This window comes from Calonectris borealis, chromosome 12 (assembly GCF_964195595.1).
Source record: "Calonectris borealis chromosome 12, bCalBor7.hap1.2, whole genome shotgun sequence".
Lineage (NCBI taxonomy): Eukaryota > Metazoa > Chordata > Aves > Procellariiformes > Procellariidae > Calonectris > Calonectris borealis.
Window position 1 is genome coordinate 21,603,467 of NC_134323.1, and position 1,096,805 is coordinate 22,700,271.

Below are 1,096,805 nucleotides of genomic sequence, written 5' to 3' on the forward strand. Positions count from 1 at the left end.
ATCCAAAAACTGCAGCCCTCTGCTCCTATACATCGATGGCAGGACGGGGAGGCTGCAGCTTTGCCAGCAGCGCGGGGTTTCCATTGAGTTATAAGTGGAAGCAAATGGTTTAAAAGGAAATTAAATTTACAGCTCTATAAAAAAATGCATTTTATTGCTTTGCCTGTCGTTCGGTAGAGGCAGGAGATAAAGGAATGCTTTGCATTTGTCTCTTGCCTCGGAGGCCGGAGGCAAAGAGGAGCAAACCCACCGATCACGCAATGACCGGGCGGCCGGATCCGGCCCCGGCTCCGTGCAAGACAATGGCAAAATCCCGGGAGAGGGGTGCTCGGAGGTGGTGCTGGCGGGGGGCTGGGAGGCAGGATGCTTCGTGCTCTTACACGTTGGCGGGATGAGGCCCCGAGTTTGGCTTGGAGGGCACGTTCTGCCCTAAGAGATTGAACCGGATTCCTCCCGGAATCCCAGCTCATCGCGGCCCTTTGCGAACACGCGCACAGCAACACCTAAGGGTTTCTTTACGGGGAAAGATACAGCTCCTCTCTGCGGTTTGTTAATTAATCTCTTCCGCATGTCGTTAGAGTGCTGATGGGGAGCTTAGAATAAATGGCAATAAAATCGCTGCACTGGACATCTGTAAAAGCCAGCGGAGTAAATTCTTCAACAGAAATGGAAGGGAGAGGAGGGTTGGGGCCCTCGTGTTAAAAGCGGAGTGGCACAGGGCTGGCCGAGGAGCCGGGCTCGGCCGCGGGGTCCGTCTGTGCCGAAGTCGTGCCACGTCCAACCGAGCCGGGAAGATGCGGTGGGGCAGGGGAAGGTGCAGGCCAGCGGCTCGTGCATGCGGGGAGCTCGACACCGCACGGTCCCTGGTGCAAATCCCCTGGGATTATAGGAGCATCCCTGGCTTGGATGGGATGGGTGCGGCAGGAGTGATCGGCGGCTCGGCTGCGCTCGGTTTGCACGGCACGGCGCCGGCAGCCGCAGCTTTGGGGTTGCACATCACCGTCAGCCCAGGAACGATCCTTCCCGGAGCTCCCGGCTCTGAGGGGACCCCGGGGAGCAGCTGGGGTGACATCTTTCCCCATTGCCACCTCGCTCGCTCGGGGCCCCGGCACGGGCCGAGGGATGCTCTGGCTGCGCCCAGCAAGCCCATGTGAGGTGGGCGAAGGAGCTCTGCCTCTTCCAGCACCGCCTGAGCTACAAAGCGAGTGTGCGGAGGCTCTTGGCCCTCCGGAGCAGGAACCTCCCCCGGCTCCAGCCCTCCCAGCTGTGTCAATAGAGGAGGAAGAAACAAAAGTGCTCTTTCTTCGCCTGTTGTTTTTACAGAGGGGGACAAGCCGATGGCAGTTGCGCTGTGACACTGGCTGCTGGGGACAGGCGTGTGTTGGGCTCGGCCGAGCTCTCCGCAGCCTTCTGGGAAGCGTTCAACAGCAGGGTGCGATGAAGGGAAACCCAGAGGCTCTGCTTTTATATAGATATAGGTATATGTCCTTTTGCCCGTGACTTTCTTGAGAGCAGCTCATTCAAGGAAGGAAGGGAAGGGCCTCTCTGGCCTTCCTCTGGAGCCAGGTGTTCCCCCCAAGCAGCGTCCTTGCTGCCACCAGCCCCGGGGTGGTTGCACCTCCCTGGGCTTTGCTGGGACATCTCGCCCTTCGGGGCTGTCCACCCAGCTCTCGCCGTGTCCACGCTGCCGGCTGCACCCAGGCTCCCCGCCGCGCGCTCCCCATCCCCACCTCCCAGTAACCTCCCTCGCGGGCTGTGTGTGCCAGGGGAGGAGGGCTGAGGACATCACGGGGACGAGACCAGGGTCTGGCCGGTCCTCTACACTCAGCGCCTTCCAGCGAGCGATCCTGCAGGCAGCTTCTGAAGTGCTTTGCAAGACACGGGTGGCTCTCCGTGTTGATATCTGGCTAGAGCATCACCCAGCGATGCTGCCGTTCCTCCCGAGCGCGCAGAGCTCGGCAGGGCTTCGGAGCAGCAGCTCATCCCTGGAAAGCCGCCTCTGCGCCCCGCTGTGCCGCAGATCCAGGAGCCTCCCGGTCGGCGCGGGTCCGAGACAAGCCCAGGTGCGGGCAGCGGCGGCCACAGCTGCCGGCCGACCCTCTGCCGCGTTTCCTCCCCGGCGGAGCTCCGCGGCAGCCTCTCCAGACCTGACATCAGCTGTGAAAACAAGAGGAGCCGCCTTCCTGCGTGGTGCAGGAGATGTGTCCGGCTCCTCCGGCAAAGCCGCCGGAGGGATGGGGAGCAGAGGACTCTCAGCGGTGGGTGCACTGGGCATCTCAGCCTTTGCAACGGGAGGTGCCCGGCCCCGTCTGCCAGCTGCTGAACATTATATATGCTTCTAGGATTGAAGTGATGAAATGTGAGAGTTCGGTCACCGTGCCTGTTCGTTTTAAAGGGCCTTGCCCGAGAACGGCTGGGGAGAGGCTTGGAGAAGACCCCAGCCGTGGTGGGAACACAAAGCTCCCCCATCTTTCTCCCCAGATCTGCTCCCACTTTCAGAATGCTTTAAACCCGATATTTGAGTATTATCATCCTTCCTTTCGGCAGTGCCGTCAACCTAGAGCCGTCCTGCAGAAGATGCCGGGTCCTGCTCATGTTTTCCACCTCTGTTGGGGTCGCGTAGCCCCGGCCGGGCTGCTGACACCGGGGATGTGCTCCGGGTCTCCCCACGCATCCCTCCTCCTGGTGCCGCGGCTGGATAAATCCATGGAAGCACCTTGCAGCCTCGGGGCTCGTGAGCATCTTGGGAGGCTTTGCTCCAGCTTAAACCCCAGGGTTGCAGCAACGTCTGCGGGCAAGAGCAGGGGACCCAAGCTCTGCCCAAACCAGCGTGTGCCTGCCTGTGTCATGGTGGGAACAACTGGGTTTTTTCTCGTGGACCCTCATTTTCTTCATATACAACGATGGAGTTGGTGGCGGCACCGTTCCTGCTGGGTGCTGTGAAATCCCTGATGCAAAGCCAGTCTGCTGGCCGTGTACATCCATCACTTTTCCATAGGAAGCTCAACCCGATGCTCCGAGGATGAGTCACGCAGCGAGGAGATAGAGCGAAGTCGAGCGGAGCTATTCTGATTCACGCTTTGCTTTGAAAAGCAGCAGATTTATGCGCAGCGTTTGCAGGGGCAACGCGATATAAATCAGCTGCTCTCCCATGTCGTCTCCATTGCTGCTGCTGGTTCCCACGCATATATCCATTTTAATCTCCGGGCTGACAGAGAGAAATCATTCCTGGCTGCTCCTGAGGCCAGCCAGCGTGCCTTGGGCAGAAGGGGAGTCCCAGAGAGAGGAGAACAATGTCTGTTGCTCGAAGAAAGCATCCTTCATCAAGCTGATACATATTTTGGTGGCTTCTTCCCTTGTTGGATGCTGTGGCCAGGTCTGCCCGCTGCTCTTGACCCAACGGGGCTGTACGTCTGCGATGGGTCACCGTTGGGGTGCCAAGCCTGTTGTCCCCGGCCACGTGCGTGACCGCGGCAGCGATGCTGGGAGGATGGACGAGCGGGGAGCGCCGGGGAGGCGGCGTGCCTGGGTTTGCAATGTGGCTCCGATGCTCGGCTGGTTGTTGGCAACTGGAATCAGGGAGAGGAAAACAATACGCAATTGCACTGCAATTAAACAGCCTCCTAATTGTAGCGCTACATACGGCTCTTCCGCTGCTTTCTAAGTTTGGTGGCATAATTACAGCAGCAGGGTAAAGGCAGCATCTGTGTTCCCACCGCGCCAAGCCCTGCCTTCCAGGGATTTTGGATTTGACCGTATAAATCCTGGGCTGAAACCTGGCATCCGATGAAAGGGAAAAGTAACCCCCAAGCTCTGCCTGGGCTTGGCCCTGGTGAGGCACGACGGGCAAAGTCCTCGCATCCCCTGCAGCCCCCGCCGTGCTTGCTGGCCCTGTCCCGGGGCAGAGGCAGGCAGCACACTTCCCTCTTTATAACGTGTTTTTGCAAACCAGGTTTAAAAAAAAAAAACAAAAACAAAGTCTTGCTCTGGTCGATCATTGTAACTCTCAGTTTAGAAACACGCGGCGAGGAAGATTAAAGGCTTGGGGGAAGGCAGGCTGGGTGTCAGGGTGCTGGGGCGTACCGGGAGCGGACGCGGGCGCGAGGGAGTTGTCCTCTCGCCGTGCTTCCATCTCCCCATCTCGGCTCTTTTTTCGGGAGGACCCGGGATGGGGAACCCGTTTCCCTCTTGCTGATCCCGTCACCGCCTTGTTATTGTAGGGTTGCTTGCACGGGGTGGTTTGTTTTGGGAGCATCCCCACGCAGATGAGGGGCACCGACCACCCCGGAGTTGCAGGCAGCGCTGCCTGCCCTGAGGCGATGGCAACATGGGCACAGCCATGGCAGCGTGGGCATGGTGATGGCAGCGTGGGCACAATGGCAACATGGGCACAGCCATGGCAGCGTGGGCATGGCGATGGCAGCGTGGGCACAGCCACGGCAGCGTGGGCACGGCGACGGCAGCGTAGGCATGGCGATAGCAGTGTGGGCACGACAATGGCAATGTGGGCACGGCGATGGCAGCATGGGCACAGCCGTGGCAGCGTGGGCACTGTGACGGCAGCGTGGGCACAGCCACGGCAGCGTGAGCACGACAATGGCAATGTGGGCACAGCGATGGCAGCATGGGCACAGCCACGGCAGCGTGGGCACTGTGACGGCAGCGTGGGCACAGCCACGGCAGCGTGGGCATGGCGATGGCAGCGTGGGCACGACAATGGCAATGTGGGCACAGCGATGGCAGCATGGGCACGGCGATGGCCGGCAGGGCACAGGCAGTCTCCCAAACCTGTATTTAATTTTTTTTATATATATTTTTTTTTTATAGTGCAGGTTTGAGGAATCCCGAGATAAATGCCACTTTCTGTGTTAAAAGGAGGACGTCTTGGAAGGCAGGGGAGGGAAGCTGAATCGCAGCCTGTGTTTTCGGTTGGAAACGTGTCCCGGGTCCCGAATGTTTTCCATCACACAGGCGGGTTTGTGTGGGTTCACCTGGGCAGGAAGCGGCGGGGTAAAGCGATACCCCGCGGGGCGCGGGCGGCCCTTCTCCAACACCCCCTTTCCCTAAACCCGATAGCAGCCGGCGGCTGTTAATGAAATAAGCAGCCACTTTACGCCAGCTCTTGCGCCATGTGCGAAAATTATTAGTTGCAACATTTTGCTGGAAAACGGAGGAAAAGGAGTGGGGCAGATGAGAGATGCACGAAGTTATTTGCTCCGCAGCCCCATCCCCACGCCGGCACGAATATCCCGCCCGGCTTCCCCCTGCAAATATCTCCTGCCCGCTCCCGGCAGCACTAAATCTCCAGGTGAAGGCAAAAAAACCCTCTTGGTCTGTGAATTCACTGTGAAAGTATGCGGGATTTAGTAATACTGCATTAGCACTGGTCCGGTCGTTGCTAAATAGCTGAGGAAAATAAATAGTTTCCGGCGTCCGTCGCATTAGGTATTGTCTGGGCTGCTTTCTGCGGGGAGGGAAAATAATCCCGGGATGAGCATGGCTCGTCAGACAGGGAGTGATACCCCGACCCCTGCCCTCTCCTCCCCGCATCTGCCCACCACTGGGGTCTGGAGAGAAACGGCTACCGAGTGGGTTTCACCCGTTTTTCAGAAGCAAGATTTTTTTTTCTTTTAAATTGTCACTGTTTGGAAGAATTCAGTTTTCCAGCCAGGATATAAAAATACACATTTTTTTTCCAGACTCCCAGAGGGTCGGGGGGGATTTGTTCTTTTTCATTCCTGCTTCCGTGGCCGAAGATGAGGAAAGGGATGAGACGCACGGGAAAGCATGGAGCCTGGTCCCTGGTGATGCTGCACGCCCCGGGCCGGGGGCAATGGCCAGATCCCCACCCCATTTCTGTGCTTTCCGGCCACTTTTTGCTTGCAGCATCGCCTCACCGCTGGGATTCAGCCCTGGGAGCGGCTGCATCTGTGTTTTCCCTGCGGGAAGGGCAGCAGCATCCTTTCCTCAGACCTGGTGTCCCTGAGACAACGTCTTAAAACCTCCTTGCTCTGCCTGAAAACCATACCCTGAGGCAGAAAGGAAATTTCCAGTCCTCGCTTTGCATCTTGCAAGCCCGCGCTAAGGAGGGATGTTGTCCCGGACCGGTACCCGCAGCAGCCCAGCAGGGATGGGCTTGCACCCCGAGTGCTTTTCCACCTCACACAGAACCAGCAAAAGGAAAATATTTGCAGGATGCTGTTCTTCAGCCCTCTGAAATACCCTCTGCTAATTTTTTCGACTGATGAAAGAAAAATACCCCAGTGGAGGAAGGGGATTTTGTCGCTCGGTGTGTCTCTGGAGCAAACATGCCTCCCGAGCAAACAGAGCCTGGGCTTGTCCCAGCGATGAATATTGGCATTATTCGACCGCGCTCGCTCACGGATGGTGCCTGGTGAAAAAGAAAAGAGGAAAAGGCAGAAGAAAGAGCACGGAGCCTCTCGGTGGATTTTCTCCACCTTGGTATCGCCTGGCTCGTGCCCTCTCCTGCCGTGGCTGGGGCACAGGGATGTGTCCCCACATCTGCCACCCAGCAGCTGGACCAGTGGTAAGGGCTGCGTGTGCCTGGAAACCCATCGGCAAAATGCTTTTCATTACTGGTCCTTTGAAGTTTTAGGCATGTGCCGGACTCGTGTTCAGCACCTGCAAACAAACCTGAGCCGAGCGGCCGCCCAGCTTTGATGTTTCGTGGTGCGGGAGGGTCTCCACGGCCACGGGCTGCCGTCACCCTCCTGGAGAGGGGCCGGAGGGGACCGGGCACCCGCGAGGGACAACGGAAAGCATGGCTGGATTTTGGTCCAGCTCCTCCTCATCCCGCAAACCATGGATGCACTGGCAGGGCGTGCAAATCTGTCCCACCTTTATATCACTGATGCTTTGACATGTCCGCATCACGCGGACAGAGGAGGACCGAGCTGCTTCAGCCATCCTGGGTGCTGCCTGCTGCTGGGGCTGCCAGGCCACGTAACCCGCCCGACTGCGACCAGCATCTTTACGAAGCGGCCGATTGAAGTTCACCATGAATGTCCCTCTGTTCGCCAGCCTTTTTATAGCTCCGCACGTTTTTCTTGGCCCCGAGCGTTTCTGCTCCCGTTGAGAACAGAGAGCATCTCTCAGTGCCGGCGTCCGCAGCCAGCTGGGGTGGGAGGGGGCTGCACCAGGGCTGCTCGTTTTTTGGGGTCCCGCTGCCCGAAATGCAACATTCCCAGCGTGCCTGTGCCCCGGCGTGGGCTAAAAGCTTGGCACCGGAGTGGCCGATGCGTTTTGCAGCTCAGACACGACAGAACCCGGGGACCGTCCTGGCGAGGAGCTGCGGTGATGCTGGAGTCTGAGCATCGAGCTCTTTCCTAAACCCCTGGCCCTGCGCTGCGGTTTCCCACGTGGCACATCCCTCCTGCCTCCGCAGGGCCGTGAATCCCGGGGAAACGCCGTGCAAGGCACTGGAGGCGATGGCAAGCTTGGCGTCAGGCAGCGGCCCCATCCAGAGGAAGGCAAACCGGGTCGTTCTCCATCAAAATCACCGTGGCCCCGCTCCCACCTCCCATGGGTGCAGCTCCCCGTGGTGATGCGGTACCCACGGGTGCATCCCAACCCCACGGATGGGAGAGGGAGCCTAAAGGGGGGGACACCCTAAAATTCCCAAGCTGCCCTCCTTGCTCTCTGGGATGCGATCCCCTCCTCGCAGGCGCTCCCCCGCACGAGCCATCTGCTTCCCCCTCGGCGTGGGGAGGATGGCACGGCGCTGATGCACGGCGCTGATGCACAGCGCTGGCCGAGCAACGGGGACATGCGCCGGAGCCGACCTAAACCAAGGGCTGGGCAGCAAGGACCTGCTCCCGGCTGGGTTTTCTGTGGCCGAGCAGAGGACATCAGTTAGAGAAAGGAGTAAATAGGCAGTAAATTAAGGAGATGGTATTAAAATCCTCTCTTGCTACAGGGTCCCTGCTCTCCGGCAGTGACGGGGAGGGATGCGGCTGTGTGGGTTCTGCAGCAGCGTCTGCGCCACAGCTGCAGGTCGCGGGCAGCTGAAGATGGCTGCATGAAGCCAGCTGCAAGCGCCGGGGTCCCGAGGGAGGGGATGGAGCCGGCATCGCTCCAGAGAGTGGCAGGGATTTCGCAGGGATGTCGCCAGTGTGTGTGTGAGCGTGTGTGAGCTCACGGAGGATGCAAGCCGGTGGTGCCAGCGTGGCTGTGCCGGTGTGCCAGCTCCTGGGGGGCTGGATGAGGGGGGATACCCATGGCATTGCAGTCAGAGGGCCCGAGGCTCGGGGCCGGCGTGTTTGGGTAGGCAGAGGGAAGGTGCTCTGCGAGATGGGCAATGCACACCACGCTTGCAGAGGCCGGGCTGCACGCCCCTGTGATTCCACTCAGTCTGTGATGTGCCCCTCACCCGGGTGTCTGGGCATGGGTACGTGATCCCAGCTTGCTACTCGAAGCCCTCCAAGGCAGCAACACAAGCGCCTTGGCTCCTCAGGGCAGCTGGCTCCCCAAACACGTCCACAGAGCCCGGAGCATCCCATCACCGCTGGAGGTCTGTGTGCCGGGGGACAGGGACGGGACAGCACCCACGGGTCACCCCAGCCACGACTCCACCAGGGACCAGCCAAATCTGCCTGTCCCGGTCAGAGACGTGCCGGTACGGGGCATCTCCCAGCCAGCCTTTGCATTTAGCTCAACATCTTGTTTGCTTTCTACCAGCCAAGCCAAGCAGCGGGGCTTTTGCGGGGACAGTCTGGGGTTAAAGCAAACCTTGCAGTGGACGTGGTCTCGGGTTCTTGTGCAGTCTGCAGGGTGTTTTCCAGCAAAGCCGTGCATGGGGCTGCTCCCCCCTGTGCCCTGGGTGTAATCGGATCCATCCCCCACCAAGCAAGCATTTGTATTCGGAGCATTTTCTGAATGTTTTGCATTTGGGAGACACACGAGGAATGTCTGCTGGGGAGGGCAAACGGCGTGCGAACCGGCGAGGCGCCGGTGCCGGGCCCGGGCTGCCTTTCAGGGACCTGAGCCCCTTCTCCAGGGCTGTCCCTGCTCGGGTCCCGCTTCAAGCCCCGCAGCTTTCCTGGTGCAAAAAGGCATTTTTTCGGTGAAAAGAGGAAACCACCGTTTCTACTAACACCTTCCCACTGCACCAGGATGGGTCTCCCACGGAGCATCTCCTGGCCTCCACCTCGAGCCCTGAAATTGCAGCCAAACATTGTTTGGGAGAAGGTGCCTGCAGGAGCCGCACCGCTGGGTCTCGCCGTCCCCAGCCTTCTCCTCCCCGAACCCCCTGTCCAAAGTCGGCACCGCGCCGGGCGGCTGCTTGCAGACGCCTTTGCTTCCCTCTGCAGGAAATCTCCATAAATTGCAAGTCGGCCCCTGTGCATGGCGATGTCCCGAGAGCTGGACCCCACCGGGGCGGGGGGCCGCCAAGTTCGTGTCGGCACGGCCTGGCCTGCCAGAGCCACTGGCTACTTTTATCTCCATCGCTTGACTATTATACTTAATCAGGAAGGGGGGATATTACAATATTTTTTTTTAAATCTACTTTTCTTTTATACAGAGCAAATTATAATCACTTTTAATTGAAAAAAAAAAGCTGATAATATTCTGAACCAAATTTCTGGAAGAGAATAATTAACAGTGCAATAAATCCCCAAAGGAAATGCTCATTAATCTTGTCTTTCAGAAGCAGATTTCAGAAGAGAGCTTATTTAAAACATTGCTAATAATTATAGGAAAGTTGACAGCCTAAAAGCACCCAAATCTAGCAGGGGTCTCCTCCTATAAGTTCTGCGGTAACTAGCTCAGGCTGGACAGGAGCAGCTCTGCTCTCCAGGCTGGGGTGGCCGCCGCGGCCGTCGGGTACCACCAGGGATGGGTGGGACTCCCCGGGGTGGTGCCGGGGGTGTGGGGTCTGTGTCACCAGGGATGGGCTTGAGAGGGCTCCTGCCGCAGGTCATCCCTCCTGCCCAAGCTCGGGGAGAAGCCCGGGGGGGTGATAAGATCATCTGAACCAGCTTGGTGGGTGCGCTCAGAGCATCCGTGCTGGGGGTGCTGGCCAGTGCCGTGATGCTCCTCGTGCCGCCCGTGGTCCTTGTGCCGCCCGTGGTCCTTGTGCCGCCCGTGGTCTGTCTAAGCCCCGGCATGAAATGCCGCTCTCTCCGTCTGCCGAAACCCGGCTGTGCGCGGATCTCTGGGGCCATTGCACCTTTTGAGCAAGAGCAGCTTGGGGAGGAATAATGGGATTTTGCTGCTCTCACAGAGACCAGCCTCCGCCGGGGAGGTGAGGGTCCGTCCGTCTGTCTGCTGGGGCACGACTGGTGTCACTGGGGATCGCTGTCATCAGCAGGATGAGACCTGCAGGAAAGTGGCCTTCCCCGGTCTCTCGCCCATGGGTGGGGGGCTCACAGCCCCCCGATGGGTAAGGGCTGGGTTCGTGCGCTCGCTGACGTGCATCCAGCCTACCCCAACTGCAGTCCGTGACTGTGTTAATTGCAATGAGCCAATTAATTTCACTCGGTGCTACGTGTGCGCGTGCGTGTGTCTGCCCAAAGGCAGAACGGGCCAAATGAACGTGGGGCAGATTCTGATCTGCCGTGGCCCCCCCCATGCCCGAGCAGCCGCTCCGGCAGCCGTGCCGCCGAGCGAAGGGGAGGAGAAGGATGCCAAAAGGACAACGAGCTAAATGAGGCTTGGGTGAAAATAGCGGTGATGTGCTCGCTGCTCTCGGGTTTCCTGTCCCCGTTTGACCAGGGCTGGGAGCGGGAGCGGAGGGGAAGGCAGCTTGGAGCAGACCCAGGCTCCGCCGGGAGGAAGGAAACGTGATATTGGCCCGGGAATGGTGTCGTTGCCTTTGCTTTTTTGCTTCTTTTCTTTTTTTGGGGGGTCATGGAAGGCTAAGAGAGAAATGAGGAGCAGGGCCCTACCTCGGAAACGCGGGGCAAGGGGGATGCGGGGATGTGGGACACCAGCGTGCCGTGCCGTGGCGATGCCCAAGGGGGTCAGCCGGGGCTGGGGGCAGTCAAGGTGTTGGCGCTGGGCTCCCCTTCCCCAAAATCCATCCTTTATCCCCATCTCCGGCAGCGCACAGAATCGTTTCTCCCCTTCTTCCACCAGCTCCCCTTCAGCATCCCATGCACAGGGGTGTCAGTGGACAAAATTTTGTTCAATTTAAAACAAAAGTGAGCAAGAGAGAGGAAAAGCCTCCCTTTTGGCTTATGCAAATTCACTCGGCTTTGATAACGAATCTGCCAGGTCACGCAGACCTGGGGAGATGGCAAGATTTCATCGCAGCAGTATTTAATACCTCTCCAAGGCCCCAGTGAAAGAGAGCACTTAATCCCACGCTTAATTTCATTTCTGTGCCTTAAAATACTGAGCGATGTGCTCATCTCGAAGCAAGGGCCTGGGCCCACTCAGGCACGCCGTGGTTCTCCAAAGAAGCAGGACAGCAGCCAAATTTTGGCAAAAACACTGAGTACACGCTGCGGTCCATCCCGCTCTGTCCGTTCGCGCCCCGGCAGGGTGCGGGCCGGTTGCGGGGGCACCCGTGGGGTGATGCGGGATGCACTGGTCCTCCCCCAGCACCTGGTGGGACACCGACCTGCTTTTATCCTCCCAATCTTCTGCTTTAATCACTCAAAGTTGGGGTAGGCTGGATGCGCATCAGTGTCTAAGGAGTTAATATTGATTTTTTTGATTTTTTTTGCCGTGCTCCTCTGCCTGTGTACCGCCCTGCCCCGGGCAGGTCCTGCCGCGTCGGGGACCCCAGGGGTTCCTGCGGTCCCCTCCCGCCTGCTCTTTGTCATCCGGAGCCATCGTTTTCCTGAGGCAGCTGCTCTGTACCTCGCTGCCCCGCGCGCCTTTTATCTGCGTTCTGTTAAATGATCTCAAATATGTGATATGATAAAGACAAACAAACACCCGTTCAATTTAGTTCACCCTAATGCCAGACTCTACTTTTACTGAAGTAATTAAGATTAATGCAGTTGATAATTTAGGAAGTATTCTTAAATGTACCCTTCTGGCAGCATCCAACATGTAATTTTACCTTAGAAGATTTATCGGAGCACTTAGGTAACAGATAGTTCCTTAGCAAACAGCAGCATTTAGAAGGAAAATGAAAGATTAATATTTCTTAAATAAATGTCAAAATAAGTCATTCTTTATTACAGCCCTACAAAGACGTTGCTGTCAGGCCCAGCCCCTCTGCTGATTCCCGGGGGGAGATTAAACCCGCTGCAGTCTCGGGGCTGGGCGGGCAGGAGGGGAGGAGGTCTCAGATGTCCGACGCCTCTGGTTTTTAGGGAAGCAGACGCTTTGAAGGGCTCTGCTCGCCCGTGCCAAAACACACCAGAACCGGGCCAGCCCCTTGCTTTGGGGGGGCAGGTTGGGAGCTGACCCTGCCCTTGCTCCAACCCGGCCCCGTTGGCCCCGGCCCTGCTCGGAACGTCCCGGCTGCCTTTCCCGCTCCGTGATGGAGAAGCTGAGCTAAACCTCGGGAGAGCCTCGCCGCTCCCTATCACCAGCCATCTTATTTCCTTTGGAAAAGGCTCCGAGGCTGTTGGCCGTGGCTGGGGATGGGACCAGAGCGAGTGTCCGTAGCTGATTGACACCCAGCTCCCGCGACCCCCCAGCCAGGGAATGACGGGATTTGCTTTGCCAGGTCACCCTGATCCATCCGTCCCTTTTCACACAGACATCAGATTGGGGTGACCTCCAGCCGGGGCTGAGCCATATCTCATGTCTTCTCCTCTCCCCACCACCCCAGCCACCTCCTCTGCGCCGTGTCCCGTGGGATCCCCCCCGCCGTCTCCTCTCGCAGCACCTCCGCGTCGGGCAGCACGAAGATTCGGGAGGGACCCCGGGCACGGCACTGAGACGCCAGCTTGCAACACCCCCACATCTCGCGGGGTGCCCGGGGACCTGCCCTCCTCCACTATTTTGCGTTAGAAGCCGAGGAAGGATTAGGGCTTGTTTGTAACATCTGGATCCCGAGCGAAAGTTGGATTCTCACTTGCTTGGAAACTCAAAGCTGTTCGGATCCAGAAAATCAATTTTGGATCATTGTGAGCAAGAAACAAACTTTCTGAATAACCTTCCAACTTCTCCTCCGGCCAGAAAAATCTGCTGGAAGCAACCTCTTGCCCTGACACAGCCAGACCAGACCATCCAGCAGCGTGTGTGAGCGCGCGTACACACCTCCAGCATCTTCCAAGGTCCTTTTCAAGCTGTCGGCACAGGGCTCAGCTCCTTCCCACTGCAGTTTCTGCCCAAGGGATGCTCCAGCCTCCCCCCAACTTTTCTCTTGTCCATCCCCAGACTTGCCCCTTCTGTCCCCGGCAGTGCCCGGGCATGGGGCCAGCGCCGGTCCCCGGTCCCAGCCTCCCTCCCTGGGGACGAGCAAGCTTTGGGGGCTCCCAGGACCAGGACTGGCAAGGGAGGTGTCACATCCCTCCTGGTGAGATGCTCCCACCCGCTGCTTCGTGCCCGGGCAGGAACCAGACCCCTCATCCTGCTTTTCTCTTTATTTGATCGGGAAATGGGTTAATGTCGGAGCAGGGTTCGGTGTTTCTGGGTGTGACCCACGCACTCTTGGGGAGCAGCGGGCGTGGGTTAACGCCAGGCTGGACCTGGGGCTGGCAGGGAGGTAACAGTGATCCCTTAAAATCCCCCCCTTTTCCCAAACTTGGGAAAAAGCACCCTTCTCCCAACTCACTCCCAAGGTGTAATGTAGGCGAGTGCTGTTTTCGGGAGCGTGGTCTGATCCGGTGCGGTACGGGATGAAGACGGGCGGGAGGTGGGGGGCACGGAGGGTCGGGGACGGCGGGGGGGACCTGGGCACATCGCTGGGTGCAGGGTGCAGGATCAGGCCTGGCTGGCCGCAGCTTGGCAGCTGCCCCGCGGCTGCTCTCGGCACCTGCCGGAGGCTGGCCGGTGCCCTGAGCGCGCCCGGGGCTGTGGTTTGGGCTTTGGCAGTCCTCAGTCTCGCCTTCCTCCTCCTCCTCCTCCTCACACCGGCAAGGCCATTTCCTGCTGCTCGGGGCCGTATCCTGACCACGGTTGCAAGGCTTCGGGTCTGCAGGACCCCAACGGGCAGAGGCGGTGGCCGGGATGCAGGGAATGGAGCTGGGGCGCGGAAGAGGGGGAGGTGGGACCCCATCTCCATCCGTGCCTCAGTTTCCTCACTCCCACAGCACCCTATGACCACACACCCAGCCAAAGCCACGCGCCTGCAGGGACCCAGCTGGGGGTGGCCGTGACGGGGCATTTTGGGGTGGAAACCCCTCCTTTTGGCTGCCGAGCGCTCCCCGCACGCCGCGGTGCCGGCAGCCAAGCCAAACACAGATTCCTGACATATTTTTCTCTTCCCTTTGCAGCCAAGAAATTCATATTTCATGGGAGGTGAAAGTGAGTCCCGGCAGTAGCTGAGCGGCGGAGGGTGCCAAGGTACGGGCCAGCTGACAGCGCAGGGTCAGATGCTATTTTTGGGAGCCAGACGCTCTCCTCCTCATCCCCGACAGGCTCAGGGGATGCCCCCGGCCCCCCCGAGCCCCGGCTGCGGGGATGCTCGGGGACCTCCCCGGCTGCTTTTCTGGCCCCGCAGCAGCCCGGCTGCGAAAGGCAGAAAGTTTAAAGAGTCGCCGGGCTTTGAGAAGCGGCCGGTTCACAAGGAGAAGGGATTTTTCACAGCCCCCGCCAAAGCCGTGCCTGGATAGGATCGACCCGCCTGGGTAGGATTTAAATCCTTTAGGCAGTGGTTAAATGCCTCTTTTTGGGGACAAAAACCCAAAGCATGTTCAGAGTCACCCCTGCATCTCGTGGAGCCGAGAGGGGTTTCATTGCGGGACCCCCATGTGCCCCCTGCCCATCTCCCTCCCGCCAGCCGCAGCGAAGGGCATTTGCCTGGGTGAAGCCACCCAGCTGGCATCTCGAGTTTTATTCCTTCCACCCGAGCCTCCGTTGCCGAAACCGCAGTGCCTCCGGCCGCGATACCCACCCCGATAACAGCAGCCCCGTCCCGGGACGGTTGTTTATTCGCCTTGCAGGAGCAGCCTGCGAGCTCTCCCTGCCAAACCCCGACCGGAGCCGCAACCCCGGGACCCCCACCCCGACCGCAAGCCCCTTGCACCCAGCCCCGCACCCCTCCCAGCCCCATCGGGGCTTCGCTGGACCGGGCACTGGCCGTACGAATAGCAAGAACCGTCCCTGCCTTGCTAATCTCAACAGACGACACAACGAGCAGATAGGCGAGGGGAAGCTTTATCGGGCCTGATTTACAGATGGAGGGCTGAGTCACCGTGATTAACTGACTCACCCAAGGTCATGCAAGGGAGAGGCCGAGCCGAGCGCTGAGCCCGGCTCTCCCAGTGCCCCAGCGAGGCCATCCCTCCGCTCCCCGCCACGGCGAAGGAGTTTTTCCTTCCGCCCGGAGCGATGCTCGGCTGAGCCCGGGCAGGGGCTGGGCAGCGGGGCTGAAGCGGCCTCTCCGCAGGCAGCGCCGCCGTTTCAGCCCTTTCGTCGTGCTTTGCTTCAGCAGCTGGTGGGGTTTTCTTGTCGGGTGGTTTTTTTGCTGTTTGTTCCCTCGCCGCTGTTTCCTCCAGAGCGGGGTTGAGACCCGGGGAGATGCTTCACCTGCTGCTGCCCTGCCCGCGGTGGGGACGTGGTGGTCCCCTCCGTCTTCCTGGTGTGGTCCCCATGTGGTGGCCCGGCTGAGATGCAAAGCTTCAGCATCCAGCTGGTGGGATTCACAGCTCTTCTCTCTTGGGAAGGAGATGCTATCATCAGTCCCCCAGGACGTGCGTGCTGGGATAGCCCTGCAGGAAGAAGTGCTGACGGGACGGGGAAGTGCTAAGGTGCTCGGGGAGCTGGGGCAGCCCCAGGGCACCCTCGGCTCTGCCCCTCGGGCACAACCAGCTCTCGGGGTGCGAGGAGCTGAGCCGCTTGGCTCCGGGTGCCGGAGAGCCGGGGCGGTGAATCACAACCCGTCTGGCATGTCAGGGCTCCCGGCAGGATGGGACCTGCCCCGCAGAGCGGCAGGCTGGGCTCCTGCCATCTCTGCTGGGCTTGTCCCTGTGTCCCCGAGCCGCAGCGGGGCTGCAGGAGGCTGTAGGTGGCCCCATGGTGGCCCCAGCATGGGAGGATGCTCCAGGGACGGACAAAAGGGCTGAGGACCTGGCCCGGCACACGATTGCAGGGGGGGATCACTCTCCCTGCGGCCAGGCAGCCTGGTAATAAATATCACATGCTTTTTTTAAAGCATAACCTTCCTTTGCCTCCATCCCGACCTTTCCCACTTCCTCTTCCGGAAGCTGAAACATAAAAACCCAAGAAGTGATGCCAGCTTCATCCTCACCCAAAGAGGAGCCTGGTCCCAGGGACAGGCTAAGGAGCGGGCTGAGAGCCCAGAAGAAAAAAAGATGAAATGGTCCCTAGTTTCATTTTATTCTGGATTTCCCATCCTGCAAGGGGCAAGCTATGTTTGGATCCATAAACCCTCGAGTGGTGGATGCAGGCAGCTGCCTGGGGAATATGGCTTTGAATCAGCACCCCCAGCCCTCCTTATCGAACGCCCCATCGGGAGCCGCGCCGGCTGAGCCTCACCGAGAGGCCCCGGATTTCTGCGCCGTGCCATCGCACCCCGCCGCTGGGTTTGCAGGCGTTGATGCACCGTGGCCGCAGCCAGCGGGAGGGACCCCCACACAGGGATGGGGGACCCCCAAGCCCCGGCGCAGGAACAAGCATCAGGGTTTTGGGGAACGAAACCCTAATTTACACCTTGCTCTTATCCCCATGCACTGTCTATCATTTGCATGAGATAAATTCGTGCCCGTCTCCTGCCCAGGCTCTGCCACCACCGCCGGGCATCCCAGCACGGCACGTGGATCCCCTTCACCAGCGGGACAGTCCCGTGTGCCACCAGCTCTGCTTTCCCCATCTCCATCACTCTGCCAGCGCAGGGAGCACGGCGTTTGTTTCTCCTGGCGCTCAGCACTAACGCACCAGCAAACCCCAGCCCTTGCCATGCAAATCCTGTAGCTTTACAGAAACACAAACGAGCCTTTCCTTCAAAAAAAAAAAAAAAAAGGCTCCTTTATGTGGCTGAAAGAGCACAACTGTGATAATGTAGCGAGCGCTGGCCTTGGGTATTTTATCTTGGCCAGGAGCCTTTGCAAATTTAAACAGCAGCAAACAGGCTTTGCAGTTGTGGCTGGAAGCGGCATAAGTGGCGCATTGTTTTGCAAGCAAAACCCTTGCGTGCCAAAGGGCCGCGTGTGAGCTTTGGCCGGCGCGCGGGGGGCGAGCGCGTAGGGTCTGGCGGAATCAGCCTGAGATTCATTTCACTTCGTGGGGTGTGAAATTGTGGAGGAGTTCGAGCCCGGCAGCTTGAATCAGAGGGGGGACCCCAGGGACCCCCCCGGGCTCTCCCCAGTGCATTGCCTTCCCCTCCCCGCGAGGGCTCGCAGCATCTTTGCAGGAGGAGCGGCGGGGATGCAGCCGTGCCTCTGTTATCTCTATATATGCACAATAATGTTATTAATGCATATATGCTGTAGCAGCATCGCGGAGCGCTGGGTGCTCACCCCGGCTGCTGTGCGCATGCAAAGCATCAAATGTGAGCTGAGAGAGGACCCCTGCATGCTGCAGAGACCCCAGATAGATGCAGGTCGCTCCCCTTTTCTTGCAGAAATTCTCATTTGCTGCTCAGATTGCAGGCGAGGGACGGCGAGGTTGTGCAGCACGGGGTGGACCCCGAATGGGGCTGGGGAGCTGTAAGAATTACACCCAGGAGAAGACTAAGGAGCTGAATTTCACGCTGCTTTGCAGCCAGGTTGCCCCCTCCCCAGCTCCCAGCAGTATCATGCCTTTGCCCCCTGCGGCAGGCAGTAAAGAGGCGTTTCTAGTGAGGGAGGAGAAAGAAACCCTTCCTGTTTCCAATAGACTTTATAACAGGGGTTTACTCTTCTCCTTAATATAACCTGTCGAGGCCAAAGGGATGCGCTGGGGGGGGGAATTGTGGTGGAGCAAAAGCCTTTTGCTGCACAGCCTGAGCTCATCGTCCCTCCGGCCCTGGGAGCTGGGACATGGGGACGTGGGGACACAGGGACAGAGAGCCCTGCCCAGGACGCCTCTCCCAGCCCGGCCCGACAGCCCTTCCCGCTAATCCGTAGGTGGAGCTCTTCTGTCATCTTTTTCTGCTTATGTTGCTAAGTAGTACCCAGAAATAGCTTCCCCGGGAGGAAAAAAGTGCCTCGCTCAGCAGCTTTTGCCAAAGGTGAAATGCTCCGAGCATCCTTTGAAGAGCCAAAGCTGGAGGGCTTCGTCCCGGGGCTGCTCGAGGGGGTTGCGCTGTCCCTTCCTCCATCCCCCTCCCCACCGTAGCGCCAAGAAAAGGGGCCAAAATATCTCCTCTCCCTCCCCAGCTGATGGCCGCTCTTTCTCTCTTTTCTCCTCCCCAGGTCTGAAACGATGCGGCAGAGCCCCGCCGGCGCTCGGGACCCCGCGCCGCCCCGGCCCCGGGGAGCCGCTGCCCCTCTCGCCGCCCCGGTGCCCATCAGTGGAGGACCATGCCCGTGACGGAGGGACGGCAGCTCGCAGCGGGACGGGAAAACGGGGCTTTCTAGCCTTTCCCCCCCGCTCGGTATCATGACTGGAGAGACCCAGCATGTTTACACCATCGGCGATACTGAGGCCGGCCCCAAAGACCCCGACAAGGACTTTGGCTTTGAAGGCTGCGGGGAGAAGGATGGGAGGGCGCTGGGCGGGGAGGGCACGTCCCCCTTCCCCGGCCCCAAGGACAAGGAGCCCCACAGCCAGCGGGAAGCCGTGATCCGGCCGCAGCAAGCGGGAAAGATCGACTTCAAATCCCTCCACCGTAAACCCAAGTTTGGCAACGACGGGGCCTGGGGAGAGGTCAAGGGCAGCCCCCAGTCCCCCCCGGGGAAGGGTCGAGCCCGCGAGCGCAGCCGGCGCTCGGGGAAGGGCGAGCGGGGCCACCATCAGCTTTACCGGCTCAGCATCGCCGGCACCCGGCCGAACCCCACCATCGGCATCGCCTACCCCCAGCAGAAGGTGACCCCCCCGAAGAAGCCGGAGGCAAATCACGGCCCCGTGGCCGGCAGCTACCGCTTCCACGTGCCCAGCATCCCGCAGCGCGAGGCCGAGCTCCGGCAAGAAGACCTCGGCTTCGGCCGCTGCTTCCCCGATGCCGCCACCGGCCGTACCTCCGCCAACTATACCTCACAGCCCGCTCCCCGCCACGGCCCCAAAGGGCAGCCCCCCGCCGCCGGCATCCCCCTCAAGAGCCCCGGCACCAATGGGCAGCTACATTATTTAGAGTTTCAGGCGAACGGGGCCGACTCCTGGCCTTCCCCGGAGAAGAGCTTTGCCGGTGCTAGCTACGGGGTCTCGGTGCAGAAGCCCAGCTCTTTCCCCGAGGGCGGCAAAGCCGGCACCCACGGTCTGGGGGCTTTGCCGTGCCAGTACCCCTTCCAGCTGCTGCACGACTCGGGGAAGGAGCCGTACCGCAGCGATGCGGGGAGCCAGGAGTACCTGGACGTGGGGCTCGCCGCCGGCCAGCTGGCTCACGGCGCCTTCGCCTTCCACTCGTCCTCCAGAGAGTGGCAAGAGGAGGCCCTGAGCGGCGGCTCCTACGACAGCATGTCCCCCGAGGGCAGGCTGTACGGCTTGCCCGCCCCGCCGCCGCCGCCGCTGCCACCCTTCCTGCACCCGCCGCCGCCGCCGCCGGCCCCGCACCACGGCCCGCTGCCATGCTGCAAGGGCAGGGGCGAGCATCCCGCCGACCCCAATGGTGCTCTCTCGTCGTCTGGTGCTATCGACCAAAACCCAAGCACTTTCCAAGAAAACCAAGCTGTTTTTCCGTCTAGTTTACACTCGCCTAGTATGCCAAAGCCAGTCGGTAAGAGGCAAGCCTCAGCGAAAGACAGTGTCCCCAGCCCGCGGCTGCTGGTCCAGAGCAGCCCTCTGAGAAGGAACATGCCACCAAACTCTCTCTCCCAAGTGCACTTTCAGAGCAAAGCCTATTACAGTTCCCCCGCGGGCAGCGCCAGCGCAGGATCCGTGCCTTTCGAGACAAGCATTCCCACTACGGCACCCACCCACCCCAGGCTTGTGCAGGCTTGGGAAGGTGCCACTAAGGCGTTTTCTCCCATGGATCAGAATTCAGCACCTTATTCAAACCCTGTTGGAAACCAGTTCTCATTCGAGTGCCAGTCTGGCCCCGAGCAGAGGCAGCACAGGCAGAAAAATGCCAGGATGCCTTGGCAGCAAATACACCTCACTTCTGCAATGCCCGGTCAAAACAGGCTAGAGCTGTCGAGACAAATCACCAGCCAGAAGCTCCCCTTCCCCCTGGGCACGTCGGAGTGGCAGGGGAGCGGGAAAGCCCAGAAAGGGCCCCCTGTAAGTAACTCTCCGGGGTATCACGGCAAAAAGCTCTTGTCGGGAGAGAGCCTCGGGGTCCAGAGGGGGGACCCCAACTCGACGGGTGCTTTCTCTTTCGAGAGTGGGAAGGAGCCGGGGTCTCCCGCCTGCGATTCGAGAAGCAAAACCCTCTTCTACAGCATAGGTCAAGCAGGTCCTCCTCCCTCCAGGAGCTCGTCGGGCTCAGCGCTGGTCCTGCCGCCGTCAGCCTTGGTGGCTGCCTCACCTTGCGAGTCCCCGCTGCCGTCCCCTGTCCCCAACCCCACCTGTGGCAGCACTTGCTCGTCGCTCTCCCCCATGTCCAGCAGCCCGCTCAACCCCGGCTTCGAAGACAGCCAGATGTCCGGAGCGCTGACCCCCTCTCCCTTCTTCCAGCACCCGTGCCATCCCAAGGACGGCAACAAAACCTTCCACCCCTCCGACGTCCTGAGCCCGGGCTCGCTTCATTACCACCCCCCGGACTCCATCAAAGCCTTCCACTTCCCTCCTGATGCCCTGAAAGACGACAACCTCCTGAAATGCGCCCCGGCAAGCCCGTTCCACAAACCCGGCGTGGAGGTGGCCAAAGGATGCTCTGATGGGCTGGACGGGGAGCAGCCTCCGCCGCCGTACTCCTCCCATCACTTGCTGGCCAGCTCGCTCAGCAGTGCCAGCCTGGACCAGCTGGACGTGCTCCTGACCTGCAAGCAGTGCGACCAGAACTACAGCAACCTCTCCTCCTTCCTGCAGCACCGCCAGTTCTGCGCCTCCCATCCCGCTCCCCAGGGAGAGGGCAAGGATGCTCCCCGGGCAGCCGAGGGGCGGAAAGCGCTCCCCCCGGAGCCCCCCAAGCCCCCCAGTGCTGGGCTCTCTCCGGACCCCCAGGCGCATTTGTTGGCGTTAAACAAGAGCGATGACTTCTTGCTGGATGGGGAAAGCAAAAGCGAGGGCAAGGAAGATGCTCTGAAGGGCGGCCTCTTCAACGGCCTGGCCGCCGGCTCCCTGCCGCTCACCGCCTCGGACCTGGACATCGACGACGCCAAGCTGGACAGCCTGATCACCGAAGCCCTCAACGGCCTGGGGTACCAGTCAGATAACCCAGAGATCGACAGCAGCTTCATAGACGTATTTGCCGATGAGGAGCTGACGGGCATGAAGGCGGCCAGCGGCGGGATGTCCCACAAGGCGAAGGAAGCCCTGGCCTCGGAGAGCAAATCAAAGCAGGCAGCAGCGGAGGAGAAGGCAGTGGGCCAGCCCAAGGCCGGCTGTTTTTACGAGGATGGCCACCCAGGCGGGGAGCAGGTGAAGAGAGGGGCAGGAAAGCAGCACCTTCACAAGGGGAGGGCGGCACGGAGGTTGGCAGCCCAGGAGCCGGATCCCGGGGCAGCGGGAGTGGAGAGGACGGCCAGGCTGCGGGCGGGCAGGAAGAACAACGTCCCACCAGCCACCACCTCCTCCAAGTCCACCTCCAGCCAAAAGCATCCCAGGAAGCTCAGCCAGGAGCCTCCGACCAAGAGCGAGGTGGGGCTGGGTGTTGCCACCAAGAGCTCCAAGCCACCCCGGTTCTCCATGAAGGACATGAAGAAGCGGAAGCCCCGAAGCGGGACGTGGAGCAAGGAGCTCATTCACAAGATCGTGCAGCAGAAGAACAAGCTCCACAAACTGCAGGTGAAGAGCAGCAAGCAGGCACAGTTCCCCCAGGTCACCGAGAGGCTGGTGCCAGCCACCAAGGAGGGCAGGTTTCGGGAGTACGACTACGTCTCCGACTCAGATGATGATGGGGCAGAGTGCAGCAAGCTCCGGGGGAGGAAGAAGCATGGTACAGGATTCATCGGGAGGACCAAGTACAGCTTTAGCAAGAAACGCCCGGGAAGAAGCGAGAGAGCCAAAGAGAAAGACCCAGCCTGGAGCTACAGCCAGAAAAGGGACAGTCAGAAAAGGGAGACACAGGAGCACAGGGGGGTCCCAAGCCAGGAGGATGCCAAGAAAGAGGATTGTGCTGCCAGAGTCCGAAGACGGAGCAGCCAGTCGTCTACTGGCAGCAACCACAGTGGTAGCGTGCCCGGCGAGACAGGCACCAGCCCACCCCGCGCTGATGGGGCCGGCTCGGGCGGCGAGAAGGGAGGCACGCAGAGGAGGAGGCGCTCGGGCAGCCCGGCACACGCGCCAAGGACTCCTCTCAGCCCTCCCGAGGGCAGGAGCCCAAAAAAGAGCCAGAAGAGCAAAGAGGACTTTTCCAGGGGGAGCAAGCGGTGTGGCTCAGCCAAACCTTTGCCAGCAGGCTCCAGGACACGTCCGAGTACTGAACCAGATGTTGCTGTGACGGACTGTGCACAGGAGGAGCCGTTACCGCAGCCCCAGGGAAGGCAGCTGCCCAGCACGGCCGCCGCGGGCAGGAGCCCCGTCGGGCTCTCCTGTAAAGAAGGGGCAGAAGAGCCCAAAGCAGCAGCAAAGCACACGGCTGAGGCAGCCGAACCCAGCCTGGAGGCTCAGGGCTCACCCGAGCTGACCGTGGTCAACCAGAGGCATCAGTTTGCCCCTTTCACGAGCGATGGGCTGAAGTACCATGCGGAAGAGCTGATCGCTCCCTCCCACAGCGGTAGCGAAGCTAGTCCTGGCAATGTGAGTGCCGCCTACTCGGAAGCGGGCATCAAGTACTTGAAGGCCCACGGGCTCTGTGACGGTCGGAAGGACTATCCCGCGCCGGTTGCCCCGTATGGGGGGGATGCAGTGGGGATGATGCTCACTGCCAAGGCACCCGATCCATACGTCAGCAGCAACAACGCGTTTTTCGATCCCAAAGGCCTTCCCGGTCACTACGATGACAACCTCTTCTCAAAGCCCCCAGGCTTGGGCTCCTCGCACATGGATGACATGTACTTGTGCCGGGATGACATCAACGCCAGCTCCTTCGAGCAGAAGCATGCCAGCATCTCCCCCTACGCTGCAGAAACGCCGCAGGGCAAGGTCTCCTCCCCTCTCAGCTTCGATTCCTCATCGATATTTGGCGAGCTTCCCGTCACCGAGTTTGATCCGCCGCTGTACGAGAGCGTTTCTGCGAGCAAGGAGAGTTATGTGACAACATTTGCCTGCCCCGGCAATCCCCCCAGCAAGCCGCTGCCGTTTGAGCAACCGTATCCACCATTCATGCCGGAGAAAGACTGGTCCCTGATGGAGGAGGTGGCTCCGATGCTGCCAGAAGACATGACTCAGTTCCACAGCCTTTCAGTGGAGAAGCCACTAGCCAAGAAATTCCCCGAGGAAGGACCTGTCCCCACCAGCCAGCTCTCCTTGCCGCTGCCGGACAGGATAACGGATTATAACGTGACTTTTATGAACAACATATCAGATGATGAGTTGGAGATCAAGCGATTAGTCACAGAATTGGAGAGTCAACTGCAAACCAGCAAGCTGGATAGCGAGGCATCCGTCGCCCTTCGGAAACCCGAGCAACACGTCGCTGCCCATCTGCGAGGACAGGCGGCTGAGCAGTTCCCACCGCTGCCGGTCGAGCAAGAGATGGCCCAGGAGAAAGGACTGTTTTTGGCAGACGAGCTGGGCAGTTCAAGCCTCTGCGTCGGGGAGAGGCTGGAGGGCGAGAAGCCGGCCGTCGCGAGCACCCGCGGGGACTACAGGAGACCCAGGGAGCCCTGGCCCTGCCCGGTGGAGCTGGGCTCGCTGGAGGCAGGGATGTGCACACCAGCCCCGCTCGCCGCGGACCGTTTCTGCTCCAAAGACAGCAGCGAGCAGCTCCAGGGAGCTGTGGCTGCCAAGGAAAGTGACCCTGGAAAGATGGAAAATGGGTCTTCCTCCAAAAGTCTACCTGGCTCACTCACGCCAGACCAAACAGAGGCTCCAGTCTACACAGACCCTGTGACAAAAAGCCCTCCTGTTGTCACCGACTCCGTGTTCCCCAAGACCCTGGAGGCAGCTGAAGCGACCAAAGATCCCCTGCCATCCCTGCCATGCCAGCGTGGTGCCGAGAGCTTCCCCGTGCCGCAGAAAGCAGATGAAAGCTTTGCTGATGCTGCAGAGCTGGAGAAGTTTGATGCGCATCTTCCAAACCGTAAACCTGAATTTGGCTTTCAGCAAGGTCCCACCCCAGCCTTGGATCTCGCCTTTTCGCCTCACATCAAAGAGGTCCCAGATACAGAAGAAAGACCCTTAAGCAAGCCCGAGTCACCCAGAATGGTGAAAAGCACCATGGACTTCAAAGGGGATGGTGGTGGGTCTGCGTTGGTGGAAGAAACGGAGGAGAGGAAGAGCCCCACCACCTATCCAGCCCCCGCACCCGGTGACAAAGCCAGCAAGCAAAAAGTGCTGCTGTTCGATATGCTGAGTCTGCCCAAGGAGAGCAACTGCAGCTCCCAGAAGATGCTGGCGTCCCAGGAGACGGGTGCCAACCCTCTGCAGCAGCTCCAGCTCTTTGTTGCCCGAACGGTGAAGAGCAACGAAGAGGAGCTGTTGATGCCGTGCTTCCCCATGCTGCTTGCTCCCAGCCACCCCTCTGCCACCGCCCGCGTCCAGCCAGAGCAGAAAGAGGAGAGCGGTGGTGCCTTGGAAGGGGAAAATGGGACATACTGCCCTGCCCAAGGGGAGGGCAACGTCCCCATTGGAGGCAATGCAGAAAATATTGCTGCCCCAGCGAAAGAGGCTGTGCTTTTCTCCGGTGCATGCGAGCAGCTGGAGTCATTCAGTGCAATGGGCTCTTACCGTGCAAAACAATCAACATTTGCGAAGCCAGAGTTGCAAAATAATGTAACGGAGCTGCAGCACTTAGCAAATGAACATGCGGAGCTGAATGACATTAATATCTGTGCAGATGGTGTTCCCCGAGAACGTAATGACCTCTCGACACTCAAAAACACCGCGGTGACCCCACTGCCAGGGCAAGGAAAGAAAGCTGATCAGCTCATGGAAGAGCAGGAGCAAGATAAAAACAAAGCGACCTTGGCATTTAAAAAACATGAGCAATCCCATTTAAGCCGTAGTTTGCTCGAGAAAGAAACGCTGGGCAGTGCAGCAGCAGAGAGGCTGGAAAGGAATCAGGTGGGGCAGGGCGCACAGCCCCAGCGCAGTGCTTCCACGAGTCCCACCAGCCCCCCCAGTCCCTCCAAGGAGGATCTCCACCAGGATCACCGCTTGGTGCCGGAGATGAAAGCCGGCTCAATCAGTGCAAAGGTTCCCAGAGAAGGAAATGGCAAGAAGAGGTCCCTCAATGGCTGTCACTACACAGGCGAATCTCCGGCCAGCCTGCCCTTGCCAACCAATTTTTCTCACCCCAAATGCTTGCAAAGCGGTGGGGCCGAGGGAGGAGAGGTCCCCAGCCTTGGCACTCAGCTCTCGGATGAGAAGAAATACAGCGCATCCCTGCTAAACGCATCGAGTTCATTCATCACGAAGAGGTATCCTCCTGAGGCCAACAGCCATCATGTCCATCACCCCACCGTGGGCCCGGTAGAGCAAGGGACTTGGAAGAGAGCACCCGCCTTTCCTCCCTCGCTGCATCACTGCGGGGCTGTGCCGATGGAGGAGGTTGAGGACGGTCACTGTCACCTCCCCAACGGCGTTTTGGGTAACTACGGGCCACCTGAAAGAGAAGGGGTGGCGAGACCCTGCGCTCTGCTGCACACTGATGGTCTGGTGGGCTCTGGCTTGGAGATGGATGGTCCCCAGAAACCGCATGGGAAGGACTGCTCTCTTCCTTGCTCGCCGCCTTTCAACCAAGAGGGTGTTGGGAAAGAGGTACCTGACAGTGCTGGTGCTGTGCTGTCAAGCTCTCATCTTCAAGAAAACCAAGCATGCACCGTCACAGATATGGTCGTTAACTCCATTCCTCCAGAAACCCAAGATTACCCAACCCAGCCCACAACAGATCTTCTGCCAATCAGAGAAAGAGAGGTAAACCTGAATCAAGAGGACAAACTTGAAAGCTGCTCTGATGATGGGAATAAGCATCGAAGTGAACCAGAGGCTTTGTCCAATGGTTTTGTTGTTCAGCAGGTGCCAGCTGCTGTAAGCAGAGGTCTTACACGGATTGGAGATCTTGGTCCTGCTGAATTAAACGGCCATGAGTTTTCAGAGGCAGCAGCGGTGAGACTTGGTCTTTCCAAAACCACAGAGAGCGGAGGAAAGATTTTAACAGGGGAGAAACCCAAAAGCTGTGGGGCTGGAGAAGCTGAGAGTTGTCTGTTAAACAGCATGGGCCAAGGAGAAGGCAACACGGCTAACAGTACTCCAAACCCTTCCCAAAATGAACTTCACAAAGAAAAGAAGCCAAATGGGCTCCCAGTGACCTGCGACATTTGTTCAGCCACTTTCCGGTCCAAGCCTGGCCTGACCAGGCACAAAGCTGTCAAGCACCAGGTAAAGAACACTGGCGTACCACAGCCCAGCAAGACTCCCAGGTCCACTTTGGTTCCTGCAGACAAGACACCGAAAGCAGCCCAAAAGGTGCCCAGGAGGAGCCTGAAGACTTCGGCCAAAGATAAAACCTGCAGCTCACAGATGCCGACCACCAATGTTGAACACATCCCCAAGAAAATATGCTCAGACCTGGAGAAAGAGCCCAGCGTGCAGATGCAAGAAGTGGTCAGCAGAGTGCTCAGCGACCTCAGCGTGATCTCCTTCGAGATGTCCCAGGAGCTGCACCACATACGTGTTCTGCAGAAGGAGATGAAGGCGAAGGGACTGCGCTCGGAGACGAGGGGAGCAGGCGAAGCGGCGGCTGGGAAGCTGGACCCAGGACAGCAAGCCAGGAAGGGAGAAAAGGGCAGAAGGAGCCAAAGCAAAGATCCTGGAGAGGTGAACAGCAATTCTGAAAAGAAGCTAAACAGGAAAGTGAGACGAAGGAAAGCAAAGGTATTTCCCAGCAGAAATGAGCCCAATGGTCCACGTGAGCTGGAGAAGAACGCAGGTCCTCCCCCTGCTGTCCTCAGCTCCAGTCTGCCCAGGATCATGGAGGGCTTGCATGAGCCAGGTGGTTGCATCTCCACAGAGGAGCAAAATAGGTCCAACTCAACCCAGCACTCTCAAAAAGCTAAACAGTCCCCTTGTGCAGCTGAGCTTGCAGAGGACCTGGGTGACAGGATGGTGTCTTCAAAGGAGATGGTCAGCAAGGAGTCAGTAACGGACACGGTCGCCTGTCCTGGGGAGGTGGAAGATCCAAATGGAGTGGAAGACACGCAGGCTTGCAAAAAATGGGTTAGCAGGTTTGTGAAGCAAGTGGAGAAGGGATTGGGCAAGGTAGGCAAAGAGCAGCATCGTGGTGCTGATAGTGTGGAGATGGATGCTGAGACAGGAGACGGTCCTGCAGCAGGCAGCAGCCCTGAGAACCAGAGTGGTGCCGCGCAGGGTGCCACGGCTCCTGCTGAAGAGGGTCTGCTGCTGGAGACAAGTGATTCAGAAACCACCCGAGAGGCTCCTGGGCAAGGCGCTCTGCAGACCGCGCCGGGGACCAGCCCTCCTCCTGCGGAGCCAAAGCGGTGGGCGAAGGCAGACATGCCACCGGGCAGAGAGCACTGCGTGGAGAGCGCGGCCGTCTCGGACCTCCAGAGCTTGTTTGATGATGACTCCACGTTCTCCCAGCTGTTCCCCCGGGATGACCAGTTCATCCGGAGAAAGTGCACACGGGTGTATGGGAAGCGCAGCAAGAAACCCAAGCCCGTCACCGAGGTAGAGCTCCGGCCAGCGGGTGCCATCGACCTCTTCACGATCCGATTAGCTTCTGACCTCAGCGAAACCAGCTCTTTCTGTGTCACCAGAGAGGACCCTTGCGAATATGAAACCATCTCTGTTGACGATGCCTTAATGCTAAACATGTGTCACGGCAGCAAGGCGAAGAGCGGAGATGCTGCTCCCAGCGGATCTAAAAGCATTGCGCCGAGGTCAGACTGCGAGAAGACTGACCAGGGGAAGGAGGACATTGACTTGGAAGACAACATGCTAACCTTCTTGTGCCAAAACAGCCAAGTGGACAACGTCCCCAGCTTGAACATCTGGGGGAGTCTGGAGAAGGAGGGAGAAAGCCTCTCTGCCGAGGACATGTTTGAGCCTCTGATGGACCTTGAGGATGAGCACTCGCTCAGAGAAGCGAGCTCCGAGCCCCCCAACCTGGCGGAGGAACCCTACGATGGCAAGGCCAACGACGATTCAGACTCTCCCGAATTTCATACCATCGACATCGAGATGCTGAACGCAAAGCTGAAAATGAGAGACATGTGCTTCTTCGGCCCTTGCGAAGATCTTCCTGGCCATGGGGAGGACAACGCCGTGAGTTTCAAGCCGAAGCCGGGCCAGCACAGCAAGCACAGAAGTAAGCTAGAAGATGGGAAGCTGGGGAAAAATCGCAGTGAGATAACCATCAAGGCCAAAGACAAGCAGTACAAATGCAAAGTCTGCTTCCAGTGGTTCCTGACGTTAGGGGAGCTGGACTTCCACAAGCTCTCCCATAACCCTTCCCCTCCGCCTACCTGCTACATGTGTGTCCAGCGCAAATTCAGCTCCCGGGAGCAGCTGAGGGACCATCTGAAGGAGAAGCACGCCAAAAACAAAGCCGGGCTGTGGGCTTGCGGGATGTGCCTGAAGGAGATCTCCGACGTCTGGATGTACAACGAACATCTCCGGGAGCACGCCACCCAGTTCGCTCGCAAGGGGCAAGCGCAGAAGTCCGTGATGGGCCTGCCAGCCTGCTTTGGTGAGGACAATGCCGCTGTCACCCACTTCCTCAACACCATCATGTATCGGAAGCCCGGCAGGTCCTCCCGGCACACCGACCCCAGCAGCAAGCATGCAGTTAGCAGAGAGAGCAAGAGCCCCAGGGAGCTGCCCCTCGAGCAGGAGGCCAAGGTGATGAAAGACCCCTTGGAAAGCAACATCAAGGTGAAGCCACCTGCACCCAGCTCCTCTAAAGCATCCGCCAGTCCGTCTCCAGAGCACGTGGCAAAAAGCGAAGGCGCCCCAAAATCTGTCCCCATGCACCCAGACTGCAAGGATCCTTCCAGGGACTGTCACCACTGTGGCAAACAGTTTCCCAAACCCTTCAAGCTCCAGCGGCACTTAGTCGTGCACAGTTTACAGAAGATTTACTTGTGCCACAAGTGTCCGATGTTCTACCAGGAAACCAAAGAGCTTCGAAACCACCTCAGCCAGGAGCACGGGATAGTGGAGGAGCAGGAGATCAAGCACACCACCCTGTATGCCTGCGAGCTCTGCGCAGACGTCATGCACGTTATCAAGAAGTCTTTCATCTGCAGCATGTGCAACTACACCTTCTCCAAGAAAGAGCAGTACGACCGGCATATGGAGAAGCACCTGGTGGGAAGCAACAAGACTTTCAAATTCAGAGGGGTCACGAGGCCTGGCGTTGCCTCCAGAGAAGGCAGGGAGAAGGCGAAGGAGGACAGCTCTCTCCGGGAGGGCATGCCGCCGAGCAAGAAGAGGAAGGTTGCTCACCATGGCAGCTCACTCCCACGCAGCTCACCGCTCCACCTGGACCACACCAGTGACCTTCAGCTGGTAGAGGCTGCAAGCCCCAGCCTGCAGGCTCCCACTGACTCCTTCCCTACAGCACCCAGTGACCCAGGAGCACCTCTGCCCCAACCCTCCGTGAAAACAGAAGACCTGGTGGGTAACTTCTCCGACCTCCTGGCAGAGATGGAAAAATCCCAGTTTGACACACTGCCTCCACCACCCTGCCTCTCCCCATCTTTGCCACAGGCTGCGGCGAGCAGTCCGGAGCTCGGCCATATCGCTGCCCTGTCTATCGAGGAGCTGGAGAAAGGAGCGTTTGATGGGAAACCACTTCCTTTCCTGGACTCGCCCGAGTTTACCATTGACCTTGCTGGGTTGGCTTGTAACCAGGCCACAGACCAAAAGCTCGCTCCTCCACACCTGACCGAGAAACGTGGCTACGCCGATGCCCATAAAAGAACAAGCGTAGGCAACAAAGACGAATATATAGCAGGTGTCCTGGAAAATCCCAGTGCAGCCACCGACGCCATGGATGGGATCCCATTTCTCCAGCTTGCCAAGAAAGTCTCGGAGCTTCCTTCCCCGCAGGCAGAGGCTTCACTGGCCAAGGAGACCCACAGGTGGGGCAACCCCGGTGCCAGCGACACCTCTTCTTGGGAAAATGCGTCTAAGACCACATCTCCAGAGGCTGCCCACCACCCCCTGCCCCTGAAGACGGCATCGCCCACGCTGAACAGGGCTGCCAAAGATTCAACCCTGCAGAAGAAGACCACAGGTAGCCAGCCCGGCAGCGAGGCGGCTCCCGGTGCGGGCAGCCCCGGCGGCAGCACCGAGGAGGGTCAGCAATCCATCTCGGGGAAGGAGAAGGCCGTGCCCGAGGCCAGGGACAGCAGCGCTAACGCCAAGGACCAAGGTGGCAACCCAGGCAGATCCACCGGCCACCAGCCCAGAGGCGAGGCAGCCAGCAACGCCGTGAGACACGGCCACGTGGAGCCGAGCAAAGCCGCCGGCAAGCTTCACCCCAAGAGGCGGAAAGAGCACAAGTCCTTGAGCCACCGGAGCAGCTCCGGTTCCCGGGAGAACATGGAGGGAGATGGGAAAAAGAAAAAGGCCCGGACCCCGTGCCCAGGGAGGAGCGAGGGTGCTGGCGAGCTCAAACGCGCCGGCTGGAGCAACGCCGAAGCTTCTGCCCTCTCCCCCGGGAGGAGGGAGACGCACTGCAACAAACTGGTACCCAAGCCCAAAACGGGCACCCAAGTGAAGAAGATGGTCCTGGACACTTTCAACCAGAAGAAGGGGGAGCTCCGTCACGCCAACGGGGACGTGAAACGCAGGAAGGCCATTCTGGGGAAGAGCCTCCACCAAGTGTTGGCCAAGGGGCCGGCGCCGTCCCCGCGCGGCTCCTTGCACGGCCCGCGCGCCGCCCGGGGTGCCAAGCCGGCCGGCTCGGCCAGCTACCGCACCGCCGAGTCCCAGAACAACCTGCTAAGCCAACTCTTTGGGCAAAAATTAACTAGCTTTAAAATTCCTTTAAGAAGAGATACTTCAGAGTAATTTATGGAAGTGACTTATGGTGATCCTCAGCTGCTTTCATGGGGTTTGCAAGGGAAAAATTATCAAAGCATTAAATTCGTTTGTGTAGCATGATTTCTCTGTCTAGCTTAAATGAACTTGCACTGCAGCCTCTGTGAAATAGTTTGCTTTGTGTCTACTAATCTACTTTAATTCACCTGATTTATCATGCAAATGCTAGAACTTTGATGTTGCTGATGATTTTCATGAACTGAAATTGTAATCGCTTTGGGCAGACTGAATCGTCGAGAGCAATTGCTTTATTGCAGAAGTGCTGAGGTTATAAGGATACTTGCAAATCTCAGACCCTTTTGAGACTGTGTCTGTGTTATCTTTGTACAAAGTACTTGAAGAGATGAACTTCATTCCGTAGACGTCTTATTCATAAGGTGCAGTACACTGTAGAAAGCAAATTTTTTTTTTGAAGATTTTGCACAAATAATCCCGTACAATTCATTTAATTGGGAGCCGGCCTAAGAGTTGATACAATTAAAAAAAAAAAAAAATTAAATTAAGAATGGAGCGTCCTATATTTTGACAGCCATCCCTATGAATTTGTTTCTACATCGTCAAGAGAATACCGAACCGGCTCTGGGGCCGCCGGGGCTGTCGGAGCCCTTCAGAGGATGCTGCCACTCTTTGACCACTGTAGACGATGTAACCGGAGGAGAGCCGCCACCGCGAGCAAACTGCACCTTGACACTTGTGACAAACTCTGAGTTTTTAGGGTTTTTTTTGTGTGTGTCTGTTTTCTTTTTGTTTGGGGGGGAGGGGGGTTTGCGCAACGACAAAACTGTGCCAATTTACCGCACCGAACCGGTACTGTCCGAGTGCCCTCAACGGTATCACTTCTAAACTATCTTACTGTATTGAGTTAGTGGCTCTATAGGTATCCGCTTTTTACTATGCAGTTACTGGTGCTATTCTTCTTTTGTAATGTGAATACAGACTTCCTTGATTGAAAAATAAAAGGGAACCGTTAGGAAGTAGCCGTTACCTGTAAAAGAAAACGAAGCAGGAAAAACAAAAAAAATCCAACTTTAGGGGAAAAAATCCTGTATGCTGGTACTCCATAGTGTCGAAAAGGTTACGTCACGTTAAACGAGCACGTTATACAACCGAACTTTTGAATCCGGAAAGAAATCTCAGGTGCAAACGAGGACATGGAAGATAATTAAAAATACTATTGAAATACTCCCAAGTCAAGGAGGTGAAGTAATGCACTGATGTGATATGAACAGTCAGAGTACTTTGCGTCTGTCCTGCAATTATTTTTTGTTTTGTTTTAGATTTAAAAGGAAAAAAAAGAGGCTTTATTCTGTTAATATGTATCTTTACAATTCTTTGTATTGTATAAAAATATTGTAGGTAATTTACCTTGGGTGCAATGTGTTCTGTCAAAAGTTTTTATTTTGATATTTTGTCAGAGAAGCAGAGAGAGAGCAGGAAACGCCGTTTTATGATGTTGTATGTGTGCTTTTAAAGTGCCTCTTTAATATTGTTAAATAAAGTATGAGATGAAAATATGGGGTGGTACTGTAAAATCATACATGATTAATCTTTTCAAATATATTCCAATATTTTCACAGAAATTTCCTGTCTGCGTGATGTTTGTGGGATGCTGTCCCTGGCTGTGTCCGTACCCCGCGGTCCCCTCCTCCCGCGCACATCTCTAACCAACGATGGTATTTCTAATCGACAGTGGGATGCTCTGAACGTCTTCGTGGTGTCCTCTGCAAAGTGGCTGCAGGAGGACGTTGGTGCCACTGCCATCACCTTGCAATCATTTGCAAAGCGGTGGAGCTTCTCAATGGTGAAGATGCTCATGCGTCTCCTCTTCCCAACTGCATCTTGCCTGAGTCCTACTCACGACACGGGTGTCCTGTCCCAGCGGGGGAGAAAAAAGCCCAACATGATGGTGATGGTGATGGCCCAGTTTGGTCATCATTAATTGGTGGTGGTATGGCCCAGTTTGGTTATCACCAATTGGTGATGGTGATGGCCCAGTTTGGTCATCATTAATTGGTGATGGTGGTGGCCCAGTTTGGTCATCATTAATTGGTGATGGTGATGGCCCAGTTTGGTCATCATTAATTGGTGATGGCAATGGCCCAGTTTGGTCATCACCAACTCGTGATGGTGATGGCGATGGCGATGGCCCAGTTTGGTCATCACCAACTAGTGATGGTGATGGTGATGGTGATGGCCCAGTTTGGTCGTCATTAATTGGTGATGGTGACGGCCCAGTTTGGTCATCACCAACTGGTGATGGTGGTGGCCCAGTTTGGTCATCACCAAATTGTCCTCAAGCTGACCTCTGCCGGCACGGCGCTGAGGTCTGACGGCAGGAGGCTGACACAAAGCCAGGCATATTATATTCTTTAATTACTGTTGCAATCATAACATTTAAACGCTGTCAATGAGAGATAGCTCCTAACTGCAGGCTGGAATCCTTGCCACTTGGGGCTTGTAACTAAAACTGCAGGATTAATTTGATTAATTGATAGAATTATTTTCCAAACTACTCTTTTGTTTATGGAGGCTTAAAATGCTTGCTGCCTGCACCCTCCTGGTGTGTTGCAGAGTGGAGATAAAGTGACTGAAAATAATTAGTATGGCTTAATTTAGGGAAAAAAATAACCTCAAAAGAATTTTGCAGAAAATTTAAGGCAGCACATTTCACTTTGTTTTGGCAGGAAATATTATGGAGCTGGAAATGGGACTTTTATGTTTTCCCTCTACTATATTTCACCAGGGCAGCAAACCTACGGGGCGGAGGAGTATTTCACGCCTGGCTGTTACCGTAGCTCTCCCGCACCTCCGGATGCGTAACCCGGGCACCTGGGAATGAAATCCCCTGGGAGCCACAGGTTTGCTGCAGGGGATGGGGCCCCTCCCCGGTGCCCTGGGCAGGGTGCGGGGACGCCGTCCTAAAGCAGCACCCACCTTATTGCAGCACAGGCCACGAGCGATGCTCGCCCCGGGTCCCGCCGCTCCCCCGGGAGACGCTGGTATCATCCCCGCAGCTCTTAAAGCTTTTAAGGCTGAAATATTTAATTCTTCCCTTTTCCCTCTAAGTGAGAGTGGGGTTTTTTTTTCCCCCTCCCGCGGTCTCAGTGCCTGCTGAGCGGGCGACCCCCCCCCCCGGCTCCCTAAAGCCCCCGGGTTTGCCGAGTCCCACATTATCCGGCAGCGCTTGTCACTTGGAAGATTGCAGGCCCCCGTCAACGTAATTCCAGTGAGGAAGGCAAAGCCGGGCGGCTTCTCCCGGCTGCAGATTAATTCACTGCTCGGCGGGTGCCAGCAGCACGGGGGGGCACCCACGGGACCCAGCACGTCCGGGGGTCCCAGGGCTGCACCCCACCGGGATGCACGGCTGGGCTGCACCATCCTCGGCCCCAGTCCAGACCCTCTGCGGATGGGGACGACCCCACAGCCGGCCCCGGGGGGGTTGCAGGTGGCTGGGTTTGAACGGAGGGTGCCTGGCGTTGCAGAGAGTCCCTTAGGGGATTTCTCGGCTTCTTGCCACCACCCTAAATTTTCCTCAAGCTGCTGTTTGCTTTTCAAGCCCCCCCAAATCCAGCTGGCCTTTCTTCTCAGCCGCACACCCAAGTTTCTGAGCTGGAGGTGCTTTAAGCCTCTCCGTAAAGCCCAGAGGATAACGGGATCCACCATGGTTGTCACACCGCTCGCAGGGGCTAAAGATTTGTATTTTTTTCTCCTTGCTCTTGAGTCAAATCCGGCTGTTCCTTGCACAGCAGGAATTTAAACCCCGGCTCCCACGTCCCCCTGGCCGATCGTGCGTGATGGGGACCTGCATCCCTGATGCTGAATCGCCTTCAGGCGGGGGAACCCCGAGCCCGGGCGGCTGCGGGGTGTGGGGACGGGAGCGCTGGGGAGCCGGGGAGATAACACAGGAGCGATGCACCCGCCCGGGGGTTGCCGTCCTGCCAGCAGCGATGCCCCTCGAGCTGCAGCCCGGCTTCGCTGCCCGACCCCCAGGGACGGGGGGATCAGTCCTTTTGTGAGTTAGAGCATCATCCCTATAGCGGGAGATCAATGGGGGGGAAAATAAGCACTGATAAATCCCAATCTTGAATTTGGGGCACGGGGGCCGCTCATCCGCACATTCCCACCAGACTTCAGTAGCATCCAGCATCATTTTGCATCATTTGTTTTAACCCAAAAACCTTCGTGCTGCCACCGCAGCTCCTGGGACCCCCGAATCCCACAGCAGCATCTCTGCACAGGACATGCCCAAGCCATGCCCAGGCTGTGCCCAAGCAGCAGAGGGACATGCCCAAGCCGTGCCCAAGCCAAGCCCAAGCCGTGCCCAAGCCGTACCCAAGCCGTGCCCGAGCCGTGCCCAAGCCAAGCCCAAGCTGTACCCAAGCCGTGCCCAAGCCGTGCCCAAGCCATGCCAGAGCCGTGCCCAAGCCGTGCCCAAGCTGTGCCCAAGCTGTGCCCAAGCCGTGCCCAAGCCATGCCCGAGCCGTGCCCAAGCCAAGCCCAAGCCGCAGAGGACCCCGGACTGCCGGCAGCTGCCTGGGGCTGAGCCACAGGCAGGTGACAAGTGGCACCCGGGGCCAGGTTCTCCTGCCGGTAGGTGGCAGGGCCCCTCCGCAGCACACCCAGCACCCAGCACCCAGCCTCGCGGGTCCTGGCCTGCCTGTGGGCAGGGGCACTGAGACGCCATTCCTCCCTCTTGGGACAAAAGAAGAAAAAACCCCTAGAACGTGACTTTTTGCAGCTGGAAATAGCTGTTTGTGCAGCCTTGGCAGAGCTGTGCCAGCAGACGGTGCCACCGGTTGGGGCAGCCCGTGGTCCCGCGAGCACCCAGACCCTGGGGTGCTCAGCACAGCACCCAGCGCCACCACCGCCCGCCCCTCGCCTGTGAAATATGGCCGAGGCAGCGCCTTAGCTTTTCCCATTTACATTCCTCCGCCGACACCTCCTCTCCCTGCGTCTCTAATAATATCACCCCAGATTAATTGGCACTAATACAAATGTACACAGCTCCATAAAAAGATGTCACCTCGCTCACAATGGGGGAAACGGCTGCTCGCGCATTATCTCTGCTCTGCAGGCGTGTAATTCACTCCTCGGGAAAACACGCTATTTATTCTGTTACCCTATAACAATCTCTCTGCAAACACAACGGGATCGGAGGGGGGTCGGGAAAAAAACAACCGGCCGTGTCGCTGTCACCGGCACCGTGCTGGTTGTCCCCATGCAGGGGCACCCATGGGTCCCCCGCACGGCGGGGTGGGATGCGTGGGGTGATGGGGCAGGGAGATGCGGAGCTCAGGGACGTCCCCACGCCAGGGATCCGGCCCTTGGCCCGGTGTTGTTTGATGCGACGGCAAATTCTCAGGCCTGGGGGGGGATCTCAGAGGGTTTGGGATGGTGCCAAAAAGCTAATGAAAAGGACACTGGCAAGGAATGTGCGAGGGGAAGGACTGCAACCTGTTTCCCCCCCGAGCTGCGCTCCCCTCCCCGGGGCAGGGCTGCACGCCGGTGTTCGGCACGCACCGGCTCGGTCGAGGCTTTTTTGGCTTCTTGCAGGGGTGAGATGCAGCGCCCCGAGGGTGTGACAGCGAGCGGGGTCTGGCCCCTCGGCCCCTCGAGGGATGCTGTCGCTGCTTCTTCTCGCACAAAGAGCCGGGAATAGCCAACACCCCCCTGCTCCGTTCTGGGGAGAGGAAATTTGGGCACCCTGTTTGCGTCTGCTCACCCGCAGCCCCCCAGGTCCACGCAATTAATGGTGTTGCATTTAATTATATGGTTTGTCTAATTGTCTCGGTGTAAGCAAGGACGCCGGGTAAATAACGCTGGTGCTGTGAGCGGCGCTGGCGGGTGATGCCATGGATGTGCCCGGAGGAGCCGGCTGGGTCTGTAGCCCTGCCCTGGCCCCCAACCCCAAAACGCCGGTGGCCGTGCCGGGCTTGGACGGAGACCCCCCGAAAGCAGCAGAGCGGAGCCTCGGCTCCCCAGCACCCAGGCCCTGAGGGAGCCAGCGCCCATCACGGCTGATGCAAAGCAGAGGCCACCCAGGTCTCCTCGGGCCGGACCCTGCAAAGCGGTGACGGGCGGGCGCTTGATTTCATTACACACGTGTGTCGCGGCGGGGAGGGGAAAGGCTCTGGAAGCAGAGCTGCCTGCCCCGGGGTGTGACGGTCTCCAGGAAGGCTGCGATGCGGGGCCAAACGAGGTGAAAAACGCCATCAGGATCATTTTGGGGGGCGGCCGGCCAAGCGGGGGGAGAGCAAAGCCTTGTCCTCGGCAGCATCTCCCTCCCTCGATGGGTTGGGTTTTTTTTTTTTCTCCCCTGGAACTCTTCTTAATTCCTAACTTAATTTCTTTTGACATCCTCATTGCCGGCTTGACCTCTTTACTGGAATCATGTGCTGCTTAAAACTCATTATCCCACTATTGGAACAGGAAGTTAATTAAAAACCCTTTAAAAAAAGAAAAAGAGAAGGAAAAAAAAAAATCTGTCCAGGGATAGATGGAGAAGGGCCACGGCCAAGCCACTGTGCTGTGCCGGGCCGGGCTGTGCCGCGCCGTGCCGTGTCCCCGCAGCCCACCAGCCCTCTGCTCCCCCACCGATCCAAAAATTGCATCACTAATTGGGGAGCACTGGCTGTCGCTGCCGGCAAACCCCCCCCCCCCGAACCGAGATCGGCCACGGCTGAGGGCCGGGTTTGGCAGAAATGGTTGTTTTTCGCAGAAGAATATTCCCATCACGGACCCAAAATATAAGTGGTTCCTGTTTACCCCACAATTAGCCCCAAAATTGCCGCCTGGCTGGAGGCTCGTGGCGAGGACTGGCTCGCGTGGCTGGGATGATGCCGAGGGGAACCCCAGCACCCCTACTCCATCCCCAGTGCACCCTGGGGTGTCCCCCCACCCGGAGCCAGGGTCATGGTGACCCCTGAAGTCGCAAGTGGGACTTTTTGGACTGTTCATCTACAAATGAGCGGGATTTTAAGATGGGTTTGGGATCCCAAGAGAGGGCCTGGGGACCCCATGGAAGGGTTTGGGGGCTCCACAGGAGGCTTTGAGGACCTCCAAAGGGTGGGTTGGGACCCCAATGGGGGGGACTGAGGTCCCAGAATGGGAGATTGGTGGCCCCACCCCCCAAGGAGGGATTGGTGGGAGTTTAGGACCTTCCGGAGGTGGTGTGAAGATGCAGAGGGAGACTGGGACCCCAAAAGGGGGGTTGGGGACCCCAAAGGAGGGGCTCAGGGACCCCAAAGGAGGGTTGGGGTCCCAAAAGAGGGGGTTGAGGACCCCAAAGAGGGGGTTGAAGTCCCAAAGGAGGGGCTTGAGGACCCCAAGGGGGGTGTTGGATCCCAAAGGATGGGCTTGGAGACCCCAAAGAGGGGGTTGAGGTCCCAAAGGAGGGTCTTGGGGACCCCAAGGGCGGGGGTGGGTACCCAAAGGAGGGGGTTGGAGACCCCAAAGGGGGTGTTGGGGTCCCAAGGGAGAGGCCTGGGGACCCGAAGGAGGGGTTGGGATCCCAAATGAGGGGCTCGGGAACCCAAAAGGGGGTGTCAGGGACATGCAGGAGGGTTTGGGGATCCCAAAGGGGGTCCCAAGGCAGGGGGCTGGGAGCCTCACGGGGGGCGTGGGCACCCCAAAGAGCGACTGGGGACACGCGGGAGGCTTTGGGGACTTCGGGGCGGGGGGTACGGCCACCGAGCCCCCGCACGGATCGGGCCCCCCGGGGGGGGCACCGCCCCCTCCCCCGCCCCGGCTCCCCCCCCCCGCGCCGCCACCGCGCCCCGCCCCGCCCCGCCCCGCCCCGCGCCGCGGCGGCGGCAGCCGGCTACGCCATCCGGTAGGCGGGGCCGTCGGGGAGGGCGGTGGCCTATGGGCGGCCGCGGCGGCGCGCGGCGGGGGCAGGCCCCGCCCCCGTGGAACGTTCCGCGGGTTTGATCGGCCGCGGCGCCCCATTGAGAAAATCCCGCGGCGGCGGCGGCGGCTCCGCTCCGCCGCGCACGGCCCGGCCCGGCCCGGCCCGGCCCCGGCCTCGGCCCCGGCCCCGGCCCCGGCCCGGCAGCGCGGGCGGGCGGGCGGGCATGCGAGCAGCCGGGGGCCCGCCCGCCGCCACCCACCTGCCGCCCGCCCAGCCGCCAGCCGGGGCGCCGGGCTCGCCCCCCGCCGAGCGATGTCCAGGAGGAAACAGAGCAACCCCCGGCAGATCAAACGTGAGTCCTCGGTACCGGCACCCCCCCGCTGCCACCAGCTCCCCCCTTCTGTACCGCTCCCCCCCCATTATTTTGCACCACCCCTTCGGCGGCAGTACCCCCGCCCCCGGCGGAGCGCGGGTGTCTCCCCCCACCCCCCTCCCACCCCTCCGGTACTCCCTCACCCCCCGGCACCCACCCGGGACGGCCGCGGTGGGTGCCCGCTCCCGCTACCGGCCGCCCGCTTTGGGCTCCGTCCCCGTCGCCTCCCCCTCCCGGCCGCCTCCCCCCCGCCAGCGCGGTGGCTCCGGTACCGGCTCCCGATGGGGGCCCTGATAAGGCTTTAAAATATTCCGTTCTGCAAGTCCCGTCCTGATAACATCGCTCTGTCGGGACGGCCTGAAATTGTGATCTTATCTCCCCCGCCTGCCTCCCATCCAGCGCCGTGAGCCGGGGCGAGGGGCTCCCTGGCCCCCCCCGGGGCTCCCGGACCCCTCCACGGGGCACCCCAACTCCCCCCCGGGCACCCCAGCCCTGCCAGCAGCTCCTCACCCCAGGTTCGGCACCCTCACCCTGCCAGGAGCTCCCCTTTCCGCACGGGGACCCCCCACTCACCATCAGTGCCCCCGGACACGGCGTACCATCGTCCCCGCTGACCGCCATCGTCCCCGCTGACCGCCATCGTCCCCGCTCACCGCGCCGGCCTCAACCTTTCGCCCTGCCCGGTGGCCCCCCCAGCTCCCGCTTTGCTCCCCAGCCCGGGCGGGGACGGGGTGATAACACCCCGGGCTGACAGCAGGAGGGACCACCGTGGGGGTCCCACAGTGGACTTCGGCCACCGTCCGTGTCTCCCCGTCTCCGGAGGGTCGTGCTCCCCACAGTCTGACCCATCAGCCGGGATCCGGTTTCGGTCCGGCGGGGATGCGCTGGCTGCGCTGAGAAATTCTGCAAAGTGCTGGAAGTTTTTCAGTGACGGGCTTAGCTCGGCTTTTCTCCCTTCCTCTCTGGTGTGTGTGTGTGTGTTTTTTCTTTCCCCCTCGAGTCGATGGAAGCTGGCGATAAGAGGGAGATGGGAGGATAGGGAAGGCTGGCCACCATGTGATAATCTAGCTTTATCTTTCTCTTGAAATAATTGCAAGGCTGAGTTGCACCTACCTGTTTCCCTGCCTGGGGTGATTGCTCTGGTGATAAAGCTCAGCTAGACTTTTACCCGGGTAGAGTTAAAAATAGTCCCAGCTGCCTCCTATTTTTTTTTTTTTTTTTGGTGATAGTTTTCTTCTTTAGCTTTATCCAACTTCCGCGGCTTTATTTCGGCAAAAAGCCCAGCTGCCCGGCGATCCCTCCACGGGTAACTCCAGCTCATTAAACCGGGAGCCTTCAGACCGAAGCGAGCGGTAGCGTCGCAGCCGTTGAAATAACAACGCCGATGTGGGCGATAGCTGCGTGCGTGGGGGACGCGCCGACGGCAGGACGCCCGTCCGGTCCTGGCACCCACCGGCGTGGACCTTGGTGGGGGGAAAATATGGGGCAGGATGAGGCCGTGGCAGCTTGGCCGGGCGAAGGCGGCTCGCATCGCCTTCCTCTGCTGCTTTTCTGCAGAGATGTGAAGAAATGATAAAGTGGGAGGCTGATCTCAGGCCGCCGGCGATGGCCAAAACTGATTAAAAGCTGAAAGCTTGGAACCCTTCCTGTATGTGTCAACATGAAAACAGTCATTAGAGCCGGCGAGCGCGGCGAGAGCGCCTTGCCGCTGCCTCCGACAGCTCTCCCCGCCGAGTATGCATGAATCAGGGCTCCGGTAACCAGACTCCTCTCATGTACAGACCGGACCTGTTTCCACAAAGTCTATCCTTTTTATCATCTCGGCTGGAGCATTAAAAACCTCCTCCAGATTGGTATCTGCTGATTTTATTTTCCTGGGTGACGCTATGTTCTCGCTCTGGCTTCATCTCTGCTGGGTTTTGGGTTTTGTTGGTTTTTTTTTTTTAAAGCTTGATGCGATGCGCAGATAGGCTCGCAGGGGAGATCGCCGGGAGAGCGGGCGATCGCCAAGAGCGATAAGACAAAGATCAGGCACTGGACTATTTTTAACCGGCTGCATTAACCTTCTTCTTTGCTTTTTGGGCTGGAGCGATGCAGCGATGGAGGGGGATGGGGGTACCAGCAACGTGGGGTCCCTCCGAGCCCCCCGGGAGCACCCGCTCTGCCCGCTGGCAGGCGGTGGTGAGGCTTTGAAAGCCGATTGCATCTAGATGGTGGCTTCCGATCGCGGAGAAAACACCCGGAGCATTTCTTTATTTCATTTTGCGGGGTACCTGCCCGGGGGGGGCATTTGCTTTTCCCCCCCCGCTCTGTCCGTGGCTGTAAAACCAGCAACCTCCCTGCAGCTGCTGCTGCTCTATAGGGTTGGGGTTTTTTTCCCCCTCTTTATTTATTTTATTTTTTTTCTGTCTTTTGTTCTGCTGGTAGATAGATGTGAGGGGCTGATAGAGAGCAGGAGCTGATCTCCAACCCAGATAGCCTGTTATATTTATTAACTTCAAACATGGGAGCGCGGGCACAGAGCTGATGAGCGAGGCTGCTGGCAGCTGCCTGTGCGTGCACTCGCAGCGCCGGGTCTTCCGATGGGGGAAGCTGATAAGTGGGAGATTGATCTCGTCTTGCTGATGTGCCTCTCCCTCTGTTGTTGTTCTAATATATATATTTTCTTTTTTTTTTTTTCCTTCTGAAATTAACTGGAAGCGAATGTTTTTGTAGTAGTTGCAGGGGCCTGTTTGTGTTTTTTTTTCTTTTCTTTTTTTTTATTTTCCTTTTCCCTTTCTATTCTGCTTTCAGCTACAGTAGATCTGAGCTCCTGATAAGCGCCGAGGCCCGATCTCCATCCTGATAGAGATTGCCAGGGGAGATAAGGACCACTTATCTCTCCCCACCAGACCAGAGCAGGATTTGCTAGAAAAACAAACACAGCAAAGAGGGGCAAAAGGGCTCCAACAATTTGTTCCATTGCAAATGTGATTAACGCAGGTGCTTTAATTATCTGATGGGGGGGCAGCTGCATATGGGATTTTGTTTCTCAAGGTGTTTTTTTTTTTACCCCCCCCAGCCGTGTGCGCTGCGAAACAAGCTGGGTTGAGAAGCCGAGCTCTCCCCAGCGCCTGTTATCAGCCGCAGATGTTGCATTAGTTTGATGAGAGCTTTGACTTTCTTTTTCGATCGCTATCTCCCATTCTGCTCCGCGGAGCAAACGCATGGGCTGGGGCGGGGGGAGGCGAAAGCACCGTCATATTTTTGCGTGTGGATTTTCTTTTATTGCTATTAGATGGTGTTAGATAGCGAGGGCGGTCTGCGCTGTTCAACCCTGCCACCTCTTGATGGGGTGGTTTTTGGTTTGGTTTTTTTTTTTCCTTTCCTCTTTTGTAAGCTCAGCTGCTCCCCGGTCCCGCGTGGGCTCTCTGGTGATGCCGGGCAGGGCGTCGTGGTGCCAGGTGGGGGGTCACAGTGCCAGGACGACGGGAGCCATCCTTCCCAGCAGCTCGGAAAACCACATTTCTTGTAAAGATGACAGTGGCCAACCCGGTGCCTATTTTTAGCGGCGGCGTGGTGAGCCGGTGGCGTGGGATGCTCCCGGCACGCCTCCTGCCCGCTCCTCTCCCGCTCCCTTTGCTCGCTGAGTCGCTCCTTTCCTTTCGGTCCGTGCAGGTGACTAACTGCCTCCGCTTGCCTTCCCCCCCCCCCGCCACCTCCCGCCGCTCTGATGCTGCTGCACTTTTCCATCACTGCCAGCCTCCGTGCCTCAGTTTCCCCATCCACGCCTGCTGGGGAGGGATGCTGCAGGCCGGGGTGGGCGGCGGGGTGTCTGGGGAGGCTGTTACCCCGGGCTGCTCCGCGGGGTGGGGAGGATTTGCTGCCTGGTCCCCGGGGATGAGCTGGGTGCCTCCGCTCCCAAAACCAGTATTTTCTGTGCCTCCCCGGGGGGCTGCCTCGGCGTTGCAGCTCCCCGTGCCCCGCTTCCGGCATCCTGGGGGTGGCATCATCCCCGCGTCCCACATGTCTGCTCCTCCTACGGGCGCTGCCTGCCTGCCAACCCCTCCCCTCTTGTGCAAACCCCCCCCCGAGGCATTTGCCAGCCCTGACTCACTGGCATCCCGAAGTGACGGCTCCTGGGTGCTGGCAGGGGTGCAGGCAGCAAAGCCCCATGGCACATCTGCCCCCGCAACCGGCTCTGCCCCTCCCAGCTGCCGCCGGCCTCTTGGGATGCGCCGTGGGTGACATCGGGGGCTCCCGGAGGCGAGGACCCATCGTGGTCCCCGCAGGGTGGGACGGGGCAGGGGGGTGGCCCTGGCTGGGCTGGCGATGCTGCGGTGCTGGTGGGATGCATTGGGCAGAGCCCGCAGCCTGCCGTGGTGAGCTCTCCCGGCCATCGCTGGCCGTTTTCCGCCGGTAATTCGGCAATGCCGTGGGGAAGCCGCGCTCCTGCTCGCTGCGGGGTCTGGACCAGCGGGAAGAAGTTCTGCTCCTCTTCCGTGGCCAGTGGTCCCAGTGTGAGCGTCCCTGCGGGCCCCGCGTCTGGGAGAGGGGTGGGCATCGTGCTCGGCGGCTGGTGGCCGAGGGGACAGCTCGCCTCGGCCTCTCTCCGGAGCAATATATCCATTTACGGGGCTCTGGGCTGCCCTGTGCCACCGGCCCCGTCCTCTGCCGACCATGGGACGTGTCATGGCTGTCCCATGTGGGTGCTTCCCTCGGTACCGGGGCACCCTGCGAGCCCATTTTGGGAGCCTGCTCTGGGTGTATCCCCAGGATGGCCCTTCCCGGCCATCCCCATCTCTGCATCGGGCAGGGAGGATGCGTGCAGGATGCTCGGAGGGCGAGCACCGGAGCCAGGCTGGCCACGGCCACGCTTGGGGCACCCGGCAGCGCGGCAAAACCTGTTCTGCCGAGAGCCCCGGCGCACGGCCCTGCCGGCGGCCGCGGGGCGGGAAGGCGGCGCTGGCAGCCGCACCGGCGAGGGAGGCTGCGGCGGCTTTGGCAGGCGGCCGCTTCCAGGGCCCGTGGGCGCTGGGGTTGGGTTGGTTTGTGTCTGCTGCTGCTGCTCTTCCGCCTCCCGCGCCCCCGGGGGACACCCCCGCGCTGTCCCCTCCCCGGGCACCCCGAGCAGGCGCGGAGCCGCGGCGATGCCCACGCCGCGGGGATCGTCCCTGACATCCCACACCGGAGCAGGAAAGCCACCTCCGGCTTGGATTTACGGCTCTGGCTCCAAACTTGTGCGGTTGGGCAAGGTCTTATTTTCCGTCGTGAATCACGAGGCCACCTAGCAAGCAGCAGGTTCCCCTTTCGCCAAGTTGCGAGCCGGCCAGCTCGGCAATCGGGGCTTGGGAAGAAAGTAATCCTTTCCCCACGGGTGTTGCAGCAGATTGCGCAAGGAGATAGTGCCCCGGCGCAGGGATCGGCGGTTCCTGGAGAGGGGCAGCCCCGTCCCTCCCTGGGGACCCAGCGGAGCCACCCGGCCATGGCAGCATCCCAAAGGCAACGTGGCATCAAGTCGCTTGGGGAGCCAAGTCCTCCGGTGTCACCGTGTCCACGTCCACCGTCCGCAGCATCCCTGGGGCACCCCGTGATGCTCCCGGCCCCGTGCCGGCCGTGGGGTCGATGCCACCCGCATCCCTGGGAAAGGAAGGGACAACGCTGCCCAAACCGGGAGCAGCAGGGCTGGCACAGCCTGGGGACAGAGCTGCCCTGCTTGGCGTTGGTGGATTTGGGGTCAAATACACCCATTCTGGGGAAGGGAAGAGGATGTTTTCCATGCATGCTGTCCATCCTACTGCAAAAAAACCATGATTTACCTTGGAAAACGCTGGCTGGGGTGATGCTGCGGAGAGAAAACCAGCCCAGACCTGGCACAGCTGGGCGCTGGGACCCGAGGCTGCCCGGCGAGGGGGATGTGAGCGGCCCCGAGCACTGGTCGGCGCAACTGGGGGGGACGTCAGGAAGGAGAAACCTTGTGCTTTTAAGATTTCTTTAGTTAAGAAGAAAAAGTGGAAAACGCCTCTCTGCCAGCCCCGCATGGAGCTCCAGCTGTGCGAGTCCTACGGCTGCGCCGAGGGCACGGATTTTCCTTCCTGCGGGGAGAAGAAGTCAGCTCCCCCTTGTTGGAGAAGAGCAGGAATGGGAGCAGGAGGCCAATATCTCTTTTTTTGCTGTGACGCGTCCCATGACTGTTTTTGCTGCCTGACTCAGGGCTTTTGGACGCTCCGGCTTGGCCAGGCTGCTGTCCCGCTGCTTATTTTATCAGGAAAGTTCAAGTGTTTCGGGGGTAATACCGTTCCCTCTTCCGATGGCTGCCCGGCAAAGGCTCCGCATTGTTCCTGCAGCAACATGTTTTTTTGGAAGGGATGAAATGCCGAAAGGAATGTAACTGCTGACCTTGGGCTGCAGTGGGGTTAAGGAGTGTGTGCCTATGAGTCACTCCAGATAAGAGCCTTCCACGGCTTTTTTCCTCCAAAATAATTCTTTATCTCCTCTTTCTCACATCAACATATTTTCTTGACATCTCCCATTCGATAGCGCGTGGAGGAAATGTGCTCCTCTAATTTGTTCATCTGATGAAATATAGATGCATTGTTTTCTCTTGTCCTTGGTGGGCCGGGGGTCATGGCCCCGGGCTCTGGGGGTGCGCGGCGGGGTCGGCACCCCGGGCTCTGGGGGTGCGCGGCGGGGTCGGCACCCCGCGCTCTGGGGGTGCGCGGCGGGGTCGGCACCCCGCGCTTTGGGGACATGCGGCGGGGTCGGTACCCAGGATGCGCAGGAGGATGCCCAAGCGCATCGCCAGCTCAGGGGACCGCGGGGAGGAAAAGCTGCTTTTAGCTTCCCCCCCCCCAGCTCCACCGGGAAGTTTGGCCGCTCGCTCGCTTCTCCATCTCCCAGCCGAGGCCTCTCATGCTACTTCCAGCTCCTATGATAATGCGGAAAGTTGAACTGGCCCCATTACTGCGCTGCGATGGTTGCCTTGATAACGCCCCGATAATGGCAGCGATAGCGGCAGCTCGGTAGCCAATGGCTCTGCCGCTCCTCCCATTAACATTCCCCACCACGGACCAGCTCGGAGCTGCCTATCTGCTCTCCATTTCCACTCCTCCGCTAGATAAGAATGGAAATACTGACTTCATAGCTCACTGATTAAAGTGTCTGGATTTCTTGATAATACACAGATAAATTATGTTTTTCAAAAAGAAGGTAGGGAAGGGAGTGTGAGGGGAGGGAAAAACCTCCAGTCCATTTTTTTTTTTTTTTTTCTTCCCCTCCCTTCCCTCTTTGTGGCCGTGCCCTGTGGGTTGGGGTTTTTCTGCTCCAAATTGCCCTCCCCAGCCTGTGCCCGGGATTGGCAGTGGGAGGGCAGAGCCCCGTGCGGTGCCCTCGGGGCGGGGGGGGGGTCGCGGTGGGCAAAGAATTTTTGGGAGCCACGTGGACAGGGTGTATTGCACGTGCGGTCACGTTCCCCTCACTGGGATGGAGATGCTGTCCTCGGATGCCAGGGACCCGCTCGCATCGCGGGGATGTTTGGCTTTGCCAGCTGCAGCGATGCCACGTGGCTGCGGCACGTGGCCGGGATCCCAGTGCCGGCTGCGGCATCTCGGGTGGGCTCCGACTGTCCCCGGGGACTGGCAGCCGGCTGGCGGGGCCCGCGGGTGCTCGGGAAGCGTCTGCCTTTCTGTGCCCATCTCCAGCCTGAGCCTCGCTGTTCTGCTGCGGGATGCTGCCCGGTCCAGCGGGATGCTGCCCGGTCCAGCGGGATGCTTTGGGACCGGCCTCATCCCACTGGCCCCTCCGGGCTTAAAGATGCTCGAGCCATCGCGCCCCGTGGCCTCAAACAAGGCTGGATGATGGGAGCAGGCACCGGTCCCTTAGCATCCGCTTTTCTAAATTACACTTGAGTTTCCTCACTCGTCCCCGCTGGAGCAAACGGGACTTCCAGACTTTTTGGTTCCTTGCACTGGGAAAGGTATCGACCGCGAGAATCTAAGTTTGTTTCATCTAAATATAAAACTAAAGAGCAAACAGTATAAAGTTCATTTTTTAATGTGCTGCCCCATTCCAGTTGGGCTGCTCTCTTTATTTTTTTTAGAGGAACTGTGATAAAAAGCAGTGATAAAGCCAGGACTGTTTTGTGTAGGAGTTGGTATCTGCGTTATCTATCTCCCTTTTTCACTCTCCGAGCAGCTCTGTTGTTTTTTACTCTTATCTCGCTCCACCAAAATGCCAAGAACAGGAAAAAAAAAAAATTGAAAAAAAAAAAAAAAAGAGGCAGCACAGGCACGCGCGTTTGCACGGAGGCAAACTCGGCATCCGCGGAGCCGGGCATGAATGGCCAAGCCGCTTGGAGTTGGAGGAAGAGGAGGGTTGGGGGTGCTGAGTGAAGGTGCTGGCGATGGAGGGGCTGTACCAGGGGAGGCTGTAGCAGTCGGGTTTTTGGGGACAGCGCTGTCCCAGCGGCCCCTGGTGACCTTCATCTGCCAGACTTGGTGCCAGCAGCCCACCCTGCTTCTTGCAGATGGGCCACCCAACTGTCTTGTAACCCTCTTAGGGTCCTTTTCCACTCCTGGAGCCCCCGCTCATTGCTGCAGCGTTGGCTGGAGACCCCAGAGTGGTCCAGGATGGCACTGGGAGCTGGTACTGGGCACACTGGGGAGCTGGGAGCAGCAGGGACACCCCAGCCAGAGCTGCTTCGGTGATGGGTCTGGTGGCCTTCTGGGCCATGTCCACCATCACCCTTGTCCCCACTCCTCCATCCTTGTCCTCGCCTGGTGCTATCGTGGACTGAGAGTCTCGGGGTGGAGGCTGAAATCGGTCCCCGTTCCCTCCCCAGCAGCTTTTGGCTGGGATGGACCCGGCAGGACCTGAAACCGCTTCCCACGGGGAGGGGGACGGCTCCGGCGCGGCATCTCTGGGCTAATTTGTCGCTAGATTAGCAAAGAGCTTGACCTCTGGCCTCGCCGTCACCTGGTATTGATGGGCTGCGCGGGGCTGCGCCGCCGGGTGAGCACCCCCCAGCCATTCCCGACTGGAACGGCTTTATTCCAGGTGGGAGAAAAAGTACCAGAACTGAGGCTTTTTTCACCCTTTGGCCAGCAGCAGTGAAGGCACCTGGTGCAGGAGCAGCGGTGGCAAGGTGGCCTCGCACGCCGGTGCCGCCTCGCACGCCGGTGCCGCCTCGCCCGTGCTCATTGGAGCCTGGATGGAGTTTCCTTCCCTGTTGTCGGGGTATCCAGCTGCTCCCCAGCCGCGGGCTCGCCCAAATCCTGCCCGCATCAGCATGGGGGTAATCACCTCAAAGTGCTCTTGGATGGGGATTGGGATGGAGGACACCCCCGGGTGCCCCCGCTAAGGACCGGTCCCTCTCCGCCGGCTGCTCCACCAGCTGCCTCAGTTTCCCTCCTGTGCTTCGAACATCTCCTCCTCGCCCGGCCCCGCCGCCAGCCGGGAAGGCAGGACCGCGCTCAGCATCGCATCCCCTTCTCGCGGAGCGATCTGCTCCCATCCGTCTGATGTGCCGGGGCCGGGGCCGGCTCTATTAGACTCTCTCCTCCCTTAAAATCTACCAGGGCGTTATCAACCCCATCTGGAACGTAAAGTCACTTCATTGTCATTGTCCCTGTATTTTCTTTCTCATTATTTTCCCGTCCCCCCCCTTCCCCGGCTGCTGTTTGATATGATGCGGGCTCTCTCGCTATTAGTATTAGTAATCGTGGCCCCTGAAGTGAAACAATCTCCTGTAATCTATCAGCGGTTTATCGGCCCTATCTGAGCGCCGGGAATGGCTGGGCTCGGCGATGGCGCCATGCTCGGCCGCTGATAAAGTTACAGAGTTCAGGCGGTGATGAATGTTAAGTAACTGCACCCCGCGCAGATAGGATATGGACTTGGCAGGGGGAGCAGCTCCGGCTGAAACCAATCTCTCCCCTATCAGCAGGGCTGCTTTTTCTCAGGCTCTGCTTCTTCCCGGCTCTTTTCTTCCCTCCAACGGCTGCGGCCGGGGGCTCCCCCGGGGCAGCGCTGCCCCGGGTCGGGGAGGGATGCCCGGGGTGCTGCGCCCCGGGGGTGGATCGATGGGGTGTTTTGCAGGGCCGGGATGGGGATGCCCACCCGGGTGCTTTTTTGCGGTGGTTGGGATGCCGCGGGGTGCGGACGTGAGCATCCCCCCCCATCAGTAATTGCAGCATCTTTCCGTGAGCGCTCGCAGCATCCTCCCCGCCATGAGAAGTCACAGCACCCCCCACCACCTCCATTCCCTCGCTATCCTTCGTTCCCCTCCGAGATAAATCAGGCCTCAATACATACGAATTTAATAATAAATTATTATAAATACCCCCATAAGCATTTGCAGTACGTACATCCCCCCATCAGCAATCGCAGCACCCCCCACCACCTCCATTCCCCCACTATCCTTCGTTCCCCTCCTGGAAAAATTAGGCCTAAATACTTTATAAATTTAATAATAAGTTATTATAATACCCCCCATGAGCATTCACAGCACCCCCCACCACCTCCATTCCCCCACTATCCTTTATTCCCCTCCTGGGTAAACTAGGCCTAAATACTTTAGAAATTTAATAATAAATTATTATCATTTCCTCCCCCCCTCCCACCAGCAATCGTAGCATCCCCCACCACCTTCATTCCCCCCCATCCTTCACTCCCCTCCTGGATAAATTAGGCATAATTTAATAATAAATTATTGTAATATTTTTTTTCTTGCCCTTTTAACACAGGGCACTGCGGGAAGCGTCGGGGCGAGTTTTATCTAGGGGTGATGGAGAAGGGCCCCTAATTAGAGATAGGTACCGCTGGGGCTGGCCCAAATCGCTATCGGCTCCATGCATGGGGCTGATATTTAATGTGCCGATATCCGCGGGGGGAGCCCGGCCCTGGGATGCTGCAGCCGGGCTGATAGGGGAGAGGGTTGATTTGTGCTCAAAAAGGTCCGTTTTCCTCCAAAACGGGGGTCCCGGGGTAGGGGGTCTCGCCCGCCGCCGCCATCTGGGACCCCCTACCCTGGGACCCCCGTTTTGGAGAGTATTGCAATTTAATGCTGGATCCCAGCAGCATCAACCAAGGGGAGGGAAAAAATAACCCGCTGAATAACGTGACCTTTTGAGGACCGGCGTCATTTCCCAGCCACCGAAACCTCATTTGCCCTCAGCCGCGGCGCTTGGCATCCCCGATCCCCGGGGAACGGGCTTGGGGGCACCCGAGGTCGTCAGTAAAAGCGAACATTAATACGTACTGGGGAAAAATTGGGTGAGAAGAGGCGGGCTGGTGTCCCATCAGATACCGGTGGTTTTTGGATTTGCACCCAGGTTGCTCTCTGGGCGTTGCTTGCTGCGGGGCGGCCACGGCACAACCCTCCTATGAGACCCTGGGGAATCCCCGGGCTGTGCCGGACCCCACCGAATCACCGACGATGGTTTTGCAGCCGGGGCAAGGAAGGATCAGGCTGCGAGCCTCTCCGACTGCGGCTTTCCCAGGGGAATACCAGCCCCTGTGCCCGCTCCTGCAGCCCTTTGCTCATGGCTGCAAAATTTAGGGGAAAACAAGGAGGTTTAGGGGCAGCAGCACTGCCCCGAGGAGGCGAAGCCTGAGCTGGATTCCCGGCATGGTGATGGATGAGCATCGGGGCAGTGCTTCACGCTGCTGCTTCACCCGGCTGCTTTGGGGTTTATTGGTTTATTATTATTATTTTGGTTTATTTTTAATTGGAAGATGGATTCAGGGCCAGCGCGGGGGTAAGGAGGAGCTGGAAGGATGAAGAAGAGACCCTCCATTGTGCTGCCCGTGTAGTCCTGCCGAGCCCGGGGGAGCTGGGGACGTCCCCTGGGTCCCCCCGGTGCTGGGGGGGTGACACCCTGGAGCCGAGCACCCTGGGGACTCGCTGCACCCCGAGCCTTGGGGTCACACCCTGGAGCCGAGCACCCTGGGGACTCATGGCACCCCCAGCTTTGGGGTGACACCCCGGAGCCAAGCACCCCGGGGACTCGTTGCACCCCCAGCTTTGGGGTGCCTGTAGGTGAGGTTTGGGCGTGAGGCTGCCGCATCCGGGCTCTCGCCCTCGCTCCCCGGCTCCCGGAGCCCTCCCTTGGGGTCACCGCCTGCCCAGCCCTTTTATTTTTAAAAATAATAAGTTTTTGGAGTTGGATGCGAGCCGATGGATGCCAGACAGCAAAGGCAGGTTGCCCCCAGCCTGCATGTGGTTTTGGTCCAGGACCTGCTTTCCGCCACGGGGACTCCTCCTCCTCCTCCTCCTCCTTCTCCTCCTCTGCCTCCTCCTCCTCCTCCTCCTCCTCCTCCTCCTCCTCCTCCTCCTCCTCCTCTTCCCCGCTCCAGAGCCGGTGGGAAAGTCTGGGGCTGTTGCTATTTTCTATCTGTTATCGAGGCCTCTTATCATTTTGCTCTTGTCTATGTGCCGGCTTTCGGAGCGTCCAGGGTCTCGCTCTTGGCAGCCTGGAGAAGTCCCCCCTCCTTTTTTATTTTCTGTATTATTTTTCCTTTTATTTAATTTACCAAGCGCAAAGAATCAAGAAAAGATTTATTGTTTCTGTGCTGGGAGAACCTTAATTTGAGTGAAATGATGAAATCATTACCTGGGTAACGCTGGGTTTTCCTACCGCTGGAAAAGCCCCAGGAATGCCGACCCTCGCGCCCGGCCGGACCCGCATCCCCAGCCTGCGCACGGGTGATGGGCACATCGCCTCCGCCTCCTGCAAGTTTTTAACAATCGCTGTAATTTTTTTAAAAAAAGAAGAGGGGTGGGGAAAAAAAAAAAATCCTTCCTTGTTATCAAAAAAAAAAAAAGGAGGGAGAAGGAGGGAGGGAGAAGAGTTAATCGTCGAAGCGGAGTATCTTGGAAGGGAGCATTTTTTGGCTCTTCCCCTCTCTGTAAAGCCAGCCTCAGTAATTCAGTTTTAAAGCATGAAAAAAGGGAGTTGATGAAATTCCACTATCAGCACTGAACCAATATGCAAAATATCTCGCCGAAAATCAAATAGCTATTATGTTTTCATTTCCATTTCAGCGTATTTGCTTAATGAAGAATAGACAGATCAGGCAAGCCGAGGGAGGCTGTGTGCGGTGATAACTGTGCAGGGCTTCCAGCAATCCCGGAGAAGTGACGCTCCGCTCCCTGCTCCGCGCTCCCTCTCCCTCGCTTGCTTTTTTTTTTTTTTTGAATTTTTTTTTTCCTTTTTTTTTGAATTTTTTTTTTAAGCTATCCAGTGGTTGGTTTAACCCATGCAGCCGGGAGCGCCGGGGCCAGAGCATCCCCTGGGGACGGGCGGGTGCGCTGGGAGCGGGATGCTGCAGTGGGACAGGCTGGGTGTGGGGATGCATCCAGGGACTGCGGTGACATGCGGGATGCTGCGGGCCACCCGTCATCCCCGTAGGCGCTCGGTGACGCTGCAGTACCCAAACCCCAGGTTTTATACAATTGCATTTATACGGCGCATCCCCGTCTCCCTCCTGGCCAGGGCTTGGTGTTTCAGGGTAGGATGCGGGTGGTCTGGGCACCCTTGGGTGGGTGCTGCGTGTGGTCCCGGCCCCGTCCGTCCCTCCCCGGCCCCGTCCGTCCCTCCCCGGCCAGGCTGGAGGTGCCAAGCCATGGAGCAGGCGAGAGTCGGGTTAACTTTATCAGAAGCCCAAGAGCCGTGAAGGCGTGAAAGAAGAAATTAGCCTAACAATGTTTCATTTACAGCGAGAGAAACGATTTGTTAGCTGGCGATTGTTTCTGAATATTATCAGAGCCTTTTTAATTGTGCTGGAACTGAAATTAGCAGAATTAGAATAAATTGCCTTCCCTTCTCCGGCAGCCTCTTTATTCACGCTCATTGTTGTCTGCTTTGTATAGATTATGGGCTCTTTGTTCTCCCGCTGTAAATATACATGCCTGGAGTCACAGAGAGCAGCTGAGGTCTGCAGACGGTTTGTCCCCGCGCCGGTCCCCCTGCCCGTGTGCCGGGCTCGGCGGGGCGGTGCTGGATGGGGCACCGGGCAGCCCCCGGCGCGGCTTCGTGCGGCACGAAGCCGCGTGCGCCGCTCTTTCTTTCTTGGTTTCGGCGCGGATGGGGATGCTGCGTTGCCGTGGAAACGGCAGAGTGGGCCGGCTGGGCTGTTTGGGGGGGGCTCCTGGGGTGTCCCCTACGTGCACCCCATTTGCACCCTCTGTGCATCCTGCTTGCACCCCGTTTGCACCCCGTGTCCCCACTGCAGCATCTGCCTTTATCCAGGGCTGTGGGCACGGCGGGGGGCTGCATCGTGGGTCCCCATGAGACAAGGGGTGCTGGGGACTGTGGGGGACGGTCTCTGGGGTCCCTCACCCCGTTTGGGGCAGGTGCTGGGGGGGTTTCGGGTGGGAAGTGCGGGTGAGCGGTGCAGCGGGCCGGGCACCTCGCCGTGCGGCACGTAGGGACCCCCTCACGTCCCAGGCAGATGCGGGGCTCATTTCCCACAATGTCTGCGGGGGAACCGGGCATCCCCCGGGGGACACCCCGGCGCAAGGCGATGGCTCTATAAACCCCCCTCTGCAAGGGGACAGGGGACCCCGGTGCGATGTGGACCGCAGGGCTGGCCGGGGAGGGGGTTTCCCTTCCCGTGGCGTGCAGAGCTGCGGGGCATCGTCTCCCGGCCCCACGCCCACGGTGGTCGGGGAAAGGCCCTTTGCCAGGCCCTGAGGCATCGGCTGCTTCGCTTTCCAACTGGGAGAACCCACCGGGGTTTTTATTCCTCCCGTTCTCCCCCCCTAACCGCCCCCTCTGTGTTTCCGCAGGTTCCCTGGCAGCGATGGAGGAAGGCGAGGACGGCCCGGCGGGGGAGAAGAGCCCCTCGGAGAGGGAGGGGGCCGCCTCGGACCACGAGGGCTCTGCCGAGCGCGATGCCTCCAGCCCCCCCGGCAGCGAAGGTGAGCCTTGCCGCGATGGCGGGGGGCTGCCCGCCGTGTCCCCCCGCCATGGGGAGGGGCTCTGCCACCGGAGCAACCTGCCGGGCACGCCAGCATCCTGGGCATCATCTCTGCTGTTGGTGCATGGTGTTAATTAGCAAACGAAGCAGCCCGCCCGCCCGTTGAGAGGTGGGCTCTTGGTTAAGTGAGACCCCCAGTCTCTCCGGGGTGCTCCATCCCCCCGGGCACCCTCCGGCCGGCGGCAGGACCTGCTGGCGGCAGCCTGGCCCCGGGGTGATGGCGAGCAGCCGGTCGGAAGCGAGGATGCTCCCCGGCACGGAGGGGCTCCCCGCGGCCGGCGCAGGCAGGAGCTCCCCTCGGCTCGGCCGGGGGCAGCGGCGTGCTGGGGGGGCCACAAGCTGCTGGAAACCGGAGGCGGGTCGCTCAGCACCATGGCTGCCAATGGGCACCGTCACCCTGAATCTGTTTCAGCACCTTTCACCCGCCCCGGCGCTGAGCCGCCGGCAGTGGTGGAGGGACATGGGGGCTCAAAGTGACCCCCTGGGGTGCAAAGTGACCCCCTGGGGTGCAAAGTGACTCCCCAGGGTGCAAAGCAGCCACCGAGGCCGCAGGTGCTGGCACCGGCAGCGTCACGGATGGGGATGGGGGGACAGGGCCGTTGCTGCCTGCTTCCTGCCCGCGCTGCCGCCTGCCTGCCGCCGCGCCGCGCCGCACCCCAGAGGTGGCTGCGTTTCAGGGCCGGGCTGAAACAGTCCCCAGATATCCTTTAAGTTCCTTCCTGTGGAGGTGGGGGCAAATCCTAATCAGTTAATGTTTGCAGTGCCCTTCGAGATAACCGCGGCGGGGCAAGGCTGCGCCGGCAAATGGAGCCGGCCGGTCCCCGGCAAGCGCCCGCTGCCTTCATCCACCGGCAACCGGGGAGCAAAGCGACCCCCAAAACCACGGGAGCCAACCTGCAGTGCACTGGGAAAGGGGGTGATCCACGCTGGCACCTCGATAGCCGGAGCAGGGAGGGCTCGCCGGCAAACTTTGCTCGGCAGCAGGAGAAGCGAGCGGCTCTTATCTGATGGGGGAGCCGGGCTGGGGGCGAGGGAGCCGGGAGCCCGGGCGCGGAGCTGCACCTGGCACTAGCCTGCCTCGATAAAAAGGTGATAGCAGAGATAACGCCGAGCAGCAATAACGGCCACTAAAGCTTTCAGCGCGATGGATAAAAATCGATATGCCAGGCACTTTGATTTATAGCCAAAAATAATAGGACTTTTATACCCGGTGATTGATTTATTTGATGTTAATCATTCCGCTTATCACCTGTATTAATAATCTCCAATGCCGGTGACGTCACCCCTGGGTGTTCGCTCTGGCGCCGATCGATTGGGCTCCGCGCTGGTTATCCGCCCGGGACGCCAAGGCAAACATGTACTTTGGGCGCTAATCTTCCACACTGTCATATGCAGATAGGCTTTATCAGCTGCATCTCCAGCAGCAGTTAATGGAGAAAATAATTGTTATCAAGTTGCTGTGAATACGCCACAAATAGAGCCGTGACGGGAGCGGGGCTGAGCCGGGTGACGTGGGGCCCGCGGTGGGATGGGAGAGATGCGGGGGGTTTTGGGGCTGGGAGGTGGGTGCTGGAGAAATCCCCAGGGAGGATGCGCGGGTGGGCTTGGCTGTCCTTATGGGTCATCCCGAGGGGCACAAGGGACCTGGGCAATGGGAGGTTTTGGACACAGGGATTTCGAGGGGACACCCCCCCCCCCCCCCCCCACGCACGTGCACATCCTTGAGGGTGAACCCACACGCATCCTGGCCCCGGGGTGCCACCGCTCCGGTGGTCCTGACCCCCGCGGGATGCTGCCTCTGAAATTCCTCGTGCGTGACCTGCTGCCTTCCCTCTCCTGCTGCAGAGTCCCGAGACGCCCCGGAGAGTCCCAAGGAGCCGGAGAAGCCGGATCCCGGAGAAGACCCGCAGGAGCCGGACACCTGGAATGGGCCAGGTGAGTCCCCGGCATGCGGCCGGTCATCCTGCTCCGTTCCGGCTGGACCGCGGGCTGGAGCAGCCCCCGAGCATTCGCCTCCTCTTGCAAAAACCACTATGAGGAAAACTGGGAGTACTGGGGACTGGGCAGGCTGCAAATACCAGCACTTCTGCTGGGAGAGGAGGTACGAGATGACGGTTGTGCTCCCCCACGTCCCCAGGCTGCTGTTGGGACCATAAAAAATGATGCGGGAGCGGCGGGGATGCCCACCCCATGGCTGGCATCGTGCTCCCCGGTGCAGGGAGGGTTTGGACCCCGTCCTGCATCGCCCTGCGCTCGCGAGGGCACTTTGCAAACATCCTGGCAACCACAAGAGCGACGCTCGAGCGGTTTCACGATGGTTATCAAAACCCCAAGGAGCGAATACAGCCATCTATCTCCCTCTCAGCATCTCTGCGCCGGGGCCGCCGGTGCCCTGGCAGCCCAGCGAGGCCGGGCGTGCCGTGTGGGTACCCCGCGCCCTATCGCCCCGCTATCTGCAAACCGACCTGCTGATGGGGTTACGCTCGGGGCTCCTCCGCGCAGATTGGGTTTGCGGGCACGTGTCCGCTGGGGACGGCTCCCGGCGGGCAGACGGGGACGGGACCGGGGGGAGCCGAGACCCCCAAGGGTGGATGTGCCACGTTCCGGGCCCCATTCGTGCTGCAGCCCCATGGAGCAGCGCGTGATGGGAAGGGGTGGCCCCGGGGCCGGATCGCCCTTCGGTGATGGATACAACGGGGGGGTCCCAGTGTGTCCCCAAGGCCACCAGCTTCCCGCGTGAGCTGGGCGATGGAGAAGCCCTGGGAAATGCCGGCTGCCAGCGCATGTGCTCCTGCAGCTGCCGAAATCCCCATGGCCCGGCGCGGAGCTGTGGCCCCGCTCCCCCTTCCCGCCCCATCCGAGGGGAAGCGCTCGCCGGTCCCGCTGATATCCCGGCCCTTCCTGCGTGCCGGGCAGGAAGGAGCCGCGAGGCCACCCCCGGCTCCTCCTTATCTGCTCCCCGGCCCTTTGCCCCCGGCACCGCCGGGCTCCCTGCTCCTGTGCTGGCATCCCAGTGCAGCGCGGGAGGGGGCTGCGGTGCCAAACCCACGGGTGTCCCCATATCCCGGGGGTCACGGCACCGCGCAGCCTCGTATCCCGACAGAGCCGACGGCTACGGACCACGAAGCCTCGGCTCTGGCCGTGCCTCCCCTTCCCCCCTTCCCTCGCCGGAGCGGGTTATTTGCATTCTTTATGTAAAAGAGATTTTATTATCGCCTTCTCCCAGCCCATCTCTATTCTGGTAATTGGAGTGGTATTAATTTCTGTGTGGCTGGGAGTTGATGGCGGTCCGGCGATGCTGCAGCGATAGGGTGTTCCTTTCGCACCAACCGCCGCGATAGCCCGTCTATCAGGCGCTCTGCAGGCTCTGCACTTATCAGGGATGGAGCTGGCGAAAAGGGAAACTCTGAGCAGCCTGAATTTTCTTTTTTATCTGGCAGGATCCGCCGTATGTCAGCAATGGCAGCCGCGAAGATGCGGCGCGGTGAGGGGGGGGGCAAGCGGGCTGCTCTGGGCGCCTTTGTTCGCGCCTTGCGGGGTCTCGCCTTCCCCTGGCCCTTTTTGGGGGGCTGTAGGGTCCCCCCCACTATGGCCTTGCCCTCTGGTCTCCAAAACTGCTGCCCGCTGGGTGCAGCGCTGTGCCGGAGGCTCGGCAGCGCGGGGACGCGCTGTGCCGGGACTTCGCCGTGGGGCTCCTTGGCCCCGCGCGCTGGCGAGGGAGAAAGAGTATTTTGTTTTATCTTTGAAATGACCTTGTTCGCCGGAGGGGGCTGCCGCTCGCCCGGCTGATATGCAAATCCCTGGGAGCTGGAGGCTGTAATCCTCGACTTGGGAGCCTTTACAGATGTGCCGCCGCTGCGGCCGGGGCGCTGGGTCACCCCGACTCCGTTCTGCTTCCCGAGGTGATCCCGGGGCGGAGCGTGGCCGTGCTTTGTGCCCACTCGTGCCAGCCACTTCATCCTCTGGTGGGTCCGGAGAGGGGATGCGCATCCTCCCCAAATTCCCCCAAACTACCCCAGATTCCCCCAAACCCCCCCAAATTCCCCCAAACCCTTCCCCGTGGCCCCGCCAGCAGCTCTCTGCCATGCCCCAGGTTTCCATCTTTCCTACTCGTTTTTGTTTGCTCTGGAGTGGGGCCGGTAGTGGAGACTTTCGGGAGCACCGCAGGCTCCAGCTCCCCTCCCGCCCCATCGCTGCCCAGCCAACCTCACCAAGTCCGGCCAATTTTCCCAGAGGGATAAGGTGAAAAGCTCCAACAAATTTCACGAACGTGGTGTTGGGAGAGGGGAATGGAGGAGAGCAGAGCCCCGCAGAGGGACGGGCTGCTCAACCGCGTTACGAGACACTGGAGAATCCCCGCCGGGAGCTGCCGGGAGGCTGCAGCCCCTGGGAAGCCCGGCCGGCTCTTGCCTTTCTGCAAGGTGGGATGAAGCTTTTTGCTTTTGTCCCTGCGGGGACACTGTCGGGCCGCCGATGGGGAAGGGATGGAGCAGACGGGGCCAAACCCGCGGTGGCTTTTGCCTTGTCCCGCCCAGCCGTGTCCCACCACCCTCCCAGGGGGGCCCTCACCCCCCTTTCCCACATCAGCTTCGCTATTTGGGTCCCCACCAAGATCTCCACCTCGCTGAGCCCCCAACCCCCTGCTGCCAGGGTTTAATTGCTCCTGGATGGTAACGATGGCTCTGGGTTAATTACAGAGCATGGCACAGGTCCACCTCTCCCGGGCCCGGCCATGAACCCCAAATCCATCCTCGCCACCGGTCCTGCCTGCGGGGCATCGGGATGGGACAGAGCAACTTCTTTTTTTTTTTTTTATTTTTTGACACATCTAATTAAAACTGCAAACTTCCCGCCCCCCCCCCCACCTCCCCCTTCCCCTTCGCCTCCCGCTCGCCTTCGGTTGTGTTTATCTGCGCCGCGACTCCTGCCTGAATAATCTCCGGCTGCCCGGGGTTTGTCTGCAAACCTCAAGGTTTATTATCGGGGCGAGCAGGGCACGGCGAGGAGGGATGGCTCGTCCGGATGGCCGGCACCGCGCCGCATCTGCCCCATCGCTCCCCCTTCCCCTCCGCCCTGGTATGTGTGGGTGGGAAAAATTATTCCAGCTATTTCTTTTTATCGCTGGGAGCCGGGGCTGAGCGGCAGATAGTTGTGTTTGTGTTAGATTGCTGGGGGATGGGGAGAAGTTGGGGTTTGGGGGAGTAGCCCCCCGAGTCGGGGCATTCCCGGGGTCCTGAACCGCCCCCTGCCTGGCTTCTGTCCGGCAAAGCCACGTGCCGGCGCTGGAGGCAGCGGGATGTTTGGCACCGGGCTGGGGGTGGTCCCAGCAGGGGCGGTGGCACCTGTCCTGGATTGGGGACGTCGAAGGGGACCCTGTCCCTGCTGGGGTCTGTGCCTGCAGGTCCCTGCCCTCAGTTCAGCCTCTGTCTGGGGACACCGCGGGGTGGAGGGATGCTCAGGACAATTTGGGGACACCGATGGGGTGAAGGGATGCTCGGACTGGTTTGGGAACACTGCTGGGGTGAAGGGATGCTCAGACCAGTTTGGGGACATTGCTGAGGAGTGAAGGGATGCTCAGACCAGTTTGAGAACACTGCTGGGGTGGAGGGATGCTCAGACCAGTTTGGGAGCACTGCTGGGGTGGAGGGATGCTCAGACCAGTTTGGGAGCACTGCTGGGGTGGAGGGATGCTCAGACCAGTTTGAGGACACTGCCAGTGTGGAGGGAGGCTCGGGCCAGTTTGGGGACACTGCTGGAGTGGAGGGACACCCCTGCACCGGGCAGCGCTGGGGGCTCTTGAGACATGCAGGCAGCGTCCCCCTCTCTGTCCCCATCCTCCCCTCCATTTTCCCTTGGGAAGGAGAAAAATGTCTTGTGTACTCGGGGTGAGAGCCCCGAGGGCGATGCTGCCTGGCTCACGATGACTGACAGCTGTCAATCACTGCCGCCTTGCCGCTCTGCCCTGGGCTGGATCTGAGGACCGGTGGGTTTTGGGCTTGGTGCAAAGCCGAGCTCCCACCCCCCTCCTCTGTCTGGGTGCTGCCCCCCCCGGGGGTCCTCCCTCCCCCCCGCAGGCCCTCCCCGCCGGGGCGGCAGTGACCCCCCCATGCGGTCCCCTCCCCTTTCCGGAGGGGATATCTGCCCTCTGCATCGGCTCCGGGGGCCCCTTCGCTCCCCTTCCTCCTCCCCCCCCCAGCTTCCTGCCCCCCCCAGAGCACCCCTACCCGCTGCCTGGCACCGGCCTGGGCAGAGCCGGGGGGTCCCGGCAGCCCCACGCGCGGGGACAGAGCAGGGACAGGGGGTCCCTGGCACAGGGGTCCGGCCGCCCCTGGCAGCCCCATCCTCCCTGGGCACTTTCTGATGTTATTCCCAGTGTTTATTCCTGTCCCCTCCCCGCGGGCACAGCTCCCATTTATTTCCCGGGATGGGGACCCCCTTGGGATGAGGACCCCCTGGGGACAGGGACCCCCTCAGGGCCACATCCCAGCAGGACACAGTGACACCCCGAATGCAAACGTCCCATGGAGGCTTATCGGGACGCATCCTGCTGGGGCAGGGCACCCCGGCTTGCGTGGGGCGTAAGGGAAGGGCGATCCCCAGGCGACGCGTGGCACGGCCGGTGCCCGCCCCGCTGCCGGTGCCTGCCAGCTGTGCAGCACAGCTGGCGAGCGGGGTGCCAGGCCCTTTTTGGGGTGCAGCACCTCCTGGGTGCCCTCGCCCCCTCCCCGGCCCCCCGGGCGCCAGGAGGTGCCCGCTCTGCTCTCGGGGTAGGTCACAGCTCCTCCATTAAGCGGGGGCAGGGTTCAGCCCGATAAAGATTTGCTTTTGTACTCTGTTAAAAAAAAAAAAAAATCAATAAATTGCAAGCGATGAGCGGGAGCGATAAAGGCAGAAATCTCCCCTCGGCTCCCACCCCCGCGGGGCAATGGGGTGCCCCCTGCACCCTAAAGCTGGGGCGGGGGGGGCAAAGCTGGCAGCAGCCCAGCTCTCCCACAACCGTCCCCCCTCAGTCCGCAGCAGCTTGGCCAGAGCAACCCCAGGCTGAGCCCAAGCAGGCGCAGCCCAGCAAGGCTCGAATTTAAACCCTCCTGCTCGCTCCTTTGTCATCCCCAAGGCTGCCCTGATTACTCGAGCACCTGGGACGGCAAAGCCGGGATAATCTCCTTAGCCCCTTTGGAGAGATTTCCCTTTGTGAGCGGAGGTGAAGAGTGGAGATGCTGCGTGTTCGCAGCTTAAGACTCTTCCCAATCGGCTCCCTCCATCTTATCGGAGCGGTGCCATCACATCATTTCGCTAGTTGAGTTGTCAGGATTTATTCCTTCCGCCGTGCGCTCGCCGCTTCTAAAAACAGCAGCCGGGGCACGCGGCGGGGCCGGGCCGGGGGAGCCGGGGCTTCTCCAGCTCGGCTTTCCCCGGGCGGGAGCGGGAGAGCCACAGGAGTTGGGTACCGATGGATGGATGGATGGGTGGGTGGATCCATCCTCCCTCCCCCTCGGGGGTTCCCATGCCATGGGGACATCCCGCACGTACTGGGGTGGGAGCAGGGACCACCAGTTCATCCCCATTCCCCCAGGCTCTGCATCACCGGGGGCCGTACCCGGCGCTGTGGCCCCCCAGGGCTGGCAGCCCCCGGGGCCGGGCACAAAGCGCTGTATTAATAGGAGCGGCGCGGCGCAGCTGGTGCTGGGACACGGTCCCGTGACGCCCCGATAGCTGTATTTATCCAGATAGTATCCAGGCAGCTGCAAACACTCCAGGGACCTCCAAGCCCCCATCCCTGCCGAGGGGCAGAGCCGGTTCATTCGGATTCGATTATAGTCGTGCGGATACAGTGGGGGCGAGGGGATGCAGGAGCCGCTTGCGATGGGAGGGGTGGGTTTGCCCGGGGCCGGCCGGGCACCCTCTGCCCTTCCCTCATGCTGACTCCCGCAGAGAAAGCAAATGTGGGTGCATGGATACGGCTGCACCTCCGGAGCATCCAGGAGCAAACGCGGGTGGCCGCAGGAGCTGGCCCAGCTCGGTGCTGCTCCCGGCGGTGCATCCTTGCCCGGCGGAGCTATTTATTTCCCCGGCCCTAAGGATGCTGCGGGTCACCTTCCAGAGGGGCTCTTGCAGAAGTTCATCTTCATCACGCCCCGGTCCTGCGTTCACCCCATGCTGGAGGAGGATGCAGCCGTGTTGTGCGGTGATGCCTCACCGGCACCGTGCAACCCCACAGGCTTCATCCCTCCCCGTGTGCCCACCCGGGACCCCCCGGTCCCTGGGGACTCGGGTGCCAGCCGTGCCTTCTCAGCCATTGATCGCCTGACGCGTGGCCATGGTGTGATGACAGGATTAATCTTTGCTCTCCGGCACAGCTCAGCCTATTTCTTTGAAATCTCTCGATGGGGAGATAAGCCGAGGCACAGCGTCGGGCGAGCAGGCGCTGTCGGCCCCGGGGGGCAGGGAGCAGCCCGGGCGCCCCGTGTTTCGGCAGCCGGCAGAGCACCGGGGTCTGTGCCGCGGGGTCCGTGCCGCGCCGAGCAGGTGCACCCAGCTCGCCGGCGGCTTTTTCCCCTCCTTCCTTCCTTTCTGCCGCTTCTCTTTGCGACCCAAAGCAAACAACCAGGTCCCTGCCCAATTTGGTTAATGATCTGGGAGATAAACCCTCCCGCGATAACGGCGGGGCACCGCCTGGCCGGGGACCGATGGCCAGCTGAGATACCCGGGGTGGTGTCACCTGCCGGGGGGATCCCGCGGGGAGGGCAGCACCGGAGCGGGGCCCGCGCCTGCGGACTTTGCTCCTCGCCGCTCGCCGGGGAGGCTGCTGGGGGGTCACCCAGGGCACCCCACGGCTGGCACCGGCTCTCCCCAACCTCCCCAGGTTGCAGGCAGGGCGATGCGGCCAAATCCGGCGCCATCAGAGCAGGGGGATGTCCTGGCGTGGCGTCCCCGCGGGGGGACACGGCTTGCTCGCTCGCTTTGGGCTTTGTTCCCAAAGTGCGGACAACGTGAACACGCAGCATCTCCCAGTTTGCCCCATCCCGGCTCGGCATCGTTTCCCCCGTGCCAGGGAAGAAGCGCAGCGATGCCGCGTGTTTAATTTGGAAATCATCTTTTTCCTCCTCTTTTTGCCGGCTGTATCAATGTGGGTGCAGCCGGGTACCGCAGGGGCCCTGGCAGCATCCGCGGCCGGGCACGGGGACACCCATCCGGATGGAGAACCGCTCAGCACAGCTGGTCGGGGTTCCCCTCCGCCCCGTTTTTGGGGTGACACTGGTGGATTGAGCCACCGGCCGGTGCCGTGGCCGTGGGGCGCTGGCGGGGAGCGGGGCCGGCTCCAGCAACACTATTTTTGTCCCCCTGTCTGGAACGGTTTTCTCTTTATCAGCGCCTGCGTGTTTTCTCTGCTGGGGATTGATACACAGAAGATGAAGTGCTCTGACATGGGAAGTGTCAGGCGAACGCTCTTATCTCGGAGACATGGTCTCCTGACCCAAACGCCGCTGATTACCAGTGAGACGGGGGGAAGGGGGGGCAAAAAGGGGGGGCACGGATGGGGGGGAGGTGGCAGTTGGGTTCCGTTCCCCGAAAGCAGCCAGGCTATACGGGGTGGCAAAGCCAGAGGGGAGCCACCACCGTTGGGGCTCTCCTGGGGATTTGGGGGTTCGCTGTCCCCTCCCTGGAGCCGGCGGGGGGGGTGAGGACCGGTGACCTGGGGATGCTGGGGCCAAGATGGAGGGGCTGGAGGGAGCGCAGCGTCCTGGCAGCACGTTGGGAGTCAGCTGGGAGCCGGCAGTTGGAAACGCGGAGCAACGTGCACCGTGCAAGGGTCCAACTGCCCCGCTCAGCCCCGAGGCCCCGCTGATGGCCGCATCCTGGCCAGCAGCTCTGCTCCCTGCCTGCCCCCGGGTCTTTCACAGGAGGGACCAGCGGGGCAAGGGGCTGCTGCTGCCCCTCCTCGGCGTCACGTCCTGCCAGGGAATAAATCCCATCGGCTCCTCAGAGGCCCCAGCCCTCTGCCCTCCTCCTCCTTCTCCTCCCTACCCCGAGATGGAGCCGGTGGGGGCACGGGTAGGGGGATGCCGGGGACGCGGGGCGGGGGGTGCCGGGGACGCGGGGCAGGCAGAGCCAGCGCCATGCTCACTCCCAAAACCACTTTGCTGGGTATGAAATCCCAGCTAGAAACGGAGCCGGGATCCCCGTGGCCGGGGCGGCTTTCTGAGCGTGCCGGCTCCATGCCAGCGCCGAGGGCTCCCAGGGAAAGGCAGCGAGGCGCTGCGGGCAGGGGAAGGCAGGCAGCCCTGCCCGCACCCTGGCAGGGCAGAGGAGCTGCGGGCAGAGCGCACCTCTCCAGTCGCCAGCACATGCTGGAGGCGGCGGCACAGGGATGGAGGGTGGCACGTGCCTAAGCACGGGGACCCCCAGAGACCCCAGGGACCTTCCACACCTTCGCAGACCTTTTCTCCAGCCCGTCGCGGTGGGCGGCGGGTTTTGCCGAGGGGCGCCGGCTGCTCCCCTGGGATGCGCTCGGAGCCGCGTCCCCGGCGGCACAGGGCTTCCTCGGCGGACGGAGGGGACCCGCGGGTGACAGTGGGACCAGGGTGACTGTGGGCACTGCCAACCCATGCTCACCACCCAGCGCTTCCAGTCGCTCACCTTAACTCACCTCAGCGCCGAGAGGATCCAGATGTCAGCCCAGCTAATAAACACATCAGATTTCAATCTCCGCAGCCATGGGATCGCTTTATCCTCCCCGCGCTTCCAGCTCTGAAAGCAATTTTGCCTTCAAACGAGTGCAGCCTCCTCCCCTCCCACGGGACCGGGCACCGGCTGCCTCTGCCACGATGCCCTCGAAGGACGGGGCTCTGTGCACATGGCTTTAGGGGGGCTCTTTTTGATGCCAGGGTCCCCAGGAGGGGACCCCACCACTGCCCTGGAGCACCCCAGGGTGCTGGGAGCCCTCCCGGACACAGCCGGGTGCCCTGGGCACCCTGCCCTGCCAGTGGCCTGGTGGGTTGCTTGCCGTCTTCGAGGAGCCTCTTGGTTTTTGGGGTGCAGCGTCCAGCCCCTTCCCGCCACGCAGCCGAGGGGCAGCCAGCGCACATCCATCTGCGTATTGGTTACCTGCCATCTTATCTGCGCTCCGAAAGACAAAGGCACAGTTAAAACATTTTAGAGCAGCCTTCATAGCGTATTAACATGTTATCTAACCCATTAAACCAGAGGCTTATCAGATAATCAAAGCCATTAAGCCCTGAAGCTGCTGCGACTTTGGGTGCAGGGATGGGAAATGCTCCTTCCGCTCCGCCGCCGTGCCATGCCCGGACCCCCCGTGCCGTGCCCGGACCCCCCGGCGAGCGGCGGGATCCCACCCACCCACTGCAGACACGCAGCCCCGGGGCACCCACCAGCAGCTCTCGGCTCCAAGTGGGTGCCCACGTCCCTGGGGACCCGGGGCTGCCGCGCGCCGGGGGTCCGGCCGGGGGGCATCGCGCTGACGCTGTGCCTGTCTCCCCGCAGATGAGCTGGACCTGGCCGCGCAGGAGGGGGAGAGGCGGGTGCGAACCCGCAGGAGCCTCCCCGAGGGCTTCTCCTGGGGACCCTTCCAGGGCAGCATCCACAGCGAGCCGGCATCGCCGGGGCACGGCGAGACGGTAAGGGGCAATGCTGCCGCGGGCTGCCGGGGAGAGTGGCGGGGAAAGTCCCAAGGAAATGAGATGTTTGGGGAGAGGAGTCGGTTTGGGAGGGATTTTCCCTGCCTGAGCTCCCGACCCCCTGGGAATCGCCCGGTTTGGGTGACCGGGAGCTTTCCCTGCCATGCGCTGCCCCGGGATCAGAGCATCGCAGGGGGACGGGACGCTGGCCGTCCCCTCCTGTCCCCTCCTGCACATGGAGCGGGCTGCTCGGTGGCACGTGTGTCCTCGTAGAGGAGGTGGGATCTGGGTTCCCCACCCCAAATTTGCTCCCAGGAGACTCCGGTTGTGCCGGAAGGCGCCAGGGCTCTGCAGCCCGCGGTGAAGGGGCGGGAGAGGAGGCCCCGGGGGTCGGGTGGCTGTCGGTGGCAGGAGCACGCCATCGGCCGCACGCTGCACCGGGGTGTGTGTGCATGGGCGTGCATGGGTGTGCACGTGGGCGTGCTGCAGGCGCTGGGGCCTCGCATCCCGTCGGGGCTGCAGGCACGGCCGCATCCTTCCCGCAGCATCCCCCCGGAGCCGTACGCAGGGGCTTCGAGGCTGGAGAATCTTGCTCAGGCTCCATCCCCACCTCCTCCTGCTCCTCTCTCCCTCGATCTTTTTTCTTTTTTTTTTTTTCTTTTCTTTTTTAGCTCAGGCCCGTTTATCTTTGCCGAATTAAATCCTTGATTAACCCTTATCTGCCCAGTTTGGCTCCCTATCTCCCGGTTGGCGCCATGTGTCCAGACACCCGGTACAGGATGATTGATTTCTTAAAGATATGCGCAGCTTTTTTCTGATACTTCATTTATTGTCTAAATATTTTTGCTCCCATTTCAGCAGCTCCCTTATCGAGCCCGGCTGATGATTCCCAGCCCTGCTCTCCTCCGCCGCTCGCCTCCCTCCCTATCTCTGCTCAGGGAAGCGAGGAAGGAATCGCAGCCCCATCCCTGATACGGGCTGTCGCCCTCGGGTCCCTTCGTCTTTGTTGCTGGCGGCGGCGGGGGGCGTGCAGGGGGTCTCCCCCAAATCCTGCCCGGCTCTGCTCTGCATCTCCATGTGGGAGATTATCCCATCCTGGGGTTTTGGTGGGAACTGGGACCACTGGGTGGCTTTAATGCCTCTGTGGTGTGGAGCATTGCGCGTGCCCGTTGCTGCACTGATGGAGAAGAAGGAGGAGGAGGAGGAGGAGGAGGAAGATGCCTGTCTGCCCCTTCAGCTGGTCCCACGGGGCTCCCCCAAACCCAGCCTTGCTCAGGAGCGGGTGCAAACCTGCCGGCAGCGCCAGCCTGGGTGCCAAGGGACAGTGGAGCCCCAAGTGCCGGCTCACCCCTGGCTGTCCCCCCACTCCATCCCTGCCCCGTGTCCCCCCAGCCACCCAGCCTCGGGACGATGCCCACGGAGGGGACAGCAAGGGTGCAGGGCCGTCCCCGATAACGCCGTCCCGGCGGATGCGGAGCAGATAGGGTTTCCGATGGTTATCGGGCCGGTGCAGAGCGGAGACACTGACCTCTTTGTTCCAGGGAGAACAAGGAAGGGCTCGACGCAGGGCCTGGGGCCGCCGAGGGGAGCTGGGGCGCGCGCCCTGGGGTGCTGGGAGCGCCCTTGGGGTGCTGGGAGCACCCTGGGGTGCTGCAGGGCTCCTGGGCACCGCAGGGACCTTCCTCCATCAGGGGGTACCCACAGGTCCCCCCATGCACAGAGCAAATCTGCAAAAGCTCCGCAGAGACCCTCCTCTCCCTCCCAGCCCCGGCACGGGACACGGAGGGGCCACCGCGGTCCCCGCGGGAGCTCAGCCCACGTGCACCAGCAGCACCCGTCCCCGCGTCCTATGCAGGGGTGTCCCTAAGCCCCCAGCCCCATTTCCCTCCCGCTCTCCGCAGGGACCGGCGGGTTGCAGCAGCAGCAGCAGCAGCAGCAGCGTGCGGGCGCAGCGTGTGCACCCGCGGGGCGTGCACACGCGTGTGCGAGCGCCTGCCCGCGCGTGGGGTTTATCGCGCTGCCGGCACTCGGCTCCCGGCGGTGATAAGGCCTCAACCGGCTGCGACTGTCAGGCTGAGTTGGAGGGTTTAGAAATATTGGGACGAATAATTAGATTTCATATCGTTACCGCGGCAGCCATCGGAGGATCAGGCAGATTAATTTCCCCCCCCCGCTCATTAATATTCATTAGAGATGCAGGAAGGCAGAGCCGGGCACGGGCTGAGCGGGGAGCACCGCAGCCCCCGCTGCCAGCCCCCCCCCGACCCCAGCCCGTTTCGGGGAGCGGTGCTCACCCCCCTCTCCCTGCCCTCGGCAGAGCCCGCCCGTGACGCTGGTGCTGGGGGACGAGAGCTGCTGGCTGTCCCGGCTGCCCCTCGTGCCCGGAGAACCCGACGCCAACGCCGTGATCTACCGGAAGGGTTGGTACCGGTGCCGCGCGTCCCCGTGCAGGGGGGGGTCCTCAGGGGGCCGGGCATGGCTGCCCTGGCACTTGGGTGAGGGAAGGGGTGCTGCCGCGGAGGGATGGGTCCCTGTCCCCAGCACCGTGCCCCCAGCCCGCTGCCGGTGCCTGCCCACCCCAGCGGGGCCCGCGGGCCCCCCACGCCGCCCCGGGCAGCGTCTGCTCCTCCGTGCCCACCGCTGGGGGCCCTGGGGCGCGTCCCCCGTCCCAGCCCTCCCCGGCTGTCTGGCTGCCGGGGGATAGGAGGAGGGTCCCAGCATGCAGTGGCTGGTGCAAGTATTGCTGCAATCATTAGCGCAAGCATTGCTGCATGCAGCTGGGGCAAGACTCAGTGTAAGCATTGGGGCAAGACTCAATGCAAGCATTACTGCGCATACTGGTGCAAGACTCAGCACAAGCGTTGGTGCAAGCGTTACTGCACGGAATGGTGTGAGACCGAGCGAGCAGTACTGCAAGTATTGGTGCAAGTGTCAGTGCAAAACTCAGCCCAAGCATTGCTGCAAGACAGTGCAAGCATTACTGCATGCATTGGTGCAAGTGTCGGTGCAAGCATTGGTGCACGGCTCAGCACAAGCATCGGTGCAAGCATTACTGCACGCATTGGTGTAAGACTCAGTGCAAGCATTAGTGCAAGACTCGGTGCAAGACTCCCTGCAAGCATTGGTGCAAGACTCCGTGCAAGCATGGGTGCATGCATGGGTGCAAGGCGGAGCGGGAGCCTCCTGGCAGGCAGGGCCGTGGCAGGCAGCGCTGCGGCGCGGGCAGACACCGCCATCTCCAGGCAGGCCGGGGCTCAGCCGTGGCCGGGAGGAAGCACCGGGCGCTGCCGGGGCAGCGGGGACAGGGGGTGCCCAGAGCCGTGCAGGCAGCAGCACAGCAGCAGCACGGGGGTCCGGGGGGGTCCGCTGACCGCTGTCCCCCCAGACGAAGCCCTGTGGTGCCGGACGACGCGCGCCCTGCGGGAGGACGAGGCCGTGTGCGCCTTCGTGGTGGCGGAGCCGCCGGCCATCCCCAACCATCACGCGGTGAAAGCGGAGCCCGGCGACTCGCCGTACCCGGCCGCGCTGCACTCGGACATCCAGCTGCTGCCGCAGCAAGCCGGCATGGCCGCCATCCTGGCCACCGCCGTGGTTAACAGTGAGTCCCCGGGGACGGAGAGCGTGGCGGGGGGGGACACGGTGCAGCCGGCGGGGCCGGGACCATGGCAGGGGTCCCCAGCCCGTCATGCAAGTGATGCACCTCCCTTCCTTGTGCCGCAGAGGACGTCTTCCCGTGCAAGGACTGCGGGATCTGGTACCGGAGCGAGCGTAACCTGCAAGCCCACCTGATGTACTACTGTGCCAGCCGGCAGAGCGCCGGCTCGCCCGCCCTGGAGGAGAAGCCCAAGGAGACCTACCCCAACGAGCGCGTCTGCCCCTTCCCCCAGTGCAAGAAGAGCTGCCCCAGTGCGAGCTCCCTGGAGATCCACATGCGGAGCCACAGCGGTACGGCACGGCACGGCACGGCACGGCACGCTGCTGCAGCCTGGGGACACCGAGCCACGTGCAAGGACCCCCAGGAGCCGGCGGGGTGGAGGGGCAGGGAGGCTGCGGGGCTGCAGCACAATGACCAGTTAGATGAGGTTCTACCCCAGCTGGGTAACTGGTTTGGGGCCACTCGCTTGTAGGTCTTGCACCATCTCAGCCCTGTAAAGTTGTAGGGGGCATCCTGCTTCCCGCAGCCGGCACCCTCCTGGGTGGGGTGGCACAGCTGGCCCCGTGGGGTGTTCCCACGGTCCCCGTCCCCCTTCCCATGGCGCTGAGGCGTCCGCCTGTCTGTCCTGCAGGAGAGCGGCCGTTCGTCTGCCTGATCTGCCTGTCCGCCTTCACCACGAAAGCCAACTGCGAGCGTCACCTGAAGGTGCACACGGACACCCTGAACGGTGAGTGAGCGCTGCCCAGCGTCCCCGCAGGGACAGCCCTGTCCCCTCCAGCACAGCCTGGGGACGGGCACCCGCTCCCCACGGGTCTCCCCCTGCCCCGTCGGGTGCCATCCTGCCCGCTCAGCCCCTGCGTTCCCCGCAGGCGTCTGCCACAGCTGCGGCTTCATCTCCACCACGAGGGACATCCTCTACAGCCACTTGGTCACCAACCATATGATCTGCCAGCCGGGCTCCAAGGGAGAGGTGTACTCGCCGGGGCCAGCCCTGCCCGCTGCCAAACCCCTCGCCCCCGGTGGGTACTGCGGGCTGCGGCCACGGGGGGACGCGTGCCAGCACCCTGCACAGAGCCTGGCATTGCCACGGAGGGCTGCGGCCCCAAGCGATTCCGGCCGCGCGGAGGGAGGTGGGGGACGGGGCGAGCATCCCTGCGCCGGGGATGTCGGCTAACGCCGGTGCGTCTCTCCCCCCGGCAGGGCTGAGCCAGACGAACAACGCTCCCCTGCGGAAGTGCAGCCTGCCGGCGTTCCTGCCCGAGGGGCTGCCGGCACTGCCGCAGCACGTGGTGCTGCACGGCCCCCTGCCCGCCCCACCGCCCGGCCCCGACACCGCGCCCCCCCCGGCACCGCCCGCCTCACCCCCCGACGCCAGGGCCGGCAAGCTCTCGCCACCAGCCCAGCCGCAGAATGGGGAAGGTCCATCCTCCTCCTCCTCCTCCTCGTCCGGGGAGGCCATCCGCATCAAGGAGGAGCCCACCGGCAGCCCGGCGAGCGAGGTGGAGACACCGAAAAGCGGCGGCCCCGGGGAGGGGGGCGGCAGCCCTGACGCCTGCTCCCGGACCTCGTCCCCCCGCAGCCTGCCCTCGGCAAAGGTCAAGTCGGAGCTCGCCAGCCCCACGCCGGGCTCCAGCCCGGTGCCCAGCGAGCCGGGGACGGGCACGGCCGGCGGCACCGTCTTCCTACCCCAGTACGTGTTCGGCCACGAAGCCGCGGTAGTGCCGCAGGCATCGGAGATCCTGGCGAAGATGTCGGAGCTGGTGCACAGCCGGTTGAAGCAGGGCCACGGCGGCGCGGTGCCGCCCGCCATCTACGCCGGCACGCCAGTGCCCAAGGGTGCCACGTGCTTCGAGTGCGAGATCACCTTCAACAACATCAACAACTACTACGTGCACAAACGCCTCTACTGCTCCAGCCGGCACCTCGCCGAGGACAGCCCCCCCGGGGCGCGCAAGCTCAAAGCCCCCCCCGGGGCACCCAAGGGCCCCCCCGCCCCAGGGACGCTGCTGTCCCCCCTGGCGGGCGACGGGCAGGGGACGCCGGCAGGGGACGGGGACGCCGGCCGGGATGCCACACCACCGGCCGCCCCGCCGGAGGTGAAAGCGGAGGAGGGAGGTGGCAAAGCGGGGTCCCCCGAGGCGGAGGGGGGGTCGGGGCGGTGCAGCGAGGACAGCCAGAGCCCTGGCAGCTCGGTGGGGGACGAGGGGGACGAGGACCCCAGCAAGACGCTGTGCGAGGCGTGCAACATCCGCTTCAGCCGCCACGAGACCTACGTGGTGCACAAGCGTTTCTACTGCGCCTCCCGCCACGACCCCCCCCTCCGCCGCCCCAGTGCCCCCAAAGTCCCCTTCCTGCCCCAGCCCCTCCGCACCCGCAAACGCCGCAAGCTCTACGAGATTCACGGGGCCGCTCACCGCCCCGCCGAACCCCCGCCGGCCCCCGACCCGCCACCGGCCCCCGACCCTCCGGGGGCTGCCCCCTCGCCCCGCTCCAGCCCGGATGCTGAGGGTCCCATCGACCTGAGCAAGAAGCCGCGGCGGCAGGGCGAACCGACGCCGGCACCGCTGCTGCCCTTGGCCGACTACCACGAATGCACCGCCTGCCGCATCAGCTTCAACAGCCTCGACAGCTACCTGGCCCACAAGAAGTACCAGTGCCCGGTCACCCCCCTGCAGCCCCGCACCCTCGAGCACCTCCAGAAGATGAAGGGGGCCATGCCCACCCCCCTCAAGGGTCGGCGCAGCCCCGGCAGCCCCGGCGAGGGGGACCCCGAAGGCGTGCGGGTGAGGGTGGCTCCGGCGGGGAGCCCCGGCATCCCCTACCCCGGTGCGTCCGGGGCGGACTCGCTGCAACGTCACCCCAAGGGTCCCCTGCCACCCCCGGGGGCGAAGGGACCCCTCTCCGCCTGTCCCTACTGTCCCCTCAACGGGGCTGTCAAGGGCGACCTCCTCGAGCACTTCCGTAACGCCCACGGGCTCTTCGTGGCCAAGCCGGCAGCGGCCGGGCAGGGGCTCCCCGACGCCCCGGTGCCCGGTGCCGGCAGGACGCCCGAGCCCCCGCTGCCCGCGGCATCGCCCCCCCGCCCGCCTGCCCCCCGCCTCCGCCGGGACAGCTTCAACGGCAAGGAGGGTCGGGACAGCAGCAGCAGCCCCCGACCCCCCGCCTCGCCCCGGCCCCCCGCTTCGCCCGGAGCCCCCGAGGGACTGCGGGAAGCCCCCCGCAAGCCCCCCACGCCCCCCACCTACACGGACAGGGGGGTGCAGACCCCCCCAGCCAAGGCTGTGCCCGGCCCCGTGCCCAACGGGAACCACAGGTACTGTCGCCTCTGCAACATCAAGTTCAGCAGCCTCTCCACCTTCATCGCCCACAAGAAGTATTACTGCTCCTCCCACGCCGCTGAGCACGTCAAGTAAAGCCCCCCCCACTGCCCCCCACCACCGCTCGGGGGGCTGCAGGGGCTGGGGGACTGGGAAGCGATGCCCGGCACCTCCCCTTGCAGGGGTCAGGGTGATGGAGGACCCCCCAGAAGGCTCCGCTGGGGCGGCTTCAGCATCCGGAGGTCTCTCCAGTATCCCCAAACCTCGCCCCGGGTTGGGAGTCCCACGCGTCCTGGGCCGAGGACCCTGCCGGGGGGAACATGGTGCTGGCGGAGGGGCCGGCCCCCCCAGCCCGCGGTGCATGTGGCACCTCTACCTCTGCCAGGGCCGATGCTGCAGGGAAACTGAGGCAGGGGGAAGGCTGCGGGGGGGCTCTGCCCCCAGGTAGACACTACAGGGATGGGGAGGGGGCACGGCGCGGCTGGGCTTGGCCCCAGGCACCCTAGGAAGCGTGTGCGTGCCCCCCGCCGCGGACCGGACCCTGCAGGGAGACAGCACTGAAGCCGAGGATGAAGCAACCCTGGGAACCGTGTGTATAAGTGTGTACAGAAATAAATATGTCTAATAAAGCCGCCTGCGTGCGGGTGGGGGACGCTGCGGGCGCTGGCACGGCCACTGTCGCCCCGTGGGGTCAGGGGCATCAGGCGCGTACAGCCACGGGGTGGCAGGGACAGCCTGCAATTGTGGGGCAGAGCACGGTGTCCCCGAGCCGTCCCTGGCACCCCTGGGTGTCACACATCTGGGCCACGGGGCGATGCAGCCGCCGGCCCCCAGGCTGGGCTGCAGGCTGATAGCTCATTAATTAGCGGGCTAATGAAGGCCCCACAGCCACAGGTGGGCTGTGCTGCCCCGAGCCCAGCTCCCGACGCTGCCACGTTGGCTGTTCCCACGCTGGAGCCCCAGACCCCCACGGTGGGGTCCCCAGGTGAGCGTGGCTCAGGTCCCGTGTCCCCTGCAGTGCATCACAGGGGGGGATGCCCCTAAGCACGGCTTCTCTCACCTCCCCGCAGCTCATCCCAGTGCTTCCCAGTATCGCACAGGTGGGCAGGGGGTCGTTCTCCTCCCTCCCAGCTTGCCCAGCCTGGCTGGCAGAGCTTGCACGTCAGGGACCCCGTCTGGGCTCTCGGTCTCCCACTCTTCCCAGTGGGCGATGCACTGATATAACCCAGCGTCACCCCCAGGCTCTGTTTTGTTTCCCAGTCTGGTATCCCTGGAGCTGCGGGGCAGTTGCAGTCCCCGTGGGGCATGGCTGGGGCCGTGGTGGCTCCTCCTGCGTGGGGCTGCCAAGGGGGCCAGGGACTAAAACACCCAGCCCAGGGCAAGGGGGGTGCACCCTCTGCACCCTCCCCTCCTCACGGCTCGCCTGCAGTGCCAGGAGCAGGGGGGGTCTCGGCTCCGTGCCGGGGCTGGGGGCCAGGCCCTGCGTCCCAGCCAGGGTGCTGAGGTAGCAGGGAGGAGGACGAAGGCTGCAGCTCCCTTGGGGAGCGCTTGCGACAGGTCCCCTCCTTGCACGCTCTTGCACCACCGCCCAGCACAGCCCCCGCGTGCCAAGTGGGGCAAGGGGCTGAGCACCCCCAACCCCTCACCCAGCAAAAGTGAGATGAGGTGCAGCTGGAGGCAGAAGAGCTTTACTGAAATAAATATATTTACAGAGTAGCAGGTACTGCAGAGCAGAGCTGGCCACCTTCAGCCAGCACAACGCTGGGCATCACGGCAGCCTCCCCCCCGGGCATTGACCTAGCGGGGTGCTGGGACCCCCAAGGGATGGGGGGGTGACAGAGGAGGGGGGACAGGGCACCCGACCCTCACTGCAGCGTCTTCCTGCGGGGCAGGGGTGGGAGGCTGCAGGGCAGGAGGCTCTGCAGCGCCGGGCTGCTTTCTGCCTCCTTCGGCTCCTCGGTGGCATCCAGGAGCTGCTGCATGTAGCAGGAGGTGCCGAGCAGGACGTGGCCGGTGGCCTGCATGGTGAAGAGCGTCCAGCGCAGGGCTTCCCTGGGCAGGGAAGAAAGGGGTGAGCATCTCTCCTTGCACCCCACAGAGGGTATGGGCAGCGGGGCTGGTCCCCCACTGCAGCATCCCCACTCCCGGAGCCATCTCCGGCCCCCCCCAGCACTCACTTCATCAGCCGCTTGGCCCCGTAGCAGCGCAGGTCGTAGGACATGCTGTAGGTGCCGTAGAGCGTGGCTTTGACATTGAGGCAGCCCAGGTCCCGCGGGTTGGTCTTGTAGAGGTCGAAGGTGACGCAGGCGACGTCGATCCTCCGAGGGGGCTTGCGGGACAGGCTCAGCTGGTAGCCGGGCGTCTAGAGGAGAGTGGCACCGGGGTTACCCACCTCACCCAGCATCCCGGGTACCTCCCAGCCCAGCATCATCTCCCCGCTGACCCCAGTGTGGGACAAACCAGGCTCCCGCCCCCCAGGGGTGCCCTCACCTTGGAGGCAGCCCAGGTCTGCCCCTTGCTCAGGGCCATCAGCACCGTGCCCTCCTCCAGCGTCCGGAAGAAAGCCTCCGTCTCCACCGCGGTGCCGTCCTCATCCAGCACCAGCGAGACGGGACCCGGGGTGAGCAGGACGCTCTGAGCCTGCAAGGGTGCTGGGGGTGAGTGGGGCTGGGGGCGGCCAGCCCACCACCCACCTGGGCAGATGGACAGCCCCCCGGCAGGCAGACAGACAGCCCTCAGCTCACCTGGCGCAGCAGCTCGGCGAGGCTCTGTGCCATGACGCCCTTGCGCAGGCTGCGGTCCCAGTTGCAGATGCGGTAGGGTCGGGGCCGCGGGGCTGGGCTCGACAGCAGCTGCTGGGTCATGGAGGCACTTGCCGACACACATCTGGGGTGGGATGGAAGGATTGGGGTGTCCTGAGACCCACTGCCAGCCCCGGGCAGCGCCAGCCCCCCAACACTCAGTGGGGAACAGCACATCCACGCGGGGAGCCGAGAGGTGCCGAAGCAGGGAGGGCTCCGATGTCCCCCCCCAGGACAGTGGCTCCCCAGCACTTACTTGGAGACAGGGGCAGCCAGGCGCAGGCTCAGGGACTTGGCGTAGTCCATCCTCGCCAGGAGCACGGTCCAGCCTGCCGGGGAGGAAGGATTCAGCCCTGGGCAGGGGTGGTCTCTCCACTCCAGGAGACCCTTTCCCACCAGCACCTCCTGGGCTCCGGCACAGCGGTGAGCCAGCGCCCCAGCACGGCTGCCTTTACGCAGGGGCTGTGCCTGCCCTTTGGCCGGGACCAGGCTGGCGGTGGCCGCCCGGGCAGAGTCTGCCTGCCAGCACGGCTCTTGCGCAAAGCGGCGCATGGGGCTCTGAGTCAGCGCTGGAGCAAAGGTGAGACGCAGGCGCGGGGCTGCACCCTCGCCCCAGTCCCTCGGGGGGCAACAACGGCATTGGGGAGTCAGGGGCACCTATGGTGGCAACCCCAACCCTGTTGCTCCAGAGATATCTCCAGCCAGGAGCCTACTGGGGGGTCCTGTAGAGCATCCGCATGACCATGACCATGACCATGACCATGACCATGACCATGACCATGACCATGACCATGACCATGACCATGACCACTCACCTCCAGCAGACACCAACACCTCTGCAGTGGATCTTTCCCACCCACCCCACCTCACCTTATATACTTGTCACAGACTCCGCCCACCCAGCCCCACCCCTCCTGCCTGAGCCAATCCCCTCCTGGCCTGCTGGCACAAGGGGTGGGGCCAGTGCAGGGGAGGGGCCAGCCCGGCGCTGCTGCCTGGACTGGGGTGATGAAGGAGCATCCCCGGGGCTGCCTGGAGGGAGCATCCTCCAGCCCAGACCCACCAGCATCCCACAGGCTGCCCGAGCACTGCTCCTCCGGGCTGCCCCCAGCGAGCCCCCTCCCAGTGCTCCCAGCAAGCCCCCTCCCAGTGCCCCCAGTGAGCACCCTCCCAGTGCCCTCAGTAAGCAGCCTCCCAGTGCTCCCAGTGAGCACCCTCCCAGTGCCCCAGCGAGCCTCCTCTCAGTGACCCCAGTGAGGCCCCCCTCCCAGTGACCCCAGCAAGCAGTCTCCTAATGCCCACAGTAAGCCCCTCACAGTGCCTCCAGTAAGCCCCCTCCCAGTGCCCCCAGTGAGCACCCTCCCAGTGCCCTCAGTAAGCAGCCTCCCAGTGCTCCCAGTGAGCACCCTCCCAGTGCCCCAGCGAGCCTCCTCTCAGTGACCCCAGTGAGGCCCCCCTCCCAGTGACCCCAGCAAGCAGTCTCCTAACGCCCACAGTAAGCCCCTCACAGTGCCCCCAGTGAGCCCACTCCCAGTGCCCCCAGTAAGCCCCCTCCCAGTGCCCTCAGCGAGCTCCCCTCCCAGTGACCCCAGCAAGCAGCCTCCCAGTGCCCCCAGTAAGCTCCCTCCCAGTGTCCCCAGTAAGCCTCCTCCCAGTGGCCCCAGTAAGCCCCCTCCTGGGCATTTTGCACCTCTGGGACCTCTCCCCTGCACCACCCGGGGCTGAATTTGGCCCCAGACTGGCGGGCTGGGAAGGGCGAGGGGCCGGTGGGGTTGTTGCGACAGCCGGGGCGAGGGGCGCGGCGCGTGGTGCCTGGGGGTTGCCAAAGCGGGGCTGGAGCCGGCCGGAGGGGAAGGAGCGGCCGCGGCTGCCAGGCGAGCGGCAGCAGAGCCGGCTGCCGTGGGGCGTCCCGGGGGGCTGGTGGCCCGGGTCAGCCGGGCCACAAAGGTGCTGAGCAGCCCCGGGGTGTGGGCAAGGACAAGCCACCCACGGGCTTCGGGATCCTGCAAAAGCGGCAGCCCCGGGGCAGAGCGGGTGGAGGACCAGCAGAGCGGGCACGGCTGAAGCCCCGCGGGCACGCACCCAGCGTGGCCAGCAGCCCCCGGGAGGGAGAAGCCCAGGCAGCCGGGAGCACTGACGCGGGGAGCTCATTAACGCTGCGGTTAACGAGGGGGGACGGGGCGCTGAGCTGGCGCTGGCCGCCATTGGCGCGGGGGCGAGCCGGAGCAGCGCCCGCAGTGCCGGGGTGTGGAAGCGGGGTGCGGGGCTGCCCGGGAGGTCTGCACCCCGCGGCCATGGGCCGCACCTCCGGCGTGTTTGTGCGCGTGTGCGCGGCGTGCTGCTGTGTGCACCTATATATTCCTCCACGCGTGCAGGCGTGTCTCCACACGTGTGTGTGTGTCGATCTCCATGCATGTCCATATCCAGACGCGCATTTGCATGTACCTGTACCTCTGCGTGTGTCTGTGTACATACATTTATGTGGACATCCATCTGTATGCATGTGTGCTCATATATTTCTGGACGTGTGTACGCATGGAGGTATGTGTTAACGTGAGCGTGTGCACATCTCCCTGGGTCTGCATGCAGGCTAGCTGCATCTTCACATGTGCAGCTCCACGAGCACACCTGCATGTAGGTGTAGCACCACATGTGGGTATGCGTGTCTGTACCCACAGTCACATGTACGTGCGTGTACCCCTCTGCGTGCACACATGCATGTATGCATACTTCCACATGCGTGCATTCGTGTTTGTGCACCTCCCTGTGCATGCCTATCCCCATGTACATGCATGTTCTACCCATGTGTGCAGCAGCTGCACACCCTCCAGGTGTGCACATGCATGCACACCTCCACATGCACGCATGCATTCATGTACATAAAGCTCACCACGCTTGCATGCCTATCCCTATGTTCACACGTTATGGCATACGCATGTACATGCATGCGTGTCTAGCTGCATGTGTCCACCTGCATGCACGTGCACCGCCATATGTGCATGTACACGCCCATCCCCATGTGCACATGTATGCCTCCACGCACGTGCATACATGTACCTCCACGTGTGCACATACGTGTACCTCCACGTGTGCACATACATGTACCTCCACGCGTGGGCATACATGTACCACCACACATGTGCATGCCTGCTTGTGCCCCTCCTCATGTGTGCGCCCCTCCGTGTGTGCACATGCGTGTGTACCCACGCACGTCTGTGCACGCATGTGTGTGCAACCCTGCGGGTGCATACGCGTGCGTGCACCCCTCCTCGCGTGTGCACGCACATGTGCACCCCTCCTCGCGTGTGAGTGCCTGTGTGCACCCCTCCACGTGCGCGCACGCGTGGACACTCCCCGCCGTGCACCCCCCCCCCCCCCCCCTCCGAGCGCGTCCCCTTTAAGGCGCGGCCGGGGCGGTGGCGCGCTCGCGCGCGCGCGGGAAGGGGAGTGGAGAAGGGAGCCCGCCCGCCCCGCCCCTCCCCCCGGCGCGAGGGCCGTCGCGCCTGGATGACGTCACGCCATGGCCTCCCTGCGCCGCCGCGAGTAGAGGCCCCGTCCCGTCCCGTCCCGCGCCGCAGCCACCGCTTCGCCGCCCCCCCGCGCCCCACCCCGCGCTTCCCCCCGGCCCGGCCCCCCCCCGCCGCCCCGGCCCGGCCCGGCCCGTCCGCTCAGGTGAGCCGCTGCCCGCACGGCCGCGCTCGGCCGGCGCCGGTTGCGGCCTAGCGCCGGGGAGGGGGGGCGGGCCCGGGCGCCGCCGGAACCGGGGGGAGCGGCCGCGGGGGGGGTTGTGGGGGGACGGCCTCAGGTAGGCGGCAGGGATGCTGGGGAGCGGGGGCACCCCCGGGGCGGTGGGGGTGCTGGGAAGGGAGGGGCAGCTCTTGCTGGGAAGGGGAGGGCGGGCCTAGCGCGGGGGGGGGCCGGTTTGGGAAGGGGGATGTGGGGAGGGAAGCGCCAGTTGGAGGCGATGGGAGGGCGGCAGCCCCAGTTTGGGCGGGGAGGGCAGCCCCGGGGGTGTTGGGATGGGGACGGGGGGCATTTGGGGTGGGGAGCCCTTAGTTTGCGGGGGGACTTGGGGAGGGGCGCCTCATTTGGCGGGGGTGCAGCTTTACTTTGGGGGGGATGTTGAGCGGGGGAGCTCTAGCTGTTTGGGGGGATGCTGGGGATGGGAAGGGGGCAGCACCAGCTTGGGTGGGGGGGCTGAGTTTTGGGTGGGTGTTACGGAAGGGGATAGTCTCAACTAGGGGTGCCGTGGGGGGGCAGCACGGGGGGTGGCCGGACCCCAGGGGTGCAGGCAGCCCTGACCGTCTTCCCTCGTCAGGCAGGTGGGAACAGGGAGAGCTCCAGCAGCCTTGGCCCGGGGGGCACAGCAGAAGGAGCTCAGCCTCAGCCTGGCAGGAGGCCCTGTGAGGTAAGAGGGGAGCTGGGGGCCGGGGAGAAGGGCCGCGAACCCACAGCAGCACCAGCTGCACGTGGGGGTCCATCCTGGAACGGGTGGGTGGGTGCATCACCCACATAACACTGGTTTGTGTGGTCGCTGTGAGGCGCTCCTCCCTGCCGTTGATCTTTGCAAGTGCTATAACCCGTTGTCTTTGCAAGTGCTGTAACACGTAGTGGCTGCAGGTAGTTTAAATTCCCTCCATGAGTCGTCTCAGCAGGGTTGTCTCTTCTCAGAACTGTCCTTTCGGCATCCACGCTAATAATATTTTCTTTTACTGCCATCGGTAGCTCGGCTCTTCTGAAACAACTGTTAACTTGTGGTGCTTTGGCTGTAGTGAGAGCAGCACCTCCAAGGTGTGAATTCTTTGTCCTGGTCTTCCTAAGGTTTGTCTAGATTAAAGAAAAGGGTCCCAGTCTAATCAAGACAACTCTTTGCAAGACTGCTGATCCAATGTTCTGAGTAAAGTTAGCCTCCTGAGTGTGGTTATCCACGAATCCTACAGAATCAGGTATAATCGTACTTGTTTTCTGTCATGGAACCGAGGCACTGGTAATTCAAAATTAGTATGTGCCAGCGGAGGGCTGCAGGAAGAGCCGTGTGTGCTCCAGCAATAGGGAAATCAGTTACGCTGTGAAAACAAACTCCAGCAGCTTACGGCGCCGTTTCTCTTCAGGTGTTGGTCCCAAAGTCTGCCTGACAGAAAGCAGTGGTTAACATTCCGGATAGGAGCTTTCTGAGCTCTTCTTTAAAAATCAGCTTGCTGAAAATGGCTGTCACCAAGCAGTTCTCTTAAATTAATACCGAAAGGCAGCTCAGTTTTCTGCATTAAAAGCTTTCCTGACAGGAAAGCTGAAGTTTGCTATGCATCTTCAAAGTCAGTGCTTCTCTAAGGATGGCCGATAAGTGTGTATTTTGGTTAATTAACCTTGTTAACGACCATAGTTTCATTCAAAGCAAAGGACTGGGTGCTTTGCTTTTGTTCTACACGTCTTTTCAGTTTTATGTGGTGCTCCTTTCCTAGATCACGAGGCATTTTATCTCATTCTCTTCCTGCTGTCGCTACTCTTCCATATTTTTTCCCCATTGTGGTTCCTGCCCATTGCTTCTGTTTTGCTTCTGTTTTCCAATTCTTTGTTCCCAAAATCTTTTGGTGGTCTGTTTCTCTTCTCGCCTGTCCTGTCAGCACTGTTTCCCATTCATTCTTCTCAACTCACTCATCGTTCTTCACCTATCCTCTGGTTTGACTTAAACCATGTTCCAGAACTTTTCTGTTCTGCAATTAACCCCTGGTTTTCATGTGTCTGATTAATGGAAACGTTTTGATTTTGCATCAAGCTGTTTGGCTGTTAGAAAATGTTTTTTCTCCTTTCTATCCCAAAGATTTCTGCCTGAAGCAAAGAGGTTCCTCGCTTCTTTCCTTCACATCTGCCCCTTGACCACCCGGGGAGCTGTGAGGTCTCTGCTGGGGGGTGCAGAAGTTGGGTATGCGTTTGGTTCTTGCCATCTGACTGACAATTTGTAGGATTTCAAGACTGAAGCTGATGGCTCTGTCAAGCTTCAGTTTTCTATAGGGTACTCAGTGCCTTCCTGCTACCGGAGGTGGTGGAACAGTCTGAATCATTGGTTCCCATGCTATATCCAAGGTGTATTCCTTGTTCACCTGGAAAAAGCTTTTTGTGGCACCATATAAAGGCTCAGCCTTGGAGGGAGGAATTTAATTAATGGAAATAATGCTTGCCAGGACTATTTTTTCCTTGGTGGCTGTTTCACATCCCGTCTTAACTCACAGTTTTGCAGTGGGTTAGAGTAAGCTGCCATCCTGAGGTGGTCCTTTCCATACTAGTTCCAGTTCATCTGCTGCCAAGACACTACCTGCAGCAGCAAGTCAGTTGTACACAAAGCTTAACTTTGTTGGCTTAATTGAAGATGCTGTTCAAACTTTTCATGAGTTCTAATTGAAAACAGCACAGCATAGAGCAATAAGAAACAGAATTTGAGCCTCCTGCCAGCAACAGGCACTGTCGAGAGCCACAGATCCAGAATGTGCGTCCATGAAATGCTGCACTGCCTCAGAGCAGCGTACGAGGTACATGTGTGACCACAGACGAAAACCTGGTTGGCATTTCTTCCTTCCAGTTTTGTACCTTTTGATGCTGGTTCATTTAACAGAGTAGAAGTTGGGTTTGATCTTGAAAACAGACCTGCTGCTAAGAATTCCAGTGCTCTGACTCGTCTACCTCTTGCCTTGGGCAAATCACCTAACAAAAGTGTAAGGATGAGGCACGCACAAGTGATTCTAGAGGCAGTAAAAGGCAATTTTGGCTGCAAGTGCACCCCGCTTTGGAGCATTTGCTCCAAAGCCTCTCGATGGAAAGGCTGTACCAACTTGTTTAGCCTGGCAAAGTGAGGGTTTTGTAAAGCTTGTCTGAAAGGCTTAGTGACCTGTTCTGAACTAGTCTGCTTCGGACACGCAGAAAATGAAAATTTGACACACTTTGAGCAAATGAAGTCAGTTTTGTGATAGAAGGGGTTGTGCAGCTTTGACCAAAGTTGGTTTTGCCTGAACTGCCTGTAATTTTAAAGATACCTCTGAAGGTAAAACACTGCTAAATGAGAAGTATTATGATATACCTGGTTCTTGCCCCATCGTCCTAAGCTAAAAGTCAAACAATCTTATCTGTAGGTTAGAAGTTAATTTTTTGCTTTTATAACTGGTTTTGAAGACAGTAGGAAACTGGCTTGGTTTTAAGGCACAAAAATTCCAAGCTTATAATGAGGGATGAAACCTGTGGATTTCTGCTCTACCACTTATGTCAGTATTGCTTGATTTGAAATACTTCCATGTAGTAATTTTTCTTGGATCTTTCTGGTATTTGCCTGTATGTGTAACTAAAGCAGAGGGGAAAGCAAAAAAAAACCCAAATAAACAAAAAAACCAAACAACCCACCCCAAAAAACACCTCAAAAAACCCTTGCAGGATTCCAGAGATTTGGGATAAACTGTGATTTGCAGATTATTCTGAGACAGCACTTGGGACGTGCACTTTAAACTGGAGTTAAACTTGCTACCATGCAAAGAATAAATCCATTGGAGCTTGAAAGGAAGTTTGAGTGACTATAACAACTACTGTAGCACTTCACAAAATTCTTACTTTGGTACTCTTGCCTTTCGTAACATTCAATTATTTCTTTTTTCTACAAACGAGTGACTACAACTAACACCGACTAGCTCAATGATAAGGCGTTCTCCCATCTCAAACCGTGCTTCTGCGACGTTGCTGTTGCCCGAAAGCTTGTTATTGGGATGCGACGCCTTCTTCCCTCGCTCTCCTCCTGGGCTCAGGACCCTGGGGCTGCACAGGGCTGAGGAACGGCCAGAGGACGTGTTATCGTCTCGATCTCCCCCGTTGCAGGAGGAGTTGCTGTGGCAGTGAGTGAGTGAGAGGCTAGCCTAACTTTTGGATGGCTGCTAGAGCAGTAACTTGCCATCATGCATCAAAAATGCTATCTAGTCCTCTTCCGTCATTAGTCTGACAGTTTTCTTTTGATTTCCATCTCCCTATTTTTTTCCTGCTTCTGATTTTACCTTTGCATATCATGAGTTCGCTTTGGGACATTTCCACGCTGTTGCACATAAGATTGAAGCAAAAATCTGGTACGTTGGTTTTGGGATATCTTTTCTTGCCTGCGGGTGAACTTGGAGCAACAGCCCTTGGACAATGGCTGAACTGTGACTCTCACCAAAATAATTCGGTGTAAGAGGTGGCGGAGGAACTAGAAGTGCCTTCTGTGCATTGCATCACTGCCTGTGCAGATAGAGGCACCAGGGAGCACGTAAGGCCTGTTGCCGAAGGGAAACTTGCTGTTACCTGAATCCAGGGAAATACGCACCAAAAACCGACTGGCTGGATTTTGTGAACCCTTTTTAACTGGGCTGTCATTTACTGTGTTTCTTATCATTTCTGCTGATGGAAATTAATAGGAAATGATTGTAACTGACGGCTGCACTGCATTTTTATAATAGCTTTAATAGCTGCCTGTGGAGGTGAATGTTTTATACTTATCACCTTAGCTGGTGGTGAGAATGCGTTCATATTTGTTTTCCCCTATCCCTCTGAAGGTCTCGATGTCGAATGCAGAAAGGCATCTAGTTCACTTAAACGCTTTTTCTTTGGTGCTGCTTGTTTGCAAGAAATCAGAAAACAAATTTCCTGAACACATCTGCACTTGACAGCTTTTATATTTCTACTGGCCTCTTACGACTGACCTTTCAGATGTAATACGCTCAGTTGTTCTACGTGCACGCAAAGTGTAACTTCTCAGGCACTTAGGCAATTAAAATTGCTGCTATAAACTTGCTGTTAAAGCCAGTGACAATTTGTGCAAGCATTTATGAACTCAGCATCGACCTTTATATACTTAGTAAGAATATAATTTGTTTCAGATTACATCCTATTTAACTGCCCAGAGCCGCTATCACTAGGAGGCAATTGCGGTCTTTAATTTGATTTTTAACTTTTCAGTAAAAATCACAACTTTGGTTGTGAGCAAGAGCCAGCTTCTTCAAATGTGCAGAGAAAAGCCAGTGGCTGGTAGGAAGCTCGAAATGTGACTCTGCTGCTGCTCGGGGCCCTGTCGAATGTTTAGATCATCCTCGCATGTATCAATTAGCTAATGTTTGTGCAGGGCTTTGAAGACATGAAGTAGAGCAAACTTGCTGGGTACTAACGTACAGACTTGTGCTGCTTCTGGGAGTGCTTTTTCTTTTTTATTTTTGAGAAATGTTCTTGACTCCTTCTCTGCAGACCTCCCATAGTATAACGAGCCGCGTTTTCTTGAGTGTGACTTTCATATTGAGAGTTTGCTGCAAATACCAGCTAATAACGTCTTCACTACAGTGAAGGCAAGAGATGCTATCTCAGTGATGACAGTACATCTGGCAGCATACAAGACATAAATACAACAGCCCTGGTCTTGGGAAGTTAATGAAGAAGCAGATGAGTAGCATGGGTAACAAAGTTATCATGCCTTCCTGATTTCCAGGCATGGGCTCTTAACACGCAGAAGAGATGCTGCGTGCTCCCCACGCTTACCCTCCTGCCGTATTTCAGCACCGAGATCCCCAATTCTGTCATTACCAAAATGTTTTGGGTTTCCTTAGATGCTGAGAAGGCTTGGATTTGCTTTGGTCTTGTTTATAGCGAGTGGCAGTCTGTTTGGATGCTGTGGTTTGGTGTGCCTTCTGCCTGTCTGTTCTTGCTCTTTGATGGTAAATAATAACCTTTAGTAAATAATGACCTTTACTATGCAGAACCAGTCGGAAGAGCCTAGCAGAGAAAAGTGATGGGGTAGGTCAGGAAAAAGGCTAAGTAGTGCAGAGCTGCCTAGTGGTAGTAACTTTTATTTCAGGAAGGATTGCTGGATATGTTTAAAGGAGCTACCAGAGTCTTGATTTGTAGCATTTTTGCTCCAAAGATCTTAAAAATAGCAAGTAAAAGTCTGGTAATTTATGCCATGTTTTAGTTGCACCAGCAGTAAATGTGCTTGTGGGGAAGTTGTAGCTAGGAGCAGCTGAAGTAAAACGTGATACATATTAAGGTGAAGAAATCCTGTTGATTTGTAACCCCATGGCTTTTCTTTAGCCTTAAATATGCTTCTGTAAACCTTGGGTTTGTCTTTAGCTTTTCATTTCTGTCTGATGGCCACCCAAGCTTGTTCCCGTACAAACCTTTGGGTCTGGAGGAGGAGGTGGCATATGCTGAAACGGTGAATTTAGTCCTCTGGAAAGGTGCCACCTTGAGAGGAGCCAATGCCTCTGTTGAACTGTTCCACTGGTACAACCAGAGAACTACAGTGGGTGCTTTTATCCCTCTGAGCATTGGCTGCCTCGGTGCTGGAAAACCTGCCAAGACACCTTTCTCAGCCTGGGCTCTTCTGAGGCAGCTGAAGCACGGTTGGTTATTGCTGAGGAAGGAGTTGCCATCGTTGTTTATAAGGCTAAGGACATGCTGCAGCAAGAGACCACAGCTGAAGGGTAAGAGTTTTTAATAAACAAGAGCTTTTGTCTAGATGCAAAACAGTAATCTTCCTAGTAAGAGACAGCTCAACCAGTTCCTTGGGTCAGACATTCTGCTATAATTCATGGTTTTTTTGTTTTCTGGAGTAAAATAAATAGATGTATGGGTTGGGTTTTTTCCCTGCTTTACATCTTGTCCCTTTCTGTTGTATTTGTTATGCTTATTCTAAGCAGACATCTAATTTTTGGCTTATTCGTACCAAGCACATGTTCATACTGAGCTTCTAGCAAAAGTACATGATACAGAAAGTTATGAAGTTAATCTGCTTCTTTGAAGGAATTTTGAATCTTTACTGTATAAAGCGGGTGGAGATTAGATGGCAATACATGCACTGTCTAAAGTAAACCTGATTGAAAATCCAAGACTTTTCATGAATGCATACTGTCCTTGCTTTCATATCTATTCTAGATGCAGTGTAACAAGCACTGTAAATATATATAGAGGCTGTTTTTCCAGAATCACTGTAATTTGTGCTCTTGTGCCTCTTCAGGAGTCCGTGCAATTTGTGGTGCCATGTGCTTATAGATACAAAATACACCTGAAAACCTGGCCCTATGTGCTGAAGCTCACTCGCTTCTTCACAGAAGAAATGCCACTGCTGATTGTGCCTGGGGTGAGGATGCTACCTTGGGATTTCTAACGGTGATTTGGTGGGAGTGCTTGTGCAGCCTCACCTATTAGAGCCTGTAGATGAAATTCCAGCCTGGAGCTCCATTGTTGTATGTGAAGGGTAGCACACTCTTCTCTAGTCTGGGACAATATTGGAATCAGTTCTTTATGCAGTTTAAACTCTGTGTTTTCTTCTTGAAGGTACTATGATAAACCACGTTCATGAATTCAAGCAACCTTTTCTTCTTTAGGAGGTAAAATACAAGGGTACAAACTCTGCAAGGTGAGCCCTTCTTGATTTCCCAGCTTGTTTCCCCCTAACAAGTGTTGTTTTCTACCCCCTGCAGACTATTGGGTACTGATGGACGTTTCCGACAGCCCTGAGCGAAACCCCTGCTCTCCTGATGAAGAGGACCAGCAGCTTTCCGATGACGAAGTCCTGAAGGAGAGCGGTTCAGACCGGGAACTTGATGGAGAGGGTGGGCAAGGCAGCGTCCTGGGAGAGGAGGAGGAGGATGCAGGCAGGGGACTGAGTCATGGTGAAGAGGAGAACCACTCAGATGAAGAGGACCGCTTGAGCGAAACCAAGTCTCAGGAGTCTGACAACAATGAGCAAAGTGGGGAGCTGAAGAGCCCCCCGCCTCGCAAAGGAGAGGAGGAAGACCGGACAAATGACCTTGGTGATGAAGCGTCCTCTGTCACCCGTGAACTAGATGAGCACGAGTTGGACTATGATGAGGAAGTTCCTGAGGAACCAAGTGCTGCTGCTGCAGAGGAGGATGGTGAGAAAGCTGCTGGTGAGGATGATGAGGAAGAGGAGAAAGGAGATGATGCCCATGAAGATGAGAAAAAATCCAGCAGCAAAAGTGATGATGAAAAGGACAGCCAGGATCCCCTCAAGGAGAAGAAGAAGGAAGAGGATGATGGAGAAATTGATGATGGAGAAATTGATGTAAGTAGGAGGTGGTTTGAGGTGGGCAAAGTCCTGCAGGGAGAGACCTATCCTTGTGTTTCAGAACTGTTTGGCTGTTAGACTGCCATGCCTTCTTTCTTCTTTGTCGTGAATATCTGTGTTAGCTGTGTCCCCAGTGTGCAAGTAACACACTTTTTCTTTGGAGGTAAGAGCATACTATGGACCCAGTCCTAAACTCAGTGGCTAGGATGTCTAGTGCCACGTACTGTAGAAAAACTTTGTGCCTAATGTTGTCAGAGCCATCACAAATAAGCTTTATTCCCGTTGAATATGGAAGGGCTCCAGTGCTTTAAGAAACTATTCTGCCTCAGGTCTCAGAGGACTTTTGAGTGATGCTGACAGCAAATTACTTAGCCATGGATTGGGCGTTCATAAGCTGTCTCATCGGTTTAGGTTGAGAGGCTGGTGCTGTAGAGTGGCTGCCGTGTGCTTGAGGCATCAGGCGTGTGTGGGAAGCCCGTGGCCCTGAGCTGTGCGTTGGGCCCTGGCAGCATCTGGGCGCGTGGAAGAGGAACGGAGGGTGCTGAGCTTTCTGGAAAGTGCCTGACCAGGCGGTCCCTGCGCATGGTTTCGGTGATGTGTTCAAGGATGTGCAGTCCCAGTAGCTACTGTTTCATAGCTGAGAACAAACGCGACTATTTAGAAAAATCGAAAACTGGTTGTAATTGCATTGGTGATTAGGGCAAATAGCACTCTTTATCCATGTTTGTCGTTAGGTAGGGAGCACTGCAGTACAGCAGTTGTATTTAATGCAGCTTAATACCAGTTTCCCTCTTGCAGGCAGAGGAAAACAGGACAAACCGATTCTAGCAGTAGAGTAGAAACCCTCCTGTGGGTTCCTGGTCTGGTGAACACCTTACTTGAATCCGAGTAGTGGGAGTGCAGAGTACTGCAAAGAGAAGTCCAGAGCGCCTGGCTGGCTCTGCTCCTCGCTGTCCGTGCCAAAAGCGCTCCTGCGCAGCTAGGCTAGGTTGGGGCAGAATATCCTGGTGACCAGGCAAGGAAGCAATGGGCTGTGGATGGGGTCACTGGTGGGGCTTCTCAGCCAAGGAGGGGAGGGCTCAGGCTTGGGAGATGGTGTTGCCTTCCCGTCCCCACGGCTGTGTAGCTGACCTGGCCACGTGCTCGGGAAGCTGGCAGAGCCTTGCTGGAGAGACCTTCCTCCCTTTTTATTGAAGAGTGGTATATTGTGTATTTTTTACTCTAATGTGTTTTTTTACTCTAATGATGCTTTGACAAGTTCTGTTGCTTAAAAAAAGGTGGTGTTCTTTTTCTTCTTCATGCCCATTCTGGCAGGTGATTTTGTTACACACTTATGTATTTTCCAAAAGTTTTGTGTATTTCTGATTCAGTTAGAAGGAATTGCAGTGTGTTGTGGGAGAGTCCAGGCAGGGAAAAAAAATTCCTGGAGTCCTGACTCCGTGGCTGCTTCTTGATTAAAATATGAATGCTTTCCTTTAGAGTCTAAGGCATTCTTGGGAGCGCTCTCCTTACAAAGCACAAGATGAATCTGTACTCTGGTTTTCATACATTAACTCATAACAAGGTTCCCAGCTGCCTGATTCCAAGGAGACCTCAGAGAAATAAATACTTTCCCTTTTGTTCAAGTACAGCATTTGCAAAGACTTCACACAGTTCTTTTGAAAGAAGCAGAGCTGGTTATACCATTCACGCGTTGAATGCCGTCCTTGGCTTTGGGGGAAACTCTTAAATCTCTGCATTTTATTCTGTTGTCAGAGTTCTGTCTTGGGGGGGGCAATATTAATGCAAATTTTAATTCGAATATATGTGTAGTCTTTAAAATCCGCTCTTGTTCGGGAGAGCTCTCCTTGTGTTGCCCTCAGAGGAATGCAGCAGAAGAGGCTGTTAACCCATCTCTCTGTACAGCCTTTGTTTATCTACAGCCGAGTGATGGTTTTTCCTCCTTTCCAGCTGCTAAATTGATCAAAGTACATAACTTCCTTAATCTTTTCCATGTAGACAACTGCTGTCACTGCCACAGGGTTGCTGCGATTGCCACGCAAAGGGACGACCTCCACCAGATGCTCCCTCTTCAGATGTGTTTCATATGCTGAAAACTTCTGTGGCGGTGAAATGGAGGCAGGCCGAGGGAAGGCCAGGGTGCCTTTTAGGACAAATAACTGATTTCCTTGCCAGATACCTCTGACACGCTCTCTGGTCATGTATGCCTTTGCCTTTTGCATCGCCACATCTTTTTAGCTCTTTTTGACTTTTCAGATGCAGCCTAATGAAGCCAGGGAAGGCTTTTTTTTTTTCCCTGGAGAACAAAGGCAAAGGATGGTACTTTAAAGTTTCAACAGCATTCTTCTGGGGGTCTTTCATGACTGTTGTTTCACGCTCGTCCCCTGTGGTTCTTAATCTTTGAAGCCACCTCTGTCTCCAGAATTTCTTCCTGGGGCTGCTGTGCCTGGGGATAATATATAGTTTTGTTAGAGCTGATTCACAACTCCTGTGTGGAGCTGAGGAGTAGAAGGGAAGGTGTCAAGTTGTTCCCAGAGAGGACTGGAAGAAATACATGTGACTTTTTTCCTGAAACTTGTGTGTGAGGTTGTCGCTCAGCGTTGTGGGGAAACATTTTATAATTAGTTATTGTAATAGCAATCATCCTTCAGAACTTGATGTATAGGTGCGTGATATCTGTATTGCATTAATGCAGGAATACCACTATGTATTTTAAATCAATGAACAGAAGGAATTGGCTTGAGCTAAATAGGGATGACATGAGTGCTGAGCAAGGGACAGTCCAGTTTAAAGGCTCTGAAGGGCAGTGGTATTACCCACGCCAGCAGAGCCGCGGTAGCTGTCAGTGTGCGTGCTGCGGGAAGAAAAGGTAACGTGATTTAGCTCATTTGCTTCGAAAGAGCGTGAAGCTGCTTCTAACTGCCTTGCACGTGCTGCCAGCTAAAAGTGCACAGCCAGCCTCGTTCAGCTGAGGTGCAAGAGCTTAATCCACTGTACTGTTGATTTTGAGCCTTTAAGCATATATTGGGTAAAATGATGCGGCTTGAAACCTTGGTCTGTGGTGTGGCACCAAGATGTCCATAAGGCCTGAAGGGTTTTGTAGTCACCTTTGAAACGCTGAAGTTGATGCATCTTCCGATTTGTAGCAGTACATTGCGAAGATGCTCAGGGATATTTATTGTAACTTTATATTGCTTTTCTCTTGTGTTTTGCTCCAGGGTGTGTTTTCAGTGACTGATATTTGACCGTATTGTGAAATGTCAAGTCGCTGCAGAAAATGCACCACGTGAAATGTCAGCTTGTCTGTCTGTTCCAGGATGATGACTTGGAAGAAGGAGAAGTTAAAGACCCCAGCGACAGAAAAGTGAGGCCACGTCCCACCTGCCGATTCTTCATGAAAGGTAATGACATGCTGTAATGGTGGAAGCAAACCAAAGGTGCTGTAATTTTTCTTGTTTGGTTTTGTACCCGTTAAGCTGCCGTCTACATGATAAACCTCAGTGTCACCTTTCTGTTCCTTGGTGGCCAGATGCTGAATTTACATAGAGCCAATATGCAAAAATTGCTTTGCCCTGAGTATGGTAGGCCCAGTAAAAACAGATAAAGGAGAACTTGCTAGTGTTTTTAAAACAGCATGGAATAAAACTGCTTGGGCTGATTTAACAATCAACTATTGCTTAGAGGTTATTCCATGGAAAACAAAAATGGCAAATACTCGTTACTTCTTATCAAGCTTATGCCTTGCCAAAACATAATTGTTTCTTGCAATCCCACATCCATCTCACTTCCCTAGTTGTTAAAAGACATTTGATGAAATTTTAAAATCGAAAATAGGGCTAGAAATACTGTTTCCTGGTAAGAAATGTTGATGTGACATCATGCTGACATCCGCCGAGCTGCTGCAGCCCCTGCAGATGCATCTGTTGACCAGGTTCCTGCGTTGCCTGCGTAGTGGTGTGAGGTGTTGGCAGCTCACCTATAGTTGTTTTCACAAGCAACCCAGAAACCCCAGTGAGACAGCGTGCTCGAGGGGTGACGTTGGACCTGACAGGGTGAGACGTGCCGGTGGCCAGTACTTCCACTGGGCTGAGGAAATGGTCAGCTGGAAAAAAAAAATCCTCATGTAAATAGAAGTTTTTTCCTCAAGCCGGAAGATTGCTTCACACTGTATCAAATACCACATATCTGAAATGTGGTTGGGATTGTCAGTCTCAGTTGGAAGGAATGGGGGTAGGAAGTCATAAAACGTATTTCTTACTGGGAATGAGACCTAAGACTTGAAACTTTTAAATCTAACCAATTGTATTTCTTTTTTTATTTTATTTTTCTTAATAGGACATTCCCCAAAGTTTGTGCAACTGCACAACAGCTATCTTAGACTATCCTGCAATTTTTTTCAGCGTAGAGAGTAGGTTTTATAAAACTTTTCTTATTTAAACTGATTATAGCTCTCTTCCACTTCCTTCAGCTTCATCTCACTTAATGTTTGCTCATTTACTTGGTTTTATTTACAATGACCCTTGAAACAATTTATGAAAATCTGAAATTAAAAGAAGGGTGGAGGACAGGGTGGAGTCTCTTATTCCTTGCGTCAGTGGTATATGCAACGTAGGGAACTGCTTAGGGGGTTTCCGGAGACGTGACCATCAGATATCAAGTACTTGGCTTCCTGAATGTCTTCTGGTATTGAATTTTCTGCCTGTGCTGAGACACGAATGTGTTGGTGATGATGGTGGAACAGGGAAGTCCCTCGGCAAGGAGAGCTGTTTGTTCCTGAATCCTTAGCGTGACATACGCCTCCGTGCAGCGTGGAAATATTTGCCTGAGTCAAAGTTCAGACTGCAGGATCTCCTGCCGCAGTTGTTTTTCTTTGATTTGGCGTGGGTTCAGATAACGTTGACATCCACTCTTGCTCGCCCCTTAAAGGCTTTATTGCCACCAGGGAGATCAGGCGCTGCTCATGTGGGACCTTGAAGACATTCAGGTTTTTGTCCTTGCCGTGTCTGAGGAGCACTCACGTGGCTGTGGCTGTCCAGTGGCATGACTGACTAGCTTGCAAAGCCTTCCCGTGAAATAGCTTGATGTGTAGCCACCTTGACACATGTAGCAGGGCCCCTTACTTGTCGGGGTAATCATTCCCCTTGACACTTCATAGGAATAGTGTTTGCATAGGTGTCTGGCAGCCCCTACTCCTGGTGCTCAGGCTTTGAGAAAGGATGCGTCGCTGCTCCGTGAGCTGCTGTGCGAAGGAATTTGTGCTCTCGTGATGTTTGACAGTACGAAAGCATCCAGCGTTACCCCTGACAGAGAACACCAGCTCGTGGTTAACCTGGGACTGATGAGGAGCGTTTCAGGGACCCAGGTGCAGTGTGAATTTCTGACATGTTGCCCTGCCAGCCGAGATCAGGGGTTCCTCCGTGGGCCATAGCAGTGTTAACTGCTCCATTGCCTCTAAAGTCAACGTGCTAGTGCCCGAGCTAGCGCGGATTTAATGATGACTTTGTGATGTAGGTGTCAACTGGGAAATCTGCAAAATGTCTGTTGCCTGATGTTGAGTGGATTGCCGGGAAAAAAAATGGGTTTTGTTTCTAACGCAAGCCAAAATACAGTTGAGAATTAGCTTTGTGTCCTGTTAGAGACCCCTGAGTGTTACCATCTCTTTGGGGGTGGTACCTGAAGCTAATGAGCAGCTTCAGATTCGTCTGCCACCCTCCGTAGTGATGTCTCCTTTCCTGCTTTGTGCTGGCAAGCTTGCGGAGTTGGCTGGAGAGAAACGCTTTGATGTACATCGTGCCTCACCAGAGAGCTGTTTGTTTTGAATGCACTGTGATGCTTTCCTTGCTGTCAGGTTATATTCATTGTTTTCTGTAGAAGGTAAAGCTCCTAACTTGAAGTGTTTGTCATTAATAAGACTTGAAGAGCTCATAGGTTTATTACTGCATTTGCTTAATGGTGTGTATGCATCCATCCCTCCCTTCTCCCTGCCGTAACACGCTTCTTGTACGTTCGCCCATCTGTGACTGGATCTGTTTGCCCTCTCTGGGAAGGTGAGGGGTGGCAAGTGTCTTTCCGTGTGTGTGAAAACAGGTAAATCTCAACGAAGTTGGAGAGAAGAAAAGTCTTATGTCTGAAACAGCATTATTCCTTGATGGCTTTTAAATGGTTGTGGGGCTGAACAAACTTCCTGTAGGCATACAGGGTTCTAACAGAAGTGTGTTTCCACAGGTCACTGTACTTGGGGCATGAACTGTCGATTTATTCACCCCGGCGTGAATGACAAAGGAAACTACTCCTTGATCTCCAAGCCCGAGCCCTTCTCCCCGAATGGCGCTCCTCCTATCGGCCCTCACCCACTGATGCCAGCCAACCCTTGGGTATGGACGTCTTTTCTGTGAATTTATGGCTTCTGCACGTAGCGTTTATGTCCTGCTCTAGAAGAAGTGAAGATTTTATTTGAGCTAGTACTTCAGCAAAATTCAGTACGTCTGTTGGATACGTGATTTTTAAAAGAGGGTCTTGACATTGCTAGTAGAGGGGAATGGTTTTCCATGTGTGTCCCAGCTTATGTCCTGCTGATACATCTCTGGAGTATCTGGAGGTACTGTTTACAAAGCATGAGTTTGCGACTTAAAACTAAGTCAAGTGTCTGTCTCCTTCCTCTTCTCGCCTTTCTAACAGGGAGGGCCAGTTGTTGATGAAATCTTACCTCCACCCCCTCCAGACCCTCCAACAGAAAGTGCCTGGGAGAGAGGACTCCGCCATGCTAAAGAGGTAAATGGCATCCTCAGGCAGTATGCTGAGTGTCTCCAGAATCCACTGGCCTGTTTCACCGAGAGCGGGATGCTAAAGAGCTCTTTTTGGAGCATGTGGTGTCTTGCTCTTTTTAAGGAGCCTTCCTTTTGCCTTTCCACCTATTAACTGCATCTTGTTGTATATCACAGTTGTTATATGGTCAAGAGGAGCTGGCATCCAGGTTTGGTTTTTTTATATTAACATGAGCTAGGGAAAGTTTGTGGCCCTGGAGTCAAGTCCACCACAAAGCAAAACTTCTGAAGCTGATCCAATTTCCCTTACTTCAGTACCTGTTTCTCCAGTACCTATAGGATCCATGGGTCTGATCATTTCAGAAAATGGGGTCAGCATGCGTGAAACTTTTATTGCCTGTCTGCTGCTGTTCTGACCTGATGGAATAGTGAATTACACTTTCTGTGTCAAGAAAAGTCCAGTGTCCTGCACGTGCATAAGACTTGGGCAGAAGAAGGATGCATTAGTTGAAGAGCAGGCTTTTCCCAAGTGAAGGATTTTTTAATGCTGCAGTTTCTCTGTGCCTCAGAAATGTTATCTCTTTAAATGTTTTTATGTTATGACAGGTATTAAAAAAGGCAACGATGAGAAAAGAACAGGAGCCTGACTTTGAGGAGAAGAGGTTCACTGTGACTATTGGAGAAGACGAGCGTGAATTTGACAAAGAAAATGAGTTTTTCCGCGACTGGAATTACCGTATCACCAGAGACGTCAGAGATTCAGCGTAAGATGCAGTCTTGTTTTTGCTATGTGGAATAGATGGGTGGGAAATGTAGTGCAGTGTGGCAGTCTTCAGTTAACTTGTTCCTCCAAATTGGAGGAATGCTCACCTTGGGAAATGGGAACAACTTCCATTAAGCAGCATGTACACTGGTTAAAAACTTGAGCTGCCTCCGCTCACTCCAGTTCAACACTACCTTTCTTCACAGTCGTCTTTAAACCTTTCTACCTTCAATGTCATTGGCATACTGGTCCCTCAAGACACTACCTAGCTGTGCGTTGCCTACCTCACGCCAGTGCATTCTTTCGACTTGTTTTCCTCTTGTTTTTCTTATTCCAACCCATGAGAGCTTTAAAACGCTAAAGCTGGGGCTGCAAAGTTGGAGTACGCTCAACCTCCAAGAGCTTCAGGGCAGCAGTTGTACTGTCTCGACCAGCTGGGTGTTTATTTGCAAGGGCATTGGCACAGCAGCTGGTCTTAACAAACATCTTGACCAGTCCCAGATAAACTATTTAGTAAGACACTGGTCAGAAAGCAAACCTGTTAGCTGTCAGGGCACGGCCCGGGCCGAAACAAGCACCCTAAACTTAAGTGTTTAGGTGATTGGTTTTTTAAGGAGGTAAAACGTAAAATCTTGGAGACCTCAGGCATGCTCCTGTCATGACTGAGAGCAGGCAGAAGAAGGTGCAAGGATGAATAAGTCAGCTGTGAGAGACTTGCTTAGTAGTTCTTGAGCCAAGAAATGGAATGGAAAAACAATTATTGAGAGAGAGGCTTGTATTCTGCAGGAATACAGGTGAATCTCTGTTTCTCTCTTGCTTACACATCCTCTGTTCTTCCAACGTGTACAGATTATGGATTATTTCTACTCACTCACAGAGAAAGTGTTTGCAAGGCTTGGTTCTGTCTATTTTAGAGTGAATGAACTGCAAAAAAAAGTCTGAAAAGGAGCAGGTTAAGCTTTTGTTCAGTAGTCTTTGATTTGCTCTGGAGTGCAATTCCTTTTCCCGTCTTAAAAAGAAGCTATCTACTCAGTTCTGCAGACTGTAAGAAAACAGTTGCCCCGTATTAATATTTTCCTGTGTAGAAATCGGTCTGTATCTTGGTCTTCTCTTCCTCTGAGAAGGCTTTCAGTTGCACCTGGGACATATTATCACCAGTGCTCTGTGGGTTGACCATATAGTATCTTTATTTTATGAATGTATATGAAAACTAGCATCAGTGTTCTAGTTGTTTATGCCACTGCCTCACTGATGTAAGAATTGTTGTGTTAGGTACAGGACTTTATGTTTTTTCCTATAGTCAAGAAAAAAACGTATAAATGTATTGCATGTAGCCAGTGTTAAACAGAAGTAATCAAACAAATGGAATTCCTGAAAATTCAAGCACCTTTGTGTATAACCAGACTCTGGCATTAAAATATCTTCGTTATGTGTAAAGGCAAAAGTTATGAAGTTGCTGCTGCTGTAAACTCTAGAAAACGGTGATTGTTCTCACACTCGCACACACTTATTGCACAGATTGACACCTTGCAGCAGACTAACCACTGGTGGTGCAGCTGGGATGTTAATAAATGCTTTCAGGACTGTCTTGTGACATATGAAGATGTCTAAATAGTTCATAAATCCCTTTTTCTTTTTTGAAAAACTATAGGGAGGTGGACATCAAAGAAAACATTAACTATGGGTAAGCAGGTCTTTGATTCCGGTACTGTTGCAACTGTAAGAAAATATTCCCTTTCCTTTCTCCGTTGTACTTCTTAAAACTTCCTAGGCCACAGACCGCTGTCCCATCAGGTGTGGTGGGCGGTTTATTAACTGAATGGATGTATTTGATTTTTTGGGTGATACCAATTATTTGCCTAAGGATTTAAGCACTGAATTACCTAAATGCACAGCAGTGATGCTTGTTTAAATGAATAGGAAGTCCACAAATGTTATAGGAAGGGAATGGGGAGATTTGGATTTGAGGCTGGGTTGAAAAGTGAAGAGTTTCCTTTTTGGTGTAGCTAGAGATTTTGTGTGTCTCTTTGAACACCTGCTGTCACCAAATCCAGACTGTTGTCTGGTTGGCATCAGGAGTTTGTTCCTGAACTAAGCATCAGTATTCAAGATTCCCTGGTACTCTTTCTCTGGGCTTATCGTTTCAAGACAAAAATAGAAATCTTAAACCATTTAAAAGCACTGAAAGAAATATAGGTAGCCGCTTGACTTGCAGGACAGCACTTACATCTTAGCTTGTTTTAGATTATTTGGCACTTTTAAAAAAGCAAAAGTGGGCCCTTTATTCCTCTTACTTACAAGTCAGAGTCTCGTTACGGATAATCTGGAATTTGGGAACACTTGCTTTATAAACTTAATTCTGCCACTGACTCCTCTGTGGCCCTGGAAGTTTCTTGTTTCCTGTACCCACCTCCCCATCTTTGCAATGGATCTGATATTTTCACTCCAGGTGGCTGGCAGGGATTGGATAATGTTGAGTATGTGAATTAAAAACATCAAATAATGTTAATAGAAATCATCAAATGGAGGAAACATTACAGATTTAAGGAGGGTGGGTTTTAAATCCCTTTCCTCCCCAAAAGTAATTACAGTTTTGCAATTGAGCAGGGTGTGCTTGCCAGTTCATTTGTGTGCTGGAGGGCCAGCGCCTGTTTTTCACTGGAGAATATCGGCTGCACCTTCATTGCATGGAGTAATTCCAGGCGTAGGGGCAGAGCGTTGCTGGCCTGCCCCCGAAGCTTAGCTTCTCCCAGTGGAAAGCTCAGCAACAGCTCACGTTCTGTGCTGGCGGCACTGGGATGCACCCATCGCCTCTGATGGCAGGGAGTAGGAGATCACGATCCGTTCCACTTCTGGTGTGAGGGTGCTTGAGATTAGCTATGTGTGCATGGACAGAAAACGCAGCTCTAAATCAATGAGGCAAAACATGTTCTGTTACATTTGCATACATTTGAAGTGGCTATAAAAAGCAATTGGTGTTCTGCATTTTTACCACATTGATTTGAAGGCTGAATTTGGTTCGTAGTGTTTCTCTTTTTGCGTTTATCAAGAAAGGTTTGTGCTTTTCTCTGATAAGCTTCACTTAAAAAAGGCTGTTTCTGTCTGTTTGGGATATGTAGAAAATAAACCACTTTGTACGGTCGTACTCCGTTGAACGTGTTTTTTCTTGTCAGTGCACAGTGACTAAGACCTGACCTAGCATATGTAGGGTTTCTATATGGTGACAAGGTGATATTTCCCTTTCTAACCTTCCCTGTTTTTCATTGTAGGCTTGATCCCTATACAGATCCCTATTATGACTATGAAATAGAACGGTTCTGGCGTGGTGGGCAGTATGAGAATTTCAGGGTTCAGTATACAGACCCAGATCCATACCGTAACTACAGAGTAAGTAAGGTAATACCCCTTTCTGCGCTTTTCCTTTCAACTTTCTTTCAGGTGCTTCTGGTGCGTGTCATGTTTCCAGTGCAGTGGTTGAAATGGGACTTTTCATGTATGTTCAAGATGCTTAATCTTAAAATAGTTAAATCTTGACTTAATTACTGCACAGGACACACTCTAGGTGCAGGAACGGGAGGATATTCTGTTTCAGCCTGATGAAGGCAAAAGCATGTCTGAGATGGGGAGATGGTTCCTCTTCATGTGCGCTGGCTGCTCCTCTGCGTACCAGGCAGTTGTGCAGTGCTTACGGCCGCATCTGCAGCTGTTCTTGGAAATGTTGGAGAGGGAGGGAGTTTCCAGGAAATAACCTGACTGAGGAACGGTTTGCTTGTTAGTTATTGGGACAGACGGAAAGGATTAGATTTGGACAGGTGTGCTTTGTGTACAGACGGAGGCTCCGGCGTGACTGTCCACCGCTGGTGGAGTTGCACATGAGTTGCTTTGAGTCAGACGAGGAAAGCACCCAGACAGTTGCTAAAATCCCAGATGCAGTCGGTTGGTGTTGCACTGCTGTAAGGTGTAGAGCTCAATGAAAACAAGGCTATGAACCCTTTCCCTCCGCTTCCTTTAGTCCTCATGCAAACTGCCTCGAGAGTAGTGGCAAAAATAATAAATCCTGCTCAGTGGGGAGCTTTTCACTGGTATTCGTCATATCCTTTAAAAAGTGGCTTTCCTTTTGCTGTAAGACCTTGCTGTTCTACAAAAGCAGTGCATAAACAGGAGCCTGTCCTCACTATTGTTGCACATGATGCACCATCAATTATTTTCATGGTGCTTGCTTGTAAAGTTAATTAGCTTGTTATAAGCACGATTAGCAATGAGAGTAAATACTTGTAAACATCAATACATTTATTTAATAAGCAAAATAAGCCAAATGAATCTTTGACTGTGCCTTTGAAAATTACAACTGTGATGAATATGATGCAGTGTTTTGTTCCTCTCCACTTTCTGCTTAGCAAACAGTGATGGCCAGCGAGCTCCAGATTATTTATCTCAATAATTTGCTCTAACATGGGAGGGCGTATGTAATTGCTTGTGGTCCAAGACTTTGAAACCTTGCTCCCCACTTTGTTAGGAGATGTTATCACAGCGTCACGATGATTTCTCTTTTCTTTTTAAAGGAAAGAGAGCGAGAGCGGGAAAGGGAAAGAGAGAACAGACAACGAGAAAGGGAACGCGAGAGGGAGCGAGAACGGGAGCGAGAGCGGCGCCAGCGGGAGCGAGAACGAGAAAGGGAACGGGAACGTGACAAGGAGCGCCAGCGGCGGAAAGAAGAGTGGGAACGCGAGAGAGAACGAGTGAAGAGAGATGAAAAAGACAGGCAGCATAGGGACCGGGACAGGGACCGAGACCGGGACAGGGACAGGGAACGTGAGAAGGAGAAAGAAAAACCAAAGCCCCGGTCCCCACTGCTACCAAGGTAAGCGTTTGCTGGAATTCAGACTTGATGTTTTAGTTGTCGTTGGTTTAGCTGCGGATCACAAACGAGGCTGCTGCTGATCACAGTGGAGAAGATCCCTGTTGTCCCCAACTCTTGCGTAAAGCGGTAGTTTCAAGAGGAAGGCAACGCTTTAAATGAGCCTTGCTGGCCACTAAGTGGAGCTAAAACATCAGCAAGAACCGAGTGTGCATAACCTGACTCTGAAAGGAGGAGAGCATCTGTCCTGTAGGTGTGGAGATGTTCGGCTTGTCCCTGTTCCCTTGAGGCTAGAGTACGTCTTGGGAGGCTGGCTGAGTCCCCAGAGCTGAGAGAGTCCTGCAGATGGTGGCAACTCCCTTTGAGGCCTTGACAAGAACCAGGGCTGGTTTGGGAGTTTGTGGATAGCAAAAGGATCTGGAGATTTATTCGGTAAAACACCTAAAAGAGGCTAGAAAAGGTAGAGGCATTGTATGACTTGAAATGAGTCTCTGCTAGGCGTTACGGTGGAATTGCAGTGTGGAGTCAGGTTTTTTGCCTCTCCTGTTTTTTTCTGAAAATCCTGGTTCTGACCTGTGTGAAAGAGAAAATTGAACCAGGCAGACTAAAAGTCTAGGAATTTCAAAAGTGAATCCTATTTTGTTTCTCTGTCAATTATTTAAGTACCGTGGCTTACGAGTGTACTGTGTATTAGGCATATTTGTAAAGCACTGTATAAATATCACAGCTGAATATAGAACTTGTCTTACGGGAATTTCTAATGTCACAATGTCTTTCGGTTCGGAATCGAAGTATCAGATTTCCTGCTGAAGGACATCTCCAGGAAAGCTGATTACCAGTGTCAGTGTCTTGGAAACTAGAGGCAGATGGAGTCTTCCGACAGCGTCTTGAGGAACATGTGGACGCACAAGCGTGTGTATGTGTGTTGGAACAAAGAGGGGTGCAGGGAAGCTGTTTCCCAAGACGTACTGGAGCTTCTCCTTCTGCCTGATGTCTGTGTTGTTTTTCGAGCGCTAGGGGAAGGTGTGAAACATCATGAATGTGAGGAACAGTGTGTGTTAACGAAGATCAGGGCTAAGAAGGCCTGGAATGAAGCGCCACGTGGAATTGTGTGGTTTCAGGTGGGAGCAGGGTTTAGTCTGGAATCTGACCCGGAGTTTTTATTTGCATTACTAGAAGGAAAGCTGATTTTTGATGATGACCCTTTTTTCCAAGAGGATGTCACAGTTTCAGAACAGTTTGAAGGTGTCTTGTGAGCGCTTTGGTGCAGTAGCAGTGTCAGAATGGTTATAGGAATACATTTAATTATATGCTACATTTAATTACAATCTTCACTTACAACCATAATTTGTGCGCCTTAATTACCACATTTGCTGTTGGTTTGTGCGCTCGTTGGGTTAGTGATGGAAGAGATCTCGCTGTCCAGAACCATGTGATGATGATGACGATGATGAAAGTGACATCAGCTGATTGGCAGCTCAGGTTGTTAGTCATTAACAGTCACCGTGATCAGGATCACTGCGCGCAAGGCTGAGGCTGCTGGTTGCTCCTTCCCTTGACACTCGTGTTGGGTCACGGGGCAGGGCTTCGTGGGAGAGCTTTCGCTATTAGTGCTGCCCGAGGTTTGCTGGGTAGGAGCCATGGCCGTGTTCGCCAATCTTGGATCCATCTCGCCCCGTGTAACCATCTGTGTGAGCCAAGAGATGGGATTTACGGTGTTCGTGACGTTATATGCTTTGTGGATACGGGTGTCCTGCTTCCCTCCCGTGCCCACTCTGACAGAAGCACCACTTAAGGGAGCTGTGGATGCCTCTTGGATCTCTAAAACAGGCTGCTTAAGACGAATTTTGGTAAATTAACAATAGTCCTTGATACACCTCTTTGTTTTAAGTCTGCTGTTCTTTCTAGAAGCGGATTGTAGAGAATCTACTGTTGGAAGTGTCCTCGGCCTTGTCCTGTAACGCAAGTGCTGATGGGGCAGGCAGAGAGCTGGCAGGGAGGGGCAGCAAGCAGGGCTTGCTTTTGGCTTCATTTGTGCGGGGCTTTAAAAGCTGGTGGTAGGAAGGGTTTGTAATTTTTGTGTTGAATAGGGAGCTAATACTGAGTGGAAAGCTTTAAAACCTCCAAAAAAAAAATCTTAGGACAGCACCTACACACAGTATCTCCTCTTAGAGGAGAGTGGAACTAATGGGAGTACTTACCAGCGATCCCAAAAGCCCTACGTTGTTGAAGGCAGCTCTCCAAGTACTCTTAATGTGACTTCAGTTCCTGCTGTTGAAACCCGCGTCAACATGAACGCTCTTACTACAGCATTTACAGGTGTATGGATGTTTGCAGAGAAAATAAAACTGCAGAAATAAGTTTTGAAAAAGCTTTTTAACAAAGTGAAAGCATAATTCAACTTCTTTTCCCTTGGAGAAGCCATCCCTCATCCAGCAGTTTGTGTTTCTCTACTCTGCATTCCCCAGAAGTCTCTGTCACGCTTATGGTGTGACTTGGCTCTGGGCAGTGCCGTTTTGTTCCACGTAACCTTTTTGACAGGCTCCAAACTTCCTCATGGCAGTGCCGCGGTTCGAGCCGTCTCCAAATACCGTCATGCTGTGCTGCAGAGGGTCAGGTTTGGCGCCTTGGGATTAAACAGCTCACGAGTTTGTTTAACGTGTAAAATGCTTGCGATTGCTTCGTGCTTCCTGGGCAGCAGGATGCACGATAGTAGCGTAGCACTCACCTGCGGGTCTATTTATAGACTCTGGGCTTTCCCTAATCACTAGATCCCAGCTTTTGGCAAGTCCGGCTTTTCCAGGCGTCATGCGGCGATGGGGGCTGGCGCGCGCCGGGCTGCAGGCAGCTGCCCGTTAACATTCCTGCACCAAAGGCAGCGCCGCTTCCAGCCGGAGCCCACGCGGCCCTGCTCTTCCCTTACTAATGAGCTGGGGAGGGTGGAAAACTGCTCCACAGGGGTTGTGCAACCGGTGAGGAGCTTTGCCAAAGGCAGAGCCGAGGATGTCTGTAATTACAGGTAGATGCCGGTCTGTCCATCAGCGTAAGGGCTCCCTCAGGTAGAGGCTGGAGGAAGGAACAAACTGACATACAGAACGCAGAGTCGAAAGGGATGAAAGAAAACTCGAAAAACTAATAGCCAGGAACATGAAAACAAATTCCCTTGCCATTCTATGGAAAGCAGGGAGGTTTAATCTGATCTCTAAACAACAGCGGAGCAGTTAAGGCTAATAACACAGAGAAGCCAGAGGACTTCCTGACATCACTGCTTGCTACAGATGAGGAGGATTAGAATTTAACAACAAACAAAGATTGTAAACCCTAACGGACTCGGTGGCAAGTGTTTCTCCTTGAACCTTTTAAAAGAAGAGACTGCAATGTTTGGGCTTCAAGGAGGATTGTAACATGTGGATTGGGCTTTTTTTGAAGGAGTATGCAATTGCTGCTTTATGCTTTGGGTTTGTTTTTTTTTTTTCCCCCTAAGCTTAAAATAAGCACTCCAAGAAGTTTATAATCTGAGATTGCAATGCTAGTAAAATTGTTCCTCCCCCTCCTCCTCCTCCCTCCTCAGGCATCGAACACTTAAACAAGCCGGGACACTTTATGATCAATTAGAGGGATAACTTGGCTGTCTGTCCTTGTGCTCCCCATCTCCAGAACGAGTTCTGATGCCCCAGGCTGTGACTGATTTTGCTGAGTGCAAAATTTCTGCTTTGTATGTCTGTCTTGCCAGTGTAGCTCACTGTTGTGCAAATCATTTCAGGGATAAAAAAGTGACATGAAGTATTTTATTTGAAGAGACTTAGAGCAGTACAAGATGTTCTTACCTGGACTGCTGGTCTTTAGCTGTGAGCAAAGGCCCTGCACAGAGAAATAGTAATTTGCTTTAATCCTTCTATTGTTGCATAGAGCTTTATCCCGCCATCATCCGAGTGAATCTGATTGTTTCAGGAGAGCATTAAGCAATGCAGTTAGTGTTGTGGGACCTGTTAGCGGTTGTATTTCCAAAGCACGGCGGGATACTGAAGGACATTGGGGCATCAGACCCACTGGCGAGGGCAGCAGCCTCCATATCGCTGCCTCGTTGGCTGGGGTAGCACTAGGTGGTTGTCAGCCAAGCGAGGAGGACGAAGAAGCAGCGATCCCATGCTGCAGGTCCGTGAGATGGGCATTGGTTTCTTTCCTACCTGGGTTTCCTCTGCGGGGGATGCTGTGGGCCCTGGTGAGAAGCAACATGGCAAAATGAACCTTTGGGTGAGAAATTTGTCATCTCCAGTTCTCAAGGAAGTTTGTCCTGAAGTCTGACTTAAAAGCTATTTCCGTGCAAACACGTTTGGTCACGGACCATGATACAGACCCCAAATTCTGTGGAACGCCAGTGCCAAGTAGGGCGAGGAGGAGGAGGAGGCTGTTGTCCTCGGAGATGTTCCAGAGTCCGGACAGGAGGTGACAGCAGCTCCGAAGCAACCAGGAAGGTCCCAGTGAACCATCCTGTGATTATTGCACACACAACAGCTTTTTGGAAGGAAGTTTTCTTCAGCTGGGCTGGAGATTATTGATGGAGTGCACTTATGCAGCCATTAAAAAATAAAAATAACAAGTAGGGACACTGTAAAATTTAAAGCAATGTCAGAAGGGGCAGCTATTCTGTAGCAAATCATAAATCCTTCGTAAAACCCTCCCAGCAAGGAGCGTTGTGCTTCTTTCCAGCTTCTGTTGGCAGTAGCCCTCAACTGTGAGATGCCATATAGTGCTGCAGACCCTCGGACAAAAGCTTACATGTTCTCTTGGCAGAGCTTACCCTTGCATTATTTTTTTCAAGCTAGTTCAAGTTGTCTTTGTAATAGGTCGTTGTTAATCTCAGGGCTGAGCACATTAATGAACAGGATAACCTGGAGTCTAAAAATCAATGAATGCAGGTTACCCAGGGCTTGCAAGTTAGAAAGTGTTGGAATGAGGTTGATTAGATAAAGGAGTGGCAAAAGTAAGGGAATGCAAATGCAGTGATTCATGGTTGTGTGTGTGTATGTGTGTGATCACAAACCGACTGAACTCGTTTTCCGGAAGAATCTGTAATTCTAAGTGTCCCTGGTTGTCATCTTTCCCGACAGCTTCTGCTGGTCTCCCCATGCCGCCAGCTGGATCTGCTCCCTATTTTTTGAGTATAGGGGCTCTGTACGAAAGCGGCTGTTGCTCAAATAGAGCTAGGTGTTTTGGTGGGCTTAAATAGCAACTCATCCTGTTGTATAAAGATGGTGCGGTAGGCTGGTGGATTTTGTCTTCCCTGTGGAAACGTCAGCTGTTTCTTATAAGAAATCCTTCACTTGTTCCTGTTTGTCCTGCCGCAGGAGAAAGAACAGGCAGGATGGACAGCTGCGTGCTCTCCCTGGTTTCGAGTCAGGCATCGGTAAGACCCTGGAGCGCTCTGAATTGGTCTTAACACCCATGAAAAGTTACTGAGGGGGGAAAAGCAGCCTCTGGCAGGAGGCATAGATTTTGCTCTCCAAGTGTCTGCACCTTCCCTGGGCGGCTTCTTGGAGTGCAGCGAGTTAAGAGAAGCAAATGGCCCCAAGCTGTTGGGTTTCCAGGGCTGAAGCGAGGCTTGAGCCGGACCTCTGTTCCTCCTGCACCCAGCGGGTCTGCCACGCTGCCTTCAGCGCTACGCAGTGCAGCGTTGCCCAGAAGAGGATTTCCCTTCTCCCCACCTACAGAACATGCCCCGTGCTGCTATGCAGTTCTTCGGACTCACAGTCGAGTGCCCTGTATGGTAACACCACGGTGATAAACATTACAATAACTTGTTTACATCCCCATTTTTTGTGGTGCAGCTTCCAGCCGGAGCAATGGAACCTGGTTAGACGGCTTCATTTTCATGTATGCTCCCAGTTCATTTGGGAAGTTAGTGATAATAAAATCTCTCTGCGAACCAAATCAACAAAACTTTTCAAAGTTCTCCGCAAAGCATTTCTGTTGACTGGAGTTTTTGTTAGTCTTCATGGTTCTTGAGGTTCTGCCTCCACTTCCACAGTAAAAGGAGAAGGGTTTCGTAACCGTAAATCAAGATGAAGAAGGGCATCGAGTGACTCAGATGTGGATCTCAAGGAATGTGTTTTTCTTTGGCTTTTCAGAGTCGGCATTACTGGAGAGATCTCCCACACTGGATTTATTAAAACAGTGCAAAGACCAGGGCAGAATCGCTGCACACGGGTCCCTCTCATTTAGAGGAGGCTCTCAAGGCATCAAATGCTCAGCCCTTAGGGTAGATCACATCTGATATGTTTATCTACCTGCTGTGATGATTTCATACTGTAGGTTCAGATTGTATCTCCACTATTTAATTTCAAAGCCTCTCCCCATCAGGCTTTGAAGAAATCTTTTTTTTTTTTTTTAAGCGACTGATAACTCTGCTTCAGATCGAAACGTCTTGAGAAAAGCATATCCTTTGCTAATATTTCACCAAGATCAATTAGCAACGGCTCCAAGGTTCAGCATTTCCCGTCGTAGGTGCACGTAGGTGGCTTTTGGGAGCTGTTGTCCCTCTCCAGCCACACGAGTGACTTTATTGTGCCGAGATGGGAAAAATCTTCCAGTGTGCATGCATGCTGCTGGAGTTTATTTTGCAGCAACTGCAGGTCCCTTCGCAACTGCCCTGGCACATGGCTCCAGTCGTTCCTCGAGTCCGCTTCCTCTGGAAAATTCCACTGACACTGAAGGAAAACTCGCGCCGGTGCTGCTGACGCAATGCTTGCTTTCCTGCAAGAAACGAAAAGGCTTTTAAATCATCAGTGGACTTTCCTCTTTCAGAAGATTGAGCTGTAACTGCCGGCCAAAACAGTAGCCCTGGAGCCAGGCTGACGTCACTGGTGACCGTGGGTGATAAGGTTTGCGTTACCTGTGGGAGCAGTGTCCCACGGGGAGGGGGAAGGAAGGAAGCACTTTCCCCGGGAAGCTTATTTTCCCTCAAAGATTAGAAATACTTCAGCGTCATTTACATAATACATGAGGAGGAAAACTTCAGCCGTGCGGCTCCGCTTTTCCCCCTCCAAATTCTTGTCGAATTCAGTGACGTGCTTCAAACGGGGTTTGTTTGGGAGCCGGAGCGCGTGCGGTTGGGAGCTGGCTGACCTACGCTGTGGTTTGCATTGCCAGCTGGAGCTGCCTTTGTTCCTCCTCTCATTGCCAAAGCCACGTTCAGCTTCAGTTCTCCGCTTGATTGCTGTAATTAAATTCCAGCCAAATATGCATTAACGTGTTCGTTCTGGAAAATAAAGCATTTAGTTATTTTAAGGTTAAAATGGGCTTCGGAAATAGCTAAGCTCTGCAGACCTTGCTCGTGCCCTGGTGACGCAGGATGCTGCTCTTCGGGGCTCTGGAAGGAAATTAAGCTGCTCTTGATCAGTCCGTCTTGTCAGTCTCTTTTACTCCATCTGTAATTTCTTTTCGTCAAACCTTGTGGCATAGGCTTACCTAATAAGGAGTTAATTCTCAAAGATTTGAAATGTTTCCTAAAAATCGGAATTTGGTGAAAAAGGAGAGCGGGATTCACACGTGTGCTTTGGTAGCGTATGACTTTTCTGCCGGCCACTCTCCGTGCCGAAGTGCGTTCGGTTTGCCTGCAGCGTGGACGGCAGCAGCCTGGGTAGCTGTGCTGGGCTGAGGATGAACGCGTAAAGTGCCGTGAGCTGATCTCATGGCTCACCTCCCCGAAGCAGCCAGGCTTCTTCTCTCCTTCCCTCCTCTGTTCACTGTGGGTCCGCTCTCACAGTTGTTCAAACCCTGCCACGGGCTGGTTGGACTTGCTGACCCGGGAGCAAACTACTTTTATTTTTTTCCTCTCCATATTGAATGAAGGAGTTGAGCTGGCACATGGAGAGCTCCGACAAGTGCCAGATCCAGCACAAGATGGGAAGTGAAAATTACCCAGTTGTAAGAGAAAGGCTCCCCCTTCTCAGGGTCAAATACATCACTCAGCCCACCCAGCCGTGCAGCACCAGGAGCAGCTATCATATCTGGCGTAGCTCTGGGCAGCCTTCCTGCCTGATCTGGGCTGGGAGCCACAGGCCGGCTGCCTGCTGCCTCTTCTATTCCTCTGCGAGCCTTACGGCTTCCTCCGCTTTCATCCCAGCAACTGCACGGTATCAGTATGCGGGAGTAAATTTGATTGAAACGCCGACTGTTTCGTGGGCTACTAGCCTCTAATAGTCTCTTTGGTGAAACTCGTACAGGCTGTAATTGAGATGTTAGTCTAAGGCGGATGGTGAGGATCTTGGCAGTTGCTCCGGCTTACTTTCAATTCTGACTCCTGAATTCCACTGGAGGAGACGAGCCAAGTGGCATCAGATACCAGTCCCTCGTATTAAGTTGAACAAGTTTATTTGGTGATGCTACATGTTGAGCACGCAGGTAGCTCTTGAGGAAAGACTTTGAAAATGTCCTGACACGAGCATCATCTTTCTTTCTTGGCTATAGTATGATAGCATATTTACTGCTGAGTCAAAAAGCCAAAGCATATCCAGAAATGAGGCTTTCTGTTGTGGTTTTCCTGGGGAAAAAACCTTTCCTCCAGAAAGTGACTTCATCGAGAGAGAATTGCATCAAACCAGGTAATAGGTGCAAGTAATGAGATTTGCTTTCATAGTCATCTTTGCTCCAAGCTTGCGCCAAAGTTGTGGAGTTCAGCGTAAGTTGTTCCCACGTGGGATCGGAGCTGAGGTCCAGCTCCCGGGATGTGCTGCTGTTGGATGTGAATGTGGGCAAGTTGTTTTTTTGAGAGAGAGACAGAGAGTAAATTCGGTAGGAGACTTTTCTTTCTGAAAACTATTGCAAGAGAGAGTTGAGCCTGGGCAAGGTCGTTCATTCGTTGTTGGCTTTCACGTTTGTCACCTTGGACACTGCAATGAAAAGCTGCTCAGCAGGCTTTATCCAGGTCTTGAGACGGATACTGCCTCTCTGCCCGCCTGTGCCAGCACAATATTCCCCCTGCATCTCCCAAAGCATACAGGCTGCAGTCCCCCAGGAAGGGACATCAGAGCGGGTTCCCGAGCATCCTCGCATGGTGTTCCCCTCCTTTCTGCTGCTGTTTAGCCTGCTGCTCGATGCAAGGTGTGAAGGCTGTTCCCAACCTTCTTTTTCTTCCTGCTTTTCACTCAGTTGCTTTGAAGATACTCCAGAGGTCAAGATGGCTTCAAAATGAGTTTGTACGACATCTGCTGGAACGAGAGCTTGACCCCGACTATGACTATTTAGTGTTACCAGAGTGTAAATAATAGGTCCAGTCTATCTCAACCCCATATTCAGAGTCATGGTCTTCCTCCATGATTAGATACTCAGATATAGTTGTGGCTATAATATGGAAAACTAGACCAACCCATTGCAAATGACATGTGCTGTGTTAAATAGCGTATGTTAGAGCAGCACTGGAAGGGGTGATGATGCTCAATGAAGATGCTGGTGAATAATGCTGAGCCATAATCCTGCTTGGGACTCTCTTACTAGGCAGTCAGCAATTTTGTGTGCTAGTACGTAAGCGTCCTCTTCTGAAGCTGAAATGAGATTTGTGGGAGAGGTGAACGTGAAGGAAGAGTTTCTCCTCCCATAAAATTCTGTATATACCAAGATAGATGTGGGACAAATTGTAAAATTGCTGTAGTTATATCAGCACAGATAGGGAAAGAGTAGGATACTGCACTGGACTTTAAAGTCAGCGTATACAAGTTCTGGAGCCGGGGAAGAGGTGAGAGGCCATAGGAGTTTTAACTGTGTTGAGACTGTGCTTTCATACTGCCAAGCAAGGAGGAGATGAGACTTCTTAGTGACTAGTGAAGCCTTCAAAGGGCAGAACAAGGCTGCGAACGAAGAGCTTTAATTATCCTGTTGTCTGTTGAAAAGGTGTTGTGGCAAGAAACGCAGTCCATAAAATTATTAGAAAACTTGGAGGTTACTTTTTTTATCTCAAAAGGTAGAGGAAGTTGCGTGGGGAGTGGTTGCTTCAGTCGTGTGACTAATGGGGTGGTACTGGCTGAACCCAGCGATGGAAGGTGTCTTTCCTCCCCCAAATTTTCAGAGTGAGAGGGTTCATTATTTTGAGAAAAGGGATAAACGCATCATTGTACTGGGAATTTGATGAGTGCAACAGACTTCATAAACCTTTAAGCAAGTACAAACTTTGCCTAAAACCCGAGGGAGAAGGTTATAAGCAGGTAATTAAACAGTCGTGTGCAGGGTAGAGTAAGGGCGAGGAAAAATCCCAAGTTAAATCATCCATAGATAAGAGAGGTAATAAAGTCTAGGTCTGAAGAAATTAATCCTGGAGTACTTAAGGAACTATCTGGTGCAGATGCTGAAAAGTTAGCCCTGAATTATTTTCAGAGGGTTGTAGAGGAGAAGGGAAGCCCAGAGAACCGAAGAAAAAGGGGAAACGCAAGTAGAGCCCTTAAAAAGGAAGGGAGGAGATGGAGGGTATCTAGCCTGACTCGTCACATCTTCATGGTTATCAACAACAGGAGAGCACATGTTCGATGGTGTTTATAAGCACCTAGAGGATAATGCGGTGATAAAACAGCCATTATGAACTGCTTTATGCTCAGCTGATGAGGTACCCGTCCCCTTTGTAAGGGTAAAAACGGATCAATGTGTCTTGGCTGTGGTAAGGCTTGTGACACAGTCCCACGTGATGTTCTGATAAGGAAACTGCGGGAGAGTAACTCAGGCTGAATCTCTTCTCTTAGTGTCTGCTGGTTGTTTCCAGCCGTTTGCTGTATCGAGGCGGCGTTTCAGATGCACACTCAAAGTCTGTCCTTAGTCTAGCTCCGTTTAGTGTTTTCATTGCACTGGGGGCTGCCTACCAGGTTTGGGTTGCTCCAGCTCTAGCTACTTGGCATAGGCTTGGGAAGAACCAGGTTTCCCATTCCCTTCCCTCTCACATGTGCTTGTGTCCGCTCCTTGGAGGCCAAAAGCCGAAGTTAAATCAGCTGGCAGGTTACCACTTGGTCAGTGCGACAAAGTAGTTCACAAAACTTGCAGATACTGCTGTTTTGACGGGCTTGCAGTCACTAATTTACAAAATCATAGCTGTTCTAACACTTCATCATCCCAAAATAATGCTGAATATCCCGCAGTTGAGGTTAAGAGCTAGTACTGGTATGAAGGATGAATTTCTGAGATCTTTTCCTGGCCCTGTGTTTCTATTAGTCTTACTATATAAAAAAGTCCCAGCTACTTAACTCCTCTGTTTTCCAGCCGTCAGCCTGAGCCACCAAAGAAGGAGAAGGAGGCAACCACAATTACCACCACTCAGTCAAAGAGAGCAGATGAATGGAAGGACCCCTGGCGCCGATCCAAGTCCCCCAAAAAGAAACTCGGTGTCTCTGTCTCTCCCAGCCGTGCACGTAGGCGCCGAAAAACCTCTGCTTCTTCAGCATCTGCTTCTGGCTCTTCAAGGTGAGTGAAGCGTGTCACATCCGAGCCTTGTTAGTTTGCCAGGGAATGCGGCACGACTCTTTCTTGTCGGTGGAAGACGTTGAGATGTTTGGGAAAGCAGTTCAGGGCTTGCAGCTCAGTGACCGCTATGGACACTGGCGTATATTTAGTGAGGTGGAATCTAAAGGGGACACATAACTGTGGGTGCTGTGATGTGATCTGTTGAAGGCAAAGACAGGTCCTTGGAAAAGTCACTCTTCAGGGAAATTAGACTTGGAAGCAGTCCAGGTGATTAGTAGCTCGCCTAGATGAAAACTGATCTTAATAGGAGCAGGAGGAGCTGGAAGCTGTAAGAATTGGAGCCTCTTCACTCCAGGAGTGCTGGAGGGATGAGGTGAGCCCACTCCAGGAAGAGCATGCTGATGCTACTGGGGAAAAACTGGGGTTGTGGAGGCTCGACAGAGCCCTAGAGGGCTGCAGTGGAGCTCGGAAACCAATGGGTGCGAGGTAAGAAACACTTCTCAGAAAGAAGCGCCCTGAATCTAGGGGAGTTGAGGCATAAGCTGGATCCATTTTCTTTTAATGCTTGAACTTGAAGCTCCTGGAAAGAGTGGGAAAAAGTATCAGAGAGGAATGAGGAACATGCTGAATTGAAGATATGGATCTAAAAACCAAAGACCTCCCGAAGTAGATAGCTTTTCTTGCTGGGATCACTGCACCTCAGATTTTTCTGTTTTCTCATACCTGTGTGGCCCAACTTATCAGGGGATTGTCTGGTGAAAAGGCGTAAAATTGTGTGGAAGGAGTTCTCAAACAGGGATGGAAAGTCATTAGCTAAAGGAGGGGAGGCCTATTCAAGGGCGCAAAGGGGGTGGCAACATGATCCTCTCTAAAAGAAAAGGGGGGACCGAGGAGAGGCTGTAGTCCTGACAGACCACCGAGGAGAAGGCAGGTAATTTTTAGAGCAGCGTTAGAGAACTTGGGAAAAGTGTACTGGAAACAAGACCTTGGTCTCAGAAGACTTCTCGAGAGGCGCTGAATTTTAATACTTTTCTTTCAGGTCCTCTTCTCGTTCATCCACCTATTCTGGTTCCGGTTCCTCGCGATCTCGTTCCAGATCATCGTCTTACAGCTCTTACTCTAGTCGCTCTTCAAGACACAGCTCTTTCTCAGGCAGCAGGTCCAGGTAATGGCTCCTTGGATTTGAGAGTAATGGTGTACTGTTTTCCAAACACTTGCTAACAGCTACTTTTGCTGCTACTTAAAAGCAAATAGCCAACTCTTGAAATAAAACATTCAAAGCACTTTCCTGAGTGAGGGAAATACGATAGGCTGCAAGGCAGCCTGCTGGTTTGGTTGTTGAATGAAGCAGATATGTCAGCCCCTCCTCTCCCCAGTACTCCCACCCACGAGTACCGTGCTGTTGTGGCTGGGCTGTTTCCCATGCCTGTGGTAGCTGAGCGGTTGTACGAGCCTGGCTGAGATTAATGTTTCTGTCATTTGCATTTTATGATTGGAAGAAGTTGCTGGCATCTCTTTTCTATTGCACTGGAATTTCTATTTAAAGAGGCAAATCGCATTTCTTTATTAAAGCAGTTGTGTCTTGTGATAGTCCTGACACTTCAAAGTAGCAATTCAGTGTCCCATGCTGATTAAACAGAGGCATGTTTATTACTCTGCCACTTCCTTGCCCCTGCAGACAGTTTCCCAAGTCTGGAATATGCATAGTAGGAGAACTGGCTCCCTAGATAGGCACCTCTTCAGAGCTGAAATCACACAGATACCCAGAGTGGATCACGCAGTTGATGGGAGTGCACAGTGTCGCTTTTGGAGACGTGGTTTCTCCTAGGAAAGGCTCAGGGTGGGCGTTATCTCAACGCAAGCACGTGTGTGTTTCTGGGGAGCAGGCTGACCTTCCCCCGCCCACCCCGTTTCAGGCTCTGTTCCGTGCAGGACAATGCCAGGCAGAGGTGACACACTTCGAGTGGCGTGCCTCTCTCTGAAGGTAGGAGGGTGAGGAACACCCGAGTGCCTAACTGTTCTTCAGAAAGCAAGTCACCGAGGTGTCTGGCTTTCTGAAATACTAGGCTGCAACAAGGGTACTTCCAGTCTTGGCAGGGCGGTGACTCACTTGAACGCCAGCATCTGGTGTGCTGTGTAAGTGGCTTGCCTCTTTGGTCAGTCCTGATCTTAGGAAACAGCTCTTGCCCTTTGATCTGTTGCCTTTGATATACTCTGCTTGATTTTTCTCCTTGTGTTCCAGAAATTACAGATCTCCAGTTAGATGTATTTTTTCTGTCTTTCTCCCAAGATTTTTTTTTTTGCTGCTGTTTAAAGGATTGCAGACTGCACTAGGAGTTACATAAAGCAGCTTGAAACAAACCATGCAGAACTTGCAAGTCAAAATCCTACTTACTTTCCCGTAGACGTACTCCCCCTAAGGAGAGAATACAGAGAGTATGGAGAAAGCCACGGGTGTTGGTGTGGAATACCTGAGCGTGCCTCTCTTGCAGCCAACCCTACTTTTTCCCTATGTTTTCTATGTCTGCCACTGGTCTGGTCACAGAAGTTGGTTTTGTTGAGCAGAGTCCAAACACAAAACTAGGATAACCTCAGACCCACGGGGATTAGTTCCTGCGATGCGGTCACTAGCCGAAGGAGGGAGTGGTGGCTAAATGCACTGAAAGCCTTCTGCAGTCCCAGAGGCTGAGCTGAGTGATGTGTCCTTCCTTTCTAGATCACGGTCCTTCTCATCTTCACCGTCTCCTTCTCCAACACCGTCTCCACACAAGCCACTTGCAAAGGCTAAAGGAGAGTTATTACCACCTGCTGGTAAAGGGTAAGGCTTCATCTCTGTTTTGATAACGCAGCGCAGAAGAGGCTCCAAACAGTAGCCTAATTCCTGAGTCAGACCCTTCTGACCTGGTTGACAGTTTAAGGAAGAAGTGGAAGATGCAAAATATGACCTGCATAGAAGAGTGCTTAGCTTTGCATATTTAATTAAATGATGACACTTTCATTTATTAAATCCAAGTTAAACTGTACAGGTATCCTTAAGTATTATATAGAATCATAGGATCATTTAGGTTGGAAAAGATCCTTAAGATCAAGTCCAAGCATTAACCTAACACTACCATGTCCCTAAGCGCCACATCGAGGCCCCCATCATGTATACATGAGTGTTTAAACACATGCATGATTTACTATTTAAACATTCTGTATGTGCAGATATGTTTATGCAGGAGCTATAAGAAAGTTTCATTCATTCCTCTACTCTGTTTTTAGTTAATGCATGGCCTTAGAATAAAGAAATGCTTCAGCCTCATCTACTTTTAACATTGGAGACAAATTAAACAGTATTATAGCTATGAAACTGTCTTTGGCAGATTATGCTAGTGTTCCTGCTCTTCTAAATGCTTAAGTTGCTATTTCACAAACTTCTGTAGTACGTAGTAAATGATGGATACATTGGAGGGTGACGCAACACCGTAGTGATGTCACCTCTTTTAAGGTGACCTGCAAATAAATTACACCATGGGAATCCCCCTGAATTCTCCATAACATGGGACAATCCCCTTTGCCACACTTCTTGTACCTTATTGACCTGCTTGGTTGTTTTTTTTCTTTTCCCCCCCTTCTTCTCAACTCAGAGGGTTCAGCCCTTTAAGGACACGCTCTCCGCCTGCAGCGATGTCTTTACGCCCTTCTGGTGCACATTGCAGTGCTGGTTTGGTAACGCACGACACCGGCCAGCACTTAGCACTAGCATGTTTTCGCTGCGTAACATTGCATGCAGTTAATCCTGTGTTCTGCAGGGGATGAATACAGATATTCTTAAGCACAAGAGGAGGAATTAACAGTCTCTATTTCTGTATGCAGACAGCCACCTCCTCCCCAGTTAATAGTAGGCGTGACGTCAGTGCTGGGGATGTTGAGCAGTAACCAGCTATTAGAGCAGAGGTTGGAGGGCTCTGAGCCCAGAAGTGAGCAGCGCTGAAGAGCCAAAGCGATTCCCGTCTCGCGTAGTGGGTGCTCAATAAAGTCACAAAAACGTTGCGTAGCGGTGCTGCGCGATGGTGTTACCCGTCACGTGTTCTGCGGGGTAACGCGAGCCAAGGGACGGGTCCAAGGGACATTTGCACACATGGGCTCTTTTGCACCCTGCTAATCCGTGTGATGGAGTGAAAAAGAGCATTTTTGTGTAAACTGTGTGCATTTGATTCGGAAGCCTGACTGGCAGATTTTAAGTAGGTGTATGTGTTGTGGATAAAAGTGCACAGAATCAAATGGATAAGAAACAGCGATTCCACACAGTCTACTTCATTAGTTAATTTACAAGTCAAATGTCTCCAAAATTGCCTGTTGTATAGTAACTTGTCTCTGAAAAGGTGACTTGATTTAGAACATGGGAAACGAATCCCTTTAGGGGAATCTGTATTGTTTGAGAGTGTTTTGGTGAAATAACCATGTGTCCGTCGCTACAGTAATCGTATCTATGTAATATTTAGTCAACAACAAACATGAATGCATTTCATCGCTTTTGAGAATGTTTGTGTTCTGTATCTACTGAGTTTGATCAAGCACATGAAAATTTTCATTTTTGTAGTGAAAAATCTGTGAAGAAACTAGCTGCCCTTCCAGTCCCTCAGCCACTCACTAAAATTACCACAGCTGCACCGGAGCCAGCCAAACCAGGGGATAATCGAGAGGCGAGAAGGAAGGAACGTCAGACAAGGACTCCACCCAGGAGGTAGGAAAACTGTGGGGTGGAGTGAGGCTTGATCTCCTGGAAGATAGAGCAAATCCTGGGTTTTTCTCAGCAGTACCGACTACAAGAGCTCTCCAGTATTAAAGGAGAAATCTGTTTCCTGGGGCAGGAAGGAAACGGGAAGAGAGGGACGGAATTGGGGGTGAATGCTAGTGACTTGCCACAGCGAGTGGCTCCTGCCTCTGAAGGCTGGTGGGGGATGAAGTAGGTGGAATACGTGAAGCGTGTCAAAAGGCAGGGTCTGCAGTGCAAAAAAAAAGCATGTTTGAGAGCCACTGGTTGCGGAAACCGCGCAGCAAGGAAGCAGAGGTGCGTTTGGTCCAGAGAGCAGCTCTGACGTGCTGGAGGGTCGAGGTTTGTGGTGAGGGGTTTGGACCCTGTTTACTCTAAACATGTGCCAGTATGCAGGGAGCCTTTCTCTGCGGTCCCAGGAGCTGGTTTGTCAGCATCCAGCAGTACTGCTGAAGAAGAGGAGGAAAAATGCCGCTACTTTGGCTGTCCCCAGTACACAACTTGCTGGCTCCCCGGCTCTGCTTTCTCTTCCTGGCTTCATCCTGTGTGACTAGTTTGAATGTTTCAAGTGGCTTGTTCTGTCTGTCCTCTAACTGCTTTTGTTGCCTTTTTCTCCTCCCTTTGCATTTGAAATGAGAGAGGCTTCTGATGGTTTTCAAACAAGGAGCACTTGTCTGTATTTAAATATGTTTACCAGGCTTAATCCATTGTACTGTGTTTAAAAATACTACAGGATAAATGCAGGTAGCATCTCCACTGTTCTTGGAGAGACACGGAGTCAGCTAAGCACAGCTGAAACTCATCATGCATCCTTCTTACGTTAGAAGTTTTGAAATAGCAGTACGGTACCTATGTGTCTAGTCTACGGAAGCAGTAGTTTAGTGGCTAAGAAGTGTATTTACTAGAAATGTCTGGTTTATGAGCACACAAGGAGACTGAGAATGTTTTATGGCTACAGTAAGGCATATATGGTTTTCTTGGATCATTGCATGATGCTTTTTGTCAGTGTGTTTTGAAGATGGCTGTCAGTCTGTTTTCCGTTCAGGTTTTCAGAAGCATCCTGAGTCAATTCTTAATTTTGCATGGCATTACATCTCTTGTTTCTTCCCAGTAGCTGGGAAGAAAAGACCTGGGCTGAGCAGTTATGTCTCCATAGGTGAAAACTGATCATGACAGTTTTTTTCCCTAGAAACTCTGTCAGTTCTAGTTTCCGTTTCACTTACTTTAACTCGTTACTAATAATCTTGGATGTCTTTAGCCACCTTCCCTTACTCTTTATTCCAATCTTGGGGTTTGCTTTTTTCCCCCATGCTTATACCCACACAAACCCCACTGCCCTACACTCTCCCTTCTGTGCAAATGACAAAACAGCTCTATTGATGTTAGTACTGGTGTCTTAGTCACAAAAAATGTGTATGATTATTTGTATAGCCTGAAATACAAAGTAGTCCCACTGTGTTATGCAGTTAGTAATTTTTCTTTGTAGGAAGCATTTGGTCCTGGTATCAGTACAGGATTAAGGTGCTTTAGCTCCTTCTTTGCCTGGCTTTCATTAGCATTATTCAGTCATGCATAAAACATCTACTGTTCAGAAAACAGATGCTTCCTCAGGACTGGGAACACAAGGTTGAGAAGAACATCTGAAACAATTACATTTGCAAAGCACCAATCTTGCATACAGTACAGGACAACAGCGTCATGCTCAAACTGTCCCTAAACAGTTTCTTCTAACCCCGTTTCACGGCAGAGCGCAGCGAGGTGAGGATGTCGTTTGCTGTCTTGCAGGCGGACTATCAGCGGCAGCATCAGTGGCAGTGCCAGCAGCTACAGTGGTTCCAGTTCCCGATCTAGGTCCTTGTCTCGGTCTCTCTCCAGATCTCATTCCAGATCATCCTCTGCCTCTGTCTCCCACTCCCCGTCTGGGTCCAGGAAATCCAGGTATGGCCTTGCCCCTTAACCTTTGTTGAAGTAGGAGGAGATTATAACTATTCTTAACTGTTGTGGTTTCTTGCAGCTAAAACTCTCTGTAGCTTCAAGTATCAGAAGCTGTAGGTAACTAGGAGGTGAAACAAGGTTGTTTCTTTGCGTGGTGTTACAAATCCCGAGTCCTGAATCATGACAGTAGTATAACGCTGGTAGCGTGCTTGTGGCTTATTCAAGGAAATAATCTGTCATGGGTGCCAAACTGCCCATTTTTACCTAAATTATGACCAAAGCATCTCCTTATGGCCAGGGTGATCCCACATCCTGATTTATTTACAAGGTAACAGTTTCAGGCTATGGAGCTTTGCTCTTCTAAACCTCTACTAGCTCTGGTTACGGAATGTCCTTAGGGAAGATGCTTGGCCTGTCAGGAGAGGTAAGTCAGAAAATACCTAAAAGACCCAGCTGGTGATATTTTTACTTTGCTGGTAAAGTTGCATGGCCAGTTCCCTTTGTGTTTAGCCCCAAGTGAATAGTTATATGGCTGTTAGTCTGCGGGATTTGTAAACAGCTAACTCCCTCCAGTAAAGACTCATGAAATAAACCTCTTTCAAGTTCCTTCGTTCTGTTTTTCTGCATCTGTTCGCACACAGGAATCCATGAAACCTCACAAGCAGCCTTGAAACACAACACTTCCCTGTGATACAGATTTAAAAGTAGACCAATAGTGTAGAACTAGTGGATTAAGTAGGACTTGGCTCTGACCAGCGGTAATTCACATATCTGAACTCTGTGAAACTCCAAGGTTCAACATCCGCATTATTTTACGGAAATACAAACTTGTTTACTACGTGCTTGTCGCATTCATCAGATCAGGCAGGGGTGATGCAAGAGGTTCAGAGAGCACTGGGGCACGCTGGCTCTGCACGGCTGTGCAGGTACGGGGCTTGAGAGGAGAAGACGGGAAAAACTTAATGCAGGTGTTGCTTGTGTGGCACCGGGGCCGTGCTTGCTGCCTTTACAGGTGTGCGGAAAAGGAGGAAATATAGGAAATACAGTTTGTGCCCAAACCAGATTTGCTGTCACAACCTTGTAGCCTGGAGCTTTCCTGGAGAAGGAGTTTCTGGCTCATCCAGTCGCTGTTGCAGCAGTCAATGAGGCCTCTCAGAACTCGTCTCTGTCAGGATACCAGCGGGTAGCAACTTTGCAGCTTGTTCCAGGGCTTGTCGGCGCTGCAGCTGCCGGAGCCCGTTCAGTCGCTCGCAAGCCAGCTTCCAGCAAGTGAGCTGGGACGTTGCTGGCAGAGCAGTCGCTGGAGCGCAAAAGTTGGTGTGGCCTGCAGAACCTGCTGGAGAGGCTGCCTAAATATTCATGTAGTTAGCGTACGCTTGGTCCCGCATGGCAGTGGCTGCGATGCCAGGCGGCTCCCGGGTAGCTGGGATTTTTGGAGCTGTTTCAGTATAGCGAAGCTGCGGTGGTGGTGTGCCCCTGAAGGGAAGTCTGATGCATAGCCCTGTATTTTTGTCTGATACATTTCTAAGTAGAAAGTCTTCCCTAATATAATGATTGTCTGATATTTTTAATGTTGTGAATCCATTAGACGATAGCCATCTTATAGGCACTATTAGAAGATAGCCATCTTATAGGCATCTTCCCTGTCATTATCAGTCGTGACAGTTATGGGCATCCTCAAAACAGGCGGCTGGGCTCTCCTGTACCCTGGGGAGCTGGGCAGGAGCTGTGGGCTCTAGGACTCCAGGGCTTTTAAAGCCTCCGTGAATAAATGTGTGCCAAACAACAAAAACATTGCCAGGGAACCCTTGACCTGAGCCCTAACACTGACCTGATAGTGCGCACCCTGCTTTCACTTTTTGTTTACCTGGGGAAACAGTGACCTGTTTACACGTTGCCTTAATCCTGTTTATAAATAAACAGTACTTTCTAGACTTGCATCTAACATGTTTGCGATTTTTCATACCGTCTGCACTCCAGAAGACACGGCCTTTGTCTCTTCCTGGTTATTGCCTGCCTTAGCAGCTTTCTGACATCCCAGCCATGCAGGGGAATGGAAACGAAGGTGTCTGTCTCATCGCTGCCTGGTTCTTGTTGCATTCGTGACTGTAACGGGCTGTTGGCTCTTTCCAGGTCCCTGAGCGTGAGCAGCGTTTCTTCTGTCTCTAGTGCCTCCTCTAGCAGCAGCTCTGTACGCAGCGCCGACTCCGAAGACATGTACGCGGACTTGGCCAGTCCTGTTTCCTCAGCCAGCTCACGATCACCAACCCCAGCGCAGCAGAAGAAAGGTAGAGGTACCTGGTTTGGTATTTTCTTCTCCCCGGGGTCCTGGGAAAAGAAGGGGGGAGCAGAGATCTGCATACAGCTTGCTTGGTGATATTATGGGCTCCAGGAAAATTGTTGAGCAGAGGCAGACACTTGCGGCTGGCGTAGACTAGGGGAGCTCAGAGGCTTTGCCTGAGGAGGGTGAGACCATGGAGAAGGGAGACTGTGGAGCAAATACACATTCGCATCCTTCCATCCGTGTGTCTCTGGCTGTAAAGATGCCTTTTCCAGCCTGGGAGTTCTGCCTGATGCCTCCTCTCTTACCTTGGTTCTTTCACCCTTGCAAGGTGATGCTAAATCTTCTGGACATCTCCAGTATCATGTTGCTCTTCCTCTGTTCTTTTAGACCGTAACGGAGTTGGCAGCAAGAGCCTTTTGTTCTTTCTCTTTTATGTTAAGCGTCCTCTCTGCGGAAATTCTGGTTTCCTGAATCTTTTAACCTTGGGGCCACGTGCTATGCTAACTGGTGTGGGCTTTTTTAGTCCCTGGAGCAGCATTCTCTTGCCGAAAGGAATCGGTCGCAGGTCACTACATCTGCTCTCTGGTTTCAACAGGAAAGTCAAAAAAAGAAGATAGCGCTAAAGAGGAGAAGCGGAAACGGGATGTGCCCGCTCAGCTCCTGAAATCAGCCAAGCCCACCCAGGGGAGCAAATCGCAGCAGCTCCTCCAGACCCAGCAGCCCTCAGCCCCCCAGTCTCAGCAAGGGGGCTTCAGCGCTCACAAAGAGATCAAACTGACGCTCTTGAATAAGGTGAGAGGTGGGGTGGGTGCGATTCCCTCCGCACGGGGGGTCCGAGGAGCGGATGGGATGGGTACTGGGGCTCGGGGCAGGCGAAGGGGAGCTCCGGGCTCCGTGCTGTCGGGATGAGCTCAGCCGGGTAGGTCTGCAGCTGGGATTGAAGGGTGGCAGACAGAACCAGTCTGGCAGCACACACCCTGTGGTGGCTTGAGTTTGGGACTGTGTTGGCGGCTCCCCTGGGGCACATTCCTGCTGCAGCTTCAAGAGCTCTTCCCCGCTTTCTCGAAGGCTGCAGCCGGAGCACCGAGGTGAAGGCGTGCATGGCGCAGTCCCACATGCGCTGGGGCCTTGCCCACTAAAAGCATGCTCCCCGCACGCTTCCGAGCGAGCTCTCCTCCCACTGCCCGCTCTGGAGCGAACTGCTGACGAGTCGTTAACTGAGTCAGGAGGTAAAAGTGGCGATTGCCTCGCCTCTCTGGGGTGCCTGCCGCCAGCCGTGCTTTCCGTGGGGAGCCTGGCTCTTTCCACTTTACGACGGAGCCCGATGCCCCGATTTGGTGCCTTCGGCTGCGATTGCAATCCAGATCATGTGGGAGAGTTCGGCCTCGGGGGGTTTTGTGCCAGAGCAGGGTGTTGGCCCCAGTCACGTGGGTAGGTTCCTGTTTTTGAAGCGTTAATGTTTTTTTCTGACAGTCCAAATTCCCCAATGCAGTCTGAGGCCGCAGTTTTCTCTACTTCCCTGTGCTATGACGTGAGGCGCCTTTATCAAGTCTGTGAAGCATGCTCTGTGGGGAGGAGTACGCAATTACACATAACTACCGGCTGGCATGGTCGGATCCTGGAAGAAGGCACGGCTCCGCATGCCTCCTTGACGTTTGCTATCCTTGGTGCTGCCGAAAAAAACTCTACAAAATGCTGCCGTTTTCCTGTTTCTGGCAATTATGAAAATAGCCGGTGAAACACAGCGCAGCGTTAGCCCCAGTGCCAGAGGATGTTGCTGTTTGCTTATGGTGGTAGGGGAATTACGCGGTGCCAGTGATGGTCGGGACTGGTATGCACAAAGCGTTTAATAGGAGACGCGCTCGCGTGAGCGAGCCAGCGCATCACGGGCACCCGTCACCGGAAATATCTCTGCCTGCTTCCCTCCCCGGAGGGAGGTGGCTGCTTAGCTCCGTTGTCTGTTTTAATTCCATTTTAGGCAGCTGACAAAGGAAGTAGGAAGAGATACGAGCCAGCAGACAAAGACAGGCCGACCTCTCCTCCGGCCAAACGGGCGAACCTGTCACCTGACAGAGGTGAGACATCAGCCGTCCCAGGGACTCCTGGCCTGGCCGGGTTCCTGCTCTGCCGCTCGAGGCGGTGCTCCAGCGACAAACGTCCCGTGAAAGTCTCTGCTACAAAAGTCCACTCGCTGGAGAGGTTAATTGCAGGCATGCGTCCTTCCAAAACCTCAGAGTGTGCGATTGCCACCAGATAACGCGGGCGTATTAGCCGTCCTGCTGCAAAAACACGGTGGAGGTGAGACGCTCCGGTTTGTGAAGTAAGCGAGGTGAGGTCAGCCCTGGGCAGGCCAAACCCGGCCTTCCCTAGCTGTCTTGTGGTGCACGTTGTGAGTACCTTGGCTCCACTATGTCTGTGTCAGTCCACTGCAAAAAAAAAAAAAAACAAAACACACAAGGAAAAAAAAAAAAAACCCTCGCTTTGAAGACACAGCGTGCTCATCCCCGCTGTAGGTACGCATCCATCCCATAACGGCCTCCTGTTCTCTAGTAATGTCGTTGGATGTGGCTGTGGAAGTCATAGGGTTTTCCCTTACTGTATCCTGGGGTCTTCTCTGCCTTGTATTTCAGCGCATCACGATGGATCTTGGTTCTCCTGATAGAAATGCTTGTGGCAGTGCTTAGAAAGGGCACACGGGCTGCCAAGGCTCCGGGATGGATGCAATAATTGGCTAGATCACCCGTCCTGCGAAATGAGACGATTTCCCCACTTGTGTGTGGCACAATCTGATCTGCCCCGTATGTTTAGAAAGGCACGGGCTTTCCAAGTGTTCTCCTGTGTCTGAATCCTCAGCAGCGGTATGAGCACCTCAGAAAACCGAGCTAGCACGCTGCGTCGAGAGGGACCTAAATGCCACACTCCAGCCGCTGCTGTCGGTGCTGAAAAACAAAGAGGGGGAGTCGTCAGCCAGAGGTGCTTGGTTTTGACGTACAAGCCAGCATTGACACGTGATGTTGTTTTCCCTGTTGTCTCAGCTGTAGGTGTATCTTGTTGACTCTGGGTGCCAGCCAGAAGAAATTTCTGTGCTAATAGCCTGGTTGCATTCGACTCCTGCAAAGGCAGCATGGAAGGGACTGGGTGAGGTTGAAGTTCACTAGGATCTAGTTCACAGCTACTGCTGAGCTGCAGACAAATGAATGGGCCGACCTAGCAAACTGTGCTGATTTTATAGATACATAGATGTAGATGTAATTATATACTTTATTTGTTGTCTGTACATTATAAAGCATTTTTAAGCAGTGGCAAATGGGACACAAGCCCTGAAGGCAACGGAGCCTAACTCCCAGTGGCAAGCGTACCCTTGATTGAATTGGGACTGAGCAAGAGGCACCCTCCGGCGTGCAGCTTGTGCTCCAGTGTCACAGCACAAAGCTGGTCGGTGTTTGTGCCCCGAGTCTCGCTTCCCTGTTCTGTAGCCTTGCTGCGATCGGATCTGCAGTGTCTGCAGCCTTGCCTTTCTCGTGGTGTGTCCTCAGGAGCAGAGGGCTGCCCTAACACACGCAGGCGACTGGTGCTCCAAGGAGCTGAGTGCCTTTACTCTCTGGAGTGCTACTGAAAGTGAGATCAGCAGCCACCAGCATTACTGTCCCGGTGCAGTGCTACTCGGCTCGTCCCCGGGGCTCACAGGCAGCCCTGCGGGCACACAGGCTGCCTTCCAGCTAGAGTTGTCTCTCTATGCACTAACAGGGATAGTGGTTGGGAAACCCACGGCAGCAAAGCTGGATAATGCTGTTGCGGGACCCCAGCGGGCTTCCCACCACCGGCGAGTCCCCGTGACAGCTTTGTTCAGGCAGGGCACGATGGTTCAGTCTGTGCTGAATAAACATGGGGGTGATACTGCCTGTGGATTGGCCCCAGCTGGCTCCGAAAGCGGCAGAGCTGCACTCGCCCAGCACTCTTTAAGCCAATACACCCTGTTATCTGGCCAGCGCGGAGCCAGCTCGGGTGCCACCGTGCCCGTTGCGCACAAACCGGATGATCTGCCGGGTATAATGGAGCACTGACTCGGTCCGCGAGGGCCAGCCCTGCCCCGCAGGTTTGCAAGCAAAGCATGGCCTAAAAGTGCAGTGGAGGAGTCTTGTTCCAGCAGCCGGAGGGTGAGGAGAGGGCCAGTGCAGCTCCCCGCAGGTGATGTTTTGTACAGCTGACCATGGGGCACAGCGTTGACTAGCTTTTCTGCTCCCCCTGAAGACAGGGTGCACAACAGTAGGTTCCTTTTCTGGCTGCTGCTGGACTTGGCTTTTTGCTGGGAAGATCTGGTCGGTCTGAAGAGAGCACCCTTACACTGCAGAGACGGTACAGTAGGCAGGGTAGCGACCCGTACCTTGGCGATGAGCGAGAACGTCTCACCTTTTCTTCTCCCGATAGGCTCTCGCGACAGGAAGGCGACCGGGAGACTCTCTTCACCCAAGCAAGAGCGACAGAGGGGCCAGAACCCAAAACCTTCTCCTGCGCAGACAGACAGGTCAGTACCGCTTGTTCTCATGGGTCTCTTGTGGGCCAGGCTGGGGCTCACACTTCTCCAGTGGTTCAGTCCCTCCTCTCGGGGCCGCTCTGAGGCTCTCTGGCCATAGTTTCCAGTTGTCATGGAGGCACAGCGAGAGGAAGGACGCGAAGCTCGCTGGGCAGAAGCCAGGGGTGCTCAGGGGTTCACACGGAAGCCACCTGCTAAGCCACTCCAGCTCAGAAATGAGCAGGAGCCTGGGGGTTCTCTTGAGCTCAGTCCCAGCAAGAGGAGCCAACTGGGTTAGGTGCAAGCTCAGTCATGCCAGTGCCTCTGCCTCTCGCTAGCGCTGCGTAGTGCTAATGAGAAAGAAAGTACGACCCCGTCACCCCGCTGCCGAGCTCCTCAGGTGCCCAATTCCCTTTCTTCATAGCCTGGCATACCCTCAGCTCCTCACTTTGCTGCTGTGAGATGTTAAAACGTGGCCCCTGCATGAGACTGAATGGTGACTAGCCCTGGCTTTGCGCTTTTCCATCCCCTCTGGTGACAGGTGACCAGCTCACGTCCGATTTCTTGGCAATCTGCACCCGCTGCTGCGCTGGGAATATCCCATTGCAGAACTGGATGTGTGGCTCCAGGGGCCTTGGGCTGTGCTCTGCTCAGAGCCCTTTGGTTAAAGGGTTGTGGAGCACCTTCTGCGGCACACCTAAAGCTTCCTTGGTCCTCCTTGCCTGTAGCCAGCCAGCGCTGCTTTGCATTTCTCTAGTGTCATCTCTCCGAGGATCTCTGTAAGCAAACGGACGCAGCCCGGTCCCGCACCCCTGCGTTCCTTGGCCGGCAGGACTCGTGTCATCCCCCCTCCCCAGCCTGGGGCACGAGTGAGCCTCAATTTCTGTGTCACAGTCTTCCCAAACCAAAACCTAGCCCTGGCTGCCACAGCCCTGTCCCTCTTCAGGCCCTGAGGTCCTATTTTCTAGCAGTGAAGAGGAACCTCAGCCTTTCCGGACTGGTGGTGTTGACCACATCCTTGGTTCTTGACCCTCTTCTGCCTACTGCTCTTTGGTTTGGCAGTGTTGCGTGGTGGGTTCGACGTGCCCTGTGCCCAGGCGCTGGGGTGGTTACGGACACGCTGGGTTTCTCTAGGGCAGCCGAACGGTAGGTCTGTGTCCTGTTTTGAACTCCTTGGGGTTGTTTGGGTCCCCGCTTCTCTTCAGTGTAGTACGAAAGGGTGCACGCGGCATTAACGGAGGGGACGGTGGCTCCCACCGCTGACCTCTCCCAGCAGGCTGGCAGCAGCCGTGGCGCGGGCTTTCCCGAATGGTCCGAGTCGTTAGGAGGAGCTGACCGAGGCTCAGACTGCGCCCTCGGTGCGTTACCGAGCTAGCAGCACTGCAGAACCCTGGCAGGCTCGTGATGCTGCTCCGCTTCCCGGTCCGGTCCTCACCTGTAAGGGGAAGTGGTGGCCTGCGGTGGGAAGGGCCGCGGGTCACTTGCCTCCAGCCCTAGTCACAGCTTGATCCAGGAAAAGCCACTGCTGCCGGTGACAGGGACCGGTGGCTCCTGTCCTCCCTGTGCGAGGCCAGCCAGGGTCCCTGCGTGCAGGGAAGGGAGCGTTCCCCCGGCTTTGCTTTGCTCCTGCAGCAACAGCTTCGGACTGCAGCAAAGCAGCGTCGGAGCAGAACTGGAGTGCAGCGCTGGGTGTTTGTGAGCTCCCCGCAACTGCCAGATCGGCACCACAAGACCCAGCGGCATCGCAGGGCGGGGGCTGTCAGGATTTGAGACCAAGGGGGTTCTCCAGGGCTGCCCTGCGCTTACCCGTGATGCTCTCCCCTCTTCGTATGACCGTGAGCTCCCTTGCACACGTGCATCCCCCAGCAAGCTGCTCACAACAGCCGCCACGGCCCTTGGGGGCTGCCGTCGTGGTGGCCGTGGTGCCGAGTTTAAATTTCGGGATCCCCTGGAGCAGCTGATCTTTTACTGTTTCAGACGGTTTTCCAACCCCAGGCCTTGCGTCTTGAAACTCTTTTCTTCCACCGGCGCGTAGAGCGATGCTTCGTGCCGGAGCAGATGCCGAGGGGGTTTGTTTCCAGCGCGGCGCGCTGCCGGCAAGCACCCTCTCACCACCCTCTCCTCTCTCTCCCTGCCAGGAAACGCCAGCTCTCACCTCAGTCCAAGAGCTCCAGCAAAGTCACGAGCATACCGGGCAAAGCATCCGAGCCGGGCCCCACGGGCGCCAAGGCGGGCAAGTCCAGCACCCTGTCACGACGGGAGGAGCTCCTGAAGCAGCTCAAGGCGGTGGAAGATGCCATCGCTCGCAAGCGGGCCAAAATCCCGGGGAAAGTATAGTGGGCCGAGCGCGGAGCGCCGCTCTGGCCCTTAGTGACTGTTCATGTTTTTATAAATAGTGTAAAAGCGGCCACTTTGGGATTTTGCAGTTCTGTCTTATTTTGGCTGCGATTCTTTTTAAAAAAAAAAACCACACAAAAAAAAATACTGAAGTTTTGTCAGCTGAGACGCCCGCCATGACTCGCTCCGGCTCCCGAAGGGCGAGCGGGGCCAGCCCCTGGCTCTGCCGCCGCCGGTTCCATGTAAATTATGCACAGAGGACTCCAGCCCCGTCGGATGCTCTCACTATTCCTCTCTTTCTCTCTGCCCTCTCCTCTTTGCTAGCCTTGAGTTGTATTCTCCTAGTTAGCCCTGCTGTGTGTTGAGTGTCTTCAGCAATGCAGTTCTATATACTGTGTAACGAGAGAGCCGAAAACTGCTGTGAACTACTGGCAACATCACCTTCTCCCCCTGCCCTCCCACCCCAGGAACAAAAATATATATATATTCTTGACTAAAGTCTGATTGGGAAAATGACCTGTCTTTTATTTTAAGCATCGGATTGTTTTAGTTGATTTGAAAGGAGCCCTGAAGGTGTTGTGGGGATGATGTCTGTCTAACAAGGAGCGTCCTTTTTCCTTTTTTTTTCTTTCTTTTTTTTTTTTTTTTTTTTTGAGGGATCTCCCTGAAATAAAGTATTTTGATAACCAGTTTTTTCTTTCTCTGCTCTTCTCTGCCTGCCGCTCTCCTCCCTCTCCCTTGCCTTGGGGGGGCCTCTCCCCCCCACCTTTGGGTGGTGTAGTTTATTTTTCCTGCTCTCCTGATGACCCTGTGAAGAGCTGCTGCATCTCTTTGGAGAGCACCCCTGGTGCTGTGGAACCTCCAAGCCTACAGCCCTCACCTTGCTCCCTGCACCCAGTGTTAAACCAGTATCCCACTGGTATTAAATGTTAGTGGGGCAGAGTCCCTGCCAGGGAGGGGAGCAGAGGGTTCTGCAGCCTGGGCTGTTGCTGGTTTCACCCGGCACAATCTGGGGGTGCCTCTGGGCTCATCCAGACCTTCAGGGGGTGATGGTTGGGGTCCCTGCTCCCCTCGTGTGCTGCTGTGGGAGGCTCTGTGTGCCTTGGGGTGTGTGGCACCCCATAAAGTCACTGCCGAAACGGGTGCAAATCCCATCTCTCCGGTAAAAAGCCAAAGCGTGACCGTGCCTGGTCCTGCAGCCTTGCAACTGTCCCATGTGCTTATCCCGTGATACTGGGAGCACTGGGCTGCTACGGGGACAGAGCCCGAATCCTTTCCTTGCCCTGCACACCAAAGGTGCTGAGCCTGTGGGTGCCGTGGTCCAAGTGAGCCCAAGCCCGGCTCTGCAATGAGATGGGGTGCAAGGGGGCTCGTTGAAGGATGCGGGGCTCCGTATCCGTGTGCGGGATATGGAGCAGAGGAGGGAAAGGGGAAAAAAAAATCATCTCCTCATCCCTGAACCAGCTCCTCTGGTCCCACCACATCCTCCCCTCTCTGCTCAGCACCATCATCCTGGCTTTAAGCCTCCACACCATCGGGACATCCCTCGGGACCAGGGAGCATCGTGGGGGGCGGGGGGTAGACGCAGCGCTTTCCAGGGTTGCCCAATTCGGGATTTCTGCTCCGGCAGCCCCGGGAACGTGATGGTGATATCACCGTCGGGCTTACGCAACGGGGCCAGGGCTGGGGCACGGGGATCCTGTCCCCAGAGGGCTGGGGTGCTGGTGGACGGGTACCCAGGGCATCCCAGGGATGCCCGTGCGGGATGCCCTGGGTACCCGTCCACCAGCACCCCAGCCCTCCGGCGACCTGGACCACGCAGTCGCACGATGCTCCATGCCCATCACCAGGGCAGCCAAACTGGCGAACACCCCCTTCCCTATGAGCCTGTGCATATCCATCCCCATCAGCTCCCCCTCACCTCCCCTCAATTTTGGGGTGTCAGAAGTTAATTTCCGGGCTGGAAAACCTTTGGGTTGAGAAGGAAGTACGACGGCCCGCGGGGAGGAGGAAGGGAGCCGGAGCTGGAGTTTCCAGGTGTGTGTACATCACCTGCCCGAGCCCTATATAAAGGCGGCGGCGGCGGCGGTGCTGCCACTCGGCCGCCCGCATCCCCGGGGCAGCAGTTCGTAAGGGCCCCCCCCGCCTCGCCGCGCTCCCACGCCCTCGACGCCCGCCTGATGGTAACGCTGGGCCTGGGGGGGGGGCTGCGGGGGTGTGGGATGGGGCCAGAGCAGGGGGGTGTGCACGTATGTGCATGGCGGGGAGGCTGCATGCCATGTGCGTGGCGGGGGGGTGCACACACGTGTGTGTACACACGGGCTCCCCCGCTGGAGGGGTGGAAACGTGAAGGCGGGTGGGTGCTGCGCCGTGTGTGTAGATGCACATGTGCTGGTGCTGCTGTGCCTGTACACGTCAGGCTGGCGGGGCGTGTGGACATGTGCATGCTGCTGGGTCCTTTTTGCACGTGTGTGTGTGCTGGTATGTGGGGGTGTATAGCGCTCTATATATGTGGAAGGGCTGGCCAGTATTGTATGTGCACGTGCCTGGCGCTATGCGTGTGTGTCTGTCTGTCTGTCTCTGGCTGCGGTGTGTGTCCGTGTGCACACGGGAGGGGAGTTTGGGTGTATGCAGGTGTGCTGGGGGGGGGGGGCACACACATATTCATATGTGCATGTATGCACATGTGCTGTTACCTGTGTGTGGGTGTGTAGATGCACATGGGATGATCCCCCTGTGTGTGTGTGCACACATATATATCTGTGTGTATGTGCATGGAAGGGTGGTGTGGGGCGTGTGTGTGTGTATGTACACACATATATATCTGTGTGTATGTGCATGGAAGGGTGGTGTGGGGCATGTATGTGTGTGTGTGTGTGTATGTACACACATATATATCTGTGTGTATGTGCATGGAAGGGTGGTGTGGGGGGGGTGTGTGTGTGTATGTATGTACACACATATATATCTGTGTGTATGTGCATGGAAGGGTGGTGTGTGTGTGTGTGTATGTATGTACACACATATATATCTGTGTGTATGTGCATGGAAGGGTGGTGTGGGGGGTGTGTGTGTGTGTGTGTGTGTGTATGCACACACATATATATCTGTGTGTATGTGCATGGAAGGGTGGTGTGGGGCATGTGTGTGTGTATGCACACACATATATATCTGTGTGTATGTGCATGGAAGGGTGGTGTGGGGCATGTGTGTGTGTGTATGCACACACATATATATCTGTGTGTATGTGCATGGAAGAGTGGTGTGGGGTGTGTGTGTGTATGCACACACATATATATCTGTGTGTATGTGCATGGAAGGGTGGTGTGGGGTGTGTGTGTGCATGCACACATATATATCTGTGTGTATGTGCATGGAAGGGTGGTGTGGGGCGTGTGTGTGTGTGTGTGTGTGTGTGTGTGTCCCTGCACATTGGTGCTGGGGTGTGTGTGTGTTATGCGCCTGTGCTTGTATTCTTTACACGTGCATGCACAGGTGCTGGTGCTCCGGGTGTCTGTGTGTGCGCTGATACCCTGCGTGTGGTTGTGCATCGCTACATGTGCACTGGCCCGCTGTGTGTCTGTACATACAGGTATCCTCTGCGGATGCACAGCTGTGTACGTGTGTGCGTGCACACATGCATGTAACAGCTTTGGGGGTGGGGGTGTGTGTGTGTGTGCACGTGTGTTAGTGCTCTGTGTGTGTGCACACACATGTGCTGGTGCTCTGAGTGCTGCTGCATGTGTGGGTGCGTGCTCATGCTTTTGGGGTGAGGGTGCAGGCACACTTGTGCTGGTGCTCTGCATGTCAAAGCCCTCCAGGGCTGGGGGGGCTGCACGCTCACCCCTAAGGGACCCCTGGGGGGCTGTGGGTCCCTGTGCCGGGCTGCGTCCCCGGGAGGGCAGGGGCTGGGGTGCCAGGAGAGGGTACAGGGAGCCGTGCGGGGCACGGGTCTCCCCCCCTGACCCGGGCTCTTGTGCAGGGCTGGCTCGGTGCCCTGGTGCTGCTGGGTGCCCTGGCGCTGTGCCACGGCCTGCGCCGCCCCGGCAGCCCCCCGCAGCACCCCCACGTCCACTGCTACAGCGCGGGCGAGCTGCGGGACGGCGAGGCCCCCGCGCACCTCCTGGGCCGCAGCCTGCGCTGGGACCACTACGTGCCAGTGCAGCTGGTGCCGCAGCTGGAGCGTTTGCAGGAGGCCACCGGCCACCGCCGCCACCGCCGCCACCGCGAGCGCGTCTGCCCCTCGCTGCAGCTCCGCGCCGGCCTCCACAGCGAGCCCAACGAGCGCTCCATCTCCCCATGGCGCTACCGGTGAGTGCCCCTGCCTGGGACCCCCAGCACTGTGCTGGCTGCTGCACTGTGCCTCAGTTTCCCCAAGCATCCCTCACCTGCCCCTTATCGCACCCCCGTTGCCTGCCCGGAGGGGTTGATCCCAGCGCTGGGTGACTTGGGGGGCACAGGGGAAGGGGCTCATTGACCGTGCCCCCACCCTCAGCATCGATGAGGATGAGAACCGCTACCCACGCAAGCTGGCCTTCGCCGAGTGCCTCTGCAGCGGCTGCGTGGACGTCAAGACGGGTCGGGAGACGACGTCGCTCAACTCGGTGGCCATCCACCAGACCATGATGGTCCTGCGACGTAAGCCCTGCCCGCGTCCCACCGGCCCCGGCCTCGTCACCTTCGAGGTGGACTACATCAGGGTGCCGGTGGGCTGCACCTGCGTCCTGCCCCGCACCGGGCGCTGAGCCCCCCCGCTCCCGTGGAGCCCCGTAGCGTGACCGTGTCACCGCACCCACCTCCACCCGTGCTTGTTTTAGAGCACCCACTCGGCCCCCCCCCCACCCCGCAGCCGGGTGTCCCCCCCAAACCCTCACCTTGTTATTTATGAGTTATTTATGAGCCTTGCTGCTGGGGACTTTTTTTAACCCGTATTTATTGTTGACCCCCCCCACGAAGGCTGCGACTCTGGGTCCAGCATCACCCCAGGGTGCCCAAGGCCCCACGGCTGGACCCTGCGAGCATTGCCCGGGGGCGCGCTGTTATTTATTCCCCCGCAGAGCTATTTATTGTCTCCTCTATATGTGCTATTTAATGCTGGCAGCGTGCAGCCTGCAAATAAAGGCCGACCCCCGCCCCCCCCCGCATGATCCTTTCTCTGTTCCTGGCCAGGGTGGTGGGGAGGTCGGCACGGGGGGCGAAGGGGTGCAGAGGGGGATGGATGCACGTCCATGGGTGTCCCGTGAGGCGATGCTCAGCTGCATGGTGGGCAAAGCACCAGTGCACCCAGTATGGCAGGACAGGAGGAACTGGGAGGCAATGCAGGGGGTGGCAGAGCAGGGGGGGGTGCCCCACAGCCCCAGCCCCGGGGAAGAGGGGGGAACCAGCCCCAGCACCCGCAGCACCCCGCCACCCACACCTTTCCCACGGCTCTGCCCCCGGGCACCCACGTCCCACAGGCCCAGCGCCACCTGCTGGGGCCGCCCCACGTGCCCTGCCAGCACCCGTGGGTGCCCTGGGGCGGCTGCACCCCCTCGCTGGACCAGGGCTCACGCGGGGGGCAGAGGGGCTCCCAGAGCAGCTGCTGATGCCCAAGGTGGGGGGTGAAGGATTTGTCACCACCACGCAGCACATGGACATGGGTGTCCCTTGTCCCCCCCTCCATGTCACATCCAGATGCCCCCCAGCACCCACAAGTGGGAAGGGAAATGTGCCCCCCCCGTTCCCTGCCAGGGTGACACGAGCCTTTGGGGGCTCGCCTGGGACACGCCGTGCAGCTCCACCCCTGGGGACCACGTGCCACCACGCATGTCCCCCCAGCTTCACCCCACCTTTGGGTCCAGGGAAGATTTCAGGAGGGCACAGCAGCGTGGGGGCCCCCCCCCCACATGCCCCCCCACGGCAGGAGGGACACGGCCCTGCAGCAGCCGCACTCGGCATGCCCCCACCCCAGCTTCAGCTGCACCGCGGGGTTTGCCCATAATCGAGCTGTTTGTCCTTAAAACTCCCCCCAAACCCAGCCCCGGCAGCCGCAGCCCCCCCGGGGGAGGCAGAGGCAGGGGGAGCCGGCGCCTTTCCCACCTTTTATTGCAACAGCAACCGCAGAAGTGACAAAAAAACAGCGAGAGCCGGTGCAGGGAGCAGAGCTGCCCAATCCCCCCCTGTCCCCGTGGGGCTGCGGGGCCTGGGGACCCCTCGGGGAGCTGGGGATTCCCTGGAGAGCTGGGGTTCCCCAGGGATTTGGGGATCTCCCAGGGAACTGGGGACTGCTTGGAGAGCTGGGGACCCCCCAGGGAGCTGATCACCCCCAGGGATCTGGGGATCCCCAGGAGCTGGGGATCGCGCAGGTTGCTGGGAACCTCTCGGGGAGCTGAGCATCCTCAGGGATTTGGGGATCCCCAGGAGCTTGGGAACCCATGGGAGCTGGGAAGTGCTCAGGGATTTGGGGATCCCCAGGAGCTGGGGAGTCTCTGGGAGCTGGAGACCCCACAGGGAGCTGAGCACCCCCAGGGATTTGGGGATCCCTCGGGGACCTGGGGAGCCCAGGGGGAACTGGTGATCCCAAGGGATCTGGGCATCCCCAGGAGCTGGGGACCCACCAAGGAGCTGAGCATCCCTGGGGACCTGGGGATCCCCAGGAGCCGAGCACCCCGGTTTCCCCCGAGGGGCCAGGGTGCAGCTGGACAGCGGGGGCACGAGCGGCGCGGCAGCGGCAAGAGGGCCCCCCCCGTTACTCAGCCTCGATGGGGATGGGGTTCACCTGCCCCCCCACCTCCGCCGGCTGCTTCTTGCGGGCGTCAGCGGGGGGCCGGGGCGGGGGGTTGCTGGGCGGCTGCTTGATGGTGTCCCCCACATGCGGCCGCTCCCGGGGCTTCTGCTCGATGGGTCTCCACTCCTCCCCGCGCACTGCCGCCTGCAAAGCCATGGGGGCTGTCAGGGGGGGCCCCCTCCTCCAGCCGGGCCCCCAGCCCCCCAAACCCCCCCCAAAGCCACTCTGCACTCACCAGCAGGTAGATGCCGCTCGCGATGCCCAGGCAGACGGTGCCCAGGATGGTGGAGAGGAGGAAACCAGCGGGGACAGCCAGGCTGTGCGAGAGATTGGGGGTTCAGGGGGGGCCGGGGGGGCTGCACCCCAGCCCTGACCCCGCACCCCACTTACGCGGCGTGCAGGACGGCTCGGATGTAGTAATTCCTCGTGAGGGGCCCGAACACCTTCACCACCGCCGTCATGTACTTCTGGCCGCTGCAGAGCAACGTTGGGGGGGTCAGAGGGGGTGCCCACCCCTGAAGGGCCCCGAGGGACCCCCATCCCCACGCTGTCCCTGCATGGGGCATCCCAGGGAACCCACCTGTGGGATCCAGCCCTGCTCCCAACCCCAGTGCCATGTCCCTGTATCTGGGGGGCAGTACCAGGACCCCCAATCCTGGGGGCGAGGGGGGGACACACCACTTACCACCTCTCCATGGTGGAGCCCTTCTTCCGCTTGCTCCTGGGGTACTCGAGCAGGCAGACCAAGACGCCTGCCACACTGCGGGGGGGTCAAGGAAAGGGGTGCTCGGGGCCAGGATTAGTCCCCCCACCCAAAAAAAGGGCTGTTTGGGGCAGGGAAAGAGTGATTTGGGCCCAGATTGGGGGGAGGATGATGTCTCCCCCCCGTCCATGCCTCCCACCCGAATCGCGGCAGGGTTTTCCCTGCAGATCAGCCCCGGGCATCCTCTCCGCAAAGGATACATGGCGTACGCCGCGAAGTACCAGCCCTTGAACTGCCCCGCCACGGCCACGATCCCGCCCGTCAGCATGACTGCGGGGACAGAGCGGGGCTGGTGGGGGCATATGGCCCCCCAACCCGGGATACAGCCCCCCAACCCGGGATACAGCCCCCCTAACCCGGGATTATGGCCCCGGAGACCCCGACATGCGGGGTGCCGGGGGGATGCTGTGTGAGGGACCCCCTGGATTCAGGGAAGGGAACTGGGGGGCTTCAGGCTGGGGGGTCTGGGGGGAGGGTTTTGGCCCCGTGGCCACATGGCACCTACACCTACGAGCTTTGCTCCCCTCTGGCTGTCCTGCGTGGGCAGGAAACCTGGGGAGAGGGGGACGAGGGGGGAGAGGGGGACGAGGAGGAAGAGGAGGAAGAGGAGGAAGAGGAGGAAGAGGAGGAAGAGGAGGAAGAGGAGGAAGAGGAGGAAGAGGAGGCTCTAGCCCTGCGCATCCCCAGCGGGGCCGGGACTTCCCGGCCGTCCCCGGCGCCTCCCGCTTGCGCAACCCCCGGTCGGCGGGGTCGCCCCCCCCCCCTCCCCTGAGAGGGGCCGTGCCTCTGCGGGCCCCCCCCGGGGCTCAGCCCCCACCGAACCCCCCCGGAGCCGGGCCAGGGAGCTGCCACTTCCTCCAGTCGCGGGGGACACGGGCTGCACCGTCCCCATCACCCCCCCCACCTCTGCACTCCCCAGCCCCCGACTCCTGCACCCACACCCCTCTGCACCCCCAGACCCTGCACCCCCCGCCCCTGCAGCCCCCTCTCCGGGCCCCCCCTCCCGCACTCACTGAGCCCGGCCGCCAGCGCCTGCTCGTTAGCCCACATGGCCCACTCGATCTGCCCCATGGCTCGGCCCGGCTCCGCTCGGCTCGGCCCGACTCCCTCGGCTCGGTTCGGCTCGGTTCGGCCCGACCCGGAAGGCGGATGCGGCGCGACAATGTAACCATGCACCCGCCCCGCCCCCTTCGCCTGAGGGAACGCCCCTTCCCCGTAAACCACGCCCTGATTCCACAGGCCACGCCCCCGTGGGAGACCCTCTCCAGCCCCCCCAAGGGGACACAGCACCGGCCCCGGGGCACAGGGGCCGTGCGGGGACGGGGCCAGCCCCGCAAGGGACACGGGGGGACAGGGGACATGTCGGGGTGACAAGGGTGGTCCGGGGGGACAGGATCAGCCCCACAAGGGACACAGGGGGACAGGGGCCGTGTGGGGGGACAGGATCAGCCCCACAAGGGGGACAGGGGCCGTGTGGGGGGACAGGATCAGCTTAGGGGGACAGGGGCCATGCGGGGGGACAGGATCAGCCCCACAAGGGGGACAGGGGCCGTGTGGGGGGACAGGATCAGCTTAGGGGGACAGGGGCCATGCGGGGGGACAGGATCAGCCCCACAAGGGACACAGGGGCCATGTGGGGGGACAGGATCAGTCCCAGCAGGGACAACTGGAGGGACAGGACCAGCCCCTCAAGGGACATGGGGGGGACAGGGGCCATGTGGGGTGACAGGGGCTGTGCAGGGGGACAGGATCAGTCCAGCAGGGCCAGGCACAGCCGTTAGGAGGAACCCCACTTCCTGCCCCCCACCTTTTGGCTGGCGATGCCCCCCAGCACCGCCCACGGAGCCCGTACACCCCAGACCAGCGCTGCAGCCAGAAATCCTCTATTTCCTTACAAAAGAGTAAAAACCAGCCCCGGGGGTCACATCCCAGCCCGGGGCTGGGGACGGCTTTGCACCAGGACAGACTCAGCACCCCGAGCCCCCCGGGTGGCACCCGTAAAGCCCCCCCCGGCACGTCACGGCTGTCACTGGCGGTGTCACCGGGGCTCAGGCGCAGCGGCGGGGCAGCCCGTCCGCTCCCAGGAGGTGCTGGCTGGGGTCTTCCACGGGCTGGGGGCCGGGGCCGGGCTGCGGGGCAGGAGACGGGTTAGGGGCAGCGGGGGCCGGATCCTGGCACCAGGGAGCCTCGCCCCCTGCAGGGACCCCCCCTGGGGGCTGTGGGGCAGCTCTGGGCCCCATGGACCATAAAAAGTCACCCCCTTGGTCACACCAGTGGGAACGTGTCTAGGGATGGGGTCCTGCACACCCCTGGGGACAGGGATGGGGTCGGGGTCCTGTGCACCCCTTGGGACAGGGACACCTCCCATGCACACCTCTGGGGATGGGGATGGGGACAGGGATGGGGTCCTGTGCACCCCTAGGGACAGGGATGGGGTCCCACACACATCCTCTGGGGATGGGGATGGGGCTGGAGTCCTGTGCACACCCCTGGGGAGGGGGATGGGGTCCCGTGCACACCCCTGGGGAGGGGGATGGGGTCCCGTGCACACCCCTGGGGAGGGGGACAGGGATGGGGTCCTGTGCGCCCCTGGGGACGGGGACGGGGTCCTGTGCACACCCCTGGGGATGGGTCCTGTGCACACCCCTGGGGACAGGGATGGGGTCCCACACACACCCCTGGGGACGGGGATGGGGTCCCACACACACCCCTGGGGACGGGGACGGGGATGGGGTCCTGTGCACACCCCTGGGGACGGGGATGGGGTCCCACACACACCCCTAGAGATGGGGATGGGGTCCTGTACTCCCCTGGGGATGGGGACGGGGATGGGGCCAGAGCCTCGCCGCCGAGGCCGGGCAGAGGGGTGCCCCTGCCCCACGCTCCCCCCCCCCAGCCCTGTACCTTGGTGTGCAGGATGTACCGGACGGCCCCCGGCACCGGCTCTGTCACCACGGCCGCGAGCAGCTCCTCCGGCAGCGAGGCCGCGCCGACGGGCAGCCCCCGCACGAACCTGCGGCATGGCCGAGCGCTCAGTCCCCGCGCCCCTGCCTGCAGCCCCCGCCATCCCGCTCCCTCCCAGTAAGAGATGGGCTTGCCCTTACTGGTCCCCGTTGGTGGCGGGGGGGAAGCTGCGTCTCACCACCTCCACGAACTCGGCCACGGTGTCGGCCAGCGTGAAGATGACGGCGTTGGGGCCGGCGTCGAAGGTGTAGGCTACCTGCGGCGGGATGGGGGGGGGACACGGGGACCTGGTGAGGGACCACGGCACCGCAGCAAACCGGGAGCCTGGCGGGGCCGGCGCAGCCAGGCGGTACCTTGGTGCGCCCGTGGTGGGCGTTGAAGCGGTGTGCCAGGGCGATGATGTGCCGCGAGAGGTCGTTGAGGTAGAAGATGGGGGGGAAGGTGTCGAGGCAGGTGGCGTGGAACTGGTTGCTGTCCCGCATGGCGAGCTGCCCGAAGCCCTCGAAGTCCCGCTCACGGATGTGCCGCATCATCAGCGCCAGGCGTTCCGGCACCACCGCCTCTGCCCGGTGCTGCCGCGGCAGGTGGGTCGCCGTCACCCCAATTCGGTGACACCCACGGCACCGCCACCCTTTGGGCTTTGCTTGGGTGGCATCGCGAGCGCAGCCCCCCTGCCCTCCCTCCATGCTCCCCAGCATGCAGAAATGTCCCCCCCCAAGGGAAACAGGACCCCAAACCCCGCCTGCAGGCAGGAGGCAGGCAGCTGCCCTGGGCAGGATCAGGCCCGTTGCCCCCTACCTTCAGCAAGGGGCTGGTGTCCACGCTGGTCTGCATCCCCGCCGTGCTGCCCACCTGCTTCTTCTCCCCACTGACCTGGGGGGGCACAGACGGTGGGACGTGACCCCCCCCGAGCTCCCAGACTCAGGGGGATCCCCTGAGCCCCCGGGGTCTGCACCCACACGGCGTTGGGGTGCTCCCAGCACCCTCCCCCCAAATCCCACCCCGGTGGCGGGTACAGCCGTGCCCCTTCCCCAGCCCCTCACCACCAGGACGAGGACCCTGAGCTCCGGCCAGTGCGTCTCGGGGGCCACTTGGTGGGCGAGGCTGTCCCTGCCGTCCGGCCGCTCGCCCCGCTGCCACTGCACGAAGCCCCCCAACATGCTGCGGCAGGCGCTGCCCGAGCCGCGCCGCGCCACCTCCGACAGCTCGCCCTCCACGCCGTACAGCCGCGCCAGCGCCGACACTGCGGGGAAGGGACGGGGTCAGCGCGGGGGGGGACACCCCTGCCACCCCCCTCCCGCTGCCCCCCACGTCCCCGCTCACCCACCCAGGCAGGCGTAGCCGGCGGCGGAGGACGCCAAGCCGGCGGCGGTGGGGAAGTTGTTCTCGGTGGCGATGTGGATTTTGTAGGAGAGGCTGAGCGGGGCCGCGTCCTCGGCGCTGCCGCCCCGGCGCTTACGGGCCAGGCGCCGCACTGCGAGGGGGACGGGAGCCAGGCGGGGGGGTTGGTACGGGGGGACACCCCGCCCGGCCCCCGGGGGTGCCCGGGGTGGGGGGACACTCACCCTCCCGCAGGCAGGCCTGCAGCCGGGGGTGCCCCACGTCGGCCTCCTCCCCGTTCAGCCACAGCCGGTCCTCCGTGAAGTCCCGGCTGGCGGCGGCCGTGGTGGTGGTCTTCAGCTGCCGGGGAGAGGGGGGTGAGCGCAGCGGGTGGGGGGCTCAGCACCTCCTGTGCACGGACCGGGGGGTAGAGGGGCCTGATCCTGACCCTGACCCCGACCCCACACCAACCTGGTCCTGGTGCAGCGTCACGCTCAGGGAGGAGTTGATGGGCAGGATCAGGTCATTGTCCCGCTTGCCCCCTGCAAGAGACGGCACGGCATGGCACGGCTTGGCACGGCACAGCACCGCATGGCACGGCATGGCTCAGCACCGCACGGCACGGCATGGCTCAGCACAGCTTGTTGTAGGTTGGCTTGGCACAGCACAGCAAGGCACGGATCTGCATGGCACTGCTGGGCACGGCACAGCTCGGCATGGCACGGCACGGCACCGCTGGGCATGGCACAGCATGGCACAACACAGCACGGCATGGCTTGGCACAGCTTGGCATGGCACAGCTTGGCATGGCTGGGCACGGTACGGCACAGTATCACTTGGCATGGCACGGCACAGCTCGGCACGGCACAGGGTGGCTCAGCACAGCATGGCAAAGCACAGCATGTCACAGCTTGTCATAGGTTGCCTTGGCAGGCTACAGCATGGCACGGCAGGCACGGCACGGCACGGCATCTTTGCTCACTCCCACCCGCAGGCAGGTGCCAAACCCGTCCCCGCCACCGGCCCGCCCCGCACCCGGGGGTCTCGCTCCGCCCCGCCCCGCCTGGCCCCCCGCTGCGCCCGGGGGACGCGCCCCGGGGACTGCCCGGGACCGGGGGGGGGTCCCGGCCCCAGGGACAGCCGCCACCCGCCCGCGGGGCGCCGGTACTCACAGTACTTGATGACGGCGATGTTGACGGGGGCCGTGCAGGTGACCATGGCGAGCGCCCGCTCCTCCGCCATGGCGCTGCCGCCGCCGCTCCCGGGGCGCTCCCGGCAAAGTGCGGGCGGCCTCAAGCCCCGCCCCCGCACCATCCACGTGGCCGTCACCTGTGGCGCGTCCCCGCCTCGCCATTGGCCAGCGCCGCGGCGCCCGGCACTCGACGCCCAATGGCAGCGATCGGACCACGGAGCGGCCCCGCCCCTCCCCGCCCCCTGCAGGCGCTGGGACGGGCGTGCGGGGGCGCCATCTTCGAGTCGGGAACGAGCTGCGCATGCGCCGCTGCGGAGCGGCGGGGGCGGGGCCCAGCCGGTGGTCCCGGGGTTCCCAGTACGGCACCAGTGCTCCCAATGCCCCCAACACCCCTGTTCCCCAACAGCCCAGTGCTCCAGTCTTACCCCAGTGCTCCCCGTGCCCTCAGTGCCCCAGTACCCCCAATACACCAGTGCTCCCAGTTACCCCAGCAGTGCCCTAGTGTCCCCAGAACCCCTCCAGCGCTCCCCACGACCCCTGTACCCTTCACACCCCAGTGCTCCCAATATCCCCAGTGCTCCCCCAGTGCTCCCAGAGCCCCCAGTGCTCCCAGTATCCCAGTGCCTCCAGTGCCTTCGCAACCCCCAGTGCTCCCAGTACCCCAATATTCCACTGCCCCTCCAGTGCTCCCAGTACCCTTGGTGTCTCTCCAGCGCTCCCAGTCCCCCCACAGTTCTCACAGTGATTCCAGAGTCTCCAGTGCTCCCAGTGTCCCCACCCAGTGCTCCCAGTGTCCCCAGGGTGGTCCCAGCCCCCCGGGTGGCCCCATCCCGTCCCCACGGGCACCCCCAGCGTGTGTCCCCCCCCGGTGTATTTTTATCCTCTGGTCGCTCACTTGCAGTGGAAAATATCCCACAAATCCGGGGGCCCGGGGGCGGCGGGGGGCACACGCCAGGCACGTGGGTGACACGGCGGGGCCGGTGGGCAAAGCCCCACTCCCATGGCGTCACCGCCGGCGGGGGGTCACAGGTCCCATCCCACCCCGAATAAACACCCGGGGGGTGAGGGGAGCAGCATCCCCCCATCCCATCCCACACCTCTCCATAGCGGGGAGCTTTGGGGACCCCCTTGGTGCGGGGTGGGGGCACCCCAGCCGTGCCCCCCTGGGTATTTATAAGCATTTTCCATGGGCGGGAGGGGAGGGCCCGGCACGCGGCTATTTTGGGGTGTGGGATTCTTTCCCCCCGCTGCCGGCACAGGTGCGGGGCCCGATTTAGCCGGGCAGAGCTGCAAATAGCACGGGGGGCACGCGGCGGCTTCCTCCGGCACCCGCCCAAACCCTGCCCCCCTCCCCGTGCCCCAGCGCCTGGGGTGACACCAGCGGGGACGGGGCTGTCCCCGCCACCGCGGGGCCATGGGGAGGGCGCTGGGACTCCCGCGGCGGGGATGGTGCCACCGCTATCACCCCGAGACTCCCCGCGCCGCAGGGATGCTCAGGGCCACTTGCGGGGTGTCCTTGTCCCCACCGTCTCTGCCATCCCAGCACGGCACCGGGGCCATGCAGCCCTGAGCCCAAAAGGCCACCGGGTCCCTTTTCTGGGACACGAGGCCAGCCAGGGGCCCTGCTCCGTCCCCCAGCAGCGCTGTCCCCGTTCTCCGGGCAGGGAGCTGCGGGGGTGCAGGGGAGGAGGAGGATGCTCTGCCCAGCACACAGGGCTGGCAGCCGGACTCCGGCCGGACCCTGCCCCGGGGCTGGCAGGACACGATGCCGGCCGAGCAGGGACAGCCCCGGCAGCAATAAGGGACACTCTCCGCTCATGCCCGCGGTGCTCGGCTCCGCTTTTAATGTCTCCTGCGATGTGAGGGGTAAGAATCCTCCCCGGTGCCCGAGAGCGGTGGGGGAACGGGCCAGGCACCGCGTCCCCGACCCCAGAGCCACCGGGGAGCAGCCCCGGGGCTTTGGCAACCTGCTGCGAAAGTCCAGGTAGTCCTGTCCAACACTCCCGTGTCCCTTCTCGGGGTGTTGCACCGACTTGGCACGGCATGGCACGGCATGGCACGGTGCAGCATGGCACAGCACAGCACGATGCAGCACAGCACAGCATGGCACAGCACAGCATGGTGCAGCATGGCACGGTGCAACATGACATGACATGGCATGGCATGGCACAGCACAGCACGGTGCAGCACAGCATGGCATGGCACAGTATGATACAGCACAGCATGGTGCAGCATGACATGGCATGGCACGGCTTGGCACAGCACGGTGCAGCACGGCACGGCACAGTATGATACGGCATGGCATGGCACAGTATGATACAGCACAGCATGGTGCAGCGTGGCACGGTGCAGCATGACATGGCATGGCATGGTGCAGCACAGCATGGCACGGCACAGTATGGTACAGCACAGCACGGTGCAGCATGGCACGGCACGGCACAGTGCGGCACGGCACAGCGCGGGGTTTGCTGCTCTCTCCGGGGCGGCCGCGCGTGGCGGGGGGCTCAGGACGCCCCGCAGCAGCCCCCCTCCTCGTGCCGGGCCAGCAGCGACATGCGGGAGAAGGTCCTGGCGCAGGCGCGGCACCGGTACTTCTTGACGTCCGAGTGGGTCTGGAGGTGGGCGCGGAGGTTGGAGCGGTCGGCGAAGGCCCGGCTGCAGTGGGGGCAGGCGTAGGGCTTCTCCCCTACGGGACGCACGGTCAGGGCACCCCCGTACCCAAGGTGCCCCCAAACCTCCATGCCCCGTCCCCTCCTGTGCTGCCCTCATCACCTTTCCCCGTGTCTCCCCCAGACCCCAGCGCTTCCCAGGAGTCCCCGAAACCCATCGGTGCCTTCCCGGTGGGCGATATTACAGTGGGACCTGCCGTGGGGTCTCCCACAGGACTCGCGGTGCGTGCCAGCACCCCAGCCAGCCCCAGCACCCGGCTGTGCCCACCCCGGCCAGGTCCCTCCTGGAGAGCAAGCGATACCGAAGCTGGGCAGATGGCTGTTTTGCACCCATCGTCCCCAAAAAAGCAGAGGTGCCGGCAGGGCCAGCAGCAGCAGCCGGGGGTCCCATCCTTACCCGTGTGGGTGCGGATGTGGCCCTGGAGCAGCCAGGGCCGGGAGAAGGCTTTGCCGCAGAGGCGGCAGAGGCAGGGCAGGGTGTGGGTGCGGATGTGCATCTTCAGGGCGCCCAGGCTGGCGTACGCCCGGGCGCAGTGCCGGCAGCTGAAGCTCCACCGGCGCGGGGGCAGGTTGAGGGTCTGGGTGTCCTTCAGGGGGGTGCCCGGGCTGCGGGGGCCCGTCGGGACGGGGGGAGCCTTGGCGTCGGGGGGCAGTGGGAGGGAGAAGCAGGTGAGGAGGCGGCTGTGGTCCTGCAGGCGAGGGGGAGCAGGGGGCTGGTGGCAGGCGGGGGGGAGCAGCCCCCCACAGTCACACGAGTCGTCAGGCTCTGCAGGAGCGGGGAGGGGGGGTTAAGGGATGAGGGATGGCAGCCGGGCTGCCCACCCGGTCCCCGGACCCCCCCGGGGGTCACGCTCTCGGTGGGGGCTCATCTGCACCCTCTGCTCCCACTCCTGTGCACGGCAGAACTGATGCACCCGCTGCAAAACAGAGCAAAACCGGTCCTTCCCCCCAAAAAGGGGAATCACAGGCACCCCCAGCACCTGCTGGAGCCCAGCTTGTGCCCGGGTGCCAGCCCGCCTGGGGCTGGACACACCCCAAAATCTGGGCATCCCCTGGGGCAGCATGGCCGGGGGGGCAGGCACCATGCCGGCAAACACCCACTGACCAGCTCCCACCCCCCAGCAGCACAAGGACCCCCATATGGGTGGGGAGGATGGGGGTATGCTGGAGGGGAGGGTCCCGCATGCCTAGCCCTGGGAAGCCCCCGGGTGACCCCAATTCTTGCCCCCCCCCGGCACTATCACCAGCATCTCTGCCCGGCTGGCCGAGCCACCCGGGATGGGGCTGACGGGGGGGGCATGGAGCCAGGGAGTCCCCCAGCATCATGGCACAGGGCATCACCCCAAGCCCAGCCGGGGAGCCCCTGGGTGGCAGCAGGAGCTGAGGGTCCCGGGGGTCCCGGGGTCCCCGGTGCAGGTGGAGGGGTGCAGCCTTACCGCGAGCGCGGGTGTCGAGCTGGCCGTAGTTGGGGGTGCGGGTGCTGGAGGGCTTCTTCACCAGGAAGGAGCGGGGCATGGCCGGACAGGCAGGGTGACAGGCAGGCCAGGCAGGGCTGTGTCCCCACGCCGTGTCCCCACGCCGTGTCCCCGTGCCGCGTCCCCGCGGGCGCCAGCAGGTGCCATAAGGCCCCGGGGCTCATTAGCATGGGCAGCCCCCGGGGAGCCCCGGGGCCAACCGCCGCCCGAGGGCTGGCCTTGGCCGCCAGCACACCCTGCTGCAGGTGCAAGGGACGGCGTTGGGGACAGCCCTGTCCCCCGGCACTGCCACCCACACGCCCCGCAGACAGGCATCCCCCTGACCGGCTGGGCTGGCTCGCAGCCGGCGTGACCCCCGCTGAGGTGGGCTGGAGCAGGCACCTCGGCTCGCGGGGAGCCCCCGACACCCCTTCTCCCCACAGGGACAGGCAGCCACCGGTGGGGCTGCATGGCCACACGCCTGTCCCCTCCGCCATGGTGCCCCCCCGGCCCCGGAAAGCCCCGCAGGGGCTGTTTGGGGAGGGCCGGGCAGCAGATAAGGCAGTTCCTCAATGCGATCAGCCCTGGCCATGGTATCCCCAAGACTTTTACTGTCCCCAGGACAGGACCACGCTCTGGCCAGCACCAGGACAAGGGTAAACCCCCATACCCCTCTGAGGGGACACCAGCGGCTGCTCCCAGGATCGGTCCCCCAGGGAGGGGGACATGGGTGCAGCCCGTGCCCGGGCCGGAGGGAATGGCTGTGCGGAGCCAGCCCGTGTCCCTGAGGAACCCCGACAGCCCCACGGGGGCTCGGAGCCAGGACACCTCCCAGGGACACCCGGAGAAGAAACACCCACCGCGCTCCCCTGGCCAGCGCCCAGCGGGGCTTCGGGGGCGGCACGTGGTGCCAAGCGTCCTCCCGCCGAGCACCACGGCTGCTGGCAGCAGCACACGCAGCCAGGGGGGTGTCAGGAGGGGTGCAGGGGGATCCCCCCAGCAGCACACCAGCCCCCAGCAGGTTTGGCAACACCCGGCACTGGGACAGCGGGTTGTGAAGTGCTTGATCTGGGGGAGATAAGGGCTGGGGGAGCCCAAGGCAGGGAGCAGGGCCGGGGTGATGAAATGGCATTGGCAAACCCCGCGGCGGCACTGCTGCCTTTAACGGGAGGAGGTGACAAGTCGGGGACAAAGCTGTAAAGACGAGCCCTGCGTTTGGGGAAGGAACAGCCCAGATAAGCCAGGGTGGGGGGCACCCACCCGCAGCTGTGTCCTGCACCCCGAAGCCGCGGCAGAGACCGCACAGGGAGGTCAGCCGTGGATGAAACTGCCTTTATTGAGAAAAATGGTTTGCTACAAATACGTCATTGATTTTATTCTTCTTCAAAAAACAGTATGTCTCGTTAAAAGTTGTAGTTATGCAAAAAGTCGCGGGTAACACACTGAGGAGCACGGCCGGCGGCACGGTGGGATCCCCGGCGCAGCCCGTGCGAAGCGGGGGGAGGCAGGAGCTGCCCGCGCAGCGCAGCGCCTGCCCGCGCCCTCGCAGCCTGGGCCTTAAAGTGCTTTACAAAAGCAGCTGTCGCTGCCCCTGCTCTGGCATTGTGGGGCAAAAAGGAAGAGGAAGGAAGGAGACAGAGAGGTTAACAGTGCTGGCTCAGAGGCAGGGAGCTCCCTGCAAGTGAGAGCTCTGATCGAGACTGCTCTGGGACCCGAGGGTCCCAGCTGAGGACGGGACAGGGAAACCCTCCTGGTCCCTTTTGGGAGATGCCAGTGCTCTCCGACCCACCAGGGACATCCCCCAGCCTGGGAAGGTGCCAGCAATGCCGTGCTGGTAAGGGAAGACCCCATCCCTCCTCGCTAGCCCGGCTCGAGGGAGGGGAGCGGAGCAGCTCCAGCCCTTTCCCTGCCCTCTGCCAGGGGAAGGATGGACTCTGCACACTCCTCGTAGGGCTGCCAGCTCCCAGGGGAGCCCCAAACCACCCAGTACTATTTAAATCAAAAGTAAAAAACAAGACGGTATTGCTAGAGCAGAGCTGGAGCCAGGTCTTGGATAAACCACGAAAGGACACTTCTCCCAGCAGGGACACGCAGAGGGATTGCCCTCCCGCACCTCTTCTCTGCAAACCCTTGCTGGCAGGCGGCAGGGCAGGTCTGCAGGTATCGTGAACCACCACCTCCCGCAGTCCCCTTCACCGTGAGCCTTGGGCTGATCCCTCTCGCTGGTGTGACCCCAAAGGGTGGCAGGGTCCCAGCACAACGCTCCTCTCCCCCCCAGCACCAGCAACGACCCTTCAGGTGGGACGTGACTTCTGCTGCACGGGGGGGCCACGCTCAGGCTGGCAGCAGCCCGCCTAAGGCCTGGCGGAGGAGATCTCCCTTCCACCTCTCCCAGCCCAGCAGAGCAAACTCCACCAGCAGCAGGCAGGCAGAGAGGAAGGGGACCAGGGGGGAGAGGTCACCGGGATGCTATGGAGCACCTCTCGGACGAACATCTGCCCAGCTGTGCCCTATTCCCAGGGAGAGACCTGGGAAAGGGAGGTGCAATCCCCTATTTCAGGGGGACAAGATGCTCAGCATGGGGGATGGGATCCTGCACGGGCAGACGTCCCTCCCGCCCACCCATCGCCTAGACACAACCCAGCGGCTCTGCAGCGAGTGCCAGCATGCCACAACTAACCCGCCCGCTCCCCCGCTGCACGCTCGCAGACAGAAAACCACCACTCCGGATCACGCCCTGCCCGCGGCCACATCCAGCGCTGCCACGGAGCTCTGCCTGCAAGGGTTAAGCCATCCCGAGCCCAACCACGCGTCCTGGAGCGGGTTAGCAGCTCAGAGAGCACGGCCGGCCAAGCAGCTGTTGGAAAACGCAAGCGGTGCTGCTGCTCCTCAAAAAGGCAGCCCGGCGAGGCGCTCAGCACCCGCTCCTCCAGTCGCCGAGGTGCTGCTCCAACCCGGCCTCTCCTGCATCACCACCCGCCTGCGGAGAAACACGCCAAAAAGGGAAAGGAACGGCCCAGACACAACGGAAGAGGGCACCTGCGTGCACCCCACGGCCCCCGCAGAGTCCTACCCGCCAGCCTGGGGTCCGGCTCCTGCCTCCCGCCTGATTTCAAATCCACAGCATGTTCCTTATGTTTGGGGTTTTTTTTAAAAAATATACTTTCTTAATAATGTTCCATAAAAATACTCTTGTCCCCAGTGACGGATATTGCAGTGTGAAGAGTAACAGCTTCTGTTCCCGCTCTATAAAAGGTGGAAAAGGCATCACGCCAATTAATGTAGAAAAATGCAAGAACTCAGTATCACAAGAGCTGGTACAAAACGAGGAAGGCGAGAGTTTCACTGGACGCCGGATGCCATCCCCACGGACTCCTCCGAACCCACTGCCATCACGTGGCACACGAGGGCAACCGTCTCGCCCCGGGATTCAGCCTGGCCTGCGCAGTAGCAGGCAAAGGAGGCAGCTCCTGCCTGCAGCGCGGGGGACGGGACAGACCGACGTCTCTGGAAATAGCCTTGTAGGGTTTAAAAAAAGATGCTCCGTGCCATTTTCTTCCTTTTCAAAAAGGACGTGGATGATTGCAGTTTCAATCTAGGGCATTTCTGCATAAAATGCATCATAGTTTTACGTACCTATTCAATTGCAACAGAGAGCATGAAGACAGATGGTGCCAAAAAGCATCTAATAATAAATAGATCTGGATACAGGTATATACTCCGTATATGGATATGAAATGCCTAACTGAGGAACGATCCCAGCCCTTCGGCGCTGACTCCTCTCTCCTCCCAGCAGCGGACATCTCTGCTCACTCACCGGTCCAGCGCAACGCTAAAGAGACTCCACCTTCTTAAACAAGGTGGGATTTGCCCCGAGAGGAGAGGGAAGAGAGGCAGCAGCAGGTCTCCAGGGGTGCCGGGGGGGTTGACAGGCTCCGTGCCTCCCCGGTAGGAAGGCCGAGTGTGCAAAAGGAGACGGGGTGTGATGGGGGTCCGAACCGATGCTCTGCAGTCACCCTCAGTTCTCGGAGAGCGACAGTGCCAAGGCAGCCTGCAACGCTGCCTCCTCGTCGATGTTATAGTCCTAAAAAAAGAGAGGGGCAGTCAGGAGAGTTGGCACGGCCAGGCCACGCAGCCTCCACCAAGCAGGAGGGGTGGCCACGGCAAGGAGCCCTTCCTGCTCCTTATCATCCCCCCAGGGCTGCGAGCCTCCATCTGCTCTGGCAAACAGGTCCCAGGAATGCCATGCTTTTTGGGGTGTCCTTTGTGCCCACAGTCCCTCTCCTGCCTGGAATCTGCCAGTGTCAGCCCTGCTCTGAGACCCGGCAGCGGGCAGGGATCAAATATGCCCATGCAAGAAGCTGTGGCCAAAGGGGAAAGATTTCTAGCAAGGCCGCGGGCTTCTCCAGCGCTCCGGTTTGGGTTTATGCAACACAGCGATCGCTCCCTAAGTGGGGATATTTCTCTGCAAATAGTTGGAGGCTCCTTTCCCTGAAATCTAGCATCCCTGCAATAAAAGCAGGACGCTAATAAAACCTCCCCTCGGCCCCTGCCGCCAAGGCTGGGTGATCACACCCTTACCCCCACACAGGAGGGGTCAGCAACCCCCTGAGACAGGGGTCATGGACACCCCCCACGTGCAGCAGCCAGACCCCCCAAGCCCCGCGGCTGGGCTGCTCCCCTCCCACTACTTGTGAAGCCTCAAAGAAAAGAGCTTTTGTGTTACAGTTCCTCAGGGGAAGAGTTTAATGGAGCACGCGGAGGGAACAACTCATCTTCACGGAGAGCGGTAACATTTCCCTCTCCTTCAGAGATGTTTTCCTGGCGTGCCTGATGACAACCAGCTCGAGCTCAACCCCCGGGGGGGTCTCCCGAGGGGGGTACACATGCCTCCCGCAAAGCCCAAAGGAGGATCCGTCCCCCTCCCCTCCCGAGGGGCTGCACAGCGGGACGGGCTGGTGCTGGCACGGGAAGGGAAGGGCTGGTTCCATCCCCCAGCCGCTCGGCGCGGGACATGGGGAAGACGACCCCGTTTCGGCTCAGGGCCGTACTCACCACGAAGGTGTCGTAGGAGAATTTGTGCCTGTGGAGGAGGTGCTGGAGGAAGTTGGCACTCTTGTAGCTGGGGTCCCCCCAGGGCATGGCTGAGCAGACCGGGCACACCTGCAGCGGCCGGGGACAAAGGGGAACCGTGACTCGTGGGCTCAGACCCCCCTGCCTCTATCTCCCCCGGGGGGGGTGGTGCAGCCACAGCACGAGGGAGAGGTGAGTAGTGGTCCCCCCTCTCTCGCAGAGGGTGTCCTGCAGAAGATATGCTAAACAGGGGGGGCTCCCGCTCTGCCAAGCGGATCCCTCAGTGCACAGAGCCTCTGGCACGTGGCCCAGGCTGCTTTTAGCCCGCTGACAAGTTACTCGCTCATGCACAAGCGCCTCTGAGATGGTGCCAAAGCTGCAAGTTCCCCACCTCGGTCGACCCAGCGGGGATGGGGAGAGGAAGTCCTGCACCACCCGGCTCGCAGGCACAGGGGGGTGTAGGCAGCTCATTCCAGAGAGCCTCTAGCAAAGCAAACAGAGGCAGGTCCCCACCTCCTGTCAAAGGGATTTAAAACAAACTAAATGAGCTGGAAATACAGCTGTACATTACGGGCAGCAGCAGCTCTGTGTGCCGGTGGCCTCGGATGCAGCATCAGCTACGGTCTATTTGGATTTCCAGGAGTTAACCCGCACAGAACCACCCCGTCCCAGCGCCCCGGCGTCGCTCACCACTTTGTTGGGGTCGTTGCGGTGGTTCTCCATGCAGTGCTTCACCAGCTCTTGCTGGTCCAGGTTCCGGGCCCCGCAGTACGGGCACACGAACGTCGAGCGATTGGGAATATTGCTAAAGAGTACAAGGACGAGCTCAGATGCCCCGGGAAGGGACTGGATTGACTCCTTCCAAACTAACCCAGCCACCCCCTGCTCAGCTTTGTGATACCCACCCACAGCAGAAACCAGACCAGCCCGTTCCCACCCCAGCCGCAGGCTGAACCACCCTGGGTTGGTCGGTCCTTCCTCCCACACCACGCTCTGAAACACAGGGCAGTGCAGCAGCTGCAGATGCCAGGAGGGAAAAGGTGCTGATGTTTCTCCCTGTGATGGCCCAGGGGAAAGTAAAACACGTGCTTGGATTTTAGGGTTTGTAAGGGAGGGGAGTGCCGGTGCAGTCTGCAAGGAGGGACACGTTTCCCCACCCAACGCGCAGCAGTACCTGGGAATAGGCTGGGACGTGGGGACAACTGGAACGAACTTGGGGCAGTTGGCCATCTGCTCCTGCACCTTCGCGCAGGACGAGACGTGAGAGCGCATTTTCGCGAGGGTCACCTGGAGACCAACGAGAGAAGAAACGGTCCCGGAGGCTGCAGGAACAACTTCCAGACGCAGCGCTGGAGCCTCTGCTACAGCTCGGGAGAGCAGTTTTGGTCAACCGACATCAGGGCGAACACTGGTCTGCGCAGGATGACCCACAGCAGCATGGAAATGCTGCACCAGCCCGTCCTTCCTCGCAGGACGGAGATTTGGGGCTGCGTGCTTGCTGCACGTGTCCCCAGAGGTCACCCAGGCTGCTTTATTGTAGCACTAGCTCCATTTTCCTTTGTGAAAGAGGAACTGCTGACAGGCGGAAACCCCAAACTGCTCTGACACCGTATGGGATTGTTCCTGGGCCGCGGTCAGGGAGTTACAAGAAGATCCCCGAAGTTAACGGAAGCCAGAAAACGCATCAACGGAAATGCACCATGAATCACAGCTTTACAGCCAGTCCCTGAAGCATCCCAGACCAGATTGCCCCAGGCTGGGCCAGGCCACACTCCCAGTTCAGCTTCCCCGTGGCCGTCGGGATCACGGCACCTTAAGCAAGGCCTAAATCCTTACCCTCGTTAGGAGCAGCAGCAGAGCTGGTTTGTCTCAGCCTCTCCCATGTTGCAGGAAAACCTCAGCCTGCTTTTGAAGGTCCCCGTTGTCTAATAATAGCTCCAGTCTGCTGACAAAGGCAGCTAGGAGAGAGTGCCTTCACCTCCGCACAGCCCCGCTCGCCTGGCTCGCGGCAGCAGCCGTGACGCGCAGGGGACACTACACCTCGCAGGCGCAGCTTGGGGACCCTGCGAACCCAGCTGTGGAAAGCAAGCAACCTCCCTCCCCCAGCGCCACGGCTGCGGGATCGGCAGCCGAACGAAGCCAGGCCCGCGCGGGACGGGGACAGGCAGCTTTCCCCCGCGAGCTTTACCTTCTTGCTGCAGCCTCTGCAGGGAGCTTTGTAGGACGAAAGCTGTTTCTCCACACTGGAAGCCTTCTCCACCTTCTTGGGGTCGAAGGGCATGCGGCAGAGCGGGCAGAGCGGGGACGGCACTTGGAGGCAGGGCTGCAGGCACTCCCCGCAAAACCTGGGGGCACAGAGAGCAGCGTCGAGTGGCCTGGCGGCAGCCCAGCCCAGGAGGAGGAGGAGGGGGTGGAAGCAGGACCCCTGCCCTGGGGCACACCCGCTCTTGGGGACTTCTGTGGACCCCAGGCTGCAGGGCAGCCCCAAAAGCCAGGGATCAGCATCCCCACTGGGAGGAACTGGACAGAACTGGGAGCTGGGGAGAGGGTGTGGGAGGCCAGGCACAGCCCAAGCCCCCGAGGAACTCCCTCCACGCACAGCCGGGGCTCAGACAAAGCCGCTGCTCCGAGACCCACGGCCGGGAGCGGATTTGAATGGAGCCAAACAAAAACCGGTGCCGAGCATCCAGGCCACGCAGGAATAAAGCGGGCGAGGGCATTAGAGCCCGGCTCGCCTCCTTTCAAGGTCCTTACGCCTGCGGGAGCGTGGATGAGAAATCAAAGCAGCGGAGAAGTAGCGCAGGAAGGTGCCCCCGGGCACGGGACAAACCGGCTGGGTCCCCACAAAGTCGATTGTCACAGCATCCCCGCCTGCCTACCCAGCTCATGTCACTCAGAACAGGGGCACAAAACGCTGCTAAGCCTCTGCCGCTGTGCTGGGAGCGGGCACAGGGGGATAAAGTCATGGTGCCCCTTGCCCCAGCTCCCTGGCATCACCCCCATGAAGTGCCCCCAGCCCCAAATGAGCTGGGGGGGGGAGCAGGGAAGAGCAAGACTGCGCTGGGGCACCCAGCAAAGCCACGGCCTCAATGGGAGACCAAGATGGCCCAGAAACCGGCCATGAAAGGGGGACAAGGAGATGTCACCAAAACACCGGGGTGACAAGCGGACCCCAGCTCCCCGCAGCAACACCCTGGGTGGCTTCTCTCCTAGGGCACAGCACCCATGGGTGGCCATGATGAGGGGGGTCAGGGCAGGAGTTCCACCCAGGCGAGACCCCAGCCGGCACTGCCGGGGTGCTGGGAGCAGGGTCTGGGGGAAGGAACCAGGTCTGGGCGTAGAGGGAGAAGGGGGCTGGGGTCAGGGTGGTCATTGGGGAAGGACCCTTGGGTGCACCCCACGCTGGGTCCAGGCTGGGTGACACGGGGGGGGGCACCCAGCTCTGCAGGAGGGGAAGGGGTTCGGGTGGGGGCAAGGCGTCCGGTACTGGGGGTGGGAAGGGGGCCCTGGGGCCGAGCAGCAGGGAGGGAGGCCAAGCATCCTCCGGGGGGTGGGCTGGGGGCCCCGGTACCGGGCTGGGAGTCCCGGTACCGGGCTGGGGAATGGGAGTGCCGGTACCCGGCTGGGGGATGAGATGGAGGGTCCTGGTACCTGACTGAAGGGAGGGGGAAGAACGGGGGTCCCGGCAAGAGGCCAGAAGGGGGACCCAGGTGTGAGCTGAGGAGTGGGATGGGGGTCCCCCGTACCGGGCTGGGGGGTGGGACAGGGGTCCCGGTGCCGGGCTGGGGATGCCGGTACCGGGCTGGGGATACCGGTACCGGGCTGCGGGGGTGGGACGAGGGTCTCCGTACCGGGCTGGGGGTCCCCGTCACGGGCGGGAGGGGGTGGGACGGGGGTCCCGGTGCCGGGCTGGGGGGGATGGGACGGGGGTCCCGGTGCCGGGGTGAAGTCCCAGGGCAGAGGGGTCCCGGTGCAAGGGGGGGGCGCCCAGCGAGCGCGGCGGGTCAGGCCCCGGGCGTCGCTGGGACAGGCCGGGGGTCCCCGCCGCCCCGGGCCCCGGCTCACGTGTGTCCGCAGCCCGCGATGCCGACGGCGCGGTGGAAGACCTCCAGGCAGATGGGGCAGCTGAACTGCGCCTCCAGCGCCTCGGCGGCGGGGCCGGCGGGGGGCGGCGGCCGGGGGGGCCCGCCCGGGGCCTGGGGCCGCTGCGCCGCCGCCACCAGCAGGCTCCGGAACATGGCGGCGGCGGCGGCGGCGGCGAGGGGGCGGCGCCCTGACGTCATCGCGCGCTGTCGCGTCATCGCCGCGCGCCGGGAGCGGAGCGGAGCGGAGCGGGACGGGCCGGCATGTGCGAGGCGGCGGGGGACGACGGAGGGTGCGGGGCGGACACGGCACCGGCACGGCGCCGCCGCGCCCCGGCACACAGGTGGGAGCCCGATCCGGACCGGGCTGGCCCCCCGGGCCGCTCCCGGTACTGTCCCCGGTACCGTCCCCGGTACGCCCTAGGCATCCCCCCTGTGCTGCCTCCGGTACTTCCCCAGTACTCCCCCCAGTCCTCCCCGGTGCTACGCTCGGTAACCCCCTCTGTACCGCCGTGGTACCCGCCCCGGTACTGTCCCCTGTATCCCTCCGGTACCCCCCGGAGCTGCCTCTGGTGCTGCCACCGGTACAGCCCCCCGGTGCTGCCCCCGGTACCCCCCCGGTGCTGTTCCTCGTTATCCTGCCGGCACCCTCCTGTGCTGCCTCTGGTGTTGCCCCCGGTATTGCCCCCCGTTGCTGCCTCCAATCCCCCTCCGGTGCTACCCCCGGCATCCCCCCCGGTACTCCTCCGGTACCTCCCCGGTGTCTCCCGGTGTTGCCGTCGGTACCCCCCCGTACTGTCCCCGGTACTCCCTGGTGCTGCCCCGGGATCGCCGCTCCCCCCGCCCGGTGCCGCCCCTGGGGTGCATCGGGGACCGGTTCCCCCGGTTCAGCCCGGTGACCGCCCGTGTCCCCGCAGCCACCCGCGGCCCTGCGTGAAGTGCGGGCAGGGCTCTGCCGCCCTCGTCATCCGCCTCGGGGACGCCTTCTGCCGGTGAGGGACCGGGGACGGGGGCTGCCACGCGTGGGGACATCATCGGGGCTTGGGGACATCATCGGGGTTTGGGGACATCATCGAGGCTTGGGGACATCATCGGGGCTTGGGGACATCATCGAGGCTTGGGGACATTATCAGGGCTTGGGGACATTAGGTCTCTGGGACATCAAGGCTTGGGGGCATTGGGGCTTGGGGACATTGGGTCTCTGGGTCATCACAGCTTGGGGACATCAGGGCTTGGGGACATCGGGGCTTGGGGACATTGGGTCTCTGGGATATCAAGGCTTGGGGACATTGGGTCTCCGTGACATTGCATCTCTGGGACATTGGGTCTCCAGGACATCAGGTCTTGGGGACATTGGGCCTCTGGGGTATCAAGGCTTGGGGACATTGGGTCTCCGAGACATTCCGTCTCTGGGACATTGAGTCTCCAGAACTTCAGGTCTTGGGGACATTGGGCCTCAGGGACATCAGGGCTTGGGGACAGGGGGCTTGAGGACAGCAGGGTACAGGAATATTGCGGCTTGGCGACATTAGGTCTCAGGGACATCGAGGCTTGGAGGCGCAGGGTCAGGGGCATTGGGGCTCGGGGACATGGGGGCTGGGGGCTGGGGGCCACGCTGTGGCTCAGGGCCGTGCCCCCGCATCCCCGCAGCGGCTGCTTCCGCGAGTACTTCGTGCACAAGTTCCGCGCAATGCTGGGCAAGAACCGCGTCATCTTCCCGGGAGAGAAGGTACCGGGGGGGGCGGACATGGACATGGGGGGGACCCGGGGGGCACTGCTGGGGCCGGTGACCGTCCCTCCTGTCCCCGTAGGTGCTGCTGGCACTCTCGGGGGGGCCAGCCTCCAGCGCCATGCTCCGGCAGGTCCAGGAGGTGAGAGTGGGGGTGATGGGGGGGTCTGGGGGGGGCACAGCTCACCCACCCCCCTCACCCTGCGCCTCTGCCAGGGGCTCAGCCGGGAGACAGCCAAGAGGCTCCGCTTTGTCCCTGGCCTCATCTACGTTGACGGTAAGGATTAGCCCCGCTGCCCGTTCCCTGCGCCCTGCCAGCGCTGGGGGCTGCCACCAAGCCCAGCGAGGCTGTGGCACCCCGGGGTGTCCCCCTCGCCTGGGGGTGGGAGGTAGGTGCCCCCTCCTCACCGTGGCGGGGGCCCCGGCGCTGCCCGCCTGCCTTGCAGAGGGAGCGGTGCGCGGGCAGAGCGCGGCGCAGCGGGAGCAGAGCCTGGCCCGCATGGAGACCCTGCTGCAGGCGACCGGCTTCCCCTACCACCTGGCCCACCTGGAGCAGGTATGGGGGCGATGGGGGGACACGCCGGGGTGGGGGGACACGCCTGGACACCCCCGGCCTCCCCCTGGTACCTATCTCTGCCCCGCAGGCACTGGAGCTGCCCGCATCCATCCTGCGGCCGGGGCCGGGGGGGTCCGGTGAGCCCGGCCCCTCCTACAAGGAGGCTGTGGAGGGTTTCATCCAGCAGCAGCGGCAGGAGCGGGACAGGGACAGCGGCACCTCGCTGCCTGGCCAGGACATGCCCCCGGCCGCCCCCCGCCTGCCCGCGGCTGCCCGCACCCAGGAGCTGCTGCGGCTCTTCGAGGCCGTGGAGACGTCGACGGCGAGAGAGGAGCTGCTGCAGATGCTGCGGTGAGGGGCCGATCCTGCCCGGCGCTGGCACCGGCCATGGCGCAATGGCTCTGAGCCGGTGTCACCTTGTCCCCCAGGACCCACCTCATCCTGCAGACGGCCCGGACCAGGGGCTACGCCAAGGTGATGACAGGCGAGAGCTGCACCCGCGTGGCCATCAAGCTCCTCACCAACCTGGCGCTGGGTCGCGGCGCCTTCCTCGCCGTCGACACGGTGAGCAGCCCGCTGGCACCCTGTCCCCGAGCTGGGGATGGCTGTCCTCGCCCGGAGGGGTGACACGATGCCAGGGGGGTGTCTGCGGCGTGGTGGCGGCGCGGTCCCTCGGCAGCCTGCGCTCCCGCAGGGCTTCGTGGACAACCGCCACGGCGACGTGATGGTGGTGCGTCCCATGCGGGAGTACATGGCCAAGGAGATTGCCTTCTACAACCACTTCTTCGACATCCCCACCGTCATCGCGCCGCCCCTCCCCACCAAGGTAGGGGTGTCCCCTGTCCCCCGTGGGGGGGATCCCGAGCTCCGTGTCCCCACGGCGGGGACGTGACTCCCCCATCCCACCCCTGCCCTCTCCGCTCGCTCCCCCCAGCGCCGCGAGAAGCCCAGCATCCACCGCCTGATGGAGCGCTTCCTCCTGGGGCTGCAGGAGGATTTCCCCTCCACCATCAGCACCGTCTACCGGTACGGCATCCCCTGCGTGGGGGCACCCCGGGGTGTCGGGGGCGAGCGGGGTGCACCCACTCACCCCCCACCGCGTTGGCTGCAGGACGGGTGAGAAGCTGAGCCCGGCTCCGGCCAAGGCGAGCAGCGAGTCCCAGCGCTGCCTGCTCTGCCTCTGCGCCCTGGACATTGCCGGGGGTGAGTGGGGCGGGCGCTGGGGGGCACGGGGGGCTGGGGAGGCGGCTCTGCACCCCCTAGTCACACCCCTGCCCTCTGGCTCTTGCAGAGGAGGAGTTGGCCCTGGAGCCCACGCTGATCATGGAGGAGCCAGAGCCGGCGGGGGACGGGTGCTGCCAGGACGCCCCGGCAGCTGGGTGAGCGTGCCGGCAGGGGGGATGCCGTGCCGGCACCGGGGTCGCTGTGCCGGCACCGCTGAGGGTCCCTGTCCCCGCAGGGCTGAGAGCAGGGCTGCCTTCATCCCGCTGCTGTGCTACAGCTGCCGCCTCACCTTCAAGGAACTGGTAAGGCTTCTGGGGCACAGCGGGGCGGCTCTCCAGGGACGGGGGTCCCCATCCCCACGGCCCCTCTCTTGCAGGGCCCCCTCGCCACGCTGCCGCCCTACGTACGCGCCGAGGCCCAGCGCAGGATCCGCAGGTAGGGGGGGATGAGGGTCCCCGCCCCACCGGCTCGGCTCCCGATGCCACGTCCGTCCATCCACGCCGTGTCCGTCCCTTGCAGAGCAGAGATGAACCAGCAGAGCCAGGAGGTCCCGCTGGAGGACGAGGAGCCTGGCAAGAGCTGAAGGGGCTGGGGACAGTGGGGGACACAGACCCCCAGCCCTCTGGGGCACCGGTGGGGCAGGGTGGCCCCCCCCGTATGGTGGGGGACCAGAGCCCTTGGGGACCCCTGACCCCTTACACCCCATTTTGATTACAGCCGGGGGGCAGGGAGAGCCCCCAGCCCCCATTTGGGGGAGTCCAGGGGTGCTGGTACCCCCCGGGGCAGCGGGTCCCCGGTCCCATCCCACACCCCCTCTCCCCACCCCAGCCGCGCATCAGCCGGGGAGGCCTCAGCTTTGTTTTATTAGATATCTGTATAAATAAACCATTTGAATTAATAAAAAACAAAACAAAACCAAAGTCACAACAAGTATCTAGAGTCCGGCTGGGGCTGCCAGCCCCCCCCTCCCCCCAGCTGGGGGGGGCCGCAACCCAGGGCCCCCCATCCTGGGGCTGGGGGGCTATTGCTTTTGAGTTCAACCTGGTTCTGGAGCAGGGCTGGGGAGAACAGGGAAGGGGCACGGGCCAGCTCCTGACCCCCCCACCCAGCAGCCAGGGGTGCCCAGCGGGTGGGGGGGCCAGCTCCTGTCCCCCTCCCCCGGGAAGGCACAATGTGGTCTCTGCAGGTCGGACGGCTTCAAAGCAACGTAAGAAAAACATCGTCCCTAAAAGCGAGTGCCGAGCACCCTGCGTCCCACTGCCTCCCCCGGCAGGATACGGCCCCAGCTCGGAGGGGGGGCTGGTTAAGGCATTGGCGGTGATGTCCCCAGGAGAGGGGGGCCCGGAGCCCCTTCCCCTTACTCCTTCTCCCGCGTCCACTTGATCATGGTCTCGGGAGAGCGGTAGAGGAAGATGAGCTTGGCGTAGAGCTCCTCCTCCAGCTCCAGCTCGCCCGTCTCCCGCACCAGGAAGATGTCCTGGCACAGCTTCAGGATGCGGTCCACGCAGGGCAGCTCCTCGAACATGATGGAGTGCGAGATCTCGCTGAAGAAACCCCGCACGAACTTCCCGATCACCAGCACGATGGAGACGTACAGCCCCATGATCCTGCAAGGGGGGGGGCACATCCTGTATCCCACCCCCCCCTTCTGCTTTGCACCCCTTTTGGGGTGCAGCCGGGTGGTTGGTGCCCCCCACCGCCCCACGCACCCCCCTCCACATACCCGTAGCCAGCCAAGAAGCCCAGGCTGGGGGGGCTGACTTTATCGTTGAAGATGACCATGGGGAGGATGTTGCCGTCGTGGGGGGGGGCCTCCTTCAGCCGCACCACCCACCACTCCAAGAAGCTGTCGCCCCCTCGGCCGGCGCCCGCGCGCTCCCGTTTCAGCTGCACCTCCACGTCCAGGTAGCTGTCCTCCCCGTCTGCCGGGGGGGCGGCACCGTCAGGGCACAGCACGGCCACCGCTGTGCCCCCAACACCCATTGGGTTTTTTTGGGGGCGGAGGGGGGCGCGGGGACATGGTGGGACCCACCTGGCAGCAGCTGCTTGACGGGGTTGGCTTCGGGGCCGTTGGGCGCCCGGATGTATTTGGGGAAGAGTTTGGGCACTTGCCTGCAAGAGAGCGGGGTGAGCGGGGGGGGGCACCGTCCCGACGAGCATGGGGGGGGGTCCAGCCCCCCGTCCCCTCCCCGGGGACACTCACACGGGGGTGTCGCGGGTGCCCTGCAGCAGCTGGGCCAGCTCCATGCGCTGGGGCGCGCCGGGCTGCAGGTCGGTGGTGTGCTTGTCGAAGGTGTGCTCCACCGTCCCCCCCTTGCCCAGGTCCCTGCGGGCAGAGCGGGCAGCAGAGGCTGAGTGTGCGCGTGGGAGGGGGTGCCGGCAGGGCTGCCCCCCCCGCACCGTGCCGGCGGTACCTCTGGAAGGTCCAGGTGAGGCGGAGGGTGATGTCGGAGGAGCCGTTCTGCAGCTCCCGCCGCATCTGCTCCCGGCTGGGGGGGCTGATGCTCCAGAGCGAGCCCGAGCTGCCCTCGATGCGAGCCGTCACGATGTCCTCGTAGCCGTAGAGCGTGATGAACTGCATGGCCACCTGGTGCCGGGGGGGCACAGCTCAGCCCCCACCCCAGGACACCCCCACCCTGGGGCACCCCCGGCTCTGCCAGCCCCCCACCCCGGGCACCCAGCGGGATGGAGCAGGGGGGTGGGTTTGGGGAGGGGGGGGGTGGATTTACCGGCTGCCTCTCAAACTCGTTGGTGAGGGCTTCGTAGTCCTGGGGGGTGAAGGGCTGGATGGATTGCTGCTGGGCGCTCATGGTGAACAGCGGCTGCGGGGGGACGGGGTGCCATCAGCCAGGCAGGGGACCCCGGGGTCCGGACTGGGCACCCCAGCACTGACACCCCCCCTCCACATCCTCACCTCGTACCCCCCCAGCTTGAGGGTGACGGTGACGTCGATGGGGTGGTTCACAACGCCCACCACGGAGCGCACCAGCGACATGAAAAGCAGCGGGAACCAGATGATGGCCACGAGGAAGAGGATGATGAGGCCCCCCATGCCGTACTTCACTATCTTCTTCTTCTTCTGCCCCTTGGGCTGGGGGTATTTCTGGGAGGGGGGAGACAGTACACGGTGCCAGGCGGGCTTGGGGCGACCCCAACCAACGAGGGGCTTATTGGGGGGTCCTTCCCAGCACAGCGGGGCCGTACCTTCTCTGTCTCGCGGCTGCACTTGATGATGAAGATGTTGGCGTAGATGTCCTCCACGCACATCCAGTTGGAGAGGGACAGCGTGGTGTCCGTCCAGACCCAGTCCATGACGGCCCGCAGCTCCACCAGGAAGGGCACGAGGCGAAACCTGGGGGGTACATGGGAAGAGGGGGCTGGTACAGCACCCTCTGGGTACCCGGGGGTCCGCGTGGCCCCGTGCCGTACCCCTGGAAGAGGAAGAGGTTGAGGTGGTTGTATTTCTTGGTGAGGAAGTTGCCCAGGATGCGGGTGGGGTAGCCGCAGCGGATCTGGTAGGCCGACAGCGAGAAGTAGATGCACTTCACGAAGTACCACAGCTGGGCCACCGTGTTGAGGCTGAACAACCTGCGGGAGCGAGGTGTCACCCCTCCTGGCCAGGCTGGGCTTGGGGACACAAAGATGCCACCCTAGGACCACGCCGTGCCCTTGGGGACATCCTCGGGGGATGCTCGGTACCTTTCGGTGACGGCCGGCAGGATGAAGAACATCCAGAGGTGGATGCTGAAGACCAGGATGACCTGGAAGATGAGCTTGCCCAGCACGGTCTTGCGGAGGTAGAGCGCGCGGTCGATGACCATGGTGGTGAACTGGATGAGCAGCATGACCAGGAAGGCCTCCGGCACTTGGTCATCCGACAGCGAGGAGGTGATGTCAGCGGCCGCCGAGTGTTTCTGGGGATGCAGGAGAGGTCAGGATACGGCCCAGCCTGACCCCGCGGTGGGAGCCGGCCGGTCAGTGCCCGGCGGGACCCCCCCTGCTCACCCCGAAGGCCCAGAAGCCGAAGATGATGATGATGAAGTCGACCACGTCAGCCAGGAACATGAAGGCGTAGACGTCGGTGGCCGCCCGGTGCTGGGTGTGCAGGATGTCCCGGAAGAACCCGCGCACCGGCCGGTACATGTTCTGCGCCCTGGAGGGGACAGGGGACGGAGGGGACACGGGGGACAGGTGACGGGGGGGCCGCACCCCACAGCCCCCACCCCAACCGGCACCGCGGGGCACTCACATGGTGAGGAAGAAGAGCTTGACCCGGAGCCCAAACGCCTTCAGCTTCTTCTGAGCATGGCTCTGTTTTGCCTCTTCCTCCTCCTCCTCTTCCTCCTCGTCCTCCCCATCCCCTGCGAGTGAGGCACAGCATGGGTGGCAGCCCGGGGTCCTGCGGGGCCGCGTCCTGCCCGGCCCCAGCACCCCTCTGCCCCAGGGGACGCCAGCCTTGCCCCTCGCCGGGGCGCGCGGGCCAGGAACCGGCACTCACCTTCCTCCGGAGCCGCCTCCGGCTGCTTCTTCCCCCGCCGCCTCTTCCTCCTGAAGCGGAGCTGCGTGGCCCCGGCCCCCTCTTCCTGCCCCCCGGCATCGCCCTCCAGCCCCACGGCTGCGCCCGGTGCCCCCGGCTCTGCCAGCGCCTCCGTCCCTTCCTCACCCACCACCAGCGGCGGTGGGGACGCTGCTTCCTCCCGCCTCTCCTCTTCCTCATCCTCCACCTGCTCCGCTTCCGCCTTCTTCTTGGGGAAGGGGTCCTCCTCGTGGTCCCACAGCCCGTAGGACTGGGGAGGAGCGCGGTCAGGGGGATGGGGTTCATGATGCCCCCCGCCCCATGCACCTCACCCCCCATCCCGCAGCATCAGCTCTTGTTGCACCCCAGGGACCCAACCAGCAACGGGTGCCTTGGGTAGAAACCAAGGCCGAGCCACCAAGCACCCACTGGGTGCTCCCCAGAGCCCCCATCACCCCTAGGAGCACCTCCAGCTGCCGGGGACGCCCACCCAGGCCATGCCCGCGGTGGTGCCCGTGCCCCGGGGCTCACCAGCAGCAGGGAGCGATGGAAGAAGAGTGCCAGGAGCTGGATGAGGTCGTACTTGACGTAGCGGTCGGTCTTCTCCAAGCCCAGGATGCGGGGTGGGAAGAAGGGCTTGCCCTCGTTGCGCACCAGCATGGCGTAGCCGTTCCAGGGGAAGAACCCAAACTGGAAGAGGTATTTCACCACCACCATCACCTGCGGGGATGTTGGGGTCAGTGGGTGGCAGCCGGGGGCTGGGTGGCATCGTCCCCTCCCCGGCCACCCCCTGCCCACCTCGGTGAAGATGATGGCCGTCATCCAGAAGCGCTTGCTGGGCCGGGGGATGGAGAGCATGGCCCAGAGGAAGACGAGGATGGGCAGGAAGAGGGAGATGACGGAGGCGGTCACCATGTTGTTGAGGATGATGATGAAGTAGCAGAGCAGCTCGGAGTGGGCGGCCACGCAGCGGTACCCGGCCAGCAGTAGCTTCAGGAACCGGTTGTGGGACCGATAAAACTGCTCCGACTCTTCCAGCTCGGGGAAGTACAGCCGCCTGCGGGGTGCGGGGGGGTGAGCCGGCCCCGCCGCCCCCCAGCCCTGGCCCCGCCGCCCCCACGTCCCCGTACCTGCTCAGGAGGAGCTCGCTGGCCGTCCGGCTCCGGTTCTCGGGCAGGGCCAGAAGCTCCCGAGACCCGGCCACGTCCTCCTGGGACCCTGAGGTCGTCACCTGCTCCTGGCTGCCGGTGGGCAGCGGGCATCCCACCGGGGCGGGGGTGGCTCCTCGGTGCCCGCTGGGGACGGCACGGGGACGGGGGTGAGCCCCCTGCCCGCCGGCCCCCGCCCGCGGCGCTGCCGGCTGCCCCCTCGGGGGGTATCTATGCACCTGCCTGGAAGCGACGCCGTTTTGGGGGTCCGCAGCCCCGGCCCCCTGCGGGCTCGGCTCCTCGGGGGGCTCCTCCGGCGGCGGCAGGTAGAGCTCGTCCAGGACCCCGCGGTGCACGTCCTCCCCCTGCAGCGGGCAGGGGGTCAGTGCCACCGCGGGGCTGCCACCCCGCCCCGTGCCCCGGCGTCCCCCCGGGGCTCACCGTGGCCAGCCGGCGCGTGAGGACGTATCTCTCCAGGCACAGGACGGTGGACATGTCGGCGTGCTCCCGGGTGCAGGCGTCCAGCCACTGGGTCAGCCCGTCCACCATGGCCCGGCACAGCACCCACAGGAACCGCAGGGTGTTCAGCACCCGCTGCACCACGTTTCCCTGCTCTGCCGGGGTGAGGAGGTGTAGGGGGGGTCATTTTGCACCCGCTCAGACCCCCCCCAGTAGCCCCCCTGCACTGCGGTCCTGCCGCCCACCTACCGGAGCCTTCCTCCTCCTCTTCCTCCTGGCCTTCAGCCTCTTCAGGCGCCTCCAACTCTTCCTCCCTCGCTCCACTGTCCCCTGCAAGGGTCAGACCCCCCCAGGAAGGGGTAGCACCGGCTCAGCGGGGGATGGACGTCGTTTCTGACCCCCACTGGGGCTCTCCCGCTCATCGCCCCCTCCCCCCCATCCTGCTTAAAAACCAGCACAGGCGCCCCAGGAGAGCTGCACGGCTTGCGCCCAACCCCACTGTAGCCATCAGAGAGTCCACACACACACCGGGAACCCCACTGAGGCGATGCCCCGTTATGGGATGCCGACTGCTGCCAGGGCAAACAGCGGGCGTGGGGCAGGGCTGCGTCCCCTCCCGGCCCCCCCAGCCCCATTTTGGGGTGAGCCAGACCCACCTGCAGTGACCTCGGCACCGGGTGCCTCCGGCTGCTCCTGCTCCTGCTGCTGCAGCGCCGTCCTGGTGTTGGTCACCCAGGCCTGGTAGGCAAGCTGGCAGGGGGAGAGAGGCCGTCAGCCCCCCGTGGGCACCGCCAGCCCCCCCCCGGCCCCCCAGCCACGCTCACCTGGAAGGCGCTCTGCTTGCCCGGCCGCGGCTCCTCCGGCAGCGGCACCGCCGCCTCCTCCTCCTCCTCGCTGTCCGACTCGAAGAGGAAGTATTCCCCTGAATGCAGCACTGCCAGGGTGGCACGGGGTGTCACGGCATGGCCGGTGCCATGGCACGGGGTGTCATGGCACGGCTGGTGCCTGGTGGCACGGCACGGGGTGGCACGGCACGGCCGGTGTCCAGGCTGGCCCCGCTGCCATCTCCCCAGGGCTCCCTGCCTGGCACGGCGCTGCCGGCACAGTGCCAAGGACACGCATGGGAATCCCCATTGGGGACATCAGGGTCAACGACTCAACTTCCACGTCCCCAAGGCGGGGATCCCTCCGGCGCCAGCGTTCGGAGGCGATCGATGCCGGTAACCCCAAACCCAGCCCAGCACCCCCAGTCCAACACCCCGTTAGTGCTGGGGAGCGGAGAAGCCCTGGTTAGTGCCCTGCGGCCGAGCACGGGGACAGGGGGACATGCAGGGCGTCACCTTGCCGAAAGCACCGTCACCACCGTTCCCCGCCGGTGTTAGCGGTCCCCAGCGGAGGGACCTTGCCGAGGGGCTGTGCCCCGTTATGGCCCCGTGCCGGGGCAGTACCTGCGGCGTGGTCTAACCATGGCCGCCACCACCGCTCCCTCTGCTGGGAAGGGTCCGCCGGGCTGCCGGGCGCTGTGGAACAGCAGACGGGGGGGCTGAGCACGCCCCGCTCGGTGCACCCACCCCTGGTGTGGGCGCGAGCCGAGGGGGCAGGGAGTGGGGTTCACCGCGATGCTCTGTGGGGCTCCACCAGGTCAGGCGTCGGCGATGGGTCGCGGTCACCCTGCTGTGCCCGGAGAGGGGTGGGGGGGGCGGGAGGGACCCCCCAGCTCTCACCTGCCCTGGCCTCATCCTGCCCCTCACCGGTGCTGCGGGGCAGCCGCTCCTGGTGGTACTTCTCCTGCTTGGCTCGGATCCGCTCCATCCTGCCAGGCAGAGGCTGCTGCGGAGCCCGCTCCCCCAAACCCCCCGGGGGCACCCCCATCCACCTCACCCACACAAGGGTGCCCCAAGGTGCTGATGGCTGCAGGGGGGGGTGTCCCAGGTGCCCCCCAAAACCCACTCACTGCCGCTTCAGCTGGGCCAGCGACTTCTTCTCGGCTTGCCGGTGGAAGCGCATGCTCTTCAGGGTGCTGGCCTTGAACAGCGCGACGCCCCTGCAGGGACGGGGAGGGCGGGAGGGTGAGGGGGTCACCAGCACCCCGGTGCCCGCGGGGACCCTCCGGCACCCCAGCCCCACCTGGAGGCCTGCAGGGCAGAGGCCTGGAGGTCCAGCATGACGTGCAAGAAGTAATAGCTGAGGAAGACGCGACGCTGGAGCAGGAGGAAGAAGAAGCAGATGCTGTCCCAGATGATGCCCGCCTCCTCCACGGGCAGCAAGCAGTCCTGGTCCTTGCCCATCTCCTTGGCTGGCAGGCAGAGAGGCAGGCAGGTCAGGCAGCAGCCCAAACGTGCACCCCCAAGCCCACCAGCTCCGGCGGGGCAGCCCCCAGACCCCCCCAGGCACTCACGGTTGTAGTAGCCCTTGACGGTGCAGACCAGGCTGAAGAGCTGGATCACCCAGCAGAAGTTGCTCTGCATCTGCTGCACGAAGACGCAGGAGAGGAGCTGGGGGGAGAGAGGGCAGAGCGCGGGGTTTGCCCAGGGACGGCGAGAGGGGGACAGTGGTGCCACCCATCCCCTCCCCAGGGGATGCCCGGGGGGGGGTGGCCCTGAGGAGCAGCCCGGGGGCTGCTCTGCGTTGCACGGCCGGGGTCGGGGCCCGGCAGCCCTCACCGACAGCATGTTTTTAGAGATGATGACGGTGATGTTGTAGAGGATGAGGCAGTCCCAGAGCACGAGGCGCGCCCGCGCCGGCTTGCGCAGCATGGCGGTGCCAAAGAGGAGGAGGTAGAAGCAGGCTAGCAGGTAGCCGAGGCCGAAGAGGCTGATGCGGGTGGCCCCGGTGATGAAGACCACCACCAGGACGAACCAGAAGAGGTAGCGGAAGACCACCACCTTCGCCATGTCCAGGTACGACCTGCGGGATGGGGCACTCAGAGCAGGGTCCCCATCCCCTCCCAGCACCCACGCTTGGCACCACCTGGGTTTGGGGTGCAGTGAGGTGCTACTCCACACCCCAGCCAAACCACCATGGACCCAGTCCCCGCAGCAGCCCTATCTTGGGGGACAAAAAGTGCCTTGTCCCAATCTATGGGGTCCCAGTGCCCATGGGGGTCCTGCACCATCACCAGGGGTGTCCTGGACCATCGTATCTCCCCCAGCACAACCTCAGGGTCCTCCTGTCCCAGACGTGGGAGCACCATCCTAGTGGCAGGGGATCCTGTTCCAGCCATGATGGGGGGTCCTGTCCCAGCCCAGCATGGGGGCGAAGGCTTCCCTGGCCCAAAGGGGTCCCAGTGCCACTGGGGTCCCATCCCCATCCTAGGGAATCCCAGCCCAGCAGGTCCCACTGCCTGGGGGTCCCATCCTGTCCATACCCCAAGGGGTCCCATCCTGGGGGGGTCCCATCCTGGGGCAGGGGGGGTCCCATTCCCATCCTAGGGAATCCCAGCCCAGCAGGTCCTACTGTCTGGGGGTCCCATCCTGTCCATACCCCAAGGGATCCCATCCCAGCGGGTGTCCCATCCCAGTGGGGGTCCCATCCCCATGGCCCCAGGTGCCCCAGCCCATCCCAGCCCCGTGGTGCTGTGCCGCGCGGCGGTGGGTGCCCACCGGCAGTGGATGAAGTTGGGCGTGGGGTTGCGGGGGTCCCGCGCCAGGTCGAGCCGGTCGGCGTTCTCGCCGGCCGCCCGCAGCCACTCCTCGGTGCGCTCGGCCTCGAACACCCGCCACTGCTGGGCCGCGCACAGCAGCAGCGCGAAGTCGTCTGCGGGTACATGGCTCAGCCCGGGGGGCGGGGCGCTGGCAGGCCACGCCCCTCCCCAAAAGAGGGCGTGGCATCCACAAGCCCTACCCCAAGGGGGTGGAGCACCCCAGGCCACTCCTCCCCTGGGATGTGGGTTTCATTAAGCTCTCCCCCAAGGGGTGTGGTTCTCCCCAGACTCCTCCTCTGGGAGGTGTGGCTTTCCTCAAGCTCCTCCCAGGGGCGTGGCTCTCCCCAGGCCCCTCCTTCTCCCAAAAGGGGGTGGGACTTCAACAAGCCCCTCCCAAAGGGGGGAAGGGCTCTTCCCCAGCTCCTCCTCTCAAAAGGGGGTGGGCACATGCCAAGCTCCACCCCCGAGGGGGTGTGGCTCTTTTAGCTCCTCCCACTCCTCCTGGCTGCCCTCCCACCTCCCCTCTGCTCACCCTCCTGGGGGGCAGGATGGGACCCCCATGGCTGGGGCTGGGGCACCCCGTGGGCAGGGGGGGTGTCAGGGGCTGGGGTGGGGGGACAGGGCACCCTGTGGGCAGGGGGCTGCCAGGGGCTGGGGTGGGGGGGACAGGGCACCCCATGGGCAGGGGGCTGCCAGGAGCTGGGGTCGGGGGGACAGGGCACCCCATGGGCAGGGGGCTGCTAGGGGCTGGGGCATCCCGTGGGCAGAGGGGGTGTCAGGGGCTGGAGTGGGGGGACAGGGCACCCCATGGGCAGGGGGCTGCCAGGGGCTGGGGCACCTCATGGAGAGGGGTGTGCCAGGGGCTGGAGTGGGGGGACAGGGCACCCCGTGGGCAGGGGGCTGCTAGGGGCTGGAGTGGGGGGACAGGGCACCCCATGGGCAGGGGGCTTCCAGGGGCTGGGGCACCCTGTGGGCAGGGGGCTGCCAGGGTTGGGGGGTACTCACTGATGAGGTTGGTGGATTTGGGGGCCGCAAAGAAGTCGGGCAGGTAGAGCCACTTGATGAGCGCCGAGTTGATGGGGCGGGCCTGGCTCCAGCGCCACGGATAGTCTGGGGGGCGGTGGGCACGCTCGATGCCGGCCCCCCAGCCCCTTACCGACGCACAGACCTCCACCTCCCTGACCCCTGCAAAGGAGGGGTGTCCCCCACGCCCCCCAGCCCCTTACCCACGCAGAGGGCGGGCGGCATGCCCATGCACAGCAGGTACTGGTAGAGGAGGAAGATGACGAGGAAGAGGCAGTACTTGGGCCAGAGGCGGGCGATGGCCGCTCGCCGGCGCCGCGTCAGGATGACGACCAGCCAGCAGCCGTGCAGGATCACCATGAAGTTCATCCGCTGCCCGATCACGTTCACCGTCATCAGGAAGCAGATCTGGGGTGGGAGGGGGGGGCGATGCAGAGGCTCAGCCCTGGGGTGCTGTGAGCGGCGGGACCCCCCCCGCGCCGTGGCACCCGCTCCCCACCTCCAAGCCAAACTTGTAGTAGAAGTAGTTGAGGAAGTATTTGGCGCAGCTGCCGAGGCCGTGGTCGAGGTGCTCGCGGGAGACGTCCTCGAAGATGGTCTCGGTGGCGGGGACCACCAGTTGGTGCTGCTTGCGGTAATACTCCTGGCGCCGGTACACCACCGCCTCGAACACCAGCAGCAGCAGCACCAGGAGGTGGTTCTGGGGGGAGGGCGAGGGGGTGCTCAGGACCACGGCACGTCGCTGAGCATCCCCCCACGTGGTCCCCACGGTCCCCGTGCCCACCTGGATGTAGCCCAGGTTGGGGTAGCCCTTGCGGATGCCGAACCAGTTGGCGGGGTCCACGGGGCCGCGGTACAGCGTGGAGTTGCCCAGCTCCTCCGGGCTCAGGTTGGTGCTGTTGAGCTGGGGCTGCAAAGGGGAGCACCACTGGGCGTCAGCACCCCTCACCCCTGCCACCAGACCCCACCTCCAGGGACCCCCCCCATGCCACCACAAGCACCCCAAGAACCGGGCATCCCCCCGGCACGGCCGCCCGGGCACCTGGGTGCAGTTGCTGGAGTACTCGCGGGGGTCGACGATCTTGAGCTGGTAGAGCATCTTGCAGACGATGATGATGCAGGTCCAGACGGTGGAGAGGCAGGAGGCCATGTGGCGGAAGCGGCAGTAGGGCATGGCGAAGGCCCACAGCAGCACCAGCAAGAAGTTCATCAGCGATACCTGGGGCAGCAACCGCGTCAGCACCCCATGGTGCCCGGCCGAGCCCCCCCACCCCGGGGTCCTGACTCTGGTACCTCCTGCAGAGCCACCCAGACGGTGTAGAGAGCCACCAGCTTGAGGACGTGGAGCTCCAGCAGGCGCCCCATGAAGACCTGCCCGCGGGTCAGCATGTCCGAGAAGGTCCAGCCCAGCACGATCAGGCGCTCCAGCACCAGTCCCCACTTGGTGGGCACTGCGGGGACACGGACCGGTCACGACACCCCCGCAGCCACTCTGGCTTGGAGGACACCTAAATCCATCCCTGTACCCTCCCGTGCTTGGAGGGCGCCCCGATCCACTCCTCCAGCCCCTTCCTGGCTTGGGGGATGCCCTAGCCCATTCCCATACCCTCCCACACCCCAGTCCATCTCCGTAGCCTCCCAGCCCCTCCCAGGCTCAGAGGACCCCCCAATCCATCCCCATACCCTCCCAGGCTCAGAGGACACCCCAATCCATCCCCATACCCTCCCAGGCTCAGAGGACACCCCAATCCATCCCCAGCCCCTCCCAGGCTCAGAGGACCCCCCAATCCATCCCCAGCCCCTCCCAGGCTCAGAGGACCCCCCAATCCATCCCCAGCCCCTCCCAGGCTCAGAGGACTCCCCAGTCCATCCCCAGCCCCTCCCAGGCTCAGAGGACCCCCCAATCCATCCCCAGCCCCTCCCAGGCTCAGAGGACCCCCCAATCCATCCCCATACCCTCCCAGGCTCAGAGGACCCCCCAATCCATCCCCAGTCCCTCCCAGGCTCAGAGGACCCCCCAATCCATCCCCAGTCCCTCCCAGGCTCAGAGGACACCCCAATCCGTCCCCATACCCTCCCAGGCTCAGAGGACACCCCAATCCATCCCCAGCCCCTCCCAGGCTCAGAGGACACCCCAATCCATCCCCATACCCTCCCAGGCTCAGAGGACCCCCCAATCCACCCCCATACCCTCCCAGGCTCAGAGGACCCCCCAATCCATCCCCATACCCTCCCAGGCTCAGAGGACCCCCCAATCCATCCCCATACCCTCCCAGGCTCAGAGGACCCCCCAATCCATCCCCATACCCTCCCAGGCTCAGAGGACCCCCCAATCCATCCCCATACCCTCCCAGGCTCAGAGGACCCCCCAATCCATCCCCATACCCTCCCAGGCTCAGAGGACACCCCAATCCATCCCTCTACCCTCCGGGCTCCTTCCTGGCTTGGAGGATGCCCCAATCCATCCCTGCATCCCCCTAACCGCATCCTGGCTTGAAGGACACCCCAATGCATCCCAGTCCCCTCCCAGCCCCTTCCCAGCATCCCGTCCCCACCGTCCCTGCCTGGTACCCTGTGATGCGGTGTCGGAGTCGCCCATCCCGGCGCTCTCGGCAGCGGCCGCATCCCGCAGCAGCCGGCTCCCGTGCAGCTCCTCAGACCTGCGGGGAGGAGGGCTCAGCGCGGGGATGGGGGGCTCGGGGTGCCGGGGGGTCATCCCGGCGCGGGGCCCTACCTGGGGATGTGGCAGGGTGGCGGGGTGGCAGCAGGGATGTGCTCCAGGTCAGTGATGTGCATGAACGGACGGTGGAAGTAATGGAGCTGGAGGATGCAGGCCAGGAGGAAGAAGCCCGGGATGAGGGTGCTGGAGAAGAGCTCGGAGACGCTGAACTGCTCCAGGCCCAGGTCGCCCAGCCTGGGCAGGGAGGGGAGGGTCAGTGCGGGGCCGCATCCAGCCCACCCTGCATGGGCTTCAAGCCAGCAGAGCGGGGTTCAACCGCAACTCCCCCCGTGCCTCAGTTTCCCCATGTGCAATGCATCCCTTGGCCATGCCCTGGGGCCACCACAGGGCTGGCGGCGGCAGGGACCCGGTGGTGGGTCGGGGACACTCACTGCTCATCAGTGAGGCCCGTCAGGTTCCTCCAGTACATGGGGAAGTCCTCGAACTGGAAGGTGTAGACGGCGATGAGCACCAGCATGGTGTACGCCACCACCAGCCACCAGAAGCCCTTCAGCACCTTGCGCCACAGGCTGTAGTACACCTGGGGGGACGGGGACGTCAGCGGGGCCACGCCGGGGACGGAGGTGGGGACAGGGAGGGGGCCCCGGCCCCCCTACCTGGAAGAGGGTGAGGCAGAGGAGGAAGAGGAACATGTAGACGATCTTGTAGACGACGAGGCGCCCGGCGAAGCTCACCACGATGAACATGCCGGCGCAGACGCAGATCCAGTATTTGGCGTAGAAATCCCGCACCAGAACCCCCAGCGCCTTCAGCACGTCCCGCTGCCGGCTGGGCTCTGCGAGGCAGGCAGGGGGCTGCAGGCAGCCGGGCGGGGGGCACGCCTGTCCCCCCCTCCCCGGCAGCTGCCTGCTGCCGGGCACTTGCACCCCGGGGGTGCTCAGCCCAGCGCAGGGTCCCTCTGGGTGGGTGACGCCGGGAGCCCTCACCCGAGTCTGAGACGGTCACCTCCAGCAGCGGGGTGGCCGGGCACCTCCTCGTTAGCAGCTTCTCCTTAACGAACTGCCGCAGCAGCAGCCAGAAGGTGAGGGTGAGCAGGAGCTGCGGGGACAGGCGGTGAGCGGGGACAGCTGGGTGCCAGCGGGGACAGGGACGGGGACACCGGGCTTACCTTGGCCCCCAGGTCCAAGCAGGGATATTTGGGGTGCACCAGCCCCAGCTGCTCGAGGCTCATGAAGCCGACGCGGGTGGGCAGCTCGGGGGCCAGATCCATGCCCCAGACGTACTGCAGGCTGCAGAGGGCGATGCCGTAGAGGAGGAGGAAGGGCGAGCAGAGCATGGCGAAGTGATGCCGGCTCCGTACCGTCCAGATGAGGCAGGCCCAGAGCAGCAGCACGAAGGTCAGCCAGCTGTGGTAGGTGATGCTCCACACCTGCGGGCAGGCAGGATGCGGCCGCTCGCCCGGGCTCAGCCCAGGAGGTGCCCCCCATGTCCGTGCCCCCCCCCCAGCCCCTTACCATCATGGCGATGAGGGCGCAGACGTAGCTCTGCTTCATCACGACGTGGCCCAGGGCGTGCAGGGGCAGTCGCTCCGCCGGACGCCTCCTGCCTGGCCACGGGGAGGGGGACTGTGAGCCGCCCCCCCGGGCCACCGGCAGGGCTTGGGGAGGGGGAGGCAGCGGGGACGGGCTTACCCGGCTGCGGCGAGTTGCCCATGACGTGGACGGTGCAGTTCTCGGCGCCGCTGCCTGGCTTCCCGGTGCTGGGGGACAGCATGGGCTGGGGGGGCAGAGAGGGCTCAGAGCCCACCCTGGCACCCCACAGCACCCCGCACCTATTCCCCCCCAGCTCAGGCATCACTTGGGGGGCACAGCCTCCCCAAACCTACCTTGGTGTCCTCAGCCACACCATCAGTGTCCTTGGGCCAGCTCTCCAGCTCCACCAGCTCCCTCTCCGGGCACCTCGCCGGCGGCTGTGCCGGCGCCGCGGTTCTCTGCGAGGGGCAGGAGCCAGCTCAGGGCACCCCACTGCAGCCGCCGGGGGAGCAGGATCATGCCCCGTCCCCATGCCGAGGCACCCCCCGCCACTGTCCCCCACCTCCCCTCCACCGGGCACCGCGGGTGCCAGGGCTGGGGCGGTCAGAGCAGCAGAGCGCGCCGGGCATCGGCACGGGGTCCGGCTCGGCCCTGCAGCCCCTCACCCTGGCGTCCAGCCGGCGCAGCTTCACCAGGGTGGCCACGGTGTAGTAGAGCAGGAGCAGGATGCCGGGGTTGGCGTAGACGGGCCAGGGGTGGTCGGTGTTGAGCACCAGGGCGTTGGGCTGGGAGCAGTTGCGGTACAGGACGATGTCCTTGAAGCCGAACACCCTGTGGGGACGGAGTGGGTGGCGTTATCACCCACCCGAGCCCGGACCCCCACTGCCAGCCAAGGTCCCGTCCCGGCGCTGGCTCGGCACACGGCTTCACCAGGCAGCCTGGGCTGCTCTCCCCGGACCCACCGCAGCTGGCAGTGGGACGGGGGCCAAGCGGGGTGCCGGGCTGGCCCCTCAGCTGGGGTGGCACGGGGACCCACGGCACAGCTCCCTCCCTGGGGACTCACCGTGCCCAGATGGTGGGGGGTGGGAAGACCCCCTGGACGAAGGGCGCCTGGTAGGCATAGAGGCAGAGGAGGTGGCCACCAGCGTAGACGCCGACGAGGACGCAGAGGATGTCGAAGGCCAGGCGGCTGGCGGGGAGGTGGCAGGCCCACCACGTGCACAGCCCCACGAAGAGCAGGTAGTAGACGCTGGAGGAGGCGGAGGGCAGGGTGATCCCTGGGGAGTAGCGCCCCGTGGGCGGTCAGTGCGCGGCCGAGCATCCTCCGGCCATGCAGCCCCCGGCCGAGCATCCCACTGGGCCGAGCATCCCCCCCCGGACCGAGCATCCTCCCCCTGGACCGAGCATCCCTCCCCTGGGACCGAGCATCCCCCCCCTGGGACCGAGCATCCCTCCCCTGGGACCGAGCATCCCCCCCCGGGACCGAGCATCCCTCCCCTGGGACCGAGCATCCCCCCCCTGGGACCGAGCACCCCCCCCAGCAGCATGGCCACCGAGACCCCCCCAGCTCACCGCCGGCCCCCCGTGTCCCGCACCCACCAGCCAAGGCCAGCAGCAGGATGGCCAGGCCCTTCCCGGCCGCCCAGAGCAGCCAGTGAGCCGTCACCCGCAGCCTGGTGCTCAGCGGCGTGTCCGCGTCGGCCGTGCCGCCGTGCCGCTCCACGTCCTGCTCTTCCCCCTGCCAGGCGAGGAGAGCGCGGTGTGAGCCCCGCGGCCCAACCCTGGGCAGCCCACCAGCTCCAGGCCGCTCCTGGCCGTGCCTCAGTTTCCCCACTTGAGGGAGAGCACGGGTGGAGGGCCGGGGCGCCCTGCCCGGCGCTGTGCGGGCGCGCAGCCCGGCACCTGGCCGTGTTTATCTCATTAGCCGCTTGGAAAGCGCCTCCGAAAGGCGGCTGTTTTTCTTGGCGCTGGCACCCAGGTTCGCAGCACTGAGCTTTTTTCCAGGCTGCCTCCCGCGCTGGCCCGGCGCTCACGGCAAAGGCATTCGCATCGGCCGGCACTCCGGTTACAGCCCGGCCACGGCCGGAGCCGGGCAGGCAAGCAAGCGCCCGCCACGACAACCTAGTGAGGAGCACCCCAAAACGGGGCTGAGCCCCGAGGGGTGTTTGCTGAGCTGGGGGGTGCCATCGGCTTGGGGTTGTGTCTGCCTGGGTGACGCCGGTGCCACAAGCACAGTGTCCCGGTGCCCCGCTGGCACTGCCAGGCAGGGCTGGCATGGCACGGCACGGCACCCAGCCCTGCACCCTGCACCCAGCTCAAGCTGGGTGCCCACATGCCGACTGCCCGCCCCACTGCCCTTCCTGAGCCCAGGGGTTTTGGTGTGGGGGTGCGGGCACCGCGCTCCCCCGCCGGTGGGCAGCCCCGCGTCAAGCCGTGCCGTGGGGCCGGGCTGTTTGCCGGGATCCCTATGGCAACGCGGGAGCAAACACGGGCGCTCCTCCGCGGCTGAGTCACCCCGACCCGGACGAGGTGCCGTGACGATGACCCAGCCCGCCACCGCTGCCCGCTCAGCCGGCCGGCCGAAACTGCCCCAGCCCGGGTCCCCGGCCACCAGGGATGTCCCCATGCCAAGCCCCCGTGCCCCAGGCTGCCCTCCCTGGGGAGGGGACGGGACCGGCCGCCGTGCCCCGGGGAGGCTGGCAGGGGCTTGGCGGGACGTGGCGGGCGGGATGCTGCCGGCGGCGCCGGGGTGGGCTCTCACCCGCTCAGGGGGCTCCAGGGACTCCAGTCTCCGGCCACGGGCGGCAGCGCCGGCCCTGGGGACGAGGCGGCGGCACAGGCACAGGCAGAGGGACGAGACCAGCAGGATGCCGACGTCGGGCGCCACGAGACGCACCGAGTTGGGGATGTCGCTCAAGTCCAGCCTGGGGGGGGAAAGCGGGGCAGGGGAGGGCTCGGGGGTGCCCCCCTGCCACTGCCAGCCCCCAGCCCCACACCGCCGGGGTACCCTTACCTGGTCACCCCGATGTGCCGGGCAAGGACCTCCCAGGTGCTGCCTGCAGGGAAGCAGGGAGGCGCTGAGTTTGGCAGACCCCGCGCGGGCAGGCTCCGAGCCCACCCAGCGCAGGCGGTTTCCCCATGGGGAGGACACCCCACATCCATGGGGGCCCAGGACGGGGTCTGTGCCCAGTGCAGCGGCCACCGAGCGGGCACCCTGGCATGGCACAGCATGCCCCCGGTGCTGGGACCCCGCAGAACCTCAGCAGCCCCCCAGCACCCAGAAGGATGGGATCCCGGCACCCGCATGTCACCATCTTGGGGGTCCAGCCCTGGGGCACCGCGGGGAGGGGGTGAAGCCTGGGAAAGCAGAGGTGCAGGAGGGCGAGGGCAGGTGTGGGCACACCCATGGCAGGCTGCCCTGGCACCCCGTACTCACAGCTGGGCCCCAGCAGCTGGTCCAGGACGGGCAGCGTGTACAGGCATATTTGGAAAATGAAGTGGGCGAGGAGGAAGAGGATGCTGGTCCCCAGCAGAGCTTTGAGGAGGCGGCCGGTGTGACCTGTGAGACACGGGCACCCCATTACCCATCACCTAAGGTGACCCCGGGATGTGCCAGCATCCCCAGCAGGGACCCAGCACCCTCGGGAAGAGCTGGGAAGGGGTGCACTGCGGCTGTGCCCAGCGATGCCAGGGGTCTGCAGGGACATGGTCCCACCAGGACCTTGCACGTCTCACCGTGCACCCAGCACAGCCTAAGAGCATCCTCTCTGCTGCATTACTGGAGAAACTGAGGCACGGAGCAATGCAGGGAGCCAGGGCCCCGGGACCACCCTCCCACCTCGCTGGCACCGGGCGCTTCCCGGCCCTGCTGCACCGGGACCAGCATCGGGATGCAGCTCACCATCCCCATCCTGATCCCTGGTGGAACGCCCTGGGCGGGGGGGCTGCGGGTGGGCGCCGGGGGGTCCCCCGCACCACGAGCCCCGTCAGACCTTCCACCAGCTGCAGCCGAGCCCCCACCCCACCCGGCTCCCCGGGCCGCACGCCCGTTTTCCTGGCCACGGGACAGGCAGTGAGCCCACCGCAGCTGCGCGCTGGCCGGGGGGCGGCCTGGGGCCAAAACCTCTCCGTCCGCTTGTTTTTTCCTGTAAATCCGCGCGAAGGCTCTCGGCAGTGCCCGGGCTCCGGGGCTGTGCGAGTCCATGAAATATTCAGAGGGCAGAGCTTTTAGCTGCGGCCGTGCCAGGCGCTGCCGGCTTGCGTTACAGCATGGCTCAGCCTGGCACAGAGGGCAGGGAGACAGCAGGGCCACGAGCACCCCTGCACCTCCCATGCATGTCCACCATGGGGGACGTGTCCCATGCACCCGCCATGGGTGATGCACCCCCTGCACCTCCCATGCACGTCCACCATGGGGGACGTGTCCCATGCACCCGCCATGGGTGACGCATCCCCTGCACCCCCCATGCATGCCCACCGTGGGGGACGTGTCCCATGCACCCGCCATGGGTGATGCACCCCCTGCACCCCCATGCACACCCACTGTGGGGGACGTGTCCCATGCACCCGCCATGGGTGATGCACCCCCTGCACCCCCATGCACACCCACTGTGGGGGACGTGTCCCATGCACCCGCCATGGGTGACGCATCCCCTGCACCCCCATGCACACCCACCGTGGGGGACGTGTCCCATGCACCCGCCATGGGTGACGCATCTCCTGCATCCCCCATGCATGCCCACCATGGGGGACGTAGCCCACGTGCCCGGGCAGGGTGGAGGGGCTGCTCGTGGTACATCCCTGCCCACCCGGCGGGCACAGCCCGGCCCTGAGGTTTCTGGTTAATAAGGCTGGGGCTCAAAACTGGCCATTTTGTAGCTGGAGGCCTATTAATAGCCGCGCTGGGCTATAATTAACAGAGCGAGGCTGCCACGCGGAGCCACACTGCCCGGCTGGGGGGAAACCGCAGGGGGAGGAGGGCAGGTAGCTGCCGGAGAGTGGCTGGCAGCCCCCGCGTGCTGCCCACCCTGCTGCCCGCCATGCCCTGCCCGCTCCCCGCGCCCCAGCGAAGCCCCTTACCTCCAGCGGAGCGCGGGGCGGGCCCCGGGAACCAGGGCAGGAGCAGCAGGAAGAGCAGGTACACCAGGGAGAGGACGTTGAAGCGGAAGAGGCAGGCTGGGGGCAGAGGTACGGGCAGGGTTAGCACCGGGGATGCCGCACGGGGAGGGTGCTGCACCCCACCAGGCTCCCAGCTGCACCCCCCCGCCCCAGGGATGCCCGAGGATGGCACCCTGACCTGCACAGCGAGGGACGCCCAAGCAGGAGGCGAGGGACACCCCAAAATGAGAGGCACCCCAAAATGAGGGGCAGTCCCGGGCAGGGGCTCAAGCCCCCCAGAGGTGCCGGTGGGAAGAGAGGGACACGGGCAGGAGCCGGGGCTGGGTCAGTCCCGGTGACCCCCACGGGTGGCACGGCAAGGGGGACACACCAGAGGTCCCAGACGTGTGGGGTGACAGGGGGATGAGAGCAATGAGCAAAATCTGCCGCATTTCCACATCGTTCCTGCAGGACCGTGCCAAGGTTTGCAGGGATCCTGCGACTGGGCTGGGACCCCCGTGGCCAAGCTGGGACCCCCACCCGCTGCCGCCCCGGGGCTGGCGCAGCCCCTCACCTGCACCCAGCCCTGCTCCGGGCGCGCCACCAGCTCACCACCTCCCCCCTCGCTTATTTTTAGACCTAAATTACAGCTTGTTTGCAGGCGTGAAGCGGTCGGAGGAGCTGGGCAGGGAGCGGGGCTGAGCCAGCACCCCACGGAGCTGCCGCCGGCGGGGACCGCACAGCGGGGACATCCCAGGGCAGCTGCCACCATGGCTGGGGACGCAGCGTTCCCATCAGCTGCATGCACACGCCAGGCGAGCGGTGACAGACACCGGCACATGCACCGGCGCGCGCTGGGACCAGCCGCAGGGCAGCCCTGCGGCTGCCCAGCCATGAGGCCACGGTGATGGGCACGGCCGCTGCGAGACACCCACCAAATCAGTGCCCAGTCGGAGAGGAAGGGAGTCACGGGGGGCTGTGCAGCGCGGCGGCTTCGCTTTTTAACTGTGCCCCTGCTAGAGTCAGTCCCAGGGCACCCCTCTGTCCCCTCCCCTGCAAACCAGAGGGACGTGTCCCTGCGCTCCCCCCAGCAGGCTGGGGGGACCCCACTCTGGGTAGGGGGGACCCCTCTGGGGCAGCCCGGTCAGGGGACAGCCACAGGGAACCAGTGTTGGGGACCCCGGCTCCGCATGGCCAGGGCAGGGACCCGCTCCCTTGGCACCCCACTTGGGAAGGGGGCGAGGCAGTGGGGGTCGAGAGGGCAGCCCCTGGCACCATGGGGCTGGGGGGGCTGGGGGGGCAGGCCGGGTGCCAGGGGACGTGCTCAGCACCGCCAGCCCGGCACGGCCCTTCCTGTGTTTACGAGGTTTCAATGGGACGGTGCATCCTGGGGCGAGGGACAGCGCGGCCGGGGGGTCCCGGTGCAGCCCCCCGTGAGCAGCCCGGCACCCCAGGGGATCCTCGGAGGGTGTGGGGGTGGTGGGAGGGGAGGCACCCAGGACCGCACCCGGCAGCCCAGGGCACGTCCCACGCAGCACCCGTCGGGGCTAAAGCCGGTCCCTGACCCCGCAGCAGGGTCCCCAGCTGCCTCCCTCCCCCGGGGAGCACAGGCAGCCCCCCAGCATGGGTGGGGGGGGCACGGGGAGCCCAGGGTGGGGGGACCGGGACCACCGTCCCGCCAGCCACCTCTCTGCGGTGACCCCAGGACGCGTCACCTCCCCGCACGCCGACGAGGGTTGCTGGCTACGTTTCGGCAAGCCATGATCTCATGGAGCAAATATTCCCCTTCCCGCGCCAGCGGCGACGGGGCCGAGAGGAGCCTTCCTGGCGCGGGGGCGAGCGCTGCTCCGGCTTACGTGGGAGCCAGCCAGCCCCCCCTCAGCCACCAGCACCCCCCATCCCAGCACCAACCCTGCTGCCCGCCCCACCGCTGCGCCAGGGCAGTGTTCCTTTGGGTGAACCAGCCCCAGTGTGACCCCCCGTCCCAACCGCGGTCACCCTGTGGGTGCTGGTGGCACGGAGGGGACCGGCTGCGCCGGAGCCCCCGCTGGCATCGCCTGGGCTGGGGTCTGCCCAAGAGCTGTGGGGAGGACGGGGATTGTGGGCACCGTGGGGAGACCCACGGGCATTGCTGGGTAGCGGGGGGCACACACATGCTGCAGGGACCACCCGTGCCCAGAGCAACAACGTGACCCACGTATTTTATGCCACCAAGCACCAGCCCCCCAGGGACTGGGGCCATTACTCCTGGGCAGGGGCCAGAACAGAGCAGGCATCCCGGTGGCAGTGGCTCGGGGTCACCTGTGGCACCGAGAAGGGTTGGCAGCCGCTGCCTGCAAATGCAGAGCACCCCACTGCACCCCAGGGCCCAGCCAGCGCCCATGGGACCCTCTGGCCAAAGGCTCCCGCTCCGCCCCGGCTCAAGGCATCACCGGGAAAGCTCCCAGCAGGGTGGTCAGCGCTTGCCAGCTTCACGCAGCTTTTAAGGGCTCGAGGATAAAAAAGGGGAAAAAAAAAAAAGACGCTGTCGGTGTGCTGGGCAGGGAGCAGCCCCCCGCACGGCGCAGCCTCTTTTGGGAGCACCCGCGGTGCCCGGCTTTGCACCCACACCTCCTCGGCAGGGCCGGGGCATGCTGTGCCCGCGGTGTGTGGGTGCTCCGTCCTGCACAGTCGGAGGAAACCGGTTCCCCGCCGTGCTGACAGCGGGGAAAGCGCCGGCATGGGGAGAAAAACCAGTTTGACGTGTGGGGAGAGTGGCGGTGGGGAGAGCAGCCCCGCGGCGAAACCCGCCCTCCTGCACCCCATCGTCCCCACCAGGAGCCAGGTGGGGGGGGGGTGGGGTGGGTGGGTGCAGCGCCGTGGCACCCACCGTCCCCCTCCCCGTGCAAGCAGCACCCATCACCCACGATGCCCCCGCGGTCTCTGCACACACGGGGCAGGATCTGGCCCACACTGAGCATCTCCCCCATGCTCCCAGCAAGGTTATCCTGGATCTGCACCCCAAGCCCCCCCTTCCCAGCCCCACGACCCCGGGAGCAGCCGGTCCAGCTCCCACGCTGCCGGGGAGTTCACCGCCACCGCGGCCGGCACTGGCAGCCAGCAGCACTTGAAATATTAACGACGTTAATGTGCCGGAGGAAGATGAATCGCAGCGCCGGGGAGCTGGGCGAGATGTGCCGGGTTTCCTTCACGCCGGCCCTTAATCTCCCCTTGAGATCTCCCCGTGGGAGGGGAAGGGGGTCATCGGGGACCCCAGGGGAAGGCAGGGACCCGGCGGTGAGGGTGGCCGGGGATAGCCGGCACCGAGGTCTCTCCCACTGCAATCGGCCAGGGAAGCATGGGAAGGGCGGCTGCGGGAGGGGGTTGGGGTCTGGTGCAGCCCCCTCCCTGCCAACCGGGCACCATCCCGTGCCCAGCCGGCTCCCAGGGACGGATCCATACCCAACTGCATGGGGAAAGGGGAGCCCCACGCACCGGCCCCGCAGCACCCCCCGCCCTGTGCCCGTGCACACCCCGTACACCGACAGCACCGGCGCAGCCGCTGGCTCTGCGGGGACCTGCGGCCGCTCAGGATTAATTAGCAGAGCTCTTTAATTCCCTGCCTGCCCTGCTATTTTCACACAGGCCCGTTACCTGCTGCCGGAGCTGGGCAGCTCTACCAAGCCGCTTGCCCGCAGCCAGGTCCTGCCTCCTGGCTAACAGCTCCCAACTGGGGTCCCCGGGGCCGGGGGGACCCAGACAGCGTCCCCAGGGTGTCACTTTGCACCCAGGACCCTGTGCTCTGCACCCACTGGCTGCAAAACCAGAGGCAGGCTAACGAACCCCGGCCGCAGAGGCTCTCCCCATCCCAAAATCCCGTCAGCCCCGAAGCAGCGAGCCCCGGGGATGGCACAGCGACCCGCCGGCATGTTCCCAGCCCCAGCCCCGGCTCCTCTTTCCGGAAAGAGGGAGCAGCCCCGCCGGTTCACCCGCCGTATCCTGTTTTTGTGGAAAGTTAATCCCGCTCCTGCCAGCGCCGAGGCAGCGGCCGGCCCCGCTCCCCGGGGATGCTGCGGGAGCTGCCCCGGGAGGGCACGGGGCCGGGTGCCAGCGGGTGCCACGGCCACCAGCCTGGGAAACCCCAACAGCTCGTGCAACGGGACAGGGAAGGCAGTGGATTTGGGGACGGGTGCTCGCTGCCACCCCAGTGCCTGGGGACACCCCTTTCCCCGGCACCCACAGCCCCGGGGCTGCAGTCCCTACACCAGGACGGGGACAGCCCGTGCCAAGGGGCGTCCCGGAGTCCCCAGAGCCACGGGCTCAGCACCGGGATGCCCGTGCACGCCTCCTGCTTGCACACCCGCCTGCGCACGAGGACCCACGTTCCCATCGCACGGGGACATTCCCGGATCCGCCATAATATTTCCCACGACCGGGGTGCAGAGGAGGCAAAGGGTTAAACCCGGCCCTGCCCGGGCTTTGCCAACGGAAGCCATAAAGCCCCTGCAAGCCCAGCCTGCAGCAACCCCGAGGGGCAGCGCGGGGACCCGCTGCACCCCCAGGGAGCCCCCCCAGTGTCACCCACCCCAATGGGACCGTGCGGGGGCTTTGCAAAAGGCTCAGTCCCGGGGAGGCGGGCACCCCGGCCTGGGCAGTGTCCGGGCAGGCTGCAGGCAGCTGGCCCTGCGCCTCCCATCCCCCTGTGCGCCTGGGGAGGAAACGGGAGTTATTGCTCTTGGAGACAGCGGTGGCTTTTTTTTTTTTTTAATTTTTTTCTTTTTTTTCCTCCTCTTTTTTATTTCCCTTCATTTTATAAAAAGCACCTGACCGCAGGAGGCAGCTGGCTGCAGCCCACATGCCCGCCAGCACCCAGCTGGGCACCGGTCCCCTGCGGCACCCAGGGCCGGCCAGGACCTCCCCAGCACCCCATCGCCTCCTGGGACCCCCTAGGGACCCCCTAGCAGCCCATCGCCTCCTGGCCAGGCAGGGGGGCTCAGCCAGGAGGGGCCATGTCCTCACCTCACCCCGGGTCAGGCCTCCCCCCCAGTTTGGGGGGCACCGCAGCCCCAGGGAGGGGGGCTGCTGCCCTCACCCATTGCTTCTGCCCAAGGACCATGGAGCCGCGCTGGAGCTGGGAGCCGGCACAGCCAGAACCATCACCCAGCCCGGGGATCCCAGCACAGAGCTGCCCGGTCCCCCCACGCATGGGACGTGCACTGGTGGGAAGGCACGCCAGCCCCCCATGCCGGCTCCGTGCACCCCAGCATCCCCGCCAGGCAGGGTAGAGCCGAGGCATCTCCCTGCGCCGGCTGGGGATTCGGCCCACGGCACGGCTGGGAGCCGCACTGTAGGGGTCCGTGCCCGTGCCAGCCCGTGGGAAGCGGGGGGCTGCCCCAAGCCGTGCCATGGGGCCCAGCTCCCGCACCGCCACCCGCCCCGAGCTGGCCGGGAGCCGCGAGCAAACATCCTCCGGACGTTTGGGAAGAGCCTAATTGCTGGGGAAGGAAGGGCTGCAGGCGGGTCGTGCTCTGGGGCTCTTCCTCCCCGCCCCCCCCAGGTGCAGCAGGATGAGCCACATCCCCCCGTGCCTCAGTTTCCCCCTCGGTGCAGGTGTGAGGCCCCGGGGTCCCCCGGACCCCCCTGAGTCACCCCCACGGTTATTTTGACAAGCAGCTGGAGCAGGACGGAGCTGCTCTCCCAGGACAGCCCCCACCCAAGCAGGGCCCCGAATTTAAACAAGACACCCATGAGCCCGCCGGGGGGGAATGCCAATGCCACCGGCACCACCGGCCGCGGGAGACGGCAGGTCCCCGGCACAACATCCCATGCTGGAGCGGAGCAAGCGCGCAAGCAAGCCTGGCACGATTTGGGGCCAAATTGGCAATAATTGGGGCATGAGGGCCCCATGCATGAGGCCGCGCCCAGAGGCCACGTGTCGCCCCGTGCACCCATGGGACGCGCCCGGCAGCTCCCGCGGCCCGGAGCGGCGGCTGCCACCCCACCGGCCGGGGAGGCCTTGTGCAAGCGGCGCCCGGCCACCTTCCCTTCCCAGCCCCGTTCGTAGGCAGGGTTATAATTAACCTCCTCACATCCTGCGCGATGCACTGAGTCACTCCTCGAGCAAACCAGAGCAAATAAAGAGAAGCTTTTTCAACAGTCACCGACTTCCTCTGCCAGCGAGGCTCGCCCCGCGCCGGCGGCATGGCCAGCACCACGCACCCCAGCCCAGCTCCCCAAAATGCAGCCGGGACAGGGGCTGGATACAGCTCCGGTCAGGCGCACGTCCCCCTCTCCAGGTGATGCTACCCCAAAAGTCATGCCACCACTTCCCCGGGCTGCAGACCCCCCGGCATGGGCGGCACGAGCCCACTGGCGGCGGTGGCCGGACCCTGCCTGTGCCCGGGCACAAGAAGCCCGTTGAACAATCCTGTTTACGGAGAGGTTTTTCCTTTGCGTCTGTGTAAAGGTAAACGGAGAGTCCCCGAACAGGCTCCCCGAGCAGCCGGGGTTCAAAGAGCCGATTCTTATTCTGCGCGTCCCAGGACACGGGTATTTTCCAGGCCGGTAGCCAGCCGGTTGCCTCGGTGGGTGGTGCATCTGCCTTCAGAGGCCAGCGCTGCTTAAAGCGGGCTGGGAGCAGCTTGGGAGCTACGGCTTTGCAGAGGCTGCTGCAGCCGAGGTGGGTGCCCCGCTCCCCGCCGCGGCACCGGGACAGTACCCAGACATGGAGCCGGGATGGGTGCCAGCTGCCCCCCGAGCACTGCCCATCCCAACTGCCCCCCGAGCATCACCGGGAGCTGGGCTGTCCCGGCACCCCCTTTGCCCCCCACCTTGCAAGAGGCAGAGGAGTGAGTGGGGTGACACGGCGGTGTCCGAATCGGGACGGTTTCAGCCCCAACCAGTCCCTGGGTGCCCGGTGCCAGGGGTGCGGGTGCTGTGCCCGGGGAGGGGGGAACAACACGCACACCCGGAGCGCTGCCCCCACACCCGGCCCAGAGAAGTTGCAGCGTTTCCCCAGAGTAGGCTAAGTCCCGCATGGAGCTGGGGAACCCGTGCAGGGTGGTCCCCCGTGGGGCTTTGGGGGGAGGCCCACCACCCCCCCGCCTCCCCCGGGGACCGGCGGCGGCTCCTCCCAGGGTGGGGAGCCCCGCGACCCAGCTCACGCGTGGGGGACACAGCGCACCCCAACACCCCCCAAAGAACCCCCCCGCCCCCGGAGCGGCCGCACTCACCGGCGAGCAGGGCGAGCGGCAGCAGCAGCCAGTACAGCCCCGCGCACAGCGCCCGCCGCTCCATCCCTTCAGGCGGCGGCGGCGGGCCGGCCCATGCCCCGCCGAGCCCAGCCGTTCCGCCCCGCCGGGGCTGGGCAGGCCCCGCTGGCCGGTCCCGGAGCGCAGCGAACGGACACGCTTTCCCTCGCCCCGCTCCCGCCGCCTTTATAAGCGGCGCCGCCCGCCCCCCTCGGCGGGCTGGCCCGGCACGGCTCGGCCCGGCACGGCTCCGGTCTGCCCGGCTCCGCACGGCCCGGCCCGGCCCGGCCCGGCCCGCCCCGCCTAGCGCCGCCCGCCGGCACTGCAGCCCTGCCACCGCTGCTACGAGTTGGCCGGTCTCAGCCCCGACGGCAGCGGGGGCGGCTCCCGGCGGCCGGGGAGGGGAGGGGGCGAGCCCGGACCCTGCAGCCCACCCCCCTCCGGTTCCCCGCCGCTGGCAGCAAGGGCATTTGCGGCAGGGGGGGCGAAATACATCTATATAAAAAATTTAAAAAAAAAGCTGATGTGTTTCCTGTTTGCTTCCTAAAAAAAAAAAAAAAAAAAAGAGGCCGGAGGTAAGCGCGGCGCAGTGCTCCGCGCGGCCCGGGGCTCGGGAATGCCGGCGCCGAGCCCTGCAGCCGCGGCAGCAACGCGCTGCACAGGAGCAGGGAGCTCGGGCATGCTCCCCCGGGAGCAGCCGTGCACCCCTGGGAGCGGGGACCCGTGTCCCGGGAGCTGGGTGCACGGTCCCATGTCCCGGGAGCTGGGTGCACGGTCCCATGTCCCGGGAGCTGGGTGCACGGTCCCATATCCCTGGAGCTGGGTGCACGGTCCCATGTCCCTGGAGCTGGGTGCACGGTCCCATGTCCCGGGAGCTGGGTGCACAATCCCATGTCCCGGGAGCTGGGTGCACAATCCCATATCCCGGGAGCTGGGTGCACGGTCCCATGTCCCGGGAGCTGGGTGCACGGTCCCATATCCCGGGAGCTGGGTGCACGGTCCCATGTCCCCGGAGCTGGGTGCACACTGCACACCCTGGGGAGCCGGATGCACGGCCACGCACCCATGGAGTTGGGTGACCCGGTGAGGGGAGCTGGCTGCCACGCTCAGCGCCGCAGCCCGAGCTGAGCCCTGGCTGGGGAGGTGCTGGGCACAGCCGGCGGCGAGGTGCAGTGGGCAGCACCCCGGCGGTGCTGGTAACCGCCGGCCCCTAACAGGAAGCATCGACCCATGAAATTCTCCGCATTCTTTGGCTTCCCCGCATTTGTTTTCCGAACACTCTTAAAACTGGCATCCAGCTGGCACGCTGCCGACCCGCTCCCCACCTCGGCGGGCTCCGCTCTCTTCCCTGGGCTCCCTCCAGCACTCTCGGGGCTTTCCCCCCGTCCAGGCCTGGACCCCAGATGTGCCACAGAAGCCGCAGCCATCTGGACACCGCTTTCCACACCATAGCCCCTGAGCCACGGGCAGGATGGGCCCGAGGGCCCCCAGACATGCGTGTCCAGATGAGTTTTGCCAGGCACAGCCCCCCCCCCCCAGACATGCGTGTCCAGATGAGTTTTGCCGGGCACAGCCCCTCGAGGGAGCCGGGATGGGCCGTGGGCGCCCAAACTGCCCCCGAGCATCCTCAGAGCAGGGACTCAGCCCCTCTGCCCCGCTGCATTGATCCTCATGGCTGGGACCCAGAGGGATTCACTCGCATAAATAAAACGCTTGCCGACGGTGAGCCACGAGGCTCTGCATTAACACCATGTCTGTGAGACCCGGGCACAGAAATTACCGCTGCAAAAGCCCTGGGCCGCATCCCCCCACCCAGAATGGATCCAGGAAAGGGTGGTGCACAGCACCCACGCCGGCATCTCGCTCCCAGCCCGGCCCCGAGCACCCGCTGCACCGCAGCCGGCAGCTGGGCTGGGAATAGAGGCTGTGGAAGTAAATGGGCACAGGGAACGGCACCCCAGAGCCCTGCCTCACGCAGCCGAATCCGGCCCTGAGTGGCCCCGCTCCACTTTGCCGGCCTCGCTCAGGCTTTAAGAGAGATGCTGGAGAACCCCATAATGTGCTGCGGGCACGGCCTGAGTGCCCGGCGAGGCGTTTTATGGGCGAGCGAGCTTCTCCCACGTCCGGGCAGCGCCATTAGCACGCGGCCGCGGCGCGGGGCAGGGGGATGCTGGGGCAGGGGGTGCTGCGGGTGCCTCTGGAGCCCCTTGTTCCCATGGCTGTTCCCAGCCGGAGCACCGGCCCCTGCCCGGAACTACGGATGTCGGGGAAGGCAGCAGTGGCAGCGTCCCTCGAGGGACCCCACGGCCACCGCAGAGCTCTCGCTGGGAGCTGGGCAGGGCTGGACACAAGCAGCTCCGCGGCCCCAAGCGCGCTGGGGAGAGCAGATAAGAAGGGCGACCACCAGCCCAGGGTGCTGCTGGTTTCAGATGCTGCTCCTGCCCCACTCCCCCCCCGCCCAGGGTCCCCCAGCTTGCAGCCCCCTGCACCCTGCACCAGCCCAGGGCCAGGCAGCCGCCCCCCCGCCCTGCAGGGGCACCAGCCGGGCCCCTGAACCCGGCGCTGCGGCACCGGCAAGGTCGGAGGTTCCCCCCCGGAACGGGTCTGACGCCCCGTAGCCGGGCAGCGCCCCTCCGGCCCCCACGTGCAGCACCGCTCTAGGGAGGCACGGCGCCTTTAAGAGCCCCGTGGCGCCAATTCCCCCCACGTGACCCTCCCGCTCCCCCCCACCCCCCGCGGTGGGCGGTGCTGCGGCCGCGCGGGTTTCCCGCCAAGAGCGGAGGCTTTGGCGCGCGCGGGAGCGGGTGCACGTGTTGGCGCACCGGGACCGCCACCGGCACCGGCTCCGGGACCGGGACCGCCATGGCCCAGCTCCGCCTCACCGACTTCTTCGGCCGCACGAAAGCGGCCACCGGAGCCCCGGCCAAGCGCGGCGGCGGCCGCCGGCTGAAGGCCGCCCTTGCCGGGCCGCCGGTGCACCGGGAGGCGGAGGAGGATGGGGCCCCGGCGGGGCTCAGCGCCCACCCGCCGCCGCTGCCCGGCTCGCCGCGCACCCCGGCCCGCGGCGGCTCCCCGGCGGTGCGGGGGCTGGTGGGCAGGAAGCGGAGCCGCCGTGAGATGGAACCGGAGCCGCCGGCCGGGGTCCGGCCCGGGGAGCCGAGCGGGAAGTCGGCGCGGAAGAGGCTGGAGCTGCACCGGGATCCGGAGCCGGGGCCGCCGGCCGCGGTAGGGAGCTGCCGGGGTCGGGGATGTGCCGCTCCTCCCGGGCTGCGGGCCTGAAATGGGGATGGGGGGGATGGGGGCACCGTAAAACCGGGGCACCGTGTCCGGAGCAGCCTCCCCCAAGGGCTTGACCCCTGCCCCTAGTGCAGATCCCCACCCAGGGCTTGCCCCCCCCTCCTTCTGATGCAGACACCCCCCACCCCCCCCCCCCCCAGGGCTTGTCCTCCCTTCTCCTGATGCAGACACCCCCCCCAGGGCTTGCCCCCCCTCCTCCTGATGCAGACACCCCCCCCAGGGCTTGCCCCCTCTCCTCCTGCTGCAGACCCCCTCCCCCCCAGGGCTTGCCCCCCCTTCTCCTGATGCAAACACCCCCCCAGGGCTTGCCCCCCCTTCTCCTGATGCAAACACCCCCCCAGGGCTTGCCCCCCCTCCTCCTGATGCAGACACCCCCCCAGGGCTTGCTCCCCCTTCTCCTGATGCAGACATCCCCCCAGAGCTTGCCCCCCCTTCTCCTGATGCAGACACCCCCCCCAGGGCTTGCCCCCCCTCCTCCTGATGCAGACACCCCCCCAGGGCTTGCCCCCCCTCCTCCTGATGCAGACACCCCCCCAGGGCTTGCCCCCCCTTCTCCTGATGCAGACACCCCCCCCAGGGCTTGCCCCCCCTCCTCCTGATGCAGACACCCCCCCCCAGGGCTTGCCCCCCCTTCTCCTGATGCAGACACCCCCCCAGGGCTTGCCCCCCCTCCTCCTGATGCAGACACCCCCCCAGGGCTTGCCCCCCCTCCTCCTGATGCAGACACCCCCCCCAGGGCTTGCCCCCTGCCCCTAGTGCAGACTCCCCTATGGTTCCCCCCCCGTCCCCAGTGCAAGGCCAGGACACCCACACATGCCGGGGAGGGGGTCCCGGCGGGTGGGTTCCCTGGGCAGCCTCTAACGTCCTCTGCTCTCTCACAGGCTGCCAGCCCCTCGCCTCCAGCCGCTGCTCGGCCCCTGCTGCCACCCTCGCTGGACCTGGCAGCGGACCCCCCGGCCAGCACCACCCGCTCCCCCAGCCAGGGGCAGGATGGGGGGACACAGCCCGGCACAGCCCCCCCCGGGACAACCAGGCGCCTGCAGCGGGTACGGGACGAGCATGGCTTTCTGCTCCTATTTTTTTGTGTTTCTTGCGGGTGTGCGAGCCCTGCTCTGACCGTGTGCCCCCTCCCCACCCAGGAGGACCTGGCCGGGCTGCGGTGCCGCCTGCGGAGGGTGAAGGCGCTGGCCCAGCTGGCTCAGCTGCCACCCATCTCCGCTGGGACCAGCCCTGACCTGCGGAGCCGCCTGGAGCGAGTGCGGCAACTGGAGCTGCGGATCCGTGAGAAGAAAGCGGGAAGCGGAGCCACATCGGGAGCGCGGCCGTCCGGGGACACTGGGGTGGCAGCTCCTGCGGCAGAGGCTGGGTGAGGAGCAGCTTTGGGGATGCAGCCCCAGATTGCAGGGAAGACAGGGTGTCCCGGAGACTGCTGCGGTTTGCAGGAGTCTTCCCACCCCCGTGAGGGGTCTCCCCTAACCGGGGTGGGCACACAGCTCCTAGGCTCTGAGGTCGGCAGTGGGAGCCCTGTCCTGGCCGGTCTCGATCCCCAGGTGCACCCTCAGGGCCGCCCCAGCACCGCGTTCACCGTGCCCGGTGGCTGTTGTGTGCTGGGGGACCCTGACCCCTCTCCTCTCCCGGCAGCGAGAAGCCCCCCGCGTTCCAGCGGTTCCACACCCTCGCGCAGGACCTGCCCCCGGGGCTGACGCTGCCCTACAAGTTCAAGGTGCTGGCGGAGATGTTCCGCAGCGTGGACACCATCGCCGGGATGCTCTTCAACCGTGCCGAGACCATCACCTTCGCGAAGGTCAAGCAGGGGGTGCAGGACATGATGCGCAAGTAAGTTGGCAGCAGCGGGCGGCCCGTTTCGGGACCCCAGCTGGAGGTGTCGGGGCCGATGCCCCCGTGTCAGCCCTTGGGGTTCCCGACCTCTCTGGGTGCTGTTGCAGGCAGTTTGAGGAGCGGCACGTGGGGCAGATCAAGGCGGTGTACCCCACCTCGTACAGGCTGCGCCAGGAGAAGAACATCCCCACCTTCGGCAACGGCGTGAAGAAGTCTGACTACCAGCTCACGCTGGAGCCGGTGCTGGGGGAAGGTACGAACGGCTTGAAGGGGGCCCCGAGAGCTGGGATCCCTGAATCCCCAGGGATGCTCTCTGCTTGGTCCATTAGATAATCATCTGACACATAAGGGCCTGGAAATGGAAAACCACTTTTGGGGCGAGTGGGAGGATGGTAGGGCAGCGATTCTGGCAGCGACTCAGCCCCATGGCGGGGCTCCGATCCTGTCCTTCCCGAGGCTCTCGAGGTTTGGGTCCTGTCGCAGCGTTGCTGCGCTTTGCCGAGATGCCACGGGTGACGCTCGTGTCTCCCCTTGCAGAGGAGAAAGTGGACGGCCGCCCGCACTTGTCGGCGTCGCGCTTGCTGGAGCGCAGGAAGGAGTTCAACCGCAACCTGGTGAACATCGTCAAGCAGCACCACAAGGTGAGCCCCCCCCCAGCACCCTCTGCTTTTGGGGTCTGGGGTTGCTCTGGTCACTATCTAGAGAAGCTGGTGGAAGGAGCGGGCTGGCATCCAGGCTGAAGGACGTCGCTGGTTCCTGCGGGATGCTCTTGGCAGGCGTGGGTGGGGAGGATGGCAGCTGGGATCTCTCCTGGCTCTGAATTCCCTCCAAGCCAGCTGCCGTGCCCAGCCGTGCTGGGAGCGCGGGGCAATGGCCAGCTCCCCTGTACCTGGCCCGCAGGTGCCGTGACGCTGCTCTCGCCCCTCTCCAGGCGTTCCTGGCCGCCCTCAGCCCTCCCATGGTGGTGCCGGAGGAGAAGCTGACCCGCTGGCATCCTCGCTTCAACGTTGACGAGGTGCCGGACATCAGCCCGGCGGAGCTGCCGCGGCCGCCCCAGGAGGACAGGCTCACCACGGCCCAGGAGGTGCTGAGCACGGCTCGGGGGATGCTGACCCCCAAGGTGAGCGAGGACGGGGGTCTGGCTCCGTCTGTGGCTGGCAGACCTCAAACCAGCCGTCTCCCGGGGAAGATGTAAGCGGATGGGGGTCGGGAAGAATCGTTTCAGAGCCCCGGGACTCGGAGCACTGTAAGATGTGGGCAGGTGGGAGCGCGCGCCTGGCTGTGGCTGCTGCAGGTTGTGGCGTAGGACTGGTTTCAAGCTAGAGGAGCCGTCAGTACTGACTTTGGGGCTGGGAGAGGGGCTGAAGCACCCCGAGCTGTCCTCCGTGCAGGCAGGGGTGGGTCAGACGCGCTGGGCTGCAGGGTGGCGGCGGGGGCGGTGGAGGGGAAACTTCTCCTTCCTCCAGCGCGAGCGGCTCCCAGCTGTAACCCAACTCCTCCTCCCTCTTCCACATGAGCAGATGGAAAAAGCTCTTGCCAACCTGGCCTTAAGAACCGCTGAAGCCGGTGCGGGGGAACCGGTGGTTTCCAAAGCACCGTCCCCTGCCAGCACCTCCAGTGCTCTGAGAGGGGTGTCCCAGGCGCTGCTCGAGAGGGTGAGTAATTCGGTCCTGGCCGTAACGCCGGTGCCGGGGGGACCTGCCTGTGTCTCACCCCATCTCCTCTGCTCCCCAAGATCCGGGCGAAGGAGGCGCAGAAGCTGCAGGCGCTGATGACGCGGGAGCCGCAGCAGGAGGAGCGGCTTGCCATGCTGGGGCGGCTGCCGGCCATGGCCCGCATCCTGCGCAGCATCTTTGTGGCCGAGAAGAAGCAGGCGCTGACGCTGGAGGTGGCTTGTGCCCGCATGGCCGACAGCTACGACACGCAGATGCCTCCCGGTAGGAAAGCGGCGGGGGGGTCTTTGCAGGAGGAAGGGGCTGGGGAGCCGAGCTCTGACCCGGCGGCTGCCGCTTCTTTTCACAGGCGAGATGGAGAAACACTTGCGCCTCTTCGCAGAGCTGCTGCCCGACTGGGTGGGGATCCACGCCGTCAGGACGGACACCTACATCAAACTGGACAAAGGGAAGGACCTCGGCCTCGTCACAGAGAGGCTCACCAAGGCGGCGAAGGAGGCAGAAGCCCTCTGAGCCCCCCGAGGGTCGAGGCTTCCCCCGTGCAATCTCCTCTAAATGTAGCAAATCCCGACTGCGATCGGGATCTGAGTGGGCTGACGCGAGTCTCATCCTCAGGGATGTCTGAGGAAGAGCAAAACGCCTTAATTTAACTAATTGCTCTGCCAGGGTCCATGAGGACCATAGCTCCCCTAACCCTCCAGCTGAAGGCAGGCAGCCCTGGGGTAACGATGCAAGCGGTGAAGAGGAGCTAGTGACCTCTTCTTGGCTTTGCTGCGTTCTCCTGCAGGTTTGACGCAGGAGGTTTCTCCTGCAGGTTTGACGTGGGAGGTTTCTGCCATTAACTGGGCCCTGGTGGGGTGGAGGCAGGACTGGGCAGGGTGAGAGGGTGACGGGCAGGAAGGAGTGAGAGAAGAAGTCACAAGTTGATGGTTTTGGAGCTCTGGGCCTTGTTCTGTTTTTAAGGGAGGGAAAACGTATCTCCAGCGCTCGCTGGAAACAACTACAGGACTTGTCAAAACATATTTGTATTAAATGTTTTAAATATAGCTGACTTGTGTTAACCCAGCGCTCTTCCTCCGTGAGCTGCCTGTCTGCGCCGCGTTAGCACCGCGGTTCTCCATGGCAATTGGCGCCGGCCGGCACACGCAGGGAAGGGCTGGGTCGTCATCCAGCTCCTGGAGGAAAGACTTACTGGAAAAAGTGAGCGTGGGTTTGCAGGGAACTGAATGCAGCTTTTGTAAATAGGGAGTGCGGAGCAGCTCCCGCGGGAACAGGAGCAGGCAGGGCCGGGGGTGGGCGCAGGGGGGCTTTTTCCCAGGGGAAAGCCCGGGTCACTTGGCTGAAGTGGCTTGGGAAGGGGGACAAAGAGGGTGCTGATTGCTGCAGAGGTGCTGGCCTGGCCCGGCACCCAGCTCAGGTCAGCGCCTGCTGCAGCGTGGGTGCAGCGGAGGAGGTGGGAGCTGCCCCTGCCCAGCGCCGCGTCGGGCACGCCTCGCACCGCTTCGAGCCGAGCTGGGCTGGTTTTGGCGTGGGGCATCGAGGACTGGCACGGAAAATGACTGTCCTTCATCCCTCTGGGTGGGGGACCACGCTGGTCCAGGGAAGCTTCCCCACCTGAAGTGCTGGTTTCGGAGGCTGGCAGCATCAGAGATTCCCGAGGGAGCAGGCAGGCCCTCCTCCTCTTCCTCCTCCAGGACCCTGCTTGCCATGGTGCAGGCCAGTTGGCTAGCACTGCTGGCAGGAGGTAGCCCTGTTTCCAGGGAGGAGGGTTTAAACCCGGCCCAGAGGCTGGAAGGAGGCACAGGGCTGGGGTGCAAGGCTGGGCTGTCGGCCGTGCCGAACAGACCTCGCCCCACGGAGAGGAGCGGGTTGCGGCAGCCTGGCAGGCACACGCGTGCCCCAGGGGAGCTCACAGCGAGCTCCCGTTCTGCTGCTTGGGACAAAAACCTTCCTTCTGCCTGGAAGCCACCCCTGCACAGCCTTGTCTCTACGAGCAAATTACATCAAGGGTTGCTCACAGCCTGGCCAACGTGAAGGCACCGTCCCCGGGTTCCCTGATGTCACCCCTTGGCCTCACACACAGCCAGCTCTGGCACTGGCAGGGCTTACGCTCGCTTCCACAGCACGCAGCTGCTTTCCACAGCTCTTCGGGGTGGAACTCATTTTTCCCTTCTCTACCTCGCAGCAGGGACCCTCTCCGTGTGCCAAGTATGCGTGCGAGGCGCTGCCTCCCTTGGCTCCGTGCAGGGGCTGGCTGTGAAAACGAGTGCCCTGGGGTAGGCTTCTCCCGGGGGAATGGTGTTTCTCAGCGCAAACGGAGCAGCACTGAAGTGGCTTTTCAGGAAACAGTGATAAAAATAGCCGTAATAGCCCTTACAAGTGTAAGAGCAGGGTGTGCGGCATCCCCACACGCTGGGTGGGGAAGGTGAGCTGAGCTGCAGGGGCTTGGTCTATGCTCCCCACCGACACTGGGTGCTTCCACTGCCACCCAGCAGGACCAGCCTGGGTACCCCCCTTCCAGCTAGAGGTTGGTGCCAGGCACGGAGAAAAGATACCTGAACTGCTCAGTCCTGGCAAGCGATTCCTTCCAAGCATTTGGGGTGGCAAGGGGGAGCTCACGCCACGGCTTTGCTCTCCACTGACAGCCTGGGTTTGGAGGACGACACTCACAAGGTAATTAACAGCTTCAGATACTGCAAGAACAGCTCCGAGACAGTTTAGAAAAAATCAAAATAAGTCAACATTTATTTTACCAGTGAGTTCAGCCCCTGCTAGGACAGGGACACAGTCCCTAATGTTTGCAGGCATGTGAAAGTTTTGGCACGCTGGGTTTTAGCTACCCCTGTGACCAAACCGAACCACGCTATAGGGAGCACCTCCAAACGCCACTTCATCCATCACACAACCCGAGTGAGACCACCGGAGCTCAGCTGCAAGCATAACACCTTTTCTTTCTTTCCTGTGGCCTTATCTGACACCAAACATACCGACAAGAATGGGCTCCAAACTGGCATCATCCTTTTCAACGTCATGATGCCCCAAGAACACAGCAGAGGGGAGTCAGCAGCATAGAGTCAGATACAGAGCAGTAGGTTGGAATTTGTGCTAAACAAAAGTTGCCAGCCCTGGCTGGAGCTGCAGGTTTTGGTAGGTGCCAGTGCTGCTAGAGAGAAGGCAGGCGAACAGCCCTGAGCAGACGCACGGCCCCCTTCCTCACCGCCCGTCGCCCAGCTGTGAGGTACTTCTCATGATGTAGATTGCTCCTAGTTTTGCAAAATCCACTGCTAAGAACCACCCTGGACCAAGGGAAGGCAAGACAGCTTCCTACAACAAGGACCTTCAGCGTCCTGCGGTCTCAAGGGAAGGAGATCACAAGCCAAGCTGCAAGCTGACATGGTGGTTAAGCTCATCTACGCCAGCAACCTCCGTTGCGTTGGCAGTGGCTGCCTCCTAATTTCAAGACACAGGGCTGGGCAGACAATTTTCTTCAACAAGCACTACCTTAACGTAAGAGCAACCTATTCTGGTGTGAGCGACAGCAGAGAGCAACCAACCAGACCATCCTCTGAGGTCAGATACAGAGGGATTTATCCCTTAGACAAATAATCACTTTTTGCCCATCTTCTGTGTTTCTTTGGCAGACTTTTAGCAGGTTCCTGGGAGGCTGACCAGGCACGGCTCAACCGAAAGGGAATGCTGGGCCCCTAAGCTATCAGACCTCTCCCGCCTCACAGCAGTATTTTCACTTTGGTCTCCTTAAAAAAAAAAAAAAGAATCAGTGAAGCTGCATCTTGGTCTCCATCCCCCAAAATGATCAGGTTGTTCCTTCTTCCCAAAGGATGAAAAAAGGATCCTTACACTCAACACACCTTAATCTGTGGCTTGGAAAATAAATAGGACTTACAATTATATAGCATCTGGCCAGGATCAAAATTGTAGGTTCCCCCCCTGCCCGCCCCCTCGTGACATCAAGAAAGAGTCATTGAATAAAGCCCAAACTTGTGCACAGCTCAGGGCACATTCCCTTCTCCTGGCTCTTCCTCAGTCATACTGCAGCAGAGAGTAGAAAGGGATGGACTTGAGCTTTTCCGACCCTTTCAGGAGTTTTAACTCTATGATCACCAGGCACTCCAGGACTTCAGCTTTCAGCCTCTTCATCAGCTCGCAGGCTGCACACATGGTACCTGCACGACACAGAGGTGGAGCAGAAACATCGTCACTCGAGGAGCAGTGCTGAGGTAAGCTTCAAACCCCACGGCTGCTCCTGCTGCCACCAATGCACGCGTACGTGGGTTACAGGTGCTCTAACACCGTCTGCTTCTCTCACCTCCAGTTGCAAGCAAGTCATCTACAATAACTACTTTTTGTCCCGGTTCCACGGCGTCACTCTGGATTTCAAGTTCAGCCTGCAGGGTGGAAAGAGTAGCTTCATTTTAGTCTTGCCTTACAGAGAAACACTTCACAAACTGCTAACACATGGTGGAATGCAGACAAGTCTTCAGCGAGATCAACCTTAACACTCAGCACCTAAAACCCCAAAAACACATACTGCAGCCACAGGGGAGTGCCATGGAAATATATAGCGGGTTAGGTGATTGCCGGGCCAACCCTCTGGCACGTCAAGATCCTGAACATTCATCAAGTGAGTTATGGTCCCATCGTGAAACCTTATCCCAAAGCAGTTCTCCAGTTGGGAAAATCTCCTGTAATGCACTGGGCTGGAGCGCTCTGCCTTGACAGCACCACCAAGCCTGATCCAAACCGTCACAGGCACGTCCTGTGTCAGATGAACTTGTCCCATGCAGGGGTTGGCCTAAACAATCCTCATAAATAATGCCTAGGTTTGGTGTTTCTGCTGCCGGTCCCTGGCTGCTGTTAGTTACCAGCGGTAGCGTGTTATTAGGCTTACACCTCTGCTCTTTAATCAGAGAGGCTGCGGTGTTATGAGGCGAGCACTCTGTTCTGAAGCCATGCAATAAAGGCATTTACTTATAGCACTTACTGGAAGAGTGGGAAACACACTCCGTGTTCATGCCCCTGAATTGAAGCCAAACAAAGCAATTTAGCACCAAGTCTTATCGCCTCCCACAAAAATCACAGTGCAGCTCACCGACACAAGCCACGTGTCCGTGGTTCGGGGAGGGAGCCGCTGTGCCGGGGCACGGTGAAGCTCAGCAGCACTCCTGGAGCTTGTGCCATGCCAGGCTGCCCGCGGCATCAGCACTGGCTGCGAAACCCAGCTTGGGGACCACCCCGCTGGTTTTATCACGCTGTCCCCTCGCTGACACCCCCCGGCCCTCCATCAACCAGCCTGGAAACCCTCTTCTCCCCAGGCATTACCTTGCCATACTCAAGGGCGTAGGAGACCGACTCAGTCGGACCGGGAAGCTTCCCCTTTTTCCGTATCAGCACGAAGCCGATCCCCAGTCTCTGAGCCAAGGGGGGGCCTATGAGGAAGCCACGGGAGTCCAGGCCTGGGGGGAGCAGAGCAGCAAGCATACTCAGAACAGAGCCATTCGACTGGGGCACCATACCCCAGGTTTATCCTCCTGTGTTCAGGGGGGTCTCTAGAAGCCATTTGTTCTTACAGTCATTTCTATGGGTTGAAAACACACACCACACTCCTGCACGGCCTGTGTTCGTCAAGATGTGCTGCTGACGGGCTTCGGGGCACCACATCGATCCCCCCATCGGCCCACTTTGCCTCCCCTCTAGCTCTTTTTCTTAGAGATAAACTCAGCTAAGCCCCGGAATCAGTTCGACCACACAGCCAGGGACTTTGCACCAGCGGGGGACAGCCTTCAGTTATCACGAGGCGCTTGGACCGGGTTTGGTTAGACTCCTTGAACTCTGGGCTACCGCCCAGCCCAAGCACTGCCTTCCTAAGCACTTCCATTCTCAGCCTCTTTCACAGGTGTGTTGCAACACGTTATCACCACAAAGGCTGTTTCTGTTGGCTTGAAAAGGCCCCCTGAGAAGGACAACGTGCTGGAACAGGGTCTGCCTGCCGTGGGGACTGTGAGAGACCTTACAGGCATGCCTGTAAGACTTTATGTCAGACTTTCATACTCCCTGACTTTTTTTCATGATGAAAGCAATGAATTATGAAATTGGCACTGAAGCATCATCAGATGGCGTCTGCCACATCCAAAAACCAGTATTTCAGGAAACTACAGAGATAACTTAAGGGTATAACCTGTCCCAGTGTTGCCGTACGATAGAGGCCAACATTTGGGTGATCATAATGTCCAAGGGCTACAGTATTTCCTGCGCCATCAGCAGAGGAGCCTCCCCACGCCTCCTGCCTGGGAGCCTGAGGACACGGTGCTCTCCACTGACGTCAGAGATGTTTCCAACCAACACTCACCTGCAATAAAGTCGATTTTGGGGAAAGATGCCCTCAAATGATCTTCCAGAAGATCAATCAAAGTCCTGAAAGCTGCAGGATCCTTCAGCAAGGGGCTGATATCGCTGCAAAAAGAGGGAGAGCCGTTAGATACCTCTGGGGGGCTGGGCCGGCTCTCGACCGAGCTCCTAAGCCCAGGGGAAGCGGGTCCTGCCTTGTGCTGCCAGGAGCAGGCAAGGGGAGGGATGGGCAGCGAGGAGAGGAGCTGGAAGCGAGCCCCCGGCCCCATCCCCGCCCGCACCGGAAAAGCACGCCGGGCACCGGGAAGTCGGGGAAGGGCCGCACCCGGTCCCGCACCCTCCCCAGCCGCTCCTCGCTCATGGCGGCCCCGCTCTGCGCAGCCGCCGCGCAGCCCCGCACCGCGCAGCGCCGGGCGGGCGGGGCTCTCCGCGGGGGGCGGCCCTGCACCGCCTCCCGGTACAGCTTGCACGGAGCGCCGGCACCTGGCTGCATGGTGCCCTGCTGCCCTGGCACCCCCGTGCACGGAGCTCTGCTACCTCGGGGTACGGAGCCCCGACCCCCCGGTGCACGGAGCTCTGCTTCCCCGGGGTACGGAGCCCCAACTCCCCCGGTGCACGGAGCTCTGGCACCCCTGTACACAGAGCCCCGACCCCCTGGTTCATGGAGGTCTAGTACATCGGGGCATGGAGCACCGGTCCCCCCAGTGCATGGAGCTCTGGTACCCCGGAGCCCTGACCCCCCCAGTGCGTGGAGGTCTGGGACCCCGGGGCACAGAGCCCTGACTCCCTGGTGTGTGGAGGTCTGGTACCCCTATGCACAGAGCACCGATCCCCCCAGTGCATGGAGCCCCAATCGCCCTGTGCATGGAGCTCTGGCACCCCGGGGCACAGAACCCCAGTCCCCAGGTACATGGAGCTCTGGCACCTTGGGGCATGGAGCCCCAATCGCCCTGTGCATGGAGCTCTGGCACCCTGGGGCACAGAACCCCAGTCCCCAGGTACATGGAGCTCTGGCACCTTGGGGCATGGAGCCCCAATCGCCCCGTGCATGGAGCTCTGGCACCCTGGGGCACAGAACCCCAGTCCCCAGGTACATGGAGCTCTGGCACCTTGGGGCATGGAGCCCCAATCGCCCCGTGCATGGAGCTCTGGCACCCTGGGGCACAGAACCCCAGTCCCCAGGTACATGGAGCTCTGGCACCCTGGGGCATGGAGCCCCAACACCCCCCCTCCCCCCCAGTGCACAGAGCTCTGCTACCCCAACGCACAGAGCCCCGATCTCCCCAGTGCCTGGTGCCCTGCTACCCTGGAACATGGAGCTCTCGTATCCATGTGCATGGAGCCCAGGTATCCCCAGTGCACAGTGCCCCAGTACCTCAAAGCAGGGAGCCCCGGTACCTCAATGCATGCTGCCCCGACACCTGCAGTGCACAGTGCTCTGTACCCCGGTGCACAGCGGCTGGGTACCCCCGCTGCATGGAGCCCTGGTACCCCAGTGTATGGAGCCCCAGTTTCCGCTCTGAAGAGTGCTCTGGTACCTGCAGCGTGTGGAGCTGTATTTCCTGAGTGCACGGAGCCCTGGGACCTCAGAGCTGCCTTGCCCCAGCCAGCTTTGGAAAGGAGTCCCATGCCCAGGGGTTACACTTCCAACCCCCTTCACCCCTGCCCAGCACCTTGCGTAGATAGCAGGCTTGTTAGGACTAAACTATTTTCTCCTTTTCTGTCCCTCGTTACCTCTTGTGAACTCCTGGAATCGCATTTTGTTTTTGCTAAAACCGTTGGTTTGGATTACACCCCTGGGGGATGATAACACAGCCGGTCTGAGGGCCCTCGGTCCTGGACTAACAGTTCAGCAGCTATTGGTGTCACTCGTTCGTACGGCAGGTCAGGGCACTCTCACACAGCTCCTATCTCCCATCGCCTGATGGGTGAATTACCGTTTGTCCGTGCAAAATCCATTGTGGGCAGCAGAGGTACTGCTGAATGAGTACAGATCTCCTCTTACATTAGCAAATACGACTTGGATCTGGTCCAAATGCATCTGGGTACAACCCACTGCAGTTCTAGCACGCAACACCCCTGGCCGAGCTCCGTGTTTGCTGCTGATAGCTGCGACGAGGACAGCTGAGCTCCCCACCCTCCGGACAGCCGTTAGGGCCTGTCTGTGAGGCGTGTGACAGCGTGCCAGCAGCTATCCAGGTATTTTGCAGTGATTTGGTGCGGACCCCGTGGGCTGGGTGCTCAGGGCTGCAGCAGCCTGGTAATGAACGCAGAGCTGCTTTCTCCTACTCTTGCTGGACCAGTCGCTCCCAACAGCCCCCTGGGTGCTTCCAGCTACGAGAAGTGGCTCTCACACAGGAGGAGCAGCTGACAGGAGGGGAAGCTGGTCTCCTCTCCACCTTAGCATGACGGGCTCATATGCACAGCACGGCTCGCGAGACACCCGATTCTGCCCGCATCCCAGCATCCGACACGTCCTGTGTCGTTGCATAGTTCCCAGTGCTTGGTGCAAACCCTCGGGAATCATTTGCCGCACACTGAATCCTCCACTGCTCTATTTTCTTCCTAATTCATCTACAGACAGCAAAAGGCACCTGTTTAATGGATGCCTGCCTGAGGTGCAAACGAGATGAGCTGGAGGCCAGTGCAAAGGTTGCTCCCTTTCTTGTTAAGCTCTCTATTGCCAGAGACAGCCCGCGCAGGAGGTCAGTGTGCCTCTTTTCACAACCGTTCCCTTACAGACTAAGATTTTCCCTGAGGTCAGATTATCTCTTTGGCACCAGAAAAATTCTCTCTAACAGCTGTTCCAGTGAAGCAAACACGGACGAAGCACATAGCCTTCCACTGGAACAGCGGCTTTGCGACACCCCTCGCTCCCTCGGATGAGCTGGAAGGGTTTCTCTTGTAACCTTACCAGCCACAATACCGGGCAATGAGCTATTCCAGCAACTCCTCTTCTTCCTGGCGGATGGAAGTAATGGAATTTATCTGCCTACCCACGGAAATAAGCAGGAGCTGGGAAAGGGCTCTTTTGCAGCCTGCCTGCAGTGCCTCTCACTAATGGAGGAGCTGTAAGCTGGGGTCTTCACCACATTTTTCTTGTTTGTGACCCTCCTACACAATCACCACCATTATTAACAGAAGTCACCACCACACCTTTCTTGAGGCTAAGCGAGGTTCCCAGGCCCCTCATGCAAACCGACCCCAGGCAAACCGGCAGCTCTCACCAGGACGAGCTGCCGGGGTTCCCACCGGTCCCTTCGCATCCACCAGCCGGGTGAAGCAGCAGCTGGGGAGATCTCTCCTCCTCTGATGCAGGATCAGGCCTCTCAGACACCATCAGTTCTGCCAGGAAGAGCATAAAGGTTACACCAAATCGAACTTCCAGTGATTCAGCTGCCAGAAATTATGCCACATGCCAGCTCAGGTTTAAAAAATAACATTTCTCAGACCTCTGTCAGAACTTCACCTCATTAATCCTCCATTTCAAAGGATATGAATTGCACCTACCAGTACAGACTGGTTTTTAACATGCAAAATAAATTAGTTTTCCCTGTAATTGTTCAACCTTTCGAACAACAGTGCTGACTCCTGCTGCAATTTCCATCGGAAAAGAACTTTCCTAGGACCAATTTCCAAATGTGATGTCAAAGGACTTCGGCTCTGGAATATCACTGGGGAGGTGTCTCGACATCCGCTTGTGCCTCGGAGAGGTTTAGGGCTGTTCTGGCGGAAGAACCACTGCCTCAGATCTGGGCCCCCCAGAGGGTACTGTAGCAGGGGGACACTGGCTTTGCCTCTCTTTTGGACACAGAGGTAATCAGTGATTTAAAAGCGCTTTGAGATCCTGACACGAGAGATGTTATTAACCTGTGAACATAAAAACTGGGGGTATAAAATCTTGCGAGCTAGCTCTAATCAGCTTAACCAGGCAATTAGAAGAGCTGTGCTGACTATGGAAGTTTCTGTTCCGTTAAGGATTTTAAAACTTCAGTGTGAAGTGGAAAAAAATGCTCAAAATTTCAACATACCCCACAAGGGGAAATGAGGACTAAAATTTCCTTTCAAATCTGCTGGAACGTTTCGTTTCAATTTCAGCTTTAGAAACGCATGCACTTTAAACCCATTTTTTTTAAAAACAAATTTGAAATCTCTTATTTCAACAGCAGAAGAATGCAGTTCCCCAGCCAGCTCCCTGGACTCGGGACCGAAGCGTCCGTACTGAATAACGAGCTAGCTTTGTCCCCCCCTAAAAGAGGCGAAAGCATGGCGAACCGGCTCTGCCCTTCCACAGCATCCTTGTTTGCACGGAGCCCAGCACCTCCTGCCCGCTGCAGCAGGTTGGATCAGGCCCTTGGAGAAGACACAAACCCCCTCTCTCTCCTCTGGCCAGCCTGGCCGAGCCGAGAGGGGATTTGGAGCCCGATCCAGAACTAATGGATTTGGCACGCATTCCTCGCTGCTGGCGAACAGGCCGACAGGCTTTCAGCCCCGATCCCTTTCAGATGGGAATCGTGCTACCAACATACATATCACCCAGAAGGGTATTAAGGGACTCTAGGAGGGAAAAAGGCATAGAGAATCACATGCCAGCTGCCAGATTGGCTCTCTCGAGAAGTTGGATGGCAGAGGTTTTTTTACACTCCTGAGAGACCCCAGGCTTTTGGCTAGGGATCCACCTTTATTTAGGATTTATATAATCCGAACTAAACTTTGATCAACAACAAAACTATAAACGGTGGAAGAGGATATAAAGAAAACAGGCAAATGGAGTCTTTTCTCAGTGTTTAAAATAGCCAGTTTCCAAAGGAAAAGAAGAACTTAAAATGAGATTTCCGTTCTCCCCTTACAACTGTTCTTAAAAATTAACAGTTTAATTCAAGAAGCACTGCCATGTCGCTCGCTGATAACACATGAAAAACTCACATCAAATACTATCAGAAAACAAAAGCAAAAGTCTATTTCCAAGTATTATAACTGTTAAGAGAAACTGAAAACAAGCCACTCTAACCGCAAAACAGTTATTCAGATACTGAACAAGCAGAGTAACTCTTAAGGGAGTAAAAGTATATGTAGTTTGTAAAGTTTCCCAGTGCTGAGGACAACAGCAAGATCCCTGGGGATCTGTTTCTTGTCTAGCTGTGCTGAAGAGGCTGCTGGCAACTCTGCAGAAAATAAACTGCCTCCCAGCACTGCCTTCCCCTCCAAAGCCCCGATTCAAACCACTCTCACCTTCAAAAGGTCTTTCTTCAGCTGCTGAAATTATTTCGCATGGTGACTGCAAAGATGTCCTCACGGGAATAGAGTATTCTCCAACCTTCGGGAGATCCTCATCTCATCCGCTTCGCTTTATGCGAAACCAGGAGGCTTTTGGAAGCTGTCCACCATGTTCGGGAAAGGCTCAACTCGGCAGGTACCGAGAACTGCCAGCTTCCACGCGGCCGTGAGTGTCCCAAGTTTAACAGCCTTCTTCTCGGCGATATTCGTTCCAGTTTCTTTAGTAAAAGCCCACTGTCATCCTCAGCACTTGCCTGAAAACTCAGTCCCCAGACACAGCATAACGTTTTATTAGCAAATACGTGGGTACCATTTGCTCTCGTTCCAAACTTGCCCATTTTCACTTTTAATGCTCGGCTTCCCATTTAAAATGCAGAGGCATGTTATCTTTCATCACTGCACTCAATACAGTTTGCAGGGCATTAACCTTGGCTCTAAGTGTTCGGAATTGATCTTCTGGTTTCCAATTCCAGTGTTCAGATCCCCGAATTGTTGGTCCACAGAGACTAATTTGCCACCGAAATAATCCATTTGTCGCTGCAGGATTTTAAATCAAGGCTCCATTTTTGCAGCCATAGACTGTAAATGCAGTAGGACTTTTTCCACGATTATTAGTTACATCAATTTCAGAAGCTTCTCTGCATGGAGGGTTGGATGATAACACAGCCTCAGGGGCAGTGCAGGGAGACTCGAGAGGCCAGCTAATTGGAAACTAAAGGCACGAAGAAATTCCCTGGACTCTTAGCCCAAGCAGATATTAAGCTTTTAGCGTTCAGCAGACGTATTTAAATATAAAGAAAGGAACATCACATAGAAGCAGTCTTAGACAGACATCATCTTTCCTTTAGCTCTTATGTCTTGCAGCTTAAGAAAGGAAGTCACCAACAAACGAGCTTCACTGCTGCAGGTCCCCGACCGGCCAGTAAAGCCCAGCAGACCCACTCCTCATCGACCGCTATCGCACACACAACCCCAGGCAGGTCCCGCAGGCAGCTCCTGCAAAGCCAACACCTGCCCCAGTACGGGCAGTTCGCAAAACTGGGCAACCATCACATGGACCCGCTTCAGATCAGAGGCTCAGGGTAATTATTAAGGGCAGATGTGGTAGTACATGCTGGCCGCTTTGTGATCCAAGGCGTGTATCCACGGTTTTGAGCTGCCCCACACTAACGCTGCAGGCTGGCAGTGCTCATCCCTGCGGCTGTGCTGGTGGACGCAGCCTCAGGCCACGTACGCCCCTGGTCCCCACACCAGCCTCTGAATTGTACTTGGGCAGTTGTGTGGGCTGGGAAATTGATCCACGTTAAAAATAATACAGGGAAAACAAAACAAGCTATTTTTAACCCAAGTCAGTCCCATGATCTGGAAGGCGTATCTGTGAGACTGTCCCAAAGCAAGGTGTTATTCAGTTGTTTTACAGGTGCGCACAGACAAATCATATAATGCATTTCTGATAAATTAGTTTATTTTTCTTCATTAGTTCTTCATCTCACAACTTTAAAATCTGTACATCTTTGGGAAAGGCATTGATTTAAAATCCTTGCTAGCTGTCCAGCTGTAAAACTACTATTCTTATTTAAATTTAAAGCAGTAGCTTCTTCACATTAAGCTTTGATCTTTTATAATAAATGGACATGAAGCAGATAATACAGAAACCTCAAGTCAATTCACTTATAGCAGCCAGCTTTCTAGTGCAAAGTTTACATCCAGTATCTATGCACTGAGAGATTATTTCAATGAGGAATGAGGACTTCATGTGCTGGGTAACCAGACAAACACCATGTGTGCTGAGAACAGGATGGCTTGTCCAAGCAAGTTACACAAACAGGGGAAAAGCAGTATCTTCAAAACTGCAAGCTGTGAAAGAGTAAAGAATGAAGTGGCAGCCAGGCAGGCAGGGGACACGGGGTAGCAGGTATCCAGTATGCTCACAATGTGCATACTGCAAATGCTAAGAACTGAGAAACATGTCTGAGCTAGTGCTCAGACGATGAGCTGCAATCCTGTGATCTCTTAATAAGCAGCGCGTAGAAAGACAAAGCGCTGTTACAATTTGCAGCAGACATGTTCCTAACTATTTGAGGGCTGACAGCGATTTTCAGGGAGTTGCAGTGACGGACTCCCTCCTCTGGTGGTATCTTTATCTGCTGATAATAGTGAACTGCAGGGCTCTGGACACTTCTGGGTGACAGAAGCACTAAAGCAGAGGTGGACAGCACCCAGAAAATGGGAAGTTACTGGTTTTGTCCAGTCTCCTGTGCTGACAGACGCACATGACGGCTGCGAGTCCTCCTACCAGTCCTTCTCATACAGCATCGCTGAAGAACAAGCTGATCAGAATCTCTCAAGACTTGAGCTATCCAAACTATGTCAAAACAAGGAGAAATGTTATAGATGTACTGGAAATGCCTTGATATACTGGAAGGACAATTAGGAACATCATAAGGCATCTAAGACATTTGGACTATAAACAAATGCCATTTGCATACGCGCAAACAGTGAGTTTCAGAGGCTCTGCCAGCCGATGAAATGCTGGCTGTGATTTCTGATAGGTGGAACAGTAAGAGCCAACTCAAGTGCTGTTCTCATTACAATCTTATAGGATTATCCAGCTTCATGAGATACTAGGAATTCCTGTGGGATTACAGGTAGCATAAACCATGGGAACAGAGAGAATGAGAGCATTTGGGATTAGAGGGAGGGTAAGAACAAGCAGTTGAGAAGCCCGTAGCAAGCAGTAGCACAGCAGTTACCAGAGCAGCAGAGCTCTCAACCCGTCTCAAGCCAGCCCCAAGCTTTGCTTGGGAAGGAAGTAGGGCCTGTAGAGCACCGCGATTTTTCCCAAGGCAGCACAATGCCATGCGGAGAGGGCATGTGTACTGTATAAAACACTGGAGTGGTGGAAGTGGAGCTGTCGGCGGTGCAAACGGCACGTTCAGGGTTGCTTCTGGCTACTCCCCCGAAGCCCCAGAGTAACTTTGCTCGGTTTTGTTCGAGACACGTTTATTAGCAACAGCCAAGGGTGTGAAACAGGCTTAAAAGCAGATGAGAAATTTGCAGTGTGAAATCGTGCGAAGGATTGGCATTTACCATGAACTCTGTTTAAAGAAGTGCTACACCCAGGCTGTGGAAAGTTTGCACAAGGAGAATTCCTCAGAGAGCGTACACTGGAAACAGGGTCAAGAGTCAGCATCTGATGTAAACGGGCATTTCTGAGCCTTTCTGAGCCTGCAGTTGGCTGGGCCCAGATCATGAGACTAGAAGCGTGACTTAAACCATATTTGGACCCAGATTTTTGGGAATGAAGAAAACCCCCGAAATGAACAACTGACCCCCAGCTCCCCAAGAACATCCTGCCCACCACCAATAAGGCAATACTTACATGAACACTATCTTCAAATTTCTTTATACCATTACCTAGGGAATGTTTGCAGCTACAGATGGAAAGAAGGCAGGGCATTCTCCCTGGAGCCAACCCCTTACGCGGGGACAGGAGGGAGCACTTGTTTGCACCCAGCAATGCACAGCAGTGGTCTGGGCCGTACAGCTGCGCCCAATACTCGCAAGTTTAGGAAGAAAGGAAAAACAAGTTGGTGTCCAGAGTTCACAATGGAAATCAAATGTTAAAACAACACGTTACAGGCAAACAAAACAAGGGCAGCTTGGGCAGGGTTTTCTGGCGGCTGTAAGTTTCCTGAACAGTGCCCCATGGCTGCTGTTAGGGCATCCAAATGAGCAATGATTTGGGAGGGCAGGTTGGGTGGAAGGAGCAAGAGGAATGGTGCATCCATGGCATTTCTGAGGTGATGGCAGAGTTGTGGTTGTCCAGAGAGCTTTTACAGTTGAAACAGTCTTCACTGAAAAGTTACCATTTACGGAAACAACTAAAACAACAGAAGAGTACAGGCTAAACCCTGAGCACTAGCAATATAAACACTGGCCCTTTTGGAAGAGCAAATGATGATATCATACATATATCACACCCTTCCTGTGTAAACAGGAGTGCCAACATGAGAAGACATGCTTTGTAAACTGTATGTCCGGTTGGTTATAGCTTTTCTGTGTATCTCTTGAGGCCTGCAGAGAACATCAGTGAGGCCAAAAGCACTTCTTAGGATCAGACTTGGGTGGTTTCAGGCACTTCCCTAGCTTCTCACAGCCTGGAGGAGACCAATTCTGTTAAAAACAAACAAAAAATATACAGAAAGATGATACATACCAAGTATCTGCTAAGCCCTAACCCTAACCTACCCTTTTTGATTCTCACAAAGACGCTCTTATGTCCTGATTGAAAAATGAAACTCCTCTCGCAGCTAACGCTCCTGGGCTCATCACCTTCCCAACTCCAAACGCTTCAACAAAAGCTTTAGGAAAGACTACAAATCCTTCTGCAGCAGATGATTCCCTCTTCTGAGATACAGTAGTCTCTCCTGTACAAATGCAGTCTGCTAGAATTCTGGTGACCTGCCTCTCTTTCCTGTAGTAGCATGAGGCAACCAGACCATGAGGTTTTGGTGAAATCCCCAATTTTCCTGGGATCCAGAAAAAAGTTATCGTGCTTAGCACTAAGATATCCATGCACTTTCTTGAGGAAACAAGTAAAAAAGCAACAGAAGGCCACGGGTGTGAGAGAGATAAGAATGCCTGTATTTTAATGAGCATTTTGATGGATGAATTCATGAACAGATGGAGCAGGAGGCATTTATGAGACAACTACTCCAGTGCATGCAGACCACAACTATTTGCCTCCCTTGTTTCCATGTTTCTTGAACTACCTTTCTCCAGTATGTATACAACGGAGAAATGACGTCAGCGAGGCAGCCCACTGCAAACCTCGGTTTCCAAAGGGATTAATGACAGAAGGAATTTGGATAAAAACTTTTTCAATTTCACTGGGGTTTTGCCATTTAAAATTTGGGACTGCGGTAATGTGAATGGCAGGTTACAATCCCCATTCTGCCTTCAGAAATCTTTTGCGTTCATTCTCCGTCTCTCCCTCTCTCAAGGTCTATCCATCCATGGGAGATTCCTGCTGTCGCCTATTAAGGGTCAGTTCAGCTCTGACCTATTGCCTTTCATTTTATTTATTTTTATCCTTCAAGTCATTCACATTTTCTTGGAATTAAATTCCTACAGAGTACAAGAAAAGCTTAACCCCAGAAAAAATGCCGGAGCACGTTTCTATTCCATACAGCTGACAACAGATGGCAGTGAGACACCAGCTATCTCTGCAGAAGGAGCAGGCCACAGAGGGGAGCTTTGGCGGAAGGCACCTCACTGTAGGAAGGGCTCCAGACGGTTTAGGAACAACTAATGCTCTTTTCTAAATTCCTTTCTCAATTTTAAAATGCACAACCACCACTGGAAATTTCAGATGCCTGACCACTCTGTAAAAGCAACAGAGATCCAAAGAAACAAATGAAATATTCGTTCTTTTGAAAAAAACAAATCGTATCTGCTTCAGTCTCGCAGTCCAAGTCGGCTTTCCTGGATCTGTAAGTGCTGAGAGCCCCGAGGACACCATGTGTGCTGCAAGTCAAACACGCAGGCAAGCCAGCATGGCTCCACTGCTTGAAGCAATTTCTCCTACACTTCCACAGGAGGAAAACATAGCAGAACTGGCTCCGGGAGCTTCATCTACACTGCTGGTGGGATACACCACAGATGGGCCAGCAAATACCTCCCTGCTCAGGAGGGCTGATGCTGCTGCGCTTACATCAATCCCAATACTGCAGTAGCTACAAAACCATCCATCTGCTTTGCTCATGGATAAGTAAAGAAAATTCTTCTCCTCTGTCCCGGAAAGGATATTAAATGCCCATATCAAATAAATGGGTGACAGAATTTAGAAGACAGTGTTGGGCATAGTATTAGTAGGTGATATTTATCTCCCAGCATCTTCCAAAGACAGATTTAGGGCCCAATCAACCCCAGCAATACTATCAATCCAAAAAGATTCAGTTATCTTCATCTCTGGTCTAAAAGGCAATAATTTGGTGCCTGTTTATTTTAGCTTTGTGACTGTAATTAGCCTGTTAGGAGTTTACATAGAATAGAAAACTCATCACGTAAAAAAGTTTCCTGCTGGGATTTGAACATTTCTCCTGGGATTAGAATACCCGCCAGCCCACGGGGGAGGGCTGCCTGCCTCAGACAGCCTGAATGATCTGGTTTGAGCTTGGCCAAGCGTTGGAGCAATCATCAGCTGCCTCTGCTTATAGGCTAGGCAGGCATAACTGGACCTGGCCAAGCCCTGGACGTTGCCATAGCGAAAGCAGAAGTGGTAGCCCATGGTCTGCAAAACTTCTACCCAACTGAGACAGACCAAGGGATGCTCAGGGAGAAGACTGACTCTCAATAGCCCCAAGGGGAGGGCTGGGGTACGGGACCAAGTATGGGACCTCCAGTCCAGCACTTTTTCCATTATGCAACCCAAAGACACCCGGTGTTGACAAACAGGGATACCAGATGTTTCACAGGACCTAAACACACTGCACCAGGGTAGCTGCAAAACAGCGGAGTATGCCTACAATTTATGAACCAGTTTTGGAGTTGGAATTAGCACAGAAGAAATGCCTTTCCAGTGAAGGTCTCTGGCAGCAGCCAGGCACTGGGGAGAGTGCCTGAACCCAAAAGGTCCCAGAGGAGCACAGAACAGTGTTTATTAAGGGAAAAGTTGAATAATGAAAGAAAACAACACAGAAACAATGGTCCTTCAAATCTTTTTCCTACTTAACATCCAAAAATAAAAAGATGTGACAAAGCTAAAAGAGATCTTTGCCTTCTTACTAAGGAGACACAGCTCCACATTTTGTACTTTTCTGTCTGGCTGGAGGTAGACCCTAAGCAGCAGGTACTGACTGTTTGTTTCAGACAATTATTTCAGCGTCAGAAAGATTTTGCCTGTTACTATTTTGTGTCAGTCTACAGGCACATCCCTTTAGACTACACACACTCTTGTCATCTGACAACTTTACCTCCTACAAACCATCCAGTTTCTTTCCCAGGTTCTCAACAAACCAAGCAGCATTTGACAGGAAAGCCAAACTGTAACTTTCCAACATGCAATTTGAAACAGAAAACAGAATTGAAAATGTTTGTCATGTTTCAAGCCATAAAGACTTTGGAAAAGTCAGGCATGGGTGGAATTGGAGGAGACCGAGCAAGACCAAAGATACTCTCACACATCACTGAAAAAGAACCACTGTCCCAGTCCCACCACTCAAAACACAGAGGACTTTTGAGATTGCAGAAGGGGATTAGAAAGGAGAAGGAAGATCTACAGCTGTAGGTACTGCCATATCTCTAAGGAAGGAAGCCACAGAGTTTATCACAGCATGTTGGTAGACCTAACCCCACTCACTTTGTACGAGCCTTCCTGTGCCGCTGCGTTCCACAGGTAACAAACAGCCCTCTCCTCTGTGGAACAGCCAGACAGCCCTCCAAAAGGGCGAGCGTGCATCTCTTCTCCATCCCTTCCCACCATTAGGTGACATTTTTAAGCCTTTACAAAATGTTTTTTAAGCTAAGGATTCTCAAATGTATTTATGCTTTAACCACTCACCATGACGGCCTTGTCGCACACGTTAAGCTGTGGCTCCCCTGGCACCATGGTCACTTTGTGCTGCTGGACAACGACAGATATTCGCTCCATAGCCCTTTGGTATTCATCGCTGGCAAAACTAGAACGTGAAAAAAACACAGACATTACTAGTGGGGCTTCATACACGGCATCATTACAGTGTCCACATCACTAAGCTAGGTCAGAAGACTTTTCCCGGGCCATAGCAAAGGAGAAGAGCACATAAACATGCAGTTGGCACTAACTGCCCACAGGTCCCTAGGGGAATGAAACATCTGGGCTGACAAAGTCCAGCCTGGCTGGGCCTGCAGGCTGCAGGGCCGAGATGCTCTGCTCAGGGCAGCAAGGATGGCAGATGGCTTGCCCTCCCCAGCAAAGCAGCACATGGCTCCTGGCAGATCAACTCAGCATGGGGCCTCAGCTTTCAAAACTGCTAGTCCCAGTGGCCCCAGATGTGTCGCTTCAGTCGGGCAGATACGCTGCAAGCTCGTGTTGATTCCCGAGGGGGATCTTGTTGGCAAAGGTGGCATGTACAAAGAACGGTGCTTCTGGGGTTGTCCTCGAGCTGTGCCTTAAATGATTATCAAGGGAGACTTCATAGACACAGGACAAACACCTTGCCAGACACATTAGTACATAAACAGGTTTGCCAAGGCGATCCTTCTAGCGTATCACCCAAGAGGTCACCCAGCTCTCTACGCATTCATCCTCCGCTCTTTCAAGTGCTTTTCCGAACACATGCATCACACAGAGGCATTTATTGTAGGGAAACAAAGGTAATGTCACTACTTTGTTTTTCAAGAGTGTTCTCAAGCTAAGGGTTTCACATACAACCGTTGGCTAATAAAACTTCACAATCACCAAGTAAGATGAACTAATATTATGCAAACAGGAAGATGGAGAAGAAGAATAGAAGTGACTTGTCCAAGACAAGAATACCTCCTCCATTTCGCAACATCCACCCTGGGGTTCTGCCCCATCTACATTCTTCCATTACAGCTTTATTATTCCAAGCTGGGACCCATCTGTCATGCTCCAAGCCCTCATACGGGGTTATAAATTACCAGATTTTTATCCACCCGATTACTCCAGTAGGTACTTGTTTAAGTGGTTCAGGGTGTACTTCACTAATACTTCAAGTATTTCTAAAATGGAGGACTACTACCCCATGATCTCATTTTGTCCATCACGTTAAGAGTCACTTAAAAAACAGAGAGCGGCAAATTGCTTCTGAAGATAAAAGAAACAATGCAGCTTGGTCCTGACCTCAGGCTCCCTTTGCTTACAGTCCAAGCTGGCCACCAGCCCCACACTCCAGCTAATTTCCTTCTTTGAAAAACAATCACATTTCGAAGCCCAGTAATGTGCCAACAGTTTCCAGTAAACCCTATAAATATCACATCTCGGCAACCATCCAGAGAGAAGCTGATTGTGGGGATGGGCCTGAGCTTTGCTGATAGAGAACCGGAAGGGAATTTGAAATGACAAGCTCGAGCAAACTAATCTGTTGCTCTCACACCCAGCTAGCTGCATCCTGGTGGAGAGGCTATCACCGGGACCGGCTGTGTGATCTGTACGGACCACCCTGAAATTCAGACTATTCTTGCAAAGCTCCCGAATTTGCTTGCTCCTCTCCCCACGCATCCCACCTTAGCTCTCACAGCAGCCAGCTGCTTACTCCTGCATTGCCCCAAAGACTCTGCTGAAAACGGCGAGACAGGCAGAAGTTTGGGAGCTGCCAAAGACCATCTCTGACTCACACCCTGATGAGCGCACTCAAGGCAGCAATCGCTTGGCTCTGAGCGTTGCATCCTGGTGGCACAATGGCCTTTCAGTTTGGCGAGATTTTATCTGGAAGCCTTCTGGTCGCATTTCAAGTGCACAGGATTGCCAGCCCGGCAGCATGCTTGAAAAAAATCAAAACAGATTTTTAAAAGAGGCAGAGGGGGTTTAAAGCTAACCTGTGTTGACAGGCAGAGGACCACGAACACGGGAGAGCCTGCACATGGAGAGAAAACGCTGCAGAGACAAACACACTGAGGGAGTCTGCCTAAAACCGCAGGCGAGTACCAGGGATGCACAAGCATGTTGGATATCTGAGCTGGAGACTGGATGAAAAGGGGGAGGCAGAAACATTTTAAAGCCTACATACTCTAGTGATGGAAACGGAGGTGAAACACAGTTTAGGGAGACACGTGTATTTCAGTGTTTTAGACTTCTAATGCAGCTATTGTGCCAGGATTTGAAAGCTCTTCCAAACCCGAGCTAATCACACTTCATTAAGATCCTCGTATGAAGGATTAATATGAATTAATACATATTTTAATCAATTGTTAGTCTAACAGATAGTCTAGATATCAAATCATTTAACGCCTCCTACTGCTGCTCTTGTAACTATCTAATGTGTTTATTTTTGTCACATACTTGTGTCATCTCTCCAGCATTTAAGATCTTCTTTCGGAAGTGGACCCATAAGATAAAATGTTGCTGCTAACTAATTAAGCTCCACAGCATCTTTGCAAATATTTAAGTGCTAAAGAGATAGCCCAATTTCATCCGTCGAAATGGCTTTTCATACATAGGATTCCAAATTAGCTATAATCTGGACAGACCAGTGGAAAACACAGCTGTGGTCTGGATGAAAGATAAACAGTATGTTGTCATGACTGCTGCTTTTTGCTCCAAATATGCCAGTCCTGTTGCAATGAAAAAAAATCTTTTTGCTATAATCTTAACTACTGCATTTATCCATGGCATTGTTGCTCATTAGCAACCTAAGACATGTGAATGCCGCAGTTAACAAAGTAGGCTCGAGTCATTTAAATCATCATCTTGCTTTAATTCCCGTGTTCAGGACACTCCTGGCTTTTTCAGCTAGCTCAGGAGTGACAGGAAATCTTGGCCTAACCTCAGCTCCTGGTGTTTTTGAACTGCTCTCCTCTTCAGCTTCTATACTTTTAGATTATTTCAGCATTTAGCATAGGGTGAATGACTTCCCCAAAGCACGACAGAAATGGCTTGGCACATATAAAAGACTCGCGCTTCTCACATAAGTACAAAGCTGGCTAAAGCTAAAGAACATGTATAGATTATGCTTCAAGTCATACCACTAACCTATAAACCTTGTCTCAGTAGGGCTTAACATGCTCTTAAGCTGGCTAAACCTGTTGACAGTAGCTTAAAACATATCCGATTGCAGCCGTCTTCCTTGTGTTGAAGTACACGACAGTGATGCAACCCAAGTGCTGTAAGGTGTCATTCAATACTGGAAGACCATCACAGATCGTCTTCAGATGCCTCAGTGGGACACATGAACTACCTTCCTCATCCAGACGGGTATCAAGTCTCCATCCATAGCAGGGGACCGCAATGCCTGCAGGATGGCACCAGCCCCGGGACTGGTATTCACGTGAAACTGGAGTCACCCACTGAGACAAAGCGGTGCTGGCGGTGGGGGTTGGTTTTCCTGTCTCGGCCCCATGGAGATCCCCATTCCTCACTCTGATGAGCTCAGGTTTTGCTCAGACAGACCTGTTTAGCTCCACAAAGCGCACCAAGATCCAATATCCATGCAGCAATTTGTAATTTACTGACTGCATATGGGGGGTTAAAACTGTCTCCAGCCCTACGCAAGAAGTGCATTTTGAGACAAAGTCTACAAGAGAAGAGTGCCTTTAATCTGTGTGTAAGATGGGGACAATTACTTCATGGTAATCAGTCTGAGTTACTAACGGAGCTGGGAACCTCTCTGACTCTTACATGGAGTCCCATCATTTCCCTGAATGCGTACGCAGGACTGGGCTGCGAGGGCAGGGTTTGCTACATTCTCTGTTCCAAAAAAAATGATATTATCTATACAGGTGTTTGGGCATTATTGTCTGCATGAAGATCCAGACCTTGCTGCCTCCGGGGCATGCTGCATTTTGTATTCTAGTTCAACAATCCTGCAGAAGGAGAGCTGGGAATAGCACTAGAAGAATGAGAGGGTGAGCAGGTGGTGTTGTGAGGAGTTTGCTAAAAGAGATCCCCCAGCGTACATGAAATTATTCCACGCTCAGAATGAGGGAACGGAGTGGACAAAGTCCAGGGTCATTACACTAATTGACACTTTACCTCCGGGAAGTCTCTGGAGATCCAATCAGGGCTGGATTGCGAGCGCCAGGTCCCAGGCACAGGTGTGGCCTGTGCTTCCTTCATTTAGTGTAATTGTGCCTTGGCAATCTGTTCCCATCTCCTCCCTCACCAAAGGACTCCGGTGTAACCTGCTCTGCTATTAACCCCACCATGCCCTACACTGAAATTCAGGTTTGGAAGAAGGAGGGTTTGTCTCACGATGCTTTCGGTGTTAGAGCTCCGGTTTAATCTTGCAGTCGTCAGAGTCTTTCACCTTCAGGTCCGCTAGCATCCTGAGCTGCAAGGAGAGGGAGAGGGCGATTCTCTACCATCATAAATACACCCTCAAATAGATCAGAACCGGGGCAAATTAAAGAGCATTTTCAGCATTTTTAAAAATCTAGATCTTGATGTTTTATATCTCTTCCTGATGATTCATATATGGGCACAGCGCAGTATGTCTATCCTGGGAGCAGCAGGACCGTGTTATTATTGAGAGGAATGTAACAAAATGGGTATTATATAGTGCGCTTCACAGAAACCTGACAGTGGGCTCTTAATAGCAGCTTTCAGATTTATAGCATGTTTTACCAGATGCACATGAAGTTATGGGAAGAGCATAAAACTTGGCTAATATTTTGTATATTTTACTTCCTTCTCCACTGGAATTATTTTAATTAAAAACATTATTTTTAATTGTAAAATACACCCAGATTCAGGTAATTTGATTTTATCTGTTATCAGTGCTGTGAGACTCCTCAGCACTGTAGTATCCAAGTCCTGATCTTGTCTTATTATTTAGTCTTCCTCAGTTCCTCTCTTCTATTATCAAGTTTATTTGCAATTTAAAGTCCGCACAATACATGAGGCAGACAACAGGTTTTGGGCTCTGCTGCTGAAACATGGCAACTTGCAATTACTGGAGAGACTCACAGGGCCAAAGGAAAACAAGGAATTGAAGACAAGACTGAAGGGTGGCCCATACCCTAATACCCATCTGCGGGCCCCAGATGCAAATACCCCCCGGAGGCATGTGGGGCATGTGGCCAGTTAGCCACATGAATACTTGGAGTATTGATGATGCCTCTCACCTGTGTGGATTCCCTAACAGTGTCCACAGCGTTCCTTGCAGCAAGGAGATGTGATCCTGCTGATCCTCTATCTGATCACCTATTTTCATGGAAGTTGTAACTCCCCGGCTTCGAGAATCCTGCCTTTCCACCAGGTTGCGAGTGACCACAGCATTCAAATTGTAGAGGGGATAAAGGCAGAGCGACTACGTAAAGCCTTAGTCTCTGCGTGAACAGGCGACAGAAAATAATGACTATCCATCTGATCCTCCTGCTAGCTGCTTCAGTGGTATTTCTGAATCATAATTTAAGCAATGTGCTCTTCAGGCTACTCTCTGAGGCTGTAGCGCTGCCTGGACCTGTCTCTGAAGATGTCCATTTCAAACAGCATTTTGCATTTTTGAAACTGGTTCATATGGCTTTTTACTTCAATATTCCTTTTTATACAGCATCATTCCAGTCTAGACAGTTACTCATCAAAATACCTGCAGGCTGTTGGTCTGCCACGATTAAGCAGAAGTTACAGGTTGATCAGACGGCCACAATGCAGAGCGCTGATCCCGGGCTAGGCAAAGAGCAGCTATTGATCGAGATGAGTTTGCCTCCGATCTTAGGCTGGTGACTCTCCCCCACATACGTATTTTTCTTCAGCCCTCTTCCCTCCAGAGCTGGCTGCGTACCGGCTGTCACGCCTGGCTCGCATACTTCTGACAGCCTTTCTGTGTCCAGCCGCTGCATGGTTGATGCTGGATGTTTTTTACTGGCATCGCTGAGGCTCTTTATCCACAGCTCTCCACAGTTTCCATAGCTTTAGTTTTCCTCAATGCCATTTCTCCTGTGGCAGCAGCTAATTCGTCCCTGCAATGCAGCTAGTGCCATTTCCTCTTTTTCAAGAAGACGAGGAGTCAACATCTCCCCTGGGCAAGATTCTGGCTCTTTGTTATACACATTTTTTTCCCCATTTTGCACCTTCTCTCTTTTCCCCACAGATAGGTTTCTGCCCTGATCAGTGAGGTGAGACTGGCAACTTTTCTATCAGATCCTTTCCCCTTTAGCTTCCCTTCAGAAGCTTCTTCTCTTCTTTTCTGGCTCCATAACCAGTGCAATTACCTCTCTGATGATTTCCTGGATTTTCCATCTGCTCGAAATAGGTACTTGTGAGCTCTCTTGTTAATTAATGTGTTCTAAAATCATTATGTTCATCAACCAAGCCTTATCGCTTCCATTTTTTCCATAATAGTAAAAGCTATTGCCCTAAGTAAAACACAGGTATTTTGACGTTCAAATTTTAGTAAACTCAGTTTTGAACAGAGGCTAATTGCTCAAAGCAGAATCGCTACTAACCTGGAGTATCAACAACGCATGAGCACGCTGTACTTACTTGTTATTAAGGCTTTGCACCTCTGGCTCAAACTGACAGAATTTCAGAGATTTCTGTTATAAATTCTTTTTGCAACTTTGGCATCTGACTCAAAACACTCTACTTCAGTCTGCATTGAATATTTTGTTAATTGTATTGTAAGCTGTATTTTACAGCTTTTGCTATATATTATTACTTGTGTTCTTCCTGACTGGCAATGAAGTATTTTAGTAAAGGCGTGTATAAACAGTAATCTGTGACTTGGGTAATAAAACTGACAACTGGTTGTGAAGATGTTACCGACAGATAATTTTACTGCATTTGTCACATACGGTTTGAATGGAGAAAAAAGTTCCCTATGTGGTACTTAGCGGACACACAATACTCCAAACATAACAGAATTTCGTACAGAAGACGACTTATCTGATCTTGTAGTTCTGCATTCTGATAAATTTGGTGACAAAGGCACCCCACAGTTTGAGCATTTTTATATGAAACAAAAAACCCTAGTAATTGCATCTAGGGAGGAAAGAAAATACTGCTTAGACTTAGAGAAATGCTTCTGCTTTGTGTGCTGCCTAACACACAATCTTATTTATATTTTAAAGTTGGAGCTATAAAAAGGAGGTATCTTCTATCCCACAGCCTACACAGATCTAATCAATCTCTTGGATGACAAAAGACACAAACCGTTCACTTCTCACTACAGAAGGACCAGATAACAAGGTAACTCTTACTTATATAAGTGCAGTTACATTACCATTTTTGGCAACCAAAAGAAAGATTATTTACCAGTAACTACACTTCTTTGAAATATACTGCCCGTATATACCCTGGTATTGCAGGTGTTCTTATTACAAGCACCTCTCCAGATGCCAATTTTGCCTCATCAGTACCTCATCAGTTCATGCCCTACCTCATCCTGCAGCCATATAAATATCGAGCTTGTCCTATGGTGCCAAGCTTCTCTCAACGCTAGGACCCCGAAGTCCTGCAGTTCTCAGGAGAGTCCTCCTCTTTCCAGGAGAGAGGGGAACAAGAGGTTGGCAGTGAATGTATCTGATGTTAGCACTGAGCATGTCAGTCCTGAAGGTCAACTACACGACAGGGATCTTGCTCCATCCAGCCCATCGATGTGATGATGTAAATATGCCATCACCTGGGCAAGCTCAGGCAGTGTGAGAACTCATAACACGCATTTGGCACCGCTATGAATCCCAGCTAACAAAATGCAAAGTCTGTGAGGCTCTTGGATTGCCGGGGTGAAGTTCCAGCCCAGACTGAGAAACACCAGTAATTATCTTTCAAGACGAAGGAGGCAAACACAACTGTGTCTCTTGGCAGATGCTGGGGTGCAGGAGGCAGTCTGGCCAAAAACAGAGGGGCAATAGCAGGAAGGAACAGTCACAACCCTGTTGGGAGGGTCTGTTCCTAGAGTCAGACATGTGGAGGGATGCATGCACAGCCTTACGTGAAGGGGAACGTAAGTGCAGGGTGCCATATGGCTCAGCACTGCCAGACCTGTCCTCAACATGATGACAGGACCTGCCTGTAATGGCCCGACCAGTTTTTCCACTGCATGAGAAGTGCTCCTGTGGGAGATAAGCTTTTGCTGATATTGCTTCCAGGCAGGCTCCAGGAAATCCAGTGAACTGTGTCAGGATTCACCACAAAACCCAGGCAACTGAGAACTTTACATACTGTCCCTAGATCTTGAAGAACTTGCCCCTTCAGTGATCCCTTCAGCAGCCAGCTCTCCAACAAAGACTGAAAAGGCTAATGCCCATGTTCTGAGATGAACTGAAATCATAGTCTGAAAAAGTCTCTTAGTGTCATGCAGTACCTTGTGTGCACGATGTCATGACCCAAAGACATTTCAGATGAGACTGCCTAAACATAAGCACCCTGCAAGTCGAGTGTTGCTGCAGGTGACTGAGCTGACCAATTTCTAGGATGGCCTGGCTCTGAGATCCTGTAGGATCCTAGAGGGAGCCCAGATACATAAGCAATAAATCTCTCTGCAGTGCATGCGATGCCTGGCCTTCATGCACAGCAATGAAACCTCTTACTGGTGGTTTTGCATGTCACCCTGCTCCAAAGTAATGCAAATCAAGAGATATGACAGGTAATGGAAATAATTTTAGGGAGAAGAAAAGGCTGCAGTAAAATAAGGAATAAATGAAATAAAAAATGAACAAAACCAGGCAAAGAGAACAGGCCATCGGTGTGCCATGCTGCTCCTTCACAGCCTCCTTCACAGCAGCAGCAAAACTAATAAAATCCAGTACAGATTTAACAAAGTGAAGTGGTAAAAGTAAATTACATAAAAGAGGGAAAGGTACCAATAAAACAGGGGTGCAACGCAAATTTTTCTAAATGCTTTGGCAACATAACGACGCACCAGAAGAGCCCAGCTGGTGAAAGAGCTGTATGATACACCCTGTTCCTCCAGGGCTGCAGGAGGATGAACAGAGGAGCGTGGCCAACATGGACTGCGAACACACACAAACCTCAGGCTGGAGCACAAGCAATACGAGCACACCCAGCATGTACAGACAGACAGATGCACGCTTGGAGGAGAATGCTGGATTCCCTTCTGAGAAACATTAGTGTCGGGACTCCCAACAGGCTGTCTGCCAAGGGGGATAATTAAGCTAAATAAAAATACACAACAGTAACAGCTCCACAAATGAGGATAATTTAATTACCACATTCGATATAGGAGACCCACTTCCCATGAGTTTTCCATTGTGACCAGAGAGGAGACAATAGCAACAGAACGTGCTGCAGAAAGGAAGATTCATTTACTAAAAAGAGGCTTTCTATTAGGGTCTGCATATTAAACAACATCACAGCTTTCCATAATCATGTCATAATCTTGCCATAAAATTCAAGCAAAGCAACAGCTTGTGAGTGTCCAAAAATCAATGGAACCGTATGAGAAATGATTGCAGATGTAGCAATTTATTTCAATGCTCAATCCATGGTGGTGGTAAGGAACATCTAAATAACAGGGAAGCAGGTGTCCTGCAAACACCTCCTAGGGAAGAGCTCCTCTCCCTCAAATTCAGAGGAAACACAAACCATAGGCACACTACAGTTCACTTAATACTATCCATTTGCTTGATTTTTGGAAAAAGAGGTTATTTCTATCCACTCATCTTCCTAAAATAAAATAGTTGTTAAACCAAACAGGGCATAGTCTTATCTGGAATCCCAACCCAGTAGCGTAGTTTCACTGAGCTGAATTTAAAATACAAGAGCTGCAGATTTGCTTTATTCGTTAATGCTGAAATGCAATAGAAAGCGAGAGCTGATGTGCTGGGCTTCTGAAGAGCTTTATACACTGTGTAATGCACCTCTAGGGTGCTCGTCTGTTAAGTGAGAAAGAAGTGGAAATATTTTTCCTCCCCTTCTCTCTCCAGCGAAAACACTTAGTGGACAGCACAGGCTCAGTTCCTTTGAAAGTAATGGAGCGAGTGTATCCACTCAATTATTTAAAACAGTTGAGTAATTGCGGTCCTGTCAGCTCAGAAAACATCTCTCTGTTAAAGCTGCTGCACAAAACCATTTCTGTGCAGGCGGTCACAGTAGCACTAGTTTTCTCTTTATTTATTTCCACATTCTCCGAGTCGGAGCCACTGGCAAGGGATGAGGCTGCATGCCCCTGTTTGCAGCTAGTTTTGCTGCAGGATAAAACTCAGTCAGTAGAAGGAAGGAGGGAGGGAGGTGGGGACACCCTGGGAGCTTTTTTGGAGGTGGCAGGTTTATATGTAGGCTGTGCTGGCTGATGACTACATAAATCCTTACAGAAATCTCTCAGGGCATGGTGTGTGCCGGAGATAAATATTACAATAGCAGGCTTATAGGAAAATGGATTCAGACAGCCAGGAAAGTCCAGGGAGGGAATAGGATTGAGCAGAAAGTCCTCTTGCTCTGAAAAAGCTCCTTCAGCAGGGGCTAGGAGATTGGAAGGTTACCACGTTTGCCTTCCACGGATTCCAATGCACAGAGGAAAAACACCGCAGAGTATGCAAAGATCACTACACATTTCTTCCCTAGCCCCAAAACACACAGAGAATCACAGCTCCAATGCACACGCTCACCAGCACCACTGCTTTATTCCACAACTGCCCGGCACTCAGTCCTGTCCTGTCCAAAAGTGTGCGTTTTGCCTCCTCCGTCAGGGATTGTAGGACACAGAACAAGAACCACCAGACTGACGAGTCGAGCCATGGACATGTGCACATCCATCTAGCTTGACCATTTGAAAACCAAGGTTTGTTCCTTTCTCTTTACTACTCTCACCAGTAATGGCTTTCTGGGACAGTTTTCAAGCAGATTGCAAGAAGCAGCTACCAAGGCAAATGAATTATATAAAGCACACACTGACAGTGCTAAGTTTTGACATCGTCGTTAACTGGCTTACCTTAATGGGTACTTCTCTCCAGGGTCCCTCCCCAGGTGGAAGAGCAGTGGCAGGGTAGTGTGCTCCTCCTGTGTATGTGTTGTCACTCCAGAGACATTCTGCCCAGGACAGAAATCAATGCCCTGCAGTGGACAGGAGAGAGGTCATCAAGGGTGAAGCACGGGAGGGAGCAAAATTTTAGCTGATGCCACTTTCTTCAGCACCTTGTTCCAATATACCCACAAAACCAAGAATTATTTTAAACTGAGAGTCCACTTCAGTCTGCAAAATGGATTCTGATCTGATGGGGTAAAATAAGGTGACAATGTTGGCATTGCGCTGACATAAAAGCTGGAGCAGGCCTTACATTTTTGCCTTATAAAAAAATAATCTCTATAAAATATTCATTAAAATGAAATGGCAAAACAAAAGACAGGGGTGAAACCATTTAATCATAAGAATTCTGCATGTGGAAAGTATCTTCTCTCTTTGATTTCTACGGCTCTGAAATACACAGAGAGGATCGGATCACTTGGCATATTTGATCGAAAAGCAACAGTCCCAGGGGAAACATCCAGCCAAACCAAGGGGCATCACCCTGAGAGGCAATGGGCACCTGCTAGCCTCCCTGAAAACTCAGCTTGCCAGCACCTGCCATCAGACTTGAAGGATCTGTTTCACTGAAGAACGAAGCAAATCTGGTTAATTTTAAAGAAATGGGTGCATTTGTGGATCTGATTTATAGTGTCTCACCTGGGAATGAGAGTGGGGCTGGAAGAACTGTATTAAGTCTGGAGACATTCCTACCGCTAACGTTCAAGTCTAGGGGGCCAGAAGTCGGGATTTCCCCAGCAGCAGCGGTGGGAATGGAGGGCACAAGTACTAGGACTCTCCCTTTGCTAGCAGCAACGGGTTAAAGCGCTCCCTGGCCACCGAGGGACAGAGCGAGCTGCCTGCTCGCATGTCCCGAGCAGCGAGCTCTCTGCATCTGCCCTTGCACGCCTCGCCAGGCTGCCTCTCCCAGCCAGTTATTAGCCAGGTGTCGAGCTCCCTAATCACCTAGAGCCTGGCCTGCAGTCTTGAGGGCTAACAGAAGCCATTTAAGCCCTGGGAATAGCAAAAAATGCAAAGCACTAATTTCACTGAACAGCAAATAAAGCAGGGGGCCCCATAGACCAGCAAGGACTAGCACCAAATGGACTTGTTAAAGCTCGGTTTTACAATTCCAGCTAACACGCTGCGCGCCTTACAATACCTCAAAATGCCCCGAGACACGGACAGAGACATGGAGAGAAGGTAAATGGGAATATTTCAATGGAGGTGGGAAAGCAGCTGTGGCATTTGCTTATAAAACAAACAAACTGAAAAGGCTCTCTACAGATGTTGGTCAGATTTGATTGGCAAACAATTTTCTAAAAATATCCTGTGTTTTTAATGGACAGCTGGTCAGTGGAGCAGTTAATATTCTGCTTTTCAATAAAGCAAGAAGTTTAGAAGCCCATGAAATCCCATTTATCTGCACAGAGCTATAGATTCCTGAATCACTGACTGGAAAATATAAGAGAGTTGCTTGATAGGTTGTAGTGGCCTACCAATAATGGACTTTAAATGGATACAAAAATGATTGACCTTTCCACCTTGTGACGCCACAGGCCTCTGAAACACACAGTGAAAAATAGATTATTTTTTTTTTTCCCCTCAAAAGGAACAGTTAATGAAAAGGTATCAAAGCCTACATAACATCCAAATTATAATTTGGATGCAAATCAAACAAGCAATTTAATTAAGAGCCTGCTAATTGGTACAATGCTCTTCGGCTGCAAATGCTTTAGTTTGAGAGAAGATTTTAGTCTCTTGGGTATTTGTTTATACATTGCTCTGTTTACATTTTATCTTTTGTTTCTTATAAAATCCTTGTAGCTGAGACTCCAGAACACAGCCCAGGCTAGGTCCCAAAGACTTCTACAAAAGAAAGTGCTGTGACAACTTGCCTGATGCCACTAGCCAAAAACTATTTGTCTTTCTAATCAAAGCACTCAATGCCCTCTTCAAAAGTAGTCTATTGGGGAAAAAATAAAATGAGCAAAAAAAAAAAAAAAAATCTAGCATACTGTTTTACAACATTGATAAATAACTCTCTTAAAATATGGCCGAAACCACCCTTTAAATTTCTGGGCCCTTCAACTTTATCTCCACAAATAAAATTGACTATTATTATTTTTATGTACTGTGTGACTGCCAATATTCAACCTACAGAAAGAGTTCAAAATATTTTCTACCTGCTCATCAACAAATGAGCAAAAAAATAAGAGGTAAAATCATATCCTCACACCCCTGACCAAGGCATTGTCCAGCATCACAGTAAGTAATACACTACAGATAGAGGTAGAGGAGCCTAGTCTTCTGTCCCTTAACTTATCATCCACAACTCTATGTCATTTTTTTTTTGTAAGTCAAAGCATTTTCAGTTGTCAGGATGGAAAGGAAAGATCAGCTATACCAGTGAACTGAAAGTCTGGGATCCCCAAGTCTGGATTGCTTTCCTTTTCTGGAGCAAACCCAGTATAAATCAAATCTGCTTGAGATTTGAGAAGTATTTAAAGATGAGACAACCCATGCTCTGGAGCATCTGGACAATGCCTCTGATTGCTTGGAGAGTGTGCAAATTTGGTCACGTGTGGTGCCGGGAGCTGGGGCAGAGGGACGTGCCAAAACTCCTTGTGTATGTCTTTGGTGCGAGAAGGAGCTGCTCTCCAGCTCCGCTACCCCAAGTGGGCTGCAGGACAACAGCCTTGGTGAGGAAGGGGGGCTCTCTTCCAGATGATAATTTTAAATCATGTCACCATTTTGGATCATTTCTTGCTCTTCATTAAACAAAACCTTTTTTTTCTTGTAAAAGCCTGAGCTGACAACATGCCCCATGGACCCCAAGAACACTGCAGGCTTTAACAATAAACGCGAATGTGCCAGATTCTCAGCTGGAGCAAAAGCCACATCATTCCAGGGCTGCAGAGGAGCTCTTCCCATTTATGCTGACAAAGGACCAGCTTCAGCTCTTTGGCATTGCCAAGAGGATGGCAACTTCACCCAACGATAAAGCTGTGTTATGTCGGAGAAGAGCAGAGAGGTAGCTATGCCTGCCCTACCCACCAGGATAACAAACCCCAAATCAACTACCACTTCATCTGCTGTTATTTCCTTTAAGCTATTTATTTAATAACAATATGCAGGGGATCAATAGCCAGTTAAAGCATGGGCCTAATATTTTACTCTGCACACTATCCAAGGTGATTTGCATGTTTACAGGTAATACTGATCAAACAGAGTAGAAAGGTCACTCCCTGTGTTTAAGCAAATTCTTGGATCTTTTCTCCTCAATTATAAAAGCATGAAAGCCAAACCAGAAGATCCTATGTAGAGCACGTCTGTGCCTTCTAAGGGAGCCCATAAAAGAGCATCAGATGGCAACCAGAAATAGCTCAGCTCCTGCACCCAGTCTCTTGCACAGGCACGGTGTTTTGCACCACTGCAAACAAACTGCAGACCTGTTTGCTGTAGGAGAAATTCCAGCAATCCTTTTTTTTTTTAAAAAAAAAAAAAAAATTCCTGCACATCAGGTAAACCTTTCAGTGAGCATGTCTTTTTGCCCTTCTCCCCAGCAATTGTGTAACCTGGATTGTTTTTCTGTTCATAAGATCTAGTGGCTATTGGTTGCACAGCTTATGCTTTAATTTCCAGAGCAAATGGACCACAGATGCTATGTCAATATAGACATGAGACAAATACAGCCGGTTGCCAGTTTGGGCTCTCTGCCAAGTGATGGAATCACCACTTGTGTTAACGTAAGCCCTCTGGCAATTCGTCATCCTGGCTCTATCCCAGATCCCTCCAACTTGACAAGCGGCTGCAGATTTTGATAGTGGCGCAGCAAATCTGGGGTCCGTCTCCTGGTCATGTCTCCTCATTCTGCCACACAAAACCCAGAGCAGCAAAACTGTATTAATATTGGAAGGAGAAAAGAACAGCAGTTAATTAAAGCCAGGAATGTTGTTTCTTGCTGTTTGCCACAGCTCGGATAAGTGGCCATTCTCACTCTCCTGGCAATTCCCAGTAAAAGTCTCCCAAACTGGAGCTCTGAATGGCCAGACACCTGAAAGTGTGGCCGCCAAGCTTCAACCCTGTTGAACAAAAATTGCTTCTAATGTGTTAACTGTCTGGAAGAGACCCCAGAAAATGGGCAGATCAGCAAGCCTCCAGCGGCTCTCAAGCAGAAGCGATCAATGGCTAGCTCATATGCTCAGAGGACCACAATCAAATGTCATTATTTGTGAGGTTCTACTTGACTTCACATCCCCCTTGCAGAAAAGGCTTTATCGATCCCTTCACGTTGAGGAGAAGGGCAATCAGACAGACTGCGGCAGGAATAACCCCTTTGGCATTTTACACTAAAACAATAGGGTCTTCTGGCAGGCACCTACACCAATCATTTAAAGACACAGGAGCTCTCATGAAAAACCACTGAAGACTACTAACAAGATACTAAGCTGACAGCAGAAAGGTTGATGTTATCAGCCACTCTCCAATGAACCAAAGGGCGTTTTCCACATTTTTTCTTAATTATTTTTTCCCCTTCTTGCATCACTGCTCTTGGAGGGCATAAGAACTATTCTCTGCTGGATAGTCTCTGTGGCAGGCTCATACTCCTGCCTCCTCTACATAACATTAAATTAGGCAATTCCTGAAGGACCTGCTGGCTACTCAGATAGATCCATAGAGAATACCCATTTTTTCCCCTTTCAGGCCTCTCCTTCCAAACAAGGAAGATGAAATGTACCTCTCCCTTCAGTCCAGGGGACAAAATAACTCACAACAATGCAGACTCTGAGCGTTCGTATTTTAGGAATGGGAAGCTTTGCACCCAGCATCATGGCTGTGGGCACCAGTAGCAATAAAACAGAAACACCAAGTTCGCATGCATTATTTCTCATGCACTTTGCAATCCAGTTCAAATTTGGTAATGAGCAAGCATGACTTACAGGCTAAAAGGATAGATGGTGAGAGCAACAAGAACAGCATTTTACAGGAGACTTGCAGTAAAAGTCCTGTGTGTCTTATGCCACACAAGAGAGGGAGCTCCCCAGGTTTATCCTTAGTTCTTACTTCTGCTCCAACACACAACACATGCGGCTGGTTTTTATCACTGCTGATTTTTGCTACAAGAAGAAAGGTGGTCAATGATGGTGGAAGAGCTTATGCTCTGACATCCACCAGTCCTCGAGCAATACGGACTCAGGTCTTGTGCAGGGTGAACATTTCTCTCCCTCTGCCAAACTATTTAAAAATCTTTACTATTTAAAAATATAAATATATTTTTCAGGTAAAGTTTCCTTTCATCTACCTCTGTCCCATTTATCACCTCTTGAATGTCAGATATGTCAAACTATCTAAACATGAGCCACCTATATGAAAGGAGATGGAAGCTAGGTAAACGGACCCAAATAAGCATCCTATGCAATCTACAGGAAAAATGTCCCACAGAGTGCTTACTCTCACCTACTTCTGTTGAGTGAGCCTTCCCTTTATGCTTTCAAGAGACTAACCATTCAAGAATGCAAGTTACCTAAGTAATCAAGTTAAGCCAGCAGAAAAGACAGCATCAAGGTATCCTCCAGCACTGAGAAAGACTACAAGAGTTTATGAGAGGAGTCAGACTAGAAAAAAATTGCTTGGGGGTTAAAAAACAAATAAACAAACAAAAAATAGGAAGAACAGAACAGTGCACTTCATCTTTGTGAAAGATGACAAATTTTAATCCCAGGCCATAAGGCAGAGGATGCAGACCAGTAAGGGCATGTTAATGTCATGGGAGTCTAAGACGACTGTAAACCTGTGTATTGCTTGCATGGGATCTTTCCAGTGTAAATATTCCTAGTGCCATATGGAGAGAAGCATTCATGTCCCTGTTATGCTTTCCTAGGCTTTGCTTTCTGTAAGCTGCTTCTCTCTGGTACATTTTTATTTGTATATACATACTTTATTACTTAACTAACTTATGCCACATTCAAACACGTAGCTTTCCAGGTTAGAGGCCAAAATTGCACACATTCTTTCTAGATAATCCTGAAAGGTATGGTAGTCCTAAACAGACCCAGGACGTGCACCAATTTCACGTTTTCCAATATCAACATGAAAATGTGGTTCTGGCTGCTTTAATGGTATAATCTCATCTAAAAGTCAAACAAAAATGCACAAGGTGTGGATTAAAAACAGTGCAAGTTTTCTGTATCAATGATTTCCCACACTGTCAATTAACAAGGGAATTTTGAAAGTGAAAAGAGGTTTGGCTAAAACGTGCCATGTATCTGTCAAAATAACGAGATACTCAACTACCCATAAAACAAACCTCTTAAAAATTTGCAGACAGCTGTTTTGACACACCTGGCCAACTTCAGATCTCTTTCAAATGGATGATGTGCCAACCAGATACATTTGTTTATTCCAGGTCTGAGTTTGGACCTTCAGACATAGAAAGTTTCATATTTGAAAGTTTAATAACTCATCACAGTGGATTCACAATAAGGTAAGGACCCGTGCTAAAGATCATACAATTAACAAGGCCTCATTAGCTGATGTTGGCATGGCAAATCAAACTTATTGAACAGCAAACCTGCCAGCAGTCAGAATTTCTAACACCACACATGTGCCTGTATTTAAATACGTTTTTCAAATGAAATTAGCAAACAAATTGGCCTTTTTGATTCTGGCAGCACAATTGTAGTCCAATATCAATACAGCTGAGAACACTAGTCACTGAAAAGAGGCAACTGTATTGTAAGGTGAGATTACAAACTCCTAAAACAGGACTCAGAATCAGCATTCTGATTTATTTCTATTTTTAAACTTGCAGGGCTTGTAATTAATGGCTCGAGGACATGAGGAGAATTGGAACAAATTTCAGCCTCAGCTTCCTCTGCATGTTGTTAATGGCTAGTCTGTCCACTAATGTGCTCCAATTTTACCCACATCAACCACATGTGATACAAGCTGCAGGAAAGCAAGTGAATTTTTAATCATCTCTCTTATGTACAGTATAATTGCTGACTTTTATCAGACAGTAGTTAAACAAAGACTTAGAAAGAAATAAATATTCCTTAATTGCACAACTGCCATTGCTCACAGTAGGAGAGCCTTTGAAATGAGTAACTGGTCCCCATTATCATGGCTACACACATACTCAGACATGTACAAATAAGTTTAGATCAACGTAGATGTTTGTTTATTTCCCAGCTAGGTATGTAAGTGTGGGTATGTGCTGCTTATATTACAATGGAGAGCAATTACTCACGTGTGACATTATCTTCCATGCACATGGGAAAAGCATGCCTCTAAGCCCATTCATATACCCATACACACGTACATACAAGCTCCCAGTGTCTCTCACACAGGGAAAATTCTTCACGCTGTGCCACATGTGATATATGAGTTTTACTCGCATATTAACCTAGACAAATACATTATCTCATTTTAGCTGTGTAGAATTAGCTTTGAGACAGAGCGTGCAGTGCATTTCTGGGCCAACTTTCCTTTCCTTCTTACGCCGTGTAAAACAGAAACTTTGACTGCTGGAGCATTACAGCCTTAAAAAGACAAACGCACATATTTGCAGCCCTGAATGTAAATGACTCCCTTGGAGCTGACGTTTCCTTCTACCCCCAGGACATCCCAATGAAAGAAACCATGCACTTTTATATCCACAAATGTCATCAGCACTTATTTCTGCACCTGTGATGCCTTGAGGACCCACCATAAGTTTAAAAAAAAAAAAAAAGACATAAAAAAATAAATCATACAAACAATCCCTCCCTAATACCAGCCTGCTGTTAAAATTGCTGAGAGCTGTGCCACAATGCATTTAGTTCATGTCTAAAGGTATAATCAGCAAGGCACATGTGTGAACCTGCCATTCAAGAAATGCCCCAGAGTTTAGTACCCAAGTCTGAGGCAAGAAAGATACAGAAGAAGAAAAATAATAGTGCTTAACATCCAATTGTGAGAAGATCAGCCAGGAAAAAAAGCTGTGCCTATTTGGCAAATAAAATGTAAAACATCTTATAGTGTGATACGGGCTCGCAAAAGTGCTGATAATAGATTAAACACATGTACTCTACTGTTTTCAACAACTGCTGTTCTTTCCATGGTGCAGTTCCTATGGCTTTCCTTTTCCCTTTCAAAAAAAAAAAAAACAAACCAACAAACCCATCCCTGTTCCATTTAAATAGTTCAGGGCAGCAGGTCTTTTGTACTAGAAATTGTGAGATAGATGATCAATTCAGCATCAGACTTCAAACTTTGTAAGGGTACACATGAAAGCTCAGAATTCAGCAGGGAAAGAAGCTTAATATTAAGGGGCATTAAGTTCTGATTAAAGGGAGCACTTCTCAGAACAACTCAGACTTTGCTCATTTTCCTCTGCTTGTCTCCACTTCAGCAGAGCGGTGCCGTGACACCAGTCCCCTTAGATTTTGCAGCAGATCTGGTAACTCTTAAGAGGCTGTGAATAAAAGGCTGGCTTGCAAGTGCACAGCAACATTCCCCAATTTAACACTCTGCTTTAAAGGATTATTTCCCCCCAGGAAAATTCTCTCATCCCAGGAGGATGAATGAGGGTGCAGGTCGGTGTCCTGTTACCTTGCTGTACTCCTCCCAGGAGTTGCTCCAGGTCCAGTAGTGAGCCTTGTAAAGCCCGACTCTCACTGCCATCATCTCGTTGCCACGATAATAGAATATGGGCCTGAGAAAGAGAGCAAAGCTGCATGAGAAACGCCAACGCGACAGGCCCGGGCAGCCACCGCCGCAGCAGCCTCGCTGATAAGGGAGACAAACACTTTAATGGCGTCTGACTTCCGATTCGGCTATCAGTCAGAAACAGGCTGCCTCCTAATAGTCTCCACTGCAAGGTTTTCAATTAACATTTTTTAAAGTGTTCATCAAGTTGAGAGCTCACAGGGCGCAAGAATGAAACATTATACAGCTTGGCTGCCAGTGATTGTTAATCCTTGAACTATCAGACCCTGTTATTTCCTATAGAGCGTGCCGATTTAAACACCAAGTGTCTCAGAAGTGGCATGTGTGTCTGTGTGTGCAAGAGAGAAATGGGGATTCACGGGGGTTCACAGAATATGTGATGCTTATAGCCTCCTCTTTACGGCAGCACCAAGCTATGTGCCGTTAGTGTCACATGGACAGGGTGGCCAGGGAGGACACCAGATGCTGGCCTGTTCTGGATGACATCTCAAAAAAACTCCATATGGAAAAACCTGGCAGCCAGACATGTTTTATTTTTAACTCCTGTTCATTTTCTTTCCCAAAATCTCCCTTTGCATCATCTAAACATACCACTGAAAACTGCAATTTTTTCCCAGAGGTTTTTCCTAATTAAAAATAGATTTGAGAAACGCACCTCTCTCGGAGCATTTGGTCTGCACCCATGTACATGCACTACCTTTTCCCTGGGCATCGCAGCAATGTTCCTGTCGGTTTCCCCAATAACATGCTCTTGTTTTTTGAGGGAACAGTACAAAATTTTACTGACATGGACTATCTGCAGGAGAGAGGTTTGATTTGTTGGTGCAGCTCATTACACAAGGACATCAGACTTAGTTAGCTCTTCTCTCCAGTTGTTTCAGGCTGCTGACAGGACGAGATCATGAAGCTGCTTATCACTGTCGGTAGGGTACATACATCTTTGTCTTTTGTTCAGAGATGCCACTCGGCAAAAACTACTCACTCCAGTGATGCCACCTTGAAAAAATAGTTCCTAAATGCAAGGTAAGATTAAAATACCCATGTCCGAATGACAGGATTGGCCTTAGAGCTCTTCTATTTTAATATTGTGCACTCCCCTGCAGTTTCCTTGCACAAACAATGAGCCTTTCTCCTTTGTCACCAGGAACTGCCCGTGAACAAAGGGGAAACGCTGCTGCCATCAGAGCCCACTCCTGCATCCCTAATGCACCTGCAACGCTGGTGAAATAAAGGCAGCTTGAGAGATCTGCCAAAGTGCAGAACCTGATCTAAATCAGTCCCATTAACAAAAGCCCAAACAAATATGCCACAAAGTACACCAGTCTCCTTTTTCCTTGCCATAAACACTCACTATTTGACAAGCTACTATGTGCCTCTTTGATTGAAGGTGTGGGGGTTAGGTTTTTGCTTTTTAAAAAAAAAATATTTTCCATCTTTGAAAGAGGATTACAGCTTGTACTGAAAATTCTGCTATCCCCGATTTCTTTTTTCCCCATTCACTTTTTCCTTTTTAAGCTTGAAAGAACACAACAACTGCATCTCCCGGAAAGTTTTCGGGGGCTGTGGAAACTGTGACCTGGTCAGATCTGGGGGAAAAAAAAAAAGAAGGGAAAAAAAAAAAGAAGGAAAAAAGCCATGATGCACATTGAGTGACTGCTATTGTAACACAAACAGCACCAGTTCCAAGGGGTTGGTGGCTGCAATGAAATTCTCTTTTAAAACAACAAAGAAGCTTTACAAACTTTCAGAAGTAAAGATGGGATAGGCTATGTTTGAGGAATATGCAATGCCTCATGTCAGCCACTGGCTGAGCTCTTTGGTAATACCGTATGCACGCTTCTTGTGTTAATGGGCACAAAAGCATTTTTACGGAAAAAAGCCTTATGTCCAACACAGAAAAGAAGTCAAATATATTTTCCATGTGTATGTTTCCTCACTGTCTCACAGAGGAAGAATATGTTTGTATTCAGATTTCCCGGGCTGCCAAATTCCTCATCAAAATCACAACTACAAGACCTCTCTTGTCCTCCAATCCTTCCAGTAAGAGCGCCAAGGATATTTGCTGTCAGATCGTACTGCCTGTACCCAATAGCTGACAGCACTCCTCCATGCCCATAAAGATCCCAGGTCTTTAATCCAAATCTATTCTTGCAAAAGCATCCACAGAAACAGGACCTTGGGACGAGGAGGGCTTCCAGTTCATCTGCAGCAGCCCAGCCTTTACCCCCAACCTCTCTCAAGCTGGGGCTATAAAGACCCAGCATATTCTTGGACGCTTTTCCAGTAATAAATAATGTATTCTCCCCTACCCAAGCTACAGTTCTCAGGCTTTTATCTCCCCTATTGCCATATGTTGTTCCAGGGATCCCTGCTAGCCCCCTGACATTTTCATCTGTCCCCAGACTCCACTGTATGGCAACATGCCACATGTCAGGAAATCCCACCTCTGCCTGCACCACCAGAGAATTAGCACATAGCGAAAAGCTCTGATGCTACCCCACTTCACTGAGCAGGAGCAAAGATGCATCAACTCAGTTTATAAAATATCTCTGTAAACTTGATTTAAAAAATAAACCAAAATTTGGCATCACTTCAGTTTGGAAGCAAGGGTCGGAGCTCTGGGCTCATAACTAACCTGTCAATTAGCTTGCCCTGCAAGATGGCAGGTAAAAGGTCGATGCCGTCAATCTGTCTGTCACTGGGAGGCTGCAGTCCCGCCAGGGAGAGGCTGGTGGTGAAGAGATCCATCACATTGCCCAGCTGATGACTGACCTGAAAAATCAACAGAAACGCATTTGCAAACAGACCTTCGGTAAAAGTGAAAAAAAACAGGCTGGTTTCCACCAAAGCAGAAGTATTGCTTCCTGAACCTCCTTCTCTGCTAAGCATCTTTTGAGAATACCTCCCTTTATGGTGCTGCGGTCACCAGTAAACCTCCTGTTAAAACAATAAAGGACATGATCCATAATTCTCCACTTCCAGGGAGAATTTGCATTTTGGTTCATTTTTTCATTTTCCTCTCTTTCTTCTCACTTCTCTCTATGCATCTACTTTACAGGAGCAAGTTTTCACAGAGTTCAACTTAATTTAGCAAATTCCAAGTCATTTGTGGATTGAAAAATCAGCATTTAAACCAAGGGAAAAAAAAAAAAAAAAGAGTCCTTGATTTGTTCCCTCTCCAGGTCATCTCTGGAGTCCAGAATACCCTGAGAGAGTTCCCAGAAAGCACAGGGATAGATGGATAATAACAAAAAGAGCCCGATGACTTCATCTGCAAACCATTTCCAACAATTCAAGAACTGTAAAGTTGTGGTATTTTTAGTATATATTTTAATAAGGGAGAAAAACATCTGGGTTTGGCTCCAATAGAGATGTGCAAGCTTTCCCCCCCCCCTTGTTTTTTTTTCTTCTTCCTTAATTGGAAGCCATACTTATCTCTGTGGTCTTAATTATTTATATTTTAAAAATCTAAAAAGTCTGTTCTGACTGATTCTTTCTGAATCTTTGCTCCCATCCTCCTTGTGGTATGCTACAGTTATCTGCTGTAGGAGTTTAATTAGCCAGCAACACACTAAATTGAAGCAGGTACATTCAAATCAAGAGCAAGACTGTTTTGCACAAGGATGCACCAGCACAAGATGCGACATGAAAAGAGCCTTTTCAGCTGTACCACTTGTTTGGAGACAAGAAGCCATCTGTAAGTACAGAAGCACTTTCTGACTGAAATCCAAGCCCTAGCAGCAGCCTTGCAAATGTCAGCGTGAACATTACGATGCTGGGACTATCGAAGACTTTTTATCTCTGAATCCTCTCTCTATGCACAAACAGACTCCCAGCCTGTAAGCTGACACTAATTATTTAAATACAACAACAAATAATAACATGATAAATGAATTTTTCTGAGATGCTGGCTCTAGAAAAAAAAACTGAAGGGAAAACGCCATTTGTGCTAGGACACTAAGCTTTTTATTAAGAGATTGGGCTGAAAAAAGTGAACAGTTAAAGGAAGAATTAACAAGTTTAAAAAAAAAAAAAAGAAACTGGAGAAAGCAACATGCAGGGGACTGATTACAAGTTTAACATTACAATAACACATTACTTGATTACAGTAATTTCAAATTTTAATGGCTTTCATTCATCAAAAGGTGTTGGCAGGAACACATAGTATTAAAGCTGCATGCAAGAATACTTCCACAACTCTTAAGAAGAAATCAAAGTGCAAAGCTCTAAGCACAAGAGGAAGCTTGACCATGGAAGCCCTTGCCCAGGAAAACAGTTAGATCAGTTGACCAAGATTAACAGATCTTGCAGAAGGTCTCTGGCAGTGGAGGTTAAGCCTTATTCATGGACATTGCTGCAGCAGGCAGCCTGAAAGAGGTCGTGCTCAGCCTGTCCTTGTAGGCAGTGCTAACTAGAGATGAGCCCACAAATCCCTCACGAAAAACAGATGTATACATGAAGTTGCCTTTCTGCATGGAGAAAAGGATGGGGATCTTCTGATACACAGCTGTGGAGAAGGAAACAGAACCGAGCCCTCCGATGGGGTAACCCTGCTTCTTGCTCTCCCTAGGGCCACTTGGCAAACGTGGACCGCTGGGGAGAACCAAAGCTGGCTGTGTTGTCCACGAGATTAACTGTGGCTCCTTGGACCATCCCCTTGCACAGGCTCTTCTCTGGTCTCAGATGTGCACTCAAAAAGGACGGATATTAAAAATAAACAGTACACATGCATTCAAAAAAAAAAAAAACCCCAAACCAAACCATCGGCTCACACGTTACAGAGCTGGACAGCCTCACGAGCCACTGGTGTTGGGAACGCTGCACTCCCTCTGAAGTCAAAGGGGATTACAAGTGCTCAGCATCTCGACAAAGATGCTCAGTCCCTCGCAGGCTCATCTGCCAACTAATTTACCCCGAGCGTGCCTTCAGAGAGCTGCGGGGTCAGCAGAACACCATATGCAGAGCTTGGAGTCTAATAAAGAGGAGATCTGGCACACGCCTGCTCCCTGACAACTGCTACGTCAGGAGCAGGCAGGCAAATTGGTGTCTGAGACTTTTTGTAATTAGGTCTCTCACAATTTATAAGGCAAATCCAACAGTCACTTTTCTTGTTGTCGCTCCATTCCCTCGCCTCAATCTTTTGATAACAGGCAGCAAGAGGCGATCGCTGACCTGAGACTCGTGCCTCTAATATCACCTAATTTACACATCGCCTTGTGACAATCCTGTGGGGCCACCATGGTCTTCTTGTACTGGCCCTTATTAACCATAACCAGATGTAGATGACTCTCTTTAATCATCCAATTACGCTTCTGGTCTCAGACAACATATTTCCATGAAGCAGAGAAAACTTCTTAAGGAAATTAAATGCCCATGCCACAGCCACTTGGATTTATCTGTGCTCTGCAGCACCACATTGAAGAAGAGGGGAAAAAAAAAAGGTTAATATTTATATAAAACTTTGAAGTATTTTCAGAGAAAAATACAAAAATTACCATTTTCTCCTGTCAACAGTGCTCTTTCATTCTAGTTGCCTTTCCTTTTTTTTTTTTTTTTTATGAAAAGAAAAAGAAAAATCCAGAGAGGGCAACAGCCCAGAGAAAATAAATAATATATTAAAAAAGAGTGAGATCAGATATTGCTCATATCAGTGAGAAACAGCCGGTATTACGCACGTAAGAACGGATTTTTCCCCCCTCCTTCCCCCCCTTCTTTTTAATAAACTCTCAGTATACACATAACGTCTTTAAGAAAATGAAATCCTTTTGCTGTGGGCCACATCGCTAGAAGAAATAGTCACCACTGCTGTTATCAGTGCTTTCAAGCTTTAACTCTGAATCAAAGGCGACAATTAATAAAGTCGCCCCCGCCAGGAATGGAAAGGAGGAAAGCTAAATATTTGAAACTGGGTGAACAAATGTCAGGGTGTTTTTAAATAAAATCCTTTTACAGTTATCACAGCGAGCAGACCTGATATCCCTGTCTAATTCAATTTCAATTTGCGCCCCATGGGAGATAGTGAAGAAAAGGTTGCAACGCTGTCTTTGGGTTGATATGTTCTTTTCTCCTTCAGGAAGCAGGCACGAGAGAGGAAGGGGAGGAGGGTGAGGGAAGAGAGAAGGAGGATTCAAATACCAACAGAATATGATTTTTTTTTTTTTTTTTTTCCAGCTGGATCCTTCCAGAAGGCAGATGTGATGTGGGGAATGTTGAAATGCTGATTTGTTGTGAATTCACCTGGAAAATGTAGCTGAGAAGGAAACTGCAGAAAGGCTGTTTGTGCGTGAATAAATATGCCTGATGGGGGCCCAGAATTAACTGAATGTTGATGCCAAAAGTAACACGCACTCCCGAGGTATCCCTCTCCCCCCAAAAACCGCAAATCAGCCAACTGCACCAATTATCCTAACTTCTATCCATGTTTTGTCAAGCGTTCACAATCCTGTCACCTAACTTCTTTTGTTTAAATAAAAAGGTACCCCTTTATTTAAGCAAACAAATGTACCCTTTAATAGAAAAAAAAAAAAACAACAATCCTATATATCAATAAGATATTAATAAACTGCCAGATCCCATCAGTGGGATGAGCCTTCCACCCAACAACTGGATTTCACTGGCCAGAGACACAAGCCCTCTTTTTCTGGCTGAAGTTGTGCCAGCTGAAATGGTCGCTGTCCCTCCGCCTGCTCCTCAAAACATCCACGGCTGGAAAGGAACAATCATTGCACTGGGAGCAGCACCAGTGCAGGAAGGAGGAGTTGACCCTTCAGTTTTGTGCTTGGCTGAGAGGCTCTTTGCTTCCACCCTGGTTCAGGGCTCCCAAGCCTTTGTTTCCTTCAGCTCTTTTGAAAAGAAAGAGCAATGAGAGACTTTGAAGCAGTTTTCCCACATTTTACAGCTACTTGGACTACACAGGACTTAGGCTGACTAGTTTAAAATCACAGTCAAGAAGATATTGGAGCTGAAGACTCCATAAGATACAGAAAAGAAGCCAAAAATGTACTAGCAAACACATGTCTCTTCACTCACTATGCCAGTGAAAGAGGCGATTATGAAGCAGTAGCTATAGGTGCCCTGCAGGCCAACGTAGCGTGAGCTGTATTACACAGAAGCAATGCCAAACTTCTCACCTGCGGTCAGTGCTGCTGTGGGTACCAGTGCTGGAGCCTCGATGGCAAGAATACAAGCAGAAAAGACATATAAGTAGCTATCACATATTTACTTATCAGTAGCATCGTATGGGGGTCTAACTCAGAGCAAAGCAGCACATCCTGGGGACAGAGTTCAGAACAGGCTTCTCAAGGTACCCGAGTGGAGTCCAAGAGGACATCTGGGAGCGTGACACCTGCACGTGCAGACATTCGGCAGGCAGCGTCGTGAATTGGAACCCAGGATAGGGAGAATTTAAAGTGAAGCACATGCTTAAGTGCCAAGGATGATATCAGCAGTGGTGGAAGAAGGGATTTTTGGGCGCACACCTGCCCAATAAGCCTTAAGGACACTCTCCAGCTCGCTGAGCATGCATGGGCTCATGATAGCACAGCGTCGGTCAGTCCACCCACCTATGCAAACACGTTAACTCGGCACAGAAATGACTGTCCACAGGAATTCAAACACCAGCGTCAACTGTGGCCTCAAGCAGGAAGCCATGCATCACACCAGGCTACTGAGAACATTTTGCACCACATAAAGCTTCACTGCTGCACTACGTGCAAAAGACTACCTGTGAGAGGGGTACCAGCCAGTTACAGTCAGAAAATAAGCAGGCACAGTGATTTCTCTACTCATGTTCTTAATTATCCTCAGAGTTACTACAATGGAAAGAATTTTTAAATTTCATATTTACTTGTCCCCATTTATAATGCATGTTTACTTTTAGCACATTATTCAGTTTGGACGTGGAAAACAAAACAGTCAGCTTCAGTTTCATGTTCTCATATGCTAGCCCAAGGCTGTTGTACTTGGCTTCTAAAGGCTTTATAGAAATGTTTAAATTTAAACAAAAAGACTGTTTTCATTTCAAATCAAAAAAATAATAAAACATCCCTACTAGGTTTTGTGAACTCTTTAAAAATGATGAAACCAAACTACCCTTCTGCCCTCAGCTGCAGATCTAAGCTATCTGTTGGCTTCCTCCTAAACATAAACGATAAATTATCATTATCCTGACGTAATTAAACCACCGAAAAGGAATGCAACTTAGAAAAATGTTTTATTTATGAATAGTTTGTAGTCTTAAGCACAGCACCCAGTTAATGAAGTATCACTTTCTTCAGGGATGAGAGATGCTCACAAAGGGGAGGGAATCTGTATTATTTACTGTGAACCCTGCCTGCAGAAGAATTGATTGCATCTTTCTTTAATGAGAACTGGGACAAGAGAGGCTGGTAGTGCCACTGGAGGATTATTTTGAAGTGATCATATCTGAATTTGTGTACAGGCAGGAAAGAGCAATAGTTTGGTATCTAGACCTCCCCGAGCGGAACTTTTATCAAATACCAAAGCGAGAGCCCTGAGGGTCAAATCACTTGATACTTCAGGGCACAGAGTGTGTGGGCAACACGCTCCTGCCCTAGACTGGGACACACATTAGCAACGTGTCTTTATACTCCAATTCGTTCAAACGCGTAACCTGCTAAAAATACTGTGGTCCAAAAGACTAAAGGGATTAAATAGAGCAGGAAGACAAAAAGACCAGACTGCTTGGTGCTCACAGAAGTGTTAATCATAGACACTCTAGACGCAAATTTGCAATAATGAACAGGAATGGCATCGTTCTCTAGGGGCAGCATTCAGCTCCTTATTTAGACAAGCGTCTGGACTGACACGTTGGGCATGTTGAAAGTCTGAACCAAAGCCCACTGAACACAGCAAGAACCACTCCATTCACTTCAGTCCACTTAAGACCGATCAGAATTGTTAACAGCAGATACTCACCGCTCCTGCAGGTATATGTCCGGGCCACCAAGCAATAGCTGGTTCTCTCATGCCACCTTCAAAGGTGGTTTGTTTACCACAAAGAAAACGACCATTGCTTCCTCCTAGAGAGAGAAAAGAAGCCATAAAAACCACGATATGCCAATATCATATTTCAAAGAGACACTGGCAACTAGGAAATTTTTAGGCTAGTTTTAAATGAATTTTCATTTCTGCATGAATGCTTCTTCAAATAACATGTCCAGAGTTGTTTTGGGGTTTTTTGTTGTTGTTTTGTTTGTTGTGTTGGGTTTTTTTAAAATATCCCTTTATGATGAAATTTTAGGAGTCTCTTTTCAGGTCAGGGAGAAAGTGACAGTTAAACACAACTTGCTATCAACCAAACAAAGAAAACAAACAAACAAACAAACAAGCAGAAAATACTTTGTTAACATTTTCCTTCCCTTTAAGGATGTTAACTGCTGCTTGTAACCAAAGGAAATCTGACATTTTCAGGCAGAAATAGTATTTTTTTTCCATAATCCTTTTAAAGTAGCAGAGCACATATGAGAATGAGAAAAATAATCATGCATTCCCTGAATGGTCACTCTCAGAGATAGCAAGCGCTTTGCAGGAATGTCTGGGTTTTTAACCCAGTCTTGTAGCTAAGCTTGCTGAGGAACACACAGGGAGGTCTCGCGACTGATTCCAGGTCACCCAAAGTCAAACACAGTGGTTCAGCTGAAATCAGAACTCAGGATACTCCCTGCTCTGTGGTCCAATAACCACAAGACAGCCTGCCTCCAAATAGAAAAGAATGGGTTATAAAATCAATCTGCAATGACTCTGAGAGAAACAAGCATTTAAACAAAAGAAAACTCATGAAGTAACAAAAATACTTTTTCTTGTTGATATTTTTCATGAGAGCTAAAGAAAGAGGGACTCTTGAACTGTCTGTAATTACTCAGAAAGCTCAAATATGCATTTGGCAGATGGAGAGTAAACATCCTGCTAAGTTATTGTGCCTGGTCCTAAATAAATTAAAAAATATTCACCCCCTGACAGCGGAGCACAAAGTGGAAATGCACACAGGTGAACCACCACACTGGATTAGACCAAAAGTCCGTTTAGCCAAGGATACCTCCTCCAAAAGGGACCAGAAGTAATGAACGTAAGGTAACTCTAAACGTAAGTGCTCCACATTTTGAGGCTTCTCCTAACTGCATAAAGGAAAACCCCATGTATAGGTCTCTTACCCCGCTAGACATGGAGATTTAAGCTTTGATTTCACAACCCCAGTCCAGTTCATTCATCTGAGACTCACCTTGTTTAGGAGCTGAAATGAGAGCGGCCCCATTATCAGAGGTGAAAAACACAAAAGTATTCTCACTGATACCCAGCTTCTGAAGGTGTTGTAGGATTTTTCCAATGCTATCATCAATTTCTCGCACAGCATCCCCGTATCTGAGGCAAAAGTAATGCAAAACATTAAAGGCAGCAAAAGAGGAAAAGCAAAAAAGAGTCACACAGCATAACGCATCGCAATCAGCCACAATGCTTTTAGCGGACGTAATTTATACCTGTGCTGCAGAGAGAAATACTACTTCTGTGCATCAGGTACTGTAATAAAGTTTTCCATTGTCACTGCAAAACCTGTGCCTCCTACCTGCAGAGAGCAACCGCTCTTGGGTATTAAGAGTCAGAATTTGTTCAGATGTGAGCCACTCTTGGACGGAGACCAGCAACTGATATAAATTTAGCTATAAAGTTCTCAAATATAGGCAAAGCCACTTTGCCATAGACTGAAGCTAATAACATAGTTTTGCTTATGGATGCTGGTTTGAAACTACACTCTCAGAAGCAAGGCTCACAATATCTACAGAGCTTTTTGCCTCCTGTAAATTGCGTTTTTCATGCATGTTTTTCTACTTGCTGGTCTGATTTACAGGCTTTTAAAACAGGCACTAATCATACAAAAGCCTTCCAAAAAATCATCTGTGCCACATACAGCACTTCATTACTCACACAACTGGCAAAGGAGCTTAGGCTCCCCCTTCTCCCCCATTTTAGTCACATGATCTTCATTTCAGATTATAGCAAAATTATTAAAGAACAATCCAAGCAAAATCCTCACTAACTAACATATTTCAGCATACACATACACTTTTGACAAATGATCTATATACTTGGGTCTAATAAACATTGCTTAGGTTTTCTGTTTCCGCAGCATGAGGTCTTAATTAAAAAATGCCCAACAAAACCAACACCCAGAAAAACAAGACTTACAGTCCTCTCTGACTAGTGCCCAGGAAATGTTTGGAGGCATAAACAGGAGCGTGGGTAGCATCAATTGCCCAGTATAAAAAGAATGGCTGCTGGCTGGTCTGCTGCCTGCTAATAAAATCGAGAGCTTCCTGTAAACAACAATAAAAATGAATTTAACGGAATCATCCTCTGCCATCTAAATCTCTCCAAAAAAAGAAGCATAAAGTCACTGCAGCTTAGAAAGCAGTATTAAAATAGACAGTACCTGCAGGTAGATCTGAGTCAAGTTGGCTTCACCTGTCTTCAGATCAATTTTGAAATCTTCATAATATCTTCAGATAAAATGAATTGGAGAGAAAAAAATCAATCCTAAGGAATATACAACATAAAAAGGCATTTTTCCCCCTTTTACTTACTGTGTAACTAGGTGACAAACAGGTCACAGCTGTTACTCAGCAAACTCTCTTCAGATATTAAAAAGAATGTCACCATATTTTTTCTTATGGAAGAAAGCAGTGAAATAGCTAGATCCAAATTAATGACCACTGCAAGTTTTGGACAAACCTGAGCCACTGACCTTTCACTGTTAAGCTATTAGAATAGGGGTAGTATGCTTAAAGATCTCATGCTGCTACTCCTTCAATAGAGAGCTGTTTGATATGTGAGTAAAATTTTCAGAAGTACACAACAACTTCCAGTGAGATAGAGCAATCCTGGAATCAGAACTTGGGCTGCTTTTAAAACGTTATGTCTGAAGTATATTTAGACACCAATTAAGCAAAGAAGGGTGAGAGGCAGTCCTCAGGAGAATAACAGCAAGTGAAATAAGATGATACCAGACTCAAAAGTGGATGGACAAGAATGGCACAGACTGCAGACTTGGAGCATAGAACGGTGTTACGCAAACAGAAAAAAAGATTATTACAAACAGGAAGAGAAGGAATAAAGAGGTCTTTCAGTACAGAATGGAATCAGCTTCCAAGAGAAGTAGTGGAGTGAAATCATCACAGGAAGCCTTTAGGGTGCAACAGGATAAGCAAACATCTCTGGGAGGGAGGCACTGTAGAGCAGTCATGTCCCTAGATGGTCCACACGCAACTTGCAGGTCGGCTTTGCTACTCAGACCTTTATTAATCCTCAGAATCAAACATCTAGCTTCATATTTAACAAGCTTCAACTTTAAATTTAGATGGTAAGGTAGAGATGAGGAAGACAGGATTCCTACAAAAAGTGGTTTAGGAGTTTAGAATAAAGTTCAGTAGTCAACTACCACGCCAAGTCCCTCAGGGGACCAATACCATAGAAACAGGTCTGTATTGTCTCAGCTTCAACTGGAGAAGTCAGAGTGCCACAATCACAACTGAGAAGCAGCAGGCACTGCCCAAGCAACAGTGCTTGAGTACCCTTTGCTGCCAGATTTGCCTTCAAAACCTCTTCTTCCCCCACTAAGGACTATCCTCGCTTCCTCTCCTAGACGTGAAATTCACATACCTCTTGATGGTTAATCTATGCCTTCCTGTTTCTCTCTGCCTTATGCGTTTTCCCACAAGGCTTTCCCTTAAATCTGTCTTTGCTCCAATGCAAACCACCACCAGGCCTTGTAAGGCTGGATATTGGCCATCCCCAGACTAGAGGGAAAGTCCTATTCAAAAGTGTGAGGGCAAAGCAAGAGATGAGATCCTGGCACAGGATGTTGTAGAGTTCAGAAATACGAATAGGTTTAGAAAAGAGACAAGACTAGTTTATGGAAGTTAAGACAGTGGCTATTAAAGATCTGGACACAACCTTCAGTTTAGGAAGGTGGACAACCATACAAGAGAACGACCATTCCACGTATCTGTTTTCTTATACCCTTTCTATAAGCATTCACTACCAGTGGTCATTGCAGATGGATTAAGTGGGCCTTGGGCCTGATCCAGAAGGGCTGTTCATGTGTTTCATTAACTTTTACAAGCATCTTTCCTGCACTGGCTTACTGCTGAACGGCAGGACAGTCAGGGCAACCCATAGTAACCATCTCAGATCATATACGAGGCAGGATATTCCCAATGCTTGACACGCTATAAAGTCCTCTGCACAGGGTGAAGTACCTGTAGATCGCTGCCCATCCAACAGAGCCTGTAAATCCGATTCTGAAGCAGCTGCTGTTTTGCCAACCCCTTTTCACTGAAATGGGTTTGCCACGCTAGCACTTATCTTGCAGCACTGTAATATCAGCAGGGAAAGCAAAGCAAATAACATTACCAGGCAAGTAGCTGAATTACCTGCCAATCATTTCCCAGTCTCTATACACAGGGATGTTGGGGAGCGCTCTGTTATCAAAAGGTCCAAAATGGCAGTTCGGGGATCCAAACCATTCATCAAACCCATGCTTCAGGGGGTGGAACTGGGGCCTGTGACCCAGATGCCTAGGAACAAAAGAAACAGATGGGTTAAAATTCTACTGCAAAGCAGCAAATAATAATCTCATCAGAATGGCATGCAAGAAAACAATCTTTGCCTAAGAAGAACAACTTCAAGCATTTTAATCAAATAAATGACTGCAGAGCATTGTCTTGATCTTTCTCATACTTGTTGCAAGCACATCCACGCACACTCACTCCAGTGCTTACATATTAGTCTACTGTCCAACCTTTGTCTTCCGTAATTTCCTTCTGTTGGTATCTTCCCTCACGCTGTCTTGATGATCTGTACTGATGGACTACACTGCCCAAAGCCATTGCAAAGACGCACATAATGTTTTACTTAAGGATTCTGATCTATGACAAGATCTAAGCTAAGATCCACTTACCACTAAGCTATAAAAACACAAGGTAAAGCTCATGAAATGTACCATTATATCTGCATTCCCTTTATGGAGTATTCATGCTGTCAAAATGGTACAGAGAGACCTGAATGTAAATGAGAATGAGTTCTTTACGTTCAGATGTGAACACAAAACACATTTAGCTACTCCTGATGACAGCTCCATTCTACTATGTAGTTTGAAAATTCTCCATCCTTAACTTCAAGATGAAGCTCCTCTCCAATCTCCAATTTCTGTACTGCAAATTCTCCTTCATTTGTACTATGTTGAATATACAGAATGCCCATCCTCTCCCAGTCTCTAAAGGAGATCTTTGTAGCTTAATGTTTATTTAATCATTCCAGCTTCCACTCACAAGCCTGCATCTGCAACCTGCCCATTTTGTGCCATCACCCTCTGCACACTTTCTGAACATAAGGGGCATAAAATGCCTGAAGTAAAATGATCCATGGTGTTATTCTGAGCTCATTCCAAAATGAGTTATAACAGAAAACAGTGATCATTCCAGCTATGATCATATCTTGATGATGTAACTAAAACTGTAAGTCTGACCTGCAGGATTCTACCCCTTCCTCATTTATGTACACGATAACACAAAGCTATTCCTAGCTGTTTCTACCACAGGGGATATGAAAAAGTATTTTATTCTAAGAAAGCCCTAAGAGAACTTACAGAGGAAGAGACTTGAAAAAGGTATCAAATGATTACTGAGATGCTGATTATTCTCTCCCTTTTGCATCACAAAAAATAGAGATGTTTAATGAAATGCAACAAATTCTAAACCGGTCATGGAAAACACTTGACTTGCAACATATAATTAAACTGTGGAACTTACTGTTAGAAGACACCCTGAAAAGTTTTTAGAAGGGATGTTGAAAGGATATAAAAATCTTCTACTGGAAAACTTAAAAAATCTTTAAAAGCCCTAAAATTCTATGTGTGGCTAGGATGAGACTCCAATTTAACTACTGTACTTTGCATTTCTTTACACCTTTCTAGGAAGCAGGTGGTATGCACAACTGATAGAGACTGCTGCTGTACAGTATCACTCCCTAGTCTAGTCCAGGGTAACAGTTCTTGGGTGCACAACAATAGTGCACTGCACATTCATATTTAGTCTGCTTCTTGCTAACAGCTGCAGGTCCTTCCAGATCTGCTGTTTTCCAAATAACTGCCTGGAACCAATCTGTATTTGCGTTGTTTATTTCTTTTCCCTGGGTGTATGAATTTACATTTATTAGCACTGAACTGCATCTTATTGCATTCAGCCCACTGATCCGATTCTTCACGGCCACTCTGCAGTTTGGATTTGTGGTAATAAATAATTCACTGTCTTAGGTTAGTTTGCTTTCTCTCCAATTTCAGCAGCACCGGTGAATCTGACCACAATTCAAACTCACTCTTCTCTAACTTGTTAACGAAACTGTTAAATAAATTGTATCGCATTACTTTCCTAAGCAGTATCCCCCTGATACTACTCCTGTCCGAAGTCTCTTCATTAACAATTACTCTGTTAACCAAGCGGTACTTCTCTGGTGTCTATGTAGTTTTGAAGTTGCTAATTATGCATTTATTTATTACAGCACTGTTCCAAACTGTGAATCAACTGTTCAGAGATCCCCAGACTCCATGGGATTCCATTACAGCCCACAAGCACATTTGAAATTCGAATGTTACAAATGCACCAGTTTCAACTACTACACGGTTAATTCCACCGTGCCTGTTTGATCTGAATATCTTTGAGGCTTCTCCCTTCCAATTCTTCGCAGACATCACAAAACATTGTTTTTCAGAAGTTCTTGTATATCCTCTACAAAGATTATACTGTACTTCCATGAAAGTCCATAAAGTCAAAGGACAATATTCACAGAGCATTGGATCAGCCCTCTGGGTCTTTTAAAACACTTAGCATCAACTATCCCGATCAAGCCTGTTCCTATCCACCCTGACCTTCTACACTTGATGAACAATCTTCAATGTAGCCCTGGAGATGTCTGCATCTCTATTTCTATACCACACACTTCTACCCCCCCAAAAAGAAGCTTTCACAATTCAGTCTACTCTATTAACAAAAAAAACCAACATATAGCAGGGGCCAAAGATGAAAAGCACGTAGGTGCTCAAGGCAAGTTCCAACAGAACATCTTGGTGTTTTTTGATTAAATTAAGTAGTGCAATACATGGATGAAAGCACAAAGAGTTGAAGGGTTTATAAATACATATATATACCTAAAAACCCCTGCAACTCTTTGTATGAAGATACATGTATGTACTTGTAATGGTAACACTCACTTCAGAAATTGATCACAGCAGGGGGGAAGATCCACCACAGATTTCAAAAGCTGGAACATCTGAGCTTCAGAACAGTTTTCTTCCTGCAGTTCTGGTTGTTCTGCTGCTCCTTCACAATACATACACACACATACTGAAATCTCAAAGCAAGAGATCTTAAAATAAGTTTACCATTTGCCAATGATCTTATTGATGTAGCCAGCTTTCTTCAGCAACTCTGGAAGCAGTAATTCAGAATCTGGGATTCCTCCTACTATATCCTGTGGCGTGTATGCTGCGTAAAACAAACAAAAAAATCTTTCTGACTCTTACAAATATTAAACAGCTCATGGCTACCCATTGTTAGAAGCACTGTTACTGGGTCAGAAATAGCAATTCGTTTGAAATCCCAGCAATATCACACCTTGGAAGTCCTCTCAGGCCACGAGATGAAGAGAAGAAATTGATTCAGAGAGATCAAAGGGAGATCTCCAACCACTCGGACACCACAGCCAATAACAAAGGGGGCTGCCATCACAGAATGAAGGCGAGACCCTTGAAAGGGGGGGTCATAAAGAAAGCAAGTGCTTTAGGTGTGCACTGGAGTTGCCTTTACTCTTGCAAATTTGCTTTATATTTTCTAAAATGGAGGCATTTTTTTCCTAAATCAAATAATTTATAAACTTGCTCAGGCTGCAAGAGCTGAAAGAAATTATATGTCTCTCACAGTCCACGGCTGTCTGGCCCTTGAGAATCTAAGGTGTGACTTTGGTGAGGTCAGAGATAGCCAAGCACGCTTGCTGATACACAGTGTGAATCAGTACGTAGCTGCTGATTCTTGCCCAAGCATGCATGGTCTTACGTGGTGTCTGTCACGCTGGAACCAAAATCAACCCAGAAATGTTATGAACTGTTAATCTTCCCCGGAAGCACCATGGGCACGACAGCACTATAAAACTGCCAAGGCTGAAATGGTTAGAAAACTGGCTGCTGAATAAAACTGTAAGCAGTTTGTTCTTTACTCTGGGTGTTAACATACACCCCACGTGACTTTCTTTCACCAGACACCAATTAGGCTGCCCAGAGGAAACACTTCTCAGCCAGCAGAAGCAAATGGATCAACCAGCCTTGTTTACGTCTCTTAATTTGAGGAGGTTTTCTGCTTGATGAGGAGGAAGCAATAAATTTCACGCTTATTACCAGCAGTTAACACGGTAATCTTTTTGTGCCACTCTGGAAGATCCATAGGGGAAGATCACCGAGCCAAGCCTTTATTCAAAGCAAAACTTCCTACAAAGCGCAGAGGGAAATCAAGAGAGGAAGGCAAATCAGGAATGAAGCCCATACCGTTTCTGGCGTGTGCATTCGTGGTGTAAAAACCATTCCTCACTGGGAGACGGCCTGTCAACAGTGCTGCCCTTGCTGCAAATAACAACAAAAAACATTTCATTTTACATGCATTCTCTGCTTAATATTAATGTTAACATATTAAGGCTGAGGACAGTGCACTGACTGAACCATGTCAGTGTCCTTCTGCCACAGCCAGCTACTAAGATCACTCACATTAGAACAAGCAGCAACTCCCCTCTCCAGTGAGCCATGGAGATATCCAGGCTCTGACACGACACCATTTGAGTTATTCCAGGACAAACCCAACTGAAATTTGGCCCCTCTATTAAATTGTCCACTGCTGAAGAGTAATTACTTTCAATAATCAGTGTAGCAGCCCTCCTATCTCAGTAATTCTAAAAGGAATACCTGACATATATATGTAAGAGGAAATCATAACAAAAACTGATAACATGCTTAAGGCTAAGTTTTCAAGCTTGCCTGAATAGAAGTCACGTAATAGTGAAGAAAGAGCTGTCCAGCTTTGACAATAAAAGTCAGGTCCTGACTGCAGGAAACATTTAAACAGACGTTTAACTTTATGCATATTCAGTACCACCACTGGACTTAGCAGGACTTCAGCATATTTTAAATGCCTTTTCTGAGCAAGGACGTCATCAGCACACTGACAAATTATATCTGAAACGAAAGCCCAAATAAAAAGCCCCTGTTCCTCATTTTTGTTTCAGTTCTTGGCTGCCAATTAGGTTGGAGGAAAAAAGAAAGAAAAAAAACCCCACCCCACAGAAAAACCAATAAGGATAAAAATATCTGCATCTCCCAGACCCAAATGTTTCTTTTATCTCTTGTCCCTTCCCCAAGAATCTTGCAAGCCACCAGGGTCAAAAGCAAGACACAACCTGCTGCCATTCCTTGCATGAAAGTCTCACCAAAGCCAATGGAATCAGACAAACTATGTACAAACTATGTTCAGCAACAATTAGATACCACTTTGTCTGTTTATCCCAAAAAAAGAAAGATGAAAAAAATGCAATGACTGAGGCTAGAATACTAAACCAGAATGTTTTAAAAAATCCTTTAGCTGGACTGATTTGATCACTAAAGCACTGCTTTGTATGAACCAAAGATTGTAGGTTTTCCAATCAAAACGTAAATAAAAAGGGAGCAAAATGCAAGATCAAATCTCCAAATCCAAATTCTGCCCTGAGGGTAATCACTAGTTTGGTTTGCTAGTTCATGTCAGATGCTGGCAAACATCCCAATCTTCTCAGAAGGTGGCATGCTTATATGCTAGTTTAAAACTCAAATTTACTTACACGGAGAACAGAGGGGGTTGGCAGTATAAAAATCCAGGAAAAGCATCCCTTCTGAAGCCATCTGGTCTAAGTTAGGAGTTTCCTTAGAAGGCTCTCCAAAAGCTCCCAAATCACCCCAACCCATCTGTAAAAAGAACACACCGAATGATGTAAAAGTGCTTTTACTCTCCCACAACGACAATGCTTCTGGGCCCACGTAACACTTTTATTGTATCCCTTCATTTCTAAATCTTTATAGCGCTCATCTCCTTATTTAGGGAGTACTTCACAAACATGATAAAATGATCTTCCCCAACCCTGTGAAGCAGGGAACTATTACGGTTTTCATTGGCAAGTGGGAAACCGAGGCACGCGTGAGATTAAATGACATGCTAACAGGCATTAAAACACTTGTAGCAGAACTGGGTAAGAATCCTAATGCCTTCACTCCTGCTCAAGTGCTGAAGACTGGCAAGCGCACACGTAGCAGGGAGGAAAAGGAAGTTACACATGAAATGCTCAGTGTTGTACAGCTGCAAAGTCTGACCCTTCACTCCCTGGCTACGTGTCTTTGTATTGGACCACTGACCGCAGGACTCCATCTCAGCCAGCTGCGTCTATCTATCTATCCATCCATCTGCGTATACCTAACTAGAAATGCAAGGAAAAGGTCTAAACTCAAAAGCAATGCTGCAGGAAAAGAGAGAAAGTGTTTATTTTAAAAGCAAGCTCTGGAGAGAAACCTGCCAGAGGCGTCATATGTCAGTCTGCTTATTTGCAAGACAGTGGTTTCACCCTGTGTCTTCTTCCTAATTCAGAGAGGTCACACACCAGGAGAACCGTAAAATTACCATCACAATGTCTACATTCATTGCTGAAAACTATTACTGGTAAGAATACAAATAAAAGTGACTTAAAACAGAAGGTTCTAGAAGGGAACAATTTAATGAGCAATTAGGCACCATGGTTGCTGGAGATTATATTATGCTTTAAAAAAGGCAATAGCTTTCTTTAATACAGATGCGTATCAGGTGAGCAACTGATACGGAGGGCGTAATGTATCGAGATCTTTAGAAAACCATCTGTCTGGTCCCATTTGAGAGTCTAACATTTACACTGCAGTGGTGCAGTTTGGAAAAGAAAATTGTTGGAGAGCTGCAGAGCCGGCTGTTGAGGGCTGAGTGAGGAACAATTAAACGGTACCAGCTAACACTAGGCTGTGGAATTAAAATGGATTCAACAGGATCACCTGCGAGTTCTTGATTCTTCAGTATCTTTATCATCAAGGAAGAAAGAAAAAAAGAACATCAAGTTGCTCTAATTCACACACAGTGACAGAGTCACAGAAGTTACCGAAGGATCAAAGGAAAAAAGACCACGGAGATGTATTTTTAATGAACAGCATATTAAATAAATAAATAGTTCACAGAAGCTCCAGTCAGAATCTGTGCCTCATCATGTCTCATGCCGTACCAACACTTCTAGAGAGGGATAATCACTGTCCCAAGGAGCTTTCATCTTCAAAATTACAAATGCCAGCTTGGGGGGAAATATTCCTGAATGGAAAATTGAGATGGACTGCCGGAGGCTCAACTAGCCAGAAAAACTAGGCTTACAAGGTAATTATCTTGTACAGGAATGTAGAAACACTATGAAAACAACAGTCATGTTGAATTGGCAGAACTGAGCCAAGCAGGCGATAAGAGCTTGCCCACCCTTGAGTCACATACCCACCCTCATTAGCTTTTTGAGTAGCTTAAAATGGCACAAAACGCATTTCTACTACAAACACACCTGAAAGATGACATGAAAAGATTAGAAAAGAATCAGAAGAAGAAGATGGCAGCAACTTGAACGTGTTGGAAATGAATATATTTCCTTACCCATGTGGCTAAGACCACTACGGGGTGCAAAAGTGAAAAGACTTTCAGTTGGAAAAAAATCTGTGATTATTTCCGCTCTTTAATGATTTATTGCCTTTCCCTGCCCCCCCAGTTCAGAGAGCAAAAATTAGCGGAATTAGTTTTCTTCTTGTTTAGTTTTTCAGGAGGCAGGTTTGGGTTTCTAAAACATCTCCTGAAATGTATTGGAGTTCCTTTATCTACACTTGTAGATGCACCTTATTCAGCACCACTACAACTACATCCATCGCTCGTATTAGAAGATATTGCAACAATTATTTTTGTACGCTACAAACCCAAGCTTTAACTTCAGAAGCTTTAACTTCAACGTTTGAAAATCACCAAGACACCCTGTTTTTCAACATTTACCAGCCGGTGGAATCCTTTGCCAAGGACTGTGGAGTTAATTGCTCCGTCATTATGAATGGACTGATAGATAAGATGATTAGACTTCTAGATAAGATATGTAGGTGTGTAAGCACCAATTCCAAAAGACTTGCATACGGGCTTGACTTTATAGATCTGAGAAGTCTCATTTGTTTTCAGCAGGACATCCACACACAAGGAATAACGAGAGGTTTGTGTGCAGTGTCTCTAGTGCAGGTGACCTAGGGCAGCTCTGCCCTGAAGGAGGGGCAGGGCAGGAATATGCGGGCCTGGGCCTTCCTTACATTTCTTCACCACTTTTTACACAAAATCTGGAAAGGACTCGAGAAAGAAAGCAACCGAGGATGAGGGCTTTCAGAGTAAGTACTAACTTATTCAAATATTCCTGTTTATTTCAATCAAACTTTTCCAGATCACCACATCAACCCGTGAGCTGCGCCTGAATCACTGTGCTGAAGACTGACCATGAATCACGGTACAGACCCTGTTCACGTGCTGTCGCGCAGGCGCTGGCCTGCCGACAAAGGGAATAGATGTAGCACACGGCTGAACACGGAGGCCACGCCACCTGGAAGGGATGATGTGTGAACCTGGAAACTGCGACCTAGGGAGGATCATGCACATCAGGGAGAGCTCTGCTCCATAGGAGTCAGTGAGACAGAGCTCGAGGGAGCACAAAGTAGCAAATAAATGCTCAAGACACGCTCTCAAAACACACGTCTTGCCAGGCCCAAAAATGGCCCTTGATGTGCACTTAGGAGGATGTCCAGAAAGAGTAATTTGCAGGATAAGGCTCACGGGGAGCCAGCTTGATGAAACTTCTATTTAAAGACCTCTGCCTCGGCACCAGTACAGCTTTGGACCCAGCCATGCTTCATGCACCATGAAGCTCCCGCGAGCTCAGGGACAACCACCACAGCATCTCTGACGTGCCGTACACGCACCCCAAACAAATTTCCCAGACATTGGCAGAACGGTTCTGACAGCAGCCCTGCCCACAAGGCGCTGGTGCTCAAACCATGCCCTGCTGAGCACCCATCGCCAGGGCCTGGGAGAGGGTGGGCCACCACGGGACCCCCTCCGCCAGCCTCACCACAAGTGCCTTGCTCCCACCCCGATGACAAGCACGCTATGGAGGCCCCAATTTCCCTCATCCACACCGACCCCTTCCCAGGAACCCAAGCCCTGCCCTGGGGACAGGCACCCAGCCCCCTTCTTGGTCACAAACAAGCCCCCCTCCCCGGTGACCAACGTCCCCTCCCTCCACCCTAACGGCCCCCTCAGTGTCACACCCCCCCCCCCCCCCAAAGTGACACGGGCCCCTGGCCCCTCTCCCAGTGACAAGTGTCCCGTCCCCGGGGACCCCCCCCAGCCCCACTCACGTCGTCCATGAGGAGGAGGAGGAGGTTGGGCGGCGCGGAGGCCGCGGCGGGGCCCAGGGCCCAGCACAGGCAGAGGGGCACCAGCACCGCCCTCGCCATGGCAACCGCCGCCCCGCGCGCCCGCCGCGCGTCACGTGAGCGCCCCCCGCCTCACGTGACGCGCGGGAGGGGCGGGGCGGGGCGGGGGACGGCGGAGGCGGAGACAAGATGGCGGTGTGCATCGCCGTGATCGCCAAGGAGGTGGGGCGGGGGTGAGGGGAGCGGGGCTGGGCCTCGGGTTGTGGGGCCTGAGTGGGGCCAGGTGGGGTCATGGGGCTTGAGTGGGGCCGTGGGGCCAGGTGGGGTCATGGGGCCTGAGTGGGGCCGTGGGGCCTGGTGGGGCAGTGGCGCCAGGTGGGGTCGTGGGGCCTGAGTGGGGCCGTGGGGAATGAGTGGAGTCAGGTGGGGTCATGGGATCTGAGTGGGGCCTGAGCAGGAGTGAGGAGGGGAGCAGGACTGGGGCTGTGGGGCCGGGTGGGGTTGTGGGGTGGTGGTGAGGGACAGGGTCTCAGGTTGTGGGGCCTGAGCGGGGGTGCGGGGAGTGGGGCAGAGCCTTGGCAGATATGGGGGGAACAGGACAGAGACTGGAAGTTGAAGTGGGCTGGGCAGGAGCAGGCTGGGACCAGGGCAGGGGCGGTGCGAGGGTGTCCTGCTGACCTGCTGCCAGGAGAGGGGTTTTTTGATGAGCTGAGGGGGGCAGGTGGAGCGGTGGTGGGGCCTCAGCCTTGTGCAGTGCCTGCGCAAATTATTCTCTTGCCACTGGTGTATGGAGACTGATCTGTTCCACAAGCGCTGCAAGGTGTAAAGGGGGGGCTGTGCTGCGATGGCTGCAAACGTAAAATGGTTAAAATAGCTTACTTCTGACAGCAGCAATGCTTAGCGTAAAAGCACCATCGGGGCATCAGCTGTCACTTACACAGAGAAGTGGCCAGTCCTAGTTAGTGTTATTTGTTCTCCTCCTCAGAACTATCCCCTCTACATCCGGAGCGTTCCAACCGAAAACGAGCTGAAGTTCCACTACACTGTGCACACTTCCCTCGATGTCGTGGATGAAAAGATCTCTGCGATGGGCAAGGCTCTTGTAGATCAGAGGGAACTGTACCTAGGGCTCCTCTACCCCACTGAAGACTACAAGGTGTATCTTTCTGATGCCTTTTGCCATGCCGGCATGTATTTATGGGATCTTTCTTGTGAGGGGTTCTCTGTGGGAAACCTCTCTTCCTACCTGGTGCCACGTTAAAGACATCAGCAGACAATGTACAGACTTGTTCACTGACCAGTTTGTCACGCAGAGGTTCAGGTTTGGTGCCTTGGTCAGTTCAGCAGCTGCTTCGTTGCCCAACCAGGTGGTGGAAAAATTTACCTTTAGCCTACATGAGGGAGTGCAACGTGTGACTAGTGCCTGGTGCAGCTAGACTTCACCTTTCATAAACTGGGTGCTTTACTCCTTGCTTAGCTAAAACAGTTCACTGTGACTAGAACAAAGCTTAGACTCTTTACTAACACCAGTGAAAGTAGCAGGAGTATGAAGGTGTCTCTGGTCAAGTACCTAAATCCCAGGCATGTGGTCTGATTTCTCTAAAATCTGTACTCCACAGCCACAGCTGCGCCAGTGCTTTTAAGTCACAAAGTTGATCTTTCGAACTTTCTTTGGATTTTTCTCTGAATCCCGCAGAGGGAAGTTATCAGCAGACATGATTTCTGGGTTTTCATAAACTGGTGGTTAATTTTTGAAGTCTCAGGTCAGTCACACTGCCTGATACTAGCAGATCTCCAGGTTTCTGATTGTGGTCTCCCAAACAAGAATAAATAAAGTGGCTGTGTCATTGAAATGGTTCTTAAGAAGAGAGAAACCCTCACCAAAATAGCTAGCGGGAGGCTGCTTCTGAAATTGCAAGGCATGCCTTACCGGCCAGTGTAGGAGCAAGCTTGACCTGGAGTTATCAAAGATGGGAGAAGTCAGGTAGAAAGGGGATACAGTTCCTGCAATCTACTGTCTTGCTTACCTCATCTAGTCCCAGTTATGTGCTGGGTGCAGCAAGAACATGATGTTTCTTCTCAACTTGTTTCTTTGAGTGCATTCCAGCCTGTTTTAGTTGCTTTGCCAGGCTCTGGTGTGTCAGAAGCACATGCCTTAACAGCTGCACAGATACGGCTACGTGACAAATTCGAAGGTGAAGTTTGTTATGGTGGTGGATTCTTCAAACACAGCACTTCGAGACAATGAGATCCGCAGTGTAAGTGCAGGAAATCAGAGCACAACTTGCCACATCAGTGTTTTTGCTACTTCCGCTTATTCATAAAGTGCTGAGAAGCAAAAAAAATTAATTAAACTACAATCCCTTTTCAGATGTTCCGAAAGCTGCATAATTCATATACAGACATAATGTGTAACCCTTTTTATAACCCTGGGGACCGTATCCAGTCCAGGTAAGTGGGTTGACCATGCTGATCTTTCTGATCTTTGTCATCTTTCCGGAACTTGCAGCGTACCTATGATGTAATAGGGCCAAGAGCATAACCCCTGTGGTTGGCCAGTTCAGATGTGCATGCTCTAACTGCCTAAATGGAGAACAGCTGTGTTGTCTTTGGGCCATTACTGCATAACAGAAAACTCTGATAAGTCTCATGAGAAGTTACACTGAATTCTCACTCCACCTCAGAACTGGTGTTAGAAACATTGGCTCAAGAAAAGTAATTTCTTGGGGAGAAAAAGTTACCTGTTTCATAGGCAAATATGAGCATAAACATAGATAAATAGAGCAAGTTAAACAGAGTGAACAACTGCACTTGTCCTGGACTTATCCTTGGGTAAGGACAGATGGGCATTCAGCATGCGTAATTCCTCACGTGTGAGGGCTGGTGCCCCCCACTTCTCATCTGGAATCTCATAGGGAATGTTAACAATGTCAAGAGTTTCTATTACCGAGGGAAGAACAATTTCTTTTACACTTTGCTGAGGCAGGTCTACAGCCAGCATAAGACCTGTCCTTACTTCAGCTTAATTAAAAGTCATTATTTACTCAATGGAGCATACTGTAGTTAAAGAGTGAAACCATGTATTCAGCCTGCGGAAAGCCAGCTTGTTAACCAGTAAGAGGCATTGTTAGCCATTGGTTTTGTTACAAGAGATCTGATGTGCAGAACGAGCTGCTTCCTTTAATGTTCTGTGTTCATTTCCTTTTCTAGGGCTTTTGATAATATGGTGAACTCCATGATGATGCAGGTGTGCTGAGGCTCTACCCCTTCTCATGCAAGTGTTGAGAACATTCCCTATGTACAGCAGTATGTCTACAAAGTGATGTATATATTCTCTTCATTCTGTGTAATATTTTAAATTTATTCTATGTAAAATAAACATGACATCTGCAAGGTCTGCATGCATTTCTACTCTAGCAAACCTGAGTATAGCCCAGAAGTCACTGTTCAGCTTTATGCCTTCAGGTAACATGTGAGAGCCAGCTCTTCCTTCAGGAAGGTCAGCTGTGTCGGGAGGTTCGTTCCCTACAGAAACGTGTGCAGCTGTGCCTCTGTGCAACTCAGATGTTTCTGTAGAAATTGGGCTTTGTGTAAAAACAGCAGTTCCTGCTGTGCTTGTGATTAGAGCAAGCACAGCTGCACAAGAGACACCTAAGAGATTATTATTAGGGTCAGCCTAGATTTCAGTCAGCTGAGAGGCACAGATAGTGACACTGTTCCTCAGAAGTACTGGTGCTTCAGAGCAGTTCCTCTGAAGCAGGAGCAGCACATCAACAGCAGTCCTTTTGCTCTTTGCCAGCCCCCTTCACTGCTGCTCAGGACTTCATTCTGACAGGAACATCACAAGCAACGCTTATTTCAAACATACTTGGGCTCCTTGTCCTGTTTTTCCTTAGCTGGGAGCACTCAGATCTGTATGTACTCACTCCATTAGTTCTTGGAAAGGGAAAACTGCAAGTCAGCCGAAGGCTCCGGGTTTCTCTACAACCCCAGCCACGATGTACTTGAGAAAGCCCTGGCAGACAGCAAACGGCTGGTCTCAAAGCACCACCTCGAACCCCATCAAGCCCTGCACTGATCTTGCCTTCCTGGGCGACTCACATTTGACAGCATTCGCTGTTACCACTTTGCAGCTCCTTCAGACAGGTCAGAACACTTAACAGCATTGGTAGCCCCGGTCAGGGAGCACAGGTAGCGCAGCTGGGATAAATCCACACCAAGAGATTAAGACATCAGGATTGCACAGCTGCCTGGCTCATCCCAAACTAATCTCTATTAGCATCTCCTCCCCCTGCAGCTCCCTACTGTTCTAATTAAAGACTACCAAATCAATAGCAGATATTTATATAGAAAAAATACAAGCTAGACTAGAAAAGCATCCCAGCTTCTTAATCGCTTGTGCAGCACACTCGCACTACGCGAGGCCGGGCAGCTATAGCAAGTTCAGCAGAGGTAACGCAGGCAGGCATAAGCACTGAGCAGCCCTCGGTGCTTCCCACACACCTCCACTCAGAATCTTTCCTGCCCCACAGGCAGCAGTCTGTGCTTCAAGCACCTAATCAGTTAAAAATACATAAAACATAGCTAAAAATAATAATAATAAAAAAATAGCTGCACAGCTCCAAAGGATACAAGAAGCCAGGAGAAAGCCAGGTCAGCGCAGAGTGTCAGCTCACAGCCAGCGCAGTCTCACTGCAGATGAAGTTCACACAGCAGGATCATTTATTTTAAAAATAAGTGACATATACAGTACTTTCTCAAACAGAACTTAAATACAGTTAATCAACAACAACCTGTCAAATAATGGGAGATGAAAGTGTTTGAGCCTCTCCCACCATCTAAACAAGGCACAGCTGTACACTGCTATTCTGAAACATCTTCATATAAAAATCTTCACTCTTTTCACTTGATGAGACAGGAGCTCAGCATTTCCTCTTCCATAAGACAGTCTGAACACCCCAAAGTAGTTTTTGTTAAAAATTAAGTCTCAAGAATTTACAAAGCTACTAAATGGAAAGTTTAAAGTCCTAGAAAAAGCCGGTTTTATAGTGTAAGCCTAAGGGTAGCTTGGATCAAGGCCAGCCTCAGCAGCACAGTCCACACTGGGCAAAGTGCAAGATCAACACAACATGAAGAGTTAAGGCCCCAAGCTTTAAAAAAATCCTGAGATTTTAAGGGGAGGGAAAAAAAAAAATCAGTGGGATTTTTAGCCTGGCAATGCCCCCTGAGCTGTGAAAAGCTGCTTTAGGAGTCAGTCGCATCTGTTGCATCTGGGTTAGAGGAATCCTAACCAAGGATCCCAAAAGATTAGCGTGAGAATTATGTAATAAAACTGATTTCAATGCAGAACTTCACACAGCAACGCTGTCTGCTGGTGTTCGCAGCCTGCCTCTTTTAACACAAAGTTTTTCCTTTAAAAACGAGCGGTTTCAGAGCTCATAAACACAAGATCAGCAGGAAGGGGATGTGCCAGGCAGCGCTTGTTCCCCAGGACCCAGCTCCCGTGGTGCGCTTCGGTCCTGACCCTCTAGTTCAGCTGGGCTCACACCATCCCCAAACAGGGATCTGGAGAAGGAGTGGTGACAGGAGTAAAGAGGAAGATCAGACCAAATTTGCAACAGTGGGGATGATTTTGTAATACTGCTACTGCTAGAAATGAAGTAAAATGATGAGTTGGCAGCACCCTTTGATCCCTGTAACTTTGGAATAAAAGCAGGAGGGGGTAAGTTCTTGACTTCTGAAATGAAAGGGGGGAAGGGTTTTGTGACACCCAGGTCTTGTTTAACCACCAGAGATACAAAGGCTTCCAGAGAAACAGCAAGGGATGTTTTTTCCCCTCTCCTGGTTGTTGGATGTATAACAGCAGCAGCGAGCTAAAAACCAGACCCCAAACGCATTCCTAGGCTCCATCCTCTTCCCAAGAGCAAGGTCAGAAATCCACAAGGCTGACGGCGTTACGGAAAAGCTCCCCAGCAGTCAGGTCCAGAGCTGCAACCCAAGACTTTCTCTACTGATCTGGAGAAGAAAAGAGTCTTTGGAAAGGTCTTTAGGATCTTCTTATGGGCAAGAGAAAGCAACATCCAGCTCCTGTAGAAAGAGCCGGCAAAGCTGAGGGTGCTTCACAGGCCGAGCAGGACAGGTCCACCCCTGTGTAGGGCATTTGGACAGCTGAAAGCCAAACCAGGTTTACACCAAACCCCCAGTACAGCCCTTTTCTATGGGATGAGGATGAGACTTGATTGTCTGGGAAAGCTCTTCCCTTCCCAGGTTAGGGTGTTCTCTGGAATGAGACTGTTCTCGATGAAAACGCAATCCCCTAAGCAAACCTAAGGTGAGCCCCTCCTGGGACACAGCAGGGATCCGGCCGATGTGCAGGTGGAGCGGATCCAGTCTTCCCTCCTGCAGCCCAGCACTCACCAGTAATCCTCACGGCCAGGCAGATGGCATTTTAAAATTAATCTTTTTTGGCTTGGGTAGGTATATTTTTAAATCTCTCCAATCCCATCTCCTCATTTCAGTCCCATCAGCATCACCAGGGCAGTCCAGTCCTTTCTAGTATGGAAAATACCAGGGCAGCAGCCTTGCCCGACCCCTAAACAAGAACAAAACCAGCATCCTAAAGCACGGGGCACTGCTCAGCTGAGATGCCAGAAAGCACAGCTACCTGCCCCTCCAAGAGCTGGGACTCACCCTTCTGCCCCAGCTAACCCAGACTGAACCCAGCGTACCCCCAAGGGACGGGGAGCCCCAAAGCCAGGCACGGCTCTGGGACCCGTCAGGTCGGGACTGTGATGCCCACCCATCACCCCTGAAGCCCCTGCAGGGATGGGGGGACAGCAGCGAGTTTCCAGGTGTTTCTTCCACCCCCAAAGCTCCCCCCCGCTTCCTCCTACAGTGCCGAAGGGGCCGCGGGATCATTGAAGCTAATCTGCAGCGAGCTCAGGGATGCACGAGCAGCGGGAGGCGTGCCGGGGAACAGCTCCAGGCCTGTGCTGGGGACGCGAGGGATACCGGGACAGCAGCGGGGATGGGTCTGCCATGCCATCGCTGGCTGCTCACTTCGGTCCTTCCCCATCTCGGCTGCCCACAGTCCCCCCGAGGTGGCCGTGTCCCAGCCAGACCAGCCACCAGGCTCCTGCCGACCCCACAGACACCAGGGTGATGCTAACAGCACGCGAGGGGCAGGAGACATTTCTAGCACGGGTCTCCAGGAGGGTGCTCCTGCTGGAGCCCTTCTCCATCCTCCTGTCTGTGCCAGGGTGGGAGGTTCAAAGCTGAGAGGCTGAGCACAGCCAGAGCAAGGGGCAGTTACCCCCACCCTGGGGACACCCTGCTCCACAAGGATCTTGACCCAAATACACAAGGAAACCCCCCGCCTGGCTGCTCACCTGTACGTCCTCCCTCGCACCCTTGGGTGCTGCCCTCTGTAGTAGCCTCCCCACTGGGCCAGCCCTCCCCGGGCTTGGAAGCGGCCCCGGTAGCCCCCGCGGTCGGTAGTGCTGATGCCCGGCATGTTGGTCCTCTTGGGCAGCACCTGGAAGGCAGGAGGTGGCTCCGGCGGTGCTGCCAGCACCGGGGTTCAGCACAGCCCCATGCACGTGGGGCTGGGAGGGATGGATGGATGCACCAGCCCGGGGCCTCATCCAGCTCCTACCTTAATGACACGGCCTCTGAACACACTCTCGTCCAGCTCCACCGCAGCCTTCACGGAGCTCTTCTCTTCAAACTCGATGTAGGCGTACCTGCAAGGCGACGGGGTGAGCAGAGCCCCAGGGACACCCCGCTGCTCCCAAAGGCCGGGGAGCACAGGGCAGCGCCCTCGACACCCCAACCGCAGCCCCTGCACACAGCGCTGACCCTTTGGGATGCCCCGAGAACTTGTCGCAGAGGATGGTCACTCGGTTGACCTGCCCGCAGCTGTTGAAGTGAGACTCCAGCTCTTCCGCCGTGCCCCCATAGTCCACCTGCAATGACAGTCCCAGCCCCTCCAGTGCCACCAGCCAGCCCCCCGGCTCGTGGGTCTGCATTCGCACACCATCATGGGAGACAAAGGGCCCGGCTGACCCCAGTCACACCTTGCCACCACAGCCTCACCGTCTCCTGAGGTTCAGGAGACCCTTCCAGCCTGGAAACCCAAATCCAAGAGACAGCCCCCCCGGCTTTGAAGGAACACGCAATGCTGCACGACCCGCAGCTTCCAGCGGGGTATTTTGGGGAGCTGACACTTGCAACAGATTATCTGCAAGTGGCTGAGGATCACGGGCAGATGCTGAGCCACATTCCCAGTCTGGGCTGGGCAGAGGAGAAGCATTCGGGATGGGACCAGCCAGCCTTCGGTGGGGGGCGGATGGGCCCCGTGCTAGGGATCTCGGACACACACCCAGCTGGGCAAGGAGCAGCGAGGTGGGCTCTGCCCCAGGGCCTCCCACTTACGTTGCCCACATAGATGGATCGCTGGTCAACCTCCATCTTCTCCTCCATTGTCTTTGGGAAGAGACCTGCAGAGACGAGGGCTGCTTTGTCACGCTGGAGGGAGTCGCAGGAGCCCTCCTGCAGAGGGACGTCTGCCCGTGCAGGTCTGCCCCCAGCACGGCCGCCACCGAGCTGACACACTGCAAAGCTCCCGGGTCCCCGCACGTGTCCGGGCATACCCAAATCCCCACACTACTGCTGCCTCCTCCTCCACCCACTTACCCCCTCTCTCTTCACCCCGACTGCTCTACTGGGGCTGTTGGTGCTAAACTCAATCACTTAATTGAATTAAATTTAATTAAATTAATTTACTGCAACTTGGCCTGCACAGGTAGGAGGTAAGAGCAGATTAGCACCACGCCATCCCTGGGACCCCACCCCTCACCCACCTCACATGTCCAGCCCCAGGCTGCCAGGAGAGGCAGAGCCACGTGCTCTGGCTCCGATCGCCACCCTGTGCCCCAGAGGTGTCCCTGGGGGGGGACAGCAGCACCCGGGGACGGCCCGTACCTGCCTCCAAGCTCGTGATGAGGCGGCTCTCAGCTTCCAGCTGCAACTCCTTCAGCCTCTCATCCTCTTTCTCCATCTCTCGCACTCTGGCTTTGATGGCCTCCAGCTCCTGAAACCCAAACCAAGACTTGTGTGAGCAGCATGCAGAGCAGGGACACCCCGACCCCGCTCCCCACCCTGGGCTGGGACGTTGCAGTGCAGCACAGCATGCAGCTCCACGCAGTGCCCTCCCAGGCTGGGGACAAGGGTGGGCTGGCTGCTGGGGACAACAGCCTGTCCCACAAAAGGGGGGTTCAGCTCCAAGCTCCACTGGGGAGAAACAACAAGGAAACGTTTCCTTTCCCGTGCTTGCCTGCGAAGCAGCGTGTGCTGCAGCAGAGAGGCCCCAGCAGCACCAGAGCTGCCGGAGGGAACTGGAGATTTAAGCTGGTGACGAACAGGAGCCATTTACTCTCGCTCAGCCAGGCAGACATCTCAGCAGCAGGAGAGCGACAATTCAATTTCCAGCTTCCCAGCTCAGGGATTTTAACATCAGGGGCCCAAGATTATTATTATTCTTCTTAATTTTTGGAAGCGCTTGAAGAGAGGTATAGAAAGTTTCCCATTTCCTTAGAGAAACAGGGAAAATTGATTCCCCACTCAGCCAGGCACTCACCGGGTCCGGCACAGCCAGCTCCTTCGCGCTGTCCCCCTCCAGGTGGCTCAGGTCAGAGCCATCAACTGCAGCCTTCCGCAGAGCTGCCATCTCTGTCACGTCCCAGGGCGCCTCCACTGCTGCCAGGGACGGCGGGTCCTGCCACCAGATCCCTGAAGTGTCCAGGAAGAGAGGACTGGGCGGGAACAGGGGCAAAAAGCCATTTAACAAACAAACAGCCATTCAACATAGAACCTAAAGCAGAACGCCAGCCAGGCAAAGGCTTTAAGGGCGCTTCCAGCAGAAGGAGGAACAGGTGCCACCGAAGCAGTTTGCTCTCAGTGCTGCAGGCAGGCTTGCAGCAAGACCCCAGAACTGCAGGAGTAAGGGCTACCAAAAGGTCTCCAGTTCATATCGAGCCACTTCCCAGCTCAGGGGGCTGCAGAGGGGACCTGGAAGCAGCTTCCCTTGGGTGAAAAAAAACAGGCACAAGCATCACAGCCTGCTGGCAGGGAAGGGGAAGAGGAGGCAGGACCTGCTCCACTAGCAGAGCTCCCAGGCTGCACAGAGGGAGCGGCAGGGAGCCCCCACCCTAGCAAAGGCAAGCCCGCACCCTTTCAGCCCCGGGCTCTTGGCTTCAGCCCACAGAGGGACAAACTCTGCCACCGTGAGTGGGAAGCCGACCCGGCTCCAGCCCGGAGAGCCTCAGCGCCTGTCACCGAGCGGGGCCCCGTCCCGGTTTCCCCCCTCCCCGCCGCCCCGGACCCACCTCGCCCGGCCCCCGGACATGCTGCGCTTCCTCCGCGGAGCCGGCGGGACCAGCGGAGCGGCGCCACGTGCGGATCTCCCGCCACCACGTGCGCCTCTCCCGCCGGCGCGCCACTTTCATACATCAGGGGCCAATCAGGGCAGGGCGCGCCGCCAGGCCCCGCCCCGTGCCGGCAGGGCGGGGGAGGCGGCCCCGCCCGACCGTGACCCTGTGGCGGCGGGTTCGAGTCCCGGGGGCGGCCGGGGACACGCGTGTGCCCTGGGGAGGTCGACACGTGTGGCGGGGCGGGGGCACGGTCCCCCGATTTTAGGGACACCCCCTCGGCCCTCCTTGTCCACCGACCCCGCTGGTGGTGCTGGGGACCGCAGCCAGCTCTCAGCAGCTGCCCCAGGCACAGGGGGAGCAGCGGGGCACCCCGAGGGGGTGCAGCGTCTGCAGCAGGGAGGGGAGATCCCTTTGGGTTCCCTGGGGACGACCATGAATGTCCCCCACTGCGGACACCTCTCCTCACCCCCCCCGGACGTGGGGCAGGGACCGACCCCAGGGCTATAATGAACCCCCCCAGGGTTGGGGGCATGGGGTGCGGGGCGCTGCCGGGAGAGGGGGGCGAGGGCACCCAGCACAAGCCCAGGCCATGGAGCCTCTGGTTGATATTAAATTGTCTTTATTACACAGATACAGAGTTAAGAACAGACATAACCTGAATCATAAAGTTTACATCTTTCACAGGTCAAACATACAGTACACTTAGAGAAAGCGGGAAACAGCAAGGGGGGGACAGCATGCCGAAGGAAAGTCCTACCACGTCACCTCTCTCGGCTGGCCCCCAAAACCCACGCGGCAGGGCAGGGCAGGCTGCCCCCGTGCCCACCCGGCCCTGGCGGGGGGCTCTGCTTTCCAGCCCTCCGGGGACCCCCGTGCCCCGGTGTCCCCGTCCCCAGGGCTGGCAGGGTAACGCGGGCAGGGCTCAGCCCCGCACAGGACCAGAGAACGGTGCTGCCCGCGCAGCCGTGAGCGAGGGGGGACGGCCCACGACACCTCCCTCCTGGGGCCATGGCGTTCCGTGGCATCAGCGGAGCCCCCGGGGCTGCAACCGCGGCAGGGACACCCCAGCACAGTGCCTGGGACCTGGGAACAAGGTGGCATCTTGACCTCAAACCCACTGGGATCCAGGGGGGCACCCCGAGGAGAAGGGGGGACCCCGGCAGGCCCCAGAGGAGGAGGGTGAGGAGAGGCTGGGGGGGGGTGTGGGGGGCTCCAGCAGTGATGGAGCAAAGCCCAGGCAGGTGTGGGACCCCCGCTCTGGGGTGCCCAGCCTCGCCAGGATGCGGGACTTTGGTTTCAGCTGGGATTTCGGGTTGGGAAGGCAAGGAAGGAGCTGGAGAGACCCTCGCCCGCCGGGGATGGGGCCCCGGTGCCACGCTCGGTGCCAGAGGAGAGCCATGTCTCTCCTGCCACCTCCTCAGCCTGCAGCTGCAGCCAGCACCCAGCACCCAGCACCCAGCGCCCCAGGCTCTGCCTCCCCACAGGGACTGGGACCTCGGGCAGGCTGTCCCCATGCCACCACACCGTCCCCCAGCCCCAGCCACGATGCGGGGGAGGAAACCCAAGAAGGGGAGCTGTGGGCAGCCACGGGGACCCAATCTGGCCACGCCGGCACCCCGTGTCCCCGAGCTGCCCCACAGCCACCGGGGTGTCCCTACCCCCTGGCCAGGCTGCGCCAGCACCACGCGGCTCATCCGTCTGCCATCTCCCAGATGCCACAAAGCCACCAAAGGACATGGCTCGGGCATGGCACAGGGCACGTGTCCCCTGGGCCCCTGCACACCCCAACACCATTTGGGAGCAAAACCCTGCGGAAGCGCCTGCCGCTTCGGCCAGCACTTCCCTGGCCACCACGGCCCCCTCCATGGCCACGTCACTCCGGTCCCACGGCCGCACCGCCGCTGCCATCCTCCTGCATCACTAATTTTTGGGAAATATTACACTTTAAAGCTGTCGTTCTGGTTTGGACGTCTGCTAGCGCCACGGCACCCGTCCCCTCCCTCCCTCGGCTTTTGGTTTTAATGCAAGGTTCTGTAGGGTATTTTTATTATTATTCAAAAAAAAAAAAAAGAAGAAAATAATAATTAAAAAAAGCGCAAAACAGAAGGGAGTGGAAACGAGAGCAGACTCCATGGAAATGCTCTCGTCCGCGGTTTCCCGGCGAGGCGGAGGTAGAGAGGCAGAGCCCCGGCGCGGAGCGGGGCCGGGGGCACGTGGGGACACGCGGGGACACGCGTGGCGGGAAGGGCAGGGAGGGGGTGGACACCCGGGAGAGCAGGCGGCTCCGCAGCAGGTGCATCTGCAATACTCTTATATATTACCTCTTCTCAGGAAACGTAAGAAAAATAGACAATATTACATATGTCACACCATAAATAAAGTGAACAGTCACTTGAGGGGCACCTGGCAAAGCTCCCAGCCTCGGGGTGCAGAGAAACCCCCTAGGGGGGATGCACTGAGGTCTCGGGGTGCACAGAAACCCCCTAGGGGGGATGCACCGAGGTCTCAGGGTGCACAGAAACCCCCTAGGGGGGATGCACCGAGGTCTCGGGGTGCACAGAAACCCCTCAGGGGGATGCACCAAAGCCTTGAGGTGCACAGAAACCCCCTGGGGGATGCACCGAGGTCTCGGGGTACACAGAAACCCCCCAGGGGGATGCACCAAGGTCTTGGGGTGCACAGAAACCCCCCAGGGGGGATGCACTGAAGCCTTGGGGTGCACAGCAAGCCCCCCAGGGGGATGCACTGAGGTCTTGGGGTGCACAGAAGCCCCTCGGGGGGGAAGCACCGAAGCCTTGAGGTGCATAGAACCCCCCCAGGGGGATGGACCAAGGTCTCGGGGTGTACAGGAATCCCCCAAGGGGATGCAGCAACATCTGGGGGTACACAGACATCCCCCCCAAGGGTTGCACCAAAGCCTTGGGGTGCACAGAACGGCCCCCTGGGGATGCACCGAGGCCTCGGGGTGCACAAAGCTGCACAAGGCTCAGTGCTGGTGGCACGGGGCTGGTAATGTCGCCTCGGGCGTGCCCCGTGCACCAAGCTCTGCTGCAGCGCGGCACGGCGCGGCACGGCGCGGCACGGCACGGCGCGGCACGGCACGGCATGGCACGGCGCGGCACGGCACGGCACGGCATGGCACGGCGCAGCCGTCGCAGGAGGCAGCTGCGAAGGCAGCGCCAGCAGCCGGGCCCCTGGGTGACTGGCAACACAACGGCCCCGGCCCCAAGCCCTTCCCTCCTCTTCCTCCCCTACAGAAAACACACAGGATGGTTTTTGCAAATGCGGAAAAACTACAGCTCCTATCGAGCACACGACTTCTCTTCGCCTCCGGCCAGCCTCGCTCCCCCACGCCACAGCCTCCAGCGGGTTCTCATCATCTTTTATTTGGCAAATGTCTCTTATTATTATCACTATCATTATTATTATTATTATTTTTTGGACCTCTGCAAAACACTATTTACATTCACATTAGCGTACAGCACTCCTGCCCCGCGCGGGGCTTCCCTCCTCTCGGAGCCGGGGGACTTTCCGTATTGCACTCCCGTCCTCTGCGCTTTGTACAACGATGCGAGAAATACAAAATAATCAACATCGTCCTTGGCTGCCTCCTCGGCCGGGAAGGAGGTGGCGCTCGCTTTCCTTTCCTTTCCTTTTTCCTCTTAAAAATCCTTGCAAAATAAATCCGAGGCGGGTGTGGGAGCAGCCCGGCAGCGAGGGGCTGGGGGGGTCCGGCCGCAGGCGGCCCCCGACGGCTTCGGGAAGGGAGAAAACCAAAATCTGGCTTTTAATCTCTGTTTTCATTCTCTTTTTCCAGGGTGGCGGCGGGCAGAGGTAGAGACGTGCCGGCTCCGGCTGCGCCCACCCGGGCGGCTCTCGGCCACCATCTCCCCCCCACGCCTCGGGGGCTTGCTTTTTAAAAAAAAAAAAACCTTTTTTTTTTTTTTTTGCTTTATTTTAATAGAAACTCTTTAAAGCCCCGGGGCTGCGTCCGTCCATCCTTGCGGGGAAGGGAAGGAAGCGACAACAGAACGAAACGAACTTTGGCAGTGGAGAGACGTTTGGATCTTCCTTGGTTTTGGATTTCCTTTGGAGCAGAGGTGAGTCTGGTCTGTTCTTGGCTAGCTAGCAAGGTAGTTACAGGTGAGCGTCCGTCACGCGGCTTGACTTGGCGTCGTCTGGTTTTTGGATTTTTCTTTTTTTTTTTTTCTTTTTTTTCCCTTTTTTACAATTTCTTACTTAAAGCCAAAGAGTCCGACGTTTTCTTTTTTATTTTATTTTTTTTTTTACAAAAAAAAAAAAAAAGAGGAAGAGAGAGACGAAGAAAAGAAGTTTCTTTCCTCCTGCAAGCGAGCCCCTCGGCAGCGCCGATGCGGGCCGGGGCCGGGCCGGCCTCTCCCCACGTCAGTGCGTGGCGAGGCTGCAGCCAAATCCCTCATCCGGAAAGAAAAAAAGGAAAAAAACCAAAAAAACCAACAAAAACCCAAACCACAATCCCCCAACCGATAGAAAACCAACCAAAAAAAGCCAAAACAAAGACTGAAGAGAGAACAGAGAGGATCGGTATTTGCCTTAACTCCACTTAAAGCCCAGTTTGAGGATCCGTGAGGATTAGTTGTGAGAGCTAGAGAGGTCGTTTCGGAGGTCACACGAGTCAGGTAGCTGAGGAATTGCATCGAGTGCAGTCCGTGTCTTTTGGAGAGCGGTGGTAGCAGCGGCGGCGGCGGCGGCGGCAGTCCGAGGGCGGCTCAGCGGGACGCGCTCTCCAGCGGAGCCGGGGTGGCCGGCGTGCCGGCGCGGGAGGCGGCCGCCGAGCCCGTCTCGCTGGGGCTGCTGGCGATGGTGGCCACCCCGTCGGGCTGGCCCGGGCCCGGCGGCAGCCCCACGCCGGCGGCGGGGGCGGTGGGGGCCGGCAGCCCTTGCAGAGTCTGCCCGCAGACGTGGTGGTGCTTCTCCCAATCCTTGTGCTGGCAGAAGGAGCCGCAGTAGCGGGCGGTGTTGCAGCCGCTGCAGGTCTCGCTCGCTTTGCGCCCGCAGTTCCAGCAGCTCTGCGGGGATGCAAAGCCAAACCTCAGCCCCGGATCGTGCATCCCCATCCCAGACGATGCACTCCATCATCCCAGACTGTGCACCCGCATCCCAGACCATGCACCCCCATCCTGGACTGCGCACCCCTATCCTGGACCATGCCCCCCCCATCCTGGACCATACATCCCCATTGTGGACCATGCACATCCCAGACCATGCACCTGCATCCCAGACCATGCACCCCATCCCGGACCATGCATCCCCATCCCAGACCATGCGCATCATCCTGGACCATCATCCCCATCCCAGACCATGCGCATCATCCTGGACCATGCATCCCCATCCCAGACCATGCGCATCATCCTGGACCATGCATCCCCATCCTGGACTATGCATCCCCATCCCAGACTGTGCTCCCCCCATCCTGGACCATGCACCCCATCCCCAGCTCGATGCAAGAAATTCCCTCTTCTTCCCATCCCGTGGCATGGCTGCAGCCCCCCGGTACCCACGCTCACATGCACAGACGCTGCAAACTTAATTGCAGAAGGAGCAGGTCCCAAACGCTCGTGCTGCCACCAACCCTGTCCCCCCCGGCTCGCCCCCGCCGGCCCCCACCTCGCTCGAGTCCTCCTGCTGATTGATGACGGTCAGGGCGTCCTCGGAAGCCTGGCGCTTGGCCTCGGCCAGGGCTCGCTCCATCTTGGCTCGCTCCGTCGTGATCAGCTCGTGGGCTTTCCGCTCGGCGTCTGACACGGCTTTCTGCAGCTCGGACATGGCCTGACGCTTCACCTCGTTCACAGCTTCTTCTGGAAGGAAGGTGGCTGAGCGTGCCACTTGGGTGTGCCGGCACCCCGGCTCCGCGCATCCCCCTCTGCAGCAGCACCACGGGAGGGCTGCGAGCATCCACCCCGCGCCGCAAACCCACCCCGACCCCCTCCAGCCCCGCTGGCACCCTGACGCGGTGCAGGGAGGGGATGGGGCAGAGACCCTGCGAGCTCGGCACACCGATGGGTGCCGGTGCCCGCCCCGCACTCACCAGCCTTCCTCCAGATCTCCTCCGGCATGTACCCGGAGAGGGGCCGCGGCGCGAACTCCCGGTGCGCGTCTGCGAAGGAGAGGGGGCGATGCCGTTAGGAGATGCCGTCCTCTTCGAACCCACCCGCCGGCAGCGCCGGACCCCCGGGGGAACAGCACGGGCACCCCGGAGAGGGGCGCAGCCCCCCCGAACGCACCCCGCGGCCCCGGGGGTCAATACCTAACTGGGGTGCTTCGGAGGCGGAGGAGCTGTTGTGGGGGCGGGCGGAGGGGGGGCTGCCTTTCTTCATGTCCTCGGCGTCGCTGTAGCGCCGGATCCAGTGGTTGAGCTCCTCGCGGTCGGCCTCCTGGCACCGCCGCAGCACCGTCAGCGACCGGCGCGTCTTCTCCACCATGTCCATGATGCAGTTCAGCAGCTGCGGGGGGGCAACGTCAGGGTGGGGGGGCTCTGCCGCAAGCAGCTGGGGGGCTGCGGTGCCTGGCGCGGGGCGGGGATTTGGGCTATGCCGGGCTGTGCCGGGGCCGCTGTGCCGCTCTGGCTGCGGGGAGCCGAGGGTGCTCGGGAGAAAAGCCCTGGGGGGGACACGGCGGGGATGGAGGGCAAAGCGGGGAGGGGGACACGCCGTGGGATGGCCGGGGGGGCACTACGTACGTTGTTGAGGTGTTTCCACTCCTCCGCCCACTCCCGGTCGGTGAGCCGGTGGTCGATCACCTCCTCCTGCCGCGTCCCGTGCACCGCTGCAAGGCAAGCGCGGGGCGGGGGTCAGCCCCCTGCAGCACCCCTCTCCTTTGGGGGGGGAGGTCCCCAGCCCCCTGCCCGCCCCCCCAGCCCCGTGGGGGTGCCAGCACTCACCGGCGGGTCGCTGGCGCTCGCGGAGCTCCCGGGGGTCGGGGTGGCGGTAGGCGTCGCGGTAGTGGTGCGCCATGGCCATGTCCTCCAGGCGGTAGTGCTGGGGCAGGGGGGGGGCGGCGGGGGGGTGCCCCAGCCCGTTGGGCGGGTGGCTCAGCCCGTTGCTGGGGCTGTAGCGCTGCGCCGGGCTCATGGTGCACGGCCGCTTGCTGAGGTGCTCGGGGTGCAGAGGGTCTCGGTCCAAACCGTTCTCTTTGGTCCTGGGTGGAGGAGAGGAGGTCGGTCCCCGCCGGGCACCGGTGCCCCGGGGAGGGGGGTGGCAGGGTTGTGTCCCCGAAAAAACACCCCATGTGCCCCCCTCGGCTCGCACCTGTCTGGCGTCCTCCTCTTGCCGCTCTCGCCCACCTCCAGGAGCAGCTCGGAGGAGTCGATGGGAGAGGAGGCGTTGGCGTCCAGCAGCAGCTGCTCGTGCTGGGCCAGGTACTGGGCCGGGGTCTGCTTGGCCATGCGGGCGCAGTGCAGCAGCTCCCGCTGCAGCAGCGGCAGGTTGGCCTGCGAGGGGGGCGAAAGTCCAGTCCACGGCCCCGCAGCCCCCCCCGGCGCAGCACGGCTTTGCCCCCAGCCCGCCGCGGGCAGGAGGTGCGGGGCAGGCAGCAGCCTTCCCTTGGGGTCCTGCTCACCTTCCCCATGGGGACATCCTCGGGACCCCCACTCACTGCAACTGGGCTGCAGGGGGGGGACATGTGGCACCCCACAGGGTCTGGCCATGTGCTGGCATGGGCACAGCTTCAACCGAGCCCTCCTGCATCCTGGCAGGGGTTGCAGAGCGTCAACGGCCACCTCTGCCACCCTGTCCCCGCGATGCTTGCGCTGGGGACCTGAACCCCCGGCGCAGGGGAGCCCCCAGCCCATCTGGCACCCATGGGGCACAAGGGCCGGCTGTCAACTCCCCACCCACCGTGTCCCCCCCCGGCACTGCACCCCTAGGAGCACGCGGAGCAGCAAGAATTAAGCAGCAGAGACCCCTTTCTGCCCCGGCGCTCTGGCTGCCAGCTCTGGTTTTCTCTTTCGGCAGCTGATCCGCAGCCAAACCCCCATCTGTCGGACACGTTAGCGCCCGAGCCGGAGATCCACGCTGCGGAGAGCCGGGCTGGACCCTCCCCTTCGCCGGCTGGGGGGAACAACCCCGCAAAAACAAGCAAGCCCCCAAGTCTGGGAAGCACGCCGAGCCCGGCTGGTTGCAGTTAGGATAATGAGAAACATCTGGGGCCCGCGGTGGGAACAGCTGGGAGCGGGGTGCCAGGGCGGCCGGCGGGGCCGCCGCGCGCTTGGCAGCGGGACAGGGGGGACGGCTCCCAGCCCGCCCCGAGCCACGGGGCCACCAGCGCCCACCGGGACCCCGGGAGCCGTGCGGCCGAGGATGCACCGTCCCCCTGCTCCCGCGGACGCCGCGCTCCCCTGCAAGCCCGGGCAGGAGGGCGAGGGGGCTCTGCTGTCCCCCCGGCTCAGCCCGACCGTGTTTTGGCTCTGCCTTCCCCTGCCAGGAGCAAACCGCTCCGGCAGCTTTGCAGGCAGATTCCTGCGGCGAGCACGGACCTCCGCTCCCGGGGGCCAGGGATGCAGAGGTGGAAAAGGGGCTTTTTTTGCACTTTTTCATTATTCCTCTGCTAACGAGGGGCAGGCGACACTGGGCTTGCACATCTGCCGGCAGCGCCGGTGCTGCCAGCCGTGCCAGCGGTTGGCGAATCCCTCCGGAGTGGGGTGACAGTGCAGAGTCAGCGCGAAATTAAAAGGCAAATAAAAAAAAGGGGATTTTTAATGAATTGCAAATGGTTACCAGCTGGGCCGAACCCCTCGCTTTATTGCAAACAGCCCCGGCCTCGTGTGACTCCACACGTGCGAGGGGTGGGCGTGCAGGGGGGACACGCGTGCCCAGGGGGACGTGGGCAGCCCCACAGGCAGCTGCCAGCCCCGACCCCAAAGCCACCCCCCGAATCCCCCTTTGCCGGCGATGCCGACGCTAACCCCGACGTCCCCGCGGCGCCCGGGCTGGGGCACCCACCTTGAGGAAGGGGATGACGAAGGGTCGCAGCGGGAAGTTGGTGGCCTCCTGGAGCTTGGCGTGAAACTCCTCGATGGTGAGCGTGGAGTTCTGCGGGGACAGCCCAGGCTCAGCACCACTGGCCACGGCCCCCCGCCCGCCCCTGCACCCCCCGGGGGGGTGCTTTGCTGCTCCATTTCTGCTCCTCTGCCAGCTCTGCCATGCTCGAGGGAAAACTACGCTCAAGGGAAAACCATGCTCGAGGGAAAACCATGCTCGAGGCTTTGCTGGCAATGCGGGGACCCAACCCCGCACCCTGCCCACCCGGGGTGCTGTGCAGATCCCGGGAGATGCTGGAAAAACAGCCCCCATTTTTCCAGGATTTAGGTCAATGCAGCACCAACAGGACCCTCTTTTTTTCTCATTTAGCAGCGTCTCCATCCCAAAAGGAAAATGCAGGATCCCCGGACGGGGCATCACCCCACCAGCCCCGGGGCCGACCTCGCGCCCGGCAGACGTACCACGAGCCCCAGGACGAGGGTGCGCACCCGCTCCCCGATCTCGGGGGAGATGTCGTTGCCGAACTGCTGCAGCGTGGTGAGGAAGCGCTTGAGCTTGGAGAGCTGGCGGGCGCCGCAGGCCGGCGGGAGCTGGTGGGTGGAGAGGGAGGCGGTGGAGGAGGTGGCCGGCCCGTTGCTGAACCCGTTGGGGGTGGACGGGGCCCCATTGATGGCGGTCGGCGAGTGGCTGCTCCCGTTCATCACTGCGAGGAGAGAGGGGACGGGAGGTCAGAGCGGGCGGCCGTACCCTGGCACCGCAGGGACAAGGCTGGGATGGGGGGACCGGAGCATCCTGCCGGGTATCGCGGGGCCGGCACCCCCCGGGAGGCTTCGGGGTGCTGCTGCATCCCTAGGGCCACATCCTGGGCTGGTCCCCAGCACTGTGGGAGGCAGATGCGGGCTGTGAGGAGGGATGGGATGCAGTGCATGCCCCAGCACAGCGAGGGCCTGATCCTGCTCCTTGATGTTCAAGGCAGCCAAGAGAAGGGGCTCCATCCTGCCCCTCTGGGGTGCTCAGCACCCCCCAGGGAGAAGCCACATTTCCCACGGAGCCCAGCCTGCCTTGCAGCACACCAGCACCTCCGGCCCCGCTGCAGATGGGGAGGACGGGAGCTGCCCAGAGCAGCACCAGGGGACCCGGCGGGGGGACATCTGGGGGTGCCAACCGGCGGCATGGCGGGTCCCTCGCTCCTGCGCCGGCCCTCTGCGCAGACCGCGCGAGCGCAGGGACCTTTCCGCGGCCGGCACGGGTGACGGCACGCGTCACCCCGGCTCCCGACCGCGCTCCGCTCCGCGGCACCCGGGCATGCACCGCGCCTCTCCCCGCGGCGTGCCGGGCAGCCGGCTCCTGGGATCGCACTAACCTTGCAGTGCCTGTGCCGCCCTGCCTGCCCTGCCTGCTTTGGCGGGCTCCCGCTCGCTCTACGGCCGGGCGGTATCGGCCGCCCGCTAAAGAGGTGCCGAAAATAACCCGGCGGCCACAACTGCTTTTATTCCCGCGACAGGTGCGTTACTAAGTTAGACGCCGCACATGTCCCTTCGGCCGGGCCGGGGCCGGGGTTCGCATCCCCGTGACCCGCCGGGGCAGGGCGAGGGGCTGGCGCGGGGGAGCGCACCCTGCCCAAGCCCCCCGCGGCGGCACCGTGCCCCCCGCGGGACCCTGCGCCTGCCGGGGGGGGCTGCGGCTGCGGCTCGGGTCTCTCATGAGAGCGGATGCTTCATTTTACTTACAAAGACAGACCATCGACCATTTCAAGCAACCATGAAAACGGCCGCGAGGCAGAAACGTCGGAGGGCCAGCGTCACGATCTGCAAGCAAAATAAAACACGCTATGATGAGAGAGCAGAGGGGGCAGCTCTCGGCCGGGGGTCCCTGCAGGCAACGCTCCTCGACGGCGGGCACGGCGGGGGCACGCGTGCCGTGGGCGAAGCCGCCCAGACCCAGGCGTGCCAGGGATGGAGCCGGGTCCCTGCATCCCAACGCAGCCCGAGGGAGGGCTCGGGGGATGCTCGGCTGCCTAATACGGTCCCTGCATTTCGGGGTCACCACAGCCCCAGCGCGAGGGGCGGTTTGCAACATTTCCCCGAGACCAAGAACAACCAAAACGCCATCGCGCTCCGGGCCGAGCCACGGCGGAGAGGCTGCCTGCACCCCCGGCCCCGCGTCCTGCGCCGAGCCGGACCCAGGGTGCCACATCTGCCGCAGGGCTCGGATTAAAAAGCAAAACGCCTCAGTGCAGCCGAGCGCAAGCTGATTTCTAATTAGAGAGCGTCTGGCCGGGAGGGCGGCGGGGCCATGGCAGGGCGCGGCGGCTGTCGGGGGGCTGCGGCTCGGGGGGTTGGTTTTGGGGTGTTTTCTTCCCCGCTGGGGTTTCTAAGCAAGAAGCAGCTACGAGCAAAGATCCTGCGCGCGCACGGGCCTGGGATATGTCTCGGAGGAGCTGGAGCAACCCTCGCTACGGCCACCGCCGCTCCTGCTGGGGGACCGGCCGCGGTCCCTGCCCGCCCGGATCCTGCCCCGCGTGTGCCTTGTCCGGCTGTGTGCTGGGACGGTGACACCGGCACAGGGACCGATCGCCGGTGCAAGCCCTGCAGGCGTGCAACGAGCCCACGTGCTGTCGGTGCAAGCAGTGCGTCGGGGCTCCCCCAGTTCGGTAAAGCTACAGAGACTGAGGTCTCGGACCTCGAGTCCCCCGCCAAGTCCCCTGATGCCACCAGGCCATGGCCTGGGCAGGGCAAGGACATCCCTGCTACCGCGGCCAGCCTTGACCCTGCCCTGCCACACGCGGACGGGCAGGCAGGTCCCCACGTGCCTGGGACCCCCCACGGGGCCAGCTCCGACCGTGGGGACTCCCCCAGCCCGCAGCATCCTCCATCTGCAGGCGAGAGCGCCCGGGGCCACGCGCTGCTCTGTGCCGCCGTTTGGTGACGGTGCAGCAGGAGACCAGGATGTCCCCATCCCCAAGCACCTCGCAGGGCGCTGCTGGCGACGGGCAGTGCCACGGTGCTCCCACGGGCACATGCATGTCCTGGGGCTCGGGGCGCGCAGCCCAAAGCCCTTCTCCAGCGCAAGGATGGGTAATGCCACCACTCGGCGTGGCCAGCACCACGCCGGGGTCTGAGAACGCGGCCGGTCCCGGGTGCAGCGTGCGACCCGGAGGCGAAGGGAGCCGGGCAGCCTCCCTGCCTGGCATCCCGTCCCCGTCCCCGCCGGCAGCCCGGTACTCACTGGTGTTTGGTGTGAAGGAGGGGTGGCGCGTGGCTCCCTGCGTGACGGCCGGCGGCGGCGGAGGCATGCTGGGTGGCGTGGACCTGGACTGCGTCTTCACGTCGGCCGGCGAGTCGGGCATGGTGGCGGCCCGCGTCTCCGCGTTATCTGCGGGGAGAGGGCACGGGGCGGTGAGCGGGGTGTGCCGGGCAGCGCCGCGCTTCCCCTCCTGATGGTCAGGGGCAGAGGGGACCCTTGGGGACCTCGGGCTGGCCTGGGCATCTCCGCTCCCTGGCGCAGGGCGGTGCGGCTTGGGCACAGCGACCCTCACCCCGGGCAGAGCTCGGGCAGTCCTGTGTCCTGTGTGCCTGCAGGATGATGGGGACGGTGCCCAACCTCCCCTGCGCCCTGTGCCCGGCGTGGATGCAGGGTGGTGGGGACAGCTCTGCCCCTGCAGCGCCTGCTCTGCCCCGTGCCCGGGGCACAGCCCGGCCCAGCACACGAACAGCGTCTGTGTCCCTGTCGCTGTCACGTCCCGGCACCCTCCTGCCAGCGGTTATCTCCCATGTTTCGGGAATCCCCGGCTGCCCGCTGACCCCTCGCCATCCCCGGCAGTTTTACGCAGGGCTGCTGTAATCCCAGGCAGGGATTACGCGCAGGCAGTAAATCGTGGGTTCGTTACAGCCGGCGCTTGGTGGTAGCGGCGATGGCAGGACCTGTGCAACCACCGGTGGCTGTCCCCCCCGCGGCCCCGGGGAGCCCTGCGAGGTGCCGAATCCCGCAAACCGGGGAGCGCGGGGCTCCCCCCAGGCATCGCTGCCTCCCTCCCACCGTCCTGCGCTTGCAACCCCAAATAACACCCGGCAGCGGCATCCCCGGGGGAAGCGTGCCAGCACCGTCCCCTCTGGACGGCGGCGGCGGCACAGCCCTGGTGCAAGGTTTCGGCCCCGTGGCTGCCGCGCCGGGCGCTGACGGGTGGCCACAAGTGCGGGCAGCTGTGGTGGTCCGTCAGTGCGCCCGAGCCCGCGCCGCCGCCGCCACCGGCCCCAGCCAAAGAAGGAAGCGGCCGCCCCGGCCGCCCCCCGGCCCCGGGGTCCCCGCTGCGCCCCGGCAGGCTCCCCGCCAGGCACGGCTGATAAACACTAATCTAATATGCATGCTTAATCCGCTGCAACTGTTGTGAGATTAATTGAACCCTGCAAGAGCACATTGTCCGGGCTAAATAAAACCAGGGCCTCATCCTGAGCAAGATGCTATCGGGGCCTGTGCCGCGGCCGACGCCGTGCGCGGACCGGGAGATGGGAGGGCCAGCGCCGAGGGCCGAACTCCCGGGTGGTCACCGCTGTGGTCCCAGAGCTTCCTCCCGAATGGCTCCAGCACCGTGGGAGCACCCCCACGCCGGGGGTTTGAGCCTCCCGGGGTGCACCGTAATCCTGCAGACGCCTGGGTGTGCGTGCTCCGGTTTCCCTTTCCTTGCCCCCTTCTCCTACTCCAGCCTCGGGAGAAACCCTAAGACCGAGCAGCATCCCTCCCCATAAAACAACGGTTTCTTTACAGGGCCTGCTAAAATATCCGGTATGTTTTGAAAAACACCTTTTATTTTCCTTTTCATGGACGTGCCCATCTCTGGGCAAGGCTTCTCCAGCCTTCCAGGCTTCCCCCGTCGATCAGCGGAGCAGGATCCAGCCCCGACAGCAAAGGATGAGCCACGAGCACGCACAGAGCGTGACCCGGGCTGGGTGGCTGCATCTGCCGCAGCGCCTTGATCCGCTGGGTGCCCACACGATCCCTCCTGGGCTTGGCATCCCCCGGGCATTGCCCGCCGCCCAGGTCAGCAAAGCACAACCTGCATTGCCTCTGCCTGCCGGCTTCTGCCCGCAGCAGGCAGGGCCAACACCTCCCCGTGACGCAGGGCTCTGCGCGGGCACCGCTGCCATCCCCTAGTCCTTCTCGCCCCCTCCGAGCCCCGGGTTTGCACCGCGGGGCGCTGGCTGGCATTGCACACCGAGCGCGGCGCAGCAAGGCACTGCAACATGCTCTTCACGGCTGCAACACTGCAACCGCCCACGTGCTCAGCCTGAGGCCCCGGCTCTCCATGCAACAGCCGCCGGGCGTGGGGACAAGCCGCAGCAGCTTGGGGACAGCGTGGCAGCTTGCCTGGGTAAGTGCACCTGCACCAGCTGCCCGCGCGGCTCCCAGCATGGAGGGGCTGCGCCGGCGGGTTTGGCTCTGCCGTTGCTTGCAGGGAGGGAGGAGGCTGCAGGCTGCGAGATGTTCGCCCCAGCCTGCATCCCCGGCACGGTCCCTGCCTGCATCCCCATCCCTGCCTGCATCCCCATCCCTGCCTGTATCCCCGGCATCATCCACTCCTACATCCCCATCCCTGCCTGCATCCCCATCCCTGCCTGCATCCCCGGCACCATCCACTCCTACATCCCCATCCCTGCCTGCATCCCCATCCCTGCCTGCATCCCCGGCACCATCCACTCCTACATCCCCATCCCTGCCTGCATCCCTGTTCCCATCCCCATCCCCCTCCGCTGTCCTGACTCTGCACGCATGCCCATACTGAGAGGAAAACACGGATACGCTCCTTCTGGCACCGACACGGCTTTTCCACAATTTCCCATCGGGAGGAAAGTTTCCACAAAGCTGAGCAAACACCCGGGGAAATGGGGCCTGGCTGTGTTTTTTCTTGGCTTTTCCTTTTTTTTCTCTATGGCATAAATTTTCCCCGAGGTGTTTGCAACCCAAACACGGCCGCGCGGGCATGGGGACGAGGGACGGCCCCAAAGCCGATGGGATTTCTCAGTGCCTGAGCCCAGAAATGCCCAAAACAAACAGAGCCCGGGATGCCCGCAGGATCCAGCCGCGGCCGTGGCACCAACCCAGGCCCTTTGCAGGATGGGACGAGCTCCACGGCAGGCGAAGGGGATTTCGGGGGGCACAGTGCAGCCTCCCAGCAGCACCTCCAAAAAATAACTCCCCAACATGACTCAAACTCCACTGGAATTTTTTTTTTTTCTTTTTTTCTTTCTTTTTTTTTTTTCTTCTTTCTTTGGGGTAATTTGTCCCAGCCGCTCGCGGCTGTGTCTGTTTTCCTCCATCTGGTTTCCATTAGGCCTGTGCAGCCCAGATGAATAAGTAATAATATAAAAATAAAAGGATTAGTATTTTCTCCTTGGCTGGCGGCAGCGGGCGTCCCCCGCCCTGCCTCCCGGGGCCAGCGGACGCCGGACCCTGCACACCCCGGTGCGACCCCGAGCCCCCCATTTGTCACACCGGAGGGTTTAACCCCCGGCACACTGGCCCGGGCACGGTCCCCGCTGGGGTGACACACCAGGGCGGCCGCTACCGGCTGACAAAGCCCGGCTTGCCCGTGGCACCCTGCGGCAGCACCGCAGGGGTTGGGGTTTGTGACCCCGCTGGGTGCCAGCACCCCCCGAATCGCTCACCCCGGCTTGCGCATCGCTTTTCCCGGGTGGAAGCTGCGGGAGAGCCCCGAGGGTTCCCTGCCTCCCACCGGAGCTGGGGCAGGGGGGCTGCTCGGCCGTGTGCTCCCCAGCGGGCAGCGCTGGGTGCTGGAAAGTACCAATGCACGGCACCGTGTGGCTGTGCATGCCGGTGGGCACCAATGCACAGCACCATGCAGCTGTGCATGCTGGTGGGCACCAACGCATGGCACTGTGCAGCTTTGCACACTGGCAGGCACCAACGCACGGCATCCTGCAGCCATGCGCATCAGCAGGGACCAATGCACAGCACCATGCAGCCGTGTGTGCTGGCAGGCACCAACACATGGCATCCTGCAGCTGTGCACACTGGCAGGCACCAACGCATGGCACCCTGCAGCTGCACACGCTGGCAGGCACCAATGCACAGCACTGTGCAGCCGTGCACACTGGTGAGCAGCCCCGGCACCCAGCAGCAAGCAGCCCGGTGCCGAGGGACGGGGCCCAGCAGCCGGCCCAGCCCAGGCTCTGCGGGTCCCGGGGAGCCCGTCCCGCCGCTGCAGGCTGTGCCCCCGCCCGGGGTACCCCTCCTCCCTGGGCAGCGAGCAGCCCCTGCTCTCTGCAGCCTGGGGCAGGGCCAGGGAGCAGCTGGGGATGCGGATGTGCCAGCGCCGGGGTGAGCCCGATGGCTGCGGAGCACCCAGCTGGCTGCTTTCCTCTCCACCTCCCCAGGGACGGGCACGGAGAGGGCAGGGAGCTGCCCTGGCTGCGGCCAGCTCCGGCTTCCCACAGCCCTCCCCTCCCAGGCTGGGCGAAGCTTCCCAGGCGAGGAAGGGGTTAAAAAGGAATTAAAAGACCAGCATCCTTCATGCTCTCCAAATGGCCACAAATGAAATCCAGATGCTGGAGGCGACGTCTCCCGAAGCCAGGCTGCCTCCGAAACAAAGGCAAGCATTCCTGCTCCTCAGCTGCCGCTGCCACGGGGGCCAAGAACAACTCCCCGATAAGATGGCGAGGGACCGAGCCGTCCCAGCTGGAGCGCGTTAGGGAAGCGCGCAGCGCCGGCGGCCAGGCAGCAGCGCCCGCCACGTGCACGAGCCCGGCAGAGGTGGTGGGAGCTGCAGGGCACCATCGTCTCCCTCCTCCCCTGCACCCATCCTGATCCCCTCCTCGGGGACGCGGTGACAATGGGGGTAGGTGACAGCAGGCAGCTTGGAGGTGGCTCATCCCCAATTGCACACGGAGGGGGAGAGAGCAGGACAGCGGGATGCTGGAGGGATGCTGGAGGGATGCTGGTGGGATGCTGGAGGGATGCTGGAGGGATGCTGGAGGGATGCTGGAGAGATGCTGGTGGGATGCTGGTGGGATGCTGGAGGGATGCTGGAGGGATGCTGGAGGGATGCTGCCCGCCCCCAGCACTTATCCCATTGCCAACGTCCCCTGTGCACACTTTGGGGAGCCAGGCTAGGGGGGCGTGATCCCAGCACTCGTCAGCACAAATGAAGCCTTTTAAAAGGAAATCCAATTAATGAAACCCTCTGCACGACACGGAAACAAACCCGGCTTCGGCCGGCTCCAGGCCCGGGGAGACGCTTGCAGGCGCGCTGGCGCGGGGAGCTCTCGCTGCAGGTAATGGCCGCCGCGAGGACGACGGGACACAGATGCGCCCGGCGGTGCCAGGGGAGCGCCGGCAGCGGGGCCCAGCCCTGCCAGGCACCTGGGCCCTGCCTGCACTCCTGCCTGCAGGCAGGGATGCTCACAAGGATGTTCATGCCCCGCGCAGTGCAAGTCTCGCTCTGCCCTGCTCCTCCAGCCGGGGGGATGGTGGCAGCCTGGCCCAGCGTGGGTGACCGTGCCGTGCCAACCCGCTCGCGAATTTGGGCATTGCCCCCATGGTTTAGGTTAGCCCCCCGTGGGCTGTTCAGCTGAGCAGGACCTGCCGCCCTTGCACCGCCGCGGCAGCCCTTTGCACGGGTCGGCGAGCCAGCCTTTGTCCCTGCCATCCTCGCCTTGCCCTTGCTCCTGGGACGGGTCCCACGCCGCTGGCCTGGGCCGGGACGCTCCCCACCCGCCCAATGCCGGGAGTAAAGCGGGTTTCACCATCTCAGCTCCATCCCGATTTGCTTTGCTTTCCCCGCAGCCCCATCGCGTGAGCAGCCCCCGGCCGCGCTGCCTGCGCCAGCGGTGCCGGCATCCCGGGGACGTCCGGCGCTGCCAGGGGATGCGCCATGGGCTACGCTCCTCGCTCGGCTCCGGGGCAGCGGCTTCCTGGCAGGTCCCCTTCCACCTCCCCCATGCAGGGATGCACGGCTCCGCGTGGGACATCGGCACCCAGGGCCACGCTCACCCACGCGCCCCGAGCCCAACAAACCCAATTTCTCAAGCCATAACCAGCCGGGCAGGGACCCAAACCCACTGCACAGGCAGTGCCAGCCGGCTCCCGCTCCCGCCGCGCCAGCGTGGCCAGGGAGGAGGGAGATGGGTTTGATTTTCCTCAAAAAAACAACAAAAAAAAGCCAAAAAAAAAAAAGCGCCCTCTCTGTTTTACAAGCCTTCATTTGCTATTGTTTATGTAAACAGGTAAATTGTTTCGTATCTCAATTAAAAACATCTGCCACATAAATGAATACCAATTAACTCATCCTGTTTTTAATTACTCTGTTAATTACACACAGGCAGCAAAAAGGATGGCAGGGGAATAGGGAAAGCATGCTTACAACCCCCCCTTCCCACCTTGCTCTTGGCAAGGATCCGAAATGTGCCCAGATAATGATGGATTAAGGTGGCTGGTGAAAACCGTGGCTCGTGGCCAGCTCCGGCGTGGCGGCTCCCTCCCGGCCCGGCTGGGCGCTGCCGGGGTGCCTTGCGGGGGTATTTCCCAGCACCCTCCCAAGAGGCGCCGTGCCGCCCCGTTTCGGAAACTCTGGGCCCCGTGGGACACGCCAATGCCGCCTGCGTCATCCCCCGTGCCGGCGGCGGCCACGGCACAGCCTGGCTGGCTTTCCCAGCGCCGACCCCACGTTTTCTCCCGAAATGTGTCCCAGGGGAGAGAAACCTCGGGACGCCGAAGCGCACGGGAAGGGCGGGAGGATGGAGGAGGCTTGGCAGAGCAGCATCCTCATGGACCAAGCGCATCCTCGAGGCGCCCGTGCTGCCCCCGGGAGCCCTCCTGCTGCGGAGGGGCAACACCTCCGCGCGGGCACAGCGGCACGGGACGGATGCCATCCTCGAGCCGGGCTGGCGGCGATTGCCGCGGGACCCCAGGCGCCATCAGCCCCTCGCCTCCCCCGGCTGCGGGAAGCTTTCCAAGCGAGCAGATGGGGCAGGGGAGCGGCGGCAGCGAGGAGGAGAGCAGAAAAGGCTATTTTCTCACGCTACATATTTTACAAGTCGAACATTTTGTGCATTTCAGCCTTGCCTGTAAAAGCATCTCGGGCTCAGCCCCGGGACTCGACGTCAGAGCCTGTGAGTCAACAGCGGCTGGCGGCGACGTGGCCGGCGTGGAGAGAGGCCGGGCAGCGGGGATCCCCCCATGCAGAGGGTCAGGCCGGGGGGTCCCCCTGACCCACGGGCGCTGGAGGAGGGGCAGGATGGCCAATAACCCCCGCCGAGCCCCCCAGCCGGGACACGGCGGCTGCTGCAAACGCTGCCTGCAGTGCTGCGCCCTGGTGCCACCGTCTGACCCGTCCCGCCAGCAGCTCCTGGGCGGTGGGAGGAGGTGGCACGCACACGCCCGCGCTGCTCCCCAGCTGCCTTACGCTCCTGGAAATTAAATATACTGGCTAAACACCGCGAGTAAACAGAGTGCCGTGGCCAGCCCGGCATACCTGGAGGCACGTGGGCGGCACGGGGCTGGGGCTGACCCCACCAGCAGCACCGGCCGGAGCTGCCCCCCGCCCGGGAAACACCCACGTCTGGGCTGCAAACCGCCTCCCCAGTGCACGGGCTGTGGGTGCATCACCGTGCATCCGCGGCAGAAGGGCAACGATCCACCAACGCGTTGCCAAAGGGGCACCCCAAAAGCAGCCCGATGCCCCAGCTGCCACAGCCGGACGCTTTTCGAGGGCAGGGAGAGGTTCAGGCTAAAACATCCCCGTTTGAAATTTTTGCAGGCACCCAGCCACGTGCACAGGGATGCTCGTGCCCAGCGGTGGCCTTGATGGCTGGAGCGGGGAGAAGTGGCACGAGCAGCCAGGGCACTCGGGGCATTTTGGAGGCAGAGAGCGGCTGGGGAAGGGAAAACAACCCCCTCCACACGCCAGCGCCGGCGGGGAGCTCCGTGCGAGGTCCCTGCAGCGTGGGAACGCCGAGGCGCTGCCGGGTCCCCAGGGACCCCGGGCTGGATCCTGCCCTGCAGACGCCAGGACGGTAACTGCTCCGATGGGGTGCCGAATCCAGCCGTGCATCCCCACAGCCTCTGGGCTGCTGTGTTACTGACTCTTTGTCTATTTTCTAACCGCAGGCTCCATTTCAAGGCGATATTGCCCATGTGAGATTGAATCAAACAACACAGGAAAAAATATTAATGAGAATTTTGCAAAATAAACAGGAAATCCCTTGGATGCTTTCTGGAAACATTGGTCAGCATCTTCCGAAGGAAAGCTGCTTGGTCAAGGTGGGGTTGCCCCTGGGGAGCCTGAGCGCGCTGGGAGGGACGGCAGAAAACAAGCTTCAGGAAATCTACAAATAAACCCCGAACCGGGCAATGGCACTAACGCCAGTGGCGCCTGGGCAGGGGGGTTCTCCTCTGTGCCACCAGCCTGGTCTCACCCTGTGCTGGCCATCATGAAGCTCGCAGGGACTGGTCCCAGCTTGGGGACCCCCTTGTCCCCAGCCTGGTGGGGCAGCTAAATCCAGCTCCTGCCCGTGCTCCAGCCTGGAAAGCACAGGCCAGGGCTGCAGCATCCGACCCCCATCTCCTCGACCCCAGCGGCAGCGTTCCAGCCCAGCTCCACTGAGCTCCACGGTGCGACCCATGGGCTGCCCCCGCTCCCTCCCAGGGCCCGGGCAGCCCCCTTTGCAGGATCAGGCCCTCATCTGCCCAAAACCTTGTGCACACTATGCTGGTCTGGCCAGGGGCAGGAGCAGCGTCAGTGCCGGTGGTGGGGGCTGGTGTCCCCCCCCTGGGGACTGCGCTCGCGCACGCCTCACCAGCAGCCCTGTGCTCCCTGGCCACCTCACCAGCAACCAACTGGCCCCCATTAAGAGACGTAATAACAGATATTTCCTGGGTGCCTCTCCTCCCCAGGGGTCCGGCAGCACCCCGCGGCACCCCGCACCCCTTCCCCGGGTGGCCATGGGGCAGGGGACACCGCATGGCCGCCGGCAGGGAGCCGCACCACCTCTAAGACCACACCGGGGATTTAAGCCGGCTGCCGACAGTGAGCAGAGCCAAGACCCCATTTCCACGGCAAAGCCGGACGCCGCACAGCCACGCCGCCTGGATCCTGCCCGGGGTTTTCCACGCTTGCAAACGACTGTGGCTCAGAAGCAGAAATACGGGGAAGGGACGCGGGGGATGTCGGCAGATACCTGCCAGCCCCCAGCCCCGGGGCCCCTTCCCGGGCACGCTGGCTGCAGGCAGCCCACCCCAGCCATGCCCGAGCGTGCCGCAGCGACGGGCAGAGCCTGGGGGGCTGCTCAACCCTCCCAACCCGAAGTGGGGTCGAGCACCAGAGTATTTTTCCATCCTGCACCCTGGAAGTTCCCAATGTAAGAGGCAAATCCTGCACCCACATGAGGCCTCACTGCTGCCCTGCCCAAACCCAGCACCCACCCCGTGCCAGCGCCCAGTGCCGCAGGAAAACAGCCTCTCCCCCCGACACATCTTGGCTTTTCCTCCCTACAAGCCAACATCTGCAGTCACGCGTTTTTCAAACAAAACACACCCAACATCTGGCCATCCCCGGGTAAAACCTTACCTGCCAGCACGGAGAGCGGCCGGGCCTGCCGGGAGGCGGCAGGCAGGGAAAAACCCCTTTGCACAGCCAAGTTCATCTCCACTTGCCTCCCCAACCACGGCAAAAGCAACGCTCAAAACTTCTCCCTGCGTGTAAACGCGCCGCGCGGGGACCTGCCTTATCCGCCTCCGGAGACGCAAGCGCCCGCCCCGGGGGCAGCTCGGCCCCGCGGGGCTCCTCACCCGAGGACTGTGGGTGCCGGGGCTGTCAGCATCCTCCCCGGCTGCTGCTCTGTGTTTGCCGTGGGGTTTTGGGATGGTTCCCCCATATCGCCGTGCCCCGTACCATAGCCGAGCTCACCCCGCCGTGGTGCCGAGCAGACGGACGTTTGCAGAGTGTCTTCAAGTCGCTCGACAAAGGAGCGGAGAATTAATATTCCTTTTAATTAAAGGCAGAAAAATCTCTTTGTTCCTGAACAGAGAGAAAACAACAGAAGGAAGAGCTCAAAAGCTCTTCCTAAGCTAGAGACGAGACCATCGCTTAGATTCAAAGACACTGTCAACGTGCACGTGACCTCAAATTAAAAAAACAAAATGAAACCCAGCAGCGGCAGCAGCTCCTCTCCGAAAGCAAAGGAAAGTTGCAAAGTTTTTCTTGGCTAATAGGGGAGGAAAAAAATCCAGTAAAAGGTGCGTTTAACCGGAGAAATGCTCTGCAGCATCCAAAGGCACCATCCAGCGGCGAGGGCTGCGCGGGGCAGTGACGGGGAGAGCTGGCCGTGCCCTGGCCCAGCGTCCCGGAGGAGCCCCGGCGAGCGCGGTGCCAGCCTCGCTCCATCGCTACGCCGACAGCATCCCCTCAGCAAAGCCAGGCTGGAGCGGGCGGCAAACGCCACTTAATGCAATTCTGAAGGGAAAGCAGGAGCTGGACGCTGATTAATGGCTGCGAGGATCAGAAGCAGGGCAGCACTGAGGCAGAGAGCTGGAGGCTCCCCGAGCCAGCCTTCCTTCCCAAATCTGCATCCGAAACGACTGTCCCCCGGCACACGCGAGGACACTGCACGCGTCACTGGCACGGACCCGTGTCCTCGCGTGTAAACACAAAATTATGCTGCTGTAGCTGGAACTTCCCAAACCAGCCCTGGGTTTCCTCCCACAAACTCTCCCGAGTGGATCAGCTCCTCCTCGCCACGAAACGCGGCTCCATCTCTAAATCGGCGGCGGCCGGAGCGGGATGTGGAGCTGGCGGGTTGGCGCTCCGAGGAGGAGGGATGCAGGGATGAAAATGAGTTCTGCCGCCGGGCAGAAGTTGGGAGCCACGACCGGGGAGGGTTTGCTGCGGTGGGGGGAGCACACAAACTCGCGTGGGTTCCCGGGGATGCTGGGCCGCCCCACGCTGCCCCGGCTCTCGGAAAGCTGCTACCCGGTACGGGGAGGGGAGCGCAGGCAAAGCCCCGGCCCCGCCGCGGCAGGGGAGAGGGGTCCGCATCCCGCCGCCCTTGCGTGAGCGCGGCGCGTGGGAGCGGGGCCCACGGTCGCTTCAGACCGCTCCTGCGCTGCCTCCGCTGGAGGAACCGCTCCGAGCGCTGCCCGCTGCACGGCCGGCGGCGCCGGTGCCCGCTCGCCCCGGCTGTGCCCCCGCTCGCCCTGCCCCGCTCCGCCGCCGTGGCGCGTCCCGGGGGCGACCAAGCACGGGGCCGGAGAGATCGCGGCGGCGGGGACAGCGCTGGCTCGGGCACCGGCAGCATCCTCGGCCCCTGAGCACCGGGAGCATTCCCCGGGCACCGGGAGCATCCCCGACCGCTGCGCACCGGGAGCAATCCCCGGGCACCGGGAGCATCCCCCACCGCTGCGCACCGGGAGCATTCCCCGGGCACCGGGAGCATCCCCCACCGCTGCGCACCGGGAGCATTCCCCGGGCACCGGGAGCATCCGATTCCCCTGCGCACCGGGAGCAACCTCCGGGCACCGGGAGCCTCCTGGACTCCTGCGCACCGGGAGCATCCCCCGGGCACAGACAGCAGCCCCAGCCCCTCTTCTCCGGGAGCCTCCCCGGGCACCGGGAGCCTCCCCGTCCCCGTCCCCGGGCGCGGACGGCACTTACCGTCCTGAGGTGTGGCGGAGGCGTGAGGTAAGTCCCAAGGCAGGGGCCGGCAGGAGCGGGCAGAACCGGCAGCGGCCCCCGGCGGCGGCGGCGCCGGCGGCCCCGGCCCGGTTAAGGCCGGCGCGGGCGGAGCGCGGCCCCGCGGCGGCGGCTGCCCCCGGCACCTGCCCGCCGCCGCTCGCCGCGCCCGGGGCCGCCGGGGGCCGCCAGCCCGGGGGTCGGGGCGCTTCCCCCCCCCCCGGTGGGGGGGCACCGGAGAAGCGGGGGAGGGCGGGGGGCGGAGAAGCCGGTAAATCCGCGGGGCCGGTTCACCCCCTACGCGCTGCCCGGCGGCGCATCCTCCGGCGCCGCGTCGCGGCCATGGGGCGCCCGCGGCCGCGCTCCGTGCCGGGCCGGGCCGCCCGCAGCGCCCGCTGCCGCCGCGCCGCCCGCCCGCCCCGGAGTGAGCGCCGCCCGCCCGCGCCGCTGCCTTAGACGGCGCCTCCACCGCGACCGGCAGGGGGCGCCCCGCCGCCGCCGCCGCCACCGGAGCGGGGCCCCCGGGGTGCGCGGCCGGGGGAGGGGGGACCGGGATGCACGGGGACACGGGGCTGCGCGGCACCGAGGGGCTGCACGGCACCGGGGGGGCTGCATAGAGACACGGGGTTGCACGGCACCGGGGGGATGCACGGCACCGGGGGGATGCACGGCACCGGGGGGCTGCATAGAGACACGGGGCTGCACGGCACCGGGGGGCTGCATAGAGACACGGGGCTGCACGGCATCGGGGGGCTGCACGGCACCGGGGGGCTGCACGGAGTCACAGGACTGCACGGCATCGGAGGGCTGCACGGGGACATGGGACTGCACGGCACCGGGGGGGCTGCACGGGGCTTCGGGGGGTGCACAGGGGCTGGGGACTGCACAGGGACCGGGGGGCCATGCAGGGGGTGCACGGGGCGTGAGGGCTTCGGTTTGCAAAAGGTTCAGGGTTCGCAAGGGGTTGGGGGGTGCTGAAGACTGAGGGTTGCAAAGCTGGGGGATGCTGCATGGGGGGGGGGGCTGTGTATGGTTTGAAGGGCTGCAAGGGGCTGGGAGTTGTTTGCGTGGGCTGGGGGCACTGCAAGGGGATGGGGCCAGGGCTTGTCTGGGGCCGTGGGAACAGTCAAGGGACTGGAGCTGGAACTTGCAAGGGCTGGAGCGGGGTGGGGGTGTTTGCAAGGGGCTGGGGGGCTGCACAGGGCTGGAGCTGCGGTTGCTCTGCTTCCCTCTCCAGAGGCCTGAGGGCCAGGGTTGCAATAGGAGCAGCCACATGCGCATCTACAAGCCCCATGGGCACAGCCCTTAACGGTCCGCATGCCCGCCCCAGCCTGACCTTGGGGTGCCCCCCACCCCGCTTGGCCTCGGCAGGGCTCCCTAGGGCGGCTGTGTGGCGCCAGCACCACAGCAATGCCGGCGGGCCCCTTCCTCTACAACGGTGCACAGCAGCGGTGCACGCATTTGCGGCGCTGCCTGCCCACGCCAGGTCCCCAGCGTGCCCTTTCTGTGCACCCCATGCCATCTGTGGGGAACATTAAAAATTTCCCTCCCCCCCAAGTCCTACTACGATGTTGTTGCTTGCTTGTGCACCGGGTAACGCAAGCCCCACTAATTTCCCTGTGAGCCGAAGCCCTGCCTCTTTGCGTAATTACTCTGCTTGGCAGCTGCCTTCCCTCTGCGAGTTGCTGTGCGGAGCCTTTGCCGCCCGTATGCTTGTTGTATTACTCATCCTCGCCCGCTTCCCAGGGCTCGGGCGCTGGGGACCGCGGCAGCCCGGCTGGGCGGTGGATCACCGCTGCACGGCCATTGCACAACCGCTGCCAGGGTGTTGGGTGGCACTGCTGCTGCAGAACCACTGCACAGCCACTGCACAGGCAGTGCGTGGCCCTGGCATGACTGATGCACCGCCACTGCGTGGTCACCGCATGGGCACTGCACGGCCGTTGCACTACCGCTGCACAACTGCTGCACTGCCGCTGCGTGACCACTGCACAGCCACTAAATGACCACTGCACAGCCAAGCTCCCCCCCACGTCACCCCACTGATGGGGTCACAGTGGGATGGTGCTGCAGCACCCCGACCCACCCGCCTCCACCCTGCTCTTGGCCATCCCAACCTCCAGCTCTGGTTTTGCATCCCTTGTTCCCAGAGGGAGGCCCACGGGGGGCCCTTGCCCCGCTGTTGCACTGCTTGTGCTGGGGGAGCATGAAGGTCTTGACAGCTTTTGTACCTACACCAGCTGGCACGGTGTGCGCACGCTGCGCAGCGTCTGGGCAGCGTCACACACCCTGCTGCTGTGCTCCCTGAATGCGCTGCCTGCCTGCCCTGCCTGCACTTCCCAGCCTGAAGCACTGGGTTGTCCCCGTTCCTGCCCCTCCCTGTGCTGCCCTCATCCCCTGCGGGACCTTTCTTGAAGAGCCTCTCACAGGTCAGTGTCATGGCCCCACTGGCACATCCCCACCTGCAAGGGCCCATGAGCAGCGGAGGAAAATCCGCCCCCGTGCACAGCTGCACGCCCGCCCTGCCACCCCCCCGGCTTTGCATAGGCAGCACCGGCTGGCACATGCAAATGCCGGCGGTGCATGTGCATTTGGACACGCGGTGCATGGTGCAGTCCCTCACTGGTGCGCATGTCAAGGCATCGCAGAGCACCAGCCATCACCGAGGCAGCCCGAGAGCGCTCCCAAGGCAGAGCCCCAGCTTTCTGGGGTGTCAGCACGGGGCTCCTTTGGGCTCTGGCCGCTCACCAGGAGAGCAGGGCCCTGACCACGGGGGTGACCGCGCTCTCAGCCCAACAGGCTGCCCCACACGTCCACCCCGATGCAGCGCGAGCCGTCAAATACATTGCAAAACCCGCCTGTAAATGCCCAGCTGGGGCTGTGCCACGAGCCCAGCCAGACCCCGGCCGTGACCGAAGCCATCCCCGCCGACCTGCCGACACCCTGCCCATGGGCACCCGCAGGGACCTGCCGGGAAAAGCTGCAACCTCCCCGGCTCCTGGTTAATTTGGGGTGTAGAAGAAGGATGCTATCAAATACCTGGCACTGGCCAAGGTGGTCAAGCTGAGGCCAAGCCACGCGGCCATGAGCGCACAGCGTCTTTGCAGCGAAGGCAGATGCAGCCAGGCACAGCTGCCCTGCCGGGGCCTCCACGCGGGCAAGAGCTGCCCGTCCACCGGCGGGACAGGCAGGCAGCAGCACTGCAGCACGCATGGGACAGCGTGGGCAGGAGAGAGCCACGCCGCGTCCCCCCCGGCAGCGTTTGGGTGGCGGGGTCTGCTTCGTTTCTATTCCGTGCACGCAGCCTGTAATTTTGGTCTATTGAAGTCATAATTCACTACTGTGAAAATAAACATTTGTGTTAGCTCGCTTTATTCAGCGGGCCTTGTCTGAATGTTAATAATTCCCTGCCAGTGTGCTTGCACGTGGCCTCGGCCGCTGGGACAAAGCCTGGGCACCCTTGGCCGTGGCCACGCCCGTGGCTGTGGCCGTGCCCGTGCCCACGGCTGCCTCCTTGCGTGCTTGGGGTAGGATCTCACCATCCCTCGCACGCCATCCCCGGGGACCCCTGGATCCCCCAGAGAGGAGATGGGGAGAGAAGTGCCACGTAGCGCTAAGCCGGGGGTAACGTGGGAGCTGCCACAAGATAAAGGTAATATAAAGGTAACATTTTGAGCAAAGCAGCTTGAGTCCAGCACCTGCTCCGGACCCTTCCCTGCCCACGCCTGTCCCTGGTTTTGTTTGCTTGGGCTGTTTTGTGGGTGCTCCCACCTGCAGCGGGGATGCCCCAGCACCCGCCCTGTGCCATAGCCCAGCTGGGGCAGGCAGGAGGACGCCTGGGCCACCCTCCAGCTGTCCCCATGGCTCTCCTGTCCCCATCCCTGTCCCCGCTCAGCCCCCAGCCGGGGCAGGGCTGGCCCCAGGGCTCCCCAGGTTTATCCCTGCTGGGTGCAGGGGGCTGGTGCTTCCCCTCGCATTTGCATCTTCCCAGCCTTTATCTTTCTCCCAGTCTCTGTATTGCTGCAATTACAGACACTTTAAAACACAATGATCTGGCTGTTAGCGTGATGGATGACAGAACCTTTCTGTCTGGTTTAAATCATTGCCGAGAGTGAGCGAACTTCCCCGGGTTAACCCCTTCGTGCCCCCCCCCGCCCGCTCCCTGCCCAGCCCGGGCTGGTGGCTGCTGGCTGGTGCTGCCATGTGCCCCATGGCCACGCGTGGGTCCCACGGATGGGAATGGAGGGGGGGGCCTGGCACCCCTGGGGTCAGTGCTGGTGGGGAAGCAGCCCCCATCCCTCAGCTCCCCAGGTGCATGGGGCGGATGCGGCGCAGTGGGGCAGACGATGGGACCAGCCCCGCTTCGGCAGAGCCGGCGGCCCTGCTCGGCTGCGGTGGGAAAGCAACGGCCGGGCCGGGAGATAAGCGCCTGCCAGGGCCCGATAGGCTGCCTGGATCCAGCCCAGCCCAGGGCCTGGCAATCCGTCCCCCGGCAAATCTGGAGCCGGGGCAGGATAGGGCCCCGCCGGGTTCCCACCCGGCAGAGAGGGTGGAAACTCCTGTAATGACTCGGTGTCAGTCACGCCGGCGCGTGATTGATGGCGCAGCGTGCAACAGCCCGACGCGGGGATTAACTGCACATGTTATGGCAATTCGCGCTCCCTTTGTTTTGAGGAGCCGGCATCTCCTGCCGCCGTGCATCCTGCCCTGCGCCCGCCGCTGCCTGTCCCCCCTGCTCCCACCAGCGCTGCCCCCACGGCTGTCTCAGTCCCACGGGAGGGTGTCGGTACCGTCACCCATCACTTCCGCTCACGGGTGCTGGCCGACCCGCGGGGAGGAGGGATGTCCTCCATCCCTGCTGGGTGTGCATGGGGAGAGGCTGCAGCAGGGCGGCTCGGGAGCTGCTGAGGACCTGCCCCCGGCGAAGGGGGTCCCTGAGGCACAGCTGGGGCCTGGCACGGCACACGCCAGCAGATAAGGTGCTCACTGAGGGCAGATGAGGGCAACTGGCACCAACCCTTGTAGGAAATGGTCACCACCACGCGCCATCCGCGTCCCGTATCTGCCCGCGCACATGAACCCCTGCCCGCTATCGGGGCTGCGCACGCGGGCCGGGGGCAACGCGGTGGGTGCCGCCGGCTCACGCTGCCACCGGGGCAGCCCCAGCCCTGTGCCCCACTCATGGCTTTCCAGCCACCACGGTGTTGGGGTCCCTTTTCACACCTCATGGGTGCCCAACCGTCAGTCCTGACCCACCGCCTCTCTCCCCGTAGCTCTTGCTCAGCCCCTCACCCTGCATCCCGCCGGCACCACGTTGTCCCCCTTCTCCCAGCTTTCCCCAGCTCCTGCAACCCGGGCTCTGGCTCAGCCCCGTTGCTTCCCGGCGTGCCTGTGAGAGCTGATTGCTATTCAGGCTGCGTCCCCCCTTCGCAAGCCTCAGGCTTTTTAAAAAAGCCCACGGTGTTGGTTTATCACACCTTCCCCCTCGCCGCGCTGGTGAGTCATCCCCTCGCTGCCAAGCCACGCAGCCGGGAGCCCTGCCGTGGGTAGCACCCGTGGGCGCCCGCAGCCCCTCCGCATGCCGTGCCAGGGGTCCTGCCGCGGCCCGGCTCTCGCGGGAGGCTTGTCTGGAGGTGAAGGCACCGAGCCGTGCCGGCGCTCAGCCCCTGGCGTGCCACAGGTTTCCTGTGTCACCCCCAGCGAGTCTGTCTGTCCGTCTGAGTTTCTCGATCTCTATCCGCTCCCTCTCGGGAGTAGAGCATCCCGGGGTGCCTCCCCGCGGTCCTCGCTAGATGTGGCTGTGCCAGCGGTGCCTGCCCGGCACAGCGCCGAGCAGAGCTGGGGGACGGCGAGGGGCCGGGTGCTCGCAAGCAGCCACAGCGATGCAAAGCCCCACGTCGCGGGGGGGTCCCCATTTTGCACAGGGACCCATTTGCTCAGAGCATCCCCACGGAGATGCCGCGCTCAGGGCCGGGAGCTGCCGGGCTGGGAAGGGTCGGCGCGACCGTGGACAGTCCCATTGCCCTGGCTGCGTGCACGGATGTGGTGGTCTGAATCTCAGCGCCTAAATCCATCCCGGAGCGAGTGCCGGGAGCTGGGCTGCAGCCCCCAGCGCTCTTCCCTTGGCATTTTACTTGCAGCAGGAGCCCTGGCTGCTGCTGCCTTTCCCTGCGCGTTAGTTCATCGGGGAATGCGCGGGGGAGATAAGGGGCTGGTGGGGAGCCAGCGGCCGGGGAAGACGGCTCGCCCGCCCGCCGGCTATCGCCTGTCGCAGCTGCATCCGCCGCGGTGACATCTGCTCGGCAGGAAGCGCCGCTCACCAGCCTTTCTGAAGAAAGGGGGTTCGTTTGCGCCTGGCTTCCCTCTGCACCCACTCACGGGGGTCCCCGGGCTCTGGGCCACCGAGCCGCCCCAGCCCCTCGCTTCCTCGGCTGAGGGCTGGAAGGAGCAGCCCCTCGGCCGTCGTCGCCACGAAGCAGACCCAGGGGCTTTGTGGCTTTCACACAACTTCCATGAACATTAGAAGAAAAAAAAAATCCCGTTTTCCTGGCTGACAGATTCGTTCCTGCTTCGTGGCATTCAAAGGGAAATCGGCCCCTACTCCTTATCATCCCGGCTCGCCCTGTGCTGCAGGCTCTGAAAAATCACCGGCTTGGCTTAAACACTGGGAGACTTCGGGATATGGCACCATTCCTCTGGGTGCTTTAAGGTTTTGGGGCTGCTGGGGGCCAAGTTTCCAGCTTTTCTTTGCCACAGGGAGTCTGGAAACTGTTTTAATTTTGAAACGGAGACTGCCTCGTGCTGCCCTGCCTCCGGGAGCTGGTGCTTTGGGGTGCATGGAGATGCTGCTGGCACCCCCATGGGAGCAGCGCCCAGCGGCAGCACCGGCAGCAAGTCCTGCCAGCCTCGTCCTTGGCCAGCCGGAATTTGCCAGCAGATGCTGAGCAAAATCCCCCGGCTGCCCCGGCGAGCACAGCTCACTGGGAGGGCCACGCACCCCGCCGCAGTGCAGAGGGTCCCTCCGGCTCCTCCAGCCCCTCGCCCGGGGAGCTCCCCCCTCCGTGGCACTGCTCCCCTTTGCAGGGCTGGGCAAGGGGAACGGCGGTGCTGAGCCTCCGCGAGAGCCATGGCCTCGGGGCCTGGCCCTTAACGCTGCCTGGGGATGCGAGACCTGCATGCAACGCCTGGGCCTGGGGACACGAGAGCATCTCAGCCCCGCCATGGCACCACGGCCGCCCCCCTGCCCCTCGGGGTTAGCCGCTGGGGTTAACAGTGGGTTCACACTCCCCTTCTCCTCCCCCAAACCACGGGGTACCCGGCTGTTTGCCAGCCCTCCCCATCCCACAGGCTGCAACTGCCTGCACAGGTCTCTTTAAATGGGAATTTAATTAGCTTGCATTGCACTTCCAACACCTCGCATCCCTGCAAAAATCAATCGGAGCTAGCGGGAGGCGGTGCGGGGCAGCCTGCCTTCGCTCCGGCACGCGGCTCGGCCCGGGAGCAAAGCCCTCAGAAACCCCCCGGGGCCAAAATGCCCCAGCACCGGGCTCCGGTCGCATGGAGGTCGGCGCCGATCCGTGCCGTGCCACGGGGAGCCGCAGCCTCGAGACGGGGAGGTCTGGGATTCATTACAAGGTCCAGATGCAGCGGGGGACGTTGCGGCTGTCTCTGGCCACCTGCATCGTTTCCAAGTTCCCAGGCTAAAAGCAGGGCTTGTTATCAAGAGCAAAAAATGTGCCACCTCTGTTGTATTTCATTTCCCTTTCTCCACCTCTTCCCTGCCCGCTGCGCATCGGAGATAACAGCTCTCCGCGCCGAAGCCGGAGTGCGGGACAGGCAACGGCCTCGCCAGCCCTATCGCTGCCTCGCCGGCCGCAAGGAAATCAGGAAGTTTGCAGAGATATTTGGCCAACAAAATAAACATTTCTCCTGCCAAGAGCCTAACCGGCAGCTCAGCCAACCCGCAGCAATCTGCACGGCTCCCCTCGCTGCAGCCTTCCGGTCAAGGGTGCCCGCCGAGCCGCCGCGGCAGCGCTGCGCCCGCCCGGTCCCCGGCGCCTTATCGGTGGGTGCCCCTCGCCCGGGATGCACCGAACGTTGCTGCTGGCAGCGGGTCTGGGGGCAGGGACCCCAGCACAGCTCCCACCCGTGACAAACCGGCACGGCACGATGGGTGCAGCACCCGGGGTGCACCCCAAACCCTGCCCTCGAGCCTGTCCTCGCTGTGTCCCTGACCCACAGGGTGGGTGCCAGGACCCGGCAGCGGGGCAGGGGGCTGCGGCCGGAGCGCGGTGCCAGTGGGGAGAGGGGCGTGCGAGGGGAAGCGAGGCAGAGGGCCAGTATTGTTCACTCGGGGCCGACAAACGCCGGTGACTCAGCCGGCAGCCGCTTTCCTGCCCGTGCCAGGCACAGGCCCAGCAGGAACCCCCTGGGACCCCCGGAGCTGCCACAGCCCCTCGGCCAAGGCGGGGCTGTGGGTGCCCTCGCCCTGCGCACGGCTGTGCCGGTGCCGGGGGGATGTTCCGGCACAGGGCCGCGGGATGCCCCGGCCCCGCGGAGCCTCCATGCTGCCACGCTGCAAGTGAACAGAAGCACCTGGAGAGCCCGCGGGGTCGGATCCTGACCCTGGTGGCACAAACCTGCTGCACGCAGGATCCGGCTGCTGCCAGGGAGCGAGCGTGGGAACGCGCTCCCGAGCTGCATGCGAGCTGCTGACCCGAGAATCAACGCAAACACCCAGTAAACAGAGGAATTAAACCCTGTAAATAAAACCCAGTCGTGGCCGATTACTCATTACGGAAAGGTTAATTGCAGAGCGGGCTCCAAACAGGTCCTTGTGCCGGTGAGCCCACCGTGCCCCGCGGTGCTGGTGCTGCGGGCTCGGCCATGCCCTGGCTCCCTGCTCCCGCCAGCCGGTCCCCATGGGGATGCACCGATGGGCACCGGCCGCTGCCACCCTCGGGGAGCACCTGCCCGCCCGAGGCTGCGTGTGACATCGGGGCAAGTCACCTGCGCCACGGCACGGCACACGGCACGGCCACAGCCACCCGCCGCCTTCCTCCCCTGCTGCCTCGGCCTTACCTTGGCCGGTCCTGCCTGCCGCCCTGGCCCAGGAGGGGTGGCCGTCCGGCTTGGGGGGTCCCCCGGGCATCCCAGGGGACGGGTGTCAGCACCCCAGTCCCGCGAGCCTCACAGGGGCCGGCGCGGCCAGCCTGCTCCCTCGTGTTGGTGCAGGAGCCGCGCCGGGGAGAGGGATGCTGAGCACCGGTGGGGCACGGGGTGCCCTGCCCGCTCGGTGCCTGCCCTGCCGCCGGGGCCGTTCATGTGACGGCCGGGGCCGGGGTGGCAGCGGAGCCGTGTCCCATGGCGAGGGGGAAGGTGAACAGCTGCCGGGCAGCGATAATGCGGCGGGTGGGGGGAGGCCGGGCAGCTGCGCCCGCGTCCTTCCCCAACAGGAACCATCTGCGACCAAGCCCAGCTCTGCCTTCCCTATCAGCCATTCCGGTCTGACTTTCCAACAACTTCCCCTTCGCGCCGGCTTCACTTCCTCACTGCGAGGGGCCGGCGCGGTGCAGCTCGGCACAGGCAGTGCTGTGCAGCATGGCAGGACCAGCACGGTGCAGCACGGCATGGCACGGCTGTCATGGTGCACCTTGGCACGGGCGGCGTGGTGCAGCATGGCACGGCAGAACCAGCATGGTGCAGCACAACATGGCTGTCAAGGGTGCAGCTCAGCACAGGCAGCACCTGCAGCATGGCACGGCATAGCCAGCATGATGTGGCGTGGCATGGCATGGCTCTCAAGGTGCAGCACTGCACTGGCAAGCCAGCGTGGCACAGATGGCATGATGCAGCCCAGCATGGCATGGCCGGCATGATGCAAAACAGCGTGGTGCACAAGGGCGTGGGAAGCGCAGTGCAGTATGATGCAACCGGCACAGCATAGCCGGTGCAACACGGGGGTAGCTGCAGCACAGCATGGTGCAGCCCGGCACAGCGTGGTGCAACCCCACACAGCGTGGTGCAGCCTGGCACGGCATGGCCACTGCAGTATAGCACACCATGGCCAGCACAGTGCAGCCTGGCACGACCAGCACGCTGCAAGTCTCGCCTCCCTTGCTGCAGCCCTGCAACCCGCTGGCCCCTTTGCGTGGGGACGACCATGGGGATGGGAATGTCCCCTGGCTGCCACTGCCCTCTCGAACCGCAGCTGCCGCAGCAGCACCATGCACCAGCCAGCCAGGCTCCCTGCCACTGCACCAGCCTGGCTCCAGGCATCGCCCTGGCCTGCTCGGCGCTTGGGATAACCCCCCCGGAGCGTGCGGAGCCCCCCCTTTGCAGTCCCTCCCTGCACCCCCAGGCCAGCCCTCCCCGCGCCGGGGCCCGGGCTCCCCGACCGCCACCAGCGAGAGAAACAACTTGTTAGAAAACCGAAAGGCAGCTCCGGGCTGCAGGTGGGAGGGAGGAAACGTGTCCTAAAAATACAGCAGTGCCTGCGCGGTCCCCGATGGCGGCTGAGCAGATGGCGTGTCTCGGCGGCCACCTGGGCTCCCGCAGATGGTACCTGGGGCTCCCCGCTTCGTGCCCCCAGCCTGGGGCTCCAGGGGGGGGACGGGGAAGGGACAGTGGGGTGTAAGTGGGAAGGAGGGTCCCAGGGTGCAGGGGTGCTGTGCTGCGGGGCACAGGCTGTGGGACAGGGCGGGGCGAAGCGGGGTGTCACTGGCAGGGTTTGCAGCGTCTCTGCCCTCCGGGTGCAGCCCGGGGCCCCAGGGGATGGCGAGCACAGTCTGGGTGCTGCAGGGAGACAAGGGGAAGCCCCGGCATGGGCCAATGTGCTGGGGGAAAGGGCCACATGGCTACAAAGCACAGCCCCTACCCAGCCGGGGTGGCGTGCACCCAGCCAGGCTGCGCGCTCGAGGGGGGGACGCTGCAGCTACCCCCAGCAAGCCTCTGCCCCGGACCCGCATCCTGCATCCCTCTGCCCCTGACCCGCATCCTGCATCCCGGCGATGCTGAGGGATCCCAGCTCCATCCTACCGGCCCTGGAGATGCCCGTGCCCCACTGGTGAGGGCAGAGCAGCCCGGGCGTGTGGACTGAGGACTGGCAGAGGTTTCGGGAGCGCGTGGTGCAGGGAGGGGAGGGCAGCCATGGGCTGCAGGAGGGTTTCCATCCGTGTTTCATGCTCTCGCCTCTTCCCCTTTTGTTTCTGGTGGGATGGCCCAGGTGGGCTTGGCATCGTCGGCTCAGGGTTTTGCCAAACCACCCTGCGACGAGGGTCAGGCTCACCTGCAATGGGAGACGGAAAGCGCACAGGGGATTAAATGGCAGCGGCTGCTCCTGGGGAGTGTCCCGGGGCAGTGAGTCAAAACCAGAGGGTTTCAGGGCCGGCCAGGAAAATCCCACCCAGCTGCGGCCCCGTGTCCCCCACGTCACCTGCGGCGGGAGGGTTTTCTCTGCAGGCAAACAGGCGAGCACCTGCCCGCGCAGCTGCAAGCACCAGGCACCAGCGGCACCGGGCTGCCGGGGGACGGGGAATGCCCCAGCGTGGGGGGAACCCCTGGGGACCCCGGGTCTGCCCTGGTGTGGTGGGAACCCCTGGGGTCACAGGGTCTGCCTTGGCGTGGGGGGAACCCCTGGGGTCCCGGGGTCTGTCCCGGCACAGGTGACCCCCGTGCCCACCCTCCGGGGAGCCTGCCGGCGCTCCCAGCCAGTTTCTCTCTGAGTCAGAGCCGCATGCTTGCTGCCGAGCAGAAACTTCCCCCCCAGTAAAGGAGAAGCAGGACGGGCTCCCACCGCCCCCACGCTCAGAGCAAGAGGGCAGCAGGAAGGCAGAAACCCCGGGGGGCAGCCGGGGCCCCGCTGCCGCGCCCGCCACCCGCCTTCGCACTTACCGGGGCCGCGCCAGCCCCGTGCTCGGCAGGGCACGCTTCCCCGGCCCCCGGGAATGCCCCGGCGGGTGCTTACTTGGCCCCGCGTGCTGCCCGTGCCCATGCGCCCTACGGCCTGCAGCACCCTGCTGCCCGCAGCACCCCGCTGCCCACATGCCCCGCTGCCCACAGCACCCCACTGCCCACAGCACCCCGCTGCCCACACGCCCTGCTGCCTGCAGCACCCTGCTGCCCACAGCACCCCGCTGCCCACACGCCCCGCTGCCCGCAGCATCCCGCTGCCCACAGCACCCCGCTGCCCACATGCCCTGCTGCCTGCAGCACCCTGCTGCCCACAGCACCCCGCTGCCCACACGCCCTGCTGCCTGCAGCACCCTGCTGCCCACAGCACCCCGCTGCCCACACGCCCTGCTGCCCGCAGCATCCCGCTGCCCACAGCACCCCGCTGCCCACATGCCCTGCTGCCCGCAGCATCCCGCTGCCCACAGCACCCCGCTGCCCGCAGCACCCCGCTGCCCACACGCCCTGCTGCCTGCAGCACCCCGCTGCCCACACGCCCTGCTGCCTGCAGCACCCTGCTGCCCACAGCACCCCGCTGCCCACACGCCCTGCTGCCCGCAGCATCCCGCTGCCTGCAGCACCCCACTGCCCGCAGCACCCCGCTGCCAACACACCCTGCTTCCCGCAGTACCCCACTGCCCACAGAACCCCACTGCCCGCAGCACCCCACTGCCCACATGCCCCGCTGCCCGCAGCACCCCACTGCCCACACGCCCCGCTGCCCACAGCACCCCACTGCCCGCAGCACCCCGCTGCCCGCAGCACCCCGCTGCCTTCCCCTTTCCGTTTGAGAGCGATGCGGCCAGCCCAGGCGGGGAAACCCGCGGCGAGAGGAAGCCACAGCAATGACCCGTGAGCAAAACACCACCGGCAGCTGCCGGAACCAAAAAGAGACCATCGCCTCCCAAAGCGGGTGCTGCCTTTTGGGGCGGGGGGGGGCACGGCCCTGGCCTGCAAGCATGTGGCTGGGATGGGGCTTCTATACAGCAATGCCCAAATCTGCCTCTTCCACCCCGGGGAAATGTGGATGTGGGAGCAAAGGCAGGAGCTGGGGATGAGGAGAGCAGCAGCCAAGCCGGGGAGACGGGAGCTGCCGAGAGTTCACATGAAACACAAAGATGAATTCTTTAAGGAAAAAAAAAGGAAAAAAAAAAAAAGAAAAAAAAAGAAATCAAAGGGATGTGGAGAGGGAGATAAGAGGGAAGACAGAGCAGGGAGACGGAGGGAGCGGAGAGGACGCGGGCAGAGGGAGGCAGGAGGCGCGGGCGGAGGCGAAGCCGGGGAGCCGGGGGAGCTGTCTGGCGCGGTCCCTATCGGCTCTCTCCATCACGGTAGCCTAACCTCAAGTAGTTTTTCACTGAGATTGGAGTGATCAGGTAGGGCTGCCCTCGCAGGCAGCTGCAGGGCTGTGAATAAGCACCTGCTTATCTCTGCCCAACGGCTGTGCGCGGCTGCAGATTGCGGGGAGGACGGGGAGCTGCCTGCCGGCTGCGATTTCCATATCAGCGCCCTGCAGCCGCCTGCACCAAATAAACACAACAGCCCCATGGACAAAAGGTTAATTATCAATTTTCAGAAAGGAAGAGAGAGGGGAGGGGGAGAGAGGAGCAGAACGGCCGTCACCAGCCGCGGGGATGTGCAGCCGACCCAGCCGGGTGCTGGGCTCTGCGCCCCGGGCACAGCGTCCCCAAGCATCCCCGGGGCTGCGCCGGCACCTCGGGGGTTCAGGGTGGGGGACAAGGGATAGGGACGGGGACAGGGATGGGGACGGGGATGGGGATGGGGATGGGGACGGGAATTGGGATGGGGACGGGAATTGGGATGGGAATGAGGATTGGGATGGCGACGGGGACGGGGATGGGGATGGGGACGGGGATGGGGACGGGCATGGGAACGGAGACGGAGATGGAGATGGGGACAGGGACGGGGACAGAGACGGGGATGGAGATGGGGATGGGGATGGGGGTGGAGACAGAGATGGGGACGGGGATGGGGATGGGGACGAGGATGGAGATGGGGATGGAGTGGGGATGGAGATGGGGACAGGGACGGGGATGGGTCTGTGCATGCACAGGGGCAGTGGGATTGGGGGGACATGTAGGGGGAAAGGGCCCCTCACAGCCCCCCACCTCAGCCCTGTCTGAGCAGGGGCAGGGCTGGAAGAAGGCACACATGCTCCTCCTCCTCCTCATGGGCATGCAAGTCCCTGCCGGCTCCGCTTCCCACAGCCACGTTTCTGCATTCAGCGCCTTCCTCCTCTTATCAGAGAGGCTGCGGGCCCCCAGCTTGGCCGGGCCACGGGGCTCAGGGCGAGATGGGGAGGGAAGAGGTGCCCTGTTCGCCCCAGCCCTGCGGAAAGGGAGAGGCGGGTGGTGATGTCCCCCCCTGCTTCTAGGGTACACCAGGTGAAGCCATCGGGGACCCTCATGGGCTCTTAATCTCCGTGCTTGGGATCGGGGCTTGCCCCTTGCTCCTGCCGCTCAGGAGCGGGACGTTAAATGGGGCTGGAGGTGCCATCCCCCACCCTGCGCCCAACGCTCGCTCAGGAAGGGCTTGGTGCCATGGGGCTGGGAAACTCCTCTCCCGCCGCAGCCATCCCCGCACCGGGATGATTTTCCCATCCTACAGCGTGGTCCTACGCTGAGCCCACCCCAGCCAGGGAGCACAGCCCCACGTGTGCTCGCAGTGCTCCCGGCTCGCACGGGGAGACATGGCACCCGAAAGCATGGCACGGGGCGGCAGCTGCCACACCGCTGGGAAGCCTCGAGCCCACACGGTGCCAGGTTTAGCCACCGACACGCTCCTAAAAATAGCCGGGAGCCGGGAGGCTGGCGAAGCTGCATCTGCTGTGACAGGGGACAGACAGGGAGCTCCAGCTCTCGTCCCGTGGGGCTGGGGTGCACGGGGCCGGGGTGCATGGGGCTGGGGTGCATAGGGCTGGGGTGCCTGGGGCTGGGGTGCACGGGGCTGGCCCCAGCATTGTTCAGCTACAGGAGTGCTTGGAGCCACGGGCACGGGAGGATGCAGCCAGCCCTGTGCCAGCCTGATGCCGGGGACAGGAGGACACCAGGATGGAGACAAGATGCTCTTGGGGCTGGGACGGTCCTAATCTGCCGGGGAATTAGATGTGCGGCTGCAGCTAAGAATATTGGGCGTTAATAATATTTAGCACTTAGGCAGGGCTTTTGTGCGCGCAGGGCTTTGCAGCTCTCGCCTCATGGATGCTCGCAGGACCCCAGAGGGGTGAGGAGCTGGGTTTTGCTGGGGGATTTGGGGTGAGAAGTGGGGGGGCAGGACTGGGGCTTGGGGAACCACAGTGCCTGGCAGGGACTCATGAGCTCTCCAGTGTAGCCCCAACTTGCCCCACACCCCAAGAGGGGTCTGGCCTCCAGCTGGCAAAACACACTAAAAATACCGGGCTAAGTATATGGGGGAATGCAGGCGGGGTGTGAGATCCCGGGGCAGAGCAGCCAGCCCCCCACAGCTTCGCCGCAGCCCCCCCAAGCTAACCCCAGCCCAAAATACTAACCCGGGGCCCATCTGGTGTCCAACTGATGAGCACAGATGTGTTTGGGATTTCCAAGCCGGCTGGCAGCCGTTCAGACCTGTCGCAAGCTGCACCTGCTGCAGGATATTTTCCCTTCTGGATTTAATCCCCCCCCGGCAGCCCCAGGCACTCCCCGGGGCTGGGTGGGCAGCGGGAGACCCCCCCCCCCCGTGACAACCCTCCTGCCCTCTGCCCGTCCCCACCATAAATACGGACGTGCAAGCAGGAGAGGGCTGAATTAAAGGCGCAAGTGGGGAGGCTGGCATGGGGGAGAGGGGCCGTGCGGTGCCCACATCTCAGCCCCCCATAAGGAGATGTCTGGGGGGGATTTCCCAACCGCCCTCCCCCAGGATGGATTCCACCACCTTCGAGGTCTTTTGGGAGGGCTGAAGGGGACACCTCGGTGAGCATCCCTGGCTGGCCACCGCTGCTGAGACCCAAGCCTTTCGTTACAGACAACGAGCCCAAGCGATGCTCTCGGGCTTGGAAACTCGCCAGTGCATTACCCAGCCCCCCAATCTCCCCCCACCCCGCCCCCAAATTAACGTGCCGTTATTATTTTTTAACAAGGCTCTCCCAGGTCAGATGTTGACCCCCGTAATGACGGCGCAGCCTGCGGAGGGAATAAACAGCAAATCCCCTTTTAAATGAAGGCCTGGCAGAGGGATTAGGAGCGAAGGGGTGGCCTCCCCCCGTCCGGGGGCTGCCTGTGCAGATATGCGGGGCAGGAGGAGGCCTCGTCTGTCCGTCTGGCCCGTCTGAAGTGGTCCTGTGCGAGAGGGAGTGATTAGGATTAGACACATCCGGGATGAGAGTTTTTTCACCAGATAGAGATGATAATGGGACCCATGGGGAGGATTACGGTCCCCGTCTCTGCAAGAGAGCTGCCATCTGCGTATCCGTCTCCTGATGTGTCTGCTCCCTCGACGCACCCAGCCGGACTCTCCCTCGACCGTGCCGGGTCCCGGGACAGCAGCGCTGACGCGCTGCACCCAGCGGGGCTGGACCTCACGCCCCGTCCCCACGAGGGTCATGTGGGAGCAAGGGCTCGTGGTCATCTGGGGTGGGAGACCTGCTGTCCTGCACATGAGCACAGCACCCAGCATCCCTGCATGTCCCTGGGGTGCTCAGGCATGCCCCCGCATCCCCAGGGCACCCAGCATCCCCACATCCTCAGGGCACTTAGCACCTCTGCATCCCTGGGATGCTCAGCATCCCTGCACATCCCTGGGGCACCCAGCGCCCCCCTGCATGTCCCTGGGGCACCCAGCATCCCCCTGCATGTCCCTGGGGCACCCAGTATCCCTGCATCCCTGGGGTGTTCAGGCATCCTCCTGCATCCCTGGGGCACCCAGCATCCCTGCATCCCCAGAGTACCCAGCATCCCTGCATCCCTGGGATGCTCAAGCATCCCCCCATATCTCCAGGACGTGCAGCATCCTCCTGCATCCCCAGGGCACCCAGCATCCCCACATGTCCCTGGGGTGCTCACCATTCCCCTGCATTCCCAGGCCATCTCTGGAGCTGCTCCATGGCCGTTGCCTCCACAAGGATCAGGGAGAGGTTCCCAGCTCCTGCCCTAAAACCATCCCAGGGTCCTGAGCACTGCAAATCAAAGCCACTGGCACTGATGGGGGGCTGGGGAAGCGACATCTCACAGCCTCGGGGCTGCAAAAAGTGGCACGTGGGAAAGCCAGGCTGGGAACTGGGAGGAAGACAAGGCAAAAACCCAGCCAATGTTTTATCGGGTCAATAAAAAGAGAAAAAACCAGTCTACAAATGTTGTGGTTTATAGGTATTTAAGGACTAAGCCACGCAGTCACTATTTTCCCTTCTAAAATGAACATGGCGCTCTTGTTTCTGCTCGGAGGCGCGAGGACGGGCTGTTCTGCACAGACGGGGCTGGAGGGGTCCCCTGCCCACCGAGCAGCGCCCGGCTGGGGCCCTGCCTGGGGACACCCAGTGCCAGGCAGGGTGGCAGGGGTTTGCTGCCTGCAGCATCCTCCCGCGGGCACCGAGGCGGGCTCAGGGCGCTCAGCCAAGGCTGCCACCCTCCCTCGGTGTGACATCGGGGCCGTCTCCTGGCTCGGGGCCACCTCCGTGCACCCGGGATGCTGGCCGGGGGACAGGGTGACGAACCTCCCGCGACAGCGCGGCGCGAGGCTCGCCAGCCCCTGGCCTTTCCCATCCCCGGAGCGAGACGAGCGCTGCCGTCCTGGCCGCCGCGGGGGAGAGAGTGGTGAGAACTGGCCCGTTCCCATCGCTCGGCACCGCCGCTCCCCGCCGGCAGCATATTTCCCTGCTGAAGTCAGAACCACCCGGCAAAACACCCGGCTCCTGCCAAGCACCAATTGCACAAACATTTCCTATTTGGGATGTACGTGCCCGCCGCGCCGTGCGCTGCGCCCTCGGCCGCGCTGCTGGCCCCGGGGCAGCACGGGCTGAGCGCACACGCGTGTGCGCGGCTGGCGGCACGGGTGAACGCACACGCGTGTGCGCGGCCGGAGGAGCCCCGCTGAAGGTTGGAGCCGCTGCGATCACTGTAATTATGGAGAGAGTGGCATTTTGAAGTTTGGATAAAACCTTAATTGAAGTCTTGGCTGCTGTTAATTATACTAAAGGCAGAGCGAGCGATGGGCTTTTTATTAGTTAATGAGGATTTTCATTTTCCAGCAGAGGGGCTCTTTGATGTTTCCAGGACTAATGGCTGTTAACTTCAACTTGTTGCTTTGCTGGTGGCGGAGGGCGAGGGGGAGCAGGAGCTGCTCTGGCCACGGTGCCGCAGCGGCTGGCAACCGGTGCCCGGGGCTGGCCGGGAGCCACGGGCCACCATGGTGGGAGGACAAGGATGCACACGGCAGGAGCTGAAGCTTGTCCTGCTCCCGCCATGGATTTTTACAGACTATCTTTTAAAACCTGAGGCAGGCTGCAACCCTCCTCCTGCAATTAGCATTTAGTATGATTATTTTGCATTCATTACCAGCAGAGCCGAGAGCCAGCGCTATACCCCGTCTGAAATCGTTTGCAAATTTCTTTGCATCATTTTTCCCACTCTTGGAGGAGAAGGGCTGTACAAACAGTTTGCCGTGAATATTCAGAGCCCGGGATCGGGGAGGCGACGCCATCCGTGCCGGTCCCGCGCCCCAGCCACGTGGCCACGCGGCTGCTCCCCAGCTGGATGATTTGTAGCACTAATCAAGGCAGAGCGTACTTTGAATTTCAAATGCTGGAAGGGAAGAGCCAGGCAGGAATCTGGGCTTTGGGGAATATTCAGGAAGAAAATGGGTTTGTCCGCAGCCTCCGCTGCAGCCCAAGCCCTCCCGCACGGGGTGCCAGCGTGGGACCGCTCTGCCCCGTGGCACTCGAGTGGGTGCTCCCCCCGTGGCACAGCCCCAGGAAACCCAGCACCTGTTTAAGCACTTTTTTGGGTGCTGGTGTGCCCAGTGCTGCCCTGCGGCTGTGTCGGGGCTGTGCCAATGGGACATGATGGGGTGGGATGGTGGGGTCGGTCCCGGGTGCTCCAGGACATCGGTGGCAGCGGGGACGGGACCCTCTGCAGCACCACGACAGCAGGGAGGGATGCTCGTGGGGCTGGGGGGCAGTGGGCGCTGGGGGGGGACACCGGCTGCTGAGCCACCACCCCCAGCTCAGCCCCAAGGCTGGGGGCCAAAGGGGCACAGAATATGGGGCAGCAGCCGTTGCTCCCCCCAGACCCCCCGAATCGCAGCTCAGCCCCTGCCGAGGGGCCACGCTGCCTGCGGCCGCCGTGGGGCAGGAGGGATGGGGGGGCACTTCCCCGGTAATTACCCCTCGTCCTTCCCCGTCACGCTGCGTGGGGGGAGCCGAGGGGGGACAGCTTAAGCTATCAATGGTCCTGCCTTGATGGGAATAAAATATGCACTGAAAGACATGAAAATGGAGTAAATAAAAGAGATAAAAATGGAACGATCAAGCCAGCAACTTCTCCTCCTCTGATTAAAAAGAGGGAGCGGGGGGGAGAGGGGATGCACTGAGCCCTTGAAGAGGCAGCTGCTGCCGCAGCCGCAGCCCTGATAAAGGGGCTGAGGCAGCCTGTTTGGGAGAGATAAAGTGAAGTCCCAGCGTTTACTGTCCTCAATCCAAGCCTTACCATCAATATTAATACAGCCTGACAAACTGGCGTTTAAGATAGAATAAATATAGACTGGTTCTGCTATTACCTAGACCTTATTAATCTGCTTGGAGGCATTTAAATGCCGTTAAAAATATGGAGTTTACTCGCTGGCACTTCAATAGCTTTACAATCCATCAGTGTTTTGTTTTCCACCCTCCTCCTCCCCTTCCCGAGGCGTTGTCTGCGGGTGCCCGCTGACCCACACCGCTCCGGGCAGGGACGGGGGACCGCGGTGGGGAGCACCACTGCTTTGCTGCAGGATGATGGCAATGGCCGGGAGATCGGCCGGGGCATCAGGGCATGGAGGCACAACCCCCTCGGAGCCGGCGAGCGGAGCATCCCGGGCCTGGAGAACCAGGATGCGCGTGCCTGGATGGTGGAAATTCGCCTGCGTGCTCCTCAGTAGGAGAAACTCGGGGCTCCCACACCCCGAGTGATGCTGGGTTCCCAGATGCAGCAGCCAAAGCCCCAAAGCAGAGGAGCAGCCCTCCCCAGAGCCCTAATTAGCCAGCAGCTCATCAGCGAGACGGGGAGGGAACCCCTCTCATCCACCCCACTGCCAGTGGTGCTGAGCCCCCGCACCGCGCTGTTTGGCTGCGCACCGGCTGCGGCTCCTTTGGCAGCGCCGCGGGCAGGGGCTCGGGCGGCCGATCCCCGTCCTGCCTGCTGGGCGCCTGCGCTGGCTCCTGAGCCCACGGCGTGGGTGCTGGGCTGCCACGTGCCGTGGCACCCGCGTGCTCCTGCCCTGCCAGCCCCGCGCCGGGGACGCTGCCTGGTGACACCGCAGCATTTTCAGGCAAGGTATCTGGAGTGCTCAGTGGGTCCCCAGCATCCTTCCCCGGGCCACCCTGCTGCCTCAGCACCCACAGGGTGGTATCTGTGAATGCCAGACGCATGGCAGGGGCACCCTTGTACAGGGCAGGACCCATGGGTGCCAAGCTCATGGCAGGGATACCCCGATATTGGGCAGGACCCGTGGGTGCCAGGTCCATGGCAGCGACACCCAGGTATGGGGCAGGATCCATGCGTGCCACGTGCATGACAGGGGCACCCTCGTACAAGGCAGGACCCCTGGGTGCCAGGCGCATGGCAGGAGCACCCTGGTACAAGGCAGGACCCATGAGTGCCAAACTCATGGCAGGGGTACCCCGGTATTGGACAGGACCTGTGGGTGCCATGTCCATGGCAGTGACACCTTGGTATGGGGCAGGACCCATGGGTGCCAGGTCCGTGGCAGTGGCACCCTGGTACAAGGCAGGACCCATGGGTGCCAGGTCCATGGCAGTGGCACCCTGGTATGGGGCAGGACCCATGGGTGTCAGGCGCATGGCAGCGGCACCCTGGTACAAGGCAAGACCCATGGGTGCCAGGCGTGGGGGGGCACCCTGGTGTGGGGCCCCATGCGGGGCGGCGGGCACAGATGGAGCGAGCGGGCGCGCGTGCGGGGCAGCGCCGGAGCGAGCGGGCGGCTGGGAGCGGCGCTCATTAGACGTGTATTATTCATCGGCAGCTTCTGCCGCCTGCCATCTGTTCCCGGCTGCGAGCCGGGCGGGCGGCAGCAGCCTAACGGGGCTGAGGCGGCCCCACTCCTGCTGTCACACCTGGGCTGCTGCGAGAGCCGCACCCGCGCTGCGGCTGGGCAGGGTGCAGGGTGTCCCGCTGCCCCCCGGGACGATGCTCCGTGGGGTGGGCGGGCGCCTCGTGCCGAGCCACGGGGCATCCTGCAGGAAGGGGTCCCGCAGCGGTGGCCAGCCCCCCGTTTCTGCCAGCTCTGCTCCTCTGCAGCCTCCCTCATCGGAGACCAGTTCCCTGCCTGTTTTCTTGGTGCTGGAGCAGGATTAGGCCCCTGCCACCGCCAGAGCTCATGCACGACCCAAAGCCCAGTCCCTCCCAGCCCCGGGGTCTGATCCTGATCCCCGCTTCACTGCAGGCTGAGCCGGAGTGCAGCCCCGGCACTGCCGTCCACCTCGATTTTTACAGCTGTAATTAATTGCAGGAGCGCAGGGGTGGAGGGGGGCTCAGCTCCCACCCCCCTGGGATGGGGAATGGGCTCCCCACCCACACCATGCCACTGGGCAGGTCCTGCAGCGGCAGCACCCCTGGCAGTGGGGAGAAGGGAAGAGGGAAAGAGTTTGCACCCCCTCGATCATGCCATCGGTGCCATGGCCTGTGGCACGCTTGGCACTCAGCCCTGGGCAGGATCGGGCCCCTTCCCATCATAGAGGCAGCTCCGAGCTGCTGCCCGAACCCGGGGTTGGGCCGTGCATCCACGCCCGGAGCAGGAGAGCGGCTTTTCCTCCTCGCAGCGCAGCAGCCAAGCTCACCCCGTGCCCCGAGCAGCACCTTCATCCCCCACCTTTTAATTAAAACACTTGATGAACTATTTAATGAGAGCGCGGCATCCCTGCGGGCTCCCCAGTGAGCTGCCAGTGCTGAAGGTGAGGTCCCACACCAGGGACGTGCATCATCCCCCCATCCCCTCGCCAGTGCCTGCCGCATTTCTGCACCTCGACTGCATCCCGCAGCTCACGCGGGAGGACCGGAGCGCTTGCCAGGCCAGGAGCTTGCTGCTCTAAATTGATAATTGCCAGGTTTTAATTACTCGGCGGCCAAATGACCTTTTGCATCTGCCAGTGAGGCCATGAAACATCTCCCTGTGCGGGAGCAGACGTGCAGCGAGGGACAGGAGGGGGCTGCCACGGCCACTGGCTTCTCCCAGACCCACGGGTGACGGGCACAAGGCCAGGGGACGGGGCACTGGAGGCTGAGCCCGGGGACCCCAGACCTCACACGTCCCCGGTGCTCCCCTCCTGTGGCAGGCAGGACACCGAGGAGCAGAGGGCCGGATTCAGAGCCTGTTGCGCAGCGCGGGGAAAGGTGAATGCGGCTGGAGATGCCTGGGTGAAAACAAGACCGAGGTGTCCTGGGGCAGGGGCCCTTCCCCGGCCCCGAGGCGAGCCGGGTACCTCTAGCCATGGGACAGAGCATCCTGGAGGCAGAGCCGGTCCCTGGGGCCCCGGCACGGTGCAGCACCCCCGGGGCAGAGCCGGTCCCTGGGGCCCCGGCACGGTGCAGCATCCCCGGGGCAGAGCCGGTCCCTGGGGCCCCGGCACGGTGCAGCACCCCCGGGGCAGAGCCGGTCCCTGGGGCCCCGGCACGGTGCAGCACCCCCGGGGCAGAGCCGGTCCCTGGGGCCCCGGCACGGTGCAGCACCCCCGGGGCAGAGCCGGTCCCTGGGGCCCCGGCACGGTGCAGCATCCCCGGGGCAGAGCCGGTCCCTGGGGCCCCGGCACGGTGCAGCACCCCCGGGGCAGAGCCGGTCCCTGGGGCCCCGGCACGGTGCAGCACCCCCGGGGCAGAGCCGGTCCCTGGGGCCCCGGCACGGTGCAGCATCCCCGGGGCAGAGCCGGTCCCTGGGGCCCCGGCACGGTGCAGCATCCCCGGGGCAGAGCCGGTCCCTGGGGCCCCGGCACGGTGCAGCATCCCCGGGGCAGAGCCGGTCCCTGGGGCCCCGGCACGGTGCAGCATCCCCGGGGCAGAGCCGGTCCCTGGGGCCCCGGCACGGTGCAGCATCCCCGGGGCAGAGCCGGTCCCTGGGGCCCCGGCACGGTGCAGCATCCCCGGGGCAGAGCCGGTCCCTGGGGCCCCGGCACGGTGCAGCATCCCCGGGGCAGAGCCAGCACTCTGGGCTCCAGCCCGGCGCAGGGTGCAGCGGGGTGCCTTGCACATGGAGGGTCCCGGGCACCGCCCCTGCCTGCCCCGCGCTGCCTGCACCTCGCTCTGCGTGCTCCTGCCCGCTGCCAGCCTTCGCCTCTCCCTCCCGCAGAAAGGAGCCCTTCTCCTGGCGATAATTACTGAAAAGTTCAGTGCCGAGAGAGACGGGGGGAGGGATGTATTAAAATGCATGTGCACAGCTTGGGCCTTGCAGCAGATGTTGGCATAATTAGAGAGGAAAAAATTATGAAATTAATTTGTGGTTCAATGTAAATTTTGGCGTTGGGGGGAAAGCGCGGTCCCGCTCGCCCCCCGCGCGCTGCCGCCGGCGCACGCTCCCTCGCTCGCACACCAGCACGCACCAGCTGCTGCTGGGACCGTGCCGTGGGGGGTCTGGGGGAGCACCGAGCCCGGCGAGGGGGAGAAGGTGATGGGTAATGCCTGGCCTCAGAGGTGCGGGCATTTGGCTCCGCTGCCTCTGGGCTCCATCACGTTGGGGGTGCGGAGAGGTGGGCCACCAGACAGGCTACCAGCCTGGGCAGATGGGCTACCAGACCCTGTAAATGAGGATGCAAAAAGAGGAGATTTGGGGAGAAAAAAAACCAAGCGGAGTCCAGCGATGGCCATGGGTTGGTATTTCTTTTGGCTTCTACAAATATGCGTTCACTAATAGTCTCGGTGTCCCAACCGGCCTGGGGGACCCTTCCCCTTTGGGGGGACCCTTCCCCTTAGGTGGGACAGGGCTGAGCTGTGTGGGGACTGTCCTCAAACACGTGCTGCTGGCATTCCCAGAGCCGCGCTCGCGCAAGGCATCAGGAGCAGCCAGACAAAGCTTCGCTTTCCCCCTCGGCTTTTCACATCTCCTCTTCCGTTGGGAGCCGGAGAGGAATTAATATCCGCCGCCTCCTCCCGTCCACCCCCGGCCCCCGGGGAGGGGGTGCGGGCTCAGGTTAATGCGTCCATTGATCGGCAACATCCTCCGGTTACGGTTGCTCTGCGCCGCGATGCACCGTTGCCTATTTTGCCGTTCCCGGTGCGTGATGGATGGCCTGTCTCGGGGCGGGCATGACCCCACCACCGCCGCCCGGGAGACCGGGGTCAGCCCCGGGGCCGCGGCTGCGCTTGGCTGGGTGGCGCGGGGAGACGGAGGGCTCTGCACTGGATCTTGCATCCCCCCTGCTTGCACTTTGCATTTATTTGCAGAAGTTGGGGGGGCTCCCCGAATTTGTGCTTCTGAAGGAGAGGGGGGAGCTGCAGGACGCTGCTCCCAAAGGTGGGGATGAGCCAGCCCTGGGGAAGCTGCTGCCCAACCAAGAACCCCCAAAAGCCCAATGTGCCCCCAAAGCACGGCCCCAAGCTGGAGCGGAGAGCAAGAGCAAGCCGCAGCCCCCAGCACAGCCCGAGCACCACCAGGGAGCTGGGTGCTTGCACCCCCCTGCCCTCCCCGGCTCCGCGACCCCAGGGAGGGCCACGGGCAGCCATCCTGTCCCTTCCCTCCTCTTCCTCAGCCACTCCTGCAGGGCTGGTCCCGTGGCCTGGGAGTCATTCCCACGTCCCAATTAATCAGTGCAATGAGGGGAGATGCATCCTTACGACTTAACCGAGCAACGCTGTTGGTGTTGCCAGGCTGGGCATGGTGGGGGTGAGCGAAGGGGGGCTCTCTATGGCCCCTGCGCTGGGAGTACCGGGCAGCATGGGGATGCTCTGGGCATCACTGATGGGGAGAAGCAGGGTGGGGAGAGCCCGGCAGCGACACCCCCCATCCCCTTGGCCTCCTCCCGCAGCGCTCAGCCGAGCGGGCACGACAGCCGGGCACGGGCACCGCCGGCACGGGCTCATCCTGGTGCCCGCGTGCTCCTGGTGTGACTCCATCTGGCCCCATCTGCTCCCATCCGGCCTCGGCAGGACCAAATGTGGGTCGCGGCGAGGACGGGTGACACACCGTGGTGCGGCTGGGGAGCAGCTGATCCCCCCGGGCTGCGTGGGGACGCGCTGCCGGCCGGGATTACCCAGCTGCTGCCGAGCTGGCACAAGGACCGTCTCCTCCGAAAGGTTCCCTTCCAGGGGATTACGGATAATGCATCTGGAGCAGCGCTCGCTCATCCAGGTTTGTGATTTATCTGAAAATCAAATTCCAGTAATCTCGCCTGCCATCTGGCCCCCGCGGACACACGGCCGGCCCTGGCCCCGGGCGGGAGGCAGTCGGGAGGGTCGGGGTGCGGGGCTCCCCGTCCCTCCCCAGCATCGTCCCCACGCTGCGGTGGGGAGGGCAGAGCAGGCTGTGGGGTCCCCTGGAGTGGCATGGGGCACCCTGGGCAGAAGATGCCCCAGGGAGCCTTTTTGGGATGGTGAGGGGTGCACGTGTGCCAGGATGCGGGCAGGACCCGGAGCTCAGCCCCTTGCAGGGACGCTCCGATGTCCCTGTGTCCCCAGACACCCGTGGATGCCAGGATACGGGCAGGACCCAGAGCTCAGCCCCTTGCAGGGACGCTCCGATGTCCCTGTGTCCCCAGACACCCGTGGATGCCAGGATGCGGGCAGGACCCGGAGCTCAGCTCCTTGCAGCGGTGTGGGCAGGAGGAGGTGGGGACCCCAGGGCTCTCCGGGCCTGCCCTGCCCAGGAGACGTGCTGGCAGCAGGGGTGTCCCAGGCCCCAACGGGGGAGGCAGAAGAAGGCAGGATCAGTCCTTTCCCCTGGCAGGGAGGCTGCAGGCTGCAGAGCAGCCCGGGGGGCCGGGGCCCCGGTGCTCCCCTCCCCGCCCCTCGTTCCCAGCTCATTAAGGCTCTCCCATTATTCTGACATTTGTGCGCGTCACGTACCGGGAAGAAGTAATTTACTTAGAAGAAATTAAAAGTTCATTTTAATTGAGCGCACACTGCAGTATGCAAATGCGGGGTGCATTATGTACACTGATGCAGAGACAAAGGCTGTAATCAGCTGTTAACCCTCTGCGAGCCGGCCCCGCGCGCCGCGGCAGCGCCGACACCGCTCCGGCCACGGCAGAGACCCACACCCACATGCGGGGTGTCCCCTGGCCACGCGGCTCTGCAGGCTGGCAGCATGCGCGGGTGCAGGATGAACCCCTCGTGCATCTCCCTGCACCACGCCGGCTCGGATGCAGGAGCCAGCCGGGGATGCCAGCGACGGAGGCTGTCCCCCAGATCGCTGTGACGTGCTGGGATGGCTCCGAGCCAGCGAGATGGGGTGCGCAGTCGGGGCGGGGGCTCTCCGGGGGTGATTCAGCCTTTTTGGGGAGCCCGGATGAGGTGGGGATGCAGGTCCAAAAGCTAAAATATGGCTCGGCGCATCTGCGACCACCCTCAAATCCAGCGGTAGCTGGATTTGAGGGTGGTCGCAGATGCGACAAGCCCACGATATTTGCAGCATCCTGTTGCCCAGGAGTTCCTCAGCTGGGTTTGGGGTTTTTTTTAGGCTTTTCTCCTTTTTTTTTTTATTTTTTGTTTTACTACCTGTCAGACCTGAGATTTTTTAATGGCAGTGCAAATGGAACTGGTTCGCAGATGCGAGATGACAGCCCGCTGCAGGAGACAGACAAATTACCTCCAACCTCGGCTCAAGACGCCCACAGACTCCCAAACAAAGGGAGACAGCGGCGGGGGGTGTAGCGAGTTGTCGGTGCTCAGCAAGGCTGCCCACCCCAATCCACGGGTGCTCTGTGGGTGCATCGTGTCTGCACGCCGATGCCATGAGCGACCCCGTTGCAAAGGGCTGTTGGGGATGGGAAATGTCAGCATCCAACATCATATTATGGGGGGGTGGTGTTAAAAAGCAAGGGGGACGTGGGAACAGAGCTGTCCCCTCGGAGCGGACACACCGAGGGTGACAGGGTGCACTTTGCATGGACCCAGGAGGGGTGATGCTGTTGGGCATCCCTGGCACCACGCCAGCTTTGCCAAGGACGGCAGGGACAGACCCCGGATGGGACCTTGGCACCCTGAGGGGGGTGACAATAGCACTTTTCACCCCAGGGCCACATGGGGAGCAGGGCTGGGGTGCACCTTGGAACTTGCACCTCCGTCCCCGCCATCCTTCGCCTGCCCTGCGCTCCCAGGAGCAGCTGGGGCTGCAGCCCCAGTGCCCCCAGTTGGCTCCCAGTAGCAAAGGCAGCCAGGGTGGTCCGGATGGCCATGGCGCCGCAGGGAGGATTTAATTGCTTCTGCGTAACCTTTTGCGTCCTGTCCCACGTGCCGGCCAGGCGCCCGGCTCTGCAGCTCCAGATGGCACCCGGGAAAGAGTTAAGTCCGCTGTGATCAACAGCAAGAAGCAAGTGGTAAACAATTTTTCTCTCCCTCTGCTAAATTAATATGCAAATTCCCCCCCCCACCCCCCACTCTTGCTTCGAAATTAGCGAGGTAGAATGCTTGGGCTAATTATGCATTCAAACGAGCAGGCTTCGTTAATGTGGCACTAAGAGGAGCCTGAAAATGATTGTGAGACGATGAAATTGAAATTGGAGCACGGCACTTCTAATGCATCTGGAGTCACTCTTGCGTGCCCCGGCAGATGTAACCTGGCAGTGACCGGCAGCCCCCGCTGCCCTGCCCGCGCCCGGGCACCCATGCCTGCAGCACCCGCAGCACCCGCAGCACCCCACAGCATCCTCCTCCCTCTTCTCCCCTCCTGCTCCAAATACAACCGGGTTATAAGATTTCCCAGCCCAGGGATGGAGGGGTGGGATGGCCCCGCGCTGCGGAGCCGAGCCCTGTGCACCCAGAGCTCCCAGCTTGGGGTGGGGACGGGGCAGCCGCGCCGGAGCATCCCCGGGACATGGGGCCGCGAGGTCGGAGTCAGGACCTACGGTGCCCCGAGCAGCCCTCGGTGGGTCCGTGCAGGTCCCTGTGAGTGATGCCACCATCACCCTCCCACGCTGCCGTGGTCCGGAGCGAGGCTGGGAGCACGTTTCTCCTGAATCCTGGCCCCCGAGGCAGCCGGCAGGGCCTGAGTGTGTTTGGTAAAACTCCACCTGTACCGGTGTTTGGGTGGATAAACCTCCGGACGGATAAACCTCGTCCTTCGCATGGCCAGGCTCCTGTGGGTGCTGAAACCCGACGGCTGCAGGGGGGCCGCAGGGGGGTCCCATCCCCGTTGCCACATCCCAGCGGGTTCGGTGCCCGGCAGTCATTGGCGCATCCCAGCAAGGACCAGACCAGCGGCACATCCACATCCATCACAGCGCGCGGCCCCGGCTCGGCCAGGCGGAGCCCCCGCCCCAGGACCCTCCTGCCTCGGGGCTGGGTGGCACGGTGGTGTCCGGGGCCAGGCGGAGCCCCCGCCCCAGGACCCTCCTGCCTCGGGGCTGGGTGGCACGGTGGTGTCCGGGGCCAGGCTGGGGGCTGCTCCGTCCAGCGTGGCCTCGTCCCCCGAGGAAGGCGGCACCCACGGGGCTGGGGATCTGCAGAGGCAAAAGTGGGAGAAAAGGCTGAGGGTGGCAAGACAAAAAGGGAGATGTTTTATGCTGGGGATGGGCGGCCGCGGGCTGCGACGGACACACGGGGTGACGAGGGATTCACTCGGGAACTGGCTCGGGATGTCACCAGCCCCAGTCTCCGCTGGGCTAACTGCTCACTGCTGTCTGCCCGGGCCTGGGTTCAGCCACGCAAGGGCTAAGCCCGGCTTCTTGTGAGACCCGGCAGAACCGCGGCCACAGCCGGCTCCGCAGCCCTGACCCTGCAGCCGCAGCGGGACCAGCCGAACCAACCCCCTGCCAGGCAGCAGAGTTGGATGTTGGTGTTAAATATTCATCAGAGGCGTGGATTTTACTGGAACCATCCATTAGGGGGTAAGGCACAATCTGCAGCGTGCTCCCGGTAGCCGGGGCACGCCGTGGCGGGCTGTCGGGCAGAAGGCGGAGGGGAAGGAAGACGGATGCTCCGGAGGAGGCTGCGGAGCCATAAACCAGCTGCACTGTTAGTAATCAGTGAGGATCTACAGACTTTAGGTGCTCAACCGCCAGGAATAAATAGAAGAAATAAACAGACAAGGAGATGAATAGCCCCCAGAAAGGAGGGGAAGGAATGGAGGAGCAGTAGGGATGCAGACCCTGGGGGAGAAGGTCCCTTGGAGCAGGGTGGGGTGCAATGGCACAGTTTGGTCCAGAGGGATGCTGAGCACCCTGGAAGGATGTCGAGCATCCCAGAGGGATGCTGAGCACCCTGGAAGGACACACCTTCGCAGAGGAGGCCATCGGGCTCAGAGCAAGCAGCCTCCCCCACCACGTGCCGGGGCACGGCTGGGGCGAGGGCAGCCCACGGACACCCGAACCCGCCGCGGCCGGCTCCGGCTCCGCTCCGCAGCGTGCCCCAGGGTCGGGGCTGGTGCGCGGAGGGGGTTGTTTTCCCCCTCTCTCCGGTAATTTTTCCCTCTGACTATGATGCATAGCGGTGCTAATTCGGCACGTTGCCATTAATTCCAGCACAGCTGCCGCTCTCTCCCTCAAGGCATTTCGCTAATACTCAGCTTCAGAGCCTCTCAGCAAATTAACATCATTTGTTCTGCAGAACATGTTTTATTTCTACACTACATGCATAGCTTATTACTCCACCAGAAACTCGGGGTGTGCGGGGAGGCAGCGCCGACGGGTACGGCCCTCCAGAGCAAGCCCTGCTCCCCGCCTCGCCGTGCCGGACCCCGGGCGGGCGCAGTCCCCTGTGCCACCTCGCGCTGCCGTGCCTGACCCCAGCTGGGGCTGCAGGTATTTTCTCCCGGCACCGGGGTGCGCTGGTGCTGTCGGTGCACCCCGGGTGATGCGAGGTGGGATGGCGGCAGCGTGCTGGATCAGTCGCTGGCTGACATCTCCTGCATCCCCTCGGCCTGACGCTGCACCTCGGTGCAAAGGGGTGCTCCCACGTTTATAGACACATACGTGGTGACAAGGGGTCCTGTGGGGCCAGAACCGGAGGGTCGGGCGCTCAGCACCCGGAGCAGGGAGTCCCAGAGGTGCCTGTGGCAAAGATGTCCAGCCAGCACAGCAAACTTGCACCCCAGCACCCCGCCGCTGCCCCCAACGGCCACCCCGAGCCTGCCCTTCCCTCCTTGGGTTATTACCCTGGCTGATTAATGCCTCTGGAGTTTTAGTTAATGATCTCTGGGTGAGGGGGAGGAAGGGGCAGGCGTGCCGGGCTCTCGCGGGTGGCTGCGGGCAAAGGGTCCCTGACCCTCCGCGCCCCCAGCCGCAGGGCCAGGCTGGGGCTTGCAGGACGTGACGCCGAAGGGCACCGGGACCCCCCGTGCCAGCAGCACCCAGGGGACGGCTCAGACCCTCTGGCAGCAACGCTGGGCTGGAGCAAAGCATCTCCCACATGGGCCTTGGTGCTGAGCCGCCGGGAGACGCCGGGGCCGCCGGCAGCGGGTGCAAGGTGGGCAGGGTGTCACCCAACAAACCACAGCCCCCGCCGGCAATAATTTCAGGTCTTTCATTTTGATTAAGGTTATTTAAGCTTTTTACCGAAACATAAAACCTGATTGTTTGCATAAACAACCTAATTGGATTATAGTGCACAGCATCGCTAATGCTGCGGGCTGGCTGGGAGCCGGCGGCAGCACCGGGGCCGTGCCGGCAGCCAGGGCCTCCGGCTCTGCCGTCCCCGGGGCTGTTTTGGCGGGGGGTGGGTGAGACGCCTCCGTGCCCCATGCGGGCGTGTGCACCCACCCGCCGCCCCTCCCGGCCACGGACGGACCCTGCCTCGGGGCGGGTGATGGCCCCGCGGGGACACCGGTGTCCCCGGCACGTGTGCCCTTGGTGATGCCTCACCTGCAAGGCGAGAGGGGACGAAGCCCCTGCTCCAGCACCGCCTGCGGGAGGAGGAAGAGGAGGGAGGAGCGGCGCGAGGGTGCCGAGCGGGAAGCGGGGAGCCGGGAGCCCCGGGCGGGCGGCTTTGCAGGAATGCTGCCTGCACAGCGTTTCCATGGCTGGGAGCTGCAGAAGGCTTTCATGGCAAAAGGCGGAGAGGCTCCATGAATATTTCATTAGGAAAGCAATGTGGTGTGCTGCGGAGAACATCTGGCTGGAGTCCCTGGAGACCCCTGCCTTGTGCAGGAAGCAGGAACTGTGAAATACGGAGGAAAACGAGGGAGAGGGGGAGACGGGGGGAGCATCCCGCAACACGGGGAGCGTTCCTGCCCCCCCCAGCCCCGCGACGGGCAGCACGGGGCAGGCGTGGGGCTTCGTCCTCCCGTGAACAGTGGCCCCGGGAGGTCTGCATGAGGCGGAGGGGCTGTGGCGGTGCCATCCGGCTGCTGGAGGGACCTTTCTGATCCTTCTCCATGGGACTCCTTGGGGACCCGGCTGCAGCACGGTCTGTCCCTCGCAAGCAGGGTGCTCCGTTTAATCCCAATATCCGATGCAGGAATGGGCAGAGCTGCTCCTCCAGCTGGGAGTTGCAATGCACGGGCTGGCTGCAGGGTGGCCAGGAGTGGACCAGCCCCTCCAGCAATGATTGAGCATGGGATGGGATGGGATGGGGTGGGATGGGACGGGATGGGATGGGGTGGGATGGGATGGGACGGGATGGGACGGGACGGGACAGCTGCTCTTGCCTCGCTCTACATCCCTCCCAGGGAGATGCTGATGCCCTCGAAGCTGGATGCTGCGGCGTCCCTGGGGCTGAGTCCCTGCCCCAGCTCCTGCAGGTGATGGGTGCTGGGGGCTGAGGACCCTGAGGGAGGTTTGTCCTGGTGGTGTTGGTGCAAAGAGGACATCCCTGGGCACAGGGGTGCTGCTGGGCACAGCCTGGGTCCTTCAGGGGTGCAGAGCAGCAGGAGTCGGGGTGGTGCAGGGGCTCAGCATTGCCAACATCTCTGTTTCCCTTCAGTGCCAGCTCCTTCCCCCGGTGCCAGCCAGGTTTGGCGCTTGGGGACCCGGTCGGAGCCCTTTGCCTTCATGTGGGTGCTGATGGAGCTGCGAAGCCACGGTGCTCCCGGCACACCGGCGTCTGCTGCTGGCTCCAGCGTTGCTCCTGCACTGCGGGCAGGCAGCACGTTCACCGACCCGCACCAGCACGCGGCAGCATCGGCGCTGCCAGACAGAGTCTCTGCCCTGCACCCCTCAGCCCCCCCCAAGGCTCCCAACACCCACCCGCACCCCCAACCCCACGTGACACCCACCCACCCGCAGCCCCAGCCCCTGTAGCCAGCACCCCGTGGCTGTGACCCCTGCCTCGTACGGCCCGTGGCCGCGGGACCACGAGCTTCCCGGCACCTCTCCCCGGTGCCCTTCAATCCTCCCCTTCCCTCCTCCTCCTCCCCAGCATGGCGGCGGGTGCGGAGGGCTCTCTGCCCACCCTCCCTTTCTCCCTTCTCGCCCGGCCACCCCGATCCCTCGTCCCCAGGCTGGGCTCTGCGGTAGCCCCGGTTTGGGAGCCGCGGACGGTTCCCGCGTGCCAGCTCTGCCGGCGGCGGGACTTCGGCTCACGCCCTCCCCGCTCCGCCGCGGCCGCCCCTGCCCGCCGCCCCGCGCAGCTCCCGGCACCGCCGCCGCCGGCAGACAAAGCCCAACCAGACAAAGCCGCAGCCTCCCTCGCCGGCCCCCGCGTGCGCGGCCAGGGGACGGCAAATCCCCTTTTGCAGCCAGCGGCCGAGCCCGGCCGGCACCCGGAGCCCTCGCCTGCCCGTGCCAGGCAGCGGCCGGGGCAGGCCGCAGGCAGGAGGGCGGCGGGACGGCCGGGGAGGCCGCGGGCAGCCTGCACGGGGCTGAGCCGGCCAGGGTGCGCGGCCCCGGCAGCAGACACATGCACACGCAGCCTTTAAAACGAAGGCAAATACCTCTCTCCTCTCCGGCTCCGCCGTCTGCTACCCGTCCTGCCTCGGCCATGCCGTGCCTCCGCCGCGCTGCCCGTCCTCCATGCGTCCCGTGCCGGGACGGGCTGACAGACCCTCCTCTCTGCCGCCGGCGGGTTTTGGCCCCGCGCTGCCTGCTGGCGTTTTGGCAGCGGCAGCCTGGCCGCTCCAGCGATGGCATGTGTCCATTATTTTTTTTTTTTTTTTCCTCTCTCCCTTTCACAATCCGTCCTCCCCAGCCTTCTCCGCCGGTGCCTCCGGAGCCGCCTGCGGTGCCAGCTCGCAGGGAAATTGGCAGCGAGCGCGGCGCAGGGATCCTCCCGCAGCTGACGGAGCCCCGCCAGGCGCAGGCAGCCCTTCTGCCAGCCACCAGCCTTGGCACGGGGGGCCAGGGTGCCGTGGGGGGCTGCCGACACTTGGCAGCCCTTCCCCGGCACCGTGCGCCCCAGCCGCCGCCACGGCTCCGCTGCCAAAAGCCAAACAGGGGGGAGGAAAAGGGGAAAACAGCAGAGAGAGGAGCTGGCTTCGCCATGCCCATGCGGTGGGGGACCCACCGGGGGCCCCTTCCCTTCGCCGCGGCGAGCTGGGCGATGTCCTCGTCCCTCGGCAGAGGGCGCGGGAGCCTGGCCGCGGTGCCAGCGTCGCGCGGGGAGGCTCAGCCCTGTCTGTCCCCACTCGTGCCCCCAGCCCGGCCGTGAGAGCCCGTGCCGAGGATGGCAAGCGCCGATGCAGCCCGGCTCGGCGATGCTGCGTGGCGAGCATGGCTCCCGCAGACACACCTCTTACCCAGCATCCGTCTGCCGCGTAGGGGGGCCTGGAAAATTGGGAAGAGGAGAGTGGAGGAGGGACTTCTGGCGATGGGTGGGTGGTTTTGGGGTGCCCTCCGGCCGCGTGCTGCTCTGCACAGCCACCTCGGCCTCGTGCAACACGGGGTCCCCACCCCGTGCCGAAATCCTGGCCCCGGCAGTGCAGTCGTGCCATGGCTCCATTTGGCGTTGCAGCCATCCTGCCTCTCTGGCTTTTTTCCCCCAAATTCCTAGTCTTGGTGTCTTTTTGAAGGGAGAAGCAAGACCGTGGCTTGAGCATCCATCGTAGCCCAGGTGCTCCCGGCACCGATGCCCCGGGAGGGTCCCCGAGGCCGAGGGACACCGGTGGGGACGGCCGGGCAGGAGGCAGGGGACCGGCTGCCAGCCCAGAGCCAGCCCAGCGCCCTGCGCGGCTTCACCCAAAAGAAGTCATTTACTGAGAGCCACATTTGTTGGGAGCTGCAGGGGTGCTGGGGCTGCCCCGCTGCCCTTTCCCCAGCCCCACGGCACAGCCCCACGGCACAGCCCCATGGCACAGCTCCACGGCACACAGAGACGCTCCTGCCATCACCGTTTAACAGGTTTACCCCCTAATCGGGGATGCGTTTAATGGGGTTGGCAGGAGACACCAGGAGCCTTCTATGGGCAGGACGGGCCCGTGCGTGAGCCACACCGGCCCCATCCCCGAGTCCTGCCATGCAGCACCCGGTGTCCCCATGCGGTGGCACGTCCCAGCCCGAGAGCCGCCGGCCGGGGATGCAGCAGCTCCGGCGATGGCGGTGAGGGTCCACGCCATAGGAAGGGCCCCAGGAGCCGTTCCGGCGTGCCCCTCTGCCCGCGCCCCCGTCCCCCGCCGGCTGTCCCCCGGCCTGCCCGTGTCACACGTGCGCCTGCCATTTCCTCAAATAAGCAGCTAATCTCCATCAATCATAATTTCGCACAATTATCATAATAGGGCCATTTTGCACTTATCCTCGCCACGTGATGCGGGAGGCACTTACGGCTCCACTTCACGCCGAGCGTCTCCGAGCTGCTCCCGTCCCCGGGGAGTCCCGATGGCAATTGCGGGCAGCCGCGTCCCCGTGCGCCCCTGGGGACAGACCCATCCCCCGCCACCCCGGCACGGGTGGTGGCTCCGGCAGCGGATGCTCATGCCGGGCAGGATGCAGGCGCGGGGGGACAGTAGCAGGACCCTGTCCCCTGGCTCGTGCCCTCCCACCGCAGCAGCAGCACAGGGGTTAAACCCCCAAACGGGGACAGTTAATCTGGTTTCTCCCACCATATGGCCCTGCCGCCCGGCTCCCCGCACCGCGGCAGCCTCCTGGTTGTGCCGATGCCATGCGGCGTGTGGCGGAGAGCACGGCTGGCAGCCCCGGCTCTGACCCTCCGCCGGCCAGCGGGGAGCAGATTAGGGGGGCCGGGAGGCGATGAGGCACGAGGGCCGCGGGTGGGAGATTAGGCGCCGGCAGATGGATGGAGATCAAATGTTTCGCTCCACCTTGTTTACTACTCCTTCCTTGGCCGTAGTTGGGGACCCTGGCACGGGTTCTGGCTCTGTCCCCCTTGGGCTGGGGCAGGATGGGGCTGGGGACATGGTGCCCACGGCCTTGGGGTGTCCCAGTGAGGATGGATGGGCTCCCCCCTCGCTGTGCTCCGTCCTCACCCCGAGCAGCACCGCCGCGGCAGCCCCCGGTGCCCCCGTCCCATCCCACCATGGAGCACGGGGCTGGAGCTGCCGGCAGCCGCGGCGCTTGCCCTGAGCACTGAGCTCCCCGTAACCCAGCAGTGTTTGCGGTGTTTACACCGCCGTAGTAATTACTTTCCTTTTTTTTTTTTTTTTTAATAAATACGGATGTTGCCACAAGTAAACTCTAATGTAATAAAAGCTTTCTGCTGGATCCATAATTAATCAGCAAGCTGCGTAAGGCGGGGGGGAGCAAGCGGAAAACCCTCCCGCCGGCGCGGGCTGCGGGGCTCACACCCGGCTGGGAGGGAGGCGAGGAACCGCGGTGGCATCCTGGGGACATCCCAGTGCCCGGGGGACCATTGCAGCAGCCCCGCGAGCCGGGGGCCAGGGGGGTCTGTGGGCGGGCAGGGCTGCGGTACACTCGGGTCTCGGCTTTTGCGGTGCCCGGCTGCTCCGTGACAGCCACAGGCACCGGGTGTTTTGCTCCCAGCTGTGGTGGCACATCTGGACTGACCCCCTCCCCGGTGCAGCGTCCCTGCCACCCCGATATGGAGAACGGGGCCGGGCACCGCGCGTCCCTCCCCGTGCAGCCGAACGCCGAGCCGGCACTGCCGCTGCTGAATAAACCGTAACGCGCTCCCGCGGCACTGGCAATGGCTGGGGCTGGCTCGGCACCGCCGGGGAGCAACTCCCTCCCTCCCGGCCCCGGGGAGCAGCGTGTGGCCCCGGCAGCCCCCAGGATGGACGGCGGTGGCCGGGTGCTGCTCGCGGCCGGGGCTGAGCATCATCTCCGGGGACGTGGCCGACTCCAGATGGCCGGTGGGCACCAGGTGCCGGGGGATGGAGCGGCAGAGGGTGGCTCGGGGTGGACATCTGCTGCGCACGCGGCCAGCTGGCCCGGCAGCCCGCCGCGGCCAGGGGGGAGCAGGGCCCCGTCCCCCCCCGGGAGGGGGTCCCTGCACAACCTGGAGGGGCCGTGCGGTCGCAGAGGAGCATCCTGCCCGGCGCACGCATCCGCGGCTGTCACAGCCCTGTCCCCACCCCACGCACCCTGGCCCCGCCAGCCCCTGGACCACTGCAGGGATGATGGCACCCCGCTGTCATCCAGAGACCCCCCTGTTCCCCCCCGGGGGGTTAATCCCTGCAGCCGGCGGTGACGGGGGGTGGCCGGTGACAGATGGCAAGTGCGAAAGGAGAATGAAAGCGGCGGTGGCAGGGCCGGGGCGGGCGGTGGCAGGAGCCCGGCACATCTGCAGGGCAGCACGTGGGCACGGGGCGCGCTGAACCCTCCGGCGGGGAGATGGGTGCCCGCTGGCGCTGGGGGCCGGCCCGGAGCTGCTGGGTGTGAGGGGTCCCTACTGCAGCGGCTCCGCAATGGGGGAGCCGTGCAATGGGAGACGTGCAATGGGGAGCCATGCAATGGGGAGCCATGCAACAGCCGTGCAACGGGGAACTGTGCAATGGTGAGGGTGCTGTACAACAGGGAAGGAGCCATGCAGTGGGGAGGCGTGCAACGGGAAGGGAGCCATGCAACAGCCGTGCGATGGGGAAGCAGGCATGAAACAGCCATGCAATGAGGAGGCATGCAATGGGGAGCCGTGCAACAGCCATGCAATGGGGAACTGTGCAATGGCGAGGGTGCTGTACAACAGGGAAGGAGCCATGCAATGGGGAAGCATGCAGTGTGGGAGGGAACCAGGCAATGGAGAGCCGTGCAACAGGGAGCTGTGCAACAGGGAGGGAGCCGTGCAATGGGGAGCCGTGCAACGGGGAGGCATGAAATGGGGAGCTGTGCATTGGGAAGGCGTGCAATGGGGAGCTGTGCCATGAGGACACGTGCAAGGGGAGCCGCGCACTGGGGAGCCGCGCAGCACGGCTGGCGCAGGGCTGGCGGGCGCGCACCCCGCTGCAGCCGGGCTCTGCCCAAGGCCGGGCTCCTGGCCCCGCTTCCGCTCCCAGCCCCGCTGCGCCTCGCTGGGCTGCCGGCCGCCGGCCCCGGGTGGAAACGCACCTGAGGGAGGTGGGCGGGGGTCGCCCCGGCCGCCCCGCTTCACGCATCGCCGCGCACAGCCGGAAAAACAAGGCTCCAGCGGGGCAGCGGGCTGCGGGGCCGGGAGGGGCAGCACCAGGACACGTGCCGCCGGAGAAGGGCCGGCGCATGGCGGCTTGCACGGCACAAGGGCCATGTGCCTCTGTGCCAGGCGCTGCCCCGCTGCCCGCACTGCGGCTGGCCCGGCAGCATCCCGGCGCCGAGGCCGGCAGGGCCGTGCGGGGAGTCCTGCCCCATCCCACCACGGCCGCACCCCTGTGCCCATCACCCATGGGTGCCCCCGGGAGAGGGTCTGGCTGCCCGCACGTCCCCGGGGGCATCCCACATGTCCCCCGTTGCTGCAGCAGCGAATGCAAATCTGCAGCGGGACCAGCTAAAAATAATAAAACCGGGCTGGGTTTCCGCTCGGCGCCGTGGGGTGCGGTGGGGGTCGGTGCCGCCCGGCTGTGCCGCGCCGTGGCCCCTTCCCGGCTCCCGCCGAGCCCCTGCCGGGGCCCTGCGCGGGGCTCGGCTCCAGCCCGGCTGGGGGTGCTGGGTACGGCCACGGGGCCGGGGCGGGAGGGGAGCGCAGTGCTGCCGCTGCCGGGGAGCTCCGGCTCAGCCGCCATGTGCCACCACGGCGACCCCCGTGTGTCCCCGGGATGTCCATGTGTCCCTGGGATGTCCGTGTGTCCATGGGATGTCTGTGTGTCCCATGGATGTCTGTGTGTCCATGGGATGTCTGTGTGTCCCCGGGATGTCTGTGTGTCCATGGGATGTCTGTGTGTCCCTGGGATGTCTGTGTGTCCCCGGGATGTCTGTGTGTCCCATGGATGTCTGTGTGTCCCCGGGATGTCTGTGTGTCCCCGGGATGTCTGTGTGTCCATGGGATGTCTGTGTGTCCCATGGATGTCTGTGTGTCCCTGGGATGTCTGTGTGTCCATGGGATGTCTGTGTGTCCATGGGATGTCCGTGTGTCCCATGGATGTCCATGTGTCCCTGGGATGTCCATGTGTCCCATGGATGTCTGTGTGTCCCCGGGATGTCCGTGTGTCCCTGGGATGTCCGTGTGTCCATGGGATGTCTGTGTGTCCCATGGATGTCTGTGTGTCCATGGGATGTCTGTGTGTCCCTGGGATGTCTGTGTGTCCCCGGGATGTCTGTGTGTCCCTGGGATGTCTGTGTGTCCCCGAGATGTCTGTGTGTCCCCGGGATGTCTGTGTGTCCATGGGATGTCTGTGTGTCCCATGGATGTCTGTGTGTCCCCGGGATGTCTGTGTGTCCATGGGATGTCTGTGTGTCCCATGGATGTCTGTGTGTCCCTGGGATGTCCGTGTGTCCATGGGATATCTGTGTGTCCCCAGGAGGTCCCCCCCCCCAGGAGGGCCAGGCTCCGCGCGGGGGCCCAGGCCATTCCTCAGCCATGCCGAGATCCCGCTGATCGGGCCCGCGGGCCCCGGCACCCCCGGGCAGGGCTGCAGCTCCGTGACGTCATGGATACCCGCTGCGACATCAGAGAACACTGTGGTGACGCCGCAGGGGGAGGCAGTGACATCAGAGGCACGCTGCGACGCCAGCGGGGGACGTCGGCCCCGCGGCGCGAGAAGCCCCGCCCCCAGTGGGCGGTTTGGGGCCAAATCCCCATAAAACGGGTGCGGGGCGGGGGGGAACCTTTGGGTGCGGAACGCACGGGCCGCGGTGCCGCGTTTCCGCCGGAGCGCGTTCGCGGGCGGACCGGTCCCCCGGTACGCGGTGCCGCCGTGGCCGCCGCCGCCAGGTGAGGCCCCGCCGGGGCTGTGGGGAGGCGGCAGCGGGGCCCCGGACCGGGCCCAGCCTGTCCCATAAGCCGGGGCGAGCCGTGGGCCGGTGCCCTTGGGCCGGGCTCCCCTCCCCTGCGGGACGCGCTGGCCTACGGGGCCTGTGGCTGGGGCGCGTCGTGGCCGGGCTGGGGGGTCGCGGGTGTCGCCGCCCGGTGCCGCGATTAACGGTGGCTTTAATTAAAATGTAATAAGCATCCCCTCCCGTCAGGCTGCGCAGGAGCGGCGCTTGGGGCCAGCGGCGAGGCTCGGCTGCGACTGCAGGCCGGCCCCGGGCCCTGCGGGGGTTCACACCGGCCCTTCGCTCCCGGGACGGGAGGGGACGCTGGTGCTTTCGGCGTGTGGCAGTGCTGTGCCTCGGCCCCGGCCTGGTGAGGCCAACCGTCGCCCTCTGTAGCTTGGAAATTAGGGGGTGCTACGAGGTTTCCTGCTGCTACGAGGTTTCATGTGCGTAGGGTGAGGGGCAGAGAGCCGGAGGGTGGAAGTCCCGTCTGGCATGAAAGAAGAAGAAAGCCCGTCCTTCTCAGGAGAGGTGCAGGCTGTGGGGTCCGCAGCCTCACGGCTTCCAGCTCCACCGCGCTTTGCGGTGGTTTTGTCGTGCCGGGAGCTGGTGTGAGCTCCCCAGCCGCTTTCATTTCTTACTGTAGCCATAGGAGGGTGGGGGCTGAGCCTTCTCTTTCAGGGCAGCAAAGACTCATCCGCTGCACCGCCATGATCTTCTGCCCAGCGACAAACTTTGCATTCGGCGATGCCCTGCCAGGGTGTGTGTTACCAGTTATCCCTGAGCAACAGCAGGTAAAGGAAACAGCCCCTGGTGTTACTTCGTCCGAGCGTCTGTAAGTCTGCACACACCCAGTCAACACCAGTTCTCTGAAGTCCATAAATGCACAGGCCTGGCTAAAGGTGCTGCTGTTTATTGTTCCATTAAATCTGGACTGGCGCTGTGGTGAAAAGGGGATAATGTAATTTTTGGAAGCGGCTGTTCTGAAGCAGCAGCTAACACCTGCTCTGGAGCCGTACAAGGAGCAGCGAACGCGCCAAGTGCACTTAGCTGTGCTGGCCTGGAGCACGGCGTGATCCTGGCAAATGGTCGCTTCCAATTAATGCCCCTCTTAACGTCTGGGGCATTAACATCTCGCCAGTGAGCCAGCTTTGGACGCAGGTTAGGAGGCGGTGATTTGGTTTAGGTTACGGATGGTGTTTTCTCTTTATTTTATATTTTAGTCTCTACAGAGAAATGGAAAGATGTCACGCAGCTTTGTCATGACCTGTTTTGGTTTTTTCCATCCTGATGGTACATGTCATGAGTTCACACGGTTACCACGCTCTGGGTTTAAAGCCTCTCCCCCTCCCAGATGTTTCCGCACTAAATCACAAGTTTTTTTGCAGAAGCAGAAATTGAGGTCGATATGCAAAAGAAAATACATGCAAGGCCAATGTCTGGCTGGAGAAATGTTCTGAAGGTGGATGGGAGACTGCGGGGCTCACAGCTACATCTACGCAAAAATAAACAAACACTTGCTGCTGTCAGCAGGTGCTGCCCGTGGACATGTGTGAGCAGCCTGAGCTGGGTTAAGCTGTCTTCAACTTGTCCCTGAGTAGCTGCCAGTTCTCTGGATCCTTTTTGTTTCAGCTCCTCTCCATGGTGGGAAGCTGAGCTGGGAGGCAATTTGAGTTGAGCTGCTCCACGAATAGGCATTTATAAAAAATTTTGTAAAAAATCAAGTCGTTATTGCCAGCATCAAGGAAGCGTCACATACACTCTTACGGAGTGAGCAGTTGTCATCCTTTGGCCGTCTCCTCTTGTCGTTGTATCTCTCTGGGGATAATTCAGTGGTGGTGTTTAATAGCAGCCATTAGATTGGCCATGCAGTAAAGCCCTTTTTCTTCTGCCACAGCCCTGTTCTTTCCTCTCTGCTCCCCTGTTGGTGTCAGTGACGGTCTCTGTATGGAGAGGGTGCTTGTTCTTGCTGAGCTTCCAGCCAGAGCTCCAGGCTCTGCAGAGGGGGATCAGGATTCTTCTGAGGCACCTCCTCAGTCCTCTCAATTTATCCCTTTTCCTCTCCTCTCTGGTACCAGCGGTCTCCCCTGCCAAGTGTTCCTGTTGTCCCATCCCCCATTATATTCTTACGGGATTTTGCACTGTACGTTAACTTTGTCCCTTCAGTGACATGCTCCGAGCAGTGTCCAATACTATTACACGGACCTTTCCCTTTGAAAGGAAAAAGAGGGGTAAAGAGCAAACTTCAGGGACTTCTTACCAGTTACCACAAAAGCTTTTTTGCTAACTTCTCCCATGAGCAGGTAGGTTGATGTCATCGTGCTGTCTAAACACAAAGGCAGAATGCGTGACCTTTGTGCCAGCCTGTGGATCTTCCTGTAAAGCCTTTAATGGTGCTGGTGCGCCTCCCCGTTCCCTTTTGCAGGCTTTCTCTGTTGAAATGCCCCTGTGCATCGTGTCACCGCTGTGGCGGAGCGGCAGGGCCGGGGTGCGGGTTGGGCTGGGCTCAGATCAAGCTCTGGCTGCCCAGGTGAAGCCCTGGTGCCACGGCTGAGCTTGTCCTGGTGCTCTGCCCAGCTCTGGGTGCTGCCAGGTTGGTACTTTCAGAAGTAACAAACCCCCAGGTCCGTGTGCGCGAACCTGCGCTTCCCTGCTGCTGTTTGCTGGGAAAAACCAGCTGCTTGGCACGGGGTGGGCTCCTCCTGCCTGTGGCTGTTTGGGAGCTGTTAACCACTTGGTCGGTCACATAAGAAAGCTTTTGGGCTGAAGCGGTGTTTGCGATGGATGACCTGTTAGGTGGGAGGGTTCGGGCACTTCCCTGTACTTAGATGTGCTATTGCTGGAAGGAAAGCTCACGCAGGAAACAATCCTCCACTGGGCTAAACCTTAGGAGGCTTGGATTTCGTGTAATTCGAAGCACAGAGCAAGGCAGTGGTTTACCAAAGTGGTGGGAACTGCAAACTGAGAGCTAGGTACTGTTGTCTTTAATTTCTTTAAATGCTGGTCCCACTGAGTTAGAATGGCACCTCAAGTAGCCACTACTTAGTGTCCCAATATTACTGATCGATGAAAACTATTTCATAATTTAAGTTAGTGTTATTTAGGGACGCGGAGGCTGTGTAGGGAAGGGTCTCTGTCTCCTGTTCCATCCGGGCAGGGCCTAGCGCACTGGGGATGCAGTAGTCTGAAGCATAAACATTAATAATACAGTGGGTATTATTCAAATGAAGGCTGCCACTTTTCCTTTGTGGGAATAAACCCCTGGGTAATCGCTGCACGTACTTATCTGTTCCTATAATTGCTTTCTGCAGAATCACTCCAAAACAAGCGGTGCTGGCAGGATGCTGGTCTCCCTGCTCTTCCCCCAAGTGAGCCGGCCGCTTCGATGCCTTGTCCGGGACTTGCACCGTTGCAAATGGGGGTTGCGTGGGCAGAAGAGGTCTGGCTGTCCCCGCAGGGGTCTGCAAACTGCACGGGCAGCCTACAGCAGTGACATTACCCCTGTCTTCACCAGGGCTTTGACTTTCGGTGATAAAATAGCCATCATTGACAAAAACGGTGAGCACACTTACAGGGACCTTCTCAGCCAGAGTCTCCGCTTGTCCCAGGAGATCTGTAGAGCTCTGGAGTGCTCCAGCAGGGACTTGAAGGAAGAGAGGATCTCGTTTTTGTGTCCCAATGATGCCTCGTATGTGGTGGCCCAGTGGGCTTCCTGGATGAGCGGGGGCATAGCAGTGCCCCTTTACAAGAAGCACCCTGTGCAGGAACTGGAGTACGTGATTCAGGATTCGCAGAGCGCTCTGGTCATTGCAGCAGAGGAGTATGTGGGGAAAATAGCCCCTAGCGCTGAGAAGCTGGGAGTCCCGGTTCTGCCGCTTCTTAGGTCTCATAGCGATGGATCCACAAGTCATGCAGCAATGGAAGAGGGTCCCTTGACAGCCTGCTCCTCGTGGAAAGACAGAGGAGCCATGATAATCTACACTAGCGGGACGACGGGAAGACCGAAAGGGGTCCTCAGCACCCATGAGAACGTGCAAGCCGTGGTGAGTGCTGCTTTCCCTCTGCAAAGCTCGTGCAGAGTTACAGAAGTCTTGGCCTCCAGAGGTGATTTGGGGTTGCAAACCCCAAAGCACAACACACCTTATCACAACTGAATTCCTGCCCAGAGCTGTGGGGCTGTATCTTGAAAGTCCTCAACACTTTTAAGGTGAATACACAGAAGAGTGTTTGGGGCTCTAAACCTTGTTCTTTTGGTGTTGCTGTGCTGCAGCTGCAGCCAGGGGCATATGGACTCTTCTCCTTGCTTTCCTGGGAAGCCGAAGGGATGGGACATATTGTATTGATGGGACGTGGGCTTTCTTTGCAGTTTGCTTTTCTTCACTGTGACTAGGAAAGAATCTTTGCCCCTAATTGGAATATAACTTAGCCCAGCCCAGTACAGTACTGTGTGAAGTCTGTGCATTATTCAGCTATATATCCCCAAGGCAAAAAAATCCATTAGCTCTCTGAGCCAAAAGGAATTAAAAGTTTGAATGAGCCTGCTGACTACCTCACCAGTTGGTTATCACTGCCTGCAACTGATAGACTCATGCCATTAGGGAAAAAGGGCAGGGAATACAGCGTGCCTTACGGACGCCTCCGAGAACTTACGTTGTTCTGGGTGCTCAGATGCTGCAATGTCGGGAGTGGTATGAAAGCCTTGATGGATAGAGCCAGGGCTTGGCTATATTGGGCAAAGAATCTGTTCCCTTACAAATATGCTGATCATTTGGGAGGTGGTCTGAGCGGTCACCATCTTCTGTGCTGTCTTGCAGAAAGCCTGAAACCTCCTCCCTGCCTTGTGGAAGAGGGTTGTGAACGACATGACTAAATTCCACTCTTAAATGCTTTTTTATTTTTAGATGGCTGGAAATAAGCTTTCCAGTTGCTAATGCTGGACTCTGAAGGGCATTGTTCACCCAGAAGCCTGAGGTGTAACACTTTAGATAATTATCCCTTCATGGCAGAGTATTTTAGAAGCTTGATATACTAATATTTTTTTACTAACATGAAGCCTACTTTCTGTTTATCAAGCAGTGATTTTCTGCTCCTACTGACTATCCCTTACAGGTCCTAAAAGCCCAATGTCATTGGTGTCCAAACTATGTCAACAGAGTTCTGGGACAATTAGTTTTTTTGATTACTGTTTCTGCCAACTCTGCCTGTGCAGCAGCAGGTCCCACTTAAAATCATGGTTGACTATTTCTCAGTAACGCGGAAGGACTTTGCTGGTACATATGAAGACACGTACTGACAGTATGCAGAAGGTGTTCCTCTTGCATTCTGCTGTTGTGGTCGGAATTTTGCTCGTGCTGACCCTAAAGGAAAGATTTTTGTGCCCAGGCATTGTTCCAGGTCTGGGATTTCTGCTGCCAGCTGTGCATGGGGATCTGGGGCCTGGATACCTCGGGCTTTTCAAGCAGTGAGGGTCTTTCCTCCTGCCCTAACGCTGGGTTGTATGTTTTCTTCTGCAGACTACAGGGCTGGTGGAAAAATGGGAGTGGAAGAAGGAGGATGTTATTCTGCACGTGCTGCCTTTACATCATGTCCACGGGGTGATCAATAAGCTCCTCTGTCCTCTCTGGGTGGGAGCAACATGCATCATGTTACCTGAATTCAGCGCACAGATGGTAAGCCTGGAGGGATTGTGCGTTGTCTTTGAAATTCAGCAGCAAGATCCCATGCATTGTAATTAGAGCAACTTTGGAAATAAGTTCTTAAAGAATTCCAGCCTCTTTAGCCACTGGCTGCAGCAGTTCACAAGGTGTCTGTTAAAAAAACGCTTTCGGTTGGACACTCAGTCTGGGGTAAGCGTGCTCTTGTGGAGGCTACAACTTGTTTAAGCGTGACGTACAGAATCGTAACGCTACACTGCCCCTCCGCGTGATGTTGAGGGTCTCTGGCTGGAGGTGGGCCCTTCTTAGTACCCACGAGGAGCATCTGCACCCAGAGTAAGGGTTTTCTAATTTTCTAGTACCAGGAAAGGTGGAAATACTGGATTTTTCTCTTGCATGTTAGCAGTGTGCTGCTTGAAGCTATGCTGTTTGTCAGATGTTTCATTTTTAATAGCTTGCATTTTCCCTTCCGATCCTATGTCCTCGGTGTTTTGTATTACATTACGTGACAGAACACAGGCTTTAGAGTTTCTTGCAGCCCAGGTAAGAGAAATACTGGTACGCATCACTTGCATAGAAACATTGCAGCATCCCTGCGGAGGAACAAGTGTTAACAGATCTGTTGGTTTAGACTCAGCAATATGAGACAGAGTTTGCAAATCGAGAGCTTCTGGCAGCCTTGCAGGAAAGGTGGAAGGAGGGAAACCTTACTTGGATGCAGCAGAAACACGCTTATAATGTTGTTTTCTAGCCGAGACGGGAAATGCCAGTCCCAGTGCTCTGCTTCTCTTTTGTTCCTTGCTGCGGTATCAGGCAGCCGACCTAAAGAGAGGAAGAAAAGGGATGAGAAAGAGGGCAACCAACAGTAAGGTAGAACAGTTTCTGCAGTTACCGGCCCCGGGGATCCAGCACCGTTCATCTACGTCTCCCAGTGTCGTGGGTGGTGTGAGAAACGTTGGAGCCTGCGGTGCCACTGTTAAGGGAGCAATCGGGCTTGCGGGTGCTGGTGCCACCTCGTAGCAGAAAGGAGACGTGCGTTGTCAGTACAGAACTCCCTGGGAAAGTGAAAAGAGCCCTTCAAGCCTGTGCTTTGTAACTAAATGGGCTGCTTTACCTGTTCGTATTTATTCATGTGCTGGGTGGCCTCGTCACGCTGAAAGGACAAAGTGCAAAGGTGTGGGATACACCCTGAAGTGTTGACTGTGCTGCTGTCAGGGGAGGGTGAGCCCGGGCTCTGCTCCGAGCGACTGCAGGACCGTGTGATTCTTCATTGCTTATTTCTGCTTCTCAGAGAAGCAACCACAGAAAATGCGCGCTTCCTTTCTTGTTTCAAGATGGCCCTGACACCTGAATACCCAATTGTTGCCCAAGCACTGATCCTTTGCGGGGGAACAGCCCCAGAATCCCAGAGGGGCAGCTCTGTATTTGCCTTTCCAGGGTAAATAGGTAGGATGCTGTGGTAGAAGAAGGCAGGAAGGTCCCCTGGCAGCTGTAGCCCGTGCTGTCTCCTCAGTGGTCACTGCCAAATTGTCTTCCCAGGTGTTTACCCCAAAAGCTCAGGGTGCAGTAGGGACGTGTGCCCCACCGAAGCCGGGGCTCGGAGTGTGCCCAGCCCTGGTGATGCTGGTGAGGTGGCAGAAGAGCGTGCTGGTAGCCTGGAAGCAAAGCCAAGCCCTCTGGAGGGCGCGTTTCTCCACGTCCTATGCCACCGGTGATTGATTGTCCCTTATACCCTTGTGTTTTTCTCTGCTCTCTCCCGACATCTGCAAATCAATGAGCTGACGTTGAAGGATGGGTTCAGGTGCGGGGGAGCGGGACACCCCCGCCTGCCTTCTCTGATCAAAGCTCTCCCCCAGACTTGACAACCAAGGGCAAGCGGGGACAGTGCCGGAGGGCGTCTGCTTGACCCTGGAGGTTGAACTTGGGCAGGGAGGTCGGCGTGGCAAGCGTGCCTGCCGCAGCGAGCGCCGTTCCGAGGGCTCTCAGGTGCATTCGGGCTCTAAAGGACGTCATTTGCTTTTCTATTTTTTTTATTCCCTTTATTTTTCCGAGGGCCTCCCCTGGGAGCTGAAAGTGGTTTGATCGACACTACAAAGAAAGCACATGAGGGTAAATAAGGCTTTCTCGTGGAGTTTAATGCAAGCTGCCTTTCAGTTCCAGTCTATTTTCACCAGCTGTTTACAAAATGCCCTTTGCTACTGAAATCAGCTTTCAGAAAAGCAGCAGAGTTTCAGTGGAGGATTTTGCAAAAGGAGCCCGAGTTTTGCTGTGTGCTTGTTTCCTTCACTGCACCTTGAGAAAGCAGCCAATTATAGTGTGATATAAAGAAACTCGAATGGCAGCTAAAACACTTGACAGGCTGATCAAAACAAGGCTAGGAACTTACTCTCAACCTGCTGCAGACATATTTAGCCTTGAGTGATACTGGCAAGGGTTCAAGAGAAACCGCAGCAGCATGCCCAATGTGTGTTTGGTTTCTAATCACTAACACTTCATTATACAAAATAAATACTTTATTATTACAGTGTTTATTAAATTACATAATTTGCGGCGTGCCTTATAGTCACGGATACAGATGCCAGTCTGGTTTCGGTGGTGGTAATAATGCTCTTTTTTTCTTAGAAGACGTTTCAAGCCCCAGACCAAGGCTTGCTTGTCGTTCCCTGCAGTGCAGTGTTAGGAGGTGGCATCTTTCAGACCCTTCTGTCTGCTTTTGGTAGCTGTCCAAGGAAAGGTTAAAAATCAAGACTGTGGAGTAACCCCAGTGTCCTGACCAACATCCACTCTCTTACTAAAACAGCATCTGATGTCCGCGGCTGCATGCAAGCTATTGCTGAGGCCAAAAGGGCTCATTAAAGTGTATTGAGATGCCTCAAGCATGAAAGTTGCTGCATAAAATCAGATTCTTTTTATTAAATGAGGACATCCATTACTTTGCACTAGCTACTGTACATGTTATAATTCACTTTATAGCACCATCTGTTACGACTGTCTTGCTTAAGCTTTTTGCAGCATCTTTTTATTGTAAGTTATTAAAAAATATGGCTGCATCTATTAATCATTTATTAATAAAGGGTTTATAAATGGACCCTTAATTTCCAGCATTACAGTTCTCTCATACGTGGCCCACGAAGTCCTCTGGCGCGTGTACTCCCTGGGGTGCGGCGTGTCTCCACGGGGAGCCCTTCTCGGGCGGTGAGACTGTGGGAGCAGCACCCGGTGCTCCCGGGTGTGCTGCTGGCGCTGGGAATGACAGCGCTGACTGCGGGGGAGGCGTTTAGCGCGGCTGTGGGCATGTAGACTTGGAGCGGGCAGGAGAGCAGCAGTGAGCCTGAAAGTGCATTCCTCCCAGCAGCTGTGTGGGGCAAGGGTGGCTCTGATGTTGTTTTGTTTTGGTTGGGTTTTTTTTTCTTCCAAGGGTGAGAACTGGGAGGGCAGAAACCTCCTGTGGAGCCAGAGCAAGCTGCAGCCTAAGCATCCCTATACGATCCTCTCATCATAACTTGCTTCCAAGCTCAGTTTACTTCTCCAGCTGCACTGTTCCTGAAGCAGACAGCCAGCATGTCTCAGCTGCTTCTGAACCTGTTTGAAATGCCTGCCCTTTTTCTTATTCAGGAGTAGAAATTTTAAAGATGTTGGATTTGTACAGTTTTTGTGCAAATGGGTGGCCAGAGGAGAAGAGATTAATGCCTCTGCTTAAGGAAGGAGTGCAAGGTGAGCTTTCCCCTTACTGGGCATGAGAGAAAGCCCATGAGCAAGAGTTTTTTTTGAAGGCCTCTGTGAGCATCGGGGTTTGCACCAAGCATACACTAGAGCATCCATTCCCCAGCGACTTCCTCTCTCCATCTCCCTTCCCTGCATCGATTCAGTGATGGCTGCTAAGGCTGAGCACACCCTGTGGTGTGACTGTTACTCGATGGAAATGTCAGCAAGGCTGGAGAGACGGACCCAGGGGAAGCCAGGCGTCCTCCTTGCCGGCGCTCTTGCCGTGATAGTCGCGTGTCGGCAGCCCCGTTCTGGACCGGGACCTGGCTGCACCGGGCACCCTGCGGACAGGAGCCTTTTGGAGAGAGTTGTGAGGTCAGTGTCTGCTTTGCAGGATCCTCTGCTGAGGTTTTCAGCTGATATGGGTCCACTCTGAGTTTGAATGATAGGAACCGCTTGTCTTTGCCGTGGACCACCTCTGATCTCGCCTTAAGGGAAAGGTGTTCTAATAGCAAAAGGCTCCCCGTCAGCTCTTTGCATTGATAAACATGAGATTGGATCCCAGAAGGTCTTTCAGTCTTAAGTGCGGAGTAGGAAATAAAAGTATTCAAAAACACGAAGGGAAAAACTTGCTCTGAGTGATGGGGGAAGCTTATAGAAATCTCAACTCTGTGTGGCCTAGTTGTGGCGTGTGCTGCCCGCTTGGCTCTGCTGGGCAGGTTTCGAGCTGTGGTGTGCTGCCTGCAGAATGACAATGCTGTCTGTGCCCTGCAACCGCTTCCATGATGAATACGCCCAGATGCAGATTTATTGCCCTAAAGTTCCAAAAGGAGCCGCTGTTTTGGTGCCAGCGTTACTGCCTGTCTGACTTAAGGTGCCTCCAAGGATCAAGCCCTCTAAAAATCATACCCGGTTTTACAATGTCACACGCAAAGCCATCAAAATCGTTAATTTTATTTGGACCCTTCTTTCTAGGCATTTGTTCTGATGGGAATGATGAGTGCCCAAAGCTAGTGTGTGATTTGGGACTAATTCCCCCGACGTGCTGCGAGCATGCTGTCACCCCTGGCAGCTTTTTCCTGTGGTGGGAGGGTGCCGCAGACCTGATGCTCGTCGAGGTTTTGTGTGTGAGGTGTTGCTCCGGGGTCACTGCCGCATCTTATGGTTACACCCCTGACTTCCTCGTGAAGACCAGCAGCCTGTGCTACATCCGCGAGCAAACTGTTTGTCCTTGCCGCTGCTGTTATCTGTGCGAACCAGGCTGGGCTGAGGCTGGGCGCTGGTGCTTTATACCTTCGCTGGGCTGTGCGGGGAGATCTATGTCTCGGCAGTCACGGTTGCCTCCGGGAAGGAGAAGCGTGCACCACAGTGAACCTCTCCGCTGGATCTGTCGCTTCTCCAAACGTCACTCTGGGCAGCTCTTTTCATTTATTTTTAAAAGAAAAGCAAATCCAGGCAGAGGAATCTGATCTCCAATAACCAAGCACAGCTAAGATGCTGCTCGTAGCGTGCTGGGGATTGCATCTCCCATCCAGTTTCAGCTAGAGAAAGGCAATTGTCTTTTCATCCGTTAATGGGAGGCTTCAGAGGAGTAATTTTATTTCAGACTCAAAGAGCAGTCGGTGGAGGGAGGAGCAGGTCACTAGTGAATGGATTATGTTTGATCACTTCTCGCAGCCCTGGCTTTAAAAAGTTAGTTTTTCTTCCTGTCTCCCCAGATCTGCCGTCTGTCCTCAGCATCTGTTACGGAGTAATGTCTTTTGATGTGTGTGTGGAAATATAAAAAAATGGAACCAGAGCCTGTCATATTTACTTATATTACCAGGTCCCAGGGAAAGCACTTGCTCCTTTCAGTATGCCTACAGCATAGGAAGGGTTTAAAAGCTCCAGCCTGGAATGCAGAGGGGCCATCAGACTGCACTGATGAATAAATGATTAAAACCAGAGTCATGCAGAGCGCAAACAGTTTGGGGTTATAACAAACATGAGACAAAGCCACCAAGGGCCCAATTTCCCTTTGAAGAGAAGAGTGTTTCTCTCTCTGCATATTGCTCACAAAGCGTCTGCCGCTCAGTCCTTAGCAGAGAGCAGAGCTCCCCTTGATGCTCTCCCATCTCATGTCGTGCCCATCTGCCTTTGCCAGGGATAAACCGACGTCGGACGTCGGTGCGTGGTCCTGTCATCCCTTCGGTGCTTCTGTAGAGTGACGGGAGCTTTCTGTCCTCGGCATTAGGCGCAGGGTCTCGCCAAACGAGGAGCTGGTTCGGCTGCAGTCGCGTTGCTGCCTGTTGCTCTCGCAGACGCTCTGAAAATTGCAGGCAGCCCTTTTCCTTGACGGCGGTGCTGCCCGCACGGCAGCGATCGATGCAAAACACAAACCCATCTCCTCGATCAAAAGGGAAGTAAAGGGATGATTTAACCTTGCATTAGAGGTATTGTTACTTTTGAAAAGGTTTAAAAAAAAAAATCAGTAACAACTGAAAATGATACAATAATTTTATAGAAGAGAGGAGCTGTTGTATCTGTCAATAGAGGTGGCAGCACGGGCTGTCTGTTATCTGTTTGCAGGCTGCTGGGAAAATCCATGCTGATACTCGCTTCCTTCTCAGCTTTTAGGCATTTTTGCCTGCGTCTCTTCTGGCTGTTTTTGGGAGTCCTGTATCAGGCAGTTTTGCAAGATTTAGCATACGAATGGTTGTTGCCATCTTCTCGTCTCTTTTTTGCGTTAGAAGATGCCCAGGTGTTGATAGATTTGGTGTTTTCTGTCTGGTTTACAGCATTGTGCATCTCCCTCTGAAGGGGAGGCCTCTGTAAAGGAAAAAAAAGTTACTGGCTTTTCTCCTCTGTGTTTGCATCTCTTGCTTCAGGTGCTCTTAGCAGATCTGGAGGCTGGTTGGGGAGGTTGCTGTACGGAAGGACCATCTCTTGGAGCAACTTGCATGTTCCTCCGTCCTCGGTCACCGTCATGCCATCTGCGTGCTGGAAGAAACATGTGGGAAAAATCTTACAGCTGTGTCTCACTGGGGTTGTTTTGAACCCACTGGTATAACTTTCTCCTTTTTTTTTTTTTTTTATTTATTGATGGCAAAATCCCCCTGGTCAGCCCATGGAATTGCCCAGATATGCTTTTGTGGAGTGGGAAGGGAAGAAAATCAGGAATGTCGGGCTGATGGGAAAGCTCTTGGTATCGGAGGGCTTCCACTTCTTTGCTGGCTCAGGCAGCCCTGTCCTGTAAGCCTGCCCTGGGCTTTCGCTGCCGTTGTTGGCGATAGGAAGCTGTTCCCACTCTTGCTTTCTTGCAGTTAGAAACTTTTTGTTTCTAGCCCTTGTTTATCTTAAAAGGAATCTTGGTCCATCTCCTGAACATCTTCCATCGGAAGACTGCTGCTTCCCTTGTGTCCGGTGAGCGCTCGGTGCAAAGTCCGGCAGCCCTGGCATGCAGTGCCGTGTTTTTTCCTCCTGAATCCATGGCTTTTTAAAAGCACTTGGAGTCCTGAGGTATCCGGCGAGCAAAATAAAATGGAATGATGGGCTGCCGATACCCTGTCCACAGGTAATCGGTGTGGTGACGGTGACACATGGGATAACAGAGGGGGAGATTGATTGTGCTGCTCTAAGCCTGCCGGTGTTGGAGGATGCCGAGCGCTGGAAGGGCAAAGCTGGCCTCTTGCTATGAGCCTGTCCAAGCCCCGGGATTGATTGATTAGTCCCAGGTAACGAGACTTTTCCAGATCCTTCTCTCAAACCGTGAAGTTATAGTTATAAAACAGAAATAGCTGTTACAGCTGGCTGGGCAGTGACAAGCCCTCCAGACAGCTCGGGGTCGGTGGAGGGCTGGGGGCTGCCAGCTTTGTACCATGGCTCGGTGCTTAGTACCGTTAAAAGACATGGGTAGGATCCAGATTTGGCTGAGCAGGAGCAGAGCAGGTGGAGATGTTTGGCTGTCAGCAGATCGCCCCGGCAGCTGGTGGCACAAATCCAAAGGCAGCTGCTTATCTTCAGGAAAGGGGCTGTTGCTGGGGCGAGTCGTACTGACACAGAAAAAGCTGCTCCCGTGGCTGGAATGGCGGTGGGGAGGATTTTATCTAGGGCGGGAGTTGAGCAGGCGAGCGAGCACGGGGGGCTCTGGGGTGCGAGACAGATCCACTGTGTTCTGGAGTGATGGTTTTGTTTCTTTTTTTTCCAAATCCAAATCCATGTGAAAATAACTCTGCTGCATGGCCAGACTGGAAGTCTGCCTGCGCTCCCCACAGCTGCTCTGGACTTGTGAAGGCAAAAAAAAAAATCACACAGCAAGGACTGAGCAGCCCCGAGCATCTGTCTCCCTTCAATTCTTTCGGCACGGTCCTGATCCCTGCTTGCCATCGCCCGTCTCTCCCTGCCCAAGGCAATGGCTCTCGGGACCACCAGGCTGAGGAGAGCAAGTCCCGTGCATTCAGCCCCTGGCTTTGGAGAGATCTTTCTCCATCCTGCTGCCTCCAGTGGGAAAGATACTGGGGGATTGAAGAGAAAAAGATTTTTGGGGAAAGACGCTGGGAGGAGTATGGTAGGGGTTAGATCCTTCTACATGCAATTTTGCCTCTTCCGACTTGTTTTAGGGGATCATGCTGGTGGGTGGGGTTTCTGCAAGGGAGTGCGATGTTCCCTCTCCGGGCATGTCACCCATCGGTCTGGGCAAGTCATGTTCCTCCTCTGCTTTCCCTGATGCCGAGGGGATCTTGCAGCACTCATGTCCCAGCTCCCGAGGTGTCCGGGGGGTTTCCACCTTGTGCATTTGTCTCGTCCCATCGAGGACCATCTCTGGGCTGGGAGGCAGTCTGAACTCCCTTCTGTTTGGTGGGACAGTGCCTTTGTCGGATGTGTCCTGCTCTATTAAGAATAACAACATGGTGGTGGTGGGGTTTTTTTTTAGGAGCTGATTGTTCTGAAGCAGTGGAGTGAGAGACGCAGGGGGAGGCAGCACCGACGCAGCGAGGTAGAAAGTAATGAAATGTAGCCCGAGCGAGCAGGACGGAGGGGAAGGGGGCAGAGTGACAGCATGAAGGAGAATCACTTGTTCACCTTCAATCAATTCCTGCTTTTTCTTGCCGTCGCACGCGCCTGTGTGCAGCTGAGCGTGCGTGGGCAGGGAGGGGAGAGGCGGCGTGCGTTGTCAGGAGCTGTTAGGAAATACATTTGTCAACAACGGGGCAGGGACCGGAGCGAAAGGAGAGAGGCGACCGTCACCGTAGCCTTTTATTTATTGATGGCTTTAGATCGTTCCTGTCTTGGGAAGAGCTTACCTGGGGGGAAGAGTGGCAAGGTGTGGGAGGAATGGGCCCAACTGCAGTATTTATGGCTCCTACCCGTTGCTAACTGCTCCCAGGTGGGGCTGCTCAGCCAGGGCAGCAGCTGGGGGTTGCTTGGTCCTCATTCCCCCCAGCAGAGCTGGGTCTTGGAATTTGCCCCCGTTTGTAGTTCCCACAAGTTAGCAGGCATTGCAGCTGAAGAACATCTGTCCCGCAGGGACTGCTCTTCTCTGGAAGAGCACGGTTGGTGAAGCTGCCCTCCTGGCTAGCTGCTGTCTCCTTGGCAATAAGGGGCATAATGAGGGTTGGGAGCTGTTGTTCTGGACATGGATGAGGTGCACGCAACAGGCTTCCAGTTGTTTGTACTTTCCAGAAGCCTTAGATAGCAGAGGTTTGACTGTTTGTGAGCAACCCAGGGTGGCTTTGCCTTGGACAAGTCTGTGGCACTCCTGCACCTCAGTTTCCCCTCGCACCGTGTGAAGGAGCGGTGGTGGGGCTCACTGCCCCACGAAGCGTTTGCAGAGCCCTCACTTGTGAACCTCTTCAAAGGTGCTGAGGAGTTAGCGTGACAGCACTGGCGATCACTTCCCTCTACACTTTATATTGAGGTGTATTTTTATATGTGTATCTTCCCTTCCTTTCTAGGTTTGGAAGAAGTTCCTAAGCTCGCAAGCTCCCCGTATCAGTGTCTTCATGGCAGTGCCCACTATCTATGCCAAGCTGATAGACTATTATGACAAGCATTTCTCTCAGCCGCCAGTCCAGGATTTTGTGCGTGCCTTTTGCCAGGAGAACATCAGGTAGGTGAGCGATGCCCCTCTGGGCAGGGGCTGCTGGTGGCTAGCTGTGCCCATGGTGGATCTGCCGAGGTTTCTTTTCAGCATCACCTCTTTGCAGTGCTGGTTGTTGTGCTTTAGTGTCTCTTTGACAAGAACCAGGGTGACATTATTTAATTATGAGCCACTCTTGCGTGGTAAAGCCAGAAGGGGTCTGCATGCTCATTATATGTGTCACCCTGCGTAACGCAAGACTAAGGACTTTGTCCTGCAACCCAAGTTTGTACTGCAGTATCTCTCTTAGGAGGCTGTCCCATCTTAACTTAAAACCCATATCAGACAGAGAATCTTCTATATGTGAGGAACATCCTTGGTAGCGGTTAAAAGGCTTTGGGGCTTCTGTCTTAAGGTTTTATGTAGGAGCAGGCTTTATGTAGCCCTGTGTTAGACTGCAAATTCCCTGGAGCAAAGGTGATCTTGGATACTTTCTTATATGGGGTTTCCTTGTGCAGGTTAATGGTGTCAGGCTCAGCAGCCCTGCCTGTGCCTGTCCTGGAGAAGTGGAAGAGTATCACTGGGCACACATTGCTGGAGAGGTATGGGATGACTGAGATCGGGATGGCGCTTTCTAACCCTTTGCATGGAGTCCGTGTCCCAGGTAGGAGTCTCTAGAGGGTGCACGCTGTTTGGAGGCGTTTGGCTGTGAAGTGCTCTTGGGTTTTCTCATCACAGAGAATATACATCCAATCGCCGTTTGTCATGTTTGAGGAGCAGGCTATGGTAGGAACAACGATGCTGGCAGGTGAATTGGCGTTGGGAAGCCAGGAGGGGGCATGGGTGTGTGGGAAGAGGCTGGTGGGTTTCCCTGGGATGACAAGCCATGGTGGACTGGCAGAGCTGTGTCTGTAGAGCTCACAGTGATGCACGCTGACCCGACCAGCCAGGCAGGTTCTGTCCAGGAGGCAGAGTCCATATTGATGCTTTCTTATGTCCAAAGTCTTAGCAAGTTCAAGGACGGTGATGGGACTGCATGTTCAGCTCCTGCTCTATGAAGTTGTATTCGTGTGCGGTGTTGACGCAGGATTCCCATGCAGCAGCTCGTGTCCAGCCGATTGGTACTGAACATTTAAAATAGGATGTCTGCTCACTCTTACTTTAGTGCAAGTTTCTTGACTCTTCAGGAATTAGAAGTTGTCACACCTCGTTATACAGTCTGGTTCTGTTCTCTCCGTGTCTTCGCTCGCTTCTCTTAGCTACACTTTGTGACTCCTCTCAATATCTGTAGTTTATGTAACCTAGAAATAAATTGATCTGAAACATTAGAAATATGAAATGCCCCCACCCTCCCTTTGGTTAAAGACGTGGCCATCTGTCTGCCGAGCAGCGCAGCCCACCGCTACGCCACCTTCTACTCCTTGCGTGCTGTCTGCGAATGCGTGGCACCATATGCACCGTCTTGGTCTCCGGTGTCTTGGGGAATCGGTGTTACCCAGGGGGGCTTTCCTGGGTGTCGTGGCTTCCCAAAACACCCCGGTCCCACCCCAGTGCCACTGCAGGGATCGCACAGGGAGAGGAGAAGCCACACCTCCCCAGCACTGGCTCCTCAATCTGAGAACAGCTCAGGGGCAGCACAAAATGCAAACTCTAGTTTACTTCTGCAGAGTAACTGTAGTTCCCCCATCACAGCCACAGTGTTCCCTTCCCCCAGAAGCCCCCTCCCTGCAGGCAGGAGGGGGAAGCAGGCAGGGAAATGAGATTCCCACCTACATGAGCTTGAGCTCTCTGTGAGCCCCACGCTGCAGGGTGACGGTGCAGAGGTCATTTGAATGTCCCTGTAGTCTGGTTATATTTGCTTTTCATTCATCTTCAGCAGGGAAAATGAGTGGAGGCTCTAGAAATCTCCCAGGAAACAAAAGGAGAAAGGAAATAAGACTGAAAGCAACACAGGCAAGACGGACGTTGGCACCCAGAAGGGCAGCTCCTACTCCAGAGCTGGATGGCCACGCTCCTGAACAGAGCCGGGGCAGGGTCCCTGAGGGTACCGGGGTCTGCAGGGGAGCTGGGGACAAATCCCCTTGGGCAGCTACAAGCAGAGGGGCTGGGGATAAAGGCCGGCTGACTGTCACTCCAGCCACTGTCCAGGGGCTCGCTGCAGCCCCGAGAGGGAAGAGAAGCATCTCACAAAGGTGTGAATCAGCAAGAGACCTTACAGAAAGAGAGCTATAATTGAATAGGCTTGATTAATTTATTTCAGGAAGTGTCAGTTGGGAAGCAGATGGGTAAAGCTGAAGCATAATTCACTGGAGCTGAAAAAGCTTTTGATATAGTACCCCATTAGAGGCTGGGATGTAAGGTCACCAGGTACCACAGAGCATCCAGTGCGAGAGAGTCAACTGAGAAATGCAGTGATGGGCTGGGAACAGAGGCTGGGCAGGAGGAGAGTGAAGTATCCAGAGAAAAGACCTCGGACGGCACCGGTGTTACGGGGACAGATGCTGGGCGGTGGTGCCCACAGACCCATGTGCTGGCCAAACAAATTACTCGCTTTATTTTGAAAAAGGAGCGCTGCAAGCGTGGCACTTTGCCCTGTGGGTGAGTCCAGGGATCCTCACACTTGTCAGGGGACTTCTCCTGGAGTGGAAGCAGCACATGTCCTTCTCTGCTGCTTCATGAGCCTCTGAGGAGAGGTGCTGGGGCTTCCCTCACCCGCTCTCACCCTCTTGGTGTGGCTGGGGAAGGGTCGAGTCCATGTCACCCGTGTCACCACCGGTGTCTCTGGTAGTGTGGCACCGCTCTCCACCCGCAGCACAGGTCTGAAGGGGCAGGGGCGGGTGGGGGGGGCTTTAATTTCCAGAAGAAGAAAAGATGAAAGATTTGAAAGATAAATGTTTGCTTGTATATGGTTAAAACCCTGCTTAAAATGCCTCTGTTTTCACCAGCTCTCATTCTAATCCCCCCGGTGCTGTTACTGTGAAGGGAGATGAATAATTCATGGATGGAGAATGCCTCACTGGGCCTAATCACCACTTTAATTGGAGGTTTAGATCAGAGGCGGCTAATAGCTCCTACAGCGGGGACTCCGTGTATTGTTGACAGTGAGATCGTTGAGTGCCTTATCGTTGGCCTGTTTCAATTCTCCCAGGACACCACCGCACATAACAGCATCAAGGTCCCCAGATACCGAAGGACACAGACCGCAGGGCCAATTAAATTTATCTGGGAAGGGCTGACAACTTTTTTAAACAGAGAGGAGAACCGGTGAAAGAATAATAGTGTCACTCCTGCCTGACTGCAGCCCGGCTGATGCCGGCTGAGCTGACACCGCGGGCATGTTGCCAGCATTTCTTAACATTCAGGAGTCTGCAAATTGGAGAGAGCTGGGAGGGAGCGAGAGGGGAAGGAGCAGGGATTTCTCCCCAGGTTCCCCTTGGGATTATGGCTGGGGACAAAAGGAAGCCAGTGCTGAGTGTTGACCCCCTTCTGATCACCCCCGATTGCGGTCTCGGTGAAGCCAGGACCTCCGGTGCTGTTCCTTTGGGAATGGGCTCAACCTTGCGCTGACCTGTTGGAGTCGGCACGGCGCGTATCTTGACACGGCAGATGGGCCTGAGAAGCTCTAGTCGTTGCCTTTGCAGAAATTTTATTAATACTGTCAGGTCTGTGTAGCTCTAATCAACGTTGTGAGCATTTTCAGCCTTTACAGATGTTGATTTCCAAGTTTGTCATTTTTCCTAAATACCAGAAAGCCTTTTCCAGACCGAATGTAAGGAAACAGCTCCCCATAAGGGACTTATTTTACATGTTTGTTTTACTTTAGCCAAGTAGGAAATAATTTGTCATGGTGATCTGAAACACGTTGCCTTCTCTGTGTCTTCAGATTTGTTTGCCAGCACTGTGCTGACCTTTGGTATTTCATTCTCAAAGACTGAGACTAGAAGTGGGCACTAACCGCGTAGTCCTGCTGCCCATGAAGCAGTCCATTATATTTCTGCGTTGAGGCCAGTAGCTTGCATACAGGGAAGAGGCATCTTCCAGGAAGGCATCCATCTGACCTTGGTTTGAAGGCTTCCAGCGACGGAAAATCTGAGAGCCGTGGCAGTTCATTGCGCTGGTTACTGCTCGCTCCATAGGCTTTGCAAGACTGACTTTGCAGTGTCTGCCTGCGGTCCCTTGCCACGTCTCGCAGGCAGGTCGGAGGCTGTTCGCACAAGGCGCTTTTCACCCTGGAGAAAATGTTCCCGTAGAAGTCTAGAAGGTGGCTTCAAGCAAGTTTGACGTGCAAACATTTGGCGTGTTCTCCATGACTTGTAATTTGCTTTCTGAGTCCTCCTGGAGTCTACCATGGCAGCTACCAGACTGTTTAAAATACATAAATACCTCTACGTGGCACCTGAGGGCACTTGTCCTGGTGTCTTCTCCTGGCACATGCTTCTCCCTCCTTACCCTGCTGCAACTCCTGGCAGCGTCTGGCCATCAGATGAGAGCAGCCCAAGCGATGCTTCTGGTAAGAGAAGGACCTGGCTGCGTGTTGGTGACCTGAATGCCGAAGGCAATTTCAGGCTGAACAGACACACATCGCAGAACTGCCGCGTCGCTTTCTGTTTATTTCTTGCCAGATTTGCTAATTGTTCGGGTAGTTTCGCTGCAATAAAATCTCACTCCTTCATAGCCCATCTGCTCTTAGCTGATCCTGCAGGGATGCCATAAATCTGGGCTACGACGACATATCGATTTCCATGGCAACTGACCAATGTAGCAAACAAAATCATGATGTCACAGGTACCGGATCTCCAGGACTGGAACAGGAGAACGAGACTAGGATAGGGAAAATGCCACTTGAACCCAAATGCCTGAAATACAGACGACAAGGAGAAGACAGCACTGGGCTCCAGGTCCTGCACACCCTGCTCTAAGGACTTTCCAATGTCGGGCTGATCCTGCTGCCTGACCAGCAGAGGTAGAAAGCCCCACCAACTGGAGACTCCCCGGGGGGGGGGGGGGGGAAATCATCTCTTAAAATAAAGAATAGACTTACCAATTTAAGCCTTGACCTGTCCAGTCCTCCTGAGCCACAAGTTGCTCTGTGCTGATGTCCCTCTGCGCCCTGTGCAGGTTTGCATGCTCCCGGCTTGCAGGGCATGAAAGTCACGGGCTTCATCTTGCAATGAGAGCTGTCTCGTGCCATTGAGATGCAGAGCGAAACCTGCTGAGCCAGCAGATGCCCACAACTCCTGGTTGCTGCTGAGCCTGGAGCCCCCCATCAGACAGAGGTCGCAGGAACAAAGCTGCCCTTTCTTCCGTGCTTTCAGGTGCTCACCAAGAAGAGCATGCACTAAACCAAGGGGTGGGAGTGCTGCAGGCTGCAGGGTGGGGAGCTCTAGGTCACAGGACCGTCTTGGAGCTTAATAGCAGTCGTTTGTGACACTGTGTCACATTCCCTGGCTTTGAAAATTGAAACCTGCGGAAGAACGGTGTGGTTTTGATCTCTGCTTTTCTCCTATCATGTTTTATATACAGTGTATTGATGTCTCATAAAACTGAGGTAATCCCTTGCAATTCTATACAGCGTTAAGCCTTTGCCTTTTCTGTCAGGTCCAGGCTATAGAGAAGCAGCGAGCCACTGTAATCATCATGCTCTTTCTTTTCACATCTTTCTGTAGGTTTCATGGCGCTTTTTTTTTTTTTAAAAGACAGCTTCATTACTGAGCTACGAAGCTGTGCTGATGTCTTCAAAGACTGGCCAAGAGAGACTGTTCAGGACTGGAGACACATTTGTTTTCCTAGGCATTTCCAACACTGCCTGCTCAGCGAACAACGGCGTATTGCACCGCAGTGACATTTGCTTGCAGACATACGATGTGATCGAAGCCTTCCTGAAGGGTAACCCCCTGCTAGGAAGTTCTTTAGTGCCAGCACAGTCTGCAGATGCCATTGATAGACGAGCAGCTGCTCTTTTGCATCCTTGATTTTGTTGTTTCCCAGAGGCTGTCCACTGTTTCAGTCTTGTTTTCCTCTGCAGGTTCTGTGGGTACCCCGCTTCCAGGGGTGGAAGTGCGCATTGCCACTGAGACCTTGAAAAACGGTGGTCGTTCCTACACCATCCATGCTCAGGGAGATGAAGACAACACACAGGTAGTGCTCAGCCATGTTCTCTGCTGCTTCATTTTGTCTCATGAAAAGTTGTCTTCTCCCCAGCCCTTTGAAGCCCCAAGGATCGAGGCTTGCTCTGCTGTTATTCCCAGGGACTCAGTGATTCTATTTAGAGTTTTCTCTTTCTTATATTCATTTATGGCTTACTGTAGCCATGGTACTTTGTGGACCACACAAGTGTTGTCCTTGCCTGTGAAGAAGAACAGCATCTGAGAGAGAACACCCCCCTGCATGGGGGTGGGAGGGGAAGGCTATGGTATAAGGGCTATGGGTTATGGTATAAGAAGATGATATTGTGTCTGCTGAGCTGTTGATGGCCCAGAGGAAGATGATGGGTTAAGCAGTGTCCGGCCTTTGAAAGCCAGGTGAAAAAGTTGAAGTCTACTGCAGAAGGTAAGAACAAGGCATTGACAGGAATTCGGATGGACGCTGTTCTGGTCTAAAGAGTCACCAAATAGTCTGGAGGAGAGGATGAGTGGTGGAAAATCTAGAAATGGGATCTGTGTTTATTTCACTGGGTTTGATCAGGATTTTAGCAGTAAGAATTGGAAGGGCAGGACTGGCGGCCTTGGGGGTTGCATTCGTTTCGAAACAGCGCAGGGGGAAACCCGTCAGGTTTCCGTGAAAGTCCAGCTCCATGCCGAGCTCCAACTGCCAAGTGATATCTGCACCAGCCGTTCTGGTATCTCAGAAGATATCCTTGATGGTGAAGCGGTTGGGCCCCTTTCCCCATGAGCTTCTCCCACCTTGGGGTGCTGTGTGTTGCCCGCTGCAGAAGTAGCCCCCAGCCCAAGGTCCGGGGTGTCCTGCTGCCTCAGCCCCTTTCTCTCCCCACAGAAACAGCTAACCAGAGTCTGCATTCCTGCCACATCTCCTTTGCACCCTCATTGTGGGTGCAGGTCACGTCGCCTACGGCAGATCAATAGCCAGGTGATGTACGGGCTCGGCTGAGTAGATAGATGCTGTACGTGTGAGAGAAATTACGCCCGCAGTCGTGTGCTGTGTGGGTGGGAGACAGGCAGGCATGAGATCCAACCTGAAATAGATGGCTTCACTCGTTCCTCTGGGGAAATAGCTTCTCATCTAGCCACGTACATGCCAAGGGTTCGAAAGGAGCTTCCCGGACTGTGGCAGGCTGTACCAGAGACACTGCTGGTGTAAGTATGGGTGAAAGGCTCGAGAAAGCCTTTTTTTTTTCTCTAGATTATCTGTGCTGGCAGCTGGAGGAGCCAGTGGGACCACGGGCAGCCCCGCGTGTGGGTTGTGGCCAGGCTGCAGCAGGTTGCGTTCTGAGGCCGTAACGGGGTGCTGGATCCCACCCCAGTCATGCAAAACGAGCCCAGGGGAGAGCTGAGAGGGAGCACTCTGGCCAGGGATTGTGGCTTTTATTAAAAAAAAAAAAAGGTTTTCTGCTCTTTATGTCACGCTTTTGCGTGGCTGGGCAGTGGGCAAAGCAGGAGACCTGGAGCGGCCGCTCCAGTGCAGCACTCGGCACGTAGGAAGCTGCATCCCGTTCTTATCAGCTCACTGGATGAGTGTTATGTTGCACGGCTTTGTCCCCTCATCCTGGAGTTAGATCTTGGCCTTTTTTTTCCACTTGTGTGGAATTGAGACATGAAATATAATGTGTCCATTTTAATAATAATCCTATAATGCTTTTTTTACCCTAAGGTATCCCTAGGCGCTTTACAAATTAGGTCTCAGACACAAGAATCCCCAAAGTGCAGCTACTTCCAGGATGAAATGTGGACGTTGCTCTTCTGAATTATGAGAGGAAAAAATATGTAATGTTTTTCTTCTGCTCAATACTCCTTCCCCTTCCTTCTGGTTGTATTGAGTGACTGGAGAAGAAGGGGAGCCCAGATGACCTATATTGGAAGCCCACCATCCCCCAGGGCTTCAGAGAGCTGAGACTCACATAACTTCTCTTTTTGCTGGCTTCAGGCTGCTTGAGTTTATATTTGGGGCAGAGGAATTGCCCTTTTATGCCAGCTGTTCCTCACATGCACCCTTCAGCCCCCAGCGCGGGTGGCTGAGGTCCACACCGATGTCTCACGGTGCTCCCAGGAGCTCCCACCAGCGCTGGCGTTGGCCCTGCGCCCCTTGCTGATGGTTGGCTTTCCGTCAGGCTCTCCCTTGGGGGTTTTTTGAGTGTTCTGGTGAATTCTCAAGACATCAGCTGGGGAGGGTGATGTGAGGTGGTAGAGTTTGCTTCTGGGTGTTGGCTGATGGGTTGGTCCCTCTCTGAAAGGCTGTCCCCATCTCACCCACCTTGCCCCTTGTCCCAGCTTTAACTGGGAGTTTCTTCAGGCTGAAGGGAGACAAATGGTCCTATCTGCTTCGGGCCACCCTAGGAGACAGTGGCTGGCGGGGTACCTCCAGGACATCCAGAGCATTTCCAGGAGCAGAGCGGGGCCGGCTGCCTCTGTCCCTGGGACTGTCAGAAGGGCCATGGCAAGGTGGGAAGAACGGTCCCCGCTCTTGGCACAGATGGATGCATGGGGGTGCCAGAAGTTTGGTTTTTATATGGCCTGGATATGGAGTGTGACTTTCCATCGCGTGGCCGCACCGGCGGGCAGGTGGCAGCGGTGCTGGCACCTCTTCTCCCAGCGACGGTGTAATTTAACTGCTTCACACCTGCGGTCGCAGGCAGAAAACCTGACCTGCTGCCTGTTCCTGCCCTGAGACGCTGCTGCTGGCACACTGTGTGCATCATGCTTGGTTAATAATTTATGTCAGAAGAGAGTACGTCAGTGGAATTTATTTAAAACAAGGAGGATCTGACAGTCGGAGTGCTCATCACGCTCCACCAGTCAAAGAAAGGCCTGGCTTTGTTTAAAATCAGCTCCTCCGTGGCGGAGGGGCTGTCCCCAGTGAGAAGACCTGGTCGGTGTCACCCTCCCTGCCTGTGCCACTGGATGACCCTGGCGTAGCCTCTTCCTTGCCCCTTATGAGAAGGGATAAATACGTATTTCCTCACCTCCCTCGCAGGAGGGCTCTGAGGCTTACGGCACGTTGGTTGATTGAGGGCTGGGAGGTCTGTGGTGTGGAGCCAGCAAAGGCAGAGGGGTCCCGCTGGAAGGACAGTGGTGGTGGGGCCGGTGGCAGGAGGCACGCAGCCCTCCCAGCACCCGCACTGCCCGGGTTTGATACGAGCATCCCCAGCCCCATCCCTGCTCCAGGCATTTCTCTCTGGTTTGGCACTGACACTATGAAAAATTACCAAATGTCACGTAATGGATTGCTGGAAATAAACACCTCCCGGCAGCCGGGCCAGCCCCAGTCGGGTGGTACGACTTCCAGGGCAGGGACCTCTCTCCGTACACGGAAAGCACGGTGCACATCCGTGCCACTGCACAGATAATAATGAAAGTGCCAAGCCAGAGCCGGAGCCGGCCGCGGCAGGGGCACGGGGCCGTGCCGTGGGGCGGCCGTGCCGTGGGGCAGCCGTGCCTGGCAGCATCAAAGGCTAAGGGCGAGCACGGTGGGGCAGATCTGGTGGGATGCTGAGCGCCCCGGTAGGAGTTGGACTCCAAGCTGTCTCTTCTCACCAGCTTCTTGGCTCCTGCAAGCAGGTGATCTTTGTGCCGGGGGTTAGGCGCATTGTCAGGGCAATCTGCGAGGCGTTCACACCGTGGCTCCACTGTGCAGAAACCCTCCTGCGAGCGGAAAGAGACCTGCCTTTGCCAAGGAAATTATTTGCTTAGCTGTACAGAGCCTCGCAAGGTCACCGCCTTCCCCGCTCGCGTTGGGCTGAGGTTTCTGCCGTCTGCTGCCTCCCATCAACAGAAGACAACAGACTTTTTCGGAGCTGTTTCTTCCCCACTAACACTGTCTCTCCCATTAGATGCTGGGGGATCGTGCCGTTTCCTTTCACGTTGTCACCCTTTGGACATGCTTGTGCGTCCTACTGTGGTGAGATGCAAACAGGAGCTCGGTGGCATCGTGGCAGTGGCAGAGGAAGGCGTGTGGGTGGCGGGAGCGGGGAGGTGGGGAGCGTTTCTGCTTTGCCATCCGGTAACTGCCTGAGCTTGCAGCAGGGGACTGCTGTAATTTGCAAAGCTGGTTTCTGGCACACCGTGAAGATCAATAATCTACTTAGCTGAAAGTTTGCTGGATCTCTGTTCTTCCCTTCATTTTCTCCCATCCCTTGATTAGAGTGCTGGATTCCTTTCATGCACGTGCTCCAGCCCTCTGATCTCCTTGCAGCTCTCATGAGCCTTGTGCTCCATTGCATACAGCTTGCTCGGGTTTTCTAGCTGGTTCTTGTGCCGCTTCCTTGCTAGTTATTGCTGCACCTTGGGCTGTGAGCTGGTTTCCTAGCTGACATGGAGTCGCATGCAGTCAGGCTGTTGGTCGTGCCCTGCGCTGCTTTCTCCCTTGTCCTCTTCACTGCCCAGGCTTGGCTTTATGTTTCCCCTTGGGTGACAGGCAGCAAGATGAAGCTGCACCATCGCTGCCAGCACCGAAACAATGTGCTCCAGCCTGACACAGTCGCTGCACAGTCTGTTCCCAGCCGAGGATGCTCTGCAACCTGGTGTGGGACAGGACCGCCATGGCGGGGCAGCGTGGGCAGGAGGACGGCACTCCCCGCCTGCACCCTGACACAGTGTCCCCCACCTCCTCCCTGCGCGGGAGCGTGGTGGTGCGGAGTGTGGTCCCCTGGAGAGATGCTGTCCTTCGAGTGCTCAGAGAAGTGCTCCTCCTCCGATACATCCCTGGGGAGCAGAGGTGTGGAAGTGGATGTCTGGGGACGGCAGCAGCTTTCCCTGCTTTGAGCCATCCCAGCTGTTGCTCCTGTAGCCGCTCATGTCCGAAGCAGTTCCTAAACATTTAACTTGTATTAAGCAGCTGCCTGTTGAGCTCATCTGATCCTATAGGATCAGGTTCTTTACCCAAAGAGCCTGGGTGTTGGTGTAGGGGAAGCTGTCAGCGCTCCTCCTTACCCACAGCCTTGGATGCTTTCTCTCCTGTTTTTTTTTTTTTCTCCTTAACTTTTTGGCAGCCCAGGGATCTCGCTCTCTCCATGCCTGGCTCTGGCGCACTGGAAAGGGTTACAGCTTTCCAGCGCCGAACGTTTCAGTTTGCTTTGTTCAGTGCGATGCATATTTCATACGCTTAGCTTCCCAGCTGGCAGAGGCCTGGAAACCCTGCGAGCTGTCGGGTATTGTCTCTCTCCTTCTTTGTTTGTTTGTTTGTTGGTTGGTAGGTTTTTTGGGTTGTCATTTTTGTTGGATTTTTTTTTTCCTTTTCCAAATTGCTCGCTCACAAGAAAGCCCAAACCCCGGTCCCTGACAATAGGGGTCTATCAATAGATAAATGGTTTCACAGCTGTATCTAATGCAGTGCTCTAGCCAGGGCTTTTATGGCGAGTAATTTTCTCATGATGAGGCTGCGAAGGGAGCCATGCGGGACGTATGGGTTGCAGGAGCTGGCAGCAGGAGGACGCTGCAGCCACGGGCTTTTCTCCCCCCGCAAAGGTTGTAATTATCTCGTTGTTTATCCATATGCAAGCTGTCGTCCTGGACGGGAACCGGCTCGGCTGCGGCCATCGCTCCCGAAAGCCACCAGCATCTCCTGGCCCCTCCTCCCCGTGCCCCCTGCGTCTCTGCCATCTGCTAGCAGCTTGCTGCTGGTCGCCAGCACCTCCGCGGGGCCGCGGGCGTTGGGGGCAGCTGGCACCATCACCCTTTGTTAAGGCCGGAGGTCTTGGCCGTTTCTTGGCCGTTGATGCCCCTGTGGAGGGGACCAGGAGTGGCTCCTCCTCACTCGCGTTCATCCTAGATCTCTGGAGAACCGGTGGGGAGGTGCTCGGTCATCACTGAGCTGCCAGGGTTGTCTCAGAGGCTTCCTCCAAGGTCTAGGCACCCCCGTGGCTGCTGCCCATGGGTGGTGTGGACTTGGGTACTTGGCACCTCTCTGGGCCATGTCCCACGTGGAGGTGCTGTTGCACGTGCATCTCTTGCATGATGTCTCCTCATCTCATCCATCCAGGTATTTTGAAACGGCTGGTGTGAGGGTACCTGGCTCTTCTGCGTGGAGCTCTTGAGGCTAGAGATAGGCACGTGCCAGCCGTGACTGGCATTCCTGAAAAAGGACAGGTACAGTCGTGCTGGTGGGGATGTGACCGCCTGGCCCAGGGAGTCCTGTCTCTGGCTGACCCAGGCAGGCACCCTGATTTGTTCCTTTCCTATCCTGATCAGACCTCAGCCTAAAGCAGTTTGTTCTTTGTCCTCAGTGCTCGTACGCTTCCAGAACATCTCTCCTCCCAATGGTACAATTCTTCATCTGTTTTCTTGTCCCTGCTGCGTCCTGTCCTTATGTACTGGTACCTCTCACAGGTCTCTCGATGGTGAACCTTACCTCCAGCATCCCAGTTCCATCTCCCATCAGCAGCTCGCTGCTGTAGATGCAGGACATGCCATATGGTGCTGAAGCCTCGTAGGATGCCTTCACCAGGACAGCAAGTCGCTCATTCAGGGTTGAACTGTTCCTTGGGACTTGGGGTGAAATTCAAGTTGAGCTATGGAGAGCCGAAGGCTGGCTGACGAGGCTGCCTGGCTGACGAGCCTGTCTGGCTACCATAGGGTCTCGCGGGATGCTTTGGCTTCGTCTCCTCCGCCTGGGTCTTTGCCCACCTCATGAATCTTGCCCTCAGCCCCGTGATCTCTCCCATCAGTAGCCACCTCCCGGGCAGGCAGTGTGGGGAATATGTTGTTGAAGGCAGCCTGGATTAGATTTGCTGTTTTTCTTTTATCTATCTGGAACATCAGTCCTCAGGTTTTCTGGCACAATCCACCTTTGGTAAACTCGTGCTGCATTTTTTCCCATTTTCCATTTGCCTCTGCTTCTTCCAAAAACTCCTTCCAAAGCCCCCGCAGCGTTGGACGCTGCAGTTGTGTATATTCCAGTTAGGATTTCTGTTTCACCATGTTCCTCTCATCTCCTCAGTATCCTGGTTTGTGTCCTGCCCAAGTAACTCAAGTTTCTCCACTCTGTTGCCCAGGCTGCTTTCCTTACTGTATAAACATTTGAGCTGCTTCTCATTGATCACATCCAGTTCCTTAGTCAACTCAGTCAGTGATTGCATTCTCATATGTATTTATATCTCCTTTCTTCTTTCTGTCTGTCCTCTGATTTTTTTGTTTTATTATTTGTGGCCATAGCTGTATTTTATTTCTTCCTGGTAGTAAAAGTGGAGGCAGGGATTATGTTAGCATCATGTCCCCTTGTTTCTAAGCTGAAAACTTTCCTTATCACAGGAGCAGCCTTGATCCCAGAAGACTATTTCTTTGCATGTTCAAATTGAATCCATCTGTCAAGAAGAACTCTCTTTCCACAAGTGTTTCCTTTGAGCTAACCTCTGCCATAGCACCCTCAAAATCTCAATTAATCTCTTCATTATTGTTTTATGCTTTCATTCCTCCTTGTAGAGAGAGGAAGACTTGGGATATGTGTCCTTGGTCCCCTTCACTGGGCTGGAAGTCTTGGTTCTCCCAACATGAGGGACAAGGGGTGGATTCCTCTCTGGTCCCATCATGGCTGGTTTTGGTCTTCAACTCTTTTCTGTATCCTTGCCTGTGCCAGGAGAGCCTGGGAGACTGGGGTGTTCATGTTTGGTGTTGTGAGGCATGGAGTGAAAGCAGGTCTCCTGCCCACGCAGTCGCTGGTGCTTGTTTCTACTCAGTATTTGCAACGTCACACCTGAGTCCTTGGGAGCTGTGGGTTCAGCCCCCATACTTACAGCCTGCCTCCTCCCATGATGTGGTTTTTGGACCTCCATCAGGTCGTGGAGGCTGTTGCTGCTGTAGTATGTCTTGGAGATGTTTGCCAAAGAGCCCTGGTCGTGGTGGGGAGATGCAGAAGCAGAGACCAGAAGAAAATAGGACAGTCTCTGCCCCAGAGTGCTTCCAGCCAAAGGGAGGAGGCACCGGCCGCTGCGGGACGGCTTAGCACAAGGAAGCAATTAGAGGTTCTCGGGCAGCGTGATCGTCTGTAGTCACAGCACATCACAGCCTCCCTGACCTCGACTTTTAAGTGAGGGTTATGAAAAACGAACTGAAGGTGGGCCACTAATTGAATCCTTGCCTGGTCCTCTGCCTGCCCCCGAGCACAAAATCGGAGCGGGCGTTGCGAGAGCACGTCAGGAGCCTTTCTCTAATGAAGAGAGCTGAGGGAGTGGGAAGATGTGCTGACATCTCGCCTCGTTTATTATCTTCTGAAGCCTGCAAACAAGAGGGATGAGAACAGCAGCGTGGAGAGCTGTTGGCGTTTCTGGAATAGTGTTACGCGTCTAATTTATGGTGTTAATATAGATCAAGAAATTTTGGGTCTGTGGAACAACTGCAGGGAGGACTGACCTTTCCCAAACTTGGGTTGTTTTCTGTGGTTCTTCTGGGATCATCTGGAGTTAATCAGTCTGGTAACTTTTAAAAATCAGTATTGCCTAAAAATATATACAATCACTTTTGTTTTCAGTGGAGCAACTTTTACTGTAAGTAGAGGGTTGGGTTTTTGAAAATAAGTTTCAGTGTTCTAGCTCCACTGTGCACCAGCCTTGCTTTTAAATTTATAACCCTCTGAAATGAAAAGTAAATTGATTGTGTTATTCCCAGCCCTTTTATAAAAGTTAACATTGCAAAAACAGATGTGAAATGTGGCCTCATAGATTACAGTCTGGGCTTGGGGTTTTTTGGTTGGGTTTTTTTTTTTTCTTTCTCTGTATTGTGTCCCCAAGGAGCAGAAATCTGCCTTTTTCCAGCAGGAGGAAAATTGTTCTGTGTCTAAATTGCCTCCTGCTTGCCTTCTGCAGGATGCTGCAGGACACGGAGCTCAGAGGAACGATAATGCTTTTACAAAACCATGCAACTTAGCAGGGAATTTTTAATTATGAATGTGCATGAGAGTTCAGATTGCCTGGGAATTTGGTAATGCTCTAGCAAGCCTCACACCTCTAGGACATCCATTCAAATATGGCCCAGGGTGACAGTGATTTGAAGGCACTGTGAAGCAGATTATTGGTCTCCAGCTTCCTTTTAGGAGGCAGGTGAGGATGTCCTCACCTCCCTCATCACCCACCACACCAGTCCTGGATGTAGCGTGATTCCCCGGTCTGGAAAAGCAGGGTCTGGGCAAAGCCTGGGGCTCCCGTGCTTTCTCCAGGTCGGTGGGGGCTGAGCTGTTGGATGCCGTGTTGGGGCAAGGCTTTGCTGTATCGCAGCGCTCTCCGGGCCACCAGAATCTTGAAGGGGTGAGTGAGTGGTCTCATGAGGGACAGGGAGCGTGTCTGGAAGTGCTGATGGCAGGTAAGCTTCTGCAGCAGCGCGGTGGTGAGCGTGGCAGGGCATCCATGCTCCGCAGCTCGACCCTGGGGTGCAGGGAGGGAGGTGGGGGGCAGTTCTTCAGCCTTCGTTGTATTATTTTCCGTACTCTGGTATGGTTTTAAAAAAAAAAAAAAAAAAGAAAAAAGTTACTATTCTGTGAGAACTGCTAAAAGGGCTCCATCACTTCCATAAACCTCACACATATAAATTATTGTCTTCTATTAGTCACTTAAAAGGCTAGGTTGCTTAATTATTTTGATCACAGTAATCACTTATTTACAAGGTGGGAAAAGTGCCAAGCACTTCCAAGCTGAGCAGCACAGTAGGGCTGTGGCAGGGGAGGCAGGGCTGCAGAAACATTTCCTTCCTCCCCACAAATGTAAATGCTTTTGCTTTTCTTGGTCACACCGGTGACGGTGCCCAGCCCGTGCACGCCCCGGGTTCTTCTCTCCTGCCCTGGCAGCAGCGGAGGTGGTGAAGGAAGCTGGGCTGCTCGGAGCCCGGGGCGGTGGGAGCTGCAGGAGAGGGGCTGGCTGTGGGGAGCTGGTTCTTCGTGGAGCGGGGACTGCGGAGGAGTCGGAAGGCAGGCTGTGGGTGGGTAGGAGGGTGGAACAGGGAGTGGGGACCCAGGGATAGAAGTGTAAGTAGGGACGAGTAAAAGGAAAATGATACGAGATCTGCAGGCCCGTGCGCTGCCCTCCTGCTCCACTTCACCCCATCCCTGCAAACCACTCATCTGCAGATGCACCGCCTCGCGCTTCTGGGGCGCGAGGTGCAAGGTCCCTCCTGAGGGAAGATGCTCTGATCCGCAGCCTTTGGCACTGAAGAGGTTCAGGTTGTTATTTTTTGGGGGGCAAGGGGAAGGAGGGGTCTGGTAGAAGTTAAGTGTGTCCCCCTGAAAGCTACTGTTTGCAACCTGAAGAAGGTGTTTTGGTTTTTCTCCTAAAAGCTTGTCTGCCTTCCTCCCGATCCTATCAGGCCGATAACGAGTTATTGCCTCCCCTGACAAGCCTCGCCTTCCACCTTTCACTCTGTCTTCCACAAGTTTGTGCTTAGGAATCTGCAGTGCCTCCTCTGCTTCCCAGCGCAAGACACGCTGCGCTGAGCCTACCTCCATAAAAGCCCCTAATTCCATTAAAGTCCATTACAAGCTCCTCTCCCGCAGTTCCCGGAGGAGCGCGGGGCAGCGTATATCAGAGACCGCAAGAAAACAAATGGCCACCTTGAACAAATCCCAGGGCCGCTTGCCAAGCGGGGATTCCCAGCTATTTACAAACCGCCCTCACTTCCTCCTAATAAAGAGGTAAAATGGAAGCAGGGAAAATATGCATTTTATAGTCACCCAGATTTAGTCCTTCAAAGGGTTTATTACAACCTTTTATTTTCATGCGTGGAAAATGTAATCTTATCTAGTATGCCGGCTGGCCCAGCTCAACTCACCGAATCGGTTTTACGGCAGAAAGCTATCAAACGGCAACCTTCGGGGGCACGCTGTGCCTGTGTGTTAAAGTTGCTCGAATGCATTAAAGCAGTTGAAATGTGCATTAAAATATGGCACTAGGAGAGGAGGGTATCTGTGCAATTAGCAATCTGATGCTTTCAGCAGCTGCTTGCAACGATGATCCCGTGCATCAGCAGTGGGTGCCACTGAGATTTGACAGAGGAAGGAAACGGACACACTAGCCACGCTGCTGCCACAAAAGCCCCGCTTTCAAAGCGGGTTAGCAGCCAGCTAGCTTGGTGTACGTGGGATTTTAGCAGGGATCAGATGCAAGGGGTTGTAGGAGATAAATGCCTTGAACCTTGAATTCTAATTTATGCTGTTTGCAAGCAGCAGAAGCTGCTGGCGCTGGGATGGTTTGTGTCCCCTCTGCTATGCTGGGGAGCAGTGCCAGTGACATTCGGAGTTCAGCAAGCAAAATCCTATTAAGATAACGTCACGGCCTTTCTGTTTTACTGTTTGCAAGCCAGCCATAACATCATTAAATTACACAACAGGGAGGTGCCTGCTGCCAAGGAGCTCTGCTCGAGATAAGATGTGGGTTGAGCCGCTGCCAAAATTTGAGTTGATATGACAAGAAATTTGGAGCTGATTCAAGGCTTGATTCACACCAGACATCGCGGCGTGCAGGTAAACACTGTGCAGGATTGGTCCCTGGGGCAGCTCTGCTGCTCTGATCCGGGGCACGGCGCGGGTTGTGCGGGTGGGACAGCATCCGGCGCTGCCGGCTGGCACCGTGCAACACCTGGGCAGGGCAGGGCTCAGCCCGGCAGGCTGGGGCTGAAGACGTTTGTCATAGCCAAATTTACACCCGTTCTCGTGTTCAGCGCCGACAAGCAGGAGACAACATCTGGCAGGATCTGTAGGTGACGCTCAGGCAGCTGTTCGCAGGTCTTCGCCGTCCTTACCTCCACCACCCCCTCCCCAGCCCTTTTGGGGGCGTTGGAGGCAGCCCGATGGCCAAAGGGATTGACTTTGGAGGCTCACGCTAGTAATTAAAACACCTGTAATGTGAGGGCCGTTCTGATATCGGTTATCTTAGCTGAGGTGGGGCGGATGGGATCCAGCGGGGTTTGCAGGGAGGTGAGCGGGGTGGAGTTGCCCCCCAGGAGAAGAGGTGCCGCTGGCAGGGTTGTAAGGGCTGCGTTAGCTGGTGGGCAAAACTGGAACCAGGAGCACCAGCCACTGAGGTGCTCAGGGAAGTTGCTTGTTTTGTGGTGCCATGGCCGGGCTAGCAGGAAAAGGAGTGAGGAGAAATAGCCACAGCGTAAAACTACATGCAGCCTCTGCAACAGCACTGAAACCCTGCTTTGCTGGTCCCTCTGCATCACCCACTGCATCCCTGCCATGCTTGCCGACGCAGGCTTTGTGCCTCTTGTCCTTTTGCTGCTGCAGGTGTGGAGGTTTGGTCCTGAGCTCTCCTGGATCTCAGGTTTCTCTGTGCTGTCCTGCTCGTGGATAGTCTTGTCCTCAGGCTCCCTCTTTCAGATCGCCAGGGGAGAACTCATCCAGCACCATCCTCACCTTGCCATCGCTTAGCGAAACTCCTGTCATCAGCATTAAGGGCCTTTCTCCTGCAGCATCTTCCAGGCAGTGGGGATGATGCACAGCCGGGGCTCTGGGGCTCAGCCCAGCCCGGGACACACGGAGGCATTTAGGGGATTCTGTAGAAGTGCCTGGGCTGTATGTGCACAGAGCCCCGTGTCACCCCACGGGACATCAGGAAGAAATTACTTAAAACAAAAATTGTGCCTTAAAAGCAGCTTTCTAAGCGTTTTCCATTAGAGAAGCTTTGTTTCCATCAAAGGCTGCACAGAGACACGAAGCCTGCCCTGCCCTGGGATTCTGCCTGGCGCTCCAGTTCTGCTATTACTGCTTTCCCTTGCGGCTGCGTTTCTGGCATTGCTGACTTTCGGGGTCCCAGATGTATCTCGTCCGTGTTGCAGCAGCTCAAGTACAAAGTGGCTCGGCGTTCCCGTTACCGGAATGTTCTCTGCAAAGGGATGGAGCAATGTGCACAAGCACATCGTGACCTTCCATCACAGCAGTGGCTTTGCACATCTTCCCTGCAAAGGACTTTAGGTTAACACAGTCCGACGAGCGGTGCGACGTTCGTGCCTCTCTAGTGCCTCATCTCTTAGCCTTATAATTACAGAGCCATGTATGTGCAGGGGAGATGAGATACGGTGCCATGCCAGGCAAGTCTGTGACCTTCCTGCGATTCTTCAGCTTCCGTAACAGCAGGATATTTGTTTTGTTGCCACAGAAAACCTGCCCGTGCAGGTTTGCAGGGTACCGAGTTGTCACCACAACCGTTGCCTTCCAGTGAGCCTGAAAGGAGCCGCGTGTCCCCGAGAACAAATCAGATGGTGTTTCCTGCCACCTCCTCAGGAAAAAAAAAAGTGTTAGATTGACGGTTTTGGAAAGTGAAGTGTTCTATCTATCAACAGAGCAGACAGCAGCATGGCACAGTGACGGGAGCGCATCGTCCCTGCCTCCCCCCGCCTCGCAGCGGCTGCCCTCCCGGCTGCATCGCCCGGCTGCGGCGGGCAGGAGGACAGTCCTCTTCCTCGAGGACACTGCAAATCGAGTACGTCTAGGGCAAGTGGTGGTTGTGACTTCAACATCAGAGCAGGATCCGACCTCCCAGCTGCTGTGGGACAGTGGTCCGCGCTTCCCTTCCCCGGGGAGGGCAGGGCTTCACCGCTGCCAGCCCAGCGACAGGTTGCTGCGAGCGCCAAGCGGTGCAGCTGGTGGCCGGTGTCCCCTGCGGCTGCTATTTCCACGGCTGAGCCATCCGCTCACCCTTTCAGCTTGCTGCTGTCACTGCAAGATACGCAGTCCTGGAGGGCAGCAGCACTCTGGGGACGGGACACGAAGTTGTCAGGGATGCGTGGGTCTTCCAGGAGGCAGGGTCTGTGACCTGCTTTCATCCATCCCCCAAGAGCCTCCGCCGCGGGGAAGGGCAGTCTTGCCAAAGAGAGATGGGAGAGGGGCTCCCTGAGCGGGTGGGTGCCCCGAGCGGGGTGCCTGCAGATTGCAAAGCACGACACGCTGTCTCTGCTGATGCCCCCCAAGCATCCACTCCCCGGACCGTGCTGAGGCTCCGGGGACAGCGAGTGGGGATGGGGGGGGTTCCCAAATGGTTTCCAGGGGGAGAACCTGACCCTGGCAGAGGCTGATGGGTGCTGCGGTGGGAGCAGGGTGCAGAGAGCTCTTGAGAAGCCCGTCTGCATCAGGCCATCCAGGGGTCGGAAAGGACCATCCCTTTCCCAAGGGTATTTCTCGCATGTTTGCATGCAAGACCGCTCCTCTCCTTTGCCAGCAGCTGGAAGGTGTCAGCCTGCCTGGACTGCCCTTCCAGCATGGCAGTTCTTGTTTTCATATAACACCGATGTGTATTTTCAGTGCTTTTGAATATTGAAGGTGCTTAGGGGAGCCTTTCCACCTGAGGAAAGAGGTCCTGCAGGTGGGCAGGCTGCGTTGGAGGATGGTAAAGGCTGGGAGGGCAAGCGCGGGTCCTGCTTGTCCCCCACCATGCTGCGTAGCAAGCCGTGGTGCTGGGGGACAGGCGGTGGAGGCGAGGCGGCTGCAGGGACGACTGCTCGCTGCTGCTCCCCAGGATGCATTCACTGTGTCCTTGTCCTAGGTGACACCGGGTCTCGAGGGGCAAGAAGGGGAGCTGCTGGTGAAGGGACCCTCTGTCTTCCGCGAGTACTGGAACAGACCCAGAGAAACAGCAGATGCCTTCACGCCCGACGGCTGGTTCAAAACAGGTACCGCGACGGCTTCCCCGCGGCGTCTGGCAGAGGGGAGAGGGGGGCAGCCGCTCCGGTTCGGCCCCTGAGGTTCCCTGGCTGCTGAGAGGGGTTTGGAGATGGGGGGTCACAGCCTGGTTGGGGGTGCACGCTGGGCGCGCTTCCAGTCGCTGGGCTCAGGGAGGGACTTTGCTTGCGTTGGCCGTAATTAGTCAGCCAAGTAGTGGGGTATGTTTGAGGTTGCTTGCTTGTAAGCGTAATACACTGGTGCTTAATGTTTTCTGGGGACTTCAGCTTTGCAGACGGGTGGGATTTAGCTTAGCTTACACGGGGACCACGTCAGTGGAAAACCCCCGCTAAGCTCCGAGTGCTGGATCCGTCCTGCCTCCCCTCCCGCCGCCAGCGAGGGGTCTGCGGGGAGCTTGCTCTCCTGGTCGTGGCTGAGTGCCCAAAGACAAGGTGTGCAGGGCCGAAGCCGTGAGCGTGGGCAGTGTGGCTGCGTGGGGTGGGCTGGGGTCGCGGGCCTGGCCGCCGGGCTCGCGTGGGAGCTTTTCAAGGGACCGTCATTTGTCAGTCAGAAAACAGTAATTGATGGAAAGCTGAACTTTCTGGGGAAAAACCACAGCGGGTGTCTTCAGGGAGCGGTTCGGGAAGCGGTTCTGAAATTGCCAGAACGTTTTCTTGAAGTGAAAAGTCTGAGTCTTCCAAATAAAGAGACCTTTTAATTTGAAACCAAGGCTCTTTTTAATTTTACATGATACATTGTGGAAATGCAAAGGAAATGTTTCTTTTTCGGGGTTTCTCAGGACTTGCCTTTCCCTTTCAACTAAGAGAAATGTTTCTGAAACATGAAATGTTTCTAGGGGTGGGAACACCTCTGGTATTTGCTTCTTTCAAATCAAATTTCACCAGAAGATAATACCCTAATAATAACAATACCTATTGCAGGTGGGTCCTGTGTGCGCGCCTTGGTACGTTTTATCAAATATTTGCAAACAGAAAAAAGATCCCGTTATCCTGCGATAGCAGCAGATGCCGTGGGACTGTCCCTACCTGACGCTGCTGTGGCTGGGACAGCAGATTCTCGGAGGAGAACCCTTACGGCTAGTCCTGCCCATCATGAGGGATAACAAATGCAAGAGAATACCAGGCTGGAGACCCTTCCCAAATAGAATAGATGTGACAGGCCATGAATAAGTTATGTGCTTCAAATCACGCCGCTGCTCTGCGCGTGGCGTGGTGAGCGGTCAGAGACCTCCTTGGTCAGAGGTTCCTGTTCTCCGGCGCTGTTCTGCAATTTAGATTAAATACTAAACCGGCCGCGGGACGGGTTGGCAGGCTCTGGCCCCGGTATCTCGGCGTGCCCACCTTCCTGCCGCCCCCGCCGCCGGCCGGGAGCCGTGGGGGAAGCGGGGTAAATACAGGCAGCGCGTTTGTCTGCCTGCACCGAGCCCGACCGCCGATTAATCTTGCCAGTGCAGAAGGGTGGGATGGCTCGTGGCTCATTTCTGCCTAACCTTGACATATACGCAGCTCCGACTTTCCCATTCCCCTCTTTTACTCTGTGTTAGCGGTGCCATCAAGTCAGGAGTCAGACTGGATTTCTGATGCCTTCTGTGTAATCTTATTTACGGTCCTTGAAGAAGCTGTGATTTATTATTATTGTTATCCCGAAGCAGATGTGGAGCTGCCCTGCCGGCAGTGTCACCGCGGGTCCCCATCCCAGGCGGGTACCGCGGGCTGGGGCTGGAGCCTCATCAGGCGACGTGCAGGGTGCAGGGCAATCAGCTTTAAAAATTTTTTTAGTCAACAATCCTGATGAATATTTCAGATGCAAAGGAATAGCATGCATTAATTATTGCAAAGAGATGTCTTTAGGAGAAAATGATTTTGAAATTCAGTTTAATTTCATTGTAATGCGCTGCAAACAGGAAGGGAGTATGTGTGTTTAATTGGCTCTCGGGGGTAAGGCCGGGAAGATGGCATGCCTTTGTCACAGGCCATTAGTGATACAGACTGCATAATGAGAGAGTACAATCAGCTCACAGCTGCCGGCTCCTACGGGGAGAGAATGATATTAAATAGAAATCAGTATAAATTAAACTTAACCCTTTCACTAGCTGAGCAAAGCTCAGAGCTAGAAATAAGGCGGGGGAGCAGAGACAGACTCGGGCTGGGTCGGGGGGTGCCTGGCCGCCGACCCCCGGCCAGGCTGCCTCCCCGACGTCCCCTGCAGCTGCCCAGGGAGGACAGCAGGCTTTTAATTCTCTTCCCCATCCCGTTCCTCCACTCTTTGCCTTTCTTTCCTTTCGTTCCTCTCCTGACCGCTTGCTCCGTCTCTCGCGGGTGCCGGGTCGATGGGGCTATCCTTTTCCCCAGCCTCATTTAGCTGGCGGTGCCGTGAGCGAGCCCCGCTGCCCCTTGCTCGCCCTGCCTGCCCCTGCCGCGGTGACAGCCTTTGGGGCTCGCTCGGAGATGGCAAACGGCCCTGTGGTGGTAAAAAACCACTCCAGGGAACCGAGGAGGTTGTGTCCCATCATAGCGACCGGGATCTGGAGGGTGAATTACCCCCAATAAGCAGCGGTGGGTAACTTTAGAGTGGAGATCGTACTGGCAGAATCCAAAAGAGGCAAAGCTTGGCCCCTGCCAGGCTATAATCTGCTCTACCTGCCGTTTGCAGGTCATACGGGTCAGTGTTTTAAAGCTGAGGCTGCGTGCGCGCGCATAGTGCTCCCGAAACCCAGGCGGTGGTATTTCTGACGCCGTGCTAGCGTTCCTCTCGCTGCCGGACCCTCGTGTGGGTTCCCACCAAGTGACCCGTAGGTCACCTAAAGCAGACGATGGTGTGATTGCAGGCGGTGGCCGGGTCCCCCACGCCCCCCAGGGACATGGGGAATGTGCACTTAGCTGCAGCAGGGACGAGGTTTGGAGAGGGTAAACTTGGAGACAGTGCGGATAACTCCTCAGCTGTCATTGTTAATGGCAATCCGAAAAACCAGTGGGTCAGCAAACGAAGAATAATTACTGCAAGGAAACCCCGGCATGTTGCACCTCGTCGGGAGTCTGTCTCTGGAAGGGCACTGCTCCGGGGTGGCACCGCACGGAGACGGGGCACGTGGGGAGGGATGTCCCGCGGTGGGCACTCGCTGTACTATGAAACAGAAAGCGGTGTGATGTCTCCGCGTGCTGAGCACCGAACGCGGGCTCTGTGCGTACCCTTCCCGTCTCACGAGGTGCCGTGTCCTACTGGTTTTGCTGAGTATAATCAGTTTGGGGCTCTACCTGGGTATCCTTCCAGAGTTGACACACACAAAGCCAAGAGTCACCGCAGCTCGTTCCCTCCTTTCCTTTTGTGGTCGGAGTTAACTGGAACTGCTGCACGGGGCTCACGTGGTCTGAGCGCCCGTTCCCTTCCATACCTGCCCCCGGGGTGAGGGATGACGCTCAAACCTTGCAAGGCGCCTGATGAAGTCTTCCAGCGGGTGCTTTTCTGGGCTGCCTGCTGAAATGCAAGGCTCACAAAGGAATCTTGAATTTTTAAGTCTTTTCTGGCTGCAGGCCATTTATTTCCTCAGGCCAGTTCTCTGTTTTTGGTTGTTGTTCCTGTAAATTGAGTTATCGTGGGTTTTTTTCAGAAATTATAGGAACCAAAAAAAAAGAGCCAACACTTACATGGCAGCAGTCATTTTCCTTTCTGATTGACAGCTCCTTTATTAAAATCACCTTTTCTCCCATGAAACTCTCTTCCCCAAGAAAACAACTTCATGTTGAGATGGTCATTCCCTTCACGAGAGGAGGAAAAAATAGCGATGCAGACCGTGGCCACCAGCACTCTCTCCACAGCATGCTCCTGCCAGCTCCCTGCTCGGTTTCTAGGGAATTCTCAGAAGGACCAGGCATTTAGTGCAACAACTGCAAACCTGTGTTTCCTCCCCCGGGGACCGGCGGCAGACCCCGTGTGTGCGCTGTGCGGGAAGCCTGTGCAGGCATCCCTCTGCAGACGTGCCCGTGTTCTGCCTCCAGTTCGAGAAGGTACAAGTACGTGTGTATGTGTTATGGGGAAAAAAAAGCAGACAAAAAGGCATGATGCTGCAGCGACTTTTTTGATGAATTCAAGATCATGGCTCTTTTGAGAAGCATCTGAACTGGTGGTGTTGCGTAGGTGATTTACTGCTGCTCCCGTCCTCTTTATTCCCTCTGATTTGCACCGTTGTCTGCCTGTCTCTCCGTCTCTCTCATTTCCATCTGAGTGAATTTGATTATTTTTATTGTATTAATGCTGTTGACAGAGCTGCTTAGATCAAAGTCCCCTCCAGCCATTTCCAGGGAGACTGCTGGGTACCCACCTGCTGTCGTACACCCAGGCAGCACCGGGCCCTCGCAGGCAGAGACAAACCCAAAGGAAAAATGCCTGCGGCCGTCTGGCTCCTGTCGCTGCGATACCTTCCCAGCTGTCCTGCACCCCGCGAGGTGCGAGGCAATCTCTGAGCACACTCACGTGCCGCTGAGCAGGAAGGAAAGAAGAAAGAAATAAGGAAGGAGGAAATTTTTTACAATGAGGGTGGTGAGACACTGGCAGAGGTTGCCCAGAGAGGTGGTAGGTGCCCCATCCCTGGAAACGTTCAAGGTCAGGTTGGACGGGGCTCTGAGCCCCGTCCCTGCTCATGGCAGGGGGGTTGGACTAGATGACCTTTAAAGATCCCTTCCAACCCAAAGCAGTCTACGATTCTATGAGCAATCGCTGAGCAAACCCCGGGAGCTGGAGGAAAGCAGCAGACAAACACCAGCTTCTCTGGTCATCCTGCTCCCTGATCTTTATTCACCCACCCCAGCTTCGCGATGCTCGTGTCGCTCAGGCTCTGGCACTGTCAGATTGTGTTATCTCTGCCCAGGAGGCAGCGAGCGGCTTTGGAGTCATGAGCAAGGGGACAGGGGGTTTGGAGCGTGATGGAGTTGCACAGCGTGGTGCCTGGGCGCTGCCCGTTTGCCTGCACATTTTCCTGCCGGCGAGGGCCGGGCAGGGTGCTTCCTCCGGAGGAATCTGGCAATACAGTGGTGTGCACAGGGGGAGTGATAGGATCAGAAAGCAGACTTCTCCCCGAGGGAAGGCCGGCTTCCATTCACATTTGCCCATACATCCAGAAAATTAGAATCTGGTGTATTCAGGGAGATTTATTTTCAATTACAGGTTAAAGCTGAGACATGAAATAGCACCGGGTTTGAAAGTAGTGCATAAATCCTGCAACAAATCCATGTATCTCAGCTCCATATAATAAGATTTTATTGATTGCTATATTGTATCTGTCAGAATAAAACTCTCTTAATGCATGCATCAGGATGGAGAAGATAGAAAGCTTGTTGGTAGTAGAATCTGATTCAAGAATCAATGCACTTTGATTAATATGTCGTTAAGAAAGTAAGAGTTATTTAACTTGTTTGATGCACATTTCAAAATGATGACTCATATCTTTTAAGTTTCTTTCTTTAAGCTGCATTTAAAAAAAACAACCTTGTAGCTGGTTTACACATTGCTAACTCCTGGCTTATCACAGAATTTTTGCTAGACCCTTTTACACAGGTCACAAACCCCCCAGACTCCCATTAACAATAATTCCTGTGGCCCAAAAGACTTCCCACATGCAGTTATTGAAGGCTTTAGAAGAAAAGGAGAATGGGGTGGACCTGCCATCTCGTTATTCCTTCTGGATATTCTGCAGTACAAGAGGGAGCTCCAAGGGGAAAAAAAAAGGACAAATTAATCTGGAATAAGACATCATCAGGAGAAATGAGAAGCACCCATCAGTTCTGGCAGGCTTTCAGATGCTGCCAAGCTCGGGCAGCCGGCGGCACGCTGTGCGTCTGTCTGTGCTTGCTGAACGTGCCATTCTCTCGGCTCAGGCCTTTCCGCTGTGATCTGCAAACTCGGGCACCAAGGACAAGCCTTGGCTTAGTTGGGAGCATCCTACTCAGCACTGCAGTTCCCAGGCTGCTCCGGAGTCGGGACCTGCCCTTGCAGCAGCCGTGAATCCCCGGCCAAGGGAAGAAGCCCGGTGACTCTCTCAGGCTGGCTTCAGGGACCTCCTCGTGTCCATCTGTCCTCTTCGGACGGAGCTCTCCAGTCCACAGCTGGGCAGCCCTGCTGGCACCAGCGGCAGATCCTTGCCATTCCCAGCCCCGGCTCTTTGGAGATTTCCACCCCACCACTTCTGATGGAGAAGGCAAAGCTGCCTGCTGTTTTCCAGCCCAGAGAAATCTGGTGTTTGTAGGGCACGCCCTGGGCAGGTCATCCTTGGCCAGACACAACCCATTCCTCCTCTCGGGCCGGTCTCCGAGGAGAAGCGGCGAGCGGCGCACACCCCATCCCTCCGGCATAGGCTTTGTCCCTGGCACTTGCCTGTCCCCGGAGACAAGCAGGTGTTTCCCTGCCAAGGGAATTGCTTACATTCGTGGGTGTAGCACTGACACCTGAAACAGAAAATACTTTAGCCTGATCAAGGCAGATTATAAATAGAAATGCATCTAATTAGCATCCTAATCTGCAGGTTTTCTGTTTGTTTGCAGTGTCTTTCCTAGTCACAAACCCAGTTAATGCAAATTCTGTTTTTAAAGAAACGATTCCTTAATTATAATGTGTTGCAGATGATGCGACTGACTTGTTCAGCGAGCCCACCAGATGAAGGGTTGGCTGGGCTGAAGGAGCTTCTTTTGGAGTCTGTCATAGCTTAAGCTCCTGAGTCGGGCGGGATGGCAGCGAGCGTTGTGCCAGGCCCTCTCTCCGCTTTCCAGGTACGCGATCAAGCGTTAGAGCTGAAAAGCAGTGGGAGTGAGAGGCAGGGAGGAGGTGTGCTCACCTGCTTCATTAGTGGCTTATAACTTGGACCCACGTTCCCACAAATGACATGAAAGGACACCCAAAAAAATGCCGAGCGTACCCCAAACACAGCTCCATGTGCTGCTTTAGGAAGGATATCCCACCGGGTCTTCAAGGGACAGGAAGGGAGGCTGCAGGCACCTACTGGGAAGCCTCTCCGCTGAAGCCAGACCAGCTGGGCTCACGTTTCCACCCAGCCCTCATTTAGGAGGTGTTTCTGGAAGTAAAAACATAAAGGTGGCATGGTGTCTAGTATTTCAGCTTTATAATCTCAGAATGTTCCTTATACACACACACTTCTAACACTGTGGAGAGAGAATCCACTTTTTCTGCTTCCTGCCTCAGTATTTATTCTTTCTCCTTGAGGAGACAATATTGCCAGGTTTGCCCAATGGCTGGAAATCTTAGGGTCATCAGGACACAGCAAGATGAAACCTTCTGTTTCCTTGTCTGCTCGCGAGACTGATGTTTTCAGCAGTTCAGAGAGTGACTTGGGATTTTTGTAGCTGTAAATGAGAGCAGCTTTTGGCACAGAATTTGTTTACTCTCTGCAAAGCTCTGCTCCAGTTGTATCAAACATCTTGGATGCCAACCCTTTACTCGTTTGAGAACCTCTGCTACATGGAGTCCAGTTCTCGGAGGCGTGGAGCAATTGCACCCCAGCTGAGAGTCGGTGGGAACAGCAGGCACCCGTGTCTCCGCAATCCAGGCTCTCAGTCTCTGTTTGCTTTTACCCTTCCAGCTGTGCTACGGCAGCGCTGCTCTGGCAGCCTGGAGGGAGAGGGGCTCGTTGAGGCTCCGACCGCCGGGAGTGACTCTTCCCTTCCCATCCCAGGGATTAACGCCAGGAGTCCCATCCGCAGCTCCGGCTGCGTTATGTTGTAGAGACGTCAAGCTGAGCTCCGCAAGCCTGTCAGAAGACCTAGCAGGAGAATTGCAAGCCAGCGAGTGGGTTTAGAGGGGAAGTGCAGGATTGAGCTCAGGATGTGGTAAAGAAATGGGCTGAACAATCGTCTTTCTCATGGTACTTGGCAGAGCCCGTTGGATCATTGGCAAGGCTTTCTTTCAAGTGGCTACTTACCGCTGTATAAATAGCATGTCTCCTCCGGTGCAAAATTAAAAACCCCGTAGGGAAACGTCAGTATCAAATCAGCTGAATGAGGTCCCCGAGCGGTCGTGCAGAGCACGGGGCCATGGTCCCGTCGCAGGCACTGTCAAAGCACCTATTCGACGGGTGGGAAAGGCTGCTTCGCTGGCTGCGGGGACGCCTGTCCTTCAGGCTTGGGTGGCGATGGGGTTATCTTCAGTCCTGACACCCGCCTGCCACCAGAGATGCCCAGCTCAAGAGGAAATTTATTGAAACTAGACCTTCCTTCCACCTTTGCCCATCTCTTATTTTTCTGCCTTATTTTGTGTCCTCAGCTTTCCCTTCCTCCTCGTTTGCCGGGTTTCCCGTTGCTTGAGGCACTCTGCTGGTGCCCACACAATCTGTTTAGCGTGCTGAACAGTTTTCAGCATTTGATTTACATAACCCAGCACAGCCGTAAGTGGAGCACGGAGCAGGGCCGGGGAATTGCACAAACTGATTACAGCTTGTAGGACAAGGCACTGGCCTGATTTCCTTCCTTCCCCAGCACAGGACACCGAGGGATCGCTTTTAGCAGGCGTGATCCAAGACCAAGCGCCGTGCAGTGGTGAGGTTTTTGTTGGGTATTTTATTGGGCTGGTAATAGTGCTTGATGAAGAGCTGAATGTCTCTGGCTTTGAGAGACTCTTTGCTTTCAACAAGAGTCATCCCTCTGGGTCTCGCTCAAGACAATTGAGAACATATTTACTTACGACTAATGGTATCATGCTGTAAGCAAAAGTATAGGCTTCGGTATATTTAAGCAAACAATTTAAGGCAGATATCTTTCCTCATATCCCACCACTGCCTCTCTTAGTCAACAACCTCCCATCATTATCTCAGCTTTATTTAATAATTCTTCTCACCAGAGACTGGGACAGGTCACGGCACAGAAAAGAAGAGGTAGTGCTCTCTTTAGCTGAGGTGTAATTGATCCCTCAGCTGTTCTGCAGAGGGCAGAAGCCAAAGCAGAGGGGTTTAGTCTAATGTTTTTATTATGACAATTATTATTTTTAGCTGTGTGCGCATGGTTACCATGCTCTTCAAAGTTTTGCCAGCTGAGTGGCAGACGCGTTCAGCTGGGCTGCCACACCTTGGAGCATTTACTTATTTATTAGTCTTTGAGTTTTCTTTTTCATCTTGTCTGCAGGGATTTCTATAAATATTTAAATGCTAATGTGAAAAAAACCCACGTTTTTCATTTTTACTTACCCATTTTCTTTTCTGGCTTGTCCTCTGGGCAAACCCATCTGCAGTAATTCTGGCTGTAAGCAGCGGGGGGGCTCCCTCCGCCCAGCCTACTTGTGTCATATCAGTCACCCACGAGTTCCTGCTAATCATGAGTGAGCCTACGAAGTCTTGGCTGCCTGGCTTGCAGAAACGTTCAAAGGTTCGGCTGTTTTGTCTGCTGTTTCCCATTAGAGGAGTATGGCACCCTTGGAGCAGGGTGTGCAGCCCCGCTGGGCTGGGGAGGCTTCATCTGCTGCTTGTCCTTCAGGTCTGCGATGGGCTGAAGGGTTGGAGAGGCTCCTGGTCATGAGCTACATGTGCAGAGCGTACCCAGAAATGAGGTACAGCACCTCTGCCAAGCGCAGGCAGGAGCCAGGATGCTGCCAGACTCCACCGAGGTCGAGGACATTTGGTGCTGTCCTCTCCTGGCTGAAAGCTGGTGCCCAGGACTTGGTCTGCTGGCACATGTCATGTAAGGGGTCTGACACCAACCCGAGCCAAGGCTGGAGCAGGGACCATACGCAGCAATCCCCGAGGCCCTGAAACAATAGTGTGGAGATCGGCCTTTGTATTTGCTAGCCAAAACCTACTGGCCATTTGGGCGTGCTGGGAAGCCCGTCTCGCAGGGGTGGGAGAGGGTTTGAGGTTTGGAGGGAATGCGGTAGATGATGCTTTCCAAACTCCCCTAACGTGCCTGCAGATGAAGCTGAAGCTGCTAGCTCTGTTCATCTGTGGGCTTTCGAGAGCTGCCAACACCACTGCCAGCCTTAAACCAGCCCTTCGCCTTCACCTAGAATCCTCTGTGTCTGTGAAGGAACGTGAAACGGTGCCGAGGATGGGGTGAGCTTCGCAGTTCACAGAGAAGGAAGCCACCAGATGCGTGTACGTTCTGCACCCATCTCCTGCCCATCCCAATCAGCGTGGGCATGAGGAGCAGGCATCGGAAATGCTCCTGCTGCGGGATCCCTCAGCCTCGACTTTGTGTGTGCAGAACCCAAGGCTCCAGACTTTGGTACACAACCAAGAGCCCACCCCATACGTCCACCACAACTTCACTGGTGCATCCCATGGCTGGGGTTCTAGCCTATTTTCATGGGAATTGGACCAAAAATAACCTACATCTTTCCTGTAGTTTCCTGTGCGTTTTTCTCTTTGGAACATCTTTAAAACCAGAGTGACCAGAAGATGCACCCTTGGGGTGAATCCTGCGTGAAGGCGTGGTGCAGCAGGACTAAGTGTCACGAGAGGTTAATCTGCCCCTGCCTAAATACTGCCTTGCCTTCTCTCCTGTGCTAGGCAGAGCACTCTGATCGAGCAGGGTGCCCCAGGAGAAAAATCCTCCTGAGAGCAGAGCCAGGTCTGTGCGGTGGCACGAGCCCGCTCACAGCGGTCGAGTCGGGGCTGTAGAGCAAAGCACGGACGGGGGGATTTGCACCGAGCAGGCTTCAGGATGGCGAAGGACGTAGGACGTGCAGGCGAGCCGTGAGGGTACAGCACGGGGTCAGCGAGCATCACCCTGGCTTCTCACCCTGCTGCCTGAGAGGTACAAGGCACTCGAGGAGCCTTTAAAAAACACGGCTGTGAGAGGAAGGTATCGCTGATTTATCAGCCGAGACAGGGGGTAGCTGTGCTCCTTGTCTTCCAGCAGCAAGTCCCCGACTGCCCCCGTCTCCGAGCTGGAAGTGGGGGAGAGCACAGCCCAGGATTACTGGGTTGAAATCAGACTTGTCTTATCTGCAGCTTTCGCCCCCAGGTACCTGGAGACGCTGCCAGCGTTCCCTGCACCGCTCCATCTCCCGCTCCACCGGCGCAGCCACACAGCGTGGGGAGGAGTGCCTTATTAGCACAGCTCTTTGTGAGATGCCCTTGAGTGGTTTGTTTTTTTTTTTCCAGGTGTAAATGCCAGGGGAGGCTGTACCAGCGCTTCACATTCTTTCATCTCGGCAGGGTTTTGCCCTTTCTCCCAGCGTGGCTCTGACAGCAGGCTCAGCGCTGCTGCCTGTGGAATACAAACAAACTTCCCCAGAGCATGACAGGAATTCATTCCAGGCTGGGGTTTTTTTTTTCTGCTTTTCTTTTTTCCTCGTGCTGGATGCTCCAGGGGTCTGTGCAGAAGTTTTGAGAGTGGGGAGTCAGTTGCTTAACCCCCTCTCTCCCGGGAGCAGGCAGCTCGCGGCAGACCCGACAGCTCTCGCAGATGGGGAGCACTGCAAAGCAGCTTGAAGCTGCGATGCAATTCCCATCCCCTGACCAAGTCGGGGGAGAGGAACCGACACGTCGAGACGTCTGCATCCCTACATCTCTTAGTACCAGACATTAGGGCAGTTGGAGGGTCTGTTCCCCGCTTGCTGAGCACACAGCGCCTGCCATTAGCGCTAATGGGAGTTAGGCACATGCACGCAGCGGCGAGGATGCCCCTGAGCTACAAATCTACTTGGCAATTTTATTATGTAAATAAATGGTGCTTGCACATACACCTGCTGCTGCTGCTGCTCGTGGTGATGTTCATGGCAAGATACGTAAACAAACAGCGATTCCATTCTAATAGATTTATTTCCTTTCTCATAAGCCGTTAAATTACCTCCAGATTTCACGCAGGTAGAAATCTGTAACAGCATCGAAATCTTGCTCTGCCTCAGTGGACGGTGGCTCGCAAAGCGTGACAGCCACCTATTACTCTCGGGTACAGTGTTGGGGGGAGGCATGGGAGCAACCAGCATCATCCTTGGTGTGTCGGCGTCTTTGGATGTCCGCACGTCCGTCCGGGGTTCCCACCGCCGCCAGGCAGTTTGCAGTGAAGGCAACGGCAAACCTCCCCGTGCCGGGCTGCGCTCGGTGGCTGCACAGCCCGTGTCTGGAGAACAAGAGTCCTCATCCAGACCCCTCGGGGCAGCTCCTCCGTCTGGCTGGAGGGCGAAGGGCTCTCCCCTTCCAGGCGGTTGAAGCAGAACTTGCTGAGGACCTTGAGGAGGCTCTGGGCTGGGGTTTGCTAGGAAATCCATCCCCGCTTTGCAGAGCATCAGCACCGGGGCCCGGCAGGCTCTCGGACACCGGTCGATGGGACCTGCAAGGAGAGCAGCCGGCGCCTCTCCGAGCTGACCTGCCTTTCGCAGCCACAGGAACGTATCTTTGGGCTGCAGCTCCTCTCCTCCGCTCCCTGGCTCCGCTGGAGGGTTTTGGCAACAAGAGGAGTAGTAGATAGGTAGGGCTGCTGCCAGCGAGAGCGCTGAGGCGCCGTGCCGGGGCTGCCGGGGCCAGGATAGCTGCTGGTTCGAGAAGCGCGGTGCCGGCACTCGTCCCGGCGGAGAGCTGGTGCCAGTGGCTCTGCTGGGCAGGGCTGGGTCGCTGGGAAGGGCTTTTGCATTGTGCCCAGGCAGCACCCGAGCAAACAGGAGCCCTGGAAGTTGCCGGGGAGGGGAGATGGTTTCCTCATGAATAATTGGTGCATTATTAATATGCAAGTGTTTTTTTGAAGAAGTTTCAAACTCTCCCCTTCAGGAGCCTTTGATGCTTTATTAACGATTGCGGCGCACACCAGACCCTTGGTACACCGCAACGGGAGCCGCGCCGTGGAGGAGCCCCATGCCCCTGCAGAAGCAGCCCATTTATTTTTGGTCTTGTCTTTCGTGAGCCCAGGGAAGGCATTTTGCTGGTCCAGGTGTCCAGGTGAGGGTAGACGGACCTGAGTAGCCCCGAAGAGCCGCTCCACTGCTGTGGCAGGCTCCGGAGGCAGCAGCAAGCCGGCCTTTGGGAGCTCGGCCGGTCTCACCATCGTGGTCTGCGCAGGGTGGAAAAGGTGTGCAGAAGCAGAAGTTCAAGATTTCAACTTTACGCCCTGGATCAGGATTAACAGGAACTTCCTCAGGTCCCCTTGTAACTCGAAAGAGGATCCAAGAACCTGTGGAAAGGACAGGATCAGGGCTTGGCTCTGGTTAACTTTGATGCCGGGAGGCTGCCAGAGGAGCCCAGGGTTTTCCTGCCGCGTCTCCCTGCCGAAGCGGTCGGGGATGCGAGGCAGCAGCGGGGGAGCGGAGGGGGAATGGAGCAAGCCCCGGGAAAGCAGCCTGATTTCAGAGAATGTGCGGGATGGATGCGGGGTGACAGGGAGAGGTGACGAGCCTTCGGCAGCCCAGGCGGGCGGCCTGTGAGAGCTGGGACACACACTGCTGCACAACCGGCCTCTGCGAAGGAGCCAAAATCCAGAATTTCAGAAGTGCTAATTACTGTTAATTAGCTACAATTTGTGTTCGTAACCCCTGTTCTTAGCCAAGATGGCTGACAGCAGTGACAAACATTATTCATTTCCGTGCAATAAATCAAGCTAAAGTTGCTTCTGTTATTTAGCCTATCATTTAGCATTTCATTAAATAGATATGTACACATACATCATCGTTGCCGAGGCTGTGTCAATCCCCTTCAGGAGCAAGGCTGCCTCTAATCAATCCCAGCAGCGCAGCGTGCCGCGGAGAGGCTCCGCGTTGCCGTGTGCCAGGTTAGCATCTTGCCGAGCATCCATCAGGCATGGGTAGCTCATCGGCCGGTTGCACGCCCGCTATTCAACCGGAGAGTTACTAACAGCAATGCTGCTGTTGCTCCTGAAGGGAGATGTGGCTTGGAGAGGTGAGGTCTCTCTTGGATGGATGAGGTCGGATTCCTGAGCTGGGGGCTGACCTGCAACCGCCTGCAAGGTCCCTGCCGGAGGACGCATGCTTCTGCCGGGCTGGTGCTGGGCTTTCCGTCAGCTCCGGCACGGAGAGAGCAGCAGCCGAGGGGCTCAGAGCTGCCCTGCGTCACCCTCGGTGAATCACTTAATCTTTGCACCTCTGACGGAGGGGAGATGACAGTTGGTGGGAGCATTGCTGCCGTGTGCAATAGCAATAAGGTTCTAAGGGTGAAGCACGGGTGGCAGTGCCCCACGCCATAGGACGTGGTGGCGGTGGAGGGCGAGGAGCAGCGCTGTGGTTGCACTGTGCACTGGAAAGGTCCCCTCTGCTGCTGGCCTCTGCTGAGCTGGAGACGTGTTCATTTTCACGATGGGCAGAAGCAAAGGAGAAGGTGTGGTGTTAAAATGAGCCTGGAGCTTCAAAGAGTAGCAAAATGCTGGCACTACAGTGAGTATTTCTGGGCACACACAGCTCTCACAGCACTGAGGAACCCGTTCACCAGCGCGGAACAGCAGCTGCTGCTCTCGTGCAGGCACAGCAGCGTGGGTCTCCTCTGCCTGCCGATGAGCCTGGGGTGCTGAGCAGGGCAGAGGTGGGAGATTTCTGCTGGAGCTCTGCCAATCCCTCCGTGCGGTCCAGCCTGGAGCGGGAGCTCCCCTTCCTTGCACAGGACCCCGGGGTCCTGCACCCCGACCTGGGCACCCCGGGGTTCAGCCCGGGCCCTGCTTTGCCGCAGCATCTTCCTACCTCGCACCGTGCTGGGGGAGGACTCTGCCTCTGCCTGCTCCGCGGCTTTCTGGTTGGGCTGCCCGGTCCAAGGAGCTAACGGGAGCAGCCCCGATTTGCCCGTGAGGCACCATGCGTTCGGTGCCCTGCCTCTCCCAGCGCTCCATAAATAAATTCCCCTAGTCCATCCTAGCACACTGTATCAATCTTGTTTAATAGACTGGAAAGCTTATTGCATGGCGGCAGGTCGCAAGGAGTGTCGAGGTGATGGATTGCGCCTTCCCGGAGTTGAGCGTCGTTGATGTATAATGAAATATTTATGATTTATTCCAGCTAATAAACTGGAGTGAAGTGTGTGATGTATGTGAGCAGATGGGGGATCTATTGATGCAGTTTTCATTGCATGGGGGGAGGGAAAGGTTTATGTCCGTAACGGAGACGTATCGCAGAGCCTCCCGTCCCTCTGCCCATCAAGGTGGGCACTTGGCCGCAGAGAGGACAGATTATCTAATTCCTATAGACGTCCTTTAGCACTCGCCTCCTAATCGTTTGGCCACCCCACGTCTCCTCCCGCGGCTTTTGTCAAGCACAGGAACCTCCGGCAGTGGGGAGCTTGTGCCGAGAGGGGTGGGAAAACCATTCCTCTCCCTGGCCGTGGGCAGAGCAGAGCTGCCTCTGCAGCTTCCCGGTGCCACTGTGTCTGCATTACCTACAAAAAAATAACTTGCATGGGTTTAGGAGACCAGTGAGACACTGAACTGCCCTGGAAAGAGCAGGGGAAGTTGAAACCCGTGGAAAGAAGTGCTCGTCCACGTGAGGCGTGATGGGCACCTGGAGCTCCTTGCTGCAGGATGCTCCCAAAGCCAAAAGCTTGGTGTTCAGAGGAGGAAGGAGCGTTCCTGTGGTCTGCTGCTGGGCTGCGTGCAACAGCCCGGGATGGACCTAACCTGCAGGCAGGAACCTGGTCCTGCCCGGCTTCTCCGGAAAAGGCAGGAGGACATGCCTGCCAGCGGTGGTCCCACAGCTGCCTTTGCCTGGGCAGGGTGGCCGTCACAACTGAGTGGGCAGGGTGGCCATCACAAGCCTCGGCGGGGTCCCTGCGTGCCCCGTTCAGCTGCGCATGCTGGGGAAATCTGGCCCGGGGACCGGGGCTCGCTCCCGCAGAGCCCTGTTCAGGCAAAGGGGCTTTGAGCCCCCCGATTTTTGCTCTGCTGTCTGAACCAGTGAGAGTATCAGGATCAGGGCTCAGGCTCTTCACCACCTGCCCAAACTGTTGGACCAATCCTGCCTGGAAAATAAATCATCGTCTTAATCGCCGATGTGTGTCCCTTTGCCAGAGGGTGAGCTCCGCCTCAGCCTGGGATGGACCCGGAGCATCAACAGCCATTTTAGGGAAGCGGGAGAGAGGTAAGAGTTAATCCCAGGGTAGAGCAGAGGCGGATGCAGAACCTCCTGCCCGCTGCTCTGCGGTGTGAGCGGTGAGCGAGGCCGAGGTGGCTTCGCATCCCACTGCTGTCCTGCCAGCTGTTCCCGTTTCTGCCTAATTAGCCTCCGGATCAGTGTGCTTTGAGATCCTCGGCTGAAAGGCACTGGAGAAGGGCAAAGACTGATTATTCCTACTGCCTCCCTGCAAGCTTCCCGGGGGTCTGCCGGCTGGGAGCCTGCCGGTCCCCCGACAGCTCGTTTGGCGAGAGCAGCAATTCTCCAGGTACAGGCAGGGCAGGGGAATGCAGGAGGGCGAGCGCCTCGCTCGTCTCTTATCTCTGGAAATGAGGGATCGTCGTGCCAGGAGAGCAGCTGACAGCAGGGGATTCCTCCTGGAGTTTGGAAAAAAAAAGCTTAAAGACTCCTGAAAGAGCAGGTGTCGAGCCCGGCAGGAGCGGAGCATCGGCAGCATCGCAGCAGGGCCGGGAGCTCGCTGCAGCCGGCGGCACGGAGCTGGGAGCAGCCGTGCCGGCAGGGCAGGGGGAGCCCAGGCTCTGGTTTGGGTGGGGAGCCGCACCCCGCTCCCCCCGACACCCCCGACAGCCCGTCAGCAGCTGCCCCTCAGAGGGATCGGGGCTGGCTTGGCGTTGTTTTTCCACTCGGCGCAGCTGGAGCGGCCGGTGCTGATTTCTCACGGTGGTTATGGGGCTGGTCCGGCCCCAGCCCCTACAGCAGGGCTGGTCCTGAGCCGGGCTGGGGGCACGGCCGCGGGCCAGGATCCGTGCTGCGGCAGGGGGTGACCGATCAAAATGCTTTCTGGGGGACCGCCCAGGCTGGGCCGTCAACGGAGACCTCCCGGGGCACACTGTCTGAGGGGGGTCTGCTGGCTGTCCCCTGCCATCCTGCCCTGTCCACGGGCAGCACGGGGGGGCTGTCCCCAGAGGAGCAGCCATACGGGTCTCTTCTGTGTCCCTGCGGGTCAGTGTCTCCTGGAAAAGTGGCTGCGAGACATCCCCGCTCTCCAGCCCAACTCTCTGAGGAGCACTGGGCTGGGCTCTGCACGAAGCTTTCTAAAGCCGAGGCTTAATTTACAAAATCTGGAGTGATTCATTACAGCAAAAGGCCTAATTAATATTAAAAAGTGCTCAAACCACATTCTGCTGCTGGCAGGGAAGAGCCCACCAGCCTCCCCCACGCCGCTCCGGCCGGAGACCCGCTTGCCTCCCTGGGCTCCTCACCTTCGCGATTTTCCGCAGGCACTTCTGAAACCTGGAAAAGCCACTCCAGCAGCCAGGAAACTGTTAAACGAGCAGCTCCAGCCTGCTGGGTCAGCAAGCACTTTCCACCAGGAGCAAATCACTTCGCCAGTACCGGGGGGTGGGCGAAGGCAGCACGGCGAGCCCAGCCTTGCCCGAGAGCACCATTTCCCGGGGCGAGGGCTGTGCCCCACGCAGGGGGATGTTTTGCAGCATCTCGTCAAGACCCTGGAGCTCCCCGTGAGAGCATTAGCTGCCGCGATGGCAGGAAGGTAAAAATAATCCACTTTTTTCTTCTCAACGAAATAGATTCCCTTTCAAAGGGATGTTTTGCTGTTTCCCGGTATTTTCTGCTGTGCTGCACTTGGTCTGCAAAACCACCATGTAATTGTGAACAAGAGTGGCAGGGGCGTTCGCAGAGCCTTCTGCCGTGGGATGCCCTGGGGAGACAGAATCACGAGTGTCCCAGCTCTCCTGTCCTTCAGGGGCCACGTCCTCAAGCTGGGCCAGGTTTGATAATACACAAAGCAGGGCTGGGGCTTTCTCCTCTGACACCACAGCTGTGCACGACGCTTCTTCTAATGCTTCCAGCAAAGCGTTCGTACACCGTCTGCTTCTATCTTCATCTTTTGCAAGTGCCCCTGTGAAGGCTGGACCTGGCCTGAGCCCAGGCTGTCCTCGTCACGCTGCCAGTGCCTGACTGGGACCCGGGGAAAGGCTGTGCTTGAGGCTGGACCCAAATCCAGGGCATTGGCATCCCTTCCCTGCTGCTGCCGTGCAGGAACGCTGCCGTGCCAAGCATTATCAGTGCCGGATCTGCCCAGCTTCAATCCTGCCCAGCAACGCGGCCAGGGAGGTCCTGAGTCTTTCGTATTGCAGCTGCAAACAGCAAAATCCGCTCGGTCTGACGCTCCGGGCCAGGCTCTGTTCATGGCGTTGGCTGCGTGGCTTCGGTTTGCAAACTTCGCAGCACATGTCCTCGGGTGCCTGCGCTGTCCTGCGTCCCATCTGCTGGGGCGGCCTGGCGAGCCGCTCGGGGAACGCCTGGCACTTCTCTTCTGGGGAGCTTTAAACACAAAGGAATAGGTGTATAAATAATGTGGGATGGTGAAAAACCTCCCAGAAGCCAGGAAAGGCCGTGTGACAATTTGCAAGTCAGCGTGGTGCCGCGTTGCTCTCGTGTCGTCTCGGCGTGCCAGTTTTCAGCTCGCAGAGCCGCAGCTGAAGCTCGCACGTCGCAGCGCAGCCGACACTGTCATTGCCGCAAAGCTGGTGACACGTGTTACCAAACAATCTTCCGTCTTGCCGTCCTTCCAGGCATCCGAGTGACATCTGTTCCCGGTGAGCAGGGACGTTGTGTCGGCACCGGCTGTGTCTAGGGGTCCTCCTGGGGTGCAGCTCCCGGGTGCCAACCGCTCCTCAGCACCCGTTTGCAGGGCCGAGACCTTCGCTTAATGAAGCCCGGTGGGCCAGACTCATTACGAGGGCAACACTGTCACCGTTCATTGGGTTTTTCCAGCAGATCCTAAGACAGTCCCAGCTCTCCATCGAGAGTCACCGTTCCTCGTGATTTACCTGAAAAGTCTCATTTTTTCCTGTGCACTTCTGCTCTCTCAGCGCTTCTCCAAGCTGCTCAGCATTTCGTTTCTCCAGCCAAAGTGTTCTCTTGGTCAATAGTTGGTTCAAATGTTTGCTCATGACACCTTTGATGTAGAAAGGTTGCAGTGTTTGCCAGGAACAAGCTGACCCGTGGGCGAGGGTGTTGGCACAGGAGGGTTTGCTCCTGTCACTCTTGGGAGCAAAGAGGCTTGTTCGGCACGTCCTGGGACATCGCTCCGCTCCGTGAAGGAGGGGCACAAACTAAAGGCCGTCGTGGCGGAATCACAAGGGCCCTTTCATCTTTGGAACAAGTATTTTGCAACTTGAAGAACCTCGTTGCAGAAATCTCTGGGGTTTGAGTTTGGAAATAGGGTCTCCGTTGCAGCGTGTCTGCTGCTTGGAGTTCGTTTGGGCAAGGCATGCGTCTACAGCACAGCAGCCATTGATTGCCAAGTAACTATCTACAGGCAACCCTTCCCTCTAAATAGATCTTAACCAAAAGCCTCATTTTTAAAACAAAGGTGGCCTGGAAAAGGACTTTTATGCCTTTCACTCGGTGCCCGGTGTGCGGTTCATGCCAGCCTGTGGTCTCCATGGGCTGAGCCATCGCTCGGCACGGCATGGTACCCGCTGAGCCTGCAGGCTGAGGGAGATGCCCACGGCTTGCTCTGGGGTGCTGGATGCTAGGATGCTCCCCTCGGCGCTTGATGGGGAGGCCTGGCCCGGCCGCACCCCCGCCTCGCCGCTCGGAGCCGTGCCGCCCGAGCCAGCCTGCTGCCTGTTTCATGTATATACCTATATACAGGCCAGGCTGGATGAGGCTTTGAGCAACCTGATCTAGTGGAAGGAGTCCCTGCCAACCCAAACCATTCCATGATTCTACGATTCTATGATTTTTATATATATATATATATATATATATCTCTCCTGAAACTCCAGCACAGTGCAGCCCACCCCCAGCGCAACCGGCGCAGGAGCCTGTTCAGTATGCAGCGCAGCAGAGCCTTTAATATTTCGCAGAACAGATGCCCACTGAGCATCTTGAAACAAATCCAAAGGTAGCGGTGACGGCTGCTGTCAGGGAAACAATAATCCCATGGCCTCGCCGGCATCAGCTGCGCCGCAGCACCGGAGCTGAGCCATGTGCGACAGAGGCTTCTGCCGCTGGCTGCTTTGTCTGATGAAAGGAGCCCGGTCGGAGGTGGCCCGGGCGAGCAGAGGCAGAGATGTGGTGTCAGAGACCATAATCTTCTCATCAGCCAAAATCCCCTTCCCCGCGCAGCTGGCTGCGAGGAAGGAAATGCTGTTTCTGGCTCCGTGCTGCGGGAAGCATCTGAGCACGGAGGGGTGTCCTGACCCTGCTGTCGTGTGCTGCGGGGCGATTCCTGTGCCGAGGGAGGAGGAAGGGCAAGGCTTTGGGAGCGAAGATGGAGAGGTGATGGGGTGCTCCTGGGGTTCACCATTTCCAGACTGAGGCGGTCTCACTGCTGCGAGCTCACGTCAGTCCTCCTGAAACCAGAGTAGCACCGGGCAGCGCCGGGGCAGAACGGGCGCGAGGCTGGTGTGGCAGGAGGGCGAGGCGGATCTTCGGGCTGGCTGGGCTCCTCTGCGGCCGCAGCAGCCCTGGGGCTCCCGGCCAGGCTGGACACGGGGAGCCCGGCCCTGAGGCGTTTGAAGGCTTGCGCAGAGAGGAGAGATGGCCAGGCGATAGCCAGGGCAGTTGTCCCCATTTCACAGAAGAAGAGATGGTGGTTGAGGAGCAGGGTCACGCAGCTATCGAACCCACTGTTTGATGAGCCGCTTCCACGGCATCCCTCCTGTCCCTGTGCTGATGCACTGGAGCACCCGGGAGCCACGGGCACGGCCGGCTGGAAAGGAGGGTTGGCAGAAACGTGGTTTGGAAAGCGGTGTCGTCTCACAGGGGGAGAGTTCCGTTCCTCGCTCAGAAACCCCCGCCGTCGCCTCTGTTGCCCCTGCCAGCCGGGGAGGAGGTGCCCACACTGGCAAAGCGCTCCGAGGCCGCTGGGCGAGGAGCACCGTGGTCTGCAGCCCGCTGGAGGTGGCAGCCTGCGTAACGGAGCAGAAAAAGCCGGGGCAGCCGGGGTGGATGGAGCGCAACGCCAGCAGCAGGGCTGCCCGCAGGGGCTGGGGGCTCGTGCACCACCGGGCACAGGGACCCGTGTTGGGAGCCCCGGGGAGGAGGGCACAACCCTTGCCACGGGCCCTCGTGCAGTGCCAGGTTTGGAAATGATGCTCTTAGCACTGTTTAACAACAGCATGTGGGGGAGAGTCATTAAGCAAACGACAGCATCCTTTTAACTAGTCTCACTGGCCCAGGAAATCCCCGCTGGCCGGGGAGGCAGCGAGCGCTTTGCTGCGCTGGATGGGCGGCGCACACGCCGTCTTGATGTGCTCGGCTGGTAGCAGATGGCGCGGGGCAGAGGGTAATGTGGCTGTCCTCGGCGGACGGCGGTCCCCCGGAGCGTGCTCCGTCCTGTCAGCGCGGGAAGTGACAGCAAGACCCTGACGCTCGGCTTACGGGAGAGAGGAGACAGAAAGAAAGAGATGGGGGGGAATTACAGAGCTCGTCCAAGAAGCTCACAATAATCACAATATTAATGCTAACCGCCCGCCGTGCCGCGCTGCCGACGCTGTGGAGGGATCCACGGCATTTGTGGGGAGCACAGGGATGGAAGGTGAGCGGCAAGGAGGGGCTCTCCCCTCCCTCTCCCTGCCCAATCTGAAATGACTCTTCCTCCTGTCCCTGGCTGCGTGGGGAACATCTGGGAGGGCGACAGCTCAGGGAGCACCTCTCCTTCAAAAAGCGCATTTCGCAGTTGGCAGCGGCACTTCTCTGAGCGCGGGGCACGTCTCCACGGGCAGCAGTGAGCAGCCCCTACCCGTGCTCCTGCCAGAGCCGGGGAGGCAGGGGACGGCCGCGCAGGGGTGCTGGTGGTGGCCGCGCAGGGGTGCTGGTGGTGGCCATGCAGGGGTGCTGGTGGTGGCCGCGCAGGGGTGCTGGTGGTGGCCGCGCAGGGGTGCCAGTGCGGGATAGCCATCAGCCAGCCTGGCTCCAGCTGCCGCCCAGCTGAGCCAGCCAGGCACAGCGCCCAGCCTAACGAGCCTGCTCTAGCGCCCAGCCTAACGAGCCTGCTCCAGCGCCAGGCTCCAGCGCCAGGCTCCAGCGCAGCACCCGCATTGCCTCGGCACAGCTTGCGGGGCCGGGACAGGTACTCCGCATGGCGCTGGGAGCTCAGGCTGCTACCAGCTCAGGCTGCTGCCAGCTCAGGTGTTTCCTTACGGTACAGCCGTGCCCTCAAATCCCTCTGCTGCAAGCAAAGCACGGAGGCTTCCCTGGCTGGAAATGGGATCTGGGGCCAGGCAGTGCTGGGGCTCTGTCCCGCTCTGCCCGGGCCCCGTGCGCGGGGGGACGGGAGTGGGGCAGAGGCGAGGCCCCGGTGACAGGCTCTGCCCTGGCAGTTTGCTTTGCGAACAGGCTCCAGAGAAATCAGCCGTGGCTGACACCTCCCCGACAGACTCAGGGGCACGCAGGGAGGTGAATTCAGCCCTTGCTCACTGTAAGGAGAGATAAGGGGAGCGAGTTGCTCCTGAGGAGCAACACGGGAACTGCATGTCACTGAATCAGGTCTGAATTCCCTCTCCTCTCCCTGTCTTCTCTGTATGAATAAGCAGCTCCTGATCTCCCTGCTGAAAGCTCGTGGCTCCCCGGTCCCCCAGTGCCACGTTTTAATTAATGTTCACTCTCCAGTCCTGTGTCAGTCACACATGCCACAGTGATACCGGGCGCAGAAGGTAGTTTATCACAGCAGTCATGAATTCCTTTCAACCCCAAGCAGCCAAACACCCAGAGAGCCCGAGTTTAAAACTCTCCCACAACTTTAAAATATTCCAGACAGCCTTCAACATCCAGGAGGGTGCCAAGAGGCAAGCAGGCAAATACAGGAACAATTAATCATTCCCTGGCTGAGCAAGATGAGCTGCTCCAGATTGTGGCATGTGCCAGCTGAGCGGGGACAGAGCTCTTTTGGGGAGCAGCCCAGATTTCAGAACTGATTCTGATATTTCATGGCTTTGACACCATAAATCTCTGGGCGTTCGCTGCCTTTGCACACACCACGTGCCAACTCCACGGCGTGCCGGAGGCGAGCTGGAAACGGGGTTTTGTAAAGCTGCGTAGCCGGTGGACAAGTCCTACGGTCCCTGGGCTGTGGAGTGTACCGGGAGAGCTGCAAAGCAGCGCTGGGGGGGCAGAAGGGGCACTGGGAAGGAGGTGGGGTTCGGTGACATGAACAGTGGGGTGTGCTCACCTCTGCGGGGTGATGCTGTGAGTCCCCGGGAGGAGAGGGGACCTCATCTCTGAGGGAGAGGACTGGGGTGCACGCGGTCCCTGGCAGTGGGGAGGCTCTTCCCTGGGCCACCCAACAAAGTCCCCAGGTCTCGCCCCGAACCAGCGCCCACGTGCTCCTTGCACAGCTTTCACCCAGGAGCAGGTCCTCTGGGCTCAGCGGGCCCCCAGCCGCTGGGGTGCTGGGGTCCAGGACCCCGGGCTGTCCTCGTTCCCCGGATTTGGGACACGTGCCTGGACAGAGGGCAAGGCAAGCGAGCGTGGGAACTCCTGCAGCCCCAGCGGCGCCGGCTCACCCCGCTTTGCTGGAAGCTGCTTTTTCCCACTGCCAATCTCCGTCTCATCTCCGCGTTTGAGCTTTCCAGCCGGCAGTGAAATGAGGTCTGCGAGCGAAGCCGCAGCGGGGAGCGGGCCGGGTGTGTGGACACAATGGCAGCGCGTATCATTAAGGAGAGGATGGAGACGGACGTGCGGGGGGAGAGCTAAGGGCCCCCCTGGTGCTGCCATCAAGGCTCTGAAATGGAAATGCGAGGTCCCGAGCCCCCCCTCGCCCACCGGTTGGCAAAGGCTCTATTAGTAGGATGTGAGTAATCATCTTAAGTAGCTATCAAAGTACAGCAGCTTGTTAAGCATTTAGCCAGGTTGTGCTGACATGACCTCTCTCCTCAATCTTCCCAGCCTCGGCGTGAGCGGCTAATTACCGGATCACACCTGCCACACGCCTTCCCCCCCTGCAGAAAGGACAGGTCGGACCCAACGTGTTGCTTAGGACAGTCTTGTCTTCCCGACGCCGTCCCCCACCTTTTTTTGTTAGTAGCAGCCCCGCAGGAGTGGGGGAAAGCCCCCCCGGCGAGCAGTAGGGTTAGCAGCTGGAGGTCCCCAGAGCAAGGGCTGCTCCAGGGATGGCAGGGGCTGGTGGCTGTGGTCGGGGCACGCAGACGGCACTGGAGCTGCTAGGACAGACCCGCCGTGCCTTTTGCAGGCTGCTGGAGGCGGGTGTCTCGTCGCTGGCACAGGCAAGTGGGTGGGAGGAAGAGGAGGCTGAGGACTACACGATGGGGGCTGAGCAGCCCTGGTGATGGCAGAGGTCCAGGAGGAGTCACGTCCTACCAGGACGGGACAACCGAGGACTTTGTGACTGGTGATTGCCAGGAAGACAAGGAAGGGGTGAGCTGGAGCCCCTTGCCTTGTGGTCCATGTTGAGAGGGCGCTGGGGAACACACCCACCTGCAGCGATGGCTCCTGTTTTCATGGCTTCCGTATTAAAGGACTTCTGGGTGCATAGCCTCATTCTTCCCTTTCCCTCCACAGAAAAGCAATGGCTGTCTCCCCTCTGCGTGACCCCGGGAGCAGGCTGTCGTGTGGGGAAGGCTGACAGCCCTTCCCTGGGGTCTCTGCAGAGGTGCTGATGACCGTGGCGCTGAGCGTGGCTCTCCCCACGTGCCGGTACAGGGAGCCGGGCTCGGCGCCTGCCCGGGGCATCGTCCGGGTGTCACGTCCGCATGTCAGGAAAGGCAGAGGAGAAGCAAGGGGACAGCCTCTGATGGAGCCCGCTTTGCTTTTCAGGAGACACGGCAGCGTACAAAGACGGCGTTTACTGGATCAAGGGCCGCACCTCAGTAGACATCATTAAAAACGGGGGGTTCAAAATCAGTGCTCTGGAGGTGGAGCGTCATCTGCTCGCGCACCCGCACATCACAGGTACGCAGCTCTCCCTGGTCCCCGGGCCGTGCCGCGAAGGGACGGTGCGCGGGAGCCTGGCTCTAGCCACAGCCCGGGCTCAGCGGGTGCAGACGCGAGGCTGCCCGAGGGCTCGTGCCTGGAGGCTTTCCCAGCCCTCCCGTTAGCGAGGCTGGGTCTGAGCGAAGAGCAGGCTGCATTTAAAGCCCGCCGTTACTTGTCTCCCGGGGCTGAAGCCGTGAAGCCTGCGGCCGAGTGCCGAGTCAGCAGCAGCTCTCATCTGATTTTGGAAATGAGACTATAATTAAATCTGTCCTGCCCTTGTGCGTGACCCTGTACAAGGGGATGGAAGCGGTGCCCCGGCTCCACACCACTCTGTACATCATCTTCCTCCCTGTTGACTCTAAGTTGCTCAAACCGCGGGGCTTCCTGCCTTTTCCTTGGTGAAAAGCTCTGTTCTTGGAAATTTTGTCAGCACAAAAGTCCCGGTGTTCTCCTGTACTAACGTCCCACGGCATCTTCCTCCACGCGCTGCTCTTCCCGCACGCCGCTGCCTCCGGCACCGACCAGCGGTGCTGAGCCCCTCTTCCACCCCGCTCCTGACCCCAGAAGCTGCTCGGGTTTCTCAGGCCGAGTCCTCTGCTCTCTCTGCAGACGTGGCCGTGATCGGGCCTCCGGACGTGGTCTGGGGCCAGCGGGTCAGTGCTGTCGTGCAGCTGCGCAGGGGCGAGATGCTCTCCGTGAGGGAGCTGAAGGACTGGGCCAGGTAAGGTGCCGTGGGGCGGTGCGCGGCGAGGGGCACAGCACGGGGAAGGCAGGCTCGGAGCCTGCAGCACCCTCATTAGGGACGTGCCGGAGGAGGGGTGAAGGGGTGGCCGGCAGCAACATTGTGCCTCAGGCTCTGGGGATGGAGAAAAGACCACAGCTCCAACCAGGAGGTCGCCGAGCACGCGAGATAATGGAAATAAATGGGCCTCTCACCCCAAAAGTGCCTTTGATAAACGACCTGCACGGTGGGGCCAAGTGGCTCTTACCCTGCAGCCCCGAGCCCAGCCGCCGGCAGAAGGCGGAGAGCAATCACCGGGGCAGGGGAAGCTTCATGTTTTCTCAGCAGCAAGAACATTTGCTCAGCTTTTCCCCGCTGCTGCTGCAATCGCTCTTTGCTCGCCTTCCTACCCGCTGGAATCCGGCCCAGCCCACTCCCCAGTTAACCCCAGAGACCTCTCCCATGGGGTTTGGAGAGGGGGGAGACGCCAGAGCCCATGGGCCTTGCTCGGCGTCGCCGCAGTACCAATGATCTGTGCCTTTCTGGAGAGCGTGGCACAGAGCGGCCGCCGGCCACCCTGCGAGGTTTCAGCATGGAAACCTGCAGCTCCGCGTTCAAACCAGTCAGAGAGTGGCCAGTGCCGAGGTTTCGGGCATCAGCCGTGGGAGCGTAAGGAGGCGGGAGCCAGGAAGCAGAATCACCAGGTTTATCGCTAATATTCCACCAGCAAAATATTTAATAGCAGATTCTTTCTTTTCCTGGCAACTCCCTCCTTCAGGCTGCGGATATTTTTGGCGAGGCTGGCGCTATTTTGTAAGCGGCAGGAGCGCTTGTTTCATCAGGGGCTGCGCAGCAGCCAATTAAAGATTTCCCCTGGATCTGCAAAAATCACAGTTGGGGGAACTGCGATTTAGCAAATGCAAGGAAGGCGCTAGCTGGCCGGCTGCTGCTCTGATTAAACAGTTACGTAGTGGGGGGAGAGAAGCAAACAAAGAAACAAACCCACACCAGGTTGCTGCTCAGGCAGAGGGGCCAAGGCCGTGCCAGGGCGTCCCTCCTGCCGCTGTGCACGCGTTAACCCTCTGGCTGCTGCTCATCTGGGACTCCTGCTCCTCCCAGGGCAGCCCACGGCCACCAGCTTGGTTTTACTGATGTCCCCTTGCAAGCTGAGGTGCCCCTTGCTGGCCAGGCTCAGCCTGCCCTGGGCGGTGCGGGGTCTGGTCCCCGGGGTTCTCCATCCAGGACCCTTCGTGGCCTCAGCACGGGGCAGCAGTGATGGAGGGCGGGGGAGGGAGATCTTCACCGTGCCGTGCGGTGGCTGCTCACCCCTAAGCCTCCTGGCAGGGACATTGGTGACCCCAGCAGATCCCTTCTTCTGCCACCCATGGCTGCGCTTTACGTGTCACCTGGGTCTTGCTCTGGGGGTCCCTGGCTGCGCTCGGCTCCCCGTGTGCTCCCCTCCCTGCCCCCTTCCCAGGGTGGTCCCCCTGGTCTCTTCCCATCACCGTCCCCAGCTCTGTGGGCAGACACGACGCTGTTCTGCCCGCGCAGAGCAAGGGCAGGAGCCCTTGAAACAAAAGCCCCCGGAGGGTCGGAGGGGCTGGCGTCCACCCGGGCTGCTCCGGGGCTGCTGCTCCCTGCCCAGCGCTGGCTCCTGGCACGGCTCCGGCTCCCCCCGCCTGCCTCTCCCTCTCGCCCTGTCTCTCCCCTTTATTTTTTATGTCACTTACATTCGTTTGGCCCTTTTTCTCGCACTCCCTGGCAGGAGACACATGTCCCTCTTCAGAGTGATTCATTTTGCGGCTTTCGCCTCCAATCGTGCTTCCCGGCGACAGGCGCCATCCCGAGTTAGAGGCATCCATATGGCAGGGGGTGCTGGTGGCAGGCGGGGGGAGGAGGGCTGGGTGATGGTTGAAGGGCTCAGCAGACTTGGCATCTCGCATTAAAGTCAGTGCCAGGACGCTGCCGGAGCTGGGCACGGCCCCAGGTTGGTGACACACAGGCAGCAGAAGGCAGGAGAGCCCCCCCTCCGCGCTCTGCAAAGGGCACGGGGACGACGCGCGGCGCTCAGACTCCCTCCCGCAGCGGGAAGACCCCCCGTGGGCCGGCGCACGCGGCTGCGAGTCACCGGCAAGTCACCGGCGCGCGCCGGGGAGGTGGCTCACCTGCGGTCTCCGTCCTCGGGGACTGGCACCAGGAAACGCGGGGGTTCAGCATCCGTCACGCCGCTGCGCCGTTTTCCCCTGCCGTCTCTAACGAGGAGGATCGATGAGTCCACATCAGGGGCTCTGCCTCCCACTCTGAAGGCTCTCCGTGCCCCTTCCCAAGGGTGGGTGGGTGCTGTTGTACTCGCGGGGTGCTGCGTGGCAGGGCTGGCGGCGAGGGCAGCTGCTCCCCAAGGGCTGGGAGTGGGCAGCCAGGGGTGACCCATGCAGGCAGTGCCCTCACCGACGGGGCTGAACGCGGCAGGCGCGGCCGGGTGCCGGTAACAGGGTCCATCGCCAGCCCAAAACACAGCAAGCGATGAGCCAGGTCCAGGATGCAGCCAGGGAGCACAGGCAGGAGCAGAACAGGGCCAGAGATGAGCTACAGCGTGGGGCCGAAGTCCTCCCAGGAGACGGGGGCAAGGACAGAGCTGGAGAGGAGCTCTGCACCTCTGGGGGCCCCTCCGGGGATGAGCTGCCGGCAACGCAGCTCCCTGCAGAGACAGGCTGGGAGCAGGCACCCCACAGCACAGCCCAGGAGGGGGCTAGGGCCCGGGGCTGAGCCTAAATGGGCTCCAGGAGCGTGGGTGGGGGCTCCAGGTGGGGCTGCTTGGGGCCGTTAGAGCTGTGGGTGCTCCCGGGACAGCTCGTCCTGCAGAGGGGCCGCTCTCCAGCCCCCCTCTTCTGCAGCCCAGAAATGTGTGACCAGTGAACAGTGCAGCCCCTCGGCCCCGCCGCTCTCCCGGGGTCTGCGCTGAGCCCTTAGGAGGGACCAGGGCATGGGCTGCCTTCAGCCGAAGCCGCTTGCCTGCGGCCCCGCTGCCTGGAGAGCCACGGCTGGGGCGGCTCGGTTGTACACTGTGACAGGACACAGGGTCCCGGAGCAAATCCCCCCCGGTCCGGGGGTATTCGCGAGGTCTCGGGACAGGCTCTGTAGGATGGAGGGGCTGGAAGCGCTGGTCTGTCGGCCGTAACGGACTGCGCTTCTGCGTTGCAGGGAGACCATGGCACCGTACACCATCCCAACCGAGCTGATTGTGGTGGAGGAGATCCCGCGCAATCAGATGGGAAAAGTCAACAAGAAGGAGCTTCTGCAGCGCTTTTACCCAGCCTAGAGCAGGAGCCCGGGGGTCTTTGGTCCTCTGCCGCATCCGTTCTCTCTCTACAACGGCACTGATGAGGTACCAGCAGTGATTAGCAGTGGCAGGTCTGGCTCACTGCAGTCTGGTCCATGAATAAAGTCCAATAAAAGTAGGATTCATCCCACGTGGTCTCTGGCTGAGCTGCAGGGCCACCTTCCTTGTGCCGCAGCCGTTTGCAGGAGGCTCGGGGCTGGGTCTAGAAGCGAAGCGTGGGATAACGCTGCGGGGTCCCGGGCCAGGACTGTCCCCCACGCCAGTGCTGGCAGCAGGCACGTGCTGGCCAAAGTCGCTCTATTTAGCTGCCACAGAGGTGGTGGGAGGCAGGTGAAAAGCAGACACCGCGAACGCCTCCGCATCCACCCCGAGCTGGTCCCAGCAGCAGCTGCTCGGGGGCAGACAGACCCCACCGGCCCTCGGAGGGTCTCAGCCGCGTGACCGGCCCACCGGAGCCACTCTGCCTGGGTGGGAAGGGCTCCCCGGCTCCCCGCCTTGCCTTCGTCTGCCTCTGGATGCTCATCCCCATTCCCGTTATGGCTCTGCCTCAGGCCACGTGCAGTTCATCGCCAGATGAAATTACTCTTTACATTAAACTCCTGTCTTCAGCCAGCTGCGGTGATGCCTGGTAATTTTGCCTCCTCTTTGCCCTTTCCCACGGACTCAGCGACTTTCCCCATGGTTTGGTTTATAGAGAGGGAGAGTCTGAGAGAGCGAGTGGATCCCCCACCGGTGGGATCCAGGTGACGGTGGGATGCCCCATAACCTGCTGTAAATCAGTACCATCCACCTCCCCGCTCCACCGAGCGCCGCCTCCATTTCCCAGCAGAAGTGAAGAATAAATACAAAATCTCAAGTAAATACTGGCTGCGCTTCCGACCCAGTGCACCTCCCCCACCCGGAGCCAGCCGGGTGCCGGCACCGGGACAGAGCCCCGCCGCCCTGGCCGGTGCCGGGGAGCGCTCCTCCGCCTGCGACACCCGTCCCGTAACGGAGGGGGAAAGACGGGGGGAGGAGGGGGCAGGGATGGCTGCCCGGGGCTTGCAGGGACCTCAGTGCGATAGGAGAGCCGTGAAGCACGGAATAACGTGCAGGGAGCCCAGGGAGAACGGGGCGGCCGGGCAGGCGCTGGAGATGGGCTCGGTTTTTGGCCGGGGTGAGTGCACAGCATGGCCGCGGCATGGCGAGGGGTGCAAGCCACGGTGGCCGCTCGGTCCGGCGCGGGGTGGGAGCAGAGCCGAGCAGGGTGTTGGAGGCACCGGGGAGCAGATGCAGCATGAATTATACAGCACGTGCGCTCCTGTGCCGCTGCGCGCGTGTGTGTGTGTGCGCTGCCACCAGCGCCCGCGACTGAAGGTCATCGGTTTCCTGGAGGACAGGCGGTATCGATAAACCCTACCTTTATAAACGGATTTTTGTCCCTGTTTGACTTCATGCGTGAGCTGCCGGCCACACGGCAGCGGGCGATGGGGATCGATACGGCCGGGGGGGATGGCGGTCGTGCCCTGCACGGTGGGTCCATCCCTGGTGCCCTGGGGAGGCAGCGCGGCAGAGGGATGCTGCTCCAGTCCTGTCCGGTGCCAAGGGGGTGACAGGGAGCCCCAGATTTCCCTGCCAGCCGATGGGACCCTGGGAGCACCAGGGAGGGCAAGAGGAACGGGGAGCACAAGAAATTACATCAAATACCTTCGTTAGGGTCAGTGGAGCCCCGAACGTCTGGGAGGACAATGAGCGAACACGGAGAGGACATGGAGGGGACAGCTGGCAGACACATGGCGCTGGGCAGAGGGAGCAGGGACGGGACAGGGATGGGGAAGGGGACGGGAAAGGGGAAGGGGACATGGATGGGGACAGGCTTCCTCCGCTGCAGCCGCTCCATCCCACCCCACCCTGCCTGCACGGACAGGTCCAGCCGTGCGCCCGCTCTGTCCATCCCCGCACCCTGCCCTCCCAGCGCAGTGCCAGCACCCAGATTTCGGTACTTCAGGCTCAGAAGGGGTTGGGACGGGGCCCCCAGGGACACCAGGGACACACAGAGCTCACTCAGCCACCCCTCACCGTCCCATGCCGGGCGGGCACAGTGCTCCGGCACACGGATGCACGGGCACGGCGCCTGGCTTGCCCCCTCGCCACGGCGTGCAGAGCCGAGCACCGGCGGCTCTCACCAGTCTGCGGGAGGGATCGAGCGGATCCTTTGTTAAAACATCAACGATGCAGTAAATTTTTTAACTTACCAAATAGATCAATATCAAATTATCATGTCTCACATTCATAACTCTTAAGCAAGCAACAATGGAGAGAGACAAGGTCACTGGAGAATAAATAGCAGCAAAAGCTCTTAATGATCTATCATTCTCGACAACCCCAGGCACCCAGCACCAGCCCGGTGACAAGATCATTAATAAAACTCTGCAGGAACGCTATCGATTGCTTTGATGGATGATCACAGGTAGCAAATACTGTAAAACACCTGGCTGTCACACACTAAAATGAGTAGTTTGACTCACACCTCGGCGCAGGGACACGGCTGCGACTCTGCCGGGTTTTCTCCTCGGTGGTGGCTGCCGCAGGGAGGGCGGTCGGCGGCGCAGCCCTCGGGTGCCAGCGGCCGTGGCTGCAGCCCCCAGTTTGGGGCTGCCATCCGTGCTGGACCCCCATGGCTCCCACCTCCACTCCCCCACCGCTGTTCATCCCTATAGGTGGGACCTGTTAATTAAAAGCCTCATTAAAGCACCCGGTCTCGGTGCCCCAGAGCCCAGGCTGGGAGCTGAGCCGGCAGGAGATGGGTTTCGGTGACCCGGTGCCACTGGATAAACCTGAAGACCCGCTCCGTCCCCTCGCCAATGGATGTGGCCCCAGGACACCTACACAGCCCAGACATCGGGGATGGACAGGGGTCCCCAAGGCCATGGGCTTTGCCACCCCCGCGCTGTATCTGTCTGGGGTGCGGGGGGGGCTGCACGCGTCCCCCCGCGGCTCCAGGCGCTTCGCTTGCGAGCCACGTCCGCATTGACGGTCTGATCATATGTACACAACCATTCAATTACCCCGTAATGGCTACAGGCTATTAAGCCATCAATCTCCTTCATTAAGGCCTGCCAGGCCCGTCCCCAGCATCGCGCAATAAAACCATTAAAACAAAAACAACCCAAAGTAGCATCTTTAACGCGTCGGACGTAACACCGGCCCCACCACCGATGTTGGCCATCCCCCGCGCTGCTGCAGCGTCCCCCTGCCCGCAGCCCACCCTGGGGCACCCGGGGACCTGCTCGCCCTGAGCAAGGTATCGCCTTGCTGGGGTGTCCCCAGGGGCTGGGGGCTGCCCACACCTCCGTGCCCCCCCAGCTGCGCCCAGCAGCTCGCCCCAGCCCCGGGCTCAGCGGGCGGCTCGGCAGACCGGGACCTGCTCTCGCGCTTTATAGCTGACATTATCTTTTATTGCCATATAAAAGCCGAAGCTCCAGTGGCTTTATGGCTGCTGCGACGGCGTTTGGCACCTCGCTGCTCGGCTCCGCGCTCCCGGCTGCTCGCTCTCCCCATCACCAGGCATGGTGGGGATGGGGCACTGCCCAGACTCCCTGCACTGGGGCCACGACTGGTCCCACTGCACCCACATTAGGGACACGACTGGTCCCATCACCCACGGTGGGGGCACAACTGGTCCCAAAACCAGCTCTTCCGCTGGCCTGGGTAGATCAGAGGGTGTCAGCTGGGAGGGGGGGACCTGGCGCCTCCAAAATAGAGTGACCCCTTCTCTGACCCAGCATGGCAAGGGGAGCCGTAGGCCTGGGCTGGGGCCGTTTGGACCCAACATCTGTGGGACCCCAAGTCCCTGCACCCCAGTGGGAGCCCCAGTTTGCAGGGAGAGAGGGGCAGGGCATGGCAGTGGAGGGCCAGAGGTTGGGGTGGGGGTCGTGCTGCTGTGCCACAGCCAGAGCCATGTCACGGGCACCAGGTAGCTCCCGTGGCCGGCAGCACCAGCACCATGACCTGGGACTGGCACCTTCTCAGAGCCCCTCACGTCTGCCACCCCCGTGCCCCCACACCACGATGCCGGTGGCAGGGAACATCTGCTCGGCCGCCCCGCTGCCACAGCACGTTAGGGTCAGTGGCAGCCATCAGGACCCCCCGGCCAGTGCCGCCGGGGCAGCTCCTCGCCGTGACACTGATGCAGGGTGGCAGGGCGAGGGGGCGGACGGATGGGATCAGTGAGCGCCACTGCCCGCGCCAGGGCCCAGCCACGCCACGGGTCACCAGTGCCCAATGCTCACCCGCTCATGGCGCGGCTCCATGTCCCCTCCCGCTGTCCCTGGGGACACCGACAGCCCTGCCACCACCACTCAGCTTCTGGGGATGGGCAGAAGATATCCTGCATCCCACGTCCTGCGTCCGTGTCCCTTTTCCCATGCCTTGTGCCCTACCCCCGTGTCAGTGCCCCACGCCTTGCCCCACGCTCCAAACGATGCCCCGCACCGGCAGGGCACCCTTTTTCCCAAGGAGGGTGCTGGCCGGGCAGGGGTCCCCGCAGCAGCCGAGTGGGACATGGCAAGGCCACCAGTGCCACCGAAACGCCGCACCTTCCCTTGCCAGGCCCAGGGCTTGGTTCCCCGGGAGGGCGAGGAGCCTCCCCGGCCCCCCTCCGCCCTGCCCGGGGCTTTCCAGCCCTGCTGCAGCCGCGACCCCCGGGACCCCGCGCCGGCGCTCCCCGCTGCGGCACCCCGGGCGGCGGGGACCACCGGTGTCGGGGCCGGTGGCCGGGACGATGCTGCCACCTGGTGCCGCGACCTCGCGGTGCCGCCGGGACCGGCCCCGGGGGTCGGGGGGCAGCACCGGGACCAGCATCGGGGGTCGGGGGGCAGCGCCGGGACCGGCCCCGGCAGTCGGGGGGCAGCGCCGGGACCGGCCCCGGGAGTCGGGGGGCAGAGCCGGCAGCGGCCCCGGGGTTCGGGGGGCAGCGCCGGCAGCGGCCCCGGGGGTCGGAGGGCAGCACCGGGACCAGCATCGGGGGTCGGGGGGCAGCGCTGGGACCGGCCCCGGGGGTCCGGGGGCAGCGCCGGGAGCGGCCCTGGGCGTCGGGGGCAGCATGGGGACCGGCAGCGGGGCTCGGGGGTAGCACCAGGAGCGGCCCCGCGGGTCGGGGGGCAGCGCCGGGACGGGCCCCGGGGGTCGGGGACAGCGCCGTGACCGGCAGCGGGGACTGGGGGCAGCGGGCCAGGGGCCTTGCCGGGGCTCCAGGAGCAGCCCGGGGCCGCTCCGCCCCGTGGGAACCCGCCGGGGCCGGGACACGGCGGGGCGCTGCTGTCCCTCCCCGAGCCCGCGCTGGCCCTGGTCCCGCCGCCAGCGCAAGCGGCACCGGCACCGGGCGCGGCCGGGGACCGGGGCGGGCTTGCCTCGATGGGGGGCGCGGCGGAGCGGGGCGGGCAGAATGGGTCCCGGTCCCGGTCCTGGTCCCTGTCCCGGTGCCCGTCCCGGTGCCGGTCCCGGTGCCGGACCAGCCGTGCCGGGGCAGCGGGGCCGGGTCTCTCCCTCCCCGCCCGCCCCGTCGCGGCATCCCCGAGTCGCGCCCGGCGACAGCTGCCGCGTTCCCGCCCGCCCTGCCCCGGGGGCCGCGCACTCCCGACCCCCCCGCCCCGGGCAGCGAGGATCCCCCCCCCCGCGCCCCTCCGCATCCCCCCGAGCCCCCCCGGGCCCTGCCAGGCCCCCCCGCCGCCCGCCCCGCCGGGCCCCCGCCGGGCAGGGGGTGCGGGCTCCGGGCCGGGGGGGCGGCGGGGACAGCTGCCCGGCCGGGGGGGCCCGGCCCGCTCGGCAGCACATGTGCTGTCACTCAGCCAGCCCCGCCGTTATTTTAGCTCGGGGCCGGCGAGCGGCTCGGGGCTGGCGGCCGGACTGCGCCCCGCTCCGCCATGGGCCCCCCGCTCCTCCTCGCCTGCCTGCTCGCCCCCCTCTGCGCTCGGGTAAGGGGTGCGGGGGGACGGGGAAGGGGTGGGGATGGGGATGGATGGGGACGGGGACCCCCCCGCTCCATGCCCCGGGAGGGCCAGCTGGGATGGGGAGCCCCAGTGCGGTGCCGGGGGGGCAGCCGGACCCCAGACGCCGCGGAGGCACATCCCTGGGGGTGGCGGGGATGGGGGTGGGGGTGACGGGGGCTCCGTGCCCCTCTTGGGGCATTTCCCACCCCACAGATGGCAGCGGCAGGGGGGAGCCTGCGGCTCCGGCACACTGCCTGCGTTTGTGGAGCGGGAGATGGGATCTGGGGGAGGATTAGGCACTCAGAAACACTCTGCTCCCCCCTTTCCCACCCCAGTCGCGGTCCCAAACCCCTCTGCACCCCCCTGTCCATGCATGTTCCCCCAGAGCCCCTCACTGTGGTCTCAGGCCTGAGCCACATGCGGCCGTTGGGGTTCTGGCCTGGGCCCTGCAGCCGGGTGCTCAGGGCAGGGGAAGAAAAGGGACCTGCAGGGGACGTCCCCCCAGCAGCAGGGCCCCCATCACCCCCCACCGCCTCCCCATCTGCCCTGAGCTCCAGCAGCCTCCCAGGGAAGGGGGGGTCTCCCCTGGGGAGGGCAGAGGGACAGCTGGAGGCCGTCACAGCCTCAAAACAAGCCCCTTGTCCTGCCCATCGCATGGGACTGGCACGCAGCCCCCTCCCCTGCACTGCCCCGCACCATCCCCACAGACCCCCAGCGCAGCCATCCCCGCTGCCCCGCTCCCCTGCCCCAGGCAGGGTGCACACACAAGGACCTGGGGCACCCCGGGGCACCCCAGCACCCAGCAGTGCAGCCGGATGGGTGCAGATGTGGATGGGTGCAAGGCCTGGCGCTGCCCAGATGTGCTCCTTCCTCGGGGAGGGGACAGCGCGTGTCCCCAGGGCCCAGGACGAGGGTGAGCCCTGAGGAACGTGGTATAGAGCCCCACACCACAGCTCCCTGCCCCCTCCTAACCCCCATCTCCCAGCCCCCACGCCTGCTCCCCACAGCTCTGGACTCCCATGCCACCCCCCCAATTCCCTGATCCCCCCAGCCCAGTCGCTCACGGCCCCTAAACCCATCCTAGCCCCCACAGCCCCCTGACCCCCGCTGCAGCCCCCCCATAACTCCTGCTCCCGCAGTCTCCATTCCTAATCCCCCCCCTCACAGCCCCCAGCTCCATCCCAGCCCCTCCAGCTCCCTTTTCCCCCCCAGCACCCCAGCTCTGTGCCCCGGCCGGGCCACCCATGCAGCCCGAACCGATCCCTGACCCTTCCGCCCTCGCTGCCACGTCCATGCGGTGACGATGACGTGGGCTGGGGCCACACCAGGCGCTGCCAGGCCGGGGTAACCCCTTCGTCCCCACCGCCGGGGTCCCGTGGGGCACAGCCCGGCCGTGAGGTGGGGGCCGTGCCTGGAGCACCACTGGGGTTGTTTGTGGGGCACCCCTTCCCGGCGAGACTGGCGGGACGCCCGTCACCATCACACCAGGATGTCAGGGGACCACCGACACGAAGCTCCTGGGGGAGCTGAGTGGCCTCTCCGCTCCCCCAGACCCAACCCCATCAGGGGGTGCCAGCACCGTGCACCCCGGCACCATGCACCCGGCGGGGTGCAAGGCCCTGCCCACTGCCCTGGCACTGCACCCCACTCCGGAGGCTTCGGGGTCACTGGCAGCACTGTGTCCCCCCCACAGGGTGCCAGCCCAGCCCAGCCGGGTGCTGCAGCCCCGGGCAGCCCCCAGGCCTGGCGGCAGCACGAGGGTCCGCGGCGGGTGAAGAGGGCCTGGGTGATCCCCCCCATCAGCGTCTCGGAGAACCACAAGCGCATCCCCCACCTCCTGGTGCAGGTAGGCAGGGAGCCCCCCACCCTCTCTTCCAGGCGGCGGGGTGGGGGGCACCCTGGGCAGGGGGATTGCACCCCAGGAGGGCGACATGGCATGGGGGGAGACTCAGGGCAGAGGGGCACCCCAGGCAGGGGACAGGCGCCCCGGCCCCAGGACCACCAGCCCTGCTTTCCCCGGGGCAGATCAAGTCGGACAAGCAGCAGCCCGGGGGGGTGATCTACAGCATCAAGGGGCCGGGGGTGGACGAGGAGCCCCTGGGCATCTTCTCCATCGACAAGTTCACCGGGAAGGTCTTCCTCAACGCCATGCTGGACCGGGAGGAGAACGACCGCTTCCGGGTAAGGATGCTGCCCAACCGCCCGCAGCCCCCTCCCCGGCCCCCCCAGCCGGGCCCTGACCCACCCGCCCTGCGCCCGCAGCTGAAAGCCTTCGCGCTGGACCTGGGCGGCGTGACGCTGGAGGACCCCACCGACCTGGAGATCATCGTGGTGGACCAGAACGACAACCGGCCGCTCTTCCGGCAGGACGTCTTCACGGGGCGCGTGGTGGAGGGGGCTGAGCCAGGTAGGTCCAGCCGGGGGGCCGGGGCTGGGGGGGCCGAGCCAGCCCCCACGCCAGCACCCACTGGGGCGCTCCTGCGGCCGCAGGGACCTGCGTGATGACGGCGGACGCCACCGACGCCGACGACCCCGACACGGACAACGCGGCGCTGCGGTACTCCATCCTGGAGCAGGGCACCGCCGGCATGTTCAGCATCAACGCCACCACCGGCGAGATCTGCACTGCGCGGCCCGGCCTCGACCGCGAGGTAGCGGGCACGGGGGGCGCGGGTGGCACCGGGGCAGCACCGGGACTGGGGGCAGCCAGAGATCCCCAGCTGGTGAAACCATATCTCCAGCCATCAGCAGAGCCAGGGGTGGGGACAGGGTGGGTGACCAGCAGTTGGGGGACCTCTGGGCTCCTGGGGGGGTGGAGGGTCTCAGCACCGGCCCCCCCTCCTTCCCCGCAGACCGTGGGGGTGTACAACCTGACGGTGCAGGCAGCCGACATGTCCGGGGACGGGCTCACCACCACCGCCACGGCCGTCATCTACCTGGAGGACATCAATGACAACCCTCCCGAGTTCACCAAGGAGGAGGTAGGGTGGGGGGACGTGCGGGGGTCAGCGGGGTGGGAGCCGGCCCCCCCGGGGGCAGCAGCATCCCAAGGGGGCAGACACCGGCCCCACGCCGCTCTCCCCCAGTTCTCCATGGAGGTGGAGGAGCAGGCGGCCGGCGTGGACGTGGGCAAGGTCTTCGTGCACGACAAGGACCTGGCCGGCTCGCCCAACTGGCTGGCCAAATTCACCATCCTGGAGGGCGACCCCGAGGGCGCCTTCGCCATCCACACCGACCCCTACACCAACGACGGCGTGCTCTCCGTGGCCAAGGTGGGCACGGGGCAGCCGGGGGACCGCGGGGGGGTCCCATGGCTGGGCTGACCCGCGGCACCTCTTGGCAGCCGCTGGACCATGAGGTGCGGGACCGCTTCGAGCTGACGGTGTCGGTGCAGAACGAGCAGCCGCTGGAGCCTGCGGCCCCCGCCAGCCCCCGGGCACTGGCCACCGTGCGGGTGCGGGTGCGGGACGTGAACGAGGCGCCCGTCTTCCGCGAGAATCCACGGCGGATCAGCGTGCTGGAGGGGGTCCCCCCGGGCACCCCCATCACCACCTACACTGCCAGCGACCCTGACACCCGCCAGCTCCAGACCCTCACGTGAGTCCCAGGCCACGGGTTTCGGCACCCGGTACCCTTGCATCGCCTCCCAGCACCCACCGCGTTCGGGCTCCTGCGTTCGCAGCCTGTGGTGGGTGTTTCGGGGGGGTGATGGTCTGCACCCCCCCTGCGCCCACAGCTACGCGCTGCTGTACGACCCGGCGGACTGGCTGCAGCTGGACCCCTACGCCGGCACCGTCCGCACCAAGCGGGAGCTGCTGCACCCCTCCGCCTTCCTGCAGGGCGGCTGGTACATCGCCCTGGTCCTCGCCCGCGATGACGGTGAGCGGCACCCCCCTGCCGTGTGTCCCCCCTCCCGCCGTCCCCCCCTGACCCCTCCGCTCTGTGCCCCCAGCTGAGCCCCCGCTCTCCGCCACCGGCACCCTCTCCATCGAGATCCTGGAGGTGAACGACCACGCGCCCCTGCTGCAGCCGCCGGCCGGGGTGGTCTGCGGGCGGCCGGGCCGCGGGGGGAGCCTGCTCCTGGGGGCCACAGACGACGACCGGCCCCCCCACGGCGCCCCCTTCCACTTCCAGCTCAGCCCCCAGCACCCCCAGCTCACCCGCAACTGGAGCATCACCCGCTTCAATGGTGAGGGCTGGCCGGGGAGGGGGGTGCTGCATGGGGGGCCGGGGGGGCCCCGCTCACCCCCTGCCCCTCCCCTTCTGCAGTGACCCACGCGGTGCTGGCCGTGCTGGTGGAGCTGCCCGAGGGGCCCTACTCGCTCCCGCTGCTGCTCCGGGACTCGGGGACCCCCCCGCGGGAGCGGCAGCAGCTGCTGAACCTCTCGGTGTGCCACTGCGGCCGGGACGGCACCTGCGAGGACGGTGTCCTGGCCGCTGCCACCGCCGGGGCCGGCATCACCCTCGGGGCCCTCATGATCATCCTCGGCAGCAGCATCCTCCTCCTTGGTGAGTGAGACCCCCGACCACCCTCACCCCCAGCCCTCCCGGCCCCTCCAGCCGGCCCCCGCCGGCACCCCAGCCCCGTGCCCCTCCAGCGCCGGCCCTGGCCGCCCGTCCCGAACCCCACCAGCACCTCCTCCCCCACCCCACCATCTCCCATCCTGGTCCTGGCCACCCCACCCAGTCCCTACCCATGACCCTCATCACCCCCCCCAGCAACCCCTTCTGACGCCTACCAAGACCCCCCCAACCATTTCCCTCATCGCCCATCCCACCCCATTACCCCCCCACCCCAAATCCCCACTATATCCCCATCCCACTCTCCCAGTCCCACCAACTGCATCCCGACCCAACCAGCACCCCCATCGCCCCCCGTCCCCCCGTACCCCACCCCGTGCCCACCCGCCCTCTGCCCGCAGTGCTGGCGGGGCTGGGGGCAGCGCGGGTGCGCGGGCGCCGGCGGGCTCTGCGCAAGGGGCTGCTGCAGCGCTCGCGGGACGACATGCGCGACAACATCCTCAACTACGACGAGCAGGGCGGGGGCGAGGAGGACCAGGTGAGCAGGACCCGGGGAGGGGGTCCCCGGGGGGGGTCCGCCCCAGCCCCGCACCCCTGACCCCCTCCCGTCCCCGCAGGACGCATACGACATCAACCAGCTCCGGCACCCCGAGCTCTTCCCGCCCCGGGCCAAGCCGCCGCTGCGCAGGGACGCCCCGCTCAGCTCCGCCACCCCCCCGGCCCCCCGCAAGCTGCCCAGCAGCCCCTCCGACATCGAGGACTTCATCAACGAGGTGGGGACGGGGCCCGGGGCGTCCCTTGCAGCCAGCCCCCCCGCCCCGGCCGGGCTGACGGGGCCCCCTGTCCCCGCAGGGGCTGGAGGCGGCCGACAGCGACCCCAGCGTGCCCCCCTACGACACGGCCCTCATCTACGACTACGAGGGCTCGGGCTCCGTCGCCAGCCCCCTCAGCTCCATCGTCTCCAGCCTGACGGACGAGGACCAGGACTACGACTACCTGAGCGAGTGGGGGCCGCGCTTCCGCCGCCTGGCCGACCTCTACGGGCAGTAGCGGGGGCGGGGGGGCAGCGGGGGGCTGGCACACGCGTGTGCACGAGATGCCCAGACGCAGCGGCTTTGCACGTGGACATGCACAAGATGCCCGGCCGCAGGGGCTTTGCACACGCGCGTGCACCGAGAGACCCCAGCGCAGGGGCTTGCGCGCCTGCACGCGCCCGCAGACCCCAGGCCCAGCAAACCGCAGGAGGGCAGAGCCCTGGGGGGACGCCCCGGGGAAAGACCCCGCAGAGCCAGGGGGGTGAGGAGCCCCCCGGTTCCCCCGTAATAAAGACCCCAGAGAAGGGGGCCGGTGGCAGGGGCGCCGAGCGGGGCCCCCGACCACGCCAGCCGCCCGTAGAAACAAGGCACTTTTATTGGCAGCCCGCGAGCGCCCACCACAAACACCCCGGGGGGGCATCACCCCCGCCCCAGGGCTCCCAGCACAGCTCCTCCTGGGGCAGGATCCGGCCCCGCCGGGGGGTGGGTGCGCTGCCCCCCCCAGCCCAGCTATCACACAGGTCCCGGGTGCACCCCACCGTCCCCGCAAGCACCCACGGTGCTGTGGGGGGGTCCTGGCACTGTGCTCAGCCCCCCAGCAGCAGGGAGACCCTGGGGGGGCACAGCTACGTCTCGCGGGGGGCGGCCGGGGAGCTCAGCATCCTCTTGGTGGAGGCGGCGAGGCGGGAGTAGTCGTGGGGGATGCCGTGGGGGGCCAGCAGGGGCAGGTGGTCCTCACGGGGGGGGCGGCGGAAGAGGGGGGGCCGGCGCTGGCTCTCGCCGTCCTGCAGGGACTGGGGCAGGCCGCGGCCCTGGCTCTCCGGCAGCAGCATGATGCTGAGGACGGCGAGGATGGCGAAGGAGGCGAACACCACGTGGTGCAGGAAGAAGCCGCGGCTGTTGGGGATGGCGGTGATGGGGGCGGCCGCCTTGCCCACGAAGCTGGCCCCCACGACGAGGCCCAGCCCGGCACCCCTGCGGGGGAAACGCACTCAGAGGGGGCCCGGGGGACCCTGCCCGGGTGCCCCCTCACCCCAGCGTGGGCCAGGGGGGTGGCAGCTCCCCCCTTACCTGACCACGGTGGGGAGGACCTCGCTGGCGAAGAAGATGCTGAGCATGGTGACGGCGTGGGAGGCGGTGATGCCCACCACGGACAGGGTCAGGACGATGAGGTCCAGCAGGTCTGATGAGGGGGGGAAAGCACCATCAGGGGCCAAATCCTGCACACACACCCCCCCAAGCATCCTGTTCCCATGCCCAGCCCCCCCCAGCTGGGGGCCGCAGCCCGCCGCAGGGAGGGCGGGGGTCCCGTGTCCATCTTACACTGGGTGAGGGCCAGCAGCAGGAGGGAGGAGATGCCGGTGAGGATGGTGCAGAGCAGGAGGACGGCGCGGCGCCCGAAGCGCTCGGCCGTCAGGCAGACGAAGAGGCAGGCGGCCGCCTCGGTGCCCACCAGCACGAAGTAGGAGGAGAAGAAGCGGGGCAGGTGGGGGGCCAGGTTGCGGGTGAAGCAGTGGCGGATGCCGGAGCCGATGAACCTGCGGGAGAGTGGGGTCAGGGGGCTGAGAGCGGGACCCCCCCTCACCGCCGCCCCCCCGCCTGCTCACGCTGCGAAGCCAAGGATGACGCCGTTCTTCCAGATGACCCTGGTGCCAAAGATCTCGCAGACGGCGTGGTACCGGGGCTGCGGGGACCCCTCAGACAGGGACTCCAGCTCTGCCGGGACAAGGGGACCCGGGTTAGAGTCGGCACGGTCCCACCGCCCCTGGCACCGCAGGTTTGGGGAGGGGGCCCAGCGGCCGCATCACCCTCGGCAGCCCTGCCACGCACCCGCGAGGAGGCTCTCCTGGTGGCAGGAGCTGTCGTCGGAGCCGGGGCTGCTGCTTTCGGCCAGTGCCTGCAGGGTCTTCCTGGCCCTCTCCAGCTGCCGCGTGGCCAGCAGCCAGCGCGGCGACTCCAGCAGCAGCGCTGGGCACCTGGGGCGCGAGTGTCGGTGTCACGGGGCTCCCCAGGGGCCTGGCCCCCCTCCAGCGCTGCCCCCCCTTCCCGGCTTCCAAGCGATGCTGCCCAGAAACCCTCAACTTCAAACCTGAGCAAACATTTACCCAGGGCGGAGGGTTCCCCGCGCTCCACCTGGAGAGCCCCGGCCAGCCTTTGATCCCCACCGCAGCCCCGGGCAGGGTGTGCCGGGCTGGGGGGCTGCCCTGCGCTCCCCGAGCATGGCTTGGTGCCAGCCCCAGGGCACGGCTCAGCCCCGCTGCGGGTGGCAGCCCCCTCCCTGTGCATGCAGGCCCCCGGCCCGGGGGGGTCCTTACCACCAGCAAGCAGCCAGCAGAGCCAGGATCATGGTGACGGCACCCTGCAGCACCCGCCAGTCCCGGCACAGCACGGCCAGCCCCGGCAGCAGCAGCTCCCCGGCAATCCAGAAGAAGCCGGCCACCATCGTCACCCCCAGCCGGTGCGGGGGGTCACACAGCTCCAGCCCTGGCAGGGGGGGCGAGGGGTGCACCGTGGGTGCCATGGCCGCAGGGCATCCTGCACCCCGGAGCATCCTGCACCCCGGAGCATCCTCGGTCCCCACGCAGACGCCCGCCGGCACACTCACGGGCCACGTAGAGGGAGAGGAAGGCGCCCGCCAGCGCTGCCCCGAAGAGCAGCCGCGCGACCAGGACCATGACGAAGTCCACGGCCAGCGCCACGCCGAGGCCCAGTGGCACCGCCAGCACCAGGGACACCACGAAGGCGGGCCGGCGGCCAAACCTGCCGGGGATGGGCTGTGAGCAGGGCTGGGCATGGTGTCCCCCAGCCCCGGGGGAGCTGCCCCGGGGACCCCCGGTTACCTGTCGCAGGCCAGGCCGGCAGCGACGCTGCCCAGTGTCCAGCCCAGCAAGTGCGTGGTCTGCTCCAGGGGCACCTTCCAGCGCGAGGCGCACACCAGGTCCCACTGCGGGTGAGGGGGGACGTGGTGGGGAGACGTCTGCGTGGGCGTCCCAGCAGACGCCCCCCGCTGCTGCCCACAGGGCTGGGATGGACGGGGTCAGGAGCCCCAGGAGTTACCTGGGGGGGTCCTGGCCAGCCCCCACCCCACAAGCAGAAACGTGGGGCTGGATGTGGAGGGACAGTGCCCTCACTGTCTCCTGTCCCACCTCAACGCCCCTTCCCCGCAGGGCTCCTCCCAGCCACCCCCAAAGCCCCTCCACGGGGGTCTCCCACCTTCTCCCCCCGAGGACCCCTCTCCCTTCCTCAGGATCCCTGGTTCCCCCCAAGCAAACTCCCTCTCCCCCCAGGCCCCCCCCGGCTCCTCCCCCTGCTCATCCAGGGCTTTCCCGTGGGACCCTTGCTGGGGTCCCCAGCTCGGGCTACCCTTCCCCCCCTTCGCCCCCGCCCCCGTGGCCTCCCCTCACGGACACCCCTTGACCCCTCCTGTGCCCAGGGGACACCCCCAGCCCCCTCCAGCACCCCCGGCCGCAGGGGGGTGTCCCCCCCGCTCCGACCCCGGGACCCCCCCGACCTGGGTGACGAGGTTGGAGCGGAGGCCGGCGGCGGGCAGGGCGTAGTGCCAGCCGCGGGTGCAGGGCCCGGTGCCGTTGGGCCGGGCGCCGCCGGGGCCGGGGCCGGCGGGGCGGTAGCGGTAGAGCTGGCAGGGGCTCCAGCCGCCGCGGAGGCGCGGGACGGCGGCGCGGAGCAGCGCGGCCCCCGCCAGGCGGCGCAGCGGCGGCGGCAGGAGCGCGGCGTCGGGGCGGCAGCGGTGAGGCGGCGCCGCGCCCAGCGCCCACCCCAGCGCCCACCCCAGCGCCAGCGCCGCGCACGGCGCCCACCCCCCCGCCGCCCGCCGGCCCCGCGGACGCGACCCCCCCGCCGCCATCACCCGCCGCCGCCGCCGCCGGGGATCGCTCGGGCTCGGCGCGGGCAGGTGGGGGCGGCACCGCCGCGGACCGGCCCCCGCGGGGACCGCCCCCGCCCGGCCCCCGCCCCGCCCGGCTTGGACGCCCCCACGCCGGGCTCTGCCCTCCTTAAGCGCCGGTGTCCCCCGACCGGTTCGGACCCTCAAGGCCAGTCCAGCCCCCCAGCCCGGTACTGTCCCCCCAGCCCGGTATTTTCTGTCCCCCCCAGCCCCGTACTGTCCCCCCACCCCGGTTCTGTCCCCCCAGCCCGGTTTGGTCCGCCCCCAGCCCCGGTTCGGTCCCCCCAGCCCCGGTTCACCCCCCCAGCCCAGTTCGGTCCCCCTCCCCATGGTGCTCCAGGCCAAGGCACCCTCTTGGCACTGGGTGACCCCGGGGTCCAGGTGGTGCTGGGGGTCCCAGGGGTGCAGCCGGGACCCCCGGGACCACCCACAAATGCACCTCGGCCCACCTAAACGTCAAAGGGGGCCGGTAGGGTCTGGCTCCCCCGGGAAGGGAACTGGGCAGAGCCCCACTCGCACCCAGCACCGCAGTGAGCCCGTGGGAAGAGCCAATGAAGCAGCTGAGTTGCAAACAAGCTTTTTTAACTCCTCTTCTTAAAATTTATTTACGAACGTGGTCTCTGAGGGACAGCAGCACCGCGCTGGCGCTCAGCTCTGTGCATGCAACGGTACAAAATCACATCTGCCTTCGCTTTTTGCCTCCCTCCGCGGGAAGTCGTACAGCCGAACGGCTGGGGTGCCGCGGCGGCGCAGGGCCCTCGGTGCCCAGCACCGTGTACACAAACGATGGCGTGAAAAAAAGACATCGACGCGTTACAGCCCAGGCAGCCTCGCCGCTGCTCGGCCCACACGCTGCCACGCAAGTCCGACCAGCACCAAGAGAAGGTGGGACCTGGCCTGGGAGGTACCTGCACCCTCCTACGTGGCCGGGAGGAGCGGCACCGGGAGGAAAACTTACCCCAGGGGACTCCCGAGCTCCCAGCACTGGGGTCGGAAGAGAGGACGGGACTTTTCTTGCTTTACCCGGCTAATTAAAGGTCTCTCCATGCTTACAGAGATTAAGTTACAGTTGTTTAACAAAAGAAAGAGCAGGGCTGGAAATGAGTTAAAAAGTAAGTGTTACTTGTGGCCACTTTCCTGCGTTCTGTCGAAAGAAACCCCCGGAGCAGAAGCAGCCCCCCAGCCCCAGCCCCGGCGCTTGCACCGCTCGCCCACCCCGACCCGGCAGCCCTGGGCAAGGACGGGGGGAAAAACCACTCTGGCTCCAGCCAGGGCATCACCACTGCAGCAAACCGCCCGTCCAGCTCTGCCTGCGGTGACCCCCGGTCCCCGCCGATTCTGCTGGTCCAGCAACAGGTCCCCAGTGCCAAGGCAGGAGCTGGGGGTCGGACAGGACCCCCCGGCTCTTATGAAGCCGCTGAGACGCAGTGGAGCGAAACCCTCAAGGTCCCGGGCTCAAGGACTGTGGAAAATTCCTCAACTGGCTGCAAAGCTGGCGGCAGCAAGGGGGGAGCCGGGTGCGGAGGCGTCCCGGCACAGCGGGTGCTCTTCTGCTGGGGACCTGCGCGGCTGCCCTGATGCCAGCACCGTGAGCCTGTGCTGCCTGCTGCTGCCTGCACCCTGAGGGCTCGGTGCTCCACACGCTCCCAGACCTCCTCGGCTGCAGAGCATCGCATGCGTGGAGCTGAGCAAGAGCTGGCGCTGCTGAATGAGGCGAACGGGGCTGGAAAGCGGTCTGGGATTCAGCGGGTCCCCGCCGGTCCCCCCAGCCAAGCCGCACCAGCAGAGGAAGAGGAGCCAAATCGTGTTTGTAACCTCCCCGCGTCCAAAAGCATCGGCCGAGACATTCAACCAGCACGTGTGCCCAGTGAGACTGAACAGAAAAAGCCGGAGAACCAGGCGCCGACAGCGGGCGTCCGTGGGGGCCAGCCCCTCGCCCCGGCTGCGCCAGCCCGGCGTCGGCAGCTGCGGGCAGAGAGGCGGCGCGGGGGCGCGGGCAGCCGGGCTCGCTGCCTGCCGGGAAAGGTCGGGCAGCAGGTGCAAGGCAGGCTCAGAGGTCTTGGGAGAGGCCCTCGAATCTGTCTCCAGCCACGTCCCCGCGAGCTTGCGCTTGAGGATCGACTTTGCCAACTGCATGAAACCCGGGCTGGGTTACGGCTCCGCCGAGAGCCACACGTCCAACGCAATCCCCCGCAGAAGAGGCCGCCGTGCCGGCACGCAGCAGTGGGATGGAGGCAGGAAGAGCTGGCACCCAACCCAAAGGCAAGTCAGGCGTCGCCGAGCCTTCCTACCATGGACCAGCTCCAGCAGAGACCCGTGAACCCACGCACGTGCGTCCCCGGCCCTGCACCCGCACCGCGTGCGTCCCCAGCCGGGAGGTGAAGCCTCCCCGAGCCTCCCCCCGTTTCTCCCGGGCTGCGGAGGAGCGGGGCACGCTGGGGGCTGAGCACAGCACGGTGCAACTGCTCCTGCCAGACCCAGTACGATCTTTTAATGGGATTACAGGCTTCTCTGGTCTCCGCAGGGTGCAAACACCGGGGCCAGCCCCAGCAGGGCCGAGCCGGGCTCCCGCGGGCACTGCCTCAACCCCCTGCAAGGCCCAGCCTCTGCTGAGCCCGCCGGGCCGGCAGCCGCACCCCGCTACCTCCATCTAGGTTTTGCAGTTCAGAAAAGCAACTGGAGTCAGGCTGGCGCTTGCAAACAAGGGAGCGCAGATGCAGCGCGCACGGAGCAAACGCCGAGCGCACGTGGGGCGCACAGGGAGGGTGCATGGCAGGGCTGCCCCCAGCCAGGCACAGGGCTGGCGTCGGGACTGGCGCAGCCGGGAGCACCGCGTGCTGGGTGGCACCGTCCTCACCAGCCCCACGAGCAAAAGTGAATTCAGCCAGCGGGGCAGCCATGATCCACACAACAGATTTCTGAGGTTCAGTATTAAAAAGAAGGGAAGAGAAAGGAGGCGGCTGGGAGCGCGGCGGTGGGTGGCGCAGCACCCTGGGAGCCCGGCAGGCGCCCGTCCCCAGGCACACGGGGCGGCAGCACCCAGCACGAAGCACCGCTGGCTGCAAGCCCGCCGCAGGCTCCCGGGCTCCAGCTCACCCCGGCAGCGCCGTGCCAGCCGCCGGGGAGCCATCTCCCCATCTCCCTGCCCGCCCCACCAGCAACCGGCCTCTTGATCCAGAAAGCACCGGGCACCCACGCCCCAGCACGACAACCTGCAACCCCGGGGCAGCGCTGGGCTCCAAGTCCCTTCCCAAGCTTCGCAGCCCCAGAACACCAGCTCCTGGACTCGCAGCTGCTGCAGCCACACGGGGTCCGTGAAACTCGCCAGCCCGAGCCCCAGTGTCATTTGTCACATCGCTCTCTGCCCCCGTCGGCAAGTGGCACAGGGGGGCTCCCCTCTCTCCACAGTCCACCCTGCCACAACCGGCTGCACAGCCGCAGGGTCGGCACCACCGGGTGTCCAATTCCACCGAACGCAGAAGGGCAAGGGAAAGAGGAGGAAAACGACGTGGTGGTAGAAATCAGGTCAGCATCTGGAGATCCCTGCAGCGTGGTCGGCAGGTCGGACGACCCCTGCGTACCTGAGCTTCCACGTAACACCGCACACCGTCCTGGCCCTTATTTTTTCCTTGACAGGGAAAGTGGTGCCTAGGGTGAACTATACATACAAAGATAATTTTAATTAATTTATTTATTTCTTTACACATAACTGAAAGTGATGTTACAGTACATAAGTTATTTACAACTGTGCAGTAATGTGTTGCAAAATAAATTATCTAGAAGGCAGCAAAAGTACATTGTTAATGTATATAAAAACTGTACAGCATTTATGGGATACAATTTTTCTTTATATGAGTATTGGCTCTGTAGTGTTTTCAAGTTATGTTCTCAGAAAGAGAAACGAAATGCCCAAGATTAAAGGAAAAAATATATAAACCACATGGATTTTACTCCATTAAAAACACAGTTGGCAAAGTCCTTTCTCTGCGTCACCATTTCCCCGCCCGCCGCTGGCCGTGCCGCCCCGGCGCACGGTGCGCAGGCGGCTCCTCTGCTCTTCCGAAACGGTGGCGAGCGGCTGCTGCGGGGCGCTGCGGGCGCACCCCGCCTCCGCAGCCCGGAGCCGTCCACACCTTCAGAGCCGCGTCCGCCCAACTTGGACGCTGTCTTTTTGTTTCTAATTGTTTTTGTTTTGTTTTTTTTGTTTTTTTTTTTTTGTTTTTTTTTTTTGTTTTTTTTTTTTTTTAGACATACCCAGGATGGAACGAGAAACTCAAACACCCACCCCTCCCCCCATGGTTTCCTACTGCAGCTTCTCCGAGAGGAGATCCGCGACCGGTGGAAAACAGAGAGCTGGAAATCACGGTGTTCACAAGTACATGAATCACGTGGTTGCTGGCCCCGCTCAGCAGCTTCTGCAACACACAAATGGTGTCCTTGGCCTCCTCCCTCCACGCCTCTGCCAGTCTCTTGGCCGGTGAGTGCTCGCTGCCCGCGCAGACCGGCTGCCTCCCTGCCGCAGCAGCCGGTTGGAAAGGAGATGCGCCCCGGCCCGCTGCCCGGCGGAGCTGCCGTCAGTCCGGAAGCGAGGGACGCGTTGTGAAGAAAGTGCAATTATTTTTCTTATTGTTTTGTTTTCTGCCGATAGCTGCTTCCTCCTCCTCTGACCAGGGATTCATCAGCAAGCGGTAAGGGTGAATGTGAGCTCGACCGCCCGACCTCGGAGGGCTCCCGTCCTTGCCAGTTTTCAGTGATGTCTCCTGGTTTTGAACTGTCATGCCGGCAAGAGCACAAAGTCATCGTTCACGTCGACCATTGGCACATAGAACGAGGGCACCTCGTTCACGCAGAGGGATTTGTGCCCCGCGGGGTCCAGCTCCTGCACCTTCAGCTGCCACTCCATCCTTTGCACTGCGTTCAAGGCGGCAGCTTCGTGTTGCTGTCGCATGAGCAGGCACGTCTGGATCGGGGGAAAAAAAGCAAGCAGAGATGAGGGGTGAGCGGGAGAGGGCAGGAAAGGCTCCTGCAAAGGCAGGGGACCTGCAGCCATCGCGGTGGGCAGAGCAGCAGACGGAGCGAGGGATGCCACACACAGCCTCGCAGGAAGAAAACCTGCACTTGGGACGTCTGCTGAGCCCAATTCCAGCGGGAGCCGGGGCAGGGGCAAGCCCGAAAGGGCCCTGAGGGGCGGCTTTTAAAGGCTCATAAGCACTCGGAGCACTGGCCCCGCTGGTGACGGCCTCGGCAGACAGCCCCCATCAGCGGCCCTCGGCTGCCCGAGAGCAAGGTCCCGCTCCCTTCGTGGGAGCTGCCAACTCCCTCTGTGTCACCAGCTGAAAGCGCAATCGTCCCTGCTCCCTACCGTGCCCGGGTTTGTCACCCAGAGCTCTGCACAGCACTCTGAACATCGTTGCATGGGCTCCTGGCACCTCGAAGCTTGCCATAGGTTTTGAGCTTGCTGCAGCATGTGTTGCTGGCGAAGAGCGGGCCCCGAGGGTTTAACTGACCGAGAAAGCTCCAGACCATATGGCACGAAGCAGAGTAACAGCCAGCCAACCCTAAGCAGAATGTGTCTCCCTTCCCCCTTTTTGGAACCAGCAGAGGCAACTGCGCACCCCTCGTCCCCGCAGAGGCTCCCACCGCTCAGCCGTGCCTGCACAGAAGCGTCCCCCACCACGTAACGCTGCCCAGGCCACCTCGGGACACCTGCTCCCCGCAGGTTTTTGGAAACCAGACAGGCAGCTTTCAGGCTACAGCAACAGCCGGGACCCCTCTCAGGGAAACCCTCCCTGGAGGAGGCAGAGCCGCAGGACCGGCTGCTGCCCACGCGCCGCGGCGGCAGCCCGGAGCGCCGGGCCCCCGCGCCTCTCACCTTCATTCGATCGTACTTGTCGTCCACGTCTTGCAACCAGGAAATGAACTGTCGCGCGTTGAAACGGTCTCTGACCGATTTGTTTTCGTCTCCCTAAGCAAAAGACAGCAAAAGGGAATTACATGGTAGATTTTCCTTTTTCACTTTAAGCAGCCACAGGACTAACAGGCCGCATTCAAACCCCTCTTAGGGCACACACTCATCAGAAACAAGAAAGGTGCCTGCAGGGAGGGAGAACAGAGCACGCTGCTCCCAGCTGCTCTTGCAGCCCTTTGCCAGGGGCTTCAGCCTCAGGTAGAGAGCACACACGCATGCGTGCACGCACTCCCCATTTTTGCTTGCTTTGCAGAGAATCTGTCTGTGCCAGCCCGTCACAGCACCCTCCTTCAACTCATGCCCAAGATCGCAACGTCTTCGCTGTGGAAGCACAGACACTTGGCTGGGAAATGTCAAGGGATACGTCAAGGCTCCTGGGTCAATACGCCAGGTCGCTGATAAATTCCAGGATCCTGTCCCTGCACAGGATCCCTCCTGCAATGCAGCAGCGTGCTTCCCCGAGCAGCCGGGCTGGCGGCAGCTGCGGTGCGCGGGCTGCAGAGGGTGCTGGCGGGATGGCTCGGGACCACCGCAGCCGCACCGCCACCGGCTGCAGAAACCGGACACGGTTCCCCCTTCTCCGGCACAGGACGACGTGCAATCAAAAGAAGAGATGACCACTTTTTGTGGGCTGTGAGACAGAGCCTGGCTCTTCCAAAGCCACTATTCAGACACAAATCAATTTAATGGCTCTCTCCCCTTCCTTCAACAGGAAAAGATATCCCGGAGTGTAGTAAAATAAATCTTTCAAGTGTGCTGACGATCCTGATCAAGAAGAAAGGCAGAGACTCACGATAAACATGAGTCATCTCTGCTCCTAAAGAAACACGATGCTCCCTGTATCCCCGTGTTCCCGGATGCATTTCCTTCCCCGGCACGCACGCGGGGTATCCCAGAACACGCGACACCAGAAACTGAGTCAGATTAGGCAACCTGGGCACGTGTTGGGGAGGGCTCCGGCAGGATGTCCTGCGTCTGTGTGCCGCGGGGGGTGACAGGCACCTGAGCAGGGAGAGCACCAATAACTCCTGCCTACATCCCTCCCTCCGTCCAGAAAAGCACCGTCTCCCTCAGGGTCTTGCACAGCACCTCTGAGACGCTTCTTCACCACCAAGACAGGCACTGACCTGATTTTCTAGAGGCATGTTATAGACCTCGGAGTCCAGCAGCATGGTGCAGGCACTGAAGGGCACAGCCTGGTTGGCAATAGTCCTTGCTGCCCGACAATGAACTCTCAGGATCTCCTGCTCGCAGGAGACGATGAGCTTCTCCTGAGGAAGAGCAAACGAAGCAGTGAGCGTCGCAGCCTCCGTTTCCCCAGCAGAGGAAATTTGGGACCTCTTCCCCAGCAGGAGTTTCCCCGGTGTGCTCCCTTACCCGCTCTATGCTGTGCTGGAGCCGCAGCTTCCCCCGGACGGCTTCCTGCTGCTTGAAGAGCTCCTTCAGAGGCTCCGCGAGCGACGGCGGCGGGGCGATCTGCGGGCACACGACAGCGGAGGGTTAGAGCCAGCGACGCGGCTGGGCGCACAGCCCGCGGGGGCTGCCTGCTCCCCCTGCCACGCAGGGCCTGCCTGCGGCACGGCCGCCTAGCCAAAACGCACCTTGGCCAAGGGCTCGGGGAGGGAGTCGGTGCCACCCCGCAGGGTGCTGTACGGAGCTCGCCGGAGGAGAAACTCTGCCCATCTCCTCAGCAGGCAGGCGGCAAAGGACAACGTCCTGCCAGTGCTCAGACCACAGCGAGGGGCGAGACGACAGGGCAGGAGGTGTCCAGTGCCGAGAGACGAGCTCAGCCTGCAGAACCTGAGCCTAAACCACCTCACGTGCTGCAAGGGCCGTCTGTAAAGGGGCCCGAGCGTGTCTGACGAAGGGGATGATACTGCTGGGGAAATACTGCCGTGAGCAGCCCTGCCTGCGCACCGGGAAGGGTGCCTGTGTCCTGATCCGTCCTGCGCTTCCCTGGGGAGCAAGGCGCTCCTCAAGCAGAGCCCAGGTTGCAGAACAGAGGAGCAGGTGGCTCTGGGTTAGTCCAGGAAGGAACAAGCAGATGCGAACACAAGCTACAACCACTGCGGTGCTGGGGCAGACAAAGCGCGTATTAACTCATGCGCACAGGAACTCACGCGTGGGCTACACTGCAGCAGAAATACCCGCAGACCGGGGTATTTCACCCTGCCTGCAGCAGGGAACGAAGCCTGACGTGGCCGGTCATATCGACCCTCCTCCTCCAGGCTGGATCCCGGATTTACTGCCTGCAGCATTAAGTTTATTGATGCATTTGTATTAGCAAGTCCTTTCATGCAGCACAGCAGTGAAATCCCATCGCCAAGGAGCGAGTGCTATCAGCGAGACAAATATCAGAGCTTGGGAAAACGAAGGCAGGAGCTAAGAGCCACCTTTTTCCTACAGTCTCCTAGGTTCGTTATCCAATTACTGTACTGCTTGTAAAAGCAGTTTTGCCTTCCAGCCTCAAATCCAGTGGATTCATACAAACTCGCTCTAACGCCTGAACAAATCTCAGGTTCCTAAGCACAGCCCAAGGTCTTCCCTGCAAAAATACAGCACGCAGAGGATGCATTTATCACGCGGCCATCCACTTACCGAGGTTTAGATTTGTCGTCATGAGCATGTTCTAAAAGTAGGCTAAAGCAACGGCTGGGGTGCCATCGGCATTGCAAGGACGCTCGCGGTGCAGAGGGGACAATGTGGCTGTGCTTGTACCAGCAAGGGAGGGGACAGTCCCTGATGCTGCGGTTTAAAGAGAGAAGGGGACTCACCACTGGAATATGGAGCTTGCTTAGAGGCTTGCCATCCAACAGGTAGGAGCCTGTATAGGTGACATATTCAGCGTAGCACTGCGGAGCCTGGGGAGTAATATAGCAGAGGATTTTCCGCTTCTCTTCAATCTTTTTCCTGATCTGGAGGTACTCAAAGTAGGGGTTGGACCTGTCACTGTGATAAGGTTCAATGTCGTCCAGTTTTATAGCATCTACGATAGCTGCCAGTGTTTGCTGTATCATCTCCCTCGTCTGCTGCGTGGACGTGTTGATCTGCTGCTGCAGCTGCTGGTTGGAGCGCTGGAACCGGCGCTTGCGCGGGTGCTGAGCCTGGGAATCGTCCTCCTCTGTAATGCGGCCTTTGGCACGTGTGGCGGGCGCAGAAACGGGAGGAAATTCCTTCTCAGAAGAGGCGGCGTTCTGCTTGTTTTGGTTGGCGAGCATCTGAGCCCGGTTCCTGGTAATCCGCTGAGGAATCTCTTCTATTTTGGGCGGTTTGGGAGCTTCTGCTACTGGTTTTTGCACTGGTTCAACGATTTCTGCTTGAGCGTTGCTCGGAGGTGCGTCTGCCTGGGACGAAGGGACTTGGCTCCCACCGCGTGCCACAGCACCCTCCTGTGAAACGCTGCCCTCGGCGGTGGCCACGGGTGGGGGACAGGTCTGGGAGCCGCTCTCTGCCACCCCACCAGAAGAAGACAGGTCTTCGTGCACGGCCTCCACCTCTTTGCTTTCCGTCTGAGCAGACTCGGACGGCGTCTGCTGGAAAATCTGTGCTTCCGAGTCCTCTGCTCCTTTCTCCTCAGCTACGTTCAGCGCTTCTGAGGTGGCTTCTTGCGCAGCCACTTCTGGTTTCTGCTCCTCTGCTTGTGGCTCCGACTCCACGGGGAGGACAGCAGTCGCCTGGCTGGCTGGCGGCTCCTCCGGCTCACCGGACGCTATTACGGACGCGCTCGCTTTAATGATCCCAGCGCTTGTCTCTGAAGCAGCTGCTGGGCTTTCTTCTACCGTTTCTGCCTCCGTCATCTCCGTCTCTGCAACATCCTTAGGTTGGAGCGGCAGCTCTGGTAGCGAGAAGGGGCCAAGGTCCAAGTCATCTTCTGTATTGGTGAAGGGATCAGGCCACGTTACCGCCTCCTCTGTATTTGCAGGCGCGGCGTTATTGTTTTCCAAATAGTTGTTTTCTGGCGCGCTAACAACTTCTGCCTGAGGTTCTGCTGGCATACAAGGGGGCTCTGGAGGTATCTCAGGTGCTTCTTCTGGAAGAGGCTTGCAGTTATTGAAGAACGTGTCTAACCTAGTAGGGGACATGTACGGAGCTTGCTCTTCGGCATGTGCTATTTCTCCTGGAACTGCTTCCTCAGCATCCTCCTTGACTTCATCGAGCCCCGGTTCAGACACTGACAGAGGGTAAGATATGGGAGAAACGGGGTAGGAAGTATCCGTGGGAATGAAGGCTACCGGCGTAGGATGAATGGGCTCTAGGGAACAGAGCGGAGGTTTGGGGGACTCGGAGAACCTCTGGGGAGATTTCATCAGAAGCTCTGAGCCCACGGACCAGCTGACAGAGTGCTCAGCTGGGTTACCCATCAGGCTGGGAGGAATGGCGGGGTCAGGGTTTCTGGAAGGAGGGTTATCCCAGTCTATATTGTTTTGTTCTGGCATACCCGAACTAAAATGGTTTTCTTCAATTGGTGGTAAGTAGGTAGGTTCTGGCGGCATAATGGAGGCAGTAGCTTGCTGCTCTTCCGTGGTATCCAAGGGCATGCCGAGGTCGGGGGGAAGAGCACTTTCTACCGAAGGAGCCAGCAACTCATCTCTGTGCGAAGGGGAGGATTTTGCTTGTAAACCAGAAAAGACACTTTCAGGCGACTGGGCGACTCCGCTGACAGCTCCTGGCGCACAGTGCAAAGCTTCCACTTTCGGTGACGAAACCCCATAATCTGGTGAGTAATACCCGGGAGATAAACACTGGAACTTCTCCGCAGGAACAGAAGGAAGGGGAACTTTCTCCTCCATTAAATGCTGCACTGGAGAGTCGTAATTTGATGTTGCCGGGACGCTTTGCTGTCTGAAAAATTTATCCCCGACACTGAATTCTTCTTCAGGTGCCCTTCTGATATCAACCGAGATGGAACGATAAAGGTTCGTGGAGGGTATGGTACGAGTCGGGGTCTGACTCGGATTCTCGGGGAGCCCGCTGGAAACATTCGTGTATCTGTCAAAGAAGGATGGAGAACAGGCGTTCATGGACATCGTGGATATGGGCAGCGAGTGCTGCGAGTCCGCGCATTCAAACATCAGGTCCGTGTAGTCTTCGTTGCTGCACGAAGGAGTCCTGGGCGTCTGCATCACCTCCTCGTAGCTTGGACAAGAGACGACGGATGCTGGGGTCGGGACTCCCGTCGGCCGGTTCTGATCCGGCCTGGGAGACGCCGGGAGGATCTCCTTCAGCTGAGGACCCGTTATCCAGTCCTTAGAGTCTGTCCCAACAGCAGGCTGCGCCTTGTTTTCCGGAGACAGTATAGGAGTCAGTGGACCCAATTCTTTAAGTTTCTTGTCCTTGAGCTGAGTATCCAGCGTTAACGGCTTCTTCGCTGCCAGATCCAGACTCCTCTTGCGCGCATCTTCCGAGCTTTTAAGTTTGTCCTTTAATTTGGGGTCTCCGGACCTGTGCCTCATTTTCTCCATTTGCTTCATTCTCTCTTTGTGCCTTTTGTGGCGCTCCTCGATTTCCAGGTCTTTCTGGCTTAGCATCCTCTCAAAGCTGGTCATCATCAAATCACCGTCTCCCAGAAGTTTCTCCCTTGGCCTGGTGTCTTTCTTGCCGCTGTCTTTGGAAAGGGTTATTTTTTCATTCCCATTGCTTATTTTTATTGACTCTGATTTGTCTTTCTCTTGGTTCTCCTTGAGCTTCTCCTTCAGCTTGGTTTCACTGAATTTGAGGTTGTCCTCCTTTGATTTATCTTTAAAGGTGGTAACTTGAGGACTGTCCTTGTCTTTAAGTGTTGACTTTGGCTCGTCTTTGTGATGTTTAAAGAAACCATCTGCATGTTTGTCTCTATGCTTTTCCTTTTCCTCCTTCCATTTTTCCTTGTGTTTATCTCGCTTCTTTTTCTCTTTAACTGTGCTGATGGTGCTGGAACCGTAAGTCTTTTCTTTTTCCGCCTTCTTTGACAGCTCTCTTTCAGAATCATTTTTATCTTTCTTTTCAGAAAATAAGTAATCAATGCTTTTCTCTGGTTCCTCATCAGGCTCTGCCTTCATGTTGTAGGAAGTGCTAAAAGCCTCCCCATCCACAGAGAAGTCTTTTTCATAATGAGCGGAATCCTTTCTGCTGCTGGAGTCTTTGAATTCTTCTGTTTTTTCCTTTTTCTCTGTCTTCTCCTTCTTCGCTTTTTCTTTCTCATGACTTTTCTTTGACGAAGATGAGGAATGTCTGTGTCTCTCCTTCTCCTTGAGTTTGTCCTGCAAGCAGGGTAAAGGGAGAGAGTCCTTAAACTTTTCTTCAGCGGCATCAGTAAGAGAGAGGTTAGAAGACTCGAAGAGGCTGGTCAGTCCTGGATCTTGTCCCCTATCGGTGAAGCTGTCAGAAGAGATCTCGCTGATTTTGTCATTGGAGTCATCTCTATAGTCATTCAGAGCCTCCTCCTCCAATTTCTCCAGCAGGCTCTTCTCCGACTCCCCTCCTTTCGAAGACTTCTTCTCTTTGGAATGCTCTTTATCCGGCTTCTCCTTATGCTTGCTTTTCACCTTGTCGTCATTGGCGTGTTTCTTTTCAACCTTTTCTGGGAGCTTTTGCTTGTTTTTCTTCTCTTGAGTGGAATCGATGGACGTTCTGTCTTTCCTGTCCTTGTACTTCTCGGTAGAGTCTTTCTCTTTCTTCTCTTTGTGTTTTTCAAAGGAACTCTTCTCCTTCTTCTCTTTTCCCCCTTCCGATGTGCCTTTGTCCTTTTTCTTCTCCTTGGAGTCCTTATCTTTCTGCTTCTCTCCTGAGTGCTGCCGGTCGGAGGAGTACTTGCGGTGCTTGTCGGGGTACAGCTCCTTCTCAGCAGCTGCGCCATCGTCCTTCTCCTGCAGACTGTCCAGCCGATGCATTTCGCTCCCAGCGGAGTCGCTGACTTTGAACCCAGACAAGCTGTAATCATCCCTCTCGTCTTCGCTTTCATCTGTGAAGATGTCTGCAATGCTGTACCAGCTTTTCTCCTTGCCTTTCTTCTCATCCTTTTTCTCGGAGAAGTCCTCTCGATCTGCGGAGAAGTTTTTCTCTTTCTTCTCTTTAACCTGGTCGAAAGAACTCTTCCTTTCCTTGTCTTTGCTGTGCAAGTCTTTGTATTTCTCTTTAGTTTCTTTTTTCTCTTTGAAACTCTTGTCTAGTTCTTTGTCCTTCAGGATTTTCTCAGGAGCAGCTTTTTCATTTTTCTCCTTCTCACCTTCTTTGGATTTTTCCTTGTATTTTTCTGGCTTCACCTTTTCTTTTTTTTCTTTATCGGGAGCATCCTTCTTCTCCTTTTCCTTCCCAGAATGGTGCCTCTCCCAACTCTCCAGAGTTTTACCGCTGAATTCGGGGTCAGACTTATCCTTGAAGAACGTTTCGCAGCCGTATTCTTTGAAGTCATCTCGATAGGGCTCCTCCTGCTTCGTTTTGGTATCTTTTCGATCTTTAGAGCCATCAGAGGAATCTTTTCTGTCTTTGTTGGTTTCACCTGTATCTTTTTCTTTCCTCTCCTTGACACTCTCTGCAGAATCCTTCCTTTTCTTATCCTTTTCAGGCAAATAACTAGGAGTAATTTTGTGTCTGTCCGTTTGGTCCTTTTTCTTCTCGGAGCTTTTGTCCACATAGTCCCTTTCTTTCTTCTTTAAGAAAGTGTCCTTTTCATTACGTTTCTCGTTGTATTCCTTCTTCTCTTTCGTTTTATTTTCCTTTTTCTTGTCCTTAATTTCCTCTTTCACGGGTTCTATGATTAGTTTTGCCACGGTGTCATTTTTAATCTCCCTGAAATCTGTTACTGGAGAATCCCAGCTATCTTCACCTTTGAAATCGAAGGATGAATCAGAAGACAAGTCTGAGAACCACCTCTCTTGCTGATCATCCGAAAGGCTGAACTTCGTGTCCTCGCTTTCGGGAAATTGGTTTTTGTTATTGAACTCATCAAACCCAGACTCATCCCTGTAAAGTTTTTCTTTTTTGCATTTTTCTTTCTCCTCCTTGAAGGATTTTTCCTTCTCTAGTTTAGAAACCTTCTCCTCCTTCAGCTCGTTCTTCTTTTCAGATTTTGACTGCTTGTCCTTTGACTTCTTCTTTCTCTCCTCCTTGTGTATTCTCGGCTTCTCCTCTTTGGGAGACTTCTCCTTTACAGGTTTCTCTTTTTCTGATTTACTTAATCCTTCTCTGAAGGATTTGCTCATGTCTTTACTACCATCTTTGACTTTTCTTAATGATTTCTCCTCTTTTGAGGATTTTCCAGTCTCATCTTTAAACAACCACTCCTTCTCCTCTGCTTTACCCTTGGGGAGCTTTTCCTCCTTCTTACCGTGTTCTCGCTCATGCTTTAACACTTTCAATTTGTTTTCGACTGGATTTTCTGTCTCTACTATCAAGCCTTTCTCAGGCTTTTGTTTAGAGTCCTCAAACTCAAAAGAAAACGTTTTGATTATTTTAATGTCTTGGCTGATGGGACACTGCCCCTTCTCCTTGTTTTTATGTTTGTGTTTTGTTTTATGCTTTTTAACAACCTTCCCCTCCTTGTCCAGCTTTGGAATTGCTCCATCCACATTGCTATGGAATGAATTCTTTTTCTCAGAAACAGTGTTGTGTGGGGTGTTTTTCTTTTTGTGCTCTGGTTTCTTCCTGACTGGCTTTAGTGACTCTAAGCTCGAGTCCTCGGACGAGTAGTCTGACTCGCTCGTCAGTCTCGTCCTGGTGGAGTCCGATAAGGAACTGACATCCGACCAAGCTGGAGAAGATATGGTTTTCCAATTGTCCGTCCTCCAGTGCTTGGAGTGCTGTTCTGTAAGATTAGGATTATGTTTCTGGGATGCTAAACTCCCATGAGAAGAGGTCGATGAGGCAGACAGAGAGTTAAACAAGGAGGATTCCTTTAGCACTAGCCTGGAGTCCTTTACACAGCTAGAGCTCTGAAGAGAGTCTCTATCATCCTCCTCACTCTCCACGTTTTCACTCTCTGATTCAGAGGAACAAAATTTGTCATTTTTTTTGCCAAACCGAACCTCTTTGCTTTTCGTCTCCTTCTTCCGCTTCTTTTTTACTTTGCTTTTCTCCTTCTGCGGTTTTGTGCTGGCGGGCTCCCGAATCTTGCTGCTGGGCAATATCGAGTGGGTCGAAAGTCGCAGCTTCTCCCCCGTCCCCACAGCAACGCTGGTCTCCTCCTCGTCCGAGCTGTCCGACAGGATGCGGTGGGCAGCTTTCTTTGGTGTAATTGTGTTATTTTTAGTATATGTTTTCACTTCCATTTTGGGTATGGAAATGAAACTGTTTGCTTTAGTCTCTTTTCTGTAATCCTTTTTCAGCAAATGTTTGTCATCGACGGGCGGGACCCGGTCCTGCTCATCATCCTCATCAAATTCATACTCATCCTTCACCGGGGTGATGGTTTTGGGGGGCTCCTGGGCCTTGGGCTTGTGCTTCAAACCCTTCTCAAACTCTGAGTCTGTGTTATTGCCATCAACAGAGCTGGAGGGAGCGAAGGAAGGGGCATCCTCCTCTTCTGAGGTCTCTGCAGAGAGAGAACAACAACGCGTTAAGGGCTGCGAGGGGCTTCGGGGGGGGAACAGCATCGGTCTGCTGCAGATGTGAACCCCTGCAAATGGCCCTGCTGCCCCTTCGCCTCACCCAGCCTTTCCTAAGTTTGCAGCTGAAAGCTCGAAACGCCAGGTTGGGAGATCTTTTAGAACGGGATAGCTATCCAGTCTCAAACCTGCACGGGGTGGTCCTCACAACAACATCCAGGGTCTATCAAAAGAAGAACCTTTTAACAGGGTTATGACTGCAAACAGCATAGGCCAAGACTCCCCCTAAGACTGGAGCTCCAATTAGCACTCATTAAAACCTGCGTGTCCCACCTGGCACAGCCACAGCGGTGGCACTCGCGGGACAGGCTCTAGCAGGGCGCTCTGCTGAGGGACAGCCCGGGAGCACAACCTGAAACATCAGCACTGGTACAGCCGAGCGGCGAGCCCCCTGGCCAGGGAGGGATGGGAATACACGACGTGCACGCAAACCTCCTCTCTACGCACAAGCTGGAATATTACCCGCATTTCAAAGGTAAGACATCCATTTACCTGCAATTGGCTTCCAATCCTACATCTCGATTGCACCAGGCTCAACGTAGGCTTCCAGGGCAAACAGCTAGAGCTCCCGGAGCTAAATGTTGTCTGAATTTGGGTTACAGCTACAGATGGACTCCTGACCGTGGCAGCAGTGTGCAGATATTCTGACAAGAGTCTAACTTCACTGTCCTCTTAACGTCTCTGTATTAACAGACAGCTGCAGGCCACAAACATCACTCCCATGTTCACATAAAGGTCAACCTCACCTGTTGAGCTCTCTTCGCTAGAGGGGTACGTGGTCTTTCCCAGGAGCAGATTCACCATGGTGGGAGAATTAGCTACTTTTAAAGGTGTCTCGCCCTTCCTGTTGCTTTGATGAGGATTCCCTCCGTAATGTAACAACAATTTCACCACCTGAAAACAGAAATTGAGACTTGAAGATGCTCACGATGTTTCAGTTCCAGGCTTTTTGTACAACTTTCATATACGACTGAAAGGAGGATGTCCTCAAGCAGTCTGTTCTCAGGACACGCCTTATGGTACTAACAGTCATCAATAAGAAAGGAGACAAAAACCAGCAACACGAACCAACCTGGGCAGGAAAGAAGGGAGAAGAACGAGACACAAAGCCATGTTCCCCCCCCAGTCCAGAAGAAGAATAATGAACTATCCCTCTGCACAGGGGAACACCAAGTAAAACACTCAACAGCACTGGGGCAGAGTAATTCTTGCCCCACTACATGGCTATCAGCAGCAAATGATAATAAAATAACCAGAATCTCTGTATTTGCACCGTTGGCTGCTTGAAGCACAAGGAAAGAAAAAGTCATTAAAAACACAGCTATGAAATCCAGCAAAAACCGACCTTGAAGTGCCCGTTATTCGCTGCATCGTGCAGCGGGGTGTCGTCATCCAACCCCTTTGTGTTGACTTCGGCGCCCGCAGCAAGCAACTGCTTTGCAACGTCGTAGTAACCCCGGTTGCATGCCTCGTGCAATGCCGTCCAGCCTGCAAGCAAAGGGACACTCAGAACACGGACATTCACCTTCCTGGAGAGTCAGAGACAGTGAAAAGTAACCTCCATCCACAGACGCCGCACGTGCCGGCGTGTTAAGGGGTCTGTGGCTCTGACGGCCAAGAAGATGGTCTCGTTTGCCCAGCTCCCCTTGGCAGAGCAGGAAGAAACCTGCAGCTCTGCCTTGCTACCCCAGCCCGGCGGTAGGTGAACGAATCCCTCGTCTCCCTCTGGTCACGCAATGTGCCACAGACAGATCATCCGACCGAGCGGGCACAGCCCCGGGAAATGGAAAGGCAAAGTTTTGTGTAGGGAATTAACAGAATTGCTGATGCCGTGTGGAAGGCAGGTTTCAAATCCTTTCCCCTTCCAACTCCGCTGTAAGGAAAACACTGCCGCCCAGATCAGGACCGAGCTCTGAACTGCAGACATCGCTCTGAAACATCCCCCACACAAACCTCACAAATATTTTCCGCGTGCTCTCCAAAGCAAGCAGCCATGCTGCCGCAAAACAGGCCCCCGGCTCGGGGAGAAACCAAACAGCAGGTCTCCACAGTAACAGTGGCTCTAGTTCTCAAACAAACCTCCACAGAACACAGAATGAAATATTTTATCACGTTCAAACAGCCTATTTTTAAGCAGAAACTGTTTTGAAGTTTCCCAGCAAACGTGCGTGGCTCCTTTGGTATTTTGCTGATAGCGTCGTGGGAGCTCATTCCGTTACCTTCACTTGGAGCATTAAAAAGGGGCACCTGTGACCAGAATTAATCACAACTGATAGCTCAGTCTAGCACTGATATTAATCATACAGGCGCAGGAACATGCATATCTATTTACAGCCCCAAAACCATGTGAAGAGAACAGCAAAGAGCAAAGCCAAGCTCTCTGACGTGCTGGAAGAAAGGCCGCCGCACGCCGATTTAGCCCCGTCGTTGGTACGGGTGTGCACGAACGGCCCCGTTCATCGTCTCACGGCTGCCTTCTCGCCGCAGCACTCGGGGCTGTTCCCATCCCCGGCTGGGCTGCAGCCGCAGCCCCGCACCCAGGCTCCTTTCCCCATTCCCACCACCAGAAGCAGGAGCTTCGCAGCACTGCCGAGGAGGAGGAGGAGGAGGAGGTGCTACTCCTCAGCTGAGGCTCAGGACGGTCAGTGTTTCCTCTAATTCGGACGCCCGGCTGGGAGCCTGACCTTGTCCTTCACATTTGCACTGCTCCCCGTCAGCAGCACCCCCACATTTGGTACTTGAAAACAAACCCCAGAACGCTGTTGGCATCGGCCATTCAATTCTGGAGCAACGATTTTACAAACACACTCTTTTCAATATTTTTGTGCACATCATTTCTTACATTTTAACTGAAAATAGAGCAAAACCACCCCACCTCCCTTTGCAAATTCCCCTCCAGACTTCCAAGGCAGCACCCATGTGGAAGGGCACAAGAAAACGGAGCAGAGGTCCCGGTCACAGTTTTAAAGTGTGGAGCCGCGGCAGCCCCAGGGATCGCTACGGATCAAGCCCAGCCCAGCATCCCCTCCCCGAGCAGGAGCATGTTCAGCGCAGACAGGACAGCCGGAGAATTTAGCTGCCAAACTCCAACAATGTTGGAGAAACATTGGAAAAAACATTGGAAAAACATCCCTGATGTTTTTCAGGGATTTATTACTTTGACAAATCTGTAGCAGGGTTTTTTTTTTTTTTTAAAGGACAGCAAGACTTTTTCATCCCCAAAGGGTAAAATAATTATTTTTGGTAATCCCCTCTTTACAAACAGCAAACCCATGTTACAAAGAAACTACTGTCTCTGGTGGGAGCCATTCTCGGAGGTGGGACATGCAAGCAGGTGGGAAAAGGTACGGATCGTGGGCTGCCTCGCCAGCACTGCCAGCGGGCTGCTTACCTGCAAAGTCTTTCACATTGACATCTGCACCCTCGATAATGAGCTCCTTGATGCGCCGGGCATCTCCTCGGATGGCAGCTCGATGCAGCCGAGTCTCTCCTCGCTCGTTTCTCTTATTTACTTTATCTTTGGTTTTGGAGGCAGAGTTAGGAGTTCCCTTCTGACAAACTGTAGACTGAGAGGGATGCTTTGGTGTTGTGTCAACTGCAGGAAGGAGAGAAACAGAGTCAAGAATCGCAATTCACAGGAAACCTTAAACCCTTAGAGGGAGCTCTTGCAACACGTTTCATCTCGGCTCTCCCCAAAACGCTCATCACAAGGCACCGAGAGGCAACTGAACCTCTGAAGTCGATGTGAAGACAGAGGAAAGCCTGTGCGCGTATAATGCAGATATTAATTGCAGGCTGCCAAAGCCCACTGGAGAGAACTGCAGCCCTTGCAAAGACTGTGGGCAATCCCATGATTTAGGAGCAGACAATGCAGCTCCTTACCCTAAAACCTCATTTCCTAAGGGAAGTGGCCTTTTACCAAGTACATGTGAGGTCTGACAGCCTTGGGAGGAGACTGCACATTTTCTGGGAGAACGTCTGAATGCTCTGAAGACTACAGAGCTTTTTGCCTTTTGTTTCCCCCGAGTAACAGCAACATAAGCAGCTAGATTGGTGTTAAGAACAACAAAATCCGTGGCTAAAAGCTGCAACATTTGTGTGTAGGATGCAGATGTGTACATACAGATAGCACGGTGCCTCAAAAAACCCTGGGGGGTCATGTATGCAACAGATAAAAATTACTAAAATACAAAATCCGTGGTAAACACATTCCAGCTGCTCCGCATCTCAAATTACAGTTGCAGTGGTTGCACGTCTTATCCCTCTCCACAAGAAGAAATATTAAAAAAACCCACAGAGGATGATATTTTAACTTTATTAACAATGCTCCTTTACTGAGTTAGCCTGAGATGCCAGTGGAAAATGCGAAGCTCTGACGTGGAGGAGGCTCCCATGGAACCGAAGCTCTCGTTAAGCAGCCAGGGCAGGCTCAGTGGTGGCCTGGATTCGGCCCGTGGGACATCTCCTGCTACTGCCTTAGACTGGAAGAAGGAAGGGCAGCCGCAGCCACGTGCGAACCCTGGCAGTAGCCCGTGCCTGGAGCCACCTGCAGAGCCCCGTGGGAGCGGGCGTCCCGCCGCCCCGCTCCAGCATCCCACCTATGGCGCTGAGAGCGGGGAGATCCCATGGAGCAGCAAACCAGCCCCCCTGCACCACGCCGGGGGTGGCAGCTCATCTCTGCTGCCGGCGAGGAGCTCCCTGAACCGCCCGGTGACCCTGGGGCTGGGCACTGAGAAGCCCAGGTATTCGCCAGCCTCTCGCTGCAAGCTCGCACCCGTCCGCCCGCACCTCTGAGCGGAACCACCCTCTGATCTCACCTGGGCTGTTTGCAGACTCTTCTGCTGTCATCTGCATAAGGAGAGCGACTTGCTGGCGCTCGGAGAGCGGGTAGCCTGCCCGGATCCCCGAAAGGCCCATTCCGAAGAGCAAGCCAGGCTTTCTGGTGGCGGGCTCCTTTTTAATCCTCTTCCGCTCTGGACCCTGCTTCTCTGCGGTGCGAGGAGACACAGAAACACAAGCCGTGAACGTCGCTGTAACTGAAAACCATGTTCGTTTCTGAGCAAAGTGCTAACAGCTCTCCAATTCTGTTTCTCTATCTCACAAATTGCAAAGCCTACGGTGAAGGATGCATCCCTGCGGTGGGAGCACCGGTACCTGGGGCAGCCGCCCGGGCTCACGCTGCTGTGGTTGCAGCCGGGACACGCACCGCTCCTGCTGCCCACCGGCTCCTCCGACAGCCTCTCCCGGCACGGGCTTCCACCAGGTCTCCCCCCACCATCAAAGAGCAGCGCAAGAGGGAGGGAGCAGGTCCTCCGTGGGGCCGCTGCCAGTACTGTACCTTCCATCTTGCTTCTAGGAGCCTCCATTTCATGCCATGGTGCTTCGAGGAGCGTACGCAGCCTTACACCACCACAGCATGGACTGAACTGGAGGCATCTAAAAGCATCAACAAAGAGTGCTAACAAGATAGAGGCTGACAGCTCAGAAACGTTGCCATCTCACCCCCTCATCATCCTCAAAGCAAGGACTCTGCAGCCAAAGGGGTGCACTGCCCCGGGAGCACCGGGCTGGCCCTCTCCTCCCAAAGTGGCTGCGTCCAGCCTAGCGCAGAGCACCCACCTGCACTCAGGCTGATGGCTGCTTAGCCACATCCACTCCTGCGTCCCTCTAAAAAAATCCCAAACAAACAGCAGGGGAGGAAAAAAACCCTGTGCCCGGCTTGTCATCCCCCAAATCCCAGCCTGACACTCCACCTCCTAAATCATCCAGCTACAAAGGCAGCTCCTGCTGAGGGACTGAGCGCAACCGCTGCTGGCACGCCATGTGCACAAGAACAAGACAAAACCCCAGCCTCTCCCTGCACCCCCAGCCTTGCTCCCAGCGACCCACACAGCAGCCTGCTGCAAGCTGGTGAGAACTGGACCCTGCCAAGCATTGTGCAACTTGCTGCCTCCCTCCCCGCTGCCCAGCTCGCACACCTAACCTCTGCGAGAAGCCTGACTCTACAGCTTTTCCAAGTATTTTTCCAGCTTTCTTTATGCAAGTATTGATCCTTTTCCCACGCAAGGAGAGTCAGCAGCCCTTCCTCTGCGCTTCTGGTTTGCTTGCTTGTTGATGCTGTCTGGTGAAAGCACAAATCCTGCTGCATGCTCTCCAGTGGGTCCGCAGAGCCGCAGCCACACCAGAGTCGCTGCAGGGATGCATTCAGTGAACAAAGTTTCAAGGTCCCAATTCAGGAAACAAAAATTAAGTTTCCTTTCACAGAGCCAGCCAACAAGAGGGACAGAATACCTATCTGCAGAGCAGCACGGCAATTCCTTGCCAGCAGCCGAGCTGCATCCCTCCTACCAGGCAACTGTCCTAAACCCACAAAGAAGCATAAGGAAGATACGGTGCGCGAGAGTGGAAAACCCAACTTTGCTCACATCTATTTCTAAGCATTGATATAGTTTGTTTACAAGCAGGCTAACTGCAGGGCTCCCACTGCGTGCAGAGGGCCAGTAACGACATTCTTAGCAGCCACAGCTATAAAAGTTATCAAACGCAGGTGAGTGGCTCCTTGCCCTCACGTCGCATGCTCGAACGCCAGTTTGAATCAAGGCTGGTTCGATGCTGCTTGAGAAACGCCTCACTGCATCCTTGACGTAACGAAAAGACTGCGTACAGACGAGCTGTTCAAGACCTCCCGCATAAACAGAAACTCTGTCCTCAAACTGATGGCGCTTGCTCTTCAAGCGAGCAAACCCCACCTGTGACTTTGAAGCACAAAGTAAAAATCTTTCTAGTGTAAAGGAGTTTTGACTCATACAGCCACCAGCCGCTGGATCCTGCCGGGCTCAGCCCCAGCAGGGACTGGTACTCGCCAGGATGCTGCCAGGAGACACAGAGGAATCGAGGGGGTTATTTATCACAGCAAGCCTGCAAGTACCTGCTCCCCCCCGAAGAGGAACGCCGTGACCTGGAGCACTTTCACATGGGCTGACTACGCCGCCAATACGGTGCGCCAAGTCTTCCAGCGAGGTAGCAAAGAAAGGGCTCTCTTCTACTCAAACGTTTGACTCTAAACATCTTATTATTTTGCTGAAGATATTTTGAGAATCCCAGAAAGCGTCAGAGGGATGACACAAGGTTTGCAACAAGTAAATGTCTGGTAACGCTCTCCAAGAAACAGGGCTTCAACTCCCAGCAGCCAGGGAGAGGAAACCCCAAGTAACCACCCAGTGTCTGCCCAGTCCCCAGCTCCAGCGTCCTGAAACCGGGAGTCAAAAGCACGTGGGGAGATGTAGAGGTCCAAGAGGATTTGCAATGGATCACACAGATGCAAGCTTAACGGACTAACAGACTACTGCATCCCGTCTCTTCCCTACCACCACCCCTGGGCAGGGCAGGGTCCTGCAGCCCAGGGAAAGGCAAATCCTGCAACCTGAAAGCTCCAACCCAGCTCTGCTCATCCAGTCGTAGTTGTCATTTTGTCAAATTCAATGTGGGTCACCAGCACGCAGCCACCAGCAGGACAGGGCCTGCTTTCCTCCGCGCGAAGTCCAGCAGGTCAGGCGAAACCGCCAACGGGCAGGTTTAAACTCCATCACCGGACTTTGTGCCGAAGCACAGGTTTCCTCGTTCAATCACCGAACTACAGCGGAGTAAAAGTCTCCAGCAGACGAGGGCAGCAGCGTGTGGGGACGTCCCCACTGCTCCAGCTCGATTCCTGCTGCTTGCATCTCCCGAACTCCCTCGGCTGATGAGCAGGCAGCTCCGAAAACCTTTTCCCTGCCCCGTGCACAAAGGCCATCCTCTGCTGCTCTCCCGCTGCAAAGGTCTCAACCAGAGCAGATGATTTCCATCGACCCCCTGCACCTGGGAGCCTGTACATTTAAGAAATAACAACTCCGTACCAGGGAACCTCTCCAACCAGACAGCACGGGCCAGCCCTCTTCAAATACAAGCCCTGGAAACACGTCTGTGCACTGAAGGAGAATCCCGGTCTAATTCTCCGAAGCCACATTTCAGCCGTAACACAGCTAGAAGATGAAATCAGATCACAGGAAAGCGGATCGTTTTTTAATGGCTTAAAATAAAATTAAACTCAACGTCCTTACGGTAAGAAAACAATTTAGCCCGGGCAGTTCCAGAAGCCACGCCGCTGAGCGGCGCGTCCCGCCAGGCACGCTCGCCCCGAGCACAGGGACACCTGATCTCTCGCAGCACCTTCCTGCTCCTCGTTAGGCGCCGGAGCTGCTGTTCACAGCAGGCTCGTTAAACCCCGTTCGGCCAGGCCTGGCTTCTCCGCACGCCCCGGCTCAGCAGGCAGCTCCCGGCCGCATCCAGCCCTGTCGCAAAGCGAGGCACGAAGATGTTCGAGGGGGTCTCTCCTCGGCCAGTGCCACTGCGGCGTCTCTGAAGCACAGGTGATGCACAAGGGTTGTACGTGGCAGAGGGCTGCTCCGTGTGTACGTGTGGAGGGAGCCACAATTAGAAGGGGAACATTTTCATTAATATTACTTGGCTGCTGCAGGTTGTCAGCGTGAGCCTGTGATTTGCAAAAATTGATTACCAAGTTCAACTGAAAACCCCTAAACTCCTATTAATTCTGCAGTTGCAGAAATTCCCTCCTCCACAGAACATTTAACATTAAAAAGCATGTGAGTAACAAGATAAAAATAAATTGGAAAGTGACTGCCGCGTTCTCGCTCGCTGTGGTGAGGCAGCGAGGGCCGGCGGAGGCAGCTGAGGACTCGGGCTCGCGCGTGCTTCCCTGTGGGAGGGCGGCATCGCCCGGCACTGCACAGGTCCCTGGCGCTGGAGGATCGCACCTAGCCCTGCTCACGTGCTGCGTGACCACAGCGCTTCGCTCCTCGGTGCCTCCTCCTGCCCAGCAGTAACGGGATTTCTCCCTCCGGTGCCGGGGCCTCGCTCACCCGTTCCCCCGAGGCCTCCCTGGTGGAAGGCAGCGGAGAAACGCAGTTCTATCCCCTTCGCAATGAGATGCTTCTCTGCCGGCTGCCGCAGCGCAGAGGTTAATCCGACGTCTTTAAGCGTTTGGGGGGAAGTAGGTCGCCGGCTGCGCTTCCTGCGCCGGTTGCATAAGGCGCGCGGCAGGGCTGGGCTGCGCCCGGCATCCGATGGCTCCCAGCGCCGGCACCCGGCTGCAGGCAGCGCGGCAGCCCCAGGCTCCCTGCGCGGCATGGCACTCGGGCAGAAGCGAAGCCTCTAAGAGGGTCTGAAACGCGAGCAGGAAGGATGGAGAAGGAACTGCTCCCAGCGGACGCGTGCCGTGCCGCCGGCAGCTCCGCTGCCCATCCTCGGCCTCAGCAGAAGCGCCCGGCAGTGTCCTGCTCGGCCTCGCGCGAGCGAAGCACCGGGAAGGCTCTGGGCTGGCTTCCCTGGCCGGGCCCGGCTAACGGAGCTGCAAATGCATTTCATCTCAGTCTGGAAGACTTCACTCAGAATCTGATTTTCAGCAGGTTTAAAAGGGGCACCTGCACAAACACCTCTGCTCAACGGCTTCAAGTGCCACCGGCTCCTGCCGGCTGCTCCTTCTCCTCTAATTAAACGCTCTTCTGTAACACCTTGCAGCAACACGGAGCAATTTAAGAGAAATGCTCACAGTGGGTATATACCTCAGCAAACAGGAATAAAGGTTATTTTACACTAAAACCCCTTCAGCAAGGCTGTCCGCATGCCAGTCCCTGCATGGAAGCACAATAACCAGAGGTACAAGGGGGTGTGCAGGCAAGGAGCCCCCCCGCCACAGTAATCTCACTGCTGATCACCAGAGACGGCGGCTGGACCGTGCACACTGGGCCCAGCGGGAAGGAAGACCACAGCAACCCCGCGACGCGCCGTGCGCCCGCCCGGCGATGAGCCACACCTCCATTTAGCTATTTTTAAAGCAGCTCGTTTGCTGCTTGCTTCAGCCTTCTGCAAACCTACAGAGCAAAGCTTCAGCCTGGCGCTGCCGTGGTTTAATTTGGGGATCCTGCTCGGCTCTTCCCTCGCGCTGACGCTAGCAGGAACCGCGTGCACAAACTTAAAGGGGAAAGCAGGACCTGAGCAGAGCCGCGGCTGCCGAACACCGCCGGGGAACTGCTTCTCCCTCCTTTCATCACACTAAACCCGAGAGGCTCGCGAAAGGCAGAACAGGAGCAGGTTCCCAGGAAAAAGGGGTTTGAGCATTAGCCCGCAGGTGGTTCTCGTGCCCGAATTAGACTCCAGGTCACGCGACGCTCGCGCTGCTGCAACGGGGAGCACAAATCTGGGGCTGCTGGAAGCCCGTCGGTGGCTCCGCGGAGGTCCCAGGGCAGGCACTGCTTCACACAGAGGCACTCAGCGCTGTTGGGATGGCTCTGCGTGCAGGGCAGCACCACGCGGGCCGAACCCCCGGCCCTAGCCGAAATCAGAGAGAGGAGAGAGGCACGGAAGGAAAGAGAAAAGGGCGGTGATGGAAAATCTTTCAGAGATTTCTCGAACACGCACTGAGAGATGCTGGCAGGTTGCGGGGACGGGAGGTCCAACCCGGAGCTGTGGCTGAGCAGCACAGCTCCTCACTCCCCATGAATGTGTCGCACCCTGTAATGCAAAAAGCATCTGTTTAAACTGCTCCAACATGACAACACACGCATATAAGGTGGTACCCTGAGGAAAAATACCATTTCCAAATAAGCAGCTCACGCTGAACATCTCAGCGCTGCACGGAGAAACTGACTGTTGGCTCGCCGATGAGTCGGGATTTGCAACAGTTTATTTGCCAAGCAAGCACACAAACAAAAGATCAATAAGAATAAATTAGAACGGCAGAGACAGCAATAGAGACTGCATTGCACTCCCAAGAGACCGCACAAGCCTCTGCTTTCCCCATCCACAGCCTAGCATGCGTAAGAGTGACTCATTTTTACTGCAGAAGTTGTAGGGCATAAAACGTTTTGGAGCATGTCAGCTCAAACCAGGGGAAAAGCAGGTTTAACCCGAGCGCGGGCAGCCCGGAGCCCCAGCGTGCGGATGCTTACACATGCTCGCAGGGCACCTGCGGACGTGGCCCAGCGCGTGCTGAAAACGACCGATCACGAGCCGAAAGGTTTACAGCAGCACGATACAACCACGTCCCAAGGCTCCGCACGCACCCCAGAATTTAAGGACAAGCGCACAGGACGGGGCCGAGGGGAAGGCTTCGAGGCAGCAGCGCTGCAGGGCACGGGGAGGACAGCAGCAGCAGGTTAAGCGCAGCAGCGGCGCGAAATGGGAAGCAGCACAATGGCACGGACAGATAAACAAGAGAGGGCAGCAGGGGAGCAGGACAGAAGCCAGGCGAACGCGAGGCTGCGAGGAGCGCAGCCAGGAGGGCACACAGGGCTGGCAGGACTGCACGGAGACCACCATAAAGCAGAGGAACGCGGCACTCGGGCTGGAGAGCTGCACCCGAGGGCCAATGCAGGGAGGAGGCACGCTTTGCACCGGGAGCTCATGGACACGCTGCAGAGCCTGCAGCGCAAACGGACTGGGGGGCAAAAATGGGAGATGATTTTTGGCTAATCAGCCAAATGAAAGCAGGTGCCAAAAAGGAAACCGAGGAGGAAAACAAGAGGAAGAGCTGGGGCAGGGTCTGCTTCGGCAGAACGGCAAGGAAGGCGCCCTGAGCTGCTCCCAGTGAGCTGTTCCGAATCTGAAGGGTGGAGAGGGTCCAGAGCCAGACACTCATCCCACACAGCCAAGCTGAACGGATGGCGGAGACGTTGGCTGTGGCAGTCAGGAGCGGAGGAGAGGTGACGGCGGGAGGAACAAGCCCGTTCATAACCACATCGGGTCACTGTGCGTGGAGCTGAGCCCACCGTCCTCGCTGCTCATCCCGGCTCCCCAGGGACAGAGGATCCGCAGGCCCTGACCCCAGCGGTTGCAGTATTTTTAAAAGCGCAATTTGGCTAGAGAGGTTTAACGCTGTGTGATAGCCTGCGATCCAAATGCAGGTGTTTTCCCTAGACTTGTAGGATAAACAACACAGCCGTGCAGAAACGCGTAAATGCATCCTCTCACCAGAGTGGCCACTGGCTAACAAACTGCTGCGAGAGGAACCAAGAGGCTTATATCAGAAACAACAATCTCCACGTTAAATGCGAATAATTCCGAGAAAGACCAATTTTCAGGTCCAGACCTTTCATTTCCCACGAAACAGAAAGAGCCGGAGGAGGGAGGACGGGAGAGGAAGGCTCCGCACAGCCACCCGGCTAGCCCTCCCCTCCCGGGGCTGGGGGCAGGACACTCTGCAGACAGTGCTGATAAAAGCTCTTGTATTAAGGAAAAAGCCATCATTGATAGATTTTTGGTTCACAGAGACACAGCACACTGCAACCTCTCACTCTGCATGTTAAGGAGGTGATGCGGGGGGAGGAGGGAGATTTATGGCAGCTCCCGTCATAAAACGACCTGCTTTTCCGCACAGCACTTCCCAGATGGCTGATGCACACGGGGAGTTTCTAAGGGTGATCTGAAGGCTGGTGTTTGCCAGTCTATCCACACTGTACCGGCATTATGGAGCCCAGCTAGAAACGGAGAAGCTCTGACATTCACTCTCTCCCTGGTTGCTAGGTGAGAACAGTTTCTTGACTATTTTAGTACAAGGACTGAAATTATACAACCAAAGAAAGACCCAATGCAGCACAGCCCCAGCTGCACACATCAGACCGAAGCCAGCGACAGAAAACGCGCACAAATAACAGTTTCGTATACGCAGATGCATTTTTTAATAAGCCAGCAATTTGCTTCTCACGGATTCCCTCGCCAGCCTCGCAACTTGTGACTAACGAGCCCGTTCCCATGCGATGTCGCTCAAAACACTCGCAGGCATTAGGCAACCCAAGAGCCGGCTCCAGGAGAGGCCGATGGTTTAGGTCATCTGATTCATCAAGCATTTTCTACCCTAGTAATCAGAGTCACATAACATACTCGGGGGATTAGCACAAAGGAGCCTGCGAAGCAGCAGAAGTTTTAGGCTCCGAGGCCAGCTCCTGCTGACCATACTCACGCTAACCCTGGTCCACCAGCAGCACCTCCCCAGCCGGCTATGAGCCCCCGGGCTCAGTCCTGGACTCCCGGCCAGCCCTCCGGAGCCAGGGAAAGGTCAGGGCGCACAGATCAGCTCGGAGGGCTGGCTGGGGTTTTGTCTCCTCTCCCCCAAAAAGCAAAACCCTCCTGTGCCAAGGTGGAGCCTCGGGGCGACGGCTCATGTGCTCTGCAGAGCGGCAGGGCACCCACGGCACCTTCAGTGGTAGCTGCTCCGGAGGTACGGCTGCTTGCTACATGAATATATTTTATTTAGCCGTCTAAATAAATCGTGAGGACTGCAACACAGAACCTCAGAAACCTGCTGCCTGGTTGGGAAGGGAGCTCAGGGTGGGGGCAAGGAAGCTGCCTGACATCCCAGGTCAGAGGGGAGCTGGATGGATGGACATTGCCCCGGCCCCCCGGCAGTGCCAGCCCACGGCCGGGGGGTCACCAACACCCCCTCCACAGAGCGCGATGGGCAGCCGGGAGGGGTGGCAAGAGAGGGCAAGGGGCTGGGGACACCGGAGGGCTGGGGACACCAGAGGGCTGGGGATGTGGAGTAGTTCCACCAGCTTCTTATTGCCAGCTTACACCTACTTCATCATTCAAGAACTTAAAAGCGTGGTATTGCTTTTATTTCTTTTTTCAAAGCAGGAGACAGAAACAGCTTAAGGACCTTCACATTCCAGCTGCGGGGCCTGCCGGGCTCTCAGGCCACATTTTCCACTTTTCCTCCCCATCCACAGAGTAGCCACCTCTCCCTGCCCCCCCGAGTTGAGATGACCATCAGATGCCACCAGACCACAACAGATGCAGATGATGCCGTTGTTATTTCTGTCAGCACGGGAAGCTGCTGTTCTCCATCTCCAGAACAGGAGCCTCCTCCTGCTCCGTGCCCTGCACCGCGGCGGGTCCCCCATCTCTGCCGGCCCCGGCGTGCATGGCATTGGCATCGCCACCGCTGCCTGCCCCGCCACGGCAGCACAGCCTGCCGTGACATTTGGTTCAACTCAAACAACTGTAGCAACAACAACAAAAATATCAAGCGATGCTGAGAAATCCCATGACCCGAAGCCACAATGCTGCTAAACCACAGGCCGCTCACCCCTCCCACCCCGGCCGGGGACTGGGAGCAGCAACGCTCGGGTTGGGGAACCGGGCTCCTGCTCGGCCGCGAGCCGCTGCCGGGCTGATGGAGGAGGAGGCACCTCGCCATCACTGCCGGACCTGAAGGCTCCACCTTTCAGGTTAGCACCCGCCGGGTTTAAATGGCACCCAACCCACCAAAGACCCCCTTGTGCAGCACTTTCCGATGAATGCAAACCCCTCCTGCCTCCTCCTGCCCCCCTTGCCCCCTCCTCGGGGAGGCTGTAGGGAGAGGTCAGGTTTGCAAAGCCCTCGGCTCAAGAGACACAAAAGTCTGCGTGACAAAATGCTTCAAAATTAGGATTTCTCTGGTGTTTAGGGAACTTTACACAATTGAGGCTTTTGGTTGAGGACTAAAGCTGCTGAGGCGAGGGCTGGGCACCCCCTCTGCAGCTCTCGCCGACCAAGGGCAGCAGACGCTGCGCTAGCTCTCCATGGCCATGGCAGTGAGCAGGAGCACGGGACGGGCTCCAGTGCCTCTGCTTTCAAGAGTACATTTATTTAAGCCTGGGTATTACTTAGCAATGGCAGGGTTTGGACGTGATCTGGACAAAACTGAGCTTCTCTCTTACATGCACTGATTTTGCCACCAAACACACACAAAACCAGTCCTCGAGGTTTTGCACAAGCAGCAGTGGAAGTCGAGGGGCTGGAGGCACAAAAAACCAGCAGCAACCCTGCAAAGGCAAAATAAACTCCAGCGTATTCCTCACTTCTCCCAAGTGAATCCTCAGAGGAGACAGACGTTCTGCACCCAGGGAGGTATCGGGGCACCCAGCGCTGCTGCGGACCTGCAGTTTTGACGCAGCCTTGCTCGGGCCTTTCCAGCTCCTAGGGAGAGCTCTCGGAGGCCAGAATTAACTCACAGCGCTCGGAGATTTGTATTAAGTCCGAACTCTCCCCAGTGATGACTAAAGGCCTGGAAACCACAGCTCCACCTCGAGCCAAGGGACTCGAGTGACAGCCTTACATCAAGCTAAAGAAACTGTCCGCAGCACGAGTGGATATAATGAATTTTGCGCTCCGGACTGTGCATTTCACAGCCGACCTTCGAGCAGCGTTACCTGATCCGGTACGCACGACACAGAGCAGTAAAAAACTCGCCGCGCTGCCGTCCGCTCTGCAGCCTGCGCGGGAGGCGGGGAGCGCGCGGCCCCGCGCCGGCAGTCTGGTGCCGTTGAGTCAGCCCATGACTCAGCCGCGGCTCAGCGCCGCAGGCACCAGCGCCGGGAGGAGCACCGCTGCGCCCCGCTCTGCGCCAGCCGCCCGTACCCACCTCTCCCGCCACCTCCCCGCAGGTGGCTTCCCAGCAGGAGTGTCCCCTTCTCCCTGCCGTCTCCGCAGGATGCTCCTCTGCGTCCTTCTTAATATTACAATTTTCTAATATTTCTTTTTTTAAATGCCTAGCCTCCTTTCAGCACAGTGCACAAACGAGGAGCTGCACGAAGCCTCAGAAGCTGCTGAAATTGCTGGGAAAAAAGCTGGCTTTACTCGTTCGGCGGCTGCCAGGCAGCACGTAGGCTCTCGGGAACGTCTGTGGATGCGGGGAGATGCCGCACGAGGGAAAGGAGAAGGAAGGAGAAGACTCAGGCAGAGAGATGCTGCTCTCACAGTGCTGGATCATGCACAGTCTGGAGGCTCACAGCCTTATGCAATTTTTTTCTTCCTAAAGACAGTTTATTTAGTTAACTCTGAGGAACCCAAGAGCCAGAACTGTTGATCTAGAAACCATTTTGAAGGAGATAATTTAAAAAGATTTATCACTGAACCTACTGTACCCAAACCATCCACTTTAAAACAGCGCTGGCCAGCAGCACCTCCCGCAGCCCACGCCAAGCCCCTCTCCCTGTGGGAACAAACCCGGAGCGGCACTGGGAGCGCTTGCTCAGATCAGGGCACAGTAAAGGCACGCTGCGCTGGAGGCGGGTGCTGCAAATAAAAACAGATCTAGAACGAAACCGCTTTCTTGCTCGCTTTCTGAAGACATCAGCACTCTGCCAGCAGCGCAGGCTCCTAAACCAACTCAAGGAGCGGGCTGCAAGAGCAGGCTTAAAGGGAGGGCAGGTGAGCTGCCCCACTCCAGCACGAGCGAAGGACCGGGGCAGAGCTCTGCCCCCAAACACGCACCTCCCCCGGGAACACCTGGGTGCAAATGGAGAAGCCGTCCAGGGAGGCACCGGTGCTCAGGGTAAAGCGCTGCGAGCACGCAGGGGATGTAGGTTAATGTCGGCAACCTGCCGGCGAGGGGACGGTGCCACTCGCACACCGAGGAGGCAAGCAGAGGCCACGCCGCACGTGGGCTCTCACCGGCGGTCCCGGCGCGGGCTGGCACACCAACAGCCCACAGCCTCCGCTCGCACCACGTCTTGCAAACAGGAAGGCTCCGACAGGCGACCGCGCCGCAGCACCCGGCTGCTGCTGAGCACCCGGCCAGGGTGGGCTTCGCCGCCCTTCGCCGGCGAGGCAAACCCATCACGGGTGCTTTCTTGCACCATGTACAGTGTACATACGTCAAAGCTGAGCCAGAGCTATTTGGGGAAAAAAGGCAACAGATACACTGTGCTAAGGAAGACGAGCCACCGCAACAGATCAGGACAAGGATTCGTGTTATTGTTTAAATTTTAGAGGAAAAAAAATATTCCAGGCAAAAAGAGAGCCCTCCTAGCTCCCAGCTCCCACATCCTTACAGCTAAATTCCACGTGGCTGTGGAATATGCTAGCAAAACTACCCTCCAACAAATACAACAGCCTGTGCACAGCAGACCAGGAAGCACGACTGCGTTATATAAATCATCTAAGGTCAACTCCGCAACTGGCACGGCGAACACGGATGTTGCAATCCCAACATCAAAGTTTAGGAACAGAATGAGAAAAAGCAGCCTCCTCCTCCTCCTCGGGGGACGCGGGCAAGCGGCGTTCCTGCCGGGCAGCGGGGAGGTAGCGGGGGCTGCGGGGTGGGTGCGCTGCAGCCCCTTTGTTCGAGACAAAAGGCCGTCCTCCGGCAGCCTGCTAGCCACGCACGCTGGAGCGCACGCTGCCAGATGCGTGTCGTTAGACGAGTGCCACTCTCCTTGCACGTGCACAGGCTCGGGGGCACCCCTCCGTCCCCATATGACGTGGGCAACTTTTGTGCATCTGCAAACATGCCTCTACCTGCTAAACGAAAGCCGGCCTCGAGCCAGCCAAGGAACAGAAGGGCCTGAAACGCCCCACGGTTGCAACGGGGTGGTGCAAGAGGGGAGCAAGGTGCCCGTAAGCCTTTCCCCATCTCGAGCATCTGAATCCTGGAGTAAAAGGTCTCAGGGACAGGCTCCTGCTAAGCATCAGTCTGCCTCTGCGCGTTCATCCGCGGCTCCCTGCTGCTATCTCCTCCCCAGCGGCTGAGTCACTTCCTCTCTTCGGTCTCCACCAAACAGGTTGCTAGAGACTCGCCTACACCTCTCCAGCGTTTGTTGAGCCCCGTTTGTCTTTAAACGCGTCTTTGAGCGCAATGACCCCCTCCCGGTCTCCGGCTGTCCTCCGTGCAGGCAGCTGGGCTGCTGCGGCCCCTTGGCTCAGCCCTGCCGCTTGCACACCCGTTTCCCCAGGAAGGTCGGGCTCGGAAGAGGAAGGGGAAGACGTGTCCAAAGACAGAGTCACACGCCTGCTGAAAGCAGAGAGGTAACGCGGGAGCCGATGGGCAGGGGTGTCTCAGGGGCTGCGCTGCAGCTCCTCTGCACCCTGCAGCAGCCACAGCCTCTCCCCCAGCTGCACTCTGCTCTCCCCACCCTGCTGCTCTCTTTTTAATTTGGTTTCCTTCTCGATGCCGCCAGCAGAAACATTTCTAACATCTCTACAGCCAGAGAGAGACCAGAGCCCTGTGAGAAGCAGATAACTGCTGCTGGGGGACATGGAAAGCGAGCTGGTGGAGCCCTACCATGACATTTTAGCTGTCACGAAGGTCAGACAGCCCTGAAGCCAGTTGGGGTTTAAATTCTCAACCAAGTATTGAACGTGGCAGAAACACCCTTGATAAAAAGCAGCAGCTAGGGCTCTGGCTAATCAGCTCTGCCTTGCCCCGGCCACCCTCCCTCCAAAGGTGACACCTCTGAATTTATTCTAGTGAGCCACTACGTGACCGCGAATGGTGCCAAAGCACTCCCCACGCCGCCCGTCTGGGGGGCGAGTGTCGGGCTGTCACCCCGCCTGCACCCCGACGGCCAGGGGCCACCCCTCCTCCCACCACTGCAAACCCTGAGTTACTCCTTCAGCGACGCGCTCGCCCGTCTGCACGCCACGAACGCAAAAACGACACTTCGTCCCTGCGAACGGCCATCAGTATGAGCTGTCGTTTAACGAGATGAATTAATGTTTTGAAACTCTCTCCAGACAGGGAGTTCAGCAACCGAGAAAATTACCATTCGGCACACAGAAACCCACCCAGAAATGCCGGGCCAGCCCCAGGACGGGCCACCGCACGTCCTCGCCTGAGAAACAGCCCCCACCGCCGCGGCGGCTGCGTGACCCAGGCGGCACTCGTGACCTTTTAAAATCTGCCCTCCCAACTTCCGAACCGGAGGAGACCGGCCGACAGCTCACGTAGGCTGACGCACCGCGGCCTGCACCAGACCACCTCAGGTGATCACTGGACAGTAACAGCAAATACATCCTTTTTACCATTTTTAAGCATATTCCCAACTTTTAGTCCATTTTATCTCTTTGCACAATTTGTGATCCTTACCTGACCAGAACTATTTCTAAGTGCAGATTTCCTAGACAGGTACAGAAAGGACCTACGCAAACCTCTGCCCATAAAGCCATAGCTAAGCCCCTTGCAACCAAATAGCATTATTTTCTACATATCAAAGCTCTGCGACAGCTCTTCCCAATTGCTTTACAAAACAAACAGCCCATTCAACGTCTCTGTAGGCACGTGGGGCCATGGCGCGCAAGAGCCACGTGTACCAGCCACTCTTCTGCCACGAGATGCGACCTGCCCGACCACGACACGGCCAGGCTGAAACACCCACAGCAGCACCAACGCTTCCCAGAAACCAGGCGTGTATTGAGGACACGTGGCTCAATCATGCTGCAACCACCGAAGCAACCTTGGCAGTGCCAAGAACAGGGCAAACAGGTCACCTTAATGTCCTCATGGTCCTGAGGACCACCCGCACCAGCCCCAAAGAGCCAACCTAAACACCCGAACAGGCCCAGACGGCCACACCACCGAAGTCACACCTCCAGCCCGTCAGTATGACCTCCAGGCAGTTTTACACGTGTTTGACAACACCTGTGCACACACCAATTAGAAATAATTTTTCAGCTTCAAGATAGTGAAGCGCTAAACGTTCAAAGCCCCAAACAACAAAACTTGGCTAGAGAGGTATGCATATGTATTTACATAGACATACACATATACATCAGGTTTACTTCAGGCAGATGCATGCAAGCTCATTTTTTTACTGCTTGTTGTTATTCTTTTAAAGAGTACTCGGCTTTATTCTCTTATTTTCCAAGTTCTTACTAGCAGGCCCAGCACTGCTCCTCGGCTTGTCTAAGCTGCAGTTCATGAACTGGACTAGTTAGAAACGGAGGAGAACGGACCCTCAGCCAAAGGAAGGATGGCTCCTCCCAGAGCCATCTCTTGGTCCAGTTAAATACGTTACTAAGAACATAAGGGCCTTAATCCACTCAGCTCCAGATGTGTACGTGCATACCACACTACTTATCCTCCTGTCCACATGCCTCTTCCTTCAATTAAAAAATACAGGAAATTTGATAGAACGCTTCAGGATGGGCTGCTGCTGGACACCGCGCTCCCCACCACCCCACCCCTCACGTTTCGAGGGTGGAATATGTCATTTCTGTACCTGTATCCGAGTCCTTTTGATCTCCATTTGTTCCAACAGTGAAAGGCAACTTCCGTTTGGTCGCTCGCTCTTTCACCTCTTTGCCGCCATCGCTCCGGTCCAACTTTGGAGTCTTGGTTAGAGAAACTTTATCTTTATCCTAGAAAGAGAAGAGACCAGATTAACAAGAGTCTTCCCCAGACTGTGCCCACCTAACCCCGCCATGTTCCGCACCAGCCTCACGCAGCGCTTGTCCTCTCCTTTCTACCGTGGGTTTCCAGCACCAGGGTTTAGCATCTTGCAGAAAGGAGCCTCCACCAAGCTAAATGCTAAAATATCACTAGAGAAGAGCGAGGCCAACCAAGGCTGCTGCGTGGTATGAAACCTGCAACCAATTCACGCGAAAACTGGAGCCAACGCCTTGTGTGTGGCTGGGGATGTGCCCTGCTCCGAGCACCGGGGAAGGCAGGCTGAGCTGGGGGAACCCAACGATTTCCAAACACAACCATCCCCATCATTTGGGAAGGGTTTCCCAATCCAGAGCAGAAGTGGGATGCCGGGGAGCGCACACAGCATGCCTGGGGGACACAAAAAATGGCGTTAAAGCCCTTGGTTCAACGTGGAGACCTAAGGGCTTCTCCTTGGGGCCTGCAGTGTTTCTAGCACAAGAATACAGCAGTACTATTTGAGCTTACGTGATAGCGTGTTATTCTGGAAAATATTCTGGCAGCCGATAAGTCTGCTAACATTACTGACCGTTTAGAGGATCAGCACCGCCGTCAAATGCACTTAGAAGGTTTGCATTGCACAGTCAGCGTAATGATTTTTACCAGAAAGACCAGTATAGCTCTGCCCATACCCACAGGTAGCACTCTCCATCCGAGAGCAAGCAGCTCGACCTGCTCCCAGCTCTGCCTGCACTCCCCGCAACTGCCTCCATCAAGGGCGAAGGTCCAACAGCAGCAACGTCCAGCAGCGAAGCAGCAGTTCCAGCAGCACCAGCCCCAGCAAAGCTCGCTCTCCCCCAGATCTGTGTTTTGGGGATGACCAACTTTAAGTCCCAACTATGTGCAAACACCAGCCGAGGCGTTCCCAGTGGTTGAACAGTTAAGCTGTCCCTCTTCCAGGCAGGTTTCTACCGGGATTTTAAGAGGAGAAGCTACCTTGAGAACAAACCCACCAATACTGCATAAAAGCATGGAAAGCGATGCAGATGCTGGCTGAGCATTCACTGCTTTCTCAGAGAGGCAGACCTATACCTGCTTTGTACCAGTCTGGTTTATTCGGGTTGGTTTGCATTTTAATGTGCAGCGAGGTGAAGCAGGCGATGCTGGGGACTGGTCGGTACGAGCAGCAGGAAGAAATTGTGAAGAAATATCCCGAGCCAGACAAAGTTACCAAGTATTGAGATAGGCAAGACTTTTCACACGAGCAGCAAGAGCCGGTGCATAACTCAAACTTCAGGAGCTCAGTGTGCTGAGAATGTATACAGGCTGAAGCCACGCACTTGTGGTTTTTGTATTTGAGAGACAGTATTATTTTAAGCGAGGGCTTCTGGTTTGAACACTGTGCCACTGCTCTAAAAACAAGGCCAGAACGAGCAGCTTTGTGACAGATCTGATTTCAATAACCTAGCAAAACCCAGACCCTAAGCTTTATATCTAAAGTTAGATTAAATAAAAGAATCTCGATACATGAAATCATGCAAGACCATCGCTGGAAACTCAGACAAGCAAACCTAACAGAAATTCCCTTGTTTAGAGAAGCCCAGTCACGCTGCCTGCATCAGACTCAGGGCCCTGGCAGGTGGCTCCCGTGCCAGCAGGCACAACACCGCGTCGTCACTGTGTACGCTGCTCCTTCCTCTTTCCGAGCTTCTGTCTGGCAACCCGACTTCACCCGCAGATTGAAGAGAAACCGTTTACTCGGACCAACAGGTTCTGTTTGCACGTCCCCTTCGCGATGGGCAGCCTGACAGCCCCGCGGCTGCACGCCCAACACTCGGCCCCCCTCACCCACGCTCCAGTGCAATGCTGAGGCCTGAAAAAACGGGTTGGGGAATCCCTTTTTTTGGTAAAGCAAGCTAAACAAACCTATCTGACAGTGGCTCTTGTGGTTGGAGGGAGCCAAGGCACAGTCGGCCGCGGGCACGCAGGACTTGCACGTTCGGAGCCCGAAGAAGGGCAGCCAGGCTCGAGAGCAGCCGCCGAGAGCCCTTCCTCGGTGCAGGAGCCAGCGGAGCGACGGGACAAAGTCACAACAGCCAAAATAAACACTCCAGCATTTAATTTAAACACTCCGGATTTAAATGCTTTTGTCTCATGTTTTCTGATGTGAACAAAAATAGTTTGGAATAACAAATGATGCCACTCCTACTGCCAGCTGCTGTTCTGAACAGCTCAGAGGTGTAACCAAGGCCAGGGACCACTGATCGCCTCCCAGGACTGTCTTGTTGCAAGCGGGTACGTTGGTCTGTCCTTCCCCCCCGCAGTTTAACGCAAGCTTGAACAGCAACGCTACATTCAAATCCCACTAATCCTGATCAGTGCTGAGCATCCGAGGCGCCGTGCCGATGCGGAGTAAAGCACCACCTTCCCCGGGTGTAACGACTGCAGAGACGTGGCCCCAGCGCTCCCCTCAAAAACTTCAACTGCACTTCAAGACTGCAATCAACCCAAAAATTTTTACCCTTAAAAGTCAGGGCCTGGGACAAGAGCATAAAACCAGAGAAGACCACGTGCATGCCTCTTCCTCTGCTGCCACGCCGAAGGGCACACCTGCACACATTGCCGCCGAGCCGCTCCACCGGCGCGGAGCCACGGGATCGGGCGCAAAGTGCCGGAGAAACCCGGCACCTCTTCCTGCTCCCAAAGTGCATTTGCGCTTCTCGCGCACAGCGCCTGCGGCTCGCGTTTGCCAGCACCCAGTGGTGGCAGTCCTCGGTAAGAGAGACACTTCTAGAAGAGTCCGAGGTGGATCAGTCATAGCTGACGCTTCGAAAATGACTCTTCCCTGCATCAGCCGCTGTGCTCGCTGTCTGTACTGCAATTTCCTCGCCCAGACCCTCCAGCAGGCTGTTCCACCCACTGTTTCAGTACTAGGATGCTCTTTGCCTGCTCTCGCAGCAGCAGGGCAGGATGCGGCTGAGCCCCCCGCACCCCGCGGTGGGATTTCCTACACTCCCAGCACTTCTTCCAGACACCAGTTTCACGTTGAGAGCTCCAACAAGAGGTCAATTGTGCTCAACACAAAAAATACAATTTTTTCGTTGTTTGTTACCTTAAAATAGATTTCAGCTGGAGCAAACCCATCAAGTCATGCCCTCTGCTGCCCGAAAAGCACTCTGCCTCACAGGCAACCCAGCTCCGGGCATCAGCTGGCAGCGCCGGTGCTCTTGCACCCCACTTAAAAGCAAACGACGATTGGTGACAGCTTGTTTAAAACATACCTTCTCTAAAATTCCCTTAATCTTTGGACTCAGCTGCTGTGGTCAGAGAGCCCGAACCTGCAGGCGCCGGGGGGCTGCGGTGCCTGCAAGCCAGGTCAGTCGTCTGCCGTATTAGTGCCATACGGGATCTCTGCACACTCGGGAATCAGAAAAACTGCAGGACAGGTAAGAATGCAACTTATTCTACAAAGTTGTTGCAATGTTGTTAAAAGCTCCGTGTTGGAGGAGAGACAAAGAAGAGAGGAATTAGGCAAAAAACCTTCCCAGACAAGACGGTGAGCCCAGCATAGAAATGGAAATGGCTGTGTGAATCCCAGCGTCGGGCACGCTCGGGCAACGCTTCGTTTGCATTCACCCTAACGCTGGGAGCTGCAAATCCAGTACGTTCAGCAAAATTAAATACCAAGGAACGAAGGAAGTGGCAGCAGTCCCAGCACTGCTTTGAAGATTAATTTGTACAGTAGCACAACGATAACCTTTTATACTAATTGGAGCAAGGAAGATCCAAACTTTGCTCCCCCCTGGAAAGCAGCGACCTGCTGAGGATGCCTGCAGCAGTTGCAGTGGAACCACTGCAGAGAAATAAAGGCAGCTTGGAGAGTCATATTCCTGAAAATAACATGCGTTTTCATTTTCTTATTTTAAGCTTTACTTCCCTAATTATTTCCAATTTTGTAATGAAGAATGTCGTATTTTTCTCACGTAAAAGCTGTTTTCATTTTTAGGTCATCTCATGTTTAAAGTAAGCTCAGACTCAGCTGAAAGGCACAAGAATCAGGTTTCACAAAAGGAACAAATCCAAATTAATCGACGTTGCAGAGAAACTTGTATGAACATCTGTGTGTGAGACAGGCTTGGGGCTCTCAAAGGCCGGGAAAGCTCTTGCTGGGGGTAAGAGAGGGAGTTTGGGGAATGGGGGTACTGTCGAGAGCTCAGCAACAGAAACAAGTTCCCCTTAGTAGGTGTTAATAAAAGCTGCTTTGGCGAAGGGCAGACAGCAGACCGTGACTTCAGGAAAAATCCCCTACTGTCACGCCATGCTATTAGTAAGATTTACTATATGAATAACTGAACCCACCTCGACGTACACTCGCTACAGTTAAGAGATGCATCACAAGTTGCTATCAGCCGTCATGGTTTGGAGCACAAACCGATCACGAACTGGCCCCCAGAAGCTACGTCGATATAAGCCACGCATGCAACATATGGACTGGAAGTGCTTAACTGCATCTGTGCTGACTTCTCTTTACGACAAAGATCTCTAATCAGCAAGAGACCCTGATATCACTCTGCTCAGGTCATTAATGACATATTCAAATAAAAGCCACTTTTCACCCTGACTCCAGCTAGGCCAGCTTACTGTCCAAATGTAGGTTCTCAGAGCAAAACCAAACACGTAGTTCTTTTAGATGCAAAATTCTGCAAGGTAGAGCCACATACAAACCCATGCAAAGAAATCTGTGCTTCCAGCAGAGAAGCTGAGCGCATCTCTAGCTTGCTTTACAGGACGGGCCGTGCATCCTCCCTCTGTCCACAGAGCTGCTCGCAGCAGGGCTGTGCTGCCAGTGCCCACACAAACTCTGAACCACTGCCTCTGCCCGCCCGCCCAGAGCTGCGCTGGAGCCGTGCCTTCGCTTCAACACCGACAAAACCTGACTCACATCCCAGCTGCTTATGCAAAGACTTGCATTACCAGCGATGGAAATCCCCACAGCCCTTTGTTCTCCAAAATGAGTTGAAAGTATTTCAGGTTGCAATGCTAGTAAAAAATAAGCAGCAACGAACAAAACCAGCGCCGGTAACCTGGGAGGAGAGAAGCTCAGAAGGACCAAGGGCTCCAACACCCCTGCCCCTGGGCGATGCCCCACGCCACGCTGACACACCAAACTCCTGCCGTGGGCAAAACAATCCACGCTGCAAAAAGCAAATGCTGCGAGAGCAGGAGTTTCCCTGCACTAACACAGACAGCAGTGTCTTGTCTCCTGAACAGGTCTCTGCTGGGGGGGAGAGATGGGGCAGGAGGAGGGTTCGCACCCTGCGTTCCAAAAAGGGATGGACACCATTTTACCCAGAGAGCACACTGGACATGGTGGAAACCAAACGCCGGCATCCCCTACATCTGGGTCCCCTGTGGCCCTTCCAAAACCAGAGTACAACACATACACACACACGGGAAGTTTCAAAAACTCTGAATTTGGGTCATGATCAATGCTGCTACTAAACATTATGGAGACAATTGGAACTGAAGCCCCGCTCCCAAGTGCCTTGGGCCTTCATGGAGGTTTGTAAGAAATACTACTCTGCAATGACTGTGGGTTGCTCATCTTCACTGAAACCTCGGCTCTTCAGTCTCTAATTCACCCCCACGCTTCTGCACGTTTCACGCCCCGGGGGGTGGCTCTGCGCTGGACGCACAGCCCGGCCCTCGTCCGTAGGGCGCAGGAAAGCCCTAACAGGCCAAGAGCTTTCAAGAAGAATCAAGAAATGAGGAATATGTTCCCCTTCCTGAAACTCGAGAAGAGGGAGGAGAAAAAGCAGAAACTTCTTTGAAGGGCAGGAAAAATAATGAAATAGGAGCAAAATGTATTCGTACTACTAAAATTACTGTGGATAAAAAGTGTAGTAGTTTTCCCCCTTCACTTCTGTGGAAGCCAGCTGAGTTTGATCCAGTATGGGTGCCAGCAAGGTACCGTGTACCCCAGCAAGGCTCCCCCACTGGGAAACCACCACCCCTTTCACTCGGGAAGGGGTGAGAATGCAGCACCTTCAGCAGTCTTCCTAACGTCCTCTCTGCCCGGTTTGCTCAGCTAACCTCTGCTAGCTCCGACAAGCAAAAACCCGGGGTCAAGTGCTTTTCTGCTCGGTGTTCAACCACTGCAGCAAAAATGCAATTCAGACTATGCAAGTGGGAGCATTTCCCCATAAAGAGACAAATCCTCTGCCGCAGCCTCTGAGCACACGGTGTAACCACGCAGCAAGCGGTCCCAGGCACATCAGGAAATGGTTTCGACAACTGGTATAATTCTTGCTGCGGTGTTCTGCTCAGCCTAAGTCATGAGTAATCTGCTTCTGGTATGGGGATCTGTGGATCTAAACCAGAAAGGAGAATTATTCATATATGGCATGCATATTTTTACAAAACCCTTCAGACTGAACTCAACCAGGAGCCCCCGGGGCCGCCGAGCGTCCGCCCCGGGCAGGCTGTGCGCAGCCATATAAGGCTGGCAGGGCCCGACCGGCCGCCCCGCTGCCTCCGCTAACCCCGGGAGAAACAGCTCCTCACTCAACAGCAGCAAAGCAGACGTTGTCGGCCACGGAGGGCAACAGAGACATGGTCTTTAAACCGCTTCGTAGCGGCGCCAGCACAAGCGACGTCTCACTAGTTAATACCTCCCTCCCATGGAAGGGCACGGAGCAGAGAGCTAGGAGGAGCTCCCTCTTATAATTAGCTCTACACTGCAAGGCAGCAGCTCACATCCTCTTCCACAAAGCACAGCCCTCTGCAGAAAGGGCAGCCTCCCAGAGAGCCCGGCTGTAACGTGTTCAAGCGCAGAACTCACACGTTTCCTGCAGCGCTCAGCCCGCCGCGACACCGGGACCGCTGAGCATCCTGCACCGTTACTCGCCTTCAGCACTAGAGCTTCAGAGCCCAAACATGCGAAGCTAATGTTAAAACAACTGTCGATATTAAGGTCACATTGAGAGGAAAACACTTAAGTGGCAATGCAGCTACTGCTTCGCCACGCTCGCCCTGTGCACCACTGCAGGCAGCCCTGGTGGGCGCGGGTCCCTCCGAGCGGCGCGGCTGGGGCTCTGCCGCAGCCGCTCTCTGCGTTCCCTAGCGAGCCTCTGACAGCAAGCGCGCGCCAAGTTGCAGGCTCAGGCCTTTGAAAGTGTTGACAAAGGCAAGATAAATTAAAAGCAGTGGCTTGCTTGACAGGCAGGTACAACAGCGTCTGGAAGGAGGAGGTCTAACGACCGAGTGCTTTTACCCTGAGTCACTGCTCCAGCTCGCGCTTCAGAGTTAACTAGAAACAGGGCGATTCGCTGCACGATGTCCTTCGGCCACTTGGGCTGGACCTCAGATCAGTTCCCAGAGGACGAGAGCCTGCAAGTTTCTTCTCCGTTAAGAAGACCAGAATTAAGTGAGCAGAAACGCTCTTCCCTGACCTTACTCAATACCACTCTCCGCAGGTCTGCGGCTGACGCCTCTGAATGGGAAGCATAAAATTATTTGTGTCCTAGTTATTTAGCCAGCGGGAGATAACTCCAGCTCCCGGCGTCCCTAGCGCCGCTCAACAAACCTGCTCTGTAAATAACATGCAGCCTTTAAGCTGCCGCCAGTGGATGAAATAAAATGGAGCCGATTCATATTATAACTGATCCCCTCCCTCCTGAAGCACCTGCGCCAACATTAAGCTTCTTACACAGCACAGACAAAACCCCGTATTTACATATCCTGCGCTGCCGGGCTCAGCCTCATTTGCCAGGGTAAATGCTGGGATTTTCCTGATGCAACAGGGCAGTTGTTTCACCTGCAACACCCCTGCTCCCAGTTCTTGCCCCACGCCGTGCCCCAGCAAAGCGCCCGTGCAGGAGCAGCGCTCCTGCTCCCAGCACGGCTCCTGCACCGGAGCTGTGCACGCACGGCGACGCAGAAAGGGGAACGGGGCAGGTGCCACCAGCGCGCTCGATAACCAAATTTCTGCCTGGGATTTTCCTGTTGGTTATTTGTCATCTTCCTCGTTTTGTCAATAATATGACCTCAATGATAAGAGGAGTTACTGTCATCAGCACGGGTGGGATTGCAGGGCAAGTGACAGAGCAAGCGGTGCGGCATCGCTGGTGCTCGCAAAGCTCAGCTTCAGCTCCCGGGGCCTGGCAGGAACTCCTGGGGGATGCTGAGAAACTGGAGCAAGGAGGTGAAAGGAAAGTGGATGATATTTGTTTCCACAGCAGAATACAGTAGATGTAGGTTTTAATTTTTATTTAAAGGTAACATTTGTACACAGCTTTCTGCACAGCTATTTACTGGAAACTACCGATACTGAGAAGGATGAAAAAAAGCTGCAGGAGAGAAGGCAGAGCTTAAGTCTGGAGCAAAACGAGAATCTGGGAATGAAGAGGAGAAGTATGGACTTACTTATCCTTAAACTCAGATTTCATCTCAGTAACCTCACCTCAAGCCCAGTCAAAACCTAAACACTTCCAATAAAACCCCAGAAGCAGTCATTTCAGCAGAGCAGCTCACACGCCGAGTCCTGCTCAGGCCACACTCAGAGCCCAGACTTCTGGGTGAAGCAAGACCAGCCGAGTCTGACACAGACACGGCATTTACAGCCAGAGGAGGAGGAGGAGGAGGAGAAACTCCTCCCTCGCACAGCACGCACTTGCGAGATCACTGCATTACTTGGTCCTTCCACAGCTTACTGCAGAAAGCCTTAAAAATGCACAGTACTTGCAGAAGGGAATCTTCCAAAGCATCCACCCCATTGCTCGGACGAGTCGGCTCTATGCGGCCGCAGCACTTCCCGGGAAGTACTGCAGCCACCGAGGAATAAAGCGGACCCCATCAGCTGCCAGAGTGCAATACACAGACTTGATTCCGGTGATAACAGCCCACGGCAACCTCCTGCCACGTGAAATACTGCCGTGGCTTGAAGACAACAGGCATAAGGGGCAGCATCCTTAAAGGAAGGAAAGTGAACCAAACACGCTACCTTTTTCCCCGTTTGTTTCTCCACCATGTCGTTGCTGAGAGAGAAATCTTCTGGCTGTGGTGTTTTAGAACACCCACCCTTGGGCATCGTTCTGCCTTCCTTACTTGATCTTCATTTATGCTGCCATCGCCTCATCATCAACCGTCTGTTTAGAGAGAGGAAAGGAGAAGTTAGACATCTCAAAAGGATCTTTCCACTGGGGGAAAAAAGGCAAGACACTTCCCACGGGGGTAAACCCCCACCGAACTCTTCAACGGCAGCACCAGGATGGCAGAGCACCTCCAAATGCCACGCACCGCAGACCAGAGCCAGCAAAACCGCTGCTGGCTCCTGCCACCTTCCGCACGGGAAGCAAGCTGCGACCTGCAGCTGCAAACACGACTTGTTTCATGCACAAGGGAGAGCCTAAAATGGATCATGCCCAAACAGAGAGCAATATCCCTCCTGTCCTTCATCTACAGCATCACTCCAAGCCTACATAAAGCTTCTTGCAGCTACAGCTCCGTCCAGAGTGCAGGGACATGGGGATGGACCCTCCGGGTACGTGTCTGGGGCAGGGACAGCCCTGCTCCCCCCTTTGTCACGCTGAATTGCCAGACACTCGCAGGACCCACACGCACATCATTAAATTACAAAACCTACTTATAAAATGCACTTTTTGAGCACGTCGCCATTGTGAGACAACACCAGAAACCACCAAGAGGGCACAGCATTCCCGGAGCGGTTCGCCACGGGCTCCTCACCCCGGCACCGGCGCTGCCACCGCGCCTTGGCCTAGGTAAGACAATTTGGAGAATAACAAAGCGCTCCCTGCTCCTGCCATGTGTTGCCTGGTTACAAGGCTGAAAAGACAACTGACATCTGAAATACAGCAAAGCATGAGCTGCAACAGAGATCAGAAATACCGGCTGAAGCCAAGGCAGGCAAGGCCTTTTTAGATGAACAAAAATATCTCCTCTCCCGAGACCAGAGGCTAAAAAGCATCCGTGCAACAGTATATCTCCGAGAAGTGACCCACATCAATCCCTACAGCAAAGGTCTCGTTGTACTTACGCTGAAACGGCATAAACAGGCACCATTTGAAAACTCTTTCCCCAGCTAATTGCCACCTGACAACACTACACATTGCACCCATTAACTTCTTATAATAGCGGCTGGGTTTCTGCAGAGCTACAATTGCAGGAAATTGTCCAGGAACAAAGTCATGCAGCGCTCCATCACAGGATGGGAATTCTGTGGGCGGGGAGAGAGAAAGAAAACAGAGGAGAGGAGAGGAGCCAAACTCGCCCGCCCGCTCGGGGCTGGGGGATGAAGCAGCGTGGACCTTGAACCGTGTCCCGGGCAGCACCAGGAGAGCCCAGCACCACCTCGCCGGGCGCTGGGTCCCCGCTCCTGCGGCGGCCGGGGCAGGACAGGGGGCTAAAGGCTGGAGAGCACTAGCGTGGTGCCTTCATCAGCCTTGTATTTTAGAAGTTCCCTGGAAATCCCTTCGTAATTTACATGTTTCATTTACGCTTCAGAGGCTTTAGGGGCCCTTTGGGTTGGTTTGTGGTTTTTTTTTAAAAAAAAAGTGATTCAGAGGCCCCATCCCAGCCCTGCAGCAGCACAAATTCCCAGACCAAAGCACCAGGCACAGACAGTGCTAGGACATCCCGGCGCTGGCATTTTCAGCAGAAGCCTGCGCTTTCCACGGCGGCTAATCCTCTGCCCTAACTCCTTCATCTGGGCTACGGGAGGACAGTCACCCGTGTTCAGGAACGGAGGCTTCGGGGACTGAGGCCTCTTCGTGTCCCCCTGCTTGACACGGGGACAAGCTGCCGTGCTGAGTTTTGTGACCCCCAGCCAGGAGCTCCCAGCCCTTTCCTTCTGGATGCGAGAGCAGGAAAGGATCCGAACTGGAAAAGTCATGAGCAGGCTGATCAGCCCTCCTCATCGCTGCAGCTAGGAAGCAAAAATGGGGGAAAGTGAAGAAAATTCGGTATACCAACCCAGCATGCCCATAAAGAGAAAATGGAAAAAAGAAATTCTTCCGTTAGAGCGAGGGAACGACTGCAGAAATCTGCGTCTCCAAATTTCTGCTCTTCATCATTTGAAGGACCTGCAGCCCAGCACAAGTGCCAAAGTTCAAGCACCGCAAGGGCTGACTGAAAACAGCACCTTAAAAAGGCAGCTCAGCCGTCCTCGGGCGCGCTCGGCGCCGGCAGAGAGAGGCTGGAGCTCGCAAAGCCTGAAGCCAAGAGCCAGCAGCCCTGGCCTCAGTGCTCCCGCACACCCAGCCAGGGGTTCACGGGCTAACAAGATGTCACGTTTCACAGCAGCGCGGCTCTCCTGGCGCTGGTGATGCTCCGCCGAAGGCATCGCTCCGCAGCCCGAGGTGCCCCCTCCGTGTTGCGCATCAACGGGGTCCCAGGCGCTGCAATTGCTTCCTCTAGAATTAGCTTCAGCCATTTACAGCCTCAAGAACCTCCCTCTGCCAGCTATCATTAACCAGTTTGTAAAGTTTAAGAATTTTTTCCCCTCGGTTTCACCTACCGGTGCTCGTTAAGCTGCAGATAAAGGAGAAATGAGCAAGTGCCTGGGAGGAGGCAGGAGCCCGCAGGAGCACTGGGTCAGTGCGGAGGACAGAGTCGGCCACCTGAACAGATTCACTTCAATATTCACTGCAAATCTAAGAAGTGGAAATTCAGATGACGTGCCGGGCAATGGAAATTCATTTGGACTTTGCAAAGGATATTAAAAACAAGCAGCTTCACTTATGCCGGTCATGAGCGCAGGGACCGCACGGCTGGGACCAGGGCACGCTTTGCTCCCGACCGTGAACAGCCAAAAATTAAAAACACGTCGTTTCCAGTGCCTCGCTAAAACTGTTCCATGGCCTGCACGCTGTCAATTTATTCTCGAAAAAATTCTGCCCACTCCCGACGTCTTTGCGGCTGTTTGTAAGCGGGGTAGGTACCTATTCACGTGGAGCTTCGAAAACCTGTTTAACTGAGAAAAGGCCAGACGGATGCCAGATTAATTCTGCACCCCTTCTGTTCATCTAGCTGACTCATTACACTTGGAAAGCTGGCTGCCTCTCCATGTAAACAGAGCACTGGCCTGTTTAACAGCTTGGAGGGAGTATTACATTTGCACAACAATTACCAACAACGCTCGCAGTCTTCGTTTCATTTTTAAGCACGTTTAATAAGAGTCAGAAGGGAGGTACAAATTCCCGGTTTGGAAGAGCTATCCATCCCCAGCTCGTGGGAGCGACGGCGGAGCATTTCAAAGTCGCACGTCTAGGGCCTGCAGAATTACAATTTGGCTTCAATCCCTCCTAATCTGGGAGTCGGACAAGCCACCCCCTTTCCACGACACCCTCTCAACCTCACCTCCCTACCAGGAGACAAGCATCACCCTTCCTATTTTGTAAACAATTAACTAAGCTCCTTGAACTAGATGATTACATGTCTGCCGCACAATAAGAAGTGGGAGACGGAGTGAGCTCAACAGAATATAATCCCTCGCACTTCTCCGGGAAAACAAAGGAGCTGTTTACCTCTGGCCGGCAGCCAGCCCCGGCTGCGCACGACGCCTTCCCCGCGCACGCCAGCCCCTCGCCGGGCCGGCAGGACCCCCCCGCGGCCGGCACGGCGCGGCTCCCGCGCCTCTCCCCTGGGAAAGCGGCTACGGAGAGGGGGAGTCTGCCCTGGGACTCGGCCAGCCCGGACATGGCAGCTCCCGCCGGTTCGGGACGGCCGGCTCCAGCCAGCGGCCCCAGGTGCCGGCAGGGAAGGCCGCGGTGGTTCCAGCCGCCGGAGCATCGCACGCAGGACTTTGCCTGCAGGGAGAGAGCTGGAAAAGTGGACACGACACCCAGTCCGGTCACCCTGCGCGGCAGGGGCTGCCAGACGGGAGGGTCGGGGCCCCACGGCACCCCCGAGCACTCTCCGGAGGCTGGAGAAACAGGACTGTCGGGAGCACGACCAGGAGCGGGGCTGGAGCCGTGCCTATCGAGGCGGGCTGGGAACGGCAGGGCTCTGCAGAGCCTGCCTTGCCCGTGCACGCACACACACGATCCTCCCCTCCCCCCTCGCTGGGGCGAGGAACCAGGCAAAAAAAAATTTTTTTTTTTTTTTTTCATTTCGCCCAGGGCACACCAAGCCAAAGCCACACACTGAGACCAAACATTTCTGTGGAGGACCTCAAAGGCAATGGTCCCAAAAGGGACGGGAAGGGAAGGGGGGGTTCATCTGTCCCTCCGACTGCAGGAGGAGGAGGAGGAGGAGGAGGAGGAGGAGTGCGCTGCTGGCTCATGCTTGGCCCTGCGGGACCAGTCGCACCCGTTAGCCAGGACCAGGCTCCCAGCGAAGGCAACGGGCAAATCGGGACGGGCACAGATGTACACGGCCGGCGCCTGCTCTCAGCCCCAGCCAGCCGACGCCAACACCGTGCCTGACAGGAGAGGCGCTTCCTCGTTAACCAACCCAATGGATCCGCTATACATTTAAACCCCTTATCCCTACCCCTCCTGCCTTCGCGGGCACAGCGAGCAGCATCCGTATCTGCGACAAGAGAAAATGCAAACACCACCGAAGTCCTCAAATGCTTCCAGATGTATATCCAAGGTGGAGCGACAGCTCTCCCTGGCTCTGCCCGCACGACAGGCTGCCCATCCCGTCCCGTCCCCCCGACCCTGCCCGCCGCAGCGCCCGCACGGGCCTTTGCGCAGCCTCTCCCGCCCTGCTGCGCGCAGACCAGCCAGGCTCCTGCCATCTCTATCTGAAGCCACAACAAATTAGCTCATACCCAAGATCTGTGCATTGGAGCCTGCCCATCCCCTGCCAGCTTGGAGGAAAAAAGATTGTGCAGACTTCTTTAAATGCCAGACAATAAGAAGAAAGCTGGCTGGAGGCTCTTACCCATTACAAAAAACTCAAATGCAAGGATGGAAATTAGAGGCGCAGACGTTATTTGCACAAATCCAACACATTTGTTTGGTCTGAAAAGGTTGGAATATGAACAAGCCCCATTGAAACATGAAAATTTTAAAACCTCAGGCTCCTTTTGAGGACTCTGTCCCAGAAAAACAGGTGCCTTCAAATCTTTGAAAATCGCCTTAAAATAACAAATCACACAGGTCACATCCAAAATTTGACACACAGCCCCCCCCCAGCACTGGAAAGTGTGGGGAGAAAAACAAAAGTTGAGCTCCTTCACCATGCTGAACTGTGCCCTTCTCCATCACCCTGCTGATACCTCCCCGAGACCTTTGTCACCCCAGCAAGGGCCACCTGCAGCTGTGCAGCACGGCGGACCTGCTGAGCCCGCACGAACATCACGGTGTATGTCACCAACAGGCTGCTCGTTCAAAAACGCCACCGTCACACCTTCAACCCAGCACTGCCCGTGAGCATCCTGCTCGGCGCTGTTTTGCCGACGTGCTCCCAGCACCACAGACCTGCTCCTCACCAGCTTTTCCTTTACCCGTTAGGCCTACGCACTCATGATTAGTACCTAGAACTGCTTGTGCGCGCCGGCGGGACGTGCACTTTGGGGAACAAAGAACAATTGTTCTTTACACTCCAGCTCGGCTCCGGAAGAGTAAAGTCCATCTTCTTCCACCATGGGTACATAAGCCCAGGAGCAGCAGGAGGCCTGCAAGCCAGCAGTGCAAACACAGGTGCGTTTCATTCAGCAGCCTTACAATGGGCAATCACAAAGATTAGCTATTAATAAGATCCTGCAGCATGAGGTGCTCATTCTTACAGCCATTACCAAAACAGGGAAAATGGAGTGATCTCCGCATTTCCCTGCTCTGAACGCAGCCGGCTGGAAAGCACGCTTGCCTGCTGCCACATCTGGGGTCACCCCAGTTTCACAGCTCCGCCGTGCCCTCACCTTCAACCCAACATCTTCTTTCTTTACCCTGGGGAACGTGCTCTCTTTTTGTTCCTGGCTTGTCAAGGCGCACATCGCTCTTCATCAGGAGTTCTTATAGATGAAACATCTTTCTTCACCTCATCGCATGGCTTCTCCTCTCCTGTTCTCAAAATCAGTACCTGGTCCCCACAATAACAGCCCTTTCTTCCGCCTTTCACAAATATTTATTTCGCCTTAACCCACAGTGCTTCCTGACCTCCTGATATGCCTGGAAGTACTCACATCTGGATGTATTTGCATGGGGCTCAGGCAAGGCTTGCTTGCTTTCTCAAATACACGCCGGCCAACTAGACTTAGTAACACAAATTAAGGCAGCTATTAGTATCTCAATCATTTGTGAAACAGATGCCCCTTCCCGGCGTTTGTTAGGACCCGCAGAAAATAACACAGCGGAGCAGCTCAGCCTGCCGAGCGGTTTGTGCATGTGGACGTGCACCCACGTCTTCAAGGACCACGGTCAAGATGATGCTCAAGACCTCGCGGGCACCGTGAAAGTCCAACCTCTCAACAGTTCTCCAGCGATGACTCGCTACACGAAACCATCCCTGCTAACGGGTTGAATTCAAACCACAACCCCCTACACACGTAACCTGCGAGTGTCATTTCCTCACCCGGCATCTGAAGACTGGGCAATGGTCTCAAATTATGACAACTCCTAAGTTTTTCTATTACACTAAGTGTTACGATTTAACAAGATTGTATTTGGAAATTTCTGCCCAACTACCCTGTGATTCAGAACACTCCAGCTGGGACCGTTCTCGGGATACACGAAGTCCAAAATAAAAGCGAGCCCTGACAGTACCCTGAAACCACGAGCAACCACTCTGCCTGTGTGGTTTCTTCGGGAGCAGTTTTTCCCACAAACCCTTCCCTCAATTATCTATATGCAGCTGCCTCTTGATATTGCTACATTTCTGGATGCCGCTGATTATCTGGTTTCTGGCCAAGGTTACAAAACTGTTGTTTCAGTCGATTCTCCGAGCTGCGGTCTGGGAGCAGCATCAGCTGTGATGAGGAAACCTTTGGAGCGGCCGGCGTGTTACAGGAAGGCTGGAGCAGCGTACGGCCCTGCCGCACCAACATTAGTCAGAGTGGAAGAGCCGATTACGACACCGTTGTCCTCTCGGTGCGATTGCGGGATGGCTCCGGATCACCGGCTCAGACCAAAACCTGCCAGAGAGGGAGGACTCCGCGCTTCGCCCACCTCCTCTCTGCTTCGCACAGAAACCCATCGGGCTTCAAGCAGGGAAGAGCTGTAATCACGTCTGCCAACACCATCATCTACCAGACTTCTTGCACATCAACCTCCTTAAAACAGCGATGAACTCCACTCGGATATTCCCACTGCTGCTGCATATGGGAGGAAAAATATTTCCTTAATTAAGTACATCCCAAGGACTTAAACAAAGCAAGACTGTGCACCTACAGAGTGATCGCAATGCTAACTTTAAGCAGACTGCACAGTGTATTGCATGCCACATGCATTTAAGAGGAAAAAATGCAGCCCAAACTATCCTGCACACAGAAAACAGGAAAGAAACGCGTGTGCCGAGAGGTATGAGAAGTGCAAAGCCTCTACCCGCAGCTCACCGCGACGCAGGCGGGGCGAGCCTCCACGGCACACACGGTTCACACAACGTGCTGAGAGCCTGTCCTGAAGGTCCCACCAGCGGGGAAAGACGGGGATTCCCCGGGGCTGCTTTATCCTGGCAAAATTTAAACACCACAAATCTGCGCAATCCGCTCCGTTCCCAGGACAGTCTGGGGAGCCGGGCTCTGGCCCCCCCGTGCCCGGCAGGGAGCTACGGCTGTGGCTCGCTGCGGTTTGCTCTGCTGAAGTGCAGCTCAAGGGCTTCATGAGCATCAGCCAAGCCCCAAAAACGAGCTGGGCCCGATTTTCAAGACGGAGAAACATGTTAGCACAGACGATTCCTGACCATCACTGTCCTTGATTTGATGCCGACTAAATCGCAGTGAACGAAAAGGCAACAGATGAAGCAGCAGCGACTGACGGTGCCCTGGCAGTGAGCTGCGTCACCTACCCCACGACCCGGCGGCAGCCCGGCGACCCCGGCGCGAGAGGCTGGCAGGGTCTGCTGGCACGCTCCGCTCCGCTGGGCCGGGCTGAGGCTCCTCCGCGCTCCCCACCTGCGCACTTTCCATCTTCCCATTCCTGGCACGAGGGACTTGTCCCAAGGGGAGGCTGCGGGGCGAACACCGTTCCTACAGAAAGCTGGTGTCGGCCCCTGCAAGCCCCATCTGCTGCTTAGCTGCAGAAAGGGAAGGCTCAGGAAGGTAACAGAAAGCAGAATGTGTTTGTGCTTTATTTTCAGCCGTCTAAATTAGCACAGGCGCCTCCGTTACGTGGCTAAATCACCAATAACTTTGTGCCTTGTTCGCCTCCGGGAACGCGGAATCTGCGCTGACGTAACGCAGCTGGGCCGGGGGCAGCAGGCAGATTTTACCAGCGAACTGAGACCCAGTCCTGTGAGTTTGGGCTGCTTTAATTAAATAAATACTACATATTCCTAGTGTGTGTCTTTGCATATACATATGTACATGCACACACATGCATGGACAAACACACGCACACATATATAACGTACATACGCACTGCAGTAAAACCCCAAACGAGACTTTTGCTCCAGTCCTGTCCAATTCTCTGCGTTACATGCTTCATTATGTAAAAGTCTAAGACACAGACAAGCTTTTACTACAAAGAAACCTACATGACTTAAACAAGCCCTTAAACCCCAGAGGAGATGATGACCAAGCACGTTAATTACATGAGAAAGAAAGAAACAAAAAATACTTTGCAAAAATACATCGGAGGTCTGCTACGACCAGCCTCACGCAGCATGGGCTGCGCGGACGCCAGCTACACCCTAACGAAAAGCCTGCTCGAGCCTTGGCGGATTTGAACAAATGCTTCGGGATGTCCACGTTTAAACTCGTGTTCAGTCCACGATGTCGCAACAGCCGAGTAACATCTTCTCCCAGCTGTGAGCATGAAAGACCATGGTAATCTCAGCAAAACACTTCCCTTCCTCCCCGTTCTTGCACAATTCTTCCCGGTTTCCCTCTCCCCGTCTCAGCAGCCTCGTGCCCACTGCAAACACGCAAAGCTTCCTCCAAGCGTGGGAACCTCAGGAATATTGTGGTGAATTTAGGAGCAAGTACTAGGCGACAGAACAAATCTCACACATCACCGCTTTCCAGGCAGGGGCCCTGAAGGCATCAGGCTTTGGGGAAAAAGCAAACACAGAACTTCACTGATTTACTCTTATTTGGGGTCTGCGAACCCAGCCGTTGTATTTTGGCCATCTGCCTCTTTCTCCTTTTCAACTGAGGCCAGTGGGTTCAAGACCAATGTTTTACCTATACACAAACCACTTTGCAGCAAAACTGGTATTTGTTTGCCATACTACTGGCAGCTTTTAAATGACAGGGCAAGAACTGAATAGAGATGGACATTAAAAAAAAATCCACACCACTAGAAGAGACCAGAACCATTAAGCATCATTCCAGCAGAGAACGGAAGACGGCGAAAGCTTGGATGCTCTGATTTTCCGAACTAACCAGAAGACTTCAGTTATACAGGACTCACGTTAGAAGTGCCACATTAGCCTTCCAAACCTTCTAATAACACACTGCTCAAAGTTTTATTCACCCCCCAATGTCGGAAACACACAGGAAGGATAATACCCCCTGACCTAGTCTTGGCAAGAACCTGCCTTTGAGCAGAGAGGTGGAGCGGGGGACCTGGAGCCCTCTCCAATGACTGCCAGGACATGGCACAGGCTTCACGCATGGACTTCTGACACTGGGCTTTGGAAAACCGGCCTCCTAAACCCCAAAACACCATGGCGGCAGATCCACATCCTGAGAATATCCACGGCATCTAAGCTAGTTTCTGCTCTGAAGGAGTTTCCTTCTCCAGTAACAAACCCAGGGCCGTAAGCAGACAGATCTCCCACCTTCAGCATGTGCAGGCGTCCCGGTCCACCACGAGGTGCAGCAGCCAAATCCACCGCCACCACCAAAACCCAGCGTAGGGCAATGCATCAGAGCTGCAAACCCACTGTACTCCCAGCGAAACACCAAACTCATGTGATATTCTCCCTCAAGATATGGAAAAGATTGATTCATAGCTCACATTAAACTGGGAAGTCTGTAAGCACGAAAGGAACTCGGGGCGGGGGGAATGTCTAGGCCACGTAAAGTTTCAGTTTTCTGCCAGGGCAGCACTCGGACAGGGAAGCCTTTCTCACAAAAACACCACGCATCACGGAGCAAGCACGGCACGCAGCCAGCGCCGCGCAACAACCGGCTACGGAGGGGGAAAGGCTTCTGCCGGTTTCAAAGGTCTGTGCGGCGGCGCAGGCGGGGAGGGAAGGGGGACGAGCGCTGCGGAAGGTCTGCTGCGCAGATTTCTGGGCTGCAGGGCAGCCACACACACGGTGCTGCGCTCGGAGCTGGCTCCACGCACAGTTTTGAACTGCTAATGCTTCCTCCCCGCCACCGCCGCTCCCCCTCCCGGCAAAACTGTCACCACACTTTTCGTACTACTTAAAAAGACGCCGTGGCCCCCGAGCCCCAACACGCTGATAAGAACAGTGGATTTCCCAGATTATTTCAGCCCGAGCTGGAAGCAGAACTCCGTCTGTAGCTGCGCGTCTGCTGACGACAGACCACCGCCACGCTGCTATTTAACAAGCTGTACGACAGGAAAAAAGCTTGCTGTGGCTTCTGTGGGGCTCTGCGTGCTGCAGCCAACGCGGAAAAAAATGAAGCGTGAGTTTCTCCAAGCAAACCACATGCCCTCCGCCGCAGGCTGGCAGGCGTACGGGGAGAAGCACCTTGCCCGTTACCTTCATCGCTTCTGCTCGTCTCGTTTCAGAAGCCAAATTCCCCATTGGGTTTTCCCGTCCCTGGTCCAGCAAGCGGTGCCTCGCTGCTGCAGGTGCCGGCGGGGTCCCTGCCCGCGGCCGCGCCGATGCCAGGAGGCTCACGCCTGGCTCAGCACACCGCCAAGGACCCCGGCCATAAACACCTAAGAGCAAAGTGGTCATCCTCTTCCAGGGGACGGCAGGAGAGGTTTGGGCACAACACAGTCCTGCTGCTGGTTTGCCAAGAATCAAATCAAGGTTAATTCTCCACAGATCTGCAACCCTCCTCTCTTCTTCCTCCATCTCCATCTCTCAAATTACAGTGCTTTTGAAGGTGATCTATTGTATATAAAGACATAGGAATGCATTTACCAAAACGAATATATTCTTGTATGGGGGAAATTCAATCTTCTCTACAAAGCTATTGTTGAACATATCATCAGAACGGGAGTGATGGAAAGCTGTAAAAATGGGCCTGCTTTAACAGATCATTTCCGTGAGGATGTGGGCCCCCACCCTTCAAAAAAACCCGAGAACCCCTTCTGACTTTGGGCCTAATTAAGTTACACGTACACGAGGCCTCTTGTAAGACAATTTGTTATAAAGCTACTGCTTACACACTCGCTGAAAACCGAGCCAAGTTAAGAATATCTGGAGCTGCGTTTCAGCAGCTGACCAGACACGTGCCGTGTCGGGAAGCAGGAGGCTCTGCAGATGTCCCTGTCCCACGGCACATCCCCACCGCGGCTCGCCCAGGAGCCCGAGCATCTTCAAAAAGGCAACATTCAGACAAAACACGTGTGGCAAGTTGGGGGAAAAAAAACCAGATTCTCTGCCTCCTCCCTGTCTTCCTTAAAAAAGGAAGGTCTGTCTCCCAGCTGCGTGCTGGATTCGCCTGCCTCCCCCAGGCCGAGGAGCCCGACCTGACAACACGACACTCGGTAGCAAAATTTGGAGAAGGGAGGGATCAAAGTCAGGCTTATTGACCCCAGCGGGGAAAAAAGAGAAGCCACAAGTGAAAGGTAGCCTCTGCCGGAAGAGCAGCCCAAAGCCAGTCTGCAGATAGATCAAAATAAGACGTTAAGGAACCCGGAGCGCCAAGTTTTGGAGTGTAAGTCATTAGGATACAGGCAGGAATGGTACAACCGGAGTGCTACTATTTATACCTGGTCCCCCAGGTCTGCGCCAGGCTGACGTGGCTGGCACCGGGCAGACCGCGCATGTGCTTTCATCAGGATCGCAGCAGGCAAAGGAGACCTTTTCGGTCCTCCCGGTAACACTGCATCAAGCACCACACACCTGCGAACCACAGCCTCGAGAGGTGAGCACTACCAGCTTCTGTCTCCATATCTGAGGACTAAACCTTCTCACAAGCCGGGATAGAACCCCGGGCTGCACGGCGGCACCCAGCCCGGCACGCAGCCACGCCGAGCCCGCTCCCACCCGCGCCGGGAGGCGGATGCCCGCCGGGACACCAGCGGAGGGCTCGGCCCCGGGAGGCCTCGCGAGCAGGACGGGAGCGTCGGGCTTTGACAGTCTTGGTGCTTCGTGCTCTTGGCTCGGTCCTTTACCACACGTACCTGTGCAGTGAATTAGGGCGCAGAAAATGGCTCAACCAGGTCTACGCCTGCGAACTGCTTTTACCCCCCAGCCAAGCACAACGGCAAGGGAGTTGGAAAACACCAAGCGCTGCAGTTCCCACCCTCTGCATGGTGAAGCCCTGCCACCTCCCCAGAGCTTCCCGCGGACCACGCAGCCTTACCAGCAAGCTCCTAACCGAAAACAGCCCTGCAGAGCCCGGCCAGCTCTGCGGACCACTGCCCAGTGCTCCCAGAAAACACCGAGGTACCACAAACCTCGAGCTGGAGGATACGGGACTCGTTAAAGACAAGGGTATAATATGACATCTGAATTCACCAGCGGGCTCCTCGGCTGCCCGAGCGGTGGCATCGTGAGCTCCACAACCTGCAGGAGCAACACTGGAATTTCAGGGCTTCGTTTGGCTGTTTACCTGCTTAACTGATTGGCATCAGCAGAATTAAACGCTCTGCATCGGAAAGGGGTTTTACAGCCTGCACGCTCCGTGCTGGCTTGGGAGAGAGCATTTCTCATGGCTGGGCACATCCCGCCTCCCCTCCCAGCTCTGTTTACCCACGATAGCAGCCCGCTGCCCCGGCTGTGCAAACACCGGCCCCGGGAGCCACCGGCACCCGCGCAGTATCGCGGCAACGTGGCTGAAGCCAGCTTTGCAAACTCACAAAGTGTGCAAATTAATTTCATTATCCGCTCTTGCACATCATGAGGAGGGAAAACAAATAACCTGCCTGAAAGTACATTCTAGTAATTATTAACACGGCACAAGTTAACCCCAGGGGAGTGGGAGGAAAGACTGGCCGGAGAGGAGAGCCTGGCACTTGCCTGTTCGCTAGAGCATGCAGCACGTCAGTACTTTTTAAATATAAAATCCAGCCTTATGCTGCATTTTGTTCCCTGTTTAGCCCAAGGATTCTTCATTTGCTTGGCTGAACCTACACATTCTCCCAAACGTTTTCCAAGTAAAACTGACCATTGAAATATTTCACCAGCAAAACTCTTCACTTCCATTTGCTTTTGCTTTGACGTCTCTCTTCCCCCCACAGACGCCCTGAAGGCACCCGCCCCTTCGGCAGAGCTGTCAGGATTGTACACGAAACCTTCTCTGGCGATGACGAAAGCCCAGGTATGCACTGAGCATTCTGGTTGCTAATTTACTTTAGATTAAAAACATCCCTCAGCTTAGCAGCGATGCTGGTCTGTACCAGTAATCCCCCACCCCCCACGCACAGGAGAGCAAACGCTGAGATTTAATACCCTGCAGCACACAGTAATTTAATCCAGCGCTGTACGTCTGGATTATACAGCCCTTTCCCCATACCAACAGGCACAAACCCCACGTCGTCACAAAATGTGTTTATGGAGCTGGAATTTTTGCTTGTGGAATTCATGCAATTACCCTAATTCTCAGCTCCTCTGTCACCCATGACAAAATGGCTATAGATGACAACGAACCCACGGCTCTGCCACAACAGAAAGTGTTCCTGAACGCTGCACCATGCACAGCTCCTTCGCCAGGAGCTGAGGATTTCCCCCCTGCCTGCTCTGGCTGCCTCCCTGCAACAGGGCACTTGGAAAATACCCTCCGAGGTGCCCAGTTTGGGGGGATTTAGCTTCATCGTGGAAAACTGAGGGGATCTCAGCTTGGAGGAGAGCCTGGTAGACCACTACGAACCTACAGCAGGGCTGTGGCAGAGCTCCAGCAAATCTTAAAGCGTTATTAGTAAGGCATTAAGAGGCACTGTCAAGACAGATAGGCTTTAAGGTAACTTTACAAGGCAGTTGTCAGGGATTTCAGGATGCGCTGGTTGCTGCAGCAGCTCAATTTTCACTTTAAAAAGACTGTTGTGTGAGCATTGTTTTACAAGGGACCTCACAGTAATAAGCCGAGATGTTTTTCAAGGTAGCTAACGTAGCCACGTTTTAAAACCCTGCCTGGCATCAGCACGAAGCGCCTGCACGCACGCACGCCCTGCCAGCACCGGGGTTCAACCAAATTAGTCAGAGCCCAGTTTGGACGCCGTTCCTGTACAAACCTGCTCCTGCAGGAGCGTTCAGCTCCCTGCAGACACAGCCTCGGGACGGAGCAGCCCGACCCTGGGAGCACAGATACACGCCGCAGCCGTAAGCCCGAGACAGGCTCTTCTGCCCCGTGCCCCGGCGCAGCCTCCCTCCCCACCGGGCTGCTCCATGCTGCCGGAGAGGCCGTTCACCAAAGCACGTCAGTCGTACGCTCCGGTCCTCCCTTCCCTTGTATTATTTTTGGAAGGAAAGAGCAGGCTGCATATCTACAATACTTGAAATGAACTCCCCAGCGGTTCCAAAAGCTTTTTACTCGCCATGTTTTTGAGAATATCAATATAAACGGCACAGCAATTCTTTCATGTTCTTCTAATGGCTAACGGGCTTGGTGTGCGTGTTGCTCTGCAAGTCAGATTACCCTGAACAGCTCAGGAGCGCAGTGACCTTCAAGGGCTTCCCCAGCCTTCCTTCTCCCGCCCCACCAGAAACCACTAACGAGCAAGGAGAAGCAGCGGCTCAACATGGGACCTACGTGCTCCATTCGTATCACATCACCGTATCTCACTGCCCGCCTACATAGGTAGAGGTCTCCACTGACCGAATCCAAAGGTATTTTCATGTCCCCCTCTATTTCCAAGCAGTTTCTGTATGACCCATTCACTGTCACAACCTATTTTCACTAAGTTAAATAAAAGTGGAAGGATTTGAAACCAAGTCACCCATTCCTTTGGCATTAGCTTTCTGGGTTTGTGTTTCATTTTCTCCTTTCTCCCTCTCCCCTCAGTCCTCCCAAAACAGATTTCCCATTACCGCTCTGCATGTCCCCACCCCGCTGGACCCTAAAGTGGCCACACGGTTTTACAAGAACAGCTTTAACCAGCATGTTTAATCCAGCTTGCTCCTTTTTTTTCCCCCTTTTTTTTTTAAATCAGCAGTACAGTTTTCCATAGTCCAAGTCAATGTGGAATCAAAGATCATCCACAATACCATTTCCACTCTCTTCCATTTTAAAGGCACGCTAAACATTTCACAGAGCACAGAGGCAAGACCCTTATGCCGTGAAGAGGGCAATTTTCTGACTTTCTAATGTCAGAAAGCACCTGTTTCTAGTTCTGATGGGCCATAATATACTGTCCATAACGTGTGTGTGTGCAGAGAACGCTGCCGGTCCGGAGCTGGAAGCAGGCTCTCCGACCTCCCAGCCCGCTCACCACAGCCACGCTGGACGGACGGGACTCGCTGGGTCGGGGCACTTCACCCGGCTGCTTTTCTCCCCCATCCTTATTCTTTTGCATCTTTAGCACGTGACTTAAGTCTTAAGCTGAGTTTTGTCCCCATTTTAGTGCAAGTTAAACACGCTGCTGCTGCCATCAGCCTAAGGGTGTGAGTCACAACCAAGCCTGCATATGAAGCAGTTTATTTAAAATTCAGGGGAAAACGTTAACACCTCAGTACTGTACGGGTAAAGTCTATCTCCACCCCATCGCACGGAACTGCTGCGCTGCAGCAGCTAATCAGCTGGGGTGGCTGAGCTCTGAGCCGGAGCTGGGAAACATCTCCAGCCCTGCCCATTCCCAGCAGCTCCCACAGCCTGGCCTGCAGCACACGGGGGCTTCATTGACTGGTGTCCCCCCAAACCCACCTTCTACGCAACGACAGCAAGGGAAACACCTCCACGAAGTGCAAGAGACGAACAGCAAGGAAAACTCTAAAGGCAATTACTCCACAACATGCTCTGAAATGCAGTTCCTTCCCGAGTGGTCAGGGCAGGCTCAGGCTCGGAAGGACCGCTGAACATAGCCCCTGTGTAGAAATTACACCTGGCAATGTTTCATAAAAAATGGTATTATTTATTTGTTTTAGCAAACTCTAAAATTCTTTGCTACTCTGAAATTTTCTGGTTCTGAGTTCCATGGTTTTTTTCAGTGCTAAATTGTCCCATACAATTAAAAAAAAAAAAAAAGTTGTCATGCTTTCTCTACTACTCACCTCTGATGGCTACCCTGTAAATCTATGTCCATGAAGAAGCCTTAAAAACTTCAAAAAAATAATCTTAACTGCAGAGTTAAGTTTGCTGATCACGGTGAGCAGCCATTAGACAAGAGCACAGACAGCAAACAGGATCACGACACCCAGTAAAGGTCAGACCCACGCCGTTTACTTCTTCATTTGAGATGAGGACACGACCCAAGCCATCTCTCATTCACCTCCGCTAAACTGCACATGCCTCCTCCAGCCTCCCCTGCTCTGCGCTTCTACCGGAGTCCCTGCCCGGGGACCTCACTGGGATATGCAATTCCTACAGCAACACTGCAAGTTTTCAATACGCTTTTCAGCCTTTCTAATGACTTCCTATCCTATTTTCTTAACAATTATCTGCTTTCCAGTGAAATAGTGGTTTACACTGTTTTTCATGGAACATTGCTATGGCTTCTTCCTGCTTTCCATCAGCCATTCCAATGTAACTCACTTCAGATCAAGGAATTTATCCGCCTTTAAAACATTTTTGCAATTTTTTAGGTCCAGTTCTGCTGCCAGCCCGGTTTCCCTCTGACGTGCCCGCACACCACGGCGCAGCGGGCTGCAATGAGGGGTGGCCGCCTGTGTCGCAGCCAGAACAGAAAGCCGCTGCTAACATCCAGCAGCAGTTCCCTAAACTGCGTCCTGAATTAATGCCGGATCAATAGGCATTTGGGCGACCGAAATCGCCGTTACCGCTGCCTGCCTCTGATCGACTCAGCCCCGTGCCGCAGCGGGCACTCACAGCTTCGCGTGCCAAGCATTGCTTTTGTGGGGACCGCTGGCTGAAGCCGCCCCTGCTTCCCCTACCACTTGCCATCTTATTCCACCAAGTGCAATCATTTTCGGGGCCATGCCCCGAGCTGAATCGCAGAGCCTGCCTGGGTTGAAAACCCCTCTGCAGTGGAGTTCCTCTGAACTGTGTCAGCTCTTGGACTTGTTCTTCTCGGCGGCTGGAGAGGCAGGATGGTGACGGCACGCACCAGCACCACCTCGACACCGCTCCGAGGCCCTCTCGTTCTCCCAGGCTTAGCACATGGACACCATCCAGGTACTGATGCTCGCAAGAAAGGTAGCTCAGTGTGGTGGGACTTGAGGGCAACATCTCCAACCCACACTGCCCCCCTAATTTGTCACTTGACAGAGGTCAAACAAGCCTTCATAGAAAATAGCTCGAGTGACAAGACTCCTTAAGGCCAGACATCAGCTACAACTGGCTTAAATGCCACTCGCTGACAAACCCGTCCAGTGGTACTCCACCGCTGGCTGCTGCACCATACCAGGAGCCACCAGAGACGGACCTCTGGAGCCTCCTGTCCCAGCCACGGGGCCCGTTGCATTTCAGACCTTTCCCGAGGTCATCCCGGAGCGGAGAGCGGAGCAGCCTCCTGCGCCTCCCGGCACGTCGGATCACACGGTCCGGCTATTCCAGGACTGCATCACTCGGTGGCCACCTCCCGGTGCCGAAGGGGACAGGCCCAATTCATTCAGTCTCTATAAACCCCTTCACCTTAGAGCCTCATGACTGAGATTGAGAGAGATTAAAAATGGCTTTTGCAACACAAAGCATAATTGTTTATTTTAGGTACCAACCAGAGGGTGTAAGGACAAACCGTGTGTTTCCTGATCTCGCTATTTTTTTGCAAGCAATGGTACGTCTCAGCCACCTCCGGCACTACTCGCTTCATCCCCCAAGCCCTCTCCAGCAGATGCGCTGGGCACCACCGGGTCATTCCCACAACCTCCGCGCTTTTCTGGGCCCAGAGGTTCACTAATGCCACCAGCTCCCAGCTCTCCGCGGCCAGATTGTGCAGGCTGAGATTACCCACGGCGCAGAGGTGAGCCAGCTCGGGGCTGTCAGCCGGGGCGCGGTGCTGCCCCAGCACAGCCGAGCTCCCCCGGAGCAGGGGAGCTGTTTCCACGCAGCGCCCGGCCTCAACTAACACATCCCGCAGGACCGGAGCTGCTGCACGTCGGCGCACGGCCGACGGGCACGCCGGCAGCTCCCGCCGCACAGGGACGTTGCACGAGATACAAGTGCCACGCTGCAGCGCCGGGTGCCACGCTGTGCCGGGAGGCACCGGGGCTGCGCAGGAACTGACCCCGGTAAGAGGGGCAGAGCTTCGCCGCCGCTCTGAGCCCATGCAGGGTTCCTAGGCTGCGCCTGTGCCATGCACCCAGCACACCCCATGATATTGGGATATATGGGATATTTTGGTATTGGAATCACAGCAAAACGTGGCTACGTTGGCCCTCTGTTAGGATGAATGACAGCAAATTGCATGAATCTGGTATCCTCCTCCAGACTGCAGGCTTAACCTTTGGACGAACAAACCGATTCCACCTGGTGAGAGCCATGCAGAAGACGCTCCCCCATTAGCCATTTTTCCCTACTGCCGCAAGGATTTACGTGAGTCTCTGTACCCACTTTGTGATGGATTAATTTACTCCGGCATTAGATCAAAAGGTTTTATCAAAGGAACAAATGGAGAACCATACACTGCTTTCATAAAAGATACTTCCCAGCGCATCAGAGCTTTGTTCCAGGCTCTCGATGATGACACTTTGCAAAGGTTGCTATAAATTCTGGGATTTTATGCTTACTTCATGCACAGCCTTTACTTACAGCTCCTCTGGTACAAGCTTCTGCAAATTCCTCTAACGTGCAATGTTGTCCTGCCACAGCAATCAGAAACACCAGGCAAAACACTCTCTCCAGGCCTGGCTGTCGTTGAACAGCAACGATTTGCTGCGCAGGCAGGTTTGTGAGCTGGCTTGGGGCGATGAGAGCACCGCGACACTCGGAGAACAACAGCGAGCACACATGCGGACGCTGAAGGATCCCGACCTTTCTGCTTCTCCCTGCGTCACCTCAGTCTGGACCTTGGGATGATTCCCATTCCCCACCCCTCGCCAGATCCTCCTCCAGGCTCTCCCCTGCTCAGGCTCAATTACTCTGTTGGTCAGAGAATGAGAAAGTTCATGTTTCAGCCTGCTGGATTTGTGCAGGTCAGTCCGAAGAACCGTTTATTTTCTTACATTTTACATTACACAACTCTATTAGGAGAAGTACATTTAAAAGCCATTCTTAACTGCAGGCTGGGACAAAACAGCGCCGTTATCACTCCGTTAAACAAAACATCTGTCATGTAGCTGCTAAGGTGTTTGTGACCGTCAGTAGCAAGGGACAGCACGCATGGACTGAAACAATATGAAAGGTTGCAAAAATAATCTGCTGCAGGTTAATGCTTACCTGCAGCTCTTAGGAAGACGAGCAACGTGGCACATAAAGACACCGGTACTGTGCAGTGCCGGGGTGGGGAGCCGGGCTTGTCTCAGGGGAGCGCCTTTTGCTCTCCCCATCAGCCGGCCCTGCGCTGTCCCTCTGCTCCAGCAGTCCCCACAGATGTGGGAGACAAGGACCAACCGTTATCTGTAGTGGTTTTTATTTCAAAAAAGACAGGCAAAAATAGCTGTGGACACCACATAGAGCTGGTCTCCATCTACCACGATTTTTGCAGATGCTCCGCTCTCGCTAAGATGTGAACTGGGAATTTTTTCTTGCTTTCTAAAAACTGATTCAGGAACACATTTATTTTAGCACTGAAATGTGCAGGACGATCTGGCTGTGCAAAAGGAACAACTCAGCACTTTGCAGGAGCGGTGCACGCAGTGCACAGACACCGAGCAAAACGCATTGATTAGGATGGGGCTTTGCATACTAATTTACATTATAACTGTTCCACCCCCATTGTATCAGGGCCCGTGAATGGAGGCATTGTCTCAGGGCAGAGCATTCTTCATACCAAGCCCCTGCAAATGGGAGCCCTGGTGCTACGTAATAACAAAAACAAAATCTCAGCAGAAGTCCATTAGCATCCAAAGGGCAGGAGCCTGAATGCATCAGAAGAATTCTTTGAGAAGTAAGAGTGAAACGAATGTAATAAAATGCTACTATTAAGTGATACTCATTGTCCAAATTAAACCATCAGAACCAAAGACCTTGACTCTCAAAACGTATTCAGCGCAGCACATGCTGCAGAGCCCGGGAACAAGGCTATTAAGAATTTTAAGCCCTGGACTTGTCCCAAGTATGGATTACTTGATTTCTTCATGAGCACTTGATCACATGGAACTATATTTGGATTCCCAGAATAAAAGCTCAAATCTTCAGGAGGGTGTGCATGGCTACGCACCCCCCCACACATGCAAATCCCCACTTGCACCCACACCACAGAAGACGCACGCCAGCGGCCGGGAACCGCAGGAGCTGTTGAATGCCCGAACACGGGAGCAGGTCTAAAACGATGACAGAAGAGAGCCCAGCACTCTTCAAAGAAGCCGGGCTGAAAGCAAGACGGAAGACTTTTCTAGAAATGGCGAAACGAGTGCCACATTTCCCTCTTTCTGCAGATGCCGGGAACATGACTGGCACAGCAGCACTGATACGGGAGACCTTTCCGTTCAAGGAATGCCTGTGCTCCTCCAAAGCAGGGAGAAACCGTGGATTCCTCCACTACAGCAGAACATGCAATGCCATTTTGGAGTTATGAGTTGGTTTGCCGGTTTGTTTATTTAAGGTACAATTCCTAAAACTCTTCCATACTAAGATAAACCCTCAGCTATTTGTTGCTTCTTTAGCTTTCCTATGGCACTCCAGGAGTGTCCATGCAGCGGCCCCGAGCTCTGCCAGCCGAGCGAGGAGCCGACCCTGGAAGCTGCTCTCGCAGCTCTGCCGCAGCCGGCCGCCCTCCCCGGGGGTCCTGCGCTCTGAAGCAGCTGAACCAAACCAAAGGGACAGGACAGTGCTTCCCCTGCCCAGGCCCCTCGCTCCCAAAGCCAGCCCACAAAACTCACCTCCTGGGTTTCAAAACCTACTCGGCTCCATGTCTGCAACCTACCGCCCCGCTGCCGACTCCTCTGGGAAGAGGAGACTTCCCAGAGGAGTCGGCAGTTAATTCTCACACCACGTGTACCTGGGGCTCTTCCCCACACACCTCCCGGACTCTCGCTGCTTCAATCCTCTTTTCACCCCTTAGCTCATCCCTGAGCCCGGGACTGCCACAGGGACGAAGCACAGCACGCTCCCACGTACCTGCACAGGCAACACGAAGAGGAGCAGCAGGCAGGGCAGCTACTCGCACTACAATAACATGTCTCGATGCACCGCTTTTTTTTTTTTTTTTAAAAAAAAAAAAAGCTCTTTTCTAATTTTACTGAGCCTTCAAGCTCCCGCCTCCGGTGTCAGCCCGCGGCTGGCAGGCAGCCCCGGCAGCGCCCGTCCGCAGGCACGCCGCTGAAGGAGCAGCTCAGGCGGAGGGCGCGGATGCTCTGCCTGCCCTCCCAGCAAGCTGGCTGCCGTGTCATTGCAAGGTTTCTCAAGCACTTTGTTCGCAGGGGCTCATTGTGCAAGGGAACAAGAACATCAAAGTAGCAAACTCCAAGCGAGTAACTCGCTGAGAGCAGACGGGCCGGCCCGACCAAGCCCGCCAACTTTCCTTCTGATTTGGAGCATTTTTTCCCCTGGAGAGTTACGAGATGGACTCCAGCTCCTGCAGCTCACACCAAGTTTTGGTCTGGAAAGTGTTCTCCTGCGGTATACCGTACGCACGCTGCCTGCATTCCTACGTCACAACGAAGGAAAGGGCTCACCTCCACGTTTTACAGCATTATGGGACCGGCGGGTCCCGACCAGATACTCACCCGAGCTGCTGAGTACGGGCAGCCCCTTGGGAAGCCACTTGCTCTGCCAGAAGCTGAGGTGTGCAGAAGGAGCCGGGCGCACCCGGACAGGGCTGTGCTGCTCTCCAGAGAGGGCAAAGGACAAGCATCTTGTTTAAAAGGCGTCGGGTAACGACCAATCCTCCTGCTGCTTTTGTGCACGTTAGCCTGGCCCCAGGACAGCAGAACGAAAGTCACCCAAACAGCACTTCAAATTTTTAATGTCATTCTTGCAAAAGGAGAGCCTAGCAAAAAAAATCCACTTGAAATGAACCCTAGAAAATTAGAAGGTTGGGAAAGTGTGACAATTTTATATAAACAGTGCAATTTAGCAGTCAAGGCCTCCTGGAAATACAGTTGTATTAGAAAATTGCTACATCACCGCAGCGTTTCCCGTACCACGCTCCAGCACAGAATATTTCACTTAGTTTCTTTTCTATATCGCTTCATGAACCCTACATGTGGACATTTCAAAACAATGCCGCCGCGGTGCCCCGACACACAGGATCTGCATATCAATGTCCCCCCTGGCCCCTTCAACTCTGCAGAGAAAGGCCATAATCTGGGTTTTGTTCCCGGCCTCTCGGCCCCATGGAGCGGGAGCCGGGTTATGCAACCTCTATTCACCCTCCCCAAGCCCTGGGAACATCTTTGTAGCCCAGGACAGCAAAGCTGGGGGAGGAGGAGGAGAGGGAAGGGGCCCAAAGACAGTTCGGGAGCCAGGCTCTCGGTGGAAGGATGACGCGCTGCATCAACCTATTTGCTCTCCTTCTTCATCGGAAACCTCCGAGGGGATCGGTACGGACCCTGCACATGGGAATCCACGCTGCGAGACCGCAACCATCCCCCAGCTGATTCATCTAAAACAAGCCACTTCTTGAAAGAAAAGGTCACGCCAGAAATCAGAGGAACGGGTGCATTTAAGCAGGAGGGGGAACGTTCAGCGGTGCTGGGCTACGCATGAACCAGCTCGGGCAGGCAACAGGGCCACCCTCCGGGGAAGGTCCCCGGGCACGCACAGGCTCCAGACCCACGCAGGGGAGCGTTTCACCGCGGGCAGCAGTGCCCTGCGGCGGGCGAGCGGCCGCCAGCCTGGGCGCGAGCAAGGGGGTGCCGGCGTGCAGCCGTACGGCGAATGCGACAGACCCCGGTTCACCCTGCAAACGGACAAACGCGTTTCGGATGATGCAAGTGCCTTTGCACGCCCCTGACCCAAGTGTTTCTCCCACAGTCAGTAATTAACAAGATTTATATTTTATGCTAAAATTAGCTACCCAGGGATGTGCTTCCCACGGCAGTGCCGGCACACCCGTTCCATCAGCCAAAACTCCTCGTTTCAGTGGGGAACAGGAGCTATAAGCGAGGTTTTACTTCTGCAGACGAACATCTCCCTTCCCACTGACCAAGTCCGACCTCCGCCGGCACCCGGAGAGAGCCCCCGACGCAGAGACCAGGGAAGGGCACGAGCAAAACCACCTTTTCAGCCCTGGGCCTTGCAAAACCACACGCTGCACTCTCACACGCAGCTGTTTGCCATGCGTGGCTATTTTTGCACAGCCTGTAGAACAAAAATATAGGTAGCTATGTTAGGTGAACGTTTGCACTGTTTCACGGTGTGATGACAGCCAAACTAGGTCAAGCCTTAGCCGGTATCCTTTAAAAAAAGGGAAAGGAAAAAAATAATTAGTGGGAGAACAGTGAGCTCCCAGGGAAGAAAACGTTATCATCTAAGATACTTACTGTGCACCGGATGACTGGGGAAAAAAATAGATATACATATCCAAATCTTTTCACAGTTTAAATGGTAGATTTTTTTTTTTTTTTTTAAAACGACACCTAAGTACCTTGGACTGGAAAGAAGATATTTCATACACGTTTCATGCACCGCGTTAAACTGAAAAGGAGTTTTTACCTATAACACTCTTAAAATGTAATCTGGTAGCCCATTCTTGGTGCAGGCTGTGGGCAACTTTATTGTATTTCACGGCTTCTCTGCCATGAATAAAACCTATTCTTCTGTTGCACCGAAAGCAGGAGCCCGGCAGGTAACAGGATCCCAGCCCTGCCGGTAAAGGCAACTTGATACCGCTCTCTACAAGGGGAGTTACTTAAATTTCTGTCAGAGAGGACAGACTCCCACTAGAGATACGGTCTTTCTGTTGGAGCACATGGCTCCTCGCAAGCTGGACGCCCGAAACGGAAAACATGGAAATTGAGGTGGCGGGCGGCCGTCTCCTCGCAGGAGGGATTTCTGTCAGCCGAGAAGCAGGCAACGCCAGAAAGCGGCAAGACGTACGGTCACCCGCGTCCCAGTCACCGTCATGGTCTCGGGACGCTTCCCAGTTTAACGCGAGCGGCTGACCACTGAACGGGAGACCCTTCGGCTGCAAAGCAACCACGCTCAGGCTGCAGTCCGGGTTGCGCTCTGTGTGCTCTGCAAGTTTTACCGAGCGATGGGACAGACAGACATCTACGAGAGAGCGGTCCTGCCCCTGGACTGCCACCTTCTGCCCCCCAAGCCGGCAGGCAGAGGAAACCCTGAATGCACTAACACTGCACAGGCTCATGGAAATTAGGAACCGGGTAATTTTAAATGCTTTCTCAGTGAAAAATGTTCTCAGACTTAGTTAAACATGCCAGATAAAGCCTCTGTTCCTGTAAAACCTGATGTACAATTATCAGTCAAGGCCAACGTATTTACACTAAAATTGGGTAATATTGTTTTATGGTTCTTAATAGTTCAAACCGACAATGCACCGCTCTGAACAGACGCTGCCGAGCAGTTTCTCAGCCTTTCATCAGGACTGCGTAGGCGTTGAATTCTGGAGCTAATCACCTTAGCAACGGCTCTAAACATATGTGCAGTGACATCAGCTGATTTCTGAAAGCTGTAAATAGAGGATAATAGCACGAAAAAACTCTGGACTAAAGCCAAGACCTAAAAAACATACTATTAAAACACCGCCTGTAATTCAATGTATGCAAACTTGTTTGCATGCCCGCTCCCCAAAACCTGTGTAATTACACACCTACCAGCACAACCGGTGATTGTCCCACTGCAGGCTACTCTCAGTTTCAGAAATTTCCCAGAAATGAGGATTTAATAGAAATCCTTCTTCAAATTTAGTTTTAAAAAGCCTGGAGAAGAATCTGCAGATAACCCCACACAGCATGAAGTAAGGGAAAAGGAGACCTGCTCCAACCTACAACCCTGCGTTTAAAGCCAATGAGTAACAACCTCAACTTAGGAGAATTATTTGTAAATAAGAAAATAAACAATGTGCTCATGGGCTTTATCACTGACTCATGCAGGAACTGTGCACAGGAACCGTGGCAAACTCCTCTTCAAGGATGCGCTGCCAGGCCCGTGCCCTTGGTAAAGAAGAGTTAAAGCAGCATCAACATGCAGGAGGAACCCATTTCTGGAAGGCTGAGCAGACAGCGTGAAAGGGGCATATTCTGAATTACCTCATGTTTGGTACCTCATTAAGATCTTAAACTGTCTGTTTAGGGAGTCCCTCAATCAGCCATCAGCGTAAGACACGAGGACAATATACTTTTTGTTTTCCTCGTTTCGTTGTGACCCATATTTCTGAGGTCTGTTGTGCAGGATGTGACCCGGCCGGCTAAAGAAACCTTTGCAGTGCCTCCATGTTAAGCTGGCATGCTGGGAGGGAGAGAGAGGAGAGGGGAGAAACGGGCTTAATAGGATTTTCAAATGTCAAAAAATATCTTTAGCAGGCCCATTTACGCAGAGTCTTAGCACTTGCTGAACTTGAAAGCAAAATTTGCTGTGCAAAGAACACAGCTTGCATGCTAAGCGGACCCGAGGAACGCTGCTCCTGCAGCACAAAGCCACCCGGCTCCTTCACCCTCGCCTCCGGACGATTAAGGGAAGAGAAGTGCAGAGTGCCTTCTACATCAGGGCGAGGAAGGTGCTGGGGGGGGGTCGGGGTGCCGGCGGGGCTCGGCGTCGGCGCTCACCACGTGCCACCCCGTCTGCCGCGCCGTCGGCGAGGTCCCTGGGGTGCAGCACGGGCGGATGCTTCAGGCCAGCTCCCCGGACACCGGCCCACAGGGCGCCCTGCCCGCGGCACGCTCGCCTGCAAAGGGACCAGCAAATCAAGCTCATCTTCTTTGTGAAGCGCCCTGCATTAAAAATAAAAAATAATAAGGCTAGGGAAACTGAAAATGCAAACTTGACAGCTGCGTCAGAAGAAGGATGCAGCATGGAGCCAGAAGCAAGAAATTCCCCCTCCTTTCTTCTGTACAGGGTTGGGGTTTTTTTTCTCTGTCAATTAGAGTTGCAAGGAAATTCAGTGAATTGAGATCAGCAGTGTTAATCGTTATTGCATTTGAATTTAATTAGCATTATTTTTTAACTACAGGTAATTTACAGTGCCTCACCTAAACGTGGAAGTCGGGCAGTGTCTTCTGTTCACTAGAAAACCACCACGCCAAAGATAATCCTGCTATTTGCTTTATGCCTTTAATTTCTGTAATCCATGGTTACCAGTTTCAGCGAGACTGCCATGGTTACTCCCCTGCTCCTCTCATCAAAGGCTCCTGTGTGCGTCTCGCTGGAGCGGCAGCACTTCTGCCGAGATGCTAAGAATAGCAAAGCCCCTTTCCCGAGCGCTCGGTAAGGTGAGACGCAGGGGAAGGATGAAGTTTCGAGCGCCGCAGGGGGAGAAGGGCCGGTGCAGGCGGGGGTCAGCCAGCGCGGGATGCGGCTGGTGGACGTCCCACGCGAGGAGGTGCAGCAGCATCTCCTACCTTCTGCCTTTCTTCTGCTTGCACGAGCAGAGGCTTAGGCTAGCAGCCTGCCCTCGGCAGATCTCTAGGACGTCTGTTTGGCATCTTTATCTACTTCATTTTTTCGGAAGTCCCTCTCCATAGCTTGTGTCACAGTTTAGGTACCTCAGAGCTTTCGGAGTGAAATCTTCAGAGAGACCCTAAAATTCTGGATCGCTATTTCAGCACGAGAACCGCTGTCCCCCAGGCACAGCCAGCACATCTGCGGGGTTGGGCTCCTGCCTGGCCACGAAGTGACCCGTCACCATCACCCAAGAAAATGACTGATTCAAACAGTCACGTTGTTATGACAGAGACACGCTGAGCAGTATCTCGCACAGGCTGAGCTGGTTTCCCATCCAAACATCACGTCTCCCATCAGCCAGCTCTCCGAACTGGAACTGGCCAAAATCTTAAAGCATTTTGAATGCTTTTGCTAAGCTGTAGATCTGCGAGAGGTAAAGGAGACGCTGCGGAGCCGGGGGAAGGTAAGGCAGAGTTCTCGGGCTGGGAAGAAGCAAAGCCGGCATCGCTGAATCGCTGGTCCTGGGACGCAGGGCCTCACGGCAGCGACGCGCCGGGCGGACGGCTGCCTCAGCAGAGCTGCCAGGTAGTCAGATCACTGGAGCCCGACCGTCTGGCAGGACCAACGGACAGTTTAAAATATTTTACACATTACTGCCCTATAAAAGCTTTCCTATGCTCAGAGCATTCGCAAATCTAAGTTGGTAATATCTCAAACCTTTGCAGGGATATACTCCCTCAGCAGCTGGAGGCAACAAGCATCATCTCGTCATCTGAAGACTTTTGCCTGATAACCACAAGGTCCTGTTCAGAAGCACGTGCAATGATGAGGTGCGGGTGCAGCTCAGCACCCCTGGAAAACACCTTCCTTCCCTACAGCCTGTCCTGCCTCCCGCTGGGTCCCGCTGCAGGGAGGCTTGTGGGTGCTGCACTGGCTCTTACGGTATTGCCAGGACAAGAGACGGGCTGTCTCACTTCACGAAGGGCACAAAAAGGCTGGTGCCAGCACCCTCGCAGCCCGTGGCCTCACGCCGGAGGAGCCCAGGACCCCCCTGGGGAAATGCCAGCCGCCTTGCCTCCGAGCAGGAGCTGCGGCTGCTGCCTGCGCCGGGCAGCCCCGCTCCCCTGCAGCAGCACAGCTGCCTGCCCAATTTGGTGACGCACACCCGGACTCTTCTGGAAAGAGCTACGGTTTAACTGTAAGGCAAACTTGACGTTCAAGGATAGCTAAGAAACATCCGAGAACTGTACAAAAAGCACATACATTCATTTCAGGGACCTATGCCTTTAAAAGCAAATGCTCAAACACCCTATGGAAACTGGTGCACACGTGCCTGGAGATAAACAACACCACGGGACAGGTAAGCTAGTTACTCATGATTTATCGCACCATCTCCCCATCTAATTGCATAGCTAAACGGTCAGTCATTTTAATCCACCATAAGCAGCTTACGCTTTCTTATGTAGCTCTGCGACATTGCTCACTTCCTGATTTGGAAATAATAATTCTTTAAGTCTTGCTCTAGAAGGTGTGAAATAATAACTCCTTAAGTCTTGCTCTAGAAGGTTTTCACAGTAACCCTGCACAGATTTCGAGACTTGTAAGATGCCCACATAGGACAGATGTCTCCTGGAAGAGGGTCCCAAACATCTACTCCATACTCAGCGCTGAGCAAAGCAGAGGATTTCTTGTGAGGGATCACAGAAGAAATTTTACACCCAGATGCAAGCCCTTGGTGCCAGTGCCCTATAACGCCCCAAGTGTTTCTAATCTTACCTTGAATCATACCCTTAGCTAAAATCTGTTCCTTATCTTCTTTCAACAAATTAAGCCATCTCCTACAATACTATTCCGGCATTTTATTTCTCCTATAAACAAGGCTGGTTGTACTTAAATTACCATGTCCGAGAGCCCGCCTGCCAGCACAGCTCCAGGGAGCACTGTCCAGCCGGCGGCTCTCCTCCTTGCCCAGCTACTGTCTCGCCGCACGACGCTGAACACCCCTGCAACTGGATCAGCACCCACCTCAGCAATGCTGGAAGCCAACGCGACCCGACGAGCACGCCCTCCCACCGCACACTGCGCCCTCGGCCCCGAACCGGGTGAAGTTGCATCATCCTCAGCTCTTCGGCATCTTTCACCTTCGTGTCCCACTGCTGCCAGCCCGCTCTGGTCACGCACCACAGGTCCTTGCTCCGTGCTTTCCCATAATCTCACTCATTTCTTCCCTCCTAACAGCTGACTGCTCTCCGGTTTGATTTCTCCATTTACTCGCCACCAACTTAACAGAAACGGGGCACCACAATCTGCCCAACTTCTCGACAGTTTTTGATGCTTGCAGATTCTAGTGTAGCAGTTATATGTTTTTTTTCTTAAAAATTGTATTTTCAAAATCCTTGGAGGCCCACACAAATGAGCATAAAAAGCTGCAACAGTCCACCAAAAAAGTGTCCCCACCTGCACAGAGACCCCCGCTCCGTCCCTCCCCGTCCCCAGAGCCTGGAATAGTCAAAGCACATTTTAGCTTTTCCACACAAACGTGGACAAGCAGAGGTCACAGAACTTATCTAAAGACTTAGGGGAAAGAAATCAGGTTTTGGGTTACATCAAGGTTTTTTCACTGCTCAATAACTACAGCCGTTGAAAGTGAAAGCTCCCGCTCTGCGGGACCGAAGAGCTCGTGCACGCTGCTCGCACGCCTTCCGCTCACGGAAACGGCCGCAGCCAAGGGGATTTTTCTGACTTGCAACACCGGAGAACTTTACTCCCCGAAACTACCCGTGAACATAGGCCAATGACCCCAAGTCAAGCTTAAAAATCATTCCAGATAACCGAGCCAGACCAAAAGTCACTAGCTGGAACCGCCTGCCTTTGATACCCTAAACCCCGTTACCGATATTGGGGGAGACCGTGGGGCTAAACGCCTCCTGCAAGAAATTTTTTTTATCTTGATACAGAATTTATTTTACCATATGTAAAATTCATTTGTGCAGTTGCACACCCTAGTAGGCTTGAATGGGGCGAAGGAGTATTTCAACTCCCAGTGCAATTTATTATTTAAAAGCAGTAAAATTACATCGCGGATAGGAGAGCCCGGGCTGAGAGCAGCGGTGATGTAATGGGTAATGCAGCTCCGCTCCCTGTGTGAACCGCGCTGTACATTAGCGTGCTGGCGAGGGTGGTTGCTCCTATCAATTATTTATAGTCTTCTGGCGCGCAGCCTGGAGAGGGTCACATCGCTGAAAGCTAACTTTATCTTCATTGTTCCCAGCCTCCTGCCCAGCTGTCACTCTGCTCACTAATTTAATACGCCCAGCGCAGCCTCAAAGGATGCAGGGCTGCAGGTTGGCTTTCTCCCTCCCCAGGCTGAACAGGAAGGTGGGCTCCTACTGCGAGCTGCTGGGGTCTCGGTAATCTTCGTTAAGGTGCTGACTTGGCTTTTTAAAATCTGCTTTTGAGACTCCCCCGGTCGCCGGGATGACCGGAACACGGAGCGTTTCTGGCCAAGCGTGAAAGGTGGGACGTCAGCGGTGCGACGGAGTTCTCCATCTCCGTTACCGTGCCACACGAAGGGCAGGCTGCATTGCACGTTTTCCTACGTATCACAGCAAGGGCTATTCAATAATGTATGTAAGTATGAGGGGGAAGGAGAAAGCGCACTTCAGCTCTCCAGAACAAAAAAAGAAAATTTAAAAAAAAAAAAAATTTTAAAAAGAAATATTTTAAAAAAAGGAAAAATCTCCCATAGGTTTTTGTTTCAGCTACAATCAAAAGGTGCACAGCCAAGGTCTGATCCACCTGTATTTCACCAGCGAGGAAGGGACGGCGTCCCGCCGTACTGGCCCAGCATGCAGGAAAGTGTCTCTCAAGGCTTCGTCCCCACAACTCACCAACACACCTCTTCCACTGCTCGCCCCAAAATTAAATCTACCATGACCACTTTTCAGATCTTTGAAATATGCTCTTAAACACGCTGTCATTTTCCCCGGTATGTATATTAAAGCAATTAAATTTTAACTTTAGCTGCTTCAGGGTCTCTGCCACTGCAAAGATGCTTCCACAAAAATCAGGTACATGAAGATGAGCTGCTGCTTTTGCAGCTCCTGCGCTTTGTCCTACCCGCTGACCAACGGGATTCACAGAGCCCGTATGCTGCATCAAATATCCGTCCCATGCCTCAAACTAAAGTCAATTCCAGCTTAAACAACAAGCCATTTTTCAAGTCTTGCGAAGCCAGAAAAATAATCTGAATTTTCCTGTGATTAGGACTGGCTGTCTTATTTCAAGCAACGAGAAGTACCCAGAGTTGGTTTAGACCTACGAAACAATTCTGATGATCGTGTCTGAAAACAGCGCATGGCAATTTCATGAAAAACACAACATTTGCACAAAAAGGAAGTTGTTGAAAAAGAAAACACAGGCCCAGAGGAAGCAGGTTTGTTCTTCTGCAGCACAAACAGGGGCCCGGGAGAGGCTCCTGCTGCGGCACCGCCGGGGCCAGCACCGTCCGGCACAGCACCTCCGGTGGCACCCAGCACTCCGGAAGCAGAACAGGGGAAACGTCCTCAAATTCGGCGCAGACCCCCCACGCGGCCACAGAGGCTCAGGTAAGGCAAAGGCAACAGCCAAACCCTTTCACATTAGCATGATTGAGGCAAACACAAGATAGAAAACCGTAATTAACCTTCAAGCAGCAAAAACCAGCAGTGAGCGTTTTCTTCAACTTTCTGCACTATGAAAATCAAAAGAATTCTGCCCAAAACTCCAAAAGAGGGGAACCAGGATGGCCATGGGAGGAACAAGCTGGTTCCCATCCTAGAGCTGGCACCACCACAGAACACCAGGTTTTGACCAGGAGCCGAGCCTGGAGCGTGCAGACCACGCGCCGCTCCCACCACGCCGGCGTCTTCAGGGCCTTTAGATCCTCTCCGAATCCAGGATTATTTCCATGGCAACTATCTGGAGAACTTATTAAGTAAAAAAAACAAGAACACACAGAACCTACATTCGTAACGTACTAGCTGACTAAATTAGCAGCGCTAAGATTTTTAGTAATCAAAATAGATCATGTTCTAGCAACTCAATCTTGTCTTTGCCACAGCTAAAAAGAAAAATCTGATAGCAATATCAATGCGGGGGGAGGAGGAGGAATTATAGGTTTTCTAAGACCACAGCCCTATATCAACCAAATCTTATCCCATTCAAGTGGTTCAAGAGACATTATTTTAATATCTGACAGTTCAAGTACTGTTAAATAAGGCCGAGTTTCCAAGAGATGATAAACTTCGTTGCAAGGCACCTACTACAGAATCAAAAAGATGACTATCGTGTGACACAAAGCAGTTATCTAGTACAAAAATTCATTGAATCACCTCAAATTTGTACCAAAAAAGCGCATAATTTGCAGCTCTGCCCTTCCAAGCTTTGTGTAGTAGCCCACCACCAGCCCCAAGCAGGGCTCGCGCGAACGCCGTCCCGCCTGCGCTGGCTAATTCGCCAGACGCGACAGCCTGCTCACGCCTGATCCCGACCAGGCTCGTAGTGCCGAGCGACCCAGCAGTGCCAGCGTGGAAAGCCACTGGAGTTGGCTGTGTTCTTGCACTCATTTACAAGCTAATCATCTTCCTCACTTCACTCAAGCATTAGGTTAAACAGAAGAGGAAAAATCAGTGGTCCTTTATCATATTTAGCTTGAAAGATTCACGAGTTTGGAATATTTGCTCTGAGAATGGACAATTTGCTTATTAAAGCTAATTTCAAATAAATTAAAAATTAGCAAAACCTGTTACTGCACCACTGAAAAGGATTCCTCTTTCTCGATTTGCTTATTCTAAGCGAATTCCTGTTTCCTTCCAGGATCGGTCTGCAAAACAGCAGAGGGGGCGTGACAGAGCGCTCGGGAACGGTCATAAGCAAAGTAATGTGTTTCTGCCTCCAGCAAGGAGCCCGCTCCCAGCTACACACGTCGACTGGAAGAAGGCAAGGGGGGCCGGGGAGCCAAGCATCGGGCTCACAGAGCACCACGTGAGGACGCAGGACCCAGATGCGGGGTCTGGAAGCGGAGGCACGTGCAAGCCGAGCAGCATCCTCCACTCCCAAACTCCCAGGAATTTAGTGGCTACCTCGGCACCGACGCGGGGCTCGGCATTGCAGCAGTGACTATGGTTCCACCTAAGCACAGCGATGAGTAAATTACCAAAGTTTTGGCAGCACTCGAAAACAAATGCTGCCCGAGGATTTCGTAACAGCAATTCAGAGTGAGAAGTCAGTCTCAACAGGAATGGTTTTGAAAGGGCTTTAAAAAAAAAAAAGTGGTTAAATGAACTGTTGGCTCGGTCACTAAGTCCAGCCAGGGAGATTATATGCATTATTGATTTACCTTAGAACAACTTGGGAACTCATTTCCAATGGTTTCTAATGGAACCTGGATTTTCTCAGTCCTAATCTGCCTCGTGAGGTTGAGCCTCCTGCAAGGAAATACAATACCACAGCATTAAAATGGCAGCTGTCAGGTGTACAACAGCCCCATTCATTTAATGAAGACAGTGGAACGGTGATAGGGATTTTTAAAGGCTACTCCAAAAGGCTCCTTTGCAATTAAACAGTGGTGAGAACACCCTGGTGAGGATGGCCTTGTGAGTGCCTATAGATAATGGTGCAGACCTGCAAGCCTGGGGATTTACAGAAAACAAAGGGGGGTATGAAAAGTTTATTTTTGTAATATCAGCTTGCACACGCTATCTAGAGTCCTTTCAGAAGCAATGCTGATTAGTGGTTTGAGCAGAGAAGTGGCAGTTTTGCACCGCAGCTCCATTGCCTACTCAGCCACAAACATACAAAACATTTGGGCAAGTCAGTTTTTCAACAGCCACAGCTGTAAGACGCGCGGAGTGATGCTTTGGTTTCTATTCTTAGCAAAGCACGGGACGGAGACAGCAAAGCATATGTACAGCCAGTAAACAATTCTTCCATATGATAATCAAAGCCATTTTAAAATAGTAAATTCCCATCTGAACAAATTAAGATCTTCATGAAGGTGCACGAGCATCAGCCCCCATTTGCAGACGCGACACGCTCAGAGCACCCGAGAAAAGGAAGCCGGTTTGTGGCAATCTCGGCACAGAAACGGGCGATCTCGTAAACAACCAGGCGCCGTAGCCTTCCTCCCCATCTCCCACCACGCAGCGGGACTCGCGGCGTGCCGGATCAGGCCGTGTCCCGAGCACCAAGCCCACCCGCCTCCGGAGCAGGACAGCCCCCACCTCTGCCGTGCGACGCCAGGAACGTGCCCCGCTCCCAAAAACCTCGCGCTGGGTGGTATGGGATGGAAGCGGGGAGCAGGGGAGTCCTCGCCCCCCGAGAGCTGGGGAACAGGATTTTGACCAGGACAGCACACCATCAACCCTTAACTCTGCCTCAGCAGCACACGCTGCTCCACTTAGGGAAATGGTTTTTCCCCAACAAAACGCGCTGTAGCAGGCTCAGCCTTCTGAAATGTTGGTCTGCTTTTTTAACAGGTGAAAAGAGTATTATTCCTTTATGTACCTAAAGCTAAAAGGAAAATATTTTTCTCAACCCTTACAGAAAAAGATTCCTTTAATACAAAACCAAGGGAATATCATAGCCCCAAAGGAGGCTTCCAGAAAGGCGTCAGCATAGAAAACAGAAGCTCATAGCAGGAAGGAAATTGTAACATTAGCTACAGACTTTGAATACACACGCAGATCTGCATCACCGAACATGAACAGTGAGCAAAATATTCAGTGCCAAGAACAAAAAACAACATTTGATCCTCAGCTATTTTCAAAATTCATCTGCAAAAGCATCCTGCCTTAAGACAAATGAAAACCGAGGCGTGATGGCTATATGGCAATTAACTGCAACCGTTATTTTTCTTATTTGTAGTGTCTTGCTAGAAAACAAGCACTGCCCTTAGCCCTGAGACATCCTGTGGCAGCAGCCAGCTGCTTGCAAAAATCACCGAGCATTATACTCTGCCTCTTCTCCAGTTTAACGTCTTACCCCGCAGCTTCAGAAGCTCCTGGCTGTCCTTCCCCCTCCCTTCCCGCCCTCCCCTCCTGGCAGCGGTGCCGGTAGCGTGCCAGATGTCAGCCTGACCCTGCAGCCGCCGTTTCGGGTCAGTTATCGGGGTTACGGTGCAAGGGGAGCGGCGAGCTCCGGCGGTGGTTCCCACCCCACCAGGCAGAGACGGGACGGCTCCACCGCGCTAGCAACGGACTGGGCACAGCTGGCAAATTTAGTGCCAGGCTTTTTTTCCTGCTAATGAACTGCCGGCAGCAGAGCCGGCAGGAAGTTTGAAAGACGGTTCACGCACGCTGCAATGAAAGCCTTAGGCACCGAGAGCTGGGTAAGGTGACCCTTGACTACGTTAAGCATCAGTCATTTGTAGAAGTGTCACTTACCGCACGAGGGGAACGGATGACCTGAACGTCTCCTGCAAGAATAATTGCACATTGAAGGCAAGGGCTAAAGTTTCTGGAGAAGGGATGCTGCTGTTCGCTGGGAGGGCGATGCCACGGCACTCCAAGGAGGACCATTCGAAAGACTTCAAGCTGCTGCAAGAAAGTAGCAGAGGCAGCCATCGGGGAACTCGATATATATTTAAAATGAACCAGACCTGTATTCTTGACCAAACTACACTCCTTGAAGGATGTGCCCCCGATGAAGGAACGGCTCCAAGGCAACGGTATGCAGTTTGCTGGAAGGAAAGGGGAAAGCTTCAAGCCTGACATAAGCCAGGGCTCAGATTCCTCTATCGTACAGAGGCTGCACCGCAGATAAGGCTGCGTCAACTTTTCCATTTGAGCACTCTCCCCTCTAAGGTTTACAGTCAGAGCGAAAATGTTTTGGCCAGGTGGAAACTTAACATACAGGCTCCCAAAGCGGGGAGCTGCCCGTGTATATAAAACACTACGGTGTCACCCGCCCAGAGTTGGTTTCCCTCCATTGGGAAAGGGAAAATCTCATCTTCCTCCCCATGAAATTCTTCACATTCCTCCGCAGCAGATAAGCCGTACCCCTCTGTCTACAGTCGAGGGCCACACAAAGTGCCCCATAACATCAAACAACCCGAGGTACTGAAACACAAATAGGTTAAACGTTAACCTAGTTGCCAAGAGGAGTGCATGCGACCGCAGCGCGGCGATCCTGCCCCAGCGCCGACAGCCCGGCTCCGGCGCGCTGCCTCCGTCACGGCTCCTGCCCAACGCCACCGGCCATACCCCGACCCCTCCTGCGAGCAGGAGGCGCTGGCACCCGCTGTGCCATGTTTTTGGAGAAAAGGGAGGTTTTGGACAATAAGGATGTTTCTCACCTATAGAGTCCACCTGCCTGCGGGAAGGGGGGCAAGGAAAGCGAGGTGGAAGCTGGGAGCTGGGCCCCCCATCACTGTGCCCGAAAGCGGGGTGCCCGCAGGCAGGACGCCGCTCTCCCTGCCGCCACACGTGCTGCAGGCTGCTCCAGACACACTTTCCTGGTTTTGCGCTATGGCAGAGCGAGAGGCAGCAAACCCAGCGAGCACACTGCCAGCTCGCACCCGTTTGGCGCCTTATTTTTGCGTGTGTCCATTTCCAAGGAAAGCGCCGGCGGAAGCCGGCTCCCCCGCGGCCCCCAGGCCAGGGGCTGCAGGCACCCGTCCCCGCGCCTGCTCCTGCTCCGCGGGCGGGTGCAGCACCCAGCACCCAACCCCATGCGCCGGGGAAGTTTCGGGGCCTGTTGACGTGCGTGGGGGATGGGGAGGTATTTCGGTACCAGTGAGCAGCACAGCCCTCCCCCCCGCATGCTTCACTGCAGTTATCCCTGAAGACAGAAAAATTTGTGCTTGTTTTTCTGCTGCTGCTGAGCAGCTACGAAATGTCTCCTGCCACGGAGAGCCTGAATAAATCCCGGCTCCTGAAGCAGCATCCGAAATCAGCTTCTCTCCAATCTCCAGTACAATTTCAAACCTTTAATTTACTGAGGCTCGAGTGAAAGCAACGTTTGTGTTTGGTTACCGGCCACAGAGGAGTTCTGAGCACTCGCGGTTTATCACATTTATCCAACAGATATATTCTGGGGAGCTTCTTGGACCGGCCGTGACTTATCACAAATTACCAGTCACAAACTTTTCCTCCCTGTTCCCGTGAGAGCCCAGGGACCCGTCCCTGGACGGCCGAGCAAGCCACCCATGCACACGGTGCTTCCAGCAGCCTCTCGGAGCGCTTGAAATGAGCCTGGGTTGCTCTGTTTCCAAGTTCAAATGGAAGGGGAAAAAAAAAAAAACAGAAAGGAGGAAAACAGCCTGATTTTATTCTTCTTCCTCTTTTAAATCTTGGAGTGCCGGACTAAGACACGGCAGTTTTCGCCCGGGGAAGCACCCTCACAGGCTCTGTGGAGGGGTGGAGGCCATGCGGAATCTGGAAAACTTTCCCTCGTTACCTTCGGTGAATTTAAGATTCGCTGCTGTATGTCAGTGAAGCAACTTTGTTCTTTCTGGAGGGAACGGACAGATTGCAGGAGAAAACTATATCCCAATTGCTGCCAAATTCCACAGATTTAGTTATTAGTAGGCAATTAGGAACCATTATTAACACTTCCTACTACGTTAAGCTCCATTTGCACTGCATCTCTGCGCCAGCCTGGACGTTTCTGACGGAGTGGCACTCCGGCTCCAAGGCGCACGTGGCATCACGTACCAAAAACTGTGTCTTCCTGCTCGCTGCCTCCCAGGTCCCTTTCTCCGCAGATGTATTTAATGCAGTTGTCTTACAAAATAAAATTGCAAGTAAAAATACAGAGATTAAAAATGAGGGAGGGGGGGAAGGTAAATAAAAGCATGGCTGCACAAAGGAAAAACAATTTTGCTCTTGTTTTTTAAATCACAATCAACATCTGAGCTATTCAGGAAACTGGTGCACTGCCCTCCAACCAACTTCAATTAGGGAATTCAAAAGCAGTCAGACAAAAGAATGCCTGGGAGTTACTGCACCGCACAGAGATATTTTTAGCAAGAGCTGGGAGGCTGTTTGTGGGACACTGCTTAGCTTCTATTGCATTTCAGCTTTTGTATTTACATTTGCAGGACAGCGAGATTTACTAGGGCAGAGGGAAAAAGAGAGGAGAAGTAACATAAACCATGCAAATCATTTTGCTTTCTGATACTCTTGGAAGGTATTTCAGCAAAAGCTGATGGAGACCAGAGTGAAACAGAACAAGATTTGCCTCCATCTGCTTTGAAAATTATCTTTCAGCAGAAATCTCAAGTCACTCCTTTTAAAAGGGTGATGTAAACTAGCAAATACAGCCCCTGGAAAGGTGCGTACGCCTCACGCGCCCCGGCAGAACGGCCGTGCAGAAAGCAAGGCTGCCTTCGCCCACAGCAAAGCTGCAGCCGAATCCGTCCGGTGACCTCTCCCCACCCCCTGGTCACCAGATGCATTCACAAACAGCGCGTCGGGAACGCCAACGCCGGGACAGGCTATCGGTGTTGTCGCATGAAGACACCCATCCCAAACCCACAGCCATAGACGCCATTCAGATCTTCAGTCTGGGGTGCAGAAGTGCACGACCGAGCCCCAACGAGCCGCTTCTGTTTTTCAGAAGCCATTTCCTAAAAATGACAAGCTGCAGCTGCCCTCCCCTCGGCGGGCTCGCCAGCGCCGCCGGGAAGGTGCCTGCAGAGAGCTGGGAGGTGAAGCCCAAAGCCCTGACCCTGGCGTGAGCGCGGCGGCGGCGGCGTAGGGCCGGTTTTGGGGAGGCGACGGGCGCCCCGCCGCCTGCGCTATCGGCATCGCTCCTCCAGCGCAGCCCCCTCTTCCGCTCCCTCCCACCACTGCGGCAGCGCAGATGGCAGCAGTGTGACCTCGCTGTTCCTGCCTCCTTGTTTTGATCCTGCAGTCTTGATTGTTCAGGCTAATCCCACACTCCCAGCCTTGGCTGCCAGCCAGGACTGTTATTAATGGCACAAAAGCTTCTCATTCCAGCTACTTCTACATCCGCTAATGCTGTTGTTCCCTTCTCTCGCTCCCCCTCTCACCACATTACAAACTGGAGCTGGAATATATTTTACAAGGGAAAAAAAAAACCCTCTCTGATCACCCTTGCACGCCGAAGGCTCCACCAGAACTGTACAGGAAAGGCTCATCAGCTCCAGCAATAATTACCGATGCCAAAGCAGTAAGACCACCCTGCTCATCCAGCGATCAACTCCGAAGCGATAAACAGCACACGGATGTGGGGAGTTTCCAGCAATCCCTTAAGGAAACCCAGGATCCCAGGCAGAAGTATGCACAGCTGCCCGCAGGGCCCGAGGGAAGGGCTCTGCTGCCCAGGGCAGGAGAATACCGATGCTGACCGGAGGGCCGAGAACCCGAGGACGGGCAGCACGGCGGTCGCAGGGGCACGGCACCCCCGGCACAGCACCCGTCTGCTCTTCAGGTGGCACCGGGACCTCGGCCGCCTCACTTGGGAAACCGTCCGCTTTCCTGCCCCTGCTCTGTGCAACAAATACTAGATTCAAATAACTGTAAAGCTCTCATTAAAAGCACATACTGAAAGAAGGCTTCAAACTATTTGCAATCTAGCCCCTCATGTGCCAGTCTTTCATGGCAGGTCTTCTCCCCCTCTGCAAGGAACCCGAAGTCCCCCGTGCAGGCCTAAGAGCCGTATTCAGGTTCGCGCCCTTTGCCCGCTGAAGGCTTTGCACAGACAGCCCACCACGCCGACTGCTCAGCCGCACCTCACCCTCCCTCTGCTTTAAAACACCCTCCCCAGTGAGAGGCTTGCAGGGCTGAAGCCCTGTGGCAGGGAGGGTTGGCTGGCCTCACCGACCTGGGGGCTGCCGGCACGATACCGGGGTGCAGGTCCCACGTCAGCTCGCCCTGCTCGGACCCAGCACTGGTTTGGGAGGGGAAGGGACGAGGATATTCGTCAGGGCCTTCTGATCTACCAGAGACCAGCCAGCCATGCCCACCATGCACAAACTGCTCGGTGGGTGCTGGGACACAGCTCGCAGCGACTAAGGCTGCAACTGCTCGCAGGTTTGGTCATGAGTCAGCCGAGCACAGCAGCTCCGCAGCCCCGCGCTCGCCACACCGAGGGCCACCAAGCTGAAGGTTAATGAGGTTTAGAGTTGCTTTAAACTGCAAACCCAGCAAGAGGTATGTGTCCCTGGGACCCTCCGGTGGGAGCAACCCCACCTTCCCGTGCTGCAGAGCAGCCAGCGTCGCAGGTGCTGGGAACGTGCCGCGCGGGGAGCATCACGTTGGTGCGGTGTCTGGAGAAACCTGCCCGGTTTTCAGCCCAAGCTGTCGTCCTGGTGAGATGATTCACCATTCTGCCCTCGCTACTTGTCGAAATGCAGGAAAGAAAAAAGCAGCTACGGGAACAGTTCTTCTAATGAGGAAGGTCAGTACATTTTTTAATAAAGGGCTCTTTAAAGATAATCTCATTTCAGTATTTACACATGTTAAAGAGGTTACAGAGATCAAGACGTAATGAAGTCAAGAAGGAGTGGACAATAAAAGCGTGGCTGGGATATTACAGTGAGTGATAGCTCTAGCCTGTTGGTTTGGACTACAGGAGGGCTAACGCAGCAGGGCACAGACCCCGCGTGCCCAGCAGAGGAGGAGGGTCAGGCACCGGGGATAACTGCCTGTTGCTCACTCACGAAAAATCAGTAGCAGATTTCCGAATGCAACCACTACCTCCAGCTTCTCTTTTTCCTTAAATACAGCACACCACCCCGCCCCGCCGGCGAGCCCCGGCACCTGCCCGCTCCTCCCCGCACTCCGCGGGCACGCTCGGTCTGACAGGCTTGTGCGAGCACCCGCGCTCTCCCCGCGAGCGAACGCACGCCACCTCCCACCCCATCCGACACAAACATCTTCGAACGCCGCAGCAGCTTGTACTATAGGCAGAGCCCTTGTTTACCAGCACGCAGGCCTAATTTAAACTCCTGAAGTCATCTCCAGCCTTTCGCTATAGCAACCCCAGCGAATCTTCCCACTCTAATATGTGCAGAGCAGCTTTGCATCAGAGCTTTGCATCGGCTGAGGTTAAATCCGACATAAGTAAAAACTTAAATATCTGCCAGCAGCTCCCGGTGTCAGCAGTGGAGTTTCACAAAAACTCTGCTCTGAAGGCAGAGCTCCGGCGTGGCTCCTCATGTGCTGTGGGATTAATCCCGAGGAATTAAAAATTCTCCTGAAATGCTCAACTCCCACTCCTCCGGGTATTTGAGGAAACCTGCTCTCATTCTCCTCTGCTCTACGTGCGCTGGGTTTCCGTAACTGCACAATATGCCGTTTGCTTTACGACGATTCAGTGCAATGGTTTGGGGACGGGGGGATGCATGCCAGCTCTGGGTACAGCGAACGAGGTCACCGGGGGAGAAAGTTTATGTCAAGTTTGGAATTATTTCTCTGCTGCGCTAGAGAAAATTTTGGTGCCTGTTCAAAGCGACCATGCTTCGTTGCAGAGGGTGCGAGAGACTAAATATAATCTTTATTTAAAACTACTTAATAGTTGTAAGATCAAGCAGGACAAAAGGAAAAGTACATTCCGAGAGAAACGTTACTTCTCGAGCTCCAACGGCACTTGAAGTCCCCATCAAATAACTTTCAACTGAGGTTGCACAGAACCAGGAGCAAGCAGGGAAACCAGCACGGATTACCAGATCACGGCAGGGTAAAGCAAAGGTATCCGGAACTGCAGGTATTTAGCACAGCTGCATCAATAATAGGTAAGCTGGAGTGCCCTCGTGAAGCAACGGGTTTTTAAGAAGTAATTAGGGGAGCAGGCAAGAGAGTCACAGACATGAAGGAGAGAAATGAAAAAAAGAACAGCAAAAACAGGAAAATATTTCAAATTAATAAAATTAATTGTTTTCAAAGCCAAAAGGACTTGCTGCAGTCGTCTCGGCAAACTGCCCAACAGGCGACAGAACTTCCCTGAGTTAATTCTTGCATTTTCTACAGATATGGACCAACTGCAGCAGGTATTTTAAAAGCAAGACAGTATTTAAAGGAAAGCCTAATACCCTAATATTTAAGGGACGTGAGGCCTGCTACAGCCACAAGCTAAGCTGTTCTCACACTAGCAACCTTCCTAATAAATCCAGTGCTTTATTTTTCAGTTGAATTTCTTTAGCTTCAACTTCCAGCGGGCAGGAACTTTTTCTCTGCTTTTAAAAAACATCCCAGAACAAAGCAAGCAGGATGGGTGTCAGGCAAGGTCGGCCCAAAGCCTGGGGGCGGCAGATGTCTAGAAGGCGCGCATACTCCCCAGCACCCTGCCCAGGCTCTGGCAGTCAGTAACGGACGGGCTTCCAACCCATCAGATGCTCTCAACTTTCTCCTTGCTAAGCTAAATAGCTTGTGTTTCCAACCCCTAACGCATGAAACGAGTCTTCTGAGTCCCATTCAACCAACCAGTCTCTTCTTTTCTTTTTTAAGTGAATACTATGTTAATCTCATTAGCTATGCTATTGCAAAGCCAGTCTGAGAGTTGGTCCCACCTACTACCCAAACAATCTTCAGCAGCTCCATAACACAGGGAGCACTCTAACCCCAGGGACACTAGGGAACAAGAGATATTACTGGTTTTAGGATAAACCTGACCTTATGGCGCCAGGCCAACGAAAACAGCCGTGGCCCAGGGACCCAGAGCATCCCTTCTATCATATCGCAATGCTACTGAGCGTCGTTTCCAGGTGAGCAGTGCCTGTCGCTGCCCTTACCCAGCCCTCGGCACCGGTCGCTCGTCCTCCCTGGCTCCAGCACACCCGCACCTCAAGAATTTCCCTGTGCCACACCTACACCTACTCGCCAACACACACCACAGCCTCAGCCACCTCCAGCCCCGCACGAGTCTCCTCTGCACGCGAGTAACAGCAAGTAAGAGCTGATGGCCGCTTCTGCTGAGCTCCCCTATTCCTGTAAAATTCGAGGACTCAAATAACAAAATCCTGAGGGTCTTGAGTGTGCTTGGACATCATTTGGAAACTGCTACCTTGACGCTTCCTTGTAACATCACCAGTATTTAGGACATCTTTTAGTGAGAACCCAAACCAGAAATCCCAACCAGTGCAGGCTTTAGTTCAGCCCCGTCTTATGTTCAGCTACGACCGAGAACAACAGAAACACTCACGTTCTGTGACCCCAAACAAATTCACATGGGAAAACACCGTGTTTAAAATACAAAGAGTCACATGATGGCAACACACCTACACAAAACGCTCAGGCCTGCACCTGGGGAAAGAATTTAATCACCGGTTTCTGCTTCCCCACAGGAGCCAAGGCACCACCTGTGTCCAAAGCACTGGGTCGCCTCTTCTCCAATGCTTTAGACCAGGCATGCGAGGCTCTGGAGATGAAGAGAAGCTGTGGCAGCTGCCCTGAAGGACGACAGTACCAGTACTGCACCAGGGACATGGGGACAAGGCGGGTGAGGATGGGGAAGGTGGCAAAGGCCTCTCCGAGGGCAGGAGCACCCATGTCTGCACACACACAGCCTCTTCAGAAGAGAGGCAGCGGCATCGGGGAGGTCCACAACAGCCGGGAGGGATGCCCCGATGGGGCCATGCTTCCAGCGACAGTTTTCTGGTAGGTGCCAGGAGCCCCACGGTGAAGGTCTCCCCCCACAAGGGGCAGCCAGGGTCCCCCGGGAGGAAGAACCTTTGCTGATGTCCCCGGCGGGTCCATGGGCAGGGCACGGGCAGAAACCAGGGCAAGTACCCCCTACCGAGAGGGGAAGGGGGGCCGCTCATTGACCATTCTCGGTCTGGTTTTAAAAAAATCATCCTTATCCAGATCACTGACATTAATTCTTGTGAGCTTATTTGGTACTTTAGAGCTGACAAAACAGACGGGGCGAGAACAAGCGAGATTCCCGCTTCCCGTACCATCAGAAGGCACAAACACAGCAGAGGGAGAATCTGCATGCTGCCCTTCACAACGGCAGCAGCACTGGCCAGATGGGTCTTTAAATGGGATTAAGAGGAAGACGGCTCTACTACATCCAGCCCTTTCCTCCAGGGCTGGAAACTCGCCCTCCTTACAGCCAAGTCTCCACCACGGGGAACCAGCCTTTTGCTTTTTTTTACCCTCTTTGTTCTTCCAAGCCACTTCCTCCCTCGTGTTTACCTTACAGACCTGCCATCTCCCTCTGGCTCACAATTCCTCCTCTTTGGAAAGTCTTTTGAGATGCACATTATACAAGATACACAAAAATAAATTGTTTTTAATCCTCCAGATTCTAGTGCTCCCAAACAAGGATCTTAAAGAGCTTTACAAACAATGGATTAAGCCTTAAGACTCCCTGTGAGGTAAGAAAGTGCCTCTCACAGAGGCAGAGGAAGGTGAGCGAGGCTGAAGGCTGTACAATGTGACTTTATCATCGCTGTTCTATACGCACAAACATAACTGAGTCTATCCCTGATCCATCATCAGCCTAGCAACACCTTTGCCGTTTTGCTCCGGACTCTGAAGCAGCTTCAAAACCGCCGTACGTCTTTCAAATGCCAAACGCTTTCTTTCCCACCTTTAAGTATCAGGAGTGCTACTCAGAGCGCTCGGCCAAGACAAACCATCCCAAGGATGGCAGCGCCACTGGGTCCTGAAGTTGCGGACGCAAGGCTTCTCTTGGAGCACCATGAAGACTTCATGGCAACCAGCTTTCTCTAGCTGGCATCAGCAGGCGCGCAGGAAGCCCTCTCGGCGTGTATTTCGAGCGGCTCACCGGATGCAATCCTACGGAGAAAGGCACCTTCTTGGTTTGCTCCTCAATGTTAAGATGACTTTGGGTCACATGCTCTCTAGCCTCAGACTGCAACCTGTATTAACATGACGTCACGTATTCTTTGTGCATCCCGGTCTGTAAAGCCCTTATATTTCTTCCCAAATATATTTTGCATACATCTTGTAAACAAGCTTTACATCCTTTTGATCAGCGCTCTGCACGGAGCCCGGGGAGGGGGAGGGAGACTTCCTGTTCCACTATTGCAGTCGCTCTCAGCAACGTGCTGCGCTCAGCTCTTGCCGCCCCGTGAGCAATGATGAAATTTTCTATTTTGGTGGCTTTTTCTTCATATATTTGTAGCAAGTGGGCTGCGCTCTAGTCCAGCATCGCTGTTGATATGAATTTTTTTTTTTTATTCCTTTTAAAGTGGCAGATTAATTTGTTGCAGCATCTCCTTTTTATGCCAAGAAGGCCAACTAAGAACCCTCTTCTCTAGCCAAATGTTTTCACGCTACCTCGCTTCTCAGTTTCCTTGCCACTTGCTTGAAAGCAGACATTTTTGCAAAGAACTTGTTTACAGAAAAAATAGCCTCATGTATGCAGTAAAGCACACCACCGTGTTTTCTTGCTATTGCTTATCTGCTGAAGATAAATCCGGTTTCTGCTTGCCCACAGGCAATCAGCCAAATGCTCACCAGCTGATACCTCCCTGTACCTCGTGGCGACTTCACGTGCCCGAACCCTCGCTTCTCTTGCGACCGACCGCCTCTGAGAGGTACAGCCATACCATGCTGCCAACGTGGGTGCCAATACAAAAATACTCCGTCCTGGTTCCAGAGACACGACACCAGCTGAAGCTGCAGAAGGTTGGTATCTTCCTCCCTTTGGAAGGAGCAAACACCCACAGACTCCAGCGGCCGCTGGAAGCCCAAGTACTGTGTAAATGGTTAAAGGCAATCGCTTCTGCTCTCTTGTGACTCCAGCTCACCACTTCCATGTCCTCCCTTTGCCAGCTCATATGAGGAGCTTATAAAATCAGCACGCTGTAGGCAGCCTAGCTGCAACACAGGAATGTTATGTAGTCGGTTACTAATACAGTGTTTTGCATATTGTGTTTCAAACACTACATGCTTCTACATGTCCAATGTCAACAAGGGGAAAATATTGTCAGACCAAAATGAAGTCTTCCTAATGTGAGTTATTAGCTATACAGCAGGCTACCAGGTGCACTGCGAAGACCCCGCAGGGATATTCCTACATTCATTTCAATGCCTTCCTTTTGAGAACAATCTCAGTTCCTTTTCTAATTATTTTCCTCTAGCTGAGATAGTGTGCTTCTCAGCTCTGCCCATCGCAGTCCAGCACTGGCTTCCTACACGATCTGCAACCGGGACAGGTATCGCTCGGACAGAAATGCCTTACGCTTGTCCAGGAGACGAGCGGCAAGAACCTGGCAGATTTAGGATACTAAACACTGAGGAAAAATAAATGCAGTGTAGATTCTTCTGGGCTAAACCACTTCCAAATTCAAGGGAAAGCCATTTTTTTCAACAAATAGAACATATTACGTGAAACTGTGGGTGTGCTACTCTTACAGATGCTCTATGTGAACCAAAATTTGCTGAAATTATTGCAGAAACATTCCACAATCTCCCAAAATAAGCATCTTTGTGTATCTTTGCCTGGATAAATTATGAAAAAAACCTGCATAGTGGAGCACAGTTTCCATTTCCTCGCACACTCCTACCAGGGCTGTGCTTGCAAGTAAATGCACCGACCTTTTCTCAAAGAAATCAGTGTTTGCTGTTCCTTATAAATTTGCAGAATTTTGGCTCGTTTCCATTTCACCCACTTTTGAATACGACGCTCCCCACCCCCACACAACTGTTCCTTTCTGAGGGATGACAGGCTATCCAAAAAAAATAACAGGAACACTCGAGCTCCTCGCTCCCTCCCGAGATGGCATCGCTCCGGCGGCAGACAAAGGAGCACTGGCAGTTTCAGACCAACCTGTTGCGGGGAGCACCTCACCTTAGTTCAGTGTACCAATTTCTCCTGATCTCCGATAATGACGTTTTTCCAGCGCTCCCCTCACCCCGGATTTTCTGTACAATCATTTGTGGCACATTTTAATTCTTTATTGTTTTCCTATCAAAAATCGGACCTCAAATCCCTTATGAAAGGCACCGCGGTTACTAGAAGGATGGCCCCACAACCTTTCTCTGTTTTTCCGTCACTGCTGATGTGGTACACAAAGAATGAGATTTTTCAATTTGTTTTGTCCATGAGCCAAAAATTCCTTTTAATGGACTGAATATGGTGCCTGTGCTAGTCTCTCACCGCTCCAGCTCAACTCTCACTTACAACAGTCACTGCCTACAACGCGGAGTTGGCCTCCTTTTGCAGGAAAATAAGGCCAAACCAGCTTGAAAGCATGTTTGGAATCTGGAGATTAATTCCATGTAAACTAATGCATTCAAACCTCTTTGTACGGCTTCAGAAAGGGCTGTCTGATCCCGGCGAGAAGTAGGGCAGCACATACCCATGCCGTAACGATGGGGAGGCAGGCAGAGCCGCCTCCATTTTGAAACTCTTTACTTAAGCTCGCAACCATTAATAAAGAAGCGCCCTGCCCGGCGAGCCGGCCACGCCGCCGCTCGGCCACCTGCCCGCACCACGGACCGCCGCACCCGCTGCCCACCGCTCGCGGGCAGGGAGGACGGGGCGAGGGGGAGCGTGCTGAAAAGGCCTGCGGGCAAACAAAGGGGTGCCGGAGCCGGCGGGAGGGCAGGGCGGCGGGTCAGGAGGCGGGAGGGCTCCCACGGGAGCCTCTGCCCGGGACCCCGAGCTTTTGTTCAGCAGAAAATGCCGGGAGCAACAAAGCCCCAGGCTGCGACGCACGGCACGCTGCTGCTGCTGGGGGCGAGCCCACCGCCGGCAGCAGGGCCCCGTCCCCCACCGCGCGCTGCCCGCTCCTGCCCGTGCTGCAGCACTCCCCTCGCCAACGGCTCCCCGCTTCTCTCCACCACCTCTCTCTCTCTGGGAGATAAATTATTCAGAATGAAACCATTTTAAACTCTGTTGGGATGCTGAGCAAAGCTAAGATGGGTGGTGCCGCAGAGGAAGCTGTCAGGGACACGACCAGAAACCAGGTCTTCCTCACACAGAAGGTTACAAGTGCAATTACAGCCGATCCCGCCTCGAACCCAATGCCACGAAACACTGAAATAACTGAACACAAGGCTCTAAGAGTATCCCGTCACACCCAGAGACGCAACACCAACTTGAGTACAAGGCCCAGGGACCTGCCACGCCAAGTCCGTTCATGGGAGGCTCCCACGAAGCCACCGCATCAGCGACGTTTGAGCACCAAATGCCCTTATTCCCGTCACTTCTTCCTGCTGGCATGGTATAAAGCAGCAGAAATAAGGAGAGCTGAGCAGAGTATGGTTTGCACGGTGACCTTCACGTGCCGGGGCAGCCTGGTGAGCAACACGCAGTCTCACAGCCATCGCACATCCAGATGTGCTTTATGGACGCTCCCGCAGACCCACCTCTGCAGCGGTGCTCTCCCTCGGGGACGGGAGATGAAAGCAAGGATGGCACATGGAGTCTGACCACTGCCAAATTCCTCCCGGGTGACAAGGCACAGCCAGGCTCCCAACGCTGCAGGGTGCTGCCACAGGTATGTGGGAGGAGACAGCTCCCATCAGAGAGTCGCAGGGCCGAGGCCGTGGAGGTGTCCCAAAGCCAACACCCCCCTACGCTGCTGGGAGGACTGGGCCACCCTGCAAAAAGAAACGGGCAGCACAGCAGCGCTGTGGAGGACAGGAGCCCTCCCGCTGCCCTCCTGCAGTGGGACGGGTCCCCAGAGAGGTCCCCCGACCACCCGCTGGACTCGAGACCCACCACTGAGCTTCCTTCCACGTGGACTGCACAAGCAGGACCCTCTGCCACGGGCTGTCTGAAACGCAGCACGTGGCCAGCAGCGTTCTGCAGCACATACACACCTTAGACACGAGCACCGGTAAGGTACTTGACACGGGGCCCCACCGTACAGATGTATTCAGGTCAAAAAGGAGAACATCAACAAAAAGGTAGTCCAGAGAAGAGGGGTTTTTGGTTTGTTTTGGTTTTAAATGAGGAGACAAAATAATTAAATGGCCTGGAAACTATTCTACATTAAAAGTCACTACAGCACTAAAAATCTAGCTCTGACAGTTACGGGTGAAGCCCTTTAAAAGTTACCATGGTAGTTGATGCAGCTATTCGCCCACTCGTTCTTCAATAATGCTGGATTATTTTTTTTAATGCGATTCAACCACAAACAAGCAAATGTTGCTGAAGGAAAAAGTACTTTCTCACACCATAAAAAACCCTCCATCCTTTATCTCTGCCACAAGCGCACAGCTAAGGAGGAGACAGCAGGTAACAGGGAGCCAAGCCAAACACGCAACGCTGAACTTCGCTCCCTCCCTCTCCAGGGAGAGAGGAAATTTAAGAAGCAGATTCAGGATTTCAGCATCCATTTCACTTTCCCTCCCCCCTCCTGAACTATCGCTCCCTGGGCCCCAAACGGCTATTCAGATGCTATGTCAGCTGAATGCTACGTTCGCTTCCTCTCTCAAACACCAGCTCAGCAAGCCTCGCAACACGCTAGATGTCAGACGAGAAAGCCAAGTATTTTTGGAATACATCTTTCCTCCTTTTAATTAAGCGCCCAGGTAGAGAGCAGCTCACACAGAAGCATTTGCTCTGCAAAGCCGCATCCAGCAAGGCTGACAGAGGCAAGTCGGAGCAAGATGAGACCCAAACAAAGGAAAGCAAACACGGGCTGTAAGGGAGGAGCAGGATACAACTGCATTGACCTGCCCAGCTATTATTTTTGCAATCAAACCGAGGTCTAGAAACTCCTACGGCCAAAGGGAAGGCTTCGCCCGCCTGAGAACGCCTCGCAGCAACCTCCCCAGCAGCACAGCCCTCATCCCGCGTGCAGACGGAAAATGAAAACCTCTCAGACCCCAGCTCAGTGGCAGTCACCGCGGATAACTGGTGGAGTCGCCTCCCCATCTGCCAGAGAAACCCCCCTCCTTCCCCAGGGACCTCCCTGCACCCCCCGGCCCCGCGGGCACCCCAAGAAGAGGGGCTGCCGTAGATCAGCCCCCACAAACGCGCAGCTCCGAGCGGGGTGAGGCAGATGGGGAGAGGGAATAAGCAGCTTCCACCACTAAGCCGGGGAAGGCAAGACCGAGCCTGCGCGCCGCGCATGCCGGGGGCACGCAGTGCCGGGGCGCAGCCGGCCGGGGGCCACGCCGTGGGCCACCCTTCTCGCCCGGTGCTAGCCTAAGCAACACGTACTGCTGGCTCTACAAAAATAATACTCCTCATTCTTAATCCAGTATAAATTATTTGTTACAATAAATACTTGCACTGAAAGCCTTGAGGCTTTACTAACAAAGCTGGGTTTGGCATGCAGGCTGCCAGGTTTTGTGAACTGGTTTAATCAGCTGGAGAAGCTGTTAGCGTGCTTAGGGAGCACGTTCAGGCTTCGCAAGACACAATTTAAGTGAAAAGAGCCGCTGTCGGCGGCAGCTCTTCTTATTCACAAGTCCCCTCAACTCCAACTCTCACCAACCCGAAACAACTCAAACTGGGAAACGTTTTGCTACGGTATGAACTGGGAGAAAGCAATCATCACCGTGGCCCTCGAACGGGTCCATCCACTTAGAGATTCATGTATTTGGCGAGGGGCAGTTTCTGTGCCGAAGCGTGTTTCCAGCCAGCGCCCCGGCGAGCAGCAAGCCAACAACTTTCAAGATGAATTAAGGCCACCGCTTCCGTGGAGTTACGCTGGTGGAAGGCGGCTTTGTTAAACCGAAATGAAAGCTAAAAACGTGCTACGTTCACCCCATTGTTCCTTCGCCTTTTCTAATAGCTGTTTTCTCTCCTCCATCACTCTCAGGCTTCGCACGCTCAGCTGTGACTCTTTGTGCCTCCCTTTTGCTGCCTTCTGCTTCTGTTTGTCCTTTTGATCTCCACTTCTCAGCTTGTGTTGTCTCCTGCGTCCCCATCCCCCATGCCTGATTTCCACTTTTATTAGGGTGCGAGGCAGAACGGCTCAAAGGATGAACAATGCGTTTTAGCTGAAAAGGCTTTGAAGCTGAATTGTGTTGTTTACCGATAGATTCCCCAATCTCCTACCGAAATAATAGTATTTTACCTCCACGAAAGCGCTTGCTGTTTATTTTCAGTTGAAAGCAATTATAAAAAGCTGATGTAACGTTAAATGCATAAGAATGGGATCAGAGCACAGGAGTATGATCAATTTAAAAAAAACCAAAACAAACAAAAAAACCAACAAAAAACCAGACAACCACACCTCCCAACAGCCCACAGTTTCTAGGAGAAATTATTTCAGAGTCCAATTGTAAAGCTTCTGCTGCTGCAAGGACAGGTTAAAGTTCAACCAGCTCCTAAAAGCCCGTGAGCCAGCACATTGGTTGGTGTTTGCCCTACAAGCGTGCTCTCCCTCAACACTGAACACGAACCTGTACCAAACTGCTCCTTTCCCATCTGAGTTCCTTTAACTCCAAAGCATTGCTTCAACTAACGCAAGCTCTTTCAAGTTTAAATATTGAAACTCTTCAAGCTGGGCAACTTACAGCAAGTGACAAAGTACAACCCCACAGCTCCCGTGCCCATCGTCACTTGCCCCGAAGGCCAGGCACCGCTTGCATCCCCTCTCAAAGTCAGACCTCCGTTACAAGACTCCCCAGTAGCAGCATCTCCCAAAGACGATCCCTGGGCTGGGTAATACTATCTATAAATTAAGAAGCAGGACGGGAGATAAAAAGCAAAATACCATGAGCTGTGGAGATAAGATTTTAGTTCTTCCGTCTGCTCAGCGCAACTTTTCGTTACCACCCAGAATTACACCCCACCGCGGCAGTACGAGCGCGGCTCAGCCGGACGAGGGGCAGACGGGTCCTGGGAGCATCCCGACCCCGGCTCTGCCTCTCGCCGGGGTGCCTGCTGCCACGGGCAAGAGGTGGCAGGGCTGAGAGCCTGGCGCTTGCCTGGGGCAAAGCGCCCATCCGAGCTGCAGATGGAAGGTGCAAAACACACCAAAAACGTCGCTGATTCATGAACTGTGTTAGTCAGCAGCAGCCGCCTCCGTCAGCCGGGATGCCCAACGCTACCTGGGCAGGATAACACATTGAACCAGCGGAAAGGAAAAGGCCAGGACAAGCCTGTAAGGTCTGCATCTCAAAAATGTCATAACCATCACACTTGAGCAGCAATAAAAAGACCAATCTCTGGGAGAAGAGCAGCACCTTAGGGCGCACGAGGACCCCAGGAACCCAGCAACTACAAACAGGCAGCCAAAAGAGCTGGGGACCTGCCCCCGGCCAACCCCCCGCTGCAAGAACAGACTTCTGCGTGCTTAACAGTGAATTAAAATAAATTAAACCTCAGCTCATGCAAAGTGTACAATTATTTTTTTCATCACAGACAGGTAAATTTTCAAGCTGACTGACCAAACAAAGAAAGCATAAAATAGTTGAGGCTAAATTATGCCACTCTGACTACAAGCTGTAATCTCTGTTATTCAAAATTCAAGATTTGCAGGCTATAGAGTAGGTTTGGGAGCTGTTAATCAATGACTGAAATGAAAGATAATGCTCTACATGGTGCACAGAGCTTCCTTGGAGGGAAGAGAGATTAACTCTCTGTAGATCACAGCCCTCAACCACACAAGTTTATTTCCTTACCACCACTATACCTTAAATAATTTAAGGCAATACTAAACCAGTAACAGAGCACAATTTTAAGCAAAGAGCTTTTATTTTTATGGAATCAAATCTCCTTTTAAAAAAAAAACAAACACTACCTGCAAACACTGCAACTTGAAAGAACATGGGCACTGGGAAATGACAGTGCCTAGAAGCTCCCTAGGCAGAAGCCAGCGCTGCCTGGCCCAGGCTTGGCTACTGAGCCCTCGTTTAGTTAAGGGGAAGGGAGAAATTCAAGCAAAAATCGAGTTATTTAAGTGCTTCAAAAAAATCTCAGAGCCTATCATGAAATAGCTCTGTAGATCAGGCATTTGCCAAATCTTCTCAGATAAGAAAAAGCAGTCTTAAAAACCTGAAAAGCTCCCGTTGAGAGGCCACCAGCAGACCGGCAGCAGGTTTTCATACCCCTGCTCTTGTCCCCAGGAGTTTAGAGCTGAAGGCCCAGGGGTGAACCAACATTAGACTAACGACCAGTTTGGACTTTGCTCACATAACTGCAGCATTTGCTCTAAATTCTTAAAGAAAAGGTGGAAGTAGTCCCGTCCCTCCTCCAACACCACACATTTTGGCGCACATGAGAGCACGGACCAAGGTGCAGAGAGGCATGGAACCCCCCCTCAACAAACGCTACCTGACAGATATCTGAACTCCCGGCCTCACCAGCATTCAGAAATGCTAACTCCACCTTACGGGATCACAGCAGCGCTCGGTGACGGGGAGCCTTGAAGTGAAAAGCACAAAAGGATGAAATTCAAAATCTGCAGGTGTCCCGAATGGTGCACACTTCTTGCTCCTACCTACTCCTCCTTCAGCCCGCCTGCATCTCTGAAGACTCCCAAGTTAAACATTCCCTAGACAGGCTCATTTATCCCCTTCTGAGTAAATACTTTAAACAGTTTTTTATGATAAAAATATAAGGATGGCCTTTGAACAAGCAGATTTCAGAAGCAATAGGCTAGCATTCGGGAATTAAAGCACATGAACACGCACCGTGCATGTAAGTTAAAAATGCGAAATTTCCAGCGGAGCAGTAATTACATAAGGTATGTTGCTAATTGTTTTGAATTCCCCAAAAAAGAAAATTACACACTTCACACTGAGTAATTTGAAAACAAAACTGTTGATAACTTGAAAATATTTTTCCAGTTACTACAACAAAAAATGCTTCAATGTATCTTCTACTTTAAACAGAAGTGAGGAAAATTCCCAGATTGCAGCAGTGAGGTTTGCTGCCAGGTTTCAAGGCCCGCTGGCAGCCCCCTTCGAAAGCTCGTCGTGGCCCGAAACACACGGAGCTGCATTTGGTGCCCGGGATGGTTTTGTTGCCCTCCTCCCTACGCACGTGCAAACCTCCTCAGCCTTAATTTTGGAAATAGGGTAGGTTTGTATCACCCTCTTGCCTTCCAGAAACAGCTTCAACGTAGAAGCAACGTCAATATTACTTAAGTTGCAAAAACTCACACATCTACTAAGCTAATTCATAGTTTCTAAAACTAAAAATTTCATCAACTCAAACTCCACACAGTAAGATGCAAAAAGAGCTAAGGCCGTTGAATGAAGTCCACCTAAAGCACCGACGCGTTGCATGGCACTGGATCAGCGGCGCGGCTGGGCAGGGCTCTCCCTCCGCTGGGAGGATGGATGCCTCCGGAGGTGCCGTGCTGAGGAGGTCTGGGGACAACGTGAGGAGGAGCTCGCCTGGGCTCACCAGGTCCTGAAGCTCCATTTGAGATGGTCCTCATGAGAAGGATTAGGAATTACGGGCTGCAAACGGAAGAAACATCTGCTGGTAGCAGGCAGCCATCCGGGCTCACCAGTGGCACGGGAAGAGAAATCCTCTGCAGACTTTCAGTGGTGCGCAGAGCAAGCTCCCATCAGTGAGCCAGCACTGATGGCAGACCGACATCAAAGCAGAAAACATCCACAGCATTTTTTTTTGTGTAGATTATTCTTCCTGGCACATGTGAGACACCGGCTGAATCCCTGATCAGATGGCAAAAGCGGTTAGTCTGGGTTTGGGGCAGGGGAGCAGCGGCAGCAGCCCTGGCCGGGAATGGAGCTCAGTCCACGGGGCCACGCTGCACCACAAGCACTCCCGCTGAGCCTGCCTTGTTTAACAGTTTTGCAACAACATCCTTTGGAGCCCCAGTAACTTCATTTTTTTAGGAACGGATGTAAAACATTCAGTGTCCACTACCAGTCATGCAGGTGAGCAGATGCAAGCACGCCACTAAATTTTCAAGGCAATTTTGCAAGGCTGCTTCGTTTTCTTCCTGCCTCTACAAAGAGAGCATTCCTGCCTTCATTAGGCATCTCCCTGTTTTCAGTAGCTTAAACGCTGAAAAAAGCAAGACTAAAAAAAGAAATCACGACGCTGGAAACAGCCGTCTTCATAAAAACTGTTTTTAAACACCTACTCAGTCAAAACTGCGCAATAGAGGAGAGCAAGACACGGTTTGCACACTCATTCAGCTGTTCACCTTTTCCCTAAACGCCCAAAAACCTCCAAACAAAACCTCCAGCTGCAGGGTACGGCCTTCACGGAGACGCCTTTGGCTCAACTCAAAGATTGTTTCCCATTTTATTAAGATGGGGCTACCAAGCAGCAGCAGCAGCAGCAGCAGCAATTCTTTCATTAAACCGTGGTTTGCAGAAAGCCACCAGCACAAAGGCATTTCCCAAACCCCCAGGCTGAAGCCGGCAGGGCTGTCACGACGGCGCGGGGCTGGAGGAAGGAGGGGAGAGGACGGCGCTGCAGCCGTAACGCACCATGTGTCCTCCAGCAGACCCTGTCTGGAGGAGGGCGGGCGTGCTGGAGCTGCTCGGGGAAGCCAGATGCGAGGCCTGGCACTGACGCCAGCAGCCGAGCTATTTTTACCAACCAATGGGTTGCGGTGCCGGAGCAGGAGCCGCTTCTCCTCTCCAAGCCGAGCTCACCGCGCTCAGCCGGGCTAGAGGGATCCGGGCGGCTCTTGGGGCCGCGGTGGGAGCCCAGTGCTGCCGGACCAGGAGGGAATTCAGGTGTCGTTTGCAGGGCCCGGGACTTTTCTGCCCACAGGGACAAGCACCAACTCCAAAAGTGATTTTTTTTTAATTTTTTTTTGGGGGGCAGGGAGGCTTCCCCGTAAGAATCCACAGAAAAATCCATTAAATCGCTTAGCACACAGAAGCCTAAATAGGTGATCATTTCTCCTAGCCACAATGACATCTACCTGCACCCCAAGCCCTTCCCAAGGTCAGCTCCCTCCTCCCTGAACAAGTCAACGGCACGCACCAAATCCTGTTCCAAAAAAATGTCAAGACAATAAAAGTTTAACTCAAATAAACATATTCAAATTATGCAGTGCATGTCACTGGTTTTCACCGGGCTTTCAAACGCTTTGCAGTTTCTTGAAGCTGAATGCCAGGAATACCTGCTGAAATTATCAGAGCAACGACGGCCTTCCTAGTGCTCTCTCCATTTTCTCAGGCTTCCTTCCTGGCTTCCTTCCAGTATTCCCATCTCCTACAGAAGATCCTGTTTTCCTTCATCGTCTGGGTTGTCTCCTCCTCTTCCTTCTCATTGCCACCCACTCGTTTTTTCATCTTTCCCAATATTGTATTTGCTATATCCTCTCTCGCTGCAGCCCTCTCCCCCTGTGCCGCCCAGCAAACCACCCGCAGGCGCCGACTCCGTGCTCAGCCCTGCGCCGCTCGCTTCAGAGCCAGGGCAGGAGATGTGCTTGCCCACGCTGGCGTCCGGGATAACACCCAGGGCAGAAGCTTTTCCCAGCCCACGCCCAGACTGCCACTGAGCGCACGGACACACGGCTTCCCCCTCGAGCATCTCAACGTTTGAGAACCTCCCCCATACAATCTCAGCAGCCGGCCGCCACAGACCCACCTCTGCCTGGATGCCCAGGAAACGAAGTTTGCTGAGAAGAGCAAAACAAGCAGCAAGCTGAGCCTTTTCTTTTTCCTCCTTCCTTTCCCCTAGCCTGGATCGACAAAGCCGTACCCCTGAGAGCTCCTGCCAGCCTCCTCCCACCGGTCCAGAGCAGATCCATGTCCCCCCCAACCTGACACTATCATCTCTAAACACGTACATGCCCTTTCGTGCCAGGCACTGCATTAAGCACAATAATGCCAATTCTAAAAAGTACCAAATACATTACTAATAAAACAGCGATGCAGTCAGCCCGAAACTTCCTTCGACTAGAAGAGGCCGCCTGCCTTCCACGGCAGGAGTGAAAAAGCCGCAGTTTCTGTGGCCGGGCGGGTTCCTGGCTGCAGCCCCACGCTAGAAGCAGCAGGTCCCTTGAAGCTCAGCTCTGCAGAGGCCTGAGCACAGGGCAGGCTCAGGGGTTTTTTAATCACCAGACTATGTCGACAGTCACTTGACAAAACACATTAAACTTAAGCCACCGCGGTCACCACCTGGAGCGGTTCCACACCCTCCACCGCTCCTGTGCGACAAACTGAGCCAAAAACTAACAGGTAGAAAACGACCATTCTCACCTCTTTCGGGGAGGCAGGGTAGTCTTCTCTTTTTCTGGAATTCAAACTATGGCCTCTGACACAAAACTGAGCCTGGGCTATCCTGCAGCCTCCGCTAGTGCTACTGCACACTCAGGCAAGCTGCAGAGCTACTTTTACCCTGTGCAAAGAGACGATGCCCAAGACGTTGGACATCAGTGCGCTGGAACCAGCCCAGTGCCATCTCGTCACCACGCACCCGGTCCCCATGTTCACTCAATACCATAAAGGCTGAAGAGTCCCACCAGCGTCAAAGCATCTACAAGCTCCTCAGAGGGACACCAAACATTTGACAAGCGCCTGGGTTGTTTTTCAGACATCCACGTCTTCATAGCATCCCTCATAGCAGCGTCCCAGCACACTCCCCTTGGCTTTGAGAGGGGGGCACTGCTCCCCTCGGTATGGCCGTGGGCACAGACACGCAACTTCTGTCAAAGCTTTGTTCATGAGTTAACAGCGCTCATCCAGAGGAGATCCCAAAGCAACCTGAGCAATGTACATTTTTCAGCCTTTCTACAAGAAATCCTGAATCGTTTGTGGTCAGCCATCTGTGCAAAATTTCACCAGGGTGCAAGTGAAAAGCAGTGCCTCACCCATGTGTTCCTGTAAACCACCTACACCCACTTTCCTTCTCCCCAGATTTACAAAGACTGTTGATTCATCTTAGTACTTGGGTGGAATCTGCTGACCGATGTTTTGACTAAAGCCTCAAGCACACACTAAAGACAGGCAAGAAGACATCTAGGCAGGAAAGCTGCGCTGAGACTGTAGCACTTTACTGTAAGTACCAAAGCTGTAAAGCGCTTGGGCAGTGCGAGCAGCAGGCAGGGGACGAGGACGAGGGCAGCAGAGAAGTGCGAGCGAGATGCAGGAAGGAGAAGCAAGCGTGCAGTGGGAAGGTGCCCGGGGGCCGCGGGGCGGGGAGGGGGCCAGGCGCACACCCAGCTTGAGCTGATGGAAGGTGGAAGCTTACCAAGCCAAGCAGAAAAAAAAAAGCAGCGCCTATGGGAACGAATGAAAATGTATCTAGAGCAGAGAGTCCTATGTAGGGCTGGAAAGGACCCCAAGAGGACCATGCACTCCCTACTGCAAGCAGAGCACTTGTACGTGCCTACGCCAGCCTGCAGCACCGGTGTTTACAGATCCTTCCTCGGGTCGACACTTTGCTTAATACCAATTTGACTTAAAGAGAATGGTCTGTTTCAAAGAGACACTGCTTACAAACCAAAACTAACGTGAAGGTTTGACATGGCATCGCATGTGGATCATGAGCTGCTAGAATGAACTTCTACATACTGCAAATAAAAAGCTTTGCTTACGTTTCAAAGCATTTACATTTCTTCCAATAAACTAGACAGAGCTGTGAGGAGAATCAGAAGTTTCCTTAAAAATCCTGTAAACTGAGGCCATCTCTGACTTCCTTTTGTACAGCTTTTGGTGCTCAACCCGAAGCTTATGGTATCTTACACTAAACTTCTTGCTCCACAGATCCCTTCTGCCAGTATTTTCAATGTGCATCGCCCTGCTATTTTTTGCCGGGGTTTGTCATTTACAAGACACAAGAGCGAAGTGCTCCATCAGCCAGTGCAGGGCATCTGACACCCGCCCTCTGCACGAGTCTCAAGGCCTCCTTCACATAGCTGGACCCGTAGAGATAGCAGTGCTCCAGCTGCCAGCCGTGGTAAGAGCACCTCCAGACCAACCGGTGGTTGCCCACACGATCATTTAAGCTAGATGGTTTTTGCACTCTGCCTGCACACACTTTGGGTTTGTTACCAGCGCTAGCAAGGGCTTGGGCACAGACAAGTTTTCTACAGCTTTCAAGGAACACGCGGTCTGAGTCAGGCACCGTCGCTCCATGGCACGCAGGCAGATGTGGAAGAGCACACGCAGGACCAGGGCAGATGTTCCCTGAATGGCAGCATCTCCCGGCTACCACTGGCTTATCACAATAGGAGCCCCTGCCTGGCACAGAAGCAAGATACCATCGATGAGCTGTCAAGCACCGTATTTCCTCTTCAGAAGGCACTACCCAATGACACATTTTAACCTCTACCATTTTTCAAAAACCACCAAGCCTACGCTCACAGTGGTGACAGACATCTGCATGACCTCAACATCATCATCATTCAGTGGGGACCACTACTCAAGGCTTCTGCTCAACTCTCTTCACTGGAGGAATATACCGGTCAATGAAAAACCAACTGGACATTCAGGACACCTGCCCTGGAGATAGCACTGCCTGCTATCACCCACACTGCTTCTCCCCATGTGCCCAGCACAGCTGTTAGTTCAACAGAGCAATTAATTTATTAGGTAACTTACCTGGCTGAATACTTATGTGGCCAAAATGTTGGGTTTTAACCAAACAGTTTGGATCTGCACTACAGCCAACACCATCAGAGGAGCAGAGACAGCGAGAGGGAGGTGGCACTACGGGAAACAGGGGCTTCCCTGGCCCTCACACAATCGTATCTGCAACAAAGGTTGTCGTTTCTCTCTACTGTTTAAACCCACAAATGAGGGTTCATTCAACTGGGTGCAGGACGCGCTATTTAGACTCAGTAACAGCTTTCTTGTAACACAGGGGACACATGGGAACAGAGGAAGGTAAAAGACTAAGCACTTAGGCTGCATTATCTTTATTGAGTCCTTGTGGAGACCCAGGCCCAGTGAACACAGCAGCGGGGAGGCTCGCGGCGCGGAGCACAATGGCCCTCTGTGCTGAGCAGCCACCGGACCCAAAGCAGGAGATTTTCATCTGCGGCTTCCTGCGAAGCAGCACGGAGCCACTGAAACTACCACGCACCCCCTTACAGGCCACCCTGTGCACAGCAGGACTTTGCTGGGTGTTTGGTTTTCAGTCGCTGGCTGGCAGCTCGGAGCACGGCGCTGGCGGCAGGTCGGCAACCACGGATCCCCGTCCTCAGCAACAACCTACGAAAGGGACTTTACGGCATAGCTATTGTCCAGAGCCCTTGTTGAAAACCCTCATCGCCCTGCTTCCCTGTCTCCTAAGCGTGGCAAAGCTGTGTCAGACACATCGCTCTCCAACTCAACTTCAGGAGCCCAACCCTGAGCTCATCAGAAAGCGGGCAGGGGACTCTCCCTCACTCATTTTAACGATACAAGGAGCCTTGAAGTAAACACGTTTAGGAAGAAAGTAACACCTTGCTAACTACATTACCCTCACTGGTTTGGGCTCCCACCACCAGTGCCACTCAACGGGCTGGAGGAGGACCAGGGTGTTGGCTCACCATTTGGAGACTCGCTGCAGAAGCTCCTTCCCTACAACCTTGCAACCCCGCCTCGCCACCCCCTGTAATTTCTCCCTTCGCTGCCCATCCTTTGCTCCGCTGGCAACTCGACTTCCACTATTCCTGGGCACAGTTGCCGGCTCGGAGGCTCGTGTTCCCGCACTCGCCTCCTGCCACCACCCAGGCAGGGAGCGGGGAGTCCCAGCACGCCGCTCCCGCGCTGCGCTTCCCAGGGTTGCCAGCAATAAATGTGATCATCTGCTGTGCTGATGCTGCAGTTGCCACTCATGAAACACTAGAATGCAGCCCTCGAAGTGACACCGTGTTGAGCACGCCGTAAGGCCGGGAATTAACTCACAAAGTGCAACCAAGAAAATGGAAATACTTTTCTTTCACTCTTTCCTAATGGGGCAGCCAACTGAACTCTGTTTCTTCCTTTACCTAGAAGAAGTTAGAAATGGCAAGATCTCATCTCTCATGAAAAGTCTTAAAATTTTACTGAAATCTTAACTACTGGGCCTGCAAGATTTGCAAACACGTGCGACAAGAACCACAGATCAGTTCTCTCTGGACATAATGAAGGAAGAACAAACAGCAAGCTTCACAAACCACTTGGTTAGTAGCAATAGCACGATTTTCACAAATAAAGCATTGTAATTGATAACGTTATAACCACCCAAAATTTGCAAGTTTGTGCTACATAAGATTAAGCTTTTATTTTATGAGCTTTTAAAAAGCTTATGAGAATACCTGTGCTTTGCAAAGGTACAGACAATTCAAGTGAGTCTGTGCTTTACCTTCTGCATTACCTCCCCTGAACTTTAGTTCCCATGTTTATGTAAAATCCTGAACCGTATTTCTATTTAATTGTCAGAAGAAGAAAGTTACTGTCATAGTGCTGTGTCTTCTTCAACATATACCTACTCAACATGGAAAAAATACTGGATTCTCCTGTAGTCGAACATTTTCCAGGCACACACACAACACAAAGCTATTCTTAAAAGACCAGTCACATGCAAGGTTTCATGATATTTACAGGCATAAGAGGTCCTTGTGAGAAGAACATTACGCGGAAAGTTTCCCCAGAAAAGAAACCTTGAACAAGAACCAAGTTATTTCTGCAAATGTGACCAGAGAGTTCCTCGGCACTAGCAGAGATTTTTATGCATCCTCCACCTTGGATCTGCTCACGGCCCATTTTTAAGTGCCACCAGAACCACCAGCCGATCTCCAGGAGGCAGCACGCCAACGGAGCCTTAGGAGCTCTCTAAAAGCTCTTTTCTTTACCCGTGTTTTCTTTACCTACGTTTATACCCTTTTATATTTAACCTAGATAAGGAAAACGTGAACGACAGCCGGGCTGCTAACGCAGCTCCAGCAGGATCGCTGCTCCCGACTGTGAGAAACGATGGTCTGGAAGCAATTTGTTTTCCCATCCCACTTCACATGGGAAGCCCATGCGCCAGCGGGGCCGTGGCCCAGCCGCGGCCGCCCGTCCCCTCCCTGCTGGGAGCCCGGCACACAAGAGGACATTGTCCCCCCTGAATGACAAACAGTTTTGTGACGCTGAGGCTGTAAAGCGCATCAGACAGGTGCAAGGAAGCTTACCAAATTGGTGCGTACGCGTCGCCGCGGTTCGGGGACAAGTTAATTCCTAGGGAGAATATACACCAAACGCCAACAATAGCCTGAGAGGAAGCGAGCAGGCTGGGGGAGGCGGGGGGGGCTCCCCGCTCGGCCCCTTCGCCCGCGGCTCCTCTTTCCCGGCCCTCCCACCACACACGCACGGGCTCCATCTCCATCGGGACAGATTGCTTCTCCCGGCAAACCTGGGTTTCCTGAGCTGCAACACTACGCCAGCTTGAGGAAGCGTAAAACACGGGCACGCCTTCAAAACCCAAAACTCATCTCAAGAAAGAAACCCATTGCCCAAATAAAATAACAGAATCTGAAAAGTATTTGTAGGGAGGGGGGGGAAAAATCCCTTTAAACCGAACACAGAGATGTCTCACGCTTGCCAGCAAGTTCGCAATAAAAACGTTTGCTATTTCTGTCACTGCATCTCCAGAAGCTCAGACTCAATTTGATTCATTTTCCCTATAAGGTATTTTTAAGTATAGAAGAAAAAGCCCAACTAATTGCCAGAACGTGTCCCTGCAGATTGTACGGCAGCAGCCATGCATGCATAAACCATTACACAGCTGGCAAGCAGACAGGCGCATCAGCCAGCGACGGGGCGAGTTTCAGACAGGTTACCCCACCAGAGGCACGACGAAAACCAGGACAACCAGGTGATCTCTGGTGCCTTCACACGCACCGACTTATTCTAGTATCTTAAGGTTTGTAGTTTTGTTTTTAAACATGCACTAAGTGGAACATTCAACAGAAAGCACGCAGCCAAGACCTTGGCAAACTGCAGCTGGCATTTAATAACTGCACCATCTTTAAAGACCCCTTTTAATCAACTTTAACTCCTCCTCACACGGTGCCAGCATGCCCAGCACACCCAAGGTTCACTCAAAAGCACCACCATGTCAAATTATTCCACCCTCTTCACCAACCTGCCATGCTTGCAATTCCGATGCAAGGACTAATTCAGCTGGAAAGAAACAGAGCCAGACAAAAAAAGTTCTTTTTAAAAAAAAAATAAAATTTGCTATCTCTAATCCAATTCTGACGAGCCCACAAGCGGCTGTGCTGGCACAACTGATGAGAAGTATTTAAGCCTGCACTGTAGCAGAAAGAGCCTACATGGAATATAATTTTTAACAGGTTTAGAGAAAACTAAGACTAGTAACAGGAATTAAAATATGCAGAAAAGGTCTTCATTTCCTTTACCCCAATAAATATATTTCTATACTCATCGTTTAAGCAGGAGCCAGACCAAAAACCAGATTAAAACACGGCATTTTTCATGAAAGCCGTAAGGCAACACCACTGTACAACCACTGCGGCAACCCCACAGAAGAGCACTGGACTCCGCTGCTGCCCAGGACCAGAAACTTGTTGAAACAGATGAGATGACTCACGAAGCAGAGACACGCATAGCTATGGCTGTGCTGCCAAGGGGAGGGGAAAGCCGCCCCGTCTGCCGTGTGTTCGTGTGTTTAGGGAAGGACGGCAATCCACCCAGCGCTCTTAGTCAGGCCCTCGGCACATCACGCAACGCTACGGTAGGTAGAACTCAGTCGGCTCCTCTTGAATTAAAATAACTGAAAAGCTGTTCTGCCTTTTTTAAAAAAAAAAAAAAAAAAGCATCGCTACTGCCAGATGTGAAAAATTCCTCTGGTCTGGTTTCCTGGAGGGAGCAGGAAGGGAGGCTGTGACCACCTCGCCCCTGTGCATGCCTGGGTCGGTCCTGCTCCGCGCGAGAAGGCGAGACAGGCTTCAGCTCAAACGTTAACTCTCCCCAAAATACACACCTCTCCCGGGTCTCCCACAGCCCGGCCAGGACAGCTGAGATGCATCAAAAACGTGCAGCTAAAAGGCACTGCATCTGCATTAAGAAAACACTCCTGCACCCCGGGAAGAGGAGCGGTTCTTGCCGTGCCCGGCTCAGCCGACGTGCTCCGGCGCAGAGCAGAGGCGCGAGCTGGCAGGCTGCCCCGCTCATGTGCCTTTCTTGGAGCCTCTTCCAGCTCCTCCTCAAGGGAGCTCTGCCGGGACCGTGCCTTCCAGCGAGGAGAGGCTCCGGCGAGCAAAGGCAGCCGCCTCCTCAGCAGCGCTTTCTGCAGCCGAGCAGCCTGCTCAGAGGCGAGCCCCGAGTCTGGGGGCTTACGCCAGCAACCACCTCCTGCAGCGAGAGGGTAGCGATGCATGAAAGGTGCTTCAGGACACCACCACGTGTACCAGTTCACTTGGAATTGAAAAGTTGACTCAAATCACATCCATATTAAGTTGCACGGAGAACCACCACCATGCAGAAGCCGCATCAAACACAGAACTGCTCCACTGTGTTTTGGCACTCTAAAGCTGTAGATACACGACTGCGCTCCCCAAGTAGTTTTTCTACAATACATTATGATATTCCCCAAGCAGTTTTTCTAAAATCCATAACTGTATTCCACAAGCAGTTTTTCTACAATACCTCTGCAATGCCTGGTGACCGTTTTGGATTTCTACATGATTTTCACAACTTAACGATCCAACATTTACAGACAACTCTTTAGAAAGCTGTCTTTAAAAGTTGTTTCCTTTTGAACCGTCGGTACCTTTCCCCTCTAGCAGTCGCGTACTTTCAATGCAGTCTGAGAAACCAAGTGGTTTGGGGAAGTTTCTGTGATAGCTGCGTAAGTTTGCACACAGTTACTGAAAGCTACAGCAACACAGAGCCACAGCAGAGCAAATGCGACCCTCACCAAGCGCAGCTTCTGTAAACTAGTGAACAGCATTCGGTGTTAGAAGACGCACCACATCAAGGCTAGAAAACAGAGCAGTTTTTAAAAATAATTAGAAGCAAAAGCCATACACTAACTTGGTACCTTTTCAACTGCAACTCTGAAACTAAGCTTTATATGAAGGGTTTGGGTTTTTTAAACAGAATCTGTTCCTACAAACACAGCACTCCTCCTCAGCAGCCTTAAGTTACCACCCACAGCTGCCTGTGGACAGCATAAAGGGGACAGTCCTGGAATTCACCACCTCTGCTTTCAGGTTTTAGAGTCCCTCAACCCTCCCTGCCTCTCAGAATAAAAGCATTTGCAATTACACTGCAAGCACTTAACACTCCTCATCCATAAGAAAATGGATGGTGGGTTTTTTTCCTGGCATTACTCCCAAAGACCAGACAGTCCAGAAACAAGTGGTCAGAAAAATTAACTCTCTTTCTCAAAGAAATAGTTTGTTTGTGAACGATTCTCTGAGCAGTTTTGAAGCTGCCCTCCTTGCTGGGTGTGTTAAGAGTATCTTCCGGCTAAAAAGCAAGCTTTCATGTGTAAAAGGTTAACCACATTTACACCTTAAATACCATACTTAAAAGCATCTAGACCAACAAGCTCCTTAGCAATTCCTCCCAGGGAGGTGGGACAACTGAACTGGTTGGTCTGGTTACTATATAAAGTCTCAAGTATGCTGTTTTCTACATTTTCATTAAAGATTAAGTCAGCTAAGTTCTGCTGAGGCTTAGGAAAAATAGTGAAAGTCACAGCCCTAATGATTACTCAGGCTGTCAGTAGGAACTGAGCACTTTTTCTAGTATGGGACTAACATGCACAGAAATTCCCAGTCCGACAAGTATTCCCGTGGGACATAATAACGGAGGCATTTTGCACAGAGAACACACCTCCAGCTGCTTTTGCAAAGATGCTTCAACAGCCGCGCCGGGACATGCAGGCAGGATCTTTGCAAAGCGCCAAACGGCACCTGCGAAGGCAGCTCCTTCTCCTGCCTACAATTCTGGCAGAATTCACCACGGAGGGCAGATGCAAGCTTCACCTGTCGCGGTACCGGTCAGCCTGGTGAGTTACCCAGAATCTCAGATCCTGCACCGACAGAAGTTTGTAAATGCCGTGTCAGCAATAGGTTTGGAGAGAGCAGAGCGGGGAAAGGCTAGAGTTATGGGGTTTAGAGCAAGGCTCAAAGCACGCTGGCCTTGCCAGTAGCACCAGATCCCATAACGTGGCGGTAGCATTCATTCCACCAAGGGACAGGAATGATTTTGCTTAGAAATTGTATTCTAAAAAAACAAAATAAAGCTGAACTTCTGGAAATTTTTCCGTGCTCATCATGTTATGACCCCACGTCACACTGGCTGGCTTTACTGCTAAGAGACACAGCATCAAAGAAGTCAGCAAATTATCCTCTCAACTACAAGACATTTATTATAATGTGAGTAGAAGAAAACTTTTTAAAAAACAAAGGCCATAACTTTGGTGATTCTTTAGCAGGTAGGAACTGGATACAGGGAGAGGAAGAGAAGACAGCAGGGAGCAGAGCCTCCCAAATAGCACCAGGAACGGGGATTTCTCCGCTGCAAAGGTGCCGAGATGATACCAGTGCTCCCACACCCGCTGTGCAAGCAGGTCCAGTTACACGGATGGGCTCTACAGCCAACGGCACTTTCATTCATCCATTATTTCTGGGGCATTTTTGAAGTCTCGCCTGCAAAACGCCAGTAAGTATTTCCACAAAGGCTCTGAAGTTGTTCCTGGCGATGAACAGAAGCAGCAACAAATGCTTCCACGGCTATGGACACATTCAGGAGACCAATAAATTCTGGCCTTGCCCTCTTCAAATACTTGAGCTGTTCTTTTGTTTGTTTTTTAAGTCCAACACACCATCTATGTTTCTGTTCAATAAAGCCTCAGAAGGAAAAATAGTCAGGTTTGCAGCTAGAGCTACAAAGCAGATTAAATTAGTATTCTACTCCCTCCCTAACACAAGGTCCACAGAGCAGCTTTGAAGACAAACGCCGCTCTAACAAGAGTGGCCTCTTCTTCAGAGGAACTTGATGATGATGGCAAAAGTATTTTCGATTTGCTTGCTGAATCAACTGAACACTGTATTTGTTTCCCATAAGAATGTTTATTGCACCAACCAATAATGAAACTGGCCCATACTGACACCACTACTGATTTAGCACTGAATTTGACCCATTTTGAGAACGTGGCACAGGGTATCCGCATTTCAGTACTGACATAGCTTGACCCTTGTTCAGACCACACGATGCATTAGAGAGCTGGAGCGGGAAGCATTTAAAACAGTACTTGCTCCCCATTTTCAGATGGAAACTGGACATTGTTGAAAATGTTAAGTTAACGCTTTAATAAATCGTCATGAATTTTAAGTATTGAACACCATGCCGTGCTGGACCACTACAAGCGCTCGAAGATACCTACTGCCTCCCGACGCGCCATGGGTTCCGCGAGGTCCGTACCGGTGCAGAGAGGATGACTCTTGCACACACGTCTGCCTTCGAGAGCTCGTCTTCACACCCCCTGACTATGTCCTCTCCTACATGACTTTGTTCTGAGACGGGCAGAAGGAAAAACTTTCTTGCTTTTCAACTCCCACGAGGTTTCCCGATTTTGAATCAATCGGTGTAACAAGGGAAATAGTTACATGCACTTATTGGCTAGGCTGGAACTAAGAGTGCTTAAGGCAAGATTATTTTGTGCAAAAGCAGTTGACATTTGGAAAAGTTTAAATATCAAAATTTACTCCTCTGTAAAAACTGAAAATAATACATACTTAACACATGACATATCACTGGCATTTATACAGCTTGAATCAATATCCAGTTAGGAGGCACTCTCTTCAAAACCCTCTATAATTTAAAAAGATGCATCTAGACTCAAAGAATTTGAGAAGTGGCCCTTGCTTTAACATTTGAGTCTTATTAATACATTCTATGTGGAGATCTGAAGTCTGTCCTCCTTTTCATATAATGCTAAGCTTAAATACATTTTAAAAATAATTTTAAATACATTAAATACACCATTTATACATATCAGTAATGTCAGTTTTACCTCCTGTACAAAAATACAATGGTGCTTAATTCATAAACTAATTTCCGCAGCAAATATTAAGGTTCTTTGATCAGACTAGGAGTTAAAGACCCTAGTTAAAGCAACATAGCCTATGCCCGGTCTTTCCACAGATTTTAAATCATTTATTTCTCTCTCAATCATTTATTTTTCTAATTCCGGTTCAGGATATATACCATAGTAAATATTTTTTAAAAAAGCCCCTCAGGAGCTCCTTATGCCAGTAAAGTCAAACATTTGCTTTTTGAAAAGGAAAATCGATAAGTACAATCACTGTTTTATACAGTTAGAATTTTATTTTACTATGCTGCTGTATCGCTTTCTTAATACGCATCTGCTAAGGAAGAAACATTCTGTTTCTAATTACCAAAGTCTTTAAAAAAAAAAAAAGATGATTTTTCAAGTTAAATATTTATTTGAAAAGAAATATTTCTAGAGGTGCCTCAAGTAAAAAATTGTTTAACATGTGTTTTACAGCCTTTCCAAGCTCTTTTTATGGTCCTGGAGCCTGTCCACATTTGTGGAAAAAATGTAATGTTTCAGCTTCAATTTGTCTATTATTTCAGTGTGATGTTTTAAAGCTCTTTAAGAGAAGAGAACACATCCATATTTCAAGGCATTTTTTCAATTCATATTTGAAAGAAATCAATCAATTTTTTTGAACAGGAACTTTTTTAATAGCTACGGAAGTCAACTTTCTTCATGCAAATCTCTTGACTGAGATCAGTTTCCACTGACACATTTCTTTTTGCACCTTTACGTGATCCCAGTTGAGGTTTCTAGTCGTGATATTGCAGACCTGCAGCACGGGAGCACCTCTTCCCCCAGCAGTAATGCTCCGAAGTGACGAAGGACAAGGGCAGCGATCAGTAGACAATGGCACCCAAGGCCCTGCCCCCTTTTAAGACCCCTACTTCTTGAGTGCATACAAACACTTCAGATTTTTTTTTTTAAGAAAAAAATTATACCTAAAGACTTGGGACTCTTTGCCTGGTCAGGTCATGCTAAGCAACTGGACAAGACAAAATACTTAAAGTACTAGAATAAAAATTTTGCCAGATGGGCTACTGTTTCTCCCCACATGAAGGGCCCCCGGCATCCCACCCACAGGTGGCCGCTGCAGTGCGATCACAAAGCTTCTGCCCAGCCCAGGGACACCATGGCAGCACGCAGGAACCCAAGGGCTACACAGTCCTATTTTATTAAAATGGAATATTTTAAGAATATAAAGCATATGTAAATGTGATTGCCAGACACTAGACCCGAAATCCTTTACTTCATTCCGAGCATCCGCAGGCACCAGAGCAGAGCACCGGGGACAAGGTGCGGGAGATGCTCCCACGGGGATGCTCCGCATCATCCTCCTCCCGGCACCGGCCCCTGCGAGCGGAGCAGGGCTGGACCTTCTCACGTTACCGAACTGCCACAGAAGTGAAATGCACTAAGTGCAAGTAATAACACACCTAGCACCCACGTGCAGATTTGTTTCTACAAAATGGACAGGTGAATATTAAACACTGCACCTACACCCTGTGCAGGCAAAGCGTGGCACGGCCCAACCGCACCCCAGCCTTCCACAGCCACAAGTAATTTTCTATCTGTGATGCTCAAGTCAAAGAATATTCCACCGCCAGCAAGCCACGAGAAAAAAGTACATCATTTTCATTAAAAGATAAGCTCTTAATGGCCTCTATGTCCACTCTTCGGACTCCAACTGCAGCTTTATTTTCTCCATAGAAAACTCCAGTTGATTTGGATGTTCTCCTATCATCAAAAAGGAAACTAAAATTTGGAGTAAGTATTTGGGGCGCGGGGGGGAGGTGTTTAAGAGACAGACTTGTAAACAGTACATTTACAGTGAAAGGAATGTAGAGAATGAGAAACAGCCAGCGAGTGCCTACATTTAACACAAGCCTTCAAGGATGTACGTAACTCAGGGACAAGCTGAACAGGGGCTGCTTAGGACCGACGACGATGTGCAACATTTCCCATAGCATTTCTCGTGTATTTTTAGCTCAGTTTCCTGAGGAAATGAGGCCCACAGCTGCAGCGTGCCCACCTCTCCTCCAGGCAGCCAGGTCTGAAGACAGGGGCTCAGGCAGCCGAGCAGGAGACGCTCGCCCCTGCGAGAAGGCGAGAGTCTGGCCACCACTCATCTCCCCGGGCTGGCCACCAGCACACCCCACACTCCTCACCAGCCACCCCAGGCACGGCATCATGTCCTGCCAAACGTGGGAGGCTTTTGGGAAGAGGGAAGGAGAAGTACTGCAAGAGGGACTCAATTTTACAGAAGGAGAATTGCGTTTGCTCTGAAACCCGAATCACTGTGGGCTAAATTGTCAGAATGCTCGTCCAGATGCACGCTCCCTATGGTGAGACCATTTCTCCAGCTTCTTGCTCTCCCCCATCCAGAAGCCGCCGTGTACTCACAACCTGCAGACATCTGTATGGGCTCTGGGTGACAAGACACCCACCCTGAGACCACATTTACTCAGGCATGGTGTGGCCAAGATCTGTAGAAGTGGGTGGCCGTGGGCAGCCTGGGCCAGGGCTTACCAGGCTCTTCTGCGTTACTCACATCAACTGCACCACGACCATCATACCCTGGGACACTGCAGCTGGAGACGGTAACAAGTAATTTACCATCACTTTAAGGCTTACTGCAATCACAAGCCAGTAGGCCAGGTCTAAAATGTGATAAGTCAATGTTTTATTTTTAATAACGGCACATCACTTCCTTGGGGAACTGTAAAAACTGAAGTGCTCTCTACACGAAACCCTAAAAGCAAGAAGTCACAACACAGCAAGATCTCAAATAACTTGTCACTCCCTGCCCTATAAAAGAATGGATGGGAGAAAGTCAGAAAAATGGACAGAGAAACGGATCAGTGTTGTCCCTGAGCCAGAAACCTTGCTGCTGTGTGCACCAAACGGGTTACCTTCACCAGAGCTCAGACGTGTTATTTGAGATGAAATATTTTATAATGTGGTTATGCTCAAAAGCAGTGAAACACTATTTAAAAAACAATAAAACACAGACTAGGAAGAAAACGTAAGCCGAGACTAGAGGTTGCTTTGCGAAACGCAGTGGGTTCTCCTGCCGTCCCTGGCAGGGTGTGCAGGCAGGGAGGGACAAGAGCACCCACCACCCAGCAAGCTGCTCCTCCACCTATTGCTCATTTACAATTAGCTGAAGAAAACAGCCGTAAAGACTCTTCTGCCATACCTGAAAATATAAGTCCTTCTGAAAAGGTTTTCTTACCTCTGGATTCACATAAACTGCTACGAGGACTACATTAATTAAATAAGCAGATATATATGCAGCTACTGCCAGGAAGGAAGCGTGCTGCAAGAAACTGTGATACCTCAGGTGCACGTTAGCTCCTTTTGGGGCAATCTCATCTACTGGTTTAGAGGAAAAACCTCACAGTCTTAAAAGGTACCCAAACTTTGGCTGTTTACTTTGAAAATTACTTACAAGCAAGTATTTTAATAAACAGAGAAACAGCCTCGCATTTCCAACTCTGGCTGGCCAGTCTTTTCAGATAAACTCTATTTCAAACTGACTGTTAGAGTGAAATTTTCCATCTTCTTCCTTCGTCTCCCTCTTCTGCCGTCCCCTTCCATTCCCAACAAACCCTCACACGTGCCACCTCCCAGGTTTCTGAGCACCAGAGCTTGTTTATAATCCCTGCTCCTTGCCCAAACTGAAATATGACTGGGACTTTCACCACGACCTGCGGTTCTCTTGCTACTGCAGGCCTGCTCGTGGAAAATTTGCATGTAAAAGAAAATTTTTTAAAATGCCAGATGCAAAATTAAGTGGACAAAGCCATGAAGAATGGAAACAAACCATTTAATATCGAAACCCCTGGAAAACAGTTAGTATTAATACTGTACTTCAAAAAAATTCCAGAGCGTTCTGCGGGAAGAAGGAATCGCCATATCAGTCCAAGGAAGAGACGGGAAACTCGTTGTCCCCAGCTTGGGAGGGGAAGGGGGACAGTATCTGAACACGACCTCAGCGAGTACTCCTGGTTAGCAACTGACAGAGACGTGGCCTTTGCAAAAGGAAATTCAGTTAACCCGTAAGAGGGAAGGGCTGGTGAGCCTGTCTTGATATCTGTGTTCAAATAAAAACACACTTTCCTTAACCCGATATATCAATCGTTTGATGAACGGGCACCCAAGTGCCGCTATCTGTCCTGCCAGCACTGACTGACGGGGCAGAGCTCTAACGTGCTCCCCAAAAGGGGGTTGGGTTTTTTTTTCTTTTAGCAGCCCTGAAAAATACTTGGAAAGTGAATCCAAAAATATAAGGCAGGGCACACATCCTGTTTTTCTGAAGCTATACAGTTTCTCAAGTGTTATAAAAATGATTTGCCAGTAAGCGAGCCAAATGTATTGGAAAGATACAAGCAGCGCCTGGGATGGAAAGAAGGTGTTTTTAGCACGCTCGGGCCAATTAAGATTTCGAAGGTTTCCAAGCACACCACTCCTCTTAACCCAACAGAAGGAAACTGAGTTTAGCAACTTATTTAGGGTTTCATTTGCTAATTTGCAAAAACAAGGAGAAATCTTCCTCTGTTCTGTAGCATCTTGTTGGGAAAACTCTTGCCAACACGCGGCTGTCGCTGCCAACAGCTCAACCCGGCGTGACCCAAAGTTCTCCCTCCTGGTGCCGGCGTGCTACTGCGGCGAGGCGGGAGGGAGCGAGACGCGCTCCGCATTTGTACAGAGACATCTCAGAAGAGCTTTATTATAATCCCGACATCACATTTTCTGTTAAAATGAACCCAGTAAAAATGCACAATACACTACATGATAAGCCAAGTTTAAACCAGTCTTAAGTGATAAGCCAAGTCTAGGCTCAGGTGATAGCAAAGTTACCCTGTGGTTCGAGTCCGAAAGGAAAAAGTTGCGCATGTGCTACAAAACTATAGCAGATTAAACATTAAGAAGTAAAGTAGCCTATTTTCCTCCTTCCCCTCAACACAACTGAAAATGCTACTTTAAGATGACTGTTCTCAGTTTTAGCACTGATGATAGCTAGGTCAGAAGCCAGCCTTGGAAAGTTTTACTCAGCAGCAGCTTTAGAAACCATAAATTATCTTTAGACTAAGTTTACACACTCCCCCCTCTACAGCGTGTGACTGCCAGCTCCCTTTCTCAAGGCTTCTCTTTAGACACCACAGACATTCTCCAAAGCCAGGCGGAATCTTCACCTAGGCACGGCAGGGCTGAGGCAGGCAATTTCAGGACTGCTTTTACTAAGACAAGAAGCAGACGAAGTCTGATTTCAAGACTGAGGTTTAGTACTTTCGACACAAGGCAGAGGTCACAGCCAGGTAGGCACGGCGAAGGCAGCGAAGCCTGCAGGGGAGCACGAGCCTCTCGAGCTGCACCGCCAGTAGCTTCACTTCCATTGCAATGGAAAAAAATCAAGCACAAATCAAGCAAAGCTGGGTCTCTTTGTAGACTAAGCCTGGGAAGTTTAAAACGAAGATGACTGCTTTTGAAAACTCTGTTTTGAACTGTTTTTACAAACGTCAACACAAAAAAAAGGTAATCAAAAATGTTTTATTAGCTAAAGGGTTTCTCCCCCCTCTTCTCTCCTCGGGTCTATAGCAGAGACTTGTCACAAACTTTAGTTCCTGAGAATTTAAGTTACAAAACCTGAGAATAAAACAGCAGACTCATTCCCCTAGACTGACTGAGTCCACGTTGGGATGCATCTGCAGTTTGTAGTACACAGAGCCCTAATCCAGGCCTATGGCTTCACATCCTTCTAGTCACAGAATGGACTAATATGTTGGTCAAAAAGGTAAGCAACAGGAGAAATGCCACAATTTAAAAGGTTAAAATTTTGAATTCTTCCTTTTTCTCAAAGTTTTTGTGCACTTACACAGAGGGAAGTGGGACACTACTTTGAGACAATCCTCACCAACACATAATGACACCAATTTTTCATGTACATGGGGGCAAATCTACCGAACCCAAACACACCTCCAGCGCAGACAGTCACAGCGCTGCGGGTTTAGGTCTAACACTGAGGTATCCACACGGGCCGGCTGTGACGCCAAAAACAAGTCTGTCTGCACGGAAAGCAGCGACGTCCTCGCCCAACGCCATTCGGATGCCCAAGGTGAGCGGAGGAAGGAGTCCTGCTGCCGCAGCCTCGCTCCTCCCCGCGTCTGGCCACCCCTCCGTCACCGGCTGCCTTCGCTGAACGGCGATGCTGATGGCAGCTGCCTCCCTTTCCAACAGCACACCGAACACGGGCTCACCTGGCTCCAACAAGTTTTGGACAGGATTTCAAGCATGGTAGCATTTGGGGACAATTTCAGCAGAAAGGCAGATACTTGATTCAGTAGCTGTCATTCATAGGCTAAAGTGAGAACATCTGCCACTTTCCTCTCAAAGCGAGCTGCTTACGTTAAGAAAATCCTGCGTCTGAAACCACATTTCTCAAATAATTTCTCCAGGGCCACGAGGGAGTAACACTGACACAGCCCACTGCACAACGCTTTGGGGAAGGCTGGAAGGGAAGAGGGGAGCGGCACACGCGAGCGCTCCAGGCACACTTACGGGTACTTAAACTGTCCCGGTGTTTTAACCCAAAGTTGGATAGGAAGGCCTGCGATGTACTTTAAGCTGAATACAAACCCTCAAACGATGTCAGGCCGTGGTGGGCATCAGAAATTAATGTAAGGTAAGGCAAAATCTTCCAGACGGGGATTAGCTGAGAAAGCCCTGCTGGGAACTAGAGTGAGTGCCAAACTGTGACAAGAGAGATTAATACTTTCAGAGGCATTACCACTACAAAACATCTGAAGAAAGAATGTTTTTCTAGAATATTTTCTCCTTCAGAGCTAACCGTAGTTATCTGTCACATGCATGCGGAAGAAGATACAACTGCACTGAACAGCAGTGAGACTTTTACCCAGGTATTTTTAATATATATTCCAGCAAAGGGCAACAGACTGAGACTTCTCCTATGCCATCTCTCACTGCTAGGCAAAAATTAAGATAATCCTAGAGATAATTTTATGGGCATTTTTTGCAGGCATTCATTAAATGCAAGAAAATTAATTTCCAGAATGTTCCAGAAGTTTCTTCAACTGCTCTTCTCTGTGTGGTGATAATGCCTTTAATGCAATAGAGGTAGTGCTCAATTTACAAGCTCCAACAAATCCCCTTCAGGCAGGGGTTTCAACAAACACTAAGTAGGATCCGTAAACTTTATTATCAAAGGAAAATGCCTGAAAAAAACCCTTAGAACATTCTTTTTGCCCATTGTCAGAAAATTCAAGCCTTTGGCCACATACCGCGTTTTCATTTTCTTGCACACTCTTTCATATCTGGTTTTGGCACTGCCCCTAAGAGGGCTTTGACTCGGGATCTGTCCACACATTCCAGCAATAAATGACACTAACTGGAGTCATTCTTTAAAATATCTGTCAAATATAATTCTTTCACTGTTCCAATTCTCACTGACTTGCCCCCACAGTGCTGGGATGAAGTCATAAATTATATGCCTTGCCACTCAATTTTCTCTGATTGTTTGGTAGAACCTCTCCACTAATAACCAGTGATCATCAGCCACCTCGTGGCTTAAGTGGTTTCCAATCATGAAAGATTTATCCACTGTGACTTCCAGTCAATCACGAAGACACTGAAATGGCTATCAGGCACTCTCATCTCGAGACCACAAGATGAGCAGACAGACTCCAGAGACGAGGGAAAGCAGATCAGAGTGCTGACTCCAGACACCCCAAAATCAGAGAAAAGCTGCAGCAGCTGCATATAAAAAACATGTTTATCTTTGTGAGGAAGTCAAAAGTCCAGGACCAGAGCACAAACTCGGCTCCAGAGAAACTCGCCTGGGTCACAGCGTATGTAGGGACCACTCCAGAAGAGCAGGTCCATTTGAGGAAGAACTGCGTGCTGGGATGACACACAGAGGAGCACATTCCCTACCTAAGGCAAGACAGCACGTCCATAAGCCAAGGCAGTGCCCCACAGCAGCCTTCAAATTCCCCGCTGGAGAACTATCCTGCACGTTAAATGTCAGCTACCGCTCCAAGTCAACAGGACTCTCGGCCATCAGGGGAAGAGCACGCGGAGCAGTCTTCTGCGGACCATCTTTGAGAGAACATATCCCTCCCACAGATCAGGGCACTGAAAGACGGGCTCTCAAGGAACAGCATTTATCTGCCAAGGGAAGGGAAGGATCCGACCTGTACAGCTGGCACTACTTGAAAAATAAAGTTGAGAAGAGAGAGGTAATAGGTGCTAACTACAAGGGTACTCGGATTCAAGCTGCCGATACACCCACGGGCATGAGTTAAAACCAGCTGTGTTCTCGTCAGGCTCTTTCCTCCCCAAATCCAGCCGACAGTACCAAGAGTGCGACATGGAAGCCTACATGCCCGAAACCTCACTCCTGCAGCCTCGAGAGGTAAACTTGGAGCACCGCTGCAGCGCCCGCTGTTAACTGCCACACTGAAACGGATCCTTTCATCCTGGAAAACTCAGATGCAGAAAAGGCTATTTTAAAGAGAGAACCACTGTTTGCACTGTACTCTGTCTCTTGCTCACGTATATTAAACAGATTAAAATTCACTAAAAGCAAGAAGCTGGTATTATAAAAAGCATAAAAGATTACTGGGATGGAATAGATCGTAGACACCAGATACTGACTACAGCCAGTGCACAAGAGGAGACACTGGTGCCAACTGGGCAAGTCAGGGCAGTGCCATTACCCTTACACAACACTCTCCTCCGCACAGCTATTTAAAAGCAGCGTAACATAGCAGCTTCACAGAGACAACGAGCGTGCCTGAATCACGGGAGAGAGCTATGGGGAATTAATTGCTCCAGAACAAAAACTAGAAGAGTAAGCACAATTTATTTTGCCACATTCTTAAAATGAAATAAGAAAACATTTAAACACTACGGCTTATTTAGATAATACACACTGGAAGACATATTTTACTGCTGGCAGCTTGAAAGAAAAGAACATAATTACAATTCCAAGCATGAAATGAGCTCTCTTCCACACATGCCTGAACCAAGTCTAACTGTTTCACCAGCTGTAGTGAATCAAAGCAGGCAGAATTAAACAGAAAGGACCTAGAAGCAGCAGCTCTTGATGCCTTTAACCTAGTAATTGCATGGCACCTGGATCCGGAAGGACTGCGGAGGATTTAGCAGTTGCAGATGTGCAGCTGATGTGGTGCACGGAGCATTTGATCTCCCTGGAATGCAGGACCCCGAACAATGCATCTGTGTGCTGGCCCACCACACACCCGGGTGTGGGCCCGGGGGATACATAAAAGCTAACATTATACTGCAATTGAAAAGAAAAAAGCCACAGCATGAGCTTGACTGTTGTTTAACTAAGAGAAAAACAATAGCAGCTTTAGTCTAAAGTATCTGCCAGAATGACCACTAGCCACTTCCAGATACATTCTTTGTTCAAGTACTTCAATACTACGTCGCTTCATCAGCCGTCTAAAATCACAAAGGTACAAAGTGTGCTACTAAACGTAAACCCGCGGTGACATCTGTATCTCCAACTTGTCAGAGAAATTGTTAAAACGGCTCTAAAATGCAGTTATTAGCATTATACCCCTATAATGAAATCAAGTACTGAGTTTTCCCATTTTTGAATTTTAAGCGTGATGCAGAATTCCACTCGTCTCACGCTTCACATCGGTTTCACATTTGCTTTCTTCAAAGGGTGCGAGTCCTTACAGTGCACCATTAAAAAAGGAACCCCAGCTAAGACCCTTCTTCTGCAAATCCAAGCCGAGCTTCACACGCGCACCCTGGGAAAGCCCCCGGACTTGGGTGCCTTGGCCTCTCCTCCTGCACCGCGGCCGGAGGAGCCGAGGTCCAGCTCTGCTGCTTCCCGGGAGCAGGGAGCAGCCAGGCACGCTGGCTCGGCCACAAGCACCATACGTACACAGTGACACAGCCGTCCCTCCAGCCAGAGCAGTTACATCACCCGCACGGCAAAACAAAGCTGAATAAAAGAATAAGAATAAGCTACATAGGAGTTAACATTGTTAGACTAAGAGTAACTCTGAGCTTGATCCTACATTTGAATAGAGATTTCCACAAGAACTTAATTCTTTTGAGATGAGTAGCTGGGAAAGCTGCTGTCTGTGTTTCTGCCGGGGAAGGAGGGGAAGCCCAACCCGAAGGGTTTATGAGTTTATTCTGACCTCCAGTATCGCCAAGGCAATAATCTTGCCAGTACAAAAGCATCAGTGCTGCTGTTAGAGAAGTATTCTTAATGTGTCCAGGAAAAAGAGAAGACAACAACTCTCTCAGCTGAAAGAAGTGGACATTTCCCCTTTCAGTTTGTATATATACACACATACATATTTCCGTGAGCTTGCTTGTTTTTGAAACAAAAGCAGAAGTACCAGCACAGCCACCCAGAGCAGTGCCGCAGAGCATCTTGCGCTGCTGCACCGCGCTGTTTGCGCCTTCGCGGCATTTTTCAGGCCGGCACTAGCAGACCACCAACGCGCTCGCCAGCCTGCAAACACAACGCACCACCCCGAGAGCAGAGCCCGGCCGGCACTGGCAGGTGCTGTGGCTGTAACCTAGACAGGACCAGCACCGCTGTCTGCCCGGCTGTTCAATCACTTCCCGTAAATGAACATGAAGTTAGGAGGCATGCATTAATGCCCCAGGACCAGAGAGACAGCGAGCTGACAACAGTTCAGAGCTCAAACACAGGAACCCGATAAGGTTTCCGTATTTCGGAAGAGCTGCTCCCCGCCACCCACACGCGACACGGCCGAGGCAGCCAGGCCGGACTGTGCCCCCTCCTCCTCCTCTAATCGGTATTGCCACAGCAAAGACTTCACCTGAGAACAGCCGGCCACGCGGATTGCTGGCTTAAGACCATGACCCCAAGAGAGGACACAAGCGGCTTGAGGGATGGGTGCAGTCTGCTGCTCTGCACTCAGAAGGCAAAAGAACAGCAGTTCATATTAAAAAGATAGTCTAAGGTCACTTTTGTATCACTTCAGCTGAATTCAAATGTAATATTTAAATTTCAGTGATTTCAATTGCTGCAATTTTAGCTACTGCATTAAACTTCATATTAAAAGTTTATAAATAGGATTGGCTAGAATAAACTAAAAATAAGCAAACCTGACAAAAACAAAAATGGGGAACATTCTATATAAAATCACACAAACCTTAGTATACGTTGAGAGAGAGAGAGAGAGATGCGTATTGACATATTCTGCTTTAAATCATCTCTGCTACAAAGATCTTTCCTTCCCCATTTTTCAACCCCAAAAGAATTACCATTTCTTTCCAGACAAGAACTTCTGCCAACATTCTGGAAGGCTGAAGTCCAAACCACACATAGTTCAACAACAGCAGAGTTGAACAAAAAGGAAAACTATAGCTTTTTTTTTTTTTTTAATTATATACCTTGTGAAAGTATGGCTGAGCAGGGGAAAAAAGAAGTCAAAGTCATTGATTAATTCCAGAGTAATGAAGAAGGTATATAGCACACTGGAATACATATTCTACTAAATTTATCAGATTTATCACCATTCTTCAATGTCTAAACTCAAGGTGCTCTACTGAAAAGCATACACTACTCTGCAATTCTAATACTAAAATGGCTTAGAGTCCACAAATTAATACTTTTACAGGCAAGGGTTTCATAACTAGGTCAAAGCAGGGGGGGTGAAGTTTTAAAATCCTTCTCACCCAGCAGAAAAAGCCAGGATCAACCTCCTTTCCCAGGGATCCCCAAGGTTTTAACAGGGAAAAAAACTTCAACTTTGCAAAACTGCAAAATACAGCACGCTCTCAACACCGTTTAATTGAAGCCTCTCCAGGACCATATCTTGAATTATGACCAAACTTCCTCCTAAGCTACAGAGCGCAGCTCTTTGCTGTCGTCATCAGAAATGCAAGGTTTTCAATAATGGAAGAAAAAAAAAAAAATCTAAATCTGTATCAAGAGGTAAAGCTACAAAGAATCACAGCGGAAAAGGAACTGGAAAAGTGCAAGTGGTAAATAGAACTACTCTAAGGTATCTGATAGACTTCACTGGTTTTCACCTTCAAATGTTAAAACCACGAACACTTATGGTTTTAACAAAAAATGCCTCACTACTTTGCCCAGTACACTCTGTCCTCCTTGTTTATATCCGAGAGTTGTTCCAAAGAAATTTAATAAGGACTATACCAAAAAAAAAAATTACATAGAGTCCAGTATTTTCTTCATTCTTCTGAGCTACTGTAAATTAAATATGAATATAGAAACTATTTCTGTGAGTAAAGGAAAGCTCTGCATAAAAAAGAATTTTTTTTTAAGCTGAAGTTTCCCTAACAAAAGAAAAAAAAGCATTCACTTTAGTGACACCTAACCTTAAAGCCGCCACCTATCCCTGGTCAAAAGTATACAATTTGCGTGGTAAGAATACAGAAAATCCCTATATTTGCAATCTAATTTGAATCCCATTTTTTTCCTTAATTTAGCATTACAAACCAGTAAATCTAAGTCTACAGCAGTATCTTGAAGGAATCCAGATTTCAGACTGTCAGCGTGACGTACCAGGAAGACACCACCAATAGGTGATCAAACCAGCAGTTAATCGCTTCACTGACAACTATTTTGGTGTGTGCAAAACCATCAAAGTTCAGCTTTTTTGTTCACATAATTTGCTTACTAAATTTTGCTACAGTGCCCAGAGGCATTTGGGCACGCAACGCTGAGAAATAATTATGCTTCAGCCAAGGCATGCATGTTGCACAGAGCTTTGCAAACACGTCAGTGGAATTCCAAGCTACTATTATGCACAACTCATTGCTCTAGTTATCTGTCTTGAAGATCTAATTAATCCTCTTGCTCATCATCGCCTAAGCTTACACAGGAGTGTCTCAAAGCTTGGTGCTGTTTTGCAAGTATGAAAAAAATAGATTAAGCAGCTCTGAAGACTACTGTGGGAAGAGAGACTGTCAATCCACATTCTTCTCATCCATAAAGCACCACGCAGGACTCGGATGAAAACCTCTCCTTCGGTCCCCATCCCGCACTCCTTTCAGACCATGGGAATAAGCCCAAATAACTGGCATCTTGCTACAGCAAATCTAATCTGCGCTTTGCGTATGATCTTGAAATAGGGGACATTTAAAAATACATATGCATGTACACATACAGCTGTATGTACATGTACACCCAGTGCTATATGTATTTTAAAAGCTTTCCTACCTTCAGCAAGATTGAGGTCCCGGGAACGAGGAAAGTTTCTATATCTTTAACCAAACCTTTGAGTATATCATTCATATTCGGGTACTCCTTACACTAAAGCACTAAATAACCAAGAAACTGCATGGAGAAAGAAAGGAGAATTTAGCTGTGCGATACCTCGCTGAATGCAAAGCCCAGAGGAACTGCTGTCTCCCTGCATTTAGACAGAGATCTCCTTTCAGACTGTTGTAAAAGAATCATTAAAAACTAGAGGAAAAAAGAATCCAGGACTGGCCAGCTGCTACGTCCAGATGCAGTCCTAACTGTTGACAGGAAAAGCATACATGATTTTTTTTTCATAATTTATTTGTTTTCATGTTTTTATTTTGTCAAATTATTTACTACCTGTTGTCATTTGATTTTGAATCCATGTAATTTTTGTATAGCATTAAATCTGTGTCATTATGTTAATTAATGTCATTTACAATATAATAACAAATAGACTTAGTATCAGTCTCTGAGGTTAGTTGCTCAAGATAATTCAGGAGCAGTAGAGTTGGTTTATTCCTTTATTATTACCCAAGAGCAAAGAAAGCTTTAAACCTCTCAGAAGTTAAAGTGCCAAAGCAAAGCTCTCCAATGAATGTTTTTCTACTAACTTAAAATAAATTTCTGTGAATATTTATTTCCTACATTATCTTCAACCAAAATGTGCATTTCTATTACAACACTTAATTCCAATTAAGAAAATGTTGAAAGGCTTCCTGCAAAAACAAATACAGGATATTAGCAAGACTACAAGAATGAGGTAAAAACTACTGAAGACAACAAAATAATTTTCTTCTGACTGCGTAACATAAAAAGGAAGTATATTTCTTATATGACACCAGCAATAAGTCTAGGTCCAGCAGAAAATAACCAGAGCTATTCAACATCGACCTTTTAATCTTTATACCATTAGCTTAAATAGCTGAAAAATTATATAAAAGGACAAAAATGACCAAAACCAAAGAATTCCTCCTACCATATCTATCCACATCCATCAAACTGACCAGCTCCTCTCATTTTTGGAGTTCCTCCAAGTATTTTTCCCGTGTTAGTTTGTTGTCGGTGTTTGGCTGACTGTTCGAGCTCAGCTACCGCCGGACTGAGAGTCCACCTTGGGGCGAAGCTCGAGGTGCCGACCTGCACCCAAACACATCCAGTCCTCGCACTGCCATCCTGCCTTTCACCAAACTTGGAAACAAACTGAGTGTCAAGACTGCCAGGGAAAATCAGAATTAAGGTTAAATCTTATCATCTGAAGCCAAGGAAAGTCACAGATAACGTACTCTTAAAAACACCTGAGCTCTGCCCCGCAGAGTCCAAGCCTCCCGACAAGATGCATGATAACTTTTAGACTAATGACTTTTCCTAAAAACCACGGAAGACTGCAAGTATTAAAATTTTCTAAGGGTACAGGAGGAATTGATAGTGGCATGCCAGGTCCTTCTTTATGGCAGCTACAGCCGCCAGGAACAACAGATGCACCATTCTGGGCTTCTTTGTCAATCCTTAGAGACCACTCCTATCCTGCAAATCCTCCAAAACATTAATGACAGCCAGGACTAAGTCCTGCAAGAGCTTCCCCGATTCTTCATCGTATCAGGGCTGTTCCCCTTCTCACACGCAAGCCCGCCGTGACGGCGGGGCACGGGGCCCACTCTCACCCCAGGGCTGCTCCCAGCCACGCACAGCACCAGGTGTTTCCAGCAAAGCCCACGTAGATGCAAAGGGCAGCAGCACGCGCCTGACCACGAGCAGAGCTGGTCAGGTCATTGCTGCTTGTATATTATGGCAAGATAATACTGAATTTTTACATTATTGTATCATAGGACGAGTCCAGGCACACCCATCACCCAAACTCCACCAAAATCCAACGGTTTTTCTTTCCGGTCAGACAAACCCCAGCTTCCGCCATCAGCGGTGAGCGTGCAGATGGTATAAAGCTGGGAAAGCTGGACACCACCGCGACAGAACCCTCAGGCATACACTCTGTAGTTAAGATAACCACCAAAATAAACATTTTGAAAACTGAACTCCAGTGATGCAGGAAGGGAGTAAAAACTCTGAAGAGCACCTGATCTCAGGCTGCAAAGTCCTTCTGTGTTAAAAATGTGCCGTCGCTACCCCCCACGTGACAGCACTGAAGACAACCCCAGTAACCGGCATCTCATCTCCCAAAACACTAATATTTGATGTCAAGCCATTTTGGTTCTGCTATTTAAACCTAGAAGTGAACTCCCAGCCCCGGATAATTCAGAGTGCAACACACAGTAGTCTGTCTGTCTGTCCTACAATCGATGCTGCTTCAGCGTTCCTGTGACTCCCACGTGACAACCACCAGAGCTGCCCCCAGACCACCTCTCCCTCTGTGACCCTAATTACCAACAACGACGTAACGTCAGAACCACCAAAGCCAGCCCGTCTGGATTATTAATTCACTTGGACAAAAATAAATAAGTAAAAAAATAAGAATCCATGACAACTTTTACTTGCAAAAGCAAACACAGCATCCATTTACAGTGGCGATTTCCTAAAATAAATTGCACACAAGCCTGCCATCTCCTTTCCTCTTAGGAGTGGTTAACCCAGAAAGGTGAAGTTACCCAAGCACATCGCCGTTTGATAGGGGAGACCCACGCACCGACTTCCCCAGAAACAGCTATTGTGCTCCAAAGTAACCTCTAATATTGGTAACTATTTGAATTTAAATTTCAAATAAATTTAGATGAAAGATTAAAGGAAGAATGTCGTTTTGCCTTTCCAGCACTGTGGAGATGCTTGTCTTTTGTAATGAGGGAGCCCATAAAAATAACAAGGGAGAAGATTTACACCCAAGCTCCTCAAAAAAATAAAGAATGAATTACTGATTTTTGCAGCTACTTAGTGGTAGGAACAGATGGTTACAGGCAATAGTATTGACAACTTAACAAGCTACCACCCCCAAAGGTGAGCTTCTAAGTCTGTTCCAAATTCAAGAGTTAAAAACATTACAGCTGAGACCACTGCACTCGGGGGAAGCGAAGGGTTTTAGCCAGTCCCACAGTGCTTCAGAAATCTGCTTTATCCACTGCTGCGTTCTGCCACGGCCCTCACCGAAGGGGCTTCCCAAAACGCCCCGGCGCGGTGGCCTGCAGCCACCTGCCCGCACCCCAGATGAGCCTGGGCAGTGGTGGAGGCAGGCAGCGCGGATTGAACAGTTCCGAGTAAAAGCAGAGCTTTCAGTGTTTGTCTACCAAACCAAAGCCGCTTCTGAGGACAGAAAAGCCAGGCGTGCCAGCTTCCCAAAACGCCCAGGCACAGAGAGAGGTTCCGGGAATTCAGGCCCCTCGGAGCCCCTGCCTCTGCCACGGTGAGCACAGATGACAGCCTGCACTGTCCCCCCACTCGCTCTGAAGTCCACCAGAAGATGCAAGGTTCTGCAAAACACCCGAGAAATCCCTTCTCCCGGCTCCTGTACATCTCCAGCAACTGGAAACAATTAGCTTGTCCAGTCTCAATCCAAGATCAAAATACTAATTAAAAATTAACTTTTTCAATGAAGTTATCTTTGAATTTCTGCTGAAGAAGTCCAGCAAACTACTATAAAACAGGGATAACATGCAGCGTTGCAAAAACTGTCAGAATACCCGAGTTCTCAAGCATCTAATTAAGTCAGTAATGAATTAGACTGAGCCTGCAAATCTCAGCCCTTGTTGTCTTGTTCTTCTAAAATTAAAGCTCTGCCAAGAATTTAACCAAGGGAACAGAAATAATGATAACGCCTAGTCTCCATCTTCACACTCGACATTTAAGACTTACTTTTCAGAAGCATTTCCTGTTTTTATCAGAAGTCCCCTTCCAAAGAATATCAATAAAGCATATCCATCAATTTTGCATTTGCTTGCAATAATAACAATTTCTCCCTTTTACATGTACATATTAAACAAACAGGCTGCACCTGCCTGTTAAAGTGTTAGACATTTCGGGGGTTCAGCCAAGCCATCTTCTGTGCAAGGTTTCCGTAAAATTCACACTCGGGTTTTTCCTGCCACTTTACACCACCAAGCAACGATTCCCACCTCGGGGGGTGTCAGGCAGCTTATGCAGACCTGTCGGACACCGACCGTCCCACCTGCAGCCCCACTAAAGTGCCCCAGTCACTGCATCTCCCTCGGTATTCATACAACAGGAATGCATTCCCCCAAACACCAGAAACTACTTCCCCCCCTTAAAGAACTCAGGGATTTGAGTGTCAAAATCAGCAGGCTCACAATTATCTACGCTACCATTTAAAAGAGCAAAAGATAAGGCAACAAGAACATCCTAAACTATTATTCATTCAAGAAGTACAACAGTGAGTCTGGTCTTATCAGCAGGCCTTTGGTCTGCAAGCTCCTTAGGGTAGGAACAGATTGCACACCTCTTGCTGCCAAATGCATCATCTGCACTTAATCATAGCATGATGGATATCTTCTGAAAACAAGCGATTTCAGCCATATTTTATGTAACCCTGCCATTTCACTCCAAAGTCTGTCATCTCGCATCCAGAGTGTCACTTCCTCAGGGTGGAGACCGTAACTTCATTCCCTTTCAAGAATACACTTTGGTGCTACACAAAACACTCACAAATAAATAAAACCATCACTCCAAACACTGCACCTCACTTCTTCAGTGAGCATTTCTGCACGCAGAAGCCTCCTGCAACATGACACACCAGAACCTGCCTGAAAGCACTTTTACTTTCAGAAGAGGTCGCACCCAGGAACGCCGCTGCACAACGATGGAAGCGGCAACCGGCCGCTTACGCACCAAATAACCTACAGATTCCCTTCCCGAAATCCTGCCTCCGTGTGTCACCAGGCTGCATGTCTCACAGGAGTCTTCCCCCATGAAATAACAGACTCTGCCAGTTACTGGAAACGATGATCCTGTGCACCGTCTACATTACAATTACTACTTATTTTAATGAACTTGTTCCTAAACACAACTGTGATTCTTAAGCGTACATTAGCTGATACAAATCTACAAAATCCTAACTCAAAAGCATACTTTTTAAAAAAAATTAGGATTTTTGTGGTCGTAATGTAGCCCCTTTGGAAAATAAAATTATTCAAAAACAAGTAGAGTCGGGGGGGGGGGCAGGGGAGAGGGAAGAACCCAACCAGTTATTTTCCTTCTTTTTAGGTAAGTATTGTCATGGCTTTGTCTAGTTCTAAACAGGACATGAGAGGAAGGAGGACAAGTGTTGTATCTGACTGTGGATTGCTTTTACCAAGAACTTCTTTCTGTGTCATGGTGAACGCACAGATCTGAATTACACCCAAAGAAATAAGTCAAGCAAGTCATTTTTCAAAGTTTCTGCTCAGCTCAGATCTGTTCATTAAAGGTGCTGTATCGTGCACATGGGCCAGGTTAGCTTATTAGCAGTGGAAAGGTTAGTGAAAGCCAATTAATGTAAGTGCTCCACTCTCTAACATCTGACATGCACGAAAGGCGCTTCCCTACCTACACTTCTCCTAAAAGGTACGTTCAAATTGAGGGCATGTAGGTGGCATCTGCCAAAAGTGGCATGTGAATAACATTGGCAATTTAACAGATTCTGATAAAATACAGAGAACTGTAAAAGCAGCAATTCAAACACTCAAATCAAATGCTTATGCTGAGACTACCTCTGAGAATCCAGCTTTTGCGTTGGGGTAGAGGGAAGGATTTGAAAGATCTTTTCTGCAGGTGACAGAGGTGTTTTGTGTCCAAAAACTCAAGCCTCTTTGACCGACAAAGAGATCTAGGCTCACAATAAAGCCACTTCTGTTTAACTTTGCTTACAGTGAAGTTATGGCTTTAAAAATGAGATTATATACAAAATGGACAAACAGAACAGCTTACCGCTCCTAACAGCCGTGGAAACCCTCCTCACGTTCACGTGGGCACGACAGCGTATGAGCACCGTGCCAGAGAAGAGCACTGGGTAAGAAATGCTCTGCACTGACCCATCTCCCGTCCACCCTGGCTGCAGCCTTTCCCAGGCCCACGCACCAGCACAAACCCAAAGTGCCTCATTTGAAACACTGCAGGCAAACCTGCATCTGAAGAGCCACCCAGCTGCCTTAAGGCTCTTCCAAAATCTGAACTTTTTGGAGAGAAAGGGCTCTACCATTTCAGGAGTGGGGTGAGGACCACAGCAGAAGTCAGTCAAACCCACAAGCCACGCAGCTGCACTTCTTTACTGTTACATGAGACTATTAATTCCATTCGCACATGGCTTCCCCTCGCTCTCCAGGCCCTGCTTCGTAACACGTCAGCATCTTGCCCCAAAAGCCAACGCTTCCACACCATACCCCAGAACCACATGGAAAGCCTCACTGCTCAGCTCGGCTGTGACCGACACGCTAAAGAAAAGAAATGTACGCTGCATTTCTATTGTGTTACCTTCCAACCCCTCTAATTTGGAAGAGATAAGAATTGAAGCATGGAAAAAAGTCTGGAAGCTCAGAGGAACACTTCTATGCAAAGAAATATCTTCCTTGCGGAATACTAAGCTCTATTTCCCCCAAAGCAGTAAAAATTGAAAACTGTATATGAAGACATTTAAGAACATTAATGGAAAAATAACAAGCAGTTAAGCAGTCACGTTCCACCTAAACAACACTACCATTATTGCAGCATCTGACTTTCAGAGGACAACTCAATCCTGGAAGCACGTATTGTAATTGCTTTTCCACTACGGGCCTCAGCTTTACAATTGTACCCTTCTCAGGAGGTCAGAACAAGGCACGGCTGCAGCTCTGAAAAGCAATTCTGTTTAGCAGCGCTACCTTATTCATTCTTTTAATCTTACACCTACATATTCATTATGAACTCCGTAAAATACCAGTGCCAAAACCACCATCAAAAGCCGCTGCAATCTCTCTGCTGCTCAGAGAAAGCCTTGACCCCTCTGCTTCCCTAATGAAGATGTCGGGAAGGCGCGAACCACACTGGGCTGTCGGCGCCGGTGCTGGGAACCGGCGCTGGGAACCCATCGAGTCACCGAACCCCAGAATGAGCCCAGTGCGATGCAGCCGTTTCTTGCTGTCAACAAGTAAAAAGAAGCTACCATGATGAACCTGGCTTGTTTCGAGCAAACCGTTCAAAACAGTTTAGCGAGAAAATACCTGTCCTACTCATTGTGGTGTGAGTGCTGCCGCGTTGCAGCCATTCAGGCTACGTGAAGCCGGCATCTCACAGTCGACTGAACTCCCCTTTTCTCCACCCATTTAGAGAAGACCTCTGCTGTTATTACTACAGAAAGCTGGGGAGAAAAAAACAAAAACAACAAAACACAAAAAAACCCAAGTCTGTTTTTGAGAACTGAGGGTAGCAATGTTTGCAGCAACTCCCGTGTTTTGCAATAAAGGAGCCATCTACCGAAATGGAGAAATCTCAGACTTTCGTAACACTTCCTGCAGTGGAACAGGCCCTCTGCTCCCTCCCTGCAGCTGCGCCAACGCAACTGGTTCTGGGTCAGCACATCATGCCACAAACAATCCACATAAACCTCTAAATATTTGTATTTTATTTAAATGCAGAATATCTTGGTGATCAGGTTAACAGCGCGCCGTCACAAACAATGGTATTGGCACACGTGACGGGAACAAACCACATCCCTGGGACAGAAAGACCCTGCATCAGGTTTGCAACCGAAGGGAACAGCACAGTGGACACCCTCCGAGTCCCTTGCCAGTGCTGAAGCTTTATTTCCATTAGCCAAGCTATGAAATGTGGAACACATCATCAGAATGTGCCAACACAGCAGGATCTTACTACAAAGGTAAGCCAGGTCCTGACGATCAGGCTCCTCAGTCTCTTTCAATGGGGAATCGAGGCAGCATCCTTTACAGCAGGTTACATGCTGGTACGCACAAGTTGCTTGAAGGGGAAGAAAAAACCCAAAACAGCCGGTTTTGTGCCCCAGTGGATTTTCAGGCACAGGTTTACAGCAAGGGCAACCTCATTCCCATAGTCATGAATGGATGAGTGACAGAAGCCGAGCACTTTCACGATACATCACCACCTCTCGGACAAGACAGAAGGTGGCACATCATCACTCTGCCAGTTTGGCACACAAGTGCCAAGGCACCCCGGGGTTTTACCCAGGCACAGCACGAGGAGTTAACACAGACGACAAGGGCCTGCTTTTAGAATGACTGCCTTTTAGGATGAGAGCTTTTTACTCAAGCTTGGGCCAGACATTAATTACATCCAATCCTTGGGCTACTCGGAGGATGGCATAAACTGCATGTCAGTGCACTGGCAGATACCTGCGTGATAAACTGCAGTGACTGCAAACACCATAGCCTCCCCACCAGCACAAAGCCTATAAATTCACCTATACAGTTTCAGAACATGCCAGATTTGGGTAATTTTTTTCAGCCAACACTGGAGGATTCTGACCTTCTCCCCTTGTTCTCTTCTCCCCAGCGTCTCCATACTGCAGTGGCCCAGGAATGGAGCTATTAGACCCCAGACCAATATGCATTTTAAGTAACGCAATAGTCTGTGTCTTTGCAGAGCAGCGGATAAAAACTTATTTTACTGGAAAAGGTCACTTAACTATCATCTCCCAGGGCTCACAAAACCCACAAAGCAAAATCACTCTTCTTTCTTTTTTTTTGTTGTTTCAGAAGTCAGAGAAACATCTGACTTCGTAGTAATTATTTCCTTCCACACAGTGTGAATGTTTTGTCACATCATACATCCTCAACCTTCATCTGTCAAGTTTTACCATCCACGGTTTCAGCTAGACCCTCAATCAAGATGGCTTTATATAAACAAAGTACAAAACATCCAGAGAGAAAAGGGCTAAAGATGGAGCAAAGCCTGTGTGGCAAACTTTTCTAAAAGGCAGCTACCACAGTGATGCAGTGCATAATTTAAGCTCTCAGTAATAATCCTAAAAGATATTAGTGGCCAAAAGGCAGGCAATGTAGTCAAAAGGCCTGGAGAGGTGCAGTCTGCCATAATGCTCTATAATCTGTCAGGAAGCAAGTCGTTTTGCCCAGTGGGCAAGTATACTATGCAAATACGTTTGAATGTTTAGTAAGTTTTCGTTTAAGTGAAAGGTACTGCAATTAATACTATCCTGTTAAAAGTACGGTTTGCATTCAAAAAAGCAAAACAACATTTACTTCAAAATTCAGAATGGAAAGTCTTCGTACCTTCGAACTATGAAACATAATAGGTAGTAAACACCCTGTTCTACAATTGATGTTAGGATTCAGCTCAGTTTTTCAGGGGACTGCAGAGCACCCATTAAGGAAAGAGCTACTGCATACTACAGCAAAAGGTCTCACACTTCATACACTTTAATTACTTAGCTGCAGCAAGGGAGAGTAACTGATGCCTAGTCTGTTTTGTTTCACTGTGAAAGGCTTCTACTGCTATTAATATTCACCAAGGGAAACTGAAATAATGTCTTGTCTCCGTCTGAATACCTTGGAATTATTATGGACAAACTAAATCAGAATTATTACGAACAAAGATTTCCCCCCCCCAAAACCCAGGACAAAGGAAACCTACCAGCTTGCAAAGCCACCTGATAGAGCAGACCTGTATTTCTATGTAGAGTAATTCTCCTTCAATAATGGTCTTTATCATAACGACAATTTCAACACAAATAATCCCATTGCAGCATAAACCAAGAGGTCAGCCGAGTACCCAAAGCCTCACGGCAGAAGCAACACACTGTAGGTGATCCATTGAGAGCCTTCTCCATGCCGAGGATGACCTTCAACTCTGCATCGCTGAGCTTCCCCCCCGTAACGCTGCCGTGACACACACTGCAAGGCTGAGCTCACGGAAAGCAGCGAACAACAGCTTTTATTCAGCTTGCAACACACCAAACTGCCTGTACTGCAGAAAAAAACCAGCAAGAACAAACTCCTTCCTACCAGCTACATCTATATCATTTTGCTTTCCAGAGGACAGCACCGACCTCTCTCATCCTCTCTCAAAATGCTTAGGCAAAAATCTCTTTTTTCCCCCCTAAATTCCGCTCTAGGATAGCCTATTATTTCTACATCTGCTAGTGCTACCAAGAAGTTGAATCCTAACACTGAATCAAACTGTAGTCTCAGCATATCGGGAGGTTTCTCTGCCCAAAATGAAACACAGGTGCCATCTGTTTCAATTATAACTAATCACAAGGAGACATAACATTGTGAAACTGGCACTTTTTAATAGACTTTGTTTTTTTAAAAGACATTTTGAAAGCAAAGAGAAAGAAAGAGGACCATGATATACTAGAGGTAGGAGGATATTTAATACTCAGCAGTCAACAGCACCAACAAGCGAGGCAGTCTGCCGGACAAGCCAGTGCTGGAACTGCCCCCACAGGAAAGTTAACTTTTGCTTTCACTGAAGTCAGGGAAAAACTTGCTACATTCAAAATGATATGAAAGTGAAAGGGCATCTCAGAACTAAACACATTTCCTAAGATATTCTTGGTTAGTACCTTTAAGTTATTCCATGGAAGTTTGCAATTTTTATCTTCAAATTTCAGAAAATAAAGAAAAATTTAAAAACACAAACAACAAAACAAAACAAAAAAAAAAACCAAGCAAAAAAACCCCACACAAAACACAAACACATCAACATGGACACAAGCACTTGTTAGGTAATAAAATAGAAAATTTGGACAGAAGCAAGGTAAATATTTACCGATTCCATAGTTGAAAGCTGTTGTTAGCAGGACATGTATTAAAATCCAACAGAGGTGTGTCCCAAAAACGCTGTGTAATCTGAAAAACACAGGAATCAGTTCATTAGAAAATTAAAACACACAGTTTAATTTTATTCACAACAAGCATGCTATATTTGAGCACATGAAGACTACTAAATACAAATCCTTGCCTAATCCAGAAATAAACTTTCTGATAACTAGTCTGCACAAACAGAAGAATAAAAGAAATTGTGGAAAGCTTAGCAGAGCATCAACCAGATAAAAAAAAAAAAAAAAAGTACTTGTCTCAAGGTTTCTGTAACCATCTGTGTGGTTTTACAGCCATTTTATTTACAAAAAGAGGTATGTCACCCCCCCAACCATGAGCAACTCATGAACCGACAGACTACACAGGGAAAGCGTGAACTGCCCACGGCGTGCTACCAGGTGCCCTGTGCCGGTAATTCACTTTCCTGGACAACTTACGCGGAACAACCCGTGACACAAACGCTTGCTTTTTAAGCATACCTTTGGATCCTTGCTCTGAATAGCAGTTAATCTGTTACAAACCTCTAACATTTTCTTTATTTTTTAAACAGCTCTTGCTGCACCTTTCAAGGATATTTTTCCAGCTACAAATTCCCAATGTGAAATTTCCGACACCGGGCAGGAACCGGCAGGAGCTCTCAGCACCCAAGGCAAAGGGGAATTACATTCATTAACTGGGCGACTGAACGGTACATAAAAGGGTTGGCGGACGACTCTGAGTCCAAACCCAGTACCTGAGCTCTTCACCGCTTCTCACGACAGAGGAACACTCAGCTGCTCGGTGTGACAGCCTCAGGCGACCCTCACGTCAGCGCGGGCAGAAACCCGACTTGCCTGACAAGCGTCAGGGCTGCAGCTAAACCCGGCCTCCCTCATGAGTCACCCGCTCTGCCTGCACGCCTGACGAGCACGTTTGCTCAGAAATAAATTTCTTTCCCAGGCAGAGCAAACTAGTCTGTTCCAGATGAGACCTCCACAAAAGTCACTATCGTTTTCCAGGTGATCTGGCCTGCTCCCCCCCTGCAGAGGGGACAAGTTTCGGACAGCACAGCTCAGTAGAAGCCCATACAAGTCAAATGAGCAAGGGCAAGCCTGAACTACAAATAAGCATGTTTCAGGGTTTGCAATGTGGAATATCAGAGAGCCTGGGCAGAGCCACATGTAAAACACTGTCCTAGCCCAGATTTTTTATGTCCATGATGAACCAAAACACCTCCTGATATCTGCTCAGCATTAGCAGGTTCTTACTTCTACCTGTAAGGGACCTGTAAATACGGGAAGAGTCAATATACGCTCTAAGCAAAAACGCAGCAGAAACATCTTCAAAACACGCATTGGATGCGTAATAGCAATACCTGAGCTTCTGCTACACTTCCACAGAGAAGCAGCTCAATAAAGGAACTTTGTAAAAAGGAATAAGCTGATGACATACTGCAGACTGTCAGGCAAGCAGCAGCAACCTGAAGCGCAGGCACTGGGTCTTCCCCAGTCCGACTGAAGTTATTCTGGTGTGCACAAACAGGTTAAAGGGTTAATTGCCAACTCCACACACTGCTCGCTGCCAAATTCCCCACTCAAAATCCCACGTCCCGACTGATCTCTAGACTCTGTAAACCACACCGAGGGACACAATGACCAACCCGTTCCAGCTGACAACGGAAAATTCTGCTTTCTTCCAAAAGGAGAAGTTCTAAAAACCAATTTTATACTCAAAAACTCACATATATAAAGTTACACGGAGGGAACTATGAAGTACAAAATGTGTTCTTTTCAGCAAAACTAACTACCGCTTTCATTTGCTTGCTCCATTTACAGTTGCCCCTTGCTAAGTGCTACAGATTCCCCAACTCACACAGACCGCCGTAACTCCTAGGACCTTCACATACCGGTCCTCCTCCTAATTACACTCTGCTTCTTGTGTTCTTTTTCTAAAACCTCTCACACTGATGCCTTTACCGTGGAGCTCCTTTGGGGCAGCCAACCACTACTTTTTAAACCTTGTTTTAATCTATTATTCTTCTCCCCAATTCCACCTCCACAACTTCAAGGCCCAGCTCCCTCGTGCCATGCTCCAGAGTGCAACGCTTCTTTAAACAGCAACAGATTTAGTTCCCTATAATCTTTTCACAACTTGGCAGTCAACAGGACTGGCCTATGCAGAGCTCGTGACACGCAGTTCAATTTTATACTTTATTGCTGCCTGCAACCTTACAAACTGCTTCTCTGCCATAGCTGGATTGGGAGACCTGCCTTCCACCGGGACAGTCTTTAAAGAACCATCCAGGAGAGAGCCTGAATAAACCCGGACAGATACACGGCGAGACTGGCAACCCCGGGAGAGCCTCCTCTGTTTTGAGAAGCTTTCACTCCCTGATGAAAAATGGAAGATGTCCAGATGAGCAACACAGCTGCATCCAGGGTAGAGCTGCTACCAACTAAGCCAAGGGAAGTCTTAGGAACCACAGTGAGAAGGAACAGGCCAAAATAAAACCAAAAAAATCCAAAGGAAGACGTAAGGGCGCACGGTTCTGACTCAAAGAAAGGAAATCCTGCAGCAGGGATACTTTTCCAGACAAGCAAAAGGGAAACAAATGAAAGTTTTCTGACATTTTTCTTTCAAAAGAGCAAAGGAGATACAGACGTACAGCTACCTCATGGTTTTTTCCAAGGCAAGCGAGTCCTGGAGCACTGAAGGATCCCTGATGGGGAACGGCAGTCCTACGGAGTATGATGACAATACTTGCACAGCAGCTTTTCCAGCATGATTCCCCTACTCCTTTTATATTCTTCTCCTCCACAAAAAAAGTCACAACTCTAATTAGAGCTATCCACTTAAACAGCAATAAAAGATAAACTGGGGGAAAAAAAGCTGAACTTCCAACTACATTACCTGGAAAATCAGTAACGCTACTCGCTGACAGTAGTGACTGTGATCAATTGTGAACAAAATCATCATAAAAGTCTACAGAAATCCTGCCCCATGACATACTGATACATAATTTTGAAGATATATTTACATCTGCTTCCTGGCCTACGTATAGCAATTTTATTCATTACTTAGCTCACACATAAAATATACATTAAGTATTGCAAGACTGCAATAGTGACCACATATGAGCCAAGTAACTTTCACAACGAACAGTGTACCATTTTTTTATGAAACGGTTACTTATGAAGTACAGAAAATACTTCAGTGGAATATGCCCAACACACTGATCATGGGCAAAACCTGACTGGCTATATGTATTTGGGTCACTCGCACAATGTTCCTGTTGTGCGGAATCCAACATTTCAATTTAAAACTAACTTCACTTCCAAAAGCCTAAATTATAATTAATAATGTCAGACACATTTATCCGTCCAATTTTCTTAGCTTTACTCTGATGAAATTGTATCACTTCACAAACTAGCATGACTATCCTTGTTTTCCCTTCTGTGAACTTCCAACGCGGACCGTTGGACAACGCTCCGATGCGTGCCAAGCTAGCTGCAGCTACACAGAAACCACTTTGCAATGCAACATGGCAGACACTCGTTTTTCCCTTGCGTTGAAATGGTAGTAAAAATACCAAATAATTAAGCGTTCAAGGTGACCAGATTCTGGTTTGAAACAGGCTCAGCCTTTCAAGGTCTGTGATACTTTATTTTACATTAACATGAAGTAATTTGGAAACTCTGGGTAAGCAGACAGTTCCATTAAAAAAATAAGTGTTTCAACCTCTAAGTTCTCCCACCAACTTCTGTTCTTTAACACGTAGTCCTCGGCAGTTCCCCACTGATTAGTTATTGATTCCTCTTGCTGCGCTCCCAGACAGATCAGTAAACTTCAGATTTAGAGCACACAGAGCACCTTTTCCTAGTGCTCACTGAAAAAATTGGGAATTAAGTAATTCAAACTTCTTTAATAAAAGGGTATCTCATAACTTCACAGAAATCAGTATTCGAAGATGAAAAAAGCTTTACAATCACAAGATGTGACCTGAAAAAAACAGTATACTTGCATTAACTACAGACTACTTGCATCAAAGCAGCTCGGGCAGGCAGTCGGGGTCTGGCAGGGGAACACTAACTGGTTCCAGTAGCGAGGCAGGAGGTGGCTTCACAGACTGACATCAGCCATGAAAGAATAAAACCGGACCGGTTCTGTACAGATGCAGAATCACTCAGAAGGGTCTCTATGAAAAATGTGCCCAAGATTCAACAATTTTATACACCTAGATATTTCTAAATTTGATCAACTGAATGCAGAAAGGGTTCTACTTAAATCTCCATTTTACAGGGAGTAGGAAAGAAGCTTCCTGCTGAAGTCTCATTTCAAGCCGTCAAGAGGCCAACCTCCCCACAAGAAAGTACATTTTTTCTTATTAGTGCTTCTTTGAAGCAAAAAGTTGTATTTTGATTTCAAGACAGGCTTGCATCAATTCAGATTTTATGGTGATCCAGAACTAAGAAGCATAACAGGATATCAGTATGAGATTTAGATTCTGGTTTAGACCAACTTCTGAATGGAAAAAATCTCTAGAGAGTAGGATAGCCTTTTTCCACAGCACTCATCTGCTTCCCTCAAAACAATTTCAGGAAGAGACAGAATTTCAATGAGGCATCCCTCCGAGGGCTTCAGTAAAAATATACACGGGGGAACACACAAGATACCAACGGGCTTACGCTTTCAGATAAGCTCCATTACCTCAGATACAGAACTCAAGGAGGTATGAGCACAACAAATCTGGAGGGAGGGGAAATCTAGAAATGTTTTCCAAAGCGCTCCACAGGCATGCTCAGAACAACTCGGTGAGACCGCCTGCACAGCTTTACACAGCACTCTGTATACAAACACTGAACTTTCACCCTGCTGAAACGAGGAAAAAGAAATTGTAATTCACAGAAATTATTCTCAGAAATTGTAAATTCACATCACAATTCAAGAATCTGAGAAAAATGGAGGTGGGGGGAGAATCCATAAGCAGACAGCACTACAAACCCCACATTCTTAATATCAACTACATGCCTTCCAGGAATATTTGTAGGTACCTTTTGCAACAACAGGGGTTCTATTCCTGCCTGGTTACAGCACCCAAGTCGGTTAAGAATCCAAACAACAAGTGGTGGAGCTCGGGGAAGGAATCAAAGTGCCACACATACAGAAACAGGGCAGAAATTACTGCCTCCCCTCCTTTCCGTAGTTTTGCTCACACCCCCTTGAGAGCCAAGAACCCACCGCTGCCCTCCGCAGCACTGAAAGCTTTCCTCTGGCCCCTCGAGGGGACGTACGGCTGATGAAGACTATCAGATTTGTGGTAATTTCACTCAAGAGCCTGGAAAAGCACACCCAGACCATGCTACACAAGCTCAGGACTGTTTAGAAAGAGAAAGGAAGAGGAGAGGTATTGCACTGGAGATCTGAAAGGGGGGAGAAAGTTGTTTTCAGGAAATACGCAGAAATTAGAGATAAATAACATGCGTTTAACTGAAATGCCCTGCATCCTATCAGTAGCTTACAGACCAACCATCTCCAAATACATGCATGCTGAGCAAACTGTTATGTTCAGTGGGACCAGAGTCACACTGCAGCTCACGCGTGCAGCTGCTCCTACACTTTAAGAAGAAATTTCCAGTAGTGGTGTGAGCTACAGAGAGTGCCTTTCACTAGAATCTACAAAGAAGCAAATATTTCTGCAGCAATCATGATAGCCAACTATGTTCATACAGTACCAATTACCAAAGTGAAAAAACAAAGTGCAGAGAGAATTCCATCAGCGCTTAAAAAAAAAAAAACAGAACACCACCTTTCAGTATGTCTGATTGAGAAAAAATTGTAACATCAATTAAAATTTAATTTGATAGCTTTCAGAAGCTAAGTAGGTAATATATTCTTGGGCTCAAAGTTTCTTTATTTTGCCCTGCAGACAATATGCAAGCCAAGATCTACATTTTTTAAAGCTCCTGTCATCTTTGACACTTGATAAAAACACAAAATAACCTGATACTGTCCTCAAAAACACAGATCAAGAGACTTATGTGTGGGCTGAAAAGCCCAAGGCTCAATTTATCCCACCAAAACAAGTATGAAGGAAGGAAAAGATGTGGTTCCTGTGGAACCAAATTGTCCTTTAAGTGTTTTAATTGAAAGTCTGACAACACAGTCCACAAGAAACTGGGGGTTGACAATAGTCTAAATTCAGAAACGACTAAGCTGTTCAGAGACCTTCAGTGAATGAAAAGAATCCAGGATCCGTGAGGTCAAGTAACTAGTGTTAGTGTGTTTCAGGTACTCCTCAAGATTTGTGCTTTTTTCAATTCGACCGACACCAGTTACAGTATTTACACGCTGATATAACAATCGGACTCAGCTTCCATCACCAATATTCTTGGCTGACCCTGAGGAATTACTGCACACCACTGTTGTCTACTTTATAAATACTCCGAACACTATTGCTTGCAAGGAGAATAGGAAACGATACTGGTGTACGGTATGTTTCTATGTCTCCTTTTATAGAAATGAGACTTGAGAAGCTCAAATAAAAATTCTGTAGTTCATTTCAGTAGGTCAAAAGATAGAAGTGTTTAACTACTTTTATATTTGAATTGCATTAAACTAAAAAATGAATTATCAGCAGAAGCCTAATGTTTCACTGAGCTCAACCCTTGCAAACACACAACAGACAGTTAAGCAATAAACTCTGAAGTTACTGGACATTCCAACTTTATTATTGGTTATCTGTTCATATCAGACATTTAAAGTTCTCTATCCCTCAAGAATATCTCAAAATTGCTAACTCCTAAAATTACATATCATTTCTCCTAGAAAGATCTGTGAAAGCAGCCTGAAAGGTACTTGGCAGGGTAAAAAACTGGGGCTGTCAGAAGAGTCCCAGCTCCCAGCAGAACCTGAAAGCTTAAATCACTGAAGTAACTCGTTTTTTCTTGGCGTGATGTGGCAGAAGAGCAAAGCAAGCTTGAACAGTTTCCACTGAACCAGGTTTTTCAATTCTGTCCACACAATTAAGAGTTCTGGAAATACACAAGCATGTTCCCTCATCTCTCCTCCTTCACCCTTACCACCCTTCTGTGGCTTCTCTGATGAGTGGAAAGTATTAAGTCAAAATACAGTTTCTGCAATTTCCTTAACCAACCTTGGACTGAAGCTCAAGGCTACAGCTTGCCCTTCTGTACCAGCAAGCAGAGACAAGACTCAGTCTGCCGGTCTAGAGGACACACTGTTTTCCATGCTACAATTTAGTCTGCGTAAGTTAAAAAAAACCTCCCCGTTTTAAAAAATGTTAAATACCTTAAAGATTAGGCACTTTTATCAGCAAATGGGTAAAGAAGTCTTAACTATACTAGCAACATTTGCCTTGTAACAGCATTAACTTACGTCAAGTGGCCATCTCTGTCATGGATGGAAATAAGGAAATGGTTAGGCACCCAAAAATGGTTATCCACTGTCACTTCAGCAGCCTAGGAAGCTACAGGCATCCTTGCCTGTCAGCCCCAATGCTTCCAAATAATCCTCCAGACCCTCACCATTTTTCTTTTTTAGAGCTCCAATATAAAATGTAATTACCTAAGACTGCTGGGTCTTTCCAGCCTTTTGAATCTCTTCCAAGAAGATGCATAATCAGGCTCATTTCTTCACTGAATGATCTGCACATGCAAAGTAAAGATCCACTGTCTCGCTTCGGAAGAACATGTTGTTATTACTGGTACACAGCAAAAACAAATATACACGTTAAGCACGTGAGAATGGGTTTCTGAGAAAACCATCAGCACAGAACAACAGCACCATATCTACTTTCAAATAACCTGAACTGGTTAGCTATCCAGCCATAAAATTCAACATCAACATGTACAGAACCCTCAAGCTGTTATTTTACTGTATAGTATAGCTGTTTGGAAGAGACACAGGATGCACAATGGCGCGGATACTCAAAGCAGAACTGTTCCATGATTATTTTTAGTTCACATGAAAATGAGAAGAAATTGTAACCTCCGTATCCTAAATATTTGCTGAGCCCCATCTGAAAAGTAGTCCATTTCCAACCCAATTATTCTACAGTCAGATAATACAAAGACAGTCTAAATAGCACTTTTTTTAAAGCTGAAGTACAGCAGCATACATGTAGACATGTAAAGTGACGGGCATAATAGAGTTGAAAATCAAACATTATAGAAAGCATTATCCAGGAAAAGACTTTCAAGTCAACAGAGAAACCAACACACAGTAAGTTCAAGTAAAAGGTAGGAGGCAAAGACAAGAAATGCTCTTCTTGGGCATACAAACAAGAAGTAATAAAGGAAAACTATCACTACTAGAGTCAACAGCATGACCAGTAATATTCCCAGATGTTGACAATTAGAAAGGTCTATGGGAAAACTAAAAGAAATCAATCAAGTACTAGAAAACTTAATGTATATTCAAAAGCTACAGGATTTTAAGTTTTTAACAAAAAACAGCCAGAAGATTACTCAATTCCTGTCCACAGGTACCTATAAAAGAATCGCAACAGATTCATCTGGCAAGCAAACTGAACTGCCACTTTCTCTAGCTTAGATTTGTCATAGCCATCCTAGAAACTTACCACCTGCACTTAAAAACAAAAATAACCCCCAGCCACGGAGGGGAATTTCTACCATTTGAGGTCTAAAAGATGCATGATAAAGAATATGCTGATACGCCATCAAAAGGGACACTCTAAAAGTTAATTCTGAAGACAGACAAAAGTACTGTCCATATTTGAGAGCTCAAAAAAACCCCACCATGCTGAACAGAATGAAGCCAAGCTACAAAATCTTGAAGCTTCAACTTGTCCTAATTAAGCTCCAAGATGCTGGCCTTCAACAACCCAATGAAGACAAGTAGTATGTTCTCTGGAATTAAACCAGTAATTTAAAATTAGATCACAGCTGCTGTCGTATTTCAGGTACCTTCTCCTTTTCATTCCTCCTAAATACAAGTCTGAAGTGGGACAAAGACATACTTCCCATCACTAGACTGAATACCTCCCCTGTAACTTTACTGAGCCCTTTACTTATCCGTTCCACTCAAATTCCCTTTGTAAGTTCTCCTAAGGGAAGGAAGGGGGGTTAACAATGCTACTAGGCTAGGAAGAGCACCACTTTACTTAAAAATAAATAGGCTGCAATTTCTTACTCCGTGCTTAATTTTAACACATTGAGAAAATACAGACCATTCTTCAGAAGGAAAAGAGTGACAGACAGACACATTTGTCACCTTTACAGTCTCAGATATTTGCAACCATGCATTCAGTGACAAATTGGATACAGGTTACTATTAATAACTAAACTATTTCCTTTCCTTTCCGAAAGCTGATTTGTGAAAAGGATGCAGGCATCCCATTTTAAAACACACTAATTAGCCAAGAAGGAGTCAAGGAAGTCACCGTTCAGCCTTCAAGAACATACACATAGTCTCTCTCAAAGAGGGAGAAAACAGAGCAGGCTCATCCAAGGAGTGCATGATCCCCCGCTCCAAGCGGCGGTATACAACCTCCTCAGCCAAGAAAATTCCGTGTAGTCACACGAACATTACAACCGCAGAATTCAACAACGCAGATACGCGTTTCTTTTCTTAAGAACATGCAGGTCTCGCTCAAAGGCTCACACACAGATATGTACAGCCATTACAAGGACTAGATGGCACCGTTACCTGCCATAGCAGCAGACCTGGCTTGATGACCCAAGAGGTCCCCAGAAAGCGATGTGAAAAATGCAGTTGTTAAAATGCGCTCAAGTCTTCAGCTTCCAGAATTACGACAAGTGCCTTACAATCACCTCAAATTACATAGCAAGGAGAAACGGTAAAGGAAGCACCTCCTTGATTTACACACGGCATCTCTCCCCTATTGTCTAGGTCCTGGCAAGTTAAGGTCAGAATAAAAAGAGATTCTTTAAAAATACCACATAAATTGAAAGCACCTACAGCTTCCACTGATTATTTTTTTCCCCTTCCATTATAAGCCCTGAACAGGTTTAAGTAGCAGTTGCCATCATTAAAGAAGTTGTTCCCCTCCCATTTTCCATTCTCCTGAAAAATGAACACCCTGGCAGCACCAGGTAACGGCGACGAAGCAGCCGGCTGCTGCAGTCTCACTTAGCTACAGACAGCAGGTCTGGAAAATGGCAAGAGGAGGGCACAGGCCACCTCAGCCACAAAGACTCACCGGAGAGCATTACTAAATAACAGAATAAGGAAGTCGGATGTCTGTCTGTGTACGTTAGTGGTACCCCAGCTCCCCAGGAGCAGCTCGAGGGCTGCAGGTGAAGTAACCGGTTACAGCTGAGCAGGCAGATCTGTCCCTGCTCAGCTGCTGGATCCCCCGCTTCTCCCTTGGGCTGCTTCTGGAGCTTGTCCATAAATCGGCATAACCTGCCAGCCCAGCAGAAAACCTACTCATCTTCCTCTGCCCACTGGTCTCCCATCTCAGAAGGGGCTGAACTGGCTCGTGCGCCCCGGGAAGAGGCAGCGCTCGCCCAGGGAAGGTGGGGAGCCTCCCCCCCCGCAGCAGCGGTGAACCGGCTCTGGCCATGCCATGGCACCACACCTCAAGAAAATCTACAAACACCTAGTGAAAGGGCATATCCTTCCTTCAAACACATCGCCATCCAAACAAACAGCACAGAGGGTGGCAAGGAAAACGCTCAGAGGACAAAAGGACAGGGAGTTAGGATTAAACCCAGTCCCTTGATCCCCGGCCAAATGGCCTACCCATAAGCCCACGCGACTTCCAGAGCCAATTTAAAATCCTGAGTGTGCTATGCTTTAGGTTATAAAATCATATTTAGACACACATTTGAAGTGTTCTTTGCTCTGCTGGTGGCTAAAAACAATTCCTTTGTCATCAAATCTTGCTTCAGCAAGCTGACGTGACGTTTTTAACTCAGGAAATACGATAATTATGGTTCAAGGTAAACAACTACAATTGTGCATCGTAAACAGTTTCTAATTTTAAGCCTGAGTCCCTCTAATGCCATCCACATTTTAAATAAAGTTTCCTTATAAATGGTTTAGGTTGTCTAAGTAGCTTGTGACTGAGCCCTATTGCTGATTAGCATCAACAGCAGGTCTTGGGAAAACACAGGCAGGTGTAGCAGATAAAAGTCTAGCAGATGCAGCAGGTGAGCTCCTGTATCAAAATGAGTCAAGGTAAGCCAAACATGAAAGGAGGAAAATACACTTTGAATCTTAAATAGCTTGAGAGGTAAAAACTGCGTCTCTCTTAGGAACACACAGTAAGCGCTGAGACCAAAGCTACACACGCTTACGCAATGTTTGCTGCAAGTCAGTTTATATCCCAGACCTCAAACGCCCCACTGCAGCTTCCCCAGTGGCACAAACAGCAAGAATTCAAGTTACAACTCGCTGCAGGAATATCAGCTACCAAGTCGTTCAACACAAGGCAGTAAACTCACCTACAGCTATCCGCGCTGTGTCTAAACTAGCCCTTGTGCTACTGCTACCATGAAGTAGTCTCCAAAGCTACCTAGAAACAAAGCCTTACAATAAACAGAAGCATCACTGCTGAGACTTTGTAAGCCAGAAACGCTGAAGCACAACATCTGAATTTGTCTGGAACTACAATGAGGTATTGAGGGCAGCAAGCTGTCTGCCTCCGAGATGAATCATTACACACAGAGGTAGCAATAACTCCAAGTACTGCTTATAGGTGTTGGCCTCGTAGGCTTTCATTCTTCCTCACCCCAAGAAAAAGTAGTACTAAATTACAACCAAATGAATGCAGCTGAATGAGAGATGTAGTAGAGCAAGCGAGATCCAATACAGGCAAAGCATTCTTAAACAGTTGTGCTTAGAAGAGACAGAAGTGGTCAAAACTATTCAAACAGCCAGTTGCGAGAATGCTGCCAGTTCTGCAGAAGACTAAACAGTAAAGACGAATCACGGGGTGAAGCCTGTGCAGCTTGGGAGAGCTTGCTCCTCCAAAACTTTTCATCATTAAACATTTTCAAACAACCCCACCCCATTTCTGCTATTGTTGTCAGAAAGGGAATTCCAACCAGAACAATTATTTCCACCACATTTTTCTGTTGGAAGAAGAAAAATGGTAATACTGCACAGCAGAAATACAATTTATGCAGTAGTTCATCTAGTGACACAAGTCTCCTTCCTAAAGAAAAAAGGATTAACGTGCCTTGAGCCCGTTGTGCAGCAGCACGAATGTATTTTTAGATACAAACACTTGAAGGCAGCAATATGGTGGAAGTCTCCCAGGTTGAAGTTAGCCGTGGGAGGTTAATCTCTCCACACCCTGGAGAGGGCAGTTCATTAAGAGGCTGTTCAGAGCAGAAGGAAACAATTCACCCACTCCCTGAAGAAATCCCTCTTCCCACGACTGCACACAAGGCAGCTCCTCCGAACTCTCCACCGCCCCACATCTCATCCTGATTTGCACCATTTTCTTGGTAACGGCACCATGTCCAGGCTGTGCTAGAAAGCACGCTTCCCTTCCAGATCCCTAGCACAATTAACCGAGTGAAATCCAATGCTGTCTTCAAGGCACGACATGGGACCCAAAGAGGCTCAAAGTCAACCCAAGTGTCCAAGAAAAGGAGGCAGTAGAACAACAGTTTGGCTTTATAATGTTTTATCTGCAATTAACACTTTTTCATGACTTCTGATAAGGTAACGTATTAGCTGTCAGACCAAACCCAAGTGCAAGTAAGTGAACCTTAAAATATTCTCAAAGTGAAGCTTCAGAAAGAGTCAAATACTCTCTGCCACCAAAGCCACTCTGATCTTCTCATCCTAACGAATAAATGTTTAACCCAGTAATCAAGTAAAAGAGTCTATTCAATGAGTCCACAAAAGGTAACTTAGTCACCACATGCATTAGTTTATACCTACAACTGTGCTCACATTGCAATTCATCGAGCAACCATTCAGGACCGCACCTTTGGAAAAAAACACCTCAAAGGTTTGCTGAGATAGCTGCCTCAGGCCTGGGAAGAAATCAAAAAACATAAGCTGTCTCCAAGTTAGCCATCATACGCACCCATTTATATACAGACTACAGGGTCATGTGGGTTTTTTGTTTGTTTTAAACTAGTTAAGCAGACTGCCCAGCTATGCCCAATCAATATAATGACATCCCCTTGACTTGCACCACAGGCTAAACAGCCATCACACACCTCTACCTTCATTCCCATATGAGGCTGTTCCTACGATATTGGAAATACCAACTGAACACCAGCTCAAAAAATTGCTTCCTAACATTTTCTTGTGCTAGTACGTATTTTAATACTTAACTCTCAAATAAAATACTTCCAAATTATAAAGCATTTGGTGTGGAACAGCTGATTTTTGGGTAGCTGAAGTTAAGCAAAAATGGAATAAAATTCAGATAAAATTATGAATTACAGAGAGTAAGTGTTCATTATTTAATAAATTGCCAGCAAGTCTGACTGTCCCATCTGACAGCTTAGAGATGCTTGCATTGTCAGAATGATTCTTCTGCCCCCCTCGAAGAGGCACTTTTGAGTATCCCAAATATGTCACTGAAGAACACAAACTAATGGTCAATTCTGAGCATTTGTGTGACAAAATGTAGAAAAAAAGGAGGAAAAATGCAAAAAGTCTACATGAGACCCAAAAGTCCTGATTACAGCCAAGCCATTTTTCATTCTTTTATTAAAATTAGATTGGCCTTTGACTACGAATCACATCTGCCTCTTGTAAACAGCAAAAGAGCACCAACATCACACAGCGAAAGACACAGAAATACGCAAAGGGGAACAGAGGTGAATAACATCTATTAACGCGGCTACTCCGTATCCACAGCACACACACCACACTGTGCTTATACACCTCAAAAAGTAGTTCATTTATAATAGCTCACAGCTTTCATGGAAATTGTACTTAAATATGGTGTGTAGGTATAAGAAAAATAAAGCTTGATTCAGCCCTGCCTCCCCTCCTTAGCCCTACCTCCTCCAAACACTTTAAAAGGGATGTTATCACTACTTGTTTATACGCCATTACAGGAAAAAAATGCTTGGTTTCTTAATGCTGCATTACAGAACAAAATGTTACTCAATTCTTTCTGTAAAGTACCAAGAAATAACTGTGAGACCATATGCATCTGAATGCATCCACGTGCTGGAGTAATCCGGACTTACGCAACCGACAATTGGCGTAAACCGCGAAGAGCAGGAAAGAAAGGGCCAACATACAAATTTTCTTTAAGACCTAAAACCAAACTAAAAATTCATTTTCAGGAATCCGATTCGGGAGGCAAGTAAAATTCATGTCTTTAAGTTACAATTTAAGGTTTCTGCCATGAAAGTACACAGACAAAAGAGAATCCCATGTGGTTGATTTTCTCTCCTTTAGCTCATCCCATTAAGCAAAAATGAATCGTTTGCCAATTGACGAGTTCAGTTTGAACCGATGCCACCATGATTCTTATCTCGGTAGCTGGAAGGCAGGTCCTTCCAAGGTTTCAACAAGCCATCGACAAAGGCAGAGATCAGCATCCTCCTATTTTCTCAGCGTGTCCTAAAATGTCAGGCATCTGCACACAGATACTCCTGGAGATCACAGAATCATAGAATCGTTTAGGTTGGAAAAGACCTTTAAGATCATCAAGTCCAACCGTTAACCTACCACTGCCATCATGTTGTACTTTACCCTCGAACTCACAGTAAAGAAAAGAAAGCACCCACTCCTACACGCTTACGGGATCCACTACAGCCCCCAGGCCCCCTCAGATGAGGGCAAATCCCACCACCATGCTACCGTGTGTACTGCAACACGGGGTAGTATCTAAAGCCCTAAATCACCTCTGCCTTGGGATGGCCCCGCTACCTTCAGCTGTAAAATCAGCTTCCTACCGCCAGCTGCAGTGGACATATATAACGCTCACATCTGCATTTTCTGAGCCCAGGGGTTCCTGAGTGGAAGTAAATCAAAGGGAAATGTGGGCACAGTTCAGAAGAACAGCAGCCGTGGCATGAGGCAGACATAGACAAGGTAGCCAAAAATGAGAGGCACAAAACAGACCCAAAATCCACAGGCAGGCAGCAAATGTGACTAAAATCCATCCTCACCCCCCTCCTAATCTGCTCTTAGCCAAAAGGAAACATTTTTCCCTTATATGCATGATTAAGTGCTTTGGTATTACTCTGTTAGACAAAGCTCGCTGTTCTTAGGTGCAAAGCTTGGGGTGGAAGAGAAGGGGTTTGCCTGGCTGCAGCCACCACCGGAAAGACACACACACATTATTACAAAAAGCAAGTCAACTTTTTATGCACAGATAAGGATAACAAATGTTTCATTGCTGTGTTTCAAACGTTTAAGAGCTTAAACTGAACCATAGGAAAGAGCGTTACTAGTTAGGCTATTACAGCAAATGAAATGAAAATTGAACATGAAGTCTAACTGACATTAAATTTAAGTAAATATATATCAATTCCACAATCATCGTAATACATAGACAGTTCTTATGACAAAACTTCTGCAGAACAGAAAAGCACCCTTGATAACTCTGAATATTAAGCTGAGGTACCACAGGCGTCTTGCAGTTTATATAAATAAAGTGCCTCCTGCAAATAATCATGGTTCCTTCAGTGAAAACTGCAGCATGATTAACAGAGGTCCATTATAAAGGCAATGCATAACCCAGCTCCTGTGAGTAGTCACTGCCACATCGGACTGCGTTTCTATGGCAACCAGGGAGGAAAATATAAAGCAAATTACAGTTAAATGAAAATTATTCTCCATGACAATATATGTTAATGCAAGAACATTTGCAAGGCCATTCTGGATAAAATGTTTACATTCACACATGTGTTTACAAAAATAAATAAAAGGCAGCCTGTAACAGCTAATGGATCATCCAAAGATAAGGATTATAGTCTTTTTTTTTTCAAGTTTTAACGCATTCAGAATAAAATTCTTCAAGCTAACAGAATAGAAAACAAACCACCTTAAGAAAGGTATCTGCACATTTAGATATAGTATACATTCTTTAAGAAACAGTTTTTCAGAAGATCTAACGTGTACGTTTTTGAATGTTGTGATCCTTTAATTTTCCTGGCTGCAAACAAAGAGCACATTTATACCTCCTCATCCCAGGAGAAAATGTTTTAAACGAGAGGCTAAGTCACTCAGAATATTTATAGAGATCTGACTGAAACTGGAATAGTGACTTATTTTAATCAGCTATAACTTACTTATTGAAAACTGAAAAGTGTTTTATACCTCAGAATTTGTGGCATTGACTCTACAGTAGGAGAGTCTTATACCTCACCACGGCTTAAAAGCAGCACGGGTCAATGAGAACCCGTTGTCAGATACTTTTACAAAAGCCCGCAATTAAGGCTTTAAAAGGTTATCCTACTCTCCCACCATGATCACTTAGCCTAAGCAGTCCTTTTTTTAGGGAACATATTTCAGTTTTTAAATATCTTCTGAAGCACGAGTGAAGTTAATTGGAATGAGGCTCGTTCAAGAGGCAGCCACTTATTTATTTCGTTAACTCACTTGGCTTGTACCCCAAAGAAAAGCCCAAAGAAAGAAAGTAGGTTATAAAGTGACTTACAGTCCCTTTTCCACTCTGAAGCGCCACGTTTTAAGAACGGTTTAAAATACTGCATTGGAAAAAAGCACCCCTCTCAGCCGCGTTTCACGGTTCCCCCTGCCAAGTTCCTTTCCCATGGAAATGGTCTGCCTGTTCCGCGAGTAACACAGGTGCAGGTTTCTTAGGAAGACCCAGAAAGAGCACAAGGCACTTTTTGAACCCGTTTCAGTGAGCTGGGAACACAGAAGACTGCATTCACTCCGCTGGCACATCTGAACTTACTCCGAACACGCTCCCACTGACCTCTGCATCTGTCTCTTGCCTCCACGTACAGAACAATACTTGAATCATGAGGATCATAACTTTTTATGACAGTGGGAAAACTGCAATATTCTCCACAAGTTCACTCCACCCTGTACATAAAACTGCTCATAGGTTCAACCATAAAGCAAACTACCTTCTTTGAAGTTCGACTTAAAGCCCTGCACACGTTATAAAGCTGATCTGAAAAAATGCAGCATATTAACATTTTACATAACCACACTCCTGGAAGGCATCATTCGTTAATCATTTGGTGCGACTGTTGACAAAAGCAAGTTAGGTCAGAAAGTATCTGGGTAACAAAACTCTTCACAGGTGAGCTCAGGTTACCCACAAACACCAAATTCACATACCACCAAATATATTCCAGTCATGCTCCACTTTCCCCGAGAATTGTTTGCTGTAGAGCCCACAGCAGCATTACCGTTATCATTTCAACTTAGTCGCTGATCTCAGCACAACCACGACTCCCTCCACCTTCCTCTCTACAGAGACATGCAGACTATCTCCGTACAACGCAAAGAAAACAGCTACAAACCTTAGACTGGAAAAAAAAATATCTGCAAATCGAACTACAGTAGCAGTTGCTAGGTTCCTTTTAAAACCTTCACTAATTGCTAGGATTGGGTTTCTACTGAAGCTCCTTGCTGCAGTGGTAGAGGGGTTGAGTGTTGTTTTCACAAAAGAACTTCTAAAACCACAGGCTGCATGTCTGCAACAGCAAGTATTTATATTCTGTGCACAAATCAGATTATGTGTACACACACCATCCCCATCAGTCTTCAAGCAGATGAATCCCACCAGGGCAAGCTACCTTTCCGGACACCAGAGCTATCAGGTCAGGTACCTTGCTTTCTGCTGATGTGCACCACATCCTTTTGTGGAGAACTGACTTACTGTGACAAAATGCATCCGCATTAGAAAAGTCATTTTCTCTGTAAATGTAAGCAAATGCACGCTAACATGAAGTAAAATTCTAGAGAAAACCATGCAGCTTGCAGCTTTCGTGTCCTAGCAAACGGCAGGTGGTTCAGGGGAAAGGCAGGCTCCTAGGCGATACTAAGGATGCAACGTTGCCAGCAGACCTCCCATGCACCCTTCTCTGTTGCAAGCTGCATCAAGTCAATTAGCACCAGACGGACAAGATAACGACTCTGAAGAGACTATCAGAAGGATTCTTGTGGATTTCAATTACCTGCACTGCTCCGTAAGAGTAAATTCTGCCTGTGGAAAAGAGCCCCATCGTTCAAATACAGGACGGATCACTAAGACAAAGATTCAAAGAGCTGATCTAACCAGAGACAATAGGTGGTGACAGTGATGCAGAAGAAGTAACGAGCCATTAGTGCTAACCACAACAGGCATGCAACAGCAGACCCAACGCTGCCAGCACCCCAAACTCTCACCCCTGGCAGAAGTCTCCACGCCCTCAGATCCTTCACCTCTAAACGCTACCGCAGCTTCACTCCCATTTTCAAGCACTTTCCTCCCACCATGCAAAAACAAGGCCCAGCTCTTGAGAGGGAGATGAAGATGCAGGATGATCTCAGAGAAAAGGAGAAAGGCAGGAACAGATGGGAGGGAACATCAAAAGGCAGACACGCTAAAATTAGAGACAAGAATCCTGGATGAGGAGGACCAAGGCGAGAGCAGGGAGCCGAGCAGAACCTCCATCAGATGAGGCTCCCGGGAAGGGGGAGGGACAGACAGAAGGGAGAAGAAATATTATGGTGGGTGAAGTAGGGGAAGCTAGCAGACAGAACAGACTGCAGAAGTAAATTCAGCATTTTAAGACTACAACCTGTAGCTTTCTAACTAAGGAGCCCTACTCAGCACACCAGGAAAAAGCCACAAAGTTGACTTCTTGTCTGATCTCGTCTCCCTGGTATGAGGGCTAACTCAAAGGCAATTCAGCTCTCACCACAGAACAAGTTTAACACCCTGGTACCAATGCTGATCATAGGGGAAGGCGATTTAATTCACCACCATCACCCACAACAGAGAGCAGCTCTGAGTAATGCAGGGCACCTCAGATCCCGGTCAGAAAGCCAGAAGGCTTCTGGGCTGCTGGCAAAATGGAGAGCATCAAACAGACCAGAGACCGGACAGCCACTGCGCAGTACCCTGACGTGCACCAAGAGACAGGCTACAGCAAGGAAGGAAACTAGAGAAGATATAGCAGTTACCAGCTACCCTAATTTTCAAAACTAGCATATTCTCACATATCCTTTCTGAGCTGATAGGAGGAAAAAACCACACGAGTTGGAGTCAAAGGTCAACATTCAAGGAGTGCAGGTTTTCATCGTCAAACCTGGCTAGCGCATTCAACTCTTGGACTGCTCAGAAAGGTAAAGTTTTACACACAAAGATAGCCGGGCTTGCTCATCACAGACCCACGATCTAGTTCGGATAAACCTATCTGCCTGTGCGTAGCTGCAAGATGAAACCAAGGAGACAGCTAGCTATGGGAAGCAGCCAAACACTGTAACTAGAGCACCAGCTCACCCAGCGGTATTTAAACAACCATAGCACAGCCATGAGCAGGATGTTTGTTTCCCCACACACACACCCCTTCCCCGCATCTACCTATATCTCTTCCCAGCATCAGCATGGCTAATCTCATCCATCTATCTAAAGATGTAACTACAGCAATACTTTATAAATAGGCTTACATCTTCAGTCCATCCAAGACCTGACGCAACGGCAGAACGACAGTCGGTGCGGCAAGCAGTGTGTGTTGTTACGACAACACTGACATTTCACAATCTGCAACAGCCATCATCGTGCATAATATGGAAAACACCAGACAGAAAGTGTAAAGTCTACCCAAAAGATTACTGCTTTTCATAGGATACGCTCACTGCCAGAGCCAGCAGGATATCAGATCTCTTACCTCCTCCCTGTAGAAGGCAGCTATCAGGAGACCATTCCCAACAGTGAACTTCTTGGAACTTTATCTTGGCTCCTCCTGGACCTAGCCAGCCTGCAGAAAACGCAGCTACTTACTAGTAATTTGGAGCTCCTGGTACAACTTGTTTACACAGAGCAGGTCATAGGATAGGCTGGAAGGTGTAAGCAGGATATAGTTTTTATGGCTCTGAACTCCTGCCCAGATAAGCTGATAACGCCCTGTGCTCAGGGGGAGGGGAGCACTTTCATGTGTGCTTTATTTAAAATGAAGACGCACCATCAACTGCAGTTAAGCATTTTATACTTAATAATGGTGTTTCCATTCACCTTACTCCTTTAAAGCTATCTAATGTATTTTTTAGGAGTTCTTAATTACACGTATTTTCATTTCATACCAAGATATTCAGAGCAGCACAGTATTTATTTTCAAAACCTAGCTCTTCAGCCTCTTGCTGCACAGGCTGTCAAGCCTTCAGGGACAAGCTGCCTCTGGATTGTGGTGAATTTTTTAGAGGGTAACGTTGCCCTTCTTTGCCATGCCAGTGACACAATTTTAGCAGCTTTATGCTGCTCTAAAGGTAAATTATTTTAGAACTTTTCTATACTGCAAAGCTGTCAGTCTCTTAAAAAAAAAAAAGACAGAGCCAGCTTCCTTCAGTGTTTGCCTCTCCTCCCTCCCCTGATCACCCACAGCCATCTAACCACCCCACCGTGACACCCTGCAGACGCCGATGTCCTCAGCTGAGGACCTGAAGCCCTCCACTCAAACAAGGACCACCTGGACATTTTTCTTATACAACGCAAAAGGACAGGAGATGCTTTCTCGCTGCTCCTATGCAAGAAAAACATCAGTTCCCTCAGTACATAGCCGAGACAAAGCTTCTTTTACACATCCTAAAAAGTTTTCTACCCTTTCCATTTTCAAAGCCTGTACATTTTGTTGCTAAAGAAGAAACAGGAATGCATTTTAGTCACATACGAACCCAGTGCTGGCATGAACACTCTTGCACCTACCAGCAGAATTAATATTTCAATGTTTCCACAAAATATCGAATGTTGTAACCTTTGGTTTACTAATACAAACGCAGTGTACAATCAATAGTTTGCTCCTGCCACTGCAATGACTTACAGTGGAAGATTTATTTTAAAAATACTAATCAGGTGAGTTTGGTTTTCTTAGAGACAGGGGAAGAAAAGCTGCCTACAGATTTTTAGAGGATAAATAATTCAATGCATGAATGCCAAGGGCAGTACTGCACACATCCATATGGCAGGGACAACGCAGACAGTAATATATGCTTCACATCACCACCCTGACAGTGCCTTCAACCCTGACCTAGAAAAAAACATCACTTTCTTCTGACTACAACAGCTAATTCACGCTCCGTCATTGCTACTCCGCAACACTAAGGACTACTGCACACTGCTTCTTCACTTTGGGGTAGCATCTCCCAATTCTTCAGCCTTTGCAGACTGCAATTTCACAACGGCTACACCGCAACGAGTAGAACAACTTATGCACATGATGAACTTAAGAAAATGGAAATGAACTAGAAGAGACACAGGTTTCAGAAGTCCTCTTTAGGAGCTCACGCCTTTTCACTACCAAAAGTGAAAGGGGCAGGAAAACCCAGGACGGTTTCTCACACGTGAGGTCTGGCAAGACGCCGGCGGTGCCACGCAGAGAGCAGGCGCGGAGGGAGAGGGGAGGCTGTTCCCGCTGACGGCCGTCACCCATCGTCTGCCCGAGCTCCTGCACAGGGTGCTGCTGAGCTACAGGGCTCCCGCACCGCGCCCCACGGACGCAGGACCACGTCACGTTGAAGGCTGCGACAACGCGGAAGAGGCTGCTCCCTTCCTCTCCTCCACGACACTCATGGCCAGCAAGTTGCAGTCATTTCACATTCCCGAAATTAACTGTACAGACACCACCCTGCCCCACTGTCCTACTTTGGTGGTGATTTGAGAATTTCTCTACATCCCACAGTTTGGGGAAAACATTAAAGAATCAAGAGGAAGAATTCTGGAGCCCAAAATACCTTCTAACGGGATTATTTCCTTTTCTGACCCCAATTACTCCTTCAGTTTATTAAAGAGAACTCATATACGCAGAAATGTTAACACCCTAAAGAGTCACATAAACAGAAAAAAGTCTGAGGGCGCCATTATAAACAGAGTTAATGGAACTCAGTGATTGGAAATGGATCTTGAAAGCTGTCAGATCAAAGCAAGATCTTTCTCGTATAAGGACTGCATTACCCTTGGAGCCACAGAGCTAATACCGTCTATAAAAATATTTTGCTCAAATAAGTTAAGAACAGCAGCGTTTCATCTGTCAAAAGGTGCGAGGCTTTTATGGGATTAGCCATTCCACATACAGCATAAAAATTAGAACAGATTTTTAAAAGCCCTCAGCTCATCTGACGAAGACTACACAGACCAACGTGCGTGCCTGCTTTCTTCACACATGCTACACGCTGAACAGATTTTTCACTGCTATTAGCATTTAAGCTTCTTTTTCTCTTTTTTTTAAATACACTTGTAAAGGATTACAAATTGGCATCACCTATAACTAGCCACAGATGAAGCTAGCACCACCACCCAGACTCAGACAAATTAAGATTTTTAAATACCCAACAGTTGCACAAGAAAATACACCAGGAAACACTAGTTCTCACACGGGAAAGCTTGAAAATTCCAGGTACGGTCGCATACGCTCAAAAACAGCCTCCACGGGCGCTGACAGCTTCCTACTCCCCTTCCCAGCAGGATACCAGAGACAGGATTTTGCCCAAGCACACTTTGTTAAGGCTCTAGCTGCACAAACCCGTACTGTTTAGGATGCTTGTGATTTCAAATAATTGACTACACAAGCCTTCCTTTAACATTTATGCGAGTATTTTTAATGACCGTGCATCAGTGGCATACACATTACATAACACTTGGCTGAGAATCCCGGCGCGCTGCACCCTCAGAAAAAGCAGCTCCGTGCCGCTAATCTCTCTTGCAGGAAAAAGAAAATATTTAAAAGCTGCATACAAATCATTCCTGTAAAGTGTCATGCAGACTGTTTTAAATTAGATGGGGTAAAAATATATGCGAGTTTATCACGAAACACTAAAATCTTTGCTATGGAGACACCAGTTTCTCTCCACAGCCTTTTACAACTGAAATACATACAATTCTCACTCGCAATGGAGGCAGCAGACAAGCCACCTTTACTAGAGCCTCATCAAGGAAATACGATTAGAATAACAACCACCATGTAAATATTTCCAAGTATTATTTGCTTTGCTGTACTGAAAAGCAGTACTACCTGTCACTACTTGCTATGTATCTACCACCATAAAATCTTAATACCAAGGAAGAATTTCAATCCATAAGGCAGACTACCAAGCCTGAAATTCAGGTACTCCGCACAGAGGGAGGAAGCAGGGCTAACCTCGTAAGAAAGCCGTCACTGGGTAATTTTACAAAATGTAATTAACCAGCTCCAGTCCTGTGCATTTCCTTCCTTCGGAGAAGGATTTCTTCACCGAGTAATTAGACCGTCCCATTTAAGACTCAAGTCACCACAGAACATATTTTCCCCAAAACAAAGCCACATGCACATTTAGAGAAGATTCAAGCACTATTTAAAAAAAAAATACTGCCATTTCCTCACAGTAACTTAAAGCTTTTCCTTTTTGCCTTAGTCACTGCGCGGATCTAAAACTAACTGAAACCAATACACTTCCGTGAGAAGCCCCCAAAATCCTGGTTTTATACCCGCACTTGAGACACTTCATTATTATAGAGTATTGCCTTCTTTTAATGTATAGAAAAGCAGGAGGTAAAAAAAAAAAAAATCTTAGTACTTCAAACATATGTCCAAAAGCCACAACATAAAGACAAAGAGTAGAGATTAAACGCTGTAAAGATATACTTGTCAGGAACCTTCCTTTGAAGTATCTACAGGAAACACTGTCATCGTGCAGCCATGTTACAATTACACAGTTAAAATAATCACCACCAGTTGTAAGTAGTCCATCTGGTTTACTGAAAAGGGAACACTGCTGGTACAGTATTGATTAACATGACTAGTCTTCACTGACCCTAGAGAAATACATTTGTCTGCTCTACTGAACAGCAGAAGAAAGCTGCACGACACTGTGACACACTTCATTTTGTTTAGAAGCATTTTTGGGGACTTAGTCAATTAAAACATAAGTAGAAAATATAATAATCCTAACAGGTTGCCTACCACACACGAAGGAAGAAATGAAGCCCAGCGCTTTGCTGGAGGGCTTTTTGGTTTTGTTTTTTTGAGTTTTCTTTCCCCATCCAAAACCAACATTCATATTGGACAATCTGTATGCTTAAGTCTGAGAAAATGCTATTACAACATCATAAAAACAAAAAGCAACACACAAAAAAAATCAATTCACCCTGAGCCACGTTTTTATGAAATGGAGATACGGACAAGATTTCATTTTTAAAAGCAGAAGCAGAACTGAATGGCAAAACCAATTGTGAAACGCTAAATGTAACCTCTCCACTTTCCAGCCTGTCAAAGCAGCGAATGCTTACATGACCAGGGCTCCTACAATTGCTATTTAGAACAGAAATAAGGAAAAAAAAAAATAGCTGCAAACTGCTGAAGTTGGAGGGCAGAAATCGAAGGGCTCGGATGTGCTCCAAACTCCAATGTGTTGTTCGCTGTATGGGCAACTCAGCCTGCTGAATTTCGCAACCCAAACCCTTACCACTTACTCAGACAAGTCTGGAGGTGATGCAAGTCCCAGCTAGCCTAATAACACAGGTTCACAGCAAACTCCACTGAAGCCCAAACCGCCCTTTTCCAGGGAGGACACAGACGAGATGTGCCCTGGCAAGTTTTATACCTTCCTGCGCTACCTCCTTTAGGATTGACAAGTTCTCCTAGAACCAAAGAGACCCGGAGCACCTCTGCATAAAAAAAAAAAGCTGAGCTCCACAAACCCCAGACACACCTAAGCAAGAGCAGACGCCAGGACGGACACGGTAGGGCAGACAGAGCTCTGCTTTGGGGACAGACGCGCGGAGGCCGTGAGGGTAACTGTGCTGTAGGAGCAGCTCGACCAGAGCCCCGAGCGTGCACCCACGCAGGCACAGACCACCCCTCAGAGCCAGATCTTCCACTGACGGAGCGCTTCCCACGGAAAGAAAAGAGGTCACACGGCTTCAGCAGCGACATTTCGCAGGCATAACGAAACGAGGGGCCGAAGAGTTTCCCTGCCCAGACAGAGAAGTCACTGCAGGTCTCGCTCCACTCGCTCCTTCTACCGCACGCCACCACAATCATTTAAAAGTGCTCCAATACGGACCTTTAATCTGCCAGTAAATCCACTCTTTCTTTTTAAGTTAATCAAGTCAAATATTTAGTTCCTGGTAGAGCACACACAAAAGAATGTACCGATGCCATTTGAAAACACGCGAGAGTTAATCTCCTTTTCCCTCTCCATGACTCTATGGAGTGTTTTTCCCCCCCCCAGAAAAAGGAAATAATCGGAGTGATTATATAAAAATGTTCCATTTTACGAACAAACCAGAAAAAAGGAAAAATACATTTAACTCCAAGTTCCTTAAATTTATACAAATTTCAGCATTTCAGGAAAGCACGCAGCCACTACAAAGCATTACATTCACAAGATGTTTTCAGCTAAATATCTTTGCCTACACAGGAGAAAAAAAAAAAAATGGTCTATACCCAATTTCAGAAGCCATCTCAGGAGGGAATTTTGCTTCAAGAGCTGCCTGGAATTTGTTCTCTGCCTATAGGGCCATGTCCCCAGTGGTAAGAGAGTACTTTGTGTACAAAACCAAGAGGGGGGAGGAACCCTTTCCTGCAACTGGATATCAAAACAGATCTCCAGGCTTAGAGTAGAAGCCAATCCGTAAACACACCGACTCTTGTGCCTCAATGAACAGGCCGGTTTTCAATCCGCACGCACACCCCCCTCGCAGGACAGCTGCTCTCTCTGGGAAAGGGCAGAGGGCATCAAGGCTCAGCTCATCCCCGCTCCTTTCCAGGCGAGGGGTGGGGGAGAGACGCGATTTGCCTTTCTAAACACGCAATCAATCTACCGGACTGGGGGAGGTTAATTCTGGACTGCAGAAGTGCAGCTGTTTTGGGTTGGGATTCTTCCCCACACACACACTTTGCTAAGGGGCAAAGGTGTCGAGCAGCCCCTCCCCAGCACACAAAGGCTTCTCCGAGGAGAAAAATACCAAGCAATTTAAAGATTAAACTAGAAAATAAATAAATAAACACAGATCAGCCAGGCTGGCTGGCGGCAGCTCGGTTCAGCTCCATCCTCTGCACACACACACGCAGGGCTAACGCCTACCCAGGGATGATGAAATGGGAAACGGAAATTACCATTTCAGACAACTTTTGGTATTGTTCCTCCCCGCACAGCGCTCACCCCAAAATGTGCGCTCCCCTCCCGCTCCCCCCACCGCACCTCTGCACGCTGCTGTGTTCCACCCCCCCAAAAAACAAAACAGGGTGGACGGGGGGGGAACACCCACGCTGCAGCCTCAACCCAGAGCCCCGTGCTCCTCCCCCCCCGTAATACACCCCACGGCTCCCTACAAGCCTCCGCACCCCTAAATATTTACCACCCCTGAGCTCTCTCTGCAGCCCCCCCACGCTCCCCACACACCAGCCCCCCCCAAACCCTCCTCGCCCCAGCCAACCCTCCCCAGCTTGCTGCAGCCCCTTCCCTCCCCCGTGCCCCCCACCAGGGTCGCTCTCCCCTTCCAGCGACCCCTCCCGGGTCTCCCCCCGCAGCCCCCCAACAGCCCTTTCTCACTCCAAACAGCCCCGATCTCCTTCGCCACCCCCCCAAAACCGTACTTCCTCTTCTCACCCTCGGGACGTCGCTTTCTGCCCCCGACGCGACCCCGTACTGCCCTCTCCCCCCTCCCCGACCGCCATTCCCGGTGCCCCCTCTCTCGGCTCCTCTACCCTCACCCCCCGGCTCCCCCCCAGCCCCCGCCTAGGCCCCTCTCCTCCCCCACCAGGTCGCGGCAGCCCCCTCTCCCGCCTCCCCTCCTCGGGCACGGCCCTCGCCCCCTCCATCGCCCCTTACCGGCGCTCCGGGCTCAGCGGGCCGAGGGCAGCCTCGCGGGGGAGCGAGGCCTGCGGCTCCGCCGGCCCCGCCGCATAGAGGAGGCGGCGGGGGGGGTGGGGAAGGGGCTGCTGCTGCGGCGGCGCTGGCGGCGCTGGGAGGCGGCGGCGGCGGCGGCGGCGCGGGACTAGCGGAGGGGGCGCGGGCAGTGGCGGCGGCGCCTCCCGGCCGCGCGCTCCATGGCCCCGCCGCGCTCGGCCTCGGCCTCGGCTCGCAGCGCTGCCGCCCGCCCGCCCGATCGGCCACCGCTGAGACGCTGCCGCTGATTGGCCCGCCGCCTCGGCGCGCCCCATTGGCGGAACGCGGCCAGCGCCGCCGCGACGTCAGCGCGCCTCCGCGGTGAGGGAGGGCGGGGCAAGGAGAAACGCGGCGCCGCAGCGCCCCCCCCTCCCCGCCGCGCGCGCGAGGGCCGACGGGAGCGGAGAGGCGGGGCCGAGGGGGGGCGGCCGCCATTGGCCGACGTGTCCCGGCGGCGCGGCGGCCCATTGGTGGGCTCTCCAGAGGTCACGAGCGCGGCGGCGTTTCCGGGGCGGGGTCCGCGTGTGCAGCGCCGAGCACCGGGGCGGGCCCCGCGGGGGGGGCGAGTTGGCCCCGCCGCCCCCCCCAGCCCCCGGAGGTACGTGCGGGGCGTGCCGAGGCGCCGCTCCGCCGCCGGCAGCGGTACGGAGCTGCCCGCCGTCCTGCTGCCCGCCGCGGCGGCCTGGGCCTGGGCCCGCGCCCGCCCCGGCCTGCCGAGCGGAGGCGGTAGTCAGTCCCGTGTCCCCCCCGGGAGGGCGGGCGGTGCTCCCCCGCCCCGGCAGAGCCCTTGGAAGGGCGCCCGGCCGGCGCCGCCCTCCCCGTGCGTCTCAAACCCTTCCCGGTCTGCCCCGCGCCCCCGCCGCAGCCCAAGCGCTCCCTCCCCCGCGCCGCCCGGTGCTGCCCCTCGGCTGGGCGAGACGCCGCAAGCGGGGCCTCCCCGGTGTTAGGGGGCGGCGGCCGGTGCCGCGGCTGCTGGCGTTTGCACACCGACACACTCGAAAATCGCTGGCGGGGCAACGTGCCGGCCCGCCGAACGCCGTCGGTGGGTGCTGGGAGCAGGTGTGCTCCCGCTCCTGCGGCGGTGGCTGCTACGGGTCAGGGAGACGGTAAGTTAGACGTTAGCGTGCTGCTCGGCGGGACACCGGGCACTAGCTCGGCACCTTCGCCGGCTGCATCTGCCGCAGCGCTTGAACAGACGCTGCACTACAGATCACTTTGTGGTTTGGGGCCGAATTCCTTAATTACATTCTCATTCCAAGTTCTTGACGCCAAACATTTGCTTTCGCTTTCAGAAGAGGCTGCGTTAATGAGAAACTCCTCTTGGAAGTTATTTACATAAACCATTGTCTCTGTGTCGCTACCACAGTAGGGCAGAGACGGGATCACGCAGGTTAGGTTCTGGACTGGCCCCAAGCGCCCCGGTTGGAGCCGAGGATCCGCCGCAGCGCGGGGGTCGGTGCGGCTCTCGCGCCATCCCTAGGGACGGCTGCCAGGCGCGGCTTCTCCGCCAGGCCCAGGCGATCGCCGCTGTCCGGCGAAGGCGCATCGGAACGGGCTGTGCTCCCTCTCGGCCCTGGGACGGGTCGCTTGCTCCTGACCAGGCTGTGTTCGTTGTGCCTGGTTTTTTTCTTCTGATCCTTTTCCTCTCTCATTTCAAATGCTGATTGTGTAATACCAAGAGGCTTTTGCGCTGTTTTTATTTACAGGGTCTCTTCTAAACAACCAAACCCTTGGCTCTCCAAACGAGGATGGTCGTTCTTGCTGGATAAGCCTCCTGCCTTTGTCCCACTGGGCTTGTGGAAGCAGCAGAAGTACGTGCGGGCGTGTTCGACCGCGCTGCGCAGAGGAGCGGCCACGTGAGGCTCGGTTCCTGTGCTCAAGACAACGCTGCTGGTGCCTCGAACCCCGTCGAGGCTATTGTGTCTCCTCCTGACAGTCGCTGTGCTCCTGCCTGTTACGTTTGTGCCCTCCAGCACTCAGGTAACTCCAAAAGCACTGGTAGATCCTGTTTCTCAAGCACAGCTGCCCGTGCCCGAGCTCAGCACAACCCTTCTGCAGAATAGGAATGCTTGTTGTGTATCTGTATTTCGTACCACGCACCTAGTGCCAGAGCCCCTCCGTGTCATCAAGGTAAACCAAACGCTGCGGTACCCCCCAGGGAAGAATCCTGTTTATGGAGCAGATCCTCACAGCAGGTACAAAATGGGGACACGCGCGCGGCTCCCCGCCCAGACCGGGTGGCCGAGGTGCCCTGGTGTGGGTGGCAGCCGTCTGCACAGCTGCGTCACTGCATTTTGTTTTGATCGCTGAGGATGGGGAACTCTTGAGGCAGCAGGTCTCAAACCATTTCTGTGAGTGACCTCATCAGTAATTGTTCTGGTTTTTTAACCCCCTCTTCCAAGAGTGTGGCCCATAATCGTGATTGCTTTTTTGGCATTTGCAATTCCACTTCGAGTCGCACATTTGGCAGCCTAAAGGATTGTTCTCATGTGCTGAGGCTGCCAGGAGTCCCCCAGGAAGAAAAATCTCTTTGCTGGGCTCAGCAGTGATGAAGGAGTGGCTCAGGAACACGTGTCCAACTTCACTGTTAAATAACAGCATGAGAGAGATTTATTCTGAGCCTGTTAAGCTGGTCCTGTGTTCTACTTAGGCTTAGTCTTTTTATCTCTACCCATCTTCCTCCTCCATAAGACCTACTAAACCAGTCAAAAGAAAGGTTGTTGGGGTTTTTTTGTCCTCCCATTAAGCTTCTTGTCATACTTCACTGAAAACACTGCAAATAAGTGTTTGCCTCTCTGGTGCCTCTGAGTGAGTAGATGAATGGAGAAATATGTTTTTTCGTTTCCTAAATATAGTTGGCTGTAACTGCATCCTTGACAGCCTTGAATGTCATCCAGGTCAAAGATCCAGTGCTTGAGGAAGTTAAATCCTTTCTGTGTTATTCTGACCTTTTTCTATTTGAACGCAATAGTGTGGACTATCAACCTATTTCAGGGAGGGACATGAAAGGTACTTGGTGAAAGAAAGCTAACAGCAGGAGTGTGGGGGGAATGATTTCAGTTGGGGGTTGTTCTGCTCTTTTTCTAGGTGAGACTTCTGTGATGAGGATGCTTAACCTGCTTGGTTTTGTTACCCTGGGATGGCTTTTGCTCCTTGCAACTTAATTGTAATACTTAAGAGAAAAAAAAAACCCTATAATTAATTGTTGAGCACCTTTATCCTTCACTAAAGGTTGTGAGCTCTCAAATCCTAAAATAAAACAAATACTCTGGTGCTGAGGAGGAAAGAGAACATTGCATGAGGGCAGAGAAATTAGGCCACTTGGGGAATGTGCTTTCAGGCCTATTTCTGTCTGTCACAGCAAACTAAAAGGACACTAACTTTGGGGAAAGAGTTCTGTGACCCTTTGGTCCTTGCTCTGTTACTCTTTCCCTGTCTAACTCTGGAGATGGCATCTGCGCGAGCCACTCACCTGCTTTTGCAACCTATGGGTAACCATATTCATCTCACTACTTCAGCTGAGCTCCCTTGAAGCTCTATAGCAACTGTCTCGTGACGGAAGAAACCGTTATGTCAACCATAAGGGCAAAAATACCTGGTCTGTGTTAATGTGGGTGCAGTTCTCTGCTGATTCAGCTCCTATCAGGATGTAAAAATGGGAATCTATTTTTAATAAATTAGACAATGTGTGATTTATGACTATTATGGTCACACATCAGGGTAAATCCTGTGTGAGCAGTCAAGTGCTAGCATCACAGAGGCCAAGAGAATAAAACTTTAGAAGAACTTTGATTAGAAGAACCTTTACTTTAAGCTTGGCTCATGTTTTAGTTAATGTCATCTATTAACATTTTGAAGAGAGATGGTTTTGGCAAACAAAGCAGCCATTTAGAAAGGCAGCCATTTGGAAAGCCAGCAAGGAGTACAGCTGATGCTCTTGGTACTGCAGCAGAAACCTCCCTAACTCTGCCCACAATCTCATTTTTCTTAAATAAAACTACTTTCAAGCCATCCATGTTTTTGTTTTTTGTTCTTGTTAAAGGACAACTCCAGCTTACAGTACGCCCTTCTGCCTGTGATGCCCTTAAGAAATACAAGACTGGGTTTTCGTCTGCTTTATAATAAGGTGGTTGCTCACAGCTCTATGAGATGTGATTAAATAAAAAGGCTAAACTAATGCAACAGCTCACTTGTACTAAATCAGCATTCTTCTGAAGGTTTAACTCCTCGATGCAGCCCACTGTGTAATCAGCCCAGTGAAGCACCAGGACCACTCACTGGGGCCCAGGACAGGCCGAGCCAGCGAACCAGGAACTGATGTAGCTCCCGTGTCACACCATGCCCGTGGCCTGCACAGGCAGCAGTATTTTTGGACCCCTCAAAGCTTTGAGCTGCTTTTGTGGATAGTAAGTCTATTTACATGGTTCCCTGCAGGACCTTATGTCTATGCAGATAGTAAGTCCATGGAGCTTTAGGCCTCCTGCATCCCTGGAGGAGGATGCTTTCTGAGGGTACTGGTCCCCTGCTGCTGGGTAAATGCCTCGTATTGATGTTCTAGGCGTGAACTCATGACAGTCCTGTTCTAATTATTGTTTTTATGATTCCTAATGACAGGCTTTAGGTTTCTAGCTTGCTTATGGATTTCAGGGGTGTGGAGTGACAGTTGCTCGCTCAGAGCTTACTGACCTCCTCCAGTCTGGGTTTGGAGATGACTTCAGCCACCTCCCGCACACAGATGGATTCCTGGGCTTCTCCCGAGCTCTGCACACTTCAGCAGCTCTCCAGGGAGCGCACTCCCATGGAGCAATCTGCTCATTCGTGGCCTTTGAGTCACAAATGAGCTATTTCTCTCCTCCTGCTCTACCCCTGCAAGCCAAGCTGAGAGGTACCCATGTCACTCTGTCAAGCGTTGCTCCTTCTTGCCTGTGTTTACTTTGCTTTTCTAGCGATTCGTAAGCCGTGACTGGCAGACGGTTCAGTCGCTGCTGCTGTATGGCTGATTCCCTGTGATCCCCTGCCTATAGCCATCTGTCACCTACCTGTCTTAAAGTTAAACTCTCTGGTATTCAGAGGTGACTCAAAGATAAAAGTTTGTACCCCAGCACTGTGTCCCAGTTATGCCTTAAGCCTGTCGGCTGCCTCGCCATGGGGCTGGGGTGCCCTCCTGGTCGCCAGGGAGGAGCAGTTTAAGTGCCACGCTCTCCTCTGCACCGAGAGAAGCAGGTAGAGAAGTGGGTCTGGCAACGGCAGCAGGAAGCGCTAGAACTTGCAGTGATCCCAAGCTGTTCCTGGAGGAATAGGTGTGATGGTTTTGGACTGGCTCGTGTAAAAAGGTTATCAGCTGAACAGATCTTTCCCTGGTGAGGAGTTTCGCTGTGCTTGAGGGACAGACGTGTGGTCTTTTAAGCATGTCCTCTGTTCCTGAGCCTAGGGCTTTCCGGGATACTTGGCCTTGCTATGCTGAAGGGGACCTTGACCTTGACTTGTCATCTGCAAAGAAGTCATTGGAAAAAAACCATCTGGTATGTGACGGGGATTCACGCTGCTGAAGGGTGCCGGAACGCTCTGCAGCCTCCTAGCTAGCGCCGAGCTGTGCATTTTTGTCCTGCCACAGAGGAGTCCTGGCTTACACTGCCAGGTGGGGAACAGAGCAATTTTTCATCTTTTAAAAAGTCTGAATTTACCTTCTAGCAGCTTCAGCTCTACATTTAATCCTTTGATTCATTATTGATGTAAAGTCTGTGGATGGCGCGGTGGCCACCTGATTCCAGGTACCCATTCACTCAGTCTGCAGAGTGCTGTGTTGAAATGAGTCTGTGCTAAGCTGGGGGGGGGCGATGGCATCCTGCAAGGAGCTTCCTGAGTCTCGGGGGGCAAGAGCAAGGGTGGCAAGACTGTCTTACAGGGAGCATGAAAACAGGAGATGTGAGTTCTCAGACGTAGCAGAGCTGAGGGCTGTGGAAACTGATTTCTCTTGGCCTGAAAGATACAAGGATGGGGCTGCTAATGCTGCTTCCTGTTCCTAACCTGCTCAGGAGATAAACCAGGGATTTCAGACTCCAATCCAGCACCTTTCCCCAGTAGTAAATACACGTGGCATTACTGAGTGATGTCATGGCTGGAGCACATCCCAGCGAGGCCAAGCCTGGATCAGGTTATATCTGTCGTCTCAGAATATTGGCTTACTCCCAAAGGAGCATATTGCCAGTCCAAGGGCAGTGACTGAAGCCACCTTTCCCAAGGTCATCTCGCACACACAGAGAGGACAGCACTCGCTTCCGCGTACGCAGCGCAGCCTGAGCCGCCCACGCAGAAGTCGCAGTGCAGCCATGGCGGTTGCTGGCTGCACGTAGGGCAAAACCTCTTGACTCTCCTTTCTGGCGTCACTTTGTGTTGGCACCAGCGAGGACCCCCAGCCCTCCTTCCTGGTGCTTTATCATCTGGTTGCCTTTGAGGCACAGTGTGAAAGGAGGAACAGGAATCACATCAACCAGCTATGTGGTGCGTCTGTAAATAACCGGTCCTCATAGTTCAGTACGGTTTTGTCACATCAAGGCTTGCATCTTCTGGCTGGGAGCGTTGCAGCGAGAGCCCAGCTGCCCTGCAGACTGAAACGCTGCTTGTTGCAGCCAGTGAGCCCACCCAGACTCAGCTGGGTGGTCGTCTGTGCTGGAGTTTGGACCCGTTCAGCTTTCATTGCCCTCCTCGTTATATGGGTGCAAGATTGTCTTCACTGAAGCTGGAGCAAAGCTGTAAGGCAGGCATAATGAAACCCATTTGTCTCTCTCTCAGGTCAGCCTGGCGGAAGTCAGTAAAGTCCTGTCTAAGCAAACTGCACTGCTTCGCTTCTAATCGGGCTGTAATTCTATTTCAATGATGCAACTCTTTAAAAATAGATCAGGCCTAATTAGCAACAGGTCTAATCACAAAATCGATGGAAGCGAGGTGTGACATGCCTTGAGTGAAGGGGATGTGCATGGTGCTACACCCTGCAGGCCCCACAGCCCCTTGATTCCTGACACGCTTTGCCGTGGTTGCTGTATCCCATGTTTCCCCACTGGAAATGCCGCACCTCTCCGCTCTGCGCCAATCCTAGAGGGAGCCTCCTCCATCCGTCAGCATTTCCAAATGAGCCTTTTCCTCCTCCAAACACAGCTGGAGTGTAAATACCCCCCGCCATGGATCCCTCTGCAGGGTGGGTGAAGACGTGACACCCATCTCTGCGGCAGCCGCCCGTCCAAGGAAGGTGGTGCGCATGGGCTGGCGCGGATCAGGGAGCTGGTGCTGTCCCCATGTTGGTGCTGAGCCGGAGCTTTTCCTGCTGTCCTTCCCCAGCCTTTGTGTGTGCCTGTCGGACCTGGGCTCCTTGCAGCCTCAAAGGGGCCAGCCTTGGGTTTCACAGCCTCCAGCCATGGCCAGGACAGAGATTCCTCCCCAGGCAGAGCAGGTGCAGATGACCCTCTCTTTACATTCAGCGAGCGTGCCAGGAGAAGAGCCCACATGCCCAGCGTGGAGCGGAGGCGGGTAGCAAAGTGGGCCACGCAGCATCTCCCTGGGCAGCTCGGCCTCTCTGGCCGTGCTGGGTGGGATCTGTGGGGTGCAGGAGCCGCTGGTGTCTCCACAGCCAGCTGTCACATCCCCACTGCGACACTGCAAGCTATGACCAGCCAATATGGATTAATTGCAACCAGTTTAATTTTGCGTCTGTAAATTAAGCTGTTTGACGATTAAGCCAGTGATACAAAGAGACTTCCAGGAGTGAGGAGGACATTAACATGCTAATAGACCTTGCTGGTAGAAGGTTTACTTAGACACATCCCAGGGGGCAGATGACAATTAACATCCTAAGAGACTCTTCTAGAAAGAGGATGCTAATTCAGACCTGCTGGGAACGGAGATAATTATTTATTATTATTTTATGTAGCCCTGCAACCTCCCATTCAAGAATGCCTGAGATACTTTAGGACAGGTAAGTTAGGAGAACTAACAGCAGCGATGATACCTAAAAGTTGTCCTGGAGCCACCTGAGGGGAGAAACATGGACAGGAGGGAGGAAGAAAAGCTGCAGAAACCATCCTGGTCAGCAAGACAGGGGAGGAGAAAGAAGCATGACTTCTTGAAGGCACATCACAGGAAGCGGGCAGGAGAGATGAGACCTGCAAGCCTGGCAAACAGTATGTTCATTTCAGTAGAGCAAGAAGGGTGTAACTGTGGCAGGAGGGAGGTGATGTTTTCTCTGAAATGCCTTCCTGCCAAAGAAATACACAGCAGAGGACATTGAGCCCACCCACTGTGCTGTGCACAACTAGTGCAAAAGAGGAAGAGATTACACAAGATTTAGGATCAGGGACTTAAAATACAGTGACCTTTGCGATATCTGTACATAGGGAACTTAACACGACTCATAACCTTGACACGCTCTGGTGTAATGCTTGAGGGGGAGGTCCAGCACTGTTAGAACCCCACACGTGCACCAACAGAACAATTTTAATTGCAGACTATCAGTCTCATTGTAGCTTGGCTACTGTGAGTTGTCAAACACATTGTAATGGCTTTTCCACAGAAGATAGATCACAGGAGCCAGCTAACCTGCCTGACAAAGAGCAAACACATAGATGTATATATATTTGTTCACTCATTTTACTTCTGAGTGTACTTGTTAATCCATCATGCTCAGCTGCAGACACTAAATGTTGTTTTCTATCAGAGCTAATTCATACCTTGAGCTATCAGAAGGGGAGTCTTCCTCAGCAACAGCTGCAAAGGGAGGAAGCTGGTGTCTTTTCTCTGTGTTGAATCTAAGATTGCAGTGGTTGTTTCTTTCTTCTTTTCCCAGCTGTTATAATTATGTGGGACATGATGTTCAGACCGATAAAAATCCTAGAGCGGGGCCAGTTGTGGACTCACACCGCCAGGCTCTGCACCGCCTGCTTCCCTAGTGCCAGGTCTCCCTGCCAGCCATGCCTCCACAGTGATGGCGGGCGGTCGCAGCCTCTCTCCTGTGCCTGCAGGAACCTGCTTGCTCCTCCTGCCTGAATCTGTTGGGGGGGCCTGGCCTGGGGGACCTGCCTGCACTGCAGGGCCTGGACAAGGCCTGGTTGTGGGAACCGTCTGCTCCAGGGGGCTTGGCCAGGCAGACCTCGGCCTGGGGCTGGTCTGCAAAGGCAGCCTGCCTTGGGGGGGCTGGCCAAGGCCAGGCCGCAGGATCCTGGCCGGGCTGGGCCCTGGCCAAGGCAGCGCCGTGGGACGTGCCTGGCCGAGGGCGGGCTGCGGGGATCTTGGCTGGGCGGGCCCTGGGCCTGGCCGCGGCCGGGCTGCGGGGCCCCTGGCTGTGCCGGGGCTCGGCCGAGGCTCGCCGGCGGGGCCGGGCCGGGCCGGGCCTCAGGAGAGGTGCCGGCGGCCGCCGAGCGCCGGGATTCCCCGTTGCCGCGGTAACCGCGCCGGCCGGCCCGGCAGCCCCCGCGCGGCTGCAACCGGGGGCGGGGCGAAGGGGCGCCCGTTGGCCCCGCCCTGCCGCCGACGGTTGCGCCCGCCATCTTGAGGCATGGCAGTCCCTCCGCTGCCGGCCCCTTTCCAAGATGGCCGCTCGCTCTTCACCGGGCACTTCCGTCCCCGCTGAGGCCTCCGGCTCCCGGCGCGGCGAGCGTAGCGGCCGGCTGGCGCGGCCTTCCCCTCGGCGGCCCCTCGGCGCTCGCTAGCTGCCGCCGCCGCCCCTCGGAGGCCTCCAGGCGGAGCGGGACGGCCGGCGGGTCATGGCGCTGCTGCGGCTGCTGCTGCTCCGGGGGCGGCCTGCCCCGCCGCCCGCCCTGGCCTGGGCCCGGGCTCGCCCGCGACCCGGCGGCGGTCGCCTCGGCGCGGGACGCGGCCTGCAGGTAAGGGGTGGCGGCGGGGCCCGCGGAGCGGGGTGGGCCGGACTCGGGGCGGGGCCTCGCCTCCCCCGTGCGTGGCGGGGAGCGCAGCGCCGAGCACCGCGGGGGGTTGCCGGTGTCACCGGGCGGGGAGGCCCCGCGACGTGCGGGCTCCGCCGCGCCCTGCTGGAGCACCCCGGTGCCGCCGCCTCACGGAGCCCCTCACCTCGCCTCCTCGGCGGCGTTCCCGAGCCGCCCCGGGCGCTGACCGGCGCCGCTGCTCCCCGCGGCAGGCAGCGTCCCCCGGGGAGGGCCCGGCCCGGCGGGGTGATCCGCCTGTGGGGCCGGAGCACCCGAGGAGAAGGCGAACGGGCGGGGAGCTGGGTCAGCCCTTACGGTGTTTAAACGGGTGCTTGCTTCGAGACAGCGCTTTCCTTGGAAAGTTTCTCAGGTTAGACCAGGCCAAAGCCCTGTCATTTCAGGGCTGTGTAACAGTAACTTGGGGGAAGAGAACACCTGGGCTACCACAGCCAAGAAAATGTTGATTAAAGGCTTTTCTCTAACATCACTTGTGCTGGCTCTTTGCATCCCTGGGGGTATAAGCACCACCACGTTGGTGTGTGCCGCAGATGTGTTTTCCCCATCTTGCAGCGCTGCTGATATTGCGGGGTTCTCCAGCACAGCCCTTAATGCAGAAGGCAAGGTTCTTGTTTAAACTAGGCCTCCAACATGACTTGAGACTGTTTGGTGTTTTTCTTCAGTGCAGTGAAGAGGCACTGGCAGTGCAAGTAGGCGATGGAGGAAGAACAATTGTGGGAGTGCTTTGTGAATCATGCCAGGTTTTTCTGTGATCAATTTAAACTAGTCTAAGCTGTTCTGTTCTAGAAAGTATCGATCCCAAGAGCTTACCATCTCAGGCCAGCACAAGCTGGTGTTGCTGCCCAGCAAACCAGCAAAAAAGGGTGAGGGATTTCAGCCTAGTCGGTGTCCCTGTCTGGTTTGCTGCACAGAAATTTGTGCCTGTGGAGTAGAGAGGGGTGGTGAGACAGGGATCACACATCGGAGAAGGGGCAAGACTTGTGTGCAGTGAGAGTAGTAGTAAATGTTAGTTCAAATGTTGTGAAGTTGCCTTTAAATGTGAGTATCAACTGCAGGATTACAGGTGAATTACCATGGGGAAATAGCTGTGTTGTCCTTACTGCTGTGCAGCAGGGTTACAAAGTAGTAGTCCCTAAGGTTTCCTGTTGTGGGAGGAGGGTATCTTTAAATTTTAAGAACTGACTTCCAACATCTATTTAGAGCGAAGAACAGAGATGCAGGGAGGAAAAAGATAAAATTTTCCAGTGTTTTGAGTATATGTTTCTATTTAAAACTTTCTTTAAATTGGGTTATAAACAACATCTTCAAAGTCACATACAAGTTCACAGCACAACCAGGAAATAATATCCAGGTCTCCCATATTTTTATGTTTAGAAATCATAATCTCGCGGAAAACAGAAAGGGTAAGCAGTCACAGTACTTTTCCAACAGTCGTCTTTTATTCTTTTTTCTTTATCTTCCTCCTCAGAGCCTTCTGTCACAAACACTTTCCCCCACACGTCAAGGTCTCAGTGGAGTCCTGGTGAAACAACACATAATTCGAGATCCGGTCAGGCTTTGGAATCTCTTGGGTGAGTCCAGAAGAGCAACTGTACAGGTGGAGGGGAAAAGGTTTTATTTAGTAATAGTGTTGACTTTTCCTCACCTTCACTGTCTGTGTTTCTGAAACGGAAATAAAGCTGTTCCATTCTTGGCTTTGGGAGCTGTGTGCCCTTTTATAGGGGTTCTAAGTTTTTGTTTGGTGACAGGGATGAACAATGGCACCTTTCTGCAAGGAGCTCGGCGTGATTAAGTAAGCACTTGAGTCATTAGACCTAGAAGCTAATTTAAAAACTGCAGACTTTAAAGTAGAGAATCTTTCTGTGCCTCATTAGCAAAGCCTAAGAAGAAAACATCATTCACCTTTGTCAGAAATCGCATCATATGACCTTGCTGAAAGCCTTGCATTGGAACAAGTTAAAAGTGTATGTTAGAAAATGTTACCTGAATTCTTAGAGCAAAAGCACAGAAATGTAAAACAAAAGCAATTATTCTTCTCACAACCCTCTTCAAATTGGGAAGACAAGTTTGCTGATGCCTTTGAGATTTGAACAAAACTGGTCACAGCTGTTCTGGCCAGTGTGGGCCTGGAGAGCTTCGGCTGCTTTCCCTTGAGAGGGTGTTTTTCTTTTTTAAGTTTACAAATATATGCATAATCTTTCAAATGGCAGTCATCCTCTAGTAGAACTAGCAGGGGACAAGTAGTCCCGTTTCTGGGCTTACTCCTCTTTCTGGAGCCTTTGTGAAAGACCATGGGAAATGGAAGCTGCTGTCCTCAAGTCAGTTTTCCTTCTGAACTTCTTGCATTTTCCTGGCAAAAAAGTCTTTGCTTATTGTTTTGTAGCAATAACTGTGAGTCTTACTGTTTGTAGCCTTACTTTCTTGGCTTTTATTAGAGTATCCTAACAGCATTTACTGAGAAACCTACATTTAACTCCAGCACATACATTTCCTTTCATGAGCATTTACAGTTCCTAGTGTGAGGCTGTTGTTAACTGACCATACCAGTGTTAACTATGGTTTTATGCCTTCGGAAATGCATACATGTTTCAACACTGAAGAAAATTCTCCAAATTGTTTTCTTTGCCACATTAAAATGATCTCTGAACAAAGCCATATTTTGATTGGATTGTCAGAAGATATGTATTATATAAGGAAACTGAAGGAGTCTGTCCCTCCCATTACTCCCTCTGGCAAGGCTGTACCGTTTCCTTGGCACATGAACGAAGCTGTGCAACTTGGGTGGTGGATGTGGAGCTTAGCTTTCTCTGCGTTTGGAACTCACGTGTATTTCTGCCATCCTCAGTCTCCCCCTCTCACTGTCTCCTGAGGTCTTCTGGTAGTAACTACTTAACTGTGCTTGCCTGCAGGTAGCACTTACTATTTTACTACTTCAAGCTCTCAAGGGAGTAACCAGAAGAACGGAGGATTCAAAAAGAAATCTCCGCAGGAGGATGAGGGTATGTATGTGCCAAAAAGATATGTAATGAAACAAACTGTGTGTGAGGGGTAAGGGTGGACAGCACGGAAGATCCACCTTAATGCTTCTGTCTCTGGGTACTGTAATTTACCACCTTTACAAGCCCATGGCTAAGAACAAGTTTGAAGGGGTATTTTGGCTTAGATGGTGGAATACTAAAGTTTAAGATGGATTATGAAACTGATTCTCTTTCTGTGCTGCTTTGCATCCTGTACAAATAATTTCATAGATGTTTGCCTTACAAAGGGGAACAGTAGTATTTACTGCGTTTTGATTTGGAGGTTTTGTTGTAGAACATCTTGACTTAATAAAGAACTGAATTTAGTTAATGCAGGTTTAAGCTGGATTCTGTTTTTTCCTTATTTCGTTTACCTTCACTGTGGATGTGTCTCTACTTCTAGTGATTTACAGAGCTCAAAGTTAAAAATAGATTCCTTAGAGAGTTCTTAGCTGTGTTACTAATGGCACTTGCTTAGAATTTTTCTTCTTTTTAAAATCAGTCTTCCTAGATACTCTTTGTTGTACGTCTTATACTGCCGAAGCCCCAGGCATCCCGCTGTACAGGACTTTTTGAAAATGAGTTTTATCTCAATAAATGTGTTCTGGAACCTAGGGATCTACGTCGTGTGCCAGATTATGTTGAGAAGCAGAGAAGTGCCCTCTCTGTACCTTAAGTTTAAGGGGGTGAGGAATTTAATGACACTACTATGCAGTGGGGGTGCAGGGGAATAGATTTTCACCAAACGTTTTTCAAATACGAGCTGATTTGTGGGTGTCCCTTCAAGTCTTGGTATTGTTGTCAACTTTCTGCTATTTGTAGATTGACAACAGCTGCATTCCATTTAAGAAGTGTAATTTGACTCTTCCACTTCTGTAAAGAAAATTCTTTGCTTGTTTGCGAGTACATGCTCTTTCCCTCCAGCCTCCCAAGAACTGAAGTGCATGCAAGGATTTTCTAGGCTCTGGATAAGGCATGTGTTGAGACTCTGATGTAGATTTTTAGCTGTGAGGTCCCACAGCTGATGGCGTGTCCTGTATCTACGGGCCTGGTGGGGCAGTTTAAGATGTCAGAAGTGGCTCAGGTGAAGGTATCATTCCTCTGTCTCATCAGTAATGCTTGCAGAAGCATAACAAAGACCTGATCATTTTCTTCATTTTATGACATTAGTTGATGCTTGCAGAGGCTGGTGATGTCTTAAGAGAGTTTATGTGGCTATCTGTTGTGCTGCTTGTTTCCTGGACCCTTGAGTGAGGGCTAAACCTTCTGTAGGTGGTGGGCTCCAGACCTTTGTACTGTGAGTTGGAAGGCACTTAGCATCATCTTTAAGTCACACAGACTGTAATACAATTTTACCAATTATATAAACTTTTACCTAGGTGTCGTCAGGTAATATAATAGCTTGGTTTGTCCTTTGTTGGGCTTAAACGCAATGGTAGAATCCTCTTGGACTAACTAACTTTTGAAGTAAAAGCAGTCAGCTGCTGATGACCTTTAGCCTGACTTGTGTCACTGCGTGCAGTCTCTTTACAGCAAGAGCAGTGGCTTTGCCTCTTTGATCCACTTAACTGGGCTGAAGTCTTCAGTGGGACGTGAGTGCAGGTATCACAGAGTCCTCGGTAAGGAAGTCAGAGCTTAGAGGTTGGGGCCCTTACCGTTTGCAAGACCACACAGGGTGACTGTGAGCACAGTGCCTTGAAGAAGTGTTGTAGCTGTTGAAATTAGTAAACAGTAACATGCCGTGTTCGGTGGCGTCTCTTCTCCTGTGATTAATGGGTAGCTTGACTTTGGGAGGTGGAATGCTACCCCATGTCTCCAGGGGAATACTCATCTCTGCAGTAATTATTAAAAAGAACTCTTCAAACTGTCACTGCAGCCCTTGCAAGATTTTAATCGGAGAGTTCAGATTTGGGGTTAATGGCAAATCATTGCTTCATGGAGGCTTTTTGAGACTAAAAGGCTGGAAGTATTCCCACAGCTGTTGCTTGCAAGTGTCAAATCCAGTTACTGGTTCTCATTTACTGAATATTGTGGGGTAGCTTATTATGGTGCAATATGAACGTTAGACTGTAAAGATAGTCATACTTTACATAAGCTTAGAAATAGATTGATTTTGTCCTTAATTAAATGCAGAGTAGAGGAAAGCTTTGTGTTGTCTTCTGGCTTTCTAGAAATGGTGTTTTTTCCTGAAATTATTCAACTGTAGGTTAAAGGTCCTAGACAAGCCTAAGTCCTGGAAACTGGAGAAGTTGTTTGTGTCGAGGTATCTAATGGCCAGCTTTTACCCTGTGGTGATCTTTTTGTGATAGTATCCTCAGTTATGTGTGCTTTAGAACATATTATATGCCTCCTCACTTTGTCTGAAATTTAATACAGAACAGTGCTTTAGCAATAGTTGACTCTGACATCTCCAAGGAACTTGCATAGCGATAGATGGACTTTCTTCCTGTCAGTTCTCACTTTTCTAGAGTCATTTCTTTTCTCTATAGAATTTTTTTTTATTTAGAACTTGCTCAGCTTTTCAGGATATTGCCTCTATCGTGCTATATTTTAATTTTCTTTAATAGGACTATAGTAGATGTCATCCTGCAGCTTTGTGATGAATTGCTTTGTTCTAATAAAGGTGGATCTAGCAGATAACACAGAAGTGAGGAGATGGCATTGAAGAACAAAGTGGATGGGCTGGATGCAGTGTCTGAGCTTGTCACTGTCTTTTGAAATTATGACCTTATCTGAAAAGCTGCATTGTTTCTATTTAGGAACAAGCCTTTCCTGTTAAATGTGGAGCAGAGCTAGGAAATGAGTGAAAAATGATGCTGCCTATCTGAAGGACAGAGTACTTTTTTTAGCGTCTGACTGGGTCATATGTTTGTCCCTTGGTTTTGTTGCAGTGTGCGTAGGGTCTAATTGGTGGCTAGTGATAAATGCTAGTGTCAGAACATTTGTTATGAATTTGCAAATAAATCTCATCTGGGCTGCAGCAGGCAGATGCACTAGCAGTCCAGTGGTGCAGAATTAATTTATATCTGGGTGTAGAACAGTATTTATATATGCCATGTTGCTGTTGATGTTAAATTATATATCAAGAACAAGTGCTAAATTATATATCGAGAACATCCACATATGACTGGAAAGAGGAAAAGATATTTGTTGTCATCTGAACAACTCGAACACCAGCTAGCAGTTGACATTGAACTGTGCTGTGGCAGTCCTTCGCAGACCACAGAATTTTAAATTTGCCTGCGCAGTGCAAAAAATGTTGGGAGTCCGAAAAAAAGGTTTGGTGGCAAATACTTGAAGTAAACCATCCCTTTTTCTCATGTCATCGCTTCAGTATGTAACTAGTACAGTAAAGGTGGGGGAAAGCACAACTCGCATGGGAGTGTTGTGTATCTTTGATATCAATCCTTAACGTGACAAGTTATCAAACCTTTTTAAACACGAGGTTAGTTGTGTAGCATGGGAGAAAATCTGTGCAATTTTGTTAAGACAGTGAGATTGATTTGCAGTGTATTTATGTGCATAGGTAAGCTGCGTATCATGTCTCCTGTGCTATTTCAGATTTACTGCAAATGCAGATGTTTTCTTAGGTAGTAGAAATGTTGTTGGTCTCGTGATGCAGGATGCCAGCAGATCAGGAGCTCACCAGGAAGCAATTAACTCTTATAATACTGAGCTACGTGATTTACCAGTGACACTATGACTGGTGTTACTCACTCCTGATATTTTCCGGCGGATATGTTGGCAACAGCCTGAGGACTAGGCAGTGTAGAAGCATGTTATGTAGAAGTGGGTATAGTCGTTCTTGAGTTTGATTTTTAGCAACAAGGGTCCGATGGCTTTATTTGGCCTATGTCCGTATTAGGCCAGGCAAGTGAGATAGTCTCTCATTTTAGAATAGAATGACGTTTGGTGGGATTGTAATGTGTCTAGTGGACTATGACCATCTGAAGTCTCCTGGGCCAGGGTTAGACTGCCTTAAAACAGGAAATGCTGATCAGAGCTCTTCAAAACATGTCTGAGATTGCTGTCTGTCTTTGTACATGATCAATAACTTCTGGAAGTGAGAGGCTTTCTTTGGCTCACTGATGCTTCAATTCCTCCTCTTGCTGAAACAATTAAAATGAAAGAGGTGATCCTCCATCATCTTCTCTGTGTACGCAGTGCCTCACTGCATGGCTTTTGGGGCATTGGGAAACAGCTGAATACAGCCGCAGCAATGTCATACAAGCAGATTTTTTTCTGGCTAGCAGGATGCAAAATTTGCTTCCTTCCAGGCAACTGTTAAGTTTACATCCGAGTGCTTGTGCTTTCATAACCAGGCTTTTAACCTGGTGCTGTTCCGTGTGTACAGCTGAGGCCCTGTGGTCTGACAGTCTAGAAGCCAGAAAGGTTTGGGAATGTCATGCAATCCAAAAAACTGACCCACTTGCGTAACCTTGGGCAAGTCACACAACCGCCTTTGTGAGCCAAGCCAGGAAATTGCCTGTGCAATGCAAGTTAGGTACTGCTTCAGGAGAAACCAAACATGCAACAAAAAAACCCCGAAAGGTACTGTTGTGTTAATCTTTGTCATTTACTTGTCCCTCTTTGGGTCAGAAAGCTCCACAATTACATGCTCATATCTCTCTTCTCTGGTATCTTTTTTTCTAAAGAGGAGGAGAAACGCAGGAAAAGGGAAAATCAGATGCATCTCGAACGCTTACGGGCACTCCTCATCATAACTTTCATAGTGCTGATGTTTCGATTCACGGTCAGCGAGAACAGAGAAGGGACCAACATTTCCTGGAACTACTTTGTGAATGAGATGCTGGCGAAGGGGGAGGTCCAGAGAATCGAAGTGGTGCCAGAGAGCGATATTGTGGAAATTTATCTGCACCCAGGAGGAACTCCGCATGGACAAGTTGTGAGTGGCTTTCTACATTGGAACGAATGATCATAGATTGTACTGTTGAAAAGAATCGAATTAATGAATATATGTTCGGTAAAGCTCTAGCTGGTAAATTTGCTCTTCATTAATTTTTCTCTTTTTGTATTTGAAGTTCAGGGGAATTCTGTAACTCATATCAACCTGGAAACTAAGGCTTTTATTTTAGATTGTAAAAATAATTAATAATGGCCTGGAAGAAAATCTTACATATGTCTAAAAAGCTGGAAAAGTTGAATAGTTTTTTTCTTACTGGCTCAGTCTGATATGTGAGAAGGTGTCTAGAAGATTGTAAACTCTTATTACTAGATCTTGTTTCAAAAATTTTCTCCTATTTGAATTTTAGTTGCAGGTGTTCTGTCAAACTCCATCAGACTTCCTTCCTAAATCTTCCAAAATGGAAACAAAGCAAAGTTTGATTACATGCTTACTTCCAAGAGTTGCTGCTAAGAATCATTACAAACTGGCTTAAGAGATTAAAATACTGTTCTTGGATACATCCCACTTTGTTCAGTGACTTATGATCCATTTGCAAACTGCTGGATGAAATTCATTTCTGACAAAGATACGGGAACAAGATCCAAGAAGTCTGAGTGGAGCACAAGACACCTCCTTACCAATGATGTAGTTTTCCATATATAGTACAAAATTTTGTCTAGCCCAAGTATAACTGGGTTTGTAATACTAACTCCATCCTTCAGCTTGCCTGCAAAGTTGTTGCATCTCCTTGTTTCTAGAGAGCTGAGACTTAGTTCTTGAGTTTTATGCCTTCATGAGGTGTTGAAAAGACTAGAGGTGTTCCTAAGTTCATTTGGAGCCCCAGTGTCAGTACCTGCGCATGAGGTCATTGATGCAGCATCAAAGGGTGTAACATAAGGCTTTTATCTGACTTGTCCATGTTGTGCACTTCTTCTGCACATCGCTGTGTCCTTGTACTACAATACTTATATGCTGCTTTTGATTGCATGTCCCCAGAACGTTACCCTGTTGTACACAATGCGGGTGGCAAACATTGACAAATTTGAAGAGAAGCTGAGAGCTGCGGAGGATGAGCTGAATATTGATGAGAGAGAGAGAATCCCTGTTTCCTACAAACATCCTGGCTTTTATGGAAAGTATGATATAAATTTGTGCTTACTGTTGATCTTATACTGATGACAACATCCCTCAGTTAGAGAGGAAAGCCCCTTTCAACTGAATGTTGTTATTATAAGTATAGAACAAAAAAGTGGTCCCAGTTTTGGAGCACTTAACCCATCTTTCAGAAATAGGCATGCTGTAGATGTACCTTAACGTTTCAAAAGTGAGGGTCCCAAGGAGGTGTCTGGAACTGCAGCATGCAGCAGACCAAACTGTTTCAGGTCAGTGTCAGCAAGTCTGAGGAAAGTCTGTGTCAGTTGCTGTGCGTTCTTGCACAGCTGAGCGCTTTTTGTCGTTATAGTCAATTCTTCAAGTGCAGAGTGTGATAGAAATCCTGACTCAACAAGTGATGTTACACCCTGGTCTGTGGAGAATGCTGGTGGTGCAGTGAGCCTTCACCCGTTAAAATGCTTCGAGGAAGGCCTGTGGTGGTTGTCCAGTCTGTAAAAATAAACACCTAGTTTTGGCCTGCTTCTCCAACAGCTGTAGATCAGAGGACAGCCTGTGCTGGTGCTCGCTCCAGCTGTGAGCCACATACTGAGCAGAGCAGCTTTGATGCTAGCATACAAAATCTCAGTGAGAGGAGTACTTCTATTAAACTTACAGCCCTTCTCTGTTACCTGAAACCAAGATCCTTTGCTTTAAAAAAAAAAAAGCTCAAAGCTTTTAATTCTGAAATAAGCTATAATGAACAAGAAGAGGGAAGATCTGTCAAAAGACTATAGCGCACTGGCTAGCCTTTATTCTGTGCTTTCACACAATGTATTCACATGTTGTGGTCATTTGCCGCTGAGGTAGCTTATTTGCCCTTCTGTTAAGACCGGCAGCGTGTTTTTGCAAAACAGGATTTATGGGGTCCAGAGTACAAAACAGACCTGTGAAGCTCTGGGCTTGAGCTAGTCCACCTCCGTCACTGATGGCCGTTACACTGGTGTAGAAGGCTGCTTTCCATACGTGTGGGGAGAGACTCCAGCGTTTGAAGAGCTCTCAACTAATTGCTTATTCTAAAGTACCGACAGAGAGATGTAGTGCAGAAGTCCTGTCTGCTAAGTAAAGAAATCCCGATCCCTGACAACCGGGAAAGATAGCATCGTGCTGCTACAGTTATCTGCTGAGATGGCCTTGTCCCTTGCTTGTGCACCATGCAGAGCGCATCAGCTGCTTCTGGTAGCAAACCTATGAGGGTCTGGAGCACAGTGGCTTTCCCACTGTAGATGGGGATGGCCAGTGTGTGTAATTCTTCCTCCCAGACACCGTACCAAAATGTGAAACAAATGTCATGTTCGTATATGAATGGATACCTGGACTGGGTTTTGTCTTGTTACTTGTCCTCTGAACAACATTTGCACATTTTTAATACATGGTTTATATGAAGATAAACCTTTTTAGTTGATCATGCAGTATGAGACCTTTAGTTGAAATTCAGAACTTGCAGATTTTTTCAAACTTGTGTATAACAGGAAGAGTAGACTGAACAGTCAACCACCAACACAAGCTGCTTCCCCTGCCCCTGAAAAGACATCATTTTTTTTAAGAGATACTATAGGGTCTGAAGTCTCTCACGAGACTTGATGAATGTCTGGAGAATTTAGAGCTCAGTCTGGATTTTGAACCTGTGAGATGCAGAGCACTTGCAGCTTGGATTCAGTTTACTCTGAGATGTGGACCCTTGATGTGTTTCAGAATTAATCCTGTTTGCATAGTTGGCAAAGTGAAGGTGACTTTCAGTTTCCAGTGTTGCCTAGGATCTCTCACTGAGAAGAAACAAATGCAGCTGGGTATATAGCACATGCTGGTCCCCTTGCTTCAGTAAATCATCCCCCTGCGAGAGACGGAACACACATTCCTAGTTTAAAGATAAGACACAAGTGTGGCGAGACCAGATGATTTCACAGGCATGTGAAGCAGAACAGGGTCCCACAAATCTCAACCTGTTATCTGACATATGGTCATTTTTCCTCCTGTTGAAAGCATCCTTTGTTTAGAGCTCACAGGATATTTGTGCTCATCGTGTTTGTCTTGTAACTGTATTAGACCTGCAGCGTCATCTCTGCTCCTCATCTCCCTCCTAATGCAATTGGTATTGCAAAGGATCCAGAAAATTGATGATGTTGGTTGCTGTAGCACTTCCTTCTGACATAACGGATTTGACCAGGGAGGGCCAACCAGATTAGGTAGAGCAGCCTCTTAATGGGAGACCCGCACTGGGATTTCTGTCAGGATTAGGGGAGTTGGAATCTCCCTAGTGTTGCCGGACACAGGTCTTCTGCAGTGAGCTCCCTTTGGATGGACTGCCAGCCCCGCCGGGTTCTGCTCTGGGTGTGATTTGACTGCCTGAAGGTCCTATTTGTTTTATAAGTAGGAATGCCTCTGAAGGGGGTGGTGAGGTCGAATTTCTTCCACAGCTGTAAGCAGTATTTGCCAGTGTCCTCTGTTTAACTTTTTAGGTTATGTAATTGTTGGGATTTTTGGGGTTTTGTTTTTTATATATATTTAAAAACCTGTAAAGGTTACATTTTCTTAGTCATGTCTGCTCATTGCTGCACTTGTAGCCTAAATGTCAGGACCTTTAAAATACTGAAAATAGTTACGTTGAGTAATATTTACCAAGTTGTGGCCAAAAACCTCAATTTGTACCCGTCTTGCTTTTGTCCTTCTAGTGATATCATTTCCCTGATAGTGACACTTGTGGCTGTGTCCATGTTGTGGAGCATCTTCCGCCTTATTAGGGTTGCAAGCCGGGTAGGAGGATTCAACGCCTTTGTGAGTATCCTGGATCTTGATGTTGTTTTGCAGCCCGTGGGTAGTCTTGTCTTCTGCTGGCCTAATCTCCTCCCTTTTCCCCAGCAAAGTCAATGCAGAATGAGAATTAACTGGTGCCAAGGACTCTCCGGTCTTGACACATCTTGCATTTTTTCCTGTCCTGATCATCTGACTAGATTGTACAGTAACTGGCCTTAGCTGAGGCCCTTTCTTTCCCCAATGGCAGGAAGGGCTGAGCTCAGAGAATTTGCAGTCCAGTTTGCTCTGCTATTTTCAAAGCTTGTTAATGAGTTGCAGCTGCAGATGGTGTTTTTCACTGGGTCCTGCCAATATGCCTCCCATACAGCCAGAAGTAGGAATTGCTGCTTTCTGCAAAATGAGTTCTCAATTTATAAAATATGTTCAGATTCTGGATTTCATTATGTGTTGGCCTGTTCTGCTCATGCCACATGCCTCACTTGCAACATCAGTCAAATCTCCTCCTCCCTGCTTCCACCCTTGCCTGGATCAGCTGATGAAACTCTGTAGAAATCAGCCTGGGGTGCGCTGCCACTGACCGCAGGGATTTGGGGATGAAAATGTAGTGAATTCAGTCCCTTGTTAGATTTCCCACTCAGTCTCCTCTGCAGTTCTTTTCTGGCTTCGGGATTCTCTTTACACAAAGGGATGCAGCTGCTCAGAGGAGAAGAATATTTTAAAGAAGTGTTGAGTAATGAGGGCCTTGAGGACTGGATTCTGTCCTTGCATAAGTGGGGACAGCTAGGCCCTGCATGTTTAACTCTTCCTTTGGATAAGCTGATGTTTCTGAGGCCTGAGAAGCTATAAACTTTCTTCTCAAAGAAAAAAAAAAAATCCCGAGTAGCTGTTTTCAGTAGAACATAATGAGCAGTTACAAGTAGGGCATTTAACTGAATTCTTGTTTTGACTGTCACTGTGGCTTAACACACACCAGGAGACTGAAATGTGGTGTCTGTTAAATTTGAGAACCTATAGTTCTGTCCTGGGTTGTGTTGCAGTAGAAACCAGTGGCAGCATCAGACAATGGTGCAAAGTGTCTGTTTATATGCATTTACAAGACAGTATTGGTAATTTACCTCAAAACTATAGCTATCCCATGTGTATTGAGGATCAGAGCATTTAGAAATCAGGGAGAAGATCCCAAATAAGGTTTGGGCATTCTGCACATTTTTAATAAGTAACCCTGCCTGCTCTACACGGAGTTTGAGCCGGATTGTATTGGGACTATTACTGCAAGTTTATTCTGTCTCTTCCCAACAACACATGGATAAATAAAGTTTGCGTCAAACAGACTGTTGCCTTGTCCAAAGTCAGAGCACGTCTTCAGTACTTGTGCTACCTTCCGCAGAACCAGTTGAAGATGGCTCGTTTCACCATTGTGGATGGGAAATCTGGAAAAGGGATTGGCTTCAAGGATGTAGCAGGAATGCATGAGGCAAAAATGGAAGTCAAAGAATTTGTGGACTATTTAAAGGTATATAAAAGTAGAACAAAATAAGTGCTTGCTGCCTGTCTTCTGGGATAGATGGCTGACCTGGGGAGGAGGGTATATCCTTCTCTTCATTCTTCATGATACTGAGCAGCCTCTGTTTAAATAAACTGACAGCTTCTTATGCTGTGATCAGCATGACTCAATCTCTGTATTTCCAATTCCATAACAGGAATGCAGATGTAGTGCTCTCATTAGCAGCTCAGAGTTGCTCAGGCTGAAAACAGTATCAGGAAGCTCTGGGAGGGCATATTCTTGTGCAGATGCTTCATGTGACCTGTGGATCTGAGAGTTGTGTTGTTCTTGCAGAGTCCTGATCGCTACCTTCAGCTTGGGGCTAAAGTGCCCAAGGGTGCCTTGTTACTCGGACCGCCAGGCTGTGGGAAGACATTGCTGGCGAAGGCCGTGGCTACAGAAGCACAAGTGCCGTTCTTGGCCATGGCGGGCTCTGAATTTGTGGAGGTGATAGGAGGTAAGCTTCTCAGGGGGAAGGGTGTGGAGGTTACGTGGTCTGTTGTGGAGTTGGAGGGTGCTGGCGGGGCCTCTTGCAAAGGACAGAGTTTTAGCCTGTCTTTGCACGGGGAGGATGAGTTGGATATTTCTACTGAAAATATAAAAGGTTTTCAGTGATAGGGAGTACTTAATTATGTAGTATCTAGAATGCATGCCCTCTGAATTGCTAGTTTTTCTTTCTGACAGTGTGCAGCCATGGTTTTTCACCTGAAAGCCTTATCTCTGACTTCCCTGTACCTATTATTAAAGCCACTGATGAGGCTTCCTTCCTTGTATGAGAATGCTGATGGATTTTCTGCTGTTCCTTGCTGATGGGGAAAGTATGGCCTCTTTGTGCCTTGGGTTTTCCATCTTCCCCCTTTTCTTCCTTCCTCCTAGATCCCTTGAGATCCAACAAGGCTCAGTGTGCAGAAAAATGCTGAATATTTGGGCTTCTGATTTGTGGAAGGAACAGGAGTTCATCTTAGGAGCTGGGAGCAGAGCTCCTCTTACAGCAACTGTAGGAGTCCCTGCAGTTTTGAGACCTCAGTTAAAAGCCAGCGCACTCCAGGAGGAGCAGTGCCTAAGGACTAAACATATGAGTTCTGTGGCTATTTCTTTGTGCCGGGAGTGTTCAGAGAGGGACTGTCTTATACTGAGGCTTTGTCAAGTGTCTCATTGGGGGCCCGTAATGCTGCTCTCCAGCTTTGCTGACAATTTTAGCTACAAGGCTTATTTCTTCTTCCCTTCCCCTATAGGTCTTGGAGCCGCCAGAGTTCGGAGCCTCTTCAGAGAAGCCCAGGCTCGTGCACCCTGCATCGTGTACATTGACGAAATTGATGCTGTGGGCAAGAAGCGCTCAACCAATATATCTGGTTTTGCCAATGCTGAGGAGGAGCAGACCTTAAACCAGCTGCTGGTGGAAATGGACGGTCAGTATTTCTCTCTCCCTCTCAGCAGTTGGGCCCTTATCACCTCAGAGATCCAAACTGTTGGCCTGTACATCTTTTTCCTGCTTGAACTTGCCATGCTTCTTCAGTGTTCTCTTCTTGCTGAAGTAATTACAATTGCATTGAAACAAATCTCATTCTCTTCTTCCTTGGGACGAGGCAGCTTGCACTTTGCAGCGTGTTCGAGACTAGGCCCAGAACTACAGCCTGGTCATGTCCTTGTTAAAAGACCGTCTGTACGACAAGTGATAACTGTGTTTCAGACTGCTGCTTAGTGAAGGGGCTGTGGCCCTGAGAGTCAGGATGTTTTTTTGCTGTGTGGACACCAGTGTGGCCTTGGCTGGCCTTGCTCTGGTTTCAGAGGTCGTCGTATCACTCACTTGAAGTGGGTCCTTTCTCTGTTCTCTCCCCCCTTCACCAGCTGCTGCACTGAGTACAGAGGAAAAGCAGCAGCTGCTGATCAGCACAGGGTTTGTGGAAGTTGTGTGCCCAGTACTTGCTTTCCTGCAGAACCCTTAGGAATCTCCATTATTAGTCCCTGTTTCTGACGGCACTGTAGCGTATCTCTCTTCATGTCCCTGGAGAGTTAGGCAGGACTACTCCAGAGCTGATGGTGCCTAAGGAAGTAATTGGGCTTAGGATAGATGTCCAAGTATGTGCTGTGACTAAGTTGTGGAGATAACCCTCTTGAAATATAGACATTTATATAGGCTTTTAAGGGTTTGGGGCTAAATCTAGTAAATTTTAAAACCCTGGAGCCAACTGGTTTTGTGACTGTACTGAAGACCCTGAGTCAGAAGAGAGCGTAGTGTCACATCCAGAGTGAATTTGCACCAACAGCCACATGAGCATCTACCTGCTAATAAAATCAACAGAAAATGTGCATTAGAGATCATGGCTGACAGAGGGCAGCAACCCCAAAGGCTCTTACTGTAGTAAATGGCTTCAGTTCGGGAGTATGTTTTCCCACTGGCAATTGGAGAAGAATTATTTACAATACTGGGGAACCAAAAGAAAATGAATTGGCAGCAAGGGCACTGCTGTCTGTAGAGGGTAATGTTTAGGTCCAGCTGGCCATTAAATGTTGTTGAATACTTGCTGTATGCTGTCTAAGACAGGTAGTGGTTTAAAGCCTGTTAAGCTTTGGAGTTTAGTTGTCCCAGAGGGCCAAAAGCAATGTAATATATCAGTTCTCCTGTCCCTTGACTTAATCTCACGTTGTCTCCCTGGCTATAGGATCCCTGTCTAAACTGAGAGAGATAAGCTTTGCAAACAAGCCCTGGTTTGATGCCACACGTCTGGATGGTTTCTGGCTGTACTGTATCTGGAATCAGCCCTTTTCTCAGACACTTTCACACAAGTGCCAGAAAGAACAATCCTTTGGCTATTCTTAGTCATAACTCTGTCAGAGCCTGCAGCACTGACCCAACTTGCAATGTTTCTGTTGCTAAATCTTACTGTTGCAGAGCAGGGGAAGGAATAACTAACTACCTGCCCATCAGGGAGTGTTTGTATCAGTCTGCTGTTTCATGGGACAGGGCCGCCTTTTCCCTTGACTGTAACTGTGACACTTGTTGTCTCATCGCACTCTTCATATGAAAAATTGAAAGCTGTCCTGCACTAAAAGCATCCCCCTTTCTCCAGACCTTGGGGGTTAAAACTGCTTGCCTTTTTACTGAATGTTTGCAGTGAAATGGGGATGCAGCCCTGCTGAAGTAGAGCACGTCCTGAAGTTCAGCAGCAAGGCTGTCTTCTGGAGGTTGCTCTGGAGTCAACCCTCCCTTTTCGAGGAGAGAAGCTGGGACTTGGAAAAATGCTTTCAGCAAAGGGTAGATGTTCCTTCATACTGCACGCAAGATGATCTGTAATTCTAGATCTCTGGCCTTGCTGCAGAAGGAGGAGAAATTGTAAGCAGGAGCACAGCATGGTACAGACAGGGTAGAGTGGTCCTGCTGTACAGAGACCTCTCCCTGCTTCAGCACAGGTGCCATGAAGTTTTTGAAGGAGAGGAATGAGCTTTGAGTAGGTCCTAAATAACCAGACAGAAATCTGGTTATCAGAGGAACACCCTTGAAACACATAATCCTACCCAGAAATCACCTTAAATACGTGTATGCAGTTCCCTGGGACTTTGCACATGCACTAACTTAGGCAACTTGGCCAAGCACGTAAATATACTTGGATGAACATAACTGTTTACAGCTGTGTCTGCGTAGTAGATGGTCTCGACAGAAAAGGCCAGTAGTAACACACAGAACAGCAATCCTGGCTTGGTTGGGTGTTTTTTTCTCCTGAGAGTTGTAGGGTGAGCTCGCCACAGGTTAACACTGAATTAAATGGATGTCCATCTGTCTGTTCAGGAGAATGTAGTCAGTACAATCCACATCTCCATACCAAAAATGAAAATGTCTGATCTCCTCCAGTCTGTAGAAATTAGGCGTGGTTTCTAGAGTGTTTTCTTGGTGAGTCTCTATTCAAAAATTAGGGTACAACTCTATTAGAAAGTGAATTTAGAAGGTAAATATTATCCTCAATATGTATTTTAATAGTCCCTCATTTGCTGTGTGCTGCCTAGTTTATTTTTAAATTTATATTGTCTCATTATTTATTCGTGTCTCATACAGATCATGTAAGTCCCTCCCCCAGTCACTAAGTCCCTCATTTTGCTAAGTGCTTTATCAAACACACACTAAAAAAATAGCCCAAGGAGTTTAGAATGTCAAATGGGAGACAGCTGGCAAGGACTGTCAGGCCAGTACAAGAAACATGGACTTACTGTTGGCTTGTACTCATAAGCAGTGATCTTGGCACGTTACTGAAATGTTATCTAACTGAGCATGTTACCCAAATGAACACTGAAGTGCTATGTGCATGATGGCAAAATACGTTTCAGGATGATAGTGAATAAGGTTTTTTAGGAGGTTAACAGTTCTACCCAAGCACAAGCGGAGGAGTGATGTGTGTTTGTAATAAGGAAGCCTTGAAATGGAAGGTTGAGAGCTCTGTTTTAGCTGTCTTTAGCTTAAATTGAAGTTGAAGCAACACCATAGAACCAAGTTAGCTATTAATTTGAAAGAAAATCGTGCACAAAAGTAGATCTGTGAGTCACCAGTGGTAATTGTTGAATTTGTGTGTTCAAATGAGATTACTCAGAGGTAAGGTAGAGGAAGAAAAGGAGGGTCAGAGCTATATGGAACCTGCTCTGCAGGCTGGAGAAAGGATGAGGACACCAAGAAAAAAGCCATTATGCTAAGCTGTATGGGATGAATATGCAGTTTGATACTCGGTAATTCTGGTACGGAGGTTTTAGAGTAATTGTAGTGCTCTTTCTACAAGCGACCTTGGTTTCCTTCGCTCTGACAGCTTTCTTCGTGTTCTGGAAGCACCAGGAGTCTGGTGGGAGAAGGGGAGGGACTGGAGGGAGCCTGTATGTGCAGAAGCTGTTTTTAAAACCAGAGTGACACATGTACTCCAGTCTTTGTCAAAACAGGTGCCTGGTTTGAATAGTGAATCTTCCCTCACAAGCTGCAAACAAGCGGAAGAGGAATGTGACCCAAATATCTCCTCTGTTCTGAATGAGAGGAGCTTGACGGTCCTGGGCTGATCTGTGTTTTGTGAATGAAAACGCACGACATCTTTTGGTAGCAGCTCTTCACCTGAAGTCCTCGGACAAGACCTCTCCCCTGATCTGTGCTGTATGCAAGTTTCTGACCCCGAGGCTTCCCTCACAGAGGTGGCCCCGTTTCAGTGATGCAGTTCACAGATGATGTCCAAAAGGCTTTTGAACAAATGCCTAGAGAATTACACAGTGTAATAATGCGGATGAGGTGCCCGTCAAAGCAACGTGCTCCATGTCAGTGGGGAGCAGAGCATTTGCCAGTTGAAGTGGACTCTTTTTTCCTTTCCTTTTCGAAGTGGCTTCATTTGTAAACATTGTAGTTATGAAGGCTCTCTTCAGGCTAAGTTTTCAGAACTGTTTTTCATTTGTTGATGTGACTGAAGTGTTGTTTTTGTAGACTGTTCCTTTGGCTGATCTTTGCCTGTGGAAGCCTGTGCCATGCCAGGTGGGAACAGTAATAGGAATCGGAGGCTGCAGTTGTAAATTTCTTGGAGCAGTGTTTCGCACCGCTGGGATACAGGCTTGAGAGCAAGTGGAGCAGAAGCTGATGTGAGGAGGATGCTCTCAGCAGTTCTGTTTTTTTATATTTGTTCTAATAGTCAGACCTATTTTAAGAGTCTTCCCAGCTGCAAAGCAGATAATGTGCTGTACCATCTAATCCTGCCGTGTGAATGAAGCTTGCTATCCCCCAAGTGCCTGCCAGTCTCTCTGCTTATTTATCACACTCCAAAGTGCAGTGTAATACGTGCCTGAAGGATGGCCGGCTTCATCCTCTCCAGGAGCTTATTTAGACAGCGTCCTGCAGGGAGGAAGAACTGAGGTTTGCCATAGCGCAAGCTGACAGAGCCAGTCCTCCGACTTACCTGTAACCTTAATCTCTCTGCTCAGCTCTTATACGCTGACACATTTGGCAGCTCTTCCGGTGGAGCTGAGGAGAGCTGAAACTTGCCCAGCTTACGTGCGTAAAGCTGCCTCTCTGCAGCGTGTGACTTGGCAGCGAAGGAGGCACATGGGACTAACGCGTCCTTTCCCTGGGAAGGCTGCTGTATGCTAGGGCCCTTGAATCTGCTGTAAGCAGGTGACTCATACCCAGGGGCCTGTGGGCACCTGGTGGAATGTAATAAATAAGCAGTGTGGTTCAGTGATTCAACATGATCTCTGGCTCCCCACCCAAGCAGCACAACCGCCTGCCCCTTTCTGCCCTCCTCCAGCTGCTAGAGCTCTGGCTTCCCCAGGAAGCCCTGTCTGCCTTTGATGCCTCCATACTGCAGGCTGCTCTCACAAAGCCTGTAAATCCTGATGTTCCCTTCATCTTTAAGACCTGGAGACAAAACCTTCTTTAGCTGTGGCTTGAGCTAGTGTATGCTAATCATCACTGCAAAGCTGTTTGGTTGCCTTTTGTGCCTGCTTACATCTCTGTGGTGTAAGTTCTGCAGGGTTGGTCTTTGCACTGGTCTGCAGTATGCCTGGGTGCCTTCTGAGTGATAAAAGATGAGTGAGCAGACAAAAATCAAATCATGCTGTAACGTGCCCCTTGCTGGGTGGCAAGGCTATGTCCTCTCCTTCTGCATTAACCTGAGCTGGTCAGAAGAAAGCCTGTCCCTTTCCTAGTGATCCTGGTGGCTTATCTGTGACTGAAGGCTAAAAGTAAATGAAAACTGAAAGGGCTTTCCACAAAAGTATTGGGAAGGGAAAGGCTGTTTCAGCTAGCGAACATTGTTCAGCTAGCAAACGACCTGGAGCTAAAGGAACAGGAATTGACTTAAGCCTGAGAAGGCATCTCCTAACTCATCAGAATAGAGAGATTCTGTTCTGGTTTCTAGTTGGAGCAATTTCCAAATGTGTCAAAAGGAAAGGGGAAAAAAAAGTTTTACGCCAAAGCTTGTTAAGTAAATGAAAAGGGAATTTCAGAGTATCCGTGATGACCAGAGGCTGGCTTGAGTGACTAGGGAGGTTCCTTCCTGCCTTGTGCCTCTAGCTGAAAAGGACACTTTCTCAGCCTCAGCTGCCCCCGAGGATGCTGTAAGCACCCTGGGCTTTGTGATAAAGCTACGTAAAACATCCTCTGCATCCTGCCCTGCCCCGTCCCTTTGGATGCTTGCAACGCAGCACCTGTGATGGTGAAAACCTTCACCTTTGTTTTTGCTTGTTTTTCTACAGGAATGGGGACCACGGATCATGTCATAGTGCTGGCTTCCACCAACCGTGCTGATGTCTTGGATAACGCCTTGATGAGACCTGGGAGGCTTGACAGGCACATCTTTATTGATCTTCCAACACTCCAGGTAGATTCCACCTACTGCCCTGTCCTTACCGTAACACTAATGACTAAGGTGTCCCAGTCCTTGCTGGTGATTCGCTGGCCTGGCAAAGGCTGAGCGTAGAGAAGATAGAGATGGTAAGCTTCTGTTTGCCTTTATTCTTATTTATGTGCTCTAAATCAAGGATTTGACATGCTAACACAGTTGCTTGTTTCTCTGAAATGACAACTTGCTGCTTCTAAGTGTCTCTGCTCTGGTACGAGCTTTGGCAGTGAATTCTTCTGTGAGGTTCTCTTTGCCATGCAGATGCAGAACTGTGTGTCTTCTCTCCAGGAAATTGGGAACCACCTAATTGGCCAGTTGGCTTGTGTGAGAGCTTAAATTGTCATGTGCCTTGAGCACCATTTGTTCTGTAGGTTTATTGTCCTCGCTATCCTTGTGAGTCTCCTTATTTTCCTTTAGGCAGCCTGTTAAGTGACTTTCTCCTTCTGAATGCTTTTTAAATCCATTTACTAGGAGCCTTCCATGTCCGCTGTGTTGACATTTGTAGCAGACTTTTGGGAATAGGCTCAGCTGCAGTAAAGATCTGTCTGCTCTGCCAGCACAGGCTCTTCTTCTCCCATCTGTGCTTTACTGGCGTCCTCAAGAGTTTTCAGTTAAAATACCTTAAATGCCTGATACAATCTGGCACCGGAAGCATGAACTGTGCAGCTGCCCTGAAGGAGGAAGGGGAAAAACCCTGGCAACTGTGCCCATTGTTTTAATCAGGATCTCCTGGACCAGCTGAATGAGTCACTCCGTGGCTACTTGCCAGCCGTCATCTCACCCCCACCTTCGTCTGGGAAATGGTCACAGGCTAAGCAGCTAGTAGATGGGGTTTTCGTTTGTGGTGTGTGAGGGAGCAGGTAGAGGCAGTTAGAGCTCCTTCCTGCGAGTGCTTTTATAGTAAGAGAAAAGTTAAGACAGGTCAGAGTGAAAGTTAGGAGGGGAGAGTGGCCCTGAGAGGGAAAGCGGTGACTCACGGTAAGCCTCCATACATCTGTTCTAAATTTGAGAGCTGGGTGTTTATCAGGGCTCCTGTAGCACTAAAGCGCTGTAAGGACAGCCCTGCCCTCTGGTGGCAATGTCACCGTCCCCTGCTCCCTACCATGCATCGAAGCTGCCACGTTGTGAAGGCTTGCTGGGCTGAGGTGTTCTCTGTTCTTTACAGGAGAGAAGAGAGATCTTTGAGCAGCACCTGAAGGGTCTCAAACTGATCCAGGATGCCAGCTTCTACTCGCAGCGCCTGGCTGAACTGACTCCGGGCTTCAGCGGTATGACATGCCGTGTCCTTGTGGGGCTGCTCTGCCTGCTTCTACACTAGTCCTGCAGTCCAACCTGGAGCTTCTTGGTTGCGTAGTTTTAACGGGGTATTTTGGTCTAAAGGGCTTTTTTCTGCAAGCCTTCTCCATCTTTATGGAAATAGTGGGAACCTAACCAGCTCCCTGGTGAATGGAACAGTGATGAGCAATTGTTCATGGCTATTTTCAATCTTCTGAAATTTCTGGGACTAGCAGTGTGTGTGGGGTGGGGAAAATACACTTTTATAATGCCTGGGTTCCTAATTCCTAAGGGGAGAAAGCACTGCTTATGCTCCTGTCACAGCTGTTGTTGAGGATGAGATGTTGTACTTCAGGGGAAAGACTCTTAAGTTGATATATGTTACCAGGAAAGCGATAGGAGGAATGAATAGTAATTATTTTGTCAGTCAGAGTAGAAATTGGACAACTCTGCCTGGCTCCTGCATTGAGCCTGTTTCCAGGGTAGGTCCCTGGGAGTTTGAAACAGTGCTGAGCAAGGGGCTCCAGCGTTCCTGTTTATGTGGAGTTCCTGGAATATCCTTTCTGGGTTTCCCCTCTAACAGGCCCCAGCGCACTGCCTCTTCGTGACTTCTTTCAGCAGCCCCCCGCCACCATCACCCACACACACAAACTCGGAACAGATGTTCTTTCTCTTCCACACAGAGGTTGTGCGGTTGCTGTATGAACAGTGCGGCAACCCATGCCAACCCAGACTGCCCACGCCCCTTCCCTGTTGCTGAGAGCCAGCCTTGGCTTTATCCTGTTAATTGATTGCTGAACTCTGTCCTCTGTGTGGCAACGCAGCGTTCATTGCCAAGGCAGTTGTATTGTTCAAATCCAACATAAACACCATGGACTAGGTTTGCTCTCTGTTCCCAAGGAACAAAAAAGTGCAGACTATTTGACTTCCTTAGGTCCTTCTCCAGATTTGTTCTTGCCTCTTCTGTCCTCTGAAGTCTCTGTCACACAACAAATCCAATGTAATTCTTGTAAACTCGTGTCTACAGGAGCTGACATAGCGAATATATGTAATGAAGCTGCTCTTCATGCCGCTAGAGAAGGTCACAAATCCATCGATACTTTCAACTTCGAGTACGCTGTGGAAAGAGTCATCGCAGGTAAGTGACCCAGCCATTTCTGTTGTTGTCTTACTAGTCTGTATCACGCTGCTTGAGAGAAGGCTCAAGTGAGTGGGTTACATTCGAGGAAGACAGATGCGTCCTAACTGCTCTGTCCTGTAGAGCTGTCCTGAAGATCTTAGATGCCATGGTCACAGAAAGTTCTCTGAGCAAGACCTCAAAGGGATCTGTCTTCCTGAATCTGCAGGCAGCCTGAATCAGTAGCTCAGGGAAGATGGCCAGTAGCAAAAAAAGAGTGGAAGTATCTCTGGATTTTTCTTGCTGCTGTGGACACCTGCTACATAAGCATGAATAGCAAATAGGCTATGCATCCTCAACAGCAAGAAATTAGAGATTTTTCTTTTTGGCCTCAAAGCCCAGGCTTTGATGAATTGGCAGAATAAACTGAAAGACAGTAGAGTACTGTTCTCCCTCTGAGAACATCCTGTCGGCCTTTCCCTGTCACTTGTGCAATTGCCAGCAGAGGAACCTCTGGAGATTACCCTACAGCAGTATATTACAGGGAGAGGAAAAAAAGATCCCAGAACTCTTGACTTCACCTGAGGGATTTGAATCTGGTGGGTTTCGGTCTGAACTGCCCTGTAGCCGAGCCTAGGTTTTCATAATCAGACACTTAACTGCTTCCAGGCTGCTGTGTCATTACCGGGGCTGAGCTGGGCGAGCAGAATGACATGCTCTGCTTTTCTTAGTAGAGCGTGTGGAACAGGATGTTTGTACTGGGGCAGTTATTTCCTGATCCTGGAATTTAGTCCTGAGCATTTGCTTTATCAGAAAATGCCTAAACAATTCCTCATTTAAGAGAAGATTTTTGAGAAAATTCCTGACGGTTTCACCTGCCTCTTAAAAACAAAACCCTTGGAGTGCTTTGGGTAACTGTGGCCACACTTGCATAAAGCCCAAACTGTACTCAGCAGCTCCCAGGAGTGGGCAGCAAGACGACTCTCGTTATAACACAGAAGTCCTCATCAGCCAGGGCAAACGTGCTTTACTTTCCCATCTGCAGGAGAGAAAGCACCGAACTTGTAGGGATTCACTTGGCTTTTCTTTCTGAATTCCACCCTTGCCTTAGTTGCCCAGACTTGGAAGATAAGGCCAAAAGCAAGCAAGGCCACAGGGGATGTGTAGCAGAAGGGATATCTGGGATTAATGTGGTGGGGCATTGCAGGGCATGGGCGGCTTCAGCAGTTTCACTGCTGACAAGCTGACTTGCTTCACTAAGGCTCCGTGGCGTGTAGGAGGCCATAAAGTCTTTTTGTTGCTTAATGGGATTCTTTCATATTAGCAGGACCTGGCTATTTTTTGTAGACTAAGTCTAAAAGACCCCAAACAACCCTCCAGGCCCATATATTAAATGTACCCTTGCCATGTAATAGGAACGCTTCTGGGTTTCACAATCCAGAGGGCATTTCAGTTGCTATAAAAGCTTTTCTTGAAAGAAAGAAGATATTACTGTGCTTTCCATTATAAGCTTCTGGTTTTAATAAGAGCGGTGTGGAATCAAAAGAGAACTTTGCAAGTCCAGAGGCCCTGTCAGCCTTAAAGCTTTGTGTTGCTGTAAGGGAGGAGTGAGAACTTCTCTCTGTGGTAGTCCCCATTGTGTTTTTAGTTTGGGAACAGAAAGCAGTCAGTAAGTCAGGTCTCTTGGGAGTGAGGGAGGAAACCTGCTTGAACGCACAGAGGCGTTTAGGGGTTGTCTTTAGAAGATGTAGTGGAGCCTGTTTTCTTGGTGGGGTTTGTGTACGCTGTGTAAGGCCAGCAGAGATGCACCAGAATTGTTTCCTGGGTTGTTGTCTCGTAAATGTGATAAGTACAGGCCTTCAGAGAACTTTCCTGCCTGGAGATTACTTTGTGTAGGAGAAGAAATAATCTTTGTAGGCACACTGTGTGCTGTTGTGAAGAGTACAGTCCCTCCCTTCTTGGTGGGCTGACAGAGGAATACTTCCACAATTTAAGTGCATGTGTATGTGTGTGTGTATATATATATTGTGTATATATATACATCTTTCTACGGAAAGAAACATACAGGCACGTGCACACACAGTGCTGAAGGCTGGGTGAGGGACTGACTGATGAAAATCAAGGCTGTTGCAATTAATCTGCTATTCCATCACCATCATGCCTTGCGGGGCACAGTGGTTTTCAGGGTCCCTGAGCAGTAATTTTACAAGATCTGCCACACTAATTTTGCTGTTTCCTTGTTTAATAAAGCTCTTGACTTTGTTTAAAAATTAATGTTAATAGAATGTTGTTTTCCAAGACATCAAGTAAGCTTGGTGTAATGCTGCTCTTGACTCTGCCTGATCTACCCCCTGCTGCTCCTGGCACTGTGTGGAGACATCAGCTTTAAAGTACTGGTACCTTTTTGCATTCAACATGCAGAGCTATAAGAGTGCTTGATATGCAGTGTATTCTGTAGTTAATGTATTTTCTACGTGCTAGAAGTTTTTCTTCCATTCAGCATTTTTTTTTTTTTAAATCATAATTGGACTTATTCTGTGTTGCGGACTACTGGGTTGGAAAATAGACACTTTCAAAAATCACCTTTTTGGAGGAAGTATTAAGTGTGAGTTATGGCTTAATTTGCTAGTTCTCAGGAGCCTGGGAATAAACTCATATGGAGCACGCGAAGTGTAATCAGAGACATTTCCAGGGTCTGGAGAAAGATTTTTGTATATACTCTTGGTCTTTTGCCAATTTGAACACTCCTAATGCACAAGAATCTCAACTGGGACCTCTCTTATATATAATGCAATATTTTGCTTCTCTCATGTTCTGCCTAAGGGACTGAAAGACCGAACAGCAAAATCAGTATGATATTCTCTGATAGTCTCTGTTTTGGGTTTTGGTTTGTTGCATTTTTTCTCCGAATGGTAGACTGACTTGTTGCAGATCTGTCCCTGGGCAGAGATACAGAGTAACGTGCCTTTGGCAGAGCTGGGAACAGAACAGAGCTTTGCGTTCTAGAGCTGTGATCTAATAAAATGTTAAATTATTTGTCTAATGATTAAGTCTGTTGTAAGGGGGCGGGGGGGGGGAAGTTTCTGACTGTTTTCAAGCAGTGCAAGCGTGGATTGCTTTCTACTGCAGGGACAGAGAGCACCTTCCACAGCATGTAACCGAAGGGCTTTTTACTGCCTCTCCCTAGACGGGGTGCAATATGGAGCTTGCTGGCTGTTCAGCCACGGGCTGTGTTAGCTTGTGCACTTAGCTGTACAAGAGTATGCCCTGCTGGTTACACCTATCGCTGGCTATCTTGTCAAATCCTTGTCTGTGTTCCTCTAGGCACTGCCAAAAGAAGTAAGATCTTGTCACCAGAAGAGAGGAAGGTTGTGGCGTTTCATGAATCGGGTCACGCGTTGGTCGGCTGGCTGCTGGAGCACACCGAGGCTGTGATGAAGGTAACTCCACTACCAGCTGCTGCGTAATGAAGCCTGTCACTGGGTGGGAAGAGAGTCTTTTGGGCTTCCCCTGTCCAAGATGCGTTGATTGTTTGGTAGTACTTGTGTTGAATTCTGCTGCGTTACCCTGGCCTCCATGAGCTCGGAGCTGTGAATACTGCGGCAAAATAAGTGGCAAATACAGAATCATAGAATCATCTAGGTTGGAAAGGGCCTTTAAGATCATTGAGTCCAACCGTTAACCTAACACTGCCAAGTCCACCACGTCCTTAAAATATGCCGTGGAGAAATCCCTTTTGAGGCTCCATTAATGATAGTGATGGTGCAAAGCTGATTAACCAGCTGTAGGAGAAGCCTTGCAGTTGACGGCCAGCTGTAAAGCTGTTTGGAGCAACTGAGTCTCCTGATGCTGCCGCTCAGGTCATGCACTTCCTCCAGGCACAAAGCACTGCTCCCTGTGTGCATGCGTGCATATGTGATCTCTTTCCCTGCCATGGCTTGCCAGCACGTTGCAGCCAGCGAAGCTACCGTTGCAGGAACTGCTCTGATACTGATGGAAAGAGATGTGTTTTTCAGCTTGGCCTGCTTGGGAGTCTGTCTGCCTGAAGCCCTTCTCTGTAGGGAAAGGCCTCTCTGGCACCCGGGGTGCGTTCTCTCCCATGCGCATCTCCTCCTTGAAAAGCCTCGACACTGCGGGGAGGTGGGGAGTGGAAATGACAAGGGCGACAGCTCCTTGGCTTGCCACCAGCAGCAAATTCACTCTGAATGACCTATTGTATAACTGAACTGTTGTTAATTACTCTCATTTAATGGGTGGGAGAAACGGCTCTCATTTTTCTGAAGACATCCTATCTTTCTCCAGGTAGTCTCAGTGATTCTGGGACACAGTAAAGTGAACTGTTTGGCTGATACCCTCCAAAGCAACTCCTAAATCTCAGGATTTCGCTGGCTTGCTGTTGAGGGCAATTTCCTTTCCATTTCTTGAGCAGAAAGCGGCAGAAAGTGTATGCCTGTAGCTGTGAAGGCAGAGCCTTCAGTACAGGAATGGTGACATGCTGCAGTCCTTGGCCGTGTCTCTGTAGGTCGGTCTGCCCCATAGCTTTCAACAAATTTCGCTGGGAATGCAGGCCTCTTCCTCTTCTCCCTCTGCTGCTGTAGTTGGGAGCTCTTTTGTCCTCTGGGCTGAGGGAGCTGCTCTGTGTTACAGGTTTCCATAGCCCCTCGAACAAACGCAGCTCTCGGATTTGCTCAGATCCTTCCAAGAGAGCAGTACCTCTTCACCAAGGAACAGCTGCTGGAGAGGATGTGTATGGCGCTGGGCGGGAGAGTGTCCGAGGCCATCACCTTTAACAAAGTCACTACAGGTGAGGACCAGACCCTGGCACAGGCAGGTGGAGGTTGTGCTAAGAGAGCCTGAACCTCTGCACTTGCTCTGCCTAAGGGTGATCTGAGCAACAGACAGAGGTTTCCTACCCTGGGAAGGAGAAATGCCCAATTGCATGTTTTGATCTTGGGCTGGCATTTGTGAGCGTGGAGGTCTCTCGTTGTTGGTTGCCACTGTGTTGTCTTAGACTTGTCCCAAAGCCCAAGGCCACAGATGCAATTACCCGGTGAGACTCTTGGCTCATGGGCGGACCTAAAGCTTTCTGTGCCATGTTTCCAACTAGTTATATCCAAATGGGATAACAGCGGGCAGTGGCAGGTAAGCATTCCACGTGAGCTAGCTACCGGTAGATTCACTCGTGCATGGGTCCTGCAGCGCGTCTGGAAAGGTCCTTCAGCAGGCGGAGTGTTCACCTCTGTGGGCTCCTGTGGGTCCTCTGGTCTCTCAACTAGTGGAATGCGTGTTTGTGCAGGACGTGCTCCTCTTGCACTCAGCTCAGAGCTGGCAAGCATTGCATCTCTCTCCTGCCCAGGAGCACAGGATGACCTGAAGAAGGTGACCAAGATAGCCTACGCCATGGTGAAGCAGTACGGGATGGTGCCCAGCATCGGGCAGCTCTCCTTCCCAGACCTGGAGAGTGCAGCTGGAGTTGGTCGGCGCCCTTTTAGCCAGGGACTTCAGCAAATGATGGACCACGTAAGGCCACCCTTGATTACACGTTCCTGTTTGTTCTTTACTTTCTGCAGTTCGGTAAAAAAAATGCAAGTAACTTGCACCCCAAAAATTTACATTTTCCTGTTAGCTATTAAGTAGTAAATTTCAATAACGAGCACTTACCTGTTCTATTACAGTGTATTAGCACTAGGCAGTGAGGCATTAAGAACAGGCAAAATCACATATAGCTGTGAGTTCAGCCCGATAGCACTGTGCTGCCTGAAGCTGCAGCAAGTGGCTGTGAAATATGCTGCAGTGCACACAACTGACTGTGAAAGCTGGTTCCAGTGTGGACAAGACCCTGGTGAACTTCTGGGAGACAGGAGGTTCAAATGTGGCATTTGGAGAGAGGGAGAAACGCTTTGCGGGGGAAGAAGGAATAATCTGGGGAGACTGGGGGCTTGTACCCAGCTAGGGAAAGATTCTGTTGTGTGAAGTCTCTCCAGGCCCTTAGGAGTCCCATGTGTATGCTTAGATTACAAGAAACCTGTGTCTTAAAGTCTCAGTTGCACAATTTAAATGTCTCCACTTCCTAGATCAGAGAAGCTATATAACCAAAAGGCTGGTTCAGACTGACTGAAAGATGTTGGTCTGTTTTGACAGGAAATTGAGCTTCATTGCTGCAAAAAACATTGCCTTAGTTGAAAAGTCAAATAGTGGGAAACCAAAAAACTCTGGTTCAGAAGCACTATGGTTGTGCTCCGCTGGGATTTGTGCTGAGCTGCATCTTTTGCTATTGGACAGCCTCCTTAATTAGACTGCATTTCCCATCAGCTGAGACTCTACTGAAGAGTTGTGCTCGTGCAGGCGTTTACTGTTCCTTATCATGAGTACTCCTTTGGCTTTTTTTCAAACGATTTATCTGTATTTTCTGTTGATGGGAACCACTTTCTGCCTGGCTCAGTTTGCAGATTCCATCTCTTTGTTTATCCATGTCGTGTTTGTTGTCAACTGCGCTCCAAATCTCTCTTCTTGTTACTATCTTCTAGGAAGCAAAAGTCCTGGTGGCTCAGGCTTACAGGCGCACAGAAAAACTCTTATTGGAGAACCGGGACAAGCTGCAAACAGTAAGTCAGAGTTGTTGTGGGGGTTTTGTTGTTGGTTTTGGTTTGTTGTTTTTTTAACTGGTGTTTTTTTGCCTTGCTACTTTCTGTGTGCTCTGTAGCTTGGCTGTTGCGGTGCCTCTGTCGTCTTAGAAAGTCTTGTAGAGGGAGTGCTGGGGCTCGTGTTGTGAACAAGTGACTGTTCACGGCGTATCCCCCAGATGAGGAGCAGGCACAGGGAGGAAGGTCTGCCTTTTCCAGCAGTGAGTAGCCTGCCTCCTGACACCAGCTGGTATTTGCAGGGTAGAGGAGTAGGAGTGCTCTGTGGAAGTGATCAGAGCTAGAATTTGTGTCCCTCACCTGCACTTCTCTGCTAGCCCCTTAACAGTGTAATTTCCTGGAAAGCAGACAGTGACTTTTTTTGAAGCCTGCAAAGGCAGGAACAGCTCATCCTTCCAGGTCCTGGAGATGTACAGGACAGTTTCTGGCTTTGTTGAAGGAATATGGGACCTGTCACCTTGGCTCACTGGTGCTGGTTCATGCTTTCTGGTGACCCTGGGCCGTTTTCACCTGCAAGCTCCTTGAGACCTAATACACCAAGGAGTCTTTTTTGCAAGGTAGAGCTTTGCCATCTCCTCTTTGTGTCCTGACGGTCCCCTAGCCAGTCACCCTGGCATGTCCCCACCTCTCTGTCTGTACCCGTTGCTCTGGGCTGAGCCACGCTTGTGTTCCAGCACCCTGTGTATCTACTTGACCTTTCCTTCAGAAGTCCGGTCCATAACATCCAAAATGACCAGGAGTCAACTTAGTGTTGCATGTTTTGCAAATAAACAATCCTTTTCCTTAAATCTTCTTTTTGAACTACAACAACCACCCCTTCAGCTACGCAACTGCAGGCGTCCTGTGCATAGTAAGGTAACCAGAGCTTGCTTGCTCGGACACCCTGCTGTTGGCCGTATCACAGCCCTGTCCCCGGGACGGTGCCCTGGGAGTGCTCTGAAGGCAGGCGTTGTTCGGGGGTCTCCTCTCTGCAGGCCTCCTCTGTTCTGATGCTTTCATTTAACAGCAGTCAGATGTTTGCTAGAGGCTCATCACAGAAAAACTTTTAAGTTAAGCCAAAGTATCTACAGGATAAATGTTTCAGTCGCCAGGCCAGTGTGTTGCATCTTGTCAGCAGAATTGAGCCGTTCCATGTTTGACGGCCACCTGCTGCTCAAGTGTGGTCCTTCTGCTGGCAGAGGGGCCGGAGAATTCAGCTGTTCTGGAGTGAAACTTCTGATGACCTTCAGCCTATGCCTGCAGGAACAGACAGCGCTTTGTTACCCCTGTGCGTAGAGGGGAGGGGTGTGGGTCTGGCTCTGGTCTCGTTTGCTGTTACTTTGGCATCTTAGAGGGGCAGAGCCACAGGTGCAGTGACAGTGGCAGGAAGGGCACTTCTCTAATTGTTCCTGGAGTTCTGACTCGCCGAATCATTCCCTAGAGCTTGCTTTATTGCCTCCAGTCACACTACATATTCCTGGCCAAAAACGCTCTTGTGAAAGGTGCCGGCAGCCTGGAGAGCTTTGTACTGGCTCCAGCAGGCTTTCGGGTCACCCCGTCTGTGGTGTGGGTGCCAGGGGTCTGCTCCTCGTGGGCTGCAGCACGTGCTGTGTCCAGATGTTGAGATCTGAGTTGAGCTGGCAGGGAGAGTTCAGATCAGTTCAGGGAGGCTGTTTTCAAACCCTGCGCCTCATTATGCCTTATTTACTTTTTCTAGCTGTCTAATGCCCTCCTGGAGAAAGAAGTGATAAATTACGATGACATTGAAGCTTTGATTGGGCCTCCGCCCTATGGGCCAAAGAAAATGATAGCTCCTCAGAGCTGGCTTCAAGCGGAGAGAGACAAGCAAGACACAAGAGATGAAGAAATGCCCCAGCAGCCACCAAGCCATGAGGAGGAGGAAGAACCACGCCTGAGACCAGTATGAAGCCCACTCCTGACGTGGAACAGGAGGACTCTAGAGGCTGCTTTTGGACACAGACCCTTTCCCTTTTCAGGTCCAGAATCAAAGATACTGAGCAGGGAATCTCTGTGCTGCTGCCATCCCAAAAATTAAGGGATGGTACGTTGACTCTTTTAAGGAGCTTTTCCTTGCAGGAAGAAGAAGTCCTTAGGGTTTTGAAATTGATTCTCAGCAGGATAGCAGTGATTAGGAGTTGGGTAAGCCTAATCTGCTGGAAAGGTTTCTTGTACGCGGGAGTGGTGTACATGTTCTTGAGGGTGAAAGATCCTGTGGAGCCCTTGTAAGCCACCTCTCGCTATGGTGTGTGACGTGGCCGGAGAGCGGGGCCGTTCCCTCAGTGCCAGGATGGTCAGTGTAGTGAAACCCCTGCAGGATGAGCTGGCTGAGGGGCTGTAGTTCTTGTGCGCCTCCGCTGTAACCTTTGATCATCTCTGCTGCTGAACATAAAATAGAAACTGAAAAACAGACTTCACTAGAATAAACTGTCCATAACATCTGCTGTGTTTGTAGAATATGTCAAGACGTGAATATGTGTTTTGGCACATACAAAACTTTATTATAGCTATGGAGTTGTACAGGACAAGGGCTTTCTTCTCCCTTGCCAATAACGTATATTCAGTTTTTATAGCAAGTGTCTCACAAGCGGAGATTGAGGAAAACCTGTGTGCAGAACCCAACATAACCCCGCAGTGTGATGTCAGAAACTAGCGTTGCAGAGAGTGGCTCCGAGTTAGACGTTGGAAGACTGTTCGGCAGCACTGCTGGCTCAGAGCTGGAGAGGTGCTCTCTGCACCTCGAGCAAAAGCAGGTGTGTCCGTTGGGAAGCCTCAGTAAAAAGCTTGGCAGTTCCTCTGGCTCCATCCTCACGGCTCTTGCAAAACGAGCTGTGATGGCATGGTTGTCTGCCATTCTTCAGGGAAAGCATTAAAATGATCGTTGGTGCCAGATGTGCTCTGGCGGGGTTGATCTTTTAGGAAGGGTTATTGCCTTGCGTTATGCCATGAGGATTGTCTGTGACCTGGAAGACCCCAGCCCAAGCCCAGTCTCTGACGCTTTCAACTCCCAGCCCGCGGGCCTCAGTCCCAGTCCCCGGGCTCCTCTTCAGGCTGGAGCGGAGAGCCTCTTCTTTCCCCGCGTGATGGGGGGAGGGTGTTCTGCGAGGCAGAGCCACCTGCGTGCACGGGCCCCGAGCCCTCCCTGGGGTGTCACTGGTGTCATCCCCGTGGTGGCGGTGATTTCTCTTGCTTTTAGGGGGAGAAGTGGTTTTCTAAATTCGAGATGTACTATGCCTGTATTTTTTTTTTTCTTCCAAACCTGTTTGTTTCTTCACAAGTTCATTCTTTGAATTCACTTTTCCAGCAGCAGATAAAATTTCAAGCGTTCTCTGATCTTATTTTTAAAAAGTCATAGCTGTGTTCTGGACTGCCTGAATAAACCCTTTGCCGGGAGGATTCAGTTCTGTGGAGCCGCGGGTGACGGCCGTAGGGGTGCTGTGCTGGGACGCTCGTGGGACAGTGCAGGGTCCTCGGTGGCTTCCAGGGTGCAGCCAGCATGGCCGTGCCACCGTCGCTCCCAGGCCGAGGCCACGGCTCACGCCACTGCGGGATCCGGCTCTGCCAAGGTGGGTGGTGGTCCCTGACCCCTCTCCTGCCGCGGGGAGGATGCTGGTGCTGCCCACCCCGAACTGGGGAAGGTGGCAGAGCCCTGCTGGGGCGGATGGCGGAGCAGGGCCCTGCCCTGGGGCGCAGGTGTGGAGGGGAGCAGGGTCCCTCGCTCCTGCAGGGGCCCTCGGGGACCTGGGGACAGTGTCACCCCTGCTGTGTCCATCCCGTCCCACCGGGCTGGAGGTGCAGGGCGCAGGAGAGGGCACTGCAGCAGCACCTTGCAGAGCCGTAGCTGCTTCTCCTGGCCGCGCCGGCCCCGCGAGGGTGCCCAACAGCGGGGCCGCGCCTGGGCGCGGGGCCGGGGAACCGTCCGCCCCTCGCCTCCCTGCCGGTGCCTTGCCCGCTCAGTGTGCGCGGGCCCTTTAAACTGGCGCCATCTTTACTACGGGCGCGGTGAAGCCGGTGCCGTCGTCCTCGTTCGGCCGTTCCCGCGGCGCTGCCCATTGGCCGCCGCTGCCGCACTTCCGGCGTGCTCGGCGCCTCCGCTTCCTTTTCCGGTCGGCCATTTGCCGTGGCGGGAGGTGAGTCGGGGCGCTGCCGCGGCCGGGGGCCCCATCCGCCGCCATCCGCCCGCCGGGGACTGTGCCTCGGGCCGGGCTGAGCCCCGGGGCCGCTCGGAGGCTCGGGGCGGGGGGCTGCGCGGAGGGATGGGCCCGGGCGGGACGCTGACAGGCTCCCGGCCTGGGCTGGGGCCTGGGCCGGGCCGGGGGTAGCGGGCTCGGGGGCGTTCCGGGTCTGCCCCGGGTGGCACGGGGGCCGGGGAAGGGCCGCCGTCCGGGTGGCTGGGGGAGGCCCCGCAGCGCCGCTACCGCGGCGGCCGCCTTTAGCCCTGCCCGTGTCCGCAGGCCCCAGCAGCCATGGCGCCCAGCCGCAATGGCATGATCCTGAAGCCCCACTTCCACAAAGACTGGCAGCGACGAGTGGCCACATGGTTCAACCAGCCCGCCCGCAAGATCCGCAGGTGAGTGCCCGCGGCCCGGCTTCCCCGGGGCCGCTCCTGCCGGGGCTGTTGCCGCCTGCTTTAGCTCGTGTAGCTGCGGGAAGTTGTCTCTCGTCTGGTATCGGGCTGCTGGGGAAGCTGAAGTACTGCGTCTTTATTTTCAAGCTGTTCCCCTAACCTTACTTGTTAAAGGCTCTGAGGTTGCGGCAGGGCGCTCGTTTGGCGTGGGGTCTCTGGTCGGGGTCGGGCTCCAGCACATGCCTTTCCAGCTGCGGTCAAGTGATGAGAAATCTCCGGAATCGCTGTACCACGTTGATGATTCCCTCGAACCCTTGTCTGTCTGATGACCGCGGCTGTTCTGTGGAAGCAGGCATCCGCCTGTCTCGGCTGCTAGGCCAGCATTGTGTGTGTTTCTGAGAGATCCCCGTGCGGCAGATGCTGCCCGGCAAGGGAGGTCAGCTGGCAGCGTAGGAGGGGCGTATCTGGCAGAAACGCGGTGTTCCTGATCGCTGTCCCCTTCGACGTTCCAGGAGGAAGGCCCGCCAGGCAAAGGCTCGCCGCATCGCTCCCCGTCCCGTGGCTGGGCCCATCCGGCCTATAGTGAGGTGCCCTACTATCAGATACCACAAAAAAGTCCGTGCTGGCAGAGGCTTCAGCCTAGAAGAGCTTAAAGTAAGTACGGAGCACTGATCCCAACCCGGTAAAACTAACTCTGAGTCGGAGCTCGGTTGTCTTGCCCTGTTCCTCTGCCTGTAGACTTGCTGAGGCGTCGGTATCTGCTGATGCTGGCTGAGCCAGGGGAGACGGCTGGTGTTGCTGGCCAGCGTAGAAAATACTGGTCTTGCCTTTTCTTTGTAACTGTGGGGTGGGGACGCAGTAGTGTACGTCAGAGTGAAAGGTTGCTTTGAAAAGTAAATGTCTGTTTGTCTGGTCAGACTCTCACTTAAACAAAATTCCATTAAAGTTGGATTCTGGTAGTGCCTTAATTGAGCCTCCTAAACATTTTTTGGGGAGAAAGAAAGACTAATAGGTTCTTCATTAAATTCTTTTGGTTTTTTTATGAAACACGTTTCTGCTAATCCTAAAAACTTTAGCCAGTGTGAACCTGTGCATGTTGTGGACCAAGTAAACTGCGTTCAGCTTATCCCTAGCAGAAGTAAGGGATGTTGTGCCAGGAGAGGGAACTGTTCCGCCGAGGCCCGCAGAGTAGCTGCGGCTGTTTCTCATGCAATAGCTACGAGTTGGTGTAGGAACACTTAAAAGTCTGTGGGAAGTGTTCAGTGCCCTCCGTTGCTTCAGGAAACCGCTCTCTATGACCTTGCAGGTGTGCCGAGCTGATGAGCTCTTAAAAGCTGAATTGTGGTGGTCTGCAGAAACCCCCACCCACGTATTTCCATGCAATGAATAGGCATAAACATTGGTGCTTGCTGGCAGCCAGCATCCGCAGCCGCCTCTTGGGCGTTGTTTAGTATCCAATTAAAACATTTATAACAGTGAAATCAGTGCATTGAAGCAGTAAACTTGTTCTTCTGGATGCCAAATACTTCATTACTTTATTTTTCTTTAATTTTTGGATAATGGTGGAATACAAAATGGTACGCAGATGTTTGTCTTTAAACAGAAAATGAAGTTATTTCTTGTTTAAGATAGTTACAAAAAATACTTCTTTAATGGAGCTTCCAGTATTCAGTGAACCAGAGTTATCTGCATGCTGACTTCATAGATTTGTCTTGCCTGTATCAGAGTTTAAATGTCGCCCCCATAATTACTCAGGGGTTGTACTTTGCTCTCCTGAAGAAATCCATCTGCAAAAATTACTGTGAGGCCTGTGTAATGTTTTAAGCATTAAAATACAGGCACCAGGATGCCGTTTGGTCGGATGCCGAGCCTTTCTGCAGATTCTGTAGCCCGTGATGGCTGCGCTCGAACCCTTGTCTGGCTGGTGACCGGCGCAGCTCCCGGCCGTGGCACGGTGGCGTTGGGAGCCGTCGGGTGCTGACGCTGCGCTCTCTCTTCAGCTCGCTGGCATTAACAAAAAGTTTGCCCGGACTATTGGAATCTCTGTGGATCCCAGGCGACGCAACAAGTCTACCGAGTCACTGCAAGCCAACGTGCAGAGGCTGAAGGAGTACCGCTCCAAGCTCATCCTCTTCCCAAGGAAGCCAGCCATGCCTAAGAAGGGAGACAGCTCTGTAAGTCCTTGCCTGCTGTAAACACCTCACGGGGTCTGTGTCTGGGAGCGTTCTCAGAGGTTGGGTCCTCAGTCCGCCCCGGTGCCGTGCTGTGCCGTCGGGCAGCGCTCTGGAACGCTTTTCATAACGTAAACCCCCCGGGGGGAGCAGCCCTTCTCCTGGGGCAGCGTGGCTCCCGTGCACGTGTGTCGGGATGACTGAGCCCAGCGCAAGGCCAGGCCTGGTGGGGTCGATTTCCACGGGGATCTCCGGGGTGACAGTAATGCTTTGGACAGACTTTTGGCCTAGGACGGACTGCCGTGCTGCTGAAGGGGTGCAGCTCAGATTTGGGGCTGGACTCCTCAGGTGGCCTGTTGGCTGGAGCTTTGATCATTGCGCAACCAGTTGAGTTTTAGTTTACGAAGCTGAATTGCCAGAATGACTGAAAAGTCTGTCTGGAGGTCTGTTCTGCTGTGGTGACAGCTACATGGAAAGGGTGAGGAAGGCGAGGACATACTCTTCAGTGGAGTAGTTCAGTGAAAGCCATGCGTCAGGCAGTCTCGAGAAGGTTGTTGCTGTTGACATACAAAAATGCTTTTCATTAAAATCTCACTGAGATCCAGAGTAGAGTTGGCTTTCCTTGTCTGTCCTTGGCTCTGCCTGTGGTAAATAGATGCTTCCCGTGGGGTGGTGCGAGGCATGAAACGAGGTGGTGTGTTGAAGCTACCCTCAATCTTCTGGAGAGTCTGTTGGCGCTGCGCTGCCTAACCATAGTGGAGCCCACCGTACTCGGGCTGCTTTTCAGAACAGGGCAGGAGGGGACTCGAGCTTCTGTACCAGTAGGTACGGATACTTGTGTCTGGAATGCTGTTTCAAGTTTGTTTATTTGAAATCAACTATCTAAAGTAAAACTTAATCATTTTTGCGCAATGCTATACTCTTACAGAAGCTGGAACTAGCCTTAGAGGGAATTGCTGAGGGATACACTGGGTATCAAACTAAAAACGGCACAGTAGATGTCAACATTTTTCCAGCTGGCCGAAATCCCGAAAGGCCACTGCTCCTCTGGCCAGGCCTGGGCTGATCGATGGCCAGGCAAAACGCGGGTTGTTGATGCGGCACATCTGTGCCAAATACTCCTGTAGCTGCGTGACTGAAATGCTGAATTCGTTACCAGGCAGTGTTAAATCTCCAGTCAGAATTGTTACCAGCGTGTTTAAGTTAAATAATGTTTTTTGTCCTCTTGTTATGCAGGCTGAGGAACTCAAGATGGCGACTCAGCTGACTGGCCCGGTTATGCCGATCAAGAATGTAAGTGTAACTAAATCACGTTCTCTGTGCGACATAATTGAGACTTAAACTTCACGGCGAGGAGTCTCTTCTCGCTGTTCTGCAGTTAAGGGTTGCTGTCTCCAGGCTCTTCCCATCCTGGGTCAGAGAAAAACAGGAACAGGCCAAGCTTGTCGTTGTCTTTTGCCAGGATCTGTTCGGTTCCTCAGTGTTGCAGAGCACGCTGCAAAGAACTAATTACTTGGAGCTCCGCTAAACTTTATCGACTGAGGAAGTCCTTAAATCATGAGCTGTGTTTCTGGGTGCAGGGGAGAGCTCCAGACACCAGTGTCAGGGGTTCAGGTCAAGATGCGTTGGTTGGGAATAATCATACACGTATTCCACTTCTGCCCTAAATGACACGCAGGAGAAGCTCAGCTACGTACGCGCTCTCTGGGGGGGGACCTGTGCAGTAACCCCCCAACTTGCATGATTCCTGTGAGGACACAGCTTAAAGCGCACATGAAGCATCTCCAGCGCGTGTTTGTGCTCAGCGCTGTGTCCTCCGGGCAGGCTCCAGGGCTGTTTGTCCACTTGTGCCTTCGAGGGCGCTCGTCCCCCTGTGAAATTTGGGGCACTGAGGGTTGCCAGTTGGGTGAGGGGTGCGTGCTGGCAGCATGACAGCCCAGGCCGGTTGCGTGGTCACCATTTATCTCGAAACCCTCGCTCCTTCTGAAGGGCGCTGTTGATAGCGCGCCACAAACCTGACTCAGATTTCACGTTGCGCTTGTTTTTTCCCTGGGATGTTCTGGCCTTGTGCTGACGTGCGCTGGCGAATGAGGAACCGGTTGAAATGAGGTGCCTGGGGGAGTGACGATAAGGGCAGGGCCTGTAGATGGCATAAGGGCTCTATTCTTAATGGCATCCTGGAGCTAGTGGTAAAAGTGTAGCGAGATTAATTGTGTAAAGCCTTAGATGCAGTCTTCTCTGCTAGCCTCTGATGTGCAGTCTGACCGTCTGGCGCTCTCTCCCGCTAGGTTTTCAAACGGGAGAAGGCCCGTGTTATCTCGGAAGACGAGAAGAACTTCAAGGCCTTTGCCAGCCTGCGCATGGCCCGGGCCAACGCCCGTCTCTTTGGGATTCGTGCGAAACGCGCCAAAGAAGCGGCAGAGCAGGATGTGGAGAAGAAGAAATGAACTGTTCTCCCTAGAACTGTCAATAAAAAAACGTAGAAATATGAGTGTGCTGTCTTTTTAGGGCAAACGTGCAGGACGGAGCTGCCCTGTGCTGCCTGCGCCTGCCTGCTCTGCTGCAGCGTCTGTAGAGCGTGTGTGCTGGTGCGGATCGTGGGCTGCTGTGCGTGGAGGGATGCGGTCCGGGGGAGTCGCTGTTCAGACGTGGGAAACCTCATCTGCTGTGATTAGAGACTCCAAACTTCCCTGGAAGCAAGCGAAACAAACACCTCGCCCTCGCACAGCTCCCTTCAGGGAGCTTTGTCTCCGGGGATGCAGCCTGGGCTCCCTCCTGCACTGGAGCTTGACCCAGTCTGGCTGTGTAAGGGGCTGCTCAAGCTGCCAGTCGAGGGTTTTTTTGGGATACCCCCCCCCAACAGGTTTTGTCTGCTTCCCACTCGCCTCTCTTCTGTGCCAATATTTCAGATTTAATGATTTCCACACCTCTGCCTGTGGCTCTGTGTGAGGCAGAGCAGTTGCTGCTGTAGAAGGTGGGGTGTCGTGGGTGTCACCTGTGGGTGCTTGGGGCAGCTGCTTGCCCCGTGAGCTGGGCCGGGCTGCCCAGGCTGGGGTCCTGCTCCCCGGTTTTGGAGGGGTGCGGGGGGAGCGAGGTGCATCCCCAGCACCTGCTCCCTGCCTGCAGCCGCTGGGCGGAGCAGAGTCCTGCTGCTGGACTGCGCGGTCCTGCACGCAGCCACCCCGCGCTCCTTGGCCATGGCGGGGGCTGCCCTGGCTGCCCCCAGCTTCCGTTTAGCCCCCGGTGCTCTTCGTGTGGACCTTGCAGCCATTTCTTCAGAGAAATACCTTAGTGGCCTCAAAGAGGAGCCCAGCCCTCCCTGCAGAAGGGTCGGGGGCCTCTGCCCTGTCCTCGTGGCTCCTGGGCTCTGCCTGCCCCAGGGCAGGGGCTGATGTGGGGTGCGGTGGGTCACGGGGCAGCGCTGGTGGGGTCCGTCCCGCTCCGGGGAGCGCTCAGCCGAGCCCCTTTGCTGGCTAATCAGTTCTGGGGCTGTTCCGCAGCCTGCCCGTGCTGTGGATCGCCCGTGATGGGATAATTGAGTCATTTGTATTCATTAGCAGTTGGGTGACAGAAACTTGGGGATCGGATGCGATGAAGCGCTCAGGGGCAGGGGCCCGGCTGGAGCCCCGGCACAGCTGGGTGAACCCCAAGTTGCTCGAACACGGGCAAGAGCTGCCCGGCGTGGGGCTGCCCGGGCCGTGGCGGGCTGCTAGCTCGTCCTTCCCAGCCTAAGGTCGGATCCTGCGTCCCCCCGTGGGTCGGCTGCCTCCCGCCCCCCTGGGCCGTGCCGCGGGGCTGCGGGAGGAGCGGGGAAGGAGGGTGGCCTGTTTCTGCCGGGCAGGCTGGGGATCAGCGCCCAAAGCCCAGGGCCCTGCAGTGCCCTCGCGCTCATTCGCCCCATCTGCATTTTAATCCCTCCAAATACGGGCTAATTACATCACCTTTCATAAAGCCAAGCCGACAGCAACGCAGCGCTGGGGTGACGTGCGTGGGTGGGGGGTGCTGGGACAGCCCCCGCCCGAGGGATGGGGCGCCCGGAGCTCTGCGTGCGTGGGGTGCAGGTCCGGGCGCTCTGGCGTGTGGGGAGGGCACCCGGCAGCTTTGGGGCACCCTGTCTCTGCGCTGGGGTGTCGGCTGAGAGCGTGGGGGGCCGGGACCAGGGTGGGCCTTGGGCACCCCGTGGGGAGGGCGAGGGGCCGTGGGGCGCTGGGAGCGAGGGCTGTGCCACGGGGGGCTCACCCGGAGTGGGAGCGCCTGCCCTGGCACGGCCAGCAGTGCCGGGGACCCCGCTCAGCCCCGGTGCCCGCGGGTGGGCTCTGCTCCGGTGCCGGCAGCGAGGCAGTTAACGGAGCTTGTCGTCTCCCTCTTAGGGCTCCGCTCCCGAACTGCAGCTTGAGTCAGTTGTGTGGAGGTGGCAGCGGCGGCAGCTCCGGCTGGCACACCGGCTCCGGTTGGCACACCGGCTCCGGCTGGCACGCCGACCCCAGACCTCGGCCCAGCCACGTGCGGAGCCCAGGCTGCTGGCATCCAGGTGAGGGGGGCGGCCGGGCAGGGTGGGAGCCGGTGTCCCCTCCACCGGGGCATGCCAAGGGGTGCCCGCCATCCCGGGGAGGGGGACAATGGCCGCTGGAGCCGGGGCACCAGAGCCATGTGCCGGGGAGGGCCCGGGCCCTGCATGACTTCGCCGGGAAACTTTGTCCAGGAGGCGGCGGCAGCTCCTGGCCGGACTGGGCACGCCGGGGCGCGGGCAGGCGGGCGGGCAGGAGGGCTGCTCTGCCCCTGCCCAAGCCAGGCGAACAAGCTCCGGGCTGGGGCTGGGGCTGGCAGAGCCCCTCGATGCCCGGCACTGCAGCATCACCCGGCTAAGTCTCGCCAGCATCCGGGTGGAGGGTTGCCCCCATCCCCAGCATGGGGGAAATCCCCCCATCACCCCAGGGTGCCACCAGCCCTGCCCGGGGCAGCGGGACGGGTCTGGCACTGCCAGCATCACCCGGCAGCACAGACAAGGACCTGCGGTCCCCGCTGCCCTCGCTGGCGAGCCTTGCCCGGGCGGGGGGTGCACTGCCTGCAGGGACGGGAGGGGAGTTTCTGCTCCCCAGCCCCACTTGGGGCACCCCGGGGTGGGGGCCCAAGGCTGCCTGCGCAGCCCCCGCTCCTGCACAGCCTCCCAGCCCCACTCGGGTGCCCCTTCCCCATGGGGACGCATCCTGCCCCTGGGGTGGGGCTGGGGCAGAGCTGGGCACGGCCCCATGGGACCCCCGGTCAGCCCAGGGGGCTGGCGGCGGACAGGGGCACAGCAGCGCCTGCGGGGCTGGCTGGCGCTTGGGGGTACACGGGCAGTGTCGCGAAGGGTGACCCGGCCCCAGCTCACCCCACTGTGCTTTGATGCCTCGCAGGGCCCCGCGGAGCCACCAGGACTGGAACCGGCCACCCCACCTCGGAGGGGGTCCCCGGGGTCCCCTCCACCCAACGGAGCATCCCACCAACACCCACTGCCACCAGGGACCTGCCCAGCGCCGCGCACCTGGGCTCCGTCCCCACGCCTGGCACCGCGGGGCGACGTGCCCCGGGCATGACGGGCGCCTGCCCGGCTCCCTGACGGCAACGAAGGCAGCGGCCGCCCGTGCCGCCCCGCTCCCCCCGCATGCCCTTCACCCACGGGGCCGCCTGCCCCCCGTCGCGCCCGGCCGCCCACCGCGCCACGGCCACCATGGGCGAGGTGCCCGAGCCGTCCCCGCAGGCCCCGCTGGCCGTGCTCTCCAAGGTGGAGCTGCGGGTGAGCTGCAAGCACCTCCTGGACCGCGACACGCTCAACAAGTCGGACCCCTGCGTCCTGCTGCTGATGCAGTCCCAGGGCCAGTGGACGGAGGTAGGAGGGCGGGGGGCACCGCCGGCACCCACTGCAGCAGGGCAGGGCTGGGGCTGGCTGTCATCGGGGACGTGGCGGGGCTGGGTGCAGGGTGCTGGGCACAGGGTTTGCGTCTCTGGGATGGGGAGCAGAGACAGCCCTGGGGTGGCTGCGATGCCCACGGGGCCGGAGACAGGGCAGGAGCCACTGCACGGGGTGCAGGGTGCAGGAGATGGTGCAGAGTGGGGTGCAGGGTGCAGAGCAGGGTGCAGGGTGCAGGAGATGGTGCAGAGTGGGGTGCAGGGTGCAGAGCAGGGTGCAAGGTGCAGGAGATGGTGCAGAGCAGGGTGCAGGGTGCAGAGCAGGGTGCAAGGTGCAGGAGATGGTGCAGAGCAGGGTGCACACGGGATGCTGGACGCAAGGTGCAGAGCTCACAGAGCGGGGTGCAGGGTGCATGCCGGGTGCAAGGTGCAGGGTGCAGGGTGCAAGGTGTAGGGCACAGAGCGCGCGGCTCATGGGGCAGGGCAGGGTGCTGTGGGACACTCAGCAGCGCGTGGGGACAATGCAGATGTCTTGGTCGGAGCGAGTCCCCAGGGCTCCGTGGATCCGGCAGGGCCGGGGAGCGGGGTGCCCACGGTGCGCGGCTCCAGCACGGCTCCGCTGCTCCAGGCCAGGGCTAAGGGACAGGACCCCTTGGCCACCCCTGGGGTGGCTCGGGGCTCGTGGGCTGGTCTCACGCTGCTCGGGGCAGGCAGCCCGGGCTGGGACAGCCGGGTGGCGTCACCCACCCCTCCGCACACGGGGAGGCAGCTCAGAGGGGGGTCAGGGCCAGCACCACAGCCGTGTGCCCCTCGCTGCGCTGCCCTGTGGGGCCCTGGTGCCCACACGAGCCGGGGCAGACGCTGGGGCTGGCACCGGGGCTGGCACCGGCACTGGGGCTGGCGCTGGCGCTGGGGCTGGCATGGCTCCTTCCCATCGCTCCCCCACGGCTTAGCTCGGGGCTGGCGCCGGCAGCTCCGCACTCGCTAATCACCGCTGCTCAGCCGGCAGATTTAGCGCTAAATCCCTCTGCGTGTAATCGACTCTGCTCGCCGGAGCCGGAGCCGGAGCCGGAGCCAGGGCGGGCGGCGGGGGGCCCTGTGCCAGCTGCGGGCTGCGGCTCCCCAGGCTGTGCCGTGCCGAGCCAGTTGTACCTTACAGTGCCACGGTGTGCCGTGCCACGCTCTGTGTGCCATGATGTGCCGTGCCATGATGTGCCGTGCCATGCCATGCTGAGCCAGTTGTACCTTACAGCGCCACGGTGTGCCGTGCCACGCTCTGTGTGCCATGATGTGCCGTGCCATGCCATGCCGAGCCAGTTGTACCCTACAGTGCCATAGTGTGCTGTGCCACGCTCTGTGTGCCGTGCTGTGCCGTGCTGTGCCGTGCAAGTGCCAGATCCATGAGGGTCCCTCCTGGGCCACCTTTCGTAGGGACTCTGTGAGCTGTCCCCTCCCTGTCCCTGCCAGTGTGTGTCCCCCAGCCAGGACGATGGCTGGAGCCGGCTCAGCCGCTGCCCGCTGGGTCCCAGAGCCAAAACGGCCCCGGACACGCTGGCGGGGCTGGCACCGGAGGGGCCGAGGTGGCCGGGACCCAGAGCCCCATGGTGGGGCTGTGGGGCCGGCGGTGCCCACGCAGGAGGCACGGACCTGCATGGGGTGGCCCCACCAGCGCCGCGGCGGTGTGGGCTCGGCAGATGCTGCGGGACCAGGCAGGCGGTGGGCAGGGGCCGGTGGGCTGGCAGGGTGCCCTGGCCAGGATGCGTCCCGTTGAGTCAATGCTGGCAGGGATGGGGTGCGGGGGAGGCTCTAGAAGCCGCTCGGCGCCCGCTGCCAGCGTGGCTAGGAGATGCTAGCACCCACCTGCCTGCCAGCGCCACGGTGGCTGGTGGCCGGTGGCTGGTGGCCCCTGCCTTTGGCTAGCCCAGGGTGGGAGCACAGGGGCTCGTCCTGGGCACCAGCCCATTGCTCCTGCTTGAGCGGAGCCGTGGCAAGCGGTGGTCCGGAGCCAGAGCATCCCTGGAACTGACCACGGGGTTTGTCCCCGGGACCTGGGGGTTGGCAGGGCACCCCCCGTCCCCGCATCCCCATGTCCCTGTGCCCCTGGGTTCCTGCATCCCCATGCCCGGCTCAGGGCGAGCTCTGGCATCCCAAGGTCCTGGGCAGCTCCGCTGGCCCCGGATCCGGCCCCGAGCTGGGCTCTGGCCCCGCTGCCCCCCCAGCCGAGCTCCCGCCGTGCAGGTGGACCGCAGCGAGGTCATCAAGAGCAACCTCAACCCCGTCTTCGCCAAGATCTTCACGGTGGACTACTACTTCGAGGAGGTGCAGAAGCTGCGGTTCGAGGTGTACGACAGCCACGGGCACGCCGGCGTGGGCACGCACGACGATGATTTCCTGGGGGGCATGGAGTGCACCGTGGGGCAGGTGAGCCCGCGCCCCCCACCCCGGGGACACCCGCCGGCAGCGTCCCCGCCCCGACCCTTCGGCTTTTGCAGATCGTGGCGCAGAAGCGGGTGACGAAGCCGCTGTTCCTCAAGTACGGGAAGTTCGCGGGCAAGTCCACCATCACGGTGAGCGGCCGAGCCCTCGCCGGGAGTGGCACCAGGCTGGGGCACGCAGGTGGCACTGAGCTGGGACACTGGGGTGGCACCGAGCTGGGGCATGGTGCGGTGGCACTGAGTGGGGCATGTGGGTGGCACCAGACTGGGGCACACGGGTGGCACTGGACTGGGGTGCTGGGACGGCATCGAGCTGGGACATGTGGGTGGCACTGAGCTGGGGTGGGGGACATTGAGCTGGGGCACATGGGGGGTCCCCAGTGACCTTCCTCCTGTCCTGACTCTCATCCAGCTGCCGCCCAGGCTCTTGGGGGTGGGGAGGGCTCGGGGTCCCCACTGATGTCTGCTGGCCACCCTGGGGGGTCCCTGCCGTGCCAGGGTGCGTGGCACCCTGTCCCCTCCCAGGGCACCGCCCTGCCCGTGCGGGCAGGGAGGGCAGGGGGACAAAGCCACGGCTTTGTGGTGGGTGCTGAGCACCCTGCGGCCGCCTCTCCTCGCAGGTCATCTCGGAGGAGATCTCGGGGAACAATGGCTACGTGGAGCTCGCCTTCCGGGCCAAGAAGCTGGACGACAAGGTGGGCCGGGTGCCGTGGGCGGGGGAGCCAGGGATGGCCAGGCAGGCGGGGCAGGCAGGGCAGCCAGTGCTCTGCCCCATCCTCCCTCCTCCAGGACCTCTTCAGCAAGTCGGATCCCTTCCTGGAGATCTACCGCATCGACGACGACCGCAGCGAGCAGCTGGTGTACCGCACCGAGGTGAGGCCCGGGCAGGATCTGGCCCGCGGCCGCCCCGGTGCCCACCCCGGCCCCGCTGAGCCCCTCGCCCGCAGGTGGTGAAGAACAACCTGAGCCCCATCTGGGAGCCCTTCAAGGTCTCCCTCAACTCGCTCTGCAGCTGCGAGGAGAAGAGGAAGCTGAGGGTGAGGAAGGGCGATGGGGACCCCCATCCCTGCCCCGGGGGCACCTGTACCCCGGCTTCTCTGTGCTCCCGCGTGGGCGGTGTGCTGGGGACCCGAAGCCACCGGGGACTGTGGCGGGGACCCCCCCAGCCGGGCGCTGCCCAGCCGGGGCTGAGCTGTGTCCCACCGCAGTGCGTGGTCTGGGACTACGACTCGCGGGGCAAGCACGACTTCATCGGGGAGTTCTTCACCACCTTCGAGGAGATGCAGAAGGCGATGGGGGAGAACAAGGTGGGCGCAGGCACACGGGGACAGCCTTTGGGGTCACCTCTCCGTGCTGCCAGCAGATCCCATTCCAGGAGACACCTCCCAGCTCCTCCTCTGGTTTTGGGGCTGTTCTCCCCTCGCTGCCCCCTCTTTGGGGAAGGGATGGTGGGTCTGGGCTCCTCTGGGGAAATCGGCCCCGGCCGGGCTAGCAGGAGCCCGTGGGCTGGCCGGGAGCGGGGGAAGGCAGCTGCACCCTGGGGCTGCGGGGCTGTGGGGTCGTGGGGCCATGGGGCTGGAACATTATGGGGCTGCGGGGCTGCAGGGAGGCAGGGTCATGGGGCTGCGGGGCTGCAGGGAGGCAGGGTCATGGGGCTGCGGGGTCATGGGGCTGCGGGGTCATGGGGCTGTGGGGTTGGGCTGCAGGGTTGTGGGGCTGCGGGGTCGTGGGGCTGCGGGGTCATGGGGCTGTGGGGTCGTGGGGCTGCGGGGTTACGGGGCTGCGGGGTCATGGGGCTGTGGGGTCGTGGGGCTGTGGGGTCATGGGGCTGTGGGGTTGTGGGGCTGTGGGGTTGTGGGGCTGTGGGGTCATGGGGCTGTGGGGTTGTGGGGACACAGTGCTGCAGAGCCACGGGGCCGGGGGGCTGCGGGGTCATGGCGGGGAGGTGCCGGCGCATGGGGCCGTGTCCCCGGGGCTGGGGGGCTGCAGGCAGCGCGGGTGCCGCGTGCCGCAGGTGCAGTGGGATTGCATGAACCCCAAGTACAAAATCAAGAAGCGCAACTACAAGAACTCGGGGGTCGTGGTGCTGCTGGACCTGAAGGTGAGTGCCATGCTGTGCCATGCCATGCTGTGCTGTGCTGTGCTGTGCCGTGCCGTGCCGTGCCGTGCCATGCCGAGCCATGCTGTGCTGTGCTGTGCTGTGCCGTGCCGTGCCATGCCGTGCCATGCCGAGCCATGCTGTGCTGTGCCGTGCCGTGCCGTGCCGTGCCGTGCCGAGCCGTGCTGTGCTGTGCTGTGCTGTGCTGTGCCGAGCCGTGCCCGGCTGCCGTGAGGCTACGTCCGCTGATGCAGGTCCCTCTGGAAGATCCACAGGGTCTACTCCTTCCTGGACTACATCATGGGCGGCTGCCAGATCCACTTCACGGTGAGCGGCGTCCCCCACCCCGAAGCCCTGGGAGCTGGGCAGGGGCTGTGCCACCGTGCCGGCGAGCGGGGCCGGCAGAGCCACCTGACCCCTGTGGGACATGCCGGTGGCCCCACTCGCCCCGGGGGACCCTCACTGCCGTCCCCCCCACCAGGTGGCCATCGACTTCACGGCCTCCAACGGGGACCCCCGAAACAGCTGCTCCCTGCACTACATCAACCCCTACCAGCCCAACGAGTACCTCAAGGCGCTGGTCGCGGTGGGCGAGATCTGCCAGGACTATGACAGGTCGGTCACTCTGGCGGGTCCCCCAGGGCCAGGACACCCCAGTGATGGCCACCCTGGGGCCAGGACACCCCGGTGATGGCCACCCCGCTGCTGGCACTGCCGGGGCTGGGCTCCTCAGACCTCTTCCCTTGCAGCGATAAGAAATTCTCAGCTCTGGGCTTTGGTGCGAGGATCCCCCCCAAGTACGAGGTAAGGGGGTGGCCGGGGCGCCGGTGCCCTGTGGGAACCCAGGGATGCGCTTGTCCCTCCGGGCACCCTTGGCCATGGCTCCTGTGGGCCCAGCAGGTGCCAGGGGCTGTGGTGGGTGGGTGGGCACTGGCTGCCCCCTCCCCTCTCGCCCTTCAGGTCTCCCACGATTTCGCCATCAACTTCAATCCCGACAACGATGAGTGCGAGGGTGAGTACAGCTCCAGTGGGACGGGGGAGGCTGATCCCATGGCCCCCCTGTGCCAGCGCCCGGTGCTGCCCCCCTCACCCCTCGCATCCCCCTGCAGGCATCCAGGGCGTCGTGGAGTCCTACCAGAGCTGCCTGCCCAAAATCCAGCTCTACGGCCCCACTAATGTGGCCCCCATCATCTCCAAGGTGGCTCGCGTGGCAGCCGACGAGGAGCGGACGAAGGAGGCTTCGGTACGTACCCACTGCCCCGGCTGGTGGGCTCCGGGCTGAGACCCAGCACGCTCGTGCCACTTGTGGCTGCTCCCACGTCGGAGCTGAGCCCGAGTCCGGCTCCCCCCATACGGGGCCAGCAGCAGGGCTGGGCAGGCCCCCCAGAACATCCCTCCCCCCCAGCAATACTTCATCCTGCTGATCCTGACGGATGGGGTGGTGACGGACATGGCGGACACGCGGGAGGCCATCGTCCGCGCCTCCTACCTGCCCATGTCCATCATCATCGTGGGAGTGGGCAACGCCGACTTCACCGACATGCAGATCCTGGACGGGGACGACGGCATCCTGCGCTCCCCCAAGGGCGAGCCCGTCCTGCGCGACATCGTCCAGTTCGTCCCCTTCCGGGAGTTCAAGAACGTGAGTGGGGCATTGGTGGTCCTCCTGTCCCCTCCCGTCCCCTCCCGTCCCCTCCCGTCCCCTCCTGTCCCCACGGCAGGACCGAGCACCATGGCACAGCATGCTGGTGCCCCGTGGGTGCTGCTCTGCACACCGGGGTGGGCACGTGCCACAGTGCCCCCGGCTCACCCGTGTCCCCCGGTGTCCCCCGGTGTCCCCCGGTGTCCCCGTCCCTCAGGCATCGCCGACGGCCCTGGCCAAGTGCGTGCTGGCGGAGGTGCCCAAGCAGGTGGTGGAGTACTACAGCTACAAGGCCTTCCCGCCCCGCTGCCCCCAGCCCGAGACCCCCGACTCCAACCTCAGCTCGCCCCAGTGAGGGCCCCCCGCTCCTCCCAGCATGGCGCGGGGACGGACGGGGTCCCCGCCGGGTCCCAGCCCTGCTGCAGACCCCTCCTCACTGGGCAGGGGGGGCAGCGGGAGCTGGCAGCGTGCTGTGGGTCCTCAGCGCTGCCGGGGGGCTGGGAGTCCCCAGCGGGCATTGCCCGGTCCTGGGGGTCCGTGCCCCACAGCCCGTTCCTGCTCTGTCCCTGCTGTCCCCGTGGTCCCCGCTTGTCTGTCGCTGTGACGTCGTTTGGAGGCTGCATGACGAACCCCCTCGGCGTGCGGGGGCCCCCCAATAAAGCAACCAGCCCTGTGTGCCGTGTGCTCTCTGGGCGCCGACCCCAAACCTCCCCGCGGCTGCTCAGCGGGGCGCGGGCAGAGGGAGGGGCAGCTCCAGGGTGCTGCCCGTCCCCCCTCACGCCCCTCACCGTGCCACCGTGCTGCCCAGCCCCGGCCGGTGGCGAGGGCCAAGGCAGCCCCCAGCCCGGCTGCCTGCACGGGCGCTGCCGCGGCCGCTCCGGCCGCCCCTGTGTTTAGGGGGATTCGTGACCGGCAGCGGGCAGGGGGGCGCCGGCGCCCGGGGGCTGCGGTACTTTGGAGCCGCCGCCGCTTCCCGGTTGTGCCGCGGCGGCCGCCCCGCTGTGCCAGCGCCGGCTGCCACAGCCCGAAACCCGGGCCACGGGAGCGGGAGTGGAGGCAGCGCCGGCGCCGGTGCCCTCCTCCTGCCCAGCAGGTTGCCTCTGCCGTGTGCTGTGTGCCGCGTGCCGCGTGCCACGCGCTGTCCTGTGTGCCATGTGCTGTGCCACGGGCTGCGTGCTGTGTGCTTCATGGTATGTGCTCCATGTTGTGCCATGTGCTGCCCCATGTGCCATGTACCCTGTGCTGCGTGTCATGTGCTGTGTGCCATGTGCCACGCGCATTGCCATGTGCCACGTGCCATGTGCTGTGTGCCATGTGCCACGCGCATTGCCATGTGCCACATGCCATGTGCTGTGTTCCATGTGCCACGTGCCATGTGCTGTGTGCCATGTGCCACGCGCATTGCCATGTGCCACGTGTCATGTGCTGTGTTCCATGTGCCACGCGCATTGCCATGTGCCACGTGCCATGTGCTGTGTGCCATGTGCCACGCGCATTGCCATGTGCCACATGCCATGTGCTGTGTTCCATGTGCCACGTGCCATGTGCTGTGTGCCATGTGCCATGCGCTGTGTGCCATGTGCCACGCGCATTGCCATGTGCCACGTGCGTGTGCTGCGGGCCACATGCCATGTGCTGTGTGCTGGGTGCCATGCTGTGCCACGTGCCGTGTACCACGCACGGGCGCTGTGCTGCGCTGCTGCCATGTGCAGCACACCAGGTGCTGTGCGCTGTTTGCTGCGCCGAAAGCCAGGTGTGTTCACTGTGTGCCAACTGCCTCCTGCCACATGCTGCGTGACACTGTGCCACATGCCGTGTGTCATCCACCCTGTCCCATGTGCCGTGTGACACTGTGCCACATGCCGTGGGCCATGTGTCCTTCAGCCTGTGCCACGCGCTGTGTGTCGCCTTCCCAGTGCCAGCAGATGCTCCTGGGGAGGTGGCGTCCACCAGGGTGGGGGGTGACCCAAGGCCACCACGGGGACCGAAACTGGGGCCCAGGGCAGCTGTGGCAGGGCAGGGGCCACCGAGAGCCTGCCACGCGGGTGCCACCGAGCTGGACTCTGGGGCTGGGGATGCGGCCGCCACCTGGGTGCCGGCACAGGGGTGCCAGCCTGCCCCTGTCCGTGCAGCTGTGCCGCCTGGGAGCCGCTCGCCCGTCCGCCGGCACGGCCGTGCTGAACCACCGTGCCCCTCCGGCGCTGCCCGCTGCCGGCACTCCCGCACGCAGGCAGAGCGCGCTGCCCGCACCGCCCCGATCAACCTGCGTATTTATAGCTCCTGATTCATCTTCCTATAAAGCAGGATAATAGACGTCGCCATAGAAACCCGGCGCCTGACGAGCCTGCGGCAGCAGCCGGCCCTCGGCGCGGGCAGGGGTCTGCCCCAGCACCCCCATCCACAGGGCTGGCTGGGTGCCCCGCCGGAGGGTGCGGGGGGACCCGGTGGGGCTGGGGGTGCCCAGCATCACCCAGCCGGGCTGCACCCACCGGCGGTGCAGCTGGGCGGGGGAGCGGCGGCAGGGCTGGCAGGGCGCTGGTGCCACCGGGCCACATCCTGGCATCCCCAGGGAGGGTCTCGCCGCCTGCCCCCGGCTCAGCCGAGCCCTGGCGAGGGGCCTGCTCGCACCGGGGCTGAGCCCGAGCCCTCCCGGCCCCGGCACTGTGCCACCCTGACCCGGCAGGTGCCGGTTAATTAAGCCGGGGTTAATTATTGACAGTGCCTGCGCTTCCTAAGCGGCTTGATACGGCAATTCCTTGGAGCACGGCAGGACAGGGGCTGCGGGGCTGGGGGTGCTCGGCGTGCTGCCTGCCTGGGGCACCCCAGGGTGCTGGGGGGGTGGGCACAAGCCCCGGTGCAAACACCTCAGGTGGGGAGATGGCGGGGGGGGCATCCCGCCAGGCACTGCGGCCCCCCCAAAGCATCATGAGGGTGCACTGGGGCAGGGCGGGGGGCATTGGGTGCAGGGGGCATTGGGGGGTGCACTGGGGCAGGATGGGGGGCAGAGGGTATATCTGGAGGGGATTGCAGAGGTTGCACGGGGAGGGGACCCTGGGCTCGGGGGGGTCCCTGGGAGGACGTGTGGGGCCTGGCAGCCCCAGGTGCTGCTGAAGGAGCCACCTCTGTGCCACGGGCTCTGCCGACAAACACTGGCACCGTGCAGCCGTGCCGTGACTCACCACAGGGCCTGGCAGCCCGCCATGGCCCCCTGTGCTGCCCATCTGGCCATTGCCCCCCACCGCAGATAAGGTCCCCGGGGATGGGTCCCCACCCTGCTGCGGCTCCTGATAACGCTGGGTGCTTCCCGCCGCCGGCGCCACCGGCACGCCGCTTCCTGCCCCGCGCCCATGGGAACAGCTGCCTGGCTGGAAACAGCAATAAATATTTATTTCCACGGAGCAGGCTGGGCGAAAGGGGGGTCACGGCCACGCGCACCCGCCCCAGGGCAAGGAAGGCCACGGGGATGGCTGCAATGTGTGGCCGGAAAAGTCCCCCATCCCCGGGGGGGTGTCATGCAGCCAGTCCCCCCCCCTCCCCGCCAGACCCCCACCACCCTGGCCCCCGGGGCAATGCATGGGGCTGTATAAGTTATGGGGGGTGCTGGGGCTCCCCAAGCAGAGTGCCCCCCCACAGCAGGGCTCGGCAGTCGTGTTGTGCAGTGGCAAGGCCGAGCGCTGCCAGCCCCCCCCGACCCCCCCGGCCCCTCAGGCCATGGGCCAGGGCGCGGGCAGCTCCGAGTCGCCCATCTCCTCCTGGTAGAGGCGGTTGAAGAAGGCGTTTTGCAGGGGGGAGAAGTGGTTGCGCCAATCCCCCACCACGCCTGCGGGACAGAGGGGACGGGGCGGCAGGGAGGCTGCAGCCGGGGCCGGCGCCCCCCGTGTCCCCCCCACCCCGTCCCCCCTCACCTTTCCTCATGAAGCATCCCTGGCTGTGGTCCATGATCTCGGAGGGGATGAGGGAGTAGTTGGCCATGGCGTTGTCCCGCATGGCCATGAAGCTGCAGTGCTGCTCCAGGGCTCCCAGCGTCTCCGGTCCCAGCGGGCAGCCCAGGAAGGTGCTGAGCCGCTGCGCCGTGCTGCGCAGGTCCTGCGGCGGAGGGGACAGTCAGCCCCGGGCAGCCGGTGGGGACGGGGATGGGGACACGCCGGGGCTCACCTGGTGCACCTCCTCGTAGGTGACGTACAAGATGTCCAGGAGCTGCCGCTGGCCCAGCCAGCCCTTGACGTGGTCGAACCAGGAGCCATAGTGCACTGGGGGAGACAGGGGGGTGATGGGGGGCCCCATGGCTGAGTCCCGGGACCCCGGGACCCCCCAGCCCTTACCTGTGCCCTCGAGGAACCGTGTGAGGAAGGTGTCGAAGGAGCCGGGGTCAGGCAGGAACTTGGCCAGGCGGTGGAAGTGGTAGAAGGAGACAGCGACGTCCTTGGGGTTCCTGGCCATGTAGATCACCTGGGGGGGATGGCGTCAGCCCCATGGCGGGGGGGGATTCCGCTCCAGCCCGCTCAGAAAGTCCCCGGCAATCACCCCGGCTGCGGGAAGCCCCGTGGGCACGGGATGCCCCTGTGGGGACCCCTCAGACCATCCCGGCCCCCCTCACCTTGGCCTTGCTCTGCTGCAGGGCGGGGGCCAGGACGCGGGCGGGCAGGTGGGTGGTGATGAGCCGGGGGGCGGCCGTATCCCGCAGCGCATCCCTGAAGTAGATCTGCTCCAGCCAGGGCGCCCGCTCCCAGTTGGGGATGGTCTTGGCCGGCAGGACGTCCCCGCGGCTGAACAGCAGCGTCAGGATCTCCTGCATCCAGGTGGTGCCTGGGTAGGCGGGCGTCAGGGCAGCGCCAGCCCTGCGTGGGGCACCGCGCGGCACCGCGCGGCACAGTACGGCATGGCGTGGCACAGCGTGGTACAGCACAGCACTGTATGGCATGGCATGGCTCAGCACAGCGTGGCACAGTACCCCATGGCACAGCATGGCATGGCACAGCACGGTACAGCATGCATGCCATCATACGGCATGGCACAGGACCCCATGGCATGGTGCAGCATGGCATGTCATCGCATGGCACAGCATGGCGTGGCACAGATGGGCACAGCACGGCATTGAATGGCTCGGCACAGCATGGTTTGGCATGGCATGGCTCAGCACGGCATGGCTCGGCATGGCACAACATGGCACAGGGCAGCAGCTGGGCTGGCAGTGCCGTGTGGGACCCCTGCCCCAGAGCCCCCACCAGTCATACCAGTCTGGGGTTGGGGACAGGACGGGGCTGGGGCTGGGGAGGGTGTGGGGGTGGCTGCCCTTCACCTGCAGGGCAAGGGGTTTGGGGGGGGGTGGGAGCTGGCGACTGGGGCTGGGGGTTCCCTGCGCTGTGCCTGGAGGGGCCAGTGGCCGCGGGGCTGCGGGGGCCGGGGGGGCCCTGCCCGGGGAGGGGCTGGCCCCAAGCCCAGCCACCTCCCAGCCACGCAGGCAGCTCCCGGTTCAGCCATGGCACCTCCCATGCCCCCGTCCCGCTCCAGCCTGGGGGTCTCCAGCCCTGCCCCACTGACCCCCCACCCGCCTGCGTCCCCTCCCTGTCCCCCAGCCCTGCCGGGCCCCTCCTCGCCCCCCAGCCCCCCGCCCCGCCGGCCCTCACCCGATTTGGGGTAGGTGGCGATGACCACGTCGGTGGGGCGGAAGGGGAAGGTGGTGGCGAAGCCGAGGGACTCCTGGGTGTGGAGGTGGCCGGGCAGGGAGATGCCGGCGAAGGTCTCGGTCACCTCCATCCGCTCCATGGCCCCGCTGCTGCAGGGGACGCGCTGGCGACCGGCCTTAAATAGCTGCAAAAGAGGAAGCCGTCCCGACGGGCGGGAGGCCGGGCCCCCCCGGCGCATTCCTGACGGGGAGCCGGGGAGCCGGCTGCACTGGGGCCAGCGCCGGGAGAGCGCTGCCTGCGGGGCCGGGGGGCTGCGGGACGGCCCCGGGCTGGGGACACCCCCGGGACGGGACGGGGGTCCCGCAGGGCCAGACCCACCAGCGCAGCCAGGAGAGCCGGGGGCCGGGGCACCCTGCTCACCCGGCGGTGGGAAGGGTGCTGGGGAGCCTCGCCGGCCGCAGCAGCCCGCGGTGACCCCGGGGGTGCCAGCCCCACGCCGTGCCCCACGGCCGGGCTCCCCACGGCCGGCACCGTGCCAGAGGAAGGGATTCCCATCCTGGCACACCCCGGGATGAGGAGCGGGGCCGGCCGTCTCCACGTGGCTCCGTGCCGTTCCCAGCAGGCCCACGGTGCCTCTTGCCACGCATGACACCGCAGCCACCGCCGGCCCCGCGGCCACCACCAGCCCCCGCGCAGGAGCCAGCCGGGGTGCCCCCACCGCGGGCGCTGGGCTGCAGGACCGACGGGTGCCCCCGTCCCCCCCCCCCCGACGCTGCAGCAGGACCGCGGGGCGGGGGGAGCCCGGCACACATGGGGCACCGTCAGCAGCCCCACGCCAGGGCTGTGCCGCCCCGGCAGCTGCCCCCCGGCCCCTCCATGGCAGGACGGCCTCACCACAGAGCCGTGGGGTGCACCAGCACTCGGCCGCTTCCCAGCGCCCGACGCCATGTTGGGGGTGGCTCTGGGGTGGCCGGAGCCCGTCCCAGCCCCGATGCCAGCACGCAAGCCGGAAAACGTATTTCACAGCCATCGCAGGCGGCAGCTGCCCGAGCGTCCCAGGGCCGGGGTGAGCGAGGGACACGGGTGCTGGGCCCTGCCCATCGGCAGTGAGGGTGCTGGCGGGTGCCAGCGCTGGGCTGGGGGTGCCGGCGGGTGCCAGTGCTGGGGAGGCTGAGGCGGGGACGGGACCGGCACTTTCCCAGCAAAAAAATCTGGGCTGCATTAAAGGGGCTGGGAGCGTCACCGCAGCTATGCGGAGAGGCCCCGGCGCGGCCCTGCCACCCGGGGCCAGGCTGGGGGAGGCCGCCGCCGCGCCGCCCCGGTGCCCGCCATTCCCGGGTGCTGCCAGGGCCGGGGCGCGCGGAAGGCAGGGTGGGGTTATGGCTGCGGATCCTGGTTATTTATTTACGGCGGGAGGGGACGGACAGTGAGCCGGGGGCAGCCATCCCGGTGCGTGCGCTCAGCAGGCTCGCGGCGGCGCCAGGTTGCCCCGGCTCATCCCCCAGTGGCACCGAGCAGGCGAAGATGCCGGGCGGGACCGTGCTGGCGCTGGTGCTGGTGCTGCGCCTGCTCCTGCCCTGCACCGGGCAGCATCACCGGGAGGAGGCCGAGCGCATCATGACGACCACGCCGGTCATCGACGGGTGAGCAAAGGTTGCCTGGCTGCAGCGTGCCCGGCCGCCCCGGCGGGGCTGCAGCTCTCAGCACCCTGAGAAAAGCCCCGGCCAGAAAACCCCACCGGGGACGGCCCTGCCAGGGGATCCCCGTGCCGGGCACGCCGGGGCCGTGCAGCCGAGGGGATCCCCGGCGGTGCAGCCCCGCCAGGAGCTGGCAGGGTGCCGGGAAGTCAGGGGCCAGGCTGCCCCGGGGGAAGTCCCCGCTCAGGTCAAACGGGTCCCGCGGCGTCGTGTCCTAAGGGACGTCCCCAGTCTTGTGCCGGGACCCTCGGGAAGCTCAGGTCCTCCACAGGGTTCCCCTGCCGCACCAGCCCTGTGCCACGACAGCGGCGCTGCCCCTGGGAGCGGGCACGGGGCAGGGGGAGCCGGAGGATGTGGGGACCGTGACGCAGGAGGGGAGAAGTGGGAGCCGGCCCGTGCGCCTGGCCCCCAGCCCTTCCCCAGCGATACTGCTGGGTGCGGGACGCTGTGTGGCGGTGACATCCCCGTGGTGGTGACGTCCCCACAGCGGTGATGGTGACGTCCCTGCCAGAGGGATGCTGGGCTGGCTCCCCTGGGTGCGAGGGCTGAGTGGGGATGGTGGGTGGAGGGGTGCACAGAAGGTCCCCGGACTCCCCCCGGCTCCCCGCCGGCCGGCAAAGGGGGTCCCACGTGGGGCTGTCCCCTGGGAGTGACCTGTCCCCGGCTCCCAGCCGGAGCTGCTTGGGTGGCTCTTGGCAGAGGGCACAGAAGGACGGACAGATGGACCGGTGGGTGGGTGGATGGAACGATGGCCAGGTGAGTGGGGAACGGGTGGGCGGACAGACAGGAGATGGGCGGCCAGGAGGCTGGCTGGGCGGGCGGGCGGGCAGGCAGCCCCTCGCTCCCGCTCTCTCCCTGCCCAGGCACAACGACCTGCCCTGGCAGCTCCTCAAGAGGTTCAACAACCAGCTGGGGCTGCCGGAGGCCAACCTCACGCTGCTGAACGGCACCCACACCAACATCCCCAAACTGCGCAGCGGGCACGTGGGCGGGCAGGTGGGACGGCGAGGCAGGCGGGGGTACCGGGGTGGGCACTGGGGCGGGCACCGGGGCGGGCACCGGGGCGGGCAGGGAGCACCAGGGTGGGCAGGCGGCATCAGGGAGGGCACCGGGGTGGGTGGGCGCACCAGGGTGAGGGGCAGTGGGCATGGGGCCGGGCTCCCGGTGCTCACCGAGTGCCGTTGCGGGCAGTTCTGGTCGGCGTACGTGCCCTGCGACACGCAGAACAAGGACGCGGTGAAGCGCACGCTGGAGCAGATCGACGTGGTGCACCGCATGTGCGAGCTCTACCCCGAGACCTTCGCCTGCGTCGTCGACAGCGCCGGTGAGCGGGCGCGGGGCTGGGACGTGGGTGCCCCGGGGAACATGGGTGCCCCGGGGCCCACCCCGGTTGATGCCCCCCGCCCTCCCGCAGGCATCCAGCAGGCTTTCCAGAGCAAGAAGGTGGCCAGCCTCATCGGGGTGGAGGGCGGGCACTCCATCGACAGCAGCCTGGGCGTCCTGCGCACCTTCTACCGCCTGGGCGTCCGCTACATGACCCTCACCCACAGCTGCAACACCCCTTGGTAGCAGCCCCCGGCGGGGGGACGGGGAGGGGGGTGACAGGGCCAGCGTGGGGAGACGGGTCGTGCGGCCGAGCAGGGGCACGCGGCCGGGGGTCCGCCCTGATGCTGTCCCCACTCCGCAGGGCTGACAACTGGCTGGTGGACACTGGGGACGAGCCACCCCTGCACCACGGCCTCTCGCCCTTCGGGAAGGTGAGTGAGGACAGGGTCGGTGGCGGCGCCTAGGAGCAACAGCCGGGGCAGGGGGGACGTGGTACCTGCACCCACCAGCCCCACGCCGGGTTGTTAAGCCGGTGCACAGTGTCCCCGCATGCAAGGCTGCCACAGCCCCTCGCACACCCCTCGCCCGCCCTGTCCCCATCCCCGTCCCCGTCCCTGCAGACGGTGCTGGAGGAGATGAACCGCCTGGGCATGATCGTGGACCTGGCCCACGTCTCGATGGAGACGATGAAGGTCGTGCTGAGCCTCTCCAAAGCCCCCGTCATCTTCAGCCACTCGTCTGCCTACAGCCTCTGCCCGCACCGCCGCAACGTGCCCGATGACGTGCTGAGGATGGTGGTGAGCGCCGGGGCACGGCCGCGGGCAGGGAGGGGGGTCGGCCAGGGGGGCCGCGGGGCTCAGGGCCGCCTCTCCCCCAGGCATCCACGGGCAGCCTGGTGATGGTCAACTTCTACAACGCGTACGTGACGTGCGGGGACACGGCCACGCTGGCCGACGTCGCAGGTGAGGTGGGCACCTGGGCGGGCAAGGGGGGTGGCAGTGTCCCCCCCCGGCTCACCCCAGCCCCTCTGTGCCCATAGACCACATGGACCACGTGAAGAAGATGGCAGGCGCCCAGGCCGTCGGCTTTGGCGGGGACTACGACGGGGTCACAGGGTAAAGCGGGTGACAGGCACAGGACGGGTTGTGCCGGTGCGACGGGGCAGTGTGTCCCGGCCGTGGGGACTGGCTGTGGGGGGGGTCTCCCCCATGCCCTGCATGGGTGGCTGGGGGGTGCAGGGTGGGTGCTGCCGGGCTCAGCTGCCCGGCACAGCTGCGAGCTGCGGGGTGGCACAGGCTCCCCACCGGCCTGGAGGACGTCTCCACGTACCCCGCACTGGTGGCCGAGCTGCTGGCGAGGAACTGGACGGAGGCAGAGGTGAAGGCGGCCCTGGCCGAAAACCTGCTCCGCGTCTTCAAAAAGGTGGAGGAGGTGAGCGGGGCACAGGGAGCAGCGGGCACGGGGATGTACGGGGCATGGGGACATGTGGGGACACATGGGACAGCAGAGACAAGTGGGACATCAGGACATATGGCACTCGGGGATGTATGGGGACACGGGGTGGCACAGGGACACGCGGGGCAGGGGATGAATGGGGGCACGGGGACATGCAGGGCACGGGGCAGCACAGGGATGTGCAAGGTGGCGGGGCTGTGTGGGGCACGGGGGCTGCCTCTTGCTGCGGGTGCCCACCCTGTCCCCCATCGCAGGTGAAGAAGACCCTGCAAGGCATGGCTGCTCGTGAGACGCCCATCGCCTTCGAGGAGCTGGAGGGGACGTGCAGGACCCGCTATGGGTATGCCAACGGTGCCGGCACAGCCCGGCTCCCACCGGCAGCCCTGGCACTGGCGCTGGCCCTGCTCCACTCCCTGCTCTCCTAGCACCCAGCCCGGCAGGATGCCGGTGGCTGGCCCGGTGGCTGCCGGGCTGGGCCCAACCCTGCCGCCCCTTCCCGCCTGCGCGCCGGCTCCGCGAGCAAAATAAAGCCATGCTTCGAGCACCGCCGGCAGCATGTGCCCGTGCCGGGACCCTGCGGGTACAGCCAGCCCCAGCCCCGGCACGTCACCAGCGACGCTGGCATGCCACCGGCCACGCCGACACCCTGCTGGCCACCCTGGCTGCATGGCCCCAGCACCGGCGGGCCAGAGGCGTAGGGGCTCAGTGGGCGCCCAGCCCAGGCATCGGGAAGCTGTCACCACACCGGGAGTGACACATCGCTGCAACACACAGCCAGACCCTGTAGGGCTGCCTCCGCAGGATGCTTATATTAATCATTAGCTAATTAATTCGCTACTCAATTATCTTCTTAGCAATTTCCTCTCACATTTGGGAACAGCCTGTCTTCGGAGCGGAGGCGGCTTTGGACACCGGGAAAACAGGCAGGAGAAGGAGAGCCATCTTCCTGTGGCATTCGCAAATTGGCTGAGGCACAGAGCCCCGTCTGCCAGCCGGGCACGAGGAAGGGACGGGCACGGGGAAGGGACAGGCACGGGGAAGGGATGCGCCCGGTCCCCGCCAGCACAGCAACCACAGCGGGCCGCAGCCACCACCCCCGGTGGTGAGGCTGCTGCAGGGGTGGAAAGCACCGGGGCTCCCTCCGTGGGGTTATGAGCCAGGGATCTCCCCCCTGGGGAGCCCGGCCTCCTCCCCACGAGGGCTGGGGAAGGGTGCGGAGAAGAGCGCAGGGAGCTGGGCAGCCCGAAAACCACCCTGGGGCAAGGAGCTCGACTCAGCCGGCTGCCTCAGCCTCCCCGAGCCGGTGTCGGTGGCACCGCGGCCGCTCCTGCTCACCCCGGTTCCCCCCCGGCCCAGCTACACAAAGGGAGCCGGTCCCTGCCGGGGACTCGTCAGGGCCCCTTCCCCTCCAGCACCCCCGGAGGCGGTGACCCCGGCTCGGCAGGGGACTGCTTCCCTTCCCCTGGGCGAGAGGAGGCAGGGAGGCTGCGGGAGCAGGACCGACCCCTGCCTCCTCCCCACCTCAGCCCCACGGCAGCCCCTCGGCCCCGGGTCCTCTGTCCCGGGCAGGGGATGGGGCACGGCCATCACGCTGCGCCACAGGCAGAGGGGACCACAGACCCCTCGCCCGCCTGAACGCCCCCGACACACCACGATGGATGTTCAGGGATTGTTTATTTAAAATAGCAGAAGACGATCAACAGGGGGTTGGAGGAGAAGAAAAAGGCAAATGAGACAAGCTTTAAAAACCACACAAACGAAACCACAGAGAAACATCGCACTGAAGGAAGGAGCATTTCCAGGGGCAGGGGCTCCCTGGGCCGCAGGGCTCGTCCCAGCCCCCAGCCCCACATGGCACCTTCTCCTCCGCCACGGTCACCACCCCGCGCCCCCACCACAGCACGCATCGGGGAAGAAGGCTCCGTCGGTCACTAGACACACGCTGCCAAGGCCACTGAACTCAGAAGAAATAATCAAAACAGTGAAAAGTGTTTGCGTTGCAAGTGCTGGGGAGATGGCCCCTGGCCCGCAGCAAGTCCTGCCCCACGTCCGCACAGGCAGCCCGGGAGGTCAGCCCGCGCTGGGAGCGGGGGGAAGCTGCCTCCCCCTCTCCCCTTCCCCCCGCTCAGCACAGCCCAAAGCAGCAGCTCCGCATGCCTTAAAATTCCCTTTAAAAGTGGCGAATCAGAGCTGCCCCACTGCAGCGGGACCAGCTGCCCGCTCCTGGCCGCACATCGCACAGCTCGGCGCCGCCGGACCCGGCCGCTGCACGGCCCCCATTTACAGCCTGCGGCAGGAAGGTTAGAGTTCCTCCTCGTGAGAGCCAAAGGAAACTCCATTTCCTTCCCAGTGAGCTTCCCATCAACCCAGCAGCTCAGCAGTGCCCGGGAGTCGCAGCGGAGAAGGGGCACAGCACACTTCAGCCCTGGGGGAAGGCTCCGAGGGACAAGCAGCCACGTTTCCCCACGAGCAGTGGGAGGAGAGGGGAGGCTGCCGTGCCCTGGAAGCAGCCCCCACTCACCCAGCTCGGTACCACGCTCCGCAGGCAGCGGCACAGAGCAGATGCAGCAAAACGGGGAGAGCGGAGAGGAAACGGCAGCAGATATCCAGGGGACGAGCCACAGCCAGCGCAGGCAGGCATGCTCTCAGGATGGTTTAGCACTTACTGTCACACCCATCCGCTGGGGGACATGTGGGGACGAGGCTGTGGCCACCACAGCTACGAGCACAGGGGCGGAAGCTGCTGCGATCCGCTCCCAGCTGCTGGACACGGGGCAGGGACTGGATAACCACTTCCAGACCGCAGCAGCCGGAGATGGGGAACGCGTGGATTTACAGGCGCGCAGCCAGGGGCTTGCGCAGGGCAGGATGAGCGTTTCCAAGGTCACTTTGTGGTACAGAGCTCCAGGGAGGTTTGGCCCGGCAGGACAAGGAGCCAGCGATCGGCAAGGTGAAGTCTGCAAACCGGGCACCCAGCTATGGCTCGGGAAGGTCACTGCGAGGGAAGAGATGCCACGGCGTAACCTCCCCTTCCTGCAAGGCACTAACCTTCCCAGAAACACCACAGCCGGGAAAACAACCCTTCCCAAACCGCTGCGAGAGGAAGGCAGCCCCGTGGGGAACTCCCTGTTCCTTGTAAACAGCTCCTTGCTGCGGGCCCCGAGGAAAACACAGCCCGCAGCTCGGAGACCCCGTCTAAAACAGACAACAGAAGTGTGCTACGCACGGAGGAGGGCCAGGAGAGCAGCGCCCCAGAAGACACCGCAGCCCGCCTCCAGAAGGACTCATTCAGTGTTAAATCAGGAGCGGGACGCTGCGTCATGGGACGCTGCCAGAAACCAGCAGCAACCCTCAAATGAAAAACACCCTGAAATCAGAACCAGCGAAGCGTTCCTCAAGCCCAGAGAGAGGCCGTCTCCGCTCAGAAACCCCCTGCCGGGATCGCTGCCCGCTCTGGGAAAAGTCATCACCATCACACCCCAACAGAAGAGCCTAAACACCGGCAGGCAGGGCTGGGGACGTGCCGCTGGAGGAGGGGACGGCCGACTCCGCCTGGCCGCTGGGTCAGAGCAAGGACGTAGCAGAGGTGGGGAAGGAGTCCCGGGCCCCTCCACCCCACACGCCGAACCACCAGTGCGGGGCAGCAGTCCGTAGGGGCGACAGGGGACCTTAATTCCGCAAGGCAGCCAACCTGGAAGGGAGAGCACGAGAGGGAACCAACGTGAGAGCAGCAGGAAACGGCCGCGACTCAGGAGGACCCTTCAGCCAGCGCGTGCAGGGAACGTCTCTGCCCAGAAACCTCCCTCCCGCGGCAGAGGTGCAAGAAACCTGCCCCGCAGCACGCAGGCACGGCTGCCTGGGGGTAGCGTGCAGCGTCCGTCATTAACACAGGCGAGGTACTGCGGAGAAGGGGATCCTGGCTTCTCTTCTGGGTGCCTCGCCACGGCAGCCCGCCTGCCCCCTCTCCCAGGGCCGTCCCCAGCTCCCAGGGCAGCACGCCACAGCCTGGGGCTGTCCCCAGACGGACGCCAGTGGCGGCTGCGTGGGGAGCAGCAGGGAGGAACCGGGGAGAGGAAGCTCATCAGCTTCTCCTGGGGCAGTTCCAGGGAGACAGCCTGTTCCCGGAGCTGTTTGAAGGTCGGCACCAAGCGTTCCCAGAGCAGCAGCAGCTGCGTGAGGGCGAGCGCAGAGCAGGGGGAGACTGTTCTGCACCGAGTCGATGAAAGCTCGCCGCCGAGAAGCTCGCTGCCAGAAGCCACCCCCAGGCCCAAAGTGGTCCCACAGCCCTGACCGGCCACCTCGCCGGCCTGCGCAGGGTACCTCGGGACTGCCGGGCTCCGGCCTGCCTGAGCATGAGAGAGGGGGCTCAGCACCCACTCGGCCTGCCGGGATGGGCTAACTCATTCCCTTCCTGCTGGTGAGGGATCCCTGGGAAGGACTGGAACTGCCTCGACACAAGGCAAAGGACCCAGGAGAGAACAAACCTCCGCGACAGCTGGTCTTCCTGGGTGCGGACCGAGCTCTCCCCCACTGCCGAAGCCCCCTCGGGGAGCTGGTTGAGCTGGTCCATGATCTCCAGGCCGTTCTCCTCCGCGATCTGGACGATGAGGCTGTCCACCTGCTCCTGCGGCGTGGTCAGCGTGGTGGCGGAGCTCATGGAGTCCTCCATGACCTGCGACAGAGACAGCCCGTCACCCTGCCCCGCAGGCAAAGCCACTCGGCCCAGCCCGGCTTCCTCCCCCAAAGAACCGCCTGCAGATCCCACGTCGCCACCGGCCCCCTCAGCCTGACAGCAGGGCTACAGCCGCGGGGCACAAGGTCCGGTTCTGCCACAGACTCCCTCGGAGTAACGGCTAGCTACAGACACAGGGACAGCCACCCTCCCTCTTCTCCCCGTTCGCTGCGTTCGCCTCTTTGCACGGCAAACTCCTTCCCCATCAGGCAGCAGAGACGCGTCTTCCCCAACATCTCTCATATCCCCCAAACGCAGAGAACGTGTGAACAGCTCGGGGGTTTCCTACATCGGAGGCTGGAGTCCCCGAGGGGAACAGAGCGCTGCTGCGGAAGCCCGAGTTACAGCTGGGACCCGGCTCTCTCCCGGGAGGCAGCGCGTTACGGTTCACAGATCCCACACGAGACAAGCCCACCCTCCCGAACCCAGCAGCTCCCAGCCCTCCAGACGCCTCAGAGGCCACCAGCACTTACTGACGTATGAACATCCAAGTTCTGAACCTGCTGCTCAAATTTATCCATCACCGCAGACACCTTCTGCAGGTCCATGGAGCTCAGAGCCTTGTCCAAGGCCTTGGTCACCTGCGCCATGTTTTTCGTCACCTGCAAGAAGAGATGGCTTCACGGATGCTCCCCAAAAGCAAGGTACATCACTGCTGAGAGTAAAACCCAGGCCAGCGAGAGAGAAGCCAGCATTTCCGACGCTCGTAGCAGGGCTACGAGGCAGGACCCTGCTCACCAGATGCTGCAGCCGGCTCTCTGCAGGTTGAGCCTGGCCGCGGGTTTCTCCAGCCACTGCAGTCACCGAAGACCCCGGGCCGTGCTCCCGGCAGGACGGGTCCCAGCCCACCACCCTCATACACGCTGTGAGGCAGGAGGCTCCAGGCACGAGCCTCTCCCTCTGCGCAGCCACGGGTTAAGGATTTAATCCGAGCCCGCAGTGAGGCCGCCTCGCTGCGAGGCCTTCCCAGACAGGCTCTTCGCTGCACCAGAGCAAGGGGCTCCGAGCTAACTATGAAGCTTGGCGGGATCCCTTCTGGGGACAGGGAAGTCCGAGGTGGTTCAAGGCAGCGAGAGGGGACGAGCCAAGGTTTGCTCTCTGCAGGGCACAGCGCGGTCTCAAAGCCCCACGCCCACACGGAGGCTCTTACCCCCTTCATCGTCACTGCTGTCTGGACCTTGGAGGCCACCGCATCCACCCGGGAAGACATGCGGAGCCAGTTAAGCCCCTCGTTCTTCTTGCGGATGGCATTCTCTGCGTAGACACGAGCGCACTCCACATTCTTCTGCTGAAGGGCCTGGAAGGGCAAATGGCAACCGTTTGCACAGAGGATCCACCGCAGGTTTACACGCAAGCGCGCTCCGTTTCTGTCCGACAGGTTTCCAGCAGGAAACAGCTCTCCCGTCACCCTCAAAACGCCGAGCGGGCCCTTGAACGGGAATTACATCCCCCTCAGCGTTGCAGGGATGCGTCACATCCACCCGGCAGATTCGAGAGCTGAGGGTGGGACTCAAAACTTTTGGAGGCTGAGCCGGCGCACGCAGCGAGGTCTGGGGAGGGGAACCTGCCCCTTTCCCCAGTCCCTTGGTGGAACGCACTCGGCAAGGCACGGCAGGATCCACAGCCGCCCAGCACAGTGCCGGGGCTGGCAGCGCCAGCCCAGCAGCTCCACGCGCTGTGTGAGCTCCCACCCACCTTTTTGACTTTGGCTTGCTCGGCCTTAGAGTCTTTCTCTGCTTTTTTGGCGAGCTTCTCCAGTTGCTTCGCTGTGAACTGCGGAGAAAGCAACGGGTTAGGGCCAGGATATGGCGGCGCAGAACCAGGGAGCCGGGGTGAGCGGAGTCCCCGCTGCCTCCCGCACCCAGCAACGCCGGCCACGGCTGCCCCGACCCTCTGGCCGCGGTGGAGGGGGAGCCGGACCTCCCCGAGGACCGGAGGCTCCCAGAGCACCCGGGAACTCCCATTTTCCCCGCTTCCGAAAAGGGGAGGGCCGGGAACGGCAGCCCCGGAGGACAAACCCGGATAAAGGGCTCCCTCTTCCCGCAGCCACCAGCATCGGCGGGGCTCCCGCGGCACCCCCGGACACCCCCGCGCCTGCTGGAAGGCAGATCTCCGCAGGCCGGGGCCTCCTTCTGCAGGAGGAGAAACCCCGGACGAGGCGTGAGTCAGCGGGCGGAACGGTCCCCAGGTCCCTCCCGGAGAGGTGGACGCCGTCGCCAGCCCTCCGGGACCGGCGATACGTGACGGAGAGGAGGCGGAGGGCCCGCCGCGCCCTCACCTTCAGCTGGAAGAGCGTGTCTGGAAGGGAAGGAGAGCACAGCCTCAGGGACGGCGCACCGCGGACAATGCCGGGACCGGAGGCCGGGGACCGGGCCCCCGGCCCCGCCCCCGCAAAGCCCGGTGCGGCGGAGTCCCCTTTACCGCCTGCCCGCCCTTACCGTCCATCCTGCCCCGCCGCCGCTTCCGGGTTCTACCGCCGCCGCTTCCGGGGTGCGCGCGCCGCCGATTCTCGCGAGAGCGCCGCCTGGCGGGGAGGTCACGTGGGTGGGTCGGGTGCGACGTCCGAGGGGGCGGGGTCACACATGCGGAGGGCGGGGCCGCACGCACGAGGGCGAGATCACACCCTGGGGGCGGGGCCACACTGGGGAGGGGGCACGCGGGGCGGGGGCGGGGCCACACGGAGGGGGCGGAGCTACACGGGGCGGGGCCATACAGGGGCAAGGCCCCCAGCGGGCTGCTCTGGGGCCCACCGCCTCGGCCCCAAGCCGTGCCTAGCAACCGTTGCTAGGGGCCAGCGCGGGGGGCGGGGTCTGCTGGGCAGGCGGCACAGCGTATGCGCAGCAGCTGGGAGGGCTGCGCAGCGCATGCGTAGGGGTGGGCGCCGCCGTGGGCGGGCGGTGCTGCGCATGCGTATTGGGGGGGCGGGCTCAGTGCGCGGCGTCACGGCGCATGCGCGGGGCCGGCATGGCGGAGGGGGGCTCTGCCGAGGGGGAGCTGGAGCCGCTGCGGCTGCGGCGGCTGCGGGGTGAGGGCTTCTTCGAGGTGCCGGCGGCCGACCGGGTGAGGGACCGGGGTCCCCGGGCGTCCGGAGGTGTCTGGGGCGGGGGGGAAGAGGGTCCCAGAGGCCTCAGGGCCGCCGGGTTGTGGGTGGGCCCGGGGCCTGCTGAGGGGCGGCGGTGGCGGCCCTGGGCCGGCGGGCACCCAGGTTCACCCCGTGCCAGGGCGGGCTGGGAGCAGGGAGGGGGCTGGGCAGCGTGCGGCGCCTGCAGAGCCGGCCCGCCGGCCGGGAGCAGCTTGTGCTGGGAAGGGGGAGGCTCCTGAGGGGCCGGAGGAGCCGCCGCTGCCCCAGCCCATGTGCCTGCCGTGTGGTGGAAACACTGGGTTGCTCCATGAGCACCGGAGCAGCACCGCAGTCTGCCCCAGAGCTGGCGCCCGCCTGCGACGTGGCTCTTTGTTTCCAGCTGGGAAGATGCCGGAGCGTGAAGGAGTTCGAGAAGCTGAACCGGATCGGAGAAGGCACCTACGGCATAGTGTGTAAGCGCGGCCCTGGCTGCTCTCCCCGGGCCTGGGGCAGAGCCGGTTCCTGGGTGGAAGGAGGGGGCTGCAGCCCACCTGCCCGCATCCTGGCAGCTGGAACCTGTCGGGCTGGGAGCTGCTGTTGGGGGGACTGAGGCTGAGAGGAGGCTCATCAGCGCAGGGGTCCTGCTGGTTCACAATAAAACCAGTGTTTGCTCTCTGGTGCTGAGCGTGTGGCCTGTGCTGCTCTTCCAGACCGGGCCCGGGACACCCTGACAGATGAGACCGTGGCATTGAAGAAGGTGCGGATGGACAACGAGAAAGATGGTAATGGAGGAGCAGGGGAGCTGTGGCGGGAGCATCCCTGGCCCTGCTCGAGGCAGTTGTGCAGCGTGGCTCTTGCTCTCCGCAGGAATGCCCATCAGCAGCCTGCGGGAGATCACCCTGCTCCTGCAGCTTCGGCACCCCAACATCGTGGAGCTGAAGGAGGTGGTTGTAGGGAATCATCTGGAGAGGTGCGAGTCCCCCCTCTGTCCTGCCATCGTCTCCTGCTCTCTCTGCCTTTCAGACCCTTTTCAGTCCCCTGAGCCGTCTCTTGCGGCACAGACCTGCGCTGGGACACTGAAGAGGTGTCCCGGGGGAGGCTCCTGACTGCGTCTTGTCTACGACAGTATTTTCCTGGTGATGGGCTACTGCGAGCAGGACCTAGCCAGCCTTCTCGAGAACATGCAGACGCCTTTTTCAGAGGCTCAGGTAAAAGTTGGGCTGAGCTTCAGGTACCCCTGAGAAGGTGCTGCCACTCCAGCCAAAACGCACTGGCCACCAGTGTGGACTCCCCCGACTTTGTGATCCCTGGACTTGTGCTGGGCTTCAGCAGAGCTGGGGAGCACCGGGTGAGACTGCGTGGGGAGCAGGGGCTTAGCTGGCTCTGACAGAACGCTCCAGGGACTTTCCAGGCTGGGTTTTGGGCTGGAGCAAACTGGCAGGGAAACAGAGCTGGGAGAAAATGTGCCCCGGACAGCCTGTGAGCTACTTCTGGGAGGACATGGGGACTGACGCGCTGCACAGCAGTGACAGATGCGGCAGACCACAGGGCACCCGAGTGGGTTTAACCTCCGGGGGTTTGCCCGGCTGGTGCTGCTCTCGCAGAGGTCGGTGCTCCTGTCCTCTGTCTGCAGGTGAAGTGCATCATCCTGCAAGTCCTCAAGGGCCTGCAGTACCTTCATGAGAACTACATCATCCACAGGTGGGAGCAGCAGGACAGCCGTGGTGGGAAAGGGGACGCGGGGAGAAGGGGCTGACGGGAGGGAGCCTGCCGAGCCCTCGAAGCGCGGTGTCCTTCGCCTCCCACGCCCGTGTCCTGCGAGCAAGGAGCACCGCGTGGAGTAGCTGTGGGTGAATCGGTGGCTCCGTGTGGGAGCGCTGGCGGGGCAGGGATGCACCGGGTGATGAGATTTGCTTCTCATGATGGCTCAGCTCTGGGGCTCTGCAGCTGCCTGCGAGCCTTGGGGGAGCGCAGGTGCGGGAGGAGCCGTGTCTGACGGACGGTGCTGAGCGGCTGCTCTCTGTTCCTTGGCAGGGATCTGAAGGTGTCCAACCTGCTCATGACTGACAAGGGCTGCGTCAAGATAGGTGAGCCCCCAGCAACTGCCAGTCTGGCTCCCGCCGTGGATGTGCCCGAAGATCTCCCTCCGCTCCGTGACACGGTCGGAGCGAGGAGCTTGCCTGTCTTCTCATTTCGAGTCTCCCATTGCAGCCGATTTTGGACTGGCACGCACCTATGGGATGCCACCGAAGCCGATGACCCCCAAAGTCGTCACGCTCTGGTGAGTGGCTGGTGCCAGGGGCCGAGCTGCGCTGGCTCGGGGTGACATGGGCGAGTCCTCGCAGTTCGGCGGGGGCTTCCTTTGCGCCAGCTCCACCATGGTCCCCGTGAGACAGTGCTGTCCCCTGTGCAGGTACCGAGCACCCGAGCTGCTGCTGGGGATGACGACCCAGACCACCAGCATCGACATGTGGTAAGGGGAGGGCAGGAGGGGCCAGCCGGGGGCCTGCAAACCCGCAGGGGGGGTTCGATGGAGGGGCTTCTCCTGCCCCCGCTGAATCTTGCACATCCCCTGCTCCGCAGGGCCGTGGGCTGCATCCTCGCCGAGCTGCTGGCCCACAAGCCGCTGCTGCCAGGCACCTCCGAGATCCACCAGATCGACCTCATCGTGCAGCTCCTGGGGACGCCCAACGAAAACATCTGGCCGGTGAGAGCGGTCCCCCGTGTGCCGCCTGCTCTGCCGGCTCTCCCTGCCTCCGCCTCACGCTCCGTCCCCCTCAGGGTTTCTCCAAGCTGCCCCTGGTGAGTCAGTACACCCTGCGGAAGCAGCCCTACAACAACCTCAAGCACAAGTTCCCCTGGCTGTCGGAGGCCGGGCTGCGGCTGCTCAACTTCCTCTTCATGTACGATCCCAAGAAGCGGTAAGAGCCCTCGCCAGCTCTGCGTGGGCAGGACCCCGGGCGGGCAGGGGAGGAGGAAACCTGGGGGCTGCCTGTGTCACGCCACCCCCGCGGCAGATCGGCACCTTGGGGGGGTGCCTGCCACGTCCTTGTCCCCGCAGGGCGACAGCGAAAGACTGCCTGGAGAGCTCCTACTTCAAGGAGAAGCCCCTGCGTAAGTAAACCCCCCGCGGGGCAGGGCTGCAGCACTCCGGGCCCCGCTGACCCCCCTCTCTGCCCCGCAGCCTGCGAGCCGGAGCTCATGCCCACCTTCCCCCACCACCGCAACAAGCGGGCGGCCGCTGCCAGCGCGGGGACGGAGAGCCAGGCGAAGCGCAGCAAGCCCTGAGCCCGGCCTGCGGGAGGAGGCATGGCGCACGCCAGCCGGGATGGCTTTCCTCAGCGGAATAGCACCAGCACCGCGGGCTCCATCCCCTCCCAGGACGGCTTCTGAATTCCAATTCCCCGCACTGGTACGGGAACGGCCCGGCTGCGGCGCGCTGCGGCCCACCCCCCGTACACATCTGCCCCGGAGCTGGACGGGCTCCAGCGCAGGGCTGGGCGAGGGCAGCCCCGGGAGGTGCAGGCGGATTTCAGCCCTGTGCCTGCCTCCTCCCCGGGGTGGGAGAGAGGAGACGGGGCCGGGGGCCCCTGGGGCTCGGCAAGGAGAGGCCGGGGCGCTGGCGGGGCCAGCCCTGTCCTGTGGGGGCCCTCGGCCGGTGCTGGCTGCGTGGGGTAACCCCGACTTTGCCATCAATAAAAGCACCTGCCAGCAGCAGCGGTGGGGAGTGAATCGCCTCGTCCCTCGGCTCCAGCCGGGCTGGAGAAGCTGTGGCCCTGCTCTGCCTCCCCAAACTGGCCTGAAGCGGAGCCCAGCCCCGCTCTCCTGGGAGGCGAGAGTTGCTCCCGCAGGGCGATGTGGCATCGGGCGGCAGCGCAGGCCGTGTCCCTTCCCCAGGAGCGGGCACGCTCGGGCCGCTGCTCCCCCCGCCCGGGCAGGAGGAGACCACCAGGCTGCGAGGCACCGCGCTTTACTGAGATGCACTGAGCCGATTACAAGGGGAGCGCCAGGGCTGGGGCGGGGGCCCGTCCTCCCGTAGCCCGGCTGGCTCCCACCGCCCTGGGGGCGAAGCAGAGCACGGCACAGGCCCCGCTATCTCCCAGTGGGGTGAGTTCGGTGTCCCTCGGGCCGAGCGGTGGCTGTCCCCATCCCCTCCCGGCTGCAGGGGGACGGGCGCAGCCCGCGGCAGCGCCCCAGGGCTGGGGGTCTAGGACCAGGGCCCGGAGCCGTCAGCCAGCAGCATGTCCACCTCTGTCCGCTGCAGCCAGAGCCTCTGCTGCCTCTCGCTGCGCAGCTCCTGCCCGCGGTGGCGGCTGCGGCAGGCCTGCCCAGCGGCGCAGGCGCCGGCGTGGAGCTGCTGGCAGGTGGTGCAGCAGTAAGAGGGCAGCGTGCCCCGGCGCAGGCAGGAGTGCAGCTGGTAGCAGGGCAGATTGGGGACTTCCTGGGGGGCGGCGGGGGGCGAATCCTGGGGCTCTCCCGGCACCTGAGGGCTTCTGCTCCCCACAGCTAGGGTGGAAAGCGTGCCGCCAGCCCCGCCGAGCTCCTGCTCCAGGAAGAGGCGAGAGGAGGAGGAGGAGGTGTCTGGGTTGGGGTTGCCCATGGAGGGCAGCGGCTCCTGCCCACGCTCGCCATCTCCGCAGCAGTCCCAGCCCCTCCCGGGCACGTCCTGAGCGCCCCGCGGGCTGCCAGGGTCCCTCCACAGCGCTGGGGGGGCTGCGTCCTCTCCCCCCGTGTCCTCGGGGCTGGCCGGTGTCTCCCGGTAGAGATCCATGCCCTCGCCGCAGTTGGCAGCCGCCTCGCGCTGCGTCCCCAGCTGCTGCAGCAGCATCTTCACGCAGGCCTCCACGTCCCCGGCCAGCCGGCGTGCCTCCAGCAGGTCCTCGGCGCATGGCCGGAGCGGCTGCAGCCGCAGCACCACCTCCGCCAGGATCTCGCACTCCAGCCGGCAGGCGAAGAAGCCGCAGGCGGCGGCGGCCAGCTCGGGCCCTGGAGGCGGCCGGGAGATGGTCAGGCGGTGCGGGTCGCGCTGTTCATAGCCCAGCCGGCCGAAGCTCCGCACCAAGTCAGCCTCGGGGAGCGCCGGGCGCAGCAAGTGCACGTACGCGCTGGAGAAGGTCTGCAACGAGAGCGGGGGGCACGGCTGGAGACGCCTTGCGCCACCGCCCTGCCGGCACCCCCGGGGCGTCCCGGGCGGCGGGTGCTCACCTGGACGGTGCCGAACTCCTTGCGCCAGGGGAAGAGGTAGAGGTTGACGGCCGCCAGCTCCAGCAGCCGGAAGGCGCTGGCCAGGCCCTGCAGCGCCAGTCCGGGGTCGGGGCGGCCCCGCAGCCCGCGGGCCAGGAGGGCGGGGGCGTCGTCCTGCAGGGCCCCCAGCAGCGCCGGCTCCAGTAGCAGCCGCTGCCGCAGCCTCTCTCCGAAGGACGCGTCGGAGCAGGGCCCGGCGCGGCCCCGGCGGAACTCCCGCTCCAGGCAGTGCCGGTACTCCTGCCGCAGCGCCGAGCCCGCGCACATCCTGGGGGTGCAGCAGCGTGAGCCCCCCCCCGCCCCGCTCCCGGCCCCCGCCAAGGCCTCAGCACCCAGCCCCGGCCCCCGAGCCCCCCCCGGCCATGCTCCCCCGGTCCCGGTCCCGGTCTCCCCCCCCCGGCACCTGCCGGCCCGGCCCCGCGCTCCGCACGGGATCCCCTTCCGCTTCCCGCGCCACGCCCACCGCGGGCAGTGACATCACCGAGAAGGGCGGTGCCCGCCCGCGGCTCCGCCCCCGCGAGGGCGGGGCTGACCCTGCGCCGACAGCGCCCCCCGGCGGACAGGGGGAGCGGCAGCGGCCCGGGGTGGGGGGGGACCCCCGGGTCACCCCCTCCTCCGGCCAGGCCCCGACGGGGACCCCCCACCCCAGGGCCGGGGAGCAGCACCTGCCGGTGGGTGGTGAGGAGAGGGTCCCCCGCTGCCGCCTCCTCACTGCAGGGACTCCACGTAGGACAGGGCGCTCTGCAGGGACGTCAGGCAGTACCCCTCCTCCCCGATCAGGTACCTGCACCGCGCACCGCCACGGCCACACCGTCACGGCTGGGACACCGCCATGGCCACGCTGCCACAGCCACCGCACCGCCACGGCCGCACCGCCATGGCTGGGACACCGCCACGGCCGCACCGCCATGGCTGGGACGCCGCCACGGCCGCACCGTCACGGCTGGGACACCGCCACGGCCGCACCGCCACGGCTGGGACGCCGCCACGGCCACACCGCCACGGCTGGGACACCGCCATGGCCGCACCGCCACGGCTGGGACACCGCCACGGCCGCACCGTCACGGCTGGGACACCGCCATGGCTGCACCATCACGGCTGGGACACCGCCACGGCTGCACCGTCACGGCTGGGACACCGCCATGGCCGCACCATCACGGCTGGGACACCGCCACGGCTGCACCGTCACGGCTGGGACACCGCCACGGCCGCACCGCCATGGCTGGGATGCCGCCACGGCCATGCTGCCACAGCCACCACACCGCCATGGCGACCCCACCACGGCCACACCGCCACGGCCACCACACCGCAGCCCTGCACCCGCAGCAGCTGCGGCTCCCACCCCGCTCCCCTCCCCACGCCTCCAGCCCCAGCAGCCCTGTCCCGGGACGGGGGGACAGTGACCCCACCCAGGGGTGCCCGCGTGGCCCAGGACCCCCCGGCGCCTACCCCTCGTGGATGAACTCCTCCAAGGCGGTGCACTCGGACAGCAGCTGGGGCAGCCCCGTCTGCAGCACCACGTAGGACAGGATGGGCAGCAGGTCGTCCGCCCCGCTGCCGGCAACGGGAACCATCAGCGCCACCGCCAACGGCGACCAGTGGCCCTGACACCCCACCGGCAACGGGAACCCCCAGCCCCACATCTGCACCCCGAGCACAGGAGGGGCGAGCACCCCGCTCCCCCTCCTGGCCATGGGGCTGGCTGCCCCCCGCGTCCCCTGCACTCACATGGCGGCAGAGCCGGGGGTCCGGCCGTCCCGAGCACCGCAGTACTCCTCGGCGCACTCGCAGATGCCGCGCAGGGCTCGCACTACGGCACAGAGTGAGCGCTGAGGGTCGCCCCGCCACCCCCCGGGACCCCCCCACCAGCCCGGACCCCCCCGGCCCCGCACCGATGCACTCCAGCTTCCTGCGGGGACAGGTCTCCAGTGCGATGAGGCGCAGGTCCTCGACGGCGGAGCCGTACGCGGGGCAGCCGGGGGCCGGGGGGAAGAGCCGGGAGGACAGCCCCATGTCGGCAGGGCCGGCGTGCCGGTGCCGCTCCATGCTCCGGGCCAGGGCCGCCTCGCGGGGCCGGTGCACGCTCCTGCGGGCAGAGAGGCGAGGGGCTGCCGGGGAGGGGGCCGGGGGGGCCACGGGGAGCCTGGCCCCGGGGCCGTGGTACCTGTAGAGGGCCAGCAGCGGGGCCCAGAGCGGGGGGAAGAAGGCCTCCTCCAGGCAGGCCAGGCACTGGTCCTTGCCGGCGGCGGTGTTCAGCCCCTCGAAGGCCAGCAGCGTCAGGGACAGCAGCCTGTCTGGGAAGGGCCGAGTTACGCAGCGCGCTCGGCGGGCGCCCGCGAGACCCCCCCATCCTCCCCACCCTGCACCCCAAGTCCGCCCCGGCTAAAACAACAGGGTGCAGGGGGCCCCCTCCTCCCCCCGAGAGCCCACCGCTGGGGAGAGCCCCCCGCCTGGCCCCTGCGGGTCCCCCGACCCCAGCGGCCGTCCCTCACCGATGGCGTTGTGGATGTCCCGCACGATGCCCTTCAGCTGCTCCGGCAGCGCTGCCTCCTGCCCGGGGCCGGCCGGGGGCTCCCCGGGGGCCCAGCCCTCGGGCGACGCCAGGAACCGCTCCAGGTCCTCGAAGGAGCTCTCCCGGGGGGTCTGGGGGGCTGCCGCCGGCCCCGGCCAGCCGCCCTCTGCCCTTGGGGTGCCGGGGCCACCGTCGGCGACGGGCGTGCTGGACAAGCTGTGCCGCAGCCCGGCCGGGCCGTGCTCGGGCACCGAGAACATGCAGTGGAGGCTGCGGGAGGCTCGGAGCCGGCGGCCCCCGGGCTCGGCGGGCAGCGAGCCCCCCGCGTCCAGCGAGAGGAAGGAGAGCCCGGTGGGGGTGGCGGGGGCGGCGTCGGCGGCGCTCTGGCTGACGGCTGGGTAGAGGCGGGCATACACTGCGCACTGCAGCTGCCGCAGGAGCTGGGCGATGGGGTGCTCGGGGAAGCTGGAAGCAGAGGGAGGGGGTGGGCGGGGGGGCGAGGGGCGGGCAGGGGGCACCGGCAAGCGGCCACGGCCCCCTCGCTCCGAGCTGGGCCCTTCCCCACCCCGGCGCTACCTGAGGAGGCAGGAGAAGAGCCCCGACACCAGGGAGAGGTCTGCCGGGCTCCGCTTCAGTCTGGCCTTCCACTGCCTCGGCCAGTCCTGGGGAGCGTCCGCGGCCAGTCAGCAGGGATGGCACGGCACCCTGCCCCGCGGCACGGCACCCTGCCCCCACGGTGCCGGTGGACAGCATGGCACCCTGCCCCGCGGCACGGCGTCCTGCCCCGCGGCATGGCACCCTGCCCCACGGTGCCAGTGGACAGCATGGCACCCTGCCCCGCGGCACGGCGTCCTGCCCCGCGGCACGGCACCCTGCCCCCACGGTGCCAGTGGACAGCATGGCACCCTGCCCCGCGGCATGGCACCCTGCCCCACGGTGCTGGTGGACAGCGTGGCACCCTGCCCCGCGGCATGGCACCCTGCCCCCACGGTGCCGGTGGACAGCATGGCACCCTGCCCCAGAAGCACCCAGGGGTGTCAAGGCCTCTGTCCCCATGGCACCCAAGGACAGCACGCATCCTGCACCCACGGCACGGTCCTCTGTCCCCACGGCACCCACGGCAGCAGCCTCCGGCGCGTACTCACGTGGTCCTGCTCGTACTCGAGGACGGCGGCGTAGAGGGCTCTCTGCTCCTGCTCCTCGGGGGTGAGGGCCACGCTGCTGGAGAATCTCCTGGGGATGCAACGGCCCCGGGTGAGGGCACCTGCCAGGGCGGCCCCGCGCCCCCGGGGTCCCCCTGCGACATCCCCGCTCACCTGTTGGCAGCCTCCTGCAGCCGCAGCCGCCGCTCCTCCATTTTCCGCTGCAGCTGGGCCACGGCAGAGTTAAGGCTCCGTAGCCCCCGCACCGCCGCGGCACCCAGCCAGCACCGCTCGCCCACCGCCCCGGCACCAACCCGCTGCCCCGGCACAGCCACGGCGGCCCAGGGGCTGGGCTCAGCCCTTCTCCCACCCCCATCTCCCCGATCAGCCGGTAGCAGGACAGGACCGGGACCCCAAAAGCCTGCGTGGGATCGGCGCAGCCCAGGGACAGGGCACCGGGGCCTGCAGCGGTGCGTGGGGCTGGGAGGCGGGGGGCGAGGCGCGGGCTGAGGCTCTGCCGGCGCCCGGTACGGCCGCGGGGCCGGCCCTCGGAGCTCTCCCCCGCCAGGAAGGATACGGTCTCCTCCCGGGCCTTGGCGATCACCAGGTTCTCCATCATCTGCCGCTGCAGGGACAGCGTCTGTGAAGCAGGCGGCGTGTTGGGGACGCCTGCCCAAAGCCCACGGCCACCAGCGTGGCAGGCAGGGAGCAGGGGTCCCCCAGGCACCGCAGGGACCCTCTCCCCTCCCAGCCCGCCGGACAGCAGCCCTCCCTCCCCGGCCTCCCACCCGGGGGGGCCCCACTTGCCAGGGAGGTCTTCTGCAGGGCCTGGCTGGGGTTCAGCCGCGCCACCCGCGCCTCGTAGGCAGCCTTCAGCTTCTGGTTCTGCAGAGACGCCTCCTCCAGCGGCGTCAGCTCCCTGCCGGGAACCAGCCCTCAGCACCCACCGCAGGGCACGCTGACACGACCCGGGGCCCCTTCCCTGCCGTGCCCCCTGCCCCCAGCAGAGCGGGGCAGACGCCAGCCCCCCGTGTTGGAGCCCACGTACTTCCGCGTGCTCTGCGCCTCGGCGATCTGCAGCTTCTGGAAGATCTCCGGTGGCAGGAAGGGAGAGAGCTTCCCCCCCTCGTCCGAGAAGACCCGGCGGTGCCTGGGGAGGGGAGCAGGGCCCCCGCTCCGCTCCTGCGCAGCCGGTTTTGCCTGGGCTTTCCCTGGGGAGGGAAGGACAGGTCAGCTGCCCCCCTGCCACCAGCCTGGCCCCCGAGTGGGGGCCCAGCTCCCCACAACCCCTCGCTCACCCAGCGCCGCTGCGATGGACTTGACTCTCTCCAGGCACTGCTCCGCGAGCTTCAGCATCTTCGGGGTGTCAGGGGCGACCCCCTCGCTGCCGTCTGTGGGGCGGGGCAGGGCGTTAGGGTCACCCGCAGGGCACCCACCCCTGCACCCACCGGCCCCGGCGCGTTCTGCCGTGGATCTGCCGTCCCCGCAGGCCTGGAGAAAGGGCCGCGGCAGGGGAGCGGGGAGCGGGCATGGGGGGCGGGGGGCTGCCGAGGGCTCGGCCGGGGGTCCTGCCCTACCTGTCCCTGCCGCCTCCTCCTGCAGGGCCTGCGCGATGAAGGTGATGCTCTTCAGGTACTCCACGTAGGCCTCCTGCCAGAGAGGGGGGGCTGAGCCACGGCCCCCCGGGACCCCCGAGCAGCCCCAGCCCCGCTGGCAGGAGGGAGGTGCCCGAGGGGGGCCGCAGCCCCGGCAGCAGCGGTGAGACCCCCGTCACCCTCCGGGCCCTGCCGGGGCGGGGGCCAGGCTGGGCCGGGGGGCAGCAGCGGGCCCTTCCCCGGGGCTGTCGGGGCTCCGGGCAGGGCGGGGGGCGGCCCGGGGACCCCCAGACCCCGCAGCCTGCCCGGGGCGTCTCCCCTGGCCTCGGTGGGATCCCGGCCCTGCCGGTGCCCCCAGGGCCGGGGGGACCCCCAGGGGAGGCCGGGCCCGGGGATGCGGGGTGAGGCCCGGGGGTCCCGTCCCGCCCCGCTCCGCGCTCACCCGCGGCCGCCCGGCGCTGTCCATCTCCAGGGCGCCGCTCGCCGCCCTCATGGCGGTCTGCAGGGCCCGGCCCGCCCCGGGCCCCCAGGGCCCCGCGGGCCCCTCGCCGCCCGCCGCGGCCATGGCGGCCGCCGCCCGGAACGGCGCGACCGGGCCGCGGGGCCGGGGGAGCGCGGCGGGGCCGGACCGGCGGCGGAGTCCTCCGGCCGGCAGGGGGCGCTGCGCCGGGCGGGGCGGGGCGGGGCGGGCCGGGCCCGCGGCGGCGGCGGCGGCGATGAAGCGCGATCGGCGCGGCCGGTTCCTGGCGGCCGCGGGCGGCCCCGGCGCGGCTCCCCCCGAGCCCCGGCGGCGCCCCGGCACGGCGGCCCGCGGCACCGAGGCGGCGGCGGCGCGGCCCGAGCCCCCCACGGGGTGGGCCCCGGCAGCCGCCGCCTGGACACGGCCCGCCGCTCTCGGCGGGGCCCCGGAGGCAGGTGAGGTCCGGGCGGGGCAGGCCCGGGGGAGGCCCGGCCGGGAGCGCAGCCCCGCGGGGGAGGCGGGCAGGCCCGGCCCGGCCCCGAGCCGAGGCGCCGGCCCCGGGAAGCCCTGGGGCGGGAGGGGAGCGGGGTCACGGCTCGCTGCCGGCCCGGAGCCGCTGCGGCCCCTCCCGGGTGGGGGGGGACACGGAGCCGCTGCAGCGAGGACCCGGCCGGTCGGGGTGGGTCGGCCACGCAGCGGGACGGGCTGCGGGTGGGTGCGGGGGTCCCGTCGGGCGTGAGGCCCCGGTGCCACCTCTCCCCCGCCACGACGGGGCTCTCCCCTCTGCCAGGGAGCAGACCGCCCTTCCCGGGGCTCCGCGCCGCCGGCAGGCGATCGGGCGGCGGATCCGCCCCGTGCCAGGGCCCGGATCGCTCATTTTCGCGGAGGGGCTTCACCTCCGCAGCGCCGAGGCTCCTGCTGCCGGTCGGTAGGTGAGGAGGGGGTTCCGGCAGCACGGCGAGGGGAGAGCGGACGGGAGCGGACCCTCCCCTCCGCCCCCGGGTGCTCCGCCGTTGTCCGGCCCTGGTTCGGCCGATAGCCGAGCGCTGCGCGGCCGGCGTGGCTGGGGGCAGGAGATAAGTTTGATCGTCAAACGGTTCAACGCCGGGTGCCTAAAGACAAACCGCCGACGGCGGAGGAAGCGCTGGCACGACGGCAACGCCTGCGCTGCCTCGGGGACGGCACCCAGGCTGGGCACCCATCCCTCCCGCCCTGCTTTCGGCCCGCCGAAACGCTCCCCGCCACGTGTGCTGCCCTTCCCCACCTCTGCCCCCTCCCCGGGGGCTCTGCAGGCTCTCCCCACCCGCAGCCAGACCCCGAATCGCTCTGACGCTGTTTGCGTGGTCTCGGCGATGGCTGGGGGGCTGCAGGCAGGACCCTGCTCCCTCCTCGTCCCCGGGTGGGCAGGCCGGAGGGTTTGGAGCACAGCTGTGTTGCATCAGGGCCGGGAAGAGGCTGGATCGGGGAGTTTTCCCCGCGCGGCAGGCGGTCAGGGTGCAGCGGAGGGATGGAGCCGTGCCCCGCAGAGCAGGGATGCCGCAGGCCGGGCAGGGAGGCAGCCGGGCGGGAGAGCGGCGCGGTCAGTGCAGTGGGGAGGTGCTGTGCATCCTGCCCCGCTGCTCCGGGTCGGCCTCGCTCCCCGCTCAGGATCTGCGGCAGCTCCACGTCCCCAGCTCCCTGCCCCGCTCCAGGCTGCAGGGCACCATCAGGGTGGCTGAGAAATGGCGAGCCTCGGAAGAGGCTGCGAGAGCTGGGGCAGCTCAGGCTCGCAGAGGCTGGGGATGCGACCGCCGGCTATAAATACTTTGGAGATAAACGCTGGGGAGGGAGAACAACTACTTAAGCCTAGGGACAGTGTTGGCAAAAGCACAAACGTGTGCGAGCGAGCCCCGAGAACACTGCAGCTGGGAAGAGGTTCCTCCGCTGGGGTGATCAGGCCAGAAAGGCTGATTTTGGGGTTAGTCGGTTGTGGAGCGGCGCCCTGGTCTGCGGCGGGGGGTCAGAGGGAAGGTCTCTTCCTGGCCTTGTGCCGAAGCCAGGGCTTTGGAGGCAGCCTGCTGACTTGGATCAAGGGAAGGGGAACATCTTCCAGCACGCCGGTGCCTTCAGGCCGTAGCCGGCTGCCGCACTCTTGCGGCAGGCACCCAGCGGCTGCGTTCGATCCTTCTCTGGCAGGAATTGGCAGAGCCCTGAGCACCGGGTATTGTCGCCTCTGCCACGGGAAGTTCTCCTCCAGGAGCCTGCGCAATGCTTTCGGGAAGGTGCCTGTGATGGGGGAGAACTCAGAGAAGCAGCGCCGCGTGGATCAGGTCTTCTTCACCGACTTCCAGCGGCTAGTCGGCGTGGCGGTGCGGCAGGACCCCGCGCTCCCCCAGTTCGTCTGCAAGAAATGCCATGCTCAGTTCTACAAATGCCGCAGCGTCCTCAGGACGTTTATCCAGAGGGTGAACGCGTCTCCCACGGGCCACGTAAAGTCGAAAGGAAAGTACGTTGCGTTTCTTTCTTCCCGGGAGTTATCGGCAGTAGTAAATTGCCGCCTGTTGGTGCGTGGTCCCTCCGTAACCGCCGAGACCCCATGTGCTGTTCTGGCTTTTGCAGGAGCGGCGCGGCCCAGGCCCAGCCGGGCGCGGAAGGAGGTGCCTCCTGTCTGGGTGAGTGCCTGCTCCTGGAGCTGCTTCCCTTTTGTTTCTGTGATACCATCAAGGACGGGCTGGGTTTTATGGGCGGTGAGGAACGACCACCCGGCAGGTTCCTGCGTCCCTCGGCGCAGCCGTGCCCTGCTCTGGCTGGTTACAGTTCCCCCTCCTCCCTCCGCGGCGAGCTCTCCCCTCCGCTCCCCGGGAGGACCCTCGCTGGCACCGGCCTCCCTCAGCTGAGCTGAGCTGAACAGGCGCAGGGTACGAAGAGCGGGCGGAGCGGGTTTGGGTGGCAGTGCCGGGCTGTCCCAGCCATTGGACGTTGGGGGGCAATCAGAAATACACTTTCAGCTGTAAAATTAATGATCTTGGCAGTCGATGGGACTGCCCTCGCCCCAATCCATCCGGCTGCAGCACCTTTAGGGTGTCTCCCACCTGCCTGCTGACCCAGAAGTCCAGCGCAGCCTCGGGGGGAGCGGGTCCACAGCCCTGTCCCCTCCCCAGGGGGGAGCGGGTCCCTCCCCGTCCCTCCCCGCGGCGGCTGTGCCCTTCGCTGGCCCCGGGGACTGACGGTGCGCGCGCTGCCTCTCCCCTCCGACAGTCGACCTGATCACCTCCAGCCCGCAGTGCCTGCACAGCCTGGTGACGTGGGCGCACGCGCACGCCGGGAGCTGCCCCTCGGTGCCCAGCCTGCAGAGCGTGCTCTCCTCCGAGTACTGCGGCATCATCCGCGCCGTCTGGGGCTGCGGGGACGGGCACGACTACGTCATGGATACGGATTCGGACTGTAGCACAGTGCTTGTTGACAACGCCTTGTCTGTCAAACGGGAGTGGAACAAGAGCACGGCGCAGCGCTTGACTGACAATGGGGCAGGGGCAGACAATGCCGAGGCTGTTTCTGCTCCCAAACCCCAGCACGCTCCAGCAAGGACAACTCCTTGCCCGCAGCCTGCAAACAAAGGGACCACATCCGTGCCACTGAACGTGGAGAACGAGCCGCCGCAGAACAGGGATTCATCTCGCTCACAACTGGACAGCACGGCCTCCTTACAGGAGAAAGCCCTGCCGCAGCCCGTGTCGCCACTGAGCAGTGCCACAGGTAAGGGATTTGCCTTCCGATCTCCCTCCAGGCCTGCGGGGAAGGGCAAAGAGCCGGAGAGCTGGCCCAGGGAGCGGTGGTGGGGCTGGGCCCCCTCCTGGGAGACCGCCGCTCCTCAGTGAGGACACCGGCCCCGGCTGGGGAGTGCAGGTTGCCCAGAGAATTGCCTCTGATGGGGGACGCTGAGCCTTGCAGAAGGGAAGGGGGAACACAGGTTCAGCCGACTGCGTCGCACAAAAAGAGCCGGTCTCCTCGCCCTGTGCGCTATTTCCCCCTCTGATAGAGGGGCCGAGACTTGGCCGTTGCTTAGCGGGCTGCGCCTGGCTGGCGAGACCCTGCTGCCCTGCTCTTGCCAGGGGACACGTGCCTGTCGAGCGGTGCAGAACGGTCGCTGGTTCTCCAGCACCACGTTTGCCAGATGTTTCTTTCTGCTCAATCCAAACCCTGTCCGTATGCCGGCAAGGAGGGGTTCCCCCCGCCCCGCTGCGGCTGCAGGTGATGCCGAGCAGCAGGAGCCCCTCTGTCCGCAAAGGAAAGTTGCCGGGCGGGCGTGCTCGTGGGCTGAGTTAACGTGGGTTTACTGCTGAACTCCCCCAAATACCGCTTCCAGAAGAGAGGAACTGACACCGACTTTGAGTCACAGAGGTCGGGCTGTGTTTAGCTCCGACAGCCACGGGAGATGTCCGCTGCTGGAAGGAGGAACGGCAGCTGGGACTCACCTGGGGACGAGTCTTTCAGTTACGGAGCAGGTGTCATGGGGGAAACCAAAAGATGCTCCTGGGAACGCCAGGGTAAAGGCTGTCCCGTCCCTGGGGTGCAGGGAGAGCGGTCTCCGAGCACACGACACGCGGAATTTGGTTTAGATAATCATTAACTTGTCGTGGAGCGCGCATTTTCACACGGTATTAGCCACGCTGAGTGAACCGGGAGTGGTTGGTTCCTTCTCAGCAGCTGTCTCCGCTGGCTTGTTTTTGCTGCTTTTCCTTGTAACGCACCGTGTTCTCCTTCGTTCCCTAGGACAGTTGAGTGGGAAGCAGGTTCTGTCTGCAACGTCGGATGAGCGGGTAAAAGACGAGTTCAGTGACCTTTCTGAGGGGTGAGAGAAGAGTGGGTTTAAAATAGCCTAAATGTCTTCTTTGCGAGTATGAAATGACCCGCCTCGGAGACCTCTTTCTCCACGAGTGACCTGGCCCTCGAGGCCCCTTGGAACCGGCGTCGGAGGCGCAGAGCGGTGGCTCTGCAGCGGCTGAGATGAAGCTCACGCCGCTGACGCGCTGAGCTCCCCTCCTCGCTGCCTCTGCTGCAGGGGGGGGTTTGCACAGCGGCGTGCGTGTGTTTGCACGCACGTGTGCTCTCTGTGTTTGTTGGCTGCTTCCAGCAAACCTGGTCCTGCTTCCTTCCAGGACCCTCTGCTCTGGGGAAGGAACGGTGCAGGGGGCGGCGGGGGCTTGCTCGGTCCTGGGTGGTGGCGGAGCCGCGGCTCCAGCCCCTTGCCGGGGCGGGCTGCCGAGAGCTGCTGCTTCGCCTGGGAGCAATTCCCCTTCGCCACTGCTCCAGGCTGGGGCTCCAGAAGAGCGGTCGGTGGGAGAACGCAGGCAAGGGGTGGCACTCGGAGAATCACCCTTTGCTCACGGGGAGAGCGATTAAATGGGACGAGGGAGCGGGAGGGACACTGGCAGCTTAGCAGCCTTTATGATCAAAGATTTGGCTAAATCCTTCAAACGTAGGTATTTAAAGCGAGGCTTGTAAATAACTGATCATTGAGTCCAGTCATTCTGAGTCTAAATCACCAAATGGCCAAGCGCAGGCTTATTTCAGTGTGTCAGCCAAATCTGTCAGCTGTCACATTAAAAATGCCACAACAATTTATTGCCTGTTTCCTGGCTTCAGAATTAATTGCTTCTTATATGGTTTAGGACTTAAAAGGAGGAAAAAGAAAAACCCAAACGTGGCTGCTGCATATGAGGAAATACAGAATGACCTGCAACTTAATTAACCTGCGCCAGACAATTATATTCATTCTTGCTCTAAAAAATTACTTTTCCCAGTGTAGAAAGCGGTGGCACCATCCCTCAATAATGAATAGATCTTTTCAGTAACAGCCGTTTTTTGTTCTCCTGACAGTGGTTCAGTTATTCTTACAGAGATCTAGTCCTAAAAGGACCTGATTTTGCTATTTGCTGTGTTCACCGGCGCTGTATTTGCTTGGGGAGATTACGGGGGAGGAGAACACATGGAGCCTCATGCTGTGGGGGAGATGGAGGCACTGGGAACGACGAACACGTGCTGCTGCTGCTGCAGACGCTGGTGCTGAAGTGCCAGCCCGGTGCTGGGTTGGTAAAGGGCATCTTCTCCCTCTCAGGGACTTCTTGAGCGACGATGAAAATCAGAAGAGAAACGTGCAATCTTCAGATGACTCCTTCGAGCCTTACCCCGAAAAGAAGTAAGGGGCTTACGGCGCGGTTAGCAGAGCTCTCTGCGGATGAGTGGGAGGGCTGGTGCCCACCTCCGCTCTGCTTGGGCCGGGCTGGGCTCAGCTGGGCCGCCATGTCCGCTTTCCTTTACGGCCTGGGTGCCTGGAGGGCACAGCGCTGCCCCAGCACCTCTGTTCCCTGAGCTCCCCATCGGGTTGGAGCTGGGCCACATCCCGCATCCTCAGGCCTGGCACTAATTACCGCGGCGCGGCTCACGTGTACCTGACGGTGCGCCTGCTCCTGCTTTGCCAGGTCGGGCCAGACCTGGCGTAGCACTCGGGGATGATTGGGTGGGATGTCCAAGACCAACATCAAGGATTAAACCACTGTCCTTCCTTGTTCCTTTTTGGAGGGTTTCTAGCAAGAAAAGTGACGGCAAAGAAGCAAAGAAGGCAGAAGAGCCCAAAATAAGGAAGAAGCCGGGGCCTAAGCCAGGCTGGAAAAAAAAAATCAAATGTGAAAGGTAACGAGCAGGCGGCGGCTGGGCAGCAGCCCCCGCGCTCGGCACGCTGGCTGACGGCAGGCCTCTGCTTTGCAGGGAGGAGCTGCCTACCATTTACAAGTGTCCTTACCAGGGATGCACGGCTGTCTACAGAGGGGCGGATGGCATGAAGGTGAGTTCAGGGTTTGCTCCTGCCTCAGACCCGTAGCTTCGAGTGTTACAGAGCAGTTTCCATACGAGGAGAGGATCCGTGACAGATTTAATTCACTGCCTAGCTCCGCAGGAGGTGGGCAGGCGACTAAATGAAGCAGTCAGAGGCCTTTTTCTGTGCTCCCAAAAGCAACAGGAGCTGCTCTGGCTCTGCGTGCGCCTCCTGTTCTGGAAGTCTGCCGCTGGCTCGGCAGCAGCCCTTGGAACAAGCTCCGCCGTGTCCTGTTAAGCCCCTGCTGCCAGGCGTAGATTTGGATGCAGGTTTCTGGTGTTTCACAGTGAAGCAGCGCCGCTGCGCAAGCCTGCCAAGATGGGGGTCTCGTTTGTTGGGGGATCCAAGTTTTTCACTGGGGAAAATGCAGCCCAGCGGTTAGAAGCTCTGTCCTTTCTTTACAGAAACACATCAAAGAGCATCACGAGGAGGTTCGGGAGAGGCCCTGTCCTCATCCTGGCTGCAACAAGGTGTTCATGATTGACCGGTACCTACAGCGTCACGTGAAGCTCATTCATACAGGTGTGTCCCTGCAGGCTCCACTCACACCAGGCGACGGGCGTTACAAACACCCAGCGATTCATTGCACGAGACTTGTGCGAGACTGCAGGGTGTAGAACGGTCTGCCTCGCCTGTAAACCTGTAACAGGCCATCATGTGGGGGACGTGAGGCAGGGGGCGGAATTTGGACTCCACCAGTAAGCGTGGGCAGCTGCGTGTATGCATTTCATGTACTAAGAAATCAGCAGAATCGATGACTCTCTCCCTTTTTACATTGCAGAGGTACGTAATTATATCTGTGATGAATGTGGGCAGACCTTTAAGCAACGCAAACACCTCTCGGTCCACCAGATGCGGCACTCGGGAGCAAAGCCCCTCCAGTAAGTGCACACCAACCCTCCGTTTTAGCTAAGAAAAGGGATAGAAGGGGTAGTGAAGTTCTGCTGAGCTCTCTGTCACTGACCTTGGCACAGAGTAATTCTGTGATGCAAACCCTGCCTGTAGCTGGTAGCGTCCTGGCTGAATCACTTTAAACGTTCATCCACAATGCGTGCTCCAGCTCCAGAGCTTCCTGTTGCTGAGCAAGTCTTACACCTCCTTCTATTCCCATTGCCCTTCAGGGTTCAGCAGGTGAATGCTCGGCTACCAGCAATGAGCTGCAGGCCTGAGGCGGAGAATCGCATTGCGTGACCAGGGTGGTGGGGGAGATGCTATGAGCAGCTCTGAGGCTACAGTTGTCTTCTCGTGGGCTTACTCCGTGTGACAAAGAATGACCGCCACGGCTGTGGCTAAGCCCCTGCTTTGCCTTGCAGGTGCGAGATCTGTGGTTTCCAGTGCAGACAGCGAGCATCGCTCAAGTACCACATGACCAAACACAAAGCTGAGACGGAGCTGGAGTTTGCCTGCGACCAGTGTGGGAAGCGCTTCGAGAAGGCCCATAACCTTAATGTCCACATGTCCATGGTGCACCCTCTGACCCAGACTCAGGACAAAGCCAAGCCACTGGAGCCAGAGCCCATTCTCCTCCTAAATACTTCAGGGACTTCAGAAAGCCAGGCAGTAAAGCCAGAAGTGACTGCACAGCAGGAGCCCACCTGAGGGGACAGGGATGCTTTCCCAGTCCAGCCCTGTAGAAACCATACGGCAGAGTGGAGATTTTTAATCTACGTTTTAGTCTCCCAGAGAACTCAGTGGAATTAGCTTCAGCTTGCTCAGAAAAGGCTTGTTATCATGCTGTGATTCTCCATGCTCACGTCTGATTCAGCAGTGTTGTACTAAGAGTCTGTCTAATCCAAGGGGAATGGATGTTCGGCAGCACCCCTCCGTGGTCCCCCTTCTCCCCACGCACACAGTTGTAGAACCAGAGTTGGCCACAACTGTTCCCTGCCTGCACAAGCTGCTGCCTGTACTGAAGTGCCCTCGGGTGGCTGTAAGGGTACATAGGACAGTGAAGCAACTTTAAGCAGACATTTTGTTTTGAAAAAAAAAAAATTATGATTCCCAAAGCAAGTCTAAACTGAAATTTGTAACCTACTTTTTATTGTAACAAGAGCTTCATGGTTATGCTTGTAATAAATTATTTACAAAGTAATTTGAAAGAAACAGCACTGATGAGAAAGGTAGCACCTTGTCTGTCCCTTCCTCCGTAGTCAGTCACTCAGAACAGGGCCAGCTCGTCGTCCAGCTCCATGGCCACAGCAGGCCTCGAGAAGTGCAGGAGGGTGGCTCCCAGCTCTGGGTCAAGTTCTTCGCACGTGTCCAGCAGCTGGGGAGAGGGCAAGCAGCCAGCATTAGACCTGCTCGCGCTTCCTCAAGGTGGGTTACAGCAACACTAGATCATTTTGCTGCTTCTCAGCAATGTAGAGGTAGAGGAGAGGGACGCTGTTGGCGACTCACACAGAAATAACACGATCTCCCGGCTGACAACGCAGTGCGTCTGGGAAAGTTCAACACCTGCCACTTAGCGGTGCCCGATACTTCCCCCAAGACCAGGCGTTAAGCAAGCAGTGTTTAATGTTGCCAAGAAGGACGCAACAGGAGAGGGAGGATGTGGCTATAGCACTGACTGAGCAGCAGGTGTCCTCCACCGCTCCCAAATGTGTTACGGAAATGCAGTGTGGCCGGGGTTAAGCTGGCAGCACCAGTGCAGGAGCGGTGCGGCAAGAAAGGCTACGCAGGCTGGCGCTGAGCAGAAGCGGCACTCCCAGCTCTTGGGCACCGGGAGAAGGGGGGGGGGGGGGAACCTGAACGCACCAGTCGTATGTTTCCAAAGCTTGGGGCAGGGCATCGCGGGATCGCACCAAGCAGGAACCGCCGGGCCGTGGAGATCACCTCCAAGGGATCCCCCTGGAGAACACAGAGAAGAGAAACGGCCGATGGAGGCCAAGCACGATGTTGCTTTCAGCTTTCTGCCTCCAAAAGTGAAACAGGAACCACTACACCACACCTAGGGGCTATTCACAGGTTAAGCAGATCGCTTGATCAGTGACTGCAGTCACCCCCAGGTCCTGTACAAGTAAGAGAGCAGCGAGGCCGCGCAGGTTTCAGGCAGCAGCAGGACAGCGGCACCTGCAGCTCCTCTCAGCCCCAAGGGGCGAGCAAGCTGACTGCCTGCAAAGGCAGCCGCACAGGCTCTCTCTGCTTCCTACAGGGAAGTGGGAACGAGGGATGCTGCAAGTGGCAGGGGGAAGGGATAAAGAATAGGATTCACAGTTACAAGAGGAAAAAAGGGAGACCAAGCTTCGCTCACGTGCTCTGCGGGGTCTGGGCTTTGTCCCGCTTGATCAGCCTGCGGCAGGTCTTTCCCTTCCACAAAGAGCCGAAGCAGCTGGATGTACAAATCGAGCGCCACGTAGAGGAAGGTCTGCTCTCGAGTGAGCAGCTCTTGGTGAAAGCAAGGGGTGAGGCTAGAGGAGGTCACACACCGTGTCTGGTTAGCACTGGTTCCGTGGTAGACTCAAACACAAAAAGACACAAGGCAAACGCAGCTGGTGCTGTTGCCACTGCCCGTTTTACAAGTCCCATTGTGTGCCGGGCCACCCCACTGCCAGGAGCAGGAAGGCAGCCAGGGACACTCCTTCCGGAGCACAAAGCTGAAGGGAAACTTCCAGCAAAAGATACGGGGCTCCTTAAATAGGAATCCTGCTGTGATCAAGTGGTGTCTCCTGCACAGCTAAGGTAAGGGCTCAGCTCACCTACAGGCCAGCAGTACAGTTACCTCTGCACCAGCTGTGTACGTGCAAACCACCAGCCACACCATCCCTCACAAACACCTCCCTTCTGAGCCCAGCAGGACGTCACCTGTAGAACGCAACAGGCAGGAGCCGGATGTGACGGTCCGAGGCTGCGCTGTGCAGGACACGGTATTTTCTAGGGTCTGCAATAGCCAGAGAGAAGCACCAAGCATCTTTAGTGGTCTTCACACCACCTTGCATACTTCTACAGCAGCACAGGGGCTGCAGTTTCCTTCCAGCCCACAATAAACACTAGTGCTTAGGTGTGCGGACCCCGGAGAGAAGCAAGCTGTCCCCTCTGAGGCTTTCTCTACCAGAGGGAACAATACTGAGTTTCAGTCGTTCCCGATCATCAGTTGGGTCACCGTCCTGCAGGGTAGAAGCCGGATGTTCTCAGCTTTTACTCAAGCAAGTATTTTTCATGCTGCTTACAAATGCCCATCTGTTCCTTCTCACAGGTACGCTCATTAATCAAAGAGATGGGGCATGCCTGTCCAGCACCGAACCTCGCCCCTCCACCCCTTGGAGGCAGGACTCGCTCACCTTCCTCTGCCGAATGGAAGAGAAGTGGCCAGGACGTGCCCCTCTCTTCCAGGCACTGCAAGATCTCCAGGGACCACTCCAGAGACGTCTGAAAATCCACTCCTTCCTGAGTGTCAGAAAGGACAGGTCCGGTTTGTCTTAGGCTTTAGTTGCATCAAAGCAGAAAGGAACCCCTCATAAGAGGCTGTGTACCTCTCTTTAATAAAGGACCTTTATGAATTTAGCCCAAGTCTTTCCCCTCGCCTGGAGGCCTGGCTTCCCCCCGGGCAATCAGGCACTGGAGTAATGCAGTGCCTTCGTCACCAAACCAGGCCACGACAGGGCTCAGCTGACAATGATTTGTGAGAGGGGGGGAAGCGGCATCGATGAGCAACTGCCTCGTCAGCAGCACGCTTCCCAGCGGTGCTCAGCACAGAGCCACTGCCCCCCAGAGCAGGTTTTCCCCCTCTAACCCATCTAGTGACAGCATGCCTTGGGATTGGGTTTTTTTGCATTCCTCATTTTACTTGGAATAACCTCCCAGATCTGTTTGCTCAAGATGTTTCTTCCCCCAATGACTCTTCCTCCGACTCTCCCAGAGGCAGACTACGAGACCAAATGATTATTTTTAACCTGAGTCTGCTCCCCGATCCAATCTGCTAGGTGACTACACACACGGCTGCACTTCAAAGCTGAGAAGACAGCAAAGGGACAGAAACAAGCATTCCTGGGCAGGAGGATGCTTAGGGCAGACAGCTGCTGGAAGAAACTTGTCATCTTTGCTCCTTCATTTAATAGCGTTAACTCATTTGGAAACCAATGTTCCTCCTTGCTGGGGACCCCTTCTCCTGTGAAATACCGTGTACATTTCCAGCCTGAGGAAAAACGTCGCCTAACAAATGTGAAATGCTACACAAAAGCTAAGAGAGAGATATGAGGTTCCTGCGCTACGTGGAAGGTGTAAAGTCTGAACAGGGAACTGAAAACAGCAAGTCATTCATGAGAGAAATAAAAGCTACCCTAGTGAAAGGGGAGATAATGTCATTTAGAGGAAAATACAGGTTCAATCTGATAGGAACAGAAGGGCTTTCAGCAGGCTCTGTCTGGGATGTTGCTGATCCCTTCCTTCTGGCAGAACAAGCTACCAGCCTTCACAATACGGGTACAAAGCATTTTTAGGCAGCAAACCAAGCGGATCAGACACATTTAGTGTCATGAGAATTCCCTCAAGGCTGAATTTACCTTTGGTGCTATTTTTGCTGAGATGAGATCCATGAGTGAGAAGAACAGCAGAGAAACAAGAAGCTGCAAGGAGAAGAGACTGCCTGTTAGTTATATCTGCGGTGGTGACTCAGAACTTGCACTTTCCAATCAGGAAATAACATTTCACAAAGTACGTTCCCAGGATGGACCTGGATGAACTACAAGCACTGCTGTTCCTTCCAGGTGAAGGCAGTGTGTTTGAAGACGACAGACTGCAGCCTCACATCGTTCATGGGTGAATTCCACACTAAATTCACTGTTCTCAAAGCAAGGCTTGCTGCAGTCAGCGAGTCAGACAACAGATGACAACTTCTCCCAAATACAGGGAAGACCGAGCGAGCTACCACAGATGTAAGCTGGAGGAGAGCTAATGTTGTCCACAGCCGGCATGCCACCAGCAGATGCTGTGCAGCCTCGCATCTCAGCAAGCGCATCGTAATCCTGCCCTGACATACACTTGTTATCGCTTTTCTGGATCCCTACCACATCCCTTCCTGGCGTCCTCCTCCTATCTCAAGGCAGATGTTTGAGGTGAAAGCCGCTGTTATTCCACATGTACTAAATGCTCATATCAACTCAGTGACACCAGTTTCTGACTGGCAGCTTTTGGCTCTAGACCAGTATAAACAGCAGAGGAGTCAATCCCATAGCAAGAGGAGCTGCTACCGTAACTGCTGCCCGGAGCGATAAAACTTAAGAGTAAATAGTAAGGCACAGGTTCTGCTTTAACAGTATTTACTTGTGAATGTCTCAGTACAGGGACAGTCCCCGTCCTGAGCTCTGGTCCCAGCTATCCCCTGGAAGATCAACAGAGCGAGCTGCTGGGCAGCAGCCCGGCTTCCTCCTCAGCAGAGCACTTTGGAGAATTCCTGTGCGCAGAGGGCACTGAGCACGGCAAAATGGAGGAGGCATTTCTTGGAACAGACTTGGGAAAACCCTCAGCATGTCTTCCCAGAGCCCTTAAAATGCCTGCGCTCCTGTCTCACAAACTTTCTGCATCTCCTTAACCTCCCAGCCAAGTTGCCTGAGCTAAAATCCACAAGGACTGCTCCTTTGTCAGAGGGAGAGGTGATCCTGGCATGCCATGGATTGAGCTCTCCATCTCTGCAGCACTCTCTCCAGCTTCAGTTTTTAAAGCAGCTGTTTAATAGTCCTCCCTGACTTCACAGAGGAGCCAGTATCTGAGTTAGAAGTTTAAGTTTGGAACAACTTTGCCTGTAGGATAAGTATTTAGCAACTGGTAATTTACAGCTACATTTTATCAATTAGCCACCAGCAAGATTTCACAACAGGGTTTACCAGGGATACAGCTGTATCTCAGGACAACCATTTCTCAGTTAGAGACATTCTACTTCTAGTTTTCAAGTGTAGGGAACAGCAGACATTTAAAATGTGTCGTCTTGCCTGCTCTGTGTCAGTCCCCAGCCTCCTCAGTGCATTTCTCTCTCGTCCGCGTGGTGACTGCTGTTGAACAGAACAATGGAGGAAGGCAGCCGAAATCCAAGGAGGGCCAGAGAGAGGGAAAACCACTCCTGAAGAAAGGAAGCTAGGAAACAAAACCAGCATGTCATGGTTTTAGAGGAAAACAATAAAAGAAAAAAAAGAAATCATGGCTGTGAATGAGGAGAAAATCAGGGGCTTGGGCAAAGGGTGTAAGTTTGTGATTGGGGCAAAAAAAATTCTCTCCTTTTTTTTTTCCTGCAGCTGGATGCTACATGGAGACAGTTTAAAAAAGAAAAGTCTAGAAACAGACAGCAGCATTCCCAAATCTCTTTTATCAGAGGTTGGACTGGTAGTTAACTCTGTACGCTACTACGCTAATCTGATTATTACGTTCAATAACCTGCAAGGAGATTCTTATCCTAAATTCCCAGCTTTTGGAGAAGGTTGCAAGACACTGAACAAAGAGCGTAACAACAGGTAAAGAAGGAAGCATACAGCAGAGAAGCAGTCAGTAGCTTCGGGAGATCAGAGATTCACCAAATCCAGGGAGCAAAGGGTGCGGCAGCTGAAGCAAATGACTCAACACTGTGCTAAAGGCTATTTCCAGTGTTTGTCTAACAAGGACTCTGCCTTCCACTCTCCTCTAAAAAGATTCTCTTTTCCTTATGGTGAAACACTCTGACCCATATTACACAGAAGGCCAGACTAAATAATTATAATGACCCATTTTGAGTTTAAACTGTACAAAGGAATCTGTATATAGCTGTCCTACAAGCCTCAGTCCACATTAGCATTTCATACTGCCTGCTGACACCCAGCCTGCCTCCGAGAACAGGCATCCCGGGCGCCGATCCCTCAGAGAGCAGGTTCTCCTGCCTGCAGATCCACGCTCGGTTCCTCTTACACACCTGGTAGCTGAGGACTGCCATTCCCTCAGTCTTTCTAGTTCTTCTGCAAGCGGTGCCCCAAAAAGTCTCCTCCACTGAGAGCAAAGTACTGGCTCCAGCCTCGGCCACCAAAGCTAGGAAGAAAAGACAGAACTCAGGAGCATTAGTGGCGGTGTACTTAGCAGCTGTTTGCAGTCAGGTGTGCACGCTGCCTCCGCCAGGTACTCAGAGACAGGGTTCCCCCCCCCGGCTTAATGAAAAAGTCCAAGTTGTACATACACACATAATAAACATGAGAAGCTGATTCTAAAGAAGAGCAACGAAGCTGGTGAAGGGCCTGGAGCACAAGTCTGATGAGGAGCGGCTGAGGGAACTGGGGGTGTTCAGCCTGGGGAAAAGGGGGCTCAGGGGAGACCTTATCGCTCTCTTCAGCTACCTGAACGGAGGTTGTAGCAAGGTGGGGGTCGGTTTCTTCTCCCAAGTAACAAGTGATAGGACGAGAGGAAACGGCCTCAAGTTGTTGAGCAGCCAGGGGAAGTTTAGATTGGACATTAGGAAAAATTTCTTCACCGAAAGGGTTGCCAAGCACTGGAACAGGCTGCCCAGGGAAGTGGTGGAGTCACCGTCCCTGGGGGTATTTAAAAGACGTGTAGATGTGGCACTTAGGGACATGGTTTAGTGGTGGAATTGGCAGCGTTAGGTTTATGGTCAGACTCGATGATCTTAAAGGTCTTTTCCAACCTAAATGATTCTCTGATTCTAAGTTTCACATCCTGGAAATGCAGAGAGGGTCATCTGTGACCATGTTCATTCCACAGTGCGCTGAAACTCCTCTAGCAGGACCAGTCATTATAAAGGAACTGTTCCACAAAGGTGATGTACATGCTTACCACATGCAACAAAAACAGGTATCCCCATGTAAAACAGTGCATGAAGAGTTACAAGAGGAGAGAGAAAAAAAATCTGTGCTTTATGGACTTTTTAGTTGCTTGGCATGTAACACCCAGCCCCTCTATAGTGCATCTGAAACCAAGACAAGTCTCCCAGCTTCTCACTCTTAAACAGCCTCTCTTCCACTTCTACAGTGACACTCCAAAAACAAGGCTGCATGCCCAGAGCTGGAATCAGGGATACCAAAGGTACTAAAACACTCTGCAATTTTCCAAAGGTGTTAAGAATTACTGCCCCCACACTTCACCATTTACATTAAATGACGTTTAAAACAAACACTCTGAACCGATACTGAATTTTCATCTAGCACTCTTAAGATAAAATATGAACGGTTACCGCTGCAGAGAAGAGCACAATGGGACACTTGGTTTGACATGCTGTTAGAACACCATTGACCCCTTCTTCTGCCCATTCCTCACAGTCCAAGCTGGCAGTAAGCAGGCCCTGGAAGAGGATAAATTACAAGATGACTATGCACATATGTCTTTGCTGCTTTGAAGTACCTCACCAAGCCACGTGTAAACTAATTAAAGGTAACTGTAGGGGTCAGCATGGCCCAGCAAAAGAAACGTGTACCCAACAGCTTCTCCTTCCCCCACCAGCTTTGCTGTATTGTATCAAAATTAACCTCTACCACTACTTCCTCCTGCTACTTCTCTTCACTTTCCTGGATAAGCGCTGCTCTTTTTGGAATTTATACCAACAAGTCTCAAAACAAGGGTAGAAATAGCACATCTCATTGCTAAGAATAGCACATAGTCAGGTATCCTGGTAAAGAAATGTCTACTCCGGCTAGCAGTTACCCTGAAGAAGTGAGCAGTGATGTCGTAGGAGAGCGCATACCCTCTGGAACAGACGTTCTTCTGTGGAAGACAAGGAAAGAAAAAAAAAAATCACTCCTTCCCTTTTGAATTATGATTTTCTTTAAACGTTTTGGGTGTCTGGCACAACAGGACTCCGATAACACAGAATCACCCTGTGAGTTCCTGAGTGTCAGTTCAGAATGCAGAAACTTCGTTTCTATATAAAGCAAGACCGTTGACTCGGTAGTGCTTTACAGTCCCAGCACTAGAAAGCAAATCAGACGGCCCTGCTTACCACACGTTGTGGATGGCAGAGGCAGTTTGATTAACAGTCTTGGAATGAATACAGGTTTCTGGCTGTGCCTAATATGACAGTGCAGGAGGGCTTGAAAAGGCCATCAGTCAGGATGAATAATTAGAAACCGTAGCTATCCTCAGAGCACAAAACAGTGCTCTGAGGGACCTGCAAGTCAACAGATCTGCTGCCAGGAAGCTGCAGGGATGTTTCTGAATGTTTCTCTAGCATAGGTAACACAGGAGGATGAGCAGGATTTCACTCTACACACAGCAAATTAGTTTAACGCCCTGGCATGACAGAAAAATTGTAGAAGAGCTCATGCTCAGTCCCTTACTTCTAGGCCTCCATGGGAACACTGCAGATTTCTCTCTAACCCACTGTCAACAGATGAAGAGCAGGCGGCACAGAAGGACAACGTATCCGCACAAGAGAGAGCGTCCCCAAGGCTGCTGCACACGTGTGCACACCAGACAACGCAACTGGAAAGAACACTCTGTGATCACCCGCTGGTGATTTTACCCCTGGACTGTGGACACCCAGCTCCAGCCACTGACATGCTGGCTGCCTCCACCCCAGATTTGCCTACGCTATTTCCCAAGTATTCTCTCTCAATAGCATAAAATGCCACCACAATTCCAAATGAAAGAACTCAAAAGTCATCCTACAGTGGACAGTGCCGAGGGGACCTCTGCAGAGCTAGGGGCTGGAAAGTCTCAAGCGTAATGAGTTGAACTTCCCTCCATTCTGACATAAGCTAAGTTTGTCTCAAGTTTGGCTGCATTTTAACTCCTGTCCTAAAATAAAGTTTAAGGTCTTTATGTAGAGCATTTACCAACAAGAAATTATCGTTTGGCTAACAACACATACCAGCTCCGAGTTTACAAAACGAAAAAAGTCTTCACAGTCCAACATTGTTTTCTTTCCTTTTCGAAAAGTCAAGATCAGAGCGGATGCAGGGAGCCCTACCAGAATCCTTAGGCAGGGAAGAATAAAAACAAAGTTGAGGTTACCATAAAGAAGAAAATCAGACTCCACACTCTCAGGGCACGTGCCTTTGATATTCAGGGGACTTTGAGAGTATGTCAAACATGAGAGATCTCAAACATGTTGACAGAAACTGCACAAGGAATTTTTCCAGTTGCTCAGAAAAGAACCTGCATTTCAATGAGATATACACAGACCACTTTCAAAGATGCTATCAATGGCTCACAAATGGAAACCGACACCTAGATTACAGCAGCAAATAGAGTAATTTAACAGTGGTTAACACAAGTGGTGGCATTAAGAGTGTTGCTGGCTGTAAACAGAGTCCATGAAGATGTGTGGTCTTTGAAATCCAGGCTACTGGCAGGGGCAACTCGTAGCCCAAGATGGCACACTGAAACGCAGCTAAGGGAATAAATATCTCTTGCACAATTGTTACCATGGCATATAGTGTCATTTTCACTTGCTGTGGAGTCACAGGGGAGGCTGCCCAACTGCGCAGGTACACACCGTAACTGCTTTGAACAGCAGTTTTGTTCGAGGTATTCCCAGCCGTTCAGATCTGCATTTACCTTCTGTGCAGCAGCAGCTCCTGCTGCCTCCACAACTGCTCACCCAAAGCAAAGCCGTGTTTTCTGTCTTTCAATCTTTCCTGGAGAAACTCAAACACGAAGTGTCTCTGGGCATCCAAGCAGCCAGAAAGCAGCTTTCGCCTACACCCCAGCTCCAGTACCATCTCCTAAACGGGGAGGGGGGGTGCAGAAAAACAGCGTTTGTCAGGGCTACACACTAGTTTGCATTCAAACCCTCTACGTTTCTCTAAAATAATACAAAGAGATCAATATGAAAAATATCTCTCAATTTCCATGCCATTGCTCACATCTGAGAGCTGAATGTCAGCCTTACATACACAGAGGTATTAGAAAATACTTTGTCAGGTCAAATTCAAGGATTGAACATACAGATACACATCAAAGTCCGAAATCACCTGCAGCTTGCAGAGAATATCAGGATTGACTGACATCTTTGATTGGCCATAGCTACCCAGGTCCAACCTGAAATTAAGAGACACACCAGGTAACTAACCCTGTTAGCCCAGGAGGATAACACAATTCAATTAAAGTCAAATGGCTTCAGATGAACGCAAAGCTCTAACATTAATGTTCCTTAAATAAGCTGTAGGTGAGACAGCAACTCTCCTCTAACCCTCCCTCCTTATTTTCTAGCTTCAGCCACTTCCTCAGGGGCATTAATGCGTGTCTGGCCAAACAAATCTGAATACAAATTCAACTTAAAAAAGACAGACAGACTAGGGACTATCTGTGACTGCAACCCCAGACCTCTGTCACCTAAAGCAAGGTTCTTATGCAAAGACTCTTGAGTCATGCAGAGCCACCTCCCACCTTTCACTGCCAGCCAGACCTGTGAGAAGGGAATCACTTCCACTCAAGAAAACACAGCCCCGTGTAAGGCACAAGCTCACAGCTCCTAGCTTGCAAGGCCATTAGCAGAACCATTGCTTCTGCAGGAATGCAAGTCATGATACAGAATACCTTTGTAAGGAATCCAGAATGGTGTTGATAATAATGCCACATGCCTTCTCCAGGTCTCCGTCGCAGCCACCAGAAGCAGAAGGTGCAGGAAGATACCATTGATAGATGGCCCAATAATGGAAATCCTGTCTGCAATATTGAAAAGGAGAAGATAGGAAATCTATCACGACATTTTAATGGTATCCTTCCCTTGATGTAAAAAGGAAGTTCACGCACCAAGTGGAATGACAGATAAAAGCACCCATATAAAGTACAGATATAAAAAAAGTCATCCACCAGACACTACATGTCCTGATGTCTAGCCATCTCTTCCAGAAACGGGCAGGTATTGTGAAAAGTTATTTGGAAGGACTGCACATGCAGGCCAGAGGTTATCTTGGTGAAATTCCTCAAGTTGAAACACATGCCTCATTCTAGCATTGCTTGAACTCTGGACAAACCGTAGTAGTCGACAGGCATTCGTGTCCCACAGCAGCTCGTTTACTTACTTCCTGATCTTCAGTGCTTTTTCCTAATTCGGGTGGGAAAGACTCTTGAACTATTCCCTTTTCAAAAGAGCCCCTCTGCACATACCTTTCCGAAGCAGAGAGAATATCCTTTTCAGGGTACACTTCCAGCTCCAACAGCAGCCACTCCCTGAAAGACAACTGGGAAAAGCAACGATGTAGGTAAGAGGGCAGACCAGCAAGGCAAGTAACAGCCACCTTCTTCCCAACATAAAACCCACCTTCACCCACACCCAGACACAATCCCGTGCAGATTAAGAGATATGGAACAGGAGACATCAACCCAAGGAAGTTCCTGTACTGTCTCCCTTGCAAGAAATCTAAACTAAAACCCCACTGGCATTCAAAAATTTACTGAAAGCAAGCCTATAAAGCACCTCTCACACATACCCACACACACACCCACCCCTTTGACATTTCCAAACATGCTTGTCTTCTTAAACTCTAGATACCAGAATGAACGTATGTTATTAGAAATAAATGTTAAAATGAACAAAGTACCATAGTCAGACTGGTATAAGCATCAAAGAAAGATTATAATGCAAAGGTATTTTACCCTTGTACATCAAGCTAGCCAAGCACAGGGAGTCATTCTAGTAACATGACAAACTCCTCTGCACAAAGACAAACTGGTTTTGTATGAACTAGGTTAAAAAAAGAAATCCTGTCAAATCAGATACATTGCAAGGATGGTATAAAGAGAATCGCTGAGATGTTAACCTGCTTCACAGCAAGGCAGAGCCAAACAACTCAAGATACATAGGTGGTTGAGGAGAACGTTGACATTTAGACAAAGCACCAAAAGCGAGCAACTATTTTCAGTTGTTTGACTCGCCATCACTTCATAGACAGTACACAGCAGAAAGCTAAGGTTATGCACTTTGTCTACAGTTCCTGATTATTTTCCTACCAATATGGCATACGTGTCAAGCTTTCTGCTTCTGCACTAAGCGGGACACCAAAGCTTTACCTCTAGTTTTCTATTTCTGCCTTATCATCACCATCGAAGTCTACAAATAACATTGAGCACATAACCTAGCGCACATGACATCTTCAGCTGTCAGACCAACTTTTCAGGCATTAAGTTTTTACAAGAAGCGTTTTGTCGCCAATAAGGAAATTGCAAAGAGCAGATCTGAAAAGTGAGAATTACAGTGTGAACTTAAGTCATGGAGAAGATTTATACCTGGAATGCTTTTTCCTTCAAGAGCTCTTGAAAGCGTGCTTGCTTCCATAAACAGAGGCTGGCTCTTTTATAGTTCAGAGAGGGGCACGACAGGGAACTCCAGATTAGGTCAGTTTTAGCCTCCTCACACAGGATTCCCCGAGCTTCCAGGCACAGCCGTGGCACGATGTACTGCAGCTAAAACAAAGGCATAAAACCCTTGCACATTTCCATAACAAAAAAAGGCCCAGTGCAACCTCTGGTTGTGTGAAACTGCCAAACAAGCGAATACACAAGATGGTAAGATGGGAAGGTACAAAGATGTATTTTTATATAGTTTTCTTTGTACAAGTTATAGCTGCACAGGAGTCTGCAGTGGGAAATGGAACTGAGACTGATCTTTCTCATAAGTAACAGCAAAACTTTTTTTCCTTTTACCTTTTTAACAAGGCTAGGAGGAAGCAAGGCACACAAATCTTGATGAGAATAGGATGAAAACTTGCACATAAGATAAGATGCTGCTGCAGTGCAGAACCTGATAGAGAAAAAGAAAGAACTCCATTATCTGGTTGGTTCAATCATACCTTTTCCCACTCATGAAAGTCCAAAGTCAAAACAAAGACTGAGTGTTAAAAATGCTTTTAACGAACATGTCTCAAATCTATTTGCTTTTGGGACTTCTATCTATATGCTCCCAACCCCAAGCACCTTAACGGCACAAATTTCAGAACCAGAGACTAAACTAAAACCTCTGACAGCATCCAGTCAGCCCTTTCTCCAGTACGATCATCAGGATGCTAATTCACACGGGACCACCATCAGCCTGTTTCTCTGTGTAGTGCCTCTGTGCAGCAGAAACACCTACATACGGTGTGGAAATCCTCCACAGGAACACAGGAGCTTTACCAGCACCTCTCCTGTGGCAAATCTAAACCCATCGCTTGGAGAAGCAAGGACGTGGTGGATGCATGATCTCACCTCAAGCAGAAGGCAAACGACTCTTCCGTCCTGCACACTAGCAAGCAGTTCCAGTACTCGGAGACAGAAAGGACCTTTTCAGGAACAGGCTGAGAAATCGCAAAATTGGCTTCCACTTCAGGAATTAAAGCTCTGGATTCACTTAAGTGGATCACAAAAGCTGCTAGTCCTAAAATATGAGCATCATTCAGGGAAGGACCCTGGAAGCCAAACATAAGTAAAGAACCGAAGAGAGTGAGACATTTCATTTGTAACAAAACAACCTTTCTCAGAAAAAACTCTGAATTAATCAAGTAGCAGAACATTGCTTCTGCCCATTGACTAATTAGTGCAGCAATATCAATTTAGCAGATGAGAAGCACCAGCTACATTAAACATGTTCTTCCTTCCTTGAAATTGTGCAGCTATCTTTGGTCAACCTGCAACAAAATTCATGTTTCTGTAACACAGTAACTTGAAGCAACTAGCTGTAAATTCAGCCCAGCAGAATTTGAGATCTCAAGGTGTTTTAGCTTCTACGACAGCTAATCTAGTCTATCAGCCTTTTAATTTCACCCTTGCAATATCACAGGGTAAAGGAAATAAAACCAAGTTTTTTTAAAAGAAAGCTATACACTGCTGCACCCCAGATTTGGGGGTCTTTTATTTTTAAAAGGAGTGTACAACTGAATTATTCAATGTGGAAGCTTCGGAAGTAAACATTCTACTATTTTTCTTTTGGCTCTGTTCATAAACTTGCTTATTTTAGCTTCTGTTAAAATGTATCTCAGAATGCATTAACCTTCTACAGCAGTATTTCTGTAGGAGAACATTCAGCTCACATTCCTGAGAGCAAGTCCGTACTACTTGACCGAAATGAGAATTTTTTTTGGAAGCTTGAAAGCTAGTGAAGTCCCTCCACAGTGCAGTCCAGACAGGTACGTGCCCCACAGCTCAGGAAATGGAGGTAGGATAGCCTTTAGCACACTATAACCATATGATTCTTGGTTGGAAAACTAACCTGATGATAAATAAGCTGGCAGAGCCTGCCCAGAAGCGCAGGTAAGAGATTCCTGTGTCCACACATCATCCTCACAAACAAGGAGAGACATGGTCCCTGCCTGCAGAAGGTAAAAACCACATGCTCATTTTACTGCTTCTTTTTAGCCCCAATACAGGAAGAGGTATTTAAAAATGCTTAAACACACTGAACCTGAGCCAGACTTGTCTGTAAATACAGGACAATTATCATTCCGTTTATAGGCTCAAAGGAAGTGTCACTTTTGGAGTATCTGAACAGAGGACCCTACAAAGACATGAACTCCACCAGTGCCCTGCCTCAAATACTTGATAATACATAGTCAAAGAGGTGTTCTGAGATGAGGACAAGGAGAGGAGGAAGTGCCTGGGGCACAGTCAGCTTTTTTCAGACAGAGAGCACAAAGTAAACAGAGGCAGAGCAATAAATGGGATCAAAAAACAAAGCAAGAGCAAAAAGGAATTAACATGACAAGGTCCTGTTGCAAAACAGAGGAAGGGAGGGAGGGAGGGACTTTCCCACCCAGCTGACAGAAAAAAACATCCTCAGAGGAGATCGGATGAGGCGTTAGGTTTAGAAACAATTTCCTGGGACGCTCTTGTTTATCACAGCTACTTTTCAGCACAGGTTTTCAATACAGATTCATCTGCTCCAGGGCAAAACAGCGTAGAAGAGAGGGGAAGATACACTGGTTGCCAAAGCATGCTGCGCTCCAGAGAGGCAGCCACCTAGTTCCGTACTGTCAGCGGCTGGGAGCCCAGGCAGCTTGTCAGTACATTGTTGTTTTCCAACAAAGCAAATCAAACTGAGTCAATTCCAGGGAGACAGAGAAGGTAAGTCATGCTGCTCTTCCTGTGCCTACAGCGTTAGACTTTATGCCTCACTCATTTCATATTAGATATGGCATTAGGGATGAAGGGTGAGCTGCCTGGATCTGCAAAAGCACTGCACGTGCCAAAAAGACACCCGGAAGATACATCAGTGCTCACTGTCAAAAGACAAGCATTGTCCTCTCCTGATCTTTAGTGTCAGTCAGCAAGTAATTCCTGGACAAAAAGAGTTTGCTTCATTCCCCATCCCCCACCATTGAGCTGAAAACACCAGCCTGAGCACGCAGTATTTGTGGAAAGTTTTCATATGTTGTCACAGAGCACAAAGCAGAGCCAAATGCCACCTTTTTCTGAAGGGATCAGTAACAACAGAGGAGAAACATGTTTTATTTACACATATACATCAAAGCGCATTAGTTCATAGATTAGAGAAACTCAGAATAAAGCAGCCTGCAACTGCCAGCCTGGCACAGTGGGTATGAACAACCAGAAGTCCCTCCTTGTCCCTAGACAAGTGTCGGAATTCTAGCATATTAACCGGTTTCGATTTCCCTACTCTTTCACTCACATCTTACCTGTCCGGAGGGTTAAAATAGGAAGCAGCTATTAAGTTTTGGCAGAATGATGTCAGCAGAAGATCCACAACCTGGAACAAGAGACACACTGCTAATTCCTACCTCTCAGGCTGGATATCTAGATCTAGTTTTGTGCTGCCTATATACTATGTTTCCCGATATTAAAACAAAGAGACAGATTGGTTAATGACATTCACTGCAAGTTGTACAGAACCACTGGGACTAAGAAGAGATGGAAAGTTAAGCCCATAATAGCCCAGGAATGACCCCAGCACACAACAAATATCTAGACAAGCCTGGTGAAGAAAGCCTAGCTCATCACACGATTGCTGTAATAGAATGTATCTCTAGATCTCACCACCGGACACCCAACAATTTCCAGGAGGTTAAAACATATGTGCACAAGGTAGAAAAAAGGAGAAGGGTATTTCCTGTTCTCCACAGACGAAGCAACCTTTCACACTTACTATCCAGATGCACTTTTACCTACTCAATCCCACTCATTCCTCACCCTAAGCCAGATGGTACCCACACTCTGATGGCAGGGTTCCAGCCTGGGGGCAGAAATGTCAACTTGGATTGGAGAATTCAAAGTAGCAGCTTCGTTCTCATAATCACTGTGACCCAAGACACTTGCGAGTCTGTCAGAAATCACCGCAATCTGTGCTGGCACATCTGCAGGAAGGTAAGAGGAGAAGAGAAGAACCAGGACAGAAGGCATGAAAGATTTCAACTCCACGTAGCAGGAAGAAGAACAAGTGAAATATATACTCTAATTGATCAGAGCCCAAAGTATGTTATGAAAAGCCTTAATGAGCAAAAAAATATTAGCTGGAACACAGTGAGCATCATCTTAATTTTAGAAGACAGCATTATTTTTCCCCAGTACTATTACCAACACACATCAAGAATAGTTTTTCACACCAGAAAGGACACAGCCTTCAAAAGGGGGCCAAAGTCACCAGGCAAGCCCCAGGAATGGGGCAGCCCATCTTGGCAAAGATCGGTGTGGTACCAAGTGATCAGCACAAAAATGCAGACCTGAAGTTCCAAACTCAAGCATGGGAAATACGTCAGACATTTAAAAAAAAAAAAAAAAATATGTATTCATAGCTGGAAGGATTATACAGATCTGAAAGATTACCATCTTCAGGTACCAGTGGCAAGTAACAACTGCTGTTGCTTTGGCTAGCATTAGCCACATTTTATTAATGCAGCTTTTGTAACAGTCAATTATGGGTAGTTATAACTTGCCTTCCTGCATACCTTCATGTTTAGCCTGGTCCACAATCAGCATCCTTAGTTCAGCCAGTTCAGCCTTCAGCTGCTCAACAGGCTCTTTCGAATAGCTGGTCTCTATTTTTGATTCATCTAGACAAGTAAGAGAGAAATGCAACGCATTATCCTTACCTTTGTGCATTACATCAGTTCATAAAATGCATTCAGCAATCTCTGCATACGTTTTCTGTAAAAGCAGTATTTACTTTTCTATAAGCTGTAACAGATCCCCAAACTGTCAATCTGCCACATATACAGCTTTGTTTTTACATTCGAAATGTGCTATTTGATTAATCATTTATGAGTTTATGCCTAGTTGCAGAAAGGAATTCAGTTTTTAAAGACAAGAGGCAAAAGACTTCTCTTTCAGTTTTCTTCCTACTTGCTTTAGCTCTCTGCCCCTCACAGAAACATTTGCTGTCCTCAAAAGACTGGAACCAGTCTCAAAATACAGAGACAGACATTACAGCGTGAATACTACGTCATCAGCTTCTCCTCAAGCCCAACACCATGCAACATGCTCTGTGTTACTCCATTTTGCTTTTTGTTTAAAAGAAGAAATAAAAGGAAATTCCTTTTACCACTAGAAAGAGAGTGCCACCAGCAACAAGCTGCCACAGCGCAGCCCCAAAAACCACCCGGTACGGTTTGTTAGACAGGAACAGCGTCTCATACACTCAACCATGAACAAGAGAAGTAAATAACAAGGTTAAAATTAATACTTGTTATAAACACACTGTAAAGCAACAAGGTGTTAGGAGACTGCTGAGTCACCTGTGTGTGCAAGAGTGAGCGCTAACAAACAGGGCAGGCTTAGAGCTGACCAACACTCCACTCCGTCCTGCTCTAAATCCAGCCTCTGTGCAAGAGCCCCAGGGATGGATTAGGATGCAAGGGATGGCAGGGGACGCAGCTCCGGCCGATCAGGACACAGGGGACACGGCTCAGGCTGTGCCACTAGAGGTCACTGGCAATTCAAGGACTCCTGCGGAGCTCTGGCTGCCCGTTGGGATCCTGCTGATCCCGGCACGCAGGGATCCTTCATCCCTGCCGGTTGCCAGGACAACCTCTGCAGCCAGACTGCTGCACATCTGCGGTTCACCAGGACTGCTTCGTCACGCCTCTCGAGCTACCGCATCTCCAGAAAGCTTCAAACACCCAAGTGCCCTGGGTAGGAGTCAACTACAGATTCGTCTCTACACACAGAGTACACTTATCCCCACCACACTCGGAACGATCTCTGCTCACTAGCCTGACCTTTTCATTTCGTATCAACCTGTGGTGAGGATGTTGTCCATTTTAAGATGCGTTTGAAACACATATCTAAATATCTATTAAATATCTATTACACTGACACACACACTGCACCAGTAATGTGGCTACAGTGATGGGACCTGAAATTAGTGAGGCCTTCCCACCCAAACGCATGTAAACGATGCGCTGCAATCCCTTTACCGCTGGCTCCGTTCCCAACCCCTCCTGTTTCCCCAGATCTCAGTCATGCACAGTAATCCATTCTTAAAAGGGGATGACGGTGATTTCAGACAGCACAAGTGCCATTACGCAAGGGATCAACACAGCAGGTTCACACCCCAGGCTAGCCGGAGCTGAGAGGCGTTCAAGCTGCAAATGCTGATTCATGTAGATGTCTTTGAGCTAGATTTAAATCAGCTAGCTCAGGCATCAGTTGCAGCCTCAGCACAGCACAGAGCTCCACACGGACTGCAAAAATCCCACCCAAGCAGGATAGGCAGGGAAAGTCATTACGAGACTAACTATTTAAAACCTCAGTAAGACATAAATAACATACGCATATTTACACACAGATTAAAGACCTAATCAGCCATAACTTTTTGAAAATTTTCAATTCAGGAGGGCAACAAAAGAAAAGTAGTAACTTTTCTTCAAACTGATCCATAAGTAAGTGTTACATTTTTTACCTTGTAACATTTTCTCTTTCATAGCACGACAGGCTTGCGTATACGTGGAGTACAAGTTTGAGGATATTTTATCAGCTCTATAATAATAATAATAATACAAAAAAAGACATTTATTATGCCACATAACCACATTCAAACTTCAGCTTTATTAAATATAAGCATAAACAACAGCTATGCTATGAAATCTAATTACAGAGGCTCCAAAGCATACAGAGCATCTGAAGCATTTTTTAATCATCATCTGACATGAGGGCCAGGAATTTATACCCAAGGCTTTCAAAGCAAGTATTACACGTGTAACACACACTACACAAAAACAATACTAATATATTATTAATGCATGCATTAATACCTATTTCATCTATAGTACGTGTCTAAGATCACGTAAGAGTGTAAGTTATGTGACATGCAATACTCACACATCTAAAACGCTAGTGTGATGGAGACCAAAGTTTGACCTCCAACACTTGCTGGGCAGGCACCCAATACTAAAAACGTATTACATGAGGCTCCCTAGAACTCAGCTGCTTCTCTTACAACTTTAAAAAAGACTGGATCATTTTTTAAAAATAGAGTCAGACTGGAATGACAAGGCAGGACCAAACGCCTCATTTGTAGGCAGTGCTGTGAACATTTTTTCTTCATGACAGGTTACAGAGGAATTACTGGATTTAAAATAAAGCTGCTTCTGCAATGCAGAAAAGCACTTTTAAACATGCATACAGGACAAGCTTGAGTTCTGAGAGGAGCTGTGTTCTCCTGGGACATTATCCCGGCGTCCCTTAAGAACAGTTCATGAAGCATTAACACACGTTTAAGTTTCATCTTCCCCTTCTCCCATATAGTCTCCCACAGAGAGGAGAGCTTTTCACAGCGGGCTCATCTTGCTGGTGAAATTTTATATTCAGCAGTATCCTCCAAAGTTTGCATAAAAATATATCTGGCCTGCAGTCAGAGGGCTGCATGGGACTTCTTCTAGATAATGATTTTAGAGTGGCTAGAGGACTAATTACAGAACTGAAGACATTCACCTGTACAGATAAGCTACCCCATCCGCAACCTGCAAGCCACAAGCCTGGCCATGAAGCCCTGCCAAGAGGGTTAGCCAACGCTTGTAAACAAGGTGTCAAAGCCTCCAGTAATCTGATGTAAAGTCAAGTGTTCTGAAGACAAAGGCCAGAAGCACAGAAAATAACACTGGGAAGTCTCAATACCTCTTTAAAGAATCTATAAAAGCCATGCGCACATCTGGGGTTTTAGGGAGCTGCAATAGAAAAACAGGCAAGTTAGATGCAAATTACCTGTCTACAAACACACATCTAAATGGGAGGATCAAAAAAAAGCCAAAAATAAATACTAACCACACGTGGCCTGAGCAAAGCAGGAAGAAACCAGGAAGTATAATATGGTCGCCTGAAAATACTGAGACAGAAAATAAATATAGCAAAATATTAACAATGCCAAAGCTGCAAAGTGCCATCTCATTACCTCAAGAATTAATTTGGCTCCTGAAAATAAGAAATATTCATGGTAACATGAATAACCACAGATAAATCAAGTTCAGGTTAGCCAATAGTTATTCATTTCTTTAATTTTGCTTTTTATTTATTATAACAATTGTGGACTTCTCTTGCAGGTGGGCGTATGCCTTTCCACTCTCTGCACAAATTGCCTCTATTTAGATGACTACTGAGGAAGTGGATAACATGGGAAGAATTTCCCAAAACCTCCTTTGCTCACACCCTCAATTTTTCTTGTTTTGTTATTTTGATTTGGACTTGGCTTTTATTATTATTATAGCTAAAAACAAGGAGAGTTGAAAAGCACAGAGTACCTGGCTTCTATCACAGATGTTGGGATCTTCCTTGTGTTTTCAAATATCTGAAGGGCCTTTTCAACATCACGAAGCGCCTGGCCCTGGGGCTGGCTCACACAAGTAACAAGGAGAGAAAGATGTTGTGAGAAATCAAGGATGACGATAACCTTCCCTGCTTGTTCTTTCAGGGTTAGTAACAGTTGTCTGTGCTGCGAAGGGAAGTGACTGAACGAACGCAATTGAATAACAAGAACTACCTGATATGCAGATTAAAACTGCAGGATGGAGAAACCGGGCCTGAACCATCAGCCTGCCTCGATAAGGCTGTTATAAATAACAGCTATTCTGGGTCAGCCCAAAGGTCCATCTAGTTCTGTACACACCTCCTACAGCAACTGCAGCAGATACTCCTGCTTAACATCACATTGTTTATTCAATTGTCCCCAATGGGGACGATATCTTTTCTCTTCTGAATTTGTTTTATTGTTATTCTATTTTACTGCGTACTCTTGGAATTAAGACCCATAATCTTTGCTTCCAGCCCGTGCTACTACGCTCCAGGCAGTGGGACTGCCACCCCGGGTTTCTCTTTTTCGAGCCATAAGACATCTTAAGACTGCAACTTAAGACTGGGCCAGTTTCTCAACGGACAAACAGATCAGACTCGGAAGAAAGTAAATGAAATCTTCACTTATGACTTTCTGTTCATCACAGGACTAGATTTCATTGCAGTACATTCAACTACCCTGTCACCAGCCTGTATTTCACGTACTCCAGTTGACTGACTGTATAAGTGAGGCTCCCTAGTCTGCCGTACTTCTGATCAAGTTATAGGAAGGAGCAATAGAGCCAAATGCTTCCTTATCAACTACTGTTGTTACTCAAAACTTATCATGAACCACAGTGTGAAACTGCAGACTGTAGATTCCCTCCCCAAATCTCCTTTGAATATGAACACTTTGACACAACACTGAATAGATGACATGCTATACTGAAAAGAATCAAGACACATATAAAATGCTTTCCTATGTGATCAAATCATTGGCAGCAAATCCATAGACGAAGTGTCACCATTGTATCAAGCTGGCCAAGCGGCAGAGCTAACGCAGCCCCAGTTCCTGCAAACCTGTGCTCTGCATCCCCATGCCATACAACACCATTAGATCTCCCTTTGTCCCTTAAATCCTCCCCCACAGAATCTTCCATTTATTTTCTATATCCCTCAGTACAGGATGGGCAAGAGGTAGCCAGCACTTTCCTGCTTCAAACAGCAGGTGCTGACTGGACGGCTAATGTAGGTGCTGCTTGGCCAGTAGCTGGCTGGCTAATTGCCAAGTTCCTCTGCAGTCTCATCACGGAATACTCATCACAGTCTGTTTGTCCCCTACGTAAGTCTAGTTTTCGTGAAATCTGGGGAGAGTCTGCATGTTCATGGCCACTAACCCCTCTGTCTTAAAGCTGGAGAAGATCTGGCAGCATGCTCAATCTTGGTAGGAATGGCAGACAGGTGGATAACCTAAGCTATTTTCCAGAGGAAAAGGGGCATGACTGGTGAGAAAACGGTTAGACAGGCCACCAGTACCTGCACAGATTCATCTGTGGAAGACAAGTCTTCATAGAGTCCCATATCTTCTATAGCCACCTGTGTGAGGTTACAGAGATGCACATGGTCACGACACGGCTAGTATTTTGACAGATCCAGAAAGAACTCTTTTCCAAGCGACAATTTTTACTAACCTTGAGGTCGGCCAGTCTGGTTTTAGCCAGAGTGACGTACTCCAAGAGAATAGACCGATGTTTTGTTGGCACAAAAGGTGGGTACATTATATGGACCTGAAATACGAAATTCACAGCAAGATTTGCCATTTTTACAGGAAATTAGTGTAAAATTCTGGTTAATGTTTACAGTCATTTACCTCACATACTCCCCAAAGAAGATGTTATTGCTTGTTTTAAGATAAGCCATTTTCACGGCAACCGACATGCAATTTTTCCCAACAACAACAAAAAAACCAAAAGCTTAAATTTAACTCCATGGAGGGAATTCTCCTTCCTGTCAAGTAAATAAAAGAATCTTGTACTTCCTTATTTCAGGAAGAAAAGATTTTGAATAATGTATCAGAAGTAATGCAATTACTGTAACAACATTAATAATATGCTGAACCTAGTCAAAGACACAAGCATGTTCACTTCGGAGCAGTTCTGTATCAGTCTTTAGAGAACCACCTCGATTAGCATCTTCTCACCTTCAGGTACGGCGCTGCTTCAAAGGGCACTAGCTCTGACAAGAACTCAAAGAGGAAGACCAGAGCTTTCTTACTGCTCCCGTGGTGACCACCAGCATTCCCAAAGGAAGCCTGAAACAGGGGGAAATGACAACGCAGCCTTTCAGCGCAGAGAGAATCCCCATCCCAGCACTGCGCTAAACTCAGGGCACAAATCCCAGACATCCATTACAGATATCTGCTTTCTGTCAAGAGAATCTTTCTGGAGAAAAGTCTCCAAAGAAAGTTTACAGAAGTCTCTACAGAAGTTTTCTTTGAGTTTCTTTGTCTAATTTCCAGAAAGCCTGCCATGTCATGGTCAAAGTTCATTCTGATGTGCTACTATGAGAACACTCAGAGGAGTTAAGGCAACACGAAAACGCACCAAAGCATTGAGATTCATGAGGGAACCACAAATCCACCAGTTTCTACACAGCTTTATCTGGGCGTTATAATGAAAATATGCCAGTCTGAGACTATGCAGAACATAACTAGTTTACCTTTTGATACATCCTGAACACTCTATCAGCAAAGGCTGAGCTTAGATTTGCAAACTCATACAAAGGAATTTACAGGTTTAAATTATGTGGAGATTTGCATACCTAAAATACCTACATGTTTACAACTAAAAGCTAACGACCAATTATCTATAAGGTCAAACACAGCAATTACAACTGCATGCAAACATCCAGGAAATAGGAATGCTTCATCTGCAATAACCCACAACTTATGCAGTAACAGCAGTGTTGGTTATCAAGATACTGAAATATATCCGAGATTATGATTGTAACAGGAATTACATGTCTGCATTCCTGACAAATAACTAGAGAAGGCAAGATGGACTTAAAAGATGAAGGAAGGGAAGACCGGAGAAAGCCAAATAAATATATTCTTTGCAGACACAAAGGCAGTAATAAATAATTCCTAATACCAACACTTGTTACTCTTTCTTTTCTTTTTCCTCCCCCCTCTCTCTAATTCCTGGCTATGTCTGAAACTAGGCTTTTGCTGTGCAGCAGAACATTCCTTATGCACAGGTTTCTCACATACTTAAAACAAAGATTACCAGTCAGGCCCCATTTAGTCTTACCTTAAACCATTCAGAGTAAGGCATGAACACAGCAGGGCCCTCTAGAGCAGCCTGACGAGCTATCAGGAATGCAGTGACCATATTTTCCATATCATAATTCTCAAAGGCCTTTATCAGGAGATGGCTCAGTAGATCTAAAAACATAAAACAATAACCTCAAACTTTGCTCTTGACAATGGTGCTGTAATTTTCTACAGTAAAAGACGACAAATATCTGTGATAAAACATCTGCCACACAAAGAAGGATGTGTATTGCAGCTTGGGGAACATTTGGGGCTTGCTTGTATCTTTTCATGCACTTTCAATGGTCAAATACTCTAGGATTTGAACCTGTAAGAATTGCAGGGAGTCCAGCAACGAGATAATCAGTAAGAAACTCGAACAAACAAGGTCTGCTAGCAAAGCTGAGATAGAAGAACTAAGCTTCAGTAATCACTACTCCAATTAACAACGAAGGTAATTATCAAATAACCACTCCTATCTGTACACTAAGTTTGAGAAGCGTCAGGCACCAGGCCTGGCATTCACGTTGCCGCTGACGTGCAATGACTGAACGGAAGAGCAGATTTTCTGCTGTTCTTTTCCGTGCAGGAATCTCAAAACAGCAACTATGAATGACTATGCTGCTACACCAGCCGGCATGGTTTCCCCCTGCAGTACCCAAGAAGCCACAAGCACACATCAGCTTGCAGGCTTGCTAATTCCGACTTACCTTTGAACAGCTGCTCAGCCTCTGCCTGACAAACGACCAGCGTGGAAACACAGGACAGGACATGCTGCCAGTTCACTTCGTGAGTCTCCAGGACTTGCTGCAGCTGGCAGATTGACTCCTTTGCACTGAATGCCACGAACAGCTGGAAGAGTGATAGCAATTCATTTTAGCTATGACATACAGCCACCCATAAGAGTGACATACACTGTCAAGATTAACATGCAGACGTCTTTTGCATGACTTTTGAAAAAGCTATCCTGCATGCATCTTTTGCATCAGCTTTCCAGGGCCAGATATCATCCTGGCTTGGAATCAGCATTGGCTAAAATAAGCAGCAATATTCCAATTCTTTCAGAAGTCATGTCATATTCTGTAACAGTAAAAACTCACATCTTCAATTATCATCTTTGTTCTCATTAAGAGCTTTGCACAAAAGTCCCTTTTTCTTCAAAAGTACTACTTGCACAAAAGTCGTACTACTTCTTCATGCTTCATACTGCCTACAATTCCTGGCAGCTGGTTCAGATTCTACGACTGGAACGTGCTATTTTTAAATAATCTCATTTCAGATATTTCAATTAATATAAACCCAACATAGTAAAGTTCTCTTTGTGAAACCAGGAAGACATACTTTGCGATACAAGGTAGTGAGCAGCGAACAAGTTCTTGTAAAGCTCCACTCTTTCTGCATATGGATGGCATCAGACACTGTACCCAGAAAAAGAAAAGTTTACTCTTCAGCAATAGATTTTTAAAATACACCCAAAACGCATAACTTAAGCACAAAAGATTGCCCTTTGGCTTTGACAGTCAGATACATTAAAAACTGTCTGCTGAAATCCTTTCTCTCCTTGCCTTTGGAACGCAAACTGTGGCAACAAGGACCGTGCCATTTCACTACAGGACTGTCATCTCAAAGCTGTTCTTGAGATCACACATTCGTAGGCCAACATAGTGCATGCACAGAGAACCAGCAAGGAATCATCTTTTTCCTCAGTCATCTCTTCCAACTGGAAGCCAGCAATGACACAGCTCTCCCACACAACAGGTAAGCTCCAGATCATAGCTCAGAGTGATTTTACCAGAGATTTTGTAGCCCAAATATATTTCTTCCTAAAAGCTTCCTAAAAAGCTTCACAATTACCAATCACGGATTAGAAGCCTTCCTGCCTTTATCTCTAATTTACCAAAAGAAACACCCAGTCAGCAGAGAAAGGCTATGTCTTGTGCTTAAACCGACACACACACAGGGGCCAGACTATTTTAGCCCCAAGCGCTCTCTGCAGCACCACCTCTCCCACTCGGTTTCTCCTTTGGCCAGAGCTCTGCCATGTCTGCTCTGTAAAGGCTGCTATTAGACGTTACTCCAAATATTTGTTCACGAGCCATTGGCTGAAGCTCTGTTTGAAGGCACTGATTTTCCACCTGAAGTTTTCTGCTGAACTACAGCCCTCTAAAGCCCAGGGCCCAGATGAATTTTTTTGTCTGATCTGGCACCCTGCTTATATAGCCCCGGGGAAAGAGCTGGGGAGTCAGGCAGCTTCTCTGGCTCTGGGTCCTCCAGGCTGGACTCCATTCAGCCAGGCCTGGGTGGGATGGAGCTCCGGACACACCACAGTAACACCCTGGAGACACTCGCTCCTCCCCGCCTATTCCTACCTTTCAACAATGGGTTGTAGGTAAGAACCTCGGTCAGGGTGTGTCTAAAAAACTGCTGCAAGGAATCCGGACGAACCGCACTTTTATAAACTGACACATTGAACACATTCAGCCTACAAATGACAAGGAAATATTCAGAAACAATGCACAGGAAGTATGATCAACCAGGTACTGATTGGGGTGAATGACTTGTTTTTCTTCTACACCTATCTTATCAAATTGCCAGAGATATATACTTTTTTGTATGTGTTTTAAAAAACCTATTCGTTACTCAACATTACATAGCTATCAGATTTACAAACTTGAGTCAAATGTATACCCCTGCACAGGACAGGACTGGCTTGACATGTACAAAGTTGTTAGACAAAATGGGTTTGGGAGCAGGAATTGGAGGAGAAGACGACGGCACCTTCCAGGTGTTTCTGCTCAGAAGCAGAGTGAGAAAACCTGATGGGGAAACTCACTACACGTCAAGAGAGTGCTCCAAGATTGGTTCCAACACTGCCAGAACACCTTTTCACACCTGATGCTTATCTTTTTACATGCATTTCGACTTGCACATATTTTATTAGAGAGGAGAATACTAAACATAGGTAGCACAGGGTGGGGAACATTCCCCCTCTTTCAGTAACAAGCGTAACAGTGGATAAAAACCTCCTCCTGACATTATTCAGGGGAACAGCATTTCTTACCAGAACCTCATAGCTTGCAACGTGGAAACATCTTCCTGCTTCTCTTTACCAACAGCATCAAGCACCCCTGTACCCCAAAGTCGAGACACAAAAACGCAATGAGAGAAATGGAAATGGAAGGAACTGTGACACTAACACCACAGGAACTAACTGGAACAGGCAATTTGTGCACCTTTAAGAAGGTGACCCCATTAGGGAAATGTGTAGAAGCCATTCAGAAGCATTAAATTCTTCTGAAATTTTTTCAAAAGTGACACAGCGACTCAAAAACCATTAACACTAACCTTGAACCAATTTAAAAGCATTCCCAAGAATGTGCTAATAATTAAGCCATCTAAAAATGCACATAAATTAGTATTTAATTTCCAAACCCAATCCTAACTGTGCAGTGCATCTGTGAGTGTGAACATGGCAAACCTGCAGAGAGAAAAGTCTGTCTGGAGGCAGGGATTTGCACAAGCAGGCTTTGAATTAACAATCCCTGGAAACAAAGGTCTTAACCGCCCTCACCAAACAAAGAGCATGCCGCTGTGAGTGCCACACATTTGCAACAGCAGTGGGACTTCATGTTACATTTGCTTAGCAGAAATTCCTTCAAAAGCTACATCTGCCCCAAAATGACTGGTAGAGGTCAGACAGGTTGGCAGCTTGCTCAACACATTGCCTTGACCATCAGCCCACACCACTCAAAGCCCACATACTGAGAGACCCTTTGCTTTACAGCCTGCTGCAGCAGCAGTTTTTCTGTTTCTTGTCCCATCCTACCTTTAAAAGCCTCCTCTTTTAACAGTTAAAGGAGTTTGTTTTGTTTATTAGGATTATTCGGTGAAGCACCCTGAAAAGGAAATTTACTGGGCTGGGGCAGCAAAACAGGCGTCCCTCACATGCCTTTTGTAAGGCAATCCACAGTGTTAATATGTAATACTCTCCTCCCCTGCTGAGGAATACTTTAAGGTTAAGTAGGGGAGAATAGAGAAAAGGAGATAAACTCTACTTATCCTCAGGCACAGGAGTTCAATATAGCAAGATCATTACTATGAAGCACAGCGCTCCCATGCTACTCTCAGCCTGTCCTTCTCCTGTGAAGGTCTTCATTAATAGTGAATTATTTTGCATAAAGAATCCTAATGTTCTTCAAAGCAGCTGATTAGTTAAATGAAATCAAAAGTATACACTAACAAAAATATCTTATATGAAACTAATTTAATACATTTTCAGGCACACCGACTGCAAGTCAGTCCGTGGCAGTGCAGGCTGCACAAACGTGAAGGTCAAATGAAGAGCAGGTTAGCAGACTCCTGTCTGACTGCCAGCAGCCTGCTTCTCTTCCTCCAAAATCCCCCTCGTCCTGTGTTTATAAGGGTTATTTTTCAAGAACCAACACTGTTAAAGGGCCACCTGAGATAGGACTCATACATATTAAATAATAAAGCACTTCTTTTACAGCTTTCCCTTTTTAGGTTTCCCTTACTCCGCAAGGTCTGTAAGGCATCTCTGTCTACAGACAATGCTCCCTGCGAGACACGGGGTAAGGGATCAGGCTGGCAGTGCCCACGGGGAGAGACACAGAAGGGAGGGAGCAGTCCTGGTGTTGCATCCTGGGTTTCAGTCATCTTACAGCAGAGAAAAATCACTAGCCCCTGCAGCAGCACTGAGCACGTTGCTGAAACATGCCAGCAAAAGCGGTGAAGTGCTGTCACTAAGGAGACAGGAAAGTAACCGCAGCTGCGCAGTCAGATTTTACTAATACTCTGGTGTAGGGCACGTGAGGAGGTGTACGTGAACGTGAGGAGGTGTAAGTGAACGCTTCCTTCACTGTACAGCAGATACAGCAACTTACCGTGAAGATCATCTGTGACACAAGACAAAAATAACCCTCATGCGTGTTTAGTCATTCTGCGGCGGGATTTGCAATGCAGATCAGGCACTACTATGCTTGAGCTCTCAGCGGCAGCATCAGGACTGCCCAGGCCAAAACAGGCACATTGTCCATGGGACAGTTCTTGAAGACTGGCCATTTAAAGACTACGCATGTACATTAGATGTCTTTGCTCAAAAAGCATAAAAAAAAAAGATTTCACAAAACATCAGTCTGCAAATCCAACCCATGAACTAGCTTACTTGCTATTTTGTAAAATATACTTTGTAAATTCAAAGTTTACGTTACTAAGCAGAAAAAATTCTAGCTTAATCTCTGTGCTACAACAGATTGGATTGCTTCCAATCAAACTTGCTAAAATCAGCTCAGATATCAACCTGATGTTGCAGCTGGGAGCATCAAAATGAACTAGCACAAAAAGCAAGAAGTTACCTGCAGTGTTAGAAGACACTTAGTTTACAAAAGCGAAAGGGAAAACAAAGGCACGTAAAATCAGTGACATAAATATTACGCACAACAGAGGAAAAGCATCCCAAGCAAAGGATTTCTCCTTAGAGATTCAGCAACATCCTTAGAGATTTAGCAATGAACAAGGAGCATAAGTCTAGCAAACAGCAGTGACTGCACAAAGCTACGAATCACAAAAACACTTACATGTCAACATTCTTTGTAAGACAGCATGACAGATCTGTTCAAAATTGACAAATTAAGACCATTTAGAGTTTAAAAGAGCTACAGTTATATGCAGAAAAAGTAAATTGACTCAAAGAAAGAGTTTTGTCCCTCTTAATTTAAAGCTTAACTTTTACCTCAGGCTTTATGGTAGAACAGATACAATAGACAGAAGGGCAAGCATTTCCCATGCTTACTAGGATTCCATGCCTCACATTCAAAAGGAAAAAAGAGCAATCAAGGTGAAACCAAGGAAGCTCATAAAACCCTTGACACCTCACCTTGGAGAAATTCTCTATTAAAAAAAAGTCTTTGTTCTGGTTTCACCATTTCCTCCTCACCCACTCCAGCACCTAGACCACCACCCTGTCTTTGTTGCTCTAAGCCAATTTATTTATACTCGGCAAGGCACAGAGGTATATAATGGAACTACTTTTTAAAATAACCGTTTGTAAATAGGTTCATTTTGTCCTTACATAGGGGACTTTTTTGAATTCCAACTTCCTTCCCAGCTCCGAAGTTTGCTGAAAGCCATTCTGAAGAAACACGATCGCAAAGTCTGCAAATCAAGAAGGAATCAGTGTTTCAGCATCCCCTTTCAATAAAGATCACTTGCTCTTCCGCCTCCCCATCTCAGTCCCCCAGTAGGACTAGTGCCTGAAAAGCATCATTCACTACACAGCAGTCAGCAGGATTCATTTATTTTCTTGGAGTAAAATTACTCCCAGGCAAAAGGACCTAGAACAATGGATGGCAAGGAGCACAGAAACTTAAAGGATTATAAAAAGACTGAAGAATTTACAGGTCTTATGCTCTATTACCACTGCAGAACTCATATGGGTTGTACCTGACCGACTGCACCAGTCCAAAGGTCTGACTACAGCTCTTTAATCAAATTGTGTAGTGATTTTTTTTCTAAACAAAACCACAAAATAAATAACAGAAAATGTCAAGGGGAAAATGGAACTGTTAAACATTTCTGATCCAAAATCTCTCAGACACTTTGCAGGAGCATCACACTCTCAATATATCATCCCTGGCCCCATACACCTTGCAACCACACTTTCTTGTGATACGATAACTCAAAGGGATACAAAGGAAATTCAAACCAATTATCTTTTCAGGGAAAAAAATTGCTAAATTCACCAAATATAAAAATATATTCACCTCACCGAAATGACATAAGAAAATGCAAAGCAAGGCCTCTGTTCTTACACCTCCAGGCTTTTGGCTTGCACAGCCCTTGCCGCAGGTTGTGCGGACCAGCAGCCGGCCCCGCTCCACCAGCGCCCAGTTGAGTGCCTTGCCTGAGAGAACGTGCCCAGCCAGCTCCACGTCCCGGGAGGAAGACTCCGCCTGCTCACAGAGGCCACGAAGGCTGCTGCACAGCCACTCCACCACAGCAGGGGCGGCCGGGTTGCTGAGAACAAACAAAAGCACATTCAATTCAATCCCTCCTTCTCTTTGTAAGGCTTGAGTTTTTGCTCTTGGACTCAGGAAGGAACCATCGGTGTAGGACTCTGCCCTATATGTAGCATTTCATTTCTTTAATTTGGACCAGCAAGAGCTTTACTTGCTTTATAAAAAAATTCCACAACAGACATAGCCAAAGGAAAAACTACATGTGAAGTTTTGTGTTCAAGTATTTCCATTTTAAAAGTTCTGCTAGAAGAAAGACTTTAGTTCTTATTTCTAAAATACTTGGATAAAAATGCTTTAAAAAAAAAAAAAATCAAGCTCTTAATCTATCCCTTTGGTTTCCTTAAATTTGAAGTATAGTGGGCACTGAAGGCTTTTTTCCTATCCCATTAACAGACAAAGCAGTATCAAAAGCCTGAAAGATCACTGTAACATGCCTTTGACACCAAAGGAAAACAACCTGAACTTCACAAAGGATAACTGGTTTTAGTTGTTAGCTCTGTATTAGGAAAAAATAAAATAAATCAATTCTTAGAATAACTGTTCTCTGGAGATTAACTGTTCTCTGGAGATTAACTGTTCCAAAGCTTACTGAAATGTAAGGTTTTGTGAAGACAGAAGCACGCAGCTTCTGCAAAGCAAGCCTTCTCATCAAGACCAGCGCTAATTTTTATGGGCTAAATGAGAGTTTCCAAAGCAGACCCGGCGGCACGGCCAGGTGAACTGAAGGAGCTGGGTTACCGAGTCCTTTCCCACACAGCATGGTAACTGCCCACGCCCACTGTGCCAGTGAAACAAAGCACTGGATAAAGCATCACCTAGGACGGTCTGCAGCGGCGGTTCTTGCCAAACCATTTCACTTCAGACTGCGGCTGATTCGGTAGCCATCAGACAACCAGCCACCGCACCTTAAACTGCGCTAATTAACCCAGAGCAACCTCTCAAACCCGGGGTAACTTCTTAAATCCTGCTAATCTGATCACTTGCCAGGACCTGACTATATTCTTAGTCCAGAATACTCATAACTAATCCCCGATTACATTTCAATAGGCTCTAAGAGATTACATACACAACCTATAAACCTCTGCTCACCTCTCCAGCAGCTCTCCCAGTCCAACGATGTCACCTCTGTGCAGATGCCACACAGCTTCCAGCACTGGAGGGTCCTAACGAGATGTCACAATTAGGTCATAGTCTGCATTTTGCAGTTAACTTTAACGTTTGGCTAACAAAACTATATATAGAAAAAGACCCTAAATTCCGTTTATTCAAATTATCCAGAACTTACTCAAATTTTAAAATGACAACATAGGAAATACCAGATGAGGAAAGATTATATTTGATTTTTCCTTCCTACAAACTGGTTTAGGGTTGTAGATGCATCACCATTTTAAATTTCCATGGTCAAGTAATAAATATATCCATCTTTGTCCCCCTGGAATAATGCTGATGCTGCATATTGAACGGAGCAGAGGATATCCCAGAAAACAGGTAACACCACTAAGTTTCAAGTCATGTTAATTCAGATCCAGAAACAGATTAGAGAATTATCGCTTAGCCTATTAACTGTTTATTAGTCTCTGTGAAGCGAGTTTGCTGCTCTCAAATCCATTTCCCAATAGAAGACTACAGAAAGAGACACTGCAACCATACGAGCAGAGAGGCCGATGGACGCAGAGGAAAAACCAACAGCGCTCGGGCGGCCCTGCTCCTGAACGCCAGGCTCGCTGTCGGCAAAATCAGCACTAGGCACCACTTCTGCGCGGATGAACCTGCAGCCCCTCGTGCCTCCCTGCAACATCCCTTCCAGCTCCCGCCTGGAACAGCGTGTCCCGGAGAGAGTCCTGTGTCAGCAGAACAGGACTCCGCGGTGCACCTGGCAGGGAAAAAGGTGCAGCAGCAGCTTCTGCTCGTGCCAGCCTCCATACAGAAATGCTCCAAGCCAGAAACAAAATCTTCACGCCTCGTGAAGGAAGAGGTACTCATGAGTCTTGGGCACACAAGCCGTTCAGGAGAAAAACCCCACGAGCTTTCTGCAGCGACCAGCAGCTGCCTCCTAGCTTGACCCTAGACTCGCCCACATACTTTGTCTTCGACAACCTAATTCTTTACTGTAACAATCTCAGTTACACAGCAGCACTTAATCTCCATGTCTACCTGAGAACGAGCAGATCTTATTCAGCCTACAAAACACACAGGATTCTATTTTCAGCCCAGGATTGGATATCTGAGACTAGAGCATGCCTCTTTATCCTGGCAGATCAGCCTCTTCCTTCTTTCCCACCAGAGCAGCGAGCAACCAAAACTGTCCCACTCACAAAAAGTCCTTAACTCCGCTTAGAGCATCACTTATCTTAAGAAAACAAACCACCCAAATGAAATCAAGACAACACATTTGTGAAGCAATGCAAGCTGTTATCTGCTATCGTATTTCTCTCAAGCCATTTTCTGCGTGAACTCACTTAGGCTTATCACCATTCCCAGATAAATAGAGAACCAAAATGCCAAAGACGCACTGAATATTGCTGGCAAAGCACATATAGGACTTCGGGGACCGTGACACCCCACAGCCAGCTGGGAGCTTTGGCACTGCCTGGTTAATCGATCTGGATTGCTTAGCCCAGACAGCAAACCTATGCACCAACTGACGGACAGAGTTATTAGCGTATTTCATTGATAACAGTAAGGCAGTGAAGCTCAATAGGAAAGAAAATGATACCCCCAAAGCTTCTATTAACTGCGGCATCGCCTCAGATGAGTTTAATCCTATTATCCGTGCTGTAAGTCCAGGCGCTGTATTGCCATGCCCTTCCTAGCCGTGAGAACCGGCCGTGGGGAGCACAAATGGAAACAGTAAAACATCTCCTTCAGCGAGGCAAGAGTGCTGCTCACCTAGCTTCCTAAAAACCAACGCTTGATCACCAAGATGCTGTCAACTCTCCTTTGTGGCAGTTTCTCAGAAGTGGCCATGCAATTTTAATAATTCACTTATTTCCAAACCTCTACTAAGTTCTCTTCAAAAAAGCAAATCCCGCTACAGAGGCAAGGAAGCTCCCAGTGAACTTGCTTTAAAATAAACAAAACAAAAAACCCCACCACTTATAATTCAGTTCATGCTTTTGAAAGGTCAAAAAGACCACAGTCACTCTCAGGAGGAGTTCATGACTGCAGTCGACCAGAGCAGGGATGAGCAGTGGCAAGACTGCTCTAGGTCACCGAAAAAACCACGAAGGGAAACCGAACGGAAATGACAGCACTTCACTAGTCCATTTAACAGTTATCCCTGGCCTTCATGGGAGAGGATGGTTGAAAACACGCTACCACATCCCACAGACGAAGTCTAATTAGTTTGTAGCACGGCAACATCTCTCCATGAGTTCTTACCTTCATTTTCCACATTTCTTGGCAGAAGAATGAGCGACAGAACACATTGTTCGCCAGCAAATCCTTGACCGTTTGAAGCAAGCAAGACAACCTCTTCTGGAATCACCCCAGAAATGAAGCAGAAATAATTTCCTTTGTAAATAACACATTCTTAGAAAAAATATTTGTTGCTTTTCCCCGTTTGCTGCTTTTTTAAAGGCTTGGAGCGAATTCATGGGAAAGGCCCAAACCTTTCACCTTAAGGCTGAACTAAAGGCAGCCAGGCTGTCAGCAGTGACCCCTGACAGCTCCTCAGAGGTGACTTCAGCCAGCAGGCACAGCTTTTGTACGGATGGCCATCACCACACCTGGCTACACTGCAAACCGAGACGATCGATAAAGATGGAACCGTGGATAAGAGAGACCAAACCACGCCAGGGAAGGCCGAAGTACACCAGAGGTGTACAGGGTCTGCTTAGAGAGACCTGTGTAATGCTGCACTTCAGCAACGGACAAAAAACTTCATTTCCAAGCTGTCAAAAACAGCCGCTTTCCTGTATAGGAGAACGCCAAACTTCTGTGAGCATATTGGACACATAAATGAATAATCGGCCGCTCAGGTCCTGCGTGTTTGGGTGACTTTATCAGAACAGATAAACTGGGTTCAAAGTCAAACCTAACAATACCATTTTCTTGATAAACTAAATGTAAACCTTTTCCCTTACTCTCTGGTCCAAGTTCAGCAGTGGTACTGGAGAGGGGCTTGCAGAAACCTGGCAGATGCGCTCAATGTTGGTAACAGCATTTTTGGCTGCCAAGATTGCTGTGGGTACACCCAATCTTGAGGCCTGTTCCTGCAGAACAGAGACTAAAAAAAAAAAAACACAAAAACAAAAAAAACCACACCATAAAAAACAAAGCAGAAAGCTGACAGCATGGGAGAAAAAAGGGTTTGAACACACGATTATGAAGACAGAAGTCCCAAGTCTTAAACTCCCTCCAGCACAGATGCCATTTGTTGCAAATAATTTTTATTTCCATGTATGATTCTTTTACTGTACATAAAGCAGGGGCAGGACAACGAGGGGCAGAGGTGGAATATTCTTGCTAAGCAGATTTTTGTATTTTAGCCTGTGGGGCTCACAGTGACACTTTCAAATAATCAAAATATTTAACGATCAGACCTTGCCAGCGGTGTCATCACCGGACAAGTAAGAAATGAGTAGCCAAATGGGAGACCAGAACAATGAAAAGAAAGTAAAACTGGGATTGCATTTAACAGGCAGAAATTCAGTACATAAAGAAAAGTTCTTTGCCACGTCTGTCTCCAATAGATACCCTTTCACTCACCTATAAATGATTCTGATGATACTTCCTGGTGCTCTACACCACCCTGTCCACCTGGCTTGACTGAATCTCCCACCTGGAAGCCAAACAAAAACATAACAGTCTTAGATGTCTATTACACACATTTACAAACCTATTCCCTCTAAAGCAGACTGAGCAGCCCTGGCATTCTTGGGGGCTGGCGCAACTGAAGTGAAATTAACACCAAGCTCCCACATGGTCGTGGTAAACCAGAGATTTCAGGGCACTTTACAAGAGACACAAGTACAGTTATCTTCATTTTATGCAGAGAAAAGAAGATACAGGTCAAAGTTACTTGTCCCCAGTCACCCAACAGACCAGCAGGAGCACCAGGAACAGAATTTCTGTCTTTCAAGTCCCTTCTGTGAAGCCACGCTGACATAAATATTTGATGAAACATGTCAAAATGTTGGATCCTTTTTTAGTTAAATCCCCTTCTTTCTTTTTATAAGGACAAATACTCTATACAGAAAGAAACATCCCTGTGGCTGAACTGTGGGAAGTACTTTAATTGTCTATTCAAGTTATCAAAATCAAAAGCTCTCTCCAGTACATGAGAAGGTAGACCATGGCCGAGTCAGAACGTTGGCTCAAATGCCTTTACAGGCAAATGACACAGGTTTTCATAAAGACGGTCACATTAGTCAGAAATGGTTGGTAACTCAGGGAAAACCCAATAGTCTCTCCTGACTTTTTTTTTTCCTATATTCACAAGAAGCCAGTTCTGACCCCAAGGAAAAGGTGCTGGATTTCCCTTTGTCCCAAATCCAAACCATGCTTAACCATTTTTAGTCTGTACTAATAAAACATAGAGGAATAAAGGAAAAAAAAAAAATCTCATTTCTGCAACACAGACCTCTAAGCTTCAGCTTACTCCTACAGCGCTGTTTTTTCTTTTCACTTATCATGAAAACTGTGTTCCCGGGACATTCATTCTACAGTTACCCTAGGAAGGACCCTGGTGGAACCCACCTCCAGCTGGGATCTCCCGCGATCCCCAGCCTGACCACTACACCCCGAACCATCCCGCTCCTACCTCCAGGAGGAGGTCATTCAGGTTCTGATGGTGATCCAGAAGGCGCAGAGCCGCTTCCTGGAGCTCTGCTTCGCTCCCAAAGACACTTTTTCGTTTCCTGGCTCTCCCTGCTGAGAAGTTTGGATTTCTTTTATAACCACAGCTTGCTCCAACAGCCCCCCTGAAGACACCTCCCTCTCTCTGCTGCTACAGCACCCGTCACTGACAGGGCGAGGGCAGTCCCGCTCAGAGCCTTGTTAGCCGGCAGCATGGCAGGAGCAGTGCAGGATGTTTCTGTATGGTCTGCTCCAGGCAGCTCTGCAGCCAAAGCCCAGCACAAGCAGCCCAGCACAGCCAAAGCCCTGTCAGGCACTATCAGCCATCAGCCTCTGAAGGCCTCGGCCCAAAGCAACTGAAGTGCTGCCCTGACACCCCCACCCCAGGACAGGAGCCGCAGCAGGGCCACAGGAAGGCCACCAGCCTTCGGGAGAGGGTTCCTGGGAGCAGCAGGGCTGAGGAGGAGCCCAGGCGAGGGGCTGCCAGGAGCCCACAGCACTACACAGGCAGGAGGAGGGGGGTGTCTTAGGGCAGAAAGGGGATATTCACCCCTCCCTTCCCCTCTGCTGTGCCTGCAAGAAGCGCCAGGCCAAGAGCTCGCTCAGAGGAGCCCCGGCGCCGCTTCAGCCCGGACCTACCCAGCAGGTCCCGCCACGTCCTCCCGCCCGGGCCCGCCATCACGGCTGCCCCCGCCTGCTTCCCGCCAAACAAATCCGCCCGCCCTGCGCCGCCATTGGCTGCCCGCCGGGGGAGACCGCTTCCGCCCATTGGCTGGAAGCGGGGCGTGGTCCCGCCCATCTTTCCGCCATCTTGGTAGTGGCGGAGGTGGGGGCTGCCATGTTGGGGAGGGCGGTCGGTGTCAATCGGGGGGCCAGGCAGCCGGCGTATGGGGCGGTGGGGCGGGATGGGGTGAGGTGCGATGTGGGGGGACACGCTGGGGTAGCGCACGGGAAGAGAGGAACACCCTCCACAAAGGCTGTTTGCGGCAGTGTGTGTGGGACAGGGGTGGGTGGCTCAGGCCACAGCCACGACATGGCCGCCAGGAGAGGGGCTTCCCCCTGACAGGCCCTGAGGGGAAGCCGCCCGCCTGGGCCCGGCTGTGAGGGGCTCAGCACAGCGGGGACAGACACCCCCACAGACCGGCTGGGCCGGGGCCGCGAGGGCTGGGGGCAGCCATCCATCTCTCAGGCCTCTTCCCAGTGCAGCGTCCCTGGGACCAGCTCCCGCCCTCGGCTCTGACCGAGCCGCAGCGTTTCCCCGCTCCCGGCCTCAGTCTCCTTGCAGACAGCTTTGGAGGTGAAACAGGCCCCTTGTAGCCCCGCTTCCCTCGGGGGCGAGGGTGCTGCGTGCCCCTTGTACCGCCCAGGGAAGGGGAAAAGAGGAGGCTGAAACTCCCACGGGGAGAAGTCACCAGCTGCACACAGCCGGGCATTGCTGGGGGCAATAAAGGTTTCACAGGGAGCAGCGTGGAATTCCCACAGGGATTTTCCCAGATTGACTCGAGTCTGATTCTTCCCGGAAATTCACTGCTGCCGTTAGCGTGCCCCGCAGAGGGTTCGGAGCAGGAGGCGGTAATTCGTTACAAGAAGGATGGCAGCGTACGGGCAGGTGAACTACCCCAGGGTATTCACCGTTGAGAGGCCAGCCTCTGTTTGCAGACGTTGAAAACGCTGCGCTGGAATTGGCTGCGGGATGTTTTTATTGCAGCGCTGGTCCCGGGAGCGGGTGGGTCAGCAGCACTCGCTGCCCAGAGCCGGAGAAAACCCTTCCCGGGAGGTGAGGCTTCAGCTTTGGCACTGGCGGTGCGATGGGCTCCCGCAGCCAGCTTGCCGCTCCTCCCGCCGCCACCGTGCCAGGGAGCTGCAGAAAGTCGCCACAGCACCGAATCTCGGCTTGGAGACAGCAAGTGAAACCCTTTCCAGAATCACATTTCTGAATCGTTTTAAACCCCCGATGCCATCGTCAAGTTCGTGGCAGCCCCAGATTTTGGAGGGGCACATCAAAGAGGGGGAGCGTTGGTCCCCTCTGCCCCCTGGGAGCAACCCTGCCAGGGGGGACATCTGCGGGGGGGCTCGTTTTGCAGATGGTTGGGATGGCCTATGCAGGGGAACGGGGGACACGGTGACAGCTGAGGGAGCGGGGACATGGGTGGGAGCAGGTCTGTGGGACGTGGCACCTCCGTGTTGTCCTTGGGAAGGCACAAACAGGCTCCGAGGGGCAAGGGGAGTGGGAGTGCTGAATCAGGTAGGCGGTCAGTACTGGAGGAATTGAGGGGAGCCAGACGGAGCTTAGAGCCAGCAATTACCATGATTAAGAAGCCGGAAGGACTCATCTGCAATAGAACGAAATATTTGCATTACTAAGGGAAGGAAAGGGAAGGAAAGGACCTGCCCCCAAACATCTCGGAGATAAGGAGGGAGGAAGAAAAGGAATGATTTAGCAAGGTACAAAGAGATAAAGAGGAGAGCGTGGGATGGGGCAGGGAGGGTAATTGCGGCCGAAGGTGAGGGGAAATCACCTGTGAGCTCTGAGGTCTGCACTGCGCACCCCCAGCCCAGGGGCTGAGCTCCAGCCACCCGGACATGTCCCAGGAGCGGGGGGGCTCAGGGCCGCCGGGATGTCCCTTGTCCCGTCCTCCCCGAGCGTCCCTGGCTCCCCGCAGACAGGCCGGTACCCGTGTCCCGTGTCTTGCAGAGCCCCGCGTCTGTCCAGTCCCACGCTGCGGGCCAGGGACGCCATCACCCACGGGTGGAAATGGAACATACATGTCTCTGTTATCAATACTGCCGGCAGGTCTCTGCGGCCTCGCTGGCTCACTGGCCTGCAAAGAGCCGCGCTCGCTATATTTAATCCTTCAATGCATTATCTGTGAGGTACGCCGAGTTCATGCCGTCTGCTCAGAGAATGAGTTTTAATTAAAATATTAATGAAGAAGACTCTAGAAAGGAAACGGAGCTTTAACAAATGCTCTGTGATTCAATCTTTCTGCCTCTCCAGCCCCCGAGTCTTTGCAATGCCTTCACCTCCTCCTGCAGCAGGGCAGATCTGGCAGAGCCCGGCTGTGCCAGGCAGCAGGAGCGGGTACGGCTGTGCCGGGCAGCAGGAGCGGGTACGGCTGCGCCGAGAGCAGGGTCTGGCCCAGAGGCGGTAACGTGGGACTGGCAGCTCTGGAGAAGGGCAGGAAAGCCGGCGTGCTCGCTCCCCGTGTTCAGAGGAAGGCTTGGCCTGGCTGTTTGCACCTGGACGAAAGGAGTGAGAAACCCCGGAGACCTTTGCAATAAAACTGACTCCGCAAGGCAGATGGCTTTGCAGAATCCGGCCTGATCTGTTCAAGCATCACACCCGTGAGCCACGCTTGCCTGGCGGGAACAGGCTCGTCCGTGTCCTGGGTCCTCCTCGGTTGCAGGTGAGGACAGGGCTGGCCACCAGCGCTCGCAACCCCCGTTGCTTTCAACAGGAGCGCAGATCAGGGCGCTCGTGCTCCTGCAAAGGGATCCCCCGGTGTGGCTGGCCCCGGCAAATCCGACTGACCCAGAGCTCCGGTTTCTGGGGTGCCCCAGAGTTTATTCATGTGGAGAGGAGACTGGGGAGCTCTTACAGCATCTGCACCCCGGGAGCCTGGTGCCTCCATTGCACGACAGACCTGCTGCAGACCCGCTCCTGCCCCAGACTGGTGTGGCAGTGGCAAACGCAGCAGGATGGGGCTCGGCGTCCCTCTCAGGGAGACCGAAGTGCCAGTCTCGGGGCAGGGGCCCAATTGACCCAGGGCTGGCCAGGGCGTTTCGGGGAACCAGAAAGTGTGGGAGCAGCAAGTGGCCCATTACACCGGCCACAGTCAGGGACGCTGATTTGACCAAAGAAGAAAAACCAGGGGGAAACCGTCAGCGCGATGGCCAAACTGATGACAAACCCTCCAAGGGGGTGCAGGGAGGTGCAGCCAAGAGCTCGGCATCGCTGCCCAGAGCCGGGGGCTGCAGCCCAAGCAGCGACGCTGGGAAGCTCCTGGAACTCTGGCCACATCTGAGGCCAGCATGCAGCACGCATCAAGAGCCAGCTACCTTGCCAAACGCTCTCTCCTTTCATGGCCCCCAGTTTATTGTAGCATCTAAGGAAACTGAGATAGGTGCCTCCAACCCTACGGGTGCTCTGCGCGCTCATCTCGGGTTCCTGTGGCTTTTTAAGGAAATTTTTTGCATATGACAGATGGAACCCATGTGAATGTATTACCTGCAAACAAACACGGCGCACAGCACACAGCCCTGCTGCAGGCTGCTGGGGAAGGGCTCTGCCCTCCATCCCGGCTCCACGGCCGTCTCGCTGGGGCACGTCCTCCTTTGATGCCGAGGGTGGCAGGGAGCCGGGAAATCTAACCCCCCTGTAGTGCTCTGTGACCATTTCCCAACCTGTTCAGTTTTTTTCCCTATTTCTTTCATTTTTAATTATATTTCCCCTATGCACATACACATTTGGCTTTTGTTTGATTTTTTCCAAGACGGTAGCTTTTAATTACACCTTGATTTCATATTAATTACAGTTTTACTCAAAGCAAAGGGCTTTGTGCTTTATAATTCAAATGCATTCATATTAATCCTGCAGTTTGGGTTATTGCTGCCTTCAAACGCCGCGCGTCCTCCCCGCTCCTATCCCCGACGGTGCCGCTCTGGCTGTGTCCGGGGGCGCTGGCAGGTGTGTGCGGCAAAGGGAAGCCGGCAGCTCGGCCCGGCGTGGACCCGCTGCGGCGGGCAGCACGCGCAGCTTTTCTCCCTCTAAAGTCGCTTCCCAAGCGGGCTCCAAAGCCGGCTGATTACAGGGTAAACATCGCATTCAAATCTCACTTGTTGGTGCGGAAAGCCAGACCCAGACGTCAGCGTCACAGCCAAGAGCTGCTCTGGGGGGCCGGAGCCGTGCAGCTCTCCTGCGACGTGCAGATCTGGCCGGGGCTGAGGTTGGCACTGTGCTCCTGACCCCCTGCAACGCGTTCCCGCCCTGGCGATGGTGCGTTTGACTAATCCCAGAGATGCACGGATGCTTTGGATTGTCTGTATCCATCCTCCCCTTTCCCAAACCCCAAGGCACCGCGCAGGGCTGCATTTCCCAGCTGTCCAACTCTGTTCTCCCATTTCCTTCCCCAGAGATGGACCTGACGCTGCTCAGGTTCTCCAGGGTGGACATTGGAGGGCATTTCTCTTCCATGGCACTGCAGGCACCATCCCAGACTGTTTGCTGGAGGTCTCCGGCCCTGGGGCAGCTCTTTGGCCACATGGGATGGATGAATGCACGCATGCTGGCTCCGTCCCTCTCCCAGCCCTGCCAGCACAGCTCTGGGATCGGCCACAGTTTATGCTCATGGGTTAATGGAGCCGAGATGGGGTTTTATGCTCCTTCCATCATGGAAATGGGAAGCTCATCATGACGAGAGCTTTAATTTGCTCTAGCTGACCTTTCACGGCGGGCCGGCTGTCCTTTCTGCTCTGCCAGAGCCGTTCTGCCCGCCCCACAGGTCTGGAGGCACGCGCTGGTGCCTGGGCATGAGCCCGCTATAGGCACCATGCCACGCCAGCCTTTCCTGCTGGCTGCAGGACGTTGTCCCCGCCACACCATGTTCCCATGGGACATCATCTCCCTAGAGACTCCTCATCCCGGTGCCTTCAGCTGGCTTCTGCTGCTCCTGGCTGTGCCCAAACCATGCTGCAGCATCCAGAGCTCTTCTCCTGCCCGGCCTTTCCTCCCAGGCAGTGTTATCGCCCCGGCCTGGCCCCTTCCCTCCGCCGGCTCCCCAGACCAGCCGAGCCGACCTCCCCAGGGCTCCCCTCCCTTCCCACCACCCTGCAGCCTCTGCAGGCGTGGAGCCGGCGGGGCGGACACCTCGTTGCTGGCATTCTCGTGGGTGCTGGTGGGGAAGGGTCTCTGCCCTCACAGGCGGCCAGGAGCTCGTGGCCATGTTTCCCCTGATGTCCCCCTGGCCCCAAGGCCGTCGTGTCCCTACACCTGCCCGCCCCACGCGTGGCACGTGGGTTCCGTGGGATGGCTGCCTGCGAGCCAGACGCTTCACGGCTCTGGGCTGGGGCCGCACCATGTGCCGCAGCCACCCTGGACCTCTGCGGGAGCAGGAGCCATAGCCACATCCTGTGGGGGGGGTGTCCCCCAGCAGCACCTTGCAGCCCGCGCCCAGCCCCCAGCCCTCATCCTGGGCACTGCATCCTGCACCCTGTCACCTGCCCTGCACCCTGGGCCCTGCGCCCAGCCGTGCGCCCTGGGCCCTGCAGCAACTCCTGCGCCCTGCGTCCTTCACCCTGCGCCCCATGTGCACTTGTGCACCCAGGTGTGTGCACTGCACCCCATGACCTGCACCCAGGCCTGTGCCCTGCACCCCGCACCCTGTACCCTACACCCTGCACCCTGTTACGCTCCCTGCACCCAGTCCTGCACCCTGATCCTGCATCCTGCCAGCCCGGGTGGGCCATGCCGTGCTGAGCCGTGCCGTGCCGTGCCGAGCCGTGCCGTGCCGTGCCGAGGCGTGCCGTGCTGTGCCGAGCCGTGCCGTGCTGTACGGAGCCGTGCCGTGCCGTGCCGTGCCGCGCCGTGCCGTGCCGTGCCGTGCCGTACTGCAGCGTCCCGTCCCGTCCCGTGCCGTGCCGTACCGAGCCGCCCTGTCCCGTCCCGTCCCGTGCCGCGCCGCGCCGTGCCGTGCCGTACCGAGCCGCACTGTTCCGTCCCGTCCTGTCCCGTCCCGTGTCGTGCCGTGCCGCACCGTCCCGCCCCGTCCCGCACCGAGCCGCGCCGTGCCCCTCGGCGTCGCCGCGTCCGCCGCGTCGTCTCCCGGTGGGCGCCCCCGGCGGCGGCGGGCGGTGGCGCAGGCGGGGCCGAGCCGCGGGCGCGGGGGCGGGCCGAGCCGCCGCCAGCCGCTCCGCTCCGCTCCGCTCCCCCCGCCCCTCCCGGGGCCCCGCCCGCCCGTGCGGCGGCGGCGGCGGCGGCGGCGGCGGCGGCGGCGCGCGGGGATGGGGCGATGGCGCGGGCGGGCGGCGGGGCCCCGCGGGAGCTGTCCCTGGAGGAGGTGCTGAAGTGCTACGAGCAGCCGCTGAACGAGGAGCAGGCCTGGGCGCTCTGCTTCCAGGGCTGCCGCGCCGCCGCCGCCGCCGCCACCCCCGCCGCCGCGCCGCTCCGCACCGCCGACATCCGCCTCCGCGGCGACGGCAGCGTCGTCCTCCCCGCACCGCCGCCCGGTAAGCGACCGCCGCACCGCAGCGCGGGGTGGAGCCGGCGACGGGCAGCGCCCGCGCGGAGAGGGGGCGCCGGCACCGGGAGCGGGGCACCGGGACTCACGGGCACCGGGACTTACCGGCACCGGGAGGGGGTGCTGCACCGCGCCGCCCGCCCCGGGAGGCCGGCGTCGGGGGGGCGGAGGGACCGGGGATATCGGCAGCGCGGGGGGGGCACCCGCAGCGGCCCCGGCGGGAGGGACCGGCACCCGTGGGGAAGGACCGGTACCGGCAGCCGGGGATGGGCAGGGGAACCGGCACCGGCAAGGGGTGGGGGGGCAGGCACTGGCGTCGCCGGCACCAGCAGCAGGGCACCGGCTGCGGGAGTGCGGCACCGGAGAGACTGGGAGGATGGGCGAGAGGGCCGGCACCGGCACCGGCACCGGGAGGCAGGAAGGCGGCTCCGGCAGGGATGGGGGCGAACCCCAAGCCCCGGCCCTGGCAAGGGGGACCGGCACCGGACCATCGCTGGCACTGCGGCGCAGGGGGTGGCCGGTGAGTCGGGGGTCCAGGGCTGGTGTGGCACCGGCACCGGCAGGGCCCGGCCGGGTGATCCGGTAAGGGTGGACCCGGGCTGTGGGGGTGTGCAGGGTGCCCACGGGTGCTCACCGGACCGGGACCCACCGTGGGGCCGCAGGACACGGAGCCCGTAGGGGCGGGCAGGACACACGGCAAGGGCGGACAGCCAGACACGGGGACACACACGGGCACACCCGCCGCACACGCCCGCACGCTCGTGGACCCCGTCCCCAGCTCGGTGTGTCCCCGCGGGGCCCGGCCCTTGCCCCCCCCCCGGTCCCCGGGAGGGGCGTTTTGGGCAGCGCCGTCCCGACCTTCGCCCCCCGGCCGGGCCCTCCCCACGGGCGGCCGCGCTGCCGGGCAGGGCCGCGGTGGTTCCGGGCTGTAATTAGTCTGGGCCGGCTGCCAGCAGCCAGCCCGGGCGGCTCGGAGCACCCCGGTGACAGAGCGGCGGCCCCGCGGCTTCACCCGCCCCGCCCCGCGGGGACCGAGCCCGGTGCTCAGCGCTGCCGGTGGCCGGGAGCTCCCGGTGGCAGGGCCACGCACAGCCACGGCACGTGCCCACGTCACACCAGCGGTCACACCAGCTCTGCCGGTCGCGCACGGCCCCACACCCTTCTGTGAGCCACCGCGGCCACTGTGCCGGAGCCGGTGCCACCGTGCCACCTCCTGCTCCCAAAGTCCTTCCCGTGCCAGCCTGAGCCATCTCCCCAGGGGCATGTGGGCCCTTCGCTGCGAAGCCCAAAGCTGGAAGGGCTCCAGGTGCCTCCCAGCACCGCTGCGGGTGGCGGCACCGGCCCGGCACGCAGCGTGGCAGCTCCACCCGGGCGCGGGTGAGCCGGCAGCACCCGCCTGAGCCTCAGCCGCTCCAGTTCCCTGTCCCATGGGAGCTCCTTCCTCGGCTGTGCCGCTGTGGCTGGCGGGAGCTGCTGGGATTAGCCAAGCTCAGCCCGCCGGCGCGGCTCCCTCCGTGTTTGCCGAGCTGCGGTCAGTGGGAGGGGGCTCCAGCTGGGCACCGGGCACCGGGTGTCGGTGGCAGTATCCCAGGGGATGTGCTGCCACATCCTGTCCCAGCCAGGACAGAGCATCCCGGGGCTGGCGCTGCAGCGGGAACCGGGCATGGCCTGGGGACGCGGGGGTGATGTTGGGCTCGTGCATGGCACCACGGCAAGACTGGACTCTGCATCTCCGCTGCTTGCGCTGCCCTTCCCACGCGGAGCCTGGCCTGGCCTCTCCGGCAGGTGCTGGCTGGGTCCACGCAGCCACGGATGGCACACAGCTGGCACACAGCCGGCACGTCCCCGCAGCTGCCGCATCGATCGGCTAAATGGAGAGCTAATGGCCAGCGCTCCCCTGGGCCGGGGAAGTGGCTCTGCGGCCGCTATTGGGAAAGCGGAGCCAGGGGTCCCGGGGGCACTGCCCTCGGAGACACTACAAAAGCCACTCCTGCTCCTCGTCCCGTGGGCATCTGGCTGCCGGGGGGGTCTGAGCTGCCCACGAGCGTGTCCTGGGCTCGTGCGTCTGTGTGTGTGTGTGTGTGCGCGATGCTCCGGCTGTGCTGGCTCTGCAGTGGAAAGCAGCATCGTTTGTTGGGCACAACCTGTCGCTGCAGCCCACACCAGGTGCCCGGGCCGTGTCCTGTGGGTGATCTGCGAGTCCTCACTGCACCTCTGCCTGCCGGTGCCCATGCTGCCGGTGCCCACACTGCCGGTGCCCACAGTGCCAGTGCCCACACTGCTGGTGCCCACAGCCCAGAGGGGTGCAGGGGGCATTTCCCTGCGGGTGCAGAGCTCTCGGCTCCATCCAGCCCTGGGGGTGAGGGGTACAGGGGTGTCACCACTGTGGGACCGAGCAGCTGGTGCCTGTTTGGGCTCGTTGCCCAGGGCCAGCGTCTGCTGCAATGCCCAGCGAGGCCTGCCATGCTCGGCCAGGCAGGGAGGGCAACGGAGGCTGCACCACCATCTCACAGCCGGCACTGCCTGATGCCGAGGCTTAACACACAGGTCCAGTCCCCGTTGTCCCGTGGAGCTGTGTCCTGGGACCAGGTCAGGATGGGACCGGCTGGGGTTGGGGGTCCTGGCCAGGTTAGGAGCTGCTCGGGATGGGACCCGCTCAGGGTGCCCCTGCCGGGTGCCCCACAGCTGGGGCTGGGTGGCTGCAACATCCCCGGGGTGCAGGAGAGGAGGTGACGCCGAGGGGGGATGCCCAGCACAGGGCCGCGGGTGCCAGCGGTGACTCTGCCCTCCTCCCCCCAGGGCTGCCCCCGCTGCTGACGCCCTCTGCCGAAGCCCAGGTACGTGGGGGCCGGACGCCCGCCCGGCCCCGCTGCAGCTTGCTGGTGACTTCTCACTGGTCTGCCATCGCACCCCGGCTGGTGCAGGGGTCCCTGGGTGGGCACTGCCGCCTGCCCCCCTCGCCCTGCGGTGATGGTGATGGGGTTCTGCGGTGCAGCGGGGGGGATGAGACCCAGCACCGAGGGCTGGGGGGTGCAGGGGGGCAGCTGGTGCTGGCCATGTGTGCCAAGGGGCTCCCCCCGGCGCAGTTGGTGCCGGGGTCTGGCTGGGGCCCAGCGGGTGCCGTCTCCCCGCAGATGGTGCAGTCGTTGGGCTTCGCCATCTACCGGGCGCTGGACTGGGGGCTGGACGAGAACGAGGAGCGGGAACTGAGCCCGCGGCTGGAGCAGCTCATCGACCTGATGACCAACAGCGACTCGGAGGACAGCGGCTGCGGCACGGCCGACGAGGGCTATGGGGGGCAGGAGGAGGAGGAGGAGGGGGGTGAGGGGCCGCCGCGCGCCGTGCGCACCTTCGGGCAGGCCATGCGGTGCTGCGCCGCCCGCCTGGCCGACCCCGCCGAGGCCCAGGCGCACTACCAGGCCGTGTGCCGGGCGCTCTTTGCCGAGACCGTGGAGCTGAAAGCCTTCCTCGCCAAGATCCGTGATGCCAAGGAGGTGAGCATGGGCGCCTGGCAGCACCCTGCTGGAGAAACCGCCCGTGGGTCCAAAACACTGGGGTGAGCGCGGCGCTCCCCTCTGCCTGCCCCAGCCAGGGCTGCCGGCGCTGGTGTTTGGCCATGCACCCTCTCCCGGGGTGCTGCGCCGTGGCACTGCCGGCTCCCACCTGCCCCAGGCTGGTGCCGGTGGGGATGGCTCGTGGTGGGGATGGGGGTGCTTTGGGGGTGCACGTCGGTGCTGCGGCCCCTTGGCACAGTCCCGGCCAGACCCTCGGTGCTGCCAGGCGCCGGGGCAGGGTGACAGCGTCTCGTGCCGCGGCAGATGCTGCAGAAGCTGAAGGAGGACGAGGAGGCGGAGGAGCGGCCAGCAGCAGAGCTGGGCAGTCTGCGCAACACCGACTGGGTACGGCAGCATGGCCGGGCGCGGGGCTGTGCCAGAGCCGGGCGGGGGCTGATGCCGTGTCTGTCCCCCCCCAGGCCCGGCTATGGGTGCAGCTGATGCGGGAGCTGCGGCACGGCGTGAAGCTGAAGAAGGTGCAGGAGAAGCAGTTCAACCCCCTGCCCACCGAGTACCAGCTCACCCCCTTCGAGATGCTCATGCAGGACATCCGTGCCCGCAACTACAAACTCCGCAAGGTCATGGTGAGCACGGCCGGGCCGCCCCCGCGCCGCCCCCCGCCCTGCCACCGCACCACCCACCGGCACTGACAGCGCCCACGGCCCCTCTGCCCTCTCCCAGGTGGACGGAGACATCCCCCCCCGGGTGAAGAAGGACGCCCACGAGCTCATCCTCGACTTCATCCGCTCCCGGCCCCCACTGAAGCAGGTGAGTGCCGGCCGGGACACCTCCGTGGCATGGCAGTGCCCAGCCTGGGCATGGCGGGTCCCATGGGTGCCATCCCCACCTGGTTGGCCCCGAGCCACAGCTGCTGCCTGAGGTCCCATCCATGTCTCCTGCAGGCGTCGGAGCGGCGGCTGCGGCCCCTGCCCCAGAAGCAGAGGACGCTCCACGAGAAGATCCTGGAGGAGATCAGGCAGGAGAGGAAGCTTCGGCCCGTGGAGATGCCGTACCGCGGCCAGAAAGGTACTGGCACCCCCTCCCCGCCGTGCTGGCCATGTGCCCGGTACAGGGCAGGTCCCCGTCGTGTCGGGACTGAGCCCCGTCCCCGTCCGCAGGCTACAGCTCCCTGCCCTGCATCCCCCACGCCTGCTCGGGCCGCCTGGCCTCCAGCTCCTGCCTCGAGCTCTCCTGGTCCCCAGCGAGCGCCGCGCCGGCGCGCCCGCGGCCCCGCGTCCTGCTCAAGGCGCCCACCCTGGCCGAGATGGAGGAGATGAACATCTCCGAGGCAAGAGAGGAGACCCGGCGGGGCGGGAGGGTGGAGGTTGGGGGACACGGGAGGTGCCGGGGGGACGAGGAGGTCCCCGGGGTGACGCGGTGCCTGTGGCCTTGCAGGAGGAGGACTCTCCGGGCACGGAGGTGCCGCTGAAGCGGGACCGCTCCTTCTCCGAGCATGACCTGGCGCAGCTGCAGAGCCAGCTGGGGGGCGGCCAGGCTGCGCCCCAGGAGCCGGAGCCGCTGCAGCCTGAGCCCCGGCCCCGCTCAGGTACCCGCCGGAGGTCCCCAGCCCCGCGACACCCCCATCCCCCCGTCCGCAGGGTGGCTGTGCCGTGCCCGGGCACCGGGCAGCGTGGCCTTGCCACGGCCTCCCCGTCCCTCCCCGCAGGCTCCGTCCCCGCCAGCTGCCACCCGCTGCCGGATGGCTCAGCACCGCCCCGGGCTGCCCTCGGCGCCGTGGAGGAGAGGCCAGAGGACGGATCCGGCGCTGCCCCCGGCACCAGCTCCAAGCACCTCTGGCTGGTGAGTGCTGGTGGTGGGGCTGGGCCGGGCTGGGGACAGCGGGGCTGGGGACACAATGAGAGCATGACCACGGGCACACGGCAGCCTGGCACGAGGGCACAAGCTGGCTGGGGGGGTCCCCATGGCCTCCCCAGTCCCTCTGCACGGGATGCGGGACTTGAGGCACACTGTGTGCCCTGTGCCCGTGCCAGAGAAGCTCTGCCGATGCCAGAGAAGCTCTGCCAGTGCTGGAGAAGCTCTGCCTGTGCCAGGAGGCTCTGCCTGTGCCAGGGATGCTGTGCCCGTGCCAGGAGGCTCTGCCCACGGCACAGGGATGCCCCAGGCCTTGCCCTGTGCCGCAGTCCTGCGGCAGACCGGGCTGACGTCCCCCCTCGCCCGCAGGAGTTCAGCCACCCCGTGGAGAGCCTAGCGCTCACCGTGGAGGAGATGATCAACGTGCGCAGGGTGCTGGTCAAGGCCGAGATGGAGAAGTTCCTGCAGAGCAAGGAGCTGTACAGCAGCCTGCGGAAGGGGAAGGTGGGAGCCGGGGCCGGAGGGGCCGAGTGCCGCCCGCCCGGCCCCCGGCTCTCACCCCCCTCTGCCCGCAGGTCTGCTGCTGCTGCAGGGCCAAGTTCCCCCTCTTCTCCTGGCCCGTGGCGTGCCTCTTCTGCAAGCGGTGAGCGCCGCGCCATGTCGCGCCGTGCCGTGGGGCCGGGAGGGTGGCGGGAGGGTGCCTGCGATGGCCCCGCTCACCGGCCGCTCTCCATGTCCCCAGGTCTGTCTGCAGCTCCTGCAGCCTGAAGGTAAGGGACTGGCTCCGGCCGGTGCCACTGTGTCCCTCTCCCTGTCCCTCTCCCTGTCCCTGCCCGTCCCCGTCCTGCCCTGACGCCCGCACACCCGGCAGATGAAGATGCCTTCCAAGAAGCTGGCTCACATCCCCGTCTACGCGCTGGGCTTCGAGAGCCTCCCGGGCTCGCTGCTGGCCAAAGCCCTGCCGCTGCGGAGGAGAGAGACCTTCCAGTGAGTCCCGCGGCCCTGAGCCTTCCTCCCCCCTCCTCCTCCTCCTCCTCGGGCCGGGGCTGACGGTGTGCCCTGTGCCGCAGCTCGCTCCCGGGCACGTGCTGGCGCCGGGTGGAAGAGGAGTTCCCCCACATCTACGCCCAGGGCTCCGTCCTGCGCGACGTCTGCAGTGACTGCGCCGGCTTCGTCACCGACGTCATCTGCTCCAGCCGCCGCAGCGTGGCCGTCCTCAACGCCGCGCCACGCCGCGCCGCCAAGGCCCGCTCCCTCTACGGTGACTCCTGGCACAAGTGAGGGGCCCGGCGCGGGGGTGCCGGCTGCCCTGGTGCAGACCCTGCTAGCAGCCACCCGGATGTACATATATACATAGGACGTATACATACAGCCTCTATATTTATATACCTTACGGACCAGGGGGAGGCGAGGAGCAGCAGCATGGCGGGGTGCCTGCCATACCCACTGTCCCCTCCCGCCCCCGCCGCCGGCAGGATGCTGGCACAGCCCCCGGGGGGACGGGGATGGATCCTGCCGGGATCACCCGCAGCCGCCAGCCTTCGCCCCCCCGGCCCCGCTTCTGTGCCAAGCCTGGCTGTGCCGGGCAGGCGCTAGCCACGCTGGGGTGCCCAGCGCCGCGGGCTGGCACAGCCGCTCTGTCCATCCCCACCCCGGCTAATAAACCCGCTGGGCTGCCCCTGGGGCCGTGTGGCTGTTCCTGAGTGGGTGGGTGGGGGGTCTTGGGAGGGGGGTGTGGGGCGTGAGCAGTCCCCCGAGTTGGGGCTGGGTGTCCCACCGCCCCCTTCACTCCACCGTGGCCTCCTTGATCGCGTGCAAGCATGGGCATCCCCCCGCGACCATGCTCCCTGCCCCCTGGCCGCGCACCACCCGAGACCCCTCACAGAGCCCGTGGGAAAATCCCGTCCCCCCATTCCCATGCCCCCCCAACTGCCCCCTGCCCCTCTGCATGTCCCCAGCCCCGGACCACCCCAGGCTGTCCCCCGGGTCCCACCCGTGTCCGCGGGCTGTGCCCCGCCGTGACCCCGCACACGGACCGTGGGAAAGTGCACGTTCCCACGCTCCCCCCCCGAGACATATTTCACGCGGTGATCGCGCGGGGCGCGAAGTAGGTCCCGGCAACTGCGCAGTGCGCCTGCGCAATGGGAGGGGTGGGGGTGTGACGCCGGAGGCGGGGCGCGCAGGCGCGCTGTCAGCCGGCGCGGTGGGGCGGAGCGGGCACGGCGGCCAAGCCCGCGCAGGCGCAGTGGTGCGGGGCGGCAGGGCGCAGGCGCGGGGGCAGCGGCGCGCGCAGGCGCTGTGCGTCGCGGGGCTCCATGTCGCGGCGGGCCCTGCGGCGGCTGCGGGGCGAGCAGCGGGGCCAGGAGGAGCCGGGCCTGGGCGAGCTGGGCCTGGACCCAGGCCCCGAGCGCGGCCGGGAGGCGCCGCCGCCAGCCGCCGCCAGGAGGGGACGCCGCGGACCGGCCCGCGCCGGCGTCAGCAACCGCTTCGAGCTGGTGAGGGGGGTGACAGGGCCGGGGGAGAGGTGGGGGCTGAGGAGTGGCGGTGCCTGGGGGGGGGACTCGGGGGACAGTGGCTATGGGCGGGAGCGGCTGAGGTGGCAGTGGCTGGGGGGGCACGGCTGAGGTGGCAGTGGCTGGGGGGGCACGACTGGGGTGGCGGTGGCTGGGGGGGCACGACTGGGGTGGCGGTGGCTGGGGGGGCACGACTGGGGTGATGGTGGCTGTGAGGCGGGAGCTGGGGTGGCAGTTATTAGGAGGGTGGGTGGCTGAAGGGTGACAGTGACTGTGAGGGGGTGACTCGGGGGGCAGTGACTGGGGAGGGGTTTGGGGGTGACTGGAGGGAACAGGGCGGCTAGGTGGCAGTGACCGAGAGGGGTGACAGTGACCTGGGTGGGGGTGACCGAGGTGGCAGTTTGTGGGAGGCAGTGGTTTGGGGTCAGTGCCTGGGGTGGGAGTGAGGGGTTTGGGATGGTGGGTGACTGGGAGGGCCTGGGGGGATGTGAGCTGGGGGGGCCAGGAAAGGGAGGGAGCTGGGGCGAGGTGGGGGTGTAGGGAGGGCTTGAGGGGCAGCAACTGGGGCTGAACTGGGAGGGAACTGGAGGGTGGCCTGAGGGGGGCTGGGTGGTCTGGGTTGGGATGTTGTCAGAGCTGGGCCTGAGTATCGGGGTGGTCAAACAGCGAAACTGTTTTTGGGAATATTGCTGCCCCCTTCCCAGCCCCGCATGATCCCAGTGCTGAAGGTCGGGGCTCAGGCAGGCCCTGATGGCACAGATGGGTCCTCGGGGTGACAGAGCCTGGTCCTTCCTTTCCTGGCACCTTGGCCAGCCCCAGCCTCTCCTTCCCTGAGGCTTGGCTGTGCGAGCGTAGGCGAGGCTGGTGTTGGAGGCTCTTCCTAAGGAAGAGCAGAGACCAGTTAGGGCCGTGCTTTTTTCTGCCAGCCGTGCTGTGAAACGGACGCGTCGTTGTGGCCCTGTGCTCCCCTCCAGCGAGCCGGTGGGTGTGGGGCTGTTCAGGCGCCCGCTGGGTGACACACTTGAAATGAGGGGTCGTCCCCGTCCATCTGCTGGAGAAGCCAGTCAGGCAGCTGAGCCCTGCGCTGCTTCTGCGATGTTTTTCTCTTCCATTTGCAGGTGGGAGTGGAACAGATCAGATCCCTGGGGAATTCTGTCCCCCGGGCACAGGAGAGGGCAGAGCGCAGCCCCGCGCCGGCAGTTCCTGCAGCTTGTCCGTCTGTTTGCACAGATCACCGCCGAGGAGTCGGAGGATGAGCCGCTGTCCAGGGAGGAGCGAGCGGATGCCCGGCTCAGTGAGCGGGACGCAGCAGGCGGGAACAACGAAGGGGCTGTAATTGCAGAGACTGAAGGCGATGGGCAGAGAGATGGGGAGGAGGCAGAGCAGCCGGACCAAACGGTAACTAAACCGGAAGAATCTAGTGATGATGGCGATCACCCCGTGAGGTGCAGAGAGAAGGTTTCTTACCTCCCTGTCTCTGTGCCGAGGAGCTTTGTGGTGCCAGACAAGTGTGTTTCTTTTCCCTTGCACCTGGGTTTTGTCAGATGCTGAGGATGTGAGCCTCAGGGGAGAGACTCACGCAGGGAGCTTAAATCCAGGTGCTTGGGGCTCCAGATCTGGAGGAGAATGAGCAGTTTGGTGCTGAGGGCTGGGTTTGCGCCTAGGATCCAGGGAGATTTTACAGCTGCAGAGGGTAGGTTCCTGACGAAGACCTTGTGCTGCGTCCTCACGAGCGCTGAGGTCAGGCAAAGCACGCAGGAAGGAAAGCACCCTGGGATTCTGAAACGGAGATTGCTTCTCTGCTCCCCGCTGCACAATTAATTGAGCCCTGCACCGCACGTGGGGCTGGGCTGGTGGGTAAATGCTCAGTGAAGCGTTTGTTTTGGAGTGGATGATGTGAAGACTCCAAGCAATGTAAACTAAACACTGAACTTGTTCTTTTCTGGAGCATTTTATTGTTGTTTTGTGTTAAGATTCCCTCCGGTGTCAGCTCAGAAGTGTCTCTTTGCAGAAGCACATAAGGAAAGGGGCACTTCAATTAACAATTTGACATTGCAAGTCTAGCCCGTGTCTTACTGGAGATGAGGATGGGGGGGAGTGGAGGGGGATCGGCCCACCCGTTAGGGCTCAGCATTTGGGGTGTGTGCCCATGGGTTTTGGGTGCCAGACAGTGTGGCCAGAGGAGCAAAGACCACTGTCAGTGCATGCTCCAGCTGTGCTGGTGGCCTCAGCCAGCCCAGGGGCTGGGGAATGCTCTGGATGTGCGGTGTGGGCTCTGCTCGGTCGGTCCCCTGGCTGCAGCGGGCCCTGTCCCAGTGAATTTGCTGCGTAAGCACTGCAGGGTGCACCTGCTGCTTCTCTCAGAGCTTCCCGGGTAGAAACGTGGGAGTCCTCGGCAGGCATCTCCCCGCTCTTTGATAGAGCCAAATTGGGGCTGCACGTTCCCCTGGTTCCGAAATCAGCTGTGGGGTTGTTCTGGTAACGCCGTTACTCGCTGTTTTACCTGCGTAGATCCTGGAAACGTCATTTTTAGCTCTGTCTGCACTGGGGAAGAGCCAGCATGGACAGCAGTGTGCCTGTCGCCTTAGGGAATGCCATGCAGCATCGTGAGCTGAAGTAGCTGCGTGGGCAGCGAGAGGAGCCTGTATCACGTGGTGCTTTTGGGCAGCTGTTGGTTTCTGTGGAAATCGGAGTGACTGATGAAACTGTCATGCTCACTAGAAAGACAGAAATGAAGTTTATTCTAGGGAGGGAAGGAGGGCTGAAACATTTCCTCCACACGTGGCGTATTTAAAGAGTTTCTTGCCTGATTTTGTAGTCTCGGACATTGATATGAAAGTCAGCTGAGATTTAACCCTTGCATTTGTAACCTTTGGTGCTTTCCTCCATTTTCTCCTTGTGTCTTAATTTCCACTCGCTGGCAAACTTGAAACCTGGTGGAGCTTTCATCCGTATGCTCCCTGGGCGTGCTCTGACAGCTGTTCTGTTTCTCTTTGCAGCCCATCTTGAGTAACAAGCCACGGAAGAAAAAAAAGAAAAGGAAAACCAAGAAAACTTCAGCAGAGGAGACTCTGGTATGTCTGCATTTGCTCTGAGTTAGCGGCTGTGCTGATTTCTGCTTTGGGATTGACAAAGGGGCTACTCTGAGGTGGCTGCAGAAAAGATTTTGAGGCAAAAATGCTCCTTTTTGCATTGTACTCATTTCAAATTACGAAATGGCAGCAGCAGCTTTTGACTGGGGTCCTTCAAGCAGGCAGGACTGGCGCAGCTCTGCTGCAGATGCTTAGAGCTGAAATCCTCACAGTGGCATCTTCTTTCATCTCTGCTTCTCACGGGAGGGGGTACTGTGCGAGGGTTTTTGCATTTTTGTTATATTTTCCTTGCCCTACTTAGGTAGATCTCCCGGCTCTGCAGAGCCACACAGAGCTGTCACTGCCAGCCATCGTTTATGTTGCCTTCTCCTCCGTGCACAGCCGCACACCTTCTCTGTAGTTTGACATCCGATGGCTGAACGCCGGCAGGAGCATCTGCTAGTGCGTAGTCAGCAAATGCCGTGCCAAGTGCTCTTCCCATGGGACCTGCTCTGTCCTCTCGGCGATGAAGGGAGCGAGGGGACAGTGACTCTCTCTGACTAAGCTGTCTACCCCTAAGGAAGTGTGCTTGGAGTGAGAACTTTATCCAGTGTCTGTGTTTGTTGTGGGTAAAGCTATAAGAGACAAATGTGTATGCTTGAATATACTTCATCTACTTGAGCTAGGCTAGGAGACTAAACAGATTACAGTCATTGGTCTTCTAAATTCAATAGAAAAAGTTCAAGTGGGAGGTAGTTTTCTGCTAAGGTTTAAGAGTCTTAACTATTCACTCGGAGGAGATCCTTTGCTAAACACCCTGAGCCACAGCATGCTGAAGTGCCGAACGGGTGAGCCGTGACTCCAGTGTGGGTGCCCGGCTGGCCGCCGCCTCCCCGGGAATTCAGCTGGGCGAGCTCAGAGCAAGTTACTAAGGTAGAGAACCCGACCAAAGAGCCCGTTTCCTCTCCCAGTCCGAGAATAACGAGCAATAGGGTGACATCTGCCAGCTGCAGGCTCTAGGGAGACTTCATACCCAGAAGCAGGCAGTTTCATTTGCCAGCTGGAGATAATACTACCCTTGTTCAAGCAATTAAATGCAGAGCACGTTATAAACTTTTCATGTATCCATTCCATGCGGAGTGGCTATATTTAGCTGGAAAAGGCAAGCTTGCAGTGCTATTTGGGTGTCATGAATGGAATTCCGTGTTCCACCCACGTACATCATGAGGAGGATGTGAAACGGCCGCATAAGAAATGCGTCATTTGCTATTTGTGGGGAAAAGTAGAGGAAAATCAGGATAAAAGTGTTATACAACTGTTGAGCGTGCGCTGCTGGATATATTCTTTGGGTTGTTAGAAGCTGGGGAAAGTGAGAGTGCAATACATTAGAGCTGGGTTAAAATCATGCGAGTGCTTGATATCTTATTACAAGGGTCACAGCAGAAACTTAGTGTTTCTGTGGAAAGCAGACAGTAAAGGCTGATTATTTAAATATTTATCATTAAAATCAGCACACCAACATTTCGTGTGATTGTAGGGATTCTAATAAATAAACCAGACAAAGCACAGCGAAGACTGGGTGGGAAGGGGCAGACCAGAGACCAGGCACACACAGACTTGTGAGCTTTGTGTTAGGCTGGAAGGGACTCCTGTGGCCAGCCCTCGCCCACGTTAGATATATTCTGCTGGCATGTTTGGACTCGTGATGGTGTGAAGAGCAACTTCACGCTATCGTGATACCTTGAGCAAGCGGAGAACAGCAGGCAGCCCTTTCGGGGGCAGTTGGACAGGGAAGGCAGGCTCAGGGTGGGATTCCTGAGGGAATGAAGGGCGCTGGGTGCAGAGTAGGAGGCCTCAATAAGACACAGGACATGCACACCCGAGGTGGGCAATGGGGTAGCAGCAAGGCGAGTAGTAGGGGCTGCACCAGTATCGCACGGAGATTGGGATGAGCCGAAGGACCCGGAGGCAGCTGGGTGCGATCTCTTTTGGGTGACCTGCGTGCCGCAGTGACTCACTCTGTAATAACTGCCTTGTATTTGCATGTGCCTATCTTAAGGAAGACAATGACCTGGAAGACATCGACAGCCTGCTGGAGAAGATTGAGGATACCAATGGGCTATCGCAGCAAACCCAGAGCGGAATAATCACTGACAGCAGGCCTCTGCTCTATGTAGAGCACAGGTAGTGCTTGCTTCCTTTCTGATTTTGGGCTTGGGCGTGACAGGGGTACCTGTTCCCACAAGGAAGGGAGTTGGGAGCCTACCAGCGTGAATTCAGGACCTTGCTTGACAGAGGTTGTGGTAATGGTTGTGCACAGCTCCGTTTCTAACCATTGCTCTTAGAGCTGTGTTTGGTTTTGAGCCGTGACTGGTGTTCTCTGCTGTCATGCCTGGTTTGAGTGGGTGTCTGGACCAGATTAACCTCCAGAGGTGCCTTCCAGCCTAAAATACTCCATGACTCTGTAGGAGAATCTCTGCAGAGCTGCTGAGAGCCCTGGTGCATAAGGCTTTGCAATCAAACCCACTCGGCCAGGTGAGCGGCTGCAGCAGGCCCCAGTACAGCATGTGCTGTCCTCCGAGGAGGGCTAAGCAGTGCCAGGAGCTTAATTTCATCAGGAAAGCTCGTTAGACTTGTCTGACCTTTCCCGCGTGTCACCATCAACAAAGTGGACTAAGTGCCAAGCATGTCCACGAGCTGAAGAATGAATCGGCCTCAAACTTGAGACCTGTAACATCTGGGCCTGTTGGGAATGGGCCGGCTGGTGGGTCCCACGTGTTTCGGAGCCCTGGGCTGGTGCAGACACTGGCAGCTCTTTCTGTTTCTGGAGAAAACATTTAAACTTGTAGCTGGGATGACTTCACCGGTCCAGGTTTTGAAACATCAAGACTGAGTCTAGGCTGGTGTGCTAGCACAGCCTCTTCAGGGACACTTCAGTAAAGGCAGGAATGTTTGTTATCTAGAGGTGGTTTTAAACCTCAGTGATATCTCTGGTCAAGTAAATATTATTCAGAAACCTTTGAGAGCTGGATAACCTCCAAGTGGGTGAGGGTTGGCAGTGCTGGATCTCAGCCTTCCCACTCCCTCTCTTCAAGCCCTGCTTGCTGGATGGCAGAGAGAAATCCCTCTCAAATACGCCTCCCTTCTCTGGGCCAAATGTTAGATCAAGAAAACCGTAGGTGTTGCCATGCTTTGATACAAGATCTTTGTATTAAAAAAACGTATTTTAATCCTTGCCAGCCGCCATGCGGTGATTATGGTGCTTGCCCCGAATTGCAGGCTGCCACTGCTAGATTCGGCAGCAGGTGTCTCGCGTTTTCCAGGCACGCATACCCCGGGCGTGCACTCCTGAACGGCGGCTGTCCTGGGAGTATCCCAGACTAAGGCCCCAGCTGCCCTGGAGAGGGCAGCAGAAGTATTCCCCAGCTCAGCAGTGTTTAGCAGCAGAGCACAAAGGAAGCGTGCATCTGTTTGAACAAGGGTTTTGATGCCTCCTGTTCTGGCCGGTTTTAGGCTCCTTTCGGTTTGTTGTGTCAGATCGGTGGTGTGTGTGACAGTTCAGGGGCTTGGCCACAGACAGTTCAAGGTACAGAACACTTGGCACTGATGGAGAAGACTCGAGTGTCAGACTCTTGGCTATGTTTAACTGATGGTACCTTTTCTTTCTTGTTTCAACCTTCCCAGAAACTTGAATCCAGAGAACGAGTTGAAGAGATACTTTGGGGCTCGAGCTGTTCTTGGTGATCAGAGGTTAGTCCAGAATTTAATATTAAACCTTTTCAAAGTCCGAGTCGGTGTGTCTGTCCTTCCTTTTGTATGGCTTACCGAGCCCCCAGTGCCACCCCTGGGCAGGGAATCCAGGGTTCAGGGTGTCTTACTCATTTAGTAGTCGCTTGTTGGAACAGGAGAATTTTTTTTTTGTGATATGTGTGGAGGGGGGGAGTAAGACTTCTCCAGGCTTTTGCTAGCATTTGCTTTTTCTTCTGCTGATTTCCCCTCTCATCTACTGTCAAACACCCTTCTAAAGTCCTTTCACTCAAATTCATAGAGTATAGACTCTTGGATTTTTTTTTTTTCTTTCTCCAGCATTTGTCGCTTGTTGCTATTCCAAAGTCTCTGATGTCTTACAGAGTGGACCCTGAATGCTTTCCAGAGGGTCTCATGCACTTGCTTTAGGGGCCCAGGGAACCTACTGCTTCTTGGGTGTGAGGTCTCTATAGGTATCCATTGCACTGTGGTCAGTGTTATCCAGAAATCCCTGCTTTCATGAGCTGTTGAAAAATGTGCACATAAGAAGGGTATAAGCTCAGAGCAGTGATGGTAGAAGCAGAAGCCTTCTCTGAGAGAGTCTGTGAAAGAGTATTTAGTGCTTGAGGAAGAAGCAGCAGTCCCTCTGCTGAGGGGACATGACTTTCTTAGAGTGGCCTTGATTTCTGAATTCCTCCTGCCCTGAACCAATAAATTGGTTGCATTTGTGAGTACGGCTTAAACTAAATCAGTTGACATTTGAAGGCACTGCTGGGAAGAGGGATGAGTCAGAGGGATATGGGGCTCTCTTAATTGGACCTGGGAAGCTGTTTGAAGCAGAGGCAGCTGAGAACTTGGCAGGAATAAAAACAGGGGAGAGAAGCTATTGAAGTGGAGATGCTGGAGGCACTGGCTGGCCCAAAGAGGAATGGTTGAAGTAGGGCAGAGCCTGAGTGAAGGTATGTTGTGTCTTGAAGGCAAACATGTTAAAGCTCTGGGCAAAAGCTCCTTGTGGCAGGGCTGCAGCTGGGGAAGAAGTTGGATCTCTTTTTCCCTGAATCATCCTCTTTCTGGCTGGTTTCAGCCCTCCTCATTCTGTTGGTACGGAGAAACTGTGACCTTCTGTGTTTATTTCCTCAGGCCAAGGCAAAGACAGCGCCAATATGTCCGCAGCACGTGGCTGACGGCTCCCAAGAACACCTGGCCGCGCTACAGCAAAACAGGTGAGGCTTTCGGTGCCACCACCCGAAGCACCGCGCTGCCGCTAGCTGATGGGGCACGTCAGTCCCGTGCCTATGTTGGCACGGGCGGCCGCTCCTGCCAGCCTGGCTTTCCTAGAGCCTCCGCTCACGGAAACTGGAGCTGCTTTCATGAGCTGCCAGGCCCAGGCTTCACGCTGGCTGATGCAGAAAGGGAACTGCTCGTCAGCTGATGGAAATACCTCCTTTCTCCACAGGGAGACCTCTGTTGTATTGTGTCTTAGCATCTGAGCTTTTTTCCTCCCCTTACTGGAGGTAGCAGGTGCTGAGTACTTCCCCCCTTACAGCAGTCTTGCTGGATAATGGGAAATACCCGTGGGGAGAGCAAGCTGCCTGGGCTTCTCGGGGCGGGGGGGTTCAGACTTTGACTCGTGGGAGGAGCGAAAGGAGTGAAATTCTCTGGGAGTTTCTGAAAACACGTGTGGCTTTGGACCCAGTGGTGTGAATGAGCTTTCCGTGTTACAAGAAAGCGGAAGAGCTTCTCTTGCCGCTGCGCTCGCAAGCTGGCAGCAGCGGTACCCACGTCTCCCATGCACTCTCTAGGTATTGCCATGCAGCTGGTGGACACCAGGAGGGGGGTGCAGCACTTCACGTTTGAGCACCATCGCGAGTACCAGCAAGTGCAGTTCAAGTTCCTGGATGCTGTAGAGTCCATGGACCCCAACAACATTGTGGTATGTTGTGAAATTGGGTGGCCCACGCTGTTACCTCCTGCGTTCCTGCAGCCCCTTTCCCTGGCAGGGGAGGTGGGGTGATGCATCCCAGTGCTTATTTTTTGCCAGTCTCATTTTGAGCAGTAGAGCCCTGTGCCCCCTCTGCGTGGGGCAAGGCAGCGGTGCTTGCTGAGCTCTGCTTTCACCTTATTCATAAGATAAGTGACCACCTTGGTGCAAATGAGGTCCAGCGGCTGGTGGCCAAGCCTCGGCGGCTCTGCCCGAGAGCATGCCAGGTAGCCATCTGGAAGAGGAGCCCACAGGAACTGACCGTTTGGCTGAAAGGGTAGGAATAAAGCTCCCTTGTCTCAGCTCTTCAGCTAGGAAAGGAAAAATATTGTATAAACCGATCTTTAAATGGGAGTCTAAACTAACAGCTGTTCTATTTATAAACTCTTGCATGGATGAAAAATGTGTCTTGTCTTGGTATTTCAGCAAAACAGTCTTTGTGTTGAAAGTTCTTCATGCATGTCCAAGCTCATTAAACTGTATGGTAACATTTATAGTTTGTAGTGATAAGCAACAGTAAAATTGCTCTGCACCCTTCTGAACCATAATTGAGGTATTTTTGCTCTGAAAACCCTGGCCACATGAGCTCGGATACGTGCTCCGGAGAAGTTTCTTAAAGAGGCCATTGTCCACTAAATAAAGTTTACTTCCTTCTGCTTTCCCACCCTCTGCTCATGGCCACTGCTCTCTCCAGCTCATCCATTCTGCCTGCTGACTGGGCTTGAGGGATTCGCATTAAATGATGTGAGGTAGTTCCTATGCAGCAGTGATCAACCTGAGAGCCAGCGTCCTTAAGGACAGCTCAAACATGGTCTCACACGGCTGTGCAGAGCAGGACGGGTTTTCCATGGTACATTTTAGTCTTTGTGCTCTGTCCCTGTTAAGTGGGTCTGGCTATGTTTGAAGATATTCCTACAGCTTTAGCCTTTCAATTTTATGTTAAGGGTAAAATCTAACAGACGGGGGTTCACCCATGCCATACGTATTTCAAACCCCCAACCAGTTTATCTGTGACAGCCACAGTTTCACACAGCTGGAGCCCAGATCTGGCTTGCTGCTGTGGTTTCAGCATGCAAAACATGATTTTTTGGGGGTCCTGCTCAGTGAGTGTTTTTCTGCTCTTGCTAGTGGATTAAAAGGGTCTTGCTGGTGAAGTTGTAAGTGTGTGAAGAGCCCTTTTTCTCATCACAGTGACGCTAGGTGCTCCATTCTTCCAAAAAAGAGAACTAGAAAGGAGCTTAAGAGCAAGCAAGGAAGGGCTAAAACGTCAGGCAAGTGGCACCAAGGCAAAGGCGCTGAGCTGGGACAGCCTAGAACATAAAGGTTTTGTACTGTAGGTGGTCACGCTGGCCAGCACTCTGCAGATGTATGACTTCTTGGGCTTTTGAAGCTGTATTTTTCTGTTTTGAGGGGGGCAAAATCCCCAAACTAAGCCGTGAGGAGATTTGAAGTAGGTTCAGTATTTTCATACTGAAACTGAGTTTTAGGTACTTGGAAAAAGTAGCCCATTTATAATATAATTAGTGAATGCAGAGGTTTTTGAGGTGTGGTTAAACTTCTATTCTGGAAGTTTGGAAGCCTGGAAAAAAAATATTCTTAATCCATTACCATTCGGGAGCTGGATCCTGGAATTGTAATAGATGTGTCAAAATGTCCTCTCAGTACCCAGAGGAAACAAAAGCCTGATCAAATGCTCAGAATTGTTAGGGTTTAGAGAATAAAACAAAAATGTAATTATGCCTGCTGCCTGCATCTTGAACGTTGTGTGCAGTTCTGGGCCTTCCAGAGGATATGGTGCAGCAAGGAGAGATCCCGAGGAGGACAGCAAAGATGATCAAAGGCCTGGCATGCCCTCAGCGCTGGAAGAGCTGGGTCGGCTGGGAGAGAGGTGCCTGGGGGAAGCTGCAATTGAGGGCTCAGATCCTGCGTGGGGTGGGGAGAGATCTCCCTGCCGTCCCTTCCAACGCAGGGATGAAGTGGTGGGTTGGGATTAAAGGAAGCTCTTTGCATTGCGTGCTTAAGCGGTGGCTTTCTGTATCGCAGAGCTGGGGTGCTGGTCAGTAAGTGAAAAAATTCACGAGAGGAGACACCATTACTATCAGTGGCATCTTTGATAGTGGGGGTCCCTGAACCCCTGAAGGTTGGCAGCTTGTGCTGGGAGTCATCCTGTGTGCCCAGCTTCGTGCCCTCTTTCCCAGGTATCTGCTTTTGGAGACAGGGCAAGATGGACCTCTACTCTGACCCAGCGTGACTGCTCTTAGGTTCTTTTAATCCATAGTTTTCGCCTTTCACGTGAGGTGCGTCCCCAGCTTGCACTACGGTCTGAGCATTGGCTCTCTGGTGGTGTGGGACAGGATTTCTTCACCTTCAGACCCAGGGGCAAGAACAGCCCCTCTCTTAGGCACGGTGTCAGGACGTTTGCCTCCCTGCCACGCTTACAGAGCTTGCCTCATAGGCAGAGTGCACGAGAAACCCGCGATTTGTGCCATCGTGTAATCAAGCTCATGCTCTTCTGTAGCTGCTGCTCCAGATGAACCCGTACCATGTGGACTCCCTGCTGCAGCTCAGCGACGTGTGCCGGATGCAGGAGGATCAGGAGATGGCCCGTGATCTCATAGGTAAGAGCTGAGGTGAGGAGCAGATGTCCTGGCGTGAGGTGAGGTGGGGTGGGAGCTGCTGCTATTCACTGTCCCAGTTTTGCCTTCTCCCAGCTCCGCCGGCTGCTGGGGAAGGGGCAGCAGCAAGGGTGATCGGTCCCTCTCCAGGCTGAGTCGGTGAGAGCTTGCTGAGGGTGGATGTGGAAACGCCGGCCTGGCTGAGTCCCCGGCGGGGTCTGCAGAGCAGCGTGGCGTTGTGCTGCAGAGGCAAGGCTTGTCACCAGCTGCCGATACGTACGGCACGGGGAGGGAGAGGTGGTGCTGGGGCATCGGTCTGCAGATGTGCACACACGCGTTCCTAGTGCCGAGCAAGTCCCTGCTGAAAGTCTCGGCTGAACAGTTGCTGTGAATTAGTGATGAAGGGCTTTCGGTTCAGTTTTGGTTTTGTTTCAACAGAGAAGCAGCAAACCAGAAGGGTTGGTTTGGCTCTGTCTGCGAGCACTCTGCCTTATATCATCCTGCAGACCAGCAGCTTTCACTGGAGGCTTTTAAATAGAGCCGGACGTGCTTTTCTGGGGCAAAGCACATCAGTGTTCACCTTCAAAATGAATGGAAAGATTGTCTGGACGTGGCAGGGTCCCACCTGCAGGAAGGTCTGATTTAGTAGCTATGAGATAGAGCAGTGCAAGGGACGCTCCAAGAAGTCTACCCCCTCTGCGGGGAGCGTGCCCAACCCTCCGGGCCAGCCTGCCTTGCCTTCCCCTGACCAGCGTCTTGCAGGTCAGCACGTCGGGCTCTGCTCCTCGGGGCACCGCAGGCTGCGTGGGGGCCAGAGGCATCCTGGAGGATGGCTGCCCCTCGGGCTGCTGCGCTGCAGTCTCGGCTGTCAGATGTGTTGTTTGGTAACCAGGGCATGTGCTCTCCAGCATGATAGGAGGGGCCAGAGGTGAAGTGAGGACAGGATCTTTGGCCCCATGTGAAGATAGTTGTGGCAGAGGCAGCTGTACCAGCCTCAAGCCCAGACCTCTTCCAGAGGAGTTACTTTTCACAACCGGAGCATGACCTAATGCCAGCAGACGGGAACAGGGCTCACTTGCCTGAGTATCTGCTGTGACCACCTACTCTGAAGTAGCTTTGTGCCTTGCTAGAGTGTGAACAAGCTTATTTCATGGGTGCCAGAGCTCTCTCCATGTCTTCTGGGCCAAATCAACTGCCATTTTGTGAGCAGTGGGGCTGCGTGGTATGCCGGGGTGGTGGCGTGCCCTGACGCTGTTCTTGCTGTCTGCAGAGCGGGCGCTGTACAGCCTGGAGTGCGCCTTCCACCCCGTCTTCAGTCTCACCAGTGGGACCTGCAGGCTGGACTACCGGCGGCCGGAGAACAGGTAGGCGGCACGCCTGCCTGCCCCACGTCTGCCGGAGAGCTGTCGCGGCGTGCCCTGGTCTACTTTGGACACAGAGACCCAGATTCACAACGTCTGCTGCGTCATCCGCGCTGGCGGGGGGACCTTGAACGTCCCTTTCTGTTGGTACAAGCTCTGCCGCTGGGCGGCCGATGGCAGTGTCCCTTGGCAAGGCAGCAGTGGGGCTCCTGAGATGGGTGCTGGGGTACCGGCAGCTCTTGCTCGGCCAGGTCACTTGCACTGAGGATTCTTTGCAAAGCATCCTCTTTCCCAAGGGATTTCTTACTGGAGCAGTAACTGCTCCTCCCCGTCACATCCTTCTCATGCAATTAGTACCCTTTAGCCCAAAATGGCACTTATTTTTGTCACAAAAATACTCGCTGCATGTTTACGGCTGTATTTGGTCACTTGTGTGCTGCCTGGCCAGCCTTCGTCCCCAGCACTTGCACTGCTCCCGGCCCAGTTCTTTATGTAATGATGGCTCTGCAGCTGCGGGGAAAGGTGACTTTATTCTGGGAATTTTCCAGTCAGCTGACCCAAGTCATCCCTCCCAAACTGCTGTACCTGGAGGTTGCTCAGATTTCCAGTACCCGCTCGCTAATGGGCTTGGTGCCGTCTGTGACCTGAATGTTGTGATCTGTGTCTCGCCTGATTTGGGTGTTAGTCCTCCCCCCGTACGCGTTGTGCATGCTCTGTGTCACCGTCCCCGCGCGGCTGGGTGGGCTGGGACAAGGCAGGATGCAGACTCTGGGGATTTACTTGTTTCTCTTGTCCTGCGTTGTCGGCCAGTCTGCGAGAGCACAAGGCTGTGGGGCCTTGGGGAGCAGGGATGGAGCAGATTACGGGATTGCTGTCCCTATGCTTACACAAATAAATTAAAAACAAAAAAAAGATGGGATCGTGAGGGGTCTGTGGCACTCCGTACTGCACCAAGCTGGCTGCACTGCAGCGCTGATGCTTGGGGGGCGAGGAGCTGGGGCTGACCTTGGGTCCCCGTTCTTGAGTGGCATGAGGTGCTTCTCTCCAAATCTACCTTCTAAAACCTGCTCCTGTTCCCCACGCAGGGCTTTCTTCCTTGCTCTCTTCAAGCACTTGATGTTCCTGGAGAAGAGAGGCTGTCCCCGGACAGCCCTGGAGTTCTGCAAGCTGATTCTGAGGTAGGTGCCCCCGCCGAGGGCTGCTCCCCCTTTTCCTGCGGGATGGGGCAGGGCGTCTCAGGCTTGGGAGAACACGCTTCGAACAACACACCGAACCTAACCCTACCCAGAGGTGTACTACTGCTCCCAGGCTCAGTGAGGGCTTGTTTCCACTCCTTATAGATGCAGTGTCACAGGTTAGTTTTGGGCATGTGCTCTTATCTGTGGTGCTGCTTTGGAGAGAGGTGATTGTTGAGAAGGAGGCTTAAACAGCTGGGACCTGGGTGGCCCTTGCTCTCGACTGCTGAGCTGCGGGCCTGGCTGGTCCACAGAGCCCAGAGTCTCTGCAGAGCAGATGTAGAATGGTGCCTTCAGCCTGCTCGGTTTGTGGCCGTTGATCCTCCTCCTGGGTGGTGACAAGGGGGCTGTCGCCCCTCTGCAGGGACGCAGTCCGGGCAGGGCGTCGCACCGTCATCCTGGCCATGCAGGAACGATCGTGTTCCCGTTATCTCTGCCTGCTGAGTCACGGAAGCGCTCTGGATGCTAGTGGGAAAGTCTTGTTTGACATAGAAATGAGGACGGCTGCTTCAGCTTTTGTGACGCTGATTTTTTTTTTTCTCCCCTTGTGCTCGCCTCCCTCTGAAGCCTGGATCCAGAGAACGACCCGCTGTGTGTGCTGCTGATGATCGATTTTCTGTCCCTCCGAGCTAGAGAATACACCTTCCTGACCCGCATGTTCCAGGAGTGGGAGGTGAGTTGGCAACAGGCAGCCCTGGCAAGAGAGGGGCAGAGAGGGGAGAGCTGGTTCCTGGGATGGAGGGGGCGGCTGGGCCACAGAGCATGAGGTTTTCCTAACCAGCTTAGCCCTTTTGAGAGCTGTCTCATGGCCAGGCTGGCACCCCAAAATCATCGGAACGAGCCATAAAGGCTGGGGTGTTAGTTCTTGTAATTCTGGTACCCTGCAAACAATCGTACGAACTCAAAATTGCTTACTCAGTTGTGGGGGCACCAAGCCAGCGGCTGGAAAGTAACTTAATGCAGCAAACAAGAAACCCCACCCTGTGTACAGCCCAGCCACATCGAGATCGTTCTGCGTAGCATCATTTCTCGGTAAATCTGTCTCTCTGATCCTGCAGAGTCACCGGAATTTGTCCCAGCTGCCCAATTTTGCCTTCTCGGTGCCGCTGGCCTATTTCTTCCTGAGCCAGCAGGAGGAGCGCTCCGAGCTGGAGCTAAGCCAAGCCCGGGAGAGAGCCGCCCGGCTCATCCAGCTCGCGTTGATCATGTTCCCAAGCGGTAAGTCTGTCCCCACCGGTAAGTCCGTCCCTGCAGGCTTTGTCACTGTCTTCATCTGTGAGAGCGAAGGCTGGATTCCAGGCAGTCAAATGCAGAGGCAGCAGTTTGCCTGTGGGTTGCAAATGGCGTTCGCCTCTGTCCGTGGGAGATGGGAGCCCCGACTCAGGCCTCGGGCAGAGCGGCAGTGGCAGGTACTGCTGTACCTACGACTGGCGTGGCAGCGGTGGGATTCAGCCTTCTCTTCCGCACCGTGGCAGGGCCGGTGGGAGAACGGTGGAGCCGGGTAGGGCCCCCGCAGCCGTGAGCCCTCCACATGTTAGGAAGGGATCAGCGACTGTTCTCCCTGCTGTGCCCCCTGCTTGGGGCAGCTGATGCTCCTTCATTAGAGGCGGTCATAGGCGTGCAAGTAGGGGGAGGGTGAGAACCAGAGTCTTGGAGCAGGAAAGTGTTTCACCCCAGGGTTGCCCAGACCAGAGACAGCAAGTCTCTCTTGGCTTTCCCTCCGAGGCACTGCTCTGCTTTAGATGTGCTCTCGATGGGCGCCCATCGCTCTTGCTTTCATCCAGTTGGTGCTGCTGTCCATGAAAGGAGATATACAGGCCCTCTGGGCCCAGAGGAGGGTGTGTCTTTATAGGCAGGAATAACCAGCTCTCAAACAGAGGTTTAGTTTGTGTTGGCCGAAACCATCTTTTTTGCTGCTTGTCATGGTGGCTGAAATAAAACCCTTGTTCAAGTCCAAAGGCCAGCAGCATTAAGTGCAGAAAACTGCATCTTATTTCACTGGGGGAAAAAAAAGTTTGTTGTTCTTTTTCGTTTACTCTGGATCTGTTTCCATCATTCACGCAGAGATCAAAATGCAGCATAACCCCCAGCAGCATCCTCGCACCCTCCTTGCGTGGGTCCTCGTTCAGCGCCCCGGTGGGGTGCTGGCCCCCCGGGATGGGGCTGTCTCTGCAGCCCTGGCAGTGGTGACCACCGCTCCACGGTGCTCCTCGCCGGGCTGTTGAAAGCGAGCTGTCTGACTTTCTCCTGCAGTTCTTATGCCGTTGTTGGATCACTGCAGTGTGCAGCCCGATGCCAGGGTCGCGTCCCATTCCTTTTTTGGGCTGAATGCTCAGATAAGGTAAGCCCTGGAGATGTTCTCAGTAAAGAGAAGGAATCGATTTTGCCGGTAGTGGGGCTTTTGCTTGCTCAGACAGCTAATGGAGTTACAAAGCTGCGGAGGAGAATATTTGGTTTTCCTGAGTAGGCTGTTAGATGCTTTGATAATGGATTTTCATAATGGCCACCGGATAATGCTAATAGACCCACCTGACCTTAATGTGGATGGGTCAGAAGTTCATACCAGAGCTTGTTGGTACATGTAGTAAGAGAACAACGTGTGCGTGCTCTCAGGGCAGGCTGTCTCCTACCAGTCTGGATTTCTCTGACACGTGGTCCTCCTAAACACGCGAATGGTCTCCCCCTCGGGTCAAGGCAGTGTTAACTTTCATCTCATGGCTATGCTTATTCCAAAAATGGAGGCAGAAAAATTGCTGAAGGTAGATGGAAATAGCAAAGCAGGGAGCCTGCGATTCCTCTCTTTGTGTTCTCACGCCGAAGCACAGTGCAGAGACGAGCCCTTGCCAGCCCGTGCAGGGACCTGCAGGCGGGAAGGAGGAGAGTGCCCTGAATAACAACTGTCTCCCGTAGCCAGCCTCCCGCCTTGAACCAGCTGACCTCCCTCTACGTGGGAAGGACCCACTCCCTGTGGAAGGACCCAGCCGTCATGGCGTGGCTGGAGACCAACGTCCACGAGGTGTTGCGCATGGTGGATGCCCGGGACCCGCTGGTGGAGGAGTCTGAGCACAAGTGAGTGCGGCAGGCGGAGGTGAGCGTCTCTCGTACCAGCCATGGGTGCTGAAACACGGGGACGGAGCGGGCCGGCGGGCTCTGCAGACGAGAGAGGGGCTCTGTCCTGGGCTGCAGTGGCGCTGGGGCTTGCTCAGAGCCCCACGACTGCCAGTCTGATGGTGGCTGCTGATGCCAAGCGTTACACCGTGGGGCTGGGAAGGCAGAGGCTTTTCTTCCCTACTTTGCACAAGCATGAATGCGGAGCTGTACGTCTCGCTGGGGAGCGTGTGCTGCGCTGGCTTCCCCCAGCCTCGGCCGTCGCGCGTGCCCTGGAACTCGCCCCAGAGGGCGGAGGGGTTGCTGCTGGCTGGGAGGGGCAGGGGTGGCTGCACAGCTCACAGGCATTTACTGCACAGGGCAGGCGAGTGCTTAGAAACACTTTCCAGCTCTCGAAGTGGGAGAGAGAGGCATTAGGCCTTGCCCGAAACCGAAGTTGGTTTACTCTGCTGACCTGCAGAGGAACGGGGCCGGTGAGAGGGATCTGTGCAGCGTCCCTGAGCTTTCCGCTCTTTCATCTGAGGTCAGCAGCTGCCAAGTGACTTTGGCTTTGCCTTAAGCCAGCTCCGTCCGATACAGCACGTCCCCCCAGGGACAGGGATGAAGCTGACGATGCGCCTGGGGAAGCAGAAGTGGAAAGCTGGCTATGCTGAGGCGTGCTTGGTGCAACCCTCTGTCCCCTTCCCTGCTCTAGGAGGAAGATGCGGTACCAGAGCGCACCCAGGAATATCTACCGGCACGTCATCCTCTCGGAGATGAAGGAGGCCACGGCAGCTCTGCCTCTGGTGAGGGGCCCTGACAGGGCACAGGCGGTGCCGCTGCGTGCAGTGTGATGGCACTCGCGTCCCTGCTGCGCGTGCGGATGCTGGGCACGTCTTAAACCCCAGCCACCAGCACGAAACTCCTGCCTGACCTCGAAGTGTCCCCCCTGTACGCACGGCTTCCCGGGGCGGCACACGGGGGCGTGTGCGGGCAGGCGGGGCTGCAGCTAATGCCCGGCTCTGTTGTGCTCCCCACTTAAGGGCTGTCCAGCTGGTCTGACCATCTCCGTACCTCGGTGTTTGCTGCTGCTGGCGATGCAGCCTTCACCCCTTCTTTCTTCTCCCCCCCTGCAGGAGGTGACCTCGCAGCCTGTGATGGGGTTCGACCCCTTACCTCCCTTGGACTCCATTGTTTCCTACACCAGACCAGAAAGGTACCTTCACCGCTCGTTTCTGCGCTGGCACAGCCGGCGTGTTCCCGGCGCACCCTCAGCCCCGGGCCTGGGTGCACGTGGGCGCTCGGAGCTGACGTCCTCCTCCATCTCGGAGGAAGAGCAGCCTGGCTTGTGGTGCTCGCCGACAGGCAGCGCGTACAGGCAGGACTGGTCCTGCCGCTTTTCCTTGGTGGTCACTGTTGGAGACGGCGGCTGTTCACAGCCATTAAGGCAAAGGCTGCTGAAAAAATTTGGCTCTTTCTTAACTGAGGTGGTTTGGGGTTTAAGCGGAGCCGGCCATGGTGCACGCAGACCGTTCAGGTGAAACCCGTACGTGTCTTATGCACTGACCCAGCTCAGAGCAAACCTGCCAGTGCTTTTAATGACTGCTTTGCCCAGAGGCTGGCGAGCTGCTGGCTGCCTGGGGTAAGAAATCCCTGGGAATTCCCCGATACCCTGCTTCGGGGCTGGCTCGGGAGGGGCCGTGGGTTGGTCCGGACAGCGTGGTGGTCTCCAGCATCTCTGCGCTGCCTCAGCCCCAGCGAGAGGTCGAGTACCAAGCTGCCCCCTTAACCCTGGTGTGACTTCTGTCTTTCAGAACGAATCATCCATCCAACGAAAGCACTTTATCTCTCTTCTTCCGATCGCTGTTGCCAAATTTTAACTTGCAGGTATGTGCAGTCAGCTGCCGCTGGCAGATCGGAGCACACTTTTGCTGTCGGTACACAGAAGTTTCCACCGCAGTGTGTTTCTGCAAAGGGAGTGGCTCTTGGCATATGCAGTGTGTAAACGTCAGGTTGCAGAACAGCCTGATGCTTTTTGGCAAGCGGCATTGTCTCTCTCCCTGCCTGCTGCAGGCAGGCAGGCAGCTCCCTGCCTGGCCGCTCCAGCTCTGCTCTCTTGCAGGGGGACATCAGGCACGACGGGGATGAAGAGGCTGGAGCAGGGCAGGACCTTAACCAGGGGGTGAACAGGCTCATGGCAGCCATGCGGGACATGCTGGCGAACATCCAGTTTCAGGAACCCCCCCGGGACGACAATCCCGAAGGCGACGGGGATTGGGACTGAGCCGAGAGTGCGCGTCTCCCCCCTCCCACCCCTCTGTAATCACCCCCCCATCTTGTGTCGCACTCCAATAAAGTCACACAAACCCAAGGCACCCGCTCTGGCTGTGGGGACGGGCTCCGACCGGGGTGGGGAGCTGCCACCGCCAGCACCTTTCGCGTCTCTCGGTGGGGGGCGAGGACTGTCTGAACGTGGCGGAGCTAATCTACAGCAGCTGTCCCTCGGCCCCAAGTCAGCTTAGTCCCCTTCTGGCCTCCAGGCACGTTTGCTGTCCTATTCCCCTGTCTGCTCTTCTCCTCTTCTTCTGTTGAATGGCCGGGGGCTTTTTTGCCCGCTCCTGAGCCGTGTGCTGCCCTTTGTGCTTTCCCCAGCCCGAAGCCCCCTTCCCTCCCCGAAACCCTCCAGGCCCTGACAGCGCTGGACCTTCCAGCTTGCCGATGAAGGGCTCGGGGTGCGGTCCCTCAGGGTGCAGAGGAACAAGCCGCGCTCTGGCAGGGGCTCCCCGAGAGCCGCAGCTCTCCCTGTGCTACTGGAGGTGTGCGGGGAGCGGCTCTTCTTGTGCTGCAGCCGTTTGATCGTGCTGAGAGCAGAAAGGACCCCCCCCCTTTGTTTTCTCCCCCCATCCCTTGTTTCCCCTCCTTCACCTTGCAGAGCCAGGAATGAGGTCAGCTGCCTACAAACCTTGCTGCCTATAAAGCTTTTTTCCCCGTTTCTGCTGTGTAACGGTGGATATATGGCTCTAACGCTGAGCCAGGCTGCGCTGCCCGGAATAAATCCTCCTCCCTCTCCTCCTCCAGCGTCTGCTGCGTCCCCTCCCCAGGGAGCAGCTTGGATCCCTGGGGACTGGCGGGGATGGGGCCGGGGCAGGCTGGCCGGAGCCCTGGGGTCTGCGCTGCAGACCCCAGGGCTCCGGCCAGCCTGCCCCGGCCCCATCCCCGCCGGCGCATCCGAATCCCACGGCACGGGAATCCCATCCGCTTCCCCGTGCCTTGCGTTCGCATCGCTTGGATTTGCAGACTCGGCGTTTTCCAGCTCTGCTCTCAAAGCCTCTGTTGATAAAGCTAGAAATTCACAGCACGTACCGGCGTGCTCTTTAGCCGAGCAGCAGCCGGGAAGGGGGGAAGCCAATGGCTGTTGGTTCGGATTCCTCCTGCTTGTGTTTCCTTGGGAGTGAGCGGCACTGGGGTGCCGGGGCTTCGGCTCAACGCACCGCACACGTTAGCCATAGCTCCCTGCCGTGCCAGCCCTCAGGGTGAGCAAGGCACCGTGGCAGCCTGGGACCCCATTCCCAGCACAGCCAGCTGAGCCGCTTTCATCCGTGCCGGAGCCGCAGGGTGCTCTGTGCCGCGGGGAAGGGCTCCCGATGCCCCGTGGGAAGGAGCGGAAGCGGCCGGTGGGAATGACCACGGGATCGGCCTTTTCATGCAGCCGTGAATGGCTCTTTGGCAGCTGAGCGGCTCCAGGCATCAACACCAACCAAAGGCACATGACGGTCAGATGGGTCCCGCGTCCCCCAGCCTGCCTGGGCTCCTGCTGGTGCCGGGCTTTGCCAGGGCACAGGCGCGGCATCGCCTTTGATTGTGCCTTTGACAATCCCTATGGGACCCATCGCTCGCCCCGCCGCAAAACACCTTCCCCAGGGCCGGGCCAGGCGAGGCCGGTGGTGCCGTGGGGTCGCTGGGGGGGACGGGACTCCTGGCCCCACGCACAGGGGCTGGGAGGGGCAGCTTGGCTCCTGTGGTGGGGAAGGTCCCACTGGGGTCCCCAAGGTGCATGGACACCCCAGGGTACACAGGACCCCAGGGTGGATGGACCCCCCTAGGGCACGCAGGCCTGCAGGGCACGTGGACCTCCCAAGACACACAGTCCCCAGGGTGCAGGGGTCCCCCCAGGTCACACAGGACCCCAGGACACTTGGGGACCCCGAAGTGTGTGGACTCCCAGGACACAGAGGACCCCAATGGCACACAGCCCCCCAAGGTGCACGGCCCCAGGCGGGTGTGGACCCCCCCAGGGCACATGGGACCCCCAGGCGCATGGTGACCCCAAGCGGTTGGGCTCCCCAGGGCCGTGCCGGGGGTCCAGCAGCCCCGGCCTCCACGGCGGCTCCCCTCACTGCCGGGGTGCCGCCGTCATGCGGGTGCCCACCCTCCTTGGGAGGAGGAGCCGTGGGAGCCGGCTTTAAAATGGGGCAGAGAAAGGGTCCTTTCTTCCCCATCACCCCGGGCCAGCGGGCGCGCGGCTGCAGGGACGCCAGGCAGGGCTGGCGAGGAGGGTGGCCGTGACACTGGGGGTCCCAGCAGGCGCACGGCATCCCTGGCACGTGTCTGGCGAGACCCTGGTCGGCGGGACCCCCTGTCCCCAGTTCCTCCGCGTCCCCTCGGCCTCGTCGGCAGGCGCTGCAGGAGCACTGGCGGGGTGGGCCGGGGGCTCAGGGAGTGTGTGGGTGCTGTGCTGGGGGGGCCCTGGGGCTGAGGTGGGGGCCATGTCGACGCTGGCCCCCCTGCGCCTGCTGCGTGAGCCCTGGAACGCCAGTGAGGGGAACCAGAGCAACACCACGGCCGGGGCCGGCGGCGGCTGGTGCCAGGGGCTCGACATTCCCAATGAGCTCTTCCTCGCGCTGGGGCTGGTGAGCCTGGTGGAAAACCTGCTGGTGGTGGCCGCCATCCTGAAGAACAGGAACCTGCACTTGCCCATGTACTACTTCATCTGCTGCCTGGCCGTCTCCGACATGCTGGTGAGCATCAGCAACCTGGTGGAGACGCTCTTCGTGCTGCTGATGGAGCACGGCGTGCTGGTGATCCGCGCCAGCGTCGTCCGCCACATGGACAATGTCATCAACATGCTCATCTGCAGCTCCGTCGTGTCCTCCCTCTCCTTCCTGGGGGTCATCGCCGTGGACCGCTACATCACCATCTTCTATGCCCTGCGCTACCACAGCATCATGACGCTGCAACGGGCCATGGTGACCATGGCCAGCGTCTGGCTGGCCAGCACCGTCTCCAGCACCGTCTTCATCACCTACTACCACAACAACGCCATCCTCCTCTGCCTCATCGGCTTCTTCCTCTTCGTGCTGGTCCTCATGCTGGTGCTCTACATCCACATGTTTGCCCTGGCCCGCCACCACCTCCGCAGCATCTCCAGCCAGCAGAAGCAGCCCACCGTCTACCACAGCAGCAGCTTGAAGGGAGCCGTCACTCTCACCATCCTCCTGGGCGTCTTCTTCATCTGCTGGGGGCCCTTCTTCTTCCACCTCATCCTCATCGTCACCTGCCCCACCAACCCCTTCTGCACCTGCTTCTTCAGCTACTTCAACCTCTTCCTTATCCTCATCATCTGCAACTCGGTGGTCGACCCCCTCATCTACGCCTTCCGGAGCCGGGAGCTCCGGCGGACGCTGCGGGAGGTGATGCTATGCTCCTGGTAAGCAGCGGGATGTCGGTAACGGCACGGCCGCCCCTGCTGTGGGACGGATGGACGGATGGACGGACGGGACAGGACATGCCACGGGGCGTCCCCCTCCGGTGCCCCGATCCGGGCTGGCGGGCTCGCGGTACCCAATAAAGGCTCTTTGCAGTGACGCTGTGGCTGGCACTGCCACGCAGCCCCGGGGAGCCCCGGGGGGGGGCGGCCCTCCCCGGCCCCACCGTTTATTCGAAGCTCGGTTGCTCCCGGTTGCTCCCGGTTGTCGCCTGCACCGGCCCCGGGGGACCGGGAGGGGACCGGCGGGGCGTTGGAGCAGGCCCGGGCGGGGGGCGGTGGGAGGCCGGTCCCAGCAGGGGGGCCGCCCCCGGACAAAGGGCTCCTCGCCGCCGCCTTTGTTCTCGCGCCGCGCCCGCCCCGGCCCCGCGGGGGGTCCTGGCGCCCGGGACCCCCCAGGACGGCCCCCCCCCCGTGCCCTGTTCCTGCCCCACGCGTGCGGGGACGCGGGTTGGGGGGGGTGGGGTGTCCCCCGCCCCCGCCGCCCCGGGATGCTCCCGCCGTGCCTGGGTGGTCCCTGCCCCACTCCGCCGGTACCGGGGTGCCCCCGCGTGCCGGGGCGGGCGGGTCCCCTCCCTTCCCCCCTCAAGGGTGCAGGGGTCCCCTCCCCCCGCCCGTGCCCCCCGCGGGTGCCGGGGGTCCCCAAGCCGGCGGGGCGGGGCGGGGCGGGGCGGGGCCGGGGCGGGGCGGGGCGGGGCCGGGGCGGGGCGGGGCGGGGCGGTGGCCCCGGTGCCGCAGGGCTGTTGCAGCGTTGCGGCGGCGGCCGGCGATTGGTTGCGGAGCGGCGGTGACGTCAGCGCCCGGCCCGGTGCGGCGCGAGGCGCCTATAAAGGAGGCGGTGGCGGCGGGGCCGCCCCCCGCGCTCCCGGTGCCGCTCCGCTCCGCTCCGCTCCTGCTCCCGCTCCCGTCCCGTCCCGTCCCGTCCCGCTCCGGCCCGGCAGCACCATGAGGGAGATCGTCCACATCCAGGCGGGGCAATGCGGCAACCAGATCGGCGCCAAGGTAACGGCGGCCCCGCCCCGAGCGGCGGACAAAGAAACCCCCCCCCCCCTCCTCCCGCCGCCCATCCACCCCCCCCTCCCCCGCCGCACCGGTCGGACAAAGGACCCCCCCCCCGCGCCTTTGTCCGCCCGCCGCCGCCCTTCAGCACCGCGGACAGCGCCCGCCCTGCCCCGCGCCCCGCCGCCAGGGGGCGCCCCGCCCTGCCCCGCCCTGCGCGGGGGGGTCCCGGTGCCCCCCCCCCCCCGCTGAGCCCTGTGCCCCCAGTTCTGGGAGGTGATCAGCGACGAGCACGGCATCGACCCCAGCGGCAACTACGTGGGTGACTCCGACCTGCAGCTGGAGCGCATCAGCGTCTACTACAATGAGGCCTCCTGTAAGCGACCCCCCCGGGCCCCCCGGGCAGAGCAGCCCAGCACCCCCACCCTGGGCGGGGGGGGCCCTCCCTTCCCCCCCGGTGCAGGCAGGTCCTGGGTCTGCTCCCACCCTGATGCGGGGGGGAGGGGGGGAAGATATATGCACCCACCCCATGGGGCCCTGGGCGGGGCAGACATGTGCACCCACCCCGTGAGACCCTGTGGTTTGGGGAGGGGGACACATGTGCACCCACCCCGTGGGGACCCTGTGCTCTAGGGGGGACATAACATGCGCACCCACCTCCATGGGGCCCTGCGGTGCTGGGGGGGGACACATGCACCCAGCCCCATGGGACCCTGTGGTTTGGGGAGGGGTGGACATATGCACTCACCCCATGGGACGCCCATTGTGTGTGGGGGGAGAAGTGCGCACCCAGCCCCACAGGGACCCCGTGATTTGGGGGGGACATGACACGTGCACCTGGCCCCGTGGGACCCTGTGTTCTGGGGGGTGGGGCACCCGTATGCACCCAGCCCCACGGGGACCCCATGTTTGGGGGGGATGGACACGCACACGCCCAGCCCCGTGGGACCCCGCAGGGTGTGGGGGGGGAGCGGCAGGTCCCCTCCCGGCACGGGGTCTCTCGCAGCTCACAAGTACGTGCCTCGCGCCATCCTGGTGGACCTGGAGCCGGGGACGATGGACAGCGTGCGCTCGGGCGCCTTTGGCCACCTCTTCCGCCCCGACAACTTCATCTTTGGTAAGTCCCCGGGGAGGGGGACACCGTCACCCAGGTCCCCAGACCCCTCCCGGGCCGTCGCCATCCCTGGGGCGCTCGGCGGGTGCATCCCCACCTGCGCCGTGGGGCCTGGCACAGCCGGCACGCCGCCAAACCTTTGTGGTTTCCGCTTCCCACCCCGCCCCGGCTTCAGATCTTGCCGATGCCGCCGCTGGCGCCTGTCCCCTCCCCGGCGTGGGCGCAGGGTTGCCGGCGGCCATCGGGTGCCTCTTTCCCCCCTGGCAGGGCAGAGCGGGGCCGGGAACAACTGGGCCAAGGGCCACTACACGGAGGGGGCCGAGCTGGTGGACTCGGTGCTGGACGTGGTGCGGAAGGAGTGCGAGAACTGCGACTGCCTGCAGGGCTTCCAGCTGACCCACTCGCTGGGCGGCGGCACTGGCTCCGGCATGGGCACCCTCCTCATCAGCAAGGTGCGGGAGGAGTATCCCGACCGCATCATGAACACTTTCAGCGTGGTGCCGTCCCCCAAGGTGTCGGACACGGTGGTGGAGCCCTACAACGCCACGCTCTCCATCCACCAGCTGGTGGAGAACACGGATGAGACCTACTGCATCGATAACGAAGCTCTCTACGACATTTGCTTCCGCACACTCAAGCTGGCCACCCCCACCTATGGCGACCTCAACCACCTCGTCTCGGCCACCATGAGCGGCGTCACCACCTCCCTCCGCTTCCCCGGCCAACTCAATGCCGACCTTCGCAAGTTGGCCGTCAACATGGTGCCCTTCCCGCGTCTCCACTTCTTCATGCCGGGCTTCGCCCCGCTGACGGCCCGCGGCAGCCAGCAGTACCGCGCCCTCACCGTCCCCGAGCTCACCCAGCAGATGTTTGATGCCAAGAACATGATGGCCGCCTGCGACCCTCGCCACGGCCGCTACCTCACCGTGGCCACCGTCTTCCGGGGCCGCATGTCCATGAAGGAGGTGGACGAGCAGATGTTGGCCATCCAGAGCAAGAACAGCTCCTACTTCGTGGAGTGGATCCCCAACAACGTCAAGGTGGCCGTCTGCGACATCCCTCCCCGGGGGCTGAAGATGTCCTCCACCTTCATCGGCAACAGCACGGCCATCCAGGAGCTCTTCAAGCGGATCTCGGAGCAGTTCACGGCCATGTTCCGCCGCAAGGCCTTCCTCCACTGGTACACGGGCGAGGGGATGGACGAGATGGAGTTCACCGAGGCCGAGAGCAACATGAACGACCTGGTGTCCGAGTACCAGCAGTACCAGGACGCCACGGCCGAGGAGGAGGGCGAGATGTACGAGGACGACGAGGAGGAGTCGGAGGCGCAGGGCGCCAAGTGATGCCCCACCGCCCCCCTGCCGCCCGCAGCCCCCCCGGCTTTGCGCTGCCGCCCCCCGGCCGGGCTCCCCCCGTGTGCCCCTTCGGTGTCTCCTGACCCCGTCCCCCCCTGAGCCGGCTCGGCCCCCGCCCTCCCTCCTGCCTCCCCCCTTTTCGTTTTTTACTGGTTCGTGTCTATTATTTTTTTTGAATACTTAATAAATTTATTGCTGTCCAGGTACCACCTGTCTGCGGCTCCTGGGGGGGGACACGGGGACTCTCTGCTGGGGGCAGCTTGGGGGCTCAACCGCCCAGCCCTTCTCATTAATGGGGGGACTTGGGGCCCCCACGTGCCTGGGGGGCTGTGCCCAAGCCCTGGTCCCCTCCCAGGTGACGCCCTGTCCCCAGTGTGTCCCCTTGCCCCCCTACCCCACAGGGCCAGCCCTCCGGAGCTGAGGATGCAGGTGTCACCTTGCCCGGCTGCCGTGCCCAGGAGGGTGGCTGCGCCTTTGTCCCCAACTGTCACCCTTCTTCCTGGCGGGGTGGTGGCTGTCCCCTCCCTGTGCCAGGACAGCATTGGCCCCTTGTCCCCCCCCCAAACTGAGGTGGGGGCATGGACCCCAGGGTGCTCCTCCATCCCCCAGGGCTGGGCTTCTGCCTGGCTTTGCAGGGGTCCAGGGCAACCCCAGCCCAAACGGCCCCGAGCCCCCCCGGTTCTGGGGACCCCCAACTCCAGCCTGGGTGCTGGGCTGACCCCAGAGTGGGGGGGGCCAGACTGTGCTGCCATGGGGCTGCAGCCCCCCAGGGCCGCTGCGTGGGTGTGGGGAGAGGGGCAGAGCTGTGGGAGCAAGGGAGGGGCTGGGGGCTATAGGGACAAGAGACTATGGGGCTGGGGGCTCCGGGAGCACGGAGCTATGGGGACCGGGAGCTGTGGGGCTGGGGGCTGTGCAGACAAGGGATTACGGGGCTGGGGGCTCCGGGGCTGAGGCCATGGGGCAGAGAGCCGTGGGGCACGGTTAAGGGGATGGAGGTGGTGGGCTGCGGGGCCGTGCAGGTGGGTCCAGGCCCGTGGGTCGCGGACGCCGCGGCCCCGCTGGCCGCCGGCGCGGCCCCGCCCGGGCGCGGTGCGGTCCGCCGGCCGGCAGGGGGCGGCAGCGCGGCGGGGCGGGGCGGGGCCGCCCCGCTGGGCGGGGCGCGGCGGTGAAGGAGCTGGGGGGCGGTGCGCGGCGCTGCGGTAAGCGGGGCGGGGGCGCTGCCCCCTGGCGGGCGGGCAGGGGGCCGGGGAGGGGGGGGCCGGTACCGGGGGACCGGGCGGGGTGCGGGGGGTAATGCGGGGTGCGGGGGGAGGCCGGGCAATGCGGGTGCTTGGGGGGTGCGGTGAGGGAGTGCGGGAGGGGCTGGGCAATGGGGGTTACGGGGGGGCTGTGGAATAAGAGGGTGCGGGAGGGGCTGGGAAATGGGGGGGCCGTGCAATGCGGGGTGCATGAGGGCTGTGCAATGGAGGGGTGCGGGGGGGCTGCGCTCTGCGGGGTGCACGGCGGGGGCTGTGCAATAAGGGGGTGCGGGGGGGCTGTGCAATGCGGGGTGCGGGGGGGCTGCGCTGTGCGGGCTGCGGGGGGGGGGCTGCGCTATAAGGGGGTGCGGGGGGTGCGCTGCCATCCAGGCCCATGCCGGGGGGGGGTCGGGGCTATGGGGGCCCCACAGCGGGGCGTGACATGTGGCGGGGGCTGCGCCGGGGGTGAAGGGGGCCGTGTAATGGGGGGCTGCGCCGGGGGGGGCCGCCCGGTGCCGGGCCGGGGTGACCGCGGGGCGAGCCGGGCGGTGGCAGCGGGGCAGGGCGGGGGCCACGGGTGTGGGAGGCGGAGGGACGGGTTTGTCCACGGGGGACGGTGCCGGGGTGCCGGTGCGGGTGGCTGAGGCGGCGGCCGGCGTCCCGCAGGGCGGGCGGCGATGGCGTACGACGAGCGGCTGGCCCGCTTCCGCCAAGCCCACCTCAACCCCTTCAACAAGGCCCCCGAGCAGCAGGAGCGCCCCGACGGGGGGGCCCCCGCCCCAGGTGGGTGCTGAGCCCCCTCCCCATCCCTGCCCCGCAGCGGGGGGGGCCCAGGCGGCTCCAGCCCCCCCCATGGCGCTCACCCCCTTGCAGCCCGGCGGCCGGATCCGTCCCCAGGGGACCCCGAGGGCGCCCTGGACCTGGGCCTGGCCGAGGACCACTTCTCCCGCCCCGTGGTGAGTGGGGCTGGGTGGGGGGAGCAGGGCTGGGGTGGGGGGGAGGGGGGTGGGGGGCTGCCGGCCCACCCTCCTCTTCCTCCTCCTCCTCCTCCCCCCGCTGCCGCAGGGCCTGATCCTGGCGTCGGACGTGCAGCAGCTGCGTCAGGCCATCGAGGAGTGCAAGCGGGCGATCCTGGCGCTGCCCGAGCACTCGGAGCGGCAGAAGGACGCGGTGGTGCGGCTCATCCACCTCCGCCTCAAGCTGCAGGAGCTGAAGGTAGGGCCGGGGCTGGGGTGGGGGCGGTCTCCATGGCTGGGGGGGGGCACGCTGAAACACCCCCCCCCCGCAGGACCCCGGTGAGGACGAGCCCAACATCCGGGTGGTCCTGGAGCATCGCTTCTACAAGGAGAAGAGCAAGAGCGTGAAGCAGATGTGCGACAAGTGCAGCACCATCATCTGGGGCCTCATCCAGACCTGGTACACCTGCACAGGTGGGGCCGGGACCCCCCCCACGCACCCCAAATCCCCGTGTGTCCCCCCCCGTCCCCGCGCTGACGGCCGCCCGTCCCCCCAGGCTGCTACTACCGGTGCCACAGCAAGTGCCTGCCGCTGGTGAGCAAGGCCTGCGTGCGGGCCAAGGTCAGCCACCAGGCTGAGTACCAGCTCAGCATCTGCCCCGAGAGCGGGCTGGACAGCCAGGACTACCGCTGCGCCGAGTGCCGCGCCCCCGTCTCCCTCCGTGAGGCTGCGCCCGCCGCGGCGTGGGGCTGGGGGGAGCTGGGGGCTGCGTGCGGCTCCGTGGGGCTGGAGGCGGTGTGGGGCTGGGGGCTGTGTGGGGCTGGGGGGTGTGTGGGGCTAGGCTCCCTTGGGGGCTCTATGGGGCTGGGAACTGGGGGCTGTGTTAGGCTGGGGGGAGTTGGGAGCTGCGTGGGGCTGGGGGGAGCTGGGGGCCAGGGCTGCCTGGGGCTGGGGGGCTGTGGGGTGGGGGCAGTGTGGGGCTGGATTTCTTTGGGGGCTGCGTGGGGCTGGGGGGAGCTGATGGTTGGGACTCTGTGTGGGGCTGGGAGCTATGGGGAGCCGGGGGGTTCAGGGCTGTGCGGGGCTGGGGGGTGTCCAGAGCGCATGGGAAGGTGACATAGGAGCCCCGCTGTGTCCCCGGGTGCTGCCGCATGTCCCGTGGGGGGTGCATGGCATGGGGCAAGCAGGGTGTGGTGCGGTGCTGGTGCCAACGCGTGTGCCGCCGCAGGGGGGGTGCCCAGCGAGGCCCGGCAGTGCGACTACACCGGCCTCTACTACTGCAGCAGCTGCCACTGGAACGACCTGGCTGTCGTGCCCGCCCGCGCCATCCACAACTGGGACTTCGAGCCCCGCAAGGTGCCCCTGGCATGGGGTGGGGGCTCAGGGGCACCCAGGGTCCCAGGGGGACTGCGGCCCTGGTTGTGGGGGTCCCTGGGGGCCGTGGCCCTGGGTGGCGGTCACTTGGTGGGGCATGTCCCTGGTCATGGGGGTCCCTGGGGGCTGCATCCTTGGGTAGCGGTCACCTGGGGGGGGGCTCTGTCCCCAGGGCTCTGTCCCTGGTGATGGGGTCCCCGGGCAGTGGTGCTGAGGGTCCCCGGGACCGTGGCGGTGGGGAGGGCCCGGTGCCCGCGGGGTGACGATGGCCCCGGCCGCGGGGGGCAGGTGTCACGCTGCAGCATGCGGTACCTGGCGCTGATGGTGTCGCGGCCCGTGCTGAAGCTGCGGGAGATCAACCCGCTGCTCTTCAACTACGTGGAGGAGCTGGTGGAGATCCGGGTGAGTGGGGCGGGCAGGGCGCGGCGGGCAGGGTGGCGGAGGGAGCGTGGGGTGAGCAGGAGGGAGAGGGGGACCCCAGCAGCACCCGCTGGGCCCCACAAAGGGGGAGCAGGGCAGGGGTGGGGGTCGGGGCGGAAGGTGCCCAAACCACGACGGGGCTGAACTTGACCCAGCCTGACCTTGTCCCCGTCACATCCCTGTCTCCATTCTGTCCCCAACCCGTCCCTGTCCCCATCCCTATCCTCATCCTGTCCCATTTCCACACCGTACCCATCTCATCCCTGTCCCTGTCCCCATCCTACCCCTGCCACTGCCCTTTCCCTGTCTTGGTCCCATCCATACCCCATTCCCACCCCACCCGTCCCATCCCCCCGCAGAAGCTGCGCCAGGACATCCTGCTGATGAAGCCCTACTTCATCACCTGCAAGGAGGCGATGGAGGCACGGCTGCTGCTGCAGGTCAGGACCTGCGCGGGCGGCCGACCCGGGGGGACCCTGGGACCGTGGGGTGCCGGTGCTGGGCACAGTGGTGACAGGCACAGCGGTGCCGGGCGCGGCGGTGACGGGCTGTCCGCCTGCAGCTGCAGGACCGGCAGCACTTTGTGGAGAACGACGAGATGTACTCGCTGCAGGACCTGATCGACATCGAGGCCGGGCGCCTGAGCTGCTCCCTGACGGAGATCCACACCCTCTTCGCCAAGCACATCAAGCTGGACTGCGAGGTGAGCCGGCGCCGTGGGGCAGCCTCAGCCGTGATCCACAGCGCGGCTCCTGCGGGGCCAGCGCTGTGCAGGGGGTCCCCGCCGGGCGCCGTTTGGACCCTCTGCCCGCTCCCGCCCCAGCGCTGCCAGGCGAAAGGCTTCGTCTGCGAGCTCTGCAAGGAGGGCGACGTGCTCTTCCCCTTCGACAGCCACACCTCCGTCTGCACCGACTGCTCCGCCGTCTTCCATAGGTACGGCACACGCCGGGGACAGCCGCCTCCCGCCACCGGGCCCGGCAATGTGGCGCCGGGGTGGGGGGACGACACGGGTGGTGCTGGGGCCGGTGCCATGGGGTGACCCAGCGCTGTCTCCTCCCCGCAGGGACTGCTACTACGACAACTCCACCACCTGCCCCAAGTGCGCCCGGCTGAGCCTGCGGAAGCAGTCCCTCTTCCAGGACCCCGGCACCGAGGCAGAGCCCTGAGGGGGGGCCCAGCCCCCCAACCTGCCACGGTGGCTGGACCATGCCGCCATCCCTGCGCTGATCCTGCCGGCAGCGTCCACACCTGGGACTCTCCCACTCAGGGCTGGGGTGCAGGCAGGGCTGGGGTGCAGGCAGGGCAGGGATCCGGCGCTCTGGTGCCCGCAGCCGTGCGGCGTGGGCGAGTGTGCCAGCTGATCCGGAGCGCCGGGCACTGCCGGGGAGGGCGAGCGCAGCGGGACCGGGCGGAAGAGGCACCCCGAACTCCTCTCGCCATCTCTGCAGCTGCCGGAGGCCTGGGCAGGGCATCGGGGGGGGCAGCGGCAGGAGCCGGGGGGCCCTGCCACCCCACACACACACACACACACTACTGGGATAACGCTGCTGATTTGGGGGGAAAACATCCGGTTCCCTCCGCACCACGGACACGGCCGGTCCCGGGGCTGAGCCCCCCGGGGCGGGGGGCGCTGCGGGAGGGCTGGAGCGGGCCGGGCGCGGTGCGGGGCCCCCCCGGGTTTCCTGTAGCATTAACGAGGCCTCTTTGCGCAACCCAGCACTGGTGTCCCGGCTCTGGCTCGGCGGGGGGGCCGGGCGGGCGCTCGGGGGCTGCGGGCCGGGGGCTCCCGCCGGGGCTAGGGCTGCCCCGCACCTCCGCCCGCGGGCTCTCCGCGGGTGCCGAGCCCCGCCGCTCCCGCGCATGCGCGGCGCATCGCGTGACGTCATCGGTGTGCCCCGAGGCGGGGGCCGCGCCCGGTCTCCGGCCCACCGGGAGGGGCCGCGGCCGGCGCTGCCCCGGTACCGCCCGCTCCCCCCCACCTCTCGTCCCCCCCTCGACCGGGCGTCCCCGCCGCCCCCCCCCGTGTCCGCGCCCGGGCCCGAGGGGAGCCTCCCCCGGCCCCTCCCTCCCCCCGCGGCGGCGGAGACGGGCAGAGGCGCGGCGGTGGTGGGTCGGTGGGTTTTACCGGAGCACAGCGCTGCTACATGAAGCCGGGCCGTACACGACCGGGCGGGCACCGGCTCCGCCGGGCTGGGCGGCGCGTCCCGCCCGGGCCGCCGCTCCCCGCAGCCGGGGCCGTGCGAGCCCCGGCCCCGCGCTCGGCTGCGGGCAGCCCCGGGTCCCGGCGGGGGCCGGTTGCCCCTTCCCCGCGGCCCGGGTGGGCGCCGGGTCACCCCCCTCCGCGGGGCCGCGGGCTGCCTCTGCCCGGGGCCGGTCCGCGGTGCCTCCGGGCGAGCCGCCCCCCGCCCCGCGGCACCAGTCCTGCGCCCCGGCCCCCCCGGGCAGGGCGGCGGGGGCGAGCTCCAACGGGGCCGGGGACGAAGGGAAGCGGCCGGTACCAGCGTGTCCCCGTGTCCGTCCCCCGGGGCCAGGGCAGCCCCTAGGGCTCCCGCGGCCGCTCGGCGGGCAGGAAGGCGTCCGGAGGTCCCGGCGGCAGCTCCGGGTCGCTGAGGTGCTTCTTCTCCCGGCCCTGCTCCCGCGCTCGGGTCCAGGAGGGCGAGCGCAGGTACCCGCCCCGCGGCACCGCCTGCGGCTGCAGCCCTGCGGGGACAGACGGCTCAGGGCCGGCCGGACAGGCTGAGGACGGACAGGCCGAGGACGGCCGCGCTCGCTCACCGCTGGGCGACTCTCCGGCCGCGTTCTCCTCGTCGGAGTCGGCGAAGACCTCGGCCAGCTCCTGGTCCGACATGTCGGTCAGCTCCGTCAGGTCCAGCAGGTCGAAGTGCACCTCCAGCGAGGAGACGCTGCTCAGGGGCTCTGCGGGTGGCCGGCCGTGCTGGGGGACCCGACGGGACGCCCCGGGGATGGGCTGAGGGCAGCGGGGTGGGCGCCCTGGGAAGGGGGACTGGTGCTCGGGGGCCCAGGGAGCTGGCGGGGGGGAGGGGGCAAGGGGCTCGGCGGTGGCAGTGGCCAGCTGGGGGCTGGCGGGCGACCCCGGGGAGAGGCAGGGACCCCAGGGGACAGGCAGGAGATATTATGGGCAGGGAGGGGACCTCGGGGGCAGTCAGGGGACCCCAGGGGACAGGCAGGGACCCCAGGGGACAGGCAGGCAGGGGACCCCAGGGGACAGGCAGGGGACCCCAGGGGACAGGCAGGGGAGGCTATGGGCAGGCAGGGCTGCCCGCACAGGGCTGCACTCACGTCTGCGCTCGGTGACCTGCAGCAGGCCAGCGCTGGGGATGGGGATGCCGCCCTGCTCCTCCGCGGGGGCTCCGGGGGTCTCCTGGGCTGGCCCGTGGGTGGGGGTCCCTGCCGGGCGCTCCGGGGCCAGCGCCTCCTTGCCGAGCTCTGCGATACCGGCACCTGCCGCGTCGGTGACAGCAGCTCCCTCTCGGGGCCCCACCGGCCTCTGAGGCTTCCCGGCTGAGGAGGACCCCGGGGGGGCCCAGGGGGGACGGGCAGAGCTGCCCAGGGCCCGGCAGCCCCCGTGCCGGCAGCCGGCAGCTCCGCGCCCCCCACCCCGCACAGCCCCTTTGTGTCGGCGAGACAAAAGCGCAGCCTGTGCCGGAGCCCAGACAAGGGGCGGTTTGTCTGCTGGCAAGAGCTGCCGGGGCCGAGGCGGCCGCGGTCGCGGCACAGCCCGTGGTCATGGCACAGCCATGCCCGGGCACCCCTCCGGGGCTGAGCGGGCACCGAGGACAGGCAGGAGACCCTGTGTGCCTGGGGCAGCGCTGGGCACTGCAGCACGCAGTCCCCCGGCCCACTCAGGGCCGGTGCTGGGGCAGGATGGAGTCAGCTGTGCCCCAGCACCATGTGCCGCCGGGCCCTGCCATCACCACGCTGCCGGGTGAGATGGCACGGGGACGGGCTCACCATGGGCTGGACATCTCCTTCCCCCCAGGATGGGGACAGCGGGGCAGGGGACAGAAATCCCCCCACCCAAAGGAGCCGGGACGGGGAAAGGGACATTGCAGGTGCATTTGGTTCATGTTCCTGGTACATGGAACCGCAGGACACCGGCACCGCCGCGTCCTGACCCCACAAAGTGGGACCGGGCACCCCACGCTGCTGGCACCTTCCCTCCGGCCAGGAAACAGGGTCCCCACCCCGCTCCAATGCTGGGAAGAGCTCCCGGTGGGGACACAGTGGCTGCCTGCTCCTGCCTGCTCTTACTATCCCACCCCACACGCCACCACGGTGCCCAGCCCCGGCGGGTGACACCGTGGCGGTGGTACCTGGAGCACGTCCTCCCCTACCACCAACAGCCTCCCAGCCCCGCTCCCCACCACCGAACCCCCACCCACCGGGGCGCTGGTCCCTGCCGCAGAAATCCCCTCTGGCCTCCGCCTGCATGGTCACGCCGTGCCGCCGGCCACGCCGCCCCGCTCCGGCCTGGGCTCACCGGCTGCCTGGCGGGGAGTGGGGCCGGCATCAGGGCTCCCTCCCCGCACGCCGCTCTGCTGACTCACGTCAAACCGCAGAGCCAGGCAGCAGCCGGCTCCAGCCACCCCACCGGCATCAGCCCTGCTCCTGGCCGGTGCCTGGCCCGGTGGCACTGTCCCCCCGTGCGGCTCCGAAGGGCGCAGTGCCCCAGGTGCCGCGGGAGGGCACGGCCAGAGCCACGACACGGGCCACAGCAGAGCCGTGTGCGGGGCACATGCGGGAGTGACAGGCATTCACGGGAGCCCCGGCACCACCCGTGTCACCATGCAGGACCCCACTGCAGCCCCCCCCCCCCAATGCTGGGGCCCCCCCGGTTCCACTGGCACGGCCACCACCCTGTCCCCAAGCACCCCAGCCCTCCGCACTCCTCCACCAGCACCAGCACACCTGCACGGGGGTGTCTGCCCTGGCACCCCGCCTCCCCACCCGGCACCCCCCCTGCACCTCAGCCTGCCCCAGGCACCCTGTACCCAGCCTGGCACCCCACTGCACCCCCACACCTCCCCTGGGCACCCCACTGTGCATCCACATCCCCCCCGGGCACCCCACTGTGCATCCACGTCCTGTGGGCACCCCACTGTGCATCCACATCCCCCCCACGCACCCCACTGCACCCCCATGTCCCGTGGGCACCCACCCCACTGTGCACCCACACCTCCCCTGGGAACCCCACTTCACCCCACGTCCCCTGGGCACCCCACTGTGCACCCACATCCCCCCGGGCACCCCCACGTCTCCTGGGCACCCCATTGCACCCCCAGACCCCCATCCCAGACTCCCTGCACAGACTTGCCTGCACAGACACGCCCCCAGCCCCCCCCAGCCCGTGCTGTCCCCCCCCCGCCCCCGCCCTCAGCCCCCCCCTCCCACCGACCCCCACCCCTGCGGCCGGGCACCCCCCAGCAGGGCCCCACGCGCGCCTGGGCACACGCACGCTCCCCCCCTGCACATCTGCACCTCCCCTTGCACACACATCCCCCATCCAGAGCCCCCTGCACCCCCCGTTCCGCCCCCCCCGCGCCCCCCTGCATCCCCGCACCCCCCGCCCTACATCTCCCTCTGCACCCCCGGCCCCCCGCGGGGCCCGGCCCGGTTCCGCCCGCTGCGGACTCCCGCCTGGGGGAGCCGCCCGGCCCAGGGCCGCGGTGATGGGCGCGCCGGTCCGTTCCGCTGCCCCCCCCGCCCTCACCTGCGGTGCCGGCCGCTCCCGGAGCCGCCATGGGCCGGGCCGGGCCGGGGCCGGTGCCGGGGCCGATGCCGGGGCCGGTGCCGGTGCCGGTGCTGGGCGGGGCGGGCCCGGTGCCAGCCCGCAGCCCGCACGCTCCTGCCCGCCGCGGCAGGGGCGGTTCTGGGGGCGGTGCGGGGGCGGGGGAGGACCGGGACCGGCCCCGCCTGCCCCGGGGGATCGGGGGCACCGGGGCGGGGGTGCGGAGAGGACCCGGGAGCGCGGGTCCGGGGGGCGGGAGGCACGGCGGGGAGCCGGGGGGGGGCAGCTCCGGGTGCAGAGGAGACCCGGGGGGGGACGACACGGGAACGGGGGGTGCAGCGGGGACCCCGGGCGTGCGGAGGGGTCTCGGGTCGCGGAGAGGAGCCGGGGCGCCGGGGGACCCCAGCTGCGGGGGCCGGGGATGCCGGGGCAGCCCGGGGCGCAGCGGTGAGCCCAGGGGTGCGGAGGGGTCTCGGGCCCGGGCACAGCGGGGACCCCTCGGCCCGGCCCGGTTCCGCCCCCCGGGCACAGAGCGGGCCCCGCCACCGTTGACAGGGCGGGGCCCCGCGTTGCTAGGGGGCGTGTCCGGCCGCCGCGCACCTCTCGCGAGATCCGCCCACCCGTTGCCTGGAGACCGCGGCGCCAGCGGCAGCCGCCATGGTGAGAGCGGGGCCGGGGCCGGTGGGGGGAAGCCGGGACCGGGGCTGGGGAGGCGGGGAGAGAGCCCCGGGGCGGCGGGGGGGCTGCTGCTGAAGGGTCTCCTGGAGCTGGGGGTGCTGGCAGGGGAGGACGGTGGGCCCCGGCCCGGCCCGGCCGGCTCTTGGGGAGGGAGCCCCGGGGGCTGGGGGGGCCGGCCCGGCCTGGCCCGTTCTTGGGGAAGGCAGGGGAGGGGAGGGGAGGGGAGGGAGCCCCTTGGCGCCGTGCGCAGCACTGCGGTGACACTCGTGAGGCGTTAGTTTGGGTACGTGCGTTTTGTGTCTGGGGGCTTCACTGCGGAACTGCTGGGCATGAGCTGCGGGTGTCCTGGAGGGTCTCAGAGGCTCCCAGGGGACCCTGGCTCCACCAGCCAGCGCTCCCTGTCAGCCTTCTGTCCCCACCATGAGGGCAGGTATGCTCCGTGGCCTGGGCCGGTGCGGGGGCACCGAGCAGCACAGCTTCCTCCTGGCACCCAAGCCACACACGCACCTCGTGCCTTTTCCTTTCTTTCCTCAGGCACCCAAAAAGAAAGTCGGGAAAAAAGGGAAAGGGAGCAAAGCACCAGCAGTGGTGGATGCCTTGTCCCCAGAGGAGATGAGTAAGGAGCAGGTGAGAGATCAAGAACAAGCAAGAACAGCATTCGGGACTCCGGCTCGGCACCTGGCTCCAGGGACGACAGGTGGCGGAGGGTGACAGAGACAAGCGGCCGGGGTTCATTTCACTGCCTGACGCAGGTCCGGGCTGTGTGTGTGGGTTCTCACTGTTCCTGGAAGGAGCAGCCCCCTCATCCTACCCTCCTTTCTGCTGGTCCGGGGCACTCTGCTCTCCAGCCCTGTGCCCTTGCTGTCTTCTCCCTGACTCCGTAACCCCGGCAGCCTGCTCAGGCAGGTGATGGCTCAGCCTGGAGCTCTGTGATTGCAGCTGCTGTGCTCTCAGTCACGTTGCTGCTGGGGCAGGAGGCTCCCGTAGGTGCGGGGAGGGCAGGCAGAGGTGGAAGGTGCAGCCGCTGCCCCTCGGTTGCCCCAAGTCCCGCTTGTTTTGCCGGATGTCCTACAAACAGAGGAGGAGATGGCCCTGGCCTGGGGACCTCACTCCTGGGATAAAATCTTGCACATCTCAGTGCAAGCAGTGTGCCCAGGTGGCCAAGAAGGCCAACAGCGTCCTGGCCTGTATCAGAAATAGTGTGGTCAGCAGGACTAGGGCAGTGATCGTCGCCCTGTACTGGGCACTGGTGAGGCCGCACCTCAAATACTGTGTTCAGTTTTGGGCCCCTCACTACAAGAAGGACATGGAGGTGCTGGAGCGTGTCCAGAGGAGGGCAACGAAGCTGGTGAAGGGTCTGGAGCACAAGTCTGATGGGGAGCGGCTGAGGGAACTGGGGTTGTTTAGTCTGGGGAAGAGGAGGCTGAGGGGAGACCTCATCATGCTCTACAACTACCTGAAAGGAGGTTGTAGCAAGGTGGGGGTCGGTCTCTTCTCCCAGGTAACAAGCGATAGGGCAAGAAGAAATGGCCTCAAGTTGTGCCAGGGGAGGTTTAGATTGGACATTAGGAAAAATTTCTTCACCCAAAGGGTTGCCAAGCACTGGAACAGGCTGCCCAGGGAAGTGGTGGAGTCACCGTCCCTGGGGGTATTTAAAAGACGTGTAGATGTGGTGCTCAGGGACACGGTGTAGTGGTGGACCTGGCAGTGCTGGGTTAGCAGTTGGACCTGGTGATCTTAAAGGTCTTTTCCACCCTCAGTGATTCTATGATTCAGTAGTATTTAGGCACCTGAGAACGGTGTTACCAGACACTGCGAGACAGAATATCTGAGCCCAGGCTGCCTACAGTAGGATAAGGTTTTGTTACTCCTTTTCCAGAGGCTGATGGGTTCTGTAGGGTCCAGGCTGTGTCAGGGCTTCTCCCCTTCCCTCCTGCGCTTCTCTGTCCCCGTAACAGCCACTGTGTCCTGCCAGGTTTGCGACACAGCTTGCCACGGGTGTCTTGCAGAGGTGTCTGTCGGAGGCCTCCTTTTCCCCCTACCTGGCTCTTCCCCTTGGTTTTGCAGCTGGAGAAGCACATTGCACGTCTCCGGGAGGAGCTGGACCGGGAACGGGAAGAGCGCAACTATTTCCAGCTGGAGCGTGACAAGATTCACACCTTCTGGGAGATCACCCGCCGGCAGCTGGAGGAGAAGAGAGCAGAGCTGCGGAACAAGGACCGGGAGATGGAGGAGGCAGAGGAGCGGCATCAAGTGGAGATCAAGGTGGGAGCGGAGAAGGCTGGGAGGTGTTACGAGTGCCCCAAGCTCTGGGTGAGCCTCGGGCAGCTCTGAGGAGGAGAGGGAAGGGGGAAGAGGAGGAGGAGCTGAGCGGGATGTAAGCCAGGAGTGTCTCGGCCAATATCCCAGCTCCGGGTGTCTCCTGCTAAAGCCCCTCACCCGGTCTGTGGCTTGTCTTTAGGTTTACAAGCAGAAGGTGAAGCACTTGTTGTACGAACACCAGGAAAACCTCACCGAGCTGAAGGCAGAGGGCACCCTGTCCATGAAGCGGGCCCAGAAGGATCACTGGGCCCAGGAGATGGAGCTGCATAAAGACATGCGCTCCCTGAAAGTGGAGCTGAAGGAACAGGAGCTGGCCAACGAGGTGGTGGTGAAAAACATGCGCCTGGTACGTCCCTGGCCGGGCCAGAGCCACATGCGAGGCCTCTGCTGCAGATGGAGGTGGTGGGACACCACCTGAGCCCTCCCAGCCCCGGCGTGTGAGCGGGAGCCTGCCTCCCCGTCTCTCTCTGTGGGGTGGGATGGCGTTTCCCGCAGGCACCGGTAACAAATGGATTTAGAGGCACTAGAAAGTCACTGCAGGAATGGGGAGAAGGGCATCCTGGGGCAGCTCCTGTGAACCCCCCCTGCCACAGCAGGGAGCTGTGAGAGCAGCTGGAGAACCTACGAGCCGCCGTTTGCACGGATAACATGGGATTGGAGCCACGGCTGGAGCCCTTCCCTGAGAGCAGGAGAGAATCCCTCGGGATGCGGCTGACTCAGGATTTGGTTGTCTGCCTCTAACACGTAGCTTCTCCCTAACAGAAACAAGAGGAGGAGATCACCCGGCTGTGCAACGACTTCGAGAGACAAGTGAAAGGTCAGGACATGCACGTAGCCCTTGCATGAGCTCCTTTCGTCAGCGTGCCGGGGAAGGCTCCTCCAAGCTCCGCTGCGCTGCGGGGCCCCCTGGCAGAGCCTCGAGCAGAAAGAGGGCTGGTTTTCCCCCAGCTCTGGCTGGTTTTCCCCCAGTTCTTGCTCCCCTATGCTCTGGGGCTGCCAGACCCCCAGCATCGCATGAACGGAACGAGGCCGGGCACCTGTAGTGCGGGCTGAGGGTGCAGGCAGGGCGCCTGTCGCTGCTGCCAGGGCGTACTGCTGAGCGCAGCTGCCTGTCAGCGCTTCTCCAGGCTGCGGGGTGGGTGGGCTGGAGGAGCCCTTGCAGAGTCCTCGCTCCAGCGTCCTCAGGGAACGTTTCAGGTTCTCACGGGCTGACTTGGAGCGTTTCCATGCCCTCTTTCCAAGGATGCTATTTCTGGGTTCTGCTCTCTGTGGTCCCAGCGTAACTGCTCCACACGCTGGTGACAGCTGTGGTGACGCTGCTAACGAGCTTCTTGTCCTCGAGTAATGCCGCGGTGGCACGCGCCGAGCTGGGGTGCATTACGCAGGGTCTCCAGGAGGTCCTCACTCAGCCCCCTGTGCGCTCCCCCAGAGATCGAGGCCAAGTACGCCAAGAAGATGCAAGTGCTGCGGGACGAGCTTGACTTGCGGAGGAAGACGGAGATCCACGAGGTGGAGGAGAGGAAGAACAGCCAGATCAGTGAGCTGATGAGGAACCACGAGAAGGCCTTCAGTGACATCAAGAACTACTACAACGATATCACCCTCAAAAACCTGGCGCTCATCAGCTTGCTGAAGGTACTGCCTGCCCCCCTGCCGCAGCCTGCCTGGAAGAGTGTCACCCTTCCACCAAGGGACTGGTCCTGTGAGGATTTCACCCAGATCTGGCCAGTTCCCAGGTGGCGGTGTGGGTGCCGCTCATCTCCTGAGGGTTGTACCCCGTTACACGAGCGAAGCTCTTGAGCACAGGGAGATGTCTCTTGCTGGGCCAGCAGCGGGAGGGTGTCCTGACGGTGTGGGAAGCTCTGAGGAGCTGGACAGCCCCCAGGAGTTGGCACTCGTGTTCCCAAGAACAGGAGCAGATGGAGGAGATGAAGAAGAGAGAGAATCACTTGGAAAAGGAGAAGGCGGATGTGCTGCTCCAGAACAAGCAGCTGAAGGAGCCCCTGCAGCAGGCCCAGGAGCAGGTGTCTGAGCTGCAGAAGAAGTTGGCCCACTATGAGAAGGACAAGGAGGCCCTGACGGTGAGTGGCCAGCCCTGTCCTTTCCTGAGTCGCCCTGGCTCTTTCCTGGAGGGAGTCACTCAGCAGTGACGTCTGCCGCTCGGCTTGGCCAGATCACTGAGCAAAGTCCTCTGAGTCCCTTTCAGCTTAGCTGGGTGTTTATAAGGTCTCAGATGGGACTCCCGGGACTCTGGCGGCGAGAAACCAGAGTAGCCCCCACTGCAGAGGGGGAAGAGAGTTGGTGTGGGTGCTGCCTGTTTTTTCTCGCCCATATCTCTGCTGGTCACTCTCATCCCTTGCCAGAACGCATCCCCCACACCTCCCAGAGAAACCCGTGCTCTCTAACTGTCCCTTTCCACTCGCAGAACACAAAAGCCCGTCTGAAAGTCACCCAGAAGGAACTGAAGGATCTTCAGTGGGAACATGAAGTGCTGGAGCAGAGGTTCAGTAAGGTGAGAGCTGCAGGTGGGTCTGGGCATCCCACTTCCCTCTCCAAACCCTGTCCCCTCCGCAGAGGGCTGGGCATGGGGAATCAGCAGAGGCTGCCAGGGCTGTGCTTAGCCGGGGGCTTTCTGAAGCTCTAATCCAGAGCCGTGCCATAACTGCTGCTTCCAACAAAGCTTCTCAGAGATTTGGCGTCTCCCACGGTCAGCAGACGGGCCTGGCCTTGTACTTTGCTAAGCAATCATGCACGCTCCGGCGGTCCCCTCCTGGCCTGCGAGGGACTGGCTGCAGCAGCGGCTCGGGGGCAGAGCCGTGGGGAGAGATCGTCATGGGCCACCACCCCCGGCTGGAGCTCGCTCCCTCCTTCTGCCGGCATTCGGGGGTCACTCCCCGGGCTTGCTGTGCCAGTCAGCCTGCTGACTGAGTTCTCCCAGACTCAGACTCTGCCCCCACCAGCTAACCCAGATAAATCTACTGAGGCAAGAAGAGAGCTCATTTGCAATTCGTAGAAATCCCCAGGAATATGAACATTGATCTCAAGCCTCGTTAACAATCCATCATTAAGGCAGCAACATATTCAGTGCATTCAGAAATAGGCTGTGGAGGAGAGATTGTGTCCTAATTAGGACACTTATTAACTAGCTGTGAGCTAGGGACTCCTGCCAGCTGCAAGGAGGGGAGGAGAGACCCCCGTGTGCTGTGGGGCCCTCTCTGAGGTCTAAAATAGTGCCGCAGCGAGCCAGACAGCCCGTGCTGCTGTTGGGGGTGTCCTGTGCCCGGAGGGGAGGAGGAAGCAGAAGTGCAGGTGCCGAGGAGGTGCCAGCCATGGAGGGAGGGAGGGGAGCTGTGCTCCAGCACCTGCCATCCCCGCGGGCTGCAGGTGCCGTGGGGAACGGCCGGGCTCTCGCTGGAGCAGGCAGGGCCGAGCTACCGGACCTGTTTGCTGCCAGCCCTGGGTGGCCGCCGGCCCGGGGGTCCTGAGGGTGGTGTGAAGGCATCCTGTCTTTGGGAGCAGGTGCAGGCGGAGCGAGATGAGCTCTATCAGAAGTTCACCAAAGCCATTAACGAGGTGCAGCAGAAGACGGGCTTCAAGAACCTGCTCCTGGAGCGCAAGCTGAAAGGACTCCTCAGCGTCCTGGAGAAAAAGGAGGTGGAGCTCAGCGAGGTCTTCGCAGCCTCCAACCTCGACCCGAGCGCCCTTTCCTTGGTCTCACACAAGCTGGAGGTACCGTGCGCTGCCATGGGGCCCTGTAAAGGCTGGCCTCGGCGGGCAGAGGCTGCTCTGGGGTGAATGCAGACCCCGGAGCGTGCGAGTCCCCGTCCTACGTGGCTGTAGCTGCTGCGTCACTCGTTCCCAGCACTCCCAGGGCCACGCGCAGTGCCGCAGGGCACTCCGGCTCTCCCTCGAGAGCGGAGCGTGTGGGTGTCGGAGTTTGGCACCGATCTCTCCCTCAGGTGGGGCCTGTTTCGAGGAGAATGGCCTCAGGCCGAGCAGTGCGCACCAGCGCTCTGTGCTGCCGAACAGCTGGCTGCGTGCGGGGTCCGTCAGCGACCCGGGGTGCTCTGTGCACGGGGAGTCACAGCTGGTGAATCCCTCCTGGCCTCCCTGCCTGCAGAGACGGCACAGACGGGTTCCCAGGGGCTCTGCAACGTCTGCCATGCTAAAAATATGTATGCAGAAAGCCTCGGTGAGGAGACTCGGAGACCCACATTCCTGGAGTCTGCCGCAGCCGTAACTGGAGAAGCAGCACTTGCTTCGGGTTGGGCTGAGACGCTGGGGACACAGGTTCCACGCTCGGCTCGGCCACCACTGCGGTGCTGTCCTGCGCCAGCTCATCCCCTTCCAGGTCCCCTCTGCAGTGGGTGGCAGTGAGGCGCGTGGACACCCTCTTGCCAGGGTCCCCGGGGGTTGCGCACAGCAGCAGCCGAGGCTCTGGGGCCACAGGACAGGGCAGGCGATGTGTCAGCTACTAGCAGGTGACACAGCAGCAGGAAGGAAAACAAATTCCTGGGAAGGCGTCACGGCGTCGAGCTCTCCCGCAGCTGCTGGGGTCCCGGAATTCCTCTGCTCAGCTGCCTCCAGCGTTTTCTCAGGGAGCCTCTCTCCCTGTAATTGCCCCGGTGCCGCGCCGGCAGGGCGGTGCTGCCGGAGCAGGTGCTGCCGTCGCCTGCCCCTTGCAGCGGGGCTGACGATGATGGCGGGGCTGTGCTGGCGCTTGTGTTGTTGGTCCGGGAGGTCCCTGTCCCTCGCCTCTGCCTGGGGCCGGCTGTCCCTGGCAGTGCTGGCTCACAGGGAGCAGGGTGGTGGCCGCCTGCCAGGCCGTGCTGCGAGCCACTCCGCTTGAGCCAGGCCCCGGTGCCAGCTCAGCCGCCGCGCAGCAGCTCCTCTGTGCGCTCTGCCACGCTGCTCCCGCCTGCGGCACGGCCACCGTGCAGCCACTGCCTGATGCGCCGTCTCCCTTTGCAGGACGTTCTCAATTCCAAGAATGCCACCATCAAGGACCTGCAGCTCCAGCTGGCCCGAGTCTGCAAGGTGAGGGAAGGGGCTGGGGCTGCCCTATGCCCCCCGGGTCAGGGCTGGGGGCTGTTGGGTGGTGGCTGCAGCTTGGGGAGGGGGGAAACGGGGACCTTCTGCTCCAGACCTTGCACGGAGCGGAGGGAAGGGAACTCGCAGCCGGCCAGCTGAGCTGCTTCATGCCCCGGGCCAGGCAGGACCCAGCCCAGGCTGCAGTTTCCCCTGTTCGCCCTTCGACGGAAGGCATGTTGGGATCCCCCAACATGCAGGGGGGTGCAGGGAGCCCGTGCCCAGGCATGGAGGGGCTGGGCTGGAGCTGGGCTTCGGGCTGACGGCAGGGTGCTTCTCTTGCAGGCACACAATGACATGCTGCAGACGTTCGAGGCAAAGCTGATGGCCTTTGGGATTCCCCTGGACAACCTGGGCTTCAAGCCCCTGGCGAGCCCCGTGCTGGGGCAGGCGATGGGGCAGGGCCCCGCCGGACTCGTTACTGTGCCCACCTGATGCCACCCAGCACCGAGGGATCCGCTGTGCCGGGCAGGGAGCGGGGCTGTGCCCTGTTCGTGCTCCGCGTCATTAAACAGACCCCAGTGAGCCTTCCGGAGGACCTGGAGGACCCTCTCTCTCCTCACTGGGGGGGTCTTTCCTCTGGAGCAGCCCCCCAGGCCTGCTGTGGGGGATGCCAGCCACAGGCAGCTGCCATGGCTCTGACAGAGCAGTGCCAGCACGGCCCAGGACCACGGCACAGCTGGAGGGCTCCCGGCGTCCCACCCACCAGACCAGGCTGGAGCGGGGGCCTGTGCAGGGCCCCCCCAGGTCCCCCTGCCTCCTGGGCTGGCGCCCCTGCCCGCGCTGCGCCCAGGGCTCCCCTCCTTTCCCCCTCCGGAAGCCGTGTGTGCGCTGCCCCCAGGAAGGTGATTTTTTGAGACAAACAGGGCTGTTTGAAGCTTTTAATCGTGTCGGTGGCGTAGTTTTCCCCCTGGTGACCTACATCCCTGGGGGAGGACGTGCCTTTCCCCTAACTGCCCCGGTACGTTGTGTAGGAGTAGGGGCTGATCAGCAGCGGGATGTGCAGCTTCTGGACTGGGTCAGCGTTGGTGAAGACGACCTGGGGAGAGCGAGGAGGCAGCGGCTGGGATCCCCCTCCGGCGGGGCTCAGCTAGGGAGAGCCAGGCCCTGGGGGTGCTCAGCACAGAGCCGGCAGCTCCCACAAGCCTGGCCGTGGCACCCGGACCCCCACTCCGGTCCCCCTGCGGCTTTGGCCACGGCCGGCTCCCGTGGCCCCCATCCCCTGCTCCCCACGCTCCATACCTCCACGAAGGGGAAGAAGCTGGTGTACCCTAGGCCCTGCCAGTACGCCGCCGTCTCAAAGCGCAGCTTGTAGGTGCCGGCCTTGACCTGCCCCGGAGCCAGGAGGCAGCGCCCGTCCTCGTCCGTCCGCCTGAAACCAGAAGGAGCCAGCCCTGCCGCGGTGGCTGTCCCCAGCCCCGAGGGGCGAAGGCAGCTGGCTGCCGGCTGGCTCGGGGAGCAGGGGGGGACAGGCAGCGGCATCCTCTGCCCGTTTTTCGCTGCCGCCAGCTCTCCTACCTCTGTGCCAGCTCCGTCCACTGTGGCCCTGGCTCCTGCAGCTGGGCCAGGCTGACGGTGACGCCGGCTGCCGGCAGCCCCGTCACCGTGTTCAGCACGTGGGTGGTCAGGGAGCCGTTCACCATCTCAGACTTGCCTTCGGCCTGGGGCAGAGGAGTAAGCGGGGCTGGGATGTGTCCCGGCAGCACCGTCTGCCTCCCCCCTCTGCCGTGCCGTGGCAGGCAGTGCCACAGGCGAGCCCCCGGGTGCCCCCAGCCCCTCTCCCTGGCCAGCCTGCCTGTGTGCCCCCTCCCTGCAGCCCCCGGGCTGGCGGCCGGGGCTGTCCCAGCACAGCCCCCTAACCCCAGCACCCTGCTGCACCCCAGGGCTGGGACGCGGGCGCCCACGTCCTTCCCATGCTGTGGGGCTCAGCTCTGCCAGCCCCGGGGCCGCGGTGCCGGGGCCCTGCCTGCAGCAGAGCACTGCCTTCCCCAGCGGCTGCCTGCACGCCCCGGGCACTGCTGCCACCCGCAGAGTGGGTCCCTACCGGGTTCCTGCCTGGCCGGAGGGCTGCGTGCCTGGGGCAGCGCCGGGCTCCCTGCTCACCCGCCGGTCCCGGTGGGCCACAGCACGGCGGCAACGGCTGGCCTGGACCCAGGGAGGAAGCAGCCCCGTCCCGGCAGCCCCGTCCTGGCAGCCCTGTCCCGGCAGCCTCCCTGTCGCCTTCCCTGCCCAAAGTGTCACGTGCAGACGTTAACCCTGCAAGCGCGCCGGAGCTGCCTGGGGCAGGCAGCCAGCGCGGGGTCGAGGGCAGTGCTGGCGGGGGTGGCCAGGCCCGTTCCCCTCTGGGAACCCCCAGGTCGTGCTTGGCAGGGTGGGAGCACAACCCGGGGGCTGCATCCCGCTGTTCCAGGGCTGCTGCCAGCCGGGCAGGGCCAGGCTGCCTGCCTGGAGTGGGACCAGCTCTCGCTGCCATCCTGGCACCGGCTCCGGGCCTCAGCTGCTGCCTGAAGTGGGGAGGCTGGAGAGGCACAACGGCAAGCAAGGGCGCCCGGCTGCTTACCTGGGTCTTCTCCATCCCGCCCACGGCCGGCGACACCGCGCAAAATGCCATCCCCTGCCCCGGCTGCCTGTCCTGGCGTCACGGCCTCTCCCCACGGAGCTGGCGAGGCTGGACGCTGCTATCCCGGCGCGGGGTTGCGGCAGGGCCGGGCGCTCCTCCCCGACTGGGCCGAGCCGGCACAGGTGGCTTCCCCCTGGGAGGTGCGCCTGGGAGCCCCACCGGCACCCACGCTCCGGCAGCACCGTGGCCCTGGGGCTGGTGAACCAGAGCCCGGCGGGATGTTGGGGCGCCGGGCCAGGAGGAGCCGTGGCGGAGCTGCCATCCCAGTCTCAGCTCCCTCCCTGGGAAGCGCCCAGAGCGTGTCGGTGCTGTGGCGGCCGGGCACGTGGGGGCTGCCAGGAGCAGGCAGGGGCTTCACGGCAGCCTAACCCTGCCCATCTGCCTGCCATGGGGGCACAGGGCTGGGATTGGCGCCTCACTTGCACTTTGATGAGGGCGGTGGTGGTGGCCTGCAGCCCGTAGCCTTCCGTGTCGGCCGCCTGGATCTCCAGGGTGTATTCGGGGACCACCTGCAGTGAGAGGCTCTGTCACCCCCGAATGGGGGGCAAGAGGCAGGCTGGGGGGCGCGGGAGATGGCAGGGGGCTGCCAGGCCGTGCTCAGGGCTCACCTGTGCCACCAGCCCCACCACGGCCACAGAGACCACCCCAGTGCTGCCATTGATGGCAAACGTGGGGCCGGGGCTGGTCCGGCATCTGGCGCAGGATGGAGTAGACCACGACCCCGTTGTTGGAGCTCTCCACGTCATCCGCGTCCGTGGCCAGCACCCGCAGCACTGGGGTGCCTGGGAACAGGCAGTTGTTGGTGACATCTCCCCTGTCCCATTGCCACCACCCCGGCACTGCTTCCTGCTCGGCAGCATTGGTCTTACCTGGCTCAGCCCCCTCCGGCACGGTGCCTTGGAAAACCACCTGGATGAAGACGGGCCAGTTGTCATTCCAGTCCGTCACGGTGATGATGATCTCCATGGGGTCCTCCACGGGCTGCCCGCTGGCCGACACGGCGTGGGAGAAGAGCTGCGAGGGGCACCGTCAGCCCCCGCGCGGCCCCGGGGACTGTCCCCTCCCCATCACGGCCCCCCACTCACGACGTATTTATCGATCTCCTCCCGATCCAGCGGCTTCGTCACCTCCAGCCACCCGGTCTCTGGCTCAACGGTGGAGACGCCCACAGGGGGGGTGTCTGCCCCCTGCCCCGTGATGCTGTAGAAAGCCTTGGTCTCCTTGTCCTTGTCAGATTTGATCTGGCGGCAAGGTGGAGGGGGGTTCAGGGGTGTCCTGGCGCCCCAGGGATCCCCCTGCCCTGCGCCCTGTCCCCACGGGGCTGTGTACCTGCACCAGCTTCTTGGGGAAGGGCCCCCGCTTGTTCCCAGGGCAGTTGATGGGGGGATGACCCAGTCCCTCTTCTGCCGCCGGAGGCCATGGCCGGGCTCGGGGAAGGTCAGCATGTCCTGCGGTATAGAGAGCGGGGCTGAGGGCCTGGGGGGGGGCAGAGCTCTGCCCAGGGGCTGGGGGGGGCTGTCCTGCTGCCCCCCGCCCCAGACATGCATCGGGACGGTCCTACCGGCAGGAGGAGGAGGAGGAGGGTGAAGGTGCAGGGTGACATAGCTCTGGCTGCGCTGGCTGCTCCTCTGCGTGCCAGCTGGGGACTTTCCTGCAGCCAGCCATGACCTTGGAAAAGCCGAGTGCCAGCCCACAGGTGCCGGGATGCGCAGGCGGGACCCCGCTGCCATCGCCAGCCCTGGCGGGGTCCCCGGGAGGGACCCACGCGGGGGCCCCATGCACAAGATGCTGCTCCAGGCTGGGGGGGGATGGAGCCCAGGACCCTGGGAGCCCCCAGGGCTCTGTCCCACAGGGCCACAGCAGGGCTGGGATGAGTGCATGGCCCCACCCCGGGCTCCCACTTTGCTCTGGGGGGCCCGTCCACCCAAAGGCGGAGGGGGGCTCCGGGCCCCCCCCCAGCCCGATGCATTGTGGGGTGCTGAGCACCCCCCTCAGCAGGGTGCTGAGGACCTCGTTGGGCCCTCCGAGCCCCCGCACCCGGTGCGGTACAATCTCCAGGCGATGCCCGCCCCCCCCAGGGTGCCGGGAAGGGGGCAACGCTGCGGCTGGTGCCCGATGGGACCCCCGGCGGGCGTGAGCACCCCGACCCCCCCGGCAGGATGGGACCGGGGGTGCTGGGAGAGCCCCCGCCACAGGGTGCCGGGTCCCCGGGCGGTGGGAGGGTCCCCGGGCGTCCCCAGGAGCCGCAACCCGGCCCCGGCCAGGGGGACAGGTCGCACCGGGAGGGGCTCAGCCCCGGCATGGGGCCGGCGCCGGGGCCGGGGGGTATCGGGGAGGTACCGGGATGGCCGGGCGGTACCCACGGCGCCGCTCAGAGGTACCGGCGGAACAGCGGCGGGGGGACGAAGGCACCGGAGGGGGCCGCACGGTGCAACCGGGCGGTACCGGGCTGTGCCCGGGGACCGGGGCCGCTCTCCAGGGCGGGGCGGGGCGGGGCGGGGCGGTACCTGCGCGGCCACCGCCTCACCTGGAGCGGCGCTTTGCAGCGGGTGGGGCGGGGCAGGGCGGGGCGCGGCGCGGCGCGGCGCGGCGGGCGGCGACCGGAGCGGCGGCGGCGGCGGCGGACGGGCCATGCGGGCGCCGCGCTCCGGGCTCTGCCCGCTCCTCTTCATCCTCCTCCTCCTCCTCCTCCCGCTCCTGCCGGCGGCCGCCGCGCTTGCCGCTCCCCCGGCCCGGCCGTGCGTCCCCCCGGGACTGCGCCGCGGGCCGCTCCCGGCACCAGGTAACTGGCGCCGTCGGGGCGCGGCTCCACCCGCCCCCCCGGGACCCCGCGGGATGCGCGGCGGGGGCACCGGCCGTGCGGGGCCGGGATCGGGGCCGGCATCGCGACCGGGGCGCCGGTGGGGCGGGCGGGCCGTGCCTCCGGTGCGGGCTGAGCTGGGGGCGGCGGGGCCCCACCTCGCTGCCGTGCTCGGCCCCGCTTTGCGCCCCGGCTTGTGGGGCTGGCTCTGGGGCCCGCTGTGCCCCCCGGGCTGCGGGGTCGGTGCTTTTCCGGGGGAGCTGGCATTGCCCGGGGCGTGGGGCCGGCCGGGATCCCCGGGCTGTGGGGCTGGGCCACGGGGCGAGTCCTTCCCTGGGTGTGGAACCGGACTGGGGGGCTGGCCGGGCTCCTGCGCTCTAGGGCAGTGCCCCCCCAGTAGTGAGGCTGGGCCGTGGGGCTGGCGGTGCCCAGCCTGCCCGTCTGGCCCTGCCAGCGCTGGCACCTCTGGTCCAGCCATGGGGCACCCACAGGCAGCTGCTGGGGCAGGGCTGGGTCCCCGCAGGGTGGGTGCCTGGCGCCGGGCTGGCGATGGGGCTGGGTGCCCCCGGGGCCGCCCTTCTCCGGCCGTGGGCAGGAGCGTGGTGCCGGGGGCTGTAGAGTCTGGCCGGCCCGGCCCAAGGCTGGGCTGGGACTCGCTGCCGCTGGCTCTTGGCCCGGTGTTGCCTGGGCCTGTTCGCCCCGTTCACTCGGCAGCGTCCCAGGGGAGCGGGACTGCTCGGGAACCGCAGCCAGAGCCAGCGCTCGCCTAATGGCTGCGGAGCACTAAAAGCGCTCCTTGGCGGTAAGTGCTCTTGCCGTGCCAGGAGAGGCCCTGACCTCTGCCCATCTCGGACGCCGCTTCCTTCGGCCGAGCCTGCCGGGCGGCTCCTGCCAGGCTGCCGGGAGCGGAGCTGGGCTCTGCCAGGCCCCCTCCGTGGGCAGGGGCTGGGGTCTGGCCATGCCACTGTGAAACCCCTCTGTGGGCGGCACGTGGACCGGGTGCCAGCCGTGCGGCTCCACCGCTGCGCCGAGCGGGCACGGTGCCATGTGGGCTCTGCGCGGAGGGAGCCTGAGGGCACGGTGGGGTCTGGCCCCCCGAGCCGGGGCTGGAGCGAGGCTGCAGACCTGGACCCCGCCATGCCGCCCGGCCCTTCAGCGGGGAGCAGCAGCCGGTGCCAAAGGTGGGGAGCAGGGCTGGGGGCTCCCCACGGCAGGCGCAGGGGGCTCTCCCGGGCTCTTCGTGCCCTGTCCCTGCCTGCCGGGGTGGCTGGGGCCCATCCAGCCTCGCTGGTGTCCCTTATCGCCGCCATCGCGGCTGGGAGGGGCCCTCGGCGCTGCCCTCCAGGCACGGCTACTGCGCCCTGCATGGGGGCGAGGGCCCTGTCGTCGCCCCGGGGCTCGGTCCCTGCCCCGGTGGGGGCAGCTGTGGGGCACAGCTCTCCTTGCCCCACTCCACGTCACCCCCTGCTCCCCCAGCCCCGCTCCCTGTCCCCTCCCGGCTCTCAGCCCGGGCGGCCTCTTGCTGCCGCCGGAGCTGGCTTAGCTCCGCTAATCCCCTAATCCTGCCGCCCGGCCGGGGTGCAGGGGCCTGGGCTGTATCCAGCGCGGGGGATGCAGCATGGTCCCGTGCTGTGCCCCATGTGCTGGCCATGGGGGGCTGGGAGCCCCGAGGGGGGTGACACACCGGGTGGGGGGCTGGGGCAGGGCTCTGCCTGCCCAGGAATTTCCCTTCATCTGCAAAACAAAGCCGAAACCTCTGCGCCGCTCCCGGCATCCCCTGCCTGGTCTGCCTCCGGAGGCCGGGCGGGTGCGGTGGCCTGGGGCTGCTGGCGCAGGGGGCCCGGGGACAGGTGCCCCCCTGGCCGCCCTGACCCCCTGCCCTCTCGCAGCGAGCTCTGGAGGCTGCGTGTGGCCCTACGGGACTGAGGAGCTCGACGTCGGGGCACGGGAGGACAGGGTGCGGCTGCCGGCGGCGGGCAGGGCTCTCGCCGTCCCTCCCCGGGATGCTGCCGGCCGGCCAGACCCTACCCGGCTCCCCGTGCGGAGCAGGCGCTCCCCGCAGGTAACGCTGCCCGACTGCCCCCCCCCATCCCCTGACCCCCCCATCTGGCTGCGCCCTCACTCCCCCCCTCCCGCAGGAGCTCCCCAAGGCTCCCTGGGCTCACGCCGCACCCAGGAGGCAGAAGAGGGACTGGGTGATCCCCCCCATCAAGGTTCCCGAAAATGAGAGGGGCCCCTTCCCCAAAAAGCTGGTTCAGGTACGGGGGGGGTCGGTCTGGGCAGGGGGCTGGGCATGCCAAGGGTGGGAGCGATGCTGGCGGAGGCCATCCCCCCTGCGTTGGGGCAGGGCGCGATGCCGCGGGGGGTACTGAACCCCCCCCGTCTCCTCCAGATCAAATCCAACCGGGACAGAGACACCAAGATCTTCTACAGCATCACAGGGCAGGGAGCGGACGCCCCCCCCGAGGGCGTCTTCACCATCGAGAAGGAGTCGGGCTGGATGAAGGTGACGCAGCCGCTGGACCGGGAGCGCATCGACAAGTACCACGTAGGTCCCTGCCGGGGGGTGCCGCCCTGTGCCGGCGTGCCGTGCCAACCCCGCCGCTCACCCCTCTGCCTCGCAGCTCTTCTCCCACGCTGTGTCCGAGAACGGCAAACCGGTGGAGGAGCCGATGGAGATCATAGTCACGGTGACGGACCAGAACGACAACAAGCCCCAGTTCACGCGGGAGGTCTTCAGGGGCTCGGTGCCGGAGGGTGCTTTGCCGGGTAGGACCCCGTGCCACGGGGAAGCTCTGCCTCCCACCGGTCCCTTGGGGAGAGCCCTGGGACCGTCCCCGTGGGGAACATGGGTGCCCCCCCCACCCCACTCACCAGGACGCCCCATCCCCAGGCACCTCCGTGATGCAGGTGACCGCCACAGACGCGGACGATGCGGTGGAGACCTACAACGGCGTCATCGCCTACTCCATCCTCAGCCAGGAGCCGCGGGAGCCCCATCCCCACATGTTCACCGTCAACAGGGCCACCGGCACCCTCAGCGTCATCGCCAGCGGCCTCGACCGGGAGGTGGGCTCTGCGGCAGCGCGGGGCGGGCGGCCCCGGCCCTGGGCAGGGTCTAACGGGGTGTCTGTCTGTCTGTCCGCCGCAGCGCGTGCGGGAGTACACACTGACCGTGCAGGCAGCTGACCTGGACGGCGAGGGGCTGACCACGACGGCGCTGGCGGTGATCGAGATCGCGGATGTCAATGACAACGCGCCCGAGTTTGACCCCAAAACGGTAATGTGGGGCCCCCCCAGCGGGACCCTCTCCCCACGGGCCGGTGCCCACCGGGCTGCGGTGCTGAGGGTACCCCCGACACGCAGTACGAGGCGGCTGTGCCGGAGAACGAGGCCGGGCGGGAGGTGGCCCGGCTGGCCGCCACCGACCTGGATGAGCCGAGCACGCCGGCATGGCGAGCCGTCTACTCCATCCTGCGCGGCAACGAGGGAGGCGCCTTCGCCATTGCCACGGACCCTGCCAGCAACGAGGGCGTCCTCCGCACCGCCAAGGTGTGTGTCCCCGCACCGCGTCCCCCACCCGCTGCCCACGATGGGGTGCTGCCCATCCCCTCCCCTCTCCCAGGGTCTGGACTACGAGGCCAAGAAGCAGTTCGTGCTTCACGTGGCCGTGGCCAACGAGGCGCCCTTCGCCGTGAAGCTGCCGACGGCCACCGCCACGGTGACGGTCAATGTGGAGGATGTCAACGAGGCGCCCGTCTTTGACCCGCCGGTGCAGCTTGCCCGGGTGCCGGAGGACGTGCCGCCGGGGCAGACCCTCGCCTCCTGCACGGCCCAGGACCCCGACAAGGCCCAGGGGCAGAGGATCAAGTGAGCGGGGCCAGGGTTGGCGTCGAGGTCTGGGGGGGTGCATGCCACCCCCCACCGCAGCACCAGCTCCCCTCTGCCCCCCAGGTACCTGGTGGGGCACGACCCGGCGGGCTGGCTGGCCGTGCACCCCGAGAACGGCCTCGTGACAGCGCGGGACCACCTGGACCGCGAGTCCCCCTTCGCCCAGAACAGCACCTACACCGCCGTGCTGCTGGCTGTGGACGACGGTGAGGGCCGTGAAAGGGGCCCTTGTTCCCGCCGTCCCGCATGAGGGACACGTGCTGCCGTCACCGGGACCCACATCCCAGCTCCGGCACGGAGCGGTGCCGGGGGCTGCCTGTCCCTACCCCTGCTCAGGGCATCCCCGTCCCTGTGAGGGTCCTGGTTTTGGGGAGCCCCCCTCCAGCATTGCTCCTCCCTGCAGGCTCGCCGTCCGCCACGGGCACCGGCACCCTGCTCCTCACCCTGCTCGACGTGAACGACCACGGCCCCGAGGCCGAGCCCCGGGACATCACCGTCTGCAACCGCAGTCCCCAGCCCCAGGTCCTCACCGTCACCGACAGGGACCTGCCCCCCAACACCGGCCCCTTCCGCGCCGAGCTCAGCCATGGCTCCGGGGACAGCTGGGCCGTGGAGGTCGGCGATGAAGGTAACGTCAGGGGGACGCTCGGCGCGAGGCAGGCTGCGCCGTGGCGGCATTACCGGTGCCTCCCCCACGAGCCACCCATCTCATACAGGTGACACGGTCACCCTGCGGCTGGTGGCACCGCTGGAGCCGGACCTCTACAGCGTCTACCTGCGGCTCCTCGACCAGCCGGGCAAAGCCCAGCTCACCATCGTCACCGCGCGGGTCTGCGACTGCGAGGGGCCGGTGCAGAGCTGTCCCCAGAGACCCCAGCCCGCCACCGGCATGCCCTTCGTCCTCGCCGCCCTGGGTGCCCTCCTGGCCTTGCTGCGTGAGTGGGGGGTCCCCGGGGCTCCCGGTGCTGTGGGGCTGCACCCCCCTGCGGGGCGGGGGACATCCCTGTTGATGGCACTGCTCCCCCCAGTCATCCTGCTGCTGCTGCTGCTCTTTGTGAGGAGGAGGAAGGTGACGAAGGAGCCGCTGCTGCTGCCCGAGGACGACACACGGGACAACGTCTTTTATTACGGGGAGGAGGGTGGCGGGGAGGAGGACCAGGTGGGTGTCCCAGGGGGCCGGGGGGACCGGTGCCAGCGCAGGTGGCCTGACCCTGCACCTCTCCATCGTGTGTCCCCCCCCTTTCCAGGACTATGACCTGCGGCAGCTGCACCGGGGCCTGGACGCCCGCCCCGAGGTGCTGCTCCGCAACGATGTGGCCCCCACCCTCCTGCCGGCCCCCCAGTACCGGCCCCGACCCGCCAACCCCGATGACATTGGCACCTTCATCGAGGAGGTGAGCCCTGGCCCTGGGGGAACAGGGGGACAAAGTGGTTTGGCACCGTTCCCCCCATCTGTGCCGGCACCCTCAGGGCACCCCCCAGCCGGCAGCGTCCCCAGCCCAGAGGGGACGGGTGCTGACCCCTCTGTCCCCCCAGAACCTGAAGGCGGCCGACACGGACCCCACGGCCCCCCCCTACGACTCCCTGCTGGTGTTCGACTACGAGGGCAGTGGCTCGGAGGCCACCTCGCTCAGCTCCCTCAACTCCTCCGCCTCCGACCGCGACCAGGACTACGACTACCTCAACGACTGGGGCAGCCGCTTCAAGAAGCTGGCGGACCTCTACGGCGGCGGGGAGGAGGACGACTAGGACCCCCCCAGCCCCGCTGCCCCCCACGCCTTACCGCTGCCTGTGCCTTGGGGCTGCCCCCTCCCGCCGTGCCCCCCGCCTCGGCGGCAGCCCCCCAGCCTCCCCCTCCTGTATTTTTCTTTTTTTTTTTTTTTTTTAAATGTATGGAATAAAGGTAGTGTGATGCTACGGACGAGGTGAGCGGGTGCTGGTGTAAGTTTTAATAAAGAATGTGGGTTTTTTAGATGCTCCAGCTTCTGCGTGGCTTTGTGCCCTGGGAGAGGTCCCTGGGGAGCTGCTGCCCACCCCCGGGTTGGTGCTGACCCCAGCCCCGCTGTGGCCCCCCTAGCCCTGTCCCACTTGCCTGCAGCAGCACCTGGCTGCTCCCTGCCCCAGCGTGGTACCCGCAGGCACGGCTGCAGCGTTGCCCATGCGGGGGGTGGTGCCCATGGCCCCCCCGGCAGCGGGGGCTCCCCTGGGGTGTCCTTGTCCCCACAGATTCACGGTGCCAAATCCCTCCTGTTCTCGCAATTCCCCCCGTGCCGGGGCAGCCGGAGCCCGGCCCGCCTGCAGCCTCCCGCTGCCACCCCGGGGTGACCATCGCCCCACGCGTGGCGGTGCTGGCACGGGCAGGCGTGGCAGCCCCCGGCCCCAGCGGGACCCCGGCTTCCTGCTGCTGTACGTGGGCAGGGGCTGGCAGGGGCTGCCCGCTCCCCCCGGTCGGCGCTCAGCCCCGCCACTACCCCAGCTCCGTGCTCAGCCCCGGCCGGACTCTGCCCCTCGCCGAAGCCCCGGGAGCCGCGGGGCGGCCGTGGCACGGGGGGTCCCTGGGGGTTTCTCCGTGCTGTGGGGTCACCCGCAGCTTTGCTGTGTCTGGGGACGGCGGGGGACGAGGGGAGGGGTGCTGGGGGGCACGGGGGCTGCAGCATCCCGCCGTGGGCCCTTCCTTCCCGCGTGGGCCCCCCCGGCTGCGACGTCTGCCTCCCGCGCCCCGGGGGCTGCACGGCTGCTGGCGGGGGGCCGGGGGTACCGGGGGGGGCGGGGGCCGGGGGCGGGCGGGGCGGTACCGCCTCCCGTCGGGGCGGGGCGGGGCGGTTCCCCGGGGGGGGCCCGGCACCTGCGGGGCGGGACCGGCACCTGCGGGGCGGGACCGGGACCGGACCCACCTGCGGCTCCGCGGCGGCAGCGCCCGATCGCACCGGCACCGCACCGGCACCGCACCGGCACCGGCAGCCAGCCATGGGGCGGCGGGGGGGCTGCCCGGCACCGCTCTGCCTCCTCCTCCTCCTGCTCCAGGTGAGGGACGGGACCGTGGGACTGTGGGACCCAGCCCGGGACCCAGCCCGGGAGCGTGGGACCCTGCCTGGGGCGGCGGGACCCAGCCCGGGACCCTGCCCGGGAGCGTGGGACCCTGCCCGGGGCGGCGGGACCCTGCCCGGGAGCGTGGGACCCAGTCCGGGACTGACGGCTCTCTCCGGGCAGGCCGGCCACCGGCTGTGTGAGCGGGCAGCGCCGTGCCAGCCCGGCTTCACCGCCGAGTCCTTCGCCCTCACCGTGCCGAGGGACAGCGTGGTGGCGGGACGGGCGCTGGGACGAGGTAAGGCGGGAGCCGTGGGGACGGGTTGGGTGCCTGGCACTGGGGTGGCCGCGGGGAGGGAGCCGTGGCCGTGGGGACGGGCTGGGCGCATGGCACTGGAGTTGGCAATGGGGGACGAAGCCGTGGCTCCGTGCCTGTGTGGTGCCAGGGTGGCAATGGGGAGAGTCTCTGCCCAGCTCCGCAGGTGGCTGTGGGGACAGGGCCACGGTGACGGTGCCGTGGCGGTGGGGACAGTGCCATGGTGGCAGGGACAGGCTCAGTGCGCACCACCACAGGTGGCAGTGGGGTCAGAGCCGTGGCTGTGTGTCCGTGCATGGCAGTGGGGCCGTGCTGAAGGGCCGGGGCAGCGCGGGCGCCGGTGCTCCCACCCCAGCAGGATGGCGGCGCGGCGCGGGGGCAGCGGGTGCCTCTCCCCGGGGTGCGCCGGCGCGGGCGGCGCTGACTCAGGCGGCGCAGACCTGTTGGGGCCGGCAGGCCGGGGCGTGGGGCCGCGCAGGCGCCCGTCCTGCCTCGCGCCTCACCCGCCCGCGGGGTCCCGGCACCCGGGGTTCACGGGGGCGAACCCACCGTTCGTGGCCGCAGAGCAGAGCCCCCAGCGCGGCCTCCCCCGGCAGCTCTTGGCGTGGGGACAGTGGTGTCTCACTGTGCCGGCACAAAATCCCCGTCCTGGCGCAGCAGGTGCCGGCGCTGAGCCCTGCCCGTGTGGCTGTGGCGGCCGTGCCGGGCTGCGCCCCAGCCCGGGCTGACAACAGCCTCCCTCTGCCGCGCACCGAACCCTGGCAGGGGCGGCCGGGTGCCTGGGTGCTGCCGGCCCTCGTGGCGCAGGGGAGGCACTGGGGAGAGGTGTGCCCAGGGAACCAGGTGCTGGGGACCCGCTGCCACTTTGGGGTGCCCTGCACATCCCCACCTCCCAATCCATGGGTGCTGGGGGGCTACGCGGTGGCTGGGTGCAGGCTCCCAGGGCAGCGTTCGGGCCATTGCCATCTGTGCTGGTTAATGGTTGATGGTGGTGCTGGCACCACAGCCTGCCAGGGGCGGCTGGGGCAGATGTGGGGCTGAGGGGTGCAGAGCACCGAGCACCGTGCCGGGGGGTCCCAAATCCCCCCAGCTCCAGAAGGGCTTTGCCTGGGCTGCGGGTATGGAGCCAGGAGCCGGACCCTGCCCCACACCTCAGGAATTGCCTGTTCGTTAGCTTTCTGGTTGATCATTAACAAAACTGCCTGGCTGCAGCAGCCTGTGTCCATTAGGGCCGTGCCCGATACCAGGGTGACGGGCAGCCACGTGGCCCCAGCGTCGCCACACCACGCAGGGCTGCTCTCCAGGGCGGGGACCTGCTGGAAATCCCCCGTCCCAGCAGCACACTTCCAGTTTCATGTCCCGGGTGGAGACGGGGCATGGGAGGAGGCAAAGGGACGTCTGCCCGCATGGGCCATGGGCCAGCCTGGTGATGCCTGGCCATGCGGGTGGACGAGCATGGTGGGCACTTGGCGATGCCGCCCCCCGCACCACGCAGCACACCAAAGCCCGCGGCCAGGCCGCGGTGAGGGCGGGCTCACGAGCGGGCCTGTAATTAAGCTGATGAGTTGAGCGCGGTGTTTTCCCTCCAACAGGTCTGGACAGGCCCCACATGGCGCCTGGGCCGGGGAGGCGCACACCTGTGTGGGGGCCGCGGCGTCCCCGGGGCTGGGACGGGACGGCTGGCCCCCAGCCCCACGGCACGTTGGGGGGGCTGGGATGTTCCCCCGTCAGCCTGGGGTGGGGGGACCTCGAGAGTCTGAAGTCATGGCGAAACTCGGGTGATGTCAGCGGGTGCGCCGGCGGGACGTGCCGCTCGCGGCACCTTTGCCCCGGCTGCCCGCAGGCTGACGTGAGCCCCCCCCCCCCCACCGCCGGCTCCTGCCCCGGCACGGCCGTGCTTGCGTAACCCATGCAGAGCGGGCACCGCTGGGGTGGTGGCACCCGGCAGCCAGGGGTGGTGGCACCCAGCTCTGCCCGTGAGTCAGCCCGTGCCCAGCCCTGGTGAGACACCGCGGGATGTGGGGTGGCTTGGGGGGCTGCCCTGGTCCCCATCCCCGTGCGGGGTCTCATCTCCCTGCCCCATCCAGCAGCCTGGTAATGCAGGGGGTCTGGCTGTCCCTGCGCCCCGCGGGTGGTGGTGGGGGGCCTGGCAGGGGGCGATCCCCCCGAGGGACCCCCCCAGCTCTCCTCGCCTCCCACCCCACCGCTCCCGGAGAGGAGAGGGGCCCCCTGGCTCCCAGCCCCGGGGAGGGGAGGGCTGGGGACGGCTTTCCTTCAGCTGAGGAGCTGGAAAAACAGGTTGTGCGCGGCTGGGTGGGAAGGGGGGGAGCGGGCGCAGAGCACCGAGCCTTCATTGCACCCATCTGGAGTGGGGCTGAGCACTCATTGCACCCAGTGTGGGGCTGGGGGCTAAGCGCTGCCCATTCACTGCACCCATCCGGCACGGTGCCAGGTCCCAGGTGCCAAGCACTGCGCCTGCGCCCATGGGTGCCGGCGTGCCTCTCCCCACCGCCAGCCCCCGCTGCGGCAGCGCCTGGCCTGCCCCGGCACGCTCCTGCCCAGCCGGCCCCACCGGCTCCCCCAGCCCACAGCCTTTGCCCGGGGGTCCCGCCGTGGGGCTGAGCTGGCCGACCCGGCGGGTCCTCCCCGGCTGCCCGGGCTGGGTTGGGGGCACTGTGGTGGGCAGGGGGACAGCCCCCACCCCGGGGTTCGGTATCGCTCCCCACCCGCCTCAGTCCCGCCACCGCCTCCAAATTCCTGGGCTGCACACGGGCTGACGTAACGGGGCCAGCCCTGGCAATGGCAGCACCAGCCCTGGCAGCAGCCTCGTGCCCAGCGTTTGGGTGTGCTGCACTGCCTCCCGCCCTGGGCACGTCGCCTTCCCGCAGTGAAGCCCCGGCACCCACTCTGCGCGGTGCGGGTCATGCCGGGGCCGATGGTGGCCGCGCTGGCAGGGGCTCCCGCCCGGGTGCCGCTGGCTCAAACAAACCGTCTCCCAGACAAAGGGTGTTTGTTCGGGAGCTCCCGGCAGCGCGGCCCCGGCTCATGTGATGCCTCCTGACCGCCGCGGCACCGCTCGGAGCCTCTCCCTGGGCTGTCTGCAGCCCCTGCGTGCTGGCCCCCACTCGTACCACGCCCCAACAGGGTGCCAGGCTGGTGATGGCAGGACACGTCTGCCCTGGTCTGTGGTGGGTGCCCGCTGTCCCGGGGGACCCCCGCAGCAGAGGTGTCGGGGGTGCCTGGGTGGACTGGGTGCCCCAGCTGCCACCCTGCGCCGCGGGCGCACCGGGGCTGGCACCTTCCTGCAGCACAGGTTGATGTTGCCCTCCTGCAGTGGGTCGCAGCCTGGGCTGATCCTGCTGCGGACACGTGGCCATGGTCCCCGGCCATGCGGGGGCTCGGGGACCCCCACAGATCCCTGGCACTGGGGCACCGTAACCTACTGGCCTGCAGTGCCCTGGGCATCAGCCCTGGCAGCCCCCCCGGCCCCCTGGCCAGGCTGCTGAGTGGCTGGGTGCCAGCACAGGTGAGCGGGCACTGACCTTGTTTTTATTTGAAAAGCAGCTGGAGCAGCACCAGCACCCTCTGCCCGCTGCCATGGGCACGGCAGCGGTCATGTGCCACACGTGGGGACATGCTGTGCCACAGGGATGCACCGTGCATGGGGATGTGCCTCATGGCAGGGATGTGCCACATGTGGGGATGTGATGTGCACGGTGCCGTGCGCGGGGATGTGCCGTACATGGTGCTATAGACAGGGATGGGCTGCGCACAGCAGGGACGCCCTGTGCTGAGTGCCATTTGCCCCGCTGCCACGGGCCGGCAGGGATCCCATGGTACGGCAGGTTGTGCCATGCCCAGTCCTGCACCAAAGCCACGGCAGGGATGCACCGCACATCGTGCTGCGCACCCTGCCCATGCCCAGGACGGGATCCCGGCAGGGCGTGTGGCACCGTGCATGGTGCATCCTCACCGCGCCTGCCACCCCACCTGGTCGCCCCGGGTCTCTGAGCCAGGGCTCTGCTGCATGTGCCCATGTCACGCTGTCCTGCACCCTCCTGCTCTGCTGCCTGCCCGTCCCATGGTGCCTGGGCGCCTGCCCTGCCCTCGCCAGCTTGCCCCGGGGCAGCACCGGGAGCCCCCTGCCCACTCGCTCTCCCTGTCCCCAGTGAGCTTTGCCGACTGTGGCGGGCAGCGGCGTGCCGCATACCTCTCGGACGACACGCGCTTCAAGGTGAGCAGGGACGGTGTCGTCTCTGCGACCCGGCCCCTGCAGCTCCAACGGCGGGAGATCAGCTTCTCCATCCACACCTGGGACGCTGTGGGCAAGAAGCATTCGGCCAGGGTGACCCTGCACAGGCGGCGGCACCATCACCATCGCCACCACCCCCACCCCCCGCAGCAGCAGCAGGTAAAGCGCAGCCCCTCTCCCCGGGGTCAGAGCGTGCCGAGGGCTTGGCAAGGTGCTGGCACTGAGCTGAGCCACTTTCCCCACAGGACGCGGTGCCCAGTGTGCTGACCTTCCCCGAGCCTGGCCATGGCCTCCGGCGGCAGAAGAGGGACTGGGTCATCCCCCCCATCAACTGCCCCGAGAACGAGCGGGGGCCCTTCCCCAAGAAGCTGGTGCAGGTACATGGCCCCGCGGGGATGGGGCGCAGGGCAGGGGGGTCCCCGGAGCGCTGGGACCCCTCTGAACCCTCCTCTGCCTCGCCGCCAGATCAAATCCAACAAGGACAAGGAGACCAAGGTTTTCTACAGCATCACGGGGCAGGGGGCAGACACCCCCCCTGTGGGCGTCTTCACCATTGTGCGGGAGACCGGGTGGCTGGAGGTGACGAAGCCGCTGGATCGGGAGGAGATCGATAAATACGTCGTGAGTGGGGGGCTGGGATGGGGAGGGGACGGTCCCCGGGGCCGCGCGGGGGCTGATGGTGCCCCTCGCAGCTCTTCTCCCACGCCGTGTCGGCCAACGGGCAGCCCGTGGAGGACCCCATGGAGATCATCATCACCGTGACGGACCAGAACGACAACCGGCCCATCTTCACCAAGCAAGTCTTCATCGGCTACATTGAGGAAAATGCGAAGCCAGGTGTGTGGGGGACCGGCGAGCTGGGGGCCCCATGGCTAGGACCACGCAGAGCCCCGAGCCAGAGCTGTGCCGGGGTGTCCAGTGAGTTTTGTCCCGCAAGTAAAACCTCCCCTGCTTGTGCCCATGCCCAGGCACATCTGTGATGACTGTGAACGCCACGGATGCAGACGATGGGGTCAACGTGAACAACGGCATCATCGGCTACTCCATCCTCAGCGAGGAGCCCAAGAGCACGCATCAGATGTTCACCATCGACCCGGAGAAGGGCATCATCAGCGTCATCGGCACGGGGCTGGACCGGGAGGTGGGCACCCTCGCTGCGTCTCGGGGGATCGTGCGGCAGCTCCGCGGTGGGACTTGCTGCAGGGAGCTGGAGATGGTGGAGCTTTGGGGTCCTGCCATCCCTGGGTTACTGTCCCCTACTCTGGGGATGTCTGCAGCCCCAAGCCCCTCGGGGATCTGTGCTGGGGATGTTGTTGCAGGAGCAACTGCCAAGCCCTGCCGAGCCCCGGGAGTGGGTGGACTGCCAGCCCTTCGGGTGGGCAGTGGGGACGTTGGCAAGCGTCTGTGCTGGCGGTGAACACTGTGGCTGGAGAAGGGTGAAGAGCAGGAGGTGATGCTCCCAGAGGAGGGGGACACCCTGGACCCCATCCCTGCCCTAACCGTGGTGATTTTGGCTTGCAGACCACTCCCAACTACACACTGATCATCCAGGCTGCGGACCAAGAGGGCGTTGGCCTGACCAACACCGCCACCGCCATCGTGGAAGTCACTGATGTGAATGACAACCTTCCTGTCTTCGACCCCACCACGGTACCCGAGCCGTGCCCCAGGGGGCACGAGCCCCCCTGCCCCAGGGTGCCCGGGACCACGTGGGTGACTGTCCCCATCCCCTCTCTTGCAGTACGAGGGGACAGTGAACGAGAACGAGGTGGGGGTGGTGGTGGCCCGGCTGCATGTGACAGACCAGGACATGCAGGGCTCCCCTGCCTGGCAAGCCATCTACCGCATCAAGAGCGGGGACCAGGATGGCGACTTCAGCATCACCACCGACCCCAAAACCAATGACGGCATCCTGAAAACTGCCAAGGTGGGTCCTGCTGTTGCGCAGCTGCCCCGGCGCCGGCTTCCCTGCCAGCGCTACCTGGCTCCTCTCTCCTGCCCCCCTCCAGGGCCTGGATTACGAGACCAAGAGCCGGTACAACCTCTTGGTGACGGTGGAGAATGCCGTCCCCTTCACCGTGTCCCTGCCGCTCTCCACGGCCAGCGTCCTGGTGGTGGTCGGAGACGTGAACGAAGCCCCCGTCTTCGTGCCCCCGGTCAAGAGGGTGGAGGTGATGGAGGACCTGCCGCTGGGGCATCAGGTCACCTCCTACACGGCCCAGGACCCAGACAGGGATCAGAGGCAGAAAATCACGTGAGTGTGGGGGAGGTCGGTGGCAGGGGGCAATGCTGGGGTGGCCGAGGGGCTGCGCTGTGCCGTGCGCCCCTTCCCACCCGGCAGAGCATCCCCCCTGCTGATGCCTCGCTTGCCCCAGGTACCGCATGGGCAGTGACCCTGCGGGGTGGCTGGCCATCGACCCCGAGAACGGCATCATCACGGCAGCCCAGCCGCTGGACCGGGAGTCGGTGCACGCCATCAACAGCACCTACAAGGCCATCGTCCTGGCCGTGGACAGTGGTGAGAAGCACCCTGCCTTGCCCTTTGGGAAGGGGCTGCTGCCACCCACCCGTGTCCCACTGGGGCTCCTGGGGCAGGGCCGGGGCCAGGACCCCCTCCCCTGGTGCCTTGCTAACCCCCGGCTTTGCAGGGTCACCGGACGCCACCGGCACGGGGACGCTGCTCCTCCTCCTCCAGGACGTGAACGACAACGGGCCCATGCCAGAGCCCCGGATCTTCGACATCTGCAGCCGGCAGCCCGAGGACCAGACGCTGAACATCGTTGACAAGGATCTGCCCCCCAACACCTACCCCTTCCAGGCAGGGCTGGAGCACGGCTCTGCTGCCAACTGGACCGTCAGGGTGTCCGGACAAGGTAGGTGCTGCGTGGTCTGGCCCGGCCACCCACCTTTGGCGCGGGGCTGTGGGGGACGCCGAGCAAGGGCCAGATCGCAGGCCCCCTCGGCTCTCTGCGCTCCTGAGTGCAGCCAGTGCCAGCCCCCGCGATGGACACCAAGCTGGGGAACTGCCGCGTGGCAAAGTCCCACACTGGTGCCGAGGGTGTCCCCAAACTGGGGAATGGGGACTTGTCTCTGACCCCAACCCCTCTCTCTGCTGCGCCAGACCTGCTGGTGCTGACCCTGCTGAAGGAGCTGGAGCCCGGGGAGTACACCATCTTCCTGAAGCTGACGGACGGGCAGGGCAAGGTGCAGGTGACGCCAGTCAAAGCCCAGGTGTGCGACTGCGAAGGGCCGGCTAAAAACTGCGAGCGGCGAGCGTTCATCGCCAGCGGCCTGGGCGTCCCTGCCATCCTGGGCATCCTGGGGGGCATCCTGGCACTGCTGAGTGAGTACCACGGGGCGGGACGGGGACGTGGCCACCCTCGTGCCGCCACCCTGACGCCGGTGCCCTCTGCTCGCAGTCCTCCTGCTGCTGCTGCTGCTCTTCGCCAGGCGGAGGAAGGTGGTGAAGGAGCCGCTGCTCCCGCCGGAGGATGACATGCGGGACAACGTCTACCACTATGACGAGGAGGGCGGCGGTGAGGAGGACCAGGTGGGACGCCTGTGCTGGGCCGGACCCTGCCCGTGGGGTCCCTCTGGCACCCTCCCTGCGGCGGGTGGTGGCCTTGTTCCCCGAGCCACAACGGACGCTTGGGGCACACAAGGCTGCGGTGGACCTGCTTGTCCCCGTGTCCCCCACGGTACCCCGGTCCTTCCTGCGCTGGGGCGGCTAGCAGCAGGTCCCAGTGTGGCGGTGCCTGTGGCCGTCCCTCGAGCATCATCTCCTCATGTCCCCCCTGCCAGGACTACGACCTGAGCCAGCTGCACCGGGGCCTGGACGCCCGCCCCGAGGTGATCCGCAACGATGTGGCCCCCCCGCTGATGGCCGCCCCCCAGTACCGGCCCCGGCCCGCCAACCCCGACGAGATCGGAAACTTCATCGATGAGGTGAGCCCTGACCCCACACGGTGCTCTGTGGGTGGACCAAGGGGGTGAAGCCCCCATCCATGCAGGCACTGTTGGGGCACCCCCCAGCCGGCAGCGTCCCCAGCCCAGAGGGGACGGGTGCTGACCCCTCTGTCCCCCCAGAACCTGAAGGCGGCCGACACGGACCCCACGGCCCCCCCCTACGACTCCCTGCTGGTGTTCGACTACGAGGGCAGCGGCTCGGAGGCCACCTCGCTCAGCTCCCTCAACTCCTCCGCCTCCGACCGCGACCAGGACTACGACTACCTCAACGACTGGGGCAGCCGCTTCAAGAAGCTGGCGGACCTCTACGGCGGCGGGGAGGAGGACGACTAGGACCCTCCCCGGCCCCCCCTGTCCGGCAGCTGCCCGGCGCAGGCGGCTCACCTCATTTCACCCCATCGGACTCACGTTGGCTTTCACCTGGGGGGCAGCTGAACCCCCCTGCAACACCCCCTCAACCTGGTGTCCACGTCCCCCTCGTTCAGTGCAGGGGAAGCTCGGGGTCACCGGGGCTGGGGGGATTTTCTGGGAGCCTGTGTGTTTCCTGGCTCCCCTCGGCTCCCGGCAGGGCACGGAGCCATTCAGTCTGTTCCCCGTCCTGGAGCCGGACGCACCAGGACCAGCTCCTCTCCCCTGGTGGGGCCAGGCCCCGCCACCTCCCTCCCTCTGTCGTGGGGAAAAAGGGTTCCTCTGGCGCTCTCCGAAATACCTCGTGCTCCCAGCCCCGACGCAACCGCTGACCTGCTGCCGCGCTCGGCTTGCAAGCCCAGCGCCAGAGAAGTGGGGCGGCCGCAGCACCGCGGCTCTGTCAGAGCAGGGCGAAGTGATCAATAAACGCAGACCAAAGATGTGCTGTCATGTGCTATACGTGAGGGAATTATATTTGATAGAGTACTTGCAGGCAGATTTCTATTTTTCTGTATTCCAGATTATGATATGATTTCCTTCTGTGTCGTGCCAGGTGTAATTATTGTGCAGTCAATGAAAGGCGCTTTCGGAAATCAAACAGCTTTACTGAAATTCTGAACTCTGTTGTTTAGCTGTCGTCATGGTTTGTATTTTTTATCACGGGAAAAGGGTCTCATGTGGCCTGGGAAGCCAGCAATGGTCTAGTGTCAATTGATTGTATGGTTTTTATATAAAATTGAAATAATAAATTGTTTTAAGAAAACCAAAAGCCCTTTTTTCTGTGTGTGGCTCTACTGGTTTCACTGCCTCTGTCCGTGCTCAGAGGCTGGCCTGCCCCGCAGAGAGCCGTTCCTCGGCACGGCCACAGCTGCTGCTGCCTCCGAAGGGCAGACGGCAAATGCCTGGCTCCGTGTAATAGAGAGGTGTGAAATATGTTCCTCTGATTCGTGTGATGAAGTGTGACCTTCTGTCCTACATACCCTTGTATGACCACAAGCCTAAGTCTAGCAGAGTGGTTAATGTATATAGTATGTATATAGTTCCTGCTTCTTGCAAAAGCCACTTAGTGAACATTCTGGTATAGTAAATGAATTTACTAACTTTTTAGAGAAGGGGGGATTGATAGAGGGCACTAACACTTACGGGTTCATAACAGAGCCATTGTCTAGCCTAAGCCATAAATTAACTAACAATTCCTGACTGAGATTTCACCATGGTACATCCTCCCACTTGATAAGAACAGACAGGCCTTGAGCTGGCTCGTTAGGCCTCCTATGTAACAGCTGTGATGAGATAGTGTCCTATGTAAATCACTAATAACGAACATCTGTGAAAGGATAAGTGTTAAAGGACAAGATAACCCGATGCCTTGTTACATTACAAGAGTCGAGGAACGGATGAGTTAATTAAATGACCATATATAGACAAAGGAAGCCCAGAGTTCAACTAACGGACACAGTGAAGAAGACTATGAACGACCACCGGAGAGGAAAAGACCCTAACCCTAATTTTACTGCGCATGCTTGGACTATGTAAATGACTTTTGGAACTCATTTTAATACGAAGCGGAGACAGGTCATGCATATGTATAGGCATATTACAAAATTATATGAATATGCAATGTTTTACTGTATATATTTATGATGAGTGCCGCGTTATGGTGTGTGTCCTGGTGGAGCGGAGACTCCCGGCACACCCAGCGCTGTTTGCTTGCCTCTATTCGTTTAATAAATTGTAAACTTAAATTGGAATCCTGTTTGGGACTAAATCATTTATAACAGAGGGATCCGTACCAGAGGACGTGTTTTCTCATCACCAGGGGCTGTCAGGACGCAGGGCTGGCAGCTAACAGCAGGTCATTGCTTTGCCTTGCACCGAGTCTGCCTGGACGGGCCCAAGGGAAAGGAGGAGCAGGACGTGGCGTGAAAACTGGGCTTGTGCTTTACCATAGTGGCTGTGTGTGCACAGCGCCTGGCCCAACACCCCCCCATGCAGCAGAGGCGAGGCTGTTAGCCAGCGCAAGAGGTCACTGATGTTTGTCCAACCCTTTAGTTGCTGTGCCCTCCCTTCAGAGGCCCTGCCCAGCAAGGAAACGCAAGAGAATAACATGTCCCGCAGTGCCTGCAGGCTTGCAAACACATAGCAGCCTAGGAGGCTGGCAAAGGATTTGCAGTCCTCCTGCCTTGTTACAGTCCTGGACAGGCAAGATGCTAATTTATGTGCTTTGCAACACACGAGCTGTTTATTCCAAAGGTAGGTCTGGCCACTGACCCTGAGAGCGGGCCATAACACCCATCTTGCACACCTCTGCTTCCACACGCCGATTACGATATGGAGATGCATTTGAGCTCTCCCTTCTTAAACAGAATTGTGGGTTTCTCTCTGGAAGCTGCTAACTTTTGCTGGATGCAGCCAGAGCCTGTTCTTGGCACAGGGGTGAGCCTTGATATAGGAGCTCTCCCGAAATACCTGACCTGCCAGAGGGGTTGGTGCTGTTGATACCTGTGGGCAGCAGAGCTGGAGAAGGGGGCCAGAGGCCTACACCGCCGGCCTCCCACCCCGGCGTCAGGACAATCCGGGCAGGGGACAGCTGTGCCCCTGTGCTACCTGCTGGGGAAGAAGACGAGCCCCAAGCTGCCATGAGCGAGAGGCAGCACCCACTGGCGTGCACTGCTACCGCCGACCCACCGGAGCAGGCAGCGGTGGCCAGGCCCCAAGATGGCGCCGCCCCGCCGATTCCTCCCGCCCCGCCCAAGATGGCGGCAGGAGGGCGGCTCCCCCGAGATGGCGGCGGGCGGTGTCGCTCCGCCCCCTTGCCCGACCTCCCCAAGATGGCGGCGGGCGGTAGCGCTCCGCCCCCTCGCCCACCTCCCCAAGATGGCGGTGAGTAGCGGCGCTCCTCCCCTTTACGGCGGCCCCAAGATGGCGGGCGGCGCGGGGCGGGAGTCGGGCCCGGAGCCGGAGCGGGTGGTGGAGGCGCTGGAGCTGCTGCTGCGGCCGCCCGCCGGGCCCGGTGAGCGGGGCGACGCGGCCGGGCCCGGCCCGGAGTGCGCCCTGCGACCGGAGACGCTGCGCAGCAACGCGGCGGCGCTGGAGGAGCGGCTGCGGCGGGCGCCGGGCTGGGCGGCGCTGCGCGGCCTGCGCGATGCCGTGCTGGCCCGGGCCCCCGCGCTGGCCGCCGGGGCGGCGGGCGAGGCCGAGCCGGGCTGGGCCGCCGCCTGCGGGCTGCTGGCGCTGCTGCTGTGCCTGAAGGAGCGGCTGGCCGCGCTCGCCGCCGTCCCCGCCGCCCGCGGGGCCGGGCCCGGGGCCGTGCCGCCGCCCAGCGCCGACACGCTGAGCGTGGCGCAGGGCCGGGCAGTGGGGCGGGCGCTGCGGGCCGCCGTGGGCCTGGGGCTGGTGCCATACCTGCCGCCGGGCGTGGGGCAGCGCTCGGGGCCCCCTGCGCCGCCCCCGTCACCACCGGCCACCCGCGGGGCCCGGCTCCATGCCGCCACCGCCGCCCTGGCCGAGCTGACCCAGCACCCTGCGCTGGGCGGCCCGCTCCTCGCCCGCCACCTCGGCCTCCTCCTCGCCGGCCTCTGCCTGCTGGGCCACGGCCCTGCCACCCACTGTGAGGTCCGTGGGCCCCCTCTCCTCCCGCTCCCCCAGTGCTGTCGGTGCTGTCGGGCACCCGGCCCTGCCAAAAACGTGTTGGGGTCACCGGCCTCGCCAGAGCCTGCCCGGCGGCACTGCTCCCTGTGCTCCATGGCTGAGCCCATGCCGTGCTGGGCTCCCGCTCGCTGAGCCCCGGGGCTGCCTGCCCAGTGGCAGCTGCCATGCCGTGCACATTAATCTTGATGCGAGAGAAGAGATGGGAGCCAGGGAGCACGGCCAGGGGCTGGAGGGGCACCAGCACACGGTCGGGACCGGCGGGTTTAGTGCCGGCGGCCGAGCTGTCCTCACTACCCCGGGGTTTGTTTTTTCCAGGGCGTTTCGGAAGCGGAGCGAGCGCGGTGCCGGGAGGCCCTGCGGCACGTCCTGGACCGTGTCTACCAGCCGCTGGCGGTGCGGGAGCTGCTCGTCCTGCAGGGCCGGCCCAAGCAGGTACCCGGCGGCAGTGGGGCCGACCCCAGCGCAGGGTGCTCGGGGTGTGAATCGCCCACAGTGCTGGGAATGCACGTTCCCATGTTCCCGGGGTGCCTTTGCTGCTCTCCTGGAAATGTTCTTAGACCTCAAAAACCTTAGTGCAGCACTCCCCGTCCCCGAGTGCTGTGTGAACACACGGGCGAAGTTGCTGGGTGTGCATCGCTCGCGCGGCGGCAGCTTGGGCCCCGCGGTACAGGGGTGTGCGCGTGTGGGGGCGTGTGTGAACTCTCATCGCAGCACGTGCCGCCTTGGCTTGGCAGTTGCATCTGCTGTGCCTTGCCAAGCAAAGCGCCTTCTCTTCCAGAACCTGCCCCTTTCCACTTGAGGGGACGAAGCGGTGCTGCCTCGGCACCGGCTGCTGTTCGTGGCCGTTTCAAAGGCTGCCTCGTGGCAGTGGGGAGAAGGAGATGGGGAGCGGGTGCTCTCTGGGGAGACCTTTGCATTGTGTTTAGAGAGTCCCCGGGGAAGGGACCGCTTCCCAGCTCCAAGCGGGTGCTGTGGGTGGGTGCCTACCCGCCACGTCACAGCTCGGGGTCAGGGTGTGAGGAGCTGCTGGTGCGCACGCGGGATAGCGCAGGGCTGCTGGTTTAGGCGCAGCTCTGTGCCGTGTGCTGACCCTCCGGCTGGGATCACACGCGATTCCCAAGCAGGCAGGAGCTGTCTGCAGCCCCACGTGCGAGGGCTGCAGAGGGTCCGTACGAGGCACTTGCGTGGGGTGGCGCTCTCAGCGTGCGCTGTGGTTCTTCTGCATAAAAGCAGGGGTCTCCTGGTTAAACAAAACCCAAACCAATATCCCAAGCTGATATTTGGACAATGCCCTTAATAACATGCTTTAACTTTTGGTCAGCCCTGAAGTGGTCAGGCAGTTGGAGTAGATGATCATTGTAGGTCCCTTCCAACTGAAAATATTTTATTCTACCCCATCCCCCGCCAGTGTGGCGGTGCCAGCCTGCCTCCTCGGGGTGTCCGAGTAAGCACCTCCACTCAAACCGCTTGCTTTGTGCATTCGCAGCCTCCGGACAGCTCTGCTGTTTGTGCTGCCCCGGGGAACTGCTTTGCTCGACCAGGGAGCCTGCGGGCTTGCGGTGCCACCTCCACAGCCCAGTGCCCTGTGCCGCGTCCTGGCAGGGGTCACCGCTGCGGACCCCTTACCTGCATCGAACCCGACTTGTTCCCCAAGCATCGTTTTGGTAATGAGGCAGAGCTGCTGCCTGACCCTGAGAGGCTTTAATTAAAGGAGGGAAGCTCTGCACAAGGGGATGCTCTTGGGAAGGCCGACTTCTCTCATTAAGCCCTAATTTGCTTTGTGCCTCTGGATGAAGAAGTGATTTATTTAAAAGGTCTCCCTGTCCTGTGCTCCTGTCTCAAGTCCTGCAGGGCAGGGCGCAGGCTGTTTGCCTGTTAGTGAGGGTTTGCACAGGAGTGTGCAAATATGCTCCTTAGCCTGCTCCTTTGTTTCCTTCCAGAGTCCTCCCTCTCCTGGGGAAGAAACAAAGCCGGCCCTTGCGCGGGCTCCGGCATGGCTGCGGCGCCTTTGCGGTCAGCTGCTCTCCGAGAGGCTAATGAGAGCCGGCGGGGTTCAGGCTGTGGTTCGGGGCATCATGGAGGGAACAGGCGGTGAGTAGGGTGCTCTGACGCTGCTCTTGGCTTCCGGGATCGCAGATTAAAAGAGACTGTGATGATGTGTCTGAGACGTTTCATCCTATGAGAGGCCTGGGAAAAACAGTGCCATCAGAGCACTGAAATGGGAAACAGCTTCTGCCAGGCCAAGCTGACTGTGTAACACTCACGCAGATTTTGCCTCTGTGCTGATCTCCCAAACTGTGAATGCCTTCCAACTGCAAATGCCTTTGGTTTGGGGTACACCGTGATGTTTGACGTCCGGACTGAAAGCATCCAAACTCATTTAGTCTGTTTATGCCTCCATGGTGTTGCACCTTGTGTGTGTATGGAGCGCGGTTCGTTCCGAGGAGCTGCGCTGCTGCTGCTTCGGTGGGAGCCGGGCTTGGCGCTGGGCTGTGAGCAGCTGCAGGTGGAGTGAGATGTGTCCCGCTCCGGGGCTCAGCAGCCTTGCTCCCCTGCTTTCTGTTTCCTGCCAGGGAGGGAAACTGTTGATCTCTAAAATCTGCATCCCACAGTTTCTAGTGCCAAAGCTTCCTCTGGCCAATGCCAACCTGATGACACATCCAAGCATGACCTCCCTCCGCCTTTTGGCTCATGCGCCTATTTGTAGAAGTTGTTTTCCAGTATCAAAGGTCTTGGACAATAATTTTTCCCCTTCTGTCATTAAGCACAGGTTTCTCCTGAAAGATGCTTGGTTTAAAGAGAGTAATAAAAGCTAGAAATCCGATTTTTGGACAGAAACATCTGGCTTCAACCAAAACTGGCCCTGCTGTTTGCTGTCAGTCTGAGCTGATCTTGGCTTTCTGCTGGTGTAGCAGGTGGCGCTGGTGCTGAAGCAGCAGCTGTGGACTGGAGAAAATGCGACACGGTTGCAAAGATCCTGGCTTCCTGCCCGCAGCAGTGCCTTTCCCTTGAGGACTACTACAGACTGGTATGCCCCCAGGTAGGTCCCTCTCTCCCAGCAGCACGCCGGCTCTGGCCGGGAATGCGGAGCCAGCTCCTGACTTGGAGAGCGTCAGTACTGTCGCTCTGCTCGAGCGTGGCCTGGCTCGAGCCAGGACAACGTGGAGATGTTTTTCTGCTGCTCTGGCAGTGGGACGTGTTTCCGCCCTACTCTTGAGTTTTCCATATTTGATTGAAATGCTGGATAACGTTGCCTGATCGCACGAGCTGTTCAGCGCTGCACTACAAGGAGCTCTCTGCTGTGGAGCTCTTGCTTCCAGCCTTTGGCTATGGGAGTGGTGCAGGCTCTTGGTTTGAGCCCAGAAATGCATCCTGTGTTAACGTGTGCATGGGAAGGAGACCGGCTCTTCCATGTGTGGAATGTCGTGCCAAATGACCAGCAAAGCAGCATACAGGAGGCTCCTCAGTCTCTGCTGTTGGCTGCAAGGAGTCGGCCTGCCCCCCCTCCTAAGAGGCTGCTGATCTTTGTTCCTTAATCGTGCACTTTCCTTCCAGATTCTGGACTTGCTGCACATCCAGGACAAACTGACAGCGCGCCAGTTCCAGCGAGTGGCCACCACAACGCTGCTCACCATGGTGAAAGAGCACCCTCAGCTGGCAGAGAAGCACCTGCTCCAGCCCCTGTTGGCACCGCTCCTGCGGTGCTCGGAGACAGCAGGTACCCGCTGGTCTCTGCCGAGCCCCAGGTCGGAGAAGGGTCTGGTTTCTCTTCTCGCTGACGTTTGTTTGCCATCAGAATTTTCTCAGGGGCTGGTGGCTGGGCTGCTGCCCGTGCAAGCCCAGCTCTGTCAGTTGTGAACGTGTCTGTGTGGCTGGGTGCACCATATTTACTAGCACTTGAGTCAAATTACTGTAGTGTAAGAGCCGAGCAGTGGGGCTTCTGCCATTTGCTCTTTGGGAAACTCTTCAGTCTGACAGTCTCGTTTTGGGCTTCCGGACGGAAGCCATCGGTTCCCCATGCTGACCGAACAGCTCTCCGGGGAATAATCCATCAAGAAGTTGTGGTCTGCTTTGATTTGCTTGTAACCTTGCGGAGTTTACAACACTACAGTGATATTTAGCGCTGCTAACGAGGGCTCATCGGTTCCCATGCTGCCCTGATGGAAGGGAGGGAAGGCAAGAGAACTATCAAAGTGTTTTCTGGTGCTGGGCATGGTAGGGTTCCCATTCTGCTGGAGACTCCTCAGTATGTGGGGGTGCTGATATTTCTGCCCTTTGTTTTCAGAGCTAGAAGTGGAAGATTTATCGGCAGGGACCGTGCTGGTGACAGAGGCAGAGCTCGGCAGCTGTGTGGAAGATGTGCTCAAGGTATTGTGTCTGATTTGGGCCTGAGGGTAGGCAAGAAAACTACTCTAAGAAAGAGCTGGCTTGAGACTTTCTGAGCAGTTCAGTGTGTGTGTTAGACCATGACAAAACCCAGCGTCTCCTGCAGTTGTGATGCTGAGGTGAGGCCGAGAGCTGCGCAGAATAATTGTATGCAGCACTGCACTTGAGGGACTGCAGCTTTATGCTGGATACCGGAGGCACTGCCTGAATCTTTTCAAGTGTTCTCACCCCAAAACGTTCTGTGAGCTGGCAGTGAGCTCTTGCTGGTTGTTTTTTTCCCAGTGTCTTTCTGGTGTGTCAAAGTAAGAAGAATCTGAGCAGTGGGCTGGTAGCCAGGAGTCTCCATGGTGCTCTCATACCCTCTTTCTCCGTGAGCTGCAGCAAGACTTTCTGAGCGTTGCTGAATGGCGCAGCTTCTGCAGGACGCTGTGTCTGGGTGTACTCTCAGAGCAGCTTCAGGACTTGGGCTGTGATTGTAGAACAGTAGAGCAGGCAGGAGGCCCGAGGCAGGAGGCCCGAGGCAGGAGGCCCGAGGCAGGAGGCCCGAGGCAGGAGTACCGCTGGCCTGGCACGTGTTGCCTCAGGCTGTCAATCGCTGTCCGAGATGCTGCTGCTCACCTACCAGCATCAGAGGCGTGCAGCTGGTCAGAGGGAAGGACGGAGCACAGGGAATCCTGTACGTGCTGAATCTTCAGACGATGCCTGAGCTCTCCTCCCAGGCTGTCACTGGGCCACCCTCCTCTTGGTGCCTCTGTGCCTCAGTTTCCTTCCTGTAAAGCACGGATAATACGGCTCATACTGAGCCCAGGGTTACCTGTGTGGGAGGGAGAACCTGCTGGGAGCTGCTCTCCTTGCCTCCGAGGTCTGCAGAGGGCAGCCTGAGCCAGAGCACTGGAGCTGGAAGCCTTTCTACAGCTCCTGCGGCATTAATCCCTCGCGGCGGGATGGGCAGCAGCCAGCTCTTGCGTTGGGCCAAAATGCTTCCGAAGGAGTGACCTGGAAAAGAGGGCACTCGAGGTGTCGGCAGGCGGACGGCTGTGCTGGACTGCTCAGCCCTGCAGTGAGGGCAGCTTGGCAGGGCCCCCGGCTCGTCGCTCAGTGGTTGCGCAGCCGGTTGGCGGCGAGGCATTCGCAGTGGGCGCTATGAAGCGAGCGGATTCGGTGTGGCTCTGAGGCTGCTGAGCTTCCCCGGGGTGCAAAAGAGAGTGAAGGTGAACTCGGAAGCATCGCAGAGCCACGGGGAGAGGTGGGAGACCTGTCGCAGTTATCCTGGTGGTTGCTGTTAGGAAGGAGAGAGTGTGTGGGTACGGGGGAAGGGAGGGTGGGCAGCAGCTCAGCCACAGGGGAGATGCTGTTAGTGGCTGTGTCCTCACCTCAGGTGTCCCAGAAACAGGGGGGGACACTGCAGCTGGTCCCCATTGGGTGTCCCCAGCGGTTCATCTTCCCCTGCTGATCTCTCAGGGGGCTAAAGGCATTACCGTCTGTCTAGTCCCATTGGACAAGTAAGGTAAATTGACAATGATAAGTAAGGAAAAATGAGCAGCCTGTTTTGCAGGGACCGTTCTGAGCTGAGCCCTGTGACACGTGGGTTTCCGTCTGCATGAAGTTAATTTTAAAACTAGGTGGTTAATCCTTCAGCAGCTGCTGCTGGGTGTCCAGCCACCTCCTCTGCTGCCCTGCCCTCCGGAGCTGCTCTTGGTGCAGGACGGCACCTGGGGGCGGCGGTGGGGCCTCGGAGCTGTGTGCCTGGCTGCCGAAGCAGGAGGGATTGCTGAAGCTCAGCAGCTCTCCCAGCCCGCCGTTCAGGCCCTGATTAGGTGCTGGGGGTGGGGAGGGTTCAGAAAAATGGAAGGAAACTCAGGCCTTGTTGGAGAAATGCTCTGGCTTTGCTCCTTCCATGGTAGAAGAAATCTCCTGTGGGCAGGACGGTGCAGATTTAGCACCTTCTGTGGAGCTCCTTCCTGCAAGGGGTCCCTTGCAGCAACAAGCAGGGTGTTCAGCGGCACAGGTCTTGGCTCTGGCGTTTGGGGGAGAGATGGGGTCCATTCTTCTGCTCCCTATGAAGGAACAGGACTGTTCTGTGGAAGCTGCTCTTCTGAAACCTTCCCTCATCACTCTTTCTGCCGTTCCCACCAGTATCACCAGTGCCACGCTGCAGGCTTCGCTGCCTGCCCTGACAGCAGCCCAGCTTTCTGCTGCGCGTTCCAACCCAGAAGGACATCTCCAGCCCAGGAATTCAATTTTAAGAAGCTGGTGACTTGCTTACTGGCATGCCCCTAGGCAGGCTAAGCTCTTAAATGCTGTGATTGTTGTAGTATTTTGCGTAGTAATGATCTGTTGTAACTAGCTGGCAGGCAGAGACCAGTCTGGAGGGCTGCTCTGTGGCTGCCGTTCACAATGCGAGTGCTGGGGGAGCGTGGGGCGGATCCTCCTTAATGGCATAGCGCTGGAGGCCTGACAGCAGCCAGATTAGCGACAGAGACTCCAGCCTGTGGATTTGCGGGGGTTTCTTGCCTAGCAAGTGTCATTTGATGCTGAGTGGGAAACCATCCTTGGGGCTTCATCAGGGAGGCTTTGTGTACAGAAGGTTCTGGTTAGGAAGAATGGCTCCACGGGGATTAGCACAGGAAGAAAGGTCTGTTTGCATCAGTACAGCAGGGCAGAACATTATCAGGACGATCTCCCTCCTGGCCCTCCTACCTGGGTTGTCACACTGCCTCCAGCTGGCAAAGCTCTTTGGTCTGTCCCCAGGGCGCTTCCAGCCCTGGAGCAGGCGATTGCTCTCCAGCTGCAGAGGTTGGAGGTGTGGGGAGCGCTCTGGTGTGAAGGGACAGCATCTTCTGGGCAGGTAGTTCACCAGCTGACGCAGCCAGAAGTCCCTTGGAGAACTTGTGAAGAGACTTTATTTTAGACCCCTTTTTTAAAGCTAAAAGCTATGGAGGAAGATAGAGCCTGCTAAACTGGGGACCTGAACACAACCACCCTGAGTAAACCCCGAGTTCAGCTGGGCAAGGCTTGGTATTTAACCGAGTTTTCCCAGCATTAATGGCTTTGACCGAAAGCATCCTACCTGGCTTTTAGGTTTGGACAATTCCTTTAAAATGATTCAAAAGGAAACATGATGTGATAAGACTTGTGTGAGTGTTTTTCCTGTGCTCTGTGGGCAGCAAGGTAGGACTTGTGTGCAGTGAGCTGGTAACAGTGGCTTGCCTGGGAAGGGGGTGCTGGTTTTGTGGAGGAGGGCATTGACAGTGATTCGGGAGGGTGCTGCTTGAGATGGAGGAGCGGAGCATGGCCCTACAGCCTCCTCAGAGCCCCTGCAACCCACTTGCTCAGCTCAGCCCAGCTGCCCTGCTAGGGACTGATCTCTGTATTTGAGATTTGGCTCTAGGTGCAGTATTTCCATAAAGATTTGCTAATTCAAAGGTGCCTGTTGCATCTCTCTGTAACGCAAGACCTTACCCCTAAGCAGCAGACTTCCTGAATAGCTAGCTGCAGTGTTCCTGTAGCTTGGAGCCCTGCTGTGGTTAAGCAAATGCTAGGAGAAAGATGGTGCTGAAGGCTGCTTTAAATACAGAAGATGGCATAATCAGGGAAAACAGGCTCCAGACTGAAAGGAACAGAGGCTGTAAACCCTCTGCCATCCTCCCTGGCGGCAGCCGTTCTGTGCAGAGACGTGCTTTCTGTCCTTCCCTTTGCCTTCCCTCTGCTCTGCGCAGGTGTTTGACTCTCCTCCCCGTGCCCTTCTCTCCGTAGGTGTATGTGGTTGGAAATGACAGCTCGAGCCTGCTGCTGGGATCCTTACAGTCAGTCCTGGGAGTGGTTTTTTCCCTCTATTCCTTCGCCAAGCAGAATGTGTCATACTTACGGTAAGGAAGGATTGTGCACAGCTTCTTCTGGGGTTTCATCTTCTCCATTCTGCCCACCTCCAAAGGACGTGCTCTACATGGGCACGTACAGAAGCCGAGGCCAACTTTCTCACCCTGAAGAGCTCTCATTCGAAGTAGGCAATAACCGCAGGCATAGGCACGGTACACGACTTTACTGGCAGACCTGTGCCCGAGGTGTGCCCCGGGGAAGCCTTGGGAGCGCAGGTTAACTCCTGGTGCCCACCTAGGAGCAGGGATTGTGCCTGTGTCTGTGGACAGAGATGGTGACGCTGGGACCTGGCTGGGTGTCAGAGGGATCTGTATGCCAGGGATTCAGAAACAGGATAACAATTGAATAAAACAGCTTGAGCACTGGCTCTTGGAAATATGAGATCATTCTTCTCCGATCTGGGATCACTCTCTTCCGATACGTGCAGGACCTGCCTCTCGGCAGCTGTCCCTCACGCTGTGCCCAGGTCCCCCACGGCTGATGTACGATGGTAAGCACCATGTGCGTCAGTCATGGTGGCAGGGACAGTGGTGACCAGATGCTGGCTGTCTTCTCTGCTCCCAGGCTTTCCCTGGGCTGCCCTGGGTTTGGGCCAGCCTAGTAAATACACTCCTGATGGGTTTATGCTTTGCTTTGGTGATACTGGCACGTGGGTACTGGAGGCTTTCCCTAAAAGGTCTGTGTAGACACAGCCTCTGCTATTATTAAAGACATCGTTAATCACTTCGAAGAGTAGTGAGTGCAAGTTCATAGAACAAGCCAAGTTAACACTGCTGCTGGGTGAACAGAGTCGCTGCTTGCTTCTCTCTTTGCAAAGGAATTTGGCAGGGGTAACTAAAACCACAGCTGCCTGGAAGTGTTCGGGTTTCCAGACCCCTGGCACAGCACTGCTACTCCACCTCATTAACCTGCATCTTTCCTTGGCTGGGGTTCCCGTACCACCTTACAGTGCTCCCTGTCTCCTTCCTCCTCTTCCTTGGCACAGCGGACAGCTCTGTGCTTTGTCAGGCTGGCGTGAAGCACCAGGCACGGCTTGCCGAGGCTGCGTGGAAGTGGCTGTCCTTGTACAGACTTGCTGTTCAGACAGCGCTCCCGTCCTCGCTGGGCTGAAATCTTGAAGGACCCAGATCCTTCCATCTGGGAAGGCCAGAAGGACAGGATGTGCTGCTGATCCCCTTAAAAACTGACACAAATGCCTTCAGCTGCTGGAGCTGTTGGCCCAGAGCATCCCCAGGAGCGTCCCCAAGAGCAATCTTGGCTTTTCCCTCACGCTGAGACGCGTGGTCCCGTTGCAGCGCTGATGTGCAGGGAGGGCTGCAGCGGGCAGAGCAAGGTCACCACTGCTTTCTCTATTCTTGCCAGCTCCCCGTGCCAGGAGATCCTGCTGTGGTTCTTGGAGAAATCGGAGCGAGAGGTGTCACTGGCTGTACTGGAAGGCTTTGCGGGGCTGAACAGCAGCGTGCACGCCCTCCACCCGCGGTGCCGGTTCCGCGCGGGCAGCGAGGGTGGTGCCACCATTGCGGTGGAGGAGACCATCAGGTGAGTGCCGTTGGGGCAGTGCCAGGCGTGGAGGGCAGTCCCCAGGCGTTCAGCATGTAGGGCTTTTCACGGCATGCCTGGCAGAGAGAGCCCAGGTGCCGCCCCACCAAGGTCTCGTCCCCCCAGGCGCCCAGGTAGCTGGCTGCTTGTGCCGAGCTAGAGCACGATGCTTCCACACAGCCTCCAGGTTCCTCTTGTACAGTCCAGAAAAGCAGCACGCTCTGTCTGAGCGTTAGTGTGCGCTCTCTGTGTGCTTTTCCTGAGTCCCGAGTCCTGCCTGCGGGATGTTTGAGAATGGGACATGCTCCTTCAGTCCCAACGCTCCTCAAATTCAACTTCCACCCTCCAGCCTGGCCCTGTCTCGTGGCAGATCGCGGCTGTGTGGAGCGAGAGGAATCCCTCAGGCGCAGGTGACACCATCACAGCAAGGTCTCTAGCGATGCCAGTGTGGTGGAGCCAGCGACTAAGCTCCCCTCCTGCTCTGGCAGATGTCTCTACAAGTAGAGGCAGAGCGTGGCCATGTGGGGAATAAACTGCAGCCATTAGACTCCAGCCACGCAAACTGGGACTGTTCAGCAGCGTGGCATTTGGTTTAAAGAGGGGTAGCTGTTAGTTGGCAGGTACGAGCCCAAGGCAGTGCTATCGAGCAGGCAGAGCGCACGGCTCCTGCCCCTGTCCGTGGGGTGGGTGTGCTGGGAGCTGTGTGCACCTGTAACAAAACCCCGTGCAAATACGCTTGGTTTGGTTTCATTTCAGTCTATTCCTGACCTGAATTAGAAGGTCTGCCCTGGGGTCTGCCCTGGTTAAGCTGGATATACTTTAAAATTACTCCTTAATGGCCACGGCTCTGCCCATGTCTGTCCTACTTTTATGGCTATGACCACTGCATGAATTAACCAGCACTAATCCCGTTCTTTATAGGACGGCTGGACTAAATGTGTTTTTTGCACTCATGGTTTCTGTTAATGTTATTCCTTTAATGAATGCAGGTTAATTAATAAACTGAGTGCGTGATCACGTAGACCAAATGAACTGAGCAATAGTTTGGCTCAGCTGCCTCCAGGCTTCTGCTTTCTGGTAGTTATGTGAAAGGTTTCCAAGAGAAGGCAGAACCGGGATTTCACCTTGCCGTGGAGCAGTTTAGAGCCAGTGCTGGAGAGGGTCTGGGTACATTTGTGTTGGTGACACAGTGACTTGTTTCAGTGATGAAGATGAGGCCCTTTACCAGAAGGTTTCCTCGGAGCAGTGCCATGTGGAGAGCTTGGTGGAGCTCTTGTCTCACTGCCAGAAGAGTGGTCTAGCCGGAGACTTCTTCATCCGCTGCCTGAAGGTAAGGGTGGGCAAGTCTCTGTTTCAGGCACATCTGCAGGAACGGTTTCCCTGGGCCAAGCGGTCTGTGTGGCAGGCGGCAAAGGGGACCGATCGTCCCCTTACGTGCCTTGGGAGCCCTGAGCCGGGGCGCGGCACGCGGTGGAGCAGTCCTGCTGTGTGCCGGGCAGGAGAGCCCGGGAGAGGGAGGCAGCCCTGGTCCCTGAAGGGGTTAACCCTCGTTCCCCTTGGGCTCTTTTAACGACAGGAGTGTCTGAAGTGTAATGGTGTGTTTGAGGCTGTGAATAATCCCTGTTGCTTCCTTGGCTCTAGCGGGGCACCTGATCCCTTTGGTCCCGCTCCGAGCCCCTGCGGTTCCCTCCTGGGCTGTGCTTTCTGTGCCCGTGCTGGCAGGTGGAGCCCCAGCCCGTAGTCACACGGGGTTTGCAGCGTCCCGGGTGTAGGGACGCTGCTGTGATACAGTTGGGACGCCCAGGAACCATGGGCAGCTCTCAGAGACCTTCTTGATGTCCTGGGTGGAAGGTCCTGGTTGCGTGAGGAGTCAGCACGAGCTCTGCAAAGGGGACACGGGGGTCCAGGTGCCTTTGCGAGGAGCCACTGCTGAAAGCAAGGCTACAGGCAGAGACCCAGCAAGCCTCACAACCCAGAGGATGGTTGGCCCTAGGAGAAGCGCTCGGTGGTGCTCTGTGTGGTGTCCACAGGGATGGAGGTTTGCAAGGGTTTGGCCTGGTGACAAGTATGCGTCTGGAAGGGGATGAGGCTGGAAGAGGGGAGGTAACTGGGTACCCTTTGCAGCAGGGTAGAGGTCTGGTAACGTGGACCTGCTGCGCCCAGGACCACTGGCGTGGTGACCGCGGTGTTCCTGGTACTGATTTGCCTGTGTTTAGCCGTTGCCTCTTCGTGCCCTGTGCTTCCTTCCCTGCAGGCACTGACTCGTGTGGCTGCGGAGGACGAGGCAGATCCAAACTTGTCTGCAGTGCCTGGAGGGAGTCTCCTGGAGCTGGAGCAGTACCACGCTGGGCAGAGGAGGAAGCTGCTGGTCCTGCAGCTCGTGGCCACGCTGTGTGAGAGCGTCTCGGACACCGTGTTCACAGACATTGCTCAGGTTGGTCATGGCAAAGCCCTGGGGGATCGGCGGCTGGAGCGCATGGCAGACCGAGCTCTGGGCCGCTGGGCTCTAAGGAGACAATGGCTAAGGAACAGCTGGAGAAAGCTGGAGCATCCCCAAGAAAAGCAGTTTATTGATTCAGTTGCAAGTGTCTCAGCAAGACACCGTCCTATGCAGTGCCAGCAGGAAGGACAGAGTCAGCTGAGAGACAGGAGGGAGCAGCCCAGCAGACATCTTCGTATTTGTGTCCATGGTTGTGTGTTAAAAGCCAAGAGAGCAGTCTGTGTGTTAATCAGAACTCTGACTTACCAGCTTCTCATCTTTATTTGAGCAAAATTTATTCCCAAGTTTAACAAAGCTTAAAGACATCTGTACCCGACAGACCTTTTAAGCGAGTGCCTGCTGCCTATCCATGGTGTTGGTGCCTGGTTTTTCTGGCACGTCTCGACAGCCACCTCCGGGAGCTGCGGTGGCTGTGCTGCCAGCCAGACGAACACGGCACCACTGCCACGTCCCGCTTGCCCCTTGTCCCCGATTAGGCCATTCATGGCTTTTCTCTGGTTTCTGCTGCTGAGATGCCCGCACTGAGTGGTGTGTCCAGTCATCAGGGTTGGCGTGACTGTGCTCCTACGGTCGGCACTTGTCCACGTCTTCATGAATGGGCAGCCACAAAATTTATTAAATATTGTAATTTCAAAGGCCAGCTGAGACTCGTTGAACCTGGTACCAAAAAGGATTGTTAAAATACGGCACTTCTGCCCACCCTGAGCCCACGCTGCAGCAGCGCTGACGGGGATCGGCTGTCCTGCAGCGTGCCAGGTCGGGAAGGCTGTTGGGCGCCGAGGGCAGCGCGGTATTCCCCAGCTGATCAGTGTATTTTAACTTCTTCATCCTGTGGGTTTTTTTTTTAACTCAGTGACCTGGTTATGCCAGTTAACTGTGACTGGCTTGAGCAGAGGCGGTCAGTGCTAACACAGGTTTCCTCACTTTTCTCTTTGGGACAAAGGAGTCTTTGTGTGCGCTCTGCAGTGACAGAGGGGACCCAGCCGGTGTCATTGTGGCGCCCGCCGGTGCGGCAGCCAGCGCTGCTTTGTCCTCACCTGCCTGTCCATCACACCCACCCGCGCGGGACCGGCTCTGCTCCCTGGGTCGGAAAGTTGGGATGGGAAGTGGGGAAGGATTTTGCCAGATTTCTGGGTCCAGCCATGAGTCTAGTATAAAAAGCAACAATCACCAAAAAAGAAACCCAGACAAAAAAGCCATTATCCTTCCACCTGGGGGTTGTGTTTCAGGGAGTGCTCCCTTGGGATGGGACAGCAGTTGCGGAGCTGTTTTTAAGTGGCTTCTGCAGAACCGGGTTCCTCCGGGGCGTTGGTTCTTGCTGCGGGCGCTCCAGAGCGTGGCTTTGTGCATAATGGGGTCGGAGCAAGCGGGATCCCTCTTCCCAAAGCCAGACCCCAGGAATGGCGGCAGCTGTGGACCCCCTCAGTTGCACAATTTTTTATTTACATTTTTCCCCCCCTCACAACTGTGTTTCATGAGATTGACTTTGATTTCCTTGATACGCTAAGGATGCTCTCCCCCTGCATGAGACAGAAACATGCCCCAGTGTTTTATTTTTCAAGCTTTTCCCCCCTTCCAGATTAAGTGGGGTTTTTTTCCTTCTAGATTAGTTTGGGTTTTTTTTTTTAGCTTCTTGTTTTTCTTAGTAGCTATCTATTGATAGATTATTTATTGTTTGATGTTCCTATTTTTTGCATTAAATATAATTTCAACCCATTCAGCTTGTGTGTCACTGTTTTGTGAGAGCAGATGTTCTGACACTTGTTTTTACTCCCTATTCTTGCTGTTTGACAGCATTTCCTTTCTGGACTAATCATCCCAGAAGGTACCTAAGCCTTTTCTGCAGCCCCTCCCAGCCAGCCTCCCTCCTCCCTGCAGTAGGGATGTGCTTAACGAAGCTGGCAGTGATCAGCTCTCCTGCTGATGAGGAAACGCATCGCCTGCACCCAGTGCCTGTGCCCTGGAGGCTGGAAGTGTGGGGTTTGGTGCAATAGTACCTTGTTGCCCCTGTACTTCGTTTTCCAAAATAGGAGCAAAATAGTTTTTCTTTTGCAACACGCCTGTTACGTAGGAACGACCCCCGTGCAGCCCCTTCCCAGCACGGCCAGGTGCCCAGGTGCCACCGCAGCCGGTGAGCTTGCCCTGAGCCGTGCGGTGCCAGCACAGCTGTAAAGACATGGAGAAAATAAACTCACTAATTTCAAGCTCCGTTAGAAAGGCAGGAAGTCTGTGGGATCAAAGATGTCGGTGCCAAGTGTCGAGAAGGCCAATGCCAGCCAGGCGGGATCATTGTGGGCTTGGGGGAAAAAGAATTATTGTGAGAAAATCACAAAATAAGTGACACACGTGGTAAATGGCCCGGCTCCAGTGTCGGCTGCGTCTGGGTAAATGGTGTCTGATACTGGGGAGCCGAGGGGCAGCTGGCAGGAGCTGGAGCCGTCGTGGGCAAGGGCAGGTGATGGGGACGGCCCCGGGCAGGGGCTGTGTTCTTCCCCAGAGCTTGCGGGGGGGGCAGGCAGGCGCGATTTTTGTTGTAATGAAGTTTGAGCCGTGTTAAATCCCTGCTGGACTCTGGCCGTTGCTGCTGTGCCGTGTGCCGGCGGTCTGCAGCACCGGTGCCTTCCCGGACCGCGTGGTCTTTAGCTCTCGCTGTCTCTGTTCGCATCTATTTGAATTTTCCAAGCCTGAGCCTTCCTCTAGCACAATTTTGTACAAACCCTTCGTCTTTCCCTGTTGTTGCCACCACGCCGACCTTCCCTCTTGGACCCGTCCCAGTTGCCTTCCCAGCACCTTCCCAGCTCCCTTGCCATCACCCGGCCCAGGTCAGCGGGCTCAGCAGCGCCGGGGAGCCCCGGTGAGCTGGGGGACGGCTGGGGCGCTGGTGAAGCCCAGCTGTGGCTGCACTGGGGATGCAGGAGGGAGCCGCAGCTCCCGAGGTGGCTGCGGGGGTGCCGGAGCCCTGAACCGCCGCCCACCCCTCCGGCACGGGGGGGCTGATTTCCCAGGTCGCAGCCCCCAGCCTGTGGCAACAACAGGGAAACAGGAAGGGTTTGTTCGAAATTGTGCTAGAGAAAGGCTCGGGCTGGGAAAATTCAAGCAGATGCAGAGACAGCGAGAGCTGAAGAGCACACGGCTCCGGGAGGGCACCCCGGGGTGCGGGCAGGGGCAGGCTCCTTGGAGCACCCTGCAGATCTCCCCTCCTAACTGCTCTTCCCCACGCTCTCCGTGGCAGGTGGAGGAGTTCGTGGCAGCCACGCTGCAGCGGGCCTGCGTCAGCCCGGCACGGGGCCCCGGCGCGGCGGCGGAGGCGCAGACCCTCGCCATGGCTATGGGGCTCGTGGCCGCCATGCTCAGCGGAGCCGTCCAGGTGAGGGGGCGAAGCCGGGGTGCTCGGCGGCCACGGGGGGTGGGAGACCTGGCACCGTCCCACTGCGCCCGGCCAAGGGGTGCCGCAGCCGGTGCTCCGGGGTCTGGGTGCTCGCCGAGTTGGCGTCCCTCTTTAATCCCAGCGTGTATATATATATATATATGTATATATATATATATTATTTTTCCTCAGAGCAGTGCCAGGGCACCTGTGAGAGCCCAATTAATTAATTTATAATCCAAAATCTGCTTCTGAGAAGGCGCTGACAGAGCAGTGCAGTCACATACAGCGTCTTTAAATACCCACACTGCATCCCCTGCATCCCTGCACATCCGTCTCCGGAGTGCAACGAACTTCCCGGTGTGGGCTGTACTGTTCTTGGAAATCCTGTATAAAAACGGTACCTTGCTCAGTTGCGCCGTTACACGGTGTCAGCTGAACGGCCATCGCGCGCTCGTTAGTGTGCTGCAGTCACTCCGGCTTGCGCTTACGTCACTGAGCTGCTGGGGTTGCTTCATCCCCAGACTCGCCCAAAGGAAAATCCAACTGTTGACGGAAAAAGATAATTTATTGTGTCTTATTGCTAAATTCCTAACATTGGGAAAAGAACATTATTTAGTTGGAGAAAACTTAAAACCAGAGTATCGCAGCTCTAATGGGCCCCCTCCCAGGCGAGCTCCTGCTCCTGCTCTGGCGTTAATGGGAGCAACTTCCCTTGGCAGATTGAATGCAAAAGGTTTCGGAGGCAGCTGCAAAGCTGTTTGGGTTTCAGTGGCCAAGGGTTTTTTAAGCAATCATCCAGAAGCTCCCCAAAATCTCCGCTAAAGCATCACTTTTCAGGTCTTACAGCCCAGATTTTGCTTCTGGGACGAGCAGTTAAATCCAGGTTAGGGCAGGAAGGTCTCCCCCTCGGGCACTGCAGCCTCGGGGCAGGTCGCAGCTGCCTTGCCTGGAGCTTCATAGAATCACAGAATCGTTTAGGTCGGAAAAGATCCTTAAGATGATCGAGTCCAACCGCTAACCCAGCACTGCCAGGTCCACCACTAAACCACGTCCCTGAGCACCACATCTACACGTCTTTTAAATACCCCCAGGGACGGTGACTCCACCACTTCCCTGGGCAGCCTGTTCCAGTGCTTGGCAACCCTTTGGGTGAAGAAATTTTTCCTAATGTCCAATCTAAACCTCCCCTGGCACAACTTGAGGCCATTTCCTCTCGTTCTATCGCTTGTTACTTGGGAGAACCTTCCTCCAGGCAGGACTGAAGGCAGGACTGAAGGCCAGCCCCACGCGGCGCTGGCAGGACGGTGGGAGGGATGTCCCCAGCTCTGCCCCCATGCTGAGCGCGAGGGTCCCGCACGGGCACCACTCTCCTTTGGGCTCTTGCCCCTTCCTGTCTCCTCCCATGGCGCATCGGGGCCGGTGCTACCGGCTGCTGCCCTGCTGGAGATGCCGCAGCTGGGATCCGCGCTGGGGCCATGGGGCGTCGCTGTACCCGAGAGCAGCTCGTGGTGCCTGGAGCCCAGCTCGTGCGGTGGGGATGGAGGGCAGCTGGCTTGGCGCTGCCACGGGGCTATGAAACGGCCTCTGGGGCTCATGCACCTCTGGGCTGCCTGCCTGCCTGCCTGCCTGCCTGCCTTGCCAGGAGCATCCCGGGGAGCGAACCTCCCGATACGGCCGTGCCAGTGCTGCTTCTCTCCCCCCCACAGCTGCAATCCGGTGACTTCGCCGTGCTGAAGCGGCTGGTGCCGTTGCTGGAGGAGCTTTCCCGCACCTACCCCGAGCCCCTCACCCAGGAGCTGGCCACGGACCTGCGCATCGCCATCTGCACCCATGGGGCCTTCTCCCCCGGGACGGTGGGTGCTGCTGCTGATGGCGTGCTGGGGAAGAAGCTGGGGACAGGAGCACAGAGCCCTGCCAGCATCCCTGGCGGAGCCCCAAGCCCAGGGGGTGGCCAGGCACCACCGCGGTACGGCCACAGCAGCCCCTCGGCTCCCAGGGAGAGGAGTGAAGAGCAGAGTGTGAGCCATGAGCCCGGCACCGCGGGTCCCGCTCCAGCCCCATGTGCCGACAGCCCGGCCCCAGCTGGGCTCCAGGAGCTCCTGGTATCGGCCTACGACCCCCAGCCCCCCAGCCGGGCAGCTGCCCTGCGCCACCTCTCCAGCCTGATCACGCAGCGGGATCCGGAGGCGCTTCGGCTTCAGGAGAAACTCCTCCAGGTACCAGGCTGCCGCCCGTGGTCCCCGTCCTGCACCGCAGCTCAGAGCTGGGGCTGAGTGCGCCGGCGGGCGGGGGGCGGGCTGGGGACGGTCCGTATTACCAGAGCCCTCCGACCTTGCTGTCACCGTTGGCTGAAGGCACCAAGCAAGAGGGACCAGGGCTGCCGCCCCTGCGCTGCCAGCCCGGCACAGGGCTGCTGCTGACGGCGCTCCCCACTCCTCGCAGGTGTTCCTGGAGAACGTGCAGCACGAGGACGCCTTCGTCTACCTCTCGGCCATCCAAGGTGAGCGATGCCGGGCCGGGGCAAGTGCCGGCACTTCGTAGGAGAATGTTTTTTTGCTGGGGAGGCTTTGGGCAGCGAGGGTGAAGAGCAGCAGAGCTGGAGCCAGGCTGGGGGCTCAGCACCTCCTGCCCTCCTGGACCACGTCTTCATGCCGTTCGGTCGAGCCTGGAGCCGCATGCGGGCTCTGCGCCATGTTCCCGAAGCCGGCGGGCTTCGTCTCCCAGTTGCGCTTACTCAGTGGGTAATTAGTTAATTTAGCCTCCGACTGAACGGCTGACCTGCACAGACCACAAGCGCCTCCTCGGTGGAGCCCTGGGCAGATTCACCCTCGGGGCATCCCCCGGCCGGGTGGCACCGGGAGCAGGTCACCGTCCCCGTGCCGGCTCCGTGCCGGCCTGGGGCTGTGGTTTCAGTGCAGCGTGGGCACAGCCCCAGCACCCCGGCCCTGCACCCGGCTGACATTTTGGCTCGCCAGTCTGTTCAGCTGAGGCTGGCAGAGGAGCCGGGGCCGCGGGGACCCACTGGTGCTGCCCTGGGGCTCTGCACCTCCCTCCCCACGGCCAAGGCAGTAACTACCGACCGGTGCCAGCCAGCCGTGTGGAAGTGGAACCAGGGCAGCTTTTCCAGGTCGGTTCCCCAATCCATCGCATCTCGTGGCCTTGCAAATTGTTGCCCTCGCTGAGGGGGGAGAGCAGCAGTGGGCACGCACCCGGCCCTGGCGCCGGTCGTGGGGCAGGCAGGCGGTGGGGAGCAGCAGGCAGCGGGCTGGCAGGAAAGCAGCATGCCGCTCGGCTCGCTGCCCTGCTCCCTGCGCCGGGCTGCTGCTGGGGGCACCGAGTGTTGCCGCTGCTCATGCCGCTTCCCGGGAAACCCTTGGGTCCGCACTTGCTCCGGCACGCTCAGCGCAGCCCCACGGCACCGGGCTGCCCGTCGGGATTTGCAGGCAGGTGCCCCCGCATCCGGGATGACACGGGCGTCCTGTGCCGTGGCTGTGCCGACAGCTCGCGGTGCGCTGGGTTACTTGGAAGGGAGGTGCCATTCCCATGACCCGAAGCGATACCGGCACTGCCGGGAGCCCCGGCTGCCGTTGGGAAGGAGCTTATCGCTGTGCTTCCCTCTGCCTGCACGGTCATGAGTGGGATGCGTTTGTTCTTGCCCCGCAGGTGAAACACAAACACTTCAACCGTCCCCGGGTGATTAATACACCCTGTGCAGCTGCCTCCGTGTTTCGCAGCCTGGCTGTGGCTGTGATTAACCCTGACGCGGTTCCTTGCGGCGGTGACTCACCCAGCCCGCGCCGCGCTGGCAGCGGCACCTGCGGCGTCCCGCGCGTGGTGCTGCCGTCCATGCCAGGCGGGCTCCCCGCTGCCCCGGTCGGGCTCCCCGCTGCCCCGGTCGGGCTCCCCGCCGCAGCGGCAGGGCTTGCCCTCCAGCCGGCCGTGCTGGTGCTGGGACCGGCGCCGGCTGTGGCGGCACTGCTGGGTATCACAGAGCCGGGCTCTGGCAAGGTGATGCCAGAGGAGAAGTCACTTCCCTGCCAGATGTGCCCAGGCTTGTGGAGGGTAACCCACACCGGGCGCCCTCCGATAACCGGGGAATGGGGTTGGAGGTGAAGGCGGCTGCTCCTGGAGGGCAGGGGAGCTGGGACTCAGCCTGACTCAGCGCTTGGCACTGCCAGGGCAGCCTCTGCCGCTCGCCCTTTCCCTGGAGAGCAGCTGCCTTTCGCCATCGGAGAGCTGCCCGCCGCCCGAGGAGCCCGGCGCTGCCGGAGCCCTGCCTGGTGCCTGCCCCCAGCCTGGTTTTCACCTGGTGCTGCCTGCGATGCTCCGCTGAGGCTTGCTGGCTCGGGGCAGCTCTCTAAAGGGATGGCAAAGCCAGCGCATCCCTGCGGCGTAGCCCGACGCGTGCCCTGCATCCGGGGTCTGACCCCTCTTCATCCCCGGGCAGACACAGCAGGCGTGGGGGGCGCTTGGGCTCCGGCTCCCAGCCCGGGCCAGGCAAACCGGGGGGTTTGTGGAGCCCCGGCGGGGACGAGGACACAGGAGCAGCGTGTGCCCAATGGCCGGGAGCTGACAACAGCGACCAGACACTGCACCCGAGCATCACCTGCGGTACCCGGCTGCCCCAAAGCTGTGCCAGCCCGGGGACGAGCCCCGCAGCATCTGACGGCCGGTGTGCCAAGAACTTTAACCAGCAGCAATTAGTGGGCACCTGCTGCCAACTGCCAAATTACTGATCTTTCAGCTTGGCACCCAACCGGGCCCGGTGCTGGGCTGCCCCAGCACTGCGACTTTGCGCAGAGGGGCTGCGGGATGTGCCGCGGGGCCGGGGCGGTGCAGGGCATCCCGCGGGTGACGGCTGCACCTGCTGCACCGAGGGTGCCAGGATGGCCAGTTCCTCTGCCGAGAGTGGTGGCACATGCCATCCTCGTGCCTGGCCCTGACCCGCGCTTCCCTCTCGCTCTCCCCCCAGGCATTGCCCTGCTCTCCAGCGAGTACCCGGAGCAGATCCTGCCTGTCCTCCTGGCACAGTACGGGTGCCCGGCACGGGGCACGGAGGACACCGCAGCTGCCGTCACCAGGATGAAGCTGGGCGAGGTGCTGATGCGCGTCACCCGGGCGCTGGGTGAGTCCCCGCGGGCACAGCAGCGCTGGCCACTGCTGGCAGCTGCGGCGCTGCTCAGCCCCTCGCTGCTCTCTGCCGCGCCGCCAGGTCCAGGGGGTAAAGCCCTCGGGGGCTGCTTCTTGTCTGGAGGTGAGAACCAGCTCCCATGGCCCCGCCGCGGAGGGTTGGAAGCTGAAGGGCGGCTGGCCGGGGTTTGCCAGTGGGCAGGAGCAGGGCGGCGGATCCTGCCGGCAGCCCACCGTCCCCTCGGCCGGCAGCGCCGGGCTCGGAGGCTGCCGGGAAACGCCTGGACACGCAGGGCTGAGGGGTAAAAGCTGGATGAGGCCTTTCCGGCAGCCGCTGTTGGGACATGTCCTAAAACGCCTCGTCTTATTCCCCAGCAGAGGCCAGGCCAGCGAGAGCAGGCGGTCGGAGCTCTCTGTGGCTGGGGAAGGTGGCAGCCGGTGTCCCCGCTGCCAGGGCGCCGGGCGGGGGTCCCTGGTCTCCGGCCGGGCACTTTGTTCCCCAGGTTGGCCGTGGCAGAGCCAACCTCCCTGGCTGCCTGGCCTGCCGGAGCTCCGCTCTGGGGCAGAGTCGCCGCAGCGGCGTCCCCTGACCGTGGTGGCATCCCTGAGCTCTGTCGGCTGCGGGCATCCTGCCGGGGCCGGTGCTCGCTGGGCCAGGTCATGCTGCTCCCCTGCCCCGCTGCCGGGCTGGGGACAGGGCATCCAAAGGGTCGGCGATCCCGTCATCTTCCCGTGGAGCTCCAGCGAGCAGTGCAGGCGGCGGCAGAGCCTCTTGGTCTCTGAAAGCCCCTGGGCGATGTCCGTGTGTCCAATCCTCCCCGTGCCCGGCGCTGCAGCTGCACCGCGCTGGGTTTCCCTCGGCAGCTGCCCACGGCACGGCTGGTACCGGGACGGTGGGCACGGCCTCCGTGGCGGCTCCCCCCCTCCCCGCGGTGCCTCTGCCGCGGGCAGCGACTCCAGCACGTCCCAGCTCGCCTGCGTATTTATAGAACAAATTGCATGAAGTTGTTTTTGTTGCAAAGCTTCAGGATTCAAGAGCGAGGATTTATCCAGGGCTTCCAGAAACGCTCTGCTCTGTGCAGCAGCACTGCTGCGGTGCGGAGCGCTCCTGCTCTGCCTGGGGACCGCCGTGCCGCCCTCCTGTCCCGTCCCCGTCCCTGTCCCCATCCCTGCCTGCTGTCCTGCTGGAGCAGCTTTTTTCCCACCTGGGAGGGGGTTTTGCAGCAGCACCTATCGCCCAGCAAACAGCCGGCACGGGCAGCATGGCTGGAAGCGCGCAGCAGCCCCGTCCCAAGCGCGCGGTGCCGTTCCTCTGCCTCCAGCAGCGCGGGGCCGAGCACCGCGCGGGGGTTTGTGGAGACCTCGCACTGTCGCTGCAAACCCATTAAATCTGCTCGGGGTGCGCCGCGGCAGACCTTTTCCCTTCTCCGTCAGGGAGCGTGTGCCTTGCTTGCTGCAGGAAGGGAGATGCTCCGTGCTCTTTCCATGGCCGTCCAGCACAGGGCCGGTGTGCTGTTGGCTTCGGAGGAGATGCATCAGGCTCGGATCATCCAGCACTGCTCGGACTGCCATAATACCGACTCCTGGGGTGCAAGCACGGAGCAGGCTGCGTTTCCGAGGAAGCATGGCCGTCCTTGGCATCGCGGTGCTGCCCCGAGCTCTCCCACCCTGTGCCGTGCAGGAGCCGTCCCTGCGCCTCCAAGCGCGCCGTCCTTTAGTAATAGGCAGGGCCGTGTAGGAAGAGCGAAGCCACGACGGGACGGTCCTGCAGAAGGATCCGGCTGCCTGCTGCCTTGCCTGTTCCTGCCCAGCTCTTGGCCATGGCGTGCAGTGTTTCCCCTCCTTGCACACAGGCTGGTGGCGTGCCAGCGGCGTGCCGGCGGCGCAGGGGCCAGTCCCCAGCCCCTTGCAGCAGCGGCCCCGAGCCCCTGGGTGCAGGGTGATGGGGTTCCACCGCTGCCCGCAGGGCTTATTCCTGTCCCCGCAGCCCGGGGCATCCCACTGCCCCCATCGGCTGCAGGACACCAGCGTCCGAGGGGCTTACGGGGCTTGGGAGAGCCGGGAGACCCCCGAGCTGCCGGGCCAGCTAGCCCGCCAGAGCTTCCTCCTTCCCTCCGTCGCTCCCAGGCGAGTGCCACCCCGCGCCCCCCTTGGCCGGAGCAGCCCCTGCCCGGTGGGAGCCGTGCCCACGCCGTGGGGCGTGTGGCCGCCAGCCCGGAGCACCTCTTGTGCCGGGTGATTGTGCATGCCGGTCACGGGCTCTGCACGCCGACCTCTAATTAGGCGGCTCACACATCCGCGGCGCCTGCGTGTGCTAATTGGGGGGGGGTTGTGCGGCTGAATTACGTGAGAATTTGGGCTTCGCACTTTGTTTCTGTGCGCTGTATCTGCGGTCGCCTCTGAACGGCCCCGCGGGAGCCGGGGGGACGTGGGATGCACCGAACGGCCCCAGACAAAGGTCTTTGCCGGGGGGTGTGTGCTGTCGGGGTTTGCCAGCACCCCGGGGTGCCTCGTCCCTGGCACCACGGCGGGTCCCCGCCGAGGCTCTGTCTGTGCCTCGCTCAGAGCTGCGCCCAGGTCCCCGCGCTGGGCACAAGCCATGCTCCAGATGTGGCATCCAGCTGTTCGGTGGTGCTGCAAGGGGGGGCCCCAATCCGGCTGCTCCCGATGGAGCCGGGGCTTTGGCAGGGAGGGGCTGTGGGTTTTGCCTTGCCCGTGACGTGCCGCTCCGCTCTCTCTTGCAGGGGACATGGTGTTCAAGCACCGGGAGCCGCTGGTCCAGGCCTTCCTGCGGGGCGCACGGGACCCCGACGGCGCGCTGCGGGCCAGCAGCCTCTCCAACCTGGGCGAGCTCTGCCAGCGCCTCGGCTTTCAGCTGGGCTCCATCGTCCAGGAGGTACCGGCTCCATCCTGGCACTGCCGGCCCCTTCCCCGGGTCCCTGCCTGGGGAGCACGGGGCCATCGCTCGTTAACAAGGGCGGTTCGTTAGCGGATGGCAGGGCTGCTGAGCGCTTGCTGCTGGGGGCACAGCAGCCTGGGGTTTCCATAAAGGACATGAAGGATATTTGCTGATAGCAGAGTGTAAAAGTCATTGGATCCGAAGCAAACGCTCAGGGAATTCTAGCCCCCATTTTTAGGGCTAAAAGCTTTATAATCAGCTAAAGATGTCGCTTGTGCAGGAAGCGATAGCCCTAGGAAACATGGCGGTGCGTGCTCCACCCATGCAGGAGGAGACCTGGGGGCACGGTTAGTACCTGCCAGAGGCACCTCCTCCGGCTTAATGAGACCTCGTTACCCTTCCTGTTATCACAACGCAGCTGATGGCTGGTGGGGGTGCCCGGTCCCGGCCCTGGCTGCAGGCTTCTGGCGAGAGGTGGCTGCCGCCGGAGCTGTGGTCCCGGTGGGGTGAGGCTGGCTCTCGGGGGTCTTCTCCCCGGAGGGTTGGGGGGAGGCTTGCCGGGAGCCGTCGGTATCGCGGTCTGGCAGCCCTCAAGCTGGTGGGTCTGTGCCCCCGCGGGAGCCGGAGCTTCACCCCCCGGTGCCTCCCGGAGCAGGAGGGATGTCAGGAGACGTTAGGGATGCGGCGCTTGGGCTTCTTCCCCCGGTCCCCGCTCGCAGCCGCTCGGCGTCGGTAGGGTACCGGCAGCGTTTGATGAGATGCCAGTGCACCACACGCAGCTATTTCGGGAAGGCGCTAGCTCTGCTAATTCTCCTGGCTGTCACTGCCGGGGGTTTAATTAGGTTCCTTCAACTCTGCCTGCTTTTTATAAAGCTTTCCAAGGCGGCTGCGTGCCACGTGGCCCCTGCGAGAGGGAGGGCTGCTCGGTGCCTGGCGTCCCACAAAAAGCCAATCCCCCCAGTTGGGTGCCCAGCAGGGTGCAGGGGTCCCGTACTCATCCTCCAGCCCCAGGCCACCCAGGGACATCCCCACCACCGTGGCCAGCTGCTCTGCCGGGTCCTCCCGGGTCCCCCTGCCCCTGCTGACGGCCCCCCTGCCCTGTCCCCGCAGGTCACCTCCTGCTTGACGGCCATAGCCAGGACGGACCCCGAGGCAGAGGTGCGAAGAGCCGCCGTGCACGTGGTGGTGCTGCTGCTGCGGGGGCTCAGCGAGAAGGCCACCGAGGTGGGTCACCTCCCCGCTTGTCCCCGGGGCAGGGGCAGCCTCCGCCAGGCTCCTGGGCATCCCCGGGCACCGGCACGGTGCTCCTTGGGGGCAGCCCCTGCCCCGCAGGAGCTGCAGGGCTCATTCCCAGGCAGCTTCCAGGGAAAGTCCCGTGGGACCGGGACCTCCAGCTTGTGCCCCCCCACCAAAGGACCCTCCCCAGTGCCGGATCCTTCCCAGGGCAGAGGGGGCTTCACAGGGGTGTCCCTCTGAGCTGCTTGGCCGTGCCGTGGGGCAGTGCCATGCTGTGCCGCGGGGCACTGCCAGCTCTCGGGAGCCGTGGGAGTTGTTTGTCACTGATTTGACTTGGAAATGCCCGATTTTTCCGTGGGCCGTGGCCTCCCTCCCCGCTTCCCAGCAATGAGCGTGTTGGGACTCAGCTCCCATGGAGGAAACGGCCGGTTCCCCATGGGAATCCGCGCAGCACAGATCTCGGCTTCCCCTCGTGCCCCACATGCGGAGCGATGCGCCGCTGTGCTGGACTGCGCTGCTGGCGTGTGAGGAAACTGAGTCACGGGGGGGCCGGGGCTCACGCCTGAGGCAGTGTGGTGGTGGTGGTGCCGCCGTGTCCTGGCACCGGCAGCGTCGGTGGAAGGGGCAGCACCGTGCCTGCCGGGGCACGCCGAGGGTTGCATTTCGGGTTGTTGCGGGTGCGGGCGAGATGCCGGTGGGTGCTGACGGTTCTCCTGCCCGCTCTGCCCAGGTGCTGCAGGACGTCCTGCGGGACCTCTATCGCCTGCTGAAGCACGTGGTAGCGGCCGAGCCCGATGGCGCGACAGTGCTGCACGCCCAGCTGGCGCTGGAGGAGCTGGATGCGGTGATGAGGAGGGTCCTCTTCCCCCCACAGATGCTGGAGAAGAAGATCGTGGTGCTGCCGTAGTGGGGCCGGGGCTGCAGAAACGAACTCTTCCTGCTCCGGCGCCCAGGCCAAGCAGCTCCCCGAGGGGAAGGGTTTGCTGTGCCCCTGGGATGCCGCCGGCGGGTGCCAGCCGGGGAGGAAACGGCAGCCTGGGGAGGGTGGGCGGCGGCCCCTGGGCTCCCTGCGGCCTTGGGACGGGGCAGGGGATTAAATGCAGACATGCCCAGCCCTGCGCCCGTGACATCTCTGGGAGCCGCGCGAAGCCCCTGGGTGCCATCGTGGCCACGTCCCGGCCCGTGGCTGGGCCGTGCTCGCCCTCATGCTCTTGGGGTGGCGGCAGCAGCGTGGGCCCTGGCGAGCCCCTGAGTCTGCGGGAGGGTGGGCATCAGCCCCCAGGGCCGGCCCTGGGCTGCGGGAGCAGCCGACGGGGCCGGTGGCTCGGGCTCCTGTGGCCAACCAGCACCGGGTGCCGCGGCTGCCCCCGAGGGGAGCCGACAGGGAGGGGGGGCTCTGCACCCCCACGGCCCTGCCTGGCCCACCCTCAGCACCACGCTCACACCATGGGGGTGCTGGAGGGTCCTGGGACTGCCGAGCTGGCGGCAGCTCTTGCACACTTGCACACACTGCTGGGTGCCCACGGGCATGGAGGGAGCCTTTCTGGGTGCCAGCCCTGGGAAGGGACGATCCCTGGAGGCAACAGCTGAGCCAGCTTCTAAATGTCGTGATTTTGGCCAAATGCGAGTGATTTTCCCAGGGGAGCAGAGGGAAATGGAGCCCGCATTGCCAAGCCCCTGCCCTGCTGGCGCAGTGGGGCTGCGGTGCTGGGAGCAGGGCTGCACTGGGGACCTGTCCCCCTCTGCGGTGCCGCTGGGGAAGGCCCTGCTGTGGCACTGCCGCCCCGGGCCCGTTCCCGGGGTCTCCCTCACCACGGGGTCTGAGGATGGGGCCCATCCACTGCGGCACCAGGACCCCCCTCTGTGCCAGGGCTGCTGTGTGTGCCAGGAGCGCGGCCAGGGCCTGCGGAACCCTGCAGGGTGCCTGGCCGGGACCACCGCTCGCTGCCATGTGGTTGGGGACATCCCAGCGTCAGGGTCACTCCTCACCCTCCGGCCAGGGCAGCCCCCATGGGTGCTGCAGCACTGCGGGCCCCGCTCCTGCACCGGGAGCTGCCATGCACCCACTGGGCAGGGGGAGCAGGACTGGGGACGGGGGTGCTGTGGGGTCACACCAGAGCCCTTGGGGACCCAGCCTGGAGCCCCCCTCGCTGGGCAGCCCCTCGCACTGGGCAGCCCCCAGCCCCGCTGTGCGCAGCCCCAGCTACCTGTTTCCCAGCTGCCTGGTGGTGTGAGGGGCCTGGCACCTCCTTTCCCTGCAAGGTTCGGGGTGCCGGGCTGTGTCTCCACCCCCAGCGAAGCCGCCTGCGCCGGGCCCACACCTCGCCGTGCCGTGCTGTGCCGTGCCGTGCCGCTCGGCCGGGTGTGCACGGGCAGCGGGGAGCGCATTGTCCTCGCCGGAGAGTGGCGGCGGCCGAGCGCTCCTCCTCTCTCTCGCTGCCACCAACCCGCACCGGTGCTGGTGCCGGTGCTGGGCCACAGGCACACGCCGGGATGCTGCCGTACCGGCTGTGCCTTCCCAGGGCCTGCCGCCAGCGGCAGAGGACGTTTTTTGAATGAAAAGTCTTTTTTGGTGCCGCTGGCTGGACGCTGGCTGGCTGTCCTGCCGTGGGGAACAAGGAGGCGGCTGTGCCGGAGGAGGAGGGAGTTTGGTTTCCACCTTGGGCAGCGCTCCTGCGGCCAGCCGCCGGCCAGCAGCGCGGAGAGGTGCCCGGCAGCCGCGGGCACACCGAAAGGTAAGGGGCCGCGGGGCAACCCCCGGGCTGGGTCCCTGCTGAGGGGCATGGGGAGGGCTGTGGCGTGGGGACGTGCTGCCCCTGTCCCCTGTCCCCCTCCCCGCTTCCCAGACAGACGCCTGCAGCCACGGGGACCCCGCGTGTGCCCGGCAGCACCACAGCAGTGGCACAGGCACGACCACGCCAGGTCTGACCCTCCATGCCCCACTGCTGCTGGGCTCAGCCGGGCCACATGGGAGTCCTGCCAGCAGTGCCAAGGGTCCTGGTGTGTCCCAACCCTGTCCCTGCTGTCCATGGGCTCACCAGTTCCTTGCCACCCACTCTGGGCACTGCTCTGGCACCTACAATGGGGAGTTTCCAGCCGGCATCACCGCGGTGCTGGGGGTTTCAGCTGAGGGGGACCCACCTGGCTGGGGTGCTCCTGCCAGAGGGATCCCCTTCCCTGGCTCCTGGGGTGGGGAGGGTCTGGGCCTAATCCTGGCATCACCTCACGCCTGGCTCCCAGCGCAGCAGGACGCGATGGCCCCTATCAGGGTGAGGAACCCAAAAGTGCTGGATTTGAGCCCAAAGCCGAGGCTGCAGCTCCTCTGGACGCAGTGTGGTCCCTCCCGGGACTGATTGTCCCCTGCCATCTGGGGCCACTATGAGTGACCAGCACAGGGTTGCTGTCCCCGGGGTGGCCCTGGTCCTGCCCTGGGAGCCACCAGCCACAGGGACAGGGTGACACAGCGGGGCATCCCCAGGTGGCTCATAGCCATGGGGGGACACGGTGGCACGGGGAGGTGACACGTCGGGCGTCATGAGAGGGGCCCCGAGAGTGGGGCGGGGGGGCAGGCGGAGACGGGGTGGCCCCGGGGGTCCCTGAGGTGTCCCTGGGCGTCCCAGCGTTGTCCCGGCTGATGGGCTGGGGCCGGTCCCTGGCGCGGTGCTGTGCCGGTGCCCGCCGCGCCGGGTGATGCCGGTGCCGGTGATCGCTCCCGCACTGCGGGGCTGGGGCCGGTGCCAGGTGCTGCCGGTGCCGGGCGGGTGCCCGCGGGCTGCGGGCGGTGTCGGTGCCGGCGCCGGTGCCGGGGGTGGTGGCGGTGCCGGCGGTGCCGGTGCCGGTGCCGGGCGGGGCCCCCGCGGGCTGCGGGCGGTGCCGGCCCCGCCGCGATATAAAGGGGCCGCGCGGGCCGGGCCGGGCGCACAGCGGCGGCGGCGGCGGCCGGGGCGAGCGGCGGCACCGGCACCGGCACCACCACGGTGAGTCCCGGTCCCGGTCCCGGTCCCGGTCCCGGTCCCGGTCCCGGTCCCGGTCCCGGTCCCGGTCCCGGTCCCTCTCTCTCTCCCTCTCCTTCTCCCCGCTTCTCCCCCTTTCTCCCTCCCGGCCCCGCCGGTGCAGTCTCGGGGCGCCCCCGCCCCCGCGGGACCGGCCGCGGCCCCACCGGGAGCCGGTACCGGCTGCACCGGGGGCTGCCGTGAGCTGCGGGGCTCGGCGGGAGTCTGGGGGGGCGGGGGCTGCCCGGGGGGCACTGCCGGTGGCGCGGGGGTCCCTGGGGCTGGCTCTGCCCGTGGCTCTGCGCGCTGCCTGCACCCCCTGCCTGCACCCCTGCCTGCACCCCCTCACGTGTTCATGTACCCCCCCTACCTGCCTGCACCCCCTCGCCTGCCCGTGCCCCCCTTCCTGCACCCCTTGCTTGCATTGCCCTGCCTGCACCCCCGCCCCCCGGCCGTGCCCCGCTGTGCAGCTCTGCGGTCCCCGCTGCCTGCACTGCCTGCACTGCCTGCCTGTGCTGCCTGCACTGCCTGCACTGCTTGTCCTGCAGCGGGGTGAGGGTCCGGGTGCTGCCGGTGCCGGGGGTGGCCTGAGGCTCTGGGTGACCGTGCGCAGGCAGGGCCTCTCCCCCGGGGACACCCTGGGACCGGGTCCCCGACGTCCCTGTGCCCTTCCCTGTCCTCCAGCCCGGTCATCGCCCAGGAGCGGCCGCGTCCCTGCTCGGCTGGACGGGGCTGGGCTGTGGGTGCAGGCACCGTGCACAGCGGGATGCTCGGGACCCCCCACTCCTCACCCAGCCCCACGGAGGCACTGGGAAGGTCTCACTCCAAGCCAGTGCCTGGTGAGGGATGGGGTGGCATTGGGCCAGAAGATAAGCGGCGTCCCCCCACTTTCCCCTTCTGGGGAGCCAGGCAGCGGGTCCTGCTGTGGGCTGTCCCCTCGGCCCTGCCTTGACGCTGCCCGATCCCCTCCAGATGCCAGTGAGCCTCTCCACGGCCCTGCGCGTCGTCGGGACCAGCCTCTTCGCCTTGGCGGTGCTGGGGGGCATCCTCGCCGCCTACGTCACGGGGTACCAGTTCATCCACACAGAGAAGCACTACCTCTCCTTCGGGCTCTACGGGGCCATCCTGGGGCTGCACCTCTTCATCCAGAGCCTCTTCGCCTTCCTGGAGCACCGGCGCATGCGGGGCGAGGGGCGGCCAGTGCGGCTGGGGCGCTCGGTGGCCCTCTGCATCGCCGCCTACCAGGAGGATCCCGACTACCTGAAGAAGTGCCTGCGCTCCGTCAAGCGCATCGCCTTCCCCGACCTCAAAGTGGTGATGGTGGTGGACGGGAACGGCCCCGACGACACCTACATGCTGGACATCTTCCACGACGTGATGGGCTCCGAGTGCTCGGGCAGCTACGTCTGGAGGAGCAACTTCCACGCGCGGGGCGAGGGGGAGACGGAGGCCGGGCTGCGGGAAGGGCTGGCCCGCGTCCAGGCGCTGGTGCGCAGCACCACCTATTCCTGCATCCTCCAGAAGTGGGGCGGGAAGCGGGAGGTGATGTACACGGCCTTCCGGGCGCTCGGAGACTCCGTGGACTACATCCAGGTGGATGCATGGGCCAGGCGGGCGGGGGGGATGCAGGCAGCGAGCGCCCTGCCCACGCGGCCGGGCAGAGGGGCTGTGGGTGGAGCAGGAGCAGCCCCATGAGCCCGCGGCAGCACCCAGCTGCCGCGTTCTGGATCCGGCCCCGTGCACCGGCTGCAAGCCACTGGCACCTGGGGTTGGGGCTGAATTGCCACCGGGGTGGCCTGAGGGGTTGAGCCCTGCCCGCACAGCCGCCCGCGAGGGTTTCGCATCACCTCCTCGGCGCATCCCCTGCGGCACGGGCAGGACGTGCCCCAGGCTGGTGTCACCCCGTGGGACACTGTGTGTCGCGGTGCAGGGTGCCAAGCCGCCACGCGTGGGTGAGGGGTGGTGGCTGGGGCAGGTCCCACTGCGGTGCCAGTGGCCGGGGCATGTGGCGGGGCTGGGTGGCCCGGGGCAGCGGTGGCTGGGCACCGCGGGGCACTCCGCTCCCTGCCACCGCCTGCCGGTCTCCGGAGCTCTGCCTCGTCTCGCCGGCCGCGGCTCGGGCTTGCCCGGCTGCGGGCTGGGCTGTCTGCCGGGTGCGCGTGGGCGGCGGGAGCGGGGCTCGACGTTCCCTCTGCCCCCAGGTGTGTGACTCAGACACGGTGCTGGACCCCGCCTGCACTGCCGAGATGCTCCGCATCCTGGAGGCCGACCCCCGCGTCGGTGGCGTCGGCGGCGACGTCCAGGTAACCCGGCGCGAGGGAGGGCACCGGGGCGGGGTTGCAGCGGTGCTGGGGGGTTGCAGCGGTGCTGGGGGGTTGCAGCGGTGCCGGGGCTCACGTCCATCCCCTCCCCAGATCCTGAACAAGTACGACTCGTGGATCTCCTTCCTGAGCAGCGTGCGGTACTGGATGGCCTTCAATGTGGAGCGCGCCTGCCAGTCCTACTTCGGCTGCGTGCAGTGCATCAGCGGGCCCCTGGGCATGTACCGCAACGCCCTGCTGCAGCAGTTCCTCGAGGACTGGTACCACCAGACCTTTCTGGGCAGCAAGTGCAGCTTCGGGGACGACCGGCACCTCACCAACCGCGTGCTCAGCCTGGGCTACCAGACCAAGTACACGGCTCGCTCCAAGTGCCTGACGGAGACGCCCACCCGCTACCTGCGCTGGCTCAACCAGCAGACCCGCTGGAGCAAGTCCTACTTCCGCGAGTGGCTCTACAATGCCCTGTGGTTCCACAAGCACCACCTCTGGATGACCTACGAGTCGGTGGTGACCGGCTTCTTCCCCTTCTTCCTCATCGCCACCGTCATCCAGCTCTTCTACCGCGGCCGCATCTGGAACATCCTCCTCTTCCTGCTGACGGTGCAGCTGGTGGGCATCATCAAGGCCACCTACGCCTGCTTCCTGCGGGGCAACGCCGAGATGATCTTCATGTCCCTCTATGCCCTCCTCTACATGTCCAGCCTGCTGCCCGCCAAGATGTTCGCCATCGCCACCATCAACAAGTCGGGCTGGGGCACGTCGGGGCGCCGGACCATCGTGGTGAACTTCGTGGGGCTGCTGCCGGTGTCGGTGTGGGTGGCGGTGCTGCTGGGCGGGCTGGCCTACACCGCGTACAGCCAGGACCTCTTCAGCGAGACCGAGGTGGCCTTCCTCGTCTCAGGCGCCATCCTCTACGCCTGCTACTGGGTGGCCCTGCTCACCCTCTACCTGGCCATCGTCGCCCGGCGCTGCGGCAAGCGGCAGGAGCAGTGCGGGCTGGCCTTCGCCGAGGTCTGACCGCGGGGAGCGCCGGGGTGGCCCCACGTGCCGGGGCGACCGCTACCGGTCCCCTCCTCGCCCACCACCAGCCCCGGCGCAGCCGGCACTGAGCCGTCGAGTGCTGGGCAGCGCTGAGCGCGCCCACCGCAGCATTTCTGATCAAGTCCTGCTTTTTTTTGTTGTTGTTTTGAATTTTTTTTTTTTGTATTTTCATTTTTCTGAACAAAGCTGGCTGCCGGCCGGGGAGAGGCTGAGCCGGGGCTGCCCGTCACCGGGCTGGGCACAGCCTCGGTGCTGCAGGGGTGACGGCAGCGTCTCCCCAGTGCCATGCCGAGCATCCTGGTGTACTGTGCGGAGCGCTGCTGGCCAGGCTCCCCCCACCCCACCGCCGCGGCCGGGTCCTCCACCCTTCGGTGCTTTCTATGGGGAACCTCGTTGTCCCCCTCCCACGGTGCTATGGCAAAACGGCCCCAGGCGGCACCGTCTCCCTCCGGCACCGCTGGCTGGTGCTGCCTGCCTCTGTCCCACGGCCGTTGTATGTGCGGGCACGTACCCACGGGGAGCCCCCCGTGGCTCCCTCCAGCCCCTTTCAGGGGGGTCCGGCTGCCCCGGGAGGGCAGCACCTCCCTTCAGCTTTGCCAAAGAGCCAAGGGGGGGACCCTGGCACGCAGAAGCGGGGAAAACCGGGGCCGTGGCTTGGCCGGAGCGTCACCTCCGGCCAAGCCACGGCCCCACCGTACCAACCCCGCTGCCTTCCCGGCGTCTAGACAGGGAGACGCTGGGTTTTGGGCTCGGGCATGCAGAGGAGGGCGGGGAAGAGCCGGTTCCCAACCTTCACCCGGCTGTCTCCCCCGGGCCCTCTTTTTTTCAGGGCTTAAAAACCTTTTTACAATTCAGCATTTAGACGGTTTTGTTTAATTTAATACGAGGTTTTTTAGAAGACTTTTGTAGCTCTTTGGTATTCATACTTATTGCTAATTGTTTGTAAATCTATTTATTTTTTAACCTGCGGGTTTTTTTTCATATTTTGGAAAAGTCTGTTTTTATATCCTGATGGATTTGTCAAAATAAAGACTTGCACCAAGGAAGGGTGGTGTGTGGGGAAGAGGGTGGTGGCCCTGGTCCCCCTGCCCCGACGCCACGGGGTGACTGGAGGGAAGCTGGGGCTGAGACCCTGCAGGGGTGCTTTTAGAGGGGGACATATGGTGTCAGGGAGGGTGATCTGCACGCTGGCACCACCGTGGAACTGCCGCGTCTGGGCGCTGAGGGCAGTCCCCGGGGTAGGACGGCCCTGCCCAGGCTCGGAGGAGGTCCCTGCCCACCAGGACCCATCTCGCCCGGGATGGCAGCCGGGTTCGTGTCCCAGAGCTCAGCAGTTCTCAGAAATGGAGTCATCACGGGGAACACAAGTGACCCGGGAGGGGCCCTGGGTGCCTGGATACAGGGCCCAGCACCCTGAGCTGGCCCTGGGGCCCTCCAGCCAGGGCAGGGATGAGGCCAGGGCCCGCCCTGGATCTCCCTGAGCCCCAGCCACAGCAGAGCGGAGCCCACGGCCGCCGTCCGAGTCCTCACACTTTCTTGGGCACTTTGGTGATGATGGGCTTGGGGCGGGTTTTGAAGAGGAGCTTGGTTTTGATGAGGGCAGTGACGGCGTAGCAGGCGTGCGGCCCTGCGGGGCTGGGCTCACCGGCTGCCCGCTTCACCAGGACGGCAAAGGGCTTCTCCAGCCGCACCACCTTCCCGTAGAGGATGTGGTGGCCCACGATGAGCACGGGGACCCCCTGGAGAGAGCAGTGAGAGGCAGAGGGTGAGGGCGGGCAAGGCCCTGGCTGCCGGGGCCATCCCGGGGCGACGCGGCACGGCCTGCCTCACCTCGCGGGTGTAGTGCAGGTCTCCCAGGAGGCTCCCCGCCAGCCCGCCGCTCTGCCGGGGCGCAACCTCGCCCTGCAGCTCCACCAGCACCCACTGCGCCAGGCCTCCAGCCCTGCCGCTGCGGGCGAGAGAGGCAGCTTCACCCACCAGCTCAAACCCTGCCCGGGGCCACGGGCGCAGAGCCGTGCACTGCCGGGCACAGGATCCGGCCCTCCGGGGCCGCGCAGCCACGGTGGCCTCACCTGGAGATGACGATCTGCACCATGCTCCGGGCCTGCGAGGTACCGGCAGGGACACGGTCAGCGTGGCAGCGGGGGACGAGGCTTCCTGCTGCAGCGGGAGCGCCCAGTCCCCCGGGCCTTCCCCGGTACCCCCGGGCCCCCCCTCATGCCCAGCCCCCCCTCCCGGGTCCCGCAGGTCCCCCCCGGGCCCCACAGACCCCCATGCCCAGCCCCCCCTCCCGGGCCCCGCAGGTCCCCCCGGGCCCCACAGACCCCCATGCCCAGACACGCCCCCCAGGGCCCCGCAGCCTCCCCGGGCCGCCGCCGCGGTTGCGCGGGCCGCTGGTGCCCTCCAGCGGCCCCGGTGGTGCGGGGCCGGGCCGGGCCGCTCTGCTGGCTGGGGCCCTCCCGCCTTCCACTCCCGGCCGCTCCCCCGAGCCCCCGGCCCGCTCCCCCCGCCCCGATCCCGCACCCCCGGCCGGGCCGGAGCCGCCGCCTGGCAGCGCCCGAATCTCCCGCCGCCGCCGCGCTTCTACTTCCGCTTCCGGTCACCCCCGGCCACTTCCGGTTCCGGTGCGCCGCGCGCACGTGGGGGCTGCGCGGGGCGGAGCGGGGCCGGGCCCGGTGCGGGGCCCGGTGCGGGATGGGGGAGTTCGAGGTGCACCGGGTGCGGTTCTTCGGCCTGGTGCCGGCCGGCGTGCGCTGCCTGGCCTGCCAGCCCCGCGGCGGCCGCCTGGCCCTGGCCCGCACCGACGGCGCCGTCGAGGTCTACAACTTCGCCGCCAATTACTTCCAGGAGAAGGTGAGGGGGCCGGGCCGGGCCGTACCGAGCCGTACCGGGTCGTACCAGGCCCTACCGAGCCCTCCTGGGCCGTACCGGGCCGTGCAGCGGGGTGACGGGCGTCCCTCCCCAGGTCATCCCCGGGCACGAGGCCCGGTCGGTGGAGGCCCTGTGCTGGGCGGCGGGAGACCGGCTCTTCGGGGCCGGCCTCGGCGGGGACATCACCGAGTACGACCTGGCCCGGCTGTGCGTGTCCCGCTCCGTCGATGGCTGCGGGGGGCCCATCTGGAGCATGGCGGCCAATGGCAGCGGCACGCAGCTGGCGGTGAGTGCAGCCGGGACCGGGACCGCGACTGGGACCGGGGGGCTCCCACCCCCAGAGCAGGGACAGCGGCAGAGGGAGAGGGTCCGCCCGTCCCGCTGGGGCTGACCCCGACCCTCCTGCAGATCGGCTGCGAGGACGGCTCAGTTAAGCTCTTCCAAGTTGTGCCCGGCGGGATCCAGTTCGAGCGGAACCTGGACAGGCGGAAAGGTGAGCACTGGAGGGCTCAGTGCTGCGGCGGCATCGTCCCTCCGTCCCTCCTGTCCGTCCCGGCTGTGCCGGCCCCGGTGACCGAGGGGCTTTGAGTCCACGGGGTCACGTCTGGAGCTTCCTTCCCCGCAGGCCGCATTCTGTGCCTCTCCTGGCACCCGTTGGACACTCACATAGCGGCCGGCTCCATCGATGCCCTCCGCGTGTTCGATGTCCATTCAGGTAACTCCTGCCCCAGGAGGTGAGCCCAGCCTGTCCCCTGTCCCCTGCCCTGGGAACTGTCAGCACCGGCCCACCCCGTGCTTTGGGGGGATCCCCTTGCCACCCCCAACCATCCTTCCCACATCGCAGGCCAAACCGTCCAGAGGATCATGGTGAACTACCACGTGCAGAAGGTGAAGCGCGAGTGCATCGTGTGGAGCATCGCCTTCCTCTCGAGTGGCACCGTCGTCACCTCGGACTCCTTCGGGAGGGTGCAGTTCTGGGACTGGGAGCGAGGGACGCTGCTGGAGTCCCACACCGTCAGCACCTCGGCTGTCCTCTCGCTGGCCGTGTCGGAGGTAGGCGAGTCCCCCCGAGGTAGCCGGGGCCCGTCTGGGCTCCGGAGGTGCTCAAGCCGGAGCTGCCTGGCTCGGTGCCTTTGGGCTGGCAGGAGCAGGGCTGGGAGCGAGGCTGCCGGGCCCTGCCTGCCTCCCGGCGCTGCCCTCTCGTTCTTCCTGGTCTGTACCCGCAAAGTCCGTCCCCATTTCTCTCACCAGAAGGAGGACAGCATCATCGTGGGCACCTCGACCGGGGCCACCTACCAGTTTCAGCTGCTGCCAGTGAAGATGGGCAGCCTGGAGAAGCGCTGGGTGCGGACGAAGCCCTTCCAGCATCACACCCACGACGTGCGAGCTGTGGCGCACAGCTCGACGGCTCTCATCTCTGGGGGTAGGACTGGGCGCCTTCACAAGGAGGGCTTTGGTCTCTCCCCCTGGTATCAGTTTGGCTGATCTCTGCTTGGCTTCCAGGCCTGGACGCCCAGCTGGTGATCCGCCCGCTGATGGAGAAGATGCAGAAGAAGGGCTATGACGCAGCGCTCCGCAAATTCACCTTCCCCCACGTGAGTGCTGCTCTGAGCGGGGTCTCGCGCCTGGCGAGGCAGGCTGGCAGGGCTGGCTCTTCCCAAGGGAGAAGGCTGTCCCTCCCTGCCCCGCTGGGGTAGAAGCTAGCAAGCTCGTCTTGCTGGTCCTGCTGGGTCTCCATCTCTGGGCTCCCATCCCACGGGACCCAGTCCTTCATCTCCCCCGCCCCGGAGTCTCCGGCACCCCAGGGCATTTCGGCTTTGGCCCAGCCCTTTCTGCCAGGCTGCAGGTTCATGTCAGTCTGCCCATTTCTGCACGCAGCGACGCCTCGTCTCCTGCGCCAGGAAAGCCCGGCTGCTCCTCTTCCAGTTCTCCCAGCACCTGGAGCTCTGGAGACTTGGCTCCACCGATGAGACTGGTGAGTCGCAAGGCCCAGCTCTCTGGCGCAAGCCCTGTGGCAGAGCCCACGCTGCCTGCAGGGTTTCGGGCATGAACTGTCCTGCTGCTTGGGCAGTGGAGGGGTGGTTTAGCCCGGACCCCTTCCTCCCCACAGCCCTGCGCTGGTGTGACAGCCACGGGCAGGGCTGCGTTTCCCAGCGCGGTGTGTGCCCGGGCACAGGCTGCACAGCCGGTGTGAGCCATGCTCGTGCTTTCAGCGGAGCTGGGCCAGGCCTTGGGGAGGTTGGGGAAGGGTCTGGGCTCTCCCTCGGGCGCTGCTCCCCCGGGATCCCCAGCTGCTCGACAGAACCCGTGCGGTTTCCCCACCGTCACCGATGCGCCGCGTGGTTTCTTGTTGTCCCAGGAAAGGACGGCGAGGTCCTTCCATTGTGCCGCATGCCTGAGCACCTCGTGCAGCTCAAGAGCAAGGTAGGGCTGAGCCGGGGCCGCGGTGCGCCCTGGTGCCTGCCCCGCTGCAGGAGGGGGCTTGGCAGCCTCCGCTCTCCCTCTGACGGCTGAACTGCGTGCACCAGGCTGCCGGGGGATCTGGCAGGCCCCGCTCAGCCCCTCTGTGTTGCCAGGGTCCGGAGCACATCTACTGCAGCTGCGTCTCACCCTGCGGCAGCTGGGTCTCCTACTCCACGGCCTCCCGCTTCCACCTCTACCGAGTGCAATACGAGGGTGACGGTGTCAGTATCAGGAAGGTGAGGAGGGTGACGGGCTGCCCTGCTGCCAGGGAGGGTGGTGGGTGGCTGTGGGGTCCCGGGGGGCCGGCACGGCCAACGTCGCTCACAGGGAGCGAGGGCGGCAGTGGTAGGTGGCTGCCAGCACTCCTTTCTACCCCCTTCAAGGTCCCCAAAGTGCCCAAGCTGGTGCTCCCGGCTTACCAGCTCCAGTTCTCCTCCGACTCCGGCAGCCTCTTCGTCGCCTCCGCTCGAGGCTCCGTCCACGTCCTCCAGCTGCTGGAGCCGGGGGGCTGCAAACACCTGCACACCTTTCGGCCGCCCTCAGGTTCGGGCTGGTGGGGAGCCGGGGGCTTGCTGGGAGGGCTCCGAGTCCCATCCCCGCTGCGGGTGCAGAGGGCTGTGCAGGGCCGAGCGTGTCCCCCCTTTCCTGCCCTGGGGTGTGTGGGTCCTACTCCCAGCAGCCTCTGCCTTGGGTCTGTGCTGCCCTTGCGGCCTGACATGGGCAGGGGGCTGCGGGTCTGGGCATCTCCTGGGGTTGGGACTGGGGCTTCTGCCTCGCAAGCCTGAGTACGCGTTTCAGCTGGCGAGGGTGTTTCCGCAGGGTCCCCCGAGGCCGTTTACCTGCTGGCGTCGAGCGCAGACGGGCACTGGCTGGCCGCAGTCAGCGGGGACTGGGCGATCCACATCTACAACCTGAAATGCTTCAAGGTAGGGGCAGGTGCCGGAGGGCGCTGCAGGAATGACCCCCGCCTTGGGGGACCGGGCGAGGGTGGGCTCAGCGCGTGGGACCCCTCCCTGGAAGTGATCGCTGTGTCCCCGGAGCAGGGCTGGCGGTGGGTGTGAGGGAAGGGGGGGTGGTTGCTCCCATCAGCGTGCTGTCCTCCTGCCTTGCAGCATCACTGCACAGTGCCCATGTACGGCTGCGCGGTGACGGCCGTCGCCATCCACCCCCTCACCAACAACCTCGTTATCGCCTACTCGGACCAGCAGGTAGGAGCTCTCCCACTCACAGCCCTCGTGGCCTTGGCCCCTTCCCCACGGCCCTCTCCCTGGCAGGAGAGCCGCGGCTCCGGGCAGGCGCAGGGACCCGGCTGGCCTTCGCTTCCTGCCATCCCTGGCAGGAACCCGTCCCCACGCAGTGCTCGTGGCCTGGCCGGAGCGGGGTCTGCCCGTGCGCCAGCGTGAGGGTGATGCTGGGGAGGATTGGACCTCATGAGCCACCCCGTCTCCCTTCTGCCTCTCCAGCTGTTTGAGTTCAGCATCCCCGAGAAGCAGTACACGGCCTGGAGCCGCATGGTGCAGAACTGCGGGCTGCACAAGGTCTGGCTGGAGAGGGACTCGCCCATCACCCACATCACCTTCAACCCCAAGAACCCCTCGCACATCCTGCTCCACGACATCTACATGTTCTGTGTCCTCGACAAGTCCCTGGTGAGCCCCCGAGCCCAGTCGAGAGGGCTGGATTTGTGCGCAGAGCATCTCCCCTGCCCGGCCTGGCTGTCCCCGTCCCCACTCGGAGCGGAGGGAGGGGTGCGCGGTGCCGAGGCGATGGTGGTCCGGGTGGCGCTGACACGTGCCATGCGCTCTCCTCGCAGCCCTTACCGGACAACAGTGCCCTCCTGATGAACCAGAGCACCCTGAAGCAGCTCCCAGAGACCGCCAGGCAGCGGCAGCTCCACGCTTTCAAGATCTGCAAGAAGTTCCAGGTGGGTGACGGTGCCGCTGGGCGTGTGGCATGTCGAGGAGTGGGGACTGGGGGGTGCCCTGCGCCCGTGGTCCCTGTGGCCTCACCTGCTCCTGTGCCCAGTTGCTCCCGGTGCCGTACCAGCGCCGGGCGCCCAAGCGGCAGAGCAGAGCTCAATCTTGGTCCCCGTCACCGCCGCTTGCTGCGATCTCTTGGGCTCCGATTGCGCAGCAGCTCCTGCAGCACAGCCCCCAAGCAGTGCCCCTGGTTACGGCTAAGCCAGAGTTGGCTGCAGGGCAGCTCTGCGCGGCTGAGCCCGGCAAGCTGAGGCAGAGGGGGGCCGGCACCGCGCTCTCATCTCCTGCCCCCTCCCTGCCCCGCAGCCTCTGCTCTTCGCGGATCTGCTGGACGAGAACTGCCTCGTGATGGTGGAGCGGCCCATCATGGACATCAAGACCCAGCTGCCGCTGCCCATCCAACAGAAGAAGTTTGGCACCTGAGAGCAGAACAAGCTGCTCCAGCCGCAGAAACTGTGCGTGTTGCTTTCCTAGGGTGCTGGAGGAATAAACCCCGCTGTTCTGTACAGCTGCGGGCTCGGGGCTCGTCCTTGCCCTGCGGGGCTCCCTGGTGTTGGAGCAGCGGGTCAGGCTGGCGCTGGCCCGAGCATGAGGACGCTGCCACCTCGTAGGGCTCTCCTGCCTGTGCCGGTCCGGCTCCCGGGGCTGCGGGGACAAGGCGGCACCCCGGAGCTCCTGCCCTCTCACTGGCTGCTCTGCTGGGCAGCGTCGGGTCCCGGTGTTGGCTTCTCTCGCCGTGCTGGCCAGCAGCTGGGTGAGTCGGCGAGCACTGGGACACCGCCTGGGGTGGGGGACTTCCATCCCCTAGTGAGCTGGGCTCCAGACAGACAGACAGATGGCGGTTGCCGGTGCTCAGCACCCGTATGCAGCACCCGCAGCTGGGTGAGCAGCCCGTGGCCCTGCTCTGTGCCTCGGGAGAGGTGCCAGCTCACTGAGCTGGAGCTCACAGCTGCATGCTGGTGGGATTGGGGTGTTACGGAGCGGGCCGGTTAGTCCTGAAGCCTGGCAGCGCCAGCAGCGCGGGGGCAGCACCGCTGTGCCTGGAGGGAGCAGGGTTTGGGGGCTCCCCATGCTTTCCTTTCCCCTTGCACCCGCAAAGGACATCTCCCCATCCCCGAGGAGGGGAAAATTTGAGCTCTAGGGACGGCTGCCGGCTCGGTCCCCTAGAAATGAGATAGGCGAGCAAGCGGGGAGCGCAGCTTTGCTAAGCGGGCCTTTAGGCAGAGCCCGGGAAATGGAGAGCGGGGCGGGAAATAAAGCGCGGGGCGGGAAATGGGGCGCGGGGCGGGGCTTCGCTGCCCCTCCCTCCGGAGCGACCAATTGCAGCAGCGGCGGCGGATCCCTGCCGCTGCTGCGATTGGTCGCTCCGGAGGGAGGGGAGGGGCGTCCCAGCCCCGCCTCTCCCACGGCGCAGAGCCTACCGCAGCGCGCCATGCGGGCGGGGGCGTGGCCACCGCGCCACGCCCCCCCTCCTCCAGACCCCGCCCCTTCTCCCGGTGCGCGGCGGCGGCGGCGGCAGCGGCATGGCCGTGTGGACCCGCGCTTGCAAAGCGGGGCTGCTGGAGCTGCTGCTACGGGAACGTTGGGTGCGGGTAGCGGCGGAGCTGAGCGGTGAAGCCCTGAGCCTGACGGCGGAACCGGGAGGCGGCGAAGCGGCGGTGCTTAACGGCGTGGTTAATGGCAACGCGGAGGCGGCGCCCGGTTGCGTGCGGAGGGTGCGGGTGGTGAAGGCGGAGGCGGGAGGGCTCGGTATCAGCATCAAGGGAGGTCGGGAGAATCGTATGCCGGTGCTCATCTCACGTATCTTCCCGGGACTGGCGGCGGAACGGAGCGGGGCGCTCCGTCTGGGCGACGCCATCCTCGCCGTTAACGGCGTCGATCTCCGGGATGCCACCCACGATCAAGCCGTCCAGGCGCTGAAGCGAGCCGGGAGGGAGGTCATCCTCGAAGGTACCGGCTAACCCCCTCACCACCGTCCGCGGTACCGGCCCCCGGTGCTCCCTCCCTCCTCTCCCGGGTGCCCTCCTCGCCCCGTTATCGCTCTCCCGACACGCCCCTGCCGCTGTCACCGGGCTCCCGGACCCCCCCTTGGGCCCCTTTTCCGGTTGCGGGACCCCACTCCCCCACCCCACCCCGGCCACGGTGTATATCCCCCCCCCAAAACCCCCAACCCCGGCGCTGGGTCCTGGCGCGCCCCCGACTTGGGACAGGGACAGGCATGTCCCCTCCCCGGCCGGGGTGCTCCTGCGTGCGGCGGGACGGGGACCCCTCCCAGCTGGGGACAAGGACAAGCAAGGTCTGCTGACCGTGCCCCTCGGGACAGCACTGGGGTCCCCCGGCTGCGATGTCCCCCCCGCCCCTCCCCGGACAGGGTGTCCCCCGTGGCAGCTCTGGGGACGGAGCCCCCGGGGTGGCTGCCTGTGCCCCCTGAGTCCCCGGGGAGGGCTGTGGCCCCGGCGGGTTGGTTTGGGCTCTGCCGGTGGCCCTGTGGGCTCCGTGCCCGCGGCGCAGCTGGCTCGGGGCTGGCCCGGCGGAGCCACCGGGTCCTGCCCGACCAGTTCCCGGCAGCCCGACAAGCTCGGGCAGGACCCGCCTGGCCTGGCGGCGCGCGGCACAGGGCTCGTGTCGTGGGGCACCGCGCCCTGGGCAGTGGGGAGGACACGAGTCCCCCTGTGCCGTGGGTCAGGGTGGCCCATGAAGGTCATTGGTGCCACGCACACCGTCCTGGCATCCCGGTGAGATCGTCTGTCTGCTGGTGCGTGGGGCTGCTCCGTGGACACGGTGCCCAGCGGGCGTTGGGCTTGGTCGCCTGTGCCCGCTGGGCTGGGCTGACACCGGTGGCAGGCTTACCCGCCGGCTCTCGGCACGCTGCGCCGGCATGAGGGCGGGCGGATGGGCTCCCTGGTGTGGCCACACTGGGCACGGGGTGGTTCTATGTGGCTCGGCTGCGGCTGGGGGGCTGCGGGGGCCGAGGCAGAGGGCCGCGGCGTTGGCCTTGGCTCTTAAACACCCGGCAGGTCAGCGTCCGCCATCAGAGGCAGTGAGAGTCCCCGTGGCTCCCCCGTGCCGGATTTGCCATCTCCCCCCGCGTCCTTCCCCGGCTCCTGTCTCACGCCAGCCGGCCGTTTGATCCTCTCCCGCAGGAGCTCCGGCCCCACGGCCTGTTTGTCCCTTGCTTCCGCCACGGGCACGGGCGCCGTGGCAGCCGCCCCTTCCCTCCCCGCCGGGGCCAGTGTCGGGGTGCTCCTCGCTGCCGGAGGGCCGCGGAGCTGCCTGTCCGACGGTTGCGGCTGCCCCGTGGCCTAGGGAGACCGGCCGGCGGCTGGCCGGTGGCTGCTGGCCCTGGGGAAGACCTCTGCCGCCCCGGCCCGTCCATCCTCACTAGCCCCTGGAGGTGCGACCGCCCTGGCAGGCAGGGCTCGCAGGCAGGTGCCGGGGCTTCGCCGGGGCCGGTGCTGGAGTGCGGGAGCACCAGCCCTGCACCGGCATGCCGCTGGGACTGGCGGCCCCTGCCCTGGGCACGGGGTTTGGCCACAGGGACCGGTGCCGGGCACCTTCCTCCCGGGGTGCCCGCGGGCGCACGGCACGCGCCGGCACGCTGAGGGAAGGGAGCCCTTCCGCCTCTGTGGGGGAGCTGTGGGCTGGCAGCCGGCAGCCGGCACCGGGGAAGGCTGGTTGCAAGAGCCTCTGCGGTGTTTCCCCTCCGGGTGCCGGTGGCAGGAGGGGGCTCTGGCACTGAGGACAGACCGATGCCATCAGGGCAGTGTGCGGGGCCCGGCCTCGGCTCGGCCGGTGCTAACGCAGCATTGCCGTGCAGCCGGAGCAGCTGCCTTCCTGCGGCAGGTCAGGCGAGGGGTGCAGGCGGCGGCCGGGTTTCCTCTGCGGTGAGGGCGTAGGCGGGGCGGCAGCGGCTGTGCCGGGGCAGCTGCGTGCCGGCTGCCGGCTCACCAGAAGCAGAAGAGGTCGTTGCAGGTGCCACCGCCCCAATGCCAGTTTTGTGCCTGCTGGCACAGGTCCTCCATGCTCCTGCATGTGCCGAAGCTGCATCCCCCCGAAAGCAGGGAGCCGGTCCCATGCATCTGCTCGGTGCCGGGGCACGCTTCTCACGGTGGCCGAGCTGGCGCAGCCTGGCAGCAGCTGCCTCCTGGTCCCAGCCGCCACCGAGAGCCATCAGTGTGGCCCAGCCAAGCCCACACTGCTCCAGCAGCGCCCCGGCACGGTGCTCGGGCTCCTGCACCGCCGGCTGCCCGGCTCGGCCTCTCGCCCTCCGGCTCCGGGAGCTCTCGGCAAACCTGGCCTTCGGGGAGGTGGCGGCCGTGCCCCGGTGGAGGTTGGCACTGGCACCGCAGGCTGGAGCCCCGCCAGGGGCTGGCTGGAGGGCACCGGGCTCCCGGCCGGTGCTGGAGGCAGGTGCCCACAGCTGGCAAACAGCAGCCGAGCGGCCCTGCAGCGGGAGCTGCCGCCCCTGCCGCTGCCCCGCGGCGCTGCCCTGCCGTGCCCGGCCAGGCAGCGGGATTAGGGGTGCGTGGGGATGGCGGTAATCCCGGGATCAGCGCGGCGGGAGGCTAATATTAACTCGTTTGCCGCCTGCAGCAAGGACAAGCGCCTCGTGGCAGCGCGTCCCGACCGCGCCGCGCTGCTCGGCTCAGCAAATCCAGCGGGAGGGCGGGGGCTGGCCTGCCTGCTCCCCATCCCTGCCGGGATCTCCCTGCCCGCGCCGCAGGCAGGCGTCGGCCCTCGCCGCGGGGCGATTTGCAGCGAGCGAGCCCTGGGCCAGGGCAGGCACCTGCCCACGGGACCGCGGGGTCCGGCGGTGGCACGACTGGCCGAGAGCGGGACCTGGGCCCCGCTGCCACCATCGTTGCCACTCCGGCAAAGTGCCGGTGGGCCGGCTGGTCTGGCTGCAGCGCGGCGTTGTGCCAGCTCAGCGGACGCTTTCACCGAGCGGTGGGGAGCTTCGCTTCACGGCAGATTACAGCTTATTTGCTTTTTTGTTGTTTGGTTTTAACTCCCCGCTGCCCCGGGGTGTGTGGACGTTGCTGTTCCCAGCACGTTCCTCCGTCGGGGGTGGGCTCAGCGCAGGCAGACCACTCTCTCACGCCATGCGTGCCGGCTGGGGAGCCGTGTCCGGGGGGGCGCGGCGGGCAGGGGTCCAGCGCCGGCTGCAGGCGCCGCGTCGGCGCTCGCTCACAGCTTTCCTGCCTGGCCGAGCGCGCTGTCCCACGCGGCCTCATCCCCGCTCTGGCAGGCGGCTGGGCTGACGCTCCCTGACATCTTGAAGGCGTTGGCTTTCCCCGAGCGTGGTGCCCGGTGCAGCCGCTGGCGCTGGTGAGCCCACGGCGGCACCGCGGGCTGGATGAACCGGGCTCCCCGGCTCCGGCTCACCCTGTCCAGAGCTGGGACGGGCTCTGGGGTGCTGGCGCCTTGCTGCGGCTCTGCTTTGGCTGGGCTGGGTGGTGCTCGGGGAGGAACGGTCCAGGGGGAATAGGAGCCGGTGCCTCCTTCCTTCCTGCCTGGCCTGGAGAGGAGCGTGGAGCCGGGATGTCCTGGCTGCAAACCCTCCTCCTCCTCCTCCTCCTGCCGGGAGCGGAGGCAGGCTGCTGGCAGGCGTGAGCGGCATCGCAGGGTCAGCCCGCCGTCAGTGCCCGCGGCGCTGGAAACTTGGCGGGTGCTGTCCTCGCAGCGCGGCGGCCGGGGCGGGTCAGGATGGGCTGCAGCCTGACCTCCTGCCCGGCCCCATTGTGCTGCGCCGCCTTCCCTTTCCTACACCCGCGCCGGCAGCGGGGATGAGCTGCCCGCGCCTGTCCCCTGCTTGGGACACCTCCCTCTCGGGGCAGGGTGGGACCCTCCGGGCCGTGCCCTGGTCCCCAGGGCTGCCATACCCCCTGGGGCGGGGGCCAGGGAGTCCCCTTTCCTGCTGCCTGTCCCCTGCCTGCTGCCCGTGGCCTGGGCCTGGGCTCTGCTGGTGCTGCTGGGGGAGGTCCCGCAGCCCCCCAGGGCTGGCCGAGACCCCATTCGTGCCGGGGGGGGACAAGACACCCCGATGGTCAGGGCATCCCCAGGGTGCAGGGCTGTGGCGCAGGGGTGCAGGACCCCTGCCCGGCCCTAATGTGTCCCCCCTTCTCCCCCACAGTGAAGTTCATGCGGGAGGTGACCCCCTACATCAAGAAGCCCTCGCTGGTGTCGGACCTGCCGTGGGAGGGGGCCGCCCCGCAGTCGCCCAGCCTGAGCGGCAGCGAGGACTCGGGCTCCCCCCAGCACCAGGGCCCCCGTGACCGCAAGGTGATCCCCCTGAAGATGTGCTTCGCCGCCAGGAACCTCAGCATGCCCGACCTGGAGAACAGGTGAGGGCAGGGGCTGCCCGCGCCCCCCCGAGCCCGGTGGTTGCCGGCGTGTGGGACCCCGCTCCCCATGGACCCCCCGGGACAGGGCTGGGGGCTGCCCCTCGCCGCGGCCATGACCTCCCGCTTCCCCCACTGAGCCGTGAAAGGAAAGTCCGGGGAGTTTGGCTGGGGCCAGGGCAGTGCCGTGGCCCCCCGGGGCGGCTGGCAGCCTCCCCTGCCTGCGGAAAGGGGGGCCCTGCAAATCCCCCCAGCTTTGCCTGCCGGCAGGGCTGATGCTGGCTGCACTGGCAGCTGCCTGGCACAGCCGGAGCCCCAAACCAGTGCGGCCAGTTTGCCGTGCTGGGCACGGGCAGGGGCACACTCAGCCGGGCTCCCGCAGCTCCCATCCCACCCAGCGCCGTGTCCCCTCGCAGGCTGATCGAGCTGCACTCGCCGGACAGCAGGAACACCCTGATCCTGCGCTGCAAGGACACGGCGACGGCGCACTCCTGGTTCACGGCCCTGCACGCCAACATCGCCGCCCTGCTCCCCCAGGTCCTGGCCGAGCTCAACGCCATGCTGGGCACCGGCGGTGCCGCGGCCGGCGGCAGGGAGGTGAAGCACATCGCCTGGCTGGCCGAGCAGGTATGACGGCAGCGCTTCCCGTGCCCTCAGCCCCCTCCTCTCCCGCTGGGATTTCCCAGCTGGAGACGCTCATCACCCCTCGCTCTTCCGTGAATTCTCTGCCCGAGAGCTGCAGCCTGCCCGGGCACCGTGGTGAGCTCGGCCCCGGCAGCGGGATCCCCCAGGGGCTGCTCCTGGCTCAGCTTTCCGGGGCGGCTGCCCTTGGCAGCACCTTGCACAGCTTTCCATGGACGCTGCCGAGAGCCCGGCAATGCGGAGCTGCTGGCTCGCAGTCAGCCTGGACGTGGGTGCCGGGAGCGGGGTGCCCGGGCAGTGACGGGTGCCTGTCACCCCCTGTGCCCCTCACCGTCTCTTCCAGGCGCGCCTGGACGGAGGGCGGCAGCAGTGGCGGCCGGTCCTCATGGCGGTGACGGAGAAGGACCTGCTGCTGTACGACGGCATGCCCTGGACCAGGGACGCCTGGGCCTCCCCCTGCCACAGCTACCCACTGGTGGCTACCAGGTGGGCTGGGGGGCTGGATCCGCCCGCCTGCGTGCTCCGGGGACTGGCTCCCCTCGGCTGCTCCTCCGCTCACGTCTTGGCTCTGCCTCCCGCTGGAGCAGGGAGGGAGACCCCGAAATGCTGACAGGCGTGGGGCGGCACTGTGCTGGCGCCTGCCATCGTAACCCTGACCCCCACCTCCGCCTGTCCCCCCCCCTCAGGCTGGTCCACTCGGGCTCGGGCCGCCGCTCGCCCGCCCTGGGCTCGGAGCTCACCTTCGCCACCCGGACGGGCTCTCGCCAGGGCGTGGAGATGCACGTCTTCCGCGTGGAGACCCACCGGGACCTCTCCTCCTGGACGCGCGTTCTCGTGCAGGGCTGCCATGCCGCCGCCGAGCTGATCAAGGAGGTGTCTGTGGGTGAGTGCTGGGGGGGGGACCCTCGGGGCTCCCGCTTCCCTCCTGGGGCTCTGGGGTGCCAGCAGGGCGAGGGCGCGGCAGGACCTGGGCAGCCCGGCAGGGACCTCCGCTCCGGGGGGTCTCGCAGGCAGCAGAGCGGGCAGCGGGGGCTGAGCCCTGCCCGTGCCCGCAGGCTGCACGCTGGGCGGGCAGGAGGTGCAGCTCTCCATCCACTACGAGGGCGGCTTCACCATCTGCCGGGAGGAGCCGGGCGGTAGCGTCCTCTTCCGCTACCCCTACGAGAGGCTGAAGATGTCGGCGGACGACGGCATCAGGACCCTCTACCTGGACTTCGGGGGCCCCGAGGGGGAGCTGGTGAGGAGGGGGCAGCTGGGCTCACCCCCTGATTTGGGGGGTCTTCCTCCAGGGGTGGCTCCTTCCTCCCCCCATCCCTGCAGCATCACGGCTGCCTGGACCCGCTGGGTACCGCTGGTTGGGAGCCCCCAGCCCCGGTGCCCCCCACGGGGTTTGGTGTGCCGGTGGGGGGCTGACGCTGCTTTCCATCTCCCCCCCAGGCACTGGATCTGCACTCCTGCCCCAAGCCCATCGTCTTTGTCCTGCACACCTTCCTCTCGGCCAAAGTCACCCGCATGGGGCTGCTGGCATAGGCGGCCCCGGCCCCCGCCCACCTCCCCCCGTCACAAACCAGCCGGGGAAAGTGGAGGGACCCCCCCCAGCCCCACCAGTGCCTTGCCGGGGCCGGGACTCACTGCCCTGAGAGCCGCCAGGGATATGGCAGGACGGCTGCCCCGGGAGGGGGTGGGCCTCTCCCGCTCCACACCGGCGGTCCCGGCCCCCCCGGTGCTGGGGGGGCCGGGGCACAGACACCAGCTTTAACCCCCCTGGGCCTGAAGCCATCGCTGATCTCACCGCCTGTGCCTTGGAGCTGATGCCTGGGGGATCCCCGGTGCTCCCCCCACCCGCGTTCGGGGGAGCCAGCGCCCACCCAGCCTCGGGGCTCCCCCAAAAAGGGCTCACGTTGTCCCTGCATGGGAGGGGGCTTGGGCCGCGAGGTCCCCATTGCTGCAGCACGGGGTCCCCTTGCCCCGCTCAGGGCTGGGGACGCCTACGTGTCTTACTCGGGGCACTCGCGGGTACAAAAGGGGCTACCCCGCGCCTCGGGGTGCTCGTCCCTGCGGCATGCCCTGGGGTGCAGGCAGGGGCTCGGCCCCCCCCCGCTGCTGCCCGCAGGGCTGGGGCAGGGCGCGGCAGTGAGCCCCCAAACCTCCCGAAGCCAGGAAACAAAAGTTGTGTCTCTGCCGCCTGGGCAGAGGGGCTCGGGGTGCCGGGGAGCCCCCCCCGAGCTGCGCCGCCCCCACGGACCCCCGCACACCGCAGCCTGGGCCCCTGCCCGGGGGGTCCCTGGGCGGCTCCGGCCCCGCGCTGCCGGGGGGTCGCGGGCCCCTGCGGGTTTGGGGCAGGACGTGTAGATTGATGCACTTTCGCTTTTTGTACTTTCCCTCCCCCCCCGGGGGGGGCAGCTCCCGGGGTGCCGGGGGGAGCCCCAGGCGCGGCGGGAGCGGGGACCGCCCCCCAGAGCCGCCCCTCCCGGCTGAGGCCCCGTTACCCCTCGGCCAAACTGCTCTGCACATTTTCCTGCTTCCCGCGGGGCTGCGCTGGCCGGGTGCCGGGGGGTGCGGGGGTGCCGCACCCCCCGCCCGGGGTGGTGGCTCACACGCACGCACTACAGGTCCCCCTCGCCGGCCCCGGGCGCCGCACGCCCCTTCTATTTTTGTATTCTTTGTAAATCGCTATTTATATCAGATACTGCCTTTTCGGGGGTCTCCGAGTCTCACTCTGGGGGTGCCGGGGGGCTGCGGGCGGCACGGGGGGTGTCGCTGTGGGGGGGGTGTCTGTCTGTCTGTCTGCCTGGGGGGGCAGTTAGTTCCCAGTACAGCGCACGGGGCGGGGTGGGCAGTGCTGGGCTGCCCAGTACACGAGAGACTGGGATGTACTGGGCAGCGCCCGGCTTGGGGGTGCAGAGTGTGCCCGCGGGGGTACGGGGGGAGTGCGTGGCTGTGTGGTGCCGCTGTGCCTGCGCACACGCATTTGTAGGTGTGTACACGCACACGGGTGTTCGTGGGGTGTGTACACACGCACACGGGTGTTCGTGGGGGGGTGCACACGCAAGTACGGGTGCTTGTAGGTGCATGTGCGTGTGCCCACGCGTGTGGGGTGTCTGCAGGCGCCCACACGTGTGCTCGGGTACGCCCACGCGTGCTCCCGCCCGTCCCGTCTGCGTGTGGGTGCACCCGAGGGGCGGGGCGCGCGGGGGGGCGTGTCGCGGCTAAGCCCCGCCCCGCGCGGCGGGTGCCGGCAGGGGGCGCTGGCGCGCACAGCCGCAGTCGCGGGCGGTCCCGCGGGCCCCGCCGCCGCCGCCGCCGCCGCCGCCGCCGGGCCGGGCCGGGCCGCGCCGCGCCAGGAGCGGCGACACCGGGCGATGAGATGACAATGTCCACCCTGCAGGTACGGCGGGCGGGGCGGGCCTGGGGCGCTGCCGGAGCCGGGCCTCGGCCTGCGCCTCCCCCGGCCCGGGCCCTGGCGGGGCCTCCTCCCGCCCCGCTGTGAGGCCGCGCCGGGAAGGCCTCACCCGGCCCCGGTGCCGGTGCGGTGCCGCCGGGGGGAGGCCTCATCCGGCCTCGGTGCGGTGCCGGCCGGGGGGAGGCTTCACCCGGCCCCGGTGCGGTGCCGGCCTGGGGGAGGCCTCACCCGGCCCCGGTGCGGTGCCGGCCCGCGAAAGGCCTCACCCGGCCCCGGGGCGGTGCCGGCCGGGGAAAGGCCTCGCTCTGCCCCGGTGCCGATCGGGGAAAGGCCTCGCTCTGCCCCGGTGCCAGGCCCCGTTGGGGCGGCCTCATCCTGCCCCGTGGCCCTGAAGAGGGCCTCGTCCTGCCGGGCGCCGCGGAAGGGGCCCCGCTGACTGCCCCGGTGCGAGCAGGCCCGGCCCGGCCCCCTCGGGGTGGGGAGGGGTCTCATCCTGCTCTGGCCCCGATGCCGCTCCCCGGCTCACGGTGCTGTGCCCTCCCCCCGCCAGAAAGCCATCGACCTGGTCACCAAAGCCACCGAGGAGGACAAGGCCAAGAACTACGAGGAGGCGCTGCGGCTGTACCAGCACGCCGTGGAGTACTTCCTGCACGCCATCAAATGTGAGACGGAGCCGGTGTCCCCTGGCTGCGGCCCGGGGGGCTCGGGGGGGCCGCGGGGCTGCTGGCTGTGGCGCGGGGCCACGGGTGATACTTTGGGGGGTCTCTGCAGATGAGGCTCACAGCGACAAGGCGAAGGAGAGCATCCGAGCCAAGTGCACGCAGTACCTGGACCGGGCGGAGAAGCTGAAGGAGTACCTGCGCAGCAAGGACAAGCAGGGCAAGAAGCTGGTGAAAGAGTCCCAGAATGACAACAAGGGGTGCGTGGGGATGCCAGGGCCCCCCTGCCCGATGGCGGAGCTGGCAGGACCCTGCTGCCACACCAGGGCCGGTCCCTATCCTGAACCGTGTCCCTTCTCCCCAGGAGCGACAGTGACAGCGAGGGCGAGAACCCCGAGAAGAAGAAGCTGCAGGAGCAGCTGATGGGTGAGGGGCTGCAGCGGGCACGGTTGTGCTGACTGTCTGCGGGGTCAGCGGAGGGATTCCTGAATGGCTGTTGCAAGGGGTGGCTGTGGGGAAGGGGACAGGCTGTGGGTCTGGGGCCCAGGGGAGCCCCCAAACCGTGCTCCGTGCTGAGGGGCAGGGGTTGGTGTGGGTGGGGAGGATTTGGTGGGGCAGAGGTGTGGGGAAGGATGGGGGTTCTGGCTTTCCCGGCTCTCGGCAGATGTCGGGAGGGCAGTGCCAGACTCTGCAGAGCCGCCCTCTCACAGGTGCCATCATGATGGAGAAGCCCAATGTGCGGTGGAGTGACGTGGCCGGCCTGGAGGGAGCCAAGGAAGCCCTGAAGGAAGCCGTGATCCTGCCCATCAAGTTCCCGCACTTGTTCACCGGTGAGGGTCACGGCACCACCACGGCTGCCGCTTACCCACGGAGAAGGTGCCATGGGGCGGCAGCTGGGGCAAGCGCCTGCAGGGAGGTGACCCCGAGCAGCGGGGACATGTGTCCCTGCGGGCCCATGCGGATCCGGCCTGCGCGGGGAAGGGGGAACCATGACGCTGGCCTCTGTCACAGGGAAGCGCACGCCCTGGCGAGGGATCCTGCTCTTCGGGCCCCCCGGCACCGGCAAGTCCTACTTGGCTAAGGCCGTGGCCACCGAGGCCAACAACTCCACCTTCTTCTCCGTGTCCTCCTCGGACCTGATGTCGAAGTGGCTGGGAGAGAGTGAGAAGTAAGCTGGCAGCAGGGATGCGCGGCTGCTGCAGGCTGGCTCTGGCCTCCCCGCCGGCCAGGCTGGCAGTGCCGGAGCTCTGGCCGGGGCAGGGGAGCCACCAGCATCAGTGAACCCCATTAACGCAGATAACGGGTCCCAGGGGAGAGCATGGGCCCTCCTGAGGCTCTGCAGCCCGGGGACAGCCCTTCTCCCGGCATGGCGCTTGCCTCCTCGCTGCCAGCGCAGGGTTGCCGGGGCGGGCAGGGGCAGGAGGAGCCGGCGGTGCGTGGGGCTCTTGCCCTGGGGCTGTCATGGGCTCTGGGTGGTGTCGGTGCTGTGGAGGGTCCCTGAGTGGGGACCCCATCCCCTGCCTTTGTGCCCAGGCTGGTGAAGAACCTCTTTGAGCTGGCGAGGCAGCACAAGCCCTCCATCATCTTCATCGACGAGGTGGACTCGCTGTGTGGCTCCCGCAACGAGAATGAGAGCGAGGCGGCCCGGCGCATCAAGACAGAGTTCCTGGTGCAGATGCAGGGTGCGCGGGGCCTCCCCGGCAGGACGAGCCGGCATGGGGAGGGGGGCCCGGGGCAAGGCGGGGAGCAGGATGGGGGGGGGCGCGGGTGTGGGAGAGGCTGCCGTCCGCCTGTGTCCCGCGGTTCCCAAGGGAGTGCTCTGAGCTGCCTGCCTGCTGTGTCCCCGGGCAGGTGTGGGGAACAGCAGCGATGGGATCCTGGTGCTGGGTGCCACCAACATCCCCTGGGTGCTGGACTCGGCCATCAGGAGAAGGTGAGCAGGACACGACACCCCCCGCTCCACTCCCGGGGCCGTGGGGCTGTGCCCCAGCAGGGTCTGACAGGGTCTGGCAGCGTGGGGCTCACCCCCCGCCTGCCTGCACTGCCCTCAGGTTCGAGAAGCGCATCTACATCCCACTGCCCGAGGAGGCGGCCCGGGCCCAGATGTTCAAGCTGCACCTGGGCAACACCCCGCACTGCCTGACGGAGGCCGACGTCCAGGAGCTGGCCCGGAAGACGGACGGCTACTCGGGGGCCGACATCAGCATCATCGTGCGGGACGCCCTGATGCAGCCCGTCCGCAAGGTGCAGTCGGCCACGCACTTCAAGAAGGTGAGCGGGGGCTGCTCCCGGTGGAGGGGTCCATCCCTGGGGTGGGGGGGCCTACAGCTGGTGTTGTGCCGTGGCCCCCATCCCGCCCACGAGCGCCGTGCCACCTGGCTCTGCCACAGGTCCGCGGTCCCTCCCGCACCACCCCCGGCGCCTTCGTGGACGACCTCCTGACGCCGTGCTCGCCCGGCGACCCGGGCGCCACCGAGATGACCTGGATGGAGGTGCCCAGCGACAAGCTGATGGAGCCCATCGTCTGCATGGTGAGCGCAGCCGGCACGGCGGTGGCGTGGGCGCCGTCCCGCTGGGTGGAGGTTGGCCCTGGCACAGCAACGCTGCGGCCCTGGCCCTGCCGGTTCCCTGTCCCTCCCCCAGCGCAGCCGCCTGTCGCCAGGCCAGGGGCCGGGCAGGGCTGTGGCTCCTGGGGGTGGATGCAGCTCCCTGGGTGGGGAGGTGGGGGGCAGTCCTCCTCCTTGCCAGAGTCCCCCCGGCGCACAGAGCCACCAGGGCTGGGCTGGGTGCTGGGGAAGGGCCTGGGCTCCTCCGGGCAGCTCCCACTCACAGAGCCAGTGCTGTGGCAGGGCGAAGGCACCAGCCCCGTGCCTCGCTGGGATGCAGCGCCAGGTCCCTGGCAGCACCCCGGAGCCCCAAGGGATGGGCAGGGCTGCCTGCACCAGCTGGCGCCGCCATGGCGGGGTACCTACACAGCGCCACCCCACCCAGCGCCCGCGCTCAGCTCCCGCCTGATCCCTGTGTTGCAGTCGGACATGCTGCGCTCGCTGGCCACCACCCGCCCCACCGTGAACGCTGATGATCTCCTGAAGGTGAAGAAATTCACGGAGGATTTTGGACAGGAAGGTTAAGGGGGCGTGTGGGGGGTGCAGGGCTGGGGTGGCAGGGCCCTCACTGCGCCCCCCCCCCGCCACGCCGGCCGTGCCAAACAGGTTCATCTTCCGCTCACTACTCGCCCCATCGCACTGCAGCACCCAGCACAGTGCGGGGAGCATGGCCCGGGGGGGGGCCCGACACTACTGGGGGGGGGCCCGAGCATGGCCTGGGCAGCCGGGTGCTCCCCCCGGCCGTGCCCCACTCCTCTTCCTGCTCTTTTTTATTTTTTAAATTAATGCTGCTTTGGGTTCTGTCTTGTTTATATGAAAATAAAAACAATCCAAAAGCTTCAGCCGGTGCCCAACCCCTCCGTAAAGCTCTGACCACACCTGGGGACCCAGCCCAGCCCCCCAGCTCCCGGTAATGCACTGCCCCAGGGCCAGGCCTCCAGCTCTGCCTGTGCCGCTGCCGCCACGTGCAGGCCAGAGGCCCTGGGCTCCAGCCATCCCAGAGAGGGGCTTGTGCCGGCAGCAGGGAGGCGTGGGGTTGCTTGGGGCTTTGCCCCCCACCCCCCCCAGAGCAACCCCCAACCTGGGGATGAGCCCTGAGGGCTCCTGCCAATGACCGCCCCCCCCGGTCCCCCAGCCAGCACCCCGTGTCCCCCAACCCCATCCTGGTGCCCCACTCCAGGCCCTGGGCTCCGGCTGCTGCCCTCTGCCATCTCCACCTGCCCTGCACCGCTGCCCACCCCAGGACCCTGCGCCCCAAACAAGCCCCAGAGAGGGGGATCCCCCCATCCCCAGCAGCAGGTCCTGTTCTTAGGGCCATAAAATAATTTCAGGTGCAAGGGGCAGCATGGCCGGGCTCCTCCTGGCTACCCCCCCCAGCTGGGCAGGGGCAGGCGCTGGGGGCAGCGGGCAGGAAGGGCCAGGAGCCGCGCGGAGTCCTCACGGTGTGTATTGGCTGCAATAAAGCTGCGTGGGAGCCCCCGGAGCCGTGGCTCCACGCTGCTTCTTTCGGCAGGGTAAGGACGGGCACCCAGGGCCGCGCCGGAGGAGCCCCGGGGCCCGGGCACGCAGCCGGGGCTTCGCCAGGGCTCTGCTCTGGCAGCGGGGCGGCGGGCGTCAGTCCAGGAGCTCCATCCAGCCGACGTTGGTGAAGGTGCGGGTGTCCATCCGGTCGATGTAGAGGATCCCGTCCAGGTGGTCCATCTCGTGCTGGATGATACGGGCGGCCCAGCCCGTCGCCTCCCAGCTCACCGGCTCCCCGCGCTCGTCCACGCCTGCTGCCCGGGAGAGCGGCGGTCGGGGGCTGGGGGGGGTTGGTGGTAACGGGGGAACCCGTGCGGCAGTGGGGGGCGGGTGCGGTGTCCCACCCGGGGCTGGGAGGGGCGGAACCCCCGGGGGAGCGGGCAGGACGGGGCTGGGCAGGCCCCCGCGGGGGGAGGGCAGGCAGGGCCGGTGGGCTCCTACCGGAGACGTGCACGGCCCAGTGGCGCGGGACGTAGGCGGAGAAGCCCTTGAGGCTGGCGCAGCCCTCGGGGGCGGTGACGAGGCGGGCGTCGAGGACGCGGAGCGCGGGGTTGACGAGCAGGCGGAGCGGGAAGGGCTCGATGCGGTGGGCGCGTCGCAGCGCCGGCGGGTACCGGCGGCAGCGGGCAGGGGGCAGCTCGGCGGCGAAGACGCGCAGCGGTACGCCCAGCTGCGGGGCGCTCAGCCCGAGGCACGGCCCGCGCCGCAGCCCGGCCGCCAGCGCCGCCGCCAGCTCCCGCAGCTCGGGGCCGCCCAGCCGCTCCGGGGACACGGCGGCAGCGGCGGCGCGCAGCACCGGGGTGCCCACCTGGCAGGGAGCGGCGAAAGGCGGCGCGGGCGGGCCCAGCACCCTGCGCCGCAGCGCCCGCCAGTACGAGCGCTCCCGCTCGCCCCAGCCCGCCGCGTCCCCGCACCCCCGGCCCGGGGGTCCCGGCCGGGCCCGCCCCGCCAGCCGCCGCCCCGCCGCCAGCGCCATGCAGGCCAGTCTGCGCGCGCAGCTACGGTGGCCGCGGGGTGCCGGCGCGGGCCACCACGGGACGTGCGTGCGCCCCCTGGCAGCGGAGGACCGCGCAGCCCGGTGCAGGCCGGGGGCGGGGGGGGCCGCCCGGTGCAGGCAGGAGGCCCCATGGGCAGAGGTGCAGGCAGCAGTGGCCGGGGGCCACTTCGCTCCCAAGGAACGGGGCGGGTCTTGGGGTGACACAGCCCGGCTCAGCCATAACCCTACTACCCCGTGGCTGCCGCGACGCCCCCCTCGGGGGGTCTCTCCTGCCCCTGCGCAGGCAGGGGCTCCCCGGGCACAGCTGCCTCTTCCCCCTCCAGGCACGGGGTGCTCTCCTGGGCCGGCTCCTCCTCGCCCGGCGCTGGTAGCAGGAAAGCCAACGGCTCCCGGAGGGTGGCCACGTCGATGCGTCCCAGGCGGCCAAAGCGCTGCAGCTGGGTGGGGGGCACGCCTGCCAGACAGGGAGGGGGGGCTCAGCTGGGGGCCCGCGGGGGAACCCCCACTGAGGTGGCAACAGTGAGACAGGGCCCAATATGTCTCGTGGGGTCTCACCCCGGGGTCTCACCCAGCGCCTGCGCGATCTGTGCCGGGGGAAAGAGGACCTGGAGGCAGCGGTTCAGGTAGGGCAGCAGGTCTTCCAGGAAGGCCGTGCAGAACTGGACAAAGAGCTCCTGCTCCCGCCCGCTGAAAGCCGCCTCCTCCGCACGGTGGAAGGCCAGAATGGCTTTGGTCACCTGGGGTGAAAAACAGAGGAGTCATTAATTCTCCACACAGACAACCCCCCAGCTGCAGGGACAAGGGGAATCGATGGGCCAATGTATGAGGTTCAACAAGGCCAAGTGCCGGGTCCTGCACCTTGGCCACAACAACCCCAGGCAACGCTACAGGCTTGGGGAAGAGCGGCTGGAAAGTGCCCGGAGGAAAAGGACCTGGGGGTGCTGGTTGACAGCCGCTAAACATGAGCCGGCCGTGTGCCCAGGTGGCCAAGAAGGCCAACGGCATCCTGGCCTGTATCAGAACTAGTGTGGCCAGCAGGAGCAGGGAGGTGATCGTGCCCCTGTACTGGGCACTGGTGAGGCCGCACCTCGAATCCTGGGTTCAGTTCTGGGCCCCTCACGACAAGAAGGACATGGAGGTGCTGGAGCGTGTCCAGAGGAGGGCAACGAAGCTGGTGAAGGGCCTGGAGCACAAGTCTGATGGGGAGCGGCTGAGGGAACTGGGGGTGTTCAGCCTGGAGAAGAGGAGGCTGAGGGGAGACCTCATCGCGCTCTACAACCACCTGAAAGGAGGTTGGAGTGAAGTGGGGGTTGGTCTCTTCTGCCAAGTAACAGCGATAGGATGAGAGGAAATGGCCTCAAGTTGTGCCAGGGGAGGTTTAGATTGGACATTAGGAAAAATTTCTTCACCCAAAGGGTTGCCAAGCACTGGAACAGGCTGCCCAGGGAAGTGGTGGAGTCACCGTCCCTGGGGGTATTTAAAAGACGTGTAGATGTGGTGCTCAGGGACACGGTTTAGTGGTGGACCTGGCAGTGCTGGGTTAGCGGTTGGACTTGGTGATCTTAAAGGTCTTTTCCAACCTCAATGATTCTATGATTCCATCCTGTGAATACTCGGGGCAGGGCGAGCCCGCCCCCGTGTTCTCCCAGCCAAGGCACAGCTCCGTCCCGCAGCGCCTCACCTCGCCGAGCGCATCCTCCAGGCAGGCGGTGACGTCCTGGGCCAGCGCGACGGGGCAGCAGAGCCGCAGGTCGTTGAAGGCGACGAGGAGGCCGTTGAGGAAGCAGGCGAGGGGCGGGAAGTCCAGCAGCACCATGGGCGGCTGCAGCGTCCCCGGCTGGGCCGCAGGCACCGGCACCCCCGCGCCGCCCCCCAGGACAGCCGGGGCGGAGATGAGTGTGTAGGAATTCATCTCCTCCCGAAACTTCTCCACTGCCTCCTCCACCGCCTTCCCGAAAGCGGTGGCGGCCACGTGCTGGAAGAGAGGGGCCAGCTGCCCGCGGAAATCAGCGCCCACCCTGCTGAAGGAGAGGCCGAAGTACATGCACTGCCCCAGCAGCGAGTCCAGGCGGCTGCCCACCCCGCGCCGGAGATCGTGCTCCAGCGTCCGCAGGAACTCGGAGACCTTCTGCAGCACCCAGCCGTGGAAGATGGCACCCTCGTTGAGGGCCTGCCCCTCAGGGGGCAGGAGCGGCTCCTCATCGGAGAAGATGGCGCGATACTGGGTGACGATGTCGAAGAGGTGGACACGGCAAGCCTCAATGGTCTTGGTGATGTGGAAGTAGGGGTCATCGTCGGGGATGGAGGCCTGGATGGAGCGCAGCCAGGTGTCCCGCGCCTGCAGGAACTTGATGCGCAGCTCGGCCTCCGTGAAGACATCCATGCGCCGCAGGTAGCCGATGACCCGCAGGCAGGCCGGCAGCTGGATGTTGGTGCGGAGCTGCTGAATGAGCTGGTTCAGCATCAGCTGGGCGGACTGGCGCACCTCGTCCACGATGCCCTGGGGCGGGAAAGAGACCTCAGCTGCGGGGACCGGGCGCGTGGCGGCCGCGGGGCAGGGGCAGAGCAGGGCCTACCTGGATCACGGGGATGCTGCTGTGCTTCCTCTCCAGCCGGCGCACGTAGGCAGCGAGCTCCAGCGCCTCCTCGTAGTAGCCGTTGCGGACGCAGGTGTCCATGAGCTGCGGGATCTCCAGGATCTCCAGGATCTCCGTGTGCCGGTTCAGCGTCAGGCTGTTCATGCGCCGGCTGCAGGCGATCTCCTCAGCATCGCGCATGAAGTTCCTGTGGGATCGGGACAGGATCAGCACGAGGGTCCCCCCCACAGCGGGTGGACCCTGGGACCCTCCCACCCACCACACTGGCTTCTCCCCAGCATCGTTCAGAGGCCCCTCCCAGCCCTGCCTCCACCCCCAGTCCCAGCTGGCCTCAATCCTTACTGGGCCCAGCACCAGGACCCGTCTCGCCCCCCCGGCCCAGCCCTCAGCGCGCTCCCCTGCCCCCAGGGCTGCTCTGCCTCCTCAGACCCCGTCCCTGCCTCACCCCAATCCCAGTCCTCTCTGCTCCCCGCAGCCCCCCCGTTTCCACCCGTGCCTTCCCCGCCCACGCTCCGCCGCCAGCCGCTCCCAGCCGAGCCTTGAGCGGGGCCCGCCCCGCCTGCCCCCGCCGCCCCGGTCCCCGTCCCCGCACCGGCAGGCGTCCTGGAGGGCGGGCAGGCGGCCCAGCAGGCTGCCGAGACGGCTCTCGATGCCGCCGAAGCCGCGGCCGGCGCGGCCGGTGCACTCGGCGGAGCGGATGAAGGCCCGGTAGTGCTCGAAGGCCAAGCGGCGCGTCTCCGCCCCCACCCGCGCCCGCTCCGCCGCCAGCCGCGCCGGCTCCCGGCCCAGCTCCGCCAGCCCCAGCGCCGCCAGCTCGGCCACGTAGGCGGAGAGCTCGGGGCCGCCGGGCCCCGCCGCCGCCGGGCCGCGCAGCCAGGCCAGCAGCCGGGCCTCCTCCGCCGCCGCCGCCATCGCGCCGCTGTCGAGCGGCCGCCGCGCCACTTCCGGCTCCGCAGCTTCCGGTTCCGCCGGTGCCTGTTCCCCCGGTTCCGGTTCCGGCGCGACCCCGCGTGTGCGGCGTGGGGCGATGCGGCCGCTGACGGAGGCGGAGACGCGGGCGGTCTTCGAGAAGCTGGGGAGATAGTGAGGGGCCGGGGCGGGTGCGGGGGTGCGGGGGGGCCGGGCACGGGGACCGGAGGAGCCGTGGCGGGGGGGCTCCGGGGCCCGGGCCGGGCTGATGGGGTCTGTCCCCGCAGCATCGGTGAGAACATCCAGCTGCTGGTGGACCGGCCCGATGGCACCTACTGCTTCCGCCTGCACCGCGACCGCGTCTACTACCTGAGGTGAGCGGGGCCGGGCGGGGGGCCCGGGCGGGGGCTCTGGTGCAGCCCGCGGGGGGTGCTGCCCCGGGAGCCGCCCCGGGAGCCGCTCCAGCCCCGCCCCGCCGCTCCCCCCAGCGAGAAGCTGCTGAAGGTGGCTGCGAGCGTCCCCCGGGACAACCTGGTGTCGCTGGGCACCTGCTTCGGGAAGTTCACCAAGACGCAGAAGTTCCGGCTCAGCGTCACGGCCCTGGATTTCCTCGCGCCCTACGCCAAGGTGGGACGCGGCCCCCAGCCGGCCCCCTGCCCCACGCCGGCCCCAGCCCCTCACCTGCTCGGGGCCTCTCTTGCAGTACAAGGTGTGGGTGAAGCCCGGCTCGGAGCAGTCCTTCCTCTATGGCAACCACGTCCTGAAGTCGGGCCTGGGGCGCATCACGGAGAACACGGCGCAGTACCAGGGCGTGGTGGTGTACTCCATGGCCGACGTCCCGCTGGTGAGTGGCCGGCGCGGCCCCTGTGTTTTCCAGGGCTGGGGCGCGGGGAATACTCTCTCTCACCTTTCCTTCATCCCCCCCCCAGGGCTTTGGAGTGGCCGCCAAGTCCACCCAGGAGTGCCGGAAGGTGGACCCCATGGCCATCGTGGTGTTCCACCAGGCCGACGTCGGGGAGTACGTGCGGAGCGAGGACACGCTGACCTAAGGGACCTTGAGCGTTTTGGCAGAACGGACCTTGTCCTGCACCATTGGTGCAGTGGCGGCGGCGCGGGGAGCCCACCCCGAGTGGGACAGAGGGGCTGGGAGCCGGCAGCACACGGCCCCGCACCCGCGGGGGGGCTGCTGCCAACGCGAGGGGGAGCTCCCCCCATGCCAGACCTGCCCCTGCTGTCACATAAAGCCTGTTCCTTCTCCCAGCGTGCCTGTTGTCTAGTGCAGAGCCTCGGGCGGTCAGCCCTCGCCCCTGCTGCGGGTCTCTGCCTACCAGCGCGACGCCAGGGGGAAGAAGCGCCGCATTCGGTTCGGCAGACGAGGCCAGGGGGAGGCTCGCAGCCCGGGGCGGAGCTGTCAGGGTGGCAGCTGAGCTTCAGGGAGGGAGGGATGGGGCAGGCAGCTGCCTGCAAGGCAGGACTTGCTTCGCCCAGGCTTGCAGAGGATGGATGGCAGGGAGCAGGCTGCGATCGCTCCCCAGAGCGTGTGCCAGGGGTTCCTTTATTGGGTTTCTGGTAGAAACAAATGCATTGGGACACAGTAATGGGCAGGGATGTAAAAAACTGACCCAGCAGACAAAACTCAGGGGATCGCGTTGCGCTTTTCTTCTGTCAGGGTGATTTCAGCCGAGGCAGGGCTAGAGCCGGAGGCAGGAGCGGGGGGAACTCTCCCTCCTCCCCCAGGCAGGATCCGGCCTTCCCTCCTGCTCTGCAGAGGGGCAGAGTGGCAGCTCGGTTACTGAGCGCTGCGGGCAGCGGTCCTGCCCGCGGTTCTGGGCACTGCTAGCACTTCTGCCTGCTGGAGGTTTGCACGTTGAAGAGGCGCTTCAAGAAGTAGAGCTGCAGGATCCCGGAGAGGACAATGACGCAGCTCTGAGCCATCGACCACCAGTTGACGTAGTTGTAGTTGGACTCCAGGAGGAAGGAGTCGGCCCCTTTCCGCATCCGGGCAAAGTTGTAGAACCGCCACATGTGGAAGATGTGGAGCTGCAGCTTCCGGATGCTGACCTGCGGGAGAGGCAGGCACTCGGCAGCGGGGCCGCAGCAGAGCCCGGGGCTGGCAGAGCCACTCCGAGAGCTGCCCGCTGGCTTCAGCGTTAAATTAAGCTGCAGCTCAGCCAACGGCAAACGCCCTTCTCGGTTCCTTTGAGCGAACATCCCTGTCCCTGCTGCATCGGAGCACCCTGTGGTCGCCTTGACACTCACCCCGATTGCCTCCAGGGTGTCATTCAGCTCTTTTCTCTCTTCCGGCTGCTTGTTTTCCATGTTGAAGCCTTCATAGTAGACACCAAAGTTGAGATACACTTGCATGAAGCCAAAGTGGTTTTGCTGGTTGTCCAGGCACAGCTGGTAGAAACCTGCAGGGAGAAGTGGGGATGGTTGTTCCCTGGGTAGAAGAGCCGCTGCTAGGCAGACCTGTCCCCAGCGCTCGACCCTCATCCTCCCGCTTAGGGACAGACAGATCAGCCCTCCGGGAAGCACTCGCCATGCTCGGAGCTGCTGGCCAGGAGCTGGCACCAGCCTGTCTGCCTGCAGCTGGGCCGAGCAGGGACCAGGGCAGGGGGGACCTGTCTCCTTGGTAAGGAAGTTGATCTGTCCTCGCACGTGCTGGGAAACACCAAGCTGGAAGCCTTTGGGGTCACTCGCCGTGGCCAGGATGTTCCTGCTGTTGGCGATCCCCGTCGCCCGCTGGACCTGGAGGCAGGAAACATCCGAGGGGCATTTGTGAGCCTGACTCCGCACCCAGGGAACAGATGGGAGCCCACAGGAACCCTCGTGCACAGGGCAGGGACCCAGTGGGGACCTGCCTCTATTGAGGGTTGGTTTGGGGTCTGTGGGGAGCTGCCCCCTTCATTACTGTGAGCTGAGGCCAGGAACAGCCTCCCGTGAGCTGCCAGCTACATGTAAAAGCAGAAACAAACCACAACCCACAGCCCTGGGTAACGAACACTGCGGTTCCCAATGCCCGCTCACGGTGCTGCAGGCACTCGCACAGACCCCATGCGCCCACCCCTGCTCCCTGCCGCCTGGATCGGGTGCTGCCAGCACTGCCGCAGACGTTGCTGCCGGCCACTGGAGGGTCGGGAGATGGAGCTGTGCCGAGCTCCAGGGCCGTGCCGTGTTCCCGCGGGGCTGCTCTGCCGAGCACAGAGCCAGGGGAAGCCACCAGCGCTGAGCACGGCCGTGCCCTGGCTCTCCTTCAACCAGCCTAGGTAAACAGCAGATAGAAGGGCTGCAGTTTCCCCTGGGGGAAGGGGACGGAGCGCGGGGACAAGCAGATAGGTCTGTGCCGAGACCGAGACCTTCGGCGCGCCTTCCAGCTGCGGCTCAGAGGAGAGCCAAGGGCTGTGCAACAGCCTCCGGCCAGCCCAGCGCAGCGAAGGGCAGAGCTCCCCGCAGCGCCGAGACACCCTGCAGCTCCCTGCGAGCAAGCTCCAAGTGCTCGGGCACTGCTTTATGGTTTTAAAATAGGCATTTGAAAAAAATAAATGGGATTAATGGTGGAAATTGCCTATAAAAGCACAGCCCCTGAGATGGAGCATCCGAGTGACTGCAACCATTCCCTGTCTCAACCAAGGGCCTTTCCCTCGCAAGGGAAACCGGCCTCTGCCCTGGCGGCAGCGGCTCTGGAGTTCAGCCAGCATGTGGTCTGCCTCCCACGGGGTCTCCTTCCACCCATAAGCCTGGTCGCAGGACCAAGGCGACGGAGGACTGCCCACCGCAGGACCTGCTGCACCGTTACCGGCTGCGGCACCGCTGCGCCAGCCATTCCCTTGACCCCATCGGCAGCTGCATTGCGCCGACAGCTTCCCGGGACACGTCCTGCAACACTCACCTCATAGCTGAAGAAGAAGTTGCCGCTTTGGTGCGCAAACTGCCAGAAGCACTCCACGGCGCCGGCGGGGATGACGATGGCAAAGTCGTAGCGATCCGCCCCACGGAAGAGGGGCTCCTGGCTGGACCCACTCAGGGGCTCAGTCCTGGGGCAGCTGGCGGGGCCCAGCAGTGTCAGGAGCACCAGCAGCAGCATCCTGCTTCCCAGCCTCCAGCGCTCCCTCCCGCCGGGGCAGGGCAGGAGCGGGGACCCGAGGTGGCAGGGGTAATCATTAACTGCTCTGCAGCGGCACTTGGCAGCGTCGGGGCCGGTGTCGGGAGGAGCACGGCACAGGCTCTGCTCCTCAAGGCGATCTCGGTGCAGAGCAGGAGCTGGTCCAGTTCATCCATGTTAGAGCTCACCCAGCTGAGCCCTTCTGCAGAGGCTGAGGCTGCTGCGAAGCAGCGCCGCGGTCACCAGCAGCACCTCCCGGCTGCACAGAGCCGGTCCCCAGCCAGCCCCGCTCCCCTCGCTGACCGACGCTCTGCCAGTCTGTGTCTTCTGAACAAGCAAATTAAGCAGGAAAAGCGTTTTATTCCAAGAAACATACACAGCCCTCAGCAGGCTGACTGAGCAGGGCCCACATCGTTCCCCCACGGCTGCTCTCTGGCACACCAGCGGTTTGCCTTGCGCTGCGACACCCTCCCTGCGCAGCGGAGGCAAGAGAAGGGAAATAGAATGGGCTCAGCCACGTCTCCTCCCACCTGGGCAAGGAAAACGGGCACTGCTTCACAGTGGCAGTTACTGGTCCAGCTTGCGGCTCACGTCAAACCTCTCCGCCCCGGAACGGGGCTCTGCAAGCGCAGGGTGCTCCGACCCCAGGGAAACGCACAGCCACGGCCAGGTGAGGGGGAAAGCTCATTCCAGCAGCTGCTGCTGAAGGACAGAGGGGAAGCAGGTGCTTCCAAACAGACTTCTCCCCAGCCCTGGCTCTGCAGGAACACAGCCAAGAGAGGCTGCTTTTAGAAAATGCCCCTGCACCTCCCCTGCCCTTCGACTTCAACAGAAATCTAATCCAGAAGCTTCTGCTTCAGGCCTACGCCAATGCAGCAGCACCTCATACCTTCAGGGCATCGCTGTTCCACCCCAAACAGCTGCCGACAAAACACCCCCAGCCCCAGCCGGCTCGGGAGACAGAGGGAGCCCCACGTTCCCGGGGTGGTGCGTGCCCCAGCAGGAGCAGCGAGCAGGCAGCGCCCAAACTGCCGCATTTCCACCCGTAAGATACAAGTTCACACTTGCTGCAACTCTTTATATCCAACAAGAACGGAACTTTATTTTACAGAAGACTGCTCGGACATAGACTCTGGCTTTGGCACCTGAAGGCAGGACACAGCAGCACCCTCGGAGCTCATACGCTTGCCGGGACTGCACACAGGAGGAGGGTGTTACCAGGAAGGAGAAGTGCCAGTAAGACATGACCAAAATCAGTAAGCAGTGGAACTTTTAACATGGGAACAACCAACATTTAAGTATGAAACAAAAAAATAATGTTTCTAAAGCCTCAAAGCTGGGAGGGAGAAATTCCCACTCGCAGGCTAGCCATGTACAAAGCAGAAAAGAAATGTGGAGGGGGGGGGGAAAAAAAAAAAATCAAAGCAGATCACCTTGCCTAAACATCATCTTCTCCCCAGAAGCTCTGGGACTGTGTGCTGTCTCTCTCCCACAGAGGACTGAGTGCAAACGGATGAAACAAGCAACTCACAGTTTAGACAATTAAAACACAAAAAAATAGCCACTGACGGGATTATCCTGCCATTTGACAGCATCTGAGCAGAGAAAACTGCCATTTCAGCAGCGCATCAGGTTGGGATTCATTCTACAAAGGCTGCAGTTGTCAGGTGGAAAAGGAAGTCCCAATCCAGGCCGTTTCCGAGCGTGTGCAATCAGGCTGCGCAGCTTCTGCCAACTGCAGAAGACCTAAACCTTGCAGCTACAACTTGAGACACAAGGCTCCTTGGTTCTTGTCAGACGTGGTTTCCGTCGCTGCAGCAACACGCATCAGGGGTGAGCGCAGCAGCCTCCCCGCTACTATTGCTCCGGTCCATCTTTCAGAACAAATTTTTCTTTCAAGAAGGTTTTTGCACGGAAGGTCTCGTAGCTCCCAACTTCAGAGGATTCCCAGCTTTTTCATGGTCCGCCAGCGATCCTTGATCATCACTGCCGTGCGGTTCTGGAAGGGGTATTTCTGGCAAATGGCCTTCCATCTCCCTTCTCCAAACTTCTTCACGCCCTCTTTGATCCACTCGCTCTCCTGTATTGTCCATTTCTACAAAAGAGCAGGTAAGCAGCGCTCTGTGAGTACAGGGAGGAGCTGCATTTGGTAGAGAACCGCGCTGTATCTCCTTCCTAGCATGTTAGCATGATTCATCTGTGCTTGTAACAGGGAGGAAAGGCAGAGATAGATGTCCTGTCCGTAGCACACACAACACTCAATAATCGTTTCACTGTAGATGTGCTCTCATTAACTCTTACAATTAAGAGAAGTGCTAAGCTCCAGCACAAGCTCAGGAATAGTTCTGCTTCCCAAAGCACAACACTGATCACGTAAAAGAGGAATTACCTTTTGATGCAACAGCAAGCATCAGAGATACAGAGCACTCACTACCTAGGCCCTGCTTAACAGCATAAAAGTAGAGGGTACAAAAAAATAATCTGCAAGTTCAGGTCTGCAGGTCCCCTGAATTTTTGTATTGGAGGCAGAACATGAAATAATTGAAGGAAGCAGTTACGGGGAACAAAGTGCTACGTGGTACACAGCAGCACAAGAGCCAGCAGCGATCTTCCCTCAAGCAAGGGTGAGAGAGTTCTAGTAGCCCCGAACTTGGGACCTCTTCCCAGGCAACAGCTGCCGTATGCACATCCCTCATCCTAACAAGATGCTGAACCTCTCCAGCGCGTGGGGAACTCGGCAAACCTAGCTCTGAACCACGCGCATCAAGGAAAAGGGACAACACGCACATAGCCAGTGTCTGGCGTGTGGGAGGCGCACAGCTTTAGCCAACTACCAAACTGGGCTGTTTTACCAGAGAAACTACAGCCAGCTTTGTGAATGCAAAGACCTGCACAACTCAGGTCAAACCTGGATACTGCAAGCACTCGCCTCGGGAAGCATCACTTTCCAACCCAGCCTCCAGTGCATCATTTAACGCACAGCAGCGGCTCGCCCTGCTGCAGTGAACTGCAGGCCACTGAGGAAGTGGTCTGAGCAGCAATCCTCACTAACGTGTTGCAAATTGTCTGATAGTTTGCTCTTCTATACGGACACGTCCTGATTTCAGGCCTCACTGAAAGGACTTGAGGGCTCCACTTTACCTGTTTCTTGGAACCGAAGACAGTGGTGTTGTGGCTGTTTGTCCCAAATGATGCTGAAAAACAAGGCAAGAGGATTACCTTTTACCATGACTCAGGAGGTACAGCCCTCCTCGAGAGACTGCCTTGGGCTTAACTGCTGAACTATGCAGTCTGCCTACAATGAGAGCATCCCGTGACAGACAATAAAACCAAATTCCTTTATCCCTCCCTTTTCTGCAGCTATAGCATGCACAGCCTTTCCGTTTCAAGCCCCAGCTGCTTTATGTGAAAGCCTTCCAGTAAGATCTGTTTTGTTTTAAACTAGCCAATACACCAAGAACAGGGGCATCCATCCAGGACGTGGCTACGCTGTATGTTGAGGCTGGATTTAGACGCCATTGTCCGCTCCTTTTCACCAGCTAAGCTGCGTTATGTAGCTGCAAAGGGAACTGGACTGGAAAATTGATCCGGCTGAAAAGGTAAACTTAACCTTTATTTCACAGCATTAAAGTGGGAGCGGAGAAAGAGCTGTATTTCCAATATTTACATCCTGTAAGCTAAGCATGATTAGTCTGACACTTGAACAGGAGTTTTTGGCATGCATTTCAGGTCAGAGGTACAAAGAACAAATATCTCAGAGTTGGACAGCTGCCTATTTTCTTGGGCTTTTAGGATTTCTGGTTTCAAAATTCAGTCACACAGAAGGTAGCAAGACGCTCCGTGAATGAGCCCCAAAGCCAGGATTATCATCAATTAACACCTGCAACAGGGGCTCTGTTCTTACCCGCATCTGAGAAGAGCTCATCCTCCTCACTCCAACTGTCTTTTTCTTCTTCGCCATATGAGCTGTTCCACCTTCCTTGGAAGGACCTGAAAGCAGGCAAGCACTTACTTTGGCTACTGGCTAGGGAGAATGTTTTAGGGGGAGAAGGTGCAGGGACACCTGGAGCACAGCCGGCAAGCCTCTGATGAGCACGCAGTGCAGAAAAACGCACCCATAAAGCAATACATAAACATGCCGCGCCACCGCCGCCACTCCTCTCTAAGGGGGGATGAATCCTTAGAAGCCCCTATCTGAAGGTACGGCGTGAAATATATACTCAAAATACACGTGGGGTATTGTATTTTGTAGCCAACATTAGCAAAAACAAGTGATGGGTATTAACTACACTATTAAGCACAGCAAACAGACACACAGCTGGACTTCCCGGGCCTTCGTGTACAACACAGACTTGCCAACAGCTCAGGCCAGAAGCCTTTAGTCTTCCCAAGAAACATTTAATTCTTACTGTTTCACTACTAACACCACTGAGGTCAACCGAGCTACAGAGGCCCCTCCATGAGATCAAGTGCCTCAATGCTGTCACCTGCGTCCAATCCTCAAGCACAAACTGGTGAGATGAAATTAAGTCTGTTAAAAAAAACTTCAAAAGGTTCACCCCTGGCTGTCACATCCAATATAACTGAAGCCACTTATGATTACAGGGAAGTAACTGTTCTCTATTCTTACTTGAAGTTGCACTGTTGAGCGCCTCTTTCTTGCGCATAAACATTTGAGAACCAGCTACCGGCAGAGATGCACAGGATCAGATTTCCAGATGTCATTAGCACCACTGCTACCGAGAGAGTCCTGACACTTAAAGGCTTCAAGATAAGACATCCACACAAGCAGCACAGACAATAAATCACTTTCCAGCTGAACTGGAAACCAACTTGCACAGTGGCAGGGCTGAAACTCGAGAACTGCTCAAGCCAGCGGCAGCAGCCCCACTCCGGGCTCCTTCCTGATCCGGCACCAGCCCTCGCTGGCGCCCAGCCGGCACAGGATGGGAAGGCATCACGCCCGAGCCACTGAGTGTCTGGCCCCTTCCCACTGCAGCCAGACACAGCACTCTGCTCTGGAGGAGTTCAAAAAACATCATCCTATCCCCACAACGTTCCTCAGCACCCTCAAAATAAACTCCAGACATACCCTAGGGACAACAACGTCAGCTGCAACATACTACTCAAAAAATGCAGAAGAGATCAAGTGTCACCACTCACAAGCCCTTGAAAAAGTAGGAAATTTATTAAGTAAAATTCCCAGATGACTCTAGGAAGTGGACAACACGGAGGGGTGGAAATCCCTTCTCAGTGTCATCTCTGACAATTAGTTTAACCCTGAGCAAGATACACCAGCAAGGCGTCTGAGAGATTTCACCACTGTCTGCATCGATGCCAGCTACACTGCCGCCCGTCTCTACATCTCTACGTGCAGCCACACTCCTGTGCTCCAGAGAAAGACAATCCACCTCCAGAGCAGCCAAGCTACACAGAGCACCGAGACCTTTACTGCCCACCCTTCAAAACCAAACCTTTGTGTTCTTGACATTTTTAAGCCAGGAACTAAGGGAAATTGTGTTCTAGTTATATTTTCAAAGCCATCAAGCTCTCCTCAATCCTCCCAGTTTCACTCCTGAGGACCCAAAACATCATTATTGCTGGTTGCTATGCAACTTCACTAAGCAAAAGAAGAGCAACTCGGACGTTTAAGCAGGAAGCTTTGTTGCACCCTTGTTATGGCCTACAGCAGACGCTCATGAGACTCTTCGCTTAAGAGTCTCATATCAGTGTTAATTTTAGATTTCTGCCGGTAAGCCTACTTTGCCGTTTTCTGTGGGAAATCCTTATAAAAAGGAAAAAACCCTAACATACCCCTACCTCTTACTGGAGTCATTTCAGCTGCAAGGTAAGCGATAACTCATACTGAAGAAACAGTCAGAAAGCTACAACTAGGAGTTTCTTAACCAACACAGGTTTCAGGAAAAAAAGAGCTTAAGCGAGGTCGGTGTTGTACTTCAAGAGGTGGAAAGGAGAGTTTAATCTGTTCCACAAGATGCACCTACAAACTCTTTCCAGCTTCAGCGTCACTAACCGAAGTGCAAAGAAACAGGCGTTACCTGCGATACGCACGCTGGAATCACCTACCAATACTGCAGTACCTCTGACTCACTGCCAGTGGAAGCTGGCTCATTTTCTCCTGTCCATTAACCAAACAGTAAAGTGTAAGGACAACAGAGCGGTTACTTTGCCCAATTCCACATACGTGAGCGGGCAAGGACGGTCAATATACTCATCCTGAATTAAAGATAAAGATTTTTGTTGTTCAGGCTACTGATGTCAGCTGCAAGTCAAAAGACTGGGTGCAGATTAGAATATACCACAAGAGACGGGCTTCATACTTGGCACTCTTAGTAGATACAGGCTGGTCATGCAATTTCTGAACAGGTCTGGAAGCAGAAGATACAACTGGCTCCTGGGAAGAGTCTGGGCTCTCACTCGACTCGCTGTACTGGTTGTCTTGCTCCATGACCAGTTTGCTTATGGTCAACAAGCGTTTGCCCTTATGGGATATTTCAGGAGGGTCTGAGATCTCAGAATCTTGATTCTCCTCTTCCTTCCGTCTCTTGGTTCTGTGGGATACAGAAGGAGACAGTTGCTTGGGGAAAGAAAAGTCTGTTTCGTCCAGTTTGGTGAAGAGTGCGTCAGAATCCTGGGAGTCCGACAGGATCTTGAAAGCTTCTCTCAGAACAGAAATCCCATACGCGGTTACAGTTCCAGAGGGCTGCCTACAAAATAAACAGAACTGAGCAGGTTGTAAAGGTATCACCAAGGTGGCTCCACTTCACTGAAATCAGGCTTTTCCCCTACGGTGTGACCCTCAACAATTAACCCTAGGGTGCAAATAAAATCTGTTGAAGAGGGCATTCCCAACCCGTCGGTCCGCCCTCCTTCTAAACGGTGCGGTGTACCGGGGAAGCAGGTCTTGAGAGAACATGCCCGTGCTCCATGCGCCACTGGATGCCCTGCTGTTCTCGACTAAGGGCTGGACCGTACGGATACCAAACGCGGCTCCGTGAGAGCAAACCTTCTGGCAGCCACTGCCCTCCCTCCCTAGTTTACTAAAGTACTATGTATCTTCAGAAGAAAACCAAACCACCTTAACATTTTTACTTTACAGAAGCCTTGCACCGATAGCCTTTGGGGCTTGCTTGGGCAGACCTGCTTGAGCTGGCATTCGGGGAAGTTAAGAGCTGCCTGGACAGAGCAAACTACCCCTCGGAAGAGAACTGCCGCCAAACTTCATCCACAACGCAGGGCCAGATTCCTCTGCCCACCTTTCCGAGTCCCTGAAGGACACTCCTGGAAGTTCTGGAGCTGCTGCTGCTGGTTCTTTAGATATTTCCATAGGCTCTGAAGCATCTTCCAAGATATTAACCGCTGCTATTATATGCTCAGGAGTTGCTGCTGGGTCAGTAGCTCCTTCCATGGGCTCGGGAGCCGCTGCAGAGTCACTAGCTTCTTCCATAGGCTCGGGAGCTGCTGCGGGGTCATCTGCCCTTTCTGCAGGGTTGGGAGCTCCCTCCAGGTCTTCTGCTGTTTCTGCAGGCTCTGGAGCTCCTGCTGGGCCCTTTGCCCTTTCCGAAGGCTCCGGAGCTGCTGCCTGGTCCTTTGGCCCATTTGCAGATTCAGGAGTCACCGATGAGTATTTTGGTTCTTCGGCACGTTCTGAATTCAGAGTCTTTTTCATTATCTTGGACAGAGAAAAAGCACATAACCATTATAAAGATGATTCCCCGTACCACCATCCGATTTTATCCCTTCCCAAAGGCATTTTAAGCTGCTACTTGCAGTTCAGTCGGCACCATGTAGAGTTCACGTCTATCAATTAAAACTTGTTACACAGACTGAAAAATGTGTTCAACTGTATAAACCTTTTAGGAATGGACTGAATTTGAAGTATTTTGGATTTAACCCTCTGTTAATTAGGCACCTAAACTAACTCATTACTGGCACAGAAGGCATGGAAAATACAGTGAAATTACTGTATTTCACTGCCTCGTGGCAAAGCGAGTGTCAGTTCTCCCCAAATCTGCATCTCACGCTATTTTCCTGCTGCCCCTTGCCGGGGCAGAAGCAAGCGCAGGACGGGAAGCCAGGTAAGCAGGGCAGACACGTACCGTTAGCAGCAGTGGCTCCGAATCGTCCACATAGGTCTTCAGAAACTGAAACATGCTCTGCTGGAAGTTCTTGTAAGAGAAGTTTTTGACCATTGGGTGAGTGAAATTCTTCTCCCGGATGACAGTCAGCAACTCGTTCCTCTTTTTCTAGAGGAGAGATAAGAATGCTCTGAATAGGTACAAGGGTATAAATGACGACTGCAGGAGCTAGGCTCTGGGCGAGGACTGGGCCTTTCCCATTGGACATTCTCCAAGTGCAACAAATATACGCTGACATAAGGCTGGGAAAAGGCCGGAGGAATGGGACAGCCGTCTTGTTTCAGCAACTCTGACTGACTTCCAGTGCCCGAGACACTACTCTGCCTACAGAAATAGGAACGGGGACTCTTTCTCCTTTCAGAACCAGCCCTTCTTACGAACTTATGCTCTACATGTGAGCTTGAGTCTGCCTCGAGGCAAAAGAGGAATGTCGATGCCTGGAAGACCCATGAAGATACATGAGGGAACATAAGTAGCAGAGGGAGCTCCAAAGTGACGATCAACATGCTTTAGAAACGCGTAAGACTGAGGGTCCACCTTTCAAGGAGGACTCCTTCCAGTTCATCACCCTTACCCTTTCTTCCTGTTCAGGTTTCCTGAGAAGGCATGCTTCTCAGGGAAACCTTTTATCCCTGCGATACGGGATACCACCCCCAAATATCCCCGCTCCCCAATACCCCATAAGACATATCGGACGGTCCTCAAACATATCGGAATGAAAGGCCATCTTTCATTCCGGCACAGACTCACCTGGCTTCTGGGGTCCTTCCCCATATGCCTCTTTACAATTTTTGAAGCTTTATCAAACTCTCTGTTTTTGATGCAGACAATAACAGCCTACAGAAGAAAACAAATACCAGTTTCTCTGTGGACATCGAATTGACCATACTCTCTAGATCAGCTTTGGAAAAGCACGTGTAATGATCAAGCACGGCACAGGTAACAGATTAGTACCAACATACACAGAGAAACAGCTTCTACATTAACTGATGAAGCAGCACACGCACTGAAGATATGCGTTTGCGGCCAAGCCAGTACTAACTACGGTATTCTACACACGAGGCCATTCCCACTGTCATTTACGCAAGACCTTTGTAAGACAAAAGACGAGCAGACTGTATATTGAAAAAGAAAAAGGGTCTTACAGCTTCCTTCACCATTTTCTGAACCGTTTCCATTGTCTTCTCAGCCACAGAGAATTCTCTCTGAATGAGCTCCAGGACACCGATCGCCGATTCAAGAGGGGTGAGCTCCGACTCTTTGTCGAAGGTGCAATCTACAAGAATTCACAGCCGTTGGTTTGCGAGGCATTTCCAGCGATGCCTCACAGAGCTAGTTACTTGATTTCCTCCGTGTGACTGCAAATTCTAGAGCTACCAAGGATGAAGATGAGAAGGAATGGCAGGCTGACTGCCAAGCGTCTAAACTGCAAGATCCACCCCCAGGCACGGAAAGCTACAGAAGCACCACCTGACTACAAATAACTGAGCCAGATGGAGCATTTCAGAAGCTACGAGGCCAAGCAGAAGTCACAAGGCTGGTACGCTGGGATAGCAGGACAGCCCTGGAGCCAGGGCTTGAGCTCTTGGCTACGGCAGCACGACGCAGACACAAACAGCCACGCTCTCTGGCCCCTCACCCTCAGGGGAAAGCCTCTACAGCTTAACAGCTTCGGCCCAGGCCTCTGCTGTGTGGAAACACAGCTCCTGGGAGCCGCAGGGACACAGTCATAAAACGGGGCACACTGCGGCTGGGGAAGCGGGCTGCAAGCCAACACTGGGGCTTCCCCAGAGCCTTGCTGGGAGGGTTGGGGACCCACCGAGGTTCTCGCCTTCCTCAATCTGTGACAAGAGTTGCATTATGCGCAGCATCTGGGCCACCACGGGCTCCTTCTCCAGGGGCCGCACAAGCAGCGCTGTGGGACAAGGGGCAGGTTACACTGGTACAGCAGGGCCCAGCCCCAGCCCGCCCCTCGCGGCCCAGCCCGCGGCCCGGCCTCCCCCCGGCCCCGGCTCCCCTCACCCCAGCCCGAGCCTGCCCCTTCCCACCCGCCGCCCTGCTCGCCCTCCCGCCCCCCAGGCTGTCCTCGTCCCGCTCCCGCTCCCCCTCACGGCCAGCCCGGCTCCTCCTCTCCACCGGCCCGCGCGGCCCACCCTGCATGACGTCGCGGAGCTCGCGGAAGTCGCGGTTCCGCCCGGAGCGGTAGGCCGTCATGGCCTGGTGGAAGTAGAACTGCAGGACCCAGCCGTTCACCGTCTTCTCGGGGACGCCGCCCCGCGCCGCCATCCCCTCCCGCCGCGCCGCCCGCACCCGCTTCCCCACCATCCCGCCAGGAACTGACGCGCGGCCCCGGCGGAAGTGACGATGGCGCCGAGCCGTCGCCCCGCCCCTCCGGCGCGGTAGCCGTGTCACGCAGCAGGAGCGGGCGGCGACCGACGTGCACCGCGACAGCCCCGCCGCGCCTACAGCTCCCGGCGTGCACCGCGCCTACAGCCCCCAGCGTGCACCGCGGCGGCGCCGGGCCGGGCCGGGCCGGCGCCCTCTGTCGGGCGGGCGGCCCACTGCGGGCCGCGTCCCTCGGGGCCGGGGACCCACCCGCCGCCCGTCTCCGGCCCGTGGGTTCGAGGACGGGCTCCTGCCGGCACCCACGCTGCGTCCCCCCGGGGGAGAGGCCCCTCCAGCGCAGGCTGGGCTGGGGAGCCGTGGGGCAGGGCCTGCTGGCAGCCTGCCCGGGCCCACCGCTGCCCTGGCAGCCTCCCCTCCGCGGCATTACGGCGCCGTTACGCGCAGACCGGAGCCGAGCAGCACACAGAGGGTCGTGCCGTTGTTCCGCGCCTGCCGAAAGGTAAACACGGAGCACGGGACAGAAGAACGACGCCTTCCTCACGCTCTTCCCACTGCAGGTTTCATGCTCCCAGCAGAAACAGTGTTTTCTGGAGCACTGGTTACCTTATTTCCGCTGGGAAAAGTGGAACAGCAGGGAAACGGCCACTTGTACATCACGAGATCCCCTGAGCCGCCTGTTTCACCTCGGGCGCCTGACGAGGTCCGGAGGTGTCTGTTAAACTGTTCTGGTACCTACAGCAGGGAGTCGGTGCCCTCTCTGTGCGCTCAGACAGACGCTCAGAGCTGACGGCTGGAGCAGAGCCGGGCGGCGTCCCGAAGCACGAGCCGTCCCCGCAGAGCCAGGCCGCTCGGGGTTCACGACAAACACGGCAACAGAGACCGCGACGTGCGCCTGCACAGCCTCACCCGCCGCCGCGGTAGAGCAGGGGAGAGGGAGCACCAACACCTAACTCGGCGCAGGACGTTAAGGCTTAAGCACAACCTGCATTTGCAGATGTGACTGAATGCTTCAAGTAGTAGATGGGAGTTGTTATTTTGTACTTTATTTGGGTTTTTTTAGTTTATGCTCCTTATCCCAGTCTTTTGAACAGCCAGGACATTTTTAAACACAGTTTACACCCGTTGCTTGTACTCCAGCCACTTGCAAATCCCATTCCCCTAACCCGTAACAACAAAACGAGGTCCCTGCTTCAGCGTCTTTTCTCATAACCACTCGGACTTGCGTAACGCATCAGAAGCCCTGGCTTCCCAGCGACCCCAGTGAGCGAGAGCCAGGACGAACTGGTGCCCTGAAGAGGCTGGTTTAGGCGAAGGCCAAGCAGGGCGCTGGCAAGCAGATCCTCCAGATTACGGGGCGGTTCTCTGCTGCTCCAGGATGTCTCTGGCTTGGACACGGTGTCGCTTTGGCCTAGAGAACATCACCGACACTGTTCTGGAGACTACCTCACCTGAGGTGGAAAAGCACGTGAACATTCCTCTCACATTAGGTTATCCAGGATACTCCCTTCCCTCCAGCTCTGGCCAGAGGATAAGGAAACACACGTGAGAAAAATCTGTGTGTCAAATGGAAAGCAGTAAAACTGGGAGGGATTTTTTATTGGCAAACAAAGGGAGATAAAAATAATCTGTGCAAGAAAGGGTGGCCGTTCGGCTCAGGCAGCGTGACTGCCCTGGGGAGCGCAAGCGCAAAAAGGGAGCCGTGCGAGCGGCACACGGTACAACCGTGTCACACGACCAGCGAGTCGCTGCCGTTACATGTTAGGAAGGATGCAGGGAGAAATACCGACGGCTGTTTCCTGGGCTGAGAGGAGATGACAGAGTGACATGCTTTCATTAAAACACTTTTCCGTATGAAATATTCATGAGCAAAATGGTTTTGCTCTTCTTCTGTCACAAGATGCAAGAACTGATGACAGGGCTGGGACTCCTGAACTTCACTGTTCTCCCCTTGATTCAAGGGGAGGCCGATCAGCCACAGCAATAGCGTGTAAGTTGGTTGTCCTTACGGCCTTTCATCACTGCCATTGCTCTCCTGACTAGAAAGCTCAATGTTTTCTGAAAACCTCAGTAGCTCCTGCACCTTTCTAAGATACACATCACTCCAACGAGAGGCGCCAGCCACTTTGGCAGATCCCATCAGCCACTACAGGTTTTAGGATTTTGAGCATCTTCTTTTCTGCTCAAAGATCAGAAAAGACAGTCCCTGGAGTCCTCTCCTGAGGCAAAAAAAGCAAGCTTTCCCTCTGAGATGCCTGGACAAAGCCATTCAGGGACTACCTGCCTTCTCCAAGCCAGGCTTCACTCGGGAAAAGCAGCAGAGTTGTTGCTCACCAGGTGCACCTCCTCAGCCTCCTGCCTCTGCCTCCTGTCCTTGTCCCTCCTGGGCTGCCATCACCTCCTCCTCGTGCCCACCAGCATCTGCCCAGTGAAGGTGTCGTCCCTTCAGATCTCCTAGGAGGGCTGCTCAGTAGATGACTTCCCTCCCTGTTAGATGGAACTGCTCCAGGTTGGACGAGACCGAAGAGGTTTCTCCAGTTCCTAGGACTGTTTGGACAGCAGCAGCTGAAGGAGCCGTAGCGTGGTCATGCTGGCAGATGTCCGGGAGCAGTAATCACCGTGGCAGAGCCGCGGGGCGGCTGAGAAGGTGCTAATCTCCCTACGTGCTGCTGGAGCCAGGAGAGGGCATGTGACAGGGGCCACAGCCTTGGCATCTCCATCGAGGCTGCCTTCCCACAGGGTTTCATGGCCTGCCTAGGACAATTACGTGTTAGCAGCACCCAGCACTGGGAAACGAGCCTGAAATTGCAATTTCCAGAGTAAATACAGAAATACAAACCATTGTTTTACTCTCTGAATCTTCTACAATGAATGAAAAGGAAGCAGGGATGATGGAAGCAGGCAGTGGATCTGGAATGCAAGTGGCCTCACTGTCCAGTTTCACCGAGTCCTTGCCCAGTGTCATCATCAATTTTTTCAGGAAAAGGTTTGATGTTTCCTGTGCCAAAAGAAACACTGGGCAGGAAGACACAAATTACAGTTGTGTTTGTGCTTTTTAGTCTTAACTAGTTGATTTATGGATTTTGATGAAGTGATTACAGATGAAAGAAAACATTCCAGGGAACAAGATCTGCACGTTGCTGCGGTCTCGTGTCTGTCTTTCTGTATGAGTTACAGTGGAAAACAAAACAGGAAAATGACCAGGGGCACCTGGTCACCACACACTCTTTTCTCTTCTCTGTTGTAGAGCACCAGCTGCGTGAGCAGTGCGGCACCAAACACAAGACAAGAGCACCTGCCCTAGAGGTGCTCTCCAGAGAGACATGCGACAGATTTCTGACTTCTGTTTGGGCTTGATAACGGTAAGGAAGAGCAGCAATTGAATTCTGTTGCTCAATACATAAATATAGAACTCATTTGTTACCAAGCTCACTATTTGTGTTGCTAATGTGCCTAGAAAGCCCAGTCATGGACCAGGATGCCACACAAGTGTAAAACAGATACTGCGCCAAGTAGTCTTAGAAAGGCAGTGGACAGCTACAGAAAAATAGGCAGCAACGAAACTGTGGAAAAGGGAAATGTTGAGGAGGATGATGAGTGTGCAAAATATACGGAGAAACCCTCCAAGCATGACAGCTGCAGAGAAGAAAGTACAAAGGCACTTACTAAAATTATCAAGTAGGTTATAGAAACTGATGCTGTGAACCAATTAAAGGCAAAAGTAAGTACTTCATATTGAAATCGAGACAGGCAGGAATGTGCCGGGAAGGATCTAGAAAAAGAGACATAGGGTAGAGCGATCTTTACAGCAGCTCTTTGTGTGAAACGATACATGACTGCACTTGTCAAGGCCGGGCAGAGGATGTTGTGGCAACGCGGGTGCACGATGATGAAATCCGTTAGTTTACAGTATGTAGCCTGGCTGGGGGGAGCTTCCCTCTTAGCAACGTTACACAGCACGGGAACTGCAAGGTTGTATGTCACATCAGTGCAAGGAGCTAGAAATGCTTCCGTGTCTGAGAGCATACTCCGGTTACACACAGAATCAGGGAAGCATGATGGGAAAAAGATACACAGAAAGGATCACAAGAAGAATAATAAGCTCAATATTTAAGCTATGTTGAGACTGAGCTATTGATTAGGTAACTGTGAAGAAGTTTCAGAACAACAGGTAGAGACTTTAACAGTGTACAAATATCTGGGTAAGTAAATGTATGGACCTGCCCGATTTGCATTCACAGATGAAGTATCTGTGTTACTCTGAGACAGCTGGAGAGGAAGCTGTGAGGTCTGCGCCCTCCAGCCTGCAACAAAGCTAGAGAGGAAAAGGTGGCCAAGGATTTCAAGAACAGCGTGACTTTAGCAGCTGCTTTGCATAGCCAAAGCATGTACAGACAGTGCTGGTTCTGACACTGGGCTTGGAAGAAGTCACTGCAGACTTTATTGGGCAACGGTGAGGAATGAGTGTATATTTAAAGGAGGACTTTGAGTGTGCACATATTGCCTCAGTAAAAAAAAAGCTAGCATAGATAAAAGCACTGAGAGACAGAGAAATACTCGAGTTTTATAGGTATCTCAATAAATGTTGTAAAGTAACACAGAGTTTAATTTAGAGGGTGGCCACACAAAAGCCTACAATTCACCAGAGCAATACAGCAAAGGCAGTGTGTGCAACCACGCGCTGCGCTACCTGCCAGGCTTTCGGAGAAGCAGAAACCCCAGTGTGCTGTGCAGAGTACAAGAAAGAATTCTGGTGAAAGACTACAAGCTCGCTGGGAAGCAGAAAGCAGTAAACGCACTTATGAAGACAAGCAGCGATGCACTTACGAAGACAAACACTCTTTCCTACAGCTATGAGAACTGAGTCTCTTAAGGTACCAGGGAACAACAGCCTGCGTGAGGAAAAGTCACCACATCACCAGGTACCAAAGGATGTGGAATATTCAGTAAAATTCAACTATTGCTGTGGTATATCGAGATTTATAGCTTACTTCCTAAGACAGAGAACACACTGGCAGCAGATGGATTTGAATCCTACATAAATTAGTCTGACCTGACTCGGAGGCCTTCTCTCCCCACACTTTATTCTTTATCTAGTACAGTGGCTTTATTTCCTTACTACTACTTTGATTGCACCTCGATGCCTATTTCCTTGTACAAAACCAGCAGAACAAGGCCAGGATAAGCCAGTGTATGAAAAACAGCTGCCATGCCAGGTCCCAGCCCAGAATTTCAGCCATTTGCAAAGGTTGTGCATTACAAGGTAATTGGATTAGAGACTATGTTGGCAGGCACCACTGGCGCGATTTCTTTCTCTCCAGTAATAACAGATACCCTTCTTTCTTACCAGAGAGTGACCTAGAAAATTTGTTTCACATACAACCTGGGATCCTCAGGGAGCTAACCTGTCTTTGTACTGAAGTGGATGTGGACAGATAGCACGCTTAGTTACCATAACATCTTTGAGCTGATAAATCTCCCAGACTGTGCCATTAGGTATGTCTCATTCCCACAGAGATCTCAGCTTAGCGGGTACCTACTTCACTTGAGCTCCTTTTAAAATCCCAACTGTAGCAAATGGCATGAATGTTAGCCTGCTCAAATTCTCTTTGCATATACCTTTAATCTTTAGCCAGTGTTGGCAATAGTATTAGCACTTCTTTCAACACAGGGCATTTGTGCCTCCTCAGCAGTTACTTTAAAACAAACAGTCCACTGTCCAGCATTATATGTGCACTGTAAGAAAATAAATTCCACAGCCATGAATGCAAGTTCATGAATGAAAACCATCAGGTTCACAAGTTACTCAGGTTCCTGAGCTTCCAAACAGTCTCTCTGTCCCTAAACCTGTTCGATGTGGCTGGCAGGGAAGAGAGAACTTACCAAGGGACTCATATCAGATCTGCACATGAAGACTTTCCTTTAGAAACTGATACAAATGCAGCATTCTGAGGACATTAGAGCACTGGCTCAGTTTAAGGATCTGCGAGATGGCCGTCTATTTTATATACGGGCAGAAAGAATCAAAAGGAGCAGTAAAAAAGCTGTTCCGGTTGGCACAGGAATCGAACGCCTACCAAAGGAGCGCTACAGCTCAGCCAAGGGACCCTGACAAATGATCCTTGCCAGCACATCCCGTACGCTTTCCTGATAAAACAGCTGTTACCTGCGACTCCCTGTCCCCGCACCCGCTGCGCGTGACTGGCGCTGCTCACTCGGCAGCGCCGCACCGACCTTCCAGCCGCGGTCGCTACCAGAGAGAACCCCGAGGCGGCCTGTCGCAGACGTCTGGAGGGGTGCCGCAGCGTCGACCGCAGGCGGTCCGGCGAGCTCGCAGGGCCCCTGACAGGAACAGGCGCTTCCCAGGCGATCCCGGTTTCCACAGTATTCCCCTTCACCCGCCCGACAGGCCGGACCCGGAGAGTGACCAGAGGCCAGGGACGGACACCGGGCACTGCCCCGGGCAGGCCACTGACGGGTACCTAGCTCTCCGGCGGCCCAGGCGGGGTGGGCCGGCAGAGTGGCCGGGGGAGGCCGGGGCCGGGGCCGGGGCCGCGGGGAGCCGCCTGAGGCGAGGCGAAGCTCAGCGCCTTCGCGCCTTCCCGCTCTGTCCGCTCCCTATTGGCCAACGCCCGGCGCCGCACCCTCCCATTGGCTGCAGCCGGCGCCAGTAGTCGCCCCACCGCCCGTGCCGCTCGCTCCTCATTGGCCGGTGGACTCGGCCTGGAGCCGCTGCGGCCCGTTAGCTATAGGGGGCGGGCGGGAGCGTCCGCCATCGCTACGGCGCCTGCCGTGGACCAAGCCTGTCATTCCGCGAAGCTGCCGGCGGCCAGCATGGAGCCCGGGGAGCGCACGGAGGCCGGGGGCTGCGCGGCGGCGGCGGCAGCGGAGGCGGCCGGGCCCGTCTTCACGCTGGAGGAGGTGGGGAAGCGGAACTCCAGCCGCGAGGCCTGGCTGATCATCCACGGGCGCGTCTACGATGTCACCCGCTTCCTGGAGGAGGTGAGGCCGGGCGGGGCGGGGTCCCGGCCCGTCTCCTCAGGGGCCGGCGGCGGGAAGGACAGGGCCTGGGGAGGGGGAGGGAGGGAGGAGAGGGCCTGGGAGGGGGTGAGGGAGGGAGGAGAGGGCCTGGGGGGGGGGAGGGAGGGAGGGAGGAGAGGGCCTGGGGGGGGGAGGGAGGGAGGAGAGGGCCGGGGGGGGGGTGAGGGAGGGAGGAGAGGGCCTGGGGAGGGGGAGGGAGGGAAGAGAGGGCCTGGGGGGGGGGTGAGGGAGGGAGGAGAGGGCCTGGGGGGGGGGAGGGAGGGAGGAGAGGGCCTGGGGGGGGGGGTGAGGGAGGGAGGAGAGGGCCTGGGGGGGGGGTGAGGGAGGGAGGAGAGGGCCTGGGGGGGGGGTGAGGGAGGGAGGAGAGGGCCTGGGGGGGGGGTGAGGGAGGGAGGAGAGGGCCTGGGGGGGGTGAGGGAGGGAGGAGAGGGCCTGGGGGGGGGGGAGGTAGGGAGGAGAGGGCCTGGGGGCTGAGGGGAGCGGGGAGGGGAAGGGGACGGCCTGGCGGTCCGGGGGGGGTGAGGGAGGGGGACTGGGGGGAGCAGGAGTAGAGGGTGTGGGAGGGGTGCCATGGGGGGCAGAGGGCAGGGATCCCGGGGCAGGGGGGGCGAGTCGGCCCCAGTGTGGGGGGGGTCTTCTGCCTCCCTGAGGCAGCTCTCTGGCCCCGGGCTGTGGGGCCTCGGCGGCCCAGCACTGCCCGAAGGAGGGGTCTGCAAGCCCCAAGGAGGGGCCCCAGGAGACCCGCTGGTCTGTTGGCCGCCTGTGCGGTTTGTATGCTCAGGACAGCCCCTGCTCCTGCTCAAAGACACCTGCAAGAAATGGGAGAGTGATGGCAGGTCGTGTTGGCAAAGGCCAGCCAAGTGCAGGGGTTGCGCTCCTACTCCTTTGGGTCAGCTTCTGTTTTCTTAGGAAATCTGTCCAGGCATGCCTTACGTGGGAGGTGCAGCCCTCCTTAAGCCACGTTACTTCACTTCTGGTCTTGGGGGTAAACAGTATCGGGCTAGATCAGTAGTTTAAATCTGATGTCTCCAGGGACACCCCAGAGCTTAAAGGAGAAAGTAATGGTGAGCATCTGCCGCACTACTGCCTTCCCAGAGGTGACCATGCACGAGTGATTTGGAAGCGATGCAGTCTCTGCTGCGTAATCTCCAATTCTCTTAGATGTGGGGACAAAAATTGCTTCTAGACTTGATGCTTTTGACTTCTGTTTTTGAGAAGATTGAGAGCAGTATCGTTAGTGTTTGGAGCTGAAAACAGAGTGGGAAGAAATGGTAATAAAATTTCAAAGGGCTTTTATCCCAGCTTAAAATAACACTGAACCCTTTGTAGCATCTACAGGGTAATGTACGGAAGTTAGCCTGAATCAGCTCTAAAAGAAGAGCACTTCACTGGAAATGCACATGTTGCTGCTTGCCGGTTTTGCTTGTCTAAATTAAACTCTGATTTTCCTGCAGGCATATATGATTGAAGCATGTCTGCTATGTAGTCATAACATATAATAAAGCTACCGTAGTGAAGTGTAGAGGCTTATCAGGTAGGAGGAGAGAATGATAACCCGGCAGCTTTTTTTTTACAGCAGCCTGACAACTGGAAGTAGTGGCTTTCTGTGTAGCTTTCGGTATTTATTTATAAAGTTGGACACAATCGATTTTTTTTTCATTGGATCCAGCATCGTAACGCTTCATTGAGAATATGACTTACGCTTTGAGTCTTCCCCCCAGTGCTTAAGAGAGCCTCTAAGGTATTTCAGTGAACAAATTAGGGAGTGTCTTTTACTACGGTGGCTTGAGCTGGCCTTTGCCGTAGCCAGTTCTGCACTGTTCACAGCTTTTATAATGAAAAATCTTGCTTTCACAGGACCATAAATGAGTCCTGGCTGCTTGCTCCTTTGCTCACCAGTGTCTACTGTTGGTACTCCAGCACTGTTTACAGATGCCTCTGTGTCAGGTGCTGGGTCTGAAAAGCAGCCTGCTGAGCAGCTGCTGTCCTTGGGTCTTTGATGCTTGAGGGAGACTCCAGGCACCCAGTACGCTGGAAAGAAAAGTACGTGGGACAGTGGGACGGTGCCTGGTGGAAGCATGGCAGCTGGTGCTCCAGAGCAGCAGCGGCAGGAGGAATTATCAGCTGGTGCTCAGCTGTTTGTTTCACAGGAGAGCCTGCAGGTCTGGCTGAGGTGAGGGACCGGTTGCACGTTTAGTCGCATACATCTACAACAAGATGCAAACTGTGCTGTAAAGAGCTTGTCGTTGGGGTGGGAAGGAGAAGACAATCGTATTGAGTGTGACTCTAATTCAGGAAGCTGTTAAATAGTGGAGCTATGAGCAGAATTAAGGTACTCAGATTCCTATTGCGGGGTCAGTTCACAAGACCGGGAGTTTTCCAGCTGGTACGTGAGGATTTTTTGAGCAGCTGACTGCCTCCTTCGACACGCACGCCCCCTCCAGCGTTTGGGTTCCCCGGCACGAGGCCAAACCTGTCATCTGGCATCTGTCAAATTCCTGAGAGAGTGCAGTGGAGTACAAAGTTGTGGTCCCAGCTACCTCTGCTGATCAAATGAAACAGGCAGGGTGGCAGGTGTATTTTGAAGAACGTTTGTTACTCCACTAGTTTCTGAAATCTTTCATGTTTGCCTGTGTCTAAACATCTGGTACAAGAACCAGGGGACATCAAAGAAGCTGGCTGGAGCCAGGTTCAAAACAAACAAATAGTGTTTCTTTGGGCAACAGGGAGTAAACCAGTGGAACTCCTTGCTAAAGGTTGTTGTGGATGCAAGGAGGTTAAGTAGATTCGGGGGAAGACATGACAAAGCAACGGGCAAAAACATGGAAAAGCAATTCACTGCCGGTTTCTAAATAACAAAATGCTGTGGGTTTAGGAAGAGCCAAAAACAGCTGGAGGTTGGGACAGTACTTGCAGAAACTGCATGCCGTGTCTTACGCTTGCCTCCGTGTTCCAATTATGGTTGCTGCTTATCGCTTTTCAGACTTAAGAGTTAGAAAAATATTTTCAAGGTGTTTACCTCAGTGTGAACGACGCTGTGTTTTAGAGCATGGACACTGCGTGGTGGTCACAGTCTTCACCTCAGCATTCTCTGTGTAAGACAGCATCTGGGACGTGCTCCGTGAGACACCTTCAGTATTGTAAATGAACCCAGAAAAACGCTTCACTCCCCCCCCTGCAAGCCAGGTTTAGCAGTGCCCTGAATGTTGCCTTGAGATGATATTTCGCACTGCCCTTTCCAAGCCCTGTATCCCGTTTGTGTTTTTCTGACATGAGAAAGATCTACTTGGACTAGGGAAAGGAAGAAGAATAAGGCTACTGTTTTAACTGTGCCAGCGTGGCTGACACAACACTCTGCTATGCACACCCCTCGCTGACATAGTGAAACTTGTAAACGTAGATCAAGGCATAATTTATTGGCAAAAATACACTTTATATCTGTTACTCCACTGTAATCAGTCGAGTGACAGGGGCACAATGTGTAGCTGATCGGAACCAGGAGTGTTTGTCTTGTTTAAAAGTTGTCTGATAAACCGTTCTGCTTTAGAGCTCTGAGTTGCTGTAACTGCAGCTATCAGAGTTTCGGTGGGTAATATTTCCCCTTGATCCTGTGTAGCCACTGAAGCAGTGTCTAATTGTTGCCTTTTCTGGCCTTTGGTCACAGGTTATTTGAACAGGATTGCTGAATTCCACTGGAGCGTTGCCTTGGAGTGATTGTGTAATCTCGAAGAAGCCTCACTGCTAAAAGATTGTCGAATTTTGCTTTCTGATTCCTGCAAACTAGGTACAGCAGGTCAGACATTAGCTAGCCAACTCAAAATCTGTATGTTGTTTGAAGCATAGATCAGTTTAAATTTCCAATTTACTTTATATTATCTGTTGTGTAATAGCAGCAACAATTAAGACATTTATCACATGGCAAAGGTCTATTGAATTATAAGAATGTGAACAAAATACAGGAGATGTGCAAAGACGGCAACTGAAATTTCATAGATGTTTCTGAAAGACTGCAATCTCTTGTGCTTCAGAAAGCCTGTAAGTGCCTGAAATGAAGTGTGATTATTTGAAATCTGAGATGGCCTTATGGCAGTAGTATAATTTTCTCCCAAATCTAGGTAACCGGACCACCGGAATACATGTTATTACTCCCGATTGCAATAGTCTAGAAAAGTAAGTGTAGACTATGGCTGGAGCAAAAAGGTGTGGCTGCTCAGGTGGGTGTGAGCGATGAGTGAGGAAGCGGAGGGAGGCAGATGTACCTCCCTGTCAGGCTCTCTGAGGTCTGGTGCTGCTCACTTCTGCCCTCACCACACTGGTATTAAAATCAGTGGCTTTTAACTTGTGCGCAATCTGTGATAGACCTATTTTCACAAGCATTCTTATGATAGAGGGACATGGTTTATCTCCATTTTTACACATGACTAGAAGAGTTTGGAGATACATGATTCTTCAGTATACCCTCAGATAACCCTCTTATCTGAGTCCACAAGACACAGCAGCCACCACAGCTTTGTGTCTCGGCATGTGCTGCTGCTTCTGATACCCGTGATAAGTGTGACTAGAAATCTATCTGAACCGGTTTCCAAGTGGAATGAGCCTGGGTTGCGACAACTCTAACTCAAATTGGACAGTTGATTGCAAGTATAATGTTCTTCAAACTATGTTTCAAAAGAAGGAAATACTCTACTTCTGACAGCATCTCTTTAAAATTACATGGTTCTAACAGAAGTTATGCTCTTTCTAGGCAAGTATATAGCTAAGGTAGGGTCTGTGCTTGGACGAGCTGGTAGTTAAGAGCATTATCATTGAGGTGGAGGTAAAGAGGAGGGAAGTATCAGATGGTTCCTTACACCAAAGAGGCAGCAAGTTTTTAGATTCTTACCTCCTTACTGCGCCAGCAGTAAGAAACCAATATTGAATACTCTTCTTTGTCTTTCTGCATTTAATTCCTGCGTACTCTGGTGTATCTGAAACCGGAACTCTGTGAGGGAGAAGGAGGAATGTCAGAGATCTGTTTTCACTCATGCTGACTTGCTCCGGCTTTGCAGAGATGTTTTCGGGGAAACCTGTTTGGTGTCTTAAAACAAGCTTTGAAGGATGTGTGGTTGACGAACACCATTTGTCTAGGTGACTGCTTGTCCTTGTTTTCTGGCTTGTAGGGTACTGGCACGTTATTATTGCACAGTAATACTCTTCCCTTTCCTGGCTTATTTCTCTAATACTCGGGGCTAGGAATGAAAGCTTTTGCATCCCTCCTCAACCTGATGATCTTGTGTCTTACCTGATCCAGCAGTCTAATTAGTCATAGAGCTTAGTGTTGCCTCTGAGCCCATTTGTAGTTTACAGGGGGTCTGTCACAGCAGTTGCCAGCCAGACGCATGCAGACAGGCACTTGGAGTTTGTGAAGAGGCGACTCTAGGCTCTCGCCTTCTGCAGTGAGTTTCTGTGTTGCACTCTCAGAAGCCTTTGCTGCGTGCCTACGGTTCTGACTTGCTGCTGCTTTTTGCTCGCTCCGTATCCCTTCTAAAGGCTACGCAGATAGAGCATCTTCTGAGGTGTCATGAATAAATACAACCTTGCTGGCTGAACACAGAAGATGGACTCTATGAGCTGCTAATTAGGGAGCGAGTCATCAAGCGCAAACTTTCTTTGCTCACCACCTTAAAGCATCAGTGACATTTAAAGTGAGCTTGGAGTGAATATGGGGTTGTACAACTCCCTACTGCTGCTGTTCTTCTCTGGACCCAGTTTGGAATTTGGAGAACTTGATTCAAAGATCACTGAAATTATGCTTTTGAGAGCATCTGCTGTAGCTGTGAGTATTGCAGAGCATGAGGAAGTCTTGGGGTTTCTCCCCCCCAAAATTTCCTAACTGTGGCAAGAGCAGGCTGGCCTCCTTTCTGCCCCACCTGGGCCAGGGGCTCTAGAGGGTGCCTTATACTGGTGATGGCTGTTGTGCTTTCACTTCCAAATGACAGGGTTCTCCCTGTAAAACTGTTTTCTCTGCTCAGTGGCATTGGTCATATCCTTCCAGAACTGGCGCTTCAAGACTATTAACCTTGCTGTCAGCATGTACTTTATTTATTGTGTATGCTGAAGACTCCAGTGTCAAGGAGGTTCCAGTTCTGTTACTGTTGTTGAGGAAAACTTCTGAGGACTGGCACTTGGGCCCACCTCTCTTGTTCTTGTTTGCTTTTGTCTGCTTCTTTTCAGAAACAGACATTTTTCAGCCATTGTTTCCTGTGGAAGTACATTTTTTTTTTTTCACAGTTTGCAACACTTTCAGTTTTCATGTTTTCCTGCAGGAGCTGTAGCTTTGAGAAGTTTTGTGGCAGAGTAAATGACTTCCCGTGTAAATAGTCTGGTTTTACGTTTGCTTGGGTATGACAGGGTAAGAATCGTCTGGCTGTCTAGACTAGGGGAGTCCCTTCAGAAATAGGATATGCCAAAATGTTTTGAAATTTGGTGATTACAGTGAAGGACAGATGTGCATGAATAAATAATTCTTTTTCTTACTTGTGGATTTAGCAAATTCGTAGCAAGGCTTCAGACTGAAAGATGTAAAGAGGAGTAAACTTTACCATTCTTCTTGTCTCTTGTAGTTTACCATTCTTCTTGTCTCTTGTATATGCAAAGACTGGATGCCACTGAAAGCCGATATCCACTGCACGTTCCCTGTTACTGCAGGTTGTTGTCTGCCCTTTTAGGGTGGATGATTAGGAAAGCAAGGTTATCTTCTTAAAATTCCGTTCTGATGTTTTTCCACCTGAAAAGAGATTTCTGGTGAGACATCCTAAGGAGTTCTTCTAGAAGGCTTAAAGTAAATGGCCAGCTTTTCATCCCCTGATTTCTGTGGATCTTTGCAAGTGTGCTTATAAAATAGCTGAAAATTGGACAGTTGTTGTGAGTAATATGCATAGACAATATACAGCATCCTACCACTGCAGCCAAATCTGAGAGTGTGATCTAAGGGGCGCAGAAATGATCTAAAGGGTGGTCTTGCTGCAGCCTGTGCCCCCGTTAGCTCCCTTGCGTAAACAGAGACATGCATCCAGCTCTGTAGTGAGCTCATTCATAGCTACCCCAGCAGATAATCGCTTCCGCTTCTTTTTTTGTAGGGTGCATTTTCTGCTAGGGTAGTCCCTGATCTGACTCCTTCTGAGATCAAGTGCGCACGAGGGTTAGTGTGGGAGAAATGGCAGCAAGACCTGTAGCCAGGCATGGAGGGAATAAGCGGAGTGGAGCCTCACTTGGTTTTACAGCTAAGGCAATCTATTAACTAATCAAACTGTGTCCTACGACTGCAGACTTTGCCCCTTATGGTTGCTGAGAAAGCTCCACGTTGATTTTATTACATACCTGGACAATAAAGGGATTTATTCAGAATGAAGAGCTCTGATATGAGGATTGCAGAACTGGCTGCAGCAACTCACTGAAGTAAACAACTGGACTGTTTTTGTGTCCATACTGAGTATGTTTGGTATGAGGTATGATAGCCAAGTGGGAATATTTAGACTTCTGGCTGCAAAAACAGACAAGCTGAAGGAAGAGGGGCAATGACAACTGTGTCTGTGGGAAGGAAAAGGATATTGCGGAGAAAAACAGGTGTGTTAGTCCTTTGATCTGAAATTCAGTCTAACATCTCTTTTCCAGTTCCAGGCCTGTAGCTGTTAGAGGCATTTCAGGCAGCAGTGAACAAGTCTCATCTTCTCAACTAGCACATTTAGTGCTTGTCGCCTGATGCTCTAGAAGACTGGGTTAGTCCCTGTGTATGCACTCAGAAGCCTGACCGCTTTATTGGTTTAACCGGATTAGCTGATAGTTTAAACTGAACTTTTTGTTCACACTCACACTGTAAAGAGATTGTACTTTGCTGGCTTTGTGGTTAGCGTTTTCCCTTGCCAATCTGTTCCTGGAATTATGGTATCAACAGTGCTAGAGAAGAGCCCAGCCCATCAAGGAAAACAGAGTTGCACCAGGGTTTTTTGTCAGTTCATACCGCTTGGTCTGACAGTTGTCTGTGACCGTCTGCCACGGGCAGAAATGCCAGTGTCGTCGTGGAGCCTCCTGGGGATTTGGTACTTTTGTTGTTGTAACTTCTGAATCTCTGAAATCAGTATATGATGTCAAACAGTATAATTTTTTTGTGACACGTTTTTTTCCTCTCCCCTGGTTGTTGAGTGTTCGTACACTGGATCAAGTTCAGTATTATTGGGGCTACACTAGAGCCGTAGCTTCTTAAGCCACTCGAAAACATGATGCATTTCTCCTCTGTTCTTTTTCATTCCTCATTGCACAGCTATGTGCAGAGAGAGGCTGTCAGCCTCTCTGTTAGTATCTGAAGAAGTAGCATGTCCTTTCCTCCACTGGTGTCTTTAAAGGCAGTGTTGTCTTGTGCTTCTCTAGCAGCTGAGTTGCCTCAGGAAAGTTCTTGAGAAAATCATGCAGGAGAGGCTCCTCTGCAAGCAAGGGAGTCTGATTTATAGTGAAGTGAAGCCCATGAAAAGCTAAATGAGGATATTCTTTCTCTTGTATTACTTTCTTGCCCAAATCCGTTACAGAATCACAGAAGGCATAGCTTGGCTGTGGGGAACAAAGCTGTGCTTCCCTGTGTATGTTGGGGATTTGTCTCTTTGGAAGGGTTTTTATTATGCAAGGTATTTTCCATGCTGTGCGGCACACGTCGTTCTCTGTGAATTCCTGAAGGAGAGGTTGGACAATTGAATCTTTGGAAGATTTTATTGATGATGTTGGTTTGAGGCATCTGTGATGAACAGAAGAGGTTGGAAGGAAGGCTGCTGACACTCTTGGTGCCTTTTTTGCCTCTAGCCCTTTGCTCACCTGAAGTCTTCTCTTCCAGCATCCAGGTGGAGAAGAGGTTTTGCTCGAACAAGCTGGTAGAGATGCCACAGAGAGCTTCGAAGACGTTGGGCATTCCATAGATGCCAGGGAAATGCTCAAGCAGTACTACATAGGGGAGATCCACCCGGTAAGGACCAGCTGGCTGTGACAGCCTCTTTCAAACACAGGATGGGACTGTGTAAAAGTGTGACTCTCCTTTGTGTAACCCACTAAATACGTACACCAAGATGTGTCTTGCGAAATAAGTAAGTAATTAAGGGTTTTAGGCAGTCTCTGTGTTGTCCAGGATTTCTGTTGAGGAAAGAGGATCTCTGTTGAGGAAAAAAAACGAAATTAGTCGTCTCTTTCCACCATTCGTAACAGATTTCTCACTAAATCAGGGGCACTTAAAGAAGCTAATCTAATCGGTTCCCTCCTTAGCTGGTGATACCACAACTTCCCCTTGCCTTGTAATTTAGAGTTCAGGAGGGTGAGAGATCACAGGGGCACAGCACAAACACCAGCTTCCTGCCTGCTACAAAGACGGTGCCTTTGGGTGCTGAAAGAACAACTCCTTTGAAAACCAAGTCCAGGCAATTACTCCTCTGATGAGGACTGTGTACAGAACAATTCCCTCATAAAGACTGCAGGTTTCTCTTGAAGTCAGTGCTTATCTTTTTTTCTTCTTCTTTTTTTCCCTTTGACAGCACGATCGTAAAAAAGAAGGTTCTAAGGTAAGCTATTAGTATTTTACTTTTCCATTTTAATTTAATGCTATGGAAATGGTATTACGCTCACGAAATGAACAAAGAAGTTGTCACATGCCTTTTTTTTGTTGTTGTTTTCTTTTTTTTTTTCCTGTGGAGCTTGTGGCTTTGTGTTTACACAAACTACAATAATGAATAAATCTTCCAACCAAATTATACCTTTGTTTTTGTTCTGAAGCTCAGCAGTCACCTCAGTGTGAAATTGGAAGTGGTTTTTTGTGCCCTCTCTCCCCTGACATCAGCGATGTTATTTCCACACCTTGAGCTACAGACCCTTTTTTTGCATTACTCACTACGTCCTGACCACTGAACTGTTAGTGTTGTTACATTCGAGCCAGGAGACTGGCACAGCCACCGTGGGGTTGGCTGTAAAACAGGAATTCTCTGTTAACTGCCCTAGTAATCATCGGTGTTGCTTAAAACTCAGGTACTCCTGGATTAGAACAGGGCACAGTGTTGCAAAAATGCCTTTGAAATGGATGGGGAGAGGGAAATGGTAATAAATAGAATCCTGTCTGAGCGGTAAACATGTGCCTTGCAGCTGGCTTCTCTTCTCGCTTGGCTTGAAGGCTTGGACCAGGCGCAGCGCTGCCTTCAACAGCGCTTTCATTAGATGTTGTGCAAAGCAGGGCCACTTGCAGAGTAGCAGGAATCGAGAAGGAAACTGTCAACAGAGAGGGCGGCGACTGAAGCCCTTGGGAGTGTTTGCTTGCTGTACTCAGCCATAGAAAGAAAGCTCAGCGGGGTAAAGCCTACGCTTAGTTATAATATGAGACTGCATGATTATGCATATATTCACCTTCAAATTTATTGTTTGGTTCAACTCCATTTCATAAACAGAATCGCATGCCTAAAATGTGCATAGAATTAAGTAGTAATCTGAGTAGCTCACTTGGATATAAGTTAAATATTTTTTTCAAATATTTTTCTCTTCTGAGGAGCAAGTCCAGTGAGTTATGTACAGCTAAGGTCTTTCTCCAGTGTACAACATCCGTCTTAAAAGCAAGCCCAAGTATGATTTAAAAATAGCAGCAAGAGATAAAGTCAGCGATGTAAAAATAAATAGGGGGGAACCACACACAAAAAAAAAAAGTTGTACGTGTATATACTTTTGTGATGCAGCTCAACGGGTCCCCACAGATAAGTGTCAATGTTTGGCATCCACTGAATGTATTATGGCAGAAAAGCAAGCACTAAGGCTCTCAAGAAATGGAGATAATTCTGTTTAGGATGGGCAGGAAAGGTGACTTTTGGCTGGTAGGCATTGATTAACTGGAGAGCAGCAACAGCCATGCAGGAAGAGGCTGTGGAGTTGATGAAAGCCTAAATGAGAATTTCAGCTGACTGGAAAAAGTATTTAAATTCTCAGAGTTTTATGAAAGGAGAAGTATAAAAGTTTGGAAACAGGTTGCGTGCAAGGGGGGAGTTGAAGAGAACAGCGTGGTTGTATGCTTCCGTGCTCAGGCGGCAGGATAGCAAACGGGGACGTGGGCAGGGGTTTGGAGAGGGGATCGTAGCGACAGGGCTGTCCCTGTCAGAGTGCCGGTTATCCTCCATAGCATGTAAGACGAACAGACTGGTTTGCGAGGCAATGAGCAAGATCTTTTTTGAGAGGGATGCAAGTTCCAGTGTGAAGTTGAGGACTGGGTGGGAGGGACTGGATGGATGGAAAGAATGTGGAGGTGAGGACGAGGGCAAACATCCACGGAAACATCCGCGCTTGTGACAGAGGGTGTTTGGGAGAGGAGGGGAGGGTTATTTTTCCTCTGTATTTGTAATCACGTGTTCAGTCTTGTAGTCTTATTAGCACGTTTAATGTTTCTTTTTTTGCCTACTAACTCCCTCTTTCCTCCTGCAGGATCCAAGTATGACATCCTCAGGCCAAGCAAGGTATAGTATCCTCTTAAAATAAGAGTAAGAAATTGAGGGGTTAGGAAAATCTGTTTGTAGAACTGCATATTAACTCTAATGGGTAGGGAGAAAAACCCAGGGGTATTACTGCACTGTCCTTCCAGCAAGCAGATAGTCCAAAATAAGTTGCCAAACTGCAGCGCACCGAGTTAGCTGCCAGGGCGTGCACCTCCCTTGTTGGATGTGGAGACGCAGCCGGTGGTGCAAAGTCCCCTGCTCCACGCTGGGCAGAACAGGCATCCTGGTATTTTGCAGCTTGAATTCTCTGGCTCACGTGTTCATGTTACACAACTATGGCTGCAGTCCCTTTGCACTACAGTGATTATTTGGGTGGTCGCTGCAGGCCACGGGGTGATGCAACACGGTGATGTGCATTTTTTTTTTGGAGGATCTTTACCGTGACAGCCCCGTTCAGTTGAAAACCCAGGAGTGCTTACAACCAGGACAGGGCCCTAGTCTTTCGTAGCTGATGCAGAACTTTTTTGCTAAGGAGGCTGCTGAAGGTGAGCCTGTGGCCTCTGGTTTACGAGTGAGGAAGATTTATTGTGGGATAGCTGTAGCAATTTCCATCCTTGAGTCAACTCAGCTGTTTGTATAGCACAAATTACAGTCTGACTTATTTAAGGAAAAAAAAAACACCAACAAGCAACAACAAAAACCCCAAATTGGTTTCTGTGTGTGCCAGGCTGGAAACTTGAGCAATTCAGCTGCTATTTTATAAGCCACCAAGCCACTCTTGCAGGCGCAGGGGCCTCTCACAGGGGCCGCGCAGAGCACTGAGCATGGGGACTGCTAGAGCTGCCCAGCCCTGGGAGCCAAGGCCAGTATGGTTGGTCTCTGAGCTGATGGGAGACAGGTCCTGAGAGTTCCCTAGACGAAAACAGACATGTAATAAGTGATGAACATCTTGAATGAATTATTAACTTGATACTTTCTTCTGGTTTATGTTGTGTGTATTTGTTTTGTTTTTTTCTCTCCATAGTTTCTGGTCAACATGGCTAATCCCCATCTTCGGAGCACTGGTCATAGGTTTAATGTATCGCTATTACATGTTGGATGGGAGAACCTCTTGAACTGACCTTCCTGGGACCTCAGAAAGCCTGAAAGAGAGGGTGTGAGAGAGAGTGCATGCATGCAACACGTGGAGTTCTGCTTCCCTTAACGTTTCCTGCCTTGCTTTTAGCTTTGAGTCTGTCAAGTGGTGTTGATATCCATGGGACCAAGCTAATACCAAACTCTGTCCATCCTAACTCTGGGACCCACGGACCTGTCGTACTTTCCTCTTGCGGTGGCAGGGCAAGGGCAACTTCCTAGTATTCTCCTACGTTTGTGTGTGGTCTCCCTCGCGTGTGCGTGCTCGTGCGCTCTCTCTCGCTCTCTCTTGCTCTCTGAAGTAAACCACAGGCAACCTTTTTCTTTCAATGCCTTTTCATTAAGCCAGACAACGTGAAACAGCTGCTGGTGAGCCTGTGGTTTTGCCTCAGTCCTTCACGCAGCATTGTCAGAAATAAACTGCAAGTTGTCTACAGTTCTTTCCAGAAAAGATGTCCAGAGATTCGGTTCCGCAGTAACTTTCCCAGTGCATGCAGGCAACACTAATCGGAGCAGCAGGAAATTGTTAGCTTTGCTACCTCTTTCTGTACGTGTCTGTTTTTAAGGGTTAAACAAATATAAGGATTTTAAAAGCGATTCTGTTCATTTTGTAATATTTGTACTTGTCCCTTTAAAATGTATATTCTGTGAAACAATTTATACCGTGAATCCTGGTTTGTTTGGGTGCTTTTGTGCTGCGTGCGGCAATGCCAGAAACGGGAACTGACATGTGGCTTCTCAAAATGCAGATTTTTCTTTCTCCCCGAGGTCTTGATCCGACACATGTATTGGAAACAAAACTCATTCTTACTTACTGTGAATGTGCACCAGATGGGGGGAAAAAACCAAATAAATCCAGGCTCTTCTCCCTAAATGAAAAGGGAAAAGAAATCCCTTTGGGATTTGTGCATAATGCTGTTTTTGTCTTGGAATAGAAGAGGATATTTCTCTCTTCTCTTTCTGTGTATTGTGCAGTCAGCCTCCAACAGTGCAGAGACAATGTAAGGTATGCTTCATGCATCGAGGCATGAATCTTTCCAGCTCTTCCAGCACGTTGGTCTGTGGCTTCAGGATCTGCTAAATAAAGGGAACTCGTGTTCTGGTGTCTGATATCCTTCAGCGGTGCTGTACAATGCTGCTCTAACATGTTCCTAATTCGAATGTTACAGCAAAACTGATCGTCTTTTTGAGTTGCAGCAAGAAGGGACGTGATATACTGGGGTCCTGTTTGTGAAAACCTCCCGTAGCTTGGGGTTCTTCTTCTCTCTTCCATGAAACTACTATGTTCCCCAGAAGGTTGTGTAGAAGAATTTCTTGGATGTGGAATTACACTCTACCTTTTAAAAACGAAGGCCAAGGAACTGCGTAGTCGTGCGGGGGCTGCATTACTCCCTCTACTCCTCCAGTGGGCAGGGGCCAGTCGCTGCCAGCAGCAGCATCTCACGTTTCAGCACTCGCTCTTTTAGCAGAGGTGCAACAGAAGCCCCCGTAGAGGTCTGTCTTCCCGCAGGACTTTTTTCACTGCCATCGACATTGTCTTGTCTCTTACGGTGAATTACCTGGCCAGGGAAACCTGGAGTTCACCACTGCCGAAGGGGCTCTTGGATATCCTACTGCAAGCTATGTTGTCCCTCATTCTGCCCAGGCTGCTTTGGTGGTCTAGTTCCTGTTTATTCTGTCCCAACAAGAGTCTAGCAGGAGAGTATCAATCTGAGCCAAGCAAAATCCAGTGGGAAAGACCTGGGAAATTCTACTTAGCTACATCTTAAAGGATAAAGGTGACAGGCCACATAGTCATACATTAACATAGGTCTTAAAGTCAGCAATGGGTCAGTTAATGTAAGTTTATGGAAAATAGATCTTATCAGTCGGCCATGATATTTTTATATTCCAGATCGGTTGAAAATACACTGATGTGCTGCTTAGGCTTCTGCGAGGCATTTGAATTGATACTGCAGGGTCTATTGCCTGATTTAACAAAACCGATAGAAAAATCCACCAGGGCAAATTGAAAGCTGGCAGATTTGATTTAACAGCGGAAGGGCGGTAGTCAGTCGGTGAACGTGTTTCAGACTCACCCCAGAGAGCAATCCGTGCTTGTTTAAGACTTAGCAGCGACCTGGAAGGAGACAGACGTCCCCTGGAAAACCAGCGAGCTTGGTGACGGCTGCCTCGCGCAGCGGGTGAGCCGCTGCCGCGCAGCGGTCTGGGTCACCGGTAAGGTCGATGCCAGGTTGTGTACGGGAAAACGGACCGGGCAGGAGCGCCGGATCTTGGGCTGCAGCATCGCACCAGGGAAGCGGCAGGACGCGACACCGCGGGGTAGAGGTCCAGCGCGTTCCGCTCGGGCGTTAGTGGGAAGGCTCGTCCGTGTTTGGCACTGTCGCTGCGGTGGATGAATGCCGTGACTATGCCTTTGGCTTTTAAAAATCCAGAGAAATGCCATGTAAATGATTAAAAGCTTGGAAAAGGTTATTTACAGTGAGAGACTTGAGCCCAGTCTCGCTTACCAAAGGGAAGGTTACAAAATCGTAGCATGGAGGTGCTTGCACGTGGGGTAGAAACTTTATCAAAGGCCTTTTTGATCTAGAGGACGGTGGTCTAAAAAAGGCCACTAGTCAACGCTAGAGCAGTTCAAACTGGAAAGAGGTATTTTTTCACATTTGTCACGATGTCATAAACCATGAAAACAGTTTAGTGACGTTTACAGTGGGTTCTCTATCAACGGAAAGTTTTAAAGCTGGAAGGCACGTGTTGGCTAAAGCATCACCTACTGAGTCGGGATAGTTCGGGGAGGCGCAGGGCCCTACGGAGGTCAGCTGGTTTGATTCCAGGAGCCTCGGGCCAGCCCGAGGAAAGGGGCCGGTGTCGGGGCCCGGTGTGATGGTGGAAACCTCTCCGTTTTCTCCATAGGCGTTGCTTTTACCTGGATTTTGGCATACATACTTTTTTTTTTTTAAATACTGTTTTCCTGGTGCTTTCTACATTCAGCTGCATTTTGGTACCTCTAGATAACTTTTTGCCATCATCAGATCTTGTCCCGTTGCTATTTAGCATTGGAAAAACTGCCCGTCAATTCCCGGCTGCTACGGAGCCTTTCTGTTGTTGCTGCTGTTTCCTTCTAACCCATTGACTGCCCGGGGGAGAGCTCCAGTCTTCTTCCAGGGCTTCTGAGAGCTGTTAAGAGCCTTGTCCAATGCTTGTGGAAGCCCAAGCAGCCCCTGCCGAACAGCTGTCCCTTTTCTGTGCGGTGCCGGCTCCCTCAAAGGTCTCGAGGTGCTTGAGATGCGTTTACAGAAGCCACATCGAAGTCTTCCCACTTCTCCATTACTTACAAGCTTAGAACAGCATCTGCCAGTGCACCCAGCACGGGGATCAGTTTTACTGGTCTGTCGTCCTGCAGATCCTTCCCGCGGCGCTCTGTCCACCGCAGTTTGAAGGACGACGCGTACGTGATGGCCACAGGCTGGCGTGAGCCCGGCGCTCTCCCGGCGCTGAGCTCCGGGCCCGGGGCTTCCTCCGGCGAGGTGGTGGGGGCCAGCCCACCTCTTCTCATTCCTTTCTTCTTTTCTTCTTCTGGCCCGCTGAACGATGGGTCCACAGGTGTGAAACTGCTCAGCCAACAAAGGAGGCATTAACAAAGCCTGTTTACCTGTTTTATTTGAGGATTAAAAAAGGCAATTCTAAATCTTTGTCCTTACGCTGACCTTCTCGCACAGCAAATGTTTGCTGCCAGGTCCCCCGCACAATGCAGGCGCTGTCTCAGCTTTCACCCTGTGAAAAAACTCTCGCGGTGAAATTAAAGCTGGGTGTGTGCGCTTTGCTTCCTTCAGGTGCTTTGGAAGAGGAGTTGAGTGAAGAGCTGTAAACACGAGCACGGAGGCAGCTTCCACGGTTAACGTAACCGTACTACGGCTGCCTCGGGAACGCCAGCAGAACTGTGCTGGCCTCTTCTGCCTCTCCATGAACCCAAATTCCTTGACAGAATGTAGCTGTTAATTGGGTTGATGGTTTGTGGAGGATGGGTAGGAGGTCTGAGTGTGTTCCTGGTTTTGCTGAAGTTAGCTGATAAAGGGAAGGAATAGCGAGGAACGAGATGTGGGGTGCTCTGTGCCGCCGAGGTGGGAGCCGGGAGCCTTGGCCGCTGCCGCGGGGAGGCCGCGGGCTGGGGCTGGTTTGGTCGGGCAGTGCTCTGCTCTGAGCCACGAAACGCCGTTTCTGGTACCCGTCTGCCCAGCGAGACGTGCTGGGCTGGTGTTCAATAAAGGTGCACAGCAAGCAAGTGCACGATTTTGTCTTACAACAGGCGCAAAATGTTTAACAGTTAACCTGTCCGTCTGTAAGGGGCTGCCCACTGCCGGCTTGGGCGGCCGCCTGGTTTGCGGGGCTTGAATATCCAGCGCCTGTTCTATTTTACAAACCTGACAAGCTCCCATCGCCTGTATTTGAGGCACAGGATCTCCGCTGCACCTCAGGGGGAATTCTAGTCAGACAAAAGGATTTGGGGTGGGGGGAGTATGCAGCAGCTGCTTGCTGTTTCCCAGAACAATCCTCCCACCCCACTAACGTCTGGGGGGGAAAGCCGGTACCAACAGCGCTGCGTCGGTGTAAGGTAACTGAAGCGGTAACCTGAATTCTCGAAAATGACAACGTGTGGATGTAGTGCAGTTGGAGCAGGAAAATTTTGGTCCTGGCAATTATTTTGCTTAAAACTGATCATTAGTTAAAGCTAAGAAAATGGTGAGCTATGGCAGACGCGGGGTTTGTCTTCCTGGCAGTAGAGGAAAAATCTTTCAGACGCATCAGTTAAAGCTGAGCCCGTGCCAAAGACGATCTGCAGAGCGTTGTAACCAAGCAATACAATTGTTCTTGCACTGTGTCGGGAAAGCAGCAGTTTGTGGATAAGCACTGTGCAATCAATGCAGCTCATTTTTTGGGGGTGAATGGGGTTTTCCTCAGAATTCAGTCCGTAGCGATCTAAATGTGGATCGTTATTAAGCTCGCAGGTATTAAGCATTATGCAATCATTCTCTTTCTGTTCTACGATTGCTTATTTGTAATGAAGATCTCTGTGACCAGCTGATGTAATTACATTGCTGAGTGCTGTCTTGCTTTTCCAGTTTTGAGAACTGAAGCTCTCGCTTCTGCGGCTGCTGATTCTGTACCACCTTTCACACTGTAATTATAATGGCACTTTTAATAATCGCAGCAGCGGAGCTGTGAGGGCTCCCTACGTAATCCTGGTAAATTCCAGTGACCTCTTGGGAAGTGCGGTGAGCAAGCGGCAAAGAAGCTACGGAAGCAAGTTTTGTCAGATAGGAAGCCGTAAGGCGTGCGACGGAGCCAGCAGTGCCGTCCCCTGCCTCCTGCGCGAGCGCTGGCAGCAGGGCATCGCCTTGGGCCACCCGAAGCTGCGCACGGGAGCACAGACTCTCCACCGCAAGAAGAGCGTGTAGGAGGGTTGTTCTCAATGGAAAGATGAAATGGAGACCAAGGAACACATCTCTTATTTACATGTATACTTATAAAAGAATATAACGTCCCACTCCCACAGCTGTCAGCAGAATCTGGCTCTTAAAATTTTGCCTAATTGTGGCTCTCGTGGTAGTTGCAGCAGCCTCGGGGAAGCGGTACCTGCTCTGATCATCCCAGGAGGGAGCAGGAGAGCAGCAAGGCAGCTAACCAGCAGCCGCTGACTTGATAAAAGGGCAAGGAGAAGTCAGCGGGAACTGCCTGGTCCTGGATTTCAGCTGAAATCACGTAGGGGGAAAGGCCATTAACTGAGTTCAAGTGGAGGCTGCAGATGGGGGAGCGCTTTGTAAGTGGTGCTGGATAATTCACAAAACCCACCGTGCATCCCTCGCGAGCGTCCTGGTATTAAAACCGTTCTGGGGTCTGGGAAGCAGATACTGCGCTCACGGGGCAGGACATCCTCGCTGTGCTTGCAGGAAAGGAAAAACTGATTCGCAATATGAAGGAAATTTGTGAATTAGTTTCTTGGCAAGCACTATTTCACTGTAAAGTTTATTTATCTTTGATCAAGAGGAATTGGATCCAAAATCCACAGAAATAAAGAGAAGGCATCTGAACTAATTTTAAATCTACTTCCAAGTACTGTGGGGTCAGTACCGAGCACAGTCTCGCTTCTCCAAGCATCGAGGAGAATTTGCAGGGTGTCCAAGACAGAGATAATAAAAAATTAGGGGAGTCCAAATGCTCCGGTGCCTCTCGTTAGTCCCACGTCTCAGCCGTGGCTCTGTATTCCGCTGCACATTGCCCTTCGCTGGTGAAGGGAACGCTGAGATAGTTCAGGGAGGGGGAGAAAAGTCACCCCAGCGCCTGTGACGAAGGGAGGTGACACGACAATCAGCCTGTTGGTGTCTGCACCGTCCCGTCTTGACTTCTAATGAAGCTAGCTATCGTTTATATTTTAATTGCTCCCAATCAGTAAATCTCCAATTAGTGTTGTATTTCCTTTCCCCTCCAAAGACTATTTTTACAGTAAAGAGTATTTTTTGATTCTTCCTCAAAAAAAGCATCAGCTGGAGAAGCGAGTGCTTTAGAACACCCCAAAGGCCGTGTTTGGTCCATCCCCGTCCCCCCAGCCCCGTCCCCAGCAGCTGCTGCAGCACCGGGCGTCTGGGCCAGAGCCGTTAGACCGTGCCGTCTTCACGTGCCATTCACCCCTCTCTCTTCACATTCACGGGCAGTATCTTATTTCCCTTCTCTACTGATTTGAAGCATATTTAGCATAAATACCATCCTGCGCTGGTTTCCAAGCCGTACCCAGAGCTCCGGAGAGGAAACCAGTCCGCAAGCGCTGGCTTTGTTTCCAGCTGAAATGGGGCATTGGGGAAGGGAGAAAGAGGAGAGAAAACACGAGTGCAATTCGTGTTCTTGGAGGGGGACAGAACCGCTGCTGCATTAAATGCTGCCCAAAACACCGCTCCTTTTCCAGGAACGTTTCGTGCCGGCCGCAGGGAGATAGGTGCTTGGGAACGCGAGCAGCCCTCCCGCTAGCTGACCTCTTGGGCTGTGGTACTCCCAGTAAAGCAGTTTGGAAAACATGCCCGACTCAGGAGCATTCCTGCTGGGACTCTGGGTGCAGAAGACACTGGTACGGGGAGGAGGCTGCTGTTCTCCGCACCTCTGGATGGGTCCTGGCCGCCGGGTCCGCAGCACCTGCACGGCTTCTTGCGGGAACAGGATTGTTATCTCGGGGCCAAATTCCCCGCGTGGGTGCAGCAGCACGGGAGCCGGCGGGACGTGCCCCGGCCGGGATCCGCAGCGCCCGGGCTGAAGTCTCTGTGGGGATGCTCAGACACCGCAGAGCCAGCGACGCCTGAGAAAAGCCGTGCAATTTCTGATGGTTCCCCCAGCCGGGCAGGCCACGGCAAGGGCTGAAATGGGGCTGCTGCCTCTGGGGAAGGAGGAAAACCTGCAGCTCCTGTCCCCGGGAAGGGCAGGACTGCCGCTCACCTTTGCGCCTCCGGTACCCAGCCCTGCTCGCCCAGGAGAGGCAGGATTCCAGCGCTGCCGCGTTTGCAGCGCTGCTGGGCTCTTCTCCCTTTCTTGGCAATGACGCCATTCTGTAGGGAGTTAATTTTTAGTGAGGACAACAGACAGAAGGGCCAAAATGTTTAACTTGGACAAGCTGTGCCGAGGAGTTGCCAGTCCAGTTTGTGCGGCCGAGCACAACAGGAATCTCCCGCACCCCCCGGGTCCGCAGAAGCGGGTGGTGGCAAGGACCCGCCGCTCTGCCAGGGGACGAGCAGGGAGTCTCCGAAACCCCCGGGAAGCCTCTGCGCGAAGTGCTCTGGATGAACTGTAGCGCGGGCAGACGAGCACCTGGCTGCCTCGGCTCCCCATGGCAGGACCGGGCGGCGCGGAGGGAACTGGATGGACAAAAAGGAGCAACGCCACGGTCCTCCCCGTGCCGGAGCACAATTACCTTAATTGCAAGCGGGACCCACTATCTGCCGTTGTTTCAGGTGGTAAGTCACTCGCTAACCCCTGCGTCCCTGCTAGCACAGCCCGGGGAAGCCGAACGTCAGAGCATGATGCTGCAGTAAGTGGAAAATTGTTAGAAACTTATGTTGGGATGTTGTTAATAAGTAAATTGGTGGCTAGAAGTCAAGCACGCTTGTCCCAGCTTTGTTCCTTCCGTGCTGAGCTCTGTGTAGTTAGAGCGGGAGGATGGGGAGCCCGAACAACCCGGGCGATGTTTCTGTGCGCTGTGTTACAGGAGGTAGCACCGCGCAGACTGAGAGCTGATTCCTTACAGCCCGCAGGAGGGCAGGAGGTAGAACCACATCTTTTTGATAAACATCATAAGCTCCTCAGAAACTTCCGAGGGGAATATCCTTAATAGATGGAGTCAATTATTAAAACTTTCAACTAGAACAAAATAAACTTGTTTTTACCGGACCAACTCAAATTGCTCTCGCCTCCTTAACACCCGCCAACAAGACAGAGGACGCGTCCTGCTAATATTTAGACCAAGCAACACTTTCTTTTGCTTGATTAATGAAGATGACCTGAAGCATTGTGCTAAGATTTTCAAAAGCCACGGCAAATCTGTGCTGCCCGGTGCTCCGCAGGACCCGTCCGTCCCGGCAGCGCCGGGTCTGTGCCGGAGCTCTGCCTGCCCTGACTGCAGAGGGGCAGAGCGCAGGGCTGCCGAAGACCTTTCAGTTCATTAGGGTCAATCCTCCTTTTCCAAATAACCCATCGTTAGCTCTGGTATTAAATACGTCACTGTGCCTTTTGGTTCGGCCTCCTGTGCTCTCACCAGACAGGGTCCCACCGTCCGTCCCGTGATGATTAGAAACTCTCCTAATCCCCAGCCCCAGTGTTCCTGGGACCAGATAATAGTATGGGTCTTGTGTCATTATCATCCTTTCATTTATACCCATCCTCTTCCTCCCAGGTGTTCCTGGAGAGTAACCTCAGCATTCACTGCGATAAATTACAGAAAAAAGAGTATTTGTCTTCCGCTTATGAACTAGGCTCTGATTTCCCTTGTTGTCACCTCCTGCAGCTGCTCCAGCTGGAATTAATCCTTTGTGACCATAACCTCACACAAAACGTGCCAGATGAAGGTTTCCCGGAGCCTTAGACCCTGAAATACCTAATTCTCCATCGGCGTGGGAGTTACGCTGCCCGCCACATCCCACCCAAGCTTTCTCACAAAAACCCCGCACCCACAGCTAAAGCCACCTTGCGAGTGCCAGTTGGTTTCCTCCTTTGCTGTTTCCAACTAATAGGACAACATTTTCCCATAGAAAATCTCACCAGTCCTTAAGCTTGTGACCTTCTGCTATGGAGTTGCACGTCACTTCCAGCGCGCCGGTCTTTGGGATCATACGTTACCTGTGACGGCATTCTGATCCTGTCCCGTACAGGCAACGCTTTGTGTTGCTGCTCATTAGCCCTAGCCTACCTTTTGTGTTACCCTCTCCTACCGTGCTGAGCTTTAGGAAATTGTTATTCCTTATTCTGCACAGTGCGGGACATGAACCTACTGACCGCAGCCTCTGAAAAGTCCTGTCAGAAATATTTCATGAAACATGAGGAGAAAGCCCAATCCACTGAGTATTCTTCTAGTGGTAAAAATACCCCTTAGGTGGTGTTAGGCTGGCCTAAATATAAAATAGTTACATTTTTAAAGAGGAAAAAAGTTATTGAGTTATGCTGTGGAAATCGATACAGATATTTTCTACCATTAAATATAAACACAAAAGGGTAAACACTGCAGCTTTAAAAATAGCTTCTAATAGCATCAACACACAATTGCCTTAGTATTATTACAACTTGAATACCGGGCTTTGCCTAATGATCCCCGTACTTATGGGGTGGGGAACATAGGGGGCAGAGAGCCACCCGCAACAAACTCCTGCCCTGGGACGTGCTCAGGCGGTAGCGAAGCCCGAGCAGAGCCCGGGTCGGACGCTGGCCCTGCTGCCAAGGGGCCACAGAAGACCCAGTGCCTCCCGACGCAGCCATGGGTTTACACATCACGGTTGCCGCTCTCGGAGGCGAGGACGGGGATGCTGCTGTGGCTTTACTCCTGGGATCGAATGGGAAGACCCATTTCTTCAATGGGTTTTAAGTGGCCCCTCTCTCTTTTCTTTTTAAAACCCTTACGAACCAGGAATATTCAGGAAACCAGCAAATCACGCACACCAGCTCCTAGTCCTTCAAATCGAACCTTGCCCAGCCGTCAGCCAGGCAGCCTGGGATCCCCAGTCGTCCCGTTCCCCGGCTCCAGCACGGGGACGTAGAGGTGCTGGTGTCTCATGCCCGCAGCAACGCCGAGCAGCAATCCCGAGGGCTCCCAGCCGCCCCGTGCCTCCATCACGAGGATGAAGTTAACGCCGGTGTCACACGCTCGGTGCTGTCTCTTCTCCAGGGACACCGCTAACAGAAATTCCGATAAAACAAGTTTCCTGCCAACCTCAGCAGCTCTAATGAGTCAGGAAGCAGTAATCTGGGAATAGGGGAACTGTTGACGGAGCCTAATTATTTTCTGACAGTCTTTCTAACACAGTTAGAAAATAAAACACCTACATAAGCTTCGAAATTGCAAATGGGGTTAGCAATATTACGCATGCACCTGCTAATTTATCCCCATGATCCTGGTTTAGACTCCTTCCCCCTCACACCTGCTGCTATCCAACTGCTTATGCAGGGAGGAACTTCATTATGAAAAGAGAAAATACCTTAATTACACAGAACACATAACTTCTAATGGGAAGTCTCCTGTTTCAGTGTCTGGCAGTTAATTGGTTAGGATTTTTGTGTATTTTAGTCACATTTATTCCATATATTATAATTGCAAAATCAAGACGCGTGCAGAACGCGTTGCCACATTACAGAGCTGTGCGAACAAGAACCGACTCGTTGAGGTGCCGCCTCGGCCGCGTCCCCGGCCACGCGCTGCTGCTCCTCGTTCATTCAGGTCCCTGACCGGAGCCGGACGAGGTTCCCCCTCCGCCTGCCGAGCAGCCGCCACCAGCGCACGCCCCAGGGAAAAACGCGTGAAAAAGAGCAGACGCGGACGGGGCTCCTGCCTGGAGCCTGCCCCAGGCTTTGGGGATCGGCAGTTCCCCGACCCCGGACTCCAAAGGCAGAATCCCAAGCGGAGCCCCTCTTCTTCGAAATCTCTGCTGCGGTGACTGGAGAACCCCACGATAGCTGCGTTCCAGCCCCAGCTGCGGTCCCTCCTGCTCCCACGGGATGCAGATTTCCTTTACCGTGTTATTCAAACTGCCACTGTTTGTGTCGCTTCCACAGTTCGGATCCCGCTCGCTGTTTCCACCACAGGCACCGCTGGAGTTTGCCCTTTCGGGACATTAAAGGTGTTGCCCACCAGCCAAACTGACATTTGAAAAGGATCTACAGAGATCCTTTAAAGAATCCCCCAGCAAACCTGCCTAGACCGGCATCGAAACGGGATGTTTTTCCGGGGCCCTTCCCGGGACTCCGCGAGGCTCTCCACAGCCACAGGCCCTCCCTGGGCCGGCGGGCTTCAGACTCGGCCGTGTGGGACCTGCGAGCTTTCCTGGGGCACAGCTGCAAGAGGCGGTCGTGGCTTGCTGTTTGCTCTTGTGACTCAATTCCAGAGACATTTCCCCCGGTTTCGGGTGTGCAGTCAGTCCCGGGGACGCGCCGTCACTTGGGAGCTCTGCCTGCCAGCGGCATTCCCACCGCTCCGTGTCCGGCTCGGGCACGCCTGCCTCGGGAAGCCCAGGATAACGCCTCGGTGGCTGCAGGACCACTGGGCAGCAGAACCTAGCTCCGGACATGAACACAGTTGCCTCGGTCGGGCAGAGGCACTTAGCTGGGGTCTCGGCCATCAGGAGAATGTTCTCGGGCCACCTGCGACTGTATTCGCAATTAAAACAGTTGTCGGCCGCAGGTGACCTGTCCCTGCCGCAGCGCGAGCCCTTCGCAGTCACGTAGCTGCTGCTGCTCTGCCGGTAGCGTCTGGGATTTCGGCACTGTCCTGTCTTGCTGGCCAGCGACGAATTCCTTTGTCCCCCAGAGGCAGCGGAGCTACCTGCTCCATCGCTGCTCGCTCCGTCTCTCATCGCTCCCCTTTCGGCAGTAAGATCTGTTTTTCTTCTCTGCCACAGACCATCTGTTAGGAGCATCTTCTCAGACAGCCTTGGTTTCCCTCGTCACTTAGACAGGAGGTGACTGTAGCACAGCCTTACATTTTTTCCCGGGATGCTTCCCAAATGGTTTGACTTTGTAGTGCCAGCGTAGGAGTAGCGCCCTCTCTTCCCAAGGGAAAGGTGGGCATTCCTCCCTCGTGGGCACAGGCGAGTTCACCTTCCCTCTCGGCGCTGGCAGGAACGCGATTGCCAAAGGGGGGATCTTTCCCTTCAGCTCTTCTGAATACGATGGCTCCACAGCTTTTTTTCCCCCTCTCTAAACTTCCCACCATAAAAAAAATTGCCAGTTATTCACTACATTTATCAGCTAATCCTTTTAATTCCACGGTTGTATAATCTGAGCCTGCCAACTTGCGCAGTGCTGTGTGTATTCAGCTCTCCTGTTCCCTCCCGCATGCTCTGACAGCTACACAAGGCCCTCGTGCAGTTCAGCTAAATAACACCTTTAGGCTCGCGCTTTCAAATTCTTTCTCTCGATTTATAGCTGGTATTTTACCTTAGTTCAATCCCTTAGCATTGCTCTGTTTGGCAAATTGCTTTGCTGATTTTTGTATTCTTAGGTAGCCTAACACTTCAGGTGGGCTGTGGTGCTGCAGTCATGCTGAGCCGAGCCGAGCTGAGCCGAGCTGAGCTGAGCCGAGCCGAACTGAGCCGAGCTGAGCCGAGCCGAGCTGAGCTGAGCTGAACTGAGCCAAGCTGAGCCAAGCTGAGCTGAGCTGAGCTGAGCTGAGCTGAGCTGAGCCAAGCTGAGCCGAGCTGAGCTGAGCTGAACTGAGCCAAGCTGAGCCGAGCCGAGCTGAGCTGAGCTGAGCTGAGCTGAGCTGAGCTGAGTTGAGCCAAGCCGAGCTGAGCTGAGCTGAACTGAGCTGAGCTGAGCTGAGCTGAGCCGAGCTGAGCTGAGTTGAACTGAGCCGAGCTGAGCCGAGCTGAGCTGAGCCAAGCTGAGCTGAACTGAACTGAGCTGAGCTGAGCTGAGCCGAGCTGAGCCGAGCTGAGCTGAGCTGAGCTGCGTGTGGGTGGGCTGCCCCGAGCAAGTCTCACCTCTCCACTGCACAACGTGCGCTGGCAGTAGTGCTGAGCAGGACGGAGTCCAGCTGGGAAACTGCTCCCACTGCAGAATAACCTCACGAACGTAAGGACTCGCTTTAGGCAGACTGCTTTATTAACACCACTCGCCATGGGACTGAAGGAGCTCTAGTGCCGCACACGGGGAGGGGGTGAAGTGTGTGGTTTAGGGCACAACTACCTCTTTCCACGGCAGCTTCCAGTAACATGGAGTTGAGTGACAGTCTCCCAGTCACCGCTGCAGCGATGTGGTGACGCAGCTGTGGCTGTCACCGGGCTGCCTCTACCTCACCACCAGCCTCTGCGCCTGCTGCATCGGCTTCGGCGTCCACCTGGACGTTTTGCTGAGGGGCTTCCGTGCACGCACTTGTTGGAAAACCAGTGGAGCCAGCGCAAATGGCACGAGGACGTGGCCAGGGCAGGGCAGGGCAGGGCTGCGGCGTCCGGCAGAAGCATTTCGTGCTGCAGCAGCGGGTGGTGGGAGCAGCAGTGCTCCTCCCTTACAGCCGTAGTAGCCATGAAATCGGCTCAGCTGCAGCACCCGGCACGCTGAACTCGGTCAGCGCTGGTCTGTGGTTCACCAGGGGAGGTGGTGGTACAGCTCTTCAGCTGCTAGGAGCTAAATTTGTCAGGTCACACAAGGAGACGAGCTGGAAAACTCAGCAGAGCGCCTTGCAGCGCAGCCTCCACCTCTGCGATATGAACCCTGCCTCGTTGCCGCAGGGGGATACCCAGGGACAGCAACTGGGGTTTCAATTTTAACTTTAACTGGTCAGATAAAGAAAAAACCCAAGATTCAGCACAGGAGGGAGAGTGCCGTTTTCAAACCATGCAGACAAGGAGCGCTGGTATCTCCTGGCAGAGCTCGTTCACACGCTGCTGTTTCAACAGGCAGTGGTGATCCTTGCAGCTTTGCTGCCTGCAGTTCGCAGCTATTTTCTATTCCTCGTGCACGGGAGCGAACCGATGTCTTTTCAGGACAACAAACAAGTGGCAGCAACTGGTAACAGTTAAATGCAGTGTGTGAGTGTCCTGGGTGATACACAAAGCTTACTGCGCCTATCACTACATAGTGTAGTGATTACAGCAAAACCCTTTGGAAGATTTTTAACTCGGGACGATACTCGTGCCCGGCTTGAAGCAAACGAACAATGTCCTCACATGATGCTGTCTGCCCGCTCCGCTTGGCACAGGAGCTACGAGAGCGGAGGAAAAGGCCTGCGCAAGCTCCGGGCACGGGCAGCGGGGAAACTTGCTTGGCACTTCTGAAAGGCAGAAGCACAGCTCTGCTGGCACAGCCAACAGCCGGGGATGCGTCCAGGAGGCCTCAACAGCCTATTCTGAGCAAAACGCGCGAGTGCCGCTCTTGTTTCGCACGGCAGCACCAAACGGCCAGAACTGTTCCTAGGGATGATTGCATTTACTGTGAAGGATGGAAAAAACACCTTGCTTTATCTGTGGTTCAGCCTCAGAAATGCTCTGCTCTGTAGACGTGACAAAAATAACACATTTAATAACAATAGTATTTTTTTCACTGTATTGGTGAACACTGCCGAGCACCCTGAAACAGCACCAGTATTACGGTGTGCCACGAGTGCTCCCTGGGGAACAGGGCGGCCGCATCCAGGCTGTAACCGCCCAGGGAAGGGTCCTGCAGACCTCCGCGCGCGAGGGAGGCACGCCTCGGGTAAGGGGCTGGTCACCAGCTCGGTCCTGGTGGGATGGCCTCTTCTCGGTGGGACGTGTTCCCCCGCTCCCCGGGGCACACACCGGCTGCCTTAGCAGGCGACAAGGCGACTCCTTAAGGAAAAGGTGGAGAGCCTTGCTGGCAAATCCTTACACGCCCCAGCACGAGCTGGTGCAAAATGTAATGGGCGGGTACATGAGAGGGGCATAAACGGGAGGTACGGTAGGGCAGATGGTGACAGGAGAGGATGTTAGAGTCCAGATGCAAATGAGCCCTTGGACAGTGCTGAAATCTGTAGACGTACTCCGCGGCTCGAGCGCTGTGCCCTCTTGAAACATCACAAGTGACGATGAAGTCAGGCAGAGGAGAGGAAAAGCCAGCACAGCTCCAGGGGATTAACGCGGTACGTCTGGGATGAAAGAGACACCCGACTTCAAATAAAACCGAACGCGTACCACGCAGTTGCCATCATTCCTCCGCGGGGCTGTGAACTGGGATGCCATGTGCGTGCCACGCCAAACCGACTCCACAGGCACCGTCTTGGCGCCCTGCTTGCGTGCACAATACGGCGGAACGAAACCCGGCGCTCGAAGCACCGAAGCAACAGTGCCACGAGCGCAGGAGTGCGGTGGGACGTCTGGTGAAGACACCGGGCAGGAGGCCGCCCCACGGTGACCGACCGACTGGCGGGCAGCCGGCGGTGGACGGCGCTCGAGGCGTCTCCAGAAACCCTCCCGAGCACTGCTGTCCCGCTGGCGGGGTGCGGTGAGTTTCTGGAAGATGCCGAGTGTTTTTGGGGGGCGATTTTGCCGGGATCCGAGAGCGGACTGGCACAGGAGCCAACCTTTCGGTGACACAGTCCCCGCAGGGAAACCGGACCCTCTGCCGAGCCGGAGGTATGCGTCAGCTGTTCACAGCTCCTTCCTCCTCCGTTTTTCATGGCTTAAGCATTCGCCTAGCACCTCCATTCACTCACACAGCCAGCCCTCTCCCTTTCCGATCCCTTCCCCATTTCCAGAATAGGTTTTTGTCACCTTGGAAAAGTAATTTTAAATCTGTGCGGGTGACCTCTCCTTACCTCCTCCCCCTTCTTACACCTTCTTGGTCAGGGAAAGGGGTCCCAAACCCCCTCACCTCCTCAACCTTTCAGCAGTTATGTTCTCCGTATCACCCAGGTCTGGGGTACGTGTTTTCTGAAGGTGTATGCCATCTTTGTTTCGCCTAATTGAAACGCACTGGTGACACTCTTTCCACATTTCCATTTTGTTTGCTTAGAGGTATCTGCTTCTTTATTTGGGACGTTTGGACCACAGACTCTCTGCACGGCGAGCCGCGATGGCAGGGCACCGTGGGCGGCCAAGCCCCAGCAGGCTGCAGCCGATGGAGGTGCGATGGCTGCTGCCCCAGAACCGCGGCCAGCCCCCGACCCGTGGCCTGCCCCTCGCCTCTCCCAACACCAGGCGAGGAAGGCAGCGCCGAGCACCTGCCCACAACGCCCCAGGGGGGCCACCTCTGCACCCCGGCTGCACTTCGGGGAGGGCACCCCCGCACTCGGACCGGCCTGTCGGCAAAATGGGTCCTGGGGGCCTCCTTCGCAGCCGCCCCTCGCCTCACACGCGCGGCCCGCGGCCGCAGGAGCTGGGGACCACCGCGCCCCGGCTCCCCTCAGAGCCGAGGGCTCCCCTCAGGGGCCGCCCCCCCCCGCCCCGTTCTAGACGCTTCCGCGCCCCCCGCCACCGCGGCGGCTCTTCCAGCCGGCGGCCCCCCGCCCTCCGCCGCGCCCCTCCCCTTCCCGCATGCGCGGCGCGGCTCTGGCGGCGGCGGCCGGGGAAGCGCGGCCGCGGGCCGCTGTGCGCAGGCGCGCAGGGCCCGGCCGGTGGGCTGTTCCGTCGCCGCGTCTCCCCGCCCGCCGGGGCGCATGCGCGGGCCGGCGGCGCTGGGGTTCCTTGTCTGCGCCCCCTCCCCGGCGCCCGCGCAGGCGCAGAGCGGTAACGGAGGGGGCGGTCGGGCGCGTTCCGTTGGCAGCAGCCGGTTCCTGTCAGCGGCGGCGGGTGGCGGTGCCCGGTCCCGACGGCGAGCGGAGCCCCCGGCCTGGCCCGACCCAGCCCGATTCACGGCCCCGACGTGCGGAGCGCCGCGCTCTCGCCTGCCGGTGTCTCCCCTCCCCACCCCGGGGCGGCGGAGGCAGCAGCGCCCCCCTCCCGGCCCGGCCCCCTCCTCCCGCCGCCCCCCTCGCCCCTGCCGGGCCGCGGAGCTGCGATGCCCTCGGACTTCATCTCTCTGCTCAGCGCCGACCTCGACCTCGAGTCCCCCAAGTCCCTCTACTCCAAGGGTGAGTGTGGCAGCGGGCCGGGGAGGCGGGGCCGCGGGGGGGCCGCCGTGCCCGCGCCGTTAACCGTCGCTAACGGCCGGCCCTGCCGCCCGGGCCCGCGCGTCGGGCCGTCCCCCCCCCCCCGCCTCCTCCTCCTCCTCCTCCTCCTCCTCGGGCCGGCGGGGAGCTTCGCCCGCCCCGAGGGCCCCCCGCCCCGCCGCTGGCCTGCGGGCCGCGCCGGGATGCTCGGCCGCCGGCTCCCCGCCGCGAGGGGCCCTGCGGTCCGCGCTGGGGCTGAGCCCGGCTCCCCCGGCCGCATTCCTGGCCCGGCCGCGGCAGCCTCAAGAATGTGTCCCGACAGGTTCCTGCGCTCGGGGCCCGGCGGCGGTCCCCGCGGGAGCGGCGCTGCGGCGGGGGGCTGCAAGGCCCCTTCCCTCCCCGCCGGTGCCGGGCCGGGAATGCGGCTGCGGCCCCGCTCGCCGCCCTGTTTGCCTCGCCGTTCGGCGGCGCATCCGCAGGGATGCGGGCCGGGGCCCGGCGCTGCCCGCGGGCGGGCGCTTCGGCCTGGAGTTGGGAGCGCGAAGTAACGGGGCACGGGGAATACGGGCGGCTCGAGCTTTCCCGAAAGCTGCTCGTTAAGTTTCTCGAAAGAGGGTTGCAGGAGAACAAGCCGCCTCGGAGAGGACGTGAACGTGCTGATTTGGGTTAGAAACTGGCAAAGAGCCCGAGAAGTGGAGGGTTGGTTTTCGGCACGGCGGTGGGTTACGGTACCGGGGAGCTCGGACCGTCCCCGGGCGTGAACTCCCTGCATTGGGTCTGTGGGGGAGCAGGGGGTGAAACGGCAGCGCGGGTACGTGGGGGGTCGGGGCCGAGAGAGAATGTGGGGAATGTTGAAAGTGGTAGTTGATAATATCTGAATTTTAGTTTTGACAAGTGCACGGTAATAAGGATGTGTATATTAGAACAAATGTTACGTACTGCACAAGTTCTTAACTCGTTTTCTCTTGTTTAAAAGACTTGAAAGTCCCTGCGAGTAGTTTGTTGAACGTATCTGCCCACAGTACGACGGAGGGGGAGCAATTTTGGGGCTGTACGGCAAAAGAAATGTAAAGTCTTTTATTACCCTGAGGTGAAGGTAGCTAATCAGAGTTTAATGTTGTTACAGGAAAGATTAAACTTGTTTAGAATTTTTGGAACTAATGATAATATGCTCATTAACTCTGAGTTGTGTGTCGTTAGTGCTGAAGCTAAAAGAAATAAAAAGACTTTAACGAGTCAAAGCGCATCTTTAAAGCTCTCAAACTGCTCCAAGTCATTGTCTCGCTGTTTAGAGATCTTAAAGTTATCACCAGTGTATAATAGTTTGTAAATTTTTTTAAAGATGTTACTACAGGGGTTTAAGGCTCTCCTGTGTGTATTCCAATTGGTTTCAGTGCTAGTGAGGGCAATAGAAGGGAAAGAGTACTTTGAAAGAGAGCAGTTCTAATTAAAAAATACAGGTGATAAAACCCCATCAAAATTATCATTTATTGAACTGGAAATTTGAAAAGTGTGCACCGTTAAAGTAATTTGTAAAACATTTAAAATAAAAAGGTTCCATGTAAGTTGCGAAATTTCTTCAAGGACTCGTGCGTAATTTGAGCAGAACTTGTGAACTCACCAATCTTACTGTAAATTCTCAAATTTTTTTATATTTAATAGAATGGTAGAGTGTCTGTTTCAGGTAGGAAAAGGATCTCAAACTGATTAATCAAGAGTGTATTTTTTCTCTGGTGACGTTTGGGTTCAAAGCTAGAAAAGGACTAGAGAAGGATGTTTGATGCTTCGGAGTGGCCATAATGAGCTGCTTGATCCAAACAAGATGGCATATGATAGAGATGTATAAAGCAGTGAATGGTTATAAAGAGGTTAAAGCAAGGCTTGCTTTTCATATTTTGTCATAATAAAAGATCAAGGAGATGTTAAGTTGAAATGCAATTTAATTTAAATTAAAATTGAGAACAAATGAATACTTTTACAGAATGAATAATTAAGTGATCCTCTTGCCTGTGAGGTATATTAGTACAATTTTTAGCTGGATTTAGGAAAAGGCATTAGTAGTTATCTGATTAATCGGAACACACTTCAGTTGCCTTTTTTTTTTTTTTCCTAGATAGATACGGATAAATTTATCCTGTGGACAAATGCTCTGGATCAGAGTATGACTACAACTGATGAGATAAAGGGAAAGGTCTGAACACAGTGAGAAAGCCACAAATATGCATTTGTGATGAGGGTGTGTTAGGAGCATGTAGTTTCTCATAACTGCTCTCCTTTTAGAAATACAGCTACCCCGCAGTTTGGAATCCAACTCGCAGATTGAATCGGGGCCAGTAACTTTTCCTCTGAATTGCATTCCTGTGTGTGAGTCGGGATGGTTGCGGTTTAATGATACGGGTCTTGTAAGTTTGTCAATGATGATCACTGCGGTGTTTTGGAAATACAAAGATCATGAAAGTGAGAGAAGCTGTAAGATTGGGGTGGTCTTGGGAGTAACAGGTTTTCTAACATATAAACTTTAGTTTATTGAAATTAACGTGGAAGAGTCTTAGTGTACTGATTAAAATATACTTGCCTGCTCTTAAAAGTGAAGTTACATTTGAAAACCCAGTGAATCGAGACGTAGCTTATGCTAGTGCAATTTTTTATGGTATAGTTTGTCCTGTTCTCTGGGCAGACCGAGTTCTGTCATCAGTCTTGTCCCTGTGCTATGTGTTAAGGTTTTGGCTTGCATGGCCATTTCAGTTAAGATTTTTGTTTACAAATTCCTTTAAAAATGTTAAGCAAAACTTCTAAAAGCACACAAACCTAAGGTGAAATGGTAGTACAGACAAAGGGAGAGTCCTTAATTTAAAACTTGATCTGACAATTTATTTGAGTTATTTCTTTTCATTTATGTTTAGCTTGGGAAAGAGAATATTTTTCTTTGAGTGCCTAAATACTTTATCTTCCAGTTTTTACTCTTGTAGGTGTGGTTTCATGAGCAGTTCCAGCCAGTGTGAATTCCCACTTGCAGAGTTAAAACAGTCTTGTCCCCGTCTTCTCCTTGCCGCTCTGCTCATGCCAACCCTTACGTGGCCATGCAGTGAGCTGGGTTGGGGAACTGATCACGTTAAAATTAACTTGGCTTTTCCCTTATTCCTTCTCACCCTGCCCCCCAACAACAAGAAGGAAAAGGGGGAGAGAAATGTTGATTTTTAACTAGACGAGTATCCTGGTCATGTTTGCTGTGGGTCTTTGTGAATGGCTTGTGCTGACTCAAGGAAAGGACATGTGAAAACTAGCAGTGGGGAAGGGTGGGACCATTTCTTTCAGCAGCAGTGCCAGCTTATATTGGCTTAAAATGATAGTGAAACTGTACTGAAGTTGCAGGCCTCTGGAATATGACTGGTATAGCTGTTAAAAATAAAATAAATGCGAAGTGTTGATTCCAAGGCCTGCTGCTGAAGCTCATCCCCACAGTTTCTGAGGAACTGACTTGTGCTAAGGACTAAAACCCGTCTTTTTATGTATAATCAATATTAAAAAAAGCTATATGCTTTGTAACCATTGCAGAAGGATGGTATCTCCTAATAAGAAGATAATAGAGATATACAAAAATGTACGCATTTTTGAATGCTGGAAGTGTTTAGAATGTAATAGGTTTAATTCCCATCTTTACGTAACATACTGTCCTTTTTGAAATAAAACAACCCAAATGTGCATACAAATTAGTAATGTAGTAGAAAAATCACTGGAGCATAAAACCTAAAACCTTGAGGCTAGTTGTTCTGTGGTTGAATATGATATGCAACGTTCAAATACAGCAAAGTTAGCTATTCATTGTAAACAGGCAGAGGTGAAAAACTGTGATTAAAGCAGTTCATCAAATGTCAGGTACTAAATCTGAACTGATTAAATGTGTGATTCATTTAGCTAATACATTCATTTTGAACAATTACAAAGTAACGTGTGTGTACTAATAAAGTTGCATTTTTGCATTGCAGCAAGTATGTTCAGAACTTTTTATTCATCATCACCCACCCCCCCAATTTTGCTTTACAGTTACTCAGCTGTGAGTAACGGTAAAGCTGCAAGACTTTCTGGAACTTGGAAGCAACAAGAAAAATGTTAGTAGTCTCCTAAATAGCTCTTTTGCCCTAAGAATGTCATATAGTCAAAACTCAATTTTCCTCTATGCTTACATCTTAAATGACGGTAATCTACTTGCATTTACTGAGAATTGTTGATACAATACGTGGTTTTTGGTGATTTTTTTTTTTTTCCTACCAGAACCTTTTTCTTTCCATGATCCAAGGGATAACTCTAGTAAGACAGTGACTGAATTATCAAAGAGAAATGGAACAGATGCTTTATAAAAATAGTAAGAGCCCGCTTTTTAGTTTTGAACTCTGGAACTAGTACTAGCAATTTTTAGGAATAGAAATAATACTTAGCTTCTTTTTGTAGCTCATAGAAGGTGCCATGCTGGACAAGCAGTGCTGAGTGTTACGTGAGGGACGGACTGTGTACATCCGCCTGCTGCAGCTCTTCCAGCTGCCCCCGGGACATTCTGACTTAAGTCAACTGAAATGGATTCTGCCAAAGTTCCTTAAATTCTGTGTCAGCCTCGTAAATGTCCGTTTCTACTTTGAATCCTACTAGTTTATTGGTTTTAAAAACAAAACTATGGAATATGTTGTTGCAGGATGATGATGTGTAGTGCTGGAGGTAGGGGGGAGGATTTTGAATTCACAGCTTTTCGTACTGTAATTTGAATATTCCAGTGACAGGGCTGTTTAAACAGACCCTTTTCCCTGCCGTCTGTTCTCACCCATGTACTGTTCTCTGAATTGTGCCAGCACAATTGTTTTTTGTGGCTACAAGATGAATGGGATTGGGAAACCAACCTAGAATGAGTATATTGTACTTTTGATAGGATTTTCTAACATTGTTCTGCTCCCTGGTCTGGTTTACTGTGCAGCTGCACAAGTAGTGGTGTCAAGACAAGAAAGGGGGTGTCGAGGACCGGGATTAAATGGTGGAGGAGGGAGCAGGTGAGGTAGAACTGCTAAACTGGCTCTGCCACGGAAAGGAACGCTCCTCACGTTGTTCCTGCTGTTGCATTTGCTGTGGCTGTGCTCTTGTCCCGAGACCAGGAAAGCCAGGCTTCCTGCCTGGGCTGGTTTCTTGGGGATCAGTGAGGGAATCCACTTCTGGAGCTCGGGAAGCCAGGCAGGACGCCGCAGCACCTCTCCTGCTGCAGGCGTGGATGGAAGAGTGTGAGACTGTGTTCCTGCCTTAGGGTCTCCAGTGCTTGCCTGTTTGAATCTGGGTGTAAATGTGTGGTGTGGATCAAGGAGTAGGGGAAATTAAGAGGAATTAAGTAAGCTTTTTCTTTAGTTCTAAGACTAGTTGAATTTTTTCATTGTCAATTTTACTCGTTTTGGGTACTTTACATAGTTCTATGAAAGTTGTAGATTTTTTCTGTTAAGAGACTCTCCATACATTGCCCAATTCTCTTGTCCCATTTCAATTTAGATATTCAAAGAAACCATAATTGGAGAGAATATATTTCAGTCCCATGGAAGGATTTGAATATTGCAATGAGGAGCTTGAATTTGACTTGATTTAGTGAGATCTCAGCATGAGCATGGCAAGTGTCGCGGCGATCCATTCCACAAGGAAATGGGCTCTGGTGCTTCGTCAGCCGGGGCTGCTCCCGGAGGAGGGGTGCTGTTGAAGCCTGCAGGCCCTGAACGTGTGCTTCCCTGTGATCAGATGTGTTGGGTTCAGACTTCTTCCACTTGCAAAGTCAAATGGGTACGTTTTATTACGTTGTCTTTTAATCCAGCAACGTTGGGGAGTTCTCGGGGACCCAGTGGTTGGAAAACTGTCGTAAGTTACTGTGCAGGTACTTCTGATTGCTGATATGCTTTGCAGGAAGGCGCTCTTTCCCAATACCTTAGTCTGTCTTTTTCCAGCTCATCGCATTCTTCTTATGCCACTTGGCATCCCTTATATTTTGTTTTGTTCTGGAAAGTTCTTTGTGCAGTTCTGACACTTGCTCTAATAGAGATCTGAGAATCTTTAAAATATGAAAATATTAGGAGTCAAAAGTACTCGTGTTTCGGTTAGTTCAGGACCTGCATCTTTGAAATCCATTATAGCTTCTCGTAAGGGGAATCCATAGGATACTGCTGTTTAGTACAGTCAAGAAGTAAATTTTTTATCATGTTTTCCAGATTGTAGGTTAAGATTTTTCAATTTTTATAAAGCATCTGATCTTTGTTTATAAATTTTCAACAGAATAGTTACCTTTTGTTGGGGTCTATTGACTAAAAATGGTTGTCAGGTGGAGCCTTGATCTGATTTTTGCACCGGTACACAGATTACTTCATTTTATGTGGAAATGTACTTCTTTTGAGTTGGAAAAAATGAAAGAGAAGTAATGCTTTCTTTTGTACAAAAAGGCAATGGCTTGAACTCATTTTGAAGTTTTGATATGCTGGCAAACCCTAGCAGAAATTGATGAGTGGCCAAAGTGCAGGTGAAGTAAGGTATGTGGTCATGTCTGTGCAGTTTATCACCTTCGTTATCTTCTCTGTGTTTATGTAAAGAGTAAACTGATGAGGTTGAATATTCCGACAAGTTTTGGCTTTCTCATCAGCAAGTACAGCAATTATTTTAGGAACAGGCTGAAATGAACTCTCAGATATAACTTTGAACTGTGTTGTAACAGCGGATTCTAATGGTCACATAGTAAAATCTTAAGTAACTGCTATTTCCAAAAGCATGCAGTGCTTTAGCAGTGTTTGAAATGTTAATGCTCAACATCGGTTACGTTAAGTTACTAACTCGTGTAGTTCTGAGTGATCTGTATGGTGAATATCACTGCCCCAGACTAAGAAGAATGTTTTCACTATTTACATAAATATGCTGTGGAGAATCGTTCTCCAATTCCCCTCGATTACTTGTCCCTCCAGCAGTTGGAAAGGTTTTACAGTTGCTTTATAAATAATTACAAAGAATTTGGGTCATCTTACGAAGTTTGTGAAACTAATGCAGTATGCCAAAGTAATGCAAATTTTGATACTAAAAGCAGATTTGAGTTGCGGTGAAGTTCAGGCTGTTTGGCGAGCAAAAGGAAGATGGATAGCAGTTCCTATTAATGCCCAGACAAGATGAAGCGTATAGGAAAAAAAGAAATTTAAAGACAGTAATAAAAAGTTTTCAAATGTTGGAGTTCTACTCCTGTTCAGAAAAACTGACGTTACAAGCCAGTTGTTTCAATTGCTCATTGTCTAGAGGCCTGATTATTTTTTTGTTTTGTTTTGTTTTTTGTACGGATTCACCCAGCAGAAGAATCTGTAAGTTTTGATAGTAGCGCTACGGAGTGATTGGAAAATAATAAGCTGCAGAGTTCAGTAGCTTCTATTAACTATGACAGTTTCTGTTTTCTTGTGCATAGGGGAACATGACCTACTAATACAACTATTAACTGATAGTGGTCATGCAAGCGGCTTTGCAAAGTGGGCTGGAAGACGCGAGTTGTAAGGGACAATCTGCCTCTGTTAAAATGACGTTCCCTCAGTGCTTGTCCTCCGAGAGCGCTGATGGCAGCAGCGGCTCCTGAGCTGCAGGCCGTAGCAGAGCTCATGCCAAACAGCACCGCACGTCTCTCCGTTTGAGTAACGCGAGTCCCACTAACAATGCACGTTTCACAAGTCGGATATGTCTCCCTTTGCGGTGAGGTTCCTTTGTATGTGTGCGTGTATGTGCTTATTTGGGGTATAACAGGAGTATCTAGAATCTTACTCGGTTCTTTTTTGACTCTTGATTAGTTTTTGGATTCAGCAAGAAATTCCACAGTCCAATTGTATACTTGGTGAAGAAATATTTTGTGTCTTCTGTTTAAAGTTTACTCTCCCTTCAGTTTAATACTGGGAATGAATAGGTCTCCTGGTTTAAAATATTTGAGTATGTTTTTGTTTCTCGGGGGGAAAAAAGGTGGCTTAGCTTGGAATATGTATTCCTATTAAAGCAGATTTACTGAGGAACTTACAATTACGGTTCCTAATGGTCTTGGTTATAATCTCATAAGTAAATGCTGCAGACCCCAGGAATCTGATTTAGGTTAAACTCCTGAAAACGATCAGATGTTCCATTTGTGCAGGGGGTGGTAGAGGAGCAGGGTGAGTACTTCTGGAGGCAGTGCCAGGTTTCAGTCACACAGTCGTTGAGGTGGCAGGGACCTCTTGAGATCATCTAATCCAAACCCCCCGCCCAAGCTGTGCCAGCTAGAGCAGTCTGCCTGGGACCATGTCCGGTTGGGTTTGGACTGTCTTCGTGGATGGAGACTCCACAACCTTTTGGGCCAACCTGTGCCAGTGTTTGGCTACCTTCATGGTTAAGATAATTAAGCTGGAATTTAGTATGTTTTAATTGGTGCCCATTACCTCTTGTTCTGTCAGTGGGCACTGCTGAGAAGAGCCTCTCATTCCCTCCCATCAGGTATTTATTTCTACACATGGGTAAGATCCCCTGAGCCTTCTCATCTCCAGACTGAACAGTCCCAGCTCTCTCAGCCTCTCCTTGTGTGAAAGATGCTCCAGGCCCTTCATCTTCGTGGCCCTTAATGCATGTCAGTTTATGAATTCTGAAACGCTTTTACTATTGTTGGAACACTTGTGAGTTCCCACATCACAAATTCTCATGTCTAGTGTTACATTGCAGTCATTCTCTTATTAGGGCACTAAGTCAGGTTTTTCCTTTTGAATATAGCTGTTCATTTTCCTGAAATCTGTAGGAAATGAACACAAAATCTCAGTGTACTATTACCCGTTTTGCTGAGGATATCTACCAGGTTCAAAACCTATTGGGAGATGTGACTGCCATGTTGCTCCCTTAAGAAAGGGGGTTACACTCGTTTATCAAGAATGTGTTCTTTGAGAGGGACTTTCTGGGTGTTCCTGGAGTTCTGTGCTTCAGGCACACTTAGCACGTGCAGCCGTGTTAAACTCCTCTCTGCGTTTGTTAGTGATAGAGAAAGAACTTCCATCATCTCTTGTCTGTAAGTATATTTGTGTGAGTGTGATCAGTGCCCTTCCTTAGCCTGTGTGCGGGTTTCATTTTGGAACAAATCTCATTTTGTTTTTCTTTTAGGGCAACTCAATTCTAGACAGGGCCATCTGCCTCGCCTTGAAACTTGAACCGCACCTGGAATGGAGTTGCTCTTTAATCAGATGGGGAAATCATTTGGTTTCTTATTTTGTGGCCTGAAAGGATTCAGTTTAAGCTTCAGTAATTCAGTTATTTGCTGCCACTTAAGTAAAAAAGGTACTTTTGGAGGTGTGGTAGCACAGAAGGGATTATATTGTTTAGAGTAAATTTAAGTACTCCTTGCTGTGCAGGTATTTCAATACATTAATACAATAGCAAAAGAATTCATTTAGGAAGATTACTAGCTTTCTGCACCTGAGCCAAGGAGTCTACAGGCTTTATTTTTACTGAATTCAGCTTTTAAACATAGAGGAAAGACTGCTGAAGTACTCTGGGTGTTTGAAACAAATACTTTATATAGTGGAATACTAGTTATCTGTTGAAGAAAGTCTGAGTACAAGTTTTTTTCCCCCCCTTAGAAGTCCAGTAAGGAAAGGCAATTTAATCAAGCTGAAGAGATCTTTAAGTATAACAGCATATGCCTTCTGAGGAGCTGGTCATAGCAGACTGCAGTAGCTCAGCTTATGGGGGGGAGGGGGAGGATAGTCTTTTTGGAATCCCCAAAAGCTTTTGACAGGTATGCTGTATCCATGCAGATATCATCTTTATCTGCACGCTGGCCAATTATTCCTATGAACTCTACCCCTTGGTGGACTTATCTTCCATTATGTTGTCTTTCCTTGAATCAGTGTCAAGCTTTAGTGTATACAAGGTGTTGCACAGTTTAACTGTAGATACAAAACTGAAGAAGATTTGAATGAAGGGGAGAGGAGTACGAAAGCCATGAATGGTACAGCACAGGTAAATAGGCAGTGCTTATTTTTTATTTTTCATGACTTCAGAGTTAGGAGATACCCATGCAATGACCAGGCAGCAAGGATAAATGATTCAAGAAGCTGTTAGATTGTAGAGGATTTATCTGTTTAGGGAAGCCCGTAAGCTAGGGAGTTAGTCTGTAGCCGACTGTCAGATTTTGGAAGGTATTCTAATAGAAATACTCTTCTAAACTTACTCGTTCTTGTAAACCTTTCCTTATAGTTTGCTGCTATCAGAGAAAAGATATGGGCTAATCAATATTTAGTTTGATTTGTTACAACCATCCTTAAGTTTTACATAACTTGGCAGTTCCAGAGCAGTTATACCACTGTTTTTTTCATTGCTGTTCTTCCTCCAATTCCATTGGGGTTTTAGCTCTGTAGTAGAGAAAGGAATCTTTTATCCACGTTTTGCCGTTAAATGGTTGGCTTAGGTTCCCGCTTGTCTCCTGAGGGTCATGTGTGAACGTATTTGGAGAAGAACTTGCTTAGTAGTTTCAAAACCTGTTTTTACAAACAACTTGCATCTTTATTTCCTTGAGGAATTCCTTCCAGGTGCAGTATTTCACACAGGTCTGCCTGTGGTTGAGTATGCACCTCATTAGTTGCATCCCTCTTTATCTGCAGTCTAAGGGAGGCTTGGTGTGTCTCAGCAGCACCGCTTGTTAGAAAGAACAAAGCGCTTGTAGAGGTAGAGCCTGAGCTGGAACCGTAGCGCCTTGTGCTTGATGAAACCTTACTCTGAACAAATGCTGTCCATAACACAAGCTTCTGCATTATCATTCAGGCTCACTAAAAAGGATTGTATTTATAATCTTCTTTTTCCCTTTCCTCTTTTTTTCCAATTTCCGGCACGAGCGTGTTCAGAGTAACTGCTGTTAGTGCTGAACGTGACAGAAAGCTGAGCTGGCAATCTGGGACTCGTGTGCTGGGCTCCGAGATGCCTTCTGACTGTATGAAATGTGGGTGAAGGCTGTCTCTCATTACTTTCAATGTTTTTTAACATTGATGCAGTTTTACCTCCTAGTCTGGGATCTTGCAATACCAGAGAGAGAAGGTGAGATACAAGAGTCTCGGGCTCCATCGCTTTCACACAACACATCTTTAACGTACCTGATCAGTTTATTAGAAGCTGTGTTACGGATGTCAGACTTTCAGCAGAGCTTTCTTTTAACTGTGCCAAGGAGTATTGTTTGTTAAATGTTACTTCATGTTTGTTTTTAAAAATTATGTTTATCATCAAACATAGTACTTGAATTATAACTAGAAACCAAAATGATGGTAGGAAGCATAAATATTTCTCAGTTTTGGGGAATGACAAAAGAAAATACCTTTTAATGTCAGTATCTTACTAAAATGAGTAAAGGGAGGGAGGCGTGAAGATGGTTTGTGGGCTCAAGATGCTAGACATCATGCTAGGAGTTACTAGGACCTGTCAAGTCTCCTGAACATAGCCTCTACACCAAGGTTTATAATGAAATATTGAATCCAAGAGATGGCTGCAATGTATTGAAAATCTGTCTGAATACCTGTATACTTTTATTCTTCAAGGTCAAATACCGTGGTATAGCCTCAGAAGAAAAAAGTGCATATATTTTTCATTGCTGGTGTTGCATTTCTTGTTCTACAGCAAATGTAAGAGACGGCAAAAATAACCCCATCGGAAAAAATTGTGCAAACCTGAAAAGGCTGAGAAACATTGTTCTGAGACAATAGTAAATGGAGGGTCAGGTGGACTTCTGTGTGTCTCTGAATTCAGATGGTGTGTTGCACCTTCGGAACTAGCATAACTGGCTGGAGCACCTGATTACCTGTGTGTTTCTGGTGAACTTTGATTTTGAAACAATAGCAATGTTTTAAAATGGTTGATAAATAGCTGTTTTTGATATTCTTTGGTCATACTGTATTTGGGTTTCTTCGAGCATTTGAGAAATAAAGTCTTTGTAGTGACAGAATGTGAAGATGGGGAGAAAACCAACTGTCCTTAAAATTCAGTTTAGTATAGAATCACAAGTAAAGAAATGCCATTGTTATAACAACTGTATATAACAGTGTTATATGGCAAAATGAGGTTGTTTGAATTCCTTAATTGAATTTTCATACCTATCATATTTGGATTCTTTCCAAACGTAAGCTTAGCTCAGTTTCCTGAATGCAGGAAGATTAAAACATGGCAACATTGGATTTATTTCTTTTTTAATTCTTAAAGTATTGTGAATGGATCGATTTCTTTAATTTCTCTTTTTTTTCCTCTCCCATTTTGGGTTGTTTATGAGAGAAATGTGCATCTTTGAATACTAATCCTCACACGTAGTAAAGCCTTTCAAATACGTTGCTAAAGGGTTTAACTTTCTAGGAGAGCGGTACCCTGTTACGTTCATGTACGTGCAGGTCTGTCAGTCCTTAGTTGCTCTGCCTTGTCCACTGTGGTATTTCGGTAGCATCATCTGCGTTCTTGGGTTTTTGTCTGGAGCTTACAACTGCATAGCATAGACTTTTCAGTAAGTCATTACTGGTCCATTTCTTGAAGTGAAAATTACTAAATAATGTTGTTCTCTCTTTCTGAGGTGTGTAAAATTGGATGCAAACAAGACACAGGATTTATACTGTCTGTCTACATTTATAAAAGTACTCTTTGAGCTGTGAATGGGCATGACTGAAACACAGTCAGGAAAGCTTTCTTTGATGTTTGGATGCGTGCCATAAATAGAATTCAGCTAACACATGCCTTTGTCAGTTGTTGAAATTCAACTTTAAAAGGATTAATTTCTTAACCCTACCCTGCTGTGCAGAATCCTGAATATTGAGATTAACAGCTTTCCTGAAGGTTAGTGGAATACTGCAGTAACTGATTTTTGTTCAGTTATGAACTGCTTGCAAAATTACCTTTTTAATACTAGCATTTTTGGTACTAATACTTGTGTTTTAAAAAATGCAAGAAAAAACTTTTAGCTTTCGTTTTTATGAAATAATAATTAAATAATTAAATAATGATATCACGGTTGCGATAAAATTTTAATGACTTTGGTGGTTAATATTACTGATCACCTTTCTTTAAAATAGAAGTGACTGTCTTTCAGTAAACTATTCTCTCTTCTTCACTAACATACTATAATGTGTATTTCAGTGTTGGAGTAGTAGCATTTGCAGGCAAGATTTGGATTTTACAGCATCCAGTGCTACATCATCAACACGGAGTGCTCAGATCCTCTGCTGATTCTTCAGAGTGGAGATGCACCGACCTAAACTTTTTAATCATCAAGTTTTCTAGTCCACGCAGAACCACGGCATCTGTCTTTCCCTACGTGCTCATGAATTGTGTTGATTCAGGGTTTGCTGCTTTTGTCTGAAGCCAGAGGGAACTGGAAGGAAGATTTTCTGTTTGGCTGTGTAAAACATCCTTGTATACACTGCCGTTTCTTTGAAAACCTGCCACTGTTGCTGTAGCAGCAATACAGTTCTGCCAGTATTGACAATAGCAGGAGCACTGGCGGGAAGACTTGCTTCCAGTCTTTTACTGCTTTACCATCTACAGATACTCTGAATATAGCATGGCAGATAAAGAGAGAGGGAATAGTACTCTATAGTTTGTTTCCACTGCCCTCTCTTCAGAGGTGCTACTGAAATGACGGCACCAGTACAATGTCAGGAAGCGTGCCAAGTGTCTTGCTGATACTTTCGTTTGAGAGCTGCGTGAAAAGTAGCGGCCCAGGTATTGTTGGGGAACTTATTCAGAATATGTTAATGTGTACAGGAACAGAAGGAAATAGTCTTTACAGATTTTAGGTTACACTGTCAATTTGAACTGAATCCTATGTTTAATCACATTATTCTGAGACGTACTTGAAGACATGAAATACAAGCATTGGTTTAGTAAGTGTTAACTCATGGACTGAGCACTGGGCTGCAGCCTGGGTAAGAGAAACTCGATTGTGTCCTGCTGCTGGCTGGGGAGCCTTTGAGTTACGTTCTTCTCACGACTGAGTTTCTGCATTTGCAAAAACAGGCGTAATCAGACCAACAACTTTGTAAAATGTTTAAGGTGTCTGTATCGAGATCATTAAGTATTATATGGTGTCCTTCTGCTCAGCTTTGCTAAGTATAGGCTTTTTCTTGTCCTTTGGCTTTTGCCATGCAGTTATGCAACAAGAATATTTCATTCTTTGAACAGTCGCTGCATTTTGTCTATTCTTATGTGTGCTCAAGTAGGGTCTTCCCTTCTTGCTCCCTATGAAACTTAAACCTGCCTTCAGGGCTGTTTGTCTCATTTTAACTACTGCTAAACAAGCCTGTGTTAAGTCTACTGAAGTTGCAAAGATGGTAGGAAATACAGAAACTATGATAGTCTGTAATATATCATAAATCCTCTTTTGACAGATACAGAACAAAAGCTGATTTACTCTTTGTTGTCTGTTCTTTCCTTCTTCCAAATCTTTTTTGAAACTTTATCATACAAAATCTCTGCTGTACGTTAAGTAGACCTGCCATTGTCTGCAGTTGTGGGTGATTCTCACTTCTGTGAGTGAGAGTTTGGATCTCCTATGAAGTACTCAAAAAAGCCAACCAACCAAATGGAAAAGAAAGGAGAAAAAAACCCCAAACAAAACAAACCCAAAAACAAAAACCCCCAAACCCCAACAATAACAAAACCACCACAGTGGAGTAGAAAGTACTTTAGTGGTCACAGATTCGTCTGGCCTGTGCTTATCTCAGTCTGTTTCTGTTCTGGTTTTATGCACTAGGCTCTCTGTCTTTCTTCTAGTTGCCTTTCTCAGACTCTCAAAGCTTCCTCTGTTGAGCTTCTTACTGAGTCCTTGTTATCCTGCTTTGGTTTCCCGTCTGTGCAGTCCCTGTTCCGATGCACTGCGCCAGCCCCCTTATCAGCATGCCATCTCATGGAGCAACAATTCTTAAATATTCCATGGGCTATGTACAAATATGTTTAATTTGCACAAACATATAGGTGTGTATTCTCAATGTAGTAATGTTTTGTCTTCCTAACTCAGAGACAAAAAAGGAATAGACTGTTTATATTTTCACTGCAGAATTTACTCCAATGGGTCCTGATGTTACTTCTCCCAGTTGAGCCTAGATGAAGCGAGAGCAGTCACTGCGCTGTGCAATGTGGGGTTTCTGTATTGGTTCTAATGCCTGTTACACTTGAGGGTGGCCTGAGGTTTCTGAAACGGATCCTCTGTTCTCTGTGCTGCAGGAAACAAATTTGTTCAGTAAATTCTTTTCCTGGGATCTGGAGGAGAACCTCTTTGTCTTTGGTAGATGTATGGAGGGAGCGGTGGGGAGGGCTAAGAGCTGGAGGGCTCATCAGGTTCTTCCTGACAGGCGAAATAGTTTGCCTCAAAGTATTCCCACACCCAAGCTTTTGTATACAGAAAAATCCATGAGGGTCACATGACACTAACATTTTGCAACAAAGCAAGGCTTTGATTAGATGTTGAATATTTAGAGCTGATGTAACACTCCCCCTGTTCCCCCCCATCATTCTTTAAAAACTCTTTGTGAAGTAAGCTATTGCGGTGGAATCAGTGGCGCACAACAAACTCAACCACTAGACTATATTGTTTATCATAGACATTGGACTTCTGAGTAGAACAGAACTTCAAGTTAAACAAACCACAGGGTCTTCTGGCAGATTCAGAAGCCTAGATTTTTCAGGTGTAGAATAGATTTTGCTTCTAGCATCTCTTACCCACAAAGGTTTTTGAAAGATACTCAGTTGCATATATAGTTTTATTAAAACGTAGCTACCTTTGGAGGAAGGAGTGACAGTCAGGCCCTTAATTGACATTTGGAACCTTGGTAATACAGGTTTAGCCCAAAACTGTGTCTTAATGTGAACTGATTATCATCACTGAATCTTTATGCATGTGTGTATGGGTACTCTGAACCCGAATTTGTATGCTTAGCTGGGGATGTGGTGGAATATGGACGCCATTATTTTTTCCTTTATAGCTTTCTTTAATTTGCTGAGCATGTATGCTTCACTTTTCTCACCTACCTCCCGTGTAGCAGAGGCTACGTGCAGGGTCATGTATTTCTAATTGTTTTTTAATCTTGGTTTAAACAACTCTCTTTGCCTGTTTGCTTGCTTGGTTTTTTTGATCAGCTTAGAGTACATCATTAGAAGAGATTTCTGCTTGGATGCTGCCAGCTGATTAGAAGAGTACACCAAGGTTTTGTCTAATCTCTGGTGTGACTGTCATGTGCTGCAGCAAGGAAATGGCTTTGGAAGAAGCAGCCAAATCTGTATGGGTATTAAAACATGTTGAGGAGACTAGTATCAGTGGGGATCAAATGGGCAGCCATTCAGTGCAGGGAGCTTATTAAAAGACAAGGATTAACTTTGCTGTTCTTCATGAGGTCGTAGAATTGGTAAGAGATTTCCAGGATGTACCTACCCTTAAAGGCAAAAAATGCCAGCTGCAAGTGGAAAATACCCTGTCTCTGCCTCTACTGCAAACAATTTGGCTGGTTCTCTTCATCACCCATTTATTGATCGTGCTGTCCCGCACAACTGCCTTTTGAGCGGGAAGGCTGTCATTACCTTTTAGTCTGGGGGTGGGGACAAAAGGGACTGAAGAAGCCCCCAGCGTTAGAGGGGTGAAGTTACAGGAGCAGATCACCATGGTGGAACAGACAGATGGGTGGGCCGGGGGGAGAGCCAGGGCTGTATTTCAACCACCTCATCAAGGCTGGGCCTGGGGAACAACCTGGAGAAGTGGCATTGAAGTAGGAGTTGGAGCTGCAGCCAGGCTGAGTGATGTCTGACATCTTTGTTGTTAAGAGGAAAACTTTAGCAAAACCAGGGATTTTCCACATCGTGATCAGAAATTGATTTAGAGGCTGTTACGTGCAGTGAAAGGATGGCTTCAGCTAAAGGCAGAAGCAATACTTCTTTCCTGGGTTCCTTTTTTGTGTTCTTAACGGTGTGTTGTCAAAAAGAAACTTGAAATAGTGGGGAAATGTTGGCAGGTTAACTGGTTATTCTACTGAATTTACATTGATTACTTAAAAAAAAAAGGGGGGGGGGGAGCAGGAATTACATGCCTAGAAAGCAGAAATGGCTGTTTTACTGCATATCATCCTCTTAGCTCTGTAGCAGGATTCTGCGACCTGTGGCAGTCTGGAGTAGATGACCTTTTCAGATAGTGATATCAGTCTCCCTCTACATTAGTTATGGCCTCATTGCTAGTTCGTCAGGGCAGAGTTCTCCATCAAGTTCATAACTTGGCTTCCATGCATGGAAGTTCTGGGTGGCATGGCTTTTCTTCTGGTAGAGAATAGCAAAGTGTAGGGATCACTGGTACATCTAAAGAGCATTCCATAATGTTTAAGGCATTTGGTGGTACTGACAAAGTGAGGATGTCCGCATTCATCATGGGTGAGCCTGCTGTTGCTTTTAAACATTGGAAACTGGTCTTCTCAGCTGTTTTCCGTATCTTCTGTGCTCCCAGCGTCACCAAGTGCTGAGTTACAGGAAGAAGCTCTTTGGTCAACCAACCAGAAGGATCTCAATTAAATTTGCTGGTAGGCTAGGAAAGCCTCACAAAAGTTTGAGAAGGATGGACAAGTTCTTTTGTAATATCATGAACCAGTCCTAGCAGAGCACGAGTTAATGAGGCACTAAATTACTAGAAATTGCAGTTCTTAATCTGTATAGCTGAAATTCCTGTGTAGATGCAACCGGAAAGTCATTCAAGAGTCATTAAATGTGAGTAGCTGCAGAAGAGTCTTGCAAGCGCTGTGTGTGATGGCATACTGGATCCATGTGTACTTGATTTGCTGCATTACAGCTAAATGGATTATTTGCAACTACTTTCATTAGCTATTTTGGGGAAACTACTTCTCTTTCCTCTTCCTGCCTTCCGTCCTCTTGAAGTGACAGAATCTATCTCCGTCTCAGTGTTAAACTTGTGTTATTTAACACTTTCTCTTGAAAGTGGCTTCTGTTCTGACCATAACAGGTTATCTGGAATTCTGAAATAAGAATTCTCCTTTTTCGTTATGACAGAGAGCACTCTCCATGGCGAGAATACGTGTGCTTTGGAAAAAGTGGGGCTTTCTTTGGGACATGTCCAAAGCTGCAGTGGCTTCTCACAGAATCTTATGGTTGTTTTAGCACTCCCAAATAGGATGCAGTTGTGTTGTGTTCCCTTTGCTTCCATAAGCTTAACTGCTATGGTCTTAAGAATAAGGTCTAAATAGAACTACAGTTTCCTAGTTAGTAAGAAGGAACCTGATGTTGCTAGTGACAAGGCATGGTGTGTTTCTGAAAGGTCCTTTGATACCGTGATGATGAGAATGGTTTAAAAGTTTTAGTATTTTTTGTTGGTGGTGATGGGGAAAGGCTAGAGTACTTAGATTTTGCTGTGAGCCCAGATGACTGTAATTTAGCCTGGTTAGTCTGTGTGTAGAAATCCAAAAACATTCCTACAAAGGGGCAACTGTGTGTGTGCACTAAGGTGAAGTGAGTAAAATAGGAGGAGAAGGAGCACTTAGAAATTTCAGTTTGCCATCATGAACCAAGCCTCTTGCACTTCCACTGCGATATCATCAGATCAGCTTCACCCACTGTTGCCTACCTTCGCTGAGTTACTTTGCCTAAATCTTTCCTGGGCCTCTCCTCTCTCTCCCTCCAAGACAGAGCTCCTGTCACCAGCTGCTGTGACTGATCCAGATACATGTTGACCCAAGGATATGTTTTTGTGCAGACTGATCGTAATGCATCCAGCCCTTTCACAGATAGCTTTTGTTCAGTTCTCTTAATTTAAAATGAACTGATTTCAGTTGTGTGTGGCAGTTTTTACTAGGTGAGCATCCCCTTCTAGCAGTGTTGTGTATCCTTTTGTGTATCTTTGATTTGTTGCCGCTCTTGCAGTTTTTTGAGCAAAGTGGTGGTGAATACCTTTCACTTGGGGCTGGATGCTGGCTTGGTTCCTGCTGATAGCCAAGTGTACTGGAGTGCTTATTGTTTGGCTCGGGTGTGCTGTTTTTGATGTGCTGCAATAAAAAGCAAGTACGGCATCATATTACTTGATTATTTTTTATTCATATTTCAATTCTGAATGTTTTGTGCTGTTTCAAGCAGTACACTAACAAAATCTTGTTGTCCTCAGATTTAAAATTTTGTGGTGTTGGGTATTGACCTAATGTTTGGTGCCCTTCTGGTCAGTATAGCCATGTGAAATACAATTTTCTGAACTGTCAGTGTAACTGGCAGGAAGATCAAAGCTACAGGCAGCTGATCTCAGATGAGAGATTATAGGGGTAGGATAATCGGATAAAGGGCAGGGGAAGAAATTTGACACTTAAAACACTTTTTGTAAATCTGCCTGTCCCCATGCGTCCTTGATTTCAGTAGTAGAATTTGCGAAGCCTGGGCTTCTCTGGTTAGTCTAGTTGAGGTGTTTTGAGAGAAGATACGAGATTCGGGAGTTTATTGTAAATAGGATGTCTAAAAACTGATTATGTGAATGTAGGTGAAGGTTTGTATGCGGAAATGAGCGTGTGTGACTCTTGGCTGATCGTTAGTATTTTGTTAGTTTGTGTGTTGATCTTGTTTATATTTCATAATAACAGCATTCCTGAAATGCATGTTCCTCTCTTCCTATATGGAGAAAGAAAATGTGTTTAGGGGAGATGTTAGGTATAAATGGAGCTACTTCTAGCAAAAAAACCAGAAACTTGAGATCAACTAATATATTGGTCAAGGGGATTTGAAATCAGCAATAAGTTACAAGGCGCTTTGTGCTGTCAGCTGACTGAAACTTGTCTTGTTGCTTCAACACAGTGGCTGCTGAAAACAGGAATTCTGTCTACATTTTTTTTTGTTGCTAATTAGGTAGAAATACATAACGATGCTGAATTTTTATTTTTGCCTTCAAATGTAATACTGCATTTACATAACAGCTTTTTCTTCTTTGTGGGTGTTTTCCACATGAATAAATGTAAAATTACAGCAGAAAATTTCATATACTCGTCGTTCGTGTGTGTGCACACACGTGTGTAAAACATGGTGATGGAGGTGAGCTGATCAATACGGGAGGGAGCTTTAGGTATTTAAACATGATACCAGGCGTGGAGGGAAACTATATCCTCTGGGGAAGAATTAGTTTCCTTGTAACAACTCTAATCTTTCTGGAATTTGTCAGTTTTTGCTTTAATGCTATTTATAGTGCAGCATATATAAACATTGGCTTGTGTTTAGGTGAAAACACATCAGACTTCAAATGAAACTTTTTGTGAAAAGCAGGTTTGTTGCAGCAAGCTTTCTTAAAGGCATCCAAACAATTTCAGATTCCTCAGAGAAGTGTTGAAATGATAGCTCCTGGTAATCCAGTTCACTAAAGACGTGTTTTAGACTATGAAGCTACATCTGTTCTGAAGAAAAGCCAGGAGGTTTTTTTCTTAAAGTTTGGATTTGACCTTAAATTTCTGCCATGTGTCAATCGCATGGCTTTGATCTTTTTTTCCTCTTCCTGTGTTACCGAGTAGACCTCCCACGTTTTCCCTCACTCCTGTTTGGGACTTTCTTACGCAGTATTTGACGCGCTGCTGGGAGGGGAGGGAAGTTACGGGGAGCCGTGAGAGCAGAGCGGGAGATAGGCCTGGAAGAACTGGGGAGGCAGAGGAGGCATTGATGGTGGCCAGGGCTGTGCTCTCTGTTTTGAACCTTCATGGTGCTGTTTGTTCGCCTCTTCCACCACGTCTGTCTTCTCCTGGCTGCACCTGCAGCGACTTCCTAATGGCAGTGTTTCCTTCCCTCCTAACAGCTTGCTCCAACCTCTCATATTTACAGCTGTCAAGGCTAATGCCAGCTTCTTTTCCAAGTGTAGGGCTCGCCTTCAATTTTAGGTGTGGTATCCAAGTGTATTGGGATAAACACTGGGTGTTGTATTTTAGACCAGGTTTCAAGTACTTTGGTCTTTTATCAATGAGGCATGAAATTAAAGATTTGCTTTTAATGGTCTTGTGATCTTTGAGAATGTGCTTCAATTCTAATGCTAGCTTTTCCGTCCCTCCCTCTCTTTATCATATTGTTAGAATTATTCACAAAGATTATAATTGTGCTTCTTGTGGATTACTGCTAAAGTCATGTGTTCCCTGAGAAAAAATATGCTGTGGGAGTTTTGGATGTGAGCATCCCTTTAAAGCAGCAAACTGGACAGAACCTTCATCATGTTTGAGAGTTAAAAATAAATTTCTTAAACAAAGAAAAAACAAAACAAAACACAACAACCAACCCAAAGAGAAAAGCTCACTCTTACCTAGTAACTTAGCTTTTGGGAATGAGGCTTTGTAATCAACACCAAATATCTTATGAGTCATGACAGAATTATGATGATGAGCAACTCTCTCCTCAAAGAGGATTTCTTGAGAGACAACAGAAGGGAATGAAAATATATGTGTGTGTACATATACAACATATACATAAAAATATAAAGGTTTCTTTACTTACATGCTCACACACATGCTGTGTTATGATCCCTCATTTTGGGGCCCGTCACTAAGCATTTTGCATAACCGAAATACTTGGTGAGTTGCTTCCGGTGTCTGAGGTGTAGAAGAATATTCAGCATAAGCAGAGCTGCCTGTCAAGTCACTGCAGCGGCTTTAAATATTGCTACTACTCCTCTAGAGGCAGCAGCCTTCCCAGCTCTGGCACAGCGAAGCGTGTGGGTTTCTTAGATGGCTTAGTAGGAAGAATTTGTTGCAGAGTGCACTTTGAGCGAAGATCACTTTTTGTCAACAAAGCTGAATGGGCATAATTTTCCATAGGAGAGGCTGTGACAGGTACCTTGAGTGGTAATTACAGCGCAGCAGCTGCTCCAGCACCAAACGTCTACCTGTGGCTGGTTTTTCGACAGAAGTGAGCTTGAATTTTACTCACCTCCTGTAGGTGGTAGTACCTGTGCCGGCCAGAGTAAAGGCTGGTGCTCATTTACAAGGGATCGCTGTCTGGAGCTGTTGTACAAACTGCTGGCTGCAGGGGCAATAATACTTCGAGGCACAGGGATGTCAAGTAGGGAAGTACCCTCTTGCGTCATAACTGTATTTTTCTTCAGCTGCTATTTGTGCTTTTCATTGTTGGGACAATCCCTGAACCTTTCATTCTTCAGTCTCTTGATTCAAGATACTCATCTTGAAGAAAATTTGTAGTTCAGCAGAAACTAGACCCACATGCATCTTGTGGTTTCCAAACGCCACACTTTATTTGGAGAATTTTTTGACATATTGATAGCTATGCCAGTGGCCAAGCTTATAGGAGCCATTCAAGGTGGAAATAAGTAAACATTTTCTCTGAAAACTGCTTGGGATTTTGTGGTTCACAGAAGCTTTCTCAGAATGCAGCATGACAAATAACAAATGTCTACAAAATAGGCAGCACTGGCTGCATTTCTGTGGTTGTAGAGCGTGAGCTGGCTTGGGAGCATGAGTTTGACTGGCTTGTTTTTAAAAAGGTGCGAACACACATTTCATTCTTTCATGTATCTTCCCTGGGCTTTGTACATGAGGACTGACTTCACAGCTTATGAAAGAAAGAGGAGACTGCAAATCCCCAGTAGCCGTCAGCGTAAGTACGGTAATAGGGTTCTCGCGCTAATGCTTCCATGTGTTAAAGCCGATTTGAACGTACTATGACACCTGCTGAAAAGTTGCACTGTCCTTATAGTGCCAGTGCAGAAACCGCTGGACAATGACTATCTGAAGAAGTAACCAGGCTTCTTGGCTTCCCAGTTCTGGATTTTACACTGTCCTCCCTGTTGTTAAAGCTGTGAATACAACTGCATAGAGTCTTAAACGATACAAAATCAAATGTGCTCCTTTTTGCAAGCTGGATGATGCGCAGCCTCTCCACTCTTTTTCAGTAGACAGTCCAGCCAGAACTTGACTAGTAGAATTTTTTTTAACTTTTTTTACCCAAGGCAGAGTAGGTAACAGTTGATCTTCTAGCGCTGTGGTTGTCCCTACTGTTCTAAGAGTGGACACCTATTGCATCTCTTTCCTATGAATTTAGCACTGTGGTTCAGTGGCAGAAGTGTATTCAATACAACAAAAAAAAATTTTACTTCCTTCACCTTCCTTAGACATTCTTGTTCAAATATCAGTATAACTTCTTTTTGATTGTTTAGTCAATGGAATTTTTTTCCTTGTACTTTCTGCACTCTCTTCCCATCTTAAAATAGAACTGTGCCTTGATAGCCCCCTTTTTTCCCCTCATTGGCACAGCAGGCGTAAGGAGATAGTCTTTGGCTAGTAACAATTTTAAATGCAATTTACTTTGGTTTTTAATTTTTGAATTGGATTCAAGTCTGTATACACATGCAGCTTAAGTAAAAATTGTAAGATAAAAAAGGCATGATTCACCTTTTTTAATACAGACTAAAATTTAGAGTATGTTTAAACCACATAAGTGCTCATACGTACAAAAAGTACGCAATGCTTCTGCTTAATAAAGTGTAATACGTTATCACTAAAAAAGAACTAACCTTTTTTTGGGAAAAGTAAATGAAGTATAAAACGAGAAGCACCATTGTAACCATATCTTTACATAACCAATTTTAAACTGGTATAATTTATTTTACTTTGAAAGCCAGTTTTATGGTTTTGAAAATCACTAGTTCAGAAGAGTGAGAAATCAGGCCTAAATAGTTGAGGAAAAAATTAATTTTAAAAAGGGCACTCATCTTTGAGGGAAATGCTAATGCAGCTGTTCCTCATAGTAAAACAGGAGCAAAAGTATGAACAAATGCCTGTCTGTTCCCTTTGCCTTTCATACCTTTTAAGATCTTCACTAAGCACAAGTAAATATTTTTTCCCATATTTTTCCAAAGAATAAAACTATGAATTTATGGTTAGTTAACTTGAGCTGTCTCAAAATATTTTGCTTGTACATTGTCTCACCATTACGGGTAACTCTTACAGAAAACTTCTGCAGGGATTTCTGCTTGGGATTTGGATTGCAACCTCTGGTTGCCAATGTTTTGATCATCAGTTTAAATTGAAAAAAAAAAAGTTCTGTTCTGTTTATTTGTCACATTACTGTAAAGTTATTTCTCTGAAAAGTGGGTGTAAAAACTAATAATTAAAAAAAAAAATCTTGCAGCATTGATAGGAAAACGTTGGACAGGCCGTGGAGCTAACTCCGGTTACACCTCACTGCCAGTTGCAGCTGTTGGTGGTAGTTGCTTGTGATTTTGTGCATAACAGACAAGTAGTATCCTGTAAAAAGCATTAAAGTTTTCTTGGGCTCTTTTAATGCCATGGCGTGGTGGGAGTATTTTCACTCTTACCCAGTACGGTAACTGTTCTGGATTGTGGCATAACCAGCATTTGGTATGTGTTATATTTGTAATACAATTATATGTTGCTGGGAGTGTATATACCTGTGCATTTGTCGTATGCTTCACTTATTACAGGGCCTAATTGTGGATAAAGCTTTTTAGTTAACAACTCTGTGGGTTTTCAGTTAAATTACTTTTACAGAAGAAATGCTGCACAAGGATATTTTGCTTTAGGATCGGTTGAGTATAACTGTTGCTTCGTAGGGTAGAAAACTTAAAAAAATGCACATTGAGTTTTCCATATCTGTCTCAGGCACCTAAATAATACACATAAAGGAATTTCATAAAGTTGCGTGGTGTAGAGTTGTTTGGTTAGTTTATAGCTGTTCATCTCGGTTATTTACATCTCCCAATGGGGTGTTTGAAATGATGTCTCTGGGGTACCCCCTGGAAGAGGTGCCTTCACAGCGGGTGCTCGTGCCCGAGGGGAGGTGTTTCTCGCTCGGAGTAAGGCAGTGATAGGTTCTCAGGCCTGGGTGCAGTGAGAGCCCTGGCTAATTGAACTCCGAAGTGGCCATCTGGCTGTAGGCAGGGACTTGCTTTGAGCCGTCAGTAGGCACGGAGAAGCAGGTTGAACATGAGGCTGTTGACTTCACTTCTTGTGTCTTGGCTGCTGAGGCTCTGTCAGGTGAGCTGTGCGTGGGGCCATAGCTGTTTCACAATGAGAAGTTGCAAAAAAATTTCTTAGAGGTTGTACTACTGCACAGGGTCTGCCGCAGTTGTGTCAGGGAGCTTTCTGTGTAAAATGGACCGGCACGAGCCCTTTTGTTAATGGAGACTGCTTTCTTTGGAGCATCTGCATGAGATTACAGGAGGGTTTGAGGTAAAAAAAAAAAGTTGCAGATAAATGGAAGTAAGGGATCTTACATAATAAGAATTGACGCTTATTACATGGGAAGACTTTATAGGATATTCTGTGGGTGGTGGTACTAAATTAGTCTCTTTTTCTTTGGAGGTCAGTTGCACAGTTTGAATTCTGAGAACAGGTTTGTCTTTGCTTCTCACGTGATTCTGCCCCTTCATTCTAAATGAGTGCAGTGTCTGTGGAAGTTCATGAATTATTTCTTTGTTTGAACAAATTTGTGTCCTTTTGTTTTGGTCTTGAGAATGTGTATCTTAATGTTTTCATGGTTGGTTTGTTTTCTGAAATAGCTTTATTCCATGATGTTAAGATCTCCAAGTGCTTAATGTAACTTTTTCAAAAGGTTCTGAAAAAGTTGGATTATGGTTCGTACCTTTTAGGCAGAAACGTTATTTCTTTTCTCTTAAAGAACATGAATACATTTTTGATTAAATCCTTTTTGTCTTCCCTCTGTTCAACAGAATCTGTCTATGACCTTCTCCCAAAGGAGCTGCAGTTACCACCTTCCAGAGAAACATCTGTAGCATCCATGAGCCAAACAAGTGGTGGCGAGGCAGGTTCGCCGCCTCCAGCTGTAGTTGCTGCTGGTAAGCATTCTCATTTATTCCGTTGCTTTGTTAAGGTTTGTAACATTCTGGCCAACATGAACAGTGCTGGCAAAGTTTTGATTGTAAAAAAGAGCTTGTGGAGAAGTAACAGAGTTCATTCTAGGAGAATTTAGGTAATATAAATTAAACTAAACTGGTGATCTAAATTATCAGGTGTTCTATATTAATGGTTGCTGTATTTCATATATATATTTCCTATGAAGATAAAAGTTATCTGTTTTGCTATTCTGTTATTACGCAGCATAGGCCTGCTAACTCCTAGAATGTACTCTGCCTTCAGTGGTAATAAATACCAATTTGGAACTAAGGCACAATGCTGACTGACTGTGAAACACCGAATTCTAGCTAGGATAAAAAATGGAATGGGAGAGGACATTTTGGGCCGTGAAGCTTTTTCCAAACTGTAAGGACGAAGAAAAGTCATGTTTTCCTTAAAGAGGCCTGAGAAGGCTTAGTATTTAAACTCCATTCACACATAACTCTCTATTGTAATGTATTACAAAATTCTCAGATATGTGAGAATATATGTCAGAATGGAACTTTTATAAACCGATAACTTTAAATGAGTTATTTTTCTAATTGACAGCATATAAAATTGAGGCATGACCTTTTTATCTTCATCTTTATCTTACTCCCAGTCATGTTTTAGACTTTAGTCTAAAGACTCCATCGTTGATCTTTATGAAACATAAAAAAGTGGGGATTTAAGGGCAAAGTTCTGATTTATGAGGTTAGCCTTAGTGCTGGTTTGCATCTGGAATTCTTGTCAGTAACTTGTATATATTAGTAAACATTTGTGCAATGAGGAGAAAAGGGAAAATCATCATGCTCATGATTGATGCATCTTTCTTCATTGGATAAGGTTTTTTTGCATAATTTGATCCCCATATTTCTTACAAGGTCATGTTCCACTTTCCTAATTGGCCTTAAATTGTTGCTTGAGAAAAATGTATATATTTAAGGTGAGGAATCGGATAGCTGCATTATTCTTTTTCCTCTCTATGAGTTCATATGCATTAAACGTTTGTGTGAGAATGTTTCCCAGATTTGCATGGTACAGGAATCCTGATCAGAAGCTGAAGTGATTGGTAGACTTGTCAGAGAAACTTTACAGCACTGCTCACCATTCATGTTTTGCCAGACCTCTTCTGAGAGAACCTGTGGATTTAACTGTGCACAGTGGAACTTCAGTCATTGAAATAATTTGATGTTTTTATTTATTATATTGAGAGGATTTGGTATTTTTATATCACTTATTCAAAAAATAATTTGGGGATATATTTCTAAAATCAAGATACTTAATGATCGGTTTGGTTCAAAGACATAGCAGCAACCAAATCCTGCAGAAACATGTATCTTAAAAACAAGCGAACAAAAAAATCCCACAAACCCTGTTACACTCTAAATCCACAGATAGACTTGAACTGCTAATTAATTCTGTATCTAACAGAAAAGACTTAAAAACTTGAATGGAACTAAATGTCTGTTACCTCCAGGTATTTAGTGTCTGCTAACAGCCAGTCCAGTTCCTTTTAAAAAAACCTAAGAATATTTTAGCTGTTTTTGGGTTAAACTGCAGCACAATTTTCTTGAATGAAAAACTTCAGAAAATAGTGTTGAGATTTTTTTGTTAACACTGAAAGGAGACCTACTCGTTCAATTAAGAACACTTTTCAGTGTCAGAGAGAGCGTAGTTTCACAAAGACTTTAAGCTGATACCGCTGCCAGAAGAAGAGCTTTCCATGTGTGTGGTGCAGAGTGCACTGGATCAGGGACCTGCTCCAGGTTAGAGTTGTCCCAGATGGGTTCACGGCAGGTCTGCACAAATGCTTTTGGTGGCACAAGGAAAGGAGTAATACGGGGAAGAGGGAGCAGTCGGAAAAGGTGGAGCTAGCTTCTCTCAGTGGCTGTCAGTTTGTGCTGGCTTAAATTGTTTACTGAACTCTGGCTTTGGAGACATTCCATCAGTGTTGTGACGAGACAGCTCAGTTTCTGGGTGCTGTTAAAATCAGGATCAGAAATATTAAGCACAAGCAACTACAGTTCTCCAAGTTGTTAAAAATTTTTCTTAAAAAAACCTAACCAAACGAACAAAAAACCTTAATCAGAGCAAAGACTAGTTTTGTTTTCATTGCTTATGCCACTTTCCGCTACAGCGAGGGCAAGAGCAATTGAATCTTGGTCTTCTATAAAAACATAGAGCTGTGATGACCAAGCTCGTTCAGCAGCGGGTTGTGCTGCGTACACGTGCAAGGAGAGGTGAGCCCCAGCCCAAAGCAGGTTGCTGGTGCTGTTACGGGGGAGTGGGTGCCTAACTCCCATCGGACTCGGGGAAGGCTCAACCTCATCATTTTGGCCAATGAATGATATCAGTTAAATAGTCTTAGGGTAACATATTAGTGAGGGTTTTGTTTGGTTTTGTTTTTCTCCTGTCCTCCACCACATCCTTGAAAGAAAATAGATGTATCTTAGATAAATGTTTACCTGCAAAACAGGTCCGAAGGCTATGTTCCAAAACTATAGGGACAGAGCAGAAAGCTGAGAAGAACAGTCCCAGTTCCTCCCTTTGGTGTTGGGAAATAATACATATATAAGATATATTATACTCCAAGGGTGGACAGATGGTTGGGTATTTCTGGAAGTCAGAGGCCAGACTTTTTTTCTCTTTAAAGCTGGGGGGACACTCTTAGGAACAGAGGCAGGAACATCAATGTTTACAAAAGTTGTAGGTGGGGGTACAAGGAGAGGTGAATTTAGTCTTTGCGGTGGATCTCAGTGGATTGTTTTATAGCCATAGCCCCCCCTCCCACAAATTCCTGCTGTGTAGCAGTCGATTGGGATCCCTCCTCTAAGCTGTCTTGAACTCAGCACTTCTGAACTGATGCTGGTACCCGCAGCACGCAGCTGCCTTGGAGCAGGAGCGTTACCCGGTGCTCTCCATTGACTTCCAGAATCCTGGGAGCGCCTTTGCTTTTTATTGAGGTTAGCTGTGTGTTTCTTCTGCAGCCGAATCTCTCCACTTTCTCAAGAGAATAGGACACAAGTATTTTGGCTGCATTCTTGCCGTAGCTGTACTGTGTTTCTAGATAAAAGGGTCTATCGTGTTTTACTATTTTCTTTAATTGTTTTAGGATTGCTACAGTGTCTTTGAAAAGTTGCTACAACATTTTCAAACCCTGTCACCCTGCCTCTTGTAGTAATGAGAAGTCTGGCTGGGCTGGGCTCTGATTTCTTAACAGGAAAATAAGAGGAAAATCAGCCTGGGCTTTGTGCTGTCTGTATGCTTATACAGGAAAACGTAAATATTTTACATTTATATTCTAAAAGACCAAGATTGACTGTTCATTTGTATATGTTAAGTCCTTAATAGCAGACTATAGCACATTTTCGAGGAGCTGACACTGTACAGATGATAGGGTGAGGAGGAAAGATGACTTTAGCAACCTAGTGTTCCTCTATCTGAAATCTTTCCCTTGTTTTGTGTAAGGCTCTCTCTCTTTTTTAATTTTTATGTCAGCTCTTGCTTGCTCTAAAACCTCACTTTTTTGGGAAATGATAGTTCAGTCTCCATAGCATTGTAAGTAATCTCATTTACTCTTGTTTTTAAAAGGAAGGGCTAATTTGAAATGCTGCTAGCAACACTGTATGTAGAAGTCAGATATGATTACTCTCAATAATGAGAGGATTACGTTACAGGGAGCGATGCGAAGTGGTGAGAGCTTTTTACTACTCCTGTTATAGTTAACACAGTTTTCTGCTTCCCAAAACACAGAGTAAGGTAGTATCTGGCTGAAATCCAACTTACTTGAGGCTTTTCTGTCAGTCACTTCGCTGTGGGATTTTGTTCCATGTAAATCCCATTATAGGTGGGAAATAGTATTGCTGCAGTTAACTTCGCTGGTTTTTTTGGAGGAGCAGGATGGGCTGTTTTTAGCAGTGATGAACTTGCAGGGGCAGACTTCTAGTTCTTCCATTTGGAAATTTGTTTTGTGATTTACACAACAGTTTTAAGAATATTGAAATGGAATGTTGCTGATTGGATTTTCATTAATTTGTTAATAAATGTGTATCTCATATTCATTAATCCAGACAAAAGAGGTATCCCACTCTCTGAAACAGGCAAGTATAATTTAACAGAACTCTAGGATTTTGAGCTGCAATGTTCACAACCTAAGCTGCTATCTCAAGCTTCTAATTCTGTTATTCCTCTGGAAAGCAGAAAGGAGGAAAAGGATCTGGTTTTACCGCTAGAAACTGTTCTCTGTGCTTGCTATTTGAATTACAAGTGTCTTTGTTCAGGGGACAGGAAAAGGAGGATTTTGCCTGGTGCGGTACCATAAACACATTAAATGTGAATCATCTTCTAGACTCTCGAAATGCATGAGGGTGCCATGCTGAGAAATGTCATTGTAAGCTGGGCCTGGAGATTTTTTATATGAAAGAAATGTGCCTGAAGCTTTAATAATGCCTTCTACACAATATTTTTAAGCTCCAGTTGCAAGGAGGGATGCTTGATTCTTTTCGGTTGGTTCTTAAAGGTTGAATAATTTTTTCGTGTTGCTCAAGACACATTGAACAAGTGCTTCAAATGCTTAAGATTCACACTGCTAATTTAAGTCCTTTCTCAAAGGTGTCTTTCTAGTTGGTAGGTCAACACCTTATTCTTGTCTTTTGGGGATGATTCAGGAGTATGTTCGACCATGTACTTTAAACAAGTGTTGCATTTTCATCTTTTGTCTCCAGTAACAGGAATGCTCAAACCTTCTGAGCCCCAGTGAAGAAAACTGTTACAGAAACTTGCTTTTCTGCTTACCATCCGTTCGTTCTGTCTGTAGCAGGTCTTGGAATGAGCTTCTTCAGCTTGTTGATGATCTCTTAAGCTGCTTTCCATTTTCTATGGAGGCGAATATGTATCTTTCCATATTTTTTGTATGGCTCCCCAGGACAGTATTTCCTGCATCGTTTCCATTCTGACAGTTTCCAGTTCTTATCTCAAATTGAATTCTCCATAAAGAGAGTAGTGTTCTTGCTGTAACAAAAGGGGAACAGATTTTATGCCACTGAAATGTATTTACTGAACTCTTTTTGCATTCTTTGTATTTGGATGCATTAATCTGTGATGTGTGGAATTTTTCTGGTTCCCAAACATCTATGTTTATATCCTGGGAAAATATTTGGTACACAATAAAAGTTTTACCTTGTTGTGATCATGTCAATTTTGTGCTCCCTTTTAATTAAAGGGACAAACTACTTGTTCTAAACAGGAGTAATTGGCTTTTTTGATCAGAGTTGTTATTGAAATACTTGCCATAAGCATTTTTGGTCATTTTAATTATGAAAATGAGGCTTTGCTTCTCAATTGCTACTGAAGAGAAATGGATAAAAATACTTGCATTGTCTGTGGGGTAGAGACTGGGTGCTAAGGGGTATGGGTCATGTTTTCCACTGCCAAGATAAGGCTTTTTCATCATTCTCAAGCTAAAGATTCTAGTAAAACCTCAAAATGGAGACGTGGGGTGTTTTTTTTAATTTTGTTTTGTTTTTGGTTTTGGTTTTTTTTTTTTTGCTGAGAAGCTGGAGTCGGGCTTCTTAATTTTTATTTTTAATGAAAATATTTTGTCAATTTATCATCCTTCCTGGTGTCATTAGTCAGTTTTTCCTGTTGATACAGAAATAATTACCAGAAATTTCAAAGGGGATATCAGTGTTGCTACTAATTCTATTATCCTGGGCTTATAAGTACATGTTGTAAACAAATTATCAGAAGAAAAGATTCTTCTTTGTAGTTGATCTCCAATGCCTGTAAAAACTTCCATTTCTTTGTAGGCTTTGCCCTTCCCCTTCCCACCGCCCTCCCAGTTGGAAATGTCTTCCTGTAATTTCCTAGGAGGATGTCTTCCAGGGATTTCTGTCTGCAGTGTGCTTGCTTCAGTCATGTGTCAAATACTTCTTTCTTGCAGAATTCATTTAAACCAGATCCTAATGCTCTTTAAAAATGCATCTTCCTGGTGCTGTATATTAGTGCCGTGCGCTGGCCGCTCTGGCTTGTTAGCCCTAACATGTATGTGCACAAGCGTAGGTATTGCTCCTGGCAACAGCGCGTGCCCGAAAGAGCTAAGGGGGAGCTGATTGCATTAGTCTGGGAGAGGCCGGGCCGTGATTAGGTTCGGCTCAGGGGCGGTGGAGAGGTTCCTTCATCGTTCTGAACTGTCTGCTGGTGAGAAGTCACTCCTGGGAAATGAGAAGGAAAAAGATTTCTCTTACTGTTTCCGTTTTATGGAAACTTTTTTAAGACAACATGTTCTCAGTTAAAACATTATAGTTATATGGGATTGCATGTGTGTTGAGTGCATACTTGCTCCTCTGCATGGAGCAGAGCTTCCTTATAATTACCTGTAAAGGATTAGATAGATGTACTCTAGATCATCTCTTCTTTTCTAGATTATTTTCAATCGTCCTGGATCTCATATAGTCAGTAAACTCAATTTTCCAGAACTGCTTAATCAAACACATGCTGTTTTATCATTCTGAGAGGGTTTTTTTATGGCAAATTCTTGCATTAAGTGGCTCCTATTCTTACACCAAAAAGGCTTGAGAATTACTTTGTGAGAAGAGAATTCCCTGTTCCTTAATGAATAACGAAAAACCAAGCCAGTGGAGGGCAGAAAGAGAACAATCTCACTGTACTATTATTTGGGCACCTCCTTGAAGTAGCAGCACCGAAGACTTCGTGAAGGCCAAGAGGAGTTCTTAGGAAAAAAACCAGCGGTGTATCTAAAGAACAAAAGCGTCTGTTTCTTAAATTGACGTCTCCTTTGTCAGATCCTGACATTGTCGTACAGTCACTCTTTTGGGGTAGCGGGCCGTGGAGGGAGCTGAGGCGATGGCAGGTAGAGCTTGAGAAGAGCAGCTGAGGGTCCTAGAGTTCTGACTTGCTTGGATGCAGCTGGTTATCGCTCCGAGTGGGGAAGGATCTAAGATACATGGAATTGGTGTGTGTGTGAGCCACTAACAAAAGTTCTACTTAGATACCTAAACTTAAGTATTAATTTGATAACGGGTGTCATTTATAACAAAAACAGATTGATTGATGTATTTACCCAAAGTATAATGCACTGCTTGGTTCAGCATGTGAATGTAAGGGGAATTTACACTGTTGGGCTTAATGTAAATTAAATTAACCTACCTATCTTGAATCTGAGTGTTTTTAATAACTGGTGAATTGGATTGCTTTATTATATTTGCTGGGATGCTAGTTTTTTTCTCTATTAATACACTTAACTTGCATTCTAGCTTCGCCATTCAGAGACAGGCATCGAGTGGTGGGTTGTGTGACAGTGTCTGTCAATAGTGAAGACAAATAGTGCCAGAGACACTTAACCCATCCAATCTCACCCAGGGTATAGGTCGGTCTTGTTTTCAGACTTCTTCATAAGTCTCTTTTCTTTCTTTCTTTTTTTTTTTTTTGTTTTGTTTTATTTCTAAATAGTGGATTAATACTGATTTGAAACTAAACTTTTTGGAAAAGTTTTTGACATTACATCAGTAATACAAGAAGAAGAAAAGTAGAAACCCAAGTTTGGCATGTGAGGTGTTGAAAGCAGGTTTGCAGCCACTTTGTAAGTTCTGGTTTTTACCTTTAAAACCTTTGGCAACACAAGGGTTGATGGTGGAAATTTTGCACATAGTATCCTTCTCGTTTTGGGCTGAAATTGTTCTTTTGTCCAGTGGTTCAAGTAAACCAATTAACATGCAAAAGTCTTATAAAAAACATGACACATAAATAAATTAACACATTTAATAAAAGGGTATGCTTCATATATTAAGCTTTTACACCACCTAAACCTCACCCAGTGTGGTGAGTTTTCATTTTTGACTCTTAATTGTTTTCTGAACATAGCGTAGGGGATCGCATGGGATGCAGGCTAGGTTCTGAGAAAAAGGCGAGTTCTCTAATGGCTTTTTGCTAGTCCTGGCTGTTCATGCAGAGGTGACTGAAAAACTTGTAAAAACAAAAATATCTCCAATTTATTTGCGTTCGCGATCTTAAGCTTTCCAGTGTAGGAAATGACTTGCTTTGCACTCCAGCTGTAATAAAAAAAAAAAAAAGTCATCAGGAGACTGTTTGTTTCTTTTTGAGAACTTGGCAATCCTTGTTGTATTTAAGGATCTCTTTGGAAAGAATGAACAAGGATTTCAGGATTGGCTTCACATAAGTGTTACCTAAAGACAGGACTCCCTCATTGCCAAGTAGTGGATTTTTTTTTTTTTCTTTCTCCTGGCTTCCAGACCTTTTTTTAGAGGCTGAATGCCTTGTTTGACTTCACAAGATAATAGGATATAGAAATACATGTCATTGCCTTAGTTGCTAACTCAGGACATAATAAATTTTCTTTGTACAATGCTTTACGTTATTGAAAAGAAAAAGACTGCACTGATTTGCTCATGGGGATGCTCTTTTCTATGTGTTCCCTCAGTCTCTGATAGTATATTAGCCTGTGATTTTTAGCAGCATGCATTCGTGCCACATGCGTGTTGCATCCCTTCTTCCACTGCCTGCTTTTTGGCTGCTTTTTGTTTTCAGAAAGAACCTGAATTATTCAGTCTCTTGGTTGTGAATGTAATTCCGTTCACTGCCTGAGAGTGAGGTAAATGTTTGGGAGCGGTAGGCACCTTTTTAGACTTTCTGGGAAGCAAATGTACAAATGACTGGTATCATGACCAACTGGAATTTCTTTGAAATTTAGTCTTTCTAGGAGTAGTGCGGAGTAATTGGTTAGCTTTATTTGCATTCTGAACTCCAGCACTAACCACTTAGCTTGTTAGTTCTTGGTTATTTTCTATCTTTCATTTACACATTACAGAATTGCTTGTTATTGATGTGTAAATTATGATGTCCAAAATGGAAGCAGGACTTACACTGAACTGTTTGAGATCGTTCTGCCTCTCTTAGAGGAGAAAAAAGCTTGTAGGACAGACAACACGTTCCGAATTACTTATTTCAATTACCTTACATGTTACAGTGATGGCAATGAATAGATTCAGGAGGTTTAGTTTCAACAGTGATCAAAGTTGCTCTAATGTGGAAGTAGTTTTCTCTGTAATTTTTTTATTAAGAAAAAGGAAAAAAGCCACCTTGTGATGCTGGTGCACGTTTAATTTATAATACTGTGGCTGCATACTTGCCATAACATGCATCTGGCTTCTATTCAGTGTTGCTGCTCTGAAAGCAATTTTTATTTTGAGGCTGTGTTAAAATATATTCAGTCTTATATTTCAAAATGTACATACTCATTTAAACTATATATTTGTCATTGCAAGCACTGTTAAATTGCAAACGAAAGAGCCACCTGTAACAATTCCCATTAACTCTGTCTAAAGAAAGTAACCTCAAATAAAAGAAATGCTTAAACTGGGAAAGGCGTGTGTATGTTTCCACTCTTAACTTGACAGACCAGCGACCAGTACACCCCTCACACTGGATGTCCACTGCTTATATTTTGTTTATTATCTGCATGTTGGGGAAAATGTCAAAACGTCGAAACCAGGAAATGCAAAATGCTCTCACCTTTTAAAGCAATACCAGTCAAGTTTGAATTACTGAAAACTTTAGAATAGACTTTTTTTTTTCCCCAAAATGCAGCATATTCAACCAAGAGATCTCCTTTGGGTATCAGATATGCATGTGTTGTCACTGGCTTTAGAATAAATTGATAAAACAAAATGGGAGCCACGTAAAGCATATAGTGGTTTATTCGTTATAGTAACTTTGTGAATTTGTATTTGGTTGACCCCATTTATTTATTTATTAGTTCAAAGGAAGATGAGTTGGCTAAAGGCCTGCAGACTGTGAGAAAACATAAATTTTACTGTGTTTCTTAGTATTTGCGTAACTTAAAATGTTACTAAAGCAATTACTAATTTATCTCCCAAAATAGATTTTAACTTTATGTGTTTGATTGTTCTAATATAGCCAGTTTATTTCATTAGCTGTAATATTTGTCATACTTTCTTACATATTTTTAGTTATTATAATAAAGAAGACACTGGTCTGTATGTGCTTTAAAACACTTGCATGTTTATGGATGGTAATGGCATTCGTTTGAGAATATATAAGGCTAAAGAGAGTGGTTTTCTTGCCATTACTGTTTAACTTGATACTGTTTCGATAATCTAATCTTATTGTTACACAGGGTAGTGTCTGATAAATGGTGGAGAGTGTAATGAATTTATAAGGGACAGTATTTCTTTCCTTTTTAAATGTATAAAGGAAAAACATATACACATATTCATACACATACATGCTTCTTAACTTTTAGGAAAAAAACCTGGAGGAGAAATTGTTTTGGATAGCAATAACGATAGCAACTTGAATATTGCAAAATGCTGCACCCTAAAATAATGATACCATTACCAGCTCTTTTAGCTTTATATTGAAAAATATTTTGTTTAGTGACGTATTTATTTTTTTTTCCTAGGAAAGTGAGGGAAAAGTACAGTTGTTGCATTTCTGGACAGGGTATGCATTGAACCGTTTGATATGCAGGGTGTGATCAGTGTTTGGCATACCTGTTCCAATGCAGACCTGTGTATGGATTGTCACTTCAAGTTTTTCTTATAAGTCTCTGAAAAGACCTTTCTAAAACATTCCCAGTATTTGCTGCAAAAAGAAAGATCTTTGATATTAATCTATTGGAGGAAAAGTCTTCTGATTCTAGAGCCCTGCTCTTGTCAAAGTCTTTGTCACGGACAGGCAAACACGAGACGTGCATACACTGCGTTGTATTGTGCGTGATACTCTGTTTCATCCGTTAAAAGAGGAATTGATTTTAAATAGGGGAAATATCGCTATTCAGTAATCCAGTTCTGCAGCGTTACTGCTGTGTGCTCCATGTATTTGGTTTGCAAACACTTGGGTGCAGCATATATGCTGTATGCATGCTGCATATTTCTATTTCTTTCTGTTTGAGTGTATAAATGATGAATGGAAACTAATTCTATTTTAACAAAACAAAGTAAACATCCCAAATAGCAACGATCTTTCTCAACTCAAAGTGGCTGCAAATCAGCTCCTAAATATTGTCACTGAAATGAATATCTAGATTTAACAGTTCTTGCCAATCCTGTAAATGTTTTTGAGAAAAGCATTGCATTAATGCATGATACAGAAAGGATAAATTTGCCTTTAAATTGGAATGCAGTTCAAAGTGACTGAATTCTCCAATTTCAGCCACTATATTTGCCAAAGAACAAACTGGAAAATGGAACTGGTATCATTCATCTGCTCCTGGTTCACTGGGAGGTTCGGGGAAGGGACTTCCTATGAAGATAAAAGCAGGATAGTTTATCAATAAACTGTAACGACCACTAAATTTTACAATCTGAAGTAGTGTATGTTTACTTTTAAATTCATTTAGCACAGAAAAGCTGTAAGAAACAGTAACGGTTTAATAATTCTTTATCATCAGTCATTGATGCCCCCTGGTAATCACAAGTAGGATGATTTATAGGAAGGTTTGCTAAGTTTTGCTGTTAATTAAATATATATATCGTGGCTGAACATACTTCATTCTGTTACTTATAAATAGCTTAAATTGGATAAAATAGTTCAACTATCTTTAAACCTTTTAAACTTGAGAGATTAATATAGTATTTTGGATTTTAAAAAAATCACAAACAACAAAAAGGAAAACATCATGTTCCTCTTAATAATAGGTGTTACCTCTACGGCACCAGTCGCTAGCTGAACAAACATATTGTGTAATTATGTATACATATTATGTACAATTTGTTTCCAAAATTAGATTATTTCTATGGGTCTGGTTTATTGTGTAAGGTGTGGTCAGCAGCGTAGAAATACAGAAAATAGCACTCCCCCCGAGGAAGTTTAAATCTGAATATAAAATTCAGTAAGTTATTCCTCAGTGAGCTACAGCTGATTTAAACAAATAAATAAAGACCTACTTTGTCCATACTGCTTCCTCTCAAATGTTTTAGCCTATGTTTTCAGCTGATTAGTGCATTAAAATTCTTCAGTGGAAATGATTATGTTGTTCTCCAGAAATCTTCAGGGTCTTGTTTTAATCATTTAGGTGTCCTTTCATGTTTCTAAACCAGATTGATCTCTGTGACCTCCGGAGAAGTCACAATCACATTGTTTAAAATCTCCTGCTGAATATGAATTTTTCAGAGGTCTGTCCCAAGCTGTCTCTGTATGCATAAGGGACTCAGCTAAGAAAGTCTGAGAGAAATCAGTCTCAGTGACTGAAAGAGTCAAATTACAGAAATTTCATGCCTTCTTGTATCAGCAATACAGATATTTCATCCCTGTTTTGAGCCTTCAAAATAAACAGCTATGTCATAGTGACTGATACCAGTTCCATTTTGCCTACCAACTCAGTTGATTTTATATTTTATTTCTCATTTATGATGGAATAATCAGCAGCTCTTTTTCTCATTTATTTTCTCATATTTTTATTCCAGGATTTGCCTCTGAAGCAGGGAGTGTCTGCATTAAAAATGACCTGTAGTTCTCTGCTTCATAGGTTAGAAACTTATTTTAATATTTTGTGGCTAAGCACAGTCCCGTCTTTTTCAAAAATAAAAAATTCCAACAATAAATGGTTTAATTGGCATTGAATGTGGATTATAAGCTTTTTGCATTGGGGCTTCCATTATTTTAGATGAAATGGCTTCTACACAAATAACTAGTCCAGCTGAGGCAATGAAAGCTCTGTTTACTTGCGGCCATTTTTATGAATTAACATTAAGTTTTAAAAAAGTTGATTACAGTGGATCATACCAAGTCTTATTTGGACATTTCCAAAGTACTGTACTGGCTAGGCTGTATTGCTTTAAGCATTTACATTCTAAAACTTACCAAATTCCAAATATTTATTGGGGGAAAGAAATCGGTTCATAAATCACTTTATTTCAATGGGACTGCTATAGCCAGCACACACAGAACCATGTATCTTGTATTTACTTCTGAATTGTACACCGCAGATGCTTCTTCAGCTCCTTCCTCTTCCTCCATGGGCGGTGCTTGCAGCTCCTTTACCACCTCTTCCAGTCCTACCATTTACTCTACCTCAGTCACCGACAGCAAGGCTATGCAAGTGGAGAGCTGCTCCTCAGCCGTGGGGGTAAGTACCAGAGGGGTAAGTGAAAAGCAGTTAACCAGTAACACAGCCCAGCAGCAGCAGTCAACGCCGAAGCGACACACAGTCCTGTACATCTCGCCACCACCTGAGGACTTGCTGGACAACAGTCGGATGTCCTGCCAGGATGAGGGGTGTGGATTGGAGTCAGAGCAGAGCTGCAGTATGTGGATGGAGGATTCACCCTCCAACTTCAGTAACATGAGTACCAGTTCCTACAATGATAACACTGAGGTGCCACGTAAATCACGCAAACGAAATCCAAAGCAGAGGCCAGGGATCAAACGTCGAGATTGTGAAGAGTCCAACATGGATATATTTGATGCCGACAGTGCCAAAGCGCCTCACTATGTCCTTTCTCAGCTCAGCACGGACAGCAAAGGCAACTCAAAAGCAGGAAATGGGTTGGTATCTGCCTTTTTTTTTTTTTAAAAAAAAAAGTTCTATCGCCATATGTAAAACCAAACTAATAAAACTGCCCCCACTTCCCGTCAAGTGTTCTACTCAGGTTCTCACATAAATCCCTTCCCTTTTCTGCTGTTCCCTTTTGCGTCCTAGCCCATGATGAGTTCTCATTAGACTTGTTAATGTTTATTTAGAAGATAAAGCTAAACTTTCCTGCAATAATTGGACGCAGCACTGATGAGCTCATCTGTATTCTTATTTAAGTGAAATTCCTAAAAGATTGCACGATTCCATTTATAAAATGGAAATGAAAACGTTATCGTGTTTAAAAAGAAAGGCAGAAGTGGACTGGACGCACCCTAAATCTTAATGCTTTTTGCAGGATTTTATGTGAGGATTTCAGTCTGTGCACTTCACCTGCTTCTGTTTGTCTCTCTCTATTTATCCAATAGTGAGAGTGATGGGAGTAGAAGTTAATGGCTTGTTAAGGTTTCTCATCATTTAAATTAACACATCCTTTAATTTTTTATAAAATGTTAAGATGATATGCTGAACCAAAATTTTGTTTTTTCTTGTGAATTCACTTCTGTATTTGATTTTTTTCAGAAATAAACCTCTAATCCTGTTTCTCTCTGTGCTTCTGGGTTGTGTGCATGCGTGTGTCTGTACGTGGGCACGCCTGGGTGGTGGTCTCTCATCTCTCCCACTTCACACTCTTCACTAAATGCATTTCAGTAGCTGCTTAAAGAGGAAAAAGTCCATCAGTTTACAGTAGTGTGTTGATACATTTTTTTATTTTATTTTATTTTTTAACTTGTGGCTTCTTTAGTACTTTTAAGATGGATGGTCAAGTGGATAGATTGGGCTTTTTTATTTTGTGGGTTTTTTTTTTTCCTTGAGGGGGTGTATTTTGTTTCTGTTTTTACTGTTATGTATGTGCTCGCAGTACATTCTAATGTTCATCACAGTAATGGTGAATATTAAAATTTGACTGATGGGTAAGATTATGAACTTCTCATATTCCAAAGGGAAAGAGCCTGGAGTCTGTATTCCCAGGGTCATTTGCAGTTCCATACTTAAAATTTCACTATGAGAAAGTGATTCTGAGAAACTCTCCAGAGTGTGCTGGCCTGGGTTCTGCACCAGGAAAAGCCGAGCTGGTTGGTACCAGGAGCGTTGGCTCCGCCGTCTGCTCCAGTCTCCTCGGACCTCTGGGTCTTCTGGTCTCTCTTACAACCACTGCTCTAAGCTTGGCTGCAGTTGTCCAGCATCTCTCCTTTTCACCAGCTGAAATTGATAATAAAGTAAAACATTAGTACATGGTAGACCCAAAGAAGCAAATTAGCGTATGTAAAGCAGCTGCTTGGAACTAGGAAACGACCTCCGCCGAGCACAAAGGAGGTCAGGCTCTCCCGTACAAAGGGAAGAAACTTTATCGAAAGGCAAGAACTGTGTGACTGTAAATGTGATCTCTGGACAGAAAGGGGAGATTTAGTAAACTCTGGAACAACATGTATGTTCTCAATCTAAAAGATCACAAGACTATAACATTCCCTAAAATATTAGGGGCTAACCAGTGAACGTTCATCGGTACTGTCAGCAATACTCTGTGAACGCAGGGGTAGATAAGCATGATTTTTTTCCGAATGTGTTGTATACAGGCTAGGTTGAATGGCAGCAAAACTCTTGCGTAACAGATTTGTCTCTTTAAATAAAAGCTCTGGGACAAGAAATGGCCAAGCTGTTAGAAAACTTAATTTTGCAGTTGAAATATGGAGATTTAGCAGTACAAATCTAGGTCACAGTAGTGACTTTTTTTTTTAACTTTCCAGCCTGATGGAGTTCAGCCAAGGGAGTTCATTTACTTTTGGCTTTGAGAAAAGAGCAAGGAAAGCACCCTTGCTAATTTGTGAAGTGGAAGTAGCATTTACCTCAAAAGAGACTTCTAGTCAGTTGTCTTTAAAAACTAGGAAGAAAAAGAAGATATTCCTGTGGATACTGTTGGAATTTGCGAAAGCCTTTTTAGAAATGGAGGAATTGACGGTGGTGTAGGGCAGAGTCTCAGATTTCCGACGTGGCGTGGTCTCGCTTTCACTTTCAGGTCTTCACTGGGAACAGCCCTGATGCCACTGCAGGACCAAGCAAACTCTTAACTCATGAAATCTGTTTTAATAGAACCATGGGGTTGGCCACTTACATTTCTGTTTTAGAAGAGAAGTGCTAGCTTTGAGGAAACATTGTCTGGTAACAATTAAGCTAATAAATAAATGGGTGTGTATGAAATATTTTACTATTTGTATGTGCATGGATATTAGTATTACAAATAAACTAAGTTAAAAGAGTGTGTACATGAGATATCCTCATAATCTGAGAAGAAAAACCAATGAGAAGTTCTGGTGAAGGCTTTGCTATTGCTTTCAAGTTCAGCTAATCTGATTGAAAGTAATGATTACTTTAGGTTTCTAGAGGGAAAACTTTCAAAATAGTTGTTAGCTAGCATCTCTTCACATAAATAGGACAATGTATAAAATATTAGTATGTTGATGATTAAGGTAGCTTGGGTTTTAAGCGTGATGAAATGTCAGGAAAAGGCAGAGTTGTCAGGAAAAGAAATGTCAGGAAAAGCCAGAAAAGGCTTCAGGAGAAGCGAAAGTGTTAATGTCACACTGCTAAAACTTCACATTTTGAGTGTTAAAAGTGAATTCATTTTGATGGCTGCCTCTAACGCTTCCCTTCAAAATTCAATAATATCTCAGTCTCCTGTATTAATTTATGGAGCTGAAAAGCGTTGACAAGGTCAGACTAAGCAATCCGTGTGATGTCTTCACATGGAGCGTTCTGCCGGGACGTTACAGTGCCCAGCCTAACCGAGGCGCAGAAGGCACGGGGCCCTGGCACAGCCTTTTGAATAACGTGGTGGTGGTGGCAGTAGCTGAGGCTGCTCAGCGTTCCTTCCCACGTTCCCTGTGGGAAGCGCAGAGATTGTAGCTGTGTGATGTAAAATTCTGAGTAAGAGAAGGAGGCGGCTTTCATTGAAAGTCCATTGGGGTAACGTCCTGACAAGAAGAATAGAGACAGTGATTATCTAAGAAGCTTGAATTTGATTAGGGGTTTTGCTTAACTTGTACAGAAGCGAAGAGCATAGTGGTGTTAATTACAGTTTATTTAGTCTATCGCGGGTTTTGTATATGCTACATTGAAGAAGAATTTTGTCCCTTTTATTTTCCTAAAAAAAGGTATGTTTTTACATAGCGTTTTTATTTTTTTAAACAGCCTGTTTGAGCAGGCTGTCACAGAGTAATCAGGACTCCTTGGCAGAAAGATGGTACTCTCGCAGCCTTCTATCCCCTCTGGATCCTGCCTCTCTGCTGTTACTGGGTTGAAGACGAGCGTGCCAGGCAGCCAGGGCTGCTCAGGGACGCGCGCCGGGCGTCCGACCCGGGCTCGGCTGGATGAGCGGGCAGTCCCGTGGTGAAGTGGCTAACCATGAACAGAAAAACATGAATGAAATTCATACAAAGCACAGACCTCCTAACAGCTCAGCAGTGTCCGTGTTAACCCTTTGTTACGTATATTAAAAGGTTTTGGAAGGTTTAGTAGAAATAAGAGCATGACAAATAGGACTTTCAGGGGTATGAGGTGTGGTGGAATCGGGGGGCAACGTGCCCGACCTTCCCTGGGGTAGGAGAAGGCCCTTCTGTAGGAAAAGTTCTGGGCCAGACTGCTGCAGGGGCTGGGGAACGGCTTGGAGGTATCTGCGTGCTATGTGGCCTTGTGCTGTTCGCTGCACAGTAGGAGTTTTAGGAAAGGTGCTGATATGTTTGTTAGTATAAATCACCTGGTAATTGGGAAGAGAACACTATGGGTTACCCCAGCCTTCAGGTCAGTGAAAAACTCATGCAGTGGCAAAGCTCTCAGTAAACTATTCTGAAGAAAAAGCATTTTTTTTCACCCTTCTCCCTGAGAAAAAATCCTGGATAAATTACTTCTGTATGTTGCATATTGGAACAGGATTTGTTTTTTAAGCAATTCACACCTGTTACTTTAAACTTCAGAGTCATTAGCTCTTAGAAACTACTTTTTGGTAGTAAAAAAGAATATTACATTCTGCATAAACTCCTGGAGCCCTCTTTCTGCCTGTACCGTTTGCCATGGCTTGTTTACCTTTGCTAGTGTTAAATGGGTTTATTAGCCTTCAGTTCAGGATCATTACACAAACCTGCTCTGTATAAGATCAAGATTTATTTTCCATTGTGCTTTAAAGTGAACACAAAATCGATCACATGATGTTATACTTTGGAGGGCTTCTTCATTCAGGTTTTAATTATGGAACTGAACACAAGATACAGTACATCTTAAGGTACGCACCTGGAAAGAAACAGTCTTTTTGCATACACTGCAGATTTAAAATTGGTGCAATTGCCTCAGAGCTTTTTACAATAACTAATTTGGTTTTAACATAAATTTATCAATCTGTTTTGACGGAAATTAGTATTTGAGTTTGCATGGATATGCAAGTTCAGGCGGAGACAGGCATGAGGCTGTTTTCCTATTTAAAGAAGTATCATTTAACCTTAAATCCATTCAGTGTGTGTGTGTACATATGTATATTTGTTACAGAAGCAAAACAGCTTATTCAGATAATATCAGGCTGTATCATATCACTATGAAAAAGCAGATTATGAGCCACCTTCTGTTTGTTAACTTAATTTAATGCTAATTGCTTTTCCCTTCCTTTATGTTTACTCTCTGAAAAGCAGTTCCTATTTGCACTGGATGGAGGAGGCAGGGAAGCACTGTTCCTCTTCATCCTGCAGGTTTCCTTCTCTGTCAGAAAGAGAATTCCAAAGTTTGCTCTCAACTATAACTCTTCTATCCATTAATATACACTCTTTATCTTTTTAGCTTTTCTGTGATTTAGTTTGTTTTTATTGGAGAGCTGCTTATAACATCTTTTTAATGGTCTGCTTTGACTTCCCAGAGCAACAGAGAACCAGAAAGGAGCTGGAGGGAAGAAGACCCCAATGTTGTGTGGTCAGTATCCAACTAAGAGTGAGGGGAAGGAGCTGAAGATAGTGGTGCAGCCGGAAACCCAGCACAGGGCTCGTTATCTGACCGAAGGCAGCCGAGGCTCAGTGAAAGACCGGACCCAGCAAGGCTTTCCAACGGTAAAGGTAGGCTGCTCAGTGTTAGGTGATACGGGGACTCCTTTCCAAGGGATGCTTTAGTAGGATGGGAGCTGGTTCGGTTCAAATAAGCCTAGAATCTCTATTTTTAGAGGGAATGGGGGAGACTTTGGAGTCTCTTTGCTGTAGAGGCTGTACTGTATCTCTTCTTGCAGGTAACAAGAAGTCTATTTGCATCACAAAGTTACAGGAAAAGGAAGTTTTATGTCAAGGCAGTGATATATAATCTGTGATACATGTCCTGTTAGACTACAATTATATGAACTGTGTAAATAGATAGACACTTCAAGCATACAAAACTAGCACAGTGAAATGCTGTAACTGCTTGATTGCTGATGACAGCGGGTCATCATTATGCCTTACTGGTAAGGACATAAAACTAGGTTTCATTTAAAAAAAATAAATTAAAAGTGGGGTGTTTTTTTGTTTTTCGTTTTTGGTTTTTTTTTTAATAAGAAGTATCTGAATCCACATATCCAGTGTCTGTCTTCAAAGTAGAGTCATAAAGATCTAACTGAGGTGTACTTTATGGGATGTACTGCTCTGTATGGTTAACAGCAGTGAAGTACATGTGGATTAGTAGAGCTGGAGAATGGGGGGAAGAAAAGAGGAAACAGCTGTATGCACACTTAACAAATGCAGCCTGTTTCCTGTATAGACTTCCATGCCTTAAAGTTTAGGTGTTGATGGTCACTTGCTCCGAGGCAGGGATGAGCGTTACACAGGACTGAATGGTGTCCTCAAGCCTTCTGATCGAGGGGAAGGATCTGGATAGAGCAGATGCTGTCAGGGATCCAGGGCCTGGCTGCAGAGCTGGTTTCTCCAGCAAGCATTTAGCTTCTTTGTTCATCTTGCTTCATTTGGAGGGGAGAAGAGGACGACTGATGAAATTCACCTTACTCAAAGAGGGGAGAAATTGTTGGTCATCAGGCTTGCCAGCCTGGTGAGGAGGGCTTTACTGTAAGTTCGTCAGAGGATGGGGACCAAAGCTCAGAAGCGAAGGAGGAGCTACAAATGGGGGAGAAACATGAGGAAGAAGGCTATAGAGAGGTCTTTCACATTCCTGCTCAAACGGGAGAACATTCAGAGGCTGCTCTCCAGTGACTGCACACTAGTGCACGGAGTGTGAATTTGCAGGTCTTGTTTTTTCCCTCGTGTAGTCACAGGGTTGTGACTTGACTGGAATCGCAGAGACTTGGGGTAGCGTACGTGGCTGGAATGCAGTTGTGGATGTGCAGCAGTTGTTCAGAAAGAAGAGAAGACATTGTGTATCATAAGGAGCTCCCTGACTGCACCTCCAGCATGAAATTGGGAGACTGGCCTGTTGAGATCAGAGGAGGAAGGAAGCTCAGGGATAATGTTTTGATATCTGTTACAGACTGCCTGACTGAGAAGAAAATAGGTGATGCTTTCTATAGGTAGCTAACGGGAGTCTCCTGCTCACAGACCTCTCTCATCGTGAAAGGTTTCAGCCGTCTGTCCATCTGCAAGGGCGGCTACATAGCCTGGTGGAAGCAATCTAAAGTTTAGGACTGCGCTTGTGAAGGTTTCCTAAAGCAAATGGTAGAAAGGCTTACCAGGAGTAATGCTGTACTTGACTTACACAGAGACAAACAGAAGAACTGATGTCAAATATCGACGCAAAAGTTGCAGCGGCCACAGTATGAATGTGAGAGTGGACACCGAACTGAATACAAGCCAGCATTGCACACTCGGAACTAAGGCAAATGGCATCCTGGTTATATTGGGAGGAGTGTGGCCAGCAGATCGAGCGAGTAGACAACTATGTTTGTTATCGTACAAATAAGAAAGATAAAAGATACTTCCTTTTATACTTTTTATTAGTTATGCCACTTTGAGAAAGCAGCAAAGCAGTTCTCAATCCAAACTAATTTACCAGGTCCACAGAGAAATGTTTGTTTACGATACAGCCCTTAAAATCTGTGCTGATTACTGCTGACAGAGTATAGAAGTATACTTATCTTTAAAGTCTGTTCAACCGTGTTAGAAACATCTCCAACGCTTCATTCGGTCCTCCTGAGTAATGTAGAAATCCAGTAAAGTTTCATAAGAAAAGAATCCATTCATATAGTCCTGTTGCTATGGTGATTTAGTACTCATTTATGTGAATTTTCTTAATGGGCCTTTGTTCATCTGCATTTCCTTTTAATTCCTTTCCCAGTTACCCGTTAGCACCCATCAGTGAAAATTCTGTTTGGAAGAGTCTCGTGTTACTGAATTGCTGGAAGCTCAAGCTTGCTTTACCAATAGGCAAACTAGTTCATACCCTGCATATAAAAGTCTGCCGGGGTTGGACAGACAAAATGAGTCAGTGGATCTCCAGGAAATCTGAGCTAGTGGGAAAAAAATCTAAAGGAAAAAAGGGCTTTTTTGTTTTGTTTGGGTTTTTTGAGAGGTGTTTTAAAGATGGGGAAGAATAGTGTAAAAATGTTGCTAATTCAGTAGAGGTCTGGTGCTTGCTCTCTTCTGGCAGCACCTGTGACGGCAACCAGATGCATCACTCTTAAGCAGACTGAGGAGGAGAAGCAGCTTCTGTGGCCCTTTGAAGAAAACCCATGTTACCTGATGACTTAGAATTAGGGAGTCTACAATCAATATGCAACATTACATTGGTATAAACAAACCTCAGTCAAGTGACTTGTCTGGCAAAAGATTATCCTAAATGCAAAGCGTCAGCGGAGGTATTCCAGCCATCAATAGCAGATTTTCCTGTTTTCTTGCTAACAGTATTGCAAAGCGGGAGCAGTTACCATCCAGATAATGAGAGGTGCTCTTACACACCTTTCATACCTTCTTCTAACAAGAACACTGGGAAAGAAAAACACCACTGGTTAGCTGTGGAGATGCCGTTTCTAGCCAAGGAGACCTTAGTGACATGGCACAAAGACTGTTCATTCAGCTTTCCATGTAAAAGAGATTCAATGGTAGAATATCAGAGTACCCTTTACTCCCCACATCCTTTTGACAACCTGGTGAAATTAAGTCCTCTCGTTGGCTGTTTTCATGGCCACTTGTTTATTTGTGCTGTCTTGGCTTTTGAGGTCCTTGATATGAACAATACCTGTTAGCCCATGGTTCGTACGTGGGAGCCTGTACTGGACCACCTCCAGAAACCTTTTGGCTTTGGCCATCCATAACAGTCATAACCCACCTACCGCTGTCAGCTAATTGCTCCTTTTGGACATGAGGAGTGTACTATGATTTTATCACTATTGGCTGATTTTTTTTTTCTTTTCTTTTTTCAAACTTGCTAAGAACTGCAGAACTAAATTTTCGAAGTGTCTAATCCCCTAAGAGATCCTTTGGAGGATTCTGCTCTCATTTGCATCTCCGTACTAATAAAGATTGAGCTTCTTTCTGCAAGTATTGACTGGGCTTCCAGGCCTAGGATGAAACATAACATTGTCCCCCAGAAATCCTCTAGCAACAATTGTGGCTTAATGAAAACATTAAAAATACTTGGTTTATCTCCTCCTAGAATGCCGTGGCAAAGAATTTCTCTCTCTGGCCCGGGAATTTGGCAGCGATCTAGTGTTTCTTTTTACTTGGAGTGTTTTTCTTCTATTACCTAAAAAGAATAAGAGAGTTTACTTCGTAATACAATGTCCAGGTTTACTTCAAGACTTTTTACTTTTACGTCAGAGTATTTTTAGTATGTAGCACCACAGTGGAATTCTGCTAGTAAAAAAAGCGTTAAAAGGACACAAACCCTTTCATGCTAGAATGTCGATGTTATAAAAATGAATGCATTTTTCACTAACATGTTCTGGAATAATTATGGCTTGCACACTGGATTGCAGGAGGACTGTTAAATCATTATGTGAAATATATGTCTGACCTGCTTTTAATTATTAAGTGTTTCAGTGAATCCTAACACTGTTCACAAACTTTAAGTAGGAGATGTCAAGTTGCCATTTTTTATTTTTATTTTGGTGTCTGAAGGAAAACCAGGTTTGCATGGTTGGACCATACAGTCATTCATCCCATTCCTCCCTCTGCTTTCCTTCTCATCCTGTTCTGACTCATCCAGTGGTTTTGCAAGTGTTAGACAATTTTAATCTGGTTTCACAAAGATTGCAAGGTGTGGCTGGCATGCAGATGGGATCCCAGAAGTGTAGCATGCTAATTGATCGATGGGCATGCACATACTGACCGACAAATTCTCATCAACTTCGGAACCAGCCACAGCAAATGTTCTCTTTCTCAGCTGACTGGTGGGTGTAGATGCTGGTGGGGAAGGAGGATCCTGGGAAGAGATGGGGAAATAGTCATCATTGGGGTGAGAGCGAGGGGTCATAAGAGACCTGAAAGTTGGAGTTCGGATAATTGTGTGTGAAGATAGATAGGATTCAAGGTGGTTTAAAAAGAAAAGATTCATCATAATAATAATTTAAAAAAAAAATGTCACCTGTTTATTAAATGACTGACTTGTCTTGTAATGGAAGAACAAATGACAAAAGATAAAAAAAATTAGCATCTTCTAGATGAAAAATGTTTGTTCCTTCTTCCCTTAGGATTGTTTCCAGCAATGCTGGGAGCAGATTCACTTCGAATTCAGCTGCATAAAATGTTTCCTGTTTTAATTAAGAGGCATTGCTGGCCAATTGAAATATTTAATTTGTATTGCCGTGTTTCAGCTGGAAGGTCACAACGAGCCGGTGGTGCTGCAGGTATTCGTGGGTAACGACTCCGGTCGAGTGAAGCCGCACGGGTTCTACCAGGCCTGCAGAGTTACCGGGAGAAACACTACTCCCTGTAAAGAAGTGGATATAGAGGGGACAACTGTTATTGAGGTCGGACTGGACCCGAGCAACAATATGACACTTGCGTGAGTAGCTTTTCTTTTCTTTTTTTTTTAATATTTTAATTTATTAGCTTGTTTTCAGAAACTGAATTTCCTTTTTTGATTGGATTGGTTAGTAGTGAAAAGTCTGGAACATTTTGGCACACACCAGGCACTTAGTGAAGCTACATGTATACAAAAAAACTTTTAAATTGCATTCTCAGTTTGTGTTTATTATACTAAATGCTTCATCTGGTCTTTCCTAAAACTTTATCAATTAACTTTGTTACATTAGTTTCATGTTCTATATGAACAATAATGTGCGTATTCAAGCATTACGTGAACTATAAACTGGTCACTGGTTCTGCTGGTTGTCTTGTCTTGTTAACAAGTACAGAATTGCTAATCAGAAGAGGGAAGGAGAATATTGGCATCTTCAGATCCCTTTAGGCCCAAAAGGCTGGGCGTTTGGATAGCGAGTCTAAACTCTGGCTTTTCTCCTCTCCTGCTTCGCTTGCTCCATTTCTGTCATTTCCACCGGATAGTCCTTTGTCACGGGAGCCTCCTGCTTTGCTGTCTTCACAGAGCCTGTCTGGTCAAGTACAGGCGGCGTTTTGGATACAGTTTACAGATGCCTGTAGGCAGAGCACAGCCTCTGCTGAGAAGGGGTGTGCTCTGTCTGATGGCAGTAGTTAACTGCGGTAGATTTTTGAGCAAGTGGCCTCATCTGCCTGTGTGGTTTAGATCTTCCAAGAAACTTTAGATATAAGCGATTCCCTAATAAGTTTTTCACATGTATCTTAATATATAAAAAGGGAGTGATGATCTTTCAAAGTATTCTTCTCAGTAGAACGTCTTTTAATGGGTATGTGGTTGAAAACTGCCACTCTTTACTTTGAAGCTTGTCTTGTTTCAAGAGAAGAAATGCTTCTTCAATTTACAGTGTCCACTTCTTAAGCAGGATAATACAGTTTGCTAATAGACTGACTTAATTTGATTTTTTAATATAAAATATATTCCCATGATAAGTTTGGAAACTGCCTCTTAGAGAGGAATTTTGTAATTGTCTTCAAGTGTTTTCAAACCATATAAGTATGGAGGTGCTAGAAAGATGAATTTGGAATTATCTAGGAAGAAAAGCTTTGCCTAGGCTGTTTTCTCAAAAGATATCTTGATGTCTCAAAAGAAATCTTCCTAGTGTTTCAGTGATGCTGTAGCACCTCTCTGTTGATGGTAATGCCAGTGCCCCCTTCTGAATCCCAGTCTCCCCTGCTCTCTGCTCCCTAGCTGTTGCTTGTTGGCCCTGATGCAGCACAAAAATTTGTTCTACTCAAATTAGGTATCAGATGGTCCCTGTACTTTTTGGATGTAGGGCCTAAGATCCTGGTAAATTTACAATATTCTTCTTCTTAACACATCAGGCTATGTTTGGGGTTTTTTTTTTGTTTGTTTGGTTTTTGCTTGAAATAATTTTGCATCTAGCATGTCTTTCTGAAAGTTAGCACTGCATCACTCTCTCACCCTGGCCCTGTATACATTTCCCGTAGGACCACAGTTATGGTATGACGTATCTATCACTTCCAAGTTCCACTGAGCATAAAAAATAATATGACTACAGTAAGTTTTCTTCTACTACTGCTTTAAGTGAATGCAGAATATTTTGTAGTAATAATCTTACAAACCCAGATCTAGCCCCAGGAATGGAAGAATGAAGATCTGTGATTATAAATTGAATGCTTACCAGAATTACTTTGTTACATTGCATTTTCTGTTTTATTCATACTACTTTCACATTCCTTCCTCCCATGATTCATCATCCAAATTATGTAGGGATGAATTGAAAACTGAGCTATATAATGAGAAAGGTCATACAGAGATTTCATGTAAATAAAAAAACAAAAAATCTAATAATATTTCAGTAATTACTTCAAGAGTTTTGACTTTGTGGCTTGTGTAACTAGTCAAAAGATTATTAAAGATGCTGAACTTCTTAAACTCTATTAAACTCTCAAATACTTTGTTTTGTTAGGGTTGATTGCGTGGGAATACTGAAGCTGAGAAATGCTGATGTTGAAGCTAGGATAGGGATTGCTGGTTCCAAGAAAAAAAGCACGCGTGCTAGGCTGGTATTTCGTGTTAACATCACTCGCAAAGATGGTTCAACTTTGACTCTTCAGACACCTTCTTCCCCAATTTTGTGCAGTAAGTATCAAAATAAAAAGTTGGTATTAGAGGACTGTGGATTTTAGTGTGATTGCCATAAAATGCGCTTGGGGGGAAAAAGCCCCCAATGTTAATCTGTGAATATTTCAGAATTGCTATGGCTAAGATGACATGGATTGATTTTTATTTGGGGTGGGGTGTTAGTTAAATGCCTGACCAGTATTTAAAAGTAGTTATAATTTTTATTAAATGAATTTTTGCCTTTTAAAAGGTCAGAATTTTTGTCATGATTGCTTTGAACTTACAGTATGACTTTTTTGATACAGGTTTTAATCTCTTCTGTATTCAGTTACTTCATCTGCCAGCTTTCAGTGATAGAAAGGACTTCTAATAAGTTAGTAAGCATGGCTCTTTACAGTCGTGGTAGTTCGTTGGGCCAGAGGCTGAACCTGTTCTGGTTCAGTGCAAGAATGAAACTTTTTATAGCTGTTTATTAAAATGCTCTGTTTAGCACTGAGCACAGATGGCTGCATTGACTGGTTAGGCTATACTGAACAACAGGGAAAATGAAATCAGAGGAGGCTGCAGTACATCAGGGGCTGCCTGTGCATATACAGTCTGTAGTGACTTATGGGGAATTCTGCTCATCTGTCGAAGAGAAGAGATAGGGAAATGTGTTTAATACAGCTGTTGATGGGATTGTTGGTACTTCTTGACAAACAAGATGATAGGAAAGCTTTTTCTCCATGTGTGGAACATAGTATGATTATGCAAGCTCCTGGGCGCTTGTGTTGTGCTCTTTCTGTTGTATAAAAAGAAGTTATTGTTTTGTTTTTTTTCTTTTTTCTAAACACTGTCAGTACCTATTGTGTCAGGGCTCCTATTCAGCTCTTCAGAAACTGCAGCTTTGTTGCCAGTGAAAGAACAGATTGGAAGAGGAGATAATTAAAAACATGTGAGCTTCCACATCAGATACCACCATGCGATTCCAGTGCTGCAGGCAACAGGCGATTCGGCAGCAGTGCCGTGTAGCCTGTCTCTCCTTCCAGTGTTCTGCTCTCACAGAGGATCCCTTTGCAAGACTTAGGGAGAGCAGGAGCCCTGTGGAAACCCTGAAAAGGCTGGTACCAAAGAGGCGTCACTGCTGATGTAGGGGAGGACTCTCCTTCTCCCTTCAGCCATGTTCTGTGCTTTAGGCAATAGTTTGATGTTTGAGGTGCTCTTCCAGAAAGCTCAGCTTGAGGCGTTCCTGTCCCTCTTTTTTTCCTCTTCCTGCCACTTTTTGCTAAATCTTTCTTCTTCCAGTGTTTTTTTAAACTGGTGGAGTTCTCAGATTTATGCATTTATGTTGTGGGAAAATACTAAGTACATTTGCTAGAAATATGGTTGTCTCTGTAGCTCCGTTCCAGTCTAGAAAATCTCCAAAAGCTATTTCTGTATACATTTTGTGTATATCATTAACTTACTGGTTAAAGGTAAAATTATTTAAATCATAGCAGGAATGGGAATGGAAATCATCTGGTGGTTTCTTAAACACATAACAATCCAAAACTTGCTATTGTAAGTGGAAGTTGAGAGTCTGAGATGTTTTAGAGACTGATTTTAAAATAGGCTGTTTAGCTAAAAAAGCTGTATTTGATGCAATTCCTGCTTAGCTTGTTGGTAAGACTGTTCCAGTCTATTGGTTTATGAGGGTCCCTTGTGGTCTTCATTCTCTGTTTGTTGAATGCACCCATTTATGCCCGTAACACTAGTAGCAATGTTTTGAGATATGGGCAGTGAGTGAAAAGCAGAATATATAAGAGCGATGACATGCTAAGGGACATTAGAAGAAAGGTAGGAGGAAAGAAGGGAATAAAAATTATCCTTCAATAAATAAAGTTCTAAAAAAAAAAAATACAGTGAGGAGTAAGTTGGTTTAGTTTTTAGCAAGCTGGGTTTTGGTCAGTTGATAAGAAAATCTTCCTAATTGTGTAAGTTGCTAAAAGATTGCCCAGGAATTTTATAGCATCTCCATTGCTGGAAGTCTGAAACAAAGAAACAAAATATTCTAGTTAGACGTGTATCTTTGAGGAGCGATGTGGGTAAAACTGATCATGATGTAAAGGTTGAGAGAGGAATTCTTGAGGCTCTTTCCAGGCTTACTTTGCAGGATCCTGTGCTTTTGCTTAACTTACCCCAAAGTTGTGGTGACTTGCAGTAGACCTTAGCCAACCAAATAGTGCTGGTACACGTATACTGGCTGATCAATATGGCATAAAATTTTGTTGTTTATTAAGTTATTTGTTTATATAAATCATCTCCTCCAGCACATTACATCTGGTTTGTGTGCTACATACATCTTATTACAGATGTGTACTCATAAAGGTTTACATATTCACTCAACAGAGCCTATTTATGTTGTGTTTTATAACTAATATTGCTGTCAAAGTTGCAGTAAGGTTCCTGAAACCATAGGAGAGACATTAAGTAGGTGCAGGCCCTTTATTTAAGGTCTACATTTTAAATAGGCTTTGTTAACTTGTTAGCAAACCTAAATCCAGTTACTCTTTTCAGAAGTTCATGTGCCTTGAGCATATTTATTAGTTGCGTAATGGTTGCCTAGGAACCTACTGCAACAGCTGTAGAAAAATCCTTTCTGAAAGGTCATTAAATAATTTGGAGTGTTACAACATGTATGTTCTTCTATGTAGTAAGCCCAGAGAATGCTGTTGTTAAACACCAAAAGTGGGCCATGTAAGTGCAAAGCACAAGTACAAGCTTATGCCACTAAGATTTTATGGTGAATAGAAAAGGGGATTGAGAAACCTTTATTAGAAACTGGGATTATTTTATAACATAATAAGTGTGTCAAAGTCAAAATAGATTATTTTAAAACTTATGTCTGTATTTAAATTGCCTTTGGTGCTCATTTTCATTTAACACACATGGTCTTATTTGATTTTTGCTTTAAGAAGCATAGAAATAGTTTGCAGCAAAGGCAGTCTGTAATATGTGTTATATAAATCATCATCTGAATCACTGGCTGAGAGGCAGAGGTTTCCAGGGATGCGTATCTGTAAGCCGCATTGTCTTTGCTAGTTTATAGGATATAAATTGCTATAATCCCCAACTGCAGAGATGCAACTCTTGCAAGGATTTGTATTAGCTAAAGTATATAGGTCTAGAAAGCCATAGAATCATAGAATGGTTTGGATTGGAAGGGACCTTAAAGACCATCTAGTTCCAACTCCCCTGCCATGGGCAGGGACTCCTTGCACTAGATCAGGTTGCTCAAAGCCCTGGGTTAGTTCTTGCACCAGCCAGAAAGCTACGTATATAAAAAAAAAACCTCTGTAAAAAACCCAGGTAATACGGGAATTACTACTTCTACCCTTTTGCATACCAGAACAAAATAACCTTCATAAAAAATGTTTTTATGAGCTTAAGGATAAATTTGAAGGTGTGCTTCAGTTGTATCTAAGGGCTGATGCATTTGTTTATCGCTCTCTATGCCAGGAAATTACAGAACCAAATTTTCTTCTCTCCTGAACACTTCTTGAGCTTTAGCTCAAACACTGGAAGTTTTGTTTTGAAGATTTAATAAATGCAGGAGAAAAGGGAAAAGATTATTAGTGGATCATTTACCTAAGTGTGATTTTTATGAGGTCATTACATTTAGTGAGGAAATAATAGAAATGGTTATCTTCTGAAAAGTTTTGTCATGAATGATGTAGTAAAGGAAGAAGCTCAGGAATTTTGTTCTTTCCTTTATAATCGTGTAAGTAAAAGCTTTTTGGTTTGGATGTTGAGATTTTCTTGATTTCAAACTGTGTGTTTTTTCAATTGCAGCTCAACCAGCAGGAGTTCCAGAGATCCTAAAGAAAAGTCTGCACAGTTGTTCAGTGAAGGGTGAAGAGGAAGTTTTTCTGATTGGCAAGAACTTTCTAAAGGGAACAAAAGTGATTTTCCAAGAGAATGTTTCTGGTTAGTGTGGAAGCGGTAATGGCTTGGGGTGCTGAAGAGAGCGTGTTTGGGTTTTTGTTGGTTGATAAAGTTTAGTTGTAGAGAACAAGCTGAGAAGCAGAATCAAAGGCACTAAAATAAATTGCTTTATATGGATGTGCAATAAATTATGCTTTTTAATTTTCATTTAGATGAGAATTCTTGGAAGGCAGAAGCTGAAATAGACATGGAATTATTTCATCAGGTACTTCTGTATTATTATTATTATTATTATTACTACTACTACTACTACTACCAAAAAAGACACTGACTCTGTTTCCAAAGAAAAATCGAATAAGCCTTTCCCTCTACCTGTGCATTTATAGAAAAAATATTCCTCCTCTTCAAATAAGTTCTTCAGTGAGTCTGGTAGAATATAATTGTTTTGGGTTTACACAAGTATAATTGTACAATTTCTATTTGAGAACTTAGATACCACAGTAGGAGTGTGGTATATGAACTTGGTGAGCAAGTCTTTGCCCTTACATACAATGTAATTAAAAGACCTAATACAGTTTTTCCAGTACCTTTCCTAAGGACACATTAGATTACTACTGAGTAGAAACATGTTGTGTGTACGCCGTAGTCTGTATACCTGGCTGAATTTCTGTTCCGCTTTGAAATGTTTGGCAAATTATTTGTTTATTCTTTTTGACACAACTAAGTGTCTTTGTGGACTATTGGGCTGAAATTAGAGAGATTTAGATGTAAATGATGTCTGACAAATGTCATCTTGCTTCCACCTCTGAAGGCGGTATTCCATACATGCGCTGGTAGAAATGATTTCTCGCTTCTAGTGGGATAGATAGTTGGGGAATAGACAGCCTATAGATCAGTCATCACTGTTGATGCATGATTGCAAGCCTATTTTTTCATGTCTGCTCAGTGTTAAATCCGCTTAAGTGTAACATGAAACTGCATCCCCCATCTGTTCACACTGAATACAAAGACCTGATTCAGCAGGACAGTGAAGTGTCTGAGTCCAGCAGAATTTGATGGCAAACTGATTGCAGTTCAGTAAGGCATGTTAGGCGTAAGCTTACGTTTAAAGTACTGAACTTTAGATGTCTTTCCTTTCTTCACCTTCTATTTAAGCTGTAAGTTGCCAATGAACATCATACGGGCAGATTATTCAAATCTCTCTTCTAGCACAAGTTAGTTACTAAAAGTGTAACTCGATCACGTCTTTGATTTTTGTGGTGGTTTATCAGTCTGTTTCTTTGTTTTGATGGATGTAAATATGATTAAGGTCAATAGTAATGAAGTAAGGTTTCTAATGTGATTTCTTTAAATTATTTTTGCATTGCAGAATCACCTTATTGTGAAGGTGCCACCATATCATGACCAGCAAATAACCTCAGCTGTTTCTGTGGGAATATATGTGGTGACCAATGCTGGGAGATCACACGATGTGCAACCATTTACGTACACTCCAGATACATGTATGTAGAATAGAAATCTGGGGGAAGGAATGGACAGTTTTACCTGCTAAGCATCTCATTTCTGATTTCATAGTATTTAGTCCATACAACAGAAATGTTAAGTAACATGGATCTTTTAAAACTCCTCTTGCTGGCGAGGTTTGCAATTGTTAAATAATAAAATCTAAAGGCTTGGCTTTTCTCACTTATGTGGCAGGTAGCTCAAATTTCAGCTGCATGGAGACAGCTGTTCTTACAAAGTAGCATCCATTTCTAGTATAAGGTTCAAAATGAGGCTGAGCGGGGAAAAAAGAAGACATACTACATACAGTGCACGAAATACAACCAAAAAATAGCACCAAGTTTTATCCTAAGGAATGTTGAAGTTTGACTATATTATGTATTTTTATTTATCTATATTACAGTACACAGTGCAATTATTGACTGGCTCTTTCATTTTTGGAAGTGAAAATGGTATTTTGTGCACTGTGATCATTGGTGCATTCACAGCCACAAACAGAAACTTTATGTACAACTCGGAATGTTTCTCTGGGTTTCAAAGAAGCTTAATTTCTTTAAGGTACAAGTAACTGTTTTGCTTTGCTTTGGTTTTTTTTGCTTGTTTGTTGTTTCAACATAAGGAAGTTTTCAACGTGTTTTGTCTCAACAGCTGGTACTCTGAATGTTAACGTGAAGAAGGAAATCTCCAGCCCAGCCCAACATTGTTCTTTTGAAGAGGCTATAAAAGGTACTAAATTGATTCTTATCATTGTTGTTAATAATTTAACTATAAATTCCTACCCAAATTTGGAGGAATGAATCAGACGTCCTGTGAAGATAAGTCTGTGCTTATAAAATCTGGGCATATTCTCACAGCGAGGGTTGTTTTCTGATTCTGAATATTTTACTTTATAACTGTATTATTCTAAGTATATTTTAAAATGAGCTAGTATAGAACAAAAACTTTGGGGGGAAAAAAAAAATTTAAAAAAATTTTGTGTTCGTGCTTCAGGCCCTGCAGTCTAATCTTCGTTTAATACGCTTGCAGGGGAAGGAGAAAAAGAAAGAAGCCTAAGGTAGCAGTTAATACTAAGGATTTAGAAACTGTGTAGTGTTAGTTTAAGCAAAAACGCACAAAAAGCTGGCGGTGAAGGAAGAACGGAGTACTGAAAAACACGAACATGCCAACTTGGTATTTTTCGGAAGCTGTCCAGTGGTTTTATAAGACTGCTTTCAGTGGATCTAGTTATGAATTCTAATTCTGGCAATTTCAGCTTACTCCCTTCAGTGAGGTTTTTTTCCTGACCATTCTGTCCATGCAAAGTTCGTCATTTTGTTCCAAGGGAGCAAGTTTTAAGTTTGCCTGTTTTTAAGTATGAAGTGATTTGATCCTTCCAATATTGAAATAAAGTAGAGGAAGGAAATGTTTCTTAGTTGATTGTTAGAACTATGGTAGTATACAAAGATTAATGGAAATTTCCATAGCCTGCTCTGGTGAAAGCAGGTTGAAAGGTAAGCAAATTAACAATGTGATCACAAGTTTGATAGGAATCCATAGCTTCAGGTTAAAATCATGAAGCTCATGTTTGAAGTTAATAGCTTGGTCTTGGCAGGGGGTATATTTACAAGTTGACTTTACAACTTGTTGGGGGGGATAATACAAGGTATGATGAGTTTAAACCTGCGGAGAACATTTTGGGAAGAAATATGCAAAAATATTTAGGGCAATGAAACAAGCTGATAAAAGGACTGGCAAGACTTCTAGTAGCAAGATTAAAAAGATGAGGAATATAGTAACTAATGTATCAGGGCAAGCCTGACGTCCATCTAATTTAGTATGGAGACTTAACCAAAGGAACATACCAACTGCTTCAGGAGAACATCTGCTGTTCATAAGAGCACAACGTGCTATTTCTGTTGCTTCACGTCTTCCATTTAATTTACACTATAAATCTTAATTTACTGTCTTGTGTCAGTTTTCTGCTAGCCAGCTCTTTTTCGACGGTTCATTCCTGTACCTATTCTACTCTAGGTTGATCATGAACCAGAGGTCAGACAATTTTGTTCTGCTTTATGTACTTTGTCTCTGCATATGTCCCAGCCTGTCCTTCCTCACTGTCCTGAAATGATAAAGACCAGGTGGGGATCCACTGGGATGCTACTTCCTTCCTGTTTCCTTTCACTGGGAGCAAAATCGTAGAATTCATAATTTCTTAAGGGCATCATTTCCAGCAGCCCTGGCCAAATAGAATGAACTGTTGCTGCCAGGGACATGTACAGTTACGTATTGAGCTACAGAGCCTTTCTCTTCCCATCACAGGCAATTTTAATCTTTGTCTCGGGTATCTGTGAATATTCCTTAAAATAATTTCTATTACAACATCTGCATATGTAAAAAACCAAAACGTGGCCTCCCAAAGCCATTACAGATTCTTAGCTCTAACGTGTTAAGAGTCTGCAGATTTGACAGTCTGCAATGACAAGTTACGTTTCAAGACAACAAATCTGTAATTCTAAGCTGTTTTGTAAAACTTGAGGAAGATGGGGTGTGTGGACAACCATGTAGTTCAGGTCTTTGCCTTCTAACATTGGAGTAGTGCTGGAGCACTGTTTTTAAGTGGCTAATGATGGTTTCAGTTTCCAGCTTTGGGTGAAAAGGGAAGGAGGGTGTGTATGCCTTGGTGAGATGGTGACTACTCAGAAGTTCTAAACCAAGTGTATTACAAAAACATAGTAAAAGACCAAAACGAACAGCGTTTCTCTGCTTTTGAAACTTCTTTTTCATTATTAATCTCACTTTTTTTCATTCTTCCAACCAAGTATGTCACTGTGAACGAACACACCATTGCCAGAATCTAATCTGTATACCATTGGGATTTTTTTTAATTAGTTAGATAAATTTTTTTAGTGTTTCTGATGAACACAACATGATTAAGCACATAGAAGAGAAAAGCTTATAAACTGTGACTACGGTATAGAAAAATACTGACCGCTGTCTTCAAATATGTATGACTAGCTGGCCTGAAGTAGGCGTATTTTAGAAGTCTCACTCAATTGCATTCCCTGCCAGCAGCACAGCCCAACACAGCAGGTCATGGGGCTTGTATTTCTGGAGCCAGCCACCCCAAACCTGTGAGTTAACAGAAGGAGGGAAGGAGTTTGTTTGTCTGTCGGTGTATTGACAACTGTTGCCATACTGATGGCTGAGAATTTATTGCTGAAGACAGAAAATAACATTTCAGGAGAGAGTCTTTGGTCTTACTTAGAACAAACACACAAGGACTGCAGAAATTTTACTGCCATGTTAGTGTAAGATGTAAATTTGTTTAAAGCATGGAGGTCTGTTGCTTTATGTTGAAGATAAATTCTTTAATTTACTTAAAAGTACTTATGGAACTATAGTTTTTACAGGCTTTCCCATTGGTTTGTTTCAGGCTCAATTTTAGCAGTATTTGAAATGAAGAAAATTAATTTCATTTACAGCAAAGATCTCAGGTAGCTTATGTAATATTTTTACGTGGATCAGGAAAAATTAAAATTAAAGCTAAAAAGATGTAATTCATTTTAAGAAGCCACCTTTCTACTTAAAAAAAAATAGAAAAAATAGGCACTGCAAAGGCAAAATAACAACTTGCTCTTGCTACAGAGCTGGCATGCAGATTTAACAAGTTTTTGCTTGGTTAGTTCTTTAACAGAATAAAAATACAGGCTGAATGGTTTGAGCATTCTGCTCACATAGTTATCTGAAAACGGACATTTTTCAAAATGAAATAGAGAAGTTGTACAGTTAAAGTGCAGTAAAACTTAAAATCTGATACTTTGTGGAAAGGTACCTTAAGGTTTTATGTTTGTAGTTTAAGCAGTTGGTGGGTGGCTGACCTGGTCTAGAAAGACACGAAATGGAAGAAGAACAAAACTATGGTATTGCTGTTAGCCTTAAGAATAACCTTTGAAGGTTTCAGGTTTTCTAGGATTATTTGAAGTATTCAAATGTTTACAATGATCTCTCTGCATATTAGCATCTTGCATGAGGATGAGGGCTCTTATGGTAGGACTGAAAAGTGAAACAAGAAGCAGGCCACCACTAGAAACCCACTCTTTGCATAATGAATGTTAACATTCCATTGCCCTTCTTTTATTTCATTTGTGACTGCAGCAGTGAAGGCCACTGGTTGTAACCTGGAGAAGGTAAACATTCTTCCTAGTGCCTTGATAACTCCACTCATGCCAAGCAGTATGATTAAGAATGAAGATGTGGCTCCAATGGAAGTAAGTGCAGAAAAAAGATCTCCCCCTGTCTTCAAGGTAAGTTTGATTGTGATCTGAAGACAGTAGCTTTAATAGTCTTAGTTACATCTACCCATCAGTCCATGTTCTTATAGTGGAGAAGAGTAACGCACAGGGAAAATGTCATGTCCGAGATAGGTCTGGGCAAAACATATTATCACAGAGCATGACTAAAATAATAGACAATTTCCTTTGAAAGTAACTTACCTTATTCCTACACTCAAACAGATTGATTGGTTAGTGATACTATGATGAATTTTTTTTGTCCTGTGACACAAAACTAATAAATTACTGTAAGAATATTATTCTAATCACTTCCTAGCATTGCTTTCATTAAATTGTACCTTGACTCCTTCCTTGAAGTAGCCTTTCCACTGCTAGTCATTTGCTTACTTGTTTGGTTGTGTGTGGAGAGAGATACCATACAAATCTTCCATCTGATCTTTCCTGAACATAGTGGATTGGTGGAAATTTTATAAGCATAACCTGAGTAAGCTTACAAATTGCTTAATGTATTGCTTTTTTCAGACTTCAAATGTGGTTGGACCAACTCAACAAACATTGGAAAACAGTATGTCTGGCATATCAACTTCTGCTTCCCATTTACCTTCTGAAAATGAAAACCAGCAACAAATACAGCCGAAGGTGTATAATCCAGAGACACTAACTACTATCCAAACGCAGGACATTTCCCAGCCTGGTAGCTTTTCAGCAGTCTCTACTCCAGGTCAGCTGCAGAACAGTGATGCATTATTGCAGCAAGCTGCACAGTTCCAAACAAGAGAATCCCAAACCAGGGAAGTCTTGCAGTCAGATGGCACAGTAGTCACCTTGTCACAATTAACTGATGCATCACAACAACAGTCTACACTCTCAGAACCAGCACAGGCATTGCAGCAACAGATTTCATCAAGTATTTTCTCATCAGCAAGTGGTGTGAGTCAGTTACAGAACACTATACAGCAACTGCAAGCTGGAAATTTTCCAACTAACACTGCCACTGGCAGCAATAGAAATGTTGACTTGGTGCAACAGGTATTGGAAGCTCAACAGCAGTTATCTTCTGTTTTATTTTCTGGTTCAGACAGCAGTGAGGATGTTCAAGACCAGCTAAATGCAGATATCTTTCAGCAAGTTAGCCAGATGCAAAATAGTGTCAATTCTGGGATATTTTCCTCATCAGACACAGCTGTGCATTCCAGACCAGAGAATCTTTTGCCTGGACGAGCTGAAAACGTTCACTCACAGCCTGAAAATGCGTTGTCCAATCAACAGCAGCAACAACAACAGCAGCAGCAGCAACAGCAGGCAATGGAGACTTCTGCAGCAATGGTGATAGGAATCCAACAAAACATTTGCCAGGCTGCAACACAGATGCAGTCTGATTTGTTCTCTTCAACAACTTCAGGGAATGGAGCCCTCCAACAGTCACCTGTTTACCAGCAGGCTTCTCACATAATGAGTGGGTTATCAACAAGCGAAGACATGCAAATGCAGTGTGAATTATTCTCTTCATCTCCTGGTGTTTCTGGAAGTGAGACTACACCTACTGCTCAGCAGCAGGTCTCCAGCAATGGACCTACTATGTTTCAGGCGTCAAATTCTGCAGATGGAGAAGAAGCTTCAGGTCAGAGTAAACAGATGCAAACTACTGTATTTCAGACCATGGTTCAAATGCAGCATAGTGGAGAAAGTCAATCTCCAGTTAATCTCTTTTCATCTACCAAAAACATGATGACTGTTCAGGCAAGCGGAACTCAGCAACAAGGAGGTGGTCTGTTCCAGCAAGGCGGAGAAATCATGTCTATTCAGTCGGGAAGCTTTATGCAGCAGTCTCCACATTCACAAGCTCAGCTTTTTCACTCTCAGAATCCTATTGGTGATGCTCAAAATATATCACAGGAAGCACAAGGCTCTATTTTTCACAGTCCAAATTCCATTGTCCACAACCAGACCAGTACTAATTCCTCAGACCAACTGCAGCCTCCAATGTTCCACTCGCAGAACGCCATGGGTGTATTACAGAGCTCTTCAGTTCCTCAAGACCAGCAGTCTGCCAACATGTTCCTTTCCCAGAGTTCAATGAGCAACACTGCAACTCAGGAAGAACAGATGTCATTCTTTACAAGCCCAAATTCCATTTCTCCTCTTCAGACAGCAACAAACACTGAACAGCAGACTTCTTTCCAGCAGCAGACACAGATATCTCATATCCAGAGTTCTATGCTTCCCCAGGAACAGCCCCAGACTCAGCCTGCTCAGCAAGGTTTGTTTCAGTCTCAAGTGTCATTAGGCTCCATCCAGTCCAGTTCGATTCCCCAGAACCAACAAGGAGCTATCTTCCAGCCTCAGCATTCGATCGTTGCTATTCAGAGTAGTCCTCCATCTCAAGAACAGCAGCAGCAGCAACAGCAGAACATGATGTTCAGTAATCAAAATGCAATGAGTACAATTGCTTCGCAAAAGCAGAACATGATTTTCAATCCAAATCAAAACCCAGTTACCAATCAGGAGCAACAAGGCCAGTCCATTTTTCATCCACAGACTAACATGGCATCAATGAACCAGGAGCAGCAGCCCATGCAATTCCAGAGTCAGACTACAGTGTCTTCTCTTCAGAATCCTGGATCCAACCAGGCTGAAGCACAGCAGCCAGCCATCTTCCATAACTCACCCCAGATTCAGTTGGTCCAAGGGTCACCAAGTTCTCAAGAGCAACAAGTCACCCTCTTCATCTCTTCAGCTTCCATGTCTGCCTTGCAGAATAGTATGAGCCAGCAAGAGCTGCAGCAGTCTCCTATGTACTCTTCTCAAAACAGCATGGCAGGAATGCAAGGAGCTGCTTCTCCTCCACAGCAACAAGCGGCTTTATTTCACAACACAGCAGGAGGTGCTATCAACCAGCTGCAGAATTCTCCTGCTTCATCTCAGCAAACATCAGGAATATTCCTGTTTGGCATTCAAAACAGTAAGTGGTAGATGCCTGATTCTGAGTTTACAATTTAGAAGAGCTACTAATTGGAGTCCACAAGACAATGATTATTCAATTCTAAGATATTTCCTTACAAAAAAAAGAAAATCCTGAAATAAGTAATGTAGCACTATTCATCGTGTTGCTCTGAATGTACACTTATGTTGCTGATTGTGCATGAGAACTCTTAGCTTAAATACCTGTTGGTGGTCTTACACTTAGGATTAACATGTGACCAAACCATCTTAAAATTGTGTGTATATTTATGTAGAAATATTATATATAATATGATTAACAATACGTATGCAAATAATAGATAAAATACATGTACACATGTACACATCTTTAAAAAAAAAGAAAAAAGTTACACCCTACACCCTCTTAAGACAGCTCCATTAATCTCTCTTGCTGCATTTGATTTCCACAATTTGTGCAATGACGTTCTCCACACATGATTGAAAGGAAGGATTTTCTTTAAGCTGTGTAGTCCAGAGAAGTGTCTATTGAAGTGTATTTGAAACTCCTTTTAACTTCATAAGCCGGCACTTTTCCGTATCTCATCTCTGAATCTAGCCTCTACGACAAGTTCTTTGGGACGTAGATCCTTTAATCTGTCTGTGAAGGGCTGTACGTACCTGTGAAGCTCCAGAAGTAGCAGATGCAGATGAGGATTATAGCATCTTATAAAAGATCTGCACAGAAAGCATAGCTGTGTACTTAGTCTGTGAATACCTGAATATGTGCCTTGCGGTATGAACTCTTTGACAGTCAGGCCATATACAGCCAAGCCTATCCAGGAAGCTGAAGATAACGCTAGAAATGGTAGGAGGTGTGACACCATTTGCAGATTTATAGAAGGAGCCAGTGGATACCTTGGCTGAACTGAAAAAGACACATCTGTAATTAATAAAGACAAAGGATGGGCACACTCAACACTTACGCCATGCATTTTGTTTTACTTTTAGCCAAGTATTGTTCTCTGTTTGGGGTGTTAGTAGTGTTTGGTCATAATACAGAGTCCATATATTAAATATGTAGACCTTGAACTTGTGCTTGTACCCTGAGAGAGTGGTGAGCAAAGGTGGTCATGTGAACAAAAGTGCACGTAACTTTCGACACAGTTTATAGTCAATATGGACATATGTAAAGAAGTTGGCCAATTCACTGCATGTATTAAGCTAATTTAAATGGTCCTTTGTTCTTCACTTACTGCTTAACAGACTGTGGGCAGCTGCTAACTTCTGGACCAGCTACGTTGCCGGATGAGTTGATGGCTATAAGTCAGCCAGGTCAGCCACAGAGCGAGGGACAAGCAGCAGTGCCAACGCTGCTCTCCCAACAGATATCTGAGACGTCTCCTCTACCTTCAGCTATGGCAACCAACCAGAATATTGAGAAAATAGATGATCTGCTTGTGTCATTGCAAAACCAGGGGAACAATATGGCTGGCTCATTTTAATTAGCCAAGTAAGTAATGTGTTTGGGTTTCTGGGTTCTTTCCTGCCATGCATGCTTTTGTTCAGGAAGTCTTTACTTAAATGTATCACTATGCGCTAAGAGATCAGCTAAAATACCAGAATACTGCTACTACTAAAATACTAAAATACAGCTGAATTATGAATATAATACCAGTGGCTAGAATGAAGAGTTACTAAAAACAGTCAGAGGTCAGAATTTGTATGAAACACTTGGTTGAGACTGGGTCTTGTCATTCAGTCGCTGTATGTTTTGTCATCTGCTGTTACGATCTGGTACATTATTAGGAAGGAGAGTAGATCACTGACAGCTTGGCAGATAAAAGCGTTATGAAATATGACGCTAGTTAAAAAATTAAAGGCTTATTGAGTAAATAGCACCTCAAGTCTGTACCATTCTGAAGTTGCTCCCTGGGTTACAATAACATAATGTGAAAAGAAGTTTCAGTAGAATATGGTGGCTATTGAGAGCGTGCCACATGCAGAGTCTTTGTTAAAAGTGAGCTGTCACAGTCAGCTGTTACTAGGAAACATTCTGCTCTTAGAAGGTGCCTTTTTCAGAGAGGTGAAAGAGGCTTTGAGTACCAAGAACCAGGAGGACTCTTGAATCTAGTATTGTCCATAGTGTGAAACTGGGCTCTGGTTAACTGTGTTGCCATCCTAAATCCCCCATAAGTTTCATTTAAGTGATACACTTCATTTTCTAATCTAAACTGGTTTGTATATGAAGTTACGAACCTAAAAAAAAAAAAATTGAAAGAAGAGTGGAAGTAGAATAATCCTGCTCTATGAAAGAGTGCTGCATTCTGATACTCACTCAAGTTTCATGTCTGCTTGTGAAGGACACCTTCAAGATGAAGCAACTACATAGAAGTAAGAGGATGACTTTTGTTAATTATGCCTAACTTTTTTGCTTGCTTGTTTTTTCCTGCAGAAATCCTGTGAAGAAAAAAGTGATGATTTCCCAGATCCTCGCGGACCTTCCGACTCTGGATTAGGCTGTGTGGAACTGATTGCTTCTGTCAAAAAGTGGCCCTCTTCTCTAAAGAGCACACACGTGGCCAATTGCAGCGTCTAGCACCTAAGGCTATGACCATAGTATTTGGGATTTGTAGTGCCAATAATGCTGAAAAGCTATGCTTTGTTTTACTAGGGCATGGGATTGTACTGTTACTAGATTCCTAAACCTCATTAACAGTGGGGTGCTCTTTCAATTTAAAGCATATCTGGTCAGTTATTATTGTTGTTAGAAGGTAATACATGTTACCACGTTTACTTTTTTTCTTCCTTCTTCACATCCCCTCTTTTGACTAGATAAGCTTGTGAAGCAGAAACATCAAATGCCTGTGACATGAGCCATGACTGATAGCTGTCAGTAAGTGAAGGGATCACGTTTTACAGTTGAGTGGGAGCGCTAATACTGCGATTTGTTAATTGCAGTAGGTGGCAACGAAAAATACTGATAACGGTAAAAAACAAGCAGAGAATTGCTTGCTACTGTAGATAGCCAGAGGTGGGTGCTTCCCATCTGAGAATGTGATTAACTGTTTTCCATGTCTCTTACATGTAACTGTACATAGAGCAAGGGTTTGGTGGCTCTAACAAAATGAAGAAATGAAGGGGAACTTTCAGTTAAATTTTGCTCTTAAAATCTTGCCCTCTAAAATACCTTCAGCTTGAAAGCAACATTCTGCCTGGCCAAGGAAAGAACTCCTCTGTGTCTCTCACTGTGACTGTATGGGTTAGAACTCGGTAAAGCTGCGTTATCCATTCTCAAACCAGCCTTCTCCCTTTCATTCTTCTCATGATTTTCCTTCTCTCTCCCTCAGTTTTATGTTGTGTTTTTAAAAAAGACATAAATATCCTACTGCTTTAAAGATCAGAAGCAGCTTTTAGGAATCCATGGCATTAAATTGCTTGGTCAGGAGAAGCTTTGACAGATAATCAAGGATTAAGGAAAGAGGAAGCAATTTCTCTACCACCTTCTCAATGCAGGAATCTCCTTAACCCGTCATTTTCCAGCTGTTATTGATGTCAAGCTGAAGCTTGACTTTACTCCAAGTAGGGGACAAATTACATCATTTTTAAGCATTCTTGAAAATTTCACTTCATCCTGAGCTGTTGCATCTTTGTAGCATATTGAGCTCATTGCAGTTTTGAAGTGATTTTTTTTTTTAATACCAACAGTCCCCAAGTCTAGTTTCTCGATTGTCATGTCTCAATTAAAAACAAATTGACTGATGTTACAGAATGTAAAAACAACCCACTCCAGACCACGCAGTTGTATTGTGAGGCATGTGAATTTTTTGGGTGCTTCAACTATCCGGACAGTTTTGTGATATCTCTCTACAGCCTCATTCAGATATTGGTTTCTTCTCCTTCTGCATGTAGAAAGCTGTTGCTGCAGTTAGAGCCAAACAGCTGTCATGTACGGCTGTTATGCCTTGGTAGAGGGTAGTGGGTATCATGTCACTTTTCATTTTTGTTATTTTAAATAACAAAGAATAGTCTGTAAATGGTTTTTAAGTTACTCTAGTCTGTTTACTGTGTGTTTTTCCCTTAACTTGTGTGCTTAGTTGAGCCGTGTAGAATTTTTGTTTGTTTTCATGGTTTTTCCTGTTCGTCAGTCTGTCATAACGTTCACTTTCTCTTTCTGTCTCTCTCTTTCTCTCTCTCATTGAGAGGCATTGAATTACGTTTTCAGTAGTAAGGCTTCTTGCCGATATGAAGGGAACTTTTCAGAAAGAGACCTGCTCTGGGTCATTTAATTTTGAATACAGTTTTCAATCGTTCAAGTTTTGGATGGTTTATATCTAATGTGTGTTTCATTTTTTTGGAAAGCTATATTTTGTATTTAGGAAATGGTATACTATTTTGCTATTTGTACTGAGTGAGTACATTGGCATAAATATAAAAATTTATATATATACATATATATAAAATATTCTTTTTGCCACACATTTTTGTGGTAAATTTGTGAGTTTGTCTGATGTTCTACCACAACGTGGCGTCTGATAACAGTGGGGTGGGGTGGGGTTTGTTATGTCTTTATTGAGTATTTAAGTACTTTTTGCAACATAAATAACTTGTTCATCTCTCGCCATTCCATCAGGCAATTTATTGTTCCAGCTGGCTATGAGAAGCTTCACTGTGTGTTTTGATGTGTCTGTCACTCAGCAATACGATCTAGTAAGGAAACCCGTAGGCATTTAGGCGTATATAAAATAATGGGGTTTCATTCAGAATGAGCCATTCAGCTTTTATCCACTATCATTGTCTATTTAATATTTTATTATTAGCGCCTCTGTGTTTTAACTCTTAATTTATGATTATGCTAAAATGTTTAAAATTTTAATCATGATAAAAAGAATTCCCTGCTTCATAATGTCCAGAGCTGCTTTATAACCCTGAACCACACTTTTTCTTTCTGTGATTTCTTTTTTTTTTTCCTGCTAAGACAAAATATTAACAAAATCCTTTTATGGTTCATGACATGAAAACAGCAATCTTGCAGCATTGACTAAATGCTACATGAAGCTATGTAGAAGACTGAGAATTATGGACCGAAACAACTTCCAGATGGTCGTGGAAGTCGATAGCCAGTTAATTAAAAAATGAACTGGTGGCTTTTGCAGGATCGCAGTCCCAGGACAAGCTGTTGGGTGTCATCTGGGGCCTTCATACACAGAAGAAGTAATAGGAATGACAAATTCACTTGTGTGCTGCTCCAATTTGTTCCGTTGTTCCAAAGGGGTGTATCCTTACGTTTGAAGTGCTGTTGGTCAGTGCCAAGTCACCGGGGACCAATTCTCCATTTAACAAGATGGGCGTCCAAAAGAGAACTTCATACCAAGACTGCTACAGCTCCAGGGGACGGGTATGTTTGAATTGTGTACGTATTCTAGGTCGCTTATGAAGAGAAGAGAAAAAAAAATGTAAAAAACTAAATTAAAAAAAAAAAGGGCTGTGCTATCACATTTTTCACTTCTGGATAACACCTTCTTTTCTTGTGTTAAATTTATCTTGTTCATTTTAGGTCAATGTTTAAATGTACAACACTTTGAACATGTGATTTGGTTACAAAAAGTATTTGTCTTACGAACGAAGAGATTGCTCAGCGGTTGACCAGTGCTTGACCTGCTGCTTGCAGACAGCTGTTACAGAGGATAAAGGGAGGTTTGATAAGCCAACAGGGAGCCTAAAGACGGGCTCCAGGATTGCATGGCAGAAAGCCCCAAGAACAGTGTGAGCCACATCTGTATTTTATCAGAGTCCTGAACATTTACTTTTGTGATTTAAGCAGTTGATATTGATAATTGGAGCTTACTCTGCCTTTTTCTTTTCTTTTTTTTTTTTTTTAATCCCTGTGTTTACTCCTCTGCATGCTCACGCTGGCGTGCCTGTTAGCTGTGAGCAGCGGGAGTGCTTGCCTGCAGAGATGAGGTGGTTGTATCGGGTCTAGTCCATTTTGGCTGAGAAAGTTAGAAGATACTGAGACATTAGTCTCTATAGATTTAAAGTTCCTGACATTATTATAAAGGGGAAGTTACTATCATATCCACAAAGCAGCAATTAAATATAGAAGGTATTAATAGGTAAAAAATTAAAAACTGCTGAGCTGCATTGCTGCGATGGGTTTTCTGTATCTTGTTTCTTCTGCTGCTTGAGCTGGCTCTTAAAGAATTGTTAAATCTGATCCTCCATATTCAATGTGGGCTATACTCTCCAGCTGTATATGCCTCTACAGCACCCATGGTCCGCTCTCTGCACAGCATCCGTGGTACGTGGTGGTTTACAGATTTCTTGGCACAGATTAAAATCTAGGGAGCGTACCTGCTAGCCACCAGTCGGGACTTCTGCATACATTCTCTTGTCTGCTTATACACTCTGTGTGCGTGTGTGTGTATATAAACCCCATATGAATAACACAATACACAGTTATTAGCTAAACATCTCCTCTGGTAGGAAGTTATTGGTGCTTTGTGCTTAATTAGCAAGTCCACATTTTGTTATTAATTGCCTCTTCACTGTCTGATCTTTCAGCAGTTATTCAAGCCAAATACTTTGCTATTATTTTAACATAAAAATAGTTCAAGAAATAATTTCAGCCTTGCTGTTTCAAAGTGGATGTTTAATCACCAACCATTTTATTATAATTACTTTTAATTACAGACAGGGTGATTACTTCCTATTTAGTTTTAAGATAGAATAAAGCAGAATGAACAGTTAAGCGTTTGTTACTTCGGCAGGTTTTTTTGCTGGAAATACTAAAAGTCTGGGCAGCTGTATCAGTGGACATTCCCCTAATTTAGATAAGTTGAACTTTTTTTTTTTTAAAGTTTCTGTTGTGATTTTGATTTAGGATATAGTTTCTAAAAAGAAAACTTGTCTGAATAGATTTTCTACTCTCATTATCTTTCCAGAGTCCTCAGAAAGAACACCAAACAAGTCAGAAGCTTGCATTTGCCTTAAAACATAGTTTAAGTCACTATTTGAGTAGCAGGAAAGGTGATTTATTAAAAAGCAAAATAAAAAAGTTGTTATTGGACTAAAAAAGCTACACGTAGTTTCCCCCAAGGGTCTGTATGTGTCTGTGCAGGCATGCACGTGCACGTTCATTAGAAGTTAGAAAAGAATTTTCGGGTTTTGAATCTCATGCCTCTGTATGGCAAACCGTTGGCTTACCTTTTCAGGGTAATTACAGGAGAGGAGTGCAAGGGGTCGTGGACATTTGTCTGATGGGTAAAGAAGAACAAGGGGATGAATTGCTTTGCATGCGCTGAGCTACGAGTTGTAGGTGGAAGGCGAGAAGAAGAAATGCTGATCACTGGTGACTTCCCGTTAGTGCAAAATTTACTTTCAAGGAATGGGTGTGTTGGCGTTCCAGAGGGCCTGGTGGCAGCTCCGTTAGTTTAGAAGCTAAAAGGAAACTGGTACTGAGATGCTTTGTTTGTTTGGGGCTTCTGTCTTAGCTTCTGTCTTAATTTGGAGTAGTCTTTTGGGATAGACTGTGAGCACTTCACGTTCATATGCAGACCAATCGTGCCAGTTGCATGTGGCAGCCGTCGCCTCAGCACACAAACGGGCGCGTCCGTCTGTGCCCGCGGCAGGCTGAGGATCGAGCACAGAGGATCCCTTCTGGAAATGGGATAAGTGTTACTTGGATACGAGGAAAAATGCAGCAGCAGATAAACTCCTGTGAAAGTGTACTTGTCAAATTCTCTAGTTGCGTACGGGGCTCTGAGGGGTTACGCAGGAGGAGAGGCTTTTCCTTTCTTACAAGCTGTATAGGTATGTAAATATGCCTGTATATTCTCTGGTTATATATATGTATATAGAGGAATCATATACTATTACATATAAATAATTAGTAGACACACACATATAATACTGTTATATTTACATTTTTATAAACCTGAAATACTATTCCTTTTCCTAGTATGAGGTTATTTACCAAGGTTTTTGTAGTAACTCATCAGTAGTCGTATGAACACCTTTCAGTACTGTACACGTGGCGCTGTTGGTAACGTTGCTCCAGAAACTTGCTCTGCTTGTGAATGTCTCATATCCATGGGTTTAAAACAGCTGTACACTTTTGTATTTTTATATATTTTTATTAATAATTGCAGATGTGTTAGCAAAACAGTAGAACGGACAGCCTTGCTGAGAGCCTGCCCGCTGGATGGGCTCAGGAGAGCAGCAGCAGCAGCAGCGCAGGCTTTTTGCACCCGCGTGCTCCCCTGCCACCTTTCCTCAAGTGACTCCTGACGTGGGGGCCTTTTCCGTTCTCAGTCTCCCAGCGCTCGTGCAGGTAGGGAGCAGTGGTGGCTGTGGGGCTCCGGAGGAGCTGGCCTGGCACCCGCAGCTCTCTCCCAGGGGGGGTTATTAATCATTCTTGCATAGCAAAGGATCCCGGCTGCTGCTCAGCTGGGTTGGTTTGGATCGGGAAGGTGAAGCTTAATCCGTCGCTCCTCTGCTCTCTAGTCTGATAAACGCAGGCATCTTTAAGTTTTTATTTTTATTTTTTTACTGACTTTGTACTGCAACAGTCGCTATCTAGAAAACGCTCTCCTTGAAAGCTGGTGAAAGCTCTCCTTGGTTTCTAGCTGTGCGGGACCCTGCCCCGACTTGTATTGATTTCTTACAGATTGTGTGAGAAGTTAAACTCTAAAAGGAATCCAGATCGTAATATCAATAGCGTGTATTCTGTCCACCTCGCCGCTTCAGGTGTGTTCCACTGCAGTGTGGCACTAGGTTGATCGGTAGACATTATTGTCCTGGTACAGGCTTTATCAGAGCATCTCTGCCAAAGCAAACGTCCTTATTTCTTCTCTTTGAGCCCTGTTTGCAGGTCTGATCTCCGCTGCTTCCGGAGACAGAGCCCTTCTGTAATTTTTGCTGTTACAGTTCATGAAATTGCCTCATAACATTCAAGCGTACTGGGACAAGGGTGAGGAATCCGAGGATTTCCAGGCTTGCTGTGGGACACTCGCTGACGCGCTCTTGCAAGTGCTGGGTTCAGACTCCAAAGCTCCGACCCAGCAGCAGCCCACTGTAAAATACACCAGTTGTGTGCATTTGCTCCAGGATGCAGATTAGCGAAGGGTCCTGTGTTCAGATCGTGTCCGTGGCCTTCACTTCTTTTTAGAGTCTGGAAGTGCCCCTCGGTGAGTCGGGGAAGGTCTGGGCCGAGCGTCCCTTGCGCAGGAGCGTGGCTGTCCCGGCGGTCGGGTCACGGCGCTGGGGGGAAGCTGCCTTTTGAAAGGGGAGAGGGCGGCACTTCTGGGTGTTGCAGAACTGGGAACCCGTTCCAGTGTCCTGCTTAGTAGAACACAGTATTCCTGAAGCTTTCTTTTATTGTGGACACTATTTGAAATGAGGCGATTGGAAGGACTTTCATTTGAGCTCATTATTAATGAGTAAGCTCCAAAACCCTTCAGAGCAGAGCTTGCTACCTCTGTTACTAGCTGCGTCTTTGAGTGGTTTACCCGCCTTTCTGCCATGTGTTCTGGAGTGCACTGATCGACCGCTGAGCTGCCTCTTCCACTGTCCTGCAATGTGAAAGTAGCACCAGATATTCCTTTGTGCATTTCTGTGTATATGGCTTTCGTAGTTGGGATTTTCAAGGCACTGATACCCGGTGTTTTCAGTTTGTTCTATGAGGGGATATTTCATTTGCATCTATGTTTTTAGCTCTCCTGTGATAACTTGTTGAATATTAAAAAATAAAAATATTTTGCTTCTATTGGGACATTTGTATACTCGCAACTATATTTCTGTAAACAGCTGCAGTCAAGAATAAAACAATGAAAGTTTTCATTTTGCAGTGTAAAGTCTTGTGGTGGTTTTTTCAAGGGCATCTTCTCTCTGCCGGGAGAAGGCGTCCATTCTTCAGTACGGCACCAACCCATCTGGGAACCATATGGCGCTCGGGTCAGGAAATACTGGGAAGGCAGGAGCCCGCGATGATGCGTGCCTGTGGCGTATCCCGCTGGAAGCATGTACACTTGTAAAAAAATACTGCAATGTTTCTTTCCGATTTTGTGGTGTAAAAGGCCAAAGCAACCATCTCGACTGCCGTCTTTACTACCCAAACCCCAGCCTGCAAATTACAGAGCACTCCAATAAATTGTTTTCATAGCCCACCCAAAGCAGGGCTCTGTCTCTGAGGGGAGATGCAGGGGTCTCCCCCGGGAGGGTCTGGGGGCTGTTCTGCCTGCGGGCGGCAATGCCAGGAAGTGCTAGGCAGAGATGCCTGGGATTAACTGCCTCCCCAGAAGGATTAGCACAGTCCCGCTTTATCTGCATCTTTGGTGTGTTTGTGCTAACGTGCCAAAAATGATCTGGGGGTTGCTGAGGCTCGGGACCGTGTTCCCCTTCCTGCTGACCTCCGGCAGGACCATGGGGCCAGCAGCCAGGATTGGTAATTTTGAAAAATTGCACCACTGCAATTGCCCCCCGAGCTGGGCAGAATGCTTTAATGTGGAAGATGTCAGCAGAGTCATCCCAAAGGCTTTGCCCTGGTGCTGCCCCAGCGCCTCCCCCTTCAGCCCTGGGCGCCACCCGCTGCCGGGGTCAGACGTGGCCGTGCTGCAACGCCCTGCCGCTGGCTTTTGCCCTGCCTGGAGCTGCCAGCCCTGCTGCAGACATTCATTAGCCACCCCCCTTGTTAGTGCCACGGCAGAAAAGAAAACATCCCGAGACGCCCTCCCTCCTCAGCCTCCTCTTCCTCTCGAGGCTTAAAGGCACACCCCAGCCCGTGAGCCTGGCACAGGCAGCCACACAAACAAGACCGAGCCTCAGTGCCACGGGTGTTTGTGTTTATTATTAGCAACCCAGCCATTGCCTGGGGCATCCTGGGGGCCGAGCGTGGAAGCCCCTACCTCGCCCAGTTCCCCCAGTTCTGGCAGGCCATCCCGGGTCAGAGCCTCCCCAGTGTCACCCCGCCATCACTGGCCACTCGTCAGGCACCAGAGAAGCGTGGAAGGAAAAGCCCGGCCCCTGCCCAGGGCGGCTGCGCTCGGAAGGCCTCGCCCTCCCGGAGCCCTCAGGCAGCAACGTGCAAGGCCCGGGCGGACGGTCCTTCCCTCGCAGCACCGGCTGCAGAGGGCCCCGTCTCGCCCTTCACCGCCTCTTCACGAACTTCTTCGTCACGGCGTTGGGGTTCAGGCGCCTCCTGCCAGCGCCCAGCGCCGCGTCCCGGATTTGCAGATTGGCCGCGCGGCTGTAGATGTCGTTTTCTGCAAAGGGCGAGACCCCGGCAACGTAGTCAGGGTCGAAGACGTTGGTCTTCTGCCTGGCCTTGCGGGACAGCCGCTGCTGCGGGAAGGGCTGGTCTTCCACCAGGTGAGGGTTGTTGGCGTGCTTCCCTCCTTTCGGGGCCGGCAGCGGGTACTGCCAAGAGAAAAGCAGTCATTAAACTTGCTTCAGGGGCAACTCTTGCTCAAAGGGACTTGGAAGATGACTGCAGGCCTCTAGCGAAGAATGGAGCAAATGAAGCCCAAAAGCCCTGGGGTCAAGTGGAACATCTGAAGGACGGTCACAGCTTTGCTTTGGCTCCCATCTGGCAACGGCTCCCTCCGACCCACCGGCTGCCGGCCGGGCCCTGGTCCCAGCCGCAGCCACCCAGCACGTGACGCCACTCACCCTGAGCCCTCGGGGGTTCAGCACCTTGGGGTTGCGGGAGAAATGCATGTGGAGGCTCCCGTCATCGCTGATGCTCACTGCAACCTTCTTCAGGGTCTTGTTACCGCAGTGGGGACAGAAAACCTTGGTCATGTCCGAAGTGGTCCTGCAAGACAGGGACAGAGCGGGTTTACTGCTCCCTGGGCCGTGGAATACAGCCTCAGCCCACGAGCAGGGTCATCCACCCAGCCCCAGCAAGCACCGCACGCCCGTGCCGAGGGCAGCGCCGCTCTGCGCGCACACTCACTTGAAGCAGCCGTGGCAGCGGAGGATGTAGCTCCTGGCCTGGCGGATCAGCATGCCGTTCACCGCCAGCACGTGGAGGCCCATCTGCAGCAGCACATTCTGCAACGAGGAGGGAGAAACCGGGATGGCGTGAGCTGGGACTGCCAGGAGCTTTAACCGGGGTTTGGCAGCCCAGGCAGCCAGAGGCTGACGGAAGCGATGCCAATGGGCTTTGCAGAGGCCTCTGCAAGAGAGATAACTGGCTGCTTTTAAGATAAAAGGAGCCGTCACAAAGCTGCTCTCATCCTGTCCAGAGGACCCGGCAATGCGCTCCTCTGCCTCGGTGTGCTGGTTTAACCAGCCCGGAGGTTTGAATAATTTGAGAATCTGCCGTCAGCCCGGCCCACCAGGCCCCCACGCTCCTGAGGCTGGAGCCGGTCCCGTGCAGGGCAGCAGCCAGCACCCACCTGCATGGCAAAGTCAGTGGTGACGCAGCCGACCTGGACGCCGACGGGAGCAGTGTCACAGTGCCCCAAGTCCTGCTGGACCTGCTTGAGGTTGCTGGGTGTTATCCAACCCTCGTCATCACTCTCCTCCTCGTCCTCCTCTTCCTCAGCACTGGCCCCATCCTCAGAGCTCTGGTGCTCCTCAGTGCTCTCTGGGCTAACGGAGACAGCCTGAGCTTTCTGGGGCGGAGAAGACAGTCAGCTATGACACACGCCACGCTCCCGGTCAGAAACCAGGGTTGCAAGGACAGCGAGGAGAGGAGGCTCCGGGTCTCACCAGCAGCTCCTGCAGCTCCTCCTCAATGCTCGGCAGGGGGGCTCGCCAGTAGAGGAAGGAGCTGAACTCGTCGCTCTCAGATGGGACCGTGCTCCTCTCGGGGCTGGGCTGACGCTGGCCTTTCCCTGGGCGCTTGTGCTGCGGGGGGACACAGGACAGGGAGACCCTCACCCGCCGCTGCCCGGGGCTCTGCGGGGCTGCGTCCCCATGGCCCGGAGGGCCCTGTCCCCACCGCCTCACCTCGCAGCACTGTGCCCCCGTCCCTTACCTTGGCAGGCAGATGGAAGCCGGCGAGGTGCAGGGGGGCCTCGGGGTGCCGCGGGGTGGAGCTGAGCCGCACCTGGGGAGGCAGCACGGGGGGTCGGCGGGGCACCCCGGGGACGGGGCCCCATCCCCGGGGGCTGGCCCTACCTTGTCCTGGGGCTCCCAGCGGAGGCAGCCGGGGCCGTCGGTCTCGGCCTGCAGCTGGCAGGTGAGGGCGAGCACCTGCAGGTCGGCGGCCGAGAGGCTGGGGTAGTCCCCGGTCTTCTTGGAGAAGTCGGTCACTGCGGGGCGGGGGGAAGGGGCGGGAGTGGAGCCGTCGGCCGGGCCGCGGGGAGCCGCGACGTCGGCCCCCCCGAGGCGCCGGGGCCCGGGCGGGGCCGCAGGGGCCCGGTACTCACCGAGGCGCAGGACGTCGGGCCGCGGGCGGCGGAGGCGCAGCGGGCAGGGCAGCGCGGCCAGGCGGCGGCGCGTCGGCCTGTCGCGGATCTCGGCCAGCACCTCGGGCACGGTGTACAGGTTCTGCGCGATGTCCTGCGGGCAGCGCCGTCAGACAGGACCGCCCCGGGCCCCGGGCCCCGGGCCCCGGCCCCCCGCCCCCGCCCGCCCGTACCTGCAGCGGGGCGGCGCTGAGGAAGGCGCCGGTGTCGGCCACGACGTGCGCCACGCGCGCCATGTCCGCGCGCCCCATGGCCCCCGCCGCCACCCGTACCCGCCGCGCTGCCCGCTGGGAGCTGTAGTCCGCGCGGGGCAGGCCGGGAACGGCAGCGCCTCGCACCGCGTGACCGCTTCCGGGCGGCGCGGTCAGGTGACGGGCTGGTGTCACATGACGACGGGCGCCGGAGCCGGAAGCGTGAGCGGAGCGGTCGCCGGTAACTCGGTGGCGGGACGCGGCAGGGCGGGGGGCGGCCGGGGCTTCTCGGTACGGTCCGTCCGGCGGGCAGGGCCTGGCGGGGCGCCCCGGGCGCCGCTCGGCCGCGGGCTCTGCCCGCCCCGGGACGGTACCGGCCCGGCGAGGTGAGGCCCGGGGCGGCGGGGCCCGCGGGGAGGGCTGCGCCGGCCGCCGTCTCCCCTTCGCGGTGCCCCCGGGGCGGCGGTGGCGACCCGCGGAGCCCGGCCGTGGCGGGGACGCTTTGCCCCCTCTCGCCGTCGCTGCCCGGCCCGGTTCTGTGTGGGGCGAACCGGCACCCGGCTCCGGCTGCGGGGCAGGACCCGGTCCGGTCCCGGCGGCGGCGGTGGGTGGGGGTGCCCGGCCCCCGGGACTGTTGCCCCAGCCCCGCCACCGCTCTGCGGCCCCGCGGGTGAGCCTTGCGCTAGCAGGACGGCAGCAGGGCCCCCGCGTCCCCGGGAGGGGAGGCCGGGCCGTCGGCGGCGGGAGCCCCAGGGAGGCCAGGGGAGGCCAGGCCCCAGGGGAGGGGAGGCCGCGGCCTCGGAAAGAGGGGGACCTGCGCCCGTGTGTCGGTGGGGGAGCGCCCCAGGCCTGCACCCGCCACAGGCCGACTCTGCAAAGGGTGGAAGCAGCAAATGGAGCGTGCGGGAGTGGAAAAAGGCCGCTCGGAGAGGAAAGCTGTGCCTGGGGAATGGCGCTGAACACGGGGGGGTTCTGACAGGTGTTTAGCGTGGCCGGGGAAATTAAAGCAAGCGACAGTGAAGTGATGTAGAATCAGGAAGAGAGAAAGTGGGAAAGAGCGAAGATTTAAAAGAAAAAAGAATAAACACAGCCCGAGCAGGAAGGGTCTCTGCCATCCTCTCACGCGGGAGGGTGCAGTGAGGAAACCGGCGGCCGGTCTGGCCCGGGGCCCCCTTCTGCCGTGGGATGCTCAGGCGAGTCTGCGAGCGCATGGCAGGCGCGTTGCTCAGGCTCTGGTCTGCGCCCCGGCGCTGGCGTACAGCGGGAATGGGGAGAGCGGCAGGGCTGCGAGGGGACGCGTGTGCGGAGCAAGAGCTGGGAAGTGGAAGTGCCTCTGTAACAGGTAACGCTTGGTGATTAACGAATCCCAAATTGCCTTCTCTGGCGGAGCTGGCAGAGGGCGGCAGGGCTGGCGAGGCTGGCATCGCCATGGGGGACGGCTGGAGAAGAGCAAAAGCAGCACCCGTGACTGCGAGGGAGGACTGGGGACCCAGAGCCTGCGCTGCAGGGGAACGAGCCTTGGGTCTTACCACAACAACTCGGGCGCGGGTCACTCGCGTTAGTGTCGGAGGCTGCAGGACAAGCTGGCTGGTCGGTCTCGCCCGGGGGCTGGTCACAGGCTGCCGCAGGAGGTGCCGCTTAGGAGGGCCACGTGCGCCTGGCTGTTTGCTGTGGGCCTGCTTAATGGCGCTAATGAAGTAAGTGGTGATCCGGAGCTGGGGAGTCATAACAAACACGAGGAATAACAGTATCCTAAGGGAAGGCCGGCGTGATCTGTGGGCCGGGGTAATTGCCGTAGGAGTAACTGTAGTAATAGCAAGTGCAATTAGTCTCGTGAAGGACCTCCCTCCGTAAGTCAGCTCTCCCCCACTGAGGGGGAGGAGATCGGCATGTGTTAGCGAGCCTCCAGCCACCATCTGACAGAGCCGAGACAGCAGCAAGTCTGGCACCAAATGAGGTTTTCCAGGCAGAGGTGGGGACTGTACGAGGCACCGGCCAGGTCTCGGCTCAGCACGGAGTCCTGGGAGGGTTTGTCGTGCTGGGGGCGGAGGTGAGGTTGCACGGGGCTGGCATGGAGAGCAGAGACTGGCATGGAGTTCATGAGAGGGGATTTAAGAAGAAACATGGCTTTGAGATGGAGCTTCTTGAGGTCTAATGAGGGTGTGGGGAGAGGGGCAGGGAAGAGAGAGAGAGAATCCAGCATGAGAGGGGAGGTGGCAGAGCCTGGAGCTGCTGGAGATGCTCTTCTCCACTTTTCATGCTTCTCCCCCCTGGTCAGGCGAGGGAGAGGTTGGCGGGCAGTCCGGTCCAGGGCTGGGCAGGAAGGGTGCTCTTGCTTTGGTGGCTTGGGAGGGGGATCGGGTTTGACCCCGTCTGAGCCATCGCTGCTGCCCCAGGAGACAGCAGTGAGGCTCCTCTTGGCTCCTGCTTGGGACTGGGCAGCAAATGCCTCCGTCTGCCCCACTGTGTCGGGGGCTTGCACAGGCAGGGACCCTCTGGTCCGTGACCTTGACACCCACTGCAGGCGCCCGCACTCGGCGCATCCTTTCCAGCTCCTCTGCCTGGGAAGTGCGGAGAGGAGGACTGCTGCCCGCAGGCTCAGGAGGACGGTGCGAGTCGATAGCTGACTCTGGTCCCAGAGCGAGCACCTCGTGCTTCTGCGTGATACGTGACCTCATCCTTCTACTTCGTGGTCAGCCGTTTCGGCAGAGGTGCCCAGCCACGTGTTCTGCCAGCGTCCCCGGGTGTTACAGCCTGCGTCCTTCCTGCCCGCTCCCTGTCCCCGGTGGGTGACTCCAGGGGAAAGCTGCAGCAGAGCGGCAGGGGGAAGCGCTGTGCCTGCAGTGACAGTGACATGGTGCCGGAGAGTGAGGAAGTGGTGAGCGCTTGGGGAAGTGGAGGTCTGGGCTTGTAGCCTGCTCCGCAGTGTGATCCTTCTCTGTGTTCAGAGCGGCTGCAGTCCCCGTCCCTTCCACAGTCTGTTAGAGTAGATGGGACCGATTTTTCTGTGGGATTTTGCTGCCAGGAAGAGACCTGGGCTGTCCCTGAGGGATGCGGCTGCTTCCCCATGCTGTGACCGGACCCTCCTCTATTCTGCCGGTGTCACTGCCTCGTCCTTTCCGAGGGATCCCTTGTGTGGTGGCCATGCATAAGAGCCGGTGTGGCTGCTCAGCAGTACAGAGCAGGGTGTGAGACAGCGTGTCTGCTGAAGGCTTTGGAGACTGCTCTGTCCTCGTGCCGGCTGTGACCGGCAGCGACCTTTGGATCAGGGTGAGCTGCAGCCGCCCAAATGGGGTGTCCAGAGGGCTGAGTGCTGCCCAGCTTGGCTTGGATCCCTTCAGGCCATGGCAGCGCCGTTGAAGGGGAGTTTCTCTCCCTAAGGTGCAGCGTTGCCATTGCCTGTGGTGCAGGGCTGGTTTATCAGGAGTGAGAGGGAACCTGTGTTTACCAGGCGTGTGCCTGTCCATTGCCAAGTCTCCCTGCCACGTGGGTCACTTGCAGTAATGGCTGGGCTGCATTCGGGCCCAGAGGGGCTGACCTGGGACACCCATGCAGCCCCGGCTTCCTCTGCACGGTGGGAGCGGTGCTGAGGTGTCTCCTCTCTCTGATTCCAGCCAGGGGTGATGCCATGGCCGCTGCGAGCTCCAGCAGGGCCAGGGCCGGGCCGCCCTGCGAGAAGTCCCAGCTGTCCGTGAAAGGTGGGTCCTGCTTTTCCGGAGGCGGGGAATGTGGATTTCGGGTGCGTCTCGTCCAGGCATGTGCTCTGCCTGCACCCCGGGCTCGGAGACCTTCTGGGCGGGAGCAGGGGCTGGGGAAGGCCAGCACTGCCCTGCGTCCCATGGGCGCCCAGGGGAGCGGAGCAACCATTGGCTGGGCTCCGCCACCTCCTCTCCCCGGCTGCCTCGGGACGTGGCTCTGTGGCCCTGCCAAGGCCGCGTTGGTGCTCCCGTGGCCGCGAGATGGCTCCCGATGCCTGGAGCTGCGTCCCCTGGAGCTGCGTCCCCTGGAGCTGCGTCCCCTGGAGCTGCGTCCCCGGCTCTGCCCTGCAGCCCCTGTGCAGGGCGCCGCTGGCCCGGGGGTCGGCCGAGCCTCGCCTGGTGGGTGCCTCTACCCAGCGGCTCCGGCAGAGCCCCCTTGCCCCCACCTTGCCCACAAGCCCTGGGGTAGGGCGGTGTCTGTGGGGACCGTGACACTCCTGCAGCCTTCGGGTGTGGGGCCAAGGCGTGGGTGAAGCTGGGGACAGGCAGTGACGGGGGGCTGGTGACGGGAGCACTGGATATGGCCGTTGCTGACATCAGGAGAATCGCTTCTCGCCCCCCCTCTCCCAAAAGCAGTTTGAGTCTGCAGTGAGTCGTGGCACCCCGAGCTGGCAGGGATGGGGCGTGTGTGTGTGGGGCAGGGGACAGGGTTTCCCCTGCGGCTGCCTGACCCTCTGCCCGTCCCCCCTGCCCAGTCGTGTCCGTGAAGCCCAAGGCGCACAGCCGCCCGTCGCGGATGAACTGCTACGTGGAGGTGGCGGGCGACGGGCTGCCCAGCGAGACCAAGAAGACGGGGAAGCAGATCGGGAGCTCTGAGCTGCTGTGGAACGAGATCCTCATCCTGTAAGTCTCCGTGACTTCCCGGTGTGGGGCTGGCGCCGTGCTCCCAGGTGTACCCCACTGTGCCATCGGCTGGGGCCCCTCAGATGTGGGAGATCTTTGCCCCCAGACGAGGACGCTGCCAGGGACAGCCAGGCTGGGAGGATGGCGGGAGGGGGGTCTCCCATTGCCTCGTGGCCTTGCCCACCTCCTTCTGCTCCCTGGCTGTGGCGGTGCCCGCTCCCCGAGCATGGAGCAGGGACGAGGCCACGGTGATGGCCCGCTTCCCTGGTCTCTGCAGGAACGTCACGGCCCAGAGCCACTTGGACCTGAAGGTTTGGAGCTGCCATACCCTGAGGAACGAGCTGCTGGGCACCGCCTCCGTCAGCCTCGGCAGCCTGCTGAAGAGCGGCGGGAAACGTACGTATGGCCGGGCCCCACTGGGGTCCCTCAGCCTCCGCCCTGGCTGGGTCCCGGCGCTCCGCAGGGCCCTGCCGCCTCACCTGCCCCGTAGGTGCGCAGTGGGGAGGAGAGGCGATGGCCGCAGTGGCTCCCACGCAGTCCCCTGCCCCAGGAGGGAACAAGGCGCCATTGTGAGCCCTGGGCCGTCTGTCAGGGCCGGGGGGCTGGGGCGTGACGGAAGCCATACCTCTGTTAGCTAGGGTGCCGCAGCCTGCACGGAAACACAAACCCCTCAGCTATTTGCTGCCATTTGTGGTCGCCAGAGAGTGGCTCGTGACAGCAGCTACCGCATAAAGGCGGCCATTCAGGGCTTGGGCTGCGCGAGCGGCTGTGCGGGGCTGGAAAAGGCTCGCTCTGTCTTTTCCAAGCAAAGCTCCGCCACTTGCGAGAGACAGACCTGGTATTGAGTGGGGAGAGGGGCCTCCCGTGCCCCGGGGGGATACGGGGCTGGTTCAGACTCTCCCCTGTGCCAGCGGGGTGAGCTGCTTCCCCTGGCACTGCCAGCTGCAGGCTACGAAACCGCGACGGTGTCCCCGCTGTGCTCCCTGCGGGGGGCAGGCTGCCGTGCCCCTGGGTGGCACCTTGTCCTGCTGGGGCAGCGAGGGCCACGCAGGGAGCTCTGCTGCCGCCGCCGTCATCTCGCATAGCCCGTGAGGACCTGAATGTTCGCCCCAGGTAGCTGCAGGGCTGGGTTGCCTGTTGCTTGGGCTGTTGTTGTCAGGCAGCCTACAGTGTGGGTCTCTGCCCCAGGGCACCCTCCTCTGCGTTTTTTTTTCCCAAGCTGTGCGAATACCCTGCCGTGCTGGGCTCCTGGAGCCGCTGCTGCTCCCGCCCTACCTGCCCGCTCCTCTGCGGGGGCACAATCGGCTCTTTCATTAGCAGGCGTCCCAGGGGGCTGTGTGGAAAATGAATGGAAAAGGCAACTGGCTGTTCTAGCTTGTCCGTTAACATCCACCAGAAAAAACGTGTCAGATTTTTCCTTGACACTGTGGACTGGGAGGGAGGAATCTTAAAGCTGCAGAGCCTGCCCTGCCCTGCCAGGAAGGTGCTGCCGTGGGCTGGGGGCAGCCGGCGCTGCTCGGACGAGCCATGTGCTTGTCTGCCTGTCTTATCTAGCCTGGCGTCTGCTCCCTCCTCTTCTCTGCGGACTCGCTGCTTGGCCTTTGGGCTTTGCTGCAGCTCTGAGTGGGCCACAGACTGCTGCTGGTCCCCCAGAGGTCCCGTGGGAGCCTGCGTCCCTGGGCGCCTGGGAGACCCCTGCCGAGAGGAGGGGAGCCCGTCCCCTCCGCCTGCCAGCCTGGGGAAGGGGCCAGGTCACACAAGGGCATGCAAAGGGCATTTGGGATTTCAAGCCATCCCGAGTCGGACAAGTAATGTCCTAATGCAGCCTGTGACCCTCTGCCTGGGGAAGGCACCGAAACGCGTGTGCCCTCTGCCACTGGCAGGGCCCGGCTGTGCTCTCCCTGTCCTGGGAAGCACTCAGCAGGAGTGTGCCTTCCCTAAGGGCTGCTCCTGCCAGGCAGCAGACCCGCTTTCTAGCTTAGTTGGGTTTGTTATGGTTTTGGTGAGGTTTTCTGTAAGTTACTGATACGCGAGTGTAGCTGTGGCCTTCGTTTATGTTCCTTTATTGTTCTGCTCGGTGCATAGGAATTGTTCTGATTGCTCTGCTTTTGGGTAGGGCTGGTGTTCTCGCTGCCGGTGACATCCGTGGCAGTGCATGCAGGGCTCCCCGCTGCCAGAAAGATGCTGGAGCTCCCCCCATTCTTTCTGTCGGCCCTCCTGCCAAGCACGCCTCGCTTCAGGTGGAAGAGTCTCTGGCTCTGAGGCCTGGAGCCTGGAAGAAGAGCTCAGCGATGAGCCCGGTCAGGCCTGAGCTCCCGGGAAGATGGGGAGAGTCTGCTGGAGCTAACGGCCCGAGCTGTCAGACAGGAGCTCCTGCTCTGGGCGGGTCCAGCCTTGCTTTTGGGCTCGCTGCGCTTCCCACCGTCTTGGCAGGCGCCTCGGGGGCCTCTCCTCTGGCAGGCAGCGCCCTCCCGCTTTCGGAGGGGATTGGCCAGGGAGATGGAGAGGTGGGTAAGAATGGGCTCAATCACAGAAAACGAGCTGGAGCCTTCCACGGAGCTGCTCCCAGGGCTCCTGTAAAACAGCTAATTTGCAATGGCACAGCCCCCTGCCCCGGCCCCCAAGCTGCTGCCTGCCGCAGAGGCACCTCTTTGTTCCCAGGCTCCGGGAGCTCCTCGCCCGCTCCTCCCGCGAGGCCCAAGGAACGTCCCCGGCCGGCCTCGCACCGCGGTCTGCTGACACTGGGCCTCGCTGGTTTTTGCTGGTCCCCCTATGTGCTGAGCAATGGATGTCTGTGCAGGCGCTGGAGTGAGCCAGGCTGCAGCTCGCAAATGAAAGCGCTCGCTTTTATTGCTCGCTGCTTGGGTTGCAAGTTACATCAACAGGCTCCTGTTTCTTGAGTGGCACCACACGCCAGCATTTTACAGATCCTGCAGAGCCTTTTCTTTCCCTGCTGCTGCACCCCAGGCAGAGCCGTGGTCTTGTGGGACCCTCCAGGAAGGCAGCAGCAAACCTCCAAACCTCTGGAAGGCTGCAGCTTCCCCCCCATTGTGGATATGCTGTCAAAGGAGCTCAGCTGCACGGCCCGGCAGCAAAGGCTCCTAGCGAGGAGTCATGAAGGCAAATGCGCAGACTGGCTGAGGTGACTGTTCAGGGAGCTGGCTCTGTGGCAGCTGGGCAACAGTCCTGTAAAACTGGTTGTCCAAGCCAGTAAGTCACAGCGGGGGTCGGACCGTGCCTACCCTGCGTCACCTTTCAGGTGTTGTGTCCCGAGTGTCTTGCAGAATTGATGGGACTGTGGCCACCAGCACTGTCCCCGTGCCCTGGCCGCCTCCAGGCTCTCTTCGGGTGGGAGGCCGCTCTCTGAGCCCAAGCCAGCGAGTAGGCAGGGTCCGCTGGCTCCGGTCCTGCCGTGCCCTGGCAGGTCTATTTTGCAGACAGCCAGCTGCCCCCGGTCAGAGATAGCGGGCTCTTGGACTCTCTTCCCATCTTGTCTTCCTTCCCAGGGCTGTGATGGTTCAGAGGAAAGAAGCAGAAGTCTGAGGTCCTCCTGGTTATACCTCGCAGATAAACGGAGTGGGGCACAGTTGTCTCTAAGCTGCTCTGGGTCAGCAGCAGGGGCAAAGCTTCCCACTGCCTGGGGAGACTTTCACTTTTTACCTGGGACAGTAAAGATTATTACTTCCTCTAAACTCTGGGTTGCTCCTTGGTTTAGGGACGGCTGTGGAAGGTCTAACTTCCCCCTGCGTCTTCCCAGAGGGACTGTAGCCACAGCATGGAGTCGTTCCTTCGGCTGCAGGTATGCACAAAGGTTAAGCTAGTCTTAACTTGCCAAGCACCGGGGAGGCGGGTGCCGCGAGCGGTGCTGCCTGCCTGACAGCCCTGAGCTCTGGGGTAGCTCAGGGGCCCTGAGACCTGGGGGAAGCCGGCACGGCTCAGTGCTCCCACTGGGGCTGAGAGTGGCCCGCTGACATTATTTTCTGCCCTGCTTTTTCTGTCTAGTGCCAGGGTGCTTTCAGGGCAGGGTTCTGGCTCTGGGATTTGACTCTTCTGTGGATTGATTGGGGGCAAGTAGGTTGCTGGCTGGAGCACGTGGTTTTCAGGGTAGCCCAGAGGATCTGCTTATCTTCTGTTTGCACAAGTGGCAGTCCTGGCTGCCCCGCCGGGGGCTGCTCTCAAGGGGCGATGGATACAGCTTTGATCGCGTGGAGCTGTTTGGGTGGAAACTGGCCTTTGCGTGCAGTGGAACTGTGTGAAGGGGGTTTGGGGAGCTGAGAGGGTGGGAAACATCGTTTGGCTGTCTGTCTGGAAATCTTCCTGGCTGTGTGTGCAAAGACAGAGCCACCCAGGGAGGAGGCAGAGGGGCTGCCCCCTCCTGCGCGGCAGCTCTCTGGTGCTTGCGCACATGGGCGTCAGACGCGTGTGGTTCCTGGAGGTCCTGCAGGGCTTGGGCTCGGTCTCAGCCCGGGGCCGTTATCGCGCTGGCTGCTACCAGCTTCGCTTCGTGGAACCGTAAATCCACTTAATGGCCTGGGTGGGAATTCCAGCTCACCTCTGCTAAATGGGAGCTCTGATCTGCATGCGGGGCACTGGAAGTAGCTGAACTGAGACCTTATTCAGGACCAAATCACCCCCGACCCCCTCCCAAAATAATAATAATCCCTCTGACTTTCTGGCTGCCGGCGGGACACAAGCAGCCTTTGTGCTCAGCCGTTCAGGGGACCCTCTGTTGGTGCAACAGCAATGTCCCTTTGTGCGTCCCGCGTGCTGGACTGGGACAGTGAATGGAAGGTTCTGCTAGTGTTTATTTTCTTTAAAAAAGCTGAAGGGGGTGGAGAGGGGGAGAAGGAAGCCGGCTGGGAGGTTCATGTTCACATCCTCCACTTGGAGACACCTTGTCTTTGCTCCTGCGCTGCCGCCCCCTCGGCTGGGCGCCTGCACAATGAGGGCTTGTGCAGCTCCGGCGGGGAGAGCGGCGCGCTCGGCTGCCGGGTGCTCGCAGAGGGGGATGGAGGGGACCCCTGGAGCGTGCGAGCATGACTTCCGCACGGCTCGGAGAAAATGCAAATTCCTATGGCTTGGAACAGCCGGGGAGAAACAGGGTCTGGATTTGTTCTGGTTTTTGGCCATGGTCAGTAGCATCTTCTATCTCAGGCTCTTAAAACGGTCTGTGAGGTCGGTTCCCCTTGGAAGCAAACTGAGACCAACGCCTTTAGGCAGATGGGTAAGACCAGGCTTAGCAGAATCCCTTGTCTGATGATGGGCAGGTAACGAGCGACAGAGTCGGGCTACAACGTCGGTGCTGTGCCCCCAGGAGCACGTGCTCCTGCCGTGCCCGCACCCTGGGCACTGAGGGAACACCTGCCTCCTTGGCACTAAATCCTGAGACGCTTTCACGAGATCCACGAGTGCAGCCTGTCCCGCAGACCCTGTGGTGCTGGGCTTCGGGGTGCCTGTTGAGCACCCTGCAGGGCAGAGACCGCTCGGAGGAGGGGGCGGTGAATCCCGGCGCGGAGCCGCCTGCCCTGCAGCTGGTCTCCCCCTCACAGTGCTGATCGGCTCGGAGGAAGGATGGCTACTGGCCATGGACTCTGACGTGGTGCGAACTCTGTGACCGGCCTCGTGCCGGACCCCTTCTCCGTCCCCCTTGTGTCCCTTCCCAGTTGTGCGAGGCTGGCAGGTGCCCTGCAGGGAGGAGCAGCTCCGGACAGGGAAGGAGGGCAGGAGCCGCTCTCCAGGCTGGCATGAGAGGTGTGCGGCTGCTTCTGGTCCTGGCAATGGCCAGACCAGTGCGCAGCGGCACTGTGGTCTCTGCACCTTCATCCCTGGTGCTGTGCAAGTGCTGGGCTGGCAGCCGGGAGCCGTAGGTGCTGTTTGGGTGGCAGTTGCGCATCCTGGGGCCCCGTCAGCTTGTCTCACCCTGGAGCCAGAGATGGGATGAGGGGTCCATGGGGAGCGTGTTCCCATCCTCCTCCTGCTCCCGCTGGCAGGTACCGCACCCCATCCCCACGGCAGACTGGGACAAAGCAGGTTGCTAAAAAATGGTGCCGTTGTGTCATGAGCAATCTGTGTATAATAAAAATATTATTTGAGCAAATGAGTCAGGAAGCGTCTGGGCCGGTGTCCCAGGCTGGCGCAGCCAAATTTTTCTGGCCTTCTGTGGCGGAGCAGGGTGTTTCGGTCCTGCTGGCTCCGGCAGGCATTGCTGCGATGGTGCGAGAGCCCTGCCTGCCCGTGGGCACTGAGGGTCGTGTTGTTCTCTCATCACTTGTGGAGACGCGGCTCTGCAGTAGGTGGTTTTGTGTGCATGGCTGGAGGAGGCTGTGGGAGGCACGGAAGCCCCTTCGGACTGGGGCTGGGGGCTGGTGGCTTCCAGGGACACCTCTTGCTGCTGTCCGTGTGCAGTAGGGAGCTATCAGGAGGCCTCGGAGGAGCTGGAAGGGCGGCGGGTGTCTGTCCTGGGGCGCAGGGAGGCAGAGAGCTGTGGCTGCCAACATGTGTTGGTGAAACAGGGCAGGCGCTGGTTCTCAAGGCAGCTGCTGCGTGCTCCGGCACGTGGCACCCTGCGGCTCATCGGCTCTCCTTCCCCGCCGCTGCAGCCCCTCGCTCCGTGCCCGAGGGGAGAACGGTGAGAGGTGTTCCCGGGGCCGTTACCCCTGAGCAAAGCCACGGTGTCCAGCTGTGCGTGGAGCTGGAACTGGCAAAGTCTCGCTAAGCTGCTAGAGCCAAACTGGCGCACGAGGGAGGGGAGTGGAGCTGGCGGCTGTCTCCAGGAGCCTCCCAGCCCATGCCACCCCCTCCAGAAGCTTCTGCAAAGGCGGTCTGATGCCGCAGTGGAGCATTTCTGTGCGATTGGGGGCAGCCCTTTGTGCTGGTTGTGTTCATTGGAACTGATACACAGGGATGAGGATGGAGGGATGTGCCTGCGGTTTTCCTTTGCTGCTTACCTGGGTTTTCTAGGTGGCGTGAGGATACCCCCGATTCTGAAAGATGCTGCTTGCTCCTCTGCAGCAGGCCAGGCCTTCAGACACTGTTGGGCACGTAGCCATCAGCCTGCTTTGTGTCCCAGGCACCTGCCGATGATCACCCTTATGCAGGACCCTTCTTGCCCTGTGTGTCATGTCAAACCAGGCGAATCCCTTGGCTCTCCTGCCACGATCTCCCCTACAGCCCCAGCTCCTGCGTCTGTGAGCAATGGCAGTCTTGGCTGTGTTGCAGCCAGGGGCCCTGGGGCAGCTCTACCCCTCTGGAGGGACCCTGCTTGGCGAGCAATGGCTGGTGAAGGAGGCTCTTCTTCAGGAGGTGGTGGTGGGGCTGGCTGGGTGTCGTCTGGCGATGCTGGTATGTACATGTAGGTGTGGGGCCAATGCTGGTGGTGCTCACTGGGACAACTGGCCCTCAGGGAGCAGGCACGTTGTCCTTTGGGGGTGTGGGGAAGCCTGGAGGGGACCAGGAGGCTGACGTCCCGTTCCATGGGGGAGCCGGGGTGGTGGAGCCATCCTCCATCACAGCTGGCATCCTGAGTGGTGACTGCTTGGTCTCTTTCTCCATGTCCCCTCGTCTCCCACAGTGGAGAACAGGCAGCTGACCCTGGACCTGCAGACGGAGAACAAAGGCAGCGTTGTCTCCAGCGGAGAGCTGACGATTTTCCTGGACGGGCCTGCTGTTGATCTGGGAAACCTGCCTAATGGCAGTGCCGTGACAGAGGGTGAGTGCCGCCCGTCTCCGCATGCATGCGGCGGCTCTGAGCACGAGGTGGTGAGCAGTGGCGGGGAGAGGAGTGGGGCTGAGAGCATGGCCCCCAGGACCTCTGAGCAAGTGTCCGAGTGCCAGCAGCCGCCTCCTCTCCCAGGTAAGGCTCCGGTCACTGCCCGCCCCAACTCCGGGCTTGCGCACAGGCTCCCGCAGGAGCGAGCGTGTGGTGGGACAGGAGCGGGAGCGTCGACAGGCTCACGCCCTGCCTTCCCGCCGGCATGGGAGGAGCGGCCCTTCTCCGAGCCCTCCACCAGCCGCCCGTGCGGCTCAACCCCTTCCCTCTCTGTCCTGTGTGGGCTGGGGAAATGGCTTCTGTATTTAATGAACCGCTCAGAAAAGGGCTCCCCGTGGCAGAGGGTGCGCAGAGACAGACTGGTGTTTGACCCGTTGGTCAGCAGTTCGTGCTGGGCAGGGACTGGTGCCTTGCTTTCCCTCGGCTCCTTCCCTTCCTTGCTGGGAGATGAAGACTGTGAAATCTGGGAGTCTTAAATGCAGCCGCTCTCCTGGTGCTGCCCGTTCTGCGAAGTCCTGCGTTTACCTCCCGAGTGCTGCGCTCAGAGCCACAGGGTGCTGTGGGGACAGGCTATGCCATTGCACAACGGTGGGAGAGGAGAGCACCCCAGCGTAAGGGCGGGGGGTCCTTGTGTGCGGGTGGGTCTGTCCTGAAGCTGTTGTGCTTTTGGGTCTCCTTTTGGGAAGGAAGGAAGGAGGCTGGAACTAGTGGGTGCTTCATTTTCTTCACCCACTTTTTCTTCACTCATTCAGGGTCCCAGGTGCCTGGACGGGACCCCAGCAGCATGGCTGCAGCCACAGAGGGCCGACACCAGCCTCCCAGTACAAACTGCTTTGGAAGCAGACCGAGGTAAGGGTCCTGTGCTGGCAGCATCTGTCAGTCTGTTACTGGGGGGTTGCTGCGGCCGTGAGGCAGCTGAGAAATGTCTGGACCATCCTTGTGCAGTGGACCCCACTCCAGATCTCCCAGCGAGCCCCCGGCAAAGCAGCCCGTGGGAGGTGTGGAGCAGGGGTGGGCTGGCTGACTTGGAGGACAGCAGAGCTGGGAGGTGCTGAGGGGTGGCCATACAGCTGGGGTGCCGCTGACCTGAACTTCTCTTAAAGTATTTGTTTCTCAAGGAATATCAGGTCTGTGATGGCCCAGACGATTTCCACCAGTTGCTCTACTGGCAGCTGAGGGAAAGGTCTATCAGGGAGGCGTGGGACAGGCTGTGACCAGGCAAACCAGCAAAAGGCTAGTCTGCAGGGGTCCCTTCAAATGGGGATTATGAGGACCCCGGCTCTCGCCTTGAGCACAGCCGGGGCCCAGGCTGGGAAGCACAATGCCCCTCCGGGCAATGGTCACAGGGGGACGCTTCCAAAGGTCCAGGGAGAGCAGGAGAAGCAGAAAAAGCAGAGCTGCAGGGAAATAACAGCTGCTTCCAAAGGAAATGAGATGCTTGGGCACCAGGCCATCCTGTGCCTGGCACGGTGCCCTTCCTTGCCTTCTCGCTGGGCTGGAGTGGCTCAGCGCTGCTCCTTTTGGAGCTGTGGTTATTGAGAGACGTGTCACACTGTCAACATGGAGTTGAATTTAACACCTATTTATATTTCCAGAGCATGGCAGTGGCCCAGCAGCCTATACAGATGTTCTGGTTAGAAGTGTGCCTGTAGAGAGGGCGCCTGCAGCCTGCCCGATAAGAGGTTCTGCGTGCCCCCAGGCTTAGGAGCACTCTCGGCAGCAAGCCCCACACCTCGAGCTCTTCTGCTCCTTCTTCATCTGCTAGGCACATACAAGAGATGAGCAAAGGGGAGAAATATTTTCAGCTCTAAAAAGTGACCCTGGCCCTCCATATCGCGTGTTCGTCTCTCACCCGAGAAGGGAGTGGGATGGAAGATTGGGAGTAGGTTGCTGAACATAGTTTGTGCCCTTTTGTTGTGGCTGCTCCTCTTGATTCCTGCTGTCCAGGTGTTAAAGCCTTCTCCCAGGTGAGAGCGTGCTCAGTGTCCTGATGGGAGCTGGACTTTGCAGCCACTTAGCAGCTATGAGGCAGTGCTAGAAAGCCTGCAAAGAAAGTTCTAGTCTGGAAGGCTCAGCCTGGTGACTAGGTGTGACTGCTTACTTCTGATTCCTGACTGCTTTCCGATTGTCTGTAAGTAGTTTCTGCTTTTGGTGTCGTCTCGACCTGTGAGCGTGCGAGAGAAATGTGGTGAGGTCTGGCCAGTACTTATGCAGGGGACCTTCAGAGACCTTCCAGGTGTGCTTGCAATCATTAAAAATCCTGTGGCTGCTCTGGTATGGGAAACTTAGTAGCTAGATTTCAATTCATCCTAGGCTCACCTGAATTTAGGGTTGTTCTGGACATAACTCCAAGTTCGATGAGGTACTGCTACATGGGGCAGTGTGTTGCTGTACCCACCATGGAGGCCGCTGCCTTCTCCGGAGTGGAGTACAGGTCCTTTGCACGTGGGAATGCTGTTTGATGTTTGCTCTGTTTATACGCAGAGCTGTGTTTATTTTCATGGGCTTGGTGATGGATGCTGGCAAACTCACTCGCAGGCAGGACAGAAAGAAAAGGGTCATTCTTTGCTCCTCAGCTATTTCTACACTGTCCCCTCAAGGGAAACTGCTTGGTCAGGGCTTCTCTTTCTTCTCCTGAACAAATGTCATCTTGGGATTTGCTGCTAATCTTGGTGACAGGGTGTGAAATTCCACAGCCCTCTGTGTGGAGAGAAAACAGAGCCCAGAGGTCCCTGGCTGAGAGCTGGTGCCGTGGGTGCTGAGAGGGTTGCCACAATCCCCGTTTGTCTTGTGGTGGCCAAAGGGGCCTCTTCTGACAGCAGGGAATAAAGTAGCCTGGTTTGCGGGGAGGCTCTGGCTCGCGAGCCACGTCAGGTGTTGTCATCTAGGCACGGCTGTGAGAAACTGCTGTCACCTGTCACGAGCTTGTGCAAACTCAAGTGATTTCTTCAGTGCAGCATGCTTTGCTTTCTCTGCTTGTGTGATGTCCAAAAGTCACCGCTCAGCTAGCGACGGGCATGAGCATCCCTTAGGGCAGGCGGGAGACAGCTCCGGGTCACTCAGACGAAGTATTTCCCTTTGTGAGACCCCTTGCTCTGCAAAGCCCCACGTGTGGCTGCGGGATGTCCCCAGGCATGTGGCTTCTGGTGTGACACAGCAGCAGCGAAAGGTCAGGGGAGCTGCGAACGCCAGTTGCAGCCCTGGCACAGGCAGGGGAGAGGCGGGCAGTGCTGCATGGTGGGTGTGCTGCCTGCTACTGCAGAGGGGCCGGGGGATTGCTCAGGCCTTGGAGAAAAAGCTGTGAGATGGGTCTGGGGTCAGCTGGAAGGGGGCGGGTAACAGGAATAAACCGGGTTCGGGGTTTTGGAGGCAGGCGCCAGAGCCAGATTCAGGGTTTTGGAGCCAGGCGCCTCTTCGGCTGCATGTTCTGCTGCTGTGGGGCGAGGGGGTGTTCCTCCCGCCCCAGCTCCAGGGTGCTGGTACAGGGGTGCCATCTCTGTGCCCGGCATTGCAGGCGTGAGGGCTGGGTGCTGGGGGACGTGGCTGCCTACTCCCCCCTTTGCAGGGGCAGGGGGAATTTCTCAGCTCCGTGTTTCGGTTCCCCACGTGGCGCCAGGGCTCTTCCGGCTGTGTTTCCCGGTGGTTGTGCCCCGACCCCCTGCAGCCGGTGCTGGCTCCTGGCTGCATGCTCTGCCCTCCCTCCTCTGTGGCCGCAGTCTGCGATCTGGTGTGCCGAGTGAGACCGAGACTGGTGCTGCCACCTCTGCTGGCATCTCATGCCAGGACCTTCTGGCCACCGCAGCGGGAGGAGGCGGCCGTTCCTGGGTTTCATGCCCAGGGCCCATGTCAGCCTCTGCGGCGCGGGGGCTCTGCCTTGGCAGAAGCAGGGAGCTGAAAGGTTGATGTCACCCTGGCTGACGCCACTTTCCTCTTTGGCATCGTCTGCTCCCTCTGCCTCTGGCCCAGGAGGGGCGATGGGGCAGAGCACGTGATGGGGCAGCCACCCAAGAACTGCGATGGCGGGGGTCTTGCCAGCCGCCTGGGAGGTGGGCTGCCCTCCGCACGCCCTGCTCTGTCCCACTGGCGTGGCTGCGAGAGGCTGTTCCCATCCGCGCTGTGACTTGTTTTCTCCCCGCTCCTATTTTAAGAGCGCGTTCCCAGCCCCGCCGCTCTCACGTGGCCTCCCTGGGTTTGTTTCCACGCGTCTATTAAAAGACAATGCCCAGATGGGAGCACTCGTAGGAGGGCTGGGCTGGGCGGCGGGCCGGCTAATTCAGGCCTGGTAACCCTGTGCGGCCGGCTGGCAGCCTGGAAACATCCTGTTTTGGTTTCTAAAAACTCTCCAGGCAGCTCTTAGCTCATCTGTGCTGAGAAGGGCAGGGACCAGATCCGTCCCGTGCCGCGGGGGCCGCTCCCGGCAGGACCGGCTCCTGCCGGCGGTGCCACCTGCCCGCTCCCCTCCGGCTGGGGCTCCGGGGGCCGTGACGCCTCCTGGCCTCGCTGCAGGGTGAATGTGGGGAGGTGGGTCCTGGCCGACTTTCAGGCGGTGCGTGGTGCCAGCGTGCCTCGCTGAGCCCCATGGACAGGCAGCGAGGGGCAACCTTCACCTCCCGACCGGGGGAAGAGGAGCCCATTCTGCGCCTGCAGCTGCTCCGAGTCCCCAGGTGCTGGTGGCCAAAGCAAACCCCCAGCAGGTAGTGGTGTCCTGGGGGTAGCCGGGATTTCTGGGGCGAGCTCACTCTCTGAGGAGTGCCTCGAGGAGCCCCTGTGCGGGGCTGCCCTCCTGGGAAGGTCTGTGGCTGGTCAAGGCGGCCTCAGCAGCTCCTGCTCACAGGCTGCTCTGCCCATGGCTCTTATCTGATCTATTTTCAACAACCATCTCCTGCTTTCCCATGTCTCCTCCTGATCCCAGCCCTTCCTCTGCCCGCTGTCGTGAGCCGCTCCCCAAGGAGAGCAGCTTTGGAGCGAGTGGGAGGAACCGAGGGCTTGCTGGAGCTGGTGAGGGTGGCATGACTGATGCTGTGCCCTGTCGCTGCCAAGCTGCTGTCCCCTCCCAGCTCCAGCCCTGAGACGTGGGGACAGTTTGTGGGTTTTGCCCTTTTAAGGGGAGAACTTGGCTGGGGCAAACAGACTTCCTAATCCCTCTTGTCCTCACCCTCTGCGGTCACTGGGCTGGGATCCTGGGCAGAGGTGGCCGGGCTCTGCCTCTGCTCCCCTGGCCCCCGGATGCGGGAATGCAGCATCCCCCTCCTCCCGCCCTGCCCCGTCCCCCTGCCCGCTTGCAGTAACGACTAGGCTGCTTAATCAGCCCGAAAACCCTGAATTCTTGAACGCCTTTGGGCTGCCTCAGGGGCTCAGGATGGTCAGAGAGGGAGAGCTTGCTGAAGGGGACGCGGTGGCAAGGGAGCTCCAGCGTGGCACAAAGAGAAGACCCCCCTGAGAGATGGAGCAGCCGCATCTGAGCCGGTTGCAACCCGTGCCATGATTTAAGCTCCCGTCTTTCCCGGTTGCTTGTTCCCTCCTTAGCCAGAGGCCGTGGCTGTCCCAGCTGTCCCAGCAGCAGTGAACACTTGCACCTTCCTCACCTGCTTTTGTACAAAGCTTGTAGCCGGGCAGGAGGCACGGTGAGGGTTCCCACCAGCGCCTGATGCGGCACCACGGTGCAGGAGCGGAATCTCTCCTGGGAGCTTTATTGCAGGGGTGGAAGGAGCAAACTGCCGGGGGCCATGAGTGCTACAAGCAGTTTTCTGGCTGTGAGTGCCCGGGGCTGTTCCTCAGCACATGGGGCAGCCGGGGTGAGCACCCGCAAACAAAAGCAAGGTCATCGGCACCCAGATCACTCCTCCATGGGAGTCTGCCACTGGCAGGCGGGTGCCAGGACCAGCGGGCATGCTGGCAGGTCCCAGTAAGCAGCATGAAGTTCAGGGCTCTCCCGTGGCTGCATCCCAGCCGTTCTCGGGGAAGACCGATGGCTGTGCTGGGGGAGAAGTAGCACAAGACGGAGGCAAAAAGGCAGGAGTGGGGTTTTCTTTGTGAGACCAGTGGTGTGTCTCACCTCCCGTGTTTCTTTCCCTTGCAGGACGCACCGACATGCAGCTGGAGTGGCCAGGCAAAACACGGGGAGCGGAGAGCAAAGTCCCAGCGCCAGGAGCCGGCACCGGCAGCAGGCCAAGAGCACGCAGCATGCCAGCATGGCCAACGGCACGGCCAACGGCACAGGTGAGCCCGTGCTCGTGGGAGGTGGGGGGGACAGAGCTTGGGGCTGCGTTTTGTGGGAGAAAATGGATTTCTGCTAGGATAATGGATCTTGTAGTGGCTGAGAATCTCCTCCCTGTGAATTGATTGATTTTTATTGATTTTACTTTTGATAAGCTGGGCAGCTCTGCAGAGTGCACTGGTAGGATTTGCTCTGCCCGTCGTGAATAATCTCTGTGGCTCCTCTCTGGAGTCTCCCTGACAAAAAATACTGCACCCAGCTCCAGGTTTTTAAAAGGATACTGGGACAGCAACGTCACTGATGCCACAGCAAGGAGGACAGTTATCACAGCTGAGGGGACATTTTTCCGGGTTGGGAGCGTTCAGCTGAATTGGCCCAACAGTCTTCAGTGAAAATGTTTTGAGCTCTTTGCCCACCGAAGTGGGGAGGAGCAGCTGTCTTGCTGAGCACCAGAGAAGGCACAAACCCACCTCTGAAAAGGGGGTATTTCTGGAAGGGTTTCTCTTGTCTTTTCTTGGGTTTGTCCACCAAGCCATAAATACCTTGCAGAGCGGGGACTGGGACCTGCTGAGTGCCTGACTGCAAAGCTACAGGCGGTTTTCCTTCTCTGGCTCCGTGGAGCTGGCCAAGCAGTGCGGCATCTCCCGCTCCCCTGCACTGCTTTTGCAGGCAGTGCTGTCCTTTCTTTTGATTTTATCGGACACCTGGAAGGAGAAGCAGAGTGCTTTGTTTCGGGTAGAAGGAAATGTTTTGTTCAACCCAAAAGGAAGATTTTTTTCTTTTTCCGTTTCATTGGAAAAACCTGGAGCAATGCAATTTCAATTTTGCCAAAACCCATTTTGGGAAGGAGATGGGGGAGCGGAAGGCTGATGTGAAATGTTGCCTTTCAGCTGTCGCTCCTGGTCTGTGCTCCCCTCCGCGGGGCTGCGGCTCGTCTCTGCCCTGTTTGGTGCAGCACTGTACTGGGAGCGAATGCTGCACGGTGTCCCCTGTGCCCAGCCAGCCCTTCACAGCGTCCTCCTTGTGCAGGGACACTCCCTTGGGCTGTGGGCAGAGTTTTTGTTCTGGCGAGTACAACTTGACTCCTTGGCTTTGGTTTATTTAAAACGTGTTTTATTGGCCCGGCCCCAGCCTCCCCAGTGGCTTTATGACTGTGCCGTCCTCGTCGCTGTTTACCACTCACCAACCTCCGTGTCTCCCACAAGTCCTGTCAGTGATGATTTTGCACTTCAGGATGGGGGGATTTGTTTCGGGTGGCTGGGATTAGGGCTGAACACCCTGCCTTGCGCTCTGTGGAATGCCTCTAGAAACCATCCTCTTCCTCCTCAGTTTAGTACATTTTGGTGACATTATCATGTTTTTTGAGCAGACTGTTGCAAGAATTTCCTGATTACATTTGTCACTCACAGCTGTAATTTCATCTGACAATAAAAGGAGATTATTTCGTGGCATGTTTTCTCCACAGCCACGTTGCTTAGGCGTAGCTGTGTTCCCCCTGGAGCCCTTCCTTATCAGGTGAACTTTGGATCAGCTTTTCCCCTGTTTTGTCCAGGACTGAGATCAAACCGATCACCGTGTAGTTACCTGGGTCATTCTGCAGGTTCCCTTTGAAGATTGGCACAAGGCGTTTGAAGCTTCTAAAATTGCCCTTTCCAAGGCTTGCTAGAAATGAGTAGCAGTCGGAGACCTCCTCACCCGAGTCTTGCAGGACTCCGGTGGAAGTTGCTGTGAGCCTGCTGACCTGGAAATCTTCTTCACCTATAGATGCTGCCTGAGGGGCTCCTTTAGTTGCTGATGCTGTGTACCAAGATTCCTCCAGGGCTGGAGGATGCTGTCCTGCTTCGCTCCAGCCGCAAAGCAAAAGTGTCCCGAGCAGTCTGCCTCTTCTACAGAGTGTCTGTAGTTCTTCAGTCTCCCGTCTGTGGGGGTTTATACTGTTGTGAGGTTTTTTCTTACAATACTTCTAAATACTTGGGCTTGTAGACACAGATACTTCCCTTACAGTTTTCTCCATTTCTCAACTCTAACTTTGTGGAGCTCTGTCTGCATCCCTTATTTCTTTGTTACTTGTTGCTGGTTAGTTTTTAATGCTTTTGCTTTGCCACTGAAGCCAGGACGTCTTGTAGCAAAAGCTATCCTCTGCTGGACTGCCAAGTCTCAGGGTTTTTTGGCTATCTAATAAACATTCGTCAAACAAATTCCCTTTCTTTTTTTTTTGGTCTGCATTTTCCTCCTCATCGGTTTTCTTTGTAATTTTCCTTCGCTCTGTCTCTTCCCCTTCCCTTTTCCAGAAGTTCAGTGGAATCCAGCAACATTTAGCTCTTACCAGTGCAACAGCCGACTTGCTGAGCCTGGGCTTCCCTCTCCCTGGGGTAACACTGCGCCAGCCGTTTCTGAGCTCCTGCTCGTTACCTGAATTCCCATCAGACATGCAGCGTGTTTGCAAGCGGCAGAAGATACTGAGCGCAAATGCAGAGTACCCTCCGCTTTTGTCTCAGGACAAAAGGCAGTGGCAGTGGTTCCCAGAGGGATCTGACTGCTGGGTGAAGGAGGTGCTGCCTTTGCTGCAGGCTGGGAGCACCGTGAGTCCTGTGCTTGGGTGGTAGCGGCTGCCACCCACCATGTGCTCTGCTTCCAGGGCTGCGTGGATGTGGTAGATCAGCCGGGCCCCCCATTACTCTTTCTGGGTGCTAACATCTCTGCCCTCTGCCTTTCCAGTGAATGGAGACGCAGCGGGTGCTGCGGACATCGAAGAGGAAAGGCCGGCAGCGGGAGCGACCGTACCGACCGTGGCGGCGTCGAGCGTGGCTGACAGCTCCGCCGCTCCTGCCCTTCCTGCCCTGCCTGGCTCTGGAGAGGCAGAGGAGGCAGCCTCCGGCTCCAGCGCCCCGCCGGCCCGGGCAGCGGTGCTAGCCCTGGATGCTCTGCCCCCCGGGTAAGCGCTGCCTTCTGCTTGAGACTTCCCTTCCCCTGACAGGGCCACCACGACGGAGTTGCCTGTGGCCCTCGGGGAGGGAGGCGCGGCCCTGGAAGGTCGGCTGGGAGGACGCGAGCAAACTGGGGCACTGCTGTGTGCTGGAAGAAGATGTTTGAGGGAGGGGGCTGTGCACCAGGAGTCAGTGGAAATGTTGGTGCTCAGCAGAGCAGAGGGGGCCTGGGAGTGCCTGTCAGGGACCTCTGTGCCCCCGCTCCCCTGGCGCAGCCTGTCCTCCCCAGTCTGAGCCTGTGACTGAGCCGTGGACTCCTCTCTCCTCCTCTGAGCCGGGGTCGGATCTGTGTCCGCTCTGGGTCTCTGGGCTAATAAACTGTGGATCGCGTCTCTGCAGCAAGCAGCCTCTTGGTGTCCGTGCCCAGGCGAGCAGCAGAGTCCTCTGCTCTCCTGGGGCCGCTGAAGGGATCAGCAGAGGAAAATGCATGAGAGAGTGAGCGTGGATTTCCAGGGAGCTCGCTCTGAGCAGGAGAGCACGGACAGGCACTCCAGAGACACTGTGGAGGCATTGGCCACTGCTGGGGGGAGGCAGGCAGGACCCTCACATAGCTGTGCCCATTCGTCTCCTGGTGCATCCTCCTCCTCCGCGGGATGTGGGGAAGGGGCTGGGAGGAGGGCTGGGGCCGGCTGAGCCATGCCAGTGGGCTCGCTGGCTCTTGGTGGGGGCGGCGGGCGGCTCTGGGCTCAGCCCCCCTTCCTGCTGCAGCTGGGTCGTTCTCCCCATGTATTTCAGACACCTTTAATTCTGGACTGAAAACGCAAAGCGGCGAGGGGGGTGGGTTGAAAATGGCTTGTGTTTCGTATGAAGGGAGCTGTTTATTTTCCTTTGGCTGAGGCGATGCCTGGAAGGTCAGGGCCTCGCTCGTGTGTCAGTCACAGGTAATTAGGGTTAACGGCTCAGTGTGCCTTTATGCAGGGTGTGTGAGGGTTTCTGTTCTCCGGCCTGGGCGCTTCCTGTTTCCAGGCAGCTGGAAAAGTCCAGTGCTCTGAAAAAGGTCTTTATTCCAGCCAGAGCTTATGCCCCTTTCTGCTCCTACCAGGTAGACTGAAGGTCTCCTTTTCCCCACCTCTGCACGGCCCCAGGTGGAAACAGGCTGTTGTTTCTTTCCCGGGGCGGAGAGGAGCCTGCGAGTATCTCACGATTAGGGTTTCCGGAGGCGTGGGGAGGTTGCAGGCCCTGCTTTCTAAGACACACCAGACTTGCATTTACCTGGTCTAGCCGAGTGGAAGGGTGGCCTGTGTCCTCCCCATGCCTGTCTCCCTGCGGTGCTCACACACCATAAAATCTTGCATGTCAGAGCGGGGAGGAGGATAAAACTGTTGCGCTTTGGGAAGCGACTGAAGAGCAGTGAAGGTGTAGCGAGCTGTCCTCCAGGCTGAGCTTGCAGAATTTGCATCTCTGGAGACACCTTTGATTAGCACCATGTGTATCCGTCCCTCCTTGTCCTGACCGCAGGATCTGTAGGGGGGAAAGAGGGCAGCAACCCTCTTGCATGTGCTGTCCGAGCTACATGCTCATGCTGGGCTGGCTTGGCTAGCAGCTGACCTGCTTGGTCAGGTGGAGACCAAGTATCGAGGTCTTCCCAGGTGAAGGAGAGCGGACTTGAGTCTGTTGAGGTCTCTGTAGTGCAAGCCCTGCCCTGAGAGCAGCCAGACCAGGTTCTGGGCTAACAGGGATTTGCACAAGCAGGGATTTGCTAAACAGGGATTGCACAAAACACTGGCCCTGGGGTGGCATAAATGAGCTTCTGGGGATCTCTTGAGACCCGATCTAGGGCAGCTGATTTTTGGCTGGCTCATTACACCAGGGTATTGGTTTGACTAGCGATTTGGGGCCCAGCTTGGGAGATGGGGATATGGCTGGCTGGGCTGGTGGAGGCAGCGATGTCTCAGGCAGAAGGGATGCAGACAAAACCAGGCCACTTCAGCTCTGGCAGCAGTCTGCTTTGCAGAAGGCGGTGCAGGATAGCCCCTCGCTGGCCTGGCTCCTGCAGGGATGGCTGTGCAGAGAGCGCCGCAGAGTCCCTGAGCGATCGCTCTTGCTTTGCCGCTTGCAGGAGTGACGTCCCCTGCAGAGCTGCCGGTCACTCTGGCACTGAAGAGCTGGAAAGCTGTCTTGTTCCTCCTGCTTTCTGCAGGAGCCCTGCCTCATTCTCCAAGAGTCTCCTTTCATCCGTGGGAGCGTGGAAAGCACTCGCGCTCGGCTTCCCTTCAGCCTCTGGAGGGGTGGCGGCTTTTCCTAGCTGCGTGCTGGTGGGTGCGCTGAGCCCCAGCCTCCCTGCTCGTGCCGGGCTGCGCGCAGATGGAGTCGAGAGCGGCTGGGTTCATGTGGGGATTCAGAGCTATTTATTCTGCTCAGATAGCTGTCTCTGAACATCTGCACCAGATGTGGCGGGCCCAAAGGCATCTCACACAACTGGGAGTCTGTTCTAGGGCCTGGAGGGTGCTGGAAGGTGTTCTGAATAATTCCAGCCCTGACAGTGCCCAGAAGCTCCTTCACATCCTCCTGGCTTGGGCAGAGCACGTTTCCTTGCGAAGCCGGGGAGCGTGTGCGGCACAGGAGCAGTCGGTCGCAGCTCTCGAGGCCTTTGGCGCGGGGCCCTGGTTCTCACATAGGGGTTTCTGAGCGGACCGATAGCGAAAGGGGGGAGGGCACAAGAGCTGCTGGCTCCTGCATCTGGTTCCTATCAGTGATGATCCTGCACGGGGACAGACGGTCGTTAGCGTGGCGTGTGTACACAGCGCTGTCTCGCCCGTACAAAGAGGTGCATTATGCTGCCTGGCAGAAGGCATGGGGCTGTGGTTTCTTACATAAGGAGGGCGTTTTGTTTGGACTGCAGGGTTGCCTCAGCACTGCCACTTCACACCGTCCGTGGCTCCTTGTATCCACTGCCGTTGCAAGCCTTGCGGGCGGTCGGAGGGGAGCTAGCGGGGGCTGACGCGTCGCGCGCTTCGTGCTGGCAGCAGTGGTGCACGTGGGTGAGAGCTCCCACCATCTAGCGCTTGCTCAACTGCTGATCTCCCTGGAGGAAGAGCCCATTGTCCTGCGTCTCCCTGAGCAGTCCCTGGCGGGTCGGCAGATCGGATGCAGGGAAACTCGAAAAGGCCGAAGCCTGCGAAGAGCTGGGCAAGGTGGTCTGAGCAAGGATGGGTTCTCCCGGTGCCCCTGTTTCTGAGGCCGTTGCTGTGTGTCCGCCATACTAACAGTTCGTCACCGCTTTTAATGTTTAGTGTTTAATGGCCGTGATTCGCTGTTCATAGGGCGAGGCAGCGCTCAGCAAATTTACCAGGGAGCTGCTGACCTGAGGACCACGTGAACTTGTCGCCTGTTTGTATAGGGTGTGAGACAGGGACAGTGGGCATAAGTCAGCTGCCACCAGCAGCTCTCCCCAATCCTGCGTGGCTCTTTGCAGTCACGAGGGCACCCAGAGGAGTATCTGAGGGATCCAGAAACCCTCTGCCCTCGAGGAGTCCTCATCATGGGGTTTCTGGTCTCTACAGCCCCAGAAATGGTACCTGGGGGCTTGAGAGCCTCTTGTCATAAAGGACTTCCAAGTCCTCAGAGGCATATTGATCAGAGAACCTGTTGCTAATGAGTCTGGAGGACCTGTCCCCTCCAGTAATGACTGCTGGCACCACTGGTTCTGTGTGCACAAGGCTGAGGTCCCGTTCATCTCTGAATGACCGCGTGTCAGCGTGGACAGAATGGGTGGGACATCTGGCTGGGGTTGTCCTCACTGTAAGCGAGTGGTGCTGCGGTCTCTAGATCCGCCCAAAAGAGGCTGTTACGTACAACTGACCTTGGAAAGACGATAGATGATGCTTAAAGGAATTTTGCGGGATGCTGACTCCTGCAAAGCCTCATGAGCGGAGTTGTGCCGTGGAGTTTTGTTTGCGAATAGCATTCCTCCACCTGAGCCTTGGGCCGGATCCGTATCTGGTTGCTGGTGGCTATCTGAAGTGCCCGCAGTGCGAGTCTGGGAAGGGGCTTCCCAAAGCTCTGCCTGCAGTGGGCAGCTCTCAGCCAGCGGCACTTCCACAGCCCTGCCTTCTCCCTGAAGATGCCGGGGGACTTCTGCCCTCCATCTCATGGGGTGGACACGCTTGTGTCTTTGAGAAATCCCAGCTATGCTGATTTTCTCTTTAGAGATTTCAATCTTTTAGCTGTCCTGGTGCTTTTATGCTCATGAAGCACTGCGTTCATCGCTAGTGAACAGGAAACTCCAGGCGTTTCCCCTCTGACAACGCCCAACGCTGCCCAGGGGTAACCCAGGAAAGGGCTGACCGTCGGCCGAAGAGACAAAGATTTCCTGATCCCGGAACAGCACCGGGTAGTGCCACTCCTTTGGGTGGCGTTACGCAGGGCAGCCCCTTGCTGTCAAAGGTGTACAGGCACAGTAGGTCCTGCCTTGGACTCTTCCCAGCAGAGATAACCACTGGTGTCCCTAGACCTGTTCTAGTGATGAGAAGGATCCAGTCCTGCTTTCATCTGGAGATGTTACTTGGTCTCTGCATATGAATGGAGTTGACAGTGCTTTTGAGAAGCCCATAGGAGCGAAGCCAACAGCTCTGATTTGGGTTAGACAATCTCTCTGCTAAACCCCGAGTCTGGCATTCACGTTCCCCTCCTGCTTTCAGGGAACTGACTCTTATCTCAGAGTGCAAGATTGCCTTCTGCCCAGGGCAGAGGTTTTTCAGGCTGTCCGCATGGCTGCTGGACCGCTGGGGTCCCCAGCTGACGGCACGCTGCCAGGGTTTGGAAACGCAGCTGAAGCTGTCTTCTGCCTTCCCACTTCTTTCGAGAGCAGTCTCGAGGCTGTGATGCACGCGATCTGTCGCAGCAGATCTGTGGTTGTGGCTGAGGTCTCTGTTTGGTGGCTTCATTGTCCCCTGGGGAGGTTTGAGGACGAGCAGGGACGGTGTGAGCCCAGGCAATGGGACATTGGCACTCAGTGCGTCTCCTCCTTAAGGGCTTCTTGCTTTCTGCAAGCCCAGATTTGTTCCCTTGCTGTCACAACAGAAGCTGGTATATTAATTTCCTAGGGCTTTTTGTGATGATTAATTGAGACTGAAGATTGAATCGGGAGGCAGACCTGTGGGAGCAGAAGTGTGGCAGGAGAACACTTTATCTGTCAGCAGCTGCCGGCTTGCCTCTCTCTGTTGCAGAATAAAAGCTGACAGGAAAGCACGGTGCTCTTCAGAGCTTTTACCTTTGCCAGGGCATAAACTTTCGTGAATGAATTAAGGCAAAGAATGGTTTTCAGTGTAGCTGTGTAAAGCCAGGCCTCCCTATCGCACCGGCTCCCCTTAGGGACCACCTCCGAACCGAGTGCCTTGTGGCCACGCGATGTTTTTAAGCGGTATCTGTCAGCAGTGAGCAGGAGGGCTGCCAAAGAGAAAATTCAACCCCAGCCCAAACTCAAAGGCTCCCCTTTAAAGACGTATTAAGAGAAACCAAACAAAAACTACATCAAAAACTCACAGGACATAAAACTGACCCTATGTGAAATCTTATGCTGACCCTCCTACTTTCTGGAGGAAATTAGGAATTTATGCTCCAAATTATGCCTGTTTTCAGAAAGCAGACTGCTGCAGCACGTCTCTGATCGTCTTGATCTAGCAAGCCAAGCAACTGCCATGTAGACCTGCTGTCATTCTTTATGTTAAATAAAAGTTAGCACGCCGTAGCTAAGCAATATGAGGGGGTAGGCTTGCTAATCCACCAGATGCAGCTCTCTGGACGTTCTCGGTGATAAGGTGATTATTAATTATTCACAGCTCACTGATCCGTGGGGGAGGCTTGGCTCTACAGCTGCACAGTCCGAGTCTATGGGCACACATGCAAACCGTTTTCCTAGGGAGGCTGTTCGGGCGTGATTTAAAGTAGACGAAGGTGCCTGCGAAGTCTCTTGGCCTACGTGCAGCAAGGCTCCGGCTCTCGCTGCCCTCCAGGTGCAGGGGCTGAGGCTGCCGGATCCACGTTGCTTGTTCCAGCTGAACCCCTTTGCTTCACCTCTGTGTTTGAGGAGAGGACGGGCGCCGTCTCGTCTGCCTCAGGTTTTCTCCACGTCCTCTCCTGAGGGGTGCCGCTCTCCCCAGCTGGCCCTGGAGCGGTGTGTGGTGCGGCAGGCGGCCGGGGAGCCCTGCAGCGGGAGGCACACCGCTCTGGCTGTCATCGCAGCGGGCGGTTTGTTTTGGTAGCTCCACCTCAGCCAGGGTTCGGTCTCTGTGGTAGCAAGTATCAACTGTCTCATGATTCGGGTTTTTTTTCTTGCAGGTGGGAACAGCGAGAGCTGCCTAATGGCAGAGTCTACTATGTAGACCATAACAACAAGACCACCACGTGGGAGAGACCTCTTCCTCCAGGGTAAGGGGCTCTGGGGGCAGCTGGCGTCTCACATACTGAACTAACTTCTTAACTTGTTGATCAGATGCACGGGCGTCTGCACAAAAGGGGAGAAGTGGATTGGTAGCAGGAAGGTCTTTTCATTCCTGAAAAGAAATGGGGTGAGATGACCAAGTGTTCCCTGGCCTGAAAGCACACCCTGTATCCTCAGAAAGGTCTTTTCAGCATTTGTAAAAATGGAAAAAGCTTTCCAATTTGTTGCGTTTTGACCTCTGTTAGAGGATTATTTTTTTAAACAGTCCATGGAAATCACTGAACGCTCGAGCAGCAGTGCAACCGCTTGTGGGCAGAGCAGAGGAGGGGGCCTTTGGGATGGGGTGCCAGCAAAGTCCCGCCAAGGACCAGGAGAAGGGAGGGGGTGGGCCTCATGTCACCTGGAAAAACAGATGCTTCTAGATGAGGACTGCGCTCCTGGTGAGCAGAAACAGGCACGCTCAGTGAGCCCCAAACCTGGAGCTGGACCCCGCACTCTCTCAGAGGGGCCTCTTATGTTCTCAACCACGGTGGGGTCTGCCTGTGCTCGAGAAGATGATGCTGCTCAGCTCCATGAGACCTGCAGGAAGCACTCCACAAAACTCACGTCCAGGAGGGCCATGCTTTCATTTGCGGGAGTAAACAGTCTTCAGGTCATAAAGGCTGTACACAGCCCTGGGGGCCACGTGCTTTCCAGAAGCTTGTTGAATTCTCACCTCGTTGTGCTCCTAAAAGCAGAAAAGTCGGTACAGCCGAACTGTTGTTGTTCTCTAGACTGAGTTTGTTCAAGGCCGGAATGACTGAAGTGTGCTTTAACCACCAGCATAACGTGTGAAAGTGAAATACAAACCCGTCCTGTTCTTCTCCACGGGAGTCTCCAGGTTCCTGGGCACACACTACCTTCAGTTAAGCTGTGATCTCTGCAGCCGCTTTCTGATCCTACAACAGTTTGAAATTTGTCTGGTGTTAAAAGAGGGAGGCTGTTACCTGGAGAGGTAGGTTTGGAGTACCCCAGGGGTGCTCCTTCCCTCCCGCACAGGTCTCCAACCCAGCGCCTTGCCTCTGTCGAGGTCAGCTGTCTTGGAGGAATGCTTACGGCATCCTGGTGCGAACTCTGCTAGTGTCTAGGCATCCCATCTAGGCTTCATGTGCCCTTGCAGGGAGGTGCTTCAAGTCTTGCTAGTCTCTTGTATTTCCTTCTGGTGGATCCTTGTCCAAACGAGCCCCTTCAGCTGTGAAACTGGTGGTTATGCTGGAGCTGGGAATGGAGCCCTTGTGTTAAAGGGTATCTTAGTCTTGTGAGAGGAGCCAGAGAGCAAGTGTCTGAAGTCAGCCTGTCGTGTCAGAGTGAAATGAAAAATCACGGTCTGCGTAGCTGGACCCTTGGGCCCTGGCAGCTCTCGGCTGTTTCTCCCTTGGAGGACTATGAGCTGCTTTTCTCACCTGCGTTTCTGAGAGGCAGAACTCGACCACAAATCCTCTGCTGAGCTGCTGCATGGGGGGAGGACAAGGGGAATGTGGCAACTGGGGAAGTGGCTCACAACCCAGTGCTCCTCTCAGTCACCCTTTCAACACGTTCTGGGGCAGCAGCTGGATATTCTCAAGCTGCTGCTGCACATCCAGACCCTGGAGGCAGCCCTCGGGCGAGGGCAGTGGGAGGTTCCTCGGTGTAGGACCATGGTGTGTGCCTTCTGCTGTGCCTCCAACCTCTCCGGGGTTTCTTTTTGCTGCCTTCACGCCAGCGTTAGTATTGAGTTGCCGCACGGCAGCTGAAGGCACCTGCCAGCAGCACCCGCGGAGCTGGCTGAGGACAGACAGTGACATCTTCCTCTGGTGTTTCCAGGTGGGAGAAGCGCGTGGATCCTCGAGGCAGGTATTACTACGTGGACCACAATACCCGGACCACCACATGGCAGCGCCCCACGGCCGAGTACGTCAGGAACTATGAGCAGTGGCAGTCCCAGCGAAACCAGCTCCAAGGAGCCATGCAGCAGTTCAGCCAAAGATTCCTGTACCAGGTGAGAGCCGGCGGCTGCAGTGGTGGAGGTCTCACCTGGGCTGGCCAGGGAGACGCTGAGCGTGGGGAGGTGCGTGCTGGGCTGCGTGGGGTCCGTCGGCTCGGTGAGCTCAGCAGAGCAGCGCTCAGACAGGAGAGCCACGAGCTCCTCTGCTGCATGCAAAGAACCCTGTGGGAGTAACTTTCTTTTTATAAAACAGCTTGCATGGCCCTGAAGGGTGGTGGGAGGTGTCCTCAGCAGCCTGTCCCTGGTGTCCCTTCAGTGCCAGCATGGCTAGGCACACGGTTTCCCCTGTGGCTCCTGTCAGCTAAGCCTTGCTGCTTACCTGCGAGGCTTGCAGGACTTGCTGCGTGCTGTCGGAGCTGGGCATACGCTGAGGAAGCTGTGGGAGCCTGGTCTATAGCAGGAGGGGAGGCTCTCGGGGCTGAGCTCCTCCCTCCCCAAGTCTCCGTTGGACTGAGGACAGCGAGTTGAGTGGCAGCAGGAGTCAGCAGCAGTAGCTGCGGGCCCAGGGTACAAGTGCTGGCATGGTGAGGGCTGCAAGAGCCAGGGGACCAGAGAGCACAGGGAACGAGCGCTGCTGGGCTCAGCGAGCTTCCTCCTGCTTTCTCTGCTTCTTCCCCTCATTCCTGGTTTGGGCTGAGTAGCTGCATTTCCTTGCTCAGGGAATGATCTCTCAACAGCCCCACAGAGCAATAGCTCCTGGGCAGAGAGCAGTCTTGTCCTGGTCTTGCCTTTGCTGCTGGAGCCGGGACCCGGCTTCCAGTGGTGGCGAGCACCCTCTGATAACCAGGACCATGCTGGCAGCCGTTGTGCTGCAGGGTGAGCAGTGCTTGGGAAAGAGGCAGGCTGGAGCGTTTCCGCCTCCCGCAGCGGCGACGTCCCAGTGCTCTCCGCCGTCGGCCGGCCACGTGCCTCGCAGAGGCTGTGCCGCGGTGTAAAACATGGCTCTTGCCAGAAGGCAGGGAAGTCTGGTGGGGCAGGTCTGGAGTGAAGGTGGGCAGAGTAGGGTGACCAACTTCCCATCGACATTTAGCTCCTCTCAGAGAAAGCCAGGAGGCTGATGTGTCCTGGCAGCGCTGCTAGTGCTGGTGAAAGCTCTGTGCTCCAGCGAGGAGCTTGGATGCTCTCTGAGAGGGGGTGCAGAGTCCGTCCTCCGGTGCCGCGCTGCATGAGATGCAACCAGGGCCATTCCCAGCTGCTCTGCCACTTTCCTCCCCCTGCCCATCTCTCCCTGGACAGCTCGCCAGCTCTTCCAAGCCTCGCGGCAGGAGCTGGACCATCGCAGCTCTGCTGCCCTCCGCCCGTCTGTGCTCCTCGGCACGCCATTCGCAGGAGCGCTGCGGAGGGGTGCACGGGAGGGGCCTTCCACCGGAGGCCGAACGGGGCTCCAGGCCTGTCGCTCACTTGCGTCTCTGCCAGCGCCAGCCTTGGAGCTGCTCCAGCGCTGTGCAACTCGCCCTGGCCGGGCTCCGCGGAGTGCAGAGGGAGGGACTCGTGCTCCAAATTTAGCCTGATGAAACGATTGTACTTTTTGTTTCAAGCTCTCTGCTGCCAGCGGCGATGGCTCCTGCTCTGCCTCCTTCCCCCCAGGGGCTTTCTGCTTTGCCTTGCCCTCCCGTCTCCAGCGTCCACCAGCCCTCCTTGCCGGGAGGGGAAGGTGGGGAGGTGATGAGCAGCGCTGCGGCCCTGGGCGATGCAGAGCCCTCCCCGCGCAGCCCCTGGGGGAAGCCGCAGCTCGGGGGGCCGGGGTGCAGCCAGGGACCACTCTGCCAGCAGGCGCCTCGGTGCCGCAGGGCTCCCCGGGCTGCGCCCGCACGCAGCACCCTTTGCACCGAGGGGTCTTGCCGGCACAAGGGGCCAGGTTGTTCCCAGGGGCTGTGGAGAGCTGCAGGAGGGCCAGCTCCCTGCAGCTCTGCCCCGGGCTCTTGCGTCTCTGCCCTGTTAGCTTCAATTAGTTATTTTTAGGTCACAGTGAGGTGATACCTCTGGACGTGACTCGTCTGCGTCTCTGGCCAGCCTGTTTGGGCAGGGAGGGAGCGGAGACTGCCCCAAGTCTGAGGCACACGGTGCTGGGCTGGCCGCTGCTGGGGCAGTGCCTCCTGCACCCGGCCCTGGCATGTGGGGCCGGGTACAAGAGACGAAGCTTGGAGAGGCACAGACCGTGCCAGCCCTGCCCCTGTTGCGCCCCAGGACATCCCGGGGTGCTGGGCTGCCGTGGGGCGCACCGAGTGCTGGTGCCTCTCTCAGAGTGGGGGGCCCTGGCAGCCTGAATAGCAGCCGTGCCTGGGCCTGGGGCTGCCTCCCGTTCCCCGGGCGGGAGGGACGGGCCTGGCTGAGCATTTCCTGAGCCCAGGCTGACTCGGATCCCCAGCCCGGTGCGGAGGGCTGGGACGCCGGCCCCTCTCCAACAGCTGGGTTTCAGGAGGTGCAATGAAAATGCCTTTTTGGTAACAACGCGTTTCTTATTTAACCATTAAAAGCACTCGCAGGCCTCCTTCTCCCCTGAACCCCTGACTGTCGGGGCTGCGCCTCCGTCCCCAGGGACCTCCAGTGGAGCTGGAGATGGGGGGCTCACGCACACAGGGGCAGCACTCCAGCCTGCTCCCCCTGTCCCAGGGCATCCCCGGTTCAGGCTGGGTGACGGCCGCCGGCTCTGCCCGCCCCGGGGAAGAAGAAAGGTGCTTTGTGCGGTGGCCCCCAACCTGCTGGGGGGGCGGCGGGGCGCGGAGCCGCCCGTCTGCGCGGGATGAATGTGGCCTCAGTGCGAGCGCATCCCGCGCCCCGCGCCCTGCCCGGGGAGGAGGGGGCCGCCGGCCCGCCAGGAAGCGCTGGGCGTGGACAGGGCTTGTGGGAATGATTTCATTGGAAAGGCCTGCGATATTTTTTCCCCTCTTGTGTGTGGTTCTTGGAGGAGGCTGGAGGTGTATCTGGTGGGGACAGCCGGCGGGAGCCGAGCAGCCGCGCACATCTGGACCCCACCGCGCTGTCCCGCTCCCCTCTGTGCAGCACGGCCCTTGCCCCACCGCCCCCTTGGCTGCCCCAGCCTCTGTTTAGTTTGTGCTTTATTTTTCTTTTTTTTTTTTTTTTTTTTAACCCCCCTTGAGTGTGCAAGTTTTTTTTTTTTAGTTCTCTGGGAGCTGCAGGCCGAGGCGAGGCGAGTGGGAGCAGGGGCTGCGCGCCTCACCTCCACACTCTGCTCTTCCCAGGCATCCCTGCCCTGGTTTTTATTTTGTGTTTTTACCCTCTCTGTTGTCTCTAGTCGTCTGGCGCCCCGTCCGACAATGATCCTCTCGGTCCCCTTCCTCCCGGCTGGGGTAAGTACTGAGCCGCCTCACCTGCCCGCCGCCGCGCTCGCTGGACAGCCCGCCGGGGATGCTCCTCCGTCACCCGGAGCGGGACCCTGCCCGTCCCGCGGGGAGGACGGCGCTGTCAGCAGCTCCGTCGCTCCCGTCCCTGGCGTTAATGGGAATGGTGACTGGGGAGCCAGCGTTCCCCATGCTCTGCTGCATGTGGGGCTGAGTCTGCCCGTGATTAGCATGATCTCTGATTTGAAATCCAGCTTTTTTCCTTTTTTCCTCTTTTCCTGGAGGAGTTCCCAGTCTCTCTCAGCTACTGAATGCAGAAGTGCTTGTGGTTGTTCTTTTGGACGGGGGGAAAGGTTGGGGATCCAACTCCTCATTCGTCCCCAGACCCCTGCTCTGCCAAGCAGGGATCCATCCTGCTGCCGTGCGTACCTCCTGGGATGCTCAGCCCGCAGTGGGGCTGGGCTGTCCTGTCCCCGTGGCCCAAGCATCGTGTGCTGGGATGTTTTGAAATGTCCCTGTGCCATCCCTAGGGCAGAGAGACCCCCCTCCATGGCAAGAGCGTGCCTGGAGAGGGCAGGCTGGGATGCTCGTGGGTGCAGACAGACTGTGCTGTGCCAGGCAGGCAGGGAGGGCAGGAGAGGGGTTAAAACTGCGGGGAGCTTGGAGCAGGACGGGGGGGCCCAGGCTGCTAAGGGGGTCTCTAAGGGCAGGGTGTCGATGGGCATGGTGCTGGAGCCTTTGCTGCCATGCTGGGTGGCCCACCTCCGGCATCGCTGGCCTGGGAGTAGGGGGGCCCTGTCCCCAGCATCAGCTGGGCAGACGGGGGGGAGGCAGGCACAGCTCTGCGTGGGGCCAAGCTCCCTGGGGTGGGGCGGGGGTCCCTGGCATGGATGGCGTCCCCAGGATGGATGCAGTCCTGGTCATCGTATGCGGGGTCAGCTGGAGCCACAGCCTGGGGGCTGTTTCCCGCAGTCCGGGAGTGAGACACAGTGAGGGGGGCCACGGTGGCCGGGAGGTGACAGAGGAGCGTGCGTGCAGGGCGTCCCTGCCGGCATGGAGAGGGCCGTGCGTGCGGGAGTGACGCAGGCACGTGGAGGGAGGAGGTGTGTTGCGTGTGGGGCACACGTGTTGGTGGGGAGGCAGCGAGCGTGCATGGGTGTGCGCAGGGGGTGGCTGGCGAGAGGCAGAGCAGTGTCAGCAGGCGTGCAGGCGGGACAAGAGGGGGTGCGTGGGGTGGGTGCAGGTGCTGGGGGGCTGGCGAGGTGGGGAGCGGGTGCAGGATCACCACCGGACCAGGACACGTGGTGCCCAGCCACGGCTGGAGGCACCTGCTGTTCTGAGTGTGCAAATAGTGTCGGGAAGGGGATGCCTGGGGAAGTGTGTGGCACACACGGGGTGTTGGGCAGGGGGGGAGCATGTGCAGGGAGGCTCCTGTGCAACTCGTGTGTGAGGCTGCGGGCACAGAGGGCGTCGAGCAGTGGTGCTGGTATGAGTGGCGTGCTTGTTTTATGCCTGTGCGCAACAGGAGGAGGTGTGGGTGTGCATGCGTGTGCAGCGCACGCTGGGAGCACGGGCTGTGCACCAGCAGCAGGGCCACGCAGGGAGTTCGGATACGTTTGAGAAAGCACCCGCAGATCTGCGTGGAGGGATGCTGCGCTTGCGGAGCGCTGCGTGTCCGAGGAGGGTGCGTGTGCCGCCTGCCCAGCAAGGTGCGTGGCCGAGCACGCCTCTTGTGCCAGCCTGGCAGCACGTTGGCAGGGCCAGACTCAGCCATGGCACCTTCCGCACGCTGGCCTTGGGGGCACCAGAGAAAGCCAGCCTGTGCACGTAGAAGAAATGGAGCGTTTCTTTATCCTACCTTTTCCAAATGAGCCAGGGCAGTGCCGGTGGGGAGGTGGGACAGGGGGAGCCGACAAACTTCTCATGAGGTGGGAAGGGGAGGGCTATTCCCGGGACTGCAGGTCAGCGCTGGCCAGGGCGCTCCAGCTAACGCTTCCTCTCCCTTTTCTCTTAGAGAAGAGACAGGACAATGGGCGAGTGTATTACGTGAACCACAACACACGGACCACCCAGTGGGAAGACCCTCGCACGCAGGGGTAGGCAGCCAGCGGGGAGAGCAGGGGAGGATGCTTGTGGTTTCCGAAGATCTGTGTGATGGGCTACCGAGTGCTGAGAGCTGGCCACACCAGGGGACCGGGCCCCCAGACGGCCCTGCAAGCTGCAGCGCTGGGGAGCTGAAAGCACTGAGAGCTGCAGGCAGCGCTGGAGCCCAGAGGGTCGGGCACTGTGACCCTTGGCGCTGCGGGGCAGCTATCCGGCTTGTGGGAGCTGGGGGTAGGGATGAGGAAATCCCTGGGACTGAGGAGCGGGCGATGGGGAAGACTGCAAGGGCTGTCTGGGCAGAAAGAGGTGCTTTCTTCTCACCCTGTCACCTTCCCACAGGGCTCTGCTTGGGCTCCCGAGAGCTCTGGGTTGCGGCTCTCCAGACCTGGCCCAGGTCTCCCCTGAGACCACCTCTCCTGCAGACAGAGAGCAAAGCCGTGGCTGGTCCTGGCTGTGCCCAAGCGTGCAGCCTGGGCAGGGCTCCTGTCTCAGGGCACAGACGGGTGCTTGCTCACCCATCCCATAAATCCTTCCTTTTGCCTGGCACGGAGCTGCAAATTGAAGGTGGTCCCCAAGGGCAGCCATTCGGAGGGCCACAGTTCAGGGCGAGAGGTGCCTGAGGTGCCTGCCCGGTGACCCATTCCTTGCCGGCAGGATGATCCAAGAGCCGCCGCTGCCGCCCGGCTGGGAGATGAAGTACACGAACGAGGGCGTGCGCTACTTTGTGGACCACAACACTCGCACCACCACCTTCAAGGACCCGCGCCCTGGATTCGAGTCTGGGTAAGCGGTTTTGGGCTGGGCCCTTTGCCCTGCAGCCGGGCTGCACGCTGGGAGCTGGGACTCGAGCTGCCGCTCCTGCCCTCCCGTGGTCGGGACACGGAGTGGGGGAAGTGGGTGAGCTTTGTTGCAAAGACACTGAGTGGTGGGTTTAGGGCCTCACATTTGGCTCTGGCGGAGGTGAGCGGCGCCCCAGAGATCTTCCTCCCGCCTGGCAGGCGATGAGGCTGCTGGGGCCGGGCAGCTCGCGCCAGGGCAGGCGGGGATGCTGAACCAAGGCCCGTGCTGCTTTTGCAGGAGCAAGCAGGGTGGCTCCCCGGGGGCGTACGACCGGAGCTTTCGCTGGAAGTACCACCAGTTCCGCTTCCTCTGCCATGTGAGTAGAGCGGCCGGAGGGCCCCAGCAGCTCGGGGGCTGCTGAGCCGCAGAGCTGGATGGGTGCATGGACAGCCTGACCCTGTGGGCAGGCGCAGGTGAGGAGAGCCGCTGTGCCAGCCTGCACAAAGCCTTGTGTCTCTGCCTTGCTCGCAGTCGAACGCGTTGCCCAGCCATGTGAAGATCAGTGTTTCCCGACAGACGCTCTTTGAGGACTCCTTCCAGCAGGTGAGGAGGTGCCGGGGCCGCAGAGCCCAGGGAGGTGTGCAGCCAGCCCTCGCACCAGCCCGCAGTGACGCTTCCCCTTGCTTCTCCCCAGATCATGAACATGAAGCCGTACGACCTGCGGCGCCGCCTGTACATCATCATGCGAGGAGAGGAGGGCCTGGACTATGGTGGCATCGCTAGGTGAGCGCTGGCGTGCTGGACCACGCACCTGCTGCTGGACGGGGCTGTGCCTCGGCGTGAATCCCTAAAGGGCAGTGCGGGCACCGGAGTCTGTCCAGCAGCTGCACTCGGCTTCCCCAGCCTTTCTGCAGTGCCTGCAGTTCACATGGGGGAAACAGTGTGAGTTTTAGGAATGGTGGAACACCCTGAAAGCATTGCACCAGCCTGTCCCTGGCACAGAGAGGGCTGGGGGACCCAGCTGGGGCTCTCCTGCCAGCGTGGGGGCGATGGGTCGAGTGGCCTCTTCTCCCCGCAGCCAACAGGTCCTGGTGTTGCCCGGGACAGTCGGTGTGTGCCGGGGCAGACGTGGTGTCATGCAGTTGCTGCAGCCTCCACTGCCTGCCCCGAGGATGGTGTTACCACAGAGCATGGGCTGCGTCTCGGCTGGAGCGGGGTCCTGTGTCCCTGTGAGCCCCTGCCGGCTCGCTCAGGGCGTCTGCCTTGGTGCTGGGGCAGCGCTTCCCCCTGCCTGCTGCCGCCCCAGCATTTGTGCTGCCGTGCTCTCGCCCGCTCCTCCTTTGTGGTGCCGCTGCCCCCGGCTCTGGTGCAGGGGCTCCTGCTCTCCGCCTCTCTCTGTGTCCTGCCAGTGGTTTTACCCTATGGTAGGTTACGTCATGCTGTTCTACCACAGGGTAGAACCACGGACGGGATGCCGGGGCTGCCTCTGCGTCCGAGGACTCCCGTCTCCCTGCGTGGCCGGGGGGGCAAAGCCAAGGCAGTACCTGTCCAGTGCTGCTCAGGGTGGGGCTCCCGGGGGGAGCCTGTGTGGGGATGCTCAGGGGGTGTGTGCACAACAGCGTGTGTGTCTGTACGGGTACGACAGCCTGGGTGGGACTGAGCCCTATGGTGCCTGCCGGGATCCCCGGTGCTCCGAGCGGGGCCTCTGGCAAATCGGGGTGTTTCTTGCTGGTGTCTCCAGAAGCCCTTCACAAACCAGGCACAGCACCCCTGGGGCGGAGGACACTCTTGCCAAGTCACACCAGGGCCCAACGCTTGTGCGGGCACCCTGAGGAGACGGGCACTTGGTTTGTGCGGGGTGTGCTGTGGAGGCGCGTGGCTGTCCCCTCCGCCGGGGCGCAGCCTCCCCACGCAGCCCCTGGGCACCCCGGCTCCTCGAGCCGCTCGTCACCGCGCTCCCCCTTCCTCTCGCCCCAGGGAGTGGTTCTTCCTCCTGTCCCACGAGGTGCTCAACCCCATGTACTGCCTCTTCGAGTATGCTGGCAAGAACAACTACTGCCTGCAGATCAACCCTGCCTCCTCCATCAACCCTGACCACCTCACCTACTTCCGCTTCATCGGCCGCTTCATCGCCATGGTAAGAGCCCGGGGTGACGGGGTGAGAGGGGTCGGGGAGGTGACGGGAGAGAAGACTCCTCTTTGTGTCCCCGCCGCGGAGCAGGGGCCTTGCAGGGGACGGGGGTGGCCAGCGGGGCGAGGGGTAGCTCCGCGTGCCATGGCTGTGCTCGGCTCGGCACTGTCACCCTCCTTAAGCCCCGTCTCGCTCAGGTGTGGGTCCGTGGGAGACGGGCCATCGAGGGGGTGCTGCGGGGTGATGCGTTTTACATCTGGGGAATGGCCGTGGGGCCGGAGGGGACCTGGTTTCCCAGGGGCCGTGTGGCGGGGATGGCTCCAGGTCTTTGGCTGCTACCCCAGGTGCTGTCGGGTCTGCAGCTCTGGGGACTATTTTTAGCCCCAGCAGTGTGAGATTTTCCATCTGCCCAAGCACCAGAGCGGCTCCTCCCGTTCATCTCGCATTCCCCAAGGCCAACGTGCCGCAGGTCGCCCAGCCCTGGGCTGGCAGGGGGGCTGGCAGGGGCTCCCCGAGCTTGGGGAAAGGCCCCTGGCCCGTGGCCCCGCGAGGTGTGTGCGGGAGGCGGCTGCTCAGGTCCCTGCTCTGTCCTGCCCTGCCCTGCGCGTTGCAGGATACCAATAAAACCCCAGACTATTACTCACCGCTGGGCTGTTCTAGACGAGCGTCTGCATTATTTTTGGCTGCCTTTGCCTTGGGGCTCCTGGAAGCCAGGGATTCAGGGAAGCCACAGCACAGCTCTGTTTAAACAAGTGCTCTTAATAGAGCTGTGAGGGGAGAAGGAGACACGGTGGAATTTGTGGTGGGGAGGGGAGAGGGGCTGCGAGCACACCCCGCAAGCCGCCCCCGGGCAGCACTGTCGGGGGGAGCCCACTCCTCCCCGCCGTGTTTGCCAGCCGGGAGTGCGTGCTGCAGCCTTGGGACCCTGGGAGCGATTCCCTTTCGCCCCGCGATGCTCCACCACTGGGGCAGCCATCGCACCCCCCGGGTCTGTCCTGGGGTCCCCCATGACCCAGAGTCACCTCCCTGCCGCAGGCTCTGTATCACGGGAAGTTCATCGATACCGGCTTCACGCTGCCCTTCTACAAGCGGATGCTCAACAAGCGGCCCACGCTGAAGGACCTGGAATCCATCGACCCCGAGTTTTACAACTCCATCGTCTGGACCAAGTGAGTGCCCTGCGCTCCCTCCCGGGCCGGGGCCCGTCCTGCTGCGGGGGAGGCAGCGCTCCTCCCCACGGCCCCTCGCTGCTGCCGGGTGCCTCCGTCAGAAACCACATCCCGGTGTCCTCCCGCAGGGAGAACAGCCTGGAGGAGTGCGGCCTGGAGCTGTACTTCATCCAGGACATGGAGATCCTGGGCAAGGTGACCACCCACGAGCTGAAGGAGGGCGGCGAGAGCATCCGGGTGACGGAGGAGAACAAGGAGGAGTACATCATGTGAGTGGCCGTCCCGAGGCCCCCGCCGGGCGCCTACCCCTGCCGCCTGCAGGGCAGTTCTGGGGTGGGAACATGGGGCTTGGGACGTGGCCGCTTCCCTGGGCTACGTGGCCTGTGACAAGTATGGGCTGGCGCGGTCGGCCGAGCTCCGCTGCGGTCTGGCTTGCTGCTGGCTGGGCAGTTGCCAGTACTTTCAGGAAAGAGGAGAGGGGAGAGAGGGTGAGACTTCTCTTCCTGTCCTGTGGCTGCTCACCCTGCCTGTCCGCTGCTGGGCTGGCTGGGGGCTGCCAGGGCTGTCTCCTCCTGCTGATGGTAGGCTCCAGCCAGGGGACGTGGTTTGCACCCCTCGACCTCCCGAAGGCTGCTGGTCTGTGCTCAGGGCTGTCTGCTGCTCACGGGTTCGGAGGCAGAGAGAGAAACCCAGTAGTGGGAGTTGAGGGGAGTCCTGGTGATTTGCCGGAGCCCCTCTCCCCCTCCCCATGCACCCCTCCGGCTCCCAGGGCCCCTCCTGCCGGCAGGAGGGATGGTGGGGCTTCCCCGTGCCGGGCCAGTGGTGCTGGCTGCCTGCCGACCGCTGTCTGCCTTCCCAGGCTGCTGACGGACTGGAGGTTCACACGGGGCGTGGAGGAGCAGACTAAGGCTTTCCTGGACGGCTTCAACGAGGTCGTGCCGCTGGAGTGGCTGCGGTACTTTGATGAGAAGGAGCTGGAGGTGAGCTGGCGCTTGTGCTGGGACGGAGACGCAGAGGTACCGGTGCTTCCCACCCCGCCGCTGGCTGCCCCGGGAACGGCACGCGGTGACGTCAGAGTGCACGGGCTCCACTCGCACCCTCTGCCCCTCGGCTCTGCTGACGGGGGTACCGCCGCCCCAGGTGGTTGGGTCTATGGGGTGGCTCGTTGGGTCTGTTAGCAAGGAAATGTCCTGTTGGAGGCGAGGAATTCCTCCCAGACACCTCCGTTGCCCAGTGCTGGAGCCTGTGCCTTGTGAAGCCTGGCACCGGAGGACTCAGTTCTCCAAAGCGTGGGCGCAGGGCCCTGTCTCTATCCCCCTGCTGACTGTCCCCTGTCCCCAGCTGATGCTGTGCGGCATGCAGGAGATCGACATGAATGACTGGCAGAAGAACACCATCTACCGGCACTACACCAAGAACAGCAAACAGATCCAATGGTTCTGGCAGGTCAGTCCCAGCAGCACCTCCGACCCGCTCCACAGCCCTGGGATCATCCCCTGCCTGTGGCCTGGGGCAGGCAGGGCTGGCCTGGGGCAGGCAGCCTCGCAGGCTGTCAGGAAGAACGAAATACAACCGTGAGCATGGGTTCAGCAAGAAGCATTTGGCTGTGGCTGGCAGAGGCCCCGGCGCTGCCGTCGAGGACAGCAGGCAGGACTTAGTGGTCAGCGTGCTTCTAGCAATAGCTGCTGCTCTTGGGCAGGATGACAGAAGGGGGTGACATGTAATAGAGCTGTGCCAGCTCAGGCGGTGCTGCTCCGTGCTGGCCAGGAGAGAAGGGGGTTAAAAATGGCTCTGAAGGAGGGCAAGGCTGGGCAGAGCTGCTCCCCACAGGCCCCTTGGGATGCACTTGTCCGCAAGGATGTGGGACTGGAGGCGAGGGCTGGACCACGTGCCCGGCATGCTGTGCTGCCCCAGGCCGTGTCCGAGCCCGGCTGACGGGAGGGCGTGCGGCATTCGTGGCAGGAGCCGTGCTGCAGGATGATGCCCTGGGTCCGGCCGGGCTGCAGGCTTGGGGGGGACGGGGATCCCACTCCCCTGCCGCGTTCTTGTCGTAGGTGGTTAAAGAGATGGACAATGAGAAGAGGATCCGGCTGTTGCAGTTTGTGACGGGGACCTGCCGCCTGCCCGTCGGGGGGTTTGCAGAGCTCATCGGTGCGTGTTCCCAGAGGCGCTCGGCTTGGGTGGGGGGTCCTAGGGAGGCGAGCGGGGGCAGCAGCCGTGCGCGGGGCCGGCGGGTGGGACCTGGCTGTCCATGTCTCCATCACAGGCTTCAAGACAGCCCACAGCACGTAAGCAGTGAAGCAGCTGTGACGTCTGAGCACGGCGATTTAGTTTGGTGGCGTGCCGTACCCAGACAAATTCCTTAGCCGAGAACTGTGCTGCCACTGTTAACTTTGTCAGTCCAGCTTGTAATCTCATTTTGAAAGAGATTTGATTTTTCATTTAATTTTGATTTTTGTGCGATGAAATCCCTTTTCCAGAAAACCACAGTGTGGCATTATTCTGCTCTCATCCTTTAATTTGCTACTTTTTGGGGCCTGTACCAACCTTTCCCTTACTTTCCTGGAATCGGTGTCAAGCTAAGCAGCTAACTTAGCCCACTTGTTTATTCTTGCTGGCATATTAGCTTTTTTCCAGCCCCCTGGAACCTCTCCAGCATTCACAATCTGTTAAAAAGCGACCTCAGTGACTCAGACTTCCTGAACCAGGTCCTCTAAAACTGTTGGATGGACCCATTCAGTCCTGCGGGTCTACGGATAAATACGTTTTAGCACTGGCTGTTTAACCATCCTGCTTAGAAGCCACCTCTCTATGCTGTGAATATGCTTTTCAGCTTTCCAGCTTTCTCCTTTCTTCTTTTTTGCACATCCTCTCTGCAAAGGGGTCAGAACAGGCAGTGAGTGCTGCTACGGATTTATGCCCCGATGTGTCTCTAGGATCATAAGGGCATGTGACGGTGTGATCTGCTGGCTAATGGCATGTCGGAGGGTTTTCTTTTTCAGCTCCTGGTCATGTAATGAGATTTGCTGTGCTCATAATTAACAGGCAGCAACGGGCCCCAGAAATTCTGCATCGATAAAGTTGGCAAAGAGACGTGGCTGCCTCGGAGCCATACATGGTAAGTCATTTCTCCTTGGCCCCATTAGGAGCACACGGGGACAACTGCTGGCAGTCTCTGCGGGGCTGCGTGGGGCCCCGGGCGCCCTCCATCCCCTCCGCCTGCGTTCCCATGGGACGTAGCTGCTGTTCCTGGCTGTGCATCTTACCGCAGCTGCCGCGCGCGGCTGAGGCCGGAGGGGACCCTGCAGTGGGGAAGAGAGTTGGGATTGCAGCGCTTTTCACAGCCTCTGCTGTCTCTCCAGCTTTAACCGTCTGGATCTCCCACCCTACAAGAGCTACGAACAGCTGAAGGAGAAGCTGCTTTATGCGATTGAGGAGACGGAAGGATTTGGACAGGAGTGACGGAGCTTCGGTGCTTTCCCGGAGTGGGGAGGGCCCTGGAGCGCTGCCGGCCACGAGGTCCTGCCTGCCGGCGCCCACGGAGCCCAGCGCCGAGCCCTCTCCACAGGATGGTGCACAGGCAGCTGGGGACACTGTTGCTCTTGTTCCTGTGCAAGATCTGCACTAACGCGGCCCCAGGGGAAATGGGTCCGCATTTCCCTCCCCAAACAAATTTGAGGCGTGACGGGGAGGTGGATGCAAAAGCCTGGCTCCGCTCAGCTTGCGAGGGGTGTGGGCTGGCGCAGAGGGGACGGGGCGAAGCCCTGGGCCTTGGCAGGCAGCGCGTGGTGCACCGAGGCTCCCCAGTCCCTCCTCGCAGACACAGTTAAATGAGATCTGGTTTCGGCACAGGCTATTTTTTTCCCCCTAGTGTTTTCTGCCTTCTCATGGCATTTTAATAAATGTAGGTAAGGAGGGGAAATGGCTCTTGAACCAACTCTCAGGTCACTTTTGGACCCTATCCTGCACCCAGCAAAGTTAACAGGGAACCCCCAGTCAATGCCGCTGGGGCCGATGCTCCGCACAAGCGCTGGGACGGCCCCTTCCCGTGCCAGACCCGCAGCCGCCTGGACCCAGGTCCTGGCTGACCATGTCCCTTGCACGTTTTGATTTGCAAACGTGTGGCCCCTGTGCAGTTGTATTTAATAGTTAAGTGGTTTGTTGCTCGGAGCTGGTGCTCCGCAGCAGCCTCAGGGGCTCCGGTCACATCTGGCCTTTCCTTGGTTTGTGGGTTCAGCCCAAACTCCCTGTGTTTCCTCGGTTGTCAGCCAGGCTGGCAGCAGGAGCTCCCAGAGCTGCAGCTGAGGGCAGGATCAGGGGCCTCTGCCCCTCGCCTGGATGCCATCTCTGCTGCTGCCCCCGCAGTGTGCACCGGGGAGATGGATCCGCGTGAGCATCGGTCTACATAGCTGTACATAAAGGAAGTCTATGGATAGAAGACACTGCAATAGCTTTTGACCGGTAACCGGATAGTTTTGTACTGCACCATCCAGCCTCAGCGACGCCGACTTCTTGTGCAATAAACGATAAGCAGCTGCCGAGGTGCATGTCCCTGGTCCGTGTGTCACACGAGGGGACAGCCTGGTGCATCTGCAGGGTCTATGCGGCTGAAGGGCCATGATGGGTGCCTGGAGCTTGTCAGCAGGGTCATAAATAATACGTATTTTTTCCCTGCACACGCTGCACAGGAGGGTCAGGCTGGGTGCAGTGCTCCTGCCTGCCTTCACCCAACCTATAATCACACTCAGCTAAAAATGTCTTTTATTTTTAAGATATAAAAATATCTTTGCCAGAGCTGGAGCTGCCTCCCTGTGCCACCGTGTGAAACCCACAGCGGCACTGGTGGAACAAAATCAGGTGAATGAGGCCAATGGCTCATTGGCCGTGTTTAGTAAAAAGGAACAGAAGCAGAACTAAACAAACCCACTATTCATACCACCAGCGGCCAGCCTGCATCCAGTAATTTTGCCATGACTTTGGTTTTCAGCAGCTGCCTTGGCTGGTTGGGTCTTTGTGTGGGTTTGGGGTGGTGGGGTTTGTTGTTTTTTTTTTTTTTTGTAATAGTTGGTACTTGTGCCAAGCATGGCACAGCCGGTGCCAGCCCAATCCCAGAAGAAAGGCTTCACCGGCTGTGGGCAGGCTGCTGGCACTTTGCACTCTCCTGGCACTGGCGTGCTGACGCAGCGCTCGCGTCCACCTGGAGCCCCGGGCGTGGCTCAGGCCCTGGCCTGGGAGGTGGCAGGGGAATTGGTGGCACCTTGTGTCTGGGAGAGGCACGTCCCCCTCTGCCCCATCTCCTAGGAGCCACCTTTTGATTCGGCTTCAGAGGCTACTGCAGTGCTGCGGCACACGTCCAGCCCGCCCCTGCGCTCTCTGTCCTGGTGTGGGACGGTGACGTGGTACAGGATGGCAGGTTATGGGCATGGCTGCCCTGGAGATGCTGTGCAAAGGAGGCTCCCCGGCACTTCCCCGGTGTCAGGCCAGCACGGTGCTCTGCTGAGAGGCCAGCCTGTTTCAGTGCCACCACCAATGTTTTAACCACGAAACTTGAGGAGCGAGTAGAGTGGGCTGGCAGGGTGCTCTGTGCAGAGCTGACAGCCCAGGCAGGCAGCGAAGCTGGTTCCTTCCCTGGCACGGAGCTGTGGAAGCTGTCATAGCAGCCACCTGCGCTACGCCAACAGGCCACAAGGTGCCGAGGGACTGTGCAAATGGGAACCAGGCGAAATATAGAGATGTCTATGCTGCATGAAATTGGCTAAGTGTAATGAATTAGGTCTGAAAAATGCAAATATGTACACACACTGCAAGCCTAATGTGGTAATGACCTGATGTCTTACGGGAGGAAGGGAAGATGTCCTTCACGCCATGGTAGCACCATGCACAGCATTCCCTCCTCACTAGAGCAGGATCCCATCTTCTTGCCCCTCTGTGTTTCCAGCCCTGCAGAGCATCACATGAGCCAGGAGTATAGTTTTTATCTATATGTTTTTTTTAAAGTGTCAGGTAACAAAAGAGCCAACCCTGATCTTGTCACTGGCCAGCTAAAAAGGATAGGAAAAAAAAAAATCATACTAGCCCAGGACAAGGTGCAGCTGGAAGAAAACAGCCAGCAGTAGCAACAGCTTCTCTGCTATTCACTCCGTGGTGCTTCCAGAACTCAGCACCTCCTCCTCAGCTCAAAAAGGAATTGATGCTAATAAAGCAGGTCTCACACAGTAGTGAACACTCACAGTGCCTGGAAAGACAAGTACATAGCATGAAGTCTAACACAGTATAGGGTAGAAATCCTCAGCTGTTGGCCTAAAAGACCTTGCAGGAGCACTGGGGGAGGGAAGAGTGCTGCACTAAAGAAAATTCAATAAAAAATTCCCCCTGGCTTTTTCCCCTTCCCTGCCCAGGGCTGAGACCCAGACTGCCAGGTCCGCCCTGCAGTGGCTGTCAGCTTGTTGCACCAGCTGCCAGTTTGAGTAGGTCGATCCAGCCACGCTATGATGGACACAAAAAGCAGGTACCAAAGCAGAGGAAATCAGAGCACTGACCATTTCAACAAGAGAAAAGAACCCAGCATCAAAGTGATTTAGTTTACAAGATTTTTAATTTACAAATAAAAAACCTACACATTTTACTTTTTCTCCTTTTTCTCCTCTTTCTTGACATCAGTCTTCTCCTTGTCTTTCTCCTTCTCATCTTTTCTCTCCTTTTTACTTTCTTCTTTTTCCTGTCCTTCCTTCTTCTCTGCATCCCTGTTGGCAATCTTGTTGTTAATGAGGTTGTGCAGGGCAACCACGGAACGGATAAGAGAAGCCAGATAAACTACCACCATCTGGTCATTGGTCTTCAGATAAAAGGCCTTAACGAACTCTTGCAGGTTGACGTCTGGTAGCAGGTTGAAGACATCCTGAAGGTGGTAGATGATCTGGTGATTGATGGGGAGTTTGCCCATGGCTACTTTCTCTAGGTAGCTCCTGATGTCCAGAAGCTTGGAGTTCAGTCCCTTCAAGCCATGGACCTGATTGGTGATCCGCTGGGACAGAGTGCCCACCGTTGTATCCTTGATATCTCTGGAACACCCACCACAGAAAGAATCAGCATTAGAACGTTACTTTGCATTCTCATTAACAGGTAGGCGCACTCACTTAAGAGATCTTTCCAGCTTAAAAAGAAGAGCAGTTCGAAGCACAGCTGAAGTACAATTGAATGCTTCAAGTCAAAGAATGAGAACAAACTGATGTACATTACAAAGTCTATCTAAAATAGATCACTGTTGTATCCTGTGGTGTACGTATGTTCTCTTTGGAATAATATTTGTAACACCAGTTAGAGGGACAGAGAGAAATAAACAACAGGATTTCTGACTGGTGAAAAGGCGACGTGGTTTGTACAGGGTGACCACTCTCTTTTTTTGACTGGGAGCTACAGACCCATCAGCAACGCTCAGTCCTGCTCTGTGAGATACACAGCGGCTGGAGAGAGCTCCAATGCCTGGAATGATGCATCCAACGATGCAATATTCTGCAGCTTTGATAGAACGAGTATGTAGTTTTCATCATCTCATCAGTAGGCAGTCACACTTTTCACTAGCAACAAGTGAATAAGCCAAGCAAGACTGCTAAATGAATACGCTCTTAGAATTTAAGTAGCGTGTTTAACAAGATCTGCATTTCCCCAGGAAGCTGGCACTGGGAGATGCCAGCTGGATCGCGTTCACTGCTATGCAAGTCTCGTAAGAACACTCTCATTTTAAAGATGCTTACCGTAGCAAGTGTTCAACACCAACTTCCTCTGCCTCCTCTGCTCCGATCTCGCTAGTCACATGCTCAAACGTCTTGGAGGTCGGAGTGCCATCCTTCGAGGTGCAAGGACACAGGAGACACGGTCAGACGGAGCACAGAGCTGACTGCAGGTACAAAGGTGCACGCCAGCTCGCCCGTACAGGTGTCTCGCACGCGGACAGTGGGGCAACCATGTAAGATTAATTGACACCTCTTTGCATGACAGGATCAGGAAGAGGCAATGGGGCAAATTACGGCAAAAGAGAGTATAAGTATAAGAAGTACACAGCTAAGGGGAGAAGTTTGTAAGTGAATCACAATGCCTTTTAAAAACATGGAATTTTAGATAGAGTACGACAAACTATTAATGAAACTAGCAAAGTAGTTATACTACAAGAAATCAGAGAGGAAAGAATGTAGTTGGATTTTTTTTGATTTAATTAGGTTACCAACTGTCACAAGTCCAGAGTTGCTAGCAATTTCTTCTTTCTTGCGCTCTGTGTAATTTTCAATTAATGTATTTTGCTGGTCTATGGACTGGTGGGTAGAATGGAAAGTCTCACTAAATATCACAATTCTCTCTTTCCTAATACAACCTTATTAAATTTTGGGATACCTTTTGTTATCCTGATATTTGCTCTCAGCCAGTTAGAAGCACATATGCAGTTCCAGAAAAAAAATACTAATATGGAGCAATCTCATTAAAATTATAATTTATGCACTGGATATTAAGGAAGGTGTTTAAAAGATTCACAAGCTGAATTTCTGAGAATTTCTACCCATGTGTTTCCAAAACCATTACCTGGACCAGTATAGAGCTGTAAATAGAAAGCACCACTGGGACTATTGTGGATTCACAAAATTAAGAACAAATCCTGCAGATCTAAGATCTACAGTACTGGAAGCAGCTTTTTCTCCATAGTGAGGGTCTCAGAAAGGCAAACAGATCAAACTTTTTATATACATCCAGAATGTGATTTAAATCAAACAACTGGAAATGAAAAGCTAAAGCTGACACTACTGTATGTTGTTTGTCTGCATGGTGCTGCAAGTGATTAGTAATTAGCTGCTCATGCCTGACCTACCTGCTCAGCGCTGGCAGGTGCACAAATGACTAAGTACGCAATTACTCAGAACACCTCTGCAAACAGGCTGACACGTAAAAGTGACATCTCAAAAGTACTCCAATCTGTGACTTTCGTCATGGACACTGACATGACAGAAACAGGTAAGAAGCATCTAAATCACACAGACAGCTGGAGCTGTGGAATTCCTTAGGTCACACAGTAACACACAGCTTTTCTTCCAAGACCATTGGTGGATGAAAGCTTTAGTTACCAATGCTTATATTACGACTGGGATTTAACCTCTGCTTTCCGCAGATTTTGGCTGCAAGTCACAGGCCCTCACTAGTGAGTGCAACATCCCATATGTAAAAGGCAACTATATGCCATGGGATGTGCGTCCTTCAGAAAATAAGGCAATCCTAACAGCCATCTTTTAATGGAAACCCTTTTCCTAGGAAAAGGCAGAGAGACATGTTAAATACTCACATCGTGAACTTCTTCAACCGAAATATAAGCTTCTGTGGGCAGCCCCAGGTCCTTTGGCTTCACATCAATAATCACCAACACCTTATGGAAAAAGCAAACATTTCAGAAAACCAGGTTTCATTCAAGGACTAGGAAAAAATACCTAAGTCAGCTCTTCACTCCACAGCAATGGTACGCTGGCTGCTCAGATGTGTTAACTTCAGGCATTGAGAAAAGCTACAGCTGTTTCAAAAGACTCTTATCTGAGTTCCTCAATCATTTTACAGCTACCGGGTCTTCAACATGCTGTATCACCAGTAACGAAGGTTCCCAGACCCCCCATTTAGGAAGGGAGGGGGAAAAAAAGAAAAAAAAAAAGTGCTGCACTTACTGAGTTAGGACAATATCTTTTCATCAGTTCATTGATGGCGATGTCATTCTTGTGCAGTTTAGGGCCTGTGTGGTACCAACCAACTATTCTTTCTCTAGCTGAGCAAAACCAGAAAGGATTCTAAATCAGAACTGCATGGTAAGACAACAGCAGAAAGATTTAGGCAGAGACTGAATTAGCAAATCAAGGGTGAAAATCTGATGTGTGTAAAAGACGAGTGTAAAGCAGGGGGAAATGAATCACGGTAGGCAAGACAATGATATGACTAGTGACAAATCATACCTACTTACCATAGTTTACTAATCACATATGTAACTTTACTCTAGGTACTTAACTAACCTGGACTATTTCGTATCATTTATTAATTTTGCAGATACCATGATCTGACAGCGTGAAACTCTGACATCTAAGAATGCAAAAATTCTAGCAATGCAAACCGTATCATGAGAATGACGATTGTTCCCAGCACTAAGGAAATTCATAGCAATTTAAGTTATGACTGAACATTCAGCTCTAAAGCCTCAAACTGAGCATTGAAGACATTTTTTAAAACAGCAGCGAAGAGCAATTAGAATAATTACTTAAAAGTTTGTAACATTCACATTCATAAAAAAAATAATTTCAGGGCACATCTGTATAAAACCGGTTATAGAGGGGAAAGCTTTGAAATTCTTCAGAAATAATGGCATTTTTGAAATCTGAATTATTCTGAAGATACAAAGCTGTCAAGAGACTTGAGAAAATTAACAAGGTATAAATTAATGTGTTAAGAACACAAACTACTTGCACAAATCAACCAATGGAAACCATCAGCGAAAGTGAAGCCACACAAGGAATGAGCATGGAGTGGCTTCTTAAGTAAGCAATTAATTTTCTACCTTACTATGAATTCACTTTCCCGTACAGAGTCTCAAAAGTTTCCAGGAGAGTAACCCTGCCTGCAAGAAGACCTCAACTTACCATTGACCTTCTTAAACATTCCATACATGTTCTCCAGATAGTCATGGTCTAGAAACCACACAGTATCATCCTTGTCATCCTCATCAAAAGGTACTGGGAATAAAACAAAATCCCAATATTTAAGAATCCAACTTCCAGACTGAAAATGTTTATAGAAACACTGTGTTTTACGATATCTTTGGCTGCTAAAGGAGAGTTTCATCAGTTTCAACTGTTCTGCTACACTATGCTGCACAAGCTAGCCTGCAGTGCTGGTCCATTCTCTCAGGTAGAGGCTGTCTCATAATTACTAACAGTTTAGAACTGAGGAATGAAATACAGAGCATCATGAGGGTTATCCTCAGGACAACATCAAGCATCAGAGAGAAATCCTCCCACACGCAAATTTGACTCAGTAGTGTGCACAGACATTTGATATGATAAACTGGGTACCCCAGCAGACTTTATAGCTTGATCAACAGCAGTCTACTTAAAGAAATATTAGTTTTCAGTGTAGAACACGTCATCAGCACTTTTATAGGACTTAAGTCTATAGACTTATAGACTTCTAGGACAAAATGAGGCACTTTAAGTAAGGACTATTTACTCTTGAGTAAGCGACTAGTAATTTTATCAGTTAGCATGTATACAGGTCTGGTCTCTTAATTATATAGGTCTTTTAATTTATAGGTATAGTAAAAGCTTCATAGTTGAAAGGCTGTCAAAATGACAAAAAAACCTCTTTTAAACTCAAGTGGAAAAAAGTTCCTCCAAAAATTGGAAAAAAAGATAGTCCACACTTGAGAGAAGAACTCCATATAAACTGTGAAACTCCATATATGAACTGAGATAATTTTGCTTTGTCACAGAATAGCCCCACTGGGAAGGAAATGATCTAACTAACACAAATGGGTCAGCAAAAGCCATGCATTCAAGAAGTACTTTTACTATCACATGGAAGTATTTGAGAGGAAACTATTTCAATACTACTAACAACATACTTAAGGAAAGAACTAGTATTTAACTGGACAAAACCTGAGGAAAAGAAGTAGAGCTAAAACATACATTAAATCTTTACACAAGTAGATAACAGCCACACCAGCACCGAGAGGTGTGATTTCTGTGTGACATATTGAGACACTGATCACTCAGCAGAGATCAGCGAGTCCAATGCAGCAAAGTATTCACCAGCATTTTAAAAGAGGTTTACATCCACTCCCTAAACATTCCACACTGCACAATATTACAGGGAAGATGCAGCACAAGACTGGCTGGAATAGGTGTATTTTTGACAGCAGTTAGCACTTTTTGTTTGATATAGGCTGATTTGTACATGGAGAGAAGAATCTGTGGTCTGGCAGGGTGGCTTAAAAAAAAACCAAACGCAATTAATCTATTAAATAATTCAGTAGGTTTGAACAAGGGTAGGACACCCAAACTCACCCGCAAAACTGTTGGACACATCTAGTATTTTTTTCTGCCATGAGCCCAGCAGCACACCAACGACTCGTTTCTGATTTCCAACTTTTCCTATTCTAAAGGGAAAAGACTGTCAGTTCCTACAACAAAAAGCCTGATTTGGGAAAAAAGGTAACAGCGGACACGCTGTTTCATCTAATTTCTGCAAGTTAAACAGTATGTGCGTTGGAACAGAAGAAAAGGTGTTATGATTGTTTTATTACTGATTGTTAATTTACATCTAGAAGAAGGGGTTTCGGTGCCCTCAGAACCAAACCTTGCAACCCAGCGATGCAGAAAGAGGACTATGTGGTCCGATGCAGCTAATGAGGGGGAACGTGACCCAAAATAAGCACCGCTGCAGACTCTCCGCAGGACAGTGGGCTAGAAAGTGAGTAAGCTCTTAAACTGCTCGGTATCATCCACAGTTTGCTTTCACAACAGCAGGCTTGTTTGCCTTGCGAGTTTTTTTTTTTTTAACATTAAAACTGCCTGTCAATTGGCGCAATTAGATTAACTTAGGCACAAATTACCCTAGGTGTTTGGAAGGATGTGATTTATCCCCCGCTCAGCCAGCTGCAGCTTTAGGAACAAACCCCCCTTTTCCCCCACTCGTGTTTTACGGAGCAGGACGTCGCTTCCGAGCCCTCGGCGGCCCGAGGACGGGCGCTGGCAGCCCCCTCACGGCACCCGAGCGCTCCCCGCCCCCGGACCTTTCTCCTCCTGAAGAGGAAAACAACAGCGGCAGCGGCGGGCCGGGGCTCCGGCGGCTCCCGCAGGCCGCGCTCCCGCCGCCACACGGGGATGGCGGCCCCCGGCACCGAGCGACCGGCCCGGGCCCGGGCCCAGCGCGGGGTCCCTTCCATCCCGATCTGCCCGGGGCCCAGCGCGGCGCTCCCCTCACGGCCCCGCTCCCCTCATGGCCCTGGGTCCCTCACGGCCCCGCTCCCCTCACGGCCCGGCCCGGCCCGCCCGTGACCGTGACTCAGCGCCGCAGCGCCGCGCCCGCCCGGCCCCACCTGTTGAAGTGATCGACGACGCTGAGCAGCACCAGCGGGTGCACCACCACCCGGTCCACCGCCAGCTCCGGCATGGCGCCCGCCCGGCCCCGCTCCGCCGCCAGCCCGGCCCGACCGACCGCCCGCACCAGGCCCGCTCCCCGCCGCGCGGCCCCGCTCCCAGCCTGCCCCGCTTCAGGGCGGGGCCACTGTCGCCATCTTTAAGAGGTCGGCGGCGGCGGCAGGACACCATCTTGGAGAGGTCGCGGGAGACGGACGCGCCGCCGCCATCTTGGGAAGGTGCATCTCCGCTGTCGGCGGCGCGGCACCATCTTGGGGAAGTCGGGTCGCTCCGCCCGGAGGTGAGGGGCGGGCCGGCCGGCGGAGCAGGGAGGCGGGCAGCCGGCGAGCGGCCCTCGCTCGGGGGGTTTGTGGGGGTACTGGTCGTCCTCACCCGCAGCTGCGCCTCGGCGCCTGAGGGGGGGCGGCTGTGGGGCCGGTTCCTGTCAGCGAGGGTCCGAGGCGGCAGAGTCGGAGGGAGGCGGGCAGCCCCGCCGACCTGTGTCCGGCCCCAGCCACGGGTCCCTTGTCCACCTGCTGACTAAATGACCTGCAAGAGCGTTTACCCCCTAATAGTTCCAGGAACAGTGGTTTCAGGGGCTGGCCAGTCTTCCCTGGCTCCCTCTGCTGCTCTTGTGGAAGATGAGTGTGGCGTTTGCCTTTTTCCAGTTGTCAGGAACGTCTCCTAATCACCATGACCTTTCAAAAAATGAGAGAGCGGCCTCCAAATGATGCAATCTAACCATTACCACTAGAGTGCAGATTTAAAATGCAGGGGTGCTGTCTTCTCATCTTGATAGCCAGTGAAAGCGCTAATAGCATATACAGGGTGGTATCCTGACCTTCTTACCTATGTGCTCTGCCTTAAATTCTGTGTCTGTCTCTGCAACTTTGGGAGTTGCAGCCTGGGCTGGAAAAACTCTGTCACCCTGACTCTTGTTCCAGAGCTTTGGGTAACTTCAGGGTTCCCAGTACTGCAGTGATAAAAGTTTACGTAAATAAGCAGAAACATTTATTACTGTTGGTGTTTGCTTTCTTCTGAGGGGATTATGTTAGGCTAATTTGTTTTAATTCAGACTTCAGCCTCTCTTTTTGTAAACGTTTTTCCACTGTGAAGTACAGCTTTCCTGGATCTAAAGGAGAAACAGCCTCTGAACCAGGCTGAGTGCTTAGCCTAGTCTTTGTTGGAGAGTTTTTGCGCCTCAGGAGTAGGAACTGGTAGACACAGAGCTTGTCTTTTGTACTTTACTTCCAGCATGAAAAGGGAACCTGAGGCTGTTATTCCTGAATCTACTGTGGAGGAATTATTAATGTGAAAAATATTAGCAAAATTCTTGAGGATAGTCTCACTGTTTTTAAAGCATTATGATAGCCCTTATTTTCTACACTTTTTCCATGTTAGGTGGTTTCTGTGTATTTCTCAGGTCTGACCAAATGGTGGTATTCTGGGTGAAATCTAAAGTTTTGTGTTGCTGTTTAGCGTCTTTTAACGCTTAGTAGATTTCAGCAAAAGCAGCATTCATTTACAAACTCTACAAGAACTAGAGACCTCTCGTGGAGTTTTTTAGATGTTACATCCTTTAGTGTTGCTGGTTTTAAAAAAAAATTCTGGTCGAGTTTTTAGAGTTTTTTTCCAGCAGAGGGAGACATTTGACCGTGAAATTCAAATATAGCCGGTATTCTTGTAGCTTGTTATATCAATATACATATAAAACTCAATGTTCAAATTAACTAGTTCAATAAGTAATTTAGCTCATTGATTTTTGGGCATATCCTAAGTGCCATTACAAGCTACGGATATTTTAAATGCCATTACCTAAAAGAAGGAATGTTTTAAGCACCTTTTATTGATTTTATTACTGCTTTATTTTGCTGCCTTGGTTTAAAATCATTTTAACCACTCTGTAATCAAGAAGAAATATATCGTTGGTGAAATACAGTCAATTTCCTAAAAACCTTTGACATCGTTAAATAAGGAATTACAGTTGTTAAATCATGTCAGGCAATAACCAAGGGACAGAAAAGAGATAAAATTTGGAGCAGTGGGCCAGCATACCAGTAAGCTGTTTTGACCTTTGGCATTCAGACTCCGTATGTGACAATCACACTTCAATTCTGTTCCTGGTTCTTACATCACTCAGAAGAGATTTAAAATCTCAGCATGCCAGGAAGGTTGTTGAAGGATAACGGAGTATGATCTAGAGACAATTAAGGGGCATTTTAATGACCTGCTGTGACTTTTTGTTAAAATTACTCTCTAACTTAGCACATTTGAAGTTTCATTTGCTGGATTGTATTGCTAGTAGTTTAGTGTATTGATGTTATACACAAAAGGAGTAAATTGAGTTTGCTCATAGGGATTTCAGTTACTTCCCTTCCCAGCTCTCTTGACTTGAGAAGATTATCAGTATTATTGAGCTAATCAGCTGGTAGATGTAGACTGGGAATACAGGCAATATGTTGCTTAATCAAAGAATTGAAAAGTAAGTAATGAATGTTGGTGCTCAATAAAAAACAGCTAATGAGTTGATTGCATTGATGCTTGATGTAATTTAACTGTAGAGTGGCAAACATCAATACTTATATATGATTTGGCTCACGATTGCTGAGCTGAAACTCAAAGTTTAGAGGTTCCGCAGTATGTGAGCACCTGGCAACTGACCTGAAGTGGGGAGGGAGGGAGCGGTGTTCTGTTCTTTAAATGGAACAAGTGATTCCATCATTAATTGTTGGGTTTTTATTTTGTTTAAAAACAAACCAAACAAAAATAAAAACAACAACAACAACAAAAATACAAACCAAAAAAACCAAACCAAAGCCCCACAAATCCCCAAAGTTACACATAACTGTTTTCAGCAGTTTAAGAATAATTTCTGGATTGAAAAGTAAGAATAAGTCATCATAAAGTAGTATAAAAATCAAATTCATGATTATAAATGTTAAACCAACCTCTAGTCTTCCTTTAATAATGACCTTGATAACCTCAAGGGGGAAGTCAGCAGCAAAGAAACATTATGCTGTCTGTGGAAATGGACATCTGCTATGTTTGAGCTAGCTGTCCTGTTCAGATAGTATCAGTTATGATTGCATTTTAAAAGAAAGTTCGTTTGCAGAAAGTGAACGCTGTCTTGAATGGTGCCACCTGTAACTTATTCTGAACTCACTTTTTGCCAATATTCTCTTCCTTTTGATTTGTTAGGTGTTATAAACTCTCCTCAAGTGCAAGGTTATACTTACTGGTGGCACAGAAGGACATCTTTGTAGGCTTTTCTAAACCAAGATCTGTCACTAGTCAGCTGCTGTAAAGCAGCAGGAGGAAAACCTGTTGGTACCCAGATTCTGTGTAGTTTCTACATCTGCTATGTTCTGACCTCTTCTCCAGCCCTGGGGATCACACTTCTACTTCAGGAATGTTGGACCTTCCATCAGGAATTAGTACTTGTCTTTAAACTGTGACGTAATTAGATGTTTCAGAAACTTGGGTTTTATTTCTGTGAAATGTCCCGTGTCATGTTCGGGCCTAGATCCTTATTAGATTGGTGACATGTTCTCTGGGCAGCCATCAAGCATGTCTTTGTGGAGTCTCCGCTTGCCGGCTGTTCTCTAATTTAACTAATGCTGCCCTCAAAACCACCGTAACATAGCTGAGGGACACTTCTCGTGGCCTTATCTCTTGCCTTCTCCTTTCAATCTGTCAATATTGGGGGTCAGGGGGCAGTGATGCAAACTTGTAATTGGGGGAAAAACAAATGGAGGTAATTCTGCTGGCAGAATCACAGAAGAGTCTGATCATCTACAGACTAGGAAAGGCATACGTTTACTGAATACATTCAGTTTGTATTTCTAGGAGTTCTTTCCAAAGTTAGGAACATAACAGTGCTTTAAATGAAAATACTAGCATGCCACAGTAACAACCTTAGTTCATCAAGGCCATGAACAGAGCCTTGGATGGCTGTGAGTTGGCTACACCCTCCAGACTTACAGCCTGCTTTGTGTATAGCTCTTGATGTGTATTTTTCCATTTTGTCTGAGAAGGAGCTGCTGTTTGCTGATCAGTAGCCTCTCCTTGGAAAGAAAGGTTGGATTGTCCATGTCACTGAGTCTCGCCCAGATAAAGAGGGTTCTCTACCTACCTACGGGGCAGAGTGCATGAAAGAAGATTGCATAAGCAAGCAGATGGTGGGCTGTGGGCAGGCAGGCTCGGGGTGTAGGGAGGAGGGTAAATCATGCAGAAGGTCTGATTTGCTTTTTCTCTGCAGCTTTCCAGTGTCTGCTAGTGATAAGCGACATCCTTGGGACTTTCCCAGCGGCATGGATCTTTTGTAGCCAAATATTGATGCCTGATAATTTGGATCCTAATCCTAAATGATGCTTATTAAGGTGCTCCTTTAATACTGGTTGTCTCTGTTTTTAAAGAAAAATGCTACTTTATTTTTCCTAGATTGCGGCAGGGGGAACTGAACAATTAAAGAGACAATGTCCACTAACATGTATTTTCATTGAGACGCCTTCTAAAATGTGTTTAAAATCCAGTCAAGAGAAGCTAGGCTTTCTTTCGACCTGTTGATAGTTTGTCACATAATACCTTTGTGCTACCAGTTTGAACAGGAAATATTTATTTCCCTGTAAATACGTTTAGCTTTGTCCAAATAACTGTAGTTTCCTGTTAAGATTTCCTTGGCCAGAGTGTGCCATAAACTGCTTTAGAAGGAATGATGCTGCCTGGAATTGAACAAGGATAATGCAAGCCATGGAAGCAAACCAGAAAGCCACCACAACATTAATTCTAATTTGTTTTGGTTAAACTGTAATTCAGTGAAATGCTGATGCTGTATACTCAATGCATGATGCCATAAGGAGTGTCCTTATCCAAACTGCAGTTTGCTTCTAAGACCTCCAAATAACCATTTTTTCCAAATGTCTGTTCTAGAGTGTAATCTCTAAAGCAGACTTTTAAATCTGTAATTATAAATTGATCTGTTCACTTTATGATATGATTTTTAACTATTTGTGTTGTAGTAATTTATTTCTTTGTTTCCCTATAGGGTACTGTTGCTTGACCGAAAGGTACATATATCAATAGAACTCATGCTACTTACCATAATTTGGCCATCTGTGAATATCGCTGTAGTTTCTGCGAATGGATTTAAAAACTTTTGTCCATACCTGTGGGTTAGCTGGTGACTCAGGTAATCCTATCCTCCCTACAACAATATCACAGTGGAATTTCAACTGATAATTTTTGCATGTAGAATCGTCGCTTTCTTTAGTTCAAAATGGTTTGTAGAAGTATTGTCAACATCTAATGTAAAATTACGGAAAAATCTTTCGTGTTTTATATTGTACACTTCTGATTTTGTTGCCCTGTCCAGACATCACAGGGTATAGAAATGCCAGAAAGATTTTTTTTTTTTTTTAATAACTAAGTCACCAACTCTAATTTTTATATTTCAATATAGGGCGATTTGCTTATTTTATTCTGGTACCCTTGCTACAAAATGATTTTTTGAAAATAGTGGAAACAAACAGTTAAAAAAAAGAAAGCACAACAGGTTCTAGTCATACTCATTTTTCCACACCTTGAGGACTAGCAAATTCTTTAATATGAGATTTTATTTGTACAAAGCAAAACTTCAAAACCACTCAAAAGCTTTCTTATTAACTGCTGTCAGTACTTTGATTTACAAGGGCAATAAAGATCTAGAGGGGGCACATTTATCATGGAGTTCAGCACACCAGGAGCCATTTTCTCAAGCGGTAAAGCCAAGTGATAAAATGAGTTCTTTTGTTCTATAACCAAGACACATTCCCTGTTTTTAAAAATGTGTGTGTTGGACTTCTTGGCTTGTAGTTTGGCTGTGTTCCTGTAACACATTTATAAATAATGAAAAATTGCTAACATGCAGATGCTGATGATGCATCTGTAAAAACAGACTGAAAGAAAGAAAGAAAACTTACTTTCAACTTTGGTTTATTCGCCAACTTTTTCTCCAGTGCTAATTCTTGTATGATTTTTTTTAATAGCACTTTTTAAACTAGAGGTGTGGTTTTGTTGTTTTTTGTTGTGTGTGGTGTTTTTTTTTTTTAAAGTGATCATATACTTTTCTGCAAAGCTGAAAGAATTCTGGTTAGGAAGTAATATAAATACTCTATTTAAAATAAAGAGCCATGTTCCTAGAGTATAGTGCTATTTTGCAAGCTTCAGTTGCTTCATCTGTTTCTAAACTTGTATTTGAGTGACTTTTTGAATGTTAGCAGATAGAAAAGTTTAGCTTCTTGTCTAGACCAAAATATTGATGGCTTGTATGGGCATTTCATTAACAGACATAGCTGTGTGGGAGGAACGGATTGCAAGTGCGTCCTTGCATGTGAGCAAGGGGCTCAGAATCTGACTGTAAATTGAATATTAAAAAAAGTGAATTCTGTTTTTTCTGTATAAAAATGCTGCCACCTGCAGTCTCTTTCTGGGAAAGAGATGCATTGCTGCTTTCACCAGTCAGCTGCTGAAAGTTCTGTGAAGTCCAGTTATACTCAGCTGTCCTGTGTTGTTGCACAAGCACCTTTGAAATAGAATTAGGAGAACAGACTTGCAAAAAGTACTTTCTAATATAATTTTGAATATAATAATCTTTAATGGTTAACCTAAAACTTCTTGTGAAGTTGCTCTTGATGTTTTGGCTTCAGTGGGGCTGCTGTCATAACATATGGAAGGGTGAGCCTGGAAAAGGTCAGAGGCATTAAACCTTGTTCATATTTAAATCAGCACCACGCTATGGTGCCCATATAACTACAGCAGTGCTGCGGCAGTACCCGTTTGTCCCCAAGTTATGCAAAGTGTGATGGATGGGCTTGGGAGGCATTTTGGACAATAGCTGTTTCTTTGGTTTTATTCTTGGTTTCTTTTGTAGACAGACCTTTAAGAAAAGCCATGTTGTAAGCAGATTGCACTCGTAGCAAAGTTATTGCGTAGCTCTCGAATGTGGTGTTTTATGAACAAAAACATTGAACGAAATGACCAAAGGTATATCTGGTCTGCTATGCTTTCTTTGACCATGGTCAGAAGCAGGTTTGTAGATAAGAGTTAGAACAGGGCAAACATACATGGTATTGTCAGAATAAGAAATGTGGAACAACACAGGTCTTGCCAAACCTATTTATTGATCCTAAGTAAACACTCTTCAACTGTACAAGGTGTGTGTGGGACAAACAATTTTTCATTCACTGTATTCTACATTAAATAGTTTGGAAGTAGGACTTGTACTATTATCACCCTAGTTCATATGCCTGTGAAAGCATATTACTGAGAAATTAAAGAAAATGTTTCTTGGTGGCTGACTCGTAGTAGTTATTTATCCAGAAGGAAGCAGCTATTACGACAGCCAAAAGACCCCACCATAACTGCTGCACTAGCTTATGGAAAACTAAAGCTTTGGTTGAGCTATCAGAGTAGTCATCTGTAGCATAGGGATTTTGCACATCTCTCTGCTGTAATTTTATGTTGGCACTTGAAATTTAGCAAGAAAAGACGTAGTTTAGGAGGCCCACCTTTTTGTATAGCTGTGTATGTTACTTCTGATACTTCTATTGCAAAACCTTTAGTCTCTGATATTTAAGGTCAGAAATTATAAGGTGTGTTGTTTTTTTTCAACCCTGGGGCCTCTTATACTGTAGTGTCTTGAAAGATCCTGAAGCTTTGAGCAAAAAAAAAAAAAAAAAGAAATACTTTATTTTATGAAGCAGTTTTGGGGTCAGTTTTTCTAAAATGAATGCTTTTATGTTGGATAGTTTAAAGACCATCTGTTAACTGAAACCAACCGTAAGTGAAGTTGCAGTTATGTTTCCTATTAGTCTTGTATCTTTCCTATTAGTCATGTATGAAAGAATACAGAGACATCCAACAGAACTCAAAACAAAAATTGAAAAAGCAGATGTTGAAACTGTTGGCTTGTTGCTTTTCTTTTACAGGAGCAAGTAATTATTAATGGATCACTAAAATACTGTAAGACTAGTTTTGTAAACTGTTACCTAGAATCAGAGCTAAGATATATTTCTGATTCTTGTATATTGCAACTGAAAATTGGAGTATTTCACTTGGAGACACTGAAGAGGGTTTTAAAAAATAGATCATGAATGTTATGTCTGGAAGCATACAATGAAAGGTAAAATACAAAATTTTAAATAGTTACACACTTCTAGTCTCTCAGGGCTCATTTATTATGTTGTCATGGTGAGCAAGGAATAAAAAAAATAAAATAAAAAGGCTGTTCCTTGGGTAGTTGTGACTTATTGGTAGTTATCTTTTACAAGAGTTCCATGCTGACTTAAGAAAAGATCTCTGAGAAAAAACCCAAACTTTATTTTTCAAATAAATTCAGTAAGAGCTCATAGCCTTCCATGACACCACACTGAATCATTATTAGTGTACACTGCTGTGAGAATAACACTCGCTGCTGTTTAACAACAATATCTTTCCATGAAATTTCAGAAAGTCAGTAGGAAAATGAAAGGCAGAATTGAGTGCTGTAGCAGAATTAAACCAGTCCATCCTGAAACCAAGATACTTTCATGATTACTTCTGTAAGGAAGAAGAAGAATAAGAATTAACATGTACTGTATATGCAGGTCCATATGATTTGGTTGAAAAATTCTTAATGGCTTGTGTATGTTAAGCAGGAGGTCCTCTCTTGCCTGAATAAAATCTCCTTAAGTATATTTCTTTCAGACTTTCTTTTTTTTCCATCCTTAACCTGCAGTCAAATATCAGGAATGTATGCAATTTTGTCTGTGTAAAGCTTCGTTTGTCGTGGAGAGGAGAGGTTAATTTTTTTTGCGTATTTCTATCATGATGGAAGATAATGTGTTGCACTTGGTAGATGATGGGATTAAAATAGCTGGGAATTAACAGCCGTGTCTAGGCTGTTCTGTAAAATTGTTCAAAAAGACTGTCCCAGCAACGTTCCCTGACCGTGAAATGCCACTGAGCAGGCACTTGGATGCTTCCACGTTCCCTTGTGTTAGGTTCTGGAGGGCATCTGAACTGATGGGTACTAAGCCTGTCCCACATGAGTTGTCCTACTGCTGGAGGAAGCTTGTGTGATTGGCGTGTAGTCAGGGCAGCAGAATGGTACAGGCTATCCAGGATCTATAAGGAGATGCCTCTGAGGTTTGTGTGTACAGTTTGGGAGCTGAGGTGTTTCCTTGGGATACTGAATTTAGGAAACAGGACAAAGGTCCGTCAAGTGTCGCAGTAATCATTGTAAGGGCACAGAATTACTGTTGTGAAGAGTAAATCACTTCATTGCCCTCATGGGCACAGCTATGGACAAAACCCCAAGTGCTTACTACCAATTCTTGGAGAAAATATTTCAGAAAATCCAGTTCTGAGAAACCTCAGTCTCTAGTCCTGTGGGGGTTACACAAGCCATATTACAAACTTGGCATTAGAGGGCACTAGGCTTAGGATCCTAGAGCAATGAAACAGCAGTTGATAGAAAATGGGCACTGATGGGAAGACTTTTTGGTCTGGATACCCAAAGAGTTACCCAGATTTAGTATGGTTCTGTGTCAACAGCTTTTTGCCCTAAACATGATACACAATCCCACCAAAGACATCCCTCTTTATTCTGTCTTGGGGTACCCTTTGAATCCAGTTTAAGGCCCGTCTGCCAAGGCACTAGGGCAACTGATCTCAGTGGAAGACTCTCCTTACAAAAGCACCACTATAGCCAAACCGTCCCTATGGCTCCATTGGCCTCCATGGTCCAGCTGGTGTGGTTGTCTCCAAGCACCTTGTCTGTCATAAGACTGGACTTGTGGAGAAGTTGAAGACCTGTCCTAGCTCAACAGCAAAAGTCTTCTCTTGGACAGTGGTCTGTGCTGGTTGTAGGGAACAACTTGGTTCACTTGTCCCCAAGGACCTTGAATGCAAATGTTTAAAGATGAAAGGAATGTAACCCACCTGGATTCCTCTGAATTCTTGTGACACCAAGGCCAAGATGGTATGAACGGTGCAGTAAATTAGGGGCTTTAACACGGTAAGATTGATGTAGCTGATGTTTCTGTCTTGTTCTGCTACTGCTTTGTTGTATGGTTTAGACAAAATCGCTTTTTCATTCTGTCTCATTTAGAAAATGGAAAATTAGTTATACAGGTGTTGAGTTTTGAAATACTTGTAGTGGACATGTTTTAGAAATGTTGGTAGTAGTGATGTAGTTTATTGTTGTTTAGAGAGTGGTGAAATTATGTCATTGGACTGAAGAAGAACAGATTTGCTTTAAATGGCTTCCTTTTATGGGAGCAGCAGTCCCTGTGAAAGATGCTGGGACCAGCAGAGATAGAGAAATTCTGCTTCATGCTTTGCCACTGACATGATTACTCACTCTTTTACACGTATACCAGTATTTTTAATAGGATATTTTTCCACCTCTACTGGTCCCAATACCCGATTTGTCACAACTTGAGAATAATGCAAAAAGATACCTTCTTTCAGCAGGCAAAAGTGGTTTTACACCACTTTTCTGTAAGCCTGATATGGAAAAAAAATAAAATAAACCTCCTATGGCAACTATTTTCTTTCAGAGAAACACATATTTTAGGATAGCATTTACTAAGCTTTATGGGTACTGCATTTCAGTCTTTCAAAACTGTTTCCATAACTAACAGGAATTTAAAATGTATTTACTTTATGTCAAGGCTTTAATATTAAACAATTGCAAATCCTGTATAGCCTAGGTCTGCGTTTTATAGACCAAATTTACTATTCTTAATGCTGTGCTGTGTTAATTATGTTGTAACAAAACATCTATAATAGGGATGTCACGTTCGTTTTCCATCCTTCTCTAGAAAGATGAATTTCTCCTGTAGCTACAGCAGACACTGTGGAACCAGGCTTGTGTTTAAGCACTGCTAGATGCTGCAGAGGGGCACTGCGATCAGCAGGTACAAGCCTGGCATCTCCCCCTCGCTCCCTGTTCAGCTTGGTGTCTGCTGCCGGCTTCTCCCCCTGGGTACTCCTCTCTAATATTCCCTCATCTGCATGTCTTCTCCCCCTCAGCCCAAATTTGACTGCATACGCCCAACTTGGCTGGTGGGGAGACCAACCTAATCCAGATTTTTGGAAGAGAGATCCTTCTCCCTTTTACTTGCTCATCCCTTTCTTTTCCATGTCATTATAATTTCTGGAAAGCTTGCCTCTTGGGGTAGAGATCACTGACTAACTGAGTCAGTTTTGCTGAAGGGGTTACTGAAATGCACACGTGTTACTGAAAATGTACCTGTACCCCTTCTACACATCTCAAATACTCTCATTTACTGCTAACAGCAGCAATTCATGTTGGATGCAGTTAATACTTTTTTTCAGATATTTAAGAACCTTCTGTGTCGGGCTGTAGACAACTGTGTGGTTTGATATCCTTTGCCATGTTTCTCGTGTAGATTAAACACCAATATACATATATAGATATATTAGTTAGTAAGCCAGTAGATTAATGTATATAAAAATCGGCTTTTTCACTTGAGTCTGGCCAAATACTGGTTGAAACTATTACCATATAATCATGAAGAAAATGGGGTAATCATATCTTGAATTTTTTTTTAAAAGCCTTAATTATCATAACGTCTTTTAAAAGTGCATCTTGTTTGTACAGATATACAAAAAATTCAAAACACATGGCATCTAAAGAATTTCTTTATGCTTAATGTTTTTGGTATCACCCTGCCGTTGTTAATGATGCTGACTGGGTGTTGGGAACCATTAGGTGCGGGGAGCTCTGCTTTCTGAAGGAAAATCTGTCTGGTTGTATGGCTGTCAGTCTGTGGGTTTTTAATAGGTGATAATATTTAAACAGGACAGACTTCTATAGTACTTTTAGGAGAGATGGATGTTTTAATCTCAAGAAATCCCACACCTCTTCGGAATCAAAATAGAAAGAATAGAGAATACAAATCACACTTTTGTTTTGTCCTGCTTTGAGAATCTATTGTTACTTTTTGTTTCCTTGTTTCATAAGAGCCTACTGAGGTAAGAGGAGAACCAAGTGTGTATGTATATATGTATATCAATATTAGAGAATAGAAGACTGAAGAGTTCTGCAGAGGGGGCCTCTGGAATCAAAGGGCCAGAGTAATTAAAATTTAGTGAGGGAAAATATTGTAGAAGGTGAGATATAATCATTGAATGGTGAACTCTTGAATTACTTTTGTAACTGATAAGCTGATTGTTTTTTGGATGGTGTTTTTTGTGTGTGTTTTTTTTTTTTAATGGAAAGCCTTCTTTACTGGTGTTGCATCGTGGAGACAATTATCCAAATGCTGTTTTCATATTAAAGTGTTATATGCTATGTTTGTTGATGTAAAAATGCATGAGGTTTTACTAAAGATCACTTTCTCAGCTTATGGAAAAAATGTCGTTCTAGCTCATCCATTCTCCGATTCTGGTGATAGTCCTTTTAATTTCCCTTTGCTCATATTGGATTCTAGAAAAGGTTAATTAGTTATCCACTGAGCTTGATAGAAGAAGATTTTTTTAGAATATAATATTAAGAAATGTTCTATTGGGGTATGAAGGTAACACCACAAGGGGGTACTATAATTTTATCAAATTTGCCTTGGTAAGTTGTTTTATTAAGGTAAAGTGATTACAGCCTGCAGAGTTAATTTTAATATGCTAATACACCACAGCAAGTTGGGAACTTAAATAAAATGATACAATTAATTTAAATTTATAGAAGGTAGAGAAGCTTAGTAAGGTCATCTGTATGTTATATTAAGATTGCATATAGGCTTAGCAGATTTAAAAGTCAGTTTTCTTAGCAGCAAGCTTTAGAAGATTGCTGTGTGTACTTCATTGACCTTTCCATGAGGAAGTTAGTGTAGTTCTGTGAAAACTATGTTCTATGAAAAGTTTGTTTTCATGTGAGAAAAATAACCCTTTACTCTGTAAGTACAGAAAGCTAATGTTAGAGATGTATATGTTTTAATACCTGTATGAAGGTGGAAATTTATTAGGACTTGAAGTTTTGGGTGGTTTTTTTTTTGTTTAAATTTGCAATGGAAAAACGCATCCTCTGGTATTCTTCTTTTAGTGAAGTAATTACTCTTGATTAAACTTTTTGATAAAATACATTAATATGACTTGCTGTTGGGCACATGGGTGCAGGAATTGTATTGGTCAGTTTTGGGAAGGAGTGCATATTGCTCTTGTTTTTGTTTTTGAAGCGAAGAATGTCAGCACTGTAAAATATCTGGGCTTTTGAACTTTTATGTCACTGCTGTGTTCAGATAATGCCTTCCTGAGCTCTAGAAGAATAGGGTAGAAATGAATTTACCAGAAACGGGCTTTTTGAAAACCTTGCTGTTATATTTGGCCAGGGAAACTGGAAATATATAAACTAAAACGAAATAAAGAATGAGGGAACTAAACAAGAGTACTGCGAAGCAGGACTTATGGGAGACGAGTTCTAACATTTTGTTTGTACGCAGCCTATTGCTATTTGGCTGTTTTATCTATCTAGAGCAGAATTTATCTGAGCAGCATAACTGCTCCTGGTGCAGAGAAGCCACGATTTCAGGCTAGGGTCTCTGGATGCATCATGCAGACGTGAAGCACCACCACCACTGATAATACGGAATGATTGGTGGAAGGTAGATAGGTGTTAAATCTCAAGGGCTGCCATGGGGCATGTGAGAGGGAGGGTGTAGAACTGTTAACAGTGGTCCTTTGTTGTCTTTGGAGATCTTGATGAGGTCCACAGAAAGCCAAGTTAGAAAACAGGAAAGAAATAATGTGTCAGCAGAACACATGAGAAAAATATTTTCTCATCATTTCTACAGAAGATAACTGATTTGTCATTCCTGGGATCCTGTGGAGTGAGTTTTACTTTCATTAGGAGGTTCCTGAGATCACTGGTTTCCCCCCAGGATACGGAAAACCAGATTGCACATCAACAAACCAGTTTGCTAAAGACAGTAATTGGCAATGATGTAACAAAATGGGATTTTCCAAATGCTTTTAAAGATGTTTTCAGTGGCCGTTTGCAGCCTGTTATTAAAATCTACATATGCCATCTGTGCATATTGAAGGGTACATGGAACTGACAAGGTCAGTGTTGCAAACCTGCTATTGATGCAAGGAGGTGGATGTGTGAAACCCACAGTCATACAAGAATTGATCCAGGTTATTAGTAAAACCTGCCAGACTTCTTTTTTCTGAAATCCATGTATTCTACAAGCCTCGGAGAAATGAGGATTATAGTGACGGTGTCCTTACCAGTGGGACTCTCTCCTTTATCTGTTTTGTAAACCAAGCAAATCACTATTGCCCATGCAATTTATTGAGCGCATCCTATTGCTGAATTTTTGTCCCTGTGTGAGGACAGATAATGTTGACCATGGCTTTTTGGCATAGTGTATGGAATCTGGCATTTTGGAAGGTCATAATGAGTCAGCTTCTGCAGAAAACAGATCCTGCTTTACTGTGATCACTATTTATAATGGTTTCCAGAGATTTGGCTTTCTCCTAAAGACTGCACACCAATGGAAAAGGAGTAGGGGAGAATTTTGCCTCCAAAGGCAACAATATGCTGTTCATTCTTGTCATGGCTTTCTGTGGTCATTCCTGTCTTTGTGTTGAAGATATGCCCAAGGAGCATCATCAGAACTTTATTAATGAAGCGAGAAAGCCTGTCTTAGTGTTCTGCATCTTCCACAACAGGAACAGGAGGCTGGACTTAAGGACATTTGAGTAACAATAAAAGGATATGATTTCACTGGGTATGAGTTTTGTGTCATTTAAGACGACTGCCGGCAAAATTGGGAGTTATAATAATAAGAATGTTTATTCACAGAAACCTTGAATGTAACTTTTCCCAAGAAAAAAAAATTAATGCATTCTAGATTTGTATAACAAATTATTGGTATTAAATTATCAAATTATATGCACAATTAAATTTTTATTAAATAAGAAATAATGCATGCAATATTATGATAATCTTCTAAAGTATAACAAGTTTTTAACTTTAACAGCACCATGCACTGTGCCTCTTCTTCTCAGGGGATTAATTTTAAAAGTAAGGCATTCAGCAATTGAAAAGGAAATTATAAAATTAGTCACTTGAGTAATTTAAACATGCAAATAAGTGTCCCAACTGTGTTGATACGAGATTTAGCTGAATTTACTAGGGCTGCTTAGACTTTATCATCCTAATTACTCCAGCTTTGTGTCAGACTTACGAAAGCAGAAAGACAGAATTATCTGTTACAGAAGTTTGTGGTACTGTGTTACTGTACTGTGTGTTCACTAATGTACTCACTGCAAAAACTTATTCTCCAAGATTTTTTCCTTTTAATTAGCAGAACAAAGGCAATCAGGACTGTTCTATCATTGCTGCTTATAAGAATACCAGAGATTTGAAAACCCTTTGATTTTACTTGCTGAGCTGAGTGAAGTATGATGCACGTATGTTCTGATATAAAACAATATAGCATAACTGAATTCCATGTGTTGGAGCTTCGTATGAATTCAGTAAAAATTACCTGAAGAATGATATGCCAGGTTGGGCTTTCGGTGTGTTGTAGGTTGCATGTAACTTCCGTACGAGGTGGTGACTGGAAGCTCAAAGTACAGTAGGTGGTTTGGAATCGTTACGCTTCACTCTCTATATCATGTTGGTATGCAAAGACCATACCAGCCTAGTGAGGGATCAGGGTGCTGCTGCTCCTGGGGTATAAACCAAAGTCATTCCCCTGAACAGCTTATATTCCACGATGGACAGAGACAACGAACAGAAAGGAGGTGGTACTGACAGGGCCATGAGCAATGGCTGCGTACACCTTGCCTGTTCATGTGGATTTATTACAAGCGTTACGCCAGAGGAGGGTTCAGTCTGAAGAGGCACGATGAGGTGCATCTGTTATTTGTGATGCTTCTATGCCACAACTGTATTATAGGAGAAAGTGAAAATATCCCACTTCAAAATGAATTGACAAACATCTTTGATGGAGTGTAATTAAAGATTTCAACAGTTGAACAAAAAATAAAGGCAAGGCTCTTTATAAACTCGTAACTCTGTAAGTGATGAAGTACCTTACAAACATGCATAGTTTTGCTTCTTGTATAGTAAAGAGGGTGAGCAATAGGTAGAACTGCAAAGATGGATTTGTCATATTAAAAAAAAAAAAGTCAAAATTATTCTTGAGGCAACTTTTTAAATGGGTAGAATTTGGGCAAGATTGCATTTATCAAGGCTGTAGAGAAGAAGGTTGTAGGAGTTATGATGTTATGTGATAAAGGCTTGATCAAGACATTTAGTTGAATGGAAAGGAAAAGTCACATCCTAATAATGTCAGGCAGGAAGAGCATGAAGTTAGATTTGATGGAAGACATAAAAAGATGAGACTTGGATAATGGCCAAGTTATAAGTCTAAACATGGTGATAGCTGTTTGTGAAGATGAGTTGGGAGAAACAAGGAATGCCTGAAGGCAAAAATTGAAAGGTATGCTTAGGTAAAACTGTATTTAGTCTTGTGGTTGGACATACACATGAAAGAAAGGGACCACGATTTTAGTTTGGACTGGGGAGACAAAGCAGGAGGAAAGAGATAGAAGAGAGGTGTTGGTCTGAACATAACAGTTAAAATCATGGTTGAGAGTGAGTTTGCTTAAGGAAGAGGTATATGGATGAACCATTACAGCTTTCTTGAATGTTGGCAGGTTCTCAGCTGTGTCCAAGATCCATACTCCCAGTGCATCAAGAAATGTGACTGACGCAGCTGCAGCTCTCTGATTCTCTGCGTAGGACCATCCCAGTGCAGGGTGTAACTGGCTGAGCTCTGGCTTCCCGTTGCCCTCTGGGGACAGACAACTGTTTTTTCTGTCATGCCTTTCCCAAGCAGACCTTCGTGGTGGAGAAAACAGAATGGGGTTTGCCTCCTTTCTGTGGCATCAGTTAAGCAGAGTAGGGTAATGAATCATCCTTGTAGACCGATCTGTTGTTGAACTGTCTGTTCTAGGTTTGCTGTGATAATTGTGAGTTTGGCACTACTCTGCCTTCATTGTTATGTATAGATAATGATTTTTTTTTTCCTCAGAACCATCTCCTTTTGTGGTGTTTGCTCTGACATTAAAACATATCTGGCTACCATAAAAAGATAAATATATTTTAGAAATCTTATCTACAAGAAACTAGTTAAACCTTGCGAGAGGAATGATGATGAAAATAAATGCATGACCCAATTGCATGTGCAGGACTGTTGTCAGACTAGTATTAATCTTAAAAGAATGTTAATACAAAGCATTAAGATAAGAAATCAGAGACCAGTCTCCACTACATAAAGTCCAGGAGCTCCCTGCTGAGCTTTGCTCGACAAGCAGGTGTAGAAGTTATGTTATTAAATTGATTTAGCCCTTATTACTGGCATTTGGATGAGCATTCAGAGGATGTAAGATTTTTTTTTTTGAAGGTATTTTAGTGATAAAAGGCTGAGAGTCAAACAGATATTTCTTCTTATTTTTTGGCATAACTTTTTAAATTTTTCCCCAGGAACTGTACATAACAACCACATTTTCCACATGTGGGTAGAAATGGAAATAATCTTTGCAGCTATGGATGCTTCTTAATATTAGTTGAAAGTAAAGATGCACATAGGGCTTCTGCTCTATAAAGAAGGTGAGAAAACAAATAAGAACAAGTGTTAATTCATGTACACAGAATTTGTCTGCACAGCAGGTGAAAATGCTGCATTAATGCTGGAAATATCTGTCCTGCTGTGTAGTTTTCCTTCCTTGTTATTACTTCAGTGTTTGGTCTCGTGTGAATGCACCATACTTATTTGCATGTTATCACAACTGATTCCTCTTTGCTTCTAGTTATCCATATAAAGAGATAGATGCTCCACATGACCTCAATAAAGTATTCAAATGAAAATACTGTATTCAAAATATCTTGGTTTTCATAGTGCAGTGTATATATACATACTCTTTCTACTCTAGGTTATTAATTGCATACAAAAATACTAAATAAAAAGAATGTTGCTAAAATGTAATGTCAAACATTTCTAATTATGGAAATGTCAGAAGCAGGGGTCAGTCAGAATCTCCATGAGATTAAATTGAAAATTATCTAGACTGTGTTGCTCAAAGCATCTAGCGCTATTGAGCACTCTATATGTAAAAACAAATCCCTTTAACTTAGTATCTGAAAATATACAGCACATTGCAAACGACAGCCCCTATTAGCAGGCTGGAGGTCAGTATCTGTGGAACATACAATTAGCGACTACCTCTGACAAGTCTGATTTAACAGAGTGGCTTAAATTCGTAGAAGTATCTCCAGGGGCAGGATGAAATTCAGTTCTCCAGGGAAGTACCTAGTTGTCCGTAACCATCAGAATTTTCTTCCTCTTGCTGCCCCCAGACTGGCCTGACCTGTGTTTCAGAAACCATTAGCTGTGGCTGTGGTACTACCATGGATCTCAATAACGTGTCTTTGATATCAGCGCCTGTTTTCAGAAAGGGACTCAAATCTTGATCTGTAAATGTACAGAGATGGAGAGTCCAGGCTTTTTGGGGAGTAAGTTCTCAGTGATTAGTACTGTCATCGCCAAAAACCTGAGCTGAATGTCCAGTTCGAATTAGCCTGTTTTCAGCAATTCACGGGAATGCAACAGCCGTGTTGCAACTGGGGTAGGATGAGAGGAGCTTGTGCATCAGTGCAGGCTGCTCTGCATGACCCAAGCTCACGCTGCCGTCAGGTGTTTCAGGTGTATGATGCTGCATGCTTTACGTGTCTTCCCACTAGTTTTCAGTCAGGTTATTTTATTTTATTTTCAAAAGAAGGGAGACTAGTCTTGTGGTGGTCCTGAGGTTGGTGGCAGACTTGCGGCATGCCTCTCCTGGTGCCTCAGCCGGTGCTCTCCATCCGTCTGGCATGTTCTGGGTCTGCACTAACGTTACAGGATTGAGGGCAGGGCTCGCGCTCTGTTTCCACAGGACCTAACAAACAGAGCTGATTGTAAATCCGCTGTTTGTTATAAAATACACATAATACTATATTATTTTATATGCTAAGTTTATTCAAGGATAGGATACAAAAATCTCTGTGGACAATGCTTCATTTTGTTTGTGCCCAAATTATAGCTATTTCAAGCCTTTGTATATGAATAATAATGAAATTTTGGTAATGTGTGTTCCAGGGATTTACCCTGTTATGGTTCTCTGTTGATCTGTAGTCGTCTTGTCTTAAGATATGTTGTGAAGTAATTCCTCTTTTTTTTTTTTCCTATGAGAGTAAAATGGAAAAGAACATACAAAATTCTAATTAATTCAATAATTTGGTCTTCCTGTCCACACAAATTCCCAGTCAAAGTTTGTCCTTCAGGAGGAACTGGATGTGATATATGTCATGCTCTGTTTTGGTCTGTATATTTGCCTACCTATTTTAGTAATGCTATGTTATCCTCTGAAAGGGTTGAACAAAGGCAGTGTATAAAGGGAAATATTTTTTTAAAGAGGGAAATGAATGCAGTAAGTGGAAGAAGGGTGAAAGCACATAAAAAAAAAAAAGACAAGCATCACATCAGACATTTTAAGTTACTCTTCCAGGCTGCTTTATGTGGCACTCACATTTTTCCAGTGTGTTTTTCTGATAATGCTTTATGTATTTTACTTGACACAGCAGGTACTTGGGATTTGTGCTTTCGTATAGGTGAATCACAAAATGGGCTTTTTATTTAAAATTGGTATTTTTACACTGTTTTTTTTATGCAGGAAAGTGGTGAATTGGTGTACTAGTACTTCAAACTGGCAGGTCAGTAAAGCATGGTTGTAGTCAGAACATTGACTGTAAAAGTGACATCATGGAATCCTCGTTCTTTTTCAATGATTCCAGCAAAATTGCAGTTTACAAGCTAAAATCTGATATTCCTTCTCCCCCCCCCCCCCCCCCCCCCCCCCGGCTTCTTCCCTGAACTGCAGGCTCTGGCCTCTGAAAACCCATCTGTTTTCTTTGTCTCATACATTATCATCAGTAATAAGGACTCTACAGCCGGAGCTTAGTGAATGCTTCTGTTTATGGTGTGTGAGGCAGGGGCAGGCTCCAGTTCATACTTCTCTATATGTGTTGCCACTGCAGAGATAAAAAGAACAGAAACTTCTTTTAATTACTGTAAGCAAAAATGATGTGCGGAGAAGAAGCAAGGGCTGTTTTCATATTGGTATTTCCATGTTCATAGTGAGAATTTAAAAAATACAGTAGGGCCATGTTTATAAGCAAGCAGCATGACAAAACCTGCCCCAAGGAAAAAAGATCACATACTTGAGTTGCATCACAAAGAACAGGGGCAGGGTGGTTGGAAGTCCTCTGAAGGGCTGTCTGAGACCTTGACTGCTGGTCGGGATCCTTTTCCTCAGTTTCCTGATGCAAAGTGCTCAGTGTGATCTGCTGCCAGAGAATTTCCTTGGCTGCGTACAACTTCCCTGGTGCCTTAGGTGTTGGTAAGTTAAAATAGTGCTGGACTGCTCCAAGATACATTTGAGACTATGCTTGCAGTCCTATTCCAAGATACCGGATCCACAGACGTTCCTCATGTCTAGGCCTTATTGAGCCAAGTTGAAAACATATGCTGGTATTTTAAAGTACTTGAAGTGCTTTACAGAGTAATTAGTTTAATGAGAAGAGTGGAGGTAAACGAAGCAGCACGTGTGTGCTCGGTTATAGCTCAAACGTAAATAAAAATTACACACAGAAGGGTGGGGACACAGCTACATCTTCTGTACGAAGCCTGCTGTATGTTTTTATCTTGAAAAAAAAGGACTGTTATAAACTTAAGTGAAATGAATCTTACCAGCAGAAATAAGTAAGTTGTGCACATTCATATTCGTCTTTCATTTTACCATGCACTGCAAGGTTGGTCACAAACCTGGAAATATGTGAATTTCCTATACTTTTTTCCGGAGAGGGCTTTGAGGAACAGTGCATAGGTGTAACTTCTTACAGTGAAGTGAAACTAAAGAATTTCAGTCTCCAGGTCTGCTGTCCCATGCACAGGTACCCATGACTCGTACAACTTTCTTGTCTTATCCTGCTGGTCTTTGGGAATTTATGTTATAACTGCTCAAAAGAACAGAGCAGTTTGAATGTATACCAGTGGCTTCCTTTGTGGTGTTCCCCTATGAATATTTACATTGAAATATTCATCCTAAGAACGTGAGATAGAAATACCTTATGTGAGGTTTGCATCTTCTGTTTCCCACGGAAGGAAGGAAATTTCCTTGCTGCAAGGAAAAATGGAACGCTGTCTCCCATCAGGTGTGGGATTTTAGGCTGGTGTGATGGATGCTGCAGTAATCTTCAGTGCCCTCCCCCCGTCGCATGGCCAAAACCACTAGAGCTATTGCACTCCATGGGCTACAGGTTTCTGCTGGAGTGGTCAGCGTGAGTGTTATCTAATGGTGACTGCACCTTGCCAGTTCTGAAGAGCAAGTAGTTTGCATGATGTAATTAAAAGGAACATTTTTTTAATGAACCAAGTGGTCAGAGAAATCTCTTGCAAGAGTCAGTACACGATACACTGGTTCAGTGAAACATCTCGAGTGGCTTTGTACGTGCAGGACATGGTGAGCGCTGTATTGGTGCTGGTTGGGGGAGCCTGCAAATGCTGTGCTGCATCTCGTGGCTTAGCTTTGTTTGTGGTTATTGGCCTGTCAGAGGCAGAATTGTGCCAAAATAACACTGAAATGAGCTGACTGGCATTGCGGGAGGCGATTGTTGTAGTCTCGGGTCTACGTTACCTTCGTTTTCCTTATTGTGTTTTCAGCATTTTAGAAAAGTTCCTCTTTCAGGTCTTCAATACACAATAAAATATTTAATAATTCAATCAGAAGTTCAAATTAGGTCTAGAAATGAAAGTAGTCTGGATCCTAAGGAGAAAACTCAGTGTCTCCAGACAATATCAATACCAGCTCTTTAAAGCTGAGCTGGCTCTTCACTGCACAGGTGACCTTGGGGCATCCCTGCAGCTCTGAGTCAGCGGGGAGATTTTGGATTCTTCTCCAGATTGTTTCTGGAGCTTTCACTGGGCAACAAAAATGTCACTCAAAAAACCTTGTAGTTTAATGAAGTTGTTGTGCTGCAAAGAATGAGTGAGATGACTTAACTTTCAAAATATGTGCTTGTTCCTCTTCTGACCTAAAAAGTCTATTTTTTGTTCCCTGATGTCACAGGGCCAAACTTTCTCTCTTCATTCACTTTAGAAAGACGACTGTGATTATGATACTGCGTTGGATGCATTTAGGACTGTGTAATTAGCATCTGAAAGCATCGCTTAATAGCTTGTCTTCATGAATTTATTTTCCTTTCTTCTGGAAAAAAGTGTTGATATTTTAAGCATTTTAACTGTTCTTGCTTATTTTTTTGCTTCCTTTTATGACATAAAAATTCAGTTTGCTGGTTCATTTTGAGCCTGACTGGAAGGGTAAGTTTGTTTATTTTGGCAGCTTAGTTGTAGATCGGCCAAGAGGAAAATGAAAAACTGTAGCCTCTAGGCATTCTGCGTGTGCTTATCTAAGTACTGCTGGAGCAGGGATAACCGTCTCTTTCATAGTGGAGAATCCACTCTGTGCAGAAAAAAGGCTGGGGAGAAGCCTCACTTATTTATATTTTCTCTTTTTGATTGTTTTTTACTGTATCAATAATGCACGGCGTCTTGAATAAGACAGGTCTGTTGTCAGTATTGACAGTGGCATAGACACACCTACGAACAGTAAGCTGAGGGTATAGTCTAAAGTACTTTTGCCCAACAGAAGTTTGAATCAGTATATTAAATATTTGTTTTTTCTTCTCCTCATGTTTTGAAAATAACTTGAGACCGTATAGCTTCTGTTTGAGTATTAATCTAGCAGTGAATCAAAAACCAATAATAATTTATGTAGGCTCCTTTTTTGGTGATATAGTTCAAAAAAGGGCATGCATTCCAACAGATTGGGCACCGCTGGCTGGTACCCTCAAGACTCTAATCGCAGTCAAGGCATTGGCGGGTGTTATTGCTGTGATCCCAAACATCTCACAAATTTTATTGTCCCTGTCAATACCCGAACGGGACATGTGAAGGATGCAGAGGGAGCCTTGCTGCCACCTCTGACTCTGTAAAACGCCTCAGCTGAAGCGTCCTCTGTTTTTCTGTGGATGACACGAATGCTGTCAGCAGTCGCCAAAGTGTAGAGCTTTGCACTTGGGAACTGGTAGGTAAGTTAGGGACAGCTAATTCCTGTTTTAATAGGATTTGTAACATCTGGACCATGCAGTATGCTACCATACTGATGTGAAATAATGAATAGCTTTATTTTACAAATCCTGTGATGCTCACTCTTAATTTGCTTTTACAAAGTGCAGGGAAATGGAGCGTTATCATCTATTTCACATTAAAACATTTTAAAGATCTATACTTATGAACTTTCCAACAAGTTTTATCACTTTGCGTTGTGCTTTATGTGCTGTTTATCCCTGGGCTGTGTGGGAATTTTTTCTTACGAGGGATGATAAACATGCAAAATCCTAATTCAGGAGGAGTCAGTAACAGTTCAAATACTATTGCTGTTCTGTTTAAAAAAAAATATACTAGTGAGGTAGGGATAAGAAACTAGATTGAAAAAGTGAGGGACCTATGTGGTTTGTTTGTGGTTTTGTTTTTTTTTTCTTTAAATGCTTCTTGCTAAAAAGCATCTACCCTATCCTCTGAGGACTTGGGTATTGTTTTTATGTCAGTTCTTTCACGAATAAACTATTCTTTCTGTTATTCTAGTCATACATGTACACTAAAGCCTAATAAAATTCTTCCTCGTGTGTCTGAGAGAAAAAAAACGTATTCTTTTGTTTTGGGAAGGCCGGCGGCTATGGCTCTGGTGGATTAGCAGATGAGAAGCTTATTCCAGGGAAACAGCTCTTTCAGGAAAATTACTTTGACAGAAAACTCTAATTCATGTGACCAGAATTCACATGCTTTAAAAGTAATTAGGGTGACTGGCTTCAGTTAAAAATAAATACGTAAATCAAATCCAACAGTAGATTTGGCTTTTGCTCGGCAGTCTTCCCCTGGCCACTGCTGGGGGGGAAGCAGGGTAAATGTGGGGGGAGAAGGAGTTACTGATGGGGGATGAGAAGCCTTTATTGCTGGGAAAACAAACTCATCCCTCTCCTTTTAGCTAGAGCGCTTTCAGGAGCCGGAGATGCAAGCAGCGGGCAGCCTCGCCCTGGAGGTGGCATGTCTCATGGCCGTGATGCGGGGAGGCTGTGGGTTGGTAGACATCAGGCTGGAGCTGTGTGGTTTAACACTTTGGCTCGTAAAGAACAGTACAAGGGGGGCATTAAGGAGAGGGGGGGAAAACCTCTGGGAGAAGTGATGCTTTTGATGGTCTTTTCACTGTGGCCAGTACACAGCACTGAGCATCACTTCCCCCCCTTCTTTTTGTCCTAATAAAAAATTCAAATTGTGGATTTAATGCCGCTTTGCTATTGTAAGTTGTGTGCTCGAGGCAACACCTTTCCACTGACTCGTGTTTTTCCGCTCTTAATGTGTGTGTGTGGGGAGTGAAGAAGATGGACAGAGCGCTGGGCTTTTGTGCCAGCCTGGGCAGACCTGGCTGCAGGAAAAACAGTTTTACTATATCTTACTTGGGACTAACCCTAATTGTATTTCCTTACACTGCAGAAGTGCATTTCTCTCCTTCCTGCCTCTGATCCTATTGCAACAGAAATCACAGGTTGTGATTAAATAAAAGCAAAATCTGTCTGTGGTGTCTGATCCACGTGTGCCATGGCGACAGATGGATGGGGTGAGAGTTTCCGTGTGTGTGCTTTCTCATAAAAATTTGGGAAAAATCAATTTGCAGAATCGGGATGACTCCCGATGCGGAATTCGTGTGTAAACCAGGCCTGCTGCCATGGTTAATTGGCGCAGGGCTGGTGACGGGCGGGGGGGAGGTGAGGTGGTGCGGGCACCTCATGTGGCTGTGCCACTGGAGCATAATCATCCTGCCCTGTCCAGGACAGGGACATCCTGGTGCTGGAGCCCGCCAGGCGCCCAGGCTGGTGGTGAGTGGCGTCCCCAGGGCTTAATACGGGTAGGTTTGGTCTGCCAGGTGGTACCGTCGCATAGCGGGTGCTCCCCCCCGGCCAAGCCTGCCTGGCGATGCCCGAGCCTCGCCTGGGGAGAAATGCACCCAGCAGATTTCCCCCAAAGGAAACATGAGGAAAACATCTTGTTTTAAGAGAGATATTTAATATGTTTTTCATATTTGGAAAGCAGTTAATGTCTGGGAATGTCCTTTTGCTCCCTGGCCAGCACGATTAATATTACTTTTGATCTTTTTTTTTTGAAAAAATAATTTAGATTAAAAGTGATTTATCTGCAACGAAAGCAACAGCAATTACTTACTCTGTATTAATGTATAAGTTGCTTTCTTTTAAACTTTATTTTTGGGAGGGTAAAAGTTCTTAAAAATAAACATGGTTCAAATTATTTTTAGATTAAAATACTTTATGGAAAGAGAGCTGAATTTTAGCATTTGAGCAGTAAACCAGGAAGTCAAGACTTCAGGGAAAACACAGATGTAGAAAGGCCGAGCAAAAATGTGCCTTCAACTGACTCAAGCTAATTGCACAGAGTGCCTAACAAGGATGCTTCTGTTATTGTGCCCAGGTGGGTTTGTTGGCTGCCTTGCTGTGCTGCCAGCCCTGTGCTGGGGCTTGGCTGGCTGTGGGCTGTGCCATGCTGCGGGGGGACGTACTGGCTGGCGGGTGCAGGCAGGGACTAGGCGCCGGGCTTCACCAAAGCGGGGTGGGATGCACCCAGCCATCGCACATGGGGAAGCCTTGCCTGTTCAACTGGTTTTGTAAAGCGTCGATAAAAGCTTTCCTCAGCAGCATGTCATCATGTGTTTTATATATGATTATAAATTAATGCTCAAATAATTCAGGATGTGCTTGAAAAAGTGAGTCAGAATTATTTTTGTAGCTTTTTTGCCTGTGAAGCTGAAAGCTTTGTCTGCCTGGTCCTCAGTGCTACAGTCTGGCTGGGAACCGCGTAACTGCTAAACACGGCTCAAGGTCACAGGATCGAGATCATGGCATTTTAATACATATTAATTGTACCATGGCCCCTTCTAGAGCCAGCAACAGGCACGATGTCCCAAGGCCGGGGATGGCCCCTCTCTGCCCTGGGGAATGGTGGGCTGCAAACCCGGCCCCACTCCTGTACTGAAAACAGGCGGCTGCTCGGGCTGAGCATCACTCACTCTGTGCATCCAGCGGGGATGCTGCTCGTGCCCAGCTGCACTGGAGAGGGGAAGAGAAAAGTCTGCTTTAGTTCTTCATTTTTCTCAATTTAAGTGTTTAATCTCAGCTCATGTATTAACTTTAGGAGACGTGATAACTGGCGATCCATCTGTCACCCGTACAAGGGGTTTTGGATGCGCAGGTGAAAACTGCGGGTATGGAAGGATGGAGGCAGCAGCCGTTGTCGCAGGTCCCTTACGGCCTGAGAGATTACACCAGCTTTACAGCCAATGAGGTTCTGGCCCAAGTTTTTCACAGTTTTTGTACTAATTTTGTACTTATTTTTCTGCATGTCATTTTTCATAACTTTTTTAGATAATAGGTGAGTTTTTTGTTTGGTATTGTTATAGTTTTACCTTAAGACTAAAATCCAGCTTACAGTAATGCTGAAGAGCAATTTTATATGGTGAATTCTGGTAGACAAGAGTCCTTTTTACCCAGGAGTAAGTTTTCTACAAATGTATTCCAGAATGCTTTGAGGTACTTACTCAGATTGATATTTTTCAGGAGAACACAACTAAATGCCAATAGAAATTTCCAGCAGCAAACAGGGACGTTTTACTATACTGTTGGCGGTACCTGATGGCCCTCAGACTGGCTCAGCTCATGTGCTCAGGCACCCTGCGCCCGGGGGCTTGTAGGGGAATGTGGTGGTGACGTGAACACCTTTTTTAGGTGCATGAGTTACTCAGGATGGTTCTGCCTTCAGACAACGACCTTTATAACGCTTCTGGTTACTTATAAACTTAAGCATAATATGTAAACAGGCTTCATTTAACTCAAATTGCATCTAATTTAAAATTGCAATCGCAAGTAAACTCTATTGCAGGAAAAAATGTGATTTTTAGGGAAATAAAACTTAATTACATTAAAATAATATTTCAACCTCTTTTGCATCAAGCTTTGATCAGTAAATGCTTGATCTTTGGAAAATCCGAACAAAATGAACTTGTGATCTATATGTCCCACTAATGAGGCAAAACACAGTTGCCAAATTTTTGTATTATTACTATGTGAAATATTCAGATTTAGTTAAAAATTGGATACATTCCACAGATGTAATTTGTAGGAAAGTGGGTGAAAACTGCCCAGGGTTACGGCCAGCCTGGCGTGGGCAGCAGGCAGGAGCTCTGGCTGTGGCGCTCGGGGGCTGCGTGGCCAGTTAGGTATGAACCCATCCGCAGCTACAGAGCAAAGGGTGGTCAGCGGTTTGTATGGGGGAATCTGGCCCACTGCTCTCCCCATTGTGCCCATATTGTTGGCATGAGGGTGTTTCTCCTGTATCGCCTGCATGGGAGTCCAGAGACCAGAAGTGTCTCCTGGGCAGTCAAAGGCAGCGAAGGTCCAGCTGGGCAGTGAGCAAGAGTCCTGTGGACAGGGATGCATTGAGTTTGGATCTTTGCTTTTTCTTCTAATTACTTTCTGCCTCTGGCTCTGCCATGTCTAATTAATAATAACGTATTAAAACCCAAGACTAACCTATTGAATCCATAATGCATGAATAAGCTAAAAGGGTAACACCAAGTTCTTCTTCCCTATTTATAGAAAATAGAACTGAGTTTTTCATTTTGTATTAAGACCTTTCTGGTATGACAGCATATTATGTACCACACCTTTTCAAAGGAAACATGGTTTATCCTTCTCATTTGATTAAAGTCTGGGATAAGTAACAGAGATTTCCTTTTATTTACACCTTCCATTATGGTCCTGCATAATTTGGGTGGGAATATTGCAATGGTCTGATTGTTGTGCAAAATCACCCATGTTATTTTCAGCCTTAAAAGCCCAAAGCGATGCGTGTCCACCCCAGCTGGGACAGAGACACCTGAAAGTGGTTCTGCAGGACTTATGTGTGTATTAAATCCTGTGAAGCAAACCACTCCTGCTGGCACTTTCCTGGGCATCGGCTCCTTCCCAGGGTTGGCTGGGAGATGGTAGAGTGACCGTGGCTGCAGGGGGAAGCAAGGCTGGGGCTGACCCACTTTTCCCTCCTTGCTCGCGGGGTTTGGTTCAGATTAAAGAATACAAATTGTTCAGATGTGGCTGCACCGAAAGCTCAGTGCAACACAAGCAAAATAGAAGTTTAAAATTGAAACTGATCTTTAGTTAATCCCTTCTACAAAAACATGCCTGAAGAGATCTTTTACATTCTGAAGCCTGTGTGTGTTAAAGTAACGTGACTTTACAAGAAAAGTCCATTATTGCTTGTTTTAATATATGAATAATCTTTCAGGAGTTGATACAAAACCATTATTGGTTTAATGTCTTTTAGTGTTTCAGTAACTGTTAGCTTGCTGTAGTTCTTTAAAGCTGAAATTTTTCTTGCCTGGTATCTGTTCAAATATTTCTTTCAATAATTCAGTCTGTTGGATTTCTGGATCTTAGTGTGAAAATAATGTCCCTTTTAAATTCCTTCTTTGTGCATAGCCAAAAAACCCAAAACCACTGAAGCTGGAATTTCAAATTCAGTAGATGATGCGATCATTGTTGAAGAAGGAAGAAAGTAGAAGCCAGTTTTGGGGAAAACAGGTCCAGTAGTTTTAAATATATGGATATTTCAAGTTGGAGTACTTGTGGATGAGTACTGGAATAATTCTAGGTTGGAAGTTTTTCTGTGATACACAATTAAAAGGCAGCGGGGCTGCGTACAGGCATAGTCACCAGCGGCTCCTGGTCCTGGCATGTGGGCAACTGTAGCGAAGCCAGGCATTTCCTGCTTCCTATTGCCTGTGCCGGGATTGCCATCACCCTGAGCCGAGTCTTGGGGCCCTGCGGGGCTGATGCAGCTGGGTGGAGGGGCCCCTCGCTCCCGCACTCCTCTGCTCCTTTCCCATGCTGAAAGACCATAGCATGGCAACTCCTTTGGGTTATTTTACTTTGCTATACCGCAGGCAATACCTATCTATACTAAGTGGGTGGCAAGATGGACAATGTAGGCTAAAACAAATATTCTATAAAATGCACAGTATGTGCAACATCCACGTGAGTATTTTCTTTGTCCCTTTTGCCCTGCTCTGTCCCTTATGGCAGACCTTAGTGAGGTGGTGCAGGGGGGTTGGCTGGTTTGCTCTTTCCACTTAGATCTCCTGCGCTTGGTTTCTTGTTCTGAGCATTAGATAATGCCTTGTCATGGCACCGTTGACAGCCATGGCTGGCTGACGCGCTGTTGCCAGGCTCGGGATGGACTCACTCCCAGTTGGGGCTCTCCGGGCTTCTTCACCTCCTTAGTTATTTGGTAATATAGAAAGTGTTTTGTGCTTCATATTCCTGTAACTTCACAAAAACTGGCTGCAAAATTACTTGGGGTGGTTTTGTTCTGGATGCATGAGCTCAGTCTTGACTGAAAGAGCTTATCGTTTCCTCTGTCATGGCTGATGCAATTAGGGTTTTTTTGTCTTATTAGCACTATATGATGAAGGGATGTGGCCACAGCAAGCCCATTTATTATGCCATGACTCATTTCTGGGTATTGAATAGCCCATGACTCACTTGTGCGTCGCTCTGTGATACCATCCTTTATCTGCAAGGCTGCTGTGTTGAACATCTGCTGATTTTGATTTGCCTCCTCGAAACTGCCTTGGCACAAGGTTATCCAGCATGAGCATATTGATCAACAGCTCGTTCGGATACAGGATAAGCTTTCTTGTTGTGGGTGATGTTGCAAGTGCCCTCCAAACTCGACCTCTAGGCTATGGCAGAGATCTTTCCTGGTTGAATCATCTGTACTTTGTGCCATCCCCATCACATACCTGATCTCCCTGTGTGGCTAGCCCTTGTTATCCACGTGGGATTAGCTAGCAGAGTATTTTGATTAATGCAAGCAACTCCTGCAGAGTAACATTTTCTGTTTCAGGATGCTGAGAGTCTAAACCTTCAGGCTTGCCCACTTTGATAGTTGTTTGTTCTTTTCATTTTTAGTGTACAAAACATAACTCCACTCATAATGAGTTTACACAGCTAAGCCTACCCTGTCCCTAAAGGGGAAGATCCTGTCATCTGTCTTTGTTGCATCTGTATTTAGTGTATTATAACCAATATTATAACCATCACTTCAAAAATCCTCTCTATTTAGGAACGTTTGTGCTATTTCAGAAGAGATGTTCTGCCTCTCGTGCTGCTCACCCACCTGGGGCTTGTTTCTGTTAGGCATAGGGGTTCCTCTCTTGTCACAGTCTTCACTGCTTTGCACTTTGGATGCAATAGGCTCAACATTTTTAATCAGAGATGCTAGACTCTTTTTATTGAACCTGCACAAATACCTCCAGTATTTTACTCACATTCCAGTTTTCTGTTGAAGTCCATATCATCATATCTGGAGTGCGAATATAATTAGGTATCAGGATGGTTCTCTGAAGAATAGTCTATAAATTTCTGTCCTTCCTGAAGTGTCTCAAGGTTTGGCAACTAGTTCCTCTGATTTTTATTTTTTTTATTTTTTTTTTTTTAAATTATACATGTCCCTGCTCTTTGCAGGCAGCGAGTCCACTGGTTCCTCCCTAGGTGCTCCGGCACCACTGATGTGACACTTGTGCTTCAAATCCACAGTGAGTTAAAAAATACATCCTTGATAGTGCTAAGAGTTGTGAACACTGTAAATGAGAGCAGCAATAGCAAAGATGTAGGAAACAGATGTTGTGGCTTCCAGTTTTAAGTTCAGTGACCATTCTGGTAAAATACCTTAGACTTATTAGATACAAAAAGATGCTACAAAACCACACAAACCTGACGGACTTGAATGTTGCTGCCTCAGGTGGTGGTGGTTACCATGCTGGCTCACGAGCTGTAGCAACTTGAAATAGGTTGTGAGACCCTGTTGGCTTGAATTTGGTAAAATCATGCTATTTGTGAGTGGCAAAATTACCTCAAGGAAATGTCAGTGAAATCTACTCATCTTCCTAATAGGAACATGCTCCATTTCCAGAAAAAGGAAGTAAGACCCTTTTTGGAAAGTTTGGAAACAGGTTGTTCTTAGTGGTCTGTGTATAAATCCAGACCACCTGTGTCAATGTGGCTGCATCTCTACAGGCTCCTCTCCCAATGTGCAGGGAAGCACGTGAGTGCGGCAAAGAGCAAGAAGGACCTGATGGGTGGTAGGTGGTAGGACGTATGTGGTCCATGTCGATGGCTGTGCTGGAGTATCCATCTTGCACAACTCGTGCTTTTATTCCACCAAGGTCATAACTTTACACCCCTTAAAGCAGCCACAAGTATGTGTCTTCTGTTGTTAAGGTCAGGCTAGTGCAATGTTGGAAGAACCTCTACTTTGAGGGTATGAGGAGAAGAAAACTTTTCTTACCAGGTAACATAATTGTATGGCACCTAGATTTGATAAGTTACAGATAGCTTTTGGGATGCTGAGTTGTGGTCAATACTTCGGTGAATATATGTGGTTCAGTGATTTTAAGAATGGTTATTGCCACTATGCTTGGGTGTGAAAATATACCTTCTGTCGCATGCACTACCTTTATGAAGTATATAAACAGGGGTTTTCATCTGCTTTCCATTTACTGTTACATTTTGTTGTCTTTGCCATGGGCATTTAAAACTGAGATGTTCTAAAGAGCCCTGCATGAAATTTTAAAGAGACTGGACCTTTCATCTGCGCAACAGCAGGACACCAGATAGATGAAGAAGAAAGAAAGAAATTGTTTTTGAAGCAACAGCAAGAAAAAATAACAGTAGAAGCAATTATTTTATCAAAGGTTTATTTTCTTTCTTGTTTTTTAAAGACCTTTCCTCAGTTGAAGTTGGCTACCTTCTTATGTATGTTTGATTTGTGGTTTTCACAAGGTCCAAATGAAAAATGTCAGCTCGAAGATGTGTATTGTTAATGAGCAATCACAATGGCACCAGTGATTTCAGTGAATTTTGGTGCTCAGAGAATTGCAAAACTCTAGTCTTCTATCCTCAAAACAGGAACACGTTTCTCTTTCATATCTCAGTCTGTTCCTTGACTATGGACAGACCTTTTCAAAGAGTAAGGATGGAGTCAGTCTTTGTTTGTCATGTTCTTGCTTGTAGTGAAATAAACTGTGTTCTTTATGATAAGGAGCTAGATTATGATCCATCAATTCCCTCTTTCAGGCCATTAATCAGTAATCTCCACTTACGTTGCTTTGCCTTGTATGGGTGACCTGACTGTGAGAAGTTCAATATTGCATTGCTGGTTCCAGGTCCTTTCAACTTGCTGCCGTTTTTGATTAGTTTTCCTTCTCCTGAATTATCTCCTGCCTGTTGCTCCTCACCCCACTGGGAGATGTTCCCCCTGAGGTGATGGAAGCTCCTGCTGGAGCTCCAGCAGGACCCCACCGGTCGGCTGGGGTGGCACTGACTTGCTCCAGACGAGCAGGTGGAATAGCTTCAGTTTTAATTTTGATGGTGTTCCAGTGGGAAGGAAAATAAAATTCCTCTCCTTGTACGTTTATTGTAGTGCAAACTGGGAACAGACTGCAAATGTTGCTGGGTTCTCCCAGAATTGATTTGGAGCAAAAGAAGGGTTTAAGGAGAGAGCAAAGCCATCAGCTGTGACAGCACAGAGTTGCGGAGAGGAAAGTAATATATGGGGCTGGGACTGACAGCTTGGCTGTTCTTTACTCTGATGCTAATAAAAACATTATTCTGGAAGAGCTATGTTGTCCAGAACATGCAGGACTTAAGATACCATGTTGGATGGCTTATTTAAGAATGAGGAAAACTTTGAGAAATCTGCAATATGAATAAACATATCTTGTATTCCTCAATTTCAAATATATATACCTTGTATTCATTAAATAGGGCAAATGGGCAGAGAAGGGTTTTTGTACTGCCAGTAAATATTGAAGCTGGGATCTTGTTTGAATTAAGATGATGTCTGCTGGGTGAAAGAGATCTACAGAGATATATAAGGCCAAAGCTTCCAGCAGTCCATACTGTCTTTACTGAAAAGCATATTTATATCTTCCAGACTAGTAATTAATCACTCGGTAGGATTTTTTGGGACGTGCATTCACAGAAGATCTTTTTGTACTGCCAGGAACCACAAAGCATGGGCACAATTAAAACACTGATTTAATTTATTACGTAGAGCATGGAATGGGAATGTTTTAAGCGATGTTGACAGGCCGGGATTTCAGAACCACCTATTTTCTTTAGAATAGAAAACAAATGCTGCTCCTTACAAAAATTAAATTACATTAATAGCAGCTTTCTAATACACTACTGAGAAAGAAAATAAAGTTTTGGCATTAATTAAGATGTGAAGAAATAGTATAATTTTTAAAAAGAATACATTTCAAAGTTGTCTATTTATAAAAATAAAAGATACTGCCTTTTGTTGAAATACACTTTAAAAGCACACGGCTCTTTTGAAAAATTAAAAATAATCACTGAAAATTTTTTGTATTCTGATAGTTTCCTCTTTAGTTAATCTTGGGAGTCTCTGCAGCCCCTCTAGTGCCTTCATGTGCTATTGATACCACTGATGGGGACTTGCAGAAACAAGACTTTGACCATGATCAGTCTGTGGGCACCTGGGGTTATGGGACACTGCAGCCTCGGGCACTGCGTAGGTATGTACACACGGGCTGCCCTTTGGGGCAAAAAAGCAGCTGTTTGGTGACCATAGATTCATAAGACGTTGTCTGTGTGTACATCTACAGCTCCCTACTTTCACGGGGTTCCTGTGCTGTTTTACTGTGAGTGTGTGTGTTTGAAGGAAAGGGTCCTCAGCGTTGGAGGACTTGGAAGGAGCGGAGTGGCTGCTTCTTGCTATTTCTGTGCAAGGAAGCACCTGTGTGGGTTTGCAGTGCGCTTCTGCACACCTACAGCTTACGAGGACTCCTCGGGGCTTCAGAAGCAACTCGTTATCACAGCCAAGAGAAACATCCAAGAGTTCAGGGTCTGATCCTCTCACCCTGGCCTGTCCTGTGCAAATGCAGAAAAGCATACAATATCCAAAGTGAAACTCATATCTTGTTCCTGTTGTTTGTATGCTATTTAAAGGAAGCCATTTTTCTTTATTAAGAAAAAAAACTAGTAAAGCCTGATGCAGTAAAACACGTACATCTCAGACAATGGATGCTTTTTCTGCAGTAAAAGTTTCCGAGATGTTCACCAATTTCCTTCTCGTGGTTATGATTTTGCTTCCTCTGCTTCAAATATGAAACACAAAGGTCTCATCAAGGCATAGGGTTGTGTAGGAGATAAATTAATTACAGCTTTAATTTGCTTGGTTCCAATTGGAGCAACTCAAATATTTTAAATATAGAATATAACTTGTAATGTTTTTGTGGTCTTGATGGCTTTTATGTTCTGGAAAATTACATTGTACTGAAACATCAAATGGGTTGAGGTCACAGCTTGGGGCAGGGCTGCACAGTGAGTGGTCACCAGCTTTGTGTCACCACCATCTATCATAAAAAAGCCTATTTGCTATCTGGCCCTTTGGTAAACTACAATAGTATAATCTGAACACCATTTATCAAGAAGGTGGACAGCCCTGGATAAGAATAATTTTTTTCTTTCAAAAGTTCTTGATTGTATTTTCCTTTCCTCACGGATATCCTTGCTTGACGTCAGCAGTAGATGTCACCTTACACTTTTTTCTGCATCCGGGGTCCGTCATGCATGGTCATGCCCCGTGGTCATGGAGGGGAGGCCCTGTCTGCTGCATACCTTGGGGGGAGCTGTCAGCAACACTCGGTGCATGATCACCTGCAGGATGGTGATGTGGCATGGCAATGCCAAGAAATGCCATGTTTTTCTTCTGGGGATGCTTGTAGACGTATGATGAGCTGTAAAGCCAGGCGTGCCTGTCTGCTCTCCATGAAGTGCCTCTCGGGGCAAGACAGGAGTTGGATCGTCTCTGTGAATTCACGGTATTTCTGTGTTGTGCAAGGAGTAGCAGCACTTGAACATGTAAAGGATGCCTAGCGTTCCCAGTCTGCAACGTTTTCTGTTTTTCTAAGAGATATTGCTCTTCTGCTTGCATATGCAAGAGAGGGTGAGACAAATTCTAGATAAGCTGTTATTCAACTTTTCATTTGACATTGTGCAAGTATCCTCCTATCCAGTTTGAGAAATACCACTCGTTTTGAAAGCTATTATCATGTGTCATCTTGGTGATCTGTGAATTAATAGAAATGCGTTTCCATTTAAGGTCATTTGTGTGACCTTAAATAAAGTTTAAAATAATTGTGTGATCATTGCTTCGAGACATTGACATGTGTGTGTTGCGGAGACTGTTTTCTCTTTGAGTTATTTGTCACTTTTAGAGTGAGTACAGAGAAATCTGCTGGTGCAGTCCTTTCATGTAGGACCTGGAGGATGCTGTGTAGGATTAGGGTTGTATGATCTCTCTTTGCCACTGCAAATGCCTCTGGAATATTGTCCATTTCTTGGGCTGACACTTGGAGAAGGGCGCTGAAACGGATGCAGTGAAAATCCACAAAGGTGATTAAATAAGTGGAAAATTTATCTTATGGTGACAGATAAAAAAAAGAAAAATCAAGCCTTTTATGTTATCAAAAAGGCACTTAAGAGCTGACTTGAACACGGTCAATAAGTGCCTACACAGGCAAAAGAAATTTGAGAATAGAGAGCTCTTAAAAGTAGCAAAAAAAGTATAATGAGATTTAGTGAATTGAATTAAAGGTAGACAAAAATTTGACTAGAAATAATGTACGTGTTAATCAGGCAAGGTGATTAATCACTGGAACAGCTTAATGGCCATTATGGTGGATATTTTAAAATTGAGATTGGATGATTTTTCCAAAAAGCTGCAGTTCAAGTGCAACTATTGAGCTTTAAACTGGAAGTAATACAGAAAATTCTGGCGGCCTATATTATGCAAGTGTCAGATCAAATCATCACACTACCTAGAGTCCTATGAATTAACAAGGCACTTTTGTTTCTGAATAAACACAACCTCTAATAATTTCCTGTTTCTTGAATAATTCAGCAGTCCTACCATCCAGTGGTTTGATATGATGTTTTATTCCATCACCGTGAATTGTCTGAACGTGGGATTTCTTCAGTGATGATCCAAAGTATAGAAAATAAATGATAATGCAATGGGCTGTCAGAAAAAAATATTTTAAAAAATCCTTGATGCCTTTTTGTGCATCCTTATCCATTCTTCTCTTAAATCTCTCGTGCTTTATGTGACTGTGGCCCCCCATGTCAAACGCGGTGTTATGCAAGGCTGGAGTGACAATCCCAGCTTTAATTTTGTTGCCTTTTGTGAATGTCACAACATTAACATTGTCTGGTTTATTATTTGGTATTTACCGTGTCTATGTATGTACGTCGTATTAGTTTAATGATAGAGAGCAATGATGGTATAAACTGCAAGGAACTGAGCGAAGTGACAAAGGAGATAGAGTTTTCATTTTAATAAACTGCATGCTAACACGTACTGTTAAAAAATACTCCTCTTGCTGAAATATGATGCAATACAGAGTGAATACAATGAATTATGGTCACAAAGATAGAACACCAAAGAGTAGCTGGACTGTCATCCTCAATCAGAGGCATACCTTTTGGAAATGACTTTGAAGGTTATCTTGGAATAGCTTTCCAAATTGACTTTACATTTCAAGTGCAGAGGAATTGATGGATGGATGGAGAGGTAGTCAAGGAAATTAAATGTGGGTGACCATCTGCATGAGCAGAGATTTTTATACAGGGTAACACCTGACCTATTTATTTTTATCATGAGGTGATTACATATTGTGCCCAGAGTTCTGTAACGATGATAAACACCGTGGAGCTTTGTCTCTTCCAAACAAGATCTCCATCAGTCTGGTCCTGTAAACAAGATTCCCCTGCTGAGAAATTACTACATTAGATACTCTTTCACAGATGCTCGGAAGGCAGGATGCAAATCTCCATCAGGGGTGGTGAAGCTAGTCAACCTAATTTCTGTTATTCATGAGGGTGAATGAGTCAGGTCTTTTGATCTTCAGCATACTTGTTTTCCTCAAGAAGATCTTGCCAAAATACCTTTGCTTTAGGAGACGCTTCCGTTTAGGATCTACATGGCACTAACCATCTTGGCCATCATGCTGATGGGACGGTTCATTTTGGGTGAAATGGGAGATCTCTGTTTCCATGGATGACTGGTGATAATGGGGTCAGGAAAGGGGCTGCCGTTGCATCCCTGCTCGTGGTTCTCAGAGTTGTCAGACATGCAGGACTCGGGTTTTCCTGTCTATGTTGCTGGATGTAATGCAGCTGTGCAAATCCCGAGGTCAGAGGAGAAACGATGGGGTCCGGTAGAAGACCCCGTAGTGACAGGGCTTTGTGCACGGCTGCAGTGGTGGGGCAGTCCTCAATGTGCGTCTGTGGACTTGCTATGGCACGCTCTGGCACCATGCTGCCCTCTCACACATACAAATGTTGTGATAATATGTTTCTCCATTAAATTTGAAAAATAACAAAGACTCCTAATTCTCTTTAATACCTACAAAAAATTACAGTAGCATTTACTGTATATGTTGTTGTTTTCTCTTATTTGAAGACAATTCATTCAGATACTCTTTGCTTTGCTTGCTTTGCTTGCTTGTATTTTTTTCCTCTCCCCTTGCTTATATTTATTTCCTTTCCTCTTTCTCAGATTTTCCCATTTACTTTCCAGTTCCTTTCCTTTTGTACATGATTATATTTTAAGCACACAAGCAAAGCCATGTAACTAAGTGTATGCTTTCTGTGACAGAGGATCTAACTTATTTGTATTTTGTTCAGATATTTTTCTTTTCATATTCTGTTTATTTTCTTCTGCCCAATCGATGACCCTGTGTAGATAAGAACCCAGGTTCTGCTCCTTCACAGTCTGCTAATGAGCCGTCTGTGTTTAACCTGCACAGGTCCTCCTACATGAACACATTTATTTAAATAGTTGAATTAAAGCGTGTTTGCGTATGTTAAATGCAATATTGTTCTCGCTAGTGCTGTGCTGAACGCATCTTTTTCTCCCCGTCCCTTTGTCTCCCCCTTTCAAGCCCACCTCCAGCATTGGTGTTCAGCTCCTCATTTCAGCCTGAGCCTGGTCCTTGCTGGCGCTGAGATGACACCAGGCTCATTGAAGTAAACGGGAGAAGCTCCTGGTGATTTCAGCTGCCCAAAGATTTCACACTGGAAATGCTGGAGTTCATAGAGAAGAAAATAACCAAAGGCCGTGATAGCACTGCCTTTGCGGTGACAGCATCACCAAATCTGATAGGAATGAATGGATGAAGTAATGACACTTTAATTTCCAGATCTATTCAATGTGATAGAAATAATAAAGAGTAAAATTTTTTAAACTGTAAAAATAATTGAGTTTTCAGAGCAAATTTGTCTGCAATTTAAGGCTATTTAAAATAACACGTACAGAGATATTTACATTGGAATTTGAAGGACTCTTTCATTTATGAACTGACCAGATACGTTTTAAAAAATGTATGAGAAACTACAAACAGATTCTCAAACCTGTTCCAGGACAAGTAAAATTTCGGTATGATTTACAGGTTTCCTAGGGGGAATACTTCACAGCGCAAGTCTCTGTTTCTTCTGGGACTTAGAGGCATTTGTTATATGTGTTTCCGTATTTTAAGAAGCAGGTATTATTCCATGTACTGGTACCAAATGGTTTTGTCCCGAAATGGGAAGAGTTTTATTGCGCTGTTGATGTCGGGGTCAGGAGGCCAGGGGACACCTGTTTGTTTGGCTCTCGGTAAGAACTCCGTCCGTTGACATCTTTTTAGATTTATTCACACACTGGAAATTGCAGATGACAGTTTCTCTGACTTTCTTTTGAGATTCATGGTTTGCAAAGTTTTTTTTCTTAATGAGCTGTTAATTCATAACAGTATTCACTAGTGATGTAAAATAGAAGTCTGCTGCTTTCCAAGCTGGTTTGCATTGTGCTGTAGTTTGCAATTTTTAAAAGAAAAGGATTTATTTCCTCCTGAGATTTCTTTTTTAGATCTCAAAATTTCATAAGAAGAATTTTTTAACTTGTTTGTGGTTAATATTTGCACAAATGTGTGCAACATCTGACTGTAAGTAATTGCGTGTGCATTGTTACATTTTTATAAATGTATTATCTTAGATATAAAACCCCACATCTGCATCCTTCCAAAGCCTACAACGGCGTTCACCGAATTGGTCCAGGTACAGCACAGCTTCCTTCTGCTCCAATCTTGACTTGTTCTAAAAACTCCTGGACACTCTGATGCATAAATTCACAGATGCAGGAAACTTGTGCCTAAACTGTCTTTTGGCATGAAATCATGCAGCTATCTAAAATTATAATATCATCTTGTCAATATTGTTATGCATTTTTGTTGTGGTGGGCTTTGTCCAGGTGGGCCCACATTCTTATGTGCATGTGATTTCAAATGGGAGAGGGAACTGAAGGTGGGAGCACGTACCCCTTCATTTCACTGTAGGCACTCTTGCAAGCTTTCTGGTGCATGTGCAGGTTCGAGGCAGCATGAGGATGACTACAATAATTTTTTATTGCTTGGCAAGTTGAGAGACTGCACAAAAAGCAAGGCTCTCCCTCGCTTGTTGATTTAATGAAAACTTTGGGTACAAGATGATGGGCTTTGGAGGATTACAGAAACCAAAGGAAGTACAGTGAAAAGACGTTGCTGCTGCCCTTGCGATAGCTCCTCAATGTGAGAGATGCACGATGGAGTTAACACACTGACAGTGTGTTATCCAGAGTGCTGAGGATAAATCCGAGTGCTGGCCCTTTCATGTTGATTTGTCTGAGTTTTAGATACTTAAGTGATTTTAGACAAAAATGACTTGTGACTTTAAAGTGAGCTCGATGGTTTGCTTTGCACTGCTGGTAATCCAACATCTTCAACCGGCGCACAAGCAGGATTATGCACGGAGTGAACAGTCTGTAAGACAGCTGAAGTGCACAAGTACCTGTGGCTGCGCTCAGTTCTGGGTAGGGGTTTTGGGTTTGGCTGACACTTGTGTTGCCCTTGTAGCCAGCGTTAATAGTAGAATCTCAGTTTTGAAAAGCAGGATGGGAGAAAGCACAAATGCGTTTGAAAAGCTGGCAGGCAGGGAGCAGAAGCGGGCAGCCCGTGCCGGTGAGAGGCAGGAGGCAGTCCCATCACGCTGCTTGGAAGATGTTCAGTAAAACGGGGAGAGGTTGTGAAGAGCCACAAAAGTGAAGAGAAGGAGCTTGTGTCTGAGGAGGGGAGAAGAGGTGGCTAATGGAGGGCTGCAGAGATGTGTGATACGCTCCAGGTGATGGATGGGGAAATTATCTTTGCAGTAACACTCCAGACAGGCTGTGAACATAGCAAGAGTGCATTTCTCAAGGACAGGGAAGAGGATGCTGCAGTAATTGAGAAATGTCACTCTTCTTAAGACTAGGAATTTAAGGCAGCACTCCCCTTGAAATTCACTCTGGCTGTGTGGGATGCCCCTTCCTTTCAAAGTACTGAGGTTTTGTCCCATAAAAATGTATGAGGTTTAATTATAAACGGCAGTATATGTCCCTTACCTTTTGTTTGCTTCTAAGACATCCCTCTGCTGTATCTAGTCCAGGATGTTGTGGTTTTCTGGAGACTCACATGGTGATTTTTGGTTTTGTGTATTTTGTTACTGCAGGGGTAAAGTGGACAAATACTGTTTGCTGCTGCAAATATTCAAATATTCGACATCTGGCAAAGTGTGGCAGAATATGTCGGGAGAATGAGCACTCCCAATTGCTCTCTGAGTCAGGTACAGTGAAGAGTTGTTATGTCTAATCTTCCAGTTTTTCTGCTCAAACATTTTAATCCATTTTGCTTCTGAGCAATACTAACCATATAAATAATTTCACAAAGTAGGTTCTTCAGTAGTGTAGAAATAAAATTGAAATGAGACGTTATCACTCAAAGAAAGCACCGATTTGGTAATCGTACGCGGGGCCAAGCTGTAGCTGATAAGAGAGGGTGTGGGCTGAACGCTTGGCGATGGAGGCTTGGAGATCATGTTCTTATTGCTCACACCAGTGGCTAAAAAAGAAACGGTCGATCGGATCAGTAGGGAATGTCAGGATGCCGTAATCAACACGCGTGCAGCAGGTGCCCGAGCCAGCCTCTGTCGCCAGCTCGGTTTTTCTAGCAGCTGGAAAATGAGTAACAGCGAAGCTGCGGCTGTACCTTCAGGGTAGCGCTCCCATCGCTGCCGGGAGGGCACCCGCATCCTCCGGGTACACAAAAACCGGGGGGGGAGTGCGTGTTCAGACATCAAAGATGAATATAAATAGGAAAGAAGCCAGAGATAAAAAGGACCATAAGGCTGAAACAGTCCACAGAGATATTACATGTTTATAGCGGGGTCTGTGGGAATAATGGGTGTTTATAAATGAGTTCAAGGGGATAATGTGTATTGAAATATGAGTCCGGAGGGAGAGTACGTATTCAAAAACTATCTACTGTATATAGCATAATAATCCCAGTATTTCATAAACTCGTAGGAAAGTATTAAATAAAAATAAATTACAAATGTCTGTGGCTTGATTGCAAATCATTTCAGAGAAAAGGGAAAAAAAAAATCCTTTGCGAAATGTGGAAACCATCTTGTGCTAAACAGTACCAGAAAAAAAATTATAATTGTAAAAAGTAAATGTCAGTTACAGTTATTACAGTGGCCATGTTGTTTCCAATAACAATTTGGCATTTTATTTAGTCTGTAACAATCTACAATTTAAATTTAAAATAAAGATTTTTCTTTTATTTCCCTCTGAAGTTGTGTGCCAAGCACAGCAGAGCAGAATGTAACATCTGTTGATGATTAAAACAAGCTTTCCTATGGGCCCTGAATACAAAGTAAACATGGATTTTATCCATAGTCAACAGCATTTACAAATGTAAAGGGAGGAAGCTACTGAGTTTTTGAAGAATGAGCTGTGAGAGAGGAAATATAAGTATGGGGACGGCAGATGGCGATAATTAGTTCCATATCGTGAAAGGCTTCTATTAAAAAATAAAGAGGACAGAGTCCTGTATTATGCTGCTGTTTTATTAAAGCGCCCTTTATTTGCCGTTATTCCCCCCCTAGTTGAGCAGTACCTTTACTTGCTGGCCCGGTCTGAAATGGGTGAGTGCAGCCGCTGCCCGTGGACGCTGGCGGCTGGCAGTGAGCACGGCCACTCAAAATAGATATTTTCCTAGCTTTTCCCCACGTAACACTATAAATGCTTTGCTGGCAGTAGGCAAAATTTGGGAGGAATTCATTACGTGGACCTATAGGCTAGTAATCTTGCATTTTATTCTGTTTTAATTTAGATTTAGGGGCCAGGGTATCAAAGGTTAAAGGCTACTGTACCTCGGTGATGCCCCTTGTCTCCAACTTTTGCCCTGTTTAATCACGCACTGCGTGATTCCCACCTCCATGTTCAGCTGACATCACTAAAGAGCTACTTCATCTTCTCTCTTACCAAGGCAAAATGCTTTTTTGTGCTTCTAGTCTGTCTGTTTCTTGTATGGTCTATCTGTATTTGTAACATTACTCAGTTTCACCATATTAAAGAGCTAATTATCACTGCTGGAATAGTTTCATTTCTTAGGGTTTTGCTCGGCCTGTTTGCCTTGTTTTGTCTTACTTTGATCTCACCTCCTGCCCCCCCAGTTATACTTAATGTAGAGTACATTAAGTGAAGTGTCAAAATGAAATTCCGATTTGCTGAGATTTACCTGCTTCCCAGGGAGAGGACAAACCTCCTCCAGCTCCTGGGACCTGAGCAAGCCCCAAGCTTGCACAAGAGTTTTTTGACTCTCCTCTCAAATCTGGGCTGGTTTTGGTTTGCAACAAAAGCTACTTTTTTTCTTCTTTTTTTTTTTTCCTGAAAGTATTTTGTAGCGTTCCAGTTCATATGTTATTTTGGAATTCATTTCAGTTTTTAATTGCAATTTCTTCTTTCCTCACTTCCATCTTCCTTCAATTTTCTTTCCAACTGGAAGCTGTTATAACCGAGCTCTCAGCGCAGACACCCGTGGAAATGCCTTTGTAGCCCTGCACAAACACACAGAGTGTTAATCTGGCGCTCGCTCTCGTGGGTTTTTTTGGTGGTGTGGTTGGTGGTGTGTGTGGTGTGGTTTTTTTTTTTTTTCCTTCTTCCCTTCTGTCATTTTATAATTACCAAGGTGGTAACAGCTCTTAAGAGCCTCGTCTGTCACCCTGGAACCAAATGCTTTTCACTGAAAATTAAGGAGAGGCTTCAAAAGTTTTAGTTCCTTCAGCAATGAAACATAACAGTCCTCCAGTAGAAAGAGTATTTTGATGATGGATCCCATTACACCAAGTAATGTAGGATGTAAGTATGCTTTTGTGGTTAAGAGGAAACATAAAGACTGGAGGCTTGTGCTTGCTTTCACAGACGTGCGAGGCTGGCTGTGAGTGCTGCCTTGCCTGGAGAAGGCACCGTGCGAATTGCAGGGGCTTTGTCGAGGTGTGCGGAGCCCACGTGCGCCCTGCACGAATCCCCACCCAGCAGCAAAGGCATTATGAAAGCAGAGCCACTGGCCCTGCTATTCTCCCAGGTGTTAATGAAACTATCTCCTATATCTGACCGCTGTTAACTATTGCAGCGACAGTGAGAAGATGCTGAGCAAGGAGGTGGTTATTACTGGATTGAAAAAGAGGGAATTTGTCGTGATGATATGAAAAACATGCATTAAATTTAAATTTAAAATGCAAAAAGAAAAACTGCATGGAATTCAAAATGACTTTTAAATTGCTGAAAGAATGTACGGGAAGAGTTTTAGACAAAATAAAACTAGATCAAACCAAAATAAGCATCCAGATCTGCTGAGACATATGTTTTGGGCAGAGTTTCCCTAAACTCAGCTTTGGCAAAGTCTTCAGGTAACAGATATTATACTTAAATGTCCAACTTGAAAGAGAAAGGATTGCAGAAGCAGCCTTGCTTTTATTTTTAATTAAAAATTTGAAAGCATTACCTGAGTGGACCCCAAAAGTTAAAAAGCAGAAGGCAAATAAAATGTTATGTCTTTTAATGTCTTTTGAAGTTGAATCTTGCAATTGCTGGATCCCGTTATCTTGGGGGTTTTTTGCATGTTTGCAGGTGAGTGTCCTGCATCAGACTGCTGGTGACGGAGATGGGTGAAGCGGTGGAGATTGCAGAGGTGTCCACGGAGTAAGGGACTTGTCCACAGAGTAAGGGATGTGCTGGAGGTGGAGGAAGTTCCTGCCTCATCTGTGGGGCTGATACCAGCTCCTTCGGATCCCAGTCCTTCCTCTTTAGGACCCATGTAAGAGGAGTGCCCTCTTGCACTTCAGCAGTTAGTCAGTAATTGTGCTCTGTGACTGTGTGTGCGGTAGCACCATAACTGTACTTGGCCAGTTTGCAGCAGCAGTGTTTTGTAGTTAACTTCAGAGAAAACCCAGTCCGCCCTGCTTCCTACATCACACCGCGTAGCATTTCCCTAAAGCAGTCCGTATATGACAATTAAGTAATTTATGAATAGACCACTGATGTTTGAGCGGATGCAACGGAAGTGCTGCGGTTTAAATGATTTTATGACCTTGCCGCATCAGAAAATGCTCTGCCTCTTAAAAAAGAAAACACCAGAAACCTACCCCAAAACCCAACCCTTGCCGTCTCTTCTCTTCCCTCTGGGAAGGGCAAACTGAGCAGTGGTACCCAGCACTTGGTGTTTGCAGGGACCTTGGCCTCATCCCAGCTTTCACCATTTTCCAGGCAATAATGGCTTCGGAGACCCAGGCGAGTATTGGAGCCCTTCCAGCAGATGATTATACTTCATCTGCTGGCCCTATAAGTGAGACTGCTGGAGAGCTGAGTGCCAGCCCAGGCCTCTCCGTCATGTTATGGAGTGCTACCAGAAGGCCACCAGACTAGCTCTGTCTTTCCTTTTAAATAAGCAGCTTAATCATTCTCTGCTTGTAATTAAAATTTTGAGTCGGTCACATGTGTTGTAAATCTGCGCATGGAGAACTTATTTAGCTAATAAAAATTAGCCTGAAGTTGTGTTTACCTGAGCAACTAGAAACTAAACTCCCTGGATACATCAGCTCCACTCTCCTATGAGCAAGCGTAAAGCCTCTGTTCCTCAGGAAGCTCACGCAGAAGCTAGCCAAGGGCCAGCCTCGATCCCCTTTAATAAAAGTCATTATTTCAGCTTCTGCGCAATTTGGAGTCCGGCCATAATGTAGGATGGGAACACCTTGTAACACTTACAGATGATCTCCTGCTTTCAGTGGATCGAGGCCAAACTTCTATTTAGCTTTCTTATTTTCTCCACAGAATTGGACGTGGTGGCTTGTAACCATTTCTGGTCTGAGGGGCAGTGGATGCGATAGCCGTGGCTGTAAGGACTGCCTCCACCAGCACATGCTCACTGTGTGGGGATGGTTTTCCTACTGCCCTTAGCCATCTTGCTTGGCCTGCAAGAACTGATAAGATAAAATGGACTGACGTGCCAACGCTATGTGATAGTACTCAGGTTTTCCTACATTTTGCCACGCGTTTCTATCAGTGGTGTGACCCAGTACTCCAAAGTCTACTTGAGAAGATCAACTCAAGTGAAGGCTGGGGCTCATTGCCCTCAAACCAACATGAAGTAGCTTGCTGCAGTAGCGAGGGTCTACGTGGGATGTGATAACCCCTGTGTGCTGCCTGGTGGACCGTATCTCTGCCTGTGTGTTGGGGACAGTCACCTGCTGTGGTGCCAGGGCAAGGAAAGCCCTGTGAAGGGTTTGCTGTATGATGCAGCTCTGTTTGCCCAAAGGCTTTGACTCAGAATCAGTCAATTCAAACAACACTATGAAACCTAAAAAAATCAATGTTTGCTCAACAAGACTCTGAACAAAACATTTGTGACTTGAGTTAATTTTATTCCCATCCTCTAATATTTTATTGATCAAACTCTGTATTAATTTTCATTACTTTCTGCTGAGGATTGATGTCAGGTTGAGTAACCTATAGTTACAAGTCTTGCTTGTTCTGTGTGAGTATGGATATAATCTTCATGCTCTTCCAGTGTTCTGCAATTTCCCTGGCATGTTACCTTTTTTCAGTTCATATTGACAGATTGGTGATCTCTCCCGGCAACTCTTTTACGAGTAGCACAAGGCATCCAGAGGCCATCAGATTTTAGATACTCCCTGTGGCTAGAAATAGACTCAGACTAGTTCATTGTCTTCATCCGATTTAAGTATGCTGTCTGTGTCTTTTCTAACAAAATGTTTATTGACCAGTTCTGCCCTGTCTGTATCCTTATTAATAATATAATCATCTCCATTGAATAATAAACCAGTTCAGTTCTTGGAATTTCTTTTGGTCCTTATATGCCTAACATGCTCCTCCTCACTGTCTTTAGTCTGGCCAGCCTAGACTTTGACATCTGCTGCCTTCTGTGAGTGATCTGCAGCTCAAAACATCTAAAATTGCATTGATTCCTGCTTCTTTTCTCTCCCCATAACATAGATAAAGTTGGTCTGGAGCTCTCATTGGAAAAGGCAGTTTGGAGATGCTGACAGTCCATGGTGGCAAGTAGCCGTGGAGGCTTGCCCTTACCCATCTCCAGGGTCTGCTTATAGGACTCTCCAGTCCAAGAGCCCATCATCTCGTCAAGGTGTTCAGTAGCCTGGGAATGGGCATCTCTGAAGGCCTTATGAAAAGGGCAATAGTCAACATTTTTTCTCTTTAGCCATCTATCATGAGACTAAAGTTTATTTCTGAAAAACAGAGATTTCTTGTGGTTGAGCCCAAGTTGGGACAGACTGCTAGGAAACAGAGACCATTCAGTTTCTTCTGCTCCATGTTCAGGCAAAACTTCTGCAATCTTATGTTCACTACTTCTGCAGTCGATGCAGAGTCTCCAGAACAAATAATTATATGACCATTTGCCAAAAAATTGCCTTACAGCAACTTTAAAATACTCAGATGTCGACAGCTTTTGAGGTTTTGTTGTTTATGTAACTCAGATGGTCTGCATGGTACATTAAAACAGGTATGCAGGCAAGATTTCTCCCTTACATTTTTTGGTTTGATTTTTTTAACAGTTTGTCAAGATGGCAATCTCCTTTTGGATTATTTTATTCTTTTACTACAATAAAATGCCTACCTTTAACTTGCTCTGAAGTTTTCTTTTTGAATGTTTAAAAGAGAAGTGCTTGGAAGATTTATGGATAAGATAATAAGGAACTATCGCAGCCTGAAATTAGAGGGTTAAATGTGCTGGCGTCCTTCTGATCTGGACAAAACCCACAGGCATGGCTCAGATGAGGGTGTGTGTAATCTCCTGAAAACTGGCTGTCATTTCGTGAAGATTGCTAAGCTTAGCCGCAAATAGAGGACTGTTAAGTGATCAGCTTTGCACCAGCATTTCAAAGTTTCTCGAGTGCTCTTTGCTCTTTAGTGGGAAAAAGATGCTGGCATGATAAAACTGAGAGGCAGGTTCAAAGTAGCCCCATAGATGTGGGGTTTGTAGTAAAGGACTTCGACCTAATCTGATTCCTACCTCAGTATTTTTGATGGGGCTGATACAAACATGCAATAGATATGTCAGGAAGGGAAAAGTAATGCTTCCTTCCCAGTCTTCAACCAATTCCCAACAGCAATGGCGGCAAAAGTGCCGACTCAGTCTTCAGAAGGTGGCCCAGGAGCTGACAATCATAACCGTGCTTGAGACGGAAAATTGCAGACTCATTAGCAATACGGGTAATGGGATTCTTCAAAGGTTGCTCCCAGTTTTTTACCCACGAAGGGAGCGGGTGTGAGGAAGGTGACAGATTTCCTGTGACAGACTTGAGTAAAACAGTCCTCATCTTCTCTCAGACTCGTGTTTGAAAATTTAATTCTGGTGGTACAGGTAGAACCTCTGTCTACTGAATGGAAAAAGGCTGAAGACTAGAACAGCAGTAAAGGCAAAATGTTTAATGTCGTGGTGGTGGGTTATTCATAGCCATGTGGCTGGTCCTGAATTAATTCTCTGCATTTCCTTTAATACCTCTAATAATTTGAGAGATGAAGTAAACATCATCAGACTAACTTTGGAGAATGATGAGTAGTGAGGGGTTTTATACAGAAATTAATACCAGGTTATTTACAGAAGTTAGAAGCAGGAAGGGGAAAAATGAATTCAGCCTTGAAAAATAGGATGCTATAACTATCTGTGTATGAAAGTACTAATCCATTTATACTAAAGTATACTAAGGAATATTCAATAGGAAAGAACCTGAACGGTAGCGATTCTAAGAGGCATTTCAGGGTAACAACGGACAGCAAGTTAGATATGAGTTTGCCGTGTCATATAGGAAAAATGACCAGTGGAGTTTTGGACTGCCTGCACTAAACCATCATGGTAAAGAGCAGGAAAATAATAGTGACCCCCGTACTGACTCATGCCTGCAGCTGGGAAATCGTGTTCTGTCCTGGCACCACGTCAGTGGCTTTCTGTCAACAAACTGGAACAAGTTCACAGAAAAGCAACAAAGAGAACTGGGGACCTGGAAGAATTGACTTATGAGAAGAGATTGAGAGGTAAATTTTTGCAGCTTGACTAACCAGTGACTAAGCAGCCACATCAGCATACAAAAATGCCCACGGCTGTGAGCAATGATGGAAGGATCTGTTATCCAGCAGGATGTCCATCTTACAAACCAAAGGTGAGGGGCTGAATTTAACAAAAGAAAATTTTAGGCGATAGTAGGAAAAAAGCAACCAATAATGAAATCTTTAAGACTAAGCAAAAGTCTCTCAAAGACGGGAGAAAACTTAGTTACTAGGAAGTTTTAAAGCAAGGTTAGGTGATGGCAGAGTTTGTAGTACAGTGAAATGCTGTATGTTGCTGTGATGTCCACAGCTGTTTGATGTTCTCACTGTTCCCAAATGCCAAATATGCAGAGATTCCTGAGGGCATCTGGTAGCACATATATTCTTTGATATTGCATAGGTGCAAGCTTAACATTTTTATCTTGAGAAATCTGTATGTGGATACAAATGAAAACTACCTTTGCAGCTCTCGGGATACTCACAGGCCTAGTTCACACCTTGAATCTCTACTGCAGCACCCACCTTGTTGGTCTTTAAGATGTTTAGACCATAATTTTGCATCCCAGGCCCAGAATGCTGGGCAGCACCACCAACTCGTCTCCAAAATAACTTCCAGAGGTGTCACAAATGTGGTCAACCCGTTTGGAGAGCGGTGCCCAGAGGAGCGCGTGGAGGGCAGCTGGGAGAGCGGTCCTGGCTCCGCAGGAGGTTTCTGTTTGACTTGACCCGTCACAAGCGATAAGGCTGCAGAAGTAAATACTGCACATCTGGCAGCCCCCTCCGGGGTGGCATTGAGTTGTCTGGCGTAAAATAAAGCCAAATGCTCATAAACTTGCAAGACTGCATTGATAAAACACTAAGATTTCAAAATGTATTAATGTTATTTTTGCTCAGCCCTGGCCTCGATGTTTGTGGCAGGTAAATCGCTTTTGGGTATCAGCGCAGCAGGGATGGGGCTGCCCAAAGGCGCTGCTGCAGTAGCTTGCAGGTGGCGATAACATTCATGGCACAGATCCTGGCGTGGGACCACGGGGGAACAACTGATCTTTTGCGTTGCCTGTGATTGGTCACTCTCCTGTTTATTGTTTGAGAATGTCTGTATGATAAACAGGTGGGAAAACGTCTCCACCGAATGCCAGCAAACTCCGAACTGATGAGGTGGAGATGATGGTAAAAGTAGTTTCTGCACTTGCTTCATTTCAGGCTGTTAACTAAACACGGTATTGTGATACGTAATGAAGAGGTTTCCTTTTCTAGTAAAGGAGAAGCTAGAGGCATCTCAGTACAAGAAACTAACGCCAAGTCTGTCTTAAAACAGACACTGTACTAGTGCGTGGAGTTTCTGTGGGGTACGGAGACTCTATGCTGCCCTGCTTTTCAGTGTCATGCACTACAGGAGTGGGTTTTTACGTTCCTAACCTTGTTTCGGTGTGTGCAGCGCGACAAAACCACCTGTTCAGAGTTCAGCTTGTGAAGAAGAGAGAAAAGGGTTATTTGAAATGGAGGTTAAAGCATAGGGCATTTTCCACCGTGTGGATCCTTTACCCATGCCAACAAAAGGAGAGGTTGTGCCAAGCGTCTCTCTATCCAGTAGCAGCTGAACTGGCTGCCAGCAAACCCAGGCGGCGTGCGAGGTTTTCCCGGGCACGTGCCAGCGAGAGGGTTCGTGCCTGGCGCTCGGCACTTCTTGGCTTGGCTTCACGGTGGTTTACCTGTGCCGCGTGTGGGTAGCAGCAGGTCTCGCCCGCGGCACTGAGCGTGTGTGTCCAGGTGATGCCCGGGGATAGCTCTCGCCTCTGTGCCCCAGACAGGTAAACTGGCTTTGCTTTTATAAAGTACATCTTTGTCGGTTGGTGCTCTTATCTATTCTAGTACAGCCTGACGTTCCCTCGCGCACAGACACTGCTTTGTTCAAGTATTCATCCTTTGCCTGAATTATTTATTAATTCACTTTTTTTCCCCCGTAATTTTTCCTTCTGTCTTTCTCCTGCTGGTGTCAGATGAATTCCTGTTTCTCAAGCAGCTCAGCAGGGCAGGGATTAATGCAGCTGGAGCGTGATTGCAGCCGTGTTGGTGAGCTGGAGTGACCTCCTCCAGGAAAAAAAAAAAAGAAAAAGGAAAGTATCCAGCAGTTAGAAATAGGGGGGGAAAACTCTGGGTGCCTCTTGTTCATTTTCACAGCAGACATGTTCCCAGCATCTCCGTTCCCCTGGGAGATGAAATATAGTGCAAATGTTTAATAGAAGGTAAAACTGAAAGTGCAAATATTGAGTATAAGTTGTATTGAAAGAAATTGCAAGCTATGAACCAAAAAGCATGCAAACTTTAAGTGCTTGGCTAAGGTTAACAATTACGAGTTCTGTTCTCACAGTTCTTATTGTTTCAGGCAGCATGATGCTGGAGAAAGTATCTCCTTTCCTGTTGTCCTTCTGCTAATGGTATGATGAATTCTGATTACACTGCAGTTGCATCCCTGCAATGTGGAAGGCCGCGGTAACTATTTGGGACATCAGTTTTCCTTCTGCCAACTTTCAGGAGCATTTTATAGGATTAATATTCAATAAAACCCCCTTAACGTTAAAAAAAATGCTTAGTCCCACAATTGTTATTAAATTCTTTTCCTGTGCCATAACGCGGATGCTTTGATCTAAAGTCCTGCAGTTTCTGGAAGGAGCTTGCGTGATTACGATAATGTGCAGTGCTCTTTCTGCTATTCCTATAGGGAAAATAAACCCCACATTAGTTCCATATTAGTACCTGACTTGGAGAAGTTAAAAAGTGCCAGAAAAAGGTTAACCAGAGTCAAGTACACATAAGAGAGCTGTGATTATTAGTGTTAAGGGAGCCATTTGAAAAAAACATTTCTGCTTTTACAGAAGAATTTATTGGTGTCTTTGCTTCTGGCTGCTTTATGCATTTTAATAAAGCAGTAGCAGCAATAACAGGGTGTGGGAGTTGGTTACGCCTGTGTTGAAGGAAAGAGTTTATCTGTGTGTTTGTTGCCCCTGTCCCTGCCGTTAGCCTTCCCCAGCCCAAGGTTGCCCTCCACTCAGCCTGGGCTATTTATTTGCACCGGAGCTGGGATTGGGAGTTCAGGTAAGAGCCCGCAATCCAGCACTATCCAGAAGTTCACATTCCTGCATGCAGGCTCAGTTCAGGCTCTCCAACTTGCCAGCACACGAATGGGATCCATTTGGGGAGCTGTTTAAATGAAGGCAATAATTGCTTTTGTGTGTTAAAAGTTACATACAACCTACAAGCAGCTTTTGCAATTTTGCTGCCAAATGTCTGGGATTATTTTGAAAATGTACTCTATAGAAAACAGTCCCAGCCCGAGATACACCCGCACAATTAGCATAAAACTCAGGTGTCTGCTGAACACAACTGGGCCCAGAGAAACAACTTTTGGTAGAGCAGATGCTAAAATGCTTATTGTGCACGGGGAACGGTTTCTGCTCGCCTGAGGCACCCGCTACTGGTCCCTGTCAGAAATGGATACTGGGACAGATGAATCCAGGGTTTAACCTCGTACGGCTGTTCTTACGTGCATTACCTCAATACAAATTTTCATTGCAAAACTCAGTATTTTTAAAAGGCAGATGGAAATTATACTTTGCTCTGGTTTGCTGTGGGTGGGCAGCTAACATGCACAGACTGTCCACTGCAGATTATCCCTCCTTACAGGTGGGTCAGTGATTTAAATTCCTTAGGAGACCACATGCCGCAGGTAATGCAGGGAAATTGTGTTTAGTTTGTACAATGGTTTGCTTAAAAAGACATGCATGAAATGCCAGCAGCCAGAGAAAATATAAATAGTCGATGGCTTGCACACCATGTATTTGGAGAAAAACGGACACATGCGGTACATGTGGAAGCCACATGAACATGCAGGTTTTTGTATTTAAAATGTTAGCTATATTGGTCTGCTCTTACTGCTTTGTGATTAGTTCGATTTTTCTTTAAGAAGGCATCTCTCTTGCTAGAGGTTTGCAGCCATGGATGTCCTGATCTCTAGCTGGTCTTTTTGTGAATTTATAGTCGCTTAGTCTGCACGGGATGTTTCTTCCTCTACCCAGCCCCTTCTTTCTCTCCCTTTTCTTTTCCCCTGCCTGTATCGTTTGCAGGATGTCTCAAAGTGTATCTGTGGAAATCATCATTTCTTCACAAAGTTTCTGTTTAATAGCAGCTGAGCTTGAGTGACCTGTAATGATGGTTCTTTGCTATTTTTTAGCTCTGGAAGTTTTACAATTTTTTAATTTCACTACAAAGACCTGTCATTTATTCATGAAAAACTCTGACGTTCTTCATCCTTCACAACTACAATTTAATACGAATTGGGGGTACATCCTGAAGGTCGGATTTTGCTCCATGATCTATATTCCCTCTCTTCAAGTGTTTACCTTTCTAGAACTTTTTTTTGTGTTTCCACACAGTAGTTCTGATCCCAGGATCCTGTTGTCTGTTGCCTGTAACAATGCTTTCTCGGTAGTGATAATTTTTCACATGTTGTGTAAGGGTCCTGTTCATCTGTGTGCGGAGAGTAGGAAAGTATTTTGCCTCACAGGTCCATAAGCCCATCTGCGCTCCCACATCTGGAAAGGCTCACACTGTCTGTCATGTTAGTGCACTGGGACAAGACTTCTGATGGAAACACTTAATTCTCAAAGTGGTGCTGGATAACGATAAATCCTTTGTGAAATGTGGATTTGCATTTAAGATTCTTTCCTGCTCCCATTGTCTGCAGGACATTTTACTCAGCTTCATTTCCACTGTCCCGAGTCTAAACTCCTAATCCCCTCTCGTGATGCTTCAGCTTGAGCCGATACTCCTCCGTTGCTCCTTCATTTCCGTGTTTTTCAGAGCCCAGTCTCCATCTCAGCCCTCTTCCCTTCCCCTGGCATCCTCGCCAGTTTTCTCATATTCTCCATTGCTGCTTTACTTCAGGGCTATCCCACCTTGTGGTCACTTGTGCTCCTCTCGACCCGTCCCTGCTCGTCACCAGACCAGCTGCCATTGCAGAGCCACTGCCAAAGGTGCTCTCGGCCCCTCCTGACACAACTGCGGTTGGGGCTGAACAGCCGCAGGAGAAATGCAAAAGAGCACTAAGGGTTTGGTAACCACAGATCGTGTCCAGTCAACCCAATTCCCAGGAGCAACTACACCACTGACCCACAGGAGGCTGGAGCTGTGATGCATTTTAAGTTCAGTGATGCTCCAACACGGTCCCACGCAGCCTTGCTTACAGTTGTCTGCACTGACACCCTCTAAGATGGGTGCACATTTGCTAGGAGAATGAAATTTTCCAAAAGTGTAGTTATCAATAGTTTGTTCTTAAACTGAGAAGGTAAATCAAGTGGAGAGCTGGGAGGGTTTGCCTTGGACGGAAGCTGTTCAGTCATTCCATTTGTGAACGATGAAATAGTAACGTGCTCTTGAGGCTGGCAGAGGAAAGGAGGAGAGCGGCTGCTATCCCTCTGGAGGACAAGAGCAATTCAAGACAATCTTGGAAAGTTTGTAAAATGGTCAGAAATTACGGAGCTGAAATTCAATTAAGAGATACTTAAACCTGCATACTTACTCATTTACTTGTTTTCCCTTCCTAAATACAAACTGCAGAGAAACTGGCTAGGTAGCAGAACTGCCAACAATTTACAGTGGTAACCACAAATTGATGGTGACTTGACAGTGGGATGGTGTATATATTAGTGTCTCGATGGTAGAGTCTTCTGGGATGTGTCACCTTATATATCAAGGTATAGTTATTACCTTGCACTGGTCAGGGCTTGCAAAGCCTTGCTTACGTTTCAGTATCTGGTTGGAGCATCACACTTTGAAAAAGATATTAAGTAATTGGAGGAAAAGCAGAGGCGAGCAGGGAAAAAGACAGCCCAGTTTGTCAGGGGGATGGCGGAGCACGGGGGGGTCTCAGCCTGTGCAAAGCCGGAGGGCTGGTGGTGTGTGAGCTCTGAACCGGGCAGTGGTGGCCCAGGGAAGAGGTTTGGAAAGAGCGAAGCTGTTTGGCGTATCACTGGCTAGGAACAGGATATTCAGTGTATGAAGGTGACATGATATGCAAAACCTCCTTCTTTTGTACCTATTTTGGAGGCATTGCATCATCAGCCTACTGCAGTTTATACCCTTCAGCCGGTCTTTTGTTACTCTCATTTTCTGACTGTTGCTCCCATGTATCGACATCTCTGAGGCATCTTTCTGTTGTTGTGCTTGCTGACTTCGGCATTTCAATGTACTCCTTCAAACCTCTGCCCATCACAGAAACAAACCAACCCTTATTCACAAAAAAGCAGCCCTCAAATCAAAGCGGGAGATAAAATGCTGGGTACTTAATGATGGGCTAGAGGCAGAACTTTTATTTCATGCTTTGTCCCTGCAATTTCCCCCTTTGTTTTACAGGGTATGACTTTACCAAATATAGTCAAAGGAAGAAAATAAAATTTGAAACTCTTGGGAATGAGCCAAGTTTTCCATGCTGAAAATCAATTATTGCCTAATATTTTGAAGTCAAGATCACCGCTCTGGCAACAGGCCAGTTCACCCACGTTCACCTGCTTTGTACTTTATTCACAAGAGTCAAAGATCTTGCGAATAAAACTTCTTCCTTCTAGAGCAGTTTTGAGTTTCAAGGGAGTGCTGATTCTTATGGCGAATATTGCTGGCAGAGGAAGGTGACTTCTTACCGCAATCTGTATGCTTTTCAGGGTTACTGACAACAAATAAAATTATTACATGAAATAAAATGATTGCTTTTGGAAAGAATTGCAAGGTGGCATAATTAGACAGTGGGCATTTTTAAGGTTACTTTACTACGCTGGAGCTGCAAAAGATGGAAGTAATTTATTTCCTCTTGGTAATGCTCCTTTCTGGTCTAGCAATTTATCAGAAATGTTAATCCAACAAGCAGTAAGTGTGTATATGCTGGGAGGAGGTAAGGGGAATGGAGGAAGGAGAGAGAGAAGGCATTTAAAATTAGCTTCGAAATATTGTACATCTCATTAAAAATGTAATCATGCATAAAATGAGATCAATGAAAATTTATCTAAAAGTGCAAGGAAAAGGCGTTTTCTAGTGTGATACTGGGTATAATAGTCTGGATTTTAATTTAGTCAGTTTGCAACAAAAAATCCCTCCAGGCTAAATAAAACAGTTTCCCTCCCAGTTATTGTATGGACAGCTAATTTTCTGTACCTTTCCTTCTAATATTCAACCTTATCTCTTGCTGGATAGAGGTTTCAATATACTGCAGAGTTTGTTTTCTTTACATTTTCTATTACTGCAATTTAATTTGCATGATAAATGATGAGAGGTAGAAAGATGATAAAAAGAAGCAGAACATTTCTTTATTAATTTTGTTTAAATTAGTGTAACTTTTCACTGACTGTGCTTTTTACATAGAAAGCCTATGTAGAAATTATTTTAGGACTCCATATTGCAGTTAGAAAAAATGTAATACTTGAGAATAAGCTCCTTGCCTCACATGCCATTATGCATGTTCTTATCTTCTACATTTTTCTTCCTACTTTACGCTGTGTCTAATGATACTTCTGGACCAGTTTGGTGAAATCACCATTAACTTCATTCCAGAATCTGTGCTATAGGAATGGTTTTAGATGTATTTTAAACATGCGTTACATGATGCTGAATTTTCAAACCCCTTTGTAATGTTAGTTTTGCAGCCGTGGAGGGAGCACCAGGAAAAAGCCCCAGTAAGGATTTATTGTAAGTGTTCCTGGTTTGTAACATGGGAATCTGAAAGCATTTGACAGAGCTGGCTGCATCTTTTCCTGCGCTGCCCTCCTGGCTCCTCTGCCGGCGGCAGCCCTGCCGGGCACCGGGGCGGGATGCTGGGCGAGGGCGTGGGGCTGGGCCCAGCCCTGCCCGTCTCGTCATCGGCTCCCAGCTGGTGTCGACTTCCAGCTTCTGGGGGATTGCTTCGCAGCGTCAGGAGAGAGTCTGGGCTTAGTTCTAGGAATAGCCATGAGATGCTCAAATGGTAAAGCTGCTGCGTGTTCCTGGAGTTCAGTCCTCCCGAGTCAGGTTTGAGATTCGGTGGTTAGTCATCCGTGAAGAGCTGTTGGATGCAGGCATTGCTTCTCTGTTTATCTATCTGCAAGCAAACTCGTTATAATATCTTAAAACAGTGACTCGCACATGCTTGCCCTCCTTACGTGCCCTCTGCTCACAGCTCGGGTTTGTTTCAACAGCACAAAGATTTGATCAAATTTATTCACAGCTGTTAGTTCAAAATACCTGCTCATAATGATGTTTCCTTTTCTTTCTGTTTTCACCCCACAAGTGCTTCATTCGGGGCACTGCAGCCTGCCCCGTTGACCCAATAAGAAGGACATCTCCCTTGTGTTTCAGCAGGCTCAGCCTTCTCCTTTTGCTCAGGGAGGCTCACAGGAATTGGCTTTAAAGTTATGAGTTTTAGGAGGAGAAATTTATTTGAATTCATTCTAGTAATTGGTTTTACACTGGTTAATGTTACCAAAGCTAAAGGGAATCTCCACTGAGCCCCTACAACTGAGGAGAAACCGTGGGCTGTTGTTTTCATAATTTTTTCCTTTCCTTCAGAGTTTTATGTTAATTAAACACAAAGCAGTTAAAGTTTTACAGGTGGAAGAATGCAGTAAGTCTCCCTAAATATATGTATAAATGCTTGCTAGAATACTTCCAAAGTAAAATTATGACAAAGGCATGTTGTGGTGTGTGGCTGTACAGGTACGATCACGAGCGGGGAACGCCTTGCCTCCCCCCTCGGTGCTACCTGTCATAAACCCATTGCAGTGCACCATCCTGCCCTTGGAGAACATACATTTACATGGTTACAAGTGTATTTCTATATGAACACTTAAAAAGAGAGGTATATATAATACTGGGATTGCTTAACATATTCCACTGTAGCATTTTTGTGATTTTTTTTTTTTTCCTGTAAGCCTTAATTCTGTTGGTGTTTTCTGCAGACATTTGTAAAGAGACAAGAAAAAGCACCGACAATGGAGATTTGCCATAAATGTCCTTCTTTCCCCACTTTTCTGTCTCCCGAATGACATTTCATTGCGGTAGAGTTGAGTTATAAACTTTTGAAAATTGCCTTTTTCCTTCTCTGTGCTGTAAGAAAAATATAGGGAGCACAACAAAATAATAAATAAAAATTGTAATTCAGGACTGTGCTGCTGCCTCAGCAGCCTGCTGCACTGCAGGCTGTGTTTGAAAACAATCCTCCATGCATATTTTTTTTTTTTTAAAGAAAAGGTGAAAAGGAGATTATTTAAGTTTCAAGTTCCAAAAGCTGGAAAATGCTGAACTAAGTTTTCTTTGAAGACTTATTCTTGTCTCCCAGAGTGCATGTGGTGTGCTGCAGGCTCTTGCTGCAGCGTGGTGGGCTGGGTGGGTCATGCCCATGTACATCCCCGCACGCGGACACCGTGCGTCCCATAGCTGGGAGCCTCGTTGATGATATGAAGTGGGCAGTACTGACTGCAGCCCCTGGCCAAACGTGATCTCTAAGTGTCGTGCATCTTTTCTTCTGCATTTCATCTTGCCCTGTGCTCACCGATCCTTCACTTTTGCTAATTGTCCGCGGTCCCTCTGCCCCACGCCCAGCCAGACCCTCCTGACCTGGGTGGCTGCATCTCACGCTGTGCGGAGGCTTCAGTTTTACAAGAAACTTCTCATCAAATCCCCTGGCAGGGTCTTCTCAGGTGATGCTCAGCACAGGCATCCTGGGCAGGACCAGAAACCCCGCACAAACAGCCAGCTGCCTTTTATGTCACTGACCCATCTCCTCTCACGCTGCCTTTTTTTCCCCTTTTTTTTCCTATGATTCTCTCCTCTCTGGGTTATCCTTATTCCCCTCTAGTTCCCTGAAAGTCTGACTCCACTAAGATCAATGCTATTAATGGATATATTAAACTGGCATAATGTGGTAAATTGGAGCTTAATTTCATATATGTTCTTTATCTCCAGAGATGGCCAAATGCTTTGCAAAAATAATGTATTGATTTACACATGTAATATAACTGTATATGTGTTTGGACATCTACATTAAATAATTTATTTTTATATATGAGGAACTTGTCTTCTTCCATGTTTCATCCCAAAGAGTAATCAGATCAATATGTTTCAGCTGAGAAGCAGAAAATGTGATCAAGTTTTACGTATTATGTCAGAGAATGAATTCTGCATTAGTTTTTACTTGCCTGCCAGAGGGGAAAAAAAGGCCAGTGGTGTTTGAACCGAAGTAAGACAACTGTTTTTGTGCAAAGGAACAGTAAACATGCAAATGAAGGGCTGCTGGAGCTCTCTGCGAGTCCACTTCCACAGCATAAAAGAGAATTGTGCTGCAAACAGAAAAATACAACTGAACAAATAATCTCAGTCATTAATGGTTTATCAAGAAAAAATAAAGGCCACTGAAGAAGAGCAGAAAGCACTGATGTGAATTTTCCTTTGAGAAGGTGCCCCGTGTGTACCTTCACTCTCTGAGTATTCATACCATCACATATACTCAAGCCAGAAATTCAACAGCATCCCTTGCGACCAGACTTTTCCTTACTTTATTTAATTTTCTGTTTTTAATTTCTCTTTCTATAATTCTTTTGCTGCCTTCATCTTTGCTATAAACAGCCAGAGGAGCTCTGGAGTGGTCATTTTGCTTTTCAGGTTTTCAGTCTAGTAATAATCTAAATCTTTGGAGCCCTCATTATCTGTGATCCCTCGAATGTAAGACTACTGGCCCTATTTCAAGGGAGAGAAATTTCCCATCAGTTTTCCCAAGACAAATGTGGAGCCTGTTGCTGAAGAGGACATCTGCTGCTGGCTATTCATTGCTTAGCTCACTGATGACTTGCAGGTTCTGGAGAGTTTGGAGATCTCCCTTCTGCCAGAGATCTACTTCAGAAGGACCTAACTTTGAACTATTTCTTGGGTCAGCCCTTGGGTGCTTGTCCATCTGCATATGGACTTGCCACGCGGGAGTGGTGGCTATTCTCTCTGCCAGGCAGTAGGAGGGATCAGAGCCTCAAGGATGATCCCACTATGTGATCTTTTTTCGTGGAAGGAAAAACCCTAAAACTTTGGCCCACCCAAAATTGCTGCCCACAACTGTGTCAGAACCTGACTTTGGGCAGATTGTTATCTCTCTTTATTCTGAGAGATATGCCCATGTAGATTTTAAAGGATTTGGGGAAAAGAAAGAATAGTAAAATTTTGGCCTACTAAAATATAAAGAAAGAGCCCTTTGTATTTCCTTTCTTTGTGAGTTAGCCATCAACCTTTTGTCACTTTGTCCTTAAGACAAAAGGCTTAAGGCATACTGCTCCTGTTTTAGAGCAATCCAAGTGTGGTCTCCCTAACTGGCCAGTGCACAGTTCATGGAGGACTCTGCCAGTTTCCCCTGTCGTGCATGGCTCCATCTGCCTTGTTAGCCTCCTGCCCATCATGAAATCTTCTGTAGTTATTCCTAGAGTCTCTCACAGTTTCTTCTGCTGTGCGTCTTCCAAAAGCATCATTATACGTAAGGCTTCTAATATTAAAACTCCTCATTTTACAGTTAAAATGAATATCATGGCCATTACACAGTGTATTACTTTATGTTCTCCACATAATGATTCAACGTGATCCATCTGGTTGGATGTTTGCATCGTGATGTCTTCCTCTTTATCTTACGTGCACAGAAGAAAACATGCTCCACTTTGCTCCCTCTGGATTTTGCTGATAACACTACCAGGCTGTTAACTTCCTTAATTTTATTTGTCCATTCAAAGTTGGTGCAATTTTTGTCTTGCCGTACTTAAATACACCAGCCTGTGGGCTATGATGTGTCAAATAACCTTTTAAAATCCAAACAGATTATGTCCCATGTTTTCTTCCTGTCTGGAGTCTGTGTTACCTCTTTAAAAAATTCCAGCAGATTTGTCAAACAAGATTTACCCTTTATAAGACTCTGCTGACTACTTTTTATATCAGCTCACGTTTCTCCAGATGTTTTGTGATCTCATCACTTATTAATGTCTCCATGATTCTGTCTTCTGCTGAAGTTACACAGTTATTACTGGTTAATGTGGCTATGAATGCATCGTCTCTTTTCTTCCTTATTAGACTGCAGCTGATGACAAGAATCTGCTCAGGATGGGTTTGAAACTTAATGGAAAGAATCTTTTTTTTGGTCTCATTTGAGGAATTTAGAAATACCTCCTTTTTCTTAATCTATTACTTTATTACTGTTATTTAATAATCTTGTCCAAAAGGAGTTGGGATATTTCCAGTAATACATGAGTGGAAAGCCCCTGCCATGAAGATCCCTCACCCTTCCTAACTGTCCTTGTTGATAATCTCCCCCCCCATGCAAACCTCATTTCAGCCCCTGTAGTTGCAGACTTACTTGTTTCCTCTTCTAGGCTGACTGGGCTTTTACTCCTATTTTCTGCTACAGGACTGTGGCTGACTCAGGGTGCTTCTTGCAAGGTAGACGAGAAAGAAATCTCTCCAGATCACCAATGGTAAAGAAGCTGCCTTAAAAAACGCCCAGGTGTTGGCTGCCAGTACTCGATGCTAACTAGGGCACTGCCTTTTCTTGGCTTTTTAATGGAGCCTTTGGAAATGACAGTGACTTGATTTTGCTTTCCCTGTGCTCTTGAAAAATGTTTACTTTCACTTAGTTTCCAGAATACTGTTTAAGAGCATGTGCCTTCCGTATGCACAGTCAGGAGACAGCATGCGTAAACAAATACATCCAATTGGAGAACCCGTGAGAAGGTGACATAATATATCTACTTGATTTCCATCCTTCAAAAGAAATAAAACTTTATGGGGGAGCATGAGAACTTTTTCCAGAGTTGTCCCTGCTTTGGGACTGTTGGAGTGGCTGAGAATGGAGGTATGTCCATGCTGCAAAAATTTATGGGAAATTCGTAAGCTCCGTGAAGCACATGGAATTTGGATCGGATACAAGTCAGCCTCTCCATTACATGTCTACGGCTCTCTGCATATTTGTGATTATCCTTATGAATAATGTAAGCTACTGCTTTCAGATGGGAGAGACTTTGAGAAGGAGTTAGGGAACATGTCTGAGTGCTGATAATGAACTCAGAATAAGAAAAGATAAAGCAATTTGTCAATGGATGGAGAAGTGCAGTCTTATGTAGAGCCAATAAAGTTTCCGAGTAAAGGAGCAAAAAGTTTTTTTTTCTTGTGGTCACCGCTTCTAGAACAATCTGCCTTTTTTTTTTTAACGCAAGTTGCACGATTGGTGAGGAAGAAGTCTTATTAATGTCACTATGTGGCTTAAAACCAGTAGCTCTTATTTTGAAACATTCATGTTTGTGAAAGTGGATTTTTGTCATGGCAGTGACTCTTGAATCACATGGAGACTGCTGTTGGACTTTTTTTTTTTTTTTAAAAGCATTTTGTAAAAATTTAACATTTTGATTCCCAGAACAAGAAGAATCCTTCTTCCTCCTTTCCAGGGAAATAAATTCTTTACATATACTCCTCGAATTTCTCTAGCTGGGAAATCCAGCAGGAGGTAAAGGTGCTGGAAGCCATTTAAATGCTTCTCATGGGTAAGATGTTTACATTTCACGAGCCTGGATCAGAAGGGTCTATTGTATGGAGGCGTTTTGATAAACTCATCTAGGTCACCTGAGAAAATTGTGCTTAAAATTAATCCATCAGCTTGTTTTCTCTGGGTGGGATGTTGCAGTAGCTGGATGTGGGTTGTTCATCAAGGAGGTAATGCATGTCTTCAGAGCAGCTACTGCTGCATCCTGAAATAAAAAGAATTCTTCAAAAATTAGTATAAAAGGAGAACACAGTGGGAGGTTTTAATCTTTTCCTTGCCCTATTGGAATATTTTTAAAGGACTGCTGTAAAGAATTGCTGCTGGTATTATATTGCAATGATATATGGGATATACAGCTGTAGTCAGTTCTCCTACTGCTATATTAACTGTAGAAGCTGAAGAAACCATCTCAGCAGCCTGGTAAAGCATTTCCATTGATTTTGCTCATGCTTATGGTAGATGCTGATGATGCTTGGTCATCGGTTACATTTAGTAGTCTCATTGTCCTGTAGTTGGGAATACTGCCGATCCAATTGCTGAACTTTTGCTAGAATTTTAATTTGGTGGATACCCAAAATAATGTGGTTCAGGTTAGACTGTGAGATGCTAAGTTTTGTCCATTGAGAGCTCCACTGTTTATCTGAGGGAAGATAAGGTGTTGCGTAGAAATGTTTCTTCATCACCAACCTTCTCTCCTTACTGACAGTGAGAAGGACTTGGCATTTGATTCAACAATTCCATAGCAGTGGTCCAGGCCCTGGGTTATCTCTCCAGGAGTGTATGTTCATGCGGGACAAGACTATTCTGTGCCTCTGGGCTACCAAATCAGGACATTTCTCCTGCTGTAGCAATCATGTGGCAAGGGAAGAGGAGGGAGAGGGAAGGTTAACTTCTAGTTCTGATTCATCACTTTTATTGAACTTAAATTCTTTTGTTTTAATGCACACTTGATTGAGCCAGCGTTTATTGAAACGGTTATGGTTTGTAGGAAAAAGAGACAGTTGAAGAAAGAACAAATGAATCTAATGTAAATCAAATACTTAACGCTTTTATAGAAACTACAAAGCCTTAAATGTGTATTCTTAATGGTAATTTTACAAAACTCCACTAGGCATCTTCAAATGGAGGTGTGACAGTGATTGTTTCAGTCTGGAGATGGCTTTCCTTTCACATGCTAATCATCTGCTCATGGTGATATTTCTCAGCATAGTTGCAGTCAGCGAATTGAATAATTTATGGAATGAATTTTGTTGTAAATTTATTGTGTCACAAGCAGGTTGTAATTTCACTAACAGTACACTTAAGTTATTAAGTAAAAAAAAATAATGTGTTTGATAGGATCGTGCATTTGGAGGTTCTCTTGCTCCCTCCCCAACTAGTTTTCATCTTATATATTTTCAAACAGAGTATTTACCTAATTTTTATTCAGAATCTGATCTGAGAAAGAGAGAGAGAGGGCATTAACATAAATGGGTTTGCATTTGCACACTATCGTTGAATCTGGTAGTCGTAAACAAATTACAGAAGATTTTATATAGACAGAAATAGCATTAAAATGGCATAGCTTCATTGCAGTGCTGCCTTCGTTCCCTGTTTGTTTCTGAGTAATTGTCCTCAGCTTACAAGTGATGAAGTGTTGAAGTTACAGGCAAATCTGCAGAGAGAAGTGGAGCCTCTTGCTTCTTCCCCAACTTTGGTGTTAAGATAATTGGGAGTCATTGCTAGAAAGTTGTTTCTGGCTTGAGAAGTACAGGCAGCACGAGGAAAGAAGAGACGCGCATCCCCTGCGCCCGCCGGCGAGGGCTTGGACCAGCAATGGCTCAGGGGGATGCTTGGCCAACCTGTACAGTAAAAGGGAAGGGTTTGGCTGTCCTGATTTCAGTCTTTCCATATTTACTTATGCCAGAAATGCCCGTATTTCCCATGGGCTGTACTGGTATTTTCTATTTTCACTGACAGCATCTGCATACTACTTGTGGTGGTGTTTGTTTAGAGGCGTTAAACAAGCATATGGTATCACACGTCACGGTGTCCTCAGAGTTAAACTAGAATATTAGGAAATAATACCATATCTAGGATTTTATGTTGGGAATGGGAAGCATTCATCAAAGTCTTTTTTTGTTCCTGTACCCCAGTTATTTCCTGAGACTTTTGTTGTCTTTTTTGTTTTCAGCTTTCCTCCGCGAGCTCTCCTCAGTGTTTTGCCAGAACAGCAAGGAGCTCAAAGTCCTGTGTTTGCACGTTGGTTGTGTAGTTTGTTTTACAGCTTCTCAGGTGGAGTCTCGGGCGGTGTTTGCAGGAATAACGTGATTTTTACTGTTGTGTGATACTTCGGAGCCTCCATGGGAGGCCTGGAGAGGTTTATTGGTGCAACTTCTGGAGAGTTTTTCTACAACCCCAAAATGGCTCTTTTATAATTTTAAAACAGCTGTTGAAACTGTATCTAGTTGTTAGTTGTTAGTCTTAGGACATGGGCATTTTGGGTAAAGGCCTGCTTTTACATTGTTTTAAATGTGCTTATACATGCAGTTTTTTGCATCGCTGTAACTATCTTAAAAGCCTGCCTGTCCTCTTCCAGGTATTTTATTTTGTCCAGCCTCCTCTCTCTTCTCTGCCATCCCTTGGAGATACTGAAATGAGTTAACAGTGCCATTACATTTTTCACATTTGTTTTCACGTGCTGTAATGGAAGATGACAACCCAATTTGGTGGTTACTGAATGGCCAGGGATCCCTCGTGCATCCCGGTGTTTCCAGCAGGACTCTGGCAGCTGGAAGGTTCATGGAGTTGGAGCTTGTTGTGATATGTAAATACCATGAAAGGCAGAAGCGTTGTGATTGTTTATTTAATTGTTTAAATATGCCAATGTTAATACATATAATTACAAAGTATAAACACATTTAATTACTTAAATGAGCTAAATATTTTTGCATCTTAGTCTAAAATTGCAATCAAAAGTTCTCAGTGGGTGGCAGATTTAGAAAAAAATTTTTTTCTCTGATGGATGCCTCTAAACATTTACTCTTTTCTGTTAGGAGTAGAGGTGACATAGGGCACAAAATCCAGAGGACCACAACTGCACAATTTAAAAAATACGCAAAAAATAGGTTTCCCTGGCTCACTCAGGTTTTAATGATGATCTTGAAACTAGTTGTATAGCAGGTGAAATGAATGAGTGCACTACTCTCCTCATGGAAATTGTAGATACTGATAGCATGGGATGAGTGGGTACAATATTGTATTTGCATTTTGTAGTGGGCATACTCACACAGAGGAGTAGTGAACTGGTGGTGCCAGTGCCAGGCTGGAGAGCGGGACTTGGCGCATCCTCAGCAGCTGTGCCAGGAAAGCCGCACAGCCTCTCGTTTTCAGCTTTGACCATGCTTGTGCTAGACTTTGGCTAGAAGTAACACAAATAAATCTCTCTTTTTAAAGCACTCCTCACAGTGTTAAATACTAGACCGGTTGATTAAATTACAATGGATTTGTCACAATAGTGTTTCAGGACTAGGAATAAAGACTTCATTGAAATCTCCTGCATGGACTTTGGTTTCATTAGGTTGACCATCTCTGGCTACTTTTTCCTGCTACTGTAAATTGCAGTTAAAATTGAGAAAGCATTTCTACATTTCATTCCTCAGATGAAATTCCTCTTAGAAGCCCTGTATTGTAATTATGGTTGTGCGTGTTAAATTTTTAATTTGATTTTCATTTGTCTATTCAATTGATATAATTGATGTGCATCCTTTCTCCCTCAGGATACAGGTTAATAACCTACTAACCTTGGAATGAAGGAATGATAAAAGGATACCACACTAGGGTTTAAGGGACCGTTTATATGTTTTTAACTGTAGCCTTATTTTTTGTCCTTTGTAGCCTACAGCATTTTGTACTTCCAAAGCCTTGACAGGCATTAAAAACGTTAATTATTTTAACTTTAATGAAAAGAACTATTCATATTGAACCTACAAGGAGGCTAATTATATTACCATTTGTGAATATCTTACAAAACAAAAGAGAAAAATAAGTTTTATAAATAGAATCAATTTCTGTTCATTGTTTGAACAGGTACTTCTTTGTTGCTTTTGGTTTTGCACTTGTTCAAACTGCAGAGGGGACTTGCCAAATGAGTAATACCTATAATCTACAAAAGATGAAAGTGGGTAAAAGAAATATTTAGATAACATTAAGGCATTTGTTAACTGTGGAGGATCATAAGATAACGCTGGATCAGGATAAAGTGCAAAGTTATCTGGGTTAGGGTAAAATACTTTGCAGATTTATTCTTGATGCCTTTTTTTCTTAAGTGAAATGGGTCCTTTCCCATGGTAGTGCATTAAGGATAATCGCCCCTACAGATCACAGTCCAAAGTCAAATTTCCTACTACAGCTGGAGCTGGAAGGTCAAGCTGTTTTGCCAACTCCAGACCCAAAGAGAGTCAGAGAAGAATTAGTATCGGGGTGATGAAAATGCTAGGAAAAGCCCTCCTTTGCTGTGTGTCAGCTTGGGGACATTCACTGCCATGACCAGCCTCTCCCGGCTCCTGCTCTTTGCCGAAAACTTGCTGCTTTGGGACCTCGTGACTGCCCCTTGTACCCTGGCAGGACACATCACTTTCCAAATTCCCTTTTGGTCCCTGCTCGCTTGGCGGGGCTTTGGTTGTTAGCTGGTGTGCAGCGCTTTATAAAGATGCATTTCTTCTGGGACAGTGGTGTGCAAATCTTGCAAATCTCGCTGGGGTTCACGCTGAACCCTGGCCAAGCCTGAAGTTTATTCTAGCGGAGAGAAACGCTTTCTTCTAGGTTATGAAGCTGGAAATGGAGGGATTAAATGAGCCAGCAGTAAGTGCAGAATTAGCACATGGCTGAGTCCACTCTCTTCTGGATGATGCTGGAGGTCTCGGAGGAATAGCAGGGCTGGGAGGACTGGGGGAAGAGTACTAGCCCCAGCTGTTTTCTCACCTTCCCTTTTTGCTGAGGGAGTGAGTGCCCTGAAGTGCTTTGTAGTCAAACATTTCAGCAAAACAAGAAA

At 55.0% G+C, this 1,096,805-nt stretch overlaps 54 protein-coding genes, 1 long non-coding RNA gene and 1 other non-coding gene across 145 annotated transcripts in view; 33 read left to right on the forward strand and 23 right to left on the reverse strand.

Annotated features, from left to right (window-relative positions):
- Positions 1 to 18,627: 18,627 nt before the first annotated feature.
- On the forward strand, positions 18,628 to 33,438 carry ZNF469 (zinc finger protein 469). The gene has a single exon (XM_075161579.1). It carries the CDS (start codon positions 18,628 to 18,630, stop codon positions 31,426 to 31,428), a length of 12,801 nt encoding a protein of 4,266 aa, XP_075017680.1. The 3' UTR covers positions 31,429 to 33,438.
- Positions 33,439 to 39,423: 5,985 nt separating this feature from the next.
- On the forward strand, positions 39,424 to 73,875 carry ZFPM1 (zinc finger protein, FOG family member 1). Of its 2 annotated transcripts, XM_075161580.1 has the most exons (10): positions 39,424 to 39,659; positions 54,448 to 54,579; positions 56,484 to 56,573; positions 66,141 to 66,274; positions 68,592 to 68,694; positions 69,660 to 69,872; positions 69,995 to 70,219; positions 70,561 to 70,656; positions 70,799 to 70,948; positions 71,130 to 73,875. In XM_075161580.1, exons 1-10 carry the CDS (start codon positions 39,620 to 39,622, stop codon positions 73,340 to 73,342), a joined length of 3,396 nt encoding a protein of 1,131 aa, XP_075017681.1. In that variant the 5' UTR covers positions 39,424 to 39,619; the 3' UTR covers positions 73,343 to 73,875. The 2 variants fall into 2 exon arrangements, with proteins under 2 accessions (XP_075017681.1, XP_075017682.1); XM_075161581.1 differs by lacking the exons at positions 69,660 to 69,872; positions 69,995 to 70,219.
- On the forward strand, positions 39,680 to 41,536 carry LOC142087393 (uncharacterized). Its single transcript, XR_012675441.1, has 2 exons — positions 39,680 to 40,645; positions 40,910 to 41,536. It is a non-coding gene; the product is annotated as an uncharacterized LOC142087393 (long non-coding RNA).
- Positions 73,876 to 74,918: 1,043 nt separating the features above from the next.
- Positions 74,919 to 76,886, reverse strand: CIDEC (cell death inducing DFFA like effector c). Of its 2 annotated transcripts, XM_075161584.1 has the most exons (6): positions 76,863 to 76,886; positions 76,304 to 76,376; positions 75,991 to 76,132; positions 75,737 to 75,886; positions 75,424 to 75,608; positions 74,919 to 75,298 (listed from the first exon to the last, which is right to left on the reverse strand). In XM_075161584.1, the coding sequence occupies exons 2-6, from the start codon at positions 76,351 to 76,353 to the stop codon at positions 75,112 to 75,114; spliced, it is 714 nt and encodes a 237-aa protein (XP_075017685.1). In that variant the 5' UTR covers positions 76,354 to 76,376; positions 76,863 to 76,886; the 3' UTR covers positions 74,919 to 75,111. The 2 variants fall into 2 exon arrangements, with proteins under 2 accessions (XP_075017685.1, XP_075017684.1); XM_075161583.1 differs by lacking the exon at positions 76,863 to 76,886 and having other exon boundaries at positions 76,304 to 76,821.
- Positions 76,887 to 79,550: 2,664 nt separating this feature from the next.
- ZC3H18 (zinc finger CCCH-type containing 18) lies at positions 79,551 to 128,254 on the forward strand. Of its 9 annotated transcripts, XM_075161585.1 has the most exons (20): positions 79,557 to 79,719; positions 80,366 to 80,455; positions 87,519 to 88,123; positions 91,443 to 91,527; positions 94,352 to 94,500; positions 94,805 to 94,897; positions 95,497 to 95,654; positions 97,305 to 97,337; positions 98,923 to 99,049; positions 100,216 to 100,514; positions 111,750 to 111,950; positions 112,990 to 113,115; positions 114,667 to 114,768; positions 116,536 to 116,679; positions 118,495 to 118,647; positions 120,778 to 120,938; positions 121,524 to 121,720; positions 122,907 to 123,003; positions 125,357 to 125,453; positions 127,580 to 128,254. In XM_075161585.1, exons 3-20 carry the CDS (start codon positions 87,533 to 87,535, stop codon positions 127,776 to 127,778), a joined length of 3,012 nt encoding a protein of 1,003 aa, XP_075017686.1. In that variant the 5' UTR covers positions 79,557 to 79,719; positions 80,366 to 80,455; positions 87,519 to 87,532; the 3' UTR covers positions 127,779 to 128,254. The 9 variants fall into 9 exon arrangements, with proteins under 9 accessions (XP_075017691.1, XP_075017686.1, XP_075017688.1 ...); XM_075161590.1 differs by lacking the exon at positions 97,305 to 97,337 and having other exon boundaries at positions 79,551 to 79,719; XM_075161587.1 differs by lacking the exon at positions 79,557 to 79,719 and having other exon boundaries at positions 120,778 to 120,932.
- Positions 128,255 to 131,335: 3,081 nt separating this feature from the next.
- IL17C (interleukin 17C) lies at positions 131,336 to 132,523 on the forward strand. Its single transcript, XM_075161379.1, has 3 exons — positions 131,336 to 131,395; positions 131,761 to 132,089; positions 132,274 to 132,523. The coding sequence occupies exons 1-3, from the start codon at positions 131,336 to 131,338 to the stop codon at positions 132,521 to 132,523; spliced, it is 639 nt and encodes a 212-aa protein (XP_075017480.1).
- A 1,316-nt stretch (positions 132,524 to 133,839) lies between these two features.
- On the reverse strand, positions 133,840 to 136,502 carry CYBA (cytochrome b-245 alpha chain). Of its 2 annotated transcripts, none has more exons than XM_075161659.1 (6): positions 136,321 to 136,502; positions 135,508 to 135,577; positions 135,230 to 135,304; positions 134,935 to 135,018; positions 134,780 to 134,861; positions 133,840 to 134,688 (listed from the first exon to the last, which is right to left on the reverse strand). In XM_075161659.1, the coding sequence occupies exons 1-6, from the start codon at positions 136,376 to 136,378 to the stop codon at positions 134,506 to 134,508; spliced, it is 552 nt and encodes a 183-aa protein (XP_075017760.1). In that variant the 5' UTR covers positions 136,379 to 136,502; the 3' UTR covers positions 133,840 to 134,505. The 2 variants fall into 2 exon arrangements, with proteins under 2 accessions (XP_075017760.1, XP_075017759.1); XM_075161658.1 differs by having other exon boundaries at positions 134,935 to 135,097.
- A 672-nt stretch (positions 136,503 to 137,174) lies between these two features.
- MVD (mevalonate diphosphate decarboxylase) lies at positions 137,175 to 140,900 on the reverse strand. Of its 2 annotated transcripts, XM_075161656.1 has the most exons (10): positions 140,764 to 140,900; positions 140,063 to 140,133; positions 139,837 to 139,951; positions 139,599 to 139,745; positions 139,315 to 139,514; positions 139,070 to 139,144; positions 138,625 to 138,843; positions 138,412 to 138,527; positions 138,212 to 138,320; positions 137,175 to 137,436 (listed from the first exon to the last, which is right to left on the reverse strand). In XM_075161656.1, exons 1-10 carry the CDS (start codon positions 140,831 to 140,833, stop codon positions 137,356 to 137,358), a joined length of 1,203 nt encoding a protein of 400 aa, XP_075017757.1. In that variant the 5' UTR covers positions 140,834 to 140,900; the 3' UTR covers positions 137,175 to 137,355. The 2 variants fall into 2 exon arrangements, with proteins under 2 accessions (XP_075017757.1, XP_075017758.1); XM_075161657.1 differs by lacking the exon at positions 139,599 to 139,745 and having other exon boundaries at positions 140,764 to 140,894.
- Positions 140,901 to 143,287: 2,387 nt separating this feature from the next.
- On the reverse strand, positions 143,288 to 144,967 carry SNAI3 (snail family transcriptional repressor 3). Its single transcript, XM_075161388.1, has 3 exons — positions 144,889 to 144,967; positions 143,850 to 144,218; positions 143,288 to 143,469 (listed from the first exon to the last, which is right to left on the reverse strand). The coding sequence occupies exons 1-3, from the start codon at positions 144,965 to 144,967 to the stop codon at positions 143,288 to 143,290; spliced, it is 630 nt and encodes a 209-aa protein (XP_075017489.1).
- Positions 144,968 to 148,575: 3,608 nt separating this feature from the next.
- On the reverse strand, positions 148,576 to 154,236 carry RNF166 (ring finger protein 166). 2 transcript variants are annotated; one of them, XM_075161594.1, is made up of 6 exons: positions 154,045 to 154,236; positions 152,168 to 152,324; positions 151,154 to 151,266; positions 150,670 to 150,784; positions 149,962 to 150,069; positions 148,576 to 148,990 (listed from the first exon to the last, which is right to left on the reverse strand). In XM_075161594.1, exons 1-6 carry the CDS (start codon positions 154,215 to 154,217, stop codon positions 148,925 to 148,927), a joined length of 732 nt encoding a protein of 243 aa, XP_075017695.1. In that variant the 5' UTR covers positions 154,218 to 154,236; the 3' UTR covers positions 148,576 to 148,924. The 2 variants fall into 2 exon arrangements, with proteins under 2 accessions (XP_075017695.1, XP_075017696.1); XM_075161595.1 differs by lacking the exon at positions 154,045 to 154,236 and adding an exon at positions 153,831 to 153,921.
- A 43-nt stretch (positions 154,237 to 154,279) lies between these two features.
- Positions 154,280 to 158,466, forward strand: CTU2 (cytosolic thiouridylase subunit 2). 2 transcript variants are annotated; one of them, XM_075161597.1, is made up of 15 exons: positions 154,280 to 154,405; positions 154,979 to 155,053; positions 155,712 to 155,790; positions 155,873 to 155,932; positions 156,007 to 156,067; positions 156,237 to 156,346; positions 156,435 to 156,697; positions 156,775 to 156,910; positions 157,041 to 157,172; positions 157,281 to 157,372; positions 157,458 to 157,549; positions 157,638 to 157,725; positions 157,806 to 157,872; positions 157,947 to 158,005; positions 158,090 to 158,466. In XM_075161597.1, the coding sequence occupies exons 1-15, from the start codon at positions 154,326 to 154,328 to the stop codon at positions 158,151 to 158,153; spliced, it is 1,458 nt and encodes a 485-aa protein (XP_075017698.1). In that variant the 5' UTR covers positions 154,280 to 154,325; the 3' UTR covers positions 158,154 to 158,466. The 2 variants fall into 2 exon arrangements, with proteins under 2 accessions (XP_075017698.1, XP_075017699.1); XM_075161598.1 differs by having other exon boundaries at positions 157,338 to 157,372; positions 158,090 to 158,460.
- Positions 158,415 to 185,676, reverse strand: PIEZO1 (piezo type mechanosensitive ion channel component 1 (Er blood group)). The gene is made up of 51 exons (XM_075161596.1): positions 184,880 to 185,676; positions 177,651 to 177,746; positions 176,008 to 176,130; positions 175,585 to 175,627; positions 175,333 to 175,495; positions 174,171 to 174,309; positions 173,635 to 173,848; positions 173,237 to 173,402; positions 172,925 to 173,029; positions 172,731 to 172,815; positions 172,554 to 172,645; positions 172,208 to 172,468; positions 172,026 to 172,137; positions 171,696 to 171,874; positions 171,471 to 171,619; positions 171,094 to 171,273; positions 170,931 to 171,019; positions 169,653 to 169,810; positions 169,402 to 169,578; positions 169,144 to 169,269; positions 168,859 to 169,059; positions 168,563 to 168,767; positions 168,342 to 168,446; positions 167,296 to 167,449; positions 166,357 to 166,600; positions 166,092 to 166,188; positions 165,821 to 165,989; positions 165,648 to 165,737; positions 165,418 to 165,506; positions 165,142 to 165,213; positions 164,518 to 164,627; positions 164,350 to 164,443; positions 163,943 to 164,023; positions 163,676 to 163,848; positions 163,478 to 163,599; positions 163,217 to 163,381; positions 162,885 to 163,143; positions 162,618 to 162,806; positions 162,069 to 162,357; positions 161,820 to 161,931; positions 161,576 to 161,723; positions 161,270 to 161,484; positions 161,000 to 161,158; positions 160,775 to 160,922; positions 160,485 to 160,673; positions 160,300 to 160,392; positions 159,985 to 160,157; positions 159,774 to 159,896; positions 159,603 to 159,682; positions 159,294 to 159,492; positions 158,415 to 159,177 (listed from the first exon to the last, which is right to left on the reverse strand). The coding sequence occupies exons 1-51, from the start codon at positions 184,941 to 184,943 to the stop codon at positions 158,928 to 158,930; spliced, it is 7,518 nt and encodes a 2,505-aa protein (XP_075017697.1). The 5' UTR covers positions 184,944 to 185,676; the 3' UTR covers positions 158,415 to 158,927.
- A 2,054-nt stretch (positions 185,677 to 187,730) lies between these two features.
- On the forward strand, positions 187,731 to 192,767 carry CDT1 (chromatin licensing and DNA replication factor 1). Its single transcript, XM_075160732.1, has 10 exons — positions 187,731 to 188,122; positions 189,076 to 189,240; positions 189,334 to 189,560; positions 189,836 to 190,030; positions 190,141 to 190,286; positions 190,571 to 190,674; positions 190,965 to 191,153; positions 191,554 to 191,688; positions 191,769 to 191,970; positions 192,056 to 192,767. Exons 1-10 carry the CDS (start codon positions 187,760 to 187,762, stop codon positions 192,217 to 192,219), a joined length of 1,890 nt encoding a protein of 629 aa, XP_075016833.1. The 5' UTR covers positions 187,731 to 187,759; the 3' UTR covers positions 192,220 to 192,767.
- Positions 192,768 to 194,422: 1,655 nt separating this feature from the next.
- Positions 194,423 to 201,448, reverse strand: APRT (adenine phosphoribosyltransferase). Of its 2 annotated transcripts, none has more exons than XM_075161599.1 (5): positions 201,300 to 201,448; positions 198,074 to 198,177; positions 197,047 to 197,180; positions 196,034 to 196,112; positions 194,423 to 195,890 (listed from the first exon to the last, which is right to left on the reverse strand). In XM_075161599.1, the coding sequence occupies exons 1-5, from the start codon at positions 201,431 to 201,433 to the stop codon at positions 195,748 to 195,750; spliced, it is 594 nt and encodes a 197-aa protein (XP_075017700.1). In that variant the 5' UTR covers positions 201,434 to 201,448; the 3' UTR covers positions 194,423 to 195,747. The 2 variants fall into 2 exon arrangements, with proteins under 2 accessions (XP_075017700.1, XP_075017701.1); XM_075161600.1 differs by lacking the exon at positions 201,300 to 201,448 and adding an exon at positions 198,354 to 198,456.
- Positions 201,449 to 204,789: 3,341 nt separating this feature from the next.
- GALNS (galactosamine (N-acetyl)-6-sulfatase) lies at positions 204,790 to 255,455 on the reverse strand. Of its 5 annotated transcripts, none has more exons than XM_075161653.1 (14): positions 255,306 to 255,455; positions 249,612 to 249,735; positions 248,293 to 248,367; positions 247,138 to 247,240; positions 244,133 to 244,276; positions 242,134 to 242,200; positions 241,890 to 242,017; positions 240,928 to 241,067; positions 239,625 to 239,728; positions 233,323 to 233,459; positions 230,571 to 230,673; positions 221,904 to 222,025; positions 210,914 to 211,031; positions 204,790 to 207,525 (listed from the first exon to the last, which is right to left on the reverse strand). In XM_075161653.1, exons 2-14 carry the CDS (start codon positions 249,733 to 249,735, stop codon positions 207,439 to 207,441), a joined length of 1,452 nt encoding a protein of 483 aa, XP_075017754.1. In that variant the 5' UTR covers positions 255,306 to 255,455; the 3' UTR covers positions 204,790 to 207,438. The 5 variants fall into 5 exon arrangements, with proteins under 5 accessions (XP_075017754.1, XP_075017755.1, XP_075017752.1 ...); XM_075161654.1 differs by lacking the exon at positions 255,306 to 255,455 and adding an exon at positions 253,957 to 254,104; XM_075161651.1 differs by lacking the exon at positions 255,306 to 255,455 and adding an exon at positions 253,261 to 253,366.
- On the forward strand, positions 253,343 to 256,671 carry TRAPPC2L (trafficking protein particle complex subunit 2L). The gene is given in 6 exon segments (XM_075161662.1): positions 253,343 to 253,423; positions 253,426 to 253,500; positions 254,264 to 254,436; positions 255,449 to 255,536; positions 255,650 to 255,729; positions 256,489 to 256,671. Coding segments are annotated over 6 exon segments (528 nt in total). The 5' UTR covers positions 253,343 to 253,357; the 3' UTR covers positions 256,535 to 256,671.
- Positions 256,672 to 256,804: 133 nt separating this feature from the next.
- Positions 256,805 to 263,137, reverse strand: PABPN1L (PABPN1 like, cytoplasmic). The gene is made up of 7 exons (XM_075161390.1): positions 262,916 to 263,137; positions 262,261 to 262,369; positions 261,712 to 261,776; positions 261,136 to 261,242; positions 260,933 to 261,020; positions 260,667 to 260,812; positions 256,805 to 259,870 (listed from the first exon to the last, which is right to left on the reverse strand). Exons 1-7 carry the CDS (start codon positions 263,135 to 263,137, stop codon positions 259,831 to 259,833), a joined length of 777 nt encoding a protein of 258 aa, XP_075017491.1. The 3' UTR covers positions 256,805 to 259,830.
- Positions 263,138 to 265,768: 2,631 nt separating this feature from the next.
- LOC142087402 (protein CBFA2T3) lies at positions 265,769 to 571,197 on the reverse strand. Of its 28 annotated transcripts, XR_012675443.1 has the most exons (17): positions 563,593 to 563,797; positions 543,998 to 544,077; positions 485,633 to 485,720; positions 452,266 to 452,410; positions 443,119 to 443,257; positions 275,954 to 276,100; positions 274,456 to 274,533; positions 273,187 to 273,428; positions 272,687 to 272,776; positions 270,995 to 271,176; positions 270,628 to 270,884; positions 270,427 to 270,512; positions 269,995 to 270,190; positions 269,776 to 269,844; positions 269,355 to 269,545; positions 266,455 to 268,756; positions 265,769 to 266,411 (listed from the first exon to the last, which is right to left on the reverse strand). XR_012675443.1 is itself a non-coding variant. In XM_075161626.1 (16 exons), exons 4-16 carry the CDS (start codon positions 452,350 to 452,352, stop codon positions 268,457 to 268,459), a joined length of 2,064 nt encoding a protein of 687 aa, XP_075017727.1. In that variant the 5' UTR covers positions 452,353 to 452,410; positions 485,633 to 485,720; positions 543,998 to 544,077; positions 563,593 to 563,797; the 3' UTR covers positions 265,769 to 268,456. The 28 variants fall into 28 exon arrangements, 27 of the variants coding, with proteins under 27 accessions (XP_075017727.1, XP_075017728.1, XP_075017729.1 ...); XM_075161626.1 differs by having other exon boundaries at positions 265,769 to 268,756; XM_075161627.1 differs by lacking the exon at positions 274,456 to 274,533 and having other exon boundaries at positions 265,769 to 268,756; positions 563,593 to 563,796.
- ACSF3 (acyl-CoA synthetase family member 3) lies at positions 326,810 to 392,720 on the forward strand. Of its 10 annotated transcripts, none has more exons than XR_012675444.1 (12): positions 326,810 to 326,863; positions 330,216 to 330,947; positions 332,418 to 332,573; positions 342,197 to 342,351; positions 342,840 to 342,985; positions 348,347 to 348,459; positions 349,315 to 349,407; positions 362,951 to 363,077; positions 380,358 to 380,629; positions 387,889 to 388,023; positions 388,657 to 388,768; positions 391,970 to 392,720. XR_012675444.1 is itself a non-coding variant. In XM_075161643.1 (12 exons), exons 3-12 carry the CDS (start codon positions 330,246 to 330,248, stop codon positions 392,085 to 392,087), a joined length of 1,857 nt encoding a protein of 618 aa, XP_075017744.1. In that variant the 5' UTR covers positions 327,739 to 328,197; positions 328,293 to 328,437; positions 330,216 to 330,245; the 3' UTR covers positions 392,088 to 392,720. The 10 variants fall into 10 exon arrangements, 9 of the variants coding, with proteins under 9 accessions (XP_075017742.1, XP_075017747.1, XP_075017745.1 ...); XM_075161643.1 differs by lacking the exons at positions 326,810 to 326,863; positions 380,358 to 380,629 and adding exons at positions 327,739 to 328,197; positions 328,293 to 328,437; XM_075161641.1 differs by lacking the exon at positions 380,358 to 380,629.
- CDH15 (cadherin 15) lies at positions 398,012 to 403,964 on the forward strand. Its single transcript, XM_075161176.1, has 14 exons — positions 398,012 to 398,062; positions 399,771 to 399,923; positions 400,103 to 400,258; positions 400,340 to 400,484; positions 400,568 to 400,728; positions 400,930 to 401,058; positions 401,164 to 401,349; positions 401,421 to 401,674; positions 401,814 to 401,956; positions 402,030 to 402,266; positions 402,347 to 402,586; positions 403,000 to 403,136; positions 403,216 to 403,371; positions 403,451 to 403,964. The coding sequence occupies exons 1-14, from the start codon at positions 398,012 to 398,014 to the stop codon at positions 403,646 to 403,648; spliced, it is 2,346 nt and encodes a 781-aa protein (XP_075017277.1). The 3' UTR covers positions 403,649 to 403,964.
- Positions 403,991 to 407,497, reverse strand: SLC22A31 (solute carrier family 22 member 31). Its single transcript, XM_075161601.1, has 9 exons — positions 407,144 to 407,497; positions 406,473 to 406,576; positions 406,238 to 406,392; positions 405,948 to 406,116; positions 405,463 to 405,608; positions 405,240 to 405,348; positions 404,956 to 405,170; positions 404,704 to 404,815; positions 403,991 to 404,607 (listed from the first exon to the last, which is right to left on the reverse strand). Exons 1-9 carry the CDS (start codon positions 407,495 to 407,497, stop codon positions 404,259 to 404,261), a joined length of 1,713 nt encoding a protein of 570 aa, XP_075017702.1. The 3' UTR covers positions 403,991 to 404,258.
- LOC142087404 (large ribosomal subunit protein eL13) lies at positions 427,327 to 619,929 on the forward strand. 8 transcript variants are annotated; one of them, XM_075161632.1, is made up of 21 exons: positions 580,740 to 580,874; positions 582,418 to 582,520; positions 583,859 to 583,948; positions 588,622 to 588,872; positions 589,869 to 590,008; positions 592,694 to 592,796; positions 594,163 to 594,288; positions 594,613 to 594,775; positions 595,554 to 595,727; positions 601,525 to 601,649; positions 602,836 to 602,938; positions 603,973 to 604,083; positions 607,387 to 607,502; positions 608,710 to 608,866; positions 609,419 to 609,582; positions 610,590 to 610,667; positions 615,155 to 615,270; positions 615,780 to 615,921; positions 617,268 to 617,441; positions 618,675 to 618,731; positions 619,727 to 619,929. In XM_075161632.1, the coding sequence occupies exons 1-21, from the start codon at positions 580,755 to 580,757 to the stop codon at positions 619,883 to 619,885; spliced, it is 2,772 nt and encodes a 923-aa protein (XP_075017733.1). In that variant the 5' UTR covers positions 580,740 to 580,754; the 3' UTR covers positions 619,886 to 619,929. The 8 variants fall into 8 exon arrangements, with proteins under 8 accessions (XP_075017741.1, XP_075017737.1, XP_075017733.1 ...); XM_075161633.1 differs by lacking the exons at positions 589,869 to 590,008; positions 592,694 to 592,796; XM_075161634.1 differs by lacking the exons at positions 580,740 to 580,874; positions 582,418 to 582,520; positions 583,859 to 583,948 and adding an exon at positions 588,445 to 588,517.
- Positions 615,530 to 615,611, forward strand: LOC142087466 (small nucleolar RNA MBII-202). Its single transcript, XR_012675456.1, has one exon. It is a non-coding gene; the product is annotated as a small nucleolar RNA MBII-202 (small nucleolar RNA).
- Positions 619,930 to 621,822: 1,893 nt separating the features above from the next.
- CPNE7 (copine 7) lies at positions 621,823 to 630,176 on the forward strand. Of its 2 annotated transcripts, XM_075161663.1 has the most exons (16): positions 621,823 to 621,969; positions 622,835 to 623,307; positions 625,566 to 625,748; positions 625,820 to 625,894; positions 626,383 to 626,457; positions 626,552 to 626,635; positions 626,710 to 626,799; positions 626,971 to 627,069; positions 627,777 to 627,863; positions 628,128 to 628,187; positions 628,342 to 628,475; positions 628,610 to 628,664; positions 628,821 to 628,872; positions 628,970 to 629,103; positions 629,266 to 629,502; positions 629,720 to 630,176. In XM_075161663.1, the coding sequence occupies exons 2-16, from the start codon at positions 623,083 to 623,085 to the stop codon at positions 629,855 to 629,857; spliced, it is 1,728 nt and encodes a 575-aa protein (XP_075017764.1). In that variant the 5' UTR covers positions 621,823 to 621,969; positions 622,835 to 623,082; the 3' UTR covers positions 629,858 to 630,176. The 2 variants fall into 2 exon arrangements, with proteins under 2 accessions (XP_075017764.1, XP_075017765.1); XM_075161664.1 differs by lacking the exon at positions 621,823 to 621,969 and having other exon boundaries at positions 622,831 to 623,307.
- A 2,694-nt stretch (positions 630,177 to 632,870) lies between these two features.
- LOC142087412 (sulfotransferase 2B1-like) lies at positions 632,871 to 644,176 on the reverse strand. Its single transcript, XM_075161665.1, has 7 exons — positions 644,092 to 644,176; positions 635,130 to 635,313; positions 634,100 to 634,308; positions 633,825 to 633,951; positions 633,658 to 633,752; positions 633,408 to 633,588; positions 632,871 to 633,322 (listed from the first exon to the last, which is right to left on the reverse strand). The coding sequence occupies exons 2-7, from the start codon at positions 635,266 to 635,268 to the stop codon at positions 633,207 to 633,209; spliced, it is 867 nt and encodes a 288-aa protein (XP_075017766.1). The 5' UTR covers positions 635,269 to 635,313; positions 644,092 to 644,176; the 3' UTR covers positions 632,871 to 633,206.
- Positions 636,654 to 640,032, forward strand: DPEP1 (dipeptidase 1). Its single transcript, XM_075161668.1, has 10 exons — positions 636,654 to 636,772; positions 637,690 to 637,822; positions 638,018 to 638,150; positions 638,241 to 638,391; positions 638,514 to 638,583; positions 638,773 to 638,949; positions 639,030 to 639,114; positions 639,192 to 639,267; positions 639,448 to 639,583; positions 639,862 to 640,032. The coding sequence occupies exons 1-10, from the start codon at positions 636,654 to 636,656 to the stop codon at positions 640,030 to 640,032; spliced, it is 1,251 nt and encodes a 416-aa protein (XP_075017769.1).
- CHMP1A (charged multivesicular body protein 1A) lies at positions 641,263 to 646,861 on the reverse strand. Of its 2 annotated transcripts, XM_075161666.1 has the most exons (8): positions 646,778 to 646,799; positions 646,618 to 646,637; positions 646,358 to 646,471; positions 646,035 to 646,112; positions 645,490 to 645,636; positions 644,813 to 644,941; positions 644,092 to 644,279; positions 641,263 to 643,298 (listed from the first exon to the last, which is right to left on the reverse strand). In XM_075161666.1, the coding sequence occupies exons 1-8, from the start codon at positions 646,782 to 646,784 to the stop codon at positions 643,277 to 643,279; spliced, it is 705 nt and encodes a 234-aa protein (XP_075017767.1). In that variant the 5' UTR covers positions 646,785 to 646,799; the 3' UTR covers positions 641,263 to 643,276. The 2 variants fall into 2 exon arrangements, with proteins under 2 accessions (XP_075017767.1, XP_075017768.1); XM_075161667.1 differs by lacking the exon at positions 646,358 to 646,471 and having other exon boundaries at positions 646,778 to 646,861.
- A 422-nt stretch (positions 646,862 to 647,283) lies between these two features.
- Positions 647,284 to 651,114, forward strand: CDK10 (cyclin dependent kinase 10). 3 transcript variants are annotated; one of them, XM_075161705.1, is made up of 13 exons: positions 647,284 to 647,399; positions 647,801 to 647,873; positions 648,111 to 648,182; positions 648,268 to 648,370; positions 648,527 to 648,608; positions 649,034 to 649,101; positions 649,435 to 649,487; positions 649,612 to 649,681; positions 649,814 to 649,873; positions 649,984 to 650,107; positions 650,182 to 650,321; positions 650,462 to 650,514; positions 650,585 to 651,114. In XM_075161705.1, exons 1-13 carry the CDS (start codon positions 647,289 to 647,291, stop codon positions 650,686 to 650,688), a joined length of 1,113 nt encoding a protein of 370 aa, XP_075017806.1. In that variant the 5' UTR covers positions 647,284 to 647,288; the 3' UTR covers positions 650,689 to 651,114. The 3 variants fall into 3 exon arrangements, with proteins under 3 accessions (XP_075017806.1, XP_075017805.1, XP_075017804.1); XM_075161704.1 differs by having other exon boundaries at positions 649,435 to 649,681; XM_075161703.1 differs by having other exon boundaries at positions 649,435 to 649,681; positions 649,984 to 650,321.
- A 240-nt stretch (positions 651,115 to 651,354) lies between these two features.
- VPS9D1 (VPS9 domain containing 1) lies at positions 651,355 to 658,498 on the reverse strand. Of its 4 annotated transcripts, XM_075161692.1 has the most exons (17): positions 658,336 to 658,498; positions 657,876 to 657,948; positions 657,597 to 657,689; positions 657,347 to 657,509; positions 657,106 to 657,217; positions 656,876 to 656,938; positions 656,473 to 656,525; positions 656,302 to 656,389; positions 655,733 to 655,818; positions 655,137 to 655,621; positions 654,809 to 654,938; positions 654,537 to 654,730; positions 654,373 to 654,454; positions 654,094 to 654,198; positions 653,310 to 653,428; positions 652,606 to 652,912; positions 651,355 to 652,516 (listed from the first exon to the last, which is right to left on the reverse strand). In XM_075161692.1, the coding sequence occupies exons 1-15, from the start codon at positions 658,456 to 658,458 to the stop codon at positions 653,353 to 653,355; spliced, it is 1,926 nt and encodes a 641-aa protein (XP_075017793.1). In that variant the 5' UTR covers positions 658,459 to 658,498; the 3' UTR covers positions 651,355 to 652,516; positions 652,606 to 652,912; positions 653,310 to 653,352. The 4 variants fall into 4 exon arrangements, with proteins under 4 accessions (XP_075017793.1, XP_075017792.1, XP_075017794.1 ...); XM_075161691.1 differs by having other exon boundaries at positions 654,537 to 654,938; XM_075161693.1 differs by lacking the exon at positions 657,597 to 657,689 and having other exon boundaries at positions 654,537 to 654,938.
- Positions 658,499 to 658,609: 111 nt separating this feature from the next.
- ZNF276 (zinc finger protein 276) lies at positions 658,610 to 667,940 on the forward strand. Its single transcript, XM_075161695.1, has 11 exons — positions 658,610 to 658,808; positions 660,529 to 660,838; positions 660,952 to 661,004; positions 661,591 to 662,088; positions 663,106 to 663,184; positions 664,451 to 664,531; positions 664,915 to 665,025; positions 665,101 to 665,176; positions 665,611 to 665,728; positions 665,988 to 666,087; positions 666,520 to 667,940. Exons 1-11 carry the CDS (start codon positions 658,610 to 658,612, stop codon positions 666,803 to 666,805), a joined length of 1,911 nt encoding a protein of 636 aa, XP_075017796.1. The 3' UTR covers positions 666,806 to 667,940.
- Positions 667,365 to 703,018, reverse strand: FANCA (FA complementation group A). Its single transcript, XM_075161708.1, has 41 exons — positions 702,851 to 703,018; positions 702,226 to 702,368; positions 701,522 to 701,617; positions 699,230 to 699,303; positions 698,026 to 698,138; positions 697,195 to 697,277; positions 696,701 to 696,734; positions 694,168 to 694,234; positions 693,476 to 693,588; positions 692,448 to 692,524; positions 691,817 to 691,958; positions 691,105 to 691,238; positions 689,997 to 690,107; positions 689,488 to 689,583; positions 689,333 to 689,392; positions 687,769 to 687,857; positions 687,296 to 687,356; positions 687,149 to 687,198; positions 685,935 to 686,011; positions 683,983 to 684,087; positions 683,249 to 683,391; positions 682,717 to 682,787; positions 681,294 to 681,393; positions 680,294 to 680,493; positions 679,754 to 679,850; positions 679,337 to 679,513; positions 678,218 to 678,291; positions 677,645 to 677,773; positions 677,080 to 677,146; positions 676,664 to 676,830; positions 675,975 to 676,080; positions 674,810 to 674,869; positions 674,343 to 674,450; positions 673,077 to 673,189; positions 672,130 to 672,271; positions 670,705 to 670,767; positions 669,484 to 669,589; positions 669,008 to 669,083; positions 668,443 to 668,613; positions 667,961 to 668,072; positions 667,365 to 667,472 (listed from the first exon to the last, which is right to left on the reverse strand). Exons 1-41 carry the CDS (start codon positions 702,942 to 702,944, stop codon positions 667,365 to 667,367), a joined length of 4,209 nt encoding a protein of 1,402 aa, XP_075017809.1. The 5' UTR covers positions 702,945 to 703,018.
- A 7,922-nt stretch (positions 703,019 to 710,940) lies between these two features.
- On the forward strand, positions 710,941 to 717,905 carry SPIRE2 (spire type actin nucleation factor 2). The gene is made up of 15 exons (XM_075160733.1): positions 710,941 to 711,163; positions 713,974 to 714,011; positions 714,309 to 714,668; positions 714,993 to 715,073; positions 715,148 to 715,312; positions 715,410 to 715,496; positions 715,631 to 715,754; positions 715,847 to 716,016; positions 716,124 to 716,274; positions 716,395 to 716,528; positions 716,910 to 717,044; positions 717,116 to 717,183; positions 717,283 to 717,310; positions 717,412 to 717,527; positions 717,611 to 717,905. Exons 1-15 carry the CDS (start codon positions 710,947 to 710,949, stop codon positions 717,819 to 717,821), a joined length of 2,085 nt encoding a protein of 694 aa, XP_075016834.1. The 5' UTR covers positions 710,941 to 710,946; the 3' UTR covers positions 717,822 to 717,905.
- Positions 717,906 to 718,838: 933 nt separating this feature from the next.
- Positions 718,839 to 738,521, forward strand: TCF25 (TCF25 ribosome quality control complex subunit). 3 transcript variants are annotated; one of them, XR_012675445.1, is made up of 18 exons: positions 718,839 to 719,035; positions 720,284 to 720,451; positions 722,053 to 722,127; positions 724,184 to 724,308; positions 725,809 to 725,874; positions 727,012 to 727,094; positions 727,674 to 727,804; positions 730,371 to 730,470; positions 731,738 to 731,831; positions 732,914 to 733,006; positions 733,631 to 733,736; positions 734,122 to 734,281; positions 735,317 to 735,404; positions 735,974 to 736,151; positions 736,866 to 736,956; positions 737,287 to 737,366; positions 737,965 to 738,037; positions 738,273 to 738,521. XR_012675445.1 is itself a non-coding variant. In XM_075161689.1 (18 exons), exons 1-18 carry the CDS (start codon positions 718,856 to 718,858, stop codon positions 738,432 to 738,434), a joined length of 2,127 nt encoding a protein of 708 aa, XP_075017790.1. In that variant the 5' UTR covers positions 718,839 to 718,855; the 3' UTR covers positions 738,435 to 738,521. The 3 variants fall into 3 exon arrangements, 2 of the variants coding, with proteins under 2 accessions (XP_075017790.1, XP_075017791.1); XM_075161689.1 differs by having other exon boundaries at positions 735,974 to 736,132; positions 737,194 to 737,366; XM_075161690.1 differs by having other exon boundaries at positions 735,974 to 736,132.
- A 2,395-nt stretch (positions 738,522 to 740,916) lies between these two features.
- Positions 740,917 to 745,724, forward strand: TUBB3 (tubulin beta 3 class III). The gene is made up of 5 exons (XM_075161400.1): positions 740,917 to 741,857; positions 742,664 to 742,916; positions 743,181 to 743,289; positions 743,920 to 744,030; positions 744,295 to 745,724. The coding sequence occupies exons 1-5, from the start codon at positions 740,917 to 740,919 to the stop codon at positions 745,368 to 745,370; spliced, it is 2,490 nt and encodes an 829-aa protein (XP_075017501.1). The 3' UTR covers positions 745,371 to 745,724.
- Positions 745,725 to 747,205: 1,481 nt separating this feature from the next.
- DEF8 (differentially expressed in FDCP 8 homolog) lies at positions 747,206 to 751,087 on the forward strand. 2 transcript variants are annotated; one of them, XM_075161684.1, is made up of 11 exons: positions 747,206 to 747,403; positions 747,494 to 747,576; positions 747,686 to 747,835; positions 747,909 to 748,050; positions 748,134 to 748,298; positions 748,806 to 748,933; positions 749,240 to 749,353; positions 749,731 to 749,811; positions 749,985 to 750,074; positions 750,195 to 750,304; positions 750,435 to 751,087. In XM_075161684.1, exons 1-11 carry the CDS (start codon positions 747,298 to 747,300, stop codon positions 750,535 to 750,537), a joined length of 1,272 nt encoding a protein of 423 aa, XP_075017785.1. In that variant the 5' UTR covers positions 747,206 to 747,297; the 3' UTR covers positions 750,538 to 751,087. The 2 variants fall into 2 exon arrangements, with proteins under 2 accessions (XP_075017785.1, XP_075017784.1); XM_075161683.1 differs by having other exon boundaries at positions 747,209 to 747,403; positions 749,934 to 750,074.
- A 698-nt stretch (positions 751,088 to 751,785) lies between these two features.
- Positions 751,786 to 755,193, reverse strand: DBNDD1 (dysbindin domain containing 1). 2 transcript variants are annotated; one of them, XM_075161685.1, is made up of 4 exons: positions 755,103 to 755,193; positions 752,672 to 752,818; positions 752,147 to 752,287; positions 751,786 to 752,071 (listed from the first exon to the last, which is right to left on the reverse strand). In XM_075161685.1, the coding sequence occupies exons 1-4, from the start codon at positions 755,131 to 755,133 to the stop codon at positions 751,911 to 751,913; spliced, it is 480 nt and encodes a 159-aa protein (XP_075017786.1). In that variant the 5' UTR covers positions 755,134 to 755,193; the 3' UTR covers positions 751,786 to 751,910. The 2 variants fall into 2 exon arrangements, with proteins under 2 accessions (XP_075017786.1, XP_075017787.1); XM_075161686.1 differs by lacking the exon at positions 755,103 to 755,193 and adding an exon at positions 753,775 to 753,908.
- A 338-nt stretch (positions 755,194 to 755,531) lies between these two features.
- On the forward strand, positions 755,532 to 764,093 carry DRC4 (dynein regulatory complex subunit 4). Of its 3 annotated transcripts, none has more exons than XM_075161680.1 (11): positions 755,532 to 755,780; positions 756,333 to 756,425; positions 757,866 to 758,063; positions 758,260 to 758,466; positions 758,883 to 758,937; positions 759,550 to 759,755; positions 760,034 to 760,201; positions 760,546 to 760,632; positions 761,640 to 761,849; positions 763,092 to 763,157; positions 763,494 to 764,093. In XM_075161680.1, exons 1-11 carry the CDS (start codon positions 755,778 to 755,780, stop codon positions 763,641 to 763,643), a joined length of 1,443 nt encoding a protein of 480 aa, XP_075017781.1. In that variant the 5' UTR covers positions 755,532 to 755,777; the 3' UTR covers positions 763,644 to 764,093. The 3 variants fall into 3 exon arrangements, with proteins under 3 accessions (XP_075017781.1, XP_075017783.1, XP_075017782.1); XM_075161681.1 differs by lacking the exon at positions 755,532 to 755,780 and adding an exon at positions 756,099 to 756,228; XM_075161682.1 differs by lacking the exon at positions 761,640 to 761,849 and having other exon boundaries at positions 755,534 to 755,780.
- Positions 764,094 to 764,148: 55 nt separating this feature from the next.
- On the reverse strand, positions 764,149 to 765,443 carry LOC142087424 (5-hydroxyisourate hydrolase-like). Its single transcript, XM_075161688.1, has 4 exons — positions 765,312 to 765,443; positions 764,727 to 764,869; positions 764,451 to 764,580; positions 764,149 to 764,247 (listed from the first exon to the last, which is right to left on the reverse strand). The coding sequence occupies exons 2-4, from the start codon at positions 764,849 to 764,851 to the stop codon at positions 764,158 to 764,160; spliced, it is 345 nt and encodes a 114-aa protein (XP_075017789.1). The 5' UTR covers positions 764,852 to 764,869; positions 765,312 to 765,443; the 3' UTR covers positions 764,149 to 764,157.
- A 4,218-nt stretch (positions 765,444 to 769,661) lies between these two features.
- On the forward strand, positions 769,662 to 774,438 carry LOC142087038 (B-cadherin). Its single transcript, XM_075160734.1, has 13 exons — positions 769,662 to 770,886; positions 771,021 to 771,176; positions 771,253 to 771,397; positions 771,522 to 771,697; positions 771,780 to 771,908; positions 771,995 to 772,180; positions 772,254 to 772,498; positions 772,583 to 772,725; positions 772,923 to 773,147; positions 773,236 to 773,454; positions 773,548 to 773,678; positions 773,767 to 773,913; positions 774,056 to 774,438. Exons 2-13 carry the CDS (start codon positions 771,129 to 771,131, stop codon positions 774,266 to 774,268), a joined length of 2,007 nt encoding a protein of 668 aa, XP_075016835.1. The 5' UTR covers positions 769,662 to 770,886; positions 771,021 to 771,128; the 3' UTR covers positions 774,269 to 774,438.
- Positions 774,439 to 779,931: 5,493 nt separating this feature from the next.
- Positions 779,932 to 785,042, forward strand: LOC142087418 (cadherin-1-like). The gene is made up of 14 exons (XM_075161676.1): positions 779,932 to 780,273; positions 780,360 to 780,491; positions 780,580 to 780,735; positions 780,807 to 780,951; positions 781,083 to 781,255; positions 781,636 to 781,764; positions 781,856 to 782,041; positions 782,124 to 782,368; positions 782,490 to 782,632; positions 782,763 to 782,987; positions 783,236 to 783,457; positions 783,534 to 783,664; positions 783,916 to 784,059; positions 784,201 to 785,042. Exons 1-14 carry the CDS (start codon positions 779,944 to 779,946, stop codon positions 784,411 to 784,413), a joined length of 2,574 nt encoding a protein of 857 aa, XP_075017777.1. The 5' UTR covers positions 779,932 to 779,943; the 3' UTR covers positions 784,414 to 785,042.
- A 2,323-nt stretch (positions 785,043 to 787,365) lies between these two features.
- On the forward strand, positions 787,366 to 814,190 carry TANGO6 (transport and golgi organization 6 homolog). 3 transcript variants are annotated; one of them, XM_075161670.1, is made up of 17 exons: positions 787,366 to 788,103; positions 788,455 to 788,571; positions 790,080 to 790,230; positions 791,052 to 791,179; positions 791,695 to 791,857; positions 792,425 to 792,507; positions 796,282 to 796,394; positions 797,767 to 797,943; positions 799,147 to 799,273; positions 800,198 to 800,377; positions 803,676 to 803,810; positions 805,520 to 806,029; positions 806,256 to 806,313; positions 808,786 to 808,938; positions 811,688 to 811,839; positions 812,953 to 813,066; positions 813,809 to 814,190. In XM_075161670.1, the coding sequence occupies exons 1-17, from the start codon at positions 787,366 to 787,368 to the stop codon at positions 813,983 to 813,985; spliced, it is 3,276 nt and encodes a 1,091-aa protein (XP_075017771.1). In that variant the 3' UTR covers positions 813,986 to 814,190. The 3 variants fall into 3 exon arrangements, with proteins under 3 accessions (XP_075017771.1, XP_075017772.1, XP_075017773.1); XM_075161671.1 differs by having other exon boundaries at positions 787,394 to 788,103; positions 791,055 to 791,179; XM_075161672.1 differs by lacking the exon at positions 805,520 to 806,029 and having other exon boundaries at positions 787,394 to 788,103.
- Positions 814,191 to 817,936: 3,746 nt separating this feature from the next.
- HAS3 (hyaluronan synthase 3) lies at positions 817,937 to 820,986 on the forward strand. Its single transcript, XM_075161677.1, has 3 exons — positions 817,937 to 818,663; positions 819,272 to 819,373; positions 819,485 to 820,986. Exons 1-3 carry the CDS (start codon positions 818,043 to 818,045, stop codon positions 820,406 to 820,408), a joined length of 1,647 nt encoding a protein of 548 aa, XP_075017778.1. The 5' UTR covers positions 817,937 to 818,042; the 3' UTR covers positions 820,409 to 820,986.
- Positions 820,987 to 821,368: 382 nt separating this feature from the next.
- CHTF8 (chromosome transmission fidelity factor 8) lies at positions 821,369 to 823,045 on the reverse strand. Of its 2 annotated transcripts, none has more exons than XM_075161674.1 (4): positions 822,956 to 823,045; positions 822,505 to 822,536; positions 822,263 to 822,380; positions 821,369 to 822,171 (listed from the first exon to the last, which is right to left on the reverse strand). In XM_075161674.1, exons 2-4 carry the CDS (start codon positions 822,525 to 822,527, stop codon positions 821,959 to 821,961), a joined length of 354 nt encoding a protein of 117 aa, XP_075017775.1. In that variant the 5' UTR covers positions 822,528 to 822,536; positions 822,956 to 823,045; the 3' UTR covers positions 821,369 to 821,958. The 2 variants fall into 2 exon arrangements, with proteins under 2 accessions (XP_075017775.1, XP_075017776.1); XM_075161675.1 differs by having other exon boundaries at positions 823,020 to 823,025.
- An 18-nt stretch (positions 823,046 to 823,063) lies between these two features.
- On the forward strand, positions 823,064 to 828,251 carry UTP4 (UTP4 small subunit processome component). The gene is made up of 16 exons (XM_075161673.1): positions 823,064 to 823,285; positions 823,398 to 823,589; positions 823,712 to 823,796; positions 823,929 to 824,018; positions 824,148 to 824,356; positions 824,555 to 824,726; positions 824,807 to 824,898; positions 825,182 to 825,278; positions 825,663 to 825,727; positions 825,880 to 826,002; positions 826,150 to 826,309; positions 826,586 to 826,692; positions 826,879 to 826,974; positions 827,230 to 827,415; positions 827,580 to 827,690; positions 828,052 to 828,251. Exons 1-16 carry the CDS (start codon positions 823,127 to 823,129, stop codon positions 828,166 to 828,168), a joined length of 2,061 nt encoding a protein of 686 aa, XP_075017774.1. The 5' UTR covers positions 823,064 to 823,126; the 3' UTR covers positions 828,169 to 828,251.
- A 926-nt stretch (positions 828,252 to 829,177) lies between these two features.
- Positions 829,178 to 837,421, forward strand: SNTB2 (syntrophin beta 2). Its single transcript, XM_075161679.1, is given in 8 exon segments — positions 829,178 to 829,218; positions 829,220 to 829,695; positions 833,879 to 834,089; positions 834,503 to 834,713; positions 835,072 to 835,214; positions 835,415 to 835,611; positions 835,784 to 835,965; positions 836,166 to 837,421. Coding segments are annotated over 8 exon segments (1,554 nt in total). The 3' UTR covers positions 836,259 to 837,421.
- Positions 837,422 to 838,005: 584 nt separating this feature from the next.
- VPS4A (vacuolar protein sorting 4 homolog A) lies at positions 838,006 to 842,238 on the forward strand. The gene is made up of 11 exons (XM_075161702.1): positions 838,006 to 838,116; positions 838,682 to 838,793; positions 838,903 to 839,050; positions 839,155 to 839,216; positions 839,501 to 839,620; positions 839,802 to 839,958; positions 840,324 to 840,472; positions 840,642 to 840,723; positions 840,842 to 841,061; positions 841,181 to 841,321; positions 841,820 to 842,238. The coding sequence occupies exons 1-11, from the start codon at positions 838,096 to 838,098 to the stop codon at positions 841,919 to 841,921; spliced, it is 1,314 nt and encodes a 437-aa protein (XP_075017803.1). The 5' UTR covers positions 838,006 to 838,095; the 3' UTR covers positions 841,922 to 842,238.
- A 589-nt stretch (positions 842,239 to 842,827) lies between these two features.
- On the reverse strand, positions 842,828 to 847,438 carry COG8 (component of oligomeric golgi complex 8). Of its 3 annotated transcripts, none has more exons than XM_075161698.1 (5): positions 847,104 to 847,423; positions 846,491 to 846,698; positions 845,596 to 846,414; positions 844,483 to 844,651; positions 842,828 to 843,168 (listed from the first exon to the last, which is right to left on the reverse strand). In XM_075161698.1, exons 1-5 carry the CDS (start codon positions 847,421 to 847,423, stop codon positions 843,011 to 843,013), a joined length of 1,674 nt encoding a protein of 557 aa, XP_075017799.1. In that variant the 3' UTR covers positions 842,828 to 843,010. The 3 variants fall into 3 exon arrangements, with proteins under 3 accessions (XP_075017799.1, XP_075017798.1, XP_075017797.1); XM_075161696.1 differs by lacking the exon at positions 842,828 to 843,168 and adding an exon at positions 843,874 to 844,368 and having other exon boundaries at positions 847,104 to 847,438; XM_075161697.1 differs by lacking the exons at positions 844,483 to 844,651; positions 845,596 to 846,414; positions 846,491 to 846,698; positions 847,104 to 847,423 and adding an exon at positions 843,359 to 844,145.
- Positions 847,439 to 847,508: 70 nt separating this feature from the next.
- On the forward strand, positions 847,509 to 848,680 carry NIP7 (nucleolar pre-rRNA processing protein NIP7). The gene is made up of 5 exons (XM_075161707.1): positions 847,509 to 847,594; positions 847,708 to 847,794; positions 847,909 to 848,047; positions 848,124 to 848,264; positions 848,350 to 848,680. Exons 1-5 carry the CDS (start codon positions 847,539 to 847,541, stop codon positions 848,467 to 848,469), a joined length of 543 nt encoding a protein of 180 aa, XP_075017808.1. The 5' UTR covers positions 847,509 to 847,538; the 3' UTR covers positions 848,470 to 848,680.
- A 281-nt stretch (positions 848,681 to 848,961) lies between these two features.
- Positions 848,962 to 852,094, reverse strand: TMED6 (transmembrane p24 trafficking protein 6). Its single transcript, XM_075161706.1, is given in 6 exon segments — positions 848,962 to 849,481; positions 849,680 to 849,831; positions 850,042 to 850,168; positions 851,310 to 851,546; positions 851,549 to 851,742; positions 852,053 to 852,094. Coding segments are annotated over 5 exon segments (891 nt in total). The 5' UTR covers positions 851,699 to 851,742; positions 852,053 to 852,094; the 3' UTR covers positions 848,962 to 849,256.
- On the reverse strand, positions 852,061 to 862,029 carry TERF2 (telomeric repeat binding factor 2). Of its 2 annotated transcripts, none has more exons than XM_075161700.1 (10): positions 861,835 to 862,029; positions 861,501 to 861,596; positions 860,827 to 860,957; positions 860,432 to 860,518; positions 859,643 to 859,789; positions 858,800 to 859,215; positions 857,864 to 858,250; positions 855,427 to 855,512; positions 854,664 to 854,716; positions 852,061 to 853,617 (listed from the first exon to the last, which is right to left on the reverse strand). In XM_075161700.1, the coding sequence occupies exons 1-10, from the start codon at positions 862,004 to 862,006 to the stop codon at positions 853,459 to 853,461; spliced, it is 1,734 nt and encodes a 577-aa protein (XP_075017801.1). In that variant the 5' UTR covers positions 862,007 to 862,029; the 3' UTR covers positions 852,061 to 853,458. The 2 variants fall into 2 exon arrangements, with proteins under 2 accessions (XP_075017801.1, XP_075017802.1); XM_075161701.1 differs by having other exon boundaries at positions 857,864 to 858,094; positions 861,835 to 862,016.
- A 6,756-nt stretch (positions 862,030 to 868,785) lies between these two features.
- CYB5B (cytochrome b5 type B) lies at positions 868,786 to 882,332 on the forward strand. Of its 2 annotated transcripts, none has more exons than XM_075161710.1 (5): positions 868,786 to 869,026; positions 877,926 to 878,054; positions 878,614 to 878,640; positions 880,532 to 880,563; positions 881,567 to 882,332. In XM_075161710.1, the coding sequence occupies exons 1-5, from the start codon at positions 868,859 to 868,861 to the stop codon at positions 881,655 to 881,657; spliced, it is 447 nt and encodes a 148-aa protein (XP_075017811.1). In that variant the 5' UTR covers positions 868,786 to 868,858; the 3' UTR covers positions 881,658 to 882,332. The 2 variants fall into 2 exon arrangements, with proteins under 2 accessions (XP_075017811.1, XP_075017810.1); XM_075161709.1 differs by lacking the exon at positions 868,786 to 869,026 and adding an exon at positions 870,541 to 871,238.
- A 16,152-nt stretch (positions 882,333 to 898,484) lies between these two features.
- On the forward strand, positions 898,485 to 972,981 carry NFAT5 (nuclear factor of activated T cells 5). Of its 3 annotated transcripts, none has more exons than XM_075161713.1 (14): positions 898,485 to 898,939; positions 924,660 to 924,785; positions 937,812 to 938,370; positions 943,353 to 943,545; positions 948,216 to 948,406; positions 950,391 to 950,563; positions 954,356 to 954,490; positions 954,661 to 954,713; positions 955,818 to 955,950; positions 956,600 to 956,677; positions 960,086 to 960,234; positions 960,745 to 963,184; positions 964,408 to 964,654; positions 965,597 to 972,981. In XM_075161713.1, the coding sequence occupies exons 1-13, from the start codon at positions 898,867 to 898,869 to the stop codon at positions 964,644 to 964,646; spliced, it is 4,542 nt and encodes a 1,513-aa protein (XP_075017814.1). In that variant the 5' UTR covers positions 898,485 to 898,866; the 3' UTR covers positions 964,647 to 964,654; positions 965,597 to 972,981. The 3 variants fall into 3 exon arrangements, with proteins under 3 accessions (XP_075017814.1, XP_075017812.1, XP_075017815.1); XM_075161711.1 differs by lacking the exon at positions 898,485 to 898,939 and adding an exon at positions 899,499 to 899,622; XM_075161714.1 differs by lacking the exon at positions 898,485 to 898,939 and adding an exon at positions 937,290 to 937,351.
- Positions 972,982 to 973,960: 979 nt separating this feature from the next.
- Positions 973,961 to 976,861, reverse strand: NOB1 (NIN1 (RPN12) binding protein 1 homolog). The gene is made up of 9 exons (XM_075161721.1): positions 976,730 to 976,861; positions 976,518 to 976,650; positions 976,267 to 976,400; positions 976,124 to 976,195; positions 975,856 to 975,993; positions 975,540 to 975,758; positions 975,095 to 975,192; positions 974,809 to 974,953; positions 973,961 to 974,556 (listed from the first exon to the last, which is right to left on the reverse strand). The coding sequence occupies exons 1-9, from the start codon at positions 976,805 to 976,807 to the stop codon at positions 974,287 to 974,289; spliced, it is 1,287 nt and encodes a 428-aa protein (XP_075017822.1). The 5' UTR covers positions 976,808 to 976,861; the 3' UTR covers positions 973,961 to 974,286.
- Positions 976,862 to 976,916: 55 nt separating this feature from the next.
- On the forward strand, positions 976,917 to 1,020,751 carry WWP2 (WW domain containing E3 ubiquitin protein ligase 2). 6 transcript variants are annotated; one of them, XM_075161719.1, is made up of 24 exons: positions 976,917 to 976,988; positions 980,362 to 980,445; positions 981,201 to 981,348; positions 981,626 to 981,744; positions 988,919 to 989,056; positions 989,869 to 989,965; positions 995,196 to 995,335; positions 998,052 to 998,268; positions 1,004,600 to 1,004,689; positions 1,006,545 to 1,006,719; positions 1,009,982 to 1,010,036; positions 1,012,042 to 1,012,123; positions 1,012,785 to 1,012,913; positions 1,013,208 to 1,013,286; positions 1,013,442 to 1,013,513; positions 1,013,605 to 1,013,693; positions 1,014,888 to 1,015,047; positions 1,016,077 to 1,016,210; positions 1,016,339 to 1,016,479; positions 1,017,070 to 1,017,190; positions 1,017,552 to 1,017,656; positions 1,018,265 to 1,018,361; positions 1,019,213 to 1,019,328; positions 1,019,573 to 1,020,751. In XM_075161719.1, exons 1-23 carry the CDS (start codon positions 976,943 to 976,945, stop codon positions 1,019,287 to 1,019,289), a joined length of 2,595 nt encoding a protein of 864 aa, XP_075017820.1. In that variant the 5' UTR covers positions 976,917 to 976,942; the 3' UTR covers positions 1,019,290 to 1,019,328; positions 1,019,573 to 1,020,751. The 6 variants fall into 6 exon arrangements, with proteins under 6 accessions (XP_075017820.1, XP_075017816.1, XP_075017817.1 ...); XM_075161715.1 differs by having other exon boundaries at positions 1,019,256 to 1,019,328; positions 1,019,555 to 1,020,751; XM_075161716.1 differs by having other exon boundaries at positions 1,019,256 to 1,019,328.
- Positions 1,020,752 to 1,022,786: 2,035 nt separating this feature from the next.
- On the reverse strand, positions 1,022,787 to 1,029,477 carry PSMD7 (proteasome 26S subunit, non-ATPase 7). Its single transcript, XM_075161723.1, has 7 exons — positions 1,029,322 to 1,029,477; positions 1,028,288 to 1,028,379; positions 1,026,866 to 1,026,958; positions 1,025,906 to 1,026,003; positions 1,025,536 to 1,025,616; positions 1,023,965 to 1,024,056; positions 1,022,787 to 1,023,271 (listed from the first exon to the last, which is right to left on the reverse strand). The coding sequence occupies exons 1-7, from the start codon at positions 1,029,393 to 1,029,395 to the stop codon at positions 1,022,833 to 1,022,835; spliced, it is 969 nt and encodes a 322-aa protein (XP_075017824.1). The 5' UTR covers positions 1,029,396 to 1,029,477; the 3' UTR covers positions 1,022,787 to 1,022,832.
- Positions 1,029,394 to 1,096,805, forward strand: part of LOC142087299 (uncharacterized) — an 85,611-nt gene continuing 18,199 nt past the window's right edge. Inside the window, exons 1-4 of the mRNA XM_075161403.1 lie at positions 1,029,394 to 1,029,429; positions 1,029,527 to 1,029,662; positions 1,070,280 to 1,070,393; positions 1,090,646 to 1,090,712. Coding sequence (XP_075017504.1) covers positions 1,029,394 to 1,029,429; positions 1,029,527 to 1,029,662; positions 1,070,280 to 1,070,393; positions 1,090,646 to 1,090,712 — 353 coding nt within the window. The remainder of the gene's footprint in view (positions 1,029,430 to 1,029,526; positions 1,029,663 to 1,070,279; positions 1,070,394 to 1,090,645; positions 1,090,713 to 1,096,805) is intronic.

Excerpts from the sequence above, each read along its gene's own strand:
- ZNF469 (XM_075161579.1), top strand. The coding sequence starts at position 18,628 with ATGACTGGAGAGACCCAGCATGTTTACACCATCGGCGATACTGAGGCC.
- ZFPM1 (XM_075161580.1), top strand. The coding sequence starts at position 39,620 with ATGTCCAGGAGGAAACAGAGCAACCCCCGGCAGATCAAAC. Across the intron at positions 39,660-54,447 it reads CAACCCCCGGCAGATCAAAC|GTTCCCTGGCAGCGATGGAG; the intron begins GTGAGTCCTCGG and ends GTGTTTCCGCAG. Across the intron at positions 54,580-56,483 it reads CAGCCCCCCCGGCAGCGAAG|AGTCCCGAGACGCCCCGGAG; the intron begins GTGAGCCTTGCC and ends CTCCTGCTGCAG.
- CIDEC (XM_075161583.1), bottom strand. The coding sequence starts at position 76,599 with ATGCGCCGCTTTGCGCAAGAGCCGTGCTGGCAGGCAGACTCTGCCCGG. Across the intron at positions 76,133-76,303 it reads CTGGCTGCCCCTGTCTCCAA|ATGTGTGTCGGCAAGTGCCT; the intron begins GTAAGTGCTGGG and ends ATCCCACCCCAG. Across the intron at positions 75,609-75,736 it reads AGACCTGGGCTGCCTCCAAG|ACGCCCGGCTACCAGCTGAG; the intron begins GTGAGGGCACCC and ends ACTCTCCTCTAG.
- ZC3H18 (XM_075161585.1), top strand. The coding sequence starts at position 87,533 with ATGGACGTTTCCGACAGCCCTGAGCGAAACCCCTGCTCTCCTGATGAA. Across the intron at positions 91,528-94,351 it reads CTGCCGATTCTTCATGAAAG|GTCACTGTACTTGGGGCATG; the intron begins GTAATGACATGC and ends GTGTTTCCACAG. Across the intron at positions 97,338-98,922 it reads AAAGAAAACATTAACTATGG|GCTTGATCCCTATACAGATC; the intron begins GTAAGCAGGTCT and ends TTTTCATTGTAG.
- IL17C (XM_075161379.1), top strand. The coding sequence starts at position 131,336 with ATGTGCACTGGCCCGCTGTGTGTCTGTACATACAGGTATCCTCTGCGG. Across the intron at positions 131,396-131,760 it reads CTCTGCGGATGCACAGCTGT|GGCTGGCTCGGTGCCCTGGT; the intron begins GTACGTGTGTGC and ends GCTCTTGTGCAG. Across the intron at positions 132,090-132,273 it reads ATCTCCCCATGGCGCTACCG|CATCGATGAGGATGAGAACC; the intron begins GTGAGTGCCCCT and ends CCCCACCCTCAG.
- CYBA (XM_075161658.1), bottom strand. The coding sequence starts at position 136,378 with ATGGGGCAGATCGAGTGGGCCATGTGGGCTAACGAGCAGGCGCTGGCG. Across the intron at positions 135,305-135,507 it reads TACTTCGCGGCGTACGCCAT|TGTGGCAGGCGTCTTGGTCT; the intron begins GTATCCTTTGCG and ends ACCCCCCCGCAG. Across the intron at positions 134,862-134,934 it reads CGAGCCGTCCTGCACGCCGC|CCTGGCTGTCCCCGCTGGTT; the intron begins GTAAGTGGGGTG and ends TCTCTCGCACAG.
- MVD (XM_075161656.1), bottom strand. The coding sequence starts at position 140,833 with ATGGCGGAGGAGCGGGCGCTCGCCATGGTCACCTGCACGGCCCCCGTC. Across the intron at positions 138,321-138,411 it reads CCCGCCACCAACGGGGACCA|GTTCGTGCGGGGGCTGCCCG; the intron begins GTAAGGGCAAGC and ends GCCATGCCGCAG. Across the intron at positions 137,437-138,211 it reads GGTACATCCTGCACACCAAG|CCCGGCCCCGGCCCCCAGCC; the intron begins GTACAGGGCTGG and ends CCTGCCCCGCAG.
- SNAI3 (XM_075161388.1), bottom strand. The coding sequence starts at position 144,967 with ATGCCCCGCTCCTTCCTGGTGAAGAAGCCCTCCAGCACCCGCACCCCC. Across the intron at positions 144,219-144,888 it reads GCTCGACACCCGCGCTCGCG|AGCCTGACGACTCGTGTGAC; the intron begins GTAAGGCTGCAC and ends CCGCTCCTGCAG. Across the intron at positions 143,470-143,849 it reads CCACATCCGCACCCACACGG|GGGAGAAGCCCTACGCCTGC; the intron begins GTAAGGATGGGA and ends TGCGTCCCGTAG.
- RNF166 (XM_075161594.1), bottom strand. The coding sequence starts at position 154,217 with ATGTTCCGGAGCCTGCTGGTGGCGGCGGCGCAGCGGCCCCAGGCCCCG. Across the intron at positions 150,070-150,669 it reads GCAACGACCCCAACAAAGTG|GTGTGCCCGGTCTGCTCAGC; the intron begins GTGAGCGACGCC and ends CGGCCGCTGCAG. Across the intron at positions 148,991-149,961 it reads TCTCCTACGACACCTTCGTG|GACTATAACATCGACGAGGA; the intron begins GTGAGTACGGCC and ends CTCTTTTTTTAG.
- CTU2 (XM_075161597.1), top strand. The coding sequence starts at position 154,326 with ATGTGCGAGGCGGCGGGGGACGACGGAGGGTGCGGGGCGGACACGGCA. Across the intron at positions 155,791-155,872 it reads TCATCTTCCCGGGAGAGAAG|GTGCTGCTGGCACTCTCGGG; the intron begins GTACCGGGGGGG and ends CTGTCCCCGTAG. Across the intron at positions 157,373-157,457 it reads ACCATCAGCACCGTCTACCG|GACGGGTGAGAAGCTGAGCC; the intron begins GTACGGCATCCC and ends CGTTGGCTGCAG.
- PIEZO1 (XM_075161596.1), bottom strand. The coding sequence starts at position 184,943 with ATGGAGCGGCGGGCGCTGTGCGCGGGGCTGTACTGGCTGCTGCTGCCG. Across the intron at positions 175,496-175,584 it reads CGGCACATCGGGGTGACCAG|GCTGGACTTGAGCGACATCC; the intron begins GTAAGGGTACCC and ends TTCCCCCCCCAG. Across the intron at positions 174,310-175,332 it reads CCCTGGAGCCCCCTGAGCGG|GGGGAAGAGCAGGACGTGGA; the intron begins GTGAGAGCCCAC and ends CTCGCCTGGCAG.
- CDT1 (XM_075160732.1), top strand. The coding sequence starts at position 187,760 with ATGGCCCAGCTCCGCCTCACCGACTTCTTCGGCCGCACGAAAGCGGCC. Across the intron at positions 189,241-189,333 it reads CAACCAGGCGCCTGCAGCGG|GAGGACCTGGCCGGGCTGCG; the intron begins GTACGGGACGAG and ends CTCCCCACCCAG. Across the intron at positions 191,689-191,768 it reads CCCAGGCGCTGCTCGAGAGG|ATCCGGGCGAAGGAGGCGCA; the intron begins GTGAGTAATTCG and ends CTGCTCCCCAAG.
- APRT (XM_075161599.1), bottom strand. The coding sequence starts at position 201,433 with ATGCTCTTCCTGGCAGAACTGATGGTGTCTGAGAGGCCTGATCCTGCA. Across the intron at positions 197,181-198,073 it reads CAAAATCGACTTTATTGCAG|GCCTGGACTCCCGTGGCTTC; the intron begins GTGAGTGTTGGT and ends TGCTCCCCCCAG. Across the intron at positions 195,891-196,033 it reads TGACTTGCTTGCAACTGGAG|GTACCATGTGTGCAGCCTGC; the intron begins GTGAGAGAAGCA and ends TGTGTCGTGCAG.
- GALNS (XM_075161651.1), bottom strand. The coding sequence starts at position 253,359 with ATGGCGAGGGCGGTGCTGGTGCCCCTCTGCCTGTGCTGGGCCCTGGGC. Across the intron at positions 244,277-247,137 it reads AATAAGATCATTGGCAAATG|GCATCTGGGTCACAGGCCCC; the intron begins GTAAACTTATTT and ends TTTTGTTCCTAG. Across the intron at positions 222,026-230,570 it reads CCTGGGAGGAGTACAGCAAG|GGCATTGATTTCTGTCCTGG; the intron begins GTAACAGGACAC and ends TGTCCACTGCAG.
- PABPN1L (XM_075161390.1), bottom strand. The coding sequence starts at position 263,137 with ATGGCTGTTTGTTTGTTAAATGGCTTTTTGCCCCTGTTCCCGCCCAGT. Across the intron at positions 261,243-261,711 it reads GATCCATCTATGTGGGCAAC|GTGGACTATGGGGGCACGGC; the intron begins GTAAGTGGGAGG and ends CTGTCATTGCAG. Across the intron at positions 260,813-260,932 it reads TCAGAGGCCGTGTCATTAAG|GTGCTGCCCAAGAGGACCAA; the intron begins GTAGGAGCTGGA and ends CCTGCCTTCCAG.
- ACSF3 (XM_075161641.1), top strand. The coding sequence starts at position 330,246 with ATGCTGGTCTCCCTGCTCTTCCCCCAAGTGAGCCGGCCGCTTCGATGC. Across the intron at positions 342,986-348,346 it reads GCATGGAGTCCGTGTCCCAG|GTTCTGTGGGTACCCCGCTT; the intron begins GTAGGAGTCTCT and ends TTTCCTCTGCAG. Across the intron at positions 349,408-362,950 it reads TACGGCAGATCAATAGCCAG|GTGACACCGGGTCTCGAGGG; the intron begins GTGATGTACGGG and ends TCCTTGTCCTAG.
- CDH15 (XM_075161176.1), top strand. The coding sequence starts at position 398,012 with ATGGGCCCCCCGCTCCTCCTCGCCTGCCTGCTCGCCCCCCTCTGCGCT. Across the intron at positions 398,063-399,770 it reads TCGCCCCCCTCTGCGCTCGG|GGTGCCAGCCCAGCCCAGCC; the intron begins GTAAGGGGTGCG and ends TCCCCCCCACAG. Across the intron at positions 400,729-400,929 it reads GGCCCGGCCTCGACCGCGAG|ACCGTGGGGGTGTACAACCT; the intron begins GTAGCGGGCACG and ends CCTTCCCCGCAG.
- SLC22A31 (XM_075161601.1), bottom strand. The coding sequence starts at position 407,497 with ATGGCGGCGGGGGGGTCGCGTCCGCGGGGCCGGCGGGCGGCGGGGGGG. Across the intron at positions 405,349-405,462 it reads CCAGGAGAGCCTCCTCGCGG|AGCTGGAGTCCCTGTCTGAG; the intron begins GTGCGTGGCAGG and ends TTGTCCCGGCAG. Across the intron at positions 405,171-405,239 it reads GTCATCCTTGGCTTCGCAGC|GTTCATCGGCTCCGGCATCC; the intron begins GTGAGCAGGCGG and ends ACTCTCCCGCAG.
- LOC142087402 (XM_075161605.1), bottom strand. The coding sequence starts at position 452,352 with ATGCCCAAGGGTGGGTGTTCTAAAACACCACAGCCAGAAGATTTCTCT. Across the intron at positions 424,574-426,476 it reads CAATGTGAAAGACTTTGCAG|GCTGGACGGCATTGCACGAG; the intron begins GTAAGCAGCCCG and ends CTTTGCTTGCAG. Across the intron at positions 414,776-414,881 it reads TCCAGCACAGCATAGAGCGG|GAGAAGCTCATCGTCTCCTG; the intron begins GTAAGGGAGCAC and ends GCTCTTCCTCAG.
- LOC142087404 (XM_075161632.1), top strand. The coding sequence starts at position 580,755 with ATGGCGCTGCTGCGGCTGCTGCTGCTCCGGGGGCGGCCTGCCCCGCCG. Across the intron at positions 608,867-609,418 it reads CTTTAACAAAGTCACTACAG|GAGCACAGGATGACCTGAAG; the intron begins GTGAGGACCAGA and ends TCTCCTGCCCAG. Across the intron at positions 617,442-618,674 it reads CTAAGAAGGGAGACAGCTCT|GCTGAGGAACTCAAGATGGC; the intron begins GTAAGTCCTTGC and ends CTTGTTATGCAG.
- CPNE7 (XM_075161663.1), top strand. The coding sequence starts at position 623,083 with ATGCCCTTCACCCACGGGGCCGCCTGCCCCCCGTCGCGCCCGGCCGCC. Across the intron at positions 626,458-626,551 it reads CCAAGAAGCTGGACGACAAG|GACCTCTTCAGCAAGTCGGA; the intron begins GTGGGCCGGGTG and ends TCCCTCCTCCAG. Across the intron at positions 627,864-628,127 it reads TGGTGCTGCTGGACCTGAAG|ATCCACAGGGTCTACTCCTT; the intron begins GTGAGTGCCATG and ends TCCCTCTGGAAG.
- LOC142087412 (XM_075161665.1), bottom strand. The coding sequence starts at position 635,268 with ATGGAGCGGATGGAGGTGACCGAGACCTTCGCCGGCATCTCCCTGCCC. Across the intron at positions 634,309-635,129 it reads CGCCACCTACCCCAAATCGG|GCACCACCTGGATGCAGGAG; the intron begins GTGAGGGCCGGC and ends CCGCCTACCCAG. Across the intron at positions 633,589-633,657 it reads CCTACGAGGAGGTGCACCAG|GACCTGCGCAGCACGGCGCA; the intron begins GTGAGCCCCGGC and ends CCTCCGCCGCAG.
- DPEP1 (XM_075161668.1), top strand. The coding sequence starts at position 636,654 with ATGCCGGGCGGGACCGTGCTGGCGCTGGTGCTGGTGCTGCGCCTGCTC. Across the intron at positions 638,950-639,029 it reads ATGACGTGCTGAGGATGGTG|GCATCCACGGGCAGCCTGGT; the intron begins GTGAGCGCCGGG and ends CCTCTCCCCCAG. Across the intron at positions 639,268-639,447 it reads GACTACGACGGGGTCACAGG|GCTCCCCACCGGCCTGGAGG; the intron begins GTAAAGCGGGTG and ends GGGGTGGCACAG.
- CHMP1A (XM_075161666.1), bottom strand. Across the intron at positions 646,113-646,357 it reads AGAGGGAGCCCTTTATCCGG|TTCACAGCGAAGCAACTGGA; the intron begins GTTTGTCCTCCG and ends CTTTCTCCGCAG. Across the intron at positions 643,299-644,091 it reads GAAGACCAGCTGTCGCGGAG|GTTGGCTGCCTTGCGGAATT; the intron begins GTTTGTTCTCTC and ends TCTCCCTTCCAG.
- CDK10 (XM_075161703.1), top strand. The coding sequence starts at position 647,289 with ATGCGCGGGGCCGGCATGGCGGAGGGGGGCTCTGCCGAGGGGGAGCTG. Across the intron at positions 647,874-648,110 it reads AGGCACCTACGGCATAGTGT|ACCGGGCCCGGGACACCCTG; the intron begins GTAAGCGCGGCC and ends CTGCTCTTCCAG. Across the intron at positions 649,682-649,813 it reads CCCAAAGTCGTCACGCTCTG|GTACCGAGCACCCGAGCTGC; the intron begins GTGAGTGGCTGG and ends TCCCCTGTGCAG.
- VPS9D1 (XM_075161691.1), bottom strand. The coding sequence starts at position 658,458 with ATGGCCGCGGCGGGCGGCGAGGGGCCCGCGGGGCCCTGGGGGCCCGGG. Across the intron at positions 657,218-657,346 it reads GAGGCGCAGAGCACGCGGAA|GGAGCTGACGCCGCTGGAGG; the intron begins GTACGTGGGCTC and ends GGTTCCCGGCAG. Across the intron at positions 653,429-654,093 it reads GAGGAGTTCATCCACGAGGG|GTACCTGATCGGGGAGGAGG; the intron begins GTAGGCGCCGGG and ends TGCGCGGTGCAG.
- ZNF276 (XM_075161695.1), top strand. The coding sequence starts at position 658,610 with ATGAAGCGCGATCGGCGCGGCCGGTTCCTGGCGGCCGCGGGCGGCCCC. Across the intron at positions 658,809-660,528 it reads CGGCGGGGCCCCGGAGGCAG|GAATTGGCAGAGCCCTGAGC; the intron begins GTGAGGTCCGGG and ends CTTCTCTGGCAG. Across the intron at positions 665,177-665,610 it reads GAGGGGCGGATGGCATGAAG|AAACACATCAAAGAGCATCA; the intron begins GTGAGTTCAGGG and ends CTTTCTTTACAG.
- FANCA (XM_075161708.1), bottom strand. The coding sequence starts at position 702,944 with ATGTTTTTGTTTGGCTTCCAGGTGGGAGATTCAGTCAAGCCAGGTGGA. Across the intron at positions 676,081-676,663 it reads GAGCTGCTGCTGCACAGAAG|GATTCTGGTAGGGCTCCCTG; the intron begins GTAAATGCAGAT and ends TCCCTGCCTAAG. Across the intron at positions 669,084-669,483 it reads CTTCCATTCGGCAGAGGAAG|ACCCTAGAAAATACCGTGTC; the intron begins GTGAGCGAGTCC and ends TGGCTATTGCAG.
- SPIRE2 (XM_075160733.1), top strand. The coding sequence starts at position 710,947 with ATGGCGCGGGCGGGCGGCGGGGCCCCGCGGGAGCTGTCCCTGGAGGAG. Across the intron at positions 715,074-715,147 it reads GTCTGCGCAACACCGACTGG|GCCCGGCTATGGGTGCAGCT; the intron begins GTACGGCAGCAT and ends GTCCCCCCCCAG. Across the intron at positions 716,017-716,123 it reads AGGAGATGAACATCTCCGAG|GAGGAGGACTCTCCGGGCAC; the intron begins GCAAGAGAGGAG and ends GTGGCCTTGCAG.
- TCF25 (XM_075161689.1), top strand. The coding sequence starts at position 718,856 with ATGTCGCGGCGGGCCCTGCGGCGGCTGCGGGGCGAGCAGCGGGGCCAG. Across the intron at positions 724,309-725,808 it reads CTGCTCTATGTAGAGCACAG|AAACTTGAATCCAGAGAACG; the intron begins GTAGTGCTTGCT and ends CAACCTTCCCAG. Across the intron at positions 735,405-735,973 it reads GGGCTGAATGCTCAGATAAG|CCAGCCTCCCGCCTTGAACC; the intron begins GTAAGCCCTGGA and ends TGTCTCCCGTAG.
- TUBB3 (XM_075161400.1), top strand. The coding sequence starts at position 740,917 with ATGTCGACGCTGGCCCCCCTGCGCCTGCTGCGTGAGCCCTGGAACGCC. Across the intron at positions 743,290-743,919 it reads CTACTACAATGAGGCCTCCT|CTCACAAGTACGTGCCTCGC; the intron begins GTAAGCGACCCC and ends GGTCTCTCGCAG. Across the intron at positions 744,031-744,294 it reads CCCCGACAACTTCATCTTTG|GGCAGAGCGGGGCCGGGAAC; the intron begins GTAAGTCCCCGG and ends CCCCCCTGGCAG.
- DEF8 (XM_075161683.1), top strand. The coding sequence starts at position 747,298 with ATGGCGTACGACGAGCGGCTGGCCCGCTTCCGCCAAGCCCACCTCAAC. Across the intron at positions 748,051-748,133 it reads GACCTGGTACACCTGCACAG|GCTGCTACTACCGGTGCCAC; the intron begins GTGGGGCCGGGA and ends CCGTCCCCCCAG. Across the intron at positions 750,305-750,434 it reads TGCTCCGCCGTCTTCCATAG|GGACTGCTACTACGACAACT; the intron begins GTACGGCACACG and ends TCCTCCCCGCAG.
- DBNDD1 (XM_075161686.1), bottom strand. The coding sequence starts at position 753,823 with ATGCAGGCGGAGGCCAGAGGGGATTTCTGCGGCAGGGACCAGCGCCCC. Across the intron at positions 752,288-752,671 it reads GCAGGTCACCGAGCGCAGAC|AGCCCCTGAGCAGCGTCTCC; the intron begins GTGAGTGCAGCC and ends GGCCACCCGCAG. Across the intron at positions 752,072-752,146 it reads GGCCGGAGAGTCGCCCAGCG|GGCTGCAGCCGCAGGCGGTG; the intron begins GTGAGCGAGCGC and ends CTGTCCCCGCAG.
- DRC4 (XM_075161680.1), top strand. Across the intron at positions 756,426-757,865 it reads AGGAGATGAGTAAGGAGCAG|CTGGAGAAGCACATTGCACG; the intron begins GTGAGAGATCAA and ends TTGGTTTTGCAG. Across the intron at positions 758,064-758,259 it reads GGCATCAAGTGGAGATCAAG|GTTTACAAGCAGAAGGTGAA; the intron begins GTGGGAGCGGAG and ends GCTTGTCTTTAG.
- LOC142087424 (XM_075161688.1), bottom strand. The coding sequence starts at position 764,851 with ATGGTGAACGGCTCCCTGACCACCCACGTGCTGAACACGGTGACGGGG. Across the intron at positions 764,581-764,726 it reads TGGACGGAGCTGGCACAGAG|GCGGACGGACGAGGACGGGC; the intron begins GTAGGAGAGCTG and ends TTCTGGTTTCAG. Across the intron at positions 764,248-764,450 it reads GCTTCTTCCCCTTCGTGGAG|GTCGTCTTCACCAACGCTGA; the intron begins GTATGGAGCGTG and ends CGCTCTCCCCAG.
- LOC142087038 (XM_075160734.1), top strand. The coding sequence starts at position 771,129 with ATGAAGGTGACGCAGCCGCTGGACCGGGAGCGCATCGACAAGTACCAC. Across the intron at positions 771,177-771,252 it reads AGCGCATCGACAAGTACCAC|CTCTTCTCCCACGCTGTGTC; the intron begins GTAGGTCCCTGC and ends TCTGCCTCGCAG. Across the intron at positions 773,914-774,055 it reads TTGGCACCTTCATCGAGGAG|AACCTGAAGGCGGCCGACAC; the intron begins GTGAGCCCTGGC and ends CTGTCCCCCCAG.
- LOC142087418 (XM_075161676.1), top strand. The coding sequence starts at position 779,944 with ATGGTGCCTGGGCGCCTGCCCTGCCCTCGCCAGCTTGCCCCGGGGCAG. Across the intron at positions 780,952-781,082 it reads TGAGGAAAATGCGAAGCCAG|GCACATCTGTGATGACTGTG; the intron begins GTGTGTGGGGGA and ends GCCCATGCCCAG. Across the intron at positions 782,988-783,235 it reads CGTCAGGGTGTCCGGACAAG|ACCTGCTGGTGCTGACCCTG; the intron begins GTAGGTGCTGCG and ends CTGCTGCGCCAG.
- TANGO6 (XM_075161670.1), top strand. The coding sequence starts at position 787,366 with ATGGCGGTGAGTAGCGGCGCTCCTCCCCTTTACGGCGGCCCCAAGATG. Across the intron at positions 808,939-811,687 it reads GCGCGTCACCCGGGCGCTGG|GGGACATGGTGTTCAAGCAC; the intron begins GTGAGTCCCCGC and ends TCTCTCTTGCAG. Across the intron at positions 813,067-813,808 it reads TCAGCGAGAAGGCCACCGAG|GTGCTGCAGGACGTCCTGCG; the intron begins GTGGGTCACCTC and ends CGCTCTGCCCAG.
- HAS3 (XM_075161677.1), top strand. The coding sequence starts at position 818,043 with ATGCCAGTGAGCCTCTCCACGGCCCTGCGCGTCGTCGGGACCAGCCTC. Across the intron at positions 818,664-819,271 it reads ACTCCGTGGACTACATCCAG|GTGTGTGACTCAGACACGGT; the intron begins GTGGATGCATGG and ends CTCTGCCCCCAG. Across the intron at positions 819,374-819,484 it reads GCGTCGGCGGCGACGTCCAG|ATCCTGAACAAGTACGACTC; the intron begins GTAACCCGGCGC and ends TCCCCTCCCCAG.
- CHTF8 (XM_075161674.1), bottom strand. The coding sequence starts at position 822,527 with ATGGTGCAGATCGTCATCTCCAG. Across the intron at positions 822,381-822,504 it reads GTGCAGATCGTCATCTCCAG|CGGCAGGGCTGGAGGCCTGG; the intron begins GTGAGGCCACCG and ends TCTCGCCCGCAG. Across the intron at positions 822,172-822,262 it reads ACCTGCACTACACCCGCGAG|GGGGTCCCCGTGCTCATCGT; the intron begins GTGAGGCAGGCC and ends TGCTCTCTCCAG.
- UTP4 (XM_075161673.1), top strand. The coding sequence starts at position 823,127 with ATGGGGGAGTTCGAGGTGCACCGGGTGCGGTTCTTCGGCCTGGTGCCG. Across the intron at positions 824,019-824,147 it reads CGTGTTCGATGTCCATTCAG|GCCAAACCGTCCAGAGGATC; the intron begins GTAACTCCTGCC and ends CCCACATCGCAG. Across the intron at positions 825,279-825,662 it reads TGGCTCCACCGATGAGACTG|GAAAGGACGGCGAGGTCCTT; the intron begins GTGAGTCGCAAG and ends TTGTTGTCCCAG.
- VPS4A (XM_075161702.1), top strand. The coding sequence starts at position 838,096 with ATGACAATGTCCACCCTGCAG. Across the intron at positions 838,794-838,902 it reads CTTCCTGCACGCCATCAAAT|ATGAGGCTCACAGCGACAAG; the intron begins GTGAGACGGAGC and ends GGGTCTCTGCAG. Across the intron at positions 839,051-839,154 it reads TCCCAGAATGACAACAAGGG|GAGCGACAGTGACAGCGAGG; the intron begins GTGCGTGGGGAT and ends CCTTCTCCCCAG.
- COG8 (XM_075161696.1), bottom strand. The coding sequence starts at position 847,423 with ATGGCGGCGGCGGCGGAGGAGGCCCGGCTGCTGGCCTGGCTGCGCGGC. Across the intron at positions 846,699-847,103 it reads GCCCTCCAGGACGCCTGCCG|GAACTTCATGCGCGATGCTG; the intron begins GTGCGGGGACGG and ends CCGATCCCACAG. Across the intron at positions 846,415-846,490 it reads GCAGCATCCCCGTGATCCAG|GGCATCGTGGACGAGGTGCG; the intron begins GTAGGCCCTGCT and ends TTCCCGCCCCAG.
- NIP7 (XM_075161707.1), top strand. The coding sequence starts at position 847,539 with ATGCGGCCGCTGACGGAGGCGGAGACGCGGGCGGTCTTCGAGAAGCTG. Across the intron at positions 847,795-847,908 it reads GACCGCGTCTACTACCTGAG|CGAGAAGCTGCTGAAGGTGG; the intron begins GTGAGCGGGGCC and ends CGCTCCCCCCAG. Across the intron at positions 848,048-848,123 it reads TCCTCGCGCCCTACGCCAAG|TACAAGGTGTGGGTGAAGCC; the intron begins GTGGGACGCGGC and ends CCTCTCTTGCAG.
- TERF2 (XM_075161700.1), bottom strand. The coding sequence starts at position 862,006 with ATGGTGGGGAAGCGGGTGCGGGCGGCGCGGCGGGAGGGGATGGCGGCG. Across the intron at positions 860,519-860,826 it reads AGAAAATGGTGAAGGAAGCT|GCTGTTATTGTCTGCATCAA; the intron begins GTAAGACCCTTT and ends TTTCTTCTGTAG. Across the intron at positions 858,251-858,799 it reads TCCTTCAGGGACTCGGAAAG|GCAGCCCTCTGGAACTGTAA; the intron begins GTGGGCAGAGGA and ends TTTATTTTGTAG.
- CYB5B (XM_075161709.1), top strand. The coding sequence starts at position 871,065 with ATGCTTGAGGGAGACTCCAGGCACCCAGTACGCTGGAAAGAAAAGTAC. Across the intron at positions 878,641-880,531 it reads GTAAAAAAGAAGGTTCTAAG|GATCCAAGTATGACATCCTC; the intron begins GTAAGCTATTAG and ends TTCCTCCTGCAG. Across the intron at positions 880,564-881,566 it reads ACATCCTCAGGCCAAGCAAG|TTTCTGGTCAACATGGCTAA; the intron begins GTATAGTATCCT and ends TTCTCTCCATAG.
- NFAT5 (XM_075161713.1), top strand. The coding sequence starts at position 898,867 with ATGCCCTCGGACTTCATCTCTCTGCTCAGCGCCGACCTCGACCTCGAG. Across the intron at positions 943,546-948,215 it reads AAGGCTTTCCAACGGTAAAG|CTGGAAGGTCACAACGAGCC; the intron begins GTAGGCTGCTCA and ends GCCGTGTTTCAG. Across the intron at positions 954,714-955,817 it reads ACATGGAATTATTTCATCAG|AATCACCTTATTGTGAAGGT; the intron begins GTACTTCTGTAT and ends TTTGCATTGCAG.
- NOB1 (XM_075161721.1), bottom strand. The coding sequence starts at position 976,807 with ATGGGGCGCGCGGACATGGCGCGCGTGGCGCACGTCGTGGCCGACACC. Across the intron at positions 975,193-975,539 it reads CCACTGACTTTGCCATGCAG|AATGTGCTGCTGCAGATGGG; the intron begins GTGGGTGCTGGC and ends TCCTCGTTGCAG. Across the intron at positions 974,954-975,094 it reads CGCTGCCACGGCTGCTTCAA|GACCACTTCGGACATGACCA; the intron begins GTGAGTGTGCGC and ends CCTGTCTTGCAG.
- WWP2 (XM_075161715.1), top strand. The coding sequence starts at position 976,943 with ATGACGACGGGCGCCGGAGCCGGAAGCGTGAGCGGAGCGGTCGCCG. Across the intron at positions 980,446-981,200 it reads GTCCCAGCTGTCCGTGAAAG|TCGTGTCCGTGAAGCCCAAG; the intron begins GTGGGTCCTGCT and ends CCCCCTGCCCAG. Across the intron at positions 1,012,124-1,012,784 it reads GAAGACCCTCGCACGCAGGG|GATGATCCAAGAGCCGCCGC; the intron begins GTAGGCAGCCAG and ends CCTTGCCGGCAG.
- PSMD7 (XM_075161723.1), bottom strand. The coding sequence starts at position 1,029,395 with ATGCCGGAGCTGGCGGTGGACCGGGTGGTGGTGCACCCGCTGGTGCTG. Across the intron at positions 1,028,380-1,029,321 it reads GTCGTCGATCACTTCAACAG|AATAGGAAAAGTTGGAAATC; the intron begins GTGGGGCCGGGC and ends TTTTCCCTTTAG. Across the intron at positions 1,025,617-1,025,905 it reads AAAGATATTGTCCTAACTCA|GTGTTGGTGATTATTGATGT; the intron begins GTAAGTGCAGCA and ends TTTTTCCATAAG.